The 991,286-nt window shown below is 42.2% G+C and overlaps 2 protein-coding genes and 1 pseudogene across 7 annotated transcripts; all 3 read right to left on the reverse strand.

Annotated features, from left to right (window-relative positions):
• Window positions 1-920: 920 nt before the first annotated feature.
• Window positions 921-66,199, reverse strand: LOC117363682 (annotated as a pseudogene).
• A 372,273-nt stretch (window positions 66,200-438,472) lies between these two features.
• On the reverse strand, window positions 438,473-528,199 carry NEDD1 (NEDD1 gamma-tubulin ring complex targeting factor). 2 transcript variants are annotated; one of them, XM_033950760.1, is made up of 16 exons: window positions 528,044-528,198; window positions 525,664-525,800; window positions 525,269-525,412; window positions 517,838-517,932; window positions 516,742-516,858; window positions 516,183-516,323; window positions 506,989-507,218; window positions 504,889-505,090; window positions 503,138-503,327; window positions 493,053-493,184; window positions 477,370-477,417; window positions 470,139-470,341; window positions 463,524-463,674; window positions 460,219-460,375; window positions 442,691-442,757; window positions 438,473-439,147 (listed from the first exon to the last, which is right to left on the reverse strand). In XM_033950760.1, the coding sequence occupies exons 3-16, from the start codon at window positions 525,402-525,404 to the stop codon at window positions 439,043-439,045; spliced, it is 1,974 nt and encodes a 657-aa protein (XP_033806651.1). In that variant the 5' UTR covers window positions 525,405-525,412; window positions 525,664-525,800; window positions 528,044-528,198; the 3' UTR covers window positions 438,473-439,042. The 2 variants fall into 2 exon arrangements, with proteins under 2 accessions (XP_033806651.1, XP_033806652.1); XM_033950761.1 differs by lacking the exon at window positions 525,664-525,800 and having other exon boundaries at window positions 528,044-528,199.
• Window positions 528,200-531,819: 3,620 nt separating this feature from the next.
• CFAP54 (cilia and flagella associated protein 54) lies at window positions 531,820-972,206 on the reverse strand. 5 transcript variants are annotated; one of them, XM_033951153.1, is made up of 69 exons: window positions 972,038-972,206; window positions 962,551-962,656; window positions 958,284-958,427; window positions 952,686-952,788; window positions 947,652-947,710; window positions 944,942-945,085; window positions 940,864-940,974; window positions 931,106-931,207; window positions 921,049-921,247; window positions 911,921-911,995; window positions 905,068-905,180; window positions 904,795-904,966; window positions 902,696-902,781; window positions 894,610-894,747; window positions 889,078-889,219; window positions 884,507-884,580; window positions 860,165-860,293; window positions 857,416-857,569; window positions 854,780-854,851; window positions 846,594-846,715; window positions 832,475-832,645; window positions 823,941-824,033; window positions 820,634-820,819; window positions 817,624-817,766; window positions 814,195-814,342; window positions 811,447-811,602; window positions 803,599-803,721; window positions 802,103-802,252; window positions 786,969-787,080; window positions 781,121-781,210; window positions 771,674-771,800; window positions 762,419-762,527; window positions 749,338-749,450; window positions 737,500-737,721; window positions 714,456-714,613; window positions 711,391-711,572; window positions 706,652-706,864; window positions 703,807-704,030; window positions 703,560-703,692; window positions 701,605-701,698; window positions 701,141-701,293; window positions 694,601-694,789; window positions 691,956-692,043; window positions 688,768-688,962; window positions 677,532-677,598; window positions 675,824-676,024; window positions 664,305-664,391; window positions 657,236-657,358; window positions 650,912-650,965; window positions 642,455-642,674; window positions 636,450-636,529; window positions 634,483-634,652; window positions 632,056-632,179; window positions 627,216-627,366; window positions 625,344-625,501; window positions 614,558-614,725; window positions 612,352-612,478; window positions 607,986-608,141; window positions 597,164-597,272; window positions 593,499-593,619; window positions 590,900-590,989; window positions 585,924-586,065; window positions 575,783-575,968; window positions 571,725-571,936; window positions 556,527-556,682; window positions 547,879-547,985; window positions 542,391-542,568; window positions 536,992-537,066; window positions 531,820-533,773 (listed from the first exon to the last, which is right to left on the reverse strand). In XM_033951153.1, the coding sequence occupies exons 1-69, from the start codon at window positions 972,190-972,192 to the stop codon at window positions 533,654-533,656; spliced, it is 9,354 nt and encodes a 3,117-aa protein (XP_033807044.1). In that variant the 5' UTR covers window positions 972,193-972,206; the 3' UTR covers window positions 531,820-533,653. The 5 variants fall into 5 exon arrangements, with proteins under 5 accessions (XP_033807044.1, XP_033807041.1, XP_033807043.1 ...); XM_033951150.1 differs by having other exon boundaries at window positions 952,686-952,857; XM_033951152.1 differs by lacking the exon at window positions 650,912-650,965 and having other exon boundaries at window positions 952,686-952,857.
• Between the last annotated feature and the right edge of the window lie 19,080 nt (window positions 972,207-991,286).

Below are 991,286 nucleotides of genomic sequence, written 5' to 3' on the forward strand. Positions count from 1 at the left end.
TATGGTTTCCTCTGTCGTTTACGAGGTGCCCTATTAGAGAATGACACGGGGACCGTTTACCGTGGTGAACCGTGGTCACCACAGTAAATCCGCAGGAATGGAGATATTTGCAACTGGTTTTCCGCAGGAATGGGGGCAAGACCTTTCACCGCCCCGCGGGAATGGGGACAAGACCTTTTACCGCCCCATAAGAGCGGTGAACAGTCTTGCTCCTTTGGTAAAAAAAATTGCGCCGTGTCAGACTCAGCATCTCCTCCCCAGCTCCTCTTGTGCCTATTTTACCTTCAGGAGCCAGCCATTGCACGATGAAGACAGAAGGAACCCAAAACCAAAGCCTGAGACCAATGTGATTTGAAGAATAAAATTACCAGACAACAAAAGGTAGAAAAAAATTAATTTATTTTATATTTTGTGATTAGAATATTTCAGATTTCAAATATGTATCCTGCTAGAGCTGGTATTAGACATAACTGGGGACTGCAAAACCCAAGCTGTGCTTCTTTAGCTTCCAGCTGGCTTAGGGCTCTCTCTGACCAGGGGGCAGTTACCCTAGTTGCACTCCCCTAACACTATTCCTGCCATGTGTGACTGAAATATTCTGTTAGCTTGATTTTTCTATGTAGCATTCTGTAGTAATTTGGTTTGTTCAGCTTTCACAATAGTGGAGGGGATATTTGTGAAAGGGAGGCTAGACAGGGGTTTTGTTGATCCTTGCTCTGTATTATTTGTGTTTATAAAATGACAATTATACAGAATATTGTCTCTCTTTATACTTTAATAAGTTCAGTGTAAAATCATAACTATTTGAGGCTTGTGTGGATGGGATCTGACAGTTTGCAGGGCGGAGACGAGCTCACGGGGACGGGGTGGGAACGGTGCTAAATTTTTTTTCCCCCATGTCATTCTCTATACCCTACTTCTCACAGTTTCTTGACTGCTGCATCAATATCTGGAATTTGCTCCTTCAGCTGGTTCCACTGATCAGGAAATAAAGCAATTCCTTTTCTTCCAGGTTTAGTGTCGCCTTTCTCCACATAGATTTCCTGAATATCCACAAGGCATTTCCCCTTGAAAGATGAAACACGGACATAGCGCGTCTTGCCAATCTGAAACATGCTCCCTTCAGTACTGTCTTCCTGTGGGTTCCTAGCTGAGGCCTTTATTTCCTTTGCATCCTTTTACCTGGAGGAGGTTCCTTCTTTCTCATCTTCCTCTCTGTACTCATCATTGAGTCACTGCAGGAACTGGATGAGCTCAAGTTATCTTTGGTCTTGGGTATTCTAAGCCAAAAGCCCTCACCGACACAAGTTCACAATTTTTTTTTTAAAGTAATAGTTCAGGGTGAGTTTGTTCCAAATTCAAATTCCAGAACTTTACAGATCTACTTATACTTTGAACTGGAGGTTTACTCCATTGGTGCAGCGCGCATGTTTCTTGCCTTGTACTTAATATACCAAACTCAATAAAATTTTTTGAACTAAAAAGAAGTCGGTTTTGATTGGGTGGAAACCCCAAAGATGTAGACTGAAATGACAGGCCAAAAATACAGTAACAAAATATTTTCTAAGTGGTAAGGAGGGAATTCTATAAATGGCACTGAAACTTGGGTGCTGAAAAAAATTCAGCGGTAAATGCTATTCTATAAAGGGTATGTGCCTTATTTAGAAAAGCATTTAGGTCCAGATTCTATAAAAGACGCCTAAAGTATACCACGTCGATCTAGGCCTAACTTATCTCCCCTTTTACTAACAGGTCCTTTTACTAAGGTGCGCTAGTGCGTCTTAGCGCACGCTAAATGTGAAAGCGTGGCAATGCGTTCATAGGATATAATGGACGTGTTTGCATTTAGTGCGCGCTAAGATGCACTAGAGCGTCTTAGTAAAAAGACCCCTAAGTCGCAATAGGGGAAGCACTAAATGCTCCAATGCTCGTATGATCGTCGGAGCAGCAGCGGAGCATTTAGCGCTCTGGGTCACGGTAGAAACCTCTACCGCAGCTTAGTAAAAAAGGGGTGGAGGTTAATTACTTAAAAGACTTAGGGGTTCTTTTAGTAAGGCGAGTTAGTGCATCTTAGCGCATGCTAAAGCGTGCTAACACATCCATTATATCCTATGGACGCGTTAGTACATGTTAATATTTAGCACGTGCTAATTTTTAGCGCACCTTAGTAAGAGGACCCCTTCATCTGCACTTAAGCAATTAGCACCTCATAATGGGCTTAAATTAAAATTAATTGGTTGCTAAGCACATAACTTGGTAGGTGCCTAGTCCCAAATAATCTGATTGATAAGGGAAATAACAGCGCTGAGGAATACCACAATACACGCCAGTTAAGCCCAGCTAAACTCAGGACAGTACCACGGTAAATGTCATGCATACAGCAATTTCAGGAGAATAACGAGCAGAATGCTCGGCGCAAGGGAGTAGAAAAGCAGCTTGTTAATAACAGTCAGGCATTGATAAATCCAATGTACTGCAGGGGCAGAGCACAAATTTTCTATCCAGTTTATCAGCCTATTGTAGCGTAGAAATGTGTTCCAAAAATAATGAAGCATATTGCAGAAGCATGAGCCGTAAACAAGAGTCTCAGAAAGTCTTCTAATGAAGGCGAACAGATTCAAATCCTTGCTGTTCAAGCTTCAAACACCAACACAATTTGAGACTGGTAACTTGGCACACAAAAATATATATATGGGTGCTCTGACACCCCCCTTCCTCCTCCTTCCCCCCCTCCCCCCTTGTATTCTGAAATCAGGGAATGCCAACTTTCTCATCGGCCAAGCCTACAAATGGCATTTTCTAGCCATTGGAACCATAACAACACTTACTATTTCCTGTAAAATCAGCTTCTTCCTCAATGGCTTTTGGTAGCTGATTGTCAGACTTTTGAATTAATTTTCTATCTTGATCATCTAGCTTCTTCTGCCTACCTTGTTCTTGAGGAGAAAGAAAAAAGAGACAACCGAAGGAGCACTCGAACGAAATGAACTGAACTGGTGGAGTCATTTTTCCATCTGAACTACTGGGTCTGGTCTGCTATGACATAGATCAGATGTTCATAATTCACAAAAAAAACGTTACCAGCCAGTGGTGGGACTTCCACAGGAAATTAGCATTTGGAAAAAGTAGAGAAAAAGCCTCAAGAATATCTCTCATGAGACGGCAATCAATTCCGATTTTTAGCCACTCTTGTATTATCAATGGCAATTTAAAAAAAATCCATTAAAAAATGCAATCTTAACTGGGGACAATCCCCCACTACTGTGCACAGGGTATAATTTGTCATATTTATGACATAAATCTACTCATCTTAAGCGCTGGCGTTGTTCACTGAAGTGACGTCACCTGGTCACCATTCATTCCGGGGCGTCCTTAATGCTAAACTAAACTAAACCTTAAGTTTGTATATCGCATCATCTCCATAAAGATAGAGCTCGGCACGGTTTACAGGTAATTCAATAAATGAGAGAAGGACATAATAAGAAATTAGGGGTTATGAAGAGGATAGCTAGCTTTACATTTTAAATAGATAGCTTTACGTTTTGGAGAAAAGCCAGGTTTTTAGATGCTTTTGGAATAACTGTAATGAGCCTAGGTTCCGCAGCGGGGCAGGGAGGTTATTCCAAAGCTCAGTGAATTTGAAGAAAAGGGATTTCCCTAATTTACCTGCATACATGACGCCTTTTAACGAGGGGAAAGATGCTGAACGTTCCACTGCGTTTCAAGCCTTTATGACAAGGCCCTTGTTTGGCCATTGCGCGGCTGTATCAGGGAAAAATACTAAAGCTCAGGAGCTGCAGGCAGGCTAACCTTGCTAATCTCTGCATGTTGTGAAAAACAGATTATCAACAGCAGTGAGGTGGCACATCAAGAGGACAATTGTTAAGAGATATACAACTGTTTCCAAGAATACAGACAGGACCTGGGATAGGCACGTGGGATCTCTCGGAGAGAGAAAGAACAAGCTCCGATCCCGTATAGGGAGGAGCGAGGCCAAATCGGCCTGAAGCCGGAGCGAATAGATAGGAGGGGGGGGGGGGAAGGGAGGAGGATAGGAAACGCCAATCAGCGAGGGAGGGGGGGAGGGGAGGGTTAGGAGATGAGGGGGAAGCGGAAGGGAGGTCGCCCCTTTTCCCGACGGCGGTCCAGGGAGATCGACGCGACTTCCCTCCCGCTCACCCACTACAGAAATGGGGTTTTTCTCACCTTGCTGGAGTGCTCCCGCGGAGCCAGAAGTCAGCAGGGCATCATCAGGGCGCCTCCGGCTCCAGTATCCGTGAGCCATGTGTGGGCTGGGACGTTGGGCCGCTGCACACGCGGACAGGAGCATTTCCCCACCCATCAGCAGCGGAAGGGAGGTAGAGTGGAGTCCCTGGGGCGAGGCGGTTCACGACTAACTTTCTGTGCAAAAAAAAAAAAAGGGAGAGGGTCCGGTGGGTGGGCGAGGAGCTCGCGGCCTCTGGGCTGCTTGTGGTCGCCACTCCGTTCAGAGCCTTAGCGTATAGGAAGAGGAGATGCAAATGTTAAGAGCAGGGCCGCAATCAGAAATTTCTGGGCCCCTTACTGAGCAATCCTATTGGGCCCCCCACGCACCCCTTCCCCCCCCCAACCCCTCCTTCTTCCATGGGCCGAATACACACATACTTTTCTCTGTCGCCGCACTCTTTGACCAAAAGATTTGTAAGCCTGCAACCACGACAAGGTAGATTCTTTCAGCAGCTTCCCTCCCTCCCCCTTACCTTTGTGGCCAAATCAAAATGATCTACCAACAATAAAATTTTAAAAACACAAAGCACGCTGTATGCAGAGAAAATGTTAATTATCATTTATATTCCGCGGGTTTTCAAAGAGGTCAAGGCAGATGACTTTATGCAATGTCACCTCAGTAACAACTATACAAAAATAGACAAATATTCCCCCTCCGTTTTTACTAAACCGCGATAGCGTTTTTTAGCGCAGGGACCTGCACTGAATGCCCCACGCTGCTCTTGAAGCTCATAGGCTCCCTGCACTAAAAAACGCTATTGCGGTTTAGTAAAAGGGGGCCATAGTGCAAAATATAGAGAGCATATATAAATTCTCAAAACGGACACATTTTGATCACTAAATTGAAAATAAAATCATTTTCCTACCTTTGGTAATTTCATCAGTCTCTGGTTGCACTTTATTCTTCTGACTGTGCATCCAATATTTCTTCCCTTCTTTCAGCTTCCTATATGCTTCCTCTCCTCCAGACCTCATTCCCTCCCCAAACTTTTTCTTTGTTTCACCCTGCCCCCTTCTTTCTTTTTCTCTCTCTCCATACCCCCTTTCATTCTGTATGTCTGTCTTTCTCTCTCTCTCCATGCCCCATTTTCTTTGTTTCACCCAGCCCCCTTTTTTTTTTTTTTTTCTGGCTCCCTGTCCCCACCATTCTTTCTTTCTCCTTGCCCTCCCCTATGCCACCACCATTGGGAAAATGCTGCCACCGCCACTGGGGAATAGGCTGGCACTGCCGCTATCGGGAACAGGCCGGCGCCGAGTTCACCCTGCTTCTCTTCCCCGCGGGGCCGACCAACTCTCGTCACTCGACGTCAATTCTAACATCGGAGAGGACGTTCTGGGCCAGCCAGGCAGCGATTGGCTGGCCCAGAACATCCTCTCTGACGTCAGAATTGACACGGGTGGCGAGAGTTGGTCGGCCCCACAGGGAAAAGCAGGGAGAACTTGGCACCGGCCTGTTCCCAATGGCGGCGGTGGCACTCAAGTGGCTAAAGAGACGCAGTTTGCCAGCCTAGGGAGAACACTGGAGGGTGGCCAGCTGTGCACCCCCTTGGGGCATAAACCCGGGGCAGACCGCCTCCACCCCCACCTTGGTATGCCACTGTCTGTACCTCCCTCCCTCCCTATGACCAAAAATTCTCCTTTCTTCTATTCCCCGTGTACACAATCATCTCTTTCCCTCCCTTCCTCTCTCCCAAGTCCTTGCCTTCTGTGTCCAAAAATGCATTCCCTCCCCCACCTCAGCATCTCTTTCCCTCCCTTCCTCTCTCCCAAGTCCATGCCTTCTGTGTCCAAAAACGCATTCCCTCCCCCACCTCAGCATCTCTTTCCCTCCCTTCCTCTCTCCCAAGTCCATGCCTTCTGTGTCCAAAAACCCATTCCATCCCCCACCTCAGCATCTCTTTCCCTCCCTTCCTCTCTCCCAAGTTCATGCCTTGTGTCCAAAACACACTCCCTCCCCCTTTTGTGTTCCCCGTTTGCCTCCCAGCCCATCTTAGCAACTTTCTCAGCAAAATGTAGCTCCAGCCGCGTAGGCTTGTCTTCTATTTCCTGCCTGTCCCGCCGCGCACACATAGCCGACCAGAAGTCTTCCCCGACTTCAGCGCTGACGTCGGAGGGCAGGCTTTGCTTAAGGTCCATCAAGCCCAGTATCCTGTTTCCAACAGTGGCCAACCCAGATCCCAAGTACCTGGCAGAAATCCAAATAGTAGCAACATTCCAGAGCTGAGATTGTGATGTCATAATGCCTCATTCCACCAATGCCTAAGAGCCAACCTCATCAGTGATATCACAATGGCTTGATTGTCTTATACTTAAGAACATAAGAGTTGCCATACTGGGACAGACCGAAGGTCCATCAAGCCCAGTATCCTGTTTCCAACAGTGGCCAACCCAGATCACAAGTACTTAGCTAGATCCCAAGTAGTAAAACAGATCTTATACTGCTTATTTTAGGAATAAGCTGCTGTATCTTGCTGCTAATCCTAAGAATAAGCGTCTGTATTTTGTAAAATCTGGATTTTATAACTCAACTGTTTGTTTATACCTAGGTGCAGTAAGCTACAGGAATCTAATTATGTAAGCATTAATGCATGAACAAATATCCTGGTTACTAGGGCAAAATTAGAGTCAGATATATAGAGAACCATTCTATAATTTGGTACGAGAAGTAGGCACCACATTGGGATATGCTTAGAGCCAACTCTTATAATGGCACTTATGTGTGCATAAGTCATTATAGAATACATGCTTCAGTGCTAGGTCAATGGCTAGTGTAAGTGGGTACACCTAGGTGTGCCAAACATATGCAACTGCTAATATTCTAAAATATTCTGAAAACTGAGAACCCACCTTCCCTATCATCAGTCAGCCACAGAACTTGGTTTTTGAGACATTCAGCCTTATCCAAAGCAGTTGAACCCAAGTGTGCAACAATACGCGTACAACTTAACACATCCTTCGTGTCCTTTGCCTTGGTAAGTAACACTGTGGACATCATCCATGTAGGCATAAAAATGAAATCTCTTGATGGAAGTACCAAAATGGTACTAAACGCAGATTAAACAAATAACACGGATTCTTATGATTCAACGGTTGCCTATCTAGTCATCTTATCCTAGTACATCTAACTTTTTGACCATTTTCGACCAGAAAAACGTCCAACTTAGAAACATCCAAATGGACACCATTTAGATCTGGGAGGGTCAGCATGGGGGCATCTTTGATGGCACTAGTGTGAACTTCACATAAAGGGTACCAGAAGTACATCTCACCATAACCTCCTTATAAAACATGGTGAGCCCTTCAAAACATCCCCCAAACCTACTATACCCAACTATCTACCACCCCAATAGTCCATATGGCTGTTGGTGGTACCTATATAGTGGTACAGTACGGTTTGGGTGGGCTCACATTTTCTACCATAAATGTAGTGGATAAAGTGGCTTAAAAGACCTATGTCCTCCTCTCTATGGTGCACTAGCTCACCCCTTTTTTTTTTTTTTTTTTTAAATGCTTCCATAGCTTTTCAGTGATTTTGGTTACTCTGGCATGTTAGTTGGACCGAGTGACCCCTGATGCAGGCGTTCCTCAGACGCCAAAACACAGGGCTCTTTTTGGTGTGCTAGTGTTTTTAGCGCATGCTGCCCCCCCCTCCCCACGCTACTTGGAAAAACTAACGCCAGCTCAGTGGAGCGTTAGTGTCTAGCGTGTGCTAAAACCGCTAGCGCAGCTTAGTAAAAGGAGCCCACAGTGCTGTGTCGGGTCCACAGCTTCTGCTTGTGTCCTTTTCTGAAATAAACAAGTTGGTCTTACGTCAGTGATCTCAGTGGAGTGTTCATTGTCCGTTCCCACTTCTTTTGTACTGTTTTATACCCGTGGGTTCTCTGTCCTGTTGGACTTTTTGGTATTCACTAGCTCACCCACCAGGCTAATGAAGATAACATTGTGCTGTGCTGTTTTTCCCATACTGCTTGCTGGGGGTGGGAGGGAGCCTCAGGCTGGGTAAGTAAAAAAGGCACAGGGAAGAGGAGTGGGAGAATGTGTGGGGATCAGGGCCGGATTTAGATGAAAAGAGGCCCTAGGCTATTCCACTTATGAGGCCCTTTCACCTCCCATTCTTAAGTTTGTAAATTACATGAGAGATAATAAAATACATCATTACTGTGATATATATCAATATGTTAAATGAAACATGTTATTGGTTCTAACCTTTATAAAAAATGTGACACGGATAATAAATAAAAAAAAGTCGTGAACACTTATTTGGACATTTATTCTCAGCACCATATATAGTACTTGTAACAATAACTAATCAAACATAACACACAACATTGCCCCTTCCTATGTCCATAGTGCCCCCAGTGCGTCCTTCCTCACCTCACCCCCCCTCCGATGCCCGCCTGCCTCCCATCCCCCTTCCATTGAACACCCCCTATGCCATCCTGCCTCCCTGCCTTCCATTAAACCCCCCACCCCCCTCTGATGCCAGCCTGCCTGCCTCCCATCCCCCTTCCACTGAAACCCCCCACCCCACCCCCACCCCCGATGCCAGTCTGGACCGCCCTGTCCTGACGGATCCACGTTTTGCCTCTCTCCCCGCGGGGCTGGGCTTTGCCCAGCTGTTTCCGGACTGACGTCTTTCCCTCCCCGATCCTCCTCCCAGGGCGAGAAAAAGAAAGGGAGAAGCCGAGTCGGCGCCCCGTTGAGGCCGGAGCCGGTTCCGATCCCGAAGCGTAGAATTTCTCCTTATTTTCGGTTCAGTGTTTTAGTGTTCACTGTTTTTAGAATAGTGTAATTTTAATTTTTCTAACAATTTGAATGTATGCCCCTCTTGATCTTGAGGCCCTAGGCTGAAGCCTAGTTAGCCTATAGGAAAATCCTGACCTTTGTGGTACTTAGATGCTTCTAAAACTGACCTAGCTCTAAACATCTACATTCCATTCAGGACATTTTGGTAGGGTTACCATATTTGATGATGCATGGCCCCGCCCCATTCTGCCCTTAGACCCACCTTGTTCCACCTCCAACCCTGCCTCGAAAAAGCACACCGCTTCTTTTTTTTTTTTCCTGACCTTCGGCATGCATCGATACGTGTGACATCATCTACACATGTTAGTTGAAGGCTCTCCAGATGTGGTTGGAGGTCAGCGCTTTCCAAAACCTGGACAAACTACCGGGTTTTGGAAAGTCCATCTGGGACCCCGGACAGTCATAAGAACATAAGAAATGCCTTCACCGGATCAGACCTTAGGTCCATCTAGACCGGCGACCCGCACACGCGGAGGCTAAGCTAGGTGTTCCCTGATGAAGACCTTGTTAACGCGTATCCTTCAATGAGATTTGCAAGAAGGTGTGCATCCAACTTGCCCTTGAATCCCAGAATGGTGGTTTCCGTCACAACCTCCTCCGGGAGAGCATTCCAAGCGTCCACCACTCGCTGTGTGAAACAGAACTTCCTGACATTTGTCCTGGGCTTGATGCCCCTCAGTTTCAGTCCATGACCTCTTGTCCGTGTCACATTTGACAATGTGAATAACGATGTTTCTTGCTCTATTTTGTCGAATCCTTTTAGTATTTTAAAAGTCTCTATCGTATCCCCTCGCAGTCTCTAAAAAGAGGACATATCCAGATGGTCACAGATGTCTGGTATCCCTACGTCTGGGAAAGGTTTGGTTATCACTTTAAGATGTCCAAGTCAAAGCATGCCCAAAGCCCACCTTGAACATGCCCATAACACACCTCCCAAGACACCCCTGGAACTCTGGAAGCACAGCAAGAGAAATGTTTTACTAGACGTTCAGGATCAGGGTTTTGATTATGAGAACTTGAAACATCCTGAGGATTAGGACATCCAAGTGTCGACTTAAGCGGCTTTTTAGACGTTTTAGTTTTTTGATTATGCTCCTAATTATACGCAGAAATATCTCTTGATGCACGGTTATCGTTGTTCCCTATGGAATCACTAGAAAATCAAGGAGAAGAAAATAAAATTGCTAAAATGATGCTTCCAACTTTAATTCTTAAAAAAAAAAAAAAAAAAAAGCAGAGTAGTTTGACTTTCAATGAACCTGGCTGGTGGGAGGACATGAATGAATTTAAAATGTAAAGAAAAAAAAGGAAACGATGACACTGGTTGTAGCTCTCATCTCTGGATGTGCCGTAAGCACACAATGAAGACTTAAGGCCTTCTTTTACTAAGGTGCAATAAGCGTTTTAATGCACGTTTAGCACGCGCTAAAACGTGTGTGCTAACCAGTAACGCGTCCATAGGATAACATGCACGTATTAGCGTTTAGCATGTGATTAGCGTGCTATTTATCATGTGCTAAAAAGCATAGGGCACCTTAGTAAAAGAGGGGTAAGTTCAAACGCTGCTAAAAAAATCTTCAGATTCCCTCCATCAAACTGTAAAACACCTCTCTTACTCTCCGAGGACCCACCCAAAGATTCCTGTGTGAAAGGAAGAGATACAAATGTAATTACAAATTACAAAGGTAATTTTAAACCCAGTATGCTCCACTTAGAATTAAAACCTGCCGTAATTGATTGGTAACAAGCTTCAGAGTCTCTGTGCCACAACAGCCGGGATTTTATTTTCTCTTGACATTTAACTCGCAGAGATGGCGGCATCGCCGCTTAAAATGCAGTCATGCCTTACCCTGTTCTGCTTTAATATATTAGGGGTAGTCATGACGGCGCTGCTCCTGGTATTGCACAGCGGGTAACTGCATTTCAGAAACCCAAAGGAAAGGAATTGTATCCAGCAGATAAGGCAAGGAAATGAGTTTCATATCCAGGGAGAGGCTCACTGTGGAAAAAACGACACAGCCAGGTATTTTTTAAGTACCTTCTTACTTCTCATTTATAATCTTAATGTATACTTTCTTCAAACCGCTTAGAACCTAACGGAAGTAGCGGTATATAAGAAATAAATTACATTACATTACATTTAAAATGGTCTTACAAAGATTGGAAGGATCAGCCAGTATAGATAGGACTGATCACCAGTGGCGTAGTAAGGGTGAGCGGCGCCGGGGGTGGTGGCGCTCCTCCCCCACCCCATCCCCCTTCCCTTTTTAACTTCTCCAGCATGAGTGGCATGTTGGTGCCGGCTCGCCCTATGTCACTTCCTAGGTGCGTGTCCTGGAAGTGACATCGGAGAGCGTGCCGATGCCAACACGGGCAGCAACCTTGTGCTGGGTAAGTAAAAAAAGGTACAGGGAAGGCAAGGGGCGTGTGTACGGCAAGAAGAGCAGTGGGGGATGGAGAGGAGGAGGGGTGCTGCGTCTGGGGAAGACCGCCCCCCCTTCCGAACCCTCCCTTACTACACTACTGCTGATTACTGATATATTTATTTTGCAGTCAAGCATAAATTTTCCTTATAACATAAGTGATAAATGTCTAGAAGAGTGTCCCACATACTTTCTGAAGCCGCAGCATACAAAACTCAGGCCTTTTACTAAGGTGCGCTAAGCGTTTTAACGTGTGTTTAGCATGCGCTAAATCAACGCATGCACTAACCGCTATCGTGTCCATAGGATAACATGAACACATTAGTGTTTAGTGTGTCTTTAGCACACTAATATTTATCACGCGCTAAAAGGCATAGCGCACTTTAGTAAAAGAGGAGGGGATCATTGTTGCGGCTGGAGGGCATCCGGAAATGCACATGTGCATGCGCAGAGCTTGCTATTACTATGCCGGTGGAGGGGTGCTGGAAGAGGAGAGGCTGGCGCCGGCACCTCTCCTACTCGTGGCGTCTTGCAGCACACCCAGAATCTCGCCGCAGCACACAGTTGCGATACACTGGTCTAGAATAATGTGGTCTCGGGTGCAAGGCAAATTCAGTTGGTGATGGAGGCTTGGTCATACTTCAGGGGCAATATTTCCTTTGAGCATCCTAACTAAATTTGTAAAACTCGTATGGGTGTGTCATAACTACTGGAAGCAAGTCATTAATAAATAGTAGATGACGGCAGATAAAGACCCGAATGGTCCATCCAGTCTGCCCAACGTGATTCAATTAATTTTTTTAATTTTTTCTTCTTAGCTATTTCTGGGCAAGAATCCAAAGCTCTACCCAGTACTGTGCTTGGGTTCCAACTGCCAAAATCTCTGTTAAAACCTACTCCATCCCATCTAAACCCTCCCAGCCATTGAAGCCCTTTCCAGCCCATCCTCCCCCAAACGGCCATATACAGACACAGACCGTGCAAGTCTGCCCAGTACTGGCCTTAGTTTAATCCTCTAATGCAAGGATTCCAATTTATCTACTTCAAGGAGGGAGTCTTTGTTGAATTCAGGTTTAGAGCTTGCAACTTAAAGCTGCATGAGACTTCCAGTCCTTGATTTTACCTGTTGAAATCTATGCTGCAGCAGTGGCATGGCCACTTGGGATCCTCAAGGGGTCTGGGCCACTTCACTTGGGGTTCAGGCCACTTACAATTATGGTATCATGACATCCTTATTTTGAGTTGGACATCCTTTCTGAAATGATGTTCTATGTATCCAATCATAGAAATTATCCAATAACTGGAAATGATGGTTTGGCGTGGAGTATCCTTGAAGGGTACTATTGAAACAGGATATTTAGGGAGTCCCAATAGAGAGGTGAAAGAAAACAAGGATTGCTTAAGAGGAAGTAGAGTAAAGGACTCAAATAATCCCTGTCATCTTCTCAGCAGCCTGTACAGTAGATACAAGGAAACACAATTTGAAGTGTCTGTAGTGTCTGTATAGAAATCCTAGAAGCCTAAAACATGAAATAGAAGAGTTAGAGTATATAGCACTGAATGATGAGGTAGATATAATAGGTATCTAAGAGACCTGGTGGAAGGGTGGCAATCAATGGGACACTGTATTACCTGGGTACAAATTATATTGCAATGATAGAGTAATAATAATTTTATTTTTATATACTGCCAAAGCCATGAAATTTCGAGGCGGTTTACAGCAAGAGGAGCTGGACAATCAGCGAAGTGGTACAATACAAAGTCATTGTATATAAGGTACAGGTTGGGAGTACCGTATTTTCACGCAGATAACGCGCACCCGTGTAAAACGCGCACACGGGTATAGCGCGCAGAAACCACGATTTTATGTACATAAACTTTTGTATACCGTGCTCACGGGTATACCGCGCATGCTGCCCGACTGTCCTTTCGCCCGCCCTGACTCTCCTCTGGCCACCCCGACTCTCCTTTCGCCCTCCCCGACTCTCCGTGCGCTGTCCCGACTATCCGTTCACCCTCCCTGACTTTCCGTGCACTGCCCCGCCTCTCCGTGCGCTGTCCCGACTCTCCGTTCACCCTCCCTGACTTTCCGTGCACTGCCCCGACTCTCCGTGCGCTGTCCCGACTCTCCGTTCACCCTCCCTGACTTTCCGTGCACTGCCCCGCCTCTCCAGTTGAGTGGAGTGGACTAGGGTAACTGGGGGGTGGAAATGGACCCGGAGTTTTCTCAGCAGAATTTCCCAGACCACCTCTTCCTCTCAACACATTGACACGCTAGTGGGTTTATTTTATAGCTTTTTCACTCCCTTCGGTCTGCCTGTCCCCCTTGAAGTCCTGTCCCCCCTTGAAGGTCTGCCTGTCCCCCTTGAAGGTCTGTCCCCATCCTGAAAGCCTGATGCCCCCCCCCCGACGTCCGATACATCCCCCCCCCCGGCAGGACCACTCGCACCCCCACCCCGAAGGACCGCCGACTCCCCGACAATATCGGGCCAGAAGGGAGCCCAAACCCTCCTGGCCACGGCGACCCCCTACCCCCACCCCGCACTACATTACGGGCAGGAGGGATCCCAGGCCCTCCTGCCCTCGACGCAAACCCCCCTCCCTCCAACGACCGCCTCCCCCCCAAGAACCTCCGACCGCCCCCCCAGCCGACCCGCGACCCCCCTGGCCGACCCCCACGACACCCCCACCCCCCTTCCCCGTACCTTTCTGTAGTTGGGACAGACGGGAGCCCAACTTGCCTGTCCGGCAGGCAGCCAACGACGGAATGAGGCCGGATTGGCCCATCCGTCCCAAAGCTCTGCCTACTGGTGGGGCCTAAGGCGCGTGGGCCAATCAGAATAGGCCCTGGAGCCTTAGGTCCCACCTGGGGCGCGGCCTGAGGCACATGGTCGGGTTGGGCCCATGTGCCTCAGGCCGCGCCCCCAGGTGGGACCTAAGGCTCCAGGGCCTATTCTGATTGGCCCACGCGCCTTAGGCCCCACCAGTTAGCGGAGCTTTGGGACGGATGGGCCAATCTGGCCTCATTCTGTTGTTGGCTGCCTGCCGGACAGGCGGGTTTGGCTCCCGTCTGTCCGGCCAACTACCAAAGGTACGGGGAAGGGGAGTGGGGGTGTCGTGGGGGTCGGCCAGGGTGGTCGCGGGTCGGCTGGGGGGGCGGTCGGAGGTTCTTGGGGGGGGGGGCGGTCGTTGGAGGGAGGGGGGTTTGCGTCGAGGGCAGGAGGGCCTGGGATCCCTCCTGCCCGTAATGTAGTGCGGGGTGGGGGTAGGGGGTCGCCGTGGCCAGGAGGGTTTGGGCTCCCTCCTGGCCCGATATTGTTGGGGAGTTGGGGAGTCGGCCGGGCAAGAGGGCTTGGGATCCCTCTTGCTCCGATCGTGGATGCGGGTGCGGGTGGGAGCGCGTGCGAGCGGTCGTTCGGGGTGGGGGTGCGAGCGGTCCTGCTGGGGGGGGGTGAATCGGGCGGGGTGGGAACTATGTAAAAAAAATTTTGTATACCGCGCTCACGCGTATAACGCGCGAGGGGTATGCGCGGTAGGTAAAAATGCGTATAACGCGCGTGTTATATGCGTGAAAATACGGTAGTAATACATTATAAGATTCTTAGGTTACAATCGATTAAACAAATTTTGTTTTTATTGCTTTTCGAAAATTGAAGTAGGATGAGGAATTCATGTTAATGTTACCCAGCCAGTCTTTCATTTACCTGCCTGGGAGGCAAGAGTTCTGTCCAGGAATCTTTTGTAGAGGCAGTCCTTTAAAGAGGGAAAGTGGGCCTAATATTCTGCATGTGGGCCTAATAGGACTGACCAGATTAAATTGAGAAACCAGGTACATAGGGGCCAGGCCAAATATTTAAACAAAACTCGTGCTTCCAGGGGCAGCCAGTGAAGTTTTTGGTAGTAGGGATTACCGTATTTTCACGCATATAACGCGTACGTTATACATGATTTTACAAACCGAGCATAACCATGCATGTTATATGCATGAGCGCGGTTTACAATTTTTTTTTTTTTTACTTTGCTGGTTCCCCCCTCCCCCCGACATCCGATTCATCCCCCAGCCCTGAAAGCCTGATGCCCCACCCCGAAGGACCGCAGCTCCCCCCACGCGGCAGAGGAAGCAGCGCAGGGCTCAGAGAAAGAGCGGGACCGCCGGCAGAGGAAGCAGCAGGGCTCACTGGCGTTGCGAACCCATGGTAGGCTGCTTCTCCACCGCAAATGGTGCAGGGGGGCTGGGGGATGAATTGGATGTCGGGGGGGGGTGCGAGCGGTCCTTCAGGGTGGGGGGGCCAGCAGTCCTTCGGGGTGGGGCATCAGGCTTTCAGGGTGGGGCGGGGCCTTCAAGGGGGAGGACAGGACTTCAAGGGCAGGGTGGCGAGAGGAGAGTCGGGGCGGCAAGCAGCATGCGTGGTATACGCGTGGGCACGCTATACCAAAATTTTCTTACATAAATTCCTTGTTCCTGCGCGCTATACCCGTGTGTGCGTTGTACACGTGTGCGCGTTATATGCGTGAAAATACGGTAAGGTGTTCCCATTTTCTCAACCCAAAAATCAGATTGGAAGGGGGAGGGATTGTGTTATATGTTAAAGAGGGAATTGAATCAAATCAAATAAACGTTCTGTATGACATAGCAGTATGGAATTCATATGGATAGAAATTCCACAAGTGAAGGGAAGGAATATACAGGTAGGATTATACTACCATTCCTTGGGACAGAATGAGCAGACAGATCACAAAATGTTTTCAGAGATTAGGAAAGCTTGGCAAATTGGGCAGCAGTATAATAACGGATGATTTCAATTACTCTTCCTAAAAGAGACCAAGCATGTTTATTCAAAATTTAAAACATTGATATCTGGTTACCAATCATCAAGATCATTGCTGAAAACTCAGCACAGTTGAAAACTCAGCACAGTTGAAAACAAGTATGTGGAAATGAATGCCATGACCTTTTCATGTGCAGGAGTAAAACTGTGGAATGGTCTTGTTGGTCAAATTCGGAAATGTGGGGATAGGAGTTCATTTCGGAAATTGCTGACAACGCAATTATTCGTTGATGCATTTCTTTGAGCATTTGACCTATTGTCAAGATTGAATCTTTCTGCTTTTGTCCTTATCTGTTCTGACCTGTTTCAATATTTTATGTATAGTAATTTTATTGTAAACCGTTTTAGAATAAAACAGTATAGAAATTTTTAAAATAAATAAATAATATACACACTCAGTTAAATTTAGGTACCGACCACAGAGCCATCCAACACACAATCAACCAAAACTGACTGGAAAATAAAAGAATTGGAGAAAAAGACCTCAGTTTGGTTTCATGGGTCAGAAAAAACTCCACTTCTCATAATCATCAAATAGTTTAGTTATAGCTGGCTTTAAGAAGACTCGCAGATTTCAACCACCACCAAAACAATTGAATCCAGTGAATAATTTCAAAAATTCATATCGAAAGTACTCGGCTTCATCCCAGGAAAGATGCTTCTTCATCCTCATCTGAAATCCTCATTGCTACATCAGGGTGCATAGATCACCTGACAGGGAATCCCTGTTTCGTCGAAAGCTGCATCAAAGTTTCATATCTCATTTCATAATTCACTTCATCACTTCACAATCCAATATAACTGTCCACCATGGCATGGAGGCCTTCACCACTCAGCGTTCTAAAGCCATCAGCTCAATTCCAAGCTCTGCCCTTTTTCATAGTAACCACCAATCAACAATCTGCACGTCATTCTCCAACACTACCAATCACTGAGCCCAAAGAATTCCCCCGAGCTGTCAGGAATCCTGTTTTTAAAAAAACATTACTCTTACAAAAAAAAAAAAACCCACTGACCATTCAACCCTCCAATTTAAAACTTTTGGTTGTACTGTGTCTAATTCAAAGATCCATTTTTGCTCTCGCTGTCTCAGAAATAACTGCCAATTCCCTCTTTACATTGATTGACAGCATTGTTCCAAAACTATAGATTTCAGCAATGCCAATTCATGCTTATATTGTAAGCAGTGAGACACCAAAAGCTTCTCTAGCCGACACATGCTCAAGCAGGAGCGATGCTCCAACAACTGGCTCTTTAAAGTCCTTGAAGTCTGTCCTACGTATAGCAAAGGACATGTGCACCATATTAAATAACTCGCCCCACAGGATTGACAGTTTATACTACCTTTCAAGGGGTAAACTTTATGAGTGATAGGATGTTCAAATTCCTTCATTTTGCTCATTATCAGGCATACCATTCCTGGTGTCCTACATCCACATTCTCCTCTAGCTCTTCTCCCATGTATAATTCACTCGGACTCAGCCATTCTCCCAAATTCTTTTTTTTATACTTAAATCTTTATTGATTTTCCATTTAAATTTCAAGTATTACACTTGTACAGAAAGCAATAAAAGCATAGATATTAAATACAATGTAAATATAACTCATAAGTTAATAAATTTACTATTTATGCTCAAGTCCTCAACTTAGGGTCCAAGAATCAAAGCAAAAAATGGCGAAACATAATGAAAAATACTAATAATTACACAAGAAACTGAAAGCTATAGCACTGAAATGAGGTCGTCAATAGTCAAATTATAGGGCTCAAAGATTACTTCCATTCAGACGAGACATTGCCACAAAATTTGTCAGTTGAGATGGTTCAAAAAACACATACTTAACAGTACGGTAACACACAATACATTTACATGGATGTCTCAAATAAAAAGTTGCCCCCAAAGATATAACCCCAGGTTTCAAAAGAAGAAATTCACGGCGGCACCTTTGTGTCTCCCGTGCCAAATCTGGAAACATTTGTATTTTGTGACCAATGAAACTTTTTTTTGTCTATTTTTAAAGTAAAGCTTTAACAACCATGTTTTTTATCAGTTGGTAAGGCTAAAGTAATAATCATAGTGGCTGATGATGCTAAGTCCTTCTCAGATGTCTCTAGAATTTGTGAGATATTTAAGGATTCTTGGTCTGAAGATTTTTCTTTTTGTTGTTTTGTCCTTTATCAGGCAAATAATAGACCCGTGAGAATGGTGGTAACAAGTCTTCAAATATCTCCAAAATTTCCACTCTTAAGCATATCTCTAGGTGTTACTAAATCAAGTCTTGGAAAGTTAATTAACCTTAAATTGTTACTATGTGAGTTGTTCTCAAGCATTTCAATTTTCTTCCTTAGGTTAATAATATCTTTAACTAAAGTCTCTTGCAATTATTTTGATGTTATAATTTTCCTTTTCAATTTTCTGAATAGATGAATTAGAAGTATTTATTTATTTTCTTATATCTTTCAATTCTTTATTATGTTCCTTGATTTTCCCTTCAATTTGTTGAAAGGTAGGAGTAATGGTCTTAACAAAATCAGCCATTAAGTCCCAAATGGAATCTAGAGTCATTTCAGCAGGCTTAGTCAATACAATTGGAGCTTGTGTGAGTGTAAAGTGCTCACCGTTCTGAAGATTTCCTTCAGGGCATGTCTTCTGTCCTTCCCCCTCATGCTAAGATAGTCCTCCTCCAGATATCTCCATTGGGGCCCTTGTAGTACGAGCCCCAGCCTCCAAGATCTCCTGAAGATCCTTACTCGCCTCTGGAGAGGAGAATACCTCAGAATCCGGGGTTTCCCCGCCCCTGGGAGAGCTGGTAATCTGAGGCTGCGGGGCTTAGAGTAGTGTTGGGCCCAAGAGTGTCCACCGTGGGTTCGCCTCCCTGTGTCCTCAGCAGGCCGCCATCCAATGTTACTGAGACCTCCTGCATACGCCTCAGAAGATCTTGAATGTTGCTACAGCCCTGTCTCTTAGGCATCACGGTAAGTAAAACTACCGCTAGGAAATTCCTTCCAAAAATCGCTATTCTGAGATGAGCAACTCAGCGCTTCCTGCTCTCAGTCGCCATCTTGGATCCCATTCTCCCAAATTTTTATTTCACTCAAATGAAAAAATCATTTTCATATCCTCAAAATAGAAATGCACTCTTAACAAGGCTAAATGAGGATGAATCGCTCGTTGAATCTGGTTTGATAACCTAGTGTATTTATACACAAACCGTAACACCACTTCTGGTTGTCTCTTTACACGATATCTTAACAGCTCTTCCATGGGGTTATAAAAAGTCAGGTACTCCCTTTCAACCAATTTCAACCAATTCCTTAGATCTTTCTTTATACTGTTGATCAGTACCACAAATTCTATGATGCCTCAAAAACTGTGCAAATGGAATATTCGCTTTTAACGGATAAGGATGCATGCTAGAGAAAGCTAACAAAGAATTCCTTTCCATCTTCGTGGAAAACACAGTAGTTTCAAAAATTCCCCCGTTAATTTCTACTGAAACATCAAAAAAGTAATCTTCTTAGGGTAAAATTGGATTTCCAAATTGTATCCTAGGGTGGTACGAATTCATATATGCTGCAAACCACTGAAAATCTTCAGTGGATCCACTCCAAAGGCAAAAAATGTTATCAATGAAACGGACCCAACTAGTAACAAACCTGAAAAAAACAAGAATTCCTCAATAGCAGCCACATACAAATTTTCTATTGTGGGGGCAAAAGACACCCAGCATTGGAACACCCAACCATAAAATAATTTTGATTTATAGAGATCCGGCTTAATTCCATCAGAAATCAGTAGGTATCAGGTGTGGACGAAGACATTGATTCAGACATTGCTCCACAACTGCCAAGCCCTCTTGTTGAGGGACAGGTGTACAAAGCTGTAACATCTAAAGATGCCAAAAGAGTAACTTCATCGATTAAAGATTCCCATCTTCCAAGAAGCTGCAGGAAGTGTGTGGTATCTTTTTCAACAAAGACTTCACTTCTTATAAACTTTCCTATAGATGGCAATCAATACATTTACATGATCTTTCCATTAAGAAACCTTGTGCTGATACAACTGGATGTCTTGGTGGAGTCTCCACATTTTTATGAATCTTAGGGAGCAGAAAAAATTTATACCTTGAAGAACTGATAAGTGAGAAGTGTATGCTCATTCTCCTTAAGAAAACCACTACTCTTGCCCATATTTGCCAACTGCTAAATAATAATAACAGTTTATACAAATCTGGGCAAATATATAATCTGAATGATCTTTGGACAATTACATATAATTCTCCACATTAGACAACTGCTTCATAGCCTCTTGAACATATTTCTCCCTACTCCACAGCACAATAGCCCCCACTTTATCTGCCCATCCAATTATAATAGATAGTTCTGATTTCAAACTTATGTACTGTCACTAGCTCTTCCTTACTTAATGTAGCCCCGCCAAGGCCTTGGCAAAGGCCTGGGACCTTTCCTACTGGGCCTTCCCTCCTGTCTACTCCTTTCTCCAGCAGCCAAAACTAGTCGTGGCCCTCTGGGGTCATGAAAAATATGGTAACCCTAGCTTAAGAGTACATCTAAACTATTTTAGAAAATTAGCGCAAAGCTGAATTGGTGCACCAAAAGATTACAAAACTAATCCAAGAGGCACTCAATAGTAAGGCCCTGATTCTATAAACGGCTCTAACTCCTAGGTGCCACTGAGCATGATTATCATCCGCTAGTTGCCATTTCTAGAATCATGCCTAGCAGTACCTAAATGGTCTTAGGCACCAGTAGCTGTTAAAAACCATAGGTGTACTGCCATTTAAGCCAGAGTGCACCTAACACACTAAAAATCTGCCCTGAATCTGCTCCTAACCATGTCTACTTGATGGTAGGTGCCTACCAAGTTAAGCACCTACCAGCTAATTCTATTTTAATTTATTTATTTTAAAATTTTCTATTCCGCCTATAAACTAGGCGGATTACAGATTCACATACATAAAATAAATGACAGATACAAATTCAATAAGTAAAAGTAATTTTAAAATATGTCAGAACTTCATTTTAAATTAGTCTTAATGAGAGAATGGTGCTTTCAATTATCAGCTCCGATTAAGCCAGTTCAGAAAATTAGAAAATTAAGGTAGGCACACTGATCTAAGCGCTTAACCTTAGGCATCATTTATAGAATCTGGGTCTAAGAGCTGGATGCAAACTTCAATGCTCCCCCCCTCCTTAAAAAAAAAAGTCGGCGTTGAACAGTGTTCTATGACATGCGTTTCCAGGATAGGTGCCCTTTATAGAACTAAATGTAGCATTGGGATTCACACCCAACTTTAGGAGTGAGGAGTTACACCAACTAAAACCAGATATAAATCCCACGATACATAGATTAAACCGTGCGAGGACATTGCCGGGCACACAATCGCGTGCAGGATGTCAGCGCGCTAGATTAAAACACAATTTTAAAGCGCTCTGAGGGTGTATGGGGAGGAATCCCCCATTATAGAGGAAATAGTCTTTTTCCCTCTTTTTTAGGGAAAAATTACAGCTTCCTCCGTAATGGAGGGGTTCCCCCCCCCCCAACAGGAACGCAAACAGTTCTAAGTAAAGTGGGATGTTAAAGGAGCCCAATGTCTCATATAATTGAGAAACGGACGATTCAAAGTGACACGGGAAAGCAAACGTAGAAATACAGAAACTCACTTCGCACGCCAAATACGAAAAAGCTTTTTTCGTATTTGGCATGTGCAGTAAGATTCTGTATTTCTACGTTTGATTTCCCGTATCACTTTGAGCTCCTTTTACTAAGGTGCGCTAGCGTTTTTAGTGCACGCAGGAAATTACCGTGCGCTATAGTTCTAGAACTAATGCCAGCTCAATACTGGCTTTAAGGTCTAGCGCGTGCGGCAATGTAGCTAACCCCGCACTACGCACCAAGAACTAATGCCAGCTCAATGGTGGCGTTAACGTCTAGTGTGCGCAGCAATGCAGCGCGTGCTAAAATCGCTAGCGCAGCTTAGTAAAAGGAGCCCATTGTGACTGTGATATCAAAAAGGCTCCTGAAGCAGGCCGTATTGTCGAAACATGTGCGTGTTGAGCCACCGCACCAGACTAAGAGTTTTGGCAGGCAACATGAAGAAAGCAATAGAGAAGGCTTTAAACTGAAGGACAGGGGAAAGCCGACAGTCGACCACCGGTCGATGGTATGGACAACAGGATGCCCCGACGTAGGAACAAAGGACTACTACTCATACATAAGAGAGGTCGACCTCACAGCCAACAAAGGAGAACAAGCAGGAAGGGACAACTCAGACACAGGAGGGGAAGACCACACAGCAAACATGGAAGATAACACAGGAGCAGTAAAGGATACCGTAAATAAAACTGTAAGGACAGCCAAGAGTAGGTCCAAAAAGGTAACACGAAGGGAACTTAGATGCATATATACAAATGCTAGAAGTATAGGAAACAAAATGGGAGAACTAGAGATGATAGCAAGACATGAGAACATGGATATCATTGGCATAACAGAAACATGGTGGAATGAAGAAAACAAATGGGACACAGTACTACAGGGATACAAACTATATAGAAGGGATCGAGAAGGGCAGAAAGGTGGAGGTATTGCCCTATATGTTAAGGAAGAAATAGATTCTGTTGGAATGATTACAACAGACAGGAAAGAGAAGCTGGAGTCCCTCTGGATCAAAATTCCTGGTCAAAATGGCGCAGATACAAAAATTGGCCTTTACTATCGTCCCCCAGGACAGGCGGTAGACACTGACTTAGAAATGATGGAGGAAATCAAACAAGTATGCAAGACAGGCAATGTAGTTATATTGGGAGACTTCAATCTCCCAGGAATAGACTGGAAACTAGGAGCCTCCAATTGCGGCAAGAAGGCCAAGTTCCTGGAGGTGCTAGGGGATTGCTTCCTGGAGCAAATGGTAAAAGAGCCGACAAGAGGCGACGCCATCTTGGACTTAGTCTTAAATGGTCTCAAGGGACCGATAACAGAAGTAGAAGTCAGGGCTCCATTGGGAACGAGTGATCACAATGTAATCAACTTTAAACTGGACATCGGGAAAAGGAAACATGCCAAAACCTTAACCACCACCTTAAACTTTAAAAAGGGTAAATACTATTGCATGAGAGCCATGGTAACAAAACGACTCGAGAAGATGGTGGACAAACTTGAAACAGTAGATCAGGCATGGTGCCTATTGAAAAATACTATTGCAGAAGCACAAGATCTCTACATTCCGAGGATTTCTAAAGATCGGAGAACTAAAGGCAAAGGAGAACCGGCATGGCTTACCATACAGGTGAAGGAAGCCATAAAAGAAAAGAAGGACTCTTTCAAAATATGGAAATGCACGAAGACAACCGAAGCCTGGAACAAACATAAAGATGAGCAGAAGAAATGTCACAAAGCGGTGAGGGATGCAAAACAGGACTATGAGGAAAAAATAGCCCGGGAGGCCAAAAACTTCAAGCCCTTTTTTAGATACGTGAAGGGGAAAAAACCTGCAAAAGAGGCAGTGGGACCCCTGGACGACAAGGGAATAAAAGGGTACATCAAGGAAGATAAACAAATCGCAGACAAACTAAATTCCTTCTTTGCCTCCGTCTTTACGAAGGAGGACACCTCAACAATACCTGAAGTGGAGAAACTGTTTACAGGAGAAATAGAGGACAGCCTCACCACAGTTGAAGTGAACTTGGATCAGATATACTACCAGATCGACAAACTTAAAAGTGACAAATCCCCTGGACCGGATGAAATTCACCCGAGAGTCTTGAAGGAATTGAAGGTTGAAATCGGAGAGTTATTGCAAAAACTTGCAAACCTGTCAATCAGAACTGGACAGATACCAGACGACTGGAAGAAAGCAAACGTCACACCAATTTTCAAAAAAGGATCGAGAGGAGAACCGGGCAACTATAGACCTGTGAGTCTTACGTCTGTCCCCGGCAAGATGATTGAATCACTGATCAAGGATAGCATAGTTCAGCACTTGGACACACACGACTTGATGAAACCCAGTCAACATGGATTCAGGAAAGGGAAATCGTGTTTGACGAATTTACTCCAATTCTTTGAGACCGTGAACGAGCAAATTGATAGTGGAAAGCCGGTGGACATAATATACTTGGATTTCCAGAAAGCGTTCGACAAAGTTCCACACGAAAGACTTCTCAGGAAACTACAAAGCCATGGCATAGAGGGAGATATACAAAGATGGATAGGCAAATGGCTGGAAAACCGAAAGCAGAGAGTGGGCATAAATGGGAAGTTCTCTGACTGGGAGAAAGTGACTAGTGGTGTACCCCAGGGCTCGGTACTTGGGCCGATCCTTTTTAATATTTATATCAATGACTTGGAAAACGGAACATCCAGTGAGATCATCAAGTTTGCAGACGACACAAAACTCTGCCGGGCAATCAGATCGCAGGAGGATAGTGAGGAACTCCAGAGCGATTTGTGTCGGTTAGAAAAATGGGCGGAGAAATGGCAAATGAGGTTCAACGTGGAGAAATGCAAGGTAATGCATTTAGGCAGTAAGAATAAGGAATACGAGTACAAAATGACAGGTGCAACTCTGGGAAAAAGTGAACAAGAAAGAGACCTGGGTGTACTGATAGATAGGACCCTGAAGCCGTCGGCACAATGCGCGGCAGCGGCAAAGAAGGCAAATAGAATGTTGGGCATGATAAAGAAAGGAATCTCGAGTAGATCGGAGAAAGTAATAATGCCGCTTATAGGGCAATGGTCAGACCTCACTTGGAATACTGCGTCCAACATTGGTCTCCCTACCTAAAGAAGGATATAAAACTGCTGGAGAGGGTGCAGAGACGAGCAACTAAACTAGTGAAGGGTATGGAGAAACTGGTATATGAGAATCGACTTAAAACACTGGGATTGTTCTCCCTTGAGAAAAGGAGACTGCGGGGGGATATGATCGAGACTTTCAAAATACTGAAAGGAATCGACAAAATAGAGCAGAGAAGATTATTTACATTGTCCAATTTGACACGGACAAGAGGACATGAAATGAAGCTAAGGGGGGACAAGTTCAGGACTAATGTCAGGAAGTTCTGCTTCACACAGAGAGTGGGTGGACATCTGGAATACTCTCCCAGGGGAGATTATTGCGGAATCGACAGTCCCAGGCTTCAAAAGCAAACTAGATGCATATCTCCTTGAGAAAGGCATATAAAGATATGGTGGCTATAAAATAAACCAGGTGTATACCTGGCGGGGCCTCCGCGTGTGCGGATCGCCGGACTTGATGGACTGAAGGTCTGATCCGGAGATGGCGCTTCTTATGTTCTTATGTTCTTATGTTGAATAAACTTGCCCACCATTCTTCTCGAACCTCCACTGTTGTCTATTGGTACTATTAATTTCAAAACATTTCCAGGAAAAATCCTTATCATGCGATCTATTTTTGTTATATCATATTACAGTGGTGCCTCGCATAACGAACGCCTCGCACAGCGAACGCTGCGCACAACGAACTTCATGTCTTGCTTCCTACAACGAACTTCGTTTCACACAACGAAGTCGCCCGAGCTGCATCCTTCCGCGCAGGCACTGCGCTTAACTGCCCTCTCTCCGCCTGGCTCCCTGTGCAGTGGCGGACTGTCGGCTCGCAGGGGCCCGGCGCCTACTGCTGATGCGTTGGGGGGGGCGGAGCTACTCTCGCCGCTTCCCCGATGCTAGAAAAAAAAAAAAAATGAACAGTTAAGTCCCAGTTTTTGCCGCTGAGACTCTGCCCTCTCTCACTGTAAAATTAGACTCTACTTAGTCTGTCTTTAAATTTAAAAAATGTGTGTTGTTTTAAAAAACAATTATGTTTTTAGATGTATCTAAATAAAAATAATAACAAAAAATTTATCTTTTTTTATGTCATCTTAGCATATTTTATGCTACAGAACGAATTACAGTGGTGCCTCACACAACGAACTTAATTGGTTCCAGGAGCAAGTTTGTTATGCGAAAAGTTCGTTATGTGAAACGCGTTTTCCCATAACAATACATGTTAAAAAAAATAATTCGTTCTGTAGCATAAAATATGCTAAGATGACATAAAAAAAGATAAATTTTTTGTTATTTTTATTTAGATACATCTAAAAACATACATCTCCCTGTCCTTTTACTTCCACTATCTTCCTATCCCATCTCTATTCCCTTTTGTCCCTCTCCCCATGATCAATCATCTCACCACCTCTCTCTTCCCTCACCCTCAGGGTTCAAGATTGCTTCCACTCTTTTTCCTGTTGTTCTCTCTGCCTGTCACCCTATGATTTAGCATCCCTTCTGCCCTTGTCCAATATTTCCCCTTCTCTCCCTCCCTCTCATCCCCTGCTCCAACATACCGTATTTCGACTGCCCTTTCATCCCCAGGCCTGCCAACTTCCACTCATTTACTGCTTTCTCCCACCTCTGCCAAAGCCCGCCCCCCCCCCCCCCCGCAGTGATCGGCAACACCAGGCACCCCCCCTCGATCGGCAACACCAGGCACCCCCCCTCGATCGGCGAAACAGGGCCCCCCCCTCGATCGGCGAAACAGGGCCCCCCCTCGATCGGCGAAACAGGGCCCCCCCTCGATCGGCGAAACAGGACCCCCCCTCGATCAGCGAAACAGGGCCGGCGACTGCTTTCTCCCGCTGCTGTTGAAGTCTGTAAAGGGCTCTAACAGTGCGTATGCTGCCAACTGCTTCCTTCCTCCTTCCTCTCCCCTCATGATGTAACTTCCCATTTGGTTGATGGAGGAGGAGGAGGAGGGTAGCCGGTAGCGTCACGCACACTGCGCGGAAGGATGCAGCTCGGGCGACTTCGTTGTGTGAAACGAAGTCCGTTGTACGAATCAAGACCTGAAGTTCGTTGTGCGCAGCGTTCGCTGTGCGAGGCGTCCGTTATGCGAGGCACCACTGTATTTTTTTTAACATGTATTGTTATGGGAAAACGCGTTTCACATAACGAACTTTTCGCATAACAAACTTGCTCCTGGAACCAATTAAGTTCGTTGTGTGAGGCACCACTGTATTCCACTACTATTACCTGACAAAAAAAAGGTAAAGTTTTGGAATCAATATTTACCCCCTGTGCTCTAACCGATTAGTACGCGCTAACCACTAACACATAAGAACTTAAGAACTGCCATCTCCGGATCAGACCCTGGGTCCATCAAGTCCTGTGATCCGCTTACGTGGAGGCCCAGCCAGGTGTAACCTGGCGAAAACTTAGTCACCCGTATCCCTCTATGCGCCTTTTGAGGAGATGTGCATCTAACTTGCCCTTAAATCCTAGAACGGTGGGTTCCGCAGCAATCTTCACCGGGAGAGCGTTCCAGGTGTCCACCACTCGCTGTGTGAAGCAGAACTTCCTGGCATGTGTCCTGGGCCTGTCCCCCTTCAGCTTCAGTCTATGACCTCTTGTCCTAGTCACATTTGACATCGTAAATAACTTTTTGTCCTGCTCTATCTTGTCGATTCCTTTTATTATTTTTAAAAGTCTCAGTCAGATCCCCTCACAGTCTCCTCTTCTCGAGGGAGAACAGTCCCAGTTTTCTAAGTCGTTCATCGTAGCTCAAGTTCTCCATACCTTTTACCAGCTTTGTTGCTCGCCTCTGCACCCTCTCGAGCAGTTTCATACCCTTAGTAAAACAGGGGGTTAGCTATATTTAATCCGAATTGAAGTGCCTCCTTTCCAAATATGTACTGCTCATTGGGGTTGGCCTCCGACTTCAGGAAAATTCAGGTTAATATCACTGAAAATCTTTACTTACTGCCTTGGGCATCAGGGGCAGAACTGAAAGTTAGCTGGTGCAGCTGGTATTCTATGCTTGGACCTGGATATATGGGTAAGTTAGGGTGGTAAGAGTACCGGTGAATATCGATGGCACCCATATGTCTTTCAGAAGCTTCTTGTATTTGGATATTCAGTTCCATTATCCAGGTACAGTATAAATCTGGGTACAGTATTCAGGTGCTGAGTATCTAGGTTATAAATGCTCAAGTTTCCAAGTTTCCAAGTTTATTAGGTATTTTTGATTTATCGCCTATTCAAAATTCAAGGCGATGTACAAATAAAATAGTTGGTAACACACTTAAAATTATTAAGTTAAACAAACGATTATCTAAAATACAAATACACATTTAACAATACATTTAAAGGGTATTTCAATAGATTATAATGAAACATAAGGGAAATTATTTAAAGGTTACATTCAATAATACAATCGTTAATTCAAATTTAAAATATTTAATTAAATTCAGGGGAAAAACAATAGGAAGGGGGACACGGACAATTGACCTTTAAGTTATGTATGCAGAAAGAAAAAAAAAGAAGAATTAGTTATTAAAGGCATCAATATATAGAAAACTTTTAAGTTCTGACTTAAATTTTGTTAAGTTTTTTTCCTGTCTTAGGTACAATGGAAGATTGTTCCAAGATTGAGGGGCTGTTATGGAAAAGATAGTGTTACGCCTTGTGTTGATAACTTTTAGTGAGGGAATTACTAAAAGTTGCTGGTCTTGAGATCTAAGAGATCTAGAAGTAGTATAGGGTATTAAAAGTCTAAATATAAAGGCTGGAGTTAGGCCCAGATTCTATAAATGGCACTGGAAGTTAGGCACCTAACTTACCTAGGGTTACTAGACATACTCGTACATACTTGTATTGCAAGACTTTGCTCATTTAGAACAGCTGCGTCGGAGAGAGAAGAACCATTGGCTCAGTTGTGACGCGCGTACTTGTATTGCAAGACCTCGCAGCATCTTCGGCTCAGTTGTGATGACGTGCCGTGCGTACACGTGCTCGTATTGAAAGACCTCGCTCGTTTATCAAGTTAAAATGTAATGAAACATTTTGCTTGACTTGCAAAACACTCGCACACCAAATTACTTGCAATCTAAGGTTTTACTGTATTTAAGGATGTCTTTGCTTCCTAAGAATTCTCCTTCCTTAGGTAGGACAGAATTCTACCCTTACCCCTCCCAATGTGTAAGGCCTTCATATTCATTTTTTTTATTTTTTATTTTTCCCTCCCCCCTTTTGTGTCTCTAGTCAATATGCTCTTATGCTTATATGTTGTTTTTATTTTTAATCCCTCTATTTTTAACCTTGTTACAACCTATTGTAAACTGCCTAGACGTTAATGATAGGCGGATATCAGATACATAATAAATTTGAAACTTAAAGGCATATTATGGCCATTTCTTACCATATAGCTTAGTAAAAGAATCTCCAAATTAGTAAAATATCAATACTGTTTAAATGATCCTTAATGAGAATCAGATATTGAAATGTTGCACCACTGGGAGAAACAGCTGCTTAAAACACCAGTTTCCACAATAAAAGCTTCAACAACGTACTTTGCGCTCATGTACCAAGGGAAATAACATGCCCATGACAGCTGCTACAACGGGAGCAATTTGAATCTTCTTATAGAGGAAATGCACTGTGCATTCATAACTCCTTCATACATCTGTATGTCACTTTTTGCACACTATAATTTTGCCATCCGGTGGATAATTTTGCATCCCCAGTTCTGCAAATGAAACAAACAGAAAGCACAAAACTGATGTGTGATATCAGTGACATCAGGAGTTTTGCTGCTATAGTTATTAGCAGGGTTTTTTTTTTTTTCAAATATATTTTTCTCAGCAGCACAAACTAAAATCAATCATTCTGATAACTAAGCATGGCATGAGCTGTCTGCACTGTCATTTCAGTCTGATTAATCACGCATGCACAGACCTTTACCTTAAAGGAGCAATTGTTCACATTTAATCACACAGAAACATTCAAGCGTGCTATCATATATTACCAAATTTAATTGCAATTTATGTCTTTTGTTTGGGCAAAACAGATTTGTGATATGGTTTTCTGACACGGAAAATATATTATTTCACTCATTTTCCAAACATTAAAATTGGAGACAGGTAATCTACTAAATTGCTGTTGAAATCATTTATCGAATTAGGTGAGCAGCACTTGAAGCTTCCGTTAAATAGATATTTAGATGAAGATTTATAGGAATTATCATGATAGAAAATTTATAGTTTCTCCGTATTGTTTTCTTCAATGGCATAAGAAACATGAAAACTGATAAGATTTCTTCTTTTAGTTAAAGGGTTATAAATGTCTCACGAATTAGCAAAATTGTTCTTACTTTATCGGACACCTTGTGCTTTGCAATCTCCAACCCTCACAGGACAGATTTAGGCCTGATGCTCTGCATAAAGGATCAATTAAAAGATTTCTTCAATTCGTCAATAGACAATCCACTTCTTGACATGCTGGTACCCACATGCACCATTGCTTTCAGCTCTCAAAGTTAGAGATGCCCAGGAAGTGACCGATCAATGCACCGAAACAGGTTGGAACAGCACATCGGGAATAAATCTCTTTCCACTCAAGGCTGTTTAGTTTGCAAATCTAATAATGAGAATCGTACGTTTTTACACCCTGAAGAAAAAGCCATAGACTAGAAATTACTCAAAACCTTCCCATCTTTAAGCTGAAGCTAGAAATTTTTTTTTCTGCTTTTGCAATGTTTTCATTCTGCTGAAATTTGGTTTGCAAATCATCCCTCTAAGATCTGTTGAAAACAATTTTTTTTTCAGCCACAGGAAATGTCAGAGCTGCATGGTGTATTTAGAACTGAGAAATACAATTATCTATAATGTATAAAGTATGCAGTAAAATGATATTGCAGCACATAGACTACCAAGCAAAACTTACAGTTAGACATTTATTAGTCCTGTGGTGTTATAAAACACCTAATCTATTAGAACGTAAGAATAGCTTTACTTGATCATCAAGCCCAATAGCCCATTCTCATGGTGGCCTATCCAGGTCACTGGTACCTGGCCAAAACCCAAAAAGTAGCAACATTCCATTCAGAATCCTAAAGAATAGCAAGATTCTGGAATCCCAAAGATCAACATAAGATTCCAGAACCTCAAAGAATAGCAACATTCCAGAACCCCAAGGAGTAGCAACATTCCATTCAGAATCCTAAAGAATAGCAAGATTCTGGAATCCCAAAGAGCAACATAAGATTCCAGAACCTCAAAGAATAGCAACATTCCAGAACCCCAAGGAGTAGCAACATTCCATTCAGAATCCTAAAGAATAGCAAGATTCTGGAATCCCAAAGATCAACATAAGATTCCAGAACCTCAAAGAATAGCAACATTCCAGAACCCCAAGGAGTAGCTACATTCCATTCAGAATCCTAAAGAATAGCAAGATTCTGGAATCCCAAAGATCAACATAAGATTCCAGAACCTCAAAGAATAGCAACATTCCATGCTACCGATCCAGCATAAGCAGTGGCTCCCCCCATGTCTTTCTCAATAACAGATTATGGACTTTTCCTCCAGGAACTTGTCCAAACCTATCTTTAAACCAGCTACGCTACCCACTCTTACCACAACCTTTGGCAAACGCGTTCCAGAGCTTAACTATTCTCTCAATGAAAAAAAATTTCCTCCTATTGGTTTTAAAAGTATTTCTCTGGTGTTTCTTTGGTGACAGAAATATTATTCAAGATATCATGGGCGGTGCTTGGTGCACCTTTTTGCAAAAGTTTGTGAACGGTTTCACCAAAATTGACTTTAACACCTGAGGCAGGCGCTTTGCACCAAAACGCGAGTCTACGGTCAAACCATTTTAGCGAATGCATAATAAACGCTGCCTTTGTTTTGGAATCAGACTGGTCCCTCCCATTTTTGTTTGCCTTGCTGTTTTCTCTTTCTTCTTCTCTTTTTTTGTTTTCGACAGAAAATATCTGGCACATCCTAACTTTATATGAATGCCACCATTTATTTCACATTGAACTTTATTCGAGTAGTTCAACCATGCAAGACAAATTCAACATACACCTACATTTGATTAAAAAACCATATCAAGAGCTAATGTTTATTTTGCAAAACTGTTCCTGGTTATAATTATACATCCCTACTATCTCAAATATCCATCTTTTTGAATTATTTTTCTTCAGTTAAATTGAATTCCATTCCAAAGCAATCATTATCGTGGCATGGCCATCATGTTTCACTGGATTATGTGCATCGGAGGTATGCCGCACTATTTCTGTACGCTGTCCCCTCTAGGCTAGAGGTCGGCAACCATTTTACAGCAAAGAGCCAATTTATCCAAAATGTTTGACCCAAGATTTACAGAGCCCAAGGTGTAGCTTCTCTCTCTTCCAAACCCTCACAGGTCTCTGCACCTCTCATCCCTCCCACCCCCCTCTCCCCCCACCCATAGCCAAGGTTCTTCCCCCCTCTCCAGGCCCCGACCTTTAATCTTCCTCCCAATCCCACAATTTCCCCCCTCCCCCACAGCTTACTGAGGTATCTAGTAGTCCAGCGGGAGTCCTGCAGGAGCACAGCCCTCTCTCTCCTGTCTCCTTGTATTTTAGAAGGCAGCCGCGAGGAGGCAGGAGTGAGAGAGCTGTACTCCTACCACAAAGACTAGGGGTGCCAGATTGTGGCTGGCCCTAGATCTCTTGGTAGCATCAACTAATTTCCCACTTTAGTAAAATCTGGACCCTCCTAGACCCGCCCCTCAGGCACACCCAGTTCCACCCATCCTGGGTTTCTTTTCCTTTTTATTTTTTTAACATTAATATTATGGCTGGCCCTAGATCTCTTGGTAGCCAATCAACTAATTTCCCACTTTTGCTTCTACCACCATTTCCACAACCACACCTATATGTCTCAAACTTTGTGATTTGATTAGACTATGTAGATTGTAAGCTCTTTGGAGCTGTCTCTCGTTTGTATCTGTATGGCAGTATATCTCAAGCTGTGCGCCGTAGTACACTAGTGTGCCTCCTGAAATTTCAGGTGTGTGCCGCGAGACGCTGGGGAGAAGGAGAGGTGCCGGCGCAAACTGACTATCTACAGGATGTGCCTCTCGCAGCGAGCGGCATATCCTGTAGACCTGTGGTTCTTAACCCTGTCCTGGAGGACCACCAGGCCAATCGGGTTTTCAGGCTAGCCCTAATGAATATGCATGGAGTAAATTTGCATGCCTGTCACTTCCATTATATGCAAATCTCTCTCATGCATATTCATTAGGGCTAGCCTGAAAACACGATTGGCCTGGTAGTTCTCTAGGACAGGGTTGGGAACCAGTGCTGTAGACAATCAGCTGGCGCCAGTGCCTCTCCTTTTCTCCATGTGTCTTCCCTGCCGGCACCCCCTACTGGTGGCTCAGGGCCCGTCTGGAGGGCCTTTGCGCATGAGCGATGTCAACGTGCTGACCTCATGCAGGCGTCATTCCATCAAGGTTGCACACTTCCAAGATGCCTGGAGCCGTGGCCACTACATTTAGTGCGTCGCACTCAAAAAGTTTGTGGGACACTGCTCTATAGAGTTACAAGCACAAGGTTTGGACAAGTTCCTGGAGGAAAAGTCCATAGTCTGTTATTGAGAAGAACTTGGGGAAGCCACTGCTTGCCCTGGATCGGTAGCATGGAATGTTGCTACTCTTTGGGGTTCTGGAATCTTGCTATTCTTTAGGATTCTGAATGGAATGTTGCTACTCCTTGGGTTTTAACCCGCTTTAAATCTGTGGGTTAAAACCACGGGCTTGCACTGCGGGGAAGGACAGGTGAGTCGGGGCTCAGCAGGGCTGTAGAGTCAGGCCAGAGAGCAGAGCAGGACAGCCAGAGCAGGAGAATCGGGGCAGAGAGCAGGGTTTTAGCACATGTGACTGGTTGCTAGTTTTTTGATTGGCCAGCCAGTCGGTAAGTTTAGTGAATCACGTCCTTCCTGCTTTGCATGCCGATTCCCCTCATTTGCATGCACGGATTGGGATCAGATCGGAGGAGAGGTTAGTGAATCAGGTCGGAGGGAAATCGGGTTGCAAAGGGCTCGCAAACCAATCGGCACACAATCAATTTGCTTAGTGAATCTAGCCCTGTGTCTGAATTCAAGAAAGCCTGGGATGGACACATGGGATCTCTTAGAGAGGAAGAGATAATGGTTACTGCGGGTCAGCAAACTGGATGGGCCATTTGGCCTTTATCTGCCAGCATGTTTTTATGTTTCTAATTGATTCCACAAACTTGGTGCTAAAAAAAAGCTTTAGAATTTCTAAATTCCTATTTAGTCTTCTGCACTGCAGATAAAAGTAACCTGTTATCCTCAGTGCCATTGTTTTAGGCACCATTTATAGAATCAGAGCCTACATGTACAATTTAGGCATGACCTCTTACACCAGCAATAGAGTTAATGTAAATGCTTGCACTTCAAAATGCTGGCATTAGGCTTCTAGGGAACGCCAGAATTTATGATCATGTTAACGCCTCTATATAAGAGATTCCATTGGTTACCCGTTCCATTTCAATGTAAATTTAAACTGTTGGGTCTAGTCCACAAAGCATTATGGGAACACAAACCAGACTATCTGAACAGATGGACTACTTTGTATACACCCAGGAGATGTCTAAGATCGTTGCAAGATTAAGGTTTGCATCTCCACATTTTAAAATGGCCCATTGGGCCACCACTAGAGAGAAGTCACTTTTCTGGTTAACACCAAATGCTTGGAACACACTACCCAAGGAAATTAGAGCAGAAGAAAATTATAAACATTTTAAAAGATTATTAAAATCATTCATTTATAAGATGGCGTTTGAAGATTGAAGAATGATTGGAGGGAAGGTCAGCATAAATTTCCAAGCAACGAGGGAAAGCATTGTACTATTAGGGCTCCTTTTACGAAGCCGCGTTAGACTTTTTTTTATCACCAGTCGTAAATAGCTCCAAAGCTCATAGAAGTCCAATGAGCGTCGGAGCTAATACCACCATGGCCAGCGATAAAAAGGCCTAACGTGTAAAAAGGGGAGGGGGCATGTTAGTCTTGGTTATACCTTAAGAATTTGACAATAGGAGTAAGAATGAATTTCTGATTGAATGTCTATCTTTCTAGATGTGGTTAGGTCTTTCCTATTATGTTAATGGAGTTCCTTTAATTCTTTTAAACTTGTTTTTTTTATTTAAATTGTAAACCACCCTGATCTGATAAGACTGGGTGGTATATCAAGCTTTTAAATGAAACATAATTTGCAATATAACATACATAAATTATAGCATTCTATAATTTATATGCTTAATTGTGTGCTTTGCTGACACTCCACCCACACATGCATCCCACCCCCTTTTCAAACCACATGTCATCCCATTTAGGCATCATTTATTAAATAGCATGTAGGTGGAATATTAGCATCTATATCTATATTCTGTTCATTTACTTGCGCTCTTGACCATAAAAATTGCACCTGTTCAGTTAAAGGAAAGACTAGACCCAAACCACCTTCATATGCACTTCTGGTACAAAATTAATTTCCTATTCATTTGGCCTAGGTTTTCATTCAAGTCACACTTCCATACGTCATCCTTATAACCTCAAACAAACAATATTTAATCAACACCTACAGTCATTCTAATAGAAACTGATTATCACACGTTTGTTTTTTTTTGTTTTTTTTTTTTAATCCACTGGGTTTATTTTTCAGGAAACTAGGCACTCTTTAAGCTGACAACCTATATCCTGTCATCTTAGCATATTTAATACACATATAATACAGAAACAAACCTTTTAATGGAACATAAGATTCATAACACATACCAAACCTGAATACATTTTACAAAGTATCCACGCTATTAGAGATATATTGCAATTATCTGACTACACGAAAGCCCATTCAATTATTTTAAAAAATTATTTCATCAAAAAACTAGCAGGACTCATAAACTCTAATGCTGCAATGTGACTTTCAAAGCACAGCCAGACCATTATATATGGTTCCGTAATTGTTTTAGACAATTTCAGTCAGTTCAATAAAACTTATCAAGTATTTGGTCACTGATGACAGCATTTATAGCAGTGTCTCTCAAAATGTGTGCCACGGCATAGCGGTGTGCACTGAAGAGATTCTGGCTGTGCCACGAGAGATTCCAGAATTTTACTTTATTTTTTAAAAAATTCCCTTCAGAACAAATGAACAAATGACACGTCCATCGCATACGTAAGAGGCTGTCAAAGTTATGAGTGTCTCTGTGCGTAAGTATACAACCACCTAAGACAAGCATCATTCTTTGACGTGACTGGTCCTTGAAAACTAACATCAAGTAATTTTTATTTTTTATGCAGTAAGTGATAAGGTAGGCTGCAGACCCGATCATAATACTGACCTCGCAACAACCCAATTGCTGTATATAATATCGGTTTATTAGCATTAGACAAAAGTCAGCTTTTCATGGAACAGCAAAGTACAGCACATTGAGCCAATGGATACATACAGAGTAGAGAGTTGCGCGGGGACAGAAATCCCACCCGTCCCCGCCAAAGTCCCACCCGTCCCCACCCGTCCCCGTGAGGAATCCCACCCGTCCCCGGCCACTGTTCCCTCTAAGCTGAGCAGGAGTCCTCCACCCACAGTCTCACCAATAGAGGGTGCTGTTTTACTGTCACATTTTTCAATTGTGAGGGACAGGCAAGTTCTGCAGGACTCCAGGGAACATACCTGTCCTTAGCGACTGAAAATATTCCACCCCCTAGTGGTAGCAATGCAGCTGGAGGACACCTGCTCAGCTTAGAGGGAACACCCGTCCCCGTGAGGAATCCCTCCGTCCCCACCCGTCCCCGCGAGGAATCCCCTCCGTCCCCACCCGTCCCCGCGAGGAATCCCCTCCGTCCCCGCCCGTCCATATAAACTTCAGAAATAGTTATTTCATTTAATTATGCTACTGAATTAAAGGCTCTGGTACAAACCATTTACAAATAAGCAAAAAGACTTTATTAATTTGAAAATATTAATTGGGAAGAATACATACTTTGCAAATGGGTTTCTACCAGAGCCTCTAATGTTTATAAATTTTTATCAACACAACTAATATACTACTTTATCCTGAAGCAAAATAAAAAAAAAGAAATATAATTCTTTTCCTACCTTTGTTGCCTGGTTTCTGCTTTCCTCATGTTCTCATTAAATTCCTTCCATCCACTGTCTCTCTTCCTTCTGCATCTTCCATTTGCTCTGTTACTGTGCCTCTCCCTTTCTTCCCCCTTCCAAATTGGTCTGGCACCCATCTTCTTCTCTCTGCTCCCCCCATAGTCTGGCATCTGTCTTCTTCCCTGCCAGCGTCTTCTCCCTACTCTCTCTTCCCCATGTCCTGTCAGCGTCCTTCTCCCCCCTCTGTCTTCCACATGTGCTTTCAGTGTCCTTCTCCCCCCTCTGCTTCCCCATGTCCTTTCAGTGTCCTTCTCCCTCTCTGTCTTCCCCATGGCCTTTCAGCGTCCTTCTCCACTCCCCCCCCCCGTCTTCCCCATGTCCTTTCAGCGTCCTTCTCCACCCCTTTGTCTTCCCCATGTGCTTTCAGCATCCTTCTCCCCCCTCTGTCTTCCACAAGTGCTTTCAGAGTCCTTCCCCCCCCCCGCCCTTCCCATGGCCTTTCAGCGTCCTTCTCCACCCCTTTATCTTCCCCATGTCCTTTCAGTGTCCTTCTCCACCCCTTTGTCTTCCCCATGTGCTTTCAGCATCCTTCTCCCCCCTCTGTCTTCCACAAGTGCTTTCAGAGTCCTTCCCCCCCCGCCCTTCCCATGGCCTTTCAGCGTCCTTCTTCACCCCTTTGTATTCCCCCATGTGCTTTCAGCGTCCTTCTCCCTCCTCTGTCTTCAAGTGCTTTCAGCGTCCTTCTCCCCCCCCTCCTTCTCTACCGCCCCGGGTGCGGCACAGCCGGCCAGGTCCCCTTACTTTTGTGGCACTTCCCCGACCGACCGACAACAGCCCCGGTCCGACAAACCTCCCTGCCCTTAACTGCGAATCTAAATTACCTTATTACAGCTGCTGTAAGAAGATAATTTAGATTCGCGGCTACAGGGCAGGGAGGATTGTCGGACCGGGGCTGTTGTCGGTCGGTCGGGGAAGTGCCACAAAAGTAAGGGGACCTGGCCGGCTGTGCTGCAACCGGGGCGGGGTGTGGCGGGGCGGACCGCCCCGTCCCTTGGTAGCCACTCGAACCGCGAGGCTACTCTCCTCCTTACCTGCACTGCCTGCAGCACAGAGCCAAACGGAAGTCTTCCCGACTCAGTCGCGCGGCTCTTCTCTCTACCTTGTCTGCTTGCAGCACAGAGCCGAACGGAAGTCTTCCCAACGTCAGCGCTGACGTCGGAGGGAGGGAGGGCTTTAAGCTTTAAGCCCTCCCTCCCCTCCGACGTCAGCGCTGACGTCGGGAAGACTTCCGTTCGGTTCTGTGCTGCAAGCAGACAAGGTAGAGAGAAGAGCCGCGCGACTGAGTACATCCAGCCCCGCAGGAACCCTGCGACCCTCGGAGGCGTCCCCACGGGATCCCCGCGACCCTAGGGGGCGTCCCCACGGGATCCCCGCGACCCTAGGGGCGTCCCCACGGGATCCCCGTGACCCAAAGGGGGAACCCGCGGGATGCCCGCGGGTCCCGCGGGATTCCCGTCATCCCCGTTCCCGTGCAGCTCTCTAATACAGAGTGGCCATCTCCTGAAATGAATCCATTCTAAAATTAAGCCAGCTGGTATGCCACTTATATACTTTTAGTCCAGCTGCCTAGCCTAGTTACAGATTGCATATTCACTTTCTATTGGGTTGACACATTTATCATATCTACTGATTGTATAGTCTGCATTTTATCTCGGAGCCATATTGAAGCATGATATCACCCAGTATCAAAATCTGACTCCTCTCTAGATCCCTGACAATGCATTCTTAATACCAAGGTCAATAATTTCTGAGAGCAGGCCCCCCTCTCCTCCTGAGCTTCATTGTCCTTCATTAGTAGTTTAAATAATTTTTGGTAGAACATCTTATCTTGCAGTGATGGTGCCTGGGCTTATCTTCTTGTCCTTGTTTTGGGTTTGTCGTCTTCTGGAAAGTCCTGAACTATCCAAGGCTGTTACAGTCAGCAGATATTTCCCAGTTACTGGGGCAGAGATGAACCTCTTACATAAGCATATTGTTTTTTCTTGCTGACAGGGATAGAAATGATTGTTCAGAAACTAGAATTCAGTAGCACAATGTCTCTCTTCAAAATATAACTTTTGGGGGGTCTCATAGAGGTCTGCACCTACATTTTCATGAAGGTCTTATTCCTGATTCTCCCTCATAAGTTATCCTAACTTGAGCAACAAAGCAATCAAGGCTTTGTTACCATTTGGATCTTCTTATCTTTTCAGACTTGGATTTTCAGCTCTGACAGAAATTAAATCGAAAAAAAGAGAATGACTGCAGACGGTGGATGATGAAATGTGTGTTTGTTGACTATCGAGCTACGTTTTGAGTTAATTTGCATTCAAACAAGCGCATCCTTCGCATTGATTAGCAAGTCTATTCTATCTACTTTAGTTTCCAAGCTGAAAAACCCTAACCCTTTTTTAGTCTTTCCTGATACGCGAGGAGTTCCATTCCCTTTATCACCTTGATCGCTCTTCTTTGAATCTTTTCTAGTGCCGCTATATCTTTCTTGAGATAAGAAGATCAGAACTCAACGCAATACTCCAGGTGAGGTCACACCATGGTGCGATACAGGGGCATTATAACATTCTTAGTCTTTCTTGTTAACCATCCCTTTTTTTAATAATTCCTAGAAAGTGAGAGGATCTCCTACAGAATCATAAGAACAGAAGAATAGCTTTACTGGGTCAGACCAATGATCCATCTAGCCCAGTAGACTGTCTTCATGGTGGCCAATCCAGGTTACTAGCATCTGTTTATTATTTGTGTTTGATATACCACAATTAGTTTTCTGTACAGCTCAATGCAGTTTACAAATGTAAAAAGAAAGGAATGACATTGAACACAAAGGAAAGCGTACACATCCATACAAGAGAAGGAGCCTAGGGAATAGGTAAACTAAAAGATAACACACTTGTGATTCTTCAGGAAATAGACAAGGTAGATGACACAGTCAACCAATCTGAGTCTTTATTAAGTTGTACAAACGTTAAGAGTCCCAACAAGGATCCCTGTTTCAACGCTATTAAATAGTGCCTTCAGGGGAAAGCCGTCAAAGCATATGCTGGAGTACGGGCTGCGTTTTTGCAGCGTTCAGCACAGACCGTATAGCTATTGTACTCCAGCATATGCTTTGATGGCTTTCTATATACAAGTGTCCCCTGAAGAAGGCGCTGTTTAGTATCGTCGAAACAGGGATCCTTATTGGGACTCTTAACATTTGTACAACTTAAGAAAGACTCAGGTTGGTTAATTGTGACATCTACCTTGTCTTTCTCCTATTTGTGCATCTTTATCCTAAGACAAGGAGTTCTTGGTTCAAAGAAATAGGTCACAGTACTTAAGTAAAAGTAAAATTAATCCCCTCTTTACTAAGGTGCCCTAATAGAATTAGCACGCACTAAACGCTAACACGTCCATAGACTAACATGCACGCGTTAGCGTTTAGCGCGTACTAAATCGATTAGCGCGCGTTAATCGGTTAGTGCAGTGGTTCCCAACCCTGTCCTGGAGGACCACCAGGCCAGTCGGATTTTCAGGCTAGCCCTAATAAATATGCATGAGAGAGATTTGCATATAATGGAAGTGACAGGCATGCAAATCTGCTCCATGCATATTCATTAGGACTAGCCTGAAAACCCGATTGGCCTGGTGATCCTCCAGGACAGGATTGGGAACCACTGGGTTAGTGTACCTTAGTAAAAGAGGGCCTAAATGTATATTTTAATACTTAAGTAAAGGTAAAAAGTACAGTGAAGAGCACATTAAAAATTACTTATGGGAAAGTAAAAAAGTTATTGTCTAATATAATACTTTTTTGAGTAAAAAAGTAAATGCACCAGAACTACAATATCTGTTTAGCAAGAATTGCTATCAGTTTCATTTTCATCTCTGCTTTAAAGTGACCTAACTCATCGCTGTTCTGTTTGGCTGGAGACCAGTAACCAGTTCAACAAATGCAGGCAACTCCACTGTTCTCATAGGCTATGTTCACTGAACAGCAAAATTCAAGATGAAATGCTCCACTGTTTATGTGACAAGGCTTGCAATAGGAAAATCGTGTTCCCAGTTTTGCTGTTCATTTGGTTTACTGAGGAATTGTCATTTACATCTCCCATCTGACTTTTAACTGCAAGCACCAGATGTAACTAGGCTAAAGTAGTAAAAATTGGCAAAATTATTACTTAAGTAAAAGTTAAAGTAACAAATGTTATCCTTTACTTCTTTACAAGTAAAAATAATAAAAAGTTTAATAAAGTACAGGTTTTAAGAAAGGTTTGGACAAGTTCCTGGAGGAAAAGTCCATAGTTTGTTATTGAGAAAGGCATGGGGGAAGCCACTGCTTGCCCTGTATTGGTAGCATGGAATATTGCTACTTTTTGAGTTTTGGCCAGGTACTAGTGACAAAGATTGGCCACCGTGAAAATGGGCTACTGGGCTTGATGGATCATTGGTCTGACCCAGTAAGACTATTCTTATGATCTTATGTTCTAACTAGCCACATTTACTAACTACATACACAGGGATGAATGGTGAAGGAATGTCTTCACCAGACTTGATATACCGCCTTTCTGTGGGGAGTTCACATATTCTATGCAGATAAAACCGTGAAGAAAGGAATAATTTGACAGGTCTAAATGTTTCAAATTAGTCTGTAGCCATTTTTCCAATTAGATCTAAAATGAGTAGCATCATCATTGTTAAAATAAATTCACTTTATTTGCCAACTCCCCCTTCTATATAATTCAATTTTCCTTTAGTTCTGTTCAACCTTTATCTCTCTCCCAACTCTACTTCACCCCCTTTCAGCCTTCCCACCCTCCACGAGTTTCCCTTTTTTTTTATCCTGTTCTTTTTGTTTCTCTTCTCATCAGTATTTTTCTCCCCTTGCCCCTCCCCCCCCATTCCTGACCATGGCATTTGAACTGATCATTGTGACACTGATAAAAAAAAAAAAGCAACCCAAAAACATTTTATGGGAAAATAAAACCAGAACACTAATAATTTCTGCCTCTCAGAATAAGTAGGATATGAAGTTTGACAAGTAGGACACTCTTTTACTAAGGGCTCCTAGTACTAAGTTGCGTTATGGCATTAACGCGCAGAATAGCGCGCGCTAGACGCTAATGCCAGCATTGACCTGGTGTTAGTTCTAATGTGGGATTAGCATGCGCTAATCTGCTGCGTGCGCTAAAAATGCTAGCGCACCTACATAAGAACATAAGCAATGCCTCCGCTGGGTCAGACCTGAGGTCCATCGTGCCCAGCAGCCCGCTCACGCGGCGACCCAACAGGTCCAGGACCTGTGCAGTAATCCTTAGTAAAAGGAGCCCTAAGGTGCGCTAACCGATTAGCGCATGCTAATCGGTTAGCCCACCTTTAGTAAAAGAGGGGGTTATTTGTAATTGTTGTAGGGAAGCTTTGAACACTTAACATTTACCCCCCCTCTTTTACAAAGGTGCACTAAGCTTTTTAGCGTGCGCTTAATGTTAACGCATGCATGTTATCCTATGGACACATTAGCGGTCAGCACAAGCGTTGATTTAGAATGCGCTAAATTCACGCTAAAACGTTTAGCACGCCTTTGTAAAAGAGGGCCTTAGTGATGCCTCTTGTAAATTTGCCACTGTCAGATATTCTCTCCACGAATCCATAATCGACTGTAGTAAAAATAAGTATGAAATAGAGTCCCACCTAGACAGGTAAACAACACATGAGAGAAAATAGAGATGAAAAATTCATTAATCTCCACCAATGAAAGGTAAATTGCTGCTACATAGGTGACAGCTCTCTTTCAAGTATAATGATGTATCCATTTTTTTTTCTCTATCGAAATGCTATATTCTATATTCCAACTGGTAAAACAAGAACAGAGAATTCTGAAACTGTATAGCTATAGGAGTCGGAGAAAAATGTTCATAGAGAAACAGAGTCTTCATTGGCTCTTGGTTTATTTTAGAATTCAATTTAAAAGCGCTTGTATTTCTTTTAAAATTCTACATGATATCTTTAATCCTCTTATTCCTTTATTTTTGGAATGTTTACCGATTCTCCTTTGCAAGAGGTATCCACCAATTTAAACTCTTCCTTCCATCTAAAAAAAAGGGATTAAAGGAGTCAAGATCTTCAGTCAATCTTTGGTCTTTAAACTCTCTCAACTCTGGAATGATCTCCCCTCTTTTTTTTTTTTTTAAGGAGTTCCAGTTCGTTTCAATTTTTCCGCAAATCTTTAAAAACTACTCTATTTGACAAACATTTTGAAAATTAATTCTTTTGAAATTTTGCTATTACCTTCTATTTATCATTTGTAAATCATTCCCTGTTTATTTAATTGCTTTAAACTGAGTCGAGCCTTCTCAGAATGATGACTCGGTATACAAAGTTAAGCTTTAGTTTAGTTTAAAAGGAGTAAAAAGAAAGAATATTTATTTATTCATTGTTATAGCCCATCCTCCCCTGAGCCCAGAATGGGTTGCAACAAAATTAAAGGACTCTTTTACTAAGGCACGCTAGCCGATTTAGCACATACTATATGCTAACGCGTTCATAGAATATATAATGGGTACGTTAGCATTTAGCGCGCGCTAAATTGGCTAGAGCGCCTTAGTAAAAGACCCCCTAAATTAGGTATTTAGAACTTCCCTATCTGAGTACACAGTTATTAAAATAATAACGATCTAATAAAATTCCAGGAATGGTGAGGGAAGGGTAAAATTCAGATAATAAAAAAGAAATAAAGAAATAAAAGAACAAAATTTAAAGTAAATCAAAAAAGTCGCAAAGCAGTATGTGTGTCATGGTGATCCTGAGTTTTGTAAAAATACTTAGAAACCTCTAGGGACTCGATTTACTAAAACTATGTTTATACTGTACTATAAAAAAACTTATTGCAGAAAAAGAAAAAAAAAATTATTTATCCCAAAACATAAACAATTCTCTTTAATAACTCAGACAAATAATTGATGGTGAGCTCAGTGCTCCTGCAACCGACTAATTGCGAGAGGAACCATCGTAGCGCCACCGTGTTCCTCATTACCCCCAATATGTCTCCAAAGCCACAGTTCTTGGAATGATAATGAATAACACAATAAATATGTCACTTATCCTTACCCCCTCTTTTACAAAAGTGCGCTAAGCTTTTTAGCGCGTGCTAAATATTAGCGCATGCTATACACGTGCTAAATGCTAACGCATGCAGGTTATCCTATGGATGCATTAGCGGTTAGTGCATGTGTTGATTTAGCATGCGCTAAGGGGTCCTTTTATAAAGGCGCGGTAGCGGTTTAACGCGCGGAATACCGCGCGTTAAACCGCCTGCCGCACTAGTACCTAACGCCTCCATTGACGAGGCGTTAGGATTTTAGGCTGCCACGGGGGTTATCGCGTGATGAAATGTCCGCGCTAACTCCCGTAGCGCGCCTTGATAAAAGGAGCCCTAAATCTACACTAAAATGCTTAGCGCACCTTTGTAAAATTAATTCCCTTATGTTTATCAGTTTATGAGGTAGGGAGGGGGGTATTTTATTATTACATATATCATACAATAATGGAGTATATGGTTGGGAGGGATGGGCGAGGGGTAGGGATAAGAATCTATGTAATATACCAATGATTGTTTATAAGTGATGTATTTATTGTTACTGTGAATAAAAATATTAACACTTAATGTAATTTGTGAAAATGAATAAAGAATTATAAAAAAAAAAAAAAAAAGAGAGGCCTTAGGGTAAGATGAAGGTGGCGTGGTGGCTCTCAATATTATATCAATAAGCTTAGATGTAAATCAGTCCATTGATCCACGAAGGCACCGCAGGATCTCTCAGTGTTTATATATAGTCAATTCAAAGTGATTAAAAAAAAAAAGCATAACCCAACTCCAAGTAAAGAAAATCAAACAAAATAGTCAAAAACGATTAAAGGCATTTGTCTCCCCTTTGACAGTATAATTCTGTACTAATTGAGATTGTTTAATCACAATATTTGAGCAACCCAGATATACAAATTTACAATTATCAGGGAATGAACTAATAATCTGAAAGTATGTGGTTAAAAAAACTGGGTAACTGCTCTCAATTTGTATATATATATTTCTATAATACATTTTTCTGAGGTATTCTGTTATTGAAGGAGCAAAGATAAATCACAGTCAAGTGAAGATCATGGAAGCCAATTTTCTGCTAGCAGAGAACAAAATTTAGACAAGCAAATAGCAGAATCATTCACTTTGGAAAGACCAAATAAAGTCCTTCACCATGGTCATCAGAAATTTGATCAACTGGATGAAAAACACTAATTAGACCATTTTGCTACACTTACAGGCCCCCGTCTTCTGGGGAGGGGGAGGGGCCTGGAGGCTGGTCTAGGGGGTCCGGATTTTCTGACTGGAAAATATGGCAACCTTAAACATAGGTATAAATTAGACTCCCAGATCCAGCCCCAATAGGTGACACAAGCGCAACTCCACCCAAATTACATCCTTGGAAGGCCACATACAGTAAAAGTAGACACAATTTTTCCATGCATGCACTTTTGCAGGGCTATGTTATGAAAAGTTACTAGAAGAAGCCTAATGGGGTTAATGCAGTGAGCTGGGGTCTGGGTTCAAATTCCACTGCAACTTATTGTGGTTCTGGGCAACTCAAGCCCCCATTGCCCCAGGTACAAAAACTTAGATTGTAAGTCCCACAGACAGCAGAACGCTGTTTGGTTTGGGGGGGAGGTGTCCCAGGAGCTCCGCGCTAGCCCCAGTGGAATCCTGCGGCACAGCAGGACTCCACCCCATACCTCCTCACAATGTTGTACTTTTACCCCCTCTTTTACTAAGGTACGCTAAACAATTATTGCGCGCTAATTGAATTAGCGCATGCTAAACGTTAATACATCCATAGACTAGAGGTTATTGCGGGAATTGCGGGATTGCGGGATCCCGCAGGTCCTGCGGGAATCCCCCCTAACCCATGGGACTCCCACAGAGACCCCCCTCTAGCCAACGGGACTCCCACGGAACTCCCATGGAAGCAGGGTTCGTCCATATAATATAATGGACACGTCAGCCTTAGTAAAAGAGGGGGTTTATAAGTTAATTACCTGAACAGAAAACAAAAAAAGGGTTCCACCAAATAGATTCCACAAGGAAAACAGCAGCGCAAACACTAAAACTGTGGAATTGATGATCCTGTCAGAAGTAATTGCTGCTTTTTATGGGGACAGGCGGGGATGGAGGTAATTCCTTGCGGGGACGGGTGGGGACGGAGAGGATCCTGACGGGGACGGAGAGGATCCTGGTGGGGACGGGTGGGGATGGAGAGGATCCTGACGGGGATGGAGAGGATCCTGGCGGGGATGGGTGGGGATGGAGAGGATCCTGGCGGGGACGGGTGGGGATGGAGAGGATCCTGGTGGGGACGGGTGGGGATGGAGAGGATCCTGGCGGGGATGGGTGGGGATGGAGAGGATCCTGGCGGGGATGGGTGGGATTTCTGTCCCCGTGCAACTCTCTACCATAGAGATGGGTGGGGATGGAGAGGATCCTGGCGAGGATGGGTGGGGATGGAGAGGATCCTGGCGGGGACGGGTGGGGATGGAGAGGATCCTGGCGGGGATGGGTGGGGATGGAGAGGATCCTGGTGGGGACGGGTGGGGATGGAGAGGATCCTGGCGGGGATGGGTGGGGATGGAGAGGATCCTGGCGGGGACGGGCGGGGATGGGTGGGATTTCTGTCCCCGTGCAACTCTCTACCATAGACTAACATGAACGCATTAGCATTTAGCGCATGCGCGAATCGGTTAGCGCATCTTAGTAAAAGAGGGCCTAAATCTTCAGGGCAGCCACTGCGCAGTGTAAAGGGCTCTTACAATTAGGTCATGTCTAAAGGTTGGCACCGTGCAAGAGACAGGTAGGTTCAGAGGCAGAGCTTGATCAGATTGGAGCAGGTATAACGTCTGAAGTTTCAGTTAGGCACAATTTCTGAAGGACTTGTGCTAGAATTTTACTTAAAAAAACACATAAGTGACTCACATTTCTTTATAGAATAGGCAAAAAATAGGTACCTTCCTGCTTTATTAATCTATGAACCCTTTTATAAAATTATCCCCATAAATGCAAGCTCATCAAAACCCTAACCTCTGAACATCTCCACTCATTTCAGATCAAGTTCCCTTCTACAGGCATAACACATGTATCTCCTCATGTATGCTGGTCCTCCTAATTTGACAAAAGCCTGTTTCTGCTGGTAAATAATTCCTGGCCCAATCAAAAAAAGAAACTCAAGTGATCCAGATTTTTCACGACTAATATAGAAATCAATATTCTGAACAACATGTCAAGGACTGAGAACATGGTAAGAAATGGGACTAGATACCAAAATTTTTTCCATAGAGTAATAGTTGATTAAATGCAAAAGCCTCGGTCTCACCACTCCACCGCTGTTAGGATTCTGAACCGCGGGAAGAAATTACGTGGTGACTTTCATCATTGGCTCTTGTGCATTTACCAATAGTCCAATACTAATATCTCTAGTTTTTTTTATATATATTTAAATATTCATTTTCTATTTTAAAAGCTTACATTTGGAGTCGGATGACAGCAGCCACCATGGGAGACCCTTGATAAAGTGCAACGGCGCGAAACATGTCGGGTCAGGCTCCCAGATGTTGGCCAATGCAGAGATAGGTGCACATTATATATGATAAAATAGCTGAAGAAAAATAGAAAATGAATATTTAAATATATATAAAAAACTAGAGATATTAGTATTGGACTATTGGTAAATGCACAAGTGCCAATGATGAAAGTCACCACGTAATTTCTTCCCGCGGTTCAGAATCCTAACACGGTGGAGTGGTGGGACCGAGGCTTTTGCATTTAATCAACTATTACTCTATGGAAAAAATTTTGGTATCTAGTCCCATTTCTTACCATTAAATCATTGCAGTATATGGACGGATATTAAGGTTGGAATAACACAACTAACATAGCCATTATTCAAGTGCTTTAAAAGGACTGAGAACAAGCATAAAAGTTAAAAAAAACAAACCAAAAAACAGGCTGTAAAGGAGTGAAAATCAAAAGGAAAACTATTTTTCTTGTTGAATATTTTCAGTACATCCGCTCTATATAACAAAGAAGCAGAAGGAATAGGCCATGGATGAATGCTGGTAAACCGAGAGAGATGGGAAAATACATTTTTCCATAAGAATAGCCATACTGGTTCAGATCAATGGTCCATCTAGCCCAGTGTCCTGTTTCCACAGTGGCCAATCCAGATCACAAGTATCTGAGTAGCAACATTTCAGAACTGAGATAGTGATGTCATAATGCCCCACTCCAGCAATACCTAAGAGCCAGCCTCATCAGTGATGTCACAATGGCTTGAGTGTTCTATAATTGGTTCACATAAGAACATAAGAATAACCATACTGGTTCAGATCAATGGTCCATCTAGCCCAGTGTCCTGGTTCCACAGTGGCCAATCCAGGTCTGAAGTGCCTGTTAGAAACCATTCCTCTATACATTGACGACATGGTGATAAAAGACAGTGAGGTATAGTGCTGGGTGCTATAGCTTGATATGAAATATTTCAAACTATTTTTCTCTTCTTGTTTATTGGACCAATTACAGTGCCAGAACATTCTTCTGCAGCATCCTTCTTCCTTTCCTTCTATGAAGCGACCACCCAGACTGTGGGGAACCACAAGCACAAGGGGTCACTTGGAGAAATTGAGAGGGGACAGGTTTAGAACAAATGCTAGGAAGTTCTTTTTTACCCAGAGGGTAGTTGACACATGGAACGCGCTTCTGGAGGTTGTGATAGGCCAGAGCACATTATAGGGGTTCAAGGAAGATTTAGATAGGTTCCTAAAGGATAAGGGGATTGAGGGGTTCAGATAGAAATAGAGGTAGGTTATAGAAATGGTCAGGAATCACTTCACAGGTCATAGACCTGATGGGCCGCCGCGTTGTGGGGGGGGTTTGTCCTTTTTTCTTCAAAGAAACTAACCTGCAGTATGCCGAAGTGGAGGGGCCGCAGCGCAGTTGGAGCCTCACAGCTTTCGGGTCTGGCCGGCTTCGGCTCAATGGATGAACTTCTGCGACGAATGCAGGGAATCGCGGAGGCGCTGGCACCGCCAGCAGGAGACGTACCGCGGTGAGACGGAGGCGTTCTCCATGGCCCAGATACCACCTTGAGCCCCGAAGCCAGAGTGCCTCCTCCTCGGACCACCAGCTCCCCACGGATGGAGGAACCATCAGAAGGCGGTGAGGAACTCTCCCTGGAGGCTGTTGGGAGCAAAGAGGAGAGCATGGTAGTGGATCCCCTGCTATCTCAGGGGCATCCAGTGGAAACTGAGGACTTATCATCTCCGCGGCTGGTCCGTGAGCAGAGGAGCTATATCTAGGAGGGTATACTGGTTGGTGAGAGTTTTTCTTCACAAGAACCTTTTTCTATACTAAAGAAACCCCAAGAGGTAACACTTGATGTAATTTGGGATCTCGTAGCAGATCTAGCTAAATCAGTTAAGCTCCAACTATTACAGTTGGAGCATAAGATTTGTATCCAAAAAAATGAAATGAAGAATATTAAAGTTGACTTGCGAGATTTAAAAACTTCAACAATGAATTCTTCCCAGGAAATGAAAGTTTCTAAACAAATAACTGAAACACTGGTGAGAGATAATATTAATTTAAGGAGAAAATTGGAGTCTATAGAAAACTTTTCTCGTAATAATAATCTTAGATTAATTAATTTTTCCAGGGTTGCGGAGGTAACCCCTAGAGACATGTTAAAACGTTACTTAAAGGAAGTCCTACTGAGGAACTATTACCGCCATTCACTCGAGTGTACTATCTACCTATTAAAACGGAAGAAAAATTAATGGAAGATGGTCAACAGTCACTTAATATTTCTACGGTTTTGGAGCTTTTGGATCGGGAGGTAGCAGTTGCCCTAGCACCTGATAAGAACTGGCTACTGAGACTTTTCTTTAAAAACAAACAGAAAGAATTTCTTGGGTATAAGATACAAATCTAATCTAATCTAATCCTTAGGTTTGTATATCGCATCATCTCCATGTTCGTAGAGCTCGACGCGGTTTACAGTAGGAGAAATAGGAAGGAACTACAACAGAGGGTTAGAGGTAGAAGTGTGAAGAAAATGTAGAGGACTTGGGATGCCAAGATATAAGAGTTTCCTTGATTCCTAAGCTGGAGGGAGACTTACATTTTTTGAGAAAAGCCAGGTTTTCAAATGTTTGCGGAAAACTTGGAGAGAGAAACAAAAGTTTCCAGATCTGTCACGAGACACAAAAATGTCGCCGTGAATTTTTGTTGTTAAAGCCAGGAGTTATTGCTTTTTCTTCGTGTAAATGTGTGATAATCTATGTATTCTTTGATCCTAGCCAACTTACAACCTTCTTGTCAATGGCTTCTCTGAAAAAAGGAGAGGGAATTTGAATACTCACTGATTGTTGATTACCTATCTCAGCCTATACAACCTTTAGTCTTCATTTTTATTTCGTAATATTATATTGTATATTCTCGCCAATGCTACATCTTGCTTTCTTTATTTAGAGCAGTGATTCCCAACCCTGTCCTGGAGGAACACCAGGCCAATCGGGTTTTCAGGCTAGCCCTAATGAATATGCATGAGAGAGATTTGCATATGATGGAAGTGATAGGCATGCAAATTTGCTTTAGGGCTAGCCTGAAAACCCGATTGGCCTGGTGCTCCTCCAGGACAGGGTTGGGAACCACTGATTTAGAGGACTTGAGTTAAAGTTAAGCTATATATACATTTTCTTATCAAGATAGCAGATTATCTGTTTAGTATTGTATTTCACATTACATTTACTTTTGGCTTGACTTTACCTTTCTGTACAAGTGGATACTTGATATGTCATTGAAAAATGAAATAAAATAATTGGAATAACGCCAGCAGCAGTCAGCAACATGTCCACTGCAGCTGTCGGTATATTGTGTGATCCGTCAAATGCGCGCACGGCAAATGCATGCACTGATGGTGATACTATTTTGTCTTTTTGAGGGTTACAAAGTAACCCTCTTTTTTGAGGGGGGTGGGGGGACCTCCCCCCCCAACTACACTTAAAATATTCTCTTCCTATCTAGTGTTAGGTGAGGTTTATCTGAAAGGCCCTGATTTGCTCAGATTCCTCAGGCCCCTCCCAAGGGATGGGGCCTGAGGAGTCTGAGCAAATCAGGGCTTCCAGATATCCACTTATGGCAGATTCAGTCACAGGGCGCAATTGACGGAGCGCCATTGTCGTGCGCGTACTTGTCCCTATGTGCAATTGTTGGGGGTGCAATTGCTATGCGCGGATTTGTCGATGTACCGTATATTGACCCCCTCATACCATCCATCAGCTGACCAAAAAAAAAAGAAAATGTTTCCTTCGGTTCATAAGTAAACTGATAAAAGACGAGGCTTTGAATTCAAAAATTTCCGACGATTTGGAGGACCATAAGGAGCAACTGCATTCATAACAAAAACTAATTGCTTGGTAGCTATGCATGTGTTGCTCCACGGGAAAGAGAAAACGGATTTGCATTTTAACCAACTTAACTTGTGATAAATAACTGAAATTTAGCCGTACGTCTCCATTAGCAATTAAAAACCCCGAGACATTCTTCTCTGCTGGCATATTTTTTTTTTTTTTAAATCAGAATTTAGTATGAGCTCCATCTGTAAAGTTACTGTGTACTGGAGGCAGCTCGCCTCAAAGCACAGAACATATGGCATTCTCAAAGGAATATTTATCATTTCTTTTTCCCTAAAATGTGCGAGTCAGTTGGTCAATGTATTCCCCCCCCCTCCTCCATGGAATAATTGCAACAGCTGATCTCATCCGACAGAGGTGAGATATTTTCTTTTGTCTTCAGCACTCTCTCTTCATGTCTGCCACAGGATGAGCTGCAGTATCCAGGATACATACTTAATGAACAGAATAAGCAAACTGCGTAGGAAGTAGAGATTCAGATTTCCGCAGCACAAAATGCCCTCCTTGTTTCAATGAGGTAGTCCACTTTCACAAAGGCGGGAAGCAACAGCTTATTCTTGAAATAAGTACTGATCTTCCAAAAATCAACAAGCCGATCTTATGGGGGAAACGTCCAGTGATTTTCAAGAGATCCAACCATCGATTTGCCTATCCGCAATTCATATAGTATTTGATTCACCCAATCTGAGGCTAGAACAAGGCCTTAGGAAATACAATGGCTATCTGGAACATCGCGCCTATTCCAGCCTGAAACAGAGGGAATGTGAGAGGCTAAATACTCCCCCTCTTTTACTAAGGGCTCCTTTTACTAAGGTGCGCTAACGCTTTTAGCACGCGCTAAATGAAAAATACTAACACAAGCTCTATGGAGGGGTTAGAGTTTAGCTCACGCGCTAAAACCGCTAGCACACCTTAGTAAAAGAAGCCCTAAGGTGCACTAACCGTGTTAGCGTTTAGTGCGCGCTAAATCGATTAGCGCACCTTAGTAAAAGAGGGCCTGTGTTAATGAGTAGAAAAAGAAGAATTTGGGCCTGCCCTGCTCTAAGCTATGTAATATATTACTTTTCTTAAAACTCTGCCTATGAAATTCATCTTCTGTGATGCCAACCCCTTGGAGCAAAAGGCAAACAGTTATAGTGGTTTCTAAGGTGCTCAATAAACGTCTTATGTCACCTTAATGAGTACTCTCAGTGATTTTCTAATCTAGAAACATAGAAACATAGAAACATAGAAAGATGACGGCAGAAAAGGGCTACAGCCCATCAAGTCTGCCCACTCTTCTGACCCACCCCATCAAGTCTGAGTGCTAATGACCCAGTTCCCTAGCTCGACCCCCGTAAGGATCCCACGTGGATGTCCCATTTGTTTTTAAAGTCGAGTACACTGGTGGCCTTGACCACTTGCACCGGAAGTTTGTTCCACTGATCCACCACCCTTTCTGTAAAGAAATACTTCCTGGTGTCACCATTAAATTTCCCTCCTCTGAGTTTGAACAGGTGCCCCCTTGTGACCGAGGGACCCTTAGGGAAGAATATATCGCTTTCCGCCTCGACACGACACGACCTATTTAATAGACCTCAGAACCACCACTCCTCCGTCCCACAAAAGTGTAATAACGGGGAGATGCAAGTGGCGTACTCCTCACCGGTCTATTCAATTTAAATATTATGCCATTCTTCCAATTTTTGTGCTTAAATTTACTTATCTTAGTAATGGCGAACTTTCAGTTCTCAAGGTAGACTGGCGGTAAGACCCGACATGTTTCACAAAAGTTTCTTCAGGGGTCTACCCAACACCGCCGCTATCCAACTCTAGAGTTGGATAGCGGCGGTGTTGGGTAGACCCCTGAAGAAACTTTTGTGAAACATGTTGGGTCTTACCGCCAGTCTACCTTGAGAACTGAAAGTTCGCCATTACTAAGATAAGTACAGTAAATTTAAGCACAAAAATTAGAAGAATGGCATAATATTTAAATTGAATAGACCGGTGAGGAGTACGCCACTTGCATCTCCCCGTTATTACACTTTTGTGGGACGGAGGAGTGGTGGTTCTGAGGTCTATTAAATAGATTAGAAAATCACTGAGAGTACTCATTAAGGTGACATAAGACGTTTATTGAGCACCTTAGAAACCATTTATTTATATATTGAGCATTGATTGTTCTAAGGTAATATTCAAGCCAAACAGTTTCAGTCGGAACAGAGGTTTGAAAAACAATTATAGTGAGCATCCACCAACTGAAAACTAAAGGCAAAGTAGTCCAAAATGCCTCTGCACTTCAATACCACACCAGTAAAACTCCCCTCCTTTCTATCCTTACAGCATTTCAAACACGAGGGGGACTTTGCTTGCTGATGCTGCGGAAATTAAAATCAATACAAGCGTTATTTTGTCAACCTCATTTTCCTACTCTTGTTCAATCGACTGCACTCGCCTAACTGGATTATTGCAATTCAGTTTATGGTAATATTAGTAAAGTTAATTTACGACGACTGCAACTGATATAAAATACTGCAGCTCGATTGATCTTTAATAAAACAAAGATTGACCATGTCACGCCTATATTGAGATCTATACATTGGCTTCCCATTCCATCCAGAGTTAAGTTTAAATGTGACTGTTTAGTTTCTAAAATCTTTTATGATCAATTAAAGCGTTTAAGTTCACCTTTGATCTTGAGCTCGCCAAGAAAAAGTTGTTGCAGATCATTTAGGGGTCCTTTTACTAAGGGCTCCTTTTACAAAGGTGCGCTAGCGTTTTTAGCACACGCACATGATTAGCACGCGCTATAGCGTGCACTAGCTGAAAACTTACCGCCTGCTTAAAAGGAGGTGTTAGCGGCTAGCGCTCACTAAGTGTGCGCTAAAACCACTAGTGCACTTTTGTAAAAGGAGCCCTAAGGCACGCTAGCCGTTTTAGTGCACGCTAAACGCTAACGCATCCATTATATTTAGCGTGCGCTAAAACGGCTACCGCGCCTTAGTAAAAGGACCCCTTAATGCATATACCCCCTTCCCTTTTATGAAGCCGAATTTGCATTTTTTATCGCCAGCTGAAGCGGTAAAAGTTTTCTGACGCTCATAGTTCTATGAATGGCAGAACTTTTACCGCTGCGGCCGGCAATAAAAAATGCTAATGCGGCTTCATAAAAGGGGGGGGGGGGGAATAAGTTGTTACAGGGCTTCATAAAAGGGGGGGGGGGAATAAGTTGTTACATCCGACTTTTAAAGGTGCCACATCAAGAAGCCAAGTTTCCTGTTCTCTTTTCTTTTTAAAATCTTTCGGAACGAACTACCTACTAATCTAAGATCATGTTTCACCTATCAAATCTTCTGGAAAAATCTTAAGACTGTCTTGTTTGATACTCTTTTAGATTGACATCTTCTGCAATTATATTATTTATACATTTTTTGGTAAACCCTATCGAGTCTCACTTTGCGTGCACAATGCAGTCTATAAAACAAAGGATTAGATTAGTCGCTTACCAGGCTAAAGGCAGCAAATACATGCACATATTCAACAGATGCTGGTTCAAATTCAGATAAGAGATTTTTGACTTCTTATGGGTGTAAGTAATATTAGTTCACAGCATTTAGCATGAAGCAATAAGGTGTGCTAACGAATTATTGTGCGTTAAATGCCATATAGCCCATACGTATAAAGTGAGCTGTACGGCATTTAGCATAAGCTAATTGTTAGCGCGCTTATGGGGAATCCATCAACAGCAAAATTCTAGATTAATATATATGGACAAATATCTGAACATATTATTCATGGCGCACAAAGATGTCCAGATAATTCCAAGTTCTGATCTACAGAGATTTAGAATTGGGCTTAATTTTTAGTGTACATAAGATTTCTGCAGAATGAAGGCCAAAGTGATGAACTCTGTTCATGAGGAACAAAACGGAAAGACAAATATTTCATGTCTGAAAACAAATACCATTTTAGAAAACTATTTCTAGCTTCATTGATAGCACAGATAAAGGGGGGGAGGGGGTTATTATGTTTGGCACTACAGACAAATGTCATTTTTATATATTTCTGATCTCTGATCTTCCATTTTATACAGATCCAGTCTTTCCACCGCTATCAGGATTTGTTTTTATTTTTCCTCTTCTTCCCCTGTAGTGAGGAAATATTTCTTTAAAAAAAAAAAAAATTCTTTATTTATTACAATTAAATACAATTAAATAACAAACATACAGAAATATCAGTTCAACAACAGCATAAAATGCACATCAAACAATAAAAGGAAATAACCATCATCAATGATCTAGCACACATTATTCTGATCTCTTTTACTAAGGTGCGCTAAGCGTTTTAGCACGCGCTAAAGCAACTCGTGCGCTAACCGCTAATGCGTCTATAGGATAACATGCATGGGTTAGCGTTTAGAACATGATTAGCGTGTGCTAATATTTATCGCGCGCTAAAAAGCATAGCGCACCTAGGGCTCCTTTTACGAAAGGTGCGCTAGTGGTTTTATAGCACTCATTGGATTAGCGTGCACTATAGCGCGCGCTAGCCAAAAGTCTACTGCCTGCTCAAAAGGAGGCGGTAGCGGCTAGCGCTATTCCGCATATTAAGTCCCTAGTGCACCTTCGTAAAAGGAGACCCTAGTAAAAGAGGGGGAAAGTAACTAAACCATCTTTAACAGGCAAAAACGTGTGGCTCACTTTTTGATGTCAAAAACATCCTCCCAAGCTAAGAAAAGAAAAGAAAATTAAGAAACAATCTGCAAAGGTTTATCTTTAAGAAAGTCATGTAACTGGACTGGATCCAAAAACATTATCACTTGCACACGAAATAAGGCACTTACAAGGAAATTTTAAGAAGAAGGTCGCACCCACCACTAGAAACTGCTTCCTCTCCAACTGGGTCTGCTTAGAGATACATAAGGGAAAATTGACACTCGGCCACAAAACAGAGCTTGTTTTTTTCATGAAATACAACTTCAAAATAGCTTGTTTCTCTAGCTCTGATTTGAACACTACCAACAGAGTAGCACGTTTTGTTATTGTGTCCTTAGATGATTCAAGGAACTGAGATATATCCAAACTATCTGGTGAAACTAATTTGGAAATATTTCATTCTGGATAAGATGAATAGAAAAAAAAACCCCCAAGAAAAGGTGTGAGTGACCTTGCACAATGATAAATGAGCAAAGAAAAACTCTAATAAAAAGCAAAGAACAAGAAATGCGAAAGAGAGGGCGGGGAAACGTGCCTTACCGCCCTCATCTCCAGCTCCCCGCCCTACCACCTGTTCAGGAAGTCACTAAAAACCTACCTCTTCGACAAATTCCGCTAACGCTGCCTTCCCTCCTTCCCTGCACCCTCCTGACCTCGACATGCCTCCTTTCCCTCTGACTACGCCCCCCCTCCCAAGCCACTATGGCCTCTCTTTCTCAATCTCTGTTTTATCTAATTGCCCTGCCTTTTCATTGCCTCACATTTAACATCACTGTAAATGTACCTCCGCTATAACATGTAACATCGCTGTATACGTACAGTCTCTTCTTTAGTATATGCCTTTTTATTACTGCTATTTATGTAACATCTCTGTAAATGTAACAACACTGTAATATGTATCATCGCTGTAAATGTACAGTCTCTTCTATTGTTAACCGCATTGAACTTCCATGGTATTGCGGTATACAAGAATAAAGTTATTATTATTATTATCATGCAACATCAGAGCCTCCTGTGAACATTCAAGGCCTCTGAACAACCAAATAACCAACATGCTTGCTGTTCAGCTGAAGGGAATCTGTGTTTCAAGTTTCAAGTTTATTAGGATTTTATATACCGCCTATCAAGGTTATCTAAGCGGTTTTAACAATCAGGTGCTCAAGGATTTTCCCTATCTGTCCCGGTGGGCTCACAATCTATCTAATGTACCTGGGGCTATGGAGGACTGTGCCCAGGGTCACAAGGAGCAGCGCGGGGCTTGAACCCACAACCCCAGGGTGCGGAGGCTGTAGATCCAACCCCTGTGCCACACACTCCTCCATGTGCAGTATCTCAGAGGTCCAAAATAAGAAAAAGAATGTTTTTCTTCCAAAATTTTGATCGTGCAATTTTCTAAATAGTTCTAATGTTCAATGTTTAGCTCCTTAGGGGCATAGTTTTCAACATGGCTAATCTCATTAAACATAACACAGCATAAAATTTTATTTGGATACCGCAATACACCGTGAAGTTCAATGCGGTTAACAGGAGTGAAGTAGAAGGCCATACATGAGAGGTTAGGATACAAGCAGTGGCGTACCTAGGGTATGTGGCACCCGGGGCCCATCATTTTTTGACACCCCCCCCCCCCCCCCATGTAAAATTTTTTTTTTTTTTTTTTTTTGCAATAACCATGAAATGGAATAAATGGTCAGAATAGAAACAGGCAGTGAAAATTTTCTTTTTTTTTTTTTTTTCCAAAGTATTTTTATTGAGAATGGCAAAAGGTCCAGACAAGCAACCATGGTCTGTACAGAAACTTATACATTATCAAAAAGAACACAGAATGAGAGTAACAGCAACAACAAGCATGAACAAGCCTCTCCCAAGAGAAAATTGCCAATGAGAGGCATAGCAATACACAACAAAAGGCCAAAACTTGGGGCAAGCAAACAAATCCCACCCCAGAACCCACAAGAATAATAAGCCGGACTAGACCCTCAGCCATATTTTATAATGAAAAAAACCCCCACAAGCAACAACACCCAGACCGCTCACCAGACACACCAATCCGCACAACAAGCACCCAAGAAACACCCAGCCACCACCCAGACAAAACTACCAGACACACCTACCCCACCAAGCCCAGACCCAACCCCCCCTCCCCAGAGAGTGCAAGCGCAAAGTGGACCGTGAAAAGGGCAGCTGCAGAAGTGGAAAGCCCCAGATAAGTAGGTTAGCTAAAGAAAGCCCACAGATAGAAGAAATCAGGATAACAGAAGTTCCAACAAATGCTCCCACAGAAAATTTTCTTTTATTGAACCTCATTTATGTAACCATTATTCCAAACATAACATAACATAAATTATGTCTGAATTGTCATGACATCAGAAGTACATATGGAGTAGTTGCAGGTGATGCTTGGGACAGTTCTGATTATGTTAGTTTGGTTTTATGTGTTTTTTTAATAGAAGGGTTTTTATTTCTTTTTTTAAGGTTTTGTAGTTTGTGGTCGAGGTCAATAGGTTGTAGAGTTGGGGGTCAAGTGTTGCAGCTCGAATGGCTAGGAGGTTGTCGAACAGTTTTTTTCTTTTGACGTTTTTGGTTGGAGGGTGTGTGAATGGTGCGTGAGTTCTCCTATGTCTGTTTGAAGTGGATTGAATTATTTAGCTGAAGAAATTAGTTACCCCCCCCCATTCCACACACATTAATTCTCTTCCATTTTTGTTCCCATTATAAAAAAACACTGATAAGTTCCCAGGAAAAAAATACATTAAAATAAGAAGTGAAAACAAAGGCCCCTACAGATGAGAACATAACATAAGAATAGCCTAACTGGGTCACACCAATGGTCCATCATGCCCAGTAGCCCATTCTCATGGTAGCCAATAGTGCTGCCCGATTCAGAGAAAAATATTTCATTCGATCCGATTCACCCTGTTGAATCGATTTTTCGATTAGATTCACTGTTAATGACACCGCTTTTTAAGTTTAAACAAAGTATAACAATAAATTTCACAACAACAATAAATTTCACAAAGTACTTAAAAAAAAAAAAATCACATTTTTCCATTAAAGCAGTTCTGGAGACATTTGCTTGAACAGTCTTTTTTCCCAGTCCATAAGCAAGCAATATGAAAAAGATTTCCTTAATTATCTACTCAAACATTTTTGCTATTTACTTTCATTGTACCTATACTATTATTCAGTAGAAAAAATGGACTTAACTGTGCAGGAAATGAATCTCCTCATACACCCACCATATAGTGCAAAAATGTGCAAAGGTCTGTTTTTTTCTTTCGATCACTACATAGCCTAATGCCACACAAGCAGCGCTGTTACAAACATATTCTGAAGGTCAATGCTAAGGTTGACAAAGTTTCCTTCCTTGGACCAGAAGGAGATACTGACAAACCACTGGAAGAGATTCTAAAACAACTACCCAGAAATAACACCCAAAGACCCACTCAGTGTGTGAACCAGTTGAGTGGAGTGGACTAACTGGGGGTGGAAATGGGCCCAGAGTTTGCTCAGCAGAATTTCCCAGACTACCTCTTCCTCTCAACACACTGACATGCTACCACCACCACCAACACTAGGAACACCTCACCGAGTATGCCAGCAATGCTTATAAACTTTATAAAACACATTATTATATTTTCTTATAAAGCATATATTTTAACTGAACTCAGCCTTGCCATTCACAAAAATAGAAAAGTTCCCATTTCAAGCTGTCTCATGTACACTTTTCAAATCTAACATATTGTAATCACAAAACAGAAAATAAAATTATTTTTTCTACCTTTTGTTCTCTGATCAATATTCAAATCTTGTTGGTCCCAGGCTCTTGTTGTCTTGCTTGCCAGGGTCTCCTTTCTCCGTGCTAACCATCCGTCTGCCATCTCTGTTCTCCCCTTCCGTTTCCCTTCCCTCTCCCGGAGATCTGGCATCTTTCCTTTTTTTTGTCTCCATCCACAGATTCACCTTTTCTCAACTCCCCACCACCCCAGGATCCACCATCTCTCCCTTTCTGTTCCCAACTATCCTCCTATCCAGTATCTCTATCCCCCCTCCACACCATCCCCTGTTTCCAAGTTCTCTCCCTTTCTGTTCCTTCCCTCCCTAAATCCCATTATGCACCATCTCTCTCCCACTCCTCTGTTTTTAGACCCATTATTTCTAACCCCCAAAGTCTGGCATATGCATGTATCTTTGAACCCCCCCTTCCCTCTCTCCCTCTGTGTACTTTTACACCAGGACCCCCCTCCCCCGAAGGTCTGTCCCCCCTCCGAAGGGCTACACCCCACCCCTGAAGACCTGCACCCCCCGAAGGACTTTACCTCCCACCCGAAGGTCTGTCCCCCTCTGAAGGCCTAAACCCCACCCCTGAAGGACTGCCCCCCCCCCCCCCGAAGGCCTGCACTCCCTTGAAGGTCTGCACCCCCCCGAAGGCCTGTCCCCCCCTTGTAGGCCTGTCCCCCCCCTGGTAGGCCTGTCCCCCCCTTGAAGGCCTGCCTGCCTTTCCCCCCTTGAAGGCCTGCACCCCCCCCCTTGAAGGCCTGCCTGCCTTTCCCCCCTTGAAGGCCTGCACCCCCTTGAAGGTCTGCACCCCCCCAAAGGCCTACACCCCCCCCCCCGAAGGTCTGCACCCCCCTGAAGGCCTGCCTGCCCCCCTTGAAGGCCTGCACCCCTTGAATGTCTGCACCCCCCCCCCCCCGAAGGCCTGTCCCCCCTTGAAGGCCTGCCTGCCTGCCTGTCACCCCCTCCCCCTTGAAAGCCTGCTTGCCTGCCCGCCCGCCCCACCCTGAAGGCCTGATGCCCCGACCCACCCCGAAGGACCGCTCGCCCCCCTGGCCTCCCCGCACCACCTATGAACAGCCGCAGCAGGATCGCGAAGTCAGCGTCGGGTACCAGCCCTAAGGGGGTGTTCCCGGCCTTGCCGTTCAGTCCCCCGCCACCCCCGAAGGACCGCTCGCCCCCCTGGCCTCCCCGCACCACCTATGAACAGCCGCAGCAGGATCGCGAAGTCAGCGTCAGCGATCCCTGCTGCTTCCTGCGCCACGGTCCCGCCCCTCCTCTGACGTCAGAGGAGGGGCGGGATCGCGTCGTAGGAAGCAGCGCAGGGATGCTGACGCTGACTTCGCGATCCTGCTGCGGCTGTTCATAGGTGGTGCGGGGAGGCCAGGGGGGCGAGCGGTCCTTCGGGGGTGGCGGGGGACTGAACGGCAAGGCCGGGAACACCCCCTTAGGGCTGGTACCCGGGGCGGCCCGCCCCCCCCGCCCCCCCCTAGGTACGCCACTGGATACAAGTACAAATCATGACAAGGCCAGAGTCAAATGCAATTATGGTATAGTAATACGAGAAGAACTCAAGTAGGTGAACAGCTTTCGAATACCGGTGCAGATAGATACGGAGACCCAAAAGAAGGTGGTGAGGGAGGGGCAGGTAGTAAGAGTTGAATGAGTCTGTGCATAGAGCTTTTTCCATCGTCTTGAGGAGCGTGTGAGACACGCAAAGAAGGCACAGGGTCTAATGGAATGGGAATTTGTTGAACAAGTATGTTTTCAATCCTCGCCTGAAAATGCACGTATGACGAAGAAGACCCTATAATAGGAAGTAGTTCCCAACTGAGATGAGCTGCTTGATACGATAGTGGTTTTGTCACGTAAGCTTTTTTTTTTTTTTTTTTTTTTTAGGTTTTCCTTGCAGGGAGGGGTAGGCGAAAATGGAGTTGGAGTGCAAAATGGCAGGTCGGGTCGAGGTAAACTCAAATACTTCTGTCATGTAGTTTGGTAGGTGGCCGTTAAAGAGCCTTGTACATGAAGCAACCCAGTTTGAAAAGTGAGCAGGCCTCGTTCGGGAGCCAGTGCATAACATAAGATAGCATAACTTTATTTTTCTATACCGCCTTAATCAAAAGAATTCTAGGCGGTTTCCACAAAAGAGAAAAACTGGACAATCAGTGAAATACAAAATAATAACAAAAGAAATACAGCCTGTTATATTAAAAAAAGACATTAAAAATTTAAAATTAATGGAGTAAAATTAATTATGTTAAAGATAAAAGCACAGATTAAGAGATAAATTTGTCAAATAATACTGTCTTAATTTCTTTTCTAAAAGCGCCATAGGACCTCATGGCTCTGCTGATATAATTACCTAACCAGGACTGTTTGCTTGTTTGAAAAGCAAGCATCCTGTCTAAATAAGACCTAAGTTTGCAGCCTAAAATCTTCGGGTAAGCAAATAGGTTACAATTCCTGGTTATCCTCATGGGGTTATATAGCACGAAATGAGATAGCAGGTATGAAGGTGCCAATCCCCAAACTGACTTAAAACAGAGGCATGAGAATTTAAACCTTACTCGTGCCTCCACTGGTAACCAGTAGTAAGGTGTGCTGAAGATAAGGCGCACAAGCTGTGTGCTGAATCGTCCGGAGTCTGTTGAAGTGCAGTGGTGTACCTAGCATATGTGACGCCCGGGGCCCATCATTTTTTGACACCCCCCCCCATCTGTATGAAAACATGATTTTTAGTAACAATTCACACGTCACACTCACACATGAGTACCTAGGAAAAGGCAGCATCTTACATACTGCAATGAGCAGTACAACATCATACACCCATTGTGAAACTAAACAAGCCAGACTAGTACAGATCAATCCTGCAGTCAATCCTAACAAAAAACCATGTCTTTCGAACACACAGAACACACCTTCGCCTAGTATAGAATATATAATCACAAACTAACCCCTCCCTCTTTTACAAAACTGTAGTGTGGATTTTAGCTACGGAGGTAACAGTTCTGATGCTCATAGAATTCTGAGCATCAGAGCTGCTACCACCATGGCTGGTGCTATAAAACGCTTGATATAGGATTTAAGCTATATTTTTACTTAAAAACAAACATGATGCTAGAGAGAAAAGTTATCAATATGGGCTACTGTATGTTGCTATAAGGGAAAGGGAATGGGATTTGATATACCACTTCCAGACAGTGGCATAGTGAGGGTAGGAGGTGCCCAGGGCAGTGGCGCTCCCTGCGCCCTCCTGTGTTCCCCCCACTCTTTCTGCGCCCCCCCCCCCATACCACACACACACCCTCCCTTCCCCTGTACCTCTTTAAATCTTTGCCAGTGCGAGCAGCTTTTCCAGCCTGTTGCTCGTGTTGGCATTGGCTTGCCCTCTGACGTCACTTCCTGGCCTCATGACCAGGAAGTGATTTCAGAAAGGAGCCAGAGCAGGGCGAGCAGCAGACTGGAAAAGTTGCTTGCACTGGCGAAGATTTAAAGAGGTACAGGGGCGCAAGTGTGGCATGGAGGAGGGAGATCAACCAGTAGATCGCAAAGGCAACTCAAGTCAATCGCAGAGCCCATCCTGGGCTCCACGATAGACTCGCATTGCCTTTGCTTTCTGTTCTCCCTGCTTTCCCGACGCAGGGCCAGGCACATAAGAACATAAGCATTACCTCTGCCGGGTCAGACCAGGGGTCCATTGCGCCCAGCAGCCCGCTCCCGCGGCAGCCCTCCAGGTCCTTGACCTGTAAGTTCCCACCACCTGAATTGTTTATGCCCTAATCCTGAAGTACCATGTAAAGTACCCCTCTATCTATACCCTGTAATCCCTTTCTCCTTCAAGAAGTCATCCAGGCCCTTTTTGAAACCCATTATTGTACTTTGTCCTATCACCTCTCCTGGAAGCGCATTCCAGGTGTCCACCACCCTCTGAGTGAAGAAGTACTTCCGAGCATTCGTTTTGAATCTGTCTCCTTTCAGTTTTTCTGAGTACCCTCTTGTTTTTGATGTCCCTACTAGCCTGAAGAATCTGTCCCGCTCTACCTTATCTATACCTTTCATGATTTTATAGGTCTCTATCATGTCCCCTCTAAGTCTCCGTTTTTCCAGGGTGAAGAGCCCCAGCCTCTCCAGCCTTTCGGTATAAGCAAGGTTTTCCATGCCCTTAATCATTTTTGTTGCAAGCACCAGACCCACAGCCTTCCTCTCCAACATCAGAATTGACATCAGAGGGAAGGTTTGCTTAGAAGGTTTCCAATAGGTCTGAACAATAGTCTGTCCTCATTTTAAATTTAAAACCCTTTGAGTTTTCATTTCTTGCACTAATCCTGCGTTCATGAATCTCTCCATGAATTTTTTTCTCAAAAGTCATTATAGACCTCTTGGTTGCCCGTTCTCTGCCCTCCACATGCTAACATTTGTTTCCCTCTGTCCAAATATTCTGAAGAAAGTTTTCCTTTTTTCTCTAAGACATTGTTTTGAGTAGATGTCTACTTTGTAAGTTACATGAACGTGCTATGAATTCTTTTAGACTATCTTATTCTTTATCGAGTGGGAGGCTTTTACACCCAAGTTATAGTAGCACTAAAACGCCTGATGGAATAAACAGATGCAATGAACAGCACTCCCACAATGTATATTCTAGCAAGTTCTCACATGTACTAGAATGGCTTTTTGTTTAATTTCATTCACTTCAGACTCGCTTACCTTTTACTATTACTACTACTCATTTCTATTAGACAGTGCTATTAGACATACGCAGTGCTGTATATTAAAACAGGCAATCCCTGCTCTAAAGAGCTTACAATCTAGACAAGAAGGTGCATCAATACACTGTGCTCAGGGGGGAATTACAGAGAGAGTATCAAGATTCCATGCGGAATCCCCAAAGAGTAGCAAGATTCCATGCGGAATCCCCAAAAAGCAGCACGATTCCATGCGGAATCCCCAAAGAGCAGCACGATTCCATGCGGAATCCCCAAAAAGCAGCACGATTCCATGCGGAATCCCCAAAGAGCAGCACGATTCCATGCGGAATCCCCAAAGAGCAGCACGATTCCATGCGAAATCCCCAAAGAGCAGCAAGATTCCATACGGAATCCCCAAATTATTTCTATAGTGCTACTAGATCAGGGATCTCAAAGCCCCTCCTTGAGGGCCGCAATCCAGTCGGGTTTTCAGGATTTCCCCAATGAATAGGCATTGAAAGCAGTGCAAGCACATAGATCTTATGCATATTCATTGGGGAAATCCTGAAAACCCGACTGGATTGCGGCCCTCAAGGAGGGACTTTGAGACCCCTGTAGTAGATGTATGCAGTGCTGTACATCAAAACATAGAAGAGACAGTCCCTTCTCAAAAGAGCTTGCAATCTAGTCAAGACAAACTGGACAAGAAGGTGCATCAATGCATTGTACTCAAGTGAGGGAATTACAGAGGGAATGCTAAGACAGATACCAGTGCTTAGAAGGTGGGTTAGAATTTGGAATTGAATGCATCTTCAAGGAAGTGGGATTTGAGTCTTGATTTTGAATACCGACAGAGATGGTCTTTTCCAGTCATTCATGTGACTCTTCTATCTAGCACAGGAGGGCTGGTTCCTTTCCGAGACTTTAGATCTATGTGTCCTCAGGGGACTGGAAGAGGGAGCAAGAGGCAAGATGGTTTTCTGCAGTTTAGAAGGCCACTGGTTCAAATGTGTGTAAAGATCACCTTTCTCCTCTGTCGCATAAAATCCCCATAGAAGATAGTAACCAATCAGTTCAATATCATCCTTAACTGACTGAGCCAGTCTTTGGTTTGCCCCCTTTATCTCAGCTACTTCATTATCCTGCAATAGGACAGATTCTGGACCAACTCTGACAGTCTCTTGTACCATGGAACCAATAGCACAACGCATCATTCTATTAGAAGTACAATACAGTTACTTTGAAACCTGATTGTAAGCTACTTGGCTTGGCTGAGGGGCTTTGCGGTAAAATAACGTTATTCGCCGATGACGCCAAACTATGTAATATAACAAGCAAGAGCACAACGAACAATATGAAACACGACCTACTCCTATTGGAGCAATGGTCAAGGACCTGGCAACTGAGTTTCAATGCCAAGAAATGCAAAGTCATGCACCTCGGCAGTCAAAATCCATGCGAGACTTACACCCTAAATGGCGAGATCCTAGCAAGGACTGTTGCAGAACGGGACTTAGGGGTGATCATCAGTGAAGACATGAAGACTGCCAATCAAGTGGAGCGGGCTTCATCTAAGGCTAGGCAGATCATAGGATGTATACGTAGGAGTTTCGTCAGCCGTAAGCCTGAAGTCATTATGCCGTTGTATAGATCCATGGTGAGGACCCATCTGGAATATTGCGTGCAATTCTGGAGGCCTCATTACCGCAATGATGTACTGAGGCTTGAGTCAGTCCAGCGAATGGCCACCCGGATGGTCTCGGGACTCAAGGATCTCCCGTACGAGGAACGGCTGGATAAATTGCGTCTATACTCACTCGAGGAACGCAGAGAGAGGGGAGATATGATCGAGACGTTCAAGTACCTCATGGGCCGTATCTAGGTAGAAGAGGATTTCTTTTTTTTTCAAAGGTCCGACGGCGACAAGAGGACATCCATGGAAAATCAGGGGGGGGGGAAGTTGCACGGCGACACCAGGAAATACTTTTTCACCGAAAGAGTGGTTGATCGCTGGAATAGACTTCCACTTCAGGTGATCGAGGCAAGAAGCGTGCCTGATTTTAAGAGGAAATGGGATCGTCAGTGGGATCTCTGCACAGAGTTAAATAGGGGAGGGTCATTGGGGTGGGCAGACTAGATGGGTCACGGCCCTTATCTGCCGTCTTTTTCTATGTTTCTATGTTTCTAAATATAAATAAATTATAAACTGCAAGCTTCCACTTCATCCAGGGCAGGCAACCATTATTCAGGGCCACAACCCAGTGGGATTTTCAAGATTTCTACAATGAATAAGCATGCGATCTATTTGCATACAATGGAAGAAGTACATGCAAATCAATCGCTTCTTTACTTCTTCCAAAAATACTATGATACAATGAAGAAAATGGTTAAAAAGAAGCTAAAAGGATCAGTTGCAAAGGTTAGGACTGTAAACCAGGTGTGGATGTTAGTTTGTGATTACATATTCCATACTGGGCGAAGGTGTTTTCTGTGTTCTGTATGTACGAAAGACATGGTTTTCTGTTAGCATTGAATGTGCAGGATTGATCTGTACTAGTCTGGCTTGTTTAGTTTTACAATGGGTTTATTGTTCTACTGCAGTATGTAAGATGCTGCCTTTTCCTAGGTACACGTATGGATTGTTACTAAAAATCATGTTTTTAATATAGATGAGGGGGTGTCAAAAAATAATGGGCCCCAGGCTTCACATATACTAGGTACACCACTGGCAAGTAGGCATGTTGGAGGCATATTTTGGGCGGGCTTAAATTTTGGATGTTTTTCAGCATCATGAGATAGAAAAACAGACATAATTTTAAAAAAACCCATAGGTCCTAAAAGCATCCTAAATCGGCACTTGGATGTCCAAGTGGTGATGATCAAAACCATCATTCTGTATGTCTAGTGAGGTGCTCCAGTCTGTGCATTCAGAGCACGAGATGGGCGTGGTGGAGGTGTGTTGTGGGTGGGCTTTGGATGGTCTCAAGGATGGGTTAGACATGGGCGTCTTGCAGCGATAATCAAACAATTTGCAAGACATCCTGGACGGAACTTATATGTTTGGAACTAGACCTGTTTTAGAAAGGTCTAAGTGCCACAAAGGTGCCAAAACTGACCACTGCATGCATCAAGGTAAGACACCCCCACAATCCCCCAGTGTTTATTGACCCCCATTCCACCGCACAAAAATGAGAACAAAAATGTACACAACTGTCTCTAAAACAGCAGCATCTGATATGGGGAAGCCTAGCAGAGCTGCACATAAGTGTCTTTAGTAGTCTGGTGGGTGGGCTAATGGACCATAGAGAGAAGGACCCAGGCCCATAAGCCACTCTAACCACTACATTTATGGTAGAATGTATGAGCCCACCCAAATCCTACTATACTGCCAAATAGGTGCCACCTCAAGCCATAATTGCAATTGGGGTGGTATACAGGAGGGTATACTAGATTGGGGGGGGCTCACCCCAAATTATAAGGGGGTTATAGTGAAATATACAGCTGGCACCCTTTATGTGAAATTCAGAGCATCAAAATCAGAGCCACTAAAATCATCCACATAAAATAATTCCATCCACATAAAAGTAAATCATCCACATAAGAGCCTTAAAGGACCTAGTCCGCTAGGGATACAGGACCCAACACGGTCCGCGTTTCGACAAAAAGTCTTCTTCAGGGGTCCCTGGGGATCCTATAAAGGTGTGTACGTGGGAAACAATTGTTTGGTGAACCGGAAGGGTTCCATTGCTCAGTCGGGATGTCTTTGTGGTCCTGCCCATGGCCAAATGATCAAGATTAGGACTTTTCCAACCTGGATGTTTTTCTGATCAAAAATGGGGTATAAAGTTAGACGTTCTAGCGGCCTAGACATCCCAGTCGCCAAGACGTCTAAGTAGACAATTTAAAATTTTAAAAAAATTATATTTGGACATCCAGCAGTTTGCCATTTGAAAATGGCCATTTTTGTACCTCTGACTTTGGGCGTTCAGCTGGAAACGTCCAAGTTGGACTTAGCTCTTCAAAAGGTCTATAGCAGGGGTCTCAAAGTCCCTCCTTGAGGGCCACAATCCAGTCGGGTTTTCAGGATTTCCCCAATGAATATGCATGAGATCTATGTGCATGCACTGCTTTCAATGCACATTCATTGGGGAAATCCTGAAAACCCGACTGGATTGCGGCCCTCAAGGAGGGACTTTGAGATCCCTGGTCTACAGCAAAAAAAAGCACATTTATATCTAGACCTATTTCAGTCACAACTAAGTCAAAAAAAGATGCCCTAAATGATCAGCTGACTGACTCCCTCCCACAATGCAAAACTATAAAAGAGAAAGAAGATACCAGCTCCAGATATTATGGCCATTTCTGAAAAAGCAGAAGGTAAATTGATGGACTAGTCTGGAAGTCAGTGCAATGGACAGTGAATGGGACCGAGGTTCAAATCACACTTTAACTCTCATTTGAGTACAAATACCTCCTGTACCTAAATATATGTGACTTGAGGACTATTGTAGTGGTGGACCTTTAGGTACAAAGATTTTCTCTATTTCAGGGGGGGGGACGGCTCCCCATACAATATGAGGGGGTTTAGGTGGGATTTGCATCTGGATCCCATTATGTGAAGTCAACTGCACTGACCTCTATGATGTCCCTGTGCACTGCTGGGATGTCGGTGTGGCCAGTTTACTAAGAATGCTGCCAGACAGAAGTCTCTATGTATTGTTTTTCTCTGGTACGGTTGCCGCGGCTGCAGAATTGAAAGTAAATGTCAGCGCAAGCTAAAATAATCACGCTGTAGCCCTGGGAAAACAAGTTACATTCCATAGCTCCTGAATTCCTCAGTGCACAGTGAGTATCCACATCGGCTACCTCTTACAAATTCCATCAGCCAGATAAGCATTTTACTTAATTCTGCTAATTTCCTGCTGTTGGGACTGTGCCATTCAAATGCTTGAAAAAAATAATTTGATAAATGCAGGCTGTTCTCCGTTCTCACCCCTAAGTGAATCTTAATGTTATTTACTTGTGCACAGTACGGCTTGAATAACAATTTGGCAAATGATGGTTAAACAATACAAGAGTCGGGCTTCAAAGAATGCTCGTCTATGCATTTTAAAAATAATAAAAAAAAGTTTGAATACTACAGAAATAATCCAGTTATTTTATGTGAAGGTCCATATTAGATGAAATGCAAGAATTAGAATTGATACGTCCAGGTTGGCACTTGTACAGTTTTGGTAGTGTTAGAGCAGTGGTCTCCAACTCAAACCCTTTGCAGGGCCACATTTTGGATTTGGAGGTACTTGGAGGGCCTCAGAAAAAATAGTTAATGTCTTATTAAAGAAATGACAATTTTGCATGAGGTAAAACTCTTTATAGTTTCTAAATCTTTCCTTTTGGCTAAGACTTAATAGTAATATTGTAATTTATAGCTAAAGAGACATTTGATCAAGAAACTGTTTTACGTTACTTTTGTGATTATGATAAACATACCGAAAGCCTCAAAATAGTACCTGGCGGGCTGCGAGTTTCAGACCACTGCTATAGGCTAAGGCTCTTTACACCTGCATTGTGATGTCATAGAACTTTATGGTTATAGAAACATAGTAACATGATGGCCATCCACAGCATCTACTATCTCCTCCTCTCCCTATTGGCTAAGGCTCTTAACATTTGCATCTCCTCTTCCTATAGGCCAGTGGTCTCCAACTCAAACCCTTTGCAGGGCCACATTTTGGATTTGGAGGTACTTGGAGGGCCTCAGAAAAAAATAGTTAATGTCTTATTAAAGAAATGACAATTTTGCATGAGGTAAACTCTTTATAGTTTATAAATCTTTCCTTTTGGCTGTCTTAATAATAATATTGTAATTTTTAGCTAAAGAGACATATGATCAAGAAACTGTTTTATTTTACTTTTGTGATTTATGATATACATACCGAGGGCCTCAAAATAGTACCTGGCGGGCCGCATGTGGCCCCCAGGCTGCGAGTTTGAGACCACTGTGTTAGAGAAAAGGAACTGCCAATATAGACCCTTTGCTAAAATACATACAGGAGCCCGTGTGTATTTCGAACAGCATTGTGTAAAAGCAACAGCCACACCGCGAGAAGGTCAGCTTGCTATGGTTACGGTGCAGTGAAGAGGAACAGGAGAGAAAAGATGCAGTGGAGAAGATATTGCAGATCAGAGGTGAAGGAGATGAGAAGACGCAGCTTGGAGACGACAGGTTGAGACCTAGGAAAACGCCATCCATCAGCACTGAGGCAACTACACTCGTCCAATCACTTGACTGGCGTTCCAGAGTGTCCGAGTAGGGTAAAGATATCCGGATTTCCCCGGACATGTCCCCCCTTTTCGAGACAATTCTTTTTAAATTTTTTGCTTATTTATAACTTATTTAATAATTTATATAAAATTGAAAAACTTATCTTTTAAATCCTTATCGGTTCCCCTTCCCGACGCGTTTTGTATCTCTTTTTCAAGGTCGGGGGAACTGCAAAACAAAACAAAAAGCCCACATTCTAGCTGCCATCATTTATTCATATATCATTATATAGTAAGAACAGCTACACTCACCAAAGGCTAAGGGTAAACTTCTTCCATTTCCTACTGCCGCTCGCGATCAAAAGATGGCCGCGGCGTTCCTTCCGAGTGTTAAATAAGCCCCTCCCCTGAGGTTGTATGAGTGATTGCTAGGTGAGGTAGTTATAAATAAGCAAAAAATTTAAAAAGAATAAAAAATCTTACCAGGAATATGGAATAATGGAATAATGAAGAGTACCACTATTACCACCAATTCTGTTTGAAAAGGTGGAATCTGAATTTCCATTCAACAAGTATCTGGTTGAGTGTTGAGTTATTGTGTGGAAGATTAATCACGAGATTTGTGAGTCATTTAAGTGCGGCAGATGGCCCCCTTTTCGAGGACATGTCCGATGGTCCGGACGGCTTTTCAAAACCTGGCACTTTGGGTTTCGGAAAGCTTCCAGCCAGTAGCAATGTTGAGACGGCATCTGCGCATGTGCGGATGCCTTGCGGTGATGTCATGCACATGCGTGCGAGATCATTGTATCACACCAGTGAATGTGTAGATGCCCTCCTGACAAGTGGCCAGGTTGAGGGGGCGGGGAAGGGGGCGGAACAGGCCGTGACTCGGGTGGAACGAGGCGGGCCTGGGGGGTGGGGCCATGGGTCCGGATATTCGTTCCCGAAAATATGGTAACCCTATGTCTGAGGCTCCTCTGTACCATATACCATGACAACAGCAAAGATCAAGACATTTCTGAGCAAGCCTATGGTGGTTCCAGACTGACCATCACACTAGAGAGTTGCACTGGGACAGAAATCCCACCCGTCCCCACCAGGATCCTCTCCATCCCCGCCCGTCCCCGTCAGGATCCTCTCCGTCCCCGCCCGTCCCCCTCAGGATCCTCTCCGTCCCCACCCATCCCCGCCAGGATCTTCTCCGTCCCCACCCATCCTCGCCAGGATCCTCTACGTCCCCACCCATCCTCACCAGGATCCTCTCCGTCCCCACCCGTCCCCGCCAGGATCCTCTCCATCCCCACCCATCCCCGCAAGGAATTACCCGTCTCCATAAAAAGCAGCAATTACTTCTGACAGGATCATCAATTCCACAGTTTCTTTTGCTGTTTTCCTTGTGGAATCTCTTTGGTGGAACCCTTTTTTTGTTTTCTGTTCAGGTAATTAACTTATAAACCCCCTCTTTTACTAAGGCTGACTTGTCCATTATATTATATGGACAAACCCTGCTTCCAAAGCCTTCCATCCCCGTGGGAGTCCCGTTGGCCAGAGGGGGGTCCCCGTGGGAGTCCTGTGGGCCAGAGGGGGGTCCCTGTGGGAGTCCTGTGGGTTAGGGGGGATTCCCGCGATCCCCGTTCCTGTGCAGACCTCTACATCACACACCCAGTCCATAAAAAGGTGTGTAAAAATGATTAACTGAGGCTGCTGGTCATGTATACAATCAGGAGAGGAGGGAACATGTGGTATTTATTTTATTTATTCAATTCATTTTCTATCCTGTTATCCCCAACAAGCTCAAAACGGGTTACAGGTTAACATACGTAATATACTGTATCGTTAACGGGTTACAGTTTGCCATAGTTACAGTACAAGCTTTTTCAATACAAGTAGGGATCAGATGCTTGGCAGGGAGCTCGAGAGCCGAAACAGAAGCAAACAAGATATGGCCTTTTTGCTGGATTTTGTTAAATAACTTTAACACACGCACCCTTTAATCAAGCTGCGCTAGAGGTTTTTAGCACAGGCCGGAGAGGTAAGGGAAACGACATTCATAAGGATTCTATGAGTGTTAGAGCATTTACCGCGCTGGCCCGCGCTAAAATAACCTCTAGCGCAGTTTGGTAAAAGGGGCTGAAAATTAACTGCGTAAATGGCATTTTAAAGAGAATTATGTGGCTACAGATGTAGGTCAATCTATGGGGCTCATAATCGAAACTGAAGTACGTCAAAAAACCCAGGTCATCCAAGTGCCGATAATCAAAGCGGCTTTTTAGACACATTCAGGGACTTTTTAGGCCTCTGAATCCCGCTGTACGCCCAGAGCTGAAAGGGGTGGTTTTTTTGAGGAGTGGTTAGGGTGGGATAGGGGCGGGATATGGGCCGACCAAGACTTAGGAGTCCTTTTACTAAGGCATGCTAGCCGTTTTAGCACTCACTAAATAAACTATAATGGACGTGTTAGCGTTTAGCGCGCACTAAAACAGCTAGAACACTTTTAGTAAAAGGACCCCTTAGTCGTCCTGCATGGATAATCAATGTTTCACGAGACTGCCTCAATGGAACTTATACGCTATGAGTTAGACGGTGTAAGTGCTCAAGAAGTATCCAAGGTGACCCGATAACCACTGCAGGGACAAAGTAAAGACCAACACACACACACACACCCGTGTTCACTGACCCCGTCGCACCCGCACAAAGTTCAGAATAAACACATACATATCCTGCCTCAGGAACATCAGAACCTGGCATAGGACAGCCTAGTAGAGCTGAACAGAGGTGGCTTAAGTCATCTGAGGGTGGGCTAGCGAACCATAGAGAGGAGGACTCAGGCCCGTAAACCACTCTAACCAATGTATTCATGGTAGAAAATGTGCACCCACCAAAATCCCCCCCCCAACCCTGCTGTGCTGTCATATAGGTGCCGCCTACAGCCATAAGGGCTATTGGGGTTGTAGACATATGGGTATAATGGGTTTGGGGGGGCTCACCATGATCAATAAGGGAGTTCTGGTAAGATGTTTATGTGGCACCGTTTTCGTGAAGTTCACAGCAGTGCCCTGTAAGGTGCCTCACTGCTCTGTTGCCATGTCTGTGTGGCCAGTCCATCACAATGCTGGCCCCTCCCACGTCCAAATGCTCTTGTTCTGGATGTTTCAGACTTGGACGAATTTTTGTTCGAGAATGTGGTGTAAAGATAGACGTAGTAGCAGTCTGGACGATCAAACACCTGGATGTACAGATAAACGATTAAAAAAAAAAAAAAAAAAAAAAATTTGGGATGTACTTTTCAAGAATGGACATTTTGCTACTGCCGACTTTAGGCAACTAGCGTCCTACATCTAAATCGGACTTAAGACGTTTCTTTTGATTATGCCCCTCTGTACATTCAAATAAATATTAATAATAATAATAATTTTATTCTTATAATAATAATAACTATTTTTGTATACCGCAATACCACGAGCAGTTCAGAGCGGTTTACAGAAGAAGAGACTGTACACAGACAGCGATGTTACAGAGAAAACTTTCTAATTACATTGGTAAGCCGGGAGTAGCTAGATCTATCCGGAAATATTTCAGAGAAGTTACAAGGCAGGAAGGAGTCAGAGAAATTTGTCAAAGAGATAGGTTTTAGTTGATTTCCTGAAGGATTGGTAGGAGGGTGAGTTGGAAATGAGGGTGGTTAGATATTTATTCCATTTGCCTGCTTGAAATGACAGTGTTCTGTTAAGGAATCTCTTGTAGATACAGCCTTTCGGGGAGGGGAAGGCAAACAGATAGGCATTACGTGTGCAAGTGGTACCTGGAAGTTCAAAATGAAGCGATAGGTACATTGGGGATAGACCAGTTATGGTTTTGAAGCAGAGGCAGGCAAACTTGAAGATAACCGCTGCCGATGGAGGCAAGGGTCATTTTCAAGTTTGCCTGCCATAATAGTTTGAGGCGGTTTATAACAAGAAGTGCTGGACTTAATTTCTACATATTTCAACTGTGATTTGATGTAGGTAAGACTCACCAAAAGCAGTTTCTGAAGATAGCTTAGATTCAGCATGCAAAACTGCATAATTTGATCATTAGTAGTTCGTACAGTTTGAAAAATTAAAAATCTACTCCTATAATTGGCCTGGCCTAATGTATTGTTTTCATCAGAAATTGTACCTGCAGAAAAAAAAACCAAGGTACAAGGTCTGTGGTTTTATCTCCGTATGTATTTAAAAATATTTATAACCTACATATCTAAAAATCTATGTGTTTGCGCACTTGTTGGAAGGAACTGCCTTATCTGCTCGCTGCTCCAGAACAATTTTAATCTACTCTCCTCCTGAGGAAGCCTTAACAGGCGAAACTTGGGACCAAGTAGAGGAGCAGATAATTTGTACACACTGTGGGAGCACGAGGCACTTTATTGGGAAGCAGAAAAGAAAAAAAGGAAGATAAAATCCTGCTGCTTTGATGTTACGGCACATAAGTTTCAAGTTTATTAAATTTTGATTTTACGCAATATCCAATATTTCAATGCATATTACATAATTGTAAAAGCCAGGGATGACAAATACAAATACAAATAAAACTATTATACAGACTAATCATTATGTTCTATTAATACAAACTGAAACAAGTAGGTAAAAGGGAGAAATACAATTTATACAATTTATAAAATTAATTAAAAATGAATAAAAAAAACAAAAAAAACATTTAAGGTTTGTACATAAGGGTAGGGTCAATTTAGAAAAAAGAGAAAAATTATGAAGGGGATTAATTAATAGAAAGAGCTGAAGGAAATTAATTGATAGAAAGAGCTTTGGTTATTTTAAAATGATTCATGAAGGAAGGTAATGTTAGGAATAATTAATCTATTTAAAAGTAGAAATTTTAGTATAAAGAATAAATAAGGATCCAGATTAGTATTAATAATCTTTTTGAATGAAGGGAAAAAAAGAGGATTAAGATTAAAATTAAAATAAAAAAAAAAAACACTTATAGTTTCCGTGTTGATGTCCTACTCATTTGATTCTTTAGAAAATAAGTACTGTGTTTTTTGAAATTATCAATCTATGTATTGAATGCATCTTTATAAAGAATGCTTTTCAGATCATGTTTGAATTTGACTAAAGATGTTTCGTTACGTAGATAAATTGGTAAATTGTTCCACAGTAGGGGTGCTTGTACTGAGAATATAGTTGCTCTTCTTGTCCCAATTATTTTTAAAGAAGGAATGGTTAATAAGTTTTGTTGCGTTGATCTCAGTGTCCTTAGTGAAGAGTAAGGGATTAATAGTCTGTCCAAAAATAGCGGCTCGTGTGATTGTTGAATTTTAAATGTTAATAGTACGATTTTAAACGTTATTCTGTGTATAATAGGTAGCCAGTGTGCATCTTGAAGGAGGGGTGTAACATGGTCATTTTTTTTGAATTTGTTATAATTTTTATAGCTATATTTTGTATTATTTGTAGTCTTCTTATTTCTTTATAAGTTTTGCCACAGTATAGTGAATTACAATAGTCTAACCTAGAAATAATTAGGGAATGAATGAGAATGTTAAGTGCTTCTGGTTTAAGAACCTTTGTTAATGATCTGATAAGTCTTAATTTATTGAAACAGCTTTTGACAACTGTACTGATTTGATTATGATAGTTAAATTCTTGATCTAAGGTTACTCCCAATATTTTTGTTGTGTTTACTTGCTGAAGGGGAATATCATTTAATAATATTTGAGATGAAAATTGTTCTTTTAGATCTTTTTTCCAAGGGAAAAACATCACTGAGGATTTTATTGGATTCAGCGCTAACATGTTCTCCTTAAGCCATTGGCTTATTTGTATTACTTTGTTATTTATGGATATTAGCTCATTTGAATCTAATGGATTTAATGGATGAAGCAATTGTATATCATCTGCATATGCAAATGTAGAAAATCCAATGGATTGACTGAGCGTCAGTAAGGGTGCCAAAAAAATATTAAATAGAAGTGGAGAAAGAATTGAGCCTTGTGGAATTCCAAATGAATTGGTGAAATTATTTGATGTTGAATTATTAAATACTACTTTTGCTGAGCGATCTTTGAAGTATGATTTAAACCAACTTAGAACCTGTCCTGAGATGCCAATTGAAGAAAGTCTATCAATGAGTAAATGATGATCTATAATATCAAAAGCTGCAGATAAATCCAGTGAAATCAGAATTATTGATTTATGATGATCTAAATGGTATTGTATGTTAGTTGTAAGTCCTATCATTGTGTGTTCAGTTGAGTGATTTGCTTTAAATCCAGTTTGGTTTGGGTGTAGTATATGTGTTTTTTCTATGAAGTTAGTTATCTGATTAAATACGACTTTTTCTATTAGTTTAGTGAGGAATGGTAAATTGGATATTGGGCGATAATTTGATATTTCTGAAGTTGTTTCTTTAGGGTTTTTTATCTTTGGACGAATAATAGCTTCTTTCCATTCTTTAGGAATGTGTCCTGTAGTTAGACTAGATTCTATCATACATCGGATGAAAGGGCCAAAAAAAGAGAAATGTTGTTTTAATATAAAAGGGGAAATAGTATGAATATCTGTTCCTTTTGTGTTAATTTTTCCTAGAAGAGATTTAAGATCTTCAATGGAAGGTATTATGAAATTAGTGCATTTGGAAGTAGGTATTGTTTGTATTTGTATTTCTTCTTGATTAAGATTTGTATTTGGATTAATGTTGTTTCTTATTTTGTCTATTTTATTGATAAAGTGATCTGCAAGATTTTGTGCACTAGGTCTAGTTTGTGAGGATGGATCTTCTATAATTTTGAGTATTGTAAACTGTTTTAGGATACCATAGAGAGCAGATGAATTTTTTGCATTTATTATTTTATTTGAATAATACGTAGTTTTTGCTTCATTTATTTTGTTTTTATAATACTGCATTTGTTGTTTGTATTTGATTTGATGTTGTCTAGATTTAGTATGTCTCCATTTCCTTTCTTCAGATCTGAGTTGTTTTTTAATTAATAGTAATTCATTTGTAAACCAGGGGTTTTCCATTTTTTTGTTACTGATGATTTTTGTGCGTATAGGAGCTATATTTTCTATCAGTTGTTCTGTTGCTTTGTGCCAAACTTTTATTTGTTCCTTTATTGGTAGGAGATTGAATTCTTCAATTTTAATGTTAAAGGATATGGCTATCGTTGGGGTTTCTATTTTAGTGTAGTCTCGATATAAGATTGTTTTTGGTGTAATTATGTTCTTGTTAATTTGAAAGTTAAAATTAGTGGTTATTAAATAATGGTCTGACCAAGGAACTGGAGTTAAGGTAGGTTTTATGAAATTATCTTTGTGATAGGAGGAGGTAAGAATCATATCTAAGGTATGTCCTGCAGTGTGTGTTGGGTTATTGAATAGAGTAGAAAGATTAAGATTAGCGATTAATTCGGAGAATTCAATTGTAAAAGAATTGTCTAAATTATCTAGGTGAATATTAAAATCTCCTAATATTATTGTATTTGTAGCTACAGAGTTAAAATCGAATAATAGCGATTGTAGTGAATCAAATGTATCTCTTCCCATTGGAGGAGGAGCATATAACAATAAAAAATCAGTTTGTGGGGAGGAATTTATTTTAAAATGTATGTATTCTAATAATGTACTGGCTGGTGATTGGTCTACTTGAAATAAAGAAGAATGATTAAATAATACTGCTAAGCCTCCTCCTTTCTTTCCTATACGATTGTTGTATATATAAGAAAATCCTATTGGGCAAGCATAAGAGAGATAAGCCTCCTCTCCTGTTGTTAACCATGTTTCTGTTATGCAAAGAGTATCTAGATTATATTGTTGTATTGTATCTTTAATAATATGAAATTTACTTTTAATTGATCTTATATTAATTAAGCCTATATTTATATTGTTGGAAGAGGTAGGAACTGAATTAGCTAATTGTATATTGTGATATTGGGGAAACCGAAACGGTAAGGACTTTGGAAGCTGAGGCAATAAAGACTCACCCCTTCTAATTGGTCTGTGTCCCCAGAATGTTGGTATTTGGTACACTGAGTCCTCCATCGAATCTTGGCTTGGATGTAAATAAAGAAGAGCACTAATAGTAAAGATATAGAAAAGTTTATAAAGTAAAAATCTAATTGTAGAAGCGCACCAAGGACGCGCACAAAGGAGCGCATCAAGGAGCAGGTCCTGCTCCTTGTTCGCGCTCCTTTGCGCCGCAAAGGAGATCAATTTGTAAGACATATACCGGAAGTCAGCTGATAGCGGTGTCGGCTCGCTGCAGCTTTGCGGCAGCGGATCTAAGCAGAGGAAAACCTGAATCTAAAAATACAAAGTAACAGTAGCAAGAACAATCAGTTAAAAGGTAAACCAAATTTAAAAAATAATAAAATAGCAGTTTAAAATCTCTCTATCACTATTGTGAAGAGTGGAGTTAAGGTGCTCAGGTGCTATGCAGCAATAGTGTAGCATTTCCCTCCCACACACACACTTCCCTGTGCAGAAGCAGCATTTCCTGGCCTTCCCTGTCCAGAAACAGCATTTCCCCCCCCCCCCCACACACACTTCCCTGTGCAGAAGCAGCATTTCCCACCCTTCCCTGTGCAACAGCAGCATTTCCTGGCCTTCCCTGTCCAGAAACAGCATTTCCCCCCCCCCCACACACACACACTTCCCTGTGCAGAAGCAGCATTTCCCACCCTTCCCTGTGCAACAGCAGCATTTCCTGGCCTTCCCTGTCCAGAAACAGCATTTCCCCCCCCCCCCACACACACACACACTTCCCTGTGCAGAAGCAGCATTTCCCACCCTTCCCTGTGCAACAGCAGCATTTCCTGGCCTTCCCTGTCCAGAAACAGCATTTCCCCCCCCCCACACACACACACTTCCCTGTGCAGAAGCAGCATTTCCCACCCTTCCCTGTGCAACAGCAGCATTTCCTGGCCTTCCCTGTCCAGAAACAGCATTCCCCCCCCACACACACACACTTCCCTGTGCAGAAGCAGCATTTCCCACCCTTCCCTGTGCAACAGCAGCATTTCCTGGCCTTCCCTGTCCAGAAACAGCATTTCCCCCCCCCACACACACACACACTTCCCTGTGCAGAAGCAGCATTTCCCACCCTTCCCTGTGCAACAGCAGCATTTCCTGGCCTTCCCTGTCCAGAAACAGCATTCCCCCCCCCCACACACACACACACACTTCCCTGTGCAGAAGCAGCATTTCCCACCCTTCCCTGTGCAACAGCAGCATTTCCTGGCCTTCCCTGTCCAGAAACAGCATTCCCCCCCCCCCCCACACACACACTTCCCTGTGCAGAAGCAGCATTTCCCACCCTTCCCTGTGCAACAGCAGCATTTCCTGGCCTTCCCTGTCCAGAAACAGCATTTCCCCCCCCCCACACACACACACACACTTCCCTGTGCAGAAGCAGCATTTCCCACCCTTCCCTGTGCAACAGCAGCATTTCCTGGCCTTCCCTGTCCAGAAACAGCATTTCCCCCCCCCACACACACACACACTTCCCTGTGCAGAAGCAGCATTTCCCACCCTTCCCTGTGCAACAGCAGCATTTCCTGGCCTTCCCTGTCCAGAAACAGCATTTCCCCCCCCCCCACACACACACACTTCCCTGTGCAGAAGCAGCATTTCCCACCCTTCCCTGTGCAACAGCAGCATTTCCTGGCCTTCCCTGTCCAGAAACAGCATTCCCCCCCCCCCCCACACACACACACACTTCCCTGTGCAGAAGCAGCATTTCCCACCCTTCCCTGTGCAACAGCAGCATTTCCTGGCCTTCCCTGTCCAGAAACAGCATTTCCCCCCCCCCCCACACACACACTTCCCTGTGCAGAAGCAGCATTTCCCACCCTTCCCTGTGCAACAGCAGCATTTCCTGGCCTTCCCTGTCCAGAAACAGCATTTCCCCCCCACACACACACTTCCCTGTGCAGAAGCAGCATTTCCCGCCGCCCCTTCCCAGCCGCCGCGTTTAAATTGTGAGAAAAGCGCTGCACCGCGCTACCGCTGGCTTCGGCGTCTTCTATCCACTGCGGCCAACCCTAGCGGAAACAGGAAGTAGTCAGAGAGGGCGGGCCGCAGTGGACAGAAGACGGCAAAGCCTGCGTTAGCGCGGTGCAGCGCTTTTCTCAATTTAAACGCGGGTGAGCCGGCGAGAAGGAGGAGGCTTTGGCGGTGGTGGTTTTGGTGGTGAGTGAGGGCGGGAGGGGGGAGTCGCTGGCTGTGCTTTCCCAATCTGACTGCCGCATACGCACTCTGACCACGGACCTACGGATCACAGATCAGGGTCACAGATCACGCAGGTCTGAGTGCACATGCGCGGCTAGCGTTTTATTATATAGGATATTTAATCAGATAATTCAAGGAAAAACATATGCTGGACATTTGATAGAATTATTTAGTGTGCATATTATTTAATTAATTAGTACTCCTTGTGATATTTGGTTACAAAAAAAATACTTAACAAAAAAACAGACAAATATACAAAACACATCCAGGATCATATATTTACATAAAAAGAAGCTTCTCACCTTAAAAGCTCTTTTTCATAGCAGGAGGTAAAAGTCTTTTGAAATAAATAAGCTTTCACTTGCTTCAGAAATGACATAAGTTTACTCAATTGACATATTAAATGGGAAATCATATGATCCTGTATCTTCAATCTTACTGTTTTCAAGGAGGATATTTCTAAACATCCCTGATCCTCAGATCATAAATTCCTAGAAGGCTGATAAAGCATCAACAGATTTCACATACACCAGGGGTGTCAAAGCAATCACATAAGGGGCCGAAATCTGAAAAAAAGGCTAAACCACAGGCCAAATTATTTTTTAAAGATACTTAGGGGTCCTTTTATTAAGGTAAGCTAACCGATTTAGCTCACGCTAAATGCGAACCTTAATAAAAGGACCCATCAGTCTTAGTAGAACTATAGGGTTACAACCTCTCCAACCCCACGCCGGCTCTGTGATGTAAACAAAATAAATAAAAAATACCTTTCCTCTCTCTTTTAGGTCCTAGTTCACGCTCACTAACACCAGAGGAGGGGCGGGACCGTGCCAGAGGGAACGTGCAGCTGAGGCTATGGCAGGCCTGCTAGGATCGCTACTGCAGACCAGCGATCCTCTGCAGGCTGCGTGAACCTACCGGCGGGCCAGCTTTAAGGGAAAATTGAAATTGTCTGGATGGCCAAATTTCAGTAGCCCGCGGGCCAGAGTTTGACAAGTCTGACATACACCATGGTGCCTCGATGTAAAACCTTAAAAATCAACATTGTTACCTTAAACCAGTGGTTCCCAACCCTGTCCTGGAGGACCACCAGGCCACTCGGGTTTTCATGATAGCCCTAATAAATTTGCATGGACTAGATTTGCATGCCTGTCACTTCATTATATTCAAATCTCTCTCATGCATATTCATTAGGGCTAGCCTGAAAACTACACTCTCCAAAAAACAGGAAGCCAATGGAATGAAATAAAAGCTCTGGAGGATCCTCCTCTACCTTTTTTCTGGGACCTCTTCTTTTCTCCATCTACACATCTTCTCTCGGTGCTCTAATGTCAAACCACTGGTTCCAGTACCACCTCAATGCTGATGACTCGCAAATCTACCTCTCCTCTCCTGAAATTTCTATAGGAGTCCAAGCCCGAGTGTCGGCCTGCCTCTCTGATATTGCTACCTGGATGTCTCACCGCCATCTAAAATTAAACATGGCCAAAGACCAAACTTCTCATCTTTCCTCCTAAACCCGCCTCTCCCCTTCCCCCGCTCTCTATAGCGGTGGATCGCAACCTCAGGGTCATCTTTGCCTCGTTGCTCTCCTTCTCCTCTCATATCCAACAGACTGCCAGAACTTGTTTCTTTCTCTGTAATATTGCTGAAATCCGGCCTTTCCTTTTTGAGCACGCTGACAAAACCCTTATCCACACCCTTGTCACCTCTTGTCTGGATTTCTGCAATGTGCTTCTCACCATATCTCTCCACTTCAATCGGTTCAGAACGCTGCTGCGCACTTTGTATTCTGCCAGGGTCGTTATACTCGCATTACTCCTCTGGTTGCTTCACCGGCTCCCAATCAGTGTCCGCATACGATTCATAAGAACATAAGATTTGCCGCTGCTGGGTCAGACCAGTGGTCCATCGTGCCCAGCAGTCCACTCACGGGGCGGCCCTTAGGTCAAAGACCAGTGCCCTATTTGAGTCCAGCCTTACTTGTGTATGTCCTGTTTCAGTAGGAACTTATCCAACCTTGTCTTGGATCCCTGAAGGGTGCTTTCCCCTATAAAAGCCTCCAGAAGAGTGTTCCAGATTTCTACCACTCTCTGGGTGAAGAAGAACTTTCTTACCTTTATACAGAATCTTTTCCCTTCTAATTTTAGCGAGTGCCCTCTCGTTCTCTCCACCTCGGAGAGGGTGAACAATCTCTAAGTCAATTCCCTTCAATATCTTGAATGTTTCGATCGTGTCCTCTCTCAGTCTTCTCTTTCAAGGGAGAAGAGGCCCAGTTTCTCTAGCCTCTCACTATAAGGCAACTCCCCCAGTCTCTTAACCATTTTCGTTGCTCTTCTCTGGACCCTTTCGAGTAGTACTATGTCCTTTTTCATGTACAGCGACCAGTGTTGGACACAGTATTCCAGGTGGGGGGCGTACCATGGCCCGGTATAACGGCATGATAATCTTTTCAAACTCCTCTTGCTGACGTTCAAATGTACTCGCTCTGTAGCGCCTTGGTATTTCTCCTCTCTCATGTCCCTTGAGTGAGCTTACTGGAAATAGGATTGAATGCTGCCACTGGAAACACTCATTTTCCACTGCCATGGTTTAGCAACAACATCTTAAGATTAAAGATAAGAGAGACAATAATTCAAAAAATTCAAGCAAAAAATTAATTAATAAAGAGAATCCATTTATACAGCATACTTTATATCATATATAATTTTATTTCTAGTTTAAATCATTCTAATTACAGATAAAATAAACATATCCAGTAGACTAGAATAACAATATAATAATGACACATTAAACTCTTAATAATCCACTTCTAAGAATGCAAGCACAAGCGCAATCCTCAATAAGAACAAAAATTCAGAAAACCAAAAATTCAAAAGAACAAAATTTATCTGAGATAGATCGCGCGATCAATGATGAATCCAATGTTCATTAATGTTCTAATCCAAATAGAAGTGGAAGATATTGCATATATTTACTTTATTTTATCTGTAATTAGAATGAATTAAGTATTTATAAAATTATATATGATATAAAATATGCTGTATAAATGGATTCTCTTTATTAATTAGCAACAGCATCACCACGTCCCACTCTTGCTGAACATGGGGTACATCCCTTATTCGCATCACTAACTGTTGGCGCAATAAAGATGTCCCCACCGGCACTAGGGAACCCTCTTTTAAGCAAGCTGATATACAGTCCTATAAAACCATATTGCCTATCCAGGACCCTGCTTTCAGCTGGCTCCTTAATTATTTGCCTTGAATTCTGAACCAAAAAGTTACTCTTCAACCTGAAGCCTGTTAACACCTTATCACGATTTGTCAGTGGCAGAGCTTTCTTTATAATGCGCCAGACAAGAAATGCCACTCAGATAAAAGGCAGAAATAGGTTCTATGAGGCGTCAAATCCAAACTCTATTTCCAAAAGCCTTTGCGACCACAGACAAATCAATAATGCAATCAAGCCCCCCCCCCCTTCCCTCACTAGAAACCAGGCTGCATTGTTTATACTATATGTTAGCACCCAATGCCAAAGAATGGCATACATACAAGACTATAGATTAACAGAAACACAGATTTCTGTCTCTCAGTTTGTCCAGGCAACATGCCAGGCTACTGCAGTGGGCCATAGGTAGCCACATAAAATGCTAAAATAAAGTTCCAGATCAGCCATCAGGCGAGAAAAGGAATTAGGAGATAGTGAAGGGATTTGTGCAGAGGTGTCTAGGAATCACAGGCTTATACTTTAAGCCAGGGATGTCAAAGTCCCTCCTCGAGGGATGCAATCCAATCGGGTTTTCAGGATTTCCCCAATGAATATGCATGAGCTCTATTAGCATTCAATGAAGCCAGTGCATGCAAATAGATCTCATGCATATTAATTGGGGAAATCCTGAAAAACTGAATGGATTGCGGCCCTCGAGGAGGGACTTTGACACCTGTGCTTTAAGCCAATGCTATGGTGTTAATGTCTAATATTTCATGTATTGGCAATGTATTATGGCTTGCTACACCACATGCTTGGAACAACCTGCCTGGCTTGCTATGTCAGGCTCCATCTCTGGCGTTATTCAAAGCCATACTAAAAGACCACTTATTTGAAGCTGCATTTAAACACTGACCCAACCGACATAGCTGTCTGTCATCCCCTTAATAGTCCCCTACCACCTTTTCAGCCCCCTCTGTGTGTCTATCATAATTAGATTGTAAGCTCTTCTGAGTTGGGACCGTCTCTTGTATGTACAATGTACTGCGCTGCGTTGGCCTGGTAGCGCTATAGAAATATTAAATTGTTGTTGAGCACTATGATCATAATGACAGGCCCCAATAATAACTGTTACAGCACATTTTGCACAAGTCGAATTTCCCAGATGCATAGCATTACAGCTGTCCAAATAAATTACTACCAGGGCCTGAACCACCCTCAGAAATTCATGCAAGAAAGGTTTCAATTTACGTATAACCTGCAACGTATTAACCTTTTGCTCAAGTCCTTTTTCCCTCCCAGCCACAATGTCAACCAAGAATCAGCTGTGATCCCCCAAATTCAGCAAAATCGGTCAAACTATAAAATTTCATCTCCAGACACAAAAAAACTTTCCCCCCAAAATTGGATCTAGTGCTTATGACGACAACATCAGCTCAGTTTTTCATACTCAGACTTAATTTATTTATTTATTCAATTTTCTATACCGTTCTCCCAAGGGAGCTCAGAACGGTTTACATTAATTTATTCAGGAACTCAATCTATCTAATGTACCTGGGGCAATGGGGGGATTAAGTGACTTGCCCGAGGTCATTAGGAGCAGCATGGGTTTGAACCCACAACCTCAGGGTGCTGAGGCAGTAGTTTTAACCACTGCACCACTCTAGAAATCAAAATGTATTAGAAGTGAGCCAAGTAAAGGACAGTCAAGCCATTGTGACATCACTGATGCGGTTGGCTCTTATTGGTGGAATGAGGCATTGTGACATCACAGTATCAGCTCTGGTTACCAGAATCTTTTCAAATTATCTATTCAGGGGAGCTCAGAATTTATTCCGGTACTCAAGCATTTTTCCCTATCTGTCCCGGTGGGCTCACAATCTATTTAATGTACTTGGGGTAATTGGGGGATTAAGTGACTTGCCCAGGGTCACAGGGAGCAGCATGGGGTTGAACCCACAACCCTAGGGTGCTGAGGCTGTAGTTTTAACCACTGCGCCAGACACTCCCCTAATGCATAGTACAAAAGGATACAAAGTTAAAATAAAGTGTATCCACGCTCTTTGCCATATTGTGAGGAATGTCCTGGCAAGAGAAAGTCAACAGATCAGTTGTTTTCCAAGTGACAGTGGGGATCTCATCTGTTTATGAGTTTGTTCACCAGAATTTCAAATAGCTAAAAACGGGGAAACCAACCCCCTCTTTTACAAAGGTATGCTAAGCTTTTTAGCATGCACTAAACGCTAAAATGTGCATGTTATCCTATGGATGTGTTAGCGGTTAGGGCACGTGTTGATTTAGTGCACGCTAAATCCACACTAAAACATTTAGCACGTCTTTGTAAAAGAGGGCCCAAGGTTGCCATATTTACAAAAAAAAATAAAAAAAATAATATATATATATCTATCTATATCTATCTATCTATCTAATATATTATATATCTATATATCTATATATCTAATATAATAAAATGCTAGGCTGCGCATGCGCACTCAAAAGTCGTGTTCCCTGATCTGTCGCGGAAACACGAGTGCGCATGCGCGGCCCCGGCTCTCACTGTGCGGCTCTCACCGGCTCTCACTGTGCATATGAAGATTTAAAAAGTACAACACCGGGAAGGGGGTGGGAGGGGGGGCACCAAATGAGAGACCGCCAATCTTTGGGGAGGCTACGGCCCCTGTGGCCTCCCCCGTTCCGACCCCTAGGGTGGCTCTTCAGCTTGGAAAAGAGATGGCTGGGTGGGGGGGATATAATTGACATCTACAAAATCTTGAATAGTGAAAAACGGGGAAAAATGAATCAATTTTTAATTTCTCCAAAAATTATGAAGACTAGGGGATACTGAAAGGATGTTACATGGAAATACCTTTAAAAGGTATTAAGCAATTAGCATGGGATTTAACACATGCTAGCCATTAGCGCTGACCCATGCTAATGGCTAACATACATTAAATCTAGCCAGAGTGGTAATAATCCCATGTTAATACCGTAGGTCGAGGGATCTCTCAGAGAGAGAAAGAGATAATGGTTACTGCAGATGGGCAGACTGGATGGGCCATTTGGCCTTTATCTGCCTTCAAGGTTTTATTAAAATTTGATTTAATCGCTTATCCAATTTATGATAATTGAAAGAATGGGGGGAATGGGGGATGGGTGGGTTATGATAATTTAATATATATGTGCATAATTTAATTGATTAATATACATAGGAATTATATTATTCATGTATAGATATGAGATGGGGTGGGATATAAATATTTTAGTTATATATTGTTATGGAATTATCAAGTGATAATGTAATATGTTGTGTTCATATTTTAATGTACACTTGATGTATATGTTAAAATGAATAAAGATTTGGAAAAGAAAAAAAAAACAGCATGAACATAATAAAAATGCCATTAACAATACCATTCTGAGCTTTACATATTTAAATATTTATGACTTTCTTATAATTTTCAATGTAGTTCGACTTATTTTACTTAGCTTTAATGTAGTTTTCTCTAGTAGAGAAAGTTAAAAATTAGAAAAACTAGACCCAGTGACGATTTGTCACGTAAAGCTCAGAACGGTGATATGTTTGAGTTTTGAGTGGTGACGCTGAGGGCCTAATAATTGACTAAACAGGTTGCTACTTGAAATAAGGAAGAAGTTCCTATTTCTATTGAACTGATAGTTAAGAAATAGCCACCTGAAGTGTTATATGCTAGAAATCTTGATTAACAATACCATTAACACACACAGAAAGGAAACAATTACAAAGAAAACATAATGTTTCTATGATGATCTGTTTTCTCTAAGTTTCTTTTCAGTGCTGGTGCCTGCATTAAAAGCATCAACACGCACCACAGATGCACTGGCTACATCTGCCAATACACTGTACGCAAGACTGTGTGGTGTGTAGGTGCCCTGTGCTCTAACCTCAAGGGCATATGCTGTTATTTGACAGCTTTGCCATTCCTGTGTCCTAATTTTTGCACTTAAGGTACAGTTAGGACTCCTTTTACGAAGGGGCGTCAGGGCCTTGACGCGCGGAATAGCGTGCGCTAAAATGCCGCACCCGCTAGCCGCTACCGCCTCCTCTTGAGCAGGCAGTAGTTTTTCGGCTAGCGCGCGCTTATCCGGTGCTTGCGCTAGAAAGCACAAGTGCGCTTCCGCAAAAGGAGCTCTTACTGCCTAAACTAACCAGACTTGAGAAACATTTCCCCCCTGAGTGTGTATGAATTAATTGCTTGAAAACATTCAAGATTTTTTTTTTTTTTTTCCTTCGCAAACTAATTGACTGAAAGTTCTGTAAAATCTTTGCCAACAAAAAGCTCCCTGCACAAATTTATTTCTGAACAGTGAGAGAGAACGCAATGACTGCTTGTGTTCTTAATGATCTGGAGCTTCCAAAGGGGGGGGGGGGAAAAAAAGAAAAGACAGCCTGAGATTTATTTTTAAATGAAAACTCTGGCCTGCAACCCTCAGCCATAAACTCACTTTAAAACACATTGCAGGTGCTTTCCCTGTAAGTGAAATTAATGAACAGCGTACAGAGGAATACAGCTGTGGGGCAGAATCTCGAGATGTAATATAGACTAGAACACTGAAACTGGGACATCCACAATATGGTGATGAAGAGTTAAAACGCGGTACAGAAGGTATTCTTCTTTTGCAGGTCGAATGTATTTTATTAGATGCTTGTTTCGGAACTAACGGTTCCTTTTACGAAGGCGTGCTGTCGAGCAGCATTTGCTAAATGCCGAAAAGCTTGATCTACGCCTGTGGGCGGCTCGGCATTTAGAGGCTGATTCTGGAAGCGGTGGCTGCCACGGCAGGTGCTTAGAAAATAGGCGCCTGCCGCGTGTCAAACACCGACAGGCACTGCTTCCAGAATCCAGCTTGAAGGGACCCTAGGCGCTGGAAATATAGGACAGGGTATCGGAGGCCTACATTTTTGGTGCCTAAGGTCACTTAGAAACAGAGACGCATGATGGCAGATAAAAGCCAAATGGCCCATCCAGTCTGCCCACCTGCAGTAACCATTATCTCCTCCTCTCTCTAAGAGATCCCAGACAAATGCTGGGCTTTGGAAAGTCCGTCCGGGAGCCCTCTAAAAAGAGGACATGTCCAGGCTTTCCCAGATGTCTGGTAACCCTGTGTAAACCACACAGAAAAAGCAGCATATTCAGTCCCATCCCCTTTAAATATATTTTTATCATGTGAAAAACAGGTGTCAGGTCAAAAGTGCGCCGGGACAAAGGCGCGCGCAGACAATTGAGCGCAGCGCGGAGGCGCGCGCTGCAGAAAATTACTGTTTTTATGGCTCCGACGGGGGGGGGCGTGGGGGGGAACCCCCCCACTTTACTTAATAGAGATCGTGCCGCATTGTGGGGGTGTTGTGGGGGGTGTGGGGGGTTGTAACCCCCCACATTTTACTGAAAACTTCACTTTTTCCCTGCTTTTAGGGAAAAAGTTAAGTTTACAGTAAAATGTAGAGAGTTACAACCCCCCACAACGCCGACGCAATCTCTATTAAGTAAACTGGGGGGGCTCCCCAACAAAAACCCCCGTCGGAGCCCCTAAAAACTGTAATTTTCTTCGGTGCACGCCTCCGTCTTGCGCTCAGTTGTCGGCACGCGCCTTTGTCTTTCGCGGGGTTGTCTATGAACCGAAAAACATTTTCAATGTGTGAAACAAAGCACAAATTTTCCAAAATCCAGAAAAAGGTCAACTGAACCGAAAACAAACTGAAAAGTTTATCCCTGTGGACAGCTTTAAATTCTGCTTGTCATTTTTTTAACATGGCACAATTATTTTACATTATACCATTTGATACAATATTTTTTTGGATCATTTGTGTTTTTTTTTGTGCACTCTGAAACAGAAAATAGACATAGTAACCACCATTGTTTAAGTAAAAAATTGAAATGGAAATTGACTTGAATAATTCATAGCAGCTGAAAGGTCCTTATTTAAGTTCCATTTACTCTCATTCATGTCACAAAGTAGTAATTTATTGGATTAACTTAATATATTTTTGACAAGCTTTTGAAGGAACAACCTTTTTCAGTTCTAGTATGAGCAAAAGATGGCAAAATCAAAATACGTATAAGTGAAACATGAAAACATTTCAATGACAGGCTCAAGGATAAGGGGGAGGGGGAGAAACAGGCAAAGGTGGCAAAGCTGCATTAATTTTTGATTTATAATGTGATAGAAAAGAAAGATGCCTGTTAAATTCCTGCAATGCATTTCAAACTATTTCATCGTGATTTCAAAGTTCTTGCATTTCTGGATTGTTTTAAAGTTAACCTCTTAGTATTTTGACCATAAGGTCCACAAAATGCAGTGCCCAGAATCCTCCATCTCAAGTGGCAAGGTAAGAGTAAAACCCAAATGATAAGGTACTTCAGCGATGAGTTAGATGCTTTGGTCACCTACAAAGAATAGATGAACAGCACAAACCATTGCAAGGAGTGTGTGGTGCAGTGGTTGGATCTAAAGCCTCAGCACCCTAGGGTTGTGGGTTCAAACCCCGCGCTGCTCCTTGTGACCCTGGGCAAGTCACTAAGTCCTCCATAGCCCCAGGTACGTTAGATAGATTGTGAGCCCACCGGGACAGAGAGGGAAAATGCTTGAGTACCTGATTGTAAAAACCGCTTAGATAACCTTGATAGGCGGTATATAAAATCCTAATAAACTTGATAATAAACTTGACTTGAAAACCAGAAGGGAAGTCCAAAATTGACATGGGACAAACAGTTGAAAAGGACCTCCGAGCTAGATACGAATCGGTCCGATGTAGTTGACGAAACACAAGATTGACAAGTATGGAAAAAATGCATCTGTCAGTATAATGTACCAAGTAGCTCAAGATGACATTAAAAAGTATTGTAAACCAGCCTGATATGTCTTTTTTTTTGTATGAGGCAATGAAGTATATTTCAGAAGAAACCTAAGCTCAGTACTAAAGTACAAAGTAAGGGTATCACACTACCATATTTAACGTAGAACAAAATCTTTGCCAGAGAAAGGAAAATGGTAAAACCAGAGGGCATAATTTGAGGTTGAGGGGTGTTAGGCTCAAGAGTAATTTAAGGAAATTCTTCCTTACGGAGAGGGTGGTGGATGCCTGGGATGCGCTCCCGAGGGAGGTGGTGGAGAGGAAAGTGGTGACGGAGTTCGAGAAAGCGTGGGATGAACACAGAGGATCTCGAATCAGAAAATAATGGTCTATATTGAAGAACTAAGGCCAGTACTGGGCAGACCTGCACGGTCTGTGTCCCCGTATATGGCCATTTGGTGGAGGATGGGCCGGGATAATTTAGATGGGCTGGAGTGAGCTTTAACGGAGAGATGGAACCTAAGCACAGGACTGGGCAGAGCTTTGGGTTTCTGGCCCAGAAATTGCTAGGAAAAAGGACAATTTAAATTAAATCAGTAATTTAAAGATTTGGGCAGACTGGATGGACCATTCGGGTCTTTATCCGCCATCATTTACTATGTTACTATATCTTGTGACCAGTCAGGCTCCGTGCCTGCCTTGGTCCCTGCGGTTTCACTAGTGTCCACCAGGGGAGCCAGGGAGAAGCCCAGGTGAGAGCAGGCTCAGTTAGAGCATGGCATGGCTCCTCCCCAGGAAAGGCCAGTAGTTTGCTCTTGGAAGGGAAGGTGAGAGGGAAGTCACGGGTCTCTTCCCAAGTAAAGCATTGCTGGCTCAAGCTAGGGTAATGCCGCAGACCTGGGTGTGGAAGAGGCTGGATCCACACCACCATTTGCAGCACAGGCCAGCGTGTGTTGTAGAGCTGCAAAGAAAGGCAAGAGGCTTGGCAACCATTTTCAAAGACTGAGCCAAGAACTGTGAGGTTGTTTTTTTTTCTGTTGTTTGCCGTTTTAGCTGAGATTGGGGGGTTTTCCTCTCAGTCAGTTGCATGGACTTCCTGAACTGTGGGACTGTTTTTCTATTTTGATTCTCTGCATCTTTTGTTGAGAAGCTGGGAGTGCTTTTTGTAGGGAGAAGTTTGCCAACAACTGGGAGGGATTTTGAAAGCTGTTTTTGTAAGGCAAACTTTAGGCATTCCCCTAGACCCAGCAGTGCTAAAAGATAAGCTGGAGGCTTTGCTGTGTAAGACTGTTTGAGTGTTTGGTGCATCCTAGCAGGGAACTTTCTGTAAACCTGTAAAGAGCAGGTGTAGGAAGCTTGATTGCCAGAAGCTCTGTGGAGAATAAATACACAGAGCAGATTATTGGCATTTTTGGAGGAGAAACCCTGAACTCACCCAGAGTTTTCTTTTGGGGGGGTTCTATTTGAGTTTTGCAAATTACATTGATTTTGGGAGTTTGCTTTTTCTGTTCATTCTGACAATTAAAGATCTATACACTATCAATATAGACTTATAAAAAATCAGCTATGAAATAGTGGTCTACTCTACCTATTAAAATCAACCTATTTCCTAGAATGCTGCTGCCAATAGTGTAGACTTACCTTCAATAACAGAAAAACAAATTTCTTTGGCATGCTCTATGGGTGCCAATAGGTGTGTTGGGAACTTCCCAATACGGAGCAAGCTCTTTCACTTTATCCACGGAGGAGTAATTTGTATTTGGTACCCCTAATCATTCTGAAATGTTGGCGCCTATGCCCCAAGTTGCATACTATAATAATATCATCAAGGCAGATCAATTCTACACATAGGCCCTCTTTTACTAAAGTGCGCTAATCGATTTACCAGGCGCTAATCGCTAACGCATGCGTGTTAGGCTATGGACACATTAGTGTTTTGCACGCGCTAATTCAATTAGCGCACCTTAGTAAAAGAGGGGGTTAGATATTGGCATCAGGTAAATTCCTGTGAAACCAGGTCCTCAAGGTGGTGTTTAATATCTTTGATTGTAGGATGATGATGCATTGTTTTTCATTCCAGAATTTTCAGCAAATTAGTCTTGATGATATGGATGTTCTACAGTTTCCTTCGGTTTCCAGTAATCCTTTATATTATGCTGTTATGAAGGCATCCAATTGTCAGAGGCCTTCATCCCTTTCTGTAATTTCACAGCTATTCTAATTTACCTGGGTAAGTATTCAGAACCTAGGAGCACAATACCCTGTTTCCCCAAAAATAAGACCTATCCCGAAAATAAGCCCTAGCATGATTTTTAAAGATGCTCCTAATATAAGCCCTACCCCAAAAATAAGCCCTAGTTAATATCGACCCCTGAAGCCCCCCCGCCCCCGAATGTCCCCGACACTCCCTGACTCCATCCCTGACACTAGTGCTGCCTGATTTGCCCAAAAAATTGGATTCATTGATTCAGCAACCCCCACCCCTGCTGCTTTAGGAGGCCTTGGAGCAGAGGTATGTCAGTCTCACGGTGGGAGGGTCGGTGGGGTTCTGCTGCACAAGGGGTTGGGAGGGAGGGACAGAAAGATGCTGCACAAGGGGATGGGTGAGAGGGGAGGAAAAATGCTGCACATGGATGGGGAGAGAAAGAAAGAGGAAGAAATGGGGTGAAGGAGAGGAAGGGAAAGATGATTGTTGTACATGAAAAAAGTAAGACATCCCCCCAAAATAAGCCCTAATGCGTTTTTTGGACCCAAAATTAATATAATACACTGTCTTATTTTTGGGGAAACACGGTAGTAATCCACTGAAAACCCTATGCAAGTTACTATGAAGTCTCTTCAGGCCCCTGAAAATGAATGATTATAAAACCAAGCAAACTTGCATGCATACCAAATTTTGTGCTACCATGTCTGCCAAATTTATGTGCTTGAGAATACCAAGAGCTTACACGGTACATTCTTTCTTCCTTTTACAGTGCTCTATTGTGCCATAGAAAATAGAAATCTTGATTATGTTTGCAATTAGAACAGCAAATTTGGTACCATCTAGAAAGAAAATAAATAGATTTAAAATATATTAAAAGTTTGTGACTGTAAACTTGTTAGAGGAAAACAACAGACTGAAGAAGGTTAATGGTTCATCTACTGCCTGAGATTATATTCTTATACTTTTATCATATTACTTTTAATTATCGCATAATAATCTTAAAGTTCAGACTATACCAGTAAATAAAGCTACTAACTAGTGAAGGAAGAAATCCCACAATTATGCATGCGATTATTATCCCTACTCACCTCTATCCACCCTCATCATCCAAACCACCAAATCTACCATGCTCATCATCTGCCTCCCTCATCTTCACCAAACATGCTGGGACAACACTAGGACCTTTACTAGTACTGGGTGCTGAAGCCAACCCCCCCCAAAAAACAGAGACATAAAAAAACCCAAAGAAAAGAGTTTAAGAACACTCTTTGGCTTATGCACAAAGGTGCGTTAGGGCCTTAACGCGCGGAATAGCGCGGGTGCTAGCCACTACCGCCTCCTCTTGAGCAGGCGGTAGTTTTTCGGCTAGTGCACGCTAATCCGGTGCGTGCGCTAAAAAAGCTAGCGCACCTTTGTAAAAGGAGCCCTATAACGAGCTAAAATAATTTTTAGGGAGCACATGACAAAGTGTATATCCCCCTCATTAGGGCTTCAGAATAAAGACAAGGAAGGAAACCATAACCACAAAATTAAACCCTGAGAGCAAAGCCAGACAAAAGGCAAGGGAGGAAGCCACACCCAAGCAGTTGGGCCACGATCCTGGGAACGGCGCTCTTTATTAGGCGGCGGTGTCCTACCGCCAAATTGTTTTAGTGGGTGATAAACAGCGTGGTCATGGACTGGACCGCGTCATTTAAAAGCAATTTTAAAAATTATTTTTAAAAAAAGGAGGAACCTATGACGCCTCCAAAACGGTCACTGTTCTCCCATCTACGGAGGCGCTTTATGATGCCTAACACTACTATAGGCGTGACTAATGTCGGAAATGGTGTTAAGGCAGCATAAAGCGCCTCCGTAGCCGCAATTCACGTGGAAGGTAGGCGTCGGAAATGTGGGCCTATAGACTCTGGCCTACATTTCTGGTGCCTACCTTTCACAAAGCTGTGATTCTAGAAACGGTGCCATTCCGTGATTGCCACACGATCAGCGGCCGATGACAATGGTGCCATTTATAGAATCTGCACCTTACTGCCTTCCAACATGGAAGTGAAGTGAGCTAGTTACCCTAGCAACTAGAGGTTGGAGCCAGGAAGGGGAGGAGTCCATAGCTCTATCAAAGAGAGAAGCAAGAATTTTTTTTCCCTTTTTGTTTTTGTTGGTCATGAGGATTTGCAGATGAACTGCTTCATATACTCACCATATCTGCAGCATCTTAGTTACTCCAAAAAAATTCTCTGCTTGCTTTCTACTTATAAGCAAGTAGAGAGAACACGCCACAACAAGTGGAGAGAACACGCCATAACAGACGGATAAGTTAGAGTCTCTATGAATCATAATTCTGGGAACAAATGGACCGGAAACGAGGATAGGTATCTACTACGACTCCCAGGGCAGCCCGAAGAAATTGATGGAGAAATGATGGATGAGATTAAACGCAACTGCAAGGGAGGCAACACAGTTAACATGGGCGACTTCAACTATCCGGGGATAGAATGGAACCTAGGCACCTTCGGCCGTGCTAGAGAGACCAAGTTCCTGGAACAGAGGAGATTGAGAGGGGACATGATCGAAACATTCAAGGTACTGAAGGGGATAGACTTAGTAGATAAGGACAGGTTGTTCACCCTCTCCAAGGTAGGGAGAACGAGAGGGCACTCTCTAAAGTTGAAAGGGGATACATTCCGTACGAACGTAAGGAAGTTCTTCTTCACCCAGAGAGTGGTAGAAAACTGGAACGCTCTTCTGGAGTCTGCCATAGGGGAAAACACACTCCAGGGATTCAAGACAAAGTTATACAAGTTCCTGGTGAACAAGAGCGTACACTGGTAGGGCTACTCTCAGTTAGGGCGCTGGTCTTTGACCAGAGGGCCGCCGCGTGAGTGGACTGCTGGGCATGATGGACCACGGGTCTGACCCAGCAGCGGCAATTCTTATGTTCTATACCGCTGCTAATGACTGGGGGAGTCAATTCAGAGTAGTTTATATGAGTTTTGTAATGGTGTTACAATATATGAGCTTTTGTATTGTACTTTATTCTCTATTGGTGGAAACAATGATAAAAAATAAAATTGTGGAGCAAACATGATTTAATGAGACAAAGTCAGCATGTGTTCAGCTGAGGAAGATCTTGCCTCACTTCTTTGAAGGTGTGAATAAACATGTGGATAAAGATGAGACAGTTGATGTAGTACAGGGGTGCCCAACATGTCGATCGCGATCGACCAGTAGCTCAGGAAGGCAACGCGAGTCGATCGCGGAGCCCATCCCGGGCTCCGTGATAGACTCGTGTTGCCGTCCTGATCTACTGGGCCGATCAGCCTTCCTCTCCAGTGTTCTCTCTAGGGCCTTTTAGCTGGGCGGTCCGCCCAGCTGTCATCTGCTGCTGCCGCCGCTGCTGAACATTAAAAAAAAAAAAAAAAAAACGGCTTGGAGATTTCAGCCCGTAGCGAACTTATGCTCCGTGGCTCTAACGTGTGAATGCCGGCTTCCCTTCTCTTCCCTCTGAAACCGGAAGTTATGTCCGGGGGGGGGGGAGAAGGGAAGCCGGCACGCACATGTTGAGAGGAGCCCTGAAGCAAGCGTTTGCTATGGGCTAAGGCGGGAGACAGGTTAGTGAAGCATTTGCTCTTCTTGCTGCCGGGTCCTGCCTACTTGCTGTTTCCACGAAGGCAGGACCCGGCAGCATTTCCCCCAATAGGTCGATCGCGATCTTGGGCCAATCAGCCTTCCTCTCCCCGACGGCAGAATTGACGTCGGGGAGAGGAATGCTGGTCGGCCGAAGCAGGGAGAGCTTGGGGTGGCGTCGGCTTTCGGGCCTGTTATTGGTGGCGGTTTGGGGCCTGTTATTGGTGGCGGTTTGGGTCCTGGTCCCCGATGGCAGTGGCTTGGGAGAGGGCAGGGAGAAAGAAAGAAAAAGGGCAGGCAGGGAGACAGAAGGAAAGAAGAGAAACAGAAAAAAAAGAAAGGGAGGCAGAGAGAAAGAAAGGGCAGGGAGAGAGGAAGGAAAAGTTGGGGGAGGGAACGAGATCTGGAGGAGAGGAAGTATACAGGCTAAAAGAAGGGAAGAAAGATTGGATGCACAGTCAGAAGAAGAAAGTGCAACCAGAGACTCATGAAATCACTAGACAAGGTAGGAAAAATGATTTTATTTTAAATTTAGTGATCAAAATGTGTCTGAATTTATATCTGCTGTCTATATTTTACACTAAGGTCCCCTTTTACTAAACCGCAATAGTTTTTTAGCGCAGGGAGCCTATGAGCGTCGAGAGCAGCGCTGGGCTTTCTGCGCAGCTCCCTGCGCTCTAAAAACTGCTATCGTGGTTTAGGAAAAAGGGAGGGGGGTATATTTGTCTATTTTTGTATGGTTGTTACTGAGGTGATAGTGCATAGAGTCATCTGCTTTGACCTCTTTGAAAAACCCTGGAATAGGAATGATAATTAACATTTTCTATGCGTACAGTGTGCCTTGTGTTTTTTTTTAAATTTTATTGTTGGTAGATCATTTTGACTTGGTCATTTTAAAAGTAGCTCGCAAGCCCAAAAAGTGTGGGCACCCCTGATGTAGTACATCTAGATTTTCAGAAAGCTTTTGACAAAGTTCCTCATGAGAGGCTCCTGAGAAAATTAGAGAGTCATGGTATAGGTGGCAAAGTTCAGTTGTGAATTAGGAATTGGTTATCAGATAGAAAAGAGAGGGTAGGGTTAAATGGTCATTTTTCTCAAAGGAGGAGAGTAAAAAGTGGAGTGCCGCAGGGGTCTGTACTAGGACCGGTGCTATTTAACTTATTTATAAATGATCTGGAAATTGGAAAGGCGAGTGAGGTGATTAAATTTGCAGATGACACTAAACTGTTCAAAGTTGTTAAAACTCATGCAGATTGTGAAAAATTGCAGGCGGACCTTAGGAAATTGGAAGACCGGGTGTCCAAGTGGCAGATGAAATTTAATATGGACAAATGCAAAGCGATGCGCATTGGGAAGAATAATCCAAGTCACAGATACCAGATGCTTGGGTCCACCTTGGGGTTAGTGTCCAAGAAAAAAAATCTGTGTGTCATTGTAGACACTATGCTGAAACCTTCCACCCAATGTGCGGCGGCGGCCAAGGCCAAGGTCAAAAAAGCAAACAAGATGCTAGGAATTATTAAAAAAGGGTCTCTATATGGCTAGTGTTTGGCACCAATAAGGTGCCTTCCTCAGGAGACTATAACCAAACACACATATCACAAAATAATTAAAAAACAGAAACAAAAAAAGACAATAAATTAAAAATTCAATTCTCTTACTTGGTGCCAAAATGTAGGTACTACAGTAGGGCATGTTGGTGCCAAATTGCTATGCAAATTCATCTGGCAAAAAGACCCGAAAATAACAAAAAGAAGCAAAGCAGATCAGAACACACTTTCTGAGATCACTTACAAAAGGAAAAACTGAAAAGGGAGCTATTCTCCACTGCAGAAGGGGACAAGTCGATGAAGCCATCCACGCAATGTGCGGCAGTGGCAAAAAGGGCAAATAGAATGCTAGGAATGATAAAGAAGGATCACGAACAGATCAGAAAAGGTTATCATGCTGCTGAACCGGGCCATGGTGCGCCCTCACCTGGAGTACTGCATCCAGCACTGGTTGCCATACATGAAGAAGGACATGGTACTACTCGAAAGGGTCCAGAGAAGAGCGACTAAGATGGTTAAGGGGTTGGAGGAGCTGCTGTACAGCGAAAGATTAGAGAAACTGGGCCTTTTCTCTCTCGAACAGAGGAGATTGAGAGGGGACATGATTGAAACATTCAAGGTACTGAAGGGGATAGACTTAGTAGATAAGGACAGTTTGTTCACCCTCTCCACGGTAGGGAGAACGAGAGGGTACTCTCTCAAGTTAAAAGGGGATAGATTCCGTACGAACGTAAGGAAGTTCCTCTTCACCCAGAGAGTGGTAGAAAGCTGGAACGCTCTTCCGGAGGCTGTTATAGGGGAAAACACCCTCCGAGATTCATGACAAAGTTAGACAAGTTCCTGCTGAACAAGAACATGCGCTGGTAGGGCTAGTCTTGGTTAGGGTGCTGGTCTTTGACCATAGGGCCGCCGCATGAGCAGACTGCTGGGCAATTCTTATGTTATTATGAGTTCAGAGTTTTAAAGTGATACCCTTCTGCAGATTTGTGACTAATGGGAAGGCAGCGGCTAACGTACAGAATCCCATGTTTTTGTTAAAGAAAGTATTCTATAAGTTGTGTACATCTCTTTGCAAAACACACATGGCCCACCCATGCTCTGCCATTATGTATGCCCCCTCACAGTTACACATTAAGCAACTTTGGCCTGTATTTTATAGAACAGTGCCAAGTACTTGCATGCATTGTTCCCTCTGAGCTTAGAAGAATCCTCCAACTACACTGCTGCCAGTGGCTGATGGTGCTTCAATATTGTGTTTTCAACCACTAGGGAGTGGAAGATTTCCCGGAGTCCTGCAGAGCTTGCCTATCCCTCACTATTGAGAATGTGGTAGTGAAACAGCACCACCCACTGGCAGGCCTGTAGGTGGAGGACTCCTGCTCAGCTTAGAAGAAACAGTTCTTTGAGTTTCTCTACCTGGTAGGGCCCATTTTGCTTTGGTTGCAGCAGCTCTTTGCCTCCCCTAACAAGTTACTGCCCTAGGTGTCTCCTTAGTTTCAAGTTTTATTAAAATTTAGATGTATCGCTATATCATTAATTCAAAGCGATTTACAATTTAAAACAGGGTCTTAATTATTAACTAAAACCAACACAAACGGACCTGACGTACTAATACATAAGGGAAATAGGAAATAGTCACTTATCACAGTCCAATCTCCACAGAACATAGTAACATAATAAATGACGGAAGATAAAGACCTGAAGTCAACAGAAAGGTAGCAAATACACACTTAGGACCAGATTCAGTACAAGGTGCCCAAAGTTAGATTTCTTTAAGCGCCAGTTCAATAAAGGTCACATAGCGCTAAGCAACCTTTATAGAAGAGAGCTTAGAATGAGAACTTGCCTGTTGAAATCTGCTGGAGTGCAATTAATGACTCCATTCTTTAACAGTGCGCCTAAATTTTGGGAACACCCTTGATCCAGCCATGCCCTTTCTCTTTGGAGTCGTGCATGAGACAATTTGGACACACAGTGTAATAAAATAGCGCATAGGCAGATCTAGGATTACCATATTTTCAGAAGCAAACACCCAAACACGTGACCCCACCCCATTCCGCCTCCAGCCCCGCCTTGTTCTGCCTCCAGTCCCACCCAGTTCTTCCCCCAGCCCCGCCCCCCTCCGAGCCTCATCTCTTCTTCCCCAACCATATCTGGCCGCCTCTGGAGGGCCTCAAGCATGAGTGGATGTGTGTGACGTCATCCGTGCATGCTTGGAGGCCATCCAAACACGACCGGAGCTGGTTGGGGCTTTCCAAAACCCGGACAAACTGCCAGGTTATGGAAAGTATGTCCGGGCTCTCGGACAGTCCTCTAAAAAGAGGATATGTCCGGGTTTTATCAGACGTCTGGTAACCCTAGGCAGATTCACACATAATTCCTAATTAGTACCAATTAATGTGAATGGATTGTTAATGGTTTATTCATTTCAGCACAGATCTGGGATCCACTCCCAAATCTGGGTGGCCATTATAGAATCAAGGGGGTTGTACATGTCTCAAATTCCTCAAGCTACAGGAAGATTAGAACTGTCTGTCTCTCCAGTGCCTGTCTTGAAAACTCCCAAGTCCTCTTCTTGCATAGAATCAGTTAACAGAAACTTGGTATTTTTCATCTCCAGAGCACTTAATCTCAGTAATTTTAAACAAATGCCTTCCAAACCACTTCAGAGAAATGTGTCCCTTCTGGAACTCATCTGACCTTTTTCAGACAGTGGAAAGAACAATATCAACCTTTTTCCTTCCTGAGCCTTGGGGCAGAGTCCATGGTTACCTCTCTTGCTCTCTGGAGATAGAGAGCTATAGGCCCTTGCTGTCTGCCTGTTCTTTCAACCAGCCGCCACCAATATTCATTCTCCTTGTGCCTGGCATTCATCCATGCTTTCTCCAGCTCCACGCAGTGACAGTATCACCTGCAATGTATTATTCAAGTTTAATGCTGATGGAAACTGAAATGTTCTTCCTGACAGCATTTCACTGCTATCTAAATGTTAAAGTTTGTCATGCCAGACATCAGAAATTTTATTTTAAAAAAATGGTAGGAAGATTCAAAGCAGATTTTTGCTTTTTATGGCAGCCTTTTGGAATCCAAAGCACCTTTCTAAGAGTTTGTTTATCACAACAGTTCCTAGTTTCTACTACTTCCTTTCGTAACTGCTTCAGTATCTGTCTTGTTCTTGCAGTCTCTGTACCTGAGCCAATCCCTGCTGGTCTGATGAATTAGGGCAGGAGCAATCCCTTCATTCCTACCTTGTGTGGCTCTGGGTTCAAAATGGTGCCTTTCAATTCCCAGCAATAGTTTTGTGTGTGAAACACGAAGGAAAAAAAAAATTAAAGCACTTACAGAGGAGAGGCAGGAGGGAAATGCTGAAAGCTGCTCAGAGGCTGGGCCTATATGCACAGAACCTGGGAGCTTCAGGGAGATCAAAAAGGATAAGATACAGAGAGTCTGAGGCAAGAAGCTTGGGGGAAGCTGCACATAATTGCAGCTGTCTCATTATGAGCCCCATACTTGAACTGGAGGAGGGGGAAAGCTTAAGGCAGCACAAGGAGTTGGTAAGGATATGGCATGTGACTGCTGAGTAAAAATGTGTATGTCCATTCTGGAGGGGTGAATATTTTTGAAATAATATTTCCAGTAAATGTTTCATTTCATAAGAAATGCTACTAATTTTTATTATTTCTAAAGCGCTATCAGACACACACAGCGCTGTACAATAAACATGCAAGAGATGGTCCCTACTAGAGAATGACACGGTGGTTGTTACCCACGGCTAGCCGCGGGTAACCCGCCAAAATGGTGACCAAAAAAAAAGGTCACCGCGAGATCGGGGACAAGGCCATTCACCATCCCGTGGAGTGGTGAATGGTTAGCACGCGCGGTGAACGAGCGTTCGATCCGGCAGCTCCCTCTCTCCCGCCGGCCATGCATCTCCCTCCCTCCCTCCTTTTTCCCTTACCTTTTCTTGTTGAAACTGGCGATTTCTATAAGGCTATAAGCTGTATTACAGCCGGAGCCTTGAAGTTGCGTCGCGTTGCCTGCTGGAAAAATCTCCTCTGACGCAACTTCCTGTTTCCGGTTGCATCGGAGGAGACTTTTCTAGCAGGCAACCCGACACGACTTCAAGGCTTCGGCTGTAATACAGCGCATAATCTTATACAACTTGCCAGTTTCGCCACAAGAGAAGGTAAGAGGGAGGGAGGGAGAGAAATGCATGGCTGGCCGGTGGGAGAGAGCTGCTGGACCGTGTGAAGGGTGCTGGGGGTGGGGGGATGGAGAGGAGAAGACTCTGAAGACGGGGGCGGTGAAGGGGACAGCAGAGACAGCGACGGGGCGGTGAAGGGCACGGCGGGGACGGGGCAGTGAAGAGGATGGTGGTCTGGGGACGGGGCAGTGACGGGGACATAATTTTTCCCCATGTCATTCTCTAGTCCCTACTCAAAGAGCTTACAATCTAAATATGACAGACATACAGGACAAAAGTGGTTTATACAGGCAACTCAGTTGGGAAAACATAAAGGACTTAGAGGTAGGGGAGTAAAGAGGGAATGAGAACAGATATGGGTGCTTTTCCAATTTGGTAGGGTCAGATATAAGAACATAAGAACATAAGTAGTCGCCTCCGCCGGGGCAGACCAGAGGTCCATCCTGCCCAGCGGTCCGCTCATGCGGCGGCCCATCAGGCATATTGCCTGAGCAGCAGTCCCTGACTAATTTTATACCTACCTCTACACTTATCTCTAAACCTTCCACTGCTCTTATCTGTACCCCTCAATCCCTTTGTCCTCCAGGAACCTATCCAGGTCTTCCTTGAAACCCTGTACTGTGCTATTTCCTATCACGGCTTCTGGAAGGGTGTTCCATGTGTCCACCACCCTCTGTGTGAAAAAAAATTTCCTTGCGTTTGTTCTAAACCTGTCCCCCTTCAATTTCATCGAGTGTCCCCTTGTTCTTGTGGTTTCTTTCAAATTGAAAAATCTGTCCTTGTCAACCTTTTCGATGCCCCTCAGGATCTTGAAGGTCTCTATCATATCTCCTCTGAGTCTCCGCTTCTCCAGGGAGAACAGCCCCAGCCTTTTCAGTCTGTCAGTGTATGTAAGGTTTTCCATACCCTTAATCAGTTTAGTTGCTCTTCTCTGGACTCCCTCAAGCATTGCCATGTCCTTTTTGAGGTACGGTGACCAGTACTGTACACAGTATTCCAGATGGGGGCGCACCATAGCCCGGTACAGTGGCAGGATGACTTCCTTCGTTCTGGTCGAGATACCCTTCTTAATGATACCTAGCATTTGGTTTGCTTTCCTCGAGGCTGTGGCGCACTGTGCTGACGCCTTCAATGTCGTGTCTACCATCACTCCCAGGTCTCTTTCCAGCTTACTGACCCCTAGCATTGTTCCCCCCATTTTGTAAGTGAACATCGGGTTCCTTCTCCCTATATGCATGACCTTGCATATATATAAATGCAGTTTCAAAATAGTGGGTTTTAAGTCTGGATCTGATCACCACCAGAGATGGGGTATGATGCACAGAATCAAGTAGGATGTTCCAAGTATACAGCGCATCAAGGGAGAAAGGATGGAGTCAGGAGTTGGCAGTAGAGAACGGCATCGACAAGAGAGACTTATCCAATGAACGGAGCTTACGGGGTGCAATATAGGGAGAGACAAGAGGTCTACAGAATGAATACGGGATGGAATATAGGGAAGACTGAAGCGCTGCAGAATGAATATTCTTTTAGATCAGTCAAAGGAGTTTGAACAGGTTGCCATTGAAGCAATGCTGCAAATTAAGCCTGCTAATGGGCTGTTCATCAGAGGTATGTAATGAGAAGGCTGTGAAGGAGAATACAGCTGAGTTTGTGTGAGTCAGGAACCTATCTCTTACCTGCTGGTTCTCATGATTTACTGAGACTTCTAAATTAAGTTTGGAGTTATAGTTCAAAGGAAGAATGATAAGAATTTTTTAAAGTATGTTTCAGAATTTAAACTGGATTTTTGTACAGAAGTGTTAAGTGCTGGGAAACAGAGATTGTTAATCTCTTCCCTTTGTAAGATCACTGATTCAACTCACATTGTCTGATATTATTGGTGTTTAAAGCAAATCTTTTGTATAGAATTTGGTATCCAGATGTTTCTCTGCTGCAGTGCTAGAGTGCATTCCTGCACACTTTTCGGATTACTAAATCTGTTGAGACCTTAACCAGTACACAGCTGTGTGAAGCCTGGAGAATCTGAAACTATTTTTGAAAGCTAAGGGCTCCTTTTACTAAGATGCGCTAGCGTTTTTAGTGCACGCAGGAAATTACCCTGCGCTACGCTTCTAGAACTAATGCCAGCTCAATGCTGGCATTAAGGTCTAGCGCACGCTATTCCGCGTGTTAAAGCCCTAACACGGCTTAGTAAAAGGAGCCCTAAATGTTCTTTTGAGAACTGCAGGTCTAAAGCCTTAAGAGTGATCTCTTGTCTTAGAATTCTAAGAAGTTTTGTGGTGCAGAGATGTTTCCAGGCTCTGTATACTAGCAGGCTCTGTGAGGTAATTACTGAGGAGTTGCATTACTTCTGAATCAAAAATACTTGGATATACAGATAAGGCTGAAGCGGCTCAGATATTGTGTCAATGTGTGTGTTGAAACTCTATGAGCTGATTTCATATCAGAAGGATTTCTTTTTTTGTTGTTGTTGTTTCCCTGGGAGGGTCAGCTTAGGAATAAAAGAATTATCTGTTCTTTTGCACATTTAGTTATAAATACATGGCCTTAGCCTAAGAAGACACTAACTTTAGCCTGCATTCATACAGGAGGGTTAGGGTTTTGCTTTCTTTCATTTGTTTACAGATAGAATAGTAGCAACTATCCGGATCTCCAGAGAAGCTGCTGGCTCCAGACAGGTACGTTAGGAGGGTACAGGGATATATATCAATGTAGTCAGAAAATTACTGAATGATAGAAAAGACAGACTGACTATAATAGTAGTGATAATGTTTAACAGTGAGGAGAGAGTGGAACTACTGGTATTCAAAAAATGCTCAGAGAAATGAAACCCTGAAGAGGGGGTGAAAACCACCTCTTGAGAGGAAGAGTTTACCATCCAATCATTGCATTCACATGTAGTATAGCTTCATAACACTGCATAAGAGTTATGAAGCTATACTTTTACCAGTGACCAGAGAGTGATTTTCTACATGTGAATGCAATGATTGGATGGTAAACTCTTCCTCTCAAGAGGTGGTTTTCACCCCCTCTTCAGGGTTTCATTTCTCTGAGCATTTTTTGAATACCAGTAGTTCCACTCTCTCCTCACTGTTAAACATTATCACTACTATTATAGTCAGTCTGTCTTTTCTAGGCTCCAGACAGGTGGCAGGTTAACAACTGAGCACAAAAAGTGGTAATACCAGTGAAAACAGTTTTTTTTAAATACTTTATTTTTTGTGTGCACACATATATACATTATAAAAAAATATTTGGACTGAGAAATACTCTCTGGTTTTAAAAGAGTCACCTAGTCAAATACTTATCTGTGATTCTAGAAATCCTGGAACAAAATTAGTATTAAGCTAAAAGGCATGGTATGTTGGTTTGAGGTTTGAATATTATCACTAATTATAATGTTGTAATCAACGTAAATTTGATCACACAAAATTATTCATTTATATTTAAATTAAATTACCTTGTTTAAACAATATCTGATAGAGACAATTGTTGGACATACCTTTTTTAGTTTTCTTTCACGCCCAGTTGTTGTTCTTTTTTTTTAAAGTTTTGCAACACATAAATACAAATATTTAAATGTTTAACCTCTGTGTTGTCCGTGATTATACTATCTCATACATTTAATTGTAATAATTAAATTATAATGTAATTGCATCACATCATCACTAGGGGGTATTATATATGCCAAGGCACTTATAGAGCAGCTTGACCCTAACAGTAATACAAGATTATTGCTAAAAGTATCATTTTGAACTAAGAGCAACAAAAGTAAGGATGGACAGATGCTTCCACTTAGGATCTTAAATTCCAGGAAAGATAGGTGCCAGAAATGTAGGCCAGGGTATTCCAGGCCTACATTTCTGGCACCTTTGTCATGAATCACATCTACATAGGCACTTTAGGCCAGTGTTTCTTAACACGCAGTACGCGTACCCTTGGGGGTATGCGGGCCTCCTGTTGGGGGTATGCGGCCTGGCCAGGGATCCCTCCCTGCCTCCTGCAGGGTTCCCTGCCTGCTCCCTGTTGAAGCCACCACCGCTGAGGATCCTTCTCTGCCTCCCTGGATGCCGGCCTGCTGCATCCCCCACCCCCAAAGCCGATCCTGCCACCAAGCCCGAGCCGACATGCTCTTTCCATCTCCCCAGCAGCAACTCCACACAGGGACGGGCCACGGTACATGCAACTCATGTGCTGCACATGGTGGCCCACAAGCCCCCCCCCCCCCTCCGATGTCAATTCTTCCTGGCTGGCTCGGAACCTTCTCTCTGACGTCAGAATTGACATCAGGGGAAGGCTTGTGAGCCGGCTGCGTGCAGCGTGTGAGTTGCATGTGCCATGGCCCGTCCCTGCGTGGTTGCTGCTGGGGGTTCCAGCTTGGTGGCAGAGTCAGCTTTGGGGGTGGGGGGTGGTGCAGCGGGTGGGCAGACAGAGAGGCATCCCCTGTGGCGGCGGTTGTTTTGTCTTCAGCAGGGGGCAGGCAAGGATCCCCGGTGGTGCCTGCAGCTTCTGTAGACGGGTCGGCTTTGGGGGAGGAGGGGGGAGGAGGTGGAGGGGGCACAAACTTGACACAAGGGGTCACTAACTTGGTACATAGGAGGGAGGGAATAGAAAGAGAGAATTGATGGGCATGAGTATGTGAGTGAGAGATGGTACACATGGGGAAAAGAAGAAAAAATTGGGCATAGAGAGAGAGGAGTGAGGTAGAGATGCATGGGAAATAGAAGGATGAGAGGAAGAAATGTTGGATATGGTGACGGTGCCTTTCTAAACACCTTTTAAGAACTAGAATCCTAGATAAGTTTAGCCTGGTTGAGGAGCTTAGCGGAGGTGAGAGTCCTCACCCTCAGTGAGCCACATGACTCAGTTCAGATGTACAGTATATTATGGGCTAGATTCATTAGCCTGCCCAATCGTGACCGATCCATGTCTGATCCGGGTAGGTCCGATGGATTCACAAACTGGCAATATTCAAATGGGGGCGATCGGAGGAACGCCTCCATCCGCCGACACGCATGCGTCTAAGACCCGTCTGAGCCGTGACTTTTTAAAAAAACTTTTACTTTACTTTTAGTAGCCCAGCGAGCCCGTGGTTTTAACCCGCTTTAAACCCACGGGTTAAAACCATGGGCTCGCAGTGTGGGGAAGGGCAGGAGAGGTTCGGGCCAGCAGGCAGCAGAGACTCGGGGAAGAGCAGGCAGGACAGATTCGGGGCAGCAGAGAGCAGGGCAAAGAGCAAGGCAGCAACGGAGCTGGAGAGTCGGAAAGGACGTTTGCAACTGGTCCCCAGCAGTCGCTTCTTGGGTTGATCGGCCAGCCCAGTCGGATCGCGAAATTTGTTTTGTGAATCGCATCCCTGCCTACTTTGGGACGCCGTTCCCCTCATTTGCATGGGAATCGGATCGGCAGATATGTAAGTGAATCGGGCCGGAGTAAAATCTGGTCGCAAATGGGTCGCTAACCGATTGGTTTGCTTAGTGAATCTAGCCTTATATTATGTATATTATATCATGACTCAGGATCAGATGTATATTATATCATTCAGGCTATAATATTATCACATCCTTCTTCAGCGGAACAAAGTCTTCACATACTTGATTGTACCACTAATTAGCTGGTTTTTGCCTCCTCAAATTTGGCTACTCAAGGAAATGCAGTATCTAAATAGACTATCCCCTTCTTTTACTAAGGTGCGCTAACCAATTTAGCAAGCGCTAAACGCTAACACGTCCATAGACTAACATGCACGCATTAGCGTTTAGCATGCGCTAAATCGGTTAGCGCACCTTAGTAAAAGGACCTATATATCTTCATGGATTGCTCATTGCATCTCTCTTTTTATTATGCGAAAGCTCACTTATCTCCTTCAGGACAGATTTGAGCACATCAAATACGAGCTTCACCTTCCTCAATTGCAAACTTGAGATCAGTCCTAATTTCAGATATCTGCAGGGCAGCAACTGAGTCCTCTGTTCATACACTCATTAAGCACTATTATCTGGCTCAAAGTTCAGTGCAAGGCATGCAGGTTGGGCAGTCAGTCATCCGAAATTTATTTGCACTTTAAATTTTCTTCCACCCATCTGTTTTAAGCTAGGGACTCACCAGCAAGTGTGCCTGCATTTCCCCTACTTGTCTCCGGAGAAAGCAAAGTTGCTTACCTGTAACAGCTGTTCTCCGTAGACAGCAGGGGAATGCAATCACACTTGCCCACATGCCATCCCCTCTTACCAAATAGTTCTGTGAACTAGTGGCATAACTGACACTTGAGTGGGAGGGGGGGGTTCCCCAGAGGCAAGGTGGCCGCACATGCCCAGTAGTAGAATAAAAAAAATACTACTGTATCTAGGGTAGAGTTCCGCCAAGCAGGCTCAGTCCAGGGATTTCTGAATATTTAGGTTATGGTCCAAAACAGAATCACATATACAGGGAGCTCCTGGGTTAAAAACGAGTTACGTTTTTAAAGTTGTTTTTAAGTTGGATTTGTAAGTAACTCAGAACTTGTATATTTTAAGATTCTTGCTGTTTTCCTCTGCTCCCAGCTATCAAAAGGGCCAACTGTCCCTCCCCTCTAAGGTACAGCATGCGCAACCACACAATGTTCTTAATGCAGCCATGCATCATTCCTGAATCTGCTTCAGGAGAAGTGTAGGAGTTTATGCCACCGGAAAGACTGCTCAGTGAAAACAAATGAAGCCGAGTCCGCGTTCTTAAGTGCGAGTCATACTTAAGTCAGGCGTCTGTAACGCAGGGACTGCCTGTAAAGATAATATTTGCACCAAGGGATCATGTTTTAAGTAGACCTAAACGCGAACCCTGGGCAGAAAGATTTGACTGGGAACTATAGGTCTTCTGAGAGGTGACAGATTGCATAGATATTGCAGGATGTCATACTTTATAGAAAAATAAATGGTTCCTGTAGGAAATGGCTCTGCAACCCCTTATCACAGGGATGTGATTTGAAAGGCACATGGTAAAAAGCAAAAGTAAAGCATCATGAAGTGGATGGACAGATTACCGCACACCTTAGTTCATTCCTTAGGCAAGCGCCTGCGGCATGCGCTTCAAATGAAGCAAAAACAGAAATGTTCCAAGTAATGTCACCTCTGGGGGGCAGCATGGAGCCTGGCTTAACAACCAGAGTCACAGCATCTCTGAGCAGGAGGAGAGTCCAGCACGATGCTGATGATGGCAAAGAAGAGTCAATGGATAGCCACGACCAGAGTCCATTTAATAGGTTTCCTGGCAATGTTGTCAAAGGGGTATTTTCCAAATTGCTCTTGTCATCTTTGCAGTGTGCCAATGCATGAAACCTCTCCTACCACCTTCTACTCCATTCCATGCCTCGATCTATTGCCGATGTCTCTTTTCTACAAGGTCCTGCCCTGCCAGCTCCATTCTCCATCTTGTGCTGATCTGTTGCTACCCCCCCCTCCTTTTTATCCCCTCCCCCTTTCCCAATCTGCCCGAACAGCCCCTACCTAGCGCTGATCAATTTTGCATCACCTGATTTCTTTTGAAATAGATTTGCCAGATATGATTACTCTGTCTCCCCATTGATGTGGAATGGTTAATTCTTGTTGTATTTTATGCGATTGAAGAATAAAAATCTATTTTTTTTAAAAAAAGAATTTTGCATTGTCAACAGATGCTTTTATTTCACTGTATCATAAGATGCTGATAAAATTTAGCGTTTTCTACTAGATTTATTATACTGGTGATAAAATCGCATCACTTGGTATAACTTCCATTTTTCTGTACTGTTAAACATCTTGCTTTATACAACATCAAGTCTCTAAAGGCGACAGTTCGACTAGTGTCAAATCTTCACACACCTCCATCCTTCAGGAAAAGTAGATCTTTACAATTGTCCTTAGTGTCAAGTCAAGATTTAGGCATACCAGTGATGTGCATTTATGAGTGTGCATTCAATCCCCCCCCCCTCTTTTTTACAAAACCGCAAAAACGGTTATTAGCGCCGGCTGGCACACTGAATGCTCTGCACTGCTCCCAACGCTCACAGAATTCTCCACAGGGAGAACATCTTTAAACCTACCAGAGACTTTTTCCATTCTATGGACTTTCACAACAAAATTCAAATTTCTGACCAACTGACTTTCCCGCCAAAATTCAAATTGGTGGACTGCCCTGTTCCCAATCAGGTCAGTGAACTCACTATTTCCAAAGCCACACTGCAGACTTCAGAGCAGACCCTGAAGAAAGCCACAGCACGATGGCTAAAACGTCAGTTTCTACCTGACAAAGACGCAGCGAGACCCGGAAACCTACAACAAGCAAAATGCCAGCTGTGGAAACCCTGAGAGAACACTTGAAGTACTTGTATGTCAGTTGCTTTGAGTGTGGTTGTATAACTACAAAAAGGCAGTATACAAGTCCCAATCCCTTCCCCTCATGTTGTAGTCTGGTGCTAACCAGCAACATTACTGTGTACATACCCACTTGAAAAATAATATTTTAGCACAGTTAACCCACACTGATTTGGCATTTACTCCATGTTGTCTGAGTGTGTCCCATGGTGCGCCATTTTAAGCTGCATTAAGTGCATGCTAACAAAAGGGTCCCAAAGATAGGGTTACCAGACATACCGATTTACCCAAACACGTCCCACTATCCGGACGGCTTTTCAAACCCGGCACTTTGTCCGGGTTCTGAAAAGCATTGAGATCGGGGCCGCATCTGAGGAGCGTCTGCGCATGCACGGATGCGACACGGTGACATCAAATGCTTATACGCAGGGGTGTGATGTCATCGCGTCACATCCATGCATGTGCAGATGCCCTCCAGATGCGACCTCGAAGAGACTAGGTTTGTGTGGGGCCGGGGGTTGGAGAGTTGGAATGAGGCAGGGCTGTCGGTGGAACGGAGTGGGGCTGAGGGTGGAAGGGGGCGGGGCAGGAGCAGGGCCCTGCGTTCTCTTTTTATCCATGCAAAGATCTGACAACCCTACCCAAAGATATAGAACACAAAGAAATGCCCCAAAATTTTGTTTTAAACAAGTATGAGTCAATTTTTTTATTTTTATTTTTTTTGCTTGCCACTATGGGTTCAGGTCCACCAAAACTTCTGGCATCCTAGATAGGGCTGGTGAGAGATTCCCATCAGCTGAATAGGTCACTCTTCTACTGGCGGCAGGCAGCAGCACTGTCTATGCATTACTGCCGTGACAGCCCCCTTCTCCACTCAACCCCTCCACCCCCAAGTGCTTGGTTTTGCACATGTGTGAAAATTGAGCAAGTGCAAGAAGGGAGAGACCAGCACAATAGAGTGCATTGATAGTGCCATTGGCTGCTGCAATTTGGGTATCCCCGCCAGCTCAGGTATTTATTTGTTGGGGGTCACTGATGCAGGGACAAAGGTGGGAGCAGAGAGCAAAGGGAGGGGGTGGAACTGTATGCCCACCCACTTTTGGGCTCAGGCCTACTGAAACTAGTATGTCTGGCTATACTACTCATACACACCCCTCTAAACTAGGCATGTACCTAAGACCCAAATGATCAGAAGGAGCCTCCATAGATGTTCTAATTCAGTAACACCTAGGGTTACCAGACATCAGGATTCCCCCGGACATGTCCGTGGGTCCAGACGGCTTTTCAAAACCCGGATCTTTGTCTGGGTTTTGAAAAGCTGTGTTGAGCAGGGAGGTAGTCCGCGCACGCGTGGCCGTCATACGATAACATCACACGCACGACATCATCACGTAGCGGACTTCCTCTCTGCCTGACAAAAACAGGCAGTGAGGGGCGGGGCTAGGGCAGAGGTGGGCATAGCTAGGTGGGCCTGGGGGGCGGGGCTAGGGGGAGTCCAGATTTTCCGAAAGGAAAATCCGTCAACTCTAGTAACACCTAAAGCAGATATTTTGTTTTCCGCTATTGGCCTGCAGAAGAACATAGGGGGAGGGGGCCAGAGCCACTAATGCCTGCAGAGATTTGTCTATTCTTCCCATCCCCTGTGCATTGTCCTCCAGTAATCGGGAGGAGTCAGAGAGCAGCACTTTCTCTAATGCTTGCTCTGGTGCTTCCTCTGCTGGTTTTCCTCTATAGTCAGGAACACGAGAGCTCTATTTGTGGGAGTTATAAAACATATTTACAGGGTGTCCACAAAGTCTCTTTACAATTTCAAAAAATTACTAAAAAGGCAATTGATGAGTTATGTTAATCAAATTTGTCCTATGTACTAAGTCGTTAACAAAGTTTGTAATCACATTGCATTTGGGTATTTCAGGTACCCTGTTGATGAAAGAGAGGCTGTCGAATCAACCCCTAAAAAATGGCTGCTTCTCAAGAAAAGGCATAATGTGTATCATGGTTCATTGAAACAAAATCGGATACACAGACTCAGTGAAACTACAGGACTAAGGCCCTCTTTTACAAAGGTGCGTTAAGCGTTTTAGGGCAGATTTAGCGCACGCTAAATCAACGCGTGTGCTAACCGTTAACGCATCCATAGGATAATATGCACGTTTTAGCGTTTAGCGTGCGCTTAAAAGCTTAGCGCACCTTTGTAAAAGAGGGGGCAAGTATGGAAAACATCCACCATCATGTCCGTCAATTTGTGCATGGCACAAGAAATTTATGGAGACGGGGACAGTGTTGGATAAAGAAAGGAGTGGGCGACAAAGAATATCGGAGGAAAACATCGATCAAGTAAGACAATCCTTTGCTCGTTCTCCTTCAAAATCCATCCGTATAGAGCAGGGGCCGCAATCGAGGGCCGCAATCCAGTCGGATTTTCAGGATTTCCCCAATGAATATGTTTTCTGATTACATGCAGCCAGGCGGTGGCATAGTAAGGAGGCGTGAGGAAGACCGCCCCTGGTGTTGTCTTGGGGGGGGCGCCAGCACCTATCTGCCTCCCACATCACGCTCACAGCTTCCCTTCCCCACCTCCCCATATCTCTTTAAAATCTTCACTAGCGCGAGCAACTTCTCTAGCCCAGGGGTAGGCAATTCCGGTCCTCGAGAGCCGGAGCCAAGTCAGGTTTTCAGGATATCCATAATAAATATGCATACAACAGACAACCCAGGCAAATGCCTTTGTTGAAATAGGTGTTTATTATAAGTCATTATTATAATATTATATTATAATATAATATAATATAATATTCAATATATTTATAATATTTATTTAAAAAAGTAAGGTTGATTAATAAATTATTAATGTTGTGTTCATATATGTATTAGTTCTTCTCTTCTAAATGTATGTTATGTGGTTAAACAAAAAATAGGGGAAGATTTGTATTTGAATATGTCCGTTAGTAGTATTGATTGGGATTCCAATAAATATGCATGAGATAGATTTGCATCTCAAGGAGGCAGTGCATGCAAATCCATCTCACACATATTCATTGTGGATATCCTGAAAACCTGACCTGGCTTCGACTCTCGAGGACCGGAATTGCCTACCCCTGCTCTAGCCTGCTGCTCGCACCGGCCTAGCTCCCTCTGAAATCACTTCCAGGTCCCGGGGCCGGGAAGTGACATCAGAGGGAAAGCCGATGCCAGTGGTGACCAGCAGGCTGGAGAAGCTGCTCGCGCTGGCGAAGGTTCAAAGAGGTACAGGAGTGGGAAGGGAGGGCACGAATGTGGCACAGGAGCGCGGAAGGAGCAGGGGGATGGGAACGGAAGGAGCAGGTGGGCAGTTGTGGGGCGCCCCCGACCCTCGCTACGTCACTGCATCCAGGGCGCCTTCAAGTTCCAGAGATGGATCCAGGACAATGGAAAATGCTCAATTCAGAAACATTCAAGTCTGAACTGCCTGGCAGCCAGGTGCAAAGAGCTCTAGACAGCAGTAAAAAAAAAAAAAAAAAATTGGTAACTATCCTAAGCCCATTGTTTTGTTTTAGGTTTTGTTTTAGACCTTTCTGTCTATTTTTAACAAGGACGTCTGGACATTTACAACAGAAAAGCAGCAGGAACACATTTTGGTTGTTTAGATTTTCTAGCCGTTATTGTTCTGGATTAAATGATAGATCTCTTCTGGGAAAATCCTAATCATGTGGTTTTTTTGCCGGGGGGATGTGGGGGGGCTGCAGTTCCTTTCAATTTTTTGCCCTGGCACATTCTTACTGTGTCATGCTCAATCCTTGACGCTTTCTCATCTGAAAAAGAAGGCAGCCATTTATAAGAAATGTTCTGGAGGGCCTAAAGGACACATCGCAAGTTTTCTTTCTTCCAGTTTGAGCTGAACACATTTGTGTTTTACACTGCTTCTTAGTGAGGGTAAAGAATTTTGTGTCTGGCGAAGACTGCCGATACTAACTCCTTCTTTTACAAAGGTGCACTAAGCTTTTTAGCGCGTTGTTTGTGCATGTTATTCTACGGACGTGTTAGCGGTTAGCATACGCGTTGATTTAGCGCACGCTAAATCCACGCTAAAACGCTTAGCATGCCTTTGTAAAAGAGGGCCTAAGACTGCCGATGGAGAATTAATGTCGCAGTCCTTTGATAAAAGCTGGAGGCGAAAAAGAGCCGCTGTTTTTGTGAATGTGAAATAGAGAATAGAGTTGACTTTGCTTTTTTATTAACCGTTATGGTTGTAAGCTGTGAATGATATGGGACTGTATCTTTGAAAACTGTGCTTAAAGACACATTTTGGCAATTTGTTTTGAAGACTACAATAGAGTGGTTTACTTAAAGTAGAGGGGTTGTTTTTTTGTTTTTTTTACCAATGGCAGGAGAGGCTCCTTTAAAAAATATGAAACTGGGACTTGTTGGAGCAAGATATCTGAGGTCTTTTTTCTCCATTATTTGTAACTAGTGCAGTCTCTATTGATATAAATGCTAATGTGCTTAGCCTGTTTTCTAGTTATACTCTATGAAATGAAACGCAAAGTGTCCAGTAAAGTGTGGAATAACATGTAAGTTTCATGGCTCCACTTCATTCTCTTCTTGGTTGGGCTGAGAACTTTTCAGCGGCCCCTCCTATAGTGATGTCATAATGCCTCATTCCACCAATGCCTAAGAGCCAGCCTCATAGGTGATGTCACAATGGCTTGGTTTCCCTATACTTGGGCCCATTTACTAAATGCATTTGGCTCATTGAAACAAAAAGTGTCAAGAGAAGTGTGGAATAACATGTAGGTTTCATGGCTCCACTTCATTCTCTTCTTGGTTGGGCTGAGAACTTTTCAGCGGCCCCTCTTATTGTGATGTCATAATGCCTCATCCCACCAATGCCTAAGAGCCAACCACATTGGTGATGTCACAATGGCTCGGTTTCCCTATATTTGTTCTTATTTACTAGATGCATTTGCCTCATTGAAACGAAAAGTGTCAAGAGAAGTGTGGAATAACTTGTACGTTTCATGGCTCCACATCATTCTCTTCGTGGTTGGGCTGAGAACTTTTCAGCGGCCCCTCTTATTGTGATGTCATAATGCCTCATCCCACCAATGCCTAAGAGCCAACCACATTGGTGATGTCACAATGGCTCGGTTTCCCTATACTTGTTCTCATTTACTAGATGCATTTGCCTCATTGAAACGAAAAGTGTCAAGAGAAGTGTGGAATAACTTGTAAGTTTCATGGCTCCACATCATTCTCTTCGTGGTTGGGCTAAGAACTTTTCAGCGGCCCCTCATACGTTTACGAGCAATAGCGTATTATGTTCAGGAGGTTCAGGAGGAGAAATCGAGCTAAGTGGCTATTTTCTAACACCTACTGAGTAACGTAGTAAGTGGGGATGGGGTGGTAAATTTCAAGAAGTTGCTGAAAACACAGTTATTTGTTAATGCATTCATATATATATGTCACCAATTTTTATATGGTACGATCCCTGAATTTTTCAAGGGTTTGATGTCTTCAGTATCAACTGTTAAGATCATTCCACTCCGAAAGTTCAGCATTGCTGAAAACGAAGGCTAACCCTAAATATGTGGAAACGAATGCCATGACTTTTACATGTGTAGGGGTTAAGTTGTGGAATAGCCTTGTTGGTCAAATGCGAAAAAGAAGAGACAAGAGCTCATTTAGGAAAATGTTGAAAACACAACTATTTGTAGATGCATCTCTTTGAGAAACTGACTTTATGCAAGGATTGAATCTGTTTGTTTTGTTTTTATCTGTTCTGAATAGTATAACATTTTATGTATGTAATTATTTGTAAACCGTTTTGGAACAAAACGGTATAGAAATTTTTAAAATAAATACATAAATATCTTATCAGTTAGTAACGAAGATGTAAAGTAAGATGTTCTTGTCTTCATAATGATATTTGTCTTAATGATATATATGTTTAATTGGAAACCGCTTGGTAACAGGCGGCATATAAAATTTTTAAAATAAAATAAATAAATAAATGCATAGGCGGTTCATAGTCAAAAGCGCGTGACGACAAAGGCGCGCCGACAACCCAGTGTAGGCAACTGAGCGCAAGGCGGAATCGCGCCAAAGAAAAACAGTATTTTAAGGGGCTCCGATTGGGGGTGTTGGTGGGGAACCCCCCCACTTTACTTAATAGAGATCGCGCCGGCGTTGTGGAGGGTTTGGGGGGTTGTAATCCCCCTCATTTACTGGAAACTTAACTTTTTCCCTCATTTTTATGGAAAAAGTGAAGTTTTCAGTATAATGTGGGGGGTTACAACCCCCCAAACCTCCCCCCCCAACGCCGGCGTGATCTCTGTCAAGTAAAGTGGGGGGGTTCCTCCCCCCACACCCCCAATCGGAGCCCCTTAAAATACTGTTTTTCTTCGGCGCGCTTCCGCCTTTCACTCAGTTGTCTGCGCTGGGTTGTCAGCGCGCCTTTGTCGGCGCGTGCTTTTGACCTGTCACCGCATAGGCACACCTTCTCTATCTTGGTTAGAGCTTACCCATAAGCTAATTTCCCCCATGTTCTCAATTTTGTATATCAGCCTCAAAACGGTTTCAGGTTTCCCTTACCACCTGTCATCTGATAGCAGTCATCAAGGAAAGTTAACCCGCACTGGAAAACAGTCCCTGTATTAAAAGCAAAGGCACCAGTTTTGGTAACTGAATTATGATGAGCTTTTAATTTCCCTACTGCAACTGTAAGGCGACACGTTCAGAACTGCCAGCTCACCTTAATGAGGGTTAGCTATTTGATTTAAAAATAAACCACGTAACTAGGAAGCAAGGCCGTGCGGCACAGAATTCTAAAACTTGGGCTCATCTGCAGCGCATTCCTTCTGTCACCCAGAAACTAATTAGCATGACATAATCACATACTTGATGTCTAGTAAACATACAAGGCCCACAGGACTAAATGACTTGTATCGTGAATAGCTAGCCACTGCTTATTTGTAATTATCATATAAATGAGATGCTTTGGGTTGACCTCGGATACCCAAGGCCTTATTGGAGACAGTCAAGATGTGCTGGTTCGAGGCAATTCAGATTACTACTTTAGACCTTTTAAAATGTATTACTATTATTTTGGATTTTCAGCAAATCCTTCTAATGCTAATGCTATGTTGGTAAATAACGTGCCACTTTATCAGTTATACCGCACACATGACGTTCGGGACAGACGTCGCAGCTCCAGAAATGAAATGGCACTGGGTGTCTGTTAAGTTGTCAAAATAGGAAATGCCAAGATCCTAATGCCTGCAGGGGATTAGGGGATGTCTGTTCACTACATATTCGAATGAAGCAGAGCTTACCCAGCCTTTGCCAATTTCATTTCAGATTAAACAACATTTTGCATGCAGTCGGAAAAAAAAAAAAACCACAGTCTTTTTCTGACCATTAGCGCTGCGCCAAACTGCCATAACTTAAACAGATACGGTGACACTCGAGAGGGTCAAGAGAAGAGCAACAAAAATGATAAAGGGCACGGAGAACCTTCCTTATGCTGAGAGGCTGGAGAGACTGGGGCTCTTTTCCCTGGAAAAGCAGAGACTTAGAGGGGATATGATAGAAACTTACAAGATTATGACAGGTATGGAGAAGGTAGAGAGGGACAGATACTTCAGACTGGCGGGGGCAACAAAAACTAGAGGGCACTCAAAAAAATTGAAGGGAGACATTCAGAACAAATGCTAGGAAGTTCTTCTTCACTCAGAGGGTGGTGGACACCTGGAAATTCGCTTACAGAAGAGGTGGTAGAGCAGAGTACGATTTTGGGTTTCAAAATGGGATTGGACGAGTTCCTGAAGGAAAAGGGGATTGAAGGGTACAATTAGAGGGTTACTATACAGTACAAAATGCTTTGGAGCATTAGATCACTTACAGGTCATTGACCTGGGGAGCCGCCGTGGGAGCGGACTTCTGAGCATGATAGACCTGTGGTCTGTCTTGGCAGAGGCGATGCTTATGTTCTTATGTTCTTATGAATAAGACTCAAGGATGCAGCATGTAACTTGACACACTGAATGGCCTTTTTTTATTTACGCTGATGTAATGCACCTTCATTCGCAAACAAATTTCCTATAACAGATTGGGCTAAATAGGAAAGTTAAAGGAGATGAAGGCTTTAAAAAATAAAATTCTCCAATATTTGGTCAAAACAAATAGTCTATGTAGAATCCAGTGTAAATTTAACTTGAAAAACAGGGAACAATGGGACTAAACTTATACTGAAATTTCATCCTTGCCTTTAAGGCTCCCTTTCAACTTAGGGGTCCTTTTGCTAAGGCGCGCTAGCCGTTTTAGTGTGCGCTAAAAATTAGCACGTGCGAACGTGTCCATTATATCCTATGGACGCATTTGCACGCGTTAGCATTTAGCGCGCACTGACCCCATCTTTTACAAAGGTGCGCTATGCTTTTTAGCGCGTGCTAAATATTAGCGCACGCTAAACGCGAACACGTGCATGCTATCTTATGGACACGTTAGCGGTTAGCGCACGCATTGATTTAGAGCGCGCTAAACGCGTGCTAAAACGCTTAGGGCACCTTTGAAAAGAGGGCCTAAGACGGCTACTGCACCTTAGTAAAATGACTACTTAGGGCTCCTTTTACAAAGGTGTGCTAGCATTTTTAGCGCAAGCACTATAGCGCGCGCTACCCGTAAAACTTGATACACTGAATGGCCTTTTTTTTATTTACGCTCATGTAATGCACCTTCATTCGCAAACAAATTTCCTATAACAGATTGGGCTAAATAGAAAAGTCAAAGGAGATGAAGGCTTTAAAAAATAAAATTCTCCAATATTTGGTCAAAACAAATAGTCTATGTAGAATCCAGTGTAAATTTAACTTGAAAAACAGGGAACAATGGGACTAAACTTATACTGAAATTTCATCCTTGCCTTTAAGGCTCCCTTTCAACTTAGGGGTCCTTTTGCTAAGGCGCGCTAGCCGTTTTAGCGTGCGCTAAAAATTAGCACGTGCGAACGTGTCCATTATATCCTATGGACGCATTTGCACGCGTTAGCATTTAGCGCGCACTGACCCCATCTTTTACAAAGGTGCGCTATGCTTTTTAGCGCGTGCTAAATATTAGCGCACGCTAAACGCGAACACGTGCATGCTATCTTATGGACACGTTAGCGGTTAGCGCACGCATTGATTTAGAGCGCGCTAAACGCGTGCTAAAACGCTTAGGGCACCTTTGAAAAGAGGGCCTAAGACGGCTACTGCACCTTAGTAAAAGGACTACTTAGGGCTCCTTTTACAAAGGTGTGCTAGCATTTTTAGCGCACGCACTATAGCGCGCGCTACCCGTAAAACTACCACCTGCTCAAGAGGAGGCTATAGTGGCTAGCGCGTGTGGCATTTTAGCGCGCGCTATTCCGCGCGTTAAGGCCCTAACGCACCTTTGTAAAAGGAGCCTTTAGTTAGCTAAATTTATTTATTTATTATAAAAGTTTCTATACCGTCTAATTCCTAGGCCAGTGTTCTTCAACCACCGGTCCATGGACCAGTGCCAGTCCACAGAAATTTCCTGCCGGACCACAGGGCCAACACGTGCATCAGGCCCATAACAGTGTTCTTCAACCGCCGGTCCATGGCGCGATCGATGCGGCGTTATCTTTGAGCCAGCTCCATCTTCCTAACTGATTCAGTGCACAAAGCCATGGGCAGTGGCTCCTACGCGCGTCCTGCGCCTGGACCGGAAGCCTTCTCTCTGACGTTGCAACGTCAGAGGGAAGGCTTCCAGATGAGGCACGTGACGTGCAAGGTGCAATTAGTACTATTATGGGGGCGGGGTCTGGGGTGGAGATTGGGTAGAGATGGGCGGGGTCTGGCCCACGACTTAGCCCAGTGTTTTTCAACCGCCGGTCCATGGACCGATGCCGGTCCACAGAATAATTCTTTTATTTCTGCTGGTCCATAGGTGTAAAAAGGTTGAAAAACACTGTCCTAGGCGGTTTACAAATGTGCACATACATAATAGCTAAAACAGCACAAAAAAAAGAACAAAACTTCTAAAATTTAAATGCACAGTAATTCCTTAAACAAGACAACTCAGACCCTATAAAAAAAGCATTGACAAACAATTGTGTTTTGAGGAGCTTCCTTAAAGTTCCTCTTATCAGCGCATTTTCTCAACTGCCCTACCAGTGAATTCCATAATGTCACTCCAGCACAACAGAAGGTCATTGCACAAGTTTCAACATATTTTGGATTAACATTAGCTTCTATGGTTAAATCATTTCTATTACATTTAAAAGAGATTCCATACAACTCAAAACAGAAGAACAGTAGCATGATAACGACAACTACAACCCTTCCACACACACTCCTCCCCCCCTTATCCGTTTGAGAAGAAAGGATGTTATGAAGAACATACAATAGAGCCATACAGAGCCTGGGCAATAAAAGAAAAATAGACAACCATGTTCAGTTTTGCATGTAGTAAGAACAAAAGTTGAGCTAACCCCCCCCCCCCCACTTCCCCCCTATCAACCCAAACTGCAATAGACCCCAAAGAAACCCCAACAACCGACTTCAGGTCCTCGGAAGATCAAACATCTGCGAGACCCCACCTAGCTTAACCAACCAGTGAAACCCAGAAGTAAGTCCTAGCCTGGATAAGGGCGAGCGATAAATAAACAGACAAATAAACAAAACAACTACCATACCAACCAACCTCCAAGGCACATAGATGACATTCCACCCTCCCACATCACCAACGAACCCAAACCAACAAAACCCACTCTAGCCTTAACAATAAAACATAGGAATCCCATAGACAAATTGAACCATCACATCCTTCCCAACTCTAACCTCCCACCCCTTCCCCTCTCCTATCGCCCAATCCCCCACCCCACCCCTCCTCCCAGAAGCTTCCTAAAATGTACTCCAATATCCTGATTACAACTGCAAAGAGTTCATGACAAAGCTACGTGCCCTGGCCAATTGCCGCTGAATATAGGGTTCCCAGGTCATTCAGTACCTACGCTGCTGTTTATAAGTGGGGAAGGTTGCTTGAGCCTCTAAAAGCATAAGAGCAAAATGGTTCAGTCCGCTATACATAAGAACGTAAGAATTGCTATACTGGGACAGACCGAAGGTCCATCAAGCCCAGTATCCAACAGTAGCCAACTCAGGTCCCAAGTACCTGGCAGTAGCCCAAAGAGTAGCAACGTTCCAGAGCTGAGATTGCGATGTCATAATGCCTCATTCCACCAATGCCTAAGAGCAAACCTCATCAGTGATGTCACAATGGCCTGATTGCCCTATACTTAAGAACATTAGAATTGCCCTACTGGGACTAACCGAAGGTCCACCAAGCCCAGTATCCTGTTGCCAACAGTGGCTAACCCAGGTCCCAAGTATCTGGCAGAAACCAAGAGTAGCAACATTCCAGAGCAGAGACTGTGATGTCATAATGCCTCATTCCACCAATGCCTAAGAGCCAGCTTCATCACTGATGTCACAATGGCTTGATTGTCCTATATAGTACTTGGCTCACATAAGAACATAAGAATTGCCATACTGGGACAGACCGAAGGTCCATCAAGCCCAGTATCCTGTTGCCAACAGTGGCCAATCCAGGTCCCAAGTACCTAGATAAATCCCAAGTAGTAAAACAGATTTTATGCTGCTTATCCTAGGAATAAGCAGTGGATTTCCCTAAGCCATCTCAACAATGGCCTATGGACTTCTCTTTTAGGAAATTATCCAAACCTTTTTTAAACCCCGCTAAGCTAATTGATTTCACCACATTCTCTGGCAACGAATTCCAGAGTTTAATTACACGTTGTGTGAAGAAATATTTTCTCCGGTTTGGTTTAATTCTACTACTTAGTAGTTTCATCGCATGTCCACTAATCCTAGTATTTTTGGAAAGAGTGAACAAGCTATTCACATCTACCCTTTCCACTCCACTCATTATTTTATAGACCTCTATCATATCACCCCAAGCTGAAGAGTCTTAGCTCATAGAGAAGTCATTCCATCCCTTTTATCATTTTCATTGCCCTTCTCTGTACCTTTTCTAATTCCACTATATCTTTTTTGAGATACAGCGACCAGAACTGCATACAGTAGTCGAGGTACAGCCTCAATGCAAAACAAGTACCAAGCACAGTGGTTTAGTAAGCGGGGCAGGGGGGGAGACCATCCTGGGCACCGTCTTTGCGGGAGGCACGGCACCTCTCCTCCTCTCCGCCCTCCCTCACCAGCGCAAGCAGCATCTTCCACTTGCTGTTCTCACCAGCCTTTGCTCTCTTCTGATGTCACATCCAAGCTGTGGGACCAGGATGTGACATAGAAATACAGAAACATGATGGCAGATAAAGGCCAAATGGCCCATCCAGTCTGCCCATCCGTAGTGACCATTATCTCTTCCTCTCTCTAAGAGATCCCACGCCTTTTTGAATTCAGACACAGTCTCTGTCTCCACCACCTGTTCTAGGAGACTGTTTCATGCATCTACCGCCCTTTCTGTAAAAAAGTATTTCCTTAGATTACTCCGGAGCCTATCACCTCTTAACATCATCTTATGCCCTCTCATTGCAGAGCTTCCTTTCAAATGAAAGAGACTCAACTCAAGCACATTTACACCAAATAGGTATTTAAACGTCTCTATCATATCTCCCCTCTCCCTCCTTTCCTCCAAAGTATACAGATTGAGATCTTTAAGTCTGTCCCCATACGCCTTATGACGAAGACCACACACCATTTTAGTAACCTTCCTCTGGACCGACTCCATCCTTTTTATATCTTTTTGAAGGTGTGGCCTCCAGAATTGTACACAATATTTTAAATGAGGTCTCATCAAAGTCTTATACAAGGGCTTCAATACTTCCTTTTTCCGACTGGCCATACCTCTCCCTATGCACCCTAGCATCCTTCTAGCTTTCGCCGTCACCTTTTCAATCTGTTTGGCCACCCTAACGTCAGAAAAGAGCCGATGCCTGCAAGTGCATCAGGCGGAAGATGCTTCTTGCGCCAGCAAACATTTCAAAAGGTAGGCGGGGGCAGACAGTGCTGCGATGCTGGGCACCAGCCTCCCTCGCTACGCCACTGACCAAGCACTTACTATATGTCTGGTTAGCAAACCTAACAATCTCTTGAAACAATTTACTCAGTAACGAAGGAGCAATATTTTGAAAAGGAACAACAATGCCTGTGAAAGGATTTCAAGTTTCTATAAGAACAAAACTGCAAGATTTCATTTGATGAACACATGACAAGGTTTAGGCCATCTCTGAACAGACAGATCCCATTCTGTGTGGATCCAGAGACAAATAATAGAGTCAAGTAGGTCAGAAGTCCAATAGGAAAATAAAGGTCAATGTACTGTATATACTCGAATATAAACTGGGATCTTGGGGCCAAAAAATTGGCCCAAAAATGGAGGGTGCCCGGTTTATATTTGGGCCAGTGCCCAGCACCCAGCCAATCCCCTCCCAGACATATTGCATGCCTCTGACAGGCTGTCAGGCTCTGCCCCCTGCCCCCTTCCCTGCCCTATCCATCTTACCTTCTCTGTTGCTGGAATCCCTGGTGGTCCAGAGGTGTAGCGGGCAGGAGTGAGCTTTCCGTGCGCCTGCCCTGTTGCCAACCCAGTCGGTCACTGCCGTGAGTTCCGGCTACAGCTGTTGACCGGTACCAAGCAGGAACGCGCTTTCGCGCTGCTGCTCAGTGCTGAGCAGCTTCCTGAATGGCTCCTGCAGATCCTGGCAGGGCAGGCCACTTGAATATTAAACCGCCCGACTTATATTCGAGTCAACCATTTTTCCTCGGGGGGGGGGGTCCACTTATGTTCAGATCGACTTATATTCAAGTATATAAAGTAAAGTTAATATCGAGTAAGTAAAGTTAGAACCTTTATCATTTAAATGCAGTGGAAGTTATTGATTTTAAAGGAGCCACAGCTTAATTATGGAGCATTGAAATTTTACAATATTTACAACAAAAAGCTGCAGGGGGAAAAGGCAGAAGCTTTTTAAAAGCATGAGAAATGAATCTGGATTGATTAGGTTTTCTAGTGGGGATCCTGCACTTTTGTCATTACGGTTGGAATAAGTTCCAAACAATTCATGATGCTGAATTACCGCTGTGCCTCCAGCAGTAAAATGTCAGTTAAATGACAGCAAATTTAATCCAGGTGAGTAATTTAAAAGAGATTTAACTCAAAGCACTTCAATTTTTTCAAATGAACTATGGATCAGATTAAATGATTCCCCCCCTCCCCATTTTGGAGGCAATCCTATAACTGGGCATGTCCATTATGTGCCCCAAGGACACAGACAAACAGTCTTTACTATATGTCGGGGTGCTGAAAAGTTCTCAGCCCAACCAAGAAGAGAATGAGGTGGATACGGTTCAATCAATGATCTGAACCAATGTCAAAACAGAAAATTTCATTTCTGCAAATTGGCAATTAACAAAATAAGATAGCACTCTTTTCAACTACATTGGCACTCAAAATTCAGGAAGTTGGTTGGTTGGGCTGAGAACATTTCAGCACCCCATTCAACGTAATAAAAGTGAGTAAAGTATATGACAATCAAGCCACTGTGTCATCACTGATGGAGTTGGCTCTTATTGGTGGAATGAGGCATTATGACATCACAGTATCAGCTCTGGTTACCAGAGACTGAAACTCTTCACACTACCAGGGAGGGTGCTGAAAAGTTCTCAGCCCAACCAAGAAGAGAATGACGTGGAAATGGTTCAATCAATGATCTGAAACAATGTCAAACAGAGAATTTCATTTCTGCAAATTGGCACTTAACAAAATAGGATAATACTTTTCAGCTACAGTGGCAAAATAAGGCTCAGAATTTAGAAAGTTGGTTGGTTGAGCTAAGAACTTTTCAGCATCTCCTCGTAACGCAGGGGAAGACAACCTTGACCTCCAAGGGCCGCAACCCAGTCAGGATTTTCAGATTTTCCCCAATTAATATGTATGAGATCTCTTTGCATAAACTGCCTCTATTACATGCAAATAGATCATGCATCTGCATTGGGGAAATCCTGAAAACTAAACTGGATTGTAGCCCTGAAGGACCAGGGTTGTCCATCCTTGCTATAATGGCATCCAGAAGCCCCAAGTTCCAATATAAAACACAGGTGTAACCTAGAATCAGTGCCCATAATTACACCAGCCATTGACCTGTTAAACATGTAACTGGGAGCCCGGCCTTTGTGTAGGCCCCTGTTGCACACGTACTATAGCACTTAAATGTGCCCTTTTAAAATAGTTCTTAGGGTGCTTAATATTCTGTGCATTTACATCTACAAAGGATACATAACTAACATAGGGGTCCTTTTATTAAGGCGTACTAAAGATTAGTGCGCGCTAAATACTAAGATGCCCATTATATTCTACTAGTTTTTTAGCCCGTTACATTAACGGGTGCTAGAATAGATGTGTAGACTTAAGCATTTCTTTCTTTCTTTCTGTATGTCTGTCTTTCTTTCTGTCTCCCTGCCCCCTTTCTTTCTTTATTTATGTCTGTCTTTATTTTTGCCTTTCTCCCTGGTCCCCTGTCTGTCTGTCTTTCCTGCCCGCTGTCTATCTGTATTTATTTATTTCTGTCTCTCCCCCCTGTCTCGTAGGAATCCTTCCCTGATCCCCCCTGTCCATCAGTAGCCCTTCTCCCTTCCTTTGACCTCCCCCCTGTCCTGTCCCCCTGTCCCTTCCCTGCTTCCCCTATCCAGCAGTAGCCCTTCTCCCTTCCTTTTAACTCCCCCCTATGCAACAGCAGCATTTCTCTTCCCCCCTTCCTTCCCTGGTTTTCCTTCTCCCTCATTCCCTCTGTCTCCCCAACAGGGTGCTGCTACAGCATTTCCCCCGTGGTCTCACAGCCGTCAGCAGCATTCCCCACCCCCCCAGTCTCACACAGCCATCGGCAGCATTTCTGATTCCCCCCCCCCCCCCGGTCTCACACAGACATCGGCAGAGCAGCATTCACAACTCGCTACTCCTGCTTGCTGTCCTTCGTTGCTGCCGGGTCCCACCTACTTTCTGTTTCCACGAAGGCAGGACCCGGCAGCGAGGAAGGCCCGAAGCAAGCAGGAGCAATGAGTTGAAGCCTCCCTCCCTGCCCTATCTTCCTTCAATGCCGCCCTAGCCAGAAAGTGACTATGGCCATGCTCCAGGGACTCTAACACTGTGCTTGCCGGCTTCACTTCTCCTCCCTCCCCCCATCTCTGGTTTCGGAGGAACAGGGTCGGGAAGCTGGCAAGCACAGGGTAGTCAGAAGTCAGCCGGCATTGGAGGTCAGGAAATCAGCCGAGGCAGGTACTGTGCATGCGTGAGCACGGCGTCAAGGATCACGGACTCACCAACTTTGAAGTGCGCATGCGCGCTAAGGGAATTATTACAGCGGATGGCGCCATAGAATTTAGTGTGCGCTAATCTTTAGCATGCGCTAAATTGGTTAGCGCCCCTTCTTTATTAACCTACACCTCTCCCCCCCACTGAACTATCCCCCACACACCCCCAGACCTACCCCCCCTACTTCTACTTCGTTGTTCGCAACTTTGATCAATTCTGGTATAGAACCACTTGTAACTCTGTTTAATTGATGTGAACCACCTAGAACTCTTCCGGGTATGGCGGTATACAAAAATAAAGTTATTATTATTATTATTATTATTATTAATAAATGGACCCCATAGTAATATCTAATCTAATACACAACTTAATCACACAATACCAAAAAAATTCAAGGTGATTTACATTCAAAGAGGCCGTAAAATCTACATGAAAATACAAAAGCAATCAATAATTAAAATCAGGGCTGTGGAGTTGGAGTCGGAGTCAAGGAATCGGAGACAATTTTGGGTACCTGGAGTCAGAGTGGGAGTCGGAGTCATGGGTACCGGAGTCGGAGTCATGGGTACCAGAAACTGAGGAGTCGGAATCGAAGGATTTACCCACCGATTTCACAGCCCTGATGAAAATATTACAAATCACATTAAAAAGTTTTCAAATTTTTACAAAACCTTAAGTAATTGATATCCATCCTAATGTAAACATGAAGATTATTCCAAATTGTAATGGCAGCATAAGCCCAAGAGGAGTTGAACTGTCGTTTATACCGTACTCCTCTAATCTGTGGAAAATGTAGTAATAAAGTGCCACATAATCTGGTAGAAGAATAAAGCAAAATCCGATTATCAGAAGAGTCAGTCTGTAATAGACGATGAACTATGCAAGCTGATTTAAACTTAATTTGCCTCTCAACCCATAACCAATGACGATTCTTATATGCTAATGAAACACATAAAGACCTGAATGATCCATCCTATCTTCCCAATAGTCACATGCATTATACATTCATGCTTAAATTGTCTTTTTTTTTCTTTAATATTTCTGGGCCATAGACCGTAGAATCCACCTGACACTATGTTTAGTTTTCCACTACCAGAGTTGCCGTTGAAACTCACTCTAGCCCATTGGTCTCAAACTCAAACTCTTTGCAGGGCCACATTTGGGATTTGGAGGGCCTCAGAAAAAGTAGTTAATGTCTTATTTTTATTTATTTTTTTAATATTTTATTTATAAATTTTTCATTCTTACAATATTTTAATTGTACATAAAAACTTCAAATAAGACATGAAAAATTGTGATTACAAATAATTCATTTATCAATAAAATATACCCCTCCCCTTTTTTCAATTCTTAAATCCATATAATATACATTCCCCTCCCCTCCCCATTCTAATATATCCATTATTAATGTGCTATGAAATCTGATCATTGGAATAACGAGTCAATGGTTCCCAAATTTTAATGTCTTATTAATGAAATGACAATTTTGCATGAGGTAAAACTCTTTATAGTTTATAAATCTTTCCTTTTGGCTAAGTCTTAATAACAATCTTGTCATTTATAGCTAAAGAGACATATGATCAAGAAACTGTTTTATTTTACTTTTGTGATTATGATAAACATACCGAGGGCCTCAAAATAGGACCTGGTGGGCCGCATGTGGCCCCCAGGCCGCGAGTTTGAGACCACTGCTCTAGCCTATCCTAACCATACTGTTGTTTGCGGGATATAGACTGTAGCTTCCATTGGAGCCCTCCCCAACTCAACCTAAACCGAATCACCATATATGGGGCACAGACCGTACAAGACTGCCCAGTAATAGCCACTCATTTTCTAATCAGAGATTCCCTGTGTTCATCCCACGCTTTTTTGAATTCTGTCACCATTTTCATCTCCACCACCTCCCTCCAGAGGGCGTTCCAGGCCTCCACCACCCTCTCCGTGGAAAAGAACTTCCCAACATTACTTCAAAGTTTACCACCCCGTAACCTCAATTCATGCCCTCTAGTTTTACAATTTTCCCTTCTCTGGAACTACCGGCAGTTCTGTAAGTGGACACCTCCTTTAGATATACCAATACCATACAATGCATCTTTTAAGGCACACTGGCTTCCAGTAGTACACCGCATCATATATAAACAATGCTTACTTACCTTTAAAGCTTTACAATTCAAAACTCCTGCCTTTATGTTTAGAGTCTTAATACCCTATACTACCTCTAGATCTCTTATATCACAAGATCAGCGTCTATTAGCTATCCCCTCATTAAAAGTTATTAATACAAGGCGCAATACAATCTTTTCTATAACAGCCCCTCAGTCCTGGAACGATCTCCCTCTTTATTTAAGACAAGAAAAAAACTTAGACAAATTTAAGACCAAACTTAAAAGTTTTCTATTTACAGATGCTTTCAATGATTAAAATCTTCCACATTGCTTATCTAATCTTCTTTGGAAATTGTCATTGTCTCCCTTCCTAATGTACTTCCCTTAAATTATTATTGAATTTAACAACGAATGTAACCATTAAATAACTTCCCTTTTGTTTTATTATTATACGTAGATGTAAATGTATTGATAACTGTTTAAATAAGTTTACTTTTTTTACCCAAATTTATTGTATGTCTGAATGATATGTTATCTAAATTTTTGAACTATTTGTACATCGCCTAGAATTTTGAATAGGCGATAAATCAAACTATTTAATAAACTTGGAAACTTAAAAAATTAGTCCTCGAGCAAACACCTGCACTGACAAGAAAATGGGGCTCATTTTCCAAAAAAGATAGATGTGCAAAAGACGGCATTTACTGGCTCTTGGATGTCTTCTAGTCAAAATGTTCAAATGGGTATTTTCAAAACGGAGTTTCTAGGTTGTTTTGTCTCCAGTACATCTAAATCTTAAGGGGACATGTTAGAGGCGTGTTTTGGGCAGGCTTAGAACACTTGGACATTTTACAGCAATAATCAAAATATTGTACAAAACGTTTAGGACACAATTTTGTCCTGTTTTGACCTGTATAAGGGCCTGTTTTGACCTGTATAAGGGCCAAGAAGGTACCCAAACTGACCAAATGACTACTGGAGGGCCTCCACACACTCCCCCAGTGGTCACTGACCCCCATACCACCACCCCAGTCTCTTAGCAGATGCAGATACTATACCAGTCTTAACAGAGTTGCAAGCAGGTCTCTGGAGTAGCCTGGTGGACAGTGCAGTGGACTGCAGAGAAGGGGACCCAAGCCCATATGCCTCTGGTGGAAAGTATGAACCCATGAAAAATCTACTGTACTGCCATATAGGTGACACCTGCAGGCATAAGGGCTATTGGGGTAGACAGGTATCAGGTAAGGTAGGTTTGGGGTTTTATGGAGAGTTCGCCATATAATGTACAGGAGCCATGGTGAGATGAGTGCCTGGCACCCTTAACGTGAAGTTCACAGCAGTGCCCCCTAGGGTGCTCTGCTGGCACTTTTATGTGGCCAGTCCATTAAAAATGCTGGCCCTGCCTACATGCAAAAGGCTTGTTTTGGACATTTTCAATTTGGACTTTTTTTTAATAATGACAGCAAAAATTAGACATCTAGCTGGATAAAATTTCTAGCTGGGCCATTTGTTTGGACGTCTTGCAGGAAATGTCCAAAGTCAGACTTAGAGGTCCTATCAAAAATGACTCTCCACATGTAGTTGTACACGACTAGCGTAGGGATTTTCTGGGAAAGTTTAGAATATGAAAGGCATCAGGGGCATACCAAGTGGAGGGGGGGTGCAGACCATAAGGGGGTGTCCCTGGGGTCAGTGTCGGCATCATAGTCCAGGAACTTCACTGCTCTGCCGGCATTGGGCCTTCCTCTCTGCCGGGTCCTGCCTTTGCAGAAATAGGAAATAGGCTGGACCCGGCAGAAAGGAAGGCCCGACGCCGGCAGAGCAGCGACTTAAGGTTGCCAACAATGACAGAATGCTTTGAACAGGCTTCTTGTGGGCCACCGGGGCCATCCCTCTGCCATGTCACTGATGATGTCACTTGAAACCTAGGTTGGCCACTGTTGGAAACAGGATACTGGGCTTGATGGGCCTTCAGCCTGACCCAGTATGGCAGTTATGTTCTTATAAAGTCTGCCTAAAATTAGGTGCCAATATCGATGCCTAACTTAGGCCCTCTTTTAATAAGCCACTGTAGAGGTTTCTACCGCGGCTCAGAGTGCTACATGCACCGATGCTGCTTCAACGCTCATAGGAATTCTATGAGCATCGGAGCGGCATCGGAGAATTTAGCGCTCTGTGGTAGAAAACTCTACCATGACTTAGTAAGGGGGGGAGGGGTTAATTGTTCAATAAGCTTAATCAGTGCTGATATTGGTTTTCAACACTTCACAATCAGCTTTAATTGGACTTGATTGAAAATTAAGCGCTTAACTTGAAAAACACAATTCTATATAAAGTAGATGCCTAGTCCAAAGCACCTAAATTAAAAGTGGGCATTGTTAGGGGTCAGATCACGGTGTGTTTTCCAGGTGGACACCTCTTTGTAAATTAGGTGCCATTAGGCTTCGACACTGGCGCCTAACTTTGGGCGAAGAAAACTCTGGCATAAATATGGTGAATCTAAATGTTAGCGTACAACAAAAGCAACACAATTGGCCTTAAGAACTGGAGTGTAGAGGTGATTTATTGAAATGACTCGACACGACCCGTGTTTCAGCTAATAGCCTCTGCCAGGGGGTCCAAGACACGATCATATTTTCACTAATCACCTCACAAGAAGCAGAAATCGCGAAACAATCTGCGCGTAGTTTAAAAAAAAAAATAAAAATACTCCACTATACTAGCAAGACCACACAGCACGAATAAAAAAAAAATAACGTTCATTCAGCAGCCTCTCCTCAGTCTCCTGAAGCAACGCTAAGCGTGATTCTATAATGGATGTCTAAGTTTTATGGAATCAATGCTGATACTGGCGCCTAATTCCCTCCCCCCCCCTTTTACAAAACTGCAATAGTGGTTTTTAGCGCAGGCTGGCGCGCTGAATGTTCCGTGCTGCTCCCGACACTCATAGGGGGTCCTTTTACTAAGGCGCGCTAGTGCGTCTTAACGTGCGCTAAAAATAAGCTCGCGCTAAATGCTAATGGATGTGTTAGCACGCATTAGCGTGCGCTAAGACGCACTAGCGCGCCTTAATAAAAGGACCCCATAGAGTTCCTTTGAGCGTCGGGAGCAGCATATTAAAACTCAGCTATTCAACAGACCGAATCTCAACCATACCACATGACCTTCCCCTCTCACGCTTCTAAGACTGTGGCTCCCTCCTTACGGCTTGCATACTTTTTCCTTATCGGCTCTTTCCTCATGGCGTGTATACAGTTCTCCTGCACGTACTTATTGTATCTATTACATGTATTTTGCTGCATGTACTTACTGCTGCATGCACTTATGCATGTCCTTATTCCTTGTACTTATTGTACTTTATTCTCTTTGTACATGTTGCATGTATTTTTTTTTGCTCCCTTTACTTAAATTGTAGACGTATAACCAGCATGTTACTGTTTATAATTGCTTTGCTCGTTTTGTTGTCAACTGCACTGTTTGTACTGAATCTATCTGTTGTGAACCGCCTAGAACTCCCTGGGTATGGCGGTATACAAAATAAAAATTATTATTATTATTATTATTATTAAAAACCGCTATCACGGTTTTGTAAAACAGGGGATTTATGTGGTCTTTATAGAATCAGGGCCAGAATGCATGTGTGCAAGACAGTTTTTGCTTTGGTTTCCTACTTGCTTCCTCTAATGATCAGCATAATTTGCAGTCAGACTGGTTAAGCACACATCCATGTCAAGGCATTTTCATTTCATTTAGTGCTATGCCAGGGCCGGAAGAAAACTCCTCAGTCAATTTTTTAAGCAAATGCAGTGAAGCCGTCAGGTTTTCCTCCTCATCTTTCCTCACTGATAAAAGCTTAAACACAGTAGCTAACGGCTGGTTTGCAGCCTACATAAAGGAATCACTGTGTTCCTATTTTCAGTTTCAGATTACCATTCTTCATGCACTCTAATGGTCTTATTAGAAGAGTTTTACAGTGTTACTGTACCACGCATGCCGGCATAAAACAAATGCCAGTGCTTCATGTGTGTGCTTTAAGCTAAGAGAAGAAGCCTCGGTGCTTTCAAGGCAGAGCTGGAGAAATTAGGTATAAGTCCCAGGCAGCCACAGTATTAAAATGACAAGAGAATGAAAGGCTTGCCAAGAAATTGTCAGCACAACCTCAGGCTCTGGTGGTTTGTTTGTTTTTTTTACCAGACGTTCTGGGAAGGGCGGTAAAAAAGTTATTGGTTAATTTTTGCATTCCTACTCACCGGAAGGTAGAACAATACTGAATAGTAGCTTCAAAGCTGTTAGTATGTTGGATTGAATATACAGAAAACACATAAAAGATGGTACAAAAAAAAGCACATTTCAGTCCAGCCACAAATCTCTTTTTATCAGGTGCTCAAACTGTCAAGAGCAGGGAGGAGAGGGTTTGTTATATCAATGAGGACCCTCTGTTCCTGTCACAGCCATGAAATAGGAATGATATGCAAACCTATAAGGACAATTAGCAATAAATGTGATTTTTTTTCTGTTTTGTTTTATTTTTGTTGCTTCAGAGATAACAAATACTGAATGTAACCTTTTTGCAAGGTACATCTTACAGACTAGGGACTAATGCCTGTCGTCAAACCCTAGAGGGGGGAAGGGAGTAAAGATCCTCCATTTTACAATCTAAGCTCTGATGCCACCAGTCCAAGGAAACATTTCTGACAATACTAGTGTTCCAAAATAAAAGTATCTCCTTATACTGTTTCTTCAGAACAAAACAATGAATTGTAATACATTCAGATGCAGCTTCAAAGTATTCAATTTCACAGTGCAAAACAGGGTTCACATTTTCTCACTATGTCCAACATTCCTCCCCTTTGTACCCCTTCAGTCTGTCCCTCTGTTCCATCTCCAGTCTCCACCACCATTTCCAATATTTCTCCCTCTCATCCTTTTCTGCCCCATGCATCTCTACCTCATTCCTCTCTCTCTATGCCCAACAAATTTCCTTTCTTTCTTTCCCTATGTACACCATCTCTTTCCCTCTCACTCACACACTCATGCCCAACAATTCTCCCTTTCTATTCCCTCCTGTCCCAAGTTAGTGCCTTCTTCCTCCCTCCCTTCCTTGTGTTCCAAGTTCATGCCCCTCCCTTCCTTCTGTGTCCCAAGTTCATGCCCCCTCCTTGCCTTCCAGTCTTTGTCCCAAATTTGTGCCCCTCCCATGTCCCAACACACTCCTTCCCCTCCACCTCCTTTCTCCCACGTTCATATCCCCTTTCACCCTTACTTGTTCCCTTCTGTGCCGCACTTGTTCCAAGGCTGCACTCACTCCCTTCAGGGCCGTCCAGATGGGCTGTTCCTTCCTGCCTACAGCCCCACTTGTTCTTTGAAGGGACATGGGCAGAGGCTCTTTCATGCTGCACATGGATGACACACAAGCCTTCGCTCAGATGTCAGTTCCGACATGGGAGGGAAGGCTTCCGTATCAGCCACGTGCAGTGTACATGAGCCACTGCTCGCGTCCCTACAAAGAACAAGTGCGGCTGAAGGCAGGAAAGAGCAGCCCACCTGGAAGGAGGTCTGTTGAGGTAACTGGGATCCCCGGCTAACCCAGAAGGCTTCCCTCTGACATCAGCTCTGACATCGGAGGGAAGCATTCCTGATCAGCTTCAGCGGAGGGAGGCATTCAACTGGAGGACAGGAAGGAGGTCTGTTTACAAATGGGATCCCCAGTGATAGCGAATGACAGTGGCTTCACATTGAGGAAGAAGGGGGTGGGAGACCGGTGCAGTGCTGCATACCCCCCTACCCTCCACAAGTGATTTGTGTACCCCTAGAGGTACATGTATCATGTGTTGAGAAACACTGCTTTAGAGTACCCCTCCAATCTGCTGAGCTGTGTCTGTGTGGCCATCTGAAGCTGTAATACAGGCTGGAATGTACCATTTCTTTCATATCTTGGGTGGTGAGAGGGAGTCAGAGACTACTGGGGGAGTTAAGGGGGGGGTTCATGCCTTAATGCCTCCAGTGGTCATCTTGTCAGTTTGGGCACATTTTTGACCCTCACTCATTTTTAAAACAGTTCTAGCCCCAAATGTCTAAATGGTGCCTGGACGTTTTGTTAAATGTTCAATTGTTGATGCAAAACATCCAAGTCCTAAGCCCACCCGCCTTCAAGATACCCCATTGGAATTTAGACGAACAGGGGACAACCATCCTGGAAAGCTGTCTAAAATATGGATTTTGAAAAAAAATATTGATACGTTTTAGTAAGAAAAATGTCCAAATGTCACTTTATGGGACTTTTTATCTATGTGGTTTTATATTATTATAATTTGAAGAAATAAAGATCGTTTGTCTCAAGGTTGACGTCCTCTATCCCACTCCCCACTTGTTTTTCTTCCAAATGCCACTTTTTTCTCTTTGGAAAATGAGCTCTTCAATCACTGCTTCCTAAGTCAGTCCTGTCACTCAGGGTTTCAGGATATCCACAATGAATATGCATGAAAGATTTGCATATGGGTGAATACAAATCAAAGTTCATGCATATCCATTGTGAAAACCTGACTGGCAAGGGGGTACTCCTGGACTCACTTGGGAAACACTGGGTTAAATAGCATATCGGCATCCAACTGTGGATATTCTGTGGGAGATAACCTTCCATCTCCTGCTGAATATCCCAATTAGCAGCTAGCTGCTAACTAGCTGTGTCGAGCGACAGAGCTGGCTAGACACGGACACTCGGTGCGAAACCAGCTATGTTTAGCGGTCAAAATAGGTCGCCTAAATAGAATACCTATCTTTGACGGCTAAGCACGTAACCAGTTAGCACCGAATATCGGCTTAAATGGCTAAGCTGCCACTTCCTAAAGCAAAATTGGATGTTCAATGCCAGTCACCGGAAATGGCTCGGCATTGAATATCCAGAGTCAGCGGCACTAAAAGAAGCTGCCTCCCATGATCTGAATACTGGCCCCTCTGTGCCCAAATTTACACAACCCCTCCCTTCCAGTTACACAACCCCTCTATAAAATAGCACTGATCCAGTAAGACTATTCTTATGTTTTTATGAAAAGGCCCCTGAAACATGACTTTCTCCTTCCACAAGCTTCAACCTTTCCAAAAACAGTGGTCATAAGACACTAATGCCACTTTAGTACTCCAAACCAGTTTTAAAATAGAAGGTACTGATTGGTAACTCAGCTTGCTGTTTTCTACATGCCCTATCATGCAAGGTTTCTCTTACTAATTATTAGCGAATGCTACCTGTGGCAGCTACAGTTATAAATGTAATGTAATTTATTTCTTATATACCGCTACATCCGTTAAGTTCTAAGCGGTTTACAGAAAATATACATTAAAATTAAGAATAAGAAAATTATAAAGGTACTTAAAAAATTCCCTTTCTGTCCCGAAGGCTCACAATCTAACTAAAGTACCTGGAGATTAATAAATTAATTAAAAATAAAGATAGAAGAGGGAATAGAAATAAACATTTTAACAAGACAGCATTGAATTAAATTCTTTGGTAGATAGAAGAGAGAAGATCAAAGAGTAAATGCATAAGGGGAGACCGTTAAACAATAGAATTCTGGCGAAATTTAAAATGACAGAAATGTTATAAAACGTAGAAAAAAGGCATAACAATAAGTAAGATTAAAGATAATTCATAAGCAAGTAGGGAGAGAAAATAAAATAACACATTGTCTTTAAAAAAGGGCTTCTTCATGGAAGAGACTTGGTTGATTGTCCCAGGATGTTATGTCTTCTTCCCTTTGATGGACTCTTATCCTTCTCAAGACTCACTGTCCGTAAACTTATTTCCCTCCCCCCCCCCCCCCCAAGATCTCAAGTTATGAAATTAAAGTTTGATTTATAGACCTTGATGTTTTCCTGCCAGCAGGGTGATAGCACAAAAGAACCGCCACAGCCTGACAGCAGGCGTCTGAAAATGCCAGCCTCAAATCAAACTACACCTAATGATGCTCGGAGCTTACTGCACAAGGAAAGGAGCTGTGTTTTAGAAGCAGCTCTGAATTCTACCACAACATAATCACGAAGCAGCTGTCCACGATCTTGGCTTCGAATGGGTTTTTAATCTCGCCCACATTTGAATCTTTTCCTTACTTTTTTTTTTTTTTTAGCTTTGGAGCCTGTAGGCTCCGAGTTTCTATACTTATTTTTCCAAGTACTTTTTGTCAGCTGGACGATCTGGGCCCACTCCTGGTTAATCAATATATTCTTTATTGCAAAAAACACATCAGGAATCAGGAAACCTGAATTAGCATATACCATATGAACAAAGGCAAATAAACACATCTTATAAGTCTACTATCCTGATTTATCATAGGTACTTGAGACAGGATTTTATCTGACCCTCTGGTCTCAGGCCAGTCAGCAACCAGTTGTTGGTTTTGGGGTTGGTTTTTTTTTTAAAATTTCTAAAATAGTCTCCTTAGCCATCCTATTTCTTCACAGCTTTCATGCAACAATCAGGCTTTTTAAAGTCATAAACAGTTCTTTTAGCAATTATAATACCTTACAATGTTATCTGCAGGTGATTGCCTCCTCAGCTCAGCTTCAGGTAGAAGTACTCTTAACTGAAAGAAGACCATCCCACCCCAGATGTATTTTATTAGACTCTAGGCTCCTCCCCTTGCTCCCATGCTCCCTCAGGCTGCATCCCCACCCCTAGGATTTCTGGAATTTGTCGTTTCTTTCTCTCTATCTTGAGAATGTTTCCCCATTATTCTCCTGGCTACGGCTAGTTGCTTTCTCTGTTCCTCATTTTCTATCCCTCTCTTTTCCTATTGATGGTATGTATATACCATCACACTTACTACAAATACATACCAATAGGTGTGCACATTTTCTGTGCATTCAGAGTTTAGCATTAATGAACAAACTAAAAATGTGCTGCCTGCTTCAAGCATTCTCATTTTGAATGAAGTGAGAGAGAAATCCACATGGAACACATAAATTTACCTTAGAAATGGTTCGTAGATATTTGTCATTGGCTTGTTCTCTTGTTCTGAAAGGGGTCGTTAACAGCATTGAAAAGGATGCCTAAGCAAGGGGATGGGGGGGAAGCACAAAAATTACAGTGAGATAAAAATTCTGACTAAGTATTAGTAGCCTGTTTAGGAGCTTCCAAAGCGTTGATCAACCCTACTACGTATAGACAACTTTGTCTCCTGTTGATGTTGTTCAACTTCCAGAACCTTGATGAGATGCATTGGAATATTATACAACAGTATGCTTACTTCTTCTTGATTAAGCACTGGGCTCGTTCAACCTAAATGATGTCCAGATTTCAAAGTTTACCCTCTGTTGATCGGGTCAGTTATCAACATTTAAGAAAACAATCCTCTGCAACATTTTTTACCATAACCCTCCCCGTAGAAGTTCCCAGATGCCAAACAAATACCGATACACTTACCCTCGATTTCTATATATACTGGCCAAATTTGAGCATCCAAATTTGGGTGTGCTGCCAAGATGCTTACACATCTTAATTAGCTAATGATCAATTAACAAGCAAAATTGGTTGCTAACAACCAATTGCTGATGTTAATTGGCACCAATTGGGATTTACATGCACATCTGGCTATGCGCTGTTCTATAACGCTGGGCGTCCAAATTCCACAGTTGCAACTCAGAAGGAGTAGTGGTCATGGGAGGGGCTCGGGTATGTCAGGTGCATTTCAAAACATTGCGCGCACTCTTACTAAATAATGGGTCAGCGTGCCCAACTGGGGTGCCGGCCTTTATACCAGATGTGCCCAGGCATAATTCTGGCACCCAAAGAGAGTGCACGGATTCATCACTAAGCGCGATTTTAAAAAGACCGCGTGTCTTATACAGAATCGCATTTAGCGCCAAACCTGCACCTACATCGGACGGCGGCTACACAAATGGTGCCGTCCGCGTGTCAATCGTGCTTAGGTGCGGTTTACAGAATCGTGGCTAACGAAACCTCAGAAAAAAACAGGCATTGATGACGTAGGCCAGGGTTTTAAAGGCCTACATTATCAGCGCCTCGGTTTGAGGAGAATTGCGCATAGTGGTGCCTAAGGTCATCTCTCTTATAACCACGCCTACTTCGACCTTAGACACTGCTAGGTGCTTTGCTTAGATGCAATTCTGGTGCCCACGTATTTTTTTTTTTGCAATGTTTTCTAATTGTTTTTTGCCAGCATGGTCAATTATTGTGCCAACTGAAATCAATTAAAGCAATTAAGTTAGGTGATGGCAAGGCGCCTACTGCCGCCGCACTTACGGTGCCATTTTTAGAATCTGGCCTTTAGTGCCTCACTTAATAAGATTGTTCCTTGCGGTCCCAGAATGAAAATGCAGGCTTAGTAAACAAGGCATTTAGGGTCCAATTCCATATAAGGTGCCTCAAAATTAGGCACTGAATAGGGCGGCGCTAAGCGCGATTCTCTAAAAGTTGGGCGCACTTTATAGAATCGTGCTTAGCGCCAACTAAGTGGCCTTAGGTGTCGCTAGGCATCCTTTTTTTAACTTCTGTATTAATTTTCAAAACAAGAACAAAGTGCATTAAATTTTACAAACAGTTATCATAGACAGCACTTACAATCGATCAATAGCAATACAAAATATTTTTCCCCCCCCGCTCCCTTCCACTACATCCATCAAGGAATAATGCAATATATATTTCTCTCCCCTTCCTCCCTTTTAGAAATCAGAGGCTTATACTAGTGATCAGTTTTTACAAATGTCGCCAGTGGCCCCCAAGTCTCATTAAAATTTTTTGTAATGTCCCAGTTGTTCCAAATTCATTCGCTCATAACTATAATATTGGCATAGGGTTTCCCACCAGAAAATACAGTCGCTAGGCATCCTAACTGTATGCCAAGGTTTTCTCGGTCTAAAGGCATGCGCCTAAGTCTAAAAGGGGGGCCTACATGCAAACACACGCCCACGACCCGCCCCCCCCCTAACCATGCCTACTTTGTAATAGGTGCCTTGTACTAGGCGCTTACCTCAAAGTGGTAGGCGTCTATCAAGTTAGGCACTTTAACATCCAATTCTGCGCAAGTTACGTCAATTATGATGTGCTAATTTTATCGGCACCGATTAAGTCTATTAAATAATTAAGTTAGCGCCTAGATCGGCTAAGCACGCCAAGTTAGCTACCTAACTTTAAGTGGACTATCTAGAATTTTCCTGTTAATACATGTCCATTTCACTGCATCATGCGCACGCACGGCACAAAATGGCAAGAAAATGTTGGCGAGGGATTTTTCATCCTTGCCCAGAGCTTTGCCTCTCTCCTTCCCCTATTAAATATTTAAAGCAAGACTATCTAAAGGTAGACAGTGGCAAAGTAAGGAGGGTGGGGAGGTCCAGCCTGGGCGCTGTCATGGTGAAGGCGCCAGCATCCTTCCTCCTCTCTGCCCCCCCCCACCCCCGCTCCTTCTCACTCCCCCACTTGCCGCAAGCGAGCACTTTCACTTCCCCCCATCACCACCGTACCACTGCCTCAACCTGCTGCTCGCGCCAACGTGGGCTCTCCCTCTGATATCACTTCCGGGTCCCGAGTCTAGGAAATGACGTCAGAGGGAAAGCCGACGCTGACGCAAGCAGCAAGTTGGTGAAGCTGCTCGCACCGGGGAAGTTAAAAGAGGTACGGCGGTAGGGAAGGGATGCATGCGCATGCCAGGAGGGGGGTCAGGGAAGGAGCAGGGGTGGAGGAGAGGGCAGGGGAGAGGCACCACCATCCCGGGCATCTCTCACCCTTGCTATTCCACTGAAGGTAGAACAGAAGGATTAAAAAGAAGCAAAAAAAACCCCAAACAAACCACGCCAAAACTAATTGCACATCATTACAGCATGGCTTTCCAGTATAAAATATGCAATCTGTCCTACATGTTTGTAAAATGAGCTGAATACAGCAATATCAATAATAATGCAACAAAGAAAATAAAAGTGTATAAGAGACTTCTTTGCCTGGAAAGTGACCTTTTCAAGTTTATCCCAGCAGCACTTTGCTCGATCATAATTACTGTTCAATATTCTTCTCTTGCAGGAGCATTAATAATAATATCAGAGCCTGCACAGCCACCTGCAGTTGAGTGGTCTGGATTCCTTGCAGTAGCCACGTAGCCGGTTTTAAAAAGGCAACGGGGACAAGTCACGCGACCCAATCGGTCATCAGTAAATAACTGACAGCAGCACCACAGCAAAAATCAATAAACAATGCAAAGAGCTGACAGGAAAAAAAAAAAGAGATAAAACAAAGGCTTTCACTGCTTTGCAGTCTGAAGACCCTTTGTTGCAAAATTGTGCTGCCAGCCAAATTTTGCTTTGTTCCAAAGAAAGGGCTTGCTTTTTTTTCCCCCCAGCCAATACCATCACAGTGAGACGTTAGCATTTGTCCCATATGAACAAAAATGCTTATTTTTGTTTCATTTTATTTCGTATTTTATGATTTTGATAGCCTATTGTTAATAATTTTGTATTTTATTAGATTTATGATATTGTCCTACATCATTCAGGGGCCTAATTTACTCAAGGCCAGTAGTAAAACATAGTTGGGCCCACGGCAGAAGTTTGAGAGCAGCCCCACAGCCATCCAACAGGATGTATCTCTTGCAGCCAAGATTTGGGGGCCCCTATTGCATGGGGCCTAGGGCAATTTCCCCTTTTGCATAACCCTAATTCCAGCCCTGAATTTATTAAGCTGCTTTAGCTGTTAAACAGCAATTGACACATGCTATAAATTAATAAAGTGCCTGACAGCTAACACGTTATCTGCCACATTAGCAGCTATTGTCAAATTGGGCACAAAATGGGCAGCGACTGCCCTTTACCGTTAATGTGGAGTTACTGGGAATTAACTGATAATGTGACAGGTGCAGCCAGATGATCTATAGAAGGGAACTCAAACATCCAGTCAGGACATATGCAAATCCTATACCTTTTTGTAAGAGGATCTGCCAAACGTTAAACCACAAAGAGCCAAATTCAATAAACAGCACCTTGATTGTAGGTGGCGGTAGGCGTCCTACCGCTGCCTAACCAGCCAATCAAGATGCATGTTTACTGAAGAAAAAACAACCCTAGGCAGGCTGCCTACATTGTAGGTGTCTGTTGCGGGTGCAGGGAGGTGCCTAGGGATGCTTGAGCTTGTCCAAAGCTGGGCATGGACAAGGGCCATGATAGATGCCTGAAATGTAGGCCAGCAAAATGCTGACCTACATTTCAAATAGAAGCGGCTGCTAAATTGACTGCGGCAAGGAAATTTCCCTGTCACGATCAACTAAGCGGCCGACGCAGGGAACCCCCGAACCCAACCGCAAACCAGCCAGCAGGAAGGATGCCCACTCCCTTCTGTCACCATCCCAGAACCCTCCCCACACTATCTGCAACCCCCTTCAAGATCCCCAGCAGGAGGGATGCCCAATCTCTCCTGCCGCAAAACCTGAAACTATCGCTGGCAGGAGGGATGCCCACTCCCTCCTGCCATAGATTATAAATCCAGGGTATATTTCAAACGAAATAGAGGAGCCTTAGGTACCTGGGCCAATGCACTGGGATGCACTGGGAGTGGCCTAAGATCCTGATTGGCCAGATCCCTTAGGCCACTCCCATAGGGGGAGGCCTAAGGGATTTGACCAATCGGAATCTTAGGCCACTCACAGTGCATCCCGAAATGTGCTGGAAGAGAGGCCTAAGATTCTGGTTGGTCAGATCCCTTAGGCTACCCCCTTATGGGAATGGCCTAAAGGTTCTGGCCAATCTTAAGCCACTCCCAGTGCATCCCATAATGGGTACTGGTGGTATCCTGGTGGGTTTGGGGGGTCAGGGGGCACCCAGGAAGGATGCCTACTTCCTCTTGCCAGAACAGCCCCCTGAAAAACCCCCTCACCCAACTGCAATAGGCAGGAGGAATGCCCACTTCCTCCTGCCAGAACACCCCATCCCCGAAACACCTCCCACCCAACAAACGACCAACCGGCCCCCACCCACCTGGCGACCACCCTTTCACCCACCAACCCCCCACCCACCCTGCGATCCCACTAAAGGGGAGACCACCACCCCAACCCCCTACCCATATAGGAGGGGGCCCTTAGCCATCTGGGCCAACCGGAGTCTTAGGCCTTCTTCTCTGTATATTCTGGCAAGCACTGGAAGTGGCCTAAGACTCTGATTAGCCAAATACCTAAAGCCACTCCCATAGGAGGGGCTTTAGGTATCTGTCCAGAGTCTTAGGCCCCTCCCAGTGCATGCCTCCTCTGCCCCGCCTCTTCCCACTCCTCCCCTCTTCACGCAAGTCCCTCTTCCCCGTACCTCGATTTGTTCACCATTGTGAGCAACAACTTCAACGTGCTCCTCGCAACCGCTTCGTCTCTCCCGCTGACGTCACTTTCTGGGGAGCCGTGCATTGGAAGTGATGTCAGAGAGAAAGCAGACAGCATTACAAGGAGCATGTTGAAGTTCTTGTTACTCACAGCAATGAACAACTAAAGGTGCAGGGGAAGGGAAGGGGAGCACATATGGCAGGGGGAATTAGGGAAGGAGCAGGGTGGGGGAGACGAGGGTATGGGAGGGGCGCCAAAACCCTGGGCACCTCTCACCCTCGCTATGCTACTGGTGGGTGAAATTCCTTAGAGAGTGGGTCACATTTTAAAGTGATGCTGCCAGCATGACAATATTTCAGCGAAGTTGAGAGTCTCTGAGCCTCTTCTACTTTTTTCTCAATATCAATGCTACTGTCGGTTTGTTTAGGAAGTTACATTACATTAGTGACTTTTATTCCACCATTACCTTGCAGTTCAAGGTGGAATACATAAGAGGTTATCTGGACATTTCCAGAAGAGTTACAGAGTTGAACGGGTTACTTTGGGGGACTGAAGTGCTTCCTGCGGTGTTAGTTTGTCTTGATGGATTTCTTGAATAGCAGGGTTTTTATTTCTTTTCTTTTCTTAAAGTTTTTTAGGCTGGTGTCGTGATCAGTAGAGTGGAGAATTGGTGGTCTAGTTTCGCTGCCTGCGTGGCCAGTAGGCCATCGTACACTTTTTTGCATTTGACGCCTCTGATTGGAGGGTGCGTGAATGGTGTCTGGGTTCTCCTTTGCCGGGTTGCAGCAGTTTGGATAAGGCGGTTGTTCAAGTAGGCTGGGCTGCCTCCATTCATGGCTTTAAATAGTAGACAGAAGAATTTGGATAGTATTCTTGCTTGTATTGGGAGCCAGTGTGAGTTGAGGTAGGCTGCGGTGATGTGGTCGTATTTCTTCGGCGAACAGATAAGTCTCAGAGCTGTATTTTGTACTGTTTGTAGTTGTTTTATCATGACTGCGGGGCAGGGGAGATAAAGGATGTTGCGGTTACCATTTGATACCTGCTCCACAAGAAGCAACTATAGCAGAAGTGAAATTTGACCCTAATTCTCAGCCTTCTGCTCTAAACACAGGCTAGGCCTTCACACTTCCAACATGCTCTTCCTGTCACCAACAAGAAAAATCCCTGAATAAAAATCTTTCCGGATTCGATACAGAAACTAATAGGCATTATTTCTCATACCAAGCGGCAGCAAGCAAAAGCTTAATTATACAGAAAAGAAACTGCATTGCTGTTAATTTATTAATGGACTCCATTCACTGTGTAATAGACTCATCAATACTAAACTCATTTCAGCTCATCTAACTAATCAGAGTTTTCTAAGTAAACAAAAGTTTTACTTAAAGCATCCAAGGAGCAGCATTTCAAAGTAAGGGGAAATATATCTAAAACAGTGCCCTCTCCTGGCCAGTCAGGACTTCAGGATTACTGTAGTGAATATACATGAGAGAAATTTGTATATAGCAGAGACCCCATTCCTGCAAATCTGTTCTCATATATACTGTTCATTGTGGTGATCCTGCTTCACTTGGTGTGTCTTCAGGTGAGAGTTGAGAAGCATCCAAATTGGATCCGATTTGCTTTAAAAATGTAGTATTAAAACACACTAAGCAGATGTTTTTATGTTTATGTTTATTAAAAGTTGTAACCGCACTTCGGTTTGCCAACAGCACGGTGTTCAAAATATCTAAAAACAGGAAACAAAAAGAACACCATAAAAAATAGGAAAGCAAATACAAAACAATAAAGAAAGAACAGAAATGAAATAAAATAAAATTTAAAAATTAATTAAAGTAAACTAAAAATAAAAGAAAATTCTCTGGTTACAAAATAAATTGGAGTAAACCAGAGGTTCTTCCATTAAATGTACATTGTGCAAAAGGATTATTTGATGCGTTTCCTTTTATCTGGAAGGAAGATGGTATAAAATATTTAGGGATTTGGATAAAAAGTACATTGGAAGAAACGATGAACGTAAATGAAAAATCCTTATTGTTAAAGGTCATGGAAATGTGTGAGCAATGGAACCCTTTACATTTGTCTTGGTGGGGGAGAGTTCAAACGGTCAAAATTATGATTTTGCCTGTAGTTTGTTACCAAATGGGTATGTTGCCAGTTTATTTTCAAGGGTCCTTTTACAAGAAACTAAATAGTATTATGACAAAATTTATTTGGCTTGGGAAAAATGCAAGAATTGCTTTAGTATCTTTACAAAAACCAATTGCGGAGGGTGGGGTAAATTTTCCCAATTTATATAATGCGTCAAGGGATGTATTGGATCTTTCCTGAGCTCATGGAACATCAGCCGGATTGGTTATATCTTGAATGGAAAATTATGTCCCCTATGCAACTATCTCATGTACTAAGTATCAGATTACCTAGATATGCTAAGGACAACATAATTTTATTGGATACATGGAAAACAATTAAATTTATTGACAAACTTACAGATGTTCCTATAATGAAATCTACTTTGCAGTCCTTATGGTTAAACTCCAAGATTCAAATAGGCGGTTCAAATGGGATCGCCTGGAAGAATTGGATGCAGGCAGGTATTCGGACATTAGATGATGTTATGTCTAATGGAAAACTGATTGATTTTTCACAGCTGCAACAATCATTTGGCATTTTAAGGTCTCAACAATATAGGTGGAGGCAGTTGAAGCAGGCCATTCAGAGTGGGTTCCCTGAATGGAAAAATTTAAAAACTTATTTCAGCTTGCAGATCCTCTGCTACCAGACAGATCTAGTAGGACATCAGGCCAACCAGTGGTACAAGTTGATTTCTGGATTTTTAAATAAGAAGCCAAAAAATAGTCTTAGAGATATTTGGAGCATTGAGATAAAACAATATATTTCTGTATCTCGTTGGCCACAAATTTTGACTTTGAGGTTGGAATGTACAGCGTCAGGGACCCAAGGGAGGAGACCCAAGGAAGAGACCTCCACAGAAAAACCTTTCTTAGTTGTGGGCTGAAAGGGGAGCCCTGGAATGGACTGAAAAGTGTTTGAGAGTGCCAAGGTGACAGCTTACAAGAGGTTTCCAGAGACAGACTGAGAGAGACTGGCAGGGTGAGAAACCTGCTGTATGTACTGAAGATTTGGATGTTAAAGGCACTGGCTAAGAGCGTTATAATTGTCTTCCTCTTGATAAAGGTGAAGAAAAACACATATTGAGTCCGGAGACTACATACTGTGTCGAGGAAGTTTCTGGATTTTGATAACTGTGATATGATGTTTGCGTCTTGATTTCTGCACTAATGAATTATGGATTGATGTACTATTGGAAATCTTTCAAGAAGAGCACTGAGCACTTTGGTCTCATAGGGAATACAGAACACTTTGGACTTGCAGTGAGTGTCAGGACTTTAAGAAAAACTGTTTCAACGAAGATAAGTTCTTCTCTACTCCTACTATTGAAAATAGTTTGGTTTTTGCTGCTATTTGAATTGTTATTTGAATTGTTTACTGTTGTAGGGGGGGAGGAGTGTTTAAAGTTTGATCAAGTGGAGTCCTGCACTTATTTTTAAATAGTGTTAGTTGTTATTTAATGTGATGTATTAAAAATTTTTCATTATAAAATTAATTGTTTTTGATTCTCTCACTAGAAGAATATTGTATAGAAACCTAGAAACACAATGGCAGATGAAGGCCAAATGGCCCATCTAGTCTACCCATCTGCAGTAACCACGGCCCTCTTGAATTCAGACACAGTCTCTGTCTCCACCACCTCTACCGGGAGGCTGTTCCATGTATCTACCACCCTTTCTCTAAAAAATGTATTTCCTTAGATTACTCCTGAGCCTATCACCCTATGCCCTCTCATTCCAGAGCATCAAGACAGATGGAGAAAGCTTGTTACTCGATGTGCAGTGATGCATAAAAGGAGAACTCAGAGAGATTCGTGAAATACTCTTATTATTTATTTATTTATTCATTTATGTATTCAATTTTTTAGCCCATCCTCCCAAAAGAGCCCAGAATAGGATACAAATCCACTACTACTTATCATTTCTATAGCACTGCTAGATGAACGCAGGGCTGTACATTAAACCATTTGAGAGACAGTCTCTGCTCAGTAAAGCTTATAATCTAATCAGACAGAGAAACAGGACAAGTAGGAAGTTAGAGTGTTTCTCAGGCATGGGTGCTTTATAAGCGAGTGGGAGTTAGGAATTAAAGCAACCTCGAAAAGTGAGCTTTTAGTCTGGATTTGAACACTACTAGGGACGGAGATTGGCGTACTGACTCAGACAGGCTGTTCCAGGTATACGGTGCAGCAAGAGAGAAGGAACTCTGGAGCTGGCAGTAGAGGAGAAGGGTACAGATAGGAAAGACTTACTTGATGAACAGAGTTTCCAAGGAAGAGAATAGGGAGAACTATTGTGGCTGGTCCTGAGAAGTTATTTTATAATGACACACAGGCAGCTATGTTGCTACAATAAAATAGGCCTAAAATAAGTATCTTGCATTAATCCAAGAAATTAAGGGAATTATTTATTTAATTTGTTTTCTATCCCATTCATTAACATACTTTTTTTTTTTTTCAATTTTCTATATCCCAGGGGAGCTCAGAATGGTTTTACATGAATTTATTCAGGTTCTCAAGCATTTTCCCTTGTCTGTCTTGGCAAACTCACAATCTATCTAATGTACCTGGGGGCAATGAGGGGATTAAAGGGCAAATTCTATAAGAAGCGCCCAAAAGTTAGGTGCCTAATTAGGCACTGTTCAGCGCAATTCAAGTAAAACTGGGTGCTGTTTAATGAATCACACTTAGCGGAACCTATTTTGGAGACGCCCAAGAAATAGGCCAGTTCTAGGCACAACTAAACGTTAGGCGCCTAGCTGAGCACATAAGCACGCTTAAGAGCAGTGATTCTGCAACAAGGCGCCTAACATGTAGCCACGCCCACCCCTAACATGCCTAGCGCCTATTTTTTTGAAGGCCGCCTAAATTTTTAGAGGCGCCTTGTTACAGAATCGCCCTTTTCTTGATAGGCGCCTATGTTTCAATCAGTGCTGATTAAAAAGCTTAATTGAGCTTGTTATTCAATTTAGATAGGCGCCTATCTAGTTGGGCACCTCTGAAATAGGTGCCCAACTTTAGGCGCTGGTTACAGAATTTGGGCCTAAGTGACTTGCCCGGGGTCAAAAGGAGCAGCACGGGTTTGAACTCACAATCTCAGGGTGCTGAGGTGCCACATTCACCCCTCATGTTGCACAGATAACAGGTTACAATTCACCATAGTTACAGTACACATTTTTTCCTGGTACAAGTTTTTATCCTAACTTCGTACTTACTACAGGTTTACAGGTTAAATTAGTCATAGTTACAGTATACGATTTTTCAATACAAGTTTTTATCCTAACACGACACATACCGAGGATCTTCTATCAATGTACATTTCTTTGTAATCTATCGATCATGGGCGGGGGAGTTAGGTGAAGAGCTGTGTTTGTATTGCTTTCCTAAAGTTAAGGAGTCCTTCAAGGGATCTAATCTGTGGGGGCAGTTGATTCCAGTGGGTCAGTATGAAGTGGGAGTAGGAACGTTGTTTGGCGATTTGCAGTTGAAAGACATGACCAGTGGGCTTTTTGAGGTGTATGTCATCCTGGAAGTAGAGGTACCTGTTCTGCACTTATGGAGGAAGCTTGGTTGTCATGTAGCCCAGCACCATGTCGTGCAAGGATTTGAAAGCTAGCATCAGGCCCTTGGAGACACAATGTTTGGCTATGGGCAGCCAGTGAACCGATGATAGAGCCTGGGAGACAAGGTCATGGGGATGGAGGTTTTTTAGAAGTCTGATTGCCGAATTTTGTACACGCTGGAGATGTTGTATGTTCTTTGCCGTGAGACCACTGAATAGTGCATTGCAGTAGTCTATTTTTTAAGCAAACAGCAGTAAAGAGTGGCCTTACCAAGCCCTTACATGGGTCATTCCCACACACTAAGGCTATTTTTACTGCTGGGGTAAAACTGCCAATATTCTGAAGTTTTCAATAATGGCCATGTGTTAATGTTCACCTGCATTATATATTATTGAATGTTTGTTTTTTTTTAATTTATGATTTTGAAGTGTCCTTGGATAAATCCCCCCTTGGGGGGAATTTATCAATGTATTCTACTGTTAAGATGGGTTTTTGTACCACAAGTCATAGAAATAAACATAGAAACATAGAAAGATGACAGCAGAAAAGGGCTATAGCCCATCAAGTCTGCCCACTCTACTGACCCATCCTCTTAAGTCTATGCCCTAATGACCAATTCCTCAGCTCGACCCTCTAAGGGATCCCACATGCTATTTTAGCACAAGGTCTCATTGCATAAAATGGGCCTATGCTAAAACTGCATACAACTTGTGGTGAAATAACCCATCTTAACCGAGCACACATTGATAAATCTCTGCCCCCCTCTTAGCCAGAAACAGACTTCCTTTTTCATCACTGCCTATAGGCAGGTGGAATACAGATCAAAGAGATTCACATGTACAAGGAGATATACTATATAAAATGAGAAATGAGGAAGACCCCTGGTCTATGATTACGTATAACCCTCGATTTTATATCTATGAACTCTGCTTAGAAATATGATAAGTGGTATGACAAATTTTAAATAAACTTGGAAACTTAGAGCTGGCAGAGGTTTTACTTGCAGGAAATCAGGACTAGGGCTCGTCAGCTTGGAGAAGAGATGGCTCAGGGGTGATATGATAGAGGTCTACAAAATATTGAGTGGAATGGAAAGGGTAGATGTGAATCACTTGCGATGAAGCTACTAAGTAGTAGATTTAAAAGAGATTGGAGAAAATATTTCATCACACAATGTATAATTAAACTCTGAAATTTGTTACTAGAGAATGTGGTTAAAACAGTTAGCTTAGCGGGGTTTAAAAAGTCTTGGATAAATTTCCTAAAAGAGAAGTTCATAGGCCATTATTGAGATGGATTGGGGAAATCCACTGCTCATTCCTAGGATAAGCAGCATAAAATCTGTTTTACTCATTGGGATCTAGCTAGGTACTCTACCACTAGGTTGGCCACTGTTGGGAACAGTATACTGGGCTTCATGGACCTTCATGTCTTATCCTTAGAATGGTAATTCTTAGGTTCTTATGGTCTTAATGAAAATCCAGCCTCTAGAAAGGGCTATTCTCAGCACAAGAGGGATGGCACATATGTCTTGGTTCAATAACTCATGAATCCCAGGCTGGAAATATGACACTTTGTTATAAGAAAAAGAAAAAACACAAAGTGGCTCAACAAATGGAAATGTGGACCAGAGATCCAAACGGAAAGTCTTTATTGTGCTGACCCAACTCGGCACAATGCCCGAGTCAAGGTCATTAGATAAGGTAAAAAGCTGATATATGTTATATCCACAAGGCGTAGGGGTCACATGACACATCAAACAAAGCTGGACATTGAAAACAATGTGTTCTTGAAAGCAACTGTTTCTGGCTGGATATCAAACCCATTTCATGCAACATGACCCTCTGCCAGTGGCGTACCTAGGGTATGTGGCACCCGGGGCCCATCATTTTTTGACACCCCCCCCCCCCCCCCCTCATGGAAAAATTTTTTTTTTTTTTTTTTTGCAATAACCATGAAATGGAATAAATGGTCAGAATAGAAACAGGCAGTGAAAATTTTCTTTTATTGAACCTCATTTATGTAACCATTATTCCAAACATAACATAACATAAATTATGTCGGAATTGTCATGACATCAGAAGTACATATGGAGTAGTTGCAGGTGATGCTTGGGACAGTTCTGATTATGTTAGTTTGGTTTTATGTGTTTTTTGAATAGAAGGGTTTTTATTTCTTTTTTTAAGGTTTTGTAGTTTGTGGTCGAGGTCAATAGGTTGTAGAGTTGGGGGTCAAGTGTTGCAGCTCGAATGGCTAGGAGGTTGTCGAACAGTTTTTTTCTTTTGACGTTTTTGGTTGGAGGGTGTGTGGATGGTGCGTGAGTTTCTCCTATGTCTGTTTGAAGTGGATTTGAATTATTTAGCTGAAGAAATTAGTTTACCCCCCCATTCCACACACATTAATTCTCTTCCATTTTTGTTCCCATTATAAAAAAACACTGATAAGTTCCCAGGAAAAAAATACATTAAAATAAGAAGTGAAAACAAAGGCCCCTACAGATGAGAACATAACATAAGAATAGCCTAATCTGGGTCACACCAATGGTCCATCATGCCCAGTAGCCCATTCTCATGGTAGCCAATAGTGCTGCCCGATTCAGAGAAAAATATTTCATTCGATTCGATTCACCCTGTTGAATCGATTTTTCGATTAGATTCACTGTTAATGACACCGCTTTTTAAGTTTAAACAAAGTATAACAATAAATTTCACAACAACAATAAATTTCACAAAGTACTTAAAAAAATAAAAATCACATTTTTTCCATTAAAGCAGTTCTGGAGACATATTGCTTGAACAGTCTTTTTTCCCAGTCCATAAGCAAGCAATATGAAAAAGATTTCCTTAATTATCTACTCAAACATTTTTGCTATTTACTTTCATTGTACCTAGACTATTATTCAGTAGAAAAAATTTAGTTTGTTCAATCAAGCAGAACATTCACTCATAGAAGTCCAATGTCCACACAGGATTTGATTGAACAAACCATATTTTTTCTACTGAATAATAGTTTAGGTATACTGAATAGCAAAAATGTTAAAGCCACACAGAAAAGCAGTAAAAGTCAATAGGTTCTCCAAGTGGGAACAACCTGATGTCTCAGCACTTGAGGAAAAGACCACGTAATAATGTTTATAAGATAAATTCATATAAATGATTATACTGAAGCAGGAGTGTCCTCAGCGTGAGAGGTAAGCGAGAGGAGAGAATTCTCCAGTGCTTTACACAATAAGGCATCTCTGCCTGCAGTGCACACCATCATAGGACACCTCAGGTGTGCTCAAATTAATCAATGTGATAAATTAAATCAGTGATAAACAATTGGTCAATCACAAGAGTGCAAGATCAAACAGGTTTGTTCCCACTCAGAGAAACCTATTGACTTTACTGCTTTTCTGTGTGAGTAGATAATTAAGCAAATTTCTGATAGCCTACAGAACTGATTCTCACCTTCCATCCCCCAGCCACCAAGACTTACCAGACCCCCCCTGCCGATGGCATTTACTTACTGCCTGAACTGGATATTAATTCGTGGGAAGAGAGGAGAAATGCGGGGAAAGAGCCAGCCAAACTAGTATTTGTTGCTGCTGAGTGCACCAATCCAGGGCAAGAGACGCTTCCCCCATGTCTTAATAAACAGACAATGGACTTTTACTCCAGGAATTTGTCCAAACCTTCTTAAAACCAGCTACGCTATCTACTTTTAACATAACTTCTGGCCACTTCATTTTTAAGCTTAGATCTTTCCTTCCAAACAGAGACCTTGCTAGATGTCAAATACAGCACAAGGTAACTTCACATGGACTTAACTGTGCAGGAAATGAATCTCCTCATACACCCACCATATAGTGCAAAAATGTGCAAAGGTCTGTTTTTTTCTTTCGATCACTACATAGCCTAATGCCACACAAGCAGCGCTGTTACAAACATATCTGAAGGTCAATGCTAAGGTTGACAAAGTTTCCTTCCTTGGACCAGAAGGAGATACTGACAAACCACTGGAAGAGATTCTAAAACAACTACCCAGAAATAACACCCAAAGACCCACTCAGTGTGTGAACCAGTTGAGTGGAGTGGACTAACTGGGGGTGGAAATGGGCCCAGGAGTTTGCTCAGCAGAATTTCCCAGACTACCTCTTCCTCTCACACACTGACATGCTACCACCACCACCAACACTAGGAACACCTCACCGAGTATGCCAGCAATTGCTTATAAACTTTATAAAACACATTATTATATTTTCTTATAAAGCATATATTTTAACTGAACTCAGCCTTGCCATTCACAAAAATAGAAAAGTTCCCATTTCAAAGCTGTCTCATGTACACTTTTCAAATCTAACATATTGTAATCACAAAACAGAAAATAAAATTATTTTTTTCTACCTTTTGTTCTCTGATCAATATTCAAATCTTGTTGGTCCCAGGCTCTTGTTGTCTTGCTTGCCAGGGTCTCCTTTCTCCGTGCTAACCATCCGTCTGCCATCTCTGTTCTCCCCTTCCGTTTCCCTTCCCTCTCCCGGAGATCTGGCATCTTTCCTTTTTTTTTGTCTCCATCCACAGTATTCACCTTTTCTCAACTCCCCACCACCCCAGGATCCACCATCTCTCCCTTTCTGTTCCCAACTATCCTCCTATCCAGTATCTCTATCCCCCCTCCACACCATCCCCTGTTTCCAAGTTCTCTCCCTTTCTGTTCCTTCCCTCCCTAAATCCCATTATGCACCATCTCTCTCCCACTCCTCTGTTTTTCGCCCCATTATTTCTAACCCCCAAAGTCTGGCATATGCACGTATCTTTGAACCCCCCCCTTCCCTCTCTCCCTCTGTGTACTTTTACACCAGGAACCCCCCTCCCCCGAAGGTCTGTCCCCCCTCAGAAGGGCTACACCCCACCCCTGAAGACCTGCACCCCCCGAAGGACTTTACCTCCCACCCGAAGGTCTGTCCCCCTCTGAACGCCTAAACCCCACCCCCGAAGGCCTGCACCCTCCCCCGAAGGATTGTACCCCCCCCCCGAAGGTCTGTCCCCCCTGAAGGCCTGCACCCATCCCGAAGGCCTGCACCCACCCCGAATGCCTGCACCCACCCCGAAGGCCTGCACCCACCCCGAAGGCCTGCACCCCCGAAGGCCTGTCCCCCCCCCCCTTGAATGGCCTGAACCCCGCCCTTGAAGGCCTGCCTGCTTGTCCCCCCTTGAAGGCCTATCCCCCCTTAAAGGTCTGCCTGTCCCGCCCCCTTGTAGGCCCGTCCCCCCTTAAAGGTCCTGCCTGTCCCACCCCCTTGTAGGCCTGTCCCCCCCTTGAAGGCCTGACCCCCCCTTGAAGGCCTGCCTGCTTGTCCCCCCTTGAAGGCCTGTCCCCCCCTTGAAGGTTGGCACCCCCCCAAAGGCCTGCACCCCCTTGAAGGCCTGTCCCAACCCCCTTGTAGGCCTGTCCCCCCCCTTGAAGGCCTGCCTGCTTGTCCCCCCTTGAAGGCCTGTCCCCCCCCCTTGAAGGCCTGCACCCCCCCTTGAAGGTTGGCACCACCCCCCAAAGGCCTGCACCCCCTTGAAGGCCTGTCCCCACCCCCTTGTAGGCCTGTCCCCCCCCTTGAAGGCCTGCCTGCCTGTCCCCCCCTTGAAGGCCTGCACCCCCTTGAAGGTCTGCACCCCCCCCCCCCGAAGGCATGCAACCCCCCCCAAAGGCCTGTCCCCCCACTTGAAGGCCTGCCTGCCTGTCCCCCCCCTTGAAGGCCTGCCCCCCCTTGAAGGTCGGCCCCCCCCCCTGAAGGCATGCACCCCCCCTGAAGGCCTGTCCCCCCTTGAAGGCCTGTCCCCCCCCCCCTTGTAGGCCTGCACCCCCTTGTAGGCCTGTCCCCCCCCCTTGTAGGCCTGTCCCCCCCTTGAAGGCCTGCCTGCCTGTCCCCCCCCTTGAGGGCCTGCACCCCCTTGAAGGTCTGCACCCCCCCCCGAAGACCTGCACCCCCCCTTGAAGGCCTGCCTGCCTGCCTGTCACCCCCCTCCCCCTTGAAAGTCTGCCTGCCCGCCCCGCCCGCCCCACCCTGAAGGCCTGATGCCCCGACCCACCCCGAAGGACCATTCGCCCCCCTGGCCTCCCCGCACTACCTATGAAGCAGCCGCAGCAGGATCGCGATGTCAGCTATCTTTGCGCTGCTTAGGAGCTGCTTCCTGCGCCGGGCTACCTTAAGCTACTGCCCCCCCCCACGCCCGAAGGGACCGCTCGCCCCACTGACCTTCCAGCACACCTATGAAGCAGCCCGCAGCAGGATCGCGACGTCAGCAATCCCTCAGCTGCTTGGGCGCTGCTTCCTGCGCCGCGGTCCACGCCCCCCTCCTCTGACGTCAGAGGAGGGACGGGACCGCGGCGCAGGAAGCAGCGCCCAAGCAGCTGAGGGATTGCTGACGTCGCGATCCTGCTGCGGGCTGCTTCATAGGTGTGCTGGAAGGTCAGTGGGGCGAGCGGTCCTTCGGGCGTGGGGGGGGACTGAGCGGCAAGGCCGGGAACACCCCCCTCAGGGCTGGTACCCGGGGCGGCCCGCCCCCCCCCCCCCCCCCGCCCCCCCCTAGGTACGCCACTGCCCTCTGCAAATGATGGTCTGGAATCCCTATCAACGGAGCTGGCTGTCTCTGATATCTCATTCCATGCCAGACTGAGAGATACAACGCCTATGCTTGACTCCTGACTTCTAAGCTCTGTCGCTAAGCGCACTTCTAAGATGTAAAGCCAAACCCGCAACCACTGAGTCCAGGATAAAAGCCAAAATCGAAGCTAGGAAATCTTCAGTATTACCTTGATAATATCTAATCTAAGCTGTATCATTCTGATTTTCTCATCAGTTCCCCTTTTTTTCTTTTCTTAATAGCTGTTCATTGGATAACTTGCTTGGTGGGTACTAGTGGGGGAGAGGAGGGGAGATTGGCATATGTAATGATTAAGATATCTTCATTTCTCATTTTATACATTATATCTCCTTGTACATGTGAACCTCTTTGATCTGTATTCCTTTCAAAACTCTTAATAAAGGATAATATTCATAAAAACATGAAAGTTTCACAGCAGTAGTTGTGCTTTAATTATTTCCTGCATTAAGTGACCATGTATCTCCTTCTGTGGCTGCATGCTATACTAATCATTTCACTGCCAGTAGCTACATTATAACTTACCAATTTGTTTTACTTTTTGAGGACTTCCTGCAGTGCTGAGAAAAAGAGATTTTTTTCCTAGCAGAGTTTAGTGATTACAGAAGTGGGAGAATGTGAAGAGGAAGATGCTGAGAGAGAGAAAGCATACAATCTGAATGAGACAGCTCTGGAATACCAATATAAGTCTCACTTAAACCGGCAATAATTACTAACGACGGTATGTACTTTTAGCACCATTTCATCATCCAGTTATTGTGAACAAGAAGCTTTAAGAGGTGTGACTACAAAAAATGCAGCGAATATTTAAATTAAAAAAGATTATTACAGTAAAAGACACATTGCCATTAATCCCCCCTCAAAATACTCCCTCTTGCTTCGAACACATTTGTCCCATTACTCTTGCCTCTTTTTGAAGCAGTTCTGAAAGTTCTGGCTGCCTTCATGTCCTAAATCGATTCAAAACGTTTACCTTCCATGGTTATTACACCTTTCGAAAATCGATGAAAACGTATCTTTTTGAAAAATTTGTAAATTAAACGTCAATTATACTCTGCATTCTCTACGAATGCATTGTCACTGAACCGTTCAGTTGCTCTTGAATGTGAACCGCCTAGAACTAAATAGTATGGCGGTATACAAGAATAAAGTTTATTATTATTATATGGGGAAGAGACAGAAGTCATATGGTGCCAGGTCCAATGAATAAGCTGGATGAGGACACACCATGTTTTTATTTGACAGAAATTGCCATACCAGAAGTGATGTGTGACACAGAACGTTGTCATGATGGAGGATGAAACAGTTTGCCCATTTTGCAGGTCGCTTTCTATGCATTTCATTTCTTAAACAATCTAATAGAAGAGATGTTCAAATTCTTAGAAATTTCCCTAATAGCCAATCTCCTGTTTGATCAAATCATTATGCTTACTCTGTCAACATTCTCTTGGGTTTTTGAGGTTGAAGGACATCCTGGTACCTCCTCGTCTTCAACCAATTCACAACCATTACAAAACTGCTCGAACCACTTGTAAAACGTAAACGAATTTTAACATTTCATGTGTTTCTTTAGCACTTTTTTTGCTAAGAAACAAAATTTCATGTTAACGCATTGTTCGTGATCCATGATTTACGACACACTTTAAATGTTGAAGGACATCCTGGTACCTCCTCGTCTTCAACCAATTCACAACCATTACAAAACTGCTCGAACCACTTGTAAAACGTAAACGAATTTTAACATTTCATGTGTTTCTTTAGCACTTTTTTTTGCTAAGAAACAAAATTTCATGTTAACGCATTGTTCGTGATCCATGATTTACGACACACTTTAAATGTTGAAGGACATCCTGGTACCTCCTCGTCTTCAACCAATTCACAACCATTACAAAACTGCTCGAACCACTTGTAAAACGTAAACGAATTTTAACATTTCATGTGTTTCTTTAGCACTTTTTTTGCTAAGAAACAAAATTTCATGTTAACCCATTGTTCGTGATCCATGATTTACAACACACTTTAAATACACACCCTCGCTCAACCATAGCTCAAAACTGACTGACTGCACCGAACAAGTTGAAACTTGTCACACGCTGTTACTAAAGTTCGCCTCACCGTTTCCCATATTGAAGATCCCTGCCTTTCCATTCTTAGCGCTCGGCAGTTTGTTTTTTTTTTATCACCCCCTCATATACAACACATTCCACCAACTAATCCCCACAACTGTACTGAAATCTACTGAAGTACATCAATTCTAACCTCTTCATCCACCCAAAATGCAGCGCTATTTAGCTAGCTGGGAACGGCTCCTAGGTTTGATTTCCACCGCAGCTCTTTGTGAATCTGGGCCAGTCACCTAACCCTCCATTGCTCCAGGTACAAAAGTCCCTATCTGTAAACCATTTTGATTGTAAGTACAGAAAGGTGGTATATCAAATCTTGTCCACTATCCCTTTCTTCATTTTCATGTCAGACAGCCATGCCATGGAATGTTCTTCCATCTTCAATGTGTTATTTAGAAGAACCAAGAAGACTTTTTTTATTTCAAAAATACTTGTTACTGTCTAATAATTTGATTAGGATTTACTTTTAGAAATTTACTTATTTTGTTGACTGTGTTTTCAGTTGCTAATTCTATATAAATTCTTTGATTGTCCTAATTTCTTTCTTATTGTGATCCACACAGAGCTATGTAGATTATTGCAGAACATAAGAATTTTTTAAAATGTAATTTAATATAATGAGCTCCATCCTACCTTCACACTCCTAGGAGGGGGTAAAAAGTTGATAAAGTAGCAGGGTTCTGGATGTACAAGTATAGAGATTTATTCATGTGCAAGACAGAGATTATTCAGTTCAGAAGCTGGTGAAAATCTCAGAGTAGCTTCAGCCTAGTAAATTGGTTATAAACAATTAGAAATAGGAGGTCCATTGGATCTCAAAACTTCTATTTGGTGGCACCCTGTTTCATCAAGGACTCTCTTGTCTCATTAGGTGTGGTCTGAGGTGCCAAGTTATCTTTTATACCGCAGATTTTGATGGCAGTTAATAAATCCTTTGTGGTTCTTATATGTTCTCTCAAGCGATTCTTGGATTCTCAGACATTAAAGGCACTTTTACATGTTCTTCTAATGAATTGCCTGGATTATTGTAATTCCCTACTTGTAGGGAGTCCACTGTATCAAATTAAAAGGAAACTGATTATTCAAAATTTCACTGACCAGTGTTTCAATGATGCTAGAATGCATTGGATTTGGATATTGCGATTATATCAAATATCTTAAATAAACTTGAAACTCTATCAGAGCAAATCTCCTCACCATTCCAGCCATATCTAGACTACAGTTTGACACTTCAGAACATAGGGTCTGATTCTATAAACGGTGCCTACATGTACATTATAGGTGCTGCTCGGTGTGGTTGTCAATCAACCGCTAGGCACCGTTTACAGAATCCCGTCTAGCGGCGCTTAGGAGTGCTTAGGCATTGCTAGGCATCCTGGAGATAGGTGCCAGTATATTAGGCCTGGTTTTACTGGGCCTAATTTACCAGGCCGTCTAACTCAGAAACCTAGTGACGCTCAAGGCAACCACACCTATTCTCTGCCACTAACCAACCATGCTTACTTTCTAGATAGGCATCGTTAGGCTTCGGAAGGCATATCTACTTAGGTGTTGCTAGGCGCTCTGTGGAATCCCATGTCTAACTTTTAATTGTAATTGGTTTTTAAAAATTAATTATTCAATTAATTGCAATGGCACAGTCAATTAGCACACCATTTAAGCTAATTTAGGTTAGGTGCAGATTTTTGTTAACCATCTCTAGGCAGCCTCAATTACAGCACCCAGGGGCACCTAATTATGGCGCCATTTATAAAGTCTGACTCGTACTGCCAACCTTCTAGAATTCTCTCCCACTCAACATTCATCATAATGTTTCATATAAGAAATTTAAGACAGGTGTTAAAATATGTCTTTTAAGGGGCAGGACCGGGTTACATTTCTACATGCTTTAGTGTTGGTTGCTCTTTATTAAAATTTGCAAAATAGAACAAAGTTATTTGAATACATACAAAAAAGCCATGGCTTTTTAATTAAGCCTTTCATTGTTCTTCAGTTTAAGGAGGCGATCCTCTTGGGTACCACTACCTAGATAGCAACAGGAACTTCCTTCTTTATCTCTGTGTTTTGTTGGTTTTTGTTTTTGTTTTTTTGGAGGGGGGGAATTCTGGAGGGAAGTTTCTGTTGTGCATAGCATTTTCTCCTTCTACGACTTGTCTGTGTTGTTTATGATTCATTCGTCCCATGTTCAGTTCGTAACTAATTGTCGGTTGCTTTGGCATTAAGTTGAAAGGCAGTATCCAAATTTCACTAAACAAAAGTACATATATGCATAAATCTGTGCTTATGGGCTCATCCTTAGATTACATATCAAGGTTTTTATCTATCAAACACCATGTAGCAGCCAGGCAATTGCTATATCATCTGAAATAAAAGCATGGCATCCCCCAAATGGAAATCCAGATGTTTGTAAACCCTCACTCTCTCATGACAGTCATAAATTAAATTTGGTGCAATTTAGGAAAAATTTAATAAAAAAGAAGCGAGGATCAATATGTTGTAATGAGAAACCAGGGATACCGCGAATGAACATCTTAATAAAACCTCTGAGATAAGGCAAGCTGGGATGTGAGAATAAATTAAACACTTGGGAAGCTACCTTGAAAGCGACTCAGAAAGTAAAGATGGAAACTGGAAATAAATGTGCCGTTCTTATGGCCAGCTGCCCCGGATAAGGTCGAGGGGAAGTGGTAACAGTGTGATGACTGAACATCCCGCTCTTACAACGGTAAAGCTATATGGCTTATAGATGCTTTGAGTGAACAAAAAAGTTGCACAAGGAACCATGAAATGTGCCACGTCAGAAAGCTTCTGCTATACTGAAGCAGTGCTTGTCAAGGAAGGACAAAAAAAAGCCCTCAAGATAGTTCCACAAAATCAGAAACGGAGCAGGAGGGCAAAAAACGTTGGAACTGATGATTTTTTTTTATATATATATTTATTTATTGTAATTTGAAATACATAGCAAGCAATACGCTTGTTTAAGAAAAGCGAAAAGAAACCTTTTCCAATTAGAAATACAATTCAATTTAAGAAACAATAAATTCTTCTTAGACCCCAACACTAATTCTATGGGGTAGTGGTTCAAAAGAAAGAAATAGGGACTTATTACATAGGCAAAAAAATCCATTTTAAACTAGTGGCATTAACAGGATTTAAACACCTCCAACCAATTTTAAACCAATTTTTTTAACCCTTGGTGATCTTCTTTAAGTCCAGGAAAGTCCGTAAATGGTCCGGAACGAAAAAGGTATATTTCAATCCAGCATATTTAATGAGGCATTTACATAGGTACGCTAGCTGAAAATTGGCTCCCAAATCCTTCGCTTCTTGCCTCATATTAAGAAAAAGCTTCCTAAGCTGCTAGAGTTTTCACAATTGCAACATAAATTTGGTCTTAATAAATCGCAATATTTTAGATGGTTGCAATTGAAGCAGGCCATTCAGGTAGGGTTCCCTGAATGGAAAAATCTTAATAATTATCATAGCCTGGAATTCTTATGTTTTCAGATGGATTCTATGGGTCATCAGGCCGCACAGTGGTATAAATTAATATCTGGATTTGTAAGTAAAAAAACCAGCATTGAGATTAAGCATCAAATTAATGCATCTCAATGGCCACGACTTTGGAATTGGAGGTTAAGATGTACAGTATCAGCATCTATGAGACAAACATGTTTTTTTCTTTTGCAAAGAGCTTTTTGGACCCCTGTTCGTTTACAAAAACTAGATAGCTCTAAGTCTAATAGATATTGGCACTTTCATCTTGAAGCTGGGACATTAGATCATCTTTTATCCTATTGTCCATTCATATTATTATTTTGGAAATCAATTTGGTGTCAAATAAATAGGATGTTGGAAAAACCGGTAGCCTTGACATATGATACTATTTTATTTGGCACGGCAATGAGAGCAAAGAGTCAAATTTCGTCAAATAACAACAAACTTTTATTTATTTTGACTTGAGTAGCAATTCAGTAAATAACTTACAATTGGAAAAATTATGACAGACTAAATTATAACTTTTGGTGGAATTCTGTATGCCATGTATATAAAATGGAATGTACAATAGCAACACAAAAAGGATATTTTGGTAAATTTCAGAAGATCTGGAGACCATTAACAGATTTTTGTAATGAATGATAACATTTTCCCAAAGTAAGATATTTGATAGGAGGGGAAAAGGGTGGGTATTATTTTATTTATCTCATAATGTATATGAATATATCAATAGTTTCACTGTACTTGTATGTAATTCTGTAACGGGAGGGGATGGGATGGGAGGGTTTTTTATTTAATAATAATTGTTTAGATATTAGGTGTATTACATAATATTCAAGATATTATAGAGTATAAATATGTAATGTAATGTTGTATTTAACGTGTTATATGAAAGTTAATCAAGTGTGTATTTATAAGTTCATATGATTTTTTCTAATACACTTGTTGTAATATGCAAAAATGAATAAAGAATTTAAAAAAAAAGAAAAAGCCTCCTCCTTTCTTGGGTTTCTTTGTTGACGTCAGGATAAATCCAAACCCGCTGTCCCAGGAAAGGAGTCTGTGCATTTCTAAAGTAGAATTTCATTACAGCATTTAAGTCTTGCTGAAAAACAAACGAGATAAGCAAGGTAGCCCTCTCCTCAATCTGTAACATCGATGATTCCAAGATCTCTGAAATATTACCAAGATCCATTTGGACCTGGTTCTGAGGCTCTTGATTTGTTATAATTGCTTCGCCACCTCTTTTTTTTTTTAAAGATGAAGTAGGGCGGTAATAAATTTTATTTAACGGAGGAATCATTTTAGGTGCAAAGCTTAAATTTTGTATCAAATAATTTCTGAACATTTCAACCGAAGAAGGGTCAGCTGATCTTGGAAAATTTAATATTCTTAAATTGAACCTTCTGTTAAAATTTTCTAGTTGTTCTATTTTTTTAATGAATCATTACTTTGTCTTTTATTAAGGTTTCATTAACTGTCTTCAAAACTGTAATATCCTCATTTGTTTTTAGAAACTTCAATTCAGTGTCGTTTTTTATATCTACAGTTTTTATTAAAGAGTCAACTTTGCATAGCAAGTTCGTTGTTTCTTCGGTAGATTTTCAAATCGCTCCTTCCATTTTCTGGAGTATTCTTCAGACGTCTACAAGGGTTACCTCTGGGGGAGTTGTGGTTTTACACTCAACTCCTAGTTGTTTTCCCTTCACCACGGCTTCCTGTTCAGCCTTGCTTCCCTCATGAACTTGTCTCCCAGGCTCTATCATCGGTTCACTGGCTGCCCGTAGCCAAACATTGTATCTCCAAGGGCCTGATGCTAGCTTTCAAATCCTTGCACGATATGGTGCCGGACTATATGACAACCAAGCTTCCTCCATAAGTACAGAACAGGTCCTTCCACTTCCAGGATGACATACACCTCAAAAAGGGTTCATAGACAACGGCATGAAAGACAAAAGCGTGCGCCGACAATTGAGTGCAGTGCGCGCCGCCGCGCCGCTCTAAATTACAGTTTTTAGGGGCTCCGACAGGGGGTTTTGTTGGGGAACCCCCCCCCAGTTTACTTAATAGACATCGCGCCGGCGTTATGGGGGGTTGGGGGGTTGTAACCCTCCACATTTTACTGTAAACTGAACTTTTTCCCTAAAAACAGGGAAAAAGTTCAGTTTTCAGTAAAATGTGGGGGGTTACAACCCCCCACAACGCCCCCACAACGTGGCGCGATGTCTATTAAGTAAAGTGGGGGGGGTTCCCCCCGCCCCCCCCCCGTCGGAGCGCTAAAAACAGTAATTTAGAGCGGCGCGGCGGCGCGCGCTGCGCTCAATTGTCTGGGCGCGCCTTTGTCCCGGTGCACTTTTGACCTGACACCCTCAAAAAGCCCACTGGTCATGCCCTTCAACTGCAAACCGCCAAACAACGTTCCTACTCCCACTTCATATTGACCTACTGGAATCAACTGCCCCCACAGATTAGATCCCTTGAAGAACTCCTTAACTTTAAGAAAGCAATAAAAACATAGCTCTTCACCTAACTGCAACCACATTGGGATCAGGGCTTCCTTCAAGCATAGGCGTCTCCGTTACAGGACACGGAGGAATAGTTAGGTCTGGGGGTGAGAGAGATACTTCCGGCTCTGGCATGCTGTCCAAGTCCCGGAAGAGCAATGCCATGGCACCTCGCACTCTGGAATGTAGAGGAGGTCTGGCAGTGAAGTCCAGCAAAATCCGACGGTGAGGGCCCCATTCGGATTACGCCTTTGCACTTTGTATGCGGCATTGTACAGGAAAAATTCAGAACTCCAACAGCTCGACTTCAACTCGCCTGGCTCACTGCTGCCGTCTTCGCCACATCCCCCCGGAACTGATGATCTTGATAAAAATTTTATATGAACAAGGTGTAGAGAAAACCAAAATAAAATATACAATGACAGACTACGCTCGTTTGTGCACAGTATTTGTTGCATTTTTTCACAGTTCTTTAGCTTGTGGGTCATAGAAGCACCGGACCCCGGAAGAAGGCCATTTTACAACCGAAACACGGCCTCTGTCTGGTCTATGCCACAAATTATATACTGTGTTTCTTTTTGTTATTGTATATTTTGTTTTCAAGTTTATTGAGTTTCAAGTTTATTAAAATTTGATACCCCAACTTATCAATATTCAAGGCGGTTTTACAAAGTTTAAAAATACAGGAAAAGCATTATAAAAGGGGAAGACAACAAAACCTACAACAGATAAACATGAAGCAATTAATAAACCATTGACTGACTGGTACGAGAGGAGAAAGGGAAGAACTATAAAATTTGGATAGAAAAGAACAAATATGGGAAAAAAGAAAGGCAGGGAAGACAGAGAGACTGGCCAGAAGGCAAGTCTAGCATAAACGTAAAACATCCTTAAAAGGACGATCAGGATTCATAAAGCATCTTTGAAAAGGAATGTTTTTAGGCTGGTTTTGAAATTGTCTAAGGTTGAAATCTCTCTTAAGTGATTTGGGGCTGAGTTCCAAAGCGAGGGGGCAGTAAAAAAAAAAAAAGATATTAGTTCTCATGGTATTAAGTTTCAAGTTTATTTAACAATTTTATAAACCGCCCAATTGGTCTTCTAGGCAGTGAACATTACATTAAAAACATGTATGGAGTAACTATACATCCGTTAAAACAATAATCATTGTTAAAAACATTTAAAAACAATACATAACAAACACGAACTAAAGAAGGGTAGAACTACAATTTATCAAGTAAAAGAGAGAACATATAGGGAAAGAACAATAAGGGAGGGAATAAAACTATGTAGCCCTCAAAAGGGCATTTAGGTCTCAAAAGCAGCAAGAAAAAGAAATGTTTTTAAATTTGTCTTAAAATGGTGAAGAGTTGATGTGCCCTAGTAAGGGAATTGAAAACAGGTTTTGGTTAGAAGATCGGAGACAGTGCTGGGAAGAATGTGGAATCAAGAGTCTGTTAATATATGTCAGTATATTTCTGCATCTCGATGGCCACGAATTTGGACTTGGAGGTTAAAATGTACAGCGTCAGCATCTATGAGACAAACTTGGTTTTTCTTGTTGCATAGGATTTTTTGGACCCCAGTTCGTTTACAAAAGATAGACAGTTCTAAGTCTAATAGATGCTGGCATTGTCATGTTAATATAGGGACGTTGGATCATCTGTTGTTCTATTGTCCATTGATACTTAATTTTTGGAAGTCAATTTGGGGACAAATCAATGTTGTACTTGGGTCATCGATACCAATGATTTATGAAGCCATAATTTATGGTACTCTATTACATCTTAAACAGTCTTTGGATAATAATGACAGGAATAGCTATTCAGATGGTTACACGTAACTGGATGAATTGCGATAGACTTAATACACATTTTGGTGGCAAACTTATGTTCAACCTATAAGTATGAGAGAATGAACGCTGAATGTTTAGGACATAGTAATGCATTCAATAAGGTGTGGAGTCCATTGACTACATATATAAGGTCACATTAGCTGACATGTACTTTTTCTTATTAGATTACTTCCTTGCACATCCAGGGTGGGAGGGAGGGAGAATAGTAATATTATGTATGGAATATAGTTTATGGAAACTATAGTTATAAGTATATATTTCTAATTATTGCTAGTTAAGGGAAGAGGGAAGAAAATGATTTGTTTTATAATGTTTGTATGTGTAAAGTGCTTTTTCTGATTTGCTCTTGATAATTCATTGTAGTGCACTGTTATTATTTAAAAATCAATAAAGAATTTAAAAAAAAAGAATTTGTTAGTAAATTCTGGCTGGCCAGTGATTCTAGTTTTGAAGGTCAATAACATAATCTTGTATGTTATTCAGTGTTCAATGGGTAACCAATGAGCTTTAATCAGTAGAGGGGTGGCGTGGTCAAATTTTCTTGCGATGGAAATTATTTTTATGGAAGTATTCTGGACAATTTGTAAGCACCTGATTTTGGTTTTCTCTGCACCTTGTTCAAATAAAGTTTTTATCAAGATCATCAATTCCACAGTATTTTGCCTCTTGTAGTGCTTGTCAAGCCAGTCCTGGACAAGAATGTCATAATGCCCCTGTATTGCTCCTTGGTGCGACCTCATTTAGAGTATTGCGTTCAATTCTGGTCTCCTTATCTCAATAAAAACACACATCAACTTGTTCTCCTAGGCTTCTGTGGCTGGCTCGATGAATGTTGTGATTGTCCTGGTCTTATCACTTCTGAGTAAGCGGAACTGATGTTTTAGCAATCATGCTGTGGCTTTTTTCAGGGTATGCTTTGAGGTCTGTATTTATTTATTCATTTTTATAGCCCGTCCTTCTCAGGAGCCCAGAACGGGTTACAAGGATACATACACCACGTTTTCAGGAACAGAGATACGTACTAGAGAATGACATGGTGACAAAATTCATCACCGTTCCCGTCCCCGCGGATAACCGCGGGAAACCATCTTCATGTCATTCTTTAAGGAGAGAGGGAAGAATCAGAGTATGAATGGCCACAACCACTGACCCGCAAGCTTTGCTTTGAAGAACGCTGGTGTAGAAGGACTGAGGATGAAACAGACACTACAGAATGACAGTCTCTGGTATCCAGAGCAGATATTGTGATGTCATAATGCCTCATTCCACCAGTGCCTAAGAGCCAATCACATCAGTGATGTCACAATGGCTTCATTATCCTTGGCTCACATAAGAATCAGAGTATGAATGGCCACAACCACTGACCCTCAAGCTTTGCTCTGAAGAATGCTGGTGTAGAAGGACCGAGGTTGAAACAGACACTACAGAATGACAGTCTCTGGTATCCAGAGCAGATATTGTGATGTCATAATGCCTCATTCCACCAGTGCCTAAGAGCCAATCACATCAGTGATGTCACAATGGCTTCATTATCCTTGGCTCACATAAGAATCAGAGTATGAATGGCCACAACCACTGACCCGCAAGCTTTGCTTTGAAGAATGCTGGTGTAGAAGGACCGAGGTTGAAACAGACACTACAGAATGACAGTCTCTGGTATCCAGAGCAGATATTGTGATGTCATAATGCCTCATTCCACCAGTGCCTAAGAGCCAATCACATCAGTGATGTCACAATGGCTTCATTATCCTTGGCTCACATAAGAATCAGAGTATGAATGGCCACAACCACTGACCCGCAAGCTTTGCTTTGAAGAATGCTGGTGTAGAAGGACCGAGGTTGAAACAGACACTACAGAATGACAGTCTCTGGTATCCAGAGCAGATATTGTGATGTCATAATGCCTCATTCCACCAGTGCCTAAGAGCCAATCACATCAGTGATGTCACAATGGCTTCATTATCCTTGGCTCACATAAGAATCAGAGTATGAATGGCCACAATCACTGACCCTCAAGCTTTGCTTTGAAGAATGCTGGTGTAGAAGGACTGAGGCTGAAATAGGCACTAAAAAATGGCATGGGATTATTTCCCGCGATTATCCGCGGGGACGGGAACGGTGATGAATTTTGTCACCGTGTCATTCTCTAATACGTACATTACAGAGTCAATAACATGCTACAGGCTCAAAACAAAAAGCTATAGAATCAATACCTTACAACTTATAGAGAATGTGGCTAAGAGCGCATGCTTTGCAGATTCTAAGAAAATAAATCTTTAGAGTCACAAATGGGTATTAACATATCTTCATTGAACGATAGAACTGGTTAGCAGGCACAGCAGTTTTGAGGTAAGGTATGTTGAAGCAAGGTCTGTTAAAGTTTGAGACCAGAATTGGTCTAGTCCATGACAAAAAGCGTCTTTACTGTTTTCCGGAAGGTCAGTAGGTTATCAATTGCCCTAATGGCAGGAGGGAATTGATTCCATAATTTAGGTATGCTATAGGAATATGATCGCTTTCGGGCTGTCTCCCGGTGGAGGCTCTTTGCTGGAAGGCTGGAACGTCTGAGTTCCCATTGTGAACGGAGGGACCGCTGAGAGTGGTACATTGGGGGTATTTTCACTACATAGTCAGGTGTCATGTCGTGGAAGCGTTTAAACGCTAATACTAGTTGTTTGAAGATATTGCGTTGTTGTATTGGGAGCCAGTGGACCTGTCTGTAGGTTCTCAAACCTGGTTGGCTGGAGCAGTGGCATAGTAAGATGGGGCGTGGGGAGGGGTCGACCCAAGGCAACGTCTTCCTAAGGGTAGGGCGGCACCCCTCTTCACCTCCACTGCCCATTTGTTCACTCGCGCTCCACTCCTCTCCTTGCTGTACACCCCTTGCCTTCTCCTGTACTTTTTTGGCACTCTCTCTGACATCACTTCTGGGACCCGAGACCCGAGCCTAGGAAATGACATCATAGGGCGAGCCGACACCAATATGGGCAGCACGCTGCTCACGTGGAGAAGTTTAAAAGGTACAGGGAAAGGGAAAGGGGGTTGCGCGTGGCAAGGGTGAGCGGGGGAAGGGCATCACCATCCCGGGTGCCGCTCATCCTTACTATGCCACTGGGCTGGAATCACAGGTAAGTGGTTTCCTCAGGAAGGCAGAAATTTTTTGGGACTAACAGACTTTCCTACTTCAATTCTCGCTAAAATCTCCATTAATCACCGTATAACCAGCCTTTGAGCTGTGGAACGGAGAGAGAGTGACGTATTATATGGAATAAGCATTCGGTTTATAAATTGTGGTTCGTTAGTGGACAGTGTTTTAAATACTAGAAGCAGGATTTTATAGTTGGCGGTTCCTTCTTTAAAAGTTATTGGTACTAGACGTCATGACATATATTCGGTGATGGCCCCTCAGACCTGGAATACTCTGCCACAACATATAAGAGAAGAAAAGGGCCTTAATCGATTTAAAAACAACCTGAAAACCTTTCTTTTTAGAGACGCTTTTAATCTTCAAATGACATATACACAGCGCAGCAAACACCATTTATATTTAAAAAATTAATAAATAAATAAAAATATTTTAATAATAATAACATTTTTTACCTTTCCTCATGTTCCTTCCATTCATGGCTCTTTCTTTTCTTTTTTAAAAAAAACATTAACTTTGTAACTTTCTCCCTTTTTTCCTTATGTATTCAAGTCTACATGTTTGTCTGTCTAACCCATTTTAAGCAGTACGTTGAATTGTATGTTTATTTTATATTTTATTGTAACTCATTTAGTAAATTATAGATAAGCAATTTATCAAATCTAAATAAACTTGAAACTTGAAACTAGAGAAAGTATTGTCCATTTGGTTTACACCTTTGGAGATGCTACTTTCTAAGCACAGCTTAGTATTGCTAATTTCTGAAGTACAATATATTCTCAGCTTCCCCAACCTCTGGCACGTGCTGGGTGTGGACTTTTGCAGAAGGCAAGATTCCTTTAGAGCAGAGTGTCGCTAACTTTATAAGCTGCGGCCCACTAATCTCAGAATTTTATTATCTACATGGCAAACATTAAAATTTAATAACCTAATACCTATTCCGATCCATCAATCCACTTGTCAGTCCTTATGGTTGAACTCCAAGATTCAAATTGGCGAATGTAAAGTCATCTGGAAGCACTGGATGAAGGCAGGAATACGCACTTTGGATGATGTGATGTCAAATGGGAGGATACTTGAGTTTTCACGACTGCAACAATCTTTTGGTATTTCAAAGTCTCAATCATTTAAATGGTTGTAGTTGAAGCAGGCCATTCAGAAGGGGTCCCTGATTGGCGAAGTTTAAAGGATCAGTATAGATTGCCGGTCATATGCTTCCAGATAGATTTGCTAAGACATCAGGCAGCCAAGTGGTATCCTATATAATAAAGAGCTAGCCGCGCATGCGCACTCCTATTTGCGTGTTCTGTGCGGTGTAGGTCTGTGGCCGCAGGAGTGCGCATGCACGAGTCTCCAGCCTTGGCCGCGGCTTGAGGCGTATGCGCCAGTTAGCTGCATCGGGCGATAGGAGCGGCTCTGGCAGCAGATGGCGGGAGGAGGGCTCATGGTCCTGCCGCCGCTGCTGCTCCTGTTCACAGCGGCCTACACGTCGCCGACTCCCCCCCTCCCGCAACAACCGCTACCGCTCCTGTTCTTCCCCTCTCTCCAGTCACCGTTGCCATTCCTATTTAAAACAGCCTGCTGAGGTTCGCGGCCGGCTGTAGCGAACCTCGCAGGCCGCTCTCCACATGGTAGCACGTTCCCTCTGACGCGATCGCGTCAGAGGGAACATGCTACTGAGGTGAACAGCGGCCTGCGAGGTTTGCTACAGCCGGCCGCGAACCTCAGCAGGCCGTTTTAAATAGGAATGGCAGCGGTGACTGGCGGGAGGGGAAGAGGAAAAAGAAGAGCCATGGAGCAGGCAGGAAAGGGGGCTGTTTTGGTGGGAGGGTTGTGCTGAGTGCAGATAGTGGAGAGTTGGGCCAACCTCTCCTTCCTCACCGACGCCAAAGAAGCTGCAGGCCCCGCTCCCTGTCGCGCTCTGACCACTCACGATTGGCTGAAGGGTGTCGTGCCAGTGCTGCAGGTACAGGGGGATGCTTTTGTTGGAGAGGTGTGCTGGGGGGTAGACAGCTTTGCTCGGGGGGGGAAGGGGGAAGACACAAGGGGGTCAGGGAGAGGGAAAGGGGGCTGCTTTGGAGGAAGGGGTATGCTGGAAGCAGACAGCTTAGCTCGGGGGGGGGGGGGGGGCGGGGGAATGACACAAGGACACAGACACAAAGAATGACACACAGGGGGCCATTGAGACAGACAGAAAGGAAGACATTCAGGCAGCGTCCAAGAGAGACAGCCAGTGTCCAAGGAGAGAAAAACAAATAAACATAGACAGAGAGATAGCGGCCAAGAGAGAGAAAGAAAGAAAGAAAGACAGACACACACATCTATTCTAGCACCCGTTAATGTAACGGGCTTAAAGACTAGTAAATTAATATTTGAATAAGAAGCCAAAAACTAGTCTTAAAGATATTTGGAGTATTGAGACAAAGCAGCAGATTTCTGCATCTCAGAGGCCATGAATTTGGACTTGGAGGATGAGATGTACAGCGTCAGCATCTATGAGACATACCTGGGGTTTTTTTTATTGCATAGCAGTTTTTGGACCCCTGTTAGGTTACAGAAGTTGGATGCTTCAAAGTCTAATAGATGCTGGCACTATCATCAGGATGTAGGGACACTGGATCATCTAATTTTCTACTGTCCCTTGATACTTAAATTTTGGAGATCTATTTGGGGCCAAATAAATACAATCTTGGAAGTTCCATTATCATTCTCATATGATATAGTCATGTTTGAATAGTCCAATTAAGGCAAACCAGAACAAATTACTTCTCATTATGACAGGAGTTGCTATGCAACTTATTACGAAAAATTGGAAATCTTGGGATAACTTAAATTACAGGTTGTGGTGGGAAATCTTATGCCAAATATATAAATTTGAGCATATGAATTTGGTACAGTTGGGGCATCATAGTAAATTTAAGGAGATTTGGGGTCCATTAACAAATTTTTGTAAGAATTAATTATTAGATTTCATTATTATATGGTTCCTTTAAATCATAGAAAAAAATAATTTAGAACGTATTGTAAATGATATTTAGTAGTAGGGTTTCATTCATACCACATAGACAGAAACTGAAATGAAAAATACAAAAAACGGAGAAAAACAAACCTCAATTGCAAGCAGCCAGGACTACACAAGTACCCTAAGCCGGTTGCATCATCACTAGTTTGTAAAAAAAACTCCGTACAGATATATGTGCTTAACTTTCATTCATATGAAACCAAGTTTATACTTTCAATCTTTTCAATATTCTTTTAGAGTAACATGTATCCAAGAGGTGAAAGAAACCCCAAACTAACTAAAATATTAGCGAGGGCAACAGCTCAACTTCAAAAGATTCAAACAGTTTTAACAAACGTGGAATCCAAAGCGATATTGTCAGATATAAAAGAATCATAGAAACATAGAAAAAAGCGGCAGAAAAGGGCTATAGCCCACCAAGTCTGCCCATTCCAAGTATCCCCCCCCCCCGAATTTACTCCCTTAAAGATCCCCCGTGAGTATCCCATTTTTTCTTAAAATCCGTCACGCTGCTGGCCGATATCACCTGGAGTGGGAGTCTGTTCCAATGATCCACCACTCTTTCGGTGAAGAAGTACTTCCTGGAGTCGCCATGAAACTTCCCTCCCCTGATTTTCAGCGGGTGCCCTCTGGTGGTTGAGGGTCCTATGAGCCAGAAGATATCATCTTCTGACTCAATGCGTCCCGTGATGTACTTATACGTTTCAATCATATCTCCCCGTTCTCTTCTTTCCTCAAGTGAGTACAGCCGCAATTTCTTTAGTCTTTCTTCATACGTGAGACCCTTGAGCCCCATGACCATCCTGGTGGCCGTTCGCTGAACCGACTCGATCTTCAGTACGTCCTTTCGGTAGTGTGGTCTCCAAAACTGAACACAGTACTCCAAGTGGGGCCTCACCATGGCTCTGTACAACGGCATCATAACTTCAGGTCTCCTGCTGACGAAACTTCTGCGGATACACCCCATCATTTGTCTTGCCCTGGAGGAAGCCTTCTCCACTTGATTGGCAACCTTCATGTCCTCGCTAATGATCACCCCTAGATCGCGTTCCGCCGTGGTCCTGATCAAGGTCTCACCATTTAGTACATAAGTTCTACGCATGTTTCTTTTGCCCAGGTGCATTACCTTGCATTTTTTAGCATTGAAGCCTAGCTGCCAAGTATTTGACCATTGTTCCAGTAGCAGTAGGTTGTGTGTCATATTATCAGGTAATAAGCATCTGCCTACTATGTTGCAAAGTTTGGCGGCGTCGGCGAACAGTGATACCCTTCCTCTAAGTCCTTGCGTCATATCTCTTATGAATAAGTTGAATAGAATCGGGCCCAGGACCGATCCCTGCGGCACTCCACTGATCATGTCCGATGCTTCAGATGGGGTACCATTCACCACCACCCTCTGAAGTCTACCGCTCAGCCAATCCATGTAGTTAGAGTGTTTCCTAATCCTATCGATTTCAGCTTGTTCAGCAATCTTCGATGAGGGACGCTATCAAATGCCTTACTGAAGTCCAAATATACCACATCCAGTGACTCTCCGGCGTCCAGTTGTCTAGTAACCCAGTCAAAAAAGCTAATCAGATTAGATTGGCAGGATCTGCCCCGGGTGAACCCGTGTTGGTGTGGATCACGCAGATTTTCTTCATCTAGGATTGTGTCAATATTCTGTTTGATCAGTGTTTCCATCAGTTTACACACTATAGACGTGAGACTCACTGGTCTGTAGTTTGCTGTCTCTGTCCTGCAGCCCTTTTTGTGGAGTGGGATTACGTTGGCGGTTTTCCAGTCCAATGGGACCCTTCCTGTGCTTAGGGAAAGATTGAAAAGAACAGATAATGGTTCTGCTAGGACTTCCCTTAACTCCCTGAGCATTCTGGGGTGTAGGTTATCTGGTCCCATGGCTTTATTTACTTTGAGTCTTGATAGTTCGCTATAGACACTACTGGGCGTAAATTCGAAATCTTGAAACGGGTCTTTCCAGTTATCTTCCGTCTGCAGCTGTGGACCAGCTCCCGGCGCTTCGCGGGTGAACACTGAACAGAAGTATTGGTTTAGTAATTCTGCCTTCTTAGAGTCTGATTCTGCAAAGTTACCGACCTATTGCTTCAAGCGTACTATCCCATCTTTGTTTCTTTTTCTGTCGCTAATATAGCTGAAGAAAGATTTATCCCCTTTCTTAATTTTCCGTGCTAGCTCTTCCTCCATTCGGAGTTTGGCCTCTCTGACTGCTGTTTTGACAGCTTTAGATCTGTCTAGATAGTCCTCTTTTGCCCCCTCTCTGCCTAAATGTTTGTAGGCGATAAATGCGTCTTTTTTCTGTTTAACTAGGTCTGAAATTTTTTTACTGAACCATTGGGGTCTTTTGTTTCTCCTGCGTTTACTTACAGTCTTTATGTATCGGTCTGTTGCTTCGTGTAGTATGGACTTCAGAGACGACCACATATCCTCCACATTATCAGTTTTTGCTTGTTTATGTAGCATAAATTAGAAAACCTCTCATCTCTTCTCATATCTGGCTTCTTGTCCCGACAGAAAAGTCTTTCTGTTTCGCCCAAATTGGCTACTTCAGGGGATCTGTTTAATATTCAATTTTCTCCACGCTTCTCACAGAGCAACAGAAGTGGAACTGACTCCTCTAAAAATGGCTCCGGGACTGCGAGACACGCCCAGCTCGTTCAAAGAGACAAAGGAGCCAGGCGTCGTGACATCATCACCAAAATGTGATGCATAATAGGCTAAACACCAATACATATAAAAAATGTCATTTCAAGTAAAGGAATGTAACATTCTAATAGAAAGTTATAATATTGAAATAATCTTCATGTTTAGAAGAATGGTTTCCATTCATAGACAGTATTCAATCCTTGAGGCTCTATTGTCTGAAGCCGGTTAACCCATTGTTGCTCTTTCTGCCATAATAGTCGTCTAATGTCTCCTCTTCTTAATGATAGAACTAATTTTTCTATCACCCAACATTTCAAATTTTCAAACTTATCTTCAAAGTGGATGCAATGAGCAACCATTGAAGCTGTAAGCTTCCGTGTATTTAGACAACTTTTGTGCTCAGTTAATCTTACAGTAAAAGTGCGTGATGTTTGGCCTATATATAATAGGTCACAAGGACGTTGAATCACATATACAATGTTAGAAGATTGACATGTAGAAGTATGCCGTAGAACATAATTCCTTCCATCACTCGGATTAATGAAATTGGAGATTGTTACCATTACATTACAGTTGGAGCAATGTCCACATGGGCTGTGTCCCAATGTGGTTTCACTTCCATCATTTTCAAATTTTTCTTTAGAAGTATGACATAACCAATCACTTAAGTTTCTATTCCTTGATTGGGAAAAGATGAATTTTTTATCTTCAAAACATGGAAGAGTTTTAAGTAATGGAAGATGATTTTTATATTTTTTAATAACTTGTTGAGACATTTGAGTTTGTTTAATTATGCATGGAATAAGTTCTACTTTTTCTTGAGATCTTTTATAATCCAGAAGAGCTTCTCTAGGGTTATTCAGTGCTCGTTTTTTTGCTTTTTTAACTATCGCATAAGGATAATTTCTAGACAAAATAGTCTTTGTTCTAAAATCTTAGCTTCTTGGGTAAAGTTTTCTTTGGTGTTGCATATACGTCGATATCGCAAAAATTGAGCAAAAGGAATACTAGTTTTAAGATGAGCTGGATGCATACTGTCAAATCTTAATAAGGTATTCCTATCTGTACACTTTCAATGTACAGTAGTTTCAAGATTATTTCCTTTCCATTGAATTAGGACATCTAAAAAATTGATTTTATTCATACTGTAAGACATAGTAAATTTAATAGAACGATGGCACTGATTAATCAATATATCAAATTCTTGGAGTTGTTGCAAGGTGCCTACCATATCACAAATATATCATCTATAAAACGCCACCATTTTAATATATGTCGAAATTCTGGTAATGTGTAGATAAAAGTCTCTTCAAACCAGGACATATATAGGTTGGCTATTGTGGGCGCAAACGAAGCACCCATCGCAATACCAGAAAGTTGCTTGAAAAAAATCTCCATTAAAAATAAAGTAGTTATTCTTCAAAGCAATAGCGCATAATTCATGAGAAGAAATATTATCTGGATTTGATTGAGAGTTCCACAGCATTTCAAGAACTTGAAGGGCTTCTTCTTGTGAAATGCTTGTGTATAAGGAACAGACATCAAATGTAACTAATATGCAATCTTTAGGAATATCCGATTCGAGATCATTTAATTTTTTCAAAAATTCTGTAGTACTAAATATCATTTACAATACGTTCTAAATTATTTTTATGTATTATATACGATTGTATCCCTTGATACATTTAGTTCCATTAAATCATATTAAGTATTATTATTATTTCCCTTTAATTCATGAAAAGAACGCCGTGCACATCCAGGTGGGGCGGTGGGAGGGCTGGAGGGGTGTTAAGTACTTATATATCATTTAACTGTTTTGAGTACTTTCTGTTATATTACTTGCTTGATTACCTGATGCACTATTTATTGGATTTAAAAATAAATACCGTATTTGCCGGCGTATAAGACGACTGGGCGTATAAGACGACCCCCCAACTTTTACAGTTAAAATATATAGTTTGTTATATACTCGCCGTATAAGACTACCCCTTCTTCCGATTCGCGACCCCCCCCCCCAAGCCGGCAAAAACAGCTTTGCACCGCAGGCCCAGCCGCCCAAGACGAGTCGGAGGCCCCTACCCGCCGCATCCTGCACGTGGGCAGACTCACCACAAACGCTGCTGATGGCCCCAATTGACACGCTGACCTCCCCGCGCACGCTGACCATCTTCTCTCTGCCTGCACTTTCCCCGCGGCCCTCTTCGGCGACTCAGCAGGGGCAGCGATCAAGACAGGCTGCAAACGTCGGGACCTTCCCTCTCTGAGTCCCGCCTATTTTGTTTCAACTTCCTGTTTCCGCATAGGCGAGACTCACAGAGGGAATGACCGCCTGTCTTGATCGCCCGAGGCTGGGAGGAACAGAAGATTTCTGCAAACACCATCGGGGCAGAAAATTTAACGGGTCCATCTCACCGGTCCTGTGCGGACCGGCAGGAATTTTCTGCGGACCGGCACGTAAACAGTACCCGGCGTATAAGACGACCCCCGACTTTGGGGAGGATTTTAAGGTACTGAAAAGTCGTCTTATATGCCGGCAAATACGGTAAATAATTTTTTTTAAAAAAAGGAGTGGAATGAGTAGATGTGAATCGCTTGTTCACTTTTTCCAAAAATACTAGGACAAGGGGGCATGCGATGAAGCTACTAAATGAGAAATGTAAAACAAACCAGATAAAATATTTCTTCACTCAGCGTATAATTAAACTCGAATTCGTTGCCGGAGAATGTGGTGAAAGCAGTTAGTTTAGCAGGGTTTTAAAAGGTTTGGATAAATAAATAGGTTTTGGTAATTTCCCTAAATAAAGGTCCATAAGCCATTATTAAGATGGACTTGGAGAAATCCACTGCTTATTCCTAGGAAAAGCAGCACATAATCTCTCACTAGTGGGTGATGTCATCCAACGGCGCAGAGCACGAGCTTGGAAAGTAGCGCACCGGGGGCAGGAGTCAGTGGGATGGTCAGCCCCCAGGCACAAGATGCACCACCGATGAGGGTCGGTGATCGACAGAAGCCGATCACACCGGGTGCACTTTTTAAACCCGGACAAGGGCCGGGACATAAGCAAAAAGAAAGGCCGCGGCCAATCGAGGCCACGTGGCCACGACAATCCGGGAGCCCCCGGATGCCCAACAACTGCGAAACTACGCAAAAACAAGAAAACAAGCAGGAAACCAAAAATCGCACAGCGACTCCGATGAAAACAACAAAGCCGCGGTGCTAGAAGGCACTTTGGAACGGAGTGAAAAAGAACAGGACTTTCTGGCTCCGCGGAAACTTTAGAACTGAAGACCACGAGGAGGGGATGCGCCCTCTAGTGGAGCAGGAAGGCGCACACATGCATGGTGCAGCACAGCAAACTTGAATCTTCAATCAAGTTTGCTTGAAAAGCTGTCCGCGTCGGGGCTCCGTAGATGACATCACCCACATGTCGAGAATATGCTGCCTACTTGTCCTGGGATAATCTGTTTTACTCCTTAGGATCTTGCCAGGTACTTGGGACCTGGGTTGGCCACCGTTGGAAACAGGAAACCGGGCTAGATAGACCATAGGTCTGACCCAGTATGGCTTTTCTTTATGTTCTTTTATGGTTTTACTGACTCTCTTCCTTGCCAGCTTCTCGTGACACACCTGGAATGTACCGGGGCACAATAGTGTGCCACGGCACACAGTTTACGATACGCTTCTTTAGAACAACTAAATTGTAAGTTTATTTTCTTTGTTTTGAGTTCTGTATCAAAGAAGATTTACTTAAGGAATTCAGAGTGCAGTCTCATAATGTTATGAGATTAAAGTGCCAATGAGTTTATGCTGACTGGGATCCTCTGGGAGACCCAGCAACAGTGATGATAGAACATGCTTCGGTGAAAAATTAGTGGTTTTCTCTTTCACTTTTCCATAATTTATTTCTAAGTTATGCCTACACTAATTCAGTGTTTAAAAAAAAAAAACCTGAAGATCTAATTCCAGTCACACCATATGCAATTGCATATGTTAAATTTTATTATAACTCTGTGTGGAGAAAATGTGCATCTCTCCTCCTAGAAGCTGCAGAACCAAAGTTATTTTGAAATGTTTTTACAACATAATGTAGAATAAAAATGTTGCCTTAGAAAAATTGCCACAGACCACAGCTTTAAATCCAGCAAGAAAACTAATTTGGTGTAAAAATAGCATACCAGGTGTTAGGCAGTTTTTTCTGCCAGTATGAAGTCCTTTGTGAGCAAGCTTAAATTATCCAGAGAGTCACTGGCAGTGTTTTTTAGGAAGTAGGATAGCAAAAATCTTTATAAGCCAATATAATAGAGCATTAAGGCTCTATTATATTGGTTTTTGACTCCTTTAGAAACATAGGGCTCCTTTTACGAAGACGCGTTAGCGGTATAACCCGTGTAATAGCGCACGCTAAACCACTGGCTGCGCTAGCCGCTACCACCTCCTCTTGAGCAGGCGGTAGTTTTTCGGCTAGCGCGGGGGTTAGCGCGTGATGAAAAGTTGGGCGCGCTAACACGGCTTTGTAAAAGGAATCCATAATGTACATACCATCATTCAGATTTCAGACTCCTGAGGCAGACCCATCGGGGCCAAAACACGATCGTGTCGAGTCTTGATACATAATGAAAGTGATTGAACACCAGAGTCTTCTTCACGGTTTGTTTCCTACTTTCCGAGTTTTTGGGAAGTTGGTTTCTCCTGTTTTCCTGGGACTGCTTAAAATATACCCAAAACAATGCTTCTTCAAAACAATTTTTATGAAGACGTTGACCCACAACATTCAACAGTTGAAATCTTCAGGACTTCAGAGGTGAGAATACTAGTTCACCAAAATCTTCATCAGTCCACTCTTTTCAACAAGATTCTATAGAAACTTAAGAATTTTCCAATGATCCCATAAATTTCATTAAATACTTCACTTTCTCATAGCTAAACATATTCAAACCACCGACTTATCTTAAATCGCATCGGGGAAGTTCTTCGCCCTAGATTGGGGATGTCTAGCCGAGTTCCACGCAGAACTCAAAATTGTTTAATTGGCGTGGTCATTGACCACACCATTAAAAGCTAATTAAAAACAATTATTTTTGAGTTCCATGCAGAACTCAGCGCAGTGCCCACAGATGTCTACAGTGTGGTGCCTCCTTCCCCCTTTCTACACCACTGAGCTAGTTATGTTTTATTAAAACTTGTTATACCGCTCGCTCATGCGACAGGTCCAAGCAATTTACATTAACTATAAAAATATAGAAAAGAACTCCAATAATAGGACAGACCTCAAAACATTCACACAAGAAATAAAATACATTCACACATATATATCACACTAGATCAGGGGTGGGCAACGAGGGCCGGAATCCGGTTGGGTTTTTAGGATTTCCCCAATGAATATGCATGAAATCCATTTGCATACAATGGGAGGCAGATCTCATGCATATTCATTGGGGAAATCCTGAAAACCTGACTGGATTTTGGCCCTCGTTGCCCATCCCTGCACTAGATAAACCAAAATAAACCTGAATGTCTTCCAGCCATTAAAATCACACAAACTCACATTGCAAAAACCCTTTCCACCCAATAGATATGAATTATCTCTGATAACAAAGAATCTTTTCCAAATGCTTCACAAAAATAAAATGTTTTTAATCTAGGGCTCCTTTTACTAAGCTGCGTTAGGGCATTAATGCACGGAATAGCGCGCGCTAAATTGCCACGTGCACTAGATACTAACACCAGCATTGAGCTGGCGTTACTTCTAGCCATGTAGCGCAGGTGTAGCATGCGCTAAAATGCTGCGTGCACTAAAAATGCTAACGCAGCTTAGTAAAAGGAGCCCTTAGTCTTAAATGCTTGCAAATTTACCTCTGACCTCAATTCACATGGTAAAAGATCCCATAGTTGTGGGCCAATACAATAAAAAAGCCTTAGTTCTTGTTGAGTGCCATTTTGCCCTATTGGCTGCAGGGAGAACCAGCCTAATATCTTGATTTGATCTCAATATTCTAGCCGGCGTATATGGAATTGTCAGGGTATGTAAATACTTAGGTTGCTGAAGATAAAAAGATTGATGGGCCAGCGTCAACATTTTAAACTGAATTCTACAAAGAATAGGTAACCCCAGTAGAACGGCAAGAGTGAACCTATCAAATTTCTTTTTGAAACCCAATAATAAGGTAGAGCACATTACAGATGTATAATAAGTGGATTATTGCTCATTCGATCCAGTCCATGTAGTTTCAAGTTTATTATTTCTCTTGATTAATCGCTCAATCAAAATTCTAAGCGATGAAGTTCCATGTAGTTTCATGAGACCAGATTTTCCTAGTACCATTTTTGAGAGGACATAAATTGTTGCACAAAGTTTTATAATATAAAGTGTTATGTCCTTAAGCTGGGCCTATTTTACATAAGCTCTCTAGAGAAGTACAGTGGTATCATTGAAGCCATTTAAAAAAATTCAGATCCAGGAGGATCATAAGTAGCCATACGTTGTGAAAAAGGTAAAAAAAGATCCTGCAGAAATAATTTGACCTAATGACCAAATACCCTCTTCAATCCATAGGGGCTGATCTCAGTTCTACTAATCTATACTGGCACTGTGGTTTTCAAACGGGTGATTTGCTCCATATGATTTTTTTCTTGTCCTATTTAAATTTTGGCCAAATATTGGGAAAATTATCCATCATATATTACCCATATCGTCACCACTAACATTATTTTACGATCCCTTGCTGTTACTGATTTGCCAGATTCTTACCGAAAGAAATTTCTTAACATTTTAATTGCATTAACAATTCAAACAATTCTTTCCAATTGGAAGTCTGCTCATATTCTCAATAACACTTTGGGCTCCTTTTGCTAGGCTGCGATAGCGTTTTTTTCGTGCACTAAATTTTAGCGTGCGCTAAACTCACGCTACGCGGCTAGAACTAACGCCAGCTCAATGCTGGCGTTAGCGTCTAGCGCGTGCGGAAATTCTGCGCGCGCTAAAACCACTATCGCAGCTAAGTAAAATGAGCCCTTTGTGATGTTCAGCTATTATGATGATCAATAATTTTTAACGTAAAGCTACTGAATACACCAATAGACAAATTCCCTCTTTTGCTAAGGTGCGCTATGCTTTTTAGCGCGCGGTAAATATTAGCGCATGCTAATCACACGCTAAACACTAATGCATGCAGGTTATCCTAGGGACGCATTAGCGGTTAGCGCATGTGTTGATTTAGCGTGCGCTAAAGACACGTTAAAATGCATAGCGCACCTTTGTAAAAGAGGGCCAAAGTAGTATTGAAAGGATTTGGTGTCCTGTTATGCATTGTCTATCAACTAGTGCTCCGACTATTACATGCTGTAATGTTTGTGTCATAGTACGATATAATTCTGCATTATTGTTTGAGATATCTTCATATTCCCCCCTCCTTTACTAATGCATAGCGCGGGTTTTAGCGCCGACAGCGGCGGTAACTGCTCCGACGCTCATAGGAAACCTATGAGCGTCGGAGCAGTTACCGCCCCTGCCGGCGCTACAGCCCGCGCTATGCATTAGTAAAGGAAGAGGATTGTTCATAATCACATGTTATAAATTGTTTTTGATACGTTATACAGAACTTCAAATGTTGCGACCAACATTTAAACCAAAGAGACTGACCATCAACTTGCTGTATTTTAAAGCAATTCATTGACTACTGACCAGCTTAGAGGCACTTCAGAATCTTAATATTTAGAATTTTATATTAAAGGCCTGGAATTTGGACATGACCCCAAAAGATCTCATTTAGACCACCTTTTGAGCTGGAGCCTAAAGCAAAAATGTTCTTTTCAGCTTTCCTCTTGCAGCCCTGCAAATGTCAGACCTAAAAAGATGTTATTTTTCCTTTTAATCAGTGATTGGCAAACCAAAATGGCAACTGCTTTCCACTTTAACACAAAGATTTTGAAAGGACATTTTTAGCTGTGATTAAGCGAAGACAAAGCTACACATGCTGGGCTAGATGAAATACTTGTGGAATTTATTAACTTCAGCCTACCTGCCACAGCCAAATGAGCTTCTTTAATTTCCATAATGAAATTGTTTTTTGGGGTGGTTTTTTTTTTTTTTTTTTGTAAAGTTAAAAATACTGTAATGAGGTCAAAAGGGTTTGCTTTCAGAGGCTCCCATGGTGAAACAAATGAGATTTTAGCTTCTCTAATTGGGTATACTGCAAGCTGGGCTCGGTGCTGGCCTCAGCATAGGATGTTTGCTATCACTAACAAAAAAAAGTAGTCCACAGCTGTCAGCATAATGTTGTGTGTGCGGCTTTTCAGAAGCCAAGCCATCGGTAAGGGGGACTGCGGCTCTCTGGCTGGGACCACCCAAAGAGACAGATCAAGTAGAGAACAGCCATGCTCTTCCCTGATTAAGAAGTTACTCAAAAGGCAATTTGTTTATCACTATCAGAAAGAGAAGTAACTTTGGAGAATTCCCAGAATCATCCCCCCCCCCCAAAAAAAAAATAATTTTATTTAATTAAGCAATGAATATGGATATATTCTTTTTGGTCCCTTCTGAATCAAATCTCATTACCTGTCGACATCAGTCTCGGAGTCTGTCTTCTCTATATTTTATACTTAGCTTTGCTGAGAACACCAGTTAAGCTGCGATTTTGTTTTGTTTGCAGGGCTGAATGCTGCTGGAGCGCAGTCAGGGATGGCACCATGGTGACAGCCTGTAAACCTTTAAACAGTGCTGGCACCATTTTAAGCCATATTGTCTCCGGCACGGTCTGCCTTCTCACGCTGTTTTTGAACTGCGCAGGAGAGATGCGGCAATTCCAGAACCTTTGTTCAGCCAGTAAAAAGGGGTGAAACCTTTCTCATTCAAGTCCCCTCTCCCCGATTACTGCTCGTGGATGCGACGGTTGTGCAAAAAAAAAAATGGAACATGCAAAAACAAAGATCTGCTAACATAATGAAGTGTAATTAAATTGAGCAAATACTAATAATAGCCAAGCCAGGTCGAGCTGTTAAAAGCTTGGATTTAGAAAGAAATCAGATTCACAGGAAAGAGTCCCTAGTGGCTAGAAAAAAAGGGTCCAGAAAGTAGAAGACACGAGTTCAAGTCTTGCCACTGCACTTGCTATGACCCTGGAGCAAGTCAATCCACCTCTGTTTGACTTAGATAATCACATTGATTGTAAGCTCTTCATAAAAAGGATTCACTGAACCTGTACCAATTGGTTACCTGGCGATTTGATTTAAGAGTGCATGCCAAACACATTAAATTAGATGCAATCATAACAAATGCATTCTGTTCTTCAGCTCCCCTATCTTGTTTTCTGGTCAATTTTAAAGGAGAACATTTTAAACTCATTTAACAGGGAACTGACCCATCAGGAAATTCTCCTCATCCCACCAGTACCGTCAGGTGCAGGCTTCCTGTGTCTGAGTCAGATTGAAAGGAGTATTACTAGGAGTGTGCTTTGCATATTTTTGGCTTTCTCCAGTCTCAACCGGCTACATTAATCCCCCTCCCCCCCCTCGCTTTTACAAAACCGTAGTGCGGTTTTTAGCGCCGGCCACGGCAGTAACAGCTTCGATGCTTATAGACAGTGGCATAATAAGGGGGTGCTGGGGGACGGTCCGACTCGGGCACGGTCTTCCTAAGGGTGCGGCACCCCTCCACCTTGCTGCCCTCCCACTCCTCTCCTTCCCGTGTGTGAATGCTCCTTGCCTTCCCCCAGAACTTTTTTACTTCCTCGACGCGAGGCTGCTGCCCGCGTCGGTGCTCTCTTTGATATCACTTCCGGGACCCGTGCCTAAGAAGTGACGTCCAAGGTCGAGCCGACACCGACGTGGGCACGCCGCTCACACCGGAGAAGTTAAAAAGGTATGGGGCGAGGGAAGGGGGCGCACACGCGGCAGGGGTGGGTGGGGAAGGGGGGCGGGGGAGAGGCGCCACTCACCCTCACTATGCCACTGCTTATTCCTATGAGCGCCGGAGCTGTTACCGCTGCAGCCAGCACTAAAAAAAAGTGCTGCGGTTTTGTAAAAAAAAAGGGGGGGAGGTAGGGGTAAAATTGAGAAAGTGAGAATTCCAGGTTGAAGAGGGTCGAGTCCTTTGGAAGTTGTGCTGCATTCTACAGAAAAAAACAGAGAGCATCATAGACTTTTAATATAATAGGATCCCCCTCCCCCCCGAACTTTAAGGTCCGCCTCTCAACCTACTCTCGATGTCCCCTCACTAAAATTAAATAGGCACCCGTCGTGCTACCCTCTTTTCGGTTACCGCTTCCTCAATCTGGAACTCTCTCCCACTATATATTAGAGCAGAACAAAACTTGGATAAATTCAAGAGTAGTGATAGGACAGAGTACATTAAGGGGATTCAAAGAGGGATTGGACAAGTTCCTGAAGGATACAGGGATTGAGGGATATAGATAGAGGTAGAGATAGAGATAGGATCATGACAGAGGTAGAGATAGGATCATGAAAGGGTATAGATAGAAGAAAAATGGGGATTAAAGGGTTTTAGACAAAGGGGGAGCAGACCTGATGGGCCGCCCCGGGAGCGGACTGCTGAGCGCAATGGACCCCTGGTCTGACCCGGCAGAGGCAACTTCTTATGTTCTTAAAATGTTTTCTTTTTAAAGATGCCTACGATTGAGTTAGTCTTTCTTTTATTCCTGAAATCAATCCCTACCTTTTCGTACCCCATTGTTTTTATCCTCTTGCGTTTTCTTTACTTACAAAATGGAGTTCTCCCTCTTTTCCTCTTGTTTACAATGCACTTTCCCAATCAAGTTTGTCTGTTGTATAAAGATTTTGTCTATTATCTGTTGTTTGGTCCCCCATCTATATTTATAGTATTTTATTGTTCAGCGCTTTGAATGTAATGATAAGCGTTTCATCAAAATTTTATTGAACTATCCAAAGAGGGAACTTGTGAGGTCACAGAGATCCTTCTTCATAAGTCTATATTTGCAAGAAATAACCATTCTAAGTTATAAAATGTGAGTTCTTCAATAAAACGTTGGTTTTCTTCAATATCCCTCCCCCCTTCCCTTTTCCTCTTCTACAAAACCACAAAAGCGGTTTTTTTAGCGCCAGCCGGCACGCTAAATGCTGGGCGCTGCTACGACGCTCATAGAGTTCCTATGAGTATAGGAGCAGCGCACAGCATTCAGCGTCAGAGCAGCGCACAGTATTCAGCAAAAAAAAAAATGCTTTCATAGTTTTGTAAAAGGGGCGGGGGTTAATTTCCTCATACACACATTATTTCTCTCACATATATACTGTAAACACGTTTTATGTCAATCAACATGACATAGTAGTACATGGAAAATCTGTAATTTCTTTTAAAAGTTCTTCGATAACTGTTCTTATTGGTTATGTAGTCATGTAATAGTATTATATTGTAGCATACAGTAGTAAGTACACTTCCCCCTCTGAATCAGCGATTTCAGCATCCACGGATTCGGCTGTTCACAATTTTTTTGGGGGGGAAAAAAAAATATATTTGCTTCAGAACTTCCCCGCCTCCCTCCCGCCTTCCCCCCGGCATCCTGGCCTTACCTGGTGGTCTAGCAGGGCTTTCGGGGCAGGAGTGATCTGCCTACGCTCCTGCCCCGTGCAGATCGTCAATAGAAAATGGCTGCCATGAGCTCTGCCTGGCCCGACACCGAAGCAGGGAAAAAGGAGACCGAAGCACCCGCATTGGCCTCTGCAAACACGTAACACGCACGGAAGGAGGCGATCGGAGGCAGAGACCACCAGGTAAGGTCCGGAGGTGGATCAGAGCCGGCACAAAGTTATTTGCGATTTTTCACACTTCGCGGTCCAACTCTGCCGCTAACCTCCGCGAATACCGAGGGAGAAGTGTAATGGCAAATAAAGAACGAAATAGTCCATCCAGTAAAACCTTAGAACTTCCTTCACTTTGGGTAGAAGCATAAATAAATTCCTATACGCAGCCATCGTTTCTACCACTGGTCTCCATATTTGATCCAGCATGCCCAAAATCTACCACTTTCGCTACTATGCCATTTTCATCTTCCCTAGGCTACCAAAACAGCACTCATGCCAGGAAATGTGCCTTTTTTTTTCTCATCCTCCAAAATCCATGAAACCCACCAAATGACCATACCATCCTCTAAAAGGAGTGAAATAAATATGAATATTTAACTCACTATTCACATACACTGTCACCAGGACCTCTAATCTAATCTGACCTTCCATTTGTGAGTCGCACAAACCTATACAGGCTCAAATGGCGTACCTCCATCTATTAGAACAGAGGCAAACTACCTCAGATTTCAAAAATATCTGATATATGTGAACACATTCCTATTTGTCAGATTTCTATCTGACAGATCCCTACAACCAACAACACCATTTCTCTATTAACCCCAAAAGAATTCAAACTTAAAGACTTTACCAAACACTCCAATATCTTTGCAAGCCCCTCTGACTATGAGTTGGATGCACTAAAGTCAGGCACATGGGGCACCGGGGAGGGGAAGGCCCGTCATTTTCCATGGGTGGGGGCTTGTTGCTGGACGGACATGCTTCCCTCCAGCTTCCAACGTCTAGCAAAGATACGGGAGGGTTCAGGGAGTAGGGGTGGGGGTTCAAGGGCACATCCAGTGGCAGGAGGGAGTGGGCATCCTTCCTGCCTTTCTTTTCAGGAGGAAGAATGGGGTCTCCATTGGCAGGAGAGAGTGGACATCTCTCCTGCCAATTTTCTATCATGGGGGGGATTCCAAGTGTCGCGTTCATCGGTGGTTGTTGGGGAGGGCCATCATCGGTGGTTGGGGGACTTTTTTTGGGGGGAACAGATATTTTGCATGTGTAACACACACAAAATATCTGTACCATTGAAAAAAAAAAAGAAAAAAAAACCCAGGCAAATCTGTCAGTTACTGACAAGCCTAGACTAGTCGGTTTTTTACGATAACTAAAACCCCTGGGGTTTTTTTGCATAGCCAAGCGATCTTAGTGCATCAATCGCTTGGCTACTTTGCGTGGGGTTTTAGCTAATTTGCATGGCCAGATCTGAAAATAGGTGAGCCGTTTTGTGCACTGGGTCGTTAAAAGCGATCATCGCTAAAGCTGTGAAAACAGGTTTAGGGACGATCGCTGACTTTAGTGCCATCTAGCCCTATGTCCACATACCAATGACCCTGAAAACCCTCGCTACTGTCTTAGGACTGACTTGTGTAATTATAAGATGTAATTATCATGTGATCAACTATGTAATTCCACATGTACTATATGGGTCTCTTTGCTTATAAATCACCTTGAACCTGTACTGGAAAAGTGTGCTACATAAATTCAGATTAGACTAGATTATTATCGAGCTTAAAATTAATCCCCACAATCTCCAAAGGCAGTGATATTGTTGGAAAGAATCTAGCGGCATAATAAGCTACCAGAGAGAATACCATAAGACAGTGAAATGTGAGAGACCATGTGAGGGCGTAAGGGCAAAGCACCAGCTGTGCGCTCTACAAGAAAACAAATCAAACGTCAAAAGCATAACAGGAGCTGCCTATGAAAGAATGAAAAGTTTGGGTTTTCTCCAGAAATACTAAGGGCCCCTGTCTATCAAGGGTGGAGATCTGGGTGGTCATAAATCGCTACGAGAAAAGAGACAATGTAGAGAGGCCAAAGAGCCAACTGAACACCCACAATCAGCGAAACTGAAGAACTATAGGACGAGTCTGGCAGCTAAAAATATAGAAAAAAAAAATTCAACTTAAAGTGCCAATTAAAAACAGTTACGGTTAAACGTGAGAGTAAAAGAACAAAATGTATGTTAAAAGATCTATACTACACCAGAAATTCCATTTTGAATGCTATCAAAAAGTTACCTCTGTATAGTAAATATGCTATTTTTTGGCAACAACACTACAAATTGACTCTTCGCCTATATATCTCTCCTCGGAGAGCTTTTCTGGCGGGGCTCTGCCCGACTGCGGACTGCTGACGCTGTGGTGCTCCGGATGCAGGTCTTGGCCACATGTTTTGGTCTTGTCCATCCATTCAGACCTTTTGGGACGCTGTTTTTCTTTTTGTTGACAACATCTGGAACATTACAGTTCGGAGATCAGCCTTGGTGTTATTTGGAGCCTCCTTACACTTTCATCCCCATCGACCCGGGGCCTCCGCATTCCTGCGTTGGACGGCAGTGATTGCTATCAAATGCATTTTGCTTAAGTGGATGGAAGCGGAGGCACCTGACTATTTCCTTTGGCGTAGTCGCATGATTACGTTGCTTTCTTGAGAACGGAGAGGAGTCCAAGATATTTCTTCCTTGCCCGGACGAGCCTTTCAACGAATTTGGGAGCCCGTTTGGACCACATTGTCTCCGGTGGCCCGTAGCCGCCTTTTGAACTTCTAGCCCCTTGGTTTTTGCCTTTTCCTTAGTTTATTATGTTTTTTGTTTGGCGTCAGTGAGAGTGGGTGGGGGAGGAATGGGTTGTGGGTTGGGTTGGTGGGGTGGGTTTGTTGGCTTATGGTGTGAAACTTTGAGCTGCCTTGTTGATCTTTGACCTTGTTTTGGATTGTTGTTTTTCTTGGTGCTCAATAAAATATATCTGAATATAAAACAAATTTTAAAACCTTTCTCTTTGAAGATGCCTACCAATAAGTAGAAAATAAGTAAGTGAGAAAACAAAAAAAAACCCCAAAAACGCTTTTAAGAAGCGATATCCCTACCTTCCTCAAGTTACCTCCCTTCCCTCTACGCCTCTTTTATTTTTATTTATCATTGTAATTTATTACTTACCTATCCCCACAAATCCTCTCGTTTGTAATCAGTCTCAATCGTCATAGTTTTAGGTTTACCCCGTATTATTTTATTTTAAATATTCATATTAAACTTTTTAATTTGTGATATTGTAAACCGCCCAGATACATGTGATGGTCGATATATCAAGCCATGAATAAACTTGAAACTTAAACTTGAATATTACACATTAGATAACGAATAGGCTTCAAACAACCGAAAAGGTATTACCAATACCGTGAAAAATCTCTAATTGAAAAATTGGTAAAAAAAAAACCAAAACCCTTTTTATACCCAACATCAGGATAATGCCCGCACAGTAAATTTGATCTTGCAATTTGCAATATTCAACAACTGAATAAGGGAATTTCAGTACGGGCTCAAATTTCCATAGGAGTGACCAAGGCCCCCCCCCCCCCCCCCGGGCAGGTATTCATAGATGAATTGCAAATTGCAAGATTTAGAGCTCCTTTTACAAAGGTGCGCTAAGCGTTTTAGCGAACGCACCGGATTAGCACGTGCTATAGTGCGCACTAGCCAAAAATCTACCGCCTGCTCAAAAGGAGGCGGTAGCGGCTAGTGCATGCGGCAATTTAGCGTGCACTATTCCGCGCGTTAAGGCTCTAGCGCACCTTTGTAAAAGGAGCCCTAAATTTACTGTGCAGCCGTTATCCTGATGGGTATAAAAAGGGTTTTTTAAAAACAATTTTTCAATTAGACATTAGATAACATACATTAGAAATGCAGTGAGTGTAACAAGATAATTAAGCAACACGCAACAGTAGAGTAAAATGCATAAAGACATAGGCAGACCTGGAGGTGGAGAGACGTATGCTAGAGTGCATTGCAGAATGAAGAATCGTATAATCCAGGGCTGTGGAGTCGGAGTCGAGGAGTCGGAGTCGGAGGAAATTTCGGGTACCTGGAGTCGGAGTCAGAAGTACAAAAAACTGAGGAGTCGGAGTCGGAACATTTATCTACCGACTCCATTTTTGAACTTGGCATACCAATCACGAGCGATTCTTTCAGCTATAGCACCCACTATATACACAGCACAAATGTTGCGAGCAGCTTCTGCGGCCTTAGAACCTTGATTAAAAGCAAAAAGAAGGTGGTGTCGAAAATGCTCATTTCTCTCAACTTGACATTCCATTTTAACGATCTGAAAATTAACCAGTGCTATGGAGTCGGAGTCGAGGAGTCGGAGTCGGAGGAAATTTCGGGTACCTGGAGTCGGAGTCGGAGTCAGAAGTACAAAAAGCTGAGGAGTCAGAGTCGGAACATTTATCTACCGACTCCACAGCCCTGGTATAATCTGAGCTGGACCTCCAGAACAAGCTCAGAAAAGCTAGTTTCAAAGCTCCTAGTAGGCATTCACAATGGGATCCTTTAACTAAAGCCATGGCAAAGAACCCATAGTGCCCCCCCCCCCTTATGTGCGTCATTCCAGCATGCTAAGACTACATGTGCCACGCCCAGATACCGTTCGATTTTCCTTGTAACCCTAACCTTTCGCATAGACGTGATTCTCCAAACGGCGCCGTTGCATGATCGACACGCCATCAGCACCGCTTTCGTAGGTGCCCTTTGGAGAATCCGGCCCTTAACGTTTAATGGGTAGCCCCCTCCGCCATATAGCTGCAAAAATTGATATGACTGTATGCCCTTTCTTGGCCACTCCATTCCTTGCAGGAGAGATGACTAGGAATCCCTTCGGAGAATGATCGTGCTTATAGGTGACCCATGATTGGCTTTGGCCCTGGCAACAACCTTTACTGCTGAATGCATTACCGCAGGATATAAGACTGATGCCAGAATTTAGAATGGTTTGTGACAGTATGTTGGTGTTTTGTTTTTTTTTAACTCAGTTTTACGGCCAATTATGGAATTGTTTACTTGATGTTTTATCTTGTCTTCCTAAATTGCTACAATCTGTTAGGTGGCAGCATATGGCAAATGCAGTAAAATGAAATCAAACAAGCAAAATCTTTTTGTTCCAAAAAAAATGAACGGGTCTTGTGTAATTGGCAGAGGTGACAGAATCCACCTTGTCCACGCTGGAAACCTGAACGTTCGGGGGTAGGCCAGCATCCATCTCCACGCCCAGATTGCAGACCTTGTTGGTGATCTCTGTGGTCTCGTGGTGGCACTGAATCTCCAGTTAAGGTGCCAGTCGTTTTGGCAAACCTGTAGTACTCCAGTACTTTGGGGACTCCACTAGAACGTAGGCCCTCTTTTACTAAGGTGCGCTAACCGATTTAGCGCACGCTAAACGCTAATGCATGCATGTTAGTCTATGCACGCGGTAGCATTCTGCTCGAGCTGATCAGTTAGCGCACCTTAGTAACAGAGGGGGTTAGTCTCCCCCTAACCGCGTCTCAGTGTAGATGCCTACATGGCACCTTCCGAGTTAGGCGCCTACCTGAAAATTCATTTTTTTAATTGGTTTTTAATGGCGCCGTTCAATTAATAGCACCGATTAAACCAATTAAAAAATGATTAGGCACCTGCCAGGCGCACTGATCTAGGCACCTAACAGCAGGCACTTTTTATAGAATCAGGGCCTAAATGCTAAGAAGACCATTATGTTCCTATTGGCATCCTAGCATTTAGCACATGCTATTTGTGAGCATTTGTTAAATCAGTTTAGCACCTTGTAACAGCGCGAGCAGGATGGGGTCTGGACCCGTACACAAACAGCCAGACACAAGCAGAGAAGGTAAAGGGGAAATCCTGTGCTCTGTTACTTCACAGGCCCAGGCATACATGGGGAAACCTTGTTCAAAAAGTTCTGAGAGGGGCATGTAGCCAGGGCCGGATTTTCCTATAGGCTAACTAGGCTTCAGCCTAGGGCCTCAAGATCAAGAGGGGCCTACATTCAAATTGTTAGCAAAATTAAAATTACACTATTCTAAAAACAGTGAACACTAAAACACTGAACCGAAAATAAGGAGAAATTCTACTCTTCGGGATCGGAACCGGCTCCGGCCGCAACGGGGCGCCGACTCGGCTTCTCCCTTTCTTTTTCTCGCCCTGGGAGGAGGATTGGGGAGGGAAAGATGTCAGTCTGGAAACAGCTGGGCAAAGCCCAGCCCCGTGGGGAGAGAGGCAAAACGTGGATCTGTCAGGACAGGGCGGCCCAGACTGGCATCGGGTTGGGGGGGGGTTTCAGTGGAAGGGGGATGGGAGGCAGGCAGGCTGGCATCGGGGGTGGGGTGGGGGGTTTAATGGAAGGCAGGCAGGCAGGATGGCATGGGGGGTGTTCAATGGAAGGTGGGCATCGGAGGGGGGGTGAAGTGAAGAAGGACGCACTGGAGGCACTATGGACATAGGAAGGGGCAATGTTGTGTGTTATGTTTGATTAGTTATTGTTACAAGTACTATATATGGTGCTGAGAATAAATGTCCAAATAAGTGTTCTCAACTTTTTTTTATTTATTATCCGTGTCACATTTTTTATAAAGGATAGAACCAATAACAACATGTTTCATTTAACGTATTGATATATATCACAGTAATGATGTATTTTATTATCTCTCATGTAATTTACAAACTTAAAAATGGGAGGTGAAAGGGCCTCATAAGTGGAATAGCCTAGGGCCTCTTTTCATCTAAATCCAGCCCTGCCTGTAGCAGACAGAAACCAAAGCATGAACCGTGGCTTCTGACTGCCATGCCCTAAACCAGTGTTCTTCAACCTTTCGACACCTATGGACCGGCAGAAATTTATTTATTTATTTATTTATTCAGCCCGTCCTTCCAAAGGAGCCCAGAACGGGTTACAAGAGTACATTCACAGTACTGTATATGCAGGACAAACTTTGGCGGGAAAAACAAATTTGATGCACATAGAGGTCTAAATTTCGGCTTTTACAGTATAGTCATACCATACATATTAGGAAATATAGACTTAGTGGAAATATAGACCGGCACCAATGCGCGGACCGGCGGTTGAAGAACTCTGAGCTAAGTTGTGGGCCAGACCCCCCCCCACACACACACAATATAATCTTATTAACAACACATAATGGTTAACCACAAAATTAAACTACACAAAGCACACTGTATGCTTCTCAACATTCATTCCTACCAGAAAATAGATAACCCCTATCCAAATACGGGACCAAAAACTAAAAGTACTAAAATATACAAAGGAAACCCTAAGATTCAAGACTCTGCATCCAGTACAACTCCAGAGAAAAAGAAACAAATGCATTTCTTCCTGAACAGTGCAAAATACAGATAGCAGATGTAAATTCTCAAAATTGACACAATTCAATCACTAAATTTAAAAGTAAAATCACTCCCCCTACCTTTGTTGTTTCCCTCCCTTCATGCTGTGCCTTACCTTCTGGCCTGCTCCCGCCAGGCCATTTTATGCCGCCCCCGGTTTTATCTTCCGGCCGGCTCCCTCTTCCTCACTGACGCAGTGCACAAAGACATAGGCAGCGGCTCCTCGCGTGCCCCGCGCCTCATCTGGAAGCCTTCCCTCTGACGTTGCGACGTCAGAGAGAAGGCTTCCGGTTCAGGCGCAGGACGCACGTTGGAGCCACTGCCCGCGGCTTTGTGCACTGCAGCACAGAGGAAGAGGGAGCTAGCCCGAAGATAACGCTGCATCGATCGCACCACGGACCGGCGGCTGAAGAACACTGTCTCGGGCCCGATGCACGTGCCAGCCCTGTGGACCGGCAAGCAATTTCTGCGTACCGGCACCAGTCCATGGACCGGTGGTTGAACAACACTGCTCTAAACAGTCTTCTAACAGTTTTCCACTGTCAGACGACAGGATCTAGCCCCAGTCAGACCTCAGAGCAAAATCATAGGGGCTTGGCAACAAAAAGTAGATTGGCTTACCTCAGCCAAGGCGAGTATCTAAAGATTGTAGTCAGGGCACATACGGGAATCACCTCTTCCTACTTTTTTCCCTGGACCTCCTCTAGCTATTTCTGGCCCAGCCTCTTCTACTTCCTGATTCCTGTCTCCCTGACTCTTCCTTCCTGTCTCACTTCCTTCTAAGGAGGAACTACCTATATTAAGGTGTCTCTAGCATTGTAAGGGAGTATATATAGCAGGGGGAATGGTAGTGTCCTATAGACTCCCTCACCCACCCCTTGATGAATTCCCCCCTAAGTGGTTGATATTCAAAGCAATTTATATGATCAGGAGACAGCTCACTAACTAGCATGGACGGAATATCAACTACTCTATTTCTAGCTATTCACGCTGTGCAGTTATTTCATAGTCAGAAAGTTTAAATGCCCAGCAATGTGATAAAGCTGAAAGCACACAGAGTACCTGAGTTTTTCAACAGCAAAAATTAATACTAAAAAATTAATTAACTTGCGCATCCAGATTGTGATTGCTAGATCGTATCAAAAAAACTGGCAAGGATACCTGAGCCCAGTGGCACAATTTAGACATAATACTGTGTATAATTTTTTTATTATAAACAAAATACAGTGTGTGTGTGTGTGTATATATATATATATATGTATATATATTCACTATTTATAACCAATAAATAAATCCCAGCCTAAACTATAGTATAAAACCCAGTCATAGATAAAGCAAGTGTGAAGTAATTATCCCCCCCCTTTACCAAACTGTAGTGCCAGCCGTGGCAGTAACAGCTCCGACACTCATAAGAATTCTATGAGTGTGTCGGAGCTATTACTGCCGCTGCTGGCGCTAAAAACCGCACTACGGTTTTGTAAAGGAGGAGGGGGGTATGTAAAAGATTTGTGATGGAGAGGCTGAGGAGAGGAGGAAGAAATGTGAACGTCCAAGAACAAGGCTATAAAATTGTACATAATAAAAGAAATTTAAAAAAAAGTACAAAACAACAAGATCTCATTTTCTTGACAGTTTGAGTGTGGCTTCTCTTGAGCAATATAAGCAAAAAAAATGAGAACACTGGCTTTTCAGCTCTTTTTCTTCATTTAGCTACTTTCTCTTTTTTTTAATTTTTGTAATTCTTTATTCATTTTCAAACTTAGAATAAGTGTGACAAATGTTCAAACAAATTAACAATAAATACATCACTTAATAATCAGCAATGATACAAATCATAAACTCTTATCACCCCCTTCCCTTCCTTTCCTAACATATGATCAAATATCTTGTAGAATATGTAATAATAAAAATAACACCCCCTCCCCCCTCACTACTAAACTGTAAGTTTAAGGGAAACAAACTCATCTAAACATTGCAATACCTTGTTAATGGCTCCCACACAGCCTGAAATTTTCTAAAACATCCTCGCTGTATTGCAATAAATCTCTCCATTTTATAAACATGACATAAAAAATTCCACCAAAAATTATCATTTAATCTACTCCAATCTTTCCAAATATGCGTAATTTGTTGAATGGCAACACCAGTCATTATGAGTAATAATTTGTTATTTTTTGTAGAAATCTGACTTTTTGCTCTCATTGCCATACCAAATAGCACAGTATCATATGATAATGCCACTGGGTTGTCCAATAAACAATTAATTTGGTCCCAAATTGATTTCCAGAAATTCATAATAAATGGCCAATAGAATAATAAATGATCTAAAGTCCCTGCTTCGAGATGACAGTGCCAACATTTATTAGACTTAGAGCTATCCAATTTTTGTAACCGAACAGGGGTCCATAATGCTCTATGCAACAGAAAAAACCAAGTTAATGCAATTATATGGTTTAAAGCTGTGAGAGAGGAAGAAGTCATTTCTTATCAGGAGATGCCACCTGGAAAATCCAGACCCCCCTAGACCCGCCCCCCCAGGCCCGCCCCATCCCCGCAATGTCACATCCCAGTTCTGCCCTGTCACGCCCCCCAAGCCAGCCCCCCAATCCCGCCCCAGCTCCCCATCCCCCCCTCACCCCCCCCCCCCCCACTGCCTTCTCTCGTCGGGCAGGACATCCACGCATGTGCGGATGCCCTCCAAAGTAAAGCTTTTCAAAATCCGGACAAAGTGCCTGTTTTTGAAAAGCCATCAGGACCCCCGGACATGTCCTCAAAAGGAGGAGATGTCCGTGGAAATCTAGATGTCTGGTAACCCTACACCTGGAAGGTGGAATAATGTTTCAGGCCGTCTTCCTTAGTAATGCGCTTCCTTGCAATCTCTTTGATTTGTTTCTACATTATATACAAATATACAGTATAGGATGCTGAGCAGTGAGATTCAATTCTGTATTAACATCTGGGTGCTCAGAATGTTAACATAACTTAGCATCAGGATGCCTAAAATCTAGGTAGATGTCCACAGTTACACCAGCCACATGCCTGAAGCAACTGTAGGTTCCTAAATGCAGCAAGAGCATACATAACTTACAGCATTCTGTACCGCCCTAGCCCCATCTAGTGGCATAGTAAGGGGGAGCGGGGGGGGAAGTCTGCCCCGAGCGCCATCTTGATGAGGGCACCGGCACCTCTCTTCCCCATACCTGTAGCTCTTCAATGGTGCATGCAGCAGTTCCATCCTGCTGCTCACACAGGCCTGGGCTCTCCCTCTGATGTCACTTCCTGGTCCCACGACCAGGAAATGATGTCAGAGGGAGAGCCCAGGCCTGATGCAGGCAGCAAGTTGAAGGTGCTGCTTGCACCAGGGAAATTATAGAGGTATGGGGAAAGGGAAGGGGTGTGAGGGGCAGGGAAGGGGGGGCAGAGGGCGGAGGGGTGCCGCCTCCCTAGACACCTCCCACCTTTGCTACATCACTGGTCCCTCCCATGAGAACACTCCTTTGGTATTTACATACTGTTCTTTAAATTCTGTACAGGTTGCCCAAATTTGGCAGCAGATTCGTGTAGCTCCAAAGGGGGTGTGGCCATGGGAGGGCAGTGGACAAATCAGGGGTGTTCCCACAATTTAGGTGCAATGTTAGACACGCTAATGCAAGTATTCTATAACTGCCATATCTGGATGCTGTAAAACAAAATGAGGTGGGAAAAAATTCCTCAACACAAAGGATGCAGAAAACAGTGGAATCAAAACACACAGTACCTGGATGAATGCAGAACCATGTAGAAAGAGTCCAAAAATACAAAAAAAAAAAAAGTGTGTAATAAATCATTTATTAAAAAGTCCCAAAAACCCCAAAACATCTGTACTCGTATGTAGATGATGCACAAAAATAAAGGGTTCAACATGGTCCGTGTTTCAGCTGAGCTGGTTTTCCTCAGGAGTCTGCAGCTAAACTGGACAGACAAATCACCACTCTGTTGTCATCGACCACAGACTACAAAACCTTCAAGAAACATGCTAAGACCCTGCTCTTCAAAAAATACATAAAACCTATCTAACATGACCAGTTCCTACCCAAACCCCTACCCACTCCATACCCTTAAAATACTCTAATATGCCCCCCCCCCAACTACCCAACTAATGCTAAATACCTCTATTTACCCAATACTTACCACCTTAGATCTTGACAACTCCCTGGTAATTCTTATTACCCAAACATTTATCACCTTAAGATCTCGACAACTCTTTGATAATCCATATGTAACCCTTACGACATCTCTTATACTATTTATGTAAACTTGTATGTAATTTCTGAAAACTTTTATGTAATCCGTCTTGAACCGCAAGGTATTGGCGGAATAGAAATCACTAATGTAATGTAATGTAAGTCTGTATATTCCGAGGACACATCAACTCCATCCAACCAGTTGTGCCTCAGCGCATGGGAAACCCACGTGCTAAAAATACTTTATAGTGAGGTTTAGTAAAAGGACCCCACAGTTAAGGCTTTAAACAACTTACTGGGCAGACTAGACTGGCCTTTTTGATGTTAACCTTGCATCGTTTCTTCACTTACAATTATAACGTACACTATAAACTGGTATACCATCAAAAGCGTGGAGGACAACGGCGTACCGACAATCCCACGTCGACATATGAGAACAGGACAAATGCGTGCCACTGCTTCCACCGCTTTGAGGCCTTCCGTTCTGAGGGGGTGTGGGGGGAATCCCCGACTACACTTAGGACTCCTCGTGCTCCCTTTGAGGGGGTTGAGGGAACCCCCAGTACAGTGAAAACTCCCATTCTCCTTCCCGTTCTTGCTCTTCGGGGGTTTTCAGTGTAGTGGGCAGGGGGATTTCCCCCCCCCCAACAGGAGCACGAGGTCTTCTAAGTGTAGTGATGGGATTCCCCCCTACACACACCCCCTTAGAGCGCAAAAGGGAGAGCCTCAAAGTGGCGGAAGCAGCGGCATGCATTTGTCCTGCGCTCATATGTGGGCGCAGGATTGTCATCGCGCCGTTATCCTCTGCGGTTTTGACACGTCACCCTATAAACCAGCACTATGTAATATTCAATGATATCTATATACTTAGAACATTAAGGAAGAACTAGAATCTTATTTTACAGAGCAAGTTTATTTACAATATTATATAGGTAATGCAGTAATTTTAGCTCTCAATTTAGAGATTTTTCCTGAAAGGAAATATGTCAGAAGATTGTTATATAGACTTGGAATGAATGATTAATTATGCTGGATTAGAGGAATTCATTCCGATTAAGGCCCAGATATGGTCTTTCTTCTTATTGCTCCTTCTGGTTGGAGTGCTGAAGAAGCTCTTTCTATCTGCAGAGGGTGGCTTGAGGTTGAGAGTGGCTTGAAGTTTTTCTGTTTCAGAGTGGTTGAGAATGGTACCTGGAGTCTTGGATGCAGATAAGAAGTCCAGCAAGGTGAGCAGAGGCAGGGGAAGGTCAAAAGGGGGAGGGAGTTTATTTGACCTTCATTTTTATCATTCTTATAGGCCAGGGGTGCCCAACACGTCGATCGCGATCGACCGGTCGATCGGGAAGGCAACGCCAGTCGATCTCGTGTTGCCGTTCCAATCGGCCGGCCGATCAGCCTTCCTCTCCCCAAGGTTCCCCACCGGAATCTCCCCAAGGTTCCCCACGCACACTCATTCTTGCTGCGCCCTTCCTGCCCGACTGCGTCTTCCGACTGGGGGATGAAGTCACTTCCTTCGGGAGAAGGCGGGAGGGAGGTCTAGGGAAGTCACGACCCTTGAGAGCTGAGCGCCGGCTGCCCCTGGTGGAATTGACAAGCCAGACTGGAGAAAGGCGGTCGGGAGCAGGAGGTGCTCTGCCCAAAAATGCCGGAGCTGCTGCTGCTGCTCTTACGTCTTGAGCCTGAAAATGTGAAGTTGAGTGTCCTGCTAAAAAGAGACTGGAACAGCTCTCATGGAAGACTGGCTTTTTTTCTTTTCTTTTCCTCGGCCCTGGGGATCCAGAGATTTGGGCCTGCAGAAGCCTAACGCTGACCAGCATTCCTCTCCCCGACATCAATTCTTACATCGGAGAGGAATTTCTGGGCCAGCCAATCGCTGCCTGGCTGGCCCGGAACTTCCTCTCCGACATCAGAATTGAAGGGGAGCAGAATGCTGGTCAGTGCAAGGCTTCTGCATGCAGAGCTTGGGGGGCGGTGGCTTGGAGGCCTGTTCCCCGGTGGCGACGGAAAACCTAGTGGCTTGGGGGAGGGCAGGGAGAAAGAAACAAAGGGGGCAAGCAGGGAGACAGAAAGAAAGTGGGCATGGAGAGAGAGAGAGAAAGAAAGAACAGGAGGCAGGGAGAAAGAAAGAAAAAGTTGGGGGAGAGAATGAGGTACGGAAGAGAGAAAGCATATAGGAGGCTGAAAGAAGGAGTGGGCTGAAATCAGAAGATGTCAGAAGAAGTGCAGCCAGAGTGAAGTGAGAAGAAGTCAGAAGAAGAAAGTCCAACCAGAGACTCATGAAATCATCAAACAAAAGTAGGAAAAATGATTTTATTTTCAATTTAGTGATCAAAATGTGTCTGTTTTGAGAATTTATATCTGCTGTCTATATTTTGCACTATGGCTCCCTTTTACTAAACCACAATAGCGGTTTTTAGCACAGGGAGCCTATGAGCGTCGAGAGCAGCGTGGGGCATTCAGCGCAACTCCCTGTGCTAAAAACTGCTATGTGGTTTAGTAAAAAGGGAGGGGCTATATTTGTCTATTTTTGTATGGTTGTTATTGAGATGACATTGCATAGAGTCATCTGCCTTGACCTCTTTGAAAAAAACCCGGAATATGAATGATAATTAACATTTTCTCTGCCTTTCAGTGTGCTTTGTGGGGGTTTTAAAATTTTTTTATTGTTGGTAGATCATTTTGACTTGGTCATTTTAAAAGTAGCTCGCAAGCCCAAAAAGTGTGGGCTCCCCTGTTATAGGCTATAGGAGCTGGGGATCAGGTGGTACGTAGTAGTCCAATCACAATTCAGAGCTTAGTTGAGATGGAAGCATGGATTTGGGCTGGTTGGATTTGGTTGGGCTGGTCACATGTTTCTCGGCTGAGTCCTGACAGGATTTTAAGAGCGTCATTGACTGGGAGTGTCCAGTGGCTGATGTCTCTTTTGTCGCATCCCAACCTCTGATTGCTAGTTACTGTTCATGGAGTTTGGAGGCCATTAATGCTGTTGCACCAACCCAACCTCTCTTGTTATCCACAGATCCTATAGGCACTTAACTACTTGGGTTTCAGGCTTTCAGTGGTCTGAAGGCAGAGGGGCTAGATTCAATCAGAGTGAAGTTTTTAAGAAATACAGTTTTTAATCCAGAAAATGTAATCATATCGTGCTACACTAGGGGCTCCTTTTACAAAAGTGCGGTAGCCGGTTTTAGCGTGCGCTACACGCTAACGCCTCCATAGAGCTGGCGTTAGTATTTTCCGTGTAATGCGGGGTTAGCGTGTGCAGCACTGTAGCGCACGCTAAAAACGCTAGCGCTCCTTCGTGTTATCCTGAAAACCCAAAATTGACCCTCTTTATTTAAGGGTATGGGAAGCAGATCATTCCAGCAGTCAAATAGTAATGTGGCATTCTTTATAAGCTCTTTACTTTCCAAATAAATTTGAGCATCTCACCGTTTTCTTTTAGGAGACTACCCAGCCCCCTTCCCCAACCCTATGTACTATAAACTATAGGGTTAAACCACACATTGGAATTCACATTTATTTTGCAGGTAGCATGTCAACTTCATTTAGATTGCAAGGAATGGGATTTCTTTTCTGTCAGTAGAAGCAGTTAATTTACTGGTATTGGCTAGCCAGTAAGATAATCTACCACCTGCGTATTCTTTCAGGCTTAAAAGAAGAAGAAGGAAAAAAAAAAAGTAGTCTGGGGAAAATAGCAGGTTTAATTTTCTCTTTCTTTAATTCCATGCTTCAGATTTTTCAGTTCTCGGTGTCTCTAAGGCATTTTGTCAGCGAGGCTGCGGCGCTTCCTTAGCATTGCATTTTCGCATTCATGCTGCACTTAAAGTAAGACAAATCCTTCAAGCCACAAACATATTTCTGGGCCGCTGCTGCTCGCCAAATGATTAGCTCGCAGGCCAGGAAAGGCTGCCCATATTTCAAATTCCCTTCCATCTCCTCCCCGGCCCCGTTGCTTCCTCTGAAAGCATCGCTGCGGTAATTAGGGGAGCGAAAGCAGATTCTGAGGGTAAGCATTGCGTTCCACCACCAGCAAAAACATGTATGGCAGACTTAACAAGTCAAGCCAAAGAAGGATATTTGTTTTAAACTATTTCCTCTATATTATAAATATACAGTTATTTTTCTTAGCTACATTTATCGTCTTTTAAATATTAAGATGCCGCACTGCCACCATGCTCTATACACTTGAGAACATCAACAAATGCTAATTCCTACCTAGCACTTCAGAAAAGAGACACAGGAGCCAGGAAACATATCACGGACAGGCTGTTAACATTTTTAGGCTGGGAGATTGCAGTTTTGACATTAGGACCATCTGCTGTTAACTTCCCCGCTCATCATCATGCCAGTCCAGTCAAAAGCAATTTAACTTGTTTTGCCTTTATAATCCATAAATAATTATGATAAATTACAGCTTTTAAATGAATCTCACGTTATGCAAATGATAGGTGTTTTCCTTACAGCTACGGATGCAAAAGTTGTTCCTGCCCTAAATTTAAAAAAAAAACTTTATCCATTTATTAATGGATGCTGGCTTCAACATGAGAGACCTGGTAGGAAATCTCCTAGGCACAGAGCTTGACAGTCATTAGAAATCTATTTATATCTCAGCAAGACGTTTCTGCAAATAGACTGCAGAGCCATAACAGGTCTTATACAAAATGTATTGCCCAGAAGCTTCACAGTTTTATTGTGGGGCCCTTTTACCGCGGTGCGCTAATCGATTTAGCGCACTAATCTTTTGTATGCGCTAAATCGATTAGTGTGCACTAAATCGGTTAACGCGCCTTAGGGCCTCTTCTACTAAACCGCGCTAGCGGTTTTAGCGTGGGGAGCCGCACTGAATGGCCCGCGCTGTTCCTGATGCTCATTGAGTTCCTATGAGCGCCAGGAGCGGCGCGGGCCCATCCAGCGCGGCTCTCGGCGCTAAAACCGCTAGCACGGTTTAGTAGAAGAGGGGGTTAGTAAAAGGACCCCATAGTCAATAAAACGCATTAATGCCACAAATTTTAAAAAGCTTATTTATTTTAATATATTTCTTGACCGCACCAACCTATGATTCTGGGCGGTGTGCAAAAAAATGACACAATAACCATCAAAACAAAACAATACATACAATCAAATAGAGACTAGAAAAGCAAACAATCTGCATATAATCCAGAGGACAGACAGTATGCATGAAATAGCTAATAAATGTGTGGGGGTACAGAGCATAACAAGCTCCTCAGTCTAGGAGAAAAGAAACAATGAGCGGCAGATATCTCCTGTCCGCGCTCTCATAACACACCAACCACAAGAACAGCCCAGGTCCCCCATGTGACCCCAGAATTTTTTGTTTTTATTGGCTATTATATTAGTTCTTTTTGATATGCTCTAAGGGGGAGTGGTGGGCTCCTCACTCTTTTGGTTTGGGTTTCTTTTGGCTTTTTTGTTGTTCTTTTGTCTTTTGAATGCGCCTACTGTATACCATTACTGTGTTCTCTGATGGTGCAGCTGATTGTATTGTTTTGCACTGCTCACAGCCGCTTTTGTTTGCACCTGTATTTCTTGTATGCCCTTTGTTACTCTGGTTGACCTCAATAAACATGATTAAAAAAAAAGAAATAGCTAATCCACAAAAGCCTGGGAAAAAGAAACAAGCCTTCAACTGCTTCCTGAATTGCAATATAGACATCATCATATCATTGGCATACCTAGGGTATGTGAAACCCGCGGCCAATCATTTTTAACACCCCCCTCCCCCCATGAATACAGTACAAAAATAATTGTGATGCACATATTCAAAATAAAACAATTTTTTTCTACCTTGTTGTCTGGACATTTTTTTTTCCATCATCTTGGTCCCGGTTTCTCTTTCTGCTTTTTGTCTATCTTCTACTAATTCTCTTTCCAGTGTCTGCTGTCCATTTTTTCTCCTCTTCTCTCTTGTTCCATTCCCTCCTTATGCCTGTCTCCAACGTATTGATTTTTTTTCCCTTTCAGCTTTCTTAACTTTTTCTTTTCTTTTTTGCCTCTATCCACTCAAATCTTGCCTTCTTTCTCGCCCTTCTTCCTTTTAAATGTTCAGCTACCTCTCAATTCCCCATCTTCTCTCAGTTCCTAACTCTCTCATTTCCCATCTCACTCCTTTCCCAGCCTTCTATTTCTTTCTATCTACTCCCCATTACCACATTTCTACCACTGTTCTCTCACTCATCTTGTCATCTCCCCTTTTGACCTCATCCACATGGCTCACCACTTTCAGAATCCCCCTTCCTCTCTCCACTGGTCAGGCTATATCTCCCTGTCCCTTTCTCTCCATTCCTTAGCATCTTCTTATCCCAGCTCTCCTCCCTCCTGCCCTCCCATGGTTCCGTAACTAAAGCGTGCTGGACATTGGTGCATCAACAACATTCCCGCCACTTTAAACCAGTAACGTTACCGCTTTGAGGGGGTGTGAGGGGGAAGCCCCCCAGTACATGTAGAAGTCCTTGCGCTCCCATTGGGGGAGTGGTTTGGAGGAGTGAAACACCCCCCCCCCTCCCCGTACACATAAAAGTTCCATTTTCTGTTAAGTTTTCGGAGTTCGGGAGTTTTTCAGTGGAGTGGGGGCCCCCCATACCTCCTCCCATAGAGAGTGCGAGGACTTGTACATGTAAGGGGGGGTTTCCCCCTCCCCCCTCACAGTGCTAATTTAACAGGTTTAAAGTGGCGGGACCGGCAGTGCACATACGTCCTGAACATGATTGTCGGCGCATCTTTGTCGGAGTGCTTATGTCCTGCACTCAATTGACGGGTCACCCCTCTCATGGTTCCATCTTTCTTCCTCTCACCCCATGGTCCAACATTTTGCTCATTCTCTTTTCTGTTGTTCTTCTTCCCTCCCCCCTTGATGCTGAACAATGAGATGGAAGAAAAATAAAAAAGATGCTGCATCTCTCTCCACCTTCCACCCCCAGACCTAACATTTCTCCCTTCCTTCCTTCCATCGCCAGATCCAATTTTTCCCCCTTTCTCTTCCCAATTGCCCTCCCCATCCCATCTCTCCCCCTGTTTGCCTGCCTCCCCCCGCAGGTCCACCATTTCTCCCTCTCTTCCCAACAGTTCTCCCTTCAAGTATCTTCCTCTTCCTCCATAGCACCCCAGGTCCAATTTCTCTCACTTCAGACCATTATCCACCATTTCTCTCTCTCTGTCCTCTGTTTCTGGCCCCATAAGCTCTCCCCATACCCAATCTGACACTTCTTAATTAATATCCCCCCTCACCTTCGTACTAAAAAAAAACAGTTAGTCCAGGAGGCTTCCTCCTAGGCCCAGCATGTTCTCACCCTTCTCTCCGCACTGATCGGATGTTGCCCTCACCTTCTGTCATGCTGAAAAAACTGCCGGCCTCAACAGTGATTCAGCAATGTTGCCCACACCTCCCCTTCCTGCTTTCCATCTGCCATGGTTTTTCTCCCATAACGCAACTTCCTGTTTCCACCCAGTTGGACCGCAGCAGATGGAAAGCAGGAAGGGGAGCCATGAGCAACATTGCTTAATCACTGCCAAGGCCGTGATTAAGCAATAATCACGGCCTTGATCACATCGGACCGGCGCAGAGAAAAGGGGGAAGACATGCTGGTCCACGGGAACTACCCAGAGCCTTGGGGCCGGGCCATGAGAAGGGGAAGTTCCTGGACCATGACTCCAAGGCCGGGAACACCCCCTCATGGCCTGCACCCGGGGTAGACTGCCCCTCCCACCCTTGGTACGCCACTGATTCAAATGGCAATATGTTCCAGATCTTAGCACCCTCAGTCTGGAACATAGCAGCATGATTCACTTGCAATTTCACTTCAATGTTTTTTGAGCTGACGGTCAATCACAAGTAGGACAATAAGGGTGGGATAGTGTGTATCACCATACCCAACCTTAAAAATCAACATCAGCAGTTTAAATTGGATACGCCAAGTCACTGGCAGCCAATACAACAACCTTCTCAAAGCAAATGACACATGCTCAGATCTCAATAAACCAGTGGTCTCTCAAACTCAAACCCTTTGCAGAGTCACATTTTGGATTTCTAGGTACTTGGAGGGCCTCAGAAAAAATAGTTTTTGTCTTATTAAAGAAATTACAATTTTGCAAGAGGTAAAACTCTTTATAGTTTATAAATCTTTCCTTTTGGCTAAGTCTTAATAATAATATTGTCATTTATAGCTAAAGAGACATATGATCAAGAAACTGTTTTATTTTACTTTTGTGATTATGATAAACATACTGAGGGCCTCAAAATAGTACCTGGCGGGCCTCATGTGGCCCCCGGACCGCGAGTTTGAGACCACTGCAATAAACCCAGCAATAGCCATTAAAGGAAGAAAACTTTTTTGGGGGGCCTTAACATCAGGTTATACAGCGGCAAGAAGACTAGGCTGCATCATTCTGAGAAACAGGCGCGAGCATATTACTCATGGGGAAGGCCGAATGCCAGTTTCCTATCAAACCTGCTTGGATTTTTTTTTTTTTTTTTTTTCAAATGGTGTCTGTAATAAAGCTACCACAGACAATCAAACATCTGAAAACAATATATTGCACCAGCATGATTTGAAAAATGGGACTGGGTTACGCAGTCATACCGCAACCGCCACAAAAAAGAGGGTTTGCTTTATTTGACTGAAGCGACTTTTCAGGATGATTTGCCCTGTAGATTTATTGCAGCTCTCTTGCTGTCAGATTCAAACTCTTTGTAGGGCTAGGCACTGAAACAACCCAAACAGCCAGCACACTGACTGTTTCTAGCTTTTCCGATGGACAGTGAGACTATCTCTGGATTAATAAGTAAATACTGTGTATGGAACTTTTAAAGGTCACGAGTTGTATATGTAGAGTTATTAACAGCTCTACAAAGGCTCCTCAGCATTTCCAAACGAGCACCTAACCTTTCAGGCACTCATTCAAAATGGCAGACTCTATATGTAGGTGCCTGAAGGGTAGATGCTTGTTTAGAAAGTACTATTTGATCATATATTGCTGCAATGGGGGTTCAAGTTTCAAGTTTATTAAAAGATTTTTTAGACCGCTTAATCAAATATCTAAGCAGTTTACAATGTAGTGATACATAGAAAAAATGTACATCATACAAGTAAACAAGGTTTCTCAACAGGGAACACCTGGCTTGGCCTCCGCGGGTGCGGGTCGCCAGACTGGATGGACCTAGGGTCTGATCCGGCGAAGCCATTTCTTATGTTCTTATGTTTTTTATAAAAACAGATAAAAACAGGGGGTACTGGAAGAGAATCCAAGTATAAAAGAAAACAAAAACACAGACGTACGGACCTATGCAAACAATAGGGAGGTGGGGAAGAACTACAATTTTTATAGAAAAGGTAAAACATAAAAGGAAAATACAGTAGGCTAGGGTAAGATAGCAGTTTATGTTACATTACATTAGAGATTTCTATTCCGCTATTACCTTGCAGTTCAAGGCGGATTACAAAAGATATCTAAATGGGGGTTACAATGGAAGAACAGTTGTCATTTCTAGAGTTGTAAAGAGTAGGTCATTTTTCATTTCTAGAGATGTTGAGAGTAATTGAAGTTAGGACTGTTTCAGGAATTTCTTGAAGAGTTTAGTTTTTATTTCTTTTCTGAAAGTCTTGTAGTCTGGAGTGGTGAATAGTAGGTTGGAGATTTGGTTGTCTAGTTTTGCGGCTTGCGTTGCTAGGAGGCCATCATATTGTTTTGTCCTTTTCACTTCTTATTTTATATTTTAAAGTTTCAAAATTTAGGAATTTAAGATTTTTGAAATTTTGAAATATTAAAATATTGAAATATTTTAACATTGAATATTAAAATATTAATATTCAATGTTTTAATATTTTAATATTTTAAAATTTCAAAAATCGATCGAATGGACTTATCACATCAGGTTCTTAACAGATAAATTAATTTTTTAATGAAATTATATTATATTGATAGTGGCGTAGCGTGGGTGAGAGGCACCTGGGGTGGTGGCGCGCCCCCCCCCACTCCTTTCCCGATCCTCCCCGCCACACGTGCGCTCCTCCCCCTTCCCTTCCATCATACCTCTAGCTGCTCACCGCTATAAGCAACAAGAACTTCAACATGCTCCTCGCGACCCTGTCGGCTCTCCCTCTGATGTCACTTCCTATGCGCAGCGCCCGGAAGTGATGCCAGTGGGAGAGACGACACGGTTGCGAGGAGCATGTCGAAGTTGTTGCTCATGGCGGTGAAGTAGCGGTACGGGGAAGGGGGACTCGCGTGGCGAGGGGAGGAGTGTGAAGAGGCGCCCCCACCACGGCGCCTGGGGCGGACTGCCCCCGCTCCCCTTACTATGCCATTGATTGATATGCTTTGTCATCTCAATGGATTATGTGACAAACTCTGCAAAATTAACATTGTTTGAGGGATTCGTTTTGACCATACAGTGGACTGATAATTTATTGCACAACTTTATTATTTTTATTCACATTTTAAACGGGTGTGACTAATGACGGAGCCATGAGCCATGACCGATGTCACAGTTATAGACCCTGATTCTATAAAACACGCCTGCCGTTAGGCACCTAGAATGGCACACCTAGCCGATCCAGGCGCCTTACAATTTTTTAATTGGTTCAATCGGTTAATTGAACGGCGTCATTAAAAAAAAAAAAAAACCAATTAAAAAAAATAATTAGTCGATGCCATGCAGGCGCCTACCCTTGCCTACCTGAAAAATAGGCGGAGTATGGGTGCGGATTGTGTTAGGCGCTAATATGCCGGTGCCTAAGGGCTCCTTTTACAAAGGTGTGCTAGCGGTTTTAATGCGCGCTACAATGCTGTGCACGCTAGACGCTAACGCCTCCATAGAGCTTGCGTTATTATTTTCCATGTAGCACGGGGTTAGAGTGCGTGGCATTGTAGTGCGCCCTGAAAACGCTAGCGCACCTTCGTAAAAGCAGCCCTAAGTCTTAGACACCTACCGGCATTTAACTCAAGTTAGGCACCGCTAGATGTGATTCTACAAACAATGTCTAACTTTGAATGACACATGGTAACTGCTGTTTCCCTAGGTGCCTACCGATTTAGACACCGTTTATAGAATCTAGCCCCCAGGTCACTTGGTCACAGACGGTATCACAGTGACTTTAAAATGCTGCTGAAGGTCCACCCATTCACATTTATAAATTTAACAAATGCAATCAGCCTTTCTAGAATATCAACATCATATATGCATTTTAGAAAGCTATCAAAAACCCATCTGTTCTCAAAATTCTTGTAGTCCCTTCAAAGCAGAATACTGATGTGAAACTGTAATTCGTTGATGCCAATGTTACATAAGAACATAAGAAGTGCCTCTTCTGGGTCAGACCACAGGTCCATCGTGCCCAGCAGTCCGCTCGCGCGGTGGCCCAACCGGTCCAGAACCTGTGTAGTAGTCCTCTATCTGTACCCCTCTATCCCCTTTTCCTTCAGAAAACTGCCCAATCCCTTCTTGAACCCTAATACTGTACTCTGTCCTATCACGCCCTCTGGAAGCGCATTCCAGGTGTCCACCGCCCGTTTGGGTGAAGAAAAACTTCCTAGCATTGGTTTTGAATCTGTCCCCTTTCAGCTTTTCCGAATGCCCTCTCGTTCTTGTGGTTTTCGAAAGTTTGAAGAATCTGTCCCTCTCTACTCTCTCTATGCCCTTCATGATCTTGTAAGTCTCTATCATATCCCCTCTAATTCTCCTCTTCTCCAGGGAAAAGAGACCCAATTTCTCCAGTCTCTCAGTGTATGAAAGGTTTACAGGCCAAGTACCCCTCACCCCGCACTTTTACAGAACCATTTTCCCTCATCCTGCACTTTCACAGGCCAAGTACCTCTCACCCTTTACTTTCACTGGCCAAGTTCCCCTCACCCTTTACTTTCATTGGCCAAGTTCCCCTCACCCTTTACTTTCATTGGCCAAGTTCCTCTCACCCTTTACTTTCATTGGCCAAGTTCCCCTCACCCTTTACTTTCATTGGCCAAGTTCCTCTCACCCTTTACTTTCATTGGCCAAGTTCCTCTCATCCTTTACTTTCACAGACAAAGTTCCTCTCACTCTTTACTTTCATTGGCCAAGTTCACCTCACCCTTTACTTTCATTGGCCAAGTTCACCTCACCCTTTACTTTCACAGGCCAAGTTCCCCTCACTCTTTACTTTCACAGGCCAAGTTCCTCTCATCCTTTACTTTCACAGGCCAAGTTCACCTCACCCTTTACTTTCACAGGCCAAGTTCCTCTCACCCTTTACTTTCATTGGCCAAGTTCCCCTCACTCTACTTTCACAGGCCAAGTTTGTCTCACCCTTTATTTTTACAGGCCAAGTTCCCTTCAGCTTTCGGTGGGGGATGTCCCTGAGTTTGCCCCTGATGAAGGACACGAAATGGAGCTCTGTAGGGCGATCAGATGGCAGACTTTCCTACCGGATGGATGTTGGTGGTCTCAGAGATAAGTCTTTGTAGATGGCAGTTAAAGTGAATTAGATGAATGTAATTTTCTGCCACCACAAGGCTCATCAACTAGTGATTTTTACACTTAATTATGTTTTTTTGAATTCTGGAACGATGCGATTTTGCACTTGACACTTTTGGGCACTTTATTATTATCAATTATTATCAATTTTTGCACTTTTGAATGAATATTTTTTAGATAATTTTACATACACATAAAAAAAGTTTCTTGAGCTATAGGATGGTATTATATGACATTTGTGGGTGATCTTGCAATGCACTTCAAGTTGCTTTATGCTTGACAAGCTCTGGTGAACTTCTGACTTTTTGTCATAAAAGTTCCCATGAACTGATTGCCATCTTCAGCTATATACTTAACATTTAGGCCTCCTTTTATAAAGGCGCGTTAGTGGTTTAAACCCATGTAATAGCGCACGCTAAACTGCTGGCCACGCTAGCCGCTACCGCCTCCTCTTGAGCAGGTGGTAGTTTTCATGCTAGTGCGAGGGTTAGCACGTGATTAAAAGTCTCGCGTGATAAAGCTGCTAACGCGGCTTCGTAAAAGGAGCCCTTAGAATTTTATCAGTGTGCTTAATTATCATCAATTAAGCAGTGCGAATTTGAATGCCCGTAGGTTCAAGATAGTTCTAAGAATCGAGAGTAGACCTATTTTTTCCAGTTTATATGTTATGACCCCTCTCTAATAGAGTAGGCTAATTTCTTACTTTGGATTACTCTACTGAAGGGTCCCATGTCGGTAATGAGTACTTTTGGAGCAGCTAGAAAAAGATAGTGGTGTCGGCAAGAGAAAGAGAAGAGAGGGGGCAATGCTGGACATAGGGGCCAAAGTAGAGAATGGGAGCTGAGATACTGGGCTGGGAGAGAAGGTGAGATATTGGGCATGGAGGTGGGGAAGCGTCATTTAGGAAGAAAGAGATGCTAGATCGAGGTAGGAGTGGTTAAGAAGGAGAAGGGGAGATGCTAGCCACCTAGGGGGTAGAGAGATGAAATGAGGTTGTGGTTTCAGGTCATCTGGCGAGTGAAGAAAGGGAATGTGGTGCTAGCCATCTGGAAAGCGGGTTAGAGAAGAGAAAAGGGGTTGCTGGCCACCTGGGGTAGAGGAGTGAGAGATGCTATATCAGAGGCAGTTAAAGAAGGGAACGGAGATGTAGGACTTTGGTGGAGAGGGAGCATAGAGCTGCCCTTGGGGCTGGAGGCATGGCTTAAAGTTTTCCTAATGTGTCAGGTACCTTTTTTATAAAGTCATGTTAAGATTTTCTATCACCAGCCATGAGCGTCAGAGCTAATACCGCCACGGCCTGCGATTAAAAAAAAAAAAAGCCTTAATGCAGCTTCTTAAAAGGGGAGTTTGGTTTGTTTGGGATTTTTTTAACATGTTGGAAATGTGCGAGATTTTCACATTTAAAATGTATATTTTTTATTTTTATATGGAAAATCTTTTTTTCTGAGGAGTGAATATAAAGGACTGTTAAAGTGTGAAGGGAATTTGAAAGACTAACAATCGGAAGTGTACTTCACTCCATAATAGTGCTGTGATTGTGGGGTCCTTTTACTAAGGCACGCTAACTGATTTAGCATGCGCGCCAAAGATTAGCGCACGCTAAATACTAACGTGCCTACAGAATATAATGGGCGCGTTAGCATTTAGCACACGCTAAATCGGTTAGCGTGCCTTAGTAAAAGGACCCCTGTGTTTGAAAGGCATTCTGTTTCATGTTGGTTGTACCTCAAAAAAAAAAATGCAGTTGGGTTTTTTTTTCTTAATGTAAATAGTGTTCACTCGTGTAAAATATACACTATTTACAACGTTGCCCATAACAACAACAACAAAAAAGAAACAAATTCACAGCTAGAAACAAAAATTCCTTTAAACAACATTGAAACATAGAAACATGATGGCAGATAAAGGCCAAGTGGCCCATCTAGTCTGCCCATCCGCAGTAACCATTATCTCCTTCTCTCCCTATTGGCTAAGGCTCGTAACATTTGCATCTCCTCTTCTTATAGGCTAAGGCTCTTTACACCTTCATTGTGATGTCATAGAACTTTATGGTTATAGAAATATGATGGCAGATAAAAGCCAAATGGCCCATCTAGTCTGCCCATCCGCAGTAACCATTATCTCTTTCTCTCTCCAACAGATCCCAAGTGCCTATCAGACCCTTTTGAATTCAGACACAGTCTCTGTCTCTACCACCTCTTCCAGGAGACTGTTCCATGAGCAGTTGGCTTGCAGGATCTTTATCCTCCTTTTACAAAAAGTCACTTTTTAAAGAACAGGCATTTATATCGATTTGTCTTTGATTTTCTCTGCTGGCACTCTGTGTGAAATTTTGGCACATGCATATATTTGTAACTAGGTCACACTGTATAGCAGGTGACATGCAATAAAAGAATATACTTTAATAGCATTATTGTGTACTTATGTGCTGGCAGGTTAATCTGATAAAGAGCTGTTTAAAAATGCTCTAGTCTCAGACTCCTAACACAGTTCCCTTTAAAGAGCTTTTCTTTTTTCATCTCAACAGCTGTGAAAAACTTCAAAGTACAGTACCTGATTTTAAAATGTCACGTTATCCCAAGTGTCCTATTATTCAGATCTATACTGTATAAAAAACGCTTTTTGCAGCCACTTGTGTAATAACTGAATGGCGTGGATGGAGCAGAAGGGATTAAACTGGAAACTAAGAGAAATAGAATGAGTAGATTCTTTTTTAACAGCATTCATTTTCTGTGGGATTCCCACTAGTCATTACTGTACAGTACTGTTACATAAAGGAGATTCATGATGCAGGGATCCACCACGCCAGTTCTCAAGGGCCTCAAACAGGTTTGATTTTCAGATCAACCAAACTATTCATAGAAGCACAGAAACTTGATGGCAGATAAAGGCACATCTTTTTTGAGATATATCTCAAAAAGGATATAGCGGAATTGGAAAAGGTACAGAGAAGGTCGACAACAATAACAGGGAAGGGGGAAGATTTCCCTATGAGGAAAGGCTAAAGCAGCTAGGGCTCTTCATCATGGAGATGGCTCAGCGGTGATATGATGGAGGTCTATAAAATAATGAGACGAGTGAAAAGGTTAGATATGAATCGCTTGTTTACTCTTTCCAAAAATACTAGGACTAGGGGACATGTGATGAAGCTACTAAGTATATTTCTCCCTCCGTATCCATGGGGGTTAGAGGCAGAGCCAGCCCGCGAATATTAAAAAAACACAAATAATATTCAGGCCGGTTCTGCCTCTTAACACCTGCTTACCCCCGGCTATTTTAAGCCCTGTAAGCCCCCCCCCCCCCCCTTAAGCCTTACCTGGTGGTCTAGCAGGTTTTCAGGGCAGGAGCGATCTTCCCACGCTCCTGCCCCATGCAGATCGTTCACAGGAAATGGCTGCCTTGAGCTCCCGTAGTCTCTTGAGTCATTTCCTATGAGCGATCTGCACAGGACAGGAGCGTGGGAAGATCGCTCCTGCCCTGTAAACCTGCTAGACCACCAGGTAAGGCTTAAGGGGGGGCTTACAGGGCTTAAAATAGCCCAAAAATTTTAAATGGGCTTTTTGATTTAAAATCACGAATAACCGAATCCGTGGATGCTGAAACCGCAGATTCGGAGGGGGAAGTGTAGTAGATTTAAACCAAGCCAGAGAAAATATTTATTTCTTCAGACAACATGGAAGAAACTCTGGAATTCATTACTGGAGAATTTGGTGAAATCAGTTAGCTTAGAGGGATTTTAAAAAGGTTTGCATAATTTCCTTAAAGAAAAGTCCATAGGCCATTATTGAGATGGCTTGGGGAAATCTACTGCTTATTCCTAAGATAAGCAGCATAAAATCTGTTTTACTACTTGGAATCTAGCTAGGTACTTGGGACCTGGGTTGGCCACTGTTGGAAACAGGATACTGGGCTTGATGGACCTTCAGTCTGTCCCAGTATGGCAATTTTTATGCTTCTTATAAAGGTCAAATGTCCCATCCAGTCTGCCCATCCACAGTAACTATTATCTCTTCCTCTCTCTAAGAGATCCCACGTGCCTATCCCAGGCTTTTTTGAATTCAGACACAATTTCTGTCTCCACCACCTCTTCCAGGAGACTGTTCTATGCATCTACCACCCTTTCCATAAAAAAGTATCTCCTTAGATCACTATCACCTCTTAACATCATCTTATACCCTCTCATTGCAGAGCTTCCTTTCAAACGAAAGAGACTCAACTCATGCACATTTAAACCAAATAGGTATTTAAACGTCTCTATCATATCTCCCCTCTCCCTCCTTTCCTCCAAAGTATACAGATTGAGATCTTTAAGTCTGTCCCCATACGCCTTATGACGAAGACCACACACCATTTTAGTAGCCTTCCTCTGGACCGACTCCATCCTTTTTATATCTTTATGAAGGTGTGGTCTCCAGAATATTCTAAATGAGGTCTCACCAGAGTCTTATACAAGGGCATCAATACCTCCTTTTTCCTATTGGCCGTACCTTTCCCTATGCAACCTAGCATCCTTCCAGCTTTCGCCGTCACCTTTTCAACCAGTTCGACCACCTTAAGATCAGATTGTCTTTGTTCTTAGAATACATATAATGGAAGTGCAGTACATCTGATAGAAATTCTCTGAAGGAGAAGGAACCACGGGCCTGATATTTAGCCAGCGTTAAACCTGGAAATTAAATACCGGGCCATATCTGGGCACTGGCATTGATTTTCTGGGTTTAATTACATTACATTAGAGATTTCTATTCCGCCTGTGCCTTGCGGTTCTAGGCGGATTACAATATAGAAGATTTCTGGGCATTTCCAGTAGAATTACATTACAGGAGAAGAGTGAATTACAGATAACAGTAAAGAATTACAATACAATCAAGATCACAGATGATGTTAATAACTACTGAATCTAGTTACATTGTGTGGAGAGTAAAGAATTGCAATACATTCAGGATCGCAGAAGATGTTACATAACAAATGAATCAAGTTTCGTCGGGTAGAGAGTAGCATCAAATACCTAAATGCGAAGGTGGTTACATAATGTTGTTGATTACATGACGTTGGATACTTAATGTTGATGATATAGACTGTAGAGGTGTTTAGTTTGAGGGTTGGACAAAGTGTTACTATATGGGTGGTGTTCCCAAAGGTGTTGATTGGGAACTCATTAGATGGCGATTAGAGAGATGGAAGATATTTTTTGAATAGTAGTGTTTTTATTTCTTTTCGGAACTCTTTTATGTCTGTTGTTTTGATCAGTAATTTTGAGATGGCAGAGTCAATTTTAGCTGCCTGTGTTTAATGAGTTCGGTGCTGGTATATTAGGCCCAGAAAAACCTTACTAATATACAGGTGCCTACTTCTAGGATGCCTAGCAATGTCTCAGCACTCCTAGACACCATTAGATGGAATTCTATAAACAGCGGTTGATATGCAAATTCACCATTACATTTCTTCTTTACCTTCTAGCTCCTTGCAAGCCTCTTGCTACGAGCTGCTGTCTACGGCTTTCGCCATTGATTCCCAACTTCCAGTCCCCCTTAAATTCCATTATCGCCATTTGAAGGATGAGTCCCCCTTGTTTGACCATTCCAAATTACAGGATGCTTGGGCTCGTGACCTTGCTATAGAATTGCCGGATGATGTGCTTTTGCAGGCTGTCCGTAGGTTGCCTGCCTTTCGAAAATATACCACCTTTTGGGAACAACACTATAAGTTGGTTTTCCGTTTGTATATTTCTCCAAAGAGGGCTTATTTATCCCGCCTTCGTAAAACTGCTGCCTGTCTCCAATGCCAAGCTCCAGAAGCGGGCTTGGGACACAAGTTTTGGACTTGCCCTAATGTTCAAGCTTTTTGGAATGCTGTTTTTGTCTTTGTGGAGCGCATTTGGAAAATTACCATTCGCCGCTCCCCTTTGTTATTGTTTGGAACTGTTCCTCACTATTTCCCTCGTGTACGGGGAGCTGCTGCTTTCCTTAAATGGACTGTCCTAGTGGCCCTGAAATTTATTTTGCTGCAATGGCTTGAGGATGCTGCTCCAGATTACTCTCTTTGACGATGTCGGATGATTACTCTCTTGATGTGGGAACGGAGGGATGTGCTGGACTTTTCTTCTATCCCAGGCTGTATCTTTCAACGCACTTGGGAACCATTTTGGACAACTATGACCCCGCTGGCTCGAAGCCGCTTGTTGAACTGTTGAATCCCTGTATTCTGTTTCATTTTGTTGCACCTGGTTTGCCTGATCCTTTTCTGTTTTTCTATGGGTGTAATGTACTTGGAAGGAGGACCCTGGGGGGGAATATTTTGGGAAGGGTTGTGTTGGGGTGGGTGGGGGGTTTATTGGGGGGATGTGCTCTGTGGGGGATGGGTTTTGTTATCTAAAATGCTGAGCTTGTTTGTACTTGGTTTGTTTCCTGTTTGATGTTTTTGTTGAGCTCAATAAAACATATTTGAACATAAACAGTGGTTGATTGACCAACCACACCCCAAACACAGGGCTCGCAGCCAACTCCTAGAATAATGTCACAACTCCATAAATAGTGGCTTACCCCAGCTAGGCAGTATGTGGGCCAGATAGGGGGGGATCAGATACGGCCCTCCAAGATCATTTAGCTGGTCCCCACTCAAGAGTTTACTGCTCATGTTCCTAACCATTGCTGACTTGCTCCATTGTGGCTTTCTCGCTATAGCGCCCTGCAGTTCTCACCGTTCCTCACTGCGTGCCGCCAGTAACCTCCTCAAGTGAGCTGGATGACCAGACACACAGCACTGACATCGCGCTTCCATGCTGAGTGGCCCTTCTGCTAAGTGCTTTGGCTGTCGGAAAATTTCTGGCTACAGTGACTTGCCGGATATTTGGACTACTTTATTGCAAGGGCTTGATAGTACTAGTCTTTTTGTGAATTCCAAACCTCATTCTGGAACTCCAATAGCTTTTCTCAGTATATTTCAAGCCTCATGCTGGTGCTCCAATAGCTTCTCTCTTGCATTCCAAGACTCATTCTGGCGTTACCATCTATTTCTTGCTGCAGGTGTTTTAGAGTGTTTTGTTTTGAACGGGACCATCCCATTTTTAGATCCCCTGTCCCGTTGTTCCCATACACAGCTTCAGGATGTTGAAATGTCCCGGTTTCCGGTGACAGTGTCCCAAAGCTGTGCATGGGGACAACGGGACAGGCAATCGCTTCCCCTCCCTCCCTGCCACGCAAAAGCCAGCTTGCTTGTCTGCCTCCCTCCCTCCAGCGCCAAAGCCTGGCCTACCGCTGATTCAAACCCACCCTCCTACCCTGGTCTGCTGCTGCTGCCTCCCACTGCCCTCTGTAACTGAAGGAAAGGAAGGTCCAGGCATCGGCCCACAAACCTTCTTCCCGATGTCAACTTTGACGTCTGAGAAAAATTTCTGGGCCAGCCAGGCAATGATTGGCTGGCCCGGAACTTCCTCTCCGACATCAGAATTGACGTTGGGAAGAAGGCTTGTGAGCCGGCACCTGGACCTTTCTTTCCTTCAGTTGCTGTGGTGGGCAGGAAGCATCAGCAAGGGCTGGTCCGGGTAGGGTGGGTTTGAATCGGTGGTAGGCTAGGCTTTGGTGCTGGAGAGAGGGAGACAGACAGGCTGGCTTTGGCACGGCAGGGTTGGAGGGAGGTAGGCTGACTGGCTTTGGGGGAGGTGGTGGGACAAAGACTGGAAGGCAGTGAGGGGGACATAGGAAGGAGGAAGGAAGGAAGGAAGGAGAGAAAGAGTCAGAGAAAGGGAGGGAGGTTGTAAGCAGAAGAAAGACTAGCGAGAGAAAGGCCTGGACCAAAGGGGAAAGACAGGAGGCATATGCAGGACTATGCAAGGTGCAGACAGAAGGGGAGAGACCCTGAGGAAGAGCAGAGAGATGCAAGATCATAACAGAGGAGGGAGAGAGAGGGAGACCTGGAACAAAGATACAAAGAAGAACTGACAATAGATCTGGGGAGGGTAACAGAGGGAAAAGAGAGAGAGACCTGGACCCAATGGGAATGGGGCTGGATTGGGAAAGAAATGTTGGATGAGAAAGAAAGAAATATTGGATGCATAGTCAGAAGGACGTGCAACCAGAAACACATGAAATCACCAGACAAACAAAGGTAGGAAAAATGATTTTATTTTCAATTTAGTGATCAAAATGTGTCAGTTTTGAGAATTTATATCTGCTGTCTATATTTAGCACTATATTTGTGTATTTTTCTATAGTTACTTAGGTGACATTGCATATTTTAAAGTCATTTGCCTTGATATCTTTGTAAAACCACCAAATATAAATGATAATTAACATTTTCTCTGCCTATAGTGTGCTTTGTGGTTTTTTTAATTTTATGGTTACCATTAAGAATTAATACAATAATGAGTTTCAAAAAGGGCTTGGATGACTTCTTGAAGGAGAAAGGGATGACATGGTACTTCAGGATTAGAGCATAAACAATTCAGGTGGAGGGAACTTACAGGTCAAGCACCTGGAGGACCGCTGCGGGAGCGGACTGCTGGGCGCGATGGACCCCTGGTCTGACCCAGCAGAGGCAATTCTTATGTTCTTATGTTCTTAATAAGATATTACATGTACATGAAAAATAAATGGAAGAAATTGGGGGCGGGGCTAAGGTGGGATTGAAAATTAATAGATGTCCCATTTTGATGAAAAAAATAAATGGTCACATTACCCCTGACCATCTATTAGTTTTTGTGCTGCTCCAGCATCATTAGCATCGGCCGGGGGCAAGGTGATGTGAAGCGCTGGGGCGGAGGATGTGTTCATTAAAATTGTTAAATATTGTATTGTTCTTTCATGCTTTTTTTTGCACTACAAATAAGAAATGGGAATGCATTCATGTTTATTTTCAAACTATAATCTGAGTGAACTGGCCCCCTGTTTAAAAAGTTTGAGGACCCCTAATCTAGAATTTCAGGTCAGATTCCACCTTTCCTCTCTTCCCTCTGAGTTCTTTATTTCCTCTGGGACCTCTCTGGAAGTAATCCAGAATGGGGCATAAATTCTCCTTCCTGCCTGAGTTACGCCCTTCTGACTCAGCAAGGCTGACCTTCCTTCCTGTGGCTCAATTCTAGGATGTTCTGGGACATGTAGTTCTCATACCTTTAGGCTAGCGCCCCCTTCTGCCCAGTGGTATAATTGTAGCCTTCATGAGGGAGAACCCCTTACTCCCTCACACCATATTGAAACATTCTGCTATAAAGTAGAACTTAAGATAATCCACAGGTGTCCATGGCCCTTAATTTAGAAGCCCTATTTGGTGTTAATATGTATATATGTTGTTACTTAAACATTTATCTTGCAAAAATATCTAAGACTCCATTTTGCAAAACATGCAATAAGCACATATTAGACACAAATGCGTGCAAAAGGCAATGGGTGTGACCAAGGCATGTTTTGGGTAGGACAAGGGCATGGCAAGCTCACAGATATTTAGGGCCTATGTGAGAGAGTCTGTAGGACATACCACTCCCCCTTCTGGATACTCCCTCACCTTCAGTTCCATAGCCCCTCCCAAGGAGGAAGTGACATGGGAGGGGTGGAATCAGGGAGACAGCTGCCAGTAAGTATAAAATGTAGGACCAGAGTTGGGTTAAGGAGACCCAGGGAAGGAAGACTTGGATCCCTAGCGTGTGCCTTTCCCAGCTATGTGTAACTAACACAATTTGGCTGAGGTAAGCCAATTCTTGATTTAATACTGGTGAGAGAGAGAGACTGGAATATCCAGGCCCAAGCTCATGACCTTCAATCCTGAACCTGTGAAACCTGTAAGGCATTATCACTTTTTTTTTTTTTAAATTTATAATTTTGAATACTTTACAATATCCAAAGATACAGAAGAAAAAGGAAAATCACATAAAACAAACATAATCACATCATACATACAAAGCTCCTTTCAAGCCCACATTAATGGGGAGTTATCTTGCTATTTTCTAATAAAAATAAATTCAAGAAATATAAAGGATAATGATTCTTGGTTCATAATTATGAACCCTGAGTCATTCCATAATCTAGGATACTATTATATTAATTCTCCTCATATTCCTCAGTAAGATGAAAAAAATCTCATTCCTATTTCTTTTCTCTTGCAATTAAGAATTGTTGTAATTGTATTGGATCCCAAAAAGTATATTCAATATCTTGTAGTTTGATCATACATTTACAGGGAAATTTCAAATAGAAGGATGCATCCAGTGCCAACACTCTATCCTTCAGTTTCAAAAATTCTTTCCTCCTCAACTGTATGGTTCTGGATACATCCGGAAAAATCCTGACCAAATCTCCACAAAATTTTGTTAACCTATTTTTGAAATAAAGTCTCATTATCAACATTTTGTCCATCTCGCTCATGCATGTTATTACCAGGGTGGACCGAGTCTGAATCACATTATCACTTTTTAACAAAGAGTTTTTGTTTACCTATATAACTGTGTCAGGTGTGTGTCCACGGGCCCACTCTCAAGCCACACTCATCCTATCACAGCATATTCAATAAATGGCACCGAAAAATAGGAGCTGGGAAAAAGAAGCACTCAGCGCTATCCTATACAGGGCACTCTCTCCTTTATAGAATAGCACCTTGTGAGAATTCTTTTTCTCCAATTTTGGGCACAAGGACTTAGTGGTATAGTGAAGTGCACTGTGCAGTGGTGCCCCCCCTCCTTCCATGCCACCCCCTGCTCCTTCTGCGCCCCCATGCCACACTTGTGCCCTCCCTTCCCACCCGTATCTCTTTAAATCTTCACCAGGGCAAGGAGCCAGCATTGGCTTTCCTCTGACATTACTTCCTGGCCCTGTGACACGGAAGTGATTACAGAGGGAGCCAGGCCGACGCAAGCAGCAGCAGTTAAATAAAATCCGGACCCATAGCCCTGTCCCCAGGCCCATCCAGTTCTGCCTTGTTATGTCCATGCCACGCCCCCTCAACCTGTTCTCGTGGGTCACATTGCCCTCCCGATGCGGTCCCAAAGAAGAAGCTTTTCAAAACCTGGACAAAGTGCCGGGTTTTGAAAATCTGTTCGGATGCCCAGATATGCCCTCTAAGAGGAGGACATATCTGGAAAAATTTAAGAGTAAATTAAAAAGCTTCCTTTTTAAAGACGCTTTTGATACTTAGCTAGCCAGTTCTCTAGCTGATTTTAACTCTACTGTATAACCTCATTGTAGCATTTTGACTTCCCCTACCTTCATGTATTCTCCTTGAATGTCTTGCTTACTTTCAAATAACATGTAGTTCTCTTTCCCTTCCCTCCCTTGTGTTTATAGGTTTGTCAAGTTTGTCAATAGTCCTCCAAGACTTAGTTCTTGTTATGCGTTGTATTGTTCTCTAAATTTTGTAATTTTAGTACTGTGTACATCGCTTAGAATTATGATTAAGCGATTACCGTATTTGCACGCATATAACGCGCGCGTTATACACGATTTTACAAACTGTGCATAACCATGCGCTTTATACGCATGAGCGCGTTGTACAAATTTTTTTTTACATAGTTTCCCCACCCCCGACGTCCAATTCATCACCCCGAAGGACCACCCGCACCCCCACCCCGAAGGACCGCTCGCACCCCCACCCGAAGGACCGCTCGCACCCCCACAGCCTCCCCCCTCCCCCTCCCGCATGGAGAAGCTGCCTACCGTTGTTTCCGGATGCCAGTGAACCCAGCTGCTTCCTCTGCTGGCGGTCCTGCCCCTTCTCTGAGCCCTGCGCTGCACTGCTTCCTCTTCTGGCGGTCCCGCCCTTTCTCTGACATCAGAGAAGGGGCGGGACCGCCGGCAGAGGAAGCAGCTGGGCTCACTGGCATCCGGAAACAACGGTAGGCAGCTTCTCCATGCGGGAGGGGGAGAGGGGGAGAGGCTGTGGGGGTGCGAGCGGTCCTTCGGGTGGGGGTGCGAGCGGTCCTTCGGAAAGGAGAGTCGGGGCGGCGAGAGGAGAGTCAGGGCGGAGAACGGAGAGTCGGGCCGGCGAGAGGAGAGTCAGAGTGGCGAGAGGAGAGTCGGGGCGGCATGCGCGGTATACGAGTGTGCACGCTATAGTAAAATTTTTTTACATAAATTTCTGTTCCCCGTGCGCTCTACCCATGTGCGCGTTTTACACGGGTGCGCGGTATATGGGTGAAAATACGGTAATCAAAATTTTATTAAACTTGAAATTATTAAACTTGAAACTTGACATGTCTGAGTAAATCCGGACGTCTGTTATAGAGGTCTGCACGGGAACGGGGATCGCGGGGATCCCGCGGGTCCCGCGGGGATCCCGCGGGTTCCCCCCCTGGCCCACGGGACTCCCACGGGGACGCCCCCTGGCCCACGGGACTCCCACGGGGATGCCCCCCTGATCCACGGGACTCCCACGGGGACGCCCCCTTGCCCACGGGACTCCCACGGGGATGAAAACAACCTACCTAAATTCTGGCGATGCAAGTCTGGCGTCGCGTCGGGAAATAGCCATGTTGAGCAGTGAGCTCAGCACGTACACAGATGAAAGCCTTGCTTGCTGATTGGTCCGGCGGCCCCGCCCCACCGTGCCGCCGGACCAATCAGCAAGCAAGGCTTTCATCTGTGTACGTGCTGAGCTCACTGCTCAGCATGGCTATTTCCCGATGCGGGCATTAGGCTCTATTTTTTGTCATTTCGGGTGGGGGATGGCAGCGGCAGCAGCAGCCTGAAAAAGAAATCATCCTGGCCGGGTTCGGTGTCATGCTCCGGAGCTTCTACAGCCTTCCTATCTCCCTCTCCCTTCTACCTGCGGCTCTCTTCGGCAACTTAGCAGCAACGATCGACACAAGCTTCTGACGTCGGGGCCTACCCTCTGCGAGTCCCGCTTGTTTCAACTTCCTTTTTCCACAAAGGCGGGACTCGTAGAGGGAAGGCCTCGATGTCGGCAGCTTGTCTTGATCACCGCTGCTGACGAGTTGCTTAAGAGAGCCGCGGAGCAGGGGGGTGTTGCCAGGTGCAGGTAGAAGGGAGAGGGCCAGATGCAGGACTCGTGGGTGAGGGAGGAGAAGAGAGAGGGGAGAGAAACAAAAGGAAATATTTCATACTGGGCTGGGCCGGAGTGGAGAGAGGGTGGAAAGATTCTGGCTACAGGGTGCATTAACAAAGGAAAAAGGGGGAAAGCTGAAAATGGAGATAGTGACACAAAGAAGAGAAAGGGTAAGCAGGACCTTCTGAATAAGGATAGAGATACAGAGGGGACATGAAGAGGAGGTGAAATAGAGACATAGAAGTAATGCTGAAAAAGTGTGTATGGGGGGGGGAGATAAAGACATTGAAAGGGCAAATGGTGAATATGGGGTAAAGACAAGGACAGAGACAAATGAAGATTCTGAAAAAGTGGTGAGATAGGGATATAGGTGAGATGGACACAAAGAAGGGTGATGCTGGAAAATAGGTGGAATGGTAATTCTGACAGACACAGAAGGGAAATGCTGGATCAAGGAGAGATGGGGCTCAGGCTGGATGGAATGAGGAGAAATGCCTTGTTGGCCCGGAACTTCCTCTCCTACGTCAGAATTGACGTCAGGGAGCGGAATGCTGGTCAGCGCGACGCTTCTGCAGGGAAAGCTTGGGACAGCGGTGGCTTGGGGACTATTCCCCGATGGCGGTGGCAGCAAACCGAGTGGCTTGGGGGAGGGCACGGAGAAAGAAAGAAAGGGGGCAGACAGAGAGACAGAAAGAAGGGGGAACAGGGAGACAGAAAGAAAAAGTTGGGGGAGAGAATGAGGTCTGGAGGAGAGGAAACATACAGGAGGCTGAAAGAAAGGAAGAAAGATTGGATGTACAGTCAGAAGAAGAAAGTGCAACCAGAGACTCATGAAATCACCAAACAGCAAAGGTAGGAAAAATGATTTTATTTTCAATTTAGTGATCAAAATGTGTCTGTTTTGAGAATTTATATCTGCTGTCTATATTTTGCACTATGGCTCCCTTTTACTAAACCGCAATATTGTTTTTTAGCGCAGGGAGCCTATGAGCATTGAGAGCAGCGCGAGGCATTCAGCGTAACTCCCTGTGCTAAAACCTACTATTGTGGTTTAGTAAAAAGGGAGGGGGTGTATTTGTCTATTTTTGTATTTTGTTACCGAGGTGACATTGCATAGAGTCATCTGCCTTGGGAAATGTATATGGCAGATATCTTTGTTTTGTGTTCAAAAGAAAAGGAAATGCATTTCTGGTTTTATTTCTACAGTGTTGAAGTACTTGTTGGCCCTTGCTGTGACTGGTGGGGATCCCCAAGCACCGCCAGCAGAGGACCTCCTCTAGAGATGGTCAGAACTCCCCTCCACCAAGCGCAGCAGTCGCTGGCAGCATCCATGAGCCACTGAGGTGCCAGCATCTGTGACTCAGGGACGCTACTGCTGCCTGCCAAGCTTGGCAAAAGGGACCCCAGGCCAACTGCAAAGGAAGTCCTCAGCTGACAGTTTGTGGGTTCTCATCAGCTGAGTATTTATATTTTATATTTACATTAGAGGTTCTGGTAGAAACCCATTTACAAAGTATGTATTCTTCCCAATTAATATTTCCAAATTAATAGTCTCTTTGCTTATTTGTAAATGGGTCTCTACCAGAGCCTTTAATTCAGTAGCATAATTAAATAAAATAACTATTTCTGAAGTTTATAGGGAAGGATGGTGACGGAGGGGATTCCTCGCGGGGACGGGTGGGGACGGAGGGGATTCCTCGCGGGGACGGGTGGGGACGGAGGGGATTCCTCGCGGGGACGGGTGGGGACGGAGGGATTCCTCACGGGGACGGGTGGGGACGGAGGGATTCCTCACGGGGACGGGTGGGGATGGGTGGGATTTTGGCGGGGACGGGTGGGGACGGGTGGGATTTCTGTCCCCGCGCAACTCTCTAGTCTGTTAACCCTAAGCAGGACAGAGTAGTTGCTCGCTCTAGCAAAGATTTAAAGAGGTATGGGGGAGGGAAGGGACAGCACCCATGGTGGTCCGCCCCCCCCCCCCCCATCGCCCCTTCCTTTCTATGCCACTGTGAGGACTTAGCGGTGGATTGAAGCCAGCATCGGAGGATCTCCTGTGGCCTGCCCGCTCTCCCCCTCTCCTCGGCGGACTTGACACATCGAAGGGAAGCTGGACTTCTGCTGTCGGCGGCGCCTGTCATGGTGGTCTTCATTGGCGTGGTTCCTGGTCCTGCTTCATTGGTGGCGGCCGGTGGACCTGGTTCTGCAGACTGAACATACTATCAGGCCACCTCAGAGACTTTTCTATCTCTTAAAGTTGTTTTATTTTATTTTATTTTTTTACTTCTTTTATTATTTCTATTTTCTTTGATTTTTGATCTTGGAAATGTATTACATATTTTTATTTTAATCAGGTCCTTTAGCTAGATTGTGAGCCTTCGGGACAGATAGGGTCGTTTTTCTCAAGTACTTAATTTCATTTTCGTTTGATACATTGTAAACCGCTTAGGTCAGTAAAATGCAGGCGCGGAAGATCAAATCTTAAATAAACATAAACATAAACTTACACCTAGTATAACTCCTAGCATGCAACTTTTGCATTGTATCCCTAAATTCTATAACACTGTATGTAATTCTTTGGAATACCCTTGACCCGCCCAGGCCCCTCCCATGGCCACACCCTTTTGGATTACATACAAGGATTTGGGTGCAGATCGTTACAGGACTGCACACAGTCAGATCCATGCACAAGTCCAAATTAGTGTCAATAACTGATTGCTAGTAGCCAATTATTGATTGCTAATGGCCCATTAACTAATTTATTTGTGTGTGGATCTCAGGATCATGCATAAATTTAGACACACCGTTTATACAATCCAAAGGTTAATCCCTATTTCACAAGGGGATTAAAATGTCGTAAAAGATTGACAGTGAGAGTTACACTTGCTCCCAAGTACGTTTAAGATTTTATTGAGCAGCCAAAAAAGGAAGCATGGAAGTGGGGGGTGGGGGTCATGGGCAGTTTGAAGGCATTCCTTGGATTTATAGAATAAGGGGGATCTACACCTAGTATAGGGTTTCTTTTATGAAGCCTATTAGCACGGGCCACTACCCCAAGCCTATAGGGATTTAAATGGCTTTGGGGATTTTGCAGCGGAGCACTCACTAACGCTGTTAGAACATAAGAATAGCCTTACTGGGTCAGACCAATGGTCCATCAAGCCCAGAAGCCCGTTCTCACGGTGGCCAATCCAGGTTTCTAGTGCCTGGCCAAAATCCAAAGAGTAGCAACATTCCATTCAGAATCCTAAAGAATAGCAAGATTCTGGAATCCCAAAGAGTAACATAAGATTCCAGAACCCCAAACAGTAGCAACATTCTATGCTACCGATCCAGGGCAAGTAGAGACTTCCCCCATGTCTTTCTCAATAACAGATTATGGACTTTTCCTCTAGGAAATTGTCCAAACATTTCCTAAAACCAGCTACGCTATCCACTTTTACCACAACCTCTGGCAACATGTTCCAGAGCTTAACTATTCTCTAAGTCAGGGGTAGGGAACTCCGGTCCTCGAGAGCTGTATTCCAGTCTGGTTTTCAGGATTTCTCCAATCAATATGCTTTGAAAGCAGTGCATGCAAATAGATTTCATGCATATTCATTGGGGAAATCCTGACAAACCGACTGGAATACGGCTCTCGAGGACCGGAGTTCCCTACCCCTGCTCTAAGTGAAAGAAATTTCCTCCTATTGGTTTTAAAAGTATTTTCCTGTAACTTCATCGAGTGTCCCCTAGTCTTTGTAATTTTTGACAGAGTGAAAAATCGATCCAATTGTATCTGTTCTACTTCACTCAGGATTTTTTAGACTTCAATATATCTCCCCTTAGCCGTCTCTTTTCCAAGCTGTAGAGCCCTAACCGTTTTAGTCTTTCCTCACACGGGAGGAGTTCCATCCCCTTTATCATCTTGGTCGCTCTTCTTTGAACCTTTTCCAGCACCACTATATCTTTCATGCGATAAGACCAGAATTGAACGCAATACTCCAAATGAGATCGCACCACGGAGCGATAGAGGGGCATTATAACATTCTTAGTCTTGTTAACCATCCCTTTTTTAATAATGATAGTTTTGCAAGGTGAGAAGATTTGCACAAATGATCACTCCTAAAGTTAAGCATGAGTCCTGGGGGTAAGCGCTGTCCTATAAACCATGCCTAACTTACCCCCTCCCTCTTTTATGAAGCCGCGATAGACTTTTTTTTTATTGCCGGCAGCGATGGTAAAAAATCTGACGTTCATAGAATTTTTGTGAGCATTGGAGGTTTTACCGCCGCAGAGAGGGTGATAAAAAAATCTAACATGGCTTTATAAAAAGGGGGAGGGGTGTTAAGTGCTGTTTATAGAATAGCACTAAGGGCACTGATTGATTCGATCTGTGTCTGGGGGGCTGATTCATGAATCACCTTCATGCAAATGAGGGCAATCGGAATCACGGCCCCAGCCGACTCCCGGGATCACTCTCTAGCGATCCCGACGCATGCACAGACCATCTGTAGATAGTCTACGCATGCGCTGGCTCTCCGTGCCCAGCAGAGCAGCAAAAAAAAATATATATATATTTTTTTAACTTTTTCGTGAACCCGTGGTTTTAACCCGCTTTAACCCACGAGTTAAAACCACGGGCTCGCAGTGCGGGAAGGGCAGGAGAGTCGGGGCGGCAGAAGAGATTCAAGACAAGAGCAGGACAGCCAGAGCAGAAGATCGGGGTACACAGGAGCAGGAGATCGGGGCAGAGAGCAGGGTTTTTACACAAGCGACTGGTCCTGAGCAGTCGCTTCTTTTTGGATTGGCCAGCCCAGCCGGTGTGCCTGCTTTTTGTTAGTGAATCGCGGCCCTTCCTACTTCACATGCCGTTTCCCCTCATTTGCATGCGCGGATCGGAATCGGATCGGAGGTGATTGGCCATGAGGTTAGTGAAACGGGTCGAAGGGAAATTGGGTCGCAAAGAGGTTGCAAACCGATCGGTACACGATCAGTTTGCTTAGTGAATCTAGCCCTTAGTGGTTTATATTTTGGGCTGATTTTTTTAGCTGCATTATATAGAATTTAGTTCTATAGGCACACGTCTGCTTTCCGTGTCTAGAATTACAATTGTGTAATTCCAGAAGCTGTTAAGAAGACATACTAATGTTCAAATATACCGTCCTAAGCATCTAATCCAAAGCAATGTCATTAGTGTGCCAGCTTTATATATTCCTAAGGATATATGCAATGTCCTTAGGACAAAATGCAGAAAAATAAGACAATGCTCATACTTTCCCAGACAGATATTTCCTTCATCATATAAATTCAATTACAGACATGAGCCAAATATCGTTGCCTAGGAGACAGAGCTTCTAGGCCACACAAAAAAAGTAAATTAATTAGGCACTTGCCAAGTATACACAGATTTGAAAAATGCATGATATATTGAGAAAAACTAAAGTATGTAAGAATTTTGACTGTGATGTAGGTTTTGTGTATCCTGCATTCATATTCTCCCCAATATTTAGCCGACAGTGGTGAGCATTTTGCTGCCCACTGCGTGCATTATTCCTGGATATTCAATGCTGGGTTCAGCATTGAATATCCGGGGGGGGGGGGGTGGGGGGGGGGGGGGGGGTTAAGGTCCTCTTTTACAAATCTGATCTCCTCGGTGGCCTGTGGTAATCACATCAAAGCACGGCAGCCGCTAGAGCAGCTTTGTAAAAAGAGGGGGGGGGGGGAGTAAGTTCAAAGATAGCACTAATAGAATGAAGGAGTGACCTTGGGCAGGTCACTTAACCCTCCATCGCCCCAGGTACCACAGTTAGAATACAAGCCTACCAGGACAGATAGGGAAAATACTCAGAATATCTGATTTTAAAATTTGCTCTACACTACCTTGGGTGAATCTCTCTTCACTAAGATGGTTAATAAATAAAATATTCGGCCTTTGCTAGATAGGCTGGAGTGAGCGTTGACAGCAACTCCAATAGTTGGAACCTAAGCACATTACTGGGCAGACTTCTTCGGTCTATGGAAAAAGGCAATGTAACTTAATCATGGATTTGTAATGCATGTACCTATTGGGCAGACTGGATGGACCATTCAGGTCAATTAGTATGTTGCTATAAGCCAAAGAGTTCCTTATCAATAGGCAAGCTAAGCTGTACAGGGTTCACAACACTGTATCTTCTCGGATTTGACTCATACCATACCAACTCTTGTATCCTGCAAATGTCAACCAGGAATCATTGTGGCTTCACAATATTAAAATTGCTACAGAGACGTAGATATAGAAATTGCATGGAAGATATTATGCAGAGACTACATGGGAATGGGTCAACGCATCGGTGCTTTCCGGAATTGGAAGTATGTGGATGTTTGTCGAAGGCTGCCCGGGAGGTTGTTCCAGATTCTGGGCCCCTGAAAGTTGAAGGTGGTCTCAAAGAGAGCCTTCCTTCTAACATAGTGAGCGGAGGGGGGTGGTAATTTCCATCGCTGGAAGGATTGTGTGATTTGGATGGCGGATGTGAAAACTAGCTGGGTTTTCACTGTATAGGGCCTTATGTACCATGCATGCTACCTTGAATTGGACCCTGCTTCTGACTGGTAACCAGTATAATTCCTTAAGGGGAGGTGTTACCCTCTCATATTTGGTTTTGCGTAAGATTAGTCTTGCCGCTGTGTTTTGGAGCAATTGCAGTCTCTTAAGGTCTTTCTCAGCAATACAGCAGTAGAGGGAATTACAGTAGTCAAGGTAGGGGAGGTTTGTCATGTCATTTGCCTGTCTGGGGACTCCTGATGCAGGCAATCTCGCCGAAACACAGTCCGTGTCAAGTCTTTGATCTACCATTTGTTTCCATGAGTCCATGCTCTATTTATTACTTTTACTTTTGGTTGCTAATAAAGTAGGTTTGAAGACCAGGCGTGCTCTGCTTTCTTCTATTGGACCTTGTGGCTAGTTGTGCAGAGGTGATCGTCTCCTCTTTGGGCTGCCTATTTGACAAACCGCATATTATGTATGTAAGGTTGCTCACTCTGGATAAGGGGAGAGTGTGATGCAGTGGTTAAAGCTACAGCCTCAGCACCCTAGGGTTGTGGGTTCAACCCCATGCTGCTCCCTGTGACCCTGGGCAAGTCACTTAATCCCCCAATTACCCCAGGTACATTAAATAGATTGTGAGCCCACCGGGACAGTCAGGGAAAAATGCTTGAGTACCGGAATAAATTCTGAGCTCCCCTGAATAGATAGTCTGAAAAGATTCTGGTAACCAGAGCTGATACTGTGATGTCACAATGACTCATTCCACCAATAAGAGCCAACCGCATCAGTGATGTTACAATGGCTTGACTGTCCTTTACTTGGCTCACTTCTAATGCATTTTGATTTCTAGAGTGGTGCAGTGCTTAAAGCTACAGCCTTAGCACCCTAGGGTTGTGGGTTCAAACCCATGCTGCTCCCTGTGACCCTGGGCAAGTCACTTAATCCCCCCTTTGCCCCAGGTACATTATATAGATTGTGAGTCCGCAGGGACAGACAGGGAAAAATGCTTGAGTTCCTGAATAAATTCATGTAAACTGTTCTGAGCTCCCTTGGGAGAACAGTATAGAAAACTGAATAAATGTAAATAGTGTGAAAAGTTTCAGCCTCTGATAACCAGAGCTGGTATTGTGACATCATAATGCCTCATTCCATCAGTGCCTAAGAGCCAACCTCATGAATGATATCGCAATGGCTTGATTGCTGGGCTCACTTTTACTACATTCTAGATCGGTGCAGTGTCTAAAACTGCAGCCTCAGCACCCTGAACCACAGAAACAGGGCAGGATTAAGGTACTACTACTATTAATTATATCTATAGTGATACCAGATGCACACAGCGCTGTACAGAGTCACAAAGAGTATGAAAACAGTTCCTGCTCAAAAGAGCTTACAATCTAAACAGGCAAGACAGACAAACAAGATGTCATGGATACAGTTAAGGGAAACGGTTAATCTGCTGGCTGGGTTGGGAGGCAGAGGGGAATACAGGACAGTCAAGCCATTGTGACATCACTGATGAGGTTGGCTCTTATTGGTGGAATGAGGCATTATGACATCACAATCTCAGCTCTGCTTCCCAAAGACAAACAGGATGTCATGGATACAGTTAAGGGAAACGGTTAATCTGCTGGCTGGGTTGGGAGGCAGAGGGGAATACAGGACAGTCAAGCCATTGTGACATCACTGATGAGGTTGGCTCTTATTGGTGGAATGAGGCATTATGACATCACAATCTCAGCTCTGCTTCCCAAAGACAAACAGGATGTCATGGATACAGTTAAGGGAAACGGTTAATCTGCTGGCTGGGTTGGTGGGCAGAGGAGTAGGGTTCTGGGTTGAAGACTATATCAAAAAGGTGGGTTTTCAGTCTGCTTTTAAACATGGGAAGCGAAGGGGATTGACGGACAAACTCAGATAATTTATTCCAGGCACAGGCTAGATGAAAGGAACGAAGTCTGGAATTGGCAGAGGAGGAGATGGGTAACGCTAAAAGTGACTTATCTGAGGAACCGAGTTCTCTGGGAAGTGTATAAGTGAGGAGAGATATTGAGGGGCAGCAGAATGAACACACTTATAGGTCAGCAATAAGATCTTGAACTGTATGCAATGGCAGATAGGGAGCCATTGAAGTGACTTAAGGAGAGGGCTGACATGAGCGTAGCGAGGTTGGTAGAAGATGAGTCGCGCACCATAGTTTTGCATAGATTGCAAGGTACAGGTGAACTAGGCATGTGCCTAGGGCCCAGATGTTTCAGAAGGGCCCTCTCGGATGAACTAATTCAATAGCTCCCAAAGCAGAGTTTTGCCTAGGAGGAGCCTGAGCCAGCATTGCCCACATAGGTCTTCCTACACTTTTCACCTGCTATGTATTGTCCTCCTGCTAACTGGAGGAGCCTGTGAGCTGCACTTCTTTCATGTATAGGATTACCAGGCATCCGGGAAACCCGGACAAGTCCTCTTTTTAGAGGACTGTCCAAGTGGCCAGACGGACTATCCAAAACCTGGCAGTTTGGCTGGGTTTTGGAAAGCCCCCGACGAGCTCCGGCCACATCTGAGCATGCGCAGATGACGTCACAAACATCCGCGCTTGCTCCAGGCCCTCCAGACGCTGCTGGAGCTTGTCCGGAAGAAGAGAGGAGGCTTGGTGGGAGTGGGGCTGGAAGTGGAACAGGACGGGGTCATGTGTCCAGGTTGGAGAAGCCTGACCTAGAAAAAAGGAGAGAGGGGGATATCGTAATCTAAACCGATAAAACATGGAGTACTGCAGGATGCTCTCCTGTCTCCTCTGCTTTTCAACCTCTACATCAGAATAAATAAATATTTAGATAGTTAAACAGTATTAATAATGCACAGCAAACATTAACATCGGGATCTGGACAGGCCCCGTTGGCCTCTCGATCCCCCACATACCCCTTTTCTTAGTAACATATGCATAAATCAAACCAGACACTTTCATTTGGTAAAACTGGTCGCAGCTCTGTTTATTGGAAACCAAAATTGGTACAAATATTAACAGAAGAATAATAACTCCCGAGCAACAACATAAGTGCCATGAGAAACCCCCTGGCCCCACCATGTCAGCAAGGGCCTGGGGGGGGGGGCATAGACCTCCAAGCTCCATTTCCAGGTCACCCGACCCAAATGGCATCAGCTCCCACAGCTTACTGCCAGCTAGCCACTCATCGCTGGATGAACCCATTACCCAGTAGCTCGGGATCACCGCCACTGCGACATCCCATGCCCATACCGCCACACCACAGAGAAGGAAAACTAAACTAAACCTTAGGTTTGTATACCGCGCCATCTCCGCAAGCGCAGAGCTCGGCACGGTTTACAGAGTTAAGAGGAAAGGAACTACAATAAACTAAACTAAACTAAACCTTGGGTTTATATACCGCACCATCTCCACGAATGCGGAGCTCGGCACGGTTTACAGGAAGAAGGATGAGAGAGGAACTACAGTGGAGAGATTAAAGAGTTAGGTGAAAGGGGGAAGGTGAGAGGCCTAAGAGGGGGGAAGTGTTACAGTTTTGAGAATAGCCAGGTTTTTAGGTGTTTGCGGAAGAATTGGAGGGAGCTTGAGGTTCGGAGTGGGGAGGTGAGGTTATTCCAGATCTCAGTGATTCTAAAGGGGAGGGATGACCCAAGTTTGCCTGCATGGGAAATACCTTTTATGGAAGGGAAGGATAGTTTAAAAATTTGGGAGGATCTGGAGGAAGTAGGGGTTGGGGAGTTCCAGGATAGAGGGATAACGGCAGGAAGGATGCCATGTAGGATCTTGTAGGCCAGACACGCACATTTGAAGTGGATCCTGGGGATTACTGGGAGCCAATGGAGCTTAGACAGGAGTGGTGAGATGTGATCAAATTTGCTTTTCGCGAAAACAAGCTTAGCTGCAGCGTTCTGAATCCGCTGAAGTCTGTGGAGGCTTTTCTTGGTTAGGCTGAGGTAGATAGAATTGCAATAATCCAATCTGGAGAGGATGATGGATTGTACTAGGACTGCGAAGTGTTTTTGGTGAAAATAGGGTCTGACTTTCCTTAGCATGTGAAGGCTGAAGAAGCATTTCTTCACCAGGGATTGGAGATGTTCGTTGAAGGATAGAGAAGAGTCTAAGGTGACACCCAGAACTTTGCTTGAGAACTTGAGCTGTAATGGGGGGCTGGAGGACAATGGGATGGAGGAAGGTAGATGGTCTAATTTTAGGCCGAGCCAAAGGAGTTTTGTTTTGGACTCGTTTAGTTTCATATGCATTGTGAATGCCCAGGATTGGAGGTTCTTTATGCATGAGGATATGTTCGTGGAGAGGTTAGTGAGGTTCGAGTCGGTCTCAAGGAGGACGAGGATGTCATCAGCATAAGTGTAAAGAGTTTCAAGGGGGGATAGTTGGAGTAGTTTCAGGGAGGACATGTAAATGTTAAAGAGGATTGGGGAGAGGGGTGAGCCTTGTGGGACACCACAAGTCGGGGTCCAGGGGGAGGATGAGGTGCCGCTCATGTTAACCATGTAAGAGCGGGAGTGCAAGAATTTGGAGAACCAATCAAGAACTATGGAGCTAATGCCTATCTCGGAGAGTTGGAAAATTAGAATGTCGTGGTGGACAACGTCAAAAGCTGCGGAGAGGTCGAATTGTAGAAGGACAGCAAACTTGTTACGAGAATGCAGTTGCTGAACCTTAGAGATTAGAGAGGCCAATAGGGATTCAGTGCAGAAGTTGGGTCTGAAGCCATATTGGTAAGGTAAGAGGATGGAGAATCTTTCTAAGTAGGAAGAGAGCTGGGTAGATATGATAGACTCGAGCAGTTTGGTGAGGAGAGGGATATTTGTTATTGGACGGTAGTTGGATGGTATGGAGGGGTCTAGGTCAGCTTTTTTCAGTAAAGGGGTCAATGCGATGTGTCCCATTTCAGTGGAGAATAGGCCTGATAATAGGGCAGAATTTATGAGTTTGGTAAGAGATGTGATGGCCTGTGCAGGGATTTTCTCAAATAGGTAGGAGGGAAATGGGTCCAGGATGCAGTTGCATGATTTTAACTTGAGGCAGAGTTTAAGGGTCTGAGAATCAGATATGAGCTCGAAGACAGTCCAGGATCTGTCGGCAGGGATGGGGTTGAGAGCAGCTAGGGTGGGGTTGGGTTCGGGGGGCACCAGAGAATTGTAGGAGATTGTGGGTGGGAAGGAGCGCCTTAAGGTAGAGATCTTATCATTGAAGAATTTTGCTAGGACCTCGGCTGAAGGAGATGAGGGAAGAAGGGTGGAGTCATTTTTAGTGGTTAGGGAGCGCCAAATGTTGAACAATATGCCATTCTGGTTTTTGGATTTGGAGAGGGACTAAGAGGAAAGAGAGGGACAGAATACTGGAGAGGAGATTAGATTTTTGCAAAAAGCCAAGTTTTCAAGTGTTTGCGGAAGGATTGGAAGGAGCTTGAGTTTCTGAGTGGGGATGAGAGGTTGTTCCAGAGTTCTGTGGTTCTAAAGGGGAGAGATGTTCCAAGTTTTCCTGCGCAGGATATACCTTTTATAGAGGGGAAAGATAGTTTCAATTTTTGGGAGGGTCTGGTGGAGTGTGGTTTTGAGGAATTCCAAAAGAGTGGGATAACGGGAGGAAGGACGCCATGTAGGATCTTGAAGGCTAAGCAGGCACATTTAAAGAGGACTCTGGAGTATACTAGGAGCCAGTGAAGCTTGGAGGGGAGTGGGGAGACATGATTGAACTTGCCTTTTGCGAAAATAAGCTTAGCCGCGGCGTTCTGAATTAGCTGAAGTCTATGGAGGTTTTTCTTAGTTAGGCTTATATAGATGGAATTGCAGTAATCCAGTCTAGAGAGGATAGTAGATTGAACGAGGACGGTAAAGTGAGAATGATGAAAGCAGGATCTCACCTTCCTCAACATATGAAGGCAGAAGAAGCATTTTTTAATCAAAGAGTTGAGGTGATCATTGAAGGAGAGAGAGGAGTCAATGACGATGCCTAGGACTTTGCTTGAAAACTCAAGCTGAAGAGTGGGTCCAGAAGGTAATGGGATGGAGGTGGGTAAATGATCTAATGTTGGGCCGAGCCAAAGTAGTTTTGTTTTGGACTCATTCAGTTTCATTTGTACAGATTGGGCCCAGGATTGGAGATTCGTAATACAAGTGGATATGTTCTCAGCGAGGTTCGAGAGGTTCGAGTCAGTCTCGAGGAGGATGTCATCGGCGTAGGTGTAGAGAGTTTCTAGGGGGGATAGATGAAGGAGTTTCAGAGAGGACATGTAGATGTTGAAAAGGATAGGAGAGAGGGGGGAACCTTGCGGGACTCCACATATCGGTTTCCAGGGGGGGGATGAAGTACCGTTTAGGTTAACGGTGTAGGAGCGGAAGCGTAGGAATTTCGAGAACCAATCTAGAACTGTGGAGCTTATGCCTATTTCGGAGAGTTGGAAGATAAGGATATCGTGATGGACGACGTCGAAAGCTGCGGAGAGGTCGAATTGTAGGAGAACAGCGAATTTCTTGCGAAGGAAGGGCAGGAGGGAGGGAAAACTGCCTCCGAGGATCAGGTACAGTCCCTGAGCCTCGGAGGTCCCAGCCCTTTATGCCCCTCCCAAAACCTACTGCTCTTATTCCCCAGCCAATCCTTTCCCTCTCCTAAGGCGGGAAACCCATCTTCCTCAATGCGCACTTGCCTGCCCCAACTTGCCTTCTTCTCTATCTCTATCCTGCCCCCATTTACCTGCTGCTCTTTCTTCCCTGCCCTTACTGCCCAACCCGTAACGATGAGCGCCAACGAGGCCTTCCAGTCCCGTATTACTAACGCCCATCAAGATGAGCTCTCGGGCTTTCATTTTCCAATAGAAAGAAAATTGTAGAACAAGGTCTTGTGATGTGAAACTCAAAAGAATGAAGTCTAGAGCAAAAAGTAAGGTGGGTGGCTGAAATGCTCTGTCAGAGGTGGCGGAGACAAAAAAACAGTTTGGAACTCAAAAGCCCACATTCCAAGCAGATGGAAATGAAGCACCAGGATTACCTGTGGGGAGCATCAATTCAGGCCAAACCAACAGCGAGCAGATTCGTACTAACCAAATCACCTTGTTGGGTGGATTGGATCAGCCATTTTGGTCTTTTATCTCCTGTCATTTGTTATGTTAACTAGAAAAATGTATTTAGTCTGCAAGCACTTGTCCAATTCCCTGGAGGGTCTAAGAAATTTTGCAGAACAACTTTCTGTTACAAGAAGGAGGCAGCCTTTTGGGCATGTGAATTGCGGCAGGAGTAAATCTCGAGGGGCAGAACTAAGTAAGCCCCAAAGTGGCCCAAACGTCTCTCTTGAAGCTTAAGAAAATAGCCTTGAGCCAAAGATCTCCAGGTATTTGGCGGTTTACACGGCTCAGGAAGTTTGCAGAATCAATTCCATATTGTATGTCATCGTAATAAATTCCTTCAGAGGCTTAACATAGACACCTCATTCTAAGTATGAAGAATGCTTGTTACTAATGTGTCTCCTGAACCAAGCAGGTTTCCTAAGAGGAGAATGTCAACTCTGAAGTATCGTAAATTAAATTAGGTTTGTTTTCTCATGCCGATGTCCATGGTTAAGACAGAGAATCAAGCTTGTTATGAATTTTCTTGAAATTTATTATTTATTTATCAGAATGGTTTTCCAAGCTGACTAAACGCATCATTGCTACAAACAGCAAATTAGAACTTAGAACCTGCCAAGACTTGTTTTCTGAAATGTATAAAAATAAAGTCTAATATCTAATTATTCTGCAGTTGTGATAAGTGCCAAATAAAATTCCTATAATGTTTTTAAAAAGCTGTCAGTTTAATGTTTTTGTCCAATCATGTCATGTTAGAATGTGCTCGGTTCTGCCTTAAAAAATTTAACTCACGCTAAATGGATTTAACATAATATAACATAAAACTCACTTCTATACCGCAAGTACTGCTGAGTTCTATACGGTTCACAAAAGATTACGGGCTCCTTTTACGAAGCCGCATTAGCGGTTTTAGCGCACGCGGCTTTTTAGCGCGCGCTAAGCCTGCGCTACGCGGCTAGAACTAACGCCAGCTCAATGCTGGCATCAGCATATAGCACGGCCGGCAGTTTAGCGCGCGCTATTACGAGCATTAAACCGCTAACGCGGCTTCGTAAAAGGAGCCCTATGAGTAGAAAAGATGAGAAGAAAGGCAAAGTATGCCTAATTTTCAAAGTATTCAGCAAAAAGACCTGCTTTTAAGACAGGTTGAAATTGTAGATAAGAATCAGTCGACACAATTAAGAAAGTCAAATCCTTATCTCATAATGCCGCTTGAAAGGACAGCAGACGTTGTTGAAATCTTTTAAATTTACAGCCCTTGGCAGATGGAAAAGAAAACAGTACGTGTAATTTCCTGGAATGTTTGGAATTATTGAATGTAAATGATTCTAAGAGATATTCTGGAATTAAGCCTCACCTTAAAACAGAAAAAAACAAACTTGAACTTAATCCACGCTTTAATCGGTAGCCCATGTAATTGATGATAGTAGTTTCAAGTTTATTAAAAGATTTTTTAAACTGCTTAATCAGGTTTCTAAGTGGTGTACAATATAAAATTACATTAAAACATATTAAAACAGGGGATAATGGCTAAAATCCAAATGTCATAATAAAGCATTAATAAGACGGATGGACCTACTTCAAACAATAGGAAAGTGAGGAAGAACTACAATCGTTAAAGAAGAGTGCAACATTAAGGGAAAGTACAATAGGTTAGGGTAAAAAGTGACAATTTGATTTAATTTTGTCCTTAAGAGGACAGTTGTTATACAAAAGCGTCCTGGAAGAAGAATGTTTTTAGTTTTGCTTTAAATTGTTTTAAATCGGATTCACTGCGCAAATGGTGTAATATGATCATACTTCTTCAGATTATAACTCAAGCGAACCGCTTACACTTAGGAACCTAGCTGATCTAGGCACCTAACTTACGCCCTCCCCCTTTTACAAAACTGCAAAAGCATTTTTTAGCGCCAGCCAGCGTGCTGAATGCTCTGCGCTGCTCCGACGCTCATAGAGTTCCTATTAGCAATGGGAGCAGTGCAGAGAATTCAGCGCGCCGGCCAGCGCTAAAAAACCCCCACTTATGCGTAAGTCTCGAAATTATAAGTGGATGCAGTTGAAGCAAGCCGTTCAGAAGGGGTTCCCTGATTGGCAAAATCTAAAAAAAATCATTATAGCTTACAGGTCCTATCCTTTCAGACAGATCTTTTTAGGACATCAGGCTGCCTGATGGTATAAATTAATATCTGAATTATTAAATAAAAAAAACAAAATCTAGTCTTAGAGACATTTGGAGCATTGAGATAAAGCAGTATATTTCTGCGTCTCGATGGCCACGAATTTGGATTTGGAGGATGAGATGTACAGCGTCAGCATCTATGAGACAAACATGTTTTTTCTTCATACATAGATCTTTATGGACCCCGGTTAGGTTGCAAAAGTTAGACAGTTCTAAATCTAATAGATGTTGGCACTGTCATTTAGACATTGGGACACTGGATCATTTGCTGTTCTATTGTCTTATGATACTCAACTTTTGGAATTCAATATGGGAAAAGATTAATAACATATTGGAAGCATCAGTTCCACTGACATATGAAGTAGTCATATGTGGAACACTATTACATATTAAGCCCCCCCCCCCCCATGGACCGATACAAATGCCATCTTTTCCTAATTATGACTGGGATAGCCATGCAGATGATAACCCGTAATTGGAAAAATTACGATCGCCTGAATTTTCCTTTCTGGTGGGCAAATTTATGCTCCAGCTATAGGTATGAGACAATGAATGCTGACATATTGGGGCATAACAATTTATTTAAGCTGGTTTGGGGCCCGTTGACATCTTTTGTTTCTTCACTATAGTTGTCCTTTGTTTATAATTTAATTTTTGTTTATTTTCATACACATCCAGGGAAGGGTGGGAGGGGGGAGATTATTTCTATTTATATTCTAATTTTGGCCCTTTGAGTATATACATCCAGGGTGGGTAGGAGGAGGGTGGGATGACATTACTATTTTAAATAGAGGAAGGTTATTGAAAGAATCTATGTTTTTTATGTTTTTATTGATTTGTATTGATTAATCATTGAGTGGGTGGGTGGGAAAAAATGGTTGTTCATGTATATTTGACTTATTATATGGTTACATATTTATGGTTTGCACTTTTGATATTTGGAAAATCAATAAAGAATTTTTTTAAAACCCCAAAAACTACTTTTGCGGTTTTGTTAAAAAAAAAAAAAAAAAAGGGGGAGATTAATTTTTTAATTGGCTTAATCAGCGCTGATAGTTGAAAGTACTATTAAAAATCAATTAAATGATTAAATAAAATTAATTGGGCAGAAGGCATCTAACTCGGTACTCAAACTAGCTAGAAAAATACCACGGGTGCTTTAGAATACCAGCTGGGTCGCAAGACGCTCGCTGGCTGGACTCCTCATTAGGCCTGTTAGCATTTTTTACTGGAGATTTGTTATGCACTATTTCATAATCTTTTACAAAAGAACTTAAGAAGTGCCATCTCCGGAACAGACCCTAGGTCCATCAAGTCCGGCAATCCGCACACGCGGAGGCCCCATACTTTTAGACCCCATATCACTCTAAGCTTCTCGTTAGGAGATGTGTGTCTAGCTTACCCTTAAATCCTAGATCGGTGGATTCCTCAATTACCTCTTCTGGGAGAGAATTCCAGGTGTCCACCACTCGTTGCGTGAAGCAGAACTTCCTAATATTTGTCCTAAACTTGCCCCCCTTAGCTTCTGTCCATGTCCTCTTGTCCGTGTCACATTAAACATTGTAAATAATTTTTTTCCCTGCTCTATTTTGTCGATTCCTTTCAGTATTTTGAAAGTCTCGATCATATCCCCTTGCAGTCTCCTCTTCTCGAGGGAGAACAATCCCAGTCTCTTGAGTCGTTCCTCGTATTCCAAGTTCTCTATGCCCTTTATTAGCTTCGTTGCTTGTCTCTGCACCCTCTCGAGTATTTTTATATCCTTCTTTAGGTATGGAGGCCAATGTTGGACGCAGTACTCTAAGTGTGGTCTGACCATTGCTCTATAAAGCGGCATTACTACTTTTTTATCATGCCTAGCATTCTGTTTGCGTTCTTCACTGCCGCCATGCATTACGCCAACGGCTTCAGGGTCCTTTCGATTAATACGCCCAGGTCCTTTTCCTGTTCGGTTCTTCCCAGAGTCGCACCTGACATACTATACTTGTGTTCCTTATTTTTTCTGCATCACTTTGCATTTTTCCACATTAAACTTCAACTGCCATTTGTCTGCCCATTTCTCCAATCGGCTCAAGTCGCTCTGGAGTTCCTCACTGTCCTTCTGCGAGTTGATTGCCCGGCACAGCTTTGTATCATCTGCAAACTTGATGATCTCACTGGATGTTCCATCCTCTAGGTCGTTGATGAAAATATTAAATAAGATGGGCCCAAGTACCGAGCCCTGGGGCACACCGCTAGTCACATTCTCCCAGTCTGAGAACTTCCCATTTATGCCCACTCTCTGCCTTCTGTTCTCCAGCCATTTGCCTATCCATCTTAGTATGTCTCCTTCTATTCCATGGCCTTGCAGTTTCCTGAGGAGTCTCACATGTGGAACCTTGTCGAATGCTTTCTGAAAATCCAAGTATATAATATCCACCGGTTCTCCATTATCAATTTGTCTGTTCACTGTCTGAAAAAATTGAAGTAGGTACGTTAAACATGACTTCCCTTTCCTGAATCCATGTTGGCTGGCTCTCATCAGGTCGTGTGTCTAAGTGCTGGGTTATGCTATCCTTGATCAACGCCTCCACCATCTTCCCAAGGACTGACGTGAGACTTACAGGTCTATAGTTGCCCGGTACTCCTCTCGATCCTTTTTAAAATATCGGCGTGATGTTCGCTATTTTCCAGTCGTCTGGTATCTGTCCTGTTTTGATTGACAGGTTGGCAAGTTTTTGCAATAGTTCTCTGATTTCCACTTTTAGCTCTTTCAAGACTCTCGGATGAATTCCGTCTGGTCCAGGAGATTTGTCACTTTTGAATTTGTCAATCTGGCGTTAAATCTGGTCCAGGTCCACTTCTACTGTGGTAAGGCTGTCCTCTGTTGCTCCTTTGAACACTTTTACTGCTGCTGGAATTGTCGCAGTGTCTTCCTTTGTAAAGACAGATGCAAAGAAGGAATTTAGACTGTCTGCGATTTGTTTGTCTTCCTTGATGTACCCTTTCCTTCCCTACTTTCTTTTCCTACTTCTTTTGTTTTTTTCTTCTTAGTACTTATTTCTATTTTCTCTAATATTTCTTATTAGACTGCTAAATACATTTCAAACTATGAACCATGTACTTAGCTTGCTTTGCAGCTACACCCCTCCGTGGTTCATGGTTTGAAATGTATTTAGCAGCCTAATAAGAAATATTAGAGAAAATAAAAATGATAAGTACTAAGAAGAAAAAAAAACAAAAGAAGTAGGAAAAGATTATGAAATAGTGCATAACAAATCTCCAGTAAAAAATGCTAACGGGCCTAATGAGGAGTCCAGCCAGCGAGCATCTTGCGACCCAGCTGGTATTCTAAAGCGCCCGTGGTATTTTTCTAGCTAGTCTGAGTACATTTACTAAGCATCTTGGTGTTTATTAATGAATAATTTGAGTTCATTTAGAACAAGATTGGTGACAACATATAATATTCTGTTCTTCCTTGATAACAAACATCCTGTCTCAGCTACCAGGAAGTCTGGGGACATTCAGACAATATCTGGTAAAGTCTAAATATTGCAGTAATGGTCCATCGAGGAAGTTTTGGGGTTTTTTTTCTTTGTCAGTAGTCAATATTTAGCCACTAGGTGTCACCCTTGAATGATGGCTGGAACTCCATCCCCTACTAGAGGCTATTCTGACTTCACAGCATCTTCAGACCCAACTGGCCTGGGCAGTATAAGACCTGACCTAAAAATAATAATAATACATATCGTTATTTTAGGGCTATTGGATTTGTTTATTTTTATTTATTTGTTCTCTATCCCGTTGTCCCCCAAAGAGCTCTGAACAGGTTACAGCTCTTTTGCATTTTGACGGCGCTGGCCCTTCAGAACACCCTTCACAACTGGAAGAATTTGGCTAATGTGGAATATAACGTGTGGTGGAACTCTGTATGCTTAACCGCTAACTATGAAAAAAATCAATGCTGAAAGACGCAGTTCGTACAATACTTATTGTCATATTTGGTCCTCTCTGTTAGCTTACTGTAATGCCGATCCCACTACATAACCATGGTCCGCTTTATGTTCTATGATTTATGACCTATGTATATCTTTTCATGCTTTTGGAGTAATAACGTTGACATTACTTCTCATTACTGTTTACAGCTTGTTCACTACACCTTGATGTATAGGGCCTTAGAGAGCCGCCTTGTGTACAAACTCTTATTTTTGTTGATTGATGCTCTGTTGTGACATGACTATTACTCGTTGTTCTTTTACTGTGCTTGAAAATACATAAAACTTTTTGAACTTAAAAAAGCATACGTAGGGCTCTACGATAGCGGTTTTAGCGTGTGCATGGGCGCGTGCAGAATTGCTGCACGCACTAGCAGGGGTCTCAAAGTCCCTCCTCGAGGGCCGCAATCCAGTCGGGTTTTCAGGATTTCCCCAATGAATATGCAAGAGATTTATGTGCATGCACCGCTTCCAATGCGTATTCATTGGGGAAATCCTGAAAACCCGACTGGATTGCGGCCTTCAAGGAGGGACTTTGAGATCCCTGCAGATGCTAACGCCAGCATTGAGCTGGTGTTAGTTCTAGCCGCATAGCACGGGGTTTAGCGCGCGCTAAAATGCTGAGTGTGCTAAAAACGCTATCGCAGCTTAGTAAAAGGAGCCCATAATTTCAGTACAAGTTTACAATACAAGTTTTTATCCTAACCTGACACATACTAGGGGTCTAATATTAATATACAGAATATACAGTTTACCGGTTACAATTTGCCATAGTTATCCTTACAATGGAAGCTTTTCAGTACAAGTTTTACCCTAATTTGACACACAGACAGTTTGCAGGTTAGATTTGTCATAGTTACAGTGCAAGATTTTACGATACAAGTTTTCCTTACGTGACACATACTGCTTCTGGTACCAATCTACATTTCTTTGTAGTCCATCGGTCAAGGGCAGGGCTTTAGGTGAAGAGGTATGTGTTTATTGTTTTCCTAAAGCTGAGGAGTCCTTCAAGGGATCTGATCTGCGGGGGCAGTCGATTCCAGTGACTCTGTATGAAGTGGGAGTAGGAACCATTGGTTGGCAGTGTGCAGTCATCCCAGGAGCGGAAGGACCGGTTCGGCACATACAGAGGAAGCTTAGTCGTCAAGTAGGCCGGCACCATGTCATGCAAGGATTTGAATGCTAGCATCAGGCCCTCGAAGACACAACGTTTGGCTAAGGGCAGCCAGTGAGCCGACGCTAGAGCCTGGGAGACAGGGTCGCGGGCACTGAGGATTTTTTAGAAGCCTGATCGCCATGTTTTGCTCAATAATTATTTTTTTGTAAATTCTTTATTGATTTTCCACATATTAACAGTGCAAAGTACAAATAAAACATTCGTCTTAAAATATACATGAAAAACCATTCCCCCCCCCCCCCCCGTATGTGTGTGGAAACAAACAAAAACCAAAGATAACTACAGTGAAGTAACATAAGACGTCAACGGACCCTAAACCAGTTTAAACAAATTACTATGCCCCAATATGTCAGCATTCATTTTTTCATATCTATAGCTGGAGCATAGATTGGCCCACCAAAAAGGAAAATTTAGGTGCTAATTATTTTTCCAGTTTCGAATTACCATCTGCATAGCTATCCCAGTCATAATTAAGAAAAGCCGGAATTTATATCGGTCCATGGGGGGTTTAATATGTAATAATGTACCACATATAACTACCTCATATGTCAAAGGAATTGTTTTGCTCAATAATTTTTATTAAAAATTTGTATATAATACAACACAATGCAATAAAACTTGAATCAAATGTATATATAAAAGATAATGAAGAAACATAACAATACAACAAATAACAATACTCATTAATGCTATCATAGATACAACAGTAAAAACCATGTAGCTGTATACTTCGTAAAACAAATCCTCAAATTTTAACAGGCGCATCATAACTATAATAATCCAAAGGCTCCCAAATTTTAATAAAATTTATTTAGCGCATTTAGGACTCCTTTTACTAAGCCGCGTTAGGGCTTTAACACGCAGAATAGCACGTGCTACATTGCCGCGCGCACTAGACCTTAACACCAGCATTGAGCTGGCGTTAGTTCTAGAAGCGTAGCGCGCGGTAATTTCCTGCGGGCGCTAAAAACGCTAGCGTACCTTAGTAAAAGGAGCCCTTAATCTTTCAGCAGCAAACACATTCAAATTTAGCAGTTATACACACAGTATTCCACCAGGTTATTATATTCTACCACCGATACATCCTTCCAGTGTATTAAGATCATTTTAATGGCCAAATTAAGCAATATTCTTAATAATTTTGATTGGTCCTCAGATATTGGTTTTAAACACGCTGGAGATGTCAAACATTCTTCACCATGAGACTGTTGAATAGCGCTTTGCAGTAATCTATGCAGGAGAGTACTAAGGCATAGAGTAGCTGGGTATACAACAAGACCCTTTCCTATAGAGCTTTTACAGTCTAAATGAGTACCTGAAAGAATGAGAGTGAGCAGGCTAAGGCCAAAAAGAATATTAGTGGCAGAAGCCTGACTTCCCTGGTTCTTAGCCCCTTGTTCTATCCATTGGCCTAGGGCGGGGGTCGGCAACCTGCGGCTCCAGAGCCGCATGCGGCTCTTTTCCACCTTTGCTGCGGCTCCGGTAGTGTGTCACGCAGGCATGCAGCTTAAGTCCGGCGTCGCGGCGGGAAATAGCCATGCTGAGCAGTGAGCTCAGCACATACACAGATGAAAGCCTTGCTTGCTGATTGGTCGGCGGCCCCGCCCCGCCGGACCAATCAGCAAGCAAGGCTTTCATCTGTGTAGTGCTGAGCTCACTGCTCAGCGTGGCTATTTTCCCCGCGACGCTGGACTTGTAAGGTGCCTGAAAAAGAAATCATCCTGGCCGGGGTCGGTGTCATGCTCCGGAGATCTACAGCCTTCCTATCTCCCTCTCCCTTCTACCTGCTTCCGGCCACATCCCCTGCTCCGCGGCTCTCTTCGGCAACTCAGCAGCAGCTTCTGACGTCGGGGCCTACCCTCTGCGAGTCCCGCTTGTTTCAACTTCCTTTTTCCACAAAGGCGGGACTCGTAGAGGGAAGGCCTCGATGTCGGCAGCTTGTCTTGATCACTGCTGCTGACGAGTTGCTGAAGAGAGCCGCGGAGCAGGGGGGTGTTGCCAGGTGCAGGTAGAAGGGAGAGGGCCAGATGCAGAACTCGTGGGTGAGGGAGGAGAAGAGAGAGAGAAAGAGAGAGGGGAGGGAAACAAAAGGGAATATTTCATACTGTGCTGGGCCGAAGTGGAGGGAGGGTGGAAAGATTCTGGCTACAGGGTACATTAACAAAGGAAAAGGGGGGAAAGCTGAAAATGGAGATAGTGACACAAAGAAGAGAAAGGGTAAGCAGGACCTACTGAATAAGGATAGAGATACAGAGGGGACATGAAGAGGAGGTGAAATAGAGACATAGAAGTAATGCTGAAAAAGTGTGTGGGGGGGGGGAGATAAAGACATTGAAAGGGCAAATGGTGAACATGGCGTAAAGATAAGGACAGAGACAAATGAAGATTCTGAAAAAGTGGTGAGATAGGGATATAGGTGAGATGGACACAAAGAAGGGTGATGCTGGAAAATAGGTGGAATGGTAATTCTGACAGACACAGAAGGGAAATGCTGGATCAAGGAGAGATGGGGCTCAGGCTGGATGGAATGAGGAGAAATGCCTTGTTGGCCCGGAACTTCCTCTCCTACGTCAGAATTGACGTCAGGGAGCGGAATGCTGGTCAGCGCAACACTTCTGCAGGGAAAGCTTGGGACGGCGGTGGCTTGGGGGCTGTTCCCCGATGGCGGTGGCAGCAAACCGAGTGGCTTGGGGGACGGCACAGAGACAGAAAGAAAAAGTTGGGGGAGAGAATGAGGTCTGGAGGAGAGGAAACATACAGGAGGCTGAAAGAAAGGAAGAAAGATTGGATGCACAGTCAGAAGAAGAAAGTGCAACCAGAGACTCATGAAATCACCAAATAGCAAAGGTAGGAAAAATGATTTTATTTTCAATTTAGTGATCCTGTATATAGCATTAAGATAAGAAACAATATATGCAGTGTTAGATTTGTTTTATAATGGTTTTGCGGCTCCAAGTTTTTTTTTCTTTTCGAAAACGGGTCCAAGTGGCTCTTTATGTCTTAAAGGTTGCAGACCCCTGGCCTAGGGTTACCAGATTTTCCGTCTGGACCTCTAGTCCCGCCCCCCAGGCCCGCCCAGTTCCACCCATCCACACCCCAGTCCCGCCCCAAATCCTGCCCTGGTCCCACCCCCAGTCCAACCCCAACCCCATCTCCAATCTCACACCCCGCTCGCTGCCTGCTCTCATTGGGCAGGACATCCGCGCATGCGCGAATGTGATGCGATGACATCACACGCACGTGCATGTGCGCTTGACGTCATTGCGTGACGTATCCATACATGTGTGGATGTCCTCTTACCCAAAGGAAAGCTTTTCAAAACCCAGACAAAGTGTCAGGTTTTGAAAAGCCGTCCGGACCCTCCGGACGTCTGGTAACCCTACATTGGCCGCTTCCTCTCCCAACTTCCTCAGTATGGCAGCATGCACATAACTGATATGGAGCCACTAAGCCAACCCCCAGATTTGTACTGACCCCGAGAATGAGAAACAATAAATTGTCATTTCTGAAAATTCCGATTGAAAGAAAAACTGTGGAGAAAACCCTGCTACTGGACTGCAGTTCTCGAATAGTTAAAAACCAAAGGATTAACTAATGTAGGTCGCGTACAGTGCTGAAAACAGAAATTAGGAAACAACCTGTTTGAAAAGTTATCCTTAATTCCAGGTTAGTGAAGAATACTAACGGCCTATCTATACACTAAAATTACAATTATTTTACATTCTATAATGGACTAGCATACATTATATTTGACAAATCCAGGTGGCGCATATTAAGATATTTTGTTGAGCAGGATACAAGTCTGGGCTAACTTCCATAGTAACCGCAAATGTATGGCCTAATATTCAAAAACAATAATCCAGCTAGCAGCACCTGCTACCCAGATTAGAAGTGCTGAGTGGAGCCATCCGTCAATTTTCAGTGGAATTATCCTCTGGAAATCATTACAGAGGGTCCAAGTGCTATCCAGACACAATCCCTGCTCAAGAGAGCTTATAATCTAGTTGCATTAGACAAACAGGACAAAAAGGGTGAATCTATACATGCTCAGATAGGGAATTATAAATGGCGCATAAGAGTTAGGCGTGGTTTATAGAATAGCCTATGTTTAAACATATCAATTTGTACCAGCTGAAAGTGATGCAGATCATCAGGCCTACACTAGGAGTGGATCCCCCTTATTTTACACAGTGGCGCAGCGAGGTGAGAGGTGCCTGGGACGGCGGTGCCCCTGCCCCGCCCTCGTCTCCAACACCCCCGCTCCTTCCACAATCCCACCTGCCGTGCACCCTCCCCGCTCCTTCCCCGATCTTGCGTGCCCCCCTTGCCCCCATACCTCTAGTTGAAGTTGTTGCTCGCAGCAGTCAACAGCGTGCTCCTCGCAACCCTATCGGCTCTCCCTCTGATGTCACTTCCTGCGCACAGCACCCAGAAGCGATATCAGTGGGAGAGCCAACGGCGTCGTGAAGAGCACGTTGTTAAACGCCGCAAACGAGAACTTCAGTTAGAGGTATGGGGAAAGGGGGCGCTTGCGTGGAGGGGAGGAATGGGAAGAGATGGAGGCAGAGAGCAGGAGGGGTGGTGGCACCCCCACCAACATGGCTCCCGGGGCGGACCGCCTCTCTTACCACTCCCCCCACCCTTACTACATCACTGATTCTAAATGCTAGGAACCCCCCTGATCTGCTTATGACATCCCATTTCCATGCCCTCTTTTTGGACTCATAATAATCTTCACCTAAATTTATGCATGTAACTTTTACTCGAATCCAATTAGCTCATTATCCAGTTATGTTATGCGCGCAGATTAGATTTATATGTCCAACTTATTTTTGCTGATGGGCAGGATAGAAAATCCTTTAGTAAACTTGAAAACTCAAAGCGCTATATATAGAATTTGCCCACACTCCAGTTTTGTAAAAGGGGTGGGGGTAAATTATGTACCCGATACTGTTCTATAAGTATGTGCAACTTTGTGAGTTAAATGTAAAAATGAGACTGATACTTACCGCCTCTTTTACAAAGGTACGCTAAGCTTTTTACCCCGTGCTAAATATTAGCACACGCTAAACACATGCTACATGCTAATGTGTGCTTGTTATCCTATGGACAAGTTAGCGGTTAGCGCACACATTGATTTAGCGTACGCTAAATCTGCGCTAAAATGCTTAGCACGCCTTTGTAAAAGAGGGCCTTAATATTCCGGAATATTTTCAAACACCATGCCTGGTGTTTAAAAGTAATGCCAACCGTGGAGTTCCAATATTGACCGGATTATTTCATCTCTTTTTATTACAACTAACACCCCCCACCCCCACCCTTTTTACAAAACTATAGCACAGTTTTTAGCGCCGGACGCAACGGTAATAGCTCCAACATTCATAGAATTCCTATGAGCGTTGGAGCTGTTACCGCACGGCCAGCGCTAAAAACCACGCTACGGTTCTGTAAAAGAGGTGGGGGAGGGAAGTAAGAAACAAAGAAAGAAAGTTTAGAATAGGTTCGGAAACCTCTCTTTTCACCACAGCATTTCCCAAGATGGTGGGAGGTTAGCAATTCCGGAAGTGGAAGAGAGGGGGACGTTAGTTTAATATAAGAACATAACATAAGAACATAAGCAGTGCCTCCGCTGGGTCAGACCTGGGGTCCATCGTGCCCAGCAGCTCGTACCAGGACCTGTGTAGTAATCCTCTATCTATACCCTTCTATCCCCTTTTTCAGCAGGAAATTGTCCAATCCTTTCTTAAACCCCGGTACCGTACTAGTTGAAAACGCTTGTGTAGTGTCTTTGTTTTCCGGACCAAGGGGTAGAGCACCAAGTGCTGAGTGCACGATTTGAGAACAAGCGCCGAACCACATAGGGAGGAGCGATGACAAATCGGCCGAAGCCTTGGGGGCCAATCGGCTAGGTGCAGGGGGGGGGGGGGAAGGGGGGTAGGATAGATTAGGGTGAGCGGAGGGGAGGTCGCCCCTTTCGATCCGGCTTCACATGAGGCGGACGCGGCTTCCCTCCCGCCCACCCTCTACTTCTGTCGCAGCCAGACTGGAAAGGAGGGTAAGCGCAGCATATGAGTCAACGACATACACCTTTACATTGCTTAGGAAATTGGGCATGTCACCTTGCTTGGACGGCAGGGAGGCCAGGCCCTGATCTTCACAGCAACGTACTGCTGATGAGAGGACACATCCTTGAACGGGATAGGTCCAGCGAGCAGGGGAAGCTGTTACGGCAACTCACATTCGGAGAGGATGAAGAGGCATATGCTGTGCACCTGATCATGTGGTGGTCATACCTGATTGGTTATTCTGCTCAATTGATGACAGTTGTGATGTAATAGTGCTGTTATGGCTGCGGCCTAATAAATTCCACACTAGTTGAAAACGCTTGTGTAGTGTCTTTGTTTTCCGGACCAAGGGGTAGAGCACCAAGTGCTGAGTGCACGATTTGTGAATCTTTCCCCTTTCAATTTTTCTGAATTCCCTCTTGTTCTTTTATTATTTGAAAGTTTGAAGAATCTGTCCTTCTCTACTCTCTCTATACCCTTGATGACTGTATGCACGTTAAAACGTACTCGGTGAGGCAAAAAAAAATAAAAAAAATTAACCAGTAGAGTTTTTTGCCGTTGGGCTCTGGAAGGAGTCCAGTGTTTTGGTTCCTAGCTAAGGACTCTTGTGAAATAATTGGTTTAAGCACATTAGGGAGGGATATAAGATTTGAACCCTGCCTAGGTTTTAGGCAGGAAAAAAGTTTTAATATAAATAAATACGATAGGAGAAACAATCTCTATATAGTTTCATATTAGGGTATATGATGCCAAGTCACAGTCCAGATTATGAATGAGCAGGAGGGCCAAAAGAGGAGGAAAGAGCCAGCCGCCACACAAAGAGGATTTTAGAAATGTGTTTAATTAGAATTTGAATATTTTATCTTCTGGATGTCAAGCTGTTTTCACAAAGCTTCGGCATTTCAGTCTAAATGATCCAGAAACTTTGACTTCACTTCTGCCAAAGAATCCAGCTGACCCTCATAAAATGATCTTTTATCTTGATCAAAAATTAGACCAGACTGCTCTATGAATCGAGTTCGAGGTAATATGCTATCAAAAAAAGAAAGAAGAGAAGATGTTGGTGCTTTCCAAAGCAGAAGCTAAAAAAAAATCAATTCTTATTTTGCTTCTCGACTCTCAAGGCTTAGTCCAGCATTGACACCTGTTCAGATCTCTAATTCACTCCACCTCGGAGGCCTGTGTACAAAGAAGCTTTCTCCCATTTCACAACTATGGGGGTAAAAGTGCTTAGCACACACAACCATTTTCTCGGTTTTCTATAGACTTCGTGTTCTCGCATTCCATTATTATCAAAATAATGTTTACATGAAAAAAAAGAAAAACTATATTGCTTCCACAGTTTTTAGGTTGGCGGATCTCAGAGTGGTCATAGCCGTATTTTCACCCAGCTGCTTCCTCATCTCTTCAAGTAATTGCTCATGACAATACACTGCTACTGTATTAGAAATCATTTTCTAGCTTTTCCGCACACGTCTTTATAACGATTCAATACCGCTTAACCTTCTATTGCTCCAAATGCAAAAGTTAGGGGTCCTTTTACTAAACTGCAGTAAGTATGAATGCATGTTTACCGTAGCTTAAATGCGTTACTGTGGGGTATGCTCAGGCATCCTGCAGTAATTTTGGCATCGGCGCAAGCTTTCCTCACACTAAAAAAATAGATTTTATTATTTTGCGCTGGGATGGTTCGGAGGGCGGAGAGTAGGTATATGGACCTGGATTCTATTAATGGCGGCAGTAGCCACCTTAAAAACGGCTGCCGATCACTCATCAATCATGCGGCATTGCCATTTATTGAATCGCGCCTTTGGGAAAAGTAGACGCTAGAAATGTAGCACCTACTTTTCACATGAACTGTCCCTACGGAGATTATTTATTATTATTATTTATTAAAATATTTATAGGCCGCATATCATACAATTCTATGCGGCTTACAATAAGTAATTCGTGGAGACTGGTAAAATGGTTCGTGGAGACTGGTAAAATGACTTTCTGTTGTGCAGGAGTTAAAATATGGAACTTCCTTGTGGGCCAAATACGAAATTGTCGTGAAAGAGGCCTGTTTAAAAAATTGCTGAAGACACAATTATTTGTAGATGCTTTTTTCTAGTTAGTAATTTTTTCTGGTTTAGCTGAAGAATTATTCATTATCTTTTTATTTAAGCTTTTGCAGCTATTTTGCAGATATGTTTTTAGGATTGTTTGTTTTATTACACTTCCTCCTCCATATTTGGGGGGGGGGGTTAGGGGCAGAGAGAATATTAAAAACACACAAATAATATTCAGGCCGGTTCTGCCCCTAACCCCCACTTCCCCCGACTATTTTAAGCCCTGAAAGCCCCCCTTGGTGGTCTAGCGGGTTTTCGGGGCAGGAGCGATCTTCCCACGCTCCTGCCCCGTGCAGATCGCTCACAGGAAATGGCTGCCTTAAGCTTCTGTAGTTTCTTGAGCCATTTCCTGTGAGCGATCTGCACGGGGCAGGAGCGTGGGAAGATCGCTCCTGCCCTGAAAACCCGCTAGACCACCAAGTAAGGCTTAAGGGGGGGCTTACAGGGCTTATAATAGCCCGAAAAATTAAAATAATTTTTTAAAATTTAAAAACGCGAATCCGTAGGCATAGAATATGCGAATATGGAAGGGGAAGTGTATGTTCTTTTATAATTTATGTATGTAATTCATGTAAACCGTTTAGTTTTAAACAGTATAGAAATTTTAAAAAGAAATAAAATGATTAAATTGAAACTTCCCTATAGAAACATAGAAACATAGAAATAGACGGCATGCTTATAAGGGTCACGGCCCATCTAGTCTGCCCACCCCAAAGACCCTCCAAAAGGCTCACAGTCTAGCTAAAGCGCCTGAAAGAACATTTATTAACATACTTTAGATACAAAAAGGCGTACAAAAAGACTGAAAAAAAGAAACTACAAAATCAAGCCATGAATAAAGAAGTAAAAGTACAAAAAAAAAGGGCAAAAAAATCAAATAAAATCATTAACCACGCCTATAGCAGCATTAGATGTTGTAAAGCGCCTCCATAGGCATGATACAGGCACCATTTTTTTAGGCGCTGGAAGGCGCCTTGAATTTTTTTTTGAGCCCCTTTTAAATGGAGTTTTGCATTTAACTTAGGCATCAGTAGGGCGCCTACTAACGCCTAAATTATTTATAGAATATGGGTCATTCTGCCCCAATTGGTTATTGCAGCTACATTGCTGTGCGCTAACCAATTAGCACGTGACTAGTGCATGAGCCCTTACCACCTACAAAATAAGTGGCAATAGGGCTCATGTTAATGGGAAAATTAGCGCACAGCCAATAATTCAAATATAGAAAAAGTAGACCTTTTACCCATGCAGTAAAAATTACCTTATTGTGTGGGAATGACCCACATAAGCATGCGCTAAGGCTACTTTTCACTGCAGTTTGGTGAAAGGGCCCATTAGATCATGAGCCTACTAGAAACAAAGTACCTGTATATAATACATAAACCATTTGGTAGTACCACAGGGAGGCAGTATATCAAATTCATTACCCGTACTTAACCGGAATGTTCATTATCTCAAATTAAACTATAAGCATCACATATAAAAAGAGATTTAACACAACAGCATCTATGCCATATTCTGAACTATTAAACCCATTGTACCACAAATATGAAAGGGTTATTTGGGTCTGTCCTTTTCCTTTGAACATATATTATCATCTTCCATGGGTGTGATTGTATGTGATGATCTTAAGATGGCCAAACAGGTTGAAAAGGTGATGGCGAAAGCTAGAAGGATGCTAGGGGTAGGAAAAAGGAGGTCTTGATGCCCCTATATAAGACTCTGGTGAGACCTCATTTAGAATATTGTGTACAATTCTGGAGGCTGCACCTTCAAAAAAATATAAAAGGGATGAAGTTGTTCCAGAGGAAGGCTACTAAAATGGTGTGTAGTCTTCTTCATAAGGTATATGGGGACAGATTTATAGATCTCAATATGTATACTTTGGAGGAAAGGCAGGATAGGGGAGATATAATAGAGGTGTTTAAATACCTATGTGGCGTAAATTTGCATGAGTCGAGTATTTTTCATTTGAAAGGAAGCTCTAGAATAGGATGAAGTTAAGAGGTGATAGGCTCAGGAGTAATCTGTACTTTTTTTTTACAGAAAGGGTGATAGTCTTCTGGAAGAAGTGGTGGAGACCAAGACTGTGTCTGAATTCAAGAAAGCGTGGGATCTCTTAGAGAGAGGAAGAGATAATGGTCACTGCGGATGGGCAGACTGGATGGGCCATTTGGCCTTTATCTGCCATCTTGTTTCTAGGTTTCTATGTAACATGAAACATGTCAAAACATGCCCCCAAAAGGTTGAAATGCTCTTGGTTATAAGTATTTCCTCAATCTACGAAAATATCTCAAAGCAATTTCAATAATTCATAGGACACAGTGACAGATTCATGGGTCTGTTTCTACCTTGAATGTTATTCAATTGCTGTTCACTCCATCTACTTTGAGTGGGGGGATTATTAACAGTCGGTGTACAATAATCCTACTTCCTAACCTCTCACCCGTGTCTCTAATGCTCAATTAAAACTAGCTTCAAAATCCTAGGTAGTACTAACTAGATTTGCTAATGAGGAGACCCTACCAGTAACCAATAAATGCAAGGGGAATTAGTGTGCTCATTTAGCTAATTACAGTAATTTACATAAGAGTACTAATATGCCGAGCTTTCCTTTCTATTTACAGAAAGAAAATCAAAGCATTGATTTTACTATATCAGTATTAAATAAAAGCACCATAGTCAGTACCAGGACTCTGCAATAGCAGTAAGACACTCATAGAAAGAGATTTCCTGGAAGATAATCAGTCACTTTCTTCTCCTCTGATACTCTATAATACTCCAATTCAATTTTCATCAACACGGAAAATTCTCAGAGTTAACTTTCGATTCAAAATTATCTTTTCAATCACAAACTTCCAGTGTAATACAACATAGGGCTCCTTTTACTAAGGCAAGCTAGCGTTTTTAGCGCATGCAGGATTTTAGCGTGCGCTAAACCCGCGCTACGCTTCTAGAACTAACGCCAGCTCAATGCTGGCATTAAGGTCTAGTGCGCGTGGCAATTTAGCGTGCGCTATTCCGCGCTTTAAGGCCCTAACGCACCTCTGTAAAAGGAGCTCATAGTTATTATACAGTAAACTACATCTAATTCATTCAATATCACACCTCTTACTTCCATCTACTATTAATATTCTCAGCCATTCTTTGGTAATCAGTACACTTGATTACTGTAATTCTGTATATTATGGCATTAGACAGAAGGATTTAAATTGCCTTCAATTAGTACAAAATATTTAAATAAAAATGATTACAGGGAAAAAGAAATTTGACCATATTACTCCATTGCTGAAGTCAGCTCACTGGTTGCCGATTAAACATTGTTTAACATATAAGATTCTACTTTTAGTTTTCAAGACACAAACTAATCGATCTCCTTCTTAAATTGAAAACTATCTAATCCCATATTCACAATCTCGTACACTTCGCTCTCTTCAGCAGAATCATCTTACAATTCCTTCTACTAGACATATCACATACGCATCTATTAGAGACCGTATTTTTTTTTCAATTAATGGTCCACAACTGTGAAATACTCTTCCAAATGATACTCAATTGGAATCCAATCTTGAACGTTTTAAAAGTCTTTAAAAAACATTTTTTGTTCATGGATGAATTCAGCTGACAGACTAATAATCTTGATGAGGAGTACATAATCAGTTTTGAACCTAATTTACTATTAATTATGTAGTTCTATTTTCTGATTTTATTTAATTTTAAATTTATTTTAAATACTTTTATTATATGTAAACTGCACAGATGTTTTGCCCAGGCAGCATATCAAATGCTGAATAAGCGTGAAAATTTGGAAGATGATTGTAAATATTGGCCATCTTAAATAATGGGTCTCCTAAGGAACACAATAAATAAAAAGAGTCTAACTAAAATATTGCCTCACTGTTGGCTGGACTGTCCAAATAAGTATAAGCTTGCTTCTTTTCTGATGGTGGTGCTATTGTTGATCTAATACAGTATATTTCATTTTACATATTTTAGAATACTACTGTATATAAAAACCATTCCATAATTTAAAAAAAAAAAAAAAAAACCCTTGCCCAAGTTCAGTCTTCAGTTTTTCACATGATTAGCTCATTTTCAAAACAGCTCCTTGTGACCCTGGGGCAAGTCACTTAATCCCCCCATTACCCCAGGTACATTAGATAGATAGTGAGCCCACTGGCACAGAAAGGGAAAATGCTCAATTACCTGAATAAATTCATGTAAACCGTTCTGAGCTCCCTAGGGAGAATGGTATAGAACAGTGTTTTTCAACCTTTTTACACCTATGGCCCGGCAGAAATAAAATAATTATTCTGTGGACCGGTATCGGTCCATGGACCGGCGGTTGAAGAACACTGGGCTAAGTCATGGGCCAGACCCCGCCCATCTCTACCCAATCTCCACCCCCAGACCACGCCCCCATAATAGTACTAATTGCATCTTGCATGTCCCGTGCCTCATCTGGAAGCCTTCCTTCTGACGTCGCAACGTCAGAGAGAAGGCTTCTGGTTCAGGCGCAGGATGCCCGTAGGAGCCACTGCCCGTGGCTTTGTGTACTGAATCAGTTAGGAAGAGGGAGCTGGCTCGAAGATAACGCCGCATTGATCGCACCATGGACCGGCAGTTGAAGAACACTGTTTTGGGCCTGATGCACGTACTGGCCCTGTGGACCGGCAGGAAATTTCTGTGGACCGGCACCAGTCCACAGACCGGTGGTTGAAGAACACTGGTATGGAAAACTGAATAAATAAATAAGTGCTTTGAAAATAAGCCCTTTAATCACATAAATAATATGACTTTTACATGTGAAGGAGTTAAGCTATGGAACGGCCTTGTTGGCCAGATTTGAAAATGTGGAGAGAGGAATTCTTTTAGGAAAATGTTGAAGATTCAACTATTTGTTAATGCATTTTTCTGAGCAATTGATTTATACTACACTGAATTTATGCTGTATTGAATATGTCTTTTTTATTTTCTTATTTTGTATAGATTTTTAATATTTTATGTATGTAACCCCTTGTGAACCGTTTTGGATAAAAACAGTATAGAAATTTTAAAAATAAGTAAATAAATATTCATGTAACCTTTGTATAGGCTAGGGTATATCCAGAATGGGAGCTTCGGGGTTCTTAAAGGGTCAATGGTCAATCAGGGAGTGAATCTAGGGATTGTGTAGGCTTATCAGATCTCTCTGTTGATTGGTTTATTTCAACCTAAAAATAAACAGTAGCAAAATATCAAACTTCCACTCCTGTCTGAGATAGGGTTAAAAAAGCACAGACTATCCCAATATATATTGTTCCAAAACAGTGTAAAGACATGTTACAGGCTGGACAAAAAGAAAAACCCAGCACTTCAATCCATAGAGATGGTTGCTCAATGGATATGAAATTATATAATCCTAAAAAAAAATACCAAAGACATTTGAGTTACTTAGATGCATGTATCTAATTGTTATCTGGTGAACAGTACAATCAGTTTACTACGTGAAAGCTGCCCTGCTCTTAATAGCTCTGTTTGGAAAAGGACATTATGAGAACGATTATTGGAGCAGAGATTGTTACCGGTAAGTACTCTCCTGCATGGATTACTGCAATGCGCTATTCAACAGTCTCATGGCAAAGAACATAGAACATCTCCAGCATGTTCAAAACGTAGTGATCATGCTTCTAGAAAACCTCCCTGCCCGTGACCCTGTCTCCCAGGCTCTAGCATGGGCTCATTGGCTCCCTTAGCTAAATGTCATATCCTCAAGGGCCTGATGCTAGCGTTCAAATCTTTGCATGGCATGACATCTAAGCTTGCTCCATACGTGCCGACATGGAATCGACTGCCCCCACAGATCAGATCCCGTAGCTAAACGTCATATCTTCAAGGGCCTGATTTTAGTGTTCAAATCCTTGCACGACATGACATCTAAGCTTCCTCCATATGTGCCGAACCAGTCCCTCCCCTCCCAGGATGAAATATGCCTCAAAATGCCCCCTGGTTGTGCCCTTTAACAGCAAACTGCCAAATGACGTTCCTACTCCGCACATCATACCGAGCCACTGGAATCGACTGCCCCCGCAGATCAGATCCATTGAAGGATTTCTCAGCTTTAGGAAAGCAATAAAAACATACCTCTTCACCTACTTCCCCTGCTCTTGACCGATGGATTACAAAGAAATTTATACTGGAACCAAAACCCGGTATGTGTTATGTAAAGGAAACTTGTAAAATCTTGCACTATATTATGGCAAATGTAACCTGTAAAGTGTCTGTGTGTCAAGTTAGGATAAAAGTATCATAAACTTGTACTGAAATTATGGCAAATCTAGTGCAAATCATAACCTGTTAAACTGGCCTAAGTCGGTACTTGGACGAACATTGTCAAAATGCGTCCATGTGCCGATACTGAAAACGGATTTTGGACATATTTCTAAACAACCTAGGCCTTCATAGTGCTGCTACATGACCAAAGCTAAATAGGGCGTTTCAGGAGGAGTGTTGAGGGCGGGAGTTCGGCGGGACATGGGCTGGCTTAAACTTAGTCAAAAGTTATACAGCCTAGGATCGACGGAACTTGGACGTTGTGACTTAGACCATTTAAAACATGGTCTAAGTCGCAAAAAAACCACCTAAAGTCACCAGATAAGCACTGCAAACACATAATACAGACCCCCACACACTACCCCAGTCATCACCGACCCTCCCCCAACCCCATACAAATCGTAATCACACCTTTAAAATTCATCCTCCAGACCATCATCATGTGGCAGCTTGGCATAGGAAAGCCTAGTTGTCCAGCATAGAGGCGGCTTAAGCCATCTTGGGGGTGGGTTAGGGACCCATGGAGAGGAGGACCCATGCCCATAAGCCCCTGTAATCACTGCATTGATATTGAAACATGTGCACTCCCCTATACACCCCCCAAAACCCTTTTGTACTGGCATATAAGTGGCTCCTGCAGCCATAAGGCTATTAGGGTGGTAGATAAGTGGATCTAGGGGATTCTGGAGGTGGTTGGGGGGGCTCACCATGGCCTATAAGGGAGGTGTAATGAGATGATGACATGGCACCCTTTTTGTAAAGTTCACAGCAGTGCCCTGTAAGGTACCCCACTATTTAGGTGCCATGTCTGGGTGTTCAGTCCATCACTTTGCTGACCCCTCCTACATCCAACAGGGCCTGTTCTAGGTGTTTTTGACTTGGACAAAAAGTTGGACAAAAATGTGGTATAAAGATGGACGATTTAGCGACTTGGATGATCAGATTGGCAGGACATATAGTTAAACGATTTGGAAACAAAAAAAATTTTGGACGTATTTTTCAAAAATGTGTCCTGGGCTGTTTTTTACTTTGGACGACTTGCAGCTTAGACGAAAACGGACTTAGACGTTCCTTTTGATTATGCCCCTCCATGTATGTTTACGAAAAACAAAAAAGAGAATCCAACATAATCTGCAGTATGGAAGAAAGAGCACAAACAAAAACAAAAAAAACTGCAGACAATCGTACAAGATGCAGGCTATGTTTATTGTGTCAATAATTAATTGTGGTTAATGTTACCACCTTTTTACAAACCAAGGGACCCGACACGGTTTGTGTTTCGATTAACATGCCTTCATCAGGGGTCTCTAGTTGACAAGGTATCAAATTAAACCGCAAACAAAAATAAACTTGAGCCTGTAATAATCGATGGTAATCGCTGACCAGAGGTCTCTGTACGAACTTGCTGTATGTATATTTATCCTATAACGGTAACCCGTTCTGAGCTCTTTGGGAACAACGGAATAGAAAATGAATTAAATAAATAACCCCCTCCTTGTTAGCATTTCTTTGCGCCAGCCATGGTGGTAACAGCTCAGGCACTCATAGGAATTCTATGAGGGTCGGAGCTGTTACCACGGTGGCCGGCGCTAAAAACACTAGCGCGGCTTTAAAAAGGGGGGGGGGGGGGGGGTAAATAAATAAAAGAGCAAGTATACGGATTTCCTTGTTTAAATGTTTCTCCTAGGTCTTCAAATTTGAATTCAAAAGAACTGTAAGTGAATGCAATGGCACAACAGTCTCCCGGAAGACAAAAAAAAAAACCCAGCCCTCTATAATCTCAGTTGTCCTAAAATAAAGTGAGCATTCAATATTCTCTCCTACCCGAATCATAAAATTTACACCTTGTTCAGTCTCACTATGCCTTTCCATTGCAAATGCAAGCAGTGTCTCACTACCGGCTCACCACACAATTGTTTCCCACGTACTCACCTTTATAGGACTCCCAAGGACCCCTGAGGAAGACTTTTTGTCGAAACGTGGACCGTGTTGGGTCCTGTATCCCTAGCGGACTAGGTCCTTTAAGGCTCTTATGTGGATGATTAACTTTTATGTGGATGGAATTATTTTATGTGGATGATTTCAATGTACCTTTGGAACTTTGACACTTTCAAATAAAGTCCATTTAGGAACATTGTCACTCCACAGAGGGTTTTTTGTTTTCTCTGGATTTTCTTCTTTGTGGATATTTTGGGGTCAATTCCTTTTGTTTTTTATCAGTCTCACTACCATCCATTGCCTCAGGCACAGCTTGGATTAAACCTTCTGAGACAGGAAAATACCAGTTGTATCTGAATATAGTTTGCCTTCAGCTATCAGAATAAAATCATGAGCTAAAGCCATATGCATTAAAAAAAGAAATAGATGTTTTCATTACAAACAAAAGCATATAAGTTGCATAAATAACGCAAAAAACCATTACGAAGGGCCGCTGAGAAGTTATCAGCCCACCTAACAAATTTGGGGCAGTCTCCATCGAGGGCTATAAACTTAGGCCCAGATTCTCTAATATCGCCAGTAAAATCCGTCGAGTCACTGTAGTGCCGGAAAATTGTCCGATTTTAAAACGGCGATTGATGTTGAAACAATTTTGCCTGCAAATGAATCTCACGGGGATCTGCCGTAATCCCATCCGATCAGTCATTGGAAAAGTAACTGACACATGCGCAGAGCCGGCAGGGGAAGCCCAAACAGCTGAGTGGCAAGGGAAGCCCTGAAGCAGCCTCCTGCTACTCAGCTGTTTGGAGCAGGCTATCATCTTTTTTGTTTTAATGGGCACAGAGGCTGTATGTGTGTTACATATGCACAATATCTGTCCATATTGTTTTTTTTTAAGTCTTGCCTACCTCCCCTGACAGCCCCTCCCAACGACGGTCCCCGAACAAAAAAATAAAATTAGTGGGAGGGATGCCCACTCCCTCCTGCCATGGCGGCTACCCGGACCCCCCCTCCCTCCCCAATCCCCCATGAAGATTGTCAGGAGGGCAGAGAGTGGGATATTCTGCACTAATCGGTTAGGGCGGGGGTCGTCAGAGGCACGGGGAGGGGTTGCATGGCAGCAGGAGAGCGTGGGCAACTCTCCCACTGCTGAGGGGAGTTGGTGGGGGTGTTGGATGCTTTTCACAGTGCTGTCACTGTACTGGCACCCCCGGACCAGTCGCTGATTTTTATTGCTAGATTATTAATAGATAATTTATGGTTCAATATAAAAGGCAATGGCTTTCATTTTCAGTTTGTTTGAGAACCACAGCTCTTCAAAGTCCTTGTATCCAACTTAGACGCTAATGCTAACATCTACTTAACATCGCAAACCAGTACATTCGCATATGGATCCAATGGTATGTGGAAGCCCTCCACCTACAACAAACTCCTACTATTCAAAACGAGAATTTTTTTTATTCTAAAATTAAGATGTTAAACAGAATTCTGTATAAAAATGATTCCATCATAGGAAACTTGCCAACTCCTTACTACATACTTTTCCACAGATTGCACAAAAACCTTCTTTGTACAGATTGCTTTCATTACATTTTTGGACCCCCCCCCCAAGAAAAAAAAAAAATAATCATTAAGATTCCAAAAGAAAAATACAGAAAAAGGAACAATCATTTTATTTTATTTAAAAGCACTGGAATATTGTTTTACCAACTTATGTAATAAACCTCAGGGTAAGTGTAATAAGCAGACAACTTAATATATCAGCCGAACATAAGGCATGAGGGGAGGGAGAAAAGTGACACCTCCATGCTTCTGTTCTTTAATTCTGTCTATAAGAGAGACTGCAATAAAAATCAATATGACACATGATGGGCGAAAAAGAAAGAAAAAGAACTAAAGCAATTACATCTCAGGAAAGAGACAATAAATGTGTCTAGAACATAAATGAGTGATGTGTTGAAATATATGACACTGATTTGAAGAACCGTTTTTATAGAAGGAACTCTTTTTTGGCTTATAATGCTCTAAACTCCAAAATCTCCCCACAGGGAAAGCAATAGCAGTCATTTGCTACTGGCGTTAATTCCTTCTATATGTAGAACAAGATATATTTTAAGGCAAGACTGATAAACTTGTCTGCTCTTGCACCAGAGACTCAGTTCAGTTCACCAAGGTCTGGTTGCTCCATAGCGAAATGAGAAAATGCAGATGCAAAGATGAGTTAAGACATTCTGGAGAGCAAATCTATAAATTGATGCCTAAAATTGGGTGCAAAAGTTATACAGCAGTGACATTTAAGCATGTGACTGGCACCATAAATTGGCACAGGTGCAACAAAGGGATGCTAAAAAGTTCTCAGCCCAACCAACAAAATAATGACGTAGATATGGTTCAAGCAATGATCTAAAACAATGTCAAAACAGAATTTTGTTTCTGCAAATCAGCACTTAACGGAATAAGATAACACTCTTTTCAGCTACAGTGGCACTGGCAAAATAACACTGTGAATTTAGGGAGTTTGTTGGTTGGGCTGAGAACTTTTCAGCACCCTCTTGAAAGTGAGCCAAGTATAGGTCAATCAAGCCATTGTGACATCACTGATGAGGTTGGTTCTTATTGGTGGAATGAGGTATTATGACATCACAGAATCAGCTTTGGTTACCAGACAAACTCTTCACACTACGAGGGGGGTGCTGAAAAGTTCTCAGTCCAACCAAAAAGAGAATGACGTGGATATGGTTCAATCAATGATCTGAAATAATGTCAAAACATAGAATTTCTTTTCTGCAAATTGGCACTTTTCAGCTACAGTGGCAAAATAACACTGTGAATTTAGGGAGTTGGTTGGTTGGGCTGAGAACTTTTCAGCACCCCCAAGTATGTAATAAAAGTGAGCCAAGTATAGGACAATCAAGCCATTGTGACATCACTGATGAGGTTGGCTCTTATTAGTGTAACGAGACATTATGACATCATAATCTCATCTCTGGAATGTTGCTATGAGGGGTGTTAAAAAGTTCTCAGCCCAACCAAGAAGAGAATGACGTGGAAATGGCTCAATCAATGATCTAAAACTATGTCAAAACACAATTTCATTTCTACAAATTGGCACTTAACGAACTATGGTAACACTCTTTTCAGCTACAATGGCAAAATAATGCTCAGAATTTAGAAAGTTGGTTGGTTGGGCTGAGAACATTTCAGCACCCCCTTTGAGAGGAAGAGGGAAAATACGGTAAGCTCTGGTATGAAGGAAAAAACATTCATAAAGTCCTGGTATGATACAGTAAGTCCTTTGGATAACACTAAAGGTGAAGGAACCAGATCTCAAATGGGAAAAAATCCCCTTTTTCCTCTCCTGCTCTAACAACTCAATATATATTAATAAAAATAAAAAGACATTTCTGACTGCACTTGCCAGCTGTCACGTACTGGTTGGGAAATACCCTGCTGGCCTAAGCGAAACTTATGAAGAGGAACAAACCAGCAATACTTGACTCTTTTTGCATGACTCTTTTTGCATGACAACAGAGCCTCACACCTGTTATGATGAATACATCTCATGGTCAAGAATAGAATTCTCGAGAATTACATTTAGTAAGATGTGTCTTGTGATAACAGGGTGGAGGGATCAGGTTCCAAAGTTGCTGATATGGTAGGTTAAAGGGGCACTTGCGGGAAAAAGATAGGCCTTACGGTAAACTGAACAGACGTATAGCGTGACACAAATGTATAAACCAATAAATGAATCTACTTATGTAATGACGTGTAAGAAAAGAACCAATAAAGATGTATCATGTGATTTAGACCAACGTGGTGTTGACCACCAAGAAATGTATAAAACCAGGCCTGTAAGCGGAAGTAAGCAGAACAAACATCAGAGGATCCTCAGGCCTGAAGATCACATTCTGTTGCTCTATATGCTGAATGATTTATTCTTGTAAGTTGTTAATGATTTATTAATAAATATACTTATTGCTTGAAACCAGTATATAGAGTGTGAGGTCTCTATCTCGCTGTAGGCTCTCACAGCGGCCTACTTCACCTTGCATGTAATAACAGTGAGCCAAGTATAGGCCAATCAAGCCATTGTGACATCACTGATGAAGTTGGGTTTTATTGACGGAATGAGGCATTATGACATCACAGTCTCAGCTCTGGTCACCAGACACTGAAACTCTTCACATTACCAAGGGGTGCTGAAAAGTTCTCATCCAAACCAACAAGAGAATTATGTAGATATGGTGCAATCAATGATCTGAAATAATGGCAAAACATAGAATTTTGTTTCTGCAAATTGGCACTTAATGAAATAAGATAACACTCTTTTCAGCTGTAGTGGCAAAATAACGCTCAGAATTTAGGAAGTTGGTTGGTTGGGCTGAGAACATTTCAGCACCCCTCATATTCTAGAACATGCATGCCAAAATTGCTTATGTCTGGATTCAGTAAACAGCGTCAATGTCGGAAGCTGCCTTAAAAATGTGTCAGTATCATACAATTAAATTGAAATGATTGTGAGAGTTCCTCAGTTAACACAACACGATTGTCAGAACTAGCCTGTAATATCAAGTTGAGAGCTATGTGAACCCAAACGGGTTATTGCAGCGTGTAACATCCCTGGACCTTCTGTGCAATAGTGCAAAATTAGTGCAATAATACACTAAGAGCTCCTTTTATTAAGCTGCAATAGCGGTTTTAGCGCACGCAGAATTGCCGAGCGCGCTAAATGCTAATGCCAGCATTGAGCTGGTGTTAGTTCTAGCCGCATAGCGTGGGTTTAGCGCACACTAAAATTCTGCACGTGCTAAAATCGCTATCGTAGCATAGTAAAAGGAGCCCTAAAAATCAAAATAAACCTAAAGTAATCTCTCCAGTATACTCTTGTGCAATGCTAGATTGCTACAATGCACCACATTCAAATTGAGAATCAACTTTCCCTAAATTTTCTCCCTTTGCACACAAAAATCCCCAAATTGAGCAAATTAATTATCTCGCAATGCAAAAGCATGCATGGTGTCTCATGTAATCCAAGTAAACACCAAAAAGTCCAACAGGACAGAGAACCCACGGGTATAAAACAGTACAAAAGGAAGTGGGAACGGACAATGAGCTGAAGATCACTGAAGATCACTGATGTAAGCCCAACTTGTTTATTTCAGAAAAGGACACAAGCAGAAGCTGTGGACTCGACACAGCACTGTGTTTCGGCGGCTGAGGAACGCCTGCATCAGGGGTCACTGTAGCGTATAAGTTCACAGATGGCAGATCTGGGATAAAACAAAGCTCGGTCCAACTAACATGCCAAAGTCACCAAAATCACTGAAAAGCTGTAGAAGCTTTTTCAAAATTTTTGGGTGGGGGAGGGGATTTAAATAGCTGTATATTATGTATTGGTATAGAGTGCTGTATCTTATGCTGGTATTATGTATTGGTATAGAGTGTATATATTATGTATTGGTATAGAGAGTATATTATGTATTGGTATAGAGAGTATATATTATGTATTGGTATAGAGTGCTGTATGCTATCTTACTTGACTGTTCATGTGTTTGCACTATGTATTTGGTTTTTTTTAAAAATGAATAAAGAATTAGAAAAAACCAAAAACAAAACCCAGTGACGCTATCCGCTCTTGCCAGAGGATGTGGTAAGAGCGGATAGCGTAGCTGGTTTTAAGAAAAGTTTGGGCAAGTCCCTGGAGGAAAAGTCCATAGACTGTTATTGAGAAAGACATGTGGGAAACCACTGCTTGCCCTGGATCAGTATCATGGAATGTTGCTACTTTTTGGGGTTCCAGAATCTTATGTTGCTCTTTGGGGTTCCGGAATCTTATGTTGCTCTTTAGGATTCTGAATGGAATGTTGCTATTCCTTGAGTTTTGGTCAGGTACTCGTGACCTGGATTGGCCAACGTGTGAGCAGGCTACTGGCCTTGATGGACCATTGGTTTGACCCAGTAAGGCTATTCTTATGTTCTTATGCTGCTCTAAACATTAGCCTACAGCTCCACTTTCCTACACAGCCCCAATGTTGTCCATGCCCCTTGCTTGGAACATTTCATTTTGCAAAATGGATGTTCATACTCAGTAGCGTAGTAAGAGGGGGTGCAAGGAGGTGGTCTGCCCTGGGCGTAGTCTTCCTCGGGGCGCCAGCACCCCTCTTCCTCTCTGCCCCTCCCCCCTTTGTAGATGATGCACATTCTTTTCAGTCCGATTGGTTGTATTACTTTACCACTCAGGGGAAGATGCTCCAAAGCTTACTATGAAAGTAAGGTTGGTTTTAGTTAGTCTAGCTTGCAAGCTAGTTCAGCTTTCGATATACAAAAGATGCCTTTTACTGATTATGGTAGCAGCCACTGAGAATCCTATGCAAATGCTTTACATGGAGCTCATTAGTAAATGAGCACTCAAGAATGAGCACTCGAGCATGGAAACTTCCAGCTGGGCTGGAGCCTCAGTAGCATTTGGCTTGAATTTCAGTCCGCAAGAGCGGCTTTGTGTGTCCCACGTCTAATAGTCAAGAAAATCCAAAACAACTTTGCATATGACAATGAAAAATATGTGTTTGTGATGTTTAGACGTACTCAGAAATGTAAAACATTTCTGAGCACATCTAAACATCACAAAAATATGTTTCATTGTTATATGCTAAGTTGTTTTGGGTTTTCTCGGTGTTCATATTATTCACGTGGCATTTCGTACACCGGTTTTTCTCTTTAGTGCATTTTTGGGTATCCATGTCTAATAGCTGCATCTAAAATCGCCGGAACTCAAAACAACGATTGTGAACCCACCGGGACCTTTTGGCTTCCCTGGGCCGCACTGGCCGAAAAAAATGTTTCTGGGGCCACAAAAACTCGCAAACGCTGCAGCAAGACAGAGGAGGGAGCCTGCAAGACGGTAAACACCCGGGGGCAGCAGAGGAAAACACTGCATCGCCCTCGACCGGGGTCACACAAAATACTTCACGGGGCCGCATGCGGCCCTCGGACCGCAGGTTGTACACCCCTGATGTAAACCGTTCTGAGTTCCGCTTGGAGAACAGTATAGAAAATGGAATACTTAAATATAATAAGGAGACCCCCGTACCATCAGACTGACTACAGTAGAGGATCCCCCTAAGAAAGATATATTTAGAAAGTCTGTCTGATGAACTGGACATTACAGCGTGTCGGAGCATTGAGAGCTCCAGGCCATGGTAGAAACCTCTACGGTGGCTAATTAAAGGGAGGAAGGGAGGGTGTTATGTTTTCTCAAGAAAAAAATATTGTAACCCACAACAAATAAATCAAGAACAAAATCTTATTGTAAAAGGTGTTGAGATTTTTCAACGAAAACAATTTCCAAACTCAGCAATTAAGTTACTGAAAACTTAAAAGTACACATATATATGACATGAGTTCAATCTTATCGTACTGCAAGGCTTTCCTTAATCTTGCCACCAAAAAATATTAAAAGCCCAAGAGCAGCAGAAATGAGATAGGAACTGTACATTTGCCAGAAAGGAGTTATTTCACTTTGTCAGATATCATTAATGAAAGCAAAACTCCCAACAACATCAGAAGAGCAAAGGAGTTAAATTATGAAGCTAGGCCAGACCTTCAGCAAAACACTGGCCTGCTTTTGTTGTGTTTTATTAAAATCTAACAATAACGCGGGGTTAATGTGACAGCTGTGAATTTAAAAAGAGAGTTTTGAAGGAAATGAGGTTTTATTACTTCTCTTTAAACTGGGGCAATGCTAATGTTACACTGAGATTTCCAACATCTTAAAAAAAAAAAAAAAAAAAAGAAACTCGATTTAGTGCAGATTAAAAAAAAAAAAAATGCCGAGAAGTTTCACACACTAGTAATTGAGCCCTGTTTTCCCAGACTTAGCATCCAGACATGTACCCCTTCTACCCCCACATTAGGTTTGCCAGATGTCCGGAAAAACCCGGATATGTCTTCTTTTTAGAGGTCTGTCCTGGTGCCCGAAGGGATTTCCAAAACCCAGCAGTTTGTTCGGGTTTTAGAAACCCCTGAGCTCGGGGCCGCATCAGGAGAGACTCTGTGTATGCATGGACATCGACGTGATGATGTCACACACACACGTTCTCATGCATGTGATGTCATTGTGTCGACACCCACTCATGCAAAGCCCTCATGACGTGGTTCCGAGCTCAAGGAGGTTCATGCGGAGGCGAGGCTGGGGGCAGAATGGGGTTGAGCTGGAGGCGGGACAGGGCGGGGCTGGAGGTGAGATGGGGCAGGGCCAGGTGTCCTCTATTTTTTTTTTAAGAGGAAATATGGCATCCCTACCCCAGATGTTCTGCACCTTTGGCGTCGCTATGACAGCAAACAAGGTCAGGCATGGACATGGTGATTTCACAAACCTTCTCCCCTTTGCAAATAAAACCGATCATGAAATAAATCATTTTTGAAAATGATGGTGATGTTGTTATAGAACAGGGGTCTCAAAGTCCCTCCTCGAGGGCCGCAATCCAGTCGGGTTTTCAGGATTTCCCCAATGAATATGCTTTGAAAGCAGTGCATGCACATAGATCTCATGCAGATTCATTGGGGAAATCCTGAAAACCCGACTGGATTGCGGCCCTCGAGGAGGGACTTTGAGATCCCTGTTATAGAACGAGGGATTATCTGTGCAGACAAAGGACAGAAGGAGAGAGAATCAAGGGGGAAGCCACCAAATCATCTACATACCAGTGATATTCAGATCCAATCCAGATAACCTATACATTTAGATTAGGTCTGCTGATAAGATAGGATGCGATTTTTTGTTTTGAATGGATGTTCTGTCAGTACTATGCGAGAAGAAATTGCTGATGCATTCTACTGTTTTTCCCATCAAGTGGAGGAAGAAATTGTCCTATGGGAAAAAAAAAGATTTTGATGACTATTCTACCGCTTCAGCTGAGACACACACAAAAAAGTAGTCCCTTTTCTTTTCTTGAAACTGGCTCAGCCCTCTCTTTCTGTACATCAGGAGACATATGCGGGAGCAATTTTATAATGCCATGTTAGCTTGTTTACTCTTTTCAAAAACACAAGGACTAGGGGGGGGGGCGTGCAATGAAGATACTAAGGGCTCCTTTTACAAAGGCCCGCTAGCGTTTTTAGCGCATGCACCGGATTAGCGTGCTACCCAAAAAACTACCACCTGCTCAAGAGGAGGCGGTAGCGGCTAGCGCGCGGGGCATTTTAGCGCGCGTTAAGGCCTTAACGCACCTTTGTAAAAGGAGCCCTAAGTATTAGATTTAGAGCAAGCTGGAGAAAATATTTCTTCACTCAACGTGTAATTAAACTCTGGAATTCATTGTCCGAGAATGTAGTGAAAGCAGTTAGCTTAGCAGAGTTAAAAAAAAAAGGGTTGGCTAATTTTCTAAAAAGTCCATAAGCCATTATTAAGATGGTCTTGTGAAAATCCACTGCAATAACCGTCATAAAATCTGTTTTACTCTTTTGGGATGTTGCCAGGTACTTAGCCCTAATGAATATGCAGGGAGCAGATTTGCATGCCTGTCACTTCCATTATATGCAAATCTCTCTCATGCATATTCATCAGGGCTAACCTGAAAACCCGGTTGGCCTGGTGGTCCTCCAGGACAGGGTTGGGAACCACTGGAATAGTGCAAAGAGCAAATTTCTGCACTAAACTTTGAGCACAAGGATTTACACCAGGGGTCTCAAAGTGCCTCCTTGAGGGCCGCAATCCAGTCGGGTTTTCAGGATTTCCCCAATGAATATGCATGAGATCTCTGTGCATGCACTACTTTCAATGCATATTCATTGGGGAAATCCTGAAAACCCGACTGGATTGCGGCCCTCAAGGAGGGACTTTGAGATCCCTGATTTACACCAACTGAAACCTGGGTAAATCCTGGCACGGAAGTTAGGTGTGGATCCTCAGTATTCAGTAATACTGAATGTACCTTTAGTGAACGCCCCTGACTCCTCCCATGGCCACACCCCCTTTCGAGTTGCACCCTATAAGATTTGCACACCGATCCTTAAACAATAGCACATAGCAAGATGCATGTGCAAATCCAATTTTGCCCATTAACACCAATAATTAACACCCAATTAGCACTAATTGGCTTATTAGCCAATTTAACCCTCCCCCCACCGCTCTATGAACTCTATGAGCATCAGCAGCTGCGCGGAGAATTCAGCGTGGCTCCCAGCGCTAATAACCGCTGACGCGGTTTAGTAAAAGAGGGGAGGGGTTAGTTGCGCACCCATCACAGAATAGCATGCAATTTTGCATATATGAATTTGTAGATTCTAGGGGTCCATGTATATTGTCCATGCTGTAGAACAGTGTTTCCCAACCCTGTCCTGGAGGACCACCAGGCCAATCGGGTTTTCAGGCTAGGCCTAATGAATGTGCATGAGAGAGATTTGCATATAATGGAAGTGAGAGGCATGCAAATCTGCTCCATGCATATTCATTAGGGATATCTCGAAAACCCGATTGGCCTGGTGGTCCTCCAGGACAGGGTTGGGAACCACTGCTGTAGAATACATTGAAATGTATAAAAAGGATGATTTCGCCTAGAACACTGTGGTCGGAATGGAGATGTCAAAATCAGGCTGCGTTTAATTCTGCTTTTATTTTGTAAAAGGCTCTGCCAAATGCAGAGCCTTTTGTAAATTATCGATGCGGGAAGCAGGAAAGCATGGTGTCCCACTTTACAAACCACCAATTAAATAGTGAGGCCAAAATTTTTATTTTGACTTCATTTTAGAGGAGCAAAAGCCCTGGCTGAAACAAGCATTAAAAAATATATATATATATATTCCTTGCATGCCTTTAAACTGATATAAACCCATACACGGAAAATTTTTTCCCCACATGTGTGTATTCCATTGGGAAAATGAAGAACACATGTGCAGATTTTTGTCCCTAGACACATCAACCATACCTCCAACACATCCCTAGAAGGTGTTGATCTGCAGTGCCCTGAAAATATGGATAAAGATATGGGCCAGACCTTAAGGAGTGAAATACCTGCCCCTAAAGATAGGCCCAGAGCACTGCAGCACCAAAAACAGCCTTTAAATATCAGTTCTAAAACTGGCAAGTTGCTTAGAACCTGTTCAGATTTTCCCAGGAAACTGACATCAGGGAAAGATCAGGAACTACCAGTCCTAGCATGCCCCAAGGAGTGAAGACTACAAACCAGGACTGAAACTGCCAGGTGTGAAGAGCTGTAATCAGCTGAGAACAACCCAGAAGGCAGCTAATGTGAGACAGGTAACTCAGCTGGGTTGAGTTCTAATCAGCACAATGTGGGAGATATGAAAGTGGCTGCTTGGAAGAAGGGGAAGACCACCCCATCTCCCAGAGGAGGACTGACTGATTTGGAGAGAAGTTTACTCCAGCCCAAGGCTGGAAAGCAGCAAGCTGCTCACTCTCAAATTGCCCAGGTAAAAACATCTAATGTTGAATTAGCTACTGAAAGTGAGGACACTGAAATGGAACAAGATGTTCTGGAGGAAGCTAATGCTTGGGAAACGGATTCTGTAGAGTGTCGGGGCCGGGGCTGATGTAGAAGGCATGGAGCTGAGTTGAAAGCTGCCATTCAATAAAGGGGCTTTGATAAAGAGGAAAAGATTCTGGTTTAAAGACAGTGTACCCTGCACCTTGATTTATTTTCAAGGGTGAGCTGCAGGAAGAAGGGTTTTGAGAGCAAGGCAGCAGGATGGTTCATAAACAACACCGCGAAAGACAAAGGCGCGCGCCGACAACTGAGCGCAAGACGGAGGCGCGCACCGAAGAAAATTACTGTTTTTAGGGGCTCCGATGGGGGGTTTTGTTGGGGAGTCCCCCCAGTTTACTTAATACAGATGGTGCCGGCGTTGTGGGGGGTTTGGGGGGTTGTGACCCCCCACATTTTACTGTAAACTTAAGTTTTTCCTTAAAAACAGGGAAAAAGTGAAGTTTTCAGTAAAATGTGGGGGGTTACAACCTCCCAAACCCCCCACAACGCCCCCACAACGCGGCGTGATCTCTATTAAGTAAAGTGGGGGGGGGGTTCCCCCCCACGCCCCCGGTCGGAGCCCTAAAAACAGTAATTTTCTGCAGCACGCGCCTCTGCGCTGCGGTCAATTGTCTGCGCGCACCTATGTCCCGGCGCGCTTATGACCTGACACCCAGCAGGACTCTCCAAGACCTTGCCAGGACCCAGAGGCCAATAAGGTGTTGTTTGGCATGTTTTGTTTTAATTCACCTTCTGCTGAGGTAGCATACTAAAACCCAGACATTTTGAACTATGTCTTTTTCCTTTTGCCTTGTATGAGAACTTTTGAGGCAGCCAGTTTATTCGGTGAATATCTGTGGCTGGGGAACCTGAAGATTTGGTTCCTTTATGGGGAAGTAATATTCCTGGTTTCCCCATCACCCCCCCCCCCCAAGCACTATGAATTGAATACTGGGTGAAGAACTTGTGCTACAAACCACTTGTGTTTGGGGTTTGTTTTGACTTACCTGGTTTTGCATTGTTGGGCTAAACCGGAAGCAGTGGAAGAAACGGTGATTTGTGAACTGAGCATGGTATTTTTTTTTTTTTTCTCTTTGTTTTGTACCATCCGTGAAACTACTGTGAAGTTATACCGAGTGCTGAACTGACTTTATACGATGACAGTACATTTCTCTTCCACTTTGAAAATAAAGGGTTTACTGCATTCTCTACTCCACACTCCAAACCTCGTCTAACGGCTCGGCCAAGGTCTGGGTGCTCCGGGCTAGGCCCCTAGCTGTGCCCGGTCACAAGGTGTAAATAGCAGATTTCTGAAATCACTATTTACACGTTTGTGATTTATGTGTATGCATTTTAATAAAGGGATTTTATCTGCAAACTCATAGCCTTCCACTAAACCATCTCTTTCCCCTGCAAACTGTTCAGAATTCTGCTGCAAGCCTCATATTCTGCCAGTTTCGCTATGTCCCTCTCCTCTAGTCATTTCATTGGCTCCCTGTCCATTTCCACATACAGTTCAAACTTCTCTTAATGACGTACAAGTGTATTTGCTTCACAGCTCATCGGTATCCCTCATCTCTCCCCACACTCCTACAACCCTCCCCCGGACACTCCACTCATCAGGAAATCTCTCTTATCTGTACCCTTCTCCTGTATGGCTAACTCCAGACTTTGTCCTTTCTACCTTAGTATAATGTATACATGGAATAATTTGCCTAACTCGGTAGGTCAAGCTCCAGCTCTGGCAGTATTCAAACCCAGTCTCAAAGCCCACTTCTTTGAAGCTGCTTTCAGCTCCAAAATTATAAGCACCAATATCTATCTTACCATTCCTTCTATAATTCCCCCCACCTGAGCACTGTGTATTGATGCACCTTCTTGTCCAGTTTGTCTGCCTCGACTAGACTGTAAGCTCTTCTGAGCAGGGACTGTCTCTCTTCTATGTTTTGATGTACAGCGCTGCATATGTCTAGTAGCCCTATAGAAATGATAAGTGGTAGTAATAGTAGTAATCTTTGGGGATTCCGCATGGAATCTTGCCACTCTTTGGGGATTCCGCATGGAATCTTGCCACTCTTTGGGGATTCCGCATGGAATCTTACTACTCCCTCTAATTCCCCCACCTGAGCACAGTGTATTGATGCACCTTCTTATCCAGTTTGTCTGCCTTGACTAGAGTGTAAGCTCTTCTGAGCAGGGACTGTCTCTTCTATGTTGTGATATACAGCGTTGCATATGTCTAGTAGCGCTATAGAAATGATAAGTGGTAGTAATGGTACTCTTTGGGGATTCCGCATGGAATCTTGCCACTCTTTGGGGATTCCGCATGGAATCTTGCCACTCCCTCTCTAATTCCCCTACCTAAACACGTGTATTGATGCACCTTCTTGCCAAGATTGTCTGTCTTGACAAGATTGAAAGCGCTTTTGAGCAGGGACTGTCTCTTCTATGTTCTGACGTACAGCGCTGTGTATGTCTCTTAGCACTATAGAAATAATTAATAGTACAAAGCTCAGTGCCTCTTTGAGGCAGAGGGAATACGGCTCCATCAGTGCTGAGCCTCTTTGTATGGTAAGACCATGAACAGTACAGTAGAGCTTCGGATACAATTATGTGGTGAAAAGGAGATATCTATGTAGGCTGTAGTCCCTGCTCAGTGGAACTTACACGCCAGTCAACAGACAGACATTAAGGACAGATGGAGAATGAGAACAGATGCCCAGTAGCAAAGAAAATTGAATCCTGAAGTGGAGTCGGGGTGTTTGACCAGCTTTTCCCCCTCTCTCTCCTCTTTGTGCCTGTCACCAAATAACAGATGTCAGGTGTATAAAAATGGTCCGCCTGACACAAAACTCATCTGAATGACAGTGGTGAGGGTTGATAGGGAATGGGACTCGATATACTGCCTTTCTGTGATTACAATCAAAGCAGTTTACATATTCTATAAAGGGATTATCACCCCCTTCCTCCCCTCCGAAACATTGCAAATAAAATGATATAACAATTAATCACGAGGATCGCATCATTTGAGGTAATGTTATCAGGCAATTAAAAGCTGCCTTCCTGTGAATGATTCCTAAACAAAATTGTACATTAATCTATTCTCTGGCTAATTACGTTAGAGCAGAAGGTTATGTGAAATTAGATAGCAGGTTGTGTGGGTTCCCCTCGCCTATGTCTAGTGAATAATATTAATCGTGAATAAATATCTCACACCGATATATTTTCTTGAGAACCCTACAATTTACCGATATCAAAAGATATAATGATTAGTCTTGCTACAAGTATCTTCAGATAGCCATGCGAGTAGCATAACTCGCTAGAGACTCCACTCTTCTTCGATCCTCACATTATTAGGTTTTTATTTAGCATTTTTAAATTGCTATATATATTATTTTTAATGATTAAGTAAAATTGCCACTTAGCTTTTGCACAGCAAAACCCCTCCCTACGCGTTTCAAATCTTATTATCGTTAAAAATAATATATACAGCAATTTAAAAATGGAAAAGAAAAACCTAATCTCCTCTCCCCCTTTATACTAAACCGTGATAGCTGCTGTTCTTAGCGCAGGGAGCTGCGCTGAATGCTCCGCACTGCTAATGGCGCTCAGAGTTCCTATGAGCGTCGGGAGAACCGCCAGGAGCATTCGGCGTGGCTCCCTGTGCTAATCATTGCTATTGTGGTTTAGTAAAAGAGGGAGAACGTAAGGATTGATGAAGAGTGGAGCCTCTGGCGAGTAGCGTAACTCGCCACTCTTATGCCTATCTGAAGATCCTTGTAGTAAAACTAATCATTATATAATTTGATTAGATTTGATATCAGTAAATTGAAGGGTTCTCATGAAAATATGTTTGTGTGGGTGGGTATCGTTACAGAAATCTCACCCATTAAATGTGCCCAGGAAGTGTTGTTGGAAGTGTCCTGATGTGTTTACTACTATATTAATTAATTGTTATGTTTATGTAATACCAAAAAAAATAAAACAAAGTAAAAATCAAAATGTGTTATCAAAAAGGGGAAAAAACCTCAAATGCCCCATACCCAAAGCTCATAACTTGATTCGAGGACATGGAATATTATCATTGGTCAAAAACCCCTCTAAATAATATTTTGTAAACGTGCACAGAATCTTTTATAGTAACATAGTAGATGACGGCAGATAAAGACCAACCTGATTCAATTTAAATTTTTTTATTTTTTCTTCTTAGCTATTCCGGTGTAAGAATCCAAAGCTTTACCCGGTACTGTGCTTGGGTTCCAACCGCAGAAATCTCTGTTAAGACTTACTCCAGCCATTGAAGCTGGTCCCAAATTCAAAAGACTAGAAAATAATCTAATAAACAACTGATTATAATGTCCAAACCAAACTCGCTGAAACCAACTCAAGTCCAAAGATAGAAACTCCAACTAGCAGAATATGATATAAGATCACTTATCTTCAATCCCAACGGTGGCCTTAACCATTTCACCATCTGGCTTCTTCAGGGGATTCCTTAATGCTTGATCGACTTTTAAAGCTTGCTGGCAATTTAACGGACTTGGGCAGTGTGTGGACTAGATTCTCAAAACATTGCTTCAAAAAGATAAAAACATAAGACCTTGTAATTCGAAAAAGAAAAACCAAGCAAGCCCAAGTCATAAATGCACGTATGTATATGTATATATTTGTAATCCGCTTTGAACCGCAAGGTAATGGCGGAAATCTCTAATGTAATGTTTTATTTATATGTATATATATATATATATACTAGTCTTTAAGCCCGTTACATTAACGGGTGCTAGAATACTGTTCACCCTCTATGTTGCCCCTTCCATTCACTGCCCTCTCTTCTCTTTCCATCTCTCTCTCTCTCTCTCTCCCATATGGCCTCTCTCCATCTCCTCCTTCCTTTTGCCTTGGTCTGGCATACCTTCCTCCTTCCCTCCAAGCCATTCTCTCCCCCTCTGCTCCCTTTCCTCATTTAACTACTTCATTGGTCAGCAGCAGCATTCACAATTCATTGCTGTTGCTGGCTTCAGGTCTTTCTCTCTGGCCGGTCCTGTCTTCACGAAAACAGGAAGTAGGCAGGACAGGCCAGAGAGGAAGGCCTGAAGCCAGCAACAGCAGCGAATTGTAAACGCTGCTGCTGCCTGAAGCACCCGAGGCAGATGCTTCTCTCCCCTCCCAGCCCAACCCCCGCTGACTCTGCGACCCTCCTAGCAAGACTTTAATATCAAACCTCCCTCCAGCGTTGGCACTCGCTGCACTTAAACAGGCTGCTTCGGTTTTCTTCTGCCGTTGAGGATCTCTGTTGCGTCATTGATGACGTAATCATTGACGCGGCAAAGGGACTCAACTGCAGGAGAAAGCCCGAGCAGCCTGTTTAACGTGCAGCGAGTGCCAACGCTGGAGGGATGTTTGTACCGGTGCAGAAGCGATATGTCTCTCCCCCTCCAGTACCTGTGCAGCACTTTGCTGCGGCGCATCCTCCCATGGGGGGTGGGGAGGGGGGGGGGTTTGCACACTGGGAGCGGGTGAGAGCGGCGATCTCCAGTTGGGGGGGGAGGGGGGAGAGAGCGGCGATCTCCAGTTGGGGGGGGGGGGGTTTGCACAGTGGGAGCGGGTGGGAGCGGCGATCTCCAGTTGGGGGGGGGTTTGCACAGTGGGAGCCGGGTGAGAGCGGCGATCTCCAGTTGGGGTTTTTTTATTTTTTTTGTTTTAAGTTGAAAGCCGGCGCTGCAGCTCCTCTCTCGATCCTGGTGCAGTTCGAGAGAGGAGGCAGGGGTGAGGAATGCCACTGCAGCTGTGTAATTTTTTATTTTTATTTGAAAGCCGCCGCAAGCAAGTGGTGACGTAAAACCTGCGCATGCGCAATCGTGTTTTCGCGACGGATCAGGGAACACGTTTTTTTTAGTGCGCATGCGCGGCCTACCATTTTATTATATTAGGTATATATATAACAACCCACAGATAATCTTCACTCTGCTTTTACAACATGCAGAGCGTAATCTTTCTCTGTATCTGTCGGCGCATGCGCTCTCAGTATCTTAAATCTTCAGCGCGTCGCTCACTGGGGATTCGGCAACATACTAACAAAAGGGGAACCAATCCCAGAGCATGTGGCAACCCTAGCACTGACATGCACGCGGGCCAGAATATTTCACTCAAATATATTCCGATATTATGTACAATGTTAAATCTTTGATATTGCGGTCAAAAGTTCTCTATGGTAATGTAAAAACTGAAGTAAGGAATATCAAACAGGTAACCTTACTATACTTGCTACACTATGGGCTCCTTTTACTAAGGTGCGCTAGCGTTTTTAGCGCACGCAAGATTTTAGCGCACACTAAACGCGCGCTACCCTTCTAGAACTAACGCCAGCTCAATGCTGGCGTTAATGTCTCGCGCATGCAGCCATTCAGCATGCGCTATGCCACGCGTTGTAGCCCTAACGCACCTTTGTAAAAGTATATGAAGTGTGTTGTAAATCTGCAAAATGTGTTATACGCTCTGGCTTATCACGTCTTCTGCTATCTTGAGAGACTGTCGTTCCTTCCAAACTGATTACCTCATATTCTTGAGCACATCGTATGGTTAAGTAGCCATACGCGCTCACAGAATATTTTATATCGCATTCAATCTCTAATGGTAAGTGTTGCTCACATACTGCTTGCCTCATTCTTAATTCAATTCAAGATGTTCAGTCGATAATCTGTAGAAAACAAGGCTTATGGATAGCTTAACGCCTCTTTCTGGTGTTCCCCACTCTGTGTTTCTCTTATTGAAGCCTTTTGCGGTAATGATCACTAGTGAGGCAATATTGCCGAAACACAGCCCGTGTCGGGTCAGTTAGTAAAAGAGAATTTTATTGGCCCATTCTAGGAGGCCCTTGGTGCTTTGTTGTTGATGCTTGATGAGTTTATTCAACATCATTAAGGGTCCATGCACAGAAATTCCACTTAAATTATTTAGTAAGGGCCGGATGCTGTATATGACACTCAGATTTGCAGGACCCAACTACGTGCGCATAAATTAATAGCTTAACGAGCTCGGCGACATCAATAATTTACTGCCAGAGGTAGCCAGGCTGCCTCCTGCAGTCTGAAAATTGGCCCCATGGGATCTAACTCTAATAGCATATAACTCAAAAGGGGATGTGGCCATGGGCGTGCTAGAAGTATTTCAAAAAGTTATGAACGTTGTTACAGAATGCTACCTCACCGCACCTAACTTGCTTGACCGACATTGCTACCTGGATGTCTCACCACCGTCTAAAATTGAATATGGCTAACACAGAGTTGCTCATCTTCCCACCGAAACCCACCTCTCCGCTTCCCTCATTTTCCATCTCTGTGGACAACACTCACTCATCCTTCCTGTTTTGTCTGCTCGTAATCTCGGGGTCATCTTTTGACTTCTCTCTCTCCTTCACCACTCCGATACGACATATCGCTCATATGACCCAAATCCGACCCTTCCTCTCTGAGCACACTACCAAAACACTTATCCATACCCTCATCACCTTGCGTTTAGACTACTGCAACTCGCTACTCTCAGGCCTTCCACTTAGCCCTCTCACTCCCCTCCAATCTGTCCAGAATTCAGCTGCCCAACTCATATTCCGGGAGAGCCGCTATACTCGCATTACCCCTCTCCTAAAGTCACTTCAATGGTTTCCCATCAATTTAAGCTCTTCTTACTGACTTACCAATGCACTCGTTCAGCTGTCTCTCACTATCTCTCTTCACTTATCTCCACCTATGATTCCCCCCCCCCCCCTCGTGAGCTTTGCTCAGCTGGTAAGTCCCTCCTTTCTGTGCCCTTCTCTTCGGCTGCCAACTCTAGACTCCACCCCTTCTGCCTTACTGCGCTTTATGCTTGGAACAAGCTACCCGACTCCCTATGGTGGGCTCTGTCTCTGGCAGTGTTCAAGGCCCAGTTAAAAGCCCACCTCTTTGAGAGTGCTTTTGCTTCCTAACTCCTTTCACCTTGGGTTCTGCATCCCCAACCCTATAAGTCATGTCTGTCTGTCCAAGTTAGAATGTAAGCTCTTCAGAGCAGGGACCGTCTATAAATGCCAAAATGTACAGTGCCTTTCAGTACTATATAAGTGATTAGTAGTAGGATATAAGGGAAACATGAAAGCATTTCAGTGGTAGCTGGAGACAAAGAGCTGACATGAAGGGATCCTTTTACTAAGATGCGCTAACCGATTCTGCGTGTGCTAAATGCTAAGGTGCCCAAAGAATACAATAAATCGATTAGCACGCGCTAAATTGGTTAGTGTACCTTAGTAAAAGGACTCCTAAGTTAGTCCAACAAAACATTTTTTTTTTGTTGTTTTTATTTCTACAAATTGCATGAATAGTTAAAACATGTACTTCCATGCCTTTGTTTCTATACAGTTGCTGCACTGAACAAAACTTCTGCCAGTGCGTACAGCAAAAACTTTAAGTCTTGTAAATATAAATTGGCTTTAATCCTGTTTGTAGCCGGGGGCTGGGTTGGCATAGCAGCCAGACAGTCGTAGAACAAACAGACCAGGGGAACAAATGCTTGTGTGGAATTTAAAAGGTTCATTTTAAAAATATTACCCAGGAAAATCTCTTCCTTTCACAAGGTTAGCGAAAAGCAAACAAATAACAAGGCGCTGGCACCAGCCAGAACACGTAAAACCCATAAGTCCAACAAATAGCCCCACAGAAGAGTGTAAAGCTCTCAGGAAAAGTATACTCAAAATAATATATGTGTGTGTGTGTGTTCTCATAGAAAATAGATGCCCTATAAATGCTTGGTATTTTTTTTTTTTTTTTTTGATCGTTAGTTAAAATCCTTTAAAGAAAACTTTGATGAATATTTCAAGATTAATTTTATTTGATATACCGCTTAAAAAGCTGAAGCGGTTTCCATACAAACTGTATACAATTATACGTATACTCTCAATATTGGTACTCTCAATATTTGACTACTACGATGCAATCCTGCTGGGCATTCCGAAGTACATGAGTTTATCATAAAGTGTGGGCAAGAGCATGATTCAACCCCCTTTCTGTCGATTACTGACAGGTGCCGCTTCCAGAATTGACCATAAGCGCCGGAAATGCAGGCCAGGGTTTCGCAGGCCTACATTTTCAGCACCTATGCTCACATCAGAATTGCAGCCAGCAGCGCATAGTGACGCCAAAGTCTGGTGCTGCCCCCTAACCACACCCCCTTCTGGGCTTCAGTATCAGTATGTGCCGCTAGCGGTCAGGGAGATAGGCGCCAGTTGGGAAGACTGCTTAGATGCTTTGGTTTTTGTTTATTTTTAAAATCACCTTATAATTGGTTTTAAATGATGCATTCAATTACAGCATCATTATCACCAATTAAAGCAATTAAAAGTTAGGTGGAGTAAGATACCTAACTTTCAGTGGCATGACAAGAATCTGGCCCTTAGTGCCAATTTTATAACAGCATCTTGGTGCCGTGATTCTTTTATAGACTATTAAGATACATTGGTATTGGTGTACCCATGTTTACGTACCCTCTTATGGTAACGTAAATGAGAGTGGACCCAGAGCCTAGGTAACAAAGCCACACAGCGGCATAGTAAGGGGGGGGCGAGGGGAGCGTTCCGCCCCGGGCGCCATCTTGCTCGGTGCACCGGCACCCTACCTCTCCGCCACCCCTTCCCACTCCTCCCCACTTCCAGGATCCACGCCTAGGAAGTGACATCAGAGAGAGAGCGCCGAAGCTGACGTGGGCAGTAAGTTGGTGGCTGCTCACGCCAGAGTTAAAGGTACAAGGAAGGGGCATGCGTGCGTGGCAGGGGGGAAGGGGGCAGGGGAGGGGCGCCACTACCCAAGGCGGCGTTCACCCTCGCTATACCACTGAAGCCAACAGTGGTTGTAGGTGGAAAAAAAGACTATTACTATACTATATGTAGCTTATTTTCTGCCTATTTTCAAAAAGAGTACTAAGCGGATTACAAAAGAGATTCCTCTAACACAGCATATCGCAAACTGTGTGCCACGAGACACCGGGGAGGAAGAGAAGCACCAGTATTGGCTGACTGCCTACAGGACATGCCTCTCGCGGTGAGAGGCACATCCTGTAGACAGCCAGTGCCGGCGCTGCTCCTTCTTTCCACGCGTCTTCCCTTCCAGCACCTCCCACTGGCGGCTCAAGGCACGTCTGTAGGGCTTTTGCGCATGCTCGGATGTCATCGTGATGGACGACATGCATGCGTGTGATGTCGTCAAGTTGATGTCTACGTACTTCCGGATGCCTCAAGCCGTGGCCACCATGTTTATAGTTGTGCCGCGGCTTGACAAAGTTTGCGAGTCACTGGCCTAACGCTTAGCGGGAAGAATTATACTCGTAATTAAAATACAATTCATATCTAGATCAATACTTGAACCTATTAATACAGTGCAATGTAATTGTTACCCAGATAAAGATGGTTTTAAAACTTTACCAAACTGTTAAGTATGTTGGTAAAAGTCTGATTTGCAATGGAAGACTGTTCCGAACTTTAGCAATCAAAAAAGTAAATGTCTTCTCCATATGTATGTTTTTTTGGGTTTTTTTGAATCTAATTTTTTGCTGACAAAACACCCGGCTATAATTTTTGCTCAATTCTTGAAGATAAACAATTTGACAGTAATAAGATATAATTAATAATACCTTCTCGTAAAAGTCCAAAGAAGGTTTTATGAATCAAGCACACACTCTTAAAATCTGGTCTTTTGCCGACACTGGAAGCCAATACAACTTAGCCAGTAAAGGGAAGGCACGTTCAAATTTCCCCTCAAGATAAGATCATTCTAGCAGCTGTGTTCTGCAAAAGTTGCAGCTGTCCAAGCAGCTTTGCTGTTATCGAACCGCACAAGGAATTGCAATAGTCAAGTCTAAAACTATCTTCTAACAATGATGATCGAATTGCCGTTAATTGCCTCAATCTGAAAAAAAACAAAACAACTTCCTTATCTCATTTTTCACTTGAGCATCTAAAGTCAAAATGTGTTCCTGTCTAGGGTACAACCTGCCTTATTTTAGTTCATTTTTTAAAAAAATGTTTTATAAATTTTTAATATTGTAAACCAACCAGATACTTGTGATGGCTGTTATAACAAATTTTAAATAAACTTGAAACTTGAATAGTAAAGCGTCGGGTAGGGGTCCTGTTTAATTCATAGGTAGGGGGGAGAAAATAAACACAAACAGTGGGGTGGCAAGGATGAGGGGCCTCCAGGGCGGAAGTGTCCCTCCCCAGCCCTCTTCTCTGCCTCCCCTGCTCCTTCCTGCCCCCCCTGCTGTGTGTGCACACATACACCCTTCCCTTTCCTCTTTAATTTTCCCAGGCAATCGACATCACAAACTTATTGCCCGCGCCTTGTCGGCTCTCCCTCTGACGTCACTTCCTAGGCAGTGACGTCGGAGAAAGCTGACACTGACGTGGGCAGCAAGTTTGTGATACTGCTCACACTAGGAAAATTTAAAGAGGTACAAGGGAAGGAGATGTTCCTTAAATATAATAAGGGTCTCCATTGACCTGCTTCTGTTGGGCCACAGCATACATTATTGTCTGTCAGTACAGCAATACGCTTTATATGTATCTAGATTGGGTTTTCAGAGTTACTAATATAATCTCTAGCAGTTCTTATGTTCACTACCTAAGGTGTGGTAGTACCAGGGACCTAAGTAGAGGTGTAGTGATAATTACAGTTTTGAATAATCCCTCGTGTTCACGTTACAGGTTTCCGGGTCTCACTGCGTCTTTGTCAGGGAGAAACCGATGTTTCATCCACCACACTGTGGCTTTCTTCAGGGTATGCTCTGACGTCTGCAGTGTGACTTTTGTAAATAGTGGGTTCACTGACCTGATTGGGAACAGGGCAGTCCACCGATTTGAATTTTGGCGGGAAAGTCAGTTGGTCAGAGTTTTGTTGTGACAGTCCATACAATGGAAGAAGTCTCTGGTAGTCTTATGGTTTTGGGTTTTTTGGGTTGTTGTTTTTTTTGCTTTGGTGACAAGAGGTCATTCACAAGACCAAAAGTTTCAATGTATTGTCCACAATAACCCTAATCTTTTTCTCGGGTGCTGACTCTCTTAGCTTAGAACCTGGCAATAAATACTTGTAGTTGGGATTATTTTAAAGCGTCATTTGTTTTGTAAGATGAAATATGATGGTTGATGCTTTTTAAATGAAAATCTGTAATTTTGGTTTTGTTTTGGTCATTTTAAAATTATGTATGTTTGGCTGTAATCCGCCTTGTCTAAAGGCAGAAAATAATAAACTATAAATGATATTTTCCCTTTGTGCACCATCTTAAATTTCACCTGCCAATTAGATACAGTCTTCTCGACTCACAAGATCCTTCTGCAGTTCCTCACAATGTTCTGTGTTAATTACTTTAAATAATTTTGTGTCGCCTGCAAATTTGGTCACCTCACTAAAATAGCCATTGCACTAAAATTAGCATGCCTGCATGCTTATCACTTCCAAACAATGGTTTAAGTATCATGAATATTTCCTAAAGCAGTGAAGTGTATTAGTCTGAAAAGCTTAATGGTAGCTTTTTAATTTTAGAAATTTAACTCCTAAATTGAAGCTGGAGTAATGTTAAATCTTATTTAGGGAAACTTGTGTTGGTCATGATCATTTATCTAGGACCTTATGCCCAAAAGATTTGAGGCCAGGACTCCTGTACCTGGGAGACCTGGTCTGGAGCCCTCTGCGCCACCTAATGTTCTATTCTCCATCCCTCACTTACTCACTTATCTACCTAGACTCGCTCCTACTCACTCCCTCCTCCTCCTCCTCCAAAGCCCTACTTAGTTACCTTTCTTGACTACTATTCAGCACCATATAGTGAGTAGAAGTTGGAGTGGGCAAATCAGTAGTTGATAGGGTAGGTAGGTAGATAAGGGGGCAAATAGGGGTGATTAGTGAGTGAGGTTCCATGTTCCTGCAGAACTGCCAAGGGGGCCAACCTGCTCAATCGAAGATTTAGGGCCCAGCCTCTGCCCACTGCTGCCCATTGCTCTGTCTGGCCCCACTCATTGCTCACTTCCAAATAATTGGGAGGGTAGGTAGGAGGGAAAGTAGAGGTCAGTGGCATAGTGAGGGTGGTAGGCGCCCGGGGCCCTGGCACCTCCTCGCTGTGACAAACCAATAGCCGGCTCAGGGTTTATCCCAAGTAAAGACAGGATTTTCACCAAGCCCCGTTGTAGAAAGGCAGACCAGGTTAGTGCCTGGATCCCAGGAAGAGCTGACTACCCCTTGGATAGCTAAAAAGATCATGCTGGAGAATGTGAGGCAAAGAAGGTTTGACCTGGCTGGGACTAGCCCATACTCAGCCAAGGGTTTAGTACCCAATTGGGAGCCTGTGCCTTTAAGCCAGAAATCTGCTAGGAGCAGAGGTTACTAAAGCCTGCTGCTGGGTCCTTCCCCCCCACCCCCCACCCACAGCTTAGGGGGCATGGCTTGCAGCTGCTTAAACATAGGATCAGGTATCTTGAGCAGGGGAGGGCAGAGGGAGCTGCAAACTGATGCTGGAAGGCAGCAGGAGTTTGCTCCAGGAGCTTACAATGCATACAGGGTAATGAAAGAGTTAAATGAAGTTTCTCACAATCTATCTAATGTACTTGGGGCAGTGGATTTGCCCAGGGTCACAAGGAGCAGTGCACAACCTCACAACCGTAGGGTGCTGAGGCTGTAGCTCTAACCACTTGGCCACACACTCCTCCAATTATTATGAAAATAATTTTATTTTGGTATTAGCATGATTTCGGTTTCCCATCCCACTGCCTCGGTGACATTAGCCGAGATAGCTTGGCTAAACCTGAGACCAAGGACTTAAAATTATAATTCAGACTGATCAGATTGCAGGAACTGAAGTACTTTCTTTTGGTGTTCATGGAAGTTATGTTCTGTTACTCATTTTGGTTTGTGTGCCATGAACGTGAAACATTTTTGAACCTTTTGAAACCTAATTTGGCCGGTGGCCTAAAACATCTGTTTTTGTTTTGGACATTCTTGACTTGGTGCCTGTTGTATTAAAGAAGAAATAAGTTACCTACCTGTGCGTGCACTCCTAGGCAGTGGCCTAGTGCCTTATTAAGTCCTGAAGGGATCCTCTTGTTATAGAGGACTTGCTGGGGTGAAGTTTTAGCACAACCTGGAACGTTAACTGAGGGAGTTCGACGCCTTGGTGTGACATCGTGCCTTCCTCTCTGCCCCCTCCCCGCCCACTCTTTCTGCACTCCACAGCACAGTTGTGCCCTCCCTTCCCACCCCGTATCTCTTTAAATCTTCACCAGCACGAGCAGCTTCTCCAGCCTGCTGTTTGTGTTGGCTTTTCCTCTGATGTCACTTCCTGTAGTTGCTCACACTGGCGAAAGTTGGGGAACAGAGGGCACGAGCGTGGCATGAGGGGACGGAGAGGTACCGCTGCCCCTATCAAGATGGCACCCAGGATGGTCCACCCCCCCCCCTCCCCCATGCACTATGCCACTGGTAGGGGTGATTAGTGAGTGTCAACCTGCTCAGTGGGTGATTTAAGATCACCTTAAGCCTGCCCATCCCCACCCATTGCTCTGCCCAGTGCTCCATCAGATCCCACTCATTGCTCTGCCTCTGGCAGAGCTGATTGGCAGCCAGAGGCGGAAAGAGTGGCCCACCCCATCCAGCAGTAAAAGAAAGGCATCGTAAAAACGTCAGCTCCTTAACTGCCTTTTTATGAAACATTTTCTGCTGCCGCTGGACGGGGTGGGTCACTCAGCAGGACATCACAGCTGACACACGGTAGTGTGGGAGAAGACGCACAAGAACGGGAGACTTGACGGGTCTGGTTTCTGGGGCAGAGTCCCTCTGGCTTGGGAGCTCAAGTCTGGACCGGAGAGACCCACTTTTTTTTAAACTGCTTTCAACTCTTAACTCCACCTCACTGCTGTCAGATACCTAGACCCACTATAACCTCCCCAACCCTGAAATGTCCTGTCTTAATCGGATTGTATGCTCTTCTGAGCAGGGACCGTCTATTGTATGTTAAAACGTACAGCGCTGCGTACGCCTTTCAGAGCTATAGAAATAATAAATAGTAGTAGTAGTAGTCGTAGTAGTAGAGAGCCTCCAACTTTTTTACATTCAATGGTTAGAGTTAAGAATTAAATTTAACTACTAAAGTTAAAAACAGTAGTAAATTTAGACTCTTTACTAGCATTTTTATTGCACTTTGTCATGTAAACAGATGCACTTAGCTTAGCTTAAGGCACCTTTCTACTTCTGTGTTTTTACTCTTAATGTCCCTCTGATTTTAGCCCTCTATTAACTCCTGATGCACTTCCATTCCAAGATTTTATTGCACCAAAGGTTAATTTTTTTTTTTACTTATTCAACAAAAGAAATGTGAGAATTTGAAAAAAAAATTCTTAATTTTCTACTATACTTTTAAACTTTCTTACCCTCCATTTGTATTTTCCTTGTATGTATCCTTTACTATAATTATTGTAGTTCTCCCTACCTCCCTTATGTATTGGTACGTCAGGTCCATTTGTGTTGGTTTTAGTTAATAATTAAGACCCCCATTTTTAATTGTAAATCGCTTTGAATTAATGATATTGCGATACATCAAAATTTTAATGAAACTTGTCTAAATTTTATTAAACTGGCCTTAAATCCCTAAGTGCCTTGCTCAAGGACAAGCAACAAGTTGAGAAAAGAATAATCAAATGAGATTCTAACTCTATGCATATAGTCCTAGATATAAAAGAAAAAAGATATTTGCATCCTAAGGGTCGTAATGCGATTTTAAGATGGATCTCTTAATTGGGCTTTTTATTAAGTTAAATGAAGAGAGTAACATTGGGTAGAGAGTACTATTGGATGTGAAGGGGTGGGTGTGGAGAGGGATGGTTAAGGTTCAAATTCATATAGAAAGTGGGGGTTTAATGAAATTGGAATTTTTTTTATTATTTATGTATTTTAATAATTGATGCATTATTGATGTCTTTTGATGCTGTATTTATTTGCAAGTTTTGTACCCTAAGGGCTGTAATGAGATTTTAAGCTACATTTCTTTATTTATGAGAATATCATTGGGTAGAGCGTACTATTGGGTGGGAAGGGGTGGGTATAGAGAGGGAAGGTAAAGGTTCAAACTCATATAGACAAGTGGAGTTTATTGATATTGGAATTTGTCTTTTATTATGTTTATTAATTGATGCATATTGATTTTTTTGATGCTGTATTATTGTATTTGATAATTGTATCAATAAAAACTGTTTGAATCTAAAAGGTATTTAATTTTAAAAACCTGACTGTTATATTTACCATAGAATGAGGTTTCACGCTTTAACCTACAAAAGGCTGAAATAGGCTCAGTACATTTTCCAAATCTTGCGTTCAAGGCAAGTTACAGTTAGGTGGTTGTTGGATGCCATTGACTCATGCTCGAGTCCTACGACTTGATGAATTGTGGATCTAAAAAAGAAATCGGTTTAGTTCTCCAATGTCATCCCTCTGGTTGTTTTCAACATGTCCAACCATCTGAATGTAGGAATGGCCAATAGGGAAAAGGAGGTATTGATGCCCTTGTATAAGACTTTGGTGAGACCTCGTTTAGAATATTGTGTACAATTCTGGAGGCCGCACCGTCAAAAATATATAAAAAGGATGGAGTCGGTCCAGAGGAAGGCTACTAAAATGGTTGGTGGTTTTTGTCATAAGGTGTACAGAGACGGACTTAAAGATCTTAATATGTATACTTTGGAGGAAAGGCGGGAGATATGATAAGAGACATTTAAAAACCTACATGGTATAAATGTGCATGAGGCAAATCTTTCATTTGAAAGGAAGCTCCGGAAAGAGAAGGTATAAGATGGAAGTTAAGAGGTGATAGGCTCAGGAGTAATCTAAGGAAATACTTTTTAACAGAAAGGGTAGTGAATGCGTTGAATAGTCTCCTGGTAGAGGTGGTGGAGACAAAGACTGTCTGAATTCAAGAAAGCATGGGACAGACACGTGGGATCTCTTAGGGACAGTGGATGCTGTGGATGAGCAGATTGGATGGGCCATTTGGCCTTTATCTGCCATTGTATTTCTATGTTTCTATAACCATAAAGCTCTTTGACCTCACAATGCAAGTGTTAAGAGCCTTAGCCAATAGGGAGAGGAGGAGATAGTGGATGCTGTGGATGGGCAGACTGGATGGGCCATTTGGCCTTTATCTGCCATTGTATTTCTATGTTTCTATAACCATAAAGCTCTTTGACCTCACAATGCAGGTGTAAAGAGCCTTAGCCAATAGGGAGAGGAGGAGATAGTGGATGCTGTGGATGGGCAGACTGGATGGGCCATTTGGCCTTTATCTGTCTTCCTGTTTCTAACATAACAAATTGGCACTAACTTGGCAAATAACTGGTAAAACTTCCAATATAGTTGGCATTAGCAAGCACTAGGTGGTGCTAATTTGTAGTTATACACATAAAAGACTTATGCCCCAGTTCTATAAAGAGTGCACCTAACCTCTTTTGCATGCTATTGTAAAGGGGGTTTTAAAGTGAGAGGGGCATGGGCGTGTCGGGGGCATTCTGACTCTTCCTGTGCACACTTTACAGAATAGTTATAGTTGGACTGGAGTAACCTAGTGGTTAGTGCAGTAGATTAAGTTCCTGGGGAATTGGGTTCAAGTCCCACCACAGCTCCTGCTAACCCTGATCCAGCCACCTAACCATTTCCCCAGGTACAAAAACTTAAGATTGTGAGTTCACTGGGGACAGAAATGCAATTCATCACTAATGTGTTAACTTTATAATAGCTTTTAAATTATTTCTGTCTATCCTAATTAATGAGTCAGCCACTGAAAAGAATACATCATTTACAGGTATACAGAACTTTTCTGACTCTTCTCCTCCATGGTGTAATGGCCGGGTCAGCCTCAATGAAGAAAACCCAGGGATCCAGGGCCTAGGTCATACATTTTCACCTGTAATATATAACACACAAAGTCCCAAAAAACCCAGTAATGAGGAAAACTGAAGTAGTCACAGGCAATAGACCTCAGAAGATATTACACAAGAAACCATATCACGGTAGATCAATCAACAACCTTATCCAAAAGGTTAAATCTAACTCCTCCCCAAACAACTCATTGCTCGCAATCTCTGGCTACTACATTAATGCTAGATATCTGATACACAAAACAGACATAGGGCACGTTTTACAAAGCCACAGTATTCGCTGCAACGCCCATAGGGATTTTAATGGGCACGGAGTGTTTGCTGTGCAGCAGTTGCTACCATGGCTTTGTAAAAGTGGGAGGGGGGAGGGAAGTGTTGTTCAGGAACTGGCGAATGCAAGACCAACCAAGTTTATTGCTAGTAACTGAAAACTGGTTGCATTTTCAGGATGACCCAATAATGAGACCTTATTCCGGCCGGTTATAAAATTCTACATCTATGCAGAAGGGAAAAAAAGAGGAGGCGGGGTAGCAATCATCTATAAGAACTCTTTTGAAGTCGCCATAATCAATGATTACCTCTCGGAATCGCTAGCAATAATAGCATGCAAAATAAAAGACCCCTTCCTGGAAGACAAACTAATCTGTGCCATCTGCTACTGCCCACCAGGGAAATGGATAGAAGCCAAAGAACATTCCAATGCCTTCCTCATCAATCTAATTCTGCAAGACAAAGCTATTCTAGTCGCAGGAGACCTGAAAGTACACTTAGACAAAACAGAAGATGATAACACCTTAGAGTTTCTCTCTTTCCTGGAAGACATATCTAGTCACCAACTAGACTTTATAATAAGCAACAGAAAAAGGAAAAGCAGAAAACTGGACACCTGTAAAATGGTCAGCCCATTTCCTAGCACCACCATCTACTGGCAAGAACACCGAAACAAGAAAATAAAACAACAGAATTACCAAAGACACAAGAGGCAAAATAGACAATATGGTATTCTGGCCAAAAAATGGATGAAAAACTTCACAACCAAGGAAAAAAAAATCCCTATCTATCAACAAATGGAATGAGAACATTGAAGTACTAGACTAAATAAACGCGAAAAGAATCGTAGAGAGAAGAAATTTACCCCCTGGTTTACAGAAGAGCTACTATTACAGAAACAGGAATGCAGGGTCCTAGGAAGGAAAATGGAATAAGCAGTAAACTGAAGCCGGCAAAATCTCATGAAGAAAAAAGAGCAACTATTACAAAACTAGCCAAAGTATTATTCCAAACAAATCAGAAAAGGTAGGGTTACCAGATTTTACGTCGGTATAATCCGGACCTCTAGACCTGTTTTGCTCTCCCCCTCCCCCCCCCCCCCCCCCGCCTGTTCATTGGGCAGAAAAGCATCCGCGGATGCGATGCAGTGTGTCACAAGCCCAAGTCCAATGCCGGCCTTGTGCCAGAGAAGAATGAAAGAAAACATCCCCTGAAACTGGTCCGGGCTAATCACTGTGTCCCTGATAGGCAGGAACAAGACCAGAAAGCACAGGCTGTGTTCAGACCTGATGCAGAACACAGCCTGGTGAAATCTGGTAAGGCCCCTTTAAATCCTCCATTTTGTGTCAAGCTGGCTAAGCAGGGGAGAAGGCATCCACAGCTGAAGGAAGTTCAGCCCCGGAGTAGGGCTGGGCGTGGTACAGCAGCTTGGCAGCATTTAGAGAGCTGGCTGACCAAGAGAAGGAAGAAGACTGGAGAAGCTCTCATGTGGAAGGAGCTTCCAATTCCTCCAGAGCCACAAGATGTGGAAATGTTGGACTCTGAACCAGCTGAAACAACCTTGGTAAATCCAGAATGTGAAGATATGGATTACAGTGTTTCACCAGAGGTGGGATTGCATGAAGCAATGGAAATCAGTTAGTTTGGAATTGGTTTTTTTTTTTTTGTGAATATTTCCAATTCTGCTGTGTATGAGGGTTTTGGTAAGCATGCTAGCTAACGGGAGATATGCTAGTGAAAATGTGTTTGCTTTAATGAGAAGTTTTATTTTTCTTGCTTACCAAGAGTGCTGCTGTGGAGGGAACTGCAGCAGGTTCTTATTCAGAAAGTGTAAATATCCTGTAAGCTTGAGACAGGATTTACACAGCACCAGGGTGAATAGTTTTCAGAGTTTCCTTTGTTTGAGAGTCAAGGACTGTTAGAGACTCTGCTACTCCTGGGACATTGATAAAGAACTTTGGAACAGATATCCAGACCAGGCTGGTTACAATGATATTTTGTTTGTGTTATTTTTGCCAAAGACCATTGGAATACAATTTCTTTTGATGCATTTTTTTTGGACTTGTGAATTGAACAATAAATTTGATTTTTGTTATTTCATAACTTACCTGTGTGAGGCCATTCTGATTAAACTCATAGGATAAGTTTTGCACAACAGGGACTTCCTCCATCTTGGGGAAGCACGCTGGGGAGCCTATTGTAAGCGTGGGCCGGTTACCGCGAGCCTTGAGGGCCGGCCACGCTACAAGTGACATCACACACATACGCATGTGATATCACCGTGTTGCAACTGTGCATGCGCAGATGCTCCCTTCCGACGTGATTTCTTTTCAAAACCCGGGCAAAGTGCTGAGTTTCGAAAATACTTCCAGACCACCGGACGTGTCCTCACACGGAAGACACGCCCGAGGAAATCTGGATGTCTGGTAACCCTAAAAAAAGGAAAACCAGATTTGAAAAACAATTATTTCAGATAACACCCTTCCTAGCTAACCCAACTGAATTAACAACCAAATCAACAAATGCTCCAACAGCAGCTGAACCGGCAACCTTTTGCAAAGCAAAATTAGACCGCATCAGAACTGCCACTAACAAAGAAAATGCAGCGAGAACTGCATAGAAGTACACCCCCCCCTCCTCCTTATTCCCAGGTTTGCCATTCACGACTTCGATTATTCACGATTTTAGTCCCCTTCGGGACCTCATTACAACTTACTTTTTAAAGCTTCCACAACTTAACGTAGGACTAGTTTCATAGACACTCACGGAAGCCATTTAAGTTTGCGGCTCTGCACAGGGCAAGGGCATAGGAAGATCGCTTCTGCCCCGTTTCACCACTAGACCACCAGGCTTTAAAAAAAGTAAGTTGTGGAGGGGTCTGGGAGGTGGAAGGGAGGGGGGGGGGTCAGAGTCGGCCCTAAAGTTATTTGTGATTTTTTGATATTTGTGGGCTGGCTTTGCCTCTAACCCCTGTGAATATGGAGGGAGAAGTATACTAGGAATGCATAAAATAAAAAAAAGAGGGAAGACTCTTCACAATCAAAATAACATAACATTGTACTTCTTAACCGCGTAACCGTAAGTTCAACACGGTTTACAAAAGATTATAAACAATTTAATAAAGGCAAGAAAAAATTATTTGACCAAGTGTTTTGAGAAAAGATAGGTTTTCAACTGAGTTCTAAAATGTTTAAGAACAAGCTCCAAGCAATAACGATCGAAATTCTCTATCGTGGGTAGGTGCTGGAAATGCTAAAGTATGGTCAAGAAATTTCATGCTTTTACAACCCTGTACTGGTGGAAAAGTAAACAGGGCATGAGATCTTCTACTGTGTTTGTACGATGCTATAGAAAATCTATTGACCATATAAAACGGAGCAGTGCCATGCATAACCTTGTAGCATAAGCAGCCCAACTTGAACAAGACACAAGCCTCCATCAGAAGTCAATGCAACTCCCAATAAAACAGAGTTACATGGTCATACTTCTTGAGACCATAGATCAGTCTGAACGCTGTATTCTGAATCAATATAAGTCTGGCCATGTCTTTCTTAGAGATTGTCAGACAATGTTGCAGTAGTCAAGAAGACTCAGCAACAGGGATTGAACCAGAAGTTTAAAAGCAGGAAACTCAAAGTACGGTTTAATGGTGTGTAATTTCCATAATGTGTAGTAACCAGCAGATGAGAGGAATTATCTCCAATCACAGAAACAGAGTTAATAAGATTACCAAAATGCACCAAATCTCAATGCTCATTAGATGTCTGCCCAATTTTCCTACAAAATTTTTTTTTTTAAACATCAAAAATATACTACAGCTACCTATTAGACTAGCTGAACGACTCACTAGAAAAAGGAATATTCTCCAAACACCTAGGAAAAATCATTCTAACACCCATCCCAAAAGATCAAAAAGGAGAAATAAATGATGTCAAGAATTACGGACAATCGAGTTTCAGAAAGCACTATAGCACTGAAACACTACTCAGTGCCCTGACATCCAAGATTAGAATACTCAGAGAATAGTTAAGCTCAGGAACGCATTGCCAGAGGTTGTGGTAAGAGAAGATAACATAGCGGGTTTTAAGAAAGGTTTGGACAATTTCCTGGAGGAATCCATAGTCTGTTATTGAGAGAGACATGGGGGAAGCCACTGCTTGCCCTGGATCAGTAGCATGGAACGTTGCTACTCCCAGAGAACTGGCTGCATCCACAGAGCTGAAGTGCCACCCTACTTCTCCAGTGTGAAGGAGAACTGTTGCCATATTTGAGACCGCATGGCTGCATGAGAACCTTAGTTTAGCATTGTTAACCCACCAGATTTTTTTATTTTTTTTTTACCCTTCATTTCTAACAATCTAACACAGCTTGGATTCTCTTTCTAAGTCTGGAGAACTGTGTTATTTCCACAAGGTGTGGACACACTCCTAACTTGAATAGGAAAGCTAGTAGAGTAAGAAGATTTGTGACAGGTTTGAACTGCATTGAATCCATCTAATTGTGAGTGTTTATTTTTGCTTCAAGTTATTAAAGAAAGTTGTTTAAATCACTTTAGAGTCTGACTGATAACACTAAGATTGCTGAAGTAAAGGTTGGTTGAATAGGAGCCTATTACAGAGCTTGGCAACTCAGAGGAGTCCTTGCTTTCACCACAAAAACCTGAGAATTAGGCTGTACAGTAAGCCGTAGCTGTGTAGTGAGGTTCAGACAGCGCAAAGTCCATGTAACACAGGGTCTAGCCCAGGGGTGGACAACTCCAGCCCTCAAGGGCCAGAATCCAGTCGGGTTATCAGGATTTCCCCAATGAATATGCATGAGATCTATTTGTATGCATTGCTTTCAATGCATATTCATTGGGGAAATCCTGAAAACCCGACTGGATTCTGGCTCTCGAGGACTGGAGTTGCCCACCCCTGGTCTAGCCCTAGCCAGAGCTGGAACAAGAATCCCCACTTCAATAAACAATCAATAAGCAATCACTGTCGACACTAGAACACTTTTTAGACAAGACTTCACTTTCTTCTCCTATGAAGATGATATTTCAATATGTATTCCTTTCTACAAGAAAGAAAACAAGAGCAACAGATCTGTGGAGAAAGTCACTTGTCTAATTGCCGACTGGGCTGACAACATGAAACATACTAAACCAAGAAAAGCACAAATTTGTACTGATAAGCCCACCCAGAATCACCGATGACAACACTCAAATATTACCGCATAATGCTCCACTGAAAATGGAATCTGAACTCAATCCTAGGGATTATATTGAACAAGAACTTAACCTGGGAGGCGCAAATGCAAATGTTAACCAAGAAAATATACACAACACAGAGAGCTAACCAGATCAGTTGTGATAGATTCTACCAGGTGTATTCAATTATCTAACTTTATACTCTCAGCTTTCTACCTTTCCATTCATATGTGGAGATCTGTTTTTCTAAATATTTGCCGGTGTGAGCAGCAACTTCCACTTGCTACTCACAAAGGCCTCAGCTCCCTTCTGACATCACTTCCTGGTTGTAGGACCAGGATGTGATGTCAGAAGGGAGCCAAGGCTGGCGTGAGCAGAAGGTGGAAGATGCTGCTCACACCAGTGAACATTTCAAGAGGTGCAAAGGGTGACGGGAGGTGCTCAAATAACAGATGAGTGGAGGTAGGTGCGCATGGCATCGGCAAGTATTATATTACATTGATGTCTTCTATCCTGCCAATACCTTTCCATTCTAGGCAATTTACAACAAGAAATTCGCCTAGGCATTCTCAGGAAGATTACAAGGTTGATAGCGTCAGGATCTGGGAAGGGTCGATACGGTTTGATCATTTGACAAACTTCTTGAATAGTATGGTTTTCAGTTCTTTCCTGAATGTTTTGTAGTTGGGCATCGTGGTCAGCAGATTTGAGAGGTGGTGGTCTATTTGTGCTGCTCTGGTGGCACTATCTCAGTGTGTCTCAAACTTTTTAGCTCTGGCACACTAACCCCTTCTTCTACAAAGCTGCGCTAGAACTGCCGTGCGGCAACAGCCCCAAAACCCTTTAAATCTCTCTGGGCTTCATGGCCGTTACCGCGCGGCAGCCGCTAGCATGGCTTTGTAAAAGAGGGGGTAAATGGAGCAAATGCTTTTCGTGGCACATTATAATTGAAATTAGAAAATTGCAAAACCAACAAAAAATTAAATTTTGAGTGTTATTTATTTAAAGTTCTTTAAGCTATGTATGGGTAATTGTAACAGTGGTGAAACTAAAGTAAGTAGAATAGAATTGCTGATCAATGCGAAGGATGTGTTTGTTTTTGAGTGCATTAATCCAAAACGCAGCTTGATAGTCGACAAGCAAACATGCATTTCATCATCCACCATCTGAAGTCGTTCTCATTTTTTTCATTTTAATTTCTCTCAGAGCTGAAAATCCAAGTTTGCAGAGATAAGAAGATTCAAATGGCAACAAAAGCTTTGTTGCTCAAGTTAGGGTAACTACTGTATTAAAAAAACAAAAACCTAAAATTACTTGCCCTTAGTTTTGAAGGCCCAATCGCATCAAAGAATGATGCCTGTCTGGGCAGTTGTATCCTCATAACATTAAGAGACTTGTGTACGCGACGTACATGTCATCTATTCTAGTGTTTACTATTGAAGGACATTGTTAAAAGTGAAAGTAAAATTCTGGAATTTCTCGTGGCACATCCGGAATGTCTTCAGGGCACACCACTGTGCCGTGGCACACAGTTTGAGAGACATTGCACTACCTGGTAATGCATCTCTACTCTAGAGCAGAGCAATGGTTAAAGCATCAGGCAAAAAGCCGGGGAAGCCAAGTTCAAATCCTATTGTGACTCCTGTTGATCTTAGCCCTGCTTTGCCCCAGATACAACCATAGATTAAAAACCCTCAGGGGACTGGCAAACAGTGTCGTCGTGAGGGTAGGAGACACCTGAGGCGGTGGTGCCCCCCCCTCCCGTGCCCTCCACTCTGTTCCCCTTTTCCTTCCACACCACTCCCCCGCTACACTTGTGCCCTCCCTTCCCACCCCTGTATCTCTTTAAATCTTCGCCAGCACGAACAGCTTCTCTGGCCTGCTGCTCGCGCTGGCGTTGGCTTTCCATCTGATGTCACTTCCTGGCCCCCATGACCCAGAAGTGATTTCAGAGGGAGCCACGCCGGCGTGAACAGGAAGCCAGAGTAGTTGCTCGCGCTGGCAAAGATTTAAACAGATATAGGGGCAGGCAAAAGGAGGGCATGAGCGTAATGTGGGGGGGGGGGTGGAAAGGTGCCAGTGCCCCCACCAAGATAGCACCCAGGTGGATCCCCTCCTCCTCCCCCCTTTACTATGCTACTGCTGGCAAGTATCTATTGTAACTTTTAGATCTGGAAAAAGGTGCAAGCTCCTTCCCTCTTCTTCCTAGAACATTTATCCATTTTCTGCGGCATAAAACTTAAACTTTGCAATAAACTGAGTTATATTATTGAACTAAAGAAAATAGAAATGAACAAAAATTTACAAAATGATAATTTCCAGTAAATAAAAGCAGTACACATTCATATGAACATAAGAATTGCCATTTCCGGATCAGACCCTGGGTCCATCAAGTCCGGTGGTCCGCACACGTAGAGTTTTAGTCCCCATATCACTGTATGCTTGTCGAGGGAGATGTGCATCTAATTTACTCTTACCTGTATCGCTCTATGCCACTCTTAAGGAGACGTGCATCTAGTTTACCCTTACCTGTATCGCTCTATGCCACTCTTAAGGAGATGTGCATCTAGTTTACCCTTACCCGTATCGCTCTATGCCACTCTTAAGGAGACGTGCATCTAGTTTACCCTTACCCGTATCGCTCTATGCCACTCTTAAGGAGACGTGCATCTAGTTTACCCTTACCCGTATCGCTCTATGCCACTCTTAAGGAGATGTGCATCTAGTTTACCCTTAAATCCTAGAATGGTGAATTCTGCAATTACTTTCTCTGGGAGAGCATTCCAGGTGTCCACCACTCGCTGCGTGAAACAGAACTTCCTGATATTCGTCCTGGACCTGTCCTCCCTCAGCTTCAGTCTATGTCCTCTTGTCCGTGTCACACTGGACATTGTAAATAACTGCTTTCCCTGCTCTATTTTGTTGAATCCTTTCAGTATATTGAAAGTCTCGATCAGATCCCCTCGCAGTCTCCTCTTCTCAAGGGAGAACAATCCCAGTCTCCTAAGTCGTTCCTCGTAGTCCAGGTTCTCCATACCTTTCACTAGCTTCGTTGCTCGTCTCTACACCCTCTCTAGCAGTTTTATATCCTTCTTTAGGTATGGAGACCAATGCTGGACGCAGTATTCCAGGTGCGGTCTGACCATGGCTCTGTAGAGCGGTATTATAACTTTCTCTGATCTACTTGTAATTCCCTTCTTTATCATGCTTAGCATTCTATTTGCTTTCTTCGCTGCTGCCTCATAGTATTATGCTTCTTGAAGCACAGCCTACCATTGGCAGCAAGAAACTGACTTGTTTCCTAGTGTACAGAGCTGTCATTCACAGAATAAATGCTAATAACCTTTGGAGGTATAATCAGCCATCAGAAAGAAAAAAAAAAAAAAGAACGCTGAGTAAATAAAATGTAGTCAATCATCCAGTGATCCAAACAATCAACAGTGAAGCAAGAAATAAGAGGTTAACAATTAAAATTTATTATGAAGGTCCTTCCTGACTATACTGACAACAGAAATTGAAAGTATAACATAATTACATGGATAGGAGTGCAGTATGAGACCTGAAATCCATTCACCCCCCCCCCCCCCCTAAAAATGATTCAAAGCCTTTTATGGGAAGATATACGGCAGCCAGTTTATTCCATCTTGCTGGACACCAAAGAATAGCATAAAACAGCTCATTAGAGCAGGTAACCAGTGGCGCCCAGAGAGGAGCGGCCATGGGAATTCATCCTTCATGGTGCACTTTGAAGCTGACTGACCAGCCTGGGCCCTTACCTTGAGTATTTTGAACATACACTTTTCCTTTGACATTGGGCCTCTAAACCCATGTGAATTGGAAACTTTTTTAATACAAGGATTCTTGATTTTTGCCTTTAAGAAAGAGCCATAAGCAGACCTTAGTTTCAGAATTGTCCACAATGAATATTTATCAGCGTGTAGCTGCAAGAATTGGCTAAGAGCCAGGTTAATCTACATTCTTTGATTATACTGAAAATCAGCCCTGTCTTTAGCCCTTGAGGACCAGGGTTGAGACCATGCTGTAATGCATGCGCTGTCATGTTTTAATGCTTGCAATATATTACTACTCATTATTCTTTGCTCTGATGAAGAGTGCAGCTCCTGAAAGCTAGTTAACAAATGTATTAGGTGACACCTTTATTTGTTTTCTTTTTGATCTTCATTACCTTGGACTAGGAACTCTTAAAGAGTTTCCATATCCATAATAAAAAGAGATAGAGGGTTTTTCTCTCTTGCGTACACGCATGCTAAAAAAGCCTATATTATAGGGGGCTCAGCCCAGTGCCTCAGTGGCACCATATGGTGGACTGGGTTCAATGTCCAGGGGTTAGGATGCCAGTTTAGTAACATTCATATAGTAACATAGTAGATGATGGCAGATAAAGACCTGAATGGTCCATCCAGTCTGCCCAACCTGATTCAATTTAAATATATATATTTTTTCATCTTCTTAGCTATTTCTGGGCAAGAATCCAAAGCTCTGCCCGGTACTGTTCTTGGGTTCCAACTACTGAAGTCTCCGTCAAAGCTCACTTCAGTCCATCTACACCCTCCCAGCCATTGAAGCCCTCTCCAGCCCATCCTCAACCAAAAGGACATATACAGACAGACCATGCAAGTCTGCCCAGTACCGGCCTTAGTTCAATTTTTACTATTTTCTGATTCTAGATCCTCTGTGTTCATCTGAACCTTTTTTGAATTCTGTCACCATTTTCCTTTCCACCACCTCTCTCGGGAGTACATTCCAGGCATCCACCACCCTCTGCGTAAAGAAGAATTTCCTTACATTGCTCTTGAGTCTCTCACACACCTCAGCCTCAAATTATGCCCTCTGGTTATACCATTTTCCTTTCTCTTGAAAAGATTTTGTTCTAAGTTGATACCTTTCAAGTACTTGAACATCTATATCATATCTCCCCTGTCCCTCCTTTCCTCTAGGGCAGGGGTGCCCAATACGTCGATCGCGATCGACCAGTAGCTCAGGAAAGCAACGTGAGTTGATCGTGGAGCCCATCCCGGGCTCCCTGATAGACTCGTGTTGCCGTCCTGATCTACGGGCCGATCAGCCTTCCTCTCCAGTGTTCTCCCTAGGGCCTTTTAGCTGGACGGTCCGCCCAGCTGTCATCTGCCGCTGCTGAACATTAAAAAAAAACCCAAAAACCGGCTTGGAGATTTCAGCCCATAGCGAACTTATGCTCCGGGCTCTAACGTGTGCGTGCCGGCTTCTCTTCTCTTCCCTCCGAAACCGGAAGTTATGTCTGGGGGGGGGGGGGGGGAGAAGGGAAGCCGGCACGCACATGTTGAGAGCCCTGAAGCAAGCGTTTGATACGGGCTAATGCGGGAGACAGGTTAGTGAAGCATTTGTTCTCCTTCCTGCCGGGTCCTGCCTAATTTCTGTTTCCGCGAAGGCAGGACCCGGCAGCATTTCACCCAATAGGTTGATCACGATCTTGGGCTGATCAGCCTTCCTCTTCCCGACGGCAGAATTGACATTGGGGAGAGGAATGCTGGTTGGCTGAAGCAGGGAGAGCTTGGGGCCTGTTATTGGTGGCGTTTGGGTCCTCGTCCCCAATGGCAATGGCAGTGGCAGTGGCTTGGGGGAGGGCAGGGAGAAAGAAAGAAAAAGGGCAGGCAGGGAGACAGAAGGAAAGAAGAGAAACAGAAAAAAAAGAAAGGGAGGCAGAGAGAAAGAAAGGGCAGGGAAGAGGAAGGAAAAGTTGGGGGAAGGAATGAGGTCTGGAGGAGAGGAAGCATACAGGCTAAAAGAAGGGAATAAAGATTGTTTGCACAGTCAGAAGAAGAAAGTGCAACCAGAGACTCATGAAATCACCAGACAAGGTAGGAAAAATTATTTTATTTTAAATTTAGTGATCAAAATGTGTCTGAATTTATATCTGCTGTCTATATTTTACACTAAGGTCCCCTTTTACTAAACCGCAATAGAGGTTTTTAGCGCAGGGAGCCTATGAGTGTCGAGAGCAGCGCTGGGCATTCAGTGCAGCTCCCTGCGCTAAAAACTGCTATCGTGGTTTAGTAAAAAGGGAGGGGGTATATTTGTCTATTTTTGTATGGTTGTTACTGAGGTGATAGTGCATAGAGTCATCTGTTTTGACCTCTTTGAAAAACCCTGGAATAGGAATGATAATTAACATTTTCTATGCGTACAGTGTGCTTTGTGGTTTTTTTGTTATTTTATTGTTGGTAAATCATTTTGACTTGGTCATTTAAAAAGTAGCTCGCAAGCCCAAATAGTGTGGGCACCCCTGCTCTAGGGTATACATATTCAGGGCTTTCAGTCTCTCCTCATATGTCTTTTGACACAAACCTATCATTTTCGTCATCCTCCTCTGGACCGCTTCAAGTCTTATGTCCTTCGCCAGATGTGGTCTTCAAAACTGAACACAATACTTTAAGTGGGGCCTCACCAACGACCTGTATAGGGGCATCAGTACCTTCTTTCTTCTACGGTTATGCCTCTCTTTTTAGAGAGCCCAGCAGCCACCACCTTGTCACACTTTTTTCACCTTTAAATCTTCAGACACTATCATCCCAAGGTCCTTTTCCCCCTCCATGCAATATCAGCCTCTCACCTCCCAGCATATACAGTTCCTTCAGATTATTAATCCTCAAATGCATTACTCTGCATTTCTTTGCATCGAATTTTAGTTGCCAGATATTAGACCATTCCTCTAACTTTTGTAGATCCTTTTTCATGTTTTCCACTCTTTTCTCGGTGTCTACTCTGTTACAAATCTTGGTATCATCCACAAAAAGGCATACTTTTCCTTCTAACCCTTCAGAAATGTCATTCACAAACATATTGAACAGGATCAGCCTCAGCACTGAACCCTTAGGGACTGCACTACTCGCCTTTCCTTCCTCCGAACGACTTCCATTAACCACCACCCTCTGGCATCTGTCTGACAACCAGTTTCTAATCCCGTTCACCACTTTGGGTCCTAACTTCAGCCCTTCAAGTTTGTTCAACAGCCTCCTACAAGGAATCATGTCAAAGGCTTTGCTGAAATCTAAGTAAATGACATCTAGCATATGTCCTCGATCCAGTTCTCTGGTCACCCAATCAAAAAATTCAATCGGTTTCGTTTGGCACGGCTGCTTAAGAAGCTGTGGAACCACGGGGTGCAAGGGGATATCCACCAATGGATCAAACACAGGGTTTGGAGGTGCAAGGGGATATCCACCAATGGATCAAACGCAGGAAACAAAGGGTTGGAGTGAAGGGCCATTACTCAGAATGGCAATGGGTCACGAGTGGAGTCCCACAGGGGTTGGTGCTGGGACCGCTCCTGTTAAATATATTTATTAACGACTTGGAGGCAGGGACGAACTGTGAGGTCATTAAATTTGCGGACGAAACCAAACTCTACAGCAGGGCTAGAACCAAGGAATGTAATGTAATGTAATTTATTTGTAATGTAATTTATTTCTTATATACCGCTAAACTCCGTTAGGATTCTAAGCGGTTTACAGAAAAAATAGACAATAGGGTGCATTAAAATTATAAGTAAAATAGGTACTTAGATATTCCCTTACTGTCCCGAAGGCTCACAATCTAACTAAAGTACCTAGAAAAATGACAATTAGTAGAGTAATGAAAAAATAAAATAGAGATAGATGAGAAAAAATAAGAAAATAAACATTCTAATAAGACTACAATGGTCTAAAGGACTTTGAAAGGTTGAAAAAAGAGGGGAGATGGGAAATAGAAGCAGAAGGGAGAACCGTTGAAACTATAGAATTCTTGGGAAATTTAAATGAAATTTAAATAATAAAGTAGGAAACAAAAACCAAGTGGCAAAACAATGAATGAGATTTAAAAATAAAATATCATAAACTAAAAAAGAAAGTGAAAAAATAAAAACAAACAGTCAAGACTGAAGTCCAGCTTGAAATGACTTCACTGCTTTGGCTGCGAAACTTCTCCAGATGTCATCCGATCCTTGTCAGCAAACCGGAAGCCCCAAATCCAGTGTCTCCGGTCATCAACTCGTCTAAGATATTCACTCTCTGCGCCTGCATGTCAAATTCGCTGAATCTGTCTCCTTTCAGGACAGGCACCGCTCGCGTCTCTCTGACCGTTTGCGGCGCCAACCATGGCCTCCCCCTCGTGGTGGTGGTCGTGGGGGGTCGCTCCTCATCATGGCCGAAGCTAACGGCTGCAGCGTCTTCCCTGAGTCGACACTGCTCAGCAGGCCCAGGCAGGCTTCAGGGCCGGGTGCCTCTAGCGGCGGGCGAGCGCCGGGTTGGCTGCCGGCTTCTCGGCGACAGGGGTGACAGCGATGATGGGATGGAGGGGCTGGGTGAGCGATTGCGCCGGAGGCATCTCCTTGCCCGCATACTTCAGCTCCAACTCAGCAATCCTCACCGACGCGACCTGCCCCAACAATGCCCGATAAAAACTGAACAGTGACATCGTAAGGGAGGGGGGCGGTCTGTTCTGGGCGCCATGTTGGTCGGGGGCACATTAACTCCTCCTCTTTTTCTGCAGCAGAGTTGGCAGCTGCGCTGAGGTGTAGGAAGGTCCAGTGATGACTCACTCACACGCCAAGCCCTGGAGGAAGAGAGGTGGCCTGGGAGCCCTGGAGATGTCAGTTGCAGTGTGAGCAGGCAAAAGGCAGGAGCAGGCGAACGGCTCAACTGCCGCAGATCAGGAGTGTTCCCGGCTGCTTCTGGGGGGCGGAGCTTGCTCACACGCCGAGCCCCGGAGGAAGAGAGGTAGCCTGGGAGTCCCGGAGGTGTCAGTTGCGATGCGAGCAGGGAACAGGCAGGAGCAGGTGAACGGCTTAACTGCCACAGTTCAGGGGGGTTCCCGGCTGCTTCTGGGGGGCGGCACTCGATCACACGCCAAGCCCCGGAGGAAGAGATGTGGCCTGGGAGCTCTGGAGATGTCGGCTGCGGTGCGAGCAGGCAAAAGGCAGGAGCAGGCAAACGGCTCAACTGCCGCAGTTCAGAGGGTTCCCGGCTGCTTCTGGGGGGCTGATCTCGCTCACACGCCGAGCCCCGGAGGAAGAGAGGTGGCCTGGGAGCCCTGGAGATGTCAGTTACGATGAGAGCAGGCAAAAGGCAGGAACAGGCGAACGGCTCATAGTATCTGCTGATGTTTAGAATTTACAGCTGGTCTTTTCTCATAACGCATATACCATATGCTTCTTTTGCTTGGTTGATGTCCTTTTAGAGGATTTTATAATTAAATAGATGAAGAATTGTTGTTTAAAAGGAGGGAGCTCAACTGTCAGCCAGCCACCATCCAGCCTCCAAGTTCCGGAATCTGGAAAATGGAAGACTGTGAAGACCTGCAAAGGGACTTAACGAGATTGGAAGACTGGGCAAGAAAATGGCAAATGAGTTTTAACACTGAGAAATGCAAAGTCATGCATGTAGGGAAAAAGAACCCGATGTTCAACTATAAAATGGGGGGGATCGTTGCTGGGGGTGAGCAAACTTGAAAGAAACCTGGGGGTGATGGTGGACACAACATTGAAAGCATCAGCACAGTGTGCGACAGCCTCAAAGAAAGCGAACAGAATGTTGGGTATCATCAAAAAGGGTATCACGACCAGGACGAAGGAAGTCATTTTGCCACTATATCAGGCGATGGTGCGCCCACATCTGGAGTACTGTGTCCAGTACTGGTCGCTGTACCTCAAGAGGGACATGGCGGTACTTGAGGGAGTCCAGAGAAGAGCGACAAAGCTGATAAAAGGTATGGAAAACTTCTCATACGCTGACAGATTGGAAATGCTGGGGCTATTCTCCCTGGAAAAGCAGAGACTTAGAGGAGACATGATAGAGAAGGTAGACAGGGATAAATTCTTCAGGCTGTGGGGAGCCACAAGTACAAGGGGGCACTCGGAGAAATTGAAAAAGGACAAGTTTAGAACGAATGCTAGGAGGTTCTTTTTCACTCAGCGGGTGGTGGACACATGGAATGCGCTCCCGGAGGCTGTGATAGGCCAGAGCACGCTACAGGGGTTCAATGAGGGTCTAGATAGGTTCCTAAAACAAAAGGGGATTGAGGGGTACAGATGGAAATAGAGGTAGGTTATAGGATTAGTCAGAAACCACTTCACAGGTCATGGACCTGATGGGCCGCCGTGGGAGCGGACCGCTGGGCGCAATGGAGCTCTGGTCTGACCCAGTGGAGGCAACTTCTGAAGTTCTTAAAGCCATGTTGCCTCGGATCCTGCAACCCATTAGAGTCTAGGAAGTTCACTATCCTTTCTTTCAACACTTCCATTACTTTTCCAACAATTGAAGTGAGGCTTACCGGCCTGTAGTTTTCCCGCTTCATCTCTGTGACCACTTTTGTGAATAGGGACCACATCTGCTCTTCTCCAATCCCCAGGAACCACTCCAGAGATATGTTGAACAAATCTTTTAATAGGACCCGCCAGAACCTCTCTGAGCTCCCTCAGTATCCTGGGATGGATCCTGTCTGGTCCCATCGCTTTGTCCACCTTCAGTTTTTCAAGTTGTTCATAAACACTCTCTCCTCCATGAACAGCACAGAATCTACTCCATTTTCTCGTGTTACTTTGCCAGACAATCTCAGTCCTTCTCCAGGATTTTCTTCTGTGAACACAGAACAGAAGTATTTGTTTAGCAGGTTTGCTTTTTCCTCATCACTCTCCACATATCGGTTCCTAGCATCTTTTAGTTTAGCAATTCTGTTTTTCATCCTCCTTTCACAAATTTGGTGCTGATACCCAGGGCTTCCAGTCTCTCCTCATACGTCTTCTGGCGCAATCCTCCTATCATTTTCATCGCCCTCCTCTGGACCGCTTCAAGTCTTCTTACATCCCTCGCCAGATACAATCTCCAAAACTGAACACAATACTCCAAGTGGGGCCTTACCAATGACCTGTACAGGGGTACCAACATCTTCCTTCTACTGGCTACGCCTCTCTTTACAGCCCAGCATCCTTCTGGCAGCAGCCACTGCCTTGTCACACTGTTTTTTTGCCTTTAGATCTTCGGACACTATCACCCCAAGGTCCCTCTCCCCGTCCGTGCATATCAGCTTCTCTCCTCCTAGCATATACGGTTCCTTACGATTATTAATCCCCAAATGTATTGCTCTGCATTTCTTTGCATTGAATTTTAGTTGCCAGGCATTAGACTATTCCTCTAACTTTTGCAGATCCTTTTTTATATTTTCCACTCCCTCTTTGGTGTCTACTCTGTTACAAATCTTGGTATCATATGCAAAAAGGCACATTTTTCCTTCTAACCCTTCAGCAATGTCACTCACAAACATATTGAACAGGATTGGCCCCAGCATCGAACCCTGAGGGACTCCACTACTCACCTTTCCTTCCTCCGAGCGACTTTCATTAACCACCACCCTCTGGCGTCTGTCCGACAGCCAGTTTCTAACCCAGTTCACCCCTTTGTGTCCTAACGTCAGCCCTTCAAGTTTGTTCAACAGCCTCCTATGAGGAACTGTATCAAAGGCTTTGCTGAAATCTAAGTAAATTTACATCTAGCATATGTCTTCGATCCAGCTCTCTGGTCACCCAATCAAAAAATTCAATCAGGTTCATTTGGCACGATTTACCTTTTGTAAACCATGTTGCCTCTGATCCTGTAACCCATTAGTTTCAAGGAAGTACACTATCCTTTCTTTCAGCAACACTTCCATTATTTTTCCAACAACTGAAGTGAAGCTCACCGGCCTGTAGTTTCCTGCTTCATCCCTGTGACCACTTTTATGAATAGGGACCACATTGTTTATTGTTTATTCCGATTTTTGATTAAATGCTTTATCGATACTTCAAAGCATTGTACAGAGTTTAATATAACATTAATACAACATAAAACAGTTATGACATATCTATATAAAAATTTTTACAGTGTTGACGACAAATTACTTACAGGGTAATTATGAGCCCTAAGGCTCCAAAACACAATTAGGAGAGGGGGGAGAAATACAATTGATATAGAAAAGTGTGAGTGACATTCAAGGAAAACACGAAAGGGACTGGGAAGTTAAATGAAATAATAAAAGCTGGTATATCTCAGAATTTAAAAAATTTAATTAAAGGCTTCTTTAAAAAGAAAGCACTTTAATTTACTTTTAAAATTTTTTAGGTTTTCTTCCATTTTTAAATCTAAAGGGAGATTATTCCAGATCGTTGGGGCTGTTACAGAGAAAATGAATGTGCGACGAGTGCCAATTATTTTTAAAGATGGGATATTGAGATTGTTTTGAGATACGGATCTTAAAGCTCTCGGTGGATCATGAGGAATCAAAAGTTTATCAATGAATGCTGGTGTATGGGACTGTAAAGTTTTAAATGTTAATAGGGCGATTTTATAAGTTATCCTGAAGGAGACAGGCAACCAGTGAGCATTTTGGAGTAATGGGGTAACATGATCAAATTTCTTTGCGCCGAAGATTATCTTGATAGCTGTGTTTTGGATAAGCTGCAAGCGTTTTATGTCTTTATGATAGATCCCTTTTAATAGTGAATTGCAGTAATCCAATTTTGATATTACGAGAGAGTGAATCAAAATATTTAGGGAACTAACGTCAAGTAACGGTACCAGTGATCGGATCATTCTTAATTTATAAAAACAGTTTTTAACTAAGGCACTAATTTGTGGACGAAATGTTAATTTATTATCTAATAGGATACCTAATATTTTAGTAATTGTAATTGGAGCTAGAGCGTTATTTTCTATGGTGATCGGAGAAATTAGTTGAACTCCCTCTTTACCGGGAAAGAGGAGAGTGTTAGTCTTTGAAATATTTAGGGAGAGTTTGTTGGAGTTTAACCAGTCATGAATTTTATTTAATTTGAGATTTATTGATTGAATTTCTGATTGGCTATTAGGTTCAATAGGGTGCAATAATTGTATGTCATCCGCGTAAGCATAAACAGTAAACCCTATTGATTGGCAGAGAGTCAGCAGAAGAGCCAAATAGATATTAAATAAGAGGAGATAAGATGGAGCCTTGGGGAATACCGAAATTAGAATGATAGGCTTTTGAAACTTCGTTATTAAAATGTACTGTAGAGGTTCTATTATTAAAGTACGAACGAAACCATTCAAGGACTTGGTCTGCAACCCCTATGGAGGAAAGGTGTAGCAATAAGAGATAATGGTCAATAGTGTCAAATGCTGCGGCAAGATCTAATGAAACTAAAAGAACTGATTTGTGTTGATCTAGATAATAGTTTATGGTTGTGGTGAGGCCAAGTAAGGAAAATTCTGTAGAATGGTTTTCTCGGAAACCAGTTTGATTTGGGTGTAGGACGTGCGTTTTTTCAACAAAATTTGACAATTGCTGAAACACAATCTTTTCAGTTAACTTAGATAAAAAAGGCAGATTTGCAATTGGGCGGAAATTAGAACATTCATCAAGATTTTTTTTTTGATCTTTTATGATTGGCGAGATAATGGAATGTTTCCATTCCGATGGAATTGTAGCTGTTGATAAACAAGAGTGAATAATTTGATGAATGAATGGCCCGAATACTGAAAAATATTTTTTAAGGAAAAAAGGAGGAATAGGTTTAGAACCTTTAATGTTGATACAATGTAAAATATTTTCGATTGCTTTTAAGGATGGAAGTAAAAAATTGGATAATGAAGCATTAAATGTCTTATTCCTAGTTATTAAACTGTCGTTTTCAGAAGGGCTAGTGAGGTTTGCTACAATTGGTTTCTTATTAGAGATTTTAGATCTAATCGATGTAATTTTTTCCTGAAAATAATTAGCAAGAGTTTGAGCTGTTGGATATGCCACATTTTGCCTGATTTTTTTCATTTTTAAATCCTGTTAGTTGTTTGAGAATTTTGAATAGAGTGGCTGAGTTTTTAGATTTAGAAATTTTATTGGTATAAAATTGTTTTTTAGTATTGGTTATTGAATGTCGGTAATGCAAAGCATGTGCATTATAGTTGTCTAAGTTTTCCTGGGTGGGATTGGAGCGCCATTTGCGTTCTGCCGATCGCACTTGTTGTTTTAAAAGCCCTAAGGAAGCGTTAAACCATGGGTTTCTTTGTTTTTTTGAGGAAAGTTTCTTTGTTACTAATGGTGCTATTTTGTCTAACAAAGAACTGCAAGCCTTATTCCACATATTTATTTGATCGCTTAAAGTTGCAGAATCTACTCTCCTCCAATCCTCAGGAACCATTCCTGTCTCCAGAGATTTGTTGAACAAGTCTTGAATAGGACTCGCCAGAACCTCTCTGAGCTCCCATAGTATCCTGGGATGGATCCCGTCTGGTCCCATTGTTTTGCCCTCCTTCAGTTTTTCAAGTTGCTCAAACACTCTCCTCCGTGAATGGTGCAGAATCTACTCCATTTTCTGGTGTAACTTTGCCAGACAATCTCTGTCCTTCTCCAGGATTTTCTTTTGTGAACACAGAACAGAAGTATTTGTTTAGCACATTTGCTTTTTCCTCATCACTCTCCACATATCGGTTCCTAGCATGTTTTAGCCTAGCAATTCCATTTTTCATCTTCCTCCTTTCACTAATCTGAAAAAAATTTTGTCTCCCTTTTTTACATTTTTAGCCATTTGTTCTTCCGCCTGTGCTTTCGCCAGACGTATCCCTCTCTTGGCTTCTTTCAGTTTCACCCTGTAGTCCTTTCTGCACTCCTCTTCTTGGGTTTTTTTATATTTCACGAACGTCAACTCTTTCGCCTTTATTTTCTCAGCCACTAGTTTGGAAAACCATATCGGCTTCCTTTTTCTCTTGTTTTATTGATTTTCTTCACATAAAGGTCCGTAGCCATTTTATCGCTCCTTTCAGCTTAGACCACTGTCTTTCCACTTCTCTTATGTCCTCCCATCCTAACAGCTCTTTCTTCAGGTACTCTCCCATTGCATTAAAGCAATTGAAAGAAGCCATGGAAAACAGGGCAGCATGGTGAGGCTGGCCTACAGAGTATCCCAAGGTCAGACATGGACCAAATATGGAAGTGCAAGGACGTCTCAGTCACCATCAAACAAAGACTTATCACTGCCATTATGTTCCCAAACATGACGTATGGCTGCGAGCCATGGACACTCACAAAAACAGAAGAAAAATTGATGCCTTCAAGCTGTGGTGCTGGAGAAGACTTCTACGAATCCCATGGACAGCTAGGATCACCAACAACGATGTTCTTGATCATATAATCGGTGAACTGTTAAAGGGAGGGAGGGGGGAACAGGTAGCTTCAAATAGAAAAAATTTGCTTTGATAATAAGGAGTATTTTCATTGGTCTTTCTTATTTTTATTTTTATGTATCAATGTATTTTTGTATATACATATTGATATGTGGGTTACACACATTTCCCTAGATTCTATACATCAAGACAGATATTTCATGCCGAATTTTTGGCGCACATTCAAGATGCATATGCAACTGAATTGATTAGAACCTTAACTAGCAATAATTGGTCATAAACAACTAATTGCAATTAATTGGCTTTGATTGATAGTTGCGTGTGCATCTTGTTGCATGCTATTCTATAAAGATCAGCCCCAGTGGCGTAGCAAAGTTAGTTGGCACTCAGGCCAGAGACGTCCAGCTTTACTTCACTCTTCCTTGCTGCTCTAACGTGCCTCCTTCACATCTTCACTGGCAGTGAAGATATTCGTTGCTTTGCCAGCTAAGCCTTCCTTCTGATGTCACTTCCTGTCCCCATGAACAGGAAGTGACATCTGAGTGAGAAGAGGCTAGCACAAGTAGCACATAGGGCAGTCTGCTTGCGTCTGGCGAAGATTTTGAGAGTTAGCGGCAAGGGAGTGCTCTTCAGAGAGCGATCCCTACCCCCTCTCCCACCCCCTTGCTAAGCCACTGATCCATGCACAACTTCTATAGCATGCATTTGAAAAAGGGGCAACGGCCATGAGTGTTCTGGTGGTATTCCCGAAAGTTGTGTGCAGAATTATAGAATTAGATCAGGCTGTGTCTAAGTCAGGAGTCAGCATTTGCACCTGCTTTTATCAGACATACAAACTGTGCTCAACAGATGCAGATCTGTACCTAGGTGCATTTCTATAAAGTGCATGGACTTTATCGTGCGTAGCGTCAATTTATATGGGTGCTGAATTTTGAGTGCCCGTTACTGAATTCCTCCAATGTAAGTAAATAAATGGGGATTCAAGGCTACTGTCGGTCAATAAGAACAGTTCCAATTGAACTGGTAGCCAAAATGTGGCAGAAAACAGAGGGGCCAACCCCAAACCCTGAAAAATCCAAGATGTGTAATGAGAAGCTGCTACATTAACTTCTGGTATCAAACGGCAGGTTGCAATTTGCTTTCAGCATTAGCACTTAAGCTCTTTGCTGAACTCAATTCATATCGGCAGGTCATATCCTACCGCTGTCTTGTGAAATTATCCTCAGGAAGGCAGACAAACTTAGCAGCAAATGAAAGATAGTTAGTGGAATAATCCATGTAGCATGCACCCTGGTAATTGCAATGAATATCTTATGAACATTTTTCGTCCTCTAAAATTTCTGAAATGAGCCGTTCTGTGGCGAGGAGATTATTTTTCTCGACTAAAATTAATCAGCTTAATACACTTAAAGAATATGGGCTGTAGATTCCATCAAATATTTTCAGGAAAATGTAGATGTTTAACAAGCATGTTGATAGCTAGGCAATGTGCCCTAGCTGACATGTCTCTGCAAGACAGGCATTGCAGAAGCATTAAGCAGTAAATTAAACTTGGTAGGTGGCAGATCTCGGGAAGTTATTGCCAACAGCAAATTTGTACAGTAGAAACCCATTTTCTCTTAGCCAGAAGCACTGGGCCAATGATGCATTTTATCTGTACTTCTTTGAACCTTCCTAAATGTCAAACATATTTTTTTTATATATATATAAGGAAATGGTGATTTACTACAGGGAGAGTAAGCTCTGGTTTTCAAATTTGGGAGGGAAGGGGTAACCAATAGCCTTATTCCATTAGAATTATGCTGTGTAAATGTGTTTCCAGAATATATATTGTTTCTATCCTGATGAGTAGATCTGTATGTTGTTCAAAAGGGCCACGGTTGTTCACCTTCAACTAAAACCACCAGCCTGCATGAACTATATCAGTTCGAAACAAACTGTGATACAGGAAGTTGTTCTAGAATTAGCTCTGTGGGTAAGTAAAGCAGACAAATCTTTGTCGAGCAGCAAGTCTGAAATGAATGTGCTCCTTCTTCTGCATAGAAACACACAGTTTTCCTTGATTTTTTTTTTTTTTTTTTTTAAAGTCTGTTAGGCTTTATGTGCGGAGGGTAGCCCTTAAAATTCCACAGAAGCATCGCCTCTGCGAGCATCACCTGAGCAATGATGAAAAGCATGCCGAGAAGGCTATATCCACCCTACGAGCATGATCAGTTGAAGTTTTAATTTGCTGAGATGGAGGCACAGTGTCTGGAAGAACAGAGCATTATTAAAAAGTGGAATTTGCATCCATCGTTCTGACCCAATTTCAGAAACCCACAGGAGTTCAAGTTGTTCTTCTCCTCTTTGTCCAACAGGAAAAAGGACAATATAAGGGACACTAAATCTGATTTCCCTGAAACATGGAGAGAACACTTATTTTAAACTCATGGGGAGTGGGTTGTGTTGGGTTATTTATAGGTATAGATTTTGTAATTTAAAATACTGAGCTTGTTTGTTTTGCTTGTTACTTACTATTGTTGTGCTCAATAAATATATTTGAATATAAACTCATGGGCATGTTTGAGGAGAAAAATATGACAGAACAGGATCACCAGCTATCAGAAAATGTATTGGATTCCAATAGAGGGATACATCGTTTGTTCAAAAGATTTGTATTAACAGAGAAAACTGGTATTGTCTTGGATAGAGAAGTAACTTCCATGTGTGTTGGAATTTGTATTAACAGAGAAAACTGGTATTGTCTTGGACAGAGAAGTAACTTCCATGTGTGTTGGAATTTAAAGAATGAGTGCTTGGATGGAGGAATCCAAGATGGCTGCCAATGAGAAGCCACAGGAAGGTTATGCTCTGCACTCCCCATTTTGAGGAGTGAGGAAGAAACACTGACTGTGGAACTCTTTTTTAGTTTCTTTTGCCCTGGATTTGTAGCACGGAATGTTGCTATTCCTTGGGTTTTGGCCAGGTACTAGGACCTGGATTGCCTACCGTGAGAATGGGCTACTGGGCTTGATGGACCATTGGTCTGACCCAGTAAGGTGAGGTTCTTATGTTCTTATGTGAGCCAAGTATAGGACAATTAAGCCATTGTGACATCACTGATGAGGTTGACTCTTGAGGCACTGTGGAATGAGGCATTATGACATCATAATCTCAACTCTGGAATGTTGCTCTCATTGGGGTACCAGAATCTTGCTATTCTTTGAGATGCTGGAATGTTGCTACTCCTTGGGTTTTGGCCAGGTACTAGGGACCTGGATTGGCCACCTTGAGAACAGGTTACTGGGCTTGATGGACCATTGGTCTGACCCAGTAAGGCTATTCTTATGTTCTTTTGTACTTTCACAGGAGTGGAGGAGGAGGCCTAGTGGTTAGAGCTGCTGCCTCTGCACCCTAAGGTTTCAGGTTCAATCCCAGCCTGCCCCTTGTGACTCTAGGAAGTCATCTAACATACCACTGCCTCAGGTACCACATAGATTATGAGCCTGCCAGGCCAGATAGGAAAAATACTCAGTACCTGATACTATTCAATGAATTGCAAACCACTATGGGTGAATCTCTTCATAAAAAAGGCAGTTAATGAAGACAGATTATATTCCCACCAGAGATCTAAGTTTTTTTTTTCATGATCAAAAAGTATGGGTATTTCCTGGTTTAACTAAAGTACACAAGAGCATAGAAAGAAGTTTCTACAAACAGGGCAGGATTAATTCATCGAGGGCCCCTAGGCACACAAGTACCCTGGGCCCCCTGCCCCGCCCCACCCCACCATGTGCCTAGGTGGAAACAGGAAGCTGCATCAGAGGGAAGCTTTGGGCAAGCAGCGCCGCTTGCACAATTACAGTTCCCGTTGCCTTTCTTACCCGTGTTGCTTGCTTGACTTACTTTCTGTCGATTGGGGGGGGGGGGGCTGCATTGCCGATCGGGGGGAGGGCCGCATTGCCGATCGATGCTGGAGGGGTCCATCGCCGTTTGGAAAAACAATGTTGATGCCCTCCTTCATCGGGCCTCCCCTGACCATTTCTGGCCCTAGGCACATGCCTACTTGGCCTATTGGTTAATCCTGCCCTGTCTACAAATGATATAACAGATGACTTCACTTGGAGCTAAATTTATGTTAAGATTTCCGTGCAGTGTTGTAGTAAGGGTGGGCGGCGCCCCTTTCCTGCCCACCCTATCGTATGTGCACCCCCTTTCCTTTCCCCATACCTTAACTTCTCCAACGTGAGCAGCATTCCCACAACAGTGTTAGTCAGCCCTTTGACGCCACTTCCTAAGCGCGGGTCCCAGAAGTGACATCGGAGAGAGCGCCGATGCTGACGCGGGCAGCAACCTGTGCCGGGGAAGTAAAAAAAAAAAAAAAAAAGTACAGGGAAGGCAAAGGGCGCGCATGCGGAAAGAAGAGGAGCCGTGGCAGAGAGGAGGAGGGATGGCGCACCCTCAGGAAGCCCATGCCTAGGGCGGAGCACCTCCCCCGCCCCCCTCCTTCTCCTTACTACCCCACTGTTTCTATGTACATATTCTGTGACTTATTCTACATACAAGTATATCTTTTGTAACCCAGATCAGCTAAAGATGCTTTGGGATGCAAAGAAGATGGAACCAATAGTATCTAGTGTTGTAAGTTTGTAATATTTGCTTACAAAGTGATAATTACACTTCTTTTACGTTGCTAATTATATTGCCTTTATTTACCCTTGCTTCAGGAACTGATTTTGTTTTCTTGGATCTTTCTCCTTTTGTGGTCTGTTAAGCACTTCAGATTTTCTTAGTTTAAATTTATATTAATCACTGAAATGTGCTTTTTTCTTTTCAAGCATTGTTCTTGTTATATCCTGTATAGCCATAATTTTTTTTTTTAAGTGAGTGCTTGCATAAAAATCCTTAATTGCACCTCATACATTGGTAATTACTTTATGAGGGGTTGCTGAAAAGTTCTCACCCAACCAACCAGTTTCTAAATTCTGAGTGGTCTTTTGCCAGTGTAGCTGAAAAGAGTGTTATCTTATTTTTGTTAAATGCCAATTGTCAGAAATGAAATTCTATATTCTGACATTCTTTCAGATTATTGATTGAACCATATCCACCTCATTCTCTTCTTGGTTGGGCTGAGAACTTTTCAGCACCCCCTCATAGTGTGAAGAGTTTCAGTCTCTGATAGCCAGAGCTAATACTGTGATGTCATAATGCCTCATTCAACCAATAAGAGCCAACCTCATCAGTGATGTCACAGTGGCTTGATTGTCCTATACTTGGCTCACTTTTATTACATATAACAGTGATTTTGATTTATAGAGACATTTCTTGTCTTTTTTTAAAATCTTTATTTATATTGAATTTATAAGTATAATAAAGTCAAACTACTTGCATACAGATTTAGAAGAATATTAGTCATAAAATGACTGAAAATAATGAACAAAATATTCTTTAAGATGCAGTTAATTATTTAGTCCCCAAAAAATTATGATCCCAAGAACAAGGAAATAAACTGGTAGCAAAAAATAAAAGAAAATAATATCTTATAGACCAGTGGTCTCAAACCTGCGGCCTGGGGGCCACGTGTGGCCTCCCAAAGTCTGGGGTGTCCCTGTGAGTGAGGCATCGCTCTGACATCCAGCGTCGTCTGAATCCAACCTCTAGAGCAGTGGTCTCAAACTCAAACCTTTTGCGGGGCCACATTTTGGATTTGTAGATACTTGGAGGGCCGCAGAAAAAATAGTTAATGTCTTATTAAAGAAATGACAATTTTGCATGAAGTAAAACTCTTTATAGTTTATAAAACTTTCCTTTAACAGTTAAAAGGAAAGATATATAAGCTATAAAGAGTTTTACATCATGCAAAATTGTCATTTCTTTAATAAGACATTAACTATTTTTTCTGCGGCCCTCCAAGTACTCTATTTTTTCTGCAGCCCTCACATTTAAAGTTTAATATCTTTTCTTTCTCAAAACTGGCACATTTCAGTCACTATATTGAAAATAAAATCATTTTCCCTATCTTTGTTGTCTGGTGACTTTATTTTTCTGTGCTTCCAACTATGTTTCCAGGGCCTTCTTGTCCTTTGACTGTTTTTCTCTCCGTCTTCTCTTTCTGCCTTGCATCCATCTTTGGCATTAACTTAATGTTCATTTTTTCTGCTTTCTTTTCAATATCTACCTTTCCATGTCTTACCTTCCCTTCCTATCTCTCTCTTCTTCTGTCCTATTTCCATGATCTGGCATCTCTTTCCTTCCTTTCTCTCCCTCTCTCCTTCCTTCCCTTCCCCCATGCCCTGGCATCTATCCCTCCCCCTCCATGGTCTGATATCTCCTTTCCTTTCCTTCCCTCCCTCCCATGAACTTGGCTTCTTCTTTTGTTCCTCTCCTCTCCCTTCTCCTTCCTTCCCTCTCTTTCCCCAATTGGGTACAGAAGCAGCATTTCCCTTCCTCCTTCCTGTGCAGGAGAGGCATTTCTCTTCCCCTTTCCCTCCCTCTCCCTTTCCCTGTACAGCAGCAGCATTTCCCTAGGGTCCCCCTTTCCTATGTAGCAGAAGCATTTCTCTTTCCCCTCCCCTTCCGTTCTCTTCTTTGTGGAGCAGCAGCGTGTCTGGCCGGCTCGTTCCGTTCAAAGCCGCGGGTGGCGGCTCCTTGCGAGATCCGCGCCTGTGTCTGAAGCCTCTCTGATGTTGAGACGTCAGAGAGGCTTCCGATGCAGGAGTGGATAGCGCGAAGAGCCGCCAACCCACGGCTTTGAACGGAACGAGCCGGCCAGATATGCTGCTGCTCCAAAAGGAAGGGAAAGGGGAAGAGAAATGCTGTTGATCGTGTCCAGACCACGGGCTGCAAATAAAACCTGGAGAGCCACTTGCGGCCTGCGGGCCACGTGTTTGAGACTGCTACTCTAGAGCTTCTGACTGGCGGAGGTACTGGTCGCAAAGTTCCCTCCCTCTTCCCCATCCTTTGTTCGGCAAAAAAGTAAGTATTATTGATCAGCGACAGCCGACCAAATAAAAGAAAAAAAATCGGCTGGGAGAAAGGTATTAATGAGATGAGATGTGACGTGGAGGTCGGCTTCAGGACTCTCTGTCACCATTTTGGTAGTTCTATATATGATGAGGGCCTTTTATAGAATGACACTAAGGGCTCCTTTTACTAAGGTGCGCTAGCGTTTTTAGCGCACGCCGTGGATTAGCACGCACTAACTCTGTGCTACGCAGCTAGAACTAACGCCAGCTCAATGCTGGTGTATAGCGCACGTGGCATTGTAGCGTGCGCTATTCCACACGTTAATACCCAACAGCTTAGTAAAAAGAGCCCTAAGTGCCATTCTAGTTGGCGCTGAATTTTTTAGCACTTTATATAGAATCGGGCCCTTCTTCACTTTGCCAGGGTGCTTTGATCCAGTGTTTTTTTTTCACAATATGTATAATAGTTTCTCTGTGCAGAATCAATTTACATATCAAATGCTACTAAGGTTAACCAATGCTTGTAACATCTGTGGCAAAAACAATGCCAAATGTTTTCTTTGGAGGTTGGCAATTTTTTTTTTTTTTTTTAATTAGGCTCCTATAGGTTCCCAGAAAACTTGGCAGATAAGAAACATTAATTTTCATGAGCAGTCATCTTAATTTTTAAAAGCCACGCTTTAACATTCTTACATTCCAAAGCTGATTAAATAAAATCTAAACTTGTTTATGATAATTTTTCAATCAATTTTTATAACACATCGTCTAATTGAGGATACTGGACAACCGATGCTAATTATGAAAAGCTGACTGACAGATAGCACAGATTAGAAATAGCAGGTTGTAAAATTAAGGAGTTTCATGCACAAATAATTACAAGAAATGTTTAAGATAGGCTGCTTTTAAGCTGCTGGAAATAGCAAGATTGGCAACATTTACAATAATTGGCTTCACACTGCAAAAGCTGTCTGAGTTTCCTAAGATCAGAACACGTTGCGATTTTATTTCCCTTCAGTGTTATGGTCTTAATAACATAAGATACGTCTCTGCTAACCAATTCACTTCCCATTTAATTCTGCCTTATCCATGTGCCAAAGGGACACATGAGATTTAGTTAAATAAGAGCTTAAAAACTTGCTGAACTCTTGGGCAACAAAGAAGCACTAAGACCTTTATTCACATGGCCCATGTTTCAGCAAAAAGTCTGCGTTGGGTGTCTTTAAATTTCAAGTTTTATTAAAATTTGATATTCCGCTTATTGGATTTAGAGTAATGTGTCCCTCTAATATATCCTTAGTAGCAAAAACTTAGTAACCATCAAAAATTCTTATGAATCGTCTCATATATATATATTTTTTAGATCATCGGAAACCCTTGCAGTACTCCTTCATACAGAAAAACTGCTAACAAAAAGTGCAAAACAATATACATACAGATATTAATAATCATAATAAGCACTTATAATCAATCAGTATCAATGCAAAAAAAATGTTTAAAAAGCCCTCTCCCGTGCAACATTTTCCATCATGGAATAATACCAAACAAAAGATATACCCCCCCTCCCCTGGATGTGTGGGTGCTAAAACAACAGAAAATAAAGATAAAAGACAACTATAACGAATCCACAACAGACATCAATGGACCCCAAACTAATTTGAATATCTTCTTATGCCCTGGCACAGGGATCTCAAAGTCCCTCCTTGAGGGCCGCAATCCAGTTGGGTTTTCAGGATTTCCCCAATGAATAGGCATTGAAAGCAGTGCATGCACAGAGATGTCGTGCATATTCATTGGGGAAATCCTGACAACCCGACTGGATTGTGGCCCTCAAGGAGGGATTTTGAGACCCTGCATGTCAGCATTCATTTTCTCATACTTTATAACTTAAGCATAAATTTGCCTACCAAAAAGTAAAACTAAGGCGATCCCAATTTTTCCAATTACGAGTAACCATTTGCATGGCTATCCCGGTCATAATAAGGAAAAGCTGACATTTATATCTATCCAATGAGGGTTTAAGATGCATTATCATCCCACATATGACAACATCATATGTCAATAGAATCCAGTATGGTATTAATCTGTCCCCCATATTGTAACCGGCACTAGAGCCTAGCCACGGGACTCCTCAGTGCCCCTAGTGGTCACAGTAAAAAAACTGCACCTGCGTGTGACCCAGGAGGGAGTCACCCTGCAGACACTGTATTAATATATGTAAAACAAACAAAAATCAGAACCAAGGCACACAGCTCCAGGGTTGGTTCTTCAAAAGAAAATTTAATGTCAGAATGACCAATGGCAAAATTCCAAAACAAATAATGTAACTTGCAACATACCAAGAAAAAAAACCCCAAAAGGAAAACTCTGGGAAAAGTTCAGGATTTTCTCCTCACCAAAGTCAATGTTCCTTGTGGCTTTACACTCCACAGAGCCTCTTATAACAAGGCTTCCAAAGCCTGCTCCTTAGCAGGTTGCCAAAAGATTTCAGTTCTCTGCTTTGCTGCACCAAACACTCAAAAACAGTCTCTGCAAAGACATAAGCCTCCAGGTTATTTTTAAAACTGCTGGGACTAGGGGAGTGCCTCAAGCTTGCCTTCCACAAGCACACAACAGCTTTCAAAAAAACCCGCCCAGGTGTTGGCAAATTTCTCCCCACTGAAAGGCACTTGCAGTTTCTTACACAAACTGTGCAGAGAACAAAACAGTGCAGTACCAAAAACCTCACAGTTCAAACATTCAATGAAACTGGCTGGAAAACAAAACCACTTCAGCCAGAATAGCAAACAAAACTCACAGTTTCTCAGCTCAGTCTTCGAAAAGGGTTGCCAAGCCTACTTCCATTGGCTCGGGAGCCACTCCCAAGCCCTCGGGGACCAGCTCTATTGGTAATTCCTGATCTGTTTCAAGCAACTGTGAAGTGGGTCCAGCCTCTTCCACTTCCATGGGGTCCCAGGTATTCCCCATACTTGAGCTGGGAAGCTCTTCTTTAGGGAGAGCTCTGAGCTTCCTCCCTATCCCTATAGATTAGCTTGCTAATCTCTACTGGTCTTTCAAGAGGGGAGCCACACCCTGCTCTAGCTGAGCTTGCTCTCACCTGGGCTTCTCTCTGGCTCCCCCGGTGGACAGTAGAGCAATAGTCTTCCTCCCATTCTGGGTCAGTGGCATCCTGAAGCAGGGCAGATTGGTACTGGGAGCTAGCCTTGGCAATCCCCTTTTTGGGCTTCTTGGCACCCTGTCTTTCCACTTTCATAGTGACCTTGGCAGGCCCAGAGCCTGACTGGTCACAATATTGACTTGCAAAAGCTGAGTATCAAAGGACAATGAACAGCAGATGATCCAGTGTCCCTATATCGAGATAACAGTGCCAACATCTATTAAATTTGGAACTATCTAACTTTTGTGATCTAACAGGGGTTCAAAAACTCCTATGCAACAAAAAAATACCAAGTTTGTCTCAGACACTGACGCCATACATCTCCTGAATCGTCATTGATCCTTTTTAGTGTTTAATTTACGTAATATGATCTTTTTCTTTTTTCTTATTTATTCATAACTTAATTTACAGCACTTATCTTTCAGTTAGATCACTGTCGACCGGGGAACTCTTGCCGACATGTTTCGCCTCTTCAGGATTTTTCAAGGCTGTCCCCAGATTCTACTGCAGTCCACCATCCAGTCTTCCTTTTTCATTGATTTGATCATATCCGGCGTATTAAAGTTAGCACAGTCTCATGGAATAGCCCAGTTCTAATATACCTTTTTTTTTTTTTTTTGTTATCCATTTCTTTTTGTTATCCTGAACTCGTGCGCAAACCAGTTTGGTTGATGCTGTTGTGCTCTCCTACCTTTCCTCTCCTCCTCCATACTTAGGACAGGCCTTATTGACAAAGTGTGTTGTGTATTTTACTGAAGTATTCTAACAAAGACTGTGTCCAACACTATGATAACCAATACTATATATAATAGTGAAACAGCTATGACAAAAGACCTCCTGTATATAATGACACATTAAAAATTGCAGAGAAAAAGAGACCTCTGCAATTATTTCACCCCCATATATCCAGCACAACATATGTCCTCTATTGGGGCTAAGCACAGTCATCGGACTCGGAAAAAAAACTTCACCTTTCAACTCGTATCAAGTCCTCATAGTTATCAAGTAACTCAAACTCTTTTGTGTCAACTATATGGCTTAATTTTATTTAATATATCGCCATTCCTCAGGCAATAACAGAGTGGTTTACAAAATTACAATTAAATTAGGCAAGGGACAGCACAGAATGAAGAAAAGGAAGAAAAAAAATGTACATGTGTATACAATGAATATGCATTGAAAGCAGTGCATGCAAATAGATCTCATGCATATTCATTGGGGAAATCCTGAAAACCCAACTGGATTCCGGCCCTCGAGGACCGGAGTTGCCCACCCCTGCTCTAGACCATTAGGTCCTATTTTACTTTTAACGCATTTAGGCTGTTGGTGCAATCTTTGCTTTTGAGTACCTTGGACTATTGCAACTTGACTTATTTAAGCATCATGTTAAAAAAAACAAACCATTAAGAGGCTACAACTTATCCAGAATACCACTGTTAGATTGATATTTAACCTTAAGAGATTCGATCATGTCTCGGACTATTATTAGAAACTTCACTGGTTGCAAATTGAATCAAGGATATTATTCAAATTTGAGTGTTTTTGTTACAAAACACCATATGGTTTAATTCCAGCTTGCATCTCTGAGCATTTCCTCCTTGCAAGCTTGCAAACTTTTTATTATAGAATTGTCCGATCACTGCGTATGCGCAGTCTTCTTTACTTGTAAACCGCACAGAGCTGTGAGGTTGTAGCAGTATACCGTAAAACCTTGGTTTGCAAGCATAATTCATTCCAGAAGCATGCTTGTAATCCAAAGCACTCGTATATCAAAGCAAATTTCCCCATAGGAAATAATGGAAACTCAGACGATTTGTCCACAACCCAAAAACTTTAATACAAAATACTATACGTATTAGTATTGCAAGACTTTGCTCGTTTAGAACAGTCACTACACTCTTGCAGCGTCGGAGAGAAGAACCATCAGCTCAATTGTGATGTGTGTATACTGTTATGTACTTGTATTGCAAGACATTGCTTGTATATCAAGATAAAATTTAATCAAATGTTTTGCTTGTCTTGCAAACCAAGTCACTTGCAATCCAAGGTTTTACTGTATAAGAATACTGTTATGTTATGTCACGAAACTGATCACTGGTTCCAAATCAATCCAACACTGATTCCAAACAGTGATCGGTTTTGTGATTGTCCCTATTAGAACTATGAAGTTAGCACCCATTTTGAGAACGTCTTCCATTAAGTTAGATGGTTCTGAAGTCATGAGGTTTTATTAGTAACACTGTCAGCAAAATTATGATAGAATATTATGTGTGTACTTGTCTTCATAGCTAGATTATATGTACTGTATATTCTTTTTTTTCCCCCTTTTCTTCATTCTGTGCTATCCCTTGTCTATTTTAATTGTAATTTTGTAAACCGCTCTGTTATTGCCTAAGAAAGGGGAATATATTAAATAAAATTAAACCATACCCTTCTGTATAGTGATACTAAAGAGTTTTTTTGAGCTACTTGAGAACTTTGAGGTAAGGTAAGATGGAGTTTTGTCTGAGACCGATAACTGCGCTTAGCTCCAATACAGGACATATGTTGTGCTGGATAATTTCTGAGGTCTCCTTTTCTCACTGGCTGCGACAGTAGTGAAGGGTGGGCGGGAGGGAAGCCGCGTCTCTCTCGGGATCGCCGTATCGAAAGGGCGACCTCTCTTCCGCTCACCCCTATCCCTTAACCCCCCCCCCTCGCTTCCTCCGTTGATTGGCCCTTCCTTCTCCTCCCTTCCCCCTCCCCCCTCCCATCCTTTCGCTCCGGCTTCGGCCGATTTGGCTACGCTCCTCCCTATACGGGATCGGAGCTTGTTCTTTCTCTGCAATTTTTGATGTGTCATTATTTATAGAAGTCTTTTGTCATAGTCAAAACCAATACTGTATATAATAGTGAAACAGCTATTTGAACATATAGTAGCAGTTCTTGGTAAATTATTGATTGAGAACACTATGATAAGCCATCCTACGAAAACTCTGCATCTAAGAACTGGATGCAAAACAAATATCTCATTCTTGGGCAAGTAGGGGGAGGGCAGCTTTAATTTATTGGCAGTCTCCATTGATCATGTACTTCTGCAAATGTAGCCCAATTATTCAAAGTCTCATATTTTTTTTTTTCAGGCACTATGACCGATTTTCTTTGCTGACAAAATGTCTGAAGCCCACTAAGAGGTAAAAAAAAAAAATAAATAAAAATCTATTGTTCCACTGAATTCCATTCCTGTTAAATCAACCTGTTATATGTGATAAATTAAGTCTGCACTGCAGGTCAGAGAATTTCTATTAACCACTCACTATGGAAGAAAACTAAAACAGGGCAGTCAGAATCCCGAGGCCTCAACCAAGAGCTGGCTGTCTCTCCGTTTAACTTTTACAATAAATGTCCATCAGGCCTACACATACCAAAGGAGAAACACCATTTGGCATTTAAAGTCTAGTTCCCAGTGAACATGAAAACAGAGAACCAGCCAGGATTGATTGCCTCGCTGGATTTAAAGGTCAGGAAGCACCACCGTCTTGTCAGGCACAAATTTTACTGTTAATCCCTGGTAGGTTAGCTCTGAAACTAAATATTTAATATGCAAACTTCTAAATGGGAAGGGCTGTGCAAAATTTAATCATTAGTTTTAATCGAGCTTTTGTTTCATGCTCCTCAACGCTAAAGAGTATTTAAAATGCTAGATGAAATGTCCGTAAAAATGACAGGATTTCATGGTAAGCAGCTTGTGAATGAGCGAGAAGAATGAGAGGCTGTGTGGTTGTGTGTTTATATGTATGCATGCATAGATGTGTGGTTGTGTGTGTATGTTTGGGTATGTACATGTGTGTGTAATCTTGTGAGCACATGTATGTGTGGGGGGTTTATAAGTGTGTGTGTGCGTGTATAGTGATACTAAAGAGTTTTTTTGAGCTACTTGAGAACTTTGAGGTAAGGTAAGGTGGAGTTTTGTCTGAGACCGATGACTGCGCTTAGCTCCAATACAGGACATATGTTGTGCTGGATAATTTCTGAGGTCTCCTTTTCTCACCAGATTTTACCAGATTTTCTGTAATGAAAATCCAGGCCCTGCCCCATCCTGATCTGCTCCCTCAACCTGTTTGCTTATCAGGAGGGCATCAGCGTATGCGCTGGTGTGAAGCAATGACATCACATGCGCAGATGCCATCCTGACATCACTGCTAGCTGGAAGCTTTTCAAAAGTGCCTCAAATCCGTAACCCTAGTAACCCGTAATCTAGTAACGCTGTGTGCCTATAAGTGTGTGCCTATATGCGTATTTGTATTAGTATTGAATATATCAAAAACAGTGGCATGCTGTATCTCGGGAGATAAAGAAACACCACAAGTAGATTTTTCATTACATCATTATAGTATAAAGATGGCAAATAGTTTTAAGTACAGTGGTGCCTCGCATAACGAACGCCTCACACAACGAACGCTGCACACAACGAACTTCATGTCTTGATTCACACAACGAACTTCGTTTCACACAACGAACTTCGTTTCACACAACGAACTTCGTTTCACACAACGAACTTCGTTTCACACAACGAAGTCGCCCGAGCTGCCGATGTATTGCATCCTTCCGCGCAGGCACTGCAGGCAGTCGTTAGTCACTGCGCTTAACTGCCCTCTCTCACTGTATACAGTCGTCCTTTTAAGATAAACTCAATATTTTTTATATATCATGGCTTCTAAAAAAAGCAGGAAGGTGATTTCTGTTGAAATGAAACGGGAAATAATTAGAAGGAGTGAATGTGGCCTCGTCAAAGAGTTTGGCCTCAGCAAGACCACCATTTTCACCATTTTGACAAATTTATCTTTTTTTATGTCATCTTAGCATATTTTATGCTGCAGAACGAATTATTTTTTTTAACATGTATTGTTATGGGAAAACGCGTTTCACATAACGAACTTTTCGCATAACAAACTTGCTCCTGGAACGAATTAAGTTCGTTGTGTGAGGCACCACTGTATTTGGGAATTATAATTGATTGTCACTTGACGTTTGAAGAGCAGGTCTTGGCCGTTGTTGCTAAAGGATTTGGAGCATTAAGATAACTTAGAGCAGTGGTCTCAAACTCAAATCCTTTGCGGGGCCACATTTTGGATTTGTAGGTACTTGGAGGGCCGCAGAAAAAATAGTTAATGTCTTATTAAAGAAATGACAACTTTGCATGAGGTAAAACTCTTTATAGTTTATAAATCTTTCCTTTAACTGTTAAAGGAAAGATTTAAACTATAAGAGTTTTACCTTATGCAAAATTGTCATTAACTATTTTTTCTGCTGCCCTCACATTTAAAGTTAATATCTTTCCTTTCTCAAAACTGACACATTTCAATCACTATATTGAAAATAAAACCATTTTCCCTACTTTTGTTGGCTGGCGACTTTATTTTTCTGTGCTTTTAACTATGTTTCCAGGGCCTTCTTGTCCTTTGACTGTTTTTCTCTCCATCTTCACTTTCTGCCTTGCATCTATCTTTGATCCAAACAGACCGGGGATTTTAAATTACAGTCCACTTGAGGGGGCAATACTTTCAAAATAGAACAAAACACAAAAAAAACCCTCTCATCAATACTGGGCAAGTTTCTCAAATAGTATCTTTACATAACATTTAAAGGCTTTTAAATAGTTAAATGTGCTCATAAGCTCTTCAGCAAGGCGCCACAGCAGCGGTACAATGTCGCTGGAAAGGTGCTTGTGTTATGATTAAAATTCAAGCACCTTTCTAGCGACATTGTACCGCTGCTGTGGCGCCTTGCTGAAGAGCTTATGAGCACATTTAAATATTTAAAAAGCCTTTAAATGTTATATAAATATACTATTTGAGAAACTTGCCCAGTATTGATGAGAGGGTTTTTTTTGTGTTGTTATATTTTGCATCTATCTTTGGCATTAACTTAATATTAAATTTTTCTGCTTTCTTTTCAAAATCTACATTTCCATGTCTTCCCTTCCCTTCTATCTCTTCTTCCATCCCTATTTCCATGGTCTGACATCTTTCTTTCCTTTCTCTCCCTCCCTCCTTCCTTCCTTTCCCCTGGTCTGGCATCTGTCTCCTTCCCTCCCCCAACTTTTTATTTTTCACCCTGCCCCCTTCTTTCTTTCTCTCACCATGCCCCCTGTCTTTTGTCTCTCTCTCTCTCTGTGCCCTCTTTCTTTTTTTTTTTTCTCCGTGCCCTCTTTCTTTTTTTTCTTTCTCCATGCCCCTTTCTTTTTTTTCTTTCTCCGTGCCCCTTTCTTTCTGTCTTTCTCTCTCCATGCCCCTTTTTCTGTGTCCCATTTCCCTTCTTTCTTTCTTTCTGTCTCCCTGCCCTCCACCAAGTCACAACCATTGGGGAACAGGCTGCCACTGCCGCAATCGGGGAACAGGCCAGCGCCGAGGTCTTAGCTCTCCCTGCTTATCTTCCCCAGCGCGGGGCCGATCAATTCTTACCACCTGATGTCAATTCTAACGTCGGAGTGGAAGTTCTGGGCCAGCCAGGCAGCGATTGGCTGGCCCGGATCTTCCTCCCCGACGGTAGAATTGATGTTAGGTGGCGAGAATTGGTCGACTCTGAGCTGGGGAAGATAAGCAGGGAGAGCTAAGATCTCGGCACTAGCCTATTCCCCGATTGCGGTGGCTTGAGGGAGGGCAGTGAGAAGGGAAGGTAAGCAGATTGGGGACCCCTGCTTTAGGCGAGCTGCAGTCGTGGTCTGTACACAATTGTCCTCTCCACAATCGGAAAACTTGTGAAGTAGAGAGGACAGATCGTGGGCCACAAAATAGTCCCTGGGGGGCTGCATGTTTGAGACCACTGACTTATAGCTATTTGAGATTTTGGGGATGAAAAATCATTACATACTTTAATTCATGGCTTTGTTTTATCCAAGTTCGACTATGGTAATCTAGTATATGCAGGAATAACTGCAGGGCAATTAAAGTGCCTACAAACAGTACAAAATGCGGCGATTCAGTTGTTAGGCCATGCACACATTCGTGATCACGTAACTCCATTGTATGTGAAATTCCACTGGTTACCAATCGAATTTAGGATTAAATTTAAGATCTTGATGTTGGTACATAGAGCATTGTATGTGAAATTCCACTGGTTACCAATCGAATTTAGGATTAAATTTAAGATCTTGATGTTGGTACATAGAGCATTGTATGTGAAATTCCACTGGTTACCAATCGAATTTAGGATTAAATATAAGATCTTGATGTTGGTACATAGAGCATTGTATGTGAAATTCCACTGGTTACCAATCGAATTTAGGATTAAATTTAAGATCTTGATGTTGGTACATAGAGCATTGTATGTGAAATTCCACTGGTTACCAATCGAATTTAGGATTAAATTTAAGATCTTGATGTTGGTACATAGAGCTTTGTATGAGTTACAACAGTCACAGAAGAGCGGAACTTGGGGGTGATTGTATGTGATCTTAAAAGTGTCCAAACAGATTGAAAAGGTGATGGTGAAAGCTAGAAGGATGCTAGGTTGCATAGGGAGAGGTATGGCCAGTAGGAAAAGGAGATATTGATGTCCCTGTATAAGACTTTGGTGAGACCTCATGTAGAATATTGTGTACAATTCTGGAGGCCGAACCTTCAAAAAGATATAAAAAGGATGGAGTCGGTCCAGAGGAAGGCTACTAAAATAGTATATGGTCTTCATTATAAGGCATATGAGCACAGACTTAAAGATCTCAATCTGTATAGTTTGGAGGAAAGATGGGAGAGGGGAGATATGATAATCATTTAAACACCTACATAATGTAAATGCGCATGAGTTGAGTCTCTTTAATTTGAAAGGAAACTCTGCATTGAGAGGGCATAGGATGAAATTAAGAGATGATAGTCTCAGGAGTAATCTAAGGAAATACTTTTTTATAGAAAGGGTGGTAGATGCATGGAACAGTCTCCCAAAGAGGTGGTGGAGACAGACACTGTGTCTGAATTAAAGGGCCTGGGATAGGTACGTGGGATCTCTTGGAGAGAGAAAGAGATAATGATTACTGCGGACTAAAATGGGCCATTTGGCCATTATCTGCCATAATGTTTCTATATCTTTCTAACTTGGTATTGTTTTATGCACCTAGGTGTTTATTAAGATCTTTGAATGACAATAGAGTAGCTGTGCCCCATATTTCAAAGGCTCATCTTGCCTCAACTAGAAATTGTGCATTTTTTAATTTAGTCCCAATATTGTGGATCAGTCTATCTGTGGAATTGAGGAAGGAAGAATCATTTCAAAAGACAATTGAAGGCCTATTTTTTTTTTTTCAATTGGCCTTTTCAAATGGATGAGACTGAATTGGGACTGCAGTCTGCATATGCATTTATATATTTTTGAAAAGTAAATGTTTTAAATTGGTATTAATAGTTTTTAATTTTATTATGTAATAGAAACTGTGTTCTCTTTGCTTTTCTTTCCTATTCAAAATTGAGTTATTTTATATATTTGAAAAGTTAGACTGTAAACCGCTTTGATCCTTTTTGGCTGTATAGCAATATATAAAGATTTTAATAAACAAACATGTGTGTGTGTATGTACAAGTGTGTGTATGTACAAGTGTGAAAATGTTTGCGTATGAATGTTGTCATGGTACATGGGCTTGTTGTGCCACTGGGGTTGTGTGTATCTGTATCTGTGAAGCTGAAAGCTATGCCATCAGTAGTTTCACTACCAGCAGGGCCTCCCAAGGCAGACAGGCTTCGGCGGAGATGTCAGACCAACAATGCACCACCCATCTGAGCAGCAGTAGATAGGCATGTAGAAGGGAAACACAGGAAGCATGAAGTAGAATTTGGAATCTCCAAGGGAAGGTGAGATATTGTGAGGGCAATAATAGTATTAAGCAGGATATAAAGTGGAGTGTGTGTGTGTGGGGGGGGTGCTCATAACCCAATATGCATGAGACACCCCTTGCCTGGGAAACCTGAAAAAAAGACACCAGTGTGTGTGTGTATGTATGTATATATATATATATATGTACACACACACACACACACATATATATATATGTATGTATATGTATATGTACACACACATATATATATATGCACACACACACACACACATATATATATATATATATATATATATACATATATATGTATATATACACATATATATATGTATATATATATATATATATATAAATAAAATATGAAGCTGAAGGTTATAGAAATGCTTCAGAATTATAGTAAAAAGGTTAGGTTAGATGTTTGACCCAGCTATATCCTGTCCCATTAAAAGAATAGATGAAGTGTCTAAGGGATCAGGTTGGTGTGCCCTAAATGAATACAATGGTACAAGATGTGCAATGCACTGAAATAGAACACCCCCTCTATTGCTAATAGGAACAAAATTAAGTAGCATGTGATAACTTAAGTCATTATTGTTGCTAGGGAAAATTACTAATAAAAAAAAAATTGACAAGAAATCATGTGATTGAAACTAACCAAAAGAACATCGCAGGAGTATGCAATTTATTGTTGGATCTTAACGCAATTGTAATTCAATTGGAAGATGTACTAACTATGTATGTATACTAGCAGTCTGGTGAATTTTAAAGCTTAATGATATTTATACAATTTTATTTAGGAGTGATTGCTTTTCGTAAGAGTGAATGTTTATTAGTATGTCTGCTGTTTATATGGGTAGGTCTATACTATCTAATAATGGAGTTCTTTTTTTATATTTGTTTTTATTTTATTTTACTTTTATTGTATTTTGTAAACCGCTTGGACCAGTAAATTGAACAAGCAGTATAACAAGTTAAATAAACCATACTAACAATTTAAGTGATGTCATAAACCCAATAAAATAGCCAGTCACTTCTAATTCAGGGAGATTCTTGGTTGGTATTCTACCAGTTAATAGGATGCCAAGAACTCCCAAGGCCTTAAGGCCCTAATTCTGTAAAGAACGCCTAAGGACACTTAAGTCCCACCTAAAGTTAGATAGCACTTGGGCGTCCAAACAAAGTGGCTAATAAGAAATTTAAGGGTCTTAACAAGTGATAATTAGCACTTGGCCATCCAAAGGATTTGGACTTCAGTTCTGAGATGCGTCTACAATTTTGTGGATGCCCATCAGAAAAAGCTGCACCTAAGGAACTAGTCATGGGCATGGCATAGGAAAGGCTATGAGGCTTCAATGTTGTCAACTGATTTGCATATAACTGAGTGCCCAAAGTGTCCACCTAGCACCTACATTGTAGGTGAATGAAAAGCAGGTCTACTTTCAAACGGGACTTGGGTGGCAGATAGACGTGAGTTAGATGGACATAGGTGGACTTTGGACGTCTCCAATGCATTTCGCTAAATAGATCGGGGCTTTTAATTTTGCTTTATTAAGCTCAAAATGCATTTAATAATGCACCACATAAACAGGGCACATTAATACAGATATATTGCATGAAAACCTTCTATTTTTGTGGGGAAACAGCAATTTTATTTGCTAAATTATAGGAAAAGATCTATTAACTGAAGCAGAGCACATGAAAAAGATAGCTTTATATTTCTTGCTAAAAAGCTACCCTTTTTTCAGAGTAAAGAGTGCTGCAATGAGCTAATTCTTGAAACAGCTGCATTAAGCAAGCAAAGCACATTAAAAAATATATATTGCATAGATAACTTCATTTGGAAAAGGTTAAAAACAGAAAAAAAGAGATACAGACCTCCTCAGCATGGCTTGTAGTTCATTGCAAATCATTGTGAGATCATCAAGGTGTACCTGGAAGGTTGAATGCCCCAAATAAAATAGGAATATGTTCTGGGGGAGCTGGTTGGGATGAGAGGGAAAAATGTTGGATATGGTGGTGGAGAGGGCAGATTGAAGGTGATGCAAGGGGGAGGAATGTTGGACATAGTGATGGAGGGAGAAATGTGGCATTGTGCTGGATAGGGATGATATAAGGAAAAATGGACATGGGGCTGGTGGGCAGTGATGAAAAAATCTGCACATGATCCGGGAGAGGAGAGGGAGAAATGTTGGATGTGGCAGTAGAGGGGGTGGGAGAGATGCAAGGATCTCTAAAGACAGATGGACAGTGAGAGAGAGAGGGAGATATATTGCCAATAGGGGTGGAGGAGAGAGGAAGAAAAGTTGGCCTCATGGAGGGACTGAGAGAGAGATGTTAGCTGGGGAAGGGAATGAGGTCCAGAGGAGAGGAAGCATGCAGGAGGCAGAAAGAAAGAAATATTTGAAATGCAACCAGGAGACTCATGAAATCATCAGACAACAAAGGTAGGAAAAATCATTTTATTTTCAATATAGTGATCAAAATGTCAGTTTTGTGAATTTATATCTGCTGTCTATATTTTGCTCTATATTTGTCTATTTTTTCTTCAGTTATTACTGATTGCATATTTTAAAATCATCTGCTTTGACCTCTTTGAACCCCCTCCCCCAAATATAAATAATTAACATTTTTTTCTGCATACAGTATGCTTTGAGAGTTTTTTTAAAAAATAATAAATTTGTGGTTACCATATATTAAACATAGAAACATAGAAGATGACAGCAGAAAAGGGCTACAGCCCATCAAGTCTGCCCACTCTGCTTACCCACCCCCTGTCTATGCCCTAATGACCCAATTTCCTTATCTTGACCCTCGTAGGGATCCCACATGGATATCCCATTTATTCTTAAAGTCTGGCACGCTGTCTGCCTCGATCACCTGCACTGGAAGCTTGTTCCAATGATCAACCACTCTCTCTGTGAAGAAATACTTTCTGGTGTCGCCATGAAATTTTCCGCCCCTGAGTTTGAGCGGGTGCCCTCTTGTGGCATGAAAAATGGATGGAAGAAATTGCATTACAATTAGTACTATTATGGGGCTGGGGTCAGGGGCGGAGCTTGGGCAGGTCTGGGGCAGCGCTTGGCTGGGGGTACTCGGCTGGTATTTGTTAGGCTTAGGGGGTACTTGGCTTAAAGAAGTTGAGAAACACTGCTATACAGAATCGGGGCCTAAATGTTTAAACTACAAATTGTGTCTGGTAGTCTTTTTCTCAACCTCCTCCAAAGATGGAAGAAAAGAGCTGAGGAATATGAAACCTGTTCATTTAGTCATTCAGAGAAATCTCAGTGTTAACAATGTAACTGAAGAAAGGCAGAGCAAGATAACCAGGTAAAGGGATCCTTTTACTAAGGCACGCTAAATCGGTTAGCGCACCTTAGTAAAAGGACCCCAAAATGATCTGGTTATCTTTAACCAGCTGCATTCCAACATTTCTGACTATCTAGTTAAAGGTCAATATTTTATCTAGTTACTATTAACTGGATATCAGCCAGTTGACTATTGCCCTTATGGATTAAACACAAAAACATATATATTTTTAAAACTTAACTCTTCTTCTACAAAGCCGCGTTAGCGGCTGCCACACGGCAACAGCCCCGAAGCCCTTTAAATCTCTATGGGCTTCGGGGCCGTTACCGCGTGGCAGCCGCTAGCGTGGCTTTGTAGACGAGGGGATTAGGGTTCTGCAAGCTGAAGTCTTTCTAATTGAATGAAAAATTTGCAATTGAACAGAACACTTGACTAGATGATATATTTTTTTTCAGTATTAATATTGTGTAGGATTTTAGCTTCCATTTCAATGCTAAATGTGGCCAGCGACTGTGCATGCCCTTTACCCGGCACTCATAGAACAGGTGCCCAGGTAGCTGGTTGCCAAGACAACCTTCTGGCGAGGGATTAGATTAGCTACTTGTATGGGTCTAACTTTGAATAATTCAGACTCTGTTAAATGATACATTTTTCATTATCCTATCACTGAGGCGTCTTCTCTTCTGTCTGAAAATGTTCTATTTTTGGCATTGCTCTACTAAGAAGCCAATTCACACAACCAGGAGAAAGTACAGTAATGTCTTTATTACTACACAGATCTTTGTAGACAGCCATTTCAAGCAAGATAATAAAACAAAAGCAGTTCCTTAAAAGTCTTCCTCTTTACTGCATCATAATGTTGGGGGTCTGGAAGAAAGGGACCTGGTCATTATACTTCATGCTTACCTTTTCACTCCACTCCAGTATTTTATAGACCACAATCATATCACTTCTGAGCCATCTCTTCTCCAAGCTGAAGATCCCTAGTTGCTAAAAGCCCGCTTTTTTTGAAATTGCTTTCAATTCTTAACTCATTCATTGTCGGTTACCTCTTCCCACCGTATCATTCCTTCTGCTAGAAACATCCCAACCCCGAGATGTCCTGTTTGTCAGTCCAAATTAGATTGTAAGCTCTTCTGTGCAGGGACCATCGATTGAATGTTAAATGTACAGTGCTGCGTACGCCTTTCAGCACTATGGAAATGATAAATAGTAGTATTAGCACCTATCAGCCTGTTCCCAATTTCCCGTAGGTCTCGCATTCCCACCCCTTGCCCTCCCCCCTCAAAAATAAGAAAGGAAACTCCAGCAGCAAAGAAATGGGGACTGATAGACTCCTGATATTTAGAGGTGCCTCCTTCCTCCCGTTCCCCCCTCCCCCTCCTCAAATCCTTCCAGAATCCTAAAATTGCTTGGATGGTACTAAAATATTTTCATACAAATAATTGAAAAGGAAGATGAAAGAGAAGGAAAACGAAAAGCAAAGGTTGAGAGTCAGTCTCTCCACCTGGTATCAAAAAGTACTCTCCCCAGAGTCCCAGGTGCCGATTCTAAATTAAATTTGTGAGTAATTAGACCAGAAACCTATATTATAACGATAACAGTTAACTCCCACTGTTTAAAATGTGCCACTCCAGTGCTTTTGCAGCCTCCTACCCTTTCAACGACCAGTGCCTTCTGGAGAAATAGTGTGCAAAGCTATAAAACACGGAGAGAGAAATTTTCATTAATTTTGACTCGGTGACTTGAGTTCTGTCTCCCAGGAGAAGGCAGAGAAAGCTCATAACGGAAAGATAATTCCCAGGTTTAAATTTTATCTGGTGAGTCTCCTTGTATTTATTGAAGTTAGCTGAAAAAGTTGGGTGCATGCAAGCCACACGTTAAGGAATTTCACTTAAAATGGTGTCCCTTTCATCATAACTTCGGCGACAGGGATATTAATGGCCGCTGAACACTACCCATCTCTCTGGATCCTGAGCTTCTCCATTCTGAGCCGTGGTAATTTATTATTTGAAGATAAGTGGGCTCTTTTTTACTGCCATCAACTTGTGGCTCGTAGTAGACATATCTCTTTGTCTTCCTATTTGAAGCTGTATTTTCAAGCTTTCACACATAGGGTGAAGAGTCCTTTCAGAGGAGACGTGGCCCTAATGGTTGGAATCAGTTTGACACTGCGTAGCAGCAGGACAGAATCCTACGCCACGTGTTGCTCTCGATTTGTTGCCCCTTGTTTTGACGCCCATGGTTCTCCACGGGTGAGAATTTATCCATTCCGGACCCCTGAAGGAGTGTTTCTATGAAACACAGACCATGCCGGGTCCTGCTTCTTCACATATGAGAACCAACATTGGGATCACCACATTGTATTTACTTTAATAAAAGATCCTGCGCTATGTACATCGTTTCTGCAGTCTTCTCCTTTGTTATTCATTGCTTGACTTCTCACTGCAGATCAGTTGGATTTTTTTTCCTTTGTTTTGCTCTGGAATTAGAGAATGACATGGGGACAAATTTTTCCATGTCTCCGCGGGAACTCATTTTCCCATCCCGTCCCCGCAAATTCTTTTCCTGCCCCTGCCCCATCCCTGCAAGCTCTGTCCTCAACTTCACAAGCCTCAAGTACTTTAAAACAATAAGTAGTAACATTCTAGAGCTCAGATTGTGATGTCATAATGCCTCATTGCACCAATGCCTCAAGCACTTTAAAACAATAAGTAGCAACATTCTAGAGCTCAGATTGTGATGTCATAATGCCTCATTGCACCAATGCCTCAAGCACTTTAAAACAATAAGTAGCAACATTCTAGAGCTCAGATTGTGATGTCATAATGTCTTATTCCACCAATGCCTAAGCTCCGTCCTCATCTGCACAAGCCTCAAACACTAAAATCATAAGTGTTTGAGGCTTGTGTAGTTAAGGCTGAGCTTACAGTCTCCTTCTTTTCTGGTACCAAAACCCAGCATCTTTAGAAATGCAAATATGTGATGGCTAGGTGAAGGATGGAAAGCAGCTATGGAGAAGAGTATCTTCTCTCATTCTAACACCTTTCTATCGTGATTCCCCCCTTCCCCCCTACCTTTTTTTAAAAAAAATTTATCAGGATGTAATTATGTACCCCTTACCCCACTTTCCCCCTGCATTATGTTAGTCTGATTTTATCTGTGCTATCCCCCCCATAAAAAAAAAACAACAATTGCTTTTAATTGGAAAAAATAATAATTAACTGCATTGTAAACCATTCCAGATAGACGTGTGGCACAGTGGTTAGAGCTACCTCCTTAGCACTCTGAAGGTTGTGGGTTTAAATCCCATGCTGTGCCTTGTTACCCTGAGCAAGTCACTTAATCCCCTATTACCCTGTGTACATTAGATAGAGTGTGAGCCCTTCAGGACAGATAGGGAAAAATTGCTTGAGTACCTGAATGTAAACCACTGGCTCCTTTTCCTAAGGTGCGCTAGCGTTTTTAGCGCTCTAACCACACGCTAAACGAAAAATACTGACGCAAGCTCTATGGAGGCGTTAGCACGTCCGGTATTGTTATGCGCGCTAAAACCGCTAGTTCACCTTCCTAAAAGGAGCCCTTAGGTTACAAGTGGTATATAAATACTGAAAATAAAATAAATAGGTTTGAAACCGGCCAAAGGGAATCCACACTCAGTAGAGAAATTTAAAATACTTCCTATCATTTTGAGATAGTTAACCATTTCCTGCTCAGGCTCGGACAAACTGGAAAAAATTTCGACAGACATGAAGGCTCTTCTGTCTGTGTCTTTAGAATATTGTTTTACTGAAAAGCTCACATGTGGGAAACTTTTCTACCGCATTACTGTTGCTAATGCTAAAATGAAAAGATCCTGAAGAAACTGCCACATCTCTGTTTTTGTACAATTTTTTTTTTTCAGTTGATTCTGCATTAAATTGCTTGTCTTAGCCAACACATGCTATTAGAAATCCATTGCTAACCTCTTTAGCCCGCAAGCGATGAAGCGTCCAATTTCACACCGTTTCAAACTGCCTTCTATCCGTACCGTTATGTAAGACCTGTCCATTTACAATTCTTCTGAACTCTACTTAACTTATTTTGCTCATCAGGTGCTCTGCTGATGGAAACAAAAGTCGTACTTTAGAAGGACACTGCATTTTCACACTCCCCCTTCCCCCCCCTCTATAAATGGAGCGAGACTCAGACAAATGGTATTAGAGCCCACTAGGGATCGGGCAATACTAGACCTAATACTCACCAACAGAGAAAGTGTCACAGAGGTTTTGGTAGGCGATACGTTGGCCTCCAGTGACCACAACATGATATGGTTCAACCTCAGAAAAGGTTTCACTAAGTCAAGCACACCAAACAAGGTCCTCAACTTTAAGGGCACAAACTTCGAAAGCATGGGAGATTTCGTCCATCAGGCACTGCAAAACCATGCCGAAACAGATAATGTAGAGGTAATGTGGTCAACTCTGAAATCAACCTTACACGAAGCAACCAACCGCTATGTCAAATCAGTAAGTAAACGGTGTAGAAACAATAGACCGCAGTGGTTCTCTGAGAAGATCTCAGACCTCATAAAAAAGAAGAAAAGAGCGTTCATCCTCTACAAACTATCAGGGAAGTGAGAATCCAAGGAAGACTATCTGGCCAAGTCAAAAGCGGTCAAAACAGCAGTCAGGGAGGCCAAACTCCGAATGGAGGAGAACCTTGCGAAGAATATCAAGAAGGGCGATAAATCCTTCTTCCGGTATATTAGTGACAGAGAAAGAAACACAGATGGGATAGCATGCCGATGGGAACTATGTAGAACTCCAACAAAGCCAAACTTTTAAATGAATACTTCTGCTCGGTCTTCACTTGCGAGGCGCCGGGATCCAGCCCTCAGCTGCCGACGAGGGAAAACTCGGAAGACCCGTTTCAAAATTTTGAGTTTACGCTCAGCAGTACGAGGAGCTATCAAGACTCAAGGTGAACAAAGCTATGGGACCGGACAAACTACACCCCAGGGTGCTCAGGGAGTTGAGTGACATCCTGGTGGAACCGTTATCCGCGCTCTTCAATCTTTTCCTAAGTACAGGAAGAGTCCCGTTGGATTGGAAAATGGCTAACGTCATTCCACTCCACAAAAAGGGATGCAGGACGGAGGCTGAGAATTATAGACCGGTGAGTCTCACATCGATAGTGAGTAAACTTATGGAAACACTAATCAAACGCCAATTGGATACGATCCTGAACAAGGAGAATCTATGAGATCCCCATCAACATGGTTTTACGAAGGGAAGGTCCTAACAATCAAATCTGATCAGCTTCTTTGACTGGGTAACAAGAAAGCTGGATATAGGGGAGTCACTGGACGTCGTGTACTTGGACTTCAGCAAAGCATTTGATAGCGTCCAACACTGCAGGTTATTGAGCAAGATGGGTTCGATGGGACTGGGTGAAAGATTAACCGCATGGGTTAGGGACTGGCTTAGAGGTAGACTTCAGAGGGTAGTGGTAAACGGTACCCTCTCCGATACAACGGAGGTGATCAGCAGAGCGCTGCAGGGCTTGGTCTTGGGCCCGATCCTATTTAACATCTTCGTAAGAGACTTGGTTGAGGGGCTTCGAGGTAAAATTACATTATTCGCCGATGATGCCAAACTATGCAACATAGTAGGCAACCGCAGAACAGATGAAAGCACAGTGCCCGACAAAAGCTCAATGCCCGACAGTATGACGCAGGACCTACTCCTGCTGGAGCATTGGTCAAAGACTTGGCAACTAAGTTTCAATGCCAAAAAATGCAAGGTCATGCACCTTGGCGGCAAAAATCCAAGCAGGACTTACACCCTAAATGGTGAGATCCTAGCAAGGATTGTAGCAGAACGTGACTTGGGGGTGATTATTAGCGAAGACATGAAGACTGCCAATCAAGTGGAGAAAGCTTATCCAGGGCTAGACAAATCATGGGCTGTATCCGTAGAAGTTTTGTCAGCCGTAAGCCCGAGGTCATAATGCCGTTGTACAGATCCATGGTGAGACCCCCATCTGGAATACTGTGTACAATTCTGGAGGCCGCATTATCAAAAAGATGTGCGAAGAGTTGAGTCGGTTCAACGAATGGTCACCAGGATGGTCTCAGGACTCAAGGATCTCCCGTATGAGGAACGACTGGGTAAGTTGCAGCTGTACTCACTCGAGGAACGCAGAGAGAGGGGAGACATGATTGAGACGTTCAAATATGTCACGGGCCCTATTGAGGTGGAAGAGGATCTCTTTTTCCTTAAAGGACCCATGGCAACAAGAGGGCATCCGTTGAAAGTCAGGGGTGGGAAATTTCATGGCGACACCAGAAAATATTTCTTCACCGAAAGGGTGGTTGACCGCTGGAATAATCTTCCACAACAGGTAATTGAGGCCAGCAGCGTGCCAGATTTTAAGAAAAGATGGTTTTGGCATGTGGGATCTCTTCATGGAGGTAGTTAGGGGGTGGGCCATTAGTATGGGCAGACTAGATGGGCCATGGCCCTTTTCTGCCGTCATTTTCTATGTTAGCATAATAGCATAGCATAGTAGATGATGGCAGAAAGACCCAAATGGTCCATCCAGTCTGCCCAACCTGATTCAATTTAAATTTTTCAATTTTTTCTTCTTAGCTATTTCTGGGCAAGAATCCAAAGCTTTACTCAGTACTGTGCTTGGGTTCCAACTGCCGAAATCTCTGTTAAGACTTACTCCAGCCCATCTACACCCTCCCCAGCCCATCCTCCACCAAACGGCCATATACAGACACAGACTGTGCAAGTCTGCCCAGTACTGGCCTTAGTTCAATATTTAATATTATTTTCTGATTCTAGATCCTCTGTGTTCATCCCAAGCTTCTTTGAACTCAGTCACAGTTTTACTCTCCACCACCTCTATCAGGAGCATATTCCAGGCATCCACTACCCTCTCCGTAAAGTAGAATTTTCTAACATTGCCCCTGAATCTACCACCCCTCAACCTCAAATTATGTCCTCTGGTTTTACCGTTTTTCTTTCTCTGGAAAAGATTTTGTTCTACGTTAATACCCTTCAAGTATTTGAACGTCTGAATCATATCTCCCCTGTCTCTCCTTTCCTCTAGGGTATACATATTCAGAGCTTCCAGTCTCTCCTCATATGTCTTCTGGCGCAAGCCTCCTATCATTTTCGTCGCCCTCCTCTGGATCGCCTCAAGTCTTCTTACGTCCTTCGCCAGATACGGTCTCCAAAACTGAACACAATACTCCAAGTGGGGCCTCACCAATCACCTGTACAGGGGCATCAACACCTTCTTCCTTCTACTGACTACGCCTCTCTTTATACAGCCCAGCATCCTTCTGACAGCAGCCACTGCCTTGTCACACTGTTTTTTCGCCTTTAGATCTTCGGACACTATAACCCCAAGGTCCCTCTCCCCGTCCGTGCATATCAGCTTCTCTCCTCCCAGCATATACGGTTCCTTCCTATTATTAATCCCCAAATGCATTACTCTGCATTTCTTTGCATTGAATTTTAGTTGCCAGGCATTAGACCATTCCTCTAACTTTTGCAGATCCTTTTTCATATTTCCACTCCCTCTACGGTGTCTACTCTGTTACAAATCTTGGTATCATCTGCAAAAAGGCACACTTTTCCTTCTAACCCTTCAGCAATGTCACTCACAAACATATTGAACAGGATTGGTCCCAGTACCGAACCCTGAGGGACTCCACTACTCACCTTTCCTTCGAGTGACTTCCATTAACCACCACCCTCTGGCGTCTGTCCGACAGCTAGTTTCTGACCCAGTTCACCACTTTGGGTCCTAACTTCAGCCCTTCAAGTTTGTTCAACAGCCTCCTAACATATAAACATAGAAACATAGAAAGATGACGGCAGATAAGGGCTACAGCCCATCAAGTCTGCCCATACCATTGACCCCCTTTTAAGTCTACTGACCCCCTTAACTCTACTGACCTGCTCTATTAAGTCTATATCCTAGCGACCCTATTGATTGGTTTGACTCTCGCAGTGATCCCACATAGGTATCCCATTTATTCTTGAAGTCTGGGATACTGCGGGCCTCAATCACCTGTACTGGAAGCTTGTTCCAATGCTCTATCACTCATTCCGTGAAGAAATACTTCCTGACGTCTCCACGAAACTTCCCTCCCCTGAGTTTGAGCGGATGTCCTCTTGTGTTTGAGGGTCCCCTGAGAAGAAAGATATCATCTTCCACCTCGACCCGTCCCGTGATGTACTTAAATGTCTCAATCATGTCTCCCCTCTCCCTACGCTCCTCGAGAGTATAGAGCTGCAATTTGTCCAGTCTCTCTTCGTACGAGAGACCCTTTAGCCCCAAGACCATCCTGGTGGCCATCCGCTGAACCGACTCAATTCTGAGCACATCTTTACGGTAATGTGGCCTCCAAAATTGCACACAGTATTCCAGATGAGGTCTCACCATGGCTCTGTATAATGGCATCATTACCTCAGGCTTCCTGTTGACGAAACTTCTCTTGATACAACCCATCATCTGCCATGCCTTAGATGAAGCCCTCTCCACTTGAGTAGCAGTCTTCATGTCTGCACTGATGATCACTCCCTATGAGGAACTGTATCAAAGGCTTTGCTGAAATCCAAGTAAATTACATCTAGCATATGTCCTCGATCCAGCTCTCTGGTCACCCAATCAAAAAATTCAATAAGGTTCGTTTGGCACGATTTACCTTTTGTAAAGCCATGTTGCCTCGGATCCTGTAACCCATTAGATTCAAGGAAGTACACTATCCTTTCTTTCAGCAACACTTCCATTATTTTTCCAACAACTGAAGTGAGGCTCACCGGCCTGTAGTTTCCTGCTTCATCCCTGTGACCACTTTTATGAATAGGGACCACATTCGCTCTCCTCCAATCCCCAGGAATCACTTCCGTCTCCAGAGATTTGTTGAACAAGTCTTTAATAGGACTCGCCAGAACCTCTCTGAGCTCCCTTAGTATCCTGGGATGGATCCCGTCTGGTCCCATCGCTTTGTCCACCTTCAGTTTTTCAAGTTGCTCATAAACACCCTCCTCCTTCTATGTTTCCTCGGTTCATAGTCTAAAGCGTGCGAGGACAAAGGCTCGCCGACAACCGAGCGCGGACAACTGAGTGCAAGACTTCATCGCGCCAAAGAAAAACTGTATTTTAAAGGGCTCCGATGGGGGGAGTTGGTGGGGAACCCCCCCCACTTTACTTAATAGAGATTGTGCTGGCGTTGTGGGGGGTTTGGGGGGTTGTAACCCCCCTCATTATACTCGAAACTGAACTTTTTCCCTGTTTTATAAGTTTTCAGTATAATGTGATGGGTTACACCCCCCTCACACCCCCAACATGGCAGCGTGAGGCAGAGCGATCCCTATTAAGTAGAGTGGGGGGGTTACCCCCCCACATTCCCCTTCAGAGCCCTTTAAAATATGGGTTTTCTTCAGCGCGATTAAGCCCTGCGCTCGGTTGTCGGCGCGAGTTTGTCCTCGCGCGCTTTTGACCCGTCACCGTCTTCCTCAACCTCTGACTCTAACCCCCTCTTTTACTAAGATGCGCTAACCGATTAGCATGCGCTAAACATTAACGCGTCCATGGACTAACATGCACGCGTTAGCGTTTAGCGCGCACTAAATCAATTAACGCACCTTAGTAAAAGAGGGCCAAAAACTCAGAAATGGAGGTATTAAAATAGAAACACAGCCCTCTTTAATTGTATTTTTATATTATTAACAAACAATGAGGCCGTTTTACTATAAGGTGTTAAACCCTAACACTCACTTATGGCCACTTTTCAAAGCCACGGTAGCAGGACCCAGCATAGCAAATGCGATGCAGCCCGTAGGAACTGAATGGGCTGTATTGCATTTGCCGCACTGGAATCGCTACCACAGCTTTGTGAAAGGGGCAATTCACAAAATACATGAAACCAAGGGGGGGGGAGGTGATATGTCTGTTAGCACGCACTATCTAGAATATAAAGGGTATTTTTTTAAATTATTTTTTTGAGGGGGCATGTTTTGGGCAGAGAATGGGCATTAAATTGTTAACATGGTTAGCATTTTTTGGATTATCACTCAGGCCCTCTTTTACTAAGGGGCGCTAATTGAATTAGCGTGCGCTAAATGCTAACACGTGCATGTTAGTCTGTGGAAATGTTAGCATTTAGCGCGTGTTAATCTGATTAGCCCACGCTAATCGGTTAGCGCACTGTAGTAAGAGGGGGTCAATTAATCAAGTTAATGCAGAATTATATAAAGCCTCCTATATTTTAATTTTTTATAGGTAATATGCTCTAATGACAAGATTACAGTAGTTTACAGCCTGAAATAAATAACGGTGCCTTTTATAAAGCTGCGGTAAAGGTTCTACAGCAGACCAGAATGTAATGTCCCAAAGCTCATAGAATTCCTACGAGCGTCGGTGCATTTACCTCGCCAGCCTGTGGTAGAAATCTCTATTGCAGCTTCGTAAAAGGAGCCCTAAGATTTTAAAATAGCCTTAAAAAATGCCATGTTAAATCTGGCTTAGCATGCCAGAAAATCTTGTGTTAAGACAACGCTAAGTCCAGATTCAAGCACACCTTAGTAAATGGGCCTAAATACTTGTTAAAGACCAAATGAAGAATTATTACATCAACTCATAACAAAAAGAAGAAAACAAGGTATATAATATCAATGTAAAGCCAAACATGTAGAAAAAATATAACAACGTGCAGACTATAACAGGGAAGATGTTGGCTCAAAAAAAACCTATAAATTGTGTCAATTAAGTTGTATGGCCACAATTTTTTTTTTTTTTTTTATTTTGGAGGCAGAAATAAACAATGGGTTATTAAGAATTATTTCTTCAATCCCTCATACAAAGCAAATTATAAAAAAAATCTGTGCATGTCTCTGAGCTGATGCAAACCCCAAATGGGAAATATTGTACCCTATATAGTTTATTTTATGGTTGGCTGGTTGTTTTGTTATCCACTTAGAACATAATCCAATGTTCTATAATCATGATGTTAATGCAGATATTCTTAGTCGAAGCTAGCTGATAATTTTCACTGGCACTTAACTGGCTAACATCCCCCACCCTTTACAAAACCGTAGTGCAGTTTTTAGTGCCGGCCACAGCAGTAATAGCTCCAACGCTCATAAGAATTCTATGAGCGTTGGCGCTGTTACCACCGCGGCCAGTGCTAAAAACCACGCTACGGTTTTGTAAAAACATAGAAACCTGATGGCAGATAAAGGCCAAATAACCAATCCAGTCTGCACGTCCACAGTAACCCTTATCTCCTCCTCTCCCTATTGGCTAAGGCTCTTTACACCTGCATTGTGATGTCATAGAACTTTATGGTTATAGAAACATTGTAACATGATGGCAGATAAAGGCCAAATGGCCCATCTAGTCTGTCCATCCGCAGTAACCATTATCTCTTCCTCTCTCTAAAAGATCCCACTCCTTCTTGAATTCAGACACAGTCTCTGTCTCCACCACTTCTGGGAGACTGTTCTACGCATCTACCACTCTTTCTGTAAAAAAGTATTTCCTTTGATTACTTCTGAGCTGCCGGCTGAATAATCAGATCCTATGTGCCTAAATGTTGGCACCTTGTCATACAAGAATAGCCTTGATTTCATCCTATACCCTCTCATTCCAGAGCTTCCTTTCAAATGAAAGATACTCAACTCGTGCATATTTACGCCACATAGGTATTTAAATGTCTATCATATCTCCCCTCTCCCACCTTTCCTCTAAAGCATACATATTGAGATCTTTAAGTCTGTCCCCATACGCTTTATGATGACCACACACCATTTTAGGTAGCCTTCCTCTGGACCGATATACAATCGCATCCAAGTCCCCCACTTCTGTCGTGCACGTAAGTTCCTCACCCCCTAAACTGGGTGGTGAGTGCAGCTGAAATTCATGGTTAGCGCCAAACTCGAAGCTGGCGATATTGGGGGCATTCCATGGGCGGAGTTGGCACATGGCTGCTTAAGTGCTGATATTCAGCTCTTTTTAGTGTCCAGGCTTAGTGCATAAATGAAACGCCTAAAAGTTTGTCCTATCATCTATGCATTAACCCCTTGCCACTTAAGCGGTTATGCATTAGCCAGCTCAGAAATACAGAATATTCAAAGCCGAAGCCCAGATAGGTCCTGGCTTTGAATATCAGTGAATAATTCCATCAGCGGTGAGCAAAACGCTAACTGCTGAATATCGGTTTCTACGTGCCTAACTGTTGCCACCTTGTTATACAAGAATAGCCTTCATCCACTGTTCCCTCTCAGGAATCCTCCAGCTGCATTGCTGCCAGGAGGAGGCAGTGTTTCAATATTGTGTTTTTAGTTGCTAGGAACAGGCAGTTTCCTTAGACCTTGTCTGCCCTTCTCCATTGAAAAAAGTGATAGTGAAACAGTGCCCCTCACTGGCCGAACTATAGGGGCAGGACTCCCCTTCAATTTAGAGGGCGCAGTGCCTCCATCCATGTGAAGATGTTCCCTTTGAAAACTGGTGTAACTTATATGCATATTGGCTGCACAAATTAGATGGGTTATTTTAAAAGTACTCTGACATATAAACTAAACATGTTGAAAGTGGGTAGAAAATATCTGCCTCTTGTCAGTCATTTGATTTGTGTCTTTGAAAAGCTTGTCCTCTGCTTACAAAGTGTGAAAAAAATATTTCGGTCTCTAGATGCATGCAGTCCATCTCCAAGTGTTGCATCGAGGAAAAGGCTGGTGCCAGTACGATACCGGATTTTCATTGCTTTGTTTGCTGCCAGAAAATTCTGTTAAAATGAAAAATATTCTGCTATCAACCTTTTTCTTTATTGGTGTGGGTTACACTCCTCTCAAATTGCTTCTCTAGAATAAAAATAAGCTAGTTTATTGCCAGTGCAAACACTACAGACGCATGTGGGCTGCAAGCTGTAAAATGAGATAAAAATATTTAATCTTGGAAGACAAATATTGCAGCAAGCCAAGGCAGAGCTGTCAAGTTACCCGGTTCCAGGAGGAAGATTTTAGGCCAGTCTTGGATTTCTGGCAGCCTTACCCTGGTGCATTGTGGAGCCTTTTACCAAACTGTGGTAAAAAGTTGCCGTAGCGTGTGCTATGAGGTTCATAATCGAAATGGAAATGCGTCTAAAAACCGCCTAAATCGGCACTTGGATGATCAAAAAGACAGGTCGTCCAAGTGCCGATAATCGAAACGGGTTTTAGACGTATCTAAAAGCAGCTTAGGCCTTTTCAGTGCCTCTGTACACCCAGAGTGAAAAGGTGGTGTTTTTGAAGGAGTGGTTAGGGCGGGAGGTAGGCCAACCTAGACTTAGTCGTCCTGCAGCGATAATCGAAAATTTTTTTTTTTTTATTTATTTATCATTTTTCAATTAACATAACAAGTATAAACTTGTACAGAAAGGTAAAGTTAAGCAGAAAATAAAATACAATGCAAATTACAATACAAAACAGAGCAGATTATTGTCTGCTATCATAACACAAATATATCTATAATAATAAAATGTTAGTCACGCATGCGCACTCTAAAAGTCGTGTTCCCTGATCAGTCACGGACATGAGAGTGCGCATGCGTGCTTATCACGCATCGGGCTTACCACCGCTGCAGCCAGCTGAGGTCTATGACGCAGCTCAGCCTCTTCATACACTGCCGCTCCTCCTCTTCGGGCAGCAGGCTCCTCTCACGCACCCAGCGCCGCCGCTCGGAGGCCGCCGGGACAGAGCTGCGGCACCGATCGCCTCCACCAGTCGGGCAGCCAGCCGCCGATCTCCAGTGGGCGGGGTATCGGAGGAGAGGGATCGCGGCCGCTCAGCGTTCCCACCGAGGAGCCCAGCAACTTTCCGCCTGGGCTCTTTAACTGACCCCGCTGCTCGGTGGTGATTCCAGCAGCGTGTGCAACAGTCTTCACACGCTGCTTCGGGCCCTTCTACTGCCCTGATTTGCTCTGCCGCGTCTCTGATGATGTCATCAGAGACACGGCAGAGCAAATAAGGGCAGTAGAAGGATCCGAAGCAGCGTGTGGAGACTGCTGCACACGCTGCTGGAATCACAAGGTTTATATTTGGGCCCGTGGGAAGGGAAAGTGGGGTAGAGGAAACGCTAATGCTGCTGCACAAGGAACTGGTGTGTGGGGAGGGAAATGGAGGGGGTGGGAATGCTGCTTTGGACAGACAGACAGACAGAGGGAGGAAGGGAGACAGAAAGAAAAGAAGACAGACACAGGGGCAGGGAGATACACAGAAAGACAGACAGACAAAGGGGGCCAGGGACAGAGACAGAAAGAAAGACAGCGGGAGTCACGTCGGGGGGGGGGGGGGGGGGTGCGGGATGTGGCAGAGGGAACTTTTCCAATGGGTGGCTGTCGGGAACCTCTGATCAGGGGCAGAGCATGGTAAGTGTATCATAGGGATAAGAAGGAGGAGGGGGGAGAAAAAGGAAGGAAGGGATGCCTACTGCTGGATAGGGGGAGAAGGAAAGAGGTGCTGATGGACAGGGGGGTGACGAAAAAGGAACAGAGGCCTAATGTTGGACAGGGGGAGAAGGAAAGAGGTGCTGCTGGACAGGGGGGAGGTAAAACAAAGGGAAAAGGGCTGCTGCTGCATAAGGAGAGCAGTGAAGGGGTGGTGGTGGACACAGGGGAGGTAAAAGGAAGGGAAAATGGACAGGGGGAGCAGGCAAGGGGTGGTGATGGGCAGCTAAGGAAAAAGAAAGACAGAAAGAAAGAAAGCGGCTGAGGAGAGAGAGAGAAAGAAATAAAGACAGACACACACATATATTCTAGCACCCGTTAATGAGACTATAAGACTATAAGGGCTATAAGACTAGTATATATATGTATATACGTATGTATATGGATAATGAAAATTTAATGACTTCCTAGATGGAACTTATACGTTGTGATGTAGGTGATTTAAAAGCAGGCCCAAGTGCCCAGAAGGTTTCAAAAGTGACCAGATAACTACTGCAGGGACAAAGGCCTAGATTCACTAACCTTTTCTCCAGGGGCGATCCGTGGCCGATTCCAGCAGGCCCGATCGATTCACAACACTAACAAATTCAAATTAGGGCGATCAGAGGAATGCCCCCCCCCCCTCCGATCATATGGATTGCGAGTTTGCGATCCTGACGCATGCGCAGACCATCTGCTTTCCCTGCAGATGGTCTGCGCATGCGTTTTGGGTCTGAGGTTTTTTTTTATTGCTGGTTTGGTTTTTGTAGTGCCGACTCTCCTGCTGCCACATTGCCTCCCTTCCAGCTGCTCTTGCCGCCTAGACTCTCCTGCTCTATGCCACTTTAAAACCATGGGCTGCACTGTGGGAAAAGGCGGCATTTTTCCACACAGACTCGGCAGGCGTGCCGTTTGAACGGGCCCCGACTCTCCTGCTCTCCCCACCCTGGCGGCAGCAGCCTCTTCAACTGTCAGCTGGTCATACCCTGCTCTCTGCCACCTTCCCTGTAGTGCGAGCCCGCAGGTTTAAAGCGGGGCTGCATTGCGATGTGCAGCCCCACTTTAAACCCGCGGGCTCGCCCTGCAGGGAAGGCGGCAGAGAGGACATGGGGGAGAAAGCAGGGCTGGAAGATCGGGATTGTTGCTTGCAGGAAAAAAAACCTGAAGATCGGGGCAAAGTGCAGGACAACAATGGAGCAGGAGAGTCAGAAAGCCGTTTGTGACTGGTCACCAGCAGTCGCTTTTTGGGTTGATCAGATAGCCCAGTCGGATTGGGAACTTTTTTTTTTTTTTTTTTGTGAATTGCGTCCCTGCCTACTTTGCATGCAGTTCCCCTCATTTACATGCGTGGATTGGAATCGGATCGCTATACAGGTTAGAGCAGGGCTGCCCAAGTTCGGTCCTCGAGATCTACTGGCAAGCCAGGTTTTCCAGATATCCACAATGAACATGCATGAGAGAGATTTGCATACCAAGAAGGCAGTGCCGGCAAATCTCTCTCATGCATATTCATTGCAGATATCCAGAAAACCTGGCCTGCCAGTAGATCTCGAGGACCGGACTTGGGGTTAGTGAATAGTGCAGGAGGGCAATCAGGTCGCAAAGGGCTCGCAAACTGATCAGTTCACGATCGGTTTGCTTAGTTAATCTAGCCCAAAGTACAGACATCCACACACTCCCCCAGTGATCACTGCCCCCCCCTCGCCATAAAAATTTGAATAAAAAAGTACATACCTGTCTCCGGAACATCAGCATCTGGCTTAGGAAAGCCTAGTGGAGCTGCCCATAGGTGTTTTGTGTAGTCTTGGGGGGGGTGGGCTAGTGAACCATAGAGATGGACCCCGGCCCATAAGCCACTATAACCACTATATTTATGGTGAAAATTGTGAGCCCACCAACCCCCCCCCCCAAAAAAAAAAAAACCCAACCTACTGTACTGCCATATAGGTGCCACCTTACTACCGGCAGTTGCACTGGCTACTGACAGAAGCACGCGTAAAGTTTAAGTTCGCCTGCCTCTGCTTCAAAGTACTCTATGGTCTAGCCCCTAAATATATAACGGACCTTTTTTACCTTCTCCACCAACAAACAAGAGAAGCTCACATCTGAACTTTGTTTCCCCCCCCAGTCAGAGGTTGCAAACTAAAAAAAACACCACGAACACCTTCTCTCGCATCAAGCAGCATTATGGGGCAAAGACCTAGAACAATTGCTTTTGCCCACCACTTACGAGGAATTCAGGAAGCGCCTAAAAACATATCTATTCCTGAAGTACCTAGACAACTGACCCGTACACCTCTCTCAATAACAGTTTACTTGACCTATTCTCATTCTCTTCTCTCTTAAGTTCACTCATTTTGTACCTCTTGTAATCTTTTGTAAACCGCATAGAACTTCACAGTATTGCGGTATATAAACTCTTATTGTTGTTATTATTATTATAAGGGCTATTGGGGTGGTAGTCAGGTGGGTATAGTAAGTTTTGGGGGTGCACCATGACCTATAAGGGAGTTGTAGTGAGATGTTTATGTGGTATCCTTTTTGTGAAGTTCACAGCAGTGCCCTGCAAGGTACCCTACTGCTGTGTTGCCATGTCTGGGTGTCCAGTCCATCACTTTGCTGGTCCCTCCCAGGTCTAAAAGGTCTATTTTTTAGGCTTGGATGATTTTGGGGGATGAGAATGGGGTATAAAGATAGACAACTTAGCGGTCTGGACGTACAAGTAGACGATTCTTGAAAAAAAAAATATATATACAATATATATTTGGGACATAGTTTTTGAGAATGGACTTTGGACGCTGCCGACTTTGGTTGACTAGTGACTTATGCCCAAAACAAACTTAACACGTTTTTAAAATTATGCCGCTCCAAGGCTATAGGTAAAATGGCTGAATTTCAGATTTTTTTTTTTTCTCTATTAATGACCACACTCTAATTTTCACTAGTGCAGGGCTAGGGAACTCCGGTCCTCGAGAGCCGTATTCCAGTCGGGTTTTCAGGATTTCCACAATGAATATGCATTGTAAACAGTGCATGCAAATAGATCTCATGCATATTCATTGGGGAAAACCTGACTGGAAGACGGCTCTCAAGGACCGGAGTTCCCTACCCCTGCGTTAGCGCATGGCCTTCAGCGCATGATTTCCCCCCCCCCCCCACACTGCCACCTATTTTGTGGACATTAAGGGCTCCCATGCTAACCACATACTAGTCAGCACAGAACATGCCTGCTGTCTGCCCCCAAACCTACCCCAGCACTAAAAAATAAAATCTACTTTTTAGCGTATGGGTAGTGAGGGCCAGTGGCAAAATTACTGCGAGATGCCTGAGTGCACCCCACAGTAAGGCATTTATGATGAGGTAAGCACACATTAGTTCTTACAACCAAATAATGAATTTTCAGTGCTTGGGAGAGCCCTCAGTCACACAGCCACCCACTGCAAACTCCAAGAAGTAATGGCTGTCACTGGCTTACACCCAGAAGAGTGTTAACAGTGAAACATCCCCGAGCTCTCTCCATGCTAGTTTAAGTGATGAAAGTGCACCCAACAGTGCTGAGTGTGAAAAAATATATATAAATTCAAAAAACACACTCTACCATTCACTAAAATTGTCAGATTTGATACACTAGTGAAGAGAAGGTCTGTAGGTGCAAAACTTGCTGGAAAATGCCATGTCACAAAATTCTTACCTTTGTGTATATGTTTATTAAAATTTGATATCCTGTCAAAGCTTACAACAGTTCTCAGCAGCTTTACATAACAATAAAATGAAAGAACATAAGAATAGCCTTACTGGGTCAGACCAATGGTCCAAACCCAGTAGCCCATTCTCACGATGGCCAATCCAGGTCACTAGTACCTGGCCAAAACCCAAGGAGTAGCAATATTCCATGCTACTGATCCAGGGCAAGCAGTGGCTTCCCCATTGTCTTTCTTAATAACAGACTATGGACTTTTCCTTCAGGAACTTATCCAAACCTTTCTTAAAACCAGTTACGTTATCCGCTCTTACCATAACCTCTGGCAATACGTTCCAGAGCTTAACTAATTTCTGAGTGAAAAAAAAAAAATTTCCTCCTATTGGTTTTAAAAGTATTTCCCTGTAACTTCGAGTGTCCCATAGTCTTTGTAATTTTTGATGGCGTGAAAAATTGATCCTCTTGTACCCGTTCTACTCCACTCAGGATAATGTAGACTTCAATCATATCTCCCCCTCAGTCGTCTTTTTTCCAAGCTGAAGTGCCCTAACAGTTTTAGTCTTTCCTCATACGAGAGGAGTTCCATAAGAACATAAGAAATGCCTGCACCGGATCAGACCTGGGGTCCATCCAGTCCGGTGATCCGCACACGCGGAGGCTCAGCCAGGCGAACCCTGGTGCATACATTAGTCACTCGAATCCCTCAATGTGTCCTGCAAGAAGATGTGCGTCCAATTTTCCCTTAAATCCTAGAATGGTGGTTTCCTCCACCATCTCTTTCGGGAGAGAGTTCCATGCGTTCACCACTCGCTGTGTGAAGCAGAACTTTCTGACATTTGTCCTGGCCGTGTCCCCTCTCAGCTTCAGTCCATGACCTTTGGTCCGAGTCTGGGTCACATTCGCCAATGTGAATAAAGCTGTTTCTTGCTCTCCATCCTTTCCCCCTGCTGGTGAGTGAGCTTGCTCCATTTTGTCGATTCCTTTTAGCAATTTAAAAGTCTCTATCAGATCCCCTCTCAGTCTTCTCTTCTCAAGGATGAATAATCCCAGTTTTCTGAGGCGATCCTTGTAGCTCAAGTTCTCCATACCTTCTACTAGCTTCGTCGCTCGCCTCTGCACCCTCTCCAGCAGAGTTATATCCCTCTTCAGGTATGGAAACCAAGTGTTGGACACAATATTCCAAGTGTGGTCTGACCATTGCTCTATAAAGCGGCATTATGACCTCCCTTGATCTACTCGCAATTCCCTTCTTTATCCTGTTAACTTTCTTTCCCGCCGCTGCGCATTCCATCCCCTTTATCATCTTGGTCACTCTTCTTTGAACCTTTTCTAGCCCACTATATCTTTTTTGAGATAAGGAGACCAGAATTGAATGCAATACTCCAGATGAGGTCGCACAGAAGAAAAGAAATCCATAAATAAAAATAGGAAAGACCTAAAAATCACATTCATACTTTAAAAAAATACTAATCAAATACATACAAACAGTAACTTCCTGTTGTGAAAGGAGGGCCAGGCAAACCTCTCAATTAATGAATATGGTCAATTGGAAAAGAATCGGTTCCAAAAGCTAACTGAAAAAAAAAGTGTTTAACAATGTCTTACAAGCCTTAAAATTTGCTTCAGATCGAATATAACTTTTAGGTTGTTTCCAAAGGTTAGGTGCCGAATCATAAAAAGCCTTATTTTGTGTAAATTTCCATCTAGTTCTATGAACTGCTGGCAAAACAAATCTATTATCTTGTAAAGATTTCAGTGTTTGCCCTGGAATATAAGCAATGGTCAATGAACTCAAATAGTTATTTGAGCATTCCATAGTATGAAATGCTTTGTGAGTTAACGCTAACATTTTAAATTGAATTCTAAAATTAACAGGTGACCAATGAAAATGCAGAAAAACAGAGGTTACACGGTCACATTTAATCTTATGCCCTAACAACTTAATAGCAGTACAGTAAAACCTTGGATTGCAAGTAACTTGGTTTGCAAGTGTTTTGCAAGACAAGCAAAACATTTTTTTTAAATTTATTTATTTATTTATTCAATTTTATCAAATACAAACAAGCAATACATTACTTGTATTTCAGATTAACAAAAGTTATTAAAAAGAAAAAACGTATAAACCAACTCCACTTAAATCAGTGTTTTGATTATTCACTTATACTTCCAATATATTTAGTCCACAAACTTTGAAGAGAGATTTTTAGAAAATAAATTTAACAATAGAAAGTCTTATCCAACCTAGAAAGCGGCAATTATCTGCGGTGCTACAGCCATTCATGGCAGGTTATACATTCTCAGCCATAGGCACTACTTGCTCTTTGGATTCTATAAATCCTACCAGTTTTTTAGGTTCAAAAAACAAGTAATTCTTGTTCTGATAAGACGCAAAACATTTTACAAGAAATTTCAACAAAAAATTTGCCCCCAAGGCAAGGACTCTTGGCCTTAATGCCAAGAATTCTTTCCTACGCCTCTGGGATCTTAAAGACATGTCAGGAAATATTCGAACATTCGAACCTAAAAACTGATCATTAATATGACGAAAATACAAACGCAATATATATTCTCTATCACTTTCCAAAGCAAGAGTTATTAACAGGGTTTTCCTTTCCGTTATGACCTCCAAAGAGTTTTCCAGAAAAGTTAAGTTCATATTTTCATTATTTGTCCCTTGAATCTCATTAGGAGTGGAAACTTCCACAGGTCTCTTAATTTGAAAGTAATTAGCTCTAACAATAGGTGGCAAACTTTCGATGGGAATAAGCAAACAAGCAAAGTCTTGCAATACGAGTACATACAGTATGCACACGTCACATCATCCCAACTAAGCCAATGATTCTTCTCTCTCCGACGCTGCAGGAGTGTAGTGACTTCTAAATGAGTGAGGTCTTGCCATACAAGTACGTATAGTATTTTGTATTAAGGTTTTTGGGTTGGGGAACAAATCGTCTGAGTTTCCATTATTTCCTAAGGGGAAATTTGCTTGATATACAAGTGCTTTGGATTGCCAGCATGCTTCTGGAACGAATTATGCTCGCAAACCAAGGTTTTACTGTATTTTGAAAGGCCAGCATAGACAACATTGCAATCATCAAGTCATGACAGGAAAAATGCCCATAAAGATCTCAATGTGTAAAAACTTTTTTTTTTTTAACAACATTTGAACAATTTTAACAACATTGGAAAAATTGGAATAGATTAAATTATAATTTTTGGTGGAACTCCTTATGTCATATTTATAAAATGGAGAGATTTATTGCAATACAACAGAGTTGTTTCAGGAAATTTCAAGATATTTGGGAGCCATTAACAAAGTATTGTAATGATTAGAAAAATCTTGTTTCCCTTGAATTTACAAGTTCAATTATGGGGTGGGAGGGAGGGTATTTTTATTGTTACATGTTGTATAAGTATTGTTTATATGATAGATAAAGGTGGGGAGGGGGGAGATAAGAGAATATTATATGTATCATTCTTGATTATTAAGTGATATATTTATGGCTATTTGTATGGATATTTATACACTTATTATAAGTTTAAAAATGAATAAAGATTTAAAAAATAAAAAAAACATTTGAAAACTGATCTGAAACTCATCTTCGTTGCTCTCAGTTTACTCTGAATGTGACATGTACATTTCAGCTAGAGAATGACATGGGGACAAATTTTTCCCCATCCCCATGGGAACTCATTTTCCCATCCCCGCCAGTTCTTTTCCTGTCCCTGCTCCGTTCCTGTAAGCTATGTCCTCATCTGCACAAGCCTCAAAACACTTTAAAATCATAAGGGTTCGAGGCTTGGTAGGGGTGCAACACCCGTCCTCCTGAGAACTTTTCAGCACCCCCTTGTACATGGTGTTTTGTATGCTTTTAAATGATTTGACTGTCTGTTTGTAATCGACCTACAAATTTTATGATAGAATGGATATAAATATATGAAAACAAAAGAAATATCAGCTGCATGGTTTTAAGCCTCAGTTCAACAGAACAGAGAGACTAATCGCATAACATTTCTGTGAGTGCTGTGGTTTTGTGACGTGTAATCCCCCTTCATCTCCCTGACTTTGGAACAGCTTTGGCCTAGGTGCACCAAACTTTGGGGTCCTTGTACTAAGGTACGCCAGCCGTTTTAGCATGCGCTAAAAATTTGCGCAAACGCTAACGCATTGTATTCTATGGACGCGTTAGCGTTTAGTGTGCCCTAAAACGGCTAGTGGGCCTTGGTAAAAGAGGGGGTTTGTGTGGAGCCATGTCCCTGGGTGGATGGCTTTTAAACTCTTCAAAGTAATAATGGGAAAAGGGAGAGCAGCGGAGGAAGGAACGTTGGCAACTTGTGGAAAAAAGAACGCACGGGAGTGTTGACTAAGGCAATCAATAATTTCACACTCTCCGCTGCTATTATGTTTTAGAAAGGCAAGGAGTGTTTTTTCATCTAGAGATGATTTTTTTTACAAAAAACACACCCTATTACATTGTATATAGCCTATGAAGAATAAAGAACTATCACTCATTTCACTAGATTGAAATGTCCTCCCCCACAGGCAGACATACAATCATGGAAAATGTCATAAAACACCTGTTGTTTCCAAACACTTTTGAATAAAAAAGGTGTTTTCCTGTCATTCACTGGCTTCCCAGTTGCTCCCCACCATTCAGGCTCTCCGCTCAGCTATCAGTTGGAAGACTTAGGACTTCCTGACAGACCCAGCGAGGGGTTACTGCACTGCCAGAAAGAGAATAAAGAGTTCCTGTTCCATGCTAGTCTCTAAAATTATAAACATTACATCTTTTGTTAAAAGGTTATTTTCTCTCGGAAAAGGTATATTCTGCTGTGTTAAAACCACACATCCCCAGGGGGTTCATTTTAGGAAGGCTGACTTTCAGGTTAAAAATGGTAGCCCAAAATGCTGCTTCAATCTGCCATATGTTCGCAGTGTAAAAAGTTTCATAGGTTTTTATTTTGTTCATTTATTTTTTACCAAAAATGGTTTTAGTCTATATAACAGGGGCGGGCAGCAGTGGTCCTTGAGGGCCACAACCCAGTCAGGTTTTCAAGATTGCCACAGTGAATATGCGTGAAATATATTTGCGTCCAACGAAAAGCAGTCCGTGCAAATCAATCCCACCCTTGTTCATTGTGGCAATCTTGAAAACCCAACTAGGTTGCCCACCTCTAGTGTGTAATATGTATATATGAAGAAGCAACATTGCATACAATTATAGCTTGTAGCTAACAAATTCAAAAAATAACATAACATAGTAATATGGGATGCTTTTTACTAAGGCACGCTAACTGATTTAGCGCGTGCTACATGCTAATGCGTCCATAGAATATAATGGGTGCGCATTAAATCGATTAGCGCACCTTAGTAAAAGGAGGGGTGGATAGTAAATTACGCAGATAAAGACCTGAACGGTCCATCCAGTCTGCCCATTAGTTATTCTCATTAAAAATGCATGATTAAATTAACTTAGGTCCTCTTTTATTAAGGTGTGCTAACCCAGTGGTTCCCAACCCTGTCCTGGAGAACCCCCAGGCCAGTCGGGTTTTCACAATAGCCCTAATGAATATGCATGGAGCACATTTGCATGCCTGGCACCATTATATGCAGATCTCTCTCATGCATATTCATTAGGGCTATCCTGAAACCCCGACTGGTCTGGGGGTCCTCCAGGACAGGGTTGGGAACCACTGCTGTAACTCCTCAAAGATCTATCCTGCCACTGTATCGTGCAATGGTGCGCCCGCACCTGGAGTACTGCGTCCAGTACTGGTCGCCGTACCTCAAGAAGGACATGGCGGTACTTGAGAGAGTCCAGAGAAGAGCAACTAAGCTAATAAAGGGAATGGAGGACCTCTCATATACTGATACTCATATACTGACAGACTGGAAAAGCTGGGGCTTTTCTCCCTGGAAAAGCGGAGACTTAGAGGAGACATGATAGAAACTTTCAAGATCATGAAGGGCCTAGAAAGAGTAGACAGGGACAGATTTTTCAAATTATGGGGAACCACAAGCACAAGGGGGCACTCAGAGAAATTGAAAGGGGATAGGTTTAGAACAAACGCCAGGAAGTTCTTTTTCACCTAGAGGGTGGTGGATACATGGAACGCGCTACCGGAGGATGTGATAAGCAGGAGCACGCTACAGGGCTTCAAAGAAGGTTTGGATAGGTACCTGGAAGACAAAGGGATTGAGGGGTACAGATAGGGATAGGATTAGAGGCAGTTACAAAATCAGTCAGGGACACTGTTCAGGTAATTAGGCCTGATGGGCCGCCGCGGGAGCAGACCGCTGGGCAAGATGGACCTCTGGTCTACCTCAGCGGAGGCAACTTCTTATGTTCTTATCACAAGTATGTTTTTAAAGCATGCAGATTCTAAGGTCAAAGTCAAGTGTTGGCCAACAACCATGCAATTTAAATATGCCTGTGGTTCTAAAATTAAAGAAAAGAAAGAATATTGGTGAGCTTCAGCACAGGCTCCCACCACTCACTTAGCCTAAGGAATAAAGGCAGGCAGGAGCCAAATACACTGGAGAAAGGGAAGCAGGCGAGTTGCTGAGGGGAAGGGAAAGAGGCAGAGGGATGGATGGGCCCTTGAAGGGGGAAGGACAAAGATTGAAAGAAATATAAGGATGGAGCTTGAGGCAGGATGGTGAATGCTAAAGGTGAGAGAAATGGAAGCTTGGTGGTGAAAGGGGAGAGAATAGGAAGGAAATAATATCTCCCCATTGTTCAGAAAAGTGCTATGTGCAGAAGTTGTACTGGGCAAGGCAGAGATGGGGAGAGAAAGGCAGAAGAAGTTGATGGGCAGGTATAAGGGAAAGAGAGAATGAGGTTATCTTGGAAGAGAAGGTGAGGGGTAAAGAAGGATAGCATGTTGGAGATAGCACAATTAAAGGAGAAGGGCACTGGAGCTGCGACGACTACTACTATTAATTATTTCTAAAGTGCTACCAGACGCATGCAGCGCTGTACAGAGTCACAAAGAGCAAGAAAACAGTCCCTGCTTGAAAGAGCTTACAGTCTAAGCAGGCAAGACAGACAAACAGGATGTCATGGATACAGCTAAGGGGAATGGTTAATCTGCTGGCTGGGATGGAGGGCAGAGGGGAGTACAGGACAATCAAGCTATTGTGACATCACTGATGAGGTTGGCTCTTATTGGTGGAATGAGGCATTATGACATCACAATCTCAGCTCTGCTTCCCAAAGACAAACAGGATGTCATGGATACAGTTAAGAGGAACGATTAATCAGCGGGCTGGGTTGGAGGGCAGAGGAGTAGGGTTAAGGATTGAAGGCTATATTAAAAAAGTGGGTTTTCAGTCTGTTTTTAAATAAGAGATACTACTACTATTAATTATTTCTATAGCGCTACCAGACGCATGCAGCGCTGCACAAACTAGCTTGTAAGTAGGGGTCAGGGTTGGGAGAGCAAGGCTAATAGTTCATCTTAGATGCCCAGAATTCTTGCATCAACCCTACCGTTGGGATTACTTCAACCAGTGTTATAGAGAGTTGAGCTCCGGCTGGTAAACCTATTTCAATTCTTTCTAAATTTCTATGGCTCTCTCCAATAATTGAACTGAGCAAATATTCAGTTCTTTCATCTCCCAATACCGCCATCATTCCAATATTTCAGAACTAAAAGCATTTAGATCAGGGACCTCAAAGTACCTCCTTGAGGGCCACAATCCAGTCAGGTTTTCAGGATTTCCCCAATGAATATGCATTGAAAGCAGTGCATGCACATAGATCTCATGCATATTCATTGGGGAAATCCTGAAAACCCGACTGGATTGCGGCCCTCAAGGAGGGACTTTGAGATCCCTGATTTAGATGATCTGTAAACAAGCTGATGATTCACATCGTGTCTTTAAAATATCAAACTTTTGCCTGATTTTCTGATGACATGTGATTTCTGTGGTGGTCTCCATGTCTTCTGTGACCTACCAGGAGGTCCTAACCATTGATCTAGTGGACCTGCAAGCGTTCCTGATAAAAAAAAGATCATTCAAAGCATTGTTCTGTGTTTTTTGTGTGTGTGTGTAAATAAGGATATAAAAAGGTTAGAGACTGGCTTGAATGGATTGCTTGCAGAAACCAGGACACAGCAATTGAGTTTCAACAGAAAGAGATTTAAGCGGCAGCATCTTGGCAGCAATAGGAAATGTGTTCTGCATAAGATAGATGGCGGAGAAATTAGTGACGGGGCTGGCAGTGCTGAAATGCCTTGTCATTATTGATGACTGGCTACAAACATTGACACAATGTCGAGCGCAAGTCGTAAGGCATCAAGTATCTTGTACTTGGTTGACTAAACATAGGGATTGTGCCATTGTATATGGCTTAATGAGAGCGACTCGGATGTCGCACTGTTTGGGGGCATGATTCGCTGATTTTCTCCCGTTGTTGATGGGGAAATACCTTCCTGACCCTCCCCCCCCCTCCTTAACAAAGCCACGCTAGCGTTTTAAGCGCCGGCCATGACGGTAACAGCTCTGATTCTCATAGGGATTCTCTGAGCGTTGGAGCTGTTACCGCGGTGGCCGGCGCTAAAAACGGCTAGCATGGTTTTGTAAAGGAGGGGGTGAATCAGGTCTCCGGTCTCTAAGAATTTACTAATCGATTACAGAGGTCGAATTTCCTCCCCTTAACGTGTATTCAGTCCTACACGCAGGACAGAGGAATTATCTCACTGTTACCGTTCATCCTTTCAATTGGTTATTCTGCATATTTATTTATTCAGTCGTTCATTTATTTAGCCCGTCCTCCCAAAGGAGCCAAGAACGGGGTTACAAGAGCACATTCATAGAATAGGTAGGACAAACTTTAGTGAGAAATACAGACTTTACAGCATTTACAGTGAAGACATAACATACAGACTTACCCTCTTTTACTAAAGTGCGCTAATCGAATTAGCACGTGCTAAACGCTAACGCATCCATAGACTAACATACACGTGTTAACGTTTAGTGCGCGCTAATCGGTTAGCACACCTTAGTAAAATAGGGCCTTAGCAGACATAGGGCGGATTAAATTGCAGCAGGGGTAGGAAACTCCGGTCCTCGAGAGCCGTAGTCCAGTCGGGTTTTCAGGATTTCCCCAATGAATATGCATTGAAAGCAGTGCAAGCAAATAGATCTCCTGCATATTCATTGGGGAAATCCTCAAAACCCGACTGGACTACGGCTCTTGAGGACCAGAGTTCCCTACCCCTGGTATACAGTGTTGATATAACATGGAGGTAACCTAGCTTTTCTAGCAGGTGGATGCATCTTTGTTGGTGAACGTGGTAGTAATTCAGGTTATGTTTGTGGTGAGTTTAGAGATATCGTTTGGTGTATTAGGTGGTGCTTTTGAGATCCGTCCGTCAGGGGTGTAGACGCGGGCTGTTAAGGGGCTGGGTTTGTAAAGAGGAAGGTTTTCACGGCCTTCCTGAAGTTCCAAAGACTGCTATGTATGAATTTGTGACTTTTTTTACTATCCTTCCACTATGTATGTAAAATTGTAACCCCTTCTGGGAGGACGGGCTGGAAAATCGACTAAATCGAAAAACATGGAGAAAGGCAAGGACATCAATATCGATGGTCAATGTTCTGAAGATAATTTCACAAGAGGCCATTATATAGAAGGTGTGATTACATCTGTTTTCTGGGGGGAAAATATACACGTGCTTTCTGTATAAAAACGATCCCAAAGAAAAACCCAAACTGACTCTCTTGCTCAATTATCTCTCCCTATGGGACAGGGTGGACTGGCACTCCCGGACCTGAGGAGATACAACATAGCTTGCCTTCTTCGGCACTTGGTGGACTGGATTAAGAACACTCGGTTTTATATGCCCGTCACTCTTGAGCAGCAGTTGATGGCTCCTACTCACTTGATGTACCATCTTCTTGCTAAGCACCCGCACCGGATTTTTCCCACCAGGTCTCATCCTCTGCTGTGCTCCATGAGACAATGTTGGCAATGGTTGTGCAAACGTATGCATTTACCTTTCACCTCTACGCTCCTGTTGCCCTTATGGGGTAATCGAGACCTGGATCCCGATGCTTCCAAACTGTATTTACAGCGCTGGAGTGCTCGTGGACTATGCTATGTGCGAGATGTGGTGTCGGAGGAGGGTGTACCTCGTTCTTTCCAGGATCTACAGGTGGTGGGTCTCTTGGAGGCTCAGGATTGGCTCAGGTGTCTCGTATCAGCTCGTTGGATGCTGCTACTTTGAATGAAGACAGGGCAGATATGGGGTGTGAGACTCTGACTCTGTCCTGCCTGACTCGGATTAGCTTATCCTTTCATCAAGTCAGCTTGGGCTGCTTTGTGGCCCCTTTGGACCCTGAGGTGGTGGCAGCTGTGTGGAATCAGGATCTCTCCCCGTCTGACCGTATCATAGGCTCCAGAGTTCGTCGTCTTATGAAACATCTTCCTCGGGTGACTCGTTCTGTGCAAGAGCAACATAAGAAACGCCTTCACCGAATCAGATCTTTTGGTCCATCCAGTCCGGTGACCCGCACAAGCGGAGGCCAAGCCAGGTGTTCCCCGATGAAGACCTGTTTACCCGTATCCATCAATTTGATTTGCAAGAAGGTGTGCATCCAACTTGCCCTTGAAACCCAGAATGGTGGTTTCCGTCACAACCTCCTCCGGGAGAGCATTCCAAGCGTCCACCACTCGCTGCGTGAAACAGAACTTCCTGGTATTTGTCCTGAGCCTGTCACCTCTCAACTTCAGTCAATGACCTCTTGTCTGATTCACATTTGACAACTTGAAAAACGATGCTTATCGCTCTATTTTGTCGAATCCTTTTATTATTTTATAAGTCTCTATCATATCCCCTCGCAGTCTTCTCTTCTCAAGGGTGAATAAGCCCAGTTTTCTGAGACGTTCTTTGTAGCTCAAATTTTCCATATCTTCTACTAGCTTCATAGCTCGCCTCTGCACCCTCTCCAGCAGGGTCACATCCTTCTTTAGGTAGGGAGACCAGTGCTGGACACAGTACTCCAGGTCTGGTCTGACCATTGCTCTGTAAAGCGGCATTATGACGTCCGCCGATCTACTCGTGATTCCCTTCTTTATCACGCCCAACATCCTGTTTGCCTTCTTTGCCGCCGATGCGCACTGCGCCGCCGGCTTCAGGGTCCTGTCAATCAGTATCCCCAGATCCCTTTCTTGTTCGCTCTTGCCCAATGTCACACCTACCATTTTATATTCATGTGCCTTGTTTTTCCTTCCCAGGTGCATCACTTTGCATTTCTCTATATTAAACTTCATCTGCCACTTTTCCGCCCATTTCCATGTGGGAGTGTGTGGCGCAGTGGTTAAAGCTACAGCCTCGGCACCCTGAAGGTTGTGGGTTCAAACCCACGCTGCTCCTTTTGACCCTGGGTAAGTCACTTAATCCCCCCATTGCCCCAGGTACGTTAGATAGATTGTGAGCCCGCCGGGACAGATAGGGGACCTGCATAAATTCATGTAAAACCATTCTGAGCTCTCCTGGGAGAAAGATATACAAAATCAAATAAATAAATTTTACAGTGGGGCACTTAGACTGAGGCATCTGTTTTAAGTCTGTGTTATCTATCCTTTTCAAATCATCCCAGCAGAGCTGCTGAAATCGTGGTTAAATGAAGCTGCAGACATTTACGATATTCTTTCATCTTAGACCCTCTTTTACTAAGGTGCGCTAACCGATTAGCACCCGCTAAACACTAACACGTGCATGTTAGTATATGGACGCATCAGCGTTTAGCGTGTGCTAATTTGATTAGCGGTTAGCGCACCTTAGTAAAAGAGGGGGTTGGCATGCAAGTTGCGCTTACTAACGAATTAAGGGGCTAGGGGCTGCCCCTATTTCCTGGATTCTGCACCGTGAACCCCAAAAAACACCGTAATGTTTTTTTTTGTCGTATCTTCCACAGAATTCGGCTGATTCAATTATGAAATTGACCCCCCTGTTTTACTAAGATGCGCTAACCAATTAGCACGTGCTAATCAAATTAGCGCACGCGCTAAATGCTAACACATCCATAGACTAACAAGCAAGCGTTAGCGCGCGCTAAGTGGATTACCACACACCTTAGTAAAACAGGGCCTTAGTGTGTCCTATTCCGAAGGAAGTTGTTGTAAATATTTCCCACTGTCCTGCAACGCTACCTTGTGAAAACGAACTGTGAACTGAATAAAAGCACATCAAAAATCTTGCACAAAAAATCTGAAGTCAACACAGGTTATTTTCAGTTAATCGAATGTTTTGAAGTGCCCTCCCCCTTCCCCTTTTGCACGAAGGCACACTCTGAGCCTTGGTCGGTTGGTTTGAGGCCCATCCTCCTGGCTCTATACTGGGTCATGCACAACGTCAGTGTGCTCTTGTGTGCGCATCGACTGAGGTCGTCCGCTGCCTGGCTTGCAGTCCAATGGTGTCTTAAAACGGTGTTATAATATGCATCATAGCACCCATACGGCCACCTAAATTCCTTTGTATATATCAAATACAGTGTAAAGCCGACATGTTAAAATCTGGCCCGCGGTGTAATAAAATTTGGCCCGCCAGACAATTACCAATTTGCACTAAGCTGGCCCGCCGGCAGACATGTTTGTTACCCAATCGGGTACAAGTGCCGCATCAACTAAGTTCATGTGGCTTCCCGGTCTCACATTAAAGCAGCCTGCAGAGGATCACTGGTCAGCTGTAGCGATCCTAGCAGGCTGCCTTCCCCTCAGCAGCACATCCCCTCTGCTGCGATCCCGTACGTCAGAGGAGGGTCGGGACCGCGGCAGAGGGAACATGCTGCGGAGGCTGACGGCAGCCTGCTAGGATCGCTACAGCTGACCAGCAACCCTCTGCAGGTTGCTTCAATGTGAGAGCGGGAATCCGGGATGGAGGGAGGGAAGGAAAAGAGGGCTAAATCTCAGGCCAAAAGGAAAGATTCCAGACCTCTGGGGGAGGGAAGGGAAGAAGAAAGAAGGAGACCCTGGCAAGCGAGTTATCAGAAGACAACCAGAGCCTGGGACCAACATGACTTGTATAATGACCAGACAACAAAAGGTAGAAAAAATAATTTTATTTTCTGTTTTGTGATTACAATATGTCAGATTTGAAATGTGTATCCTGCCAGAGCTGGTGTTAGACAGCAGGCTTGAGCTAGGACCTAAAAGAGAGAAGAAAAGTCTTAATTTATTTGGTTTATATCACAGAGCCGGCATGAGGTTGGAGAGGATGTAACCCTATACTTCTACTAAGATGACCCCCCTTTTTTTTTTTTTTTACTAAGGTGCATTATGCTCCTTAGCGCGCGGTAAATATTAGCATTCGCTAAACGCTGATGCGTGCATGTTATCCTATGGATGTGTTAGCGGTTAGCGCATGCATTGATTTAGCGCATGTGAAACGCATGCTATAACGCTTAGCACACCTTAGTAAAAGAGGGCCTAAGGGGTCCTTTTATTAAGGTGCGCATTTAACATGCGTTAAATCAGTTAGCGTGCCTTAATAAAAGCACCCCTAAGTATCATAATAAAAAAATTTGGCCAGCAACTCAGCTTATATTTTAGATTTCGGTCCCATATGTGATTGAGTTTGACACCCCTGCTGTAAACCTTGGCACACACGTTTGCATGTTTTAATATCTGGATCTCTTCACTGGGTAAGCTATGCTTACCCATCCCTTCCTCTCCGTCACCAGCTCCAAGTTCTACGATTTCCGTCTCCTTGGCTCAATGTTTTGAACAATCTGCCCTTGAGAAATCTCCCCGAGTTCGTTTCCCGTGCTCCTCATGTGGCCATATTCAAGCCCTTTCTAATGTCCTACCTCCTTGAGCATCATTTTAAATCTTAAGCTTGGATCTTTCTGATCATAGTCTTATTACCATGATTTATTTTAATTTCCTGAAACCTCTCTTTTGACTTGGCTGTGCGTGTTGTAGGGATGTGAATTCATTATCTGTTTGAGTCATTAGTGTTTCTTAAAATATTAGTGCATGCAAAATTGAATTTTAATGCATATTAACCTCTAAATTAGCATACAATTAACATCCATAAAGCCCATTTCTGCACATCAAAAGTCCTAATGTGCATTAAAAATGCTTTATTAACAAAAACATCTTTGAAACAAGTTGAAACCATCTTTGATAATCAGGACAAAGTCCAAAGATGACATGAAAATGAACCCAGATTATTTTTTTTTTCCTGAGAACATTTCTAGTATCTTGACTGAAAAGCAAGCTGCACAAATAAAACCCTCTTGCATCTATCTTTCAAACACTGCATATGTCTAAAGCAGTGGTCTCCAATTCAAACTCTTTGCAGGGCCACATTTTGGATTTATAGGTACTTGGAGGGCCGCAGAAAAAATAGTTAATGTCTTATTAAATAAATAATAATTTTGTATGAGGTAAAACTCTTCATAGTTTATAAATCTTTCCTTTTGGCCAAGTCTTAATAATAATATTGTCATTTATAGGTAAAGAGGCCTATGATCAAGAAACTGTTTTATTTTACTTTTGTGATTATGATAAACATACCGAGGGCCTCAAAATAGGACCTGGCGGGCCGCATGTGGTCCCCGGGCTGCGAGTTTGAGACCACTGGTCTAAAGGCACCATCGAAATAATAAGTCTTAAGAGTAGCAACAGACACTGGGGGCTCCTTTTACGATGGTGCGCTAACATTTTTATCGCGTGCTAACCCCACGCTACATGGAAAATATGAACACCAGCTCTATGGAGGTGTTAGCATCTAGTGCACGCGGCATTGTAGCGTGCGCTAAAACCGCTAGCGCACTTTCGTAAAAGGAGCCCTGGGTGATGTGGAAGAATGAGTTAATTGTTAGGCTGAATATTTATTCTGTATGTTTAAAAAAAAAAACCAAAAAAAAAACAAAACCAAGAAGGCAGCTGGTCTGCTAGATCCAATGTGAGGAATAATAGAGAATCAGACCATACAGAATTAAAGTATTTTATTGAACCTGCTTCCAGGATATAGAAAAGTGCCCGACATGCAGGGCCGGATTTAGATGAAAAGAGGCCCTAGGCTATTCCACTTATGAGACCCTTTCACCTCCCATTTTTAAGTTTGTAAATTACATGAGAGATAATAAAATACAAAAATAGTATGAAATACCACTTATTCAAAACAATACACATCAGTATTGTTAGCCCATCAAAATCTATAGGCTTACTTTAAGGCCTCAGAATCGGAGCCTACGCACAGCAGTTAAATCACAAGCTGAGATAATCCGCGTAGTTGTAATACTCCTGCTCCAATCATTGGCCAACAGTTACTTTTTTTAAGGTGTTTATATAAAGCTAATTTAAACCCTTCACCAAACACTTCTGAAGATAGACTAATTCTTCAAAAACAATCAAAAACCTTCAGAAAGGTACTGTGCATATGTTTCCAAAATTTGAAAAAATATAGACCACAAAACTTATCTTATTATTAGTAGTCTTCACTGTTGGAGTCTTTTTAGACACTTCATGTCATTAATGTCTGTCTGTGATATATACCGCTGGGTTGAGTGGTTTTAGGTTCTAAGATAATAAAATACATCATTACTGTGATATATATCAATATGTTAAATGAACAATGTTGTTATTGGTACTAACCTTTATAAAAAATGTGACACGGATAATAAATTTAAAAAAGTCAAACACTTATTTGGACATTTATTCTCAGCACCATATATAGTACTTGTAACAATAACTAATCAAACATAACACACAACATTGCCCCTTCCTATGTCCATAGTGCCCCCAGTGCGTCCTTCCTCACCTCACCCCCCCCCTCCAATTCCCGCCTGCCTCCCATCCCCCTTCCAATTTAAAATGAAATAAAAATCTTAAAACGCCAACAAACATTGCAGACTTTGGGAGAAAAATCAGTGCTAAGCACCAGCGGCGTAGCGAGAAAAGGAGGTCATACCCAACACTTCCGCACCATGCAACCCTCCCTATTTCGTGCCCCCTCACATACCTCTTCAAAATCTTTACCGGCAGCAAGCAGCATCTACAGCTGTTGCTCCTAGTGTCAGTTCCTGCTCATGGGAGACTAGCTGCTAAGAACATAAAAACAGCCTTGCTGCATCAGACCAAAGGTCCATCAAGCCCAGTAGCCCGTTCTCACGGTGGCCAATCCAGGTCCCTAGAACCTGGCCATAACACAAGGAGTAGCAACATTCTGGAACCTCAAAGAGTATCAAGATTCCATGCAGAATCTCAAAGAGTAGCGAGATTCCAGAACCCCAAAGAGTAGCAACATTCAATGTGGAATCCCCAAAGAGTAGCAACATTCCTTGCTACCGATCCAGGGCAAGCAGTGGCTTCCCCCGTGTCTGTCTCAATAACAGACTATGGACTTTTCCTCCAGGAACTTGTACAAACCCTTCTTAAAACCAGATACGCTATCCGCTCTTACCACAGCAGCAGAGTTGCTATGGATAGTGTCGAAGAGGACTGATATATCTAACTGGATGACCGAGGCATCTGGGAGTGTGATCTCTGCCATCTTCCTCCCTAAGTACAGAAGCATCGTTGTACTGGGACAGACCGAAGGTCCATCAAGCCCAATATCCTGTTTCCAACAGTGGCCAATCCAGATCCAGGGACCCGGCAAGATCCCAAAAGGGTGAAACAGATTTGATGCAGGTTTTCCTAGGAATAAGCAGTGGATTTCCCCAAGTCCATCTGAAGAATGGCTTATGCACTGTTTCTGGCAAATGGCGAAATGAAGCCCAAATTTATGAATAAATTAATATCCGCATCTGGAAGACCTCTGAGCGGATGATGTCGCACACATCCGTGCCCTCCAGACGCAGCTGGAGCTCGTCCGGAAGAAGAGTTTTGTGGGGGCAGGGAGGGAGACAGAATCGGGCGGGCCTGGAGTGGGGCTGGCAGGATAGGGTGGGTTCGTGTGGAGAAAAATATGGTAACCATACTCCTGCTTTCTGCTCCAGTAGGATTCCCCATATCATGTTCTGCTGTTATAGAAATATGTATATACTGTTTCATTTAGATCTTTGGGGGTGGGAAGGGGAGGTCAGTGATCACTGATGGAGTTTGGGGGGGGAAGGAGGGAGGTCATGCCTTAATCCTTCCAGCGGTCATCTAGTCCAGTGGTTCCCAACCCTGTCCTGGAGGAACACCAGGCCAATTGGGTTTTCAGGCTAGCCCTAATGAATATGCATGAAGCAAATTTGCATGCCTATCACTTCCATCATATGCAAATCTCTCTCATGCATATTCATTAGGGCTAGCCTGAAAACCTGATGGGCCTGGTGTTCCTCCAGGACAGGGTTGGGAATCACTGATCTAGTCAGTTTGGGTACATTGTTGGCCCTTATTCACTTTTTTAAAAGAAATCTAGCTCTGAATATCTAAATGGCATCCTGGAGGTCTTGGTGCCAATGTTTGATTATTGCTCGCCCATGGCACACCTCCAACACTCCCCCCTTGAACTTTGAATGCACTGCAGAAAAAAAGTCAGTTTCGAAAATGACTACTTGGACGTTTTGGCCAGTAAGATGTCCAAGTGCCACTTAGGCAGCCAACCTAAAACCGGATATTCAATCCCAGTGCCCAATCGTGGCCCAGCATTGAATATCTCGGAAAACAGCCAGCGGCTGTCACAGAACGCTGACTGCCACGGTCTGGATATTGGCCATTCTTAGAGCAGGAGTATCCGCGCTAATATGTAATACACCAACGGCATGCAATATTTTGTGAAGCTTTCAGACACCCACAGCGTTCACAGGGTTACGATCAATCTCGCGTCAAAATATGTTTTTATATTTTAAATGCAAACTCGTAGCAAATCTGCCACCAGAAGGCACAGCAGCACTTTATCTTGACTGTTTCACCAGCTTTTCCTTCTGCCAATAACAAAACGCGCTCGTAGAATTCTGCTTTGTTACAAAACAAATAGAAAAAAACATTATCTAATAGGCAAATGTTGATCTAAAACATTTTTTTTTACAGACTATTGTGTTGCATATATGCATTAATGGTTTTGTGAACTACCCAGAATAGATAGCAAAGACTTGTTTATCTACTCTTATGCTTGCTGAGATCATATTCATGCACCTTTCTGTATTCACGTGCATCTTTCTTTAAGTTACCATATACAGTATACAGTGTTCCCCCGGTCGTTCGCGGTCGGCAGTTCGCGGTCCCGGTCATTCACGGTATTTTCCGACCACGAACTGCCAACAAGGAGAGGACAGCTGGAGAAAGCAGCCGGAGCGCAGGCGAGTGCAGGAAATCACTTGCTGTATGCTCCGACCGCCTCTTCCTGCACTAAGTCGGGCCTTACCAATCAGGAGCTGCTTTGACACTAAGCTAACTGATTTCACCACATTCTCTGGCAACGAATTCCAGAGATTATTATATGAGATCTACAGTATATGCATGCAAAGGAAGCACTGAATGCAAATAGATCTTATACATAGTCATAGTGGAAATCCTGAAAACCAAGCTGGGTTGTGGCCTAGATTTGAGGACTCTTGGTTTACAACCCTTTATAAAATACTCCCCCTCCATATTTCAGAGCCACAATTAGGTGCCAAAAGTTACAACTGCCAGTGATTTGACATAGCAATTGATGCCCAACTTCAGGTGCCCTAGTGCAGACTTGCATCAGTATTCTATAACGAAATCTTGCTGCCAACAAGAATTGGTACTAAGCATATGACACTGGGGCACCTAACACTTAGCACCAGTTTATAGAACGGGAACATGTGTGCATGTTTTTAGCCACTGAGTAGAAAGCACTGCTTGCCCTGGATCAGTAACATGGAATGTTGCTGCTTCTTGGGTTTTGGCCAGTTACTAGGGACCTGGATTGGCCACCGTGAGAATGGACTACTGGGCCAGATGGACCATTGATCTGACCCAGTATGGCTGTTCTTATGCTCTTAAGTGTGCCATGTATAGGACAATTAAGCCATTGTGACATCACTGATGAGGTTGGCTCTGAGGCACTGCAGAATGAGGCATTATGACATCACAATCTCAGCTCTGGAATGTTGCTCTCATTGGGGTTCCAGAATCTTGCTATTCTTTGAGATGCTGGAATGTTGCTTCTCCTTGAGTTTTGGCCAGGTACTAGTGACCTATGCAAGCAGCTGCTTAGTTATCTAAACAAATTCCTCTGATCATTGTTTCATATTGTCTCCTCTCAACCTAAATCCTTTCAGAAGCACCAAAGAAAAGCAAATATGATTTTATGCTACTTTACTCATTTGCAAAGCAATATGAAGGTTAAATTTTCCCTGATTTATATACTTGGGCTCACAGTCTGAAAATATCTCACTCTTTGGCCTTCGACCTCATTCTTTGAGAGGGTTAACCTCACTCTTCAAGATGGCCCATCCTTGACATTTTTGTATTAAAAAAGTTATTGTTCCACCTTCAGCATGACTTGATATTTGACAGCAGTCTGTCACTTGTACTAGCTAGAGATTACTGATGTTCTGGGGGGGTGGTTTTTTTTGTATTGATTTTCAACAGCTTGGTCAGCGTGCCCTAAAGTGAAACACCAGCCCCTGTCATCATGCATACGAGCCATTTTTCTTGCCGTTTTAATTGTTTCAGTTTTTGAATCTCTCTTAAACTCCCGAGGTTTAATTCTTGCTATTTTCTTCCGAGCAGACCACGGTGCAGACAATTTATTCTGAGCCTTGCCCACACACAAATTTTCAGACATGCCAGGTGCTTGTAAATCATGAACTTGACCGATCCAATAGGAGAGTTTGGTTTTCAGCCTATCTGAAGGTTTACTCATAAAGAACTTACAAAGTGGATGGTGTGTTTCCTGACATTAATCATTGAAAGACTTAGTCTGAATAAAACAGCAAAGTTAGCTCTGATCCCAGAGAAGCAAGTCCACATGGAAACCCAGAGCAAAACAAAACCTATTTGTCGTAGAGCTACAGCCTCAGCACCCTGAGGTTTTGGGTTCAAATCCCACGCTTCTCCTTGTGACCCTGGGCAAGTCACTTAATTCCCCCATTGCCCCAGGTATATTAGGAAGAGTGTGAGCCCACCAGGACAGACATGAAAAATGCTTGAGTACATGAATGTAAACCTCTTAGGCTATAAGTGGTATATAAATACCAAAATAAATAAAGAAAAGGACATAGGTAAATCAAGTAATATTGATATAGCCCTCTTTAGATTGATAGTGAAGTTTTCAGTCTTTCCTATTTTGTATTATGTGGGATTGGCCAGACACCAGTGGCATTGCGAGTGTATGAGGTGCTCGGGGTTGCGCCCCCCTTCCCCAACATACTCGCATCCTCCCTTCCCCCCCCATACCTATTTAAATCTTTGGCAGCACGAGCAGCCTCTTAGCCTGCAGCTCACGCTGGCACTGGCTTTCCCTCTGATATCACTTCCTGATCCTGTGACCAGGAAATTATTTCAAAAGGAAGCCATGCCTGTGTGAGAAGCAGGCCAGAGAAGTTACTCATGCTGGCAAATATTTAAAGAGGTATGGGGGGAAGAGAAGGCAAGTATGTGGCATGGGGGGGGAGGCGGAGAGGTGCCGGCACTCCCCACCAATGGTGCCCTGGGTAGTCCCCCTCCTCTGCTCCCCTCCCTTACTATGCCACTGCCAGATACCTACTACTTCAGTTGCAGGTAAACTAAACTAAACTAAACCTTAGGTTTGTATACCGCGCCATCTCCATGGTCATGGAGCTCGGCACGGTTTACAGGGATTGTAATGAGAAAGGAACTCCAGGGAAAGGGTTAGATGAAGATCGGAGGAAAGAAGAATGTTAGAGAGCTAGGATGTCAGATGAGGAGGGAGAGTTAGATTTTTGAGAAAAGCCAGGTTTTCAGATGTTTACGGAAGGGTTGGAGAGCACTCAGGTTCCGAAGGGGGGAGGTAAGGTTATTCCAGAGCTCAGTGAATCTGAAGAGGAGGGAAGTCCCCAGTTTTCCTGTGTGGGAAATGCTTTTAATTGAGGGGAAGGATAGTTTCGATTTTTGGGTAGGTCTGGTGGTACTAAGATTCGAGGAATTCCAGGAAAGTGGAATTAATGGAGGAAGGATGCCGTGGAGGATCTTGAAAGTTAGGCAGATGCATTTGAAGTGGACTCTGGAAATTATCGGAAGCCAGTGAAGGTTGAAAAGGAGTGGTGAGACGTGATCGAATTTACTTTTTGCAAAGATAAGTTGGCCGCGGCATTTTGGATCCGTTGGAGTCTGTGGAGGTTTTTCTTCGTTAGGCATATGAAGATGGAATTGCAATAGTCCAGTCTGGAGAGGATGATGGATTGAATGAGAACGGCGAAATGTTTTTGATGGAAACAGGATCTTACTGACCTCAGCATGTGAAGGCTGAAATAGCATTTTTTTACCAGGGAGTTGAGGTGGTCGTTGAAGGACAGTGTAGAATCAATGATGACGCCCAGGACATTGCTGGAGAATTCGAGCTGCAGAGTGGAGCCGGAGGGCAGTGGGATTGAGGGGGGTAGCTGAACCAATTTTGGGCCAAGCCAAAGTAGTTTTGTCTTGGATTCATTTAATTTCATTTGGACGGTGTGGGCCCAAGATTGGAGGTTTGAGATACAGGAGGATATGTTCACTGAGAGATCAGTGAGGTTCGAGTCGGTCTCGAAGGACAAGGATGTCGTCAGCATAGGTATAAATTGTTTCAAGGGGGGATAGATGGAGGAGTTTTAGGGAGGACATATAAATGTTGAAGAGGATAGGAGATAGAGGTGAACCTTGCGGGACTCCACAGATTGGTGTCCAGGGGGAGGATGAGGTGCTATTCATGTTGACAATGTAGGAACGGGAACAAAGGAATTTTGAGAACTATTCAAGGATTGTAGAGGTGATGCCAATCTCGGAAAGTTGGTAAAGTAGAATGTCGTGATGAACAACGTCGAAAGCGGCAGAGAGGTCAAATTGCAGGAGGACGGCGAACTTGTTGCGGGAGTGAAGTTGTTGAACCTTGGAGATTAGGGAGGTCAGTAGGGATTCGGTGCTGAAATTGGGGCGAAAGCCGTATTGGTAGGGTAAGAGAATGGAGAATTTCTCTAGGTAGGATGAGAGTTTTGAGTCGATATAATGGACTCGAGCATCTTGGTTAGGAGAGGGATATTTGCTATTGGGCGATAGCTGGATGGAGTGGAAGGGTCGAGGTCGGGTTTTTTCAATAGAGGGGTTAAGGCGATATGGCCCATTTCTGGGGAGAAACGGCCCGAATGTAGAGCGGAGTTTAGGAGTTTGGTAATGGAAGAGATGGCTTGAGTGGGTATTTCCTCGTAGACGTAGGAGGGGAAAAGGTCTAAAGAATAATTGCAGGATTTCATTTTGAGACAGAGTTTGAGGATGGTGGAATCGGATACTTGGTCAAAGGCAGCCCAGAGTTTGTCGGCTGGGATAGCGCTAGAGGCCAATAGAGTAGGGTTGGGGTCAGTGAGCACCAGGGAGTTGTAGGAGACTGCAGGTGGGAAGGAGCATCGTAAGGTAGTGACCTTTTCATTGAAGAATTTTGCTAGAACATCGGCTGAGGGAGAGGAGGGGAAAGAGGTGGAGTCTTTTTTGGAGGTTAGAGAGCGCCAGATTTTGAAAAGTGTACTACTCTGGTTATTGGATCTGGAGATTTTCTCGCCATAGAAATTCTTTCTTGTTTTTTTTAATGCTGAATTGTAGTGCATAATGTTGGCTCTCCAGGATTGTTTATTTGAAGGGGAGTTAGATTTTTTCCATTTGCGCTCCAGAGCTCGACATTTCTGCTTTAGTTCTCTGTGATAAGGGAGGTACCAGGGGGCTTTGCGAGGGTAGGAGATGGATTTGGTGGAAAGGGGGGCGAGGGAGTGGTAGGTGGATTCGGAGAGGGCGGTCCAGTTATGCCAGTTAGATTCAGGGTCTGCAGGCTTAGGAGCGGAGGAGAGTTGTTTGAGAAATTTTATCCAGAACAGGTCGCTTGAAATTTTTTTGCGAAAGGTGATGGAATTAGAGGAGAGGGGAGGAGCCCCGAGATGCGACATGAAAATGGGGAGGGAGAAGGTCCCAAGGAAGTGGTCAGACCAGGGGACCTGTTCCCAGCGGGTGTCACTGGCTGAGGCTTTGTAGGCGGTAAGATCAAGGAAAGTAATAAGGTCTAGAGTGTGTCCCTTTTCATGGGATGGAGATGATGAAGGGGGTGAAAAACCGAGAGAGGCGAGGAAGCTCTTCAGTTCGATCGTATCCTTGTTGGTATTGTCGTCAAGGTGGAGATTGATGTCCCCAATGATCAAGAGTCTTTGAAATTTGAGGAAGGCGTTTGATATGGTTTCGAGAACGAGATCAGAGGATTTGTTCCAAGGGGTAGGTGGGCGGTAAAGAAGTAGGATACCCAGTGGGTGAGGTTGGAGTTCGTCGTTGACCGAGGCCAACATGTATTCTAGAGAGGTGTGGCAGCTCTTTTCGATGAGCTGGACATCGAAGAAAGATTTGTAAATTAGTGCCAGACCGCCTCCTATTCGGTTAGTTCTGGGAGAAAACAGACCTTGGTAACCGTGGGAGCAGAGTTCATTTTGTGTAAATATGTCATCTTTCGTGATCCAGGATTCCGTGATGCATAGGAATCCCGGGTCAGAGTCCTCGAGAAGGTCCTTCAGGATTTGAATCTTATTGCAAGCGGATCTGGCGTTGCAATAGAGTGTTGGGACTGGGGTGAGCGAGTCAGAGGCAAGGTTAGGGAGGTTGGCGGAGGGAACGGGCTTTAAGGATGTGTGGTTGACTCTTCGAGGATTTTTTTTGGAGGGATGGTTTCTGGAGCGAAGTAACATGGGGATTCTGAGGCCAGGACAGAAGTTGAAGTCAGTTGAGGGGTCGGGAAGGTTAGGGGAAGCAGGTTTCAAGCAGGGGGTGGTGTAGGGAGAAGAGCAGAGCAGGAGGAGAAGGAGCCAAAAAGGCGACTTCATGGTGATTTTTTTTTTTTTTTTTGGTGGAAGAGCTTAGTCGGGGGGAGTGCTAGGCAATTTGTATCAGGAGAGCAAGAGGGTTGGCATGGAGCCCAATCCTTAACGGAGGGTGAGCTATGCTATCTAAACTGGATAAGCGACAGGAGAGAGAGCTGGGTGATCCGCTAGGCTATGGACTGGATGGACAGTGGTAGGTGGGGTAAGAGTCAGAGCGGCTGGAAAGTTATACTTGGTAGCAGGATAATAACATGCAGGAATAACAGGTGGTATTTAAACAACAATAAATGAGGTAAGAATGAGAACAACTGGAGAACACGGTATGCTGGAAAGTAGGCAACTGGATGATATCGGAGCAAGTAGATGCTGTCCTGTAAGAAGGTTAAGTAGTGTGAGAAAGGGGGGTTTGGGCCAGGCAGGGTATGTCAGAGCGGCCCTTTCTGAAAAGAAGGGTGACTTGCAAAGTCGGCTCTCCTGTGTCGGGAGGGAGGCGGAGCAGGGCTCCCACGCTCCTCACCTCGATGCAGGGGGGGCTGGAGGAGAAGGCAGGCTCCTCCGGTGAAGATGGCTTGTAAAGTCGGCTCTCCTGTGTCGGGAGGGGGGCGGAGCAGGGCTCCCACGCTCCTCACCTCGATGCAGGGGGGGCCGGAGGAGAAGGCAGGCTCCTCCGGTGAAGATGGCTTGTAAAGTCGGCTCTCCTGTGTCGGGAGTTACATTAATCTTCTTGGCACCATGTTGGGCTTCAGTGTGTCCATCCATTGTTGGATTTGTTGCACTGGACAGCTGTTCAGACTCATATCACAGTTCGATACTGTGCTTGATACTTAGAGCTATTGATGAAGACCCCCTTAGATATGTGGTCTAGAAATTAGTGCTCTATACTCCAAAATGTAATTGGTGGTCTATCTGGAAGGGTGTGCGTACTGGAAGTCCCATCACCTCAAATCTTGAAATGCACTCAGTGGAGGTCTAGAACAGTAGCTGTCAACCTAGCCCCGAGGGACCACCTGGCCAGTTGGGTTTCTGAGATATCCACAATGAATATGCATGAGACGCTTACATAAAATGCAAATATCTCTACGCATATTCATTGTGGGTGTCCTGAAAAAATGACCAACTAGGTGATCTCTGAAGAGTGGGCTGGAAACCACTGCTCTAATCTAGAGCATTCTCAACAGCAGACCTCACACCGTGGAACAAAGATCCTGATTCTATAAAATCTGCCTAAAGTTAGATGCCGATATCAGCACTTAGCTTAATTGATCAATAGGCTTAATTGGTGCCAATATTAGCACTCAACACCTACAGTTGTCCATTCAATCTTGCTTAGGGTTACCAGATTTTCCTTTCGGAAAATCTGGACCTCCCTAGCCCTGCCCCTAGGCCCACCTAATTCCGCTCACCCCTGCCTATATCCCACCCCTAAGCCTGCCCTAGCCCCACCCCCTCTGCCTGCTCTTGTCGGGCATGGAGGCCATCCGCACATGCCTGGACACTACGTGATGATGTTACACACACGTGCGCATGATGTCATCGTGTGATGGCCGGGCATGCATGGACATCCTCCCTGTCCAACACAGCTTTCCAAAACCGTGACAAAGTGCCGGGTTTTGAAAAACCGAACGGACCCCTAGACATGTCCTCAAAAGGAGGACATATCCGGAGAAATCCAGACGTCTGGTAACCCTAATCTTGCTACACCATATGCCTAGAATAGACTTCCTGAGTTATTATGTCTAGCTCCATCACTGGATGTATTGAAATGTAGGCTAGAAGCCCACTTTTTTGAGACTGATTTTAACTCCTAACTCCTATTCACTTGTAAAGTACCATATCCGTTGTAATCCTAAGAACAACCATACTGGGTCAGACCAATGGTTCATCTAGCCCAATTTCCTGCTTCCACTCAAAGAATAGTTAAGCTCTGCAACTCGTTGCCAGAGAATGTGGTAACAGTGGGTACTATAGATGAGTTTAAGAAAGTTTTGGACATGTGCCTGCAGGGGAAGTCCATAGTCTGCTATTCAGATAGACATGGGGGAAGCTACTGCTTGCTCTGGGATAGGTAGCATGGAATGTTGCTTTTATTTGAGTTTCTGCCAGGTACTTGGGATCTAGATTGGCCACTGTGGAAAGAGGATACAGGGCTAAATGGACTATTGGTATGACCCAGTATGCCTATTCTATGTTCTTGTATGAGCCAAGTATAGGGCAATAAAAGCCATTGTGACATCACTGATAAAATTGGCTCTCAGGCATTGGTAGAATGAGGCATTATGACATCACAGTCTCAGCTCTGGAATGTTGCTATTATTTGAATTTCTGCCAGGTACTTGGGACCCTGATTGGCCACTGTGAAAAGAGGATATTGGGCTAAATGGACTATTGTTTGGACCCAGTGTGGCTATTTTTATGTTCTTAAGTTCTTCTTCCAAGCCTTTAATGGAAGAAGCAACTAAAACTGCAGCAAGATTTGCTTACTTCATGTACACTTTCTAAGATCAGTTGCAATCATCTTTTTACTTCTATAATCTATCTAAACTCCTGGTATTCTAAAGATTAGTACGCGCTAAAGGCTAAGATGCCCATAGGAATAAAATGGATTTCTTAGCCTTTAGCTCGCACTAATCTTTAGCACATGCTAAATTGGTTAGCGCACACTATAGCTCTCTTTTATTAAGGCGCACTAAGCGATTAGCGCACGTGAATCGATTTAGCATGCGCTAAACGCTAATGCGTGCATGTTAGTCTATGGACGTGTTAGCATTTAGCATGCACTAATTGAATTAGTGTGCGCTAATCGGTTAGTGCACCTTAGTAAAAGAGGGGGTATGTTTTAATGTGCATTGTGTTGACATTGTAAGTAGCATTCCATACTGTCAAGTGTGCTATTGTAATTATTTAATGCATACTTGCTATACACTGTCTTGGGTGAATTTCTTCAAAAAGGTGGTAAATAAACCCTAATAAGTATATAACCCCACCTTTTACAAAATATGCCCAAAAGGTTTTTAGCGCAGGCCGGTTTTTAGCGCAGGCCGGTGCGCTGAATGCTCTGCACTGCTCTGACCTGGCTCAGATGCCTTAGGCCCCTCCCCGTGTATCACATGATGCACCAGGAAGAGGCAGGCCCACCATTTTAGATTGGCAGGTCTCAGAGCAGGAGGGACCAGCTTCCGTCCTGCCCTCAACTTTGGACAACGGTATAGGGATTCAGTGGGTGGGGGAAGTTTGGGGGAGGGGAATTGAGAGGGTAGGGGATGGTTTGCAGGGGAGCACCTGGTGCAGGGGGCCTCCGTTGGCAGGAGAGAGTGGGCATTCCTCCTGCCATCTTCGCTGCCGCAGGTTGCTGAAGCAGAAGGGAGTGGGCATCTCTCCTTTCTCTCGCGGAGACAGCTCGTCAGGGGGATTCGGGGACCCGCTGTTGTTGGTGGAGGGATTGCGATGGCTGTGGTCAGGAGAGAGGGCCAGTACAACTTTTTTTTTTTTTTTAATGGGAACATCTGTGTTCATTTAAAAAAAAAAAAAAAAGTTTCCTGCCCCAAACAACTGAGTGACAGGAGGCTGCTTTGAGACTTCCCCTGTCTTTCAGCCGTTTGGGCTTCCCTGCCGGCTCTGTGCATGTATGAAAGTCGCTCTCACAGCGATCCATTGGACAGGAGTGATGGCGATTACGGCGAACCTCTGCACAAACCATTTGCATGCAAACTTGTTAGTGCATCAATTGTTCTTTTGGAATCGCTTAAATCAGATTGCGGCAGACCCACGCAGGATAGCCAACCCTTTTTAGTGCATCTAGCTCTGCATTGGACAGCAGTATTGGAGGAGAGGGCCCAGCTTTGCCACTCCCTCCTCCAACCCCCCTCCTGCTCTTTTCATTTTAAAATGATCAAAATGGTCTTGCAGGAGGTTGAAAATAGTCTTCCACTACAGGTGATTGAGGCCAGCAGCGTGCCTGATTTTAAGGCAAAATGGGATCGGCACATGGGATCTATTCACAGGGCAAAGGTAGGGGAGGGACATTAAGGTGGGCAGACTAGATGGGCCGTGGGCCCTTATCTGCCGTCTATTTCTATGTTTCTATGTTTCTATGTAATATCCCTTAAATATCTTCTATTCAAAGTAAGAAAACACTGCAAAATAATAATAGCACCCCAAACATCAGTTTTCTGTTTTATTTACGGAAAAATGCCAAGTGACATATGCTAGATTACTGTTTGTTGATCTTCTGCCGATAAGCATTTGGAGCTATCCCTTCCTTCATTAGCAAGAATTTCTCAGGCTTGTATGCAAATGCCTGTTTTTGGTTAGTTTTGCAAAAGCTTATGTTGAGCAAATGTCTCCAGCTCTGAAATATCTTGCAACAGACGGGCTGAGGGTGCAAAGAGATACCGATTTGAAATGTGCATATGTGACTCACATTTTGAGGCTATTAAGATGCACAGAAGGTGGGGAAAAAAAAGAAAAGAATTTAAGGCGTCAATATTTAGTTTAGTCATGGTTTCAGTAGACAGGAAAGAGGCTTCAGCCTGCTAAAACCATGCCAACCTGGCCATCGTCAATATTCCAAAGCACTTAACCAAGCAATGCCATTGAAAACTGGCTCTGACTGCCTGGCACTATCTTGGCAATGTCAAAACAGTCATAAGAACATAAGAATTGACGCTGCTGGGTCAGACCAGCGGTCCACTCACGCGGCAGCCCTTAGGTCAAAGACCAGTGCCGTATTTGAGTCTAGCCTTACTTGCGTATGTTCTGTTCCAGTAGGAACTTATCCAACCTTGTCTTGAATCCCTGGAGGATGCTTTCCCCTATAACAGCCTCCGGAAGAGTGTTCCAGATTTCTACCACTCTCTGGGTGAAGAAGAACTTCCTTACGTTTGTACGGAATCTTTTCCCTTCTAATTTTAGCGAGTGCCCTCTTGTTCTCTTCACCTTGGAGAGAGTAAACGGTCTCTCTTTCTCTTCTAAGTCAATTCCCTTCAATATCTTGAACGTTTTGATCATGTCCCCTCTCAGTCTTCTCTTCTCAAAGGAGAAGAGGCCCAGTTTCTCTAGCCTCTCGTTGTACGGCAACTCCCCTAGCCCCTTAACCGTTTTTGTCGCTCTTCTCTGGACCCTTTCGAGTAGTACTATGTCCTTTTTTTCATGTACGGCGACCAGTGTTGGACGCAGTATTCCAAGGCCCAGTATAATGGCATGACAACCTCTTCAGATCTGTTTGTGATCCCCTTCTTAATCATTCCTAGCATTTTGTTTGCCCTTTTCACTGCTGCCGCACATTTCGTGGACGGTTTGACTTGTCTACAAGTACTCCCAAGTCTCTTTCCTGAGGGGCTCTCTCCGAATATAGCTCCGGACATCCTGGGAAAAGTCCTGGAAGAATTCGAGGTGGACCCAGAAGTTATGCGAGCACCTGCAATATTCAGTACTTAAACTGCTTAGAAAGCCGTCCTATCTTTGCTCTGTTAGCTATAGGGTACCAACCCTGAATATCAAGTCAGTGCCCGTATAACTTTCAGCTTTGCCCCCAAAAATTGGCTATGTAGGGCCGGCTTCTATAAACAGCCAAAACTACCGTAACAGTGACAGATGTATGTCAACTTATCCAACTCTAGTACCACAACAGGCAGGGCAGGATTAACCAATAAGCCAAGTAGGCACATGCCTAGGGCCCGAAATGGTCAGGGGGGCCCGATGAAGGAGGGCATCAACATTGGTTTTTTTCCAAACAGCGATGGGCCCCTCCAGCATCGATCGGCAACGTGAGCCCCCCAGATCAGCAACATGGCCCTCCCCATCGTCGGAAAGTAAGATAAGCAAGCAAAGCGGGTAAGAAAGGCAACGGGAACTGTAATTGTGCAAGCGGCGCTGCTTGCCCAAAGCTTCCCTCTGATGCAGCTTCCTGTTTCCGCCTGGGCGCATGGTGGGGTGGGGCGGGGCAGGGGGGGCCCAGTGTACTTGGGTGCCTAGGGGCCCTCGACGAATTAATCCTGCCCTGACAACAGGTTGACACTTAGGCCCTCTTTTCCAAAGGTGCGCTAAGCGTTTTAGCGCAGATTTACCGTGCGCTAAATCAACGCGTGCACTAACCACTAATGTGTCCATAGGATAACATGCACGCATTAGCGTTTGGCACATGGCAAATAGCTTACCGCACCTTTTGTAAACGAGGGGGGTAAGCATATTGCCTAAGTGGAGGAAAAGATCTCGAACCTGATATTACGTTCCTGAAGAAGCCTGCAACGTGTGGCGAAACGGGGCCCGTCGGACGCCGAATTGCTAATTGAGTTTGGGCATGCCGCCATTTGGAGCCTCCGGAGCCTTTACGATGAGTTGCTCTGGGGGACTGTGTTCTAATTTTTCAAGCACAAATGAAAGCAGCAAGATCATTTGAGCAGTCCCTAAATGAAATTGAGATGTTGTTCATTCATTTTTTTTTTTTGAAACATTAATAGCATAAGACTAAACAAATTATAAAGCTAAACAAAGATTAATGACAAATGTGCTATAAAAATATTGAAAAACATAAATGAAAAAATACCATAGCAAATAGTTTAGGGCGGAAGTTCTATAAACGACACCTAACGTGTAGTCGCCATTAGGCGCGGCTCTCAATCATCTGCTAGCCGCCGTCTCTAGAATCACGCCTAGTGGCGCTTAAGCAATCGTAAACACCAGTAGACATTGCACCTAGCTTAATTGTTTTAATTGACTTTAATTGGCATGGTAATTGACCATGTCATTTAAAACCAATTAGAAACTGATTTAAAAATTGGGCATCAGAATCGCACCTAGAGCATGGCAGCTAGCAGCGCCTAAGGTCATGCAAAAACCCTAAAGACAGTACTACAAGTTTTGTTGCTGTTCCTGCCCCATTCCTGTAAGCCAGTGGTCTCGAGCACACGGCCCGGGCGCCAGGTACGATTTTGAGGCGCTCGGTATGTTTATCATAAATCACAAAAGTAAAATAAAACAGTTTCTTGATCATATGTTTCTAGCTATAAATTACAATATTATTATTATTAAGACTTAGCTAAAAGGAAAGATTTATAAACTATAAAGAGTTTTACCTCATGCAAAATTGTCATTTCTTTACGAAGACATTAACTATTTTTTTTCTGAGGCCCGCCAAGTACCTACAAATCCAAAATGTGGCCCTGCAAGGGGTTTGAGCTTGAGACCACTGCTGTAAGCTCTATCTTAATTGCACAAACCTCGAACACTTATGATTTTAAAGTGTTTGAGGCTTGGGCGGATGAGGACGGAGCTTAGGCATTGGTGGAATGAGACATTATGACATCACAATCTGAGCTCTAGAATGTTGCTACTTAGGATTTTAAAGTGTTTGAGGCTTGGGCGGATGAGGATAGAGCTTAGGCATTGGTGGAATGAAGCATTATGACATCACAATCTGAGCTCTAGAATGTTGCTACTTAGGATTTTAAAGTGTTTGAGGCTTGGGCGGATGAGAACCGAGCTTAGGCATTGGTGGAATGAGGCATTATGACATCACAATCTGAGCTCTAGAATGTTGCTTCTTATGATTTTAAAATGTTTGAGGCTTGTGCAGATGAGGACGGAGCTTAGGCATTGGTGGAATGAGGCATTATGACATCACAATCTGAGCTCTAGAATGTTGCTACGTATGATTTTAAAGTGTTTGAGGCTTGTGCAGATGAGAACCGAGCTTAGGCATTGGTGGAATGAGGCATTATGACATCACAATCTGAGCTCTAGAATGTTGCTACTTAGGATTTTAAAGTGTTTGAGGCTTGGGCGGATGAGGACAGAGCTTAGGCATTGGTGGAATGAGGCATTATGACATCACAATCTGAGCTCTAGAATGTTGCTACTTAGGATTTTAAAGTGTTTGAGGCTTGGGCGGATGAGGACAGAGCTTGCAGCGTTGAGGCAGGGACAGGAAAAGAACTTGCCGGGATGGGACGGGAAAATGAGTTCCCGCAGGGATGGGGGAAAAATTTGTCTCCGTGTCATTCTCTAGTGCGTATTGTCAGGATAGTATGTCAACCAAGCCAAATGCTTTCAGCATTCACAGCTTATTCATTGTGTGCAATTTGAATAGAAAATACAAACATTATAAAAATAATTAAAAAAATCTGATGTATGGCTCGCAGCAAAACTGAAATGACATAGTGACCCACTCGCAAATTGGCATCACCTCTTGTTCAAACTGTACCTCGAGGTATTCTCCATAAAAGTAATAAACTTTATTAGATTTATCAGTTCAAAACATCCATGCACAATATGGTTTTATTGATTCATACAGCCTCTTGTATGGATGAATGTTGCAGCAAGAGAAGACGGCATGTTCCTTCCATCCTATTTTATCCAGCCCGTGGAAGAATTGTGCGGAAATGCGCCAATTGGACTAATTTTCCAATGAGAATCGGGAAAAAAAAAACCAAAACCTCGAGGTGTTGATAGATTTCAAATGCATTAATTAAAATTGAGTTCAAAATATATTGATATTCCATATTATGTTAATATTAACGTTACTCACAACTTTATTTAATACTGAATCATAATTGTATACATCGCGGTATTTCTTCGTACTTGATTGGCCTCGATCGACAGTGTCAATTTGCGACGTTGTAGGTAGCTCTGGCGCTGTGACTAATCTTTAAATTGAATCTGGAAGTTCGTTACTAGTTGTTACAATTAATTGTCCATAAGAATCCCGGCAGTGGTGAAGTGTACTGTGCTCCCCTAAGATTCGCCGGGGTTCCGTTCCAGGAACCCCTGCGAATCTCGAAAAACCGCAAATACGGTTTTTCATGGAGGCGCCTGAAGAGGGCAGCGGGAGAGGGCAGCAGGAGAGCAGCCGGAGCGCCGCGAGTGCAGAAAATCACTCGCGGTACGCTCCGACCGCCTCTTCCTGCACGAAGTCAGGCCTTATCCAATCAGGAGCTGCGTGTCAAAGCAGCTCTTGATTGGATAAGGTCCGACTTCATGCAGGAAAAGGCGGTCGGAGCGTACCGTGAGTGATTTCCTGCACTCGCGGCACTCCGGCTGCTCTCTCCTTGTTGGCGGTTTGCGGTCCAAAAATACCACGAACAACCAGGGGAACACTGTAATGCTCAATTTGTAATTGCATTAATTTATATTTAAAGGTGAGTATTCACTTAGTCATATATTTGCTTGTACGGAGTTCTTGTGATTTTATTAATTTCATAATCTGAACCTCGGTTTAATAAGATTTTAAAAACACAAAAATAGTTCCATCATTCACATTAATGGTTTTATTAAAATTTGTGATGAAAACATGAGAATTTGCTGGTAGTGTTCGTCGTCATTTATATACGATAATTTACCCCCTCTTTTACTAAGGTGCGCTAGCGTTTATAGCTAGCGCGCGTTAACCCCCGCGCTATGCGTAAAAACTAACACCAGCTCAATGGTGGCATTAGGGTCTAGCGCCCTTGGCAATGTAGCGCGTGCTAAAACCACTAGCGCAGCTTAGTCAAAGGAGCCCTTAATCTCATATACTCTGTAATTAGTTTATAAAATTTTCTGCTTTCAATAAAACTCATATCTAGAGTTATTTATTTATTTATTTATTTTATTTTATTTTTTTTTTACTATGACCGCTGAAAAGTGCTGAAGTACCCAATGTGGCCCTCGTGGCGAAACGTTTGGAGACCCCTGCTCTAGAATAGTGTTTCTCATCTCGGTCCTGGAGTACCCCCTGTCAGGTTTCAGGATAGCCACACTGAATTTGCATAAACTTGATTTGCATACACTGCCTCCATTACATGCAAAAGTTTTTCATGCATATTCATTGGGGCTATCTTGAAAACCTGACAAGGGGGTACTCCAGGACCGAGTTGACAAACTCTGCTCTAGAGCAGGGGTGTCAGAGTCCCTCCTGGAGGGCCGCAATCCAGTTGGGTTTTCAGGATTTCCCCAATGAATATGCACGAGATCTATTTGCATGCACTGCTTTCATTGTATGCTAATAGAGCTCATGCATATTCATTGGGGAAATCCTGAAAACCCGACTGGATTGCGGCCCTCCAGGAGGGACTTTGACACCCCTGCTCTAGAACCTCCTTTCTACTATAAATGCTAGTCTTATTTTCACTTGCTCCCTTTTCAGGCATTTGAAGCACTCTTATCATATTATTTCCTTTCTATCTCCTCTCCTCTGTGTCTATCTTGCTTTTTAAGTACTAAAGTCACACTTCACAGGGCTTATGGAGCAGGCTCAGTTCTGCATCTAAATCGCAGGTTTAATGCCCTCGCCACTCTTCACGGCTTAAAATAGAAGCTTCCTTGGTTTATACAAAAAGCACCATCTGCAAGGTACAATGTTTATAAATTCTTTGCTTTGTAGCACTGAGATATTGTAGGTCGTAGATCGCAAGCTAAATTTAAATATGTGTAGGTTAGGCAGACAGAGTGCAGAACGATTACCGTACATTAGCAAGATAGGATCAGAGTAAAAAACGGGGAGCTTATGCAAATGGTATTGAGGCGATGGGTCTGTAGTTGGATGGTTGATCTGTTGCTCCTTTGGGGTCTTTTAGGATCGGGGTGACGATGATTTCACTGAGGTCTTGCAGGAAAAGGCCGTCTATGAGCAAAGTTTGCATCCATTGTAAGAGGAGGGCGCGGAATAAAGTAATGGAGGTTTTTAACAGGTATGGGGCAGTGGTTGAGGTCACAGGCTGCGTGGCTGTATTTTTTTAATATAATTTAAGGTCTGAACATTGTATAGTGGAGAAATGGGACCAAGTTCTGTCTGCTGCAATCGATTCTTTTTCTGTGAGGGGGTCAATGTGATCTCTTCTAGGTGAGTAGGGGTTCCAGTAAAGGTAGTCCTGGCAGTTGTGATTTTGTTTTTGAAGTATTCAGCTAAAAGTGTGGCTGAGGGTGGAGAGGTGTTATTGGCCAGGTAGGATTTGGTGTCTGAGTTCTTTTAGTAATTGGAATAGTTGCTTAGTGTCTTGGGAATCTCTGCCTATTTGGTTAGAGTAGTGTGTCTTTCTTTTTTCTTTCAGTTTTAGTTTGTATTGTTGGTTTAATTTTCTCCATTCTGTTTTTGCGGGCTCTTGATTACTTTTTCTCCATTTTCTTTCTAGTCATCCGCATTGTCTTTTGAGTAGGAGTAATTCGTTGTCGAACCACTTGTCTGATCGTCTGCTGATTTCTGGTTTTTGTTTGTATTGGGGCTAGCTCATCCAGGGTAGCTGTACTTAGACTGCACCATTATGATATGAAGTCCTTGGGGTTACAATCTTGGATTATTTCATCTGTTTTATTACAGAATTTGGAGGGGTCGACGTATTTACATGAGTTGTAGGTTGTTCTTTGAGCTTTTGGTTTGTTTTTGCTTTTGGCCCAGTTGTCTTTTATGAGATAAGGAGACTAGAACTGAACGCAATACTCAAGGTGAAGTCACATCATTGAGGGATACAGAGGTATTATAACATTGTTAGTCTTGTTAACCCTTCTTCCTCCATACCACCTACACTTGTTTCAGTATCAGCTCTTCACTGTCTTTTCATTTCGTCAGGTACATCTTTTTTTCTTTATTTTTATCCATTCGCTACAAATTTTATAACAAACTCAGGAATATCCAATTAGAACTATCAACATAAGAATTAGAAAAAGGAAAATGAAATCATTCAGTGATCTAGTCCACATCATCTGGTCGGCAGTACCTTCCTTTAGCTAAGTAATTTAATATCGATAAAACATTTTTAAATTTCTAAGCAGGCAGAATGTGGCATCTATACTTCTGTATATTTCTTCAATTTGCCTCCCTATTTGGAAAATAAAAACTCCCAAAAGAGAGAAAGAAAATCTAGGCTACTGTTTGAACTGGTTTATCTTTTAGAAAACCTTCTAACTGGACTGGATCTAGAAAGACATATTTATCACTTGCATACGATATAAGGCATTTACATGGAAATTTTAAGAAGAGGGTCGTACCCACCGCTAAGGCCTTAGGGCCTAAGTGCCAGGAACTGCTTCCTCTTCATTTGAGTCTGCTTAGAGACATCAGGAAATATAAGAATTCGTTGACCACAAAACAAAGCCTGTTTTTAGTAAAGTATAATTTCAAAATAGTTTGTTTCTCTAACTCCGTTTTGAAAACTACCTGAAATGTAGCATGCTTTGTAATTGTGTCTTTAGATGACTCAAGGAACTTAGAAAGATCTAAATTATCTGGAGAAACTAGTTTGTCAATTTCCCCTTCCGCTCTCTCCTCCCTAGAAGCCTTCAGAACATAATAGAGGTTATCAGGTTGAAAATTATCCACCTCAGAATATTGCAAAATCTCCCTCATGTACATTCTTACTAGCTCCAAAGGGGATAGGAAGCACGTAATCGGGAAATTTAAGAAACAAAGATTCTTAACTCTCATATAATTCTCCATCTTTTCTATTTTGGCATGAAACAATACACTCTCTTTAATATTAGCTAGAGCTGTACTTTGTAAATTACCCACAGATTTATCCAATTTGTCTAATTTGTTTCCAAGCTCCATAATTTTTGGTCATCATGCTCATTCATTTTAACTGTTGCATCTGAGGAAAACTGACATAATTTCAAGACAGTATTTTGCAAAGAAGACTCGATTCTATTAACAGCTAGCCATATATCATTTAAGGTGATAATTTTGTCCTTAGGAAGAACCTCAAGGGTTGACTCCGTGACCATCTGGACAGAAGTCAATCCTTTAGTCTTCACCCCACTTATTTGTTCTACCATATTAGGTCCAGTTATGTCTAAAAATTGTGAGGAAGAGGCTACATCCTCAATGTGGGAGGGTGTCTCCACTCTTCCAACAGAAGTTGATGGCTGGGGAGGTGGTGAAGGGCTTCCTGAGGAAAGGGAAGTTGACTGCATGCTTAAAGTTACCTGCTCTTCTATCCTTGGTGAAGATGGAACCGAAATATAACGATCCATAGGACCCGAAGTTGAAGTTAAGAGATGAAGTTTTTCTTTCCTCTTATCCATGGTAGAAGGATTAATTAAGTCTCAGTCTTCTGCCAATTCCTCATGGGCTCCGAAGGGGCTCATAAGGGGCGTGTCCTGCCCCTTTGGCCATGCCCCTTTGGATACACGACCGTGGACTGCGTTCTGCATCTCCCTCGATCTTTTATGGGGCTTGCTAGGACCCCTCTGTCAGCGCTGGACGCTGGGTGGCTGCCGGGGCTGTCTGCTCAGGTGAGAAAAGTTAGTGCTGTTGGCGGCACTGGCAGCCTCGTCAGGTACATCTTGACGCCACCAGATATTCTTGTTTTGGTGTTATAGCACCAACCCGATATAACAGTCTTCCTTTTTATTTTGGGACTAAACTCTCATTAAGTAAATTTAAATCTCTGTTATGTTTATGAGATTCATGATATACCATCTTTCAGTAACACACACACACACAACATATATGCCATTAAATAAAAAAGTCCCTAACAGCAATGACAGGAGGCTGCTTTCCCTATCACTGCCAATAGGGCAACTGTGCATGTGTCAATCGCTCACTGAGCGATTGATCAATTGTGTTTGCATGCAAATCATTTGCATACAAACTTGATAGTGCATTATTAAGTCAAAAGGGAAGCCTCTGCTTGCCCTGGATTGGTAGCATGGGATGTTCCTACTCTTTGGAGTTTGGCCAGGAACTAGTGTCCTGGATTGGCTATCGTGAGAACGGGCTCCTGGGCTTGATGGACCATTGGTCTGACCCAGTAAGGCTATTCTTATGTAAAATCAGGTGCGGTAATAGCTCACCTTTTATCACACCTTGATTACTCCCCCCCTTAAGAGAGGAATAAAGTTTTGTATTAGGCACTCCAAAATTATCAAACACAATGGCATAATCGCATGCCCTAGTTTTGCAGTAGTCCTAAAACCTGGTAAAAACGCACTGTATTCCAGTATCCACAACTACAGCTCCATAACTAGCTTCAGTTATTAGGATGGACAATAATTCAATCCAAAATGATTGAAAGCCAAAGTATTCACTGATCCTTTCTGTTTAAGTCTAAATGTCTACAGCAAGGAGGCGTACAACAGACAAATCAATAGAAGCAAATCCAGAAATCATTGAAAAAAAATTCTTTCATTAAAGCCACCTTACTTATACAGCTGGGTGACCTTCATGAAAATTACAGCTTAGACACAGGCCCTTTTCACATTTGTTCTAAGATATTTGACAAGTAAATGATTTTCAGCTGTACAACACTGCCACGAGTGTAAGGTTTACTGTCATTTGAATGTCAAAAAAGTCTAATGATTCTTATGGTTGGTGGACCACAACCCTAGATAAAGATGGCCAAGGTTAGCTGAAAATAATTCAGCTATCTAATAAATCTGCAAGCCGTGGTCCATTATAATCTACTTCCTATTAGTCAAAGTTTACCCAAAATTGGTTCTATTTTCTACAGAAAATAATGTTTAGATTTCTGATTTACAGTCTGGTTTCTGATCATAAGTAGCATTTAATCTTTCATGTCCCAAGGATAAAGGTAGTTAATTGTCTATAAACACAGGAGCGCTCTATTCTATTTAGCATTCCACTCTTTCTGTACCTTATATGTCCCTTTGGCCATTAACTGAAAACAGCAACGGCATCTCTTCTTACCGTATCCTGAGATTGTCCCATGTTTGCACCTCACACCCTGTAGCCGGCGATCAAGGACCACAGACCTTCTAAGCCCTGTCTCTAATCAATAAATGTTGGAAATTTGCTGTAGCTGGAACTGCATCCAGGATTGCTTACTCACCTAGATGTATGAGTGATCAAAAAATACGGTGAATGCTGCTGCCGAGCTCCATCCATCAAAAAGGCAGGGATCTTCAATACAGGAAATGGTGCATCCAACCTTAGTAAAAGTGTGTGACAAGTTTCAGCTTATTTGGTGCAGTCATTGGCTGTGAGCTATGGTTGAGAGGTGTGCATTTTAAAGTAGGTCGTAAATCATGGATCACGAACAACACATTAATGTATTGTTTCAAACTGCAAAAAAGTGCTAAAGAAACACATGAAATGTTAAAATTAGTATATGGTGATGCTGCAGTGACCATGAAGACAGTTTACAAATGGTTTGAGTGATTTCATAATGATTGTGAATCGATTGAAGACGAGGAGAGATTGGGATGTCCTTCAACAGCAAAATCCCAAGAGAATGTTGAAAGAGTAAGTGAAATGATTCGATCAAACTGATGACTGGCTATGAGAGAAGTTTCTGAGGATCATTCTGAACATCTCTTATGGTTCCATTCAAAACATTTTAACAGATTTGAACGTGAAAACGACCTGAGGGCAAATGGTTTCATCCTCCATCGTGACAATGCTCTGTCGCACATCACTTCTGGTATTTCTGTCAAAAAACATTATGGTGTGTCCTCATCCACCAGATCTGGCACCATGTGACTTCTGTCTCTCCCCAAAGTCAAAATGACCATAGAACACGGGTAGGGAACTCCGGTCCTTGAGAGCCATATTCCAGTCAGGTTTTCAGGATTTCCTCCATGAATATGCATGAGATCTATTTGCATGCACTGCTTTCAATGCATATTCATTGGGGAAATCTTGAAAACTCGACTGGAATATGGCTCTCGAGGACCGGAGTTCCCTCCCCCTGCCATAGAAGGTAAACATTTTGGATCGATTCAGGACATCGAGGCAGCCACGACAGTGTAACTAAAGACACGAAAGAGGACTTCCAGAACTGCTTCAGAAAGTGGCAAGAAGTGCGGGAGAGTAATAATTTTTTTTTTTAAAATTTAAATATTCACCATATTTTTTGATCACACCCATTTTAACTGGCTAATCTGGATTTGGCGTTGTTCAGCAAATGGTGCTCAAATTTATGCACCGAGAAAAATCTGCACTGAACTGAACACCCTTTATGGAATAACACTTAAGGTGGATTCCCATGCCCAATTTTGGGCATGAGGATACATCTAGTGAAAACTGCTATAAATCCTGATGTGCAAGTTGGGTGCATAATTTCAGTATTCTAGTACACTGTACCTAAATTCTAAAAATGCCTGATGCGCAATGCCTGTATCTAAATTCTGGGAGCGCCTCTGCCCAGGGGTGTCAAAGTCCCTCCTCGAAGGCCGCAATCCAGTTGGGTTTTCAGGATTTCCCCAATGGATATGCATGCACTGCTTTCATTGTATGCTAATAGATCTCCTGCATATTCATTGGGGAAATCCTGAAAACCCAACTGGATTGCGGCCCTCAAGGATCGACTTTGACACCTGTGGCCTAGGGTTATCATATGGCTCCAGAAAAAGGAAGATGGATAGATGGAGCCATCCAGATTAAAACCCGTATGTCTCAATCTGTCCTCCTCTTTCTGGACTTAAACACTGGGAGTCAAATATTAAATACCTGTGATGTATATAGTACCATTGAGCTAAGTAATTTACTATTTTTATATTTTCAGTCATGATTTTAGGTGTTATGAGCACATTTACAATGGAGACGGGAGGGCTTGTGCAATGATGTTAGGAGTTGAACATCTTATAGCCTTCTAGTGGCATTTTTGAATGTTCACGTCACTGAGCACATATTATTTCATTTATGTCAGATTATGCTTATTTAAATTCTCTAGTGTTAAGATGTCTATAGTACCCACATTTAAATCACAGTTGAATTTTCATAAAAATATCTGTGCAGTGCTCAGTCCCGCAACCAAAACGTGCTCAATATATAACAAACAAAACAGCCGCTAGAACATTGCCAGAGCTAGATAATCTCCTAACAACAAAAACTGATAAACTTATCTGAGTATTCGTGGCAAGTTAGCATGGGTCCCACAGATTTGGCCTGCCCTTGTGAAATCTCTAATAAGCTGAACTACTAAAGCCGCTGTTCTCAAGCCAAGCCTCACTGACTCGAGTTTCGCTTTTTCTCGCTTCCTCAGGGGATGCTTATCGTATGATGGACAAACATACTGGAGCCAGGCGGCCTGCTACTTGCTAACCTCCTTTTTCTGGAGCCATATGGTAACCCTATGGGCCCTGACCAGCCCAAGCTCCCCCCTCCCCCTCCCGTGGTCAAAACAATCTAGACATGTGGTGTTATAGAACAGCATGCAGGCAAATGTAGGCGCAAATCCAAATTGATAACATTGGCCAACACTCATTTTGGTGCCTCAAATGTTAGACCTGTTTCTGGGCATATATGACCTGCTGATTCCAAAAATGGCACCAGTTTTTTCCCTATCAGCTCCAGTTTTTGAGATACAGAATATGTTCCATATACCACTCTTCACTCTGCTCGCCCATTAAAAAAATTCAGGATATTTTAATCTAGTGTTAAAATTAATATCTTTTACGGATGAAGGAAACATTAAAAATTAAAAGCAAAGTGTACAACGTGAAAATCTACTTATTTCCTACCAAAAGCACACGTTTATGATACAAGCTTTCCAGTCATTCGACACACAAGAAGCTCCTTTCGGAAGACTTCCAAGAGTGGGGTCTGCCAGGTCAATCCCGCCGCATAAGATCCCAACAATAGTCTGCCTTCATGTGTGCATCCCATCTTCCTTGGTATCTGGCTTCCATTGTTTTTATGTCTTGGTGGAATCTTTCACCTTGCTCGTCGCTTAAGTCGCCAAGGTTCTCTGGAAAGCCATCTAAGTGACTGTGCAGATAATGGACTTTAACACTCATGTTTCAGCCAAGCCTGTTGAAATGAAAGAGCATATCCTCTGCTCATTGGGTGTAGTTGTCTGCCTTCTTGTTGCCAAGAAAGTTTTTCACAACAAGAACAAATGAAGGCCAAGCACATGTTTAGATTTCATTTAATGATGCTATGAAACGTGGGCCATTTATAAGTTGTCTGATCTGTGGACCTTTTACAATCTAATGTTTTGGATGTAAAACTACAGTTGGAAATATGTAAACGCTCTCACTATATCTGCTAACTTGTATGCAAAAACACAAACTAGGTAACAGAAGACAAAGTTGAAAAACCTGTTAGAATTTAAATCTATGAGCATCTGTTTTAAACAGATCAGGTTGAGAAACCTTTGAAATTACAAATCTATGTAGTCTAAGGAAAGCATGTTTATTATCTAAATGTTTTGCACAATCCAGTGGCATTGTCATATGATACTGTGCTGTTTGGTATGGCAATGAGAGCAAAACGTCAGATTTCTTCAAATAATAATAAGTTATTACTTATAATGGCTGGAGCCATTCAACAAATTGCGTATAATTGGAAAAACTGGAGTAGATTAAATTATTATTTCTGGTGGAATTCCCTGTGTCATATACAGTGGTACCTCGGTTTACGAGTGCACAGGTTTGCGAGTGTTTTGCAAGACGATCACCACCCCCCGACACGATCGGGCACCCCCGACACGATTGGGCACCCCCCCGCCACGATCTGACCCCCCCGACACGATCTGACCCCCCCCCCGACACAATTGGGCACCCCACCACCACGATCTGACCCCCCCCCGACACGATTGGGCACCCCCCTGACCCGATCCCACCCCCCCCCCCCGACACAATTGGGCACCCCCCTGCCGCTTCTTACCCTCATCTGGGCACTCTTGAAGATCGGCCTCCTCGTCTGCTGGGCCTTGAGCATGCTCAAGGCCTGCGAGTTCACGTTCTGAACGTGAACGTGAACTCGCAGGCCTTGAGCATGCTCAGATGCTCAAGGCCCAGCAGACGAGGAGGCCGATCTTCAAGAGTGCCCAGATGAGGGTAAGAAGCGGCGGGGGGTGCCCAATCGTGTTGGGGGGTTCGGATCGTGTCAGGGGGGTGCCCAATCGTGTCGGGGGGGTCGCATCATGGCGGGTGGGGGCCGGTTCGAGGCAGGGGGGTGCTGGATTGCATGGGGGGGTGCCTGATCGCAGGGGGGGGGCTTTCAAGGGGAGCAATGCCGGTTCTCGGGGGGGGGAACGCATCAAAGCGAGTTTCCATTATTTCCTATGGGGAAACTCGCTTTGATAAACGAGCATTTTGGATTACGAGCATGCTCCTGGAACGGATTATACTCGTAATCCAAGGTACTACTATATATAAAATGGAAAGATTTATTGCAATACAGCGAGAATGTTTCAGGAAATTTCAAGATGTCGGAGCCAATAAACAAAATATTGTACTGATTAGATGACATTTTTTCCCTTAAATTTACAGGTTCAATTATGAGGGGGGAGAGAGAGTAATTTTATGATTACATATTGTACAAGGTATTGATTATATAATAGGAAGGGGAGGGAAGGGTGGGGGATAAGAATATATCATTTGTACAATTGATGATTATTAAGTGATATACTTATTGTTAATTTGTTTACATATATTGACACGCTTATTGTAAGATTGAAAATGAGTAAAGATTTAAAAAAAATAAATAAATAAATATTTTGCACATAATTATGTAATAAAACAGAACAAAAGCAATTTTGTCATTTGAGCTTTACATTTTTATGCCAGTGTGCTTTACAGGAAAGGAAGTAGTTGAATAGTTGTAAAACAAAGGTCATTATACGCACAAAAACTGTGGGTAATTTAAATATATAAATTTCCCATTCAAAAAAGAAAGCTTGTTATGACATCCCGATTCTGCAGGAGGGTTCATAGACAACCCCGCGAAAGACAAAGGCGCGCGCTGACAACTGAGCGCAAGACGGAGGCGTGCGCCAAAGAAAATTACAGTTTTTAGGGGCTCCGACGGGGGGGGTTTGTTGGGGAGCCCCCTACAGTTTACTTAATAGAGATCGCACCGGCGTTAGGGGGGGGTTTGGGGGGTTGTAACCCTCCACATTTTACAGTAAAAAACTTTTTCCCTAAAAACAGGGAAAAAGTGAAGTATTCAGTAAAATGTGGGGGGTTACAACCCCCCAAACCCCCCACAACGCCCCCACAACACGGCGCGATCTCTATTAAGTAAAGTGGGGGGGTTCCCCCCATACCCCCCCTGTCGGAGCTCTAAAAACTGTAATTTTCTGCAGCGTGCGCCTCCGCGCTGCGCTCAATTGTCTGCGCGCGCCTTTGTCCCGGCGCGCTTTTGACCTGACACCCTGCAGGAGAGATCTTTTAAATGCCATTAATAAAATTAATAAATTCAATCATATCTAAGAAACTAGAGCTGATGCGGTCTATCCAATACAATTTTCTGAATCAGCGCCCCAAATAACCCCAGGGACAGGTCAAAAACCCCAAGGCATCAAGAAAAACAATTTTTTTTTTTTTGCCTCATTAACTCATTAATTTCTGCATGCATCTGCCCTATGTGTCCAACTTTGGGTGACCGATATAGAATCCAGAGGAGCATGAATAGATAGTCTTTCGGTTTTTTTAGGAAATCAGAACTACAAATCCATGCATGCACTGAGGCATCCAGGACAGTTGAGGAGGAGGCAACTCTAACGCCATATCACAGGTTATGAACGCTACCTCTTCAGCATCCCCCAACCTCCTGCCGGCTTAAAGTACAGGACATTAGTCCAAAAATAGCAAGCTGGTCTTTCTCTGTTGTCATTTACTATGTTACTATATATGGCATCCAGTAGCCAGCCATTTAGGGGGGGAATTCATCAAAAGGCGCTAAGCGTGTTTGCACATGCAAACATGATTATCACATGCTAACGATAATTGTTACTACTACTATTATTTCTAGAGCGCTATCAGACATACAAAGCGCTATACAGAGTCATGATGGAGACAGTCTCTGTTCGAAAGAGCTTACAATCTAAACAGACAAACAGGATGCCCCGGGGGAGGAGGATACAGTTAGGGGATATGCTGGCTAGGGTGGTGGGCAGTGAGGAACATAAGAATAGCCTTATTGGGTCATATCAATAGTCCAAGCTCAGTAGCCCGTTCTCATGGTGGCTAATCCAGGTCCCTAGTACCTGGCCAAAACCCAAGGAGTTACAACATTCCATTCAGAATCCTAAAGAATAGCAAGATTCCAGAATCCCAAAGAGTTGCAACATTCCATGCTACCAATTGAGGGCAAGCAGTGGCTTTCCCCATGTCTTTCTCGAGAACGGACTATGGGCTTTTCCTCCAGGAACTTGTCCAGACCTTTCTTAAAACCAGCTACGCTATCCGCTCTTACCACAACCTCTGGCAATGCGTTCCAGAGCTTAGCTATTTTCTGAGTGAAAAAATATTTCCTCCTATTGGTTTTAAAAGTATTTCCCTGTAACTTCATTGAATGTGCCCTAGTCTTTGTAATTTTTGACGGAGTGAGTAGAGTTATGGATTGAAGGCTATACCATAAAGGTGGGTTTTCAGTCTGCTTTTAAACAAGTCCAGGCATAGGGGGTAGCTTAGCGCCTCTTGATGAATTCCCTCCTAACCTCATCATAGGTGTGTATTCCCTCAACTACAGCTCTGGCTTATTGTAACTCTTAGATGTCTAATGTGCTCAGTTTTTGCATGTCCTTATATTTTGGGATCTGATGACCATTGTGTAGCAAGTAGAATACTTGTGATTAGCTCATTATTGCTTTACATAACATAACAAATTCACTTATACCGCAGTAACCTCTCAGTTCAACGCAGTTAACAACAACCAAGAGATTGGTACAAGCACAGTGTATTGTAATCACATTCAGAAGATATTTGTCAAATAAGTAGGCCTTTAGCATTTTTCTAAAGGAAAGATAGGAGTTGGAGTTTATCGGGACAGAAAAGGGTTTATCCTATGATCCAGCTTAAGTTTTTATTACAATTTGATAGAAACATAGAAACATGACGGCACATAAAGGCCAAATGGCCCATCCAGTCTGCCCATCCGCAGTAACCATTATCTCTTTCTCTCTCCGAGAGATCCCACGTGCCTATCCCAAGCCCTTTTGAATTCAGACACAGTCTCTGTTTCCACCACCTCTTCCGGGAGACTGTTCCACCCTTTCCGTAAAAAAGTATTTCCTCAGATTACGCCGGAGCCTGTCACCTCTTAACTTCATCCTATGCCCTCTCATTGCAGAGTTTCCTTTCAAATGAGAGAGACTCGATATTTATATTGTCGCTTATCCAACCTCTAAGCGAGATACAGTTTAAAATAAGGGAAGAATAAAAAAATAAAAATAAAAACGCCAATAACAATACAATTAAAAAAGGAGCATTTAAAACAACTACCGGTAAATCAAATGGCGTGACTATTGATAACAAATTAGACTGTACTAACACGAGACAAAAGGAGGATGGGGAAGAAATACAATTCGAATAGGATAGAAAACAATTAAGGAAAACACAGGAGGAAAGGGGACGCTGTATTTTGCTTCTAATGAAAGATTGATTGAGGAGAATTTAAAGGAGGAAATTAAATGTTAAAGGCATCTTTAAATAGATGAGTCTTGAGGAGCCCTTTGAAGTGGAAAAGGGCTTGAAAAGATAAAATTCTATGGAAAAATATTTTGTATATGCAACCTTTTACAGTAGGAAATGTAAATAATTATCTAAAATGCTGAGAAAAACATTTTCTGTCAGTAAATTTAAAGTGATCAATATTATAATCGGGTATAAGGCCAACCAATGTCTTGTAACAGGTACAACCTAACATGAATAGTATTCTTACCTCAACTGGGAACCAATGCAATGTCCGATATAATTTAGTTACATGATCAAATTTTTTCAAGTTGAAAATCAACCGAACAGCTGTGTTCCGAATGATCTGCAACCTTTTGATATTCTTTTTACTGGAGGCTAGGTAAATGATGTTGCAGTACTCCGGGGAACTCATAATCACGGAACCTTTATGGAGACTGAAATCTTGTATCTCTATAATGTGTGGATTTTTAATTGAGACTAGGTGCTCTCCAGCCCACCAGTGGTTAACGCAGAAGACTGCACTCTGATTCAACGAAGAGAAATAAGCAACCCAATAAGTAAGCCTGCAAGAAGGAAGACCCAAAGGGGATGAGGGTGGGCATAGGTGGGAGGGTCAGACCTCAAGAAAAGGTGCCCCATGGATGAAGATTCTTCTTACTGACCTCTGAGAGGGCATAGTTCAGCAAACTGACAAATGAGGGAAGCTACTCCAGGTCATCGCAATTATGAATGATTTTAAAGCGGGTTTTAAAAATAGTCAGCTGATAGACATAAGAACTTACTTACCTTTACTGGGTCAAACCAATGGTCCATCAAACCCAGTAGCCCGTTCTCACAGTGGCCAATCCAGGTCACTAGTATCTGGCCAAAATCCAAGGTGCAGCAACATTCCATTCAGAATCCTAAAGATTCTGGAATCTCAAAGAGTAACATAAGATTCCGGAACCCCAAACAGTAGCAACATTCCATGGAACCAATCCACGGCAAGCAGTGGCTTCCCCCATGTCTTTCTCAATAACAGACTATAGACTTTTCCTCCAGGAAATTGTCCAAACCCTTCATAAAACCAGCTACGCTATCCGCTCTTACCACATCCTCTGGCAATACGTTGCAGAGCTTAACTATTCTCTGAGTGAAAAAAACAAACAGAAAATGAAGACAGATAAACTTCTTATACCCTATTCTTCATTTAGAGCACTTAGATCAAACGAACAGCACCTTTTGTCTGTCCCATCTTTGAAAGTGATCAAAACTCGACGGACTCATAGTTTTTCAGTTGACAGCCCCTCAACTCTGGAACACTTTACCAGCTTACTTAAGGGAGGATACGGTTCTAGAGAGATTTAAAGGATCTTTGAAAAGCTTTTTTTTCAAAGATGCTTTTGAAGCTTAAGAAATTAGGCATAAATAGTGTAAGAAACTTTTCTTCTTAAATCTAGGTCCATCCTTTATCTCAGTCTACAGCTTTGGTTTTTCTGTACTATAGTTCCCCTTCTTTCCTATGTGTGAAGTAAGTCTAGTGTACATTTGATCGTATATGCTCATTGTTGTTAATTTCCCCTTTTTAAAAATATTGTATATCGCTTAAATAGCCGATAACACATTTATATCAAACTTTAAATAAAACTTGAAACCATCTAACCTTCCATCCATCTACTATCCTTTCTTCTCTCTCAGAGATCCTACACGCTTGTCCCATGCTCTCTTGAATTCGGTCTTCATCTCGACCACCTCCACTGGGAGGCCATTCCACATATTCTCCGCCCTTTCTGTAAAGAAGTGTTTCCTTAGATTACTCCTGAGCTTGTCCCCTTTCACCTCTATTGCACAGCTTCGTTTCAAGACTCGCTTCCTATGTGTAGAGGCACTTCATGCTTCTGTCATATTTCCCCTCTCCTGCCTGTCTTCCAAAATATATATATATTGAGCTCTTGAATTCTGTCCCCATATGCTTTATTGCAAAGTGTTGAAGGAGCCTGGCCGCCATCCTTGCAATATCTAAGGCTGCAATGCCAGCCAAGATCTAAAGGTTGTCCACATTAGCTACTTCAAGGCAGCTGGAAGGACTTCCACTGCATTGCTTTGATGTCTTGTCCAGCTTGCAACTCTTTTCTTGATAGAACATTATCATTCCAAGCAGGCAAATGGAATAAATGTTTAGCCAACTTTATCTCAACGCTCTTTCTTACCAAACTTTTAAGAAGTCAATCAAAACTTATCTCTTTGACAAATTTTTCTGACTCCATTTCTGCCATGATGTACTTCTAAAACACTTCCAGGAAAAGTTTGATTAATCTTACCATGCTAATGTAATTTTGAAAGTTTTTTTGTAATATCGCTCTCTGTATACAGTCTCTTCCTCTGTAAACTGCTCTGAACTATTTGTGGTATTGCGGTATATAAAAATATTATTAAATTCCCCTAACCTTAACATCCGGCTTATGAATAATTAGCCCTGAAAAACTGTGGTGTCAAAGATGTGAGGCCTGTCAAAAAGAAACTTGTGGAAATAAGGAGTTGTTTGTGACAAGAATGGTCCCCTTGGGGTGTGCAATGCAGGGTTCTTTCTTCAGCATCTAGAATCCACATGATGATCACTCAGTTGTGGGTTTATTGTCTGTAAACTGGCATTGTCTGTTTTATGCTTTCTGATATGTTTTACATGGAAAAGTAATCTGCAGAGGTAGTTAAAGCAGGGAAGCCATGATTCAAGCCCACTGACACCCCCCCCCCTTTGATCTTGGACGAGTTCCAAATTCTCCATTGCCTCTGGTATAAACCTGGATTGTCAGTCCTCTGGGAACAGGAGTCACACCTACCGTACCCTCTCAAATCCTGAGAAAAGCGGGAACTAAATCCATTGCCTTTTTCTTTCCTATATGGAGTCCTTTGTTAACATTCAAAGAGAAATACGCAGCTAGGTATACTGCTTTTAGTTCCTTGCTAGAAGGCGGTTTCAAGTACAAAAAATAAGTCGGTAAATAGCTCCAATAAATCGCCTTTCTTAATTTCCATTATCTATATAAATAATTTTGGCACCAGAAATGACAGATTTGTTCTCCTCACATTCTGCTGTAGGGTAGGGTTAGGAAAGTGGCTTACACCAGGGTCAGCAACGCGCAGTGCGCGTGCCAAAAAATGAACTTGTTACCAGGATGCTGCTCCGTGAAAACCACTAAGTGTGAGATCAGCTGAGAAAATGCTCATAGCATCAAAAAATTTAAAAGGAGCTAAATTCCATCAGTAGATTATTTATTGACACAGCTATACCTGGAGAGATATGCTAACCCTGGGGGCATTTTTTTTCTTATTTGTGAGAATTAGCCTTGCTGTTTTTACCTTAATATGTGTTTGACGTTGCCTGTTGATATTTGAAAGACCTGGAGCGTCACTCAGATTGTACTATTGCCATTGACACAGGCGTTATGCTGAAACGCGGCCCATGTCGGATCTTTCTTTAAAGTGTGGATGCCAACCCACTCTTGGAAGCCCAGTGTGCTTTTTTTCACTTGGCTTTGTTCTCTGGATTTCGGCAGTTGCCACCTCTCTCTTACTACGGTCATGACAAAATCTGTAATTTCTTCTAGAACTTAACCACTCAATGCTGCCAACCACTAGTGTAGAGCATATACCAATAATGCAATTTTGTAATTAATGTAAGGGTGAAAACCTTTTTGTCTTCTTGCCTGTAGTGATGGTGACTATGTATTATAAGGCCCATCTGGTTTATGCCATAGACCACAGTTAATCTCTAATAGAGAATGATACGGGGACAAATTTGTCCCCGTCACCACAGGAACTCAATTTCCCTCTCCCGTCCCTGTGAGTTTTGTCACTGTCCCTGTCCCATTCCTGTAAGTTCTGCCTTAACAGCACAAGCCTCAAAGTGTTTAAAAGTGTTTGAGGTTTGTGCAGATGAGGATGGAACTTGCAGGAATGGGGCAGGGACAGGAAAAGAGCTCGTGGGGACGGAGCGGGAAAATGAGTTACCGTGGGGACATGGAAAAATTTGTCACCGTATCATTCTCTAACTACCTTCCCATCTTCAGAAGCTACAGCTAAAGCGTCTCAATGCTTCTCAGATGCCTTCTTGAATTCTGTTATTTTCTGTCTCCTCCATGAGATTGTTTAATGAATCAACCACCATATCCATGATTTTTAATGTTAGTCCTTATGATTTGGACTGAGAAAGATGGCATGGTCAAATAGATAATTGCTTTTATTGCTCTCAGAATTCTTCATTGGACCATGATTTCAAGAAAGTCGTTCAGACTATAGTTTTGGGTGGGCTGGACTATTGTAGCGTTGTGTTTTGGGGTTTGCCAGCAACATGTCTACATGCATGGCAGGTGGCTCAGAATTCCATATTACAAATGCTCTGTGGATCTGATAGATTTGAACAAGTGCTTTGTATTGGTTAAAAATGGAGTTTTGAGTGAAATATAAGCTTCTCTTGATGGCTTATTTGGGAAGCCAAAAACAGTGAAACTCAAGTCGGGGGTAGTCCTTGAGTTTGTTAATGTCCAAGCCTTGAAGTGGAAGATCCGCCAGTCACACTATAAAGATAAGTACATTGGATATACATACAAGAGATGGTAATAAAAAGATTGTAAAAGTGTGACAAGGTAAAGGTGGACGGAAAATTGATGTGGCTAAGATGCTACCCTGTGGTATTTTTGTTATGAGTCTGAGCACATCATATTTTTTTAAAATTATTTTTTCAAGATATTTTGAATGAGGCGTGAACTTGTGTGTTTTTTGAGTGGAAAGTTTCTACACATGAGGAGTGATTTTCTAGCGAACTCCTGGTGTTAATGATAACGCATATTCATTGGGGAAATCCTGAAAACCTGACTGGATTGTGGCCTTCGTTCCCCACCCCTGATATGAAGAAAAGTTCTAAAGCCTGCATTTTTTTTTATAGAATTCCTTTAGGATATCATGCAATTATTTCTTAAATTCTTATTCAGTTTATGCTCACTTGGTAATCAAGATGAGGACAAATATGCAAAGAACCACACTTCTGAGAAGGAGAACACCGTCTTCATGAGCTCAGGTAGGAAAGGTATGTCACGGTAACAAATACATACTCTAATGGTAATTTATCAAAGGTTAAGGTCTGTTCTGCCCTCTGCAGGAGGCAAATGAGAATTCACTGCAGTCTGCTCTACAAAGATTAAAGATAAGGCGTAGGAAAAACATACCTAGGAAAAAGCCACCTTAACTCTTTGCTCTTCATTTTTCAGCCTAACAATGTTTCAGAAAGCAATAAAATCATTTGGATGCCCCACTCTCAGAAAAGTTACAGTTTAGAATATTTTTTATAGATATGAGATGTAATGCAAGCAGTGTCTCACTTCCGGCTCACCACATATTAGCTTTCCCACGTATTCATCATTAAAGGACCGCCAGGGACCCCTGAAGAAGACGCGGACCGTGTTGGGTCCTGCATCCCTAGCGGACTAGGTCCTTTAAGATTTTTATGTGGATGATTTTATTTTTATGTGGATGATATTAGTGTACCTTTGGAACTTTGACATTTTCAAATAAAGTCCATTTAGGAACATCGTCATTCCACATAGTTTCTTTTGGTTTCTTCCATATAGTCTCCCAGTAATCCCTAAGTAGAGGGCAATCATATATCATGTGGCGCAGAGTTCCTCTAGATTTGCTACATGACCAGCAGTTACCATCATTGTTACAGCCAATTTTCGATGGTCGACTAGGAGTCCAATAAGCACGGTGAAGCAAGAAGAAAGCAACCTGGAGGAAAGAGGCTGACCGGCTTATCTGTGATGTGCGTGTCCAAAGCATGCACCAAAACAAGGAGATGTAAATGGCTAACTCAGTTTTCCATTTACATCTCCTTGTTCTCATAGCTATCAAAATTATACTATCTAGTTGGAAAAACCTGGCAGATGTAGAATACAGTATATATATATATATATATATATCAATAGTATCCTCATTCAATAGCAAATTCATATACGTTTAAGAGGTTTAGTAAACACTTTTCTCTAATATATCTCTTCAATTCGTAGTCATTAATTCATCATTTCATTTTCAACTCCCCTTTTTTTCTTTATGGTAATAGACCTACCTCAGTGGCTACATATGCACAAGAGGAAGTCTATTAGATACAGATTTCAAAACGTAGCTGGCCTCTTCATAGGTCGTATCCCTACTCCTCCTTATTAAATATTCTTAATTTTAATTTTGTGCTATAAATTATTTTATGCAGTAAATTAGTTTTATAACTTAGCTTTTCATAGCGTTTAGGCAGTTAAACAGGACTCCAACGTGGATCCACGTTTCGCAGGTGCTGTTTCAAGGAGATGCCTCTTTTGTATTGATTCGCAAGGAATCAATACAAAAGAGCTATTCAACCTGGTCACGAATTTATTCGACACCACTCGATACACCATACCCACACACAACACTAAATTACCCTCTGCGAATGACTTAGCGCTGCACTTCGATTCAAAAATTTTAAAATCTTAGAAACCACTGCTCAACAAACAAATAGCTAACACCCAAGTAAATGACATACCAGCAGGCATGATCTGGAGCTCCTTTCAAGACCTAAAATGGAGTGATTACACCAAACTATACAACAAATACTCTAAAACTTATTGCGTTCTGGACTCATGCCCCCCAGAAATTATGAAAGCGGCACCATTACAATTAAAACTATAGCTGCTACAATACCTGGCCCACAACCTAAAAAATGGGAAGTTCCTCTCTAATAACGGTCACATAATAATCACCACAATTCTAAAAAAATTGCAAAGAACCCTCAGCCCTAATAACCAACTACAGACCGGTAGCATCCATTCCGTTTATTGTAAAAATCATGGAGGGACTAGTACACACCCAACTGATGGACTATCTTAATCAGTTCGCTCTTCTACACGAAACCCAATCCGGTTTCAGACCTTTATTCAGTACGGAGACAGTAATTGCAGCTATTTTAGACAACCTGCGCCTACTGTTTAGCAGGGGCCTCAATGCATTGGTTATGCAATTCGATATGAGTTCAGACTTTGACCTGGTAGACCACAGGAAAATGCTACAATGCCTAGATGCCATTGGTATCAAAGACGAGGTGCTGAACTGGTTTCGTGACTTCCTTACATCCCGCACCTATCAGGTACGCTTCAATTATGAGCTTTCCGATACCTGGAGCAATCCATCCGGTGTGCCATAAGGGTCACCATTGTCTCTACTTCTATTTAACGTCTACATGTCCTCACTGAGCTTGCAATTAACTCAGCTGGGGATAAAACTATTCAGTTATGCAGATGACTTCACGATTATAATCCCATTTGCTGACTCTATCTCGGAAACTATTCCCAAGGCTTCAGAAGCCATAAACATGATGGAGCAATGGATGACAAACTTCAAGCTCAAACTTAATTCAGAAAAAAACAAAATTCTTCATTGCTTCACCACATCTGTTTGACACCAAAACACCTCTATGCATCAATGAACTTAATCACCCCATCCAGCCCACCATAAAGATACTAGGCATAACTCTAGACCAATGCCTAACCATGAAAGACCAGGTGGACTCCTTAATCAGAAAGGGTTTCTTCACTCTCTGGAAACTCAGATCCATTAAGGCTTATTTCGATACGTCGGCATTCAGAACCCTGGTCCAATCCCTCGTACTAAGTCAACTTGACTACGGTAACATCGCCTACTTAGCCATTTCCCCAAAAAAATATGCGATGTTTACAACTAATGCAAAATACAGTGGTCAGACTAATCTTCGGACTAAAGAAATTCGATCATGTATCACCCTACTACCGGCAGTTACATTGGCTACCGATGGAAGCACGCATAAAGTTTAAATTCGCCTGCTTCTGCTTTAAAGTGCTAAGCGGACTTGCCCCTAAATATATAACTGACCTTTTCTCCTTCTCTGCCAACAGACACAAGAGAAGCTCTCATTCCTACTTCGTTTCCCCCCCAGTTAGAGGTTGTAAACTGAAAAAACACCATGAACACCTTCTTTCACATCAAGCAGCATTGTGGGGTAAAGACCTATCAGGGGTGTCCAATGTCGGTCCTCGAGGGCCGCAATCCAGTCGGGTTTTCAGGATTTCCCCAATGAATATGCATGAGATCTATGTGCATGCACTGCTTTCAATGCATATTCATTGGGGAAATCCTGAAAACCCGACTGGATTGCAGCCCTCGAGGACCGACATTGGACACCCCTGACCTAGATCAACTGCTTTCGCCCACTACTTATGAGGAATTCAGAAAACGTCTAAAAACTCAACTGTTCCTAAAGTATCTAGACAACTGACCCACTCATCTTCTTTCTCCTCCATAGTGATTCCTCTGTCCTATTAATCTCTTTCTCCTCAACAATGCATTTCCGGTCCTATTAACTCTCCTCTTCTCCCCTCTTAAATCAATTTGTACCTCGCTTAATCTATTGTAAACCGCATAGAACTTAACGGTATTGCAGTATATAAACTGTTATTATTATTATTATTATGCCTCTAGGAAGAGAGATACACATCAAAGAAAATTTATTAGAGCAGTGGTTCCCAACCCTGTCCTGGAGGAACACCAGGCCAATTGGGTTTTCAGGCTAGCCCTAATGAATATGCATGAAGCAAATTTGCATGCCTATCACTTCCATCATATGCAAATCTCTCTCATGCATATTCATTAGGGCTAGCCTGAAAACCCGATTGGCCTGGTGTTCCTCCAGGACAGGGTTGGGAATCACTGCATTAGAGTTACCTATTTTCTTCCTTTCTCTTACCTATAGCGCTGCTATGAAAAGAGCAAGATACCATGGATCTTAAGTATAATATCTAGCCTTAATAAAACCAAATAGCATAATACATAGAAATATGATGGCAGATAAAGACCAAATGGCTCATCCACAATAACCATTACCTGTTCCTCTCTTCTAAGAGATCCCATGCTTTCCTGAATCAGACACAAGCTCTGTCTCCACCACCTCTTCCAAGAGACTGTTCCATGCGTATACCATTCTTTCTGTAAAAAAAGTATTTCCTTAGATTACTCCTGAGCCTATCACCTCTTAACTTCATCCTATGCCCTCTCATTCCAGAGCTTCCTTTCAAATGAAAGAAACTCAACTCATGCACATTTACGCCAATTAGGTATTTAAACATCTCTATCAGAGGCCTAGAAACAGAGGGGTTATTCTTCAAGGGCACTTATACATTCAGTCCAGAAAAGTAGCCAGGTTATGAGGTCAGGGGGAGCAGACCTTTTGTACAATGGGTGCTGGTGCAAGGTTGGAAGGCTGATCTGTATAAGCATCATTTTATTCAAAGTCTGTTTAGGGGAGTGGCTGATCCCCTTGCACCAACAAAAGAAATCGACCCTAATCACGCCACAAAAAAACACACCCAAAGAAACAAAGAACTTATGGAGAATCAATGTCTAAGTTGATGGCTTTATTGGGATAAACAAGTAATCCACATAAATACATCTAGGGACGGAACCTCTAGAAAGATATGGACCCTACACGGTCCGTGTTTTGACGCAATTGTCATCTTCAGGGGTCCCCACTGGTCCTAAAAATGAACTTGTGGATTAAAACAAAGATCTCTACGCAAAACCGACACGCTCAAAACGACAGAATCCTGCTCCAAGCTCCCAGCCACGATTCTGTTGTTTTGAGCGCGTCAGTTTTGCGTAGAGACCTTTGTTTAAATCCACAAGTTCATTTTTAGGACCAGTGGGGACCCCTGAAGAAGACAATTGTGTCAAAACACAGACTTTGTAGGGTCCATATGTTTCTAGAGCAGGGGTGTCAAAGTCCCTCCTCGAGGGCCGTAATCCAGTCAGGTTTTCAGGATTTCCCCAATGAATATGCATGAGATCTATTTGCATGCACTGCTTTCATTATATGCTAATAGATCTCATGCATATTCATTGGGGGAATCCTGAAAACCCAACTGGATTGCAGCCCTCGAGGAGGGACTTTGACGCCCCTGTTCTAGAGGTTCCGGCCCTAGATGTATTTATGTGGATTACTTGTTTGTCCCAATAAAGCCATCAACTTGGACATCGATTCTCCACAAGTTCTTTGCTCCCCTTGCACCCCCATCTAGCTCCGTCTCTGATTCAACCATGGCTGCTAAACATACAGAACCTATAGCTGTAGAATTTTAGAGGCACTTTCTGATTTGCACCACTGAAAATCTCTCTGACCACCAAAGCATTATGGGCTGGAAATAACCATATAATTGGCATTCCAGGATTGGCACCCATCACAGAATAGCTGTAGCACCAGGATCTATGCTCAACTTTGGGTAGGAGGAGTTATACAAGATCTGACAATTAAGTTTGCAAACATGCTTCCGTGCGCTTACATTGGCAGCACTGTACATACAACTCGGTAAGGTTTCATTACCTTGCTATATCAGCGTCTCAGTTGTGTTTATGTTGACGTGTGGCGGCGTCTTGCTGAGTGGCAATCATTATTGTTGTTGGCGTATTTTTGTGTGCCATCGTGATAATGTCAGAGCTTGAATTAGAGCAACAAACAAACGTTAAATTTCTTACTCTTTGGCAAGAGTGGAAGTGAAATCAGGGACATGGGAATAATGCCAAGAAGAAAACGGCAGTGTACCAATGGATTTAAACATTTTTCCGAGGGGAGAGAAAGATCAGGGTGGCCAATAACGAGCAGAACAGATGAAAACATTGAAAAATTTGTCGAATTGTGTGTCAAAATCATCGGCTGACTGTGAGAAGCATAGCGGACCAAGTAAACAGCAATAGAGAAACAGGAAAATCTTAACTGAAAAGTTTGGCATGAGAAAGGTGTGTGCAAAAAATGAGCCCGAAGGAACTCGCTGATGAACAAAAATAAAGGAGAGTCAAAGTTTGCCAAGACCTTTTAGAAAGGCAAGATAATGTTGTGGGCCATGCTATCACTGGTAATGAAACATGGGCGTACCAATATAACACTGAAACAAAGCATCAAAGTGCATAATGGAAGTCAGACAATTCTCCATGACCAAAAAAGTTCTGCCAGTCCAAATCAAGAGTCAAAACAGTGTTGCTATCTAATATAATAAAATGATAGCCCGCGCATGCGCACTAAAAAAACGTGTTCCCTGGTCCATCGCGAAAACACGAGTGCGCATGCGTGGGTTTTACGTCACCACCTGCTCTCCGATCGGTGCTCCTCCTGCACCATGGCACGCCAGGCATGTCCGCCGCCGGCCTCGAGCTCCTGGGGGCCGGCGGCGCACCAGCTGCCCGGCCGGTGCTGAGGCCCCGCCTCCCGCTTCTGCCCTACACGGCGGCGCCAGACCCGGCCCTACAAAACGCTGAGCCCCGTCTTCCGAAGAAGCCACGGTTCGGCCCAGCCCGTTGAGAGGGAGAGCGGCGCTGGCACAAGGGAGGGGGGGGCACACATATATATATATATATATATATATGTATATATATATATATATATCAGAGGGATTGTTCATTATGAATTTCTACCAACTGGACCAGTGGTCAGGTGGTCAGGTTTTCAAGATATCCCTAATGAATATGCATGAGAGAGATTTGCATATAATGGAAGTGACAGGTATGCAAATCTCTCTCATGCATATTCATTAAGGATATCTTGAAAACCTGACTGGCTGGGGGTCCCCCAGGACAGGTTTGGGAACCACTGAACTGGGCAAACAGTTAACCAAGTTTACTATTTGAAAGTGTGAAAAGGCTGTGTGAAAAAGTTAGACAAAAGTGACCTGAACTTTTCACCAGCAACTCATGGCTCTTGCATCACGACAATGCACCAGCTCACAGGGCACTGTGAGGGAGTTTGTAGCCAGAAAACAAAACCCTCCCTACTCGTCTTATCTGGCCTCCCCAATGACTTTTCTCTTTACCCAAAGATAAAGGAAATATTGAAAGGAAGACATTTTGATGATATTCAGGACATCACGGGTAATATGATGACAGCTCTAACGGGGCATTCCAGAAACAGAGTTCCAAAATTGCTTTTAACGGTGGACTAGGCACCGGCATCCCAAGGAGAGTGCTCCTTTCAGTGCGCAGTTTAGCAGGGTCCAGGAGTGCCGGCATCAGTAGCTGAAGCCGACTGCTGACTTCTTCATTGCTCAGACAAAGAGGGAGGGGGAGGGGGCTCAGACAGTGGAGGGCTTCAGATGGCGAGCCTTGGGCATCCCTGCTCGCAAAAGTAGGATTTAATTGCACCAGGGGATAGAGGAGAAGAAATTAGAGAAAATGTGTGGCCTTCCCCACTCTTGCCACCCCCCACCCCTCAAAAAAAAGGTCTTCTGCTTATAGTCCTGGTGTAAAGTATCATGCATGTGCACCGTCTTTGCTTCTGTGATGAAAAAAATGGCCAAAACAAATAACATGAACATGCATAGAAATGACACAGGAAATGATTCAAAGTGTTCCATTTTCTGGCTGCCCATTCCTAATCCAGATTAAGAAAGGCTTTTTTTAAAAAATTCAAATGCTGGTGCTACAAACAGTATCATCGTTCTCCGGGTAAGTCCCAGCTCTGCTCCCAAACCACTCCAGCGATTTTTGAGTTGAATTATCCAGATAACACCACTGAAAGTCTGGGAGTGTGTGGCACAGTGGTTAGAGCTACAGCCTCAGCACCCTGAGGTTGTGGGTTCAAATCTCAAACCCTTGTGACCCTGGGCAAGTCACGTAATCCCCCCTCCCCATTGCTCCAGGTACATTAGATAGAGTGTGAGCCCACCAGGACAGACAGGAAAAAATGCTTGAGTACCTGAATGTAAACCACATAGGACCTGTTCTAGCAAACTGCGCTAGCAGTTTGTAGCATGGGGAACTGCGTTGCGTTGCTATGAGGGTCGGGAGCAACGCGGGCCATTCAGCGCAGCTTTCTGAACTAAAAACTTCTAGCGCAGTTTGATAGAAGAGGCTCTTAGTCTACAAGTGGTATTAAAATAAATAATAAGTGAAAATCGGGCAGTATGAATTTAAGCCTCGGTCCTTGCTAATTTAAAACTATCACAGCCATAAGAGGTAAAAACAAAATACCTACAGTAGTTTATTTTAAGAGTTAAATATTTCAAGCTGCAAATAGCAATTGATAACCTACTTCCAAACCGTACTGGGGAGTCTGGGAGAATCCCGCTGACAAATTGAAGAACACCATAATCCAGCCCCCATGATGGTTTAATTGAATTGCAGTGTCTCGTACTGTTAAACCTCTGTGCAAGTGGTTCAGAATTAAAGTGTCCCACAGGTAAATCTCCCCAGCAGCCTTTCAGAAAATCCCTGCTTTAAAACAGCCAGAAATAGTAGCACCAGCCAGAAGAATTCAAAACTGGTATCCTGTTTACTAACACATGGAACCCCAATGGCATTGAATCTTGCCTCTGTCTAGACAATCTAAGACATTAGAATCATTTAAAAGCCTAAAAAAATACATTTCAGCCTCTCTCCCAAATACTAATGGTACATTTCCTAATTAGGACACATTAATTCATACTCTGTACTTATTCAGATTTGAACGGATGGGCATGGAATAAACAATTAACACTCGCTGGTAATTCACTAGAATAAACCCATTTTATTTTAAAAAAAATAATAATACCTTGGAGTATGAAAAAAAAGGGGGGAAACGTTCTCCAGAGTAATTATTACATATTATAGGTTATATCAGCTTAATTTTTCTATAGCTGCCCCATCTAAAAAGAACAGAATGTGTGGACATCCAGTCAATTTTCAATATAGTCTACTGTAATTTGTGAAATGAACATAATAGAAATGGCAACTCCATTTTCACATATTGTGTTCAGTAAAACTCAGACAGAAGGAGCGGCTGTAATCTAATCATTCGAGAGCAATTTTACCAGCAGCACTTCTGAAAAAAAAAAAAAAAAAAGCAATCTGAAAATTAGTTTCTGACTTCAAATGAGCTGCTGGTTCCCCAACTTCACAGATCACTGAAGGCTTGTAAGAGGCAAGCGGTGGACTGCCAAGCCCTGGCTTCGCCTGTCTATTAGGGACAATCCAGCGCAGTGGAGGAAGCAAATGAGAGATGGCAGAGCTCTGGGCAGCCCATCTTGGCTACAGAATGATTATTAAATTCACTGAATGTGATCATCTGGAGGAGAACAGCCCTTAAAATGCTCTCATCTTCCCATGAAGAAAGAGATGAGCTTAGGGAGGGGGGAAAGTAGAAATGCCCTTAAATAGTCACAGAGAAGAGCTTGGGAAAAGATTCCCCAAAAGTCCATGGTGAAGAGTTTGGGAGAAAAATTTCCCCCAAAGTCCCCGGTAAACAGCCTCGTAGGAAAATTTCCCAAAAATCCTTGGTGAAGAGCTTGGAATAAAAATTCCCCCAAAGACCCCAGTGAAGAGATTTTTAAGAAAATTTAGTAATACTAAATCTCCCCAATAAAGGACACAGGGGAAATATCTCAGGTATCCAAGCATGCAATCTTTTAAAGTATTCATTTGTATTCCAGCCCTGCTACGAACACCGTGAAGGTCATTTTATACCCCCAGCCTAGAGACACAAAAGTTTGTTCTTTTTGAATATAATTGTCTGAATCAGGTCATGGACATAGTCAACAATTTCAGGAGTTGACACCATGTGAGGCCTCCCAGACCTTGCTGCATTTTCGGTCTCGATCTCCATGCTGAAAGTTTGCACACCACTTCTTCACTGTAGAGCAGTGGTTCCCAACCCTGTCCTGGAGGACCACTAGGCCAGTCAGGATTTCAGGATAGCCCTAATAAATATGCATGAGAGATCCTTTTTCATATTTTCCACTCCCTCTTCGGTGTCTACTCTGTTACAAATCTTGGTATCATCTGCAAAAAGGCATACTTTTCCTTCTAACCTTTCAGCAATGTCACTCACAAACAATCCTGTTCAATATGTTTGTGAGTGACATTGCTGAAGGGTTAGAAGGAAAAGTGTGCCTTTTTGCAGATGATACCAAGATTTGTAACAGAGTAGACACCGAAGAGGGAGTGGAAAATATGAAAAAGGATCTGCAAAAGTTAGAGGAATGGTCTAATGCCTGGCAACTAAAATTCAATGCAAAGAAATGCAGAGTAATGCATTTGGGGAGTAATAATAGGAAGGAACTGTATATGCTGGGAGGAGAGAAGCTGATATGCACGGACGGGGAGAGGGACCTTGGGGTGATAGTGTCTGAAGATCTAAAGGCGAAAAACAGTGTTACAAGGCAGTGGCTGCTGCCAGAAGGATGCTGGGCTGTATAAAGAGAGGCATAGTCAGTAGAAGGAAGAAGGTGTTGATGCCCCTGTACAGGTCATTGGTAAGGCCCCACTTGGAGTATTGTGTTCAGTTTTGGAGACCGTATCTGGCGAAGGACGTAAGAAGACTTGAGGCGGTCTAGAGGAGGGCGACGAAAATGATAGGAGGCTTGCGCCAGAAGACGTATGAGAAGAGACTGGAAGCCCTGAATATGTATACCCTAGAGGAAAGGAGAGACAGGGGAGATATGATTCAGACGTTCAAATACTTGAAGGGTATTAACGTAGAACAAAATCTTTTCCAGAGAAAGGAAAATGGTAAAACCAGAGGACATAATTTGAGATCGAGGGGTGGTAGATTCAGGGGCAATGTTAGGAAATTCTACTTTACGGAGAGGGTAGTGGATGCCTGGAATATGCTCCCGAGAGAGGTGGTGGAGAGTAAAACTGTAACTGAGTTCAAAGAAGCTTGGGATGAGCACAGATGATTTAGAATCAGAAAATAATATTAAATATTGAACTAAGGCCAGTACTGAGCAGACTTGCACGGTCTGTCTGTATATGGCCGTTTGGTGGAGGATGGGCTGGGGAGGGCTTCAATGGCTGGGAGGGTGTAGATGGGCTGGAGTAAGTCTTAACAGAGATTTCGGCAGTTGGAACCCAAGCACAGTACCGGGTAAAGCTTTGGATTCTTGCCCAGAAATAGCTAAGAAGAAAAAATTTAAAAATTTAAATTGAATCAGGTTGGGCAGACTGGATGGATCATTCAGGTCTTTATCTGCTGTCATCTACTATGTTACTGTCTTACATTCCTTTGGAGTTTTCTTCTGCGGGAATAGGAATTTCATGATGGCTTGGAGTTCCACGTTTGAAAATTTCCAAATTTTTTGTTGACTTGGTTCAATCAATGATCTGAAACAATGTCAAAACATAGTATTGCGATTCTGCAAATTGGCACTGTGCACAATAAAATAACACTCTCGGCTACTGTGGCAAAACATGGGTTCCAACCTCACACTGCCCCCCTGTGACGCTGGGCAAGTCACTTAATCCTCCACTGCCCCAGGTACATTAGATAGACTGAGCTCACCAGAACAGAGAGGGAAAATGCTTGAAGTATCTGATTTGTAACCTGTTCTGAGCTCCTTTGGGAGGACAAGCTAAATATTCAATTACATAAAGTTACTTTAGAGCCCAAATACTTTCCCCTAGTTATATATAGGCTTTAAAATTTGGGCAAGCATCTAATTTGCATATGCAATTCAACTGAGTAGCCAATTAGCACCAATAACTGGGCACTCACAGTCAAATATTGGCATTAATTGGTAGCAATTTGGATTTGTGGGCACATCTCGTTACACGATATTCTACATGTGCATGCAAATGTTTTAGCACATAACTGAAAAGGGGCGTGGCCACGGGGGAATTCATTTTAAATGTATGCAGTATTATAGAGTTCATGGGATCCACGCCTAATTTATGCATGAGAATTTGCGCCAGGTTTCGGGTTGGTTATATCCAGTGGCATAGCGAAGGAAGTTGGCACCCAGCCTCACCATGACATGCACCCTCCCCCCCCCATACTTTCTCCTGCTCTCCCCGCTGCTTTGATGCCCCCCAACTCTTCCCTGCCCCACGTACCTCTTGAAATGTTCGCTGGCATGAGCAGCATCTTCCACCTGCTGCTTGCGCCGGCATTGGCTCCCTTCTGACATCATGTCCTGCTCCCGCAACTAGGAAATGACATCAGAAGGAAGCTGATGCCGACACATGCAGCAAGTAGAAGATACTACTCAAGCCAGTGAATATTTAAAGAGCGATGCAGGGAGGCAGAGAGGAGGAGAGGTGCCGGTGCCCCCCCCCCCCCACGAAGATGGCGCCCAGGGCCGTCAACCCCCTTCCCCCACACTTAGTACACTATGGCTAAATTCCTTGCATCCTACTTCTCAGCTCTATGTGGTATTCTAGAAATAGCACCTATCTTGGAATGCCTTTTATATATAGTAGTCAACACACATTTTTTCATTTACAGAATGTAGTCCTGAGTTTATAAGTAGCCCATGCAGACCCTATCAAAAGCCTTACTGAAATCTAGTGTTTTCCTTCAAGCCAACGCTCTAGTCGCCTATCAAAGAAAGTGATCACATTTTACCTTTACTAAAACCATTCTACCTTAAGTTTCTATAATAGAGAATGAAACAGGAACAAGTTTTCCATGGGATCTCTCTAGCCTTGCAAGCTCTGTCCTCATCTGCACAAACTTAGAACACTTTAAAATCTTAAGCGTTCAAGGCTTGCGCAGTTAAGGCAGAGCTTGCAAGAATGGGACGGGAGCAGGGACAGAACTCGTGGAGATGGGACGGAGATATTGAGATCCCACGGGGACAAATTTGTCCCCGTGTCATTCGCCATCTGTAACCCGCTGAATTCCAGAAACGACATAACGTGTGTTAGCGGTCATTCCATTCATTTACACACCACACGGATCTATATTTCCCAGACCTTTCCGTACTTCCACTTTTGTGAAGAACCAGCACATCCACCCCTCTCCAATACCTAACTCTAAGAAGCATTGAAAAAGTCAAGCCAACCACACTTCCTTCGGTTCTTTCCCCAAGTTCCATACCTTTCCTAAGCATCCCATTCAGTCCTATCACTTTGTCTATTTTTAGCTAGCTCCTCACAAAATAATCTACTTCATTTTCATGGTGGATGCAAACCACCTCAGACCTCTACAGGAATAAATGCAGGTTAGAAATTCTGGATACATTTTTTTTAAAAAATTCCTATTTGTTTACTTGTTGTGGACCTACTCTTGGTCGTTCCTCAGTGAACACTGAAGAGAAATATTCATTAAGCCAGTCAGTTTCCTTTTGGTTAATAGACTCTATATATTCCTCTACCTCATCTTTGAACCAAACAATGTTAGGTTTGAATCTTCCTCATGTCTTCTCTTCTCTTCTTCTTTGCATCTTTGCTTTCCTGACTGCTTTCCCAGTTTCTCTTTTTTTCAGGTATTCTTGCCTGTCTTTCTTTTTCTGTCATTTCATGTAGTTTACGAATGCTAACCTTTTTTCCTTTACCAGTGTGACTACTTCTTTCATGTACTTTCCTACCAAATAGCTCATTGTCCTTAAAATATCCCCCTTTCAGTTTTGCCCCCCGTTTTTCCACTTCCCTTAGAAGCTGTCATCCAGCTAGTGAACCCATGAGGTACTCTCCCTTTTTGACAAACTTAGTTTTCCTGAAGTCTAGAAGCTTTAACTTGGAGTATAGATACTGAATGAAGCATTTGACATCATATAGCGATCTTCGTATCCTAGATAGTCTCCCTCTACATCAGAAACACTATTCTCTTCTTTAATAAAAAAGAATATCTGAACATTTATAAGCACTAGGTATTATATTATGTTCTTCCACGTTGGATCTATTACCAGCCACTGGAAGAGTTTTAGTCAGAGAATCCAGGATTTCATTATTACTAGGTAATAATAATAATAATAATAACTTTATTTTTCTATATTGCCATAGTCAGACTGACTTCTAGGCGGTTCACATAGAAAGAAGGCTGGACAATCAGCGAATTACACAATGCAAGAAGGGAGTTACATGATGATTAGGGAAGCATAGGGAAGGAATACATGAGAGAAAGAAGTTACATAATACATTGGGGTTATAAGGAGAAAGAATACCTGAGAGAGGTCATCTGATTAGGCAAGGAATTTGTCAAATAGAGCGGTTTTAATTGATTTTCGGAATGTGTTGTAGGTCTGTCTGGCTTTATTTATGTGGTTTCCCAGCCAGGATTGCTGTCTGTTTGCTTGGAACATGAAGGTTCTGTCTAGGAAGGATTTGTATTTGCAGCCTGTGATCTTTGGGTATGCAAAGATGTTTTTGTTTCTGGTTGTACGTGTGGGGTTGTGCAGAGTGAAGTGTGTTTGCAGGTAGGAAGGTGCTAGGCCCCAGACTTGTTTGTAACAGATACATGCAAATTTGAACAGTATTCGCTCCTCCATTGGTAGCCAGTGTAATTTTTTGTAATAGGGGCTGATGTGGTCTTTTTTCCTCAGTCTGAAGATCAAGCGAACTGCAGTGTTTTGCACTAATCTTAATTTTTGTACTGTTTTTTTGGGGATACCCAGGTAGGCGATGTTGCAGTAATCTAGGGTAGATAGGATCAGCGATTGCACCAGTAGTCTAGGATGTTGTGTCAAAGTATTTTTTGATAGTTCTTAGCTTCCAGATCGTGTAAAAGCATTTCTTCACCAGTAGGTTTGTGTGGTCAGCCATGGTTAGGTGAGTATCTAGAGTGATACCCAGTATTTTTATGGTTTTGGAGATTGGGTATTCATGGTCGTTTATTTTTAACGATGTTTTCGTTATTTTGTCGTTGGGGCTTGCCAAAAAGATTTTTGTTTTCTCTGTGTTCAGTTTTAGTTTGAAGCTGGTGGTCCATTTTTCGATTTCTATCATTGTATGTGAGAGTTTATCTGTAGTTTCATTTGTGATGTCAGTTATGGGGATTAGGATGGTTATATCGTCTGCGTAAATGTAGTGCTTTAGGTTTAATTTTTTTAGTAGATGACCTAAGGATGCGAGGTAGATGTTGAATAATGTGGGTGATAGAGGGGAGCCTTGAGGCACCCCTGATGGGTTTTTCCATGGGTTGGAGTAATTTCCGTTGCTGGCTACTCGGTAGGATCTGTTTGCTAGGAATTCTTGGAACCATTTCACTACCTTTCCCGAGATTCCTATTGCGTCAAGGCACAGTAGCATGATTTTGTGGTCTACTAGGTCGAACGCACTGCTGAGGTCAAGTTGCAGAATCAATGCGCTTTTGCCTTTGCTGAAAAGATCATAGAGGTGGTTTAGTATGGAAGCTATGACAGTTTCTGTACTGTATCCTTTCCTGAAGCCTGATTGGTGTTCACTAAGAGTGTTAAATTTGTCTAGGTAGTCTGTTAGTTGTAGGTTGACCAATCCTTCTTGTAGTTTTGTGAAAAGGGGAATGCTTGCTATGGGTCTGTAATATAGCCAGGATGTTCCAATCAACATTCTGCATATTGAAGTGGCCTATCAATAGCACTTTCCCTTTCGAGGCACTGTTGCAAATGTCTTCAATTAGAACTCTATTTCTTCTGCCTACAAGGGAGATCCGTCTATCACACCATTATTAATAGATGTTCAATTCCTTCATTCCAGATTAACCTTGTAATACCTGCAGGTCTGTTTTTTTTTTTTTTTAATAGATATAGTCTTATTTATCTTTCCATTCTTCTTGCCCTATCTTTCCCGAATAGGTTACAGAAGGGGTTCTCAACACTGGACTCAGGAAACACCAAGTCAGTCTTGGTTTTCAAAATATCCCCCCTGAATATGCATTAAATATCATACAAAAAAGCTAATCACATAACCTTTAACCAATTTTTACATTTTTTATTAAATCTTCTGAATATTTCAAATAAATACTATTCATAAATCACATCATATCACATATCCTAGAATTATTACATACATAGAGCCCTCCCAGTACATTCAACCCAATTAAAATAGTCACTTGTAAACGTCCATTCAGTGTTCACCCGTATAACCAGATATAGCAGCACCCAATATAACTTGTGCTTGACATATAATTCTTCATTGCATCAACTGTTAGATCACTCAAATTTCCAAATGTCACGTTATTCTCCACTTATTCCACAGCACCAGGAAGATTTCACAACATCCACATTAATCAAGCAGGACACGATTTCGTGTTTCACCAATAGGCTTCTTCAGGAGCTTAATCTGGTCACGGCTCCACTTTAGCTAATCATGCTTGTTAGTCATTATACAGAATATCTGAAAAGCAGCTTAGTCGGATGAGACATTCAAACCAGTTTCAATCGGCAGCCATATGGTGACGGGACAAAAGCGCGCGAGACTTCGGCACACCGACCTTGCAGCGCAGACAATTTGGCGCAAGAACCCAGTGAACCGCCAAAAAAGTTACTTTTAAAGAGCTCCAATTTGGGGTGTACTTTACTTCATACTTATCGTGCTGCTGTTGGGGAGGGTGTGGGGGTACAACCCCCCCACATTATAGCGTAAACTTAACTTTTTTTCTGGATTTTTTTAGGAAAAAGTTAAGTTTACTCTATAATGGAGGGTTCCAACCCCTCCAACTGCAGCGCAAAGAGTATGAAGTAAACTGGGGGGGGGGGTTCCCCTCCACACCCTGTGTCGGAGCTCTTTAAAAGTAACTTTTTAGGCAGCGCGCTGGGATCTTGCGCCGAATTGTCTGCGCTGCAATGTCGGTGCGCCAAAGTTCTACGTGCAAATGATTATGAACCCAGCCATATGCTGAAGAGCAAATTTCTGGTTCCAGCTCATGAATATGTATGAGATAAATTTGCATGCATTGCCTCCATTGTGTGCCGATCCGCCTCATGCATAGTCACTGTGGGCTAAGGTAGCCCAAGAACTGGATTGAGAAGCCTTGGGTTTTAGTCTAGTAAAACCATATCCCAGTGAAGGTTCTCTTAGGCCAGGGGTAGGCAATTCCAGTCCTCGAGAGCCGGAGCCAGGTCTTCAGGATATCCACAATAAATATGCATGAGATAAATTGGCTTCTCAAGGAGGCAGTGCATGCAAATCCATCTCATACATATTCATGGTGGAGATCCTGAAAGCCTGACCTGGCTCCGGCTCTCGAGGATTGGAATTGCCTACCCCTGTCTTAGCCAGATACAAACTGTTTCAAAATGTTTGGTCGAAGAGCTCGGTTCCTTTTAAAAAAATTACCTCCCGTAAATCTGCAGCCCCTCAACACTGAAGAAAGAAATTAATCTCACTGGTTTTTTGTTTGGCAATATTCTGAAAATACAAAAACAGCAACAACAAAAAAAAAAAAACACCTCACTCACATTTTATTAAATCTACTCTTAACCTATAGAAAGCATGCACTTGACCTTTGAAATGATCTTTGAAATGGTTCACCATTCCAATGGCTGTCAAAAAAACTGTTTAATGAACGACCATGACTTTTTAAATACATTGTTTAACCCCTTTCTAATTCACAGAAACAATAAAATCCTGCATTTTGAAAGTGCACCTCATTCAACATAAGCCCAGTGCTGTCACGGAGAATAATTTGGTGCAGGGCTCTGGAACTGACCTGCAAATTTTCAGCATTAGGTGCAAAGGGAGAGAGAGAGAGCCTTAAGATTTGAGGTAATACATTATTTCAGGATTTGGTTCATGGTCTAATTTTTACAGCACATTTAGAAGAAGTTAGAAGAACCAGGCAGGCTCTGCACATTATGGGATCCTTTTACTAAGCTGCGGCAAGCACAAATGCATGCTTACTGCAACTTAAAATGGCATGCAGCGGGGCAAGGCTTTCCACAGCCATTTTTGCATCTACTACTTATGCTACCCATACGCTGAAAACTAGATTTTATTGTTTAGAATGGGGGTGGGTCTGGGTAAAGGCATAGCAAGGGTGAGAGGCGTCTGGGGCAGTGGCACCCCTCCACCACTTTCTTCTCTTCCCCCCACACCCGTTCCTTCCCTGCCCCCTCCTGCCGCACACAAGCAGCCCTTCCCTTCCCCCCATACCTCTTTAACGTCCCCAGCACGAGCAGCATCCCCAACCTACTGCTCGCATCAACATCAGCTCTTCCTCTGATGTCACTTCCTAGGGGGCGGGTCCAGGAAACGGCATCAGAGGAAGAGCCAATGCCGGCGCGAGCAGCAGGTTGGGATTGCTGCTCATGCCGGGCATGTTAGAGGTATGGGGGGAAGGGAAGGGGGTGGGGGCAGTGAAGGAAGACAAGTGTCGGCACCCCTATCAAGACGGCGCTTGGGGTAGACCAACTCCCCTTACTCCGCCATTGGTTCTGGGGCAGAGAGTAAGCATGTTCTGCATTAATCGTGTGGCTCATTCATATTGATGTGTACTAACCCAGTGGTTCTTAAATGTATCCGGGGGACACCCCCCAGCCAGTCAGGTTTCCAAGATAACCCTATTGAATATGCATGAAGCAGATTTGCATATATTATAGGTGACAGGCATGTAAGTCTGCCCTGTGCATATTCATTAGGGATATCTTGAAGACCTGACTGGCTGGGGTTCCCCCCCCCCTCAGGACAGGTTTAAGAACCATTGCATTAACCGATTAACATGTAGTTTGCACGTGAGCCCTTTTTGCCCACAAAATAGATGGCAGGAGGGACTCGCATGATAATGGGAAAATTAGTGCATGGCCATCAAGTAAAAAGAAAGAAACATGAACCATTTTACCCATGCACTACAAATGGCCTTAGCTTGCATATAAGCGTATGCAAAGGTCACTTTTTACCACGGCACTGCAAAACACAGTGGCACAGTGACAAACAGGTGGAGTGCACATACCCCTGCAATGTTGCATCTGCAGTGAACCTGGGAAAGATTTTGCTGAAAAATCCTTGCAAAGCATTGAGATGTTATTTCCGCTATCTTGAGGCTCCTGGATGGTACGAAACAGTTGAATTCTGAAGGCATCACTGCTGCTGTTAAAAACCAATTCAAGGAAATGCTGGAATGCTGTGCTAATCTGTTTAATTTTCCTCAGGTTGTGTGCTGTAATCATGATTTTATCGTCTAACTTCCCTCCTGTGCGTTTATGAGCACTGTGTTCTGTGTGAAGTGCCTAACCTCACGGTTTTTGTCAGCCAAACTTCCCTCCTGTCTTTTTTCCTCAGGTTGAATGTTGAGATCTTTCTCAGTCTGTTCTAAGCATCATTTTGATGCCTTTCAAATCTTTCTGGTACTCAAAGCCTCATTCTGGTATCCAAATAGCCTTTCTGAAGTCATTTCAAACCTCACTATGGTGCTCCAACAATCTTTCTCAGTGCATTCCAAGTCTCATTCGGGTGATGCTCCAAATATCTTTTTAAACCCCCAAAAGACCATTCCCCCCCACCCCCCCTTCCAAATGAATTTTCCCAAACTTGGCACCTAGTTAAATCACTTTCTGGTACCCTAAAATGTAACCGCTCCTCATTTCATCAAAATCCTTAGAACCATTTTCAAGATAAAATGTCTAACAGACATATAATTATTCTGTCTTTATAGTATAGGATAGATTCTGGCTTGGATACTATTTTGGCAATTCTAAAGAATTTCCAGGCTCTGTTGGACATGATGACGATGCAGTCTTTTTATCGGATTTGTGATACAGAAGGTAGATTATATAAGAAAGGAAACTGCTGTGATTTTTTTTTTCAAGCACAAATACTGGCCGAGCTTAGAATATTAGTAGGGAAATTATATTACAATGAAATTAAGCTTATATATCAGAAAATAATTTGAAAAAATGTATTGGCCTTTGCATTCAGTAACATCAGTGTGCTTCAGACTGTTATGATGTCCACATTGTAGACCAGTTTCTGGATTTCTTTACCCTATTTTAGTAAGAATCTGTCATGTTTGTCCTTTAACTAAATACAAAATAGGAAACATCTCAATATTGCTGTTGCTTGTTATTTGGGCAAAAGTTTCAGTAAGCATAAAAAGCTAATCATGATTTTCTTTTTCTTTTTTTTTTTTTTTTGCATGTTCTCATAAAGCTCCCTGTCTCCAAAGATATTTAACTACATCTGCACTGACTTGAGAACCTAAACATGCCAGACTTGTTGAGAGCTCCTTGTTAAAATTATTCTCCAGTATCAGCCTGTGCTTGCAGGGAATAATCTCCTACCTAGAGGGTTGCAGTCTGCAAGCTCTGACGATGCCCAAGTGGGCTTCATTGGTTTACGTTCACACAGCCACACTTTACTTTTTGGTTTCAACCAAAACCAGATGATAAGACTCTGCTGCAGTTTTGGCTTCAGGCAAAAATGGAGAAAGCAATTGCAGTCGGCCTATAGTTTAACATAGAAACATAATGGCAGATAAAGGCAAAATGGGTCATCCAGTCTTCCCCGTAACAATTATCTCTTTCTCTCTCCGAGAGATCCCATGTGCCTATCCCAGGCCCTCTTGAATTTAAACACAGTCTCTGTCTCCACCACCTCTTCAGGGAGACTGTTCCATGCATCTACCACCCTTAGATTACTCTTGAGCCTATCACCTCAACTTCATCCTAAGCCCTCTCATTGCAGTTTCCTTTCAAATGAAAGAGACTCAACTCATGCGCATTTACATTACGTAGGTATTTCAACGTCTCTATCGTATCTCCCCTTTCCCACCAAAGTATACAGATTGAGATCTTTAAGTCTGTCCCCATACGCCTTATGATGAAGACCGCACACCATTTTAGTAGCCTTCCTCTGGACCGACTCCATCCTTTTTATATCTTTATGAAGGTGTGGCTTCCAGAATTATACACAATATTCTAAATGAGGTCTCACCAAAGTCTTATACAGGGGCATCAATACCTCCTTTTTCCTACTAGCAATATCTCTCCCTATGCAACCTAAATTTCTATCATACCCCCCTCCCCTATAGTATGCATAATGGGTCCTTTTTTGAAGCCCTATTCATGATTTGTAAATGTGAATACTAAGATTTACACACAAATATATAAACTGTATAAACCCCATTTTTAAAAAGCTAGGATTTACAAATTTAACGTGGGCTTGGTTTGGGCAGAACTATGACAAGGCCAAATAAATCCAAGTGTATTCCCCATTTCAGGAAAATGCATGTTTATGATCACTAATAGAAAATGACACAGGGACCATCATGCAAACTCATTTTCCCATCCCATCCCGGCAAGTTCTCTCCTCATCTTCACAAGCCTCTAACACCTTAATATCATATGTTTCCAAGGTTTGTGCAGTTAAGAGAGTTTACAGGAATGGGACAGGGACAAAAACTCATGGGGACGGGACGGGGAAATAGAGTTCGTGAGGACATGAAGGCTGCCAATCAAGTGGAGCAAGCTTCATCCAAAGCAAGACAAGTCATAGGTTGCATACGCAGGGGTTTCGTCAGCCGAAAGCCGGAAGTCATTATGCCATTGTATAGATCCATGGTGAGGCCCCATCTGGAATACTGTGTGCAATTCTGGAGGCCGCATTATCGCAAGGATGTGCTGAGACTGGAGTCGGTTCAGAGAATGGCCACCCGGATGGTCTCAGGACTCAAGGATCTCCCATACGAGGAACGGCTAAACAAATTGCAGCTATACTCACTCGAGGAGCGCAGAGAGAGGGGGGACATGATCGAGACGTTCAAGTATCTCTCGGGCCGCATAGAGATGGAGGAAGATATCTTCCTTTTCAAGGGTCCCACAACAACAAGAGGGCATCCGTGGAAAATTAGGGGAGGGAAACTACGAGCTGACACCAGGAAATTCTTTTTCACATCGCTGGAATAGTCTTCCACTGCATGTGATCGAGGCCAGCAGCGTGCCTGATTTTAAGGCCAAATGGGATCGTCACATGGGATCTATTCACAGGGCAAAGGAAGAGGAGGGATCTATTCACAGGGCAATGGTAAGGGAGGGACATTAGGGTGGGCAGATTGGATGGGCCTTGGCCCTTATCTGCCGTCTATTTCTATGTTTCTATGGATTGGGAAACATTTGTCCCCGTGTCATTCTCTAATCACTGTCATCAATGCTGGAATTTACAGCTCCTCCAAGTATGTCTAGTTTTGGGGCAGTGCTCAACAAGAGGGATTAAGAGATGTGGCCCCCTTAATCTCCCAGTGTATTATTCCACCAGATCTGATCGAGCTAGAGAATAACACGGGGACAAATTTTTCCCCATCCCCACGGGAACTCCTTTTCTGGTCCCGGAGAGTTCTTTTCCTATCCCTGCATGCCTCAAACATTTTAAAATCAGAAGTGTTCGAGGCTTGTGTGGTTAAGGCAGAGCTTACAGGAATGAGGCAGGGACAGCGACAAACCCCACGGGGACAGAACAGGAAAATTGAGTTCCTGCGGGGATGGGGAAAAATTTGTCCCCGTGTCATTCTCTAGATTGAGCTAAATGATTATAGGCTCTGTACTTAATTGAGAGCATACTGATGTGCAGGTTTCTAAAATGGCAAACATCAACGGAGGCAATATTAGAAACAGACACCTCTAAATCTAAATTGGTATTTCAGAACCTAGACGTGTATGTTTTAGATCTTGAAGATGGAAAACATTTTACAATCACTAGAGCTGGCACAAACATGTGCAAAGAATCTTTGACTTATTACTATTTAACATTTCTATGGAGCTGACAGGCATTCACAGCACTGTACAACAACATATTTAAGAGACAGTCCCTATTCAGTAGAGCTTACAATCTAAATTAACAGACAACAGGACAAGTAGGGCCTTAGGGAGTTTCTCAGGGTGCTTAGGGGTTAATGAGTTAAATCAGGGGTGCTCAATACGTCGATCACGATCGACCGGTAGATTGCAAAGGCAAAGTGGGATGCCTTTGCAATCGATCATGAAGCCCATCCCAGGCTCTGTGATAGACTCGTGTTGCCTTCACAATCTACAGGGCCGATCAGCCTTCCTCTCCCCGATGTCAATTCTGCCGTCGGAAAGGAAGTTCCGGGCCAGCCAATCGCTGCCTGGCTGGCCCGGAACTTCCTCTCAGCTGGCAGAATTGACGTCTGGGAGAGGAATGCTGGTCGGCCCGCTTCGGCAGGGAGAGTTTGGAGCAGCGGTAGCTTGGGGGAGGGCAAGGAGAAAGAAAGAAAGGGGGCAGGCAGGGAGAAAGAAGGGAAACAGAAAGAAAGAAAGGGGGCATGGAGAGAGAAAAAAAGAAAGGGAGGCAAGAAGAAAGAAAGGGCAGGGAGAGAGGAAGAAAAAGTTGTGGGAGGGAATGAGGTCTGGAGGAGAGGAAGTATGCAGGCTGAAAGAAGGGAAGAAATATTGGATGCACAGTCAGAAGAAGGAAGTGCAACCAGAATCTCATGAAATCACCAGACAACAAAGGTAGGAAAAATGATTTTATTTTCAATTTAGTGATCAAAATGTGTCCGTTTTGAGAATTTATATCTGCTGTCTATATTTTGCACTATGGCCCCCTTTTACTAAACCACAATAGCGGTTTTTAGCGCAAGGAGCTTATGAGCGTCGAGAGCAGTATGGGCCATTCAGCGCAGCTCCCTGCGCTTAAAACTGCTATCACAGTTTAGTAAAAAGGGAGGGGGGTATATTTATCTATTTTTGTATGTTGTTACGGAGGTGACATTGCATAGAGTCATCTGCCTTGACCTCTTTGAAAAAACCCCGAATACAAATAATAATTAACATTTGCTCTGCGTACGGTGTGTTTTGTGTTTTTTAAAAATTTTATTGTTGGTAGACCATTTTGACTTGGTCATTTTAAAAGTAGCTCACAAGCCCAAAAAGTGTGGGCACCCCTGAGTTAAACACATTCTCAAAGAGGTGGTCCACCATAGGAAGAGAAGAGGGAGAGATTTTACTGAGAACTCTTTGCTTGGAGCCACCAACTAGAAGCAAAATTTACATGTTATTTCTGTTTATCTTGGGGTTCCTGGCAAGTATTTCAACAAAAGCTCTATGGCAGAAGATCTCTGGCTAATAGACTACTGGAAATGAACCTGTCCTGACCTGAACATCTCAATCTCAGTTTCTACGTTCCATCTAAAATGGGCCTGAAAATATTCTGTTTCATTTTAAAAGGATGTTTGATGCAGGTTCTGCATTATTTTGGTAGTCTTGCTTCAGGACGTCTCTAATCTTAACAGCCCCTTGGAATTATGGGTAGAATTAATTCATCTTGGACTAAGGTTCTGCTATAATTTCCTATTTAAAATAATCCAGACCTCACACAGTATTTCCAGAAAATTATTGAAAAGATTCTAATTCAGCTTTTCTCTTTGATAAACAATTCACACTTGCCAGAAAAGATATGGGGCAGAGAATGCATTAGAAAAAGGTGCTGACTTTTTTTCAAGGTACAAACAAACAATGCAGTATAGGCAAAACCCATTCGCCATGGCAGTAATAAATTCAAAATTCTTGTCAAAACTCTGGTCATCCATACAAATTTTAGATTGCTGCAACATACTTACATTTTTGTAAGAAATAAAAATGGAAAATGGCACACATTTTTATAGCTGTCTTACCAAATTACACCAGCGCCCCCTGGAGCTTTAATGTGAAACAGCCATCCAAAGGGTCTTGGCCCTTCTTTTAAAAGTTGCTGCTTAAATACGAACTTATAGGATCTATAAGTAAAAGATTCAAACAGCAATTTAATTTATAGCCAAAATAATAGAGTGTATACTCTAGCTGGTATATTTACAAAACCCTGATAGGCAGGTACCATTAAATTTTTGCCATAACTTGATGTAAAAATATTTTTCAAAAGAATTGCTCGCTACAAACATTCTTTGAAAAGTTTTCTGGAAAAATCTCTGCATCCAGACCACTTTCCTTGTATCCACAACTTATTCTCATCAATCTCCGTTTAAACTCACAAGTTGATGTTCAGTAAAAAGAGCTCAGCAATCAATACACTGCCTTCAGTGAAAAGTACTCAATCCATTCATTCAATAAAATGGTACTCATTAGCCACTATAATAGCTGCAAGAAAATGTCTACAGAATATCTTACAGATTGATTGCACCCCACCACCCAACCTGGTCAGCGTTTCAATAAAGTTGTGTTTCAGGGGAACGCTCCATTTTTCTTCCAGCATGGGAATTCAACTCAATATACTTTGTTCCCTGAAAGTTTCTCCAATGAATTTTTTTTTATTTTTTTTTTGAGAAGGATTCTTTTGACAAATTCTACTATAATAAATCCTAATAAAAACTTCCTACCAGTTTGCAAAGGCTCTGTATGCTGCTTTGACAGCTGAGGGGATATATGACAAAGGTCTATAAAATCCTGATTAGAGTGGAAAGGGTAGACATGGATCGCTGGTTTACACTTTCCAAAAATACAAGGACTAGGAGGCATACAATGAAGCTACTAAGTAATAAATTTAAAACAAAGAAAATTATTCACTTACCCCAAATTTTGTTTATAACACCAGAAATTGTGTGCAGATTGATGCGCTAAACAATTAACAAGACCAATCAGTGCTGATAATTAACTAATAATTGATGTTAATTGACATTAAGTAGAAGTTATGTGCACAACTTGGTAGGCGCATTGTATAAAGGGCCCGATTCACTAACCTGCCCGATCGTGACCAATCTGTGTACGATCCAGGCAAGGCCGATCGATTCTGAAAGCTAGAATATTCTAATGGGGGGTGATCGGAGGCACACCCCCATCCACCGACACAGATCGCTAGGTAGGAATCCCAACGCATGCGCAGACCATCTACTTTGCCTGTAGATGGCCTGCTTATGTGTTTGCTGTCTGTTTTTTTGTTTTTTTTACTGGCCCTAACTCACTTGCTCTCTGCCGACCTACCCTGCAGTGCGAGCCCGTGGTTTTAACCTGCAGGTTTAAAGTGGGTTAAAACCACGGGCTCGCACTGCAGGAAAGGGCGGCAGAGAGCAGGAGAGTAGGGGTAGGAAGAGAGCAGGAGAACCGGGGAGCCAGAGAGAGCTGGGGGAGGCAGAGAGCAGGTCACAGCGGAGAGCAGGAGAGCCGGGGAGCCAGAGAGAGAGTCAGGGGAGGCAGAGAGCAGGTCGCAGCGGAGAGCAGGAGAGCCAGAGAGAGTCAGGGGAGGCAGAGCAGGAGAGCGGGGAGCCAGAGAGAGAAAGTCGGGGGTGGTAGAGAGCAGGTTGCAGCGGAGAGCCGGGGTGCCAGAGTTGGGGGAGGCAGAGAGCAGGTCGCGGCGGAGAGCCAGAGAGTCGGGGGAGGGAGAGAGCAGGTCGCAGCGGAGAGGAGAGCCAGAGAGAGTGTTGGGGGAAGCAGAGAGCAGGAGAACTGGGGAGCCAGAGAAAGTCAGGGAGGCAGAGACCAAGAGAGCGGGGAGCCAGAGAGAGAGTCGGGGGAGCCAGAGAGAGAGTCGGGGGAGGCAGAGACCAGGAGAGCGGGGAGCCAGAGAGAGAGTTGGGGGAGGCAGAGAGTAGGAGAGCTGGGGAGCCAGAGAGAGTCTGGGAGGCAGAGAGCAGGTTTATTTCAGGGCTAGCAGGATAGTTGGAAAGGACGTGAGCGACTGGTCCCCAGCAGTCGCTTCTTGTTGATCAGCCAGTCCAGTTGGTGTTCAAAAAGTTTAGTGAATTGCATCCCTGCCTACTTTGCATGCCGTTTCCCCTCATTTGCATGCACAGATCAGAATCAGATCGGTACACAGGATAGTGAATTGGATTGGAAAGAAATCGGATCACAAAGGGGTCGCAAACCGATCAGTTTGCTTAGTGAATCTAGCCCAAAGAGTGTTAACATATTACTTCTAGTGTGTGAATCTGAAAAATGGTGTGTCCAGAGGAGGAGCATTAGCAGATCATGGGCATGCCTTAAAGTTATATGCACTTTTATAGAATACACCTGATCCGCACAGATCTTAATTGCAGGAATTTAAGCCTGGTGTTCCTTGGCCTAAATGGGGGCACCTAAAAATTATGACACATATTGGCGCTAAGCATGATTTCATAAAGTGTGTATACCTTTTACAGAATCACACTTAAGTGTTGTCCTGATCAGCCCTGATTTTCTAGGCATCATATAGAATCAGTGTGTAATTAATTATGCTATGGAATTAGTTGCCAGAGAATACGGTAAAAGCAGTTAGCTTATCAAGGTTTAAAAAGGTTTGCACAAGTTCCTAAAACAAAAGTCCATAAACCATCAAGATGGATTTGAGAAAATCCACTGCTTATTCCTGAATAAGCAACATAAAATTTGTTTTATACTTTTAGGATCTTGCCAGGTATTTGTGACCTGGATTGGCTCCTGATGGAGACAGAATACTGAGCTTGATTTTGCATCAGTTTGTTCCAGTATGGTGATGCTTATGTACTTATATTTGGCTCACACAGCTAGCTAGCTAGCTCATGTATAGTTCTATGTTGCACACTTGTTTCAGGCAAAAATGAAAATGATTTTTGTGATTAGCTGGGTACAGATAGAAAAACTGTCTTATCCAATAATTTTCTTTTAGTCATAGCAGATGAATTCAGAGATGTGTGGGTGATGAACATCTACCAGCTGGTGGATAGAAAGCCTTAAACTGAGCTCTGTCATATCGGATGGTTAGCTCCTTGACAAGCCAGTATTTCTCATAACAAAGCAGAAAGGCCATCCTCAAAAAGAAATAGGCCTAAACTCCCTCCTCACAGTTCCAAGATTTGAACAACCCGTCAGAAGGAGCAATACTTATAGAAGAAAGAAACCAAACAACTCAGAACGGATTGGACCCTGATTCATCTGCTGTGAATAAAGGAAAGAAAATTATCAGGTAAGACACACTTTCCTTCCTTGTCATCATCAGCAGTTAGAGACCACTGCCCTACATATACCCAGCATCGAAAGGCAGAGTAGCAGTCAATGCCTAACTGGAAGCTTAGAAAAATATTGTGTTGGCCCCTCGGGCATGGAACAGCAACCAACCCTCAAAGACATCTAGAGACAGCTTTGTATCCATTCATTGAGAGTCCGAGCTATGCCCAACAGCACTGTGCATCACAGCAGCCCATGAAAGAGCTACACTAGACAGCCAGAGGAAGTACACTTGACTTACCATGCGCTTAAATATCTTTTCGGTTACTGTACCTTTCCTCTGGAACTCTACACCCAATTGCATAAGAGAGGAAATAAATTTAAACCAGTTTAAATCTAAATTAAAAACCTTGTTTAAAGACGCCTTTGAGTAGTAACTACTCTTTTAAACATGCTGTTTAATAGCAACTGTCCTAAGGATAATTCGACTTCCCTTCTTTTGGTCTTTCCCCATCTTCTTGACTTCCAGAGAGGGATGTAACAGTGCTCAGTGTTTGGGGCCACACTTGATGTCCCAGAGACGGACAGAGACAGACAAACACCCTTTTAAAATGAAACAGGATATTTTCAGGCCCATTTTAGATGGAACGTAGAAACTGAGATTGAGATGTTCAGATCAGGACAGGTTCATTTCCAGTAGTCTATTAGCCAGAGATCTTCTGCCATAGAGCTTTTGTTGAAATACTTGCCAGGAACCCCAAGATAAACAGAAATAACATGTAAATTTTGCTTCTAGTTGGTGGCTCCAAGCAAAGAGTTCTCGGTAAAATCTCTCCCTCTTCTCTTCCTATGGTGGACCACCTCTTTGAGAATGTGTTTAACTCAGGGGTGCCCACACTTTTTGGGCTGCGAGCTACTTTTCAACATCTTGAAAGTGGTGGAGGTGTGCTCGAAATTCAGAAGAGTGGTGAAGATGTGCACGACATTCATAAATGGCACTGTGCTCGACAGCCAGAGATAGAACTGGGCTTGACCTGCAGAAATGAAGCTGCGGTCGATATTCAGAAAAGGAGCTGTGAGTGACATCCAGAAATGGAGGTTCACGCTGCCAAAGTCCGAGAGGCAACCATGTCTGGCATCTAGGAATGGACCCACAGAGGTCTAACATATGACAGCCACCTGAAGAGCAACAAACCCAGGAGAGAGAGGGAGATACTTGCCCAGGATCAGGTATGAGAGAGAAAACCACCAGAGCAGCCTTAGAGTCAATTTATATTAATTGGGTCCAAAAAATGCACTAGGGCTTATTTTCCTGGATATCTTTTTTTCATGTACAATAATCATCTCTCCCTTCCTCTCCTCCACCCCAATTCTTCTTTCCCTTCTCTGCCCCTCCCCTCTCACCCATCTCCTTGTAAAGCATCTTTCTTTCTCTCCCTCCCATCATCAGTGACACAGCATAGGGAAGGCCCTGATGGGGAAGGCCGTGAAGCAACCCATTCAGAATGCTGCGGCCGCTGATGTTTTTGGAGGCCTTGGCATGGAGGTATGTCAATCTAATGGTGGGAGGGTTGGCGGGATTCTGCTGGACAGGGGGATGGGAGGGAGGAATAGAAAGATGCTGCACAAGGGGATGAGTGAGAGGGGGGAAGATGCTGTACATGCCGCTGGTAAATCAGGTAGCACTAGTGTCAGGGATGGAGTCGGGGACATTCAGGAGGGGCTTCAGGGGTTGTTCTTAACTAGGGCTTATTTTTTAGAGTAGGGCTTATATTAAGAGCACCTTTAAAAATCATGCTAGGGCTTATTTTCGGGATAGGTCTTATTTTGGGGGAAACGCAGTAACAGCACCAGTTCCAAGAGCAGAGACATCAAAATGCAAGCAGATGTGTATGCACCTGAACATCAGAGATACATGTGTAACTTACAGTATTCTATAATTTTCATGCATAAGTGGGAGCCTAACTCAGGCTCCACCCACATGTATACCTCCTTATAAATACAAGCTCTATAAATTATGCTCATATTTGCAGAATAACACTTAAGGATAATTTTGACATTTAGGCGCATATGTGCAAACATATGCATTTAAATGCCATAATTTTGAACATATATGTGCCTAACAGACATACAACTCTTGGTGCCTATGTTACAGAATTGTTTCCATTAGTCTTTAGAGATGAATTACCTTATTACCCTTGGTTTTTTGTTGTTGTTTCTAAATATTACCTTGCAAGGTGAACTAACATTGCCACCACACCATTTCACTCGAGTGAATTACTAATCACTGATTTTGTAGCAGCAAATATGTTCAAGGAAAAACAGCCTAGCAAAAGACAATTTAAAAAAAATATCTTTGGTACAGTAAAACTGCTATAAAGTAAATTGGATAGGCTATAAAAACGGTAAAATATACCCACTTTCCATTTATATGGTATATACTGTCGGGGAACAGCAGAAAAAATATTTGATTAGAACACATTTGTATTTAACTTGGAACAAATCTCACTCTTGAAGGAGAGGAAAACATGTCACTTAGCTAAAGATGTAAGCTGTCCAGTGTTCCTCTGATGTTAAATCTAACAGAGTATTTTTGTTGGAAAGGCCCAGTAGGCAAGGAAATTCGACCATGTTTCACCTCTACTAATCAATGCACATTGGCTCCCCATCGAACATAGAATCACTTATAAAATTCTTCTTACATTCAAAACTAGAACTAGTAATCAACCAGAATTCATAAATAGACTTTTTATATGCCCCCCTCAGATCACTCCGCTCTGCTACACAACACCTTCTCAATATCCCCTCTTTGAAAAATATTAATACCATGCGCTTAAATATCTTTTGGTTACTGCACCTTCCCTCTGGAACTCTATACCCAATTGCATAAGAGAGGAAATAAATTTAAACCAGTTTAAATCTAAATTAAAAACCTTCTTGTTTAAAGACGCCTTTGAGTAATAACTACTCTTTTAAACATGCTGTTTAATAGCAACTGTCCTAACGACAATTCAACTTCCCTTCTTTTGGTCTTTCCCCATCTCTTGTTCTTTCCTTCTTGTCACCTTTTCAAACTCTTTTTTTAAGGGTTGGAAACAGAAAATAGTCAGATGGCGCAAGATCTGATGGGTGGATAGTCTATGCACTGAAACCCCAACTGCATCAAAACATCCATTATTTTGCCAGCCTTATGAGCAGGTGCATTGTCTTGCAAAAAGAGAACTCCTTTCTACAGTTTCCTTCTTTTTTTCTTTCAATGCTTCCTTTAATCGGCACAAAGATATAAAGAAAAAAAAGGGGTTCTTTGTTTTATAACCATCCTACTTATACCTAGATATAATATAGAGCCAATAAGGTATACCGCAGATGTTTCAGGATTCCTAAATACCTATCACAGGCTAGCTTACAGCATTACTTTCCTGAATAATAATACCTATTTTCTTGAGATCTTGTGTATATGTATTTTCTTTTCTTCTAAAGATCCAATTTACTGTGAATAAAGGACAGGCGTATCATAACTAAGGGCTGTCAGATTGTAGGACCTCCTATAATCTATATATTATTTCAGGTCCACATCCTGACTTCAGATTTTAATCACCTACGCCTGTCCCACTTCACCTATTTTTATGTAAAACTTTTGTGAAAAGGAGCAACAACAACAACAACAAAAAAAGAGCAACAAAAAAAGAAATTCAACCGAATCTGCAGAAAAACCACCAAACAGGAAAACCAAGCAAAAACTGCAGACAATGTACACGATGCAGGCAAGAATTTATTGTACCAAAGTTAAAATGCAGTAATAAAAAACCTTTTTACCAACCAAGAGACCCTTGGTTGGTAAAAAGGTTTTTTATTACTGCATTTTAACTTTGGTACAATAAATTCTTGCCTGTATCGTGTACATTATCTAAACTTTTGTGAAAATGCATATACAAATGTGTACTTTACAAATTATGTAATTGTTCAAAAAATAATCAATAAAAAACAAAATATCAAAGAAATATATCAACGAAAGAAAAGCAACACTTATCTTAGATGGTATAATCCAGCGCTGGTTAGAATGTTAGAGAGTTGAACATCTCTAACCAGCGCTCATTTACGGCTTATAACATCTAAAATAAGTGTTGCTTTTCTTTCTTTGATATGTTTTTTGTTGATTATTTTTTGAACAATTACATAATTTGTAAAGTACACATTTGTTTATGCATTTTCACAAAAGTTTTACATAAAAATAGGTGAGGTGGGACAGGCGTAGGTGATTAAAATCTGAAGTCAGGATGTGGACCTGAAATAACATATAGATTATAGGAGGTCCTACAATCTGACAGCCCTTAGTTATGATACGCCTGTCCTTTATTCACAGTAAATTGGATATTCGGAAGAAAAGAAAATACATATACACAAGATCTCAAGGAAATAGGTATTATTATTCAGGGGAGTAATGCTGTGAGCTAGCCTGATAGGCATTTTAAGACTCTTAGGAATCCTGAAACACCCACGGTATACCCTATTGATCCTTTAATCGGCACAGCAAGTTACAGTAATATTCTGTACTAATCTTATAGCCTGTTACATTAACGGGTGCTAGAATATATGTGTGTATGTCTCTCTTTATTTCTTTCTCTCTCTCTCCTTAGCCGCTTTCTTTCTTTCTGCCTTTCTTTTTCCTTGGCTGTCCATCACCACCCCTTGCCTGCTCCCCCTGTCCATTCTCCCTTCCTTTTACCTCCCCTGTGTCCACCACCACCCCTTCACAGCTCTCCTTATGCAGCAGCAGCCCTTCTCCCTTTGTTTTACCTCCCCCCTATTCAGCAGCACCTTCCTTCTCCCCCTGTCCAACATTAGGCCTCCGTTCCTTTTTCTTCACCCCCCCTGTCCATCAGCACCTCTTTCCTTCTCCCCCTGTCCAGCAGTAGGCGTCCCTTCTTTTTTCTCCCCCCTCCTCCTTCTTATCCCTATTTTACACTTACCTTGCTCTGCCCCTGATCAGAGGCTCCCGACAGCCGCCCAGTTGCACCCATTGGAAAAGTTTCCTCTGCGGCATCCCGCACCCCTCCTGACGCGACTCCCGCTGTCTTTCTTTCTGTCTGTTTCTGTCCATGGCCCCCTTTGTCTGTTTGTCTTTCTGTATATCTCCCTGCCCCTGTGTCTTTCTTCTTTTCTTTCTGTCTCCCTTCCTCCCTCTGTCTGTATGTCCGAAGCAGCATTCCCTCCCCCTCCATTTCCCTCCCCCCCACACCAGTTCCCTGTGCAGCAGCATTAGCGTTTCCTCTACCCCCTTTCCCTTCCCACAGTCGTGACTACAAACGCGGGCCTGAGTCCTTTGCCGCCCCCCCCTTCCCTTCCCTTGGGCCCGACTACACATGGCGATTCAAGCAGCGTGTGCAGCAGTCTTCACACGCTGTTTCGGGTCCTTCTAGTGCCCTGATTTACTCTGGCACGTCCGGAGCAAATCAGTGCAGTAGAAGGGCCCGAAGCAGTGTGTGAAGACTGCTGCACACGCTGCTTAAATTGCCAGTCGGGCCCGCGGTAAGGGAAGAGGGGAGGCGGCAAATGACTCGGGTTCCGGGCAGCGGAAAGTTGCTGGGCTCCTCGGTGGGGGCGCTGAGTGGCCGCGATCCCTCTCCTCCCAGACCCCCCCCCCCCGGAGGAACAGAGATCGGCGGCTACAGCCGCTGGCTTCGGTGTCTTCTATCCACTGCGGCCAACCCTAGCGGAAACAGGAAGTAGTCAGAGAGGGCGGGCCGCAGTGGACAGAAGACAGCAAAGCCAGCGTTAGCGCGGTGCAGCGCTTTTCTCTTCATTTAAAAGTGGGTGAGCCGGCGAGAAGGACGAGGTGGTGGTTTTGGCAGTGAGTGAGGGCGGGAGGGGGGGAGTCGCCGGCTGTGCTGTGCTTTCCCGATCTGTCCGCCGCATACGCACTCTGGCCATGGACCTACGGATCACAGATCAGGGATTACAGATCACGCAGGTCTGAGTGCGCATGCGCGGCTAGCGTTTTATTATATAGGATTAACTGTTTGGCCCCTTGGAAGATAGTAAGTCATTATAACACCTTCCTGATCCCAAAATACTATGGCCATGACCTTCTCCTGCTGACTTTTTGATCTTGAATTTCTTTGGAGAACCTGAGTGCCACTGTTTCTTGGACTGTTTTGTCTCAGGATCACAGAGGTGTAACCATGTTTCATCAACAATAAACTAGTTTCAAAACGTTGGCACCGGCTCGCTGAAAATGCTGCAAAATCAACTTTGAAGTGTCCACTTGGCTTGACAACTTCTGCATACCTAGCTGCTCGTGGATTATACACCCAACACGTTCCCTGGATATCGGTAGTGTCTTGGCAATTGTTTTAGCCGATATTCGCCAATCTTCCAAAATCAGGTCATGGACATAGTCAACAATTTCAGGAGTTGACATCATTTGAGGCCTCCCAGAACTTGCTGCATCTTCAGTCTCAATCTCCATGCTGAAAATTTGCACACCACTTCTTCTGTCACTCAATGTTTGCATCACACATTCATGGAGTTCCTTTGGAGATTTCTTCTGCAGGAATAGGAATTTCATGATGGCTCGGAGTTCCAGACTTGAAAATTCCACACTATGGTTCAATCAATGATCTGAAACAATGTCAAAACATAGCATTACGATTCTGCAAATTGGCATTTTGTAAAATAAAATAACACTCTTTTCAGCTACAGTGGCAAAATAATGTTCAGAATTTAAGAAGTTGGTTGGGCTGATAACTTTTCAGCACCCCCTTTTCAGAAATCTGTCTTTCCTATGAAAATCTACAGCATTCTGCAGTTCTCTGATGGTCCTGCATGTAATAGGAACAAATTCTTTCATGTTATGCATATCTTATTATCAATGTCCAGTTCTGCCAGCTTCAGGCACTCAGTTTTTCATCACTGCTTAAGAGAATATTCTTAGAGAGAAAGAATGCAGCACTGAGATTAAAATGAGCAAAACCATCAAGACAGGTCATGCAGAATCTAGGGCATGCCTCAATATAAACAGCCGGTACAGGGAAATAGGAACAAAGGGTTCAAAAATCAATCAAGTGAAATGCGAGAAAAACAGGAGAATGTGATAGCATGTAAGAACCACAAAGCTTAGTCTTAGTCTGTACAATTTATGTCCTTTGCAATAAAATCTCTCTTTTCCCCTAGGTCAGGGGTAGGCAATTCCGGTCCTCCAGAGCCAGAGGGAGGTCAGGTTTTCAGGATATCCACAATGAATATGTATGAGATGGATTTGCATGTACTGTCTCCTTGGGATGCAAATCTATTTCATGCATATTTATTGTGGATATCCTAAAAACTTGACCTACCTGTGGCTATCGAGGACCAGAATTGTCTACCCCTGCTCTAGGTCTATGTACCTTAAGGCCTTCTGTGTTTTTGCCCCCCACCACCTCCACTGTGGGGCTGTTCCATGCATCTGCAACACTACCTGTAAACAAGTATGTTCTAATGCTAGCCTGGGTGTTTACCCCCTTGGATTTCTTGCTCTTAATCTTCCTTCCCACAGCATCTCATTCCATTTCTCCTACCCCTTCTCCTAGGCATGTGGTTAATGATGTAATAATGCTTTCAGAGTATTCTCTGTTTTTAAGAAACATTTACAGCAAGTGAGATGAGAAGCAAGACTGAAAATATCTCTTTAACTCATGCAAAGATTTGGGGCCTCCTCTATCAAACTGGACTAGCAGTTTGTAGCGCGGAGAGCCGCGCTGAATGGCCCACGCTGCTCCCGACACTCATAGAGATCCTATGAGTGTCGGGAGCAGTGCGGGCCATTCAGCGCAGCTCTCTGTGACAAAAACTGCTAGCGCAGTTTGATAGAAGAGGCCTTAGTCTTAAGCAAATACAATTGTACACTACAGTCGCCCAACAATCACAGGTCACAATTACCAGCTTGAACGAATTTGAAATCACCACCTGCGTTCTTGAAGAAATACAAGTAGACTGGGATGACCTTTTGATTCCATTATACCAAATTATTAGTCGTACTTAATTCCTAGTCTTTATTAGCTAAATAAATACAAAGCAATTCAAAATATAAGCATCTTGTTGAAATGAGATTTTTTTTCACAAAAATATTAAGAATTCTTTATGTAGAAATATTCTTGTTAGTTTCAAAATACTCACAAAAGTAGAAACCAATCAAAAATATAGATTTTAAGTGTTATAGGAAAACCTTTACATAAAACATGTCTGCCTAAATTCCTTTTAGTATAAAGGCACTTAGGGTCTACCTAAAGCTCTGTTATAAAACTCACCCCATTAGCTTTCATAGTAAAAAAGATATATTTAAGCTGTTTTGCCATAAAAAGTCTCGACATTTTCTTTATATCATGTATCTGTCCAGCTCCTTAGCAGTACAGCTGTGTCAGCGATATGAATGCTACATCTATGCTGTACTTATCCAGTGCCTTTTCTTCTAATGAGAAGGGGCGTTCAGACGACGAACATACTGGATCTCCTGCTATTAAGTGCAGAAAGATGACATCCCAAGGTACAAAGCAGAAAACGGAGCGCGTTCACGCCGACTAATCAAATCTTTGTGCAGCCATTTCAATAGTGGGTTCGCAGTTTCTTGTTTTCCTCTCTGAGTTTTTCTATTTCGGCTACCAGACCTTCGTTTACGGAATACCTTTCAAGTAAAACATGCATGTCATTCTGAAAGAAAAGGAAAAGGGAAACATCACCAAATGTTATATATGCTACACAGCTGATTCAGCCATTGCAATATTACTCGATTTAATTAAAGCAGTGTGAGCTAGTCCTACAACTCAGGAGGAAGAAGCACTACACACCTGTCACACAGAAGGCCATGGCTCAAGTTTTCTTATTGGCCTTTTAGTCTCCTAAATATGGGGGCTGGAGAGATTTGGGTTCACTGTAGATACAGCGAGGTCAAGTCACAGAGAGAGGAAAAACTACTAAAGAAGCAAAGTTGGAGGAACCTTTCTTCAGTCTCTCAGCCAAGAATGGGCGTTAAAAAAAAGGGGGAAAGGCTGAACTACTTGATGGGATGGGCGGTATTGCTCCCTTTTTGGAGCCACATTCTCATAAAAGGGGGTAATTCTAAACAGTGGCACATCTCTTTGGGTGCGCCAATGCAGTATGGAGAGTACCAATTCTATAATGGAACAAGGGCACTCTAGAATCCATTATAGAATACTAGCAAAAAACCCCACCAGTATGTCAAAAAGGAAGGTGTATCTGTGCACGTCAAGCCAATGGTAGGCTTAAGTAGAGCAGTCTTAATACACCACTCATCTGATGGAATTCTATAAGACACTTAAGGTTGATGGTGGACACACCCATGGCCTGCCCATGCTCCGCCCACATTGTAGCTGAATAAGACACTTATGCACTCTCTTACAGAATTACACTTAGTGCATATAACTGCCAATAACACTCGCCCCCCTTGTGCACACCTTTTCTTAGAATTGCTTCAAGAGTGCAGTGCAAACTCCCCAGCAGTGAATGGCTGGGTTCGGGTTTGTGGCTTCATTTGTTGTGATTTTCTGACACACTGCCCTTTTGTGATAACTGCTGCAAGTCAGTAAAAACATGTGCGCCTGAGTGTAGGCTCCAGAGCTCTGGCTGCCATTGGTTGCTTTTCCCCACCACAGTATCCCTCTTGCTTCAGCTCTCCTGGTTCAACAAGGTGCATGATGCCAAGCACTGGTTCCAGAGCTCTGGCTGACATCACTTCTTTTCCTGAAGCAACGCCCTCAGAGTTCTGCACTAGAGAATGACATGGGGACAAATTTTTTCCCGTCCCCGCGGGAACTCATTTTCCCATTCCATCCTCATCTGCCCAAGCTTCAAAACACTTTAAAATCATTAAGCGTTCGAGGCTTATGCGATTAAAGCAGAGTTTACAGGAATGGGGCAGAAACAGGGACAAAACTCATGGGGACGGGACAAAAAAACTGAGTTCCTGCAGGGACGGGGACAAATTTGTCCCCATGTCATTCTCTATTCTGCACCAAAAGGTATCTCAGGCAAAGAACCATAACCAGGACATTATCCATTTTCTTGCAGAACACCTAAAGAGCACAACATGACAAGAATGGTTGATTTTGTTTCTGTAAGCCCTCTCCCCTCCATAATGTCTTTCTCTTCTATCTTGGAATAACCCAGAACAGTTTCCTATTTCTCTCCCACGACTCCTGTATAATTTGAAGTCATGTCAAAAATACCACACTTGCTACTTCCTTGAATTTTACCATTACAAAGTATAACATTTGAATACATTTTGGACCCGATTCTGGAAACGGCGCCTGCCGAAGGCGTTTGCAAAATGGGCGCCTACCATGCGTCAATCATCGGTAGGCACCAAATCCAGAATATTTTCTTCTTCAGATGCCTTAAATGCAGGCATCTATAAGAAGCGCCCAGGCACGCCTATGGACACCTAAAGGCTACTTCCAGTGTGAACCACGACTATACCGGCCTTAGGCATTCATAGGCGTGCCTAGACACCTCCATACAAGTGCGAATGCCTACATTGTAGGCATCCTTCGCCCCATTGTTTTTTTGTTGTTTTTTTTTAAACATGCGCCCCAATTGGTCTGTTAGACGGCGGTAGGATGCCTCCCACTGTCTACAATCGAGATGACATTTTTAGAATCAGGCCCTTTGAATTGTTATTTTCAATTCTTTTACTTTAGCATTCTATTAATAAATTCATATCTCCCTTATTAGAGTAATGCCAGCTCAAGATCAATTTTTTGAAATGCACACTTTTCTACGCCATTAACCTAAAAGTCACAGGATAACTTAGGGGAAATCATTCTGGAAGGGGAAACCTTCATACTGACCATAGTAATTCATGATGAAAAGTAAATTACTCAATTCCATGTGGCTCCAAGTTCATTTTATTTCCTCCCTATTAACTTCACAACTTGAAATCTATTTCTTTTTCTCATTTTGACCCTCAGCTTGCAAATGAAGTGCGACTTCTCAGTGATTTGCAGAAAGCTCATTACTCTTCTGGCAAGTAAGGTCAGGATTTCCTCACATTAAATACAGATGCATTATAAATTGTCAATGTTATTTTCCTAATGAAATACCCATGTGCTAAATAGCTGTTTGGGAATATACAGTAGATATACAGCAGTTTGCTATCTTTGTACATTTATTTCCAGTGGTGCCAGTTCCACGAGCTTCATCTTAAACTTTTCCAAAACAACTGTATCAGAAGATTCAGGCCCCCCTGATAGCCCAAGGGCTGAAAGAAAAGTCTCCGTAAGGCTAAATCCATGAATGACAGAAGGTTAGGACATGTTTTGTCCCTGAAGAATCCAAGCCCTTCACCAAAGAAACAAGCTTTAGCCATAACTATTGCAGTGAGTCTTGGCGCATCTGAATAAGTGGAACTGATATTTTAACTATCGTACTAACATCGGTTCCATTTATTCAGATATGGCAACACCTGGACTGCTAGAAGTACAGCTAGATGATCGCGTGTGTGAAAATATTGAAGAATTAAACCACCAGAAGACATACATTCTCAATGCTAGGACATATGCTCAGAGACATGCAGCCCTTCCAGGGACGATGCCCCTATTGAAGGACTCGCCACCCGATCACCACATATGTAACAATTTGTAATGAATGCCTCTTGGTAAATTTCTTGCTTCTAAATGAACGTTCTCTTTAACGTGAAAAAATAATAAACAAAAACTTAAGCCAAACACTCATCTCAAAGTGTTTATTTTTTTTTTTTTTCAAGTTAAAGAGAACTTTCATTTAGAAGCAAGAAATTTACCAATTGTTTCAAATGCGGTGATCGGGTGGCAAGTTCTTCAATAGGATCATCTTCCCTGGAAGGGCTACATGTCTCTGAGCATATGTCCTAGCATTGAGAATGTATGTCTTCTGGTGGTTTAATTTTTCAATATTTTCACACACATGATCATCTAGCTGTGCTTCTGGTTTCCTTTGATCCTTGTTTATCATCAGTGGTTAGTTCCCTGGTACTCATACAATAAGACCTGGACAACTGCAACAATCATGACACCAGCTGTGGAAGCATAAGAGAGCTCGAGTCACAACGACCACAATGCTTAGAAAACTCGAGCTATAGGCCTTCGTTTGATTGTTTGCAACATACTGCGATAGTCACAGACGTTTACCAAAAGCACTTATGAAGATCTAAAGTGCCCTTTTTTCAGCATGCATCTATACATTTTGCTTGGTACATACCAGCTGCATATGAAACTGTTTTATCATTTCCACCTGCAGATTCACAATGTCTCGATGGCATGCTTCCCTGGAAAGGACAAAATGAGGAGATTCATTGGAGATACAAAGATTAATGTCCCTTTGCATGTCTCCCTTATCTCCCTCACCCACAAAAAAAAATTAAGAATTTATTAAAAATAAACTTTTTTTTTTTTTACTTTTCACTATAATAGATAAACAAAATAAGATCAAACTCAAGCTAAACTAATGCACAATATTTTTGAAAGAAGAGTGTCTTGCTGTGTTACCTCCCACCCAGTCCATCACGGCTATACAAATAACCCTTTTTTCTTTATTAGTCAAATAACCTACCAAGATGATATCAAAAACAAAGCTCCTATTATAGTTTTGCATGCAATACTACGATGTCAGAAGGCCAAGTGTTAAAATACTGCATCATAACTTCCTAGCTAACTTATTGTGAAGCTTGAGTTGCTCTGTTCCGATATCATAAAGTTGCTCTCCTATCACATTGCTAGCGAACTGCTGTCAATCATTTTTTTTATTTTTTGGCCTGGCTCACCTTCTTCCACACCTGAACTACTAGCAAGTTGAAACATGATGGCAGATAAAGGCTAAATGGCCCATCCGCAGCATCCACTGTGTCCTCCTCTCCCTATTGGCTAAGGCTCTTAACACATGCATTGTGATGTCATAGAACTTTATGGCTATAGAAACATTGTAACATGAAGGCAGATAAAGGCCAAATGGCTCATCCAGTCTGCCCATCCACAGCATCCACAATCTCCTCCTTTCCCTATTGGCTAAGGCTCTTAACATTTGCATCTCCTCTTCCTATAGGCTAAGGCTCTTAACACTTGCACTGTGATGTCATAGAACTTTATGGCTATAGAAACATTGTAACATGATGACAGATAAAGGTCAAATGGCCCATCCAGTCTGCCCATCTGCAGTAACTATTATCTCATCTTCTCTCTAAGAGATCCCACGTGCCTATCCCAGGTCCTCTTGAATTCAGACAGTCTCTGTCTCCACCACCTCTTCCAAGAGACTGTTCCATGCATCTACCACCCTGTCTGTAAAAAAAAGTATTTCCTTAGATTTCTCCGGAACCTATCACCTCTTAACTTCATTCTATGCCCTCTCATTGTGCATTTACATCACATATGTATTTAAACGTCTTTATCATATCTCCCCTCTCCCGCCTTTCCTCAGAAGTATACAGATTGAGATCTTTAAGTCTGTCCCCATACCATTTTAGTAGCCTTCCTCTGGACCGACTCCATCCTTTTTACATCTTTTTGAAGGTGCGGCCTCCAGAATTGTACACAATATTCTAAATGAGGTCTCACCAGAGTCTTATACAGAGGCATCAATACCTCCTTTTTCCTACTGGCCATACCTCTTCCTATGCAACCTAGCATCCTTCTAGCTTTCGCCGTCACCTTTTCAACCTGTTTGGCCACCTTAAGGTCATCACATACAATCACACCCAAGTCCCGCTCTTCCGTCGTGCACATAAGTTCTTCATCCCCTAAACTGTACTGTTCCCTCTTGTTATGGCCAGTAATATGGTGGTGGTGCATTTCTTGACACCAAAGTGCCAGCACATGGCTCTATTTGGAAACCTGTAGAGACATGCATGCTATATGACACCCCAAGGGCTTGCTACAGTGTCCATTTGTTTAGTACTGTAATTAAAGGTATTTATTTTCATTTCCCTGCTCAGAACTTCTCTTAAGACGGTTGCTAGTTACCTTGCCCCTAAATGAATAATTATAAGCTTCCTGCCTTCTTTGGACTTCAGATAACTTCAAAACACACTATTACCCTTCTAATAGCCTTGGTATTATAATGCATTTATATAGATAAAACTTAATTATCTATACAAGAGGTTTTGTTGTATCTACTTTACCTAAATAGTTGTTTGCATTTATTCTGCAAAGCTAAAAAGAATTTTTCCCAGGTGCTATCCAGCAGTGTCTATATAGCTGCATTTCATGAAACTCATTCTAGATTGTTGACTTCCTGGTATAATGCTGTATTTATATGAAAAACTGGGTGGAAAGAGAATGAGGCATAGAATAGAGGTTCCAGTCAATGGAGGTTTTATATATTCTATTCAGAGTAGAGAATGACAGGGGGACACATTTTTCCCCCATCCCCGCAGGAACTCAATTTCCCCGTCTTGTCCCCACGAGTTCTGTCACTGCCCCTGTCCCATTCCTGTAAGTGTTTGAGGCTTGTGCAAATGAGCACAGAGCTTGCAGGAACATGGCAGGGATGGAAAAATGAGTTCCCATGGGGACGGGAAAAAATTTGTCCACTTGTCATTCTCTAATTCTGAGCTTCAATCAAACAAACTATTCTCTGTATATTTGACTGAAACTTGGAATAGAATAAAACCTCCAATGACTGGAACCTCTGCTCTAGACCTTACTCCTTTTTTCATAGTAACATAGTAACATAGTAGATGACGGCAGATAAAGACCCGAATGGTCCATCCAGTCTGCCCAACCTGATTCAATTTAATTTTTTTAAATTTTTTCTTCTTAGCTATTTCTGGGCAAGAATCTAAAGCTTTACCCGGTACTGTGCTTGGGTTCCAACTGCCGAAATCTACTCCAGCCCATCTACACCCTCCCAGCCATTGAAGCCCTCCCCAGCCCATCCTCCACCAAACGGTCATATACAGACACAGACCGTGCAAGTCTGCCCAGTACTGGCCTTAGTTCAATATTTAATATTATTTTCTGATTCTAAATCCTCTGTGTTCATCCCACTCAGTCACAGTTTTCCTCTCCACCACCTCTCTCGGGAGCGCATTCCAGGCATCTACTACCCTCTCCGTAAAGTAGAATTTCCTAACATTGCCCCTGAATCTACCACCTCTCAACCTCAAATTATGTCCTCTGGTTTTACCATTTTCCTTTTCAGAGGACAGCATCTCCTTCTTGTTTACATTATGTGAAAAACTGAACATAAAGAGAAGTGATTCTGCTGTACTGATGGAGCCAATTCCCCTTAGGTGCCAAATCTGATGTATCATTTTTAGGAAACACTGAAAGTCATGTGCTCTGTTGCAGCGTCTCTCAAACTGTGTGCCATGGCACAGTGGTGTGCCCTGAAGAGATGCCTAGTAGAGATTCCAGAATTTTACTTTATTTAAAAAAAAAAAATTCCCTTCTTAAGCGTACACTAGAATAGACGACACGTACGTCGCATACGCAAGAGTGTCAATGTTATGAGCGTCTGTGTGTGTAAGGATGCAAATGCCCAGACAAGCATCATTCTTTGACGTGATTGTCCTTGAAAACTAACAGCAAGTAATTTTAGTTTTACTTTTAAGAACATAAGAACATAAGAAGTTGCCTCCACTGGGTCAGACCGAGGTCCATCTCGCACAGCGGTCCGCTCCCGCGGCGGCCCATCAGGTCTGAGACCTGTGAAGTGGTTTCTGACCACTTTTATAACCTACCTCAAGTTCTATCTGTACCCCTCTATCCCTTTATCCTCCAGGAACCTATCCAAACCCTTCTTGAACCCCTGTACAGAGTTCTGGCCTATCACTTCCTCCGGAAGCGCGTTCCATGTGTCCACCACCCTCTGCGTAAAAAAGAACTTTCTAGCATTTGTTCTAAACCTGTCCCCTTTCAATTTCTCTGAGTGACCCCTAGTGCTTGTGACTCCCTTCAGTTTGAAGAATCTGTCCTTATTTACTCTCTCTATGCCCTTAAGGATTTTGAAGGTTTCTATCATGTCCCCTCTAAGTCTCCTCTTCTCCAGGGAGAACAGCCCCAGCATTTTTAACCTGTCAGCGTATGGAAAATTTTCCATACCTTTTATCAGCTTAGTCGCCCTCCTCTGCACTCCCTCGAGTACCGCCATGTCCTTCTTGAGGTACGGCGACCAGTATTGAACACAGTACTCCAGGTGCAGGCGCACCATTGCGCGATACAGCGGCATGATGACTTCCTTCGTCCGGGTTGTGATACCCTTTTTGATGATGCCCAGCATTCTGATTGCTTTCTTTGAGGCTGTCGCACATTGCGCCGATGGTTTCAGTGATGAGTCGACCATCACCCCCAGGTCCCTTTCTAGGTTACTCACCCCTAGCAGTGTTCCCCCCATTTTGTAGTTGAACATCGGGTTCTTTTTCCCTACATGCATGACTTTGCATTTCTCCACGTTAAAACTCATTTGCCACTTTTTTGCCCAGTCTTCCAGTCTCGTTAGGTCCTTTTGTAGGTCTTCACAGTCTTCCGTGTTTCTAACCCTGCTGCAGAGTTTGGTGTCATCAGCAAATTTGATAACCTCACATTTTGTCCCCGTTTCCAGATCGTTAATAAATATATTGAATAGTAGAGGTCCCAGCACCGACCCCTGCGGAACTCCGCTCGTGACCCATTGCCAATCTGAGTATTGGCCCTTGACTCCAACCCTCTGTTTCCTGCCCGCTAGCCAGTGTTTGATCCATCGGTAGATATCCCCTTGCACCCCGTGGTTCCACAGTTTTTTAAGTAGCCGTTCATGTGGTACCTTGTCGAAGGCTTTTTGGAAGTCAAGGTAAATGATGTCTATGGATTCACCCTTATCCATCTGACTGTTTATTCCCTCAAAGAAGTACAGCAAGTTCGTGAGGCATGACCTTCCCTTGCAGAAGCCATGCTGGCTCGCCTTCAGTTGTCCATTGTTTTCTATGTGTTCGCAGATTGTGTCCTTTACCATTGCTTCCAGCATCTTTCCAGGAACCGAGGTCAAGCTACAGGCCTGTAGTTTCCCGGGTCACCCCTTGATCCCTTCTTAAAGATGGGCGTGACATTTGCTATTTTCCAGTCCTCTGGGATCTCCCCAGTTTTTAGGGAGAGGTTACATATTTGGCGAAGTGTCTCTGCTATTTCGTTTCTCAGTTCTTTTAGTACCCTTGGGTGGATGCCGTCCAGGCCTGGTGATTTGTCGCTCTTTAGTCTGTCTATCTGTCTGAGGACATCCTCTTTGCTTACCTCTAGTTGTACCAGCCTTTCGTCGTGTTCTCCGTTTATAATCACCTCGGGTTCTGGGATATTGGATGTGTCCTCTCTGGTGAAGACTGACGAGAAGAATTTGTTTAACCTTTCAGCTATCTCTTTTTCCTCCTTTATCGCTCCTTTCCTGTCTCCGTCGTCCAGTGGTCCCACTTCCTCTCTGGCTGGTTGTTTCCCTTTCACATACCTGAAGAAGGGTTTGAAGTTTCTTGCTTCTCCTGCCAGTCTTTCCTCATATTCTCTCTTTGCCTTCCTGACCTCTCGATGACATTCTTTCTGGTGTCTTTTGTGCTCTTCCTGGTTTTCTTTTGTTGGATCCTTTTTCCATTTCTTGAAGGATGATTTCTTGTCACTTATCGCCTTTTTAACTGCAGATGTTATCCATGCTGGGTTTCTAGTTCGATTTTTTTTGCACCCTTTCCTAAACCTTGGGACGCACAGGTCTTGTGCCTCGAGCACTGTGCCTTTAAGCAGTGTCCAGGCTTCCTTTACGGTCTTCACCTTCCCTGAGTTGCTGTTGAGCTTTTTTCCTACCATTTTCCTCATGTCCTTGTAGTTTCCCTTTCTGAAGTTGAGTGCTGTCGTTTTGGTTCTTTTCACCTTTGATGTTCCCATGTTTAATTTGTACTGGATCATGTTGTGATCACTGTTCCCTAATGGTGCTATTACCACCACTTCCTTTGCGGGTCCTTCTAGCCCGTTGAGGATTAGGTCTAGCGTGGCATCCCCTCGCGTTGGTTCCGTGACCAGCTGCTCCATGAAACAGTCCCTTATTGCCTCTAGGAATTTAGTTTCTCTCGTGCAATTTGAGTGCCCAATGTCCCAGTCTATTCCCGGATAGTAGTTATCCTAACGTGAGCAACAAAGCAATCAAGTCTCTGTTAATGTTTGGATCTCATCATCTTTGCAAACTTGAGATTTTCAGCTCCGATAGAAATTAAATTAAATTTAAAAAAAAAAAGAGAACGGCTGCAGATGGTGGACGATGACATGCGTGTTTGCTTGCCCACTATCAAGCCACGTTTTGAGTTAATTTGCACTCAAGAACAAGCACATCCATCGCATTGATTAGCAATTCTATTCTATTCTATCTACTTTAGTTTCACCATTGTTACAATTACCCATTCTTAGCTTAAAGAACTTTAAATAAATAACTCTCAATGTAATTTTTTGTTGGTTTTGCAATTTTATCATTTCAATTATGCTGTGCCGCGAAAAACATTTGCTCCATTTAGTGTGCCGGAGGTAAAAAAGTTTGAGAGACGCTGCTAAGCACTGGTGGGAGGAGAAGTCCATTAAAAATTCATCATTTAATTCAAACCTTCTCCCAGGAGCACTGTCAGGACACATGGCAATCTAGTAGGTCAGAGAATCCGATTGTCAGTTTGCAGTCATCCTATCATTCTTGAGGTCTAATTACCAAGCCCTTTCCTCCCTAGATGCAGCGGAGTGGTTAAGAATACACAACTACATACAGTACTTGGAAATGGTAGCTCAGTTCCCTTATCCTGTACTTGCTGGGGAGATCACGTCATCTCTTTGTATTTTAAACTTGCTTGCAAAACCCTGTCAAGAAGGGCCTCTTCGATTTTGTAAAATTATTCAAAATATCTCAATAAGATCTTAAACAATAGTCATCTGAACCTGAATGTAGCTTTGACCTACTGATGACAATATGTAAGCATTTAGGTAACTGCAGCTAGAACCTCATCTTCAGTGTCTATCTTGCTCTCTTTTCCCTCTGCTTAATTCTGTTGCTGCTCCATTTACCCATAACAACAGAAAGGCCATTTTAGAATACCTTAGGAAAGATTTAATAATGTAAGTTTAATGCACCTCTAGGAATATCTTGCTTATCTAATTTTTGCAATTCTTACACACAGGAGTCCCCAACTACCGGGCCAAAAACCAGTACTGGGCCAAAAACCAGTACTGGGCCGTGGGCTGAGCCAAACCGGGCTGCACAGAAATGTTTATTTTATTTACATTACAGGCCGTCCCCAGGTTCTGGCCGGCTCCCTCCTCCCAGCTGCGAGCAGCGGCTCCTAAACGCTGCCTACGGCTGACCCAGAAGCTTTCCAGGTAAGCTGCGGGCCACAGCTTTGTGAAGAGAAGTACGGCTGGGAGGAGGGAGCTGGCCAGAACAGGTAAACACCTGTGGGAGGGAAGCGAGAAGAGGCATGTTGAAGACATAGAAGGAAGGGAGGGAACACAAACTTCGGACAAAGGATGGAAAAAAAGAAGGAAGGAATGAGGGGGGCATGAATGTGGGACACAAAATGAAGGAAGGGAGGGAGGGGAGCATGAACTTGGGACATAGGATGCAAGAATGTAGGAGTAAGGGAAAGAGATGCAGAGGTGGGGGAAGGAATAGAAAGGGAGAACTGTTGGGCATGGGTGTCTGAATGAGAGGGAAAGAGAGATGGTGCACATGGGGCAATGAAGAAAGAATTGTTGGGCATAGGGAGGGAGAGAAAATTAGGGAGGGAGAGAGAATTATTGGACATGGTGATGGGAGAGAAGTGAGATAGGAATACATGGAGAGGAGAGAGATGAGAGGGAGAAAAGTTGGATGTGGTGGTGAAACTGGAGAAGGAACCGTGGGATGGATGGAAAGGGATGCAAGAGGGGCCTCAAGGAGATTGCGAAAGTAGGAAGAATACAGAATAGACTAGACATAAGGAACACAGTACTGGTGTCACTGTTTCCCATTACCCCTAGATGAGACTATCTAGTTGCAAGGAAATATGTTCAGGGCTCCCACTGATTCTGCATTATGGTGAGTTGCCTTAATATACTGTATATATTACAATGTAATAATAACAGAAATAAAGTGCATAATATAAAATGTAATAATTACACATTTACATTATATATGTAATAATTAGATGAAGCGGGGCAGTGACAATCTTCGTATGCTTCTGCCCCATGCAGAACTGTCAACAAAAATGGCTACCGTGAGTTCCCATGGTCTCACGAGACTACAGCGGGAACTCACGGCAGCCATTTTTGTTCAAGGCTCTGCACGGGGCAGGAGCATAGGAAGATCGCTCCAGCCCCCGCTTCACCGCTAGGCTACCAGGTACAGTGTGGAGAGGTCCAGGAGGTGGGGGTGGGTCAGGGTTCAGAAACTCGCGAATAACTGAAGTAGCGAGTTCTAAGTCCACGAATTTGGAGGGAGAAGTGTAGTACAAATCTTTGCATTTCCAAACTTCAAGCCTGGGCTTTATCTGTCCGGATGAAGCTTAATACAACTAAAGCTAAGCTTTTGTGGTTAGGCCCAAGATTGGACTGTCTTCCTTCTACTGTAGCTCTGGTATCTGGGTCTTCCTTACTAATTGAGTTCTCTGCTAAGATATTGGGAGTCCTTTTTGATTCCTCTCTTTCCTTTAAGGACCAAATAAATTCCTTGGTCAAGAAATGCTTCTTTAGTTTGCAAATGCTGAGGAAGGTTAGACACCTTTTTCATCACCGTCATTTTTCTATCTTAGTTCAATCAATTATATTATCTCGTCTTGATTACTGTAACGCTATCTACTTCGGCATTACAAATATTTGTCTTCATAGATTACAATGAATTCAGAATACTGCTGCGAAACTGATCTTTTGAAAACGTAAATTTGACCATGTGACCCCTTTGCTTCAGTCTTCACTGGCTCCTGGTTTATTTTAGAATTCAATTTAAATTTGCTTGTATTTCTTTTAAAATTCTACATGGTATCTTTAATTCTCTTATTCCTTTATTTTGGAATGTTTGCCGATTCTCCTTTGCAAGAGGTATCCAACAATTTAAACTCTCCCTTCCTTCTAAAAAAGGGATTAAAGGAATCAAGATCTCCAGTCAATCTTTGGTCTTTAAATTCTTTCAACCCTGGAATGATCTCCCCTTTTTTTTTTAATGAGTTCCAATTCGTTTCAATTTTTCGGTAAATCTTTAAAAACTACTCTATTTACCAAACATTTTGAAAATTAATTCTTTTGAAATTTTGCTATTATCTTCTATTTATCATTTGTAAATCATTTTATTTAATTGCTATAAATTGCTGTAATTTGCTGTTTATTTAATTGCTGTAAACCGAGTTGAGCCTTCTCAGAATGATGACTCGGTATACAAAGTTAAGCTTTAGTTTAGTTTACAAGTGGGCTGTGCAGTCCCATCTACAATCAATCTGATGAATAGCCAAGCAGAAACTAACTAAACTGAACAAGAAAACATACCAACTCCACTCTCAAGTTTCAAGTTTTATTTATTCTTGATTAAACGCTTAATTAAAGTTTTTCTAAGCGAATTACAATAAATAAAATAACAATTAATTTTAACAAAGTATTAAAAATAAGCAATTTAACAAAATAATTAATCATAAAACAAACAAGCGAACAAAACAGCAAAAAAAAAAAACCAAAAACAAACCAAACCAACAAAAAACTAAATAAAAAATACACAAAAAGCAATAGATAATTTCAAGGATAAGGTTAAAAGAAAAGGTCTAAAAAAAGCGATTTACAAATTAAAAGTGTCTGTGAATAAAAAGCTCTTTAAGTTCTTTTTAAAATTGTCAAGATTATTTTTATCACTCAGCACTCACTGCAGGTGCAGAAAAAACAGCTAGGACCGGTTTCTGTCGCTCTAACACAGGAGGAAGGTCACCTGGAGACCATAGGTAAAATGGTGGCACTTTCCGCCAAAACTGGAGAAAAGCCCGCGAAGAAACTGTCTACTGAGGCCATTAGCGGCAACGAGACCTGACTAGATCCAGTCGCTAAAGCAGAACCACAGGCAGCAGACACTGTAGTGGTAAGCAGACACTGTAGTGGTAAGTGAATCCCCAGCCCCATCGGCGGTAAGGACAACCTTATTTCCCTGTCGGCAGCTGAGGAAAACCTGGCATGTGCTGTAAGGGAAGCATGGGCTTCACCACCGCCCACAGTCGACGGGCGATGCACTCATGAAGAGGAACCCTGCATGTCGGCAACCAAAGCTGACGCGGATTCCTCCTCGAAGCGGCCAGAGCACTTTGCGCACATGCCGGCAGCATCCACCGCTCAGTGCACACAAAAAATGCACTTCTTCTGGGTTTTAAAAGTGCTCATACTGTACGCGCAGGAGACCAATGCACAAAACTGCCGGTTAGAAAAAAAAAAAGAAAGCAATTGAAGCCAATTCAAAACTTCCTTTAGACTAGTTCCCACAGCCTGAGTCTGTGCCTGAAGGGTGGCCAGGTATACAGCCGAGGCTCCTCTAAAGAAATAAAATTTGGTGAGGTGGGGGAAATGGGGGGAGGGATTCGACCCTTTGAGTATGGCACCTCCGAGGTCAGACAGACCCCTGATAGGGTTTCCCAAGCTCTGTCCGGACAGCAAAAAGGGACAAGAGAAAGGCCACTAATCAGATCCAACAGGTCCTAACTAACCAAAGGAAAGACTGCACAGGCTAACCACCTCTACCTGCTGGAGACTGAGAACAGACTGATTGTAGATAGGAGTGCACAGCCCACTTGTATTACTACCAAAAGTCAATGTGTCTCTGTCTCCACCTGCTGGCAGAGGAATGTAAACCCATCCATTCTGTGCTGGTCTGGAGGGTATGCTAAAGAAGGGGTAGATTTTCAACATGATCTAGCCATCTAATATTATAATTAGGCGACTGGATTGGTCCCTTTAGAAAATTTACTGCCAAAATTTAACCACTTAAATTCTGGATGGCAGGCATGGTTGAATAAAGTAAAAGAAACTAACCCCTACTTTTAAAAAAGCACGGGAAGAGGCTTTTAGCGCTGGCCGGCACGCTGAATGCCCTATGCTCTGTGCTGCTCCAATGGTCATAGAGTTCCTATAAACGTTGGAGCAGTGCAGAGTATTCAGCCTGCCAGCAGCGCTTAAAACCTCTTCCGTGCTTTTATAAAAGGAGGGTTAAGTTAGCTAGGGCTGACTAGCTAAGGGCCAGATTTGCTAAGGCTTTTCTTCCACTCTGTGTCTATGGGGGAAAGAGTGGGAAATTAGACTTTACGTTAGGTGGGTATGTCTGTGTTCAGAACAGCTGGCTAGGTTATGGCTTATACTCCCCTTAGAAATTAACCAATCAAATTTAAGCCGAGCACAATTCTCAGACACTACTCAATGACATTTCTTTCATCCTCTACTGATTTCATTAAGGCAGATACTCTACTTAGATTACTGTCTTAAAGACAATTTATTTCTCTTTAGGAAGACCCTTAAAGTAATTTAATAATAGTCCAACCCTCTGTTTCAGCATCAAAAAACCCTGTAAATTTCATCTTAAAAGCCAAATTTAGATTTCTCCAATAGCACCCCCCAACAGAATTTACAGTAACCTTCATCCTTCATCCCCACCCCCACTCCCCCATGATGACATGTCTTTTCACCTACAAAACTACTATAAGACACAGCTATAATACACGCGCTCAAGAAGTGTGCTTTTACCACTCCCCCTAAAAAAAAGAAAAAAGATATAGTTTATGTGAATCATGTAATTTTTATTTTGTTTCATTAGCCACAGTCAAAACACATGCTACGAGAAGCACTTTTTACAGTGCTGGCACCCTCAAACCAGTCACTGATTTTTTTGTCACCAAAAGCCAACACCACTCTTGGAGAATGACTCGGCGATGTTGAAGAATCCACCAGAGTGCTCGTTTAAATACTGACGAGCCCATTATGCCCATGCAGGCAGTGTCAGAGACTGCTAGAAAGCTCGCAAAAGACCGGGATAAGCCATTTTGATAATCTGCCGCTAAAATGTATGCAGGCTAAACCGGCTGGAACCGGTTTAACGATCACGCTAAAGGCAACCTTAAGTTTTGAGAATCTGGACCTGAATCTTTAAAACAAAAAGGATACAACTCCAAAATCATCTTCATGAATATTGCCTCCTCCCTTGAAATACCCAGAGAAAACCTATTTCAGTTCAAAGGCATAAAGACCACAGAGAGAATCCCCCTGATAAGTGACATACAATTCAGAGCTGGAAAAACTGAGGAAAAATAATAAAAGATCTACAACCACTACTCCAGGGGGACGAATTACTGAAAGAAATGTTCCCAGCTCCACTTATGCTGGCCTTCCAACAGCCACCCAACCTGAAACAAAAACTAGTGAAGAGTAGAGAATGACACGGTGGATGTTGCCCGTGGGTAACCCGCCAAAACGGTGGAGGGGGAAAGGTGCTTAATGCAGGTATGGGGACAAGGCCATCCACCGCCCCGTGGAACGGTGAATGGCCTTGTCCCTGCAGTTAAGGGAGGGAACGCACGCGGTCACCGATTGCGCCCGGCCCCCTCCCTCCTTCCTACCTAACCACCCGAATCTATCTATCTACCTCCCTCCCCTGCACGAACACTCCGGCGGCTGTTAACAAGTGTGAAACCTTAAAATGCGCCGAATAGGTAAGGGGGAAGGAGGGAGATGCACAGACCACGCGAGGGGTGCTAAAGGGCAGTGAGGTGGCGAGAGGGAAGGATGGATCCTTTACATGTTTATCTTCAAATGTAGTTTATATCATTCAATGGAAAAGGTGTAGAGAAGGATGCTGCACTGGAGAAGCAAGCCAGATGCTAAAGACTAGAATTTACACCGATATCATATCAAAAATTGTAAAACCAACCAGGATGTCACCTCCATGGGACAGCATTTCAGAAAAGCAGAACACTGCATCAATGATTTTATGGTGAAAATATTAAAAGGAAATTTTAAGACGACCAGGAATAAAAGATCTTTGAGATCAAAATGATAAAACATTTTGAAACCCGTCAGACAGGACTTAACAAAGATATTGGCTCTCTCTCGTATTGCAAAATATAATTTTTACTGCTCCGACACCTTCATATCACCATTTCTTATCTCCCTGTCTCCCACACTCCCCTCCCTCTTCCTGTAAGACTAGCATTTGAATACTTTGGTATTTTATATACTGATAGCTGTCTTCATTTATCTTTGATCTGAAGGATTACATTCGAAAGCTAATCTAGCAATGCTCTAGTTAATCCAATTAAAGAAGGTATCACTTAGATTCTTTTTGTTTTATCTCTACATATTATCACCAAACTTTGTAATCAATTTCATATACTTTTCTCATTATTAGCTACTGAAGATTTACAAACATAATATTCTGTATGCCTACAATTAAATTCAGCTACAGTACATTGTTAGTGTTATACTATTAATATCCTACACAGAGTACGACCATGAAACAGAGAAGTCACAAACTGGATTATAACCTCAAAGAATGACTGCTTACGAAAAACAGAACATTCCATGAGCTGATTCGAGAAGAACAACTGTATGCCAGGCAAGTGGAGTTTTTGTGTGTTGAGCTGAGGCAAAAAACATCTATGCTCCGTGATATGCTGTCACAGGTTAAGGTCAGCTCTGCCTGTTCTAAGGACCTTGAAGTTACAGTGTACATCCAACTGGAATTTTCAGCCCCACATACAAAGTGCTCAATAAAATGTCTACAATTTTTAAAATGTGGGAAGAAACAGAAAAGTGAAGTGTGAATATCATTAAGCCTCCACATAGATCCACCATACAGCCACATCTGGACTGCTGTATGCAACATCCCTTCTCTAAAAATTTAATAATAATAACTTTATTTTTCTATACCGCCATAATCAAACAACTTCTAGGCAGTTTACATTGAAAGAAGGCTTAAAGCAGACTAGAGAAGGTTACAGAGAAGGGCAGCAAAAAAAATGAAATGGGAGATGGAACAGCTCTCTTACAATTAAAGGGCAGACAGGTTAGGTCTCTTCAGTCTGGAAAAGATGGTGATGACTATAATAGAAATCTATAAAATAGTGAAGCAAAACAAATTAATAGGAAACAGTTATTTACCCTTTCAACTAGTACTGGAGGATACACCATAAACTGAAAGCAGATTTAAAATGCATCCAAGAGATTGTCGTTATAGGCCCTTTTTGGATAGGACACTGGAATATCAGGCGGGTAAGATGAATTCTTGGATGAGTCCGTTGATTGTCCAAGCTTATTCATACCCTATATTTAGGAAATTATTAAAAACACATCTATTTGATAAACAAGAATGCTGAGTATATGCTATCATGGTGCCTTTTTTATTAGGATGCGTTTTTTAACAGTTTTTATCTCCCCACTTTTATCATAGCAGTTTTTGTTACTGATGTATTAATAGTTGAGTATTTTTAAAATCCAATTTTTATTTTTTATTAATTGCTGTATTAGAATGTAGTGTGGTTATGATTGTATTTCTAACTGAAATGTCTTGGTTTCTTCGCTGTTGTGAACCGCCTAGAATTACTGGTGGGATGGTATACAAGAACATAAATTATTATTATTATTATTTATTATTAGTACTATTTTCAGTCCATGGACTCTTGGACACATTAGCATTTTCCTTTCCAAAGGTGCAGCATTTTGCCAGTGGCTACTGGTACAGATGGATTAAAAACAAAACAAAACAACAACCCCAAACCATATGAATATGTTCATAGAGATCAGGGCCTTTAATAGTTAGGCAGATGTGAGGGCCACCATCTTAAAATTTTGGGAATAGGCAACAAAGAATGAATGTTCCCCACTAGGATCTGATGGGTACTTCCATGTGACCTACATTGTCTGCTTTCGAGATATAACACTGGGCTCAGTGGACTCTTAGTCTGACCCATGAGAATATGAGATGATCTGCTATTTCCATCACAGGAGTAACTCTGTGGAACAAATTAACTGGACCACAACGAGCTCTTTCTAATATTCAGAAGTTTAAAGAAAATGCTCAAGGCTACACTTTTTATAGAAGCGGTCCAATGAATGATGATTCTGATTTATTCTGGGTTTTGGATTAATATACAGTACTCCCCTGATATTCGCGGGGGGTTCTTAGGCAGGGGAGACAGGAGAGGGCAGCCGGAGCACCGGCGAGTGAAGGAAATCACTCACTGTATGCTCCGACCGCTGCGTGTCAAAGCAGCTCCTGATTGGTGAGGCCCGACTTTAGTACAGGAAGAGGCGGTTGGAGCATACAGCGAGTAACTTCACTTCACTCACTCAGTGCCATCTCCTGCCTCTCCAGCTACCCTCTCCTACCTCCCCTTCGAGGTCGGAAAATACCACGAATGACTGGGACCACGAATTCATGGGGGAGCACTGTACAGACAAAACAAGTCAAATTCCAACAATTCAAGAATGCGAACAAGTTTTAAATCATACATTACTGTCAGCACATTCGGAAGAAGATATTTTCAGGTGGAATAAGCATTAGCAAATAATTGCATTTTCAGCATTTTCTTAAAATTATCCCCCCCTATACAGAATTGCAGAATACCAGGCAGGGTAATCCACAGTTCTACACCAGCCCAGACATCATTGATGCTCCAATCCTAACATGCATAATCAATATTCTTCCCTCCAAACTTAGGCACGCTAAGCGTTTTAGCACGGATTTAGCATGCGCTAAATCAACACGTCCATAGGATAACATGCACGTATTACCGTTTAGCGTGGATTTAGCGTGCACTAAAAATCTTAGCGCATCTTTATAAAAGAGATGGTTAATTTCATCCCATTTACAGATCTAAGATCTCTTCTTGGTTTATAAATTTCAAAGAATTCTTGTAAAATCTTTGGAGAAGCATGATACAATGTCTGATGGATAATGGTAAGAAACTCAAACTACACTGTAATCTTTGATGTTTGTACAAACTTTGTTTGTCTTATTTTAGTACGTTATTACTTGTAAGCTACCTAGGAATAAGCGGTTGAGAAATTTTTTAAATAAAATAAATCGCATGTTCTTATGCTGGAAGGAGGTTTCCTTTGCTCTATTGTTGAACACCTTTGACAAGTTCATTCCTGTTGGAAGCTGTCAATGTGTTAATCTAGTTAAACATACCACTGCTAAATTTAAGTGAATTGGGAACATGAGGTTGATATTCAGCTGGTGGCAATCAGCTTTGAGCATGCATAAGCGTTTTGCTGATTGCCGCTAGCGTTAAATTCAGAAATTCAATGCCAGGTCATGTCCAGGCATTGACATTGAATGTTCAGGTCTCTGGGGTTGGCTAATGCACAGCTAGTTTAATGAAATATTCAGCACTTCATCAGTTATAGGTTATTGCATAAAGTAGACTCACCTTTTCAGAATGGCAGGCCTTCCCTTTCCCGGTGCATCCATAGGAGGGGTTTTAGGCACTTGGGTCAACTGGAGTCTTAGGCCTCTTTCCCAATGCATTCTGGGATGCACTGGGAGTGGCATAAGACTCCCATGGGCCATGGCCTTAAGATGCACCAGGAAGAGGAAGGCCCGCCATTCGGAAGAGGTGGGCCTGCCGGCCAGAGCATTTTGCAGGCCTACATTTCAGGCGCTTAGGGCCACTTAAGCTCGCCTAAGGCCACTTCCAGGCGAAACCGATGGAGCTTAAGCGTCCCTAGGTACCTCCCTGTAGATGCAACAGATGCCTATAGTGAAGGCGGCCTGCCTCCAGTTGTTGTTTTTTATTTTTATTTTTTTAGAAAGCGTGCATCCTGATTGGCTGGTTAGACAGCAGAGAGAAGGGGGTGACCATAGGAGAGATAGCATTGAGTAGAGTGGTAGGAATCAGATCAGAGGAGAAAGTAGTAAGTTTGGAAGAGGAGAGAAGATGTGTAGTTTCCCTTAAGTGATTTTAGGAAAGGAGGCAATGGTTGAAGGAGGAGTGGAGTGGGCAGGGGGGAAGGAGAGGTGGTGGTGGCTTGGTTGAGAAGTCAATGTTAATTTTGTGGACCTTGTCATAGAAGTAATCAGGGCAACAAACATAAGGAGAAAGTCCAACCTAATCTGTAGAAAAAAAAACAACAACCAACCAGGAGAAACAAACAAAACTGCAGACTGTGTACAAGATGCAGGCAAAAATTTATTGTACCAAAATTAAAATGCAAATAAATAAAATAAAACCCTTTTACAATCAAGGGACCCGACGCTTTACTTTTTTTAGCAATCCTCGGCGAACACTACATACAGGCACTTTGTTGTTTATCTTCATTTTTTATGGTATATTCCAACCTTTTTTACCATGGACCCCTGATGAAGGTTTGTCCGAAACACGGACCGTGTCGGGTCCCTTGATTGGTAAAAGGGTTTTATTTTATTTATTTGCATTTTAATTTTGGTACAATAAATTTTTGCCTGCATCTTGTACACAGTCTGCTGTTTTGTTTGTTTCTCATAGAAGTAATCAACCATAGTCTGGGAGGAAGGTGATGGAGGGGTTGGAGGTGGGGGTACTCTGAGCAGAGAGTTCAGATGGTGAGGGTTGGAGCAGCAAGAGCTCTCTCACTTGTTGGCAAGTGAAAGAGCAGACTTGAAGGAAGTCAGGAGGAATTTAAAGTGAATGAAGTCAGTCAGAGACTGAATTGAAGGACCATCCAAAAAGGTACAAGAGCACATCAATCCGGGGTGAAGAAGCACTGTCATTTTGTTGAACAGCAGATAGAGTATAGCATATGTTTTCCTGATTCCTTGTCCTAAAAAATTACCTGAAATCATCCAACGTCTCCTGTATCATATTTTTAATGAAATGGATCTGAATTGGTGTCAGGGGTGCACTTGTTCTGTCACTTCCAATAGTATCTGATATTTTTTCTGACAATGTACTTGCAACTGCTGCAGTGACAGAGGTGGTTTTCTTCGGACCTGTACAGTACAATAATGATGAGAAATAAATCAAAACAGGGAAGCATGTTAAAAAAAATGGGGGTGGGGGTAGCAATGGGCAGAGGTTACAGTGCAGAACTGGGACTCAGGATGTCTGGGATTTAATTCTAGGGGAGTTTTTTTGTCGTTGTTTTTACATGTTCAGCGTATGACCTCAAGAGAGTCACTTCACCACCCTGCACCGTAAACAGAACTGAATGTTAATGTTCATCACTCTTTCTCAACTTTACAGGTTACTACATAGAGAGTACAAATGTTTATCGAGTGTCAAATACTGAAATGACTGCACATATGCCCAAGGTGCACTTCAAGAATTCTGTTAGAATGAAAAATGTCAAAAATATCAAATTATTCTGACTGCAGGAAAATATGGCTTGTCAAGCACTGGAAATACAAGCCATATGATACACGCTTGGGTGGTTTCAGTGGAGACAAACTGAAATCTCACAATATAAGAAAACTATATTTTCTAAATCCCTATTTTCATATAGATATTTACAATATAAATGATCAAAAAAAAGAAAAGATAGCATTGCTTTTGCCAGTATGAGGAGCTAAAGCCACAAGCAAGACTGAAGGAGACGGAGGGGAAAACAATATAATGTGAACACACTAAATGCAAAGAAAGAAATATTCAAAGCCATTTTGGTGAATTAAAAAAAAAAAAAAAAGGTTTACAACATTTCAGAAATATAAGGGGGCACTGCGTGAAAACACAAAGTCTAAAACTTCAGAAAAAAATATATTGTTCAGTAAATAACTGAAACCTTAAAGTCGCACCAGAGCCAACAGCCCTTTCAGTACACCTTCAATGTGAGAACTACATTCATATCATGGGTTTCCATATTCTGGAAAAAAATGACACGGAGGTAAAAACTCCTAAATAGAGAAAATCATCTGTGCCCAAAAAACTTCTACACTTTAAAGACAAAAGCCCAGATTCTCTAACTGGTGCTGATAAGGCACCCAAACTCAGTTAAAAAAAAAAAAAAAAAAAACACTGTTGAAATGCTGTTTTAATTGAGTTTCAAGATGCCTAAAAAATCAGTGCCAGAATCTTACCTCTGTAGGCGCTTTAGGACACCAAACATCACTACAGGTGTGGCTAATAAGAAAAGCCTTACTGGGTCAGACCAATGGTCCATCAAGCCCAGTAGTCCGTTCTCATGGTGGCCAATCCAGGTCACTAGAACCTGGCCAAAACCCAAGGAGTAGCAATATTCCATGCTACCGATACAGGGCAAGCAGTTGCTACTCCCGTTTCTTTCTTCCTCCAGGAACTTGTCCAAAAATTTCTTAAAACCAGCTACGCTAGCCGCTCTTACCACATCCTCTGGCAACGCGTTATTCTCTGAGTGAAAAAAAAAGTTCTCCAATTGGTTTTAAAAGTTTTTCCCTGTAACTTCATCGAGTGTCCCCTAGTCTTTGTCATTTTTGACGGAGCGAAAAATCGATCCCTTGTACCGGTTCTACTCCACTCGGGATTTTGTAGACTTCAGTCATATCTCCCCTCAGCCGTCTCTTTTCCAAGCTGAACAGACCTAAACCGGAAGTAGCATTAGGCAGCCTAAAGTGCCTACAGAGTGCGATTCACATCCTAGGTAGGCGCCGGAAATATAGGCCAGGCAATCCCTAGCCTACATTTCCAGCGCCTACCTTCAACAGAGGCGCAATTCTGAACCTGGCATCATCACGTGGTTGACACGCAATCGGCAGCCGCCAACGTCACCAATTACAGAATCTGGGCCAACACGTGTTTTTCAAACAACAGTGTCCAAAAAAAATGCTGTTTTGTCTTTAAAGTGTAGCAGTTCTTTGGGCACAGATGATTTTCTCCATTTAAGAGATTTTACCTCTGTGTCATTTTTCTCTACCATATGAAAACCTACGATATGAATATAGTAGGGGAGAGTGTGGCGCAGTGGTTAAAGCTACAGCCTCAGCATCCTGAGGTTGTGGGTTCAAACCCACGCTGCTCCTTGTGACCCTGGGCAAGTCACTTAATCCCCCCATTGCCCCAGGTACATTAGATGGATTGTGAGACCACAGGGAAAAATGCTCGAGTACCTGAATAAATGCATGCAAACCATTCTGAACTCCCCTGGGAGAATGCCATAGAAAATTGAATAAATAAAAAAAATTAACTGAAGGTGTAATGAAAGGGCTATTGATTCTTATATACTGATGAGATTTGGGGGTTTCAGTTATTTAATTAATATATATTTTTTGTGACGTTTACACTTTCAGGTTTTCACACAGTGGCTCTATATATGAGGGTGAATCAAAAATTAAAGGCAACTGTTAAATTACGCAATAACCGGAACAGAGCTAGCAAAGTGCAACATATGCACTCGTACATTGCCTGTTGAACAGTTCGTCCGCGCCTAGCGCGTGATACAATCGTGTCAAGTCCTTTTTTTTTAATGTTTGAATAAAACATTTTCAGCACCACAATAATCTCTGCTGTTTGGGGGGGGGGGGGGCTACATTTTGATTTCCATTTATAGCAGTGCTTCTCAACCTTTTTACACCTATGGACCGGCAGAAATAAAATAATTATTCTCGTAGTCCGGCATCGGTCCGTGGACCGGCGGTTGAAAATCCTGCCCATCTCTACCCAATCTCCACCCCAGACCCCGCCCCAATAATAGTACTAATTGCACCTTGCACGTCCCGTGCCTCATCTGGAAGCCTTCCCTCTGACGTTGCAACGTCAGAGAGAAGGCTTCCGGTTCAAGCGCAGGATGCTCGTAGGAGCCACTGCCCGTGGCTTTGTGCACTGAATCAGTTAGGAAGGGGGAGCTGGCTCGAAGATATCGCCGCATCGATCGCACCGTGGACCGGCGATTGAAGAACACTGTGCTGGCCCTGTGGACTGGCAGGAAATTTCTGTGGACCGGCATTGGTCCATGGACCGGTGGTTGAAGAACACTGATTTATAGAACTCCCTCCTCTACGACACCTTGCAAATTTCCATGCAAAAACAGTATCAGATTCACAGAGAAAATATACCGTTTGCCTGTGATGCCACACTTTATTCATCACTTCGAAGTACAGTATTAACAACGCTTTATTAAATTTATTGTTATTATGGGCAAAAATACAGGTTTTGAAACTGTTCACTTACTTGCCAAAGAAATACCATTTACTGGAGAATCACAGGTTAGCTGTACATGGTTCTCACTACCTCTCTTTTCGTCTGCCTCTGGAGTCTTCATTATTGACGGAGTGTTAATATTTCCACTGGAATCTGCACTTGATGAACTTAATTTTGTAAGCTTCCAATTGAAACATAAAAATAAGAAAAATACAGTGTTACTCTGCCTTGTAATATTTTGGGGGGACCTGTCAGTTTTCTGCCTGCTCCTTTGAGCTTCTGCTCAACTGGAACTGGAGGCTGTCATCTGGCACCACTAACTGTCATCCAGAGGCTGTCTCCTATTTTGTATCCCACACACCTAGCCTGCTTGTCACAGCAACAGTCCTTGAGAGAGGATCACATAGAAAGGCACCTTGTGTGATCCTCTAGGGGCATGCAGGGGGGAAAAAATGTTCTATTTATTACTGGAACTTTTTTTTTTTTTTTGGATTTTTTTTCTGGATTAGTTTTAGACTTTTTTTTTTTCCCCAGTTCATTTCAGAAAGTGTGTAAAAATGAGATTAAAACATGCATAAAAGAATTTTAACATGCATAAATCAAGTTTACATACATTAAAATAGTACAACTTGGGCTACTGTTAAGTTGGGTTATTTCACCTTATATTGATAACTTCCCCTTTTAATGAGCATTAAATAAATAGAATTTTCCAAACCTAAACCAATAACCAAGGCCCTGATTCTATTTTTTAAAATGCCTACCATTAGGTGCCTAGATCAGCATGCCTAGGTGATCTAGGCACCTAACTTAGGGGTCCTTTTATCAAGGCGTGGGTTTAACGTACGGAATACCGTGTGTTAAACCCCCTGCCTCGCTAGTCGCTAATGCCTCCATTGACGAGGCATTAGTTTTTTGGCTTGCTACAGGGGTTAGCGCGTGATGAAATGTCCGACGCGCTAACCTCCTTAGCGTGCCTTGATAAAAGGAGCCCTTAATTTTTTTAATTGGTTAAGTCGGTGCTGTTAATTGAATAGTGCCATTAAAAACTAATTTAAAAAAATCAAGAATGTATAGTATGACTTGATTTATTGTACACTTGTTTGTATAATGTAAAAAGGAATAAAGATATAAAAAAAAAAAAAAGAAAAAAAAATCATTTTCGTGTAGGAACCTAACTTGGTAGGTGCCACATACATGAACACACACCGAGGAGTCTACCGACACCTACTTGTGCCTATCTGAAAAGTAGGCATGGTCAGGGGGCGGAGCTTGGTCTAAGATTGCCTTAGGCAACGGTAGGCATCTGTGTTAGGTGCCAGTAAATTAGGCCAAGAAAACCCTGGCCTAATATACTGGCCCAACATGGTGATGCCTTCTGGCACCCAAGTCGAGTTCAGCGCCTCTAGGCTCGATTCTACAAACAGCACCTAGTGGTTGATTGACAATCACGCTAGGCCAGACAAGGGCAACTCCGGTCCTTGAGGGCCAGAATCCAATCGGGTTTACAGGATTTCCACAATGAATATGCATGAGATCTATTTGCATGCACTGCTTTCAATGCATATTCATTGGGGAAATCCTGACAACCCGGCCCTCGAGGACCAGAGTTACCCATGTCTGCGCTAGGCAATGCCTAGCCACTTTGCACCGTTTATAGAATCTGGCCCCAAATGCCCATCCCTATAAATCCAGGGCCTGATCTTATAAAAGGGCTATGTGGAATGTCAAAAAAGGCATTATAAAGAGAACATAAAACAGGCACAGAGAACTACCCAGATTTACTACCCAAATTTGCACTTATGCTGAAGCAGCTGCAAATGTGTGCCCTGAAAATTATATATTTAGTAACATACATGCAAACTACACCGCCCCAGGCACACCTATACTTGGTCCTCAAATAAGCAGGTGCATTCTTCCGTGCGTCTACACTTAGGGTTCCTTTTACAAAAACTAAAAATGCTAGCACACCTTTGTAAAAGGAGACTTAGGTATGTATATCCATGTGCAATTTTATAAGAGTTCAAAAAACATCAATGTGCTTCACAAACTTTGTAAAAATATTTCTAAAAATGGAAGGAAATCACCTTATTAACCTTAATCCACTGAATAATACTGACTTCTCTAGGTTTCATCTTTGAACACTCTAACACAGTGATTTTCAACCTTTTTACACCTATGGACCGGCATCGGTCCGTGGACCAGCGGTTGAAGAACACAGGGCTAAGTCGTGGGCCAGACCCCACCCATCTCTACCCAATCTCCACCCCAGACCCCGCCCCCATAATAGTACTAATTGCACCTTGCACGTCCTGTGCCCCATCTGGAATCCTTCCCTCTGACGTTGCAACATCAGAGAGAAGGCTTCCGGTTCAGGCGCAGATTGCCCGGGGCTTTGTGCACTGAATCGGTTAGGAAGAGGGAGCTGGCTCGAAGATAACGCCGTATCGATCGCACCGTGGACCGGCGGTTGAAGAACACTGTTTTGGGCCTGATGCATATACTGGCCCTGTGGACCGGCAGGAAATTTCTGTGGACCGGCATTGGTCCATGGACCGGTGGTTGAAGAACACTGCTCTAATACATTCACTAGTCATGTCTAGACTAGATTACTGCAATGCGCTATATAAGGAAATAACCCAAAAAGAACTCCGATGACTACAAATAATCCAAAATGCAGCGGTTAAATTTCTCTCCAAGTCTAAAAAATCTGACCATGTGACACCACTCTTGATTAATGTACACTGGCCCCCACGCTCCCACAGAACAACATTAAATTTTATTCTATTATTTAAATCCAGAACTTTTCACTCACCAAATTTTATAGACAGACTACTCATTCCCTATAACTTGTCTAGAACATTGCAATCAAATAATTAAAACCTTTTGGTCATATCCTCGTTACGACAAATTGTTTACGATATCACTTGTAAACTGATTTTCTCTGTAAACACCCCCTTATTATGGAACTCTCTGCCATCCTTCTTTGCCATCACGTCTTCGGAAGGAATCTTCTCTGGATTGATTTAAATCGAACCTAAAAACGTTCTTATTTAAAGATGCATTTGATTTATAATCTTTCAACAACTTTTAACTGAACAGATGAAATCATTCCCTTCCTATTGTATTTACCATCCGTGTCTTACTATCATATGAATTACTGTATTTCACCCCTTACCTATTGTATAATATAGGTCTGTTTATGAGACTTGTATGTGTTTCCCTTATTACACCACTTAGAAATTTGATAATTTTAACAAACTTGAAACTTTCACAGTTTTTTTTTCCACTAGTCAAGGAACCTCCATAGTTTTAAAAATATGGCTGGGTGTGCTTGAGATTAGCATAATGGAACATCTATTACCTTCTAGTTCAGGAGTTGGAAACCTTTTTATGGCAAAGAGCCAATTTATCCAAAATGTTTGACCCAATATTTACAAAAAGCTGCAATGTGTAGCTTCTCTCCCCTCCAACCCCTTGCAGGTCTCTGCACCTCTTATTCCTCCCTCCCCTCCCCACAGCCAAGGTTCTCTCCCCTCTCCAGACCCCCGACCCTTTAATCTCACTCCCAACCCCACGGGCCTACCAAAGTACCTGGTGGTCCAGCAGCAGTCTTTGTGGCAGGATAGCGGCTCTCTCTCGTTTCCGTTTACTCACGACAGCCTTCTAAAACGGCTGCTGCAACCTCTCAGAGGCAGGAGTGAGAGGGCCGTGCTCCTGTCACAAAGACCCCTGCTGGACCAGCAGGTACCTTGGTAGGCCCGGGTGAGGGGTGGATCGTGGGGTTGGCGGGAGATTAAAGGGTCAGGGCCTGGAGAACTGCAGCCACTTGCAAGAAGAGCTGCATGTGGCTCGCGAGCTGCAGGTTGCCAACCCCTGTTCTAGTTGATAGGACAGGCCTCTGTGAAAACTCATTTTAAACAGCTAATAGTCTTATATGCTTCTGCAAAAGAGATTTTAAGATGCATATAATACCAGCTGTTCATGCAAACAGTGAATCATTTTGAAAATGCCTGCCTGATTTTGAAAGACACTGGACTGAAAGATTAGTCTGCAAGGCATGAACTTATAAATGTTTCATTCTTTAAAAATTTAATGAAATACATAACTACCATATATACTCGAATATAAACCCGAGTATAAACCGAGATAACCGTTTTCCTCCCAAAAAGGAGGAAAACTGTTGACTTGAGTATAAACTGGGGGAGGGGGGGAAAGGGTGTTTATATTTCAAGTCATGGACTGGTTCGTTTCTTATTTTTCAGATAGATCATCTAAGGTCATTTTCAACGGCATATTGTCTGAACCTTTTACAACCAAATACGGAATTCCACAAGGTTCCATCTTATCGCCACTGCTTTTTAACATCTTTATGTCGCCCCTTTTGATGGTAGGCCAATCTATTGGCTTTACCACATTTGCATATGCTGCTGATGTGCAATTAATCCATCCCATTGATCTTAATAATATAGAGGAGGTTGTAGCCATAAACCATAAATTAGAAAAAATTAAAACATGGTTAGATTCAACAAATAGTCTCTTAACATTAATAAATCAAAACTTATGATTTTTCTTTTCAAAGAAGGCATAACTCTTCAGGTTCCCCTGAAATTGGAATCTCTTCCTATTAAAGTCGTCCCTACTTTAAAATTGTTAGGAGTCACTTTTGACAGTAAATTCTCTTATCACAATAACATCAGTACAGTTGTTCAGAAATGCTTCCATCGTCTTAGAATGATACGTTCTCTTGCGAAGTTATTAGAACCAGCTTCCCTGAATACACTGATCCACTCTCTAGTAATTTTTTGCATAGATTACTGCAATGCCCTTTATAAAGGCATTACAAAAAAAGAAATAAGACGGCTTCAAATAGTGCAGAATACAGTTATCAAGATTATTTATGGTGCTAAGAAATTCGATCACGTTTCACCTCTCCTGTTCAGCGCACATTGGTTACCCGTTGAACACAGAATTAGTTATAAAATCTTACTTTTAACCTTTACAACACGCTTAAATAATCAACCAGAGTTCATTGACAGACTTTTAATGCCTTATAATCCTTCAAAAATGCTTCGTTCAATGTCACAAAATCTTCTTGTCATCCCATCATTAAAATTAATTAATATGTTGCGTTCCAATAATTTTGCTGTCACTGCTCCTTCTCTCTGGAACTCCCTGCCCAATCATTTGAGCTGTGAAACCGTAACAAAACAATTCAAATCAAAATTAAAAACATTTTTGTTCCAGGATGCCTTTGAACAGTAACTGTCCTCTTAAGGACAAAAACAAACAAGTTTCAGCTCTTTTTATCCTAATCTATTGTTCTTTCTCTTTTTTGTTGTGCTATCTCTTTCACGATTGTAGTTCTTCCCTTTTATCCTATTGTTTCAAGTTAGTCCATATGTCTTATTATGTGTTTCACTAAATTAGTTTGGTATTGTTTAGTATCCCTAGTTTTAACTGTTTTTATGTTAATTTTATATTGTACACCGCTTAGAAACCTGATTAAGCGGTCTAAAATTTTTTTTAATAAACTTGAAACTATTCATGCAGCAGCAGTCAACATTTCCCGCCTCCCCATCACCTCCACCCCAGCAGCAAATGACATTTCTTTATGACCCTGCTGCTGTCACAAACTTTTCCCCACTTCCCCCACCCCCTCAATAATCAACTTTTCACTTACAGGTACTTGCTTCCCCTATACATGCTGAGAAAGTTATCCACTGATAGGATTGGAGCGGGGCTTTGAGCATCTGTACAAGCTCTTAGGCCTGCTGGCTCCCGCCTTTTCCATGACTCCACAGCTCCTCAGTATCTCTCTTCTCTCCCCCGGACACTCCCCTCATCAGTTAAGTCTCTCTTATCTATACCCGTCTAGTCTAGTATGCCTGGAACAAACTGCCTGACTCAGTACATCAAGCTCCGTCTCTGGCAGGATTCAGATCCAGACTCAATGCTGTTTTCAATTCCAAACTCAACCTACCTTCTAAGCACCAATATCTGTCTTATCATTTCCCCTGTAATTCCCCCACCTGAGCACAATGTATATTGATGCACCTTCTTGTCCAGTTTGTCTGCCTTGACTAGATTGTAAGCTCTTTTGAGCAGGGACTGTCTCTTCTGTGTTTTGATGTACAGTGCTGCATATGTCTAGTTGCGCTATAGAAATGTTAAGCAGTAGTAGTACTCTTTGGGGATCCTGCATTGAATCTTGCCACTCTTTGGGGCTTCCGCATGGAATCTTGCCACTCTTTGAGGATTCTGGATGGAATCTTGCCACTCTCTGGGGATTCTGCATGGAATCTTGCTACTCTGGGGATTCCGCATTGGAATCTTGCCACTCTTTGGGGATTCCGGATGGAATCTTGCCACTCCGCCCTAATAAATTTTCTATAAGGATCTTTTCAGAACCTAACTCTCAAAGTCATATGGCTAAAACTTTTGCATTCTGGTCTCTTTACATCCTATGAGATTAGTTATGAATTAACTATACATGGTAAAGTTAAGCGTCTTTTCCTTTGAGAATAATCAGAAAAATACAATACCCATTTTTATTAAAGATACATTACAGCTGATAAAAGTGTAATCTGACTCCAATCTGAGCACACGTCTGCCGTGACACTTGTGTAAAATCATCATTTAGTCTACCTGCTTTAATGGTTCTCTGGGCTCTTGCTTTGCAGGAAGTGTTTTCTGAGTCTTGGCATTTGTTTCCTGATTTTCATCCTCTTCTTTAATTGGAGATGCACCAAAAAAACAATGTGATGACGACTGTGACCCACGTGCACTAACACCTACAGGATTTCTTCTTGTGGAAGATGATGAGCCAAATTGCTGTACGAAGTCTAGAGCTACAAAAGAAGAAAATCCTTCCCTGTTATATCATATTGATTAGATGAAAATGTGCTGAGTTTGCCTTTCCTCTCTAATTGTTGTTCTGTCCTGTATGAGCTGTGGTTATGCACAAGCTGTTATACTTATTTTCTTCAAATTGTTTAATATTTCTACATATAATATGCTTCAAACCCTGTTGCTTCTATCTCTACATCATCACCAAAATTCGACTCTTCTACTGAGCACACTACCCAGACACTTGTCCATACTCTCGTAACCTCACGCTTAAGAGTACTGCAATCTACTCCTAACTAGTCTCCTGCAGTGCTGCCTCTCCCCCTGCAATCTGTGCAAAACTCTGCTGCACGACTCATCTTCTGCCAACCTCACTACGCTCAAGTCACCCTCCTTAAGTCATTTCACTGGCTCCTTATCTGCCATCGCATACAGTTCAAAATCTTATTGCTGACCCAGAATGTGTTCATTCTGCTGCCCCTCAATATCTCTCCTCTCTTCTCTCTTATATTCTTCCCAGAGAACTCCGTTCCTCAGATCAGCTGTTCACAGCTGTACCCTTCTTGTTCCTTTCATCTAGCAACCCCCTATGCCTGGAATAAAATGCCCAAGTTTGTCCGCCAAGCCCCTTCCCTTGTTTAAAAGCAGACTGAAAACCCACCTTTTTGATATAGCCTTCAACCCATAACCCTACTCTTCTGCCCACCAATCCAGCCAGCAGATTAACCGTTCCCCTTAACTGTATCCATGACATCATGTTTGTCTGTCTTTTCTGTATCCATGACATCATGTTTGTCTGTCTTTTCTGTTTAGATTGTAAGCTCTTTTGAGCAGGGACTGTCTTCTTTGTGACTCTGTACAGCGCTGCATACGTCTGGTAGCGCTATAGAATTAATAGTAGTAGTAATAGTAAAGGATGCAGACAATAGATCAGGAATCTAGGTTCATGTTTGATGATGTTTTTCTACCAAATTATATAACACTGTACTTGTGTAAAATATGAAGCATATCAGCAGCATTACAACCCATGCTTTTGCAAAAGATTCTGCAACAGTTTAGACAGGCTCATTCTTCACTGTTTTATTCATAAGAGGAAATGTCTAGTAACATAACCACAAAACACCAAGCTGGGGCAGTGGATCAATACAGGAACAAAGGGATGAATATCACTTATTTAGACATCAGCTGTGCTTCCAATACATTTAAAATGTGTCTTGGAGACGACCACACCAAGACCTTAGCATAGCAGGCAAAGCGACAGGGTAAAGTGAGGGGCTTATGGTATCTGACACATCAACCAATGGCCTTCAAATCATGCTGTGCATTATAGATCTCTTTTCTAACCCCAGATCAATACCTATGCCAATTAGGTTTGGCACTACAGATAGAAATGACAACAGCAGAATAAAGTCACTGCAGGTATTTGACCTAAAACCTAACCTGACAATTGAAGCTAAACCACCAGAAATGATAGGCCTCTAGCATATTTCCCTATTTTGAGGTAAGTTGCAAAGCTTACTTTTAATACTGATCAGTTTTGATGAACAATTAATTTTACTCTCACTCTTTCTTTTGTTTGCCTTAACAAATGTGGAGGAGCATAATCAAAAATGTGCCTAAGTCTAAGGTTGGACATTTTGTGCAAAACATTTACAAACCCAGTAGGAAAAATGTCCATTTTCAAAGCTGCCAAATGTCTATCTTTTATTTTTAAAAATGAGCACGTTTTGGTCCTTAGGACGCCTACCTTTTTTGCCCATTTTCAAAAATAAAAACGTCGAAGTTTTGTAGACGTACCCACCAACTACCTCATCTGATCGCAGCAGAAGGAATCCCCATCAGCTGAGTCAGTTTTGGGGAATTCCAGGCAGCTCAGCTGATGGGGATTCCCTCGATATCCCGTAATTCCCCCTCACATCCTGACATCCCCTCCCCCCAATGTTCCTGGGCCCCCCTCCCACATCCATGGAACCACCCGTACCTTTGGCCAATCAGGGCTTTCGGTCCCTCCCACTGCATCCGAAGATGCATTGAGAGGGGAAGAAACCCTGTCATTGCAGCATGCGGCCCTGTATGCAGGAGGAAGTGAGCTTCCCTCCTGCCATTTGCTCTTCCAAAGGTACGGGGCTGAAGATACAAGCTGGAAACTTGAAAGTATTTTCTGTAGGAGTCTGATGGAAAATTGATATAAAGAAAAGCCTTTCTGTGTGGAGTTTCTTTTTTAAAGATCCATGAAGACAAACTGAAATCTTCTATACTCCACCTTTTCTTTTTGTAGTTTGTTTGTAAGGGGTTTTCTATGTTAACTGTGTAAGTTGGCAGTGCTGATGAGAGTCGGCCTTCTCAAACTGGTGCTAGCACATTCTTATTAACAGAGTACCGCATATACCCAAATATAAGTCGATCTGAATATAAGTCGAGACCCCTTTTTTCCTCCCAAAAGGAGGAAAAATGATTGACTCGAATATAAGACAGGGGCTTAATATTCAAGTGCCATGCCCTGCCAGGATCTGCACCCAGTGTCCCCTCCCTCACGCCTTCCCTTGCCAGGCTCTGCACTCAGCCCCCCTCCCAGCCAGGTTCTGCACCCAGCCCCCTTCCCTCCCTGCCCTGCAAGGCTCTGAACCCAGCCCATTCCCTATCAAGCTCTGCACCCAGCCCCCTTCCTTCCCTGCCCTACCGGGCTATGCAGCTATCCCCCCTTCCTGCCAGGATCTGTATCCAGCCCCCCCTCACTCCCTTCCAGACTCTGCACCCAACTCCATACACCCTACCAGGCTTTGCACCCTGTCCCACCTTCCTACCCTGTACCCCCTCTGGTGGTCTAGTAGTAGGCCGGAATAGGAGAGATCCCTCTCGTCTCCCATTCCGGCCAACTAACAATGTTTTTAAACCCCAGCGCGCGTGCGTATACCTTTTTATGCCGGTTTTAATCCTTGGTGGTCCAGCGGTGTATGGGGCAGGAGAAATCTTTCTGCGTTCCTGCCCTTTGCTGAGCCACTGCCTCCGATCTCGCAGCACACCTAACCAGACCAAGCTGTTCGTGCTCCCTGCTCAGCTCAGAGTTGCTCTATGAATGGCTGCTGCTAGTTTCCACAAGAACTGGCGGAGGCCATTCAGACAGCAGCGCATGGCCGAACAGGAAGCACGAACAGCTCAGTCCTGTCGGGTGCGCTGCAAGATCGGAGGCAGCGGCTCAGCACAGGGCAGGAACGCAGAAAGGTCGCTCCTGCCCTATAGACCGCTGGACCACTAGGGATTAAAACCGGCATAAAAAGGTACGCACGGGCAGACAGAGGTTTAAAAGAATTGTTAGTTGACCGGCGTAAAAGGGTGGGGGTGGGGGGTTAAAAAAATTGCTAGTTGGCCGGGAAGGGAGACTAGAGGGATCTCTCCTGTTTTGGCCTACATCAAGTCGTGGAGGGGAGTCGGGTGATGACCCGAATATTGGTTGAAACTCCCATTTTTGGGCCCCAAAATCTCATCCTATATTCGAGTAGATTCAGTAATTGAAATCACTCACTACTATACTGTTGGTCAATTTGCCAGCTTTCATAACCTACGAAAACTTTCTTCAGCTGTCTGCTCATTCTGTCCAGGGGGACAATAGTATAACCCCACCGTATATTCCTTTCCTTATGGAATTCCTATCCATATGGATTCCACACTGCTCTATCTGTGTTGCTCAGAATGTTTATTTTGTATGATTCAATTCCCTCTTTAACATATAGCACAACCCTCCAATTTGTTTTACTCTATCATTGCGAAACAATTTGTATCCAGGTAACACACTGTCCTATTGATTGTCCTCCTTCCACCAGGTCTCTGAGAAGCCTATTATATCTACCTCATCATTCAGTGCTATACTGTATACTCTAACTCCCCTACTTTATTTTTTAGACTTCTAGCATTTGTATACAGACACTTCCAATTGTGGTTTTTTCTTGCATCTACAGGCTGCTGAGATGATAACAGGGTTAACTTGACATCTTTACTCTGCTTCCCTCTTAAGAACTCTTGGCTTTCTTTCACCATTTTTAAAACATCTCTGTTGGGACTCCCTAAATGTTCTGATTCAACAGTATCCTTCAAGGATACTCTATACCGAACCATTTGCTACTGAGCGACTGAAATAAACCAGCGCAGAGAGCTATTCTATACCCGGTGCTCCAACCTGTGCATCGCACTTAGATTTGATTTCCATACCAAACTGTGCGTGCGAGGAATTACACCACCTGGCATGTAAGTTAGGTGCAAATCTCCGATATTCAGTAATACTTGATCGCAACTTTACATTACATTATATTGATGTTTTCTATCCCGCCAATACCTTTCAGTTCTAGGTGGTTTACAACAAGAAATTAGCCTGGGCATTCCCAGGGAAATTACAAGGTTGATAGCTATAGTATGCTTTGGGATCTGGGAATGGTCGATAGGGTTTGGTTAGATCATTTGACAAATTTCTTGAATAGTATAGTTTTCAGTTCTTTCCTGAAAGTTTTGTAGTTGGGCGTCGTAGTCAGCAGATTTGAGAGGTGGTGGTCTATTTTTGTTGCTTTGGTGGCTAGTAGACTGTCATATATTTTTTTTGCTTTGCATGCCTTTGATTGGGGGGTGGGTAAAGTTTGCTCGAGTTCTCCTTGGTCTGGATGTGTTTGTCCTGATTAGGTGGTAGTTCAGATAGCTTGGTCCATTTCCATTTAGGACTTTGAATAGGGTGTAGTAGAATTTATGTTGTATACGTGCTTTTACTGGGAGCCAGTGTGAGTCTTGGAAAGCTGAGGTAATGTGGTCGTATTTTTTCAGCGAGTATATTAGTCTTAGGGCTGTATTTTGGACTGTTTGTAATTGTTTTAGCATGTTGGTGGGGCATGACAGGTAATGTATGTTACAGTAGTCCAGGAGTCCTAGGATTAGCGCTTGTACTGAGTTTGAATTGTTCGTTGTTGAAGTATTTTTGGACTTGTCTTAAGTTGGGCATGGTTGTGAATGCCTTCTGAACTGTGTTGCTGATTTGAAGTTGCATGGTGCAGCCTTTGTCTATCATTATTCCCAGTTTTAGGTTGGATTGTAAGGGATATGTGATGGAGTTTATTTCTAGGTTTGTTATGGTTGGGGTTTTGTTTCTTTCTAGAAGTAAGAATTTGGTTTTGTCTTGGTTCAGTTTTAATTTGTGGTCTCTCATCCATTTTGACACTGTTTCTAGTGCAATGTGTGGTTTGTTTGTTGTGTTGAGGGTGGTTTGATTGAAAGGCAGGAGGATGGTGATGTCGTCTGCGTAGCTGTATGATGTTATACCTTATTTGTCTAAGCATGTGCCAAGTGTGGCTATATAAAGGTTGAAGAGTGTTGGTGATAGTGGGGAGTCTTGGGGGACTCCGCAAGGGTTGTTCCAGGATTCTGATTGTTCATTGTTTGCTTTTACTCTTTATCTTCTTGAGTGGGGGAATCCTTCAAACCAATTGTAGACTTTGCCTGTGATTCCTATTCCTCCAGTGTTTGTAGTAGGATGTCATGATCTACTAGGTCAAATGCCGCTGTGAGATCGAGTTGTATAAGTAGCATTTTTTTGCCTTTGCTTAGGTGTTGTTTGGCTGTGTCTAGGAGAAAGACTAGTAGTGTTTCTGTACTGTAGTTGCCTCTGAAGCTTGATTGTGAGGGGTGAAGAATGTTGTGGGTTTCTAAGTATTCGATGAGAAGTTTTGCTATGAGGCCTTCCATTAATTTGACGTATAGCGATATTGAGGCTATAGGTCTGCGTGCTTGTACATGGTGTGCGCGTTGTCGGGGCAGCAGCCGGCTTGGCTTGGGAGCTGAGAGGTCATGATCGGGCAGAGTACGGTACAGGGATTCAAACAGAGACTGGACAGATTCCTGGGGGATAAAGGGATCGTGGGATACTGAAAAAGTATAGTGGGATACTGGGATACTGAGAAAGTATAAACCCAACCAGGTCGAGCATGTGCAAGACCGGAGGGCTAGGACTCCGATGGGAAGATAGGACTCATCAGGAAGCCAAGATGGCATGGGGGCCCCTTCTGGTGATTTAGACAGGTCATGACCTGTATGGGCCGCCGCGGGAGCGGACTGCTGGGCGTGATGGACCTATGGTCTGACCCGGCGGAGGCACTGCTTATGTTCTTATGTTCTTATTATGTTCTTCTACAGGATGGCAGCCGGCTTGAATCAGGAGCTGGGAGGTGCTGGCAGATGGCAGAGGCATCAGCCGAAGCGGGAGGGCAGCCGCTCGGAGACCCCCGAGAGAAGGAAGCCACCCCGCTGAAGAGGCTGCGACACCCACAGGCAGGTACCCACCTCTGGGCCATCATATCTGAGAGCTCGGTTTGCAAGTCAACGCTCGTTTTACAAGGCACGATTTGCGGGAGTGCTTTGCTCGTCTTGCAAAACACTCGCAAACTGTGTTACTCGCAAACCGAGGTTTGACTGTAATGCATATAACATCGTATGCGGTTTAGGAGTAAAATACCTTCCTCTCTTCTCTACATCTCTTCTTCTTCTTTCTTCTCTACATCTCTTCTTCTTTCCCCCTCTCTGCAGCCCTCCACATGACCTGCGTCTCTCCCTCTCCCTTCCCTCCCCACAGTCCATCTTACTTCATTGTCTTCAATCACCACACAATCCACACAGGCAGCCTTGGGGGCCTTTCCACCGATGTGTCCTGCCTCTCTGAAGCAACTTTCCTGGGTCTGTGCCAGAAGGCCCCCAGATACTGCCCAAAGCTGCCTGTCTAGAACGTGTGATCGATTAGAGACAACAGCTAGTAAGAAGGACTGCAAGGAGGGTGGGAAGAAGAGAAAGGGAAAGGGTGAAAAGCAAGATGCACAGAGGACTTTGGGGCAGGAGGGGAAGGTGAGAAGACACTGGATTCAGTAAAACTAAATCTGTATAGTGTGCTCATGAACATAGAGCACAGATCATGTGTGTTTTATGTGAGAAAATACATGCATGTTACAGCTAAATTTCTGACAAGTTTATCAACAGTGGTGAAACAAATATACAAAGTACATACCATCTTCTTTAGCTACCAAGTCTTCACTTGTCTTACAAGTTCCAGAATCTGAAAAGATATCCACATAAGAGAATTTTCATCTTCCTTAGCCAATGTGTTTTGTATCCAGTCTCTCCTTTCAATAAAGTCAGTTAACCATGCAGGTGAATATCTAGGGCATAACTCCCCTCCCCCACCAAGAAATAAAATCCATTGCATCTAATCAAAATTAAACTTCAAATCATTATTTTTTGTGTGTTTTAAGCAACTTTAACTGCCATATTACAAAAATTCCCCTGAACTCCCCATGGTAACCACATAGTATTACACTCACAGCACCCATCATTCCAAATTTACAGGGACCAATCAGATCCCATGTCCAAGGATGTAATTTATATCACCATTCCAACCAGTGGCATAGAATGGGGGGGGGGACGGGACAGACACCTCTCCTCCCCCCACGCATGCCTTCAGTCCCCCCCCACCCAATACCTCTAGCTCTTTCCCAGTGCAAGCAGCAGTTTCAACCTCTGACTTTACTTCTAGGTATCGTGACTAGAAAGTGACGTCAGAAAGACAGCCAATGCCGGCACCAAGTTGGAGATGCTGCTCGTGCCCGGGAATCTAAACAGGTACAGGGGAAGGAGTAGAGAGGGGCGGAGAAGAGGGCGCCTGACACCCTTGCTCGGCCAGTAGCTGAAGGCTACAGAGAACTGCAGAGAGGCAGCTATTAAGTGTGTCATTGATGTATAAAATGTGGTATTTATTGTTACACTTACTGTAAGTTTTGAAAATAATAAAGAATTGGGAAAAAAAAAAAAGAGAGGCAGCTTAAAGAGGCTCCTAAGAAATGACTGCAGAGAATTTTGTTTCTGGCTGAGGAAAGATACTCACCTTGCACTGCAAAATATATTTTAAAAAGTACAATTCTTTTATTTAATTTAAAAAAAAACGTAGGAAAATCAGGAGAGAACAAACAGTTCAGAGTTTGTACTAACTGAACTGGATTCATTTGAATAAAAGCAAATCCCAGCTTGCCTAGTGAGAGGAGACCCCATGCTCCTGCACAAACATCTGTTCACTGTGGGCATATATTACCAAAAGAGAACTGCCTGCCAAATCCCGATAAATAACGAAAAGGCAGAGAAGTGAACCCAGTGTGAAAGGGGTGGCATCACTTGTAAGATAGATATTAACTCAAACTAATTACTTTGTGTACAAATTGTGTACCTAGGAAACAAACATACCATAAAAAGTCTGAAAATAAATGACTTTTCTAGTGACAATATGGTTCTCCTTTTTGTTGCCACTAGCAACCAATTAAAACTGCTCCTTATGATACCAGTGATATCATCCTCAGGAAATGAATAAATCAAGAGATAGAAGCAATACCTTGCTGTGGATTGATAATTGGTTAAAAGACACGAAACAAACAGAATATAAATAAATGGCCAATTTTCCCTGATGAAGATAATAATGAAGGGTATATTGGGACCAGAGTTTAACTTATTAAATAGATAATCTAAAAAAAAAAAAAAAGAACAAGGCAATAAAATCTGCAGGTGACATAAAATTGGTCAAAGAAGTTAAAAGGTGAGTTGAGGGTGAGGACTCGGAGTTGAAGGCAACCTTTGTGAGACTGGAAAAAAGTAACATTAAATTTACCATGGACAGATGCATAAGCACCATAAGGTCTAGCCAGTCTGTTCATGTATACCAGATATTGTTCTTCAATCCCATCCTCTCCCTTACACATCCTCTGTTTTTGCCCCATGCTTTCTTGAATTCAGATACAGCCCTCGTCGCCAACACTTCTGTTGGCAGATCATTCTAGAAGGAGAAAAGGCTAGATTCACTAAGCAAACCAATCGTGTACCGATCGGTTTGCGACCCGATTTTCCTCTAACCCGATTCACTAACCTCTCCTCTGTTCTGATTCTGATCTGTGCATGGAAATGAGGGGAAACGGCATACAAAGTAGGAAGGACACAATTCACTAAAGATTTTTCTGGCACACTGACTGGCTGGCCAATCCAAAACAAGCGACTGGTGAGGAACAGTCGCTTGTGCAAAAACCCTGCTCTCAGCCCTGATTCTCCTGCCACCCTGCTTAGCTCCAATTGTCCTGCCTTTGTGCCGCCCTGCTTAGCTCCGATTGTCCTGCCTTCGTGCCGCCCTGCTTAGCTCCGATTGTCCTGCCTTCGTGCCGCCCTGCTTAGCTCCGATTGTCCTGCCTTCATGCCGCCCTGCTCAGCCCCAACTCTCCTGCCTTGCCTCCCTTCCCTGCAGCGCGAGCCCGTGGTTTTAACCCGTGGATTAAAACCATGGGCTCGCAAGTAAAAAAAAGCAAAAATAAAAAAGCACGGACAGCAAACGCATGCGCAGACCATCTACAGGCATAGAAGATGGTCTGTGCATGCATCGGGATCGCTCAGTAGCGATCCATGCAGTCGGTGTGGCGATCCTCCAATCGCCCCCATTTGAATATTTTTCCATTGTGAATTGGTCAGCCCTGCACGGATCAGACACGGATCAGTCACGATCGGGCAGGTATGTCAATCTAGCCCAAAGTTCCTTATGGAAGCGAGGGTTTGTGCCTGCCATGTTTAATAAGTTTTCAGCTAAATAGATAACCACACCCTGAAGCAGTGATTTGCATTACGAAACATGCATGTCGGCAGCGGTGCAATTTGAATGCTGCAGACGGCTGTCAAAAGTCTTTCATTACGCCGCGCTGTTCAGATAAGTTGAAAATAGATAAATCTACAAGTTAAACATATAAATAAAGCACTTTAAAATTATTTAAGATAAACACATGAGCCAATGAGGAAGACAAGCGGCAAAGAAACTATAAACTTTGTATTTAGAGTGCCGCCTCTGATGGCTCTAGAAATGTGGGAGTTTGATGGATAAAAAGCTATGAGAAAAGAACAGTGTCACTTCACATATTAGAATGATTTTGGGGGGGTCTGCGGCTTCTAGTTGGTTTAGATACAGTAGACCGCAATTAAATATATTTTGACCAGTTTAACCTTTTCCTATCGTGTGTCCCGGATGACGAGACATTCCAAAAATGTTGCCATCATGGATAAACAGTCTGTATGGACTAATAAAGAGCCAGGAACACAAAATATTTGAATTTACAGACTTATGACTTATTTACATTATGTTTACAATAGCCGTAAATGATAATGTTGAATACAAAACTTTGCTAAAATAATTACGATTGGAACCAGCGTAACGTAAAACTTATTACGATAGGAAAAGGTTAAGTGATTCAGAAGATCATTCCAGGCATCCACTACCCCTTCTGTAAAGAACCATTTCCTTAGATTGCGCTTTCCTTCTATGCCCCTTTTGTTCCACAGCTTCCATTCAACTGAAAGAGGCCTGCCACAGATTGAGGACCTGATTCTCTATAGTGTGCGTTAAAGTTAGGCAGCGGTAGACGCACTACCACAATCTAACTATCTAATGGCAGAGCATGCTTTTTTAAAAAAAAATTAGGTGCGCTGTACTAATGCGCCTACCTTGCGCAAACCTCAGGTGTACGAAGGCACATAGAGACGCTTAAGCACACGTTTTAAAACCAGAAGCTCTTAACATTCTCATTCACTCATTAATTATTTCCAGGTTTGACTATTGCAACACTTTATACCATGATATAAGCCAAAAGGAAATAAGATTACAGATAATACAAAATACAGCGATAAAAATTATTACAAATTCAAAAAAATATGATCACGTTATACCACTTCTACAAGCAGCACATTGGTTACCAATTACATATAAAATAACACTGTTAACCTTTAAAATTCAACAATCTAATGCTCTGATATTTTTGGATTGTCTTTTGATACCGTATTCTCCATTCAGGGCACTTGATCAACAGAACAACATTTACTGACTATCTCTTCTTTAAAAGTAATAAGGACCAGTTCTCCTATTTTCTCGGTTATAGCACCCCAGCTCTGGAATAATTTACCAATATATTTATGTAATGAATCCTCTTTAGAAAAATTCAAGCCCTCTTTAAAAAGTTTCCTGTATACGGATGCATTTGAAATATATAGTATAACCTACCAATCATTAAATCTCTTAGATCCTAATTAGACCTATGGGCAGGTCGTAAATCTATCTTCTTTCTTTCTATGATTATTCTTGCCTTATATCTCTTTTTTCTTTTGTATTACCCACCATATGTTTTTCCATAAATGTTTCTTCTCTTTCTTTAAAGATTGTAGTTCATCCCCCTCACCTTCTGTACCAGTTATTTATTAGTACGTATATATTTTGTATTTAATTGTATAAAACTGTTCTGTTTTGTCTCCAATTTTTAAAATGTTCCACGCATTGAAGTATTAGACATTGCGTGTACAACAAACTTTAATAAAACTTGAAACTTTGCTATGTGCCTCTGAACATGCGAGGTATGCATCGCCAACCCCTTGTTAGTAGAGTCAATGCCTTGCTCGACTCTGTAACAGAGGCTGAATCAAGCCTTTTCTGGATTTAGATGTGTTAATTTCTAATTGTATATGATGTATATTCAAAAAGGAAAATTAAAAACATTATGGCTGTGCTTTAAAATGTTCATTTCAAAGAAAATTATGAAGAAATCTTTTAAAAATAGATGCTAAATTAAAATGTAGCAAAGAAACACTGGATACATTAAAAAATTAATTAAAATTTTTAACAATGTTGCTGTATGGCTCTGTGTGTGATTATTTTAAGCAATTTCCATTTTCCTAAAGCCCCTGGGTTTTACATGTGCCCTGGCTGCCTGTTTATATAAGACGTTGAGCAATTAGGAAAGATAATTTTCTTATCAAGACAGAAAACAACCAACAGGAAAGAAACTAAGGAAGCAATTAAAAGATGCCTGCAAAAATGCTAATCCATCTGAACACTCCTTAACAAACCTTTATTAAAATCTATAACATCATAGTTAAAGCAGTTAGAGCCAAGATGTCAGCCTCACAAACAGTGTTTTGTACCCCCCACTCCATTCCAATAACTTATCTACTTAAAAAAGTGTAATTTTAGAAAGTACTTTGCTGAACGTAAACTCTCTTTTACCTGCAGAAAAGAGCTTTCATAAACATTACAGGGTGGCAGACTTAGAAGTAACTTCAGTAAGTACTTTAATAAGGAGAGGGTGTTGTATGCCTGGAATGCTCTCCCTTGGGAGATGGTGGAGATGAACATGGTGATAGAATTCAAAGATGCGTAGCATAAACATAAAAGATCCTTAAACAGAACGCTTCCGAAAACATTTGAAAACTTGGCTTTTCTCTAAAATGTAACTACTCCCTCCCTCTCCATTATACTAAGTCCCTCAGCCCTTCTTCTTTCCATTGGAGTTCCTTTCTATATTAATTCCTGTAAACCGTGTTGAGCTCCACTTTTGTGGAGATGATGCGGTATACAAACTTAAGGTTTAGTTTAGTTTAGTTTAAAACAAAACAAAAACTCATCTGTTTAGATCAGTGTATCACAAACTGTGTGCCGTGGTAGATTCTAGGTGAGCCGCGAGATGCCGACAATGAGGAGAGGTGCCGGCTGACTGCTTACAGGATGCGCCTCTTGCAGTGAAAGGAACATCCTATAGTTAGTCAGCCGGCGCCTGTCATCCTCGCCAGCGCCACTGCTTCTTCTCCTCACCTCTCCTTCTGCAGCACCCCTATACCGGCGGTAATAAGAGGATCAGGGCCGAGGCTGGAGGATGTCCGCGCAGGCACGTGACATCATCGTGTTGGACATCCACGCATTTCCGGGTGCCCTCCAGCTGCAGCCCCGAGATTAGTATGGCACGGCTTGAACAGTTTGTGACATACTGGTTTAGATGGTAGGGAAGTAAGGCTAGTACTGGGCAGACTTCTATAGTCTCTCTCTCTCTCTCTCAAATATGGCAAACAAGGCAGACTTTTACAGTCTGTCCCTCAATTACGGAAAGACCAGATTTCAATTGGCTGGAGCAAGCTTTGATGACAACTTCAGTGATTGGGAAGTAGGACCGGTGCCGGGTAGACTTCTACGGTCTATGATGCAAGAATAATAGAGACAGATCAAAAACAAGTGTGTATTTTGTGTCATATTGTGTCATATCACATGCTTATGAGTATATATCAACGGGGGAGGGGAGACACCTTAAGTTTGATAGCAAGTAAAAATTTGCAACATTGTTAAGTGTGCTGTGGCAATGAGCGTAACTATGATACAATCAAAATTATAAAACCACTGTTCCATGATTGTGTGACTGCCTTACTCATAATGCCAATACAGTATAATCTCAGTTAACTGGTATTCAATTAACCGGCATTCTCAACCAACCGGCACAAAAAAAATTGTTGGCCAAAAAAAAAAATGGCTGAAAGCAGCAGTTAGGATCTGAAGCAGTGGTTACCAGCCATGAAACGATCGTCGGCCTGGCCTGTTTGTGTTCAGTGGTTTTTACCATTAATCATTCTCGCCTATTTTTTGCTCCCACCTGCTAACTTTAAACTTGTGTGAAGATTTTTTGCCTATGATGCTTTGGTGGAAGAGTGTGGGTACACCTCTCCGTTTGTCTGAGGCTTTTCTTTCGCTTAAGTAATAAGCTAGCTTTCTTGGCTTGTGTGGTGCTTTTGTTTTGGAGTGATATTTTTGAATTTTTGTACTATACCTCCCTCCATTTAAAGTAGGGCATAAGCAATATTTAGTATTCAAAGTTTCCCTCTCACACAGCACTTTAGTTATTAAAAAGATACACACTTGCTTGTGATGGCATATGATGTTTTTGGGAAGTTCCTATGGTGCACCTTTGGGTACACATACCTTGTTGTGGGATCAACCCTGGTAATAATAATAATAATAATTTTATTCTTATATGCCGCCAAAGCCATAGTAGTTCGAGGCGGTTTACAATGAAGAAGAGCTGGACAATCATTGAATGTAGGTACAATGTAAAGCCATCAAAATACAGGTAAGCAGGATACAGAGGTAAGGCATAGGAGATCTTGGGAAACAATTCGGTTAGAGTTGAAGAGATGAGGCTTAAGAGGTCTTAGGTTACAAATCGGTTAAACACGTTTGTTTTTGAGACTCTATGACTAATTAAGAAGTTTCCCCAAGAACTGATTTTTCACCAAATCAATCATAACAAGCGCTTATCATTAAATAAAGAGTGATGTGCTTGTTACTGTGTGAGATTTGGAAATCTAGTGCATTTTTAGAAAAACTCTCTCTTAATCTAACCGCCTCTGGGGGTATTTTTAGGCTTTTTTGATTACTGGGGCCTTAAAATGACCATATAAGCACTTATCACAACCCATTTTGTAGGTGGTAAGGGCTTACACGGAATCCCTTCGCTAATCAGATATCGCGCATATGGTTAGCGCACAGCTTTCAGGCTTACCTTTTGATGCTGTAGTGCACTGTTCTTCAACCGCCGGTCCGTGGACCGGTGCCGGTCCGCAGGAAATTTCTGCCGGTCCGCGGAGGGCCGGCGAGATTGATTAACTTCAATTTCCTGCCGGTCCGGCATGATCGACGACATATTTTCAGCTAGGCCGGAGAGATCATAGGGAGCCTCCAACAGTGGCTTTCTCTCCCTCTCTGCAGCTCTCCTTACTTACCAGCACAGCGATTCACGAAGGCAGCCTTGGGGCTTTTGCTGAGTTGCGACCATCTCTGATGATGCAACTTCCTCTTTCCTCAGAGGCGGCGCGACCCAACAAAGGACCCGAAGCTGCTGGGAGGGAAGGAGGGAAAGGAGTCTGGGAAACTGCTGGGCAAGGGAAAAAAAGGGACAGCTGCTATTGGACCTGGAGGGAAGGATAAGAAGAGATGCTGCTGGGAGGGGAGGAAGGGAAGAAAGTTACTGCTGGATAGGAGGAGGGAAGAGAGAAGGAAAAAAGGAAGGAAACAACTGGCAGGGAGATTAGACGAGGGGAAGGGGTCAGGGTGGAATGGAGAGATCAGATGAGGGAAAGGGGAGAGACAGGAATGAGAACGTAGAGAGACTGATGCTGGGAAGGGGGTCAGCAGAGAAATAAGGAGAGAGGGATAAGGATGCTAGATCTGGTGTAGGAGAGATAAAAATGAAGAGAGCAGCGAAGCTAGAATGAATCAAGTAAAAAGGAGAGAGGAGAGCACAGGCTGGATGAAAGGGGATAGGGGCATAGAAGGAAGACAGATACCATATGGAAGGGGGAGAAGGAAGACAATGGATAGAAGGGGCAGATGCTGGATTGAAGAGACAGAGAGGGCAGACGCTGGAAGGAAGAGTCAAAAGAAGATGAAAGCAGAAACCAGAGACAACAAAAGGTAGAAAAAAATAATTTTATTTCTATTTTGTGATTAGAATATATCAGATTTGAAATATATATCCTGCTAGAGCTGGTGTTAGACATAACTGGGGACTGCAAAGCCCAGGCAGTGCTTCTTTAGCTTCCAGCTGGCTTAGGGTTCTCTCTGACCAGGGGGCAGTTGCCCTTGTTGCACTTTCCTAATGCTATTCCTGTTATGTGTGACTGCGGTATTCCGTTAGCATGATATTTCTGTGTAGCATGGCTTATTCAGTTTTTTTAATAGTAGATATGTGAAGGGGAGGAGAGACAGGGGTTTTGTTGATCCTTGCTCTATATTATTTGTATTTATAAAATGACAATTGTACAGAATATTGCTTCTTTTTATACTTTAATAAAATACATTCAATATAAAATCATAACTGAGGCTTGTGCGGATGGGATCAGATGATTTGTGGGGACCGAGCTCGCGGAGATGGGGCGGAAAAGGGGTTTTTAAATTTTAGTCCTAGAAGTTTGCCGGTCCACAAAATAATTATTTTATTTCTGCCAGTCCACGGGTGTAAAAAGATTGAAAAACATTGCTATAGTGCAAGGGTGTCAAAGTCCCTCCTCGAGGGCCGCACTCCAGTCAGGTTTTCAGGATTTCCCCAATGAATATGCATGAGCTCTATTAGCATACAATGAAAGCAGTGCATGCAAATAGATCTCATGCATATTCATTGGGGAAATCCTGAAAACCCGACTGGATTGTGGCCCTCGAGGAGGGACTTTGACACCCCTGCTATAGTGCATCTCATGGTGCTCCATCTTAGGCTAATATGCACTTAACACAGCACATTAGCCTAACACAGCTTAGTACAAAAGGACCTCAAAGTGACTCGTTATAAAATTACCCTAAACAAATACATATTACAAACTATATCTCCTTTAAAAATAAACATATTGGGGGGCGTGGCCGTGCAGAGAACAGGGAGGATGCGTGTTCCCTGAGCTCCGCTGTTCTTTCCCCTGCCCCGGCTTCCCTGCACTAAATTCTGCGACAATTGTCTCCACCAAGCGCCATCCTTTGCTCCTTGGGGGCCCATGGACAGATTTCTCTATAGAGGTGCAGCGGATATGGCCTCCAAGGTAGGAAAAAAGGACCGGGAGCGGGCGAAATCGGGACCCAGCCACGAGGACAAGATGGCGGACCCGGGCGATGCAGTGGCTGCAGGGGGAGCGGAGTTAATAGCGCGCCTCACTGAGGCAGTTGTTTCGGCGCTAGGGACGCGCCTGGAAAAAATGCAGGAATTGCTGGATACCTTATCCACAACGGTGAACGAATTTAACTCCCGGGTTGCTGAGGTGGAACAGAGGGTTGGAGCTGCAGAAGATTCCCTTGTCACGTTGCAAACTGAAGTTAAGCAGTTGCAATGCAAAGTGGGACATTTTGAGGAAAAACTGGAGGATCTGGAGAATCGCTCCAGACGGAACAATCTGCGCCTGGTGGGGGTCCCTGAATCTGTGCAAGACGGAGATTTGCTTCCCACGCTGGAAACTTGGTTGGCGGCGGAGTTGCTGGGCACGCGGGGCCTGGGACCTCTGCGTATAGAAAGAGCGCACCGGCTGGGACGAAGGCAAGAGGGGGCGACCAGACCACGTGTGGTGATTCTTCGCATTTTGAACTTTGCCATCAAGGACCTTCTCCTCCGCAACTATCGCCAGCGCAAAGATTTACAATTTCAGAACCAGCGTATCCTCATCTTTCAGGATTATTCTGCACAGGTGGCCTCTTTGAGGAGGGGTTTTTCGTCTGTCTGCAAGCAACTCACTGAGAAAAAGCTACGCTTCACGCTGCAGTTCCCTGCTAAACTTCGGGTGATCTATGAGGGTCAGCCCCATCTTTTTGACACCAGTGCGGCGGCCAGAGCGCAAATGCTTCTATGGTACCCTGATCTGGGGTCCGGCACCTGAGATCCTATGACGTTACTTATGCTTCCTCAGTTTGATTTGTGTGGGGTAGCCTGCGAGACGCGGGTGATATCCTCCTTGGCACTGTTCTTTTGCACATGTTGTGCCTGTATCCGGTTTGTGGCTCCTCCCTTAGGGGAGTATTATTGTATAGCTTGGGTTCCTGGCTGGGTTCTGAATGAGTTTGTTTCTCTCCTGGTTCTGTGTTACTTATCTGGGCACCTGGGCTCTCCCTAGGGGCTTAGGTTGAATACTTCGGGCTTGGTGGTTGTTATGGAGGCGGGGGTGGGACTTTGGGCCCTTTGGTTTCCCCTCTCTGGAGTGGTGGTGTGGAGTGAATCGGTGGGTGTGGGAGGGGGGAGGGGGTTCTTGGAGTGGGGGTTGGGGTGGGGGGAGGGGGGTTTGGTTGTGGAAGGGACTGGGGGTTTTGTGTGGGGGTTGTTGAGGCTGTGGGTTTTGGTATGCTGGGGGGGAGGAGGGAGTGGGGAGTTCTGGAGGGGGGATGGGGAGGGGCTCCTGACCTGTGTGTCTGTGGTTGATTCTTGTGGGGACTTAAGGTGGAGACTGGGCTGCTGGGGGATGGGCTGGGACCTTCGGCAGCTGTTTTGTGCTCTTTTTCTTTTTTGGTATCTCTGGTTCTTTTTTCTCTTTTATGCCTGTTAAGAAGGGTTTGAGATGTGTGTCTTGGAATGTCTCAGGTATTAATTCTCCTATTAAGAGAACTAAGATCTTGCAGTGCCTAACTAGACATAAGGCTGACATAGCGGGCCTGCAGTAGACTAAGCTCACTGAACGGGAACATGGTAAATTGTGTCAATCCTGGGTGGGGCAGTGTTACTCGGCCTCCTCATCTAACGCCAAGGCTGGGGTGGCACTGTTGATCCGCAAATCAGTGTCCTATATCGCATCCAGGGTCCTCTCTGATCCAGAGGGCCGCTGTGTTATTGTCCAGAGTTCCCTCCATCAGCGCCCTGTAATCCTGGTGTCTGTTTACGCTCCCAACAGTGCACAGCGGTCCTTCTACAAGAAATTGTTGGGGGTACTGCTGTCTGTTTCACAAATTCATGAGTCTCAGAAAATCTTTCTGGGAGATTTTAATTCTATATTGGACCCGCTTCTGGATTCTTCTAAGGGATCTCTTTCCACCTCCGGTAGGTCCGATAATGGGCTTGCTGCTTGGCTGGAGGCCTTAGATCTAGTGGATGTCTGGCGGACTCTACACCCAGGGGAGCAGGATTTCACTCACACGTCTAAAGTGCATGGTTCCTCATCTCGAATAGATTACATTTTTCTCTCACGCTCCTCCTTCTATGCGGTTCATGCGGCTTCGTGCATTTTTGGACTCGTTGCCCTTACCCAAATTGTCGACGACGGACTCGGACGTATTGGCCTCCCCTGTAACCAGAGAGGAGGTGCTGGAGGTTATCAAGCATCTTCCTCTCTGTAAATCTCCAGGTCCGGATGGCTTTGGGGGAGAATTCTATCGCCTCCTTCAGGGGTATGTGGCAGATCCGTTGCGGGGCTATTTCGCAAGTGTGGCAGAGGTTGGACAATTTCCTCCGGGAGCAAATCGAGCGCTCATTACTGTATTGCCTAAACCGGGAAAAGACCCCTTACTGGTGGGCTCCTACAGACCTATTTCGCTTATTAATGTTGATCTTAAAATTTTAGCTCGGGTTCTGGCCAACCGTTTGGCCCAGTTTATTCCCTCTTTGGTGGGTGTAGATCAAGTAGGTTTTGTGCGGGGACGATTAGCTTGCCATAATGTTACGAAGCTCCTCCTTGCTCTGGCCCATTGTGATTCTCGGAGCAACCAGCGCTGGCTATTAGTTTTGACTCCGAAAAAGCCTTTGATAGGGTAGAGTGGACCTTTCTTTTCCCCTTACTGCGCCACTATGGGCTGGACGGGTTTTTTATGAGAGCTCTTGGGGCCCTTTACTCCCGTCCAGTGGCGGCCGTATTGGTTAATGGAGTGGCTTCTCCGGATTTTGTGCTCCAGAGGGGCACTCGCCAGGGCTGCCCATTATCCCCTCTACTTTATATATTGTTTCTGGAACCTTTATTGATTTCCCTTAGATGTCATTCTCAGATAGTTGGAGTAGAAATGGGGAACTCCTCTTTGCGCTGTATGGCTTTTGCCGATGATATTATGGTAATGTTGACTGACCCCGGTTTCCGGCCTCCCTAGATTACTGGAGACGTTTTGTCGGTTTGGGGAGATCTCGGGACTCAAACTCAATGTGTCTAAATCGGAGGCGCTCCCTCTTCATATTAGTATCCCGCATTCATGGGCTGAGTTCCCGCTCCGGGAAGCTCCACAGCAGGTAAAATACTTGGGGGTTTTGATACCGTCTTCCCTCCCACGACTCTATGAGATCAATGTGAAGCCCTTGCTGCGGGGCACGGTGGAGCTACTCCGATTGTGGGGCGATTTGCCGGTGTCCCTTGCGGGGCATATATTCTTATATAACATGATGATTGTCCCACGGTGGCTGTATCTGCTTCAAACTCTTCCGCTGTGGTTACGGACCGGGGACATAGCTCGGCTTGAGGACTTTCTTATGGCAAGGGCGCAGGCCTCGGCTTTCTTTACGCATTTTGATGTTGCCTGAGTCGCAGGGGGGATTTGGACTGCTAGACATTCGCGCCTATAATCTGGCATGTGGGGCTAGACTGCTTCGGGACTGGTGTATGGAGAGCTCCTCTTTTTTAATGTTTTCGGTGGACAGGGATTTTTTACATCCTATCTCTGGGCTGTTTTTACTACACGCTCCTGCTGCCCAGTTGGACTCTGCCTACAGGGGACATGTTGTTTGGGCCTATATGAGACACATTTGGAAAGTATTGTGTAAACATATGGGCATAAACTCTAATACCACTCCTCTACTCCCGTTGGTGGGTAACTTACACTTTCAACCGGGAAGTCACAGCAAAGTGTTTCGGACTTGGCATGCACATGGAATCCGTAGACTGGGGGATGCTCTTTCTGATGGTGGCACTCTTCTTTCCTCGGCCGAATTGGGATCACTGTATAAGCTGGATAGGGTGGACGCTTTCGGCTACCTCCAGCTACGTCATTATGTTCTCAGCCTCTCTGGGAGTCGTTTGAGCAGCACGGTGGCAAGGGACCTGAGGAAGTGTTTGGCATTGGGGGACGATGCGGCACCACGTCTGCGATATTATGTCAATGTTTTGGGCCCCCCTTTATTGACCGAACGGGCTGATTGGTTGGCAGGGGCGTGGAGTGCTGACTTGGGCTGCATGGTTCCGTCCGAATTAATATCTTGCTGTTTTGTCCGTGTGCGCGCCATATCCTGTAATATGCTACAGGAATATAAATTCATTAACAGGGCTTTTATCTCCCCTCATAGAGCACACCGGGCCGGTATTGCAGATCATGCGGGGTGTCCCAAATGTTCGGCAAATCCTGCTTCCCTGGGGCACATGTTTTGGGACTGCCCATATGTGGGAGCCTTCTGGCAGCAAATCTGGTCCTATTTGTCCTCGTTGGTTCCGGGACTGCCGAGCTGTAACCCCTGTATAGCTTTTTTTTACCAGGAGGCGGGGCTTCATGGTTGCACTGTTGGGCAGCGGCAGCTGATTTCCAAGGCCCTTTTGTTGGCTAAGAAAGCCATTTTGACTTTTTGGCGAGAGCCGCATGCTCCCTCCTTCTCTCGATGGCAGGGGTCTCTTTATGACCTTGTTCTCTTGGAAAGATGAACTGCGGGCACTAGGGATGAACGCAGGTGGTCTCGATTTCAGGATGTCTGGGAGGAGTATTGGCTGACCCTTCCCCATCGTGAGCGGAATCTCCTATTAAATTGTTAATCTGTATTGGGCCTTTTTTCCTGTAGATTCTGTTGCGGGATTCCTCTCTCAATCTCTTTCTTGTTCTCCTCTTCTTTCCTTTGGACTTGGTTCTCCCTTTTCTTGCAGGTTTCTTTTCTACTTCTCTTGGGCTTCTCCTTTGTCAACGTTTTGTTTATTTGTTGTTTAATTTGTTTATGTCGTCTATGTCTCTCACAGGTCGGGAGCAGGGGTGGGTGGGGGGGATGGGGGGGTAGACCCCGTTGTTTCTGATGCATAGTACTGAGGGCTTTGGTATTGGGGTGTCTCATTGTGTTATGGGGGGACTTTGGAGGGTGTTCTATAGAAAAACTGTATTGAGCTCCACTTGTTTTATGAGCAATCTGATATTCCTTGTGTTTTTCTTCGATGCTTTGTGTACGCCCGGATGGGCGTTTTCTGCTGGATTGCTGGATGTTCCTGTATTTTGTTCTGTTTTATGTTTGATGGTTTGCTCAATAAAGAAATATTATATATTAAAAAAAAAATAAAATAAACATATTGCCCCAAAACTGTAAATACAAGTTACCATGTGATACATAATAATGAGATGCAAAGCATGCAAAATAACTCATTAGTATGTAAATTGAATATGCAGTTTGCTTTTCCCGCCCTGAGCATTGGACTGCTAACGTGCAGCCTGACGCTCCTGGATCACATCTTAACTCTCTTCAACTAAAGATCTCCTCTGTCTTCTCCCCCCCTTAGGCCCCACCCTCCACTCTCCTATCACCTTCCCGAAATTCCAGTATGACCCTCTCTTACTCTATCCACTAACAAATTGTACCTAAACGCTTATAACTTTCCTTAAACTAAACTACTGTATTTCCCCCTTCTCTCTTTCTGCTAACTCTCCCTGTATTTAATTCTCTCCAAAAACTATAAATCCAATCACTAAACCTGTTGTACTACTTATATGTCTAGTTACTCCCTACTGTGTATGTTCATTTGTAAACCGTTCTGAGCTATTGGGAGGACGGGATAAAAATCTAAATAAATAAATAAATAAAATAAATAAATGAGCATTTTACAGATAGGTGTACACTTAGGTGAAGTCTGGGTGGTATTCATGTGTGCATAACTTACTGTACACATCTGATACTTACAGTAGGTATATACACACTAGTTCTACAGCCTACAAAACTGCTTGCACCTAACTTGTAGGCATGTATATTCATGGTTACGCTAGTATTCTGTAAAGAAAAACTGGCACCTAGATTCCTTTTCAGAATAAGCCTTTCTAGAAGTCCAGTTATAGAACTGTTCCCCTATGTGACTATTTCAGTGTATCGTAAAATGTGTGCCCCGGCAGATTCAAGGTGTGTCGTGAGATGCCGGCAAGGAGAGGTGCCGACACTGGCCAACTGCTTACAGGACGTGCCTCTCAAGGCAAGAGGCATGTCCTGTATTCAGTCAGCTGGCATTTGCACCTCTGCTCCTCATCTCTCCTTCTGCAACACAACCCCTCCCCCCTCCCCCCCCGGCAGTAATAGGAGGCTCAGGGCCATGGCTAAAGGACATCTGCGAGATTAGTGTACCACACCTTTAAAAGTTTGCAACACACTGGACTACTTGCAGAATTGGAAATCTGGTTAAGAACTGTCTCCGATAACTTACCATCTCTGACAGGAGAGAACATGTCCCCCAAGCTGCTTCTTCCAAATGTATCCAAGTTTTGCAAATCTGAACCTTTTGTATAATCGGTTTCCTTGGATGGAATTACATTGAGGCTGGTGCTACGAGGTACGCCTTCAACAGAACAACATTGTCAGCCTTGTGAAATAAAATTACATATCAAGTCAAAATGAAATTACAGTCCTTCCTGACAGAAAATCTGTTTACCAATCATCACTGCAAACCTTCTGGGACACAAAGGAAATGATGATTAATAATTACATTTGACACATCTGTCAAAGGGCCTTGGCACAATAATAATAATACAATCAACTCTCATAAGTTTTAATTGCTCAGCAATTTTGGTGGACACCCCAAGGAAAATATTTGAACTACATTCTGCATCTTGCACAGATATTTCTCTGTCACCAGAGATCAGCAAAGAGTCCAAACAGAACATGGTATTTTTAAGGCATAAAAAGGGGCGAATACATTTCAGTATTCTGATATTAAGAATTTTGGTTAAAGAAGGAGTGCAAATCTTGTGTGCAATACAAGAACCAATAAAATGAAACACTCTTTTACTAAGGTGCGCTAAACAACTAGCGCATGCTAAATGCTAACGCGTCCATAGACTAACAGCTCCTTTTACTAAGGTGCGCTAGTGTTTTTAGCGCACACACAAGATTAGCGCGCATTAGCCGAAAAATTACCGCCTGCTTAAAAGAAGGCAGTAGTGGCTAGTGTGGGCGGCATTTTAGCATACGCTAAAACCACTAGCGCACCTTTGTAAAAGGAGCCCTAACATGCACACGTTAGTATTTACCATGCACTAAATTGATTAGCGTGCACTAATCAGTTAGCGCACCTTACTAAAATAGGGCCTAAATCTCACCAAGTCAATAAAATATAAAAAACAATTAAGCGTAATTCACCCTAAATTACCTTCCTACACTGTTTCTAATCTAATTCTATCCTTAAATTTATATACTGGCTCATCTTTTAAAAATAAAAGCTCGACTCAGTTTACAGAGGATACTTAATGAAATGGCAAAGTCAAAAATAATAAAGGCATTGCAACAAAATCCAAATCTCAATAAAAATAACTGAAAAAAACGTGTTTTTAAAGATTTTCTGAAAGTTGGAAGAGATGAAAGAATTCTAATCCCAACAGGAAGTTCATTCCAAATAGATGCGAAAATATATACAAAGGATCGAGAGATATAACCTGGGGATTTTATTCTTTTAAGAGATGGAAAAGATAATTTATACATCTGAGAAGTTCTAGACTTTATAGATTGTAATGAATTTAACAATTACTCATTCCAAGCCCTAGAAGATAAGACTCTTTTTAAGACCGGACTCGGCCATGTTTCCTCATACTGTAAAGGAATAACCTCCATATTGGCATAACTTCCCAGTATTGGCTTGATTTGATTTTAAAATTTAACAGGGAAACAGCGAGGTTATCTATTGATCATTTATTAATCATGCTATACATTAAAACAGGGTGCCCATTTGTATTCAACTACTTGATATAATTTGCTCTAAGGGCCTACCGTTCTATTGCTTTCCTCGTTTTTCATGTCAATGCGCAGAACATCCAAAAGAAGCGGGCATTAATTCAGAATACATTACATTAGTGATTACTATTCCACCTTTACCTTGCGTTTCAAGGCGGATTACATAAGAATTGTTAAGATATTAAGAAGTACATATTGTTAAGATATTAAGAAGTACTTAGGGAATAGTTTCAACATGTTCTGGTTTGCTAATGAGTAGTTGGTATTGCAGGAGGAGTTTGGAGTACGTTTCATTGTGTTATATTGGTTTTATGTATTTTTTGAAGAGTAGGGTTTTTGTTTCTTTTTTGAAGGTTTTGTAGTCTGTCATCTAAGTCAGCAGATTGGTGAGTTGTCAGTCCATTTTCGCTGCTCTGGTGGCCAGTAGGTTGTCATACATTTTTCTTCGTTTGACATTTTTGGTTGGTGGGTGTGTGAATATTGTGTGGGTTCTCCTGTGTCTGGTTGAGGTGGATTGAGTTAGTCTATTGTTCCAGTAGGTAGGACTGTCTCTGTTTATAAGACTGTACAGGAACTCAACAACTTCATATTACTGCAGTTCATTTTTCGCCAGGGGTTTGATGTATGTTCATTTTGTTAAGTCCGAGTCAAACCTGAACAACACATTCACTCTTTTCTAGTGAATCTGGCCCAAACTGTTTGCCAATCCACTTTAGTAAGGGTGTGTAGAGAGAGAATTATTTCTGGCTTTTGTTTGTTAGCTTTGAGGCATGGGGACACACAAAAGCAGATAGAAAAAAAGAATTGACTCCTTCGAACTGTGGGGCTGGAGAAGACTTCTACAAATCCCATGGACAGCTAAGATCACCAACAAAGAAATTATTGATCATATAAGCCCAGAGTTGTCCCTGGAAGGCAAGATTTCCAGATGGAAACTGACCTATTTGGACATGTGATGAGGGTGAATTCACTAGAAAAGGAGGTGCTACCTCGGAATGGTCAGTGGTAAAAGGAAGCAGGGGAGACCAAAAGGCCACCCCCGACGTCGACAACCGAAGCTCTCCCTTAAAAGGAGAGGGGCCAATGGAGCGGAGTCTAGCTGAGCTTGGGAAGGCAAGCAGGAGAGAAGCAGCGGTTGGAGAGTGAAATAGAGGAAAAAGGGAAGCAAAAGGAGTGAAAAAGAGCAGAAGAGGGGAAGAAGAGGCAGGAGACTACGAGGGGAATCGGTGAGTTAGCTCCGCCCACCCCGACATCGACCACAGAAGCTCCCCCTTAAAAGGGGAGGGGCCAACGGCGCTCAGCTGTTCGGCGCGTGAAGGCATGCTAGCGAAAGAGTCTTTGTGAAAGCGCCTTGAGAAGGGACGAACCACCACTAAAGGAGAGCAGAAGTAGACCACAGCAGGAGAAGAGGACACACAACCAGGAGCAGAGGACACACAACCAGGCAGACACAAGAGGACACAGCAGGCGCAGAGGACAGCCACAGCAGACACTAAAGACAGCCACAGCAGATAGGCAAGCGGGCAGCAATGGAAGCAGCAGACAGAAGCAGGATGTTGAGCTACCTGGTTTTCTGCACCGTCTGCCATATGTATGACTACCTCCCCTCTGGGAGGCGGTCTTACGTATGTGCTCGATGCGGAGAACTGGAGAGCCTGAAGAAACAAGTCAGACTCCTGGAAGGCAGAATACAGGAACTGGAGGCACTTCAAGCAGTGGAGGAGGAAGACAGAGATGCAGAGAAGATCGAGAGAGAGGACACCATTGAGGAAGAAGTCCGAGAGCTGGAAAAGTTCATAGAGGAGGCATATCAGGAGGCCGTGGAGAATCACCAGTAACAGTGGAACTGCCAAAATACACCTACAGAGTGTGGACTACCTGACGGACAACCACCAGGAAGAAATGGGTGACACAGCAGCGAGATCTGGAAGCAGCGGAGGAAACCCACAAGAAGACAAGCCCGGTGCAAGCCAACACCAGGTTGAGAGAAAATGGATGGGAACGAAGGACATGGACCTTCGACTGGAGAGATGGACATGCACCAGGGACATGGACTTGCACCTGGAGAATCAAGAGAAGACAGAGAGGACAGCAATCATCGTGGGGAATTCCATCATCGGATAAGTCGACAGCCACATAGCAGGAGGAAGACTGGATCGGCTGGTGACCTGCCAAGGTAGAAGACATAGTGAGCTGCATCGACAGGATAATCAACAGTGTGGAAGAAGAAGATACGGCGGTGGTGATCCATGTGGGGACGAACAACGTGAGCAACAGGGACTACATCAGGGAAGTACTGAAGGACCAGTTCCAGATGCTAGGAAGGAAGCTGAAGACCAGAATGCAGAGCATAGCTTTCTCAGAGATCCTGCCGGTACCCAGGGCTGATAAGAAGAGGCAGATGGAGCTGCAAGCAGTCAAAACGTGGATGCGGTGTTGGTGTGTGGAAGAAGGATTCCACTCTGTGCGCAACTGGACAACGTTCTGGGGGAAGAGCAAGCTATTCAGGAAGGACAGACTCCACCTCAGCAGAGACGGAATGAGACTACTTGCAAGCAACATCAAGAGAGAAGTTGAGAAGTTTTTAAACTAGGAAGAAGGGGAAAGTCGACAGTCGACCGAGAGAGAGTCGATGGCTCGGAAACCGGTATACCCAGATAATACCGTGCAGGAAGATAGAGGGGAACACTCACCGGACCACAGGCATTACAGATTGAAAGGGACACAAGAGGGAAGGAAAAGCAAGAAAGGAACAAACCACAAACTCAAGTGTATGTACACGAACGCAAGGAGCCTAAGGAATAAGACGGGTGAATTAGAAGCTATGGCACAAAGAGATAACGTGGACATCATCGGCATCACGGAGATATAGTGGACTGAGGAAAACGTCTGGAACACTGTGCTACTGGGATACAAACTATACCGCAGAGACAGAGTGGTTCAAAAAAGTGGGGGCACTGCCATATACGTCAAAGAGGGAATTGAATCTACTGGAGAGAACACGCCGCAACCGACGGATAAGTTAGAGTCTCTATGGGTCAAAATTCTGGGAACAAATGGACTGGAAACGAAGATTGGCATCTACTACCGACCCCCAGAGCAGTCCGAAGAAATTGACGGAGAAATGATGAATGAGATTAAACGCAACTGCATGGGAGGCAACGCAGTTATCATGGGTGACTTCAACTATCCGGGGATAGACTGGAACCTAGGCACCTCCGGCTGTGCTAGGGAGACCAAGTTCCTGGATGCTGTAGTCGATTGCTTCCTGGAACAACTTGTCAAGGAAAATATGAGAGGAAATGTAATTCTGGACTTAATTCTAAATGGACTGCGAGGACTGGTACAAGGTGTAGAAGTAGAAGGGACGCTAGGAAACAGTGATCACAACATGATCCTCTTCAATCTGGACGCAGGGGCGAAACATCGGTCCAGAACGACAGCCATGGCACTGAACTTCCGAAAAGGGAATTACGAAGGGATGAGACTCATGGTGGGGAAGAAGATTAAGAAGAGGATAGGCACTGTAAAAACGCTAGAGCAAGCTTGGTCCCTTTTTAAGGACACAGTCACCGAGGCACAAAATCTACATATACCGCGTATCAACAAGGGATCCAAGAGGAAAAAGACCAAGGAACCGGCATGGCTCACTGTAGAGCTGAAGGAAGCGATCAGAGACAAGAAAACTTTGTTTAAGGAATGGAAAAGGTCAAGAACGAACGAAAACTGGAATAAGCACAAACAGCATCAACGCAGGTGCCATAAGGCGGTAAAAGGGGCCAAAAGAGACTATGAGGAAAAAATAGCCGAGGAGGCGAAAAACTTCAAGCCATTCTTTCGATTTATTAAGGGGAAAGGACCTATGAAGGAAGCGGTGGGACCGTTGGATGACCATGGAATAAAGGGAGTGCTAAAGGAGGACAAAGCAATCGCCGACAAACTGAACACACTTTTTGCGTCTGTATTTACCGAAGAGGATGTACACAGCATACCGGAACCCATAAGGCTATATGCTGGAAACGAAGACAGGAAACTGACAGGGTTGACAGTCAGTCTAGAAGAGGTATGCAGACAGATTGATAGGCTCAAGAGCGATAAATCCCCGGGACCTGATGGCATCCATCCGAGGGTCATCAAGGAAATAAAAGGGACTATAGCTGAACTGCTTCAACTAATAGCCAGTCTGTTGATCAAATCGGGAAAGATTCCGGAAGACTGGAAGGTGGCGAATGTTACGCCAATCTTCAAAAAAGGATCGAGGAGATATCCGGGAAACTACAGACCGGTGAGTCTGACCTCGGTACCGGGAAAGATGGTAGAGGCGCTGATAAAGGACCGCATCATTGATCACCTTGACGGATATGGTCTGATGAGGACCAGCCAGCACGGTTTCAGCAAAGGCAGATCTTGTTTGACGAACTTGCTGCACTTCTTTGAGGGAGTAAATAGGCAGATAGAAGAGGGCGACCCAGTCGACATTGTATATCTGGATTTTCAGAAGGCGTTCGAAAAGGTTCCACATGAACGACTACTTCAGAAAATTGCGAGTCATGGAATCAAGGGTGAAATACTCACGTGGATTAAAAACTGGCTGGAGCATAGGAAACAGAGAGTGGGGGTAAATGGACAATACTCGGATTGGAAGAGCGTCACCAGTGGGGTGCCGCAGGGCTCGGTGCTTGGAGCCGTGCTCTTCAACATCTTTATAAATGGTCTGGACATTGGTACGACGAGTGAGGTGATTAAATTTGTGGATGATACAAAGTTATTCAGACTAGTGAAGACGCAGGGGGACTGCGAAGATCTGCAACGTGACATAATCAAGCTGGAGAAATGGGCATCGATATGGCAAATGAGGTTCAACGTGGATAAGTGTAAAGTGATGCATGTCGATAACAAAAATCTTATGCACGAATACAGGATGTCCGGGGCCATACTTGGCGAGACCTCCCAGAAAAGAAACTTGGGAGTTCTAATCGACAAGTCAATGAAGGGCGAAACAGAATGCTAGGAATGATAAAGAAGGGGATCACGAACAGATCAGAGAAGATTATCATGCCACTGTACCGGGCCATAGATTGAGGAAATTATCTGTAGTTCAAGTATCTACCTTTAATAGAGAATCAATAGTATTGGCATAAGAGTCCAATGCTGGGCAAAGTAAAAAGATGTTGTCAACATAAAATAATACATATTGACCTAAGGTAGTTAAGTAAACTCCTAATGATTTTAGGTAAATATTAAATAATAAAAGAAAGAGCGTTGAGCCCAACAGAACTCCACACTCAGCTCACCCTTCTTCTGTATTCTATATGAACGTTTGCATTAAAAAAAAAATTCTGTCAACCATTCCAAAACAGAACCCAAAATGTTTAGCTCGTTTAGCCTGAAAACCAGGACACGATGGTCTATAGCAGGGATCTTAAAGTCCCTCCTTGAGGGCCGCAATCTAGTCACATTTGCAGGATTTCCCCAATGAAAATGCATGAGATCTATGTGCATGCACTGCTTTCAATGCATATTCATTGGGGAAATCCTGAAAACCCAACTGGATTGCGGCCCTCAAGGAGGGACTTTGAGATCCCTGGTCTATAGTGTCAAAAGCAGCAGAAATGTTAAATTGTAAAAGAATCATGGGCTAGATTCACTAAGGCCATGGATCCAATCCGTGAGGGATCCGATCCAATTTGTGGCCAGGGAGCTGATTCACGAAGTGCTCTCATGCAAATGAGGGCGATCGGAATCACGCCCCAACCGACCGCACGGATCGCTCTCCAGCGATCCCGATGCATGCACAGACCATCTTCTTTGCCTGTAGATGGTCTGTGCATGCACTAGCCCTTCGTGGCCAGCAGAGCTAGAAACTTTTTAAAAAAAACTTTTTAGTACTTCACGAGCCCGTGGTTTTAACCCATGGGTTAAAACCATGGGCTCGCACTTGAGGAAGGGAAGGAGAGTTGAGGTGGCGAGAGGAGAGTCGGGGTGAGAGCAGGGCGGCGAGTTGGGGCGGCAAGAGGAGGAGATTCGGAGAGAGAGCAGGGCGGCGAGATTAGAGTTGGGGCAGGAGAATCCAGGCAGAGAGCAGGAGATGCAGTCGGAAAGCACGTGAGCGACTAGTCCCCAGCAGTTGCTTCTTTTGTTGATCGGCCAGTCCAGTTGGTGTTCTAGATTTGTTTAGTGAATCGCTGCCTGCCTACATTTACATGCCGTTCCCCCTCATTTGCATGCGCATATCGGATTGGAGGTTGCTCGGCACCAAGGTTAGTGAATCGGGTCGGGGAACAATTGGGTCGCAAAGTGGTCGAGACACAATCGGCGTCCTTAGTGAATCTAGCCCCTTTATTTTCCTTTGCTGAGGTAGGATCTCTGCTACCAATGTTAACAATAAAGTTTCAGTGATATGAAGAGCACAAAAGCCGTTCTAACTAGAATGCAGGAGATCGAAATTACATAGTTCAATAGTAGTTTGAATATGTCAAGCTCTAATAGTTTGCCAAACTAAGGGATACTGGCAAATGGCCGATAATTATCATCTTTTGTAAGATCTAGTCCAGCTGATTTGGGAATAAAAGTAAAAGCACTCAAAGAGATCTTCTGGGTAGTGACCCGCTTCTAAAGTTGAATTTACGAAGGCAGTTCGCCAAGAAATGCTTTTGACCAAGATTGGCCAGGTTGACTTTAGTTCAAAACATAGCAGTAAGAATGATTTATGGCCTGAAGAAGTACGACCATGTAACTCCTTATTACTGTAAGTTGCACTGGCTCCCAGTGGAGGCCCGAGTGATATTTAAGTTAGGATGTTTGTGTTAGGAAGTTGGTGTAGCCCCACTTTATCTTGCAGATAGATTTGTTATCATGACACATGAGAAGAGTAGAAAATCTCGTGCCCTATTTACGTTCTCTTCCGCTAAGGGCTGTAAAAGTAAGAAACATCATGGGCATTGTCTTACTTATCAAGCAGCCTATTACGACAAAGATTTCTGCCCATTATTGATTAGATCTACATCTTATACACATTATAGAAAACTTCTAAAGACTTTTCTTTTCTCCAAATATTTTGCAAATTAACACCCTCTTTTACAAAGGTGCGCTAAGCTTTTTAGCCCATGCTAAATGCTAATGCGTGCATGTTATCCTATGGACATGTTAGCGGTTAGCGCACACATTGATTTAGCGTGCGCTAAATCTGCGCTAAAATGCTTAGCGCGCCTTTGTAAAAGAGGGCCTAAATCTCTATTTATTACATTATCTTTTTTTTTCTCATAGCATAATCTTTTGTTAACCACATTGAACTTAGGGTTATGCGGTCTAGAAATTTGCTATTATGTTATGTTATATCTGCTAAAATCAAACTTGTAAGATTTTTCTTACAGGAGTGTTGTCTGAATAAATTTATCCCAACATCAATAGCCAGGGAAATCATTTTGTTTATTTGTTTTAAGTTCTTTGGCTTTTATAGGGGCGTTATGATCTGTGTCACAAAAGCATTTCAGTTTGACAGCATAGTACTTGAGTCATGATTAATGTGACCATTTAATTTTTTCCTCAAAACGGGACAGAACCCTCCCCTGGAAACCCCCCTCCCCCCCGATCCTCCCCTGGACCCTATAAACTCCCCCCCCCAGACACCCCCCCATATGGTCACGTTAAATATAGTGCAAAATATAGACAGCAAATATAAATTCTCAAAACGGACACATTTTGATCACTAAATTTAAAATAAAATCATTTTTCCTACCTTTGTTGTCTAGTGATTTCATGAGTCTCTGGTTGCACTTCCTTCTGACTGTGCATCCAATATTTCTTTCTTTCTCTCTCCCTGCCCCCCCAAGCAGCCCCCGCCAATTTCTCCAAGCCACCACCGCAACAGGCCAGGTGCGTGCAACAACTGCAGAAGTCTTATCCCCCCCCCCCCCAACCGATGTCAATTCTGATGTCGGAGAGGAAGTTCCGGGCCAGCCAGGCACCTTATCTGTTGCTGCATTGGTGTTGGGGAAGCAGGGAAAAATCCTGGGCTCCGCGATCAACGTTTTGGGCACAGCTTCGGGACACTCTTTCTGAAAACGGGACATTTTGGCTTCCCGAAGCTGTGCTTGGGGATAACGGGATAGGCAATCTAAAAACGGGATGGTCCCGTTCAAAACGGGACGCATGGTCACATTAGTCATGATCCCTATTTTTTGGCATTATTTGCTGGCACTGAAAAACAAAACCATCTTTTTCATATAATGGAGGAAGTGTATGCAAATCAAGTTTTTGCATATTCATTGTGGATATCTGAAAACCTGACTGGCAAGGAGGTACTCCCGGATCGAGTTGAGAAGCATTGCCCTAGACTACTTGACATGCAATGGCCCAGCTACACCTACTGAGTCATGCATTTTTTCACAACAGATTTTAGAATGAGAAGGCATTTGTGTATGACAGTTTCTGTAGGCCACCTACCAAATTCCCAGACTGCTTTTTTTTTTTTTTTTTTTTTTACCTTCTACGCCTGTATATGCATACATCCCACTAGCTAAGTACATCATACAGTAATTTTATCAACAAATTCTGTGCCATTACCCATTTTATCCTGGATAGAATCGATGGTTTTCCCCTCAGATGCTGTTAGAGGTGGAGGTAACACTGATACAGATGCAGTTGAAATGACGTTCTTGGCGCTATTGGCACTACCTGATTTAACAGTGCCTTTTTTATTCATGGTAGCAGACAGCAAGGGTGCAATTTTACTTGCATTTTTACCACCACCAGACTAAAATATGACAAAAGAAAAAAAACATAAAGAACATGAAAATACCATACTGTATCAGACCAATGGTCCATCTAGCCCACTATCCCCGTTTCCAATAGTGGCAATCCAGGTCACAAGTACGTGAAAGAAACCCAAATAGCAACATTCCATACTACCAATCCCAGGGCAAGCAGTGGCTTCCCACATGTCTGTCTCAAGAGCTGACTATGGGCTTTTTCTCCAGGAACTTCTCCAAACCTTTTTTTTTTTAAATCAAACGACGTTTAGTACTGTTACCATATCCTGTAGCAATGAGGCCCAGATGCATTAAAGTCAGCAACTGTCGCTAAACCAGTTTTGAATGCCTAAGCGATGATCACATTTACCAACCCGATGCACACAATGGCTCACCGAGTGTTTTTCCCCTCAATTGCCCATTTTCCGATCCAGCCATGCACATTAGCTAAAACCCTATGTAGACTTTTTTTTTTAATGGGCACAGATGATTTGCGGGATACAGAGGGAGTATAAGGCCCTGATTGGCTCAAATGCCTAAGGCCCCTCCACTTGGCATCTGAGCCAATCAGGCCTTAGGCCTCTCCCCATGTATCACATGATGCACCAGGGAAGGGAAGGTCTGCTATTTTGGACTGGCAGGCCTTGGAGCAGGTGGGACCACATCCCTCCTGCTCCCAACTTCTGAAAAAGGTACTGGGTGGGTTCAGTGAAGCATCCGGTGGCAGGAGGGAGAGGGCTTATATTAGGACCTACCCCAAAAATCATGCTAGGGCTTATTTTTGGGGAAACAGGGTATGTAGCTTGTATAGCTCTTTGTAACATACTTATCTCTATGCAAAATTCTATGTAACAATATGTTGCCTGTAACCCACCTAAAATTCTAATTAATGAGGATTCAGCAGGATATAAGACTGTACATAACATAATATTTTTTCTATTAATGGCCATGTGCTAATTTTCACGTTAGTTTGGTAAAAGGACCCCTTAATGAGCTTTACAAGAGATTAGTTTCTTACCTTCTAATATGACACACCTATTACACTAGAAAAGGCACTAAGGCAGTGTCTCGCAAACTTCACGAAGCCGCAGCACACTAAATTGGTGGACACGGCTTGATGGCATCTAGAAGTGCGCGAACGTTGATGCGATTATGTCACGCGCATGCATGACGTCATCACATCAACATTCTGAGCCACCAGTTGGGGTGCTGGAAGGAAATAGTTGCAGAGAGGTGCCGGGGAGGAGGACAGGCACTGACTGACTGCCTACTGGATATGCCTCTTGCCACAAGAGTCACATCCTGTAGGCAGTCAGCCGGCACTGGCATCTCACGGCACACCTGGAATCTTGGGCAGCACACTAGTGTGCCATGGCACACAGTTTGCGATACGCTGATCTAAGGAGAAGCCGGGAGACAAACAAGAAAATTCCAATATCATCCTTCCCTAAACAAAAAAAAAAACAAAACCACAATTTTTCTATCACAACCTACAAATTTAATCACATAAACAAGCAATTAGCTCATGGTTATTCATTTTAAGTGTCTTCTTAATTATTTCCTTACTTTTGCAGAGATATTACTGTGCTTGAACCGTATGCATTGCACAGAAGTCTTATGACCACCAACTGTTTTTACTGGAGATGTCAACATTCGCAAATCGTACTGATAGATCTTTCCACGTGAAGATCCGATTGCCAGAGAGGCTCCATCAGGCATAAAGTCTACTGCAGTCAGAGAAGATTCAGCTACCAGGGTTCTCAATTGTCTTCAGGTGAAAACCCCCCCCAAATAATTAAAAGGAAAAAAAAAATTACACTTGGTGCATCACAATAAGCCAAACCAACTAAAGAGAAGCTGAGAGACTCATTTTCAAAGCACTTAAAAAGACCAATGTTCAAAAGTCCTCATTAAAGCCCTGTGTACTGTTGTAGTGCCAGTAAATTTCCCCGATTTCTAAATGACAAGCGATGCTCAGCAAACTTCGCATGCAAATGAGATTCACGGAAATTCCATTCGATCAGTTGTTGAAGAAAGTGACTAACACATGAGCTGAATAGTTGACAGGAAAAGCTACATCATAAGCATCCATGAATATCAATCATAAGCGTGCCTTATTGCAGCGCCTCATAGGCACACGTCATAAGTGTATGTCACATGTGTTGATAGCCATAAGGCATTCGTGTTGTAGTAGTCGCAAAAGCAAATGAAAAGATCGGCATTTTCGCTTTTCACTCGTGTAGGAGTACGATAGCACGGAGAACTACCAGCAAACCATGCAAATGTGAAAATGCATGATATAATAATAATAACTATTTTTATATACTGCAATACCACAAACAGTTCAGAGCGGTTATGCTCAAGATATATAAGCTTTTTTTCTACATTGCTTAGGCAGAATATACGTGTATATAGTGCCCCCACCAATCCTATAAAAGTATGATGAATTATCCTGTATTTTAAAACTTCCACCTCTTATGCATTCGGCAGTCCAAGACCTGCCAGTATATGCTTTTAACCAACATGCTTGAGACGCGCCTTTAACACACTACCAGTACCAGTAATTTTGGAGCGTTAAAAGGTCAGCGCTTCATTTTGTGCATCACCCGGCAATGTCTGGGTGTCTCCTGGAGTGCTCATTTTAATATTAATGCGTTCATTGTAATACATTTCCATAGTATTCTCAGAGGCTGCTACAAGGCACGGAAAAGACAGTACAGAGCCATTTTGTGCATCAGAAGCAAAAATGCTTGCATGTTAAACCGGTTATTTATTTTTTTAAAAATAGAACTGGTTTAGTGTCAAACATTACAGACACGGTAAGTTTTGAGCATTGGGACCTTGGTATTTTGTGTGTCTAAGTGTTTTGAAAATGAGTCCCCGAGGTTCTCTAAACTTTCATTTCACATAAGAAGAAAGGGCATGAGTAGGGTATTCCTAAGTTGCCCAACCAAATGTCTATGTTTTCACAAACATAAGTTTAATAGAAATAAGAACTTCTTCCTTATTTCAACTAGCGACCTTTAAAGAAACTTCTTAGGCCCTCAGCGTCACCACTCAGAACTCAAACTTATCACTGTTCTGAGCTTTACGTGACAAATCGTCACTGGGTCTAATTTTTCATTTTAGCTTTCATCAAGAGCTTCAAATACTTATGGTTTTCTATAACTTATAATTTCATTTCATTTCACTTAACTTATATGTTGTTGTCTCTATTTAGAGATGTCTTATATCAAGCAGGGTGACATAGCCGACATGTTTCGCGGGAACCGCTTTATCAAGGCACCACCCCTCTTTTACTATCGACCTCCTCGAAAAAACATTCGAGGAGGTTGATAGTAAAAGAGGGGTGGTGCCGCGAAACATGTCGGAGGAGTGTGTGGCGCAGTGGTTGAAGCTACAGCCTCAGCACCCTGGAGTTGTGGGTTCAAACCCCACGCTTCTCCTTGTGATCCTGGGCAAATCACTTAATCCTCCATAGCCCCAGGTACGTTAGATAGATTGTGAGCCCACCGGGACAGACAGGGAAAATGCTTCAGTACCTGATTGTAAAACCGCTAAGATAACCTTGATAGGCGGTATATAAAATCCTAATAAAACTTGAAACTTAAAACTTGTTTTCACAAAGACAGGATTATAATTTTCTTTGAATAAAGATGTACTTACATCTTACTTGAAGCATCGTAACAAATGATTCTTTTGTCTAAACCAATGGTTACAAATAGCAAGTCGTTGACAGGAGAAAAACAGATCCCCGAGGCTGGAGCTTTGTGAGCATTGTCAAATACATGGAAAGCGTTCTGAGTGTTTGCATCCCAGAGAGTTACAGTTCCACCATCCGATACACTACCCAGTAAAGATTTCTTCAGGAAGGAGTATTTGAGTTGTCGAACTGGCTGAAAGAGAGGTAAATTTTCTCAATAAAAGATGCTGCTGGAATTTTCTTTTCATCCTGGTCGCTATTGCTGCATTTGAACACAGTATAGTAATAATAATAAAAAAAGAAATCTTAAAAATCTTGTCTATACACTGAAGTCAGAGTCAAGACATTTTTAGAAGAGAGTAAAACTAATGCATGGACAATTGGAAAAGCTTATTCAAAATATTTGCACAACTTTTACAGGTACAAGCTTACATATCAATAACGTTACCCACTTAGAAAAAAAAAAAAAAGAATTTAAAATTTCCAAGAATAGTGTTGGAAGGGGTAGACAGAAAAGGGAAAAGGGAATGGGACTGGTTTACTTCCTTTTTGAGGTTACACATTCAAAGTAGTTTGCATACATACAGATATTTACTGTATATACTTGAATATAAACCAATCAGATTATAAACCAAGGTAACCTTTCCCCCCTGGTAAAAAAGAGGGGGAGAAAGGTTCATTCTAATATAAACTGGGGGGTTTAGATTCAATTGTCCTGCCTTATACCAGCCCTCCTTCCTGCCCAGCTCTGCACCCAGCCTCCAATGTCCACTACAGGCCTGCCTTAAACCCTGGTGGTCCAACAGTAAGCCTGAACAGGAGCAATCCTTCCCGCATCCTGTCCCGGCCAACTGTTAACCACCCCACCTCCTGGACCTCTCTACAACATATCTTTTGAATCATGGTGGTCTAGCAGTGAACAGGGCAAGAGTGATTTTTCTTCGCTCTTGCCCCATGTGGAGCCACAATGAGAAATGACTGTGCAATATCCCGGGGTAGTCTCGTGAGTTCTCATGGTCTCACGAGACTGACCCGGGAACTTACGCAGCTCCGCATGGGGTAGGAGCAAAGAAAAATCGCTCCTGTCCCGCTTCACTGCTAGACCACCAGGGTTCAAAAGGTATGTTCTAGAGGGGTCTGGTAGGCGGGAGGGAGGCAAGGTGGTTAACAGTTGGCCGGGACAGGACGCGGGAAGGATCGCTCCTTTCCTGGCTCACTTCTGGACAAGCCGAGCTTAAAGCAGGCCTGTGGGAGGCCTGCAAAAGGGCTGGGTGGGGAGTGCGCAGACTTGAGGACCTGAATATAATCAGAGACTCCCATTTTTGGACCATTTTTTTGGGCCAAAAATCTCAGTTTATATTCACATATATGCGGTATTTTGTATCCAGGGCAATGGAGGATTAAGTGACTTGCCCAGGATCACAAGGAACAGTGCTGGGATTTGATCCAACAGCCTCTGGGTGCAGAGGCAGCAGTTCTACTACTAGGCCACTCCTCACCCTCGGCCTTCTGATTTTAGGAACCCAATGACTACATTAACTAGCCCTGGGGGAATTCTGCCCTACTGTGAAATGCAGAATATGCGCACAGTTTCCCCAAATGGAAAAAAATTCCGATCTCACCATGCAGAATTCTGTGTAGCGAATAAGAGGCAACAAAATAGTGATTCTCTGATCTTCTCTCTACCTAACCCCTTCATGGAACACCCAACTTGCTCAGATACTCCCTGCCTGCAGTACAATATCCCCCTTCCTCAAGAAGCGGCAAGTGGCAGCATATCTTTCCACATCCACCTTTTCTGCTGTCCTGGGCTACGCAATAAATAGTTGGTCCCAGAAAGGCAGAAGGGAATGCGGCCTGATGTGTGTCACTCGTCTCCTCTTCTTTCTGCATGAGCCCCTGGAAAGCTGGGAGGGGGTAACAGGAAAAATCCAACAGCAATTTTTCAACCAGAAGAAACTTCCATGTTTAAAAAGAAGGATGCTTTTATATAGGACTAGAGTGTTCTCTTGCGAATTCGCAGTCTGCTATGACCTCCTCTTCCTTTAGTAAAATCGGGCTACACCAATCAGGAGCTGCGTGTCAAAGCAGCTCCTGATTGGTGTAGCCCAACTTTACTACAGGAAGAGGTGGTTGGAGCAGACCACGAGTGATTTTCTTCACCCACCGGCACTCCAGCTGCCCTCTCCTGCCTTTTGACAGGCGAAAAATCGCGAATCCTGGAACTTTCGGGGGAGTACTGTATTTCGGTAGGAGTACTGTATTTCGGGGGAGTACTGTATTTCAGTCATGATCAAGTTACAAAAAGGTGCTCTGATTCAGCAGTTGACCACAGAAGAGATTGGGGTGTCAAAGTCGGTCCTCGAGGGCCGCAATGCAGTCGGGTTTTCAGGATTGCCCCAATGAATATGCATGAGATCTATTTGCACGCACTGCTTTCATTGTACGCTAATAGAACTCATGCGTATTCATTGGGGAAATCATGAAAACCCAGCTGGATTGCGGCCCTCGAGGACTGGCTTTGACACCTGTGGTTAAAGCATAATCCCTCCTTAATCCCCAGTGGTGCTGTATCCCTCCCTCTGCCCTGAAAGTGAAATCTGAAAATAAAACCAGGCTCTATATCAGCTGCAGGTATTATGGCCATTCTGTTTACAAAGTAGTAAGCAGATCAAATGAGTGATCTACTGGTTAGTGTAGTGGACTTATAAACCTTAGGGACACAGGTACAAATCCTACTAGCTCTTAATTCTATTTTTTCCTGGGGCTCCCTCCAGGAACAGAAAAATATTTACTGAAGTTTCACGTTTATTCTGACTTGATATACCACTTTTACAAACCAGAACAGTTTACATCTTTACAATATTAAAAATTAATTAAAAACCTGGTGGATAGACAAACAAACCAATAGTGACTATTAAGACAAAAAGGTTTGAAACAAAAAGGAGAAAGGGTAAGGGTACAATATTAAAAATAAAAGGAAAGGGTGCAGGAAAAAAAACGACAGGGGAGAGGAAATGTCGGGAACAGGCGTCTTCGCTTTTTTCTCTTTTTTTTTTCCATTATCAATCGTAGATCTCATAAAGCGTCTTTGAAAAGAAAAGTTTTAAGATTGATTTTAAAATTGTTTAAATTAGTTTCTTGCCGTAGTGTTACGGGAAGGGCGTTCCAAAGTGTGGGCGCAACTACCGAGTAAATGGTTTGTTGCGTTGTATCATAAAAGAGCTGTCTAACTGAGGGAATAGTCAGGAGATGTTGCTGAGAAGATCTCGGTGACCTTGAGGATTCGTAAGGGATTAAAAGCCTGCCAATGAACATGGGGGAGTGATTGAGTTGAACTTTGAATGCTAGCAAGAGAGTCTTGAATGAGATTCTGTGAGTGATGGATAACCAATGGGATTTTTTAAGGAGAGGAGAAACATGGTCAAATTTTTTAGCCTTGAAGATGATTTTAATGGCAGTATTTTGAATTATCTGTAGTGTCCTGATCTGTGTTGGGGTTATTCCCTGATAGAAGGAATTGAAATAGTCTAAATGGAAATGATCAAAGAATGAATTAGAATATTGAGAGATTTTGGGTCTAGAAGAGACGAAATAGAGCGGATCATCCTTAGTTTGAAGTGGTTTACATTCAAGTTCAGTAGGTACTCTTCTGTGCTTGGAGGGATAACATTTATAAAAAAACAACAACAATAGGATTTAAACCCATGTTTCTTAGATTACATTTCAACTGCTCTAACCACTAGGCTACTCCTCTGTTCTACAAGGATGTCTCTATGGCTCTTTTCATAAGAATGCTGCCTATTTAAGCATTTAAGAATTCTGCATTTTATTTAAGTGCCAGGAGGTGCTTTAAATTTAACATCGCTTACCGTTTCAAATGGCGTTTCTCAATTAACTCAAGCACCGGTAGAGCGCCTATCGGCACCTAGGTCTGGGTGTCGTTCATAGAATTTCCCTCTTAGTGTATTTTGATTCTTATACTTTAAGCCACGTTTTGGGTTTTAGAGAAACATGGAATATAAAATGTGAAGACAGAGAATGAGCATGAGTGATTGCAAAGGTCTGCAACACCACAAAGTGACGATGAACATGGAAAAAGATGACAGCCACGTACGAGAATAAGAGAGAAACAGAAGCCGACATGCTAAAGCAAATGTCAAAGGGAAAGAAACAAAGAAAATAACTGAAAGCGGTGACAAGAAGGGCGACAGAAAAGGCAGGACTAACATATGCATTGAGAACAGAAAAAGGAGAGAGCAAAGAGAGAAAATTCAGCAGAATAAATAAGAAACTAAAACACCTCCATGGCACCAATCTGTCAGGATGTGCTATTCTCACCGGCTGATGGGTCTTGATGGCTCCTAGCTAGGTGCTTTATTGAAAAAGCATGTCCCTTTGATACATACTGGTCTCTAGATCTGGGTTGCACAAGAAATCCTCCATCAGGTTTTCCAGTTTTTTTAAGTTACTTCATTTTTCCACAAACACATCAAATAGTCTTTCAGGCTTTTGGAAGGGATTTGATGCAACTATTTAAAAGACTGAGACCTAAAAGGAAGTTGATCTGAAAACTATATAGACTACTGTCCTTTAAAGTCTAACCAGTTAGATCTATTTCAGCGTAAGAAAAATTCTGACTTCAGTATCGCTATACATGAATCTGAACATAATGTTGTTTAGATTGTTTACGCGATACAACCATCTAAATAAGCAACCTAAAATCTTATATAAATCCTGTTTGATTCCTGTATTGTTAATTACAATACTTCAATATGCCCAATACATTTTAAAGAACAGCCCCTGCAACAGGTAGCTTTGAACATTTATGGCAGAACTACACATCGAGATGAGGCTTTTAGAAGGTGATAAATGAGGTTACTGGGATGATAACCAACTCTCATTTCTCAAGGGACTATCCTGTTACTGGAGTGTAGATTTATCAATAAACGCATCATGTGTCATAGGTTTCGGGATACCCCTAATGAACATGCATGAATTAGGTTTGCCATACAGTGAAGGAAGTGCAAGCATATTCATTGGGGGTATCCTGAAAACCTCTCTGGCTGGATGTTATCTCAAGGATCGGATTGATAACCACTGCACTAAACGAAAGGCAATATTTGAAGTTCAAATCATACACCCTCTTATTTGCTTTGTTCTTAAGAGACCCATGTTCACCAATGATGAATGTTAAAAATGTTGATCTCGTTATCTTTGTTGACTATATTTATCTTTATTTTTTTCTCGCTGCTTAACTAAATTCATATTTCTTTGCATGTACTTTATAGACAATGCACCAAGGGTTTGACAGAACCGGTTGTCAAGGCAGTCAAAGTGAGCTGTGGCAACTACTTCCCCAACAGGCCAACGGAAGGAGGAGGCAACAGAGACATCAGTGGCCCAGACAGGCACCAGAGAAGCAGATAGCATCAGCTGCTTTCATGGGTTGAAGAGGAGCACATTAATGGGAGGAAGCCGTGGCAGCTGTCTTAAGCAGCCTGCTCAGGCTAAAGAAGCACAGCAGAAGCAAAAATAGTCTGAGGATTCAGAGTGTGGAATGCTAGTCAAACGCCCCTAAGATAACAAATCAATATAAAGTAAATAAATTTAGAAAGAGGGGCAATCTCAGTGTGGAGGGTCAGCGAAGGAAGAAAAACTCCAGCGCTTCACACAGGAGACAAAGGTGATTCACCCCTGCCTGCACACCATCATGGATTGCCCCACGTGTGCAAAATCAAAATGCACATCAGTGCTAAACCACAATGAGGTATAAGTGACACTAAGAGTGAAAAACTAGCAAAAAACACTCAAAGAACCCTCCCCAGTCTACTCCCCAAAAAAACAAAAAAAGGCCACAGCCGACTTAGCTTGAATCTGAAAAACGAGAGAACAGGTCATTAAACAGCATAAACCTGAACTTCAAAACAGTGCTATAGGGAGACACAGCCTGCACTGTTAGGAAGGGGGGCGCCCAAACCAGGGACCCTCCCAAACTAAGTGCTAAACCCATTCAGACAACACTCTTATAAAGGCTGGTCAGAAAATAGAAATCCAGCTTACCAGTACTTGTAAAGGCAACCAATCGGCAAATCAGCAAAGAATGGGGCAGGTTCCCAGAATAAAGTGTGGATTTACAAGAAGGAAGATTATCAAAGATAAGAACCTAATCTTTCATTCTTGTACAATCCCACTTTAATCCGGGACCTGTTCCGAAAATTCAAGATGGGACTGCTGAGTCCGCTGCCCAAACAGAGGAACCAAAAGTAGCATCCTGTTTGGCCACCATATCAATCCTGTAGAACTTGGTGAAAGTATGTAAGGAAGACCAGGTAGCGACCCTACAAATCTCATCCAGAGAAACAGCCGACGACTCTGCCCAAGAGGATGAAACACCTCTAGTTGAGTGAGCCCACAACAAGAGGGTGGGGGGGGATCAGGGGTGGACTTCTTTCCGGCCGCTATGTAAGCCACGGAAATAGCCAAGCGAATCCACCTAGAAATGGAAGCCTTAGAAGCTGGCCTATCTTTGTGGGCAGGACATACCAGAACAAATAGGTGGTCAGAGTGGCGAAACTCAGACTGTAGCTTTAATGCCTGTAGAGATTCAGAGATCAAATCCATAATAAGCGTGTTCTTGAAAAATCTGTGCATAGTAGGATCCTCCCCCCCAAATCAGGGACTTCGCAGTGATCTGGAGAACCACCAGATCTGCCACAGCGTCTTCCTGCGAAAGCAGAGGTATAGAAAGTGAATTTGGCACAATTGCGGGCACTACCTGCATACCTAGTGGCATCCCCTAGGGGAGGCAAGAGAAAAGATCCTGGACCACAGTCGCAGGGGTCCCTGTGCCCAGCACAGAGGCCGGCGGAAGGTAAACAGGTAGAGATACACCCCCCCCACACACACACACACACAATTATGCTTGATAAAGAATATCAACAAAATCCGGGAAAAAACCATCCTCCATGGCGGGAGCAGTCCCCTGCATTCCAGCTGGGGACAATTTGTTGGATTTACCAGGTTTATCCCCCGAGACGCACTTGAGTTTTGCTGTAATGTCACCTGCACACTCCCCAGGGCCCCCCAACATCATTTTCGCAAGAGTCGAGACAGAAGGCACTAGAAAACCCTCCATGGAGATTGAATGCACCAAATCTGGGCAAGCCTTTCACCCCTCTCAGGCTGCATCACACATGGAATAGGGCTGCACATCTGAAAGATATCCACCGCAAATGAGATATGAATCCATGACATCCTGCCCTGGGGAGGTAATCTATGTGGTTTTCTTTCAAAAATGAAGCTGGCAAGTATAAAAAATAACTTTAAAATCAAATCTGGAAAAATCCAAGATAGCCACTGAGGGCCTGTTTTGACTAAAAATAGCCCTGGAAAACCACAGAGAACCCTCAAAAACAGAGATTTTAGGATTGGAGGCATAGGGGATGCAGGGAAATCACCTAAAACACCCTTTTTAAAGACCCACGAAATCTCTGATTCAAGTTGTTAGCTTGTACTCACAGAAACATATGCTGATGGAAACACTGCAGCCTGTACTCACTGTGACACTGCAGACAGAAACTGCAGACAGAGCTAAAAACAGCTCGCAGGAAAATCCTTTGCCTCAGTGAACTGGAAATCAAGATTTTAGACCTCTGCCACCCTCAGACAGGCCGTGTAGATGCCTGGCAGAGGAACACAGTCTGGCTCCAATCCCAGTTATGCCTCTACGGAACCGCTCAGCCTGCGTTCTACCCACTAGTGGACGAACCTGGGGTGAGCAAGCTCCTAAGGGAACGGTCCTTGAGTCCCAATCTGATGTGCAGGCTTGTCTAGGGGCTTACTGAGAAGCAGGGAACCTCCCTAGAAGCAGACTTTTTCCAAAGGTCTGCGATCTCTCAGTCAAGGATGTCCCCGCAGGGAACCTCCATAGCACGAGTGCGAAAACCATGAACACAAAACCCTAAAACTATGCGAAATAAAACACAAGCCGAAAAGATAGACTCCTACAGCCTGGCTTGTAGGAAGGAAGACTGAGGAGCTGGGATACCGGTACAGGGATGAGGTATGAGGGGGAGGTCTCTGAAATTCTGAGGCTTCCTAAAAAGTCCTGGTGGGTAGAGGGAAATAACCCACTGGTCCCAGAATAAAGTGGGATTGTACAATAATTCTCCTAATGCTACACACCAGCTCCAGAATCTTCCTTCTGCCATGCCTCTGCAGAAAGAGGAAGTTACATGAAAGTGGGGAAGGGTCAACATAGGGAAAATGCCGGAGCTGGTATGGGTAGTGCTAGGGGAAATGCTTCCGGTATCAAAAGGGGAAGACAACATAAGAACAACTGCATTTAAAGATAGATGGGGGAAGTGGCCTGAAAGAGAGGATTGGTGTGTGTGCACCGATGGGGGAGGGCACAAAACCAAAAGCTGGCCCAGGGTGCCGCAGTCCCTTGAGCTATCCCTAAATTCCAGTCTAACAAGACACGAGCTGTGGTCAAATCCAACATTACTAGCTCCAACTCCCATTTACCAATGAACTTTGATCATTCACCCTGAACTACTGCTAGTGCAGTTTCAGTATTATAATCTCATTCAAAGACGGCCAGAGTTAGATCCAATGCAATCCCTTCCGCTACAAAATCGCTCAAAGGCAAAATACACAAGCATGTTGATACCGCAGCCAAAAACTGAGAATTAAAAACTGGCCAGTAAGTGAAGCTCTAATAATTATATTCATGCAAAACATTTTTCAAAATCACTGTTAAAAGGATCCTGTTAAAAAAACAGGTGGCTAGATTCTACCAAGGGTGGATAATTTCAGCACCTGTACCATACCTCGACTTCAGAAAACTTCTCAAAACATACCTTTTCTGCGAACAGGACCCTTAACCCTTATTCCCTGCAACAATCCAACTCCCGCCCCACCCCCTCCTTTCTCTCCCCCTCCCCTCCCTTGGTTCCCTTCTCCCTCCCTCATCTCTTCCAATCCAACTATGATAAACCTCTGCTAAAACCCCAATACTTCCTTCCTCGTTGCTTGTAATTCCGACAAAATGTTGTAAATTCGTGTTCAGACCGGATCCTAATTTAATTGATGTGAACTGCCTAGAACTCTTTGGGTATGGCGGTATATAAGAACTTAATAATAATAATAATACCTGGCTGCTCCCGTGACCAAAGGGGGTACTGGATAAGTTGGTAGTCACATTGTGCAAAATAATTTCACCACTTGTCGAGCCAGAGGCCAAATAACAATCATTCCCATTAAAGGTTACACATGTCACTTCATCTTTATGATCCTGTAACAAAGAACATCCACATTACATTTAAAATAGTCAACAGTAAAAGCTTCTGTTCCGATGAGAGTTCACACTCACAGAACCTTCAGAACAACTGTAACTGAAAAAAGAGAAGTAACAAGGCGCAAAACTAGTATGAAAACAATTCTGCTGGCTGATCTAGTCCAGAGGAAGGCAATTCTGAGCCGGAGCCAGGTCAGGTTTTCAGGATATCCACAATGAATATGTACGAGATGGATTTGCATGTTCTGCCTCCTGGAGATGCAAATCCATCTCATGCATATTTATTGTGGATATCCTGAAAACCTGACCTGGCTCCGGCTCTCGAGGACTGAAATTGCCTACCCTGATCTAGTCCAATCAAACACAAGAAAATCCCCTTTATACTCATTGCCATCTCAAAGTGCATGCTTTTTACCTTTATAGACCGATGAAGCCTCTTGGATTTTAAATCCCAAATATTCACTGTATTATCAAGGCCTCCACTCACAAGGTATTGGGAGCCTGAATTTAAATTTACACAGGTCTGTTTTTTCTGGAAGACAAATGGCACAGTAATTGGCATTACTTTTTTTTTTCCAAACAAAAAGCTGCAATGTTTTTTAGACCATTAACTGCTACGTTTTCAAAAGATGCATTAGGAAACAATGATGCAAATTTGAACCTGCCCAGTTACTTTGTTCATTTTGCAGAATGTACTAAGGCCCTGATTCTGCAAAATGCGTCTAAAGTTAGGTGCCGGTTAGGCGTCCTTTGCAGGTTGAGCACTGTTTAGGCGTCTAACTTTTTAGGCATCCTTTAGAGAATCAGGTTTTAGGTGAGATTTAGAGCTCCTTTTACGAAGCCGCGTTAGCGGTTTAACGCACGTAATAGCGAGTTCCTGTTGTAGTCTCGTGAGACCAAGGGAACTCAAAGCACGGCTCTGCACGAGGCAGGAGTGTAGGAAGATCACTCCTGCCCCGTGTCACTGCTAGACCACCAAGTAAGTCCGGGGGTGGGTCAGAGCAGATCCAAAAGTTATTCTCGAATTTTCCATATTCACGGGCCGGCTCTGCCCCTAACCCCTGCGAATAGGGAGGGAGAAGTGTAATTGATTGTACTTTCAATAAAGCCTGCATCTTGAACATCACTTTCTCCACAGTGTTTCTGTTTTCGTTTGATTTCTGGTTCTGTGGAGCATCAAAGGTCAACCTTTTGCTTGTGCCATTAAATCAATCTCATACATATTCACTGTGGCTACGATGAAAACCTGACAGGCAAGGGGGTACTCCAGGACCTACTTGGAAATCGCTGGTTTACAGTATCATAATGAGATATTCGAAACCTGCTTCTACCCCCCTAGGAGTTTGATTTAGTGTACATCAAGCACGATAAAATGCTATATAGGAACACAAGATATCTAATATAGCAGAATTCCAATGAACTTGTTCTTGACTCAAGCCATATTAGAAGAACACAAACTACCCAGAAAGATGCAAAAAAGTAAAGAAAACCAGAAATTTGATTATACTTACACCTTCGGCAAGCTCTAAAAGTGGAACAGGTTTCGACTTGCAGCTTGAAACTACAATTTTATCACCGCAGCCAGAAGCAGACACCAGAAAATGATCTGAATCCAGAGTTATGGACCATGCAAAATAATTCAGGAAATCATTTTACCTTTCCTTACACTACAGTATTGATCAATCAGATGGTACTCATCAGTTACTAAACTATTGTTTAAAGATGGAAGTAAAGGAACAAATGCCATATGCTTTTATCAGTAATGGAGATAAATCAGTATGTCTTCAGTACAGGGGCCACATTTCACTTTACAAAATGTTATAATTGAACAGCCAGAAAATCTTCTTTAGAAGGACATTTCACAAATCACATCTTCTGTGACATGCCTCATTCAAGTTCAAGTTTCAAGTTTAATAAAATTTTGATTAATCGCTTAATCGTAATTCTAAGCGATGTACACAGTACTAAAATTACAAAATTTAGGGAACAATACAACGCATAACAAGAGCTAAGTCTTGGAGGACTATTGACAAACCTATAAAACACAAGGGAGGGAAGGAAAAAAAGAACTACATGTTATTTGAAAGTAAGCAAGACATTCAAGGAGAATACATGAAGGTAGGGGAAGTTAAAATGCTACAATAAGGTTATACAGTAGAGTTAAAATCAGCTAGAGAACTGGCTAGCTAAATATCAAAAGCATCTTTAAAGGAAGCTTTTTAATTTACCGTATTTGCCGGCGTATAAGACGACTGGGCGTATAAGACGACCCCCCAACTTTTAGTTAAAATATAGAGTTTTGTTATATACTCGCCGTATAAGACTACCCCTTCTTCCGCACACCTTCTCTACCGCCCCGGGTGCAGCACAGCCGGCCAGGTCCCCTTACTTTTGTGGCACTTCCCCGACCGACCGATAACAGCCCGGGTCCGACAAACCTCCCTGCCCTTAACCGCGAATCTAAATTACCTTCTTACAGCTGCTGTAAGAAGGTAATTTAGATTTGCGGCTACAGGGCAGGGAGGATTGTCGGACCCGGGCTGTTATCGGTCGGTCGGGGAAGTGCCACAAAAGTAAGGGAACCTGGCCGGCTGTGCTGCAACCGGGGCGGGGCGGCCGCCCCTCTCCCTTGGTAGCCACTCGAACCGCGAGGCTACTCTCCTTCTCCTTATCTGCCCTGCCTGCAGCACAGAGCCGAACGGAAGTCTTCCCGATGTCAGCGCTGACGTCGGAGGGAGGGAGGGCTTTGTTTAAGCTTTGTTTAAGCCCTCCCTCCCCTCCGACGTCAGCGCTGACGTCGGGAAGACTTCCGTTCGGCTCTGTGCTGCAAGCAGAGAAGGTAGGGAGAAGAAGAGCCGCGTACATCCAGAAGACTGAGCATCCAGCCCCGCAGGAGCCCCGCGACCCTCGGAGGCGTCCCCATGGGATCCCCGCGACCCTAGGGGGCGTCCCCACGGGATCCCCGCGACCCTAGGGGGCGTCCCTGTGCAGCTCTCTAAACAGTACCCGGCGTATAAGACGACCCCCGACTTTGGGGAGGATTTTAAGGTACTGAAAAGTCGTCTTATACGCCGGCAAATACGGTACTCTTAAATTTTTCCTTTTTTTTTTTTTTGAATTCTTTATTTACAATTTTAATAATTGACAATAATTACAAGTCAATAGAAGAAAACATGCAGTGTAAATTGAAATTAAATCAAAATTCCAAACAACTAAAGAATATCAAAATATACATCGCCTCTTAAATTTTTCCAAGTCACGTTCTTTCCTCAAGTAAATAGGAAGCGAATTCCATGTTTGGGGGGCTGTGACAGAGAAAATAAATTGCCATCTTGTATTAATAATTTTGAGAGAGGGGATCGCCAATAAATGCTGTTCATTGGATCTCAACATTCTATTTGAAGTATAGGGAATTAATAATTTATAAATGAAAGCAGGAGTTTTATAAAGTAGGGATTTGAATGTAAGCAAACATAATTTATATGTAATCCGGTGAGCTACTACTGGGAGCCAGTGTGCCTTTTTAAGGAGAGGTGTTATTTGGAAATACATCCGTGGCCCACTCTGGATCTTCAGTTTCCTACTGATCTGGCACAGTTGGCTCTGTCCAAGAATCATTTTGACTTCAATGGTGAATGTTTTGTACAGAGTCATGATATGGCCACAGAGCCTCTATGACACCAGATTTGGAAAAAGCTGAACGTTACCCACCTTGAAGAAAATGTATCTATACACCTCTAAGAGGATGACCCATGTGTTTTGGTGGAAAAAAATATATCAATGATGCTTTTTTCTTAAAGATTGCCACTTTTTGAATTTTCATAGATGGATCAATGTTTGAAATCTGTACCTAAAATTTACTGTAGAGTCTGACAACCTGCCTAATTAATTAATTTCATTTTCTATCCCGTCCTCCCCAAAGAGCTGAGGACAGGTAACTGTTTATTATTGTATATGTTAACCTATAAATAGTATAATTACAGTAGAAGTTTTTGTGGTTTTTTCTGGTACAAGTTTTTATCCTAACTCAACACATACCGAGGATATTGTATCAATATATATTTCTTTGTAATCTATCAGTCATGGGAGTTAGGTGAGCAGGAGCTTATGCACACAATTATACACTGAGGGCCATATTCTAAAAACAGCGCTGTAAGTTAGACGGCAGTAGGCGCCCTACCATGCATAACCTAATTATTTTATTGGCTTTAATGGGCACGATAATGGTTTTAAAACTCATTTTTTTTAAATTAGGCACCGTAAGGCATCCACAGTAGGATGACTAATGGCACCTTATGCCTAAGTGGGTGTGGTTAGGGGTGGAACGGGACTTAGGCACTGTTAGGTGCGATTTACTAAAGAACTTAGGCATCTGCAACGGAGGTCAGTAAAACCCTGGCCTACATTGCAGACGCCTACATTTTCCAGTAGGCACCATTAACCGCGATTCTATAAACAGCACCTAAGGGGTCCTTTTATCAAGGCGCGGTAGGGGTTTAACGCGCGTTAACCCGCCTGCTGAGCTAGTCCCTAATGCCTCCATTGACGAGGCGTTAGCGTGTGATTACATGTCTGACGCGCTAACCCCGCTAGCGTGGCTTAATAAAAGGAGCCCTAAGTGTGATTGACATGCGGTTCTGTAGGCGGCTGCAGATTTAGGCGCCGTTTACAGAATCTGTCCCTTAGCATACCAATTAGCTGCTAATTGGTGCTAGCTACAAATTAGCAAATAATTGGCAATTAATTGAAACTATTTGGCACTAATTATCAGTTACATGTGTAACTGAGTCTACAAAGAAATCTGCCTATTATGCATGCAACTTCAAGGAGGCGTAGACCTAGGAGGTTAAAGGCACGCCTAGCACTTACATACTCAGATTGCAGAATACCAGCAGGTAGGCAGTTAGGTGTTTATCACTAGACATCAGCATTAACACCAGCCATTGAGTTGTCAAAGGTGCTTGTGCCTAAAGTTACGCATGCACCTATAAACTCACACACATAGCTGCTGTTATAAATTTTGTACTTAGCACAATGAATCTATTTTTAAAAAATGTTGCCCACTTAACACTTAGGTGGGTCACAATTATACATAAACAATTCATTCATGACGAAAATATTTACAATTCTATGCATTAACAGATAAAATACAGTATATCTTCTTATAAGAACATAAGAATTGCCATGCTAGGACAGATCAAAGGTCCATCAAGCCCAGTATCCTGTTTCCAACAGTGGCCAGCCCAGGTCCCAAGTACCTAGCTAGATCTCAAGTAGTAAAACAGATTTTATTGCTGCTTATCCTAGGAATAAGCAATGGATTTTCCCCAAGCCATCTCAATAATGGCCTCTGCCCTTCTCTTTTAGGAAATTATCCAAGTCTTTTTTAAACCCCGCTAAGCTAACTGATTTCACCAAATTCTCCAGCAACTAATTCCACAGTTTAATTACACACTGTGTGAAGAAATATTTTCTCCGGATTGTTTTAAATCTCCTGCTTAGTAGCTTCATCCCATGCCTCCCTAGTCCTAGTATTTTAAGAAAGAGGAAACAAACGATTCACATCTACCCTTTCCACTCCATTCAGTATTTTAGACCTCTATCATATCACCCCCTGAACCTTCTTTTCTCCACGCTGAAGAGCCCTAGCCGCTTTAGCCTTTCCTCATAGGGAAGTTGTCCCAAAACTTTTATCATTTTCGTCGCCCTTCTCTGTACCTTTTCTAATTATGCTATATCATTGTTGAGATACAGAGATCAGAACTGCACGCAGTATCCCTCCCAACTTAAAAGGTTAGAAATCAATTATCTAAAACACTTCAGATTTTTACATAGACATAAATAGGCTAGCTTAGCAACAAAACTCCTTTGTAAACAGATGAGTTTTAAGCAGTTGCTTAAATTGTTCAAAATTCTTACACGGACGTACTTGTCCTGGCAATAAATTCCATAATCTGGCTCCTCCTATTGAGAAAGTTGCCTGACTTGTAGATACATTTATTCAAATAAGCGCAGCAGCTTTTTATGAAAACAAATCAATCTGCAACTGTGAAAGCCATACAATTGGAAATTTTATTGTGGTATAAAGCATTAGTTGACCTGGATACAGTTACTTAATTTGTTTTTAAGTGGGATGTGATAGTTAAATAAGTTCTAAATAAGTTTAGCCTGTGTCTTCCCCTTTTTTCCCCTGTATGATTATTTTGACTTCAAGCTGTTTCTCCTTCTAATGAACTTTTTACATTGTTATAAGTTTAGTTTATTCTAGAACAGTGGTTCCCAAACCTGTCCTGAGGGACCCCCAGCCAGTCAGGTTTTCAAGATATCCGTAATGAATATGCATGAGAGAGATTTGCATACCTGTCACTTCCATTATATGCAAATCTCTCTCATGCATATTCATTAGGGATATCTTGAAAACCTGACTGGCTGGGGGTCCCCCAGGACAGGTTTGGGAACCACTGTTCTAGAATGATGTATTCTTGTATTGTTATAACAACATATTTGGAAAAAATTATGAAATTTAACAAGTGTGACAGTTTTGATTTTAAGTATTACAATTTCCTCAAAACAAGGAGGCTGCAAATTTGGTTTCAGGCAAAAAAAAAAAAAGTTTCCGATCACCCTCTGTTAATTTGCAGATGACAGATAAGATTTTGAAACAATGTCCCCGTTAATATACTAATGACACTGTAGCTATTATTAACAGGGACACTATTGCAAAATCTTAGTGTTACCGCCTCCAAATTAATGCATAAAACACTAGCGACATGAATAAATTAGTGTGCATTTGCTTCATTAGGGTGACATTAAAAAAAAAGTAGTTCATGCCAAATTGATTTAACATGCATTAACCTATGAATAAATGGGCCATAAATCAATTAGGGATCCTTTTTACTAAGCTATGTTAAGCACTAACACATGCTTAATGCAGCAAAAAATAGCCTAAAACAAGGTAAAGTGGTTCATGTTAGTTTTGGCATCTGCAAGTATCAGGCACGCAGTAATTATTTGGGGGGGAGAAGGGAACATGTCAGGAGTGGAGAATGGGTGTGGATGCACTAATCAGCTAGCAAGGCAGTAATATGCATATTGGCGGCCGCCTAAAAGACGGTGGCTGATTGCGTGTCAATCACGCAATGGCGCCATTTGTAGAATTGCAGCTATCTCAAACGTCAGCGCCGGAAATATAGGCCAGGGTTTTCAAGGCCTACATTTCTGGCGCCTATGTTTGACGTGTCTACAGCGGCGCTTAAAGTCGTTTCCAGCGTTAGCCACACTTACTTTGACCTTAGGCGTTCTTCGGTGCTGCCGTAAACATGATGTAGATGCTGGTTTTGTAAGTGCCTACATTTTTTTTGTTTTAAACTATTTTAAAGTTGCTTTTAAACGGCTTTGCCGCTTAAGTTAGGCTCCGGTAGGGCACCAACCGGCGCCTTAACTTTTGGCAATGTTTATAAAATATGGGCCCTTCATGCCTCCTAAGTAGGAGGTGGCAAGTACTTCTGTGGTAATTTAACTGGTGGCATACTAATGCTAACACTACTGCAGGCCATTAATGAAACAAACAGAAAATGCATGATGGCGGCGAAAAGGGCGAACAGAATGCTAGGAATGATAAAGAAGGGTATCACGAACAGATCGGAGAAGGTTATCATGCCGCTGTACCAGGCCATGGTGCACCCTCACCTGGAGTACTGCATCTAGCACTGGTTGATGTACATGAAGAAGAACACGGTACTACTCGAAAGGGTCCAGAGAAGAGCGACTAAGATGGTTAAGGGGCTGGAGGAATTGCCGTACAGTGAGAGATTGGAGAAACTGGGCATCTTCTCCCTCGAACAGAGGAGATTGAGAGGGGACATGATCGAAACCTTCAAGATACTGAAGGGGATAGACTTAGTAGATAAAGACAGGTTGTTCACCCTCTCCAAGGTAGAGAGATCAAGAGGGCACTCTCTAAAGTTGAAAGGGGATAGATTCCGTACAAACGTTAGGAAGTTCTTCACCCAGAGAGTGGTAGAAAACGGGAACGCTCTTCCAGAGGCTGTTATACGGGAAAACACCCTCCAGGGATTCAAGACAAAGTTGGACAAGTTCCTGCTCAACTGGAAAGTACACAGGTAAGGCTGGGCTCATTTAGAGCACTGGTCTTTGACCTGGGGGCCACCGCGGGAGTGGACTTCTGGGGACGATGGACCACTGGTCTGACCCAGCAGCGGCAATTCTTATGTTCTTATGAAAAAAGTGCATTTTGATGTCCTCACTAGAAAAAGGCCCACCTACAGAGTGTTAAGCCCATTTTTTTGTGCAGCTTAGTAAAAAGGTTCTTTCCTACATTAGAATAATTTTGTTACAAATGCACAAAATGAATGAAAAACTATCCAAAAACCAGGAAAAAAAAGGCCTGATAAATAAAAAACTGAAACTGTTTACCCTATAGGCATCCTTACAAAACTTATTTGCATGTCATTAATAGCTGACATTAATCTACTTCCAACATATTTACCCCCAATTTAGGGGTCCCTCTTACAAAGCCGCAGTAGCAATTCTCCTGCAGCAATGCACCAAAACCCATTCAATTCTTATAGGCTTTGGTGCATTTGCTGTAGGAGAATCGCTACTGCGGCTTTGTAAATGAAGCCCTAGATTATTTTTGTAAATCTGATTATAAAATAAAAATGTACAATATTTATGGTTGTGTAAATATTATTTATTTGGTTTGCTGGCATTGTTGACATTCATATATTATATAGATTTATCCATATGCATGTCAACATTGCGAACGCATACATGCAAAAATTATTTCACATAAAAACCATAAGACATAATTTGCTTCTTTTCGTATTTTAAAATCATTTAAATTTACAAATTAAGTTATGGCCTTATTAACATGCACAAACTCTAGAATTGTGCTATCTAGCTATCAACGTAAAGGATACTATTACTACTCCAACACAGTGAGGTAACTGCATGGGAAGAATTATGTGGATTGAATTGTTCCACCACTGTCATGGATGAAGGGTCCCATATTTTAATATCATCTCCTGATGAGGCAAATCTGGTGCTTTCCTGCATAGCTAGACCTATAAATAAAAACAGGCTTTCTGTTGAATCTGTGGGGAGGGAGAGAGAGCTTGAAAAATTACAGATACTAGAACTCAGGGCAGAATTCTTCTGTAGTCTAGTAATATTAACTGAAAAAGCAGCTTATTTTAACAGGAGCATTGCAGACTAGCCACTTCAAGAAACTGCTAGATTGAAATGCTGCCTAAAATCCAACACTAAGAGAGAGAGACAACGGAGAGCCTATAAAAGGTAAAAAGTTACTTTCTACCTGATTCCGATTTTAGAGTACACCAAAAGAATATGTACTTTCTTCTCACGGCATCCCTTAGGCAATCATACGCTCCCACAACAGCTCCCCAGTATGTGTCACAAGATGGCAATAGAAAAATATTGGATGTGCAGCATCTAACAGTGAGACAAAATTAAATTAAACTATATTATGGGGGGGGGAAAAAACTCAGGGATTACGTGAACCTCAATTTACCGTATATACTCGAATATAAGACAATCCAAATATAAGTTGAGGTACCTTTTTTCCCCAAAACAGGAGGAAAAAGATTAAATCAAATATAAGCCGGGGAGGGGGTTGCCATCAGGATCTGCACCCAGCCCCCCTCACTCCCTGCCAGGCTCTGTACCCTGTACCCTCTCGCTCCCAACATCCTGCAGGCCTCCACCGAGCCTGCCGTATGACCTGGTGGTCCAGTGGTAGACCGGGATAGAAAGGATCTCTTCCTTCTCCTGTCCTGGCCAACTCTGACAATTTTTTTACCTTCCTCCTGCCTCCCCCTGTGTACTTTTTTGAATTCCTGGTGGTCCGGCGGTGTACCAGGCAGGTGCAAACTTTCTGCGCTCCTGCTCCTCACTGAGCTCCTCACTGAATAGCTGCCTCAAATTCTCACAGCCCAGCAGTGTACCGGGTATGAGCGAGCTTTTTGTGCTTCTCCCCAGTCCTGAGCCACTTCCTGAATGGCTGCTGCCAGTTTTCACGAGTCCCGCAAGAACTGGTGGCAGCCATCAGCGAGCGGCTCAGCATCGGGCAGGAGGGAAAAAACTCACTCCTTCCCCTGGACCGCAAGAACTCACAGCAGCCATTCAGAGGGGCTCAGCGTGGGGCAAGAGTGTGGAAAGCTCGCTCCTGCACTGTACAGCGCTGGACCACCAGGGATTCAGAAAGGTATGCAAGTGGAGGCAGGAGGGAAGTAAAAAAAATTGTCAAGAGTCGGCTGGGACAGTAGATGGGAGGGATCATACAGCAGGCTGGCGGAAGCCTGCAAAAAGTTCGGGAGGGATGCAGATGGGCGCTGACCCGAATATAAGGCAAGACCCCCATTTTTTGGGCCCAAACTTTTCAACTTATATGCGAGTTTATACAGTATTTGGAGGTTATTTTATTGAGGTACACTAACAGGTTAGTGTGATTTAAGTGCCATGCAACCCTAGGGCATACAATGGGCTGCGCAGCATTTAGTGTGTGCTAAACCTATTAGTGCATCTTAATAAAAGAACGCTTTAATCAACTGCATTTTTTGTTATTTATATATATATTATTATTATATATGTTATATATATATATATATATATATATATACTTATTTTATATTGCATTTACTATATGTTATTATATTGTATAATTTATCTCCCTTTTTATGAAGCCACACTAATGTTTTTTTATCACCGGCTGCAGAGATAAAAGTTATGACACTGACACTCATAGGCAGGCAATAAAAAACACTAAGGCGGTTTCACCTGATACCATCTGTATTTGTAAACGTTTACAGTATAAGTATCACGCAAATAATCTTAGAAGGGGGAAAAGCAATTTTACTAATTACTAAAATTGAATGTTCATAAATATTATGTGATATTTGAATTGCAGTGCTGTTGCAAGTATATAATTTGTATTCCGCCTTGAACAATATATAATGTATAATGTATTCGAAATTAATTTTCCTATGAACTGTTTTCCTGCCTTCTTCTACTCTATGTTTATAACCTAACTAATTTATTTTTCTCAAGTACTTTAGCAAGAATGTGAGCCTTTGGGACAGTCAGGGAACTCTAAGTACTTTCTCTTCATCTTAATTAATCTTACTTATTGCATTTCTTCTGTTTCTACTGTAAACCGCTTAGAACCTCACGGTACAGCGGTATATAAGAAATAAAATTATTATTATTATTATATTTTTGAAACTGTTTCACAGTAATGTTGTTATTAAGTTTCAGTTTACTGATTTTGAGTTTACCTCACTCGTTTATATTTGGCCTTTTCACCACTGTAAACAAAATTGTTAAGTTTCACTTTGAATTGTACTTGCTGTACCCTGCCCTTCATAAAGCCAAATAAATAAAGCTATTGTCCCAGTGATTCTACAGCCAGCATTAAAGCACACCGTGCAGTACTTGAAACCGTTTCAAAGTCTACAGCTGCTCCCTAGTTGCCTGTTGTTCCTTCGGACTCCCAGAGGGGGCAGTGCCAGAAGGCTCCATCTGCAACTAAGCGGACTGTTATTTCTAGGAGACACAGAGATAGCAAGTGGTAAGCACTTCCCCTCCCTCACACTCTTCAGGGACCCCCCACCCCTCTCCTCTCCTTCCCCAGCCTCTTTTCCTCTTTCTCAAGCTCTGCACCAGCACCCACATCGCACCTTCCGAACGTGTCTCAGGTCGCCGGCATCACGAATTCATTACAAGTTTGCCCGCCGAGAGTCCCGGAACTTTCCTTCTCTGGCGTCCCGCCCCCTCCTCTGACGCCACTTCCTATTTCCGGCGTGGCGGGCGTGACAAAGAGGGAGCGGGCGGGGAGGGGCAAGGGAAGCCGAGGAAGGAAGACTCCGCCAGGAGACCCCGCCCCCCTTTGAACTCGGACAAGTTTGAAGGCAGGAGGCGGGGCCGGCGCTGGGTTCGATACCAGACCGGGGCAGGGGGGGCGTGGCCGGCCACGACCCTTGTTGACGTCCCTGCGTCGGGTTGCTCGGGAGATGCCTGGAGAAGGAAATCCCGTAGTTTGTGCGTGGCCAGAAATTAAAAAAAAAAAAAAAAGAGGCACCACCAGTGGATGGATCCAGCCATCAGGCGGTGTCGGGGTAGAAATGGCCCTTCTGAGGATAGTGACTGCGGGAGCTGGGCGGGTCCGTCACAGCTTTGGAGGATTAAAGAGCGCTGGAGCGAGCCAGATGATACTCTATGCAGGAACAGGAGTGCCGGCTCCATCACTGCAGAGGAGAATGGGTGTTTCATCCAAGTGGATGTGAGGAGGGTTGGTGCTGAATCCAGGTGGATCAATCCCTCCCCAGAAGAACATAAGAATAAAATAGCCATACTGGTTCAGACCTATGGTCCATCTAGCCCAGGGATCTCAAATTCCCTCCTTGAGAGCCGCAATCTAGTCGGGTTTTCAGGATTTCCCCATTGAAAGCAGTGCATGCACATAGATCTCATGCATATTCATTGGGGAAATCCTGAAAACCCAACTGGATTGCGGCCCTCGAGGAGGGACTTTGAGATCCCTGATCTAGCCCATCGGTCTCAAACTCGCGGCCTGCCGGGTACTATTTAGGAGCCCTCGCTATTATAAAGAATAATTGTTTATGGAAAACTTGTGCCTTAACTATCTGGCATCCAGCAACCGCCTTCAGCTCTCACCTCCTCCAGCACCGGACACGCGTACAGGCTGCACTGCTTCCAGTGGTTACCTTACGTTCTGGAACGTTGCCCGCCTCACTGCTGTAACCTCATGCAAGCGTTTTCCTGCGTCTGTACGCGATTGTGAGGTGGAGTGAAGAGGACAATTGCGTACAGACGCAGGAAACCGCTTGCGTGAGGTTACAGCAGTGAGGCGGGCAACGTTCCAGAACGCGACCACTGGACACTTAAGGCACAAATTTTCCATTAAGAATCATTCTTTATAATATCAAGGGCCTCAAAATAGTTGGTCCAAAATCTTGTCTCTTGCAGTTGATACTTTGATAGTTTTTCACTTTCTGCATGTTACACTGCTTTCAGCTGTGTATAGCTGAAATTATCAGAAGCAATTAAGGAAAAATTTATAAACTATAATGAGTTAGACCTCATGCAAAGTTGTAATTTCTTTAATATGACATTAACTAAGTTTTTTTGTGGCCCTCCAAATACCTACAAATCCAAAATATGGATTATCTGAAATTATCAGAAGCAATTAAGGAAAGATTTAAAAACTATAACCATTATAGTTTATAAATCTTTCCTTAATTGCTTCTGATAATTTCAGATAATCCACATTTTGGATTTGTAGGTAGTTGGAGGGCCGCAGAAAACTTAGTTAATGTTTTATTAAAGAAATGACAACTTTGCATGATGTAAAAACTCGTTATACTATAACGTGTTTTACCTCATGCAAAGTTGTCATTTCTTTAATAAGACATTAACTGATTTTTCTGCTGCCCTCCAAGTACCTACAAATCCAAAATGTGGCCCTGCAAAGGGTTTGAGTTTGAGACTGCTGATCTAGCCTAATATCCTGTTTCCAGAGTGGCTAATCCAGATCACATGTACCTGGCAAAAAACCAAATAGTTGCAACATTCCATTCTACCAAATCCAGGCAAGCAGTGGCTTCCCCCTTATCGGTCTCAATAGCAGACTATGGACGTTTCCTCCAGGAACTTGTCCAACACTTTTTTAAACCCATCTACGTTAACCACTGTTACCACGTCCTCTAGCAATGAGTTCCAGAGCTTAACTAGTCTCTCGGTGGAAAAAGTATTTCCTCGTAACTTTGTGTCTCGAAGTCTTTCTAATCTTTGATAGAGTGAAAAATCGATTCACTTTTACCTGTTCTATACCACTCAGGATTTTGCAGATTTCAATCATATCTCCCCACAGCCTTCTCTTTTCTAAGCTGAAAAGCCCTCTAACCTCTTTAGTCTTTCCTCAAACGAGTGGAGTTACATTCCCTTTATCATCTTGGTCATTCTTTGAACCTTTTCTTTTTTTTTTTTTTTTTTTGCCACAATCCTCTACCTTTATTCAGTATTTGCTATTACATATCTCATGCAAAATCTTTTTTTTTTTTAGTTGCTTAGAATAACGTGAAGAATTTTCTAGTTCAATACTTTTATTTATTCTCACTTCGCTTTTTTGAACGAGAAAAGGAAAACCTTATCCATCTGTCCTTATCCTGACTGACTTCAGTTACTTCTCTTATGTCATCTTCACATGTCTGTGTGGCAGCATTCCTTTTCTGTAGCTCAAGGATGTTATCCGTTTCAGTGCTTTTTGATTCCCTCTGGATCTTTTCACAGGGAACACCAACACTTTGATTGATTTAATTTGTCTGGTTGCTTGATAAGCTGCCATGTTCTGGTTCTTTCATTCGTTCTACTTCCTGGTGCCAGAAGTTGGTAACGTTGATACAGCTTGATACCTTTTCTAATGAGTGCTGGATCCAGGAAGATGCCGTTTTCTAGGGAAGAGTGAGTTCTGGATGCAGGTGACTCCATTCCTTCAGAGTGGGGTTTGAGGCACCTGGGCCGATCAGGCCCTAAGGCCCACCATTCGACGGATGGCGGGTCTGCCGGATGGACGGGCTTGGGACCCCTCCGTCCATCCAATGTATCTACAGGTACGGGAAGGGGGGTTGGGGGTGGGTCAAGGGGTCGGCAAGGGGTCATGGGGTCGGCGGGTAGGTGGCCTATCGGGGGTTCAGAGGGGTCATGGTGGGAGGGGGGTGCACCGAGGGCAGGAGGGCCTGGGATCCCTCCCAGATCTTAGTGGGGGTGGGGGTAGGGGGGTCGCCTGGCCAGGAGGGCTTGGGCTCCCTCTTGACCTGATCATTGTGGGGGGGTCCCTCCTGGCCCGATTGTTGTGAGGGGGGGTTGCTGTTCACTGGGGCAAGAGGGCTTGGGCTTCCTCCTGCCCCGATGTTGTTTGGGGGGTCGTGGCTTGCCGGGACAAGAGGGCTTGGGCTCCCTCTTGCCCCGATCATTGTTGGGGGGGGTCGCGGCTCGACGGGGCAGGAGGGCTTGGGCTCCCTCCTGCCTGGATCATTGTAGGGGGGGGGGTGGATTCTGTAACCGGTGTTGTTTTTGACAGACACCGGTTACAGAATCCAGCTTTTAGGCGAAGGACTAGCTCCTCCTTTGCCTAAAAGCTCTTGTTTTGGGCGTTTGGGGGTTAGGCTTTTTTTAGGTTGATTATATGGGCGTTTAAACAGCTGAACGTAGAGGTAGGCCATTATTTAAAAAAACCTCCTTTTGGACGTTTTTTTTTATAATGGACATTGTCCCTGCTTCTACTTTCAACGTTTAGGGCCTTAGGCCAAAAGGGGACTTAGACTTTTTTTGATTATGCCCCTCCGAAGGCTTATAGATAGTGCCCATTTTGAGTTTGAAACAATATTGAGGTATATTAGATTACAAACTCTTTAGTTCATCATTTTGAGTTCAAAAGTTTTATTGGTATGTAGAACAAATCAAAACAGTGCAAAGAGCATAGAAAGCAAACAAGAGTAATAACAATGTTGAGAAACTGAACAGAAGTCAATATCTGACATTAAACTATCAGGTAGCTCAAGTAATCAAAAAAGAATAAGCAATGCACATCATAGCGTAGAAAATAGAGAAATAAAACCAATCATCTATACAAGCTACAAGACTCCGTCTGTAATGAGTAATCAAGCAGTAAGCTTCTAGATATCATGTGTAAAATAATAACAAGAAATAGTATCAGGCATATTAGTGTTGGCAAGCCAGCTAACAAGGTAGTTGCAATATAGACAAGATCAGGAGGAATGTGTGGAGCAAAAATCTAGTAAGGGGTCCCAAATTTCATGAAATTTTCACGCCCACTTTCTGAACCGGAATCACTCTTACTTAAAGGATTATGACTTTGGCATTGAAAGTGATCCTGTCTAACTGGAAGGATCTATCGTCTGCTTCTTATTCAGCTTAGTTCATCATTTTCAAATGTATTCTGTTTCCTCAAGTGAATTTCTAGAGGTACATGTCAACTGAATAAAATAAATCTGTATTTTGCAAGAAAGCACATAAATTATAGGATCCTATAATCCGTGCTTATTTTATCCATGTTGTACCTGAACTATGCTGTGTGCAAAAGAACACATCATGCAAACCTTTACATTGCTTAGTATTTTATGATGTTATTTACACACATAGATGACTAAAATACTAACATATACATGTGTCTTATACAATTACCACCATATTAATGCTGGGTTTTCTTAGCCTCTGCTTTTGTGGATGTAGGTATGGTCTGGGATATGCTGCCACTTTTCAGAGTGAGAATTGGGCATGTTCGCAGGGTCGGCACAATGATGGCACTTTGAGCCACTTACAGCTATGCTTTAGATCAGGGCTGCCCAAGTCCGGTCCATGAGATCTACTGGTAGGCCAGGTTTTCAGGGTATCCACAATGAACATTCATGAGAGAGATTTGCATACCAAGAAGGCAGTGCAGGCAAATCTCTCTCATGCATATATCATTGTGGATATCTTGAAAACCTGGCCTGCCAGTAGATCTCGAGGACCGGACTTGGGCAGCCCTGCTTTAGATGATCTGACCGGGCTTTGGATTTCTACAGGTCTGAGAATCTCCACTAGCTAAGATCATTTTAATTTGGGGGGGGAGGGGAGAAGCGGAGCAGGAAAGAAGAGGAAAGGCACAGCCTATTGCCCACCCATGATCACCACAGGCCTCTACCCCCTCAAAAAAATATTGTTCTGTCTATGCTACTAACTCCAGCTATGACCAAATACCATCTGAGCAAACCCCTTTATAAAGACCAGGTAAAAGTAAGTTTCTTATGAGAATATGCATGAAGTTACTCCTGTCTTGGACAAAGTATAACTTGGTATGATGAGCTATTTTATAAAGGCAAATAAGCACTTATGTTACTTTTATAAAATAAGTACAACATATGCTCTTATGAGTCTTGACAACCTTGATGCCCTGTTACAAAACTGTCCTTCCAGTAACTAGGGCTGTAATGCATGTGGTGAAGTCTAACACCTAATTCCTACATAAACCCACTAAATCTGAAAGGCGCCCATTCTGGTTTATGGTCTTTCTACTAACAATAAAAAGGAGTCATACTGTTGCCATGGGCTGTCACGAGGAGTTTAGGTCTTCAAAATTTTAGGAATCTTATCTAGATCATAAATGATCCCTATTGTAGCCAATCTGAAAATCTGTGACTCTATAAATAATCCATTCCTTTTATAATTAAAAAAAATTATGATAACATTTCCATCCAAAAATATTGCTAGGGGAGCAGAGAAGTAATCCAGGCAAAAATACTTCTGTCTTTTATCACACAGCCACCAGAAGGGTCAAAGATTTTCTCCAAAGTAGTCAATGACTGCATAGAACATTCAAAAGGGGCCTGTCAAATAGAAATAAGAAGGTTAAATGATTGCAAATCTTTTTTAATCTATCAAAATGTGGTTACATATATGTTGTATCTGTTTTCCTCCTTTTTATAAGAACCTGAGACAAGTTTGCTAGAGACACAGTCACCTGATTTCTCCAAGGGATATTACAGCAAGTTTCAAAAACCCAAACACTCTTCACCTTCCGGTGTTTACAGGGGTATGAACATCATCATTAACTTGCTGTAAGCCCTTTGGCTGGATTTAGTACTGATTTAATTATATCAAGACTGTTATAGAAAGACCACACTTAACTTTCACCCTAGTGTGGTCTTTCTATAAGTCTTGATATAATTAAATCAGTACTAAATCCAGCATAGGGCTTACAGCAATTAATGATGATGTTCATACCCCAGCAAACACAGGAAGGTGAAGAGTGTTTGGGTTTTTGAAACTTGCTGTAATATCCCTTGTCCCAGGTTCTTATAAACAGAATTTGTGGTTGAGCAAGTAGTGCTCCGACAAGATAACATTTGAAGTCTGTTTTCCTCCTACCATCATTCTGTTGTATGTTGCAGAGGCAATAATTTCATTAAGACCTGGCTGGAGCATCTGAAACCTTTGAACTCAGCTAATGTTTTATCAATAAACATCAGGTCTAGGATTAATTTGCTAGTTAAAAGATAAAGGGGGAAATTCATCAAGCAGCGTTAGGGCTTAATGCATGCTAAATTCCAAAGCTCAATTTATACCTATGAGCTTTTAGCGTTTAGCGCACGTTAATTCCATTATTGTGTGTTAAGTTAGTTAAACTCTTAACACTGCTAAACTAGACTAAAACTTAGCTTTGTATACCAGGACTTCAACCAAAGTGGAGCTCAACTCGGTTATCAGAAACTAAAAAAATACAAAGAATAAGAAAATAACCGACGGAAAATATTAGTATGGCTGATTTCCGAAATGATTAGCAAATAAAATAGTTTTTCAAGACTTGCGAAAAAGTTGAAAAGGACCAGGACCCCTTAAGATAAGAGGAAGCTCGTTTTATAATTGAGATAATTTGAAGACCAACGATTGACTGCTTGATGAATTCCCCCCAAATGTGCTTTTGTTGGCACTTTTTTAAATGGTTTTAATGACCAACAAAAGATACACTGTTAATCAAGACTGAATATTTGTACAAAACTGATGCCATATGTTCCAGCTACAATTTTTTTGGGAATCCATTTTTCCAACAGATTTGTTAGGAATGGTAGAAAGTTTATTCTATTCACACACCCAGAATCTTATTAGCAGCCTGTAAGTAAAGGAGAATGGGTGGGGGACTGGTGAGTAATAGATGTAATTCAGAAGAGCAATACATAATCAACATCTGATTGTTTTGGATTAAGTAAATGTATACGTGCCAATGTGAATGAAAGAGGCATCAGAGCACCGAGGCAAAGGCTAAGGCAAAAAAAGGAAACTAGGCAAATAAAAGAAGATAAGTGTCGAGTGTTCACTCCAGTCACCACTGGTCACTCAGGCTTTTCCGGTCACTATCGGTGTTCCAATACCTTGGAATTCACAGACCCTCTGGTCACCTATCAATTTGGGTATTTCAGTACCTTGGGCCCCACAGACCCTCTGATTACTGGTCACTGGTCCTTGGCCAGATGTGGCCATACAAGGTAAGGCTTACCAGGGCTTAGGCAATTGCAAGCATTCATCCCCCTGAGAGTCACCTCGAGAGGTCCAGTAGCTCCCAATTTCCCAAGCAACTTCCCTGGGAGTCTTATTAGCTATCCCCTTTCCTCCTCAGGGAGAAACTACCAGTCTTTCCCAGCAGGCAATTCTCTTATATGTAAATTTGAATGCAAATGGATTTCATCAATAGTATCTGTTCCCAGCTTTAAGCTCATGCTGTCTTTGGGTAGTGCATTTTCCTGGAGGCATTCCTCTTTAAATTCAGGGTTTCTAGTAACGGGACATACACTCCATCACAGTAAGATAAATTACATAAAACTTGACTTTTTGGCCATATTTTGGCTGAGCCTGCATCAGAAGTCTAAACAAAATTATAAAAACATAATAATATATAAGTTCAAAGTCAATATATATAAACAGATTAGTAATGATCTGAAATACATATCATCAATGTCTACAATACAACTCTTGGACCATCCTATTAGGCAGGAAAATACTGCTGCACTATATAGCAGTGTTTCCCAGTCATTTTGTGGCCAAAAAAAAAGTACAGATTAATGGAGAGAGCACCTAGGCTGTGACCCTATTTGGGGTTCTGACTCACAGTTTGGAAAGCTTTGCTATACAGCAAGAGATGCTATTGACTGCACCTAAGTGATAATATTGTACTGTATAACTTAGGCACACAGCTGCAAGACATGCCCCAATCCACCTATGCTATAGCATTTAAGCACTATGGGCCTGATTCTATAAACGACATCTAACCACACCTAATTTTTAGGCACCGATCTGTGCAGTTGTCAATCAACTGCTAAGCGTCTTTTATAGAATCATGCCTAGTAGCATCTAGGCATCCTTAGACATCGTTAGTTGAGGTGGGCGCTTAGTAATTAGGCCAGGTTTTACCTGGTCTAATTTAATACCTAGCAATGCCTATCATGCCCATTCTCCACCCTTAACTATGTCTACTTGTCATTTAGGTGTGAGAAGGTGCCTGGACTTGGATGTCATAGGTGCCATGTGGATATCTGTGCATAACACTAATCAATTAAAATAATTTTTTTAATCATTTTTTTAAATGGTGTGGTCAATTACACATCAATTATTAATTTTAAAAAATTAAGCACGAATTTAGGTTAGACATTGCTAAGCATCCGTGATCAGGGTGCCTAGTGGTGCCTAATCTAGGCCGTGTTTATAGAGTCAAGCCCTTTGTTTATAGAATAGCATCTAATTGCAGTTATGCATGTAACTGCAAATCAGTTAATTAAGGACCATTATTCATACTTAAAGTCAATTAACACCTAATTTAACAATGAAGTTAGGCATGCAAGGCAGTATTCTATAATCTACATGAGCAAGTTTATAGAATGGGGGGGGTGGAGTATATAGTACATGATAAGATTATTCCTTCCTAGTTACTATTAGACAATAATACCATCATAGAAGAAAAAAAATCTTAACTTAAAATGTGATTATATATACTTAATTTAAATTGTCATGACAATTTTCATCAGAGAAAATGTATTTTTTATCATAAACCAACCTCAGTTAGTGGTTTTGGATATGAACTAGTAGACAACAAATCTTTAGCTTCGGAGCAGCACTGAATAAATGTTTCCTAAAATAAAAGAATGCAAGACTTGGTTAGTTTCCATAGATTAACAGAATTACAACTATTTTTAAAAAGACTATCTATATTAATGTGATAAAATGTATAATCCCATTTGAAAACCCAGAAATACCATCCCTCTGCCAACAGGAAAGCAAGAGAGGAAAACAGGTATGAATATTTCAAATTAAGGTTGGATTTAAGCTGCATATAATAACTTGCAAACATGTGGATTTGAATACTGCAAGAGATGGAGCCTGGCGTAACGAGCCAGATAGGTTGTTTCAGGCATGTGGCACAGCAAGGTGGAAGGGACAGGGCTGGTAGTTGGCAGTAGAGAAGGGTACTGACAGCTAGGAGCCAGGAGCCAGAACCTGTGAGGTGTTGGGACAGAGGGAAAATAAAGTTTACAATTAGGGGGAATACAAAGCATTGTTCTGGGACGCAACGAGGTCTATGATTGAGGTTCCCCATAGTTGAAACAGTCATATAAGAATTATCTGATTGAGGGACCATTCATAAGGTTCGCATTTGCGACTAAGTGAGTCCTCTATCATGTTTGATTGCCTTGTGATGTAAACTGCTTGAAGGATCACTTGGAGGGATAGGGCAAAGCGCCAGAGGTGATAGGCCTCCCTACAGAGGTGTAGGGAACCTGAACCTCCCTGTTTGTTGACATAGAACATCGCTATTTGGTTGTCCGTTTGTATGAGCACTCACTTGTGACACAAGCATGAATGGAAGGCTCACAAGGCATAGAAGATTGCATGTAGCTCTACATGATTGACATGTAGATGCAGCTCTGCTGGGCTCCAATGACCCTGGGACTTGAGGTGACCAAAATGCACTCCCCAGCCTGTGTTGAAGGCATCTATTATGACGGTAAGGTGAGGCAGAACTGGAATGGATAGACCTCCTTTAGAGAAAGAGAGAGGATCCAACACCGAATAGAAGTTTTGATGGAGTCCGGTAGTGGAACTTGACTTGAAAGAGATTGTGTTTACTGATTCCAGTTCAACTTGAAGTGCTACTGCAAAGGCTGCAAGTGGAGTCTTGCATGCAGTACAAGAGAGAGACCTTAGAGGTGCAAGATGTTGTGTTTGGGTAAATGAGAGGACTCCCTCAGGTGGTTGAAAAGTTCTATAATGGCTTGATGCCTCTCCTTGGTCAGATAGGCATGATCTGTGATGGTGCCCATGTGAGCTCCTATGAATGTGAGCAAGCGATCCAGGAGAGATGACTTCTCATAGTTGATGATCAAACCCAGGAATTGCAGGATGGATAAGGTATCCTGTACAATGAGAAGTAAGTGTTCCTTGGAATGTACTACCAGGAGCCAGTCATCCAGGTAAGGAAAAACAAAGGGATAGATTCACTAAGGATACCGATCGTGTCCCGACCACTTTGCGACCCAATTTTCCTCCGACCCAATTCACTAACCGATCATCCTCCGATCAGATCCGATCCACACATGCAAATGAGGGGAAATGGCATGCAAAGTAGGAAGGACACGATTCACTAAACATATGCAGGCACACCGACTGGGCTGGCTGATCCAAAAACAAACACCTGCTGAGGACCAGTGATTTGTGTAAAAACCCTGCTCTCTGCCCCGATTCTCCTGTTCTGGCCGCCCTGCTCTCAGCCCTGATCTTCTGCTTCTTTGCTCTCAGCCCCAATTTCCTGCTTCTCTGTCCCAATCTCCTGCTCTCAGCCCGATCTCCTGCTGCTCTACACTCAGCCCCGATCTCCGGGTTAAAACCACGGGCTCGCGAAAATAAATAAAAAGGCTCACGAAGGTAAAAGAAGAAGTAAAAAGTTTTTCCCAGCTCTGCCGGGCAAGAAGGGCCAGCGCATGCGCAAACCATCTACAGATGGTCTGCACATGCATTGGGATCACTGGAGAGCAATCTGTACAGTCGGTTGGGGGCATGATTCCAATCATCCTCATTTGCATGAGGACATGTCATGAATCAGCTCCCCGGACCCGGATCTTACCCGGACGGATCAGTAGGGGAGTTTTGTGAATCTGGCCCAAAGTGGTGTTTTGTGTGCAGGTGCGCTGCTAATACTGTACGGCCCTTCATGAAGACACATGGTGCCAAAGAGAGGTCAAAGGTTAGCAGTTTGTACTGGAAGTGGCGGTTAAGGAACTTGACGCGGAGGTTCTGCCTGTGGGTGGAATGACTGGAGAAGTGGGTATAGGCATCTTTGAGATTTAGAGCAGCCAGCCAGTCATTGGGTTGGAGGAGAATGGTTGAAAGCAAGATTATTCTGAACTTTTTTCACCTGAGGCAGGCATTGAGTAAACGGAGATCTAGAATGGAACATGGCCCCTGAATTTTCTTGGGAATAAGGAAGAAATTTGAGTAGAACCCTGTGCACCTCCTCCACTGTAGTATCTGAATGAGGAGGGTTAGTTCTGCTGCGGGACATGTTGATAAGGAGTGCATTATGGTTAAGGCATGTGGGATATCTTCAAAGGAAGTTGAGACGATAACCGTGTGATATGATATCTAGGACCCATTTCTCCATTGTAATGGCCTGCCTTGTAGGAAGGAAGTAACTGAGCCAGCTTCCCACTGACAACCTGTCAAAAACTGAGGTTGGGTTCGACAGGAGGGAAATGATTGATTGAGGACTGTTTTCAATCTTTGGGACGTTGCTTCTGAGAGTTAAAAGACTGCTGTGCATGCTGGAGGTTGGGTCTAGCATAAGGAGCAAATCGTCTTCTAGGATAATACTGTTTAAAGAATTGATGAAAGGACTTTCAATAATTAGTAGAGGAAGACGTACTGCGATATTGCAGAGTTTGAGCTGTAGGGTGGGCTGAGAGTTCACGCATAGCAGTGGAATTCTTGTTGATCTGGGACAGTGTATATTTTGCCTTCTCACCAAATAGGCTTTCTCCTAGACAGGGGGTGTCTGCAAAGCAAACATGAAGGCCATCCCTGAAGTCCAAGGCTTTAAGTTATGCCATGTGACAAGTTGAAATAGCAACTGTTGCAGAATGTGAGACCATATTGTAAGCGTCATAGTTGGTAATGAAAAAGAGATATGTGGATTTTTGTAAGGTAATGTGGAGATTTGCCCTAGCATTTACAGTTGCTCTTGCCAGCTGTTGCAAGAATGAGTATTGATAATGGAGGATTTGAAGTTGATAGGCAATAGTCTTAGATGAAAGCACAGTCACTTGATGTACCTTATGGCCCACTAAATCCAAGAGGTGACATTCCTTAGCCTTTATAATGGCTGACTCCGAGACCATAGAATGTTGTGACAACTGCTGCGACTTGTGACCAGGGGCCTTCTGGACTTTGTACTTGAGGTCCAAGCATTTAAAAGCAGTGGAAACAGATTGAGGCTTCTGCCAATTTAAGAGCTGGAGGTCCTGGAGAATCTGATGAACAAGGAGTGCAATGAGTTCTTTTGCAGGTGTTTGGCAGGATTGCAGGATGGCCTGAAAATCGCATTTGTTCACTGGAGTAGTAGCTTGGCTGAGGAGGGTAGAGACATTTTGAAGGAGCTTGGGATATGAGTAATCCTCTGGCTAGGCTGCCTGAATGGATGGTGGAGTTGACGGGTCCTGTACTGGTGTGATGTCCCTGCCAAGATCAGACCATGAGTCTGAGGGGTCTGTGGGGTGTGGTGGTGAGCAGCAGATAAAATAGAAGGACCTCAGTCAGGTGCTGTAAGTGGGTCTGGAAGAAGAACATTAAGAGACCCTGAGGTTGAGGGTTGGAAGAAATCCTCGGCCCACATGGGAGCTGGTGTTTCTGAGAGTGGGTGGAGTAGGTGTTGGAACCCCTTGAAGGAGGGGAGCGCTATCGTGCTTAAAGCGCTATAATAAAAGAAAAAAAAGCTGAGGATATGTTGAGAGATGTAGAGACTCCTGAGGAGAGGCATGGTGGGAAGTGGAGTCTGACCCAGGCTGACGCTTAGATGGCTTCTGTGAGGTAGTTAGGGTGACAGTAGGAGGAGAGGCAGCCTTAGAAGATTTAGAAGCCTTACCTTGAGAGGATGGAGGCTGTTTCATGGCTGGAGAAGGTTGTGAGGCCAAAGCTGGGCTCGAGGGAGTCTTCCCTTTGTTGTTCCCTTTGCTGAGGCAGGCCATGGCAATCCCTTAGAGGTCAGTGGTGTACAGGCCAGAAGTGAGGGGGTAGAGTATCTGGCAGCCTCTGGCTTATCTCGGCCATCCATCAATCTATTGGGCTCTGCCGCTTTGTACCAGTTTAAAGATGATGGAGAGAAGCAATTTACCTCCCCCAGCGGTGCCAAGATGGGGACCTGGGGGAGGGAGCTATCAGAGTAGCTGGCAGGTGTGGCAAAGTCATGTCATGAAGAAGAAGAAGCCGCAATGAAAATTAAACTTGGTCCATCACCAGCGGCAGGGAAACCTAGTGCCCAGTCTGTGGGAATCCTAAACCAGCAGAGAGGTTGTCTGCTAAAAAAAAAAAAAAGAAATGGCAAGAGGAGGAGCCACGGAAGACGGGAGTCCCTGCACATTTCCATTAAAGCTTGCTGTAGCTAGGGGAGAATACCAACACACAGGAACAGTCTAGGACTTCACCATTAAGTGTGCCTGCATCTCACCTGCTTGTCTCTGGATGCATTTCCTATCATATTGGAGACACTTTTGGTGAGTAAATGCGCTATGTTCGCAGATAAACTTAATTTGATGCCTTAATGGCAGTTTTGTCATGTTTTTTTGGAAATTATATACAACTTGGGTCCACTTGCAATGCTATGACTCATGATACAGGCAGAGTTGCCATAACATGGCTGCACAGAGTCTTTGCAACATATGGATTTGACAATACTTAAATAAATCTCTCATATTTTACATCACTAGGATTTGTTTCCTTGGTGCCTTACTTTCTTCTTGTTTGTCATCGTATTGGGGGCCATAGATTTGACAATAAAGAATTTCCAAACATGCAGTACCTGGATAGGTTGCCTTTAGCTGCAATATCTTACGAACTCCAGAACAAAGCTCTCTTGAAACTGTCAGTGTTAGCAGTAAATCTGAGAGACTGAGATTGGACTCCACATATTCTGGCTTAGGAATGAGGCTCATTACTATTGTGATATGCACAAAACTATTCCATTTGGAGATGGTGCTCCCAAGAGGAACCTTGACTACAGGGACAGCTGCATAGTCTAGTATTTTTTTTTTTTAATATATAATAAAATATTGCTTTTATTTACTTATTTTAACTGTCTCTTATAACCTTTTATATTGTACACCGTCTAGACATTTGTTTCGATAGATGGTATATCAAAAATAAAGAAACTTGAAACTTAAAGAATGTACATGATTTCTCTTTACTGACCTCTACTTTTAAACCAGACTGTAGTGTTTCAGATTTAGATTTTTCAATTACTGAACGTTTCTTTTTAATTATCCGTGAAACTTCAGGACTTTCCAGTAGTTGCAAACTTTCCAGTAGCTGCGATGAATGTTCAATTTGATGCTTGAGAGCAATTATCTTTTCACGTAATGAAACAACTCTAAGAACAAAAAAATGTATATATATATTCTCTTTGAAATAAAGTATGGCTCTGTAGGCTTAGACTATATTGTACATTGAGGCCCAGATTCTCTATAAAGCACTGATATCGACGCCCCCTACAAAGTGGCCCCCGATCATGTGTCAATCATGTGATGGCACCTCTGCGAAAGATAGTGCCGGAAATGTAGGCCAGGGTTTTTTGGGCCTACATTTCTGGGCCTACCTTTGTTGTGAATCATACCTACGTAGATACTTAAGGCCACTTCCAACGTTAGCCATGCCCATAGTGGCGTTCAGCAGCCTAAAGCGCCTGCATAGGCGTAATTCTGGTGCGTATTATTTAGGTGCTAGTAGGCACTTTTATGGTTCCATTTTTTTGCCGTTTTAAACAGTGTTTGTTAATTAACTTAGGTGCTATGTCTAGAATTTCCCCCTTAGGGCCCAGTAATCAGACAGCAGTGATAGGCTATGTCCAGACTTTAACACGGAATTTCAAGGTTTGTGGAGCTAGCTACACCACAGCCGGTTAAGTGTGATATTGAACTATGAGCAATGACTTTTTATGTGGTCCTTTATATGTGATGACCTTGGCCGGTTAATGTGCTGAATATTGCCACTTAAGTGACCAAATGCTGACTCTGCCCTCAGAACACCTCTAAAATGATAATTTGCATTCACGACCCCATATCCCAAACACTATCGGCAACACACTGGCTGCCCATAGCAAAATGCTGCATCTTTAAAGGCTCAGTACTAGCATATAAGTCCCTACACAACATGGCGCCTGACTATATACCAGCCAAATTTTCACCTTACGTCCTGAGCAGACTGCTCTGCCTCCAGGTGGAAACTTTCCTACAGTTACCCCCTAATCATAGCCTCCAACTCTAAAGTGCCAGATGCAGATCCTACTCCGATTTCTTACCAAACTACTGAAATAAATTGCCTCAACATATCAGATCTATTGAAGGGCTTTTAAGCTTCAGGAAAGCAATAAAAACACATTTCTTCACCTAACGCCATATCCTGTAACCTTATGATAAAGTACCTAGATCCAATTTCCCTCTGCAAATGTTAATTGGAATGAACAACCTATATTATCTGTGAGTGTTAAATCAGGATGAACAAAATGTATTATACATATACTAGTCTTTAAGCCCGTTACATTAACGGGTGCTAGAATATATGTCTGTCTGTCTTTCTTTTTGTCTGTCTCTCTCTCTGGCCCCCTTTGTCTGTCTGTCTTTCTGTCTCTCTTCCTGCCCCTGTGTCTTTCTTCCTTTCTTTCCGTCTGTCTCCCTCCCGCTGTCTGTCTTTCTTTCTGTCTCTCTCCCTGCCCCCTTTGCAGCAGCATTTCCCTCCCCACCACTTCCCTGTGCAGCAACATTCCCTACCACTCCATTTCCCTGTGCAGCAGCATTTCCCTCACCCCACCCCACTTCCCTGTGCAGCAGCAGCATTCCCTCCCCCTCCACTTCCCTGTGCTGCTGCAGCAGCAGCAGCGGTATTTCTCTCCCCCTCCACTTCCCTGTGTAGCAGCAGCAGCACCGGCATTTTCCTCCCCCCTCCACATCCCTGTGCAGCTGCAGCAGCAGCATCAGCATTCCCCCCCCCCCATTCCCAGCAGCTGGTTGTTTATGGCCAGCTCCTTTAGTGCCTTGCTGGAGTTATTTTTAAGTTTAAAGCTGCCGCCGCGGCTCTTTTCACGATCCCCACCTGCGTCGGAAGCCTTCTCTCTGATGTGACATCAGAGAGCCTTCCCACGCAGGTGCGGCTGTGAGAGGAGTTGCGTGGTGGCTTTGAACTTAAAAATAACTTCGGTCAGGGACTGTAAGGGAGCCGGCCAGACCACGGGCCGCAGAACAGTACCTGGGGGGCCGCGAGTGTGGGGCCGTTCTGTTAGATGGAGTGAGGGCGGGAGGGGGGAGTCGCCTGCTTAAGGTGACTCCGCATGTGCAGAAAAAACCTCCGCTGACTCCTACTGCGCAAGCGGGGCCACAGAGCTACGGATCACAGATCACGCAGGTAGGAGTGCGCTTGTGCGCTTAGGGTTTTATTATTAGTGATGTCAGGCACCCATTGACTAGTTTATTATGTAACTATAATGTTGATCGAGGATGAACAAACTATGTTACCTGTGAATGTTAACTTAGAATGTGAAGACTTATTTATGATCTGTGAATATTAATTGAGGAAGTACAAACTATTATGTCAATGTCACTGTAACCCATTTGACTAATTATTACTATGTAACTCGTTTGTCCAAGCATTATGTATGTTACCTTGTAACCTGTTCTGAGCTTTCTGGGACGAGATATAAAATGAATTAAATAAATAAACAGTCATTTTCAGCAGAACTAATCTGTTAAGTACTGCTGAAAATGAACAATTAGCTCTGAATAGGCACTTTAACCAGCCAGAGCCATTTCTGGTCGGTTAAAGTGAATATTGACTCATTAATGAATATTGACTCATTAATGTTAAAGTGAATATTGACTCATTAATGACTTCTAACAATATTTAAATCATGTGGCCAGTGGTAAGTAATACACTTTTTTTGCATACTTAGTCAGCTGAATCTCAAAGAGCAACTCTAAACATCTGTCAAAGATCTCTATATAGTAAAAAGGTTCAAATTGTATCGTCGTAGTTTAGCTATATTCCAAACTGAACAGAAATTATTTTTTCAAAATAATCTTTTCATTAGGGCAGGGGGTAGGCAATTCCGGTCCTCGAGAGCTGGAGCCAGGTCAGGTTTTCAGGATAGCCACAATAAATATGCATGAGATAGATTTGCATCTCAAGGAGGCAGTGCATGCAAATCCATCTCGTACATATTCATTGTGGAGATCCTGAAAACCTGACCTGGCTCCGGCTCTCGAGGACCGGAATTGCCTACCCCTGCATTAGGGCAAATGGAATAGCCATGAAACAAATATGGCATTCATCTAGAAAGGGCAATAGTCATGGAAAAGAAATAAAAAGTTGTCATATTCAAAATATCATCCAGCTAGACATCTAACAACTCCCCTAAGGTGGGATACATTTAATACAGTAATATCTAGCATCAGTGATTATGAGTCATCAACTATTTTTTTTAAGTTTTAATATTATATGGCACCGATCCAAATTGTGGCTCTGAAGGTCCAGACTCTAACTTTGCCTGGAATTCAACCATGTAGATGCAATATTCAACCTAATACCCAATTAGTTAACTGGGTAGTGGGCTAAATAGCAGGTTAACTTATGTGGCCTCCCAAATCCACCCCCAAGAGTATTTCAGCCTCCCAAACTCTACTCCCCACAAAAGCCTTCCCCCCTTGAGCTGCTCCCACAGGCCCTCAGGGATCCCTGGTGGTTTAGGATAGGGAAGGCTGGAACAATCCCCACTCGCTCCTGCCATTGTCGGCTCCAGGTTCAAAATGGCTGCTGCAACCTATAGCAGCAGCATCATGGTATTACTAATAGTACCGTAAGACTGCCACTAAAAGTCCTGGCAGCCAATTTGAATCTGCAGTTAGAGTGGGCAGGAACAAATGGTGATTGCTCCTGCCCTATCTACATTAGATCACCAGGGAATCTTAAGGTAGGCCCAAGAGGCCTACAGAGATGTGAGGGGTGGGGGGAGGAATTCTTATACATTTCAAGAGGGTGGATGCATTTGTGGTACAAGTCAAGGTGCAAGCACTTTCAGGGGATATGCAAGGAGGACAAACATCACTGCTGCCTGGTTATCTACTGTCTCCAAGTTGAATTTGTCCCCACACAGTGCTGGTAGTAATTGGATAGTGCAACAGCTGTCACAGGCAATATCCAGCGGTACTACCAGCTCAGTAAGGTTTAACTGGACAGGAGTCTCTCCTGCCCAGTTGAACTCTTTTGAATATTGAGCTCCTTCAACATTTTCCCATATTTGAAAACCTGACCCCCTAGTGGTAATACTGCAATATTTCCACTAGAGTTCTTGGCAGCCACTTTTGAGATCCAGTGACTATGAGACAGGAATGAGTGGACATCACTCCCACCCCACTAGACACTAGAGACCTCTGATTCTGGGTCAGGGGTGGGGGTAAGGGTATTGAGAACCATGGAACCTGGAGGAGAAGGAAGAGGTAAATCCGGGGTAGGCTGCTACATGTAGAACTTGTCCACAATTGGGGGTCTTCAAGAGGAAGGAATTTTTTGTGATGTTAGGGGGGCTAGCTTGAGATGTTGGAAGGGTCCAGTAATGTCCAAGGGGCCTTTCTTTGTGATGTTGGGGAGGACTAGGAATATTGTCATCAGGGAGGGAATATGATATGTCAATGATGGGATGACCAACTAGTGAAATCAGAATACTGTTCCCACATCCATGTGGGGGTGAAAAGCATGATTTCCCATGCCCACATCCATCTTTCTAAAATAGCTGCTCTCTCTGGATGTAATCAACTGGTTAAACCTAGACAGACTCCCCAATTTTTTTTAAAAAAAACCCAAAACAAACATCTGGGCACCTGGACAATCCTCTAAAAAGAGGACTTGTCCAGGTTTCCCCTAATGTCTGATAACCCTAATCCTATTTTTGTTTTACAAGAGGCTTTACATTTGGCAGAGATCTTGAAAAACAGTGTGGGAATTCCAAAAGTCCTGGCTTGGATATTTGAATTTCTCTCTAAAACATCCTTTCAAAAATATACCCCCACCTCAGATAAAAGGTATATTAAGCTTATAATACATTCACAAGATATCATGTCTCTCTTCTTTGTACATAGCAAATATTCCCTTAGGAAAAAAGAGGCCCAAGAAGCAGAGGATTTATAGCAGAGAATGACAAGGGGACAAAATTTGTCCCCATCCTGTCCCTGCAAACTTTATCCCTGTCCCTGCCCCATTCCTGCAAGCTCTGTCCTCATCTGCCCAAGCCTCGAACACTTTAAAATCATAAGTGTTCGAGTCTTGTGCGGTTAAGGCAGAGCTTACAGGAATGGGACAGGGACAGAACTTGTGGGGACAGGACGGGGATATTGATATCCCACGGGGATGGGGACAAATTTCCCCGTATCATTCTCTAATTTATAGAAAATCTTTATTTTTGTCATTGCTCCATATCAGTAGCAAACTGCAAATGAACAGAAAGAGTTTGGAGTATCAACCAAAATAGGTCTCGCAATATCCAGGATGGATTTTCAGGTTCCTCTGTAGTCACAGAGCACCTAGCCCAAGTCCATATTACACCGACAACACATTTAAACATTTTTATAACTTGTACTTGAAAGATTTGACAGAATATTTCTCAACAATAATTATGAATTGTTTTTGCAAAACATACCCAGCAAGAGGCATCCACACATAGCCACAAAACACATCAGTTTTGTTGCAAGTCTTCAGGTTCTTAACTTGGACACGGTTCATATTGTAAGCGTACAGCAACATAATCTAGAAAAGAAAAATATCTCTCAGGTAACCTAATACAGTAGTGAAATTTTGGCCATCAGCAAGTGAAGTATATAAAATATAATGGAAGTATGTTCAGACTGTCAGGTCAGTATTCAGAAGCCAAAATCAGCTGAGCACTTAAACAAAACACAAATATTCAGCGCTGGGATGCAATTTGCAGCCTGCATAGAATTATCTATGCAGCAAAATCAGTGCTGATACCATGTGGACAGCTGCAATATTAAGCCTCTATCCACATAACTGATGGGATGAAGATACAACAACAATTGTTTGTCACTTTGGCCCTGATTCTATAAAAAGTGCCTACTGAGTTAGGCGCCTAAATTACCGTAATTATTTTTTAATTGGTTAGTTGGTGCTGATATTTGAAAGCACCATTAAAAACCAATTAAAAACTAAATTTAAAAATTAATTAGCCAGTAGGCGCAAAACTCAGTAGGCGCATACCACCTCATAGTAGGCGTCTACACAAAGGCATCTACCCGGAGAGTAGGCAAGGTTAGGGGCAGAGTTTGGGCATGGATTGAGTAAGGCGCTGGTATATTTGGCCAGGAAAACCCTAGCCTAATATACCAGTATTATGATGCCTACTAGAGTCTAACTTTGAAAATGAGTCTCTTAATATAAGAACATAAGAATAGCCTTACTCCTCTGAGTAGGGACCGTCTCTTGCATGTACAATGTACAATACTGCATGCGTCTGGTAGTGCTAAAGAAATAATAAATTGTTGTATTCTTTCTTTATTTGAATCAGTAGTGATTTATATTCTAAGATTTTCTGGCCACTTAATTTTGTTTTCTGGAGATAGGTGTTTACACCAGTAGCGCTCAGCAAGCTCCTTTTAGGAACATAAGTGCTGAGTCGAGCCACTTCTCTGATGATCTTTGATTCTTTTGCTGCATTTGAGTGGGGCTAGTTTGTTTGGGATGTTTTCACTGATCGGTATCCAATGGTCCAGGAAGTCTTAGTCAGGGATGGGGAAGGATAGTAATGAGTTATCTATTTCTTTCCAGTATGTTTCAGGGGCTACTTTGTTTCAATAATAAGAGGCTACTCAGGGGGGTCGGTTTGGTTACTGATATTTCTTTCCAGAACATGGTGACTTCTAGGAGTGGATAGCGAATTAAATTCTAGGTAGCTTGTAAGCTTTGCTGAAATGGAGGAAGCAAGCAAATCTAATTGATGGCCCATTTCATGTAGGTTGAGGGTTTGAGGTCTCAACTTCTTAAATGAACTAATTTCAGGATTTGAAAGTTGGAATTGAGTCTAGGTAAAGGCTGAGGTCTCCCACGAGATATGATGAAAAGTGGAGTCATATTGTACCATGGTTCTTGAGATGATGTCTGAGATCCGTGGTTCAGCTTCTAGCCACTTTCCAAGAGAGATGTAGAATAGTATGCAGCAGATGGAGCGTTGGGAAGAGTTGCTGTTTATTTCTACCATTAGTATTTCTAGTGCAGTGAGAGTTATAGATTCTATGATTTTGATATGAAAAGATGATTTGTGCAGTATCACCAGATGGCTACCATTGTGACTAGTTCTCAATAGGTGGGTGATTTTGTAATCTACTGGGCAGAGTAGTTGTAATCTGGGGTCATCATGCATTGGTATCCATGTTTTAAGAACATAAGAAGTTGCCTCCGCTGAGGCAGACCAGAGGTCCATCTCGCCCATCGGTCCGCTCCCGCGGCGGCCCATCAGGCCCATTGCCTGAGCAGTGGTCCCTGACTATTTCTATAACCTACCTCTACTCCTATCCCTATAACCTACCTCTATACCTATCTATACCCCTCAATCCCTTTGTCCTGTAGGAACCTATCCAAACCTTCTTTGAAGCCCTGTAACGTGCTCCTGCCTACCACAGCTTCTGGAAGCGCGTTCCATGTATCCACCACCCTCTGGGTGGAAAAAAACTTCCTAGCGTTTGTTCTAAACCTGTCCCCTTTCAATTTCTCCGAGTGCCCCCTTGTACTTGTGGTTCCCCATAATTTGAAAAATCTGTCCCTGTCTACTTTTTCTATGCCCTTCAGGATCTTGAAGGTTTCTATCATGTCTCCTCTAAGTCTCTGCTTCTCGAGGGAGAACAGCCCTTATTGTTTCAATCTGTCAGTATATGAGAGATTTTCCATACCCTTTATCAGCTTAGTTGCTCTTCTCTGGACTCCCTCAAGTACTGCCATGTCCTTCTTGAGGTACGGCGACTAGTACTGGACACAGTATTCCAGATGCGGGAGCACCATTGCACGATACAGTGGCAGGATGACTTCCTTCGTCCTGGTCGTGATACCCTTCTTAATGATACCCAACATTCTGTTTGCTTTCCTTGAGGCTGTGGCGCACTGTGCTGACGTCTTCAGTGTTGTGTCTACCATCACTCCCAGGTCTCTTTCAAGGTTACTTATCCCTAGTAGTGATCCCCCCATTTTGTAAGTGAACATCAGGTTCTTTTTCCCCACATGCATGACCTTGCATTTCCCTTTGTTGAAGCTCATTTGCCACTTTTTGGCCCACTCTTCCAGTATCGTCCTTTTGGAGATCCTCGCAGTTTTCCGTGGTTTTAACCCTGCTGCATAGTTTGGTGTCATCCGCAAATTTAATGACCTCACATTTTGTTCCCGCCTCTAGGTCGTTAATGTAGATATTGAACAGGAGCGGTCCCAACACCGACCCCTGCGGAACTCCGCTCGTGACCCATTTCCAGTTTGAGTAATGGCCCTTTACTCCAACCCTCTGTTTCCTGTCCGCCAGCCAGTTATTGATCCATCAGTGGACCTCCCCTTGCACCCGTGGTTCCATAGCTTTTTAAGCAGTCTTTCGTGTGGTACCTTGTCGAAGGCTTTTTGGAAGTCAAGGTAAATGATGTCTATAGATTCTCCTTTATCCACCTGGCTGTTTACCCCCTGAAAGAAGTACAATAAGTTTGTGAGGCATGACCTACCCTTGCAGAAGCCATGTTGACTTGACTTTAGCTGTCCATTATTTTCGATGTGTTCACAGATGCTGTCCTTAATCAGCGCTTTCATCATCTTTCCCGGGACCAAGGTCAAGCTCACCGGCCTGTAGTTTCCTGGGTCACCCCTTGAATCCTTCTTGAAGATGGGCGTGACATTTGCTATTTTCCAGTCCTCCGGGATCTCTCCAGTTTTTAAGGATAGGTTGCATATTTGTCGAAGTGGCTCTGCTATTTCGTTCCTTGAGTACCCTTGGGTGAATGCCGTCCGGACCTGGCGATTTGTCGTTCTTTAGCCTGTCTATTTGCCTGAGGACATCCTGTTGGCTTACCTCTAATTGGACCAGCTTATCATCTTGGTCTCCATTTACGATCTCCTCAGGTTCCAGAATGTTGGTTGCGTCTTCCCTCGTGAAGACTGACGTGAAGAACTCATTTAACTTGTCAGCTATCTCTTTTTCTTCTTTTACCACTCCCTTTCTGTCTCCATCATCCAAGGGTCTCACTTCCTCTCTTGCCGGTTGCTTCCCCTCAATGTACCTGAAGAATGATTTGAAGTTTGTTGCTTCCCCTGCCAGTCTCTCTTCATATTCTCTTTTTGCTTTCCTAACCACTCGGTGACACTCCCTTGGGTGTTCTTTGTGCTCCTTTTGGTTGTCCTTTGTTTGGTCCTTTTTCCATTTTTTGAACGATGCTTTTTTGTCACTTATTGCCTTTTTCACTGCATTTGTTATCCACACTGTTGCTGTTGAGTTTCTTTCCCACCATTTTCCTCATGGCATCATAATTCCCTTTTTTGAAGTTGAGTGCCGTCGTTGTGGTTCTTTTCACCTTTGATGATCCAATTTCTAGCCTGCACTGCATTGTGTTGTGATCGCTGTTTCCTAGTGGGGCTAATACCGCCACCTCCTTTGCGGGTCCCCCTAGTCTGTTGAAGATTAGGTCAAGAGTGGTATCTCCCCGCGTTGGTTCCGCGACCAGCTGCTCCATGAAACAGTCCCTCGTGATCTCAAGGAATTTGGTCTCCCTCGTGCAGTTTGAGTACCCAATATTCAACTATCCCAGGGTAGTTGAAGTCCCCCATCACCACTACACTTCCGCTTTTGCATACCTGCCTCAGTTCAGCTTCCAGGTCCTGGTCGATTTCTTCCGGTTGTCCAGGTGGGCGGTAGTACAGACCCAATTTTATGTCTGCTCCAGTTCCTCTCGGTAGCTTAACCCATAGTGATTCCAAGCCATCCGCCCTTACTGTTGTTTCCATCCTGGTTGAGGGTATGGAGTCTTTTATGTATAGCGCTATTCCTCCACCCTTTTTATGTGTCTTGTCTCTCCTGTATAGTTTGTACCCTGGTATGGCCACGTCCCATTTATTGTCATCAGTCCACCACATTTCTGTGACTCCAATTATGTCTAGGTCCTTCTTGCTGGCTATGACTTCCAGCTCTCCCATTTTGGCCCTTAGGCTCCTAGCATTAGTGTATAGGCAATGTAAGTTCCGGTTGTTTGCCCTCCCTGTTGGTTTTCCTCGTGGTTTGGCACTCCTGCCGACCCCTTCATGGGTTGCCAGTCCCCGAGCCTCGTCTCGGTCATCCTCCTCCTGCGGTGTGTCTATGTCGTCCTCAGCCTGTTTCCCCGCTTTTGGTTGCCCCTCTGGCTCCTGTTGTTCTCTGTTGATCCCGCTTGCTAGTTTCATTTGTGCCCTGGGCCCCTGCATTGCGTCCTTAGGTCCTTTTTCAAAAAATTCCCACTCAGTCCCGAGCCCTCCATTACAATGTCCTTGCTCAGTATCCTTATTTGATACTATTGTCCGACGTGTCGAGGTTAGATCGACTATCGGCTTTCCCCTTCTCCTCAGTTTAAAGCCGTCTATGACGCTCTGGACGTTTCGTGCCAGCATCCTCGTCCCAGCCGTGCTCAGGTGCAGTCCGTCTCTCCTGTAGAGCTTGTTCTTCCCCAAGAAAGTTGTCCAGTTCCTAACAAAGTGGAAACCCTCCTCTTCGCACCATCTCCTCAGCCAACCGTTTATTGCTTGTAGTTCGCTCTGCCTCCTTGTGTCCGCTCTCGGTACTGGCAGGATCTCTGAGAAGGCTATCTTCCTTGTCCTCAGTTTCAGTTTCCTCCCCAGGATCCTGAACTGGTCAGTTAGTGTAGCCTTGTTGTAGTTTCTCCTGCTGACGTCGTTGGTTCCAATGTAGATTACTACTGTTGTCTCCTCCGTCTCGGCTCCCTCCAGGATCCTCTCAATACTGTCGATGACGTCCTTCGTTCTTGCCCCCGGGAGACATGTCACTAATTGGTCCTCTCTCCCTCCGGCTATGTGACTGTCCACTCCTCTCAGGATTGAGTCTCCAACTATGATAGCTGATCTCCCCTTCCTCAACAGTCTCTCTGGTCTCAGGTCTGTGTCATTTGTGCAGTCCACTAGTCCTTCCTCTGGGCTCTGTTGGGTCTCCACCTCGTCTGCCTGACCAGGTCCTCCGCAAGGTCCTACTCCCATGGCGTCTGGTGGATTCTGTCGTCCAACTGTTGGTTCTCTTCTGGTGTGCTGATGGTCCTGTGCCTCCACCATCCTGCAGGCCTCCTCGATGAACTTCTCGAGCTCTCTAACTTGTTCCGTAATGTGGCTCTCCCTGGTGGTGTCTTCAGTTGCCCAGCACTGCTCCTCTATGGTGCAGAGTCCCTCCAGCTCCTGGACTCTAACCTGCAGTCTCCCGACCTCCTTCTTCAGGCTATCCAGTTCCTGGCATCGACCGCATATGTACGCCTGCCTCCCGGAGGGGAGGTAGTCATACATATGACACCCAGTGAAGTATACTGGGTAGCTCTGCTGGGTTCCTAAAGCCTCCATTACTCTTTTCTCGTTCCTATGTCCCACGGTGTGTATGAGTGGTGCCCTGTGCGCAGCTAGCTGAAAGAGTAGAGTAGAGAGAGAAGAGTAGAGAAGAAAGTACCTGTGGTTTATTTTACAGAAGTTAGATATTAGATATTGCTGCTGGGTTGCCTGGGCTCCTTCTCAAGGCTCCTTCGCAAAGGCGCTCTCACTAAGGCGAGTGCCTTTGCCGCTCACCTTTGCCGCGCGCCAAACGGCTGCTTGCCGTTAGCACGCCTCCTTTTAAGGAGGAGCCCGGGCGCTGACTGTGCCTCTGACGCGGTGGAGGTGGGCGGAGCTCCCTCTCTCCGCAACCCCAAGCTGCCACGAGCTGCCTGCCTCTTTCTCGCTGCCTCTCCGCTCTCCTCCCGCTACTCTCCGGCGTGCCTCGTGCACGCGACTCTCACGGCCAGAAGCCTGCCTCCTCCTCGCTGACTCTCCACTTTCCTCCCGCTACTCTCCGGCCAGAAGCCAAACTGTAGTTCATTGAGCAGATTTTTTATGATTTCAGTCTTGTGACCACTGATCTTGCATTAACATATCCACATGGGTTTGAGGTGAGTACGACTTCATTAGTGTAAGTGGCTGGGATTAAAGAATGCAAGGGGAAAAAATTTGTCCCCGTCTACGCCCCATCCCTGCGAGCTCGCCCCATCACCATCCCGTTCCCATGGGCTTGGTCCCTGCCCGTCCCCGCAAGCTCGGTCCCTGTCACTGCCCTGTTCCCGCAAACCTAGAGAGAAGATTGTTCTTTAAGTAAAAAGAGTTAACCAAAGTGGATGGGATAAGGGAAGGGAGGTGGGAAGGTAAGGAGAAAAGGCAGGGAAGAGTCAAAGGGGATAGCAATTCAAATATTCTTAATCTAGCCTCTTTCCCAGCATCTTCTCCCCACTCTCTCTTCCCCATTTCCCAGCCTCTTCTCCCCACTCTCTCTTCCCCATTTCCCAGCCTCTTCTCCCCACTCTCTCTTCCCCATTTCCCAGCGTCTTCTCCCCACTCGCTCTTCCCCATTTCCCAGCGTCTTCTCCCCACTCTCTCTTCCCCATTTCCCAGCATCTTCTCCCCATTCACTCTTCCCCATTTCCCAGCATCTTCTCCCTACCCTCTCTTCCCCATTTCCCAGTGTCTTATCCCCACTGTCTCTTCCCTATTTCCCAGCGTCTTCTCCTCTCTTTCTTTCCCAGTTCCCTTCAGGCTGCTTCAGCATCTTCTCTCCATCCCCCCCAGCACCCTTTGAATGGTCCAGCAGCTCCCTCCTGCTGGCCGGCCATGCATCTCCCTCCTTCCCTTCGTGGTGATTTCTATAAGACTATGCGTTGTATTGCCACTTGATCCTTGAAGTCGCATCATGTTGGCTGCTGGAAAAGTCTCCTCCGATGCAACCGGAAACAGGAAGTTGCGTCAGAGGAGACTTTTCCAGCAGCCACATGCGACGTGACTTCAAGGCTACGGCTGCAATACAATGCATAGCCTTATTGAAATCGCCATGAAGGTAAGGGAAAGGGAGGGAGGGAGATGCACGGCTGGACAGCCGGCAGGAGAGAGGGGGCTGCCAGACCGTGCGCTCATTCACCATGCGTGCTCACTCCTTTAACTGTGGAGACAAGACCATTCACCACTCCACGGTGCGGTGAATGGCCTTGTCTCCGTACTCGCAGTGACCTTTTTTTTTGTCACCGTTTCAGCAGGTTACCTGTGGCTAGCCATGGGTAACAACCACTGTGTCATTCTCTAGTTGGGATTCTTATTAGGTTGTCCAGGTTGGGTTAGTGATGTGATTGTAGTATGGTTTTCGGTGTCTGGGGGGTCCAACCAGCATTGGGATTACCCACTGCGTCTGGTCGGTGAATTTTATCATAGAGTGACTCTGAGGGATTATCTGATCTACTGTTGGGAGGAATGAAGTAGGCTTTGGTTCATCTGGTGCCGATCAGTAGGCAGAGAACTACTATGAGATACTAATTCATTTTGGTTAGCTCACTGTAGAAGATAGATTGGGTGGGTGTTGTACTGTAGATGTATTTGCATGAACTAATTTTCAGAGATTAGTACCCTATAGCAGGTAAGTTTGGTTGGGTGCTGTAATTGTATCTGAACTGGCTCTGTCTGTACTGGCACCGCGAGTGATGTCAACATCTTTTCAAAACACTTTAATCTTTGGACTGGCTTATTCACATTGTCATATTGACAAATGATTTATGACATAACTTGCTAAGGTAGGAGGAATCTGAGAACAGCATCTAAAAGCATTGTAAAATTAGTATCAAACAGTAAACTTTTTAATTAACTTCTGGTAAGTATTGCTATGTGTTGTGTTCCCTCTGTGCTTAGCAGGAGACTTACTGGCACCTTCTTCTCCAGCAGCCATACTCCAGCTCTTTGATGAACTGAACTGTGTATGGCCAGTATCCGGTGCACAACACAGGCAAAAAAGTGTTGGTGATCTGCTGCACACCTGAGAACAGAACTCCCTAAACTCTGGGTCATAAATTCAACTGGGTCTTGAAGCCTGTGTTTAGGGTTGCAATCTAGGTGCGTGCTCCATAGGACATCATTTTCCTGTACTAACTGAGGGTCACACACTTTCTGTAGCTGTATGAAAGATTTGGTGAGTGCTGCCTCAGAGAAAACATTAAAGCATAAATAGCACGTAGTTAGATTTATTTTTTTCTGAATATAACCAATATTGTTGAATCTTACCATTAGCTCCTCTCTGGGTGGTCTCTCTAACGATGGAAGGTACAACTGAATACAGAGTTCTTTCGCTGGAGAATTGGTTGCCATGTTATCTTTGGCTGATCTCGTCTCATTCTCTTTTGACATCGTTCCTTCAGGTTCATTACTTTCTAGATTTAACTTTAAAAAGAACAGGGTCAACTTGCTTAGAATTCATAATACCATTTACATATAGGGTCTGAAAATCAGCAAAAGGACAGGAACAATGAACAGTGGCCAAAGTTCTAAATTAAAGGTCATTTTAAAAAAGGTTTTCCACATGTAAAGAAGCTTCTTTTATGTAAAGAAAAGGGCTTTTCTAAACTCCTGTACACATGTATAAAAGTGTGCACACCCAGGGCAGGATTAACCAATAGGCCAAGTAGGCACGTGCCTAGGGCCCGAAATGGTCAGGGGGCCTAATGAAGGAGGGCATCAACATTGTTTTTTCCAAACGGCGATGGGCCCCTCCAGCATCGATCGGCAACGCGGGCCCCATCCCAATCGGCAACGTGCCCTCCCCCCATCAACGGAAAGTAAGACAAGCAAGCAACGCGGGTAAGAAAGGCAACGGGAACTGTAATTTTGCAAGCGGTGCTGCTTGCCCAAAGCTTCCCTCTGACACAGCTTCCTGTTTCTGCCTAGGCGCATGGTGGGGGGGGGGGGGGGCAGGGGGCCCAGTGTACTTGTGTGCCTAGGGGCCCTCGATGAATTAATCCTGCCCTGTGCACACCTATACTATTTGTACTGATAGGCATGCTGTGAGTAAGCATTCCTAGGATGAAGCTTGGGGAGAGTTGTGATGTTTGTGCATACTTGTACAATATCCCTATGCACACATTGGTGTAAATTTGTATGGTTGCCTCAGTGTCCATTTATATGTTTTTGAAGAGATATTGATTGTAAGATGGCAGGCACAGTGTTATAGAATACATTTTTTCCACATGCAACAACTAAGACCTGGGTGCAGCCATTTATACCAGCTTGTGACTGGCGTAGATGCTTGCATCAAATTTAAGCACAGAAGTCCACGCTCCACGTGAATTCTATAGCAGCAGCACTGTGAGGTGCAAATGAGTGCAAATCATAACAATGCCTAACCTTGGGTTCCATTTACTGAATCTGGTCCATAATAAGTGTCTTTCTGAAATTTGTTTAGGAGTCCTGTTATAAAACCACCTTTAAAACAGTGAGGATAAATGGCACCGCACAGCCACAGCTTACAGGGTAAACCATGCAGATGACAGCTATTTACAGTTAAGAATGTGTCACAAAATGCTATGTTACAGAATGTACTAGGAATGTACAGGAAAAAACATTTCATTTTGTTTGGAATCCTGTTATTACCGTGTTTCCCCGAAAATAAGACACTGTCATATTAATTTTGGGTCCAAAAAACGCACTGGGGCTGATTTTCGGAGGATGGCTTATTTTTTTATTTTTGTGTACAGCGATCATCTCTCACCCATTCCCTTGCGCAGCATCTTTCTATCCCTCCCTCCCACCCCCCATGCAGCAGAACCCCGAAAGCAATTTCATTGTGTTGCTGTTAGATCTAATCTAAGCATTTGTTTTTGTATGCCACATCTTTCCTATATAATAGAGCTTTAAATGGTTAACAAATAAACAAATTTGCAACAATTATTAATAATAATAATAATAATAATTTATTAAAAATTCTAGGAGTCACCTTAGACAAACATCTCTCACTAGAGAAACATACTGACCTAGTGTTTAAAAAATGTATCTCGATACTCTGGAAACTCCGCACCATTAAAAAATACTTTAACGAATCCTTCTTTAGTCTGCTGGTCCAAGCTTCTATTCTTAGCGTCCTGGACTACTGTAACATCATTTATCTAGGCGCCTTCAAGAAAGTCACCAAGAAGCTGAGATTGGTCCAAAACACCGCCATCCGCCTTATCTTCGGCCTGAAGAAATGGGAACACATATCCCCCTTCTACCACAAGTTGCACTGGCTGCCATTCGAATCCATGGTCCTATTTAAGTTCTCTTGCATCTGCTACAAAACCGTATTGGGTATGTCACCTGACTATCTTTACCCCCACTTCAACCTGAACTATAATAATAAGAGCTCCCGCAGAATAACTATGTTCGCTTTCCCCTCACTGAAAGCATGTCATCTTAAAAGATTCCTTGAACGAACCTTCTCTTTTCAAGCGGCCAAACTAAACTCATGGCTCGCCCAAATTATACTTGACGCCTCTTCATACCTCCACTTTAGAAAAAAGCTCAAAACTCTACTTTTCAATGGACCAAATCCTTAATGCTCCCCTTTTCCGCCTTAACGCTCCCCCTCTCCTCATTAGAAAACAGATCGAACTCTCTTCTCTGCATCAGACCAAATCCTTCTCTCCCCTTCCCCTCAACACGGCCCACCTTTCTTTACTTTTTCCCCCTCCTCCCCCCTCCCAATGATCCCTGCCCCCTCCTCTCATACAATATGCTTTGCTCCCCCTTCTCACAAATTCAATTGTACTCTTTTACGGTAAATACCGTATATGCTCTGTATTAGTCCTTCCTTACTTAAATTTTCAATGTAAACTAGTTTGACCCTTCGATTGACTTGTTATGTTCTTCTTTTTCAACTGCACTGTATGTAACATAGAAACATAGAAATAGACGGCAGATAAGGGCCCACGGCCCATCTAGTCTGCCCACCTTAATGTCCCTCCCCTACCTTTGCCCTGTGAAGAGATCCTATGTGCCGATCCCATTTGGCCTTAAAATCATCTATTTGTTGTGAACCGCCTAGAACTCCCTGGGTATGGCGGTATACAAAATAAATTATTATTATTATTATTATATCACTAAAAGAATTAGAAACAGCATTGAAATCTCTTAGAGTTGGATCCGCCCCAGGTGGGGATGGTTTTACTGTGGAATTTTATAAATCTTTCCAAATTTCTTTATTACCCCATTTACTAAATTTATATCAATTTCAACTAAATAATGGTTGTATTACAGGTACTATGGCAGAATCTTTGACTATTGTTTTGCCAAAGCCAAATAAAGATCCCACTTTGGTTTCAAATTACAGGCCTATATCTTTAATTAATGTGGATGGAAAATTATTAGCTAAAACACTGGCATTGAGGTTAGCTAAGGCTCTCCCTTTTATTATTGATGTACACCAAACTGGATTCGTTGCGAACAATCATTCGTCTAGTAATACAAGATTGGCTTTTCACACATTAAATTTAACAAAAAACTTGAATGAACCGGCTTTCACTGTATCTTTAGATGCGGAAAAAGCTTTTGATAGAGTGGAATGGACATTCATGTATCAGGCGTTGGATTGGTTTGGTATAGGTTCTGGATTTATTCAAATGATTCAAACTTTGTATAGCTCTCCTATGGCAAGATTATATATTAATAATAATTTAACAGAACGTTTCACTTTGCATAGGGGAGTTAGACAGGGATGTCCATTGTCTCCTTTGCTTTTTGATATTGTTTTAGAACCCTTATTGTTAGCGATTCAACAGACAAAGGAGATACAGGATATTCCTCGTAAAGATTGGGAATATAAACTCTCTGCATATGCAGATGATATTTTACTTTATTTGAGAAATCCTACCATTACCATTCCTTCCCTTTTAAATTTGATAGAAAGTTTTGGAAAATTCTCAGGATATAAAATAAATTGGAATAAGTCTGAAATTCTTCCTCTCAATGTACATTGTATAAAAAGCATGTTTGATACATTCTCTTTTGTATGGAAGGAAGATGGGTTAAAATATGTAGGAATCTGGATTAAAAACACGATAGATGACACTGTAAAAGAGAATGAAAAACTTTTATTGAAGAAGGTAACAGAATTGTGTGAACAATGGAATCCTTTACATTTATCTTGGTGGGGGAGAGTTCAAACTGTTAAAATGATGATATTACCTGTGGTTTGTTATCAAATGGGAATGATTCCAGTGTTTTTTCAGGGGTCTTTTTATAAAAAATTGAATTCTATTCTTACTAAATTTATTTGGCTTGGTAAAACTCCCAGAATTGCTCTAGTATCTTTACAAAAACCAATTAAGGAGGGTGGGGTAAATTTTCCCAATTTTTATAGGTACCATCAAGCCTATATTTTACGTCAAGGTATGTATTGGGTCCTCCCTGATCTCATTAATATACTCCAGATTGGCTATATTTGGAATGGCGACTTATGTTTCCGTTACATCTTTCTCATGTTCTTAGTATCAAGATGCCCAGATTATATAAGGAAAATAGAATTTTGATGGACACTTGGAAAACCTTACGATTTGTTAACTTCTTAACTGCTATTCCTATTAGTAAATCAACAAATCAAACCATATGGCTAAACCCCAAGATTCAAATTGGCGGTTTTAAGATCATCTGGAAGCATTGGATCATTGCAGGAATACGGACTTTAAATGATGTTATTTCAAATGATAAACTGCTTGATTTTACACAATTGCAACTGGTCGCCGTACCTCATGAAGGATATGGCTGTACTTGAGGGAGTCCAGAGAAGAGCAACTAAGCTGATAAAGGGTATGGAAAATCTCTCATATACTGACAGATTGAAACAGCTAGGGCTTTTCTCCCTGGAGAAGCGGAGACTTAGAGGAGACATGATAGAAACCTTCAAGATCCTGAAGGGCATAGAAAAAGTAGACAGGGACAGATTTTTCAAATTATGGAGAACCACAAGTACAAGGGGGCACTCAGAGAAATTGAAAGGGGAACGGTTTAGAACAAACGCCAGGAAGTTCTTTTTCACCCAGAGGGTGGTGGATACATGGAATGCGCTTCCAGAGGCTGGGGTAGACAGGAGCACGTTACAGGGCTTCAAAGAAGGTTTGGATAGGTTCCTAGAAGACAAAGGGATTGAGGGGTATAGATAGGTGTAGAGGTAGGCTATAGGGATAGGAGAAGAGGCAAGTATAGGGATAGGAGTGGAGATAGGTTATAGAGCTAGTCAGGGACCACTGCTCAGGCAATGTGCCCCCAGCGCCTCCTTCCCATGTCCATAGTGCCCCCAGTGCCTGTCCAGTGTCCTTAGTGCCCCCAGTGCCTCCTTCCCATGTCCCTAGTGCTCCCAATGCCTCCTTCCCATGTCCATAGTGCCCCCAGTGCCTGTCCTGTGTCCCTAGTTCCCCCAGTGCCTTCTTCCCATGTCCATAGTGTACTTCTACACCAGGGCCCACCCAAGTCCTGAAGGCCTGCATGTTTCCCCTCTTCTTCTTCCCAGTCTCACCTTCAGATTTGGCCCACCGTTCCTACTCTCCCTCCATCCCAGCTTCCTGGTCTCCTCTTCAAAGCAGCCTGCTGAGGTTCGCAGGCCGGCTGTAGCGAACCTCACAGACCACCATTGACTTCGGTAGCACGTTCCCTCTGCCGCTGCTCCGCCCCTCATATGACGTACAGGATTGCATCAGAGAGAACTTGCTATCAAGGTTGACAGTGGCCGGCGATCCTCAGCAAGCTGCTTTGAAGAGGAAGAGGAGACCAGGCGAAGGCAGACACTCGTGAAGAGCAGCAGCAGCGGTTCGTGCCGGGAAGCCAGATTAAAGTAAAAAAGGTAAATGTCTGGTAGACCAACTTTTAATGCACCACGGGCCAGATTTGGCCCGCGGGCTATAGTTTGACATGTCTGCTTTATACCATGTCCAACATTCCTCCCTCTTGTATCCATTTCCATCTGCCCCACTGTTTCCTCTCCACCACCACATCCAACATTTCTCCCTTTTATCTCTCTTTACCTCACTTCTCTCCCACCACCATGTCCAATAATTCTCCATTCTTCCTTTCCCCATGTATACCATCTTTCACTTCCACCCCAGATCTAACATTTCTCCCTCCTTCCCTTCCTCCTTACCCTCCTTCTATCCCCAAGTCCCTTTCTCTTCCCAACTGCCCTCCCATACCATATCTCTCCCTTTCTAACTATCCTATTTTCCTATTCTATGTATATCTCCCTCTACACCACCCCCAGGTCCACCATCTTTGCCTCTTTCCAACTGTCTTCCCTTCAAGTATCTCATTCCCCTTTCCCTCACAGCACCCCATGCCCAACTACTCTACTTTTCTCTCCCTCCACAACATTGCCCACCATCTCTCTCTTCCTGTAACCTATAAGTTATAAGAACCTATAAGTTCTTCCCCTTCACTTCCTACCCCCAGTCTAGCAGGTTTTGGAAACCCATCCCCCATTCTACCTTTTTTTTTTTTTTAAATCCAGGGGGCTTCCTGGTCCGGCACATCCTCCTCCTTCACCTCCATTCGCATCCGTTTTTGTGGCAGGGGAATGTCAGCTCGACAGCAATTCTAAAATGCAGCCTGCAACCTCCCTTTGCGCTTTCATTGTGCCGCGCTCTGCCTAACTAAAAATGGAAGTAGCATCATTAGTGGGAGGAGCGCGGCACAAGGAAAGCGTGAAGGGAGACCACAGTCTGCATTTTAGAGCTGCTGCCGCAGCAGACACTCTCCACTGCAGCCTGCCCTCTCTGACAACTTCCTGTTTCCGCTAGGGCGGGCCGCAGTGGAGAGCAGACATCGGGACCGCAGTGCTTTTCTAAAAAAACTTAAAGCTAGACAGGCGACGAGCGGAAGGAGTGAAAGCCAGCGAAGGGGTGCGGCAGAGACTGCCAACCAGCAGGCATGCTGGCTGGTAGCAAGGTGCTGCTCCCAGCCTCCCAAGATGTGTTCCCCACAGGATTCCCCACAGGACAGGTAATTTGTGGGGAGGCCATGGCCCCTGTGGCCCCCTCCTCCCATTCCAACGCCTAAGCGAAAAAGAATCCTGGGGGGTGGAAAGGGAATGTAGCAAGTGGAGATGGGGTAAAGAGGATGGTGACAGGGGAAAGAGAAAGAGAGTACCAGAAGTAGGAAGGGGGAGAGATAATACCTGGAGGGGATGGGATGAAGTGGGGCTTCTGCAAATATTGTACTGATGTTTCAAATGTTTATCAAGAATGTATTCTTCATAAAAGAGATTAAAAAAAGATAAATCAAGTAATATATTTCACAAAACTACTAAAAGAGAAATAGAATGTGCATACAAAACTGAAAATATAATATTTTAATGAATGCTTCATGCAGATCACTTGGCTTCTTTGTTTTTCCATCAATCAATTTTGAAAGAGAAATAATTTCATATGGGCATACATTTGATGAGTACCTCACACCCTCAAAAGGTTTAGCTGTCAAAATGCAAAAATATTGTAATTGAAATTGGAAAGCTTGAGTCATTGAAACCTTTAAAATGTTACTCTGAAGGCAAGAAAGCCTAGCTCTCATTAAAAGAAATAAAAGCTTCAAGCTTGTTAGCTATGAAAATGTCCTATTACAAGTTTCAAGTTTATTATAAATTTGATTAATCGCTTATTCAAAATTCTAAGCGATGTACAAAACAATAAAATTACAAATTTCTGGGGGAAAACAAAACCAATGAATACGACTAACCTGACGAAACATATAAAACAAAAGGAAAAAATGGGGAAAGAAATACAAGTTATTGATAGTAAATAAGACAAGTAAGGGGGAAAAAAAACAATAGGAGGGGTGAGAACAGTGGGCTTCAAATAAGTTGGGAAATAGGATTCAATTGAGGCTCCTAATCTAGCTTTCTAGCCGTCAAATGCATCTTTTAAAAGAAAGCATTTTAACTTGCTTTTGAATCTATCTAAATTGCGTTTTTCCCTTACATAAATAGGGAGGGAATTCCATGTTTGGGGGGCTGTGACAGAAAAAATGAATTGCCGCCGTGTGTTAATGTTTTGAGTGAGGGAACTATTAATAGACGTTGGTCGTTTGACCTAAGTAATCTTGTTGAAGTGTAGGGTATCAATAATCTATGAATGAAAGCGGGAGTTTTATAAAGAAGAGATCTGGGAGTCAGCAGACTTAATTTATATTACCAGGCAGAATCCTAACTAAACTGCCTTTATAAAACAGAAAACACACAGTTTGTAGGTGGTAAGGGCTCCTGTGTTATCTGTGCACTGAGTTAGCATGTGGTAATATAGATGCACTAATTAGTTAGTGCAGGAATGCTCACTTCAAAAAATACATTAAGGGCTTCTTTTATAAAAGTGCGTTAGGGTCTTAACGCGCAAAATAGCGCGTGATAAATTGCCACGCGCGCTAGCCGCTAGCACCTCCTTTTAAAGCAGGCGGTAGTTTGCACGTGCTAATCTGGTGCGTGCACTAAAAACGCTAGCGCACCTTTATAAAAGGAGCCCTAAATGATTATTACGCGGTTAGTCTGTGCACATTTAAAAACTGCCTCCTGATGCTCTAGCATTAACAGTAAACTTTTTAATTGACTTCTGGTAAGTATTGCTTTATGTTTTGTTTTGTTTTTTATTTAAGTTTTTTATTGATTTTTTTCATTTAACAACAAGTGACATAAGTTTTCATACAATTATCTTAACAATACACTTGATATTTCTATAATGTATTTTATACATAACATTTCTTATCTTATTTTTCTTATGATTTTATATGTCATATAATTGTAATTATTTTTCTAATAAAGTTATACAATATATATATTGTAATGATTTTATCAATTATTTTTAAATTTTTTTGAAACCTTTTTCCCCTCCCTTTATTACATTGTTTTTATGTATGAATATCATCTATTAATAATATTTATATTTATAATTTATAATAAAGAGAATAAATTTCCCTCCCATATCCCCTCCCTCCCTTCCTTCTTTAACTATTTTCTTATTATGGGAAAATGAAATTCAATTATTGCTTTATGTTGTGTTCCCTCTGTGCTTAGTAGGAGACTTACTGACACTGCAGTCCCGCACTAGTTTATCTTTTTGCTGTATTAGATGAGTGTTAGCACCTAACACAGCTTGGTACAACGGCCTCTTAAAAAACAAAGTGTAGCATCCCAGTTTTAAGGTTACATTGCACTGTGAAAATCTCACCACAATTTCAAGAATCTGCAATTCAGTTTATTAAGTTTCAAGTTTTATTATATTTGATATACCGCTTGTTGAAGCCTAAGCGGTTTCCATATAAATCTCACAAAAATATACAAAAAATATAAAATAGGGGAGATGAACAAGGCTTGTTGAAAGCAATGGACACAAAAGGGAAAAAATGGTTTTAGGATGCATCATAAAATGAAAGGGGAAAGGAGCAGACCAGGAGGGTGGCTAACAAGAGATTGTAAAAGAAAAGAGAAGAAGAAGAAGAAGAAAGGAAAGACGAGAACAAATTTTTTAATAGGATTCAGATGAAAGTGTCGTAATTTAAATACCGAAGGCGTCTTTGAAAAGGAAAGTTTAAGGCCTGATTTAAACTTTGAGAGACAACATTCTTGTCTGAGCTTAATGGGAAGAAAGTTCCACAACATTGGTGCTACAACAGAAAAAAAAAATTTTCTGGTGGTGTCGTAAACTATTTGGCGCATGGAGGGAGTGGAAAGAAGGTATTTTGGGGTGGATCTAAGTGCTCTAGATGTGGTGTATGATGTCAAGAGTCTATCGATGAACGCAAGCGAATGACTCGATTGTACCTTAAATGTAAGGAATAATATCTTAAAAGTAATTCAGTGTGCTACAGGCAGCCAGTGGGCATCTTTTAGAAGGGGTGTAACGTGGTCATATTTCTTGGCTGCCATATTCTGAATGATTTGGATCCTACGAATCTCCTTTTGCGTAATGCCTGGTAAAGTGAGTTGCAATAGTCTAAATGAGAGATTACTAGTGAATGAATAAGGATATTAAGAGATTTGGTGTCCAAAAGTGAGGATATTGACTGGATCAATTTGCGTTTAAAGAAGCACTTGCGGATGACTGAACTGATTTGTCTATTGAAGGAAAGCTTGTCATCAATGATGATGCCTAGAAATTTTAGGGAGGTGTCAAATTTAATTGGGATTGATTTAATACAGATGGGGCTTTCAAGGATTCGTTATTTCTAATTGAAAATAAGAGGGCTTTTGTTATATCAATATTTAGGGAAAGCATATTTTCTGTGAGCAAATTGTGAATTATTTTGAGTTTTTGGTTAATTTCATGTATCTAACTAGTGCTCTGAGTTTGAATCGGATAAAGAAGCTGGATATCGTCTGTGTATGTGAATACAGTGAAAGTGATGGATTGTGCTATTGTCAATAGTGGGACCAAGAAAAGATTAAACAGCAAGGGTGAAAGTACAGAACCCTGAGGGACACCAAACTTTTGGTTGTAAGGTTCCGAAGAGGGGTCTTGAAGATTGACTTGATAAATACATTCAGAAAAGTATGACTAGAACCACTCTAGAGCCATATCTGAAATTTCCAGTGAGTGGAGCCTGCTTAAAAGCAGGGAATGATCGATGGTGTCTTATGCTGCTGTTAGATCCAGAGATAAAAGAAGAACTGATTTTCTTTGATCCAAGGAATATCAGATAGAAGTAACAAAACCTAATAGGGAAAGTTTGGTGGAGTGAGCCTAACGCTGGTTTGGTTAGGGTGCAGAGTGTTTGTTTTTTCTAAGTGTGTCAGTTGGTTAAAAATTACTTTTCCCATTATTTTTGCCAGGAATGGAATATTGGCAATTGGGCAATAGTTGCAGAATTTATCAGCATTAAGGGAGGAAAGTGAGCTTGGGTGAGTAGTTAAAACGGATTGATTCAGAAAGGAGCGCACTTGATTGATTTTGTTTTAGAAATAATCTGCTATGTCTTGAGCTTGAGGGATAGAGGCACTGATTTAGTTTTTGTTACCTGAGGTTGTAAGTGATTTCACTATTGAATAAAACGTAGATGAATTATTAGCTGTGGCAATCTTTTTTCCATAATACTGTATTTCCTTTTCCCTTCTTGAAGCACTATGTTGTAGGATGATGCCTTGTCCTTAAAAAGGTTGAGTAATGCCAGGGTGCGATGGCATCTCCAGCGCCTTTCAAGGGATCTTAGTTGACGTCGAAGAAGTGCAAGATCAAGGGTGAACCATGGAGTTTTCTTCTTGGTAGTAGAAGATGTTTGGAGTTGCAATAGAGCAACCCTCTCCATTAGTATACTCATGGCATCTGCCCACTGTTCAGCCTGATTAGTGACTGAGAGGGAGGAAAATTCATCAAGTTTAATATGAATATTTTCTTGAACTTTGGTAGAATTGATTTTACTTAATTCCCTAAAGTAGTAGTCTTTGGTAGGAGATTTGATGATGCTGGATGGTAAGTACATGCAAAATGAGACCAAAGAGTGATCTGTCCATGAGAAAGTGATGATGTTCTGTAGATTGACAGAATGCAGAAGAGACGTAGGAACAAAAACTATGTCGAGTGTATGGCCTGCCACACAAGAGGGACCTGAAACCAACAGAGTTAGCATAAGATCAGCTGCAAGAGTAAGTAGATCAAATGTGTGAATATTTGTCGGTTCGTCGAAATGGATATTGAAATTTCCTAGAACGGGGTTTTCAACCGTAGTACAGAACTCAAAGATGAGTAATTGTAGTAAAAGAAGGGAGTCCTTAGTACTTGGCGGGGGAAAGTACAGGAGAAGGAAATCCAGAAGTACAGGAGAAGGAAATCCAGAAGAGTGGGAGTTTGCAGTTTAAAATGAAGAAAGTCTTGCTGATAAGTCTCGGTGTTATTTCCAAAGATAAGCGGGAATGAGAAGTAAATAATAGCTGTGCCCCCTCCCTTTCTGCCTTGCCAGTTGTGTTTCTGATAAACGTAACTTGGAAGACACACTTGCACAAGATAAGATTCCTCTCCATCACTTAGCAACTGCATATAGATCCCAACTTTATCCTACACTGTATTTAGGCCCTGATTCTATATATGGCACCTGAGACATAGGCGCTGTTTATACAATTGCATCTGGCAGCGCCTAAAGTGGTTCTCTTGGCCTAAATACCAGTGCATAAGACATTTTAGGCGCCTATATGCCCAAAATCTGCCCATGATCCACCCTATAACCAGGGCAGGATTAATTCATCGAGGGCCCCTAGGCACACAAGTACACTGGGCCCCCTGCCCCGTCCCACCCCACCATGCACCCAGGTGGAAACAGGAAGCTGCGTCAGAGGGAAGCTTTGGGCAAGCAGCACCGCTTGCACAATTATAGTTCTCATTGCCTTTCTTACCTGCGTTGCTTGCTTGTCTTACTTTCCATCGATGGGGGTGGTGTGGGGGTTGCCGATCGGGGTGGGGCCTGTGTTGCCGATCGGGGGAGGCCTGCGTTGCCGATCATGCGTCGCCGTTTGGAAAAAAACAATGTTGATGCCTTCCTTCATCTGGTTCCCCTGACCATTTCGGGCCCTAGGCACGTGCCTACTTGGCCTATTGGTTAATCCTGCCCTACCTATAACCACACCCACTTTCTGGTATCACCTACCTGAAAGTAGTAGGTGCCTACTGAGTTAGGCACCTAACACCCAATTGATTTTAATATAAGCTAATTATAAAGTGCTAATTACTATTATCAGTACCAGTTAAGATATTTAAATAAAGCGCCTACAGTAGATTGGCTAGGTGCACCAATCTAGGCACCTAACTTTATGTACTTTTTATAGAATCAGGGCCTTAAAGTATAAGATTGTTAACAACTTATTAAATACTAGCTATGGCTTGTACATGTTATTGATTAATATGCACACAAGATATCAATATCTTGACTTTTATATGCAAATAAAATGCCAAGAAAATATTTGCAAAAGAATTTTCAATCACCTATTTTTTTGTTTAGTTTGGTTCACTAATTTTTCTTGGGTTTAAGATTTTATATTTTGCATTTTTGTGTGGAAGAATCTATTGGTTCCTTTAGCTCACAGATCAATTGGAACTGGTATCTGCTGGGATTATGCTGCCAAACAAAGGACGGGGCAGGGGCAGGTACTCCCCAGGTGCAGGGAGTCCAGGGGTGCTGGAGCAGTCATGGGTCTATAGTCCACCTGTGCACAGCCATCAACTCTAGCGGTCCCCGCCCGCTCTGATATCAACTTCCTGTTCTGGGGCAGAGGATCAGCAGAGGCAACAGCTGCATGCAAGGGGGTGTTCTGAGCAGACAAGGGTTCCCACCATGCCAGGTACACCACTGCTGCTAAGGACCTTATTTGCAACTCTTCTAGAGTTTTCTATCATTCTTAATCCCCTTTCAATGTGTCTCTGCCATAACAGCAAAAATCTCAGCCAAGGTCCACAGATGTGGCTCTCTCCTGAGTGTTCCTTTCTGTGGAAGTTGTGAGCACTGCATCTGGCATTCCATGTTTGGATATATTAGGGAAAATGCTTGAAGTACCTGTATGTACACCGCTTTAAGTGGGGTTGTAAAACTACCAAAAGGTAGTATACAAGTCCCTGTCCCTTCCCTTAACTGTCTCCTCAAGTCCCGAATATCTCCAATATGACTCAAAATACTTAGGCCCCTTTTACAAAGTCACAGTAATAAGTTCCGGCGCAGCAAATGCAATGCAGCCCATAGGAGTTGAATGGGCTATGTCAGATTTGCAACACAGGACTCGCTACCACAGCTTTGTAAAAAGGGCCTTTAATTTATGCAAATTAAATTTTGCAATATTCATGCTGTTTGTGGTTGACATGTGAAAATTTCTCTTAAGGGTTATAAAAATAACATGTAATACTTTAGCCCAGGGTAGGCAATTCCGGTCCTCGAGAGCCACAGGCAGGTCAGGTTTTCACGATATCCACAATAAATATGCATGAAACAGATTTGCATCTCAAGGAAGCCGTGCATGCAAATCCATTTCAATTCATGTTTCTGTCTAGGCAGAAAGTATTTCATGCATTTTCACTGTGAAGTTGCTTATGCACTGCTGCCTTACACCGTGATTTTACGGCAAGCCATAAATTCCCCGGTTAAGTTTTTAGCCTGCCCAGAGTAGTTATGGGGTAGACATCGTTTCTGAAGGATGATTACATTAAATTACAGATTTCTATTCTGCCATTACCTTTCGGTTCAAAGCGGATTACAAAAAGAGTTATGGAAGAAGGGTTACAACGTTAGATCAGAGAAGGTTTCCAAGAGAGGGAAAAGTAGGATCTGGGGTTAGGGAGGGGATGTAAGAGGGGGGTTAAGCTTTATCATGGTATTAAGCTTTATTAAGGGATTTCTTGAAGAGTATAGTTTTTATTTCCTTTCTGAACATCTTGTAGTCTGGGGTTGTTGTCAATAGGTTGGAGACTTGGTTGTCTATCTTTGCTGCCTGAGTGGCCAGTAGTCCGTTGTATAGTTTTTTCCGTTTTACTTCTTTGATTGGGGGGTAAGTGAATGGGGTGTGTGTTTTTCTATGCCTGGTAGAGGTGGTTTGGATGAGGCGGTCGTTTAGGTAGGTTGGGCTGTCTCCATTTATAGTTTTAAATAGTATACAGTAGAATTTAAATTGTATTCTTTCCTGGATTGGAAGCCAATGAGAATTGATGAATGCCTCAGTAATGTGATCATGTTTTTTCAATGAATAGACAAGTCTCAGAGCTGTATTCCGAATTGTCTGTAGTTGTTTAATCATTATTGCAGGGCAGGGGAGGTAGAGGATGTTGCAATAGTCTAGTATACTTAGAATTAGAGATTGTACTAGGAGCTGAAATTGTGTTTTTTCGAAGAATTTTCGGACTTGTCTAAGGTTTCTCATAACTGCGAAAGATTTCTGTATTGTTTTGTACATTTGTGGTTGCATGGTGCAGCCTCTGTCAATAGTCATACCTAGAAGTTTTAGGGTGGTTTGCAAAGGGTAGTTGATAGAGTTGATTTCTAAGTTGGTTATGGTTGGGATTTTGTTATTTTCTAGGAGGATGAATTTAGTTTTGTTTGGGTTGAGTTTCAGTTTGTGGTCTTCCATCCAAGTCGTAACTGTAGCTAGAGTTCTGTGTAGTGTGTCTGACATTAAGAGCATTGGTTGGTCGAAAGGAATGAGGATGGTGATGTCGATGTCATCAGCATAGCTATAAGAGGATAGGCCTTGTTTGTTCAGGTAAACGCCAAGAGAGGCCGTATATAGGTTGAAGAGAATAGGGGACAGTGGGGACCCTTGTGGAACGCTGCAGGGGTTGGATGAAATAATTATGACAAAAATAATTATGCTAGAAATAATTATGATCAGAAAATGTTATGTTTTGTGTTATTTGTTGATATTCTAAAATATTATGTAAGTATATTGTAGCCAGCCTTAAACTATGGAAAGTATGGGCTTGAAGTAGTATGTAAATAAATATTCAAATATGTTACCTTTGATGGCTTGGTCTCTCCAATGAATGAATTTTCATCATATGGATAAAGTTCTTCTGGTAACTCATCAATGCAGCAAACAGAATATATGGAAAGATTCTTTTTCAAGAAAAGATGCATTTCTGCTAAGCGCTGAATATTTCCCATGTGGACAACAGATGTATACAGTGTATCTCCTCTCCAATTTACTTCATTCATTGAGTGTGAAGAAACTTTGGAAAGAGAAGTTCTTAGTTAGCATATTGAGATGGATGTTCTTTTTATAAATGTGAAACAGGCAGAAATAAGGGTTTGTAAAATTATTTAAATGTGTATTTGAAGTCACTGTTCAAACTCTGAAACACAATTACTAGACTAAGGAAGGGGTTTAAATCTCCTTAGATGAAAAGTCAAAGGGGGGTTCCTAAAAATGTTTCAAAAGTGTTTTTAAAGTTATTTTTAAAGATTCTGATACTCTCTGTGATGAGTTAATTTACAGCCCAGTCCCAAGGGAATGAGGTACAAGAGAAGATATCACAACATACTACGGGACAATTGTCTACTTTTTCTATCTTTAATAATTTAAAAAAATTTTTAGTTCAAATTTTTTATTGGAAATTTGGGGATGGTAACAAAGGACAAGAATCACAGAACAGTGAATGTGCAGTCAACATGAAAAAAGGAGAAATCAGTTAATACATTCCACTGCATAAATAGCCCCAAATAGCTAAACAATCGTCAAACTGAGTCATAAAAAAGAAGGCTAAGTAAAGTATGTGAAGAGAGGAGGAAAGGAAAAGAAAGAAGAGGGTAGCAAAAGAAAGAGACAACAAGTAGCAGGAGTGGTCGACTAGCCAGATTGTATGAAATGTTCTAGGAATTTCCATGGTGATGGAGGAAATTATTAACAATTATATTGAAATATGAATAAAACAATATTAGTAACTTCCCAACCGACAATATAGTTTCAAGTTTTATTAAAAATTTGATTAAATCGCTTAATCTTGCTTCTAAGTGATGTACAAAGTAAAAAAAAAAAAGATTAATAACTGAGAAAATACACCAGCACAACAGTTCGAGTCCATCTCAAGATGGATTTGAATTTTGTTACTTTTCTGAGGCCAAACTTAAGGTGAGATATATTTAAGTTTCAGTAGGCTTCCCCCTGACACAGAGGGCTTATAAAGTTTGCCCCTGAGGCAATGGAGGGTGAAGTAACTTGGTTAAAATCAAAAGGAATATCGATAGGAAAAGTGGGGTGTGAATCCTGACTTCCATGGATTTTAGCCCACTGCTTTAACTACTGGACAACTAGAGCTATGATATGATTGATCCTAACATCACAAATAGTCTTGTAAAGGTACAAATCCTTGCACTGCCGCCTATTCCCTAGAGCAGGGGTGCCCACGCTTTTTTTTTTTTGGCTTGCGAGCTACTTTTAAAATGACCAAGTCAAAATGATCTACCAACAATAAAATTTTAAAAAACACAAAACACACTGTACGCAGAGAAAATGTTAATTATCATTTATATTCTGGGGTCTATTTCAAAGAGGTCAAGGCAGATGGCTTTAAAATATGCAATGTCACCTCAGTAACAACTATACAAAAATAGACAATTATACCCCCTCCCCTTTTACTAAACCGTGATAGCGCTTTTTAGTGCAGGGAGCTGCGCTGAATGCCTTGTGCTGCTCCCGATACTCATAGGCTCCCTGCACTAAAAACCGTTATTGTGGTTTAGTAAAAATGGGCCATAGTGCAAAATATAGACAGCAGATATAAATTCTGAAAACGGACACATTTTGATCACTAAATTGAAAATAAAATCATTTTTCCTACCTTTGTTGTTTGGTGATTTCATAAGTCTCTGGTTGCACTTCCTATTGACTGTGCATCCAATATTTCTTCCCTTTTTTCTACCTCCTGCATGTTTCCTCTCCTCTAGATCTCATTCCATTTCCCAACTAACATCTCTCTCTGTCCCTCCATGTGTCCAACCTTTTCTTCCTCTCTTCCTGCCACCCTTTCTTTCTTTCTCTCTCTCTGCCCCCTTTCTTTTTTTCTTTCTCTTTATCTCCCTGCCCCCCAAAAGCCACCGTCGCCGATTTCTCCCTGCTTCCCCAACACCGCAACAGGCCAGGCGCATGCAGCGACTGTGCATGCGCCGGACCCACAAGCTTTTCCCCTCCCCCCTGATGTCAGAGAGGAAGTTCCGGGCCAGCCAGGCAGCAATTGGCTGGCCCAGAACTTCCTATCTGACGTCAGAATTGACCTCGGGGGGAGGGGAAGGCTTGTGGGCCTGGTGCTTGTGCGGTGGCTGCACGCAACTGGCCTGTTGTTGTGTCGGTGTCGGGAATGGGCTCCGCGATCGACATGTGTTGCCTTTGCGATCTACTGGTAGATTGCGATCGACCTTTTGGGCACCCCTGCTCTAGAGTCTATTGCATCTTTTGAGCATGACTTCTATGTTGTACTGAGATCACTGAGATGAGAACCAAGAGATGCTGAGCTAATAGAATGATTGTAAATAATGAAATTGGGATAGTAATGCATTTGGTCCTGAAGGAGTTCGTCTCAGCATCACTAGATGACATGATCTACCCAATTTTTCCATGCCAATGATGATCACACAGAGAAACAAAAGAGGCAACCTTTCTGTTTAGTGGAGATATGGCATTGCTCTCATACACAGCTGATTAGCTGTTAAAGGTCATCCTTTCAAACCATCATTCATTTATTTATAATTAGATTGTTTCACTGTAAGAGGAGATTTGAAAACAAAATACTTCTCATTGAGGATATGACCCCTGAGGCAGGCCGTTTGGCCGAAACACGTACATGTTGGGTCATGAATGAATAAAAAGATTGAGCACCAAGGTCGCCTCTTTTGCTTCTCTTTGTTCTACCCTGAGGAGGTAGAATCTCCTGTTTGTGTGTATCGTAATGATGATCACACCACACATATTAGGATGAATTACACTACCAACATTTTATGAGGACTGTGGAAGTAGTGCATTTATCTCATACTTACCCTCAATCGCTTCATGAAAAGCAGGCCTATTTTTATCAGTACAACTTAGGCTTCTAAGTTTGGCTGAAAATGGGGTCTAAATTTAGGAGCTCGGCTTTTTTTTTTTTTTAATATTGGACCAGTCTGGAGACCATCAGTACTTTTCTAGACATATAGGGCTGGATTCAGTAAATGGTGCCAGGAAAAATCAACACTAAGCATGGTTCTATAAAGGGCAAGCCTCCATTATAGAATCACACTTTCTGCCTATTTCCACGCTGAATTTTGGGTGCCAGATTTACGTTTGCTGGAATCCAGTGTAAATGCTAGTGCCCAAGTTAGGCGTGCTGGTCCATTTTTCTGGAACAATGCTCACAACCTTTTGGAACACCCCTGACCTCCCTATGTCCTTTCTGTGGTTCCACCCCCTTTTAAGTTACAAGCTAAAGGATTTGGGCGTCAAGCGTTATAGAATAATACTCAACCCAATGCATGCACAAATCCTAAATGGTGGCAGATAACATCAATAATTGGGTGCTAGCGGGCAATTATTACATGCATTTTGGGATCGCATCCAATCTGGATGCCACATAATGAGAATCCAAGGGCACATGGAAGAAAACCTTCAGTAAGAAGCCTCCTTATTTTCTTATCTGCTTTCAAATGAAATTCTTTCTTTATAAATTTTTTAATTATTATTTTTTTTTTTTAATTCAATTTCTATACTGTTCTCCCAGGAGAGCTCAGAACAGTTTACATTAATTTATTCAGGTACTCAAGCATTTTTCCCTGTCCTGGTGAGCTCACAATCTATCTAATGTACCTGGGGTAATGGGGGGATTATGTGGTTTGCCCAGGGTCACAAGGAGTAGCGTGGGTTTGAACCCACAACCCCAGGGTGCTGAGGCTGTAGCTTTAACCACTGCGCCACACACTCTCCACTTCTACACAGTTGAAATTTGTTCTAGCTTGAATGTAACACTGTAGAAACGTAATACCATTAACCACTGTAATTGTAATTTTTAATCATTCTAGGAAAAGTTTAAAAAAAGAAGCTAATTTCATACCAGTCATACATGTCATGGCAGCCAGTTTCATTAATTGATTATGATAGGAAATTAAATGAAACCATAATATTTTCTGGCTTTCATCATCATCTCTGGACACAGTCTCAATTTCTTCTGTAGGTTTTTCTTCTTCCTCTACAGACTGTTCTTGCAGTAGAGCATCTTTATAGATCAACTGGTAATCATCTGTAAGACAAATCCATGTAAATGTTGAACATGCATTGGAAACTTCATTAACTTGCAAAGTGCACTTTCACATGTCCCTCTCCCTCTGAAGTCAGATGAAACAAAGCTAAGTTAGAAATTACTGCCTTTTTTCCTGAGCAGTATAAATTCATATTCTTGAGCCTGGCCCACAAATCTATGAAGGACAAAAATTCTGGTGCCTCAATTTGTTTTGTATTAGGGGTGTCTATTCACTTGGATCCCATCACTGCAAAGTGCAAGTGGTTATGTTGACAGTTACGTCCTGTCTGAAGATGTTTAGTTGATACAAAGCATTGACTATTCAAAGAAGTCCATACTAATGTTCTACTGTTATTTTGACAAAGGGCCTAGTGGCTCAGTGTAATAGATTAGCGGTGAATGATTGCCCACCTTTATAGGAATCTGCCTGTAGCAATTACAATTATATACCAAACTCTAGCTCTAATACCTTAAATGGGGCCGCCAATGCCGCCAGCAGCACTTTACAAAACCCGAGGCAGGCACCGCAGCAGTCCCAAGTGTCCGGCACTGAGAGGGGTCCTTAGAGGCTCCATAAAGATCGAGGAGAGCCGCGGATCGTGGCCTGCAGTCGCATGACCAAAGGGGCAGGACAAGCCCCTTTTGAGCCCCTTCGGAGCCCTAGAGGAGCAGAGGGCAGGGGAGTATTTCCCTAACAAAATGGGGAAAAGAAAGGCAAAGATAGTTTCATCTTTACCTTTACTAGGGCCATTGGATAGCTACTTTCAGCCTCAAACACCACCATCATTGGGGAATAGAATGGTTCCATCTCCTCATACTACATCTATATCCTCGGGCGAACCATCCCCACCTCTTCAACCTACAATGAAGTCTATTGGGAGCTCTGTTTCTGCTCACGAAGAGGAGACAGCTTCATCTCCAGAACCAATTGTGAGTACGGACATACAACAAACAAACATAACTTCTCAAGGAATTAAAACTTTAACTCCAGTCCATATGGTGATGGAGTCAAGTCAAGACTCTATACCTAAGGACAAGGTAATTTCTCTTAACGATGTCTGCCTGTTTGTGAATAGGATTGGGTCTTCATTACAGAGCACTGTTATTAATCTTTGCCAATTCTCATCTGATATTAAAGTAAATGAACAAACTCAGTTATCTTCACTTACTTCTCGGTTAGATAAAGTAGATAACTCTATAGAAGTTTTGCAAAAAAAAAAAAAATGCTATTTCTAACATTAAAGATAATTTATCTTTATATAACCAAATGGAAAAGATGAAGAATTTAGCAAGAGCAAAAAATCTTAGAATATTAAATTTCCCTATATCACATTATTTGGCACCATTGGAACTCCTGAAGATGTATTTGAGAGATATTTTACAATATACTCAGGTGGATTCATTTACACCTGACAACCTATATTACATCCCCAGGAGTACCGAGGAAACTGGTGAAGAAGGAGAATTGGATAAGATTGTATCTCCAGATAATTTAAATATCTCCTAGTTTCTAGAATCTTCTAAGGATTTGATTACCAAACGAGCAACTCTGTTGGTGATATTTAAAACAGAAATTGAAAAACAACTTATACTTAAATTTAATCATTAAATTGTATTTCTTGAATAAACAAGCAATGTTTTGTGGACAACAACTAATGATTTTTCCTGATGTGTTCAGACAGACACAACATAGGAGGAAGCAGTTTCTACAGCTTAAACCTAAAGTTATAGCTGTGGGAGCTACTTTTTTTTTTTTTAATTCCCTTGCAAATGTGTCTTGTAAACTATAAAGTAGATAAATTTGTTTTTGTAGATCCGTCAAAATTTGAGAATTTTTTGATAGATAAGCTAACATTGAAAGTTTCAGATACTAATGTAATTGTTGAAGAAAGTTAAGGACATAATGGATTTGGTCATTTTGCCTGTCAAGGATGAGTGTAAATTGTTTTCTTTATAATTATTATTATACTCTAGGTTGTACTGAGTGGCCCTTGTTAATGTGGACTTCGCTTAAGTTTTAATTTGAATATTAAGTTGTTTCTTCTGAACTGTTTCCTAATAGCTTTTCCTGATTTTGTTAATCGTGTAACAAATATTAATAAAAATAAAAACAAACAAACCCTTAAACGGGGCCAATATTCAACAGGAGATAACTGGGTTGAAGCATCTCCTATTCAGATATCTCCCAAATACAACATCACATTAAATATATAAGGGTAAAATAAAAACCCATTAAAACTCAATGAATATACACAATTTGTATTTGATAAAAAATCATCAACCTTCTAAAAACTTTAAATACATATAGAAATATAAAACTATACAGGAGTAAGACATAGGACTGCTAAAATCTTAAAATGCATATAACAACATAAAATTACAATATCATTATCATCAGGCAATACTAAAGCAAAGGAGAAAAAAGGGGTGCTAATCTATCTCATTACATGAGATGTATGCTTAATATTTATTATGTTTTATGAAATTGGTTTAATATGATTATCCAGATTTACAATAGCCTCATATAATGAGAGAGCTTGTATTTTTAATTGTACTTATGATTAATTCTTTGCTGTTATTGTACAATAATTGTTATTATATATTTTTATATGAGTGTTTGGTATTTTGATAACTGTTGCATTTTGTATGTTTTTAATTTGTTTATATCCATGTATGTACTTGTAGACTCCTGAGGCAGGGGGGGCGTGGCTTGGACACTCAAGCAAATGGTCGGGTGATAGACGGGCTCCGTGTCAAACAAGCTCTTATTTCAAAATAAAAAGCTCCAATACCGATATTTTGCTGAAAAAAGCTGTGGATCATAAGAAAATGGCATCGGGTAAACAAAATAAAAACGATGCAGGAGCCGGAGGATCGGGTACAAGCAGTAATAAACGATCAAAGCCGGAACCAGGGACACCTTCAAAAGTACCGTTGCCTTTGGAAGGAGATCAAGATATGATGGCAGAAATAAAACAGATCAAAGATATTGTACTGGAAATCAAAAAACAACTTCAAAAGGCAATTGATGATGTTGCCACGCTTACAAAAAGAGTTGATCTAATTGATAACAAAATAACACACTTGGAAGAAAAATCGGAAAAGGTACATGCTGAAGTTATGCAAAACAAAAAAGCCTGGAAAGAAATGGAAATAATAAAGAGAGATCTGGAAGACTGTTTGAATAGAGAAAAAATAAATAATTTAAGGATCATTGGGATGCCGGAAGGAGTGGAAAAAAATGATCCCATTACTTTCTTAGAACAATTCCTTCCAAAGATACTGCCTTTAAAATCCAAAGTGCCTCTTGAAATCGAAAGAGCGCACAGAATACCGGGACAAAAAACAATCACACAAAAAGGTCCAAGAACTTTAATATTTAAACTATTACGATATCAACATGTTGTTGAAATATGTCAGCTGGCTAAAGAAAATAAAAATCTAAGATGTCAGGATGCACGTATACATATCGTACCAGACTTCGCCAGAGAAACTGCCCTCAAAAGAAAACAACTACTTGATTTAAGACCTCAATTACGAGCACTGGGGGCTAGATATGGACTTCTCTACCCAGCGGTTATGAAAGTAACTTTGGGAAATAAAACACAGAACTTTACTGATTATAAAAAATTAGTAGAATATATTGAACAATGTGAACAGCCAATGACTTCTTAAATAGATAAAATTGGGAATATTTCAACATTTCAATAAGATTGTTCTGATATCAAATGCTTTCACTTTGAGTCTAGTTTATTTTGTTTTATCTTATTCTAAGTTAATTTTTACGGTAAAAGAATTCTGAAAATATATAAAGTGAATTCGCCATTTCGAATGCTGGAATTTTCAATTTACTTTAAATAATAACGATGATTACTTTCGCGAGCATGGAATGGCTCGCGTGCCATTGAAGACGTCAAAGGCTGAGTGACGTTGAGAAAAGACGGAGCGTTGACTTACCTTGGAGATTCTGCATGTATGGGGGATTGGAAGTTGGACTGCGACAGTTTTTTGGAAGATTTCCCCTCAGCGCCATTGCTTCTCTGCTCTCAAAAGGAAAAGACAATATGCTAGGAGTGCTGTAGTCGATGAGTCAATGCTGAAAGACTGCGCGAAGACAGGAAGTCTTATCTTTTTAGTAAATGATCGCACCGGAAGTGAAGAAGATTGGTTGCTTTCACGTCACGTCACGTCACGTCTACGGAGAAAGAGAAGGGAACTCGAAAAGGAAGTTATAAAGAAAGCGCTAATATTACTGGAAGAAATGGATGGAACGGATGAAAAGACTCTTTAAATGTGAAAATATATAGAATAAAATAAACTGATATATAGGGGAAAATAATATTTTATTTTTAAAGAAATATAATAGTTGCATGATTTAGGAAGTATATTTTAACCCATTTTCTTACAGATATAGGTCAATTGATATATTTCTCTAAGGCTTTGTATGACTGATTTGGAAATACAAGTAAGTATGATAATGGAAATGGGTTATGAAAATTTTTATTTATGTTTTATTTTTAAATATTTTCTTATTATCTAATTTTAGAATTTTTGGAGCAATTGTTTTTATGAATGGAATTGAAAATGCATGTGGTGACTGATTTATGTTAATTTAAAAATTCTTATATCTATAAAATATATATAGAGTGACTGATTTAAGAATATAAGTAAATATGATTGTGAGAATGGATGGAAAAGAAAGCAAAGATATAGAAATATTTAATGCTATTGATACTACGTTATGTTATAAATATGGAGTAATAGATACAAATTATAATTTTTTAGCTTGTGATGGAGTGATGTCATACCTGATCTAATTTGCGTTTCCAAGTGTTCGTAGATGTATGGGGAGGGGAGGGAGGGAATGGGTGGGCTTTAAAGTTGCAGGGTTTGGGTGAAGTAAGCAATTTTTTGATTTATATTATATATGGGAAAATGGAATATATAAAGAATATTGAAGATTGGGATGATACATTACAAATTATATTAATGTATAATGGATCTTAAGATAATATCTTTAAACGTTAATGGTCTCAATCACCCGATTAAAAGAAAAAAGGCATTATTATTTTTAAAAAGACAGAACGCTGATATATGTTGCATACAAGAGACCCATCTGTCAAATAATGAATCTATAAAGCTAAAAGGTGATTGGGTCAAACAATGCTATTTTTCTCCAGCAATAGGGAAAAAAGCTGGTGTTGCTATATTAATAAATAAAAAATGTTCTGCTTCATTTAAATTTAAGGCAGCTGATCCTCTTGGAAGGTGGGTATATGTGGAAATGGACATGGGAAATACCACCATGACGCTCTTCAATATATATGCCCCTAATTCGAATCAGAATGAATTTTTTAAGACTCTGCAACAACTGATTCTTCCACTGGCTACTTCAAATTTAGTAGTAGCAGGGGATTTCAATGCTGTTATGGATCCACTGATGGATAAAAGTTCGAGAAGATTTATAAAATCATTAGGCCTTGATAATTTGGTACAATCTTGTGATTTAAAAGATATTTGGCGTATACTTCATTTTGATGGTCGGGAATTTTCATTTTGCTCCCAGGTTCATAATTCTTTTTCTAGAATAGATTACATTTTTGTTTCTAATCAATTAGTACATCAAATCACACAGGCTGTCATTGATCCAATTATACTATCTGATCATGCTGGAGTGTGGATTGAAATTAAAATAATAGATCAGAATGGAAATAGACCTATATGGAGATTAAATAATACATTGCTTGCAAATAATGACTTTTGTGAAAATCTTCTGGAAAACATGAAAGATTATTTTCAAATTAATGATACAGAAGGAATTTCAGTAGTGACTTTGTGGGATGCTTTTAAAGCATACATTAGAGGAAAAATTATTTCTTATTCAGCTTTGCAAATAAAAAAGGAAAAAAAACAATTTACAGATTTGGAAAAAGTGGTAAAGTCTCTAGAATCAAAATTAATAGAAAAATGGGATTATTTGACACAACAAGAACTTTTAAAAGCTAAAGGTAAATATAATGAAATTTCTTCAAAAATAATTAGAAAAGATTTATTTGTAAAGCAAGCTTTGTATTATGGAAATTCGAATAAGGTGGGAAGAATGCTGGCAAATTATCTTAAAGCAAAAAAAAGAAAAACAAAAATAATTGCCATTAAAAATGAGAATGGTGAAATGTTGTCCCAAATTGATCCCATTATAAAACAGTTTTTAAAATTTTATAAAGATTTGTATTCTTCTGAGCCTTATTCAGAAAAGGAAAAGGATGGTTTAGATTTTTTAAAGTTAATAGAGGGACCAAAGATTCCTGAACATATAAAACGAAGTTTAGAGGAGCCAATATCCTTAAAAGAGTTAGATACAGCTTTGAAATCCCTTAGGGTTGGATCCGCTCCAGGTGGAGATGGTTATACAGTGGAGTTTTATAAATCATTTCAAAACATCATAATGCCCTATTTATTAAAATTGTATCAGACACAACTAAATAAAGGTTGTTTTACAGGTACTATGGCTGAATCAATAACTATAGTTTTACCTAAGCCAAATAAAGATCCCTCTTTGGTTTCAAATTATAGACCTATTTCTTTAATAAATGTAGATGGAAAAATTTTAACTAAGGCATTAGCATTAAGACTGGCTAAAGCTCTCCCTTTCATTATAGATATGCATCAAACGGGTTTCGTAGCTCAAAGACATTCATCTCATAATACTAGATTGGCACATCACATGTTGTATTTGACAAAATCTATTAATGACCCAGCATTTTCTATTTCATTAGATGCTGAGAAAGCTTTTGATAGAGTGGAATGGTCCTTCATGTATCAGGCAATGGAATGGTTTGGTATAGGATCCGGATTTATACAAATAATAAAAGCATTGTATAGCTCCCCTGCTGCTAGATTGTATATTAATAATAATTTTTCAGAACGGTTCATTCTACAGAGGGGGGTTAGACAAGGATGTCCACTATCTCCTTTGCTTTTTTATATCGTTTTGGAACCCTTGTTATTAGCTATAGAACAGGTAAAGGAGATAGAGGGTATTCCGCATTCGGATAGAGAATATAAATTATCAGCATATGCGGATGATATTTTACTTTATTTGAGAAATCCGGAAACAACCATTCTACACTTGCTTGAATTGATTGAAAAATTTGGAAAATTTTCAGGATATAAAATAAACTGGAATAAATCAGAAGTGCTTCCACATACTGAGAGAAGTATCCAGGAAATAAGTATAGAAACCCGACCAGGTCGTGCATGTGCAAAACCGGAGGGTTAGGACTTCGATGGGAAGATAGGACTTCAATGGGAAACCAGGGTGGCAAGGGGGCCCCTTCTGGTGATTCAGACAGGTGACCTGTTTGGGCCGCCGCGGGAGCGGACTGCTGGGCATGATGGACCTATGGTCTGACCCGGCGGAGGCACTGCTTATGTTCTTATGTTCAATGTACATTGTACAAAAAGTCTATTTGACTCATTTTCCTTTATCTGGAAAGAGGAGGGTTTAAAATATTTAGGAATTTGGATTACAAAAACTGTGGATGAGACTATAAAAATTAATGAAAAAAATTTATTACAAAAAGTGTCAGAAATGTGTGAGCAATGGAACCCTTTGTGCATATCTTGGTGGGGGAGAGTCCAAACTGTAAAAATGATGATCTTACCAGTAGTTTGTTACCAAATGGGTATGATACCAATTTTTTTTCAGGGGTCTTTTTATAAAAAATTGGATAAGATTTTAACAAAATTTATTTGGCTTGGAAAAACCCCCAGAATTGCTCTAGTATCTTTACAAAGGACAATTGCGGAGGGAGGGGTAAATTTTCCAAATTTTTATAGGTACCATCAAGCATATATTATGCGTCAAGGTATGTATTGGATCCTCCCAGAGCCCATTGAAAATATACCAGATTGGTTCTGGTTAGAATGGAGACTAATGTTTCCTTTACGTCTAAGTCATGTTATCAGTATTCAAATGCCAAGGCTATATAAGGAACACAAGGCTATATAAGGAACACAAAATATTTGTTGATACTTGGAAAACTATAAGGTATATAAGTAATCTAACTCCTATTCCAATAACTAAATCAACGACTCAAACAATATGGCTCAATCCAAAGATCAAAGTTGGCGGTTTTAAAATTATCTGGAAACATTGGATGATAGCTGGAATTCGGATTTTAGAGGATATAATGAATAAAGGTAAACTGCTTGAGTTTTCACAATTGCAAAATAAATTTGGTTTAAATAAATCACAATATTTCAGATGGATGCAATTGAAGCAGGCCATTCAGGTAGGGTTCCCTGAATGGAAAAACCTTAATAACTATCATAGTATGTTTTCAGATAGATTCCATGGGTCACCAGGCCGCAATGTGGTATAAATTAATATCTGGATTTGTACATAAAAAGAAAAAAAATGGTCTTAGAGATATTTGGAGCATTGAGATTAAGCATCAGATTAATGCATCTCAATGGCCACGACTTTGGTCTTGGAGGTTAAGATGCACATTGTCAGCTTCTATGAGACAAACTTGGTTTTTTATTTTACATAGAGCTTTATGGACCCCTACACGTTTACATAGAATTGATAGCTCTAAGTCTAATAGATGCTGGCATTGTCATCTAGAAGCAGGGACATTAGATCATCTTTTATTTTATTGTCCATTCATATTAATATTTTGGAAATCAATTTGGCCTCAAATTAATAGGATGTTAGAAAATCCGGTAGCCTTGACATATGATACGATTCTGTTTGGTACTGCAATGAGAGCTCGGAGTCAAATTTCATCAGATAACAATAAACTTTTATTTATATTGACTGGAGTAGCAGTTCAACAAATTACACATAACTGGAAAAATTGCGACAGATTAAACTATAATTTTTGGTGGAACTCAGTTTGCCATATATATAAGATGGAGCGTACATTTGCAACACAAAAAGGATATATTGATAAGTTCAAGAGGATTTGGGGACCATTAACAGATTTTTGTAATGACTGATTTTCATTTTTCTCATATTAAGATAATGGTTAAAGGAGGGAGGGTGGGAGGGGGTAAGGTTTTTATTCTCTTTGTCATAAATTATAAATAATTTATCATAATAGATGTTATTCTTATGTGACAATAACAAAATGGAGGGAGGGAAGAGGATTCATAATTAAATAATAATTGGTAAAATCATTACAGTTTATATGATATGTAAAATCATAGTAAAGATAATATAAGAGATGTTTTATATAAAGTACATTATAGATATATCAAGTGTATTGTTAAAATAATTGTATGAAAAAATATGACACTTGTTGTTATATGAAAAAATCAATAAAAAACTTAAAACTGTAGACTCCTGAGGCAGGCCGGTTAGGCCGAAACATGTACATGTCGGGTCATAGAGCCATTGGATGAATTTATGAAAGTTTGGAAGAATAAAGGCATTTGAATTTATCAGATGAGTTGAAAGACACTTTTTTGGTGCACACCATTCTGATTGGGACAATTCCACTCTGTTTCTGTGCTTTTGAGTTTTGTGGTTTTGTTTCCCCTGTTTTATTCTGTATTATTTCTTTAGACATATTTAATTTTACTAATCTTTTATTAAGCTCTTACTGCTAATCATTGTTTGTGTTGGTTTTATTAAAATAAGAATCTTTATTCAAAAAGTACTGAATAAAGCTCTTTGGGCCCCTTTTACAAAGCCACAGTAGCGATTCCCAGTACTGCAAAGGCGACAAAGCCCATAAAAATTGAATGGACTTTGTTGCGTTTGCCACACGGGAATCACTACCACGGCTTTGTAAAAGGAACCCTTTGTCTCAATACCTTGCTTAAAAAATATATTTTATATGTATACCTAAGAATCTGATTCACAGAACTAAATAAAACATATTATTGGACCCTAAGTTTGTGTTTCTTAATTCATAATACATATTATAAAATTTGTAGAGATTAGTACCGGATAGAAAATCTTTATAGTTTGCAAGAAGATCCATAGAGGCAAAACCAGGGAGTTGCTGTTGACTGTCACGTGGCAGGAGATTTAATGTCACACTTTCCTCTCCAATTATCTGGTAATACTCAGTCATGGCTTCATTCACCTATTATAAAATTAAAACTTTTTTTACACGGTGACAGCATTTTCTTGCATGTTTAAGATTATACAGAAGAAAAGTTATGATAGATTAACTAATAAGAACATAAGAAGTTGCCTCCGCTGAGGCAGACCAGAGGTCCATCTCGCCCAGCGGTCCGCTCCCGCAGCAGCCCATCAGGCCCATTGCCTGAGCAGTGGTCCCTGACTATTTCTATAACCTACCTCTACTCCTATCCCTATAACCTACCTCTACTCCTATCTGTACCCCTCAATCCCTTTGTCCTCTAGGAACCTATCCAAACCTTCATTGAAGCCCTGTAACGTGCTTCTGCCTACCACAGCCTCCGGAAGCGCATTCCATGTATCCACCACCCTCTGTTCTAAACCTGTCCCCTTTCAATTTCTCTGAGTGCCCCCTTGTACTTGTGGTTCCCCATAATTTGAAAAATCTGTCCCTGTCTATTTTTTCTATGCCCTTCAGGATCTTGAAGGTTTCTATCATGTCTCCTCTAAGTCTCCGCTTCTCCAGGGAGAACATGAGAGATAATAAAATACATCATTACTGTGATATATATCAATGCAGAAAATAATAACATAAGGCTCTATTTACTAAGGCATAGTTGCTTACCTGTAACAGAGGTTCTCAGTAGATAGCAGGGGAATGAATCCACACACCAAGGTGATGTCACCAGACCAAGGATCACTTTCCTAGCTTAAAGAAATCAAGACTTGACCTCTTTGAGCATGTGTGGAGGTTCCCATGCTGTCTCGATCGCCCCCCTCCTGCTCAAGCCATAGAAAGTTAGCAGTGATGTGTACAGCTCCTAATAATATGTATATTCCTTTATTTTGGAGAGAATGTGTGTGGGGGGAGGGGGAGTGACAAGTGAATGTGGCTGTATTCCCCTGTACTCTAAGGAGATCCCCTGTTACAGATAAGCAATTTTGGAGGAATGTAGGCACAATCAAAGGTAAGTCTCAAGCTAAGGATCCCTTTTTTATAGTACTGTGGTGTCCTGCTGTTAATAAAATAGGAAGAGGTTAAGGAACATGCAAGAGTCATCATGAAACAAAAAGATTTCTGAGGACTGCTTGGCCGAAAGCTGCATCTTGAGCCAATGATGAGTCCAAGAAGTATATGCTTAATGAAAGTATGCACTGAAGCCCAAGTCACAGCCTTACAAATATCTGTGATGGAGGCTGTTTTGATGCTTGCTTTCACTTTGTTCCCGACAGCAGTTCCTATCAGCACCTCAAAATAGTCATATATTTGTTTCCTCATGAGAGCTGTATTGGAATTTGATTATCAATATGTTCCAGTGTGGGAGTGCTGTTAATTGCTCTCAGCCAGAACTCCTGACACAGGCGCTGTGTTGAAACACAACTGTGACAGGTCAGTTAATAAATTTACATTTTTGACTTTTCACGCCTCTGGTTCTTTGCCATCTCTGCTTTGTGTTGTCTTGGTGGATTTCTGTGGAGCATAGGTGACAGCTCTGTGGGTGCCTGAACACCAATATTTTTACCTATAAGCCTGGAGATCTGTAGCAGCACATTGGGTGGAAGGTTTCATCATATTGTCTACAATGACATCCAGATCCTTTTCTTGGCCTCTAACCCCCAAGGTGGACCCTAGCAACCGTTAACTGTGATTCAGGTTATTCTTCCCAATGTGCATCACTTTACATTTGTCCACATTAAATTTCATCTGCCACTGGGATGCCCAGTCTTAAATTTCCTAAGGTCTGCCCTCCAAATGTGATGAAAGCGGCCCCAACCAACTTTAAAGCCAAACTACTTGTCTGGGTTAACCTACAACTATCCATAGGAAAGTTTCCAGAAAACTTGGGTCAAATTGTAAAAACGCCTATTAAAAAGAATAACAAAGAATCATCCAACAATATATCCAATTTTAGACCTATTGCAAGCATTCCACTTGCTGTCAAATTAATGGAAGGGGTGGTAAATGCTGAACTAAATACCTATTTAGACAGATTCAACTTACTGCATAACAACCAATCAGGTTTTAGACCTGGTTTCAGCACCGAAACAATCATGGCCTCGCTACTAAACCATCTACATTCCCTTCTTAGTCAAGGTACCAGTGCTATGATTTTGCAACTGGACCTAAGTTGCGCCTTTGACCTAGTGAACTGTTTAGAATCCATAGGTATCACATGAAACGCTCATAATTGGTTCCAGGGATTCCTTGGGGACAGATCCTATCAGGTATTCAAGGATGACAAACTTTCCTACAGCTGGAATAACAACTGCGGGTTACCTCAGGGTTCCCCTCTATCTCTGACCCTGTTCAATATCTACCTTATCTCATTGGGAAACTTGCTACAAAGCCTAAGGCTCAATTTTTACATTTACGCTGATGACATTACGGTAGTGATCCCTTTAACCTGTCTGTCGTCAGATTTTATTAATCTCTTAACCAACATCCTAAATCAAATTGAGCTCTGGATGATGGCCTTCAAACTGAAACTCAACACAGAAAAAACTAAATTCTTCCTAGCATCCCCCAACGAAAAGATAAAAGAAAACACGATTCACGTGAATGGTCGAGAACACAAAATTGACCAAACTATAAAAATACTAGGAGTAACCCTCGATAAGCACCTAACCCTGGAAAAACATTTAGAACTACTGTTCAAAAAAAGTATATCGATCCTATGGAAGCTCCACACCATCAAAAAATTATTTGACGAATCGTCCTTTCGCTTACTAGTACAATCATCCATCTTGAGCACTCTAGATTACTGTAATATTATATACCTAGGAGCTTATAAAAAGACACTTAATAAGCTGAGATTAATTCAGAACACCGCGGTCTGTCTAATCTATGGTTTAAAAAAATGGGAACACATTACCCCTTACTTTCAGAAACTTCACTGGTTGCCTGTGGAATCTAGAGTCCTCTTCAAGTTTGCCTGCATTACCTACAAAGCTGTCTTTGGGATGCTACCAGCTTATCTTGCCTCTCAGTTCACTCTAAACGGTTCTAATAAGAGCTCCTACAGAATAAATCTATTTAATTACCCCTCCCTGAAATCATGCCAATACAAGAAGTTTTTGGATAGAATGTTATCATTCCAGGCAGCCAAACTGAACATATGGCTCGGAAAACCCATACTTGAGGCAACTTCATACGCTGACTTTAGAAAATCACTGAAGACCCATCGGTTTGACAAATTCTAAATTTCAAATCATGTCCAACCTACCTCTCTACCAATTCCCCCTTAGCTGTCCACATCTTCTTGCCATCATCCTAACTTTTAGATTTCAGATTAATTTATATACTCTTTCATTTGTAATTGTATTTCAGATCAAATTGTTTTTTCACCTTGTATCTCAAACACTGACTGTATGTATCTCTGTTGTAAACCGCTCTGAACTTATGGTATAGTGATATATAAAAAATAAAATTATTATTATTATTAAAGATTATAGGAGTTCATTTGGTTCTGACAAGGATTTGGTGGGGGGTGAAGACTGGATCTTGAGCCACAAACTTAGAATTTTTTGTGGGGGCAATGAAGTACAATTGGGTTCAACTTCCATTGGCCCCTTTAATATTGCCCCAGGTGCACTGACTCCTGCTTTAGGGAGCTGATGCTCCAGGGACAACATTATACCTCTTGAGATGCAGTCATCTTTTCAGGGTCAACAGAAGGTAAGCCACATTACCCGTTTTACCTTCAAATGCAAATATAGTGGTACCTTGGTTTGCAAGCATAATTTGTTCCAGAAGCATGCTCGTATATCAAAGCAAAGTTCCCCATAGGAAGTAATTGAAATTCAGACAATTCATTCCACATCCTCAAAACTGGCTGGTGTGAGGGAGAAGTTGTGTGCGTAAGATGTGTGCATAGGCTGTGCACTGGTTGTGCAACTGAGAAAGAAGGGGTCAAGGCACAAGCACCATGCCTGGTCCTGTCACTTACACCTATCATCCTCATCGAAAGAGTTCATGCAGGGGAAGTAGATGGCGAGAGCCTCAAAGAACGCCAATAGGCTGATCCAACTCTGGGGACCGCTCCATGAAGAGGCTGCCGGGGCTGCTCCCGGGCTCTGCCGACAGCTTGGCCAGTTTCGCTGCCGCATTTTTCACTCAAAGCACGGCATGCAGTGTCTTGGCAGAATTTCGGGGGCCTCGGGAAGAAGAGGAAACCACAGCGTCTGCTCGCCCAGCTCTTCTGGCCACCGGAGCACGAGTCAGAGGCGCCAAGGCATGTCGCATCACTGTCTTTCACGCAAACATCCTCTAGTCTCCTCTACTTTCCCGGGTCTCGGCAATGCACTGGTGGTGGAAGATGCAAATAATAAAAGAAAACAAAAACCCCCCAGTGTAGTTCAATAAAGAGTCAGGCGCGCGAGGAGTGGGAAATCTGGTTAGAATCACGCTCATTGACATGTGTGACGTGCTTGTAGCAAGACAACGCTCATTTTGCAAGTTACAAATTGCGGGACTGTTTTGCTCGTCTTGCAACCACTCGCAAATTGCGTTACTCGCAAACCGAGGTTTGACTGTAATTTACTTCTGATGTATATTTTATTTTTGCTGCATATTATTCCTGGTGTGGTACAGTGGTTAAAGTTACAGCCTCAGCCCCTTGAGGTTGTAGGGTCAAACCAACACTGCTCCTTGTGACCCTGGGCAAGTCACTTAATCCCTCCCCCCCAGGTACATTAGATAGATTGTGAGCCTGCTGGGACATTGTGAGGAAAAGGCTTGAGTACCTGAATAAATACATGATTTAGCATGCATAAACAGCAATTAAAGCATAAACATAGCTTAGTAAACAAGCCTGTAAATGGTATTTCGCTCATACCTGTGTAGCAGCTCTTATTGCAATCCAGGCCTGCAGTTTGTATATTTCTGATTGTCTAAGAGTTGTTTCATTTTCATTAATTGTATTAGTCTGAAAAACAACATTGTTCATAACCTATAACAATAATAGCTTAACAAACAATACCAACATATTAGGAATGGGTGAAGGGGGGTTGGATTCAGTAGAAAGTCCATTAGAACCAGGGGGTGATTCTAGTAATAAGTCAAAATTATGGCTCAGTTAGGTTCATATCTGTGATCTTGATTACTGTCTCCATACTAGCACATTTTGGAATATTTTGCCCTAGTTCCGAAGCATAATTCAACTAGCATAATATTTTAAAATGTTTAAATCCATCAGTTATTTACATATGGGTCTAGAAAATTGAATGAATAAATAAATAATATCCGTTCTTATGGGCATTGGAAGGACATTCCAGGTTCTGGTGGCAGCATACATGAATAGGATGTTGAATATTTGTTTGCATTTCACTCCCTTGGCTGAGGGGATGATTAGCTGGTGGGTGTTGTTGATCTTGGTTGAAGTGAAGATGGAAGTGAACAGGTGGATGATCTGATCCAGTGAGTTGGTGTTTAATGCATGGTGCATGATGCAGGAGAGTTTAAATAACATCCAGGCATTAACGGGTAGCCAATGAAGCATACGGCAGTAAGCAGATATGGGGTCATATATTTTTAAGCTGAAGATCAGCCTGATTGCAGTATTCTGAATTATTTGGAAATTGTGTGTTTGAGAAGAGGTTATGCCTGCATAGAGTGAATTGCAGTAGTCTAGTTGATTTAGTAGTTTAGTTGCGTTAGGAGTAGCATTTGGACAAGAACTGCAAAGTGATTGCTGTGGAAGTAAGGTTTAATCAGTCTCAATTGCTTTAGACTGTAAAAAGCTTTTTTCCCCAAAGGTTGGAGATTTGGGGTTCGTAGGAAAGTGTGGAGTTTAGCAGGATTCCAAGCACCTTGGAAGTTCATATAAGATGTGGAACACTATACATGAAAGTTTGAAAGTAATGTGTGCATTGACAGGTAGCCAGTGGAGGTTGATGAAGTATGGTGTGGTAGAATCAAATTTGTTCAGCTTGAATATTAGTCTAACTGCAGTATTTTGAATAAGTTTCTGGATGAGGGTAGGGTTTATGCCTGTATAGAGAGAGTTGCAGTAGTCTAATTGTGACAGTACTAGCATTTGTGTCAATATACAAAGAGGTGATCATGAAAAAAGGATCTGATTAGTATCAGTTTTCTCATTCTTTAGGGGTTTTTTCTGCAGGTTAGAGATTTGATGTTCATAGGAGAGGGTAGAATCCCCCTGCCGCTCTCGGCTGCTGTGGTCTAGCAGCCAAGATAATTCTAAGTCTAATAAATGCTGGCACTGTCATCTAGACATAGAAACATTGGATCATTTACTGTTTTATTGTCCTATGACACTGAGTTTTTGGAAGTCGATTTGGGGACATATTAATAATATTTTAGAGTCTGCGATCCCTTTGACTTATGAGGTAGTGATATGTGGAATTGTGTTGCATGTTAAGGACCTGCTAGATAAATATAAAAGATGACTCTTCTTAATTATGATGGGTACAGCTGTACAGTTGATTACGCGCAACTAGAAAAATTGGGACCGTCTTAATTTTATGTTCTGGTGGGCAAATTTATGTTTAATATATAAATATGAAAAAATGAATGCTGACTTGTCAGGCAACACAAAAATTTTCAAATTAATATGATGTCTTTTGTAGAATTATTATAGTTTTAATTTTTGCTGACAAATTATTGCACATCCGGGGGGGGGGAGGGTAGATATGTTTAAATGATTCTCTGATTTCTGATCTTTTCTGGGATGGTTGGGAGGGGAGGAGCATATTTTGGGGGTTTTGATAAATTGTTTCTGAATGTTTATAAGTGCTTAATTCTTATAGTTATGACATGTATGTTATAATGCACTTTTTGTAAGATCTGAAAATTTTAATAAAGAAATAGAAAGACATTTCTCTCTTATTTAAAGGCTTAGATCAGATTGTTGTATTACATAGATAATATTGTATGAAACCCTAATTTGTATTATACGTACAACGTATCTGTATCTTGCCTCGTTAATATTTCTTTTTTTTTGTACTTATTGTATATTAAAATCAAAATCTTCAAACTTAAAAAAACTTATATAATGATTTATTACTAAATTAAAAATTATAAAATTAACAAAGAAACATAGGGAAGAGGAGGTTTTTGAGCCAATGAGATAGCTCATGAATACAACCTGCTTGAAAGCTAATGAGCAGCGGCAGGCTGGGAGTCTGAGGCTCTTTCCTCCTTTCCTTATGGTATCCTTTGAGCTGAATATATTATGATAGCATAACACTTGGTATATTGAAAGTTAATTTCTTTTAATTAGGAACAAGCAAATATATCCCCTAGGTGTTTGGAGTACTAGTAAAATAATCCCATATTATGTTTGTGCTCTTTTTTATTTTGATATACAGCTACATAAAAATATATCAAAGTGGTTAAAATATATTAATTCTTATTGATAAGGGGAACAATACATAAAGTCAGCTTTACTGGCCATTTCATATATGGAGATTTACCATTTTCTTTTTATCTATGATGTCCGGTTTAGGTTGAGCCACTTCTGCTTTCTTATTTGTACCTGAACAGGCTAGATGAAAATATGACAGTGCCAGCTCCAGATATGCCTTCCTTATCAGTCTACGAATAAAAACAGAAAGTGAGTGATAATTTTAAACAATGCTCTAACCAAATGCAGAGTCCCTATTAAAGCAGAGTATAATATACCAAAAAAAAACACAGTAGAAAAGGACAAAGATGTGATTAAAGCTGGTCAGGTCACAGCAATATTCTGTATAGTAATAGTGACAAAGATTGGTGGCATCTTAGACTGACCAATTAATTGAGACATTCGGTTGCTGATTTCCATACTGGCTGTGTAGTAATGACAGAGATTTAATGGTTGCCACTGATGATAACCAAGAGAGGACAGGTATCCTGCAGGTATCATGCAGAGACGTAAGAAAAGCAGATCATAATTCAAAAGGATAAAATCTTTTATTCTCAGAGGGAAAAATCTTACATTAAAATTGCCCAGAAAAAAAGGCACAAAAAACCCCCAGACAGGTAATAAGAAAACAATCAGATGGGACAATAAAAACATCTACAAAGTTTGTTTGGTTAAAACTACTGTATGGCTGATCAGAGGGGCTTACAACATTGCTCAAAGGATACCATAAATACAAATAAAATGATAAAATCTAAATGCATGCATATAACTTTATATATAAATAATTGCAATGTCTTTAAGTATAAATTATAAAAGAATAAATAATAAAAACTGGCTGGTCAGAGGGATTTACAGGCAAGGCTCAAAGGATAACATAAGTCCAAATAAAAGGATAAAACTTGAATACATAAATATAAACTTAATAATAAATAACTAAAGTGCCTTGAAAAAAATATAAAAACAGCTTTTAAAAGATAGAAACATGACTGCAGATAAAGGCCAAATGGCCTATCCAGTCTGTCCATCCGCAGCATCCACTGTCTCCTCCTCTCCCTAAGATTCCACTTGCCTACCCCACACATTGTTGAATTCATTTCAGACACAGTCTGTCTCCACCACCTTTTCCAGGAGACTGTTCCACACAACTACCACCCTTTCTGTAAAAAAGTATTTCCTCAGATTACTCCTGAGCCTATCACCCCTTAACCTCATTCTATGCCCTCTCATTCTGGAGTTTCCTTTCAATTGAAAGAGACTCACCTCATGTGTATTTATTTTGAAAAAGGTATTCAAATGTCTCTATCATATCTTCCCTCTCTCCCGCCTGGTGTCAGGTCAAAAGCGCGCCGGGACAAAGGCGCGAGCAGACAACTGAGCGCAGCGTGGAGGTGTGCGCCGAAGAAAAAGACTGTTTTTAGGGGCTACGACAGGGGTGTGTGGGGGGGAACCCCCCCCACTTTACTTAATACAGATCGTGCTGCGTTGTGGGGGGTTTGGGGGGTTGTAACCCCCCACATTTTACTGAAAACTTAACTTTTTCCCCTGTTTTTAGGGAAAAAGTTACGTTTTCACTAAAATGTGGGGGGTTACAACCCTCCCCAAACCCCCCCCAACGCCGCCGCGATATGTATTAAGTAAAGTGGGGGGTGCTCCCCAACAAAAACCCCCGTCGCAGCCCCTAAAAACAGTCTTTTTCTTCGACGCGTGCCTCCATCTTGCGCTCAGTTGTCGGCGCGCGCCTTTGTCTTCCGCGTTACTGTCTATGAACCCTCCCGCCTTTCCTCCAAACTGACACAAAAAGGATTCTAGATCAGTGTTTCTTAAACCTGTCCAGGAGGAACCAAGCCACTCAGGTTTTCAAGATATCCCTAATGAATATGCATGAGGTAGATTTGCTTATACATAATAGAGGTGACAGGCATGCACATCTGCCTCATCCATATTCATTAAAGACATCTTGAAAACCCGATTCGCTGGGGGCCCCCCAGGACAGGTTTAAGAACCACTGTTTTAGATGATTATATTATACAAACACTGAGATATCCATCTCTTGGTTTAAATTCTGTGGTGTCAATGTTCCAAATCTAAAAATAAACTTCTGTTCGGTCTATAATAAAACTCCATCAATATCTCCTCCTCTCCACTGAAAGTATCTCCTGCTGCAATCGTTGCGGTGGGGGGTAGGCAGGTTGCTGGGTTGCAGCTGCCCCTATTCGAAACTTATACCTGTTTTGACTTGGTCTAAGTCAAAACGTAGAAGTTCCGATTGGGCTATCTCCCTAGACTTTTGGTTATACTTGCAGTACGACTAAGTCTAGGTTGGCCCACCTCCCGCCCTTTCCCCTCCTCTAAAGCCTAGGCTTTCATAAACAGGGTAAAGGCCTATGCTGGTTTTAGATATGTCTAAAACCAGCTTTAATTATCGGTACTTGGACGATCTGTCTTTTTGATCATCCAAGTACCGATTTAGGCCACTTTTTGAATATTGTTTTTTTTTTATCATGAGCTCCATAGAGGGGCATAATTGAAAGGAACGTCTAAGTCCGTTTTCGTCTAAGTCGCAAGTCGTCCAAAGTAAAAAACAGCGTAGGACACATTTTCGAAAAATATGTTCAAAAATATTTTTTTTCGAAAATCGTTTAACTATACATCCAGCCACCTAATCGTCCAGATCGCTAAATCGTCCATCTTTATAACACATTTTCGGCCAACTTTTCGTCCAAGTCCAAAACGCTTAGAAACAGACCTTTTGGAAGTAGGAGGGGTCTGCAAAGTAATGGAAAAGACACCCACATAGGGCACCTAAACAGTGGGCTACCTTACAGGGCACTGCTGTGAACTTCACAAAAAGGGTGCCAAGTAATCATCTTATAGGTAATGGTGAGCCCCCCAAACCACCTCCAGAATCTCCTAGACCCACCTATCTACCACCCCAATAGCCCTTATGGCTGCAGGAGGCACTTATAGGGCAATACAAAGGGTTATGGGGTTTTTTAGGGGAGTGCACATGTTTCACCATCAATGCTGTCATTACAGTGACTTATGGGCATGGGTCCACCTCTCCATGGGTCCCTAACCCACCCCCAAGACCACTTAGGACGCCTCTGTGAAGCGCAACTAGGCTTTCCTATGCCAGGCTGCCAGGTGCTGATGTTCTGGAGGCAGAATTTAAAAGCTGTGATTACGCTTTTTATGGGGGTGATCACTGGGATAGTATGAGGGGGTCTGTACTATGTGTTTGCAGTGCTTATCTGGTCACTTTAGGTTGGTTTTTGTGACTTAGATCATGTTTTAAATGGTCTAAGTCACAACGTCCAAGTTTCGTCTATGCTGTGTTGAAAAACTTTCGGTTATACATGCAGTACGACTATGTCTAAGCCAGCCCACGTCCTACCCAATTCCAGCCCTCGACACTCCTCCTGAAACACCCCATTTAGCTCTGGCTGTTCAGCGGCACTATGAAGGCCTAGGTTGTTTATAAATACATCCAAAACCCGGTTTTATTATCGGCACTTGGACGTTTTTTGACAATGTTCGTCCAAGTGATGACTTAGGCCGTTTTTTGGACGTTTATCACTTTCGATTATGAGCCCCATAGTGTTCAATGAGGTAAAAAGATGGATCTTGATAAGTACCTTAATAAGAAAGCAGATCAAAACTTAAAAAGAAATCCTAACAAATTCTAGCAGATGATTATTTTGCAAAGTGAATCTGTTTGCATTGTAAATTCCTTACCTAAAGTTTTGATCATGTTTCTGGCTGGTGTTTATGGCATCCAAGAAGGACTCAACAGCTTGCAATGTCTCAAGGTGATCTGCTATCATAATTTGGCGTTCTACTTTACCTGGAAAAAAAAAAAAAAAAAAAGTGATTAAGTTCCATTTTTTCTTCTCAGCTAAAAAACAGTATGGAAACACTGATTCCCTTTTCAGGAGTCTTTGTACTAAACTGCATTAAGCACTAACACATGCTTACTGCCAGTTAAAATGGACAACTGCGGGCCATGCTCAGGCATCCCACAGCGATTTCAGGATCGGCGTATGCTACTAAAATTTAATTTTTAGCACTGGGGGTGTGTTTTGGGGGGCTATGCTAATTGGTTAGCGCATGGGCGTTGCCACATGCTGATTAGCACAGGTCTAACAGCTGAGGGGGCCGTTACCTGCTGCTTGACTGGTTCTATGGTGGCAGTTGAGAGTTGCAGGATTGGGTCCTGATTCTTTTCATGGTGGATGAGAGAGGTCTGGTTTTCGGCTCCTTGTATCTGTGTGCAGACTACAGCGTACTTCCGTATCATGGCATTTGAAGACGTGCTGATGAGGAGGAAGACGGCGAATCGGAGCAGGCTTGCAGGCGGTGCTATTAAGGAGAGGGTGGCCTCAGAGGGATTCACATCGTATGCAGCTGAGGAAGCAATTGCCCTGCCTGGGATGTCTCCTTATTCTTCGGAGGAATCCCGGGATCCTAGGTGACAGCCATCAGAATTGAAGATGATGGCAGTTGATCGTTTAAGGCAGCTGATGCACAGAGTTGATTGTGGCGGTTGTTCGGCTGTTTCAGAGAACTCCAGATCCTTACAAATTGCCTGCTTGTGGTTTTGCTGTACTTCTGATCTAAATGACAAGTCTGCATAGCCTTCAATCCAATTTGACTAGCCTGCATTTTGGCATTACTTTGACTCGGAGTCAACTGTCAAGACTGCTTTTAGGCACTAATTATAACATACTGTGAAACCTTAGTGCTGAATTATTGTGAGGAGTCTGAGTTTCATACTTCAGGCCTCAAGAAGCATACCAGCTTTTTTTTCTCTTTGGCATGTAATTTTTATGATCATCTAACATCAGATCCTAATGCTTTTTGGAATTTATTTTATTTTATATTTTCTTTATTCTTATTTTTTATCTCTATTTTTATTTATTTTACTTATTATTTTTAATTCTAACTTAACTTATTTATTCAATACTTGTTGGAATATTCATATCTATCTCTATCTCTACCTCTGTCTTTATATTTTATATCTTTACTATTCATAAATTGTTTTCTCAGGTACTTTAGCTAGATTGTGAGCCTTCGGGACAGTAAGGGAACTTCCAATCTTTATTTATTTTATTTTATTGTATCTTTAATGTATCTTTTTTGTAAACCACTTTGAACCTCACGGTATAGCGGTATATAAGAATTAAATTAAATTATCACGTGAGCCCTACAAAACAGGTGACAGTAGGGACTAATGTCCAGAAGCTAATAGGTAAATTAGTGTGTTGCCATTATTAGAAAAATCTGCCTTTTACCAGAAGCATTAAAAGTGTTCTCAGCACATGGGGAAACCCCACATTGGGACTACCACAGGCCACTTTTCAGCACTGTATGGTGAAAGGACCCCTCAATGTAGTTAAGTGTTACATAATTCCATATTGTGAAACTATTCGCCTGCATTACAATCTGACTATACAGTTGTTGTTTTTTTAATATTCTTTATTCATTTTTTCATCTAACAACAAGTGCAACAAATATTAATAGTTAAACTTATACAATATCACTTGAGTATCTATTCTTAGTAATTTCACAATTAAAAATAAAAATAAATCCTTCCCTCCCAACCCTATTCTTACACATGTGATTACATATATATATTGTTCTTTATTAATCCAACCCATCAATTTATAATTAAACTTCCTCCTACCCCCCTTCCCTATACAATTATATCAGCTTGGGAAAAATGATTTTTCATTTATTACAGTATTACAGTATATTATTAATCTGACTATACAGTTGATGAGGTTGAAAGAAGAACATGGGTCCATAAAAAACATATTCATTTTAAAATTTGAGAGGCAGTGCTGGCCCTGAGTGACTTTTAGTTGTAGCTTGCTGCTTCTCATCCCGATTACACCCCCTCTCTCATATTTTCTGGAGGCTTGACACTGGCTCTTTCTCAAGAATAACTGTGTTGTTTTTTTCTGGCATTGCATGCTGCTCAAGAAGTCAAAGCCATGTGGTCCATGAACTCCTCTGCTATTTTCATGAGACTATGAGAAGAATGTAGGCGTATGGGCACTGTGGGGCAGAGTTAACATTAAATTATACTAAACTAAACTAAACCTTAAGTTTATATACTGCATCCTTTCCACGGAAGTGGAGCAAGGCACAGTTTACAAGAACTTAAAATATAAAAAGAGAAAGGAAAAGGTTTACATGAGCTTATATATAGAATGGAAGAGTAAGGGGGAAAATAGAATTACATGTTAGAGAAGAGCCAAGTTTTCAGTTGCTTGCGGAATAGTTGGAGAGAGCCCAGGTTCTGCAACGGGTTAGCAAGGTCGTTCCAGAGACCTGTGATTTTGAAGAGAAGAGATTTTCCCAGTTTACCTGCATAGAGAATACCGCGTATTGTCACCAACCCTCCGTAGTGTAGGGCTGCCGGGTGACAAACACAGGGATTCTGGCGTGTCCCCTCCAACCAGGGGTACCTTCAGGACTTTTTTAGGTGGCCCTAGGCAACTGCCTGGGCCTAAGAGATGCAAGGTAAGAAAAAGGTTTCACCATATCGCCAGCCAAAACAAGTTCTTTAGGAAAGAATAAGTTGTTTATTCTGACCCACAGGCCAAAAGTATGCCACAGAAAACAAACATCACTTTTGCAGGTTATTCAAAAAAAATAGTAAATTTTGCAAAAATAAAGCTTTACTGTAAATTCAAACTAAATCAAAACTCCTTAGGCAAACATAGCCACAGCAAACTCTGGTAACAGTTCAGCTTTTCTCTCAGTTCCCACATGCAGGCAAAATCACACAGCTGAGACAGATAATCTAATTAGCTTTTAGAACGGGAGTCAGAGCAGGATTTCTAAAGTTCCAAAAACCACAACTTAAATATTTCAGCTTGAGCTTCTGGTTCACAAACTTGCTTTTAAATCCATTTCTTAGTTTGGGCTTCAGGCAAGTATTATTCTTACTCTCAAAATACTTATAAAGTTCAAACATATCTCAACTTCTTCAGGCATAGTTTGCACAGCAGAAACAAACCAAACATATCAGCAAAAGAAAGAAAAAAACACAAACCACTAATAGTTTCTCAGTTGCTGCATTCTTTCATTCTAATTCCATACCTTCCGTCTGGCTTTCTAACATAGGGCCAGCCAGTTCTATCTCCATGCCTTCCACACGATCTAGAACCTGGTAGTTTGAAGTAGGCAGGATTTCCTCTAACTCCTGCATGGGCTAATCCAGCACGTTTTCCTCTCCTGCTCTGTTCCACAGCTCTTCACCTGTCTTGAGCTGTGGGAGTGACTCGCCTTGGTCACTCGCTCCTCCCCCTCCTGCTTGACTCAGCCTGCTTTTAAACAGATCAGAGCCAATCCCCTTCAGCCTGTAGCGGGGGATGGGTTTTGGCTCTACAGCAGTTTTTCTCTGCCTAGGTTTTTCTACTGCAGCTACCTTCCTCGTGGCTTCTCTAGCTGCTCTAAAGCCAGGAGGCTGCTGTTGCCAATCTGCCTACCTCTGTTCCAGTTCACTATCTCTTTGGTTATGGGGGCAAGGGAGGTCAGCCTCAAGGTGAGTGCCAGAATCAATCTGGTCTGCTCTTCTGCATCCGATCCTATCAGGGACCGGACTAGTGCTGGTGCTGGGTTTGTCACAGTATACATATGTCTTAACCATAGTCCACAGTAATACCTCCCCCCTTAAGTGACTCAAGCTCACCAAGAGCATGTACTGCCAACAGAAAACAGTTGTTCAGAAAGTAGCCCAGCAGTAACCTCCAGAAAAGGTTTCAGGCTGGTGAGAGCCAAGTAGGGGTTCAGCATAGCTGGAATGGATTAAGAGAGTGTGTGTACTAGGGGAAAAAGGTGAGGGGGAGAGAATGGGGCTCATAATCAAAAAACCTAAGATGTCCAAAAAACCATCTAGGTTGGCACTTAGACATCCTAATTGCTGAGACATCTAAGTGCCTATAATTGAGCACCCAGAGTTCCGAGGAAGGGGGGGGGGTGTTAGAAGGCATGTTTTAGGTGGGCTTTGGGTGGGATTAACTTGGTCATGCAGCACATATCAAACCTTTCCCAAGACATCCTGGATGCAACTTAAATATTTGGAGCTAGACCTGTTTTAGAAGTGTCTATGTGCCACAAAGGTACTCAAACTGACTAGATGACCAAAGAATGCATTAAGGCATGACCCCCCACACACACACACACACACTCCTCACTAACCCCCTTCCACCCCCATAAATTCTGAATGAAAGAGTACATGCCTGTCTCTAGAACAGCAGCACGATATGGGAAAGCCTTGTAAAGCATCAAACAGACATCTTACATAATTTGGTGGATGGGCTAGTGAACCATAGAGGAGAACCCAAGCCCATAAGGCCCTCTAACTACTACATTTATGGTGGAAAGTGAAGTTCACCAAAATCCTACTATCCTGCCATATAGATGCCACCTATAGCCATGAGGGCTATTGGGGTGGTAGACAGGTGGGTCTAGTAGGGTTTGGAGGAGTTTTGGAGGGCTCAGCATAAATTATAAGGGGGTATATGGTGAGATGCACTTTTGGCACTCTTTATGTGATGTTCACAGCAGTGTCATCTAAGGTGTTCTACTGCTCGGTTGGCATGTCTGTGTGGCCAGTCCATCACAATGATGGCCACTCCCACATCCAAATGTGGTCTGGATTTGAACGTTTTCAACTTGCACATTATTGTGGTTGTAAATGGAGGTATAAAGTTAGGCATCCTAAGGGTTGAATGTCCTGTTGGCTTAGATGTCTCAATAGGTGATTTTTTGGGGGGGAAAAAATTGGGGGGGGGGGGACAACAAGTGGTTCAGCGAAATGGGCATTTCGGTGCTTCCAACTTTGGACATTTAGTGGGAAACATCCAAATCAGACTTAGACATCCTATCAAAAAATGGCCCTCCATCTGCATGGGGGAAGTATATTCAGAAGATGGGCTGAGAGAAAGATGATGTTGGGGAGTTTAAGTTACACAAGTCAATCTGGATACGCCATATCAATGGAAAGGCACTCAACCTCTCAGCCCAGGATGCAGGCTTCTGTCCTAAGATGGTCCTGCTTCTTACACTGAAGTTTTTTTCCAAAATGAACCCCATCTGAAAATTAGAGAAGACTGCTATTCTACATGGTAATTCAGTACAAGATTTTAAAAAAGTGTCTCTGTAGTCAACATTTCAATAGTGAAAATAATTCTTTCCCAACCTGAATATTGTGATTGTTCAGAAACAAAAGATTGCCAGTTTCCTCTAATGCAGGGATCCTTAAATCCAGTTGTCAAGGTCCTGGTTTTTAGGATTTCCACAATGAATATGTATGAGAGCTATCTGCACGCAATGGAAGCAGTGATTGCAAATAGATCTCATACATATTCATTGTGGTAGTCCTGAAAATCAGACTGGGTTGTAGATCTTAAGGAATGGAATTGAGGACCCTGCCTTAAGGTATCCTTTTTATCTAAAAATATATTCAATTTAATTTTGAACTGATAAGGTGCTGAACCCATAACTACTTCTGCTGTTAAAATGTCAATTTCATTTTATATCTATTCCTGACAACAGAGGTGAGGATGTGGTGTTTCAGATGGGATGGTGACCACTGGAGAGGTATGTGGGTTCAATCAAGGGACCCAAAAAAACATGTTCTGTTGAAGGAGTTAGAGTGAGGAACTTTCATTGAGGACCTGACAGGGATTATCAAAGGGAATTTGATTATAGACATCAGATAGGATGGGACCATCAGGGTACATCAGGGGATCTCAACAGGACTAGTAAGATGGCTCAGCATGCTAATTCCTCTGTTCCACATCCAATCATGGACAAATTTTCCTGTAGTAATGAAGTTAGGCATAATTTTGCTTCAACAGAGTAACTTTAATAATGATTTGGGAAAAATCATTATTCCCCAATTTGTGAAATTTATATATTACATTACATTAAGGTTTTCTATTCCGCCATTACCTTGCGGTTCAAGGCAGATTACAAAAGAATTATGAACGTTGGATTACAAAGCGATATCTGGTTCAGGTGGCTAAAAAAGAAACGGGAATTCAAAAAAGATCTGGTTATCAGGGGAGAGCCGACGGAGGAGGGCTGCAGTCCGGCCATCGGACCAACGGTCGGCTCGAGGGCCCGTTCCAGTGGGGCACCCGACACTGTCTTCGCTCCTCCCCCATTCCAGCAGGGGAGAGCCGACGGAGGAGGGCTGCAGTCCGGCCATCGGACCAACGGTCGGCTCGGGGGCCCGTTCCAGTGGGGTACCCGACACTGTCTTCGCTCCTCCCCCATTCCAGCAGGGGAGAGCTGACGGAGGAGGGCTGCAGTCCGGCAATCGGACCAATGGTTGGCTCGGGGGCCCGTTCAAGCTGGACTTCAGTTTTGACTGTTTTGATTTTATTTTCACTTCTTTTTAGTTTATGATATATTTTTTAATCTCACTTATTGTTTTACCACTTATTTTGTTTTATTTTATCATTCAAATTTTATTTAAATTTCCCCAGAATTCTATTGCTTCAACGGTTCTCCCTCTGCATCTATTCTTATCTCCCCTCTTTTTAACCTTTCAAATTCCTTTAGATCACTGTAATCTTATTAGTATGTTTATTTTCTTATTTTTCTCCTCTATCTCTATTTTCTTTCTTTATTACTCTTCTAATTGTCATTTTTCCTGGTACTTTAGTTAGATTGTGAGCCTTCGGGACAGTAAGGGAATTTCTTATAATTCTTACTTATAATTTTAATGCACCAATATATTCATTGTAACCCGTTCTGGGCTCTTTTGGGAGGATGGGCTAAAAAATATCGAATAAATAAATAAATAAATTATTTCTAGGGAAGATAAGAGTAAAGCAGGGCAAAATATTTTTTAAATTATAATCTGCCATTTTAGCACATTTTTATCCTTGCTAACACTTTAAAAGGCAATATCCCCCCACTCCTTCCCTTTGACTATAAGCAAAGAGTTCTTTGAGTTGTCTCTAGGAAGTGTCCGCAAACACTGCACACTATGTTTCACATGCCCATGAAGAGCTGATAAAATGCTATGAAGGATGAGAGTGTAGCATTCTGAAACAATCTCTTCCCAAAAGACTCCAATATCTGAGCCTCCTTCCTGATGGCAACAAGGGGCGAGTCTTGGTTCTTTTGAGAGCGGATTCAACCACCATGGAATGGTCAAGAAGCTGCCACTTCTCAATTTTCATAGTTGACCTTCTTATCAACATGAGATACAGAGAAGGATATCTCCCACATTCTCATTTGTACAGCATTTAGGATTCTGTACATAGGCACTGTCATAGCTTCCTTAGGTGAGTTGAAGAATTGAAATATATATAATGTTTCTGCCCTGGATTCTTCCTCCATCTCTAACTGAATGACACAGCCTAAGCCATCTTGCATATTAATCAATGAAAGAGCTCTTGTGAGAGAGTATACAGGCAATCCCCGTTTTACAAACATCTGATTTATATCGGACTCATGAACAGGGGGTCCTGTTCTACCTTCAGTGTCCCAACACACCCCTCTCCCTCCCTCCTGAGTCTCAATGCGCCCATCTCCCTCCTTCCCGAGTTCTAATTCAGCCGCAGAACACGCATAGGAGTCACTGTCCGCGGCTTTGTGCAGAGAAACGACTGTGGCTGGAAGGAGGAAGGAGCTGGCCAGAAGAAGGTAAACATCCGCCAGAGGGAGGCACGTACTTGGGGTACAAAATGGAGGGAGGGAGAGAGAGGGGCGCGTTGGAACTTGCAAGGGAGGGAGAGGGGCGCATTGGGACTCGGGAGGGAGCACAAACTTCAGACAAAGGACGGAAGGAAGGAGGGCGGGAGCATGAACTTGGTACACAGACTGGAGGGATCCATAGGATGGACAAATGGAAGGAGTGAGGGAAAGAGATGCTGAGGTAGGGGAAGGAATAGAAATGGAGAATTGTGTGTCTGAGGGAGAGGGAAAGAGAGATGGTGCACATAGGGAGATGAAGAAAGAGGATAATTTTGGGGCATAGGGAGGGAGAGAAAATTATTGGACATGGTTGTGGGAGAGAAGTGAGGTAGAGATGAATGGGATAGAGAGATGAGAGGGATTAATGTTGGATATGGTGGTGGAGAGGGAACAGTGAGATGGATAGAAAGGAATATAAGAGGGGCCTCAAGGAGGTGAAAAAGGTGGGAAGAATACTAGGATCCAAGTTACATACAAATTCAACTTAAGAATGGCTTTAAAAAACAGAACCCGTTCTTAACCCAGGCACTGCCTGTATAGGAAATGGCCAGTCTCTCTTAAGCACAGTTCCTCACAGGGTCACATTAAGCAAGCAGAGAAAAAAATTACTACAGAACAGAGACAAGTTAGGAGAGTCCCATAGGATTGCAAGGATCTATTGCCTTGTCAGACAGACGATTACCAGGAACACAAGGAGCGGTCTGTATAGGACCTAAGGAGAGGTTTACAGTGATGAAGCTCTTTTAAACCTGGGCGTGGCAGCCTATTAAAAATGGACAGCTATGTGGTAGAATAGGCAAGCATGAAAAATAAAATAGCCATTATATTTTCCTTCAATTGCTCTGGATTTACTAGTCAGGGTTTGTTTATAAGATAAGGACCTATCCAAGGGCAAAGGAGGAGGGTTTAAATGGCTAGATAAAATTACAATTGGAGAAGCCAGAACACAAACCAGATAAAACAAACAGGGGATAATATATTGACCTAAATATGTGTTTTGTGCTGAGGTCACTGGAAACAGGAGTAGGCCTTTTCTCATGTCACTAGAATTAATATATAAGCTCTGTTGAAGACCAGAGAAGATACACACAGGCTGTAGCTTAGTTTTATGAAGTCCCATTGTTTCAATGTGTGCCCAGTCTAGTCTCCAGAGACCTGCAGAACAGATAAGGTTTGGCTTTTGACCTGGTTGCTACAGAGATGGACTTTTCTTCTTACTACGGAGATTACATTCCAGGGGTAAAGTTAGAAATGCTAATTGGATATACAAAATGATGAATTAAATTTTAGTAAACTAATAACATAGGGACTTTCATATTTAAGGGTTCAGATTGAAATATAATTACCTCTAAAAATTGTACTGGAGGAGTCATATAGGAAAATGTAGGGTTTGTGGGAGTGAATTGGCCACTCCCCTTTTTCTTTCACTGAGACACAGGATTTTCAGTGCATGCTCTTAAATGACTCAGTAACATGGGAGCAGTAGTTTGACTCTTAAAGAGAAATGATTTAAAGCTGTGTGAATGGATAATTTTTCCTCTGTAAGTATATTATATTGTAATACTTTTTCCTGGTTTCTTCTGTACCTTTTCTTTATTAAATAAGCTAGTATTAAAATGTAACTTTAAGAATTCTTGTGTGAGGGGGACGGACACTCCCCCAATATGGATACAAGCACCTTATATGGTATCAAGTATTCATGACCAATTAGATGCAGGCAGTAAAATGTCATCATGTATTAGGTATATTTAAGTGAACCTAGCAGAACTGAATTTTGAGGGTGTTATGTCAGGGGAGTTGCATTTACACTCTCTGACTTGTAATGTTCCTCCATTGTACAAATGAATGCCTTGAAACAGGACTTTCTGTTAAATTTTAATAAAACAATATTTTATCTGAAATATTTGTACAATTATCATCATGTCAGTGTACCTATGGGCAGGGTAGAACCAAAACTCTGCTCAGCAGTAATGCCTACTGCAAGATAAAGGTTGTACCTTGCCAGAGTTAAAGGTGGTATTTTGTTCATAACTGTATACTCATTTGTTGGGCTGACACAAGACCAGACTCCCTTTTGATGTGGAAAAAGAGTGTATATGTTTAACCTTTGACTACAAAGGGGAGAGTGTGGCGCAGTGGTTAAAGCTACAGCCTCAGCACCCTGAGGTTGTGGGTTCAAACCCACGCTGCTCCTTGTGACCCTGGGCAAGTCATTTAATCCCCCCATTGCCCCAGGTACGTTAGATAGATTGTGAGCCTGCTGGGACAGAGAGGGAAAACTGCTTGAGTACCTGAATACATGCATGTAAAACCGTTCTGAGCTCCAATGGGAGGACGGTATAGAAAATTGAATAAATAAATAATAAATAAATAAATACATGAATAAATCTTTTTGTTTGCCTCTGACTTGTTGCCAGGCTGTATGATAAAGGCCCAGGCCTCAAATGCACACACACATTAACACAGCTCCTTTGATGGGGGCTTGCATCCCTCATGTGATAGGAAGGGATATGAAGCAAGACCGGTGAGTTCCTTGGCTTCTTATCAGACTCCTAGGAGTACTTTGACTCAGATTCATAGAAGTCAGTTGGTGAAATTTTGTTTGTCTCACACAACTGACAGTATGGTAAGACTTCCTACCATATTGAGATGCAGAGCTTTCCCAATGCCTTGATGAAGCTTCCTCTCACAATGCATTTAAAATGGGCACCAGTGCAGCCAACCTTGACTTCATATGGTGAGTTTACAAAGAGAAGACAGTATATTGAGCACATTATAAATGTTCAAAGGCATATTGAAAAAAGTGTTCCAGCTCACCAGGGCTTCGTTATACCTTTCTGAAAAAGAATTTCTGCTTCCAAATCAAGTTCATGCATTGAAGACCTTCTACAGAGCTCTAGCGCACTAATAAAAAGTCTGAGAGCTGGTAACCAGTGAGATGAATCCTGTGTCTTGAAAGTGCGGGATGCTTCTTGTGCTACTGCATTTCCTGGTTTGAGAAAAATATGCAAGCGTTAAAAAGTTGCTCTATTGAAAACAATTTCACACAATAATTTGCATGTTAACAGTATTCTCTAATTATTATCTTGTGCAAATTCAATGCAAATTCTTAATTACAGCCTTATGCATCAAAATTTGATGAATGCATTACTAGGAATATAAAGCCAAACAAAAAGGGAAAATTGAACTAAATAGATTAGATTTAGATTTATTTTTCATAATCTGCCCTTATCCAGGGTAGAAAACAATAATATATACACAATAAAACAAGCAAAAAACAAAGAAAAATATAACATACAACAAATAATTACAGATCAATCAAGTCAAAGGTCCCAGGCACCTTAGGGTAGATAAGCCAAGCAAAAAAAGTGGTTCAATTAGCACTTAAATGACAAAAAAATAAACCCTGAAACACCAGGCAAATTGTAAGCTAAACAAAGGGCTAGATTCACAAAGGCCACGTATCGAATCCGATCTGTGTCTGGTGGGCTGATTCACGAATTGTCCTCATGCAAATGAGGGTGATCAGAATCACGCCCCCATCCGACTATCGGGATCATCCTCTAGCGATCCCAACGCATGCGCAGACCATCTGTAGATGGTCTGCACATGCTTAAGAGCAGCGACCTTTTTTAAAACTTTTTTTTTTTTACTCTTCGCGAACCTGTGGTTTTAACTCATTTTAAACCCGCGGGTTAAAACCACGGGCTCGTAATGCGGGGAAGGACAGGAGAGATTTGCGGCTGGCAGAAGAGATTCGGGACAGGCAGGAGAGATTCGCGGCAGGCAGGAGAGATTCACGGCTGGCAGAAGAGATTCGTGGCTGGCAGGGGTTCGGGGCAGAGAGCAGAAAAACAGGGCGGCAGAAGGCAGGGCAGTCAGAAAGGAACTGAGCAACTGGTTCTCAGCAGTCGCTTGTTTGTGATCGGCCAGCCCAGTCGGTGTTGCAGGGTTTTTGTTAGTGAATCGCTGCCTGCCATCATTTGAATGCCATTCCCCCTCATTTGCATGCGTGGATCGGAGGATGGTTAGGACAGAGGTTAGTGAATCAGGTCGGAGGGAAATCAGGTTGCAAAGGGGTCGCAAACCGATTGGTACACAATCGGTTTGCTTAGTGAATCTAGCCCAAAGTATGTAGTCCTTCAGCTGACACCTAAATGAGGTCTAGTTAGTTTGCTTTTTAATTCCCAAAGGTGATTTTTCCATTCCTATGTCCCAGTCACTGAAAAAATGTCCTTCCTGGTCTGCTCCAGTCTTGTTTCAGTCCTGATTCATTTTGACTTGCTTTTTAAATGAAACAAAATAGGACTAACTGAAGATGATGTTCTTACCTTGATAATTTTCTTTCTAGTAGAGAAGCACATGAGTCCTGAACCTGTGGGTAGTGCATCGTCACCTGAGAGGGGTGCAGAAGGCATCATTTTACATTCTCAACTCCACCTCCCTGCATCACCAGGCACTGCCCTTTTTCCTCAGTTTGTACCAAAGCAGAGATAACCCTTGACATTGGTCATAAGGACATCTAGCCCTTTGCCAAATAGCATCTGTCCCTTAAAGGGCAACTTGCTCAATGTGGCTTTAGAAGCCAAATCTCCCACCCATTGTCTCATCCAAAGTACCCTGTGGGAGGAAGTAGAGTAAGCAGAGACTTTGCTCATGACTCTAAACATGTCAAACACGTCATACATGGTATAATCCACCCCCAACAGAACCACCTGAGGGCAGACACTCGCCTCTGAAGCCGGAGTCTGGTGTAGCATTTTATGGCAGACGCATACCACGAAGGAAGCCACTTCTACTGCCTTATGCAAAGGCCTCAAATTGCCTTTTGAGAATCAGATAGTCTGCGGTCCTGAGCATTCTTCAGGATCACACCACCTTCACTGGGAAGTATGGGAAGTATGTTCTGTAATCTGTACCGCCAAGGAATCCACCTTAAGTGCTGAAAACAGTTAATGGAAATCGGGAGCCATGGTATATAACTTAGATATCATCCTAGCCCCTCACAAGGGCCCCTCTGGCATTTCCCAATGCTCAGTCAGCATCATAGTGATCTCAGGATGCTAAGGAAAAAATGTGGCCTGGGCCTTGGAGCTGTTCAGCAGCGGAACATCTAAATTTAGTTCCCACAGAGAGACTGTAATGATCTCATTTCAGTCGAACAGCTTAAAAGAGCCTGCACAATGTTGGATTCTCTTCCTGGTCTAGGGCTGCTACAGCCTCCTGGCTGTCCTCTCCCCCACAAGAACCTGTGTCTCCTACAGAGAAGGCCCTTATGGAGAGAAAAGGCATAGATTTGGATCCCAAATCATCCCAGTCCTTCTCTGACTGGCTCTCAGGCTTCCGTTGCCCCTTTTCTTGTAAAGGAGCCAGTTTCTGCAGGGATGAATCCTCCTGTGTGGTAACCATCACAGCCTCTGCTGGGCCTGGGGACTGTTTGTATTTTACATAGCCTCATACATGAAGGCCACAAAATCAGAACCAAAAACCTGACCTGAGTCCCCAGAGGACCTCTTTAGGACTCTCCAGTGCTATACTGTCAGTAGAGAGCTCTAGGAGGGATTTATGTCCTACTTCTTGAGCCTTCTGGGTCTCTGAACCTCTGGAGGATGCTAAGCCCACTGCTCCCACGCCCACCCAGCAAATAATTGGCATGATACAGTGATTAAAGCATCTGTGGAGTCCAAACAATGTGTTCTGAAGCAGGGAGAGGCTTTGAAAATAAAATCAGGAAATCAAAGATGATCACTGCAGTAACAATTTTGATGCCAAAAACGGCTCGGGGGAGCTATAAAAATGGACAAAAGAATGTCAAAAACAGGATTTTATGGGAGGTGAACCCTGAAGGAAATCCCAGAAACTCTTCAAAATCCCCATTTCAACTGCACTCCAATGTCTCTCATAGACAGCAACAGGCTATACTCACTGTGCTGCCATGTGCTGTGCCTGCATCAGCTCTCACTGTAGCTGGATAGAGGAAAAGCTTTTTCTTCCTCAGACAAGCAAAAGTATATCAGGGGCTTGTCTCTTCGGGCTGCCTTTTACACAGGCTGAACCATCCTGAATCCCTCTACCCCACCACTTTCCAAGCAATTCTTCAGGGTGGGGAGTACAGCCAGCACCCACAGGGTCTCCCGACCAGCATGGAGCCCAAAACAGCCTGCGCTTATACACTTCAAACAAAACCAGCTGAGCAGACTCCCAAGGGCCAAACCCCAAGATGATCCCAGTGTTAGATCCCAGTGTTAGGGCAGGCTGGCCAGACAGGTGCCCTGCAGCAAGGGTGGCCCAGCTACTGACCTCAGAACAGTGAGTGCAGCTTCTCCCAGGCAGAGCTGTCCCAGGACTACTGAGGAGATCTAGAGCACGTAAAAGCCTAAAAAAAAAAAAATTGAATAATACCCAAAAATAATACCGAGCAGATGAAAAAGACACCTTCTCCTTGCTTGCAGAAGGAAAATACTGGGTAGTGCCCGGTGATGCAGAGAAGCAGAGTTGAAAATGTAACATAATACCTTCTGCATCCCTTGCAGGTAAAGATGCATTACTCACAGGTTCAGGACTAGAAATGAAATTTAATTAATTTTCCATTAATTTTATTTTAAAAACACAGACCAACTCCAGCTGAATAAATAAATAAGTACAAACAAACCATACATGCCATGAACCCTAATGAAATAATGTAAATCCTGGACATGGCTCTTCTGAATTGTAAATTGCACTGAGTTCCTTCTGGGTCATATTAGCAATTTATAAATACTCATGTTACAGCAAGAATAAGGATACCTCTTGGATTTTATCAACCACCTTTATGAAATGATTTGCCCGAGTATTCCCTATCTGTCCCAGCATGCTCACAATCTAACTATGATACCTGGAGCAATGGGGAGTCAAGTGACTTGCCCAGGGTCACCTGGGGCAATAAAAAGTTAAGTGACTGACCCAGAATCACAAGGAGCAGCGCTGGGATTGAACTCACAACCTCAGGGTACTAAGGCAGCAACTCTAATCACTAAGCTACTTTGACATCTAAACTGTTTCAAACTGGATATCAGAAAAACATTTTCATTTTTTTATGCTTGCATATAACAGTTTACATTTTTAGTTTACATTTTAATGCATATTATCAAGACTAGCTAGCTAGCAATTTTTCACTTTTATTTCACAATTTACAATAAATGTGCATTAAAAGTCCTTACCAAGTCGTAGTTTAACTTTGGTTAATAGACTGATGTGTGGTAAGTAGATGTTTCTCAAAGGCAGTAATGGACCTGTATGTACAGGATCTTCTAAATGTTGTTCAATAGCTTGCCCAAAAATAAGAAGCTAAAAAGATATACAAATATAGGACAACAAAATATATTCATCCACTGAAATTTATTTCTCATAAATTAATACAATTGAAAATGTGTCTTAGGGCTCCTTTTACAAAGGCACGCTAGCGCCTTAATGCGTAGAATAGATTGAGCAGGCGGTAGATTTTTGGCTAGTGTGCACTAATCCAGTGCGCACGCTAAAACACTTAGCACACCTTCATAAAAGGAGCCCTTAATGTTCTACCTCAACATATGAGGTCTGTGACGTATGGGAAAATACCAGTCCCACTTAAGGTGCCCCTGTGAGGGAGGATGTTTAAGAGACCTAAGGCTGAGAAGCTTAAGCAAGAGAATGCAGTTTGGCCATGGGAAATAAAAACACAGGGCTAGGGAAAGACAGAAAGGCTCAGAGTAGGAAGAAACAAACCTCAAGAGTATTTCTACAGGACATCCATTTAAAGGACCAGAGGGATAGCTAGCTGTGAAGTAGGAAAAGTTTTTACCTTGCAAACTCTGCATACTCTGATTGTTCTATGGTCTGGTATTCTATTCTATTCTGCCACTCTCTGGGTGAAGAAGAACTTCCTTGCGTTTGAAAGGGGATAGATTCCGTACAAACGCAAGGAAGTTCTTCTTCACCCAGAGAGTGGTGGAAAGCTGGAACGCTCTTCCGGAGGCTGTTATAGGGGGGAAAACCCTCCAGGGATTCAAGACAAAGTTAGACAAGTTCCTGCTGAACAAGAACGTGCGCTGGTAGGGCTAGTCTCAGTTAGGGTGCTGGTCTTTGACCAGAGGGCCACTGCGTGAGCAGACTTCTGAGCATGATGGACCACTGGTCTGACCCAGCAGCGGCAATTCTTCTGTTCTTATGCAAGTTCAACTCCTCCTGTGTTCATTGGATTTGTGGTGAATCATCCCAAAAGATCCCTAGCTTACCCCCACAGTAGAATTCCCATGAGCATCAGAGCAGCATACTTTACCTTGGGTTATTTGGTAGGAGAAATCCACTAAATTTATAGTTATGGATGAAATTTCAGTCCCTAGTTGCTTTCTCTCTGACTGTCAAGGCAACCTTTAAAGATAGAAATCATGAGCCAGCACTTGTAACTTAGATCACAGCAGTAAGCTCCATAATGCAGAGGACTCATGCTCAGGTTTCTTGTGGGATAGGGCTGACTGGAACTGGGCATATTGTGAAGGTACTCTCTCCCCAGCTTTTGTCAGCCCCAGAGAAATGCTGAGTGACCCAGGCATGCTGTCTAGGATGGGGATTAAGGCCCCCTTTTATCAAGCCGTGTTAGGTTTTTTTTTTTTTTTAATCATCTGCTGCTGCAGTAGAAGCTCCAACGCTAACAGAAATTCTATGAGCATCGGAGCTTTTACCACATAAGAACATAAGAATTGCCGCTGCTGGGTCAGACCAGTGTTCCATCGTGCCCAGCAGTCCGCTCCTGCAGTGGCCCTTAGGTCAAAGACCAGTGCCCTAACTGAGTTTAGCCTTACCTGCGTACGTTCTAGTTCAGCAGGAACTTGTCTAACTTTGTCTTGAATCCCTGGATGCTGTTTTCCCTCCAGAAGAGCGTTCCAGTTTTCCACCACTCTCTGGGTGAAAAAGAACTTCCTTGCATTTGTACGGAATCTATCCCCTTTTAACTTTAGAGAGTGCCCTCTCGTTCTCTCCACCTTGGAGAGGGTGAACAACCTGTCTTTATCTAGTAAGTCTATTCCCTTCATTATCTTGAATGTTTTGATCATGTCCCCTCTCAGTCTCCTCTTTTCAAGGGAGAATAGGCCCAGTTTCTCACTGTGGGCAGTGAGAAAAATCCCTAAAATGGCTAGATAAAAGGAAGTCTAAATGAAGAGAAAATAGTAGGACATTAAAAAAAAAGGTATTATGCTATTTTCTTACAGTGATGCTCTCATAACTGAAAAAGAAATACAAGTCCATAAAGTAAATGTTCCAACACAACAAAAAGTGAAGATTGTCTTAAATAACAGCTTTGATATTTGGTCTAGAAAATATCCAGTTAGGTCAATTAGCAAAATCTGAGGAAAAGTTTTGGTTAAGAAATTGTTAGCATTTACTTACTTGCTTATTGATCATATTGTTTGCCTGAATCAGGACATTTAAGTGATTCATTTCAGAATGTTTATGGTCTGTGGCAAATATGTCAGCCAGTAACATCAGAGCCTGAACAAGTGTTAACGAAGCCTCAGGAGAAACAAACAGCTTTCCTTCCAGCAAAAAGATTATCTCCTATTTGTGAATATAAAAGAGTTATGGTTTTAATAAGGATGAGAAACAGAGCAACGATCAGGACACATTGACAGTTCCCACTAAGTCACACAAGTTTCAAGTTTATTTAAAATTTCTTATACTGCCTAATCAAGCCTTCTAGACAGTGTACAGAAGCGCTAAAACAATGTGTTAAATAAAATACATTTTAAACAAACAAAACCAAAACCAGGAGTAATGACAACTTTGAAAGACGTTGACAAACAAGAACCAAAGGGAAGGAAGGGTTAGAACTACAATTGATAAAGAGAAAGAGAACATGCAAGGGGAAAAATAACAAAAGGGAGGGCAGCTGAAGGTAAAAACCTTTCTAGGATCTAGGTTGCCCTTAAAAGAACAGTTTAGGTTTCAAAAGCATTGAGAAAGAAAAAATGTCTTTAACTTAATCTTTTTTTTTTTTTTTATAATTCTTTATTCATTTTTTTCATCTTTCATCAAGTATAAAATATTACAACATTTAAAACTTTTACACATCACTTGAATATCTTTCTATTGTCATCGTAAATACATAAATTTATTCCTTCCCCACCCACCCTTCCCACAAATATTTCAATCAAAAATATCATATAAATATTGTATTCCTATCTATTGATTAAACCTTTAATAGAACTTTATACCATCCCCCCTCCCCCCATGTATAAATATATTGTCAGTGGAAAATGATGTCTAATCATTACAATAATTTGTCAATGGCCCCCAAATCTTTTTAAAATAATTATAATTCCCTTTCTGTATAGCAATTATTCTTTCCATTTTGTAAATGTGGCACAACAAATTCCACCAGAGTGTATAGCTAAGATTATTGTAATTTTTCCAATTACTGGTGATATGTTGCATGGCGACTCCTGTCATAATGAATAGAAGTTTATTATTGCATGATGAAATTTGACTTTTTGTTCTCATTGACATACCAAACAGAATTGTATCATATGATAATGCTACATGGTATTCAATTATCATATTACATACAGAAAATTACTCCCTTCCCACCCCATCTTTCCCACTAATATTTTAATCAATAATATCATATAAATATAACCTTCTTATCTAGTGATAAAATCCTTGACAAAACTTTTTACCACCCCCCTCCCCCACACTTGTAAATGAACTCATCTTAACTTCATCTTAAAGTTGGCAAGAGTTGATTTTTCGGGTAAGAAATTCAGGATACTGTTCCAAAGCGGGGGCGCTAAAAGAGAAAATTCTAGACCTCATTGTGCTTATATATTTCAGTTATGTGTGTAACTTTTAATTAGTGTCTGAGCAGTGACTGTCTATTACATGTTAAATGTACAGTGCTGCAAACGCCTTTCAGTGCTATAGTAATCAAGTTTCAAGTTTATTTAAAATATTTGATATAATCGCAATATCCAAATCCAATGTGATTTACAAAATTAAAGATAGAAAAAATAAAAAAAATTTCAACAAACAGGACATTAAAAACAATTATGACGTAAAAATACTGTTGAGAAGGAGGGGGGAAAATTGGATTAAATACAATTCCAAAATAAATGAAAAGGATGGGTAAGGAGACAAAAGGTTAAGGGACGATACCCACTTAATTTCTACTTAACAGTGTTCCTTGTCCCGATAAGTTCCAGAAATAAGATAGTGTAATTATAAATAGGTCAGTTAAAAGGGTCCTTAAACAGCCAACTTTTTAGTAGACCTTTGAACTTAGTAAGTAATTTTTCTTCTTTTATATTGAGAGGAAGCAAGTTCCAAATTTGGGGTGCTGTATCAGAAAAGATCGTAACCCTCCTTGAATAAATAATTTTTAGTGAGGGAATTACCAGCAGGGATTTTTCTTCTGATCTAAGAGATTTTACAGGAGTGTATGGTATTAGAAATCTTTCTAAGAATGCTGGCGCTTTATTTACTAATATTTTATGTGTCAGTAAGGCTATTTTATAAGTAATTCTGTGGTTTACAGGTAACCAATGATTTTCCTTTAACAGTGGGCTTACATGATCAAATTTTTTCCTTTTCATGATAATTTTTATTGCGGTGTTTTGGAGAATTTGTAGTCTTCGTGTTTCTTTTAAGGCAATCCCTTTGTATAGGGTGTTACAATAGTCAATTTTAGAGATGACTAGGGAATGTATTAAGATATTTAATGACGATTTATCGAGGAATGCGGACAGTGATCTAATTAATCTTAACCTGTAGAAACAAGTTCTTACCAATGAACTAATTTGGTCATGGTAACTAAGCTTTTGATAAGCAGTTTTGTGCTCGTTAAAGCCAATTATGGATATTTATCACCAATGAAGTGCCAACTGAGCCAATCAATTTATGAGCGTAAATGACCTGATTCTATAACCATGAGCCCAACTGCACACTTTTCTTTGGGCACCATTTGTAGAATGAATGCGACAGGTTCTGCGGCTTCGCTGTGCGCATGTCCTAAAGAAAGTGAAAGTGCCGATATATCTGCACGTTATTCTGTGCATAAAATTTGTTCCACATGAATTTCAAATTATGCAATCACATCAGTACAATGTAACTGATGAACTAGGAACGAGAAAGCAAGAAGAACAAAAAGCACACATATTTTACATACATCCACAAATCGAGGTAATTGTGCCAAGATATAATAATAATAATAACAGTTTATATACCACAGTACCGTTAAGTTCTATGCAGTTTACAAAAGATTAGTGAAGTACAAGTTGAATTAGCTTAAGGGATGTGGGAACAATAGGGAGAAAGGGCAGGAACACCGTTAGGGAGGGGAAAGAGAGAAGTGGGTCAGCTGTCTAGGTATTTCAGGAATAGGTGAGTTTTGAGGCGTTTCCTGAATACCTCATAAGTGGTGGGCAATAGGAGTTGTTCTAGGTCTTTACCCCATAGAGCTGCTTGATGTGAGAGAAGATGCTCATGGTGTTTTTTTAGTTTGCATCCTCTAACCGGGGGAGAAATGAAATGCAAGTGGGAGCAAATTTAAAAAGAAAAAGATAATATCTAATAGCAAACAGTCAGAACAATGTTTCCCAAACAACTACAGTCAAACCTCGGTTTGTGAGTAAAGCGGTTTGCGAGTGTTTTGCAAGATGAGCAAAATATTCCCGCAAATCGGGCCTCACTGATAGTCTTCCCCGACCTTGAAAAACTAATTGAAACGCGTCGGGGCGAGTTAATGCTGGAGCATCATGTTTAAGCTAAGTTTACACTTTGTACTTTAAAGTAAAGTTTAAAAAGAAAAGAAGAAAAAAGTAAAAATGAATTAAAGTTTGAATCACTGTGTAGTTGGGTACTAATGAGGATTTCAGCCGTTAGATGTTATGCTACACTCACGGCAATCTGAAGATCCCTAAAACTAATCAGTGATTTTTTTGCCATCAGCGATAACCATCCAGTTGTTATGAAGTAACGCTGGAAGAGGCATTAAGCGGTCTAAAGCGTCTACAGAGACGTAATTCACATCATAGGTAGGTGCTGGACATGTAGGCCAGGAAAACCCTGGCCTATACTTGTATTTCTGGCACCTACATACCTTTGCCAGATGTGTGATTCTGTACCCGTCGTCATCGCGTGATTGACACACAATCGACGGCCGCCAACAACGGCGCCGGTTACAGAATCCAGGCCCTAATTTTTATTTGGGCAGAACTGAATGCCTTAACTTCACGAAGTGCACTGGCTCCCAGTGGAAGCGCGAGTTACAGTTATTTTTGCTACAAAGTGTTGTATGGTTTGTTACCGAATTATCTGAAGGATCTTTTTATTTTTTTTACTCCTGTACGTTCACAGTATAATGTGGCCTTACATTTCCCTTGCCCATAGGTTGTGTTTACAAGACACATCATGGGCGATTACTTTCTTATCAAGCCGCTAGCTGGAAATCTGAGTTTCGCACATTAATACTTACCTTTGTTTCGTATTTTCATTTTAGAAAGTTACTTAAGACTTGTTTCAAAAAATTTCTTGTGAAGTAATGATTAATATGGTTATATTGATTACGATTTTGTAGTTCACTATGTGCGTTTTTTCTTATTTTGTTATCCGCATAGAACTGGAAGGTTTTGCAGAATAAAAATAAAGTGTTATGTTATGTTATATTGTAGAGGTAGAATATAAATATTAGAATTAAATGATAAATAATCCCTGCAACTTGAGTTCATTTGGCAGCTCTCCTCTCCTTGAGAGAATTGTATTACTTCTTTTTTGCCTATTAGTATTTTCATTTCATTTGATTTTAGTAAATTTGCATACTGCTTTACCAGTCATCATGAAATGGTGAACAACCTAGGATTCTTGTACAACATGCTACTCTTAAACATTTTTATAATACTGCCAGAATTCCTTCAGTCCCTCCAAACTAGACTCTTTTGAGCTGATTTAGCACAGCAGGGATTCAGCTTATGAAGGAAACCGAGCTGCTGTTTCCATAGTTACCGAATCTGCTGGCAAAAGAATTGTACAATCACGGTAACTAAGCAGAGTCTGTCATATACATGTCTTCCAAAGCAGTGATGTAGGACAAGAATAAGAAACCTACATTTTTCTTAAGCAAGTACCGTGGTTGCCATTTTGGTCTACTGAAATAGTAACATAGTAGATGATAGCAGATAAAGACATGCACGGTCCATCCATTCTGCCCAATAAGATAAATTCATAGCCCTTCTTCTCACAGTGGCCTTAGCACCTGATAAGAACTGGTTATTGAGACTTTTCTTTAAAAACAAACAAAAAGAATTTCTTGGGTATAAGATACAAATGTTTCCAGATCTGTCAAGAGATACACAAAAACGTCGACGTGAATTTCTATTGTTAAACCAGGTGTTATAGCTCTAGGGGTGACTTTCTTTCTTCGTCACCCATGTTCTTCAATTTAGATAGGCGCCTATCGAGTTGGGCACCTCCGAAATAGGTGCTGGTTACAGAATTTGGGCCATAATCTACAACAAAAGGCCATAGATAACAACTCAGACAAGTACTTAGGGAAAAGATAAGACTTCAGTTGTTTCCTAAAGTGTTCATGAGTGAGAAGTAACAGTGAACGAAAGTCTGAAATGAAAGTAGATAATCATGGTATTTCTTACCTTTGCAGCCTTTAACAGAGGGAAATACAAACAGAGCATATGATTTTCTAATATTCTTATGGGATGCAACAGAAAATCTGTCAGCTAAATAAAGTGGGGCTTGGCCATAGATGACTTTGTAACATATGCAACCAAGTTTAAAGATAATGCATACCTCCACGGAGCCAGTGCAACTCATGGTAGAAAGAGGTTACATGATCATATTTCTGTAGACCATAAATCTGTATTACCGCAGTATTCTGGATCAATTGTAATCTGATAATATTTTGCCTAGTTGTAGTTAAATAAGCAATATTACAATAGTCCAGAAGACTCAGTACTAAAAATTGAACCATAAGTCTAAATGCAGAAATTTCAAAGTACGATTTAATAGTATGGAGTTTCCATAATGTGTAGTACCCCTTTTGGATTATGGTGTCGATCTGATTTTTCATAGTTAGATTTTGATCGAAAACAACTCCCAATATTTTTATAGAAGAACAAATCGTGTATTGAATTGTGTTTAACACAATAGATGTTCTTTTGGGAGGAAGCAAGAAAAAAGTAGGTTTTTTCATTATTTTACACCTTCCCCCCATCATGGATATAAAGTACAGGTTTCCCTTCTGCCCCCACATCCAACATCTCTCCCTCTCTCTTCCCTCTACTCCCTAAGCCTCTGTTTCCAACATGTCTTCATCTCTCTATCCCTCCCCTCCACCCGCAGCCCAACAGCTACCTTTTCTCTCTTAATCCACCCCACTTCCTTCCCCAGTATACATCTGAGGCATTGCCAATGGCAGCAGCGATTCATATTCATCGCCTGCAATGGCCCTATAGGCTGCTCTCTACCATATCCTGCCCTTGTTGACATCACTTTCCTCTTTTCTCTCGGGTGGGATGGGACAGAGGGAAACCTGTGGGGCCGGTGCTGGCAGCAAATACTGTATGAATCATCGCTGCAACCAGCAAAACCTTAGAGGGATAACAGGAAAGAATGGGGGGAGGGGGTCAGATACCATTCTACAGTTAGAAGAGAGAGAGAGAGAGAGAGAAAAGAATGAGTTAGGTGTCACTGCTGAGTGAGACCTGACCAAAAATGACCCAGGCCCACCCACAGCCAAACCACTGTTGACATTTGTTTTAAACAGTGGAGCCCAGCCATTCTTGATTCAGGATATATATATATATTTGTGTGGTGGCAGCATGGTAGACTTTGAAAGATAGCAGTGTGCCATGGTACAGGGGAGGCCTGAATAGTGGCCGATCTCCAGGAAAGGCTGTGGCATGGCACAGTAGGGGTTATTTCAGTTATAGCAGTTTGCCATGTTGTGTTTGGCCTTACAGCTAGCATGTAATGTTAAGATACAGCAAACGTATCCTGGGAGATTCCATCTTATTGGAATAAATATATCTGCGATGGGCTTTAGGGAGTTGTGTTCCTTTTATTAGAAGAACTTATTTTAAAATATATTAGATTATAGATCAACCAATTATTTGTCCCACATCCCACATAAGAACGTAAGCAACGTCTCCGCTGGGTCAGACCTGAGGTCCATCGCGCCCAGCAGCCCGCTCGCGCAGCGGCCCAACAGGTCCAGGACCTGTGCAGTAATCCTCTATCTATACCCTTCTATCTCCTTTTCCAGCAGGAAACTGTCCAATTTAAATGCAAAAGCTAGGTGATTCCTCGCCCACCACAAAAGATGTCCTATTGGGCTGGGGACCCCTGTTGCTTCAAAACTAGTGAGGAAACCCAACAAAATTATGCAAGGCAAATTATATTCCTGGTTCCCCTCCCTCTAATAATAACAACAGAATTTATCATTCATCCATACCTTTTAAGTTCACAATGGAAAACAATACAAGAAGCTGGACATTTCCAGGAATTTACAGCAGTAGTCAAAACAGGTAAGTAAACAGCCTTAAATTTATAGCATTAGGGGCCCCTTTTACAAAGCTGCAGGAGCGATTTTCCCACAGCAAATGCACCGAAGCCCATAGCAATAGATCTGAGAAATTCGGATTAAAAAAAATTATTTTCCATATTTGGCAGCTTGGTATGACGATACTAGTTCAGTTTTAATCTTTTAACACCTCTTGGAGATGGAAAACAAAAGATTTTCCTTCAGGTTTTCAGAAAGTTTGTCTCCTTTCCTAAAATGATTTTGAGAATGGAAATATTCCTTTTTCTTTTTTTTTATTCTTTATTCATTTTATAATTCACAACAAATGTACAGTAAATATCAAACAATTAGAATACAATATCACTTGAAAATCTACCATATCATACAACAAAAAGATATAACCCCCACCCCTTCCCACTTCCATATACAACAAAAAATATACCACATGAATATAATATCTCATTTGGTCTTGATGAGAATGGAAATATTCCAGTACAATACTGTAAAACACTTTATACAGGAAGCAGGATAATTTTAAAAGAATCTTTGCTTCGATTGGAAGCCATTGAGATTTTACAAAATATGGCATTATCCTATCTGATTTACTCAAAGAATAAATTATATGTAATGCTGTGTTCTGTATTGTCTGTAATTTTTTACATACTTACTTTGAACAGCCTACTTATGCAATATTGCAGTAGTCAGGTTGACTTCAAATTATGGATTGCACTACAAGTTTGGAATGATCAGTATTAAAGTATTTACAAAGCTGAGTTTTCTCAGTAAGAAAAAGGTTGTTTTCGGATTAATTGGTTTATTTGGGAAATCTATAGTCGGAAAATTGTCTAAGTAAAAACCTAAGTCCCCCTTTTATCAAGCCACAACTCACACAAACTCAGCTCTATCCTCCTTCACAGAACTCATACACCTCAGCTCAACAGCCCACAAGCAGGTTAATTTTCAGCATTATTCATGAAATCAAACATTTACAGGAAATATTATTTCAAAAATATTCACTCCTTACACACACACACACACAAACTCTAGAGCTGACATACAGCAGACACATAATTTCCTCATCAATTCCATGTTCTGCCTTAAACTCTCTGCTCTCCAGGTCACAATAACAGTCCTGGGGCTCTTAATGAGACAGCTGCTACTCAGTGCAGTTTCCACCAAGCTTCCTGCCTCTTTTTCAGGCTCTGTGAATAGGCCCAGTCTCTGAGCAACTCTTAGCATTTCCCTTCGACCTTTTCCCTGTAAATGATTTAAATTTATTATTTTCTTCCTGTTACACTTTTATCTACTCTGTTCCCTCAGCCTTCTAAGAGCGAAACAAAGAGCATGTTACTTATGTCTGGGCTCATAGGTATCTCCATCTCCCCCTATACCCCACTTCTGAGGATGCAGTAAAAAGAGGCCCCCAGAGACAACTGCTTCTTTTACTCTTAAGGGCAATATAGCATGGTTAACTTATTACTCCACTTCAAAGGTTAATAAATAGAAACAAAACAAAATAGTATGATACCTTTTCTACTACACTAGAATTGTCAAAATGTATTGTTAGTGCAATAAAAAAAGGTATCATATTATTTTTCTTATTTTGTGTGTTTTGTTTAATGTGTATCTATGAACAATAAAAAGAGGCACTGGAGATGTCAGAACCAACTTGTGGCCACAATGTCTTTATTTAACAGTTTATACCATAGAACAATGGTGAGTCCTATAAACTATAGCAAACAAAGTCCCAACTAGGATCCAAGTTTCGGCGACTCCTCAGGGGACAATAGAAAACTTATAGCGTATGAACGTGTCGGTGTCTCTGCTCCAGGAAAGAAGCACGAGCAGAGACACCGACACGTTCATACGCACTGTTCGCAGTACGCTATAAGTTTGCTATTGTCCCCTGAGGAAGGTGACGGAGTCGTTGAAACTTGGATCCTAGTTGGGACTTTGTTTGCTTTAATTTTTAGGACTCACCATTGTTTTATGGAATAAACTGTTAATTAAAGACATTGTGGCCACAAGTTGATTCTGACATCTCTTTTTGTTGTTTGCTTTGCTGTTGTTCGAGGCTTGATACCGTCTTTCCTTTTCCCCTATCTATGAACAATGGCACATCTTATTATTTTACCTAACCCTTCCTCCCTTTCTTTCTCTTCTCTGGTTTAAGCAGCAGGAGTAACACTCTGACCTCTGTTGTGCCTGTAAGACACAGATATCAAAGTCGGTCCTCGAGGGCCGCAATCAAGTCGGGTTTTCAGGATTTCCCCAATGAATATGCATGAGATTTATTAGCATACAATGAAAGTAGTGCATGCAAATAGATTTTGAGCATATTCATTGGGGAAATCCTGAAAACCTGGCAGGATTGCGGCCCTCGAGGACCGACTTTGACACTCCTGCTGTAAGAAAGAGGAGTGATTCAAAGGGAAAAAGCAGTAAAGAAAGCAGACTTTCACAGCTAGACAGATCTCAACATATATACTTCATGGCTTCATCCTGTCACCTAAAGAAATAAATTAGCAAAACTCTAAACTTCAAGCTGGATTGTTGTCAGAGCAAAAGGGGGAAAATTTCCCTCTCTCCTCAAGCACAGCAACAGAGGGGGAAAAAAGTGTTGGGGGAAGGTGTTGGAGGAGCTAAAAATATTTTTTTTTTAAATCCCAAAATAGTGGAGGAAAAAAGACTAGTTTCTAACAAGAAATTCCATAAGATAACTAGGGAGAAAGGGACTTTAAAAGAAACTGTAGAGGCCAGCTCTTTATGGGCCAAGCTCCAGCAGAAATCTGAAGAAAAGGAGGAAAGTGTTGGAAAGCTAATTGCAGACAGAGGCATTATTATTTCAAAAGAATGTGGAGTGCCAAACATAATCTACCCCATATTCAGCATTAATTTAACAAAACAGAAACTCTTGGCCAGTGAAATAGCATTTAGCCAGCTAAGCACTAATATTTAGCACAAGATGGCCGCTTAATATTGGTGCTTAGCGTCTAGCCTGGTGACCAGCTATGTCATGCAACATAGCCAGTTAGTGCTAATATTTATTGGCTGACTGGCTAAGTTTAGCGGCAAGACAGAACCACATAAATAGTAGGTCTGTCTTTGGCTGTTATAACTTAGTTAGTCAGCCGATGTCCAGCTATGTCATAAGCAGCTTATAAAACCTAGAAATTCAATGTCAGTGGCCAGATACAGCCTGGCATTGAATTTCTGAGTTCACCACCAACCACACGAGTCAGCTCGGCTAACTCCCACAGTCTGAATATTGGGCCCAATACAAATTGTCCCTCCCTGGACATAAACGAAGGACCTTGCTTGAAATTATGGAGTACTCAACAGTTGCTACATCCAAAGACCCCTAAAGTAACAGACATATTGAGTCAGACCAATGGAAAGTTAATCCCTATAGTTTGCTTGCTTCTCTGTATTACTACATTCTTTTCTTGAAAACTGAACAAAAACAATCCTAATATAGTACCATGACAAACTGGGCAACATGAGATGAAGTTGCTCAAGACTCGACCTTTTTCCTTATTGTATGCTTTTATATTTGTCATTTTAGCTCTTGTCTGAGATTTATTTGCTTATAGGGCTTCTGAGTATATAATCTGTGCAAAAGGTAAACTCTTAACTGCAGTCACGTACCCTGAGAAATCGTTTGATGCCCTTCTTTGGACGTCCTTCCTGAAGATCAAGTAGAACGGCTTCTAACATCAGTTTAGCTTGTGTTTCTATACCACCAAAAGCATCGGCCTCCACTATTGCCTCTGTTATTAAGCTAGAGCAGTCCAATATATTCCATTCTATAAAACCAGAAAAAAAAATCACTCTTGTAGCATTTTTTTCTTTCACAATGTTTGTGTCATCTATGCAGCACCGTTATTTTGCTAAAAATTCATTTAAACTGTGATACAGTATAACAAATAATACTGTAATATGAGAGAGGATAATACAACTGATAAAATAACTGATTACTATGGGCTCCTTTTACTAAGGTGCGCTAGGGCTTTAACGCACGGAATAGTGCGTGCTACATTGCTGCGTGAGCTAGACCTTAACGCCAGCATTGAGCTGGCATTAGTTCTAGAAGCGCAGTGCGCGGTAATTTCCTGTGTGCGCCAAAAACGCTAGCGCTCCTTAGTAAAACGAGCCCTATGTACACATTTGGTTCATAGTCTGTCGCGCATGAGATACCAGCGCGCCGACAATCCAGCGCTGAAATTCGGCGCATACTTTTTCCAGTAGAGTCAGTTTCTAAGAAAGAACGCTGCTCCATCATACAAGGCCTAATTCAGCTACAGGAACCTCTACATCAGGGGTAGGGAACTCCGGTCCTCGAGAGCCGTATTCCAGTCGGGTTTTCAGGATTTCCCCAATGAATATGCATGAGATCTATTTGCATACACTGCTTTCAATGCATATTCATTGGGGAAATCCTGAAAACCCGACTGGAATACGGCTTTCAAGGACCAGAGTTCCCTATCCCTGCTCTACATTAATCAATTCCAAAAGCTGGGGCTTTGTATGTGGGCCATATGTCATTTTCCTTATTGCCCAGTCTGGTGAAGAGGCAAACACATCTACAAACTAATCATACCTCCTCAATGCTGGACCACCGGAGACCTAAGGTAGACCAGGAGGGGAAGGGCGAGACCGGGAGGGGTGGGCTATATACATCTTTTTACCCAAACTACATACACAATTTCTACTATGGGGAAAATTTTCACACTATGCTCATAAAATCCTTTTGAAAACTACCCACTGGTATAAAGATAAACATAGAAACATAGAAGATGACGGCAGAAAAGGGCTACAGCCCATCAAGTCTGCCCACTCTGCTTACCCACCCCCTGTCTATGCCCTAATGACCCAATTTCCTTATCTTGACCCTCGTAGGGATCCCACATGGGTATCCCATTTATTCTTATAGTCTGGCACGCTGTCTGCCTCGATCACCTGCACTGGAAGCTTATTCCAATGATCAACCACTCTCTCTGTGAAGAAATACTTTCTGGTGTCGCCATTAAATTTTCCGCCCCTGAGTTTGAGCGGGTGCCCTCTTGTGGCCGAGGGTCCCTTGAGAAAGAAAATATCATCTTCCACTTCGACACGTCCCGTGAGGTACTTAAATGTTTCGATCATGTCTCCCCCTCTCCCTACGTTCCTCAAGAGTGTAGAGCTGCAATTTGTTCAGTCTCTCTTCGTACGAGAGACCCTTGAGCCCTGAGATCATCCTGGTGGCCGTCCGTTGAACCGATTCAATTCTGCGCACATCTTTACTGTTGATGTTGTGCCCAATTTTTCTGATGCAAGGCTTTTGCTGGAAAGCAGCATTTATAGGTTTCACACTGGTTGTTGCCAAACCCCACTCTAACCATACACCTGGGAATACCACCCTTCAATCCAGTTAAAAGAACTCTGTGTCCTTTTAGCCACACAGAGAGTAGGCAATTTTTAGACCCAAGTGAATAGCTATGAGTCTTAGCCTAAATACCAAATGTGAAAAGAGTTCCATACCTTTTATGAGTCCAATGCCATGTACTTTTTTTACTAGTGAAGCGATTAGTGCAAGACGACATCTAAACCACAAGTGTATGTTCAAACGATCTCTAACTTCTCTGTTATGAGGCAACTGTAAATTATCAGTAACAGTACCATATGCAGAACTCTAGAAGAAAGGCAGAATATAATAAAATGCTGTGACAGAAAAACAATGACCAAATAACACATTCCTTCCTAGATCTGAAACATGTTTTATTATAAATTTATGTACAAGAAGAAAGAAGAAAAGAAGGTCCCAGGTCTTGTAGTCTAACAGAACATAAAAGAGGCACAGGAGATGTCTTGAACCAACCTTAAGTTACATATGCTTTATTGAAATCAACGAGTATCCATAAATTTTTTTTTTAAAGTCCTTCACATATAGTACAAGTAAAGTCCCAACAAGGATCTGCCCTTTTTCAGAGAACGTTTTGGTAGAAATGCTGTCAAGCTACACAAGTCCTTTGTTGTCCCCTGAGGAAGGCGGCGGTGTCGCCGAAACATGGATCCTTGTCGGGACTTTGCTTGTACTTTATGTGAAGGACTTAAAAAAAAAAAAAATTTGGATACTCGTTGATATCAATAAAGCATATGTAACTTAAGGTGAGTTCAAGATATCTCCTGTGTCTCTTTTGTGTTGTTTTATTATAAATTTTAAAATAAAATAAAACAAATATACCAGCAGGTAGTATAACTATGATTAAAACTTTAGAGGCTCTTTAACTAAAATGCAAGAAAGTTTTGCAATTAGGGCTGTACTGAATATTCGTATTCGATTCAATTCAATCCTGAATAGTGTCCCAAACACATTATTCATATTTGGCCAAACAGTGATTTAATTTTGAATATGAATAATCCAGGGCTCTATTGTGCTAAATCCTGCTATAATAAACACTTGATCTCTGATTTCACGTTGCTGCTTTTATTATTTGTTATTTTAAAGCTCAATGGCCATTCATATTCAGTATTCATATTCATCTGAATAATATTTTTCATTATTTATATTCAGTTGAGTAGTAAAACATTCTATTTGGTACAGGGTTGGAAGGAAGTTGGCATCTAAATAGAGAATAAACTTTGTAGAACTGTTTGGTCAAACCAACTATTCTGTCTGGAATAATTCTCCAAACAATAGTGGGATGTGAAGATGTGAATTTAGGAAGGACCAGGTGGTTTCTTTACAGATGTCCTCAATAGGAGTGGAACATAGATAGGCTACTGAAGTCACCATTGCTCGAACTTTAAATGCAGTGAAACGGCCTTTAAGCATCAGCCCAGCCTGAGCAAAGCAAAAAGAGATATAGTCTGCCAGCCATTTGGAGATGGTTCTCTTGGTTATGGGAGCTCCAAGTCTGTTAGGATTGAAGGAGAGGAAAAGCTGAATGGAAGCTTTGAGAGCTTTGGGACGATTCAAGTAATAAGCAAGAGAACGTTTGCAGTCCAATATGTAGAACGCAGCTTCACTAGGGTGAGAATGATGTCTTGGAAAGAAGACAGGAAGAACTACAGACTGGTTCAGATGAAATCTGGAGATGACCTTTGTGAGGAATTTCGGATGAGTACGAAGAACTACCCTATCATGGTAAAATGTTGTATAAGGTAGATCTGGAACCAGTGCTTAAAGCTCATTGACTTGGCGTGCAGATGTGAGAGTTATGAGGAATACTACTTTCCAAATAAGACACTTGAGAGATGACGCTCAGAGTGGTTCAAATGGAGGCTTCATTACATAAAATAACATATCATAAGTCTTTTACTTGTATACCGCACAATGCCTTGCAGTTCTAGGCAGTGTACAGAAAGAATACATCAGGAAGATATTAATATTGAAGATAGATAAAAACATAATAATAAGGCTCAAAGATATTCCCTGTCTGGGATCCCAATCTATGTTGTGCAGCCTGAAAATGAGATAGGAACTATGTACACATAATAGAAAGAAGAAAACAATATTATAAACACAATAAAAGGTACATTCTGTTTAAAGGAAGAAGAGATGGAATGGGAAAGAAAAGAAAAAAAGTAAGAAAACATTAAGCTGTTAGTAATAAAATTTCCCTATCTGTCCCAAACTGATATGAAGCATATTTACTAGGAAAGAAAGATAATTAAAGCAGGTAAGATAACATCTCAGATCAATCTGCACTAAGGCAGAAAAGTTAAATACCTGAGAGTGAAAAGGTAAAGTAATTTATACAGTGTAAATAAAAGAAACAGATCAAATTTAACATAAGAAAAAATAATACGCAAATTCAGTATGAATTAACAAGATAATAAATAAACAAACTCAGAAAAAATAAAAAGTAAAACTTTAGTTCAGTCCAAATAACAGCGAAGTGAAGTGTTGACAGCAGACCCTTCTCCGACAGCATCATCCGATCTCCCGATAACCTCCAACTTTGAGAACAGGTCAAACAGGGCAGGGCTCAACATCAGGCCATCAGCCTGGAGAAGCAGCGATCCTCCCGCTATTATCTCACTCATAGCAATGGGCCACAAGCATCGGCAGACAAGGGGTACAACAGCCTGAAGACAGGAGGCCCGACAAAGACCTTGCCTCAATATAAAGGACACCTCCACCGCACCTCTATGGAGCATATCATCAGGTATTGCTAGAGAGGCTCTTGATTTTCTGTCGATACCGTGGTGGCTGACATTGCTTCGTCCAGTGGCCAAAGATAGGTTAGGGCCCAGCGCCGTTGAGACTGTTAGAACCAACGGTCAGACCCCAGAGGAATGGAATAGAATAAATTAAACTCCTGTCTTGCTTCGACAGTTAAATTGGGTCAAAAACAAAAGAATAGAACAAATAAAATCAAAGGAGACTTGGGAGTACTGGTCAACAAGTCAATGAAGCCATTTGCGCAATGTGCGGCGGCAGCAAAAAGGCCGAACAGAATGCTAGGAATGAATAAGAATTGAATCACAAACAAATCTGAGAAGATTATCATGCCACTGTACCAGGCCATGGAACGGCCTTACCTGGAATACTGCATCCAGCACTGGTTGCCGTACATGAAGAAGGACACAGTACTACTCGAAAGGGTCCAGAGAAGAGCCACTAAAATGGTTAAGGGGCTGGAGGAGTTGCCGTACAGTGAGAGATTAGAGAAACTGGGCCTCTTCTCCCTTGAAAAGAGGAAACAGAGGGGACAAAATTGAACCATTCAAGATAATGAAGGGAATAGTCTTAGTAGATAAAGACAGGTTGTTCACCCTCTCCAAGGCAGAGAGAACGAGAGGGCACTCTATAAAGTTAAAAGGGAATAGAATCCGTACAAACGTAAAGAAGTTCTTCTTCACCCAGAGAGTGGTAGAAAACTGGAACGCTCTTCCGGAGGCTGTTATAGGGGAAAACACCCTCCAGGAATTCAAGACAAAGTTAGAAAAGTTCCTGATGAACCAGAAGGTACGCAGGTAGGGCTAGTCTCAGTTAAGACACTGGTCTTTGACCTAAGGGCCGCTGCATGATAAGACTGCTGGGCATGATGGACCACTGGTCTGACCCAGCTGCAGCAATTCTTATGTTTTAAAAAAGATTAAAAACTCACATAAGATGGGAATAAAAACTATAAAATAAAAAAAGACAAACAAGGAGGGGAGGCAACTTTTCCAACTGCCTATCCCGGAGCCATCCTGGGGGAAAAAAAAGTAGAAAGTACATTAAGGTCCCAGGTTACCAGAGGAGGTTTGAAAGGTGGCTTAGTATGGTAAAGGCCTTTCATGAATTTGGAAACCAAAGGATGTAGAGACCGCTACTACTATTTATTATTTCTGAAGCACTTTTAGACGCACGCAGTGCTGTACGTTAAACACACAAAGGACAGTTCTTTTTTTTTTTTTTTTTGTAATCATTTTTATTAGAAAGGGTACAACAACAGGCAACAGGCAATTGGGATAGTTCTTGCTCAAAAGAACTTACAATCTAACTATGACAGACATAGAGAACAAAGGTGAATTTATATATGATACTTAGGTGGGAATTACATGGGACTTAAGAGGTGGAGGAGGTAGGGTATTAAGAGGGAATGAGTGCTTTTTACAAGTTGGCAGGGTAGGACATAAAGTCAGCTTCATAAAAGTGGGCTTTCAGCCTGACTTTGAGGACTACCAGAGACGGGGGCTCAACGCACTGAGTCAGGCAGGTTGTTCCAGGCATATGGTGCACCAAGATAGAAGGGACAGAGTCAGGAGTTGGCAGTGGAGGAGAAGGGTACCGACAAGAGAGACTCAACCAAAGAATGGAGTTTCTGGGGTGGAGTATAGGGAGAGACAAGAGAGGAGAGATACTGAGAAGCTGCAGAACAAACACATTTGTAGATCAGTAAAAGGAACTTGAACTGTATGGTGAAATGAACAGGGAGCCAGTGAAGCGACTTGAGAAAAGGGGTAACGTGAGCATAACAACACTGATGGAATACAAGGTATGCAGCAAACTTCTGAACAGATTGAATGGGCTAGAGATGGCTTAGTGGCATGTCCAGGGCATCTGAATTATGTCCCTTTTATCCTGAAGCATTGGATTGGTTTGTAAATGTCTTAACAAAGGATCCACCTTGCAGGATTCCACCACGGTGGATTCTTCCTCAAAATTCAAAACCTAATAAGTTCCTACAGGTCCTTTTTGAAAAATGCAGCCATCAATGGGTCCGCTCCTAGAGACAGGTCCTCTATCCAGACTTCTTCTCTAGGAAGCTCTCTAAAATCTCAAGAATTTACCACATGAGTCACCAACCTGCAGCTTAATAACTATCTATCTCTAATAGGGTTGTTAGGTACAAGCAAGATATTTCTTCATTAAGACACCTGAACCTACGTGCTCTCTTGTTTTTCTGGATGGACTCCATGCAGAAGGAGCAACTTGTCCTTGGCTCTGTTGCTTAGTCTTGAAAATGTCTGCATCCTGAAGAAGATGAATTATGGAGATAGCCATGGCAACACTAGAGAGAAAAATTTATTATAGTGATACTGATAGGATAAATACCAGAAGTCATCTTGTCAGAAAGCTTTAGAATCAGGACCCAGTAGACAATGTACCAGTATTCAGATATGTGATTGACAAGGACCCAATTTTGTTAATGAAGGGGGGTGCAGAAAAACTATACTGGAAGGAAACATTTTGCAAGAAAATATCAGTTTGATAGAAGATGGATTAGAGATGGGGAATTTTTTTTTAATTTTATGAAAGTCCAGATTAAAAGGACAAGCATAATGGCATTACAACTTGACATATTCCTTAAATCCTAAGAATGCATTTTGACAATACTAGTTGTAGGAAGCATGAAACTGCCCAAATAAACATCTTCATGTCATATCACTATGATGTGCTCTATAAATAATGCTGAACTTGCAAAACTATTGCTCTGAAATGTCAAGTTTTTCTTTTTCATCAATCTAAGATGAGACTTTGGGGCTTATTTGTAGTTATGAAGCCATATCTACAACCAAGATAATATATATTGCAGCTTGGTTACTTTGTCAGTTTTTGTGCAGACGTTTGTTGACAGGGGAGATTTTGAAAAAAACTTATACATGATACTACTGTTCCACAAAGTTAGAAAAAAGCACCAGCAATGTGCTCTTGAAACCTAAGCTTTTCTGTCTTATATCTACTTAAGTATCTATTCTGCTCGACTTTGGTGGAGTTTGCCTGCTAGTTCTGAGGACAGTAATGGGTAAGAGAATCATATTGGCAGTGGAGGGAGGGAGACCAACATAGCATTAACCCTTCCAGAGGTGTAGCCAGACTTTGAATGCTGGGTGGGCCACTAAGCAAACTAGGTGGGCATATGTGGTCTTTACATCCTCCCCCTATTCGGGCCAACTCAAAACATTAAATACCTGAGCTGGTGGTAAGCCCCACCAGCAGCAAAGGTCTGCAGCAGCAAGAACTTCTCCCTCTCCCACTTGCTCCTGCTGGTGGTACTGCCGCTGCCCTTCCCCTCCACATGAATGCTTGGTTTTTGCACATGCGTGAAATTGAGGATGTACAGCAGAGGGAGGCAGTGCCACTGGCTGGAACAAGGGGAACATAAGAACATAAGAATTTGCCTCCGCCGGGTCAGACCAAAGGTCCATCCCGCCCAGTGGTCCGCTCCCGCGGCGGCCCTCCAGGTCTATCACCTGTGCTGTGGTCCCTGACTATTCCTATAACCTATCTCAACTCCTATCTGTACCCCTCAATCCCCTTATCATCTAGGAACCTATCCAAACCTTCTTTGAAGCCCTGTAACGTGCTCTGTCCTATCACGGCCTCCGGAAGTGCATTCCACATGTCCACCACCCTCTGGGTAAAAAAGAACTTCCTAGCGTTTGTTCTAAACCTGCCCCCTTTTAATTTCTCCGAGTGCCCCCTTGTACTTGTGGTTCCCCACAATGTGAAGAATCTGTCCCTGTCTACCTTTTCTATGCCCTTCAGGATTTTGAAGGTTTCTATCATGTCTCCTCTAAGTCTCCGCTTTTCCAGGGAGAATAGCCCCAGCTTTTTCAACCTGTCCACATATGAGAAGTTTTCCATACCCTTTATCAGTTTAGTTGCTCTTCTCTGGATTCCCTCAAGTACTGCCATGTCCTTCTTGAGGTATGGCGACCAGTACTGGACACAGTACTCCAGATGCGGGCGCACCATTGCACGATACAGTGGCATGATGACTTCCTTTGTCCTGGCCGTGATACCTTTCTTAATGATACCCAACATTTGGTTTGCTTTCCTTGAGGCCGTCGTGCATTGGGCCGACGCTTTCAATGTTGTGTCTACCATCACTCCTAGGTCTCTTTCAAGGTTACTTATCCCTAGCAGTGATCCCCCCATTTTGTAGCTGAACATCGGGTTCTTTTTCCCTACATGCATGACCTTGCATTTCTCTATGTTAAAGAGGGACATGTTCTTGCCACCAGAGAACCCTTGCAGCTGGTGGGGCTTAGGGATGTGGGCATTTTGGCCTAAGCCCAAGGTGAGTGGGCTCAGTCCACCAGGACTTATCCATGGCTATGCCACTGCTTGCAACTTTTGGGGAGGGAGGGTTCCATACCTCTGACGATCCCAAATTACACCAATGATGCTTGGCCAGGTTATTAGATCTTAAGCTATTTGTATTTCCTTTTATTCTTGTTTACTAGACAGTTGGCTAAACTTGCCTAAATCTACCTTATCTCAAAAAGACAAAAAAAAAACACCCTTGACTGGATGATATGCTTGGTACTAACACTGGCATTTTTCTGCTACTTTCTGGGTGATATTTACCTGAGAGCTGTTTGATATCTCTGTTGAGCAACAGTTAGAAGTAAAAGTTTCCCCTCAATGGCTAACTCTAGCTCTATGGCAGGCCACTGAAAAATCATACTGTTAGAGCTTTTCTCCAAATCCTCTAAGAGAGTGGTTACTACTATATCAGCTTCTGTCAGCAAAATTCCCTAAAAAGATATTTTAAAAAAATTGCGGCATTACAGATCACATCATTTCAAGGAAAAGTGATAACATTACATTATATTACATTGGTATCTTCTATCCCGCCAATACCTTTCAGTTCTAGGTGGTTTACAACAAGAGTTGGCCTGGGCATTTCCAGGGAGAATACATGGTTAATAGATGTAATATGCGTCGGGATCTGTGGAGGGTCGATCAGGTTTAATTAGATCATTTGACAAATTTCTTGAATAGAAAAGTTTTAAGTTCTTTCCTGAATGTTTTGTAGTTGGGCGTCAAAGTCAGCAGATTGGAGAGATGGCGGTCTAGTTTTTCCACTCTGGTGGCTAATAATCCATCGTATATTTTTTTGCTTTGTATACCTTTGATTGGGGGGGGGTAAAGTGTGCCTGAGTTCTCCTTGGTCTGGATGTGTTTTTCCTGATTAGGCGGTTGATCAGATAGCTTGGTCCGTTTCCATTTAGGGCTTTGAATAGGGTGCAGTAGAATTTGTATTGTATGCGTGCTTGTTCTGGGAACCAGTGTGAATCTCGGAAAGTGGTGGTAATGTGGTCATATTTTTTCAGCGAGTAAATCAGTCTAAGAGCTGTATTTTGGACTGTTTGTAATTGTTTTAGCATGATGGTTGGGCATGACAGGTATAGGATGTTACAGTAGTCCAGGAGTCCTAGGATTAGCGCTTGTACCAACAGCTCTGCCCTCTCACTACCTCAGAATTAATACTTAAGACCTATGTACTAACAGGGCAATTCCGTAAGCGCACATCTAGAAGTACGCACCAATAATTGACAGTAACGCATGTATATGCACGAGGTACTCATTTGTAAAGTAGTGCCTAAGTGTTATAGTGCATAACTGTGACAGGGTATACATGTGGGTGGAGCATAGCAGGCTGTGGGCGTGTTTCCCAGTCACACACATAATTCATAGAATGCTATTGGCTGTACACATTCACTGGTGCACTTATTCTAAGGCCAATGGTACACCAGCCATTGGCCTAGCATAAATAATTGTGCCTAGGTTTTGGTATGCTAAAGCAGTTTTGAGCTAATATTCTATAAGAGCTTAGGCTCGCCTAAGTGCCTTTATAGAACTGGCACTAAGGATGTCCCAGTGTGGTGTCTACTTTTTGGCACTGCCCCCTAAGCATTCTGCCAGTGGACACAATGGAGGTAATTCTTTAAAGATGGAGCAAACATTTAGAGGCAAAAAAGGCATGCAAATGACCAGAATTCGTGCTTAAGTACCACAATCCTGCTTCCGGTTATTCTATAAAATGGAGTCTAAGGCCCTCTTTTACAAAGGCGCGCTAAGCGTTTTAGCACAGATTGAGCGTGTGTTAAATCAACGCGTGCGCTAACCACTAATGCATCCATAGGATAACATGCACATGTTAAGCACGTGCGCGTTAAAAAGCTTAGCGCCCCTTTGTAAAAGAGAGGGTAACTGTTTGAAAGTGAGCATATACATGGGTGGAGCCTAGGAGGAATATAGGTGGGGCACACATTTACACACATAAATATTTTATGCACATTGTATAGCAAGGCATGAGCATATAGATCCGCTCTATGGCTGGCGTAAGTGTTTGCATTGCTTCACTAGATTTCCATAAGGAAAGTGGGCCCCTACTTTCCTTCATAGAATCAACTCCAGACAGGCATTTTCTTGGTATATCTAAATAGATACCCCTTTATTGAACTGCCCTCCAGAAAGAATAGTTTTATAGACTTGAAATGACTTTCTATGAATCAAAGGCCACTGTAATGTACTCTATCAAAATGTACCTTTAACTTAGCTTTTGAAAGATCCTCTTTAGCGACAAGCTGTATAGTGATAGTCACTTCTAATGGCTGTTGCTTCTGAGCTGTATGGTAAAGTAATAAAATGATAAAATCAAATTACTACATTTCATACTGTAGTTTCTGTATATATTATTGCAAAGTTTCAAGGTTTTTTCCCCATAACCTCACTCCAAAAAAAGCCAAAACAATTTTTCACTTTGTTTCTATTGACATTTTCCTGCAAATATTATGTATATTACTTCCTACATTGACATTTCATGTAAATGTTATATTTTTTTATATAAAAGGATAACAAGGCACTTAAAATTATGCAACTATAATAAACTGAATAAGTTAGGCTCCTATTACAGTTTCAAACTTTCATCTGGGATATAAAATATTCACAAATACTGGGGTTAGGATTCAGCTAGTGGCGATCAGCATTTTTTAAGCGGTCATTTAGCTCGTGAGCCCAATAGGTTCAGGGAAGGTACCTGCATATAATAAATGTAATGAAAGATTAGGTGAATAATCTTGTTTCTATTAATATACACAGGAGTCCGTACATTAGATGATCAATCCACGCTCCTGAACCACTTGCAGAAGGGAGTCAATCTCATCTTTCAGCTCCTCCTCCTTTACCAGTAGAGTATAGCGCCCTCTTAAGTTTGTAACAAAGCAATTGAGCTCCACTGTAACAGGAGAAAAGAGAAGAAGGGGCATGGGGAACTTCCCCAGAAATATACTTTTCTGTTCTGCTCTGTAAACAAAAAGAAAAATTATTAGCATGAACGTGCAACATAGGAGTCCTCAAGGTGAGATGCTAGAAATAGTTTTCCCCCCTCGAGCCCAGAAGTACTAGAGACCCACTACCTGGACCTTGAGAGGCACTACTGCTAGGCCATTTTCTAATCTGCCTTGAAGAAATGCCAGGATCACAAAAATTGGCACCATGAAAGGCTCAACCTGATTTTTGGAGCTCCAGAGCTGGAAAGCCTTCCAGGCCTTAGGGTAGGCTGCAAACATTGATTGCTTCTTTGCTCGTAGGATAGTATTAATGACTACCTCAAAATAGCCCTTCCAGATCAAGGCCGTACGCTCAATAGCTATGCCATAAGATCAAAGCAATCTGGGTTCTCCATGGAAAAGGTCCTGACTGAGAAGACCCGCATTCACCGGTAGCTTGAGGCATCTGTCTCAATGGAGACGCACAAGATCTGCATACCAATGCCAGCAAAGCCAGTCTGGGCTACCAAGATCACAAGTCTCTAGTGAGATGCGATTCTGCAGATGAACCAGCCCACCAAAGACCACAGAGGAAACACATATCGAAGCCTCTCTTCCAGCCAGAGTTGAACCAATGTGTCCAACCTGCATTTCCCAGTTCGTCTCTTCGGTTGTAAGAACGTTTTGCCTTTGTATTCTTGGCTGATGCCATCAGCTCCATCTCTGGCCTTCCCCAGTTTTGCGCAATGAGACTAAACGCTCTTTGGAACAGGGACTACTCCCCTAGGTCTAGAGTCTGCCAGCTGAGAAAGTTGGCCTGTACAGTTTCCACTCCTGCTACATGGGCTGCTGAGAGTGCCTGAAGATGTTGTTTCAGAGGGCAGAAACCCATCTGAGTCTCCAGACGTAAGACAGCACTTCTGGTGCCCCCTCCCCCCCCCCCCCATCTGTTCACATACGCTACCGTGGTGGCACTATCAGAGAACACTTGGACTGCCTTTTCTTCCAGGTACTGTTCCAACTCCCTCAGTGCTAGGCAAATCATTCAGAGTTCCAAGCAAGAGTTCCAAGCAAGAGTTCCAAGCAAGAGTTCCAAGCAAGAGTTCCAAGCAGAGTTCCAAGACTACACTTCTCCCTCTGTATTCACGGTTTCTGCACTCACAATTTTGATTATTCGCGATTTTTCCATGAGTGCAGAAATGGGAACAAAACTGAAAAACCAGGAAGCAAAGTCCTCACTCCCGTCCCCACGAACTATACCTTCCAGGGCTGCCCTGCGAGAGGACATGCCTTCCCATGCAGCGCACCATAACATGCATGCCACGACTCTCCGCCTGAGTGACTGGACTTGCAGCGGCTTTGGAAGCAGGAGTGCGAGGCCGCGGCTGCTCTGTCGAGATTCCCGGGAGTGGGAGAGGAAATCTGTGGTGGGCTGTCTCCCCTCTGTGCTCTCATCCGGTTCCAGAGGCCACGTAGGGACCAGCCAAGGCCAGTTCGTCCCCGTTGTGCGGAAGCTGCCATGCTGAATATGTGGAAAGTACGGGAGTTGGTGGATAAAGCATGAGTTTAGTTTCCTCCGGCCAGGGAAGAGGTACTCCCTGGCTCCCCCTGCCCACCATCTCCCTTCTCTCTCAGCTGCCGAGGACCCGTCATGGTGGCGTCGGGCTCAATTTGAAGGAGACCGCAGGCAGGGCAGGGAAGGCTGAAACACCATATGATAAGTTATTTGCAGTTTTTAAGTATTCAAGGTTCATCCAGCCCCAATCACCGCGAATACAGAGGGAGAAGTATACTTCCTCTGCGGGAGGATCCATTGACCCTGCACCCTGATGACTGTCACAATGGGCTCTTACATGTCAAGCCTTCTTTGGATAAATATAAAAGTCAACTTTTTATGATAATGATGGGAATAGCTATCCAATTGATTACACATAATTGGAAGAGGTATGAGACTAAATTACATGTTTTGGTGGACAAAATGTTTGTACCACGTATAAATATGAAAAAATGAATGCAGAGTGTTTAGGGTGTAGCAGTACATTTAATAGAGTGTGGAGTCCATTGACTTTATTTATAACCTCATAATAATTGTAATGTATTTATTTATTTATTTATTTTTAGGTTGATAGAATTCCTTACACATCCAGGGGAGGGAAAGATATTTTGTTTATTAAAATACTTAATTATAATATTATAATTACATAATTTGTCTTATTGTAGTAATTTGGTAAGGGGAGAGAAAATGATTGTTCTAAGTATACATTGTATGTTTAATAATGCGTTTTATGAAATATTTATGTTCAGATAATTGTATTGCATTGTCAAAGTTTAAAAATCAATAAATATTTTTTTTTAAAAAACAATGGGTTCGCCAGCTGAACAGGCTGTCAAGCCCTTTCAGATATTAATATAGAAAAACCCACTATTTGACCTCATGATTGAGGCCTAGCAGTGCGACCATTTCCCATCTGTAGATCCATTCCTGTTCCTTTTGCCAGAGTCGAATGGTGGGAATTTCTACATTAATATATGAAAGGGCTTGACATCCAATTGCCCAATCGGATTTAAATTCCTACCCAGAATATGAGTGCATAACCGGAAATTATTCTATTGGCTTCAAGAACATGATATCACACATTATGTATAAAAGGGGAGGGATTTGAGCGGATGGCGTCTTTGACTCGTTGAAGAGATTAGAATGAGGTACCAGACAAACGTGTGCCTAAAGTCTTTTAGGGTATTTTTTGTTTGTTTATGACTAGCATATGAAGAAAACAATGGCAATGCTTTTACATACATATATACATATACAACATTTATTGCAGAGATCGGACACTGGAGAGTGAGAAAATAAACGTCTGATGGCTGATAGTTTGCACAGTTTCACAAGGGTTCTCTGAAGCAGCTACATGTGAAACATGTCAGGACTTTGCAATACGAAGTTAAGTAGTTTCTCTTGCAAATATTGAAGATTGACTTTTTATGCCAGTTTTGTGGCTAAATAGTTCCCCCAGCATATGCGAAAGTTCGTACATGGCCATTAATACAAAAACTTGAAAACCGGCCATTTTGCTGCTACGCTAAAAATGGTCTTAGCACATGGGAATGACCAGTGTAAGGGCGTGCTAAGGTCATTTTTTGGCACACTTTGTAAAAGAGACCCTAAGGCCTGGATTCTGTAAACGGCTCCTAAATCAGTTGGCGCCAGCCATGTGTAAGCAATCATGCTTAGGCACCGTTAACAGAATTGCATCTACTGGCGCCTAAGAAAAAACTTAGGTATCAGTAATGTAGGCCAAGGTTTTAAAGGCCTACGTTTCCAGCATCTAAGTTTTTTTTAGAGAATTATGTCTAGCAGTGCCTAAGGTCATCTCTGCCCCTATACATACCTTCTTTGACCTTAGGCGCCATGCTATAGGTGCAATTCTGGTGCCTATTTTTTTAATGAGTTTTTCATCGGTTTTAAATAGAACAGTTAATTACCAGGCCAATTAAAGCAATTAAGTTAGGCACTGGTAGGCACGATCTAGGCACCGTTTACAGCATATGGCCCTAAGTATCTAGCCACTCTGCTCTTTTTTAATCTCTACCTTAACTGCTTAATGCATTCTAATAAAAATCTCCCATGTGCCTACTTTTGAATTTTTTAACCAGAAACTATGAAAGAAGACTGCTGGTAATATGAATTAATTTACTAAAGTATGTTAAGGCAACAAATGGCCCACACGAACAACCAGAAACTGTAACTTATTTGCATACCCAAGGAGCACTGGCTGTAAATATAAGTCCTTTTTGGATAGGTCTTTCATGTTCCAAGCATGCAAACAGCAGTCTTGGTTAGGTAACTACATCAATGGAGGCAGACTGACTTACACTGCCTTTTGGAAAGAAATTAAAACTGTACTGTTTGACAGATTTATTTCCTAAACAGAAACCACACCAAATTTGTATATTCTATCTACCGTATTTGCCGGCGTATAAGATGACTTTTCAGTACCTTAAAATCCTCCCCAAAGTCGGGGGTCGTCTTATACGCCGGGTACCGTTTACGTGCCGGTCCGTAGAAAATTCCTGCCGGTCCACACAGGACCGGCGAGATGGACCCGTTAAATTTTCTGCCCCGATGGTGTTTGCAGAAATCTTCTGTTCCTCCCAGCCTCGGGCGATCAAGACAGGCGGTCATTCCCTCTGTGAGTCTCGCCTATGCGGAAACAGGAAGTTGAAACAAAATAGGCGGGACTCAGAGAGGGAAGGTTCCGACGTTTGCAGCCTGTCTTGATCGCTGCCCCTGCTGAGTCGCCGAAGAGGGCCGCGGGGAAAGTGCAGGCAGAGAGAAGATGGTCAGCGTGCGCGGGGAGGTCAGCGTGTCGATTGGGGCCATCAGCAGCGTTTGTGGTGAGTCTGCCCACGTGCAGGATGCGGCGGGTAGGGGCCTCCGACTCGTCTTGGGCGGCTGGGCCTGCGGTGCAAAGCTGTTTTTGCCGGCTTGGGGGGGGGGGTCGCGAATCGGAAGAAGGGGTAGTCTTATACGGCGAGTATATAACAAACTCTATATTTTAACTGTAAAAGTTGGGGGGTCGTCTTATACGCCCAGTCGTCTTATACGCCCAGTCGTCTTATACGCCGGCAAATACGGTATCTATTTCTTGTGTAATACTTTCACTATTTGCATTTTGTAATTCGCTGATTGTCCAGCTCTCTTCAGTGTGAACCGCCTAGAAGTCATCCGACTATGGCGGTATAGAAGAATAAAGTTAATATTATTATTAAATGGTAATAATGTCTATTATATTAATCGTAAAGCGTATTATTTTAGGCTGCCATGGGAAACATAAAAATGAGAGGCAAAGCATGCAAAATATCTATTTTTAAATGAAATAATGTCGCTTCCTGGGAACACCACGAGCTGCATTACTCTAGGATAAATAAATCCCCAGCGGATGGTATTTTTCTGCCCAGCAACATCAGGCTGCAAACCTGTGGCTCAAAGTCCCTGGGGAGCATTTTTAAAGAGGTTGGACCAACCTTCCTTCTCATCCCCACCCAAATACCCTCCCCTAAGGCCCCCTAAAATGCAACTACCCCAGACCCCCCCCCCCCCGAACATTCCTCTGTAAGGACCACCACTCCTCATAAAAGCCCCTCTCTAAAGTTTCTCACCCTCTCGTGGGCACCCTTGGGTCCATCTCTTACAGTCCATTAGTAGTAACCCCCTCCCCAAATTTAAATTAAATAATACACAAGACTGGAAAATAACTTTTGCTTTCTATAATAGTTATTACCTTGTGCACGGGATTCTACTTTTCCTTTAGTGGTTTTCGGCATGATTTCTTGGGTCACTGTATAGCTAGATTTCTCCAGCGCTTCAGGGATAATGCTCATTGTGGTACACAGACTTACGATGAAATGCATTTTTGCAAGAATTAATTTGTTCATGATTTGATGCTCACAAAGAGACATAAACTCAGGACTCGGCTTTTCATTAAGAAGGTCTTGTATTAACTGAAACAAATATCATTAACAATTTAATGCAATTTCATGGCACATTTATATCCTGCTACAACACAATTTCAGGGTAGATTGCAAATTTTCTATATCAGTACTAAAAAAAAAAAAAGGATCCACACAATTCTAACCAAAAACAAAATTCAATCATATTCATACAATTCAATCATCGTAAAAACTATAAAATCTGTGAATGAAATTTTACTAAAGGATAACTTAAACCTAAAGTGGAAAACAGAGTATATATCCAGAGCTGCAAATCTAAGATTTTTTAATTTTCCCAAACTACATTTACATTTACATTAGTGATTTCTATTCCGCTTGTGCCTTGCGGTTCTAAGCGGATTACAATTAGAAGAGATCTGGACATTACCGAGAGAATTACATAAACAACGATTCAATTAAATTACATGTTATGGTAGAATGTTACAAATTTAGAGATATCTGGAATTTTTTCGATAGAATTACATAGCAAGATTCAGGTAATTACAGGATACAGTGGGGAATAACAATAAATTCGGGTAACAGAAGAGAGTTACCTAACATTGAAGGTGATTTAAGGATACAGTGGGGAATTTTTTCCGATAAAATTACATAGCAAGATTCAGGTAATTACAGGATACAGTGGGAACTAACAATATATTCGGGTAACAGAAGAGAGTTACCTAACATTGAAGGTAATTACAGGATACAGAGGGGAATAACAGTATATTCGGGTAAAAGAAGAAAGTTATCTAACATTGAAGGAGTAGAGGTATTGGATACAGGTGGTACAGGATACAGTGGGGAATTTTTCCGATAAAATTATATTATATAGCAAGAATCCGGTAATTACAGGATACAGTGGGGAACAACAATATGTTTAGGTAACCGAAGAGAGTTACCTAACATTGAAGGTAATTACAGGATACAGAGGGGAATAACAGTATATTCGGGTAAAAGAAGAAAGTTATCTAATATTGAAGGAGTAGAGGTATTGGATACAGGTGGTTGATGCTTATGTAGGGATCTGAATATTTTTGGTAGGTGTGGTTCAAGGAGTTGATTAATGTGTTGTTCATGGGGGGGAGAGCATGTGTGATTGGGGAGAGATTAGTGAGTAAGGACGTGTTTTTTGAATAGGAATGTTTTGATTTCTTTTCGAAACACTTTGATGTCTGTTGTTTTGATCATCAGATTGGTGATGGTGGGGTCAATTTTCGCTGCCTGTGTCGATAGAAGGCTGTCGTAAAGTTTCTTACGTCGGGTACCGTTAAGAGGGGGGAAAGTGAATAGATTCTGAGTTCTCCTTGATCTGGGTGATCGGTGGCGGTAAAGGCGGTTGTTTAGGTAAATGGGCGCTGAAAAACTAGTGATGGTTTCGCCATTTATTTTATTTATTTATATACCACTTATAATCTAAGTGGTTTACTTTCAGGTACTAAAGCATTTTTCCCTTTCTGTCCAAGCAGGCTCGCAATCTGTCTAATGTACCTGGGGCAATGAGGGATTAAGGCCCAAATTCTGTAACCAGCGCCTATTTCGGAGGCGCCCAACTAGATATGCGCCCATCTAAATTGATTAACAAGCTCAATTAAGCTCTGATTGAAACATAGGCGCCTATCAAGAAAGCGCGATTCTGTAACAAGGCGCCTCTAAAAATTTAGGCAGCCTTCAAAAAAAAATAGACGCTATGCATGTTAGGCATAGGCGTGGCTGCATGTTAGGCGCCTTCTTACAGAATCACTGCTCTTAAGTGTGCTTAAGCGCTCACATGGGCGCCTAACTTTTAGCTGTGCGTAGAGCTGGCCTATTTAATGGGCGCCTCCAAAATAGGTGCCGCTCAGCGTGATTCACTAAACAGCACCCAATTTTACTTGAATCGCGCTAACGGTGCCTATATCGGCGCCTAACTTTTGGGCGCTTCTTAAAGAATTTGCCCTTTTAGTGACTTGCCCAGGGTCACAAGGAGCAGCATGGGATTTGAACCCTCAACCTCAGGGTACTGAGTCTGTAGCTCTAACCACTGTGCCACACATTATAAGGTCTTCAAGGGACACAAATAAGCTATATGTAGAAGCTATGTAATGGAGGTATTAGGTGTGGTTATGGAATTTGTTCCTCTTATTGTAAAGGCTTATTATCTTGCTACCTTTATGAAGCAAGAGGAACAGCCACAAGTAGAAGTTACTATTGAGATTGACACTCTGGATGTTTCTAATATATTAGAGCAATCAGATCAAGAAAAAGTAGTATCAGCTACAGTGATGGGATAATCGCGCGAGAGACACCAGCGCGCTGACAATTCAGCGCAAGACAGAAGCGCGCCGCTGAAAATTTATTTTTTAAGAGCTCCAATGGAGGGTGTGGGGGGAACCACCCCACTTTAATGCAGAGTGTTCGCGCTGCCGTTGGGGTGGGGTGTGGCAGAGCAACCCCCCACATTATAGACAAAACGGAACTTTTCCTGAAAAAAAATCAGAAACTGTTCCGTTTTCTCTATAATGTGGGGGGTTGCACCCCCCCCAAAGGCAGTGCAAACACTATGCATTAAAGTGAGGGGGGGTTCCCTACACACCCCCTGTCAGAGCTCTTAAAAAATAAGTTTTTCGGCGGTGCACTTTTGTCTTGCGCTGAATTGTCAGCGCGCTGGTGTCTTGCCGCCACTGACTATGAACCATCAGCTACTATGGTGGTAACATTTACTTTAATCTCTGATTAAGAGTGGTTGCTGAGAATGTTTTTCCATCATTGGGATAAGAAATTTCTTAATTTGAAAATAAATAGGTTTCCTGATATTTTGAGAGAGAGACACAAAAAAGATAAAATAATTAATTTTGTTAAAACCTAGAGTATTGCAAGTAGGAGCATTGTATTTTTAAAAATTTCTTTGTAAATGTATTGTGCAGTATAAATCCATATACTATATATTTTTTTGATCTTGTTCATTTAACCTAGTTTCTAGTGGCAAAGAGACCCTTGGTTCCTGCTTTGTCTCCAATTGCTGAAGATACTACATGAGATTTAAATAGAAGGATTCCACTGAACCTTCATCACAATTCTGTTTAGATTATTGTTACCAAATGGTTTTCTTTTGTAATTTTCTGATCTGTACCTTCACTATATAGTGGACTTTTACTTAACTCACAAAAGGTTTGTCCTTTACTTTAGACTGAATTTAATTATATTGTAATATGCTTCATATGGGTTGAGCTTTTCTGTACAAGATTTTTTTCTTGATTGTAATATTTTGCAATTTCTATTTTAAAAGAACCCCATAAAATCAACACATCATTCCCAGGTAACCAATCTCGAGAAAAAATTCCTTTACATGTTAGGATAACCACACTTCCCAAATATGGACAATAAAAACAAAAATAAACTTAAGAAGATAGCTGACCAAAAATCAGATCTTTGTGAAAGATCAAATAATCAAATCTAATCTAACCCCCCCCCTCTTTTACGAAACTGCAATAGCAGTTTCTAGCATGGGGAGCCGCACTGAATGGCCCACGCAGCTCCCGACACTCATAGGAACTCAATGAGCAGCGCGGGCCATTCAGCGTGGCTCCCTGCGCTAAAACTGCTATCGTAGTTTCGTAAAAGGAGGCCTAAGTTTCATTAGGTTTGAACTCTGAGGAATGAAGGAAAGCAACAAATCAAGAGTCTAATCTAATATAGGATTTGTGGATCGCTGTATGCAAATAGATCTCATGCATATTCATTGGGGGAATCCTGAAAACCCGACTGGAATACTCTTTGACACGCAGCTCTTGATTGGTAAGGCCCAACTTTAGTACAGGAGCATACCGCGAGTGATTTCCTTCACTTGCCGGTGCTCTAGCTGCTCTCTCCTGCCTCTCCAGCTGCCCTCTCATGCCCAGTCATTCGTGGTCGGAAAATACCGCAAATGACCGAGACCGCAAATTCGCGGGGGAGCACTGTAGTTGAATAAGTTTCCTCTAGTGAGTGATTGTTGCAAATGTGGAATATCAAGTTTATTAGGTTTTTATATACCGCCTATCAAGGTTATCTAAGCGGTTTTTACAATCAGGTACTCAAGCATTTTCCCTATCTGTCCCAGTGGGCTCATAATCTATCTAACGTGCCTGGGGCTATGGAGGATTAAGTGACTTGCCCAGAGTCACAGGGAGCAGCGCGGGGTTTGAACCTACAACCCCAGGGTGCTGAGGCTGTAGCTCCAACCACTGCGCCACACACTCCTGTCCAATATAATATAATATAATATAATACACGATGCTTTGAAGGAGATCATAGAAGTCATGGGTAACCAGTGGGGTCTATGGTAATGCTCTATTACACAATCAAATTTCCTGAGGCTGAAGATTAGCCTAACCGCTGTATTTTAGATGAGTTGAAGTCTTTAATGTTGTTTGGCGCTTATACCCGCAAATAAAGAGAGAATGAGCATTTGGACCAATATAGCAAAGTAGCTTTCATAAAAGGGCCTGATGAAATGCAGTTTTTTCCAAGTTAAAGATTTTTTTTTTCCAGACATTTGAGATTTGTGGAGGTGAGAAAAGAGTATAGTTCAGCACTACACCAAGGATTTTGGATGAGTTTTGTACACTGAGTGTGGTTCCAGACAGAAGGCTGATAGAATTAGGGATTGATTATTGAGAGATATGTTCTTGCCTCATATATGTTGGCAAGGCATTCCAGTTAGATGCATGTTTGTGTTCTATTTAAATTTACAATAAATATATGCCAACGTTCCCTTTGTAACAGGTAATATTTGGTGGTGAAATGATCTATTTTTGTAGCTCACTCACAGGGTACTGTAATAACTGTGATTATCAAAGGAGCTAAGTGTGATATAACTGCATAAAATGCCATAAAAAGCACATAAGAAAATATTTTCCTGTTTTTGCACAAAAACTACCTTGTCAAAAATCACGTTTGTCTATTTGCAATTGTAAGCGTTCATGTTTATTTAAATTCAACATTAATAAGCTATTGTGATGTAAATCATGCAAAACAGCACACTGTGTTCAAAATTACAAAATAAGAAATTTAATGTTTGTCTGTTGCTCTAATTCAAGTAGAAAAATCAGAATAAGACTCTCTGAACACAAGAGTAGGATTCATACCGCTGCTATATCTGCTCCTCTTGTGCCCCATTGCCTTGAGAAGAACCACACTTTTGATGACCTTTCGTGGTTTGTTTTGGAACAGATACCGAGTGATTACAGGGGTGACAAGATGGCATACATTAATCTCAGTGAGCAGTTTTGGATTTTTCATCTTCATTGTGTGTCTCCCTCTGGATTAAATGACAGCATTGAATGGAACACTATTGTGTAGTATGGCTCCTCCTCTTGTGCTCTGATTGGCTCTACGTCCTTCCTGTTGGCTTTTAAGCAAGGCTGCGTGCCTTCCTGTTTGCTCCTCCTTTCTTTCCAGCTCTCCTGGAGGACTGCCATTGATTGATTTGTTCAGTTATGGGTTCCTGAGGAAGGGACTTGTTCCCGAAACCAGGCTGGTTGAACCTGGTCTTCTGGCGATCCATCTGCCCTGTCTCACTTCCCTTGGACATTGGATGAAAATCTTTTGAAGCTAAGTTTTGCTCTTTTATTTTTATTTTTGGGGAGTTGGCTGGGGGGTTCCCTGTTTGGTTGTTGTTACAGTGCCCTGTGTTTATTTTGCACTTTTTGGTGATAGTGTTATTTTGATTTAAAAACACACACTCTGGTATCCTATGATGGTGTGTAGGTGTACGCCTTCCCGGCGCCACCTTGATGCGTGAAGCGTTGGAGCCTTGCTCCCGTCGCTGTCCCTTCGCACTGAGGGTACCTAAATCTTGTAAAATCCTGATACTTATTAGTAAAATCCTGATACCTATTTACTGGTTATTGATTTAACCTTTGTTGGGGGCACTGTTTCACTACCACTCTTGGGAACCTTTGACCTTTTTGCCTTTTTTTGGGTCTCTTTGTAAGGTTCTCTGGCAATTTTTGTTTTTGGAGTTTGTTGTAACACAAAAACATGCAACAACAATAGTAAACGCCACTCAGCAAGACACTGCCACACATCGACATGAACACAGCTGTGAGACACTGATATACCAAGGTTATGAAACCTTACCAAACTGTTTGTACATGCACGTAGGCAAGTTTGCAAACTTAATTGTCGTTTCTTGTCAGCATTCAAACATTTGGGCACCCACTTGGCTGATAGTTTCTGCATACCCAGCTGCTCGTGAATTATACACCTAACACATTCCCTGAATATTTGTAGTATCTCTGCAATTGTTTTAGCCTAACTTTGTTCAGAAGGGGGAATTACATCAAGGAATTGTTGTCTGGAAGGAGTAGAAATACAGTGGGCAAAAGTGAAAGAAGTTATTGTAAGGGCAACAAACTTTTTTGTGAGGCAAGTAAGTAAAAGTAAGAGGGAAAGGAAAAGGAAAAGAAGATCACTTTGGTTCTCAAAAGTAGTACCTGAGAAGGTAAGAAATAAGAGGTTAGATTTCATAAACTACAAAAGATCATAGAACGAGGAAGACAGGCAAAAATATCTGGAAAAGTTAAGAGAGGCTGGTCAAGTAGTCAGGAAAGCAAAGATGCAAAGATGAAAACGCAATATTGACGCACCCCCCACTCCTTTAGTTTCAAGTTTCAAGTTTATTTCAAATTTACTATACTGCCCACTCAAACCTTCTGGGCGATGTACAAAATACCTTAACATTATACCAATTAAAAAATAATTTAGTCTAAAACAAACCAGCTCAGTTTAGAGCAGTGGTCTCAAACTTGCGGCCCACAAGCCAAATGCGGCCCGCCAGGTACTATTATGAGGCCTTCTGTATGTTACCAATGCTCTGGAACATCGCCTGCCTCATGCAAGCTGTAACCTCATGCAAGCACTTTCCTGCACCTCTACATGATTATGAGGTGGAGTGGAGAGGACAAACGCGTACAGAGACAGGAAAGTGCTTGTGTGAAGTTACAGCAGTGAGGCGGGCAATGCTCCAGAATGTAAGGTAACCACTGGAGGCAGTGCAGCTTGTGCATGTGTACGTAATCTCGTGAACTCTTTGGCACCTCTCCTTGCGGTGACTGCTTGATGTAAGATGGTGGTTGTGTCCCGGTACTGGAGGAGGTGAGAGCTGAAGGTGGTTGCAGATGCGACCACCAGACACTTAAGGCACAAGTTTTCCAGGCCCTCTACAAAAAAGCCTAGAGGACTATACCAAAATCTTGTCTCCTGCAGTTGATACTTTAGATTAGAATCTAAATCACAATTTTGCATGAGGTAAAACTCTTTATAGTTTATAAATATTTCCTTAATTGCTTCTGATAATTTCAGCTATGCACAGCTGAAAGCAGTGCAACATGCAGAAAGTGAAAAACTATCTAAACTTCACTTTCTGTATGTTGCACTGCTTTCAGCTCTGTATAGCTGAAATTATCAGAAGCAATTAAGGAAAGATTTATAAACTATAACGAGTTTTACCTCAGGCAGAGTTGTCATTTCTTTAATAAGACATTAACTATTTTTTCTGCGGCCCTCCAAGTCCAAAATGTGGCCCTGCAAAGGGTTTGAGTTTGAGACCGCTGGTTTAGAGGGAACAGGGCATATTTATTACAGATATCCTGAAAACCAGACTGGCTGTGTCCTAAGGACTGTGTTGAGAACCCTGTTTTATTTATTTTATTTTTTTTCAAATCTTTATTATTTTCAAAACTTACAGTAAGTGTAACAATAAATACCACATTTTATACAACAATAACACACTTATTATTCCATTAATATCCATTACAGAAATAGACCCCCCCTCCCTCCTGAACAATCATAATGTTATCACACAAAATTTCTATAATGAACCCCAATATATCTGAAATCATAAATCTAACAGACCCCCATCCTCCCCCCTCCCGGATGTGCATAACATAGGGAAAAACATAATTAAACAGTACAGTATTTTGCTAATGGATCCCAAATCTCCTGAAATTTCTTAAAATTCCCTTTCTGAATGGCTAATATTCTTTCCATTTTATACACATGACACAATGAATTCCACCAAAAACTTTAAAGAACCCTGTTTTAGAAGAAGCAACAGAACAGCGGGGAGTTGTCATTTCCTCTGCAATATTTGTCTGTTAGAGCAATAATGTATTTAGAAACATATAAAATACACATTGCTGCAAAAGATTTCACAGTAGAAATGCAAAGTACATTCAAAAACCTCTAGAAAAGATATACAATCAAGCATATTGTAGCCGTTTTCTTACTTGTAAATTTTCATTCACCAGAAGTGATTTTGACATGTCTAATTTCTGTATTACCTGAAAACAAAGCAAAACCCAATAATCACATGATGCTATATTGGATATGACATAAAATAAGAAAACTAAAGGATAACAAATCCAAGGTCTTGGTCATGTGGTACACTGAAGGTACCTTAAAAACTAAACTGTTAAGCACTTTCCATTTTTTTCATTCTGACACTTGTAGTATCCAAGCCCAGTTATTCAGAGGGAAGAACTCAAAAATGCTTAGAGATTGTAATTAGCATATACTGTCCCTTTGAAAATTATTCCACAGAAAGTACTCAAACACATTTATGACTGCTGTTTAGTACACACAGATTTCTTGGCTTACCGTATATACTCGAATATAGGATGAGATTTTGGGGTCCAAAAATGGCGGTCTCGTCCTATATTCAGGTCATCACTCGACCCCCCCCCTCCCTGACTTGATGCAGGCCTCTGATAGGCCGAGACAGGAGAGATCCCTTCCATCTCCCGGCCCTGCCGATACAAAAATTTTTTTTTTACCCCCTCTCTCCCATGTATCTTTTGTGTTATCTCTGGTGGTCCAGCGGCGAGACTCACGGGACCTGGTGGTAGCCATTCAGCTAGCGGTGCAGGGCTGCATGGGAGCTCAAGAAGCCTATGCACCATGAGCCCCAATTGGCAAGCCCCGAGCCCGGAAGGAGGTGCGCAAAGCAGGAGCGCAGTCCTGCCCATACACTGCTGGACTACTAGGGATAACACAAAAGGTGGGGCGAGGGGGGGGGGGAGGTAAAAAAATTATTTGTATTGGTCAGGCTGGGATGGGATACAGGAGGGATCTCTCCTGTCCCAGCCTACCACTAGACCACCAGAGGTGGAAGAAGAGATAGGACAGGGTGCAGAGCCTAGTAGGGAGGGGGGACAGGGTGCAGTGCAGAGCCTGGCAAGTAGTGAGGGGGGGCTGGCTGCACAGCCTGGCAGAGAGTGGGGCTGGCTTCATAGCCTGGTAGGGCAGAGAGGGAAGGGGCTGGGTGCAAAGCCTGGTAGGGAAGGGGGCTGGGTGCAGAGTTCTGCAGGGCAGGGAGGGAAGGGGGCTGGGTTCACAGCTTGGTAGGGAAGGGGGCTGAGTGCAGAGCCTGGCAGGAGAGGGCGTGAGGGACACTGGGTGCAGATCCTGGCAGGGCAGGCACTTGAATATTAAGCCCCCTTCTTAAATTTGAGTCAACCATTTTTCCTCCTTTGGGGGGGGAAAATGGGGGTCTCGATTTATATTCGGATCAATCTACATTTGAGTATATACGGTATATTATGTGCATGATACAAAAGAAACAGGTCGCAGAAGGACTGCTCCAAACCAAAATCTCTTTATTAAAACAATCACCCGACATGGGCTACATTTCACCAACTCTTGGGCTGCTTCAGGGGTATAATGGTAAGGCTAAAAGTGGAAAAGCTAAAGGCTATGCGATTCCGACTAAAATGTACAACAGCATTTAGAATTTTGACACAGGTAAAAGCATTATTTTCTTTAATACTTAATACTTATATCAGATATAAAATGCCTCAAAACCTGTAGTTAAAAATTATGCAATTTGTGGATGTGTAGTAAGGGGGGGTGGTCCGCCTCGGGCGCCATCTTGCTTGTGGTGCCGACACCCCTCCTTCTCTCCAGCCCCTTCCCACTCCTCCCCCTGCCGCTTATGTGCCCCTTATCTTCCCCCGTACCTTTTTAACTTTGGTGCAAGCAGCCACCAACTTACTGCCCATGTCGGCTTCGACGTGCTCTCTGACGTCACTTCCGGGACCTGTGCCACGGATGTCAGAGAGAGCGCCAAAGCTGACATAGGCAGAAAGTTGGTGGCTGCTTGTGGCAAAGTTAAAAAAGTACTGGGAAGGGGTGCGTGCGCATGGCAGGTGGGCAGGAGAGAGGGCGCGAGTGTCGCTCACCCTCGCTAAGCCATTGTCTGTACAAATATATATATATGAATACAGTGTTTCCCCGCAAATTTGCGGTTCGCGAATCACGGACTCGCTCATTCGCAGTCTGCTCTGACAACCTCTTCCTGTAGTAAAGTCGGGCTCCAACTGCCCTCTCCTGCCTCTCCAGCTGACCTCACCTGCCTCTCCTGCCTTTTCAGAGATGAAAAACCGCATTTGCGGTTTTTTAAAATAATTTCGGGGAAGTACTGTATTATCAATTTAAAAGTTAAAATAGACTGAGGGGCTGATTATGGAAGTGGCGCCTGCCACGGCAGATGCTTACAAAACAGGTGCCTGTTGTGTGTCAGTCACAGTCAGGTGCTGCTTCCGGAATTGTGGTGAGCAAGGCCCCGAGGTGCCAGAAATGTAGGCCGTGGTTTAACAGGCCTAGGGTCCTGTCAGAATCGCTGCCGGTGGCACAAAATGACGAGGCTCCGTGGGAGCTGATGTACTTGCTAGAAGGTGAACCCGATGGGCATATAACGCTCTTTTATATGCCTTTTTGATAACCCCTACTGGGTACCCCCTTTCCACAAAGCGCTGCCACATGTCTTTTGATCTTCGTTTATACTTCTCGACTGTACTGCACAGGCGTCATAATCGCAAAAATTGGTTTACCGCAGGTGCCTGAGGTGATAACTGTCAAAGCGTAACAAGTTGTTTCTGTCAGTATCTTTATGATACATCGTAGTTTCAAACTAACCCTGAGAAAGGTGAATTTGTATGTCCAAAAAAGAAATTTCCAAATGGCCAATGGAAGCCATAGACTGTAAATTTGGGTCACAAGCATTCAACTACTGTAAAAACCATTGAAACTGCTCCACCTTCAAAATGGAAAAGTTTATGGTCATTCAGAAGGGTTATTATAAAAAATTTATGGAAGTATGGGAACCATTAACTAAATATTGTAAAGATTAATCTAATTGTATAATTGTGGAAAATGTGCACATCCTGGGTGGAGGGGTGGGGGTATGTTTAGGCATTGGTTAAGAAGTAAAGAAGGGTTGATTATAAACATTTTTATGAGATGTTTTTAAATTGGAAGGGGATGGGAGAAAATAAGTCTTATCTTTCTTTTATTAAGTATATTGTGCTGTAATGATAATAATGTATGTAAATGCATCATTTGTTGTACACAATTTACGTTTCAAAAATGAATAAAGAATGTTAAAAATCAATCTTTATGGATAAACTCCAAGATTCGAATTGGCGGAGCTCAAATCTTATGGAAACACTGGATTATAGCAGGCATAAGAACTTTAAATGATGTTATTTTAAATGGTAAACTGCTTGACTTTTCAGAGTTGCAAATTAGATTTGGTCTTGATAAATCACAAAGTTTTAAATGGTTGCAGCTGAAGCAGGCTATTCAGGTGGGGTTCCCTGAATGGAAAACTCTTAATACTCAATATAGTTTGGAGTTCCTATGTTTCCAGGCTGATTTCATGGGACACCTAGCCGCACAGTGGTATAAATTATTATCTGGATTTTTAAATAAAAAGCCAAAAACTGGTCTGAGAGACATTTGGAGCATTGAGATTAAGCATAATATTTCTGCTTCTCAATGGCCACGAATTTGGTCTTGGAGAATGAGATGTACAGTGTCAGCATCTATGAGACAAACTTGGTTCTTTTTATTACATAGAGCTTTTTGGACCCCAGTTCGTTTACAAAAGTTGGATAGCTCTAAATCTAATAGATGCTGGCACTGTAATCTAGATGTGGGGACATTGGATCATCTAATTTTTTATTGCCCCTGCATTAGGAATTTTTGGAATTCAATTTGGTCTCAAATAAATTGCTTATTGGAAAATCATGTGGAAATATCATATGATACTGTTCTGTTCGGTATGTCTATGAGGAAAAAAAGTCAATTATCAGCACATAACAATAAGCTTTTGATGATAATGACGGGTGTTGCTATGCAACATATTACTAACAATTGGAAAAATTATAGTAATCTCAATTATACGTTTTGGTGGAATTCCCTGTGTCATATTTACAAGATGGAAAGAGCAATTGCAATACAGAAAGGAAGTTATAAAATTTTTTTAAAGATATGGAGACCAATGGTTGATTTTTGTAGTGAATAGGCATCATTTTTCTTTGATAATATACATAGGGGGGTGGGGGGATTGGAAGATAAGATGTAGCAAAATTGAAATTTTGAAGGAATATGATAGTTTTAATGATTGTATAGAAAGATGGAAGGGGGGAGGGTTTTTAATTAATTTACATATTAAGAATATAATGTATGATGTTCAAGTGTTATATGATAGTATTTCATGTTGTTCTTTTTGTGCACTTGATGTAAGTTTGAAAAAGAATAAAGAAATTAAAAAAAAAAAAAGAAACTGCTGCTCCATATTAGTCCAAATAACAAAAATGTCATCTATGAAACGTTTCCACGCATGAATGTCTTCTTGAAAAACAGATGTATGCACGAACTGATCCTCAAAATCAATGACGTATAGGTATGCCACAGAGGGGGCCATAGTGGAACCATGGCAGTGCTTTTTACTTGTAGGAAAAATATTGCCCTTTGCCCTTGTCAGTTATTGTATATAGGTCATGCTACCAGGACCATCCGAGTACGAGTCACAGACAGGGACGGATTTTCCTATAGGCTAACTAGGCTTCAGCCTAGGGCCTCAAGATCAAGAGGAGCCTATATTCAAATTGTTAGCAAAATTAAAATTACACTATTCTAAAAACAGTGAACACTATAACACTGAACCGAAAATAAGGAGAAATTCTACGCTTTGGGTTCGGAACCGGCTCCGGCCGCAACGGGGCGCCGACTCGGCTTCTCCCTTTCTTTTTCTCGCCCTGGGAGGAGGATCGGGGAGGGAAAGACGTCAGTCCGGAAACAGCTGGGCAAAGCCCAGCCCCGCGGAGAGAGAGGCAAAAGTGGATCTGTCAGGACAGGGCAGCCCAGACTGGCATCGGGGGTGGGGGTGGGGGGGGTTTCAGTGGAAGGGGGATGGGAGGCAGGCGGGCATCGGAGGGGGGGTGAGGTGAGGAAGGACGCGCTGGGGGCACTATGGACATAGGAAGGGGCAATGTTGTTTGTTATGTTTGATTAGTTATTGTTACAAGTACTATATATGGTGCTGAGAATAAATGTCCAAATAAGTGTTCTCGACTTTTTTTAATTTATTATCCGTGTCACATTTTTTATAAAGGTTAATACCGATAACAACATGTTTCATTTAACATATTGATATATATCACAATAATGATGTATTTTATTATCTCTCATGTAATTTACAAACTTAAAAATGGGAGGTGAAAGGGCCTCATAAGTGGAATAGCCTAGGGCCTCTTTTCATCTAAATCCGGCCCTGGTCACAGAACACCTTAGCAAGATCCGTCAGGGCAACATGGGAGCTCCACTTACCCAACACTGGCAGGCACAGTCCCACACTTTAGAAGATTTAAAGTTTGTGATATTGGAAGCTCCGAGTTTAAAGAGAGGGGGGCATAAACAAACCTTGTTATGGAAGAAAGAACAGTCATGGATATTCCATTGGCAGACAGTGGAGTGGTGGGCGTTCCTACACTGATGATTGACACTTAGTAGAGCATTTACACTGGGACATCAGCTGAAAGTGACATCAACAGGAAGTGAAATAATCACGGGATAAGAGTAAGGTATTCACCGGCAGCGTCGTGAGTTTATTTGAAGTACTGCACTGTTTTACGTTGTGAATGGCGTTTTCTATCTTCTTTCGTTAGGAAGGAGTTTTACTCATTTTCAACCAGCCTGAGGGGGTTCTCTGAGGAAGCCACTGGCGAAACGTGTCGGGACCCACTGGAGTGAGACAATTTCCTAATTACTTCACCTTCATTTCAAGTTTTTGCTATGTTACTATGTAATGTTATTTAAACATTTTTGCATCCTAGCACATTGAAGACTGCTTTTATAAAGCAAAGAACACTTTAAAAAACAAGAATTTATTTATGACACAATTTAAACCTTTCTACCGATCGAAGATGGTGCAATGATAAACTATTGAAAATGCTTCCAGGGGCTTGTCCCCATCTGGTGTTTTTCTTACTATCTTCGGTTCTGAGCACCTTCTCAGTTTAAAGGATTTACACTTACTAAAGTCCCTTTTTTTTGGTTTGTTGACTCTAGGCCTCAGTGGATAAACCTTCACATATATTGAGAGAGTAATTTGATAAAAGTCAATTTTTGCACACAAAACAGTATTGGACCCGTGGAAATGCTTTTTAAAATTACGCCTCAAATAACTTGATGAACTCTTGCAAAGAAAATATACTGAAATTTTCAGAACAATTTTTAGCGAGAACATTAAAACATTTACATTATTTTACCAGGTCATTAGCAACATATCTGAAGCCTTCGCCAAGTCTCTTAGGAATTCTTCGTCCTTTATAAATTTGGAATAGCTCATAACAGGCCTCAGAAAAATATCCTAAATTTGTAAGAACTTTAACCTTCAAATAAAGTAAATGAGAGAAATAAAAAAAATATTAGAATAATGCATTTAGATTAGGTTTCATTAGTGCAAATCTTAACAACCACATACCAAAATAAAATGTAATTGGAGGCTCCCTTTCTTTAACAGGAAATGAGAAGGGTGGTTGCTAGCAGGGCTTAATTTGCAGGAAAAAAAGGTAATTTATTCCAGGTATAGGGGGCAGCTAGATGAAAGGAACAAAGTCTGGCATTAGCAGTGGAAGAGAAGAGTAATGATAAGAATGACTTATCCGAGAAACGGAGTACTCTGGGAGGTGTATAAGGAGAGAGAAGCGAGGAGACATATTGAGGGGCAGCAAAATGAACACACTTCTGGGTCAGCAATAAGATCTTGAACTGTATGCGATGGCAGATAGGGAGCCAGTGAAGTGACTTAAGGAGAGGCGTGACATGACCGTAGTGAGGTTGGTAGAAGATGAGTCGCGCAGCAGAGTCTTGCACAGATTGCGAGGGGGAGAGGCGACACTGCGGGATACCAGTTAGACGTAGATTGCAGTAATCTAAGCATGAGGTTATGAGAGCTTGTAATGTGCTCAGAGAGGAAGGGGAATTCAGTAAATGGCATCCAAAATTGTACAACAAAAAAACTGAGTGCTAAGTACTATTCTGACTTAATGTATCTTTATTGTAACCCACCTGTATCCCTTACACTGACAAAATGCACCTTGATAGTAAACCACTTGTATTGTAACCCACTTGCAAGCCATGTACAGTGGTGCCTCGCATAACGAACGCCTCGCACAACGAACTTCATGTCTTGATTCACACAACGAACTTCGTTTCACACAACGAACTTCACACAACGAACTTCGTTTCACACAACGAACTTCGTTTCACACAACGAAGTCGCCCGAGCTGCCGATGTATTGCATCTTTCCGCGCAGGCACTGCAGGCAGTCGTTAGTCACTGCGCTTAACTGCCCTCTCTCACTGTATACAGTCGTCCTTTTAAGATAAACTCAATATTTTTTATATATCATGGCTTCTAAAAAAAGCAGGAAGGTGATTTCTGTTGAAATGAAACGGGAAATAATTAGAAGGAGTGAATGTGGGGTAAAACAGTGTGACCTCGTCAAAGAGTTTGGCCTCAGCAAGACCACCATTTTCACAAATTTATCTTTTTTTATGTCATCTTAGCATATTTTATGCTGCAGAACGAATTATTTTTTTTAACATGTATTGTTATGGGAAAACGCGTTTCACATAACGAACTTTTCGCATAACAAACTTGCTCCTGGAACGAACTAAGTTCGTTGTGTGAGGCACCACTGTACTGACAAAAATATCTTTACAGTAACCCACTTGTATCCCATGTACTGACTAAATGTATCTTTATTGTAAACCGTTTCTATCCCATGTACTGTCAAATGTATCTTTATTATAAACCGCTTCAAACTTATTATTCTATAAAGGAAGTGCACCCTTTCTGGTGGAACTCTTTATGTCACATTTATAAAATGGAAAGGACAATAGACACACAGCAGGGGAGTTTTAGAAAGTTTCAGGAGATTTGGGAGCCATTAACAAAATATTGTAATGATTGAATATTATTTTTCCCCTTAAAAATGCACATCGAGGGTGGGGGGAGGGGGGAGGGTTTTTTTAAAAAATTTGAATATTAAATAAGGTATATAGGAATGGGGTTTCTGGTAGGTTTTCTTGAATTTAAAGAATGTTATTGATTAGGAGGGGATAAAGTCTGATATGGATTTTAACAGAATATTAAGTGTTGTATCTGAGTTTAAAATGTTAAAAATGCTGTTACACTTATTGTAAGTTTTTTAAAAATGAATAAAGAATTGGAAAAAAAAAAAAAAAGAATAGCTTTCAGCGTGGATCCTGCCTTAACTTAGGCAATTTCAGTAATTCCATGCAATACCTTTTGAAATGCCCCTGATATGGAACCTGGCCATGCCCCTTTTGAGAGTTAGGCATTGAGCCATTTAGAACAGCTGCAGCCAGTTGCACGTGCAAATTCTAAATGGTACCAATTAACTAATGATTGGTTGTTTGTGCCCAATTATTCCTAGTTCAAGGGTTTATTAATCAATTGAAAATGCAACTTGGGTATACAGCCATATTTCAGCATGCAGCATTGGTCACCACCAATGTTCCCTCTAAGGATTGATGAGGTGTGTGCAAAAAAAAAATATGCATGAGCGACAAGTTACATACTCCACAAATTTATGAGCAGGCGCGGAGGACGCATTTTTAAACAAATGTAGTTTATCCTTGTACTCCTTATGTATTTTAAATCATCTATGGATATGTTTGTATGTTTATTGTTCAAATGGTTTTATTTATTTCCCCAAATTTATTTTTGTTATACACGTTGAAAATATTTGAAGTTGCGTTTAAATCATTTTCTCAATAAACTTGAAACTTGGAACGAGTGCCCGACTGCCCGTGAGATTGTGGGAGGGTTAAATACTCAAAACTTAGAAGAATAACAATTTACTTAAAGTTCTTTTAATTACATAATATCATCAGTTCTTCAATCTTCACAAATATTCTCTTCAATTCTTTTCAGTTTTCCAAAGATTGTAGACCTTTTCAGCATTTACAGTTTGTCTAGAATTTAAAAAGAGCTTTATTCTCATTAAATTGTCCAGATGCTCAACATCTAGTCTATTTCTGTGTTTTGTCTTTATGTTGTTCATCAAACTGAATCCGCTTTCACAGTCAGCACTTGAAGCCTGGAATGTATCGCAGATATCCAGATGCAAAAATAAGTCTTGAAGTTGATCCTGCTGTTTTGTGAATGCAACTAGATCTGCAAATGTCTTAACTGCTCCAGTTTGCAATTTCTCATTAACAATTAATTTAAATTCTGGAAACTGCTTATAAAGTTCTTTCTGGAATGCTTCGTTGTCTTTTTCCAGAAGAACATGGAATCGGTTTCCAAGCCTCTTCATCTGCTCAAGACCAAATGTATAATCCTCTAAGTTCACAGCTGTTGAAAAACATTCTTTGTCAAATACTGCCCAATATTGTAATTCCTCATCTGGAAATCTATTATCCAAATGTTCACATGGTCTGCTGAATGAACTTAATTATTGACTTTGTGTTCACTGGGTGCTGAAATGATGAAAGCAAATGGCTGGCATTTTCGGTGTAGTGAGGTTTCTCTCCAAGATACTGTGATCTGAGTTTCTTTATTTTTGCCTTTGCAAACTGGAAGGCTTCCACAGTAGACAGCAAACTTCTTTGAAAAAGTTTACACAAGTCACTTAATTCTGATAATACATCATTCAATATTGTAATTGCAACATGGTGTTCTGGATTCTGTAGTTTCTCTAGGCAGTATTTATGGACCGAGTCATTATTCTCATCAACCTGTTTTCTACAGTATTCCACTAAAATATCATAGTTCAAAACCAAAGCATTGACAGCAAAATGCCTGGATAACCACCAAACTTTGTTGAGTGGTCTGAATGCTATCACGTCTGCTTCAGCAGCTTTGGCCAAGGCCTCAAATTTATCCTTCTTGACAGATGATCTGCAGAAAATTGTGTAAACAGTTCTCAGCAGAGTTTCTATCTCCTTCATCAATGGTATATCTTTCCATGCATCATCTATTCCCAAATCCTCTCTGTGTGCCACACAGTGTTGTTCAGACAAATGTGGAATTAACTGGCGAAGAAATGCTGCTACCCCTCTCTGCTTGCCTAGCATAACTTAGGCTCCATCAGAGGTAAACATAACCATCTTGTTCAAATCTAATTTGTTGTCTGCATAAAATTTCTGAATGGCTCCAAGGATTGACAAGCTATCACAACCTGTTAATTTAAAAATTCCAGCGAATACAGTTTTATGGACTGAATTATTGGCATTTCAAAATTTCATGTACAGAACTAACATTTTGGAAAATGAAATATCAGTTAATTCGTCCACCATCAAGGTATGGTAAGCTGCATTTTTAATCTCCAATAATATTTCCGACCTAATGGTTGAATTTATACACTCAACAAATTCAAAAGCATAGTTTTTGCTTCGCCAGCTTTCTGGTATCTACATATTTCGCAACGTGGTCATGAATTGCCTGCACCGATAGCATTGAAGAATTTATATTAACAGCAAGTAAAACGTTATCAATGACTATCTTTACCTCATTAGTAGTCGCTTGTTGCCGATTAACTAATTCTTTTCTGTTTTCACGATCTTCTTTCGATTCTGTCAGCATGTTTTTCAACAGACTTCTGCTTTTGTTTTTCAGTTTCGTGACTGCTTCAATGTGTGATTTTTGGCTCAAATGCCATTTTAAATGATCAACTTTCCAATCGGTCCACGTTTTTCCTGATGTCCAGTCGCATTTGTATTCCGCTTTCATGCAAATTTTGCACTTAACACCATCAGTTTCTGAGTAATAAAAAATTTCCCCAAGTAGCACGTGCTGTGCAGTGCCATGCGGTAAATCCGTTTCAACATAGCATTCAGTCAACCACTCTGTTTTAAAACCCAAGCACCTCTTCTTGCCTGTGTTACATAAACTTTCCTCAGCTCGCCGCTTAGACATGGCCATAAATTCTTTAAAAATAGTGAATTCTTTGATATTTAAAGTAACTTAATCCCTATGTTCACTCTAAGCTGAGCACATGAGCAAATGCTATTCTAAGAGTGTCACTCACAGATTTTATATGTTAACTAGTCTTATAGCCCGTTACATTAATGGGTGCTAGAATATATATGTGTGTGTGTGTGGTCAGTAACCACTTCACAGGTCGCGGACCTGATGGGCCGCCGCGGGAGCGGACCGCTGGGCAGGATGGACCTCTGGTCTGACCCAGTGGAGGCAACTTCTTATGTTCTTATGTTCTTATGTGTCTGTCTTTATTTTTTTTCTCTCTCCTTAGCCGCTTTCTGTATTTCTGTCTGTCATTTTTTTTTTTTCCCTTGGCTGTCCACTACCACCCCTTGCCTGCTCCCCCTGTCCATTCTCCCTTCCTTTTACCTCCCCTGTGTCCTCCACCACCCCATTACTGCTCACATTATCCAGCAGAAGCCCTTCTCCCTTTGTTTTACCTCCCCCTGTCCATCATCACCTCCTTCCTGCTCCCCCCTGTCCAGCAGTAGGCCTGTCTTTATTTTTCTGCCCCCCTCTCCCTGTTCATCAGCACCTCTTCCCCTGTCCATCAACCTCTTTTCTGCCCTCCATTTCCGTGTGTTGCAGCATTTGGGTGGGCCTGAGCCTAAAGTGATTGGGCATGAGACCCCATCCCCTGCCCAGCATCTCTGCTTCCTCTCCTCTCCCCCCACCCAGGTGACCAGGAATCTTTGAACTCTGTGCCTTCTCGCTCATCCATACCTTTGAAAGTCTGCATTTTTGTTTTATTTTGATTTGATTGGAGACATCCGACTGGGGCCGCCGCGGCCGACATCCGACTCGGGCCGCAGCGGTCGACTTCCGCCTCGGGGGGGGGGATGGAGTAAGAGAGAGAGCGGAGAGGCGGCAACGGCAAAGACATCAGACTCGGGCCGCCGCGGTCGACATCTGCTTCGGGGGGGGGGTGGAGGAAGAGAGCGGAGAAGCGGCGAAGGCAACATGGAGCAGGACAGAGCGTATGCCGTGCATGCGCACTTCCTATGTGTCGCTACAGCTCACGGAAAACCGGCACACACATAGGAAGTGCGCATGCGCGGCCTAGCGTTTTATTATATTAGATAAAGCAAGATGGCTCCATCACCACATACCCCCTAATCAAAGAAAAATCAGGTCCTTAGATGTAACACCCTGTAATTTCATCTGGGCCTGGATATCACCAGACCTCTCCAGAAATATCTTCAGTTATTATAGGGACAAGTCCCTATAATGGCTTCCTATGGGGTCACAATCAACTACCTCTGGTTTCTAAAATCCACCAAGGGGTGGTGCCATGATGTACAAACTCAGCAGCTCTCCCAGGCCAACTTGGAAACAGGGCATTCCACACACTGGTTCCCTGCTCAACGAGGCTACTACTTCTCCTGCCCAATCCTAAGAGAGAACATTGGGAGGAGTGAGGAGTGCGCATGCACGAGTCCCCAGCCTTACTGGTGCTGTTCTTCGGTCTGCCCTGCTCCTTGCCTTGCCTTAGTGTATTTTTAAGGTGAAAGACGTGGCCGCTGCATCTTTCAACTTAAAATACACTAAGGCGAGCAGGGTAGACTGCCACTGCCGACACTAAGGCGAGCAGGGCAGGCCGCCGCCGCTTCCTCTCACCTCCGCCGCCGCCGACACTAAGGTGAGCAGGGCAGGCCGCCGCCGCCGCTGTTTCCTCTCACCTCCGCCGCTGCCGACACTAAGGCAAGCAGGGCATACTGCCGCCGCCACTTCCTCTCACCTCCGCCACCGCCGCCACTAAGGCGAGCAGGGCAGGCCGCCGCCGCTTCCTCTCACCTCCGCCGCCGCAGACACTAAAGCGAGCAGGGCAGGCCGCCGCTGCCACTGCTTCTTCCCGCCTCCGCCGCTGCTTGAGCAACATGAGAAAAAGCATGAGCGACGCCACTGAAAAGAGTGAGCGATCGCTCATGCGCTCACCTTAGAGGGAACACCACATATAGAATTCAGGGAGTTTTGTTTATGAGAAATCTGCATTATTTGCAGTGTACTGCATACTTTTTATTATTATATGCATTATGTTACATATTATATATGTTATATATATACATGTTATATATATAATCTGCTTTGAGCGCCTGTTGAAAAGTTGTTGAAAAGTTAGTTATAACAAATGTAAATAAATACTTTATACATAATTGTGGATATCCTGAAAATCATTTTGGCTAACAGCTACACCAGGGCTGCCTTGAGAAACACTGTTTTACTGTCTATCCTATACAATAACATCAATTTGGTTAACCAAATAAAGGTATACTGGAAGAAAATGTTTAAAAGATATCTAAACCTTTAAATTCCATAATTACCTTAAGGATTCTTACTTCAACGGATTTAATAGGTTCATGGCAAACTATACACACAAAGTACTGGTACAGTGTGAAAAGTGGCAGAATCTGTGAACATGAAAGATTGAAACGGTCAGTTATTCAACAGTCTTTGGCTTCAGACTTCCGATGACTGAAATGTAGTATTTGAAATAAAAACTGGTTTTGTCCTTGTTTTATGTGCATCTAATATAATAAAGAGCTAGCCGCGCATGCGCAGTCCTATTTGTGTGTTCCGTGCGCTGTAGGTGTGTGGCCGTAGGAGTGCGCATGCGCGAGTCACCAGCCTTGACGCGTATGCACCAGTTAGCTGCATCTGGCGACAGGAGCGGCTCTGGCAGCGGATGGTGGAAGGAGGGCTCATGGTCCTGCCGCCGCTGCCGCTCCTGTTTACAGCGACCTGCACATCGCCAACTCCCCCCCTCCCGCAACAACCGTTACCACTCCTGTTCTTCCCCTCCCTCCAGTCACCGCTGCCATTCCTATTTAAAACGGCCTGCTGAGGTTCGCGGCCGGCTGTAGCGAACCTCGCAGGCCGCTCTCCACATAGTAGCACGTTCCCTCTGACGCGATCGCAAGATAAAGTTAGACAAGTTCCTGCTGAACCAGAACATACGCAGGTAAGGCTAGTCTCAGTTAGGGCACTGGTCTTTGACCTACGGGCCGCTGCCTGAGCGGACTGCAGGGCACGATGGACCACTGGTCTGACCCAGCAGGGCAATTCTTATGTTCTTATGTTCTTACCTTGTCTGCCAAGGCATTCAAGGTTTATTAAAAATTTGATTAATCGCCTATCATAGTTCTAGGTGATAATGAATCTGAGTGTACAAAGATCATAAAATATTTATGGATACCTGGAAAACTATAAGATACATAAGTAATCTAACTCAAATTCCAATTAGTAAATCAACTACTCAAACGATATGGCTAAACCCCAAGATCAAGATTGGCGGTTTTAAAGTCATCTGGAAACATTGGATGATAGCTGGCATTCGTATTTTGGATGATGTAATAAAAAATGATAAGTTGCTGGAATTTTCACAATTGCAACACAAATTTGGTCTTAATAAAACACAATATTTTAAATGGTTGCAATTAAAACAATCTATTCAGGAAGGGTTCCCTGAATGGAAAGATCTTGCCAAATATCACAGTTTGGAATTCTTATGTTTCCAGATGGACTCAATAGGACATAAAGCCGCACAGTGGTATAAAATAATATCCGGATATATAAATAAAAAACCAAAAAATGGTCTTAGAGACATTTGGAGCATTGAGATAAAGCACCAAATTAGTGCATCTCAATGGCCACGACTTTGGTCTTGGAGGTTAAAATGTACGGTGTCAGCATCAATGAGACAAACATGGTTTTTTCTTTTACATAGAGCTTTTTGGACCCCGGTTCGTTTACAAAAAATAGATAGTTCAAGATCTAATAGATGCTGGCACTGTCATATTGAAGTTGGGACATTAGATCATCTTTTATTCTTTTGTCCATTTATCTTATCATTCTGGAAATCAATTTGGCCCCAAATTAATAAAATGTTAGAAAATCCGGTAGCATTGACATATGATACTATATTATTTGGAACAACCATGAGAACAAGAAGTCAAATTTCATCAAGTAATAACAAACTTTTATTTATTTTAACTGGAATAGCAATACAACAAATCACATTCAACTGGAAACAACATGATAGATTGAATTATATGTTCTGGTGGAATTCGGTATGCCACATATACAAAATGGAACTTGCTATTGCAACACATAAAGGATATATGAATAAATTTCAAAAAATATGGGGACCATTAACAGATTTTTGTAAAGAATGATAAATTTTCCCATGAATAAAATTTAAAAAAAAATCTGGAGACCATTAACAGATTTCTGTAATGAATGATTAACTTTTCCCATGATAAGATAATTTAATAGAGGGGAATGGGGTGGGATTTTATTTATGATTATTATATACTATATTATTATTTGAATGATTTTATAATAAAAATGATGTTATGTATTATTGATTGGAAGGGAAGGAGGGGTAAGGGATTATTATATTCAATAACAATTATATAAATTTAGATTTCTTACATAATATTATAACTTTATATAATATTAATTTTTTAAAGAAATGTTAAATTTGATGTTAATATATGAGTTAATCAAGTGTGTATATTCAAGCTTATAATGAGATTATTTGGAACACTTGTTGTAACATAAGAAAATGAATAAAGATTTATAAAACAGAAAAAAAAACAAAAAAAACCTGAGTGTCATGTTATGAAAAATGGTTCAGTTCCTCATTCTGACAATTTTCCTTTTTTTTTTTAATTAAATCTTTATTCATTTTCATATCTTACAAGTGTAAAATTATTATCACAAAAAAATTTTAACAAATCACTTGACAATCTTACTTATAATCCTTAAAGTATAAAAGAAACCCTTCCCCCTTAACAATAAATCAATTAGCAAATATCATATTTCCAAATCCCACCCCACCTATATCTTATATAATAACAAGGTGTTTAAGGTGTCTGATCATTAGAATATGTAATCAATGGCCCCCAAATCTTTTTAAAATTATGATAATTCCCTTGCTGTATAGCAAGCAACCTCTCCATTTTATAAATATGACAGACTGAATTCCACCAAAAAGTATAATTAAGTTTAGTATAATCTTTCCAATTTCCAGTAATATGTTGCATGGCGACCCCCGTCTGTATCAATAATAGTTTATTATTATTTGCTGAAATCGGACTCTTAAATCTCATAGATGTACCAAATAGTATAGTGTCATATGAAAGTGCAACATGATTTTCTAACAATGTATTAATTAGGGATCAAATTAACTTCCAAAAGGAATTTACATAGGGACAGAAAAAAAATTAAATGATCTAAAGTCCCAGCTTCTAAACTACAATGCCAGCATCTATTGGACCTAGAGCTATCCAACTTCTGTAAACAAACTGGGGTCCAAAAAGCTCTATGCAACAAAAAAAAACCAGGTCTGTCTCATAGATGCTGACCTTGTAGTTCTTATTCTCCAAGACCAAAAACGTAGCCATTGAGAGGCAGAAATTTGATGCCCAACCTCAATGCTCCAAATATCCCTAAGACCAGTTTTCTGTTTTTTATTCAAATATCCATACAATTTATACTACTGTGTGGCTTGGTGACCCAAGAAATCCGCCTGAAAGCATAGGAATTCCAAACTATACTGAGAATTAAGAACTTTCCATTCAGGGAGCCCTTCCTGAATAGCCTGCTTCAATTGCAACCATTTGAAATTTTGTGATTTATTTAAACCATATTTATGTTGCAGTTGTGAAAAACTAAGCAGTGACCCATTTATAATAACATCATTTAAAGTCCGTATACCTGCAATAATCCAATGCTTCCAAACGATTTTAAATCCGCCAATTTTAATCTTGGAGTTTACCCAAATGGATTGATTTAATGATTTAGAAATTGGATCTGGTGATAATTTTCCAATACAGAAGGTATGCCTGGTTGCATGCATGGATTAGACTACCACCCCCCCCACCCCCGCTTTTACAAAACCATAGCTCGGTTTTTAGTGCCGGCCAAGGCAGTAACAGCTCTAACGCTCATTGAATTCCTTTGATCGACAGAGCTGTTACCGCTGTGTCTGGCGCTAAAAACCACACTATGTTTTTGTAAAAAAGGGGGGGGATAATTTTTTTAAAAAAAATCTTTATTCATTTTTATATTTCATCAAGTACACAATATTAAATCATTTAAATTAATACACATCACTTGAATTTCTTTCTATTATTATCTTAAATACATGAATTTATTCCCTCCCAGACCCACCCTTCCCACAAATATTTTAATCATAAATTTCATATAAATATTACATTCAAATCTATTAAGTAAACCTTAAAAATAATTTTATAGCACCCCCCCTCCCCTTATTGTAAATGTATTTTCAATGGAAAATGGAAAATGGCATCTAATCATTGCAATAAATTGTCAATGGCCCCCAGATCTTCTTAAAATTATTATAATTTCCTTTTTGTATGGCAATTGTTCTTTCCATTTTGTAAATATGGCACAGCGAGTTCCACCAGAAAGTACAGTTAAGTCTACTATAATTTTTCCAATTCCTGGTGATATGTTGTATGGCGACTCCTGTCATTATCAATAAAAGTTTATTATTGCTTGATGAAATTTGACTTTTTATTCTCATTGACGTCCCAAATAGAATTGTATTATATGATAGAGCTACATGATTCTCTAATATACAGTTAATTTGAGACCAAATTGATTTCCCAAAGCCCATGATACAGGGACAATAGAATATTAAATGAACCAGAGTCCCTGCTTCCAGATTACAATGCCAGCATCTATTAGACTTAAAGCTATCCAACTTTTGCAATCGAACTGGGGTCCAAAATGCTCTATGTAACAAAAAACAAAACAAAACCAAGTTTGTCTCATAGATGCAGACATTGTACATCTCATTCTCCAAGAACAAATTTGTGGCCATTGAGATGCAGAAATTTGGTGCTTAATCTTAATGCTTCAAATGTCTCTAAGACCTGTCTTTGGTTTTTATTCATAAAGCCAGATATAGGGGGGGGGGTAATTTTGATAACCACTAGATCTCTAAAAGAATATTCCAGATCACTCTTAGCTTCAGGAAATTTATCTAATGAAAGTTTTCCTGAGCAGATCAAAGCTGCAGAATGTGAAGTTCATCTACATCAGGGGGTCTCAAACTCGAACCCTTTGCAGGGCCACATTTTGGATTTGTCAGTACTTGGAGGGCCTCAGAAAAAATAGTTTATGTCTTATTAAAGAAATAACAATTCTGCATGAGGTAAAACTCTTTATAGATAATAAATCTTTCCTTTTGGCTAAGTCTTAATAATAATAATATTGTAATTTATAGCTAAAGAGACATTTGATCAAGAAACTGTTTTATTTTACTTTTGTGATTATGATAAACATACTGAGGGCCTCAAAATAGTACCTGGCAGGCCGAGAGTTTGAGATCAGTGAGTTAAGAGGAGCTGGCTGGGTTAGAGAGCAGAGGGGAGAACAGGACAATCAAGCCATTGTGACATCACTGATGAAGTTGGCTCTTATTGGTGGAATTATGGCATTATGACATCACAATCTCAGCTCTGCTTCCCAAAGACAAACAGGATGTCATGGTTACAGTTAAGCCAGTGGTCTCCAACTCAAACCCTTTGCAGGGCCACATTTTAGAATTGTAGGTACTTGGGGGGCCTCAGAAAAATAGTTAATGTCTTATTAAAGAAAGTCTTAATAATAATATTGTCATTTATAGCTAAAGAGACATTTGATCAAGAAACTGTTTTATTTTACTTTTGTGATTATGATAAACATATCGAGGGCCTCATGTTCCAGTTGATATCCGAAGGTCCATACAAATGAAAAATAAAGAATTAATATATATATACATATATTATGAAGTATATGTTAATACTAGACCAATAATCTCTTTACAGTGTATATGGGGCCGCAATATATAAACAGGCACCATATAGCTTTACAATATTAGAGATTTTAAAAGAGTACAGAGAATAGTTAGTGATTTAGAGAGAAGTGAATAAGGACTATACTAACAATTGGTTAAGATTTATCAAGTGATTCCAAACACTACAGAACACAGCAATGAAATTACTTGGATGTAAAAGTAAATATGATCATATTAGCCCTCTCTTTCTTCAATATCACTGGTTTCCCAAACCTTATAGCAAGGGTAGGGAACTCCGGTCCTCGAGAGCCGTATTCCAGTCGGGTTTTCAGGATTTCCCCAATGAATATGCATGAGATCTATTTGCATGCACTGCTTTCAATGCATATTCATTGGGGAAATCCTGAAAACCCGACTGGAATATGGCTCTCGAGGACCGGAGTTCCCTACCTCTGCCTTATAGAGTTCAAACTACTAATGATGACTCGTACGTTTTTGCATATTTTACAACCCAGTTATCTAAATTCTTTAACTATTTCATATACATAGGAGGCTGTTGAACAAACTTGAAGGGCTGAAGTTAGGACCCAAAGTGGTGAACTGGGTCAGAAACTGGCTGTCGGACAGACGTCAGAGGGTGGTGGTTAAAGGAAGTCGCTCGAAGGAAGGAAAGGTGAGTAGTGGAGTCCCTCAGGGATCAGTGCTGGGGCCAATCCTGTTCAATATGTTTGTGAGTGACATTGCTGAAGGGTTAGAAGGAAAAGTGTGCCTTTTTGCAGATGATACCAAGATTTCTAACAGAGTAGACACCGAAGAGGGAGTGGAAAATATGAAAAAGGATCTGCAAAAGTTAGAGGAATGGTCTAATGCCTGGCAATTAAAATTCAATGCAAAGAAATGCAGAGTAATGCATTTGGGGATTAATAATAGGAAGGAACCGTATATGCTGGGAGGAGAGAAGCTGATATGCACGGACGGGGAGAGAGACCTTGGGGTGATAGTGTCCGAAGATCTAAAGGCGAAAAAACAGTGTGACAAGGCAGTGGCTGCTGTCAGAATGATGCTGGGCTGTATAAAGAGAGGCGTAGTCAGTAGAAGGAAGAAGGTGTTGATGCCCCTGTACAGGTCATTGGTAAGGCCCCACTTGGAGTATTGTGTTCAATTTTGGAGACCGTATCTGGCGACGGACGTAAGAAGACTTGAGGCGGTCCAGAGGAGAGCGACGAAAATGATAGGAAGCTTGCGCCAGAAGATGTATGAGGAGAGACTGGAAGCCCTGAATATGTATACCCTAGAGGAAAGGAGAGACAGGGGAGATATGATTCAGACGTTCAAATACTTGAAGGGTATTAACGTAGAACAAAATCTTTTTCAGAGAAAGGAAAATGGTAAAACCAGAGGACATAATTTGAGGTTGAGGGGTGGTAGATTCAGGGGCAATGTTAGGAAATTCTACTTTACGGAGAGGGTAGTGGATGCCTGGAATGCACTCCCGAGAGAGGTGGTGGAGAGTAAAACTGTGACTAAGTTCAAAGAAGCGTCGGATGAACACAGAGGATTTAGAATCAGAAATTAATATTAAATATTGAACTAAGTCCAGTACTGGGCAGACTTGCATAGTCTGTGTCTGTATATGGCTGTTTGGTGGAGGATGGGCTGGGGAGGGCTTCTATGGCTGGGAGGGTGTAGATGGGCTGGAGTAAGTCTTAACAGAGATTTCGGCAGTTGGAACCCAAGCACAGTACAGGGTAAAGCTTTGGATTCTTGCCCAGAAATAGCTAAGAAGAAAAAATTTAAAAATTTAAATTGAATCAGATTGGGCAGACTGGATGGACCATTCGGGTCTTTATCTGCCGTCATCTACTATGTTACTATGTTACCCACCCGCACTTTAAGATCACTTCAAGATAATAGGTCAGTTATACCATCTGTTAAAAGAACCAAATGGGAGAAAGCCAAAAGCAAAAACTTTTTTCTATTTGGCGCCCTCATTGTGGAATCAACTTCCAAAATATATTCATTTGGAATCTAAGTTCAAAGCCTTCAAAACTTTATTAAAATCCCACTTTTTCAAACTAGCTTTTGGAGAAGGAATATCACAGAGTGATCATATATATTGATCATTATATGTTGAGATACTATGAGGATTTCCTTATTGGCACAATATGTTATTTGGTTGTTTTGGGATGATTCTTCTGGATGGTAAACATATAAGTTACCCGGCCCCCAATTTTAAATGGACACTGCTTGTGAAAATTGCTCTACTCCAAGGGTGGGTATCTCAGTCCTCAAGGCTGCAACCCAATTGAGTTTTCAGGATTTCCTCAATGAATATGCATGAGGTCTATTTGCATGCACTGCCTCCATTATAATAATAATAATAATAACAACAGCTTATATATGCAAATTGATCTCATAAATATTCAAGTTTCAAGTTTTTATTAAAATTTGATATACACGCATTGTCAAGTATTTCAAAGCATATTACAAATTTAAAATGGGGGAAATACTATAATAAATTAATAAAAATTAATATATACTTACAAAAGTCCGATATAGGTACAAAAGAAAAGGGGGATGAACTACAATAATTAAAGAAAAAGAGAACATGTAAGGGTAACACATTAGGGAGGGCATTGGGGAAATCCTGAAAACTAGACTGGGTTGCAGTTCTAGAGGACCAATGCTGCCCACCCCTGCTCTAATCACTTTGGTACTTTCAGTACAGGTCTAGGGATAAATTTAGATGCAGGTTGGGCAATGATGGCCAATTATGGGCTCATTTTACTAAGGTGCGCTAGCGTTTTTAGCACACGCAGAAGATTAGTGGTGCGCTAGCTGAAAAATTACCACCTGCTTAAAAGGAGGCGGTAGTGGCTAGTGCACACGGCATTTTAATACGCGCTAAAACCGCTAGCGCGCCTTTGTAAAAGGAGCCCTATATTTCTACTGGTGATATTCAGCTGCTATACATATAGTTAAGTGGTAGACATTAGGCCTGCTAAAAGCAGTCATAGCAAACTATTTAGCTAAACATATAGGTAGTAATTCTATAACAGAGCACATATACAGTGGTACCTCGGTTTACGAGTGCACCGGTTTGCGAGTGTTTTGCAAGACGAGCAAAACATTTGCAAAATCGGCGCCTCGGAAACCGAGCGCGCTTTGATTTGCGAGCGCCCCCCCTGCGAACCGGCACCCTCCCCCCCGCGATCCGGCACCCCCCCCCCGCCGCCATCAGGCTACCCCCGCTGCCATCGGGCACCCCCCACGCCGTGACCTGAGGTCCCCCCAACCCACCCGAACCATCTTCTTACTTTTCTGTAGCCTCCGCAGCGGCACCGGCACCAGCATGTCCTGTGCGTGGTGCCGGTGCCTGAAGATCTGCTTCCTGTGCAAGGCCTGAGCGTTCACATCGAACGTGAACTCTCACGTGGAACATGAACTCTCAAGGCCCAGCACAGGAAGCAGATCTTCAGGCACCGGCACCACGCACAGGACATGCTGGTGCCGGTGCCGCTGCGGAGGCTACAGAAAAGTAAGAAGAGGGTTCGGGTGGGTTGAGGAGACCTCAGGTCGCGGCGAGGGGGTGCCCGATGGCGGCGGGGGGTGCCGGATCGCGGGGGGAGAGGGTGCCGGTTCGTAGGGGGGCCTTCGGGGGGAGCAATGCCGGTTCTTGGGGGGGGGGGGGGCAGCGCTGCTGGCCTCGGGGGGGGGAAGGGGGAAGGTGGTGGGTGGAAACATATCAAAGCAAGTTTCCCTTACTTCCTATGGGGAAACTGGCTTTGATATACGAGCATTTTGGATTACGAGCATGCTCCTGGAATGGATTATGCTCGTAATCCAAGGTACCACTATATATAGATACCCAGAGGGCATATGGCACGTATTCTGTAAGGAAAAAGTAGTCGCCTACTTTCCTTCATAGAATACTAGCATGAGAGAGAAAATTATGTGCATATAATTTACATATGCCCTTACAGAAGCTAGAAAGCTGGTGTTTGTGCTCATGCCTAAATGCCAGAGATGTTCTCACAGAAAAATAAGATGCAGCTTTTTGCTCAGTCTATGAATCAATTTATATACTATATACTTCAAGCAACCAAAGAAAACTTTTTTATAAAAATTTTTTTGAACAACAATTTTATGAGCCTCAGCCCCACCACTCCACTGCATTAAATATCTTTCATAGCGGTGAGCTTTATGTGGTAATATCCTCATTGGCTCTTTTATACTGTTTAAATTATTTCTTCACTAGTTTCTATAAAGTGCACCGTGCTTCGTGCTACATACCCATAGTTCTTCTCTCAAAAGTGTTTAATCATTTTATATTCAACAAATTTCATAGTATTGTTTTAGTAGATTCTAATAAACAAATCCATAAAAAACTTAGGGTTCCTTTTACTAAGCCACGTTAGGGCTTTAAAGCGCAGAATAGCACCCGCTACATTGTCCTGCGCACTAGACCTTAACGCCAGCATTGAGCTGGCGTTAGTTCTAGAAACGTAGCGCGTGGTAATTTCCTGCATGCGCTAAAAATGCTAGCACCCCACTTGGATTGATATTGGCGGTTTGCGGGAGGACCCTTGAAACAGTAGCGTGTGAAACATGTCGGGTTCAACCCTCCCGAACCGAGTTATTAAAACACAGGAATGAATGAAGCTACGAATTTATGAACTGAATTCAGAGAGTTGCTATAGAAGCTAAGTATTTTTTATAGATTTATTTATTAGAATCTACTAAAATAATACTATGAAATTTGTTGAATATAAAATGATTAAGCACTTTTGAGTTGAATATAAAATGATTTAGCACTTTTCTATATGGTATGGTGCACTTTATAGAAACTAATGAAGAAATAATTTAAACAGTATAAAAGAGCCAATGAGGATATTACCACATAAAGCTCACCACTATGAAAGATATTTGATGCGGTGGAGTGGTGGGGCTGAGGCTCATAAAATTGGTGTTCAAAAAAATTTTTATAAAAAAAATTTTGTTTCATTGGAGTATATAGTATATAAATACTGGAGATGTGCATGTAACTAATATATTCTATAAGCTACTCACATAAATGTGAGCCTTGGCCAAGATCCACCCAGAGTCTGCCTATATGTATGTCTATCTGTCAAAAATGAGCTATGTATAATATGCACATATTTACTGATTAGAGTACACATCTGTGCATATATAGTATATCATTTATAGAATCCCCCCCCCCCCATTTAGCAGGGGGGTTCATATTTGGTGCATAAGTGTTTGTCCCCACTTTATACAACATAATTATCTTCAGAACATCTGAATATCACCACTAGATGTATATTACACTTATTCAGCACAACTGACTATACAGGTAGTGGTGCTAAATATATGAGCTGACCAACAGACAGCACTGTTGATGATGTTGACCATCGCAGGCAGAATCAGGTCCAGATAATCAGTGCCACTATCTTTACAGGTACTGGTACTGAATATCCAAATGTTTTGTGATGCTCAGAAGTTATCCGGGTATGGCCAATATTGTACTCAGATAGCTAATCGGGCATAGGTAGGACTCTATTGCTTATAGGTATTCCAATAGGCCTGGGTAGTTATCTGGGCATTGAAATTTAATATCTGCAGTGCCCAAATAATTCCTGGGTCCACCACTATTCCACCTCAGACCACCCCAGCTCTAACAGAATAGTGCCACCTCAGTTACCTTGGCACTGTCTGTTTAGGTGCACTAAATCATTTCATTTATTATTTATTTAAATTGTCTATACCACCTCATTTGCCACACAAGCCTAGGCAGTTATTAGTGATTGGGCCAGCCAGAACAATTTAATCAGCCAGGAGCCGCTTCTGGCCATTTAAATCATTTTCAATATCAGGCCACAGTTCAGAAAAGTACACTGATCACCAGGTCTGAGTATAAACTTGTAGGGTTTTATTTATCTGACCTTTAGATTTGCAGTGCTGTTGTTTTTAGTTGATGACCAAGTCTTTTTGATATGTTCTTCTGGATATACAATGTTCTACATGTTAACTTACCAGTAGGTTTGCCCCAGCACTATATAGCTCCATTATGATGAAACTCAGACATGCAACAACTGTAGAGATATCAGCTCGATATCGATCAGAAAATAGATCTATCCCAGGAATAACTTCCCTTCCTTCATATTCTTCATCTATTTCATATAGTGCATAGTCACAGTCATTTTTAGGATGAGAAAGAGATGCTCTAAGCAGGGCCTAAAAATAATGAAAATCTACAATTAACTCAAGTATATACTCTATACTACTACATAGCCAGATTTTTGGCAGGTTAATTAAGCTCATTTTCAGTCAAATGTAGACAATTGGATTGAGATCAAGTTTCAAGTTTATTTTTATTTTGATATATCGCCTATCAAGCCATCTAGGCGGTGTACATACATATTTAAAAGCAGAACATAGGTGTTCAAGGGTCTCAAAAATACAAACATTAGACAAAGTCATTGAAAAGGAGGAGGGGAGGGAAAAACTAATTACAATATAGGCCTAAATACTGACACAAACAGACTACTAAATTAGGAAGCTCCAACCTAACCTCAATTCTTGATGCATCACCTGATCATGATCTAAAGCAGGGGTGCCCAAAAGGTCCGTAGATCACAAAGGCAACGCGAGTTGATCACAGAGTCCATCCTGGCTTTCTCCCTGCCCCCCTTTCTTTTTTCTTTCCCCCCTCAAGCCACCGCCAGCGATTTCTCCCTGCTTCCCCGACACTAAGCCATGTGCGTACAAGCGCCGGGCCCACAGCCTTCCTTCCTCCCCCCCAAATTAATTCTGATGTCAGAGAGGAAGTTTCAGGCCAACCAACCGCTGCCTGGCTGGCCCGGAGCTTCCTCTCTGACATCAGAATTGATGTCATGGGGGAAGGCTTGTGGGCCCGACGCTTGTACGTGCCTGGCCTAGCATCGGGGAAGCAGGGAGAAATCAGCGGCTGTGGCTTGGGGGGGGGGAGAGAAAGAAAGAAAGACAGACAGAAAGAAAGGGGGCAGGGAGAAAAAAAGACAGAAAGGGAGAGAGAAAGAAAGACAGACAGAAAAAAAGGGTGGCAGGGAGAGAGAGAGAAAGAAAGAAAGGGGAAGGGGCAGAGAGAGAGGAAGAAAAAGTTGGACTCATGGAGGGACAGAGAGAGATGTTGGTTGGGGAATGGAATGAGATCTGGAGGAGAGGAAGCATGCAAGAGGCAGAAAGAAAGAAATATTGGATTTACAGTCAGAAGAAGGAAGTGCAACCAGACTCATGAAATCACCATACAGCAAAGGTAGAAAAAATGATTTTATTTTAAATTTAGTGATCAAAATGTATCCGTTTTGAGAATTTATTTCTGCTGTCTATATTTTGTACTATGGCCCTGTTTTACTAAACTGCGATAGCAGTTTTTAGCACAGGGAGCCTATGAGCATCGGGAGCAGTGTGGGACATTCAGCACAGCTCCCTATCGTGGTTTAGTAAAAGGGGAGGGGGTATATTTGTCTATTTTTGTATAGTTGTTACTGAGGTGACATTGCATATTTTAAAGTCATCTGCCTTTACCTTGGTCATTTAAAAAGTAGCTCGCAAACCAAAAAAGTGTGGGCACCCCTGATCTAAAGTATATATAGAGAGGCAGTGGCAGGAAGATAGAGAAGATGTGAAACACATATCAGGAGTTCAGCAACAAATTTCAAGGGCTCTTTTACTATAGTTTGTAATGTACTGCTATCTTTACCTTGAAGAGCAAAGAAGATAGAATGCAGCAGTCTTTCCTCAGTTTCACATTTGATGTCAAAATGTATCTGAATAAATGCAACAAATGAATAGTTATGAAAATAAATTTGCTTTTATGTGTCTTTAATTACTACAGCTTCAGGAATGTCATCATTTGGCAATACTGGAAATGCAAAATAAGACTTCTGAAAATGTCCCACCAAACACTCCAGGCATGACCATATTCAAAATATATACAATAAATACTACACAGTACTTTCCAGATTAAGCTCTCATAGAAAGAAGTTGAATTGGCACCAGTATGAAACTTAGCAGCATTGTTTAATCCATGACTATGGGTATTACGGCCTACAGCCTGGGTGCCCTGAGTAGGCCTGCTCTTACTACTGGAATCTGAGCAGGATCAGGCCTAGCTAGTATCTGCATGGGAGACCACCTGGAAATACCATGTGATGTAGGCTGACGGGCCCCATGTTGGGCAGCAGCAACATATCATGGAGCCACACATGGCACAGGAGAAGGCAATGGCAAACCACTCCTTTACTCTGCTGTGGAACATCACAGGGTGGATTTCTCACTGTGCACGTTGCCATGAGTCAGTGGCATAATTCATTTCTTGGTATTATTGCCCAGAAGTTTCACAATGGTGCTTTTTTCAACTTCTTTTAGTGTCTGCTATCATGTCCAAAACGTGTGCTTATAATTTTCAATATTTATGTCTGGAACTCTTAAACATACTACATGAAATGTAAAAGGGTAGATGTGAGACATGGCCCTTGTGTCTAGCACAATAGCTTTGAACTACATGAAGGGGAGCTTAGAACAGTTTACATGAATTTGTTCAGGCACTCAAGCATTTTTCCCTGTCTGTCCCGGTGGGCTCACAATCTATTTAATATACCTGGGGCAATGGGGGACCAAGGGACCAGCCCAGGGTTACAAGGAGCAGCATGGGCCTGAACTTGCAACCCCAGGGTGCTGAGGCTGCAGCTATAACCCCTGCACCAAATTCTCAGTGTGTTAGGAGACAGCCTGGCAAACATTGTCTGATAGAGCACGGTTTTTAGCGCTAGCCATGACGGTAACAGCTCCGATGCTCATAGGAATTCTATGGACGAAAATGTGGTATAAAGATGGACAATTTAGCAACTTGGACGATCAGATCGGCAGGACGTATAGTTAGACGATTTTCGAAACAAAAAAAAATTTTGGATATATTTTTCGATAATGTGTTTTTTTACTTTGGACGACTTGCGACTTAGATGAAAGCGGACTTAGACGTCCCTTTCGATTACTGTATGCCCCTCCACATCTTTAGAGGATTCGAGAAACTGTGATACATTCAAACTATCAGGTGAAACTAGTTTGCCAATATCACCTTCTTCTGCTATTTCCTTAGAAGCTCTTGTGATGTAATAGAGGTTATCAACTTCAAAATTATCCACATTAGTATAATGCAATATCTCCCTCAAATACATTCTCAAGAGTTCTAATGCAGACAAATAATGTGCGGTAGGAAAATTAAAAAGACGAAGATTTTTAACCCTTATAGAATTCTCCAGTTTCTCTAATTTAGCATGAATCATCATACCATCCTAAATGTTAGAAGAAGCATTAACTTGTAAAGTATTTACCACTTGATCTAATTTTCCTAACTTTTTTGCTGTTTCTCCAAATTTAACTTCATGCTCATTAATTTTTACTGTAAGATCAGATGAGAACTGACATAAATTCAAAATGTTTTTTTGTAATGGTGAATCTATTCTATTAACACTTAGCTGTAGGGATGGAGATCTGATAAGTTCTGATCCAGGGCATCTGAACACAGGCAGGGTCAGCACACAGGCGGTTCTGAACACAGGCCAGGTCAGCACACTGATCTAGGCCCTATGGCCCAGATTCTCTAAAAGTGCGTCCCGATTTTAAGCAGCTGTAGGCGTCCTACAGCTGTCTAATCAGCCAATCGGGATGCACATTTTTTTTAAAAAAAATGCTCCTCAGGCAGGCCTGAAGGTGCCTCCGGGAGCCTAGGGAGACCCGCAAGATGCCTAAGCTCGTCTAAGGGCCTTAGGCGGGCCTTAGGCTGAACCTAGGCGGCCCTACGCGTCTCCCTAGTAGATGAGAAGCTTAAAAATGTAGGCCAGCAAAATGCTGGTCTACATTGTAAGTAAACGCGGCCGCTATACTTATCGCGGCAAGGGATCTCTCTGCCGCTATAAGTATAGCGGGCCGTGGCCCCTGACCGATCACTGGCAGGAGGGTGCCCAAACCCTCCTGCCCGAAGATGCACCCCCCCCCCGACACTACCGACCGCCCCCCCCGACACTACCGACCGATCCCCCCCCCGACAATATCGTTCGCTGGCAGGAAGGTGCCCAATCCCTCCTGCCCGAAGACGCACCCCCCCAGCGCTAACAACCCCCACTCCACCAAACCTGTTCTTACAGATGGGTCTTGCACGTCGAGCAAGCAGGCACGCCTCGTCGAAATGAGGCGGGCCCGCCCCTTCCCGGCCCATCCCGCCGAAGCCTAAGGTCTGATTGGCCCAGGCTCTAGAAGCCTGGACCAATCAGGCCTTAGGAATAGCGGACCAATCAGACCTTAGACTTAGTAGGGATGGGCGGACCCGCTATTCCTAAGGCCTGATTGGTCCAGGCTTCTAGAGCCTGGGCCAATCAGACCTTAGGCTTCGGCGGGATGGGCTGGGAAGGGGCGGGCCCGCCTCATTTCGACGAGGTGGGCCTGCTTGCTCGACGTGCAAGACCCATCTGTAAGAACAGGTTTGGTGGAGTGGGGGTTGTTAGCGCCGGGGGGGGGGTGCGTCTTCAGGCAGGAGGGATTGGGCACCCTCCTGCCAGCGACCGATATTGTCGGGGGGGGGGCGGTCGGTAGTGTCGGGGGGGGGGCGGTCGGGAGTGTCGGGGGGGGTGCGTCTTCGGGCAGGAGGGTTTGGGCACCCTCCTGCCAGTGATCGGTCAGGGGCCACGGCCCACTATACTTATAGCGGCAGAGAGATCCCTTGCCGCGATAAGTGTAGCGGGCCGTGTCTAATCTAACCCGATTCTCTAACCCGCGTCTGTAACATGGACGCCGGTTACAGAATCGGGGTTTAGTTTAGGCCGATTCTGAATAGGACGCCTCTCCCGGGTGTCCTATACAGAATCAGGGCCTAGATGTCTTGCGGGCCTCGCCTTCAATATAGGCGGCCTGCCTGGGGAGCATTTTTTTTAAAAAAACGTGCATCCCAATTGGCTGATTAGACAGTTGTAGGACGCCTACAGCTGCCTAAAATCGGGACGCACTTTTAGAGAATCTGGGCCTATGTGTGGATCTAGGTCTGTGTGTGGCTCTAGGCCTGTGTTTGGATCTGAGGCCCTGTTTCTCATTCCCTCTCCCTCCTGTCACGTATACATTCTAAGCAAGGACAAGGTTTGCACCTTGAGACAGAATACTGAGGCATTTCTCCTCCCTTCCTATCACTTATTAACCTGACACAGGTTTACCCTTATCTTATTCCTTATCTTGTTTAAGCATCCCTTATATGGGCAGCAATCAGACTTTGTCTGAATAAGCCTTGACTTAAGACTAATCCAGAAAGTTTAAGAAGTATGCATTATAACCTTTGGACTGTCACATGTCCAAATTCATAGACATTTATCTTCAAAAAATAGCTAAAAAACAGTCTCCTTTGTAAGGGATTCTTCTCACATGCTAAACATCTTAGGAAATATGAATAACATTAATGACGAAGATTGGTTACTGACATTGGACATTATGTCCCTATACACAATGATCCCAGTAAATAAGGTACTTGACATTTTAGAGAATATTTTTCGGACGCAAATATGGATCCCAAGATTAAATCCTGCTTTTTTATTAACTTTAACTACTATGGTTTTGAAAAGAAATTACTTCATGTTTGAGAATGAATATTTTCTACAGACTCATGGGATCGCAATGGGGGCCTCTATGGCCCCATCAATAGCCACAATTTATGGCGCTGACGTGGAAGAACGTTATATTTATTTAAGTCCTTTGTTTCAGCATGTTAAAATATGGCGGAGATTTTTAGATCAAATCAATGCACTATTTTTAGAAGTTTATCAAGGTGCCAGTATACTCAAATCAATCTTATAGCCAGAATATACACTTTCTTAAGGCTATGAAAACACCTTGTTCAAGTTTTCCCGACCCTCAGTGGCACCACTCAGGACTCAAACTTCTCATCGTCCTAAGCTTTATGTGTCGGTTCGTCATCGGGTCTATTACTTTTTGATAGAGCTTAATCTTATTTATGTTATTTGATAAATTCTTATAAAGGTGAATACTTAGCTTAAAATATGGCTAAGTCTTCTTGGTTAGAGATGTCAGCACTATTAAGGGATATCAAAGCCGACATGTTTCGCCTAGCTTGCTTTTTCAAGGCTCAATCCCCTTAGCCATCTATCTCCGGTGTAACAGTCAACTGTTACACCGGAGATAGATGGCTAAGGGGATTGAGCCTTGAAAAAGCAAGCTAGGCGAAACATGTCGGCTTTGATATCCCTTAATAGTGCTGACATCTCTAACCAAGGAGATTTTTAGATGACATCTTTTTTGTCTGGTCAGCTTCAAAAGTGGAATTGGATAGTTTTATCAACTGGTTGAATACAATAGATCCACAATTAAAGTTCACAGCGACAATGAACCAAAATACAATAAACTATTTAGATATTCATATCCTGAAACTAAATAATACTATTCAAACATCTTTATTTTGTAATTTGTAATTTCAATAGGCCTCCTCTAGCATGCTCAAACTCTCTTACATACAATCAAACTCACTTAAAAATAGGACTTATAAACACCAGGTCTATTAAAGGAAAATATCACTTAGTCAAGGAAAAGATTATCGCGGAAGGTTTTCATCTCCTCTGCTTGGTGGAAACTTGGCTAACAGAAGGAGAAGAAGCCTATCTAGCCTACTGCTGCCCACCAAACTATTCATTTATATTCAATCACTGTCAGAACCGGAAGGGAGGTGGTCTAGCGATAATTTATTTAAAGGACAGTTTAAAAACCATTGATCATTCCACTGGAAACACAGAAATCGAATTCCTTCAGGTTCAAATTAACACTGATCCTAAAACAGACATACTCTTACTTTATATTCCTCCACCAATTAATCAGAATAATTTATTTCTTCTTCAAAATCTGATTTTTGATTTCAGTTCCTTCTCCGAATATCCTCTAATCTTGGGAGACTTCAATTTCCACTTTGATGAACTCACTAATCCGCTCACTAAGGAACTACTAACCTATACAGATACACTTAATTTCCAACCTCTCATCCATGATCTAACTCACCAGGCAGGTCATATCCTCGATATGATTTTTATTTCAAAAATTGACAACTTCTATTATTCTAATATTTCAAACACGCCAGTTCCTTGGTCTGATCACCATCTCATTTCATTTAAATTAACGTTAAATAAAAAAATAAATCTAACCTCACAACCCAAGATCATAACATATCGTGATTTTACAAAATTAGAACTCTCATCAGTTGAATCTTTTCTTCTTTCAAGACCCCCTTTATTAGAAACTGATCCTCTTGAAGATCTACTCACCTCATGGAATGAAACAATTCAAAAATTATTAGACAAAGAGGTCCCTTTAATTAACAAAACAATATCTAATAAAAAAATTCAAAACCCATGGTATACACCAGAACTCCTACTCATTAAGAGACAACTTAGATCCATTGAAAGAAAATGGCGAAAAAATAAAACTATTGCAAACAAGATAACATTTAAAGAACTAGCCCAACATTACAAAAATAAAATTAACGAAGCTAAAAGAAACTACTACTCGAACAAAATCAAAATAGCCAAAAATTCATCTATTTTATTTTCTATCTTAAAATCTTTTAATTCCAATTCTCAATATGAAAATAAAAGCTCAAAACTCTCAGCTCAAAAGCTAGCAGATGCCTTTTGCAATAAAATCATTAACATACGAAACAAATTTACTCCTCACTCAATCATTAACCCCCCTGAGACACACAATAATCATAAAATTCCCTGTGCCAAGTGTTCTAACTTCAATGTTCCAACACTATCAGAAATCAAAACAGTAATCCAAAAATTAAACTTGAAAAGTTCCCCCTCTGAGATCATACCTCCTGTAATCTTAAAGAAACACTTTACTGGTTTTGGACCCCTTATTCATTCACTAATCAAAAAAAGTCTTATTTCTGGGACGGTACCGAATATCTGGAAAACATCAATAATAACTCCCATATTAAAGGACCATAAAATCAGTCATGACGACCCTACTAACTATCGTCCCATTGCCAACATCCCTTTCTTAGCAAAAATCACAGAGAAAGTGATATTCAAACAACTGTCTGACTTTGTCAACTCTACTAACATACTGCACCCTAACCAAACGGGTTTCAGAAAACATCATAACACTGAATACTCCTTAATAGGGCTTACCACTAACATCATTTATAACCTCGACCACTATAACTCAGTTATTCTTTTCTCTCTAGATCTTTCTGCCGCATTTGATACTATCGATCATTCCCTCCTCTTAAAAAGACTGCATTCTATAGGCGTTAGTGAACTATCACTTCAATGGTTTACTTCTTTTTTATCTGATCGGTACGTTTCAATAATACATCTTCTAAACCTTTTTCTCACAACTATGGAATCCCTCAGGGTTCAATTCTATCTCCTTTATCTATATAATAAAACCGTAGGCGGCGCATGCGCAGTCTTATCAGCGTGCTTCCGTAATCCGTATGTCCGTGGCCGCCAAGACTGCAGCATGCCCCGCGCTTACTACGGCCCCACGCGGCACTTCACTCCATTTTCGCCAGAGCGGTTTGCCCAGATAGGGGAAGCTGAACAGCTCACTCCCGCCTCTGCTCGACTTCCTGTTCACAACCCCCCCCCCCCCCAAACAACCGCATAGGAAAAACTCACTCCCTGCTCTCCTGTCACGGCGGTTTCTCCACATAGGGAAAAACTCAATCAATGCTTCCTCTACTCGGCTGAACTCGCCTGCTCCCAGTGGGCCAAGAGAGAGGGGGGAGTGGCTGCCGTGGTGATCTGGCCGACTCCCTGGTGACAGGAGCCGCGGCGGCACCTTTAAAGTGAAAAAATAACTGTGGCAAGGGAGCCGACCAACTGGCAGTTCAAGTTGGAGCTTTGGTCTGGCCTGCTCCCTGCCGTATTGTATTTTTTAGTTGAAAGAAGCGGCGGTGGCTCATCTCACGATCCCCGCCTGGGTCAGACTTCCGACGTAGGTGGGGATCATGAGAGGAGCCACCGCCGCGTCTTTCAAATAAAAAAATACAATATGGCAAGGCGGGCAGGGAGCAGGCCAGACCAAAGCTCCAACTTGAACTGCCAGTTGGCCGGCTCCCTTGCCACAGTTATTTTTTCACTTTAAAGGTGCCGCCGCGGCTCCTGTCACCAGGGAGTCGGCCAGATCACCACGGCAGCCACTCCCCCCTCTCTCTTGGCCCACTGGGAGCAGGCGAGTGAAGCCCGGTACTTCCGGGTAGCTAAGAGGCGGAGCGCGGCGCGTGCTCAGGGTCCGGGTGGAGAAGCCGGTGCTACAGCCGCTTGCACACATTAGATCACTCCCAACCGTTCGAGGAGAACTGAGGGCTGGAAGAGTAGGTATGAGAAGGGGGTTGGGTTTGGGGGCTATAAAGGAATATGTGAGAGAAGGGAGCTGGGGATGAAAAAAGGATGAGATGGGAGAAGGGGGGCTACAAAAGGGGGCATGTGAGAGAAAGGGGCTGAAGACAGGAGCTGGAAGAATAAGTGAAGGGGGAATGAAGAGGGAGTTCTATGGAGGTGAAGGACAGAGAAAGGGGACAGATTTTTAAGTTGGTGAAAAAAGGTGGAAATAGGGAGGGTAAAAGGGGAAATGGGAGCCTGAATAGAGGGGGTAAGACATAAGAAGAATAGCCATACTGGATAAGACTAATCTATTCTAGCACCCGTTAATGTAAGGTGATGATGGACAGGGGGGATGTAAAACAAAGGGGCTGCTGCTGGATAAGGTGAGCAGTGATGGAGTGGTGGAGGACACAGGGGAGGTAAAAGGAAGGGATAATGGATGGGGAGCAGGCAAGGGGTGGTTGTGGACAGCCAAGGAAACCTCCCCCCCCAAAAAAAAAAAACACAGAAAGCGACTAAGGAGAGAGAAAAATAAATAAAGACAGACACACACACACATATATTCTAGCACCCGTTAATGTAACGGGCTATAAGACTAGTTATTTAATATTTTTCTAGCTCCTTTACTTAACTTAAGCCAATCTATAGGTTTTACCACTTACGCCTATGCCGACGATATTCAATTAATTCACACTGTTAACCCAGAAAATATCAATGACATAATTCAAATCAACCAAAAATTAGAAAAAATTAAAAATTGGCTGGCTCAAAATAAATTAGCTTTAAATATACCCAAGACAAAGGCTCTATTTTTCCCTTCAAGTCAGGATCTAAAGCTTTCCACTTCATTTTCAATTGAAAACACAACTATCGAACTAGTACCATCTCTTAAGATCCTAGGAGTAATAATTGATGCTAAATTCTCTTACCAGGAACACATCAATAATATTGTCAAAAGTTGCTTTTATCGTCTGCGTTTAATTCGCTCAATGTCTAAGTACTTAGAGCCAAAATCATTAAATATTTTAGTCCATTCTCTCATAATTTCTAAACTAGATTATTGTAATTCATTGTTATTAAATATTACATATAAGGAACAAAGACGACTACAAATAATACAAAATATCGCTATTAAAATAATCCATCATGGGAAAAAATATGAACATGTAACTCCCTATTTAATAGATTCACACTGGTTACCTATAAACCAAAGAATAACATACAAAATAGCTTTATTAGTATTCAAAACAATAACTACTAATGAACCACAGTTTATTGACCGTTTTCTAATTCCACACACCTCAAACCGTCTTCTCCGGTCTAATACTCAAGAGCTATTAATGGTCCCTTCACTAAAAATAATAGGAACTAGACGCCACGATATCTTCTCAGTCAAGGCGCCGCTTATCTGGAATACACTCCCCTTATACATTAGAAATATTAAAGATCTCAACTAATTTAAAATTAATTTAAAAACGTTCCTCTTTAAAGCTGTATTTAACCTCTAAAAAAAAAAAAAAAAAAAAATTCTTTTCTCTCTGATAATTTAAAAATTTCTGATTTTACTTATATCCCAATCCTATTGTTTTACCCTTCCCCCTCCAACTCTCTTCTCCTCTATCTAGGAAACAAAATATTATAACTTTTTTTCCCTAATGTTCTTTCCCAATCCTATCCAGTTTTGTCCGTATTGTCAGATAAGAAAGCACTGTTTTTTAACTTAAAATAACAATTATATTAATTTTCTTTTTTAATGTTTTTACCCCAATTGTATTTTCTTATGTAATTCGCTTAGAAATGTTAAGCGAACCATCAAATTTAAATAAACTTGAACTTGAACTTGAAACTTGAAAAAAAACAGACCGTGCAAGCTTTTTATATTATCATAGTTTCCACCCTCAGAATTTAAAAGCGAATCTCCCTATAAGTCAGTTTTTAAGAATTCGTCGACTATGTTCTTCTATGCAAGACTTTAAAATCCAAGCAAAAAGATTATGGCAAAAATTTTCTCAATGGGACTATCCAAACATAGTAATAAAAAAAGCTTATTTAAGAGCTAAATATGCCAATAGGGATCTCCTTTTACAAGATAAAAGTCAGTCATCAGATTCTGAACCTGAAATTATTTATGTGCAGAAATTCACAAACCTTTCTATGAAAATAAAACAAATAATTTTAAAACATTGGCATGATATATAGCTTAAGCAAGATATGCCTGAACGACCACTTTTTGCTCATTCAATTCCTGTGAGCATCAGAGCATTTACCTCACCAGCCCACTGTAAGAAGCTCTACTGCAGTTTAGTAAAAGCCAGCAAATGTACCTAATTTACAAAAGGAGAACACTTATGGGTCAATATATGAGAGTTCTTCAAAAGGTTTCTGCATTTTCTTATTTTCATGCTGAATCAAAAACATTATTTTCTAAAGGTATTAAGAAGTTAGTAGGATGCTGGGAAAAATGTATCGCAAAACAGGGTGATTATGTGGAAAAGTGATATAATTTGCTTTTGAAATAGTTCATATTGTTTAAAAAATAAAAACGCAGAAATCTTTTGAAGATCCCTTGTATAAAAAATGTATCCAGATAAAATCAAGTTTAAGTTGTATAAATCAGTTTAAAAAGAGGCCTCTCTAGTTTAAATCACAAAATATGATGTAAAAGGACCAGGCTAAAAGTGTTGCTGAGTGAGATTTTAAATGTAGCTAGTTAGCATGAAATTCAGGGCTCCTTTTACTAAGAAACACAGAAATAGACGGCAGATAAGGGCCACGGCCCATCTAGTCTGCCCACCCCAATGACCCTCCTCTACCTTTCTCTATGAATAGATCCCACGTGTCTATCCCATTTTTCCTTAAAATCAGGCACGCTGCTGGCCTCAATAACCTGAAGTGGAAGACTATTCCAGCGATCAACCACCCTTTCAGTGAAAAAGAATTTCCTGGTGTCCCCATGCAGTTTCCCGCCCCTGATTTTCCACGGATGCCCCCTTGTTGCCGCGGGATCCTTGAAAAAGAAGATATCTTCTTCCACCTCAATGCGGCCCGTGAGATACTTGAATGTCTCGATCATGTCACCCCTCTCTCTGCGTTCCTCGAGTGAGTACAGCTGCAACTTATCCAGCATTGAGCTGGCGTTAGTTCTAGCCGCATAGCGTGGGGTTAGCGTGTGCTAATCTGCTAAAAACGCTAACACACCTTAGTAAAAGGAGCCCTAAGTGGTGGCTAACTTTACACCTTCTCTTACAAAGCTGCGCTAGCAGCTGTCGCAACATGGTAATCAGCTTTGCAAAAGAGAGCCTTCACCAGGTACCCCTAGCCATGCAAATGGCAGACCCAAATGTATCCACTCAAACTCTGAGCAGGTAGATTTATCCAGATATTGTATTCAGTTATACAACTGACCAATGAGTGCAGCTGAATGTCATTGTAAAGATAATTTACCTTCTCAGGAAAAATTATGAACATTGACCCCTTACTCAATGAAAAGATAATAGAGTAGAATATGCTTCAATATCTATATTAAGCTTAAAAAGACTTTCACTTCAGAATACTTACTGAGCTATTTTAGAAGTGATCATTGCTGCTTGCAAACAACCCCATATGCCAGATTGATTCAGAAATTGTTCACTGTAATCTGAGGATTTCAGATTTGAATATACTGAGAAGCTGGTACGTTCTTGCCATGTATTAAGGACATCAGTCATATTAAATGTTTCATCAAGAGCTTGGCACCAACATTTAAAAGCAGCTCTGCAACATAATCAAAGTCTAGTCATCTCACGTTGTCTAATTATATCATCGTAAAAGATACACAGATAGGGTAGGGATCTTTGTTAATAAATAGGGTTGTATGATCAGCACAGAGCTCTGAAATATAATTGGAAATACATAATTTTACACAGTTTACTAATGGAATTAAAGTAAATTACATGAATGGTTTTGTAAAACATGTCAACTGTCACACAAGCACAATAACCTTGTCTTGGTAATGTAACAATACTCAGGAGCACCAACGGGCAACCCATCCATAGATGAGTCATCCAAAGTACTGGGTGTCACACCGGACTCAATCCTATCCCTTGAACCACAAGCCTCGAATCTCTGGAGGAAAACCTTCTTTTCCATGACACAGCTGAGACTTATAAGGCCCTACTTCCATGAGTGACACTGCGCCATCCTTGTGCAAAAGCTAGTCCTCTTGCAATTTGACTACTGCAACTCCCTCTACATAAGTATCAACACAATCCTGACCCGCAAACTACAAACACAGCAATCAAGCTCATCTTCAGGCTGGAAAAATATGATCCAATTACAACCTACCTCAAACTGCTACATTGGCTCCCTGTCAATACTAGAATAAACTTCAGAATATCATGTATAATCTTCCGCATCCTCCATTGAAATTCAGCAGTTCCACATATAGACTTATTCAATCCCTCATGGCTCACCATGAACGGAAATCTTAGTAAACTTCAGTTGAACTATCCCTCAACATTATGTTTACATATATTGGTGCAAAGATTTGGAACAACCTCCCCACAACCATCAAATGTGAACCGAACAACCTCACGTTCTGAAAGAAACTAAAGACTTATCTCTACTATACCTTATTCACCCAAGAAAACTGACCAGTGTGCCCACAAATCACCCAAAAACCTCTACTGAACCATGTGCACAGCTCAACCACCTGATTATAGACTATAACAGACAATCTCTACCTCACAGCACCACTCGATGCACCTATTTTAGCATCCCAGAAAGTATCAAATTGCACTGTAAGGAAATCTCTACCTCAAACTGTACTAGCTCTCTTCTGTTGCATTGTACCCCCCTCAAAACTGTATTTTAATGCACCTGTAGAGATTCCTGTACTATTCCAAATTGTATCAATTTAAATAATAATAACTTTATTTTTGTATACCGCAATACCAGAAGCAGTTCAGAGCGGTTTACAGAGGAAGAAACTCTACAGACAGCGAAGTTACAGAGAGTATTGTCAATTACATTGGTAGAGTAAATCGATTACATTAGAGAATCGAGAATGGTTGGGTAAGACCGGAAATAGGTCGGATATGCAATAAGTATATCAGCGGTACAATAAGGCAGGGGGGAGTCAGAGAAATTTGTCAAAGAGATAGGTTTTGATTGATTTCCTGAAGGATTGGTAGGAGAGTGTATTTGAAATGAGGGTGGTTAGACATTTATTCCATTTGCCAGCTTGGAATGAGTGTTCTATCAAGGAATCTCTTGTAATACAGCCCTTCAGGGAGGGGAAGGCAAAACAGATAGGTATTACGTGTGCGGGAGGTGCCTGGAAATACAAAATGGTGCGACAGTGCGACTCAGAAATCTCAGGATTAGATGCCAGCATCAGGCTACGAAATTTCCTCAGTATCTGCAGAGGTGGGGGATGGGGGAGAAACTACCCCACAGTAGGGTTACCAAATGGCTCCAGAAAAAGGAGGACGGATTAAGACATCAAGTTTCAAGTTTATTATAAATTTGATTAATTGCTTATTCAAAATTCAAAGCGATGTACAAAACAATAAAATTACAAATTTCTGGGGGAAATAAAACAAACGAATAGAACTAACCTGACAAAACATATTAAACAAAAGGAAAAGATGGGGAGAGAAATACAAGTTGCTGACAGTAAATAAGACACGTATGGGAAAAAACAACAGGAAGGGAGAGAGCAGTGTGCTTCAAAAAAGTTGGGAAATAGGATTCAATTGAGGTTCCTAGTCAAGCTTTCTAGCTATCAAATGCATCTTTAAAAAGAAAGCTTTTTAACTTGCTCTTTTTTTTTTTTTTTTTGTAAATTCTTTATTCATTTTTAAAACACATACAATAAGTGAAATACAGAATAAATTAATCATTTTACAATATAGACATCATTTAAATTCTTAAATTTTTAACTTGCTCTTGAATCTGTCTAGATTGCATTCTTCCCTTAAATAAATAAGGAGGGAATTCCATGTTTGGGGGCAGTGACAGAAAAGATGAATTGCCGCCGTATGTTAATGTTTTTGAGTGAGGGAACAATTAATAGATGTTGGTCATTTGACCTAAGTAATCTTGTTGAGGTGTAGGGAATCAATAATATATGAATGGAAGTAAAACCCAGATGACTCAATACATCCTCCTTTTTCTGGAGCCATATGGTAACCATACCCTACAGTCATTTAGGTGGGGCCTGCGCTGGCAAAATAGTTTGGGCTCCAAAACCCATGAGGACCAGCCATGCCTGTCCTGCAATAATTTAATGAAATTAATTGCAAACTGGACAGATTATGATAACTCCTCACTATATCTGGACACAGTCAAACCTCCACACCACAGCACAAATGTTGCTAACTGTGTGAAACAGTATCCCCTCCTTTCCCCTCCTCCCAGGTAAATTCCCCTCCCAAAGCCTCCACTTAGGTAATCTCTTCCTCCTCAAAACACCAACCAAGAATACAGATCCCGGAAATGTAATGTCATCTTATTTGTAACCTAACTGTAACCTATTTGTTATATTACCTAGAAATGTACAGTCATCTTACTATCCAATTGCAAGTTCTTCCGGAATTTATCCAGCTTTCTCACCTCTTTTGTAACAAAAAAAAAAAAAAAAAAACTATTGTAACTTCATTGGAAATGTCCAGTCAGCTCTTTTGTAATCCGCCTTGAACTGCAAGGTATAGGCGGAATAGAAGTCACTAATGTAATATCCTCTCTTAAATTAATTAAAATAATACCTTTTATGTCTGGCATACAGGTGAAGATTTCCGAGTTCATGAAGTGCTTGAGCTTTAAGTCCTTGCATTTTATTGGTATGAAGAACTTCTGTTTTCCACCAAATTTTTAAAAAGGTGAGAGAGAGAGAGAGAGAGAGATTCTGGCTTCAAATCACTAGACATCAAATAATAGTCTATGAAATGTTGTTCTGCATTCTGGGCCAGATTCTATAAATGGCATTTAACCACACCTAACCTTTAGGCGCCAGTCTGCGTGGTTGTCAATCAGCCACTAGGTGCCTTATATAGAATCACATCTAGCAGCACCTAAGTGAACGTAGGCATCGTTAGGTGGCATAGAGGCAGTATATTAGGCCAGGTTTTATCTGGCCTAATTTACTGGCACCTGTCTCACATGCCTAGTGCCCTCTTTTACTAAGGTGCGCTAACCAATTAGCGCACGCGCTAAATGTTAATGCGTGCATGTTAATCTATGGACACATTAGCATTTAGCACGTGCTAATTGGTTAACACACCTTAGTAAAAGAGGAGGGTAAGTTTACCATACCTATTTTCTACCCTTAACTATGCCTATTTTTCAGGTAGGCGCTGGAGGGCGCCTTGACTTAGGCTTTGCTAGGCACCACGTGAAATTCCACACTCAACTTTTAATTATTTAATTTTTAATTTTATTTTCCAATTAATTTCAGGGGTGTAGTCAATTACCATGCCATTTAAGCTATTTGACACAATCTAGGTTTCATGCACATTTTAGGTAGGCGTCGCTAGGTGTCCACGATTAGGGTATCTAGTGGCACCTAACTTAGGCACCATTTATAGAATCTCGCCCTCTGAGTATAACAGTTTTAGAATATTAACATGAAATATTTGCTTTATGGTGGTATATTAAGGTTTTCAAGTCATCAGTTCAGATTGAATAAGTTTATTCTAGAAAACCAACTGGAGAAATTTTGAAACATTTTTAATAAGAACATTAACCAATCTAAAACTATAGATTTTCTCTCTGAAATAATTTATTTTGCTAAAATAAATTGCTACTATATAGAGTCATATTCTTCTTCCCCTTATGAAATGGGGACATGTTTATTTTTTGGCCTACCCTAGTCTCACTCAGAACATACTCCATTTTAGATGTGTACATCTCAGCATTGTAAAAACGGAATTTAGAGGTTTATGCAATATAAAATTATGTAATTGCCAGTTTGGGCAATCTAAAATGCAAATAGCATATCTAAAATAAGCCCCTTAACCCCAACATAGGGAGCAAATTAAATCACCACTTAACTCAAGGGCTTCTGACATATAACGACATGCTTAAAATGTAAAGGCGATTAAGTGCAGAATCAATGAAAAGTACATCTCTCATTTTGCTAAAGTCTAACAGAAAAATATTCTGCCCATAGCGGTCAATCTATTTTTTTAAGTTGCTGACCGCCGAGGGCTGATTCTGATCTGGATATTCAATGACGAGTCATGTATGGCCACTGGCACTGACTACCTGGATCAGCCACAGACAGAGAAGTTATATAGGTGTTGGCCAATATTCAGTACTGGCACCCACAAAGTTAACTGGACAAAGACAGACTGTTTTTTATATGGTCCCATCTATCTGGTTAGCTATGTGAGCACCAGCAATAAATAAACCGTATTTGTTGGCGTATAGGATGCAGTGGCGTATAAGATGTACTACCCCTTTTTTATATTACGGGTCATTCCACGACAAGTGGTCCAGAGCTCCGCACTCAACCATCTCAGCAACTGATGAAATTTGTTCAGGGGATATCCAAAGTTTTGGGGTATGATCTCATTTAGGTCCAGAGTTAGGGGCCCCTTTATTTGGGCCACTATTTTGTATACGTGGAAGATGTCGACTGGGGATCCTACTTGAAACTGGAACAGTTGACATGGAATTACCCATACATTTTTAAGAAAAAAAATAATGTTCTACACTTTTTCATGAATTTCCATAACGATTTATTGTACTAATTTTATAGTTATTTTGTAGGTCCTCTTCCTGACTTCTCCAAGTTATCATCATCTTTTCAGCTGGTGGTGATCCAAAATTCCTCGCTGCTGCCCTGTTTCCACGTTCTTTAGCATACGCAATCACTCATAGCTTGAATGCAATATCATAGAAGAATCTGCGTTGTTTTTGAGCCATGTTTTACTAAGAAATCTCAACATAAAATATCACAGAACACCGATAATGTTCTGGACAAATCTACCAAATTCAAAGTACTGTACTGTACTATAGAACAGTCAACCGAGAGAGAGTAGAAACAACATGACGCACATGTACTTGTGACATATGTGTACAGTGCATACTTGTGAGACCTCGCAGCATCTGAGAGAGAGCAGAAATGTGACGATATATTAATATAAACCAGAAGTTTTAGACCGGCGAATAATGCGTACCCCCATATTTTAAGCGTATTTTGAGGGGAAAAAAATGCATCTTATACGCCGGCAAATAAGGTAACTGCTGATATCACCCCAGCTCTACCTAAAGATTGCCCTGGCATTAACCAGACAGTGCTGTGATACAATCAGCGGTACTGGGCAGTTAACTATTGCTGAACATTCATGGGTAACTTTTAGTTCTCTTGCATTACTAAGAGATAAGAAAATGTGAGCGACTGTCTTACCAATAGTTTTGTCATAGGAAGAAATAACAACAGAAAGTTGTGAAGGGGACATTGTACTGCTTTGGATCATACTAAGAGAAGTATACTTTTCTTTCAAGAGATCAGGAGGGACTGGAACTTGTGCCTGTGAAATGTCTGTTCTAAATTCCACTTTTCCAGATGTAGATTTTCTGTCCGAGGCATCCAGACCTGTAATGAAATGAATTTAATTTTGAAGAAGAGAGATCATTAACTGCATAGAATAATAAAGTAGACTATTCAGGTGGGGTTCCCTGAATGGAAAAATCTTAATGCTCAATTTAGTTTAGAGTTCTTATGCTTTCAGGCAGACTTCCTGGGACACCAGGCCGCACAGTGGTACAAATTAATATCTGGATATATGAATAAAAAATCTAAAACTGGCCTCAGGGACATTTGGAGCATTGAGATTAAGCATCAAATTACTGCTTCTCAATGGCCACGAATTTGGTCTTGGAGGATGAAATGTACAATGTCTGCATCTATGAGACAAACATGGTTTTTAGATGTTGGCATTGTCATCTCGAAGCAGGGACCTTAGATCATTTATTGTTCTATTGTCCATTTATTTTGGCTTTTTGGAAATCGATTTGTGACCATATAAGTTGTTTGTTAGAGAATCATGTGACATTATCGTATGACACAGTTTTATTTGGCATGTCTATGAGAGCTAAGAACAATATTTTATGAATATACGTTGTAGATAGTTAAAGCAGGGGTTCATTCACACCAAAAATAACAAGAACAGGACAGTTGACAAAATAATAAATAAATAAATAAACGGAGAAAAATAAACCTCAATTGTGGGTCGCCGGGACTACACAAGTACCCTAAGCTCACCACCTCATCACGGGTTTATAAAAAAACTCCGTACAATTATAAGTTCCTTTCATACTTCAATATCTCTTTAGAAGAATAGTTTTCAAAAACATTCTCAAAGAATTTGAATTTCAACGTCCTAAAATTTTTTATATTGAAGTGAAATAGCCCCAAACTAACTATATTTGTGGCAATCAGCTACAGCTGTAAATAACCTCACAACAGGATCTAGTAGCGTGGTTATAAAACCTGCATAGTAACGTGTATAAGAGAGTCAAACACTCATCTGAAGAAACATCTTCGTCCCGATAGAAAAGATCTTCTATTTCGCCTGCAAGCGAAATAGAAGATCTTTTCTATCGGGACGAAGATGTTTCTTCAGATGAGTGTTTGACTCTCTTATACACGTTACTATGCAGGTTTTATAACCACGCTACTAGATCCTGTTGTGAGGTTATTTACAGCTGTAGCTGATTGCCACAAATATAGTTAGTTTGGGGCTATTTCACTTCATTATAAAAAATTTTAGGACGTTGAAATTCAAATTCTTTGAGAATGTTTTTGAAAACTATTCTTCTAAAGAGATATTGAAGTATGAAAGGAACTTATAATTGTACGGAGTTTTTTTATAAACCCGTGATGAGGTGGTGAGCTTAGGGTACTTGTGTAGTCCTGGCGACCCACAATTGAGGTTTATTTTTCTCCGTTTATTTATTTATTTATTATTTTGTCAACTGTCCTGTTCTTGTTATTTTTGGTGTGAATGAACCCCTGCTTTAACTATCTACAACGTATATTCATAAAATATTGTTCTTCACGGAATACGATTGTACCTTTACTATATATGAGAGCTAAGAGCCAAATATCTTCCAAAAATAATAAACTTTTACTGATTCTGACAGGAGTTGCCATTCAACAAATAACGTATAACTGGAAAGATTGGAAAAGACTGAATTATAGTTTTTGGTGGAGTTCAGTGTGTCATATGTATAAAATGGAAAGAGCGTTAGCTGTTCAAAAAGGATATTTTAATAAGTTTAAGGATGTGTGGGGGCCATTGATAAATTATTGTAAAGAATAGTTATCATTTTTCCCTGATTCTATATAAATGAACGAATGGGGGGGTTGACTTTTTATTATTGGTTATGAAGGGAATGAATGATTTTATTATATTGTATGTATTAAATGATAATAAAATAGTGGGTAGGAAGGGGATAAATTTTATTTTAGGAAAATTTGTGGTATTTCAAGTGATGTATTAAGTTAATTTGTTATTACATCCAGGTACTCAAGCATGTTTCCCTATCTGTCCTGGAGGGCTCACATTCTACCTAATGTACCTGGGACAATGGGGGATTAAGTGGCTTGCCAAGGGTCATGAGAGCAGTGTAGAATTTGAGCCTACAACTTAGGATGCTGAGGCTGTAGCTCTAACCACTATGCCACACACTGCACCTTTTTTATTTCTTTGGAAGCACTTATAACTCATCTATCATGTAAATACTGGAAATGGATGATTTCAGCAGTGAAGCCATAAGAAACTGCTGCCATAGGCCCAGAACTTTCAGAAACTTGTGGTGTACTCTGACCAAAAGACAAATTTACTGAATCTTCTCAGGAGTGTGGTCATAAAACTGAGACCATCTTTTAGGAAGTCCAAGAACTGGCTTAGCTTCTCAGTGATTCTTCTTAGGCTTCTGGAAACTATTGGAACCTTTGTCTTAAGACCCTGGCTGTTTCCAGTGATGCCTGCCTATCTGCACGTAGTCTATGGTTCTCATGGAGACCCAGGTGCAAGAGCTTTTCTCAAACTCCCTAGGTCACAAGTTCATACCCTCTGTTAGGACTGCCCTTCATATGCCAGTATACAGCATACTTAAAAGAAACGAAATTGAGCAGTCAAAGCCAAAAAGGCTGAACTTGAGACTCTTTACCGAGTAGACTAAGCTCCACAATGGTGAAAAAAAATCACAAAATGTGAGGTACTAATAATGGATATAGTGTGCCCTCAGTGTAGGAAAGTCGGCTAAGGAAAACAAAGAAAAATCCAATGAGTCTGCAGTAAAAGGCGAACACCAAAAACAAGAAAAAAACTGCAGATGGGAATGTACAAGGACAGGAATCTTTATTTAAAAAAACATATAAATTTGTAATCCTTTAAAAATGGCACTTATATGCATGGAATATGGACCCTATACGGTCCGTGTTTCAGAGAAACACTCCTTCCTCAGGGGTCCGGGATGCCCAATGTATCACATGTAGAGAGTGATGCGGAAAACAACGTAGTAATATGGTCATCAAAATTTTCAAATATGATGCAAAAAATTCTCCTTCTGAGCTGACGTGTTCACCCGCCCAAAGAATTTAGCTAATATTCTGGCCAAAAAACCAAGTATGAGTGATGCGGCACAAGCCAGTACGGAAGAACATCAACCATGTAGCTCATGTAGTATGTGCAGGAATTCCCTTCATTTGACATTGTGGACTCATCCTGGCACTCAGAAAGTTTATCCTTTGAAACATCATACCAAGTGTGAATCTCAATGGGTTGTTTATGTAATAACATGCCCATGACAGCTGGTATACATGGGTCCTACTACCCGAAGTATTAAGGTGAGACTGGTTGAACACAAAAGTCAGATTCACACCTCCACTCTCACTGCTCTGCTAGTAGCTCATACTTTTTATGACCTCACTTGGTTTGTTTTAGAACAGATCCCTTTGTCTTATAGGGGTGACAGGCTAGTGTGGATACAGCTTCGTGAGCAATATTGGATATTTCACCTCAATCCTGTACTTCCATGGGGCCTTAATGAAACTTTAGAATGGAATACTATCATCTTACTCCCTTTTCTGATTGGTCCCCGTGCTTCAGTTGTATTTTTCTGACGTCATTTGCTTTGCCTTTTAGCCGGGTGCCTGCACTTCTGTGGGCTCCTCCCTTTAGCCTCACTTTCATTCTGTGCTCAGCCACTGCTTGATTCTGGCAGCGTCTGGCTTTTCTTTCTCAGCGCTGGTTCCTTAAGAAGGGACTTTGTTTCTTCCTGAGACCAATGCTTGGATGAACCACCTTGAAGATTGCCACAAAATGAGTAACTTCTAAGATTGGGATGCTAACTTGATTCTTCCTGTGATTGTGAAGCTAAGACTGTTCTTGATTCTCTTACCAATTGAATTGTGGATATATTATTCCCTTGGTATTCTTTGCAGATCACGCATAATTGGAAAAATTGGAGTAGGCTTAATTACAGTTTTTGATGGAACTCATTGTGTCACATCTATAAGATGGAGAGAATAATAGCCATACAAAAAGGGAATTATAAAAAATTTAAGGAGATATGGGGGCCATTAACAAATTATTGTGATGAAAAGATACCACTGTTCCAGGATAAGTACAATACAAGTGAAGGGATGGGAGGGAGGGAATTCTGAATTTTATTACATGATTAGATAAGGAAAAGAATTTTTCATAATAATTATTTGATTACATATGTTATGGTAGGGGTGGGAGGGAAGGAGTTAAATTTTATATATTATTGTTAAATATGACAGAAATTCAAGTGATGTATTTAAATTTCAATTGTCAATTTATTGATACACTTGTTGTAAGATGTAAAAATGAATAAAGATTTATTTAAAAAAAAAATTTTTTCACTATTTTTGGTGTTTTTTGTTTTCACTATTGGTAGCACACCCTGTGCACCCTATGAAGGTGTGTGACAGTTTAGTGAACTTATTAGCTTCTTTGCTGTCTAAGATCTAGCCTTCGAGCTGCAGTTACTGCTGGCTCCTTAGCTGACTTTCCTACACTGAGGCGCACTATATCCATTATTAGTGCCTTACATTTTGTGATTTTTTTCACCATTGTGAGCTTAGTCTACTCGGTAAAGAGTCTCAAGTTCAGCCTTTTTGGCTTTGACTGCTCAATTTCATTTCTTTTAAGTAGCACAGTGCAGTATTTTTTGAGACTTTTTTTGCTTTAGTATACAGCATACAACACTGATAATTTTAAAACTCTAAGTTTGCAGTTTTGGGAAATAGATGCACCCCCTTAACTCCTTACTTCATTGGATACTATTTGCCAAAGGCTTTACTTATTTCATGAGGGATTCAAGCTGAAGACAACTTGCATATGGAACCACTCCCTCTGCTTGGGTATATTTTCTGTCTGCACAGAGACAGAAGCTGTAACCTGAACAACAGCTTTGGTGATATGATGTTTCCCAGCCATACTGTGGTTGCAGAAGTACTCGCACCTTTTCCTAAGTTTGAATGCCAGCAGGTAAGATATTCCAATGGAGTTTTTCTTCCCCTTAGCAGATTCTTATTTAGCAAATCTTCAGGACAAGCCCATCATGTAGCTTTGATAAGCTACATGATGGGCTTCTATCAATGTATATTCTAAGTAAAGGAGAATATCCTTTTCTCTAATGGTCAATATTCAGCCAGCAGCAGTCAGTGTTTTTTAAAATGCTGACTGCTGCTGGCTGAATTAGGCTCTGGTATTCAATGCCAGCCCAAGTCTGTGCTCCAGCATTGGATATCAGGGCCATAAGGGCATATGCTGGCTCATGGATTGCATGTAGGCCCCTGCTGAATATCACATGGAACCCATATAATGGGAAGAAGGTCCTCCCACACATCCTCAATTCCCATATCCCCTTCCTTCCTTACCTCTCAATTCAAATTCCCCCCTTTCTTTCCAAAGAGATCCCCAACTCCTAGCAATACCCTACGCCCTCCCAGCCTACCTTTACAATCATTGGTGGTATAGAAAAGTCCAGTGAGCAGCAGTGATGCCCACTCACTCCTCCATAGTTTCAGACTCATAATGGCTGCTGTGACCTCTAGCAGCGTCTTGTGGTATCAGTAGCTAAGCAGATATATTTAGTAATAGTTTATGTTCAGTCCTATATGCTTGCTTAGCTATGCACACAACAGCACTGAATATTGCCGGCACCCATATAACTGCAGGCTCTTCCTGGACTGTGCACCAGTATAGTCAGGTTCCACAGTGGCTGCATTTCCTATTAAGGGTCATGCACTAATTTCCCTTTTAATGTGTGACCATTACCGCATGAGCCCTTACCGCTGTAGGTGGTAAGTGCTCCTGGGCTAACCCCGTGCTAATCGGTCGGCACATGATGATTTACCTGCTCTGCCTCCAAACATGCCCCCCACGCTAAAAATAAAATCTATTTTTTTAGTGTGCACTGATCTCACAGCAACTGTGGGACATCTGACCATGTTCCATGATAATGCCTTTTTAACCTGCAGTTAGCATGCATTAGTGCTTACCACAGCTTAGCAAAAGGACCCCAGTGAATCTTCAAACATTTTGTTCAGAGAGAAACACAAAGATCTGAACAGAAAGCACTATTTGGTCTACTCAGACTGCTCACTTCTACTTGTGGTTGTGCTAATACAAGTTTTATTTGATCGGTGGCCATCTTCTTTCCTCCTTATATGAAAGTAAAATGTATACAAACCCAAATTATTATTGCTATTGATAATATTTATACTAACTTATTTTGAATTCACAGTTTAATTAATTTTCCTTAAGGCTTTGAACCACAGTTTGATCCATTATAAAAAAATCATTCAGACCATGTATAATGAGCTGACACTGCAGCACTAGGGGATTCCTACAATGATCATCATTAATGGTACTGCCATGTAGTGACACTCCAAAACCTACTATACCTTGTGTATGAGCAAGAAATAAGGAGTATAGTTTCCGGCTGTGCCTGAGTGCTCTGCTGTGATACTTTGATTTTTCTAAGCTCTCTCTAAAATATTTTAAAGTTTCCATCACATCCAGGGGCACGGAGACTAGAGCTTTTGCTCGCATTATATCTGAAAAAAATAGATTTTTTTATTGAACAAATTATACAGCATGTTTACATGATTATATATTAAAATGTAATAATGTAATAATTAATCATTTATGGCTCCTTTTACGAAGCCACGTTAGGCTTTTTTTATCAATGGCTGTGGCGGTATTAGCTCCGAATATCATAGAATTCCTATGCCAGTGATAAAAAAAGCCTAATGCAGCTTTGTAAAAAGGGGGGAGGAGGGGGGGGGAGGATGCTAATTCCTGAATTCTATAAAAAGCACTATAAATTGTGAATATGCATAGCCAGTAAGCAAATCTTTGTCCTAACCTGAATAAATACTGTGCTTCCCATCTGTACCAATAAGTTTTTCGTAAACAGTGGCAACATGAAGCTGTTTTCCAATTATGTTTCTGCAATTTACCTAAACACAAGAACATATACAGTTTGTTAATCATAGGTATAGACATCACATGGTTTACTTACTGAAAAAGAAATGTATTAGAACATAAAAACATAAGAATTGCCATCTCCGGATCACCAAGAAACCAGACTATGCATACAATGCAACACCACAACACCACAAAAACAGTAATACATGTCCTCTAATATTGTGCAAAATATAAAGACAGTAGATGTAAATTTGAAAAAACTGATACATAACAATCACCACTTTACAAATTAACAAATAAAAATAAAACAAATAATGAGAAATAAGAAAATACCATTTTATTGGACTAATCCCCGTAAGTTCAGTCCCTATCCCCACAAACCACTTGATTCCATCCACACAAGCCTTGAATTGTTTTATATTGAACTTATATTAAAGTATAAAAAGAAACTATTCTGTACAATTGTCAATTTATAAATCAGCGTCTTCTCCCCACTCTCTCTTCCCCATTTCCCTTCAGCGTCCTCAGCTCACTCTCTCTCCACTTTCCTTCAGCGCAAGCACATAAAAACAAGCAAGTAATTTTATATCATTTTCATTCTATTCATTCATAGAAATTAAAGTCTAAATAATGCCAGTCACATAACAAAACATGATTTTACAAAAATAATTCCTTGCACAGTCAAGCCCGCAAGGATTACTAGATGTCTTTCAGCAGCTCCCCCCCTCCCCCCCCCCCCCCCCCCTTACCTTCTTGACCAAGTCAAAATGATCTACCAACAATAGAATTTTAAAAACACAAAGCACACTGTACGCAGAGAAAATGTTAATTATCATTTATATTCCGTGGGTTTTCAAAGAGGTCAAGGCAGATGACTTAATGCAATGTCACCTCAGTAACAACTATACAAAAATAGACAAATATACCCCCTCCCTTTTTACTAAACCGCGATAACGTTTTTTAGTGCAGGGAGCTGCGCTGAATGCCCCACACTGCTCTCAACGCTCATAGGCTCCCTGCGCTAAAACCGCTATTGCGGTTTAGTAAAAGGGGGCCATATTGCAAAATATAGACAGCATATAAATTCTCAAAACGGACACATTTTGATCACTAAATTGAAAATAAAATCATTTTTCCTACCTTTGTTTGGTAATTTTATCAGTCTCTGGTTGCACTTTATTCTTCTGACTGTGCATCCAATATTTCTGACCTTCTTTCAGCCTCCTGTATGCTTCCTCTCCTCCAGACCTCATTCCCTCCCCAAACTTTTTCTTTATTTCACCCTGCCCCCTTCTTTCTTTCTCTCTCCATGCCCCCTTTCTTTCTGTATGTCTGTCTTTCTATCTCTCTCTTCGTGCCCCATTTCTTTCTTTGTTTCACCCTGCCCCCTTCTTTCTTTCTCTCTCCATGTCCCCTTTCTTTCTCTATGTCTGTCTTTCTCTCTCTCTCCGTGCCCCATTTCTTTTTTTCTTTCTTTTCCCCCCCCCCCCCCCCGGAAGGCCTACATGTTCCACCTGGCCTCCCAGCATCAATTTACCTAATTTCAGCAGCCTGCATAGGATCACTGGTGCTTTTCTCTAAATATTTGACTACTTAATTTATTCTATTCCATAGATCATGTTCTCTATTAATAATCTTTTGTAAACCGCATAGAACGTTTTGGTAACGCGGTTAATAAGCACAATGTTATGTTATGTTGATAAAGCAATTAAGTTGTGTTCACAAATCGGCTGTGCACATCGATTTGTGTGCACCTTATGGCAGTATATAATGAATTGGAGGGTCAGTGCACGGTAATTCCCAATTACACAGCTGATATCCTTTAGTAAATAGGGGCCATATATTTTAAAAAGGTCTTTGTATTTTAAAACAATTTCATCAGCTAGAACTTGCCTCTACTTTATTACTAAATTTGTACTTGAAATGAGGCTGAGGATTTTCAGGACCATCAAAGAGAGATATTTGGTCAATAAGCTGCCTCTGTGCATGTACTAGTAGAGGGGTCACTTGTTCCGTATATCGTTCACTGGAAGAGAAAAAAAAAAAAAGCATCCAATATTGATCCAGATAAATAGTTTCATTTTAAAACTAAACATGGAAATTTTTGTTTTCTTCTATTGATCCACTCAATGTTACTTACTGTGTAATTATATTAAACTGAATTGCTATATGTACCATTGCTTCCCATTTCCTCAAAAGGTACAAAATTTCAATAGTTTTGAGTATTAGATCACAAATCCATCGCAGATCAACCACATTCACATCATCCATGGGATAATCAAATGTGAGGTTAGAACCTCCTTCATCGTTAGCTATTCCTCCTGTACAGCTTGGAATGCTAAAATCTTCTGTAGAATCAATAATCTATGAAGAAAATTCAAAATATTACTTTTCAAATGTTAATAATTAGATTCATGGTAGTGAAGGTCATGGGTATTAAAGAAAAACATTATTGCATAGCTAAGGTGCAAAGATCAAATTAATGGTCAATAAATTTGCTTCTTACCTAAAGTAAAAATTTGCTACTCTGAGCATATGTACATCATAGCTAATCAGTTGTAAGGAACAAAATATTTGACATAGCTTTGACAACTATGAGGGGAAATGGAATGATATGTGTCCATAGAGAAAACCAAATTGACAGAGACAGGGAACATGTTATAGACTGACCAATTTATTGGAGAATGAGCCTTCAAAGAACAGCTAAATTTTCTCATACGTTTGTAGATATGACTAGGGCAACCTTCTGAACAAATGTTTGTGGAAAAGAGTTATCATGAGTAAGAGAATTAAACGTTGAAAGAGAATTCCCCTTTCATTTGCCATAACTCCAAAATATGTTCACATAAAGCATTTATAAAAGGAGAAGAATGTCCCAGCCTGGTAAAGCTTTGGATCAGACAATCATCTAAGTACAGAAAATATGAATGTCCAGGCATCTAAGGTGAGTTGTTACCAAAGCCAAGTGTTATTTAACTTATTTATAAATGATCTGGAAATTGGAACGAGTGAGGTGATTAAATTTGCAGATGACACTAAACTGTTCAAAGTTGTTAAAATGGATGCGGATTGTGAAATATTGCAGGTGGACCTTAGGAAATTGGAAGACTGGAATTTACCCCCTCTTCTATGAAACCGTGCTAGTGGTTTTTAGCGCAGAGAGCCGCGCTGAATGGCCTGTGCTGCTCCTGACGCTCATAGGAACTCAATGAGTGTTGAGAGCAGCATGGGCCATTCAGCGCGGCTCTCTGCGCTAAAAAATGCTAGTGCGGTTTTGTAGAAGAGGGGGTTAATGTGGACAAATGCAAAGTGATGCACATTGGGAAGAATAACCTGAATCACAGTTACCGGATGCTAGGGTCCACCTTGGGGATTAGCGCCCAAGAAAAGGATCTGGGTGTCCTCGTAGACAATACGATGAAATCTTCTACCCAATGTGTGGCGGCAGCCAAAAAAGCAAATAGGCTGCTAGGAATTATTTAAAAAGGGATGGTTAACAAGACTAAGAATGTTATAATGCCCCTGTATTGCTCCTTGATGCAACCTCATCTGGAGTATTGCGTTCTCCTTATCTCAAGAAAGATATAGTGGGCACTAGAAAAAGTTCAAAGAAGAGCGACCAAGATGGTAAAGGGGATGGAACGCCTCTCGTATGAGGAAAGACTAAAATGGTTAGGGCTCTTCAGCTTGGAAAAGAGATGGCTGAGGGGAGATATGATTGAAGTCTACAAAATCCTGAATATGGGTACAAGTGGATCGATTTTTCACTCTGTCAAAAATTACAAAGACTAGGGGACACTCGATGAAGTTACAGGGAAATACTTTTAAAATCAATAGTTAATCTCTGGAATGCGTTGCCAGAGGATGTAGTAAGAATGGATAGCGTAGTTAGTTTTAAGAAAGGTTTGGACAAGTTCCTGGAGGAAAAATCCATAGTCTTTTATTGAGAAAGACACGTGGGAAGCCACTGCTTGCCCTGTATCGGTAGCATGGAATATTGCTACACCTTGGGTTTTGGCCAGATATTAGTGACCTGGATTGGCCATCATGAGAACGGGCTACTGGGCTTGATGGACCATTGGTCTGACCCAGTAAGGCTATTCTTATGTTCTTATGTTTTGTGAATACTCCGAAAATGGAGGACAGGCCATAGAGCAATTCTTTATACTGGAAATGTTGGCACGTATTATGAGAAATCATCTGTGATTACAGTAAATCATCACATAGCACGGGTTCTATGAGATCTAGTGTACAATGCCAGTCTCTCTGCCCCCCCAATCCCCATTCCACCTTGCTATTATATTTACCCTTCTCAATGGAGAAGGGTAAATAGTGGTGTTTCCCTGGGGTCCGTCAATTGGCAGTTTACACCCTGAGGCAACAAGAAATTGTAAAACATTGGCCATCAATGATGGTCCATCATTGATATGCCGATCCCCGGCAAAGATAAGTAACTGTTTTGTTGCTATTTTGACCTTTTTGAATGTTTTCCTTGATAGTTTGCATTGCACAGTGTTTTCGAGCAAAATATAGGAGGCTTTTTATGCCTATGAAGTATCATTTAGCCTTGCCTTAAAGCTGTTATTACAGCTGGCTTGTGCTACATGTTCTGAGGCTTTTTCCTCCTTTCATGTTTGATTGGCTCATGTATATGTAAACAAAATGATGTGATGTATTGAACAATAGTGAAACAGACCGTACGCACTTATTTGTGAAAAGATTTGTTTATTGTTTGCCATACCACAGTCCATTATTTCAGAACTTGGCACTTTTATTCTCAGTGCTATGAGATGGCCTCACACTGCTTGTCCATAAAGAATACCCATGGACTCAAATTTATTTTATTCAAATTAAATGTGTTCCCCATAGATTCACTTCATTTCAAATAACACACATGGTCTGGTGATAATCATAAGGTTAAACTTGGTAACAAAAAGATTCAAGCAAGTAAATGTTATCATGAATTACCCATTAACTGTACTCACCTGAATGGAGCTGTTATTTTGCAGTGTAATAATCATATCCATGATCATATCTGAGGCCAGATAAAATGGCAGACAGATGGTTCTGTTAATTAGATATAAGGTAATAGGAAAGTCTCTATGTTTAGAAATCAATTGTGCCTCCAAAGTTATATTCCAAAGTTCTCGGCAAACATTCTGAAGCAATGTCCAATGGCAACCACGATGAGCAAGCACCTAGAGAAAAGTTTCAGAAAATAACTTTGATTCAAAAACCTAGATGATAAATGATCCACATTAAGAGAACTCTGTGTGCATATCCTCCCTTGCTTCCTTCTCCCTTCCTAAAGTGCTCTCCCCCTGTCTATCGCTCAGGTCAGTGAGAACAGGAGAGGTTACTTATGAAAATGTAGAATGTAAGTCCTCTGGCACAGGGAAACACTTACTGTATCTGGATATAGGCTGCCTGGAGTTCAGGTTAGGAAAGGTAAGTAGTGGTATGTACTTAGACTGTGAGCCCACTAGGGACAGAGAAAGTACCTGCATATAATAAATGGGAACCATTTGGGAAGTGTAGAAGCCGTCTACATGTAAAATCCAAATCCTTACCACTCTGCCACTAGGCTGTCCTTTCATAAAAGATGGAGGAAGAGGGGATCAAGGATATTAAAGCAATTATTTCTATAAGAGGTGGAATCATGGGGTGCTGTAGCCATTGAATCTTTTATTTGAAGTTAGAGAGTGGTTAGGACATCTTGGCCCCTTGATCTTATTTTCAAAGATGAGGACATTCAAGGGGAGAGGCCTCGAGGATTGGGCTTCCATCCAGAATTAATTATAAATGTGATGGCTCTGTTGATGTGCTAACATTTAATATCTGCTCTGATGTGGTTGTACAAATTCATGGTCTGGCTTGCAGAAAATGTCCTAATTTGCTTATGTTGTCTCTTTTCCCCGTGACCCAGTTTAGCTATCTCTGGAAAAGAAAGTGATGTAATTGCAGGTAAACAACATTTTTCCTTGATTTATTCATGAAACAAACGATATCCACAAAAATGTGTATTCTAACAGAGGAATAAATTAGGACATCCTAATAGCTATAGCTAGTGTTACATTAGAATATAAAAATTGCCATTGCTTGGTCTGACCAGTGGTCCATCATGCCCAGCAGTCCGCTCATGCAGAAGCCTTGATTGAGTCTAGCCTTACCTGTGTAACTTCCGGTTGAGCAGGAACTGGTCTAACCTTTTCTTAAATCCCTGGGAGGGTGCTTTCCCCTATAACAGCCTCCAGAAGAGTGTTCCAGATTTCTACCACTCTCTGGGTGAAGAACTTCCTTACGTTTGTACGGAATCTATCCCCTTTTAACTTTAGAGAGTGCCCTCTCATTCTCTCTACCTCTACCCCCTTTGGCTGAAATAACTGCAGTGAGACACTTCTTCTAGCCATCTATCAGTCTCTAAGGAAAGTTTGGTCCACTCCTCAATGCAGAATTCTTTCAGCTGTGAGATGTTTGAGGGGTTTCTTGCATGTACAGCCCGTTTCAAATCACCCCAAACCATGGGATTAAGATCAGGGCTTTGACTCAGCCACTCCAGGACTCTCCATTTCTTAGTTTTCAGCCAGTCCTTGGTGGATTTACTGGTGTGTTTTGGGTCATTGTCGTGTTACAGGGTCCAGTTCCACTTCAGCTTTAATTTTCTTACAGATGGTCTCACATGTTCCTCAAGCACCCTCTGATACATGTAGAATTCATGATGGATTCTATGATGGTGAGCTGGCCAGGTCCTGCTGCAGCAAAGCATCCCCAACCCATGACACTTCCACCTCCATGCTTCACAGCTGAGGTTCTTTTCCTGGAATGCTATATTTGGTGTATGCCAAACATGTCCTCTTTTCTGATGTCCAAATAATTCAATTTTAGACTTATCTGTCAATAGAACACTATTCCAGAAGTTCTGGTGTTTGTCTACGTTCTCTCTGGCAAACTTCAGTCTGGCCTTGATGTTAAATTTGTGCAGTCCCTTTCTGATTGTAGAGGCATGCACTTTCACATCACCACTAGCAAGAGCCTGCTGTAGGTCCTATGATGACATTTTAGGGTTTTTGGAGACTTCTTTTAACATCTTGCGATCTGCTCTGGGGGTCAACTTGCTTGGACGGCCAGACTTGGGCATGTTGGCAGTTGTTTGGAAAGTCCTCCACTTGTACACTATTTTCCAGACTGTGGAATGTCTAATGTCAAATTATTTTGAGATCTTTTTAAATCCCTTACCAGACTTATAAGATGCTACAATCTTCTTTCTGAAGGCCTCAGACAGCTCTTTTGATCTCGCCATGGTGTTCACTCACTGCAGCAGTCATGAGTACACCATACTAAATGTCCTTCAAAATGCTGAGTAACGATGTTCTAATCATGTGCACCTGAAGTGATACACCTGTGGTGTGATTTGAGCCACTTAAAGTGGGAGGATATGTGGGGGTGTCCTAATTTATTCCTCTTTTAGTGATTACCTAAATTTGTCAGCAGATGAGTCTGCTAGCATGCTTTTGGATCCCTTATCATGCCAAAAGTTGCCCCCGGAAAGCCAATCCTTCTCGAGCTTTTACAGACAAAATGGAGCCCACAACTCGGTCTCCGACAGAGCTCATGGAAACACTTGATATAAGGAGTGGCCTAAAGACTACATAAAACTTCCTCTCCATAACCTTATGAAGGAGACTTTATTCAAGAACTAGGCATGCCCACTTGACATCCATGTTGCACTACGCAAGTTGACACACTTTATCCCACAATTGCAGCACCAATCTTTGGTCATTGAGTCTACCCTGAAGCAGGTGCACAACACCAGTGTTTCCTCCAGGAGGGAAGGTAGAACTTTAGATAAATTTGGTCACAGAGTGTTCCAGGGGTCTAAGCTGGTGAACAGAATTCTAAATTACAACTTATACATGTCTTTCTATTTGAAGTCTCTGATTCAGAAGATGTCCCTTTATGACCACTATATACCATCTGACTACCTTCCTGCATACCAGCAGTTGATGGATGATCTCCTAGAGACCAGGAATTACATGATATGCTCCACATTTGACTTCTTTGACATTACCTCTCGAGCCTCTGCTGTCTATATCACCATGCACAGACAGGCCTGGCTCAGAATTTCTGATCTCGACTCCAATGTCCAGAACCATCTCTCTAACATAGAGGACATAGGGGACAACTTATTCAAAGATTGACTCGAGGAAGCCTCTTAGCAAATCAAATGCTATACTGAGTGTATGACTTCCTTATCCTCCTCAAGGTTTTGTCAATCCCAGCAGCCACAAAGTTATCCAAATACCTATAGGTACTCTGCTTATTATCTAAGATACAAATATCGCTAGGCCTCTGTATCTGCTTGCCTAGTAACTCCAAGACAATCTTGCCACCACAGACAACAGAAAACTTCGATACCTTTTCAATCCAAGCCGCAGCAGTTCTTTTGACTACCTCTTGGAGAGCATAGCCAATATTTCTCATCCTTCCCCATTCTCTACCCATTGAAGTTAGTTTTTGTTCACTACTATCAACACTGGGCTTTAATAACCTCAGATTATTGGGTCCTTCAGGTGGTAAAATGGGACTGTGCCCTTTGTTCACAGGGAAGAACTCTAAACCACCTCCAAGAGAGTCTCTTTTCAACTCCCAACAATGGGCTTTCCTTCATCAGGAACTCTCAGCCCTATTCCAGCCCAATGCCATACAGGATGTTCCTCTGCAGAAGAGAGGCAAAGGCTTCTACTCCAAGTATTTTCTGAGAACGTGGGCTATGGCTCAAATAGCAGGACATGGCAGACCTTCTAAGCCTTGGAGAGTGTATAAGAAACAACTTGTGAGTATATGCAAACATTAGAAAATATAAACATTTTTTTTATATGTAAACAAAAGTATGTAGCAAGCAGATGAACAGGAAAACTATGAATTGCAAGCAGGCTCTTGCCTACTGTTTGGATGGCATCAAACCTCACAGAGCCTCCATTCAACTGTTCCTGTCTTTTGATCCCAACTGCCTGAGAGCTCCTGTCACTAAGAGAACCATCTTGACATGGCTGTGGACTGTATCTCTCCCTCTGCTATGCTTAATCTGGACTGACACTTGAAGGCTGTGTCACAGCACATAAAGTCCATACAATGATGACTACAGTAGAGCATCTATACTCCACTCCTATTGAGGATATTTGCAAGGTGGCCACCTGGTTATCTATTCATACCTTCACCTTCCATTACTGCCTGGACAACCATTCCAAATGAGATAGTCAATTTGGCCAAGCTGTTCTCCAAAATTTATTTTCCACTTAGAAGCCAATTTCCCTCCAGCCTGTTTGAGGTTGCTAGGCTCATGGTGGTCGGCGATAGCCCTCTTCTTAAAGGCATGATCCTGGCAGCTGGTGAGTCCCACATGTGAGAATATACTGCCTGCTTGTCCTGGGATCAAGCACAGTTTCATACTTGTAACAGGTGTTATCCGAGGACAGCAGGTAGATATTCTCCCAATCCCGCAAGCCTCCCCTTCTTGGTTTCTTAGCTGTCACACAAATGGCTCTCCTCCAGGCCGAGGGCAATTATGAAGGGGTTGATGCATGCATGCTGCAGATGACCTCATGGATTTAAAATGATAGAACTCTTTCATAGTGTGTGCTAGGGCTCTGTGAATGAAGTCACCCACATGAGAGAATATCTGCCTGCTATATGCATTTTTTAAATATTCATGAAAGTTTATTACCACTGCTCTTCTAAGGTGAAGAAATGTTCTGCTGAAATCATCTAAAAGATATTTTAAGGAAAGATTTGGGGTTTCTTCTTTAATTGAAGGAGAACGTGTATACTCTGTTTCATTTGTCCTTTGTGTCCGAGGAGAATCAGAGCTACTTTTTCTTCTGCTACGTTCAGAAATGGTTTCAGAATCTGAAACAAAAAATCAAATCATTATTTCAGCATGATTCACATCCGTTCAAACTGAGCTCCTCTTTTACAAAGCTGTAGCAGCAAGTATCGGCGTGGCAAAAGCAACAAAATCCATAGGACCTGAATGGGTTGCATCACATTTGCTGCATGGGAATTGCTACTGTGGTTGAAAAGTACTTTGCACAGAGGCAGGTGCTGCAAGGCTGAAGGTTATTGCTGAGTGACTAGTGCCCTTGTGCCAAACCTGTACATAAGGTTCTTCACATCACACTTGTGCCAGCCCATACAGAACAGAAGATGGAACAAACTTCATGCCACAATAATCAGTTGAATTCACCAACTTACTAAACAATGAAATCCTAACTACTGTATATCACTAATATTACCCATCAATTAAAATGTTTTTGGAAAAGCCAAGACTTGAAAATTTGTTGAAGTCTCAAATAATCTTGTTGGAATCCAGTGATTCTCAACCAGTGTGTCAGGACAGATATGTGTGTCATCAAAAATGTGACAGATAGCAAGCTCTTGCTTTCCTTAACAACCATGTGTACCTGCAAGCTGGAGATTGCTGAATAGGAAATAAGGTATTTGAAATCCACGTAACTGGTCCTTTCTGCTTCACCATTAACCACAATGTTCACTGCTGCAAGTCTGCTCTTCTCTACCCAGCAGTCACCACCTTTATTTGCATCATTATCAGAAATAATGAATGATATTTAAGTGATTGTTTTTGTTCAGCCATGAACTGTAGGGTTCAGTGTGTCCCGAAAGTGAACATTATCTATCAGGAGGGTCACAAAGGTTGGTCTTGGAGGTTAAGATGTACAGTTTCAGCATCTATGAGACAAACATGGTTTTTTTCTTTTGCATAGAGCTTTTTGGACCCCTGTTCGTTTACAAAAACTTGATAGCTCTAAGTCTAATAAATGCTAGCACTGTCATCTTGAGGCGGGGACATTAGATCATCTTTTATTTTATTGTCCATTCATATTATTATTTTGGAAATGAATTTGGCCTCAGATAAATAGGATGTTGGAGAATCCGGTAGCCTTGACATATAATACGATTTTATTTGGCACAGCAATGAGAGCAAAGAGTCAAATTTCGTCAAATAACAACAAACTTTTATTTATATTAACTGGAGTAGCAGTTCAACAAATAACATACAATTGGAAAAGTTATGACAGGTTAAATTATAACTTTTGGTGGAATTCAGTATGCCATATGTATAAAATGGAACGTACATTTGCAACACAAAAAGGTTATATAGATAAGTTTAAGAAGATTTGGGGACCATTAATAGATTTTTGCAATGAATGATACAATTTTCCCATAATAAGATATTGATAAGAGGGGGGGTGGGAGATTTTATTTTATTCATCTTATAAATATAAATAATTTATCAATATATCTTGTTGTATTATATGCAGTTGCCAAAGGAAGGGGAGGGGATGGATTTATAATTGAGGAATAGTTGGTATACTTATTAAATATTATATACTGTTTCAAGATTATAATAAAAGATTATATAATGATACGTTATATATATAGTAATGTATGAAGTAATATCGAGTGTTTATGTAATGAAATTGTATAAATTTATGTGGTACACTTGTTGTTATATGAAAAATGAATAAAAAAACTTGAAACAAAAAACAGGAAGTAATGTTGAGAATCACTGTTCTAATCTAATCAGCAATGAATTCCAAAACAGAGCTGCAGAAAATTTGAAAAAAATATTTTTTTTCCAGATGATTTTAACTTTAGAAAAGAAAGTGAAGGTATCAAGACAAGATACCAAGAGAGCACGGATTAATGAGTATAATGCTGCCTCATGCAATACATGTTTCATGGAATATTACTGTTGAAGGACATGGTATAAATGGTCATGTCTAAACTCAGATGCACACTAACCATCAAAACTGTGAGGTGTGGAAGAGGGTAACAACCGCAAATTTAGCAAAAAATCACTCCACAAAAATAAGTTAAATTTAAACACCAGTAATGTCAGTGCACATGAAAGAAAAAGCCTCAGTACTGGGTGAGTCTTGTGACCCTATCTCCTACCCATCATTGGCATAAAAATCTTTCAGGAACACACTGAATAAATGTCCTTTAGTACACCTTTTGGGGGAAAAAAACCACTTTTCTACTGACAGTACATTGATCTGTGACAAAATTCAAGATTCTAATGAAAAATAGGTCAATGATCGTTTCGTAGCATTCTATCACTGTCTCGGGACCACTGAACCTGACATCAGAGTTTGCTGCTGATGTCAGGTTCAGTGGTCCTGAGGCAGTGGTAGAATCCCACGAAACAATTCTACCACTGTCTCGGGACCACTGAACCTGATATCAGAGTTTGCTGCTCGACTGTTGGCGATGATGTCATGTTCAGTGGTCCTGAGGCTGTGGTAGAATGCCACGAAACAATCTATTTTTGATTAGAACCTTGAATTTTGTCACAGATCAGTGTACCGTCAGTAGAAAAGTTTTTTTTTCAAAAGACGTACTAAAGGACAGTTATTCAGTATGTTCATGAAAGTTTTTTATGCCAATGATGGGTTGGAGGTAGGGTCACAGGACTCACCCATTACTGAGGCTTTTTTTTTTTTCATGTGCACTGAAATTACTGGTGTTTAAATTTGACTTTTTTTGTAGAGTGATTTTTTGCTTAATTTAAACTTAGATGAACCCATGCCGATTTATGCCAGTTTCTATAACAGCATCTTGGCACACAGGTGCAATTATAGAATTGGCATCTAGCATCGACACACCCAGATGAAGACATCAATTTATAGAATTGCTTCCTATATGATTATTAGATTGATAAAATAAAGCAGAACACTGTATTAAGTGATATGTATTAGTAGTCATTACCAGCTGTCTGTTTACGTTTTGTCTTTGGATCCTTTTTCAATGGTGGTTCAACATTATTTAGCCACACATCCTTTTCCTCCTCGGTTTTTGCTACCTTTTCCATGATTACAGTACCAGAATGGTATAATGAGAACACTTCAGGGTCCAAAACTCCAAATCTGTACAACCAAGCAAAATATAGATTATTAATATATGTCACAGTTGAGGGCCTTCAGTTCCCAAAGAACATCTTTCTAAAATGAAATTATTGATCTAACTTTTTGTTTACTCTACATTTAATTTTAAACATCTTGTAAGTTATAAAGATTTACTGTCAAAAAGAAACTTTCCATATTGATCAAAGTAGTACATAGGTGCCAATACACAATACCCAGACCACAACCATTTTGACACTTGCTCACATGTAGGTCTGGAAATCATAAAACAAATTTACTCACGATGGAAGAGTTCTGTTGTTTGCCTAACTGCATACATTCCTCAGGGATTACTTTAAGACAGAAGAAATGTACTGGCTATAGCTACAATATTTAGGTGTGATGACCCTTTCCAGAATAACAAGCAAAATGTCTGGCTCAAGCTCTTAAAAGATAGCATTATTGGCAGAATTTCCAAATAATTAGTTCAAACCATTACGATTCTTCTTGTTATTGTGGTTTTAATTTCTGTGGTGATATGTTCTCTTAAGCTTCCATGATTGTTGCACTTGTCCGGGTCTCGCCGCGTCTGGGTAGGTAGAACTGATGTTTCAACCATCATGCTGTGGCTTTCTTCAGGGTTTGCTGTGAGGTCTGCAGTTTGCCTTTATATATAGTGGGTCCTCAAACCTGACTGACTGGGGCTTGAGGTGACTGAGGCAGAAAAGTATGTTGGTCACAAATTAGAATTTTGGCAGGAAAGTCCGTTGGTCATAAATTTGAATTCTGACAGGAAAGAGGCTGGAAATTAATTGGGACAATTCTGAAATGGGAGGGGGGAGTTGCCTAAGGGATCTGGCCAATCGGAATCTTAGGCCACTCCCATCACATCCCACAATGCACTGGGAGGGGCCTTAGGTGCTGGGTTAATCAGGCCCTTAGGCCCCTTCCCGCCATTCAGATGAAGGCGGGCTGGCCAATTATAAAGGTAGGATGGGTTCATGTGGGCTGGGAAGTTTCGGGTGGGCTGGGGAGGGATGGTCTGGCTGAGCTAGGTAGGATGGGGATTCTGACTGAAGGGATTGGGCATCCCTCCTGTTGCGGTCATTACGGAGGGGTGGGGAGGTGTCCGGCAGGAGGGACTGGGCATCCCTCCTGCCACAGTCATTACGGGTGGGGGGGGGTGTCTGGCAGGAAGGACTGGGCATCCCTCCTGCTGGAGGATATGTCAGCGGGGTGGCGGTAGGAGGAATTGGGCACTTCTCCTGCCATGGATATTCGGGGTGGTCGGCTTTGGAGGTCCCAGCAGGAGGGACTGAGCATCCATTCTACTGGTAGTCTTCGCGCAGGGGGTGGGGGGATGGGCCGCAGCTGCTAAACTGATCACGGCAGGAAGATCTCTTGCTGCCTTCAGTTCAGCGGCAATGCAATTCTCTAGATGGATGTTGGAGCTTCAGGAAGGCCATGAAAACCTTCCTTTTTACAAACCCAGCACCTTAAGGACATGCACCAGAAATGCCATTCTGAGTCAACACACCTATGCCACCTACTCTCACCAGATGCTGCTTAGTGTATGTTGTATTGTCATGTCTATGTTGTAAATTACGTCATCTCTGTCCTGTGTAGATTATATTGTGGATGTACTTTGTAACCCGTTCTGGGCTCCTTTGAGAGGACGGGCTAAATAATTAAATAAATAAAATAAATAACCAACGCCTGTAATAAGGGCACCGGTTAGAGTGGTGGTTAGGTGATTCAGTATAGGGCACCCGTGTGCGATTCTCAAAAGCCACTTAGGCGGCTTCTGAGAGTGAACGCCCTATACCGAATCCGGGCCTTAATGAATTGTCTTACTGCAGTAAAAAGTTGGTCAACTCTTAATAGACTTGTTTTGAAATAAAAAAATGCACTTCTTGTTGGATCACAGGCCACAATTTGGAATCACAGGTAAAATTATCATTTATGGGTAAGAATATACCTTTAGTACAAAAACTTAAATATTTGGGAATAATTGTGGTTACCCACCTGACCTTCAATGGTCAAATTTCAGACATTATCAAAAAGGTTTCATACCCTTAGAACATTGCGTGCAATTCAACACTATTTTGAAGAATCCAATTTACATACTTTGATCCATGCCTTTTTCACCTCATAAATAGATTATTGTAATGTGGTATACTCAGGTTTTTCTAAACATAATCTTAGACGTATGCAGACGTTACAATACTGCTTTCAAATTGTTGAGATACAAGAAGAAGCTCGATCATGTTAACATCTCTATTTTTGCAATACCTCTGGTTACCTATTTCTTATAGCATTAGCTCATAAGTCACTTTATTCTCGGCAACCAAGTTATTTTCATGCAAAGATCATTCCATGTACTCCCTCCCATACACTTAGACCACTGCAAAACCAAATGAACCACAGTGTATGTTGCGCTCGGTGACTCACGATGACCTACCTATTCCGACAGTGAAACAGCTGCGGCTAGCTGTGTCTAGAGCTAGCATATTTTTGTGTGGGGGTCTTCGCAAGTGGATAAGCTTCCGGGATATTTATGACAGCAATCAAGTTTGAGTAGTTTGAAAAAAATGTTGAAGAAACATCTCTTCTGTAAAATGAAATATGGGACTTGATTTATAGTTTTTTGATGTGAGGCCCTGGTAGCTTCTTAATAATAATAATGTAAAGCTTCCTAAAATTACAATGTTATATTGATGTTTGATTTGTTGTATTGTATGTGATTCTGCTTGTATATGTACTTTACTGTGACCCGCCTTGGGAAAGGTGGGGTATAGATAAAAAAATACAAGACAATAGATGAGTTATTTCTTCAGTTAATAGAACCAAATGGGAGTCAACCAGAGCCAAAGCTTTTATCTACTTAGCACCTAGCTTATAGAATCTACATCTAGAAGTCAACTTTAAGGCTTTTAAGACTTTACTAAAAACATATATTTTTTTCAGCAGTCCTTTGGAGAAGCCATTCCACAAAAGGACTATATTTATTAAATGGATTCTTAAGAGACTTGAGCAGGATATTTGCTGTAACATTATGCATCACATCTTGCTTTTTTTTCTTCTTACTGGATATTTTGATAATTATTAACCGCTGAGAACTGTTGTAAGCTTGAGCGGTATATCAAGTCTAATAAACATATAAAATTGTATAAATTCAATTTAAGCAGACCAATGCCAAATGCTTAGCTGCGATTCTATATCAGCTTCTTGTCGCCAGAATTCTATTTATAGAATATTAGCATAAGTCAACACTGGCACACCCATGTTTAGGTAAACCCTCTTACGCCATGTCAATGGCAGGTGTAAACTGGAATACCTAGGTGAACCAAATGATGCACGTAATTTATAGTATTCTATAATCTATGAAAATAACATGGAAACACCATCCATGGCTTGCCCATGTGTACAACCACCTTGCAGTTAGGCGCTACCTTACAGAATAGTGCTGAGTGCAAACAAATGCCTAACTATTGGTTAATGGTACCTTTGAGGCACCTAAATTGCACATAACTCTAGGTGCCTGCTTGTAGGATTGCCCCTTATATGAGGTCTGTTCAAAAAGTTCCAGAACAGTTTGAATTGTGCACCAATGGGAAGTTCTTTTGAGACTCGCTAGAGGGCGTTGAGTAGCTTGAAATCTCATGTGTAACCTCCTTTTTTTCATTTGTTGATATCGGTTTTCATCTCTGAGCTACAGCAGTTTTTGTGAAAGTGTGTTTTCATGATCAGCTATTTTTCATCATGTGCAACCTCAAAGAACAGTGCTAAAGCGTGAAGTTCTGTTTTAAATTGTGTAAGACAGCTACGGAAACTTATGAAATGTTGGAATTGGCTTATGGGGAACATGTCATGAATCATGGAAGGTGTTTTGAATGGTATTCATGCTTCAAATTTGGTCGTGAATCATATACATCAAAGAGGGAATTGAATCTACTGGAGAGAACACGCCACAACAGACGGATAAGTTAGAGTCTCTATGGGTCAAAATCCGGGAACAAATGGACTGGAAACGAAGATCGGCATCTACTACCAACCACCAGGGCAGTCTAAAGAAATTGATGGAGAAATGACAGACAAGATTAAACTGCAAGATTAAACTGCAAGGGAGGCAACGCAGCTATCATGGGTGACTTCAACTATTCGGGGATAGACTGGAACCTAGGCACCTCCAGCTGTGCTAGGGAGACCAAGTTCCTGGATGCTGTAGGCAATTGCTTCCAGGAACAACTTGTCAAGAAAAATATGAGAGGAAATGCAATTCTGGACTTAATTCTAAATGGATTGCGAGGACTGGCACAAGGTGTAGAAGTAGAAGGGAAGCTGGGGAGCAGTGATCACAACATGATCCACTTTGACCTGGATGCAGGGGCGAAACATCAGTCCCGAACGACGGCCACGGCACTGAACTTCCAAAAAGGGAATTAAGAAGGGATAAGACTCATGGTGGGGAAGAAGATTAAGAAGAGGATAAGCACTGTAAAAATGCTAGAGCAAGCTTGGTCCCTTTTAAAGGACACAGTCACCGAGGCACAAAATCTATATATACCGCGAATCAACAAGGGATCCAAGAGCAAAAAGAACAAGGAACTGGCGTGGCTCATTGTAGATGTGAAAGAAGCGATCAGAGACAAGAAAACTTCATTTAAGGAATGGAAAAGGTCAAGAACGAACCAAAACTGGAATAAGCACAAACAGCATCAACGCAGGTGTCATAAGGCAATAAAAGGGGCCAAAAGAGACTATGAGGAAAAAATAGCCAAGGAGGTGAAAAACTTCAAGCCATTCTTTTGATATATTAAGGGGAAATGGCCCACGAAGGAAGCGGTGGGACCATTGGAAGACCATAGAATAAAGGGAGCGCTAAAGGAGGACAAAGCAATTGCCAACAAACTAAACACATTTTTTGCATCTGTATTTTCCAAAGAGGATATACACAGCATACCGGAACCGATCAGGCTATATGCTGGAATCGAAGACGGGAAACTGACAGGGTTGCCAGTCAGTCTAGCACAGGTATGCAGGCAGATCGATAGGCTCAAGAGTAATAAATCCCCGGGACCGGATGGCATCCATCCGAGTGTCATCAAGGAACTGAAAGGGACTATAGCTGAACTGCTTTAACTAATAGCCAATCTGTCGATCAAATCGGGAAAGATTCCGGAAGACTGGAAGGTGGCAAATGTTACACCGATCTTCAAAAAAGGTTTGAGGGGAGATCCGGGAAACTACAGACTGGTGAGTCTGACCTCGGTACCAGGAAAGATGGTAGAGGCACTGATAAAGGACCGCATCATTGATCACCTTGACGGACACGGTCTGATTAGGATCACCCAACACGGTTTCAGCAAAGGCAGATCTTGCTTGACGAACTTGCTGCACTTCTTCGAGGGAGTAAGCAGGCAGATAGACAAGGGCAACCCGGTCGACATTGTATATCTGGATTTTCAGAAGGCGTCTGACAAAGTTCTGCATGAATGACTACTTCAGAAAATTGTGAGCCATGGAATCGAGGGTGAAATACTCACGTGGATTAAAAACTGGCAGGAGCATAGGAAACAGAGAGTGGGGGTAAATGGACAATACTTGGACTGGAAGAGCATCAACAGTGGGATGCCGCAGGGCTCGGTGCTTGGACCCGTGTTCTTCAACATCTTTATAAATGATCTGGATATAGGTACGACGAGTGAGGTGATTAAATTTGCGGATGATGCAAAATTATTCAGAGTAGTGAAGACACAGGGGGATTGTTAAGATCTGCAATGTGACATAATCAAGCTTGAGAAATGGGCATCGACATGGCAAATGAGGTTCAACGTGGATAAGTGTAAAGTGATGCATGTCGGTAACAAAAATCTCATGCACGAATACAGGATGTCCGGGGCGGTACATGGAGTGACCTCCCAGGAAAGAGACTTGGGAATTCTGATTGACAAATCGATGAAGCCATTTGCGCAATCTGCGGCGGCGGTGAAAAGGGCGAACAGAATGCTAGGAAAGATAAAGAAGGGGATCACAAACAGATCAGAAAAGGTTATCATGCCACTGTACTGGGCCATGGTGCGCCCTCACCTGGAGTACTGCACCCAGCACTGGTTACCATACATGAAGAAGGACACGGTACTACTCGAAAAGGTACAGAGAAGAGCGACTAAAATGGTTAAGGGGCTGAAGGAGTTGCCATAGATTAGAGAAACTGGGCTTTTTCTCCCTTGAACAGAAGAGATTGAGAGGGGACATGATTGAAACATTCAAGGTACTGAAGGGAATAGACTTAGTAGATAAGGACAGGTTGTTCACCCTCTCCAAGGTAGAGAGAACGAGAGGGCACTCTCTAAAATTGAAAGGGAATAGATTCCGTATGAACGTTAGAAGGTTCTACATCATCCAGAGAGTGGTAGAAAACTGGAATGCTCTTCCGGAGTCTGTCATAGGGGAAAACACCCTCCAGGGATTCAAGACAAAGTTAGACAAATTCCTGCTGAACCGGAACATATGCAGATAGGGCTAGTCTCAGATAGGGCGCTAGTCTTTGACCAGAGGGCTGCCGCGTGAGGGGACTGCTGGGCACGATGGAACACTGGTCTGACCCAGCAGCAGCAATTCTTATGTTCTTATGGAATACAATTCATGAACTGATAGGCCATCAACATCAACTGATGATGATCATGTTGATCAAGTGAGGGTTCTTGTGCACACCAGTTAGTGATTAACTGTTAGAAAATTGGCACAGGAATAGATCAGCTCCATTGGTTCATGCCACAGCATGCTAACAGAGAAGTTGGGGATGTCTCATGTTACAGCAAAGTTTTTTCCACGGTTGATGACCAATGACCTGAAGAACAACCGTGTCATGATCTGTCAGAATTTTCTTGAACAGGCAAATGAAACTAAACATTTCTTAATAACTGGTGATAAACATGGGTCTATGGTTATGATGTGGAAACCAAAGCACAATCATCTCAATGGAGAACCAAGACATTACCAAGATCAAAAAAGCTCGGCAAGTTTGGTCGAATGTCAAAGTGAGGTTAACAAGTTTTTCTGACAGTTGCAGTGTTGTTCAGTTGTAGCGTTGTTCATTATGAATTTTTCTGCCACAAGGACAAACTGTCTACCAAAATTACTATCTGAAAGTGTTGAAACAAATCCGTGAGAGAATCAGAAGGATGTGGCCCAAACTTTGGAGGGAGCAGTCGTGGCTCCTGCATCATGACAATGAATCCACTCACTCTGCTGTAAAAATTCATGAATTTTGCACAAAAAACACAATGACAGATCTTCCCCTTTTACCTTACTCTCCTGACTTGGCCCCTGCTGACTTCTTGTTTTCTAAACTTAAATCCACACTGAAAGGAAAGTGATTTTACACCATTGAAGACATAAAAAGCAAAATTCAACTCAACAACTTTTGTCGATTATTGAAGATGCATTTAAGGACTGTTTCCAAAAGTGAAAACAAAGTTGGGAAAAGTGTATATGTAGAGAAGGGGAGTAGTTTGAAGGGGTCCCAGTGGAATAAGTTGCAAAATTAAAACATTTTACTAAAATCAATCCTGCAACTTTTTGAACAGACCGTGTATGTATAGTAACTGAATATCACTGGTAGCTACATTGCTGCCACAGTATCCATTCATTATATATGTTCAACACTGCTGCCTATCCAGACACAGTGCAATGAGTGAATTGTGACCCAAAAATATGCATTCCTAACAACTCTTTCTTTCAGTGTATGCTTGAAGTCTAAGTTTAACTAACACGGAAAACCTATTTGGTGTCTCATAAGACTGTCTACAGTAGAATTCAAAAACATGCTTTGGCACACTAAGAATAGAATCCTTTTCATAATTCATATTGTTGGTAATGACCTTAGGAAGAATATAGTATTCAAAGTGAAATGGCATCCTTTTGATTCTTCATAAAAGATAGATCAATAATCACTGTTTATAGCAGCAAATGTCTCCTCGATAAAATACCATAAAGAAAAATGTTTTCTCCATTATAAAAATTCCAATTCAATGAGAGAATCGTAAAAAAAGAGGTTTTTGAAGAATTATTTGAAATCCTATGAGAAGCTGCAAGAGAATGATGAGGCTCAATTTTTAATTATTTTCCCAAACAGAATACACTAAAGAATTGTAGTTTATTGTTCTGCCTTTTCCAAATGAGCAAATAACACAGCTAAATGAACCACAGACTCTAGAAAAGAAAAAATTTCTCTTTATATATCTCTCTATATATATCTCTGTAATATTTCTCTTTAAAACACAGTCTGCCTCATTGCTTGCTTTAAAAGCAGGTTCATGTTAATCCACAGGTGTTTTAGTCATTAAGAACAAAGAGGGATCAGGCCAAAAGCCCATTATCCTGTCTCCAACAGTGGTTGGTCTAGGCCAGTGTCCTTCAACCACCGGTCCATGGATCGGTGCCGGTCCACAGAAATTTCCTGCCGGTCCACAGGGCCGCCAGCATGTGCATCAGGCCCCAAACTGTGTTCTTCAACTGCCGGTCCATGGTGCGATCGATGCGTTGTTAATAAGATTATATTGTGTGTATATATGAAAAATGAATGGAAAAAATAGTGTTACAATTAGGACTATGGGGGCAGGGTCTGAGGTGGAGATTGGGTAGAGATGGGCAGGGTCTGGCCCACGACTTAGCCCAATGTTCTTCAACTGCCGGTCTGCGGACCGATGCCGGTCCATAAAATAATTCTTTTATTTCTGCCGGTCCATAGGTGTAAAAAGGTTTAAGAACAGTGGTCTAGGCCACTTGAAAAATACTCAGAAGATCCTAATGAAAAAAGTCGCTCACACCAGGAAGAGGCAGCAGCATCCCAATCTGGCTAGCTAATAACTGTTAATGGGTTCATCTTCAAGAAATGTATCCAAACCTTTTTCAGACTCACCAGAGAATTATCCATCCTCAGGAATGAAAAACAGCTGATTTTCCCACCAAAATTCAAATTGGTAACCAATAGACTTTCCTGCCTCACTCTTCTCAAGCCCCAGCCAATCAGGTTTGAGGGTCCACTATATGTAACTAAACTGCAGACTAGAGAATGACACAGGGACAAAGTTTGTCCCCCATCCTTGCAGGCTGTTCCCATCCTCGCTCCGTCCCTGCGGGCTCTGTCCTCATCCCAGACCCATCCCCATCCCCATGTGCTATGTCCCCATCCCTGCTGGCACCGTCTCCGTCATCACCCTGCCTTCGCGAACTCTGACCTCATTTACATAAGCCACAAACACTTATGATTTTATATTTAAATCTTATTATTAAAATATAATAAGGGACAATATTCTGTACAACTGTTTATAAATCACAAAAAGAGCCTTCCATTTTGATCTGGTTTTGGTACAACCTTCCCAAAAAATCAGTTGCCTATGTTTTTACATCTTCTAGGATAGTAATTGGATTGCCTTTCAGGCATGGATGTAGAAAAAAAAATGAATGAACAGGAAAAGGAGTGAAGACTAAAACTGATTCAGAACACTGCCGTCCGCCTTATATTTGGCTTAAACAAATGGGAACACATCACCCCCTTCTACCATAAACTGCACTGGTTACCATTTGAATCCAGAGTCCTATTCAAATTCGCATGCCTCTGCTACAAAACAGTATTTGGTATATCCCCAAGCTACCTCAACCCACACTTCAACCTAAATTACAACAATAAGAACCCCCGCAGAATCCATCTGTTCGCCTTCCCCTCCCTAAAACTATGTCATTTCAAAAGGTTCCTTGACAAAACCTTCTCCTTTCAGGGACTAAACTGAACCCATAGCTAGCCCAAATTGTGCTCGACGCCCCCACCTACCTTGACTTCAGAAAAAAACTCAAAACACACTTATTCCATGGACAGAACCCTTAACACACCCTCTTATACTTCTTCAACTCCCATCAATGCACGTGAATCTCCACCTATTCCTACTTATTGTACTCTCCTAACCCGTTAACTTCAAGGACCTGTATTTTTTCCTGTAAATAAATATTACCTTCCTTCTGTACACTCATGTATATTCCTGCCAACTTCAATGACCTGTACATTCCTAAACTGTTAACTCCAAAGACTTCATTGTTTGTAACCTTAATGACCTGTACACTCCTAAAATGTATATTCCTGCCAACCTCAATGACCTGCACATTCCTAAACTGTTAACTCCAAAGACTTCATTATTTGTAACCTTAATTAATTGATGTGAACCACCTAGAACTCTCTGGGTATGTCGGTATACAAAATAAAGTTATTATTATTATTATTATTATTCTGTACAGGATGCCTAGTGCCAGCAGCTGCCTAAGTGGCTTTTGAGAATCACATAAGGGTGTCCTATATAGGTTCGCATCTGTCCTGATGGACAGAAGCCTATCCCCACCTAACCACCCCAATTCTCTAACCAGCGTCCATGTCACAAGTGATGTTTAGAGAATCACATTGCTGCTGAGCTGATCGCTGCAAGGGAATCTTCCTATAGTGATCAGTTTAGTAGCCGCGGCCACGGCAGGGAACCCATCTCCCCCCGTGAAGTTGGCTGGCAGGAGAGATGCCCACTCCCTCCTGACGGAACCCCTGAAGCCCCTCCCCCCAAATGTCCAGAGCAAGAGGATTGCCCAATTCCTCCTGCCGTTACCGAGACATCCCTTGACAAGAGGGATGTCCATTCCCTCCTACCGTCACCCCCTGAGACATCCTTGGGCAGGAAGGATGCCCACTCCCTCCTACCGCTGGCCCCCATCATCCCCCGAACCCCCCGAAGACCCCACTGCAACCTTCCACCCCCGAACACCCACCCATACCTTTCTCTGATGGCTGGCAAGAGAGATGTCCAGTTCCTCCTGCCAGCAAGCCCTCCTCCACAGAATGGCGGGCTGTCCCCTTCCCGGTGCACCCTGATTGGTTCAGATGCCTAAAGCCCCCTCCCATAGAAAGGAAAAGAGGAGAGGAAGGGCATGCAGATAACCCCTACCACTGGACAGCCCTGGGCATTTTTCTGGGCTCACTCAATGGTCTGCCAAGGAATAAGTTCAACATGAAAACAGGGAGAAAAGTGAATATTTTTGAAAAATCAAATCTATGTTAGTGTTTTATATTTACCCTTTTATCTTCTTTCTTCTTACTTCTTATATTTACTAAAAAATTTTCTCTTTATTATTCTCAATACTTTAAAAGAATTATCCTATTGTATTATAAGTGCTCAGTCTTGTATATATTATCGTTTTTCCCCACTACAACATATGATGGATATGATACTAGAGTAAAATTACAAAGATTTTTTCGCATTTTAAGATTAAAAACTTATTTTGAAAAACAATCAGAAGATATGAACATCAAATTTAGATATGACAAACACAAATCCACTTGGATACCTCCAACTCCCCCTGATCCATCTTTAATAGCTTTTGAAAGAATAGTTATGAAAGAACTAGAAATACAAGAAAAAAATAAAGATCGAACATATTATAATCTCTCCTTTAAACAGAATAAAATACTACAAAGTCTTACACAAGATAGGAATATCATTATAACGAGAGCGGACAAGGGAAGAGGGATAATAATCTTTAATTGGTCTGATTATCATCAAGAAGCAATGAATCAGCTATCCAAAAAATAATTTTATAAAGAAATACTCTAGGATCCAACACCGAGTTTAAAAAGAGAAATAGAGGATATGTTATCCAAAGTCAAATATGATGATGTTATCACTCACAGTGAATATAAACAATTATACCAACAACATCCAATAATGCCACATATGTATTTCATTCCTAAAATACATAAGTCCCAGGAAAAGCCTCCAGGCAGACCTATAGGCCCTGATTCTCCAAAAGTGCGTCCCGATTTTAGGCAGCTGTAGGCGTCCTACAGCTGTCTAATCAGCCAATCGGGATGCACGTTTTTTTAAAAAAATGCTCCCCAGGCAGGCCGCCTATATTGAAGGCGAAGCCCGCAAGACACCTAGGCCCTGATTCTGTATAGGACGCCCGGGAGAGGCGTACTATTCAGAATCGGCCTACACTAAAACCCCGATTCTGTAACCGGCGTCCATGTTACAGACGCTGGTTAGAGAATCGGGTTAGATTAGACACGGCCCGCCATACTTATCACGGCAAGGGATCTCTCTGCCGCTATAAGTATAGCGGGCCGCGGCCTGTCCGATCGGATGCCCCCCCCCTCCGACACTACTGACCGCTCCCCCCCGACACTACCAACCGCCCCCCCCCCGACATTACCGATCTCCCTCCCACCCCGACACCACCGATCGCTGGCAGGAGAGTGTCCAATCCCTCCTGCCCGAAGACAGCACCCCCCTCCTGCCCGAAGACGGCACCCCCCTCCTGCCCGAAGATGGCACACACACCCCCCTCCTGCCCGAAGACGGCACACACACACACACCCCCCGGCGCTAACAACCCCCAAACCTCCAAACTAACCTGTTCTTCAGGCCAGACGGTTCTTGCCCGTCTAGCCAGTAAGACCACCTCGTCGAAATGAGGCGGGCTCGCCCCTTCCCGGCCCATCCCGCCGAAGCCTAAGGCCTGATTGGACCAGGCTCTAGAAGCCTGGACCAATCAGGCCTTAGGCATAGCGGGTCCGCCCATCCCCACTAAGTCTAAGGTCTGATTGGCCAATCAGGCCTTAGATTAAGTGGGGATGGGCGGACCCGCTATGCCTAAGGCCTGATTGGTCCAGGCTTCTAGAGCCTGGGCCAATCAGGCCTTAGGCTTTGGCGGGATGGGCCGGGAAGGGGCGAGCCCACCTCATTTCGACGAGGCGGGCTTACCGGCTAGACGGGCAAGAACCGTCTGGCCTGAAGAACAGGTTAGTTTGGAGGTTGTTAGCGCCGGGGGGTGCCATCTTCGGGCAGGAGGGATTGGACACTCTCCTGCCAGCGATCGGTAGTGTCGGGGTGGGAGGGAGATCGGTAATGTCGGGGGGGGCGGTCGGTAGTGTCGGGGGGGCGGTCGGTAGTGTCGGAGGGGGGGCATCCGATCGGACAGGCCGCGGCCCGCTATACTTATAGCGGAAGAGAGATCCCTTGCCGCGATAAGTATAGCGGCTGCGTCTACTTACAATGTAGACCAGCATTTTGCTGGCCTACATTTTAAGGTTTCTTTCTCTACTAGGGAGACGCGTAGGGCCACCTAGGTTCGCCTAAGGCCCGCCTAAGGCCCTTAGGCGAGCTTAGGCGTCTTGCGGGTCTCCCTAGGCTCCCGGAGGCGCCTTCAGGCCTGCCTGGGGAGCATTTTTTTTTAAAAACGTGCATCCCGATTGGCTGATTAGACAGCTGTAGGACGCCTACAGCTGCCTAAAATTGGGACGCACTTTTGGAGAATCAGGGCCATAGTGTCAGGGAGACACTCATTAATGGAACCACTTTCTCAATATGTGGATTTCCATCTGAAACATCAGGTATCCCAAATTCAATCTTACACATGGGACTCAATGCATTTTATTCAACAATTACATCAAATGAAATATGATAAATTGGATAATATCATCATGGTAACAGCAGATGTTATATCCTTATACACCAATATTCTTCAAGAAAAAGCTTTGGAGATAGTGGATTATCATTTATCCCTTGATGAAACTATATCAACGCAGGAAAAAAGTTTATTAAACTTAATGACAAAACAAGTAATTAATAACAATTACTTCACATATAAAGATAAGATATTCCTTCAGACCAAGGGGGTGGCGATGGGGGCCACAGTAGCACCCACTATAGCATGTTTATATATGTCAAAGTTCGAAAAAGATTATATTTACAAATCTAAACATTTCCATCACATCAGTCTATGGAAAAGATTCATAGACGATGTTATATTTTTCTGGGAAGGTACGCATGAAGATCTACAAACCTTCCTTTTGGAAATGAATACTTTTGACAAAAACATACAGTTTACTTTTTCTACTCATTCTTATGAAATATCTTTTTTGGATATTAATATAATTAAAAGTAGAACCACATTTGAAACATCGATATATCGTAAGATGTCTGATAGAAACACCCTATTACATTATTCAAGCCATCATCCACAGCCATTACGTAATAGGGCAATTTTTGAGAATTAAAAGAATTTGCTCCACACGAAAAGAATATAAGAATCAAGCTCAAATAATGAGTGATAAGTTTATCCAAAGAGGGTATCCAAAAACAGTGGTTAAAACAGCTTACAAAAGAGCGGCAAATTATCATACTGAATTGCAATCACATAGACATCAAAATCAAAATAATGTTACGGTGTGTGTATTATCTTACTCTAAACAATCAAGAGATTTGAGCAAAATTATTCAAAGACACTGGTCGATACTATCAGTATTTCCCCAACTTCAGGAATATCCAAAATTTGCATACACAAGGGGAAGAAATTTAGGTGAAATACTGAAATATAGTACAGTTAATAAACAACATAATAATGACGAACAAGGGGGGACATCGAGCATGTGGTCGGTGCAAATATTGTATTCATGCATACCAAACACAGTCACTAATAATATCAAAAACTAAAAAAAAATTTTTACATCAGGGAAAGAACAGACTGTGATACACAAGCAGTCATATATTGTATAATCTGTCCCTGTGGTTTATACTACATTGGACACAAGAAACGTAAAATCAAACTGCGAATAGCAGAACACTTAAGCTGCATTCGTACGGGAAAAATGCTGGCACCTTTAACAGAACATTGGATCAATAAGAAACTTTTTTTTTTTCCAGTTCAATAATTTTTTATTGAGTATTTTAGAGAATACAGGAAGCAGTACAAATACATAAGATCAAAATAAAGCTTTCTGTATAAAGAACATAGAAACATAGAAACAGCCCATCAAGTCTGCCCACTCTACTGACCCACCCCATTAAGTCTGAGTGCTGCTCGACCCACGTAGGGATCCCACGTGGATGTCCCATTTATTCTTAAAGTCGAGCACGCTTGTGGCCTTGATTACCTGCGTCGGAAGTTTGTTCCAGTGATCTACCACTCTTTCTGTGAAGAAATCCTTCCTGATGTCACCTCTAAATTTCCCTCCCCTGAGTTTGAGCGGGTGCCCCCTTGTGACCGAGGGTCCCTTGGGAAGGAATATATCGTTTTCTACCTCGACACGACCTGTGACGTACTTAAAAGTCTCAATCATGTCACCCCTTTCCCTGCGCTCCTCTAGAGAGTACAGCTGCAATTTGCCCAGTCTTTCCTCGTATGAGAGACCCTTGAGTCCAGAGACCTTCCTAGTGGCCATTCGCTGGACCGACTCAGCTCAAAGCACATCTTTACGGTAATGTGGCCTCCAGAATTGCACACAGTACTCTAGATGAGGTCTCACCATGGTTCTATACAGTGGCATTATGACTTCAGGTTTGCGGCTGACGAAGCTTCTATTGATACATCCCATCATTTGCCTCGCCTTGGATGAGGCCTTCTCCACTTGTTTGGCAGCCTTCATGTCTGCACTGATGATCACTCCCAAGTCCCGTTCCTCTGAAGTCCTAGCTAGTGTTTCTCCATTCAAGGTGTATGTTCTGCATGGATTTCTGCTGCCGAGATGCATGACCTTACACTTCTTAGCGTTGAAGCCCAGCTGCCATGTCGTGGACCATTTTTCCAACTTGATCAGATCCTGCGTCATACCATCCGTGGGATTGCTTCCACCCACTATATTACACAGTTTGGCGTCGTCGGCGAACAGCGCTACTTTACCCTGAAGCCCTCGGGTCAAGTCCCTTATGAATATGTTAAAAAGGGATGGTCCCAGGACTGAGCCCTGAGGCACACCGCTAGTCACCTCCGATGTCTCAGAGAGGGTGCCATTGACCACCACTTTCTGAAGTCTTCCACTCAGCCAATCGTTGACCCACGCCGTTAGTTTCTCACCTAACCCCATCGATTTCATCTTGTTTAATAGTCTACGGTGTGGGACACTGTCAAAAGCTTTACTGAAATCCAAGTATACTATGTCCAGAGACTCTCCCGAGTCCAGCTTTCCTGTCACCCAATCAAAGAAGCTGATGAGATTGGACTGGCATGACCTCCCCCTAGTGAATCCATGTTGACAGGGATCCCTCAGATTCCCCTCATCCAATATTGTGTCTAATTTCTCTTTAAGTAGAGTTTCCATGAGTTTACACACTATTGATGTGAGACTTACTGGTCTGTAATTTGCGGCCTCCGCTCTGCAACCCTTTTTGTGCAGAGGAACCACGTTGGCAGTTTTCCAGTCCAGGGGGACTCTCCCCGTATTTAGGGAGAGATTGAAGAGTATTGCTAATGGTTCCGCCAAAACATCGCATAGCTCTCTGAGCACTCTTGGGTGCAGATTGTCCGGTCCCATGGCTTTGTTCACCTTGAGTCTTGACAGTTCTTTGTAAACATCAGCTGGTGTGAACTCAAACTTCTGAAATGGGTCTTCCATGCTTTGCTTTGCTGCTAGCCGAGGCCCGTGCCCTGGTGCTTCGCAGGTAAAGACTGAACAGAAGTAATCATTCAGTAGTTTGGCTTTATCGGAGTCTGTTTCTACATAATTCCCGTCTGGTGTTCTAAGGCGTACTATCCCGTTTGCGTTCTTTTTCCTGTCGCTAATGTATCTGAAGAAGGATTTGTCCCCTTTCTTGATGTTCTTTGCTAGAGTTTCTTCCATACGAATTTTGGCCTCCCTGACTGCTGTTTTGACCGCTGCAGACTTTTTCCTGTATTCAATGTTTGCTTCTTTTTCCCCCGTGCGTTTGTATGAGAGAAATGCTATTTTCTTCTCCTTGACGAGGCACGATACCTCATCTGTGAACCATTGGGGTTTCTTTTTTCTTTGTTGTTTGGTTACCGATTTTATGTAGCGGATAGTTGCCTCATGAAGGATCGATTTCAAGCTTGACCACATAGCCTCCACATTAGTAGTTACTTCTTGAACCTGCAGCGTCTGATAGACGAAATCTCCCATGCGTGCGAAGTCAGTGCCCCGGAAATTGAGTACCTTTGTTTTTGTTTGTGATCTAGGAAAGCCTTTCTTAAGGTTAAACCATACCATGTTATGGTCACTGGTGGCTAGCGTCTCTCCCACCGAGACCTCTGAGACGCTTTCCCCATTCGTAAGTACCAGGTCCATGAACCTACAAATCTATATTCAACTATAGAGGAACATAACAGTAAGAAAGGTTCCTATTATTAGAACTGCATGTGAAGAATATATAAGAAAAAAGTGAGGGAGAACAACAAAAAAGAAAAAAAAAAAAAAAAAAAAAGGGGGAATAGGAAGAAAAAGAAGAAAGGAAAAGGAAAGAAAAGGAAGACAGGAGTGTCTACGGAACAGAACGTACATAGGTATCCAGGAATGACCAAGGTGATTTGTTAAGCTTCAAGTTCATGGGGGTTCTGGATGCATTTTTTTTCTCATATGCATAGGATTCAAATCTATGATACATACACAGAGAGTTCCACCAAAAAGTATAGTCTAATAACGAAGATGATTTCCAATTTTTCAGAATGTGCATGAGAGCAGTCACAAACATGGTATCAATGAGTTTAGGAGGACAATTTGATTGTGCAAAGCAGGGATGTTGAGAGCGAAGGATTACAATGTCCATAGAGATCTCTTCCGAGCAGTTAGTAATAGATTGTATGGTGATCCAAATGCGAGTCCAAAAGGAGCGGACTAGCGTACAGTGAAAAAGCATGTGGTCAAGAGTTCCCACATCTTTTAAACAGTTCCAGCAAACAGAGTCTTGTTTTAAGTTGGCTTTCCACATGCGAATTGGAGTCCATACTGCATGCCACATAATAAAGAACATTGATTGTGAGACTTTAGAAGATAAAAGTGGGCGATTTGTTGAAGACCAGAAAAATTCCCAATCAATGTCAGAAAGCGGAGTAGTGAGTATAGTTTCCCAGTGTTTCATAGATTGGGGAGAAAAAGTGAAGAAGTGATCTCTTAAAATACTATAAAAAAGAGATATCGCCTTGCCTTTTAGTAGAGACAGTACAGACCAATGACGAATAGTATGGATGGAAGTCATGAAGTCAAAACGTATATGCACAGAAGACAGTATTTCAGTGAGTGAAAGCCATTGTGAATAAACAGAAGGATGTAGCGAGTATGTAGAACAAATTGCATCAAAAGGAACAGACACAGTTGGAGTAGACAATTGATGGGCAAACCATAGACCCGCCCGCTGCCATCGTTTCCATGAGAGGGATTTGCCATGGTTTTGGATTTTAGAATTATTCCAAAGGGACATGAGTGGACTATCATAAATTGAGATCTCAGCCAATTTATCTAAAAGATGAAGAGCATGTTGCGTTGAACTCAACAAAGAATACCTTCTCAAGTGTCTGGGAATTGACACCGTTAGTAGGCAGGAGGTGTGTAAAGGCATGCATAAAAAGCACTCCATTTCAAACCAGGCAGGAGGATCTTGGAGAGAGGAGTCAGTGATCCAGTAAGCACCATATTTAGCTAGTGAAGCAATATAATAATGATAAAAATCCGGAAAGTTAAGACCACCGTTAATCTTAGAGGCTTTCAGCTTGGCGAGAGCAATTCGAGGTTTTTTCTTGTTCCAAATGAATTCAGATAACTTCCTATTTAGCCATTGAAAAAATGATTTTCGGCATAGAAGAGGAAGCATAGAGAGAATGTAATTAATTTGAGAAACATACAGAAAAAGAACTAAAGTTTACAGTTCTGTTACATATACAAGGATTTAATGGTGGTGACATCAGTACGTATCTTTTACGTAAGGAACAGCGATTTATTTTTCAATGGAGCACATTAGCTCCAGGAGGGTTAAACACAGACATTCAGTGGGTTTAGTAAAATCCTGCCCTTAAAAGATTAAACCAATGAGGATCCTCCTTTTCAAAAGTTATGACATGGTAAGTCCACCCAATGAGATTTTACGTTGAGTAATTTAATCCACGTCATTAACAAGCACTCGCCATTTTACAAAGGTTAACGGAAGACATAGCCATGGAGAACAAGACGCAGATATAATTACCCGTTGGAGGATTTAACAATATTTGAGGTATGAAAGAATAAGAAAAATAAATTTTGACTTGTAAAAAAGATTTAAGTAAGCTGTTGGATAGTATATATAGTTAGGAGCCGTGACAAGTCCTGTAGTAGTCTCTTTTTAATTCCCGGCATTGCCGATTTAAGTTTACATAATGAGAATAAGATAAGAAGACATTTAATCAATATAAAATAAAATAGCAATGTAATAGAATTAGCAGTGTTATATTAAAGATTGGGATGTTTTATATAGATTTTAACAAAGCATATTTTTCACAGTATAATACTCCTGATGAAGCCACAACGGCGAAACTCAGGACTGGGTAGAGGAGCAGCATAGCACGGCACGGTGGCACTTTGTACACTTCACCAATCAAGAAGAAAAAAATATTTTAAAAATTTCAGAACGTGATGTTAACACAAGGACCCTCTAATATAAACAACAGGTAAGTGCTTTATTTCCTATTTTTTCATATCTGAAGATATAAAGATTGATTACTATATACTACCCCCAATAGAGAATAACAACAAATAAAGTGTGGTGGGTCATTCAGATACATACACTGTGATACATACACTGTAATCTATTATCCTTATAATATCGTTTTTTTTCGTTGTTATTTTCTAAAACATGCGGCCTATTCCAAACAGATCCGCTCAGACATTACCTACCAAAATGTACATCTTATACTCTTACTAAGCAAATTGTATTTCAATATTCTTGATTTCTTACAGTCTATGCTATCTGTACTTCATATGTATATCTTCATATTGTGTTTCGTTGAATGTCCAGCTCTCTTGATTGTAAACCGCCTAGAAGTCGCAAGATTGTGGCGGTATAGAAGAATAAAGTTATTATTATTATTCATTTATAAAATGAATAGCACAATAAAATAGGACATATAAGCGCTATGATGGTCCTGTGATATTTTACATCAGTTCTTTGTAATATATACAAGACTGAGCACTTATAACACAATAGGATAATTCTTTTAAAGTATTGAGAATAATAAAGAGAAAATTTTTTAGTAAATATAAGAAGTAAGAAGAAAGAAGATAAAAGAGTTGGTAACAGTTTAGTGAGTAGATATACAGAAAGTCCAACACAGTGTATTTTTTGAACTCCTACTAGCAGAAGTGTTTTATATTTACCATGTTGGACTAGGAAATAATGGTCTTCTTTCTTTCTTTTCCAGGTTCTTACATGTTAACATATTAGAACAGATTTATTGTGCTTTTGCTCCAAATTTATCATTTATAGTGAAATGTTTTATTAAATTTATTGTTATGCAGAACATCATTCCAAATGTCTGAGAACAAATTAATAAAGGAGAGTAAGAACTTTGAGTCACTAAACTCTGTAGGGCTCATAATCAAAAAACGAACACATTAAAAAAAAAAACCACGCCTAAGTTGGCACTTGGATGTCCTTGTCACCGGAATGTCCAAGTGCCAATAATCAAAACCCTTTTCCTGGATGTCTAGAGAGATGTTTCATCCGTTGTGAATACAGAGCAACAAGGGGTGCATTGGGAGGCAGGTTATGGGTGTGTTTATGGCAGGCTTTGGGTGGGCTTAACTTGGACATTTTGTGGTATAATCAAACCTTTCCCAAGACATCCTAGACAGAACTTATTTCTGAGTTAGACCTGTTTTAGAAGCATCTATGCACCACAAAGATACCCAAATGGACCCGATGACAACTGGATACATTAAGGTACAACCCACCCCCCCAACACACACACACACACACACATTCCCCCACTACTCACTGGCCTCCTCCCACCCAAAATAAATCTTAATAAACAGTACATACCAGTCTCTAGAACATCAGCACATGGGAAAGCCTAGTAGGGCATCACATAGGTATCTTAAGTAACCTTGTAGATGGACTAGTGAACCATAGAGAGAAGGACCCAGGCCCATAAGCCACTCTAACCACTACATTTATAGTAGAAAGTGTAAAACCCCATTCTAACCACTACATAAGCCACTCTTAGCACTACATTTATGGTAGAAAGTGTAAAACCCTACTATTCTGCCATATAGGTGCCACCTGCAGCCATAAGGGCTATTGGGGTGGTGGGTTTGGGGAAGTTTTGGAGGACTCAGCATAAATTATAAGGGGGTATATGGTGAGATGCACTTTTGGCACTCTTTATGTGAAGTTCCCAGCAGTGCCCTATAAGGTGTTCTACTGCTCTGTTGGCATGTCTGTGTGGCCAGTTTATCACAATGACGGCCACTCCCATGTCCAAATGATCTGGATTTGGAAGCTTTCAACTTAGACGTTTCTTTGGTCGAAATTGGGGTATAAAATTATACATCCTGTCTGCCTAGCGTCCAAGATGACGATTTTCCAAAAATATTTTTTAGGGGAATCTAGATGTTCAGATTTCAAAAATGGACGTTTCTGTGCTTCCGACTTTGGATGTTTAGAAGGAGACATCCAAATCGGACTTTTTTGAAAATGACCCTCAACCTGTAATTTTCTCCTTAAAGAAATGATCTGCAAAATTTTACCAGGCATCACAAAGTTTAATTATAACATGACAACATTACATTTGTCAACCTACTTTCCCCTATTCACGAAGGAAATGTTAGGAAATTCTACTTTACGGAGAGGGTGGTGGATGCTTGGAATGCGCTCCCGAGAGAGGTGGTGGAGAAGAAAATGGTGACGGAGTTCAAAACAGCGTGGGATGAACACAGAGGATCTAGAATCAAAAAATAATCCTATATAATAAAAAGCTAGCCGCGCATGTGCACTCATACTGCGTGCTTCCAATATCTCTGATCTGTGAGATGTAGTTCCGTGGCCGCAGAAGTGTGCATGCGCGGGTCCCCAGCACTTACCTAGAAAGGAATGGCTGCCAGCGTTGGACTCCCTCATGAGCCGCACCAGTGGTGTCGGCTCCTCTCATGAGCTGCACCAGCGTCGGAGAAGGCTTCCGACTCTGGTGGGGATTGTGAGGAGCCGCAGCAATACTTGCCCGCATTAGGCCAGACCACGGGCCGGGCAGGGACGCGCCAAAGAGACTCCAGCTGCGAGCCAGGCGAGGGAGGGAAACAGACTGAAAAAAAAATGTAAGAAGCTTGGCTTGCCTGCGGGAAACTCGATAAGGGAAGGGGGGGCCCTTTGAGCAGGCTAGACCGCGGGAGGGAAGGGGAAGGGATCAAAAGGAGCAGGCCACATCTGGTAAGAGTAGGGAAGGGGGGTGGTTGAAAATGCTGCTACTGCTGCACAGGGACCTGGAGGGGAAGGGAGAGGGTCAGAAAGACAGAGAAAGGGGGCCATGGAGAGAGAGAGACAGTGGGAGGGAGAGACACAAAGACAGACAGACATATATTCTAGCACCCGTTAATGTAACGGGCTTAATGACTAGTATTAAATATTGAACTAAGGTCAGTACTGGGCAGACTTCCATGGTCTGTATATGGCCATTTGGGGGAGGATGGGCTGGAGAGGGCTTCAATGGTTGGGAGGGTGTAGATGGGCTGGAGTAGGTTTTGACGGAGATTTCGGCAGTTGGAACCCAAGCACAGTACTGGGTAGAGCTTTGGATTCTTCCCCAGAAACAGATAAGAAGAAGAAAAACCCCAACAAATTTTTTAATTGAATCAGGTTGGGCAGATTGGATGGACCATTCAGGTCTTTATCTGTCGTCATCTACTATGTTACTATGTCCTTATTTTAAAAGCTCTATTTGAGTTTTGAATATCTGTAAACTGGCATTTAGTGAGTTTTTTTATATATATGCTACTGATCATTGTATGCACTTTGCTTTGGGTTCATATTTTTATGAAGAATGTAGGTACCTAAATGTAAATATTACAGTTTGAAATATTACCATAAATTTTAATGATAATATATATTTCAGAAATGTACCTTCTCATCTTTTCTGAACTTTCCTCAAATTGCTGGGCCAGCTGCTGTTTAAAAAAATTGAAATATGTAATTGCCAGAAGTACGTTCATCTGCGATCTCCATGGCATTTCATCAGTGAATGCTCTACAAAATGTTTTACGTCTCACATATTTGGCAGCATGTGGAGTCAAAAGTACCACTAGGGTCCCAAAAGCTTTTCTTTCTGGATCACTTTGTGAACTCCTGTAAAATAAAAATAAATAAGAAAGGAATTCATGAAAAGTGAGTCAATACAGAAGGGTTGACTTAGAATTAGGCGCACTTATATGTTGTGTGGAGAATCACATACATATGCCTACTATGGATCAACAAAATGTCAGAGCTTTTATTAGAGGCAATGAGTTGAGATCACATATAGCATCTCTTAACTTTAAAGGTTACACTGTCAAAAATGTTTGCTGTGGTCTTGCAGTTTTGGGTTGACTGATTAACTTTTCCTACTTTATCCCACTGCCATTATCCCTTGCTGATCATAAAAGCTGAAATTAGTACACTCACAGAGGAAAATGCAAAGGGGCCAATATTCAAAGGATAAATCTTATATAATAAAATGCTAGGCCGCGCATGCGCACTCCCATCTGCGTGCGTCCTTTTTCCGTGAGATGTAGGGCACCTTAGGTAGGAGTGTGCATGCGTGCTTACGTCACAAGTTTCAAGTTTCAAGTTTATTTATTATTTGATTAATCGCCTATTCCAAATTCTAAGCGATGTACAAATTGGTAAAATACATTATCTAAAATATACATAAAATAGACCTACATAATTAACAAGGGGATAAGTTACAAAAAAAAACTAATTAAGTTAAGACATGAATACAATAGGGAAGGTAGGATAGAAATACAATCTTGGAAAGGAAAGAGTCAACAATTAAAGGTTAAACACAACAGGAATGAAAAGACAAATAAATAGGTAAGATAAAAGTAAACAAAAGAGCAATTAACAAAAGAGAAAATTAACATTTCAATTAAGTATTGAACGCATCTTTAAAAAGAAAGCTCTTAAGTTGGCTCTTAAATTTTTCCAAATTCTTCTCTCTTAAGTATAGCGGGAGTGAATTCCAAGTCTGAGGCGCCGTAACAGTAAAAATAAATTGCCTACAAGTATTGATAATTTTAAGAGAAGGGATGACCAACAAAAGTTGGACGTCACCAGCCGCCGATGCCTCCACAAGCCGGGACCGCAGCCAGCCGCCGATCTCCGTTCCTACAGCGGGCAAGTAGGCAGTCAGTCAGAAAATTCCAGACTAAAGAAAATGGTAAACGCCCGCAGAAGTCCAAAATAATACAAAAACATGCACAGCATGAGAGCCCCTGAAGCAGCCATATTGTACAATAAAGGTGTTTTTGTACCCATGAAAAGGGCCTTATGCTAGACTTGGTGTTCTGCAAAGGGGCTGAAATTGTTGAACATAAGGCTAATGGCATCATGATAACACTTCTCTCATGGTCTGATCATTTTCTAATTAAATTTTCTATTAAAGACTATATCACTCCAACACTCCATATTTCAAAAAACTGCACTGGCTACCAGTCGAGGCTAGAATAATTTTCAAATTTGGTTGCCTATGCTTCAAAACACTATTTGGTATTGTATCCACCTACTTTCTGAAACACTTTGTTCTCCAAATCAAACTCTGCCTCTCAAGCAGAGCACTATTATATGCCTTTCTGAATCCCAAAGGATGCCAATTCAAAAGATTCCTCGACAAGTCACTTTCCTTCCAAGCAGGAATCTGGAACAACACTCTAAGTGACTTACTCCTTAACTCATCGTCATACCTTTCATTCAGAAGATTACGGAAAACTCATTTATTTGACAAATTCACTTAAACTTCCTCAAACGATTTCCTCTACGTCTACTTGCATGCTCCTGCCTTCTGATATATATAATTATGTTACACGCCTGTTTGTTTACTCCTACGTCATGCTCATGATGTAACGTCGCTGCATTCCTGTAGCCTCTCATTGTAAACCGTCTTGAACTGAAAGGTATGACGGGATATAAATAAAGATATTATTATATAATGGACTCAACCAGTTTGGAAGGAAATTTGAGACATGAAAATCTGAATTCTAATAACTTAATAGAGGCCTTGTCCTACCCCAAGTGGATGAAAAGATGATGACAGTGTAAGAACAAGTTGATATCTGGAACATATGCTTAACAATAGCATTGGAAAAACAGTCCCTCTAAAGAAGATCATTTGCTATAAACCACTGTTCTTCAAGCGCCGGTTTGCGGACCGGTGCTGGTCCGCAGGAAATTTCTGCTGGTCTGCGCAGGGCTGGCAAGATTTCAGACCTCCTGTCCCGAAGCTGTACTTGGGGACAACGGAACAGGCAATCATTTCCTGTCCCTACCTGTCGAACAAAAAAAAAAAAAAAAAAAAAGCCTCCCTCCTTCCTTTCCCCAGGTCGGCTGCTATCTTACCGCCCTGCTGCTGCTGCTAGAGCCAATAGGAAGTCTTCTTTATGACGTCAATTCTGACGTCGGAGAGGATGTTCTGGGCCAGCCAATCGCTGCCTGGCTGGCCCAGAACGTCCTCTCCGACGTCAGAATTGACGTCGGAAAGAAGACTTCGTGTCAGCTTTAGCTGTAGCAGCAGCAGGGTGGTAAGATAGCAGCCGACCCTGGGAAATGAAGGAGGGAGGCTTTTTTTTTTTGCGCGGCAGGGAGGGAAGGAGGTAGGCAGGCAAGCAGGTTGGCTTTGGCCAGGGAGGGAGGGAGAGAGGTAGACAGGCAGGCAGGCTGGCTTCGGGGGTGAGGGTGGGACAAAGTGTGGAAGGCAGTGCGAGGGACATAGGAAGAAGGCACTGGGGGCACTAAAGACATGGGAGGATGTACTGGGGGCACTAAAGACAGGAAGGGGCACTAAGGACATGGAAAGGAGGCACTGGGGGCACTAAAGACATGAGAAGGAGGCACTGGGGGCACTAAAGACATAGGAAGAGGCACTAAGGACTTGGGAAGGAGGTACTGGGGGCACTAAAGACATGGGAAGGAAGCACTGGGGGCACTAACGACAGGAAGGGGCACTAAGGACATGTGAAGGAGGCACTGGGGGCACTAAGGACATGGGAAGGAAAGAGGGAGGGAATAGAAAGGGACAATTCTTGGGCCTGAGTGCAGAAAGAAAGAAAGGATACACAGACAGAAGGAAACACAACCAGAGACTCATGAAATCACCAGACAGCAAAGGTAGGAAAAATGATTTTATTTTCAATTTAGTGATCAAAATGTGTCAGTTTTGAGAATTTATATCTGCTGTCTATATTTTGCACTATATTTGTCTATTTTTTTCTATAGTTACTGAGGTGACAGGGTGGAAACGGGGTTTTTAAATTTTAGTCCTAGTAGTTTGCCGGTCCACAAAATAATTTTTTTATTTCTGCCGGTCCACAGGTGTAAAAAGGTTGAAAAACACTGCTCTAAACAAATGCTCCTCATTGTTCTCCCCAAAACTACAGGTCCTTAAAGACAAGGACGTCAACTGGAAAGAAAATGGTGAAAATCTCACCTAGAAGAAGACAGATTCAACTATAAGAAACATATGACAATGTGCCGACAGGTCTTAACAACAGCCCCAAAAATCAATATTTTTCTGAAAACATTGAACAAGCTGCAAAGTCAACCAAGCAACTATTTAAAATAGTAAATAGGTTACTGGAAACCCCACAACAGAACAAGCTTTCCCAGTCTCAACTAGATTGCAATGATTAAAAGGTCTCCATCAAGACCTACAGACTGTCCCATCAAGCTCCCACCAGCTAATGAAGAGAATACTACCCTCCCCCAACCCTCACCATGCACAGCCACCTGGGACTCATTCAACCATATCATAGAGGAAGCTGTGGGTTCAAATCCCTCACTGCTCCTTATGACCCTGGGCAAGTCACTTAATCCCCTCATTGCCCCAGGTATACTAGACAAAGTTTGAGCCCACCGGGACAGATAGGGAAATATGATAAAGTACCTGAATGTAAACCACTTAAGATATAAATGGTATATAAATAATAATATTTTTTTTTTTAAAAGACTGTAAGAGAATTCTTACAAGAAGGAACTTGAAGACAGAGAGAAAACCAAGTTCAAGCAGAGATAGAAGCAAAACTACAGACACAAAGGGCTCCTTTTTCAAAGCCACAGTAGAGGTTTCTACCATGGACCGGTGAGGTAAAAGCTCCAAAGCTCATAGGAATTCTATGAGCATCAGAGCATTTATCTTGCCAGCCCGTAGTATAAACTTCTACCAAGGCTTTGTAAAAGCCAATGAAAGGTTGGAAAATTGTTTAAGATTTTCGTAGCAATTTCTTTGCCAGTTGGGCTGGATCAAGGGGAAGCAATAACTGTATTTTGCCCTTAGTGGTCTAAGCTGAAAGGAACTATAAAAATGGCTACAGAACTATATGTGAAGAAAATAAATAAAAACAAGAGAAAAAGGAAACTAACATGGTTCTCCAAACTAGTGGCAGAGAAAATAAAGGCAAAAGAGTTGGCGTTCATGAAATATAAAAAACCCCAAGAAGAAGAGTACAGAAAGGACTATGGGTGAAACTGAAGGAAGCCAAGAGGGAGCACAGGCAGAAGAGCGAAAGCACAGGCAGAAGAGCAAATAGTTAAAAATGTAAAAAAGGGAGACAAAAATTTTTTCAGATATATCAGTGAAAGGAAGAAGATGGAAAATGGAATTGTTAAACTAAAAGATTCTAGGAACTGATATGTGGAGAGTGATGAGGAAAAAGCAAATGTGCTAAACAAATACTTCTGCTTTGTGTTCACGGAAGATAATCCTGGAGAAGGACTGAGACTGTCTGGCAAAATTATACAGGAAAATGGAGTAGATTCTGTGCCGTTCATGGAGGAAAGTGTTTATGAACAACTTGAAAAACTGAAGGTGGATAAAGCGATGGGACCGAATGGGACCCATCGCAGGATACTGAGGGAGCTCAGAGAGTTCTGGCGGGTTCTATTAAAGACTTGTTCAACAAATCTCTAGAGATGGGAGTGGCTCCTGGGGATTGGAGGAGAGTGGATGTGGTCCCTATTCACAAAAGTGGTCACAGGGATGAAGCGGGAAACTACAGGCCAGTAAGCCTCACTTCGGTTGTTGGGAAAAAAATGGAATTGTTGCTGAAAGGATAGTGAATTTCCTAGAATCTAATGGGTTATAGGATCTGAGGCAACATGGCTTTACTAAAGGTAAATCTTGTCAAACAAACCTGATTGAATTTTTTGATTGGGTGACCAGAGAGCTGGATCGAGGACATGTGCTAGATGTAATTTACTTAGATTTCATAGGAGGCTCTTGAATAAACTTGAAGGGCTGAAGTTAGAAATCAAAGTGGATTAGAAACTGGTTGACGGACAGACGCCAGAGGGTGGTGGTTAATGGAAGTCGCACGGAGGAAGGAAAGAGGAGTAGTGGGGTCCCTCAGGGTTCGGTGCTGGGGCCGATCCTGCTCAATATGTTTGTGAGTGACATTGCTGAAGAGTTAGAAGGAGAGGTTTGCCTTTTTGCGGATGTTACCAAGATTTGTAACAGAGTACATAAGAACATAAGCAGTGCCTCTGCTGTGTCAGACCAGAGGTCTATCATGCCCAGCAGTCTGCTCATGCAGTGGCCCATTAGGTCCAGGACCTGTATAGTAATCCTCTATCTACACCCTTCTATCCCCTTTTCCTTCAGGAAATCATCCAATCCCTTCTTGAACCCCAATATCGTACTCTGTCCTATCACACCCTCTGGAAGCGCATTCCAGGTGTCCACCTGGAATGCACTTTGGGTGAGGAAGAACTTCCTAGCATTGGTTCTGAATCTGTCCCCTCTTAATTTTTCCGAATGCCCTCTCGGTAGATACCGAAGAGGGAGTGAAAAACATGAAAAAGGATCTACAAAATTTAGAGGAATGGTCTAATATCTGGCAACTAAAATCCAATGCAAAGAAATGCAGAGTAAAGGAGGCGTATATACTGGGAGTTGAAAGGCTGATATGCATGGATGGTGAGAGGGACCTTGGGGTGATAGTGTCCGAAGATCTAAAGATGAAAAAACAGTGCGACAAGGTGGTGGCTGCTGCCAGAAGGATGCTGGGTTGTAAAAAGAGAGGCATAACCAGTAGAAGAAAGAAGGTGTCGATGCCCCTGTACAGGTCGTTGGTGAAACCCCAATTAGAGTATTGTGTTCAGTTTTGGAGACCATATCTGGCGAAGGACATAAAAAGGCTTGAAGCGGCCCAGAGGAGGGCGATGAAAATGATAAGAGGTTTGCACCAAAAGACCTATGAGGAGAAACTGGAAGCCCTGAATATGTATACCTTAGAGGAAAAGAGGGACAGGGGAGATATGATTCAGACTTTCAAATACTTGAAAGGTATTAACGTAGAACAAAATCTTTTCCAGAGAAAGGAAAATGGTAAAACAAGAGGACATAATTTGAGCTTCAGGAGTGGTAGACTCAAGAGCAATGTAAGGAAATTCTTCGTTATGGAGAGGGTGGTGGATGCCTGGAATGTGCTCCCGAGAGAGGTGATGGAAATGGAGTTAAAAAAAAACGTGGGATGAACACAGAGGGTCTAGACTCAGAAAATAATAGTAAATATTGAAGAACTAAGGCCAGTACTGCACAGACTTGCATGATCTGTGTCTGTATATGGCCATTTGGTGGAGCATAGGCTGGGGAGGGCTTCAATGGCTGGGACAGTGTAGATCAGGGGTAGGGAATGCCGGTCCTCGAGAGCCATGTTCCATTCAGGTTTTCAGGATTTCCCCAATGAATATGCATGAGATCTATTTGCTTGCACTGCTTTCAATGATATTCATTGGGGAAATCCTGAAAACCTGACTGGAATACGGCCCTCGAGGACTGGAGATCCCTACCCCTGGTGTAGATGGACTGGAGTGAGCTTTGGAACCTATGAACAGTACCGGGCAGAGCTTTGGATTCTTGCCCAGAAATAGATAAGAAGAAGAAGAAAAACCCCAACAAATGTTTAGATTGAATCAGGTTAGGCAGACTAGAAGGACCATTTGGGTCTTTATCTGCCATCATCTACTATGTTCTGCTCCAGCCCTATAATCACCAGAATTAATATGTCATTTAACTGAAAGGACATTGGTGGAGGAGGAAGAGATTGCTTCTTTTTGATAACTCTGAAATACAGAGACCTATGATTAATTCTCAAATTGAAAGAGGAATAGAGAGTAACACCATCTTCTTTTTTCACAAATATAAAACTGTCATTCCCTTGTTACATCTTATGGGAGACAGTTATGTGAGACTAAGTGGGCTCATTATGCTGTATAGTCCCAAAGAAATAGCATGGCAGTAGGAGGAAGAGGTTACAGGAGAGATTAGTGAATTTGGAAGGAGGTAAAACGTTCTTGGTGATACAGACGACACTCTGAGATGAACATTGACGATGACTCAGAGAACATCGATGCAAAGCTGAATGACATTTAGGTGCAGACTCCACAGTGGCATCCTGTGCCCTATGAGAACTACATTAGGCTGGGCTGGTAACGATGAGGTTGGCGCTGACACTTGCGAGGAGACCAGTTTAAAAATATTACTAAACTCTTCCTGCAGGAAGTCATCGACCTGGGATTGAAAGTCCTGTACCGATACTTGAAACTGAGCAGGTATCAATGGGACTGTAGGACGTCTGGGGGTGGGAGACCTTGAGGAGGATGCATGCCCCATAGTAGATAACTCCTGTACAGATGGAGAGCGTCAACGTTGCGTTTTGGCCTGCATCAAGGGACTCAATGCTGCAGAAGCCTGCGATGCTGGCTTGGAGGTAGAAGGCTTCTTAACAGGTTTTCTGGATGGGACATCCAATGTTGATGCCAACACCGAGGCTGATGATACTGATGACGTGTTAGGACTCAAAAATTTTTCCTGCTGAATTTTTCAAGTTTTAAGAGAATGCTTTTGAAGTGTTGAACAATGGATACAGGAATCAACATAGTGTTCAGGTCCTAAACACTGGATATACCAGCTATGCGGGTAAGTATTAGAAATGTATCACTGACACTGACAGCACTTTTTAAAACCTGTCAACGGTGTAGACACGGACGGGAATTCTTGCTCGGCTAAATTAAACTCAATTGTAAAGGATTAGAGACAAACCGTTAACAATCGGTCCAGGACTCCTAAAGAAGGAAGGGGAAACTAAAAGAAAGAAACAAGTTTTCTCTTTATTTTTTTTTTTTAGAATAGTATTTTCCCCAAAATAAAATAAAAGAACTAAATGAAATAAGCATAAGAGGTACGCGAAGAGAAAGCATTATTAAGAAAAAAACACGCCGCTAATAGAAACACAGCTTTTTCGCTCTGTGGAAAATGAAAAACTGGGGTGTTGTGTGTCCTCGAAGGTTGGAAAGGCATTCGCCCATGCTTGGTAGCAGGCAGTCTGAAAGCTTTGAATTTCTTAAAGTGCCAATGCACCATTTACTGTCCGTGCCAGGGTTCCATGGATGAATATACTGCCTGCTTGTCCTAGGATAAATTATAGTATGCTTTAAGTTATGCACGTAACTTGGAGCAATGTCCATGACCTGCCCATTCTCTGCATACATGTGTACTCCCCTTAAACTTACATGCTAAGGTCTAAATTAGAGAATGACACGGTGGCTGTTACCCGCGGCTAGTCATGGGTAGCCGCGGGTAACCCGCCAAAACGGTGAGGGGGGGAAAAGTGCTCACTGCGGGTACAGGGACAAGGCTATCCACCGCCCCATGGAGCACTGAATGGCCTTGTCCCCGCAGTTAAGGGAAGGAATGCACACAGTCATGAATCACGCGCGGCCCTCTCCCTCCTTCCTACCTACCCGAATCTATCTATCTCCCTCCCTCCCCCTTAGCTTCGCTGCGCATTTTGAGTAACTTCTTCACAAAGCCATTGGAGCCTGCAAGCACTAGCGTGCATGTGTGGGTGGAAGCTTCTCCTCTGATGCATCTTCTGATTGCGTCAGATGAGAAACTTCTGCCCACATACGCACACTACTATTTGCAGGCTCTGACAGCTTTGAAGGTAAAGGGGAGGGAGATAGATAGATTCGGATAGGTAGAAAGGAGGGAGGGTGCTGCGCGAGGGGTGACAAAGGGCAGTGAGGTGGCGAGAGGGAAGGATGGTGGAGGAAAGGAACAGAAGCTGAAGGGGGTGGAGAGGACCAGACGCTGAAAGGACATGGGGAAGACAGAGTGGGGAGAAGACGCTGAAGGGAAATGGGGAAGATAGAGTGGGGAGAAGACGCTGAAGGGAAATGGGGAAGAGAATGGGGAGAAGACGCTGAAGGGAAATGGGGAAGAGAGAGTGGGGAGAAGACGCTGAAGGGCAAGGCCGCCATCAGGGCAGTACTTCCAGTCCTGCATTCAGAGGCCCGGAGCTGACAGGGGGCCCAGGCTCCCCCAGGGTCCTAGGCAGTGTTCTAAGGCAGGGGCGCCAGTAGCTCGCCAAGGCAAAGTGAGTCGATCACCCAGGATTCACTTTGTCTTGGCGATCTAATCTATCGGGCCGATCAGTCTTCCTCTCCCCGACGTCAATTCTGCCATCGGAGAGAAGTTCGGGCCAGCCAATTGCTGCCTGTCTGGGCGGAACTTCCTCTCCGACGGCAGAATTGACGTCGGGGAGAGGAAGACTGATCGGCCCGGAGAGCATGCGTCGGCGTCGGCTTCGGGGCCTGTTATCCATTGGTGGGTCCTGTTCCCTGATGGCAGCGGCAGTGGCTTGGGGAACGGCAGGGAGAAAGAAAGAAAGGGGGCAGGCAGGGAAACAGTAGGAAAGAAGAGAAACAGAAAAAAAGTAAGAAAGGTCAGGGAGAGAGGAAGAAAAAGTTGGGGGAGGGAATGAGGTGTGGAGGAGAGAAAGCATACAGGCTGATAGAAGGGAAGAAAGATTGGATGCACAGTCAGAAGAAGAAAGTGCAACCAGAGACTCATGAAATCACCAGACAAGGTAGGAAAAATGATTTTATTTTAAATTTAGCAAAGTGGAGGCAGTATTACCACAGTTTTCAAAGGAATTTGCCCAAATAACTTAATAGTTAACTGGGTAAATTCCCAGAGATGAAAACTTCCCTTCACTTACTATGCACAGTTCTGAATTTATATCTGCTGTCTATATTTTACAATATGGTCCCCTTTTACTAAACCACAATAGTGGTTTTTAGCGCAGGGAGCCTATGAGCGTCAAGAGCAGCGCTGGGCATTCAGCGCAGCTCCCTGCGCTAAAAACTGCTATTGTGGTTTAATAAAAAGGATGGAAGGTATATTTGTCTATTTTTGTATGGTTGTTACTGAGGTAACAATGCATAGAGTCATCTGCCTTGACCTCTTTGAAAAAAACTCAGAATAGGAATGATAATTAACATTTTCTCAGCGTATAGTATGCTTTGTGTTTTTTAATTTTATTGTTGGTAGATCATTTTGACTTGGTCATTTTAAAGTAGCTCACAAGCTCAAAAAGTTTGGGCACCTCTGAGCTAGAGCGTTGAAACTGTGTATTTCTATTTTATCCCCCCTTTTACAAAACTGTGGAGCGTTTTTTAGCGCCAGCCGTGGTGGTAGCAGCTCTGATGCTCAGAATTCTATGAGCGTCAGGGCTGTTACCACTGTGGCTAAAATCCACACTACAGTTTTGTAAAAGAGTGAGGGGTTAGTTTGTGATGACATATTCCATACTAGGCGAAGGTGTTTTCTGTGTTCTGTGTGTTCAAAAGACATGGTTTTCTGTTAGGATTGACGGTGTAGGATTGATCTGTGCTGGTCTGGCTTGTTTAGTTTTACAATGGGTGTATTGATGTACTGCTCACTGCAATATGTTCTTATATTGCTGTACTAAGGCTTGTATGGATGAAGGGATGGGGACGGGGCGGGGACAGTTGTTGTGGGGATGGGGTGGGGACAGTGGTTGCGGGGATGGGGTGGGAACAGTAGTCGCAGGGATGGGGTAGTGACAGTGATGGTGGTCTCGGGGACGGGGTGGTGACGGGGACAAATTTTTTCCCCATGTCATTCTCTAGTCTAGATTCAGTAAATGGCACTCAAAAAATGCACAAAAATTTGCCACTCAATGCTATTCTATAATGGGCACTCAAGATGAGGCAAGGCTGGAGTGCAAGGCATCCAATTTATAGCATCTTCAAAGCAGGTGGAAAGTCCACAGGCATTGAAGTATCTGCAGTTCTACCAGTCCTGATATTTTCAATGAGAAGTTCCTCAGGAAGTTTCCCCTTCAAATTTCTCTTGCAGATACACAGGTACTTTTTATTGCATGTCTGCAACCCCCACGAGGAGCATAAAATTTGACCCCGGTATATTTGCCTTCAAAACGCAGACGTTCACTGAGATTAAACCCAGTTATTTCATTTTAAAATATAGATGTTATCTTATGTGCAATCTTATATTCTACCGAATCCTCATTAATTACAGTTCTAGGTGGGTTAAAGGCAACATATTGTTGCATAGAATTTTGTAAAAATATGTTACATAAAGGGCCCTTTTATCAAGCCTCAGTAATGCATTTTAGCACGAGCCGGCAAAGTAAATGGCCCAACGCTCATTCAATTCCTATAAGTGTTGGAGCATTTACCTCACTGGTCTGTGCTAAAACACTCTACCGCAGCTTTGGGTGACTTGTATTATTAGTCTGAGTCTCTTTGGACCCCTGGTAGGGATTTCTTAAAAAGATGAAATACTGTGAATAAAATGTATTTTCTCAGTTGAATTTACAATGAACAGGAATAGAACAGCTTCTAAGTAGTTTCAAGATAAGTATAAACAGATTTCAAATACTGTACTTGAATGATTCTGGTTGTTTCTTGTCTTGTTTTTTCTTGTCTTGTTTTTTCTTGTCTTTCATTTTAGAAGGTTTTTCGGTTTGCTTATCGGACTTCGTGCCTTTCTCTCGACTCTTAAAAACAAAATGAAGCAAGTATTTCTTTTATAATATCTACTGACATACATTGCATTATAAAATGTGAAATCTTACTAGCTAAAACAGTAAGCAGAAAGAGAGGAGTCTAAAGAGGCTACAGACTGGGGTTACCAAACGTCCGGATTTCCCCGGACATGTCCTACTTTTGAGGACATGTCCGGGGGTCTGGACGGCTTTTCAAAACCCAGCACTTTGTCCAGTTTTGAAAAGCTTCCCGACAAAATCGTGTCGGGAAGGGGCATCCGCGCGTGTGCGGACGCAACGTGGTGACATCACACACACATGTGCGTGATGTCATTGCGATGCGTCCACGCAGATGCTGTCTGGGGGTGGAGCATGGCATGATAGAGGCAGAACTGGACGGTCCTGGGGGCGTGGACATGGGTCCAGATTTTCCCGAAGGAAGATCTGGTAACCCTACTACAGACCCACTAGTCTGATTAACAAAAAGTAGTACAGGAGGCCTAAGCCAGTGTTCTTCATTGCAAAGACCAGGAGCCAGTGCTGGCCCCCTGACTCATCCCCATATTCTCTCCCCAAGATTTGCTGCTGTCATTTATTTCCATATCAGTAGTTCTGTTTCCTATCTGCACTTTTTTTTTTTTTAAATCTTTATTCATTTTCAAATATTACAAGTGTATAATAAACAATCAAAAAAATTTTAACTAATCACTTGACAATCTTACTTATATTCCCCCAAATATATAGATATAAAAGAGTCCCATCCCACCCACCCATACATTAATAACAAACAGTTATCAATTATTACCTTTCACAATCCCACCCCCCTATATCTTATCTAATACTAAGGTGTTTAAGATGTCTGATCAATAGAATAAATAATCAATGGCCCCCAAATCTTTTTAAACTTATAATTTCCTTGTTGCATGGCAAGCACCCTTTCCATTTTATATATATGGCATACTGAATTCCACCAAAAAGTATAATTAAGTTTAGTGTAATCTTTCCAATTTCCAGTAATCTGCTGAATGGCAACCCCTGTCAATATCAATAGAAGTTTATTATTATTTGCAGAAATTGGGCTTTTAAATCTCATTGATGTACCAAATAATATAGTGTCATATGAAAGGGCAACATGATTTTCCAACAATGAATTAATTTGGGACCAAATTAACTTCCAAAAGGCATTTATATAGGGACAGAAAAATATTAAATGGTCCAATGTCCCAGCCTCTAAACCACAATACCAGCATCTATTGGACCTAGAGCTATCCAACTTCTGTAAATGAACTGGGGTCCAAAAAGCTCTATGCAACAAAAAAAAACCAAGTCTGTCTCATAGATGCTGCCCTTGTAGTTTTTATTCTCCAAGATCAAAAACGTGGCCATTGAGAGGCAGAAATTTGGTGCCCAAGCTCAATGCTCCAAATATCTCTAAGGACAGTTTTTTGGTTTTTATTCAAATATCCATACAACAATTTATACCACTGTGCGGCTTGGTGACCTAAGAAATCAGCCTGAAAGCATAGGAATTCCAAACTATACTGAGAATTAAGAGCTTTCCATTCAGGGAACCCCTCCTGAATAGCCTGCTTCAATTGCAACCATTTAAAGTTTTGTGACTTATTTAAACCAAATTTATGTTGCAATTGTGAAAAACTAAGCAATGAACCATTTATAATAACATCATTTAAAGTCCGTATGCCTGCAATAATCCAATGCTTCCAGACAATTTTAAACCCGCCAATTTTAATCTTGGAGTTTACCCAAATGGATTGATTTAATAATTTAGAAATTGGCTGTGGTGATAAATTACTAACAAAACGTAAGGTCTTCCATGTATCCAACAAAATTCTATTATTTTTATATTTCATGGGCAATTTTATACTAATAAGATGAGTCAAATGCAAAGGAAACAGGAGCCGCCATTCCAAGTATAACCAATCTGGTACATTTTCCATGAGTTCTGGGAGGATCCAATACATACCCTGTCTTAGAATATAGGCTTGATGATACCTATAAAAATTTGGAAAATTTACCCCTCCCTCCATAATTGTCTTTTGTAGAGATACTAAAGCAATTCTAGGTCTTTTACCCAACCAAACAAATTTAGTAAGGATACCATTTAACCTTTTGTAAAATGACCCCTGGAAAAAAATTGGTATCATACTCATTTGATAACAAACCACAGGCAATATCATCATTTTGATCATTTGAACTATTCCCCACCAAGAAAGATGTAAAGGATTCCATTGCTCACACATCTCTGTTATTTTCTTTAATAAAAGTTTTTCATTCTCCTTCACTGTGTCTTCAATTGTGTTTTTAATGGTAATACCTAAGTATTTTAAACCCTCTTCTTTCCATATAAATGAGAATGAGTCAAATAAACCTTTGGTACAGTGAACATTAAGCTGGAGAACTTCAGACTTACTCCAATTGATCTTATAACCAGAAAATTTTCCAAATTTATATATTAATTCAAGTAGACATGGAATGGTTCTCTCAAATAAAGCAGAATATCATCCACATAAGCAGAAAGTTTAAATTCCCAATTCGAATAAGGAATCCCTCGTATCCCCTTTGCCTGATTGATGGCTATTAACAAAGGTTCCAAAACAACATCAAAAAGCAAAGGAGACAAAGGACAACCTTGTCTAACTCCCCTTAGCAAGTTAAATCTATCTGACATACTATTATTAATATATAATATTGCACCAGGAGAGCTATACAATGTCTGAATCATTTGAATAAAACCAGAACCTATACCAAACCATTCTAAAGCCTGATACATAAAAGACCACTCATCTCTATCAAAAGCCTTTTCTGCATCTAAAGATACCAGAAAAGCCGGATCTTTCATATTTTTTTGTTAAATTTAAAGAGTGAAAAGCTAATCTGGTATTATTTGAAGAATGTCTCTTAGCAACGAATCCTGTTTGGTGAGTATCAATAATAAAAGGAAGAGCTTTAGCCAACCGCAAAGCCAATACTTTTGCAATAAGTTTTCCATCCACATTTATTAACGAGATAGGCCTGTAGTTTGAAACCAAAGTTGAGTCTCTGTTTGGTTTTGGCTAACCAATAATTAAAGAATCAGCCATAGTATCTTTAATACAACCTTTACTCAGTTGATATTGATATAAATTTAATAAATAAGGCATAAGAGTACTTTGAAATGATTTATAAAACTCAACAGTATATCCATCCCCAGCTGGAGCAGATCCAACTCTATGAGGTTTCAATGCTATTTCTAATTCTTTTAAAGATATAGGATCTTCTAAACTTCTTTTTATATGATCAGGAACCTGTGGTCCATTAATAAGATTTAAAAACTCTAAACCATCCTTTTCTTTATTTTCATAAGACTCGGAAGAATACAAATCCTTATAAAAAGAAAGAAATTGCTTCAAGATTTGATCATTTGTAGTGTGTGAAAATCCCCGCATATCCTTAATTGCAATAATTTTAGTTTTCCTTTTGTTGCTTTAAGAAAATTTGCTAATAATCTTCCTGCCTTATTTGAGCTACCATAATATCGAGCTTGCTGAGAAAACAAATCTTTTCTTACAAATTGGGAAGCTATCTCATTATATTTGGCTTTTGCTTTTAATAATTTTTGTAAAGTATATTAATTAATTTATTTATTTATTCTCCAACATCTTAATTTCTTTTTCCAAATCCTAAAATTGTTTTTTAAGTTGTTTTTTAATATATGCCGAATAAGAAATAATGTTCCCCGTTATTGTTGCTTTAAAAGCATCCCATAATGTTTCAATACTTATATCACCAGCAGTATTAATCTGGAAAAATTCACTCATCTTTAACTTTAAATCTTCAATAAAGTTTAAATCAGCAAGCAAACCATTATCAAATCTCCACATTGGTTTAGGACATTCTTGTTCATCAAATTGCAACTCAATCCACATACCAGCATGATCAGATAAAATTATAGGATCTATAACTGCTTTCTTCACACTTTGAACTATACTATTGGAAACAAAAATATAATCAATTCTCGAAAAGGAATTATGGACTTGTGAACAAAATGAAAATTCTTGATCATTAAAATGAAGAATACGCTAAATCACATGACTGTATTAAATTATCTAACCCTAATGATTTCATAATTCTACTTGGCCTTTTATCAATAATTGGATCCATTACAGCATTGAAATCTCCAGCCACCACTAAATTAGTAGCAGCCAATGGTAGTAACAACTGCTGAATATTTTTTTAAAACTCCATTTGATTCGAATTCGGAGCATACACATTAAATAAGTCCAGGGTAGTATTTCCCATAATCATTTTAATATGTACCCACCTTCCTAAAGGTCCGCAGCTATTAATTGAAAATCCGCTGAACATTTCCTACTTACTAGAATAGCAACCCCAGTCTTCCCTTTTATCTTTAAATATTAATTAATAAAGAATGTAATAAATAGTAAAAACATTGCTTTATCTTAATTATCAAGCTATCTGTAGCCTTACTGCATGGAATTTTCATTAAGTAGTTTCATTTTCTTTACCAATGCCCATAACTAAAATTATTTAAATCCTTTTAACATATCTAAATAAAATTCACCAGCAATTCCTATTTCAATATTACTTCATCAAAAATTTGATTTTACCTATCGTTTAAAACAATAAATATCCCATTAAATATATATTTAAATTAAAATTCCCTATATGAAAGGATGTTTTACTAAGGATTTAGCATCCATTATGAATTAATGCTCATCACCATTCATTATTCTAATCCAACTTTTGCTGTTGTAAAAGATTACCCCATGAATAAAACAAACTATAACCTGTGAAACAAAATTTGGCGCATAGAAGTATATCTAAGTCAAGATAATTATTTCCAACCATAACCCTGTGCTATTTGTTGATTAATACTATGAAATTTCAATGAAACCAACTCAGTTACAGTCATAAACTCATCTTCTTCCTTTTCTCTTTCAATACTTCCAATAACTCTGATGTTGATTAAAGCTATTTCCATCTTTACACAAGGACCCTTCATAGCTGCGCTTCTTTCCATCCTGCTTTCTTCTTCTCTGCAGCATATTTATGTGTTGTCACTTCTGAATGCAAACTTCCCATCGCAGTCTAGCATAATATCCATTCGCACATCTGTACTACCAAATTGTAGATGAAATGTCTCTGCAGAACTGTTCACCTTTAAGCATTCCAAAGTTTATTCAAAGTCTTCTCCTTCCTTGTTGTACGCCACTATTTCCCCAAATTCTGACATTGTTTGAAGCACTCTCCTCACCGCTACAAGTCATGACGCAGCGCCTTCACTCCTTTTTACTTCCTCCCTTCTCCGATTTCTTTATTTACTGTCACTGTCAAAATCTTCTATATGTATTCCAGTGTGCATATTCCATTTACCAATAGTTCAGAATATCAGACACATCCATTTAGCCCTATCATTCCTATCAAACATTAATTCCCGAGTTATATTACCCAGGAATAAAAACCGCAATATACATCCCATCCATTTGAGTTTGAATCATGAAGATTCTAACGGGTTTCCATATCTCTAAAAAGAATATTTTAAAGTATTCAGAAGGATAATCACCAAACAGCATATCCATTTATATACTTAAATCACAAAATAAAACATTAGAGGAAAGTTTTAAATCATTTTCCCTTTATATTTCATTCATTATTTCAACTTGTCCTTTTACAATGTCATTGGCTGCTCCTGCTTGTTAATGAAATCATTCAGCTTTTCCGGGTCATCAAAGGTTGTAGTTTTATTCTCAAAAGTGACTTTCTTTATCGCTGGATAAAGCAAGCCATACTTTGCCCCCATAGCTCTTAATTGAGGTCTTAACTCCAAAAAAGCTTTCCTTCTGATTGCAGTGCTCCTGGCAAAATCTGGAACAATATGTATCCGCGCATCTTGGCACTTCAAGTTCCTGTTTTGTTTTGCCAGCTGAGAAATTTCTAAAACTTGTTGATATCTCAGGAGCTTGAAAATTAATGGGTGAGGACCTTTTTGCTTTTCATCCCTCTTGACAGGAATTCTGTGTGCCCTCTCTATTTCAATCGGGAACTTCGATCTGACAGGCAATATTTTAGTCAGCAAATTTTCTAAAAAGGAAATAGGGCTCCCTTTCTCCACCCCCTCCAGAAGACCCAAAATACGTAAATTGCACCTCCTTTCTCGGTTAGAAAGATCTTTCAGCTCACGGGTGAGAGAATCAATTTGTTTTTGTTCACACTTTTCCTTGTTGCCACCGCTTCAACTGCTTCTAACCTTGTTTCTATATTAGCCGATTTATTTTCCATTTGTTCTAATCTTTTAGTAAGTGCAGACATTTCTTCAGTAAGAGCGTTAACTTTTGGTGCAGTATCCGACACGATCTCTTTAATAGCCTTTAATTCTTTTCCTATATCAACATCACCATTTTTAACCGTTGTTTTTAACGGTGTCTCAGGCTCCGGTTTTGCTCTCTTCACACTGCTTGACGTCGCAAATGCCGATTCATTTTTATTTTGCTTTACAGTCGCCATAGCCTTCCTGCACTTACTTCTTTTACTTAGAGTCAAACAAAAATAAATTTTATGACTTTTGATCGCTTTCAAAGTCTATCTTTAAGGAGCCCACTCTCTATCCGACCTTCCTCATACGCGACCAAGCCACGCCCCCCCTATCTGCACTTTTAAGCTTTCTCTCTGTTTTAACTGTGCACTTTCTAAACCCCACCATGCAGGACACCATGCAGGACACCATGGGTTCAAATTCATTAAAAAGTCATGTGGGTGGTCAGACACCACTGGATGAAGATGTGATTTGCACTGTCTGTCTCTATTTTCCTTTTAACCATTTTGCTTTCCTATTTTGGGGGCCTATTTGATAAAGCTTAGCATATGCAAAAGGCCAAGGGCTAGATTCACTAAGCAAACTGATCGTGTACTGATCGGTTTCTGAACCCTTTGTAACTCGATTTCCCTCCTGCAGTATTCACTAACCTGTTTTGCGATCCAATTCCGATCCGTGCATGCAAATGAGGGGAACTGCATGCAACATTGGCAGGGACACGATTAACTAAACAAATTTGCTGATTCGACTGTGCTGGCTGATCAACCCAAAAAGTGACTGCTAAGGACCAGTCGCTGAAGCCCTTTCTGACTGCCTTCTGCCGCCCTGCTCTCAGCCCTGTCAGCCCCGATCTCCTGCTTCCCCGATCTGCCTGCCTGTCTGTCTGTAGCTGCCCTGATCGCCTGCCTGCCCCGATCTGCCTACTTGCCCCGACGCTGCCCTGATCGCCTTCCTGCCCTGATCTGCCTGCCTGCCCCGACGCTGCCCTGATCACCTGCCTGCCCCGAGCTGCCCTCATCGCCTGCCTGCCCCGACTCTCCCACCCTTCCCCGCAGTGTATGCCCTTGGTTTTAACCCGCAGGCTTTAAGCGGGTTAAAACCACGGGCTGTAAAACAAGTTTTAAAAAAAAGAAAAAAAAAGTGCTATGCCAGAGGTCCAGCACATGTGCAGACCATCTAAAAATAGTCTGCGCATGTGCGAGGGTCGCTATAGAGCGATCCATGCCGGCAGATGGTGGCGTTCCTCCGATCGCCCCCATCTGCTTATTGGAGTTTGCTGAATTGTTGGACCTGCCCGGATAGGGCAGGTTAGTGAATCTGGCCCTAAAAGTCCATTAGCATTTAGTGCACGCTAATTCCATTAGCACATGCTAACCCGTAATAAAAGGGCCCTTTAATTAAAGGTGTTATTTTCTTTTTTAAGAATTTAATTGTACATTGCTCTGTTATCCAGAAAGAAGGCATAAAAGGAATACATCAGAAATCAACTTTTAATCACAAAAATAAGTATGAGCTTACATCTTTTCAGTTTTCACTTCTGTAAAACCTAGCAATATGTGTATTTTTTTAAATACCATATGTATTGAATAAAAAATCCTATTCAAGTATAAATGAGATAACAGTGTTTCCTCTTTTATGGGGTAGAAAACCGTTAATTCAGTTATAAACAGGGGGGGGGATTATATTCAAATGTACAGTAACTACTCCCACTCACACCCACACATGAAAAACCTCTCTAATATCCTCATATATAGGGTTATCATATTTTTTATGGAAAAAAAAGAGGATACATGGTCCCGCCCCATTCTGCCCCCACACAACCTCATCTCCTCTTCTTCCCGGAACTCGGGGCCACATCTGGAATGCCTCAAAGTATGCATGGATGAGACACGATGACAGTCACGTCCACGCAAGCTCGGAGGGCCTCCAGATGCAGCCCCAAGCAGAGCTGGGGTTGTCCAAAACTCAGACAAAGTGTCAGGTTTTCTAAATCCTTCCAGACACCTGGACAGTCCTCTAAAAAGAGAACATGTCTGGGTAAATCTAGACATTTGGTAACCTTATTCAGACATGCAGTATATGCTGAACCCCCATCGCTCTTTCTAATATTCACTATCTGGTGCTACTACACCTTCAATTTCAACCTATTAGCAAGCATTTTACTGTTATATTGTGTGACAGTTCAGACCTTATAGTCAGCCCTGATACACAGGAAAGCAGTAAAACAGTAATTCTTATAGTAGAAAGCAGTTTAAGCCACACAGAGCTGCCTATCCCCAATCTGAGCCTAGGCAGAGCCCTGTTAGGCAGGAGGAGGAAAATCCCATAGTTGACCACCGGAGGAGCCAGAGGGAGCTGAAGCCTGCTTCCCCCTCAGCTAGGTTTGGGTGTGGCCCAACCAACCTTAAGCCTAGCTTGCAGAAGCTAAGCAGAGCAGTGCAGGAGCAGTGGCTGAAAAGAGCTCTCCAGGCTAAGCAGCGGCCACAGGTCCTGAAGAACACCAGACTCCAGAGCCATGCTTAGGAGGTGAAAGCATGGAAATTGCTGAACCAGAGCTGGATCCTACTCTTTCAGAGGAAATGGAGATAAACCTCTGCATGGTTGAAAAGTAACTATTTTGAGGGTTTTTTCTTCTCTATTGTGTTCTGAGAAAGATTGAGGCCTGTGTGTTTTTGTGTTTGCTGAAACCTTTTACTGCTTAAAAGACTAGTGCTGCTAGCAGTGTTTCAACTAGCTGTTAGCAATGAACTGTTGGAACTGTTTCTTTTGAGTTTTTTTTCTGTTGTCAAAAAACCTTGCAGCCTTTTTGGCATTGCTGGGGATTATATAAAGTTGGGGTATGTATAAGGTGACCATACGTCCCGTTTTGAACGGGACTATCCTTTTTTTAGATCCCCTGTCCCGTTGTCCCCATGCACAACTTTGAGATGCCAAAATGTCCCATTTTCAGAGACGGCGTCCCAAAGTAGTGTGTGGGGCCAATGGGACAGGCAGCGCAGTGCTTCTTCCGGACTTTCCCTTTCATTAATGGGATAGGGACAGCGCCTGTTGCTCAGACACCAATCGATGCATTCTGCCTTCTCCACTGTCCCCTAGGACGGGTCCTTAGCAACCGCAGGGCTCAGCGGTAGTTTGTGTGGGGCCTGGCGGGAGCAGTGCATTGTGGGAAGATGGCAGACAACGTCGGCAGGTTGCAGGCCAAAGCTCTTTGTAGGAAGGAGCGTTTGAAGGCTCTGCGGGGTAAACAACTGCAGGTCCGTATTTGGGGGAAGATAATACATTGCGGACTGGAGAGGGGGATGCAGCAGCGGGGACTCGGGAGGTGAAGAAGGAACCTATCAGGGAAGGGGGTGCGGGGCGGACGCGCCAATGTTTTAGAATGATAAGGAAGAAAAAAAGGAACACGGGAAGATGCTGGACATGGAGGTTGTTGGGTGAAGGAAAAAAAACATACATGAAGTCAGTAGGAAGACAGGTGGGAGATGCTGGACACGGGGTGGATGCAGTAAGAAGAAAAAGGAGGTTCTGGATATTGGAGTAATAGGTAGATAGGGGGCATGCTGACACAGAAAAATGGAGAGGAATGAGAGATGCCAAGTCCATGGGAGGAAGGGAAAAGAGATACCAGATCATGGAGGGGGAGGGAGAGATGCCAGAGCATGGGGGGGGAAGGAGACAGATGCCAGACCATGAGAAAGGAAGGAAGGAGGGAGGGAGGGAGAGAAAGGAAGGAGATGAGATGCCTGATAATAGAGGGGGAGTTGGAAGGAGAAGAGAAATATGCCAGGGCATGGGGGGAGAGATGGGAAACAAATGCCAGATCAGAGGGAAAGGAGGGAGAGGAGCTGCCAGAGCATGGGGGTGGGACGGGAAGGAGATAGAGATGCCAGACCATAGGGTGGAGTGGGAAGGAAGGAAGGAAAGGAGAAGAGAGAGATTTGAGAGCATAGGGAGACAAAAAAATGGATCATGTACAAAGGAGACAGTTTATGGAAGGAGCATAGAAAGAGGGAAAACACCATATGGAAAAGAGAGAGAGAGTAAGAGAGGGTGTACACTGGATGGAAAGGGCAGAGAGGGCAGAGAATGGAAGGGGTGAGACAGAGGGTGAACAGTAGATGGAAGGTGTAGAGAGAGGGGGACAGACACTGAATGGAAGTGTGGGAGAGAGGAGGGACAGACGCTGAATGGAAGTGTGGGGGGAGAGGAGGGACAGATGCTGAATGGAACTGTGGGAAGAGGAGGGACTGACACTGAATGGAAGTGTGGGGGAGAGGAGGGACAGACACTGAATGGAAGCAGGGGGAGAGGGGGGTAGACTGAATGGAAGTGGGGGGAGAGGGGAGCAGACGCTGTAAGGAAGTGGGGAGGAGAAAGAAAAAAGGGAACATGCTGGATTGAGGGAAGAGGATAGAGTTAGATACTGGAAGGGGTGAGGGAAAGAGGTGGCAAGCTATAGGTAGACACAATGAAAGAGGGAAATTGAGGACTGAATAGTAAGAAAGAATTTAGACAGGCAGAAAATAAATTGAGAAGGAAGAACAGGGAAGAACAGGAGAAAGGGAGTGGAGAGAGAGATGCCTGAGCAGGGGGGAAGGGGAGGAGACAGATACCAGACCTGGGAAGAGGAAAAGCGGAAGGAGACAGATACCAGATCTGAGGGGAGAAAAGGAGGAGGGAGATATGCTAAAATCTACTAGGAGGGAGGGAGGAAGGAAGGCAAGAAAGAGGCAGAGAAAGGGGGGGTTGTAAGCGGATTAGAAAGACTAGAGAGAGAAAGGCCTGGACCAAAGGGTAAAGATAGGAGGCAGATGCAGGACTAAGGGAGGTTCAGAGAGAGGGGGAGAGACCCTGGGGAAGATCAGGGAGATTTAAGATCATAACAGAGGAGGGGGAGAGAGGGAGACCTGGAACAAAGGTACAAATGAGAACTGACACTGGATCTGGGGAGGGTAACAGAGGGAAAAAAGAGAGAGACCTGGACCCAAAGGGGATGGGGCTGAATTGTGAAAGAAATGTTGAGATGTGAAAGAAAGAAAGATTGGATGCACAGACAGAAGGAAGTGCAACCAGAGACTCATGAAATCACCAGACAACAAAAGTGGGAAAAATGATTTTATTTTAAATTTAGTGATCAAAATGTGTCCGTTTTGAGAATTTATATCTGCTGTCTATATTTTGCACTATATTTGTCTATTTTTCTATAGTTACTGAGGTGACATTGCATATTTTAAAGTAATCTGCCTTGACATCTATGAAAAAAACCCCAAACTCGTAAATGATAATTAACATTTTCTCTGAGTACAGTGTGCTTTGTGTTTTTTAAAAACATTTTATGTTTACCATTATGAATTAATAAGATATTGTGTGTACATGAAAAATGAATGGAAGAAATTGGGTGCGGGGCTAGGGCAGGATTGGGGGTGAGGCTGAATATTAATAGATGTCCCGTTTTGATGAAAAAAATAAATGGTCACATTAGGTATGTATGCTGTGACATCCGGGTGGGATATTTCTTTTGTGGGATACTTTTTCTTGTGTCCCATCTGTGGAAGAAAAAGTTATTCAAAGCTACACGGCAGCTTTAGGCCCCGCAATTAGCTCTGTGGAGCAAGCACCTGCCCATGCTGGTGAGAGGCAGGCATAGAGACTGTTAACTGACTAACCTTGATGAAAGTTTGTTTCTGATATTGCATATACAAGGGCCCAGTGAAGAGGACTTGGCTAGGACTGCTGAATCCGGACACCTTACTGGGCTGTGGCCTTTTTGCCAGCCCTAAGCACAGTTATAGTGTTTGGATTTTCTTTTGAGAATTGTTTTGTTTTTCTGATAATTTGTTCCTGGGCCTGCTTGGAGAGTAAATGCAGCCCAGAAAGAGCTGAACTCGGTGGGACTTACTACAGCTTGGCTTAATGGATAGAAGCCAGGGTTGTGTTTTTTTTTTTTGTTTTCTGCTGGCAGGATAATGAGGTCTGCTTGATGATATAAACTTACCTGAGAGTCTGAGCTTGTCACCCTTGGAGAAAGGGGATATAATAAACCTGAACTTATCCTTTGAAAAGTCAGAACTGATTTGGAGGGGGGTTTTTTCTTGCTGTTTGAGTTTTGCAATGAACCTGACTTGTATAGTTTTGGCGTTCTCACCCTGAAGGGCCATTCTCTCTTTCGAGTGGCGCACTTATGTTGGCGTAGTCACACGCCATGGCTCTACAGCTACCCTAGCGAAGGCTGGGTGGGTGACAATTGCCTCCCTCAACATATACAGTCAAACCTCGGTTTGCGAGTAACTTGATTTGCGAGTACCCCCCCCTGCTCGAACCAGCATCGCTCCCCCCCGCTAGCTCCCACTTTCTCTGAGCCCTGCACCAGCCAGCACATGGTAGGAACCGCAACAATGCTAGTATTTGGGGGAAGGGGGGAGGAGTGTAGAAGAAATGCTGGCAGCCACAAGGGAGAGGGGGGAGAGAGGAAAAGAGACTCGAATATAAGTCAAGATCCCCATTTTTGGGGTCAGTTTTTTAGCCTATAAATCTCAGTTTATATTTGAGTATATACGGTAATTATATGTGTTTTTTAAATATAATTAGTAATTCTTTCTCTTTTTCCCTTAAAACTAGAGATGGTAAGCATTTATGTTTACTTTACCTGTTGATATTCAACCAATGCAGCAGTGTATCGCCGATAAGCTTCACCAGTAACAGTAATATTTGCCAGGTCTCTTCCACCTTTCTTGCCAAGCATAATATCATTTCTCCTATTATGTAAAAACATTTTTTTAATGTATGTATGTACTGGCCAAAAAAAATAAAAAGGTGGTTTACTGTGTATGAAAACTTCATAGTTAAGACACCTGATTGTTTCTGATGAATCTGTTAAAACTAAAGAGGAGAGACAACAATGTTCCTGAACCATAACAGGGATTTTCTGTTGACAGCAGATAGATCAGGCACGCAAGTGAGTGGTTTTATTATATGCTGCCAGAATAGAACAGCTCTCCCAGAGCTCAGAATTTAGTCCTTTCCTTGTGCAATAGTCTCATCAGCTACTCAATTATTTCCATAAGTCAAGAATTAATGTGACCCCCCCACCCTCCCCCTTCAACCCCTGTAGACCTCAAAAGATATCAAGGGGGTGGGGGGTGGGGTTCAGACACAGAAGAAGAGGAAAAGTTTGTTTAGGACATATCTCTATGTCATGTCAGTCTGTCCAGGTTAGATTGTAAGCTCTTCCGAACAGGAACCGTCTATTAAATGTCAATGTACAGCGCTGCATAAGCATTTCAGTGCTATAGAAGTGATAAATGGTAGTAGTAGTAGTATCTCACTGTTCATCTTGTTGCTGTGATTGCAACACCTATTCTCTGAAATTCTGACATTCCAACTAAAACTTTCTGAAGCTAGAGTTAAAGCAGGGTAAAAATGTGGCTATTTTCTCATGCTTTCCCCTGATTAGTTTGCTTTTATGTTAGGTTGGGTTGATTTACTCTAATTGATTTTTATAAAATGGAAAGAGCGTTGGCAATTCAAAAAGGTTATTATAATAAATTTAAGGATGTGTGGGGACCATTATTAAATTATAGTAATGAATAAGTTACACTTTTCCCAATTTTAATACACATGTGGATTTGGGGTGGGGGGTTTCTTAGTTTTCCATTAAGAATATTTATATGAACTAGTCTTTAAGCCCGTTACATTAACGGGTGCTAGAAAGCAGCCCCCTTTCCCTCTCCCCCTTCAGTTCCTCCCTAACTGTCTCTCCATAGCCCCCCTTCTGTCTTCCCCCCTAAGCAAAATGATCTGCCTCCCAGCACACCCCTCCCCCCGAAGCAGCCCCCTTTCCCTCTACTCCTCCATTTCCTCCCTGACAGTGTCTCCGTGGCCCCCCTTCTGTCTCCCCTCCCAAGCAAAGCTGTCTGCCTCCCAGCACACCCCTCCCCCCCAAAGCAGACCCCTTTCCCTCTACCCCTCCAATTCCTCCCTGACTGTCTCTCCGTGGCCCCCCATTTTGTCTCCCCCCCAAGCAAAGCTATCTACCTCCCAGCACACCCCTCCCCAAAAGCAGACCCCTTTCCCTCTGCCTCTTCAGTTCCTCCCTGACTGTGTCTCCGTGGCCCCCCTTCTGTCTCCCCCCCCAAACAAAGCTGTCTGCCTCCAAGCACATCCCTCCCCCAAAGCAGGCCCCTTTCCCTCTTTCTCTCTCTTCCTCTTCCTTCTTCCCAGTTCCTCCCTGTCTCTTCGTGGCCCACCCGATTTTCTCTTCTCGCAGTCTGGCCAGCTCCCCTAGTCCCTTGCCGCCGCCGCCACCCCTTCCCTTCCCACGGTCGACAATCCTCTTGGCTCAAGCTGCGGCTGCAGCACTGTAAACACGCTGCTTCGCGGCCTCTACTGCCCCGATTTGCTGTTCCGTGTCTCTGATCCGTGTTACCACGATCTGGAGAGCAGGGAGTGCAACGGTTGCGGCTGGCAAGCAATGCGGCTGGGAAGCAGTAAGGCTGGGGACTCACATGCGCACGTCTGCAAAGCCACGGACATACATCTCACAGATCAGGGATTTCAGATCACGCAGATCTGAGTGCGCATGCGCGTCTAGCGTTTTATTATATTAGATGTCATAAGATATTATTTTCAGGTGGTATATATTAGTTATATATGAATTTGGGAGGGAGTGGGGGTTAAATCTTATTGGTGTATGATACTGAAGATTTTTCAAGTGATGTTGTATTATAATTGTTTGATATTTACTGTGCACTTGATGTAAGTTATAAAATGAATAAAGAATTTACAAAAAAAAAATAAATTTTTAAAGCAGATTTATTCTCTCTGTAGAGACAAGTTTGTGCCACTAGTCATAACGCACCATTTCCCCCCACTAATACCAGCAGTGAATCAGATGATAATAATACCTACCACACCATTAGTCTTGTATTGACTTGCTTGGTGCACCTAACGAGAAATATTTTGCCTTCGGAATACAATAAAAATACGAGTATAGGTTTATTTACGTTACACTTATTAATTTGTGCAATTATTCTGTGTCTAGTAAGTTTGTTTGTTTTTTTAATTCTTTATTCATTTTATAATTCACAAGTGTACAGTAAATATCAAACAATTAGAATACAATATCACTTAAAAATTTACCATACCATACAACAAAAAGATAACTCCCACCCCCTCCCACTTCCATATACAACAAAAAATATACCACATGAATATAATATCTTATCATTCATATATATTATTAATAGAAATCCAACCCCCCCCCCTCCCGATCCACATGTAAGAATTAAAATTGGGAAAAGTGTAAATTATTCATTATAATAATTTAAAAATGGCTCCCACACATCCTTAAATTTATTATAATAACCTTTTTGAACTGCCAACGCTCTTTCCATTTTAAACACATGGCATACTGAATACCACCAGAAACAATAATAGTAAGTTAATATTTAAGAAAAGATATTGATTTTTATTGAAATGTTTTATTTTTTTGTTTTAACGATTACTCATTTATTTCAGCTCTTTGTATTCAAGTTTATTAGGTGTTTTATATATCGCCTATCAAGGTTTATCTAAGCGGTTTTACAATCAGTTACTCAAGTATTTTCCCTATCTGTCCTGGTGGGCTCACAATCTATCTAACTACCTGGGGCTATGGAGGACTGAGTGACTTGCCCAGGGTCATAAGGAGCAGCGCAGGGTTTAAACCCACAACCCCAGGGTGCTGAGGCTGTACATCCAACCACTGCGCCACACATTCCTCCTGTCTTTATCAAAATCAAAATAAAGTGGTAGTAAAACTAAATGAAAAATTCCAAGAAAAGTGGGAATTGGACTATTTTTGCTATGAAGTAAAAGATAAAATAATTTGCTTGATATATAATAATGCTATTAGTGTGCCAAAGTTATATAGCATTAAACAGCACTATGAACAGCATAAATCAAAATATGATAATTACGAAGGATTAATGAGACAAGAAAAGTTGAAAGAGCTCAAGTTGGTACTGAAAAAACAGTTCATGTTTACTAAACTTGAAAAAGAGGCAACAATACCATATTACATCCAACCCTCTCCCCCCAAAAAAACCAAACAAACAAACAAAAAAAAACCCTGGGAAACCTGTCGTAATGAACATAGCTATAATCTGTATAGAACAGTGGTTCAGTCCAAAACAGCAGTGAAATGACTGCACTATGCTTCCATTAAAATATTGGGGTTACACCTACTTGAATGGAAGATTAGGTTCTTACCTTGATAATCTTCTTTCCAGTAGAAAAGCAGATGAGTCCTAAACCTGTGGGTAGTGTATCTTCACCCACAAGGAATGCAGAAGGCATCAACTACATTTTCAACTCTGACTCTCTACATCACTGGGCACTGCCCTCTCTTCTCAGTTTGTACCAAAACAGAGATAACCGCTAAAAGAGGAAAAACAACAAGGAGGGGCAGAGGGAAACTCCACAATGACATACTTTTGATTTTCTCTGCAAGAAAACACATTAACAAATGCAACATAGCATCAACAAGGCCTAATGAAAACAACCACCTACCTGAGTGCAATCAGCACACGGTACTTCTCAAAAGGGTCCAGAAAAGAGCGACTAAAATGATTAAGGGGCTGGAAGAGTTGCCCTACAGTGGAGAAACTGGGCCTCTTCTCCCTTGAAAAGAGGAGACTGAGAGAGGACATGATCAAAACATTCAAGATACTGAAGGGAACAGACTTAGTAGGTAAAGACAGATTGTTCACCCTCTCCAAGGTAGGGAGAACGAGAGGGCACTCTCTAAAGCTGAAAGGGGATAGATTCCGTAGAAACGTAAGGAAGTTCTTCTTCACCCAGAGAGTGGTGGAAAGCTAGAACGCTCTTCCTGAGTCTGTTATAGGGGAAAACACCCTCCAGGGATTCAAGACAAAGTTGGACAGGTTCCTGCTAAACTGGAACGTATGCAGGTGAGGCTGGACTCATTTAGATCACTAGTCTTTGACCTAAGGGCCGCCACGTGAGCAGACTGCTGGGCAGGATGGACCACTGGTCTGACCCAGCAGCGGCAATTCTTATGTTCTTAACACTTGTTCAACTTTGACTTTGTCAAGAGCAAACCTGTATAGACACTCCTGTCTCTCTAAAGCCAAAGCTTCATATTGCTTTGTCTTGCTTGAGTATCCTTACACAAGCCTCTGTGGAAATATACCTGCCTGTGGCTAAAAGCAGGCTACACTGAAAACTGATAGGGCGGGGCTTCAGGACTCATGTGCTTTTCTACTGTAAAGAAGATTATTGAGATAAGAACCTAATCTTCTTTACCAGTGCAAAAAGCACATGTAGGATATACCAAAGCAATCCCTCGAACCTAGGGTAGGATAGAAGAACCTGCTGCTAGCACCACAAAAGTCCCTTTGTGCTTCTACATATACTCTGTAAAACTTAGTAAATTTTTATATTTAGCTGCCCTACAAATCTCCTTGGGTGAAACTGTCCTGGACTCCATCCATGAAGAAGCCACACTTCTGGTGGAATGTGCTTTCAAAGAAATTGGTGGAAATAGCCATCAATATCCATCTGGAAATTGAGGCATTGAAACCAGTCTTCCTCTGTGTCCAAAACTCATTAGGACAAAGAGATGATCTGATAACTGAAATCATTGGTCACCACCAGGTAACAAAAGAGAACCCTTCTGACATCTAGCCATGCTAGTATTTTGTCCTGCTTCTTTATGTCTGTGGCCTGGAATGCCAGCAGTTTTTATTAGACTTTGATGAATTACTTATTTAGTTTTACTAAGCAAAATACAAAAATTAAAAATTGATAAATATACATGTACATTTACAATTTAAAATTAACTAAAAAATAAGGTAGACAATTGGACATACAGACCAACTAGTAGAAAAGGGAAGAGGGGATAGAAATACAATTTAGTATTTTAAAGTTAAGAGAAAAAACATATATAATAATAACAGTTTATATACCGCAATACCGTTAAGTTCTATGTGGTTTACAATAGATTAAGCGAGGTACAAATTAATTGAATTTAAGAGGGGGGAAGAGGAGAGTTAATAGGACCAGAAATGCGTTGTTGAGGAGAAAGAGATTAATAGGACAGAGGAATCACTATGGAGGAGAAAGAAGATGAGTGGGTCAGTTGTCTAGATACCTTAGGAACAGTTGAGTTTTTAGACGTTTTCTGAAGTCCTCAAAAGTAGTGGGCGAAAGCAGTTGATCTAGGTCTTTACCCCACAATGCTGCTTAATGTGAAAGAAGGTGTTCAAGGTGTTTTTTTCAGTTTACAACCTCTAACTGGGGGGGGGAAACAAAGTAGGAATGAGAGCTTCTCTTGTGTCTGTTGGCAGAGAAGGAGAAAAGGTCAATTATGTATTTAGGGGCAAGTCCGTTTAGCGCTTTAAAGCAGAAGCAGGCGAATTTAAACTTTATGGTGCTTCCATCGGTAGCTAATGTATATGTATGTGGAAAGTACGGTAGGGTGGGGAATCTAAGAAGAAAAAAGAAAGAGTGGGAAGAAGTATGGGAGAAGATGGATAAAAGAGGATCCGGTTAGAAAAAAGGAATTTTGTGAACCCCACAATTTTTGTCATACAAAAATAACAGTCCGAGTGATAGTCTGTTGGTTCACGCCACACCATGGGTACAGCGAAAGGCATCTTCTTCCATTTCCCATTCAGCCACTGTGTTAATCCGGAATAGCAGACAGTGCAACACACATGAGGTGCCCACACTTTATCTTGGTTGCCAACTTTACATCCAAAATAATGCTTGTATGCACTTTGAAGTCTGCTGGACATATTCTTTCACTGATCTTATGCAGCAATTTGTCCGCAGATATAACAGAAATTATCAGGATGGTTAACACAACCATGTCTGTTCATAATAATTACAATATCTTAGACAAAAACAAACATAATATAAAAATTCACAGGTAGAAAAATCAGCACAATCACTTTTTAGTATAAACTTTCAAATTACTTGTATATGTGATTGATGAGAGGATCTAAAATGCAATATTGTGTTACAGCTTCACGGTAGCGTTATTGATGAAAATGATATAAACACAAACTGACGCATAACTTAAAAACAGGATGTGTTTTCAGATTTAGAGTCAGCATGTGGCCCTTGTTAAGGTACAGGTGACAGAACTCCAGTAGCAAAATGCTTGTTGACCAGTGTTATTGGCCAAGGCAGGAACACATACAATAGATCCTTGGAAGGCCAAGGTTGTACTAGAGCAGGGGTGTCCAACCTGCGGCCCCGTGAAGTATTTTGTGTGTCCTCAGTTGAGGGTGATGCAGTACTTTCCTCTGCTGCCCCCGGGTGTTTACTGTCATGCCAGCACCCTCCTCTGTCTTGCTGCAGCGTTTGCACGGCCCCAGAACCATTTTTTTCAGCCAATGCAGCCCAGAGAAGTCAAAAGGTTGGACACCCCTGTACTGGAGTTTCCACTCCTTCAACTGAGGTATTTTGTGGTCTTGTAATTGCAGGCTAACGCCATCAGGTTGAATGTCAGACCCCCCCCCCCCAGTGCTGAACAATCCTTGGAACAAGGACTACTCCCCCAGTCCAGCATCTGTCACCTGAGAAAGTCAGCCTGAACATTGTTCACTCCCACTACATGCATTGCCAAGATGGCCAGCAGATAGCTCTCTGCCCAGCGAAATAACAGTTGGGCCTCCAGTTTTAATAGTGCACTCTTGGTGCCTCCTTGATACAAGCCACTGCTATGGTATTGTCCAAGAAGACTCTGACCACTTTCCCTTCTAGAGTCTCTTGGAAGGCCCATAACGCCATTTGAATGGCTCTCAGCTCCTATCTGTTAATGAACCATATTCTCTGCAAAGATTCCTGGGCCAGATGACCTTCGTAATGATCTCCCAAGCCGTAAAGGCTGACATCTGTAGTGAGGATCACCCATGTTGCTACATGCAGCAGTAATCCTTAGCCACCATCATAAACTTTGATAGGTTTCCACTGTTTACTCCAAAAGCACTGAAGAGAGTCCATTTGCAGTGACCATTGGGACAATAGTGCATTCTGGAGAGGTCAGAGATGAGCTTTCGCCCATGGTACCAACTCTATTGTTGCTACCATAGACCTCAATAACTGTAGATAATCCCATGCAGTTGGGTCTGACATTGCCAGAATCTTGAAAATCTGCCACCTCAACTTTTGTTTGCAAGTCTCCAGCAGAAAAGCATGGCCCTCTGCCATGTTGAATACAATCCTCAAATACTCCAGGGATTGCGAGGAATCCAGATGACTCTTTCGGAAATTGATGATTCAGCCTAGTTCCTGCAAGAGGTGGACTACTTGCATCACTGCCTTGTGACCCTCTGCCTGAGATTCAGCCCTGATGAGCCAATCATCCAAGTACATGTGTAAATATGTTGCCACTATCATAACCTTGGTAAACGTGCATAGTGCTGTTGCTAGTCCAAATGGGACTGCTGAGAACTGAAAATGTCTCTTCAGTACATGGAATCTGAGAAATCTTATATGAGATGGAAAAATGGGGATATGCAAGTAAGCTTTTGTCAGATCCAGAAGGTAGATATTTTCCTGGAGCAACCGAGTCAACTAATCATAATGTCTCCACACAGAACTTGTGCACTTTTAAGGCTGCATTGACCGACTTGAGATCCAGACTTGGTCTCCAGTCATCCGAAACTTTCTTTGGCACAAGAAATGAAGTAAATAGAGTATCTGCCTGAGGCCGATTTAGCATCTGGGACTTCTTCCACCACTCAGATCTGCAGCAGTCGTTTCACCGTTGCTCATACTCTGGCTGCATTCTCCAGCCTTCCCGCCAGGAAGTCTATGAAAAAATCTCAAGGCTGAAACCACAGACCAGCACCCACTGGTCTGTGCAAATCCATTCCCAGGCTTCCTGATACTCCGCAAGTCTTCCTGGGAAGACCGGAGAGAGATTTGGCATCATTGGGACTTTTGGGAATTGGATGCCAAACAGGCACCTGATGCGGAGCTTAATATCTTGGAGAGACTTAGGATGCCTGTCCATTACACTGGTCATGAGATTGTCTAGTCCTTTCCCCCCCAAAAAAGCCTTAAAGGGCAGCTTGCTCACATGGCTTTAGAAGCCAAATATTCCACCCATTCTCTGATCCAAAGCATCCTGTGGGCAGAAATAGAATAAGTAGACACTTTGCTCATGATTCTAAACACATCATACATGGCAACTGTGACATAATCCACCCCTGACAGAACTGTCTGGGGAATCAGTGCTCGCCTCCGATTTCCAGTTTCGGAAGCGAGTGCCTATTCCCCAGGCAGTTGCTCCGTTGCTTGTACTCTGGCTGCATCAGATAACATCCAAAAATAAGAAATTTAAACAAAGCAGATGAAAAAGATCCATTCTCAACTTGCTTGCAGAAGGAAAAAACTGAGGAAAGAGGACAGTGCCCGGAAATGTAGGGAGGAGGAGTTGAAAATGTAGATGATGCCTTCTTCATTCCTCGCAGGTGAAGATGCACTATCCACAGGTTCAGGTCTCATGTGCTTTTGGTACTGGAACCAAAGTTACAACTTTAAAAATGCAGGAAGTGTCATTTATGCCCCAAAGCAACATAATAAGCAGAATGGATGGACCACTTACTGTAGGTCTTTATCTGTTTTCACTTACTCTCATTCCCACTGCCCATATGATGTGGAAGAACACAGGATGGGGGTACCATTGCAGAAGACACACACCCAAAACAGCCAGGTCTAAACTTATGAAAAGTTTTCTCTAGTTGACCAGATGTTACAGTTTGTTTCCAATCTTAGTAGTTTAAGCAGAGAAGACACCAACTATACAGTAGGCTAGCATACTATATATGATTGTAAAAATGTTAGGGTTTGAAAAAGCCAGGGAAATTTTAAAATTTGTAAAACTTACTTTTTTAAATAGTCTTGCATATTGCCAGTCCACTCTAGTGCTTCTTCAAATTTCTCTTCATGTACTGTTCTCTGCAGCACTTTAACAAAAAACTCTAGGAAACGGACTTTCCCCTTGAATTTCATCACTGTAAATATTTCAAAATCAAACAGGTCATTTTTCCAGACAGAAATGAGTAGCTTTCCTGTGCACACCTCTAAGCAATTCATGGCAGCTGGGATGTTCCTTTGTATTAGCAAGGACTGAAAGGTACTAAATGCCTTTTTCTAGGAAGTTGTAATATTACAATGCTCTCCAAGTGTTTTGAGATTATGCAGTGTTACTAGTCAGGAAATCAGCGTCCTCAGTTAGGATTAGTTATTTGGCACCGGAAATTTGTCAGACTTATCTCCCAGTCCTACTTTCAACAATGTCTTGTGGACAGACTATTACTGGAGCTTCCCAGATACTGGGTACGTCAAAAAAATTTTAATTATGTGGGGTGTCAATATTCAAAGCAATTTAACCAGCCAGATAGGGCTCCTGGACAGTTAAATACCTTGTTGGGGAGTAACCACTAATTTTCAGTAGCACTTAACCAATTAGTGCCGCTGAAAATAACCAGCTAGCACTGTACTGAAATATGGCTATTTGAAAGGCATTCCAAGGACGGAGTCCACATAAATAGGACCACAGAAAGTCAGTCTTATCTTTATGCACTAACCCATAGCCAGTAAAGTGCTAAATATCGTACTTAACTGGCTATGCATTGGCTGGTTCTAGAAACCCGGAAATTCAATGCCAGTACCTGGACATGGCCTAGCATTGAATGCCAGCAGTGATCAGCAAAATGCTGACTGACACCAGATGAATTTTGGGCCTGTGGTTTTTATTGTAGTGAATAGCCTCTGTTCCTTTTCCTGTGTTTGTTGTTTGCTGGTTATAGCTTTTGCAGTTCACTGTATTATCATTTCCTAATAAACTTTCATTTGAACTGCGCCTGTGACTGATCTGGCATCCCCAGGACATTTTATTTGGTCTATAGGAGTATTACAAAGAACTGTATGACCCCTGTGTATTGTGAGGTGACAGTATCCCTAGAAATCACAAGCAGAAATTATTTTATGTTTGTTTTATTAACTTTTTAGTGCACGGTCCAGAGGCTGCCAGTATAGGTGCACATGTGCAGGTGTAGACAGGACCCGAGTATGCTTGATAAGACTGATCCTTCAGGGATTTACACTTGAGTGGGTATTAGAGATAGCACTAAAGCATTACATGAAAAGCAGCACGGAACACATTAATAGGGAATCATTATTTACCATTTCAACTAGTACTAAGGTATGCTCCATGAAATAATGGCAGCAGATTTAAAATAAATTAGAGAAAGTTATTTTTTTCTTTAAGCACACAGTGAAACCATGGAACTTATCACCAGAAGATGTGGCCTTGGCTAAAAATAAAGACACATTTAAAGAATATTTGTACACGTTTCTTGAAGACAGGTTTATTAACAACTATTAAATAGGAAGATGCAAGAATCGCCATCTCTTTTTCCTGGGAGTAAGAGGATTTGCCAAGGGATCCAGTTCGGTCACAGTAGGAAACGGAATGATTAGTCTGAACAAACATGAGGGCCTTTCTACTACAACGCGCTAAAAAGTTTTGTTGGGGAGCCCCCACTTTACTTAATACAGATCACGGCGGCATTGTGGGTGGTTTGGGGGGTTGTAACCCCCCTCATTATACTGTAAACTTAACTTTTTCCCTGTTTTTAGGGAAAAAGTGAAGTTTTCAGTAAAATGTGGGGGGTTACAGCCCCCCAAACCTCCACAACGCCCCCACAATGCGGCGCGATCTGTTTAAAGTAAAGTGGGGGGTTCCCCCCACATACACCCCGGTCGAAGCCCCTAAAAACAGTTATTTTCTTCGGCGCGCGCCTCCACGCTGCGCTCAGTTGTCAGCGCGCGCCTTTGTCTTCCGCGGTTTTGACCTGACACCGGGCTTTCCTGCATGCTGAAGCCACTTTTAGCACGCCTATAAAATAGGACCATTGGATCACTCTACATCAAATGGATCAATTTTGAAAATCATTCAGGCTCAACCTCCTCCAAATTGAATAAAATTTTGTGTAGACATTTACTAGGGTTTCAAAGTAAATATTGCAAAATTTTCTGCTGGATCTCTATTTGAGATTTAAAGGAAGCTGAGTAGAGGGCCCTTTCAGAGTGCCACGCTCCAAGTAACACAAAACAGCCACGTTGTCCAAGTGCTGTCAGAGGAATAAAGTATTTTGGATTAATGCAACCCCTGGAACTAAGTTCCTGTGCGCAGTTTCAGACCTAACATGAGCTTGCCTCCATTTTTATGGGCTAGTAAACTACGTGAAAAATATTATAATAAGAAATTTAAGGCCTTCTTTGATTCCTCATTGCTCCTGACCTATATTTGATTCAGAAGGACAAGCAGAAAAAATGCAAACAACTCCACCAGATTAACATCAAAAGATATACATCCAAAAGTTGAGCGGGTACACAATTTCACAAAACTATTGTGTATCTATTTGATAAATACTCAAGGATATTTAAAATAATCAAGGAAAGTGGAAAGACCTCAGATACCCCTTTCCTACTCACGATAGGACAGCAAATGCTGGACCATTCATTGATTTGTCTTTTCAATCATTGGTCCAACACCCCCTCAATATTATAACTTAAGTGTGCAAATTTCAAATATGCAAAAAAAATTTTAATATTGAAAAAAGGAACTTAGCTTGTAGACTTCTGATCTGAACAATACATCTCTGATGTCAATGGGGCCCGTTTCGCCCTGAGCTTCTTCAGGAGATCAGGGAATGAAAAATTCTCATACAGCCATGTTCACAACACATACTTCACTGGACGGGCAGTCACTCTTCATATTCCCTCAACAATGCAGGCATGACAAACTTCCAAAACTCACTATGCTGGGGGACTCCGTCTCAAAAAAATGACAGCAAAACAGGCCCCATTGAGATCAGAGATCAGAAATGTACTGTTCAGAACAGAAGTCTACAAGGTAAGTTCCTTTTTTTAATATTAATTAATTAATTAATTTTTTTTTTTTTTTTTTTTTTTAATATTTGAAATTTGCACACTTAGGTTATAATATAGAGGGGGGGGGGAGTGGAACAATGATTGAAAAGACAAACCCAATGAATGGCCCAGCATTTGCTGTCCTATCGTGAATGAGAAAGGGGTGTCTGAGGTCTGTCCACTTTCCTTGATTATTTTAAATATGCCCTGAGCTGTGGTAGAAACCTCTACTGCAGATTAGTAAAAGGAGGAGGAGGGATAATGACAAAGATGTGATGTCAATTTTGTATGCAAACTTTTGCCATATTTTTTGTTGTAAAAGCTACCCTGTTTCACCTTGGACCTGACCTTGCTTTGGTCAGAATTAAGGTCCCAAAGACATGCATCATTTGCATGCGCGGATATACTAATTATACAGAACCATCTTTGCTGCCCTATTGTGTAACACACAAATGAGCTAGAGATGTGACATTTTATAATGCAGCTAAGCTTGATGTGCTTACCTTACTTTAAGCTTATAACACTTCTTTGTTCAGATGTATTTTCATAAATTAGTAATCAAAGTTGGCACTTTGGTGCTTGGAGATGAAATGGTAGCAGGCCAGGTTACAAATTTTGCCAATTAATTTTGAAGTAAAATCATCTAAGGATAATTGCCGAGTTTCTAAGTTTCTGTGTGAATTCATTGCTTAAATGCAATAATAAACTAAACTAAACTAAACCTTAGGTTTGTATACCGCAACATCTCCACATTCGTAGAGCTCGGCACGGTTTACAGGAGATGGGATAGAAAGGAACTACAATGAAAGGTAGAGGTTTACAGGAGATGGAAAAGAAAGGAACTACAATGACGGATTAGAGGACCAAGTATGAAGAGTTTTTTGAGAGCTTAGGATGTCATAGATGGAAAAAGAATCAGATTTTTGAGAATAGCCAGGTCTTCAGATGTTTGCGGAACAGTTGGAGGGAGCTCAAGTTCCGTAGAGGGAAAGAAAGGTTGTTCCAGAGCTCGGTGATTCTGAAGGGAAGGGAGGTCCCTAGTTTTCCTTTATGGGATCAAGGCCACTTTCTTTAAACTAATCAGCAAGATATTCCTCCAGAGGAATCCTACCAGGGCATTTTTCACATTGCTGCAACATGCAGCCTTTTGACTTAATATCACAAACAGTTTTACTCAAAGCAATCTGTAGTCATCTGGAAGTGAAATAGCAGAAAACACAAGTTTTACATTTTGATGAATTATACAGACGCAGACTGAATGAGTTCCTGATGAACTGACAGTAACACACTATTTTGGCCGAAGCTCACAAGATTTTGAGAACCCAATTTCAGGTCCATACTTTTCCCAATAAATGGTGTAAAGTTCCTTCAGATTGCACAATAACAATCTTTTCTGCTTTGCTACTTTTTCACCATTAATCCTCACAGAAACATTTGATCTTCGAGTTAAACAAAATGTGACATGTGGGTCCTTTCTATCAACAACTCCATTGGTTGTCATTTGAAACAAGAATTTTGTTTAAATTTGTTTAAAGCCCTGTTTGGTCTGGCTTCAGGATACCTATCCTCCCAATTTAAGTTATATAAGTTGAATAAAAATACTCAATATCCATCTGTAAAAGCTTGCCGTTATAAGAGATTTTTAGATAAGACTTTTGCTTTCCAGTTAGGAAAAATGAATTCCTGGTTAAGTTCTCAGATTCCACAAATGCAATCATATTATGCTTTCAGAAAGTTGTTGAAAACTTACTTGTTTGATAAGTTTGTATCATGATTATTGCTGTAACCATGTTTACATGTATGTTTCACTGATTGTACATTCCTTCTTGATTGTGAACCACCTGAAACTCATGGCTGGGTGATATACAAGAATAAAGACTATGATTATTATTATAATCCTTTTGCCTGGGCATATCCTAGAAAATTCATCAACTTCATAAAAATTTAGGACTTTTTGCTTAACATGCTCAGCAAGTATTTTCCTTTATTTTGGAGTTAGAACAGCAAAAATACTGTCCTGTTTCAGTTTCCAGGCTCTTTATACCATTCTGGTTGAGACACTTAATTCTTTTGAAGTTTTCTAAGTGCTCCAATTATTTTGGACCAGAGTCAGAATTTGTATTTTTTCCTTATGTTGGAAAGTTCCAACTTTTGTTTCAGTTCCTTCAGCAAAAGTTCATAATCAGTACATTTTTTACATTTATCACTTGCTGGTTCTTGTTCAACATCAGCAGGAGTTAAGCCACTAACAGGAACCCCTGCGAATTTCGAAAAACCGCAAATATGGTTTTTAGGCAGGGGAGACAGGAGAGGGCAGCTGTATAGGCAGGAAAGGGCAGCCAGAGCACCAGCGAGTAAAGGAAATCACTCGCTGTATGCTCCAACCGCCTCTTCCTGTATTAAAGTCGGGCCTCACCAATTAGGAGCTGCTTTGACACACAGCTCCTGATTGGTGAGGCCCAACTTTAGTGCAGGAAGAGGCGGTCGGAGCATACCGCGAGTGATTTCCTTCACTCGCCGGCACTCTGGCTGCCCTCTCCTGCCTCCCCTGCCTGGTCATTCATGGTCAGAAAATACCGCGAATAACTGGGACCGCAATCTGCCAACCGTGAATTTGCGGGGGAGCACTGTAGTCCCTCGGGCTTTAATGAATTAGCACTTGGCATAACTCAAAGAATATTTGCCTGCTAACCCGCTGAATTTTTAAAGGGGAAATGTCAAGAGCTGTAAATCTGGGATTGAGGTTTTCAGTGGCATTAATGGGGTCATCACTATCAGAATCAGATTGAGAACCCTCCACTTCTTCCAACTTTGCATTACGGTCTTGCCTACAACATGGACAAAGTCTTGTTTTGTAATAGCTTTCAAATGATCAACTGTAGCAAGGTTAATTGACTGCAGACATTTGACATTTCTGTGATTCTGCTTCCTGAAGGGATTACAGCAGGATTTCTGTAGAAATTCATATTTGGTCAAAATCAGAGCTTCATGGTAAGAACAAATACTAAATTCCACAGATAAACTCAAAAGTCCAGAGCGTCTTTTTATTAATTCTTGATCTTCTAAAGATAAATCATTGATGAACTTTAAGCCACTTTGTCCAGAATAAAAATCTGATGGTTTGTGACATTCAGAACCATCAGAAATCTCAATGCTACAAGGATCTAATTTGTTGTTAAACTCCATAATATAGAATAAATGGTGACCTAAAGATAACAATAATAAAAGAAATGTGAAATGAATCAAGGAAAACTTGTAAGAACAAAACAGAAGTGACGTCTGTTAAACAACAGAAAGAAATCAGCTATTTTGTAGAAAGGAACAGATGGAAACGGAATGCCTAAGTCATAGTTTCATCAATATAAATAAAACATCAGGATGAGCTAGGACCTGTCTTTTTAGTTTATGATATATTTTTTAATCTCACTTATTGTTTTACCACTTATTTTGTTTTATTTTATCATTTAAATTTCATTTAAATTTCCCCAGAATTCTATTGCTTCAACGGTTCTCCCTCTGCATCTATTCTTATCTCCCCTCTTTTTTCAACCTTTCAAAGTCCTTTAGATCATTGTAGTCTTATTAGAATGTTTATTTTCTTATTTTTCTCATCTATTCTCTATTTTATTTCTTCATTACGCTACTAATTGTCATTTTTCCAGGTACTTTAGTTAGATTGTGAGCCTTCGGGACAGTAAGGGAATTTCTAAGTACCTATTTTACTTATAATTTTAATGCACCCTATTGTCTATTTTTCTGTAAACCGCTTAGAATCCTAACGGAGTTTAGCGGTATATAAGAAATAAATTACATTACATTACATTAAAGCAGCCATTGTACCATAAAGGGCTTAATGCCCAAAATCTCTACCTCAACACACTGCTAACATAATATTTCAATATGACTTCTCAATTTCTTGCAAAGATGATACTTTTGTATATCTAGGCTTGCATGCAGTAAATAACATAGCACAACTTAACGAACATTTTAAGGGGTCATTTATAAAAGTACCTGGCAAAGCAAGATGTGTCATATGCTAAAAGCATGCTAAGTGCAACAAGCTTAGCTGCATTGTAAAATGTCACATCTCTAGCTCATTTGCATGTTGCACAATAGGCCGCCAAAGATGACTCTGTATAATAGTGTATCCATGGATGCAAGATGAAACAGAGTGACTTTTGTAGCAACAAAGATGCTCTTTCAAATGACAAAGAAAAAAATTGAAACTACACAATAGAGATATTTGCACCCCAAAATGCTCAGCAAGTCTCTATGTCATTATATCTTTGCTCAACAAAAGCAAAAACTGCAGTAATGGTGTACAAGACGCCAAGTCTTTAATGAACAATCATAAATATAATCGTAAAACAGTTTGTATCCAAAAGGGATGATGCAAATCCTCCTAAATGTACATGATGGGCCATGACTACTGGTTCAGTTATGGATTGACTGAAAGTATAGGTCAGGATCAATGAGGAGTCAAAGTAGGCTTTACATGTCTTACTGTAACATATTTCACATAGTTTGCTGGCCCATAAAAGGGAAGCAAGCTCAAGTTAGGTTCCAAACTTTGCACAGGAACATAGTACCAAGGGTTACACTAATCCCCAAAATTTCAGTCCCCTGACATGTTTTGTTGGGCTGCAGCACCTAGGCAAGGCTGTTTTGTGTTATATGGAGCATGGCACTCTGAAGGTGATCTCCATTCAGCTGCTTTTAACTATCAAACCAATAGAGATCAAGCCAAAAGTTTTTGAATGGTTTTCTTTGAGACCCTAGGGAACTTAAACATGAAATTTTGTTCAGTTTGAAGGAGGTTCAGCATAGACCCCCCCTGGTCCACTTGATATGAAATGAATCCCATTTCCATTTTATCTACTAATGGGCACAAGCTAATATCCCTGTTAGCAAATGGCATTAGCATGTGAGCCCTTACCACCACCTATTTTCTAGATCAGTGTTTTTCAACCTTTTTACACCTATGGACCGGCAGAAATAAAAGAATTATTCTGTGGACCGGCATCGGTCCGTGGATCGGCGGTTGAAGAACACTTGGCTAAGTCGGGGGCCAGATCCCGCCCATCTCTACCCAATCTCCACCCCAGACCCCGCTCCCATAATAGTACTAATTGCATCTTGCACGTCCTGTGCCTCATCTGGAAGCCTTCCCTCTGACGTTGCAACGTCAGAGAGAAGGCTTCCGGTTCAGGCGCAGGATGCCCGTAGGAGCCACTGCCCATAGCTTTGTACACTGAATCAGTTAGGAAGAGGGAGCTGGCTCGAAGATAACGCCGCATCGATCGCACCGTGGACCGGCGGTTGAAGAACACTGTTTTGGGCCTGATTCATGTGCTGGTCCTGTGGACCAGCAGGAAATTTCTGTGGACCGGCACTGGTCCATAGACCAGTGGTTGAAGAACACTGTTCTAGATCGTAAAAGCTCCCGTGCTAATCATACACTAATCGATTAGTGTGCAGTGATGTAGCTCCGTTAACCAATTAATGTTGGGCACACCTGCTCTCCACCCTCAGACCCGCTCCCTGTGCTAATAAATCTTTTCTATTTTTTAACTATGCCAAACACAAAACTATCGAGATCCTAGCAAGAACGGTAGCAGAAAGAGACTTGGGGGTGATCGTCGGTGAGGACATGAAGGCTGCCAATCAAGTGGAGCAGGCTTCATCCAAGGCTAGACAAATCATGGGTTGCATACGCAGGGGTTTCGTCAGCCATAAACCGGAAGTCATCATGCCATTGTACAGGTCCATGGTGAGACCCCACCTGGAGTACTGTGTGCAGTTCTGGAGGCCGCATTATCGCAAGGATGTACTGAGACTGGAGTCGGTTCAGAGAATGGCCACCGGATGGTCTCGGGACTTAAGGATCTCCCTTATGAGGAACGTCTGGACAAATTGTGTCTGTACTCGCTCGAGGAGCGCAGGGAGAGGGGGGACATGATCGAGACGTTCAAGTATCTCACGGGCCGCATCGAGACTGAGGAAGATATCTTCCTTTTCAGGGGTCCCGCGACAAGAGGGCATCCGTGGAAAATCAGAGGCGGAAAACTACGAGGTGACACCAGAAAATTCTTTTTCACGGAAAGGGTGGTTGATCGCTGGAATAGTCTTCCACTGCAGGTGATTGAGGCTAGTAGCGTGCCTGATTTTAAAGCCAAATGGGATCGACACATGGGATCTATTCACAGGGCAAAGGGAGGGGAGGGACAGTAGGGTGGGCAGACTTGATGGGCCGTGGCCCTTATCTGCCGTCTATTTCTATGTTTCTATGACATTCGAGCACACCCCTCAATTGTGCCTTTTACCCAGCAGTAAGCACACATTAGTGTTTACCACAGCTTAGAAAAGGGCCCAGTGGTGCTTCTTATGTTCTTACCTTCCTTTAAAGCTAGATGTACTGGCCAACATGTAACTATAGGGAGCAGTAATACAGGATTTTCTTGACCAGTAAGTTCACGTCCAGGGACTAAAGTACCAATAAAAAAAATCACAATAAACAAGTTAAATAACAAAACATGTTAAAAATCATTAGCATTTATTTCAAAGTTCTATTAATCAAAATAGATTCCACTCAGATCTAAAAGTCTTTCCTGGTTTGCCCCTCTGTATGCATGAATTTATTGTAGGGCTGCATCTTAATTTTATTTTTACATACTTGTATGGGCTAACTTTAGAACTGCCTAAAGTAGTAAAAAGTACATGTTAATGCAGATTTTACCTGATTTTTGTGTTTTGGTGATTTTTTAATTCTTTTGTTTCACATTTTCAATCTGTAAGAACAGGTCATAGAGGTCATACATCCATACTTTATCTTCATTTTTGTATGGTGAAATTTGTCTTACCTGATAGTCTCCTTTCTTTGAATCCTGCTAGACTAGTCCAGACTAGAGGGCTGTGGTGCCCAACTAGCAGATGGTGACAGAACACTAAAGTTCAGTTACATCATCAATATACAGTATAGTTTGGTGCAGCCCTAGAATGTGCTAGTATACTATGTAATAAGCCAATGTAATACTACATATTTATAAGGGAAGCTGAAATTAAATAAACAAGAAACAGCATATAAGCTCCTAAAACTTCAGCAAGAATAAACAAAGCTTAATTCCAAACCTGAAAAACTGAGGGGATTACCCCGCCAACCTTGCTCTTCCAGGATGGGTTCTGGAATGGTCTAGTTTGACTCAAGGAAATAAAATTAGCAGGTAAGAACATGTTTCATCACCCTTATCTTCCTGCTAGGCAAGTCTATAGTGAGCTATACCTAAGCATTAGGACCTTGGGTGAGAGGAAAACAAAGACCCTGAGAACTGCTCTCCTAAAGGCACTATCCTTCCCAGCCCCAACTTCCAGTCTTTAATGCTTTACAGATGAGTCCAAAGTCGACCATCTTGCAGGAGTCTTCTGGAGCAACCACCCTCGACTCCACCCAAGACGCCACTTAAGCTCTCATGGAATGAGTCTTGTGCCCAAAGAAACTTCCTTTCAATTCTCCAGAAACAATGAACCGATACTCTTTTTAATCCAGAAGGATAGGAAAGACTTGAAGGTTGCATCTTCTTTCCATAGCCTGTTGAAGAGTATAAAAAGATCAGACTTTTCAAAATTTATCACCTTTAAATATCTAATCAAAACACTCTGAACATCCAAGGTATAAAAAGGTTTGTCCCCTTTCAGTTCTTCCTTGGACAAGGCTTGAAGACAGACTGACTGATTTAGATTTAACAGGGAAAGTAACTTCGATAAAAAAAAAGTTGGAACCATTATTCAGAGTTACCAACTGTGCTATATAGACTAGGAAAGAATCCCTACACAAATGTTTAAAGCCATGGGACCGGATAAGTTGCACCCCAGAGTGCTTAGAGAATTGAGAGATGTCCTAGCAGAGCCATTAGCCGCGCTCTTCAATCTTTCTCTGAGCACGGGAAGAGTTCCATTAGACTGGAAAACAGCTAACGTCATTCCGCTCCACAAAAAGAGATGCAGGTTAGAGACTGCAAATTACAGACCGTTAAGTCTCACGTCAATAGTGTGTAAGCTTATGGAAACATTGATTAAACACAAATTAGACATGGTTCTGGACGACAAGAGACTGAGGGATCCACACCAGCATGGATTTACAAAGGGAGATCCTGCCAATCCAACCTGATCAGTTTCTTTGACTGGGTAACAAAAGAACTAGATAAAGGAGAGTCCCTAGACGTAGTGTATCTGGACTTCAGCAAGGCTTTTGATAGTGTCCCACACCATAGACTCTTGAACAAGATGAGTTCGTTGGTGCTAGAAGAAATACTAACTGCATGGGTTAGGGACTGGCTCAGTGGCAGACATCAGAGGGTGGTGGTAAACGGTACTCCCTCTCAAAAGTCGGAAGTGCACAGTGGAGTACCGCAGGGCTCAGTCCTGGGTCCAATCTTATTTAATATCTTCATACAAGATCTGCCTCAGGGACTTCAGGGTAAAATTGCATTATTTGCCGATGATGCTAAATTATGCAACATAGTGGGCAGAGGTACCATGCCCGACTCTATGACAGGACATACTTTTTCTGGAGCACTGGTCTACTATTTGGCAGCTGAATTTTAATGCCAAGAAGTGTAAAGTTATGCACCTTGGTAGTAGAAACTACACTCTGAATGGTGAGACCTTAACCAGAACTGTGGCAGAACGGGACCTGGGAGTAATCATTAGTGAAGATATGAAGGTAGCCAATCAAGTAGAGAAAGCCTCATCCAAGGCTAGACAAATGCTGGGTTGCATCCGGAGGAGCTTTGTCAGCCGAAAGCCCGAGGTGGTAATGCCGCTGTATAGGTCCATGGTGAGACCACATCTGGAATAATGTGTACAATTTTGGAGGCCACACTATCGGAAGGAGGTGCTAAGAATGAAATCGGTTCAACGATTGGCCACCAAGATGGTCTCAGGGCTCAAGGATATCCCATATGAAGAATGTCTAGGTAAGTTGCGCCTTTACTCTCTCGAGGAATGCAGAGAGAGGGGTGACATGATGGAGAAGTTCAAATACGTTACTGGCCATATTGAGGTGGAAGAAGACATCTTCTTCCTTACAGGCGCTACGGCAACACGAGGGCATCTGCTAAAAATCAGGGGCGGGAAATTCCATAGTGACACTAGGAAGTACTTCTTCACCGAAAGGGTGGTTGACCGTTGGAACGATCTTCCACTTCAGGTAGTTGAGGCCAGTAACGTGACTGACTTTAAGAACAAATGGGATCAACACGTGGGCTCACTTCATAGAAGAACTTAGAGGGGAGGGCAGTGGCGTACCTAGCATATGTGATACCCGGGGCCCATCATTTTTTGACACCCCCCCATCTATATGAAAAATATGATTTTTAGTAACAATCTACATATTGCACATCAAGAGTGTACCTAGGAAAAGGCAACATCTTAAACACTGCAGTGAGCACTAGAACACCAACACATACATTGTAAAACTAAACAAACCAGATCCTGCACAGTCAATTGATCCAGTACAGTCGATGCTATCAGAAAGCCATGTCCCTTTCATACACACAGACAGATACACCTTTGCCCAATATGGAATAATCACAAACTAAAAATAGAAATATGTAGACAAAAGTTAAACTGAACTGCCAAGAAACCAGACTCTGCATACAATGCAACACCACAACACCACAAAAACAGTAATACATGTCCTCTAATACTGTGCAAAATATAAAGACAGTAGATGTAAATTTGAAAAACTGATACATAACAATCACTACTTTACAAATTAACAAATAAAAATAAAACAAATAATGAGAAATATGAAAATACCATTTTATTGGTAAGCTCGGTCCTCATCCCCACAAACCACCTGATTCCATCCACACAAGCCTTGAATTGTTTTATATTGAACTTATTATATTAAAGTATAAAAAGAAACAATATTCTGTACAATTGTCAATTTATAAATCAGCGTCTTCTCCCCACTCTCTCGTCCCCATTTCCCTTCAGCGTCCTCAGCCCACTCTCTCTCCACTTTCCTTCAGCGCACGCACATAAAAACAAGCAAGTAATTTTATATAATTTTCATTCTATTCATTCATAGAAATTAAAGTCTAAATAATGCCAGTCACATAACAAAACATAATTTTACAAAAATAATTCCCTGCAGTCAAGCCTTCAAGGATTACTATATGTCTTTCAGCAGCTCCCCTCCCTCCCTCCCCGTTACCTTCGTGGCTAACTCAAAATGATCTGTCAACAATAATATTTTAAAAACACTAAGCACATTGTACGCAGAGAAAATGTTAATTATCATTTATATTCCGCGGGTTTTCAAAGAGGTCAAGGCAGATGACTTTATGCAATGTCACCTCAGTAACAACTATACAAAAATAAACAAATATACCCCCTCCCTTTTTATTAAACCGCAATAGCGTTTTTTTAGTGCAGGGAGCTGCGCTGAATGCCCCACGCTGCTCTTGACGCTCCCTGCGCTAAAAACTGCTATTGCAGTTTAGTAAAAGGGGCCCATAGTGCAAAATATAGACAGCATATATAAATTCTCAAAACGGACACATTTTGATCACTAAATTGAAAATAAAATCATTTTTCCTACCTTTGTTTGGTAATTTCATCAGTCTCTGGTTGCATTTTATTCTTCTGACTGTGCATCCAATATTTCTTCCCTTCTTTCAGCCTCCTGTATGCTTCCTCTCCTCCAGACTTCATTCCCTCCCCCAACTTTTTCTTTGTTTCATCCTGTCCCCTTCTTTCTTTCTCTCTCCATGCCCCCTTTCTTTCTGTATGTCTGCCTTTCTCTCTCTCTCTGTGCCCCATTTCTTTCTTTCACCCTGCCCCCTTCTATCTTTCTCTCTCCATGCCCCCTTTCTTTCTCTATGTCTGTCTTTCTCTCTCTTTCCCCATGCCCCATTTTTTTCTTTCTTTCACCCTGCCCTCTTTCTTTCTTTCTGGATCCCTGTCTCCTCCTTGTTTTCTTTCTGTCTACCTGGCTCCCCCCTCCTTTCTTTCTTTCTCCCTTCCCTCCCCCATGCCACCGCCGCTACCACCACCATGCTGCCACTACCGCCGGGGAAAGGCTGCCACTGGCCATCGGAAACAGGCCGGTGCCAAATTCGCCCGCCTTCTTTTCCCGCGGGCCAACCAACTCTGGCTGCCCGACGTCAATTCTAACATCGGAGAGGACGTTCCGGGACAGCCAGGCAGCCGATTGGCTGGCCCAGAACGTCCTCTCTGAGTCAGAATTGACGTCGGATGGCTAGAGTTACTCGGCTCGGGGAAGAGAAGCAGCAGGGAAGGAGAATTCGGCGCCGGCTTCTTTCTGATGATGGTAATGGCAGCATTTCCCCGGCGGCAGCCTATTGCCCGGTAAGTGGCCAGCTGTACATCCCCTTGGGCCTTGCACCCGGGGCGGACCGCCCCCCTGCCCCCCCTTGGTACGCCACTGGGGGAGGGTTATTTGAGTGGGCAGACTTGTTGGGCCGAAGGCCCTTTTCTGCCATCATATTCTATGTTTCTATGTTAAAGTTACAATGCACTTGGTGGAATAGATTGTCACCAAAAAAAACCCCCTTCAGGTCAGATCTTTCAGCATTGTTCATTAACAAGGCTCCATTCAATTTTCAGGCCGTTTAGTTGAGGCTCGTTAGGTTCAGATGAAGAATTTGATCATTCTGCTGCATGAGGAGGGAGAGATTTGCTCTGAGAGGAATTGGTGAAGCTTCCAGAAGGTCCAGAATAAAAGGGAACCAGATATGTCTGGGCCATCAAGGAGCAATCAGGATAAGATGCACAGAGTCCTGGATGACCATCTGAAGGACACTGGAGAGGAGTGAAACTGGCAGAAAAGCATCTCATGTGATGGCTTGTTGTGCTGGATGAAGGAAACAAAATTGTGGACACTTTGCTTGGTCCTGTGAAGCAAAGAAGTCTATGACTGGGATTCCCCATCACAGGAACAATCTTTGGAGAACTGCAGAGTCTAGGGACCACTCATGAGGTTCAGGTTTGCAACTGAGTGAATCCGCTAATACATTTGATTGACTTGGGATGTAAACTGCTTGGAAGTCCACTTGGAGGGACAAAGCAAAGCTCCCTGCTTGTGGACATAGAACATTGCTATTTGGTTGTCTTGTTTGTATGAGGACTTGTTTGTGAAACAGTCATGGTGGAAGGTTCACAAGGCATAATTCCTGATGTTCTGATAAAATACAATAGAATATTTTAAAATCACTTACATGGTGTAGTCAGTCTGAGTAAGTTTGCTTCCAGAGCTGCCAGCTGTTCAGTCATTTTCTCAAGTACAGATATAGTCACTTTCTTCTTCAAAATTTTTTTTACAGAAACAACCTAAAAATATTTAACAAATAAAAAATCTTGCTTAAAATATATATTATTCCCTCTAAAGTTTAAAGTTAAAGTTTAAAGTTTATTAAAATTTGATTAAACGCTTAACATAAAGGGGTCCTTTTATCAAGCTGCGGTAGGGGCTTAACGCACGTAATACTGTGCGTTAAACCGCCTGCCGCACTAGCCACTAACGCCTGCATTGAGTAGGTGTTAGTTTTTTAGCCGGCCACGGGGGTTAGCGCGTGATAAAATGTCTGACAGTTTGATAAAAGGACCCCAAAATTTCAAGGCGTTGTACAATAAAATCTAAAATTGGAACAAACAACGTAAAATAAACATATTCCATACAGGACAGATTAACTTGGGGGGGCGGGAAAGAGGGTAATAACAAAAGGATAGAAGGGAAAAATTACAAAATAAAAAAATAAAACATAAGAATAAAAAAAAGGGTAAGATGGGGAAATGTTTTAATTTTAGAAATAAAAATTAAAAGGGTAGAATAAATTAAAAAGGCATGGGATAAATCAATCGTAGGCATCTTTAAAAAGAAAGCATTTTAAACTAGTCTTAAGTTTATCCAGACTTTGTTCTGCTCTTAAGTATAAAGGAATTGAGTTCCAAATTGAAGGTGCCGTTACCGAAAAGATGTATGCACAAGAGTGCCAATTCTTTTTAGTGAAGGAACTACTACTACCATGTATCATTTCTATAGCACTACTAGATTTACGTAGTGTTATACGTCAAAACATAGAAGAGATATGCTCTGATGTCCATTCAATCCCTATGATCGTCGAAGCATTTAATGCATTGGGCCATACTATCAGGCTTAATAAAAGAGGGGGTAAAATAAGTTCTGTATTAAATTATAAGGCCCAATATTCATAAAAAGCTGAGCTCCTAAATTTAGGAAGCAATCCTATAAAGATGCTAAAAATTATGCACTAAAGATTTTCATACTAATCCAGTATTCTGTACTGTGCATGCATATGTTGTTATAGAATGCCATATGCAGTTATGCATGTAACATCTAATAAGTGCCAAGGGTAAATTATCTTACCTGATCATTTTCTTTCCATTAGTCATGCCAGACCAGTCCAGAATGAATGGGTTATGTCCATCTACCAGCGGATAGAAACAGAGAAAAATAGTCCCAAGAATTTCCCCCCCCCCCTTTAAGGGAATTGTGCAGCCTAGAATGTTCAGTACAGTATTTCAAATAGCCAAGCAATGATGCTCTTAACAATTATAGCCGGCAAGTGGAAAAGACTAAAGCCAACATGCCACTGAGGCTATACTGTTAATATTATACAATGAGGATAATACTCAACTGACATAGAGGTATTTCACTGAGTTAGGAAATATGAGGCATCCATATGAAGGAAATAAAAAATAGAAGCTATTACCTGTAAAAAAAACACTTAAGTAAAATCAGAGAGGGAGGGTTTCTGGACTGGTCTGGCATGACTAAAGGAAAGAAAATTATCAGGTAAGAAACAGTTGAGAATGAAAGGGATGTAGCAAAGCAGTGCCCTAGTTAGTGTGACAAAGAAAAAAAAAAAAGAAGGAGCAAACTGCAGCATCATCAAATGGGTGTTCCAAAAGTAACTATCTAAGAGTAAGCCTATGCTATGAAAATGTTAAACATATTGATGAAGCCATCATCTAGAACAATGAAGATGGAATTAATATCATTAAATATGTTATACATCCCAAGTACTAACTTTAAGTGAACCAATATATCTCCTACAATACCTCATCCCATACACTTCCACTTAGATCTACAAATCAAAACCAGCTGGTCATCCCATCCTATTTTTTTCAGTACATGGTCCCAAACTTTGGAACTCCCTCTATCATTGAGCTTGCAGACATCATTGGAACCATTTTAAAATGAGTTGAAGATATTCCTTTTTAGAGATACATATTCATAATTTTTCCCTACTATTCCCATGCTCCCCCTTCTTTGGTTGGGTTTGAAGATTTACACAGCTATCCTTATGTTTTTCCCTCTCCCCGTTTCCTATCACAAACTGTAGTTCTACCCTCTATCCCCATGCTCATGTCCAGAAATATTGCAACACTCCCCTCCCTGTTTTTAGATTGTAAGCCACTAAGAAGGTTTCTACCAAAAAGCAGGATAGTAGGACATAATAAAACTTGAAATAAAAAGGCAAAAAACAGTGGATGAAGTGATGAGATGCAGGGGAAAACAGAAACAGGATATTAGGCCCAGAATAACCAGCAAGACTGTAGCTCATGGAAACCGTAGACATGAAAAGGTAAACTATCAAGCCTCAGATACCTCAAAAAAAGGAAGTCTGCTCCAAAATAGAAAACTAGAAAGACACCATACAAGTGACCAAAGGAAGTGTGCTCATTAAGAAAGCTGTAGCAGAATACATAAGAACATAAGAATTGCTGCTGCTGGGTCAGACCAGTGGTTCATCATGCCCAGCAGTCCGCTCATGCGGTGGCCCCTAGGTCAAAGACAAGTGCTCTAAATGAGCCCAGCCTCACCTGAATACTTTCCAGTTGAGCAGGAACTTGTAAAACTTTGTCTTGAAGGGTGCCCGGAGGATGTTTTCCCCTACGACAGACTCCGGAAGAGCGTTCCAGTTTTCTACCACTCTGGGTGAAGAAGAACTTCCTTACATTTGTATGGAATCTATCCCCTTTCAACTTTAGAGTGCCTTCTCGTTCTCCCTTCCTTGGAGAGGGTGAACAACCTGTCTTTATCTACTAAGTCTATTCCCTTCAGTATCTTGAATGTTTCGATCATGTCAATCTCCTCTTTTTGAGGGAGAAGAGGCCCAGTTTCTCTAATCTCCCACTGTATGACAACTCCTCCAGCCCCTTAACCATTTTAGTCGCTCTTCTCTGGACCCTTTTGTGAAGTACTGTGTCCTTCTTCATGTATGATGACCAGTGCTGGACGCAGTACTCCAGGTGAGGGCACACCATGGCCCGGTACAGCGGCATGATAACCTTCTCCAATCTGTTCGTGATCCCCTTCTTTATCATTCCTAGCATTCTGTTCGCCTTTTTTGCCGCCACTGCACATTGTGTGGATGGCTTCATCGACTTGTCGATCAGAACTCTCAAGTCTCTTTCCTGGGAGGTGTCTCCAAGTACCGCCCCGGACATCCTGTATTTGTGTATGAGATTTTTGTTACCGGCATGCATCACTTTACATTTATCCACGTTGAACCAACCTCATCTGCCATGTCGATGCCCATTTCTCGAGCCTGATTATGTCACATTGCAGATCTTCGCAATCCCCCTGTGTCTTCACTACTCTGAATAACTTCGTATCGTCCGCAACTTTAATCATCTCACTTGTCATATCAATGTCCAGATCATTTATAAAAATGTTGAAGAGCACAAGTCCAAGCACCAAGCCCTGCGGCACCTCACTGGTGACGTTCTTGCAGTCCAAATATTGTCCATTTACCTCCACTCTCTGTTTCCTATACTCCAGCCAGTTTTTAATCCATGTGAGTATTTCACCCTCTATTCCATGGCATGCAATTTTCCGAAGTAGTCGTTCAAGTGGAACCTTGTCGAATGCCTTCTGAAAATCCAGATATACAATGTCGACTGGGTCGCCCTTTTCTATCTGCCTGTTTACTTCCTCAAAGTAGTGCAGCAAGTTCATCAAACAACATCTGCCTTTGCTGAAACCGTGCTGGCTGGTCCTCATCAGCCCATGTCCGTCAAGGTGATCAATGATGCGGTCCTTTATCACCGCCTCTATAATCTTTCCTGGTACCGAGGTCAGACTCACCGGTCTGTAGTTTCCCGGGTCCCCCTCGAACCTTTTTTGAAGATTGGCGTAACATTCGCCACCTTCGAGTCCTCTGGAATCTTTCCTGATTTGATCGACAGGTTGGCTACTAGTTGAAGCAGTTCAGCTATAGTCTCTTTAAGTTCCTTGATGACCCTCGGATGGATGTCATCCAGTCTCGGGGATTTATCGCTCTTAAGCCTATCTATCTGCCTGCATACCTCTTCTAGACTGACCATCAACCCTGTCAGTTTCCCGTCTTTGTTTCCAGTATATAGCCTGATGGGTTCCGGTATGCTGTGTATATCCTGGTAAATACAAACGCAAAAAAAGTGTTCAGTTTGTCGGCGATTGCTTTGTTCTCCTTTAGCACTCCCTTCATTCCACGGTCATCCAATGGTCCCTCCGCTTCCTTCGCGGGTCATTTCCCCTTTTTTTTTTTTTTTTTTTAAATATTTTATTTATAAATTTTCATTCTTACAATATTTTAATTGTACATTTAAATTTCAAATATTGCATGAAAAATTGTGATTACAAATAATTCAATTATCAGATATTATATATCCCTCCCATTTTTTCCAATATTTAAAACCATATAATATACATTCCCTTCCCCTCCCCATTCTAATATAATCATTATTGTGATAATTTATTTATAAATTTTATATTTTTACATCAATTAATTTATATATAATATAATTAATTATTTCATAACATTTGTAATTGTATTCAATATATCATATCATAAATAGTAAATCCAAAAATTATATAAGTCCCTCCCCATTCCTATATATCTATTATAAATGTGCTAAGAAATCTAATCAGTAGAATAATTTGTCAATGGTTGCCAAATTTTCATGAAATTATGAAGATTCCCATGTTGTAATGCTATTACTTTTTCCATTTTATAGATATGACAGACAGAGTTCCACCAGAATGTATAATTTAATTTGGTGAAGTCCTTCCAGTTTTGAGTTATTTGTTGCATGGCGACTCCTGTCAATATTAATAGCAGCTTATTATTATTTGCTGAGATCGGACTCTGAGTTCTCATTGCAGTGCCAAATAGTATGGTGTCATATGAGAGTCCTACATGATTTTCTAATAACTTATTAATTTGGGGCCAAATTAAATTCCAAAAGGCATTTACACAGGGACAAAAAAAAATTAAGTGATCTAACGTCCCTATTTCTGTTTTACAATGCCAGCATCTATTGGATCTAGTGCTATCTATCTTTTGCAGGCGCGTAGGGGTCCATAACACTCTATGTAATAAAAACATCCATGTTTGATTCATAGATGCTGACTTTGTAGATCTTAATCTCCAGGACCAAAATCGTGGCCATTGAGAAACAGAAATTGTCTGTCCAATCTCAATACTCCAAATATCCCTAAGTCCATTTTTCTTTTTTTTATTTAAAAATCCATATATTAATTTGTACCATTTTGCGGCTTGGTGTCCCAAGAAATCCGCCTGGAAACATAGAACTTGTAGACTATGTTGAGTATTAAGATTTTTCCATTCAGGGAACCCTGCCTGAATGGCCTGCTTCAATTGCATCCATTTAAAATATTGTGATTTATTTAAGCCAAATTTATTTTGCAATTGTGAAAAACTAAGCAGTGAACCTTCTGAAATGACATCATTTAATGTTCGTATACCTGCACTTATCCATTGTTTCCAGACGATTTTAAATCCGCCAATCTTGATCCTGGAGTTTACCCAAATAGACTGATTTAGTGATTTAGAAATTGGATCTGTTGATAGGTTATTTATAAATCTTAATGTTTTCCAAGTATCTAATAAAATTCTGTTATCTTTATATCTTCTAGGCATTGTTATGCTAATTAAATGATCTAAATGTAATGGGAACAGGAGCCGCCATTCTAAATATAGCCAATCTGGTACATTCTCCATGAGATCTGGGAGGATCCAATACATACTCTGTCTTAGAATATAGGCTTGATGGTACCTATAAAAATTTGGAAAATTTACCCCTCCCTCCACAATTGGTCTTTGTAAAGATACTAAAGCTATTCTGGGTCTTTTCCCAAACCAAACAAATTTTGTAATAATATTATTTAATTTTTTATAAAAGGACCCCTGAAAAAATATTGGTATCATACTCATTTGATAACAAACCACAGGCAATATCATCATTTTAATTGTTTGAACTCTTCCCCACCATGAAAGATGTAAAGGATTCCATTGTTCACACATTTCTGTAATTTTTTTCAATAAAAGTTTTTCATTTTCTTTGACTGTATCATCTATTGTATTTTTGATCATAATTCCTAAATATTTTATTCCTTCCTCTTTCCAAATAAATGAATATGAATCAAATAATCCTTTGGTGCAGTGAACATTAATAGGAAGAATTTCTGATTTACTCCAATTAATTTTATATCCAGAAAATTTTCCAAATTCCTCTAGAAGATTAAGTAAATTTGGAATAGTATTCCCCGGTTCTCTTAAATATAACAAGATATCATCTGCATATGCAGAAAGTTTATATTCCCAGTAAGAAAATGGGATTCCCTTTATCTCCTTAGTTTGATTAATTGCAATTAACAAGGGTTCTAAAACAATATCAAACAGTAATGGGGACAAAGGACATCCTTGTCTAACTCCCCTTTGCAAGTTAAATCTATCTGATAAATTGTTATTTATATATAATCTTGCACCAGGAGAGCTATACAAAGTCTGAATCATTTTAATAAAATCGGGTCCTATTCCAAACCATTCTAGAGCTTGATACATAAATTTCCATTCTACTCTATCAAATGCTTTTTCTGCATCTAAAGATAGCATAAAAGTTGGATCATTCATAGTTTTTGCTAGGTTTAAAGAATGAAATGCTAATCTAGTGTTGTGTGATGAATGTCTTTTTGCAATAAATCCTGTTTGATGTACATCAATAATGAAAGGAAGAGCTTTAGCCAATCTTATTGCTAGTACTTTAGAAATTAATTTACCATCTACATTTAGTAAGGAAATAGGCCTGTAGTTTGAAACCAAAGTAGGATCTTTGTTTGGTTTTGGTAAGACAATAATTAGTGAATCAGCCATTGTACCTGATATATTTCCATTATTCATTTGATACTGATATAACTTTAATAGATATGGTAAAATAATGTTTTGAAATGATTTATAAAATTCAACCGTATAACCATCACCACCCGGAGCGGATCCAGCTCTAAGAGACTTCAATGCTGATTCTATTTCTTTTAAAGATATAGGTTCTTCTAAACTTCTTTTTATATGATCTGGAACATTTGGTCCAATAAATGAATTTAAAAAACTTAGTCCATCTCGTTCTTTATTTTCATAAGATTCAGAAGAATATAAATCTTTATAAAAATCAAGAAACTGTATTAAAATGTCTTTATTATTAGTGTGTGTATTACCTTGTATATCTTTTATTGCAATAATCTTGGATTTTCTTTTTTTTGCTTTAAGAAAATTTGCCAATAATTTTCCAGCTTTATTTGAATTTCCGTAAAATTGAACTTGTCTATTAAATAAATCTTTCCTCACAAATTGAGAAGAAATCTCATTATATTTAACTTTTAGTTTTAATAAATCTTGTAATGTATTATTTTCCCATTTTTCAATTAATTTATTTTCTAATAATTTAATTTGTTTTCCTAATTCAAGAAACTGTTTTTTATGTTTTTTGTTAATATATGCTGAATATGAAATAATATTACCTCTCATTGTTGCTTTAAAAGCATCCCATAAGATTTCAGCATTAATATTATCCGAATCATTAATTTGAAAAAATTCTTGTATTTTTAATTTAAATTCTTCCAGAAAATTTGAATCTGCTAAAAAATTATTATCAAATCTCCAAATTGAATTGAAATGTTCAATATCATTATTTTGAAGATTAATCCACACACCAGCATGATCCGAAATTATAATAGGATCTATTACTGCTTTTAACACACGCTGCGCTAAATTATTGGAAACAAATATATAATCAATTCTTGAAAAGGATTTGTGGACCTGAGAACAAAAAGAAAATTCTTGATCATTAAAATGAAGAATACGCCATATATCTACTAAATCACAAGATTGAGTCAAATTATCTAAGCCTAATGATTTCATAATTCTACTTGGTTTTTTATCCAAAATTGGATCCATTACAGCATTGAAATCCCCTGCTACTATTAAATTAGATGTAGCCAGTGGTAAAAGTAATTGTTGAATTTGTTTGAAAAACTCCATTTGATTCGTATTAGGAGCATATAAATTGAATAAATCCATGGTAGTATTTCCCAGATCCATTTTGATATGCACCCATCTACCTAAGGGGTCATAATTTATTAATTTGAAATTTGCATTACATTTTTTGTTTATCAATATAGCCACTCCAGCTTTTTTCTTTAAAGCCGGTGCAAATAAACATTTAGAAATCCAGCCCCCAGATAATTTTTTAGATTCAATTTCCGAAAGATGGGTCTCTTGAATGAAGTAGATGTCCGCATTTTGATTTTTAAGGAATGATAATATTTTTTTCTTCTTAATAGGATGATTTAAACCATTGACGTTCATAGAATAAATTTTTATATCCATCTATTTATAATTAAAATTTTAAGCAATATTCTATGATAATAAACATGATTAGATCTTAGCACAATTAATGTATATTGATCCCCATTCCCTCCCTTTATTTTCCCACCCCACCCTCCCACTATCAATGTTTGACTTGGAACACACATTGGACATGCAAAACCTATATACCCTCCCCCAGGCAACTAATCATTCAAAAATTATTTTAAAAAATTAAGTTCTAATTCAATATATTCTATGTTTCTTTACCCACCCTATTATTCATTTTCCCTTCATTAATAATCCCATTATATATTATAATTCATATCAATTATAATTGAATAAATCATATAATATTTTGAAATCATTAAATATAACTAGTATGTTAATCCTTCAATAATACAATGTTTGTACACAGTTCTAATTCGTATATATTAAATATTCATTTAAATAATTAAATATATTTGTTGTTATTATTCAGAATTAAAATAAAATCATTATTAAACCATTTTTTTTTTTTTTAAATATCATCATTCATAGTAATATAAATAGATAACATATAATATATATCTTTAAGATTCTATACTTAATGTCTATATTATAGTGATTTCCTACTAGTTAATCAATTTTTCCCCTCAATAATATTAGCAGTAATAAATATAGAAACAATAATTCTATAAATAAATTTATATCTATTATTAATATAATATATATAATAATATCCAGTATATTAATAATAGCTTAATTAAAATTTATCAATGTTTTAAAATTGGATGGAATAAAATTTATAAATAATTTAATTCATAACATCCAAAATATTTTAAAAATTGTCAAATCAAAGATTTTCAAATATTTTAAAAATAATTCATTTTGTTAATAGTCATTGTTTTCTTCTTTCTTTTTAACCATTTTTATATCTTGCATTTTTATTTCTTATCCTTAGATGAATCTTCTCTTTTTTTTTTTTTCCAGGATCTTGAAAAACATTGTCTTTTTCTTCTTTTCTTTATCTTCTTATTTTTCATATTATCTTGTATTTTTTCCTTTTCTTCTTCAGTTGAGAATTGTCTTTTAATCAGTTTTTCATGTTAACATTGGTTCCTCTTGTGTCAAAAATTCTTTTAGTTTTGCTGGATCTTGAAAATAAATGGATTTATTCCCAGTAGACACCCTCATTGTAGATGGGTAATATAGTCCATACAAGTAGCCTTTTTCTTTTAACTGCTGTCTGAATGTGAGAAATTGTTTTCTTATATTTGCAGTATGTTTAGCAAAATCTGGAACCAGTATTAATTTAGACCCTTTATAGTTTAAGTTTTTATTTGCTTTTGCCAATTTTAAGATCTCCAATGCTTGTTGGTACCTTAATACTTTAAATATCAAGGGTCTAGGAGTTTCCTGGTTTACTGGTTTTCTTGTGGGGATTCTGTGTGCACGTTCTATTTCTAACGGCCATTTAGAGTTTAGTTGTAAAAGTTTAGGTAAGAGGTTTTCTAAAAACTGAATGGCATCTCCCCCTTCAAGATTTTCAGCTAATCCAAGTACTCTAATGTTCTTTCTCTTTCCTCGGTTTTCCATATCTACCAGATGATTTTTTAAGTTTGCCATTTCTTTTCTTTCCTGTTCATAGTTCTGTGTATTATTTTCCAGCTTTTCAATTCTCTCTTCAATTGTAGTCATCCGTTGTCTGTCAGCTTGAATCTCTTGTTTTAGGCTGAGCAGTTCTTCTTTTACTTCTGTAAGTTTACTTGCGTTGTCAGTTAACATTATTTTAATTTTGAAGAGTTCTGCCATAATATCTGTTTTCTCAGTGAAGTCTTCAGCTTCCAGCGGGATCGGCACACTCGACGGTGACACAGGAGTTACTTTCGATCTTTTCGCCGATACACCCGATGTGCATGGCTTTTCAGATTTTCCCTGTCTCGTCGCAGCCATTTCCGACGCTGTTTTTTAATATTATAAATTAGGGCGAGCGAAAGAAAACAGTTATTTTCTGTCAGTTTGTTGCCTGGGTTTGAAGAGCGCCGCGGTCAAGCTGCCATATTGTGCGCGCTCCAAGCCCTGGTCATTTCCCCTTAATATATCGAAAGAATGGCTTGACGTTTTTTGCCTCCTTGGCTATTTTTTCCTCGTAGTCTCTTTTGGCCCCTTTTACTGCCTTATGGCACCTGTGTTGATGTTGTTTGTGCTTATTCCAGTTTTCGTCCGTTTTTGATCTTTTCCATTCCATAAACAAAGTTTTCTTGTCTCTGATCGCTTCCTTAATCTCTACAGTGAGCCACGCCGGTTCTTTGTTCTTTTTCCTCTTGGATCCCTTGTTGATACGTGGTATATATACAAGATGCCATTGAAGGAGGTACCATTGAGAGCCAGAATGCTCTTGATTAGAGGGGTAATGCCACAGAAGCTGGAGTTACTTTAAAAGCTGGAAATTATTTATTTATTAAAAGATTTATATGAAGTTTCCATATCACATACATAAAATCTTGTTTCCCTGTGATTACCACATATAACATAGATATGTCTAAACAACATCATTAATCGTCTCTGTTATAAAAAGGAACAGAGCACAAATTCATTCAATTAGTTACAGACATTCCAGCCCAGCTTCCCTCACTATACTGAGAGCACGCAAAGAATGTAAACAACAGCCCAATTACACACAGAAATGATTTAACACTGTGTGCTGTGAATGAAAAGAATATAAAACAAACTTGTCAGTTTTGACTATATTAAATGTATTTAAATATCAATGTACCATACACAACAAAAAAAAAAGGAAAACAGCATAATGCTGAGGCAAAACAATCAAATAATCAAAGCTGTTTCATGGTCACTGAAAGGAGCCTCACACTAAACCGCATATAACAAGAGGAGAAAAAAGTCTCACAATTACGTAGCAGCACAGATCAAACAATGACATTAAACTGCCTTTTAATAATATCATAGGCATAAAAAAAACTCCCACTCGACATTAGCTAAGTTTAGAAATGAAAAAAAACTACCAATGTTGAGTGGGAGTTTTTTTATGCCTATGATATTATTAAAAGGCAGCTTAATGTCATTAACTGTGCTGTTATGTAATTTTGAGGCTTTTTTTCTCTCCTCGTTGTATGTGGTTTGGAGTGAGGCTTCTTTTAGTGACCACGGAACAGCTTTGATATTTGATTTAAATATAAATACCATATCTCACATGGAAGTGAATTACCAGCCTTAAGAGGTGCTTACATTGTTCCAGGACATGGGGAAATACAGAGATATGTAAAATGGTATGATATGTTAGCAACTCTAGGATATGATTAATTAGCTATGTTCCACAAATAGATCCAAATCGAATCCTTGACAATACAATACCTGGCAAGCAATGAACCAGGCTGTGTATTAGAAAATATATTTTATTCCTATAACAAGTGGCAACTGCAGTGGTCAGATAAAACAATTCAGATATGAGACTTAGGCACTAGACAAGCTAAGATGCTTAGGGAATACACAATAACCCACTATTGCATAAGAACATAAGAATAGCCTTCCTGGGTCAGACCAATGGTCCATCAAGCCCAGTAGCTCGTCCTCAAGGTAGCTGATCCAGGTCACTAGTATCTGGCCAAAACCCAAGGAGTAGCAACATTCCGTGCTACTGATCCAGGGCAAGCAGTGGCTTCCCCCATGTCTTTCTCAATAACAGACTATGGACTTTTTCTCCAGGAACTTGTCCAAATTTTTCTTAAAACCAGCTTCAGGGTAAGCACATGATTCCCAACAGGCTGTTAACTCCTGGCTCTTGACACACACTTCCCAAGGTACCACAGAACTAATATAACCTAGGAGTGCAGGAGAGGTTTCTCGAGTGGATGCTCAACACCTTCAGGTGAGAGAGTGCCCAGCACGATCAGTGTAGGAGAGGTTTCTCAGGCAGCAGGAGCTCTGGAGTAAATGCTTAGCTCTTGAAGTGATGCCCAGCACCTTCAGTGCGAGAGATGTCTCGGGCAGCAGAAATTCAGCAGGGAGATAACAAGCAGCCAAGGCAGGGTCACTGAAATGGTTATAGCCTAGGGCGGAGGTCGGCAACCTGCGGCTCCAGAGCCGCATGCGGCTCTTTTCCACCTTTGCTGCGGCTCCGGTAGTGTGTCACGCAGGCATGCAGTTATAAGTCCGGCGTCGCGGCGGGAAATAGCCATGCTGAGCAGTGAGCTCAGCACATACACAGATGAAAGCCTTGCTTGCTGATTGGTCCGGCAGCCCCGCCCCGCCGTGCCGCCGGACCAATCAGCAAGCAAGGCTTTCATCTGTGTAGTGCTGAGCTCACTGCTCAGCATGGCTATTTCCCGCCGCGACGCCAGACTTGTAAGATGCACGCCTGAAAAAGAAATCATCCTGGCCGGGGTCGGTGTCATGCTCCGGAGATCTACAGCCTTCCTATCTCCCTCTCCCTTCTACCTGCTTCCGGCCACATCCCCTGCTCCGCGGCTCTCTTCGGCAACTCAGCAGCAGCGATCGACACAAGCTTCTGACGTCGGGGCCTACCCTCTGCGAGTCCCGCTTGTTTCAACTTCCTTTTTCCACAAAGGCGGGACTCGTAGAGGGAAGGCCTCGATGTCGGTAGCTTGTCTTGATCACCGCTGCTGACGAGTTGCTGAAGAGAGCCGCGGAGCAGGGGGATGTTGCCAGGTGCAGGTAGAAGGGAGAGGGCTAGATGCAGGACTCGTGGGTGAGGGAGGAGAAGAGAGAGAGAAAGAGAGAGGGGAGGGAAACAAAAGGAAATATTTCATACTGGGCTGGGCCGGAGTGGAGGGAGGGTGGAAAGATTCTAGCTACAGGGTGCAGTAACAAAGGAAAAGGGGGGAAAGCTGAAAATGGAGATAGTGACACAAAGAAGAGAAAGAGTAAGCAGGACCTACTGAATAAGGATAGAGATACAGAGGGGACATGAAGAGGAGGTGAAATAGAGACATAGAAGTAATGCTGAAAAAGTGGGGGGGGGGAGATAAAGACATTGAAAGGGCAAATGGTGAACATGGCGTAAAGATAAGGACAGAGACAAATGAAGATTCTGAAAAAGTGGTGAGATAGGGATATAGGTGAGATGGACACAAAGAAGGGTGATGCTGGAAAATAGGTGGAATGGTAGTTCTGACAGACACAGAAGGGAAATGCTGGATCAAGGAGAGATGGGGCTCAGGCTGGATGGAATGAGGAGAAATGCCTTGTTGGCCCGGAACTTCCTCTCCTACGTCAGAATTGACGTCAGGGAGCGGAATGCTGGTCAGCGCAACACTTCTGCAGGGAAAGCTTGGGACAGCGGTGGCTTGGGGGCTGTTCCCCGATTGCGGTGGCAGCAAACCGAGTGGCTTGGGGGAGGGCATGGAGACAGAAAGAAGGGGGAACAGGGAGACAGAAAGAAAAAGTTGGGGGAGAGAATGAGGTCTGGAGGAGAGGAAACATACAGGAGGCTGAAAGAAAGGAAGAAAGATTGGATGCACAGTCAGAAGAAGAAAGTGCAACCAGAGACTCATGAAATCACCAAATAGCAAAGGTAGGAAAAATGATTTTATTTTCAATTTAGTGATCCTGTATATAGCATTAAGATAAGAAACAATATATGCAGTGTTAGATTTGTTTTATAATGGTTTTGCGGCTCCAAGTTTTTTTTTCTTTTCGAAAACGGGTCCAAGTGGCTCTTTATGTCTTAAAGGTTGCAGACCCCTGGCCTAGGGCATCTGGAGCCAGACTTCAGGGATCAGATCTCGGGGATCAGACTTCCATGTTAGTGCATTTGACCATTTTCTTAGAGCACACCTGTGTGTCAAACATCGAGGATGTCCAGGGATACCTCCTTTATACCCTCTGGTCCCAGGGCTTATCTTAGAAGAGATGTTCTTCCTGCCTCCTGTTCTGACCTCTTGATCTGAGAATCTCCAGAAATATCTTCATAACATCACTTCAGATGAAATTCCAGGAACCTTGGCTCCTTGCTGGTAGCATACAGAGAGTTCTGGTACCATGGTGACATGCCCCATCTTGCCCCCTCAGTGCATTTTCTGGACAGAAGTTATGATACAGCATCAAATCCAAGTTGTGTCAGCTCAGTGAGTCACAGACAAGGCCTGCTAAGGAAATGAGTTAGGCCAAAGGTCCTCTCTGCTTCAGGCAAAGTCTTTGAATTCTACAGGAGATATGTTCAGCTCTGTAGAAAATCTATATTCAGTGGTTTAACCCTTACTTGGAGTAAGTGGGTCGCAGTTAAAGTTTGGTGCCTATTTGCTGACTTATGGTAGCATTCTTTAGCAGATTTGGCATGCAACTGTGCTATTATAGAATACTAGCTTTACACTCAGATTTTTGGTGGCTTTTAGAGACTTATATTGAATTTACCCCTAAATGTGCACTTCTCAACTTGTAAAATATGAATGCAGAGATCTAAATGTCTGTTTTCTGACCTATGTGATCTAATGTTCTGGAGTGGAAAAGCCTAATGGTTACTGCAGCGGCCTAAGAAACAGGAGAACAAGGTTCATTTCCCACTGTAGCTCTTTATGACTTTGTGACTCTGCTCCAGGTACAAAATAAGTACCTGTATATAAGATGTAAGCTGCTTTGATTGTAACCACAGAAAGATGGTATATCAAATCCAAACCCCTCTCCCTTTCAAAATATGAGCAATAAGGAAAGAAGAAAGAGGTTACCTTTCCATCATCTGTTTCCTGTGAATCTTCACTGCTAAAGGATCTAGAGCGCTTTAGGTTTATAATTGATGACCTTTCTGTAAGCAGTAACCTTTTCCCAATATCAATAACAAGAACTGCCAGATCATATTCTCTCCATGAACGCAGCACCTATAAAGACATGCATAATGAAGTATCTCCATATTATAATAAAGGCTTATACATAGCGTGACCATTTATTTTTTTTCTCAAAAGGGGACATCTACTAATTTTCAGTCCCGCCCCCAATCCTGCCCTAGCTCTGCCCCCAATCCCACCCTAGCCCCACCCTCAATTTCTTCCATTCATTTTTCAGATACACACAATATCTTATTAATTCATAATGGTAACCATAAATTTTTAAAAAACACAAAGCACACTGTAAGCAGAGAAAATGTTAATTATCATTTATGTTTGTTTTATTTTTCAAAGAGGCGGATGACTTTAAAATATGCAATGTCACCTCAGTAACAACTATAGAAAAATAGACAAATATAGTGCAAAATAGAGACAGCAGATATATATTCTCAAATCTGCCCCCTCCCACTCACTCCCTTCCAGAATTTGTTCCCCTTGTTGAACTGCTCCTTTGTCCCCAGCAACACTCCCCACATCACTATGTCCAATATCCCCCCCACCCTGCATCCCCTCTGTTCCCTCTCCATCATCATATGAAACTTATCTCAACCTTCTCCCCCTTCCTGCCTTCCAGCATTTGTCCCCAGCGGCACTCCCCACATCACTATGTCCAATTCTCCACCTTGCATCCTCTCTCTTCTTACTTGTGGAACTGCTTCTCTTAATCTTTCCAACTCTTTGAACTGCTCCTTGCTCCAGCACTCCTGGATGGCATGGCCTGGCCCAAACAGTTTCGAAATTCTGCATGTGGCTGACCCACAAGACTCTCTCCAACGTGAACTCTGACATTGGAGAGAAAGCTTCTGGGCCAGCCACTTACAAAGGAGAGTGTGGCTCCAAGGGATGGGGCGAGGCTGCGTAGCGATCAAGAGCCAGTGCAGGAACAGGAAGAGATCGGGGCAGGATCGTGAATGGTGGCAGCGGATAACAGAAAACTGTGTCCACAGCTCTTCCAGGGTTTTGAACGTGACTGTCCCGTTATTACATCACCCTTGCCACTGAAAACGGGACATTTCGGCATCCCGAAGCAGTGCATGGGGACAATGGGACAGGTGGTGTAATAACGGGATGGTCCCTTTTAAAATGGGACGTATGGTCACTTTACTTATACATCTTCTCCTACAATTACCCACTTTGCAAAAAGTGCATCATGGTATCTATTCCCAGCTAAATACAACCATCTTTTTATAAGTGAAACACTTCAGTGTGTATTGATTGTATAGTATTAAAGAAAAAAAATGTATTTCAGTTGTCTCAAATAATGAATACTTTGTACTTTTGTCTCTGTAACAAAAAAATGTTATCGTGTTAGAATATTAACAAGATAATAAAGAAATCACCTTTGCCAGGAAGCAAATTGTACAAGCTATCATATGCATAACACTCTCAGTACATCCCGACGGCTTCTTTTGCCAAGCACTGCTTGGAATTTCTTGCAGAACAGCCAAACATTTCATTAGAATCTGAAAATATAAGGGCCATGATAAAATCATATATGCTAGTCTTTTCTGTTTCATTGATAAGTACAACATTCACTGCAATGCACAGCCACAATAAAAATGTTATCAAAACTTAAGTTCTTCATGTAAGTTATACAATATTAAAGAATAGAAAAATTTCCCCCACAAATGGACAAGATCCAGCAGACGTGTAAGGCATCATAGAAAGGGCATCCAACACAGAATATGAACGTCTAAGGGCTCTTTTTACTAAGGTGCGCTACTGTTTTTAGTGCATGCTAAAGATTAACGCGCGCTAACCCCGCACATGAAAAATACTAATGCAAGCTCTATGGAGGCGTTATCGTGTAGCGTGCGCTAAAACCACTAGCACACCTTAGTAAAAGGAGCCCTAAGTCTACGCGTAATCTGGACGTCTATTTCTCATGTATTTTAGAACATAATCTACTGGCATACAGGTTGTTTTAAAATACATGAGAAATCCGTACGGACTCCTTTCCCATTTTTCGGGGCACCAGACAGGTTTGCCCTCTTTCTCCTCTACTTTTTCTCCTTTCTTTGGAAACTTTACTTTGCAACTTACATCTTTTCGAGGATGTACGGGGCCTCAGTGTAGCTGGTAGGGACTTGACCTTAGCTTTTGCTGATGATATGTTTCTCATTCTTACTCGCCCGGAGATCGCTTTACCTGCTGCGTTAGATTTACTCTCTGAATATAGGTTCTACTCCGGCCTCTCACTTAATTTAGACAAGTCAATGGCCCTCCCTTCTTATCCTGAGGTTCGTACGATGTGGAGGGGCCCATTTCCTCTTAGGTGAGCGGAGAATGGGGTGAAATACTTGGGGGTTTTCATTCCACTTGTCCTTTCTCGTTTATATTCTTTGAATGTGGAGCCATTGTTTCAGGCCCTTATCCCTCGTTTGCAATTATGACAAAGACTTCCGTTATCGCTTCTGGGCAGAGTGAGTTTATATAATTTGCTTGTTGTTCCCTGCTGGGTGTATGTTTTTCAGGTCCTCCCGCTTTACTTGACTTCTAAGGATGAGAAAATATTGGCGCGTCTAGTTCAGCGATTTCTTTGGGTGGGTAAGCATGCTCGTTTGCCCTATCACCTGGCAGCTACCCCCTGGTATAAGGGGGGTTTGGGCTTACTGAATCTTCGCCATCTGACTGTTGGTTGCAGCATGCACCATATAAATGATCTTTTTAGGGGTACTGCCCACTTCACTAACACTTCTTTGGAGCTCTCTTGTTTTACTAAATCCCACTTTAGTGCCTATCTTCCTTTTGTGCCTTTGGTTCAACCTGAACTCCTTCCCCTTTCTCTCACGGTCTTATACTACCCTTTGAGGAAGGCTTGGCAATGGGTTTGTAAATTTCACTCTCAGTTCTACTATCTCTCCCTTTTTGTCTTTACGCTTTAATGGAAATTTTTTACCTGGGGTGGATGGGGCCAGTTTTGTTCGCTGGGAAGCAGGGGGGATTCATTATTTGTTTCAATTGGTGGATGATGAGGGGAATATTAAGTTTTTTGACACGTTATGTCTAGAATTTAATATCCCTCGTACATTACATTACATGATTTCTATTCCACCATTACCTTGCAGTTCATGACGGATTACATAAGATTTACCAGGAGGTTACAAGAATTGTAACTTTACATAACAATTGTTTATGATTTATCTTTAATCTTATCTATTGTTTTGCCTTTTGTCTTTGTTTTGTTCTATTTCTATCATTTAAATTTCTCCAGAATTCTACTGTTGAACGGCTCCCCCTTCTGCTTCTATTCCTTTCTCTCCTCTCTTCTACCTTCCAAAGTATTTAGATCAATGCTGTCTTGTTAAAATGTTTATTTTATTTTTATTTTTCCTCTAACTCTACTTTCCACTTCTCTATTACCCTCCAGGTACTTTAGTTAGATTGTGAGCCTTCGGGACAGTAAGGGAAATTTTCAAGTACCTTTCTTATTTCTAATCTTAATGTATATTTTCTGTAAACCGCTTAGAACCTAACGGATGTAGCGGTATATAAGAAATAAATTACATTACATTACATTACATTACATTACATAAGAATTGTCGGGAACTTGAGGTGATACATGTTGGATAATTAGAAACATTATAGATTTGAAAGGGGTAGAGATTGTAGTAGGTGGAGTTTGGGAAGGAACTGGTCATATTAAATAGGTTTTATGTATTTTTTGAAGAGTAGGGTTTTAGTTTCTTTTTTGAAGATTTTGTAGTCTGTGGTCGAAGACAGCAGATTGGTGATTTTGTCTGTCTAGTTTTGCTGCTTTGGTGGCCATTAGATTGTCATATAGTTTTCTTTGTTTGACATTTTTGGTTGGTGGGTGTGTGAATAGTGAGTGGGTTCTCCTGTGCCTGGTTGAGGTGGAATGAGTTAGTCGGTTGTTCCAGTAGGATGGGCTTTCTCCATTAATAGCTTTGAATAGTAGGCAGTAGAATTTGAAGTGTATTCTTGCTTGTATTAGGAGCCAGTGTGAGTTGTGGTATGCTTCTGTGATGTGGTCATATTTTTTCAATGAGTAGATGAGTCTTAAGGCTGTATTTTGTGTTGTTTGTAATTGTTTTATCATGGTCGCTGGGCAGGGGAGGTATAGTATGTTGCAGGATAAGAGATTGTACCAAAAGTTGGAATTGTTTCCTGTCGAAGAATTTTCAGATTTGTCTTAGGTTTCTCATAGTCACGAATGATGCTTTTATTACTTTGTTGATTTGAGGTTGCATGGTACAGCCTCTGTCAATCAGAACTCCAAGAAGTTTTAGTGTGGGTTGAATGGGGTATGAGATCAAATTTATTACTAGGTTTGTTAAGGTTGGAGTTTTGCTGTTTTCTAGGAGGATGAAATTTGTTTTGTCGGGGTTAAGTTTTAGTTTGTGTTCAGTCATCCATGTTGCTACTGTTTTGAGTGTTCTATGTATTGTGCCTGTCATGGTGGGTTCTGGGTGGTCGAAGGGGAGGAGAATGGGGATGTCATCTGCATAGCTGTATGAGGTTATGCCATGCTCATCTAGGCAGGAGCTGAGGGAGGCTATGTATAGGTTGAATAGTGTGGGAGATAGAGGTGATCCCTGGGGAACTCCACAGGGGTTGGACCATGGTTCTGATTTTTCTTTATTTGTTTTAACCTTGTAGGTTCTGGATTGTAGGAAGCCTTTAAACCATGAGAGAACCTTGCCTGAGATTCCTATGGAGTCTAGCATTTGTAGGAGGATGTTATGTTCTACCAGGTCGAAGGCTGCAGAGAGGTCTAGTTGTATGAGCATGATTTTCTTGCCTGTACAGAGATGTTGTCTAGCTGTGTTCATCAGTGCTGTAGTTGGTTCTGAAGCCAGATTGTGTGGGATGGAGTAAGTTGTGGTTTTCTAGATATGAGGTTAAGGTTTTGGCTACGAGGCCTTCCATCAGCTTGACGTACAGTGGGATTGAGGCTATGGGTCTGTAGTTGGATGGTTGGTCCGTCGTTCCTTTGGGGTCTTTTAGTATCAGAGTTATGATGTTTTTGCTGAGGTCTTGTGGGAAATGTCCATCTGTGAGTAGAGATTGAATCCATTGTAGGAGCAGGGAGTGGAACAGTGTGCTTGAAGCTTTCAGTAAGTATGGGGGCAGTGGTTGAGGTCACAGGCTGTGTGGCTGTATTTATTATATAGTTTGTTGAAGTCTGACCATTGTACAGGTGAGAAGTGGGATCAGGTTCTGTCTGCTGCCACTGATTCTTTTTCTGGGGGGGGGAAATGAGGTCTCTTCTATGTGAGTGGGAATTTTATTGAACGTGGCTCTGATGTTTGCGATCTTGTTTTTGAAGTATGTGGCTAAGAGGGTAGCTGAGGGAGGGGAGGAGTAGTTTTTGGCTAGGTAGGGTGTGGTGTCTGTGAGATCTTTTAGTAGCTGGAATAGCTTTTTTGTATCTTGGGGTCCTTCTCCTATTTGCTTTGTGTAGTATATCTTTCTTTTTTCTTTCAGTTTGTGTTTGTATTTTTGGCTCATTATTCTCCATGCTGTTTTTGTGGATTCTTGGCTGCTTTTTCTCCATTTTCTTTCTAGTTGTCTGCATTGCCTTTTGAGTTGGAGTAGTTCGTTGTCGAACCACTTGTCTGATTTTCTGTGGATTTTGGTTTTGGGGCTAGTTCAGGGGCTAGTTTGTCCAGGGTTTCAGTACTTAGGTGGTTCCATTGTGAGATGAAGTCTTTGGGTATGTAGTATTGGATTATGGTGTCTGCTTTTGTCCAGAATGTGGTGGGATCAATGTGTTTGCGTGAGTTGTACGTTATTTTTTGAGTAATTGGAATGCTTTTGTTATTGGTCCAATTGATTTCGAAGGAGTATGTGTAGTGATCAGACCAGAGAGAACAGTTCCATTTTCCATTTGACGTTTGGATCTCTGGTTGTGTGGGTTGTTGGGACATATAGGCTGCGATGCTGAGTTGGTGTACTGATGGCTTTGCTTACCTACAAATCCATCATTATATTGCTTCTCTGCCACCTTGCCATTTGACGGCCTCTTGTCAGGAGCTACTGTCCACGGCTTTTACCCTTGGATCTCAGCTCTCTGTTTCCCTTAAATTTCATCATACACATTTGAAGGATGCGTCCCCCCTGCTTGACCATGTTAAACTGAGGGACGCTTGGGCTCATGATCTTTTTGTAGTATTGCCTGATGATGTTATACGCAAACTGTCTGCTTTTCGCAAATATACTACCTTTTGGGAACAACATTTCAAAGTGGTTTTACGCTTGTATATCTCTCCTAAAAGGGCTCACCTTGCAGGTTTCCGAACCTCTGCTGCTTGTCCCCGATGTGATGCTCCTGAAGCAAGTTTGGGACATATGTTCTGGACTTGTCCAGTTATCCAGTCCTTTTGGGAAGCTGTTTTTCTTTTTGTGGAAACTATTTGGAATGTTGTTATCCAACATTCCTCCTTGCTTCTTTTTGGTGTTCCCCTCCATTTTGACTTCGCCGACCAGGGACTACTGCATTTCTTCGGTGGACTGTGGAGATTGCCCTCAAGTGTATCCTGCTCAAGTGGTTGGAAAGGGAGGGACCTGATTATTCTCTTTGGCGATGTCGCCTGATCACCTTGTTGATGTGGGAACGTAGAGATGTACAGGACTTTTCTTCACTCTTGGGTCGTACCTTTCATAGTACCTGGGAGCCCTTTTGAAACACAATGACTCCGATGGCACGTAGCCACCTCCTGAATTGCTGATTTCTTCCTTTGAATGACTTCTCACACCTGTTGCTTATTTTGGATATATGTGTTTTCTGCTCTTGCTTGGATATTTTAGGTTAGACTTGAAGGAGGACTGGGGAGGGAGGTGTGGTGGGGGGAAATGGGGGGTATAATTTGATTTTATCTTGAACTGCATCTGTTGTATGCTGAATATTGTTGCTTGTTATTTGTCTGTCTTACTTTCTATTCCCGCAGAAGCTACTAGGGGGTGAGTGGGGTTTTGTGGGTAGGGATGGATACCTCGTGCTGTTTCTTGTTATCTAAAAGCGAGCTTGTTTTATATGTTTCCTGATGTTTTTGTATCTTGCCCTGTTGAGCTCAATAAAATATATTTGACAAAAAATACATGAGAAATGAACAACAAAGTGCTGGCTATGTCCAGCAAAAACATCATTTTAAAAACGGAATCATTCAAACTACAAATGGGTCAGAACAAGGAATGTGGATATCTTCGTGGCAGCAGAGAAACATCTATATTATAAAATGGCAAATAGACATCACCATGGAGGAATAGTCTAATAATTAGAGCAGCTGCCAGAGAACCAGTTTACTGGTTCAAATCCCATTACAGTGTTCCCCCAGTCGTTCGCAGTCGGCGGTTCGCGGTCCTGGTCATTCGTGGTATTTTCTGACCGCAAACCGCCGACAAGGAGAGGGCAGCTGGAGAGGCAGGAGAGAGCAGCCGGAGTGCAGGAAATCACTTGCGGTATGCTCCGACCGCTTCTTCCTGCACTAAGTCGGGCCTTATCCAATCAGGAGCTGTATGTCAAAGCAAATTTGTTGAACATGGATATCCTAAAAAAATTATTAAAAGAGCTTAGAGGCGAGCCAAGAACTGTCATCGTTCTTGGCTTATGCGATCAACAGAGAAGGATAATGATCCTCATACGGTGTATTACCTTTTACCAACAACAGTAATGCTATTAAGAAAATAATTTTAAAATATTGGCCTATAGTTCAATATCATTCTTCGCTTAGGGATAAACCTAAATTTGCCTTTACTAGGGCTCGTAACTTGGGTGAAAAGCTTAGATACAGGAGGGGAGCTTATTGCAGACAGAGATTATTTGCTCACAAACCTTGCGATCATTGCAGCACTTGTGGTTATATATGGTGTCAACCTTTCATATCTATTCCAAATTTACAGGGGAAGAGATTCGATCTCACTACGGGCACCAACTGTGATTCCCAGGGAGTTGTGTACTGCGTGATCTGCCCCTGTGGTTTGCTGTACATTGGCCAAACTAGTAGAAAAATTAAAACATGCATTGTTGAACATCTTAGTAATATCCGCAGGGGCAGAGAATCCACCCCCCTGGTGGATCACTGGTTGAGGGAGGATCACTCGTTGGCAGATCTGAGATATACAGTGCTTATACATATTAATCAATATGAAGGAGATATCTGTAAACTTTTATTACAGAAAGAACAACATTTACAATTGGAATACATTATCTCCTAACGGTTTAAATTCGGAAATCGAGTGGTTAAATATATAGGTATATGTGTGGTGTTCTCGGGTGTAACATCATTTCCGTTGTTCTAATTGTAGAATTTTGGCCAGATGGGTGTGTTAGTGAGTGCGTATGCATTTAAATCCGGGAGCTTAGGTAATTTCAGCCAGTTCCTCTTCCGGTGTTGTTCCCCGATTTAGCTTGCCTGAGAAGGTATGTTTATTAACCTTATACTGATATAAGAGGAGTTTGATATTTGATATAAGATTGGTGAGATTCAGTTACAAGAGTGAGTATGTATTTGTTTTAACTTTGAAATGTTTTAAAAGTTAGTTTGCTTTAACCTAGACCCCTCCTGACGAAGAACACGAAACCTGGGTCGGGGGGCCAGGCATTGAAGTAATAAGCACATAGCACTTTAAACAGCACTTCAGCACATTACATTATTGTTTGCACTAGTTGCACAATCCATTAACGCTGCTATTGACTTGTATATTTGTTCCGCCATTTTTGTATTGGATGGCTGGAACTTGAAGAAGATAATATGACTTTTCATCTAACCACATGAATTGTTCCAGCGTTATTGGAAACTGAATCAATACATTGCTGTAAAGGATAAGCGTTTGCTTTTAATGTATAAGCTTGATAGCTTAAAAAGAGCTGTGATTCAATAAAGAATATGGTCAATTATCATGCCATTAAAAACAATTAAAAACAATTTAGATCCACACAGAACTAATCTCCCCCCCCCCCCCTTTTACTAAGTCACAATAGATATTTATACCATGGTCTGGAGTACTAAATGCTCTGACGCTCATGAGCATCAGAGCATTCAATGCTCCGGGCCACGGTAGAAACCTCTATCGTGGCTTAGTAAAAGAGGGGTTAAGTTAGGTGTTACTAGGCATCCTCAATGTAGGTGTCTCCTATAGAATCAGGCTCACCTTACCGATTTTCTTTATAGATATTGTATATTAATTCTAGTATAACTGATATTCACTTTTAGATATGATCTTACCTGCACTACTGGTACTGATGGTATTTTGTGATATATGATAGGAGCAAGGAGACCATAGCACTGAACAACAGCTTGCAGGGCATAGTTTGTATCGTCCAAATAATTGCTGAGTTCAAGAGCAACTAGCATTCGCTCACACTCTGTGATTCTTCTAAGCTGAAAAAGAGTACATGTTGTTGCAGAGGCATAAGTCATCCCATGGATTTCCACACTAATATTTAAAAAGGAAATCGACTGTAAATAAGCAAGCAGATATCATCTCCGTGTGACTTAATCATAATATATATCACTGTTTTAAAAAAAGAAACTAATTATGAGGCAGCTTAGCACTAAACTGCATTAAAAATCACCATTTATTATAATCCAGGATATCGGGTGATGTGGAAGGAAGTTTTCAATATAATGTCTTAAGTCTGATTTGGAATGTTTTGTGAAAATAATCAATAAATTGTGTAGCAAACATTAGTTTTCAAACCAGGAAAACATCTATCTTTTTGTTTTGAAAATCGCCATTTTCTAGACATGTTTGTGCTCAGTGCATCTTTCTTTAGGTACCTTTTCAAAAAATAAAATCTTAGGGAAAAACACATAAAAGCAAACTATTGGGGTATCCAGGGGCCAGCATTCTTAGTAGACTGGCCACACAACCGTCCCAACAGAGCAGTGGGGCATCCTAGGGGGCACTGCAGTACACTTCATATAAAAGGTCTCATGTATGACTTTCATCGTAACCCCCTTATATGGTATAGTGAGCCCTCCAGGAACTATCCATCACTATAATAACCCTCAAGTTGGCAGGTGTCTTCTATACATAAATAGATATATTTTCAAATATTTTGGCCTAGAGTCTCTAAAAGTCACGTTAAAAACCAACGAGCCACTGTCGCAGCCGTTATGGTAGCAATTTTAAAAAAGAGTCATTCTTCTAAAAATGCTCATACAAATGAGGTTGATGGAGAGTAGTGAAGATTCGCTGATGATAGCAATAGTCACATGGGCAGATAAAAGGCAAAAAAAAAACAACAACCCAACAACAAAAAAATCGAGCCGAAAGTAACCCTTCACCCGACAGCAGGAGAGATGCCCAATCTCTCCCGCTGCCATGAAGCACCCCCAGTAGCACTGAAAAGCAACACCCCCCCAACCCCGCCTCTGATAACCCTCACCCTCTCCCCCTTACCTTACTTTCAGATAGCTAGCCGGAGGGATGCCAATTCCCTCCGGCCAGCTGGCCAGCCTCTTCAAAATGGCGGACCTTCCCATCCCCGGCTTATTCTGGGAGGGGCCTAAGGCTCTGATTGACCCAAGTGGTTTAAGGTCCCTCCTATGTGTAGGGCCATAAGCATCTGGGCCAATCAGAGCCTTAGGCCCCTCTCCAGATTCTTTGGCCTCTCTCCCGCTACCGGGGGGTGTGTTGGTTGGCAGCGGGAGAGATTGGGCATCTCTCCCACTGCCGAGGGGGCTAAAATACACGTGCCCAAGAAGCGTGCTTTTATTACTCATCCCCCCCCCACCCCTCACCCCCCAAAAATAGATAATTTATGCTTCTTCCTGTAAATTTTTTTTTTCATTAGCCAAGTCAAAATACACACCACAAGATGCACTTTAAACAGTGCTGTCACTGTACCGGTACCCCCGGAACAGTCGCTGTTTTTTGTCGCCAAAGGTCGATGCCACTCTTGGAGAATGACTTGATGATTTTTTAAGAATCCACCAGAGTGCTCATTTCAATATTCAAAAATCCATTAGCATGGTAATGTTGGAGACTGCTAGAAAGCTCGCTATAGACCACGAAAAATCGTTTTGATAATCTGCCGTTAAAATGCATGCAGGCTAAACCGTCTGCAACCAGTTTAGCAACCGCGTTAAAGTTTTGAGAATCTAGCCCTTTGTTTCACTGCTTTTGCAGTGGGGAGAGAGTCTGACCATGTCAGGTAAGTGGCACATATTAAAAAATACTAAAGAGTCAGAATGGGGAAAGAATTAGGTGCAAACTTCCATGCATGCTTAGCCTTCTGGTTCTTTTTGAGCTCAATACTATTTGGATGACATCATCTTCATGTGTGATTGATTCATCCTGCTGGTCGATAGAGCACCTATACACTGAGGATAACAATACATGTAGAATTAATAATTTAATAATGGCCATCTCTGTGAGGAGTGCAGACATCGTTCACGATGCAGTGAAATACAGGGTGGACCATTTATCTTCACACCCCGATTAAGCTGGAAATGCAAAAAGGTGTAATTGACTTCTGCAACAACAGATAAGCACTTAAGATATTTAAATCAAAATTACCTAAGGTTCATTTTTGCATTGCATGAAGCCATCCTTACATTAGCGAAAGAGGGTTTTTTTATGCCAGTGATCACCCTAGTTGCCACCTACCCACACTCAAACAGGGAGGTGGTGGGATTCTGAGGCATTTTCCTCTTCGCTTATATCAGGTGTGTCAAATGTTGGTCCTCAAGGGCCGCAATCCAGTCAGGTTTTCAGGATTTCCCCAATGAATATGCATAAGATCTATTAGCATACAATGAAAGCAGTGCATGCAAAAGATCTCATGCATATTCGTTGGGGAAATTCTGAAAACTTGACTGGATTGCGGCCCTCGAGGACCGACATTTGACACCCCTGGCTTACCTAGTCTGGGTGCCTCTAGGTTTGAACTTGCCTATATCTGGTTTATAGTAGGATTAGTGTATGTAGTTTGAATTAATAATTTAACACATTTCAGTGTCACATACTTGCCACTTGTAAGGTGTCCCATTTGCAGATACAGAGTCGCAGAAGAGGGCTCCTTCCTGTACGCTGATATCACTTGCACTAAAAATGCAGACAAGGAAGAGTTCCAGGAGGATAGGTGATGCCTGTGACACAGCCTCAACGCGTAAACTAGAAACAGAAAATTACTAAATGAGGCAAGTAATGCATGTGCAAACATTCATCATCTTTTCATATAAGTTCATATATGTCCATCCGTTAACGGATGTAAATTCAAAAAATATCATCAACGTCTTCTATTTTACCAGGCAGCGTCCTGGGATAAGGATCTGAATTCTTTAATTGTGACTGCTAGTACGTTTTTAGGAAACACCTAAAAACATTTGTTCTCTAGATTTCTAGGTAATTAAAATATTCCTCTTGATTGTTTCTTCTCTTTTGTAAACCGCACAAAACTTCACGGTAATGTGGTAATGTTATGTTATGTTATAGTGTACTTGCTTTCAAACAACAAAACTATAATGCTAGAAATAAAAGAAAAAAAGTTTCTCCAAGGATAGGAGGACATTCAAGCTGTAGAAAAGTCTAGAAAGGATTCATAGCCAGAGTAGCCTGATGGCCTACCAACTTTGTTTCCACTTTATCTAATTTATCTTGAACAGACTTAATCTTCTTGTTCCTGAAATTTAGCAAACATGTGCTCAGTAAACTGACTAAAGCGTTGGAGATTTTCTTTTAAATTATTATCCATACTGACAATGGCTACAAAGATATCTTTCAAAGAAACATTATCTACCTTAGATAGAGCAGAATCATCTAAATGATGGCTAACAAATTTTACCGGGGTAGGTACCTGAATATCAGACAAAGTTCCATCAAATTGTGAAGGATTAACAGCAACATTTCCATTAACAGAAGAAACTTCCGGTAATGGTGTGGTGCTGAGAGTCATCTCAGCATCTTGTTGCGTATTAATTACTGTAGGCAACAGTTGTGGTGGAGGGGTAGGTCCTCCGGAGGAAAGAGAGGAATCTGACAATGATGACAAAGTAGGAGATCTCATATCCGTATTCAAAAGTCTCAGATCTTGAAGATGGAAATCCATAGGCCCCCACAACAGTCACTGGGGCCAAACCTTTCTTTCCAAATTTACGTTTCCCCCATCTTCAGTGGATTACTTATGGGTTCCTAGCTCCTATGTGCTCCAAAGGGGCTCCTAAGGGGCAAAACATGCCCCTTTGATCACCCCCTTCAATTATACGCCCACATGAGTGTGACCACGTTCCACGGTATGGCTTCCTTTTTATTGTGGAAAAAGTGGGGCTTTCAACAGCTGATTTCAGCCTCCCTCGGGTGCCCAATCCAGCACCTGTGCAAATCATATGTGCATTGCAAATCATATGTGTTTGAGGCTTATGCGGTTAAGGCAGAGCTTATAGGAATGGGGCAGGGACAGTGACAAAACTCACAGGGATGGGATAGGGAAATTGAGTTCCTGTGGGGACAAGGACAAATTTGTCCCCATGTCATTTTCTACCTGGGATCTATTAAGTCTACTGCAGAGGCTTCCTAGGGTGTTCCACTGATCTGCTGAAATTTCTATGTGGCCAGTCTATTAAAAATGCTGAACCCCCTACCCCCACCCCAATACTTCCTAATGACTTGTTTTGGTGCATTTCTTCTTTGGACTTTTTATTTTTAATTGTTCTAAAATACAGATGCACTGAGCTCAAAAATTTCTAGCACATGACCATTTTTGAAACAAAAAGTTGGATATTTTTTCTGGTTTGAAAATAGACATTTTCTCTACTGGATTTCTGAAAGTTTTTCCCACAATGTCCAAAATCAGATTTAGAAATAACTGATCCCCTCCCTATATCCTTTTAAACTTAATACATAATATGTGAACTAACTTCAGAAGTGCTCAGAACCCGCAGGTAGGGAAGCCGCAAACGGGGACATGCCCCAAAATGCAAACCCCCTTGGTCTATCACTGCACTTCCTCCTACACTGAAAGTCTATTTAAATAATCTTATTATATTATTTTAATGTTATTTTCTTCTTTATATAAAATGCTTAGTGCTTGAAATTTATGCTTGAGATTTCAATCATTTCATATGAATGCAAAAAAAGTCTATAGCCTGGTGAAGTCAATGAAGCCAACTGTGATGGTACTATCAGGTTCTGACGCATTTGGGGGCATGTCCCCTTTTGCGGCTTCCCCACCTGCGGGTTCTGAGCACTTCTGAAGTTAGTTCACATATTATGTATTAAGTTTAAAAGGATATAGGGAGGGGATCAGTTATTTATACACTTGAACTGTTCATCACTTGGATCCACCAAATATTAGATTTATATTCCCCGAGTTTGATTTTTGGTTCAAAATCATATTTAAACATCATATTGAAAATGCCCCTGCACATCATACATCCTGGCAGTGCTAACAGAAATATATTACACAAATCAAACAACAGTATTATGTATGCGTGAATTATTGTTCTCAATTTATCCTCTGAAAGTAGATTCCTCAACCTCTTTAAAAATAGCCATTCTACTACCTGTTTCAAATTACAGAGGTACCTCGGTTTACGAGTGCACCGGTTTGCGAGTGTTTTGCAAGACGAGCAAATAATTTGCAAACTTGGTGCCTCGTAAACCGAGCTTGCCTCGCTGTACGAGCGCCCCCCCCTCAATCCATCATCCCCCCAGCGAGCCGGCATCCCCTCGCTCGCATCTGCCCCCCCCCCCGCAATCCTACATCCCCCCCCGAGCACGTCAATGACACTTCCTTTACCCCGACTTGGCACCAGTGCCAGTGCCCGAAGATCCTCCCTCTTCTGGCGTGGCCTGGGCTGGGCGGTGCGTTGGAGATCCTCCCTCTTCTGGGCTGGGCTGGGCTGGACTGGCTTTGAGCATTTGCGCATGCTCAAAGCCTTCTGGTCTCGCTCTCAATCTCGGAGAGAGCGAGACCAGAAGGCTTTGAGCATGCGCAAATGCTCAAAGCCAGTCCAGCCCAGCCCAGACCAGAAGAGGGAGGATCTCCAACGCACCGCCCAGCCCAGGCTGCGCCAGAAGAGGGAGGATCTTCGGGCACTGGCACTGGTGCCAAGTCAAGGTAAAGGAAGTGTCATTGACGTGCTTGGGGGGGGGGGAAGTAGGATCACGGTGGAGGGGGTGCAACGCGAGTGGGAGGAGGATGCCGGTTCGCAGGGGGGGAAGCCGGATCACGGGGAGGGGTTTGGAGCAGCGTCGGATTCCTCAAGGGGGGGGGAATGGAGCAGCGCCAGTAGCCTCAGGGGGGGGAGGAGGTGGAACCAATCAAAGCGAGTTTCCCTTACTTCCTATGGGGAAACTTGCTTTGATATACGAGCAATTTGGTTTACGAGCATGCTTCTGGAACGAATTATGCTCGTAAACCGAGGTTCCACTGTATTACTTAATGACTATTGTACCTTTTCTGAGAAACCGTCATTGTGTTGCTTGCAGAAATAACTGAAACATCAAATGAAGGAGAAGGAGATGCTGAGACAAAATATTCCCACAGAACTGAAAATGCTTTCTTGGCCAATGTATAATTTTTAACTTGATAGGCAACCTAAAAAATAAAATTAGGAATTTGAAATTATTATATTCTTTTAATCAGGATGTGCCCAATTTTCAGACAGAAGCTTAATGGTTAAGATATCTAGTTAATTTACCTGGCAACCTTTAAGTTATATTTTAGTCACATCCAAGCTGGCTAAATTGTAGTCTAAATAAATTTTAGCTGGCTTGGTCACTAAGCAGCTTACAAAAAATGTATCCCAAATCTATCCACCTGAAACCTTAAATTTGTTAGGGAGATCATTTAACTAAACGTTCTGTAGAAATTGCAACCTATGTCATCTTTTATGGAGCTGTACACAAACAGAAAAAAACCCCCACAAAACCATGAAGTCTCTGAAGTCTGAAATAAAAATTTCTGGACTTGTGCTACAGTGAGACTGAGAATGTAGTTACAAAAGTAGACATTGTTCTTTGTTCATAAACATGCAAATTTTATAGAAAATGCAGATTTATTAACCTTGAAGAGGAAACTATTTTTACCAGAAGTCCTTGATGCCCCGGCGTTGCACGGGTATTTAATTATAGCAATAACACTGTAAATGGATTCAAATAAAGATACTTTATAGTGGTGAATGAAATTATTTTTTACAGCTTTATAAAAAGTACAATATTCAAATTATAATGTGAAATATTTGACAAAATGAATACAATACAACTAACGCAAAACTTGATTATAAACAACATTTTTAGTTTCACCTCCAGGAGCAAGAACATATAAATTCTTGGGTGAACCCACCCTTGAGCAAGCAACATAGAGTTGTCCATGGGAAAAACAGGGGGATCTTAAATCCACTCCACAGTATGTAATAGTCTGTCCCAGTGATTTGTTGATTGTGATAGAGAATGCAAGTCTCACTGGAATTTGCAATCTCTTAAACTGAAAAGGAAGATCTGTTGGAATAAGTGGCATCCAAAAGTTTCAGTATTGATTTAAACAACTCAATATGTGGAAACTCAGGTTGAAAAGAAACTCCATGCAGTTTTTTCCCGGTTCAGAATGGAACCTGTGTTCCTAGTTCAGCATATGTGAGTACTCATGTAATGTAATAACATTATGAACTGGGGTGCATGAAGGAAACAGTTACAAACACAGTTAGAACATACAAACTCTATATGTATGGTGTCCGTGGTAGAATAGAAACGATGTCCCTAGTGGTTATAGTGTCATAGAAAGTGTTTTATAGTTGGAATTACTGTGAGAATGGCAGCTTTTTACATTTTTTCCATTGACATGAATGGGTGAAATCTGATTTTCTGTTTGTAGCTCCGCCCACGTGTGCAGGTGGGCCGCGAGACCCCCAGAACATATCACCCCAGGTAGTGAGGGATCTGCATACCAAGTTTCGTTCAAATCGGTCAAGCCGTTTTTGCGTGATCGCGGCACATACACACACACATACATACACACATACATACCTCCGATTTTATATATATAGATCTATATGGCTTCTACTGCGTCACTGTTCTTTAGATGTTTCCCAAAGGATATATGCAAACAACATCTTATTTTTCTTTCCAGTAAACAGTTATATTTCAGTCTTGAATTGTTGGTTAACATTTTACATGGAGAATGTCTGTCTGCTGCCTTTGATACTGTTAATCACAGCTTATTCCTTGATACACTGTCCTCACTTGGATTCCACGAATCTGTCCTCTCCTGGTATGCCTTCTACCTCTTCCCATCACACTGAAGGTGTTAAACAACCCTAAGTTGTTTAACTCAATGTAGTTTAAACAACTTAGGGGTTCTACTGCATTGCATAAGGCTTTTATATAGTGAAAGATTATAGAGGAGGTTTTTTATGCCAGTGATTATATCAACCCCTACAAAGCCTCCTATTTATCTACAATTTTAACATATTGTTGGGTTGGAGGAGGGGATATGAGGCTTTTTCCTACCTCGTGAAAATTTTCACAATATTAAGCCATTTAGTTAATGCTTGCTAATCCCTATTTTGTTTCTATGTAGACTCTTGGGAAACTATTTGTGGATCACTCCTTAGCATTTACGTGGTGTGTGTGTTTACTATGCTGCAAACATTTTGAGAGTTGGTTGTTTTTGATTTTCTAATTTTGTCTCATATAGGCTTGTGTGTGTTGGACCATCTGAAACTAAACATGTCCAAGACTGAGCTGCTCCTCTTTTCTCTTAAACCCTCTGCTCCTCCTCCTCCATTCTCCATCTCGGTAAATAATACTATCATCATTCCAGTCTCCTCTGCTCACAACCTTGGAGTCATCTTCAATTCCAACTTCTCATTTTCTACACACATCCAACAAGCTGCTAAGGCCTGTCACTTCTATCTCTACATCATCACCAAAATTTCTCTCTGAGCACACTACCTGGACCCTTGTCCACACTCTCGTAACCTCACACTTAGATTACTGCAATATACTTCTAACCGGTCTCCTGCAGTGCCACCTCTCCCCCCTGTAAACTGCAAAGCTCTTCTGCACGACTCATCTTCTACCAACCTCGCTACACTCATGTCACCCCTCTCCTTAAAACACTTCACTGGGACAGCAACAAAACTCATGGGGATGGGACAGGAAAATTGAGTTCTTGCGGGGACAGGGACAAATTTGTCCCCATGTCATTCTCTATTTTGTAGTACCACAGGAACAAAAGACTCATCCAATCATCTTAGCAATCAAAAAAGAACTGAAAAGAGTCACAGGTTCTCTGCATCATGAAAGCTAATTTTCATGAGTAGTGAAAGACTTCTGCTCTCCAGGCAGGAACTCTGGAAATTTTGCACCAAACATGGTTAGGTGACCTACTTGCATGCGAAAGGTAGTTGTCAGATAATCATTATTAAGCAATAGTGTAAGTCTGCTGATAAAAATCTTCTTTACCTGCATCATGTATGCCCAAGTAACAAGAACAGGAAGTGAAGGATAGGCAAGGATTGGTTTTGTTGATGCACCTACTGTATCCCCAATAAGTTTTCCATTTGCTGAATAAGCTGCAATTGCAAATGTGTACTTCTCATTTGCTTCTAAGCCATTGACTTCCAAAAAGTTATTTCCAACAGCTGGGATCTGTTAAAAAATGGATTCTAATTGGAATATATTTATGGATATGCATAGAAAAAAAACTAGTATATTAAAGTGCTTTTATTGATGACAAAGAAACAACATGAACAAAATAAGCAAAGGCATTCAGCAAAATACAATCAAAAGACAGCCAGAAGAATGGAGGAAGAAGTATAAGTCATCAAAAGGTTTTGCAACAAAATACATCCCTTCCCCCCCCCCCCACCTTTTAAGGTGCAATAAGTTGGTTGATAACAGAACATATGTACATAAATTGAATACTGAATTATTGTTTTTGGTGGTCTTCAGTTTGTCATGTGTATAAAATGGAAAGCGTTGGCTGTTCAAAAAGGTTATTATAATAAATTTAAGGATGTGTGGGGACCTTTATTAAATTATAGTAATGAATAAATTACACTTTTCCCAATCTTAATACACATGTGGATTGGGGGGGAGGGGATTTCTTGTTTTTCCATTAAGAATATATAGATGATTGTCGTAAGATATTATTTTTATGTGGTATATATTAGTTGTATATGAATTTGGGAGGGGGGTGGAGTTTAAATCTTCTTGGTGTTTGATATTGAAAATTTTTCAAGTGATGTTGTATTATATTTGGTTGACATTTACTGTACACTTGATGTAAGTTTAAAAATGAATAAAGAAATTATTAAAAAAAAAAAAAAAAGAACAACATATGTACAAAAATAACTGGCAAAGAACAATGTACAGTACTCCCCTGATATTCGCGGGGGTTCCGTTCCAGGAACCCCCGCGAATGTTGAAAAACTGCAAATACAGTTTTTAGCGGGGGAGACAGGAGAGGGCAGCCGGAGCGCCGGCAAGTGAAAGAAATCACTCACAGTATGCTCCGACCGCCTCTTCCTGCACTAAAGTCAGGCCTCACCAATCAGGAGCTGTGTGTCAAAGCAGCTCCTGATTGGTGAGGCCCAACTTTAGTGCAGGAAAAGGTGGTTGGAGCATACCGCGAGTGATTTCCTTCACTCACCGGTGCTCCGGCTGCCCTCTCCTGCCAGGTCATTCGCGGTCAGAAAATGCTATGAATGTCCGGGACCGCGAATCGCTGACTGCAAATGACAGGGGGAGCACTGTACTGCTATACCAAGAATACCATAACATAAAATTCTTGGTATAGCATTTTAATGAATTGAATATCAGTAATTGACTATATTTACCCTACTTTGTATAGTTGTAAAGAACAATGTACCGTCATCCATTGTTAGACAAATAAGAACTTACCAAAATCCCCAAGCCCTGGATGTGGGAGAACATGTCTAAGAACTTTGCCTACTGAAACCAAGACCAATAGCAAACTAGCACTTTATAGCACTAAACATTTAGCATTCCTCAGTTACAACAGTTTCAGCGATGATGCATGTCTTATAGAGGCCCAGATGCACTAAAATCGTCGCTAAAATCCAGGGGGTCTCTGTGGGGCCAACACATTGTCTGATTTTAAAACGGCGATCAATGTTCGACTGAGCAAATTAGTTTTGCAAAAGTTGGCTATAATCCTACCCTATCAATCGTTGGAAAAGCAACTTTCACACATGTGCAAAGCCAGCAGGGCAAAACCTGAACAGCTCAGCAGGGGAAGCTCCAAAGCAGCCTCCTCCTACTGCTCAGCTGTTCGGGGCAGGAAAGAAGAGTAGGGTTTGTTTGGGTTTTTTTAAACATGGGCACAGATATTATGCCTGTGTTACACACGCACAACATCTCTGCCCATTTTTTCTTAAAAAAGGTTCCTACTGCCTACCCCCACCCCCTCTCTGACGAAGATCTCTGCTGAACTTAAAAAACAAAAATGGCTTGCATTGGCCTATGTTCTCTCTCTGATGTGACTTCCTGCAACCAGGAAGTGACATTAGAGAGACAGTCTAGGCTGACGCAAACAGCAGGTTGTAGATGCTGATTTAAGCCAGCGAAGATTTAATGAGGTATTTATTTATTTATTTATTCAATTTTCTATACTGTTCTCCCAGGGGAGCTCAGAATGGTTTACATGAATTTATTCAGATACTCAAGCATTTTTCGTTGTCTGTCCCAGTGGGTTCAGAATCTATGTAATGTACCTGGGATAATGGGCGAATTAAGTGACTTTCCCAGAGTCACAAGGAGCAGCGTGGGTTTGAACCCACAACCTCGGGGTGCTGAGGCTGTAACTATAACCACTGCGCCACTCTACAAATCAAAATGTAGCAAAAGTGAGCCAAGTATAGGACAGTCAAGCCATTGTGACATCACTGATGAGGTTGGCTCTTAGGCATTGGTGGAATGAGGCACTGTGATGTCACAATGCCAGCTCTGGTTATCAGAGGCTGAAACATTTTACACTATTTATTTATTCAATTTTCTATACTGTTTTCCCAGGGGAGCTCAAAATGGTTTACATGAATTTATTCAGGTACTCAAGCATCTTTCCCTGTCTGTCTCGGTGGGTTCACAATCTATCTAATGTACCTGGGGCAATGGGGGGAGTAAGTGACTTGCCTAGGGTCACAAGGAGCAGCATGAATTTGAACCCACAACCTTAGGGTGCTGAGGCTGCAGCTTTAACCACTGTGCCACAGGCATAGCAAGGGGGGGTGGCGCCCGATATCACCATGCCTTGCACCCCCCCCCCACTCTTCCCTGCCACTCTGTGCACCCCCACCCTTCATGTACCTCTTTAAAAGTTTGCCAGAGTGAGCAGCACGTTCCACCTGCTGCTTACGTTGGCCTCGGCACCCTTCTGACATCACGTCCTGGTCCAGTGCGAGCAGCAAGTAGAAGATGCTCTCATGCGAGTGAACTTTTAAAGAGGTGCATGGGGAGCGGAGGGGGGCAGAGAGGAGAGTCACCAGCACCCCCTACACCCTTTACTATGCCACTATGTTACTGGGGGGGAGGGGGAAGAGAGGTGTCAGGGTTAGTGCATGTTCTAAAAGTGGCCACCGTTGATTCGGCAAAACGGTTAATCCGGCAAAGGTTTGGAACCAGGGGTGCCAGAAACTCGGTGGTGTACCTGGAACAAATGTGGACAGGTGTTCATTTCATGATATGAGAAAATAACCACAAGAAACCTAATAGAACATCAACAAAGGCATAAGTTGGAACTTTATCTCACCATTTCTCCTGAACCCGGTATGTGATAATCATTTATTCTTATGGTTGTACTAGATCCTGAAGCTTTTCGGCCAAGTAAACAATACCAACAGACCTTCCAACAAAGCATATTTCAAGAATTTAGTGGAGGCAATTGTTATTAAGCCATTTACCAATCTATGCAGTACTTTTGTCCCTGCATACATTTCAGAGAATTTTGAAAGAAAAATTACCCTGAAAAGTCCCTGAAATCTACATTAAATGCAAAGTACCCATATACTTTTCCCATGCTTTTTCTGCAGGTGGAAGTAAGGGGCTAAAACTACTGTGTAGATTAGAAAAGTATATTTTGGTTTATTCCCAAGTTTCCAAGTTTATTCTTAATTTGATATACCGACCATCACAAGTATCTGGCCGATTTCCATTATTAAAAATTTAAAAAAATCTTAAAAAGTAAAAAAAATAAAATGGAAATAAAAATGGGCTAGTGAAGACCAAGTCATAGGTTTAATTTGTGGGGAGCAAGGGGGGAAGGAAAGTTTTTTTTTTTGTTTTTTTTTTAATTCTTTATTCATTTTCAAACTTTCATCAAGTGTACAGAAATTCATAATAAACACAATTAATTTAATCACTTGAACATCTTATCATTATAAATACAAATGTAACCCCCCCACCCTCCCTCAAAGCCCATAAATCATTATGAGATCATATACTTGAAACCCTCCCTCCACCCAATACTAAGTGGTGTATAATTAATAGAAAAATGGCATTTAATCATGACAAAAAGATGTTAATGGCTCCCATTACAGCCGGAGCCTTGAAGTTGCGTCGGGTTGCCTGCTAGAAAAGTCTCCTTCGATGCAACCGGAAAAAGGAAGTTGCGTCAGAAGAGACTTTTCCAGCAAGCAACGTGACGCAATTTCAAGGCTCCGGCTGTAATACAGTTCATAGCCTTATGGAAATCGCCAGTTTCAACAAGAGAAGGTAAGGGAAAAGGAGGGAGGGAGGGAGATGCATGGCCGGCCGGCCGGCGGGAGAGAGTGGGCTGCTGGATCGAATGCTCGTTCACCGCACGTTTTCGCTTGTTCACCGCCCGGTCTAACCATTCACCACTCCACGGGGCAGTGAATGGCCTTGTCCCCGATCTCGCGGTGACCTTTTTTTTTTTGGTCACCTTTTTAGCGGGTTACCCACGGCTAGCCGCGGCTAGCCACAGGTAACAATCACCGTGTCATTCTCTAATCTGAGGGCCCTGGATGGAGCATGTGGAATAAGGTATTTGTCCAAGAAAGCAGGAGAATGGGAAAGTTTAATTGATCTAACCATGCCCCTGGGAATACCTCATTTTAACCCATGATGAACAATTGGTGGGGAATTCTATAAATGGTGCTCTAAAATTGATACTGAAGAAAAAAATCAGCACTAAGCACTATTGTATCGAGTGCCCTTTACAGAATAATGCTTAGAGCCCATTCCCATGCCTAAAGTTCAGTGCCAGGATGTGCGCCACCTGAAACCTTGTGCAAATGCTGGCACCCAATTCATACATCAGCCTCTCAGACTTGGTCTGCCTGACAGCCGTTACATTTGGCAGCGTCCTGCCTGATCTAGTTTAGCGTTGGTTCCTGAGGAAGGGGCTCTTTGCGGTTCCTGAAACCATGCTTGGTTGAACCTTTTGTGAAGCTTGCTTTCAACGGAGTAACTTCTGTCATCGTAGCGCTAAACGGATTGAACAGCTGAAGAAGCAAAGTATATTTTGCCTTTACATCTGAGGAGGAGGCTGGGCCCGCTCCCACTCTCTCACTGCTTATAAAATTTAAAAAGAACTTTGCTTCTAAATAAGAATTTTGTCTCAAACTGCTCCATAAATCATTTCACTGTTCTTTAATTGAAATGTTTTTGCACTATTTATTTCACATTATGGTAGCACATAAATGCACCCGATGATGGTGTGCAGCAGTTAGGGAGCTTTGTTCTTTATTATTGCCTTGTCTAAGGGCTCCTTTTATTAAGTCGCGCTAGCGGAGTTAATGCGCATGACTTTTCAGCACGCGCTGGCCTAAAAACTACCGCCTGCTCAAGAGGAGGCGGTAGCGGCTAGCACGGCAGGTGGTTTAGCGTGTGGTATTACATGCGTTAAATCGCTAGTGCGCCTTTGTAAAAGGAGCTTAAGCGTTGGAGTGGCGACTTTTGTTGCCTTCTCGCTTAGCTGACCATTCCACACTCAGGGTTCGTGTTACGCAAATTATTATTATCATCATTATTGTGTTCTTGTTTTCAAAAAAAGTTAATTTGTGGGGCTCGTTTCAGACGCAGTGTATGATTCGGCTTCGGGTCACTGGCATTGCTGCTTATTTTTGTTCTTTTAGGCACCCAATTCATGGCATTTTGGTGTGGAAATAGTTCTATTCTATAACACTGTATGCAAATTTTCAGAATGACCCTGACCCACATCCACCAATGCCCTTCCCCTGGCCATACAATTAGATTTAGGTACCCAGGGTTATAGTATAACATGCAGACCATTGCATGTGCAAATCTAAAGTAGCCTGCAGAAAAGATTTATGGTCCTGTTTTATTTTATTTTTTCACTATCACAGTTTTCTGAGCTGGGCTTTTATACTGTTCATAGGAGCCAGCGCATCTTGAAGCAGCCATCTCCGGCGAAACGCTGGGCACCGCGTCGATGTGATACTTGATCTACATACCTACCTTTGTGTGGGATAAGTATAAATCTATTTTTTCTCTTCATGATTATTTGAATTGAAATTTGTAGCAGCTGATAACGCTTGAAGTTATTTATTTATGTTCTTCTTGCATTTCTTAAGGCTTATAACATCTCCCAATGTGTGAAAGTTTTTTTATGCCTATGACGAGACTTACCCCTGGAGAATTTTCCCACTTTTGTTTCACTCAGTAAGGTGTTTTATGGGAGGAGTTCTGAGGCTTTTTCTTTTATAATCACTCACATTGGTCTGGCTTAGATGTTTGTGGAGCCTTTGCACTGCCAAAGAACGATTATTTGCTTCCACTTTATCCTCTGTCTCCTTTGGAGTGTGTTTTTGAGTAGAAGGGAGTTGTTTGTATTATAATATCCTTCCACATTTGTGTTTGTTGATCAAATCTAAAGTAGTACCAATTAACGTCAATAATTATTTAAGACCAATTAATTCATAGTTAATGGTTCATTAAATTTTAATGGATATATTATTGTACACTTGTTTATGATTTAAAATGAATAAAGAATTTAAAAAAAAAAAAAAAAAACCCAATTTCAATTGTAAAACATTTTTTAAATTCATTTTTTAGCTATAGGTCAAGCGCCAAATTATTGATTCTGACATCAAATTTCAAAAGGCTAGGCAGTACAATTATGTGTGTATATTTGCAATGCACAAAACCCCAGATTTTATATTTACCCCTTCATCCGTGAAACTGCGCTAATGGCCCGCACTGCTCCCGATGCTCATAGGAACTCGATGAACGTCGGGAGCAGCGCGGGCCATTCAGCGCAGCTCTCTGTGCTCTCTCTGCGCTAAAAACTGCTAGCACGGTTTCGTAGAAGAGGGGGTTAATGTTGAAAGCTTGACAAAGATCCACGCGGCAGAGGAGAGCAGAGGAGAGGAGAAGACCAGCGCCAGGGTTCTCTGTGTTCCGGCCGAAGAGAGGAGCAGCGTCGGGCCGAACACAGCAGGGGAAGCGGCGAGACAGAAACCAGAAGGCTCGGGGAAGCGGCGAGAGTTCGCTCCGCCCACCCCCACCGCGTCAGAGGCTGCGCCGGACTCCCCCTTGAAAGGGGAGGAGCCAACGGCGCCTGGCGAAGGCGCGCGGCAAAGGCGCTCGCCTTAGCGAGAGCGCCTTTGCGAAGGGCCTCAAGAAGGGCCAAGTTACTACACCAAGAACATCAAGAAAGGACTGAAAGGTAAGGAAGAAGCGGGCGCAGAAGGAACAAATACAAACAAGCAACAGTAAGAAAGCTAGAGCAAAGGCAGCACACAAGACAAAGGTAGAACACAGGTAGCACACACAAGAAGAAGGTAGAGTAAAGGCAGAACACACAGGAAGAAGGCAGCACACAAAAGAAGAAGGTATTACATTGGCAGCACACATAAGAAGAATAGGCAGCACACACAAGAAGACAGGAAGCAGGTACTGAGGGAAGCAGGCACAGGAGGAACAAACACATAAGCATAAGTAAGGTAAGGTATAGCAAAGGCTGCACACACAGGAAGAAGGCAGGAAGCAGGCATAGAAGAAACACGTAATCTTAACTGTTATCTTTAAGCAGGAACGACAATGGAAGCAGAGGGGAACCAGAAGATGAGCTTTCCAGTGTTCTGCACGGACTGTCATATGTATGACTACCTCCCCTCGGGGAGACAGTCATTTGTATGCGGTCGGTGCCAGGAGCTGAAAAGCTTGAAGAAGGAAGTCAAGCGACTAGAGGACAAGATACAGGAGCTAGAAGAACTCTACACCATGGAGGACCCAGTCAAGACAGCTGAAGACTTCATGAGTGAGAGACACATCGAAGAGGAAGTCAGAGAACTCGAGAATTTCATTGAGGAGGCATACAGGAGGAGGGTGGAAGAGGATAAACTTCAGATTGAAAGATGAAGATATACCAACACCAACACGGAAGGGAGAACAAGAAGCAGATGACACCAAAGAAGACACCCACAGAGGAACACCACAAGAGGGAGAGAAATTGGCTAATCGATGCCCAGAAGAAGAAAGAGCGAAGCACACTGGGGACATTGACCTGAGACCGAAGAGAAAATTGAAGAAGGGAAAGTCAGCAATCCTAGTGGGAGATTCGATCCTAAGGCATGTGGACAGCCACATAGCAGGAGGGAGAGAGAATCGACTGGTGACCTGCCTCCCAGGAACAAGAACCAACGACATCGTGGACAAAATTAGGAAGATCCTGGAAGGAGCGGAGACGGAAGAGACTGCAGTGATGATCCACATCGGGACGAATGATGTCAGCAGGAGAGACTACAGAAGGAGCACGCTGATAGAACAGTTCAAGATCTTGGGAATGAAGCTGAAGATGAGGACCCAGAAGATAGCGTTGTCAGAGATCCTACCGGTACCGAGGGCAGATGTGAAAAGGCAGGAGGAACTACAATCAATAAATGCGTGGATGAGGAAATGGTGTGAGGAAGAAGGATTCCACTTCGTGAGGAACTGGACAACGTTCTGGGGCAAGAGCAAGCTCTACAGGAGAGATGGACTGCACCTGAGCACGGCGGGAACAAGACTTCTATCAAACAACGTCAAGAGAGGAATAGAACAGGCTTTAAACTAAGAGGAAGGGGAAAGCCGACAGTCGACCTAGCGTCGATGATTCGGAAGAAGGTATCATGTGATGATACTAAGGGAATGCAAGGCTCGGAAGAAACAAAGGACAAATTACAGGAGTCGACTAACCCAGAAGAAGTGGTTGGAAGGAGTGTACCAAAAGAGAAGACACTAAAGACCGAAACACAGGGAAAGGAAATGAAGACACTTAAATGCCAGGATCTAAACTGCATATATACTAATGCAAGGAGCCTAGGAAACAAAATGGGGGAATTAGAAGCCGTGGCCAATGCAGAAGTCTTAGACATCATTGGAATCTCTGAAACATGGTGGAATAAGGAAAGCAAATGGGATACAGCACTGCCGGGATTTAAGCTCTATCGCCAGGACAGGTCAGGACAGAAAGGAGGTGGAATAGCCCTATACATAAAAGAAACCATACAATCGACAAGAATAGACACAGCGGAGACGACCAACAAGCTGGAATCGCTATGGGTTAAAATACCAGGAAGAAAGGGACCTGAAATAAAAATGGGCCTATACTATCGCCCACCCGGGCAAACCGGAGATATCGATAAGGAAATGGAAGCCAAGATGAAACAAGAATGCAAAAACGGTTGCACAGTTATTATGGGAGATTTCAACTACCCCGGGATAGACTGGAGTCTTGGAAACTCAAAATGCGCTAGGGAAACAGAATTCCTGGAGGCTACACAAGATTGCTTCATGGAGCAGCTTGTTAGAGAACCGACGAGAGGAAATGCCACTTTGGATCTAATCCTAAATGGGTTAATGGGACCAGCAAAGGAAGTGGAAGTAGTGGGACCATTGGGAAACAGTGACCATAACATGATCAAGTTCAAGGTTGAAGCAGGAATACCAACAGGAAAGAGAACCATGGCGACAACTTTCAACTTCAGAAAAGGAAACTATGAAGCAATGAGGAAAATGGTAAGGAATAAACTTAGGAACACTTCCAAGAAATGGAGGATGGTAGAACAGGCCTGGTCTTTTTTCAAGGACATGGTGAGCGAGGCGCAAAATCTTTACATCCCCAGATTCAGAAAGGGGAGCAAAAAAAGTCGAATAAAGGACCCGATATGGATGACTAAAATAGTGAAGGAAGCGATAAGTAATAAGAAAAATTCATTCAGGAGATGGAAAAAGGACAAAACTGAAGGAAACTGGATAGAGCACAGGAAGTATCAAAAAGAATGTCACCGTGTGGTTCGAAAAGCTAAAAGAGAGTATGAAGAGAAGTTAGCCAGGGAGACTCGTAATTTCAAACCGTTCTTCAGATATGTTAAAGGGAAACAGCCAGCTAGGGAGGAGGTGGGACCGCTGAATGATGGAGTCAGGAAGGGAGTAGTGAAGGAGGAGAAAGAAGTCGCGGAAAGACTGAACATGTTCTTTTCGTCTGTATTTACAAACGAAGACACAACCAACATACCGGAACCTGAGCAATTCTTCAATGGAAATCAAGCAGAAAAATTAACATTCATGGAAGTGAGCCTTGAAGATATGCGCAGGCAGATAGATAAACTAAAAATAGACAAATCTCCAGGTCTGGACGGAATCCATCCAAGGGTTCTGAAGGAACTAAAGGAGGAGATAGCAGAACTACTGCAGCAAATATGCAATCTATCCCTGAAAACAGGCGTGATCCCGGAGGATTGGAAGACGGCCAACATCACGCCCATCTTTAAAAAGGGATCAAGAGGTGACCCGGGAAACTACAGACCACTAAGTCTGACCTCGGTTCCCGGAAAAATGGCGGAAGCACTGATAAAAGAAAGCATCGATGATCACTTGGAAAGAAACAAACTTCTTATAACCAGCCAACATGGTTTCTGCAGGGGGAGATCGTGCCTAACCAACTTACTACACTTCTTTGAAGGAATTAACAAACAGATGGACAGAGGTGACCCCATAGACATCATATACCTTGATTTCCAAAAAGCCTTTGACAAGGTGCCCCATGAACGATTACTCCGGAAACTGAAGAACCATGGGGTGGACGGAGACGTACATAGATGGATCAGAAACTGGTTGGCAGGTAGGAAACAAAGGGTAGGGTTGAAGGGACACTACTCTGATTGGAGGAGGGTCACGAGTGGTGTTCCGCAGGGCTCGGTGCTCGGGCCGCTGTTATTTAATATATTCATAAATGATCTAGAAACAGGGACGAAGTGTGAGATAATAAAATTTGCAGATGACACCAAACTATTTAGGGAAGCTCGGACTAAAGAGGACTGTGAGGAATTGCAAAGGGACTTGAACAAACTAGGAGAATGGGCGACAAAATGGCAAATGAAGTTCAACGTTGAGATATGTAAAGTATTGCATGTGGGAAGCAGAAACCCGAGGTACAACTATACGATGGGAGGGATGTCATTGAATGAGAGTACCCAAGAGAGGGACTTGGGGGTAATGGTGGACAGGTCAATGAAGCCGACTGCACAGTGCGCAGCGGCCGCTAAGAGAGCGAATAGAATGCTAGGTATAATCAAGAAGGGTATTACAGCCAGGACGAAAGAAGTTATCCTGCCGCTGTATCGGGCGATGGTGCGCCCACACCTGGAATACTGTGTCCAGTTTTGGTCGCCATACCTTAAGAAGGATATGGCGTTACTCGAGAGAGTTCAGAGAAGAGCGACACGTCTGATAAAAGGGATGGAAAACCTTTCATACGCTGAGAGATTGGAGAAACTGGGTCTCTTTTCCCTGGAGAAGAGGAGACTTAGAGGGGATATGATAGAGACTTATAAGATCATGAGGGGCATAGAGAGAGTAGAGAGGGATAGATTCTTCAAACTTTCAAAAAATAAAAGAACAAGAGGCCATTCGGAAAAGTTGAAAGGGGACAGATTCAATACAAATGCCAGGAAGTTCTTCTTTACCCAACATGTGGTGGACACTTGGAATGCGCTTCCAGAGGACGTTATAGGGCAGAATACAGTACTGGGATTTAAGAGAGGATTGGACATTTTTCTGCTGGAAAAGGGAATAGAAGGGTATAAATAGAGGATTACTGCTCAGGTCCTGGACCTGTTGGGCCGCCGCGTGAGCGGACTGCTGGGCAAGATGGACCTCAGGTCTGACCTAGCAGAGGCATTGCTTATGTTCTTATGTTCTTATGGATGCACACACAATTAGAACTGATGGACATAATAGTGACTACTCTTGCTATACCAGTTTTCCAGGAAGACATATTGTAGAAAAATTAGTAAAGAATATAAATCTACATGTTACCTTCACATCGGAAACAAATGGAGCTGGTTTAAATGTCATAGAAGAATGTGTTCTGGAAATTAATATAGGAGGAGGTGGGACACTACTTTTCCTTTTGCTTGTAGACTCTATTCGTTTGACAGATATTGTAGTTTCTTCAGCTTCTGCCTTCTGTATCAGCAAAAATGCTTCCTAAGACAAAGCACAGCATACTTGGAAAAGTTCAATGTGCCTTTCCTTTAATGTTATTCATAGATGTTACATGTTTGCACAATTGTAGTTTGGAAATTTAATAAAGTTTTTTAAAAAAAGATAAGTTGGCATAGCACATAACATAACATCATATTATAAACCACATAACTGTAAGTTCAAAGCGTTGAACAAAAGATTAAAACTAACATAACCTAAGGATGATTTAAATTAGTTTGCTAAATATTTTCTTTTTAATTATTTATTTATTTTTACATCTTACAACAAATGTTTCAATAAATGACAGTTGAAATTGAATACATCACTTGAATCTCTATCATGTTTAATATTAAATCATAAAATTTACCCCCTCCCTTCCCTACCATAACCTATGTAATCACATATTTCCTATACAATTTTTTTATTAATCTAAACATCTAATAAAATTCTAAAATCCCTCCCTCCCTCTCCCACATTTACATGTACTTATAATAGAAAAATGGTATCTATTCATTACAATAATTTGCTAAATATTTTGAAAAAAGATGAGTTTTCAATTGAGTTCTGAAGTGCTTGTAAGAACAAGCACTGTGCAACAGTGGCTAAATTCCCTGTCATAGAAAGCAGCCTGAAATGCTAGTGTATGTTCCAAGGATTTCTTGGTCTTACAACCTTGAGCAGACAGAAAATTAAACAATGTATGTGATTATCTCCTATGTTTATGGAATACTATGAGAAATCTATCGGTCGTATAGTTTGGAGCAATACCATATGCAACTCTGTAACAAAAACAACCCAGCTTAAACAAAACACTCGCATCCACTGGAAGCCAATGCAACTCAAGGTAGAAAGGAGTCACATGATCATATTTCTTTAGTCAATAAATTAATTTGACTCCCGTATTTTGAATCAGTCTAAGCCTAGTCATCTCTTTCTTGGTACATGTCAAATAGACACTGTTACAATAGTCGAGAAGACTTAGAAGTAACAACTGAACTAAAAATTTAAAGGCTGGAAACTCAAAGTATGATTTTATGGTAGGCAGCTTCCACAATGTGTAATAACCCTTTTGCACCACAGCATCTACTTGCTTTTTCATGGAAACACTTTTTGGCAAAAAAAAGGGCCTCTTTTACAAAGCCGCGATAGCAATGCTGTCGCAGTAAATGTACCAAAGCCCATTCAACTCCTATGAGCTTTGGTCCATTTATTGCAGCAGCATCGCTACCACGGCTTTGTATAAGGGACCCTAAATGATGTGGCCCAGTGGTAGAGCTGCTGCTTCTGCACTCGGAGGTTGTGAGATCAAATCTCGGTGCTGCTCCTTGTGACCCTGGGCAAGTCTCTTAATCCGCCATTGCCCACCGCTTTGAATGTCAGCTTTGAAATGCCGAAGCCACAAAAAGGCAGTATACAAGTCCCCATTCCCATTCCCAAATGCACTGAAGCCCATAAGAATTGAATGGGCTTCAGTGCACTTACCCAAGCAGCAGTGCAACCATGGCTGTGTGAAAGAGGCCCTAACTTTGAAGTATAAGAGACGATGCACAATAGACCTGTTCTCTGAAGACAAGCAGGGTAATGCAGCCTCACTTGTTGAAGTCCCTGGACTGGCCTGGACCTAGGGGGGGTCGGGGTGGGGTGGGGGGGGGAGAGATCCGCCCCAGGTACACACCCCAAGGGGGTGCACAGGAGAGAAAGCTGAACGGGGACGACGGGGGACCCGCAAGGTTAAATATAACTCGAGCCGCGAGGCTCGTCTTCTGTTCCTACCTGCCCTGCCGCTCACATATAGCTGATTGGAAGACTTCCCCGATGTCAGCGCTGACGTTGGAGGGAGGGCTTAGGCAAAGCGCTGACGTCAGGGAAGACTTCCGGTCGGCTATGTATGTGTGGCAGGACAGGCAGGAATAGAAGACAAGCCTCACGGCTCGAGCTACATTTTGCTGAGAACGTTGCTAAGATGGGCTGGGAGGCAAACGCAGAACACAAAAGGGGGGAGGGAGTGCGTTTTGGACACAAGGCATGAACTTGGGAGAGAGGAAGGGAAGGAAATAGATGCTGAGGTGGGGGAGGGAATGTGTTTTTGGACACAGAAGGCATGGACTTGGGAGAGAGGAAGGGAGGGAAAGAGATGCTGAGGTGGTGGAGGAAATGCGTTTTTGGACACAGAAGGCATGGACTTGGGAAAGAGGAAGGGAGGGAAAGAGATGCTGAGGTGGGGGAGGGAATGCATTTTTGGACACAGAAGGCATGGACTTGGGAGAGAGGAAGAGAGAGAAAGAGATGGTTGTGTACACGGGGAATAGAAGAAAGGAGAATTTTTTGTCATAGGGAAGGAGTGAGGTACAGACAGTGGCATATCAAGGTGGGAGTAGGGTTGGGTGGGGGGGAGGTCCGCCCCGGGTTTACGCCCCAAGGGGGTGCACAGCTGGCCACCCTCAAGTGTTCTTCCTAGGCCGGCAAACTGCGTCTCTTTAGCCACTTGAGTGCCACCGCCGCCATCGGGAAAAGGCCGGCGCCGAATTCTCCCTGCTTTTCCCTGTGGGGCCGACCAACTCATGCCACCCGCGTCAATTCTGACGTCGGAGAGGACGTTCTGGGCCAGCCAATTGCTGCCTGGCTGGCACAGAACAACCTCTCCGATGTTAGAATTGACGTCAGGTGGCGAGAGTTGGTCGGCCCCGCGGTTAAGAGAAGCAGGGCGAACTCGGCGCCGGCCTGTTTCCGATGGCGGGAGTGGCAGCCTATTCCCCAGTGGCGGTGGCAGCATTTTCCCAATGGTGGTGGCATAGGGGAGGGCAGAAAAGAAAGGGGGGACAGGGAGTCAGAAAGAAAGAAAGGGGGCAGGGTGAAACTAAGAAAAATGGGGCGCGGAGAGAGAGAGAAAGACAGACATACAGAACGAAAGGGGGTAGGGAGAGAGAAAAAGAAAGAAGGGGGCAGGGTGAAACAAAGAAAGAAATGGGGCACGGAGAGAGAGAGAAAACCAGACATACAGAAAGAAATGGGGTATGGAGAGAGAGAAAAATAAAGAAAGGAGCAGGGTGAAACAAAGAAAAAGTTTGGGGAGGGAATGAGGTCAGGAGGAGAGGAAGCATACAGGAGGCTGAAAGAAGGGAAGAAAGATTGGATGCACAGTCAGAAGAATAAAGTGCAACCAGAGACTCATGAAATTACCAAACAAAGGTAGGAAAAATGATTTTATTTTCAATTTAGTGATCAAAATGTGTCCGTTTTGAGAATTTATATATGCTGTCTATATTTTGCACTATGGCCCCCTTTTACTAAACCGCAATAGCGTTTTTTAGCACAGGGAGCCTATGAGTGTCGAGAGCAGCGTGGGGCATTCAGCGCAGCTCCCTGTGCTAAAAACCGCTATCGCAGTTTAGTAAAAAGGAAGGGGGAATATTTGTCTATTTTGTATAGTTGTTACTGAGGTGACATTGCATAAAGTCATCTGCCTTGACCTCTTTGAAAACCCGCGGAATATAAATGATAATTAACATTTTCTCTGCGTACAGCATGCTTTGTGTTTTTAAAATTTTATTGTTGGTAGATCATTTTGACTTGACCACAAAGGTAAGGGGGAGGGAGGGAGGGGAGCTGCTGAAAGACATCTAGTAATTCTTGCAGGTTGACTGTGCAGGGAATTATTTCTGTAAAATCATGTTTTGTTATGTGACTGGCATTATTTAGACTTTAATTTCTATGAATGAATAGAATGAAAATGATATAAAATTACTTGCTTGTTTTTATGTGCGTGCGCTGAAGGAAAGTGGCGAGAGAGTGGGCTGAGGATGCTGAAGGGAAATGGGGAAGAGAGAGTGGGGAGAAGACGCTGATTTATAAATTGACAATTGTACAGAATATTGTTTCTTTTTATACTTTAATATAAACAATTCAAGGCTTGTGTGGATGGAATCAGGTGGTTTGCAGGGATGGGGACCGAGCTTATGGGGATTAGTCCAATAAAATGGTATTTTTTTTATTTCTCATTATTTGTTTTATTTTTATTTGTTAATTTGTAAAGTGGTGATTGTTATGTATCAGTTTTTTCAAATTTATATCTACTGTCTTTATATTTTGCACTGTATTAGAGGACATGTGTTACTGTTTTTGTGGTGTTGCATTGTATCCAGGGTCTGGTTTCTTGGCGGTGCAGTTTAACTTTTGTCTACATATTTCTATTTTTAGTTTGTGATTATTCCATATTGGGCGAGGGTGTATCTCTGTTCTGTGTGTATGAAAAGAACATAGTTTTCAGTTGGCATTGACTACAGGATCAATTGACTGTGCGGGATCTGGCTTGTTTAGTTTTACAATGTATGTGTTGGTGTTCTAGTGCTCACTGCAGTGTTTAAGATGCTGCCTTTTCCTAGGTACACTCTTGTTGTGCGATATGTGGATTGTTACTAAAAATCATATTTTTCATATAGATGGGGGGGGTCAAAAAATGATGGGCCCTGGGTGCCACATACCCTAGGTACACCACTGCCTGTACGGCCTGGTGGAACTCTCCCCTATTTGCAGTATGGGGTTTTTTTTTCTACTTGCCTCTGGAGCTCCATCCCCGTAGCCTGTAAGTTTTTTTGTAACTGACTAAAGCCGGTCACAGTTTTCCCCTTCTCCTTGCCTCCTGACAAAAACAAACAAACAAACACAGATTCCTGTGTCTCACAAATATTGCCAATACAAAGTTCTGCCTTTCAGCCTATCATCAGCCCCATGTGTGTTCACAAAGTGTTTGGCAGTGGAAGCAGCTGACCTCAGGGAAACACATCACGTGGTATGTTCCTTGTCTGGTCAACTGGCTCCTGGTAGCTCACTCCAAGGAGCAGCTGTTGCTTACCATTCAAGCCACAGTGCTCTCCCTCCAAGCACTGGGCTTTCTAATCAATTCCAACAAATCCAACCTGCAGCCTGTGTGTTACCTCATGGTATATAGGCGCACGGCTTGACACTGTCACTACAAGGGCTTATCTACCAGAAGAACGTCATCAGGCAATTATTCCTCTGGCGAATTGGATGCAACATTCTTCCGCTCTTCCGGCATGTGGAGTGTTGCACCTTCTTAGGTCACATGGCTGTATCCCTTCCTCTAGTGCCACATGCCAGACTACACATGCGTCCTCTGAAATGGCATCTCAAGCTAAATTGAAATCGGCATTTTCAATCTCTGGCCACTTTGATTCCTTTTTCAGACAAAGTCAAAGTTTCCTTATCTTAGTGTATTCACTCTCTGGCCCTTAAACAAGATGCCTTTCCAGCCTTCACCTCTTCTTCTCACCATTACCACAGATGCCTCCAACAAAGGGCTGGGAAGCGCATCTCAATCCCTTCAGACTCAGAGTCTTTGGTCAACAAGAGAACTCCATTTTCACATCAATCTGCTGGATTTCTCTGTTTCTTTTTAATTTTGCAGATGGGACATTCCAATCCACATCAGACAAGTTGAAATCTTCTAGTAACAGTACATAAGAACATAAGAACATAAGTAGTCGCCTCCGCCAGGGCAGACCAGAGGTCCATCCCGCCCAGCGGTCCGCTCACGCGGCGGCCCATCAGGCATATTTCCTGAGCAGCAGTCCCTGACTAATTTTATACCTACCTCTACATTTATCTCTAAACCTTCCACTGCTCTTATCTGTACCCCTCAATCCCTTTGTCCTCCAGGAACCTATCCAGGTCTTCCTTGAAACCCTGTACTGTGCTATTTCCTATCACGGCTTCCGGAAGGGTGTTCCATGTGTCCACCACCCTCTGTGTGAAAAAAAATTTCCTTGCGTTTGTTCTAAACCTGTCCCCCTTCAATTTCATTGAGTGGCCCCTTGTTTTTGTGGTTTCTTTCAAATTGAAAAATCTGTCCTTGTCAACCTTTTCGATGCCCCTCAGGATCTTGAAGGTCTCTATCATGTCTCCTCTGAGTCTCCGCTTCTCCAGGGAGAACAGCCCCAGCCTTTTCAGTCTGTCAGTGTATGTAAGGTTTTCCATACCCTTAATCAGTTTAGTTGCTCTTCTCTGGACTCCCTCAAGCATTGCCATGTCCTTTTTGAGGTACGGTGACCAGTACTGTACACAGTATTCCAGATGGGGGCGCACCATAGCCCGGTACAGTGGCAGGATGACTTCCTTCGTTCTGGTCGAGATACCCTTCTTAATGATACCTAACATTTGGTTTGCTTTCCTCGAGGCTGTGGCGCACTGTGCCGACGCCTTCAATGTCGTGTCTACCATCACTCCCAGGTCTCTTTCCAGCTTACTGACCCCTAGCATTGTTCCCCCCATTTTGTAAGTGAACATCGGGTTCCTTCTCCCTACATGCATGACCTTGCACTTCCCCACGTTGAAGCTCATTTGCCACTTTTTTGCCCATTCTTCCAGTGTCGTAAGGTCCCTTTGGAGATCCTCGCAATCTACCGTGGTTTCAACCCTGCTGAATAGTTTGGTATCATCAGCGAATTTGATGACCTCACATTTTGTTCCCGCCTCCAGGTCGTCGATGAATATGTTAAACAGGAGCGGTCCCAGCACCGACCCTTGAGGAACCCCGCTCGTGACCCCTTGCCAGTCCGAGTAGTGGCCCTTTACACCAACCCTCTGCTTCCTCTCCGACAGCCAGTTTTTAATCCATCGGTGGACCTCCCCTCGCACCCCATGATTCCATAGTTTCCTGAGCAATCGCTCATGTGGTACCTTATCGAAGGCTTTCTGAAAGTCTAGGTAAATTATGTCTATGGGTTCACCTTTGTCCACCTGGCTATTTACCCTCTCAAAGAAGTATAACAAATTTGTGAGGCACGACCTACCCTTGCAGAACCCATGCTGGCTCGACCTTAGCTGTCCATTTTTTTCGATATGATCACAGATGCCTCCCCTTTCATTCCCATTTTATGGATATCTTCATTGCATTTCAGTTATTCACATTTATAATCTGCCTTTATTGAAGGCAGAGTACAGATTAACAGGCATAATAAAATGCAATCATTACAACATCAAACCACAAGGAAGCATCAAAAAGAAAGGTCAATCAATAGTCCCAAAAGCTATGTGATCATGATCCAAAGTTTGCCTGTAACAGCAAATGCTGTGTTAATAATCTTTTAAAGTTTGTCAGATTATTCTGCCTCCTCAGAGTCATCAGTAGCTTATTCTATACTGTCAGACCAGAAATGGAATAAATACTCTTCCAAGTATATTCCAATCAAGTTAGTTGAAAGGAAAGAACTTCAAGCAGATTTTTGTTCAATTTCTCCATTTGTGCCAGAGGTCTGTAGATGACATAGTTAGTTAGGTGCCATCGATTCGTGTTCAAGCCCCAATGACTTGATGAATTACAGATCTATAAAAAAATCAGTTTTGTACTAGTCCAGTAAGGTCCTCTAGCGTCATCCCTATGGTTATTTTCAATGTGTCCAGCCATCTGGTTGCAGGTTGCACTCTTCACCTGGTTCCTTTGATCTTCCCAAACATGATATCCTTCTCTTCTGACAGTGTGACCAAAATAAGATAGTCGTAACTTCATCATTTGGTCTTCATATGACATAGCCAGTTTGATCTCTTCCAGAATCAATTTTTTAGTTCTTCAGGTGATCCATGGTACGCATAAAATTTTTCTCCAGCACCAAAGCTCAAATGAGTCAATCTTTTTTCTGCTTTGTTTCCGTAGTGCCCAGCATTCGCATTCTTAATTGACCACTGAAAAAATGAGTGCATGGACAAGTCTGATCTTTGTTTGGAGAGTTATTTCCTTGCCTTTGAATACTTTGTCGAGAGCCTTCATTACTACTACTACTATTAATTATTTCTATAGCGCTACCAGACATACGCAGCACTGTACAGCGTCATAAAGAAGGAAAACAGCCATTGCTTGAAAGAGCTTACAATCTAAACAGCCAAGACAGACAAACAGGATGTCAAAGGGGAATTGTTAATCAGCTGGCTGGGATGGTGGACAGAGGAGTAGGGTTAAGGATTGAAGGCTATATCAAAAAGGTGGGTTTTCTTTTTTTTTTAATCTTTGTTCATTTTCAATCTTACATCAAGTGTACATACATTATGGCAATAAAATTAAACATATCACTTGACAATCTTTCTATTTTATCTTATAAAACATAAAATTACCACCCTCCCCTCATTCCCTCTATTATTTTCCCAATATGAATACTAATATATAAACCTCCACTTTCCTAACATTAGACGGTGTATATTTCATTAGAAAATGGTATCTACTCATTACAATAAGAAGTTAATGGCTCCCAAATTTTAATAAAATTATTATAATTCCCTTATTGTATAGCTATTTTTCTTTCCATTTTATAGATGTGACATAATGAGTTCCACCAGAAATTATAATTGAGTCTACTGTAATTTTTCCAATTACTTGTGATATGCTGAATGGCGAGTCCTGTCATTATCAATAAAAGTTTATTATTATATGATGATATTTGGCTCTTTTTCCTCATAGACATACCAAATATTACTGTATCATAAGATAATGCCACATGCTTTTCCAATAAACAATTTACTTGATCCCAAATTGAGTTCCAAAAGGCTAAGATAAAGGGACAATAAAACAAAAGATGATCTAAAGTCCCTACTTCAAGATTACAATGCCAACATCTATTAGACTTTGAACTATTTAACTTTTGTAGTCTAACTGGGGTCCAAAATGCTCTATGTAGAAGAAAAAACCAAGTTTGTCTCATAGATGCAGATATTGTACATCTCATCCTCCAAGACCAAATTTGTGGCCATTGAGATGCTGAAATAAGCTTTTATTTATTTTGACTGGAGTTGCCATTCAACAGATTACATTCAATTGGAAAGATCATAGCAGATTAAATTACAGCTTCTGGTGGAATTCCGTTAGTCATATCTATAAAATGGAAAGAACATTAGCAACACAGAGAGGATATTTTGGTAAATTTCAGGAGGTGTGGGGACTATTAACAGATTTCTGTAATGAGTAATGAACATTTTCCCAAAGATAAAATAATTGTAATGATGGGATGGGTGTGGGTGGGTAATATTTTAGAAAATCGTATAATGTATAAATAATATATGAATATGTTTGGAGTATTAAGGTTGGCATTATGTAAGGGGAAGGTTGGGAGGGGAGGGATCTCAGATCTGGTATTAAGGGATGTAATTAGGAATAATTTTAGTATACTGAATTTTATATAATTTAGGTATTAAAAGGGTTGGGAGGGGTTTTTTATTCATTATATTTATGTGGTACATGAAAGTTAATCAAGTGCTGTTGTATAAGTTCAACTGTGTTTCTATGTTACACTTGTTGTAATATGTAAAAATGAATAAAGAATTATAAAAAAAAAAGAGATGCTGAAATCTGACGCTTAATCTCAATGCTCCAAATATCCCTAAGACCATTTTTGGGCTTCTTTTTAACAGATTCACTTATAATTTTATACTACTGTGCGGCCTGGTGTCCCAGAAAGTCTGCCTGAAAGCATAAAAATTCCAGACTATATTGCGTATTAAGATTTTTCCATTCAGGGAACTCTACCTGAATAGCCTGCTTCAGTTACAACCACCTAAAACTTTGTGATTTATTAAAACCATATTTATGTTGCAACTGTGAAAAATCAAGCAGTTTACCATTTAAAATAACATCATTTAAAGTTCAAATTCCTGCAATTATCCAATCCTTCCAGACGATCTTAAATCCGCCAATTTGAATCTTGGGGTTTAGCCATATGGTTTGATTTGTTGATTTACTAATAGGAATAGTTGTTAAATTGCTGACAAATCTTAAGGTTTTCCATGTGTCCATTAAAATTCTATTATCTTTATATAGTCTAGGCATCTTGATACTAAGAACATGACAAAGATGTAGAGGAAACTTGAGCCGCCATTCCAAATATAACCAATCTGGGGTGTTTACGATGAGCTCATGGAGGACCCAATACATACCTTGGCATAAAATATAGGCTTGATGGTACCTATATAAGTTTGGAAAATTTACCCCACCCTCCTTAATTGGGTTTTATAAGGATACTAGAGCGATTCTAAGAGTTTTACCTAGCCAAATAAATTTTGTCAGAATAGAATTTAATTTTTTATAAAAAGACTCCTGAAAAAAAACTGGAATCATACCCATTTGATAACAAACTATAGGCAATATCATCTTTTTAACAGTTTGAATTCTCCCCCACCAAGACAAATGCAAAGGATTCCATTGCTCACACATTTCTGTTACCATTTTTAATAAAAAAAATTTCATTTTCTTTCACAGTGTCATCTAGTGTGTTTTTAATCCAAATACCTTAATATTTTAAACCATCTTCCTTCCATACAAATGAGAATGTATCAAACAAACTCTTTGTACAATGTACATTAAGTGGAAGAATTTCAGATTTACTCCAATTTATTTTATATCCTAAAAATTTACCAAATTTTTCTATCAATTCTAACAAACATGGAATGGTTATTCTTGGATTTCTCAAATGAAGTAATATATCATCTGCATATGCAGAGACCTTAAATTCCAATTCTTTACGAGGAATACCCTGCATCCCCTTTGCTTGTTGAATAGCTAATAATAAGGGTTCTAAAACAATATCAAAGAGCAAAGGAATTAATGGACATCCTTGCCTAACTCCCCTATGCAGATTAAAACGTTCTGATAAATTATTATTAATATATAATCTTGCCATAGGGGAGCTATACAAAGTTTGAATCATTTGTATAAATCCCGAACCTATACCAAACCAATCCATTGCTTGATACATGAATGTCCATTCCACTCTATCAAAAGCTTTCTCTGCATCTAAAGATACAGAAAAAGCCGGATCATTCATGCCTTTTGTTAAATATAATGTGTGAAAAGCCAGTCTGGTATTACTAGAAGAATGTCTGTTCGCAACAAATCCAGTTTGATGCATATCAATGATATAAGGGAGAGCTTTAGCCAACCGTATTGCCAATGCTTTAGCTAATAGTTTTCCATCCACATTAATTAAAGAAATAGGCCTGTAATCTGAAACCAAAGTGGGATCTTTATTTGGCTTTGGCAAAACAATAGTCAAGGATTCTACCATAGTACCGGTAATGCAACCTTTACTTAGTTGAGACTGATATAAATTTAATAATTGGGGTAATAGAGAAGTTTGAAATGATTCATAATATTCCACTGTAAAACCATCCCCACCTGGAGCGGATCCAACTTGTGACAAATCTAGCTCTCTTCCTAGCTTTGACACAGAATTAGGGAAGAAGAGCAGGAAACCCCGTTGCAGGAGAGCAGATCAGGTTGGCCCTGCTGATGTTATAAGCGCTGACTTCACTGGGACTAACCCAGGAGCTAAGAAACTACAGCTCCCAGAAGGCCAGGCTCTACACAGGAAGCTGTCACTGAGACAGACACAGCTGCAGAGAGATTTCTCTCCTTTCCCCCTCTTCAGAGCAGGGAGGGGCGAATTAGAGGGGGTTAAAACAGAGCAGCTGAGAGAGAGTCAGGAGGAGGAGCCAAGAAGGCTTCAGGGTGAGCTCGGTGAAGAACACCCTCCTCCTCAACTGAATGCTAATGAGCTGAACCAAGACTGGGACATGGTGGACGTCTCAGGAGTGCTTGAGGCTGGAACAGAGAGACAGTTGCCCAGCTGTGAACCAATGGATATTGGTGTATCTCCTATGCCTAGGGAACGCTTAGAGGCAATGGACACAGCCTGAACAAAGGTGGGAAATGAATGACTTCTTGGGTTTTTTTCTCACCAGTTTTTTTTGTTGTAAGTTCTGCTTAATGGTTTGAATGAAAGTGTTTGCATGCCAAACGCTGGGGGAAAATAGAAAAGCTATCTTCAAAAGCACTGATAATTGAACTGTGAAATTCCACTGCAGCACGGAACATTTGTTTGTTCCCTCTCAGCTCAGCTGGGGAGTAATTAAGGGAGATAACGTTTCTCTGAAACGGCCAACACAGGGGAGCTTCTTTAAGGAGAGTTCCTTTTCTGCAGTCACTCCGTGGCAGGGCTGCAAAGTTAACTGTGTTCTTTTGACCTGTTTGGTTTTTTATTCTTTCTGCTTTTGTATAAGCTTTATTTGACCTGGAGAAAGAATTGTGGCTAGAGCCATCCTTGTCACATAATTGGCTGGTGAAGAGGACTATGTTACAAAAGATTTAGAGTCCAGCCTGAAAAGTTTATTTTGCATCTCTTATTTTTTTTTGGACTTTAGAGTCAAACTGGTATGCACAAAGCCAGAGTGGTTAACTTAACCCAAAGTTTATATTTCTTTCAAACCTATGTGAGAATTGTTGCAGGACGCTAAGAACAATTGTACAGAACAATCCAGAATCACAGGAATAAACTCAATTTGATTATTCTGCTATCCTGGATTTTGGAGGTGTGTGAATTTCTTTTCCCTTGCCTGTTTTCTTTTGGTAATGTCAGGGAACCTGATATTGTATCTTAGGCAGACGCCTAAGAAAGCCTGAAGGGTACCCTGGTTAAAAGGGTACACGTGTGAACAGAGACAATCACCGTGTTCCAGCTCGCTGCCGTGAACAGGAGCTGGGTAGGTGTGACAAACTCTAAGAGACTTCAATGCTGTTTCTAATTATTTTAATGATATAGGCTCTTCTAAACTTTTTTTAATGTGTTCAGGAATTTTCGGACCATCAATAAGTTTTAAAAATTCCAAACCATCTTGTTTTTTATCAGCATAAGACTCGGAAGAATACAAATCTTTATAAAAATTTAAAAATTGACTTAAAATATTTCCGATTTGAGTATGTGTATTTCCTTTTTCATCCTTTATTGCTATAATTTTTGTTCTTCTTTTCTTTGCTTTAAGATAGTTTGCCAGTAATCCTCCCGCCTTATTTGAATTTCCATAATACAAGGTTTGCTGGGAAAATAAATCTTTCCTTATTAATTTTGAAGATAACTCATTATATTTACCCTTTGATTTTAAAAGAGCCTGCAGTGTCTTGTTCCCATTTACCAACTAATTTAGATTCCAAATGTTTAATTTATTTTTCCAAATTAGAAGTTGTTTTTTTAATATATGCAGAATATGAAATAATATTACCTCTTATAGTAGCTTTAAACAATTTTGCAATCTGCTCACATAAACCTTGTGCTAAAAATAATGTATAGTTTTATCCAGAGGTAGCCTGTCTGGGAGTAGAGAATGGGCATTTCTTCTCTTATTAGCAAATCTGCATTTCTGTGCGGTAAAGCCTGGATTCTATAAACAGTGCCTAGTGGTGCCTACATTGCAGTTGCCAGTCAAATGCTAGGCATCCTTTATAGAATTCCTCCTAGTGGCGCCTAGGCATGCTTAAGCATCACTAGGTATCAGTTGCATACGGATTCCAAAGTTAGGCATTGCTAGACGTCCTTGATTAGTATAGCGTATCTAGATTTTCAGAAAGCTTTTGATAAAGTTCCTCACGAGAGGCTCCTGAGAAAATTAAAGAGTCATGGGATAGGTAGTAAAATTTAGTTGTGGATTAGGAATTGATTATCGGATAGAAAGAGAGGGTAGGGTTAAAGAGAGGGTTAAATGGTCATTTTTCTCAATGGAGGAGGGTAAACAGTAGAGTGCCGCAGGGCTCTGTACTGGGACTGGTGCTATTTAACTTATTTATAAATGATCTGGAAATTGGAACAACAAGTGAGGTGATTACATTTGCAGATGACACTAATCTGTTCAAAGTTGTTAAAACGCATGCGGATTGTGAAAAATTGCAGGCGGACCTTAGGAAATTGGAAGACTGGACATCCAAGTGGCAGATGAAATTTAATGTGGACATATGCAAAGTGATGCACATTGGCAAGAATAACCACAGTGGATTTGTGGATGAGTGTAGCACAATATATATTTATGTAGATAAAAACTAGAACAAATTTAAAATTTAAAATAGATATCTGAGGAAATCAATTCTGAAATTATAAAGACAAACCAAAATAAAAATTCAAGTCACCGTAAGAAGTTGATGTGGAGAAGGTTTGATCATATTACGATTAAATATCAAGGCAGCCTTCTGCAGCAAGAAGATGGCTCTAGATAGCTCATTCTTGTTGATTTTATCCATTAGTTCTGGTTCTGTAAATCAAAACATTAGTAAGTAATGTAATATTATGCACACATTAATTTTTTTTTTTATTAATTCTTTATTCATTTTCATATTTTACATGAAGTATACAAAATATTGAATTACAACTAATGAATACACAATATCACTTTTATATCTATTACATAATATTCTAAACATATTTTTATCCCCTCCCCCACCCCCCACCCTTCAAGTACTTTCCAATCACCTTATACATATTGTATACCATATTATAACATGTTATGTAAAATTATTTTCACTACCCCCCCTCCATATGTGCCATAAAGAAGACAACAAAAAGAAGAAAAGAAGAAGAGAAATCCTACTATTCATTCACTACAATATTTTGTCAATGGCCCCCATATTTTTATAAATTTAGGATATGTCCCTCTTTGTATTGCTATTGCTATTTCCATTTTGAATATATGACAAATTGTATTCCACCAAAATGTATAATTAAGGTTACTATGATTCTTCCAGTTATTGGTTATATGCTGAATGGCAACCCGTCATGACTAATAAAAGCTTGTTATTTTCTGGTGAAATTTGACTTTTTTTTCTCATCATCATTCCAAATAACACTGTATCATATGATATTGCTACATGATTTTCCATCAATTTATTAATTTGTGGCCAAATTGCATTCCAAAAACTTTTAATGTAAGGACAATGATACAGTAAATGATCCAATGTCCCAGGTTCCAGATTACAGTGCCAGCATTTATTGGACTTAGAACTATCTAATTTTTGCAAACGTGTAGGGGTCCAAAAAGCTCTATGTAATAAAAAGAACCAAGTTTGTCTCATAGATGCTGACACTGTACATCTCATTCTCCAAGACCAAATTAGTGGCCATTGAGATGCAGTAATTTGATGCTTAATCTCAATGCTCCAAATGTCTCTTAGACCATTTTTTGGTTTTTTATTCAAATATCCAGATATTAATTTATACCACAATGCGGCTTGATGCCCTAGGAAGTCTGCTTGGAAACATAAGAACTCTAAACTATATTGATTATTCAATGTTTTCCATTCAGGGAACCCAACCTGAATGTCCTGCTTCAATTGCAACCATTTAAAACTTTGTGTTTTACTAAGACCAAATCTATGTTGCAATTGTGAAAATTCCAGCAGTTTACCTTCTGAAATAACATCATTTAGAGACCGAATGCCTGCAATAATCCAGTTCTTCCAAAGGATTTGAGCTCCGCCAATTTTGATCTTGGAGTTTATCCATAAAGACTGATTAGTTGACTTGTTTATTGGGATAGGTGTTAATTTACTAATAAACCTCAACGTTTTCCAAGTATCCATTAATATCTTATTTTCTCTGTATCTTCTAGGCATGTTGATACTTGGAAGATTAACTAAATTTAGGGGAAACATAAGGCGCCATTCCAAATACAACCAATCCGGTGCATTATCTATAAGTTCTGGGAGGATCCAATACATACCCTGACGTAAAATATAGGCTTGATGGTACCTATAAAAATTTGGAAAATTTACCCCTCCCTCCTTAATTGATTTTTGCAAAGTTACTAAAGCTATTCTAGGTATTTTACCAAGCCAAAGAAATTTTGTTAAAATGCTATTAAGCTTTTTATAAAAGGACCCCTGAAAATAAATAGGTATCATACTCATTTGGTAACAAACTACAGGCAACATCATCATTTTAATAGTTTGAACTCTCCCCCACCAAGAAATATGTAAAGGGTTCCATTGCTCACACAACTCCGTAACTCTTTTTAATACAAATTTTTCATTTTCTTTTACGGTATCTATAATTGTATTTTTAACTTGAATGCCAAGATATTTAAATCCTTCTTCCTTCCATGTGAACGGAAAATCGTCAAATAGTCCTTTTACACAATGAACATTTAAAGGTATAATTTCCGACTTACTCCAGTTAATTTTATAACCTGAAAATTTACCAAACATATCAATTAATTCTAATAGACAATATAAGGTAGACTCTGGATTTCTCAAATAAAGTAAAATATCATCCGCATATGCCGAAATTTTATATTCCATATCAGAATATGGAATACCCTGTATCCCTCTTGCTTGCTGTATTGCTAACAATAAGGGTTCTAATACAACATCAAATAACAAAGGAGATAAAGGACAACCTTGTCTAACTCCCCTTTGCAATTTAAAACCTTCAGATAACCTATTATTAATATTTAATCTTGCAATCGGGAAGCTATACAATGTTTTTACCATTTGTATAAATCCAGAAACTATACCAAACCATTCTAAAGCTTGATACATAAAATTCCATTCTACCCTATCAAATGCTTTTTCTGCATCCAATGAAACTAAAAGCCGGTTCATCCATTTTTTTTTATAAATTTAACATATGAAACAATAATCTAGAGTTATTAGAGGAATGCCTTTTAGCAACAAAACCAGTCTGATGCGTGTCTATAATATGTGGGAGAGCTTTGGCTAATCTCAAAGCCAAAATTTTCGCCAAAAGTTTATTATCCACATTTATTAAAGATATAGGCCTGTAGTTTGAAACCAAAGTAGGATCTTTATTTGGCTTAGGCAAAACAATTACTACTGATTCAGCCATAGTACCTTTAATATCACCTTTTATAAGTTGTGTCTGATATAAATTTAGTAAATATGGGGAAAGGACATTTTGAAATGTTTTATAAAATTCTACTGTATAACCATCACCACCTGGAGCGGATCCAACTCTAAGAGATCTCAATGCTGTTTTTAATTCTTTTAATGATATAGGTTCATCTAAACTCCGTTTTATAGGATCAGGAACCTTAGGTCCATTAATTAAATCTAAAAAATTTTTACCATCTTTTTGCCTCTCCAAATAAGGCTCGGAAGAATACAGGTCCTTATAAAATTTTAGAAATTGTTTTAAAATTATATCCGTTTGATTTGTTATTATACCATTATCATCTTTTATCCCATTAATATTAGTTCTTCTTTTTTTTCTTTAAGATAATTCGCTAATAATCTTCCCGCCTTATTAGAATTTCCATAATACATTGTCTGCTTGGAAAACAAATTTCTTCTTATCATTTTTGAAGCTAATTCATTATATTTACCTTTTGCTTTCAAAAGAGCTTGCAATACCTCATGTTCCCATTTACTTACCAATTTAGTTTCTAATATTTTAATTTCTTTTTCTAACTCTATATACTGCATTTTAATCTGTTTCCTAACAAAAGCCGAATAAGATATAATATGACCTCTCATAGTCACTTTAAATGCGTCCCATACATTTTCAATAGATGTATCCTCCACTAAATTTATTTGGAAGAAATCACTAATTTGTGTTTTAAAATTTTCCAAAAATTTGTCATCCACAAGCAATGCATTATCAAATCTCCAAAGAGGTCTTCTTTTCTCTAATTGATCTAATTGTAATTCTATCCATACTCCCACATGATCCGAAATAATAATAGGATCTATGGAAGCCTTAATCACTTGTTGCACCTTATGTGATGAAATAAAAATATAATCTATTCTTGAAAATGATTTATGAACCTGTGAACAAAATGAAAATTCCTGATCATTAAAATGAAGAATACGCCATATATCCTTCAAATCACATGATTGAGCCAAATTATCTAAACCTAAAGATTTTATACTTTTACCTGGTTTTTTATCCAATAATGGATCCATTACAGCATTAAAATCTCCAGCCACCACTAAATTAGAAGCAGCCAGTGGTAACAACATACTCTGCAACTTTTTAAAAAATTCTGATTGATTCGAATTAGGGGCATATATATTGAACAACGTCAGGGTATTATTTCCCATACTCATATCAATATGTAACCATCTTCCATGTGGATCTGAATTTACTACCTTAAAATTGGCCATACACTTTTTATTTATAAGAACTGCTACCCCTGCTTTTTTACCTCCACTAGATCCACTCAAAAATTAAAACTATCCTACCCCTCCTTAAAAGGCATCTCCCTTGTTGGTAAACTTGGCTCTTCCCTCCCTTTCAGAATCACTCAGCTCTGGAACAGTCTCCCTTCCCCTCTCCGCAATTTGAGCCCCCTTCTACCATTCCGTAAGCATCTGAAGACCTGGCTCTTCTCCAGAACGTAACTCCGTCCCGCTCCTGGCACTCTCACACCAACCTCTCTTCTCTCATACTTATATAATTCCACTGGAGTTCCGTTCCTTCCCTAACCATGTAAACCGTGTCGAGCTCCATCTGCGGAGATGATGCGGTATATAAACCCAAGATTTAGATTAGATTAGATTAGATTACCTGCTGCTGGAGCAAAAAAACATTCCTTCACCCACCCACCCATTAGTTTCTGTGATTCCTTTATATTCAGATGAGTCTCCTGCAAACAATAAACATCCACATTTTGCTTTTTTAAAAATGCTAATACCTTTTTCCTTTTGATTACATGATTACATGATTACATTAATAGAAAATATCTTAAAAGACATAATATATTTTAAACTTCTCATCATAATCTTCTTCCTTCCTTCTTTCATATTTAAGATCTAAAGAACTTCTCTCAATGACACACATTTTTACCCCTAAAATACCCAATCCTTTATTAATCTTTTCCTTAATCATTCTAGTAATACCTTTAAAGCCCATCTTCCCCCCCTCCCCCCAATATAATGACTGCTTAAGGACACACATTGGAACAGCAACCCCAACTTCCCCCTCCCCCCAGGCAACCAATATTTATTAATAACCCCTTTATCATTTCTTCAGACAAACTCACTAACCCTCCACAATGTATCTTAGTATATCTCTCTTCTAATCATAAAATCTTTTTTTTTTTTTTACCATTTTAAAATAATTACTTTCTCTATCTGTTATTTAACCTTTGGTCACATAACCATATTTAACTCCTAACATTCCATTAATGCATCTTTATCTTCTCACCAATCTTTAAATTCATTTCCCCAATATTTTACTTCATACAACAAAATTCTATCATAAACATATATTTAATAAAGTAGTATCATTTTTCCTATATCTCATACACTCTAATCCCACAACCCCTATCATCCTTTTAATACCTAAAAACAAATATCCATATCTTCATATACTTCTTTAAAAATTGTTTACAATTTTATAATTTTTATCTTCTATTTATATATAAACATTTTTATTTCATTCTGAAAAATAAATTTTTAATTTTATAATTAATTTTTTTTATACATTTCCTCTTTTCCAATTAAAATCCAATCCTTTTAAAACTATAAAATTACAAAATCAAACTTTACATTTGATCTTTTAGTCATCTCCTTCAATTACCAATAAATTCATATTATGTATCTTTCTTGTATATTATTCATTTTCCTTTCCTTTACTTGCATCTAAATGTCATATAACGTTTCTGTCTATAATTAGTCCATTCTACATTCTTCTTTTTGTTGTCCTTTCATTCATTACTTTTCATTTACTGACTTATTAAATTAACTGAACTTTCATATTTATTTCTTAGCTATATCCATCCTCTCTTAAGTCTCTTGACTGCCAATTGTCATTTTATTTAATATCCTTTTAGTCTATCCATTCTGCTTTCTTCTTCTTCCCATCTATTTATTATCTTGTCCATTCTTCACTTTTCTCCTTTTGTTAATTATTCAAGTTCTTTATTCCTTTCTGATCACTCTTTACTCCAGCCAGCCATCCCTCAATCTCCTAAAGTTCAGTCTCACGACTTTCCAGTCCATCCTTCTTGCTTTTCCTTCTTTATATTCTTTTATTGTCTTTTTCCCTTGTCCATTTTATTTCCTGTTCTTTATTTCATATTCTTCTTTCTTCAACACTCCAAAGTCTCATAGTTCTTTACATTAAACTTTTTGTTCAATATCCACCAAACCAGTCTTAAGATTTTTCTTTTCATTTCAACACCCATTGTGCTAAAATGACATAGGTTCTGATTTTGAAAGAAAGGTCTTTAGCTTTTCCGGGTCTACAAAATACAAAGATTTATCCCCACAAGATACCCTCATTTTTGCTGGGTAATATAACCCATATTTATATCCTTTTTCCTTTAATTGAGGTCTCAGATCAAGGAATTTCTTCTTAATGTTTGCTGTATTTTTAGCAAAATCAGGCAAAAACCATATTTTGGACCCTTTATAATTTAAATTTTTATCTTTCTTGGCAGCATTTAAAATTTCTATTGCTTGCTGGTATCTTAACATCTTGAATATTAATGGTCTTGGTCTCCCTTGATTTTCCATATTTTTTATTGGAATCCTGTGCGCCCTTTCTATTTCCAAAGGCTGTTTGAAATCCAACTGCAGTATTTTAGGAATTAGATTTTCTAAAAACTGTATGGCATTTTTCCCTTCCAAATTTTCCTGTATTCCAAAAAGTTTTATATTCTTTCTTCTTCCTCGGTTTTCATAATCTTCCAGCTGATTTTTCAATTGAATAAGTTCCAAACTATCATTTTTACATCTTTTTCCTTCACATTCTAAACCCTCCATTTTAGCTTCTAACTCTGTTGTTCTTTTGTTAGTTATTTCCATTTGTCTGTGGATATTCAGTATTTCTTCCTTCATTTCTGCCATATTACTCAAATTTTCTTTCAGCATTTGTTTAATTTGCCTCAGTTCCTCCATAACTTCAGCTTTGCTTAACTCCTCCGACTCTTCAGCAGGAAGCGGAACCTTAATCGGGGTAATTTGATCCTGCTTCTGCCTTTTCGCCGTTCCACCAGTTTCGTTTTTGTTTTGTCGGGTGCTCGCCATGCTCCCGCTCTCCTTTCCGATATTTTTTGCCGAAATCGGCTTAAAGGGGAAAACTTTTTTTAATCAACCGTTGCCTAGGTAAGAGCAGCGCCGCGATCACACGTCCATTTTGTATGCGCGCTAAGCCACGCCCCCATTAAAATTTTTTCTATGGGTGTAGCCCATGGCTTTTTCTTAGCATTACAGTCTACAACGAAGAAGGCAATTAATTAGAAAATTGATGGACTTAAGGGGAAATTCTGTATAGGACACAGGTCTTAGCAGCTGCCTAAGAAGTGGCTGAGAATCACACACTGGCATCCTATACAGAATCGAGTTTGCCCTAAGGGACAGACACCTAACACCCCTCCCCCCCAATTCTCTAACCGGCACCCATGTCACAGGTGACGGTTACAGAATCGTGCCTCCCTGAAGCCGTGGCTCAGCTGATCAGGAGGAAATACCCCTGTCACGATCAGCTGAGTGGCTGCAGCAGGAACACTCCCACACTCCCCCCCTCCACGAAGTCCCCCTGCAGAAGGGATGCCCCCTCCCTCCTGCAGGAGCAGCTGACCCCTCCCCCCAAGAAGTCATCCAGCAGGAGGGATTCCCATTCCCTCCTGCTGGAACCACCGACTCACACCCCCCCCCCCCCCTCCCGAAGAAGTCCCTCGGAATTTTTCTGGCCTACATTTCAGGCATCTGTCACAGCCCTAGGGAGATGCCTAGGGCCACTTAAGTTTGTCCAAGATCACTTCCGGGCAAAACCATACACACGCTCAGCCTTGGGCGAACTTAAATGTCCCAGTCTGTCTCCCTTCCTGCCTTAGGTTATTTTTTTTTTAAATGTGTGTCCCGATAGGCTGATAGACAGCTTTAGGATGCCTACTGCTGCCTACAATCAGGTTGCCTGTTTATAGAATCAGCCCCTTAGACTCCAGGATATCTAGGTCTTGTGGCCTATAGGCAAAAAAGGGAAAGGGAATGGCAGCTTTGGGCTTGAATGCAAAAAAAAAAAAAAAAACCCTCTGTGCCAAGAAGGGAATTTGCGTTACTTGGTCTATGAGGGGGTGCTGAAAAGTTCTCAGCCCAATCAACCAACTTCCTAAATTCTGAGCGTTACTTTGCCACTATAGCTGAAAAGAGTATTATTTTATTTCGTTAAGTGCCAATTTGCAGAAATGAAATTCTATGTTTTTGACATTGTTTCAGATCATTGATTGACCCATATCCATGTCATTCTCTTCTTGGTTGGGCTCAAAGCTTTTCAGCACCCCCTCATATCTGTCACAAAAGATAAAACAAGATGGAAGAAGGCAAAAGGTCATTTATTTTTATATATTACATGTTACCTGTTAAAAAGCTGATGCTCTTTACAAATTCACTGTAAAATGGTTTTTTAGACTTCACAGATTTTCCTTCATCTGTTAAATAAAGCAATAATATTTTTTTTCAGATTGCAAAGATCAATAGTGGATCCAATCAATAAAAATTAGGAAAAGGGTTCCCCAGCACCAATATCAATTTTAAAATAGCACCTAAGTAAGATATATATGTTAAATTAGTGACATTATGCACATTTATATAGAGAGCTCTATGATTCTAGACAAGTTGCTACTTTACACAATAGATAAAATGATCTTTAAAAAAACTTGTCTGGTTACATATGACCATCAGTCTGTTCATCAGTTTCGCTCACTGCTTATCATCGGGGATATACAGCATGGAATCTACTTGTGACCTCGATTTGTCATTGTTGGAAACAGGATACTGGATTTAATGGATATAAACATCACCTATGTCACTAAGGGGGTCTTTTTCTAAGGTGAACTGGCCGATTTTAGCGTGCGCTAAATGCTAATGCGTCCATAGAATATAATGGGCGCGTTAGCACTTAGCGCGTGCTAAATTGGCTAGCACTCCTTAATAAAAGACCCCCTAAATGCATATTCATCTTTCAAGGAAAATAAAATCACTTAAAACAAAACTATGGCAATTTTCTTCCAAGTGTACCTTTTTCCTGATTGTAGTCAAATAAAGTATTGAGAAATTTAGAAGACATTTTATCTGACTTCCTAGATCTTACATTCTGGGCTCAGTCTATCATTAGTCACTAACAGAGTTAATATTTTAGGGGCTGGCACAAGAGTATTGTTAGCTGCAGAAACACAAGGCCCATGTACCAATTCTGATCCCCCCCCCCCAATGCTCTGAATCTCCTGTCTCCAGCTCATCATGTCCTCTGCTCCTTGACCCAGTGGCGTAGCAAGGGAGGGAGGCACCCGGAGGCAGTGGCACCCAGCATCGCCATGCCATGCACTCCCCAACTATTCTCTACCCCACATACCCCTCTCCTCTCCCCCTTCCCACCTCCACTTCCCACTCTTATTCTCTCTCCTCCCCTTACTCTCCCTCCTACCTATCCACCTCCCCTCTCTCCCTCCCTCCCCATCCTCTCCCCTCTCTTTAAAGTCGCCTTGAGCTTGTATAGGTATGAGCGACACACAAATAGATTAGATACCTCTTGAAATGTTCAGCAGCGCAAGCAGCATCTTCCACCTCCTACTCACGCTGGCCTCAGCTCCTTTCTGTCGTCACATCCTGCTCCCACGACCCAGACGTAACATCAGTAGGGAGCCGAGGACAACACGAGTAGGCGGTGGAAGATGCTGCTTGTGCCGGTGAACATTTCAAGAGATACGCGAGGGGGTGGAGAGGAGGAGAGGTGCCGGCGCTCCCACCAAGACTGCGACCAGGGTGGTCCGCACATATACCTCTTGCTATGCCACTGCCCTGACCAATAGGAGAAGAGGCACAGCACAGCGTTTTTTTCTACACTACTTATCCCCACTCTCCTGAATTGCTATCCAACACTATCCACCCTTCCCCCTAATCAGAAGACAAGAGAGGCAATACTTAATAGCACATCTGCTTTCTCGGTTGCATGTGCTCAGTCTTGCATTATAAGCTGCAAGCTCCAAGATGTCCACAGCTCGTGCCACCAAGCAGACCCCATGCAATAAAAAAAGGCTGACTTACCATCTCCTGCTGGTAAGAATTTGGTGGCTGGTGTCAGAAGAGAAGTTTTATTTATTTTAAAATTTTCTATACCGTTTAAAGCTAAACGGTTTACATAATTTACATACATAATTTTAAAACAAAAACATGATAAAATAAACATACAAACAATCCTCGGAAATCATGTCTACAAAAAAATACCATAGCTTGCATAGTAAAGATCATGAATAATTCATCAACTCTGCCAGACAGGAAAATTATTGGCTAGAGAAAGGCATCGACAAATAACTGCGTCTTAAGTAGTTTTCTAAACATGCCCTGTTCACGGCAGTTTCGTATCTGACCCACCAAGGAGTTCCATATCTTAACTCCTGCACAACAAAAAGTCATTTTACCTGTCTCAACAAGCCTTGGATTCACAGTATTATATTTTGATGTTTTCACTGATCAATGAGTTCAAGGGGAGAGTGTGGCGCAGTGGTTAAAGCTACAGCCTCAGCACCCTGAGGTTGTGGGTTCAAACCCACGCTGCTCCTTGTGACCCTGGGCAAGTCACTTAATCCCCCCATTGCCCCAAGTATATTAGAAAGATTGTGAGCCTGCAGGAACAGAGAGGGAAAACTGCTTGAGTACCTGAATAAATGCATGTAAACCATTCTAAGCTCCCCTGGGAGAACGGTATAGAAAACTGATTTTCACTATATGTCTGAAATAATGCATTTGGTTTTTGTTCTTGTATTGGGGTGAGAGGGGGAAAAGTTTTTGAAGTATTTCTATGACTGATGTAAATGCAATTTTGAAATTAATTATATGTAAATGTATATTTTAATGCATTGTTTTTGAATGAAAAATTAATAAAGAGTTAAAAAAAAAAAGAATGTAAGTGAAATTTCACCAGATAGCCTGAAAGGTTCAAATTGGGCACTTGTTAAATTTTTCATAAGATTTCTTTTCTTTTCTTAAATCTTACCTTGTAGTAGGTTAAGAATTTTGACAGATACACGATGTTGTGCCAGAATGAGCTCAAGGTGTAAATCCATCACATAATTGCTCATTCTTGTTGATTTAGATGAGGTCTCCGATTCTGAAATATTTGTTGTTTGATTCACTCCCTTTGAGTCCACCTGGTTAAAAAAAAAAAAAAAATAAGTAAATAATTAAAGGTTCCTTTTATCCAGCAGTGAAGCTTTTTACTGTGGGTCAGCAAGGTAAATGCTCTGATGCTCATAAGAATTGAATTAGCGTTTGGAGCATTTACATCACCAGCCCACGGTACAAAGCTCTACTGTTGCTTGATAAAAGGAGCCCTAAGCAATAATTAACTTTTATTTTATTTTTTTATTTTATGTTCCTCTACTAGTATGGCCAAACTTTTTCTTTTAACCTTCAAAACTCGATTATACAATCAACCAGAATTTATTGATAAACTACTTATTCCAGATCTCTCCGTTCTGCAGCTCACAATCTCCTTAACATTCCATCCTTAAAATATATTAATACTTTAAGATCCAATAATTTTGCCGTGATAGCACCTTCCCTTTGGAATTCCATTCCCAACTATATAAGGGAGGAAACTTCCATAGGCCCTTTCAAGATTAAGTTGAAGACTTTCCTATTCATAGACACTTTTGAGACATAACTGCCCTCGTTAGGGCAACAATTTCTTCATTATTTTTCAGGTCTACGCTTTCCTTATTGTTCTTTCCTTATTTGTTCTTTTCTTTACTGATTGTGGTTCTCCCCTTCTTCCTCTTGTTACTTTTGTTTGTCTGGTATTTGTATGTTTGTTTTTACTGACGTATTCCCCATAATGATATGTTCTGTTTTTAATCAATTGTTTTTATGTCATTGTATGCTGATAATGAATTTTATTGTACACCGCTTTGAATTTCAGAGTAAACGGTATGACAAATTTTTAATAAGCCTTGAACCTTGATAATGCTTTGTCTTTAAGGGGCCCCTTTACAAAGCCATGCTAAAAAGTGTCCGGCACTATATTTAGTGTGTGGGTTTCCGGCACACTGAAGTCACACTGAAGTCTAAAATGGCCACGTGAGTCCTTACCGCCACCTATTTTGTTGGTTGTAAGGACTCCCCTGCTAATCCTGCGCTAATCAGTCAGCCTGAAGCAGTGGTCTCAAACTCAAACCCTTTGCAAGGCCACATTTTAGATTTGTAGCTACTTGGAGGGCCTCAGAAAAAATAGTTAATGTTTTATTAAAGAAATGACAATTTTGCATGAGGTAAAACTCTTTATTGTTTATAAATCTTTCCTTTTGGCTAAGTCTTAATAATAATATTGTAATTTATAGCTAAAGAGTCATAAAATCAAGAAACTGTTTTATTTTACTTTTGTGATTATGATAAATATACCGAGGGCCTCAAAATAGTACCTGGCGAGTTTGAGACCACTGGCCTAAAGTTATAAGTTTGATAGGTCTAAATTTTTAAAATAAAAGAAATATGCAGCTAGTTCCCAATGATAGAGAAATTAGGTCTTACCTGCTAATTACAGTGTGCCCATTCAAACTGCAGACAAACTTGGTTCATTTCTTCTTTTTTTTAAGATTTGTAGTTACTTAAGGAGATTTTGTAAACAGTAACAAAATATATAAAACCTCTGAAGAAGATAAGTTTGCACACAGACTTACTAATAGTTTCTTTCCCTATAAGTTATTGATACTGATTAATAAAAAGTTCTCTAGTAACATTTTACTTTAACAAACTAATGATGAGGTTAGCCTAGTGCAGTGGGCAACTCTGGTCCTCGAGGGCCGGAATCCAGTCGGGTTTTCAAGATTTCCCCAATGAATATGTATGAGATCTATTTACATGCACTGCTTTCAATGCATATTCATTGGGGAAATCCTGAAAACCCGACTGGATTCCATCCCTCGAGGACCGGAGTTGACCACCCCTGGCGTAGTGGCTCAGCAATTGTGCCGCATGTTGCCAAATATAGAATCTGGGTTTGTTGTTGAGTAAGCTCTTCAGTTCCCCAGACCAGAGGAGCTACAGATGTAGCGTTCAAGCTCCTATGCGAAAGGAGTTCTAAACATTATCAGCAACAACTAGTGCAAGGGTAGGGAACTCCGGTCCTCAAGAGCCATATTCCAGTCGGGTTTTCAGGATTTCCTCAATGAATATGCATTGAAAGCAGTGCATGCAAATAGATCTCATGCATATTCATTGGGGAAATCCTGAAAACCTGACTGGAATACGGCTGTCAAGGACCGGAGTTCCCTACCCCTGATCTAGTGACTGAATTTAAAGCTTATAGGAGGGAGGCTGCCTCCATCTCCCTCAGGGTTCCAGAAGGAGCCCTGGTGCATAACCCTAAAAGATATGAACTGTCACTCTGATGACTGGACTCTGCAAATTGATATAAAACAATGTTTCCCAAGTCGGTCCCGGAGAACTTTCTTGCCGATTAGGTTTTCAGGATATCCATAATAAATATGCATAAAACTGATTTGCATACACTGCCTTCATTATATGCAAATCTCTTTCATGCATATTCATTGTGGATATCCTGAAAACCAGATTGGCAAGGGGGCAAGGGGGGTACTCCAGAATCGACTTGGGAAACACTGATATAAATGAAGAGAACAAATTCCTGGGTAACATGAAGATCCAGTTTCTTTTTTTTTTCTTTCAAAAAAACATAATTATCTGCCACCTATTTAAACTAATGCTCAAAATAATGGAACAGCTCTTACCTGTATCGGATAATTGTCAGTTATTGATGTTTCATTCGATAACTTAGTCACTGCGCGACCCTTTGCCATTTCATTAATTGCATTCTCTAGAATGTCATAAGCAAATAACAGCTGTTCTGTTGGAGTTTTCTGCAACAAGGATGCATATAAAAGTTATTCCTGACTGGAACTAGGCAGTAGTTCTTAGACTCTACCAATCCGTTCCTCATAAAGACCCCCTTTTGTCAAGCTGCATTAGGGTTTTTTATTGCGGTTCGCTGTGGTAAAAGCTCCAATACTCATAAGAATTCTATGAGTGTCAGAGCGTTTACCACAGCGGCCTGCGATAAAAAAAAACCCTAATGCAGCTAGTTAAAAGGGGGCCATAATGAGAAAAAATGCAAACAGTTCAATAAATAATACCAGTACAAGGTAAAACATTTTTGATGATTTTATCTCTTAGAAAGTTCATGTTTGGTCATTCTTACTAATGTGGCCTGGTTACTGTTTATTTATTATACTAGTGTTTAAGCCCGTTACATTAACGGGTGCTAGAATATATGTCTGTCTGTCTTTCTTTCTTTCTGTGTCTCTCCCTGCCCCTGTCTCTCTCTTCCTTTCTTTCTGTCTTTCTCCCTCCCGCTGTCTGTCTTTCTTTCTTTCTGGTTCTCTCTCTGGCACCCTGTCTGTCTGTCTTTCTTTCGTGCTGCTTGCTTACCTGTCTTTCTGTCTCTCCATGGCCCCCTTCTGTCTCCCCTCACCCAAAGCAAACCAAGATTGCTCCCAGGCCCCCTTTCCCTCTCCGTCCCCTCCACTTCCCTGTGCAGCAGTAGCAGCATTTCACGGCCTTCCCTGTGCAGAAGCAGCATTTCCCCTCCCCCCACACACACACACTGCCCTGTGCAGCAGCAGCATTTCCCACCCTTCCTTGTACAGCAGCAGCATTTCCCACCCCCCATACACACACTCCCCAGTACAGCAGCAGCATTTCCCGGCCTTCCCTGTGCAGCAGCAGCATTTCCACCCCCCATACACACACTTCCCAGTGCAGCAGCAGCATTTCCCATCCTTCCTTGTGCAGCAGCAGCATTTCCACCCCCCATACACACACTCCCCAGTGCAGCAGCAGCATTTCCCGGCCTTCCCTGTGCAGCAGCAGCATTTCCCCCCCCCACACACACACTTCCCTGTGCAAAAGCAGCATTCCAACCTCCCACCCCCACACACACACTTCCCTATGCTGCAGTAGCATTTCTCAGTCTTCCCTGTACAGAAGCAGCATTCCCCCACCCCCCACACACACTTCCCTGTGCAGCAGCAGTATTTCCCAGCCTTTCCTGTGCAGCAGCAGCATTTCTCGGCTTTCCCTGTGCAGCATCAGCATTTCCCGCGCTCCCTTCCCAGCCGCCGCGTTTAAAGTCAGATAAAAGTGCTGCACCGCGCTATCACTGGCTTCAGCATCTTCTATCCACTGCGGCCAACCCTAGCGGAAACAGGAAGTAGTCAGAGAGGGCGGGCCGCAGTGGACAGAAGACGGCGAGGTCAGCAGTAGCGCGGTGCAGCGCTTTTATCTGAATTTTAAATGCGGGTGAGCTGGGGAGAAGGAGGAGGTGGTGGTTTTGGCAGTGAGTGAGGGCGGGAGGGGGGAGTCGCCGGCTGTGCTGTGTCTCTCTGTGTTCGAATTTGGCAGGAGGGACACAGCACTTGTCAGTGGCCACCGAGGTCGGCAATCGGGGGGGGGGGGGGGGGAGGTGCGAGGACGCAGCTCAGGAGACTGGGAAGGTGTTGGCGGGCGGTGGCGGCTGGGGCCTCCTCCTGCAGGCACTCGTGTCTCAGGGGTCCGGCAGGGAGAGAGCTTGCCTGCGCTTCCTCCCAGCAGCAGTTGGTGAGTGAGGGCGGGAGGAGGGGAGTGGCCAGAATGTTCCCTGCCGCCGGGTTCTAAAATGGAACACGGCCACGGATCACACACCACAGTGGCAGGGAACACGCTGTTTTAACAGCGCATGCGCCGGTAACCTTTTATTATATAGGATATGGTCTGCAAGCCCAAAAGCTATCAAAGTGGTGTGCATTCAGGTACTATAGGTAAATTCTGTCTTTGTGAATAATCTAATCTATTCTTCAGTTTATATACTTAGCCATCTCCCAATGGAGCTCGACTCGGTTCACATAGTTCTTCAATTGTCAACAACAGTGCTGGGAACAAATTTAACCCCCCCTCCCCCTCTTTACAAAGGCTGCCGCTGCAGTAACTACCCCTGAGCCCATAGGAATTTAAAGTGCTTCTGGGCTTTTGCCACACAGCAGCCGCTAGTGCAGCTTTGTGAAAAGAGGAGGTTAGTGTCTCATCTACTAAGGAGCAAAAATAACCAGATAAATTTATTCTGTTATCTTCAGTTGAATTTTCAACTGAAACTAATAAGTTAAGGTTGTGGGTTAAAAGGGAGGGAAAAATATTGGAAATATGTTGTTATGAAAAATAAGGAGATATATGTAATAGGATGGGATATTTATTGTTGTGCATTACTGGGTATAATAAAATGCTTAAAGTGTTTGAGGAAGAAGGATGGGGGGAGGGACAGATTTCATGTCAGATTAATTGTATTATCGGGGGGTCACGTGATGGCGGGTTCCTGAGCGGACGTCCGTGCGCAGAGCTCCGCTCCAACTTCCCGGCTTCTCCCCCCCTAATCGCCGCCCATGCCGGGTGCACACTTCAACTTTTAAACGCCAGTGCAGGCGCTAGTACAGGGGCACTGTTTTGAGGTCCGGGGAGGCACAGAATGCAGTTTTGGCCGCGGGGCATGCCGCCGAAAGTTTCTCGGCCGGCGAAGCAGTGTGGGAGCCCAGCGTGCAAGATGGCCGGCACGCAAACCGACGTCCCGACCGAGCGATCCGACGATGTGCTGCAGGTGTCCATGAGGCATTTGTCGCAGTTGCTAGATGACAAACTAGCTAAACTGCATGCCTCCATGGATGAGCTGAAGGACACCCTGGCGGGACAAGCTGCTCAGCTACAGCACGTGGAGCAGAGGATGTCGGCCCAGGAGGATCGTGCTGGGGTAGCAGATGGGAGGCTTGCTCTGCTGGAAACCCAAGTTGGTCAGCTCATGGAGAAAGTTGAAGATCAGGAAAATAGAGCCCGACGGAAGAATCTCCGGCTCATCGGAATTTCTGAGTCTGTTAAGGATCCTGAGCTCCTCCATATTGTGGAGCGGTGGCTGCCGAAGGAGTTGGGCCTCCCGGAGCATGTGGGCCCAGTGGTGGTGGAACGAGCCCACCGGGTGGGACAGCGACGGGAGCACGAGAGCGCTGGTAGACCGAGAGCTGTGCTGGCCCGATTTCATAATTATGCTATCAAAGCCCGTCTGCTTGAGCTATTTAAGAAGTCCCGGCGTCTGGAATATGAGGGTGCCAAGATTCTGATTTTTCAAGATTTCTCTATTAAGGTGGCTGAACAACGCAGAACCTTCACACCATATTGTTCGCAGCTGGTCGCACGGGGAATCAAATTTGCTTTCTTATATCCTGCTAAGGTTCGTCTGACCCATGAAAATCGCACCTTCACTGTGTCCCAGGCGGAGGAACTCAAACGTTTCATCGAGAGCCTCCCCGCCCAGTAGGCCTCTTCTGAAGATCCCACTGATCTTTACTTGATGGATGACCTGGACCCGATGGAACTGCGTTGTTACCCTCTTCTTCTTTCAGTTTCTACCTCGAGGGGAGGGGCCCCTTGGGGTCCCTGATGATGTCTCCAGGTTCCTGTGCGTGGGACTACTTGTGAGAGACTGTGTTTTTTCTTTCTTTTTTATTCTGTTTTTGGTTAGAGGGGTCCTCTCGGGGAGCACTTGTACCGGGGATTTATGCGGTAGGACTGCCTCCCCTCCCCGGGAACTTATTTTGGTTCTGAAGATGACTATGTTGCTGTCCTTCCAGGTCTCCAGTTATATGTTTATAGTTCTTTGTCCATGCACATATTCTTGGGTTGTTTGTTCTTTTTCTCTCTTTGCAGGTTCTGGATAGTTTTGGTATAGGTTTCCTGGTTATGGGGGTGGATGGGGGGGGAGGGGGAGCTTTGGGGAGGGGAGTGAGAGTATCTGTGTTTGTTTGCTGCGGGGGTTGGTGTTATGAGTGAGTGGACGAGAGTGTGGCTATGGGATGGGGAGGGGTTACGGAAAGGGGGTCTGGATAAGGGGACTATCTGTGGGGGGTGGGGGGTTTATCTGAAGGAACAGGAAGTTTTGTTGGGGGAGGGGTGGGGGGGGTGAGTTGTATATTGGGGGCACCCGGGGGTCTATGACCAGCTATGTTCTGATGATTCAGTGGGTGGCGTGCCGGTTTGGCTGGGAGGCCGGCGCTGCTGCCCCACAGGTCTGTTGTCTCAGGGGGACCTTCCTTCTTACTAACTGCTATAGTGAGTTCTGTTAAGATTGCCAGCTTTAACATTGATGGCTTGCATTCCCCGGTGAAGCGCAGCAAATTATTCCAATACTGTAAGAAATTAAAAGTTGATGTTTTAATGCTTCAGGAGACGCACCTCAGTGTGACAGAACATGTTAAGCTGAAGAGGGAGTGGGTAGGGGAAGTAGCTTTTGCTTCCTATAACTCCAGACAGCGAGGTGTTGCTCTCCTCTTTCATAAAAAACATCCTTGTACTATGCACAAAGTAATACAGGACCCTGAGGGGCGATATGTGATCTGGGCGGGTGATTTTCTGGGGAAGAAATATGTGTTCTGTTCTCTTTATGCACCTAATGTATACTCTCATAGATTTTTTTCTGTATTAGTAGCGGCTTTGACGCCTTTTTCTGAATACCAATTGGTGCTAGGTGGGGACTTTAACATCACTGCAGACCCACTTGTTGATTGCAAGCCGCCTAAGCCTCGAGTGAAAGGAGGCGAGCATAAGGGGGTGAACTTTGTGATGCACCAACTGGGTCTGCTAGATGTCTGGCGCACGCTGCATCCTACTGAATCTGACTTCACTTTTCACTCTCAAGCGCATGATGTTCATAGTCGTCTGGACTACCTGTTGGTGGCTCCTTCTCTGCTGGCGGGTATTCCACGAGTGGTGATTGAAGACGGTGTTTTGTCAGATCACCACTTGGTTTGGCTGGAGCTCATTGATAGGCCGGGGCCCCGGGGGTCGACTACTAGTTGGCGTATGAATCCCACGTTATATGAAGATGCTGAGTTTAAGGATTTCCTGGAACAACAATGGGATTTCTTTGTGAACGACAACCCTGCTTCTGATGTATCAGAGGTGGTGTTCTGGGAGGCAAGCAAAGCGGTCCTGCGTGGTAAAATCATAGAGTATACTGCCCGCAAGCGCAGAGCCCAAGATAAGACACTGTTGGACTTAACACAACGTTTGGCCGCGATGCGTGGGAGTTTACATGCTCCGGGTGCCACGGCAGATCGATCTCAATATTTTGATCTTCGTAGGCAAATTAATGATTTATTGGCGGACAGAGCCCTTAGAGATATTAGATTGTACAACTATCGCCTCCACCGCTGGGGTAACAAAGCGGGGAAACTGCTTGCATCTCTGGTTACCTCCAGGGCTCCGAAGCAAATAATTTCAAAGATTCGGGCGCCTGATGGCAGAGAGATTACTGCCCAAGCTGGGATACAGCAGAGTTTTGTTGACTACTATAGGGCTCTATATGATAAGGGGACCTGTGACACAGAACAGAGGACGACTTTCTTTAAGGACCTACAGCTTCCGTCCTTGGGTCCTGAGCAGCGGGAGGTGTTGAATGCCCCGGTGCGAGGGTTAGAGATCCAACAAGCTATTCAGGCCTTAAAATTGGCTAAAGCCCCTGGGCCTGACGGACTGGGTTCTGAATATTATAAATTGTTGGGGATATGAGTGGTGGGCCCCTTTCAGGCCCTATGTGGGGCTCTTAGCAGAGGTGAACTGCCTCCGCATAGACTAACTCACGCTAATATTGTGGTTCTACCGAAACCAGGACGAGCGGAAGATCAGCTGGGATCTTATAGACCTATTTCTCTGCTCAATCAAGATATCAAGTTGTTCGCTGCTATTATGGCGGCTCGCCTGGGTCGGGTTTTGCCCAATTTAATTCATTCGGACCAGGCAGGTTTTGTGCCGGGCCGCTATTCTTCTGCCAATGTGCTGAGGGCGCTTTCGGTGCTCCAGAATCCTGAACTTGTTGGGCAGCACCCGGGACAGAAGAATGCTCTTATAGTCAGTCTAGACGCGGAAAAAGCGTTCGATAAAGTGCTATGGGACTATCTTTTTTGGGTTCTTCCTCAACTCGGCATTATGGGGAGCTTTCTGAATGGGACCTGATCGCTATACGCTCATCCTACGGCCCAAATCCTGATTAATGGGGAGCTTACCTCTTCTTTTGAACTCGAGAGGGGGACGCGACAGGGCTGTCCCCTCTCTCTGATGCTTTTTGTCTTGGCGCTAGAGCCTCTTGCGGCTAAGCTCCGTCAGAGCCCCGACTTGCGTGGCATTCGGTTGGGTTCCCAAGAATTTAAAATTAACTTGTTTGCAGATGACATGCTCATCTTTCTGGGCGATGCAGAAGAGGGGGTTCCTCGTTTAATTGATCTTATAAGGAGGTTTGGAGCCTTTCCTGGGTTGCGAATTAACTTTGATAAATCAGAGGCTCTGGCGGTCCGTCCCCCGTGTGTTTTGCAGCATGATCCTTCCTTTCCGTTGCAATGGTCTAAGGGTACGCTCAAATATCTGGGAATTTATCTGAACGCGGACCCGGGGGTGGTATATCGGAAGAATGTACTTGATAAATTAGATGCAGTCCGAGCTCTCTGTAGGAGATGGATGGAGTTTCCCCTCTCGCCTCTGGGACGTGTTGCCCTTATTAAGATGGTCCTCTTGCCGAAACTCCTGTATCCACTACAAATGGTGCCCCTTTGGGTTAAACAAAAAGATGTGCAGACTTACAAGGGGGTTGTATCATCCTTTGTATGGCGTTCCCGTCGGGTAAAAATTGGCAATCACAAATTGATTAGGGGGTGAGAGCAGGGTGGTGTGAACTTGCCCGACTTGCGTCTTTACAATGTGGCTGCTTTGATGAGATGGGTGCATGAATTATATACGGGAGTTGCCAGGTTTGCCCCGGCTGGATTCTGGTATATTTTGTCAGCTCCGGTGTCAGTTTTTAACCTCCTGTGGCATGGGGCGGGACCCTGCCCTTCTATGCTTAGACCCTTACGAATGGCCTGGAGCTGGTGGCGGTCTTCCTTGGGGGGCGCGGTGGGTCCTTCACCTTTTACAGAGCTGGTGGGTAATCCTAAATTTCCTGCTGGTTCGTTGCATGCATTTTTTGCCTCAGTGCGGGCGTCTGGGTGTCGCTTTGTGGGGCAGGTGGTTGAAGTAGGGTCAGGATCGGTTCCCTCCTTTTTGGCATGTCGGGACCGCTGGGGTTGGACCGCAGGGTCTATGCTAGCATACCTGCAGATGCGTAGTTATTGCCTGGCGCTCTGTTCGTCGGGGGGCGGCCTGCCCACTTTCACACCCTTGGACCGCCAGTTTTTGTCCGCCCCAGCTGACCTTAACACGCTCTCGGAGTGGTATAAAATGGGGAGGGAAAGATGGTCTGATAGGTTCATTGATGCCATGGCCACGGATTGGACTACAGCATTGGGAGAGCAGGTCACTACTGACGACTTGGTGCGGTGTTTCCAGGAATGCGCCTCTGCCTCCCCTAATGTGAGCTTGAGGGAAGTGCATCTGCAGATTCTGCACCAATCTTATTTAACGAGATGTAAGGGACGGAGGATGGGGCTATGGTCGGATGACTGTTGCCCCAGATGTCCGGCTCGTCGGGACACCTTGGTATATCACTTTTTGGAATGCTCATATGTAGGGCCCCTGTGGATTTCAGTACTGCAGGAGCTGGAAAACGTTATAGGACTATCTATAGATTGGTCTTACAAGACGTTACTGTTGGGTGTCACAGGTCCCCTGGTGGAGGCGGGTGTTAGCGACCCTGGATGGCGCTTCCTTTTGGTGGCCCTGGGAATCACAAAGAAACTGATTCTTCGCCACTGGATTGGTGCAACGTGACCAGCGGTGCAACAGTGGAGAGCTCATATGTCTCTGATGGCTGGGTGGGAACGGCAGCATCGTAAGGGGGCAGCGAGCTGGAAATCTAGAACCTATTTGGATTATTGGAACTCCTATTAAGGCTGGTTAAGGATCCCGGGTGCGTGGGGTGGGGGGGAGGGGTTGGGAGGGGGGGTTTCATTTTAAAATTGGATCTGCATGGGAGTTGACATGTTGTGGATTCATTCATGTTTGTTTATTCTCTGCCTGCACCTTTGCTTATTGTATATGATGTCCCTATTGTGTGGTCATGTTCTGTACATTCTCGTATGCTTTGATCCTTTAATAAACATATTTTCAAAAAAAAAGATTAATTGTATTATCAAAAAGGGATGTATAATTATATATAAATTTGGAAGGAATATTTTATTGATATGGAAAAGGGTGGGAGGTGGGGGGGGGGGAAATAAAAACATGTATAATAATATTGTTTAAGAATGCCAAGTGTGTTGTGTAAATTAATTGTAATAATACTGTACACTTGTTGAAAGAAATAAAAGGGAATAAAGATTTTTTTAAAAAATAAATAAATAAAACTTTCTAATATCTAGCTTGACAAGATTTGACCAGTTAGAATTAGTCCAGTTACTTTTGGAACTTGAGTTGATCAGCTAAATTTAGCTAGTTAGCACTTAAATTCCAATCAGCTAAGTTTAAAATTAAAAACCTTCCTCCCGAGTTGCCCCTCTTCTGGCTGGGAATCTGAATGGGCAAATTTAGTTGGGCAGCAAGGGAAGCTTTTTGAATACAGCGATTTACCTAACTTTCAGTTTGCTAAGCAAACCTTTTGAAAATCAATCCACAAGTTCTTTTTCCCATAGATACAGAATAGGAGAAATGTTTTAATAAAATCGAGTGGCATTAACCCCCTTTTGATGAAGCGACGTTAGGGGTTTTTTTTTCACAGGCCACAGTGGCAATAGCTCCAACGCTCATAAGAATTCTATGAACATCTGAGCTTTTACCGTCATGGCCTGCGATAAAAAAGCCTAATGCAGCTTCATAAAGGGGAGGGGGAGTAAGTTTCAGGAATTTATCCCATATTGTTGATAGCTGAGAGGCATGAACCAGAGACAACAAAAACTCCACAAGTTATTTTCTTCTATAATGTCACATCATCATATCTTAGCATTAGTATGTGCCAAGAATGTATACCAATGTGTAATAATAAATAGCGCTCAGTCACCAACCAAAAGTGTCACAAAAATGCCAGCATTGGTTGCAAGAAAGGGACCATCATAGCACTAAGAAGTCCCTTTTTCCGTCCTCCAAATGCTGGCATTTTTATGACACTTTTGGTTGGTGACTGAGCGCTATTTATTATTACACATTGGTATACATTCTTGGCACATACTAATGCTAAGATATGATGATGTGACATTATAGAAGAAAATAACTTGTGGAGTTTTTGTTTTCACATAGATTTCTAACACACGTCTCTATTATTGCTCCTGGATTTTGTTTAGTTATGAACCAGTGACCTCTGAATTAGAAAACAAATGTCTTCCAGGAGGAGCTATTCTGCTTCCCAGGGATCTAGTTCAAGCCTGTCAGTTCCTAGCTGTGTATTATACTTCCGGTTATTTTGGGGAGCTCTGATCTTGGACGGGGGTTTGAGTTTAGGGGAAAATTAATTGGAGGGGCATGGGTATGCATTTTGTTTTGGGGTTTTTTTTTTTTAATTCTTTATTCAGTTTTAACTCTTGCAACAAGTGTACAAAATTCAGTCAGATAATTCGTACAAATCACTTGACATTCTAACAATTATTGTCAAATGCATATAAAAAAGACCCCTCCCCCACCCATCCCATTCATCAGGAATAAACCCATTAAATCGCATAACATACCTCCCCATCCCCACATTAAATCTAGTCCTATGTAATAAAGTATGCAATCAATGGCCCCCAAATCTTTTTGAAACTATTATAATTTCCTTGCTGTAGTTTGGAATTCACTCCCAGGGGAGCTATGCCTAACTCAAGACTACTTCATGAAGCTAGCTTTTTTAGCGCACGCACAAGGTTAGTGAATGCTATAGCGCACGCTAGCTGAAAAATTACCGCCTGCTTAAAAGGAGGCGGTAGAGGCTAGCACGCAGGGCATTTTAGTGTGTGCTAAGCACGCCTTTGTAAAAGGAGCCCTAGATCTTCTCCCAAGCCTTTAATAGCTGTAATCTCTTGCCTCACACTCTGCAACTGAGACCAATTATACATAACTTATTCAACTGTATACACTGTATAATTTGCCTTCAATTTGGTCACTCACTTATTTGTCCCAGTCCTTTAGAATTATCTATCCTGTCTGATTTAACTATTCTTCTGACTTATCTATCCTTGTTTTAGTTTTGTATTCATTTTTCATATATCAACAAGTGTATCACATAAATTTATACAATTTCATTGAGTACACACTTGATAATCCTTCATAGATCATTGTAAATGCAACATATTATTATATAATAATGTATTATAATATTGAAAAAGCATATCATACTTAATAAGTATACCAACTATTACTCTAATTATAAACCCACCCCCTCCCCTTCCTTTGAAAATTGCATTCAATATGACAAGATATAATGATGAATTGTTTATCACCCCTCTTATCCAATATCTTATTATGGGAAAATCATTATCTAACCTATCACAAATCTACCTGAACCAGAAATGGTTTTCAAGGTTGAAGATGCAGAGGAATTGAAAGAAATCTTGGTGAACTTAGAAGATATACTGAACCAAATTGACAATTTAGAGAGGATACATTGCCTGGTCCGGATGGTATACATCCCAGAGTACTGAAAGAACTCAAACATGAAATTGCTGATCAGCTGTTAGTAAACTGTAACCTATCGCTAAAATTGTCTGTTGTGCCTGAAGATTGGAGGGTGGCTGATTTTTAAAAAGAGTTCCAGGGGTGATCCAGGAAATTACAGGCCAGTAAGCCTAACTTCAGTGCTGGGAAAAATAGTTTAAACCATTATAAAAAATAAAGATCCCACTTTGGTATCAGATTACAGGCCTATATCTTTAATTAATGTAGATGGAAAATTATTAGCTAAAATATTGGCAGTAAGATTGGCTAAAGCTCTTCCTTTCATAATTGATATACACCAAACTGGGTTCCTTACGAACAGACATTCTTGTAGTAATACAAGATTGGCTTTTCACACACTAAATTTGACTACAAACATGAATGAGTCGGCTTTTGCTCTATCTTTAGATGCGGAAAAGGCATTTGATAGAATAGAATAGACATTCATGTACCAGACATTGGATTGGTTTGGTATAGGTTCAGGTTTTATTCAAATGATTCAAACTTTGTATAGCTCCCCTAGGGCAAGATTATATATTAATAACAATTTATCTGATTGTTTTCATTTGCATAGGGGAGTTAGACAAGGCTGTCCATTGTCTCCTTTGCTTTTTGACATTGTCTTAGAACCCTTATTGATAGCTATTCAACAGGCAAAGGGGATACAGGGTATTCCTCGTAAAGAGTGGGAATATAAACTCTCTGCGTATGCAGATGATATATTATTGTGTTTGAGAAATCCTGACACATCCATTCCTTGCCTGCTAGAATTGATAGGAAATTTTGGAAAATTCTCAGGGTATAAAATAAATTGGAGCAAATCTGAAATTCTTCCACTTAATGTACACTGTACAAAAAGTATGTTTGATACATTCTCATTTGTATGGAAAGATGATGGTTTAAAATATTTAGGAATTTGGATTAAAACCACGTTAGATGACACGGTTAAGGAGAATGAAAAGCTGTTACTAAAAAAAGGTAACAGAATTGTGAACAGTGGAATCCGTACATTTGTCTTGGTGGGGGAGAGTTCAAACGGTTAAAATGATGATATTGCCTGTGGTTTGTTATCAAATGGGAATGATACCAGTGTTTTTTCAGGGATCTTTTTATAAAAAATTGAATTCGTTACTTACTAAATTTGTTTGGCTAGGTAAAACTCCCAGAATTGCTCTAGTATCTTTACAAAAGCCAATTAAGGAGGGTGGGGTCAATTTTCCAAATTTTCCAAAGGTATCATCAGGCCTATATTTTACGTCAAGGTATGTAGTGGGTCCTCCCGGAGCTCATTGAATAGACTCCAGATTGGTTATATTTGGAAGGGCGACTCATGTTTCCTTTACATCTTTGTCATGTTCTTAGTATCAAGATGCCCAGATTATATAAGGCAAATAGAATTTTGATGGATACTTGGAAAACCTTACGATTTGTTAATAACTTAACTGCTATTCCTATCAGCAAGTCAACAAATCAAACCATTTGGCTAAACCCCAAGATTCAAATTGGCGGTTTCAAGATCATCTGGAAGCATTGGATAATTGCAGGAATACGGACTTTAAATGATGTTATTTTAAATGGTAAACTGACAAAAAGGGACATATAATAAATTTACAAAGATATGGGGGCCATTGGAGAAATATTGTGATGAATAGACATTGTTCTTTTCTGTTCCTTTTCTTTTATTTCTTAGAATTATCTAGCACACTCAAGGGGGGAGGGGGGATTTGGGATATAATTAAATATGAGATGTTTATGTGATTGATGTATAATATTGCATATAATACTTAAATGGAACATGGGATGAAGGGAGGGAGGGTGGGATATTTATAAAAAAAATTATACTTCATATGTTAGTCAATTATAGTGCTATATTGTAATTATCATTATAATTCATTTTTAAGCACTTATTTGATATGAAAATGAATAAAGATTTAAAAAAAAAAAAATAAATAAATGGTAAGCTGCTTGATTTTACACAATTGCAACATAAATTTGGGCTCAATAAATCAGTTTTTTCGAAGGTTGCAATTGAAGCAGGCCATTCAGGCAGGGTTCCCTGAATGGAAAAGTCTTAATACTCAATATAGTTTGGAATTCTCATGCTTTCAGGTAGACTTTCTGGGTCACCAGGCTGCGCAGTAGTTTAAAACTATTAATGATTTGGTTAAAAAAAAAACCTCAAAATGGTCTTAGGGATATTTGGAGCATTGAGATTAAGCATCAGATTTCAGCTTCTCAATGGCCACAAATTTGGTCTTGGAGGATGAGATGTACAATGTCTGCATCTATGAGACAAACATGCTTTTTTCTTTTGCATAGAGCATTTTGGACCCCAGTTAGATTACAGAAGTTGAATAGTTCAAAGTCTAATAAATGCTGGCATTGTAATCTTGAAATAGGGACTTTGGATCATCTTTTGTTTTATTGTCCCTATATCTTAGCCTTTTGGAATTCCATCTGGGACCAAGTAAATTGTTTATTGGAAAATCATGTTGCATTATCTTTTGTTTTGTTTTATAAATCTTTATTCATTTTCTTATGTTACAACAAGTGTTTTAAATAAATTCATTATAAACTTGAATAAACACACTTGATTAACTCACAAATTAATATCAAATTTAACATTTCTTTAGAAAAAGCACAGTTACTTACCGTAACAGGTGTTATCCAGGGACAGCAGGCAGATATTCTTGACTGATGGGTGACGGCACCGACGGAGCCCCGGTACGGACAATTTTAGAGTGATCTCACTCTAAGAACTTTTAGAAAGTTCTAGCTCGGCCGCACCGCGCACGCGCGAGTGCCTTCCCGCCCGACAGAGGCGCGCGGTCCCTCAGTTAGTATAAGCCAGCTAAGAAGCCAACCCGGGGAGGTGGGTGGGACGCAAGAATATCTGCCTGCTGTCCCTGGATAACACCTGTTACGGTAAGTAACTGTGCTTTATCCCAGGACAAGCAGGCAGCTATTCTTGACTGATGGGTGACCTCCAAGCTAACAAAAAGAGGGATGGAGGGAAGGTTGGCCATTAGGAAAACAAATTTTGCAAAACAGATTGGCCGAAGTGACCATCCCTTCTGGAGAATGTATCCAGACAATAATGAGATGTAAAAGTGTGAACTGAGGACCAAGTAGCAGCCTTGCAGATTTCCTCAATAGGAGTGGAACGGAGGAAAGCTACAGATGCTGCCATTGCTCTGACTTTATGGGCTGTGACAGAACCTTCCAGTGTCAGTCCGGTCTGAGCATAACAGAATGAAATGCACGCTGCAAGCCAATTAGACAACGTACGTTTAGAAACAGGACGTCCCAATTTATTCGGATCAAAGGACAGAAAGAGTTGGGGAACTGATCTGTGGGGTTTCGTACGCTCCAGATAGTAAGCAAGAGCCCTTTTACAATCCAAAGTATGCAGAGCTTGTTCCCCAGAATGAGAATGAGGTTTTGGAAAGAAAACAGGTAAAACAATAGATTGGTTGAGATGAAATTCAGAAACAACCTTGGGGAGAAACTTTGGATGTGTACGCAGAACCACCTTGTCATGGTGAAAAACCGTAAAAGGTGGATCTGCAACCAGTGCATGAAGCTCACTGACCCTCCTGGCAGAGGTAATGGCAATAAGAAAAAGTACCTTCCAAGTGAGAAATTTGAAAGGAGAGGTAGCTAAAGGTTCAAATGGAGGTTTCATTAAAGCTGAAAGAACCACATTGAGATCCCAGATAACCGGAGGGGCTTTAAGAGGTGGTTTCACATTGAAAAGCCCACGCATGAACCTGGATACCAGGGGATGAGCTGAAAGAAGTTTTCCATGGACTGGCTCATGAAAAGCTGCAATGGCACTGAGGTGGACCCTGATGGAAGAGGACTTCAGGCCAGAATCAGACAAAGAAAGAAGATAATCCAACAACGTCTCCACCGCTAGGGAAGTGGGATCAAGGTGATGAAGAAGACACCAGGAAGAAAACCTCGTCCACTTTTGATGGTAACATTGTAGAGTGGCTGGTTTCCTGGAGGCATCCAGAATGGAACGAACGGGCTGAGACAAAAGAGTATCAGTCGAGTTCAGCCCGAGAGATACCAAGCCATCAGGTGTAGAGACTGGAGGTTGGGATGCAGAAGGGTTCCCTGCTGTTGCGTAAGCAGAGAAGGAAACAGAGGAAGAAGAAAAGGTTCCCTGGAACTGAGTTGAAGTAGAAGGGAGAACCAATGTTGCCTGGGCCACCTCGGAGCAATCAGAATCATGGTGGCTCGTTCCCTCTTGAGCTTGAACAAGGTTCTCAACATGAGAGGTAGAGGAGGGAAGGCGTACAGGAACAGATTCGACCAGTCGAGGAGAAAAGCATCTGCTGTGAGACGGTGTGGAGAGTAAAGTCTTGAGCAGAAACGGGGCAGCTGGTGATTGTGAGGAGCTGCAAAGAGGTCTATCTGAGGAGTGCCCCATTGAGTGAAGATAGACTGTAGAGTTACAGGGTCGAGTGTCCACTCGTGAGGCTGGAGAATTCTGCTGAGTTTGTCCGCTAATGAATTCTGTTTCCCCTGAATGTAAATAGCTTTCAGGAAGAGATGATGGTCTATGGCCCAATTCCAGATCTTTTGGGCTTCCTGGCATAAAAGGCGAGAGCCTGTCCCACCCTGTTTGTTGATGTAGTACATCGCAACCTGATTGTCTGTGCACAACAGAAGGACCTGAGGAAAGAGAAGGTGTTGAAAGGCCTTGAGGGCGTAAAACATCGCTCTGAGTTCCAGGAAATTGATTTGATGCTTCTTTTCCTGGGCTGACCAAAGACCCTGAGTCTGGAACTCGTTCAAGTGAGCTCCCCATGCGTACAGAGAGGCGTCGGTGGTGATGACTAGTTGATGAGGAGGCTGATGGAACAGAAGACCTCTGGATAGATTTGAGGATACCAACCACCATTGCAGAGACTGACGAAGAGATGATGTCACAGATATGTGTCGTGAGCAAGAGTCCGACGCTTGGGACCACTGGGTCGCAAGGGTCCATTGAGGAGTGCGCAGGTGAAGACGGGCATGAGGTGTGACATGAACTGTGGATGCCATGTGTCCCAAGAGCACCATCATTTGTCTTGCTGAGATGGACGGCAGAGGAAGTACCTGGTGACATAGAGACTGAAGGGTCTGAAGCCGATTGGATGGCAGGAAAGCTCTCATGAGGAGTGTGTCTAGGATCGCTCCAATGAATTGAAGTCTCTGAGTGGGAATGATATGAGATTTGGGTAGATTGATCTCGAATCCCAGAAGTTGCAGAAACTGGATGGTTTGGTTGGTGGCCAGAAGGACCGCTTGGGCAGAAGTGTCTTTGATCAACCAATCGTCCAGGTAAGGAAATACCTGCAGGTGGTGAGAGCGCAGAAAAGCCGCCACCACAATGAGACATTTGGTGAATACCCTTGGAGATGAGGCGAGACCGAAGGGCAGCACCTTGTACTGGTAATGACAATGATTGATCATGAATCGGAGATATGGTCTTGAGGTTACATTGATCGGTATGTGAGTGTAAGCCTCTTTGAGATCGAGGGAGCATAGCCAGTCGTTTTGATTTAGAAGGGGATAAAGTATGGCTAAAGAAAGCATCTTGAATTTTTCTTTTACTAGATGAATGTTGAGATCGCGAAGGTCCAGGATGGGTCTGAGATCTCCTGTCTTTTTGGGAACTAGAAAGTAACGGGAGTAGAATCCCTGCCCCTTTTGATCTAGAGGAACTTCCTCTATAGCGTTCAGAAGGAGGAGGGATTGGACCTCCTGAATAAGGAGGGCTGATTGAGGACTGTGCAAAGCAGACTCTTTTGGCAGGCTTTGAGGTGGGAGAGTCTGAAAGTTGAGAGAGTAGCCGTGGCGGATGATGTTGAGGACCCATTGGTCCGAAGTGATTACTTCCCACCGGCTGAAGAACAGAGAAAGTCGACCTCCTATTGGTTGAGGCAGGAGAACAGGAACAGGGATACTGGCTATACTGCGGAGAATGAAGTCAAAAGGGCTGTGACTTCTGCTGAGGAGGTTGTTTCGCAGGTTGCTGCTGTTGCTGCTGTCGGGGAGGCTGACGTTGCTGTTGCCTCTGACGTCGAGGTTGTTGAGCAGTGGTAGGCAATGGACGGGCTGTGAAACGGCGTTGATAAGCCGATTGCTGCCTGTATGGTCTTGGTGGAGGAGGCTTCTTTTTATTCTTGAGCAGGGTATCCCAGCGCGTCTCATGAGCCGAGAGCTTTTGGGTGGTAGAGTCCATGGAATCCCCAAAGAGCTCATCCCCTAGGCATGGGGCGTTGGCTAACCGATCTTGATGGTTAACATCAAGCTCGGATACCCGAAGCCAGGCCAAACGGCGCATAGCCACCGACATAGCTGTCGCTCTGGATGTAAGTTCAAAGGTGTCATATATGGACCTAACCATAAACTTACGAAGTTGGAATAGAGACGACAAGCAGGAGTGAAAAGATGGATGTTTTCTTGAAGGAAGATACTTCTCGAAGGAAGCCATGGTGGTAAGGAGATGCTTTAAATAAAAAGAAAAATGAAAAGCATAATTACTAGCTCTATTTGCTAACATAGCGTTTTGGTAGAGCCTCTTACCGAATTTATCCATGGCCCTTCCTTCTCTGCCAGGAGGGACAGATGCATATACACTGGCTCCTGAAGTCTTTTTAAGGGTGGATTCGACAAATAAGGATTCGTGTGGAAGTTGAGGCTTGTCGAACCCAGGAATGGGAATTACCTTGTATAGAGAATCCAGTTTACGTGGGGCCCCTGGAACAGTTAAAGGAGTCTCTAAATTTTTATAGAAAGTTTCCCTCAAGATGTCATGAAGGGGAAGCTTCAAAAATTCCTTTGGAGGCTGATCAAAATCAAGGGCATCCAAAAAAGCTTTAGACTTTTTGGATTCAGCCTCCAAAGGAATGGACAAAGACTCACACATCTCTTTCAAGAAATTGGAGAAAGAGGAAGTGGTCTGTTTGGAGGATGGGTCAGGGAGAGCCGAATCCTCCTCCTCTGAGGAACATTCTCCTTCAGAAAGAAAGGGTTCCTCTGAGTCCCCCCACAGATCAGGGTCTCTGACATGGGAAGAATGGTCCCGAGACTCAGGTGTCGATGTTTGCATGTGTCGGGTTTTGCGTACCGACTTACCCGACCTCATCGATACCGAGTCAGGCGATGTTATCGGTCGCACCGGTGCCGAAGTCTGTACCGATTGATGGTGAGCTGTCGGCTCCGGTGCAAGGACTGGCATCGATACCGATGAAGTTAGGTGAAGCGGTACCGAGACAGTAGAAGCAGGCAAGACAGGTTCGACAACCGGTACCGACACGGGTTGATGTACAACCGGTACCGATGGCTCGGTGCGGACTGGCACCGGAAGGTTCGGTGTCATTATAGCAGGAAGGAGTCGTTCTAATTGCTCCTTAAGCTGCACATGAAGGATGGCCGTAATGCGGTCATCGAGGGATGGCACCGGTACCGCTTTTTTCTTCTGCGGTACCTGCGGTGCCGCTCTACGCCCCGGAGATGAGGAGCCCGATGTCGAGGGACTCACCTCAATAGGGGCGGAGCGCTTCCGCTGGCGTCTAACCGGCGGCAGGACTGGGCTCACTGCACTCGAGGCCGGAAGACGTTCCAGCGGGGAAGGCTTCTTAGCCGGCTTACCTGACTGTTGGGATGCCGGTGTGGAATCACGCGGCGTCGAAGACGAGGGTGCCGACTGAAGCGGTGCCGAAGCCGGAGTCGAAGGAACGGGGTCGGACATCTCGGCACCGAATAACAAACGCTGTTGAATTAAGCGATTTTTTAAAGTTCTTTTCTTTAAAGTAGCACAGCGGGTGCAAGAAGAGGCCTGATGCTCAGGACCCAAACACTGCAAGCACCAGTTGTGTGGGTCCGTGAGAGATATAGGCCTAGCACACCGCTGGCACTTTTTAAAACCCGGTTGAGGGGGCATGAAAGGGAAAACGGCTTCCGCCAAATCGAAGGCCGAGGCTTCGATGGTGGCAGAAGGCCCCGCCGGGGAAAAACCGAAATTGAAGAAAAAAAAAGAAAGGTGAAAGAAATCAAACGTTTACGCGAGCGGGAAGGCAAGTTAAGGAAAAAATTTCAACAGCCGTTGAAAACGCGTCTTCTTAGCTCCGCGGAAACTAAGAAACTGAGGGACCGCGCGCCTCTGTCGGGCGGGAAGGCACTCGCGCGTGCGCGGTGCGGCCGAGCTAGAACTTTCTAAAAGTTCTTAGAGTGAGATCACTCTAAAATTGTCCGTACCGGGGCTCCGTCGGTGCCGTCACCCATCAGTCAAGAATAGCTGCCTGCTTGTCCTGGGATAATCAATATATTATAAAGTTATAATATTTTGTAAGAAATTTAAATTTATACAATTATTTTTATTATTGAATATAATAATTTCCCATCCCTCCCTCCCTATCAATACAGAATGAGAAATCTTTATTCATTTTCATATGTTACATCAAAAAAAAAAAAAAATAAAATTCATACTAATATTTCAGAAAACTAAATTTATATAATTCTTAGTTAATATAATAATATCCCATCCCCTCCCCCCTCCCTTCTATTCAGTAATATATGAATAAAATTTTTAAAATTATTCTTTCTATATATCATATTATATATCAAGTATTAATATATTATATAATATTTAGAAATATGATCTCATCTATTTTTCCTCTAATCAAATTCTATATATGGGAAAATTAATCATTCTTTACAATATTCAGTTAATGGTTTCCATATTTTTTGAAATTCATTTATATGTCCTTTTTGTGTTGCTATAGTGAGCTCCATTTTGTATATATGGCATACAGAATTCCACCAGAATGTGTAATTTAATCTGTCATGTTTTTTCCAATTGAATGTGATTTGTTGTATTGCTATTCCAGTTAAAATAAAAAGAAGTTTGTTATTATTTGATGATATTTGACTTCTTGCTCTCATAGTTGTTCCAAATAATATGGTATCATATGTCAAAGCTATCGGATTTTCTAACATCCTATTTATTTGGGGCCAGATTGATTTCCAGAATGTTAAGATAAATGGACAATAGAATAAAAGATGGTCTAATGTCCCAATTTCAACATGACAATGCCAGCATCTATTAGATTTAGAGCTATCAATTCTATGTAAACGTGTAGGGGTCCATAAAGCTCTATGCAAAAGAAAAAACCAAGTTTGTCTCATAGATGCTGACACCGTACATTTTATTCTCCAAGACCAAAGTCGTGGCCATTGAGATGCACTAATTTGGTGCTTTATCTCAATGCTCCAAATGTCTCTAAGACCATTTTTTGGTTTTTTATTTATATAATCGGATATTAATTTATACCACTGTGCAGCTTCATGACCTGTTGAATTAATCTGGAAACATAGGAATTCCAAACTGTGATAATTAGTAAGATTTTTCCATTCAGGGAACCCTACCTGAATGGATTGCTTCAATTGCAACCATCTAAAATATTGTGTTTTTTTAAGATCAAATTTATGTTGCAATTGTGAAAACTCCAGCAACTTTCCATTTTTTATTATATCATCTAAACTGCGAATACCTGCTATCGTCCAATCTTTCCAGATTATTTTGAAACCGCCTATTTTGATCTTGGGGTTTAACCAAATTGTTTGAGTTGTTGATTTGCTAATTGGAATAGGAGTTAGATTACTTATGTATCTTAAAGTTTTCCATGTATCCATAAATATTTTATGTTCTTTGTATAGCCTTGGCATTTTGATACTAACTACATGACTAAGACGTAAAGGAAACATGAGTCTCCATTCAAGCCAGAACCAATCTGGAATATTATCAGTGGGCTCTGGGAGGATCCAATACATACCTTGACGTAAAATATAGGCTTGATGATACCTATAGAAGTTGGGAAAATTTACCCCTCCCTCCGCAATTGGTCTTTGTAATGTCACTAAAGCAATTCTGGGATTTTTCCCAAGCCAAATAAATTTTGTCAATACCTTATTTAACTTTGAGTAAAAAGATTCTTGAAAGAAAACTGGTATCATTCCCATTTGGTAACAAACTACAGGCAAGATCATCATTTTAACTGTTTGTACTCTTCCCCACCAAGATAAATGTAAAGGATTCCATTGTTCACACATCTCTGTCACTTTTTTTAATAAACTTTTTTCATTAATTTTCATTGTGTCTTCTAAATTTTTTGAAATCCAAATTCCAAGATATTTAATAGTATCCTCTTTCCAAACAAAAGAGAATGTATTAAATAAACCTTTTGTACAATGTACATTCAATGGTAGTATTTCTGATTTATTCCAATTTATCTTATATCCTGAAAATTTTCCAAATTTTTCAATTAGTTCAAGCAAATTTGGAATGGTGGATTCTGGATTCCTCAAATATAATAATAAATCATCAGCATAAGCTGATATTTTGTATTCTCTATCTGAATGAGGTATACCTTGTATTTCCTTTACTTGCTGGATTGCTAATATTGCATTATCTTATGATATGGTATTATTTGGAACAGCTATGAGAAAAAAGAGTCAGATATCATAATTTAATAATAAACTTTTATTAATCATATCACCAACAACTGGAAGGATTGCAGGAGACTTAATTACAACTTTTGGTGGAACTTATTATGTCACATGTTTAAAATGGAAAGATCATTCGCTGTACAAAATGGAAATTATAAGACTTTTATTAAAATATGGGAGCCATTGACATCTTTTTGTGATGTTTAAACACCAGTTTTTCTATTGAAATATACACCATAAATAGAGAGGGGGAAGGGTCCTTATTATATTGCTCATTTTAATAATAATAGGGAAGTGGGGTGGGATATGGGTTTATATATACAATTTATGTTTTTCTTGATAGATTTACAAGTGATGTTTTCAATATTATTTATGGTCATATTTGTATACTTGTTAAAAGTTTGAAAATAAATAAAGATTATAAAGAAAAAAATAATAAAAATAAAATTAAGAAACACATAGACAAACATGGTACATGATTTAATAGGACAGAGTCAGCATGGGTTCAGCCAAGGGAGATCTTGCCTTACCAATTTGCTGCATTTCTTTGAAGGTGTGAATAAAGGTGAGCTGGATGCCGAAGTATATCTATATTTTCAGAAAGTTTTTAGCAAAGTTCCTTATGAAAGGCTCCTGAGAAAATTAAAGAGTCATGGGATAGGAGGCAATGTTTTGTCGTGGTTAGGACTTGGTTATTGGACAGAAAACAGGAAGTAGGGTTATATGGCCATTTTTCTCAATGGAGGAGAATAAATAGTGGAGTGCCACAGGGATCTGAAAGGGGACCAATGCTATTTAACATATTTATAAATGAACTGGAAACTGGAACAATGAGTGAGGTGATTAAATTTGCAGATGACATTAAGAGGTTCAAAGTTGTTACAATGCATGTGGACTGTGAAAAATTGCAGGCAGACCTTAAGAAATTTGAAGACTGAGAATCCATATGACAGATGAAAATTAAAGCAGACAAATGAAAAGTGATGCACATTGGAAAGAATAACCCAAATCACAGTTACCAGATACTAGGGTCCACCTTATAGATCATTGCCCACAAAAAAGATCTAGGGGTCATCATAGACAATATGCTGAAACCTTTTGCCCAATATGTGGCGGTAGCCAAAAAGCAAACAAGATGCTAGGAATTATTTAAAAAAGGGATGGTAAATAAGACTAAGAATGTTATAATGCCTCTGTGTCACTCCATGATGTGACCTTGCCTTGAGTATTGCATTCAATTCTGGTCGCTATATGTTAAAAAAGATATAGCGGAATTTTAAAAATCAATCAAGATGGTAAAGGGGATGAAACTCCTCTCATATGAGGGGAAACTAAAGAGGTTAGGGCTGTTCAGCTTGGAAAAGAGACGAGTGAGGGGAAATATGTTTGAAGTCTACAAAATCCTGAGTGGTAAACAGGTATAAGAGAGTCCATTTTTTTTATTTCATCAAGAGTTAGAAAAACTAGAAGACACAATGAAGTTACTGAAAAATAATTTTAAAACTAATTGGGAGGAAATATTTGTTCACTCAGAGAATAGTTAAGCTCTGGAACAAATTGCCAGATAATATAGTAACAGCAGTTAATGTAGATGGGTTTAAAAATGGTTTGGACAAGTTCTTAGAGGAAGTCTATAATCTGCTATTGAGACAGACATAGAGGAAACCACTGTTTGCCCTGGGATTGATAGCATGGAATGTTGCTACTATTTGGGTTTTTGTCAGGTACTTGTGACTTGGATTGGCCACTGTGGAAAGAGGATTCTGGGTTAGATGGACCATTGGTTTGAACCAGTATGGCTATTCTTGTGTTCTTATGCCTTTCTATTAAGATGTTACACATTACTGCACTGACAATGCAAATCTCACTGTGCTGTTTTTAATGAGTGAAGGAGTGGCCTGGTGGTGGTTAGAAGAGATGCTTCAGCACCATGAGATTGTAAGCTTGATTCCCACTGCAGCTCCTGGTAACTCTGGGCAAGTCACCTAACACTTTGTTGCATCCAGGTACAAAATAAGAACATAAGATTTGCCGCTGCTGGGTCAGACCAGTGGTCCATCATGCCCAGCTAATGCAGCAGCCCATAGGTCAAAGACCAGTGCCCTATTTGAGTCTAGCCTTACTTGCATATGTCCTGTTTCAGTAGGAACTTATCCAACCTTGTCTTGAATCCCTGAAGGGTGCTTTCCCCTATAACAGCCTCTGGAAGAGCGTTCCAGATTTCTACCACTCTCTGGGTGAAGAAGAGCTTCCTTACGTTTGTATGGAATCTTTTCCCTTCTAACTTTAGCGAGTGCCCTCTCGTTCTCTTCACCTTGGAAAGGGTGAACAGTCTCTCTGTCTCTACTAAGTCAATTCCTTTCAATACCTTGAATGTTTCGATCATGTCCCCTCTCCGTCTTCTCTTCTCAAGGGAGAAGAGGCCCAGTTTCTCTAGCTTCTCATTGTACGGCAACTCCCCCAGTCCCTTAACCATTTTTGTCGCTCTTCTCTGGACCCTTTTGAGTAGTACTATGTCCTTTTTCATGTACAGCGACCAGTGTTGGACGCAGTATTCCAGGTGGAGGCATACCATGGCCTGGTATAACAGCATGATAACCTTTTCAGATCTGGCTAAAATATGTAAACCACACTTATTGTGTAAACCACACAGAAAAAGAATTATATTAAGGCCTATCCCCCTCCCCCCTATTTTTGATACTGTACCATATTATTGCTATTGTTAAAATTTAATTGCCAAACCCCAAAATTACCACTTTTTTACATGCATTTTATGATTTTGTGTGGTCATTTTATTACTATTTTGCTGATACCACAATGCAAATTGTTTATATCAAGCTATACAGATTGTATACTACCTTAGTTGAATCTCTTTATAAAGTGGTTAATAAAACCTAATAAATAATTCACTTCACTTGCGTTGTGCTTCTAAAAATATATCGTACCTTCATGAATACGGGACTAATAGATTTCGGGCTTCCTTCTGGTGAATCCATATTGATGTTTTCACGTAGTTTGACTGGAAAAAATTTTTCAAAACATATAAAAATGAATAATGTCTATCTGATGGCAAATATACCAACTGTCAGATGTACTAAGAGCTTGATTCTATATATAGCACCAAGAAAATCAATGTCAACTAGAAGAGCGCATAGTGTGATTCTATAAAAGGCACACACCATATACAAAGAATCATGCTTATTGGCCATACGTGTCACTAACATTTAAGTGTACCCCTTTACATAGGAATCAGAACGGGGGGGGGGGGCACAGGGGCTGTGGCCTCCGCAAAAATTGCCCGGCATTGGAGGGGAGCAAACAGGGCAGCTGCCTTATCTCCTGCTGTAGCCTGCAAGCGACTTCGCTCATGCTCCAGGACTCTAACGATGTGCTTGTCGGCTTCCCAACCCTTCTCTGACAAAACTGGAGGGAGGGAGGATATGCGAAGCTGGCAAGCACAATGTTAGAGCCCCAGAACATGGGAGGCATTCAACTCGCTGCTCCTGCTTGTTTCGGGCTAGAGCGGCAGCGGCGGGAGATAGGACAGGGAGGGAGGCGTTCAACTCGCTGCTCCTGCTTGCTTCGGGCCTTCCTCGCTGCTGGGTCCTGCCTTTGCAGATTATGGTTGATTGTTCTAGCTGCTCAAGTAGCTCAAATAGATACTGCGTAATATGAAATCGATGATTTGCCATGCGGCATACCAAATTGCATTTTGAAAGACTTTCCTAGAAACAAGATCCAATAATTTATGATCTTTGCCAGGTGGAGCATTGCTGATACTATGGGTAATTTTGGCACCCTTAAGTGCTGATTCTATAATTACCAAATGTTGGCGAGACAGAGCAATGAGCGCCTTGGGTACTTCTAAGTACTTTAGGGCTTTAAGATATTTACTCCTCGGATCAGGCTTATCCGAAAGTGGTAAGGCTAATTTCTTGACTACCTTTTGTAGGAATGTAGGACAGGAAGTGTCCTCTGGTGGTTCCTGGTTTTCTAGCATAGACGGAGAAGGATCAGATAACATGGTCATAGTTGTGATTTGATCTGAAGAAATTTGGGGCAGTGAGTCAGTTGATGAATTAGTAACCGGTTGTGGAATTACTTTATCTGATGGAGGGGGCTGAGTCTCCTGAGTTATCTTAGGATTAATAGGTTACGGAGTTGTATTGGGAGATTGCATGCCATAGTGATACTCTAAAAATTTCCTCCATAACTCAGTGAAAACTGGGTGACGTTGAGGTGGTGATAATACTTTTGTTATAGAATCAGAACCAATGTGAGGCTGTTGGAAAGGAGTGGAAATGAAAGGATTTGAAGGTAAACCTTCATTGCCTGAAAGACATGGAGGAGACAGTGATAAATGCTGAGGAGACAATGATATGTGCTTTCTTTTGAGTATGCACTGCCTCTTAGGAGGCGAAGGAATTGGATCAGGGGAGCTTTCTCTGCTTGCAGCAGAAATTGAGCTTGCAGTTGCAGAGATAGTCCAGGGAATGTCGTTTTCTGCTATTAGATCTGTGCAGATGTCTGTCTGACTGCTGCTCCTGATGTGTTGATAGATGACTTTGTGGCTGAAGTCCAGCCTCCTGACCCCCAATATGGTGAAATCAGGAAGTTCTGTTTCACACAGAGAGTGGTGGACGCTTGGAATGCTCTTCCGGAGGAGGTTGTGACAGAGACTATGCACACCTCCGTGCAAATCATATCGAGGGATACGGGAAATCCGAGTCTCCAACAGGGAGTACCTAACTGGGCCTCCGCGTGTGCGGGTCGCCGGACTAGATGGACCAAGGTCTGATCCGGTGAAGGCGTTTCTTATGTTCTTATGTTCCTGATGACGTTGGTCGGCTGTGTTTCTGCTGTGCTGTATGTGAATGGTGCAGATCCTCCTGATGACGTCAGTCTGCTGATTGATGGCTGTGCTTCTGCTCTGCTGGTGAATGAGCATGATGCAGATGATGCCGGTGTCTATCAGTTGATTGACGCCTCAACTGGACCTCTGTATGATGAGGATAGGCATAGTGTCTATAACGCCGAGAGCCCTCCTCCTTATGACGTCGATGCTCCGCCCTTGGAAAACGCCGATGGCTCGCCTCTGCTAGATGGTGCCGGTGTATGTATTCAGGGGAGCATGAGGATAATCGTGTAAACCGTGAAGCATGGCGTGTACGATGTCATTATTCACTTCTCCTTGCTGTGAGTTAAATGCAGGAGGTGAGTTTTGTGCTGGGCTCGCTGACTTTGTGGGCAGAGTAGCTGAAGAGCATGGTTGAGTATAAGCAGGGTCTTGAAGGAGGAGCTTCCATTTGTTTTCCCTGGCCTTGCATGCTCGTTTAGTTAGAGCAGCACACTGCAGACAAGAGTCTGAATTGTGCTGCGATCCCAAGCACTTAAGGCAAAGTTGGTGCGGGTCTGTGATAGACATCCTTGCCGCACAAGTTGTACAGGATTTAAATCCTGGTTTCTTTTCCGTTGTGGTCATCGCGGGTCTGTGTGAAATCACTGCTTCAACTGAAATGCTTGAAATAGCATTTTAATATTGGTTAAATTACTGCCTTATGGCACATCAACACAGGTACCATAAGGCAGTAAAAGGGGCCAAAAGAGACTACGAGGAAAAAATAGCCAATGAAGCAAAAAACTTCAAGCCGTTCTTTCGATATATCAAGGGGAAACGACCCACAAAGGAAGCGGAGGGACCATTGGATGACCAAGGAATAAAGGGAACGCTAAAAGAGGACAAAGCAATTGCTGACAGACTAAACACATTGTATTTACCGAAGAGGATATATACAGCATACCGGAACCAATCAGGCTATATGCTGGAAGTAAAAACGGGAAACTAACAGGGTTAACGGTCAGTCTAGAAGAGGTATGCAGGCAGATTGATAGGCTTAAGAGCGATAAATCCCCGGGACCGGATGGCATCCATCCGAGGGTCATCAAAGAACTAAAAGGGACCATAGCTGAACTGCTTCAACTAATAGCCAATCAAAATGGGAAAGATCTCGGAGGACTGAAAAGTGGCAAATGTTACGCCGATCTTCAAAAAAGGTTCAAGGGGAAACCCGGGAAACTACAGACTGGTGAGTCTGACCTCGGTAACAGGAAAGATTGTAGAGGCGCTGATAAAGGATCGCATCATTGAACACCTTGACGGACACAGGCTGATGAGGACCAGCCAGCACGGTTTCAGGAAAGGAAGATCTTGTTTGACGAACTTGCTGCACTTCGTCGAGGGAATAAATAGGCAGATAGACAAGGGCGACCTGGTCGACATTGTATATCTGGACTTTCAGAAGGCGTTTGACAAGGTTCCGCATGAACGACTTCTTTTGAAAATTGCGAGCCATGGAATCGAGGGTGAAATACTCACGTGGATTAAAAACTGGCTGGAGCATAGGAAACAGAGAGTGGGGGTAAATGGACAATACTCGGACTGGAAGAGCATCACCAGTGGAGTGCCACAGGGCTCGGTGCTTGGACCCGTGCTCTTCAACATCTTTATAAACGATCTGGACATAGGTACGATGAGCAAGGTGATTAAATTTGCAGATGATACGAAGTTATTCAGAGTAGTGAAGACGCAGGGGGATTGCGAAGATCTGCAACGCGACATAATCAGGCTTGAAGAATGGGCATCGACATGGCAGATGAGGTTCAACGTGGACAAGTGTACAGGGATGCATGTCAGTAACAAAAATCTCATGCACGAATACAGGATGTCTGGGGCGGTACTTGGAGAAACCTCTCAGGAAAGAGACTTGGGAGTTCTGATCGACAAGTCGATGAAGCCGTCCGCGCAATGGGCGTCGGCGGCGAAAAGGCACTCTTTAAAGTTGAAAAGGGATAGATTCCGTACAAATGTAAGAAAGTTCTTCTTCACTCAGAAAGTGGTAGAAGACTGGAACGCTCTTCCAGAGTCTGTCATAGAGGAAAACACCCTCCAGGGATTCAAGGCAAAGTTAGATAAGTTCCTGCTAAATAAGGGAGTACGCTGGTAGAGCTAGTCTCAGTTAGGGCGCTGGTCTTTGACCGGAGGGCCGCCGCGTGAGCGGACTGCTGGACATGATGGACCACTGGTCTGACCCAGCAGTGGCAACTCTTATGTTCTAATGTTATGTTCTTATGTAACTATCTAAATAAAATAAAAACCGCTGCGGCGGTTATAAAATAACTGAAGGTATAGTGAGTGTTCTGTTGCTATTAACTACATGTAGGTAGGAAACTAGTGCATGAGCTCAGAACTTTAAAGTTCATTCTGAGCTCTTTGACAAGGGCCACTAGGCAACGTCAGCTGTGACATCACCCACATGTGTGGATGTTGTTTTCCTACTTGTCCATGGAGAAGCTGCTCGTACCAGTGAAGAGCCAAAGAGGTATGAGGGGGTGGAGAGAAGGAGAGGTGCCAGCGCTCCCATCAAGAAGGCACCTAGGGTAGTCTGCCCCTCCCCCCCTTACTATGCCACTGGCCAAAAGTGAATTAATTTAATGAAACTCAAATTAAATATGTTACCTGACTTTTTCTTTCTGGAATCAGGCATGTTTTCAAATGCCACAGCCAGCCTTAATGCGACCTCTGCCAACAATACAGGGTGTATCTCTACTATATCACAAGACTGTATTACTTCATTAATTAGCCAAAGGAAGTAGACTACCTAAAATAAATTAAATTAATCTTTATAATGACAAATGTATATGTATAAAATATTCATAATCAAATATATCCAAATATACTTTTTTCTAATTATACAGGATTGCACATAACATTTTTGTAGAATTCCATGTACAACATAAAGAGAGGTAGTTATTATCCTGCAGTATACTTCATAATTTTACAACAGCTAAACGCATAGCTTGGAAAATTGCAAGTTCCTGGATACAGAATGCTAAGGTAGATGACCTAAAGTTAGGCCTGTTATTTTTAAAGGGGCCAGTAACCTATGAAACAAACTGCCCACCCCCGCCCAGCATAAATTCTCCATTCAACATGAGTATTCCCACCTCCCAGCCTCCTCTCAACAAGATCTCCCTCAACTAGAACCCTCCTCCCAACCTGAACCCACCCACCTCTTCGACCTATCCTCTACAAGAACCGCACTCCAAAAACAGAAAAATATCTATTGTACCTACATATAAGACACCTGCAAGCCAGTAGGTATTTTTCTGTTCCAGGAGTATTCACAATTAGAAAAACAAAGAGTTAAAATGGGACCATTAGGCCGACCTTCTGCTCTACATGGATATCTGTGTGGCCATTTTCTAAGAATGCTACCATACAAATGTCTACGTTTTCCCTTGTTCAAAATTTGGACATTTCAGTTTGTAAAATGGATGTTTCCAGCACACGGACATTCATCTTTCTTATGTATTTTTGAACAGGCTGTATCCTATTCAAAAATTCATGTGAGATAGGCTGTTTGGAAAATTCTGACTTGGATATCCTTTCGAAAAAGCCCCACCATATTTTCTAGACTGAGGCTGTGGATTTTATGTTAATGCTTACTTTATTGGAATGCACAATGCTGGTTGGTTTGTATTCTTTTTCCTGTGACATGCAGAGTAAACAGTACTACTAGAGAATGACACGGCGACTGTTACTTGCAGGTAGCCAAGGGCAACCCGCAAGAACGGGGGGAAAAAAGACTGGTTGCCGTGGGTACGGGGACAAGACCCTTCACCACCCTCTGGAGCAGTGAATGACCTTGTCCCCATGGTAAAGTATCTGCTGTGAATTGCCTCCATAGAACATAGAAACATAGAAAATGACGGCAGAAAAGGGTCCGGCCCACCTAGTCTGCCCACTCTGATGACTCACCCCCTAACTTCCTCCATGAAGAGATCCCACATGCCTATCCCATTTTTTCTTAAAATCTGGCACGCTGCTGGCCTCAATTACCTGTAGTGGAAGATTATTCCAGCAATCAACCACCCTTTCAGTGAAGAAATATTTTCTGGTGCCACCATGAAATTTCCCTCCCCCTGATTTTCAATGGATGCCCTCTTGTTGCCATGGGCCCTTTAAGAAAAAAGATATCTTCTTCCACCTCGATGCAGCCCGTGACATATTTGAACGTCTCAATCATGTCTCCCTCTCTCTGCGTTCCTCGAGTGAGTATAGCTGCAACTTACCCAGCCGTTCCTCATATGAGAGATCCTTGAGTCCCGAGACCATCTTGGTGGCCTTTCGCTGAACCAACTCAACTCTCAGCACATCTTTTTGGTAATGTGGCCTCCAGAATTGTACACAGTATTCCAGATGGGGTCTTACCATGGATCTGTACAACGGCATTATGACCTCGGGCTTACGGCTGACGAAACTTCTACGGATACAACCCATGATTTGTCTAGCCTTGGATGAAGCTTTCTCCACTTGGTTGGCAGTCTTCATGTCTTCACTAATGATCACTCCCAAGCCTCGTTCTGCTGCAGTCCTTGCTAGGGTCTCACCATTTAGGGTGTAAATCCTGCATAGATTTTTGCTGCCAAGGTGCATGACCTTACATTTCTTGGCACTGAAACTTAGTTGCCAAGTCTTTAACCAATTCTCCAGTAGGAGTAGGTCCTGCGTCTTACTGTCGGGCACTGTGCTTTTGCCTACTATGTTGCATAGTTTGGCATCATCAGCGAATAATGTAATTTTACCTCGAAGCCCCTCTGCCAAGTCTCTTATGAAGATGGTAATAGGATCGGGCCCAAGACCGAGCCCTGTGGCACTCCGCTGATTACCTCCGTCGTTTCGGAGAGGGTACCGTTTACCACTACCCTCTGAAGTCTACCTCTAAGTCAGTCCTTAACCCATGCAGTTAATGTTTCACCTAATCCCATCAAACACATCTTACTCAATAACCTGCGTTGTGGGACGCTATTGAACGCCTTGCTGAAGTCCAAGTACACGACGTCCAGGGACTCCCCTATATCAAGCTTTCTTGTTACCCAGTCAAAGAAGCTGATCAGATTTGATTGGCAGGACCTTCCCTTTGTAAATCCATGTTGATGGGGATCTCGTAGATTCTCCTCGTTCAGGATCATATCTAATTGGTGTTTGATTAGTGTTTCCATAAGTTTACTCACTATCGATGTGAGACTCACCGGTCTGTAGTTCGCAGCCTCCGTCCTACATTCCTTTTTGTGGAGTGGAATGACGTTAGCCGTTTTCCAGTCCAAAGGGACTCTTCCTGTACTTAGGGAAAGATTGAAGAGCGCGGATAATGGTTCCGCCAGGACGTCCCTCAACTCCCTGAGCACCCTGGGGTATAGTTTGTCTGGTCCCATGGCTTTGTTCACCTTGAGTCTTGATAACTCATAGTAAACACTGCTGGGTGTAAACTTGAAATTTTGAAACGGGTCTTCCGAGTTTTCCCTTGTTTGCAGCTGAGTGCCGGATCCCGGCGCCTCACAAGTGAAGACTGAGGAGAAGTATTCATTTTAAAGTTTGGCTTCATCATAGTCCGATTCTACATAGTTCCCGTCGGGTTTCCTAAGGCGTACTATCCCAACTGTGTTTCTTTTTCTGTCACTAATATACCTGAAGAAGGATTTATTGCCCTTCTTGATGTTTTTCGCTAGATTCTTCTCCATACGCAGTTTGGCCTCTCTGACTGCTGTTTTGATGCCTTTGACTTGGCCAGATAGTCCTCCTTAGATTCCTGCTTTCCTGATTGTTTGCAGGAGATGAATGCTCTTTTCTTCTTTTTTATGAGGTCTGAGATCTCCGTAGAGAACCACTGAGTTTGTTGTTTCTTCGCCGTTTACTTACTGATTTTATGTAGCGGTTGGTTGCTTCGTGTATGGTTGATTTCAGAATTGACCACATTACCTCTACATTGTCTGTTCCAGCTTGGTTTTGCAGTGCCCGATGGACGAAATCTCCCATGCTTTTGAAGTCGGTGCCCTTAAAGTTGAGGACCTTGGTTGATGTGTTTGATTTAGTGAAACCTCTCCTGAGGTTGAACCATACCATGTTGTGGTCACTGAAGGCCAACGTATCGCCTACCGAGACCTCTGTGACACTTTCTCCATTGGTTAGTATCAGGTCCAGTATCGCCTGATCCCTAGTGGGCTCTAATACCATTTGTCTGAGTCTTGCTCCCTTTATAGAGGTTAATAGCTTCCTGCTGCCACTGGTCGTAGTAGAAAGTCTGTTCCAATCCACATCAGGCATATTTAAGTCGCCTAACAATACTGTCTCCCCGCAAAGTGATATTCTCTATGTCTTCGATTAATTCTATATCCATGTCATCCTGTTGTCTTGGAGGTATGTATATTACGCCAAGATACAGGCATTTGTTCCTCCCCCTAGCCAAATTCACCCAGAGGGATTCCCCGGTGTACTTGACATCTGCGATTTTGGTAACTTTGATGTCCTCTTTAGTGTATAGTGCTACCCCCTCCTCCCATTTTGCCCTCTCTATCTCGACGGAGTAAGTTGTATAGCCATATCCCACCCATGGGAGTCCGTGAACCAAGTCTCGGATATCGCCACCACATCTAGGTTGGCATTCCTCATTTCCGTCTCTAAGTCCAGAATTTTATTGCCCAAACTGTGGGCATTAACGTACATAGCCCTCCATACTTTATGTTTGCTATGTCTCTGTGGAGATTTTCCTGCTTGAGTTAATTCAACTCCTATTGTACTGTTTGCAATGTGTGTACTTACCTTAGACTCAGAAATATAGTGTGCACTTACCTCAGGCTCAGAAATGGATTGGTAACTTACCTCGCCAGGTTGGTTACTCACGCCAGTACGTGAGTGGGTACCCTCCCCCAACTTACCTAGTTTAAAGCCCTATGAAGAAGGGCAGCTCCCTTCCCACCTCTCCCGGTCAGCAGCCCTACTCACAATCACACATCCAACAGTCCCCTCTTGCAATCACGGGTTTTGTTTTATTTATTTATTCATTTCAGTTTTATATCCCATCCTATTATTTGTGATTTATAAAATGACAATTGTACAAAATATTGTTTCTTTTTATACTTTAATAAAATAAGTTCAGTATACAACTATTCGAAGCTTGTGAAAGATCTTCAACTGAATGAGACACACTCCTAATGAGTGAGAGCAGCTGCTCAGAGAGTGTGAGAGACTTCAACTGAGTGTGACACACTCCTAATAAGTGAAAGGAAGGGCTCAGAGAGTGAGAGAGCCCTTCAGCTGAGTATGACACACTCCTTCTGAGTGAGAGAAGGGGCTCTGAGAGTGTGAGATTGAGAAAGACTTCCAATGAGCATGTCACACTCCTAACAAGTGAGATAAGGGGTTCAGAATGAGAGACTTCAAATAAGGGTGACACATTCGAATGAGAGAAGGGTCTCAAAGACTGAGACAGCTTTCAAATGAGTATCACACACCAGCAATGACTAGAGAAAGGACTCACAGTGTGATTATGAGTGTGACACACTTAGAATGAGAGAGAGAGACAGAGAGAAATGGTTCAGAGAAAGGGCCTTCAGGTTAGAGCTGATGGATCAGATGGTTTGCAGGGATGGGGTAGGGACAGGCACCAAGCTCGGACAGGAAGCAGGGACGGGGACTAATTTTTTCCCAGTGTCATTCTCTAGTTACTACTCCCTTAAAAGGTCTTCTATTTGTCAATTGACCATGATAATTACTTCACAGTGAAAACTGTAGTTTATCTGCAAAAAATGAAATCTTCTGAGCCATATTATCTAAACAAATAAAGAAAAATGGCAGATCTATTTCTGAGCTCATAATCTTTAAAGAAACCGCTATGGATGTATTGGTGTTGGATGTTTTGTGCATCTATTGTACTGGCCAATATCTTGCAACTTCTTTTGGAATTGGGATGACATTTAACCTTGAAGCAGATCTTAAACAGGTTGAAACACACAATGGTAATTTCTCAATGTTTTAACAAAACATTTTGAAAAATGTAGGAAAAAATGCTTTATTACATATTTAAATTGCAACTTAATCAATTTGAATATCTGAATATAAAGGAGTTCTCATTTTTAGAAAGAAATAGATCTGCTAGATTTCTTTATTGGTTTGCAATAAATGCTGGGATGTATAAATAAGAAGGAGTACTTTGCTGCTGGCTTCAAATTTCTGGTTGAATCTGGAGCAGTCAGTAGAACCCGTCTGTATTTGCAGAAATCCAGACTTACACTTCTCCCAGAGAAACATTAGGGCATCAACTACCATTTCCTTATCAGGTTGAACAGCCTGAAAATACAACAATATGCAATCAGAGTCTGTATTCAGTTCATGGACAGGATCGTTTTAAAAAGTTATTTCTGCAGCTAAAACAACATTTCACCTGAGTAAACAGGATTTTAGAAACTTACCCTTCCTAAAGATTGATAAAGTTACACATATATAATAGCGTAGTAAAGGGGGGTAGGGGGGCAATCCGCCACGGGCGCCATCTTGGTAAGGGTGCTGGCACCCCTCCTCCTCTTCACACTCCCCGCTCCTTCCCTCTCCCTGTCATGCGCGCACCTTCACCATACCTATAGCTCTTCGCCAGCGCACGCATCATCTCCAACCTGCTGATTGTACCGGTATTGGCTCTCCCTCTGACGTCACTTCCAGGTCTCGTGCCTAGGAAGTAACATCAGAGGGAGAGCCGGTGCCGACGCGGGCAAGTTGGTGATGTTGCTGGCGCTGGGAAAGTTAAAAGAGGTACAGGGTAGGGAAGGGATGTAGGCATGCGACGGGGAGCAAGGAAGGAGCAGGGGGGAGAGAAGAGGGTGGGGGAAGGGCTCCACTGCCCCCGGGTGCCTCTCACCCTCGCTATGCCACTGCACATGTAGATTATACGTATATTTACCCAGAGAAAGGGCAATTACTGGGGGCAGGGTTGGGGTGGAGTTTGCAAGTACACATAGGTGGCAATTCTATAAACTGACACCATAAAGCAGGCACCACAAAAAAGACGAGCTTAGTGCCAGTTCTGTAAAGGCACTTAGAAATGTCTACGCTGTTATAGAATACAGACATAAGGTGGCATTGACACATCAAAAGTTAGGCACAGCCATGTATGTCAGTCATAAGCGGGCACATTTAAGTGCGTCATGCCTTGTGTGCAAACTATATTACAGTATAATCTCGTTATAACGGACTTCAAGGGACCTGGAAAAACGGTCCGTTATATCCAGAGTCCGTTATATCCAAAATTGCATTTTTTTAAAACTTTATTTATGGCAACTTTAAACAATGTACAATCAATGAACAACAGTCACTGCACAAGCCAAATCAGCAACATCAAGAACAAAACTCAGCAAAACATTGGTATGGTACAAAATCATTGCAAACCAGAACACTGTACTGTAAAGAAAAATACTCTGTCATTCTTTTCTGGGCTGCATTTTGATGCTACATCACCGGCATGCCACGTGCCTTGTAGGCGGAGCCTGCAGGTCCGTTATAACTGAAAGAAACTACAGCTAAAAGTGACTCTGGGGACCAAATTGTCCGTTATATCCAAAAGTCCGTTATATGCGAGTCAGCTATATCCGATGATTTTCTGTATGTTTATAATGGCGCTTGGCCGGGGCCAGTGGACCTCGTCTGCTATAAGTGAGGTTCCGTTATAAGTGAGTCCGTTATAACGAGATTATACTGTAACATGCAGTTATTGGCACTAACTAGAATTGACATGCACAACTTTCTAAGCGTATTCTATAAAGTAGTGCATGTCAGTTCTAGTGCGTGGATCTCACAAAGGGGTATGGCCAGGGGAGAAACATGGGCAGATTTTAGGCGCTCCTAAGAACACAGCCTGAGCTCTACTGAGCTCTGCCTGTTGGGTGGTTTGCTGCTGTTGTTGTTTTGTTCCTGTATTCTGTAGCCAGAAAAATGATATTGTTCTTGATCTGTTTGGTCTTTATCATTTAATAAACTGTTTTGGGAAAAAAAAAAAAAGTTAGGAGTAGTGTTAGAATATGCATAAGTTTAGTGCAGGCATTTAGGTCTGGTTTTCATTGGTATTAATGCCTCTGCCTAAATGTTAGTCATAAAGATGGGCACTATGCATTATTCTATAAACTGTGCCTAACTCCTAAGGTGGTTTCGTTTTTTTTTTCTTCTTTGCTATTTCTGGACCAGAATCCAAAGCTCTACCCGGTGCTGTGGTTGGGTTCCAGCTTCTGAAGGCTCCGTCAAAGCTCACTCCAGCCCATCTATACCATCCCAGCCATCGAAGCCCTCCCCAGCCCATCCTCCATCAAACGGCCATATACAGACACAGACCATGCAAGTCTGCCCAATACTGGCCTTAGCTCTTCAATATTTACTATTATTTTCTGATTCTAGATCCTCTGTGTTCATCCCACGCTTTTTTGAACTCCGTCACTGTTTTCCTCTCCGCCACCTCTCTCAGGAGCGCATTCCAGGCATCCACCACCCTTTCCGTAAAGTAGAATTTCCTAACATTGCTCTTGAATCTGCCACCCCTCAACCTCAAATTATGTCCTCTGATTTTACCATTTTCCTTTCTCTGGAAAATATTTTGTTCTACCTTAATACCTTTCAAGTATTTGAATGTCTGAATCATACCTCCCTTGTCCCTCCTTTCTTCTAGGGTATACATATTCAGGGCTTCCATCTTCTGGCGCAAACCTCCTATCATTTTCGTCGCCCTCCTCTGGATCACTTCAAGTCTTCTTATGTCCTTCGCCAGATACAGTCTCCAAAACTGAACTCAATACTCCAAGTGGGGTTTCACCAACGACCTGTACAGGGGCATCAACACCTTCTTTCTTCTACTGGTTATGCCTCTCTTTATACAGCCCAGCATCCTTCTGGCAGCAGCCACCGCCTTGTTGCACTGTTTTTTCACCTTTAGATCTTCGGACACTATCACCCCAAGGTCCCTCTCCCCTTCCGTGAATATCAGCCTCTCACCTCCCAGCATATACGGTTCCTTCCGATTATTAGGCCCCCAAATGCATTACTCTGCATTTCTTTGCATTGAATTTTAGTTGCCAGATATTAGACCATTCCTCTAACTTTTGCAGATCCTTTTTTATATTTTCCACTCCTTCTTTGGTGTCTACTCTGTTACAATTATGCTGATCGACGACACTTTTTGTACTGATATTTTAGGCACAAGTTCCTGGAGTCCCAGGAGATTAATATGTAAATTGAAGTGTTTATTAAAATCTAATCTAATTCATAAAATAACATAACTTTATTCTTCTATACCACCACAATCATACGACTTCTAGGTGGTTTACACTGAAGAGAACTGGACAATCAGCGATTTACAAAATACAAATAGTAAAAGTACAACATATTTCTCAAGTATAGTCAGTATAAAATTATTAAACTTAATATGACTTCTATTTAGGAAATAAATCTATCAAACAATGCTGTCTTAATTTCTTTCCGAAAAGCGCCATAGGTCAACTTGGCTCCATTGATGTAGTTGCCTAACCAAGACTGCTGTTTACTTGCTTGAAACATGAATGTTCTATCCAAAAAGGACTTATATTTACAACCAGTGATTCTTGGGTAGGCAAATGAGTTACAATTTCTGGTTATCCTAGTAGGACTGTATAGCACGAAATGAGGTAAGAGATAGGTAGGGGCTATTCCCCAAACCGATTTAAAGCATCTGTACTCAAGGTTACTCATCTGTATTGGTGCTGAAAATTTCAAGAGTACCACTTGCAATTACTTAAGGAGACAGGACCCCTGAGAAGGCAATTTGTAGCCAAAACACGGTCACGTTTACAGTACCTAGATATGTTGTGACTATTGTAGTGCTCGACACAGGACTGTTATAATTAATGTTCATTCGATTTTAATAAACACTTCATTTTACATATTAATCTCCTGGGACTCCAGGAACTTGTTCCACTTTGTGTGACTTTGGATACCTTTGCTTGTTTTGTGAAACTTTGGTCCTTTCCTGTGGATTCCGGGTTCGCTGTTCCACTGCGGACCCTTCCAAGGGAATTTGTGGATTTTTTAGGCAACATATTTACTTCCCAGGGAATTAAGCACACATTTTATAGATCAGTGCCTAGCACTTACACGCCTAATTGGCCACTGACACTTAGAGGCGTATTCTCAAAAAGTCACTGAAAGTTAGGCTTTAAGTGTTTTAATTGGTTTTAAGTGGCACAATAATTGGTATTGCAGTTAAAAAACAATTAAAAACTCATTAAAAAAAAAAAATTAGGCACCACTAGGCATTCTCTGGGACCAGCACCTAGTGCTGCTGAATCCCGGAAGTGGGCATGTTTAGGGATGGTGCCAGACTTCGGTGTCACTAGATGCTGCTGGCCGCAGTTCTGCAAGGATCCTAGGCACCAGAAATGTAGGCCTGTAAAACCCTGGCCTACATTTCTGGCACCTAGGGTCCTTGCTAGCCACGATACTGTAAGTGGCGCCTGTCCATGATTGACACGTGGTGGGCGCCCATTTTCTAGGTGTCTGCCGCAGTAAGCACCACTTAAAGAATCAAACCCATAGGGCAGGGGTATCAAAGTCCCTCCTTGAGGTCCGCAATCCAGTCGGGTTTTCAGGATTTCCCCAATGAATATGCATGAGATCTATTTGCATGCACTACTTTCATTGTATGGTAATAGATCTAATGCATATTCATTGGGGAAATCCTAAAAACCCGACTGGATTGTGGACCTCGAGGAGGGACTTTGACACCCCTGCCTTAGGGCATAGTTATCAAAGTGGTCTACCGTTAAGATGTGTTATTTTCCTTTTAATCCCAATTATTAGTAACTACCTCTCAGTGCATAAAATGGAACCACTGCTAAAATAGCATAAATTAGTGGCAAAATAACACATCTTAATAGTAGATCACATTGATAACTACTCTCCTTAGAGGAGTACCATATTTTCACGTAGATAACGCACACCCGTATAAAACGCGCACACAGGTATAGCGCGCGGGAAACCGACATATATGTTAAAAAAATTTTATATACCGCGCCCACCCGTATACCGCGCATGCTGCCCCGACTCTCCCGTCGCCGCCCGACTCTCCTTTCGCCCACCCCGACTCTCCTCTGGCCACCCCGACTCTCCTTTCCCCCGCCCCGACTCTCCTCTCCCCCTTGAAGTCCTGTCCCCACCCTGAAAGCCTGATGCCCCCCCCGACGTCCGATTCACCCCCCCGCAGGACCGCTCACACCCCCACCCTGAAGGACGGCTCGCACACACCCGCACCCGCACCCCACCCCACCCCAAAGGACCACTCGCATGCACTCCCACCCGCACCCGCACCCCCACCCTGAAGGACCGCTCACACCCCCACAGCCTCCCGACCCCCCCCCCTCATCATGTAGAAGCTCCTACCGGTGTCCTGCTGCTTCCTCTTGGCGGTCCCGGCCCTTGTGTGAGCCCTGCGTCTGCACTGCTTCGTCTTCTGGTGGTCCCGCCCTTTCTCTGACGTCAGACGTCAGAGAAAGGGCGGGACCGCCGGAAGACGAAGCAGCGCAGACGCAAGGCTCACAGAAGGGCCGGGACCGCCAAGAGGAAGCAGCAGGACACCGGTAGGAGCTTCTACATGATGAGGGGGGGGTCAGGAGGCTATGGGGGTGCGAGCGGTCCTTCAGGGTGGGGGTGCGGGTGCGGGTGGGAGTGCGTGCGAGCGGTCCTTCAGGGTGGGGGTGCGAGCGGTCCTGCAGGGTGGGTGAATCGGACATCGGGGGGGAACTATGTAAAAAAAAATTTGTAAAACGCGCTCACTCGTATAACACGCAAGGTTAACATTCAAGATAATGAAGGGATTAGATTCAGTAGATAAAGACAGGTTTTTCACCCTCTCCAAGGCAGAGAGGACGAGAGGGTACTCTCTAAAGTTAAAAGGGGATAGATTCCGTACAAACGTAAAGAAGTTCTTCTTCACCCAGAGAGTGGTGGAGAGCTGGAATGCTCTTCTAGAGGCTGTTTTAGGGGAAAACACCCTCCAGGGATTCAAGACAAGGTTGGACAAGTTCTTGCTGAACCAGAACGAAAGCAGGTAGGGTTGGTCTCGGTTAGGGCACAGGTCTTTGACCTGGGGGCCGCCGCGTGAGCGGACTGCTGGGCGCGATGGACCGCTGGTCTGACCCAGCAGCGGCAATTCTTATGTTCTTATGTTTGTAAAAACCGTGTATAACGCTCGCGTTATATGCGTGAAAATACGGTAGATATTAAAATGTGGTAAAAATCTTTTTACCACAGGAGTGACTAATCTGTGGTAGCTCAGTACTGCGAGTTAGTCACTCCTACAGTACAGGAATAATGCTGTTTGCAAACAACTTCACAAGCAGTATTATTTTATTGTCACAGAAGCATGCTCCTGGGGACTTTTAGTTTTAAATTCTTTATTCATTTTAAATCTTAAACACGTGTACAATAAAATATCCATTAAACTTTCAATATAACACTTGAAATTCTTAATCATATCATCTAGAACAAAAATATACATCCCCACCCCACACCCTTCTTAAAGTAACTAAATTTCTTGAGTCATTTTAAAACACTTCTAAAGGGACAAATATGCGATAATCAGAGCTGCCCTCTCCCCTTCTTCCTGGTGGCTCCCCCAATCCCAGACATCCCCCAAAGCCCCCAAACAAGGGCTTCTCCCGGATCAACCTGATGCAATCTCTAGTGTCTAGTAGGTCAGGGCAAAAGTGATCCCCAGTGGCTCCTGACCCTTGCTAGTACCAGGTTCAAAATGGCACCAGCAACTCCTACCATTAGCCTCACAGTACTACTGTAACGGGTCAAGCTGTCATATAAGGGAAAAAGGCCTTTATGTTAAATGGAGCTTTATATGTACAGTATACTCAGCACCACTATCTATATGCACAGTCGAGTCACATTATTATGGCCACCTGCTAATATCCAGAATAACCGCCTCTGGCAGCATAGATAGCAGCCAGACGCTATGAGAGTGACTCAATAAGATGCTAGGTGGTTGCTAGAGGAATCTGGAGCCATGAACACTGCTGTGTGTCCAATAATAGCTGACGGTGGAACCAGTCATCAAACATGTCAATCGAGGTGGTCCCAAATGTGCTTCATTGAGTTAAGGAGAATTTGGAGGCCAGGAAAGTAGCTGTAAGTCTTGGTCGTGCTCTGCAAACCACTCATTAACAGTTCTGGTGGTATGACATGTCGAATTGTCCTGTTGAAAGATCACATTGGCCATAGGAAAGACCATCAACATGTCGGGTGTACTTGATCGGCAAGGATGGAGAGATACCCATATCGGTTAAGAGTGCTTTCCAGAGGTATCAAGGGACCTGGACCACACCAAGAAAAAACATTCCCCAGAACATAACACTGCCTCCACCAGCTTGTGTACATCTATCAATGGTTGCTGGGTGTTTGTTTTCAGTGGTTTCACGCCTGACACACCAATGTCCATCTGTTTGATGAAACTCAAAACGTGACTGATTAAAGAAGGTAACCCTCTGCCAGTCATAAGTCCAACATCGATACTTCTGTGCAAATTGCAGCCTTTTTTGCATGAACCCTATGAGCATGGGTGCAGTCACCAGCTGTCTGCTCCATTTGAAGCAGGGTTACTGCACAGTCATTTTGGACACACATCTGGAAGCCCCCTTTGTTCATTTGGAAGGTGAGTTGCTCCATGGTAGTGTGTTGATCAGCCTGTACCATCCTGTGTAGCCAACGTTCACCTCTCACATCGATGGTTTGTGCTGCCCCACAGCAACCATATCAGGTCATCAAAAAGGTTCCATTTGTCCACTCAAAGTACACTTTAACAGCAGCAGCCCGTGAGCAGTTCACAAACTTAACCATTTCTGAAATGCATCAACCCTTAACCCAGTAGCCGATGAACATGCCTTTTTCACTGTCTGATAAATCATGTTTTTCCCCACGACAGTCATGGTTGCTATATTGGCAACTTGCTGACATCCCACCTTACATACCCATGAAGTCTGCACACAACTTGTGCATTCGTTCATTGGTTGGGCATCCTTGACATCAGAGATAGGCAGTGGTCATAATAATGTGACTTTACCTTGTAAATTGTAATGCTGAATACATTGATTACGTTAAATGCTGATACCACCATTTAACTTAAGCTGCTGTCCTTGTTAGCTGGAAATTGACTGTAGGGATTTAAATCTTTTATTACAAAAAGGGACACTTTCACTATAAAAGTGATGATTCTCCAACATACCTGTGGATTATTACAGACGCATAAATATAATGTTTCCGCCAATATGAAAAGATCATCTGAAGTGTCTCCACTCTTTACTGACTCACCTAAGAATTGCAATTCAAAATAATGGAAAAGCATTGAAAGTAGAAATCTAATACTGTATTTTTATATTAAATTGAAGTTTTAAATGATGTTTTCTAATATATTATAATTATTAGACTATAACTGCAATAACAGAACAAGTGAGCATGTTTATTTAGTGCAGTAGGTTTTTACTTACTGCACCTTAGGTACAAAACCTAGGATGCAATAAGTGCAAAAACCTACCTGTATGGTAAATGCAGGAAGCATGTCCAAGATCTGTCCTGTATTTAGAGCACAAGGTAGACACCTGTGGCAGAGGCACTGAATTGCATGCCATGGCAGATAGCATAGGTGTACTTGTGCTATCTGCCCTTGTGCTATGTGACAACTACATCAGCATCCACAATCATGCAACCTTACATAGGGAAGGGGAGTACTTTGAAGGAGACCCAATAGAATAAGTTGTAAGATTGTTTAATAGATTTTTTTTTTATAAAATCAGTCCTGGAACTTTTTGAACAGACCTCGTACCACATTCTTCTTTGTGACTCTGCACTGTCTGCATCTGGTAACACTATAGAAATAATTAACAGTAGTATTAGAAGATGAGTATATGAAGGACCCCCTTATGCTGAATGTTTTTCCCATGTGAGCAACTGTGGGATCCTGTGAAATGTGCTGGTATAGTTTGCAGCTTATTATATTACAGGGACATAAGCCGTTCTCTTCTTTATAGAATCCTATGATTCATGTGGGAAAGTGTACACTTACGAGCATAAATAACAGCTGTGTGCTTATCGCCATTCTACAACATACACACCCAACTTGCCCTAACTTGCTTAGCACATAAATAAAAGGGGAGATGTTCACAGCAGAGGCGAATGGAACGGTAACTGGTGTGTCAAATAGTTACATATAAGAATAGCATTACTGGGTCAGACCAATGGTCCATCAAGCCCAGTAGCCTGTTCTCACAGTGGCCTATCCAGGTCACTAGTACCTGGCCAAAACCCAAAAAGTAGCAACATTCCATGCTACCAATACAGGGCAAGCAGTGGCTTCCCCCTTGTCTAACAGCTGCATTTGAGTTTACCCATTTATGCCTGCCGTAGACCTGGTTTATAGAGCACACTGATACCAATTTATTGCAGTATTATGTTATGCCTTTATAGAATAGATACTCCCCGCGTTGTATCGGCACAATTAAGAGGGGGGCGACCAGTTATAGACTTGACCCCTGAATGCCTAAAACTATCTTTTTCTTGTTGAAAAGCTTATGACTCTTGAAGCAGAATAATGTGGTCAAAAATAAAGGTGGTCAGAAAAACTTCCATGTGTAGCCCCCACACAGTCCACAATCAAACACAAATGGCCAAACACTTAAATAATTATCCATTTTTAAGAGGACCTTCAGTTAGAGAATTATTCAAAAATTATCCATTCATCATTTCTTCGGATCATCTCTCAAATCATCATCAGTCCTCAGAGTATTAAATGCACATAATTTTTTTCTTAAATATATAGTACTACAATTTCTCAACTGCTTTCAAATACTGAAGTGAACTTTACTATTCAAATTCACTAACAAAAACCGCCCTTATCTTCACAATGAAGAGAAGAACATCAGAACAGCCTCCGACATAACGCTATGTTTCGCCCATTCTGGCTGCATCATGGAAGCGTATGTCTGAGATCAGTATAATCCTACAAAGTGGATTTAATGCTCTGAGGACTAGTGATGATTTGGGAGATGATCCGAAGAAATTATGAATTGCTCATTTTTGAATAATTCTCTGTCTGAAGATCCTCTTAAAATGGATAATTAACCCCCTCTTTTACGAACGCATAGTGTGGGTTTTAGTGCCGGCAGCAGTGGTAACTGCTCTGATGCTCATAGGAATTCTATGAGCGTCAGAGCAGTTACCGCTGCTACTGGCTCTAAAAGCCACACTATGTGTTCATATAAGAGGGGGTAAGTGTTTAGCCGCTGAAGAAGAACAACATTTTGCCTTTTGTATAACTTAGGGACCCACCTTTAAAAGTCACAGTTCTGCCTCCAATATTGACAAAGAAATCCTCATTTCTGGCATTAAAGTCTTGAGCCGACAGACCATGTAGAGGCTGCTTTCCTGATATTAATGGTTCCATAGCAATAAGCAGTTTTATTTCCATTGCTTGTTTTTTGCAGGTTGAATTATCTTCTCTCTAGCGCATGCAACACAAACAGCTAATTTGTAATGGAAATAAAACATAGCAATGCTATATAGTCTGATTTATAAAATCACTTACATATAGGTTGTGATTACCTGGATGAAATTAAAAACGTTTGGAACGATATTGTCAAATATATCCCACTGCTCATAGCTAAATGCAAGTTTTAAAAACTTCATAGCTGCATCTACAGAAATGCCCTCCGTCTCTAAAATAATTGAAACAAAAAGTTTGGAATTCCTTAATGTATACTCTGTATGTGCATTTTCTTTAATTATATAATATTAACTTATTACATTTATTACATCTTATGTTCTTATTTACTGAATATATCATATTATATTACCAATGCAATGCAAACATATATTTTTTATCAAATCTTTAAATTAATTTGGCAGAGAATTTGAGATGCAATCAACCATGACTGGTGCTGAGGACAAGTCAGGGATCTTTGTCAGAAATAGATGACATGGCATACGATCTTTAGGGCACAAGCATTTTCAGTTTTGGAATTTTATGGCTCTGGATGCTTGGTTGGAAAGTAGCTATATTGGGCTGGATTCTCTGTTTGTGCACTCACCAGTGTAAGCACTTAATTTAATCTGTATATGCTACTATCTGGTAGCAACATTGAATATACAAATTGATAGGTAACAATGCCAGCACCGTTGGCTTAGTTTAGGTCTGCTATCCAGTTCCAATTTGTACATCCTCTCTAAAATGCCACCCCACACCAGTAGTTTTTATGCTTTTAGAAAAAGATCACTGCATGACTTTATTCCCAGGGAGAAAGCTAATTGCAGATTGATTAGAGATCCATGCTCTAGCATTTAATTTGATAGACCATGGTTGATCTCTGGGTTTTGAGGTATGTGATGGGCATAGTTTTTTACCTAAATCTGTCCAGAGAAGAAAGCCTCAAAGTTTCAGAGCACTCAGGTTTGAATCTGTGCCTTTAAGAACCCCTAGCTCAGAACTCAGGATACAGAATAACTTGCCCTTTAAGAAACTGCCTGAGTCTGCTAAGGGGGAGGGACATGGTGATCCAGAGCTCTTTATCTCTCATAGCTGGGCAGGTGAAAGGGGGAGGAATAGGAAACAGCCTGAGGCATACCAGCAGTTATCTGGTGGCCAAAAGAACCTGGAAGGAGATATGTCCCCAGACCTAGGGTTACCAGGCATCTGGATTTGCCCAGACATGTCCTCCTTTTGAGGACATGTCCGGGGGTCCAGATGGCTTTTCAAAACCCGGCACTGGTGTACCCCAGGGTTCTGTCTTAGGACCTCTCCTCTTCTCTCTCTGGACCTCTTCCCTCGGTGCCCTGATCTCCTCCCATGGCTTCCAGTATCACCTATATGCTGATGACTCCCAGATCTACCTCTCTACACCTGAAATTTCACCTAAAGTCCAAAAAAAAGTCTCTGCTTGTTTGGATGGCATTGCTGCCTGGATGTCCTGCCGTCATCTGAAACTAAATATGTCCAAGACTGAGCTGCTCCTCTTTCCTCTTAAACCCTCTGCTCCTCCTCCTCCTTTCTCCATCTCAGTAAATAATACTGACATTGTTCCAGTCTCCTCTGCTCGCAACCTTGGAGTGGTCTTCGATTCCGACTTCTCATTTTCTATGCATATTCATCAAGCTGCTAAGACCTGTCGCTTCTGTCTCTTCAATATCACCAAAATTTGCCCCTTTCTCTCTGAGCACACTACCTGGACCCTTGTCCAAGCTCTCGTAACCTCACACTTAGATTACAGCAATCTACTCCTAACTGGTATCCTGCAGTGTCGCCTCTCTCCTTGCAATCTGCTGCGCGACTTATCTTCTACCAACCTCGCTACGCTCATGTCAGCCCTCTCCTTAAGTCACTTCACTGGCTTCCTATCTGCCATCGCATACAGTTCAAGATCTTATTGCTGACCTATAAGTGTGTTCATTCTGCTGCCCCTCAATATTTCTCCTCGCTTCTCTCTCCTTATACACCTCCCAGAGTACTCTGTTCCTCAGATAAGGCACTCTTAGCTTTACCCTTCTCCCCCACTGCCAATTCCAGACTTCGTTCCTTTTATCTAGCTGCCCCCTATGCCTGGAATAAATTACCCAAGTTTGTCCATCAAGCCTCTTCCCTTCCCTTGTTTAAAAGCAGACTGAAAATTCACCTTTTTGATATAGGTTTCAATCCTTAACCCTATTCCTCTGCCCTCCAACCTAGCCCGCTGATTAACCGTTTCACTTAACTGTATCCATGATATCCTGTTAGTCTGTCTTGGCTGTTTAGATTGTAAGCTCTTTTGAGCAGGGACTGTTTTCTTATTCTTTGTGACTCTGTGCAGCGCTGCTATAGAAATATAATGAAACCTTAGTTTGCGAGCATAATTCGTTCCAGAAGCACGCTTGTAATCCAAAGCACTCGTATATCAAAGCTAATATCCCCATAGGAAATAATGGAAATGCAGACGATTCGTTCCACAACCCAAAAACTTTAATACAAAATACTATATGTACTTGTATTGCAAGATCTCGCTTGTTTAGAACAGTCACTACACTCCCGCAGCATCAGAAAGAGAAGAACCATCGGCTCAGTTGTGATGTGTGTATACTGTATGTACTTGAATTGAAATACCTTGCTTGTATATCAAGTTAAAATTTAATCAAATGTTTTGCTTGTCTTGCGAAACACTTGCAAACCAAGTTATTTGCAATTCAAGGCTTTACTGTAATTAATTGTAGTAGTAGTAGCAAAGTAATTCTGTAGGTTATGAAATAGACACCTATGGCATACTTCAGCCTCAGATAAGGACACCAGCTCCCAAGCTGGTGGAAATCTACACAGGTTGTTTCAAAAGAAACCTTAGAATAACATATTATAACAATTTATAGACCTCAGTGGTGTGGCTGTGTGAAAATCAAGTTTCAATATACACAGTATATTATACACCAAAAATCATCATTGGTCCAAATTTTCTAAAGTGCAATTCTTATAAATATATTTCATAGATATAAAGTACCGTATTTTCACCCATATACCGCGCACCCGTGTAAAACACGCACACGGGTATAGCGTGTGGGGAACACAAATTTATGTTTAAAAAATTTTATATAGCGCGCACATGCATATACCGTGCATGCTAAAACCTCCTCCCGCCTACTCCGAACCGGCATCCTCCCCCCCGCTCGCTTACCCGAGAGCATTTTTTTTTTCATTCGAATCCGGCATTCCTCCTGCGAACCGGCATCCTCCCCCCCCCCCCGCTCACGTCACCCCCCTCCCCCGCGATTCTACATCCCCCCAGCACCGCAAAACATCTCTTACCCGATTGAGCACCAGCACCAGCACCAATGCACAGGATGTGCCAGTGCCAGTGCCCGAAGATCCTCCCTCGTTGGGTTGGGCTGGCTGGGCTGGGCGGTGCGGTGCGAGAGAGATCCTCCTTCTTCCTGCGCCGGGCTGGACTAGGCTTTGAGCATTTGCGCATGCTCAAAGCCTTCTGGTCTCGCTCTCTCTGAGATAATCTTTATACATTTTCAAAACAACGTAGTAAGGTAGATATCTATTAACACTCTTAACCCCCACCTAAAATTTATGATGACATACCATCCATATAATCTTGCCTATTTAGATATGTGGCTTAGTAAGAAAGAAGATGGGAAACTCGTTCCTGCCCTATATCGGAAAGAAGTAGAAAGGAATAACTTTCTACATTTTTCAAGTGACCATCCCTACTTTCTGAAATATAATATTCCGATTAGTCAATTTTTACACATACGAAGACTATGTACAGATGTGGTAGAATACGAGGTTCAGGCAAAACTTTTAGCTGTAAGATTTAAAGAGTGAGGCTATCCAGCAAAGGCTATTAGGAAGGCATATTTAAGAGTTAAATATGCAAATCGTACCCTCTTGATTCAAGAAAAATGGACTGGTCAACAAGAAGATAACATCGGGGTGGCAATGAAAACACTGCATCACACCACAGGCCACATAAAACGGCCAGATGGGAGCAAACTGTAACCAGTAAGCTATATGTTATGTATACTAATAGACCCTAGTATGTATCAAGTTAGGATAAAAACTTGTATCATAAACTTGTACGGAAATTATATATGTTAAACCTGTAACCCATTCTGAGCTCTTTGGGGACAACGGGATAGAAAATGAATTAAATAAATAATCCTATTTTCTATTGGAAAAAAAAAAAAGAGTTAAATATGCAAATCGTACCCTCTTGATTCAAGAAAAATGGACTGGTCAACAAGAAGACCTTATCTGTGTATTACCTTTCTCAGATTTGAGTGGTGCCTTTTTTAATATTCTTAAACACTGGAGAGTCTTACAATTAAGTCCACTATTTCAGTCACTTCCTATTGTGTCCTATAAAAGGGGAAGAACGATAGATGAAATGTTGACATTACACAAATTTGAAATTAAAGATGATGATTGCGACATTGTCCACACTCATTCTGAATGTGGGCAATGCCAATGGTGTGTTCAAATCATAACTGGCCCTTCCTGGATAGACCCTAGGACAAAGAGAGTCTTTTATGCTAACTCCTCCACCTCCTGTACTAGTACATCTGTGATATATCTAATAAAATGCCCCTGTGACCTTTATTATGTGGGGCGTACCAGAAGAAAGATATCGATGCGTTTGACGGAACATAAATCTAAAGTTAATACAGGGAATATGGAAGCACCCCTAGTACAACATTGGCAGGATAAAAAACATAGGATAGCTAATATTAAGTGGCGAATTACTGACCAAATAAAATTAGGGTGGGAGGGTGGAAACTTAGTAGAGAAACTTAATTTCAGGGAACAGAAATGGATCTTTACTCTTGATACAGTGAAACCCAGGGGCTTTAATGCTGAATTGGAGTTGATGTCGTTGGTGTAACTTGAGCTTCTGATCTATCCACGTCATTAGAGGGTTCTTCCCTCTTGAATGGCCACATAGATATCTACCTCATTACGTTGTTTTGAAAATGTATAAAGAACAGGACGCCGTGGCCATGTCTTCTTGCATGAACCTAGAAACGTGGGAGACATTGCTCCGGCCAACTTAACGGCTTGTTTTAAAATTTAGCTGTAAGAAGTATTCTGACTATTTGACTAAATTATGTAGTTGAGATAATTTATATTGAGTTGGATAACCTGGACAAGCCTGGACATACTGAACTACCTGGTGGAGAAATACCTTGTGTATGTTGGACACTACAGCCATTTTCACACATATTTTCTCACAGTCTAAAGCAGCCTTTCTTTACAAATGGAACAGCATGTACTATGAACGCATGTATCCTTTTGAAAATGATACTCCTGCTGGCCTAGTTCTTGTCTTCCTAAGGAGGATACTTTTCCAAGGTTCGGTGACCATTGTTCATTTGTACTGAGCTGTTATCAGTGCCGTATGACATGCAAGGCACCCTGAAAAGCCATAAAACCACCCATAACAAGTAACAACCCCTGAAGGATGAAGGGGGAGTAGGGATGTGGGGGATTGGTGCCTGTCTCTACAGCAAACCATGGGATCCAGGCATGGCCAGGATGCTAGAATGTCACCCTTGCATCTTTGTTTCAATTTGCTGCATAAGACTGCTTACAAGGACACCATCCTGAAGACATACAGTGTTGGATAACAAACAAATCAGCCTCAGCAAGGTGATAAGGATTCAAGACATGGACAAAAGAAGTTCACGAAGTGCCCTCTGTTTCTGGACTGCTAGGGCCTTTCTCGTGGGGGGGAAGTGAGAGGCGTGGACTAGGGGGGGGGGAATAGTTAGGTATACATTTTTTGTATCACTAGGGAGTCATATGACCAGAGTTCGGGGATGAGCCTTTTGAAACAAAGCAAGAATTTATCTGTATAAAAGAACATGCATCACAAGTAGGGTCAGAGAGGTTTACCTGCTTATGCCGGAGGGTGTGCTAGCCCCCTGCTCGGCATATGAGTGTAAGTGTTACTCTCCATTGCATATTCTGAACTGACAATATATATATATTTCTTTCTGCTATGACTCCGCTGCTATAAATTTGTAAGCCATTTTACTAACAATAAAAAATATTGTCTGTTTTGGAAAATACAATGCCGTCTTGTAGTCATTCCAATGAGGTACACTAAGCAGCCAACAACTTCAATATTTATGTATTTACTTGTAGGGGGAATCCTTGATACAGTCATCTGGCGAACCATAGCTCTGTCGGAGTACATACCCCCAAGTCGCGTTTTCTTGCACATTAAGATGAGTACTTTATATCTATGAAATATATTTATAAGAATTGCACTTTAAGTACTTTAGAAAATTTGGACCAATGACGATTTTTGGTGTATAATATACTGTGTTTATTGAAACTTGATTTTCACACAGCTACACCACTGAGGTCTAAATTGTTATAATATGTTATTCTAAGGTTTCTTTTGAAACAACCTGATTAATTATTGACCTTAGTAAAGATTTCACTAGCCTGCTTACTGCTGGAAATCTACACAGCCAGATTCAACCTGCAAATTTGGATGATTTTGTGCTGGTATTTTATATCAACACACAGGTGTCTTTAAAAGTTAGATTAAAATAGTTACTTTCTTGGTCTCCCAACCTAGGCAACCTGAAATACATAATTGTGAATAGGGGAGCAGTGCTAAGTGCTTATAACTACCCCCTTCTTTACAAAGCCATGTTAATGGCTGCCGCTGTGGTAACTGCCCCGGCTTTGTAAAAGAGGAGGTAAATAAATTTAAGACTTTTCATCACGCACTAACCCCCGCGCTAGCCAAAATACTACCACCTGCTCAAGAGGAGGCGGTAGCGGCTAGCGCAGCCGGCGGTTTAGCGCGTGCTATTACGTGCGTTAAACCACTAGCACGTCTTCGTAAAAGGAGCCCTTTTAAGGTAGTGTTTCTAAATGCTGCCAATATAAATTTAAAAAACAAAAAATAGAAGAGTCGTTTACCTTCAGCCATTAGTTGTAGAAGTGTACTGGATACTTTAATCATACTGGAAGGACTTGGTCTTTTTATACCTTGGTCTGTAAAGGAATGTCTTACTTTTTAACAAGGTATGTTGCCTTTCTGAAATTGAATAATACTTTCAAAGCAGTGATATCAAAAGACAATCTGAATACATTAAAAGCAATTCTATAACTGGGTGTGTGCAGTTACATGAGCATTACATAGCATGTAAGTGCACAGAAAAATGTCACTCGTGTGTTTGCACAACATGTTATCTATAAGATACCATAGTGCACAACTGCAAGGGGATGTAATGTAAGTAGAGCTTGAAGGGGGCATGGGTGTGTCTTCAACGTACGTATGCACCCAATTTATAGAAAAAAGAAGTCTCTATTAAACTTACTCTCAGGATAAAGAAAAGTGCCTGATGTGGCCACATTTCACCAAAAATGACTGTATCAGGGGCCAGCCAGTCACTTCAGTGAGGGAGTTTGGAGTTAATTTGTCCCCGAGGCAGCCATTTTTGGCAAAACACGTCCACGTTGGGCACTTTTCTATAACTTGGACGTTGGGCACTTTTCTATAACTTGGGAGTACATTTAATAAAGACATTTTTTTATTATGGTTTTTGCTGGGAAACTTTATGCCAAATTTATAAATCTGAACATATGAATTCGTTAAAATTGAGACACTATAATAAATTCAAAGCAATTTGGGATCCATTAACAAAATTTTGTATGAAATGAACATACATTATTTCCCTTTGATTTCTGTTATGCACATCCATGAATGGTGGGTGGGAAGGTGCGGGAGGGGGGTGTTATATATTTATTATATCATTTGATTGTATTGAGTGCTGATTATTGGAATATTTGTTTGTTAATCTGTTGCACTTAATGTTGGCTTTTGAAAATGAATCAAGATTAAAAAAAATAATAATAATAAAGACATTTTTTTCTGTATGGTCTGCTTCTCCATTATTCCTCATGTTGGATCTGGTAGACCATCTGCCTTCTTGTTTCCTTACTACAACTTATAGAATACTATAAGTTACACTCTTTGCATGGTACACTTAAGTGTGCACAAAAAATGTAACCCTAAGGACAATTTTGTTGCCAATAATGTCCAATATAACGTCCAATAAATAACTGGCTAACACTCTTAATCCCTTGGGGAGAATGTTTGGACTTGATTAAGTATAAATTGTTTATATATATATATATATATATATATATATATATATATATATATATATATATATATATATATATAAATATCTTTATTCGTTTTCAAACCAAAAACAGTGCATACAAGAATTCATTTTCAAGTTATTTGAAAAACAGCACTTACATCCAACAATAAAATACTTAAAAATCATTTTCACCCCCCCCCCCTATTTCAATGTATTCAAAATAATTATACATTAATACTTACAAAACATTAATAAACCAGTCCCTATATACTAACCTTCTCCATACCACCCAGCCCCCTTCCCTGGATGTGTGAAATATAACCATAAGTAAAGGGAAAAATCATTCAATTAGAATCAATAAAATTGGTCAATGGACCCCACGTCAGATTAAACAATTTATTACCCCTTTGCTCAAAAATCATTTTCTCATATATATAACACAAGCATAACAAATTCCACCAAAAAGTAAAATTTTAATCGGTCACAATTCTTCCAATTTTTCATAATCATTTGGATGGCTACCCCAGCATTTTGATTAAATTAACTGCACTAAAATTGGACTAAATGATGTATGGGGCAGCTCTTATTTAGACTTATTGTCTGGTGCTGGTCACCTATGAGCTACTGCCCGTGCCCACAGTCCCCCGTATGAAAGCAATGGGCCCATACCGATGTCCATTATATTAATCAATTTTTCTTTAACAATAAATACTTAATCAAGTCCAAACATTCTCCCCAAGGGATTAAGAGTGTTAGCCAATTATTTATTGGACACTTAAGTGTGTCCATTTACACCTATTGATGCAATGTAAATGGTCATGCCTAACTCTAGATCTGAAAGCAGGAACTCATTGGTCGCCTCTAGGAATGAAGAGAACTTCTCTGTACATTCAGCAATTTCAACACTTCATCTCTTTTCTTGGAACCCGTGGTCTGAAAGGTGGACCTGACTTCTTGATTGATATGGAAAGATGACACCTCCTTCAGGAAAAATGAAGGGAAAGTACGAAGAGAAACTCCTGCTTCCGTAATTCTGCGGAATAGTTCACTGCATGAAAGCGCCTGTATCTCCGAGACTCTCCTCAAAAAAAGGCTAAGGCTACCAGAAAGGCTGTCTTCAGTGTTAGCTCCCGCAGGGACACTTCCTGCAAAGGCTCAAAAAGTGCCTTGCAGAGACTGCTTAGAACAATGTTAAGACTCCACATGAGAAACGGTTGTCTTAGCAGAGGTCTTAACCTGAGTTCCCCCATCAAAAATCAAGCTATATTTGAAGTGAGGCCAACGAGCTCTTTTCCACTTGGGCTGTGAAACATGAGAGACCCCCAAATTGCATTAAAGGATCTTACTGCTAGGCCTTTTTTCATGCCTTCCTGCAGAAAAGCCAAAACTATCAACACCGGAGTTCTCCCAGGGTATATCTGATCATTCATAAACCACTGTTGAAACAACCTCCAGGCCTTAGTAGAAGCCCCAATGGTTGTTGGTCTCTTTGCTCTAAGGAGGTAGAAATAACCACGTCTGAATAGCCTTTCCATCCTAAGGCTGCACACTCAAGAGCCATATACAAGACCAAAGTGTTCCAGATTTTCTAGGGGAACTAGACCCCGAGACATGAGATCTGGATACCCCAAGTAGCCTGAGACATTTGTCTCTTTCACAGGCACCCCAAGTACCCATACCATAGCTAAAGCATCTAATCCAGAGCCACAAGGATACCTGTCCATTGTTCACTATCCAATGGATAACCCTGCCTTTCATAGCCCATGGGGGAAATACATACAGCAGACCTAGCTCAGCCAAATTTGGACCAGGGCAGCTAGAATTTGGAAAGGACACTATCCAACTCAGCAAACCAGGTCCACAAGCTGGAATCTTCAGGCTACCTGTCAGACTCAATGCCAGACCAAGCCTCAACCCCTGCGGATCACGCACAAGTGGGAAGAGGAAGACACACAGCTGGCACTCAGAAAGCCCAAAGAGACTGATAATAAGGCCAAACAGCCTGTGCTCATGCGATCCTGAGCTCCATATGGTTCAATGTTGGCTGGCTGAACAGAAACCCCAAGAGTTACCTGGCAGCTGTAGACTTCTGACACAGAGTCTGCATTCTCTCCCAGGCATAGTTACCCTAAGGCCACCGGGAACCTTTCCAGCACGGAAAAGCCTCAAATTTGGATTTTAGAAAACTGAAAATAATAAAGGATTGTCAGAGCAGACCAGAACCATACCTTCTCAACTCACTTGCAGAAAGAAAAAACTGAAGAGGGCGCTGCAGAACTGGAGAAGGAGGCAGAGCTGAAGAATATTAATTTCATCCTTCTGCAAGTCAACTCATGAGAATGGAATATTCACCTTAGAAACATAGAAACATAGAAAAATTATGGCAGATAAGGGCTGTAGCCCATCAAGTCTGCCCACTCCACAGACCCACCCCCTAAGTCTGCTCTAGAGCCCCCGCTCCAAATGACCCATCCTTACATTCACCCTCTCAGGGATCCCACATGGGCATCCCATTTACCCTTAAAATCTGGCACGCTGTTGGCCTCGATCACCTGTATCGGCAGCTTGTTCCAATGTTCAACTACTCTTTCAGTGAAGAAATACTTTCTGGTGTCACCATGAAATTTCCCGCCCCTGAGTTTAAGCGGATGCCCTCTTGTGGCTGAGGGTCCCTGGAGAAGGAAAATATCTTCTTCCACTTCGATACGCCCGGTGATATATTTGAACGTCTCAATCATGTCTCCCCTCTCTCTGCGTTCCTCGAGAGAGTAGAGCCGCAATTTGTTCAGCCTCTCTTCGTAAGAGAGATCCTTGAGCCCCGAGACCATCCTGGTGGCCATCCGCTGAACCGACTCTGCTCTTAGCACATCTTTACGGTAATGTGGCCTCCAGAATTGCACACAGTGTTCCAGATGTGGTCTCACCATGGTTCTGTACAACGGCATGATGACCTCAGGCTTCCGGCTGACGAAACTTCTGCGGATGCAACCCAACATTTGTCTTGCCTTAGATGAAACCTTCTCCACTTGATTGGCAGCTTTCATGTCTGCACTGATAGTCACTCCCAAATCTCGTTCTGTCACAGTCCTAGCTAAGGTCTCACCATTTAAGGTGTAAGTTCTGCACGGGTTTCTACTGCCGAGGTGCATGACCTTACATTTCTTGGCGTTGAAGCCTAGCTGCCAGGTCGAAGACCAATGTTCCCACAAAAACAGGTCCTGTGTCATACTATCGTGTAAATTGGAGCTGCTCACTACGTTACATAATTTGGCGTCGTCGGCAAATAGTGTTATTTTACCTCGAAGCCCCTGAGTCAACCTTCTGTCAGAACTCGTATGCTTTGTGTAACAGAATCATGCTAAGCATTGCTTATGTGTGCTTAAGCAGCGTTTAGCATCATAACATTTAGGCGTCTCCAATTTATGGCAGTGTTTCCTATGCCTAAAGTTAGGCATTGATATATCAGAGCCCAACAGCACCTAATTCACAAAGAGGCGCCTATCTCGAAAACCACCACTAACAACACCCATTTTAGGTGCAGGCGCTTTGGGCTCGGTGCCTACTTTTTATAGAACCGAGGTTTGCAAGTTAGGTGCTTAACTTTTGATTGAGTCAATTAAAGCCCATTGTGAGATGTTGAGTGCAAATATCGGTACAGATTAAATTAAATTAGGCACCGATATCAGTGCCTACATTGAGGTGGACTTCATAGAATCAGGGCCTTAGAGCTCAGCCTGTGGCATCAGGACACCTAACTGGAGATATAAAGTTATAGAATTTGCCCCTTTCACTTATATTCCATCAGTAATTACAAATAATTTAATCGTGGTCTATCCATTTTTAACTTTGCTATTTTCAGTTTCTCTTTGCTAATTTTGTAATACACTCTCTTTTTTCTCATAGTACCAATTGCCAAAAAATTGCAGATTCCTATAGGCAAATAGCAATCAATGCCTTCAAATAAACTTAGCTAAATGTTGATCCTAGCTGCCTATAAATTCAACATTCTCAATATCTTTATGCCTTCAATTGCAAAGTACCCAAGCACATTTTTTTGAGTTCTGTCAGCTGATCTAGTTATGTGTCAGACAGGAGGGCTCTGTGTAGAAATGTTCACAGAAGAGCCAAGATAACTGTTAAAAGAATAATGTACTTCTGGCGGAATTCTGCATGATTGCGCAATGCTGAATTTCCGCAGAATTGCACAATGGCATGGAATTCACTTTTCCCGTGCAGAAACTCAACGGTGTCAGCTTCTTTGGGTTGCAGTAACGGCAGTAATTCCCACACACTGTCTGCCACTAACCTAGAAGGTTCTCTGTGGCAGAGGGGAGGGTTTCTGGGTTAGCGGCAGGTATTGTGTGAGAATCACTGTTGATATCACGACCCGAAGAAGCAAGCCTTAGAGTTCAGGAGAGGGGAGGAAGGAAAGTTACTGACACAGGGGGAGGCAAGGGGTGAGAGGAAGGAAAGTTGCTGGCACAGGAGAAGAGAAGGGGTGAGAGGAAGGAGAGTTGCTGGCACAGGAGGAGGGAAGAGGTGAGAGGAAGGAGAGTTGCTGGCACAGGAGGAGGAAAGAGGTGAGATGAAGGAAAGTTGCAGGCACAGGGGGAGGGAAGGAGTGAGAGGAAGAAAAGTTTGTGCCACTGAGGGAGGAGTGAGAGGAAGGAAAGTTGCTGGCATAGGAGGAGGAAAGAGGTGGGAGAAAGGAAAGTCAGTGGCACAGGGGGAGACATGCATGGTGAGGGGAAAGGATGAAATTGCACATAATGGAGGAAAGGGAGATATGGTGTATGGAGGGGATAGAGAGATTTGACCCAGGGCACAAGGGAGGGAGAGAGAGAAGTGTTGGATAAGAGGTAGATGAGAGGAAGGGAGAGAGACACAGGAAGTGGAGAAGATTTTAAATCCAGCAGCAGAATGGAGTGATGAAGAGATGGAGCGATGCCTGGAAATGGAAGTGAGGGAAGAAAATGAAAGAAATGCTGGACCATGGGGGGAGAATAAAGGAGGGAAGAGATAGGGAGATGTCAGGCTATGAGAATGGGGAGAGAAGGAAGAGGGAGCAAATGCTGGGCTATATGGGTGGAGGAAGGAAGATGCTGAAAATAGCAGAACTCTGAGGGAGAGGAGAGAGTGGCAAGGAAATGGATGAGAGGATGGATAAAACAAAGGGTAAAAATATTGTAATGGGGGTACAGTAAACCCCCATGACTTCACAGTTCGCGAATCGCAGATTCAGTAATTCGCAGTATTTTCTGACCGCCTCTTCCTGGTACGAAAGTCAGGCCACACTAATCAGGAGCTGCTCTGACATGCTATCTGGCATGTCAAAGCAGCTCTGATTGGTGTAGCCTGACTTTAGTACCAGGAAAAGGTGGTCGGAAAATTCTAATGATTTTCAGCACCCATTGACGCCCCAGCTGCCCTCTCCTGCCTTTGATCAGCTCCTAAACCGCTTTTGCGGTTTTTCAAAATTCATGGATGTTCCTGGATCGGAACCTCTGTGAATTTCGGAGGAGTACTGTACATTGAAGATTAAAGGGGAATGGAGGGCTGAGGAAGGAATGAGAAGGGGAATGTGAGAGAAGATGGAAATTTGATAGGCAGATGAAAAATGAAAAAGAGGACAAGGGTAAGAAAGAGGCAGAAAAAAGCTAAAAAGGAATAATCAATATGTCGGAGGCAGGTGTAGTAAGGGAATAGACAGGACAGAGTAGAAAAGATAAATGGATAGCAGCCGCTTGAAGGAAAATTACCAGACGATATGAAAGCAGAAAAAAGAAACTGGAACCAACATTCATCTGGAGTTGGTAACATCATTAAAAATATTGGGTGTCATCATCGATGATAAATTTTCTTACCACAAACACATAAGTAATACTGTAAAATCTTGTTTTTATAGACTTAGAATGATTCGCTCAATCTCTAAGTTTCTAGAGCCAAAATCACTAAATATATTAATTCACTCTTTAATTATCGCTAAACTTGATTACTGTAATTCTTTATTAATAAATGTCACGCAAAAAGAAAAGAAGCGTTTTCAGATAATCCAGAACACTGCCATTAAACTCATTCATAACGGTAAAAAATACGACCATGTCACTCCTTTTCTGACTAAATCTTACTGGCTTCCAATTAACCATCGTATTACTTTTAAAATCTTACTCCTAGTATTTAAAACCCTTTCCACTAATGATCCCCAATTTATTAATAATTTACTCATCCCTTATAGTACGTCACGTTCTCTTCAGTCCACAGATCAAAAGCTCATGGTAGTCCCCTCTCTGAAAATTATTGAAACTCGACGACATGATATGTTTTCAGTGATGGCTCCGCAACTTTGGAACACTTTACCTCAGCAAGTAAGAGACGAAAATAATTTGAGTCGTTTTAAGAGTAACTTAAAGAGTTTCCTTTTTAAAGATGCTTTTAATCTTTAAATTATGTCTAAATTTTACATTAGTTTCTTTCAGGTTTCTATTTTACCCTTCCTAATGTTCTCTCCTTTTATGGTTCTCTTCTGTACTTTAAAATATTGAATTGTATTTCTGTCCCTCTTAACCTTGTGTATTGATTAGTCTGTAAGTCTGTCAATCTAACCCATTATTTTAAATTTTAAACGATATGTTTAAATATATGCCTTCTTTTTTTTATTATTATTAATGTTGTGTCTCGCTTAGTAAAACTAAATAAGCAATTCATCAAATTAAAATAAAATTTGAAGCTTGAAAATAAAACATCCAGACAACAAACAAAGGTAGAAAAAAGACATTTTGGCCCCCTTTTATCAAGCTGCACTAGGATTTTTTTATTCCTATGAGAGTAAGAGCTTTTACTGCAGTAAATGGCAAAATAAACCCTAATGCAGCTTGATAAAAGGGGGCCTTTTTTTAAATGTTTTAAATGGAATATGGATAATAATTAGCAAATACATTGTTTAAAGTTTGACAAATAAACTTGCAGAATTTTTGTGTGCAGAATTCCACCAGGAATAATAATGGATCCAGCGAAAAGGTCATTCAAGTGCTCTACTGTTGATGTTTCAAGTTAAATTTGAATTAGCTCAAACAGAATTAGTATATATGTTTGAAGGTGACAGCCTGCAATTTCATTAAAGGACCCATTTACTAAAGTGTGATAGTTGCCATGCATCAGATGACAATTACCATGCATGAGTTGCATAAATTAATGATAATTGCACAGCCCTTCCCTTCCCCTTCCCCCACCCTCTTCCACCCCCCTTCAACGTCTGTTCCTTTCCACCCCTTCCCTCTCTCCACCCCCTTTCAGCACCCCTCACGCGGTCCGATCATTTCCCTCCCTCCCTTCCCCTTACCTTCGTGGTGCATTTTAATTTAATTTGTTCAAGCAGCCGGAGCCTGAAGTCGCATGCATCTGCGGAAGCTTGTCTGACACAACTAGATGTTGCGCCAGAGTAGAAGCTTCCGCAGAGGCACGCAACTTCAGGCTCTGGCTACTTGAACAAATTAAATTAAAACATGCCACAAATGGAAGGGGAAGGGAAGGAAGGAGAGAAGGAGATAGATGCGGCGAAGATCAGTTGGTAGGAAGGAGGGAGGGAGCTGCGTGTGATCAGTGACCACATGCATTCCCTCCCTTAACTGCGGAGATAAGATCATTCACCACTCCACAGGGCAGTGGATGGCCTTGTCCCCGTACCCACGGTAAGCACTTTCTTTTTCCCACCTTTACGGCGGGTTACTTGCGGCTAGCCATGGGTAACAGTCACCGTGTCATTCTCTAATTGGGGAGGAAGAAGGCAAGGATAGGAAATAGAGAGAGGGAGGCCTGATCAATATCAAGAGATTACTGAGTGTTCATTTAGAATTAATTTGTTAAAGAGTTCAGTTATCAAATAGAAGGGTCTTCAGTTTCTTCCGAAATGAGGTGTGCTTGGGTTAGACAATGTATTACCTAAGATGATATCTTTGCCAGCAAAAAATAGTTCTGTAACCACTTCTTGAATTTCAGGTTCATCAGGAAGAACAGTGTCATTCTTGAACACTCGTCTGTTACTATCAGACAAAGCCTCAATAATAGCAAAAAAATGGAGAGCTCTGCCATCAAACATTTCAGACAGTAACCGTTCTGTCTGGTTACGAGGCCAAGACATCTAGAAATATAAAAAGTATATTGTAGTTTGTCAGATATTAGTATTCAAATGCAATCATAAAAGAGGTACATTAACTATGCATGCTGTAACTAAATAAATTCTAAAATACACATTAGACCTTATATTCCAAAAAAGCAGAGCTCCTAAGCTTACAGAATAGTTAGAGCACCAGGCTGATAGCCAGGTGATGCATATTGGTACAAAACTGATTTTGGTGGTAGAAATTGGGCCTACATAGCTGTGAATTGGGCTTTCTAGAGGCATCTTTAGGATCAAAGGGCTCATCTTTGCCCTTACATCTGTTTTTCTTATCCGACATGTCCATGTTTACACTACTTTGGTCTCTGAATCCCCCTGCACAGCCAGAGACCTTCACCCTTCCTTATCAGTTAGTAACTGAGGGAGAGAAACATTACTTTATTTTTTGTATACAAGCATTTACCCTGGCCAGGCTCTGCTCATCCAGGAACAGCAGGCAGATATTCTCACAGATAGGTGACATCATCCATGGAGCCCAGTACAGACAGTGCTGAAGTGTACTGTCACTTTAAGCTTTAGAAAGCTTTGAAACTGCCCACACAGTGCATGTGCGAGTGCCTTCCCACCCGATGCTAGCTCATGAGGTCATCAGTTCTATGCCCAAGTGAAGAAGCCAACTAGGGGAGGTGGGTGGGATGTGAGAATATCTGCCTGCTATCCCCAGATAACACCTGTTACGATAAGTAACTGTGTTTTATCCTTGGACAACCAGGCAGCACATTCTCACAGATGTGACTTCCTAGCTTAACTAAAAGGGATGAAGGGAGAGTTGGCCGTTAAGGAAAAAGAAATGTTAAATGCGACGCCTCAAAATCAGATATATTGTCCGATATGAGTTTGTGGAGAGTATGGGAAGGAAATTAGATAGAGGATCATCCTTGGTAAGAGGAAAAGATAAAGACTCAAGAAAACTAATGCATTTGGAGACTGTGAAATAGAAGCCGACCTCAGAGCGGCAGGCAAATCCAACGATAGGAGAGGGAGACGCCTAAAAATGTAGGAAGAAACAGTAGATTGGATACTGGAAAGAGGCACTTATGAGTGACTAGATTCACAAACTAGTTGAAGCTATTTGTGCCCCGGGTTGACACAGATGGGAAATGAAAGGGAAAAATGACAAAAAGCCAGTGAAAATGGTTCCCGTTGATAGAATAATGTTGTAGGAAGAAACAGGAAAGAAAACATAGGAAGGATAGAAACTACATAACTGGGCAGGAGAATATGGAATAAGTTGGAAGGGAAGAGAGGATGACTTGAGAGAAGGCCATAGGTCATCAGTACTCCCCCTGTGGGCTGTTTGAGTGCTCTGATATGTCTTGTATAGGGAAGGGAAAAGAAAGTACCAAGCCTCAGACCAAACAAAAAGAGGCAATGGAGATGTCAAATCCAACCAAATGGTCAGAGATCCTTTATTAGCAGTTTCCTTTGGAGCGAGGCATGCGACAGGGATGCCCGCTGTCTCCGCTTCTTTTTCTTCTTGTTATTGAACTGCTGGCAATTAAGATACGATCGGACCCTCATATTTCGGGTATTCAGGTGAGATCCCGGGAAAGTCGCCTCAATTTATTTGTTGACGATATCCTTTTATACTTAGACCAGGCCCACCTGCACTCACCAGTGGCTCTTACTATTGTACAGGACTTCAAGAACATCTCAGGCCTTCGAGTCAATTGTGCTAAATCTGAACTGCTTCCTTTGGCCTCTGATAGGTATGAACGCTGGCATAACAACTTACCCATTCCCCCTGTTCGGAAACCGATGCACTACCTAGGGGTCTACCTGAGTATCCATCCAAAAATCATGGACCAATATAATATTCTTCACCACACTGAGGCTATATGTACCCTGTGTGTAAAGTGGAAAGACTTGCCGCTTTCTCTGTGGGGTCGAGTCGCTCTGTTTAAGATGGTCTTATTGCCTAAACTCCTTTATCCGCTCCAAACTATTCCCCTGTGGATTTCTACTAAGGACAAACGGGCTTTTCGATCCATTCTTCTGTCCTTTATCTGGCGTTCTAAAACGGCCCGTATTAGTTTCGCCACACTGACACTGGACAAACGGCTGGGTGGCCTGAATCTCCCAGATATCTGTTTGTACAGTGTGGCTTCACTCATCCGTTTTGTGCACAAGGGTATCACCGGAACATATAAATTCTCCCCGGCGGGGAGTACCCCACACTCCTTCTTATCCTTGCTGCATGTACAGCCACAGACCGTCTCAGGGGCTGGCCCTTGGTTTCACTTTTTAACTCCCTTATGCCAGGCGTGGCGGTGGTGGCAGAAAAGCCAACAAAGGTTTATCAAGTTTATTATGAAATTTGATTAATCGCCTATTCCAAATTCTAGGCGATGTACAATTGATAAAAAGATTACAATAACAGGGGAGACAGACATAACTAACAAGGGCAGATAGTACTGAACATATTATAAAATCAGCAAATACAGAATTAACAAGGACAAATTTACTGAACATATTTAGTAAATCAGCATATACATATAAAGTCAAACAAAAGGAAAAGCGAGAGAAGAAATACAATCTATTTATAAAAGAAACAATTAAGGTAAAAAAACAGTAGGAAAGGGAGAGAGAAAAAAAAAAAAACCTGTCAAGACAGTAAGGATAAGCTAAAAGGCATAAGCAATTCTATTAATCATTGAATGCATCTTTAAAAAGAAAGCCCTTAAGTTTGCTCTTAAATTTATCCAAGTTCTTTTCCTCTCTTAAGTAAATTGGAAGGGCATTCCATGATTGAGGAGCCGTAACTGAAAAGATAGATTGCTGCCGTGTGTTAATAAATTTTAAAGATGGAATGATCAGTAAATATTGGTTGTTCGACCTCAGTAATCTAGAGGAGGTGTAAGGAATTAAAACTTTAAAAATAAAAGCTGGGGTTTTGAATGTCAAAGACTTGAAAGTAAGGAGGCATAATTTGTAGACTATGCGATGGGCAACAGGGAGCCAATGTGCCTTCTCAAGTAAGGGTGTCACATGATCAAATTTTTTAGCTTTCGCAATAAGTTTAATAGAAGCATTCTGGATGATCTGTAAGCGTCTAATTTCCTTTTGAGCCAATCCTTTGAACAAGGCATTACAATAGTCGATTTTAGAAATAACCAAAGAGTGAATTAGTATATTCAAGGACTTTGGACATAAAAATTTAGACACTGATCGGATTTGGCGAAGCCTATAAAAAGTTGATTTAACAACATAACTAATATGGTCATGATAAGATAATTTATCATCAAAGATAACTCCAAGAATCCTAATCTTGTGGATCAATGTCAAAGAATTGCCTTTAATAGTGATAGGAGAGGAGGGTTTTTGGCCATCTTTCCAAGGAAAAGGTATCTCCTTTTCTGCCTCTGATGGGGAATGTGAACTTTTCTCCAGGGATGGGTAATTCTGGGTTCCAATTGTGGGCGTCCCAGGGCTGTGTCAGTCTGCAGCATCTTTCTGAAGGGGGTGAGGGAGTTTTCCCCTCTTTTTCTCAACTACAGTCCCGATGGGAACTCCTTGCTACCCAGTTTTGGGCCTATCTGCAGCTCCGGCATTATTCTTCTTCCATAATACTTAGGTGGGGGGAGCAGTAGTCCTTTGGAAGGTTAGACGCTCAAATGCTACTGATTTCTCCCTCCCCCCCAGATGAACACCTTAGCCAAGTGGTACAAGATCCTTAAGCTTGCCCCTCCAACTCCCTATTTAGAGCGGGTAACAGGTCTGTGGTCCAGGAATTTAAACGTGGACTATACTAGGGCCCAATTTTTGGACCTCTTTGCTAATATTTCCCTGCTAGTTGGCTCCACTGACCTTAGAGAGATGCAATTTAAAATTCTGCACTGCGCTTATATTTCTAAAGCTCGGGGTAAGGCTATGGGACTATGGGATGATGCGACCTGCTCCCACTGTCAGAAGGTCCAAGACACCTTAGTACACATGTTTCTGGAATGCTCTCATACAGCTGTCTTGCTCCAGGTCCTCCCCTTCCTTGATGGCTTGGTTGGGCGATGGGTGCCCCAGGAGTATGGCTTGTTGCTTTTGGGGGATCAATGGGACCTCCTTTAAGAGGGATTTGTTCTGCCACATAGGAAGTTTCTATACATTACCCTCCTGTTAGTGAAAAAGCTCTTATTACAACATTGGGTAGAGCTAACTCCTGCGTCCTTTCACCAGTAGATACAGAAGATGAAGGAGGTCACCTCATTTGAGATCCAAACTCACCACTCTGATAAAAGATTGTATGTGTCCCTGTGGCAGGCATTTCTATCAGCAGCTGAGACGGATGCCTCTGCTGCCCAGTGGTGACTTTGTCTTGCTGGGCTCCCAGGGATCCTTATTGTTTGCGTACTCTCAAGCCAGTATGGTTGGCGTGTGTATGTGATCTGTCCGGGGTATGTTTGGTGTGGAGGGTATGGTATGGGTTTGGTGGATGCTGTCTGATGGTATGGATGGGAATGCATGTGAGGATTTACGTTTTTCATTTCAAAAGAAGGTTACTGCAGCCCTGCTTGGTTTTCCAGAAAGGTGACTTTTCAATGTTTTCCTTCTGGCCCTTACCATCTGTGGCTCTAACTGATAATCAGTAGATTGTAGCTAGCTACAATCTTTCCTCTTGTGGGCCTTGGATATGCTGATCATTCTTGATTGTTGTTTCCATGTTGGACTCTTTGTTCCCCTTCCTGGGTTGTTTGCATTGCTGTTGAATTTCCATGTACCATAATTCTTGTTGTTGCTTTTTCTCTGTCTTGGCTGCATTATTAATAAAAATTATTAAAAAAAAAAAAAAAGAGGCAATGGAGATATCAAATCCAAACAAATGGTCAGAGATCCTTTATTAGCTGTTTGTATCAAGGTTTAAAAACAAGCATCTATCTCTCTACCTCCCTCCCTTCCCCTTACCTTCATGGCGCATTTTTATTTAATTTGTTCAAGCAGCCGGAGCCTGAAGTCGCGTGCGTCTGCGGAAGCTTTTGGGCATTTTGCTTGTTATTAAACCTCGATACAAACTGCTAATAAAGGATTTCTGACCATTTGGTTGGATTTGGCATCTCCATTTACTCCTTTTGTTTGAATTCAGGTATGTCTTGTAAAATGAATAGAGCCAGTGCTTGAGGTTTATCGAGTATTAAGAATGAAAGGAAAAGTAGTTCTTCTCAAGATATCAGCTAGAAAAAAATGAGACCAATAAAAGCTGGAGCAGTTGGAGATTGGAAATTACTCAAGAAATAGTAAACTGGAGACAGAAGTTATTAAATGCTTCTGTTAATGAAGTAAAAAAAGGAATCTCAGAAACAATATGCAAATTTATGTGAAGTGTGCAGTCTCAGGCCCTACTGATATACCGAGTTAAGAGTACTGAGCTCAGAATCCAGAGGACCGAGCATGAGAAATAGGGCCGTTGCCAAATTTAGCAAAAAAATGTTAGGAAAGGCACAAAAAAGAGAGCAATCATGAATTTAGATGTACAAACGTAAGGAAGTTCTTCTTCACCCAGAGAGTGGTAGAAAAATGGAACGCTCTTCCGGAGTCTGTTATAGGGGAAAACACCCTCCAGGGATTCAAGACAAAGTTGGACAAGTTCCTGCTAAACTGGAATGTACACAGGTGAGCGGACTGCTGGGCACGATGGACCACTGGTCTGACCCAGCAGCTGCAATTCTTATGTTCACTTCCTACTGAACCTCCCATGAGGGTATTGAACCTGGGACCTGGAGGACCAAACTGTGTTAATCCGAACTGGAGGAAACAGATTGGTATTATGAATTTCCCAAAAGTAGAAGATGTACAGATTGGCGGTGGAACGGAACGTGCACTAGCTCAGTGGGAAAGAAGTGGAAACTTGTTAACAAACACATTCTGTATGCCTTGTAGCAGCAAGAGAATGAGTTATATTCACTCTTTAATTCATATTTCAATTATTATTTTTTCCTAAGTCTCTCTACCATATAGCTTAACGCTCCATTCTCTGAGAGCGTATGGGTCCCCGGTGATCGGGACACCTGCCTCGGCACTTGGGAGTTCTGGGTTTGTTTCCTACTGTAATTACTTGTGGCTCTGGACAAGTCTCCTAACACTTCATTTATTCTATGCATGCCTACCATGCAAGCAGTAGATACTATGCACACCCTTTTTTTTTTTTTCTTTTAAGCTTCAATAACCGCTCTGGTAGATTTTATTGTGCATACCATTCTATTATAAGAGGAGATGAGAGATTTAATAGAGGAACTTCTCAGTTTGAAATATTGGAGTAGCCATACTGGATAGGTAATACCCAACAGCTATAAAGAAAATGGCATGTACCCATAAATGGGTAGTCCAAGGTCTGTAAGAGGGCTAGAAATCACGAAGCTAAACCATAACCCAGAAGAGGTGGTGGAGACAGAGACTGTGTCTGAATTCACGAGGGCCTGGGATAGGCACATGGGATTTCTCGAAGAGAGAAAGAGATAATGGTTACTGCGGATGGGCAGACTAGATGGGCCATTTGGCCTTTATCTGCCATCATGTTTCTATGTTTCATAGAAGAAGACAAAGTAGGCCTGTAAAGGCATAAAATCATCATTAATAGGATGTGTTAGTGGCCTCCTCCTCCTCCCCTACAGCCTTTCCCAGTCCTCCAAGTGGTCAGTAAGGTGATATATTCAGAAAGAAGTACAGAAGGCCTCAAGAAAGTATAGCCAGTATCCTCTGGGTCTACTTGACTAGGATAGTAGCATTGATGGCATAGTTGTTGACATTCTGTGGTTGAAGAACCTGATTGATCCCATGAAGAATATGAATGAACATGTATCTGACAAAGGAGTCACTTGCCTGACAAATGGCCTTACAAATGAAACTGCCTGACAAAGGAGTAACATGTTGGAGATATGAGGAGCAGTGGATGAGAAAATGTATCAGAAGGAGATCTGAAGTTTCAAGAAGATAAGAATCCAGACTCAAAAGGAATATTCACCAAAGGGATCCTGAATGTAAATGGCCAAGGCAGATAGTCGTAGTCATGCCAGACATCTCATAGGAATAGACATAGCCGATGCTCTGGATGTAACATCAAATGCATAAAAATCTAAACTTGTCATAAAATTTTTGGTTTGTAGTAGTCCATGAATAGTCTCTTGGAATTCCGGAAGTCGTCCAGATGGAATACATTATTGAAGTCACCCAACTTCTGTAGAAGATGTTTAAGATAAAATGACATGGAGGAGAATGTGGCACGGTGGTTGGAGCTACAGCCTCAGCACCCTGGGGTTGTGGGTTCAAACTCTGTGCTGCTCCCTGTGACCCTGGGCAAGTCACTTAGTCCTCCATAGTCCCAGGTACATTAGATAGATTGTGAGCCCACTGGGACAGATAGGAAAAATGTTTGAGCACCTGATTGTAAAACCGCTTAGATAATCTTGATAGGCGGTACATAAATACCTAATAAACTTGAAACATATAGAAGATATAGCTGAGCTGATGTACCATATGGCACCTCCCATCTCCTTCCTTGTGGGAGCTTGTTCTAGCAGAGGAGTGTAGATTAAATAGAACAGAAGAAAAGGGGGGATCCATCTTTAAAGGCTCTACAGCCATAATAGATCCCTGTGGTAAAAAGAAGTGTTGCTGGCATAAGACGGAAGCAAATATCTCAGGCGATTATGAAAAATAGATGAGGCGATCCAAACTTAACAGGCTTTACACCCAGAGTGGATCCCTCTGTTTAGTATTTTTATATTGTGATAAGCAGAGTTATTGAGATGGGTAGAAGAGGTGATCCATATTTAACAAGTTCTACACCCCTGATGGATTCCTCTATGGAATGGCTCTGGAAGTGAGAAATGATGTTCCATGCTTAATAGGCTCTACACCCATGATGAAATGCTCTGATTTAGAAGTTCATTCATGATAAGCAGAAGAGGCAATCCAACTTTAAAAGACTACAGCAATAATCGATCCCATCGATTCTTGTCAAGTGTTGTGAAGTCAAGTATGCGCAGTGGAGAACAACTAGAAATGAGTCCAGTATTGAAAGTTCAGATTATGTGGTTCCAATGATCCAGACTAAGACACTGAAAGTTCTGTCAGTACCGGTAGGTGGATTAAGGACTGGTAACACAGAGATTGCTGAGGATAGGCCGGTACTAAGGGAGACAGTGAAAGCACCGATACTGGTCATTGCAGGGTTCCCAAAAGAGCAGCAGTACAAATTTGAGTTGGTACAGAGCAAGGATAACATGGTACCAAATGGCCTCTGAAGTTGATTAAGCTGGGCTGGTAATGAGTAGAGAGAGAGAGGGGGGAGGCATCAAGGTCAATCTCATTGCAAACACAAGGGCAGCTCTATACCATACAGGTATGCTGCATATGCTGAAATGGATGCACCGGTACTGTATGCTATGAAGCTGGTACATAAGATACAGAAGGGTGTTGAAGCGTTGATAACCCCAAGGAAGAGGAATGCTTCAGAGATAACAGCCTGCATCGAAATAATAATAGCGTCGACATAAGGCATGCATCAAGTGACTCGATGCTATGAATGCCTGCAACGCTAATCGAGGCTTCTCAAGTAGAGTATGAAGACTATACTTGAAAGCAATGTCTATGCCGATGCTGATGTCTACCTGTACTGAGAGGAACTGGTACCACAGAGAAGACCAAATTGCTTGATATAGTTACTACTGCATATAGTGAAGTGGATGCACCGGTACCGTGTGCTATGAAGCTGATACTATTGGTGCAGTGGGTGTCGAACTGTTGATAACCTCAAGAAGAGGCACACTTCAGAAATGATAGCCTGCGTTGATGACGATGGCATCAATGAGAGGCATGCATCAAGTGACTCAATGTTGGAAATGCTGATGATGCTGTTAACGATATCGAAGTTGATGTTGATGTTCACCAGTACCGAAAGGATGCAAAGATGTCCAAAGTGCTGGGTACCCGACCCCAGGCCTAATCTGTTCTTATAAAGAAAAAACATGAAGGAACAAAAAAAAACCCCAGAACATTTTGAAAGAAAAAACAACTAAGAAGAAAATAATGAAAAAAGTGAAAATTAAAGCAGAAAGGCAAACTTGACTAGAAAAAGTCCAGATATGTCTTCTTCACTCTGCAGAAAACAAAAAACTGACAACCTCATGAGCTGGCATCAGGCGGGAAGACACTCGCACATGCGTGATGCGGGCAGTCTCAAAACTTTCTAAAGCTTAAAGTGACAGTACACTTTAGCACTGGCCCTATCAGGATCCGTGGATGGCGTCACCCATCTGTGAGAATATGCTGCCTGTTTGTCCAAGGATAATAACTTCATCCTATGCCCCGTCATTCCGGAGCTTCCTTTCAAATGAAAGAGACTCACCTGATGCGCATTTATGTACATGGCCATTAGTGGATGGGCTCTTACTGCCACATATTTTGTAGGCGGGAAGTGCTCCCACATTAATCCTGTCTAATCAGTCAGTATGCGCCAATGCTCATGCACTAACCAATTAGAACAGAGCACACCTATACTCTATCCCCAAACATACATACAGACACAATATGAGCTCCCTTTACTAAGGTGAGCTAGTGTTTTTAGCGCACGCTAAAAATTAGCACGCGCTAACCATGCACTAAACAAAAAATACTAACGCCAGCTTTATGGAGGTGTTAGCGTTTAGCGCGTGCTAAAACCACTAGCGCACCTTAGTAAAAGGAGCCTTAAAAAATGTAATCTTTTTTTAGCGCATGGGCACCTGAGCAGCTACGACGTCATAAAGTGGCAACTATTTTACAGTGTTTTATTTCTGAATATAGTCTCAGCACCCACCATGTACCAGACACCTTTTCATCTTCTGAACATACCTTTTCTACGTCTTTTAGAGAAGGTTTTGGTTTTTGTCGAAGAATTCCTTTAGGTTTTCTTCTAGATTCGAATACTACTCTTTTAAAGATCATTAATGCCATCTGCATTAAAAAGAATATAAATTAAAAAAAGGTCTCGGATATAAATGTAAGGAAATAAAGTAGCGTCTGTCTGTAAGACAAGTTTCTAAACTTTAGCAGGTAATGAGGTGTAATAAAACAATTAGATAAACATCTGTAACTCATGCCTAGGGAAATACACCCTCAGCTACTAACCAGGTCCAACTTTATGCACTCTTATTAAAATAAATAGGAGGCTAGAATATCTGAAACTGATTTTATTATAAAGATAGAAAAATATATTTTTTCATATAGCCAGCTGTAAATAATAGCAAACTAATAATTATTCACAAATATCTCTGTATATATGTCAGCACACAACTAGTACATATGTAATCACTAAGTAATTAGAAAATATGACTAATTATCACAGAATATATAATTCCTTACAATAATGATTCCTGATAAATATAAGCAGCAAATCTTATGAAAGTTTGGCACTAACCAAAAGAACCCAGCATAATTGAGAGATAATTCCTGCCTCACCCTTGGATACAGCGGCAGTCAGCTGATCCTGATGATGGAATAATCTTCTTCAAACTACAAGTGTGCAGCAAGCCTTACAAAAGTCCTGCAGCTGGAAATTCTTTGTTTCGTCAGCACAAGGCTGCTTTTCTCCGGTACAGCCAAAGCCAATGATTGCCAGTCCTTCTTGTGTGTTGAAGACCAGAGAAAAGGTCAGTAATTCCCAAAAAGAACTGTTCTTATTTTCTAGCTCTCAGCCAAGAGCAAGAACACACAAGGAAAATTATTATCAGTTCTTATTATAAACTGTGCAGTGCAAAAGAGTTTCCCCAACACCCAGAATTGTCTAACTCAGGATAGCACACAGATTCTTAAGGCGTGCACAGATGATCCATAGATGACCAATCAAACCCAGACCAGCAGGGGCTTTGTGGTCATGCAGAAGAATAATGAATAGTGTTCTTGCAAGACGTGCCAAAGAAGATAACAGCATAAGGCACAGTTCATAACCATGGATGAGAAAGTAGCTCTCGTCTATATTCACATGGCAACGGACATCCAGAGATGTACACACACAGATCTTGTAAACACATCCAGAAATGCTTCAGGGCAGCAAAGATGCTTCTTGGCCTAAGTTTCAGGCCTGCATAGTACCAATAGGTAAAGCAGGAATCACCCCTAAATGTCAATCAAAAATGGAAGGAGATGCTCTATAAATATTCAGTCATAACTGCCTGGTAGGGATATGTATTCGGTTCAGATAATTTTATGTACATGAAGGATGCATACTTAGGATGCATGCCCTTGGATTATAAAAATTGTCCAAAATTGGATGCAGATTAAATAATGGGCTCCAATGATTTAATTATTGGAGCTAAAAAGCACTTAACTGGTACTAAATATGATTTAGGTGTGATTGTTAGCACCAATTCCTATGTCCTAACTTTGGGAGCCTACTGAAACCTGGTGTAAATGCTGACGAGCACACTGATCCCTATAGCTGACCCATTATTCAATAATAACAAGCACAACTTTTCAGAATACCCCTGACATGCCCATGCCACCTTCTGAGTTGAACACTATGGCCCGGATTCTGTAAATGGTGGCTAGAAAAATGGCCTAACAAAGCTTGAAGTATGGTCTGAAATTTGGCAGCTAAAATTTAATGCTAAGAAACGTAAGATCATTTGGGCTGCAAAACCCAAAGGAATAATACAGTTTAGGGGGTGAAGAACTTTTGTGCATGAAACAGGACTGGGACTTGGGTGTGATTGTATGTGATGATCTTAACATGGCCATAAACAGGTTGAAAAGGTGACAGCGAAAGCTAGAAGGATGCTAGGATGCATAGGAAGAGGTATGGCCAGCAGGAAAAAGGAGGTATTGATGCCCCAATATAAGACTCTGGTGAGACCTCATTTAGAATATTGTGTACAATTCTGGAGACCTCACCTTCAAAAAGATATAAAAAGGATGGAGTCGGTCCAAAGGAAGACTAATCAAATGGTGCGTGATCTTCATCATAAGGCATATAGGGACAGACTTTAAGATCTCATAGAAACATGATGGCAGATAAAGACCAAGTGGCCCATCCAGTCTGCCCATCCGCAGTAACCATTATCTCTTCCTCTCTCTAAGAGATCCCACTTGACTATCCCAGGCTTTCTTGAAATCAGACACAGTCTCTGTCTCCACCACCTCTACCAGGAGACTGGTCCACGCATCTACCACCCTTTCTGTAAAAAAGTATTTCCTTAGATTACTCCTGAGCCCATCACCTCTTAACTTCATCCTATGCCCTCTCATACCAGAGCTCCTTTCAAATGAAAGAGACTCGACTTATGCGCATTTATATCACAAAGGTATTTAAACGTCTCTATCATATCTCCCCTCTCCCACTTTTCTCCAAAGATTGAGATCTTTAAGTCTGTCCCCATATGCTTTATGACAAAAACCACGCACCATTTTAGTTGCCTTCCTCTGGACCGACTCCATCCTTTTTATATCTTTATGAAGGTGCTGTCTTCAGAATTGTACACAATATTCTAAATGAGGTCTCACCAGAGTCTTATACAGGGGCATCAATACCTCCTTTTTCCTTCTGGCCATATCATAGCATCTAGAGTCAATTGTGTTCACAGCAAAACTTCTCTATTAGCCTGGGAGGGGCACTTAATGTGGGCTTTTTTTTCTCTCAAAATCTGTCTTTCTAGACCCAAAATGCCTGACGCTAGTTTTTTGTTTCTGGCGCTGACATAGGCTATGAGGACCCTGTGGAGAACCACTTTGGCTGAAGACCAGAATAGTAAAGGATCCTGTGCATGTTGGGAATTTGCAGTAGCAAAGGCATCCCACTTAGCTTGTAAATAGATGTAAAACTGCAAATCTTTATACAAGTATGCAAGAAAAACACCCCTCCCCCCTTTACTGTTGATAGAAAACTGGCAAATCGAGTTCCAGACCATGCAGTGATCAGACACCTCCCCAGGGCCCACCTCCGCCGAGGAGATTAAAGAAAACAAACTGATGAATAAAATGTAATCCAAGAGAGAGGTTGCATGACGCAATGAGCAGTAAAGATGCGTGCTTGCTTGCTCCGGGGCTACCCTCCACTTAAGGACTCATTTGCGATTTCTAAGACCCCCCACCAAATGGGTAATAATCGATTGGGGAAGTACCCAGATTGCATGGACAAATTCATTACCCATTCTTCGGTTTCCATGTCAGTGAGATTGGTGAAAAGGGATCGGGACTGTGCATGGCCTGCTGATAGCAAAATGGCGGAAGCTGCAACTGTGGCGGTGTCCCAGTTTGCTGAGGCAGCTCTAGGTGATTTAAAGACTGCAATTGCCCAGGTGCTTGATCCACACCTTGAGCTTCTTTCCTCTCAAATTACTCACCTGGAGCAAATATTGTCCGAAACAGCAACTCGCACAACGGAGCGTATAGCACATAGAATAGTACAATTAGAACAGCAATGTAAGCTGAACAGCAATGTAAGCTGAACAGCAATGTAAGCTGAACCCAGTCAACATGGGTTCAGGAAAGGGAAATCATGTTTAACGAATTTACTTCAATTTTTCGAGACCGTGAACAAGCAAATTGATAGTGGAATGCCGGTGGACATAATATATTTGGACTTCCAAAAAGCATTCGACAAAGTTCCACATGAAAGGCTTCTCAGGAAACTACAAAGCCATGGAATAGAGGGAGATATACAAAGGTGGATAGGCAAATGGTTGGAAAACAGAAAGCAGAGAGTGGGCATAAATGGAAAGTTCTCAGACTGGGAGAAAGTGACTAGTGGTGTGCCCCAGGGCTCAGTACTTGGGCCGATCCTATTTAATATTTATATCAATGACCTGGAAGACGGAATATCCAGTGAGATCATTAAGTTTGCAGACGACACAAAGCTATGCCGGGCAATCAGATCGCAGGAGGATAGCGAGGAACTCCAGAGCAACTTGTATCAGTTAGAGAAATGGGCAGATCAATGGCAGATGAAGTTCAACGTGGAGAAATGCAAAGTAATGCATTTAGGTAGTAAGAATAAGGAATACGAGTATAGAATGTCAGGCGCAACTCTGGGTAAGAGCGAACAAGAAAAGGACCTGGGTGTACTGATAGATAGGACTCTGAAGCCGTCGGCACAATGCGCGGCAGCGGCAAAGAAAGCAAACAGAATGTTAGGCATGATAAAGAAAGGAATCACGAGTAGATCGGAGAAAGTCATAATACCGCTTTATAGAGCAATGGTCAGACCACACTTGGAATACTGTGTCCAACATTGGTCTCCCAACCTAAAGAAGGATATAAAACTGTTGGAGAGGGTGCAGAGACGAGCAACGAAGTTAATAAGAGGTATGGAGAACTTGGAATATGAGGAACGACTCAAGAAACTGGGACTGTTCTCCCTTGAGAAGAGAAGGCTGCGAGGGGACATGATCGAGACGTTCAAAATGCTGAAAGGCATCGATAAAATAGAGCAGGAAAATAAATTATTTACATTGTCCAACGCGACACGGACAAGAGGACATGGTTTGAAGCTAAGGGGGGACAAGTCCAGGACAAATGTCAGGAAGTTCTGTTTTACGCAGCGAGTGGTAGACGCCTGGAATGCTCTCCCAAAGGAGGTTATTAAAGAATCCACTGTGCTGGGATTCAAAGGCAAATTAGATGCACATCTCCTTATGAGAGGCATAGAGGGATATGGGTGACTAAAACTACATCAGGTGTATACCTGACTGGGCCTCCGCGTGTGCGGATCGCCGGACTCGATGGACCATGGGTCTGATCCGGAGATGGCAGTTCTTATGTTCTTATGTTCTTATGTAAGCGGTTGAAGGGTGTTCTATTAATTCAACCTACCCCGCACAATGGTGAGGATTACTTGGTGGCCCAAACTGCACTTAATGCCTTAATTCATGAATGCACCAAAAAATCCTTGCTCTACCGTAAATATCAGTACTACAAATATGGTAATAAAGCTGGTAAGCTGTTAGCCACCATAACAAAGAATTGGCAGGGGTCGCGATATGTATCCACTTTAAAGGATGAGCAGGACAGAAACTTGACTCAACCCAAAGCAATTTCAGATTGTTTTTCTCATTATTTTCAGGCTTTTTATAAAGACCTTGGCCCTTACAGGGGTCCTGCAGTGTCAGATTATTTGGAAGATGCTGGGATTCCGAAACTATTAAGATTCACAAATAGCTCGGCTAAACAGGCCTCTTCTGTTAAGGGAAGTGATAAAAGCTATTAAGACTCAGAGATTATGTACAGCTCTGGGGCCGGACGGGTATTCTCATGAGTTCTATAAAATTTTATCCCACTCCATTGGTAGCCCCCTTGTGGTGTATTACAAGGCTGTTCAGTCTGCTGGTGTTCTACCCCGCTATACAAACAAGGCCCTCATATCCTTAATCCCAAAATCATCTAAGCCGAGGAATGAGCCTGAATCTTATCGGCCCATTTCGTTACTCAATGTGAACATTAAAATATTGGCTCGGGTTTTGGCTGATAGATTGACTATCATTTTACCTGACTTAGTGACTACTGAACAGGCGGGCTTTGTCCTTGATAGACACTCTGTACTTAATGTCCATAGGGTGCTATTGGCATATTCCCGTGCTCAGCGACAGCTGACTCTGGGCCTCTTAGTGGGGCTAGATGCTAAGGCTTTTGATAAAGTCCACTGGCATTACCTTTTTCAACTGCTTATTTACATGGGATTCTCTGGGTGGTATTTGAATACGTTGATGGCTTTATACGCTGCTCGCAAGGCCTTGGTGCTGATTAATGGGTGTGTACTTTCCCATTGGGTGGGGTACACGACAAGGCTGTCCCATGTCCCCATTATTATTTATTTTATACCTCGACCCTCTCCTCCATACATTGAAGAGGGACTTCAAAGCTTTGTGTGCTGGCTTTTGCAGACAATCTATTACTTACCTTAGGGACTCTCCAACGATCCTTGCCTAGGGCCCTGGAAATCTTAGATGAATTTAATATTTATTCTGGCCTTACCTTGAATATGCAAAAGTTATTTGCCCTGCCGACTATCCCGGATGTCTGGGAGAAGTGGACAGGCGTCTTTCCTTTGAGGTGGGCCGATGGGCATTTGATTTATTTGGGGATAAAAATACCACAGGATCTGACTCAAATATATAGATTAAATATTACCCCTTGGTTCCTATATACTGCAAACAAGTTGAAGGCATGGACAGCTTATCCGCTTTCTTTGCTGGGCCAAATAGCTCTATACAACATAATGGTGGTGCCTAAATGGCTATATTTATTACAGATGTTACCACTCATGTTGACTCAGCGGCATGTTGCACAACACAATACTTACCTGTCTGTTTTTTTTATGGTGGGGCAAATAATGAGAATAATGAAAACAAATAATAAGAAATAAGAAAATACCATTTTATTGGACTAATCCATTTTTCAATTAGCTTTCAGAGGCCAAATCTTTCTTCAGAACAGTACTGTTATGGTATCCTGTATTCGGAGAGAAGCACAGGACCAGGCAGGTCGTGAAAAGCTCGCGCCTGCCTTCTGCACCACTCTGCAACTGAAGGAAGCAATCAGAAGGCAGCGGTTTATGGAGGGAAGGGCAGGAGCACGGAAAGCTCCTGCCGATAAAACGCAGTGGCCACAAAAAGCTTGCGCCTTCCTTCAACACTGCTCTGCAGTTAAAGGAAGACATCAGGAGGCAGCGGTTTAAGGAGGGAAGGGCAGGAGCACAGAAAGCTCCTGCCGATAAAGCGCAATTAAAAAAAGGCAATTATAATAATTTTAAAAAGATTGTAATTTCAAGTGTTTTGTAAAATTGATTTAATATGTGTATCTTCACTTGATGTACGAGATAAAAATGAATAAAGATTTATAAAAAAAAAAAAAAATCTGGGGGCCATTGGCAAATTATTGTAATGATTAAACATCACTTTCCACTGACAGTAATTTTATATATAGGGGGGAGGGGGGATGGTATAATGTTCTATTTTATAGGTTTCATCAATAATTAAAAATACAATATTTATGATATTTTTGATTGAAATATTTGAGGGAAGGGTGGGTGGGGAGGGAATAAATTTTATGTACTTATGAGGACAATAGAAAGAAATTCAAGTGATGTGTAAAAGTTTTAAATGATGTAATATTGTGTACTTGTTATAAGATGAAAAAATGAATAAAGAATTTTGAAAAAAAAAGGTACCTGGGCGGGAGGGGGGGATAGAAGATACTGCCAGAGATACTGTTCCGCGGTGGTGGAAGAGACTGCCAGTGATACTGTGCCGGGGGAGGATGGAAGAGACTGCCAATGATATTGTGGGCCAGCAGCACACCAGTTGTTTTTCAAAAACATATGTTGGCTTGTTCCAGCTACAAGTCACTGACACCTGGCAGCATTGGATCTCCTAAAGCACAGGGTCCCAGTGGTCTCTCCAATACTTTTAACTTTATAATAGAGAATGACACGGGGAAAAAATCTGTCCCCGTCACTGCCCCGTCACCGGACCACCATCCACTTCACTGCCCCGTCCCTGAACCCGCCGTCCCCTTCACCGCCCCGTCCCCAGAGCATCCACCCTTCCCTCTCGCCACTTCACCGCCCTTCAGCGGCCTGAGAATCTCCCTCCCTCCCCCTTACCTTCGCGGTGTAAAGAAACTTAAGGGAGGTAAGGTGTGCAGTCACCAATCGCGCACTTGGCCCCTTCCCTCCATCCCTACCTCTGGCCAAATCTATCTCCCTCCCTCCCCCTTACCTTCGCGGCGCTTTAGAAAAGAAACTGATGCAGGCAAGGCCTGCCTGTGCCGCCCTGCAGTCACGTGTGTGTGGGAGGAAGCTTCTCCTCTGACAATTGTCATTTTATAAACACAAATAAAACAGAGCAAGGTTCAACAAAACCCATCTCCCCTCCCTATATCAAATATCCCCTTCACTATTGTGAAAACTGAACAAACCAAATTACTACAGAATGCTACATAGAAAAATCAAGCTAACAGAATACTTTAGTCACACGTGGCAAGAATGATGTTCGGGGAGTGCAACTAAGGCAACTGCCCCCTGGTCAGAGAAAGCCCTAAGCCCTAAGCTGGGAGCTAAATAAGCACAGCCTGGACTTTGCGGTCCCAGTTATGTCTAATACCAGCTCTAGCAAGATACATATTTCAAATCTGAAATATTCTAATCACAAAATATAAAATAAATTTATTTTTTTTCTTTTTGTTGTCTGGTAATTTTATTCTTCAAATCACATTGGTCTCAGGCTTTGGTTTTAGGTTCCTTCTTCTTCATCGTAGAATGGCTGGCTCCTGAAGGTAAAACAGGCGCAAGAGGAGCTGGGGAGAAGATGCCGAGTCTGACACGGGTGCAATTTTTTTTCCCATGGGGCGGTAAAAGGTCTTGTCCCCATTCCCGCGGGCAGTGAAAGGTCTTGTCCCCATTCCTGCAGTAAACCAGTTGCAAATGTCTCCATTCCTGCGGATTTACTGCGATGACCCGCGGTTTACCACGGTAAACAGTCCCCGTGTCATTATCTACTTTGTAATAAAAAAGTTGTTTTGTTTTTGTTTTTCTGTAATCATTTTTATTAGAAAGGGTACAACAAGGCAACATGAAGAACAAAAATACCAAAGGCTCAAATACAAGTAAGAGGCTATACTCTTTTACTTGAGCATTTTTGTGATGAGTTTCTACTGTTACTTTACTATTGCAGCCTAATCCCTGGTAAATAGACCCTTTTTTCATAAAGACAAGAACCCAGTGCCAAGTATAATGGGGAGCATTTCCTGAATTTTAAAAGGTGAGAAACTTCAGGGCAAAAAGGGGCCTTTGCATCCCCTTAGGTGTGCCTTTCCCAAGCTCTAAACTCACTTTGCCATGGCTGGAAAATGGCTGTTTTTTTCATATTCTGATTTAGTGGCTCCTGGACCGTGAAGCACAGGACCTATACGAGCTGCAGCTGGTTAGAAGTCAGAAGGCTCTTGGCCTAGAAGTCCTGGGTGAGAGGTTCTTGGAAGGTCTCCAGAGCTGGCCTCAGGCTATAGCAGCAGAGCCTCTTCACTCCTCCCCCTTGGAAGGGATTTCCCAAAGATATCCCATTTCTTGCTTCTTTTTTTGGCAGCCTCCTCTTTCATCATGTGCCCAGAGGTTTAGGTTCAATCAGATGCAATCTAGCAGTGCACACTGTTCTGTTGCTATATCTGGGTGGCCAGTCCATTACAGGACTGGCCCCTACCACATCCAAATGGTCTTCTTCTGGGCATTTCGAACTTGGATGAAACTTTGGTCGAAAATGTGGTATAAAGATAGACATCTTGGCGATCTGGGCGCCCCAATTCCTGCCTGCCTACCAGCCACTAGGCCTGCCTGCCCTGTCCCAGCCTACCACTTGACCACCAGAGGTGGGACAGGGCAGGGTGGTGGAACAGGATACACCATTTGGTTCAGAATTTTTTTTTCTTGGCTTTTTCTCCTCTAAATCTAGGGTGCATCTTATGGTCAGGTGCATCTTATGGAGTGAAAAATACGGTAAGTATTTGTGAATGAAGATAATATGCAATATACCTATGAAAGTTAAGGACATATATCAATTACAATATAAAGTCATCATTTTACTTCTACATGTAGTATGTATATATTTTGATTGATCATATACTTATACCTTAGTAGTTGCCTCAGTAAAAGCTTTGCTTGCTTCTGAATATTTGGACTTGTTCGTGAGTTCTAACTGATGGAGTTCGACAATCTTACTTAAACCCCGGCGAGCAAATACCTAGAATGAAATAAAACACAAAACATACATGTTAAAATTTCTTGCTGAGTTGGAAATGTGGATGAAATAAGATGAGGATAACAGATAAGTAACATTGCTTGTCTATATGAGGGGCCCTTGAAAAGTTCTCAGCCCAACCAAAAAAACTGGGACAGTCTCCATAGAGCAGTGGTTCCCAACCCTGTCCTGGAGGAACACCAGGCCAATTGGGTTTTCAGGCTAGCCCTAATGAATATGCATGAAGCAAATTTGCATGCCTATCACTTCCATCATATGCAAATCTCTCTCATGCATATTCATTAGGGCTAGCCTGAAAACCCGATTGGCCTGGTGTTCCTCCAGGACAGGGTTGGGAATCACTGCCATAGAGGGCTACACCCTTAGTCAAGTGATTTTACACTTTTTTTTGTTCCATTGGAAAAATCTATTAAGAAAGGTTTTCACCCTTAAGGAGTAGCATCCAATCCCTACATTCAGAAAAGCATTTTGTAATCTCATTCCAGGAATTTGTTGTTTTCCTGCATTGTTTTGGAAGCCATTTAATGGGATTGGTGTGATGGTAAAAGTTAACCCCTTCTTCTATGAAACTGTGTTAGCAGTTTCTAGCGTGGGGGGAGCTGCTCTGAATGGCTCGCGCTGCTCCCAACGCTCATAGAGTTTTTTTCAAATCAGCACTGATTAGAAAGTAAGGCAATGACAGCTCAGACCTATCAGTAAATTTTGGATGCAAATGTGGCACAACGAGGTTAGAGAATCACTCAGAGTGATCATTTCAATATTAATGACCTGGTTGTACTACATTTATATGGCAGTGTCGAAGACTGCTAGAAAACGCAAAAAGACCTCCCTAAGCCGTTTTAATAGTCCACTGCTAGAATACATGCACACTAAATCAGCTGGAACCTATTTAGCGAGCACGTTAAAGGCAGATTTTTGTTTTGAGAATCTAGCCCTGACTATGTTATATGGCACACTTTTGTCATTTCATGGTTATTTTCCTTTTAATTCCATTAGTTTCATTCAATGCCATCTTCTACTGTGTTTGGAATGTGGTGGAAGAAATTATAGACTTGGAGGCAATTCTGAAACCCCATACAAGACTGCAAAGTCATTTTCAAAGAAAAATCCCATGCAAGTTTCTCTTTGACCAAAAGGTGGCCACTGGAACAGGGAATGGATTTTTCAAAAGTGAAAATCCTATGTGAACCTCACCCTTTTTTATCCACAGGTAAAAATATCTACATGGAGAGTAGTTTTATAATAAATTATCTAGGTGAGAAGCCAAGTAACCACCTATTTCAGGGGTAGGGAACTCTGGTCCTCGAGAGCCATATTCCAGTCGAGTTTTCAGGATTTCCCCAATGAATATGCATGAGATCTGTTTGCATGCCCTGCTTTCAATGCATATTCATTGGGGAATCCTGAAAACCCGACTGGAATACGGCTCTCAAGGACCGGAGTTCCCTACCCCTGACCTATTTTGAGCCTATTAGAAAGACACCTAGGCATCAGTGTGTCTTTACAAAATACACTTCCCCCTCCGTATTCGCGAATTCCATATCTACACATTCGCTTATTCGCAGTTTTAAACCCAAAAATGCATTTTCATTTTTCAGGCTATTTTAAGCCCTGTAAGCCCCCCCCTTAAGCCTTACCTGGTGTTCTAGCACAGTGGTTCCCAACCCTGTCCTGGAGGACCACCAGGCCAATTGGGTTTTCAGGATAGTGCTAATGAATATGCATGGAGCAGATTTGCATGCCTGTCACTTCCATTATATGCAAATCTCTCTCATGCATATTTATTAGGGCTAACTTGAAAACCCGATTGGCCTGGTGGTCCTCCAGGACAGGGTTGGGAACCACTGTTCTAGCTGGTTTTAGGGGGCAGGAGCAATCTTCCCATGCTCCTGCTCCGAGCAGATCACTCACAGGAAATGGCTCAAGAGACTTTGGGAGCTCAAGTCAGCCATTTCCTGTGAGCGATCTGCACGGGGCAGGAGCTTGGGAAGACCGCTCCTACCCCAAAAATCCACTAGACCACCAGGTAAGGCTTAAGGGAGTGCTTTCAGGGCTTAAAATAGTCGGGGAAGCGGGGGTTAGGGGCAGAACTGGCCCAAATATTACTTACGTTTTTTTAATATTCGCAGGCCAGCTCTGCCCCTAACCCCCACGAATACAGAGGGGGAAATGTACTAGCAAAAATCGTGCATTAACACCCAGTGGACTTTGGTGTGATTACAGCAAGCCGCCGCAATAATAGGTTTATTAAAAGAGGGTCTAAGTTTTTTTTATATTGATTGTTTCATTGAGGTCTTTATCTCAAAACAAAAAATGTATATATATATATATATATATATACTAGTTGTTTAGGCCCGTTACATTAACGGGTGCTAGCAGCCCTTCTCTCTTACTTTTACCTCCTCCCTGTCCAGCAGCACCCCCACCCATTCCTTGCTCCCCCTATATAGCAGTAGCCCTTCTCCTTTTATCTCCCCCTGTTCAGCATCATCCCATTTCCAGCAGTAGCTCTTCTCCTTTGCAGGAGCCCTTCTCCCTTCCTTTTACCTTCCCCCCCATCTAGCAGCACCTCTTCCCTGCTTCCCCTATCCAGCAGTAGGCCTCCCTTCCTGTTACCTCCCCCCCTGTCCAGAATCACCTCTTCCCTGCTCCTCCTATACTGCAGAACCCCCTTACCTGCTCCCCCTGTCCAGACCGGTGATCTCCAGCCATCAGGCTGGCTCCTGCAGGGAGTCTAGTTCCTGTACGGTCCCCGCCAGGCGTGTGAGCCTGCTCCGCCCCCTCCCGACCTGCCGGGAGTATTTGAATTAGACCCGACGGTTCCTGTTGAGGGAAGCACTTTTCACCGGACTCAGCGGTGAACTCCAGCCATCGGGCCGACATCCACCTTGTTTTTTGGGTTTTTTTAGTTGAAAGACGCGGCGGTGGGTCCTCTCATGATCCCCACCTGCGTCCCTTCCCGCGGGCCCGACTACACATGGCGATTCAAGCAGCGTGTCAGCACTCTTCACACGCTGCTTCGGGCACTTCTACTGCCCTGATTTGCTCCGGACGTGCCAGAGTAAATCAGGGCAGTAGAAGGGCCCGAAGCAGCGTGTGAAGAGTGCTGACACGCTGCTTGAATCGCCAGTCGGGCCCGCGGTAAGGGAAGAGGGGGGGCAGCAAATGAGTTGGGTCCCGGACAGCGGAAAGTTGCTGGGCTCCTCGGTGTGGCCGCGATCCTTCTCCTCCCAGAACCCCCCTCCCCCCCCCGGAGCAACGGAGATCGATTTGCCGCCATTTTGAAGATCGTTCTGCCCTGCTCCTTGCCTTAGTATATTTTTAAGTTGAAAGACACGGCGGCGGCAGCGGCGGCTCCTCTCAAGATCCCCGACTGCATTGGACTTCCGACGCAGGTGGGGATCCTGAGAGGAGCCGCTGCCTGGTCTTTCAACTTAAAAATATAGTAAGGTAAGGAGCAGGGCAGAGCGAAGAACATTGATTCCCATAAGATCATCCGCCTCGGGGGAGACAAATGTCGCGTCCGACATCAGCTTCGGGGGAGGAGAGAGGACTTCAGGCAAGGAGCAGGGCAGATAAAAAAAACAGCACAGGCCGACAGCTGCCGTGTCCGACATCCGTCTCGGGGGAGGAGAGAGAGTGTTTCAGGCGCATGCCACTCCTATCTGAGATGCTGTACATCTCATGGAAAACGGACCCACACGATGGAACTGCGCATGCACGGCCTAACGTTTTATTATATTAGATATATATATGCTGTTACACTTATTATAAGTTTTTAAAAATGAATAAAGAATTTAAAAAAAAAATTGGGGGGGGGGGTTAACATCCAACTGCATTTTTTCTACACAGATTTAGTCTTATAATCTCTTACGATCCCTGTTTTTTTGATTATGCCTTTAAAAACACATTTAATACAAACTTAGAAGCATGATTGAAGTCCAATTACCTCTCCATGGACCCCAGCGTGGCAGTCATAGTAACACTGACAAACAGCGGTGTAAAGGGTAACTCTCCATGTCAAGTAATGAACAGACAGAAGTGGAGCTGATGATTCCATACATATGCTGGCCCACAATAAGTACTCCAGTGCCTACAAGAAGAAATTATTTATCAGCTCTAAATATCCCAGAAATTGTTTTGAAAAGCTAAAACTCATAACACAAAGCTGCTCAGAATAACTAACACTGACAAAAGACTCAGCACCTTTGCTTGACATATTCATCTCTTGTAAAATTCTATATAGAATTTTGAATAAAAGCACCTTGCTGTATATATGGAATAATACTAATGCATATGTTTTTATTTTTCAAACTTGAAGCATACATATGGTTATGTCACAGTTTAGCAAGGAATGATGGCCAGCCAGTTCTGGTTACTTAACAACTCTTGTTCTTGACTGTACAGGTTGCTCTAAGGACCAAGACATTGTTTTACTGAGCAGTCCTAAACTTGGGAGTCGCCCACATGGGTGCCTGACTGAGGGGAAGATTTTCTAATGTTCTCAGTAAAATCCAAGGGGCCACTGTCATGGCCATTGTTGTAATAATTTCAAAAAAATGAGTAATTCTCAAAAAACCGAGGTTTGCAGAGTTTTGTGAAGGGCTGCTAAATTTACATGTGATGAGTCGCTGGTGACAGCAATTGGCACATGCGCAGAAACACCATGAAAAGAGGCTTAAAGGGGCGCATGTGCCAGCAAAAGCAGCGCCGTCATCATCATCTTCGAGTCTTATAGCATATCTTCTTATCAGGACATGAAAATGCCATCCGCTAGTGTAATACAAAACATGAGTGGCTTACAAATGGCTATAATTCACAGGCTCTTTGTAATTTTTTAATGCCAGGTTTTATCATGAGACACGCCTATAACACACATGTTCAAGAAGAGTGCTTTTGTCCCCCCCCCCAAAATAAAAACAACTACATTAATTCATGGAGAATCACACAGCAATGATAAAGTGCTTCTTTGAATATTGATGAGTTCATTTTACTACCATTTTAATATTAATGACCTCACTGTATTACATTTGCATGGCAGAGTTGGAGACTGATAGAAAGCTTGAACTGCAGTGAGCCGTTTTGACAATCAGCCACTAAAATACATGCACGCTAAACTGATTGGAGCAGGTTTCGCAACCATCATTAAGCGCACGGTATGTTTTGAAAATCTTCCTCTTGGTCCCGTTTGTCAAAAGAAAAAGCAATGCTGCTCATTTGTAACAGCTGCCCACTCCATCCCGTCTACTACTGCTGCTACTACTACTATTTATCATTTCTATAGCGCTGAAAGGCATATGCAGTGCTGTACATTCAACATGTAATAGACAGTCCCTGCTCAGAAGAGCTTACAATCTAATTAGAACAGACAGACAGAAAAAATGGGACAGACAGGAGTTGGGGAGTTTCTTGCAGACAGAGTTGTCTAACTGTATTGATCTTTGTACTAAAATTTCAGGTTCTGGCAGTTCTATCCGCCTAGAACTCCCTGGGTATGGCGGTATACAAAAATAAAGTTATTATTATTATTATCCTGGTACCATCAGATAACATCTCCCACTTGTGTGCCTTAGCAATCTTTCTGTCTACAGAAAACATCTGTAACAAGTGAGCAATATTTCTTTTTTGATCATAAACTATGAGCTCCTTTTACTAAGGTGCACTAGCATTTTTAGCACGCACTAACCACACGCTAAACGAAAAATACTAATGCAAGCTCTATAGAGGCGTTAGTGTTTAGCGCCTGTGGTATTGTAGTGTGCGCTAAAACCACAAGCGCACCATAGTAAAAGGAGCCCTATGTATCTAGGGCTGTGAGTCTCAACCCAGTGTTTGGGACACATCCAGCCAGTCAAGTTTTCAATATGCCTGCAATGAATATGTGCATGAGAGAATTTTGTAGACAATATAGACAGTGCATGCAAATTTCTCATACATATTCATTGTGAATAGCCTAAAAATCTTCCTGGCTAGTTGTGTCACGAGAACTGAGATGAGAGCCCCAGATCTAGGAAAATTACAAAAGCATGGTTTGTAGACCTCCTGTCAATGCAGTATATTCTATTATTAACAACTATCTAGTTAGAAATGAATTTAATTTAAAGCAAGCAGTGGCATAGTAAGGGCACCGTCTTGGTGGCGGTGCCAGCACCTCTCTGCCCGCCCCCTCCCCCAACGCCTCTATCTCTTTGCCGGTAAGAGCAGCATTTTCAGCCTCAGCTCTCCCTCTGAAGTATCTTCTGGGTTACAGGACCAGGAAGTGACCTCAGAGGGAGAGCCATGGCCGGTGCAGGCAGCAGGATGGAGATGCTGCTTGTTCCGGTGCACAGATAAAGAGGTATGGGGGGAAAGGGAAGACGCACAGTGGAGGGGTGCAGAAGGAGTGGGGTGAAGAGGAGGATGGGGGGCACCACTGCCCCGGAGACTCCTACCCTCTCTACGCCACTGAAGGCAAGAATCAGATCAAATAAAGTACCCATACTGTTCTAAATATTTTTAGACACCAGACTTGAAATACTGTTGTAAAATAATACATGAAGCCGGCCACTTGATGTCACTAAAGCTCCATTATATCACAGCATTTGAGGCTATTGGTAGCATTCCTTTTTACAATCACAATTATTCCTATATCAAGAGCAGATTAATCTGTTATAACATACCTTTGCAGAATGACCTAAACTCATCAAATGTCTGCAGATAGTATATATATGAATTGTACCTGCATACAAACAAAACTCTTAAGTGTTAGATCAGAAAAAATAGTGACAAAAACCAAAACTGTATGTTCACAATTCATCTCCAATAACTTAAGTCTTGCCATAAAGTAAAAAATATGTACTATGAACTACATGCAGTATTTTTTTTAAAAAAAATTTTCAGGTTTTATTCTGTCTAAATAAGAATACTTCCATCTAATGCCATGATAACCTAATTCAATTTTTCTCATATTGTTTATGCATCTTTTCTGAATTACATTAATTTTTCTTATAGAGAGAATATTAATGAGAATCATATAGAATTAAATACACTAACTACTCATCCACACTCTAATCAATAAAACCTGAACAGAAAAGCCCAGGAGATTACAAAACTGGATGCATGTTTTTAAAATCATTATTATTCATAAGCAAAATATGGTCTCTATTTACTAACACTGAGCATGGAATAATAGTATTATTGTTTGTTATCTGCTTGAACGCAAATAATATGCAATAACAGTATTAACACATAATATGGGGACCTTTTACTAAAGTGTGTTAAGCAGTTAACAGATGAATTAGCATGTTCTATTAAGAGTACCGTATTTTCACGCATATAACGCGCGCATTATACACGATTTTACAAACCGAGTATAACCATGCGCGTTATGTGTGAGCGCGTTATACAAATTGTTTTTTTCAGTGTGATCCGGCATCCCCCCTGCGAACTGGCATCCTCCCCCCTCTCGCGTCACCCCCCCTCCCCCACGATCCTACATCCCTCCCGAGCACCGCAAAGACATCGGTCGCTTAACCGATTGGGCACCGGCACCAACACCAATGCACAGGACGTGCCAGTGCCCGAAGATCCTCCCTCGTTGGGCTGGGCTGGGCTGGGCGGTGCGAGGGAGATCCTCCCTCTTCCCTGTGCCGGGCTGGACTGGGCTTTGAGCATTTGTGCATGCTCAAAGCCTTCTGGTCTCGCTCTCTCTGAGATTCTGAATCAGAATCTCGGAGAGAGCGAGACCAGAAGGCTTTGAGCATGCGCAAATGCTGAAAGCCCAGTCCAGCCCGGCATAGGGAAGAGGGAGGATCTCCCTCGCACAGCCCAGCCCAGCCTAGCCCAACTAGGGAGGATCTTCGGGCACTGGCACTGGCACATCCTGTGCATTGGTGCTGGTGCCCAATCGGGTAAGCGACCGATGTCTTTGCGGTACTGGGGGGGATGTAGGATCGCGGGGGAGGGGGGTGACGCGAGTGGGGGGGAGGATGCCGGTTCGCAGGTCAGAAGAGGGAGTAAACGGGAGTGGTGGGAGGAGGTTATAGCAGCATGCACGGTATATGCGTGTGCGTGCTATATAAAAAATTTTTTTACACAAATGGTTTGGACCCGCGCGCTATACGCGTATGTATGTTATACACGTATGCGCGTTATATGCGTGAAAATACGGTACATCTGCGCTAACAGTTAAGGTAGTGTCTTGAGACTCAGCATTTACGAAGATATATATAATATTAAGGGCACAGGAATGGGGTTGGGATCCGATATACCACCCTACTATGGTTACAATTGCACAGTGGTTAGAGGCTGTGGGTTCAAATCCCATGCTGCTCCTTGTGACCCTGGGCAAGTCACTTAAGGGCAAATTCTGGAAGAAGCGCCTAATTAGGCACTGCTCAGCGCGATTCAAGTAAAATTGGGTGCTGTTTAATGAATCACACTTAGCGGAACCTATTTTGGAGACGCCCAAGAAATAGGCCAGCTCTAGGCACAACTAAACGTTAGGCGCCTAGCTGAGCGCTTAAGCACGCGATTCTGCAACAAGGCGCCTAACACGTAGCCACACCCACGCCTAATGTGCATAGTGCCTATTTTTTTTGAAGGCTGCCTACATTTTTAGAGGCGCCTTGTTACAGAATCGCTCTTTCTTGATAGGCGCCTACGTTTCAATTATTGCTGATTTAAAAAAAGCTTTTTTCAAAAAAATCCATTTTCATATCTTACAAGTGTATAATATTCAATTGATAAAATTTTACAAATCACTTGACTTTCTTCTTATAATCATCCAAGCATAAAAAGAATCCCTTTCCACCCATCCCATCCATTATTAATAAACCAATTAAAACAAATATCATATATCCCAATCCCACCCTACTTATATCCTTATATAATAAAAAGGTGTTTAAAGTGTCTGATCATTAGAATATGTAATCAAGGGCCCCCAAATCTTTTTAAAATTATGATAATTTTTTTTTTTTTTAATTTAGAAATTAATAAAAAAAGAGCTTAATTGAGCTTGTTACTTGACTTAGATGGGTGCCTACGAATAAGGTGCCTAACATTAGGCACTGGTTACAGAATTTGGGCCTTAATCCCCCACTGCCCGAGGTACATTAGATAGAGTATGAGCCCACCAGGACAGATAGGGAAAAATGCTTAAGTACCTGAATGTAAACCACTTACGCTAAAAGTGGTATATAAATGCTAAAAGTAAATAAATAACATAACATAGCATGGAATAAGAAATTGATGGTGTGTAAAGCTAATTTGAAAGTGGATTATTCGACAGTGTAGTACAACACTAGGCTGCTCAAAGCAGCGATAGAGGTTTCTACCGCAGGCCAGCAAGGTAAATGCTCCGACATTCACAGGAATTCTACACGGGGCTGATGAAAAGTTCTCAGCCCCGCCAACAAAGTCGGGGTAGTCTCCATCGAGGGTTTTCCACTTTTTTTCGTTTCATCGGAAAAATACGGAACCCAAAAAAGTGGAAAATCGCTGGACCAAGGGGGCTCATAATCAAAACTTAAATACGTCTAAAAACAGCCTAAACCACCGAATAATCCCTTTTCAAATTCGCTTGGGAAATGTTTTCATTATTTGCAACGTTCAGAGGTTCCTGACCAAGGGTTGGTCCCGAAACCGAGTTCAGTTGAGCCATTAGCTGCTTTTACATCTTGGCGGATGCGGCACGATTGCTGCGTTTCCAGCACAAGTTTTTTTAATCATTTATTCAAAGGGTTGGGCAGTGACATTGTGTGTGTGTGTGAGATTGGATTCCACTTTATTTATTTATTATTTGAGTGTTTTGCACCATTTCACTATTAATTATGCACCGAGGAATGGTGTGCTGCATTGAGCCTTGTGCTCATGTACGAATTAAAGCACTGAATGCTTTGCATTTACTTTTTACTTGACTTATGGAAGTCACACTGAGGACTTCCAATTCAAAAATTTAAAAATCAGTTTCACTGATTAATTTTTCAGTGGAATCTTTTCTCACAATTTTCAGTAACTTCAAGAACTCTATTGTAGCCAGTATTTTGAGGTGTTTTTTTTTAATTGGCTTTTTTACATTAATTGGCAGGAGGGAGTGGGCATCCCTCCTGCCTGGGGACAGCGGAGAGGGGGGTTCAGGGGTGGCAGCAGGCATCCCTCCTGCTGGCTGACTTGCGGTGGGGTTCTGGGGTTCTCTGCCACTGCTGCTCAGCTAATTGCAGCAGGGAGATTCCCTTGCCACGATTAGCGGCAACGTGATTCTCTAAATGGTGTCTGTGACATGGAAGCCAGTTAGAGAATTGGGGTGCTTAGTTACAGACAGATGCGATTCTGTATAGGATGACCATATGCTAGTCTCAAAAGCCGCTTAGACAGCTATTGAGACTGGGCATCATTTATTGTTTTATTGTCCATTCATTAAGGCTTTGGGAGTCTATTTGGGATCAAATAAATTGATTGTTAGAAAACCATGTAGCATTGTCATATGACACAATTTTATTTGGCATGTCTATGAGAGCTAAATGTCAAATATCGGCTAATAATAACAAGTGTTTGATGATATTAACAGGAGTTGCCATCCAACAAATAACTTATAATTGGAAGGACTGTAGAAGATTGAATTATTGTTTTTGGTGGAATCCAGTTTGTCATGTGTATAAAATGGAAAGAGCGTTGGCAGTTCAAAAAGGTTATTCTAATAAATTTAAGGATGTGTGGGGACCATTATTAAATTATAGTAATGAATAAGTTACACTTTTCCCCATTTTAATACACATGTGGATTTGGGGTGGGGAGGGGTTCTTGGTTTTCCATTAAGAATATATATATGAATATTATTTTCAGGTGGTATATATTAGTTATATATGAATTTGGGAGGGGGTGGGGGTTAAATCTTATTGGTGTATGATAATGAAGATTTTTCAAGTGATGTTGTATTATAATTGTTTGATATTTACTGTACACTTGATGTAAGTTATAAAATGAATAAAGAATTTACAAAAAAAAAAAAGAGACTGGGCATCCTATACAGAATCAGGCCCTTAGTCCAGTGTTTTTTCATTACATATTTTTCTGACGGAATGAAAAGTGTGGAAAATCACTGGACTAAGGATATAACCCTCAATAGAGACTGCCCCAACTTTGTTGGTTGGTCTGAGAATTTTTCAGCGGCCCCCTCATAGAAGCCTAGACTGAAAATTAATCATGGCACAGAACTGGTTCTATGCTTTGTATAACTTTTTCCTGTATTATAGCAAAAATAGCTAGAAAACATTATGAGGCTTTAAAAATATGCATACACACATCAAATAGCCTGAGGTCCTGCTTTATGTTGAAATGTTTTGTCAATCAAATGGTTGAGACTAAATAAACATTTCATACATTCCACACAATATGTTATTATCCCGGTAACAATGGGGCCCTTTTACTAAAGCTTAGTAGATACTAATGAGAATTACAGCTACACATCCTATTTTATACCTATGGGCCATGCAATATTATGCTTGTTTCCAGGACAGCATGCTTGACGTTGCTGATTTTATTTATCATACCCTCTTTGTGAGACTAGCATCTGATCTCTGACACAGGCAACAGGGCTGAAACACAGCCATATGGGATCCTCCAATAAAAGCTTGATTCTTTGACCTTGGCCTCTGCCTTTTGTTCTACGTGAGGGCCACTACACTGTTTCTTTGGTATAAAAGGGAAAATCATACCATTGTAAATAAGCCAACACAGATGTTCCAGAGGTAGGACCACTTGCATGTTAAGCCGTAATAAGGACAGGATGCTCAAGCACCTCTTCATAGAGTCTTCATTCTGAAGATGGGTATCATTGATCTTTACTGTCTGATAAATGCAAATACATCTTCCTTGCAAAGCATGAAACTGATGTATACAAAAACAGAGATAACATGTTATTACATTTTTAAATGCTATGTTGTATAATGTTATATTTCAGTTTTAGACCACATTCTTTGCCCTGTAAGGGAATGCCATGAAAATGCCAGTCCTGTATGTAAAGTTAGAATTCAGATCTATGAAAGACAAAGTAGACATATGGAAAATGAGAAATTTGAGTAATTTCTCCTGCAATTACAATCAATCCTTGTTTTCTCAATATTAAATTTTGCTTTATGTTTTCAACTTAAACTCATGTGTTTGTTCTCTAAATCACCAATTTAATGCTCCTAGTCACCAATTCAAAAACCATTTTAAAAATGATCTCCATTTCATCTCATCTTCAAGACCCATTATCCATCCACTATTCATCTAACATGACATCATGTTTTAATTTTTTTATGTGCAAAGGATGAACAGATAATAGCAGCTACTTTCACTTTTTCTACCTATAGCACTTCAAAGAGAAAATGGTATCAGTATTCTTTTTAGAATAACTAAGATTACCAACTCAAAAGCCAGGTGTTCTATCTTATGCCGATGATATTCTCCTCCTCATCCCCATAACCAAAAACTATCCTAATATTGCCGAAAAAGTCTCAAACAATATAGATAAAATTCAAACCTGGGCAACGAACAACAAGCTGAAACTGAACTCCACTAAGATAAAAGCCATTGGTTTCCGCACCACACAACAGAATGTCATTTCTAACCTCACTCTTCCATCAGGCATCACTCTCATCATGGAAAAATCCACCAAGGTACTAGGATGCATCTTAGACGATACTCTCATAATGGAACCACAAATTTCTAACCTTCAGAAAAAGACCATTTACACCAGTGGTCTCAAACTCGCGGCCCGGGGGCCACATGCAGCCCGCCAGGTACTATTTTGAGGCCCTCGGTATTTTTATCATAATCACAAAAGTAAAATAAAAGTTTCTTGATCATATGTCTCTTTAGCTATAAATGACAATATTATTATTAAGACTTAGCCGACTTAGCCAAAAGAAAATATTTATAAACTATAAAGGGTTTCATCTCATGCAAAATTGTCATTTCTTTAATAAGACATTAACTATTTTTTCTGAGGCCCTCCAAGTACCTACAAATCCAAAGTGTGGCCCTGCAAAGGGTTTGAGTTTGAGACCACTGATCTATACCATGCATCAACTGCGACTCACAAGACCATACTTCCACCCACACCATTTTGCTCTGATCGTTCAGATGATGGTCCTACCTCAACTGGACTATTGCAACTCCGTCTACCTTGGCATCAACACTACTCTCATCTGCAAACTGCAACTCATCCAGAACACAGCCGTTAGACTAATCTACAAATTAAAGAAATTTGATTCAATCACAACCTTCATCAGACATCTACATTGGCTCCCAATTTCATCCCGGATAATTTTCAGATCGTCATGTATCTTACACCAGATTCTATACGGAAACTCGGCAGCCCCTCTTATTCAATTATTCTCTACTGCTTGGTCGACATAAAAAAGAATCCTTAACAGAATCCAACTAAACCTGCCATCTACAAAATACCTTCACTACAAGCAAATTTTTCACTTTATGCTAGCTTATCTGGGTGTAAAAACCTGGAATGACCTACAAGAAACCATCAGGAAAGAAACAAACTACACTACTTTCAGAAAAAACCTGAAGACTCACCTGTCTGACAATTAACTGTCTTCAATTCTATATAGCACCCCCTACTTCTAGGTCCCTCCTATTTCTTCTCCATGCCCCTTCTTCCTCTACTTTCCCCTTCTTCTTTATCTGTCGCCTTGAGCCTGTATAGGTGTGCGCGACTCACAAATGGAAGATTAGATTAGATTTTAACCCAATGGAAATTAAGGTCTTATTAAGGACATCCGCTCGATTTTATCATTCATGCCATTAAGAATCACTGTCTAGAGAGAGAAAATTCAATTCTTTTCTCTCTATAATTAAGAACTTTTTTACATTTACATTAAGGGCTCCTTTTACAAAGCCGCAGTAGAGGTTTCTAATAATTGCTAACATTCTATTTGCTTTCTTAGCCCCCCACTGTACACTGAGCAGGTTTCAACGTATCATTAACAATGATACCTAGGCCTTTTTCCTTGGCAGTGACTCCTAATGTGGAACCTTGCATCACGTAGCTAAAGTTTGGGTTCCTCTTTCCTACATGCATCACTTTGCACTTGCTCACATACATAGGGTTACCAGACATCGGGAAAACCTGGACATATTCTTTTTTAAAGGACTGTCCGGGTTCCCAGATGGACTTTCCAAAACCTGGCAGTTTGTCAGGGTTTTGGAAAACCCCGCATCTGGAGGTCCGGCCGCATTTGGAGGGCCTTCAACATGCATGCACAGATGACGTCACACGCACCCACGCATGCTGGAGGCCCTCCAGAAGTGGCCTGGAAGTCGGCAAAAAAGAGACAAGGTTTTTTGGGGGCAGGGCTGGAGGCAGAATAAGGTGAGGCTGAGGGCAGAACAGGGCAGAGCCATGCGTCCTGGTTTTCCCAAACTTCAATATAGTAACCCTACACATATACAACCTAATTCTAAAAATTGTACAAGTAAATTTGGATATGCGATCAATTTGCACGTGCAATTTATTTGAACGGTGAGCCTAGTAGTGCTGGTAATTAGGATCTTAACAAGCAATTATTGGTTCTAACTGGAATTAATTAGACTTTAAGTCAAACAGGGGAGCATGGCCAAGGGAAGGGCATGGCTGGATCAGGGGTGTTCCTGCAATTTACACATAGTTTTAGAATAAGGAGGGATCATGCCTAATTTAGGTGTGAGGATTTACACCACAATTTAATTGGTGCAAATGGCTGCACCTAAAATTAGGTGCGGTTTCCGATGCCAACACTATTCTTTAAATGGCACCTAATTTTGAGCACTGTTTATAGAATAACGCTAAGCACTATTTTTTGCACCACCATTTATAGAATCTAGTGCTAAATGTCATTTGCCATTTTGATGTCCAGTCTTCCAATCTCGCAAGGTCCTCTTGCAATTATTTAGTCCTCTTGTGATTTAACAACTTTGAATAACTTTGTGTCATCAGCAAATTTAATTACCTCACTAGCTATTACCATCTTTAGATCAATTATAAATGTGTCAAAAAGCAACAGTTCTTAACCAGTTCTTAATCCACAACAAAACACTACATCCTATCCCATGACTTTCTAATTTCCTCGGGAGTCATTCATGAGGTACATTGTCAAATGATTTTTGAAAATCCAGATAACCAATATTGACTGGCTCACCTTTATCCACAACATGTTCATTCATCCCATCAAACAAATGCAGTAGAGATGTTGGCTTTGTCTCATTAATCTATGCTTATGTATATGCTCTGTCATTTTGACCTTTAAAATAGTCTCTACCATTTTGCCTGGCAGTTACATCAGACTCACCGGTCTATAATTTCCCTGATCCTTTTAAAAAATCAGCATCACAGTGGCCACCCTCCAGGCTTCCAATACCATGCTGGATATTAAAGATAGGTTACATATTACTAACAATAGCTCTGTAAGTTCATTTTTCAGTTCCATCAATACTCTGGGATGTATACCATCCTGTCCAGGTGATTTGCTACTCTTTAATATATCAAACTGCCTCATTACATCCTTCATGTTTACAGAGATTTGTTTCAGTTTCTCTGACTCATCTGCATTGAATTCCATTTCTGCCACTTGTATCTTCCCCGCATCTTCCTCAGTGAGCATATGTTTTAGTCTCTCCACTATAGCTTTGTCTTCCCTGAGTGCTCCTTTTATGCCTCAGTCATATAGTGGTCCAACCAATTCTTTTATTAGTTTCTTGCTTCTAATATACCTAAAAACATTTTTTATTATGTTTTTGACAATGCAATTTTCTTTTCTAAGTCTCTCTTTGCCTTCCTTATCAGTGCACTGCCCCTACCTATCTAATAAATCGCCTAAACCGGAACAAATCAACCAAAGGAGAACTCAGACCCCATTTACCCACCCCCCAATCAAAGATACACAGCGCAAGAAGATGTATGACAACCTACCAGCAACGCACGCAGCGAAACTTGATCACCTCCTCTCCAACATGCTGACAACAACGACCGACTTCAAATCATTTCGAAAAGAAATCAAAACCCTGTTATTCAAAAAATTTATCAAGAAATCATAACACATCTCCATGACTATCCCCACCTCTTGTAAATTTCCCATCAATGTCTCAACCATGTAAACAGCACCCTAATTTGTAATTTTCCTGGAAATTCATTTATTCATTTATTTATTTATTTAGATTTCTATCCCGTTCTCCCAGAAGCTCAGAACGGGTTACAAGCAGACATTCACAATCGTTTGAAAACAGACTAGTCATGACAACAAATAGGTTACAGTAGACAATAACAGAGCTTATTCTAGAGACCAGACTGGTCATAGCGAAGAGTACTAGGAGAAGTATATTGAGGAGGCAATTTTTAATGGCACGATTGGCGGAAGAGGAAGGTCTTTACTGCTCTGCGGAAGGTCATTAGTGAGTCTATCGACCTGATCTATGTGGGTAGTCGGTTCCATAGCTGAGGTAGGAAATGGCTGTAGGATCTTTTGTACGCCGTACTCATTCGGAGGGATCTCCCTGCAGGAATGCTGAGTCTTTGTTCTGCTTTGTCCAGTTATCTTCTTTTGTAATCTGCCTAGAACTGCAAGGTACTGGCAGAATAGAAGTCACTAATGTAATGTAATGCTTTGCATTTGACTTACCATTCTTAACGCTGTTCATAGTTTCATAGTTTTTTTCATAGTTTATTTAAATTTTGATTAAACGCTTATCCAGAGGTACAAAGTAATTAAAAATAGCTGGGAGACAAACATTTTTAAATTATTAGACATACACTAACTAAACAAACATACTTATGACTTGAAAATAGTGGGGAAAAAAGGGAAGAACTACAATTTCTTAGAAAGAATACATAAAAGGAAAATACAATAGAAAAAGGGAAAAGTTTAAAAGTATAGAAGATCAGCTGTAGGCATCTTTAAAAAGCAAGCATTTTAGGCTGCTTTTGAATTTCTGCAAATTTCATTCAGCTCTAAGGTATAGAGGGAGAAAGTTCCATATTAAAAAATGACTGAAAAAATGAGGACGTTCTTTTAGCTCTAATAGCTTCCTTTACCTCACATTTTAACCATGCCAGCTGTTTGGCCTTCCTCTCACCTTTTTTAATATACAGACCTAGATGTCTCTTTCCTCACAAATATGTTCTATTTAAAATGAGAATTCTAGTCATGGAGTAGTCTACCCATCTTGCTATCATTCAACAAAGGATGAAACAAAGGTGAAAAACAACCATCAAAGTGTGAGAAAAACTGGGGGGGTAGGGGGAAGGAATCAGAAAATGAAGTGTTGCTCCATTCACCTACCGTTAAGCCAGCTTTCTCATCTTCAATACCGTTTGGAAAGAAGGTGGATTTAAACTCATTGACATCTGTAATCTGATCTGCATTCACCAATTTAAACTGAAGGAGATATCTTTCATAGCACTGCAAAAGAGCCAACTTGTACTCCTACAAATAAATAATTCAATTAATTTTCCATAACATTTGTACTTTTGTCACTAGTTTTCCAGCATATCATAATGGAGTCGAGGAGTGGCCTAGTAGAGCAAAAAAATGAAAATGGAGTAAACCAACACACACATCAGATACTCTATTGAGGTTTACTATATGTAAGGAGAGCTCAAAAACCGAAGGAAAAGGATCTCACAAATCCAAGCCAAAGATTATTGCAATGTCAAAGGCTTTTTTGTGGATGGGGGTTCATTCACTGATCCAAAAAAACCTCCAGATAAATAATCTTGCACAGTGTTTATTTGAATATGCTAGATCAGTGTTTCTCAACTCGGTCCTGGAGTACACCTTTGCCAGTCAGGTTTTCAGGATATCCACATTGAATTTGCATAAACTTGATTTGCATACACTGCCTCCATTATATGCAAATTTTTTTCCATGCATATTCATTGTGGATATCTTGAAAACCTGACTGGCAAAGGTGTATTCCAGGACCGAGTTGAGAAACACTGATCTAGCATATTCAAATTGCTATCTTTTTAAATTTTTCTTTAAATCATTTTTACTTAATTTTTCTATGTTAATGTGTCCCCCAGTTTTCATGTACAAATAAAAAAGCACTTAGCTATTATGCTTTAATAAAGGAAGACCCAGGAATTTCCTTGAAAAAGTCTGATGTGTTCCATGAGGTCAGGCAGGATCCAGTACATACCCTGACGCAGAATATAGGCCTGATGATATCTATAGAAATTTGGAAAATTTACCCCTCCCTCCTCAATTGATTTTTGTAAAGATACTAAAGCTATTCTAGCAGTTTTGCCCATCCAAATAAATTTGATAAGAATACTATTCAATTTTTTGTAAAAAGAACTGTGAAAATAAATTGGTAACATTCCCATTTGATAACACACCACAGGCAAAATCATCATTTTTCATCTCCCCCACCAAGATAAATATAATGGATTCAATTGCTCACACATTTCTGTAACCTTTAACAATAAATATTTTTCATTTATTTTTATTGTTTCTTCCAGTGACTTGTAAATCCATATTCCTAAATATTTTATACCCTCTTCTTTCCAGAGAAAAAGGAACTGATCTAACAATCCTTTTTTGCCCTAGAATTCTGATTTTTTGGAAATCAATTTGGGGACATATTAATAATATTTTAAATTCTGAGATTCCATTAACTTCCTATTGTAATGAGTAGATACCATTTTCTATTGAAATATACACCGTCTAACGTTAGGAGGGGGGAGGCTTTAAATATTAGTATTCATATTGGTAAAATAATAGAGGGAATGATGGGAGGGGAGGTGGTAATTTTATGTATTATAAGATAAAGTAGAAAGATTGTCAAGTGATATGTTTAATTTTATTGTTTTGATGTTTGTACACTTGATGTAAGTTTGAAAATGAATAAAGATTTTTAAAAAATAAATAAATAAATAAATTCTGAGATTCCTTTAACTTATGAAATAATAATTTGTGGTACCATTTTGTATATCAAAGATCCCCTAGATAAACATAAAAGACGTCTCTTTTTAATTATGACAAGTACAGCTATACAATTGATTACACGAAACTGAAAAAACTGGGATCGTCTCAACTTTACATTCTGGTGGGCAAGTTTATGTCTAATATATAAACATGAGAAAATGAACGCTGGTATATTAGAGAATAGTGAAAATTTTAAATTAATTTGGGGCCCATTGACGTCCTTTGTAGAATCCCTATAGTTATGGTTTGTTATTAGATAATATGCACATCCTGGGAGGGAGGATGGGCTGGAGGTAAACAAGGTTGGAAAAGATTGTTGGAAAAGTCTGGGTTGGGCGAGGGGAGGGTATTAATATGTATGAATCTTGAAAAATTTAAGTGATGTCTATATTGTAAAATAATTAATTTATTCTGTATTCCACTTATTGTATGTTTTAAAAATGAATAAAGAATTTTAAAAAAAGAAAAAGTCTGATGTGCTGGGCGAAACGGGTCCTGTCGGCATCTGTGGGTCTGAGAGTTAATTCTCGGCGAGATTGAAGAATTGTGCAACAGACAAAAAAAAAAAAGAACACAAATAACACAAGCTAAGGGCTCCTTTTATCAAGGTGCGGTAGGAGTTTAACGCGTGGAATACCGCACGTTAAACCACCTACCGCGCTAGTGGCTAACGCCTCCATTGACGAGGCGTTAGTTTTTTGGCTTGCCGCAAGGGGTTAGCGCGTGATGAAATGTCCGACGCGCTAACCCCGCTAGCGCACCTTGATAAAAGGAGCCCTAAGTGTTTTGTTATTTGTACATGAATACTATCTGGGGACACGTTCACATAGAAAAATTAAAGAAAAAATGATTTAAAGAAAATTTTTTAAAAAGATAGCAATTTGAAAATGCTAGAAGGTTTTTTGGGATCAGTGAATGAAACCACCATCCACAAATAAGCCTTTGAGATTGCAATGATCTTTGGCATGGATTTCTGAGATCCTTTTCCTTCAGTTTTTGAGCTCTCCTTACATATAGGGCTCCTTTTACTAAGGTGCACTAGCGGTTTTTGCGCACGCTAGATGCTAACGCCTCCATAGAGCTTGCATTAGTATTTTCCATGCAGCACGGGGTTTGCGCGCGCTAATCTTCAGTGCGCACTAAAAACGCTAGCACACCTTAGTAAAAGGAGCCCATAGTAAACCTCAATCTAATAGTTAGAGCAGCCTATTTTTAAAAGTTACTCTCAAGCATCTAGAAACTACACTTATTCGGCATTAGAGAATGACATGGTGACAAAATTCATCACCGTTCCCGTCCCCGCGGATAACCGCGGGAAACCATCTTCATGTCATTCTTTAAGGAGAGAGGGAAGAATCAGAGTATGAATGGCCACAACCACTGACCCTCAAGCTTTGCTTTGAAGAACGCTGGTGTAGAAGGACTGAGGTTGAAACAGACACTACAGAATGACAGTCTCTGGTATCCAGAGCAGATATTGTGATGTCATAATGCCTCATTCCACCAGTGCCTAAGAGCCAATCACATCAGTGATGTCACAATGACTTCATTATCCTTGGCTCACATAAGAATCAGAGTATGAATGGCCACAACCACTGACCCGCAAGCTTTGTTTTGAAGAATGCTGGTGTAGAAGGACTGAGGTTGAAATAGACACTAGAAAATGGCATGGGATTATTTCCCGCGGTTATCCGCGGGGACGGGAACGGTGATTAATTTTGTCACCGTGTCATTCTCTATTCGGCATCCCCCAATCCCCATGGGGGCCGATTAACGGAGTCAACTGTATATTGTCTTGAATCAAATGTATGTGCAAATAGGAGGTACAAACTATATGTTGGCAGGTCAAATGCGCGCAAGACAAATGTGCGCGGTCAAATGCGCAAAGACAAAGGAGCTTACGTAACCAATCGCAAAGAGGCTAGCGAATCGCAAAGAGGCTAGCGAAATGAAGGAGCACGAGTCTTTGCGCTAATTTGTCTGCTCCCATTTGTCAGCGCGCTTAGGTCCTGGCGCAGTTATCTTGCGCTCACTTGTCTTTGCACTTATTTGTCTTGTGCTCATTTGTCTTGCGCTTAGACGTCTTCCGCTCACTTGTCTTGCGATCAATTGTCTACGCCCGTTTGTCTGCGCATGGTTGTCTTGCGCGTATTTGACTATGAACCAAACTATACAGCCAACATTTAGCATGCATATTTTATGACTAATAATTTTCAAAGAGATTGAAATGTATGCAGGCGTGTCAACTAATTTTGCAAACAGTGCAACTATTTAAAATTGACCCACTCACCTAAATTTCCAAGTGAGATCAATTCAGTTCAATTCTTAGGCAACTCCAGGTTTCGGCAGAATGCTGTTTAAAAAATGCTTCCTTTCATAGTTGACAGCTAATGTTTTCTAAACCAGATTACCATGTTTGTTACAGACACAAACAACATATGTTTCTAAATTAACGAAAGAGAATTCTCAAGAATGTGACTGCTTTCCAGATTGTGAGTAGTCTTGATTGAAGGAAAATCTCTTCATTTTGTCATTCCTAGAGCATATGTTTTAGTAAAATAAAACCAGCTAGTAAGAAAATATAAGACAAATATTTCTGTTTGGCACAAAGATTACTTACTTTGAGCTGAGTAAGAAGATCACCAACTTTCAGAAGCTTTTCATGATAAAACTCAGCTGGCAGGCGGGGTTCAAACTTGGTCCAAAGATTAAATAAAGTGCTGGCTCTAATAAACCCATAGACATACGTATATTAATTGCTGGCAGATCAGATATACAGCTTTTTAAATAACTATTAAAATGTTTATTTATGCTGATTAACTTAATATATTCAATATATGTAAACCCCAAACACAATTCATGATTGTTTACCTAATTAACTTAACTAGAAAGTTTTGATATTCCAGTGGTCATAGAATGTAACCTCTGGGGAAGCGATATAATTAAGGATGTGCGTTCATTCAAAACAACAGGAGAAATATAAAAACACAACATGAATAATCTCTGAAATGACAGGTCTCTTTCTAGTGTCATTAAATTTCAACCTTTTTTCACACTGTTAAGATCTCTTAGATTTCACCCAGCCTTGAATTTGTGACCTTCAGATTGGAAGGCAGCTGCCTTCCAGGAAGAAATGTTCTACCTGTTGAGAATCTTTTATAGCTAGCCCATTCCAAGTTGTGTCTTATATTTCTGATAATCTTAGCTCCTGTTTCCTGATTGGCTCTTTGCTTTCAATCATCCTTGTGTGCTCCTTTATGTTGAATGCACTTCTTGAAAGTATAATGACATAGAGAGACATGTCTACTAAAGTGTGTTAAGCCCTAATGCACGCTTGCGTGCATAAAAATACCACAAAGCATGTTAAAACATTTTCTGGTAAGTAACTTGTTTGTGTGCACTAAGGACATGGTATTTATTTTTTTATGTTTAATTTCTGTGTCGGAGCAGAGCTTACGATGCACTAACTGGCTAGCATATCCCTAAAACTGGCCAATTCAGGTCACTGGTATCTGACAAAAACCCAAAAAGTAGTAACATTCCATGCTATCAATCCAGGGCAAGCAGTGGCTTTCCCCATGTTTTTCTCAATAACAGACTATGAACTTTTCCTCCAGGAAATTGTCCAAACCTTTCTTAAAACCAGCTCGTTAACCACTCTTAACATAACTTCTGGCAATGTGTTCCAGAGCTTAACTACTCTCCGAGTGAAAAAATATTTCCTCCTATTGGTTTTAAAAGTATTTTTCGAACCAAAGCATTTGTTGGAATTTATATCTGCCAAGGAAGGGGGGTGGGGAGTGGTGATTGGTCCAATAGCTCTACCAGCAGTCTACGTCCAGGCTATTGGGGGTTTCCATTATTGTCTCCTGAGCTGTTCTTGTAATTAATAAGTATATTTCCTTTATTATTATACTAATACTTGGATCCATATTTTTAAGTTAGAGGACTAAATAATCTATACTATTTCTTTTCCTTACATTATTGTAATAAGTGATGTTAGGTTTATTAAGGACTCCTTTTACGAAGCCACGTTAGCGGTTTAATGCGCGTAAAAAAATTACAAAAACAAAACAAAAAAATACTGCAAATGACACAGGAAAGTAAACAAAATAAAAGGGGTCCTTTCTGTTTTCTTTTTGGTTTTTTGGTGGGGTGTTTTTGTCTACATATCGCCAGATATAATAGACATTCAAGTTTGCCAAAGATATAATACAACACAAAAATTTTTCAATGAAAAGGAAGTACAAGAACAAGATAGCATGAGTCCCAAAGGGGATACACTGAAGTCTAATAAAGAAAACATTGCTTTATGGACTGGGAGGTAAGTGTATGACATGACCTCCTAATGGAGGCAGCAGAGGCAAATACAGTAACAGGAATGTGAGAAACCCCGAGATAAGTTTAAATGTTATTTATCGTGATGAAGCAAAGGAAAATACAGAAGTCAGGAAGGTTTTGAAGTATTGCAACATAAAACTAAAACAGATTAGATACACCTTGTGGTCTTTAATCTGTATTCATAGGACCTCTTTTACAAAGCCGCAGTAGCGAGTCCTGGTGCAGCAAATGCGACGCTCCAATAGGAACTGAATCGTTTGCGCTGCATTTGCTGCAAAGGACTCACTACCGTGGCTTTATTTTGTGTTTCTACAAATAATGTAAAAATAAAAATGAGCAATTACTTCGAGAAAAAGATAATATTCATGATGTTAATGCATATAGAAGGGCATATATGGATAAAATGGAAGCCTGAGCTTTTTGTGGTCATTTGGGATCCTGGAGGTTCACGAGGGGGGAGGAAGTAGGCATTGCTCCAACCCAGTAGACAACAGGGACCCCTGGTAAGTTTGGAGACTATGTCGGGGGATGGGAAGTAGCTGGGCTTGTGGCTCCAGGCTAATATGGGGGCCTCAAGCCTTGAGGAGGAAAGAGAGAGGCTGCCACATGTCCGGCTTATACCCCCATGTGAGTGCCTCTGTAAAAGGTAAGAAAGAGGGCTGTTAGTTTCAGGTCATGCTGGGGGAGGTCTGCTCTTCTGGGGATGGGTGCTTTTAGTGCCAGAAAGGGGGAAGATGTTGGGGATAAGGTGATGGCAGGATATGCAAACGTGGAGGAGCACTGTATTTGTGGGCTCTGAAATCTCAGGATTTAGAGCTTTTCCGGAAGCATGCACTTAGTCGTGTCTTGGAGCAGGTCTAAATTCCAACATCTGCATTTTCCACTGCAGACATTAATTTCCTAGATCATATAGGGAATGCATGTCTGTATTGTCAACCTGCCCACAGGGCAGGATTAATTTGTCAAGGGCCACTAGGCACACAAGTACACTAGACCCCCCTGCCCCGCCCCACCCCACCCCACCATGCGCCCAGGCAGAAACAGGAAGCTGCGTCAGAGGGAAGCTTTGGGCAAGCAGCACCGCTTGCACAATTACAGTTCCCGTTGCCTTTCTTACCCGCGTTGCTTGCTTGTCTTACTTTCCGTCAATGGGGGGGGGCCGCATTGCCGATCGGGGGGAGCCCGCATTGCCGATCGATGCTGGAGGGGCCCATCGCGGTTTGGAAAAAACAATGTTGATGCCTTCCTTTTTTTATTTTTTTTTTAAACATTTGTTCATTTTAAATCATACAAGTGCACAAAAATACAACATAAGAACAATCATACATCACTTGTATATCTTTCATTAATATCATGAATACATAAATAACCCCCTCCCCCTACCCACCATTTCATTATCATGAAACATTACATACCCCCACCACCCTCCCTCCTCCTTCATCGGGCCCCCCTGACCATTTCAGGCCCTAAGCATGTGCCTACTTGGCCTATTGGTTAATCCTGCCCTGCCTACCCAAACCATTCCGTCTCCCTGTCATAATGCCCCTGTGTTGTTCTATGGTGCGACCTAATTTGGAGTATTGCGTTCAATTCTTGTCTCCTTAGCTCAAGAAAGATATAGTGGCACTAGAAAAGGTTCAAAGAAGAGCGACCAAGATGGTAAAGGGGATGGAACTCCTCTCGTATGAGGAAAGACTAAAACAGTTAGGGCTTTTCAGCATGGAAAAGAGATGGCTGAGGGGAGATATGATTGAAGTCTACAAAATCCTGAGTGGAGTAGAACAGGTACAAGTGGATCCATTTTTCACTCCGTCAAAAATTACAAAGACTAGGGGACATTCGAAGTTACAGGGAAATACTGTTAAAACCAATAGGAGGAAACTTTTTTCACTCATAGAATAGTTAAGCTCTGGAACGCGTTGCCAGAGGTTGTGGTAAGAGCGGATAGCGTAGCTGGTTTTAAGAAAGGGTTGGACAAGTTCCTGGAGGAAAAGTCCATAGTCTGTTATTGAGAAAGACACGGGGGAAGCCACTGCTTGCCCTGTATCGGTAGCATTGAATATTCCTATACCTTGGGTTTTGGCTACTAGTGACCTTGATTGGCCACAGTGAGAACGGGTTACTGGGTTTGATGGACCACTGGTCTGACCCAGTAAGGCTCTTATGTTCCATGCCTCCTTGCCATCAAGAAAGGAACTAAAATTGCAAACAACAAGGGCGGGTGTGTTCTCCTGCGTTGGTCCAGAGGAACGGAACAGGCTTCCACAATATACAGTATACAGGAACAGGGGAATTTGAAAACATTTAAAAGATTGCTGAAACGCTATCTGTTTTGCAGAATGAAATATGGGTGAAGAATGAGGGACTAAGTTTGTGGCTATGTGAAGGCATGCTATGAATATTGATATTTAATTGCTGCTAACCGTTTTATGTTCTTACTAGTCTTTAAGCCCGTTACATTAACAGGTGCTAGAATAGATGTGTCTGTCTGTCTGTGTTTCTTTATCTCTCTCTCCTTGGCCGCTGTCTGTATCCTTCTGTCTCCCCCTCCCCCCCGAGCAAAGCTGTCTGCCCCCAGCACCCACCTCCCCCCCAAATGTCTCTCCATGGCCCTCTTCTGTCTCCCCCCCCAGAGCAAAGCTGTCTGTCCCCAGCACACTTTCCCCCAAAGCAGCCCCCTTTCCCTATCTCTCCATGGCCCCTTCTGTCTCCCCCCAGCACACCCTCCCCCCAAAGCAGCCCCCTATCCCTCTCCCTGTCTCTCCATGGCCCCTTCTGTCTTCCCCCCCAGAGCAAAGCTGTTTGCCCCAAGCACACCCCTCCCCCCAAAGCAGCCCCCTTTCCCTCTCCCGCTGACTCTCTCTCTGGCACCCTTTCTCTGTCTGTCTTTCTGTCCCTCTCCCTGCCCCTGTGTCTTTCTTTCTTTCTGTCTCCCTCCCTCCCGCTGTCTCTCTGTCATTTTTCCCCATTTCCCTGTGCAGCAGGATTTCCATCCCACTTCCCTATGCAGCAGCAACAACATTTCCCTCCTATCCCCCCCCTTTCCTGTGTAGAAGCAGTAGCAGCATTTCCCCCCACTCCCCCTTTCCCTTCTCTTACCTTCTCTTCCCTGCTCCATTCGGCCCCTCCCGCTTCTTTTACTGCCGTTGTCGATCCGGCCTGCTCCTGACCCTCCCACCGCCGACAAACCTCGGGGCTCCAGCCGCGTAGGCAGCACTTTAAACACGCTGCTTCGCGGCCTTCTACTGGCGATTTCCTCTGCCGCGTCTGTCTCCGATGATGTCATCAGAGACGCGGCAGAGGAAATCGGCAGAGAAGGGCGCGAAGCAGCGTGTTTATAATGCTGTCTACGCCGCTGGAGCTGGGAGGCGACGGAGAGGGCAGGGGGTGCTAGCGGCCGACAGCCGCCGCTCCGCAGGTGGAGAGCAAGGAAGGGCGCGCATGCGCACTTGTCTTGCCTCGCGTGAGGCCAGACCGTAAGCTGCGCATGCGCACTTCCTATGGGTCGCTACAGCTCACGGAAAACGGACGCACACATAGGAAGTGTGCATGCGCGGCTTATCGTTTTATTATATTAGATGTTTTTTAGATTGTACTTTTGTATGGTTTTATGTTTGTAATGGCATTTATTACGTTTGCTAATTTGTACTTTGCTTTGTATAAGGAGAATAATAAATAAACACACATTACAATACATCTCAATGGCATTTAAACATCTGGGTCTCTCCAGCCATTTAAAAACTGCCATCTAGATGTATATATAGATGCTTCTTAAACAACCACCAAAGTATCATAACAATATAGTAACACCATAAAAGAACAGGAGATACTGACCAAAATGGTCTTCCAGTTTGTCCAATAAGGTGTTTAGGGTTGCAACTCTGTGGATGTTAAGCACTCGGGATCTACAGCTTCGCTTTAGACACCTGTTTCTTTGCCACTTCCACCGACCTCTTATCAGTGTTTTACCAGAGTGTTCGTGCGCATTGTGTCAAGCATACAAGAGAGACTCTTGATCAAGGCATAGACACCAAAACACTGCCAGTGTCGAGTTTTTGAGATTTTTGTGGGATATGTATCAATAAAGTGACTTTTGTCCTCATGACTACATAGTTAAGCACTCCAACACTGAGTGAGCATCTTCACTGTTTTCAGAGAGGAGCAATTTGCCCTGAATTAAGGGGATGCGACTTGATATACAGTGGCACCTCGGAATCCGAACGCCCCAGAACTCGAACAATTTGGAATCCAAACTTTTTTTTTTTTTAAATTAAATTTTGCCCCAGAATCCGAACACTGCTTTGGAATCCGAACATACAGGCATTGCAAGCGTTGCTCAGCCCAAAGCTTCCCCTCTGATGCAGCTTCCTGTTTCCACCTGAGAGGGAAGCTTTGGGCTGAGCACCGCTTGCAGTTGCCATTGCTGATCTTGCTACCTATGCTGGCGGGGGCCCGATCTTGCTGTCTCTGCCAGGGGGACCTGATCTTGCTGACTCTGCCAGTGGGGGACCTCATCTTGCTGTCTTTGCCAGGGGGGATCCGATCTTGCTGTCCCTGGATAACTAAAATAGTGAAGGAAGCGATAGGCAATAAGAAACATTCATTCAGGAAATGGAAAAAGGACAAAACTGAGGACAACTGGAAAGAGCACAGGAAATATCAAAAAGAATGTCACCGTGTGGTTCGCAAAGCCAAAAGAGAGTATGAAGAGAGGCTAGCCAGGGAAGCTGGAAATTTCAAACCGTTCTTTAGATATGTTAGAGGGAAGCAGCCAGCCAGGGAGGAGGTGGGACCGCTGGACGATGGAGACAGGAAGGGAGTGGTGAAGGAAGAGAAAGAAGTAGTAGAAAGACTTAACATGTTCTTTTCGTCTGTATTTACAAATGAAGACACATCCAACATACCGGAACCTGAGCAAATCTTCAAGGGAGATCAAGCAGAAAAATTAACATCCATGGAAGTGAGCCTGGAAGACGTACGCAGGCAGATAGAAAAACTAAAAACTGACAAATCCCCGGGTCCAGATGGAATCCATCCAAGGGTTCTGAAGGAACTAAAGGAGGAGATAGCGGAACTACTGCAGCAAATTTGCAATCTATCCCTGAAAACAGGCGTGATCCCAGAGGACTGGAAGATAGCCAATGTTACGCCCATCTTTAAAAAGGGATGAAGAGGTGATCCGGGAAACTACAGACCGGTGAGTCTGACCTCGGTTCCAGGGAAAATGATGGATGCACTTATAAAAGACAACATCGATGAACATTTTAAAAGAAACAAACTTCTGACAACCAGCCAACATGGTTTCAGCAAGGGGAGATCGTGCCTAACTAACTTATTGCACTTCTTCGAAGGAATTAACAAACGGATGGACGCCATATCCTTAAGAAGGATATGGCATTCCTCGAGAGGGTTCAGAGGAGAGCGACACGTCTGATAAAAGGGATGGAAAACCTTTCATATGCTGAGAGATTGGAGAAACTGGACTCTTTTCCCTGGAGAAGAGGAGACTTAGAGGGGATATGATAGAGACTTACAAGATCATGAGAGGCAAGGAGAGAGTAGAGAGGGACAGATTCTTCAAACTTTCGAATAATAAAAGAACAAGAGGGCACTCGGAAAAGTTGAAAGGGGACAGATTCAAAACGAATGCTAGGAAGTTCTTCTTTACCCAACATGTGGTGGACACCTGGAATGCGCTTCCAGAGGACGTAATAGGGCAGAGTACGGTACTGGGTTTCAAGAAAGAATTGGACAATTTCCTGCTGGAAAAGGGGATAGAGGATTACAGTTCAGGTCCTGGACCTGTTGGGCCGCCACATGTGCGGACTGCTGGGCACGATGGACCTCTGGTCTGACCCAGCGGAGGCGCTGCTTATGTTCTTATGAGATTGTGGGACCAAGGAACGGATTAATCCAGTTTCTGTTATTCTCAATGGGAAAAATTGTCTTGGAACTCGAACGGGGTTCTGGAAAGGATTAAGTTCGGATTCCAAGGTACCACTGTACTGCTTTTAATAATCAAGGTGATTACGTATTTTAGCCTAGTATTTATTTTTGTACCTGGAGAAATAAAGGGCTCCTTTTACGAAGCCGCGTTAGCGGTTTAACGCGTGTAATAGCGCACGCTAATTTGCCAGCCACGCTAGCCGCTACCACCTCCTCTTGAGCAGGCGGTAGTTTTTCGGCTAGCGCAAGGGTTAACGCACGCTAAAAAGGTGCATGCAATAAAGCCGTTAGCGCGGTTCCATAAAAGGAGCCCAAAGTGTTAAGTAACTTGCCCACAGTCACAAGGAGCTACAGTGGGAATTGAACTCACAACCTCAGAGTGTTCAGGTAGCTGCTCTAACCACTAGGCCACCTCTCCGGGCATTTTGAGAAGTACTTTTTTGCCCCCTTTCACTAAGCCACGGGAGGAAGTGCTGCGCGACAAATACTTCGATGTGTCAGACAATTTAACGCATCGGCTGGCATTATCGGGCTTAGTAACCTCCCTTTTACAAAACTGTAGTGTGGTTTTTAGTGCAGGCCGTAGCGCTAACAGCTCTGCCGCGCATAGGAATTCTATGAGCGTTGGAGCTGTGACTGCCGCAACCAGCGCTAAACACGCTAGCTCGGTTTTGTAAAAGGGGAGGAGGTAAAAGAGGGGGCTATTTATTTATTGGGATTTATTATGCACCTTTATGAAGAGATTCACCCAAGCTGGTTTACCACAGATACAATTTAACATAAAACTTACAATTTTAGCAGGTTAGCAGTAGTAAAATAAGCGTAAATACAGTCAACGAGGTAAACGGCAAATTGAAACCTAGGGCTCCTTTTACGAAGCCGCGTTAGCGGTTTAACGCACGTAATAGCGTGCGCTAATTTGCCGGCCGCGCTAGCCGCTACCTCTTGAGCAGGCGGTAGTTTCTCGGCTAGCGCGCGCTAAAAAGTGCGTGCGATAAAGCGATAACGCGGCTTTGTAAAAGGAGCCCCTAGTGAGAAAAGTTGCCCTGCAGTTACCTTCTCCTATCCTCTGCTTTCATACTACAATCGTGTTAGTATTGATTCGGGTTGAATTACTGTTCTTTGCAGAAAAGTACACTGCCATTGTTAGGGGATATTTTGTGTTTACTCTATGCTCGGTTTGGGAGTTTATCCCGTGCCCTGAAAGTGGTAAACATTTGGGACAAGTCAAATTATGGATTTACTTAGATCGAAAGGAAAAAAAAACCCCAAACACCCAACTTTGTCACTTGTGTATAAAAACCTGCACAGTTTGCAAACAGTTGTGAAACTCTAAAACAGGGCTGCCCAAGTCCGGTCCTCGAGATCTACTGGCAGGCCAGGTTTTCTGGATATCCACAATGAATATGCATGAGAGAGATTTCCATACCAAGAAGGCAGTGCAAGCAAATCTCTCTCATGCATATTCATTGCAGATATCCAGAAAACCTGGCCTGCCAGTAATCTCGAGGACCGGACTTAGACAGCCCTGCTCTAAAACATAAAACAAAAGGTCAACAGATAAGATCAGCAGCTAAAGGTTGCCAACTGGATCCAGATTTACCCGACAGGGTTGATCCAGTCCTGGTTCCCTCCCCCCCCCCCCCCCCATGGCATTTAGGGACTTGTAGTTCTGATTTCCCAATGGACTTTCCTAAGAAACGCAAGACTACACATCCCTGCATACATAGAGGTAAACCCAGGACTGGATGAACCCTGTCCGGTGGCAACCTTTTCTGGCAGTAGCAAAGCTCCCCAATACCCCCAAAGACTCGATTTACCCTTGTCTGCGAGACTCCTGGTAGCGGTCACCTGGAGCCAACTTCGAAACTGTCTTTATATTGGCCAGAAGCAGTTTGATTTCGTTCTCAAACGTGACTATGACGGGGTTTTTGTCGTTGATAGCGCCGTAAAAGGACGCCGGTAACGGCTCCATGGCGGCTGGCAGAGGGGGTCCCGCTCTCTTCGACTCGGCGGCGAGGCCTCCGCCTGCCCTGCGGCTGCTGTTGATCTCGCAGCGTGTACGCCGCGCGTTGCTTGGAAACCGTTGCCATAGTAACGCAGAACTGGGCTAACGCCGAGAAACGGGGCTAGAAGAGCAAAGGCTGCTGACTCCACCATGGCCAGGCCCTGGGTCTGGTAGGGTTTCCTAGACAACTTCTAGCATGTGATGTTGCATCACTGATAACGCCCAGCCTGTTCCATTGGAACCCAACGGGTGTTTCTGGATCCCTTTTGGGCAGTGGTCTCCAACTCAAACCCTTTGCAGGGCCACATTTTGGATTTGTAGGTACTTGGAGGGCCTCAGAAAAAATAGTTACTGTCTTATTAAAGAAATGACAATTTTGCATGAGGTAAAACTCCTTATAGTTTATAAATCTTTCCTTTTGGCTAAGTCTTAATAATAATATTGTAATTTATAGTTAAAGAGGCATATGATCAAAAAACTGTTTTATTTTACTTTTGTGATTTTGATACATATACCAAGGGCCTCAAAATAGTACCTGGCAGGCCACATGTTTGAGACCACTGCTTTTGGAGGATTCACTAAGCCCACCCATCAAGTTCTGACCACTTAGCGACCCGATTTCCCTCCCACCCGATTCACTAACCTATGTCCCGATCATCCTCCGATTGGCGCATGCAAATGAGGGGGAACAGCATTCAAACGTAGGCAGGCAGCGATTCACTAAAAAAAAAAAAAAAGAGGGACACCTACTGGGCTGACCGATCTAAAAATAAGCCACTGCTGAGGACCAGTGGCTCAGGTCCTTTCTGACTGCCCTGCCTTCTGCCTCCCAGCTCTCTGCCCTGCTTCTCTGCCCCATCTCCTGCTCTCTACCTGCCCACTCTCCTGCTCTCTGCCTCCCCGACTCTCTCTCTGCCGCCCCGAATTGGCTCTCTGCCTCCCCGACTCTGGAGTTACGAGTAAATGCACAGCGCTGCCCTGCTTCTGCCCCGGCCTTCCTCCGCAGTGTGAGCCCATGGTTTTAACCCGCAGGTTTAAAGCGGCTTAAAACCACGGGCTCGCTATTTAAAGTTTAAAAAGTAAAGTATAAAAAGGTCACTGCTCTTTAAGCATGCACATGCGTCAGGATCACTATTCAGCGATCCGAGCAGTCAGTTGGGGGCGTGATTCCAATTGCCCTCATTTGCATGAGGACGATTCGTGAATCAGCCCCCGGCCACAGATCGGGTCAGATCAGATCCATGGCGTTAGTGAATCTAGTTCTTTGTGATTTGCCCAGGGTCACAAGGAGCAGCGTGGGAGTTGAACCCAAAACCACAGGGTACTTAGGGTTTAGCTCTAACCACTGCCCAGGGAGTGAGATTTTACTAGGCAGTTCCTCTATGCACTTACTATTGCATTATTATTAAGTTTATTAGGATTTTTTTATATACCGCTTATCAAGGTTATCTAAGTGGTTTTTTTTACAATCGGGTACTCAAGCATTTTCCCTATCTGTTCCAGTGGGCTCACAAGCTATCTAACGTACCTGGGGCTATGGAGGATTAAGTGGCTTGCCCAGGATCACAAGGAGCAGCGCTGGATTTGAATCCACAACCCCAGGGTGCTGAGGGTGTAGCTTCAACCACTGCACCACACACTTCTCCTAACAGTTCCCAATGAGCGGTATTGCATCACTGACAATTTTCATTCTTAGTAACTGGTAATATTATATCACAAACAATTTGGCAATAGGTGCCTTCTATATTACAGCTTATAACATAGAAAAGTGAATCAGTCTGACCAAATAAAAAAATCTTATGAGTATAGCCAGAAAACCAAACAGCAGGAAAGAATATGGAATTGCAGCCTTTATTTTATTTTATTTTTTTTTTTTTACTAGTCTGTATGGTTCCCATAGTTAATGGTAAACTGCAGGAAAAAAAAATCCCTACAAGAAATAGCATGCACAATTGTATTTATGTTTATATTGTATGGTATTTATTTTTATATTTCGTTTATCTACTACTGTTTTGCTGTTAACAAAATTGAATGTTTTATGTTGAATTATACCTGTTGGAGGTGAGCCTAGCATAGTGGTTAGAGCTACAGCCTCAACACCCTGAGGTTGTGGGTTGAATGCCTGTACTGCTTCCTGTGACCCTGGGCAGGTCCCTTAGGGCTAGATTCACTAAGCAAACCGATCATGTTCTGATCGGTTTGCGAGCCCTTTGCGACCCGATTTTCCCCCGATCCGTGCATGCAAATGAGGGGAATCGGCATGCAAAGCAGGAAAGACGCGATTCACTAAAATAAAAAAGCAACAGCGACTGGGCTGGCCGATCCAAAATAAGTGACTGCTGAGGACACAGAAGGATTGCGAAGACCTGCAACGTGACATAAACACGCTCGAGGAATGGGTGCGACATGGCAAATGAGGTTTAACATGGATAAGTGCAAAGTGATACATGTCAGTAACAAAAATCTTATACACAAATACAGGATGTCCGGTGCAGTACTCGGAGAGATCCCCCAGGAAAGAGACTTGGGAGTACTGGTAGACAAGTCATTGAAGCCGTCCGTGCAATGAACGGCGGCGACAAAAAAGGCGAACAGAATGCTAGGAATGATTAAGAAGGGGATCACAAACAGATTGGAGAAGGTTATCATGCTGCTGTACTGGGCCATGGTACGCCCCCCCCCCCCCCCCCACACCTGGAATACTGCATCCAGCACTGGTCGCTGTATATGAAAGACATTGTACTACTCGAAAGGGTCCAGAGAAGAGCGACTAAAATGGTTAAGGGGATGGAGGAGTTGCCGTACAGTGAGAGATTAAAGAAACTGGGCATCTTCTCCCTTGAAAAGAGGAGACTGAGAGGGGACATGATCGAAACTTTCAAGATAATGACTTAGTAGATAAAGGCAGGTTGTTCACCCTCTCCAAGGTAGACAGAACGAGAGGGCAATCTGTAAAGTTAAAGGGGGATAGATTTCGTACAAACGTAAGGAAGTTCTTCTTCACCCAGAGAGCGGTAGAAATCTGGAATGCTCTTCTGGAGGCTGTTATAGGGGAAAGCACCCTCCAGGGATTCAAGACAAAAATTAGACAAGTTCCTGCTGAACCAGAATGTATGCAGGTAAGGCTAGATTCAATTAGGGTACTGGTCTTTTACCTAAGGGCTGCGGTGTGAGCGGACTGCTGGGCACAATGGACCACTGGTCTTACCCAGCAGCGGCAATTCTTATGTTCTTATGTGCCCTGCCTTCTGCCACCCTGCTATCTGCCCTGCTTCTCTGCCCCGATCTGCTCTCTGCCCCAAATCTCTCCTGCCTGCCGCCCCAACTCGCCGCCCTGCTCTTGCCCTGAATCTCTCCTGCCCCCTTGACTCTCCTGCCCTTCCCCGCACTGTGAGCTGTTTGTTTTAGAGAGTGGTAGCAAGCAAGGTTATCCTATCTTTCCACTACTATTCGGCTTGGCTCTGGAAATGCTATTGGTTGCAAGTCATCAAAATATTAATATCCATGTGGTTAATGTGGACCCCTTGGTGGAGTGGTATAACTACCTCTAGATTTAAATTGGTGCAAGTGTCACGGTACCTAGCAGACTTCCCAAATAACTCCACACAACAAAGGGAATCGACAAGAAAAGGAATTGTAAGATTTATTAGATAGCAATAGGAGAACAGTGGGTAAGCTCTTCAAATAGGTATCAATTGGTACAATTAGATAATGCAAGATGTTAATACTATAGGGTAAATTATAGAGGCAAAAGGATGTTACAGGTTACGCCTCCCGATTTGTAACAGTTCACTAGTCTGATTAGCTTCTATAATCCAAGTTTCCAAGTTTTATTAAAATTTGATAAAACGCTTATAAACATTTCTAAGCAATTTGCATTAAAAGAACTAGGGTAAAAAACACTTAGGGCTCCTTTTACAAAGCCGCGCTAGTGGGTTTAGCGCACGTGACTTTTAATCCCGCGCTGGCCGAAAAACTACCGCCTGCTCAAGAGGAGGTGGTAGCGGCTAGTGCGGCTGGCAGTTTAGCGCGCGCTATTACACGCGTTAAACCGCTAGCGTGCCTTCGTAAAAGGAACCGTTAAATTATACCAAACAAAAACATGACCGTCACTTACAGGAGAAAAAAAAGGAAGGAGGCTGGAACTACAAATGAGATAGGAAAGTAACATAAATGAGTAAAAACGTAAGGGAGTGATAAGTGGTAGCCTAAGAAAGGCTGATTGTAACTGTAGAAGTATTAATTTAAGGATCTGATGTTTATCTCTGGATTTTTTATCTCTGACTTTAGCTCTCAAATACATCTTTAAAAAGGAAACTTTAGAGAGAACTTTTGAATTTTTCTGATTGTGTTTCTGCTCTAATAAAAGATGGTAAATGGTTCCACGTTTGCGGCCCAGTTACTGAGAAAATTTCAGCTCTTCTTTTTTTTTTTTTTATATTATATTATGATTATATTAATGATTATATTAATGATTTTTCATGAAGGGACAATCAAGAGATTTTGATCGGCAGACCTGCTTACCACTACTTAGAATACTCAAGTCTGAGGAGTGTCATTTGTATAAATGAGGCCTTCTGTAGTAAACTGGTGTGCACCCAATGTTACTAAGAAAGTTTCTGGAAATGTTGCAGCTGTCTTACGTTGGGTACCATGATCCTCGGCATCCACGTCCTCACCAGTCCTGACGTCAGCTCGTCGGCTCAGGAACTCTGGATCACCTACGGCGCTAGCTGAAAACAGACCAATAAAAGAAACCCCTAATCTTTTACTGCTTTATGAAAGGGACCAGTGTATTACAAAAATATATTTATGATGCTCATTGCAATCTTAATTGTAATTTTAATATGTGACTAACATAAGAACATAAGAAGTGCCATCTCCGGATCAGACCTTCGATCCATCAAGTACGGTGATCCGCACACGCGGAGGCCCAGCCAGTTGTACACCTGGCGTAATTTTAGTCACCCATATCCCTCTATGCCTCTCATAAGGAGATGTGCATCTAGTTTGCTTTTGAATCCTAGAACGGTCAATCCCACAATAACCTCTGCGAGAGCATTCCAGGTGTCCACCACTCGTTGCGTGAAGCAGAATTTCCTGATATTTGTCCTGAACTTGTCCCCCCTCAGCTTCATTCCACGCCCTCTTGTCCATGTCAAATTGGACAATGTAAATAATTTTTTCTGCTCTATTTTGTCGATTCCTTTCAGTATTTTGAAGATCTCAATCATATCCCCTCGCAGTCTCCTTTTCTCAAGGGAGAACAATCCCAGTCTCTTAAGTCGATCTTTGTATTCCAGTTTCTCCATCCCTTTTGCTAGTTTCGTTGCTCGTCTCTGCACCTTCTCCAGCAGTTTTATATCCTTCTTTAGGTTGGGAGACCAATTTTGGACAAAGTATTCCAAGTGGGGTCTGACCATTGCTCTATAAAGCAGCATTATAACTTTCTCTGATCTACTCGTGATTCCCTTCTTTATCGTGCCCAACATTCTATTTGCTTTCTTTGCCGCTGCCGCGCATTGTGCTGACAGTTTCAGGGTCCTATCTATCAGTACACCCAGGTCCTTTTCTTGTTCGCTCTTACCCAGAATTGCACTTGACATTCTATATTCATGTTCCTTATTCTTACTACCTAAATGCATTACTTTGCATTTCTCCATTGAACTTCATCTGCCATTTCTCCGTCCATTTCTCTAACTGACACAAGTCGCTCTGGAGTTCCTCGCTATCCTCCTGCAATCTGATTGCCCGGCTTAGCTTTGTGTCTTCTGCAAACTTGATGATCTCACTGGATGTTCCTTCTTCCAGGTCATTGATATAAATATTAAATAGGATTGGCCCAAGTACCGAGCCTTGGGGTACACCACTAGTCACTTTCTCCAGGTCGGAGAACTTCCAATTTATGCCCACTCTGCTTTCTGTTCTCCAGCCATTTGCCTATCCATCTTAGTATATCTCCCTCTATTCCATGGCTTTGTAGTTTCCTGAGAAGTTTTTTGTGTCGAACGCTTTCTAGAAGTCTAAGTATATTATGTCCACCGGTTCTCCACTATCAATTTGTTCGTTCACGGACTCAAAAATTGAAGTAAATTCATTAAACATGATTTCCCTTTCCTGAAGCCATGTTGACTGGATTTCATCAGGTTGTGTGTATCCAAGTGCTGGTCTATGCTATCCTTGATCAGTGTTTCAACCATCTTTCCAGGGACAGACGTAAGGCTCACAGGTCTATAGTTGCCCGGTTTTCCTCTCGACCCTTTTTTGAAAATTGGTGTGACGTTTGCTATCTTCCAGTCGTCTGGTATCTGTCCAGTTCTAATTGTCTGGTTGGCAAGTTTTTGCAATAACTCTCCGATTTCAACCTTCAATTCTTTTGTTTTATTTTATTTGGGATCCTCAGGGTGGGATCAAATCTCAGTTCTTTTTATACCTTAACAACACTCAGAGCCATCCGCAAGTATTCTGAGCTGACCATTTTCAGATTGGTCCCAACTTTGATTTTGGCAAAAGTAGATTATTATAACATTAGGGTTGTCCAGAAAACCCTAAATTTGGAAAAACTGTGCAAATTGACGTTTTTCCCATTAATTTGATTGTGCTTGATAGAAAATAATTTTAAAACATTTTTTAAAGTCCATCCTGGCATCACTCAAAGCCGCTGATAACATAAAGCTCCATTTTTCTTAAAATTTACAATTATGTTTGCTTAATGGAGCAAATCTCTTTATGTTTTAGCTATAACTTTTATGTGTTCACACTCAGCAATCATACATCGATAAAAAGATATTTTATGCAAAAAACATCTAGCAGTATTTTATTAAATGACCCTTCAATATCTGCACTTTATTGTGGAAAATAACAGAAATTTAGCGTACTTTGCTAACAGCTAAACACGCACAATTTGGTGTAGTCGTCTACCAAAGGCTCAAGCATTCAATGTTTTCTTAAGATAATCAGGATAAAGCCTGTGATGCTGTTCAACTCCTTGCAACAAGGCCTTATGCTTTACTGGGTCTGTGGTGACGCCAGTGGCCGTGTCGTTAATCACCTTCCATAATGGTGAACAGTTTGCCAACACAGCCCATCTGATTTGTTCAGCTCATAGATATGATGCAGTGACCCCTTTCTATATGCAATTGCACCGGCTTCCACTGGCTTCCAAATTCTATATGGCAGTGGTTCCCAACCCTGTCCTGGAGGACCACCAGGCCAGTCGGGTTTTCAGGATAGCCCTAATGAATATGCATGAGAGAGATCAGCTTATAATGAAGGTGCCAGGCATGCAAATCTGCTCAATGCATATTCATTAGGGCTATCCTGAAACCCCGACTGGCCTAGTGGTCCTCCAGGACAGGGTTGGGAACCACTGCTATATGGTACTGCTCCTCCCTATTTAGGTTCAACCAATTTTTATTGATGCAGACAACAGCGAAAGCAATACAAAGGCACACAAATGGTGCATAGTACAAATAATGATGCATCATAGACAACATTATAGCAAACATATACAGGATAAGAGTAACAACAACAAATCCACCCCCCCCCCCCCCCCTTCTACTCTACTCAGGGCAAGCGAGGCCAAAGGTGACAGAAAGGCACTCCAGGGCCCTGGACTCTGATGAGCCCTGAAGAAGCCACACCACCCACCTCCCACACCAATCCCCAAAAAACATGCCTGTAGCTAAGTGCCAGAACCTTTCAAAACACCCCTGCTCCTCCCTATTTAATTAATATGATATCCCTTTTTCATACGTAACCAGTTGTCGCTATGTTTTCTAGCTATTAAAAAGAATACATCCATTAGGATTTTGAACGCGTCCTTGTTATGTCAGGTAATTTTATCTTGGAACTCTTTACCTATCGTCCTATTAATCAGTAACCCTACAAACTGTTTCATAAATCACTTTAAACTTTTCTTTTTCAAAAAATATGCACTTCAGAAGGATTGTCGTTTGTTGCATTATAACATTCACTTTGGGCTCCTTTTATCAAGCCGCGCTAGCGGTTTAACACGCATAATACTGCACGCTAAACCGCCGGCCGCGCTAGCCACTAATGCCTCCCCTGAGCAGGCGGTAGTTTTTAGGCCAGCACGGGGGTTAACGCGTGATGAAACGTCGCGTGCGTTTACCCCGCTAACGCAGCTTGATAAAAGGAGCCCTTTGTTACTCCTGGTGGCATTGGTTTTCTTGCATCTTGCAATGAATGACGGTATTGAAGAGTTTATTGTTGGACATAACTAGGCAACCATCTTCTTCCTTACCTTTTTGAAATTTTTAATATGAAACATAGGGCCTGTTTTACAAAGCCGCGCTAGCAGCTGCTGTGCGGTAACGGCCCCGAAGCCCATAGAGAATGAAAGATCTTTGGGGCTAGTGCTGCTTTGTGAATCAGGCTGATTGTTTCTAACCCCTGAGGCGAATCCAGTCGATGTGTGATATTAAAGATCTATTTGAAGAATCCGAAGGTTCTGTCTAGACATTTTTCAAAATATCCTTGGTGGGTGTTTGAAGATCTATCCCCACTCTTTTGGTTTTGTGTTTTCCATTTGAACATACCACTGCCTTTGCAAAATTGGGATTTGGGTGTTTCAAGCATATGGACGTTCATTTGGGCATTTTGAAATGTCCAAATGCTTCAAAAATAAGCTCCATAGTATGCTATTCACAGTGTCAACAAAGTACACAATAAACAGGGGTCTCAAAGTCCCTCCTTAAGGGCCACAATCCAGTCGGGTTTTCAGGATTTCCCCAATTAATATGCATGAGATCTATTAGCATACAATGAAAGCAGTGCATGCAAATAGATCTCGTGCATATTCATTGGGGAAATCCTGAAAACCCGACTGGATTGCGGCCCTCGAGGAGGGACTTTGACACCCCTGCAGTAAAACATCTTAATAGATAGATTGGAGGAGCATTTTCAATACAATGTCTAAGTCTAACTCCCTTATATTGTATTGTGGTTGTCCCAATCCAAACATCCAAATCCCACTCACAACACTCCCCCTCCCTCCCAACATACCCCCATGAAATATGGCTAAACTGCGGAGAAAAATGTCTCAAATCAGAGGTTTGAAAATTGCAACTTAAACATTTTTGTAAGAAAAAAACCCATCCTTTTGGCTGTTTATCACATTTTTCAGATGTTTCTTTTGAAAATGAGCATCGTAGCATGGAAGCAGAGGTGGAACATATAGACCAGTGGTCTCAAACTCAAACCCTTTGCAGGGCCACATTTTGGATTTGTAGGTCCTTGGAGGGCCTCAGAAAAAAATAGTTAATGTCTTATTAAAGAAATGACAATTTTGCATGAGGTAAAACTCTTTATAGTTGATAAATCTTTCCTTTTGGCTAAGTCTTAATAATAATATTGTCATTTATGGTTAAAAAGACATATGATTAAGAAACTTTTATTTTACTTATGTGATTATGATAAACATACCGAGGGCCTCAAAATAGTACCTGGCGGGCCGTGAGTTTGAGACCACTGCTATAGACAGATAAGGCAGAGTAACTGGAGTTAGAACATAAGGAGACTAACTTAAAGAAAGTTGCCCATGGAGTCAAAAAGGTGCATGAATATGTTCTTAGCTAGGGCAGGAGTGGATAAGCAAGTCCTGCTACAAAATGTGCATGAGACTAGCAAGTTAGTTGGTTCTTCCATAACACAGTATAACATCATAGTTAAACTAGCAGCCAATGAACAGAAAGCTGTTCACTTGGTAGTTTTTAAGCCATCAGCATATGGCAGTGGTAGAGTCATAGTGCAGCTGATGTAGTACTCCCCTATGACATATCTGTGTGCCCAGCAATATAAGTCTGGAGATGTTTTAAAAGTTTGCTAGTTTACAGATATAATGTGATGTTATCTTTGAAGAGGAGAAACAAACAACTGTTTCAAAGGTTAGATGTTATAATTTATTTGATGCATTTAGATCTTATTTTGGGTTGGTTTGTTTCTTCATTATGTATTATATAACCTCTGATAAAGTAATGAGAATAAATTGAAAAGAACTAGTAATGTTAAGCTGTGCTTGTCTCATCTACAATTTTTGCCACTCATATTTCAGGGCTTGTAAGTGTTTCTCTATAGGACAGTTAATACAGAGTCCTGCATATTATTATATAGTATTCTTGACTCCTTAATAAAGGGGATTCTTTTAGTGCATTAAAAGGAAATTGCCACTTAGCACTGTACAGGTAGTATAATTTTAACCTCTTGGAAACCCACTCAATGAGGTAAGGAAACTTTTTGAGCCTGGTGCAGTCCCACCCTGCCATAGCTCCGTGATTCGTTTCCTGTTTCCTCCAAAACTCAATTTCTCATTGCCTATCTCAGGCAACAGCACTTCCTGCAGTTGTGGCAGAGGGCACAGAGTGTAGCAACTTCAGGCATGACCAACATTTCAATAAAAAAAAAATGACCCTCCATATGCATTTCACAATTTGAAAGATATGATGTATACTACCTCTATCAAGTTACAAATACAGAGACTGAGAAAGCAACTGAATGAAATTAGATATCTCATATAGTAAAAGGCTAAGGAGCCCTTTTATTAAGCTGTGTTTAAGTGCTAACCAGTGTCATAGCCACAGAGTGGTCTTAGGGACCTGTGCCCAGAGGTTTAATAAGGGAGGGTGGGGAGCAGACCGCCCCAGGCGCTGTCTTGGTGGGAACGCTGGCATCTCTCCACCCCTCCATGCCATGCTCGAGCACCTCCTTCCCCGTACCTCTTTAAAATCTTTGCCTTTGCAAGCAACTACTCGACTGCTGCTTGCACTGGCCTGGTTCCCTCTGACATCACTTCCTTTTGGGTTGCAGGGACAGGAAGTGATGTCAGAGGGAAATCCTATGCCAGCGTGATTAGCAGGCCGGAGAAGCTGCTCATGCTGGCAAGGATTTAAAGAGGAATGGGGGTGGGGAGAGTGCGAGTGCGGCATGAGGGCACAGAAGGAGCAGGGATAGAGAGGAGGGTGCAGGGGAGTGGTGCCATCACCCAGCGTGCCTCCTTCCCTCGCCACACCACTGCCTGTGCCTTCCACTTTGGTCTCAGGCTCCCCCTCCAAAACTGCAGCTCCCATTTAATGACTGGCAGAGATGCTGCTGAAGCCCTGCCAGCCAGAGATTTGCTGCCCAAGCTTCCTCCTCCTCCTCATGCTGCAAGACATGAAGTTGGCAGTGTGCGTCCAGTTGCAATGCTGGTACTCCTCATTTATGCTCCATTTTTGCACAAACTGAGCATATGTGTGAAGTCCCAGCCTCAGCGGATGGAAGCATGCTGTTAACTTCCAAAGTCCTATAGCACCATGAGGAAATGGGAGATGGCTCCTGCAGAATCTCTTTGGCTGACAGGGCTTCAGCAAAGTTATTAATCTTAAAATGGAAGGAGGGAAGGTGACGAAGGAGGCAATGCATGATCAATTTTTAATTTTACTGCAGAGTTTATATACCACTAAATTGCCACGAAGGCTTTGAAGCAGATTAGAAACAATCAAATTAGATACTTTGAACTTCCCTCTCTGTCCCAAGTGGGCTCACAATCTAACACTATAGTACCTAAGAAAAATGGCAGAGATAAATAGAAAGGAAAAGAGAGAAGAAAATACATTAGGGAAAAACTTCAAAACATTAGTATCCAAGAACACAGAAAGATTTAAAAACACAACAAAAAGAAAAACCCTATCCTGGAATCAGTTTCTCCTCAGCTGCAATTTGGTCAACTTCATCCTGGATGATCACCTGCTCCCGCTCACACCACCTGCAAAGGTCATCATCGCTCACTGTACGTCCACGGCCAGAGCCCAAGGTAAATACTGGCCATCAAAAAGAACTTAGCGCACAGGAGAGGCCTGAATAAGGATATGTTAAGCCCATTTCTTAGCACAGCTTAGTAAAAGGGCCCCTAAGTCAGCTGAAAACACTTTAAGTCTTTAAGGAGATAGTGATATGGATCAAAGTCCTAAATTCAGACATAAAGTCATAAGAATTGTCACACTGGGACAGACCAAAGGTCCAACAAGCCCAGTATCCTGTTTCCAACAGTGGCCAACCCAGGTCCCAAGAACCTGGCAGAAACCCAAATATTAGCAACATTCCAGAGATGAGATTGTGATGTAATAATGCCTCATTCCACCAATGCCTAAGAACCAACCTCATCAGTGATGTCACAATGGCTTGACTGTCCTACACTTGGTTCACATAAGAACATCGATATATATAAGTCAATGTGTTACTAAGCTCTCAGATGCCTGCGCTGATTAATCAAAGATTTTTAAATCAGCTTTAGCAGGAATATGGTATCTTTCACTGCTTTTTGAATGTAGCTCTTTATGGCCCTACGGGACCCATTTCGCCTTCTTCCGGGGTCTACGTGTTAAGGTGAACAGCTTGGCTTCCGTTATGAAGCAAAATGGCTACTAAGCTAACTGATTTTGCTACATTCTCTAGCAACAAATTCCAGAGTTTAAGGCCTTAGTCTTGTTTCATCCCAACTAGTTAAATAAAAGCTGAAGGCATCAACTTATATTTATTACATAAGAAAAGCCATACTGGGTCAGACCAATGGCCCATCTAGCCCAGTATCCTGTTTCTCAGTGGCCAATCCAGGTGGCAAGTATCTGGCAACCCTGCCCCCCAAATAGTAGCAATATTGCTGAAGTATGTTTAGCCTGTCATATTTACACGTGTGTGATATTATCATTCCTTTTCCAGAAGCTGACTTTCACATATTTGTATTTTTCTTGCTGATTCTAATGCAGCTGCTGCTTCTGTTTCCATCAGCATATGTCATATATTCATAGAACAATTTAATAAATTATATTGACACTCTAAGCTTCCAAAAGAGTTCTTATTTATTTACAAATCTTTGAGCCTCAGTCCCACCACCCCACCGCCTCAAAATACTCTCATCGCGGCGAGCTTTACGTGGTCATTTCCTCCCTGGCTCATTTCTATTTCCTTTTTATTTATTCCTTTTCTTTGTTAGTTTTAAAGTGCTTGTGCGTTTTGCTATTGCTACTTCTTATTTGTTGCCTTTCTTCTAAAGTGCTTAGTGCTTACTCAATTCATTCATTTCATAAATATTCATAAATATATTATAAAGGTATAAAATATATCCAAACAACTTAGCTGTATATTTTACTCCTTCAATCTTCTTCTTTATACACTTTAATTTATTCGGTTTGGGAGGGTTAGACCCGACATGTTTCGCCTACCGCTGTTTCAAGGGTCCTCCCATAACCGCTCACGGTAATCCACCTCTTCTAAATTTTCGATCAAAAGAATTGGAAGAGGTGGATTACCGTGAGCGGTTATGGGAGGACCCTTGAAACAGCGGTAGGCGAAACATGTCGGGTCTAACCCCCCCAAACCGAATAAATTAAAGTGTATAAAGAAGAAGATTGAAGGAGTAAAATATACAGCTAAGTTGTTTGGATATATTTTATACCTTTATAGTATATTTATGAATATTTATGAAATGAATGGAGTAAGCACTAAGCACTTTAGAAGAAGGCAACAAATAAGAAGTAGCAATAGCAAAACGCACAAGCACTTTAAAACTAACAAAGAAAAGGAATAAATAAAAAGGAAATAGAAATTGAGCCAGTGAGGAAATGACCACGTAAAGCTCGCCACGATGAGAGTATTTTGAGGCGGTGGAGTGGTGGGACTGAGGCTCAAAGATTTGTAAATAAATAAGAACTCTTTTGGAAGCTTAGAGTGTCAATATAATTTATTAAATTGAATATATATTCTAAGCAGAGAATTACTACTCATATCCTTTGGATATATTCATAGAACAGCATCACTTCAAATGTACTACACTCACCTTTGCAATTTTCCATCTGCTTGCTCAAACCTTAATGTTTTCTGGTTTCAGGCTTTTAAGATGGGTCTCAACAGGCATCTATTCACTCTGCATCTCTATTGCTTGTTTTCCTCATGCTTTTTGATTTCCTGCATGAACTCTACCTAGCAGGAAATATCTTTATTCAATGGTGGTTTCCAATAGGAAAGAAGAAAGACCTCATGTGAATTGTTCTGTTTCTAACTAATCCTTTCGCTTTTCAATGCAGTCACAGATTCTCAGTAAATTTAAAATTGCTACGTACTATAGGGTTCATTTTCATAAAAAGAAAGATGTCCAAAAGATGGCATAAACCGGCACTTGAACGTCCAAATCACCAGGACAACCAAGTTCTGATTTTCAAAACTGACTTTCTGGACTTCTTGCTAGGCTTCTAAGCCACTGTTCGTCCAACGTTCATAGGGGCATGTTGGAGGCATGTTATAGACGGCTTTGGGTGTACTTAACACAGGCCAAGAAAAAAAAAATTTGTGCTTGGTGCCTTGGGTTTTTTGACCTGTTCCTGGGGTTATTTGGGGTGCTGATTCAGAAAATTGCATTGGATAGACTGCATTAGCTCCAGTTTCTTAGATATGGTTGAATTTAAGCCTTTGGGATAGTAGAGCCAAGAATGAACATTAGGCAAAATAAGATTGGCTTCCAAGGGAATATATGGTGGTTGGAGGACAAATCAATGAACCTTTGGTAGCATGAAAATCATACTGCCACTACATATAAAGCTAGGCCTGATGAAACAATTTGTAAAAGCTATGAATAAAGACAGTTCATGCATTGAATACATGAAGGGGCATAATCAAAAGAAATGTCCAAGTCCGATTTGGACATAGGGTGCTAGTCGCCCAAAGTTGGCAGCCTCATAAGGTCCATTGTTGAAAAGGACATCCAAAAGATTTTTTTTTAATCGTCTCTCTGTACGTCCAGGTGTTTGATTGTCCAGACCACCAGTACATATCTTTATACTACATTCTCGTCCAAATATTCGTCCAAGTCTGAAACATCCAGAACAAGACCTTTTGGACATGTGATGGGCCAGTATTGTGATGGATTGACCACCCAAACATGGCAAGACAGCAGTGGGGCACTGCTGTGAACGTCACAAAAAGGGTGCCACATAAATATCTCACAACTCATTTATAGGTCGTGGTGAGCCCCCTAAAACCAACCTGTCTACAACCCTAATAGCCCTTATGGCTGCAGGTGGCACCTATATGGCAGTAGAGTGGGATTTTGGAGGGTTTTGTGGGCTCACATTTTCCACCATGAATGTAGTAGTTAGAGTGTTTTATGGGCCTTGGTCCTCCTATGGTTCACTAGCCCACCCCCCAGACTACTTAAACTACCTTTGTTCAGCTCTACTAGACTTTTCTATGCCAGATGCTGATGTTCTGGAGGCAGGTATGTGCGTTTTTATTCTGATTTTTGTGGTGGTGTGAGGAGGGTCAGTGAACATGGGGGGGGGGGGGAGTATGTGTGGGTCTTTACTTTGTTTCTGCAGTGGTTATCTGGTCACTTTGGATACCTTTTGGGCACTTATACCTGTTTTTAGATAGCCTAAGTCACAATGTATAAGTTCCATCTAAGCAGTTTCGTCAATCCTTCGATTATTCCTGCAGGATGACTAAGTCTAGGTCAGCCCACATCCTGCCTACATCCCGTCCTAACCACTCCTCCAAAAATGTCCCTTTCTGTCTGGGCGCACAGCGGGATTCAGAGACCTACAAAGTCTCTGGATATGTCTAAAAACACGTTTCGATTATCGGCACTATTTTTTACATCATCTAAGTGCCGACTTGGGCGGGTTTTTAGATGTATTTACAGTACATTACATTAGGGACTTCTATTCCGCCTATACCTTGCAGTTCAAGGTGGATTACAAAAGAGCTAACTGGACATTTCCAGTGAAGTTACAACAGTTTTTTTTTGTTTGTTTGTTTGTTTTCTTTGGTTACAAGGGAGGAGAGGTAGCTGGATTAATTCCGGAAGAACTTGCAAATTGGATATTAAATTGACTGTACGTTACTGTGTGATATAACAAATAGATTACAGTTAGAGTACAAATAAGATTACATTAATTTCAGGGATCTGAATACTTGGTTGGTGTTTTGGGGCGGAAGAGATTATTTAAGTGGAGGTTTTGGGAGAGAATTTATCTAGGAGGAGGGGGAAGGGTTGGGTTAAGATATCTGGATAAATTTTTTGAAAAGTAGGGTTTTGATTTCTTTTCGAAAAGTTTTGAAGTCGCCCGTCGCCCGTATTTTTGTTACGATTATGAGCCCCATAGTGCATATGTTACCTGGACTTACCATGGAAAAACTGAAGGAAGGAATTTTCAATGGTCCACAGATCACACAACTTTTAAATGACCCACATTTCATAGCATCAATGAATGAAATCGAATCATATGCCTGGTCTTCATTTGTTCTTGTTGTGAAAAACTTTCTTTGCAGCAAGAAGGCAGACAACTACACATAGAGTATGTTCTTTCATTTCAATAGGCTTGGCTGTAACATGAGTGTTAAAGTCCATTATCTGCACAGTCACTTAGATTGCTTTCCAGAGAACCTTGGTGACTTAAGCAAAGAGCAAGGTGAAAGATTCCACCAAGACATAAAAACAATGGAAGCCAGATACCAAGGAAGATGGGATGCACACATGATGGCAGACTATTGTTGGAATCTTATGCGGGATTGACCTGGCAAGTCCCACTCTCTGTGTGTCTGTGGATGGAAGATGACTGTTTGAAAGGTGCAGTTTTGTAATTGCTATGTTACTGAATCAGTGTTTATATGCTGAAGCTGCTTTTTCCATTTGTGTGTGTGTGGGGGAGGAGAAGGGGGTTAATTTTTTTTCCATATCACATGCAGGAACTTTATTTCTACAACACAGGAACCTCCCCCAGCTTATGCCTTTCCTTTCTGTGGCTAGAACATATAACAGCCTTCCACTGTTTCACCTTCACAGCCTTCCAGTTGGAAGGATGCTTTCCCCCCCCCCCCCAGCTAATTACTCTGGAAGCAGACTGGGCAGGTTCACTCACACAAGGGAAATAGTTTTAAACTCTGAAAAATGGCCATATTGCTAGTGATGTAGTAAGGAGGGAGTGGGGGGTGGGAAAGCAGACTGCCCCAGGCGCCATCTTGATAGGGGCATTCGCACCTCTCCACCCCCTGGTCCTTCCCCACCGCGCGCCTTGCTTCCCCCCCCGTCCATTCCTCTAACTCTTCACTGCACAAACAACTCCAACCTGCAGCTTGCGCCAATCTCAGCTCTCTCTCTGAAGTAACTAAAAACACTTCTATTCACATTTTAACTCAAGACTTAAATTCCATACTATATGACTCATAATGTACCTGCTTTAAACCTTATTAATCTTATGTAAGCCACAATGATTTCTAGTAGACAACTGCGGGGTATAAGAAACAATATGGTATGGTATTCCCCCTCCTATCTAAACAACCGCTTAAACCAGATCTCCACCTCAAGACACAGAAGAACCTCGAACCCTTTCGCCTTCCCTCCACTCAAAGGCACACAACGCAAGAAAATGTTTGACAACCTTCTGGCAACACAAGCAGCAAAACTCAACCATTCCATCTCCAACCTGCTGACGACAACGGGCGACCTCAAAACATTCCGAAAAGAAATCAAAACCCTGCTTTTCAAAAAATTCATCCAAATATCTTAACCCCTCCTCTCTTACCTCCAGAAGATTCACCTACCTCCAGATAATTCTCCCCCAAATTAACCACCTAAACACCTTCCAAGTAAACAAACCCCAAAAATAGATTGTAATCTTACCCTCTCTAACTGTATTCCATTTGTCTCTTTCTCACAGTTCTGCACTGTCAGTTTAATATCCATCCCTTAAGTTCCCATAGGATTCTATCCAGCTATCTCCCTATGTTTAAAAAAAAAAAAAAAAAAAAAATTGTATCTTCACTGGAAATGTCCAGACAAATCTTTTGTAATCCGCCTTGAACTGCAAGGTATAGGCGGAATAGAAATCCGTAATGTAATGTAATGTATTATTTTCCTAACCATGTTGATCCAATCTCTGCTTTCTTCTATCTTCTCAAGTGAGGTCCTACTTGTGTTAGTCCACTTTTAAAGGTATTACAGTACCCCCCCCTCCCCCCGTATCCAGGGGTGATATGTTCCAAGACCAACTGCAGATAGTAGCAAACTCTATAAGACATTTTTTGTTTACATACATACAATTTTACTACTTTTGTGCTTTGGGGCCATTATGAAGTAATAACACAGCAACAAATGCGGAGGTTAACTGGATGTGAGTAAAGCACCCCGTTGCATTCAGTCCTTGACGCGCCAATGAATGCAAACAGCGAGAATGCTTGAGGCTAACTGGATGTAAGTCAAGCAGGCCTCTGTGGGTTCAGAAGACAAAGAGAAATGAGTCAGGTACTGAGCATGATGGGGAAGGAAGGTTTCTTGAAATTTCCATGAAATGTTATTGGACCACGGATAGCTGAAACCGATTCCGCGAATGCAAGAGTACTACTGTACAGAGAAATAAAACAAAACATAAATGAAATAGGATGATGCTTTTTTATTGGACTAACTTACCCTCAGCTCCTTTATCAAGCTGCGCTAGAGGTTTTTCGCGCAGGCCAGTGAAGTAAGTGCTCTGATGCTCAAAGGACTTCTATGAGCGTTGGAGCATTTACCACACCAGCCTGCGCTAAAAACGTCTAGTGCAGCTTGCTAAAAGGGGCCCTTAATATACTGTTTGATTAGCTTTTGAAGGTAACATTTCTTCAGAAATAAGACTTATTTGAAGAAGGGTTACTTTCGAAAGCTAGTCAAACTATGCATCAAGGTCCCTTTTTACAAAGCCACAGTGGTGGTTCCCTCACGGCAAATACACTATGGACTTAGGTGCATTTACTGTGGCAGCATCACTACTGTGGCTTTGTAAAAAGGGCCTTAAGTTAGTACAATAAAAAGGTACGGTATTACCTTATTTATGTTGGGTTTTGTTTTTTTATTTCTATATTAATTTTTTAAAAAATTTCTATATTAATTTCTATAATACCTGTGCCTTCTTTTTCCAGGGTCTCTTGTTCATTTGACATTTCTTCTCTCTCCATTTTCACCATCTGTCTTCTTCCCCAATAGGATTCCTTTGTTCCTATCCCCACTCCTAAGTCCAGCATCTCCTCTCTATGTC

Source organism: Geotrypetes seraphini, chromosome 7, assembly GCF_902459505.1.
Source record: "Geotrypetes seraphini chromosome 7, aGeoSer1.1, whole genome shotgun sequence".
NCBI classification, from domain to species: domain Eukaryota; kingdom Metazoa; phylum Chordata; class Amphibia; order Gymnophiona; family Dermophiidae; genus Geotrypetes; species Geotrypetes seraphini.

Excerpts from the sequence above, each read along its gene's own strand:
- NEDD1 (XM_033950761.1), bottom strand. The coding sequence starts at position 525,404 with ATGCAGGAAAGCACCAGATTTGCCTCATCAGGAGATGATATTAAAATA. Across the intron at positions 460,376-463,523 it reads AAATGGTATTTCTTTGGCAA|GTCCGAAGAAAACCACCTCT; the intron begins GTAAGTGAACAG and ends TGTACTGTACAG. Across the intron at positions 439,148-442,690 it reads AACAGTTTCATATGCAGCTG|AATGACATGCATGTTTTACT; the intron begins GTATGTACCAAG and ends CTTTTCTTTCAG.
- CFAP54 (XM_033951150.1), bottom strand. The coding sequence starts at position 972,192 with ATGGAGCCGTTACCGGCGTCCTTTTACGGCGCTATCAACGACAAAAAC. Across the intron at positions 820,820-823,940 it reads TACCGGGTTCAGGAGAAATG|ATCCCAGCTGTTGGAAATAA; the intron begins GTGAGATAAAGT and ends ATTTTTTAACAG. Across the intron at positions 704,031-706,651 it reads AAAATAACAGCTCCATTCAG|ATTATTGATTCTACAGAAGA; the intron begins GTGAGTACAGTT and ends TTTTCTTCATAG.